This window comes from Felis catus, chromosome F1 (genome assembly GCF_018350175.1).
Source record: "Felis catus isolate Fca126 chromosome F1, F.catus_Fca126_mat1.0, whole genome shotgun sequence".
NCBI classification, from domain to species: domain Eukaryota; kingdom Metazoa; phylum Chordata; class Mammalia; order Carnivora; family Felidae; genus Felis; species Felis catus.
Window position 1 is genome coordinate 8790822 of NC_058384.1, and position 1153433 is coordinate 9944254.

At 41.0% G+C, this 1153433-nt stretch overlaps 8 protein-coding genes, 6 long non-coding RNA genes, 2 other non-coding genes and 2 pseudogenes across 48 annotated transcripts; 12 read left to right on the top strand and 6 right to left on the bottom strand.

Moving 5' to 3' along the window:
- Positions 1-10717: 10717 nt before the first annotated feature.
- Positions 10718-11721, top strand: LOC101096280 (annotated as a pseudogene).
- A 99125-nt stretch (positions 11722-110846) lies between these two features.
- On the top strand, positions 110847-128666 carry LOC123382863. The gene is made up of 2 exons (XR_006591953.1): positions 110847-110945; positions 128483-128666. It is a non-coding gene; the product is annotated as an uncharacterized LOC123382863 (long non-coding RNA).
- Positions 128667-135125: 6459 nt separating this feature from the next.
- On the top strand, positions 135126-247550 carry GREM2 (gremlin 2, DAN family BMP antagonist). Of its 3 annotated transcripts, none has more exons than XM_006942647.5 (3): positions 135126-135264; positions 139801-139880; positions 244111-247550. In XM_006942647.5, the coding sequence occupies exons 2-3, from the start codon at positions 139825-139827 to the stop codon at positions 244616-244618; spliced, it is 564 nt and encodes a 187-aa protein (XP_006942709.1). In that variant the 5' UTR covers positions 135126-135264; positions 139801-139824; the 3' UTR covers positions 244619-247550. The 3 variants fall into 3 exon arrangements, with proteins under 3 accessions (XP_006942709.1, XP_019677097.1, XP_023103882.1); XM_023248114.2 differs by lacking the exon at positions 135126-135264 and adding an exon at positions 135640-135832; XM_019821538.3 differs by lacking the exon at positions 139801-139880 and having other exon boundaries at positions 135157-135264.
- On the top strand, positions 189144-189342 carry LOC111558470. Its single transcript, XR_002739374.2, has one exon. It is a non-coding gene; the product is annotated as a U2 spliceosomal RNA (small nuclear RNA).
- A 29223-nt stretch (positions 247551-276773) lies between the features above and the next one.
- On the bottom strand, positions 276774-769386 carry FMN2 (formin 2). The gene is made up of 23 exons (XM_045048716.1): positions 767626-769386; positions 766780-766845; positions 761687-761776; positions 678896-679010; positions 676511-676555; positions 667924-670004; positions 632298-632464; positions 562586-562733; positions 553966-554021; positions 530744-532497; positions 528935-529079; positions 480794-480881; positions 450052-450113; positions 413764-413855; positions 413490-413619; positions 411620-411766; positions 408098-408157; positions 407594-407714; positions 380152-380244; positions 350482-350533; positions 308044-308193; positions 280080-280161; positions 276774-278295 (listed from the first exon to the last, which is right to left on the bottom strand). Exons 6-23 carry the CDS (start codon positions 669941-669943, stop codon positions 278269-278271), a joined length of 5394 nt encoding a protein of 1797 aa, XP_044904651.1. The 5' UTR covers positions 669944-670004; positions 676511-676555; positions 678896-679010; positions 761687-761776; positions 766780-766845; positions 767626-769386; the 3' UTR covers positions 276774-278268.
- Positions 748513-756840, top strand: LOC123382759. Of its 2 annotated transcripts, XR_006591645.1 has the most exons (4): positions 748513-749001; positions 750607-750761; positions 753459-753669; positions 756378-756840. It is a non-coding gene; the product is annotated as an uncharacterized LOC123382759 (long non-coding RNA). The 2 variants fall into 2 exon arrangements; XR_006591644.1 differs by lacking the exon at positions 756378-756840 and having other exon boundaries at positions 748519-749001; positions 753459-755891.
- Positions 766123-801232, top strand: POGK (pogo transposable element derived with KRAB domain). Of its 11 annotated transcripts, none has more exons than XM_045048718.1 (7): positions 766135-766614; positions 767065-767139; positions 787285-787418; positions 793492-793618; positions 794421-794519; positions 795790-797281; positions 799378-801232. In XM_045048718.1, the coding sequence occupies exons 2-6, from the start codon at positions 767124-767126 to the stop codon at positions 797259-797261; spliced, it is 1848 nt and encodes a 615-aa protein (XP_044904653.1). In that variant the 5' UTR covers positions 766135-766614; positions 767065-767123; the 3' UTR covers positions 797262-797281; positions 799378-801232. The 11 variants fall into 11 exon arrangements, with proteins under 11 accessions (XP_044904654.1, XP_044904653.1, XP_023103034.1 ...); XM_023247266.2 differs by lacking the exons at positions 766135-766614; positions 767065-767139 and adding exons at positions 785696-785843; positions 792607-792771 and having other exon boundaries at positions 793476-793618; XM_023247268.2 differs by lacking the exons at positions 766135-766614; positions 767065-767139 and adding exons at positions 785724-785843; positions 786910-787032.
- On the top strand, positions 788367-788497 carry LOC111558454. The gene has a single exon (XR_002739362.1). It is a non-coding gene; the product is annotated as a small nucleolar RNA SNORA52 (small nucleolar RNA).
- TADA1 (transcriptional adaptor 1) lies at positions 794372-820527 on the bottom strand. Of its 2 annotated transcripts, none has more exons than XM_045048720.1 (8): positions 820401-820527; positions 815136-815227; positions 814781-814846; positions 810811-810908; positions 809160-809369; positions 807578-807729; positions 805208-805370; positions 794372-797828 (listed from the first exon to the last, which is right to left on the bottom strand). In XM_045048720.1, exons 1-8 carry the CDS (start codon positions 820472-820474, stop codon positions 797649-797651), a joined length of 1035 nt encoding a protein of 344 aa, XP_044904655.1. In that variant the 5' UTR covers positions 820475-820527; the 3' UTR covers positions 794372-797648. The 2 variants fall into 2 exon arrangements, with proteins under 2 accessions (XP_044904655.1, XP_044904656.1); XM_045048721.1 differs by lacking the exon at positions 794372-797828 and adding an exon at positions 803337-804556.
- Positions 820528-859900: 39373 nt separating this feature from the next.
- Positions 859901-929821, bottom strand: ILDR2 (immunoglobulin like domain containing receptor 2). Of its 10 annotated transcripts, none has more exons than XM_045049430.1 (10): positions 929728-929821; positions 908483-908815; positions 907466-907585; positions 886703-886759; positions 883782-883928; positions 882498-882674; positions 873813-873926; positions 869112-869328; positions 867076-867757; positions 864470-865774 (listed from the first exon to the last, which is right to left on the bottom strand). In XM_045049430.1, the coding sequence occupies exons 1-10, from the start codon at positions 929753-929755 to the stop codon at positions 865739-865741; spliced, it is 1911 nt and encodes a 636-aa protein (XP_044905365.1). In that variant the 5' UTR covers positions 929756-929821; the 3' UTR covers positions 864470-865738. The 10 variants fall into 10 exon arrangements, with proteins under 10 accessions (XP_044905370.1, XP_044905371.1, XP_044905365.1 ...); XM_023248048.2 differs by lacking the exon at positions 929728-929821 and adding an exon at positions 924749-925312; XM_045049434.1 differs by lacking the exon at positions 929728-929821 and adding an exon at positions 924340-924454.
- Positions 894957-903132, top strand: LOC111558422. Its single transcript, XR_002739320.2, has 5 exons — positions 894957-895111; positions 895243-895553; positions 897582-897719; positions 902640-902725; positions 902864-903132. It is a non-coding gene; the product is annotated as an uncharacterized LOC111558422 (long non-coding RNA).
- Positions 925065-925644, top strand: LOC123382936. Its single transcript, XR_006592124.1, has 2 exons — positions 925065-925197; positions 925479-925644. It is a non-coding gene; the product is annotated as an uncharacterized LOC123382936 (long non-coding RNA).
- Positions 927281-933620, top strand: LOC111558392. Its single transcript, XR_002739264.2, has 3 exons — positions 927281-927717; positions 928737-928876; positions 930153-933620. It is a non-coding gene; the product is annotated as an uncharacterized LOC111558392 (long non-coding RNA).
- A 4014-nt stretch (positions 933621-937634) lies between these two features.
- On the bottom strand, positions 937635-938611 carry LOC111558371. Its single transcript, XR_002739184.2, has 2 exons — positions 938461-938611; positions 937635-937848 (listed from the first exon to the last, which is right to left on the bottom strand). It is a non-coding gene; the product is annotated as an uncharacterized LOC111558371 (long non-coding RNA).
- A 98-nt stretch (positions 938612-938709) lies between these two features.
- MAEL (maelstrom spermatogenic transposon silencer) lies at positions 938710-1004457 on the top strand. 3 transcript variants are annotated; one of them, XM_045049438.1, is made up of 12 exons: positions 938719-938958; positions 939221-939313; positions 940926-941025; positions 941973-942128; positions 943768-943809; positions 954178-954302; positions 954717-954771; positions 954895-955036; positions 971297-971359; positions 972355-972487; positions 976166-976241; positions 977006-977367. In XM_045049438.1, exons 1-12 carry the CDS (start codon positions 938827-938829, stop codon positions 977200-977202), a joined length of 1314 nt encoding a protein of 437 aa, XP_044905373.1. In that variant the 5' UTR covers positions 938719-938826; the 3' UTR covers positions 977203-977367. The 3 variants fall into 3 exon arrangements, with proteins under 3 accessions (XP_044905375.1, XP_044905374.1, XP_044905373.1); XM_045049440.1 differs by lacking the exons at positions 976166-976241; positions 977006-977367 and adding an exon at positions 1004132-1004457 and having other exon boundaries at positions 938710-938958; XM_045049439.1 differs by lacking the exon at positions 939221-939313 and having other exon boundaries at positions 938716-938958.
- On the bottom strand, positions 952965-953434 carry LOC109495542 (annotated as a pseudogene).
- Positions 1004458-1011062: 6605 nt separating the features above from the next.
- On the bottom strand, positions 1011063-1049922 carry GPA33 (glycoprotein A33). The gene is made up of 7 exons (XM_003999163.6): positions 1049589-1049922; positions 1034486-1034640; positions 1028399-1028615; positions 1019224-1019376; positions 1013887-1014006; positions 1013057-1013180; positions 1011063-1012620 (listed from the first exon to the last, which is right to left on the bottom strand). The coding sequence occupies exons 1-7, from the start codon at positions 1049629-1049631 to the stop codon at positions 1012491-1012493; spliced, it is 942 nt and encodes a 313-aa protein (XP_003999212.3). The 5' UTR covers positions 1049632-1049922; the 3' UTR covers positions 1011063-1012490.
- STYXL2 (serine/threonine/tyrosine interacting like 2) lies at positions 1043558-1084467 on the top strand. Of its 8 annotated transcripts, XM_045048707.1 has the most exons (8): positions 1049903-1050266; positions 1053113-1053237; positions 1053798-1053923; positions 1054615-1054740; positions 1068920-1069014; positions 1072262-1072493; positions 1075081-1075298; positions 1081132-1084467. In XM_045048707.1, exons 4-8 carry the CDS (start codon positions 1054631-1054633, stop codon positions 1083948-1083950), a joined length of 3474 nt encoding a protein of 1157 aa, XP_044904642.1. In that variant the 5' UTR covers positions 1049903-1050266; positions 1053113-1053237; positions 1053798-1053923; positions 1054615-1054630; the 3' UTR covers positions 1083951-1084467. The 8 variants fall into 8 exon arrangements, with proteins under 8 accessions (XP_023103199.2, XP_044904640.1, XP_044904642.1 ...); XM_045048705.1 differs by lacking the exon at positions 1049903-1050266 and adding an exon at positions 1043559-1043751 and having other exon boundaries at positions 1053113-1053923; XM_045048706.1 differs by lacking the exon at positions 1049903-1050266 and having other exon boundaries at positions 1051410-1053237.
- Positions 1084468-1153433: the final 68966 nt, after the last annotated feature.

Here is a 1153433-nt window from a genome sequence, read left to right on the forward strand (position 1 = left end):
GTCTATGAGGAAAGCAAATCTTGGCTAACTAGCATAAATTTAGTCCAAGTAAATGCACTGATTGTCTCCACACATAGGATTTGTGTGTCCTTAATTATATACTTGAAAGAGCACATTGAAATAGCCAATGGCTTTACTGTTGTCCATGACTATCCCTTTGCATATTCTAATACCCTCTAAAACATCAACCAGAGGTAATTACTTGAAAGAATACATTGAAATAGCCAATGGCTTTACTGTTGTCTATGAGTAACCCTTTGCTTATTCTAATACCCTCTAAAACATCAACCAGAGGTAATTATCTACTTGAAAGAATACATTGAAATAGCCAATGGCTTTACTGTTGTCTATGAGTAACCCTTTGCTTATTCTAATACTCTCTAAAACATCAACGGGATGTAAGCCATTTTGAGAAAATAGAGATAGAGAAGAATTTGATGAACATGAAGAATTGAGAGAGAACTAAAGTCATGTGTCACATGCAGGTATCCCACATATTTTGTTGTACAACCATGTTTTTGTATCTTTTTATTCAGAATTTTGTACACCAAATTAACCTTTAAAAAATACCAAATGATGTATAAAACATAAGACACCATTATTCAAAAGTCAGATTAAGACAGAAACTATTACATATGCCGTTGAATGCCTAGGGAAGTTTCCCTGGAGCTGAAAATCCATTTGCAACTTCATCTTTGCAAAGATCATTAGTTACTGGGTAGACATGAGTACTCCTTGATTAATAAACTGATTACTAAATCTTGATGTCTTTATTAAGTTATGACACTTTAATCATTTCAACTTGTTTGGAAATCAAATGAATTGGTGTTTGTTATCTTTTTAAAGGTTAGTAACATCTAATTCCAGTATTGATTGAAAGGATTAAGACAACATATCTAAACTATCAAGTGCAGAATTAGGCACATAAATAGAAGTCAAAAATAATATGTACTTTACTCTTTTCCCTTTCTTTTCCTCCAAAAGGTCATTTTTCTAAAAAGATAAAATACATGTTCAAACACCACTCCTAGCCCAAGTGGAATCATTTGGTTTGACGTGCAGAGGGCCAAAGCCAAGTGGTGAGTCAGAATACCAGAGACCAGAGGAAAGACATGGAGAGCAGTTAGGTGTGATGGTAGGTTGGTTACCAACCATATGGAGTCAATAAAGCATCAGGACCAAAAGAGCGACCAAAAAATGAAACTTGGCTAAGTCAAGGAGACTGCATCCTGAACAAATGAAACTGGAAACTGCATCTCTGGAAAATAGGAATAGGACTTGTTAGAAAGCAGTTGTGGTCTCACCTGTGTGTGTGACAGAAACTCTTCTAGGAACCTAGCTAGTGTGAGCTAGAACTGCAAGGGAGAGAAGATGGTAGTAATAAGATATCAGGGGTAAAATCATCCATCTTTCTCAGTGCAGGATGACTTTTGGCCCCAAAGTACAAATAGAGGAACTTCTCCTTCCCCATACACTACATTTCCAGAGGTTTCCTGGACCAGAGAAGTGGATATGAAGTATAGGCAGACTGAATTATTTGTCATGAAAGGTCTTAAACACTCTGAAACCTCTTGATTCCATGATATAGGGCTGTGGTGTTTGTCATGTGAGCTCTCAGGTCCAGGCTGGGTGATAGTCCCAGTCAAGAACGGGCCATTTGGCAGGTGAGATTGCAATGCACAGGCTACAGAAAGAGATGGAAAGTGGATCTGAAAGAGTTGCCCATAGGCCAACTCAGTGGGGTGACACAGCAATGAGGTACATAATCAATTCCACATACTAGTTCTTATCCTAGTTATTTGCCCTGGCTCTTTTGGGGCTGCAGATATATAAGGGAACCAACTTTATGATGGTACATACTGCAATTTGCAGTGTGCACTCTCCATCCCGTTTCCCTGATTTAGTCTTACCTTTGGTCTTCCTAAATTTCTTCAAGTGTTCAGGCACAAAAGCCCCTCTTTCTACTTCTTTTCCATAATAAGCCTTAATGGCCCTAGCACAAGATTGCCTGAAAAGAATTTCAGCTTCCTCTAGACTAAGATCTAACATTTATGAAGGTAGATTAAACACATTCTAAAATCTCCACTCCAAATGGAAATAATTTTTAAATTTTCAAGATTAAAAAACACATAGCTGCTTATGAAAGTGATAAAGGGAACCATTTCTAACAAGAAAATAATCAAAGTGAATATTGTCAGAAACTAAAATAACTTGGCACTGGAGAGCTAGGCATGGATCTAAGCAGAAAGTACAGGGGCAGTGGCCAGAAACTCTCATACTTCCATGACCATAGACTCAGTTAACACTACCTCCAGGGAGCTTAGACTGTGAAACACAACACTCTGCCCTGAGCAGCGACTGGGATAGCTTTGCACACTTCCCAAGGTTACTAGAGAACTGAGCCATTTCCAATGGCCATAGTGTCCAGTATCATCCTGCATACATGAAAGGTGTGTGCTGTCATGTCACCAGCATGTGCAGGGCAGGAAATAGAAGGGCATTCCCTGAGCATAAAGTGTACCCTGACCCAGAGATATGAAACAGACTGTGGCTTTCCATGGGAGAAAATACGGGAGAAATGTGTGAAATGTGAGCTTATAAACTATGTTCATAAAAATGCTTATAAGGTAAGCATTGTCAATGACAGAATATGGAAGAATTTACACCAAAGGAAAAAGACGAGGTCAATCTGAAGAGTACCTCAAAATAAGTATTTTTAAAGTTTTAAAGCAATAAAGTATTTAAATATGAGAAAAGAGGAGGCAGAGTTATATATATAGATAGATAGATGATAGATAGATAGATAGATAGATAATATGAATTCATACCAAGAGTTACATAGTGAAACTTTACAATACTAATGAAAGAGAAAAATTTTTTTTAATTTTTTTAATGTTTAATTTATCTTTGAGAGAGAGACAAAGTGTGAGTGGGGAGGGGGAGAGAGACAGAGGGAGACACAGAATCTGAAGCAGGCTCCAGGCTCCGAGCTGTCAGCACAGAGCCCGATGTGGGGCTCAAACTCACAAACTGCGAGATCATGACCTGAGCTGAAGTGGGACACCTAATCGACTGAACCACCTAGGCACCGCTAATGAAAGAGAATTTTAAAATATCCCAAAAGTTACCAGGGGGCAAAGAAACAGAAGTCTGATTTATGTTACCTTCGGCAATGTGAAATGTCAGAAGTCACCAAAGTGAAAATCTGGTTTTAAAATTCTATATTCAACTGGACTTCTGGGGAAGATGGTGGGATAGGAGGACCCTAAGCTCACCTCATCCCATGGAAACAACTAGGTAACACATCAGTGTAAATAACTCAGAAAATGACCAGAATACTGGCAGAACAGACTCTCCACAGCTAAATGTAGAGAAAAGGCCAGAGGGTAAGGAGGCTGGAGATGTGGTTGAGAAGCTAAATGAATCTGTAGAACATTCCCTGGGATGGAGATACGCCGTGGGAGCAGACAAGGTAAAGAAGACCCTCATGCCAGCCACTCCAGGCATGGAGGATCCCTATAACATTGGGCTTTGAAAATCAGAGGGGCATAATTTTACAAGTTCTTACAATCAGCAGACTTTAACACCTTGAACTTTAAAAATAGCAGACTCAGGAATGGGAGAACCAGAAGGGTGAAAGGAAATTGAGTCCTTGCCAAGAGACAGCATAACAAACACCCAAGGAGATACAGCATAAAATCAGCAGTTTGAAAAAAACCTGGGGCATATGGGGTGGGGGAGATTTCTTTACTAATCTTAGAGCCTGTGCTAAGAGGTCAGGGATCTTTGGGAGATTTTGTTCTACAGGAACAAAAGAGCTGGTTGTTCTCATTTCCCTCCCTGGCCCCCCAGCCTAAACAGATGAACACTTGTGGAACAAAGTGCCAACACTCACTACCTAACTTGCTAACAATACTGCCATCTTAGCATTCTCCTGTGGACACACCCCCTCCGGCCAGGCCTCAGCTCCAGCTCCCCTCCCACAGCAGACCTGAACAAACCTTGCTAACACAAGATTCCACACTCCTACATTCTCCTTTAGACCTACTTCCTCCAATACGCACGTGGCTGGAGCCCATTCAAAGCAGCACCACAAGGTTGGCAGTGTGCAAGCAGCCCCAACAGGGACCAACACCACTCCAAAGTGACTCCTGCCACAGGGAGAGGAGAAGATACCCACACAAACCAGTCCAACTGTGGCTGCCGCAGTGGGATGGGGAAAGACAGGTGATCTGACTGCAAGTCTCACCCAACAAAGAAAGCTTCTCAAGGGACACTGGGAAGTGCCCTGTAGTTAAGTGCTACTGCATCCCTGGCAAACAGCTAGTCTGACTCAAGCCCAAGGAAGCCCCAGACTGACCCATTACAACACAGGGACCAAACCCTGCAAAGAAAGTCACTGCCGACAATTGGACTGATGGAAAAAGCAGCTCAGTCACAAAACCAGGGTGCATGCAACGCATATAGGAGACACCCCTGAAGCACCAGGTTCCAGTGAACAGGGGACACTGCACTGCAGGACCTCTTCTGTATAAGTCCATTACTTTCAAGAGCAGGACATATAGCTGACTTTCTAATATAGGGAGACAGACACAGAGGTTAGACAAAAATGAGGAGACAAAGGAATATATCTCAAATGAAAAAAAAAAGGACAAAATCACAGCAAAACATCTAAACAAACCAAAGGTAAGTAATATGATAAAGAATTTAATGATCATAAATATACTTACTGAACTTGAGATAAGAGTGGAGAACCTCAGTAAGACAAAGAGATAGAAAACAAAAAAAAATCAGAAATGAAGAACTCAATAAAGAAAATTGAAAATATACTGGAGAGAATTAATAGTAGATTAGAGGAAGAAAACAATTACTAAAATTAAAAAATTAAAAACAAAACAAAAAAATCAAATAAAGGAAAGTAGATCCTAGGTCTGTTTTGGTTTGCTTGTTGAATGAAGCTTGATAGAATAAAGAGGGAAGGGAAAGAAAAAAAAAGTTAAGAAAAAACCACGAATATAAGAACACTAGCTAGGCTTCTGAAAAGCATAGAAGACCCCGGAGAATTCCTTTCTGCACAGATAAAAGAAGTAAAATCTAGGGGCGCCTGGGTGGCGCAGTCGGTTAAGTGTCAGACTTCAGCCAGGTCACGATCTCGCGGTCCGTGAGTTCGAGCCCCGCGTCAGGCTCTGGGCTGATGGCTCGGAGCCTGGAGCCTGTTTCCGATTCTGTGTCTCCCTCTCTCTCTGCCCCACCCCCGTTCATGCTCTGTCTCTCTTTGTCCCAAAAATAAATAAACGTTGAAAAAAAAATTTAAAAAAGAAGTAAAATCTAGTCAGACTGAAGTTAGAAACGCCATAACTGAGATGTAATCTCAAATTGACACCATGAAGAAAAAAATGGACAAAGCAAAGCAGAGGATCAGCAATATGGAAGATAAAGTTATGGAGAATAATGAAGCAGAAATAAAGACAGGAACAAAGAAAAAAGATCATGATACAAGACTTAGAGAACCCAGTGACTTATTAAAAAGGAATACTATCTGAATCATAGGAGTCACAGAAAATGAAGAGAGAAAAAGGGGTGGAAGGTTTATGTGAGAACATTGTAGCAGAAAACTTTCCTAATCTGGGGAAGGACACAGACATCGAAGTCCAAGAAGAACAGAGAATTTCCATTAGATTCAACAAAAAACAACCATCACCAAGACATATCATAGTCAAATTCACAAAATACACAAAGAAAGAATTATGAAAGAAATAAGGGAAAAAAGTCCTTAACATACAAGGTAAGATGGATCAGGTTCATAGCAGATCTGTCCACAGAAACTTGGTAGGCCAGAAAGGACCTGCAGGATATATTCAACGTGCTGAATAAAAAATACATAAATATGTAGCCAAGAATTCTTTATCCAGAAAGGCTGTCATTCAAAATAGAAGGAGATATAAAGAGTTTCCCAGACAAATTAAAACTAAAAGAGGTAGTAACCACTAAACAAGCCCTGCAAGAAATTTTGAGTGGACTCTTTGAATGGAGGAAAGACAACAAAACAGAAGAGACCAAAAGCAACAAAGACTAGAAAGGACCAGAGATGATTACCAGAAGCACCAACTTTACAGGTAATAAAATAGAATTAAATTCATGTTTCAATAATCACTCTGAAGGTAAATGAACTAAATTCTCCAATCAAAAGACATACGGTATCAGAAAGGATAAGAAAACAGAACCTATCTATATGCTGCCCATGAGAGACTCGTTTTAGACCTAAGGACATCTGCAGATTGAAAGTAAGGGGATGGAGAACCATCTATCAGGCTAATGGATGTCAAAAGAGACCCAGAGTAGCCATAAGTATATCAAAGATTTTATTTATTTATTTATTTATTTATTTATATGAAATTTATTGTCAAATTGGTTTCCATACAACACCCAGTGCTCATCCCAACAAGTGCCCTCCTCAATGCCCATCACCAACACTTCCCTCCCTCCCACCTGCCCCCCCCCCCCCATTCAACCCTCAGTTTGTTCTCAGTTTTTCAGAGTCTCTTATGGTTTGGCTCCCTCCCTCTCCAACTTTTTTTCCTTCCCCTCCCCCATGGTCTTCTGTTAAGTTTCTCAGGATCCACATAAGAGTGAAAACATATGGTATCTGTCTTTCTTTGTATGACTTACTTCACTTAGCATAACACTCTCCAGTTCCATCCACATTGCTACGAAAGGCCATATTTCATTCTTTCTCATTGCCACGTAGTATTCCATTGTGTATATAAACCACAATTTCTTTATCCATACATCAGTTGATGGACATTTAAGCTCTTTCCATAATGTGGCTGTTGTTGAAAGTGCTGCTATAAGCATTGGGATACAAGTGCCCCTATGCATCAGCACTCCTGTATCCCTTGGGTAAATTCCTAGCAGTGGTATTGCTGGGTCATAGGGTAGGTCTATTTTTAATTTTTTGAGGAACCTCCACACTGTTTTCCAGAGTGGCTGCACCAGTTTGGATTCCTACCAACAGTGCAAGAGGGTTCTCATTTCTCCACATCCTCTCCAGCATCTATAGCCTCCTGATTTGTTCATTTTAGTCACTCTGATTGGCATGAGGTGGTATCTCAGTGTGGTTTTGATTTGTATTTCCCTGATGAGGAGTGATGTTGAGCATCTTTTCATGGATGCAAAAATTCTCAATAAGATACTAACAAATCGAATTCAATAGCATATAAAAAGAATTATTCACCATGATTAAGTGGGATTCATTCCTGGGCTGCAGGGCTGGTTCAACATTCGCAAATCAATAAATGTGATACATCACATTAATAAAAGAACAGATGAGAACCATATGATCTGTCAATAGATGCAGAAAAAGCATTTGACAAAATTCAGCATTCTTTCTTAACAAAAACCCTCGAGAAAGTCGGGATAGAAGGAACACATTTAAACATCATAAAATCCATTTGTGAAAAGTCCACAGCTAATATCATCCTCAATTGGGAGAAACTGAGAGCTTTCCCCCTGAGATCAGGAACACAACAGGGTCGTCCACTCTCACCGCTGTTGTTGAACATAGTGTTGGAGTTCTAGCATCGGCAATCAGACAAAAAAGGAAATCAAAGGCATCAAAATTGGCAAAGATGAAGTCAAGTTTTCACTTTTTGCAGATGACATGATATTATACATGGAAAACCCGATAGACTCCACCAAAAGTCTGCTAGAACTGATACATTAATTCAGCAAAGTCGCAAGATACAAAATCAATGTACAGAAATCAGTTGCATTCTTATACATGAATAATGAAGCAACAGAAAGACAAATAAAGCAACTGATCCCATTCACAATGGCACCAAGAATCATAAAATACCTAGGAATAAATCTAACCAAAGAGGTAAAAGATCTATATACTGAAAACTATGAAAAGCTTATGAAAGAAATTGAAGGAGACATAAAAAAATGGAAAAACATTCCATGCACCTGGATTGGAAGAACAAATCTTGTTAAAATGTCTATACTACCCAAATCAATCTAAATATTCAATGCAATCCCTATCAAAATAATACAAGCATTCTTCACAGAGCTAGAACAATTCTGAAATTTGTATGGAACCAGAAAAGACCCGAATAGACAAAGTAATGTTGAAAACGGAAATCAAAGCTGTAGGCATCACAATTCCAGACCTCAAACTGTATTACAAAGCTGTAAGACAGTATAGTATAGGCACAAAAACAGACACATAGATCACTGGAACAGAACAGAGAACCCAGAAATGGACCCACAAACATATGGTGAACTAATCTTTGAGAAAGCAGGAAAGAACATTCAATGGAAAAGACAGTCTTTTCAGCAAATGGTGCTGGGAAAACTGGACAGCAACATTCAGAAGATGAACCTAGATCACTTTCTTATACCCTACATGAAAATAAACTCAAAATGGATGAAAGACCTAAATATAAGACAGGGAGCCATCAAAACAAGAAACAACTTCTTTGACCTTGGCTGCAAAAACTTCTTACTTGACATGTCTCCAGAGACAAGGGATATAAAAACAAAAATGAACTATTAGGACCTCATCAATATAAAAATCTACATACAAAGGAAACAATCAGCAAAACTAAAAGGCAACTGATAGAATGGGAGAAGATATTTGCAAATGGCATATCAGATAAAGGGTTGGTATCCAAAATCTATAAAGAACTTACCAAATTCAACACCCAAAAAACTAATAATCCAGTTAAGAAAAGGGGAAAAGACATGAATAGACAGTTTTCCAAAGAAGACATCCAGATGACTAACAGACACATGAAAAGTTGCTCAACATTGCTCATCATCAGGTAAATACAAATCAAAACCACAATGAAATATCACCTCACCTCTTAGAATGGCTAAAATGAACACTCAGGAAACAACAGATGTTGGCAAGGATGCAGAGGAAGGGAAACCCTTTTGCACTGCTCATGAGAATGCAAACTGGTGCAGTCACTCTGGAAAACAGTATGGAAGTTCCTCAAAAAATTAAAAATAGAACTACTGCACGACCCAGCAATTGCACTACTAGGTATTTACCCAAAGGATACAAAATGATGACTCAAAGGGGGCACATGGACCCCGATGTTTATAGCAGCATTATCTTCAATAGCCAAATTATGGAAAGAGCCTAAATGTCCACTGATTAGCAAATGGATAAAGAATATATGGTATATGTATACAATGGGATACTACTTGGCAATGAAAAAGAATGAAATCTTGCCACTTGCAACAATGTGGATGGAACTAGAGTGTATTAATGTATACACTAATTAGTGTATACTTATACACTAGAGTGTATAAGTGAAATAGTCAGAGAAAGACAATTTATGAGTTTACTCATATATGGAATTTAAGAAGCAAAAGAGATAACATAGGGAAAGGGAAACAAAAATAAGACAAAAACAGAGGGAGACAAACCATAAGAGAGTCTTAAATATAGAGAACAAACTGAAGGTTGCTGGAGGGGTGTTGGGTGGGATATGGGCTAGATGGTTAGTGGGTATTAAGGAGGGCCCTTGTTGGGATGAGCACTGGGTGTTATATGTAAGTGATGAATCACTGAATTCTGTTCCTAAAATCATTATTGCACTATATGTTAACTCACTTGGATTTAAATTAAAAAAAAAAAAAGAAGAAGAGATCCATTTTAGGCCTAAAGTCACCTGCAGATTGAAAGTGAGGGAATGGAGAGACATTTATTGTGCAAATAGATGTCAAACAAAAGCCAGAGTATCAATACTTATATTAGACAAACTAGATTTTAAAACAAACAATGTAAAAAGAGACAAAAAAGGACAGTATATTATCAAAAAGGGAAAAATCCAACGAGAAGATCTAACAATTGTAAATATTTATGCACCCAACTTGAAGCACCCCAAAAAGTAGAGTAGCTAATAACATACATAAAGGATATAATTGATAGTAATACAATAATAACTGTGACACCAACTTACATCAATGGACAGATCTTAGATAAACAGAAAATCAACAAAGTAACAGTGGCTTAGACACATTGGACCAGATGGATCTAACAGAGCAGTCCGTCCTATTCATCCTATTCAGAACAATTCCATCCTAAATGGCAGAATACACATTATTTTCAAATGCATATAGAACATTCTCCAGAATAGACAGCATATTAGGCCATGAAACAAGACTCAACAATTTCAGAAGATTGAAGTCATATCATGGATCTTTACCAATCACCACGCTAAGAAACTAGGAAACAACCATGAGAAAATATCTAGAAAGACCATAAATACATGTAGGTTAAATGACATGCTACTAAACAATGAATGGGTCAACCAAAAACTCAAAGAAAAAATTAAAAAACACTTGGAGACAAATGAAAATGAAAACACAACAGTCCAAAATCTTTGGGATGCAACAAAGGCTGGTTTAAGAGGGAAGTATATAGAAATACAGGGCTACCTCAAAGAGCAAGAAAAATCTCAAGTAAACAACCTATCATTACACCTAAAGAAGCTAAAAAAGAAGAACAAAATGCAAAGCCAGCAGAAGGGAAGAAATAATAAATATTAGAACAGAAATAAACAAAATAGAAAATAAAATTTTAAAAATAGAAGAGATGAATGAAACCAGGAGCTGGTTCTTTGAAAAGATCAACAAAATTGATAAACCTTTAACCAGAATCATAAAAATAAAAAAGGAGTCAAATAAAATTAGAAACAAAAGAGGACAGGCTCTCTGCTCTTTCCCATTTGACAGATAGGTGCATCTTTTGGTGCAGTGCCAGCCATGTCCCTGATACATGATGGTGAAGGTTCAAGTAAACAGATTTGGCCATATTGGGGGGCCTGGTTCCAAGGCTGCTTTTAATACTGAAAAAGTGTATATTGTTGCAATCAATAACCCCTTCCTTGACTTTAGCAACATGGTCTACATGTTCCACACTATGATTCCACCCACGGCAAATTCCACAGAACAAACAAGGCCAAGAACAGGAAACTTTCATCAGTGGAAAGCCCAGCTACATCTTCCAGGAGCAAGATCCCACAAATATCAAATGGTGTGATGCTGGTGCTGAGTATATTGTGGAATTCACTGGGGTCTTCACTACCATGGAGAAGCCTGGGGCTCACTTGAAGGGTGGAGCCAAGAGGGTCATTATCTCTTTTCCTTCTGCTGATGCCCCCATGTTTGTGATCGTTTTGAATCATGAGAAGTCTGATAACTCTGTCAAGATACCTCCTGCACCACCAACTGCTTGGACTCTCTGACCAAGGTCATTCATGACAACTTCAGCATCATAGAGAGACTCATGACAACAGTCCATGCTATCACTGCCACCCAGAAGACTGTGGATACCCCCTCTGGGAAACTGTGTAATGATAGATGTGCTGTCCAGAACATCATCCCTGCTTCTATTGGTACAGTCAAGACTGTAAACAAGGTCATCCCTGAGCTCAATGGGAAACTGACTGGCATGGCCTTACATGTACCCACCCGCAACATGTCAATCATGGATGTGACCCCCTGCCTGGAGAAAGCTGCCAAATACAATGACATCAAGGAAGTGGTGAAGTGGGCATCAGAGGGCCCCTTCGAGGGCATCCTGGACTACACTGAGGACCAGGTTGTCTACTGAGACTTTCACAGTAACACTCACTCTTACACGTTTGATGCTGGGACTGCATTGCTCTCAATGACCACTGTGTCAAGCTCATTTCCTTGACACATTGAATTTGGCTTCAGCAACTGGGTGATGGACCTTATGGTCCACATGGCCTCCAAGGAGTAAGACCCCCCTGGACCACTAGCCCCAGCAAGAGCAAGAGGAAGACAGAGGCCCTCAGTTGCTGGGAAGTCCTTGCCCCAACTCACCTGCCAACATACTGAGAAGCTCCCAACCTCCACAGTTTATATCGTAGACCCTCTGAGGAAGGGGAGGAGCTTGGGGATTTCTACCTTGCCATGTATGATCAATAGAGTATATGGTACTGTCTTCAAAAAAATGAAATGAAGGAGGGAAAATAACCAACATCACAGAAATACAAATAATTATAAGAAAATATTAAGAAAAATGATATGACAACAAATTAGATAGCCTGAAAGAAATGGAAAAATTCCTAGAAACATATAACCTACCAAAACTGAAGCAGGAAAAAATAGAAAACTTGAATGGATTGATTATCAACAGTGAAACTGAATCAGTAATCCAAAACTCCCAACAAAAAAAAAGTACAGGACCAGATGTCTTCACAGGTGAATTCTACCAAATGTTCAAAGAAGAGTTAATAACTATTCCCTCAAATTATTCCAAAAAATAGAAAAGGAAATAAAGCTTTCAAATACATTCTCTGAGGCCATGATTACCCTGATATGAAAACCAAATAAAGACACCACAAAAAAAGAAACACATGCTCTTGTCTCTGATGAACATAGATATAAAAATATTCAACAAAATATTAGCAAACTAAGTCTAACAATATATTAAAAAATATTCACCATGACCAAGTGGAATTTATTGCTGAGATGCAAGGATATTTCAATATTAACAAATCAATGTCATTTATCACATAAACAGGAGAACGAATAAAACCATACAATCATTTCAATAGACACTGAAAAAGTATTTGACAAAATACAACATCCATTCATGAAAAAAATCCCAGTCCTTAACAAAGCAAATTTAGAGTGGGGATATCTCAACATAATTAAGATCATATATGAAAAGCCCACAGCGAACATCATTCTCAATGAGGAAAACCTCAGAACTTTTCCCCTAAAGTCAAGAATAAGAAAAGGATGTCAACTCTCACCACTTTTATTCTACATAGCACTGGAAGTTCTAGCCACAGAAATCAGACAACAAAAAAGAAATAAAATAAATCCAAATTGGTCAGGAAGAAGTAAAACTTGCACTATCTGCACATGACATGATACTCTACAGAGAAAACCAGAAAGAAGAAAGAAAGAAAGAAAGAAAGAAAGAAAGAAAGGAAGGAAAGGAAGGAAGAAAGAAAGAAAGGAAACCTGCTAAAACTGATAAATTTAGTAAGGTCACAGGATGCAAAATCAATATACAGAAATCCATTGCATTTCTATACACTAATAATAAAAGAAATAATACACTAATAAAAATCTAATAAAAATACACTAATAATGAAAGAAATAATACACTAAAAAAAAGAAAGTAAGAGAACAGTCCATTTATAATTACACACAAAATGATAAAATATCTAGGAATAAACTTAACCAAGAATGTGAAAAATGTTAACTTTGAAAACTAGAAAACATTGATGAAAGAAATTGAAGATGATACAAACAAATGGAAGGCTATTGCATGCTCATGGATTGCAAAAACAAATATTGTTAAAATGTCAAACTACCCAAAGCAATCTACATATTTAATGCAATCACTATCAAAATAAAAACAGAATATATTTCATCGAGCTAGAAAAAATAGTCCTAATTTTTTTACGGAACCACAAACTCCAAATAGCCAAAGCAATCTTGAAAGACAACAAAATAGGAGGAATCACGATCCCAGACTTGAAGTTATATTACAACTTTGATCAATGTAGTGATCAAAACAGTATGATACTGGGGCGCCTGGGTGGCGCAGTCGGTTAAGCGTCTGACTTCAGCCAGGTCACGATCTCGCGGTCCGTGAGTTCGAGCCCCGCGTCGGGCTCTGGGCTGATGGCTCAGAGTCTGGAGCCTGTTTCCGATTCTGTGTCTCCCTCTCTCTCTGCCCCTCCCCCGTTCATGCTCTGTCTCTCTCTGTCCCAAAAATAAATAAACGTTGAAAAAAAAAACCAGTATGATACTGGCACAGAAATAGACACATAGATCAATAGAACAGAATAGAGAGCCCAGAAATAAAGCCACCATTATATGGTCAATGAATCTTCCACAAAAAAGGCAAGAATTTGCAGTGGAAAAAAGAAAGCCTCATCAACAAGTGGTGTTGGCAAAACTGGACAGCCACATGCAAAAGAACGCAACTGCACCACTTACACCATATACAAAAATAAATTAAAAATGGGTTAAAGACCTAAATTTGAGACCTGAAACCATAAAAATCCTGAAAGAGAGCTCAGGCAGTAATTTCTTTGACATCAGCCATAACATTTTTCTAAATATGTCTCCTCAAGCAAAGGAAACAAAAACAACACAAATTATTAGGACTACATCAAAATAAAAAGCTTCTGCACAAGGAGGAAGCGAAGGAAACAATCAGCAGAACTAAAAGGTAACTTACGGAATGGGAGAAAATACTTGCAAATGACATATCTGAAAAAAGGTTAGTATCCAAAATATATAAAGAACTTATACAACTCAACACCAAAAATAATCTACTTAAAAATGAGAAAAAGGTATAACACTTTTCTCCAAAGAAGACATCCAGGTGGCCAACAGACACATGAAAAGATGTTCAACATCACTCATCACCAGGGAAATGCAAATCAAAACCACAATGAGATATCACCTCACCCCTGCCAGAATGGCTAAAATAAAAAACATAAAATAAAACAAGAAACAACAGGTATTGACAAGGATGTGGAGAAAAAGGAACCTTCATGCACTGTTGGTGGGAATGCAAACTGGTATAGCCATTGTGGAAAACAGTATGGAGTTTCTTCAAAAAGTCAAAAATAGAACTACCCTATGATCCTATATTTCTACTACTGAGTATTTACTCAAAGAATACAGAAACACTAATTGGAAAAGATATATGCACCCCTATGCTTAGTGCAATGTTATTTGCTCTAGCCAAATTATGGAAGCAGCCTAAGTGCCCATCAATAGATGAGTGGATATAGAAACACAGGCAGCTACCTCTTTGACCTTGGCTGGAACAACTTTTTACTAGATATGTCTCGGGAGGCAAGGGAAACAAAAGGAAAAATGAATTTTTGGAACCTCATCAAGATAAAAAGCTTCTGCGCAGTGAAGGAAACAACAAAACTAAAAGTCAGCGTAAGGAATGGGAGAAGGTATTTGCAAATGACGTATCTGATAAGGGGTTAGTACCCAAAATCTATGAGTACATATCAAACTCAACACTCCAAAAAAACTAATAACCCAATTAAGAAATGGGCCAAAGACATAAGTAGACACTTCCAAAGAAGACATCCAGATAGCTAACAGACACATAAAAGGATGCTCAACATCAATCACCGTTAGGGAAATACAAATCAAAACCATGGTGAGATATCACCTCACACTTCTCAGAATGGCTAAAATTAACAACAAAAGAAACAACAGGTGTTGGTGAGGATGCAGAGAAAGAGGAATGCTCTTGCACTGTTGGTGGGAATACAAATTAACTATAAATAACTATAGGTATCCATTATACACACACACACACACACACACACACACACACACACACACACAATGTACTCATGTACTCAGCCATCAAAAACAATGAAATCTTGCCATTTGCAATGACTTGGATGGAGCTAGAATGTATTATGCTAGGCTAAATAAGTCAATCAGAGAAAGACATATACCATATGATTTCACTCATATGTGGAATTTAAGAAACAAATCAGATGAAGATATGGGAAGAGGAGTTGGAAAGAGAAGAAAAGGAAATGAACAAGAGACTCTTAACAATAGAGAACATACTGAGGAGTGACAGAGGGAGTTGGGTAGGAGATGGGCTGGGTAGGTGATGGGTACTGACTGAGGAGGGCACCTGTTGTGATGAGTACTGGGTGTTGTATGTAATTGATGAATCGCTGAATTCCGCTCCTAAAACCAATATTGCACAGTATGTTAACTGACTAAAATTTAAATTAAGTTTAAATTAAAAAATAAAGTAATGATAATTATGTTTCATCTTTCTGGAAGGGCAATGTTTTAATATCCAACTGTGTTAAATATTGGTGAGAGTATACAAATCCACATTCTCCAACACTTCCCTGATGGGAGTAAAAATCATTACAACCATTCTGCAAGCAATTTGGTTGTATGTATTAAATGTGAAAATGTACATACCCAATCTCTCATCAATTCTACTCTCAGGTCTCTGGATTAAAGAAATACATTTGGATAAGGAGACAGAGACAAAGGTTAACATTTCATATGCTTTATTATGGAAAAGAAAATAAAGTAACCTCACAATGCAATAGGCAAGTAATGAAATTAAATACCATGGATTATCATTCAATTGTTATAAGAGTGAATTATTCTGTCTGTATTCACCAATACAGAGAGCCCTCAAAAATAATGTTGAATGCAAAAGTAAGCTGATAAATCAAGTGTACAACTATTTTATGTTTTAAAAAACTCAGAAAAAAAAAACCACTTTGTGTGCGTGTGTGTGTGTGTGGTGTGTATAAAAGTGCATAGAAACATTCTGATAAAGCAATTGTCTGTACTTGGAGGTTGAATCAATATGGATCATGACAGAGGTGAAGGTGAAGATAAAAGTTTACTTGGAAATGGGAGTAACATTCTAATTTTTCAAGAAATTTTTGTATGTTCATTTATAACGTGCATTTTTTTTAACCTGAGGGGGGAAAAAACAGAAATAAATATGCTAAAATGTTAATATGCTTAACTCCAATTGGTGGGACTGTGGATGCATTTTCTTGTATTTCTTTCAAAATGTATTCTCTTTTCCCCATTCCAGTAAAGGTGATGTTGCTAACATTCAAAATACATAAATACTACTCTTCATTGGTTTAAAATAATTTATAAATTCTTTTATGCCCTAAGAGATTAAAATATCTCTAAGTCCTGCCCTAAATAAAAAGTCTGATTTACCAAAAAGTTCCATTTACTTTGGACTTTCTGGGATATGTTTCCGAAGAAGATTAGTTTGAGGGTGAATGTTAAAGTATTCAAATATATTGCATTTCAAATGAGTTAAGAATGAAAAGGCAGAATTCTTTATTACTAATAACTTATCAGCTGTTATAAGAAGAAAGCATGGTATTTTCAAAACGGTTGTGGAGAGAGAATAGAGGCAATTATCTATGAAATGTATTCCGTATAGAGAAACAAATTAAACTAGTAGAGATAAGGGAAGATTATGACCTGCAGTTTCTACACTCCATTTAAGACACTTGAGTACTTAATACAGTGAATCTTTGGGCAGTCTAATACCCATTTTGCTCTTGGCTTCTGGCTGTAAAAGGTGAGTGATAAACTAATTGTGAAACCAACGGAGCTTCTTACAGACTTCACTGGCTTGGTGTATCCAAACGCAGACTAGTCTCAGGGATGCCATGTCAGTTGAGAGTTATCTACAGCCCTCTCAGTCTCTGGTGGTTTTGAAGCCTAAAGCCCTGAACTCTGAACTCCCTGATTACTGAGTGAGGAAACATCCCAAAGATGTAAAGCCCCAGATCTGTGTGGGTGTGGATTTGTGTTCCAAAGACTGAAAACACTGCATGTGGCCAACTAACATCAATGACATGATGGCCGATCAGCCATGAACTGAAGATCCTGATCAGCTAGTAAAAAGGGAAAAACATCTGACACATTCATCCGCTTTCACTGTAGATATATGATATCCAGACAACCAAATAAACTAAACACAGACTAGAAGATGCGATGCTTTTTGGGAGAATATGTGCTTGTAAGTCTCAGCCTTATGGGCTTCTTAGGCAGGTCTTACTAATATAAATCCATAGTGGAGAAAAACATGTATTCTTTCTGTATTGTGTTTGAATAGGCCTCATTTTTCTCTTGTACATCATCAGCACTCATTACCTATTTGAAGAACAAGTTACTAATCTTGTCAAAATCAGAACCATTAAATATCATTATGCATGTGAACTGCTGCATGTTCTGAACATAAACAGATTGAACTTCATCAGTTTGCTGCTTACAAAATGATTTCAGTATTCAAAGCCCTGACCCATTGTGTCCTCTATCAATGATACCTTGAGGAAAGAGACAAGCTATACCATGCAAAAAGACCAGTCATGAGCCTGTGTCTTAATTTATCTTGTCTGTTCTCAGAGAGACTTATTCCCTCCTCAAGCTTGCTGGCAGTTCTCATCTCATAGGTTCTTTTGAAGTTTTGAATGGAGCAAGTACAACTGGAAAGCCTTATGATATAAAGGTGAATTGAAAGATCTATTTTTTGGGGCGCCTGGGTGGCTCAGTCGGTTAAGCGGCCGACTTCGGCTCAGGTCATGATCTCGCGGTCCGTGAGTTCGAGCCCCGTGTCAAGTTCTGTGCCGACAGCTCGGAGCCTGGAGCCTGTTTCGGATTCTGTGTCTCCCTCTCTCTCTGACCCTCCCCTGTTCATGCTCTGTCTCTCTGTCTCAAAAATAAATAAACGTTAAAAAAAATTAAAAAAAAAAGATCTGTATTTTAATTCTGTGTCTAAAGTTTTCTTCTGTCAACACACATGTGGGTATCACAAATTCAAAACTTGGCCCTGTGCCTCTCTAACCTTCAGGCCTTTGGATGACTAAAAATTAGACAATTGATTCAAATAAATATTAATAACTGATTTTTTTAGCTTAGGAAAGCTCCCCAGCAGTGTCACCACAAGACCCCCTCATCCTCCTGTCCAGAGTTCCCCCCACCAAAAAAAAAATACGTAAATAAATTCATAAATGCTTATGAATGACTATAAGCAAATTGAAAGAAAATGCCGTCTGTTAAGAATTAATGACTAATAAATTAACCGGGAAGAATCACTGTAAAGTCTTAAAAACCAGGACTTTCATACAAATGATAGAATGGAGAAAATGGATAAAGATTCAGGCTATAGTGTGGACATTCTAAGTCCAAACCCAAGTCATGGAACTTACATTCTCTGCATGTCTGTAGGAAGAGTTGTGTCTGCAAGATAGACTCTGAGATTTCTTTTCTAGCCAGAACATTAAGACCTCAGATGGCTTCCCATAGCCACTTGTACATAAAACAGAAACAATGGAATACTTATTTCCTGACAGGAAATGTCCATGTGAATTCCACATAAGTTGGATGGAAAGCAGAAGAGGAACCCTGGTACTTGCTTTTGAGCCCAGGTAATGTCTTCCACAATTTTTTGTCTCTCGGTTTACTGGAACACTTAATAAGATCTGCCAGAAGCCAAAATTCATTGGTCCACATTTTAGACCAATTAAATCTACAAAAAAGCTAGTACTAATAAGTACTAATAAGTACTAGTATTCACTAGTACTAATAAGTGAATTTAGCAAGGTTATAAGATGAAAGATCTATATATAAAAAACATTGTTTTGGAAGTACTTCCAGAATGATAAAGGCCTCCAAAAGTCTGATCCTCCATAATAATAATGAGAACACTAGCCATTATGAATAACCAAAATCCTTCCCCCCACCCCCCCACAACTCTGGCAATTAACCAATTGGCCAATTGGCCAATTGGCAATTAACCAATTATTTGGAAGAGCATTTATTCAACAAAGCCATCTGAATTGTAAAAATGGTGAGCTTTTGGTATTTTAACTTTTCCTATTTTCCTCCCCATTTCCTTTGTCCATAACCTTTAAAACCAAGAGTCTCACAACTACAGTGAAAACCAAAAGCCTCTGTCAGTGTAGGGGGAGCAATAAGTTTAAACTTCTCCAACAGACTTATCTCAAAAGGCTTGTCACTCTTGGCTGGCAGCTCCTTGAAAGGGTTTATTTTCAGGGCTTCTCTTTATTTGAGCTGACTCAGAGCTTGCTCTGTGAGGACAGCTCTATCAGTAGGGTGTTGGCCAGAAAAAATCAGTGGTAATTGCTGAACATTACAGCGGCGTGAGGTGATGATTCTGTTGGGGCTTATAAGGGGATGACCAAAAAAAACATGAAATCTGAGGAATAAGATGTCTATGGGGAGCTTTGAAAAGCTGATAGTCCTAGAAATCTAGATCATGCATAGGCTCAGGGCCAGACACATGACCAGGAAAAAGTTGAGAAGGTCTTAGTCTCTCACCTCTGGTTGACCTTCAGCTTTTGTGAAAGCAGAAAGGGGGAATTAAGGAAGAATTGTAAATCACTTGCTACAGTATTAAAAATAAACACAACACACACACAGTGCTTCTCAGCAAATGCTTGGAAATTTATTTATTCAATGTATCTTTCCAATTTTAGGTGACCACTAAGCCTACCTAACAGAGACTTAAGTGTCTATATATGACAAAGAATACAGATTTAAGAGAACTAGTCCAGGAAAGTCGCAAACAGCAAAAATAATGACAAGAACAAACAACAGTAAACTAGAGGAAGGAGTGATGAATCTGATTTCCAAAATTTCCCCTTTAAGTTATATAAAATGCCCATTTTTCACCAAAAAATTATAAGACATGCACACAGACAGAAAATGTGAACATGGGGGACAGGGGGTAGTAACCAATAAAAACTGTCCTTGAAGATGTTCAGATGTTGAACTTATTAAACTAAGATTTTAAATCAGTTATTATAAGTATGGTCAGTGACTAAAGGAAAACATATCTAAATAATTAATGAGAAATATGAGAATGATATCTCATAAATTAGAGGATGAAATAACCAAAATAAGCAAGTCAATAAGATAGAAATTAGATTACTGGTCATTAGAGTCTGATTGAAGAGGGGAACGTTGAATGATTGGTAATGAGTTTCTTTTCTGGGTGATGAAATATTTTAATATTTATGGTGATGGTTGTACAATTTATGAATATACTAAAAACCAATAAATTGTACATTTAAAAGGATAAATGTTATGATGTGTGAATTATATACCCATAGAGTTACAGTAAAGAATTATTTGTATTTCTATACAGGAGGAACAAACAATAAGAAATTGAAACTTAAAAAGAAAAATACTATTTACAGGGTGCCTGGTTGGCTCAGTTAGTTAAGCATTTGACTCTTGATTGCAGCCCAGTTTTTGATCTCAGGGTTGTGAATTCAAGCCCCACTTTGGGCTCTATGCTCTATGTGGAGCCTACTTTAAAAATACATATATATTATTTACAATGGCATCAAAAATATGAAACTCTTAGGGATAAATTAAATAAAATATGTGAAAAATCTATACATTGAAAACTTCAAACTTCACTGAGGGAAATTAAAGAAGATCTAATTTAATGGTGGGATATGCCCTGTCCATGGGTTGGGAAAAATAGACTCACCTATATTCAAAACTGATTTTTGGCAAATATGCAGAGGTAATTCAGTGAAGAGAGGATAGTCTTTTTTAACAAACAATGATGGAACAATTATATAGCCATATGCAAAAATTTTGAATTCAATCTATACACAAAAGTTAACTCGAAATGGGTCATAGACCTAAATATAAAACCAACACAATAAAACTTCTAGAAGTAAACAACAAAAAAGTTTTTGTGACCTTGGGTTAGGCAAATATTTCTTAGATATGACACCAAAAACACGATCCATATAAGGACAAGTTAATAAATTGGATTTTATCAAAACTTAAAACCTCTGCTCTTCAAGAGATTGTTAAGAGAATGAGAAAAGAAGTCACAGAGTGGAAATCTGTGCTTTATTAGTGAATTTATAAATTCACTTTATTAGTAAATTTACTAATTGCTTTATTAGAAAATTCATCCTCACAGCTAGTAATTGGTAGAAGGTGGAGTTTGAACTCAAGTGTGCCTGACTCCAAAGCCCTTATACTTCACCATATTCAGATAGGTCCCCTCATAAGTGAGTTAACACTGTATCTTGCACTTGGTGTATGCTTTAAATGATGTTGCATAAATGATATCTAACTAAGTAGGAGGGAACTCATTTGTATGCGTATGATCTAAGACATACAGATAAATAATAAATGTTGAGAGAATATAGAGATGATAAGTTTTACCTTATGGTTCAAAAGAGAACTGTATAAGATATAGTTAACTAATACATAACATCGCAGGAGTAAGATCTATAGGGGAAACAAACTTTTACCTTTGCTCTCTTATGATTCTTTCCACCTGGGTCTGAAAATTAAATTAAATTGCCATAAAACAGATCAACAAGAGAAATGTATAGAAATTTATTTAATGCAAAGTTTTACATGACATGGAGGCTTCATACAGAATGAAGACCTAAAGAAATGGCAAAACCCACTTCTTTTATTTTAAACACATTTATTATTTTATTTAAAAATAAAAAGGAATAAATCTTTACCTGGTAACATAAATAACATTTAAAGAAAAATAACTATATTTTCTAAAGCAAATATTAGAGATTTTTGCAGTCCTCTGTAATATATAGTTTGATGTGGGAAACAAAGGCAGAAGGAAATGGCAGATAAAATTAAATTTCCTTATAACCTGTAGCCCATTGGCAAATATTTGAGGCTGGCAGAGTACAGCATTTCTCCAGGAACTCCCTAATGTCTTAATGTTAATGCTTTGCTAGAGGGAAAACAATCTTAACTTGACAATAGCTAGGCCTCCAGTATCCTGTGACTCTTTAGCATATGAAAATCTCATTAGAAACTTCCCCTGGACTTTACCTCCCCCACCTCCATAGTTTACAACCAGTCTTTCCTCATGGTCCCAGGGCAGCTCTTTCTGTCCATGGGTCCTGTACCCATGCTTTAATAAAATCACCTTTTGGCACCAAAGATGTGTTCAAGAATTCTTTCTTGGTCACTGGATCCCTACTCCATGAACCCCACTATCCCCCCCAAAACTCATCATGGTGGTTTAAGAGAGGAAAACCCACTTACTTTTATATTAGATTGAACAAAGAAAGGTGATTGTAAGGAAGTGACTATGTGGAGAGGCTAAAGGAAGAAAATGATTTTGACAAAGTCTGTGTGTATAGAATTCACTCAGTCTCAAATTCTTATCTTTGAATGTTACTTTTCTCTGGTTCAGGCAGGGTATCTTTAATAGGGGAATTTCATCTATGTTTAAGAAAAAGAGGCAGAAAAAAAGCAACATGATTTTCTTGCGTTTGCTCTTTTTCCTGTGTCAATAGCCCCAGATGGTAAATATGCCAGAGTAGCAGACATTGAGGCTTGAGAATTATTATTTTTTTAAACATATTGTGTAGACAAGAGGAGGGGAACGTGACAGAAAAGTCCCATGAATACAACAAGATAACTATCAAATCATCCTAAATGTCCCAGAAAGCAACCTGAAGTCTGATAAGACAAACTCCACAACTGAAGGTAGAGTGTAATGCCCCCGATTTCGAATCCGAGAGACCACCAAGGAGCCGATACCGATGCAAACGCACGAGGGTTTATTTGCAAGCTCGAGCTTGGGCCCAAGTATACCCGACACAGCGGAGCAGGGACTTGGACCCCTAGGTTAAGAGGCGTAGCAATGAGATTGTAACACACAGAAAGCTGCATAGTCATGTCAGTCCACACGCAGGTGACCAATTGAATTACAATTTACCCTATAGTAATTGTTTGAACTAGCCTATCACTCTGGTCGGAATTGGCGCGCAAGTTTGGCGGGCAAAAGGCGGGGTTTAAGAATTGCGTGCAAGTTTGGCGGGCAAAAGGTGGGGTTTACATTCTTTGGCGGTTAGGGGTTCCGCATTCCTATGTGAGCCGGTTTCCAGTAAGGGGGTGCTCAGGGGCTTGACTAGGGTGGGGGTTATACATGAGATGGTGGGTGTAGCACAAAATGGAGTTAGTCTTGCTCTGCTTGTCCAGGGGTAGGGGATTTTTGTTAAATTCCTTGGGTCCCACAAGAGAAGAGGCCACATCAAAGAAGGTGGGAAGTGCAGAGACTTGGTTTGGAAGAGAAATGGATTGTGGTTGCTGTGGTTAGGAGAGAGCCAAGGTCATGAAGAAGAGCAAGAGACAAACACACTGAAGAGCAGATGGGGTGGACAATTCTCCACAGCAATTGTCTTGGAAAGCAAAAGGGGCCAAGTTTCGTGACTTCTGGCAATTAGCAGGGCTTAAAACCTATAGTTCTAAAGGTCAGTGGGCTTGGCACAGATAGAGCCCAGAGGGCATCGTGTTGCTCTTGGAAAGAAGTCAGGCAAACAACCAGCAGGCATACAGTGTGTGGAAACAGCAATCTAGAGATCGCCTGGGGCACACAGTGAGGAGGTTATTTGCTTACCTTGGAGCTGTCCCAGAGAGACAGTGTTCCCAGAGAGACCCCTCTAGAACAAAGGAACCGGCTGGTGCTATTTCCTTCCCTGACACCTCAGCATAAGCACAGAGCCACCTGTGGCAATCAGCAAAGCCATCTGTGGCAACAGAGCAAACACTAACTACCTGCCTTACTTATACCAAGTCCTGCCTCCCCTAGGCCCTGGTGGAACAGCCCTTCCTCAGTACCAGAGAGGTGGCCCCTCTCCCCAAGAAGATAGGCACAAACTCCTGCCAACACCACCTCTCTTGACTCAAAAGATTTGTGGAGCTTCAGTTCCAATGACAATGACAGATGTTGATTAACAAACAGACCAGAGCACACCTAGTTAAAACATGGCACATTCAGGCCAGGGATCAAACGCTGCCTATAGCAGGCAAAGAAAGCCACTGCAGGCAACTAGTCTGAAGGATAAAGCAGCCAGGACAAAAGAACAGACACATGCAGCATACATTGGAGACACTCCTAGAAACACCAGGCCCTGAGGAACAGAGGACACCACATAGCAGGGTAGCATAGGACCTCTTCTACATAAGGCCATTACCCTCACAAAGAGGAGATATAGCTGACATTCCTAACACAGAGAAACAGGCACAGAAAAAAAGAGAAGACAGAGAAGTCTATCCCAAATGAAAACCAGTATAAGGTCACAGCCAGAGATCAAGGTTAAACCGAGATGAGTAACATGCCTGAAGCAGAATTGAAAGTAGTGATCATAAGGATACTCACTGGACTTGAGAAAATAGTGGAAGACATCAGACAAAAATAAAGACATAAAGAAGACCCAATCGGAGATCAAGAATGCAATCAATGAGATTAGACAAAAGCTTGATGCAATGAACGGCAGGCTTGGAAAAGCAGAGGGACCAATCAATGACTCAAAAACAGAGCAATGGAAAGTAATCAAGTGGTATGATCTCAATTCTTGTATAGTTATGAAGGGCTGGTTTGTGACCCAGTATGTGATCTATCTTGGAGAATGCTCCATGTGCACTCGAGAAGAAAGTATATTCTGCTGCTTTGGGATGCAGAGTTCTAAATATATCTGTCAAGTCCATCTGATCCAATGTATCATTCAGGGCCCTTGTTTCTTTATTGACCATGTGTCTAGATGATCTATCCATTTCTGTAAGTGGAGTGTTAAAGTCCCCTGCAATTACCACATTCTTATCAATAAGGTTGCTTATGTTTGTGAGTAATTGTTTTATATATTTGGGGGCTCCCGTATTCGGCGCATAGACATGTATGATTGTTAGCTCTTCCTGATGGATAGACCCTGTGATTGTTATATAATTTCCTTCTTCATCTCTTGTTACAACCTTTAATTTAAAGTCTAGATTGTCTGATATAAGTATGGCTACTTCAGCTTTCTTTTGACTTCCAGTAGCATGATAAATAGTTCTCCATCCCCTCACTTTCAATCTGAAGGTGTCCTCAAGTCTAAAATGAGTCTCTTGTAGAGAGAAAATAGATGGGTCTTGTTTTTTTATCCACTCTGATACCCTATGTCTTTTGGTTGGCGCATTTAGTACATTTACGTTCAGTGTTATTATAGAAAGATATGGGTTTAGAGTCATTGTGATGTCTGTAGGTTTCATGCTTGTAGCGATGTCTCTGGTACTTTGTCTCACAGAATCCCCCTTAGGATCTCTTGTAGGGCTGGTTTAGTGGTGACAAATTCCTTCAGTTTTTGTTTGGGAACACCTTTATCTCTCCTTCTATTCTAAATGACAGACTTGCTGGATAAAGGATTCTCGGCTGCATACTTTTTCTGTTCATCACATGGAAGATCTCCTGCCATTCCTTTCTGGCCTGCCAAGTTTCAGTAGAGAGATCCGTCACTAGTCTTATATGTTATAGCGTGTTTATCCCTAGCTGCTTTCAGAATTTTCTCTTTATCCTTGTATTTTGCCAGTTTCACTATGATATGTCGTGCAGAAGATCAATTCAAGTTACGTCTGAAGGGAGTTCTCTGTGCCTCTTGGATTTCAATGCCTTTTTCCTTCCCCAGATCAGGGAAGTTCTCAGCTATGATTTCTTCAAGTACACCTTCAGCACCTTTCCCTCTCTCTTCCTCCTCTGGAATACCAATTATGCGTAGATTATTTCTCTTTAGTGCATCACTTAGTTCTCTAATTTTCCCCTCATACTCCTGGATTTTTTTATCTCTCTTTTTCTCAGCTTCCTCTTTTTCCATAATTTTATCTTCTAGTTCACCTATTCTCTCCTCTGCCTCTTCAATCCAAGCCGTCGTCGTTTCCACTTTATTTTACAGCTCGCTTATAGCACTGTTTAGCTCTTCCTGACTGTTCCTTAGTCCCTTGATCTCTGTAGCAATAAATTCTCTGCTGTCCTTTATACTGTTTTCAAGCCCAGCGATTAATTTTATGACTATTATTCTCAATTCATTTTCTGTTATATTGTTTAAATCCTTTTTTGATCAGTTCGTTAGCTGTTGTTATTTCCTGGAGATTCTTTTGAGGGGAATTCTTTCATTTCATCATTTCGGAAAGAACTGCAGGGCACTTCCCCTGTGCTGTCTTGAATAACTTGCATTGGTGGGCGGGGCCGCAGTGAGACCTGATGTCTGCCCCCAGCCCACCACTGGGGCCACAATCAGACTGGTGTGTACCTTCTCTTCCCCTCTCCTAGGGGCGGGATTCACTGTGGGTTGGCGGCCCATCTGGGCTACTTGCACACTGCCAGGCTTGTGATGCTGGGGATCTGGCGTATTAGCTGGAGTGGATAGGCAAGGTGCACAAGGGCAGGAGGGGCAGGGTCAGCTCACTTATCCTTGGTGATCCACTTTGGGAGGGGCCCTGCAACACCAGGAGGGAGTCAGACCCATCGCTGGAGGGATGGATCCACAGAAGCACAGCGTTGGGTGTTTGTGCGGTGCAAGCAAGTTCCCTGGCAGGAACTGGTTCCCTCTGGGATTTTGGCTGGGGGATGGGTGAGGGAGATGGCGCTGGAGAGCGCCTTTGTTCCTTGCCAAGCTGAGCTCTGTCATCCCGGGCCTCAACAACTCTCCCTCCCATTGTCCTCCAGGCTTCCCACGCTCTGAGCAGAGCTGTTAACTTATAACCTTCAAGATGTTAAGTCCTGCTCGCTGTCTGAACACACTCCATCCAGCCTGTCTGCTTTTGCAAGCCAGACTCGGGGTCTCTGCTTGGCCAGCGGGCTGCCCCTCTGCCCTGGCTCCCTCCCGCCAGTCCGTGTAGTATGCACCACCTCTCCACCCTTCCTACTCTCTTCCGTGGGCCTCTTGTCTGTGTTTGGCTCCAGAGAATCCATTCTGCCAGTCTTCTGGCAGTTTTCTGGGTTATTTAGGCAGGTGTAGGTGGAATCTAAGTGATCAGCAGGACGCGGTGAGCCCAGCATCCTCTTACGCCACCATCGTCCCCTCCGAAAAGTGATCAAGTGAAACTGAAGAGAATAGCTTTTAGGAAGTCAGTGACTGCATCAAATGTAATAACATTTGTATTATAGGAATCACAGAAGAAAAAGAGGAAGAAAAGGTGGCAGAAATTTTATTTGAAGAAATAATAGCTGAAAACTTCCCTAATTTGGAGAAGGAAACAGACATCCGGATCCAGGAGGCACAGAGAATCTCCATCAAAATCAACAAAAGCAGATACACATCAAGACATTTTGCAATTAAAAAAAGGATGTAAAATATGACACCATATACTTAAAACGTGGGGAGGAGAGGAGAAAAGAATGGGTTCAAACCTAAATGACTATCAACTTAATACAGACTAATGTAAGCAGAAGATGATATACACACACCTAATGGTAAACACAAATGAAAAACCACTAACAAATATGAGAAAAATAAAGATAAATAAATGCAGATATATCACTAAAGAAAACCAGTAAACCCTGAAAGAGAGAAAGACAACACAGGATTGGAGAAAATCTTTAGAAACAACCACATAACAAGTCATAAAATGGCAATAAATACATATCTATCAATAATACTTTAAATGTTAATGGAATAAATGCTCCAATCAAAAGGTATAGAGTAACACAATAGATTAAACAAACAAAACAAATCAAAACAAAAAACAAGATCCATCGATATGCTGCCTACAGTTGACTGACTCATTTCAGACCTAAGGACACCTGCAGATTGAAAGGAGGGGATGGAGAAACATTTACCATGCAAATAGATATCAAAAGAAATTCAGAGTAGCAATACTTATATCAGACAAACTAGATTTTGAAACCAAGAATGTAACAAGAGGTGAAGAAAGACACTGTATCATAATAAAGGGGACAATCCAGCAAGAATATCTAACAATTGCAAGTATTTATGCACCCAACATGGAAATACCCAAATACATAAAAAGGGTAATAGCAAACATGAAGGAACTAATTGATAATAATACCATAACAGTGTAGGATGTTAACACCCACTTACATCAATGGGCAGATCATCTAAACAGAAAATCAACAAGGAAACAATGACTGAATTGCATACTGGGCCAGATGGATTTAACATATATTCAGAACAGTCCATCCTAAAACAGCAGAATACACATTCCTTTCAAGTGCATATGCAACATTCTCCAGAGCACACATTAGGCCACAAAAGAAGCATCAACAAATTCTAGAAGATCAAAGTCCTACTCTGTACCTTTTCTGATCACAATGCTATGAAACTAGAAATCAAGAAAGAAATCTGTTAAGACTACAAATACATGGAAGCTAAATAACATGTTAGTAAACAATAAATCAATCAACCAAGAAATAAAGAAAAAATTTAAAAAATACATGGAAACAAATGAAAATAAAAGCACAGTGGTCCAAAACCTTTGGAATGCAGCAAAAGTGGTCCTAAGAGGGAAGTATATAGCAGTACAGGCCTACCTCAAGAAGCAAGAAACATCTCAAATAAACAACTGAATCTCACACCAAAAGGAGATAGAGCATGAACAACAAACAAAACCCAAAACAAGCAGAAAGAAGGAAATAATAAAGATTAGAGCAGAAACCATTGAAAAAATCAATGAAATCAGTAAACCTCTAGTCAGACTTATCAAGAAAAAAAGAGAAACAAAGCAAATGAATAAAATTGCAATGAGAGAAAAGAAATAGCAATCAAAATGACAGAAATACAAACAATTATAAGGAGTATTCTGAAAAACTAAATGCCAACAAATTTCACAAACTAGAAGAAATGATAAATTCATAGGAACATATGAACTTTCACATTTTCAGAATAGAAAATTTGAACAGACCAAAATTTAAACTGCCAAAGACACTGAAACAATAATAATAAAAAAAAATCCCAACAAACAGAAGTCCAGGACCAGATGGCTTCACAGGTGAATTCTACCAAACATTTAAAATGTCTGCACTACCCAAAGCAATCTACATATATAATGCAGTTCCTATTAATACCAGAGTATTTTTCACAGAACTAGAACAAACCATCCTGAAATTTGCATGAAACCACAAAGACCCTGAATGGCCAAAGCAATCTTCAAACAGAAAAGCAAAACTGGAGGCATCACAATTCTGAACTTCAAGTTATATTATAAAGCTGTAGTAATCAAAACAGTATGGTACTGACACAAAAACACAGATAAACTAGTGGAAGTTGGGGGCGGGGGAGCTAGAGGAGCCCCAAGCTCCCCTCAGGAAGAACTGATACCCCATACAGTCCTAATCCTTCCAATCCACTCCACCACGTGAAATGCCTCACCCACCAAGGGACCTGATTGTGCAATAAGGATTGTTCTTCGTGAAGTTCTGTTGGATGTAAATATAGTAAAAGCTCCTTCTGTCTTTTTCTTTATTGTTGTTCTTTTAATTTAAATTTTAGTTATTTAATATACAATATTGGTTTCAGGAGTAGAATTCAGTGATTCATCACTTACATACCACATCTAGTGCTCATCATAAATGTCCTCCTTAACACCGATCACCCATCTAGTGCATCCCCCACCCTCTTCCCTCCATCAATCCTTGGTATCTTCTCTATTGTTAAGAGTCTCTTGGGGCGCCTGGGTGGCACAGTCGGTTAAGCGTCCGACTTCAGCCAGGTCACGATCTCGCGGTCCGTGAGTTCGAGCCCCGCGTCGGGCTCTGGGCTGATGGCTCAGAGCCTGGAGCCTGTTTCTGATTCTGTGTCTCCCTCTCTCTGGCCCTCCCCCGTTCATGCTCTGTCTCTCTCTGTCTCAAAAATAAATAAACGTTGAAAAAAAATTAAAAAAATAAATAAATAAAAAAAAAGAGTCTCTTGTGGTTTATTTCCCTCTCTTCTCTTTCCACCCTCCCTTCCCATATGTTTATTTGTTTTGTTTCTTAAATTCCATATATGAGTGAAATCATATGGTATTTGTCTTTCTCTGATTGATTTATTTTGCTTAGCATAATACATTCTAGCTCCAGCCAAGTCATTGCAAATGGCAAGACTTCATTCCTTTTGATGGCTGAGTAATATTCTATTGTAAAGCTGAATATGGATACATATATATATATATATATATATATATGTATATGTGTGTGTGTATGTGTGTGTGTGTATATATATATATATATATGTATATATATATATATGTATATATATATATATATACCACATCTTCTTTATCCATTCATCAGTCGATGGGCATTTGGGTTCTCCCCATAGTTTGGCTATTGCTGACAATGCTGCTATAAACATTGGGATACATGTACCCCTTAGAATCCAGATTTTTGTTTTCTTTGTGTAAATACTGAATAATGCAACTGCTGGATGATAGGGTAGTTCTATTTTTAGTTTTTTGAATAATCTCCATACTGTTCTCCATAGTGACTGCACCAGTGTGCATTCCCACCAATAGTGCAAAAAAGTTCCCCTTTTTCCACATCCTTGCCAACACCTATTTTTTCTTGTGTTGTTATTTTTAGCCATTCTGAGAGGTATGAGGTGGTATCTCATGATGGTTTGATTTGTATTTCCCTGATGGTGACTGATGTTGAGCATCTTTTCATGTCATGTAGCCATCTGGATCTTCTTTGCAAAAATGTCTATTCATATCTTTTGCCCATTTCCTAACGGGTTTATTAGTTTTGAGGGTGTTGAGTTTGATAATGTCTTTATAGATTTTGGATACTAACTCTAACAGATAGGTCATTTGCAAATATCTTCTCCCATTCCTTAGGCTGCTTTTTTAGTTTTGTTTAATGTGTCCTTTGCTGTGCAGAAGCTTTTTATCTTGATGAAGTCCCAATAGTTCATAGTTGCTTTTGTTTCTCTTGCCTTTGGCAACTTTTCTAGTAAGAAGTTCTTCTGGCCGAGGTCGAAGAGGTTGGGCCTGTGTTCTCTAGGATTTTGATGGTTTCCTTTCTCACACATAGGTCTTTCATCCAGTTTGAATTTATTTTTGTGTCCGGTGTAAGAAAGTGATCCAATTTCATTTTTCTGGAAGTTGTTGTCTACTTTTCTCAACACCATTTGTTGAAGAGATTGTCTTTTTTTGATTGGATATTCTTTGTTAAAAATGAGTTGATAATTGTGGGTCCATTTCTGGGTTTTCTATTCTGTTCCACTGATCTGTGTATCTGTTTTTTTTTTTTTAATTTTTTTTTCAACGTTTATTTATTTTTGGGACAGAGAGAGACAGAGCATGAACGGGGGAGGGGCAGAGAGAGAGGGAGACACAGAATCGGAAACAGGCTCCAGACTCTGAGCCATCAGCCCAGAGCCCGACGCGGGGCTCGAACCCACGGACCGCGAGATCGTGACCTGGCTGAAGTCGGACACTTAACTGACTGCGCCACCCAGGCGCCCCTGTGTATCTGTTTTTGTGCCAGTACTATACTGTCTTAATGACTACCAGATTGTAATATAGTTTGAAAACTGGAATTGTGATGCCTCCAGCTTTGTTTTTCTTTTGCAGGATTGCTTTGAATATTTGAGGCCTTTTGTGGTTCCAAACAAATTTTAGGATTTTTGTTCTAGCTCTGTGAAAAATGCTGGTGGCCTTTTGATAGGGATTGCATTAAATGTGTAGATTGCTTTGGTTAGCAAAGTTTAACGATGTTTGTTCTTCTAATCCATGAGCATGGAATGTTTTTCCATTTCTTTGTGCCCTTTTCAATTTCTTTAATTAAGCGTTCTACAGATTTTAGAGTGAAGATCTTTTACCTCTTTAGTTAGGTGTATTCCTAGGTATCTTATGGGTTTTGGTGCAATTACAAATGGGATTGACTCTTTGATTTCTTTTTCTGCTGCTTCATTATTGGTGTAGAAATGCAACCAATTTCTGCACATCGATTTTATATCTTGCCACTTTGCTAAATTCATGTATTAGTTCTAGCAATTTTTGGGTGGAGTCTTGGGTTTTTTTTTTTTTATCATGTCATCTGCAAATTGTGAAAGCTTTACTTCTTCCTTGCTGATTTGTATGCCCTTCATTTCATTTTGTTGTCTGATTGCTGAGGCTAAGACTTGCAATACTATGTTAAATAGTAATAGGGAGAGTGGACATCCTTGTCTTGCTCCTGATGGTAGGGAAAAGGCTCTTAGCTTTTCCCCACTGAGGATGATAGTATCTGTGGGTATTTCATGTATGCCCTTTATGATGTTTAGGTATGTTCCATCTATCCCTACTTTGTTGAGGAGTTTTATCAAGAATGGATACTGCAGGGGTGCCTGGGTGGCTCAGTCGGTTAAGTGGCCAACTTCAGCTCAGGTCATGATCTCATGGTTTGTGAGTTCGAGCCCCACGTTGGACTCTATGCTGACAGCTTGGAGCCTGGAGCCTGCTTCAGATTCTGTGTCTCCCTCTCTCTCTGCCCCTCCCATGCTCATGCTCTGTCTCTCAATAATAAATAAGTGTTAAAAGATTTTTAAACAAGAATGGATACTGTATTTTGTCAAATGTCTTTTCTGCATTTATTGACAAGATCATAAGGTTCTTATCCTTTCTTTTACTAATATGGTGTATCACATTGATTTAATTACAAATATCAACCAGCCCTGCAGCCCAGGAATAAATCCAACTTGATCATGGTGAATAATCCTTTTAATGTACTGTTGAATTCGATTTGCTAGTATCTTGTTGAGAATTTTTGCATCTATGTTCATCATGGATATTGGCCTATAATTCCCCTTTTTAGTGGGTTCTTTGTCTGGTTTTGAAATAAGGTAATGCTGGTCTTACAGAATGAGTTTGAAAGTTAACCTTCATTTCTATTTTTAGGAACAGTTTGAGATGAATAGGCATTAACTCTTCTTTAAATATCTGGTAGAGTGCACCTGGAAAGCCATCTGGCCCAGGACTCTTGTTTATTGGGAGATTTTTGATTACTGATTAAGTTTCTTTGCTGTTTGTGGCTCTGTTCAAATTTTCCATTTCCATTTCCAATTTTGGTAGTGCATGAGTTTCTAGGAATTTGTCCATTTCTTCCAGATTGTCCAGTTTGTTGGCATATAATTTTTCATACTTTCCCTTATATTTTATTTTTTGTGGTGCTGGTTGTGATATTTCCACTTTCATTTGTGACTTTATCTATTTGGGTCCTTTCTCTGTTCTTTTTGATATGTCTGACTAGTGGTTTATCAATGTTGCTTATTCTTTAAAAGAACCAGACCTTAGTTCTGTTGATCTGTTCTATTGATTTTTGTTGTTGCTGTTTCTATATTATTTACTTCTGCTCTAATCTTTATTATTTCTCTTCTTCTGCTGGCTTTAGGCTTTATTTGCTATTCCTTTTCCAGCTCTTTTAGGTGTAAGGTTATATTGTGTATTTGGGACCTATCTTGCTTCTTGAGATAGGCTTGAATTGCAATATACTTCCTTCTTAGGACTAACTTTGTTACATCCCAAAGGTTTTGGACTCTTCTTTTCATTTCCATTTGCTTCCATGTATTTTTTTTTAATTTCTTCTTTTATTTACTGGTTTACCCATTCATTCTTTAGTAGAATGTTCTTTAACTTCCATTTATTTGAGGGTTTTCCAATTTTTTTTCTTGTGATTGACTTCAAGTTTCATAGCACTGTGATCTGAAAATATGCATGGTATGATCTTGATCTTTTTGTACTTGTTGAGGGTTGATTTGTGACCCAGTATGTGATTTATTCTAGTGAATGTTTGATGTACACTTGAGAAAAATGTATTCTGCTCCTTTAGGATGAAATGTTTGGAATATATCTGTGAAGTCCATCTGGTCCAGTGTTTCATTCAAAACTATTGTTTCTTTGTTGATTTTCTGCTTAGGTGATCTGTCCATTGTTGTAAGTGGGTTATTTAAAGTCCCCTACTATTATTGTGCTATTATCAATGATTTCTCTATTTTTATTATTGATTTATATATTTATGGATAACAAGTTGAGGGCATAAATATTTATAATTGCTAGATCATCTTGATGGATAAACTCCATAATTATGTTATAATGCCCTTTAATCTCTCATTAGAGTCTTTGTTTTAAAATCTAGCTTGTGTGATAAACATATGGTTTCTCTGGCTTTCTTTTGATGTCCATTAGCATGATAGATGTTTCTCCATCCCCTTACTTTCAGTGTGCAGATGTCTTTAGGTCTAAAGGCAGCATTTAGATGGATTTTTTAAAATTCCATTCTTGTACCCTATGTCTTTTAATTGAATAATTTAGTCCACTTACATTCAGAGTGATTATTGAAATGTATGAATTTAGTGCTGTTGTGTTACCTGTAGAGTTGGTGTTTCTGTTGATGTGCTCTGGTCCTTTCCAGTCTTTGTTGCTTTGGTCCTTTTTTTTTTTTCACTAAAAGTGTCCCCCTTAAAATTTCTTGTAGGGCTGGTTTAGTTTCCATGAGCTCCTTTAGTTTTTGTTTGTCTGGGAAACTCTTTATCTCTCCTTCCATTCTGAATGATAGTCTTACTGGATAAATAATTATTGGCTGAATATTTTTCCCATTCACTATGTTGAATAGTCCCTGACAATCCCTTCTGACGTTCCAAGTGTCAGTGGACAGGTCTGCTGCTAACCTTGTGTCTACCCTTGTAGGTTAAGGACCTTTTATCCTTAGCTACTTTCAGAAATCTCTCTTTATCTTTGAATTTTGCACATTCACTATGATATGTCATGATTTTGACACGTTTTTGTTGATTTTGAGGGAGTTCTCTATGTCTCTTGGACTTGAATGCTTGTTTCCTTCCCCAGATTAGGGAAGTCATCAGCTATAATTTGTTCAAATAAACCTTCTGCTCCGTTTTCCCACTGTTCTTCTGAGACTCCTATGATATGGATATTACTTTGCTTTATGGAATTCCTGAGCTCTTTAAGTTTCTCTTCATGATGTAATAGCTACTTTCTCTCTTTTTTTTCAGCTTTATTATTTTCGGTAATGTTATCTTCAATATCACCTATTCTCTCCTCTGCTTCTTCAATCCTAATTGTAACTATATCCAGTCGGTTTTGCATCTCATTTATAGCATTTTTTAAATTTCAGCCTGACTAGTTTTTAGATTTTGATCTCTGCAGCAAGGGTTTCTCTGGTGTATTCTATGCTTTTTTTCAAGCCCAGCTTGAAAAACTGTCTTACGACAGTTGTTCTAAATTCCTGTACAGATATATTGCTTACATCTGTTTTGAGCAAGTCCCTGGTTGTGATTTCTTCTTGACCTTTCTTTTGGGGATAATACCTCTGTCTTGTCATTCTGGCTATCTTTCTGTCTTTTGTGTGTTTTTAAAGCTTGTTATGCTTCCTGCACCTGAATGTAATCCTATATTAAGAAGGAGTCATACAGGGGCGCCTGGGTGGCGCAGTCGGTTAAGCGTCTGACTTCAGCCAGGTCACGATCTCGCGGTCCGTGAGTTCGAGCCCCGCGTCAGGCTCTGGGCTGATTGATGGCTCAGAGCCTGGAGCCTGTTTCCGATTCTGTGTCTCCCTCTCTCTCTGCCCCTCCCCCGTTCATGCTCTGTCTCTCTCTGTCCCCAAAATAAATAAACGTTGAAAAAAAAAATTAAAAAAAAAAAAAAGAAGGAGTCATACACTTTCCAGGGCCTGGCACTTCAGGAAGTGTTTCTAATGTATGCTGTATGCATTCTGCTGTTGCATTTGGCTGTTCTTTCCCACTGCTCAGTCCTCTGCAGCGTTCTTCATTGCTTGCAGTGGGGAGTGTTTGGACATTTAACTAGGTATGCTTTGATTTGTTTGTTAAAATAAGTCTGGGGAAAAAAGGTAAAAAAAGTGTAATAGAGAGAGAGAGAGAGAGAGAGAGAGAGAGAGAGAAGGAAATGAAATAAAAATAACCAAGCAGATAATCAAAAAACTATACGCCTGATTCCAAAGAAAAAGAAAAAAAAGAGAAAAAAAGAAGCCCGATCCCCCAAAAAAGATAAAAGGAAGAAAAACAAACAAATAAACAAATAAAATATTATAAGCATGATTCCAAAGGGGAAAAAAAAAGAAGAAAAAAAATAAACCTCATTCTCTTTCCCCCTGAACTGCTTTAGAGTGCTTTGAAGCACTCTATTTTCCATATACTTGGTGCATGTGGAGTGCTGCCTGTGCTGGTCTTCTGGAGGAGAGGCCCTCCATGATGACTCAGAGTCCGCGGTCCTGCCCCAGGAAATAAACAGTTGCACACACAGGGGAATGGGGTTTGATGCAAGTGATCCCGCCTCCACTGGAGTCTGCTGTTTTTGCTCTCTGAAGTCCCACCATGTTGGTGTTGAGGGAGGAAATGGTGCTACCCCACTCTCTTGTCCCCAGACAGGAGACCTCACAACTTCACTGTTCAGGAAACCCTCACAGAATAACAAGGGCAGTCAATGTGCCCTGTACCACAGCTCTCCTGCGTTTTTCCTTTGGCACCTGATTGGGATTCAAAACCCAAAATTTCAAAGGACTTGGAACCACACAGACCTGTCCCTCTGCTCCTGAATGGACCCTCTCCAGCGCTGTGTCTGATGTCCTTTGTCCCAGAAAAACAGTCCCATGTCTGTGCAGTGCAGTCCCATGTCTGTGCAGAATCTGTAATGTAGCACTGCTAAAAGCAGGAACCAGGTTATCTGCCCTCTGTGAGTGCCTTTGTCCCCTGCCAATGAAAGGCCCTTAGCTGGCAAATGGGTCTTTCTTCCTTGGAGAGGTATTATACCCTCTTCAAAAGTACTCCAGGAAAGGTAATGTTGTCTCCCAGTGGGACCCAGGAGATCCCTACACTACACTATGCACTCTAGGGCCATATCCTCCTTCTTCCCAGGAGCTTACACCACAGCTCTGTTTTGTAGAAAGTCTTGCACTTCTAAAACCTCAGAGTTTGAGGACCACACGTTCTTTGCAAACAAACAAACACCCACAATACTCATTATCTCTTGCTCCCCAGTCCAGGTCCCAAGAGGTTTTCCTCTTGTTTGAACCCAATGCTGCACTCTTTCAACTCCTCTTTCTTTATCTCCCTTTTGTTTCTCCAGGTAAAAGGGTTCCCTTCCTTCCACAGCACAGTTATTATACTTTCCCCTAATTTTTCTCTCTTCCACACACCTAACAATTGCCATGCTGTCTCCTTCCAACTGTGGAGACCCTTCTGCATGTCCACAAATCAATTTCCTGAGTGTTCTAAATGATCTGACCTCAACACAGGTGTGTTTGAGGGACAAGGAAATCCCAGGTTCCCCTGCCATCTTAACTCTTCCGTCTTTAAAAAAATCAATATACAGATCAATGGAATATAATAGAAAACCTAGAAATAAACCCACAGTTATAAGGTCATTTAATCTTCAACAAAGCAGAAACGAATATCCAATGGGAAAAAGACTGTGTCTTAAACAAATGGTGTTGGGAAAACTGGACAGCAACATTCAAAAGAAAGAAATGGATCACTTTCTTACACCATACACAAAAATAAATTCAAAACGAATTAAAGATCTGAATGTGAGGCCTGAAACCATAAAAATCATAGAAGAAAATACAGGCAGTAACTTCTCTGACATTAGCTCTAGCAACTTTTTCTAGAAAGGTCTCCAGAGGCAAGTGAAACAAAACAAAAATAAACTACTGGAACTACATCAAAATAAAAAGCTTTCACGCAGTGAAGGAAAAAATTAATAAAACTAAAAGGCAACTTATGGAATGGGAAAAGATATGTGCAAATGACATATCTAATAAACGGTTAGTATCCAAAATATCTAAAGAGGTGTTCAAGTCAACACCCAAACCAAATAATCCAATTTAAAAATGGGCAGAAGAGATGAATAGACATTTTTCCAAAGAAGACATACAGATGGCCAAGAGACTCATGAAAAGATTTCAATATCACTCATCATCAGAGAAATACAAATCAAAACTACAATGAGATATTACCTCACACCTATCAGAATGGCTAAAATAAAAAACACAAGAAACAACAAGTGTTGGTGAGGACGTGGAGAAAAAAGAATCCTCATGCACTTTTGATGGGAATGCAAATTGGTGCATTCTGGAAAACAGTATGGAATTTCCTCAAAAAGTTAAAAATAGAACTACCTTACAACCCAGCAATAGCACTGTTAAGTATTTACTCAAAGAACACAAAAACACTAACTCAAGGTATACATGCATCCCAATATTTACAGCAGCATTGTTTACACAAAAAAGAATGAAATCTTGCCATTCGTGATGACATGGATGTTGCTAGAGTGTGTAATATTAAGCAAAATAAATCGGTCAGAGAAAAACAAATACCCTATGATTTCACTCATATGTGGAATTTAAGAAACAAAACAAGCAAGCACGGGGGAAAGAGAGAAAAATTGAGAAACATACTCTTAATTAGTAAGTAGAAATGGATGGTTACTGGAGAGGTTGTGGGGGGGGGGGGAATGGAGGAAATAGATGATGGGGATTAAGGAGTGCATTTGTGGTGATGAGCACCAGAATGATGTACAAAATTGTTAAATCACTATATTTTACACCTGAAACTAATGTAACAGTGCATGTTAACTAACTGGAATTAAAATAAAAACTTAAAAAGAAAATTAAAAAATAAACAATATTGTGTAGACTTTGTGGAAGACCCATAATTTCAAGAACTGTTTCCAATAAAGAAGAAAACATTATTTAGGCAATCAACTTCACAGAAATCAACAGAGGTTTCACATTTACCAGATTGAAGTTTTGACTGGTGTCTGTGGAACAACTGACTTAATAAATTGACCTCAGCTTACATTAAAGGAACTAATACACTTGTGTGTTATCTAATAGATCATCAAAATTGAAGACCAATTAGTATCCAATGTTAGATGAGACAGATTTTTTTTTTTTTTGGTTCTTATATCTCACATTAGGCTATTCAGCTTCTTTAATATATAGTTCTATCATTCTTACCAAAGACTAAATCTTGACTTAGCTTAACATTCAACTTCAACAACTGAAGAATTCAGGGAAACCTAGTAAGGTGGAAATTGTTTCTCTTGGTGAGGAAGGTTTTTCTCATACATCATTATTTAACACCTACCTTTGGCCTCAGGGATCCTTCCCCATGAGGCTGTGCATTTCTTCATCTTAACCAGAGACAAGTTATATCTGTTATTTTGCATCCCTGTCTTTTATGTGGACAGCTGTTTGACCTGCCATGCTCCATCCAGGAGTAAGCACAGGGCATGGAATACAGTGAATTTTGGACAGAAGTTTTTAAACTACTGTGCCACCTGCCATGGAAGTTCTACATACCTTTACAATGAAACAGTGTTGAGAGTGTGTGTGTGTGCTCCCTGCTTCTTAGGATCTAAAGTGAACTGCAACTTCAAGTATACAAGGCTTCTTTGGGTCCTCATGTCTGCCAGACTCAGAGGCTTGCTGACACCTGGCTCTGAACAATAAGCAAAGCAAGAACGTTCTAAGTAATTTTGGCCTGCTTTCCAATGTCTAAGACTTGTTCATGGGTTCATAGTACTCACTTGGAATAGTTGTTTAACATGCTATCTCAATCTTGCATTCTGACCTCTGGCTTTCTTATAAGGCAAAGGAAGCACAAAATATAAATGTATAAAATATAAAAATAGGACCCAGCAGCTTGGTATGGTGAAGAACAGATTAACTCATTGGAATATTACCATATTTCATCACATCAAAGATGCATCAACTGTAAAGTGAACTAGTTTATTATGTACCACTCTAAAAGGGTGGGGAGAGCCCACAAACACTGCCAATCAAACCAACACCATGCTTTTATATAACAATTTCTATTTTTAATGTATTGAAACCTTCTTTAGAACTTATTCAGCTAATACTTAGTCACATTATCATTTCTACAAAGAGGAAAATGGGAAAGGAATAGGTTGTCAAAGGATCCCAAAAGTTTCTCCTCATTCAAAATCTGGCTCTTCATGGTCACTTTTGGAACCAGAATCATTGATGTCCTCATCTTTCCACATAGGATTTTCATCTATATCATCAAGGGCTGGTGGTCTAGCACTTCTTAAAAGAGGGCTGCATTACTATAACTGGGTGTTGGCACCCAGGCTGTAAGTTTTGATGTTGGCCTTTTCTTTTTTACCCCAATTTAACTGAGATAAAATTGACATAGACCACCATGTACGTTTAAGATGTACAGCATAAAGATTTGACTTTCATATATCGTAAAATGATTACCAAAATAAGTTTAAGTAACATCTATCATCTCATATAGAAAGAAAGAAAGAAAGAAAGAAAGAAAGAAAGAAAGAAAATGTTTTTTTTCCTTGTGATTGGGCTTTTAGGATATGCTCTATTAACAACTTCCAAATATGCCATATAGCAGTATTAGCTATAGTCATCATGCTGCACATTACACCCATTGGACTTGTTTATCTTATAACTGGCACTTTGTACTTTTTGACAACCTTCTTCCAATTCCCTCACCCTCGACCCTCACCTTTGGTAATTGCATATCTGATTTATTTTTCTATGTGTTTGGCTTTTGCTTTTGTTTTTTTGTTTTTAGATTCCCCATATAATTGTTATCATACAGTATTTGATCTTCTGTTTGACTTATTTCAAGTAGCACAATGCCCTAAAGCTTCATCTATGTCATTGCGAATGGTAGGATTTCCTTCTTTTTTTTATGGCTGACTATATTTCATTGTGTGTAAGTGTGTGTGTGTGTGTGTGTGTGTGTGGTGTGTAAGAAAGGGGTCCACTCTCATTCTTTTATATGTTAATACCTAATTTTCCCAGTACCATTTAGTGAAGAAACTATCTTTTTCCCAGAGTATTCTTGGCTCCTTTATCATATAGTGATTCGACTGTATATGATTTGGCTTATTTCCCGGCTCTTGATTCTGTTGCATTGGTATATTTATTAGCTTTAATGTAGGGATGCCAATCTTTTCTTGACCTTACCAGAAGGTGTCAATGGAAGGCCTTTCAGGCAACAGCCAAATCTCTTATTTCTTCCCCAAAGGGTCTGCTTACTGAAGCATTCCAATCCTGCACCAAGAATAGCAATGGAGGGTTGCAATGGAGGGTTGCAATGGCTAAGACAGGAGACGGTGATTGCATGATGCTGTTGGTTATAAGATGCATCCCAATTTCAGAGAAGTAAAATATGCAGGGAAATGTATGTCTTGGAGCCCTTGAGTCTGCTGTTTGCTATTTGTGTCATCTTAGGTGGCAGAAGAAAAATATTTAGAGCCCAGTGTTTGGAGTGAGAGGGGAGACATAACTCTAAACCTGATCCTCTTTAGCTGTGGGACTTTAGGCAAGATACTTAATTTTCTACAGATTCAATTTCCCCATCCGTTAAATAACAATAATAGAAATACTTCGTTATTGAAGTATTATGTGAGAAATTAATTCAAGATAGCTAGTGGAAACTCAACAAATATTAAGTATAATAATTATTTATATCTTTGAATCTGAGCTTTCTCATTTATATTACAGGGAAAATAATGATGGCATTTATCTTACTCTATCCACAGAGCTATTCAGTAAGTATCAAATGAGTTAACATTTTTTAAATCACTAAACAAGGCAAATATATAATACTTCAAAGAATTAGCGTGCATTTATCTGTGTCTCCATTGATTTATCCATTATTACAAAATTGTCTGTGTGACTTACAGGCGAGGGACAAAAAGAGATGATCTTCCTTCCATGAGATGAGACTTTCCATGTCACTCTTCTAACCATAAAGTGCTAAATATTCAAAAGTATCTTAGCAAAACATTATGCTAGAACAGTTCCATCATTCAAAGTACATCCTAATCTCATCCACTTGAATGTTAGAATACAGCATATTACAGAATATTGAAATTTTAGAATATAAGGATGCTTTCTGTCCCTTTTTATAATAATATTATAGTGCTGACACATATCAGGATAGCTGGATTCCAATGCTGTAGAGAACGGGCATAATCATTATTATATATTATTATTACCATTAATTGTCCATATTAATGGCATATCTCTTCATAATATTATACAGACGTTTTAGATTTTTACTTTCTAATCTGATGGAGGAAATGCAATTTAAATATGCTTTAACAGGGGCGCCTGGGTGGCGCAGTCGGTTAAGTGTCCGACTTCAGCCAGGTCACGATCTCGCGGTCCATGAGTTCGTGCCCCGCGTCAGGCTCTGGGCTGATGGCTCGGAGCCTGGAGCCTGTTTCCGATTCTGTGTCTCCCTCTCTCTCTGCCCCTCCCCCATTCAAGCTCTGTCTCTCTCTGTCTCAAAAATAAATAAACATTGAAAAAAAATTTAAAAAAATAAATAAATATGCTTTAACAATGAAATTTAATTTCTGTTCATTTCAGTACCCAGGAATTTTGGAACATTTGGGAGCATTGGGAGAGAGCATATACCCTATTATGCCAGCTGAAAGGTAGCGTTGATATTAAGAATAATTTTCTGTCTAAAGCAAAGAAAACAAAGAAGTATATATAAATAACTTAGTCACTTGTATAAAAAGAGTTAAATAACTTAGAATATCAATTTGAATTCTTCATTTACAAACAACAGAAACCCACTATAGTTCACCTGAAGGAAAGGGAAATTTGGGAAGGCTTTCAGGACTCACACAGGATGATGGGAAGCTGGAGCATCAGCCCTGGAAATGAGGATTCCTAGTGGCCTGAGTAGTAGGAACACTGGTCCCGTCACTTGGGCCCACAGGGCAGTGAGAGGACTCCAGCCATCTTCCCACACTCTGTCCCTCTATGTCACAGTGCTGGTGAAAAGTTTCCAATGTTTTGAACACACGTCAAAAGATTGCTGGGTAGCAATTTGAGGACTAGTGGATAGAGGCACTTCTTTGGAGCATGATGCTTGGATTAGCTTTTTTGGAATAAGCAGGTAAATTCCCAGAAGTGAGTGGCCTAAATGAAGCTCTGGTCACATCAGTCAAGGATCCTCCATTTCTTGCCCAGCTGGCCTACCCCTCCTACTTCTGGGTCAGCCCCTCCAATTGACATAGCCAGACGCATGTGGGTGGGAAATTTCAATGTGATTTTCCTAAGAAAAACCTCTTAATGGCTTCCAGTTGCCATCTAGGTAAAAATCCAAGCTCCTTATCTGGTCCTTCATAGTCTCTGGAGTCAGAATGTTTATGGCTGAAATTCTGGCTAAAACAGTTGTTATCTCACTTTCTCTGCCTCACTTTTATTATCTGTAAAAAGAGCATAGTAGTTGCTTGGTGATTAAAAGAGTTAAAATGCATATAATGTAGTTACAGCAGTGTCTGACACATAGTAAGACCTCTCTATGCATGATTATTGATCTTGTCAGTGCTTTTATCTTTATAAGTATCCAGTGAGAAAGGCATCCAGTTTAGTCTCAGTAACAAGATTACAGGTACCTTACGGTCCCACTGTGAAAAATGGTGTGTGTAAGATGTACACAGTGTGAGTGAAACAATTTCCAAGTGGGATGCTGTTGGAAATGAAAAGTAAATGTTGGAAGATATATAGTCAGAATTCTCCAGAGAAACAGAACCAATCGAAGACTATATGATAGAGGGTAGATACATAGATGATAGGTAGATAGATAGATAGATAGATAGATAGATAGGATATATATAGGTAAGAGAGAGAGAGAGAGAGAGAGAGATTGATTTATTATAAGGAATTGACTCATGCAGTTATGGAGGTGGTGAGTCCCAGGATCTACAGGGTAAGTCATGACCCAGAAGAGCTGATGGTTCAGTTTGAGTTCAAAAGCAGGAAAAAAAACCATGTCCTAGTTTGAAGGCATTTAGGTTGGAAAGAATTCTCTTACTCAGGGCAGGGTCAGTGTTTTTGTTCTATTTATGCCTTCACTCAATTGGATGAAGTCACATAAGGGAGTGGTGATCAGATTTACTCAATCTACTTATTTAAATGTTAAAATAGAAACATTCAGAAGAATGTTTGACCAAATATCTGGGCACTCCATAGTCCAATCAAGTTGGCACATAAAGTTAACCATCAAAGGTGGAGAAAATATAAATAAGTAGCAACAATGTTCTACATACAGTAATTTGATTATGGTTACCTTGGCAGAACATGGCAATGTGTTTAAGTACTCAAATTCATCATCAGCAACACATCAGCATTGAAATGTCATTGTTTAGGGAAAATGGTATGGGCAGGGTGGAATTAAATATACTAGCTATATCAACAAGGTCAATATTTGGATATATTATAGATAGTTTCTTTTTGAACTGCCATGTATATCAATTTAAAGTTTATTTATGATACAATTTGGAGCCAGAAATCTTGCAGATCTAAATGTGAAATATTCATAGGGTTAATAAAAAAACCCATTCCAAACTGAATTAATAATGATGGAGTTAACTAAGGTAATAATTAGGAAATTAATAAAAATTAATAGAAACTCAAACCTGGCTAGAACACTGATAAGAGCATCTTTGTCCTGAACATAGCAGAGATCATGTAGGAAATGTTGCAAAGTAAAGTAGAGGTCTGAAACACTGCCAGGTATTAAATAACGAAACTTCTCAATCCTAACAATATGATCTAAATCTGCTAGATTTTCGGTAACTAGTGCTTAGTGTAGAAAAAAAATAAAAATCAGTGTAACTTCATGCCATTTGCAACAAGAACCAAGAATGAACTTGCATTTTGGCCTTAGGTTGAAGGGAATCTGAAATGAACTTTTTACCCACCAATGGGCAAAACAGATCTCCCACATGCCAGAGAGATTTGGGAAATAGTGTATGAGTCGTTGAGCCAGACTCACTTTATATTTAAATATATCAGTAGGATAATTAGTTCAAGAAGTAATGGACAATTAGTTTGAGGACTTTTCATCCACTTAAGCCCCAATATTTGCTATTTTTATTGGCTATTAGCAAATCAAACCCAAAAGAGAGGGGGGAGAGGGAGGCGAGAGAGGAAAAAAGAAAATTTGAGAAGGAAATGAGAAGAAAGAAGGCAGAAGAATTCAGAAGGGAGAAGAGAGGAGAGGAGGAAAAGGGTCTTGTATTTATATCACTGACATCAGAAGGCATCATGTAGGAATCCTTGATATTACTGCTTTCTCTAGGAAGAATTTAAGCAGGACCAGTAAGAATTGCCATGGCATTCACAATAGGACAGCTCCCCAGACTTCTCCATCAGGAGCCATCTGGGGATTCAGAGGTGGGATTCAGGGTTCCCTGAAAGTCTCAGCCACTTATATCCTTTACTGCATACCCAGCTCAAAGGTCCTCCCTTTTTTTGAATTTTAATCCCGCTTAGTATACAGTACTATATTAGTGAGGTCCTTCTTGATTTCCCTCACCAAAGTAATCACTTCCCCCTCAGAGCTTTTGAGCACATTTTTGCTTTTCTACTATTAGACATATAATGAGGATATTTTTAGAAATAAAAAATTCCCCAAGGAGTTTTTCCAGCATTTGAATGTAAGTATTTGTATGCAAGTACATAAGGACATGCTGACTAATGCAGTTAATTTTATTTTATTTGTAGTTATGTATTTCTATAAACCTTTTTCAATCTCTTAGAAAGAAGGCTAGTATAAATAAAAAAGGTAACTAATCTAAGCATAGAAGAAGTCTTACAGAGAAAATTTTTTACATATTTTACATTTTTTAATGTTTTTTACATTTTTTATGTTTTTTACATTTTTACGTATTTACATATTTTACATATTTACACTTTTAATGCTTTACACATTTAATATATTCTGTTGCATGAAATTTGATACTGTCCTGGAAAAGCCAGATGATTTTTCAAATTATGTGACCGTGTTTTACATTGCACAAGTTATGCCCATGTCTGCTTTTTCTTCCGAATTCTCAACAAACTACCTTTAATTCTGACTGTAATAATAGGCTAACTGGGCAGTTTAACCTTAACAACTGATTTTTCTGCCACTCTGAGAATTAGCTCCAGGCTAATTAACAAGTCATGTAGGTTTTAACTCTGGCCATGCATTCAAACCCTGTGGTCACTCCACTAACCGACAAAATTTTACTTGATTCCTTTTGAAAAGGTTCTCCAACTGATAAGATCCACCCCTTTTTTCTTCCCCTATGTCACTGGTAAAGGAATAAACCTTTGAGAGAGAGCAATGTCTCAGGGGGTTGAGTCTGCCAACTGCGCTCAAATTCTGAAGATTCATAGGCACCTGGGTGGCTCAGTCGGTTAAGTGACTGCTCTTGATTTTGGCTCAGGTCATGATCTCACAGTTCATGAGTTCAAACCCTGCGTTGAGCTCTATAGTCACTGAGCAGAGCCTGCTTCAAATCCTCTGTCTCCCTCTTTCTGGCCCTCTTGTGTTCTCTCTCTCTCTTTCAAAAATAAATAAAGTATTATTATTATTTTTAATTCTAAAAGTTCATAGTAGGGTCCCCTTAGCCATCACCATTGAGATGTTGTGCTATATCCACACCAGGGAAGCCTCCCTCTCTTGTTTGTTTTGTGAAACATTGAAGAATGCTGTCTTACACGAATAATTAAAACGTTTATAAGATGTAAATGAACTCCAAGAATTATCTCAGGCTGACTGAGATCTTGAGCAGTAAATTTATCAACTCCAGGAGGTGTTTGCTTCTCTTTGAAATATAAGTAACTGGGATGGATGCTCTCAAAGTTTCCTTCACCAGAACAGCAGAAACACCAGAAAAGCATTTTTGAGAACTAGGGTGAAATATAAAGATAGGATAATTAGAGTAATATTGCCTTTTATGGGACAATGGTATAGCTACATGGGGTTCCATGTGTAATGGTTAGCTCTAGATTGTGAAATGCACTTACGGTGCAAACTTAACAAACTTACATTTTGGGTATGACTATTCACAAATGAATAAGTTGTATTTTTAATTCAGAGCTTATAAATATAGGTAGGGGAAAAAAGTGAACTCATATAATTTTCTTATCAAATTTATTTGTTTCTTGGTTTATGTACTTTAGGCCCTGGGAACCTACATAATTTGTAAAATACAATGTTCTTCCTCTTGTGTGCCTTGGCAAGCTTATTCTTCCCCCAGAGGGCTCTCTTCTGTCATTCATTCCTCTTTTGCTCTTTCCTCAGTCCTATTATGGCTCACTTCCGTCATTATATTCAGACATTTAAATGCCTCTTTAAACCAGACACTAATGTTGCTAAGCAAAGGCACTCATGCAGGCTACCCTCAGAGCTGGTTCTTTAACCAGCCCTTCAAGATTCCAAGCTCACATGTCCACCTTCCAGTTTCAGGGTCCCAGTGCAATTAAGGGAAAAGAAGACACCTTTTATCCCACACATCTAAATGTCTAAGACAGAATTTAGTTGCAGTTTAAAAAAATCATACTAGCTGTTTTCCTTCCGATGTAGCCTCTGATTGTCGCCACCCTTGGACAATCATTCTCTGAGCCTGGTGTCTCTTCACCATTTGATTTCCATAGAGCTTTGCAGTTGTGTGTCTTCTTCAACCTAACTTGGGGCCATGGATGAATGTGTGTGTCAGCTGCTTCATCGCATGAGCACAAAGACACTAGAGTCTGTCCTTAAAGTTTTATCTTTGAACAAACCAAATTATACTGGCATGAATCACAGACTCACAAACTCAGATAAAATTGAGCAGCATACTGGAACATTCTAAACCAGTGGCGACGTGACCGTCATGAGACTGTGGTCAAATGCACTGAAAATTTATTTAAAAGGAGAAGAAAGGTTTTAAAAAAAGAGAAAAAAATGTTTCTGAATTATAGGGGTGAAAAATACAGTACATTTTAACTATTTAACAAGCCTGACATCTAGTGGCCACCTAGTATTTCTCAGGAGGCTGACAGAGGCAGATGTTCAAGTTCACAGAAGTGTTGGGTATACATTTTAAGCATAGTTCTGACTGACAGATTCAGTGAAACTGCAGTATAAGGTGAAGGATGGAAATTATGAAAATCACTCTGAAGTCTATTATACCCGTTTATAAGCAGAAAACTTAATTTATGGCAACTCAAAGATGTAATTTCTAGGCAGTCACTTCACAAGGAAGAGAGGGACAGCAAAATGAGAATGCGCATGGAGTAGTACATATCAGTTACTAACAATCTTAATAATAACTATTTTACATGATACTAGGGGACAGATTTCACACTGAATGCTTCAAAGATCATCGTCTTCCTAGCAACCTCAAAAAAATAAATATTACAATATTTATAGCTGATAGAACTGATGGGCTAAGTGACTTGCTGAGTTGCCCAACTTCTTATGACAAAAATTAGTAGACCCAAATTGCTGCCCTAAATACTTTACTGGCTATTATAGTTCAAGGCAGAGGGAGTGAGTAAGAGTGCTTTTTCTTTTCTGAATGAATAAATTATTATGGGTCATCTATCTATAAAATTGAAGACAACTAAAAGGAAAAAAAAAACCTCTACCTTAGTATAGAATTCTAGAATTGCGTGTTATTCAATTAATGTATGTATATCAGTGACATTAAATTCTCTTTTTGATCCCGTTTGCTTTTTTTCCTTTAAGACATCATAATTTCCAGCTGGAGGCTATATTTGAATAGAAAGGGCAACCAAAGAAATCCTTAATCCCTTCACATCCCCGTTTTCTGACGAGAGAGAGAGCAGACTCCAACAAGACATAGACTGCTTGTCCTTTGAAGTAATGCTGACCCTTCCCTCTTGCAGAAGCCTTTGGGCAGCTCTTTGTCATGACGTATGATTGCCAAGGACACTGCTCTAGACATTCTTCTAACCTCAGCCAAGCCCTCCCGAAGCTTGGTGACTGCCTCTAAGATTTTAAATTTATAGATCATGGGCCCCGGGTGATAAGCACACTGCACCTTAAGATCATTTGCAGACTGAGGTTTGAATCACTGTGGAAGGTGGATGATATTATTCAGTTTGTGTCTCACAGTTTCTGGGAGAACTCTTCTGAATCCCTGAAATGTCTAAGAGCCTACCCAGAGGATCCTCCCAGATCCCTTATCTGAGTCAGAAATCTCTAAAAAGTTAGAAAGAGGCTTCCAGGGGCAGCATGATCCAAAAGGGCACTGAGCAAATGACTTAAGACATGTGCACAAGTGTGATAACAAGGGACGGGTGTGTGGTGACATCCAGGAGGTAACAGGTGTCCAGAAATTCACTGAGCTCTGGCACTGTCACTGTCTACAACAGTCATTGGTTGTTCAACAACAAGCTAAACAGGAGTTCTTTGTACAAAATGAAATACCAGAGCAGGAAATTGGCAGGCCTGGGATCAGGACAGACAGAAAATGTCTCTCTTGTCCCAGGCCAGGATGTTGCTTCACGTTAGAGGCTGACCGGGCACTTGTCAGCCGCCTGACAAGGCGGTGCCTTGCAGACAATGTCTGTGAAGCTGTTTGCTCGAAGAGCTGTGCGGCTGCAAGCTCACGTAGTGGCAGCCCAGCCTGGGGTCAGGGAGCAACATTCCTAATAGGGAGGGATTTCTTGACCCATACATGCTGCAAAGGTCAGACCTCTACAACCAGGGGTGGCATTGGCTAGGTCACCGGTGGGCGAACCAGGCTGCCAGAGATGTTTCCAGTAACCAGCCCTTGCAGCAGCAGCAGCCACAACCCTGAAAAACACCAACATGTCCCTGATGAAATGGAAAGTATCTAGGAATGAGCCTTTGTTCTGAGAATTATCCATGAGGCTTTGGTACTGATGATCTCGGCAAGGTGGGGCTTTCAAGAGGGAGAAAGGTATTCAAACGAGAACAGGATAACAGCTTAGGGACGTTTAAATTCAAACATATAAATAGATGTCGCTTGACTTTATGCCTAAAGTAGGTGGAGCGGGATGATACTTAGAATCCCATGATAAGCCTGTTCAAAATCATCAATACTTTGACGTGCCACCTCCAAACTTTCTGTGTTCACGCGCTCACTCAGAGGAGCTGTGACCGAGAAGGTGTTTTCAGGTGCTTTCTATTCTAATTACTGCTTGGCTTCCAGCTATGGGGGTTGGCAAGCATTAGACTCGTGGGCTAGAGGCTCTCACTCTAATAACAAGTTTTAAGGAGGGAAGGTAGAAATATAAAATTTCTTTCTCTGGATGCGTTTGTCTTCTTTGACATTTTTTAAAACGTTTTTTTCGGGGCGCCTGGGTGGCACAGTCGGTTAAGCCTCCGACTTCAGCCAGGTCACGATCTCGCGGTCCGTGAGTTCGAGCCCCGCATCAGGCTCTGGGCTGATGGCTCGGAGCCTGGAGCCTGTTTCCGATTCTGTGTCTCCCTCTCTCTCTGCCCCTCCCCCGTTCACGCTCTGTCTCTCTCTGTCCCAAAAATAAATTAAAAAAAAAAAAAAAACGTTGAAAAAAAATTAAAAAAAATGTTTTTTTCATTCATTCGAAGTACCAGGGATATATATATATACCTTTATTCTTGAAGTATGCACCTCTGACCCTGCCCTTGTCCTGACCACATGCTGAAAAAAAAGATACCCGGAAGAAAGTAAGATAAAGTGAAAAATTCCTCTGTAGTATAATTTTTTTCCTATTTACAGTGACAGTACAGGAGGGCTGAGATCATCGGATCTCGGCAGATGGTTATCACCATGCCTCCCTCTCCTACCCAGCCTTCCTTCTTTTCTGCCAAGGGCCTGAATACGTGTTTCTTTACATCATGCCTTTGTTCTTCGTGGTTCCTTTTATAATTTCTAAGTTCTTTCAATTCCTTATTTTTGCTATCTAGTATTTAAATTGTGGAGGTAGTTGAAAACTTAATTCTAAGTGTTTCATATGCTTTGGCGAGGAGAATAAATACATAATTGAGTACATGCAAATTAATGAGTAGGCTTATACTGAACTTGGACCTCATCTCATCTCTTCATTTCATTTCTAGGTGATCTCATCTTTTCCTGGCTTTAATTTAAAATGTATGTGCCAGTGACACCCGAATGTATAATCTCCTGGCCAAACTCCAGCACCTCTTCCCCCACCCCCTTTCCAAACCCCAGTCTCAAACACCCATGTGGATGTCCAACATATCCCAAACCCAAACTCTTGAATCCCATAGAGCAAGGGCTACACCATGTCACCCTGGGGGCCTTGCATGTATCCAAAGAGGCCACGTAGGCAAAGGCTTGAACCACAGCTATTCTAGCTCTTGGCGGAACGCCTCGTGATTCCCCAAAAACACAAGATAACAGGAAGCCTGGAGGTTGTGGCTACAAGGCCAGCCCTTCCTCACCTCTCCATATCCCCTGAGAGGCTGTCATGAGACAGTTGCTCATCGCCTCCCAAGCTTTCTGCCTACTCACCCTGAGAATAGAGCTGCAGACTGGAAAACCACTTTGCTTCTTTCAAGAGGTAGCTTGAGCAGAACTGCCCCACATTCACATTGCCATCAGTTAGCCCCTTCTTTTTTGGGGCATCATTTTGGTGTGTGGGAACTGGGAACTGGCACCTTGAACTTTTCTTTTCACTATGTAGGTAAGTAATGAGCTGGTGAAATATAGAAGTATACCTTTACCAGTAGGATAAGTCAGATCCGGGCCTTAGCCTTGGCTTGTCTTGTGTGACTTTCATTTTCTTCACCACCCTGGCCTGCCTCCTTCCCCGGAAGTCTCCTCCACCTCAATAGATGGACACAACAACATTCAAGTTTCTGAAGCCCAAAAGTGTGGAGTCATCTTTACTTCCTCATTTTCTTTTCTTTTTTTTTTTTTCAACGTTTATTTATTTTTTGGGACAGAGAGAGACAGAGCATGAACGGGGGAGGGTCAGAGAGAGAGGGAGACACAGAATCGGAAACAGGCTCCAGGCTCCGAGCCATCAGCCCAGAGCCTGACGCGGGGCTCGAACTCACGGACCGCGAGATCGTGACCTGGCTGAAGTCGGACGCTTAACCGACTGCGCCACCCAGGCGCCCCTGCTTCCTCAGTTTCTATTGCAATCCACATGCTACTATTCCAAATCATACTGGCTCAAACTGCAAACTGTACTTAGAATCCAGCCATTTCTCCCCAACCCGTCAGCTCTTCTTCCCAGGGTTACAGCATTAGCATCTTTCATAGTCCCCCCCAGTCTGTCCTTGTTCCTCTTCAGGCTTCTCTACACAGCATCCAGGATGTTTCTTTTAAAACACAAGTCAATGCCAGCTTTTCCCTGTTCAAACCCTCCACCTTCCCACCCCATCACCTAAAAGTCTCTCCAAGATTTGACTCTGTCTTATTTGATCTCGTCTCCTGCCACAGCCTCCTTTAACTGGCTGCTACCCACCTGCCCTCCTTCCTGCTCCTCAAAAGCCATGTACCCACCCCAGAACTGTTGCTCTGCAGGTTTCTTTGCTGGAGCATTTGCCTTCAGGTATTAGCATGGCTAGCTTCTCTACCCTCCTTGTGCCTCTGTCCAAATATCCCCTTACCCAAGAGGTCCTCCTTGCTCGCTCCAGGGCAAGCCCCTGACCTCCACCTTTGGATTTCTTTTCCTTCTTACACTGTCTTACTTCTCTCCACGGGATCTATATCATCTGCTATGGGATTCAGTTATTGTCTAATTATTTTCTATCTGATTCTTTCAAATAGAATGTAAGACCTGTGAGGTCAAGAGACCTAAAACAGTTATTAGGCACCTAGTAGGTGTCCAATTAAGTGTCACAAAATTGAGTCGCAAAAAAAATGGGAATAGATTCGTGAATGAAACAATAAGGATACACTGTTATAGAGTTTATACTCCAAATGTGTGAAGTTGAATGAATCTGCCATGTTCTTGACTGAATTTTCCCACTTTGAAAGGATAATATCACCAAGCCTCATTACCAAGACTGTTGATATTTAACTCAATTAACATTGAGTGGGTATATATAACAGCATATCAAATTCCTGACTTCAGGAAATCCCAATCTATTAAACAGACCCAAATACAAATAATCCTATTTTGAATCATGTAGCGTTTGCCCATTGAGGTGAGCCTTGACCTCATCAGCTACATAAAGTGCTAGCACAGGCTGAGCACTCAGTAAATGGTAGCTGCTGTTATACTTGTTTAGGACTAGAGAGGTGGGAAATTGTTCTGAGAGGTGGGAAAACAACACATTGTGTGGCCTTTTGAATGGATCTTCTTGGGCTAAGCAGAGACTTGCTGGTGGAAAGCAGGGAAGGCCATGTCGTTTCAGGATGCCCAGCCACATTGCCCGAAGACAGCCAGTATGCAGGAATAGGAAAAATAACTGCCCAGGTTTGGGGATGAGTGAAAGTGGGAGATCAGAAACAAAGATTAAATGTTTCAAATTTTTAGTTGTCTCTGCTTTGAAAGCAGGATTTCTGGAGTGCTACGGTTTTAAAAAAATTCACACACAAAGAAATAAGAGTGAAATTATGTCAATGGAGAATCTGTGCTGTTCACATGACACAAGTTTCTACTGAGTGAGAAAATATCATCTTTCTTTAATTTCATTTCCCTTGAAAATAGTGGTTTCAATTAAGTGAGGAAAAAAAAAACTTGAAGAACTTAAGCTCCAGGAAATAGAATTTTTTTTAGAAAATAAAAATATACAAAGTAGTTTGGTGAAATCAAGCCATTACCAGATTCTTTTTTTTTTCTTTAAACAGATTTGATAGTTAATCTAATTGGCTATTAAATGTATTCTTCTTATAAAATCCATTATGTGATACTCTGTTTCAAAACCTTGGAGGAGAAATATAAATAGTATTTAATCCTAAGCAAAATTAAACAAGTATAACTTCATTTGGAAGTAAATACTTAGGAAAACTTACAAATGTTCAAAAAAGTAAAATCTGTTAAGAGTCTGACAAAATTGTTCACAGTAAGATGACAGCTTCAGGAAGAAAGACTACCTGCTGTCAAACTAGAAAAATACAATTAAATTATAGACATTTCCCTGAGAAAAGAAAAACATGAGTTGTGAAAAAGTCAGGTGAAACAAATGATGTCATGCAAACAATAGAAAGACAGATCCCTCTTTAAAAGATGCTGTCACCAATAACAAACATATTTTTGCAAATAGCCTGTTTCCTCTAGTTTAGATTTGCAAAACATGACAATTGAGTTCACCAAATCCCTAGTGGTTGCCTTGGGGAAAGAAATGGAGGTCATTCCCCCATTAGCAAACCTACTGAACCCTCTTCTGCCTCCTTAACTACCACCCCAAATTCCCATCTGCCATATAGGAGAATGGGACTTTATTTAAAATAGGTATAAGATGAGACTTTCATAGGCATTACGATGTCCTGGAATTCATCCTACTTCTTTGAGATGTATTGTTAGATGGCTTACATGTTTCGCTACTTCTCTTAAGAATACATTCTAATAGTTTCCAACTCTTAATATCAGGAACACTTCTGAAATGTTTACCACAATCTACAGCTGCCAGTAAATCATTCCTTTATATAAGGCAGAGGGAATATAAAAATGAAACCTTAGCACAGCCTTCCCCAAACCTACACCTTCATGTACATTACTTGCCTTTCCTCAACCCCAGGCTCCATGGAGGTACTCATGTCTATCTTTCCTTAAATCTTCACCATCATCATTGATCTCCTCTAAACTGACTGTAATCCACATTTTAAAAATTAATGCATTTTTTATTATATATTGCACTAAAGTAACACGGGAAGGTCTAAGCTGCCTAACATTAGGTCCTTAAAGGAGCCACTCATTCAGAGGCAGAATACAGCCTACACCTGAAGTAGGGACTCCTGAAATGATTCATTCCAAATATACTCAGAAGAGTAGAAAATAAAACTTTTTCCAGCCTAAAACACATTAAATGGCCATCATTTACCAAGACAAAACCATTTAGATGTGGGTTCAGGGAGAGTAATGACACTTGATTCTAAGGAACCAAGGATATGTGTGAGTACCCTTGTGATCTCGTGTGTGTGTGTGTGTGTGTGTGTGTGTGTGTGTGTGTGAGAGAGAGAGAGAGAGAGAGAGAGAGAGAGTTTGTGTGCTGCTAAGAGGGCTCTTAAGTCCTTTTGAGGGCCAAATGACTCTTACAAAACAATATTTTGATGAGTTAAGTGTAAATGAATCAGAAACATACGGATTAAATTTCCCTTAATGCACATGGATTTAAAAATTAAGGGAAAAATGCTTGGCGAAGCCAACTTTGGCTTTTGCCAACCCCAAAGCTTTGGAAAATAGTTGGAGATGTTCAATGATCCAACTCAGGAAAATGTGGCCCACTTCCCTCCTCCCTTTTATAAAATCTTTATTTGTTCACACACGTGGTATCAAAAAACTCCATGGAGACATTTCTATTGGGAGTGACGCCTGGTTCTAAACAAGACTTTATGAGAAAATCCCTTGTTTATTTGTGAATTTGCCAGACATTTGCATTTATGGTGCATAATTAATTCAGGAATCTTCTGAAGAGGTAGTGCTCTTCCTTATCCGTCAGGACAGAAGAAGCAGCATCCGTTTTTGCCTGTGTGCTAGTGTCTGTCTGTCTCTACATCATAAATATATTTCCAAAGGATTCTCAATGGAAAAATATCTTCCCTTAATTTTCTCCAGATGTTGTTCTTAGTAGGGATGATTTTTCTGACTGAGTGTCTCCTAAATCCTGCTGGGTAATTCTGCACATGGTCATGGTTAACACAAGCGTGTGACGAATCCCAGATGTGGAAGTCATCAAAGTGATGTACAGATCTGAGGCGATACTCTAGGGAACAAATGAGGGCTGTTGTGAGGTCAGAGCAATTAATGAGGGTCACACTGAGAGGTTTGGGAGTTGTGGGGTGGGGAAGAGCATGAGCAAGGAGGGGGGGGTGAAGAACACAAATCCCACATATTCGAGAGTTTCCCTTCCTGTCTCGGAGAACAGGGATAGGTAAAGGAGGAGGAATTAGAAAAGCCTTTATAATTTAGTTATTATTGTGTGGATAAATATCCTTCTACATGTGTTCTGAAGGCAAGATGACTATGTCTCTCTCCCCTACCCAGAAAGCAGTGCTTGGTATGATTGTTTGAATGAAAGCCACTAGACCAGTGTAGAGATATGTAAAATAGAAGACCCAAAATAGATATGACAATTAAAAAAAAAAAAAGAAGGTCTGGATGATACATGGCAGAAGACAAACCAGCAGAAATGTCTAGGTGGTTTTGGATGGCAGAAAGTGGATGTGGAATGGGAAAATCTTGGATGGAAAAGTCAACAACAACAACACTTATTTGTGGAAAAACAGGGCAAAATTCTTTTTTTTTTCACTTGTAAAATGAAGATAATACAAAAATCTCATGCATTTAGATTAAAGGAAAAGAAATTCTATTTCAAATGTTTTCTCAGCCAGAAAGGCCAGGCTATAACTGATTTGGAGGACTTTACTGGGGAGAAATGAAGTTGTCATAAGTATTTAATATTATCCTTCTTAAAGAAATACACAAATTTTTAAAAATAAGAATAGGGCCATTAAATATATAATACATATGTGTGTAATTATAATGTACATAATTGTGTAATATGCATATTATTTATTATTATTTATATTTATAATATAGGAGGAGGAAGAGACATTTTAACTTTATTCCAATTTGCAAGAATTAAGATATTATTTATGAATAAAGATGCAAACATCTGCCTTACTTACCATAATAAAAGAATAATACCAGAGTAATTTAATTAAAAATACAATGATGGTTCAATACCAATGAATTAAAGCAGATAAACCACATAATCACTTTGAAAGATGGAAAAAATTCTTTTGACAAAATCCATCAGTTTTTAGTTTCAAAATATCTCTTCATAAACTATTAAGAGAAGGGTATTTTCTTCATATGGTAAAGCATATGAGTAGCAAATAATAGGCAATTTCATATTAGCCAAAAAAATAGAATTGATCTAAATATATGAGGAAGAATATAAAGATTTTTGCTATTAACACTTTTTTAGTGTTTTCCTGAAAGCCCTAAACAATGCAATGAGAGAAAAAAAGGAAAATGCTCATATATAAAGGAGATGAAATGTAACAGAACATCAGCTGAAACACTATTGTAACAAACAATAGAGAGTTGGGTAAGCTGACTAATTACAATTATACTAAAATTTCAATGTTTTTCTTTATATCTGCTACAATAGAAAAATGGAATATTGTAAGAGAAGGTGATACAATCCACGATAGTACTAAAACACACAAAAATTGAATGGAATAAATTTGATAAAACATACGTGCAACTTGTAGAGATAAAGTAGAAGACATTGCCAAGGCACTAAAAGGTGACTTTATTTTTTTTTTTAACGTTTTATTTATTTTTGAGACAGAGAGAGACAGAGCATGAACGGGGGAGGGGCAGAGAGAGAGGGAGACACAGAATCGGAAGCAGGCTCCAGGCTCCGAGCCATCAGCCCAGAGCCCGACGCGGGGCTCGAACTCACGGACCACGAGATCGTGACCTGAGCTGAAGTCGGCCGCTTAACCCACTGAGCCACCCAGGGGCCCCTAAAAGGTGACTTTAATAAATTAAGAGATACTTTATGGACTGGATGGGATGAATTAATACTGGAAATACGTTGATTCTTTTCTAATCAATCTAAAAAATAATATAATTGCTATAAAATTCTGATTTTCTTCATAAACTTAATTTTTCTAAAGCTCTAGAAGAATAAATGATAGCTTTAAAAAAACAAAGGTTGGGGGCGCCTGGGTGGCACAGTCGGTTAAGCGTCCGACTTCAGCCAGGTCACGATCTCGCAGTCCGTGAGTTCGAGCCCCGCGTCAGGCTCTGGGCTGATGGCTGGGAGCCTGGAGCCTGTTTCTGATTCTGTGTCTCCCTCTCTCTCTGCCCCTCCCCCGTTCATGCTCTGTCTCTCTCTGTCCCAAAAATAAATAAAAACGTTGAAAAAAAATTTTAAATAAAAAAAACAAAGGTTGGCATGTATTAAGAGACATAATAAAGTCATGATTATCAAAACAGTGTTCCATATTGCAGTGACTCAGGGACAGGCAGAAAGTAATGGGAAAGCATAGATTGATCAGAAAAAAAAACATGGATTTTTAATATAGTGTTAAATGACAAAATAACACTGCTGATACATAGAAAAACTATGGATCATAGAATAATTGGTGTGTGCTTACTGCCTAACTATTAGAAAGAAGGAAAGGGAAAGAAAGAAGGAAAGACAAAGAAGAAAGGAAGGCAAGCAGAATGCAAGAAAAAAACCAGCAGGGAGAAAGCAAAAAAAGAAATGAAAGGAAGAAAGTTTGACCTTCAACACCGACCACAAAGTCAATTGCTGATGCATTAAAGTTTTCAATAGAAAAATGAATATCAAAGAGGCATTTGGGGGAAATTTAAGAGAATATTTTTTCAATATCAAGAGCTGAAAAACTTTCTTAATTCTTTTTTTTAATGTTCTTATTTTTACTTTTGAGACAGAGAGATACAGAGCATGAGCAGGGGAGGGGCAGAGAGAGGGGGAGACACAGAATCTGAAGCAGGCTCCAGGCTCCGAGCTGTCAGCCCTGAGCCTGATGCGGGGCTTGAACTCATGGAGTGTGAGATCATGACCTGAGCTGAAGTCGGACACTTAACCGACTGAGCCACCCAGGCTCCCCAAACTTTCTTAGTTCTTAACATAAATTAACAATGAACAAGATGGGTGAATTTAGCTGAATAAAATGTTTAAGCTTCCTGTATAGAAAAAACACTACAAATCAATTTTGCAACAAAGGGGTGCTTGAGTGGCTTAGTCGGTTAAGGGTCTGACTCTTGATTTTGGCTCAGATCATGATCTCACATCGTGCGATAGACCCCTGAGTTTGCTGACAGCATGGAGCCTGCTTGGGATTCTCTCTCTCTCTCTCTCTCTCTCTCTCTCTGCCCCTCCCCCACTCATGGGCTCATGTTCTCTCTCTCTCAAAAGAAATAAACATTTTGAAAAATATATCTGCAGCAAGAATGATGGCTGATCAATTTCATTGTCATTTGCCTTGTTGAGCTCTAGCATCTAGTCATGGTAAACCTCTTTCATCTTAAAAAATGCTCCACACTCTGTCATCCCTAGCTGTCTACACAGGAATTGCCATAAACTTTCCAAAGTTTCTTTTAGTATGTATCACAAGCTCTTACACAGCTCTTCTCCTAAAATCTCTCTTTCCAAAGAAAGAATCTTATAGACACATGAGTTTGATTTACAAAAACAAAAAAACAAACAAAACAAAAGAAAGAAAGAAAGAAAGAAAGAAAGAAAGAAAAAGAAAGAAAAGAAAATACACATTACCACTATGCTGACAAGGTGTAGTGCTCAACAGCACACAATTATGACTTTTCTTTTTATTTGAGTACATCCCCAGAATAAAGTATGCTGTCATTTAAAACGCTGTTCTATTGGAGAAGTTCGAACCCAGCCTGCTACCTGTTTGTGTAAATAATGTTTTACTGGATAGCAGCCGAGCTCACTCATTTACATATTGTCTGTCTGGGGTTGTTTACTCTGAACAACTGCAGAGTTGAGTAGTTGCAACAGATACCTTGTGACTCAAAAAGTAAAACATTTATTGTGTTGCCTTTAACAGAAAAAGTTTGCTGACCACATTACAATAGAATATTTGGTGGCCATGTAAATGTTCACAACTTGCTATTAGATTTGTTAAAGCAGAATATAAAGTAGCAAAACAACCACTCATAATGTAAATTTAAATATACACATTAGATATACACATTATATTTAACTACTATTTAACTGTAATCTGAAATACATATATGTATCATGTCAGAAGCCCATCAGTGAAAAATGTTACTTGGAGATCCTGGGATTATCCAGTGTCTTTTTCTTCTCTATTTTATCCAAACTTTCAATAATGAATACATATTATTTTTAAAGCAGCCAAGTGTATTAATAATATTATTTAAAAGCAAAATGACCATGCTACATAAGAACACCAGTCTCTGATTACCAGTTCCCCTAAGGTTCATTTTTATGTGGACTTTATGAAACGCAAACCCAATTTTCAGAGTTTATGCATACCTCACCCCCCCCAATGCCACACACACATACACACACGCGCACGCACACACACACACACACACACACACACATTGGGTCCAGCAGCTCGCATTTGTAATGAGCATCACAATGGGGGGCGAGGTGTCTCATAGAGCACAAGAAGTTTCCTGTTTTCTCTCAATTTAATTTTTGCTCCAGACCTCCACCCACTTCAAGGAAAGAATTGGTTTTCTTCAGATTTGTTTACTCTGTGTTCACCTATCTTTGGGAAGACCAATTGCTACATTTCTGGGGTTTAGTTTAATAACTTACACCAAAAAGCTATTCCATAAAGTTGATGGTGAAGAAGAAGAAGAAAACAAAACTATGTGTGGTTACTATGGTAACAGGTGAACCCCTCGGTAGTAGGAGCCTCATCCTCCACACTCCACAGCTAGCTTTAACATGAGGCCATTGAATGGAAGCCCACTCCTCACAACTAGGTGGTAGAAAAAGCTAATTCTATCCTCATTCGCCCCCAAATTCGCAAGGAGACTGTTTCAGGCTTGGTACCTTAGTTTTACACAAAAAGGAAGAGGTTAAATAATTTGCCTCATATTTATTAAATACTTATTAAATAAGCACTGAATTAAGTATCTAAAAATAAATGCCTTTCTCTCCTGGAGACTAAAGTGCTCTAAATTTTAAATGTATTAATGTTTTATATTTGCATAAAAATCTTACATCCCAAAGCAGTCTGCATTTCTGAAAGCTTTTTTTTTTAATGCCAAGTTGAATTTGGCATCTATTTAATAATATGCAGAGACAGCAAAGAATAATAATAATAATATGTGCCTGGTCACACAGCAGAATGTGAGATTAAGAAAGATTCTAGCCTTTTCTTCCCCTCAGGAAAACAGAGCTAACTCTTCACTAGGGTTAGAGAATGAGTGAAAGCCTGAACATTTTGCCAATACCCCCATCTATACTTGGTTGGAGAGGAGAATTCTAGGGAAGGTGAAATCATCTCAAAGAATCCCAGAGCACTGGTGGTGAAAAGGACACTAACATGCTTCTAATTATATTTCCAGAATGGGGAAACTGACAACCAGAGAGGTGATGCCAATTGTCCAAGACTGCTGAATGAACTAGTAGCCTACTGAGCTTTTGAACACAAGGTCTCTCTATTTCTCTATCTACTGCCTCTTCAACTAGCCTTTTCTTTTCCCCTCTGGTCCAACCCTTGGGTGCGTTACTGCTAGAGTAATTGCAGCTTGGCAGGCAGAGTGCTACCCTAACAGCTTTTTTCTCATTTAGATTCTCACCACAGCACTACAAGGTACTGTTATTTCTCCTTTCACAGTTGAGGTGACTGAGCCTCAAAGAAGTGACATAACTTGGACACAATCCAGAAGCCATTTCTGTTTAATTTTCCTTTTTAAAAAACATTTTAATTGAATCTTATTTTGAGAGAGAGAGAGAGAGAGAGAGACAGAGAGAGAGAGATATTAAGCAGGCTCCATGCTCAGCACAGAACCCAATGTGGGACTTGATCCCACAACCCTGGGATCATGACCTGAGCTGAAATCAAGAGTGGGACGTTCAACCAACTGAGCCAACCAGGTGCCCCATTCTGTTTAATTTCAAATCAAGGATCACAACTATTGCAGTTGGCTGCAATCAATTCTATCATGCCTCCACCCCCACCTTGCTTGTTATCTGTCCATTGGGGTCTCTGGAAAAACTTTTTATTAAGGTACAAATGATTACACACACACACACACACACACGCTTTGGAAGGGAAACATTTCCTACCTTTTATCCCTCTCTCTACCTATACATTTTGTAAAGTGGACAGCAACATTTTCCTCCATACCTAAGAGTAAATAAGCATAATCACCATTCCAATTCCCAAAGCTCTCTTTCACTAAGTGCCTGTTACGTATCCTGCAATTTAAAGATACAATCTCCAATCTGCACAGCAACCCCGAAAGTTAGAGATGACATCATTTACTTCTTTGTGTCTTCCTTCCCCCCCAAAACCTCGCTCGCTTACAAGTGCCTAGTAGAGGTTCGATACCATGTGATGGGTTTAATTGAATTGGCACCAGTTTCCCTGGAGACCACAGAGAACTTGCATAACTTTCAAACCCCTGGAACCCACTATTAATCACTGGCTTCAGTGTCTACGGAAGAGGAGAAACGAAGTCCAGCCAAAATGTGCACAGCCATCTCCAAGCAGCAGGGTGCAGCTCCCACTGGGTTGGTGTTGTTTCACAGCCTGTGGCATCTCCCGTCACAACGGGGCCAGCACTTCCCCCTCCGGGTCTGAAATATGTGGCTTCCCCTCCTGCACTGGTCTTCGTCACAGAGGCAGCCTTGCTTCTGACAGCCTCCCCTTGGAAGTAGACAGGCTTGGAGCCTGCCTGCTGAGTTTGGAATTGATGTGACTCCAACCCTAAACCAAGATGCAAAGTCTTTTATAGCCAACTTTAGAGGAAGGAGTGAATAGGGTAGTGGGGGAGGAGGTAGAGGTGAAGGAGAAGAAAGACATGTTGAAAGGTGTAAAAGACCTAAATAATTCTGTTTGGAAAGCCTTTGGGGGAAACTGTTTCTCTGTTAACCTTGAAGCACGAAGGCAGAGGGCTCTCAGGGTACCCAGCCCCTGTGCAATTGAATCCTGTGCAAGCCCCTTTCAGTCTTTTGGTCAAGGCAGTGAGAAGTATAGAACAAAGTGAGGGCTCACAGCTTCTGTCAGCCTATCATGTCACAAGAAAATAGTATGTCCTGAGGACACTCACAGCTTAAATGACTTAAAAGGATTTTTCTTTTTCTCTCTGAAGTTGCTTTTTCCATTCTGGGAGGCATGGTATTTCCAGAGAAATGATATCATCTCTTGCTGTGTTTTGGCTGCTGTTGTTGGTAGTTTTGCTTTGATAAAGTATATCATCATCCTAACCACGTCATCTTCCTTCTACACCGCAGAATGATTGGGTACACATCTGTTTTTGGTGATTTACTACAGACTGCACAGTGTAAAGAAAATGAAATAGTCCTACTCAATGGAAACTAAGGTAATAATGCATGCAAAAGCAGCTAGCACAGTGCCTGGCCCTCCAGTAGTTTTTTAGGCTATGTTACAGCATCCCTTCTTGCTATGGAGATATGGATAACTTAAGACAGGGTACTGATATAGAAACAGATGAGATCACTATAAACTCTACCAACACATCACTAAACAAAATGAATAAATGTAATTATATCTAAGCAAAAGAATATTTAATTGAAAAAAAAAAAAAGAAAGGCTAATCCACATTGAGACAGGATGGTATTATGTCTTTGTTTGGGCTCCTATAACAGAATATTATAACCTGGGGGGCTTATAAACACAGACATATATTTCTCATTGTTCTGAAAGGTGAGAAGTCTAAGATCAAGGCTCCGGCAGATCCAATGTCTGATGAGAAGCTACTTCCTGGTTGTCTTCTCACTGTGTCTTCACATAGCCGAGGGGAAGGAAGCTATCTGGGATCTCTTTTATAAGGAAACTAATCCCACTCATGAGGGCTGCCCTCATGACTCTAATCACTTCCCAAAGTCTTCCCACAAAATACCGTCATATTGGGGACTGGGTTTCAACATATGAATTTTAGGGATCCAAACATTCGATATGCAGCAGATTGCATGAGAGTAAGTAATCACTTATCTTTTATTTAAACTAAAAATTATCTGGACAAAGTTTGGATTCAGAAGCTGTTTGGGAGATGAAAGAAAGTGATAAAGCAAGCCTGGAGTGAGAGGAGTGTGTTTAAATAGCAGCTTATACAGAGGTCCACTTAGTATGGCTTTTTGGAGGGCCAAGGAGAACATCTTTTAGTTCTCCAGAAGAATTCAGAAACTTAGTGGGAAGAATGAGAAATCATGATGACTTCAGTGATGTTGACACATGGGTGAAATAGTGTAGACTGCAAATGGATAGATGGATTGATGCGATTTGAAGGAGGGCAGTGATATTTGCTACTAGACTACAATATCTCTCTGTATACAAGTTAATGTACATCCCAACCAAATCATGTTGATGCTGACACAATTTTCTGACGTCAGCTACATTATCCACAGATGGGTTGGGAAATCTAGATCCAATAGATTCTCTTTTGTCAATATTGTCAAACTCAGCTGTGTAGAGATGCTTAGCACACTGTCGATTGGCACCATGCTTGATTCCTTTTCAATCAGACTGTGAAAACAGTCCTTCAAAAGCCCTGTACCTGCCCTTCGTGTAAGCAAGGGGACTTCTGTGATTCCTTAAAGCCCTTAGGGGTCAGAGAACGTTGGAGGTAGAGCCCCTGAACTAGCAGTAGAGTGCCCTGTAGCAGAAGGCTACAGATCAGGGCCCTGATGGAGGAGTGCAGCAAGAGAGAGGAATATGGCAGGAAGAAGGGTGAAGAGAGAGCATGTAAGATAATACAAACTGTCTCAGAGCCGTTGGAGGTGGAATCTCTACTCCAAAGCCACAACATTAAAATTTCTCTAAAGACTAAGGTCTGTTGCTGTATTTCAACAGTCATAAATTAATGTATCCTGGGACACTGAATGCAGAGAGTTCATCTCTTCCTCAGTATTCCTATTGTGCACTGCTGCTCCTCTTTTATATTAATTTATCTTATTAAAATGTGTTTTAGAGAATGATAGGGAAAGTGCGGCAAGAAAATTTGATTAGTTTGTCTTGTTATTTGCTGTCTCTCAGTGAAGTTTGAGAATAGTGGCCAATAAGGGCTTTGGAGGTCTCAGCTGAACCAGAGTCAACCAGCCAATTGTCATTTAGAATGTAGATTCTATATTTATTACTGGCTGGGGCAAGGGGACTATTTTGAAATCAACAGGGCTCTTAAAGCCCTAACTAGAATGACAAACATAGAAGCATAAAACGAGAGGATAATATATTGACACTGAGTAAAATACAAGAGAAAAGGGGTAAGTAGCAGTTGCAAGAGAAGTAAGAGAGATAAGCTGTTAAGACCAGCTGTGTTTCTTAGGAAAGACTTGAGGGCAGATGCAGAGCAGTGTTGAGCCTTACAGCATTGGTGTTTCAGGGAGAGGCCTGGGTAAGAGGGTGCAGCTTGGGTGTACCCTGGATACAAGAAAGACTATGGCATGAAGACTTTAGGGCAAGAGTGAAGGTGATCGGTAGCATGGGAGTAGAATATAGAGTCTTAACATCCATACTTGTAATTCAAAGTAATCAACCCATTGTGCACTTTATATTTACACAGTGTTATGTGTCAATTATATCTCAATAAAGCTGGGGGAAATAAAGACGTTCAATGTTGATTAGTACAGTAAAGAATGGAAGTGAAGAAAAGTTGAAGGTGAGATTCCAGAATGGAATGAAAAGGCAACGATTTAAGCATGAATAATGAGAGCCTGACCCTGTATAGATATGTAGTAATAGCTGTAGAGAAAAGCTTCAGTTGCTGAAGACAACAGCTCGTATGCTGGATTTACTTTATGAAATGGGAATCCTAATAGCATCTAAATATTATTTCTTTTAAATCTAGGATTTGGCCATGTTTGTATTTTTATCATGCAAAGCATTTGATTGGTTAGCTACCCTGTGGGACTGTTACTGTTATTTTTGCATCCAGTAATTCACTTTAAAACTGTCAGTAAAATTTCTGCATTATGTTGCTTCTGGTTTAGTGGGAAAGAATGTGCTATTTAACCTCCCTCAGTAGGAAAGAAGACTGATAGCTGTTTATTTTAAATTCTGAAGTTTAGAAAACTAAGGCTGGTGCCTTCGTGATCAATGTTTTTAGTAAAAGCCTGTCTGGAACGAAATGGAATGGATATGTTGCCTTTTAAAATTTATCTCTTTTTTTGTTGTTGTTCGTTTTATTCAAGAGACCATTAAGTGAAACTTGTTTTGTCTGTTCTAAGGATAGAAAAGTTTCCAAGAAGAAACTCTTTCAGATAACCTCTTTCTTCTGGAAATTGCTTTACTGGTTTGTTCAGGGGATTTTCTAATCCTGTGAACATAATTCATTTTAGTCGAAGAGATGAAGAACCTTCTGGTCAATATATAACAACTAGCATTCATGCCAGATGCTGACCTCTCTCATTTAGCCTTTCACCAAAGACCTTCCACCCACAGGAGTGACCTTGACTGGGACTCCCAAGTCCATGAAGAAATGAAGTAGCATTTTTGTGCATGGAGCAGGGAGAAGGGAGGAAGGTGTGTAGATATTACACGTCTGTTCTTGAAACTTCTTGCTCTGTGTTTCTAAGCAGTGATATAGCATCTTTAGATTTAAAAACAGAGATTTGTATGTGCTTGGTCATTCAGTATTATTAGTAATTATCTTCATCCTAGGAAGTTGCGAGTGACTTTCCAAGGAATAAGGGAAACATTTTCTTCACTGAAAGTCCATAAGCACCCTTAAGCTCTGGTGCTATCAGGTTCTTCAAGACTTGCTAACTAACATTGAGAGTACCAAGAGAGATTTATATTTTAGAGTATGTCATTCCCTGGTGGGTTCAGTCTCTTTCAGTTTGTCTGTTACGAAGTCTGGTGACTAATCGATATTGCTTCTTTATTTGAGCGTGCACCTCTCTGCCACAGTCTTTTCCCTTTTCTTTCATGACACTTATTGATTCTTGCCTCATTGTTTCATTGATTACCCTCCTTAAGTTCTTTTCTTCCCTCTGAACAATGTGTCGCATCCTTTAGAAATCAATTTAAAGTTTCCCCTCTCCAATAATCCTAGATTATTGTATTCCCTTAGTACCTAAGTATTCAGTGTGAATCTTAAAAGATGGGTAAGAATTTCCCTGGAGAGGTGTTCTGGACTGAATTCTGTCCCTTTTCTGCCCCCTTTCCTCCCACCAAGATTCACATGCTGAAGCCCTACTACTCAATGTAACTCTCTTTGGAAACAGGTTTTGGGGTAAGTAAATAAGCTTAAGTGGGGTAAAGGGTGAGGACCTAATCTGCTAGTACTGGCTTTCTTACAAGAAGAGGAAGGAATATCAGAGATCTCTTTCTCTTCTCATGTGCTCAGAGGAAAGACCATTTGAAGATGCACAGAGAAAGTGCCTTCTGCAAGCTGAGACGAAAGCACTCACCAGAAACCAACTCTGATGGTACCTTGATCTTGGATTTCAAACTTCCTGAACTGTGGTAAAATAAATTCCTGTTTTCAAGCCAATATTTCAAGCCAATATTACCCAACTGGTAATATTCTGTATGGGAGTCTAAGCATACCAAAAAAAAAAAGTGTCACAAAAAAGAACTTTTAGGGAGAATGAGAACATCTTGCAAAGACCCAGAATGGAGAAGCGCGTGTTGTTTTGAGGTAATGTGATCATAGTGCAGGGTGCTTGGAGGGATTATGAGAAGGGGAAGGTGGGTTCTAGGGAGCCTGGGAAAGATCTTGTATCTGGTGCAAAGAACTTGTGCTACAGGCAGTGAGGGGCCATTGGATGATTTCTACCAGATATTCAGATATTTTTTGTGACTGAAAATTCCAGCATCTGTCAAGGTTTATGGGTAATAGAATTGGCCTCCTGGTTTGTAACAATGACTGTTGTCCATCCCTTCAATTTTCTTCATCATCCATGTTCAAAGACAAAACTCTCGTTTTGTCCAAGTCTTTTCCACAGTGGCCCTTTGTATCAATGTAAAATTTTCTCAAAGTTCTTCAGCATTACTGAAAGCTTGGCCTTCTCTTCTTTAGTGTGCTCCTTGGAAGACAACATGCTTGATCTGACCTCACACTGAACTTAGAAAGTAAAACAATAATGAAGAGCTGATAAGTAATTTTCTTAGGTTGGAAATCAAATAAAATTGCCAATGTGTAGCTTTATAGTCATCATATATCCAGATGAACTAACATGAATTCCGTGAGATGAACGTTTTCCTTGTCATAAAGGTAGGAAGTCTATGATCATATGACAATGATCAAGTCTCTATGTATAAGATTGACATACTATTGCCTACCTGACCAGCTTCACGGTACTTCTGGACAGTTCCAGGGACTAAAAGAACGTGGAAAGTCTTCCTTGTGGTTCACACTGTTATCAAATTTTTCTTCAGATTCTATTCATTTTATTTACATAGTCATTTACCAGTTTGTATGCTAGGCTAGTACTCATTAAGGGCTGACTGCGTTCCAAGCTGTTGTGTTAGATACCGAGGCTTCAGCACTGAGCAAGTCATAGGATCTTATGATTGGGCTCAGAAGTACTGCACTGATAGGTCATTAGAAGAATGATGTGTGTGTTACTAAGCAATCAGGGGCTAAGGACGCAGAAAACAGGCTCTCCTAACGTAGCTGAGGGGGTTTGGAAAACCTTCATGGATAAAGTGATATTTAAACTGAGACTTGAAAGATGAGTGGGAATTAGGGAAAAAGCTACAAAGAGCCTGGAATGAATGTCCTCCTAAGCATCTATCATTTATCAGAGTGCTTTCTGACGTCATGTAAGAGACATTTTCAACGAATGGCCCTTTGGACCAGCCATCCATCACTGCATCTTACCTGAAATAAATTCATCTAGCAATTTAACTAAGACTAGTGATTAAATATGGCATGGAAAGAGCAAAGGGATATAAATATCTGACATGTTTGGCTCCATCTCAGCGTTATGTCTATGAAGAAGGATAAACCCAGGAAAAGCCTTGCCAGGGAAAATGTGAAGGCATCTCATCTTGGCAGTCAAGGACTTTTGAAATCATTGGCAACTATGTTTAATACGAACATGCAAACTTCATCTAAACTAATTCACCATACCCCAATTACATCCAAATTATCAAACTAAATTTAAAAATTGATGAAACTCTGACCTCAGGAGAGTCAAACATCCGATGATTAAAGTGTTTGCTGATGACCACTATGCCCTACTTTTCACCCTGGCGCATTCAAGTACATTGAAGCTCTATATAATTTCTTTAAGAAGAAAGAGAACATTTGACAATCTAGGTATTTTTTAAATTAATATCCAGTTTTAAGGCATTTTATTAAGCACAATATTTAAAAAATGTTTTTACTTCTAATACTTGTTCTGAACTGGCTTTCACTGGCTTTTGATTTCCTACCCAATGATTCTATTCCAGCAGTTTTCCCTTGATGATTCCCATCTTCACTGGCTTTATTCCATTTCTCTTAGACATGCTTTCTCCTTTCGTGGTGCCAGGCTGCTTTGTGGTCTTGTCTTTCTGGTGTATGCAATTCCTTCCTTCCGTTCTTTGCCATAAATATTCTATTCGTTTGGGTTTTTTCCATGAATTTTCTCAGGATTCAGAATTTTCTGTATTCACTTCATTTTTTATCTTCTGGGTTTTTAGATCTCCATTTATATCTTCTTCAAACTAACTTGTTTGTTTGCTTTTTTACTTTATTGGCACAAGTAAATATTTTCCTTTTTTTTTTTTTAACCCCCGTTCTATATGTTACTTTGTATATTCAAATAAGCTGATAGCTGTACCACTGGAAAAGAAAATACCAATAGTGACATCATTCAAGACTGCTTAGAAATCATTAAGCTTCAGTGACTGGTAATAATTAGGGTATTTTCACATTCAACAATTTATATTTCAAAATTATATGTATTAATATATCTGTATATGCATGCACAAACAATATACATTTTAAAACCCCTGTGATGTACTAGGAAATTTAAAGATTTCTTCTTATCCATTATTTATGTCGATACAGCGTAAAGCTTTGAGGAATAGGATCATGCATCTTATAGGAATCAGAGCCCAGAGGGGTTAAAGAACGTTCCCAAGCACCACAATCTCCTAAGTGGCAAAGCTATAATGCAAACCATAGAATTCTGCCTTTGTGACCAAGTATCTTTCTGCTTCTGTTACTGCCATTTATACTGTTATTGGCGTCATTCTTCAGGTAATATATGATGAAATGCTTTGTATAAGTGCAAATGCTACATAAATTTTAACAAGAATGTCAATAGCTTCCTGAGGGAAAACTATTTCATCTTTGACTTATAACTGGTGGCATGACATAAAGCATGTGGCATGTGTGGAAATGGAACAAGGATGCAAGAGGCAGAGGGTCCCCTTCGGAGTCAGCTTATGCTTGTGCCCTTTCAATGCTCGTCAAAGGGAACCCAAAAAAGAAGGAGCACAGTAACTTGGAGTGTAACGTATCTTTTCAGTGCTGCACATCTTTTAGATGCTCTTTCTTAACATCTCTGTAGATGAAGTCTTTGGGCATGATATGCCAGAAGTCATGTGCTCAAGGCACATGAACTTTTGCTATGTTTTGGATACTGCTCTTTCTGATTCTGGACTAAGCCTTTCTTAGATCTATTTGTCTGGCTCTTTACTCCTTAGAGTAGCTATCCTGTTGGAGTATAAAAGCCAGGCTGGGTATGGATGGAGGGGAAGAGCTGCATTCAATAGTTTGCATATGAAAGGCACACCCCTTGGGCAAGTTTGCTATCTGTGAGAACTGGTTAGCCACATTGGGTCTCTCCCTAGTCGGTGAGGCCCCAGCTGCCAGACCATCAAGAACACAGAAAATAAGAGAACATAGTTAACATATACATTCCCAAATACTTGAGGCTCTGGAGGTGTATCAGGTTTTCCTTGGTCCTCGCTGCTGCCTCTAAACCACCTCTTCTTCATTCTTCAAAGCCTCCATATGGCTTGCGACATAGGTGATCAGAAGTTTACACCCATTACTCCTCTTGGTGCTATCATTTGTCAACCTCTTGGTTACTTGACCTCGTACTGATGAATTTGATTCTGTGACCATCTTTCTTTCCATTGCTACTATCCCTGTCATAACTCCATCTTTGCAGTCCACACAGTGATTTGTCTTTCATCCTGGCTTTTCTGACCACGTTCTCCTTTGCTCCAATAATCTTTTCTCTACCCGGGACACCAACTCACATTGCCTCACTACTCTAAATGTGGTTATCTTTTTGTAACATGGCCCAGCCACTTTCTACTTACATGACTTGAACAAGTTGCTTACTTTTTGTTCTGCAGTTTCTTCTGTCAAATGGCTGCATCTGTGCTTCCTGACTCTGAAAACTGCTGTGTAGTTTGAGTGAACTCATGACTCTGAACCTCCTGGCATTTTGCCTGGCACATTGTAAGTAAGCAATAACAGTTACTATCATTTGAATTATTGTCACCACCTATAATATCTCCACTTTAAATATCTCACATCTCAACATCACTTTCTACTAATTTCAGCGAACTTACTCAAGTTCTCACCTATAACTCATTTAGTTCATTCCTTCTACCATTTTCCATCGTTTATCACCCTCACATGGTCTTCCTCCCTTTCTTAACAAGCTGAGCTTCCATGATCCTCCTCAATAACCACTGCCTCACCAACATCCTTTCTTCTGTTCCTCCTCTTTCCCACAGTCATACTTGTCTGGAATTTCCAAACATCTACTTAGTCCATACCACCCCCCTCCCCAGAGCAACTGAAATAGTCTGAGACAAGTCACACAACCAGGATAACCGAATACATATGAAGCTTAAGACCACAAGTATGAAGCAGGCATTTAGCAAAGCCATACACTCTTTCCATGCTGCCCTAGTCACTTCTCCTTCTCTCCCTTCTAGAATATCCAGTACCTCACCTCCTCTCACCATCAGATGTTGCCTGCACCTCATGCTTCATCCAGAATGCCTTTACTGTTATACCACCCAGAGTCAGTGCCCACACCTGCCTCCCTCCTGTTTCAGTGGAGTAAGTCACTGCCCCTGCCTAAGGCAGCCTCTCCACTCTGTGCACGAGATCGCTCCTTACCGTCCTGAGACCTAAATGCCTCTCCAGTTATCTCCTCCTCAACTGCTTGAGAAGTGGCTTTTCCTCGATGTGCCCACAACCATTTTTCTCATCATTCAGATAAAAATTCAACTGTTAGCTACTCAGAAAGGTCTTTTCTGATACCCTAAAGAGCTTCCTCCATTACCCCCTATCACATTGCTTTATGTTCTTCATTGCTCTTATCAGGACCAGAAATTATCTTAGCCATTTTGTAGACTTCTTGTTTCAATCTCACTTGAATGAAAGTATGCTCTATAAAGACAAGGGATGCATCTCACTCCACTGTAACCCTTGCACCTTGAACAGTGCCTGGTACCCTGCAGGCACTTGGTGAATATTCTTTGAATAACTGGCCCAAGGGCTTCTGTTATTTCTATAGAACACACTATCTCTCCAGGGCAGACAATCCCAAGGAGAAATGGATGAGCATTTCTGGAGAAACACAGGCTGCTCTTTATTGTGATAGAACTTGCCTAAGGGAGCAAGAAATGGTACCAGCAGTGACACAATGAGGGAGAGAAGAATGGGTCCCATGAAACTGAAACTACCTGGAGAAAGAGCTCAGAGTCGAAAAGATTACATTCGTAGATGGGCAGAGCTTGCATAGAAATAGTGTACATAAACAGTTTGCACACAGAGATGGTTTAAACTAACATATAAATGCCCTTGGATATTTCATTCCTAAAGAAATATTCACAATGCTGCAAAGCAGGTTTTTTGCTGTAACCAACTGAAATATGGAGACTTCCAGGGTCAGCTATGTGCCTTAACAAAGTGACCACTGGGATCTTCATTAACAGTGCTCATTTGACAGCATTATAGTAGACTAATTAAACAGAAATATTCCTTTGGATTTGAATTTGGCATAGAAAAGTTTGCCAGAGCCAAATATTGTTCATCTAATATTTGAGTTGCATAAGTGTCAAAATATGGCATTTTGGAGGATGCTATTTTCTCTTTTTTTAAGTTATTTATTTTGAGAGAGAGAGAACAAATGCACATCTGAGGGAGGAACAGAGAGAGATTGGGAGAGAGAGACAATAGCAAGAAGGCTCCACACTGTCAGTGCAGAGTCTGATGAGGGGCTCGAACTCACAAGCCATGAGATCATGACCTGAGCGAAAATCAAGAGCCAGAGGCTTAACTGGCTGAGCCACCCAGGTGCCTCTGTATTTTAAGTTCATATAAGAATACTTTTTGGAGTTAATTTTTATAGAATACAATAAATATAATTAATTAGCTTTATTCTCAAGTTAGAAAAATAAAGGACATATGTGTCTTCTGCTATGATGGCTGAACTGTAATTTTACAATGTATTTCAGTTCCACTATTTTAAATATTCTTGCTTTATAGTTGTCATAAATATTTTAGCTATCAAAGAGGTAAAAAATTTGTTTACTAATTTTATGGAATAGGAAACATCTCATTATTTTTAAGAGTTCTGAAACATTGGTATATGTTTTGGTTTGGTTCTAGGGGAAGCATATTTCTAGTTTTTATTTTTATTCTCAGGATTTTAATGGAGGTAACTTCTTTTAATTTTGCAATAAATACCAATCAGGTGGATGGAGGAACAATGAGTAGATAGAAATGTGATACAACAAATAAATTAACAGTTTAAGGTAGAGTATAGATGATGGCTACGTGAGAGTTTGTTGTACAATTACTTGAACACCTCTATTTAAAATTTTCATAATAAAACATCAAAAAGCAAATTCCAACCAAGCTAATCATCCACATGATATGCTGGTTATCAGCAGAGATTTTTGGTTCTCTGCTGATTATGCCTTGCTTCAGGTATCATCGAATTAGTAGTTTAACCAAAAGTTAAAGAGAGAATGTATTTTCTAGTCAATGGAAATAAAGCTTAATGATATAATTCTTGGTTGATATGGTTCTATTACTGGTTGGATTTCTAAGAGGAATGATATGTTGTGGGGTTTATGGGAAAAGAGAAATAACCATTTATTTGGAATTGATTTTATATCCGATCTTGTGTTTAATGGCTTTGGGTACATTCCCTTAATATACACAGCAAGTGAGATGGGTAAAGAGCTCACTATTTCATAGATGGGGAATGTGTGGCTCAGAAATACTAAGTATGTTACCCAAGATCCCAGTTAGGAAGTGGCAAAGTTAGCCTTCAACCCAGGTTTGTCTGACTCAAGGTCGTGCTCTTGAAAAGTACGTTAATACCTTGAGAGCCTTATTAAATTTATCCATGTTATTTGATTCAGAATCTTAAAGATAGTAGAATAAGAAACCAGTCTATTTACAACCTTCTTTGTTTACAGAAAAGGAAATAATGTAAAATCATGCTGAGTAATGTATTCAAAGTCATGCAGCCTGTTCGTGGCAAAACTAGGAAAGATTTAAATGGCCATTCCATTGTATCATAGTGCTATTTTAATATAAAATGCAAAAATAGAGGTGTAAATTAAATTCATCTGATTGTTTTCTCATGTGCCACATTGAGTCTAAAATCAGCAAGCTGTGTCTGCTTTGGGATGCCTGGACTTCTTATATCCATTTCAATTGTTGGTTTAGCTCATTAGTGCCAACCATTCCACTATTCCATTCAGGGATGGAAAGAAAGGAGCAGAAGAACAAGCAAGTAAATAATGCTTTTTGTTCCATATTACGGTTTTGCTATTTAAACACAGATGATATTATGTCCTGAAAAATAGTGTCAATAATACATTTCAAGTTTTCATGGGATTTGTAATTTTCAATGGGCAAATTTAAGTACAGGAGAAATTGACATTCTCTGGTAGGAGAATTCAGGAACACATTTCAAAGCAACCCCATGGCAAACATGTTACCAGGACCTCAACTATATTATAGATCAATTCTGATATGTGTTTGAATACTCTAGTATTGATTCCAAACTCACTAAACACTAAATCAAAATCCCAATAATATGGGTTTATTGATCTTCTGCCAAGATCTCTTAATAAACATGATATATTGGATTTTTGAAGAGGAATAAAGGAGAAAGAAACTCATAGAGACATCTAGAGAGAAACGGAGTTAGTCCAATCTCTTCTTGTTTTTAAGTGTCAGAGCTCCTAACTGGTGAATGTTATCTGTAGGACTAAGAGTTAGTAAAAGGTATACTCCACAAACATTCTCTGCAGGATCCAGCAACATGTTTATTCAACACCAAAGTTGGTGCAATGGAAGAAGTCAAGGAGGATAATGTGAGCTTATTGTAGGAGGGAGTCAAGTGATAGGTCTTAACGCCCTGCGAAGTTTATAGATGAAAACGCATACATAGCTCCCTGCTGGTTTATGGCCACTTGTAGAAGCCTAATGAATGCTATTTACTTCTTCTGGATTCTCAAATATCTAACTTTTAGGACTTGTTGCCTTGTGCTGTGTTCACACATTTATGTATCTGTTTCGATGGTGAGGACCATGTCTGATCTGAAGCAGAAAACAGCCTAGAAGTCAATTGCTTGGATTCCAGGGAAAGATAGGGTTCAAATCATCCTCTGCTACTTACTAGATTGTGATACTGGCCAATGCACATAATTGCTTTGTCACTATTGTCTTATCTTTATATACCTGTTTGTTAAGAAGATTAATGAATTAATATATGAGTAATGCTTAGAAGGGCACTTGATACATGGTAATATATAAGCTCTCAATAAAAGTACGTATTCATTATTATTAATTGTATGTCTTCATACATGACTGTGAATGACACACTAATGAATTTTATTACTTTTATTTTGATTCAATAAAAACTATAATTTTTAATGATCACGTGCATTCACACTTCTCACAAATGCATACTTAAAGGGTAAACCGAGGCAGATCTATAACAAATATCACATTGAAAACACACAACTAGCAACCTGAAAAATACATGTATTTTTCAAAGGATGAGGAGATTTTATTGCTAATTCTAAACAGATAAAGCATCTGTTTATCTTGGATAAGTCTTTTGACCTTTATAAGTCCTTCTTCCCCTCTCTGCAAAATAAACATATTAGGCCACATTATCCCTTCTTAGTTAAATGTTTCTGACTCTAAGACACAAGATAAAAATACAACAGTAATTGCTTTGTGGGTCCAATCTTCACACATAATATTCTACGTAAGGATTTGGCATATACCTTCAATTTCTCTTTCACAATTCATGTGTCCGAAATTTTTGTCCATCTGTTTGAGATCAGAAACTGTTAATTCATTTGTTCAATGACTATTTATTAAATTTCTGCTAAGTGTAAGGCAACAAAACCTACAAGTTCAGAGTAATTAAAACATAGTGTTTCTCTTCCATGAGATTACAGTCTCATATGTGAGAGAGATATATAAACAAAAAGTTCAACAAATGTTGTAAATCCACATTCTAATGTCTGTATGGAGTACAATCAAAGTATAAAAGAGTGAGACTGTACTATGAGATGGCAATGGTTAAGTAAAAGTTTCACAAAAGAGGTAAACACTGCTTCAATTTTGTCATTCTGATCCTTATTACAGTGTTTGACACTCCCCCCCCACACACAAAAGATTATTGTTGAGATACAATTGAGATACAATTGATAACATTGTGTAAATTTAAGTTGTATAATATGTTGATTTGACGCACTTATGAAATACACTTGCAGCGTTAGCTAACATCTCCATCACATCACATAGCTACTATTTCTTTTTGTAGTGGGAACATTTAGTGGAACTTTTAAAATAAGTGGAAGCTTAATACCCACTTACGAAAGATTGTCTTTACAGATATACGATAAACTTAGATATATGGTTCATGCACGTGCTCATGGTTTCTTGTCAGTAGATGCACACTTCACAGGACCCGGCCGATCACAGCATATTTCTCATTTCCAATTTATAGCACTGTCTATTAGAATTCACAAAAGGATGAATTACTCATCGAATTACTGTTACCTTATCCTCAAGGTGACTGATATTGACAAGCTACCAAATAAACTTTCAGAGGATAGATGTGTGCTCGTAACATGCAGTGAAAGAAATATTTCATATCATCCTATGCAAGACTGAGAATGAAAACAAAAAAAATCCTCCTCATTATCAGTTAAAGTGTAAAGATGACATGGCTCTTTAAAGATTGATGACACTTCAGGAAGGTTCACTACTGGATCCTGGATGTTAACTCAACCATGAAAGGAATATGAGTAATTATTTCCCCAAAGCCAAATGTGACCCATGGTTATTCACTTCAACTTAATCTGTAGCTCTGTTACAGAATTTATATAGTTTATGCTATAAACTTTGTAGGACAAAACTATTTTTCATCTCATGAGACAGTGCTAGGAAGTGAGAAACTAACACTGAAGGAAGGCAAAATAGAGATTTTCTACATAATTCACTAGCAAATTCATCATTATTGAAACTGAATAAATGGATGGGAAGAGAAAATAAGTTCAAGGTTTGGAAAGGCAACCTATTCAACACGTAAGCTCAGATTCATTCCTAATGCTTACAATTAAACAAAATTGAGTCTTTGCTTTGAATTTCTAAAATTAGTATCTGGGACAAAAAGAAGTGAAAGGTCTTCAAAAGAAGACATCAGACCAAACACTGACTATATTTAGGAAACTGCATTTGGCAGAAGTCAGGGAGGGCAATATCTATCATCAAGAACTAAATAGATAGGGGCGCCTGGGTGGCGCAGTCGGTTGAGCGTCCGACTTCAGCCAGGTCACGATCTCGCGATCCGTGAGTTCGAGCCCCGCGTCGGGCTCTGGGCTGATGGCTCGGAGCCTGGAGCCTGCTTCCGATTCTGTGTCTCCCTCTCTCTCTGCCCCTCCCCCGTTCATGCTCTGTCTCTCTCTGTCCCACAAATAATTAAACGTTGAAAAAAAAATTTTTTTAAAAAGAACTAAATAGACCAACAATGAATTCAGATAAAATTTCATTTTACTTGGTTCACTTGAGAATTGCCACTGGAAGACACATTACTGTCGGCATCTGGAAATTTAAAAATGGGATCATTTACGGAGTCTGATTTAGAAAGTAAAGTGATTCAGCTGTTGGAAGGGAGGGTGATGTGATGACTTCAGGACAAAAGATCATCTTTAGATGCATATCTTCTAAATTGACATCTAGAATCTTACTCACCAGTAATTCTTTGCTCTACATTTTAATTCAACATTTATTGAGTAGAGGTTCAAAACGTGTAATAATGACCAATGGATTCTATTGTCAATGATACAAGACACCTTGCATTCGATTGGACCTAACCTATATTTATTTGCACACACATTTTCCTTCTTACTGAATGTCAAATATGGAAAAAATAATCACATTTTAGTGAAAAGAAAAAAATGCCCTGAAAATCACTCTAGCTCATTCACTATGGGAAAGGTGGCTGCTTTTTTGGCATGAATCCATAGCTGCATGACCATGGGGATCTCCCTGGTAAAGAGGACACTCCCCATCCCTTGCTTCCTCTAATTCCCGTTCCTTCTTCACTGTGAGCTGTGGTAAGGTGCTTGATGGAAGCAGGGAACACAGTAGAGGGCAGCAGGTAGCTGCCCTGTCCAACACTGGTCAGCAGCTCACTTCCAAGCCAGCACAAACCTAGTGGAATGGAGGGGCTGACCCGTTAGAGTCCTGTGCTCATTATCTCATATTCCCCCTCCACCTTTCTGCCCTTGTTGATAATGAAGAAACACCTCATTTCATAGACACACAGCAAACTGGAAACAAGAGGAGAAGAAAGAAGCCTGGGTTTGGCTGTAGCAACTGAACTGGACCAGAGCCAGCGTGAGGTGACCTAGGAAGGCGTGCCACTGATGTGGCAGATCATACTTGGCCTCCGCAGGCTGTTGAGCAATTCCTTGGACTCACATCTGTGAGCACTCATCCCATGCCAAACAATGCTTTGCGGTGTTATTTTATCGTCGTTGCAACTACCAGCCTTGCACGGAGTCCACTGGAGATGCAGGTAGCAAAAAAGACCTGAGATCCCACCGCAGTCAATCCAGAAGCCGAGAGATAAGCCTGGATTTTACTCACTCAGCCTTGGCAGACCACATCAGAGCTGCCAAAAGGCTATGAACTGCTCTGAGTTCCTGTCTTTAAACTTGCCCTGTTTAGTTCAGCTCAGAAGCCAGGAATTTGTGAAGGTAAACATCTCTTATCCCATGGATAAACTGGATAACGCAATTTAAAATACAGATGTATGTTCTTCAGACAGACAAAAAAAACTGCCCTGACATTCACGGGGCCATTTATCTATGTGGAAGTCAGTAGGCTGTAAGCACTATTAGTGATGTTGGGATTTGGGGACTATAGGTTTGGATCCCAAGTGACCAACAAGAACACAGGATGGGAGGTAAGACAATTGCTCTTATCTTTTGGGATCATTAGATAACTTGCATCCTTTCTCCTTCGTGATAAAATCTAGAGGGTAAATTTGTTCTTATGCGCTTTTTGTACAACACAGATAGCCCAGTTTATTTTTCATAACAAACAACTATGTACTCATCCTGGTTATTCAGTATTGTGATAAGCTGGGTTAACTAAGGTTAAAATTTTCATAAGATCAGCCCTTTAAGAAATTAGGATTGTGGGTCCAACACTTTAACTCCCTGAGTTCAAGATTAATAAAAATAACTTCATTACCGAATGGCATTCATAACCTGTGCATGCTTCTTGGTGGGTCACTGACTCGTAGTTCAGACTTTTTTTATGCAATTAGCCTCAGCTATCCTTGGCTCTCCATTCTCAGAAAAAAAGCAAATGTTTTATCAAAAACCAGCCTATGGATTTCCAAATACAGGGCCCATAGAATGAGCACTGAATAAAGAAAAAGGTAGTTTTGAGGAAAACACTCAAATATATTCTCAGGTGAAGCAACGTTTCAAGTGTTGTCTCTTGAAATGTTAGCAGAAATTGGGAGAACGCTTTCGTAAGCAACTTTTGTGTTCTGAGTCTTTGGCAGTACCAGCCATTTGACTAGGTCTTTGGTTTCTCTCCAGTAAACATTAACTGATTAGGGGGTGCCTGGGTGACTCAGTGGGTTAAGCATCCGACTTGGGCTCAGGTCATGATCTCAACGGTTTGTGAGTTTGAGCCCCGCGTCAGGATCTGTGCTGACAGCTCGGAGCCTGGAGCCTGCTTCGGATTCTGTGTCTCCCTCTCTCTCTGCCCCTCCCCCACTTGTGCTCTGTGTCTCTCTGTCTATCAAAAATAAATAAACATATAAAAAATTTAAAAAATTAACTGATTAGGAAGATGAGTAGTCTTAGCTGAATGATCACTTTCCATCTACCTTAATGTGTAAATTATGAAATAATACACATTACATCAGTTTGCCAGTTCAAAAGTGTGAACCTATTAACAAATTTTTAAAATTTTCAAATCACCAAGGGATGTTCTTTAATATTCCTTGTTCTTTCAAAATGTTTTAAAAGCACTTTGAAAAATCTAACTTTCAAACTTTGACTTTCATCCCAGTCCATTGTCCTCTGACCCAGTTACTGACAAATCACCTCCCCAGAGATCTTGTAGGAAGGTAATAGGTGGCTGTAGGCTGGTATCTTTTTTTTTTTTTTTTCTAATTTTTTTTTCAACGTTTATTTATTTTTGGGACAGAGAGAAACAGAGCATGAACGGGGGAGGGGCAGAGAGAGAGAGACACAGAATCGGAAACAGGCTCCAGGCTCTGAGCCATCAGCCCAGACGCGGGGCTCGAACTCCCGGACCGCGAGATCGTGACCTGGCTGAAGTCAGACGCTTAACCGACTGCACCACCCAGGCGCCCCTGTAGGCTGGTATCTTTGAACGAAGAATGAACTGGATGAATATGGCCAGACTGTAGGCTACCCAGACAGCTTTGTGGGTCTGTGATGTAAGCAAAGCTGGGGGATAGATGAAGGTGACTGCATTTTCTTTAGTAAATAGAATACAGCAATTCCACTTACTGAAATCCCAAATACCTCTCTGGAGCTAGAGAGCTAATTCTCTATACAGTTGGCAATTTCATTGAAGTGAATTATGGAAACAAGATAGCCCTTAAGATAAGCAGGAAACTGTCATTGTGTCTAAGAATGGAAGGCAAAAAGCAGAGAAGGTCTTTCAAGAATCTACCAGCATAGGGGCGCCTGGGTGGCGCAGTCGGTTAAGCGTCCGACTTCAGCCAGGTCACGATCTCGCGGTCCGTGAGTTCGAGCCCCGCGTCAGGCTCTGGGCTGATGGCTCAGAGCCTGGAGCCTGCTTCCGATTCTGTGTCTCCCTCTCTCTCTGCCCCTCCCCCGTTCATGCTCTGTCTCTCTCTGTCCCCAAAATAAATAAACGTTGAAAAAAAAAATTATAAAAGAAAAAAGAATCTACCAGCATAAAATTTCTTAGGAACAAGTAATTTATTTGAATTCCTCTGAGCTAAGAAGGCTGAGGGTAATTGAGACAGAAATGAAAAAAAAAAAAAAGAATATTTTAAAAGCATCTCAGAAACATAATAATTAACAACAATAACAAAAATCCTGTAGCAACCAGGGTGGGCAGTCACTGCTCTGCCAGCCCTTCAAAAGTAAGATGAGAAGCCAAACACAGATTTCTGCTTTTCTGAAAGTTGCCCAGATGTAGACAAGAATAAAATTAAAAAAAAAAAAAAACACAAAAGGCAGAACAATATGATCCCTTTACTCTTAATAATTCAGAAAATAAACAGAAATGATGGTAGCTTAGGCAAGCAAGAGAGACCTAAAATTTCAGTACTTTGTATAAAACCCAGAGACTGGGTGTGTTTTAACAAAGAAGCAATTCTAATTACAGTGGCTGTTAACCTTTTGGAAGCATTGGATTGCTCTGAGAATCTGGAGAAAGCTATACAACCTCTCTCCAAAAATAAACATATGTATCTATACATGATTTTGCATTCAGTTCATGAAATCTCACTGACAGTATAATTCTTTAGCAGATACAATAGATTAATATCTCCTGCTGTGCAGGCTAGCTTTTTAAATGAGTTTTGAAAATGCTTGAGAACATACGGTCAGTCAAGGTTATTAGTGAGGGACAGTGATTAGCTGTGTCCCACAGATTTATTAGTGGCGGGTCATTCCCTCCACCCCGCCCCAAAGAAAAACCAGATAAATAAAATAAGAGAAGACAACGGCATACCAAGAGTGGTGAATTCCAAATGCTCTCCAGTGTAAATTGGCACTTAAGCATGTGGACCCTTTTCTTCTATTTCTATTTATTGGCAGTTTTTGTTCCGATCATTAAGACCTTTGCACGATTGTGTTGGTCTTATGTCTTTTACCTAAACCAGTTACCTGCCATGGCACGAAACTGTGTCTCCCAGCTCTGAAACAGTATTGCCTCAATCATAGTTTGCATTGGAAATGGTCTAGCTGTCTGGTTACATTCCGGAAGCAGGGGGAAGGGGTGGGGGAAAGAACCCTTCTGAAGCCAATGAGTTCCAGTCACTATAAGATAATAATCTGAAAGGGCAGAACACAATGACTGTCGTTCAGAGAAAAAGGAAGAGATGCACATCACAGATGGGAAATCGGTGAACAAGAGGAGAAGGTTTGAAACTTTATTTGGCAAATGTGAAACATATGTGGTGCCTAGAGCACAGATCCAGTTTCCTAGATGCAAATTTCATGGCAAAGCAGCAAAAGCCTTAAGAACCACTTAGTTTGTAACTGACTTAATACCCAGCCTCACTTTCCAGTTTTTCTGCTACGACATGCTCTTACTGAAAGCCAGAACACGCAGATCACTCAAATTCTCAGCACTAAAAGGTAGTGGGCCTGACTTGAGAGCTCCAGGGAATAATGCGTCTGGGCTGACATCAGCCTCCAAAGCCTTGAAAATATAAAATAGTTGATGGCTCATCTCTCGTATTAATAGAGTTCCTCCTGATGTAGTGGATTCTTGGTGAAAAGCAGAGAGAAATCCCCTAAAATAATCTGCTTAACCAGTTCAACACCAGTAGCTTGATTCTCCAAGTTTCTTTACCCTAAATAGCTAAATAAATAGTAATGTAAAGTAGAAACACCAGTGGCTGATCCTACCCTCTCTACTTCCCTTACTTTGGCCAAATGGGAATGTTTGACGCAAGAAAGGAAACCGGGCCTGAGCATTTACCATTTGTAGATTGGTGAATAGATTCAGAACAGCCACGTAATAGAAATTTAAGTGAGAACGGCATGTTGGGGGCACAAGTTCATGCTAAAACTAGTCCCAAAAGAGTTTTGCCTGTTTCTTTGATACTTTGTCAAATTAAAACCAAGGATTTACGGGGCGCCTGGGTGGCGCAGTCGGTTAAGTGTCCGACTTCAGCTCAGGTCACGATCTCGCGGTCTGTGAGTTCGAGCCCCGCGTCGGGCTCTGGGCTGATGGCTCGAAGCCTGGAGCCTGTTTCCGATTCTGTGTCTCCCTCTCTCTCTGCCCCTCCCCCGTTCATGCTCTGTCTCTCTCTGTCCCAAAAATAAATAAAAACGTTGAAAAAAAAAATTAAAAAAAAAAACACAAGGATTTTCATTGGTGGGTCTGGATAGCAGGTATTTGATATAACTTGGGGAAAAAAACCCACCCAAACAAACAGACAGACAAAAAACCTTGTTTGTTTGGCTGGAAATTAAAGCATGGCCTTCAGACCAAGTCAGATACCTGTTCTGCCTGACAACTGGGGTTTTTCCTACTCTTTTCTCCTCCTCCCAGCTAAAAATTATAATAGATTTGAAGCTGTAAAAATTTCAGTCTCTTGTAAGAGTACAAATGACCCAAGTGCAAGGCACTTTACCTGAATTTGAAGTGTCTATGCCGGCAGAATGGAGACTGTTTTCCACTTTGTTTCATTACAAATAATAATAATTCGTTTTAGCTCTGAATGTCCTCGTGTGTTACAGAGGAGCCTCCTTGCCCCGGCCTAATTTACAGAATACACAAGAGATTGGCATTTAAGAAACAGTGTTCTTCAGTTGTTTGTCAAAATTACAATAAAGTGACCAGGTCCTTCTTTTAAAGGTGAGTGAGCTCTTCAGGTATCAACCAATGACGCTTTCAATTTCAGAGGGAAATGATGTGTTTACTGATAAAAGAGACTCCCTATGATTATCGTTTTTGTGAACAACTTCGTATTTTGGATACAATCCCATAGTATTGCAGCAGCATGTTTATAAATTAAATGACTGCATATAAGCAGATCTGTTTCTGCAATCTTCTTCCTTTTACACTTATCTCCTTATCTGTACTTCCCCCAACACTGCATAGTTTTAATGGCTATAGCTTTAAGACAATTCTTGATATCTGTGGGTACAAGTTCTTTGTGTTTTTTTTCCTTCAACATTGACTTAACTATCTTTGCCATTTCCATTTTAGCATGAAAGTCAAAGTTAGCTTGTCATTTTCCCATACATGCAAAACTATGTGCAGGAATCTTACATAGGTTGTATTCAGTTTATAAACCAATTTGGGATCAATTTATAGTTTTGCAATATAGACATGATTTATCCCTCTATTTACCTTGGTGTTTTAAAAATTTCTTTCAGGGGCGCCTGGGTGGCTCGTCGGTTGAGCGTCCAACTTCGGCTCAGGTCATGATCTCACAGTCTGTGGGTTCCAGCCCCGCGTCGGGCTCTGTGCTGACAGCTCAGAGCCTGGAGCTTGCTTCCGATTCTGTGTCTCCCTCTCTCTCTGGCCCTCCCCTGCTCATGTTCTGTCTCTCTCTGTCGCAAAAATAAATAAAAACATTTAAAAAAAATTTCTTTCAGTAATGTTTTATAATTTTACATATAGAAGTCTCATTTATCTTCAATTTTATCCCTAGTTTGATAAGAGACATTAAATGTATCAAATACTTTATTGAATCTATTGAGGTGACGTTATTTTCTTCTCCTTTATCCTATTAATGAGGTGAGTTACATTATTTTCCAGGTATCTAACAACTTTGCATTCCTGAAATCAACCCAATGTGGTCATTATCTATTGTCCAATTGATATGTTGCTGGAATTGATATGTTACTACTACTTTGTGGAGGATATTCTTATGTATGTTCATATTCCTTTCTCCTAATATCTTTTTCAGGAGTTTTAGTAGTCAGGTTACGTTGGTCTCAAACGTGAGTTTGGAAGCATTCCCACATTTTCTATTCTCTGGAGGAGATTCTGAAGCATTGGCCTTATCTCTTCCCTAAATGTTACAAGAATTTACCAGTAAGGACAACTGAGCCTGGAGTTTTTTGGTTTGGGATTTTGTTTTGGTGTGTGTGTGTGTGGGGGGGGGTGGTGAGGAGGTGTGGGTGTGGGTGTGTTGTGCGCCCGCGCGCATGCATGTGTGTGTAAAGGTGTGTAATCACAGATTCAATTTTTTCATTATTTCATTTTTCAGAATTTCTGTGTTTTTTTCTTATTTTGGTTTTATTAAGTAGTCCTTTATATTTAAAGAATTTTGTCCATTTGACCATAACCTAATTTTGGCAAAAGTTGTTCATTCTATCCTTTTTTAAACCTCTTCAATATCTATGAGACATGATTATGCTGGCAATTTGTGTTTTCGTCTCTTTATGGTATCAGTCTTCCTAGTAGTTTACGGACCTTAGGTTTTACAAAGAACTAACTTGTAGCTTTATCGATTTTCTCTATATTATGTTTGCTGTTTCACTGATATCTGCCAGTTGCTTTGTTATTCCACTCCTTAGTCTTTCTTTGGTCTTAATTTACCATATTTTCCCCAGCTAATTTGATGAATACTTAGATCAATTCTTTTTAGCATTTTTTTTTCTGTTCTAGAATACGCACTTACATCTTCTTCCAGGCCTTGCTTTAGCAGAATCCCACAAGGTATATGTTATTATTCATTGTCATCCATTCAAAATATTTTTTATTACTAACATTCTAATTCCTATGTTGATGTCATCTTCAACCTGTGAGTCACTTAGAAATGTATTGCCTAATTTACAAATACTTATAGATTTTGTAGTTCTCTTCCAGAAGACTCTCATTGAAGAGTATTTCCTCGGTCTCCTCCTGCATGGCATACCCTAAACTACCTCTGTCTTTGCAGCACTATAAGACTGATGAAATCTCTTCCTAGCTCTCTACCCTTCCAGTAATATTTGCCTCACCTAGGCACATATATATTTTTTTAATGTTTTACTTACTTTTGACAGAGAGAGAGAAAGAGAGAGAGACAGAGCATGAGCGAGGGAGGGACAGAGAGAAAGGGAGACACAGAATCCGAAGCAGGCTCCAGGCTCCGAGCTGTCATCACAGAGCCTGATGTGGGGCTCGAACTCACAGATGGAGAGATCATGACCTGAGCTGAAGTCAGACGCTCAACCAACTGAGCCACCCAGGTGCCCCATCACATAGGTACATATTAAGCAGCAGCAGCAGCATCAACAACAACAAAACTCCAGGAAACATTTCACACAGACTTTTAGGCTCAAATCTCTAGAGTTCTATTTCCTTCTCTCTCTGATCTGATTTTCATAAGTAGTGGATGCCTTGGAAGCATTGGTCTTTGTTCGCTAGCTCTCTAGCTCAGAGAGACTGCTGCAAGCCCCACATGCTTCTCTACATGTGGCCTCTACGTCACGTGCTGCAAATGAGCACGTGCTCCAAACAGAAAAAGAAAAGGCGATGTGGTCCTCAGTTCCATGTGCTTCTCTTGTCTCTGGGTTTCAGCCTCTCAACTCCTGGCTGCCTTAGGACTTGAGGTGTCTTCAAGCGGTCGTTTTTGTAGTTTTTCCAGCTTTTATAGTAGTTCCCAATGTGAGGCTAAGTCCGGTTGAAGCTACTTCATCATGGCCAGAAGCAGGTTTTTTTCAACCAGCATTTTAACTTACCACAATGTAATACATTTGATTGCTGTTCAAAAAATTCCATTCCTTCTTCTAACCACTTTGGGAGAAGGGTACTTCCTTTCCACTTGGCCTTGGGTTTGGCCTTGTGACTTTCTTTGGCTATAGGGATATTAACATTAAGGCATGATGCAAGCAGGGGCTTTAGATGCATGTGCTTGGCTCCACAGCCCTCTCAGCCCCTGTCATGCCATCAGAAGAACTTGCCTACTTGGCTTGCTGCCCCAAGGAGGATGAGAAACATGTGGAGCTGAGCTTACTGGCCAACCCACAGACCTGAAGCAAAAAGTAGAGCTATACATCTGTGTCCCAGCTAGATCAAGAAATCCAAACCACCCTACATGAATGAGCTCAGTCACAAGCAGCAGAGTCACCCTAACCAACTAGCACATCCTTGAGAATATGTTATGATTATTAAGATACTGATTACGGGAACGTATGTTACATAGCATTAGTTTGGCAACACCAAAATACTGATACATAAGGACTTCCCTTTAAGGGGGTTATAATTTCCTTCCCTCCCACCTACAGCATAATCAGTTCCCTGTAAACATGCTATCATGTTTAAAAGTGGGACAGTGAGCCCAAAGGTATGTGCAAGTTCGAGAACTCCACACAGTTCAATATTCTCTGACATCTCAATATGGAAAGCATTAGTTATTCGTCGGCAGCATGGATGTCAAAGATACAAATACTAACACAGATCTTTTTTCATAATTTTTAAAAATTGGATATAGTTGATATATTAAGTATATAAGTTTAAGGTGTACAGTATGTTGGTTTATACTTTTATCATGTCACATATTTATCATTTCTTTTGTATTGAAAACACTTACAATTTAGTCTATTAGCAACTTTAAAGTTTATAATACAGTATTGTTGACTATAATCAGTATGTTGTGCATTAGATCTCCAGAACTTACTTATCTATTAGTTGTAAGTTTGTACCCTTAAACAAAATCTTCTCAATTCCCTTAGCCCCCAGGCCCTGCTAACCACCATTCTACTCTATGTTTTTACAAGTTCAGTTTTTCTAGATTCCACATATAAGCTAACACAGATGTTTTTATCAGCTTTTTCTCAATAACTAGAGAAATTTAGATTAATGTACAAGATTTGTTAGTTCTAAAAAACAATTTAAAGTAAAGGAGTTGGACAAATCAGCAAGACAATCTTTAGTGTTGCTAACTTCTAAATTTGATAAAAAGAGTTATTCATAAATGGTATGAAAATTGTTATTCCACATGCATGGAGATTAGTTATGTTAACATAAGTCAACCTTAGCCCACAGGTCTGGAAAAATGCAAACCAAAAACCCGAGTATATTCTCATGGCTTATATTGTGTCTGAGAATTGCCTGACTTATCTTGAAACATCCAGTTGTCTCCAATGAGTGCAAATACTGAACTGCCTACAAGCCAATGAAACCACATTGCACCATTGGCATTGATCTCTTTATGTGGGAAATAATAAGTCACATTATCACTAGTAGATTCTTTGAATTGGAAAGACTGAATGGTACCACAAATACCACAACAATCTCCATTTGAAGGCAAAGTGTGCTGATCATGGAGTCCCTGCGAAAAATTATTGCTGACAATAGCCTCAATATTTCTCAAAGGAATCTAATGATTTTGCCAATGCACAAGGTTTAGAACAAAACACAGAGGCCACAGAAATCCCAAAGCAGTCGATTTAATGAAAAAAATTCATGCAATAAAATAGATTTAGTATTGTTTATTGTTTGTTTGTTTGTTGGGAAAAACTAAACACATTTAATAAATCATCAACTGGTTTAAAATTTTGTGTTGGGATGCCTGGGTGGCTCAGTCTGTTGAACATATGACTTTGGCTTAGGTCATGATCTCACGGCTGGTGGGTTCGAGTCCTGAGTCAGGCTCTGTGCTGACAGCTCAAAGCCTGGAGCCTACTTTGGATTCTGTGTCTCCTTCTTTCTCTTCCCCTCCCCCACTCATGCTCTGTCTCTCTCTCTCTCTCTCTCTCTCTCAAAAATGAATAAACTTTAAAAAATAAAAATAAATAAAAAATTTTGTGTTATAAAATAATTAGTAACATTTTGAAATGTTTTTTTAAAAAATTTTTAAAAATGAAATATTTAAACATTTAAACCTAAGAACCCAAAAGAAATCAGCCACTAATATATTCACCCTGTGGTCCAAACACACTGTGATAATGGGTATTATTGTGAAATATAAGGTACTCTGCTTGTTCATGTCTTATACTGAAGAGCTAAAATAAGGCTGGAGATCATGTTTCTGTACCTCAGTCAATTCCTTAATATTTCTTTTTATTAATTTTCTTAAAAGCTTTTTTTCTGTTTTCCCGATACAAAAATGACAGATGTTTATGGTGGAAAATTATACATAAAACTATGATGAAACTAAAAATAAACTGTAATTTCACCATTTACCGATCTGGGTATATGAGTATATGGGTGTGTTATATAATTTTATTTATTTATTTATTTTTTTAAAATTTTTTTTTAACGTTTATTTATTTTTGAGACAGAGAGAGACAGAGCATGAATGGGGGAGGGTCAGAGAGAGGGAGACACAGAATCTGAAACAGGCTCCAGGCTCTGAGCTGTCAGCACAGAGCCCGACGCGGGGTTCGAACTCACGGACGGCGAGATCATGACCTGAGCTGAAGTCAGCCGCTTAACCGACTGAGCCACCCAGGCACCCCTGTTATATAATTTTAAAATGAAGTTGAGTTCATAGTGTATGTCTAGATTTGTGCCCTGCTTCTTACACTCACAATCATATCATGAATACATTAGTATGTGATTTAACATACTTTTATTCAAATTTTCTAAGATGCTGGTGGTTCTGTTCCCTTGTCCTGAAGTATTTTATCACATTCATTCCTTTTTTTTTTTTTTACTTCATCCTAGAATAATAGAAGACCTCAATAAAAACTTTCAAACCCAACAGCCTTCTTGGATTATTCTTGGCTCGTTCATTCTACTCACGTTGACTCTGGCTGAATCCACATTTCCTATTAATGGAGGGAAGGTGGGCTGATGTGCAGAGCCCCTCAACCAACTGCAAAAGTCTGGAGGGCTTTCTTTCATCTAGTATCACTCAGCTGTCACGAGGCTGGATCTCTTATCTCAATGCTTGGTGACTTCAGAGTAAAACTTTGTTCTTGATGACCATAATCCTCAGCAAATGTTCCTGTCAGACAGCCTTTTCCTCCTCATTTTGTGGATCACTTGTGAAGACGCTGTGCTTCTCCTGTGAGTAGTTCTCCTCCAAGGCAATATCACATCACTGCCTCCACTCCCTTCTTCCTGCCTCTTCATTTCCTGGGTTGGCCTCTGAGTGGGTGCTGGAGAGAAGTGGAAGAAAAGGTGCTGGAGAGTTCAGACCTGCCTTCAAGAGCAGCATCTTTGCAAAATACAGTTTTCTAGTTTTCCAGTTTATTTATGTTTGTTTACAGTAAACAGCTGGGGAAATAGGAAGTGTTTTCTGACCTTATTTCAGGCCAGCAGACTTGCTTTGTTTGGTAGAATAACACTGGCATCTGCATTTTTTTTAAGTTAGGCAATTTAAAAATTCCACCCAGATTCCTATCTTTTCCTATGCTTGTTTTTCTGTCTTGTTTGGTATTTTGATGGGGTATTTGTTAGGAGAGGCCGGATTAGAAGCTGCTAACATAGTATCCTTTTAACATAAGGTCTCTCTTTATGTCTTTAAGCGTGAATAAGTGTGGATGTCTTTCCTTACAGCTGCGCTGACACTGCCATGGCTGAGATCTGAAGCATGAATCTTGGAGAGATACAAACTTGTGCTAGCCTCCCACTGCATAAGAAAGCCCCTTACGATGTGGCCATTGCATATCAGATAAAACACTCTGCTATGATGTACAGGAATCCCCTCCGATTCCTGAATGTAGATCAATGGCATTTATTATTGCTATTTCTTAGATGTATGTTAGGGAATCTTGAGAACATTCATTCTGTGTTGTCTGTAAAGCATTCCATCATGTCAAACAAAACCTGTTTACTTTTTTGAGTTGAAATTGAAAGGAAATAGTCGCGTTATTTCTGACAATGTGGTCATAGAAATCAAAAATAGTATTTTTGCCCAGTGTATTATTTTTACTCTTATTAGTAATAATAGCTGTCGTTTAATAAGTAACGCTCACACAACTTCAAATGGCATTTAATATCTAAATTGACTCAAGTACAGAAATATAATTAGACCACCATGATTATGATAGATCTTTATTAATAAATCAATCAATCTGGAATTAAGGTTTCAGGAGTCTATGGATTCCATGAAATGAAATGTGAATTTCTGTCTGTGTGAGTTTTTCTATTGGGAGTATCCAGAGTTCAGCAGATTCTCAAAGGAGTTTATGATCCAAAGAAGATTAATTACCATCTTTACGGGCTTAAGAAATATTTTGATAAACCAGGTGGGTTTTTTTTTCTCTGTATTTTGGAATAGCACCATGTTCATGAAACAACAATTAAAATGTTATCAGGAAGGCTAGAAGGCTCGTCTTGGGAAAACATACCACAAAATCACTAGCAATCATCGAGTCTTGAGGCCTGTCCCTTACTAGCCTCCCAGGATGTCAATTGCCTTATTTATAAAATGAGGGGTTTGGACTAGATGAATAAATTCTAAGATCAGTCCCAGCTGAAAAATTCTAAGACTTGTCAGGAAGATTCACATACAAACTTAAAAAGACACATGGTTAAAAAAATCCTTACAACAGATATGATTTTATTAATGCAATCAATGAACATTTAAACAGGAAATTAAAGTCTTCATGAATTCTCAGAACCTCATAAAATTAATTGTCTCTCAACTGCAAGTCTCTCGAAAGTTAGATATTTGATTTTAGATGAAATTACTTAATCAGTTTATGTATTCGACTGTTTAAATACTTTTCTGTTGTGATACTTTGTGTGATGTTCAAAAGCTTAATGAGAAAAAGCAAACAGTGTGGTCACCTACTAAGACGGAATAGCAAGCTAAGGAGTAAAAAATGGGATAAACACAATGGCTCATGTAATCTAAACATGCGGTCCAAAAAAAAAAAAAAAAAGAAAGAAAGAAAGAAAGAAAACAACTCTTGTCCCCTCTAAAATACTTGTTATAACTTAGCAGCAGGACAATCAAAATGTGGTTGGAAATGAGTGGTATATAATCAAGCTGGCTGAGAAATAGTGGACAAGTTTAAATACTGTAGGGGAGTCTTGTTTATTTGCTCTAGAAGCTGTCCAGGCACTCTGTTAGCCAGCACCCTAGGATAAGCCTATAAATATTTACTCTCTTCTTGGCTCAACCACTGGACAAGTGACTGAAAATTACTCCCTTCATTGGACTGGAGTAGGGACCACACATCTGACATTTTCAGGTCATTCTGAGTAATTGATCACATCATAAAGAGCTATTTTTTTTAATGAAGTGGATTTTTCAGTTTGCAGATAAACCATTTCTCCATGTGCAATGGGTGGGCTCAGATTGGATTCCACTTGACTTAACAGAGGTGTTGACAGCTCTTTCTATATACATCTAGTACTCTATTTCCTTTAAAATGGAGCCATTACCCTAAAGAGTATTGGCAGAAACAAAGTTTGAGAAAAATTCCAAACCAGAAAATAACTATGTCTTCAGGCAAGAAATCAACATACATAAAGTGGAAAATTTTTTGAGCCACATAGATTGGCTAGTTTTTGATCACATTAGGAAAATTACTAGGAAATAAGAATTTATTTTCCTATTTCAAAATTTTCCTCCTTATTTATTATTAGGATATAATACTTAACACTTACTGTGTATAGAGCAATATACAAAATTGTCTCTCAACTGCAAATATACAAATTTCCCTTTTGCATGCAATCCTAAGCAAAAAGGAGAAAGAAACTGTGGTTGAAAAGAGACTTATTTTCTTAGGGTCAAACTTGTCTACTGTAAAGCCACAGCTTAAAGCTGCTTCATTTTTTTTAACATGAAACTTATTGTCAAATTGGTTTCCATACAACACCCACTGCTCATCCTAACAGGTGCCCTCTTCCATACCCATCACCCACCCTCCCTGCCCTCCCACCCCCCCGTCAACCCTCAGTTTGTTCTCAGTTTTGAAGAGTCTCTTGTGGTTTGGTTCCTAGCTTAAAGCTACTTCAGACTTAGGCTCAAGCTGAAGCTCTTTTCCACTACATTATTTTACCAATCCACTAATTAATGTTGATATTTACATTTGGACTTTGTGACAACCAAAATAACAAAAAAAAGGTTTTTTTTTTGTGTGTGTAAACGGTGTTTTGTGGGTGATAAAAATAGCCAGTGAAAATAACATTCATTCGATCCTGAAAAGAAGCACTAGAAATGGCAACATGCCCATTTTAGAAGAAAATGAGGATGATTGCCCTGACATTATCAACTGAAGTTATTGCCCCAAAAATGTACAGTGCTATATAAACATGCCTGCTATTTATACATGCATTATAATGTGTTTCTTTAATTACATGTGGATACTATGATAACACACTATAATGATTTTCCATAAAATTTCATAGTTTCAATGTACTGGTTTTCTGGAACAAATAAAAAGGAAGCATTTTCCATAATCCAATGTTCTATTTATTGTTTCAATACAATAAAACAACTACTGTAATGTGCACCATTTTGTGAGAAATAGTATTACATAGGAACGCCATTGTTGTCCTCAAAAGTCTTAGAAACCATGAAGGAGAAAGCCACACAATCAACTGATTTCAAGAAACATCTTTATTTATCAATCATCTTCTGTTTTCAGTACTGTACCAGGCGTAGAGAAGTTGTGATGTTTAATAAAAACAAATAATTACAATATTTTACTAAACAGCATGCATGATATATGTCACTCATTCACTGAACAAAATTTTATTATAAGCCCACTCTTTGAAGTTCACAATCTAGTGGAGGAAGATAGAAAATTAACTGGCAAACAAATGAATGCAGCTGTAAATTATGTCTTGAAAAATGTGTCATATAGGAAAAATGGAGAATAAAGAGGGACATCCACTTTATGAGCTTTATTAAGGAAGGCTTATAGCAGGGATATCTTGAGAACTGAGATAAGTGTCACCATGCAAAGAGTCAATAATTGGACACCCTGTCAGACAGGAGAGGGGTGGCAAAGGCTCCAAGGCAGAAAAGTCCATGGTGGCCCTGGAGACTGAAGGGAAGCCAGGGTGGCTGAAACACAGCGAGCTAGGAGAAGAGCACTTGAAATGAAATGAAAAGGTAAATTGGAACAAGATGAGGTCCACAAGATGTGCAAACTACATAAGAATGCAGAGGATGAAGGAGGAAGCGGGATCTAGAACATACCATGGAAGAGCTGGTATTTGAAATACGATTTGAAGAAATGATACACTTTCTGCTGGTTTGGTGGTGTATGTAAGAGGCCACAAATAAGACAGTTGCAAAAACACTGTCAACAATGGTATGATGATTCAAACATTTGTGCAGGGGGATGTGATAGGTTAGTTTACTATTACACGGTAATGGTAAGTTTAAAAGGTTTTAAATAATAAGATTTATGATTTGAAGTATTCAAACAATAAGGAAACCACTTCATCTTTATAAACAGGGAATGGTGTGATCAGAGGCAAATTTTGAAAGATTAGTCTGGGGGAATATGTAAGACAGGTTGTTGGCAGAGATACCCATGTGAGAGCCTGTGCAACCAAATAAGTGTGAGGCTGCTGGTCTAAACTGGGGTGATCTCAGGGAAACCCTCATGAAGAGACAAATATAGAAACCACTATTTTATTAGAAATCACTAGATACTGTAACAATCTCAGCTCACTGACACCCAACATTTAGGAACAACTGTGGAGAGAACTTTCAGGATAGATAGACTCAGTCATTTCTCTTGTGGCTCTAAATTTCACCCATTTATGGAGGCAGACCATCCACAAGACGTGATTTTGAACCTTAGCATCTTGACCTCCTGTCAAACCACATGAATTGGATCTCATTTTCATGTATACCTCTGAGGAGGGTAATGTGAATCAAGAAAGATGCCCCTGTGGCGTTATAATACCTTAACATTGTACTGACATTAGTAATGTTGAAGGTGTGATTCAGAATAACACACTGGACAATCTTTATGCTAATCTGGGCAGATATTCCACTCTAGTCTGTTAGGAATGCTTGCACTTCCTCAGAATCTTCGATTTCATTTATTCTGATACATAATTATGAAACTAGTGACTAATCAGACTTCCCTTTCAGGAGTCACTGCTGGACACTCTATAGGCAATTTGTGGCCCTCATATAAGTTTGTCAATCTTTATTGATTGTCTTATTGTCTGAGCTTCCACGTTATGCCCTTGCCTCTTTCCTTTTCCTATTTTTACTCTATTTATTGCAGAATTCTTCCTGAAGTTCATAAGACTTTGTAAACTACCTTAACTATTTTCTAGAACAAGTAATTAAAATAATGAGATAAAATGCTGACTAAATGCTAATTCTTTTTCTTCGAGCCTACCTTTCCTACTTTTCCCAATGGACAGGGGTTTTAAAAGGAAACAGACAGGACCAAAGTCTATCTTTTTTAAAGAAGCATAAATTGTGTTTACCTATTCAATACCTGCTATTTTGAAAACACCTTAACAAAAAGACAAAAAGTGTAAAACCAAAGATCTACAATCTCAGACATCTATAGGAGGCAGAAGATCTGGAGAAGACTGGATGACCTAAAATTAAGGAAAGTAAATTTTAAAAGAAATTAGAAGAAAAGCAAGGATAAAGTGGGAAGAAAGGGAAAGAGCCAAAGGAAATATTTCTGATTTTAACCACTAGATGGAGTAAAGCCAAAAATATCTGCTTGGTATTGAAATGTTGAGAATATCCCATTACCTACATAGTAAAGGGTTCTCGCTGACATGGACGTTGTGAAATTCATTCTGATAAGGAATTCTGAATGTGTTCCCTGTCACGTTCATAATTTCCTAGACTGACCAGACTTTCAGGTAAGAAGGATGTGATGTGCCCTATGTAGGCGATAGAAAGGACCCAACTAGGTAAAAAAAAGAAAAAAAAAAAAAAACCTCAAGATGTCACAGGGATATAGAGTTGGTGATGGAAGCCATCATCCTATGCAGTAGTTAACAGTTGGTTCAGACCTGTATTATACATTCTATTGGATTAATGAAAATATAAAATGCTACTATGATGTGAATCTCTTTAGTTACCGGTCAGCCCCTCATCTCCAATGAATGACTGTGGGAAGCAGCTACAATGCCGTCCCTCCTCACATGTGTCATTGGCCCCATTTGCTTGTGATCTGGAGTTAAAGAGCCACAGACATGAACACAATCCTATGATTGTAGAAGTGAAAGAAAACATGTGATATGTTAGAGATACAAAGTTGTAGTCAGTCTTCAAGACCATTTCGTCAACAAATATTTATGGCCTACTCTGTGCTAGGCGCTGGGGAGCAGAATGAACAAGACAAACCTGGTCCCTTCCCTACGCCCTTTAATAATACTACTAATTGTCAATTTAGTACATGCCGGGCTCTGCTGCAATTTCTACAAACCCCTTAACTCATCTAAACCTCACATCAATCCTGTAATGTAGATATGACTCTACTCATTGTATAAATGAAGAAAGTAAAGTACAAAAAATTAAGTAATTTGGAGTTCCAGTTTTTGTTCCAAAATATAAGGAAGTTGGAAGCCATCTCTCCTGTCCTCCTAACAGGAAAAAAAGGAAAGCTAAACAAACTAAACTTCAAGAACTCTTCTTAGATGCATCAGATAATTGAGGCAATGAGGTAAACTGTTGCCCTGAAAACTGGAGAAACAAACACATAGATGCAGAGAACCACAATTTGTGAGGAAAGGAAGCCCGGGAGCAAAATTCCACAGCTGGATCCAGTATGAGCTTGAACACTTAAAACTGTAATTGGTGCATTGTTGGATGCTCAGTGTAGATTAGCTTGAGGAATAAACGTACTGGGATGCAGTCTTGGGTGGCTTCCACATTTTTGTGAGTTTTACCTCGAGGATCCCTACCAAGTTCTCACAGTGAAAACCTGAGGAAAAAAAAATCCTCTCTTTCTTCCAGCAGGAGAAAGGAAAAGTAGCCATTTTATTATTTTTTTTTTAATTTTTTTTTTCAACGTTTTTTTATTTTATTTTTGGGACAGAGAGAGACAGAGCATGAACGGGGGAGGGGCAGAGAGAGAGGGAGACACAGAATCGGAAACAGGCTCCAGGCTCCGAGCCATCAGCCCAGAGCCCGACGCGGGGCTCGAACTCCCGGACCGCGAGATCGTGACCTGGCTGAAGTCGGACGCTCAACCGACTGCGCCACCCAGGCGCCCCAAAAGTAGCCATTTTAAATATGACCCAACTCCTCTGTCCTCCTTAAAAATAGGCTGCCTCAAGGAAAATGCGCTTACTGGATCCTAACTAGCAGGAGTTGTTACCAAAGCCTAAACAACCTGGAAAAATGGAAAAATCCAACTCCAGTCTCCTCTAACTTTTTAAAATCTGTTTATTAAGTTTGTTGATTTGAGAGAGACAGAGACAGTGTTAAGCAGGAGAGAGGTAGAGAGAGGGGGTGAGAGAGAATCCGAAGCAAGGTCTGCACTGTCAGCACAGAACCTGATGTGGGGCTCAAACTCATGAAATCGTGAGATCATGACCTGAGCCAAAACCGAGAGTTGGATGCTTAACCGACGGAGCCACCCAGGTGCCCCAATCTCCTCTAACTTACTGAGTTTGGAAATAGCTAACTTAGACACACTAAAAGATTGAGACCTAATTGTAGGACTATGTAATATTTTCCCTCCTCTCTACCTTACCCCCTACTTCATGAGGGTTTCAGAAGATTAGAGCTAAAATAACTGCAAGCCTCATACCCTACTTAAATAGTCTATAGAAACACCCAAAACCAACAGGGGAGACAAAAACAATAACACTAGATGAAATTTTGGCCTCTGACATCAGAGCTGCACAGATTAACTCCTAGCGAGAAACATGTATTAACTCCTAGCCACAAAGTCATAAGACCTCAGACTAAAGGCCTATGTATCTCTGTTCCTTTTACCAGATATCTTACATCCAGATTTCAATAAAAAATTACAAAGCATGCTAAAAAGCAAAAACACAGTCTGAAGAGACAGAACAAGCATCAAAAACAAACTCAGACACGGCACAGAGTTTTGAATTATGAGGCCAGGAATTTACAATAACTATGATTAATACGCTAAGTACACTAGTAGAAAAAGTGGACAATATGCAAGAACAGAGGTGTAATGTAGGCAGAGGGATGGGAAATCTAAGGAAAAATCAAAGAGACATGCTAGAAAAAAAAAAACTGTAACAGAGATGCACGATGCACTTCACAGGTTGATTGGTAGACTAGATATATAAGAATTAGTGGGCTTAAACAGACATCAATACATCAAGCTTCTAAAGCTGAGGTGCAAAAAAAACATCCCAAAGCAGCAAAAAAAAAAAAATAAGAAGAAAGAGGGGGATAGAATACCCAAGAACTATAATGACAATTACAAAATATACAATATGCAGGTGATGGGAATGCCAGAAGGACAAGAAAAAGAAACAGAGGAAATAAAAGAAAACATAGGGCTAAACTCCTTGATACCAGTCTTGACAATGATGTTTTTGGATTTGACACCAAAAACAAAGGCAACAAAACCAAAAACAAAACTCCAGTGCGACTACATAAAACTAAAAACTTCTAGATAGCAAACAGAACCATCAACAAAATCAAAAGGCAATTTATTGAATTGGAGAAAATATGAGCAAATCATAAAGGCTATACATGGGGTTAATAACCAAAATATATGGGTTTAAAAAACCCATACAACTCAATAGAAACAAACAACCTAATTAAAATTTTAAGATCTGAATAGGCATTTCTCCAAAAAGAAATGCAAATGGACCACAGGTACATGAGAAGATGCTCAACATCAGTAATCATCAGGGAAATGCACATCAAAACTACAGTGAGATATCACTACACACCTGTTAGAATGGTTTATCATAAAAAAGACAAGAGATAACAAGCGTATGTGTAGGATGTGGAAAAAAGATAACCATGCTGCACTGTTAGCGGGATTGTAAACTGGTACAGCCAGTATGGAAAACAGTTTGGAGGTCCCCCCAAAATTAAAAATACAACTACCATGAATTCATCAATTCCATTTCTGTGTATTTAAATAACCTATTGTAAATAACCAAAACGTATTAAGTGTCCATCAACAGGAATGGATGAGGAAAATGCAATATATATATATATATATATATATATATATATATATGAATATATACATAATATGAATATATATAATATGAATATAGAATATGAATATATATATAATATATGAATATTAGTAATATTCATATATAGGCCTTAAAAAGGAAGGAAATTCTGCCATTTGTGGCCTTGAGGGCATTTTGCTAAGTGAAATAAGTCAGACAAATGCTGTATGATAAGAAAGACAAACACTGTGTGACCTCACTTATATATGGATTTTAAAAAATCAAACTCAGATACGGAGGCCAGATTGGTGGCTGCCAGAGGTAGGGGGTAGAAGGGTTGGCAAAACCGATGAGGCAGTCAAAGCTACAAACTTCCAATCACAAAAAAAATAAGTCCTAGGAATGCGATATTTAAAAAATTAAATTAATAATGCAACAGAATATCCAAGAACTATGAGACAATTATAAAAGATACAGCATGCTTATAATGGGAATGTCAGAAGGAGAAGAAAAAGAGAAAGAAATGGAGGAAATGTTTGAAGTTATAATGGCTGAGAATTTTCCAAAATTAATAACAGACATCAACCCCTAGATCCAACTACTTCAGAGAACACCAAACAAGTGAAATACCTAGGAATCTACACACAGACAAATTAATTAAAACTGTAGAAAAATCAAAGGAAAATAAAAATCTTGAAAGAAAAATCTACAATTCTATATCCAGCAAAACTATCTTTCAAAAATAACACAGAAAATAAGGATCTAGACAAATATAGATTGAGGAAATGTGTTGCCTGTAGACCAGTACTGCAGTAAATGTTAAAAGAAGCTTCAGAGAGAAGGAAAGTGATATAGGTCACAAACACAGATCTACATAATGAAAGAGAAAACATTAAAGGAAGAATAAATAAAGGTAAAATCCAATATCTTATTTTTTTATTAATTGGTCTCATAGAGATTGGGGGGGCCGGAGGGATGAATGGGATGAACACAAGGATTTTTAAGACAGTGACACTATTTTGTATGATAATGTAATAATGGTGGATACACAATATCATGTACTTGACAAAAACTGGAGAACGGCACAACACAAAGAATGAGCCCTAAATTAAACTCTGGACTTTAAGTTAATAATTATGTACCAATATTGGATCATCAATTGTAAAAAAAATGTATGACATCAAAGCAAGATGTTAAGAATAGGGAAAATTGTGGTGAAGGAGAGAAGGAGTATATGGGAACTCTGTTTTTTCAGAATTCAATTTTTCTGTGAACTATTTTCTTAAGGTTAAGTAACCTGCTAAACTGCATATAAATAATAAATATTACAGCTGGAATGTAAACCCAGAAGATATGACTTCCATGTGCATACTGTAACTGCTATGGCATAACGCATGTCTGTCTGAAGAGGAAAAAATACATTGCACGTGTAAGGAGTGCCATGAAAAATTAGAGTGTAATGAGAATGTATACATGGGAAATCTAACTGAACCTGGGATTCTGTAGTGTATTGGAACCAGCTGAGGGACAGATATGGAAATCATAGAAGTTCAACGTAACAACTTTATTTAACAATAAACAGGTTCAGAGAAAGTGGCTTGGACCCAATGACAAAATGGACTGCCTGAGAATAGGTATAGTCCATATAGTCATGAGTGGCCAGAAATATGAGATACAGCCAAAACAAACAAACAAACAAACAAACAAACAAACATGGAGATCTGCACTGTTTTCCCAGTTTCCAGCCAGGTAAGTTACTCCTCCTCTGGAAGGAAGTCAGTAAGGAATATGGAAAACAACTGAATGAAAAAAATCATTCCCTCCTGGGAGGCAAGAACTCTACCCCATGTTAGAAACGTGAGGCATGGAAACTATGCATCCAGCCAGGGAGGAAGCAACCTCTGTGCAGGGCTAGCTGCCATCTCACCTCTTTAAAAAAAGGTTGTCTATGAGTGAGTATGTCTTTCTTTAGAAAAATATATTTATATGTGAATCAGTACACTCATTCTTTAAACAAGCAAACAAAAGGGCTCAAAGAGTTTGGCTAGCTGAGCTGTTGTCTACAGAGCTCAATACAAACTGCATCCATTGTATTTGTTCTTGTCCGAATGCTTTTCTGCCCTGAATTGAGTACCATTTGTTTAGGAACCCAACTGGACTATTATTTTTGTTTTTATTTCCATTGCTTTGTGAGTAATTTCTATGTCCAGAAATGACCTATAAGTAGGCAATGAGAGAATATCTACTTAGGAGGATTTTAGGAATGTGACAAATTTTGCCAGTTGTAGTCAGCCTCCAAGATGACCCAGTGATCCCTGCCTTCTGATATCCACATCACATTGTATCAGTGTTGGTTTTTGTGTCCAGTAGAATACCGTGAAGTAATGCTACAGCACTTCTGAAATTAAGTTATAAAAGCAGTGTGACTTCATCTAGATTATGGTCTCTCTTTCTCTCTCAGATCACTCACTAGGGGGGAAACCAGCTAGCATGTCATGAGTAATTCTGTGGAGATGCCCATGGAGAGGTTAAATGAAGTGTCCTTGACAACAGCCATGTGAATGAGCTTGGAAGTGGATGCTCTAGCCATATCCAAACCCTCAGGTTCCTACAACCTCAGCTGACATCTTGACTTCATGAGAGACCTGTGCTAGACCCATCCAGCTAAGCTACTCCTGGATTCTTGTCTCTCAGAAAGTATGAGACATAACAAATATCTGTTATTTAAAGCCTCTAAATGTTGAGGTAATGAAGCAACAGATAACTAATACATACCTATGGATTAATCAGTTTATTCAGTAGGTATCTGTAGACATCTACAGTCTTTCAATCTTTATGATACACTTCAGAGACACAGTAAAACAAGCTATCTGCCCTCAAAGAGCTAACAGAACCATTTGAAATATGGATACACAAATAGTTTTAGTTCAAGTTGATAAGTGCAATGAAAAAGTTACATAAAAACACACACAAAAAGGGGCGCCTGGGTGGCGCAGTTGGTTAAGCGTCCGACTTCAGCCAGGTCACGATCTCGCGGCCCGTGAGTTCGAGCCCTGCATCGGGCTCTGGGCTGATGGCTCAGAGCCTGGAGCCTGTTTCCGATTCTGTGTCTCCCTCTCTCTCTGCCCCTCCCCTGTTCATGCTCTGTCTCTCTCTGTCCCAAAAATAAATAAACGTTGAAAAAAAATTAAAAAAAAAGCACACACACACACACAAAAAGAGGGACTTAATCTATCCAGGAGAGTTTGGCAAAGCTTCATAGAATTTTTATACTTGAATTATATCTTAAAGAACATCTAGAAGTTAGCCAATAGGGAAAAAATACATTGCAAAAGGAGAAGACATGAGCCAAAAACAGAATTCATGAGATAGGATGATGTATATGGATATTTGGAATCCGTTTTATGCTGTTGGAATGAAATACTGGAAGCAGAAAATGGCAAGATATGTATCCATGTATCTAGCCAGGGATGCTGACCCAAGATTACAAAGGGTCCTGAATGCCATGTTAGAAAACATGGAGTTTTTTCTGTAGGTCTTGAGGACCAATGAGTATTTGTAAACAAAAAAGTGTTCCATCAAATTAACGTTGGTAATGACACAGATGTGGAGAATGGATTTGAGGGAAAAGGAACTGAGGGCAAATACACTAGATGGGAAGGCCATCTTGCAGTTGTCAGATAAGATGATAGGGGCCTGAATTTGGCATTGGTGGCAGAGATAGAGAGGACTAGATGGTTAAAGAAAAACAAAGGAGGAGCAAAGGAGGATACCTTCAAATTGGATGATGTGGTTAAATGTGATACTATTATGAGAGAAAGTGTGTGCAAGAGAAGGACATTGTAGAGAACATTTGTGAGTTCACCTTGGTCTATGCTGAGGCTGACGCTGTTTCTCCCTTATATGAAAAATCACATAATCGGTATTAATATCTTTGTCTACAATGAAAACCCCAACATTCCTGATAGGGAGGCATGACATGCCGGTTCATACCATGAGGTAGTGATGTGTAGAATAGTGAAAAACCAAGAAATATGCATACATTTGAATGACAGTCTTCCACTAACAGGAAGAAACTGGATGTTATGTAAATTTTGGTGGTCTTTGGGTCACAAGGAATCAGGGAAAGGGGTTGGTGATTCAGTGGTGAACTGGGGAATCTGGGGAAATGATATCACATGCAGTAAACTAAATCTCTGGTTTAAAATAAAACCTGCCTGAATCAAGATTTTTTTTTCCAAAAATGATATTATCAAGAATAATTGGATTATTTCAAATGTTGTTTCTAGACTTTCATTATGAAATGAAATTATATTGACCATTCAAAGCACAGATTGGATTGTCATCTGTTTCTCCCGCCAGTATTTTCTTGCTGTCTGGGTATTTGCCTTCTCAGAGAATGAAAGAGAAAGCAAATGGCTTGGAATTTAGAGAACATGCAATAGGACTTATTAAACATGGCGGTATAACCCATTTCTTTTTCCTTTCATTTGGAAAAGCTGTTGCTGGAGGATAAGGAAAATGTGAGAGAGAGAAAGAAGTTAGTTTTTTTTGTTTGTTTTTTTTTGTTTTTAAGTGATTATCATGGGTTAGGCTCTGCTAAGTGTTTTCTGTTTGGTCACTTAATCTTTTTTATTATTATTTTAAATGTATATATTTATATTGAGAGAGACAGAAAGCAGGGTAGGGCACACAGAGAGGGGAGAGAGAGAATCCTAAGCAGGCTCCACATTGTCACTGCAGAGCCAGATGTGGGACTCGAGCTGGTGAAGCGTGAGATCATGACCTGAGCGGAAATCAAGTCAGACGCTTCCCCAACTGAGCCACCCGGTTGCCCCATCACTTAATCTTCATATACTTGTAAGATGTGTTATTAATTCTTTTTATAGAAATAAGGAAATAGAGTTTCAGAGAAGTTAAGTAATTTGCCCAAATCTACAAAGAACACTGCATTCAAAATCTTCTTTTTTCTTGAATATGGCTCAACTGTTGACTCATAGATAATGTTAAATGCAAGGACAAAGTTATCCTTTCACTTCATAAAGCACGTTCTTGAATCATATGGGAAGTAACTTTACTCCAACAACTCATGTAGGAAGGGCCAAGAAGACCTGGCAAGGTAAATAAGAGGAAGGCTTTCTCCTCCCCAGTCTCAACATAAGAATAACCCTCCTTCTAGAATTGAAGTCATGACTGTTCAACTTTAAAAAATATTCTAAGTGAAAATATCCTCATTGCTCTTTTGAATTATAAGCCTAATATTTGCTTATGGTTAGAAAGACGAAGACAAAGAGACTGAAATAGATAAGGAGAAAGTATAGTACCTTAGTAGTACCATGCTGCCCAGAAATGACCATGTTAAAAATTTGTACATATTTGTATGAACTTTTCTAGACAAGAGTGTGTATATGTGTATGTGTGTCTATGTCTATGTGCATGCACACAAAATGTGAGATTTTCCTCTAAGGACCTCACTAAAATCTGCTCTTCTCTTTCATTTAACAATATACTGTATAAATATCTTAATATGCACATACCTTCACCATATTCTACTATTCAGAAATGGTTGCCAAATTTAAATAGCATTTCAAGAACAAAGGAAAACTAATAGAGTGCAGCATGCAAATCTACAACTACTTTCTAGCTAGTTGGTTCAAGAACAAGATGCTTTCAGGGAGGCCTGGATGGCTCATTCTGTTAAGCATTGGATCATTGATTTCAGTTCAGGTCATGATCTCACGGCTCATGAGTTTGAGCTCCACCTTGGGCTCTGTGCTAGTGGCCTGGAGCCTGCTTGGGATTCTCTCTTTTTCTGCCTCTCTCTCTATCCCTCCCCTGATTGTGCTCTCAATATTTCTGTCTCTCAAAAAAAAATATATATATATATATTTATATGTATATAAAATAAAAAAGAAAGAACAAAATACTTTCAGATGAGATTTTACTGGAGGAGAAAAAAAATTAAAAACCTTAATTGGACTATGAATTACTGGAGTCAACTAGTCCCCGAGGTGATCATGTCACCCTTCTCCCCAGCTTCCCTTGTGTGGATGTAACCTTCCTCAACATGCCCATTAGCAAGGTCTTGCTCACTCCCACTGTCTCAGCTTCTCTGTACTAGGGCTCATTCCCCTTGTATGTTATTCCCTTATACACCAGAAATATCCTAAGAGACAGAGAGAGAGGTGGCTACATATGCAGCAGCAGCCTGATTCTGGTAAAAATCTAATTGGGGCTTATACTTGAAACAGTTTACTTATCTGTTCTCATTGGGTGATACAGTTACTACCTTAGAAAATGATTTCTTATCTCTTTACCATGATTCTAGACCCAGCAAAAGAGAACTTTTCATGAAGTACAAAGCTGATTTCTTTACATCTGACCATTCTAAATGAATCTTCCAAATTGGCTGAGAATTTCATCCAGCCATTTTCAAATCAAATGGTAAGAGAAACGGGGGGATGGGGGGAGGAAGAAAAGAGAAGAAGTATAATTAAACATCGTGTTGTTTATGTAGATAAGGAGTCTACAAACTAGGGACAATGGTTCAAATCCAGCCCACTACCTGTGTTTATAAATAAAGTTTTATTGGAACACAGCCACACATATTCACTTGATGTATTACCTATGGCTGCCTTCATTCTATGACGGCACAGTTGAATAGTTGTAGCCTAAAAGCCCAAAAATATTTACTATATGGCTTCCGCTACATAAAAGCTTGCCAATTCCTGATATAGATCAATATTCAATAATAACTTCTGATTATTTCATGTACTGTCTCTTCTAGAATTCTAATGTTTGTGGTAGAGGCACAGTGCCTTATTTAATGAACTACTCCCAGTGGTCACAATTCTTTTTTTTTTTTTTTTTAATTTTTTTTTTTCAACATTTATTTATTTTTGGGACAGAGAGAGACAGAGCATGAACGGGGGAGGGGCAGAGAGAGAGGGAGACACAGAATCGGAAACAGGCTCCAGGCTCTGAGCCATCAGCCCAGAGCCCGACGCGGGGCTCGAACTCACGGACCGCGAGATCGTGACCTGGCTGAAGTCGGACGCTTAACCGACTGCGCCACCCAGGCGCCCCCAGTGGTCACAATTCTTAGAAGAATAGCTGTTTAATGAGATAGGTTTTTCTCTTTGGGGACAGTAAAATGTGTCCTTGTCCCCTGTAAAGACATCACTCTGAAGGTTTCTCAAATGCCTTCTTTTTTTTTTTTTTTAATTTTTTTTCAACGTTTATTTATTTTTGGGACAGCGAGAGACAGAGCATGAACGGGGGAGGGGCAGAGAGAGAGGGAGACACAGAATCGGAAACAGGCTCCAGGCTCTGAGCCATCAGCCCAGAGCCTGATGCGGGGCTCGAACTCGCGGACCGCAAGATCGTGACCTGGCTGAAGTCGGAGGCTTAACCGACTGCGCCACCCAGGCGCCCTCAAATGCCTTCTTATTACATTAATCCTTAGCACCACAGCTATGCTTGGAAAAAGCCATACCGTACGACAGCAAGTTTTCTCTTTGCTTACCAGAAAGGAAGAAAAAAAATTAAAGAAAATGTGGGTGGAAGGCAGATGACTTACTGGTATCTCCTCCACCCTTCCTGTCTCCTATCCCTACTCTGATCACCAGTGGGAAGCCTGAGGTGTAGGGGGGGGGGGGGGGCAAAAGCATGAGTGCCTGCAGATGTGGGTGTGTGCATATGAGAGCAAAGCTGTTGGAGAAAGGATGTGTGCTCAAAGGAGAGAGAATGTGTCTCCAGGGACAGAGAGCATCTGTAGGAAATTACAAACTTGAGATCATGTGTAGTTAAGAGTGAGAAACTCAGTGTGTAAGAGGCTTCGACAGGATGAGTGATAGGGATGTGTGTGTGCCCAGGACAGTGAGCGTGTGACAGAGTGAAGGAGGCAAAGATGAATATGTGTCACAGAAACACCATATGTGTGACTAAGTGTCTGTGTGAAAGAACAGAGAAGGAAAATAAATGAAAGAAATGAGAAGAGAGAAAAAACATGGATGAAACTAGATTCTTTCCAGCAAGAGGGAATTTGTGTAAATACAATGTCACTCTAGTATAACTGCATTGGACGTCCATTCAATGTCATTAACAAGAAATCCATTTTATTTTATTTTTTTAATTTTATTATTTTTTATATCATGAATTACCTTTAATCTCTTAAAATAACAACGGAGAAATAAATTTAAAATGGGTGCCAAAGTAAATGTCCCCCAAATAAATTATTCCTAAATGCACATTTAATAATATGAAATGTGTTTTTAATACTATTTTCAAAAAAATTAGAGATAAGCTGACAAGAAATCCATTTTAAACCAACATTAAACTCCTCTGGGCTGAACAGGGTAGTAGAATTGGATGACAAAAGGGTTAACTAAATTCCTGCATTTTCGTAAGTGGAAGTAATTTAAATAATGTAGACTGGAAAAGCATATTAAGGAGAGAAATAAGAACCACCTCACAAAGTATGTGGTTTTTTAATGTTTTGTTGAGATTTCTATTCCATCAATTTTGTAATGTAATTATCAGTTTCCCAGCCGATAAGCTGAGTCTCCTCTACAATGTTTGGTGCATAGTTATAATCATGAAGTTTTTGCTGGATGAATTGATTATTACATAAGTGAAGTAGGTTAGTTCCAAACTGAAAATCGTATCTCTAGTCTCCAATCTGCCAATGATAAAAAGATGGGCTACTCCTAGGTTCCTTTAGACTCTATTACCTCCTCCAATGTAAGAATCATGGCTATTGTCACCACAAATGAAAGACGGTAACCTATGCACAGTCTTCACTGCATTGGTTTTTAATATCACTCTCAGAACAGCAAAGTATTAGTACTGGCTCATGGTTACCCAGATCCCAGGTTGTAGGAATAAAACATTCTCTCTTGGGACCTGGATATCAACCCATGTGGGAGAAGAGTGAGTCTGGAGTTGGGTTTTGCTTAGATAAGACATAAGAGACCTGACTATTCCCCAGCAGCAACCCAAGCCCTAACATTTACCTCTGCTGTACCTAAGAGACATAAACACTTCCATTAAGTTGAACTATTCTCCAAAGCAGAATAGACACATCCTGCCCAGAGGAAAGTTGTAACATAAAGACCAGCCCAGCGATTAGATTTGGGTACAGACAGTAAACCCGAGAACCATATGGTTACAGGGCTTCAAAACTCCTGAGAGAGGAATGAGTATACATTCTAGTTTCCCCAGGATAGTTCCAGTGCATTCCTGTGGCTAGTATAAGTCACTTGAGAAAGTAAATTATAGGATCAACCTACTCAGAAATAATCTATTGTCCATTTTACAGAAGAGAAACTTGTGGCCTGGAGCAGTGAAGTGACTTGCCCTAAGTCACATAGCTAATATATTTAGTGGTACTTTAACTGAGATTTCCTATATGAGAAGAATGCTTTTCATTCCAAACAGTAGCCAAAATGTTCCTTTCAGCGGAAAACTCGGGAGAAAGTTTTCACGTCTCAATCAGGCAATTCTTAAACTACTTGTGCAAAAACTGAAGGAAAACACTTCAAAGAGAGTATTGTTTCCCAAGGCTTGAGTTCTAGAAGCGTTTCTTCATTCCTAAAGGAATTGCATGTATAGGGGAGGAAACATTCTGATTTGACCATGATATTGGCCTCATCTTAAGTAAAACTCATAATCCTGGCCACCCTGAGGATGGTGAATTTCAGCTTGGTGCACTAAGCAGGACTGAGCCTGCTCCTGGTATGGGAGCCTATTCTGGCTACCAGGAATAACATGTACTGCATTTGTATGACAACACTGGATGTTTATAGACATATTTTTTAAAGGATTTGTTATAAAACATTATCCATTTCTTGCTACATAATATGTTGGGCCCTAAAACAACTTAGTACAGAGATCGAATTTTGAAGGTCGGTGGAAGTCTCCAGTAATCTTAAGCAATCCATTGGGTCTTCACTGACAAAAAAGCTATTGGATCATTTCGTGAACACACAAAGCATAGTGAAAATATGTGTAGCCCTTTTGTCAGAGGACTAGCTTGTTATTCAGCTGCCAGATTTTCTTGGTTCAAGCTCTTCACAAGAATATGGGCTAATCTCTCCAGTGGATGGTCCAGTTGGCTACATTAATCCCCTAGTTTTAAACACAGAGAACCCATGGGCCTAAAGGGAATTTTAAAATATTAACAAAATGTAGTAAATATGTATCCCAAACACTGGGCCCTTTTTAAAAGATGTCTTCTGTCTCCTAATTTTGCCTGTGATATTATCCAGGAGTGTTCACAGCTCCGGAAATAGGAGATCAGGTGATTCTCCTTTCCTTCCATTTATAGTTTATTGCCTGGGAATACATAGCAGTCCCAAAATGTTTCCTCCCAACCTAAAACTTTCTCTTTTCCGAATTTCCCTAATGGCTCAGCTGTGGAAGAGTCTACAGCGCTGACTGTTTCTATTCAGAGTAGATGAAAACTCACTCCCAAACCTGAAGAGCTCCAAACTCTCAATAATAGGATCTGTGTGCCCTTTTTCACAACTTCCAAAATCAAGATGTCAGCTGAGTGGTACTTCCCCTGACGCCTCTCACAAAGGATCCTTCCTCATCCCTTCCAGATTCTCATGGTCCCAGGCACTCCTGGCCTTGGGGCAGCAGAAGTCTAGTCTCTGTCTCTACCTTCACATAGCTGTATTCGCCCTGTGTCTATGTCTGTCTCTAAGTCTCCCCCTTCTTGTAAGGATATCTCTCATATTGGATTAAAGGTCCATGCTAGTGACCTCATCTTAACCTGATTTTATCTACAAAGACCTCATTTCCAAATAAGGTTACATTCACAGGTACCCAGGGTTAGAACTTCAAAATATCTTTTTAGGGGGACACAATTCTGTTCATAATAAGAACCATCATTGGTTAAAGATTTCTTCCTCCTGCCCCATCATCCTATATGCTTTCTTGGTTTTTGTCTTTCTATATCCTTTCCTATGGAATTTTGGTCCCCTCCCATAACTTCAAACTGCATCTTGATTCAGATGATCCCAGTGTGAATCCTTAGCTCAACTTCCCTCTGGAGCACTTTGTAACTACCTGCAAGAAATATCACCCGGATGACTCCCTATCACTTCAAACCCATTATTTCCAGAATGTTATTATTATGGAATATTCTTTTCTTATTCAGTCTAATTTTCATTCTGACTTTCCAATTACAATTAGTATTGCCTTAATTGTCTCCCTTACTCTGGTCAGTAAATAGTCATTTTTGACTCCTATATTATTCATATTTTAAATTGCAGTCTTCTTGTCTCTTCCATAATGATCTACCTCTTAACTATCCAGTTTGTCACTTCCTTTCTCTTCATTCACATGACCCCTCCCTGGTTCCAGCTGCGTCACTTTTTGTATGATAATCAAATAGCTTTCTCTTCTTCATTCCAGTCTACCCTGGAGAACACTATAATCTCTGCTTTGATTGGTTTATTTACTAGATAAAACACCTTTAATGATTCCCCTTTGTCTATATGATGAAAATCAAAGAAATAAATGTATAAATGAGTGAATTAATTCAAAAAGAATAAAACTCTTAGCATGGTGCAATAAATTGTGGCTGTTACTGTACTTGTTTTTTCCAGAAAGCTTGCTCATTTCTCATAGGATGACAGGGTGGGCATGTGATACAGGCCTGGCAATCATAATGGCAATTCCCATTGTTACGTCATTGGACTAGGGTGGTCATGTGACTGAAGTTAAGTAAATTAGAGTCCAATCACTTTGTTTCCTGATTTAGAGCAGAAGAGGCAGCTTTGCTTCTAACAGCATGACAGTAGAGGTATGTGAAGTGGGGGTTTATAGGTGGCCATTGTTTTTAACTCTATTCTGCAAAGATTTGTATACCAGAAAAGAATACAACTAAACAAGAGGGATAAAATAAAGCAAATGGAAGGGGGATTTGGAGTCCTGGAGTCACTGATTGCTGGTTATATCCCTTCTTCTGGTTCCTATAGTCTTCTCTTGATTCTTTGAAGTGCCACAGGGTATTTCCAACACCTTATTTTCCTGAAGCCTGGAATTGTATTAATTTTGGGTTCTTTTGTTTATTTGTTTTCCTGAAGAGTTCTAAGTCATTTATTTATCTTGTATTTTGTTATTTACAAACTAATGAGTCCTGATACAGCTGCCATTCTTGACCTTTCTAGTGACTTTTGTCTACCTTGCAAATATTCCTCCTATTCCTTCTCAACATAAAAGCTCTGTTCTGGATAAACAAGCCTGTATGCATTCCTGACACATTCCTATAATCTGTTAGCTCTCTCTCTTTGTTCCTTATTCATCTACCTTTTGGGAAGTTTCTCCCACCATATTTCTTTTACTCCATTGACAAAAATCCTGCCCATACTTCAAGGTTGAGTTCAAATTTCACCTCCTCCAAAGTCTTTCTAGCTCACTAGAGCCAGAAATGATCACTCTTTGTTGAACTCCATAAGCGGTATCATTTCTGCTTTTGCTTGCATTTTGTATAATTGTATACAACCAGACTCTTATTTATCCAGAGCTTTGTTGTATCACTTTGCATTTTCCAGAATTCTTATCAGAGCCTTATGCACATAGTGCTCAAAAATGTTTGTTGAACAAACACTCTATTAGGTATAAGTGATTGGTTTTAGGAACCAAATGAATCTTTCCAACAGAAACATGTCTTATGAAAGAGGACCATATTCTAGAAATGAGGAAGGAAATCAGTGAAATCTTTTGAATAGTCAAACATAAACATTACTTTTCCATCTCACACACACATGTGTGCCTATACACACATACACAAACACACAGACAAACTTCCTGTCTGAGAATAATGATGTAGGTTACTTGACTCATAAGGAGTATGTGTGGATTTAAGAAAACTGCATTATCTCCATGGAAAAATGTGGAAAGTTTTTAGATGGAAAATTGCACTGAAATATGGAGATGTATGTGATAGTACACAAATAGTTCAGGGCATCTTACCAGACATTTAGAAACAACAAACCCATAAGTATGCAATTGAGTTAGAGAAACTTTAACTTTGAAGGTGGACATACACATTTGCAGGCTTTTCTTACTCCAGACACATCCACTTGGAATTTTTTTAAATGTGCTTCCAAAAGTAATTTCTGGAATCCTTTGGGAATCGTTTTGGCTTTCCTGTTTTTCAAGTGCATCCACATGGCTCTAACACCTCAGGCAAAATATGAACTAACACCATGCTGGTATGTCCACATGGCAGTGAGTTTGGGAGCAGTTTTCTCACTTTGATAATGGGGATAAATTTAGGGAAACAGACTATGGGCAGAGACGGCAAGCCATTGGATTGGGTAGTTGCCATGGCTGGTCAATTAAAAAAGTACATGGGGACAAGACTGAAACTTAGCTGGCCTGTCACTTAATGTGATATATCTGGAAAGCATGCCATCCAATTCTTTCTTTCCAAGTTTACAGGGATGCTGACAATGTGTTGTCCCAGACCTGGTAAGGAAAAACTTATGTCTTTACCCAAACCCACTGCATACTTTTCATTTTTTAAAAAAGCAGCCAAACACATTTTCTAGCAGGGACACTTCAAAGCAATTTCTGACTCATCAATCCATTCATTCAGCAAGCATTTATTGAGGATCTATTATGTGCCAAACATCATGGTAGACGTTCAGGGAAATTAATAGAAGTAAGATATGGCCACTACACTCCAAACTTACTCATAATCTGGTAAGAGATGAACATAAATGAACAGTTAATTATAGTACAAATAATGAATAAAATCAATGGTATTAATTATTAAAAATGTATAACATATGCCAAGCATAATGATAACTTCATTTACATATTATTTCATTCTTATCACACCCTATGAGTTGGATTATTATTATTCCAACTTTACAGATGTGGAAATTGAGGCTTGGAGAAGTTAAGTAATTTGCTGAAAATCAGAGTTTTTTCTACATCCAGTATTTGAACCCAAGTTGATTTGCCTCTAGGGCTTACGATCTTAACTATTAGGTTAAAAGGAAAGGGCTATTGACCTTACAGACAATGGAAATAAGAGAGAATTTGTGTGTATAGTCAGAGAAAGCTGGGGTGAAGAAAATGGTGTGAATCTCCTTCTGCGGAGCTGTTTGGGGTGGCCCTTACAATAAACACCTGGTATAGTTCAGGACACGCTATCTCTCAGCAGTGTGAACACTTAGGCCAGAACAGGCAAGCTTCCGTACTGTCAGTCTTCATTCTTTGTGAAAACATGGATCATGTTCTCAAAGCCCCATGGGCCAGAGTATGAGCCCCAGCTCACTGGTTTCTAATCCTATTCCTTGGCCATGCTCAGATGTGGAATGAAAAATGGAGCAGGCTGCTTTTGAACTTAATACTTGGCTAGGGGTCTGTAGAACACACACAAAGCCTTGGATTATCTCTACAACCAAAGTGACAGAATAATTTTGGAGCTACTCCCTTGGTACTTTATATGTAGGCCCTTAATCCTCTCTATCTCTTCTACTTTAGGCCCCCAAACTGACTCCTTCTTTAGTTTTCAATCCCATTAAAGCTCACTTCTTTTAAAAACTCTTCCATGGTACCAAACGTGGGAAATCCTCTCCAAAAGGATGGCTTTCATATCTGGAAAATTAGGGAGAGATTAAAAAAAAAAAAAAAAGCAAAGAACAAACAATCTAGGTTTTCACAAACATCCATGCCTTATTTCAAGTATTTTATTATAACACTTGTTTAAAACAAAAACAAAACAAAACAAAACAAAGCCTTCCTCACAATCTGATTTTTAATTATATCTGCAAAACCAGGGGACCTTACACTTTGCAGTAAAACTCATCTTGTGTCTATCTTCCATTTGAAAATCAAGTTTTAAAATATATGTGAAGTGTATTGAAAACAAATGTATATAAAGGCTATATCTATTTTCTCCTGCTGCATAAGTACTACAAACATAGACGCTAATCACAATATCCATAATATAAGTTCACTATTCTGTAGATCCAAAGTCTAGATGGGCTCATCTGGGTACGATGTGCAGTTTGCCACAAAGCCAAAATCAAGGTATTAGATGGGCTGAGTTCTTATTTGGAGCATCTAGGAAAAAAATCCATTGCCAAGCTCATTCACGTTTGGGCAGAATTCAGGTCCTTGCAATTTTCCCATCTTCTAAGCTGCCCATACTCCTTATCATGTGGTCCCCCTCCATCTTCAAAGTCAGCCATGGAGTGTAGAGTCTTCACTTTGTCCCCACTTTGAATCTCTCTGATTTCTTCTTCTGCCCTCTTTTCTGTTCCCTCTTCCTCCATCAGCCAGGGAAAGCTCTCTGCTTATAAAAGCTTATTTGCTTACATCAGGCTCACTGGAAAACCTTCCAATCTTAAGGTCAGTTGTGTTCTATAGAACTGTATATATCATCATATAATCATGGGAGTGGAAATTCCTCGTGCTCACAGGTTCCAGAGATTAGGGTGTGGAGTCCTAGAGAGCCATTTTTAGAATTCTGTCTACCACATTAAGGTATTAGACTTAGCCAAAGGAAAAACAATAAAAAATAAAGTATAGAATACCCAGTTAAACTGAATTTTAGGAAAACAACAATATATTTCTTTAGTCTATCTCATACTTGTACTAAAGTATGAGAAACATACTTATACTAAAAATTTTTGTTGTTTATCTGAAATTCAAGTTTAATTGGGCATTCTGTATCTTACCTGGAAATCTTAACAAATATAAACCACTATTATCACTCTTTCTTTGCTTTATTATGCCAAAAAAGTAGGATTCCATATGAGTAGATACATTCATTTAATATATTATAACTCCTGGTTTGATGCAAAGTGATGTTCTAATGAATCTCCTCTCATGCAGAAACTAATTTATATCTACTAACTCAAGATTATTATTATATTTAAATATATTGGGGCGCCTGGGTGGCACAGTCGGTTAAGCGTCCGACTTCAGCCAGGTCACGATCTCGCGGTCCATGAGTTCGTGCCCCGCGTCAGGCTCTGGGCTGATGGCTCGGAGCCTGGAGCCTGTTTCCGATTCTGTGTCTCCTTCTCTCTCTGCCCTTCGCCCGTTCATGCTCTGTCTCTCTCTGTCCCCCCAAAAATAAATAAACGTTGAAAAAAAAAAAGAAAAATGAATACCAAGCACCAAACTAGACGTATTAATAGGGGACAAAGAGAGAAAGAGAGAGAGAGAACAACATAAAATTATACACATATATTCTGCTGTATGCTTCACAGCACAACTATTACAAAACAACTTCATTACTCAGTCTATGTCCATTTCTCGAACTGTGTTAATCATTAATCATAGCTCTTTAATTTCTGTATTTTTGATGCTTTGATATCTTGAGGTCTTGCTGATGCTGGTTCTGACCAGCCAATTCCTAGAGATAGCAAACAGTTCACCTTTCAGTATGCCTTTCATTTGCAAACCAACAATTCTGAGCCCATATACCCAACCACTTGCTTCGTGGGCTCTCACACTCTGGGCCACTATCCACCTGCCCTAATCACCCGAGGGTCAGGTACCAGACAACTCGGGACAGCTCCTTGGCCCCAGAGGCCACTGAAATAATTCAAAATAACTGATCCAAAACTCACTTAGCTTGTTTCATCCATTCCTTCCCATAGAAATCACAGTAAAGGCCCATGTTCTTCCCTCACTTTCTCTACCTCCTGACTGACCTCGGTGTTTCCCCATGTGGCCCTGCATGACATGCTGTGGTTCTTGTTTCCAGAATCTGTGAGTGTAAAACACTTCTTTCTTCATGACAGTCTTTTCTGTGTCCACATATCTTACCATTTATAATAAATATAAATCCCAGGTCCCCATAAAAAACAAACATTTAGTGAAAAGCCTATTTCATGCATGTTACTTTGAAAGTCACTGGGTAGTGGGAGGGATGGAGAACACAAGGAAGAGTAAGACCCCACCTCGGCTCTCAGAGGTATTGGTGTTCAGGATGGAGGGTGCACTCTTGTCTATACACACTCCTAGGCAGTGAATGGTTTACATGGGAGAAGAAGGACTGAGGGTACATTTCCTGTCTCAAGTTTCTGGATGGAAGCCTTGGTCTTGAAGCACTGCCTTGATAGTGCACTATCATCTCATTGCTTCCTCTTCACTCAGATGCTGAAGACTGGACAGCAGGTCTGTTGTAGCATTTTCAAATCTTCCACCTCAGCCATTTTTAGGATTTTTTCAATAGAAATCATGGGAAGAAATCTAATTTTCTGAATTATAATACATAAACATAATTCACATAGTGACTGTGTATACGTATATAAATATGTAATCATGTACAAGTCTGAAACAAGTGAAACAAAAAGTTCACATAAGAAGATTTGTCCTTATTACGTGCACTTTGATATTTTCTCCTCATTTCTCTTTTCTATTTTGTCTTATTTTATTATTTTTTTTTAATTTTTTTTCAACGTTTATTTATTTTGGGGACAGAGAGAGACAGAGCATGAACGGGGGAGGGGCAGAGAGAGAGGGAGACACAGAATCGGAAACAGGCTCCAGGCTCCGAGCCATCAGCCCAGAGCCTGACGCGGGGCTCGAACTCAGGGACCGCGAGATCGTGACCTGGCTGAAGTCGGACGCTTAAGCGACTGCGCCACCCAGGCGCCCCCTCCGTACTTTTTAAATCACAGAATTATTTTATAATAATAAAATAAATGGCAAAAATTGGAAATGTCAATAAGAGTGAGCTGTGAAAAGGGAGATTAGATCTCTGAACAAAAATTTTATATGTGACATATAAATTTGGAAACTTAACCCCCAAATAGCAGTTGCTTAATATGAACTAGAAGCTTATTTTTCAGCTATTTTCCCCATGTGCATTTTTTCCTCCTCCAAGACTTATTATATATTATATATATTACATATTATATGTAACATAACTAGTTATATATATTAATAATAGCTAATATTTATTGAGTACATATTATATACCATAGACTATGCAACTCGTGCTACCTGCATTTTCTTAATACTCACAATAACCTTTAAGGGAAGTCACTACTATTACCTCTGTACAGGTAAGAAAAATAGGGTTAGGAAGATTAAAATCTGCACCAAGTTACAAAACCATTAACGGGCAAGACAGAGCTAGGATCAAATTCAAGTGTATTTCCTTAACCTCTAAAGCCTACGCCTCACAGAGGACGATGAAGGAAGAGTTGATATACTGTTTAATTCCTGATTAGAAAAGATCACCTGTGGGCTGCCTGGGTGGCTCAGTTGGCTGGGCGTCCGACTTCGGCTCAGGTCATGATCACGCAATCTGTGAGTTCGAGTCCCGCGTGGATTTCTGTGCTGACAGCTCAGAGCCTGGAGCCTGCTTCGGATTCTGTGTCTCTCCCTCTCTCTGCCTCTCCCATGCTCGTCCTCTGTCTCTCAATAATAAATAAACATTAAAAGAAAAAAGAATAGATCACCTGTTCAAAGTGAGTACATTATACTATTAGAATGCCCAATCATTAAATAGTAGGACAGAGATGGCTGTGCTACTTGAGACTTGATGATAGTTGTCCAGCAAACAGAGTAGTTGGGGAAATCTGGAATCTTCTAGGCAATCGGCAAGGCCAAAAGAGTTTATTAATAAGCTGGATATGACCACACTGACCACATCAGTCAGATACATATGTGGCACAGACTGCTTTAAAAGCAGCCATGGGGCCTGAGCTAGAGGATTCCAGTAACAGGTTTTACACGGAGTTGGTGGAGACTTCATGTAGCCACACAGTAGCAAGTTGCCTTCTTGGGACGGCCCTACCCAAGGGCTTTTTCGTATTTTTGTCTTTTACTCAATCTCTGTTGTAAAAGCGTCTAGTTCTCTGCCTTTTCCACCCTAATGGGATAAGAGCACTACTTAATCCAATATCTAAATAACGGAAGCTATAAGAATTGTTCTTATATATATAGAAGTATTCAGGCTTAGATGACATAAATAAGAGGCTCTGAGGTCAAGTGTATAACAACATTGTGTTAGAACTTGGCAGAATTTGTTGCCACTTATCAGCTGTGTGAATTCAAGCAAACCAATTAATGACTGAGTTTCTTAGTTCTTCCTCTGGTGAAAAATTGTATCTGACTTAGTCCTTTAACACGCTTCCAAATTTCCCTCCCCAAAGGATAAAATGTAAAGTTTTTTCAGTCAGATACACCTATTATGGGCTAAATTTTGGACTAAATTTGGTACTTGGGCTGATTTTGGTATTTGGGCTAATTTTGGTACTTGGGCTAAAATCCTAACCCCAAGTACCTCAGAATATAACTATATTTGAGATAGGATCTTTTAAGAGTTAAAGTTCAAATGAAGTCATTAGGTTGAGCCCTACTCCAGTCTTACTGGCCTCCTTATAAGAGAGAATTTAGACTCAGTCACACAGTAGAAAAACCATTTGAAGGCACAGGGAAAAGACAGCCATTTATAAGCCAAGGAGAGGGGCTTCAGGAAAGCCCAATTCTGCTGTCACTTTCATTTTGGACTTCCAATCTCCAGAACTGTGTGAAAGTTCTGTTGGTAAAGCCTCCCGTTCTGTGTACTTTGTTACAGTAGCCTTAGCAAACTAATGTAACACTTGATAAAAATTAGGAAATTCGTGTTATGGTGGCTAGGGGTCCTACTCAAAAGGGCATGGGGCCCAACTAACAAGAGTACCAGAGCCTTGTATGCTGCATTGTGCCCAGTGCTATTGTGAGCACTCGGTAAGGATTGAATAATTTCACCCTCAGAGTGAATTCTGCAAGTATTACTATTACCCTCATCCTACAAATAAGCAAGTGGATAGTTAGAGCTTATGCTACTTGCTCTGAATTTCAAAACTAGTAAGTGGAATAGCTGAGATTTAGTCCAGAGGCTATTCTCCTAACAAGCGCAAGGTGTTTTCGAACCTGCAAGAAAATAGTGAACCGTCTCAAAAGGGTGGTTATGCTTCAACTGCCGCTCTTCCATTTTACTCTGCATTTCTTACCTATTCAGATCTGCGTTCAGATCTTACCGCTTTGCAAAAACCATTCTTTCACGGGTCACATGTAACTTGTTCATCCCAAAATATTGGATAAGGTTAACTGATATTTGGTATCTATTTTTCCTCAATCCTCATCCTCCCACTCAAGGTCGAAAGGGATGAAATGATAAAAACAACAATTTTCAGACTCCATTGCAACTACAGTTCCAGGCTCGGTTAGGTTTCACCAATGAGATGCATCCCTGTGAGACTTAGAAGTCTGAAGTGAGGTGATCACCATCTTCCTCCTGAAGTGGACAAGTGTGGTCAGCTCCCTGGGTGGAGGGGTGTGGTGACACCAGCAGGAACAAAAGCAGAACCATGCTGACCACCGATTTCCACGAGGACCATGTGAGTTTGAAACCAATCATCAGCCCCTGATTTTCACTATTCCTTCCCTGTCAACAACTTCATAAACACCTAATTTCATATAATAAGTCCCTTTCTGCTTGAAGTGCCCAAACAATGTCTATTCCTTGCAAAGAAATTTTACTCACATACATAGAATCTAATAGATTCTTCTCTGTCCTCATCACCCTTGATTTCTGTGACATTTAACACTCACAACTTCCTCATCATCTTGATACTTATTTTTGCCCAAGTTTGCATACATTTTATTTTGTTCCATTCTTTTTTTTTTTTTTCCGGCATAACTTTCTCCCTCTCTTTCTCCATCTCTAATTTCTTTGTCTTTATCTCATTTGTTGGGTTCACTTCTTCTTTCCCACCCTTAAGTGTTATCACCCAGGACTCCGGCCTTGATTCTCTTCTTTCTCTTCCGCGTATTCTCCCTTGATCACATCTCCCATGGCCGTGTTTACAAATTTTAAGCAGATAATTTTCAAGTGTCACCCAAACTCTCTAGTCAAATGTTTTGTAACTGCTGGAATCTCCTCATAATATACCCTGCTGTTACCGGACACCCAGTTGAGCTCAGCACCTAGCTTTCTGTGCTCTGTCTTAACCTTTCTGTCATCTTGGCTTTTCCCAGCCTCCCACCATTTCCAGTAATGCTGTCATCATTCCATCCATCCATCATTCATTTCCATCACGTGGGCTCAAAGTGCTCTTTGGCCTCTTTTTTCTCTTATTTTCTCTATCCAAACATGGGATAGATCTCTTTGATCTCTCTTCTATTTCCACAATTCTATTCACATAGTTTGAGCCTTTATTAACATAAACAGAAATCTAATACGTGATCTTTTCTCTAAGATTTCTTTTTCGTTCATTACGAACTTTTATGGTGCACCCACAATATGCTAAGAAAGAGGTCAATTCATATGAAACTTGGGGTCAACTTTCTCTTTCACTTGGTGTTGTTCTTGTTTATTTGTGTTGTTAGGTTTTGTTACTATTAACGACTAAGGTCATTGATTAAAAGAGTTCATATTGCAGTATGGAAGACAGATACATACATCTATGTGTAATACCCTTAATTATGTGTATATATAACTGCAACATGAAGTACATTGACATAATAGTAATGTGAATACACTGCAATTGGACAGAATGATTCTATAGCAGTAACTACCTCAAACTTTGATGCCAGAAAATGATTAACAGAGAAAATGAGACTTGAATGGAAACTTGTTGAATGAGGAGTCTTTAGACAGGAAAACTAGGAAGGAGGCAATACCTAGGCTGAGGGAAGAGGCTGAGAAAAGGAAAAAAGCTATATACATATCTGTTTGGGAGAAGGTCAAATTGTTTGGAGAAACTGAAGGACAGGATGTGTGTGCTCAGGATGTGTCTGGAAAAAGGACTGGAAAAGTAAATATTATACAGAAATTCATATTACAGTAATTCATATCTCATGTTGTAGGTAATGAGAGATCCAGCCATGACATTTTTATACCTGTTATTTGAAAGCTCCGTCAGAGAGCATTCTGGAGAATGGATTAGATCTACAATTTTCTTTTTTTTTTTAATTTTTTTAATGTTTATTTTTATTTTTGACAGAGAGAGAGAGAGAGACAGAGCATGAGCGGGAGAGGGGCAAAGAGAGGGGGAGACACAGAATCCGAAGCAGGCTCCCGGCTCTGAGCTGTCAGCACAGAGCCCGATGCGGGGCTCAAACTCACACTGCATGATCATGACCTGAGCCAAAGTTGGACTCTCAACCGACTGAGCCACCCAGGCGCCCCTGGGTCTACGATTTTCTACCTGGATTCTACCAATCCTACATAGGATTATAGATGCCAGCAATTAAATATGCATTTAAATTGTTCACGTTTCTCAGGATCCACATAAGAGTTTAACTCTTATGTGGATCCTGAGAAACTTAACAGAAACCCATGGGGGAGGGGAAGGAAAAAAAAAAAGAGGTTAGAGTGGAAGAGAGCCAAAGCATAAGAGACTCTTAAAAACTGAGAACAAACTGAGGGTTGATGGGGGGTGGGAGGGAGGGGAGGGTGGGTGATGGGTATTGAGGAGGGCACCTTTTGGGATGAGCACTGGGTGTTGTATGGAAACCAATTTGACAATGAACTTCATATATTGAAAAAAAATTGTTCACATGACTGTGTATTTTTCTAAAGCAAGTATCTATACTGGGACTGCCCAGTAAAATGTAATGTGAGCCATACATGTAACTTTAATCATCTAGAATTCACATAAAAAATAAAAGGAACAGGTAAAATTATTTTTAATAGAAAGTTTAATTTATTTAACCCAATATATCCAAAATATTATCCTTTCAAAATATAATAAAAAATGAATTATGATATGTTTTACATCCTTTCAAAATATGAAATCTTTGAAATCAGGTATGAATTTTACACTGACAGCACATCTTAATTAGGACTAGCCAACACCATGCAAGTGCTCCATAGCCACGTGTTACTACTGGCTACCATATTGGACTGAGCAGGTCTATACATTTTAATAGACTCTCAGCGAGATCCATGGCTTACCTCCTAAGAGTAAGAGCTAGTGAAATGTGGAAGGAGTGGCAGAAAAAAAGTCATTTCAAAGTACATGAATTATGTAAAGAAGATCTGAGTTAGAGCAAGAAGATTCAAGATCACAATGGGACTTGGTCTTCAGCTATACAGGAAGCTTGGCTGAGGGAGAGAGGAAAGCAAAGATGACTGGATGATTTCCGGTATTGGTAGCTGGGTGTTTACAGATTCCATCTACATCTCTCCCCTTGTACATCTTCTATAACTTTGTCAGAATTATCTTCCAAATATAGAGCACGATCTTGTCACACACATCCTTGCTCCATGGTCCTTAGCGGTCATTCCCCCTCCCTTTGTCATTTCTTGAAACTAGTCTTCCGGCTCACTCCAGGTGTCTGTCGACGTCAACATCTGCTCCTTCATCCTTCTGGTCCCTATCAAGGGGCTTTGCCAGGTTCACTGGCTCCCCATGCACATGCTTCACTCCTTTGGCTGCTCCCCATGCCACCCTGTTTGGACACGGTCCTATGAGCCTGACTGAACCGCCTGTACCTAAACTTACCCTCAGCCATGTCAGCTTCACACTAGCAGGATAAGAATAACTAGGACTTCACAGGTTCCTTCTGCCTTCAGGGGATTTAGACCCAGAAGGGAATTGGAGTATCTGCTCAGAATCCCTTCTGAGGGACATTGAACAATTTCCAAATCCATTGCATTTCCTTCGACTGTCTGGTGTCTCACCAGCTCTGAGGATTTTTATTCCTCTTACATTTGCATGCATTATTCCAACTCTAGCCTTTGTGATTGGAATGACTGTGACTCTCTCAATGTAGCTGGGGACAGTCTGGGCCTACCCTGTTGTCCTAACATAATTAAACGTGCCTCTTTTCACAAACAAAAGTGTCCTGATGTGGAAGATAGAAGGTCTGTTTTGAAACTCAAAAGCTGAGCATTGAATAAATGCTTTCTCTCCTCTTTAGGGTAGGGTCCCTACCCTAAAGCACAGTTAGCTATACCCAAAATGAGCATACGGAGGAGTGCACACTAACTACATTTTCAAAATATTCTCTTACTGCAGAAGAACGTTTCCCTATCATAATTAACCAATATAAAATAACATATAACAAATATTATATTTATGACAAATATTTATACATATTAATCACCCACTTTATACCTAATGGGGAAACAGTAAAACTTTCACTTATTACCATTCAAATCAGGAGAAAAACAACCATTCTGTTGATTAGTATCTATGTTACTATGAAAATTCCCATAGCCAACAGGATCAGGACCATTATTTTGTTAGCTAAGGGCTGTTTAAGCAGAGAAATGAGTATATCATTTATACAAAATATAATCAATATATAAAACATATACAATCTAACATGCATTCAAATATCTAGTCTAATGTAAATTAGAAGTATTAGTTATTCACCAAACATGTCACCTTACACTATGTAATGAAATACATTTTACCTAACTTTAATTTACTTCATATTACTTAAAATTAACCTGTATTAATATATTATTCTTTGTCAAATTTTATAATTCAAATATAAATAAAAGCAAATATAGGCAAAAATTGACTTCATCCTTGGATGGGAAATAGATTTCAAATGTTGCAAAGTAATGAAAGACATAACAAAGAAATATATTAATATATTGACAGAATATACTTTAAAACTTTTATGCTATATTTCTAAAATAGCATGGGTAAATGTATAGGGAAACAATATACTGTGGAAATATTTACGGTAAACATGGCAGATGATTAAGACCTTTGCTATATAAAGAACTACTTCATAGATTCAGAAAAATACATACTAAGATCTTAAAAGTTAAAGGAATACAGCATATACAAAGAAACAGTTTACAGAATACCAAGGCACATGGCTGTTGTAAACACTGGCTCCTACAGTGCAGATGAAAATAACACCTAATTTGGGTTGACTTGCCCAGGGTCTTCTCCTTGGTCAGGGTCTGCCAGTTCATGTGAACCCAGACTCACACTTGGCCACCATGCTCTACTGTCTCCTGGATGCCAAGAGTGGATGGCAAGAGGCAACTGTAAGCAAATAAATTGGTTAACACACACTGATAATTTAAGACACACACACACACCTAATTGTCCTGTCATTAAAAACAGGAAACAACAAAAGACAAATCCAAGATTGGACAAATGAGAAAAAAATGATTGATACCTGTAATAAGAAACTAGCAATTTCATAGATTATGGAACAGCAGAGCATAGAAAGTTTTCAAGCAATTTTAGATATGTGTATGAGTAGCCTTTACCAGTATTATGTACTACAGCCATTCCTTGAATTTATCACATATTTCTGAAAACCCACTCAAATGCCAAACATGGAAACGCTGACCAGTGGAAAAAGAAGTTTTAAGGGCAATTGTTTTCAAAATTTAAAGTGGCGAAGATTCTCCTGAGAAATGTATTAAAATGCCATTTCTTATTCCACCTCTCACTCCTGGTGGAAGCAGAGGAATTTACATTCTTCAAAAGGACCCCAGGTTACTCTGGCACAGACCATCCCCAGGCCACAAACTAAGAAATCGTTCTAAAGAGAAGTTTCAATCACCAAATTGCTAAAGTCATTCTAATATCCCTAATTTCACCTCACTGTTTAAGCACTATCTTTTACATGCATTTTCAACATTTCACATGTTTCTTAATTGTGTTTTCATTACGGAACATACACATAGTCAAATAACTGTAGGCTGGTGAGGGTCAAATGAGGATAAAAAATTGCCGCTTTGGCTATACATGATAATTTCCATTTCCTACCTCCACGATCAATAGTCATTAGTTTTTGTAAAATAAATAGGATAAATACTATAAAATATTAAAATGATTGACAAATACCTGGTGTCATAGAAACAAATAAAAGTTCACTTAGAAATGTACTGGAACCTGGAAAATACCTGGAATTTCTCTTCTGGGAAGACAAGATGGAGACTGATGCACCAACCATAGAGGACCAAGGTACTCAGGCTTAGAATGTGATTTATATGAATTCCTTGCGGTTCACATGAAATTGGCTCTGTCTGGAATCCTCTCTGAGGGGTGTTAATCACCAATAAATAAGTGTGCAAACAAATATTAAATTAAGGAAGATATTATCAGAATTGAAGAGCTTGGGGGCGCCTGGGTGGCGCAGTCGGTTAAGCGTCCGACTTCAGCCAGGTCACGATCTCGCGGTCGGTGAGTTCGAGCCCCGCGTCGGGCTCTGGGCTGATGGCTCGGAGCCTGGAGCCTGTTTCCGATTCTGTGTCTCCCTCTCTCTCTGCCCCTCCCCCGTTCATGCTCTGTCTCTCTCTGTCCCAAAAATAAATTAAAAAAAAAAAAAAAGAATTGAAGAGCTTGAAATATTTGTTAGTTAATGCACAGAATTCCAAATTTAGCAAGAATAGGTGGCTAAGGATGTCACAATGAGAAAATTAGTGTTACTTAAAAGTTAAATGTACATAGGGCACCTGGGTGGCTTAGTCGGTTAAGCGTGCTTCTTGGTTTCAGCTCAGGTCACGATCTCACAGTTTATGGGTTTGAGCCCTGCATTGGGCTCTATGCTGAAAAGTGCGGAGCCTGCTTGGGATTCTCTCTCTCTCTCTCTCTGCTACTCCCCACTCGCATTCTCTCTCTCTCTCTCTCTCAAAATAAATAAACTTAAAAAAAAAGCTGAATATACAAAAACCCAGAACCATCTCTCAGAATGTATCTTTTACGATATCCACAATGTATAGCTATTTTTATATAATAAAATTTATTTACAAATTTATTTATAATAGCAAATCTGATAATAATTCAAACGTCTGATAAGAAAAGTTGGTTTAATGTATTCATAACCTAGAATATTATGCAACCACAACATGCTTTATAAATAATTTTGTTTCATGGGGCGCCTGAGTAGCTCAGTCAGTTAAACATCTGACTTCAGCTCAGGTCATGATCTCATGGTTCGTGGGTTCAAGCCCTACATCATGCTCTGTACTGACAGCTCAGAGCCTGGAGCCTGCTTCAGATTCTGTGTCTCCCTCTCTCTCTCTGCTGCTCCCCTGCTCACATTCTGTCTCTCTCTCTCTAAAATAAATAAACATTTAAATTTTTTTTAAATAATCTTGTTTCAGATTTCAAATGTTCAAATATAATATTAAATAGAAACGCAATATGGAAGTTTAATATAGAGTATGACCTCAACTGAGCAAAAAAATGAACAGTCAGAAAAGAGAATACTAAAATGTTAGTGATGGAATTATGGTTGATATGCTTTCTTTTAACCATGCATTTAGAGCTTTACATTAGAGCTTTACGGTAAGAATGCATTATTTTTCTTATGGGAAAATATTTACTGCAAGACAGAAAGCATGAGTTGTGGAGTACGGAGGATTCAAATTCATATTTGAGGTCTTAAATTTGCTGGCTGGGGAAGCCTCTGATTTTTTTACCTGTAAAATGAGAACAATGCTATTTAAATTAAAGTATTATAGTTAAGCTTAAATGAATTAAACCACTGAAAGTACATAAAGCTTAATACACCCATAAGAGATGTTAGTTCTTTTATCCCAATTTGAGTGAAGATGTGGTAAGGAGTTATTCAGTAGTGCAACCAACCATTCAAGAGGAGAACAGAGGGACAAGGTAATTCTGTTTGTAACGTGATTTATGTGAATGCCTTGGGGTCTCACACTGAACTCAACTCTGTCTTGCATCCTGTCTACAAGTGACTGTCAATACATACACACATACATACATGCATATATGCAGGCACACACACGCACACATACATAAATATTAAATTAAAGAATATTTTTGATAATATGGAACCAAAGAATAAACTTTAGACCTATTTGCAAAGACACAGGGTTTGTCTACTGGTTTTGAGTTCTTTACCCACCCAAGGTCTAATTCCACTGCCTGAGTTAGAGATCAATGTTACCAATCAATTTGGTTCACTTTATTAACTCCTAATATGCTGACACTTGGGTACAGAAGTTTAATCAATATTTTCTTATGGTGACCACATGCATTTCTTCAATATTCATGAATTTCTGAATTCTTAAGACTAACAGAACATAATCCTATTGTTACCAAATCCCCATAGATCTGTGACTCCTTGACCCTGGTTCTGTAACTACCCTTGATGAGAAAGTCCATACAAAGGCACCAGCTGGGGAGGAGTCTGTTACCCTTGCTTTTCTAACAGGACAGCCCTGCAGCCCTTATGGGGCCAAGCTTGTTCTGAGGCTGGCCAGCTGTCCCCCTGTCACTGATCCCACAGGGAGATATGTCACTTTCGGAAATTCGTGTAGGGCAGCCTAAGATTCACATTAATGTAAGACAGAGGTCAAATGCTGTTCCGTACTAATTTTTGTTCCCTTCCAAATATATCAGGAACATTTGCTTTGGGTCCTTTCAGACAGCAGGAATGTGTGTGTGGGAGAACAGAAGCGACAGTGATGACTGTTTTATTTTAATTCTGGCTCTGAACTGAAGAGGGGTGACCCGATCAATGTACATTTTAAATAACCCAGACTAGAGTTTAAAGAAATAATAATATTGTATATTGCCATTCTTAACAGAAATTAATTAAACATTAATACCTTCTACTATTATAAGCACAACCAAAGAAAATCACTTCAGAGTATTTAAGTTCTGGCTGTTCCTCCAGAAATTTTTCTGAGATGTAACCAATGGATGTTACACAGCAGTCATGGAACGTGTCTATTAAATAGAATAGACTAGAAGAGAGGGAAAAGTAGCGTTTCTTTCCACAATGGCACAAGCAGCGTCTTGTTCATTTAACAAAGCTTATTTGTATGTCTACTGCCAAGAAGTCTACCAGATACATACATGAAGAAGGGTTATTGATATCCCTCTTATACATGGGGAACTGAGTCAGAGAGAGATTGAAACACTGATGGAGTGAAGGCTTGAACCGGGGCTGTCTGACTCCCAAATTCTTTGTCTTAATTGTGAAGTTAATCTGTCTGGGCAGTTTGCAGTAAAATATGGGCAACATATTATATTCACTAAGAATAACAAGACAAAGGGAGACTTTCTATAATGGGAATTTTAGAAGGAAAGGAATGTCTGATCCACTACAAAAAGAGGATGCTGAAGGACAAGGTGGCATCAGGCTGAGTCTACAAGGAATGGCAGGAATTTTCAAGGTGAAAAACTATTTCAAAAAGAGGAAAGTGCACGTGAAAATCCACAGAGGTGTAAACACACATCACTGTCTGCTCAACACTTTGCTTATATTATGGATGGTTTTTACACAATGTCGGGTGATAAGTCTTAACATTCCCATCTTACAGATGTGGAAACTGACTTCTATAACAAAGTGTGATAGATCAGTAAGTCTGGTAAGAATTAGAACAAACCCCCCCTTTGCTATTGTCCTTCCTAGGAGAGTCACTGAAGAAGGGAAGGAGTGATCAAGACACATTCAGAGGTCCTGGTGGTGTGGATGTTCATTCCAGCATGGGCCCCTTCTGGAGCATCACAGTTGTCAACCCAATGTGTCCTCTGTGGCCTCATGTCAGGAAATGAGCTTCAGAAATATTCACCAAATGATTCCTGATTACACATGAGCCTTGTATTCAGAAAGTATATGGCACTGGGGTGAACAAAGCTTGAACACAGAAGGGAGAATTAGGTGCCAAATCTGATACTTCTTTATTAGCATTTCATTACATAGCATTTATATTAGTGTAATATCCAATGTAAGTAAGACAAGTGGATATTTGCCTATTAACAAGCATGCTGGATCTTATCTATGCAAAAGAGTTCTGGTATCTTAAGTGACTTAGAAGTGTGTGGTATCAGTCAGCTGAAACTATGTTCTGTTATGGTCACTAAGTGACCACAATATCACAGTGGTTTATGACAACTAAAGTTTATTTCTCATCCTCATATCTGTATCAATTTGGCTGTTCTCATGCTGTCCTGATTCAGAGACCCAAGGACCTTGCTGGTCTCCTGGAAGAAAATGAATGCCGGTGGGGAACGGGGAGCCATGCATAGCTCTAAAAGCTCTGTTGGGGAAATAAAAGGTAACCTATGACCAGAGTAAGCCAAATTGCCAAGTCTTAATCAAGGAAGAGGACTTATATAACTCTCTCTTAGGGATGGGTACAATAGAGTGGGGAAATTAGTATTTTGAACAGTAATACAATCAAGCACCATTAACCACTTACTTCAAACAGTATTTCTCTTGGACAAAACAGATTGGAACCCCTTTTTTTAAGAATTACATTCCAAGCCAATTTACAATCCATATAAAGAAGTTATCGTTCCATTAACAAACCAACTCACCAATCGGTCAATTTTCTCATAAAATTATTTATAAAATAAGTCATTCAACTAAACTTTAATGAGTGCCAGCTATGTACCAGGAACACTGGTAGGCACTGGATATAAAAAATCAAATGAGACATAGTCCCTGCCCTTAGGGAGTGGTGAGAGACGCATCATATAATTGTATTGTCTTAATTTATTCTAAAATAGAGATAGGCAGCCTAGTCTCTTCCCATATGGTACAGCTCTGAGTGATTTGGGATTATCTCTAAAAATCAAATCAGTAGACTATATTGTGGGTGTTAAAGGCAATCCCAGAGAGGACAACCTCTTCCCAATTCATTTTGAACATAGATTCTCCCATCCGCATTCAAATGCTGATCAGTGAATTTCTGCAGCTTTTGCTATCCATAGCATATGAAATGTCTGCTCTATTGAGTTTGGATTCCTTATCTTATTAAGTATTTTCTCTGGACCAAGCATTGTACAATCTCTCTGAAGCAAAATCTACTTTAATCTTCCTTGAAGTCTACCCTGTGGGTATTTTAACCTTATTTTATATATGTAAAAACCAAAACCCAAGAAGAAAAGCAGAAATCACAAACAGTAAGTGACTCAGCATTCACCCCTGTGTTGACATCAAAGTCCACATACCAAATGATAGTGCAGTAATGTCCATCCTCCAAAACTCGGCCTGCGGTTAATCTAAACTTTTCAGATTATGGGAGCTTCCCCCATATTTCACCGCATTCTTTTCCTCTTGTAGTCTCATTTCCAAGGAGGAGAAACTCACAAAACTTACCTCAAGCATTGGGAGATTTAGTATAAGGATGCATACAAACAAGAGAAATATAAATAGAGCCAGTGGAAGCTAAGAAAGATTGAACAACTGGACCTCATCTTGGCTTGCATTCTTAGTGCTGCATTCTTAGCCAAAACTCCATAAATGACCATTTTTAGCATGATCATAAGTAGGATATTCTCTTTTCTCTGATTTTCAGACTTTTTAAGTTTATGTTATTGCTATCAATTGTCAACTATAAGTGGATAGATGGAAAGATATAGATAGATGGATAAATAGGTAGACAGAGAGAGAGAGATATAAATAGCTTTAGTTCAAGATTCTCAAAAGAGGAAATCTCCTTGACAGTTTACCACCATTATCTTTGCATGGATTGGCTGCCATTAAGCCTAGTCCCGTCTGATATCTGTAGCGATAGGGACATGAGTTTGATGCATTTACATTCATCTATGAAACTATCTAGTACTTCCTTAACTGGGATGTGAGGTTGGGGAAAGAGCTGTGGGGTGGCAGGCACTATAATTGAGACTGTCCTGGCCATTATCTCAACTACATTTGTCATTACTAAATCTTATTTTAACTATCTCCTGTATTTGCCGTGTCATAAGCACATTGAAGTCAGAGGTGGTTCTATCTTCCCTTTACTCTGAATCTGCCCTCTTAGCTTCTTTCCATACATATCTCAGAACTAAGAGTACAGTGCAGAGGCCTTGCTGACATCTAATGAACAGGAACTAATGAATCAAAAACACCCACAGCCACCTGCTCCCTGGGTCTTAAGGGAAAATATAGAGCTTGAGCTGAATATGTGGTCATTCCCTTTCCTGTTAATTTCCCAAGCTCCTCTGTGGGTTGTGCTCTCTGCTCCATTGGGGTGACACAAACATGACAGATGGCACTCTCATGCTCAAGGAGTTTGTTCTGCAACCCAGTAAGGGCTATATTTTTTGCTATAAAACTCATATAAATCTTATAAATCACTTGTATGCATTTGGAGCAGGAAGATTGTGACACAAGAGAGATAAATGTTATTCCATACATGTAAACAGTAGAAATGTGTGAGTGGTAAAACTGTAGATTCATATATATCAGGGAATCATAAATATTATTTCCTTTGGAGATTTTGATGAGAGTATACAACATTAATAAACAGAGTTTCTACCTTCTATAAAATGAAGATTTTTATCTGATGTATGACTATAAATTTAAATTGAAGAATTAAAATTTTTCACATAAAAATCATTTTAATAATTTCAAATTTAAACTGTCATAATAACCTAAGGGAAATTATTATAGCAATAAAAGGACTAAACAAGCATTTATTTATACATTTATCAATAAATTGAGAGGTTAAAAGAAAGCTACTAAGATGAATATGAGATAAGCAAGAAAAGATATCAGCATTTAAAAAGGTATCTAATACACATTGGAAAGAAAATGATAAATAGGCATAGGAAACATCAAGTATGATGCTTATATTATTAGGAATGCAATCAGTCCTCAGTATGCTACTTATGTGGAAATCTCATATCTTTGAATAGTAGAGAAAAATTGCAACCTCTTTTATTTTTCCCCATATATCATTTTTTATTTTTTTCCTATTACAAACTATACATATTATAATACCTGTAAAACGTTACAAGACTGCCTGTAGTCATTTTTAGTCCAGAAATATACTTAGATCATAATCAAAGCCTTTTTAAACTTAATAATATATCATGAAGATCATGTGGTGAAACTACAAGTTCTTTTATAATATCTAAAGGCCCATAACAGAATCAAAGATGCTGTCAAACTGAAATAGACCATGGATCATCCGGTTTGACCCTTTCTGCGATGCTTTAATCATCTCTTTCAATGAATGTGAGCCCTTTCTTGACTACTTCAGTCCTTGGCAAAGCATCAATTTCCCAGGAAATCCTCACAATTAATTGCATCCCCTTATTATGAGAAATCTTACCCTATTGGGAACTTAGTTCACCTTCTTTACCTTCTCCCCAGAAGAGCACTGGGCTTGGAATGCTTTTCAAGTTTTTCCCATCCTTTACTGGCTTAACCGTAACTAAGTCATGTTAGTTTACTATCCTTTTCTATACAGACTTTATCTGTAAAATCAGGCTAATACTACTTATCCTATATTCCTCATAGGGCTCTTAAAAGATTCAAGAACATATTTGTGAAAATGACAATACATGTGAAGCATATATGGATGATAAATATATTTCCTTTTTCACGTATATTATTTGAAAATTGTTATCATGTTCACCTCAAGTCCTTTCTCCAAGACAAACTTCCCAATTCTCTCCATCATCTCTTATAAATTATAATATCCAGAATCATTTGTCTTACTGACTCCTCTGGATACATGCCAATTTGTGAACGTCTCCTGTAAAAAGTGCCACACACAGTGACCTTAACAGGATGATCCTGATGTGGCTGAATGAGTGGAAAATAAAATAGGATTGTTCTGCCATTAACCTGCTTGCCGGTCTACTGTAGCTCATTCTGAGATACAGTTTTTCTTATTACTGCCACCTACGTCATGTACAAAGAGCAAATTGGATAGCAGCATTTGAGAAAGGTATTCAAAAACTATCTTTTAAAAGTAGCAAAATGATCAAAAGAATAAAATGTAGAAAAATAAATACTCATTTATTTTCTCTTAATCACGTGACTAGTTGGTTAGAAGAGGTGTCTCTTAACCATCCAGTTTTGCTCCTCATTAATGAAAAGAAAGAAGGCTTGAATTATCACCTAAAATAAAGTTTAAGATTTCTCTGCGACTTTAAGTTATCCATGATTTTATTTACACTGTCTTTTCAGGGATACAAAGAGTGATAGTGAACCCCCAATAACAAGCAGAAAATATAATAACCTGCTTGTTTTTATCAGTCAATTCCTTCTTTCTAGAAAGACAACTCTAAGAAACTACAAATTATTGGCAATTTATCAGAACATATCACGACATGTCCTGGAATAATGTGTAAAATAACTATTTACCAAGTTGATCATATGATTTCACGAATTGTTAGCTCTTCTTTGCAAAGGCACATGGGAATCCAAAATCTGTGTATTAACACTTTACTTTCCTTTGAGTTGAATAATTTGTATAGAACAGTAATCTCAAAAGATAAGAAGGAAAGCAATCATTGAATCCCCCAGCTCTGTTTGCCGTCTACCTTCATAACCTAAGGCAAATCACTTTATCACTCTCTGACTCTGTTTCTCCACCTGGAAAATCTGGAAAGTCTTACCTATACCTCCTTTCTTTCTACACATGTTGAGACCTTTAGAGGAAATACACTTCACACATTCAAAGATTTATGACAGTGTTATTTTTTTTTTTTAACTAAGGAAAAGGAACGGACTGGAGTTGTAAAAGTAATAAGGAGATGCCATTTCAAGTTGGATTGTGGTTGACAGAAACCAATGTGGAGAAATGTGGTTTTGTTTTGTATTTCTTTTGTCAATTTCGGCTGGTTTCAGGTTGGCCTCTTCTGAAAATAAGGCTTCTTGGAACACGTCCAAGCAAGAAAAACAAGCAGGTAGTTTGTTTGGTGATAATAAATTTCAAAACTAATTTTTATTTCCTGTGACTTTGCAACAAAATGTGTTGCGAGCTGGGCTGAAACCAGCATATCAAATACTAAAATAGTATTCAAAAGTCATAACATTGGGAAAAAATCTCAAGTCGAAAATCAAAATAGAGCTCAGTATTTCAGAAGCAATGTTTCTTATCAAAAATAACTGTCATTAAAATTTTTATAGGCACAAGTAAAAATGATTTTAGGGGGGACGGAAGCTAAGGGAAGGTCTGTTTGAGAAAACACAGTGAAATTTTATTTTATTCTTAATTTTCCAAGCCAAGTTTGTCAGACTCAGAAAATTTTTCTTGGGCTCCTTCTCTGCTGAGGGGCCCATTTCCTCACTATTGGCATATACAGATTGAAATTTTTAATTCAGGAAACTTTATCAGCAGAGTCTCACCAGCTTTCTTTGGCCAGTGAATCACACTAAGAGAGTGTCTGTCTTGAGACCATCAGTGGACCGAAGACCAAAAAATAATCAGAGAAAGCATGCAGGCGTCACTGGAGCCTTCTGATACAACACACGGAGCCCACGCAGCACAAGAATTGGTCTGGCGTCATTGTTCCATGTTCACTGGATGCTGTAAGAGTCTGATTTGCATTAAAACCCTCTGCATTCAATAAACAAAAATAGGGATAATGACCAAAGCTCTATTTGGAGCAGAAAACAAACTCAAGCAATGAGTGTTTTCCACTGAATTCATTCAAGATTTTATTAGTTGAGCTCTCACTTAGGTTATTGGGCTCAGCTTGCCTTTAATTTCACTGACCTCAGTTATTCAAAACAAAAGGAGTCTGGTGTGTGTGTGTGTGTGTGAGTGTGTGCGTGTGTGTGCGTGTGTGTGCGTGTGTGTGTTCGCGCGCGCGCACACACGGACGCATCTCACACACACACACACACACACACACACACACACACTGGCTTTGTACATTCTTCACATTGCAACCCCATCAACAAAAGGAGGAAGATCTGAGGGGAATGAGTGGTTTTTGCGGGTTTGGAGGATGGAGAATTTCTCTACATAAACAAGAAGGTTTGGATTGGAAGTCTGCTAAAAAAAATGTTACAGCTGACCACAGGGTTGTAAATCCAGACTGGAAGGAGAAAAAGAGAAACACTGCAAGCGAGTGAAGTGTGTGTGGCTGCAACGTTTGTGGGTTAGATGAGAAACAAGCGCTGAGTGAAACCGAGAAGGGGGGTGGCGGGTGTGATTTGTTTGGTGCGCGGAGCCAATAGAAATCCCAGACCGCGGTAATATCCCGCTGCAGCGCCGCGCCGAGTCAGAGCTGAGTCTCGCGCCCGGGCACATCTGCGAGCCGCAGCCCAGCGCGCCCCGCGGAGCCGGCTGCCCGCGGCCCCCAGCCCCGCGCGCCTCCGCATGCGCGGCCGCGGCACTCCGGCCCCCGAAGGCGGCAGAGGGAGAGCCAGCGCGCGGCCGGCAGTGGACTATATAGCTCAGAGGAGAGGGACCCGAGGAGGAGGCTTCCATCACGTCATTGCAGGTATGCAGCTTGTCACGACTAATGTGGCACAGACAAGGTTTCTGGTTTCTACGTTCGCCAGGCACTTAAAAGTAATGGACATCGTTGGCTCCACTGCCGGTCAGAGTAGAAAGCACTGAGTGAGTGGCTCGCTTGATTCACCCTGGATAATCAAAGCTGTTAACATGGGTTTGGGGGCCACAGGGTATATTCACCTATCCAATTATCCGTGAGTGTTAAAACAAGGACCTTCAAACTTGACCGTCATCTCTTCCTTTAAAATACCATCAGTACCTGCATGTTGCCATGCTGCCCGCTTCTGTATCTCGGTGACCTCCGTTGTAACTGTGACCTACAGCAACTCAAACACTATCTGATTGTTAGAAAGCAGGCTTTGAGCGTGCCCACCTACCTATCAGGTTAATAGCCTCCCCAGAGGAACAGGAACCAGAGCGGACTTGAGCATGGTTTTTTGATCTTTAAAGCGAATGGCCAACGTGGACTAAGCTCTTGAGTGAAATATCTCTGTATCGCTTTGCTGTGGTTGAAGAAGAAGCGAGAAGGGAGAAAGGGATTTCTCAGTGTAATGGTCAGTGACTCTTCTTGTGTACCTGCTTTATTTTTACACCGTCTTAGGAGTGGAAAATGCATTTGTATTCTGCACCCTCAGGCAGGATGAGTTTCAAGACCTCATATATTACTACATGAAAGAGTCGTGAAATGGAAATGTATTATAAATGTGATACTTGTGAGGAAATGCCCATTTTTGGTTTGATTTTCTTTGATACTAAATCCGGTAGACATCTGGCCATTTCTTTTCCATTTTTTCTTCATTTCATTTTGAGACATGAGTTTTGTTTTTAAAAAAAAATCTATTCCCTGGGCTTTTACCATGTTTGATTTCAAAATTTGAAGATGGTTATATAACTTTTTTTTTTCCCTGTTGATTACTGGTGATTAAATTAACATTGCTTAATGAGTTCAGTCTTGCCCTTCGAAAAGCCAATAGAGATTGAATGAAGCCTGAGTTAAAAGATTAGTCTTGCTTCGGGCGATCCTCAAATAACTGGGGTATAACTGCCCTGAATGCCTGGAAAACCAACTTTTTCTGCAGTGAAGAACATATTCGGATTGAGGCTCTAGTTCAACAAGAGAATGTCACTGTAGCAGGTGCAGGAGCAATAGAATACCTTATCTTACTAGCACTGTTCTCTGTGGATTCTTGGTGGAACATATTCAAACCATCCGTTGGTAATTCGCAATCGATTCCCCATTCTGTCATGGCTGGTTTTCAGGGCACTCCTTATCCAAGACATGTGCCTGCCCAAGGTAGATAAGGAAGTTATAAGAAAGGTATTTGTTTTACATATCACAATGGAGAATTTACATTGACCCGTGTTTTTTTTTTTTTTATCAAATGAACATGTTCTTTTGTCATTAAGGAAAAGGCATGCATGTAGTCATGAAAAATGTCCATATTTTTGCCCATTGCCAGGTTTGAATGATTTAACAGGGTATTTTTGAAATCATGTCAAAGAATACACATGGCAAATGAATATTTTATTTAGGAGAGAGCATTTTTATTTTATAGATGAATACTTTTCTGTTTTTACATCACAAAGGAAACTGTGAAGAATTCACCTATTTAAATAAATACTAACTAATTGACCCAACTAAATTGTATTTACAGTTAAAAGTGGAGTCTTGTGTCACTATAAACATTTTCAATCTATAAATATAATATCTGAAATAAATTGAGGCCCATTTCCCTCTTGCCATTCAAACTCTAAAGCAACTTTGGTCATGTTGGTGGCGACAAAGTAAATTTGAGACTGAATGTATATACACACTTTGTCTGAACTAAGAGACCCAATGGCTTTTTGAAGATAAATGTAAACAATGCTTTGATTACTCATTGTTTTGTGCTATCATTCTTCACTGAGAGAAGTAATCAAAAGTTCATTCCCTGTGCATTTTAGTATAGCCAGCCAGAGCTTTAGATGCCCGCAAGTTACCCGTCTGGTAAAGTTTAAACAAGGTACATGCCTTTAAATCTCTTTAGAGTAAACACCTCTTCCTTAGCCCTCTTCTTCTAAAGCGAAGGAATGGAATTAGGCTTCCAGTCTGGGCGCCCGAGTTCCTATTGATATGGAGAGGCCTGGCCGGCCTAGGTCAAGGACAAACATTGAGAGGCTGCGCAGTCACAGGCACACAACAGATTAGACCAGCCATGTTTGTACCCCAGGGTCGCTACAGCAGTCATGCCAGATTGTAAGCATTTTCTCAGTATCAGGGTCCTTTAAGTATTTAGGAGAAAGTAATGAATTATTGCAACCAAACGTGCCAAGTACTGGGCTTAAAACAAGTCACACAAAGGACCAGCACAAATAAGACAAATTGTTTCGAAGGGGAAAACATGCAATTATAAATTCGGCCTCCGGTGCCATCTATTCCTGTGTTCACTTAGCTGTTTCTCTTCCTACGACACAGTACTCCTTTATATGAATTGGACGTGCTGACTAATAATGCATAGAATTAATCTCGATCACATGTCAGGCTGCAGTATGGTCCTCAAACCACTAATCTAAATACAGATATTTCCCATGGCCACCACTTTCAGTTGGGAAGATGTCTTTGGCCAGCACATCCACAGGACCCAGCTCATGTGGAACACTGATTTGCAGAGCAGAGTCCCACATGGCAGTAAGAGGACGAATAAGGAGAGGGTCAAAGCACTAGGCTATGAGAGAAGATGGCATAAAGATTGGCATCCTTAAATATGAATCCAAGAGTCAAAGCAATCATGAGTTTATTTCCTCAAATAAGCTTCAAGTATACAATTTAGTGAGATTTTCTGAGTATTCTAAACAGTCTCATGTGTACACAGGTACCTTGCACACAGGTATGGGATGAAAATCGATACACTTGATGAGCTGTTAACACTCCTGTATACACAGGCCAGGAGAGGGCAGCATACAAACTCCGAAAAGCGTTGCCTCCTCTTGACCAGCGGGAGACTCCAATCCCCAAATAGCTGAACCTGTCTGCCTAATTGTCTGCACCTTCCTTCTTTTGGAAAGCAGAGTCTAGGGCCTTACTTAACAAGGGATACCACATTCAGAAAGGTTTGTTTCCACTTTTGCCTCCAGACTTGGAGCCGCCTGGCAAAATAAGGAAAGCAACATAGTTAAGAGAGAACTCAATTTCTCTTGCTTTGAATTAACTTCACTCTTTGAAGCTATTCAGTCTTTATCTTTGCTCTGCCCGCAGGTGGGTGGGGAAAAGGGAAGTAGAATGCAGAGAATAAAAGATAAAAAAAAGAATAAGGTTTCTTGAGTTGGTTCTCCAGGGGAAAGGCTTAGGAGCTGCTTTAGCCATAAACCTAGCCTTTACATTAAGCCTGTGTCAAAGGCAGTTTCAAGGCCACAAGAATACATTTCGTGTGCTGGCAATCAACAGTGTGTCTAGAATCCTCGCGCATTTGGTTTCAAAACAGAAGGGCTGGAATAGCATCTCTTAGTGTTCCAGAGTTTAAGACCATGTGCTAAAAAATAAGAATTATGCATCCACCTCTTAGAATCTCAGAGATGCTCAAACCTCGTCCTTAGCACACCTGGTCCAGCCTTTTAAAAACTCAAGGCTCATAAGCCTCGCACTGTTGTCTCTTTCACGGATCAGCCAAATCATGGGGGCAAAGTAATAAATGTGCATAGGAGAGAGAATCACTCTTAAAGGGGGAAGCCTGTAACTGGCAGTGGTAATTTCTGCACATTTCGTCTCAATTTACCTAGGTTGGTGATTTTAGCTACAGGATACTTTTGTCTCTTGGCCCTCTTTAGTTCAAATGCCACACAACTTGCTACTAAGTATGAAGGCCCTAGGAGGCAGCTCAGGAGGGGGCTTTAAAACAAAGTCTGAGAGGCCTAGAAGAAAACATTCTCGGTGAGAAGCTGAGGTTCCTCCTGGGAGAAGAGGAGGCAGAAGGGACATTGGGCTGGGACAGGCACATGAGGGTGAGGGAAGCCATGGCCTCTGTGTCAAGAAAGGATAATTCTGAGGCTGATTCAGGAAAGTGAATCCTGGGACCTTCAGGGGCTGCCCAGCAAGGCTCAATTTGTGTGTACGAATGAGGCCTTGGAGGCTCTGATCGCTGCTTCTCTCGGGTGCCACTCTACTCTGCTAGGAGGTATGGTGTCCTTGAATCAGAGAAAAAGGTTTTTTCAAGGACAAAGTAAAGATTTCTTGGTGTCTGGGAAGAAAGGGAGGTCACTGTGTGTCCTCCGCATTTGCAGTCAGATTAGCCTCTGTAGCACTCCCATGTACCGTCTGGAACTATGCAGTGCCCCAGTGCTGAGAGAGCTTGGATGAAAGGGGAGGATTCGTCCAGGGTCACCACAGAGCCAAACACAATGCTTTAATAGTGGGGTGTTAGCAACAAGGGAGGAAGAGATAAATCCTAGAGGCTGAGAATCTCCACCGTGGCTTCTCAGTTATTGTATCGCTTCGAAGCTCCTTTCAGTCAGAGAAACTCTGGTTTCCGTCTCTTTTTCTTTTTAGATTACTTTGCAATAAAGGAATCCCATGGCTGAAGGAGAAATCTCTTTGAAGGTACTTACCTGTTTGAGAGGCAAAACAGGGTAAGTAAGATCATAGTGTTCTGGCCGATGCAGGAACCCTCAGGAAAAGACATACTTGAGGGTATGTTATGCTAAGAAAACATTTCTGAATTATGAATGCGAGGGAATTAGGAACAAAGGAAATACATGACTTAATGGAAAAATTCTCCTGAAATAGAGTTTTTGAAGGATATGATGCCAAGAGCACAAATATTCGCAAACATGACTTTCATGTTATGGATTAGTGGCAGTTCCAAGCTAAAATTCTCCTCTCCTATAATTTATTTAAACAGCAAGAGAGCGGAAAAAGAGCACACACTGAGCAGGCGAACACTTGACTAGCTCATGTGAAATGCTAAGCCAAATTGACTTTGTCTAGTACAAATACTGTCTGCATTGAAAATCATTCCACCTGGTTCTATGACCATGATTCTAAAAGCTGGAGGAAGCTAATCTTATCACCTGTGGGAAACTTGCCACCTTCGCTCTGCTTTTATGCAATTACAACACAAACCCTGAGTAATGCATTATATTTTCTAATTGCAGTAGCGGCATTTGGGGAAAGTCGATAAATGTGTGATATTGTACTTAGAGTTCGTTTAAATCCAGCAGCTCTGTGATGAGATTTCATTGCCGACTGCTTTTTCTAGGAATCTAAGTCTCATCAAATTTTCAAGCTATCTTTAATTTTTCCTTATTAATCACTTTACAAGTTAAGATTCAGCTAACGTTTCTTGAATGCTTAACACTTACCAGATTATTCTAGACACATTCCTGCATGTTATGTAATTTAATCTTTACTACAACCTCAAGGATTTATCTTCTGCAAGTTTTATTGATTAAGGCAGTTGATGATAACCACAACATTTGATAGCTAAGAACGTGGCCATGATGCAAGCATTCGTTCAACAAATAGCTTTTGAGCTTCTTGTTTGTATAGCAGTAACAACAGCAACAGTAATAAAATAGTATGGTTATTATCACCAGCATGACCCTTTATATTTCCACATACATTGTTGCATTTAATTCCTGTATAAGCCATTTACTCATACGGTTAAAAACAACATCAGCAAACTTCTTTCTATATCACCAACTCATCACTAAATGATTAAAATTACATATATGGAAATAATCTTGATTGACTGTGGCTTGATTTATATCTGTAGTCATAGGAGTGTCTCAGTTGACGGACTATAAACAAATGAATAATATTAATCCTCAAGCCCACTATCTGAGAGAAAAATAGATAGGTGTCAATTTTAACACTTTTGCTAAAGATGTGCTCGTGTCTCAGGACCACATCCTCTAGCCTGCAGAGAGCATGCCTCATTGTTCCTCATTAAATATTTGGAGCAATAGAAATACTTCAGGTATATATATCCAAGACTTCAACTTGACAAATAATATGGGAAAGGTACTTAAGGTATCTCACTTTTATGAATTCCGAGAATGTAAACTTTGGAGTAAACAGACAATAACATTACTTTGTTTTAGAGAACCAAACGGTATTAAGACTCTTTTGACCTAGAAGAGTGTTATCTGGTTATTATTAAAACTTACTAAGCTAGGAAACTCAGGAGAACTGGGATTTCACCTGTTCCTGTTTTTCACACTGGAAGTATGGCCTTAGGGACAAGCTACAATCTCTTGAGTTCACTCTTTAAAAGGAGAAAGTGGAAGTAGATCATCATATTTCATTCCAGCTCTGAGCATCAGTTCTACATGCTTCCTTCTGTGACAATAGCTGACAGTCCTTGAAGGATGATTGTTTGTTCAACAGTTTGTAGGTATCGTATAATCTATACCAAAATCCTAGTATTCTTGTTATTATCCCCGTTTTATAGGAGAGATAACTAAGGTTTAGAGAGAGATTAAGAGCTTTCAAATTTAACACAGCCAAGCAAATTCCAGAACTGGGTTTCAAACCCCTGTCCTCCACCTTTCGCATAGTATGTTACACCTTCATTCACTTATTTATATTATGTGTGGAGAGGATACCATGTGGGAGGTGCTTCAAGGTTATATGGGATAATTGTGAAGAGCTCAAACAAGTGGGAAAGACAAAGAGTATCCAAGTAATTATAATGGTGTTTGCATAGTATTATAATACAGGATGCCTTGAAAGTCTATGGTATCATTTTGCCTTGTTAACACAACCATTTGATTGACAATATTATAAGTCTACTGATTATTATCTTTTCTTTACATTATTTGGCTATTTCTTCCCCTCCAATAAACGATGGTTTTAGTCTCCCTTGTATAATTGTTTTTGTCATATGTTTACTTCTTTCAATAAATTTTAGGTTCCCTTGTGGACAGAAGCCATTTCTTATTCATCTTTTTATTTCCCAGAGCAGAATTGGTGCTTAATTAATTGTACCTCTATTGAGATCCAATTATATCTAGTTTATGGCTAGGATCAGAGACTCCTGCTTATTATCTGTTGAAAGGTGCAGCCTTCAGAAACCTGTAAATACACACATGTAGCATAGACCAAAAAAAAAAAAAATGACAAATTCAGTCATCTTGGGAAAAAACTTTCATTTTTTGCTTTGTGTTACTGATGCCTTGTGTTACACATTTGTTTAAAATGATCATTTCAGTAAGAAAATCACCTGTCATTAAAAGTCAATGACTCCTCTTTTTAAAAAAGTATTGCTTTGACTTTAAAATGCTTAATGACCATTTTGACAGATTTTTCTCCTGTGAGAGACAAGTTCATTATGAGAGGGTGCCAGTGCAAGTTTATCCTTCATCCCTTTGGGGTTTTGTGGGCTAGTTGTAACACACTGGACTACTTGCTGACTTTCTGGTCTCAGTGCTTTAATTAGGAATTAGCAAACTATCTCATACAGACAAAGTGATAAGGTTACTGAAGAATATGGAAACAATGTCAGTTTTTGAATTGGAGGGCTTAATTTAGGAGAAGCAGAGTTCAAGAGGACTTATTTGCTCTCTGTGGTTGCAAGGGAGAGTTTTTTAAAAATCTCTGTGAAAGAATTCTTTACTCTGGGGTAGTCTATGAGAACTCAGGGGAGTCTGTGAATTTGGGTGGAAAAAAACCTGCATCCTTGTTTCCACTACCCTGTGATTGTAATTTCCCATTTCTTTCAGTTATGAATGTGAGCAACAAACCACAGTAGTGTTAGCAGAACCATCACTTTGTCACCAATAGAGATCAGAGCTATTTTCTTTTTTTTTTTTAACGTTTATTTATTTTTGAGACAGAGAGAGACACAGCATGAACGGGGGAGGGGCAGAGAGAGAGAGGGAGACACAGAATCGGAAGCAGGCTCCAGGCTCTGAGCCATCAGCCCAGAGCCCGACGTGGGGCTCGAACTCGCGGACCGCGAGATCGTGACCTGAGCTGAAGTCGGACGCTTAACCGACTGAGCCACCCAGGCACCCCCAGAGCTATTTTCATATCACATTACAGTTGATACAGATGTCTCAAAATATCACACATATCACTACTTCAAAATTATGGTAATTATTATACCTATTTCTAGATCTTATTATTAATAGGTTATAAAAAAGACCACATGAATCTATATCACACTTTGTTTTTAATATATGTTGTTATACTTTATTATATTACACACACACACACACACACACACACAGTTTTCTATTAAGAGTATACATTTCTGAACTTAGAAACACTATCCTGAAAAGGAGATTCATCAGACCCAAAGGAAGTCCATGGGGGACAAAAATGTAAGACACCTCACTCTATAGGATGGTAAATTTGGCTTATTCGATGGCAGACTTTCTATCAGCTGAAGTTGCTTCAACTGGAATGAGCCACCCTGTGAGCCAAGGAAGCTTTGCTGGCAGGTGGCAGTGAGGGGGGCACTGGATTGAGTTCAGTTGAGGGGAGTCCTACATCAGATATGGAGTTGGCCCTTGATGCTTCCACATAACACTGAGGCTACATGGTCAAGACCAAAAGACAAAGACGTTGCTTTATTCAATTTGGATTTGCAAGGGTTTGAGCCAACCAGCTTCTATAAAGAGAGAAGAGTCCTGAAAGTCATGCCTCATACCACATATCTTTGCGAGTGTTTCTAGGCTAGTCTCAAACATCAGGAAGGACTTGTTGGATGAGTGAATTGGATGGCTGAAGGCCACAGTTGCTGATCGGGTCTGGCGAGTGCCCTAAAGAGTCAGAGACTCTTTGCATGCCTTTCCCAGTCAGTCATAGATAGCTCTATGCTGCATTCTGTCTTTTCATTTCTTTTCTCCCCTGCTGTCCTGTGAGATATCTAAGGGGCCATGCGTTTTCATCTTTACATCTCTAGTCCAAGATACTTAATGTTTGGCAAATGAATCGATGAATACCCCTGTAGAGGTCACTGTTGTTGCAGAACCAGTGGCCGCATTTTTAAAAAATAAATTAAGGAGGAACATATGAGAAAGGATACTTGTGATTTTACTCAATATAAGTATCATCGTGAGATTGGCTCAGGGAGAACATAGTTCTGGACCACGAAGTACTCAAATAAGACCCAAAAAAGAATCCTGTATATGGCAGGATGAGCAACTTCCATTCAACTCAATGGAAGTGTTGATAGCAAATGGCTTTCAGGACGGCTGGAGCCTTGGTGGCTTCCGGTAACTTCTAGGGAGGTAAAGCATTTTTTATTGTTACAGACTTTGTTTGGGAAGGCAGTGCCTTTGCTGAAAGGCAGATTCGGGAGGGGAACAAAGAAGGACTTATCGAGCACATACTATGCATTTCAGGTATTTCAACATACAATATCTCATTGAATTTTTATAAAAACGTATTGAGATAAGTGCTATTATCCACATTTTACTGACAAAGAACCGAAGCTTATTAAGCTTCAGTAAACTTCCTAACTTCGTGAAGCCATCAGGGGACTAAGCAAGTGTTAAATTAAGAACTCCAAATAAAATTCACTGCCTTTTCACTACAACAAAGCTCTTACATACTGCCTTTTTCTTCAATAATTTTAGCTGTATTGCCTCACATTGATGTAGGGTTCCTACTAAAGACTCACAGAGACAACAGTCTAGGTAGGTTGTGTTGGGTGGATAATCAAACACAGAGGGAGCATGCACTGGTAAGCATGAACTTTGGAATCAGATAAACCAGGCTCCATTCCTGTCTGAGTGGCACTATGACTTAGTAGCTACTTAGTGGCAGTATTCCTCATTTAAAATTCCATAGTGTTGTTTTAAGAATTATATAAGATAATATGTTCAACCCAGGCACAAAAATGTAACTCTTGTTTGTATGTATGTATGTATGTATGTATTTAGCAGGCTTTTTGGTATTAGTGCATTGGGGCAAAAAAGCAAAGGTTCTCAGAATGAGTACCTGTGAATGTTTAATCAAAGAACAACTCATTTCTGTGAGTACTTTAGAATTGAGAGTTCAAATCCAATTTTATAAAGTGAGATCAATGTTTGAGTCTTAATTTTATCTTTCAAATGTAATAACTTGTAGAAGAATTAAAGTTAATTAAAGAATTAAACATTAAATCCAAACCATTGATTCTTTGGACGATTATTTATGGGTCCAGAGCTAGAAATGGCAGAATATCAGAGATGGACTATATTTTCAAGGAACTTATAGCTAATGGGGAAGACAGAACATATATTTCAATAATAAAAACACAAGATGAAAACTGGATATAATTGGTAAGGATGTGGGCAGATAAGGTGCCAAGGGTGTTGGAGGATTGAGATGTCACTTCCATTGAAGAATTGTTGATGCTTAAGGCCTGGGCAAATCATACCGTGTGCCGTTTTTCATTATTACCTTTCTGTTTTCTCCACCCTATGACCTGTGTTATGTATTAGTCTTCTAACTTACAGTTTTAGAGATACAAAGAAACAATTCATTTAATCTTCTCATTTTACAGATAAGGAACTGATAGCCCAGAAAGTCATGTGATTTTTAAGACTGCTCATTGGGGGCCCCCCCGGGTGGCTCAATGGGTTAAGCGTCTGACTTCAGCTCAGGTCATGATCTCACAGTTTGTGGGTTCGAGCCCCACATTGGGCTCTGTGCTGACAACTCAGAGTCTGCTTTGGATTCTGTGTCTCCCTCTCTCTCTGCCCCTCTGTCTCTTGCACTCTGTCTCTCTCTTTCTCTCAAAAATAAATAAACTTTTTTCAAAAAAAATTTTTTTTAAAAGACAGTTAACTAACTAGCTTTTTGTAGAACTGGTAGTAGAATCCATATTCCCTGTCTCCCTGTCTATTCCTCTTTCTACTACACCACGTTCCCCAGTGGACCTCCACCACTACGCTAAGCCTAAATCAACAGTACATGAAGTGCTGTAGGAGATTTCACAAAGGTCCAAGGTGCAGCCTTCAGGATATGTGCCAAAGTGGGGGAGAAATCACTTTGCTTTGGGGACAGTAGAAGGATTTTGTAAAAATGCAGTGGAGTTTGTTGTTGTTTAATTTGGATGAACTTTTCTCCTGCTCTCTGTAATACTAAATAATCCCAGAGCTTGAACTCTCCAAGGCTGAGGTCCATTGAAATAGTCCCAGTCATTTTCAGAAGTCCAACAGTGTCTTCAATGCAAGTGATGAACAGATAGAAAATGGAATAAAGTAGGAGGAGGAGTAAAGTAGCCTTAAATTCTTCTTCTCAGGTCTCCAAGTGTCATAGTACATTTTGGCTTACTGAAATAATGGCAATGACTTTCCTTTCCTTCTGTTTGGATCAAGGATGCATCTTTCTTATGATATATGTAGGCAGGTTTTTCCTCATCCCCAACAACTAGTGTCTTCTCTGGTTCAAATGCCCTAGTTAGACTGGTTTACTTGGTCATACTTAGAATTACTTTAACCAACAAATGCAGCCTCTGGACAGGATTTGGGAAAAGAAAAGAGTTGGTGTCAGAGTCCATCCAGAACCTTCTCCCTCTTGTTTGTCAGAGGAAGGTCACTCTCAGGAGGAAAACATTCTGCTCTTCCTTAGCCAAGTCATGTTGGCACAGTGCTTTTTTTCCTTCCTCTTTCCTTTTATTTCTGGAACCAGACATGCACAACCAGACGTCCACCTGGGACAGATCCCCCAGTAAATAGTGGGCACCTCCCTCCTTTACTCTCTATTGAATGAATGAATGAGGCCCAGCAGTCCTTACTATGGTGCCCCCAGATTACCATGAGAGTTGGCAACAGATGGACTGTTCAGTGTGGGAGAAGCATTATCCTTTGCAAAGTCAGGAAGATGTTTTACTCCAGGAGAGGAAGCAGCAGGAAGCAGGGCATAGATGAAGCAGGGTCTGTTCAAGGCAGGAAAGCCATACTCCTTGGCTACTTCATTCATGTTTGCTTCCCTACTCCAGTTGAGTTTACATGCCATTGACCTCAAGTAATTGGGCTGTGGAAGATGAAACAGCTAACTCTTCATAAAATGTCTTTTTATCCATATTTGGAGCAAAAATTGTGAACTCTATTCTTGGGGTTGAATTAGACAGTATTGCTGATGACTGATGTCTGAATAGGCACCATATGGATTTGTACAAAGGGAAGAAAATAATCCTCAGTTGTAAAAATATCTTTGGTCTTCACAAGGGTGATACGCACCCACATGTTTCTGTCAGGTGGTTTTGCTATAAACGATTATTCTTGGACTAATAGGAAAATTTCCTTTTATAGTGATTGTACATTTTCCCAGATTATCAGTGTAGCATGCAAAATCCCACAACTTTAGAAACTCAAAAGATCAAAGGCAGAGAGGCCATTGGAGTCTTTAGACTCACCACACACCAGAACAATAGTTTGGCTACCAGAAGGCCCTTTTAATGACAACAAGAAAGTGTACTCTCATAATTGCCGCACTGCACTGTGAAAATTGATATGCATTCCTAATTCCTGCATTAGATATTCCTGTTGTTTCTCAATGGCAGTAAAATTCAGATTGTCTCCATATGATTAAAACATTGGCCAATTGAGGTTTGGAGCTGTTTAGTCAATAGTAACTGCTGTGGTGTTGAACTGATTTTCTGTTTCAAATGACAGCCAAGACTATCAAATAAACCCAAAAATATTTATTAGGGAGGCTTCTGAATATATAGACTGTGGCTCATGACACAGACTCAATAATCTCATTAAAGGAGGGGAAAAGATTTTTTCCATCTGTGTAAACCCCTTCAGTAGCTGGCCTGAAGGGTAGGTGCATTGAAGATGTTTTTAGGGTGCGTGAAAAAACGAGTAACTTGGAGCATGTGGAGTTGAAAGTAAGGATCTATAGCTGTTTAAATGTAGAAAAAGTCACCGGTAATATTAGCAAATTGGCCATCAGTTTAGAACTTCTGCCCTGTTTCGTCAGGGTTCTGATTTACACACATACGATCAACACACATTATTGAGTGTTTACAGTGTGCCAGGCACTAGGAATGTAAAAAAGGACTAAGCTGTGCTCCGGGCCTCCTACAGCACCCGGTCCAGCAGGGGAGACACACGCCAACCAGATAGCAGCAGCATTCAATAGGGAGGGCTACCTCTGAGCTAAGTGAAGTGGGAACGGGGCAAAAGGGGCAAATGTGAATCACTAGTTTTGCTTTGTAGAGACTAGGAAGCACACATTGTACTGGAGGAGAGCCTGTGCCTGGTATGCTAAGCAGTTTACAACTCCCACACATCATCTGCTTAGCAGTTTCGTTTTTGTTGTTGTTCTGTTTTTGTGAGAGTACAATAGATGTGCTGTGCAACTTTTTCCTAGTTCTTTGAACTAAGAGTAGATGCAGACAGTCCGTGGCATCTAAAATGTCCCGCTGGTCTGCCTGCCCGTGGCTCAGGAGGCTCCCTCGGCACTCTGCTCTCGGAATGCTCTGGCTTCTGGGTTTTGCTGCACACCAGAGACAGGGGTCTCATTACTGGCTTTTTCCGAAAGGATCGTAACCACGATCGTAAAAAAGGATTATTGGAATCCCAGCAAGTCACACTCAGGTGTAGCTCTTTGGAAAAACATGATCCGAGGAAGGCAATGTGCCTCAGTAGAGTAGTAATGCTACTTGTTTCTGGTTTCATATCTGGCGTTGGCTGGATTTTAGTTCATGACGAAGAATGGCACAGCAGGCTTGTAGTTTCCAGCCTTTATTTACTTGTCCACTGGCCAGAACGCAGGATGGAGAAAGTGAATATCAAAAGGTCATATCCTTTTCTTTTTTTTTTTCTTTTTTTTCCCCCTCTCCCCCAAGTACGCACAAGGAGATAACCAAATGTTTGTTTTTCTGTCAGAGCATAAGTTTGGGTACATCTACGTGACTAGAGGCAGCTGACCTGGAGTCCTGTTTCATAACAGCGGCTTACCTGGAGTGCTCTAAACCGCTCTCCGCAGCCCAAGATGGCATTAAAAATAGGTCCAGTCACCTTGTCATATCGGGTGGGTGCATGCAAGTGACTGTGGTAAGTGGTGATGGGGGACAGAAAATAACAAGTGACCTGCATGTACTTTTGCATTTCCTTAGCTTCTCCCTGGAAAAACATATGGATTTCAAACACTGACTAAGTTGCCCCTACATAAGAAATGTTATTATATAAAATGATTGATTAGATTCAGGGTTCTACCTTATGTTGAAATAAGGAAGGTATCCATCTCTCAAACGAACTCGGAAATGCCAAAGATTTGGTAATAACAATGACAAGAAAAATAATCTCTATCACTCATCGGGCCCGTCCATAGTAGAGCAATCTAATTATAACTGTTATTATAATAGCCACACCTCATTTAGGACTTACTATGTTTCAAGGAGTGGAGTCAGTCTTTTTTACATGCACTTAAGCCTTAATAACCATCCTGAGAAAAGCACCACTATCTCTGTGCTTCAGAAGCATGGGTGTCAAGTTATTTCCCCTTAAGCAAAAGCTAAGCCCTCTGTCTATCTACTTCCAAAGCTCTAACTCATAACCTTCAGCAAGATTACAACCTACACACGTATTATTAGGTGTTTTACAAAGACAATCCCATTTAATTTTCAAAGCAACCTTAGAGTCAAGTCTTATTGTTATTCCTTTCACACAAATGAAGACCCAAAGCCACACTTCCAGTAGCAAGGAGCCAGAATCCAGACCCAACTCGGCCGAACTCCAAAGCCCATGCTTTCCATCCACTCAATATGCTGCCTCCAGACGTGTTCCAGGATGCTATCCTCATCCTCACATTGCCTTTCCTCCCGGTGGGTTTTCTGGTGCCTGAAATTCCCTTAATAGGAAATAACACCTTCCATTCCATAATTTGGAAAGTGACTTGGAAAGAAAAACACTGCTGGGGTATTTGAAGATTGACCAAAGAACTCTGGATTGCCAAGGCCAGTATACAGGTGCACAGGGGGAGAGAGACACAGGAAACAGGGTACACAGGGAGGGGGTGGGGGCCTAGTGCTGAGAGAGAAAAATAAGTTAGGAAAAGGAACCAGAGGATTAATGAGGAAGCAAGTACTGCACCATTTTCCTGAGGGCTAGGCCAGTGAATCACACTGCCTAGAATCAAAAAACAAACAAGCAAACACCCAGAAAACTCTGAACTAAGTTTTTTCTTTAAATTTCATAGTAGTATTCCCTGAAAATATTGTTCATAAGTAGATCTGAGGCCAAACATATATAGAAGCATATATGCCCTTAACTTGGGTTTTTCTTTGGTCTTGCCCTTATATCTCATTATGGATTTATTATTAAATGCTCTCATGTTCTACCCATGTAGGGTGATGCCACTTCTGATTCTAAATGGCAGAAAGAGTTTCTCAGTCCAATATTCCTATCTTCCTAGACTCACATCCTGTATTTCACCCTATTTTATTTCCCCCCCAAAAAGGAAAATAATGACTCAATTTTCATCCATTTATTTTTATCAACTATTTATTGAATATTTCCTCTGTAGGAAGGACTTTAGCTCCAGAAAGCGACTGATTGACTGTTCCCCACAATGTCAAATGTAGTATGTGTTCTGTACATCAAGGAACTTAGTTTCTGGGAATAAAGCTGATGAGATGCCTCTCAGAACTAGGTGACCATAAAACTTATTGTCCAAACCAGACATTTTTCAGAGGTTAAGTGGGTGCTGTTAATAAATATTCTGGGACAGGGGCGCCTGGGTGGCGCAGTCGGTTAGGCGTCCGACTTCAGCCAGGTCACGATCTCGCGGTCCGGGAGTTCGAGCCCCGCGTCGGGCTCTGGGCTGATGGCTCGGAGCCTGGAGCCTGTTTCCGATTCTGGGTCTCCCTCTCTCTCTGCCCCTCCCCCGTTCATGCTCTGTCTCTCTCTGTCCCAAAAATAAATAAACGTTGAAAAAAAAATTTTTTTTAATAAATATTCTGGGACAACAGGCGGAAGGCAGGCCATTACAGGCAAACAAGGGCATGGAAGAAGAGTGGTCTGGCCCCTCGGGGAGTGTAAGCCCTTCAGGAAAACACAGTCCTGGAAAATCACATGTGACACTGAAGGCAATCACATATATTCATTGACAAGTACTAAGAACCTCCTGTGTGCGGGGGTGGGGCTGGGCACTATTAAGAAATCACTATTGGGGCACCTGGGTGGCTCAGTCAGTTGAGCATCCGACTTCGGCTCAGGTCATGATCTTGGGATCCGGGAGTTTGAGCCCCGCGTCGGGCTGTGTGCTGACAGCTTGGAGCCCGGAGCCTGCTTCGGATTCTGTGTTTCCCTCTCTCTCTGCCCCTCCCCACTCATGCTCTGTCTTTCTCTCTCTCTCTGTCAAAAATAAATAAACATTAAACAAAATTAAAAAAAAAAGAAATCACTGTTGACACTCACAATCTAGTGAAAAAAGTTACATGTATGACTTATGTTAGTAATAGTAACAGTCCCAGCCAGCATTCCCTGAGAACTGTCCATATGACACCCTCTCTGTTAATTGATTTTTTGTTCATTATCCCGTGTAATTCCCACTCAGTCCTATAAACTAAGTAGTATATTTATGCTGGCCTTTCAAACTGGGATACTGAGACTCAGCAAGGAGAACATGTCCAAGGTCTGTCAACATACAACTGGTGGAAACGGGTTATAAGCCTCGATGCGTGCAGGTTCCAGGCCTCGGCTCATAGCCACCATGCTTTTCTGCTTCCCAGTGGAGGACGCTAAGACAGAGGTCATGGTGGACGTAGATGCCGAGTGATGGTGGAGCACAAAGAAGCCTTCCATTTCCTGTGGTGCGTGTGGAGCATGCGGGGAGGGGAAGCATCACAAAGGAGGTAGCGTTTGCGATGAGCCTTGAAGAAATCCTGGAATTTCATCAGGGAGTAGAGGAGTGGGATGGAGACATTCCAGGCAAAGGGCCAGCCAGGGAAGCAAATTTCTCCCGTTCAGCATCATGGTGTAAGGGGCAGTGACAGGACCTGTGTCTTCAGAGTGCTTGTCTCTGAAGCACTGGTGGAGAGCAGGAGAAGGCCCAAAGTTGACAACATTTTGAAGGTGCACAAGCATATGATTTTAGGCAGTTTTCTGTAAGTTTGAGATCACTGTTAAGGCCAGAGATGGATGCAGAACCTCGGTCCCCACTGTACCTCGAGCACTTCCTTTCACATGACACACTGACTCCAAATATACTGCTGTCACTAGAAAGTAGTTTCCGTCACATCTCAGAATTGTGATAGACTCCATGTTACACAGTAAATCAAGGAATAAATCAAGAACAGAAAGACTTCGGAAAACCCTACTTGTCAGATGACATCAGGTGTTGGACTTCCATCCTATGTGAGTTTTGAAAATAATCACAACGTACCACTCTAACTGCTATTTTTTTAAGTTTAAATGTTTTGTTTTCCCTGATGGAAATATTTTCAAAATTGTTTATTTTCCTGCCCTATTAAACATAATGTACTAAAAGCGATAAAACCCTCCTTTGTAAAATCATTATCATCCTAGAGAACATCAATTGTGCCATAGGCCCTCATGTTTTATTAAGCACACATTTATTTATATTAATTTAATAAGTATCTATAGTGTGCTTGCTATGTGCCAGGTACTGTTCCAAATGCTTTATAACTAAGTCGTGTCATCTTTATGAGGCTGAGACATTTCTCATCTGTATGCTGTGTACTGAATCACATAAGAAGTCTATTCCTTTTCCTCCTTCCAATCTGTGGCTTCTTATTCCTTACTTTTAACCACGGTGAATTTGTTTTATTAGCAACAGAAAGCCAAATAACAGAGCTTAGTAAAATTAAGTATTAAATAAAGGTACACAAGCTTGTGGAAGACGGTCTTCTAAAAAAATGCAGAAGATTTTGTGCATGAATTTTGCACCACCGATTTTTGCTATTCAGAGATCATTTTAACTTGGTTTCCAGTTCTTGACTGCATTCAAAGATGTGAGGTAAATAATATTTACATATATGAGGAGCCACTTGAATCATACAGCTCCGGGAAATACAAACTTTTAACTTCTATTCAGAGCCATGGATACTTACCTACAGCATAACTTCAGGCAATTCATATACATATGTTCCTTGGGTTATTCTAACGTTGAAATGTTGAGAATGAGTTGTGTTATGTTCGTGGAGCTACAGCGAGAAATCATGTGCTTGAAGAGGAAGAAATTCCACATGATAAACAAAGGTAGGGCTTCCCTTTAAATATCAAAACTGCCACTATTGTGGTGATATCTCATTGTGTCCATTTATTGGCACAATAAAAATAATTATAGAACAAGTAATTTCTTTCCATGTGAGCTCAGTTTAGGAATAAACTGTGTCTGACAGTTCTGATCGCCTTTCACTCTAGAGATCATTGGGTGTGTTAATTAATGTTCTTTCATTCAGCCTCCAGGTGTGGCTTAATTTTAGAAGTAGCCTTAAATCAGGCCTACCAACCTTTACACATTGATTCTTTAGTTTGATGCATTTTTTTTTTTTATTCGAAAGCCAGGAAGAAGTGTCTCTCAGCTGTAGCCTCAGCTTTATGATTCTTCCAGTTGTAGCCTGGAGTAGAGGCTCCAATCACAGATTTTTATATCCTTGAAACAAGACTGTAAAATTTTATAGCCAATTGTAGAACCATGGTCTGAAAAACCTATTCAAACATTTCAAATATGAACTTCATCGTACAGTGGAATTAAGAGTCATTTATTTTCTATCAAAAGCATCATAAACAGCTCCGTACCTCATAGTAAATCAGGAAACCAGATTGCCAGGGAAGGTACTGGGTCTACTAGTTTGGATGCTGAAGCTGTTTCAAAAGCTGCTGGATGACCTCCAAAGGCCCCCTCCACTTCAAAAAACTCCCTTTCTTTTCAGCAAGTCATGACTTATGACCAGGTCTTGGGCAACTCAATCGATGGCCATCTGCGAGAGAGCAAGCCATTTCCAGATCATTAGGAAAATTACCAAGCCTAGCACTTAGTTGGAATAATGGCCAGAAAATGCTGGAGGTGGGAAATGTGGGGAAGAAGGAACAAACGTAGTGAAAGGAAATTCCACCTAGAAACGATGCATCAGCTAGCAAGGAAATCCAAAACTGTGTGATATTCTACACACTTGAGCCAGTATGTTTCAGAGACCTTGATACAAACCTCCATAATCAGATGCCGAATACCTTATTTAGAGATATCTCAAAGCAGTGTAATGTCTTTACAGTTTTCTAACAATATTAATCCTATTTCATTCAATCATTCAACAATTTTTTTTTTTAGATTCTTGTATGTGTTAGTCACCCTGCCGAGCTCTGGGGATGCCCCAAAAGACCGTGACTATAGGATCTGTGCCCTCGCGAGCCAATTACAGTGGCAGAGAGGGTACAACAAACAAATCATAAATAACTTTGTTAGTTTCTATGTAGAAAATTGCACAAATGTTACTTTAGATTCGGTGGGCAAGGAGATTTTATTTGAAAAAATGTCAGTTAAGAAGAAGCCAGCGCAGAATTGGAGGAAGGGGGTCAGAAGGTATAAACCTGTAAGCACCAGGATGTGACGTGCACCACGGTGACAACAGCTGACGCTGCTACAGGATGTATAGGAAAGTTGTGATGAAAGTACATCCTAAGAGTTCTCCTCACAGGGAAAAATGTCCCTTTCTTTTTTTTTCTTTCTCTTTTTATTGTTTCTATATAGATGACGGATGCTCACTAAAGTTACTGTGGTAACCACTTCACAATATATGTAGGTCACACCATTATACCTTAAATTTATGCAATGATCTGTGTCAGTCATACCTCAATAAAACTTGGGGGGTGGGGGAAGGAAGCTAGTGGAGGCCGGAAGGAGGAGCAGTGTGGAATCCCTGGGCCAGAGATGAGCAGAAGGAACTTCCAGGAACTTCTAGAAGCAAATGTGCTCAGAGCTAAGTGTACCAATGGCAGTGGCACGATTTGAGGTGGAAAAGCAGGCAAAGCCGGATACTATACAGTGTCAGAGTCATGGCAAAAGACTCTGATGGTATTCTGTGTGAACTTTATTCTATAGCAAAAAGATGACTGAGTACAACACAGTAGCATTTAATTTAAAAAAAAAAAAACTGTGTCTTCAGATAAATATTCTTGAAATACACACTAAGTAAGACACGTCCTTGCTCACAGATCTGCTGCTCACCAAATAAAATGATACCCCCCAGGCACTAAGAGTGGAGTCCTTCGGCGTGTAATGTTAAGCACGTCTCTCCCATCTCTGACGATGCGCTCTGTGAACCCGTTACCCCACTCCACTTGACATTCCCTGAGCACATATTTCATTTTTCTTTGCTCATGCGGCTCTTTTCTCCTTGCTCCTCCCCACCCTGACATCCGCCTGTTGAAATCCTACCCATCCTGCCAAGTCCAGCTTAAAGGCCACCTGTTCCATCAAGCCTTCCCTGCTCCCTCTGCCAGAACTTATCTTTCCTTCCTCTGTCCTCCCAAAGGACCTTCCACCTCTCTTAGAGTGCTTACCGCACACTGCCTTGAACTATAACTATGCACATCACTGTCCCCCCTGGAGTCCAACCTACTAAGGTTCAGCTAAATGGCACTTATGAGTTTATGACCCCATAGAGTGCACGGCAGAGACAGTTTACCCTTAGGTGACAAAGGAAGTGAAAGAGGTGCTGCAGACGTAACATAAAGAGGATGGGAAGCGGAGATTATGATCAGGAATAAAGCAAATAACTATGCTTTTAAAATACTCTGAATAGACTGTACATTTCAAGGTTGAGACTTCATAAAAGATATTCAGGCAACATACCCATCCCAAGCTAACCTCACTGTTGAAACACAACTGCTACTTAGTAAAGATACAATTGTCTGATAAGAAAACAGATCCTCTGGTAACTAGCTGCATGACCGTGTACAAAACATTCTTAACCTCGGAGTCTACAGTTTTTCAATATGAAAAATAAACGTGGCCTTCACTGCTTTGCTTTTCTGGGAATACATCAAACGCTATACGGATGTGCGGTGAGGAGAGTATTCCTGTCTGGTGACTGGGTGAATTCCTACATTACTTCTGCAACAACACAGAGGGGGTGCCTTCAGCACCCTCCTGGTGAAGAGACCATAACAGGTGTCTTAGTCTGGGTAATCCCAGAAGCAGACCCTGGACCAAGGATTCAAGTGCAAGCAGTATATTGGGAAGTGCACAGAAGTGACCAGGGAAAGCAAGGCAGTCAGTAAGGAGTGCATTTTAAACCAGCCACCATGGTGAGCAGTTGGCTCTAAATCCTGTGGGACAACACCAAAGTACAGTGCAAAATTCAGCCTCAGAATTATCTTTGCCCAGAAGTGAAAGAGCTGAGATATTAATACATCTACATCTGTCAATCAATTACTGGTTGAGGGTTGCCCCAGGGAGAACATGGACTCCCAGGCACTGCCAGCTGCCTGTGCATGCAGGCACAGTGAGCTCGGTGTGGCGGTGTGATGGCGGTCTTCCATCAAAGAGGAAGGCGTTAGTTCCTGAGAACCAGGTTGGAGTGCAGAAGTGGTAAGGAGACTGAGGGAACATGGTGGGGCTCTGGCAGGCTTTACTCTTGTGGCCTGCATATCAGGCCAAAGATTAGAGATTACACCACATAAGTGAGTTCCTAGTAAAGACCATATCTAACATAGGGTATTTTTTCATAATTAAAAAAAACAAAAACAAGCATTTGTGGTCTATCTGGACTAATGAGGATGCCATTCATTATAGTATCTTTCAGTCTAATCTAAATTTAGCATTCATAACTTCTATGATATCTACACAGTGGAACACAATTCAGTGGGTAAGAATAATGTATGAAAGCTTATTTATTTACATGAAAAAATGCTCATTAAAGTGACAAGTTAAAAATTTTTGAACATATGTATGAACATATGCATATGTATATAAGTATGCATAAAAGTCTGGAAGGAAATATTTATACACAGTGTACATTTTAGCAGAGATTATTTTTGGGTGGCAAGTTTCTCAGGGATTTTAGTCTCCATTTATCTCTGCCTTTTTATTTTTCTCTGACATATTGCTTAGAACAATTTAACTTTAGAATAGCAAAATTAATCATACCCAAGAGTAGGTCAAATAATCAGATTAGAGAGAGAGTAAAATCAATTTAATCCAGAAATATCTATAATATATGTCATATCTATTTCCAGAATTCTCCACTGACGGCTTTAATGACCGATATGTATTCAGCCCTTTTCTGCAGTCTCTGGTTTTGTCCAATTTAATTCACTTTCAGTAGAAGAGTGGGTTGCATGGAACCCTGGGAGGATATTTTCAAACATGTTTCTTTGCCTGAAGCATCTTTAGAGATTGAGTAAATCCCTGAAATCAGCACTTTTGAACTTCATTCTTTAAAAGCCATCTTATTTATAGTGAGGTAAATGCTTTTTCAGCTCTCTTTGAAGGAGGCAACATATGAAGGTTGAAGGCTGCCTAACTCTGTATTCTCTGGAAAATCGCCTTGAATGTGTAGGGTTTAGTTATTATTTTCCTTTGGGATTGGGGGCCTGGATTGTGGGTCTTTCCTGGGCCTTTCTCCCCAGGCCCCCCTCCTTCCTTACATGCCAGCCATTGGGCACTAGATATCTTTTATGCTAATAATCATAGCCCTGGACAATTTTCTGCACTTGGAGAACTCACTGAACATAGACAGGGTACGATAGAGAGAACTATGCTGTAAGGTTACTCGGCGAGAACTGTAAAGGTCTACTTGTTCTTTACAGAGAAGGGAGTCAGCATCCATTTCTGCTAAGCAGCAATCAGGAGAAAGTCAAATTAGATTAATTACCTAGAATAAAAATGGACTTGTACTTTTGCTAGTAATGGATTCCTAGTCCAGAGAACTTTGCAAGTATTAATAGCATGCTAGTTCTTGGCACATGATAATCATTAGTGAGCAAGGAACTCTATCCTCCTGAGATGATTTAGCTTTGTCACTATGTAGTAATCTTTGTCTTAATGTTATGTTGAGGCAGGGAGAAATTTCCCTTCAATCTGCTTGTGAAGCATAACAGTTTCTAGGATAAGTCAGAGAGAGGGCTTCCTGCTCTAATTATGTGTGGGTTTTGTTTGTTTTTAATGTGGGTTCTGAATTAAATATAGTACAATTCTTCTAAATTCTTTTCTTTGAGGACCCAAGTGGGAAAAGTGTTCTGAGAAGGCGCTCAGTCAATGCAAATTCTTTTTAAAAGTGCAAGCTTCCTCCCGGCTAGTACTCTTAAATCAGTGTTCTTGAAACCCAGGATTAGCCTTATTCCTGGGTAGAGTATGTTGCCATGTATCCATTGCGAATTTTTGAGAGGTCTTTCACCAGCTAGGAGCTTTATTTCTTTTTCTTTAATCCCCAAACTGTTGTCTCTGTTAATTACATCTCCCCTGGGAAAAAGAATAGTATTTAATCTATTTAATGCCAGTTTTTCATTCTGATTTTAACCCCTTAATCACAGCTGAGTTGCATGTGACAACAGTTAAGGGTGGAAAATTGCAGGCAGCCTTCACACTCTGCGTTGGCACAACCCTGAGAGTGAGCACCTCCCTAAATGTTGCAACCAGGCAATTCACCTGCTTTACCCTAGTCCCAGCCCTGTCATGTAGGTTATGCTTACATAGCATACAAAGAAGTTTACCTGGATTATCTAATTTGATTCTCACTACCATCTCATGAAATCAAACAAATATGATAAGGAACCTAAATTTGTAGGTGAAGGTATTGCAGTTAATGGATAGACTGGAGCCTATAGCTTCATTTTAATGCCACACTGTGTGTACTAAACCACTCTTTTTTCCAAATGGAAAGGAAACTACAAAAATGGGAGGGTGGCAGCAATGACCAACTCTGCAGTACTCCTTGCACATTCTTGTTCAGGCACCAGGAAGGGAAGGAGATAGCCGTGTGTCTAGAAGATTCAGGTTCAAAACTAGATGTGATGCAGAATCAAATGGACAAAAACAGGATGAGGGAAGAAAGCAGGAAGACGAGGATAGAAGACGGTGATTTAGAAGTCTGAATTCATGTAGAGCATATTTTGGTCACAGAGCAAAATTATAGAAGGCAATTCAAGCCCTGTTGTTTGAATGGAGCACTTGCCTCAAAAAAAGGCACCGACTTCAGGCCTATTTGGTGCAGCACCTGCAAGGAAAGTTCCTGGTATGAATGTTTGGTGAAATAGGAAAATTGGCAACTTCTTATTAGCTATTTGTCACATCTTTTTATTTTTCCTAAATGACATCTGCATTTTTTGTGGTTGGATACTTCTGATGTTTACTCAGGCTTGGACATATTCTTATCCTCTTTTGCCCCTTTATCCTCCATGAAATTAATGCACATTATGCTGAATAAGCAACATTTTCTGCAATTAAGGATTATTTCCAAAGTGTCACATTCCAGAAATGGTACTTCCAGGTGGTAATTCAACGTAACTATAGATTATAAGACAATGTACAGGTAGATACAAGGAAATATTTTTTTTAGGACTTAGGCAAAGAAAAATCCTAAAATCCCATAAAGGGAGATTGTCATTATCACTAAAATAAAGTATGGTGAGGAGGAGAAATAAAATACAAAGAGGTCTTAGTAGAGCATATCTAAAGTGGAAAAAAAAATGTCAGCAATGGAATCCAGAAATCGTTTTCCAAGAAACAGATTTTCCTAGATTCTATTTACTCTTTGAATTCAAGAACAAATATATAGAGAAGTTGAATCACTATGTTGTGCACCTGAAACTAATGTAACATTGTGTGTCAACTGTACTCAAAGAAAAAAAAATCTAAAGAGAAAAAAAAAGAAAGGCAAAAGAAAAACATACAAATAATTGGTCCTTGGTTCCAAGAAGAGAAAAATAATATAACAGATTTCTTAATAAAGTTTTGTTCATATGAGACAATAAGAATCCAACATTTTTAATTCTTGGAATGAATTATAGCAGTGGTTTTCAAAGTGTGGTTCTCTGGCCAGCATCATCAGTATCACCTGAAAACTTATTATAAAGGCAATTCTCACCTCCACCCAGACCTCCTGAATCAGAGATCTGGGGATAAAGCCCAGAAATCAGTGCTTTAATGAGCCTTCACATGATTCTGAAGTTTGAGGACCACTTTATTACAGAATCTCCTTACAGGTTCCAAATAGATATCTATTGAAGAGTTTACTTGAATTATTAATATTAATGCTTTACTTTGGTGAACCACCATAACCAATTATATATTCATATTCGTTTATTTTGTAATTAATATCTTTTTAAAATTTAAAGGCAGAAATCTTTGTATTGAAAATTTGATGTCATGGGGCGCCTGGGTGGTGCAGTCGGTTAAGCGTCCGACTTCAGCCAGGTCACGATCTCGCGGTCTGTGAGTTCGAGCCCCGCGTCAGGCTCTGGGTTGATGGCTCGGGGCCTGGAGACTGTTTCCCATTCTGTGTCTCCCTCTCTCTCTGCCCCTCCCCCGTTCATGCTCTGTCTCTCTCTGTCCCAAAAATAAATAAAAACGTTGAAAAAAAAATTTTTAAAAAAGAAAATTTGATGTCAGAACCCTTATTTAGTCAATAGCTATTTATATATGTAAATTAACAGGCATAGAAATGCTCAATTCCAAGTTTAATTCTTTATCTAGAAAATATTTCATGCCCAAAAATGCTTCCGGAAATCTAAAGCAATACAATTGAGAAAGAGAATTCATTTTTAATAAAATATCAATTAATTATTATTTTATATACATATTAGTTATTATATAATACATTAATATAATTATATAAATAATATGTAACACTTACATATATTATATTTATGTTTATGTTTATATTGTTTATTTTTATTTATGTTATATTTATTATAATATCACTGTATATATTCACATTAATGTAAAATATAATTATATAAATCACATATAATATATATGTGTTATATATTACATTATTATAAGATGCATTACTTTTGTAAATAATAAAAACGTAAATTAAGTAAAATTATTAATTTTTGTAACTTAATTTAACTAAAATGTTATTTGATTTAATATATTTTATTAACATTTTTATGAGGCTATAAAACTCTCTTTAAGCTATTTGATTTAAAATATTTGGACTTAATATTAGCTACAATCCATTCAGAATTTACTACATATAGGGTCCTCCTAGTCTTTATAGCAATTGTAAAAGATGGATACTATTAGCTGTATTTTGCATATGGTAACTGACAGCTAGAGGTTGAGTAACTGGCTTGAGATCAGAGGCCTACTGAAATCTCAGAGCTGTGTTACAAACTCAGGCTGTCTGACTCCAAGTTCATGCTCCTTTTTTTTTATGTTTATTTGTTTATTTTGAGAAAGAGGGTACTAGCAGGGAAGGGGCAGAGAGAGAAGGAGAGAGAATCCCAAGCAGGCTCCATGCTGTCAGCATGGGGCCCAACGCAGGACTCAAACTCACAAACCATGATATCATGACCTGAGTCAAAATCGAGAGTCAGATGCTTAACCAACCAAATCACTCAGTTGTCCCAGAGTTCATGCTCTTAACTAGCTGGCTACCCCCTCCATTATTTCAGGTTTTTAAATGCAAATATTTATATAATACATACAACATCTTGAATATTTTACAACTAAATTTTGCATAGAAGATGAAGCATGTAGTAGTAATTAACAAGTTAAAACAAGTGTCTCCATAAACATTTTGTCAAAGAGAGTTATCAATTTTTTAAACAAGAACTATATATTGATTAAGCATGCCAACAAATGAAAATACTTGTTGATGATTAGTATGAAGAGAAAGCTTGTGAAAATTCAATTTTTATTTTCAATAGACTAAGAAGAGAAATTTAACAAAAGCCTAATTTATCTATTCATGTTCCACCCTTGCATACATATTACTGTGAACCATTTTAGCATTGACATGAATTTTGATAATGTTTTACAGTTGCCCAAATTTCAAACATCTTGGAGAGAAATCTCCATTTTTAGAGACATACTGGCTTAGGTTTCTTTGAGTCTCACGAAGAGCAACGCATATATGGCTGACCCTAGCTACGCTCCTCTTATAGCTGCTCTGTGTACTGCCACATGGAAGAGTATGGTCCCAAGGTGGAGATGGACTTAGAGGCAAAGTGTATCTTCTCCCAAGCACATCTTCCATCCTTGAAAGCCTACATTGTTCCTCATGTCCTTCCCTTTCTGAGAAATGCCCGTCTAGTTACTCGTCATTTGAGATCCTAACCACACTTCAAAGCCCAAATAATATGCCATTATGCACTGCAACAAAACTTTCCATGTGATCCCAGACAAAATCCTCCAGAACTTTAGCATTTCATCCACTCCCATGACATTCACACTATAGCTGCTCGTGTAGATGTCAACACCTTATGACACTGCAGTTACTCTGAGGGGGGAGAAAACATGTCTTCAACATCCTTGCATTCCTGTAACCTCTCCTGCAGCATCTCGCACATGGGAAAAAGAATGCTTGCTCTGCATTAGAGTTTATTTATAAGGTGCCTTCACCCCAGATACCACTTCATCCTCACATCTACCCTGTAAAGTAGGCATAATCATGATTCTCTTACGGTACATGATGAATCTGAGAGTAATAGAAAGTATTTGGCTTAGTGTCACTCTGACTCTGTGCTCCTTCTAATGCACATCTGTCCTCAAATATTTGTTGAATGAACTGACAAATTTAAAAATAAATTAATCAATTCTGGGGTAGTTGGGATCCTCCTGTAAAGTTGATGTTACGGCCTTCCATTGCTTTCCCACAATTTATAGACTTCTCTACAAATCTCTACGCTTCTCCACAGAGAGTAGTGGCAGAGAGAATTTGGTATGGATGTAATTGCTATGTGGAATCTTGCAGCTATGGCTTAGGGAATTCATCTCTCCTCCCTGAAGGTTTTCGAGAAATGCCCTGACAAGTGTCTGAACAGAAGGGAGAAGATCTTCTAGTCTCAAAAGTGCCAAATACTAGATGAATTCCTACCTGAGTGTGAAGATTGTTCCCTTTCAATCAATTTCCTCCTTATGAGACTCAATATATACTATTTATTGTATTCTGGATAAGTATCACTCCAGTAAACAATTGCCTACCATCCCTTCCAAATCATTTCAGTTGGGTATCTCAATGAGAACTGTAAACTAGGAGTCTAACCAGGGGAAGGAGGAAGCTGAGAGTAACAGTGAATGACAGCAGCCGCCCTGATTTCAGCTGATAATCAGCTCAAGCTTGTTCTCCATGCCCCATCGTGTAAAGAAAGCCTGAGATATAAAATTCTCAAATAAGATTCACCAACTCCCTAATCTTGAGATTTTTTTAAGAATGCAGTTTTTCAATCTCTGCTCTAGGACTTCTGATTCATTAGTGTCTACCAAAGTCTTGTAATCTACGTTTTAACGTAATTCTAATAAAAGTGATTAGTAGATCACAATTTGGGAAACAAGGGAATATAATGTGCCCCTGTGAGTCCAGCATGTGGATTACTTGTGTGATCATTTTAACTTGCTGTTTCCTCCCAAGAGCCCTTCATAGATGTTAATCTTCTTAACCCTCATAAGCAGCCGTAAAGCTTGCCATGCATTTGGCTGAAACCCGTAAGAATTTATGGCGAAGCATCTGTTAAGAATTCCAATTTCATTTATTTTACCATCAGTGAATTTGAGATCTCAGAACCTGGGTGGAGGCAGGTTGGAAACAAATAAAAACAAAATAATTGGGAAATATGACATACAAACCAGAAGCATTGTTCAGAAAGCCTCTGTCAGGCTAAATAGTAGAGTAGCAAGTGCTTTTATACCCATTGTTTAGAAGAGCACACTGGAGAAAGAGAGTTGCTTTGCCAAGGGTCATGGAGTGAGAAACCAGAAAGAAAAGAATAAGCCAACACCCTACAGTCTTCAGACCACACACCTTCAGCTTCCTGCTCTTTGAATTTAATGCCACATGTATACAAAGATTCATGACTTGCTCTCAAGAAATGATGGCCTCAAATTCTTGGATATTTTATTTTTAGAAAATAAGTTGTTTAGTCAGCTCAATTATTCTAAAAAATGTAGATTTGCTTGCATGGATTTTATTTGTACTTGATTAATATTCATTGTGAATTTTCCATCAACCTATAGCTAAAATCACAAAATATTTTATATAGAACATACACATAGGTAACCATAAGCTTATGATTTAGAAATTGCTAATATCATTAATCAGGTAATTTAATAATTTGTGAATTAATCAAACTATCTAAAAACTTGGCATTCAGACTAACATCCCAAACTATAATTTCTCAAAGAAATATGTTTCATGATGCTCTGGTTTTCAAGTTAGGATTAACACCCTATTTAAAAAAACATACGTGTAAATAAATAGTAGACCCATCTCTCATTATCATCCATGTATATAAACTTTATTTTTTAATGCTGTGTCCAAATGGTGGGAACCAAACATAAAAAAAGAAATTCCTTCAATACTCAAGAGTAGCACAACATATTTGTGTGTCGTTGTCGGAGAAAGTTATGTTTATAGTAGAGAAGAGGAATCTAAATTAGGAACACACTGAGTTTTCCTTTATTTCCAATTTTTTTCTTGTATGACACATGACAGAAGAAACATGTTTTTAATTTTAGAACTGCTCTTTGTTGAAATAAGTTGCGACAACATCACTTTTATAGCCGACTCAGTTCCATGTTAGTTTTCAGGAATGGAACTTCTATTTATTTTGATACTGACACTGCCAGGAATGTTTTTAAAACTCACTTAAAGAAGAGATCCTGGCTTTGCATGACTTTGTAAAGGAAAATAAGAAAGACCCACTATAAGCCAAAGACGAATTTTGAAGCCCACTATAAATAGAGACAAAATAATTCATTTGGAAATTTTGTATAAATATTTCAAATGTAAATCTGTTGATTTGTTTATTAGATGAGTACTGAGACTGAGCAAGGAAACCATGTAGCACTTTACTAAGAAATATACATCAGAAACAGAATAAAAAATATTACCAAGTATTCTTATGTATTATTTTCTGAAATATTGATTATGTGGTTGTTTTAAAAATAAAATACTGGAAACAAACGTAAAAAGAACTAGCAGAGCTCAATGAATCTCTGTTTATTGAGTGCAATATAGTTCCCGTTGGGATACTTGAAATTTTTAGAAAAAAATGTTATAATTTCTGATATATTCTTTATCACATCCAAATGCTTAGTTGTTTTTACTCTAAAGAGTTCAGTTTAAAATTTTTGGAAGCCTTCTGAATATTTTAATTAGAGTTGTATTCTTTATGTTTCACCCCTCTCCCATTTCCACTACGGTACTAACTAAGTCAACCAGGGATGCTTGGAAGACTTTGGGGCTATGGACTCGTGTGGTTTCACGGTTTCTTAAAAAATATTTTGTAACCAAACCAAACCAAAGCTATGATTCTCCAGAATTTGTGGCTTGCCTGATATCTGAACAGAAAATATGGAAGGGTGATGCTAGTAATGTGACCAGCTGTCACAAATGCTGCATTACATTCCCTAGAAGAAAGCAGGAAGCTCAGTCAAGAAAGGGAAGGCAGATCCATTTACAAGATTGGAAAAACACTACATTTGGGAGGAGGGGGGTGGAGGAGCTAAACCAAGGTGCAGAGAGAACATAGCCAATTCTAGTGCTGGCCCCAGTAATTCAAAGTGAGTAATCTATGAATTCAGACTTCTAGTTCAGCTTTCATGCTTGCCTTTATGGATTAGCTGGTGTACATCATTGAGCTCATAGGTTTTCTTTCTTCATGGTCTGTTTTCTCCAGAGAATTCATTTCTATAAGATATGCGGTTGTTTGCCATGAGGAGTTGGAAGAAATGTTTTTAAAAGTTACTTCCGTAGGACACATAGCAATTTGGTTAATTTTGCTTCTTACTTTGGGAAAATAGCCTTTCTTTCTTGGGTTTACCATTGATAATGCTCTATGATTTTACAGAAGTGATTTTGTTCTTTCCTCTTTTTTTCCCAGTATAGCATGTATCACCCATGTTATTCATTCTCCTTCTGTATAATCTTTTTTTTTTTTTTAATGAACAATCTTGCTGTGATGGTACTTGGAATGAACAACATGTTAATAATATAAATGCAACAACACACTAAATGGAAGAGAAGAGTTACCCTTTAGGAAAATTTCCTAAATGAAAAATGAAATGTTATTGAAAACTAAGTTTCAGTTAAGTAAATCTTAGGTTCGTATTCTCTTCCACCATGTAATCTTAGATTTGTTCCCATTGGAGTATGATCTTGTGGTCTTATTTTTTGTGAAAAAATTAGAATAGCTCTCACCACACTTACCACAAAGAGTCTTCCAAAACTGTCCACCTCTTTGCCCTCTCCTTCCACATTCTCATCACCCCCATCTGCCCACCAATAGTTCCAGTGTTCTACTTCACTGACTTCTAAGCTGACTGTCTGGAGCAACTTTAACTTTACTAGTTCTACCTGCAAATATCTGATATTCCTCTTCTGGTCTGCAAGTAAGCATTTTCCCTTATTTTTAGCCATTGACATCTTCTGTCCTATCTCAGAGGAAAGCACCCCTTCCTCTTCCAAGGGCTTACTTTTGTGTACCAGAGCTCTTGCTTGCATGAAATAAATGCACAGGTGAGGTAACATCAGAAAAGCACCAGGACTATGTTAGAGAAGTTATGGTTTCATCATTAGGCTATATAAAACTAGATTCTTCTCTGAGAAATTACTCCTTAGATGTTACCATTTTGCATTACCAGTTCCTTTTTTTTTTTTTTTTGTCTTTTTAGGGTTGAATCCTGTCCAATAACAATAACAAAAAAAAAAATGTAAAGATTCCTCTGACATGAGATAATTGGCTCTTAACTCATTCCTGGATCCCTGTCAAAGTTCAATCTCATCTCTGAGATTGTTAGCTCTGGATTTACTATCCCAGTCTGGAAAGAAACAAAGCTGGTTTCTCCAGAGCCGTTAGACTGCACAGCCACTTTAAGAAGTATTAGACCACAGTCCTCAACAGAAGGCCTGATGAGGCCTAATGTTGAATCCAGACTTCACCACTTATTGACTGTGTGACCTTGGAATATCAATCCCTGACCTTGGGCATTGAGGTAGAAAGCCAGGGCTGGGACAAGGGCAAGACAAGAACACCTCTGGTACAACATTCAAGAGGGTGCCAAGAACCTAAGTAATCAAGATAAATAATATTTTAATGCAATATTTTAAATAATAAAAATTAGTGCAAAAAAATCCATGATGAACAAAATATCAAAATTTTAAATATAGATGGTGTCAGCAATGATACTGTGTGAAGTTATATAAACTAAGCTCAAACCACAAGGGATAAAAATCCAAATAATATTGATCTTACCTTTATTAAAATTTTGATATTTTTATTCATCATGGATAGTTTTGCATGGACTTGGTGTTTGGCTTGGTTTTGGGTTTTCTTTTTAGCATCTTTTAAAAATGTTGTTTATCTTAATTACTGAGTTTTTTTGCTCCTACTTAAATTTTGATTTGAGGGAAGCACCTTACTTGCTTCACCCTAGTCCCAGCTCTGCCCACATGTTAGCACTATTTTGATAGATTCACTTCCAAAGGCAGGTGACTAACTCTAATACAAGATTAAAGACTCTATGATTCAAATGAAAGATACATCATTTTATTTTGCCAGTAAAGCAAGTTGAGAATTAGTGTCAGCTGTGTTATCACAACAAAACTCCTTTTCCATATCATTTCCCTCCTTATACCTCAATGTGTGGTGCCAGTCTAGACACTTGGGTAAAACAAATGCTTAATTTAATGATTATGCAACTAGTCACCCTATTTGACTGCTTGCCTGAAATAGTTAGGGTTTTCAGTCAACATTTTTGAATTGATGATATCCCATACAACCAATCCACCAAGAAAAACAGGGCCTTATCTATACGAAACAAGACTTATGGGAGATTACTTCAAAAGTGTAAGAAAATTGATTTTTAACTCTCTATAATCATTAGTCAAAGGCAAAGTCCACCCGGGGATAAAATAAACCAGATGTTGTTAGTGTCTCTCCTTTGTTGACATAGGGATGTAACTTGTCAGCTGCTGGAGAAGACTTAACTCTTTAAGGTAATTTGAGTTAATGGTGGTGTGTCTAATTATATAGAAAAATAAGGTTTAGAAAAGTCATTCTAAAGATGTTCAGCGTCGCTCCTTATCAGGGAAATACAAATCAAAACCACACTCAGGTATCACCTCACGCCAGTCAGAATGGCCAAAATGAACAAATCAGGAGACTATAGATGCTGGAAAGGATGTGGAGAAACGGGAACCCTCTTGCACTGTTGGTGAGAATGCAAATTGGTGCAGCCGCTCTGGAAAGCAGTGTGGAGGTTCCTCAGAAAATTAAAAATAGACCTACCCTATGACCCAGCAATAGCACTGCTAGGAATTTATCCAAGGGATACAGGAGTACTGATGCATAGGGCCACTTGTACCCCAATGTTCATAGCAGCACTCTCAACAATAGCCAAATTATGGAAAGAGCCTAAATGTCCATCAACTGATGAATGGATAAAGAAATTGTGGTTTATATACACAATGGAATATTACGTGGCAATGAGAAAAAATGAAATATGGCCTTTTGTAGCAACGTGGATGGAACTGGAGAGTGTGATGCTAAGTGAAATAAGCCATACAGAGAAAGACAGATACCATATGGTTTCACTCTTATGTGGACCCTGAGAAATTAACAGGAACCCATGGGGGAGGGGAAGGAAAAAAAAAAACAGGTTAGAGTGGGAGAGAGCCAAAGCATAAGAGACTCTTAAAAACTGAGAACAAACTGAGGGTTGATGGGGGGTGGGAGGGAGGAGAGGGTGGGCGATGGGTATTGAGGAGGGCACCTTTTGGGATGAGCACTGGGTGTTATATGGAAACTAATTTGTCAATAAATTTCATATAAAAAAAAAAAGAAAAGTCATTCTATGTCTCATCTGTCAAGTACTTTAGTTATTGTTCCAGTGCTACTGATTCATTCTATTGCCTTATAGACAGTTAAAGCGATGGGAACACACCAGTGCGATAAACTCAATTTCCTCATCAGCTACTGCTTGAAATTCTTCTACAAACTATGTGCAATGTAAAAGATTTGTCTGGATGCACCAGAACCCAAATATCTTTTTAAGTTATAAAATAAAAGACTCCTAATAAATTTATTGGAATATTCCAGCTGTACTTAAAACTAGAGAAGACAAGAGAAGGGGAGGAATAAGCTTATTTATCATTACTTCGGCATCAATTACATCTTGGATCAAAAGGTGCCAAAATTCTCATGGGGCCCTGTGGGTGTAATTAGACTCCCTCTTGGAATCAGCCAATTCTCGCTGGTGATGCTGACGTAGATGCCTGATTCTGGCAGTCAGAATGTCTCAGGAACTAGAGAATTGATGATGAACCCAGCACTTGCATTTGGCTTCATTATTTCCTCAGTGCTCAGACACAGTAATTCAAATTCTTCAATTAGAAAACTGAGAAGTAATTGGTAGTGGAACTTGAGGACCCATGTAGCACCCCTAAAAAGTTCATTGCATGGCAGAGACTACCATAAGTACCAGATATGAAACTGACCTGAATCCTTCTCTAAAGATATGTCCTAATCAGGTATGTAACACTGGGAGGGGTCTTGGAAATCAGTCAATCCAAACAGTTCTCATTCTATAGGTGATAAAACTTCTTCAAGGCTACCCACCTTTTAGAATAGAATACAGATTTATGGAATTTGTTATCCAATGTTCCTTCTACTAGTCAGTTCTGCTTGCTCATAAGGATTGCCAGTTTTAAGTTGAATATAATTAGAATATCATGGAGTAGAATCAATTTTTTTTCACGAAGTAGAAAAATACATTCACGTGAAATTTCAGTTTAAAAAATCTGGATGTTTCTTTTATAGACATACCATTCTTTTTTTTTTTTTTAGATGTACTGGTTCTATATCAAAATTAATGATAACATTTTAAAGGTGTTCCAAATGTTGAAATATTATATGAATGAAATTGGTAATACGCAGATGTTTAACCTGGATAGGCCAGGTCTCTCCTATATGCACTGTTTCCTACTTAAATCATAAGATTCACTAATTGTATGCCCATAGGGTATGGGGCACTTGGCTCAGAACAGTAATGATTAATATCAAAAGAGCAAGGAATTTAACATAGAATTATATGCAGATGATTACATCTTGTACATTTTACTAATATACTCACTCAAAAACAATGTGGCACATGACCTACAAATACATGATTACTTAGGTTACCCGGCACTGTCATTTTTGGAATGACTTTATTGGTGGTAATAAATGAAGAAGTGAAACTACAAAACAGAATTATCAGTACTACATTGACTTTTCCAGGAAGACACTTTGAAAATCCCTGATATTGAATGCAATTCCATCAGTAGAGTATTGCTGTCTAGACAATAAGTGTTTCAGACATTTTATTAAAATGAGGCATATTTGTCCTTTACTAGAGCTTCCTCAACTTTCTGCAACTTATTCACAAAACCTTCATATCCTAATTAATTTAGCTTTAAAAAGGTAGTATCAGAGACCTAACACTAAGCCCAGGGAAAGTATTTCAATGCCTGTGAAAATCAAACAAGCAATTCCATCTGTATATCTGCAACTTGAAGCTTCTGAAGAAGACAAGAGATTTCCAACCAAATTGTAAGAACATAATGGATCAGAAGTCCACACGACCACCAGGAAACCAGCGGGAAGCAAACAACAGCCAAGACAGATTTAACACACATTTTCAATTTCATTTTTAGAAAGCTTTAGGAAGGTATAATTGTACAATAAACTATGCTTAGTTAAAATGTAGGATTTTGACATATATCACCACCATCAGGACAGTGAGCTATCCATCACCCTCAGAAGCTTCCTCTAGCCCTTTGGAATCCCTCTACCACCCAGTGCATTTTCTAGAGTTTTGTATAAATGGAAACATTAAGTGTGTCTGGCTTTTAACTTGGGTGATTGTTTTGATATTCATCTATGTTGTTGTATGTATCCTTTTGTTCAATGTATCCTTATGTTCAGTCTTTTTTTCCTCTGTTTGGCTCTACCACAATTTGTTTATCCATTTACTTTGTTGATGTGCATTTGAGTTGTTATAAATACAGCTACTACAAAGATTTTTGTGCAAGTCTAGATACAGAAATACTTTCTTTTCACTTGGTTAAAGCCTAGAAATGGAAAGACTGTATCAAATGGTAGGTGCAGGTTTAAGTTTTTTATTTTAACTGCCAAACTGTCTTTTAAAGTGGATGTACCATTTTACATTTGCACCAACAGTGAAATAGTTCCAGTTGCTAACACTTGATATGGTCACCCTTTTTGCATTTTCACAAGTATGCAGCAGTATTATTACGAGCTTAATTTGCATTTCCCTAATGACTAATGATGTTGAGTATCTTCTCATGTGCTTATTTGCCATCTGTATATCTTCTTTAATGAAGTGGTGACTCAGTTCTTTTGCCCATGTATTAGTTTATTTTCTTATTAATGAATTTGGAGACTTTAGGATATACTGAGTCTGGATACAAGTCCCTTATCTGATATCTGTGCTACAAATATTGTTTCCAAGTCTGTGGCTCTTGTCTTCATTTTTTAAATAACATCTTTCACAGTTTATTTTGAAGAGCAGACATTTTAAATTTTGATGATAAAATCCAATTTATCAGGCTTTTTTTTTTAATTTTTTTTCAACATTTATTTATTTTTGGGACAGAGAGAGACAGAGCATGAACGGGGGAGGAGCAGAGAGAGAGGGAGACACAGAATCGGAAACAGGCTCCAGGCTCTGAGCCATCAGCCCAGAGCCCGACGCGGGGCTCGAACTCACGGACCGCGAGATCGTGACCTGGCTGAAGTCGGACGCTTAACCGACTGCGCCACCCAGGCGCCCCTATCAGGCTTTTTAAAAAATACATTTTACCTTGGGTGCCATAGCTAAGAAATATTTGCCTGACCTACAGTCACAAAGATTTCTTCTGTTTTCTTAAAGGAATTTTTATTTTAAGTTTTACATTTATATCTATCACAAATAAATTTATCACAAATAAATTTATATCTATCACAAATTTGTGATTTTATATGTGATTTTATATCTATCACAAACTTTTTGCACACAGTGCAAAAGTATGGATCAAAGTCCACTTTTTCAAATATGGATATTCGGTTGCTTCAGCACCATTTGCTGAATAGTTTGTCCTTTCTCCACTGAATTACCCTTACATGCTTGTCAAAAATCATGTGTGGATACATGTGTGGATCTATTTCTGGACAATCTATTCTTTTTCTCTGATTAATTTGTCTATCTTGATGCTACACCACACTATCTTTTTTTTTAAGTTCATTTATTTTGACAGAGAGAGAGAGAGAAGGAGGGAAGGCAGAGCAGAGAGAGAGAGGAGAGAATCCCAAGCAAGCTACATGCTGTCAGCACAGAGCTCAATGCAGGGCTTGATCTCACAAACCGTGAGATCATGCCCCAAGTTGAAATCAAGAGTGGGATGCTTAAGCAACTGAGCCACTCAGGCACCCCTACACTATCTTGATTACAATAAATTCATAAAAGGTTTTAATGTCAGGAAGTGTTCACCTACAAATATTGTTCTTTTTCAAAATTGTTTTGGCTATTCCAGGTTCTTTTCATTTTCATTTGAACTTTAGACTCAGCTCAGTATCTACAAAAAATAGCCTGTTTGGGTTTTTATTGAAATTGAATTAAATCAGTGGATCTACTTAAGCATAGTTATCATCCTAACATTATTGAGTATTTTAATCCATAGACAAGATGTCTCTCCATTTACTTAAGTCTTCTTTAGTTTATGTCAGCAATGTTCTGTAGTGTATAGTGTACCTTTTGTTAGTTTTATTCCTAAATATTTCATATTTTTGTTATTATTGTGATATCACTTTTTAATTTCAATTTACAAATGTTTGTTCCCACTATATAAAAGTAAAATTGATTTTATATATTCACCTTGTATTCTGTAATCTTTCTAAGCTCACGTGTTAGTTCTAGTACCTTTTAATAGATTCCATCAGATTTTCTACATAGACAGTTATGTCATTTGAGAATAAAGACAATGCTACTCCTTCCTTTCCATCTGGAACCTTCTCTAGCTTTCTTTTGATTAGTGTTAGCATGGTGTACCATTTTGCACCCATTTACTTTTAATCTATTTTCTTATTTATTTTAATCTAACTTCATATTTAAAGGGTCTTTATTATAAATACAGCTGCCTTTTCATCCAATCTGGCAATATCTTCCTTTAATGGACTGTTTAAACCATTCACACTTAATGCAATTATTGATAGCGTTAGGTTTAAGTCCGTCATCTAACAATTTATTTTATATCTGTTCTCCTTTACTTCTTTTTTGCCTTCTTTTGAAATAAGAAATTTTTATGAATATATCTTACATAACTGTTTTGTTGGCTTATATCTATAATTCTTTGTTGTTATTTTAGTGTTTACTGTAACATTTTCTTTTAATAGTTTAAAGATGTTCCCCTGTCTTCTCGCTTGCATTCTTTCAGAAGTGAAATCTCTTCCTATCCTTACCTTTGTTTCTTTGTACATATGTCTCTTTTATATTGCTGCTTTCGTAATTTTTGTATTTCCTCACTGTTTTTGAGCAATTCAATTATGATGGTCCTTGACATAATTTTCTCATATTTCTTTGCTTGGTGTTCACTGAAATTCTCAGGTCCTTTGGTTTATAGTTTTCACCAAATTTGGGAAATTTAGACTATTTTTTTCAAATATTTTTTTCTATTTCAGCCCCTCCCTTGGGGATTTCAACTGTACATATATTAGACCAAATGAAGTTATGCCTCAGTTCACTGATGCTCTTTTCATTTTTTAAGTTCTTTTTTTAAGGTGACTCTTGGACAACACAAGTTTGAACGGCACAGGTCCACTTACATAGGGTTTTTTTTTTTTATAATACACACAATACACTACTGTAAATGTATTTTCTCTTCTTAATGATTTCCTTACCAGCATTTTCTTTTCTCTAGCTATGCTATAAGAATATAGTATATGATACATATAACATACACAATATGTTTTGATCAACTGCTCATGTTATTGGTAAAGCTTCTGGTCAGCAGTAGGCTATTAGTAAAGTTTTTGAGGATCCACAAGTTATGTGTGGATTTTCGACTACACAGGGGGTCAGCACCTTTAATTCCTGTGTTGTTCAAGTGTCAACTGTAGTTTCTATTGCTGTGTCTTCAAGTTCATTAATCTTTTATTCTGCAATATAGAATCTTTCATTAATCCTTACCCAGTGTATTTTTAATCTCAGATATTGTAGTTTCCATTTCTAGAAGGTGTTTGGGTCTTTTTATATTTTTTGTGTCTCAACTTTCTGAACATATAGCTATAATATAATAACCTTTTAGTATAATTCTTTGCTAATTTTATCGTTTGTGTCCATTCTTAGTTGGTTTCAATTAATTGCTTTTCCTCTTCATTGTGGTTTATAGTTTCCCTATTCTTTGCATTCCTGGTAATCTTGGATTGGATGCCAGACATTGTGAATTTTACCTTGTTGGGCACTGGATAATTCTATAATGCTTTAAAAATTCTTGGGTTTTGTTCTGGGGAGTGGTCAAGTTACATGGAAGCAGTTTGATCCTTTTGGATCTCTAATCCATTTAGATAATTCTTTTCCTGGCCCTGGGTAGTTTCTTCACATGAATTCTGTGATCAGTACTCAGCTGAATGCTATAAGAGGACCCACGAAAGACATCTGAAATTCTCCCCCTGTGCTGTTCTTTCCACTTATAGACTCTCTTTTGAGAACTCTAGCTACCTTGATCTCCCCAGACTTTCAGCTTTATCTCTTCAATTCAGGAGGTCTATAGGGCTCCAGCTGTGCTCCCTCTCCCTGCAGTATAACCTAGAAACTCTCAAAGCAGTAAGCTGGGGCCATCATAAGGTTCATCTGTCTTGTTCTCCATCTCTCAAGGATCAGGGTCTTTTGTTTCCTTGGGTTCATTGTTTTGAAAACCACAGTTTCAAATATTTTGTCTGTTTTATTTGGTTTGATTTTGGTTTTGGGGTTTGGTTGTTTGAGGCAGGAGCACAAATTCAGTCCCCTCTTTTCTAACTTGGCCAGAAACAGAAGTCCTCAATTTAATTTGTAACCTGTTATAAAACAAATCTACATTTTCTTTTGAAGGATGTTGTGTTTTTATATTTCTCAGAATCTTTAACTAATACTTTAAAGTTTGATGCTGAAATATCAAAGTAAGAAATGTCCCCCGGTTTCAAAGAAAAACACAAAAGCTCAAAGATTAAATGATTTAGTGTCCATCTGTGGCTTTGATGCAAAACACTGCAAATAAAAAATCTTACATGGGCATTCAGAGTTAAAGATGACTATTCCCTACACTGTCAAATAATTCAGTGACATTAAGTTTATGGAGGAAACAATAAATAGGAATAACTTCAGGTAACCAACAGGTAAACGTTAGGTATGTACTCCCTAAAACATTGCTTTAAAAGATGACACTCACTGCAATTAGTAAAAACATAGTCCACAAAGCCATATGTAAAATATTCATATCTCAAACCTTTCTCAAAAGTAAACACACTATGGCATTAGAACATACAGAGGCTATGCATAACCCTGAGTAGAGCACTGTCCTGAACTAAATTTTTAAAAGTGTAATAAGGATTCCACAATCATACATTTAACAACAGGAAATCTTCTATCCATAGAGAATAAAATATTAACATAAGGCAAACACCAAGAGACGTATAAAAGGAAGTCAAGGGAAGATCCAGGTTTCGTGGGGCTTAAAAATTAATTTGAGGAACCTCTTCAAGGAACAGAATCTAAAATTACAAATATATAGCTCTGACAAAAAGAAAGTCAATGCACTATTCCTAAAAGGCATCAGTTACTGGAAGTTCATTCAGCCATGTACGGGAGTGACTGTGAACCACATAAATCCATCCTACCAAACCCAGAATGAATATATTTCCAACTCTGCTTCTCCTAGAGATGAAAAGTGCAAAGTAGGCCCCTGGCCATGCCAGTATTACCTGACGAGGGAAAGTATGCAGAAGGGCAGGTTGAAATGGAAAGATTTTCAGTATTAACCAATTGCAGCTAATAGACCTTACCTTTGCAAATGTTACAAAACCATATGACCATGTGAGTATATTGCTAGCCTCTAGGGGACCCTGAGGTTACACGTCATTAGCTTTATCCTAGATTCAGCTCAGAGAAGGAAGGGCAAGAGACATGGCAGTAGTACATACTGATAATAGGGCTTAAAATTGTCACACCTTCACCTCTCTCCAAAGTAGTTTTAGAAAATTCAACTCTGGGTGCTCCTATGGATCTTCTTTTTATGTATCCCTAAACACTGAAAGTTCAAAAGCCATTGGGAACGAGTCTGTCTTATTTTTTTATTCGGCCAGGAACATAAAGTGGAAGGAAGGTTAATGGAAAAAAGTGGGTAAGCGATGGGAAGGTGGGTGAGGCAAGGCGGTCTAGATAATGTGGTCCTGCCAACACAGACTTTTGCAAAATGATGTGGGATTCCAGGTTGCCCTGATCATGCTAGCACTTGCTATGGAGACTGCCTAAGTTACACATGGGTCCCCTTGACTAACATCCTGGGAAACTCAGACAAAAGGTAGCAATCCTATCCCATACTTGGATTAATAGCTGGGCACAGAACATTTTTTCCATCCTCGGCTATTTTGTTCTTGTCTAAATCAATTTGTTATGCCATTATACGACAGAATGTATTCATACAGGGAACTTTGCTAACTTGCTTCTTACTCTTTAATGTACAGCAACAAACAGAAGTGCATCCTCCCTGAATTTAGCCCAAGGAGCATTGTGTTCTCCAGACACAGGACTTCATACTTTTTGGCCTATGCAGTGGGTGTGTAAAGAGATGTTAAATTCAAAACAAATATGTTTCTGCACACATACACTACAAACTCTGTAGTTCTACAAATGTCTATATAGGAAATTCTAAAGGGAAAGCCCTACGTCAGATATAAATAATTTCCTCTAGAGATATTGGAAATCCCGGGACATTCTCCAGGATCCTGTCTCTTGGTGTCTTTCCCACAGAGAAATATTAAACTAATGGCATGGATTACACCTACAGTGAAAGGCGAAACTGAACACCAAGGCAGCCCCTGGAGGATTAGGTTCTGCTTTCTGACACCACCTGTTAGCGTAGGAATCGTAATCCCTCAGAGCACAAAATGGCTGTGTCTCAGAGGCAGGGCTGCTTCTAAAGGTTACAGCAGCTCTGTCATTTTTCAATTTCAGTTATTTCATTAGACTGACGAGGTAAAATGATGTAGTAGAAGGGCATCCAGTGCCACAACTGGAGATCTGTTGAGCTGGCGTCACATGGTTCACAAAAGGAATGGGACCTTGGGACCATCTGTTTATGTTTACAATCGCTTTGCCCTTCTGAGTCAGCAACAAGCAGGCGATTGCATCACCTGCCTCTAAACAACTACCATCACCCCAAATGCACACCTCATCCAAAAAAGTTTATGTTTTTTTCTTTTGGTAGGGCATCTTTCAACTAGCAAGAAGAAGCATAGTATTGCATTTAGTAGTCACAGAGTAGCTTATAATACATTTAATTAGTCAATATTTCATCAGGCTATTTTACATCTTATTAAAACAAGAAATCCCTTTATGGGATAGAGAGAAAAGAACATGGGTTCAGACTATAGTGCCCAACACTGAACCCACACTTAGACATTCTGTGACTTTGGTCAAGTTTCTTACTCTTTCTAAGTGTCAGTGACTTTTTCTCTAAATGAGGATTAAAATACCTATTTTGAAGACTTGGTGGGAGGACTAAATAAGTGCTATCCACGTATCTGACAAATAATAAATATACAATGAATATTTCCATTTCACAGTTTCTATGGTGTTTTTTTTTTGTTTTAAGTGCTGCATTATTTTGTGAGATTGATGACCAAATCTCAGTTTTAAGCAAGTGTCTCAAGAAAATTTTTTTAGTAAAAACCTTGTATCAGGACACAAAAATGACTGATTCTGTGAAAATGTTATCTTACTATTATTGAAAGAGCTATTTTATGTAAAGTAATCTATTTATAGAACCATAAGGCTTTATTCTTTTTAACTGCATTCTTCTTTTCCACTCTTGCCTGGGCCTATTATGGTGGACAAATAAAATATAATGAAAATCAATTGGAAAACTGGAATCTATCAACTTTACTTGGTTTTGCTGCGTTCAAACTTACCACATACAACCCTTCAAGTCTTTTAACTCCCTTGTGGATAATCTTTCTCCCAAATAGCAACCCTTGCTTTCTGCATTCAATTAATCTACAAGTATTTATTGAAGACCTATAATAAGCCTGTATCATATTAACACTATGGAGTCTGCAAGAAAAATAAATGATGACAGATTATGTAATAATTATTGGTTCACAAGCCACTCATTGAACTTGTCTCCTTCCTTCTTGGGCTCATCTTGAAAGAGATGATTTCCACACTTCGAGAGCTTGATGTCTAGGGAGATAAGATTAATACCCATGAATCAATTAGCAAGAAATTGACTGCTTACTTATAAAATCTTAAGTCATGTGATCTAAACCTAACCTAAATCATTGGCCAGGGATGGCATATGTCACTAGGGTCAGGTGACCAGGAAATACATCATAAAAATGTTTGGATTTTAGCCAGATATGAAAGACCAGGGAAAACGTAGAGAAGTTAGGAAATAGTAGAAGGATATTGCCTGTAGGGGGACAGAACAATCAGCTCTTGGAAAGAAACCAAGTAATTTATTAGGGATCAGGGAAAAGAAGCTATAAAGGCATTGGTTTCAGCTGGATGGAGAAGTCTTGGATGCAAGGCGTGGCGTAATGCTGATTTGTTCTATAGGCCAATATAGAGCCAGTCGGGAAGCAGTAGGGGAGGTGGAGGTTGAGTGGAGGCCAAGGTTTAAGGAAAATAGTAAGCAGTAATATCATACAGAAGTTTAAATTTGTTATTTGAGGGTCTGCCTCTTGTCACATTCTCCCATTAATTTACTATTTTCCACATAAATGTTGCATTCAACTATCTTCATTCAAGTCATTATATTTTTGACCATATATTATAGAAACAAAGAAGAGTAAGTAAGGATTAATCACCACTTTCCAGGAGCATACTATTTAGCCCAGAATGAGTCCCTGAAATAGTTTCTGGCAGTCCAAAAGGTCATAATAATGCTAAGACATTATTGGTCTTTTTAACTGGGTTGACATTGGCAATTATGGTACAAAAGCAGTGGCGGCTAAAACTTAAAGTGTCTCCGCACCAGTCAGAGCAGTGTCTCCAAACTGTATCATAGTCGTATTTGACCATGCAATCACAGAAAAAAAAAAAAAAAAAAAAAAAAAAAAGGAACCCTGCCAGTTTCAGTTTCACCTAAGGACATTCTCACCAGAGTGGTAAAAATTCCTAATTTTATTAAATATCAACCCTTGAGTAGATGTCTTTTTAATACTGTATGTGGCAAATGAGAAGCACACAAAAAACATTCTTGCTGCACACTGAAACACCACGACTGTTTCAAGGCAAAGCACTTGGGTGACTGAGTTGAACACCATTGAGCACCAACAAACATCAGGAAAACTAGGGTTACTCCAACATGTATATCTGGAAGAATTTAACAAAATGGAACCAAATAAGTCTGTCACTTCAAGGAGGGCAACTGACAGTATTTATTGCCAATGGAAAACTCCGAGCTTCCCAAGAAAATATTAGAAGTTTGGAAAATTTTATCTGCCACAGTAGTTCGACAGCTTGTCAAAGACTTTCTTGATGAGACTGGCAGTGATATAATGGCTGATTTCTTTCATATTGTATAAGTGTGTCAGCATTTTCAGGATCTTTGCATTTCAGGAAGCCAGTGCATGATGTTGATGAAATCCTGTTTGAATACACGATCCATTTGAGGTGAATGGTAGACCGATGAGTTTTAATGTAACAGAGTTCAGGAAGTTAATTGATATCATTTTAAATTCCACATTTCCACTAACCCTTAGAAACAACTTTATGTCAGGTTTTGGTGCACTACCAAAGAACATTCACAATAAGTATCTAGAAAGTTACATAATTACATATCTTTGTAAGGCCAGATTTTCTTCGTGTACTTCAACACAACAGTTTGAATGCAGAAGCAGATATGAAAATCCAGCTGTTTCCTGTTAAGCCAGATATTAAAAAGATTTACCAAAGATCTAAAAGAAGGTTACTCTTCTCCCTATTGACAAATATACTTTTCATAAAACACATAGTGAATCTATTATAATTATTTGTAAGTGAATTAATAAGTTAATTTAAAAATTTCTAAGTTTTAATTGCGAATACGATTAACATGAGAGATACAACCCACGGAAACAAAAGCTCTCCATGATTCTCAATGATTTTTTTAAGAGTAAAAAAGGTTCTAAGACCAAGTTCCAGAATTGCTGGAGTAGCCAGTTGTGGAGTGTCCAAGGAAGACTTTATCCACTTTTCAGTTGTTCCCTTATCTTGCCGATTAGTAGAAATCAGTGTAGAAAAAAAGAAAAAGAAATCAAAGTACTTCACTAATTATCAGAGTTTAAATTATAATTCAGGACTTGCTGAACTTCTTCGATCTGCTTTCACTTGTTATGTATTTTCTTTCCTTAGTTACTATTTTATTTATTTATTGGAACGCTTTATAAACTTTTAGGCTTTTTTTCCTTCTTGAGTTTATTTTTTTAATTCATCAAAGTTGCGTTCTCACAGCTTGGAGGCAAATTTTTCTACAAAGCCTAATTAAGAAATCAGAAACCCCTCAGATGCTAGTCCATCACCAAATTTTCAACTTTTGAAAGGCAATTCTTTCCAATGTCAACAGCTAACCTTTTTGGTATTTACCTCTATTTCTGTATATAACTTGCTTATATTTTGAGATCTTAATTTTTCAGCCGTTAGCATCCGTGGAAGATGAGGCTTGAGATTTGTCACCTCATGGCACCAAAACCATCACTGCCATCTCCCAAATACACACACGTGTTCCCTAATACACATCCTCCTAATACTAAAGATTTGGTTAGGTAAAATACTAGCTCCATATACCGTTATAAATATGTAAACACAATTCACTGTGGAGCTATGCAGTGCACTAGTATTAATTTCCCTTTCCTGCATCTTTTATGTTCCCTGAGTTAATAATTGGTTGTTATTTTTATATTCTTTCTATTTATTGCTTCTCCAGCCACAAACTTTCCATAGTTGCATCATCTCCAGTTGATATTTTAATCACATTAGCTGTTCTCTGATTTTCATCTTACCGAGGTAGTGTTTGTGAGTGCCCTCTGACCTGGTCCAGTCCGGAAGCTGCTGTGGGGCCAGCTGCACAGCAGCCATCTTTGGGATCTCTCACACCAGCACGGCTCACCAAATACTGCATCTGTTTCTGAGCCCATGTCTTTCCCTTTATTATGTTTCTCCTTAGTTTGGTGTGGCACAGTCTGGTAACTTCATCAAAAAAGACACATGGGAGATTGAACTTCCTACAATGTGCATGTTTGAAAATACATGTATTAATTTAATTGTTAATGAATAAATAAAAATAGGCTTATTAATTTGAAAGAGAATTGCAGTTTGAAAATCATTTTGCCTCAGAATTTTGAAACCCTTGTTCCATTATGCTCTGTCTTTTAGTAGAGCTGTTGAGAAGTCCAATGCTATTTTCATCCTTGGTTATTTATGTAAAAACTATTCTTGTTTTTTGTTTGTTTTCCTTTCTGGAAGAATTTGGGATTTTCACCTTGCCTCACTTTTGAAAATTCTTAACAATGTATTTAGGTATGTGGTTTTCATTCATTATGATAGATAATGGTGGATTCTTCTATTGCTTGAACATTTTCTTCAATTATTTTCTTGATAATTTCTTCCCTTTTACTCCTTCTGAAATTCCTTTTATTCAGATAAATCTTGGACAGGTCCTTTAATTTTTTTTAATCATCTCTCTCCTGTTTTCCATTTTTTTATTGTTTTGTTTTCAGTTTGTAAAGATTCCCTCAACTTTATCTCCCCATTTTATTACATTTTTCTAATTTTTTGCGTTATTATTATTATTAATTATTTTGCTATAGAATTCCTTAGCTTCCAAGAGCTCTCTTTTATTCCCTGAAGAGTCCTTTCTTGGTGGTGTTTTCTTTTTTCCCAAAGGTTCCATTGAGGATGTCTTCCTTGAGGATGTCAAGATTTTTTCTCCCCGAATAGTTCTTTCCTCTGAATTGTTTCTGCTCATTGGTTGGCTGATTTGGGGCTTTCTTTAATACTAAAGGCTTTCCTCAGATGCCTACCACACATCCTCGCAGTTTTTGGTACAAATTTAAAATTGAACCAAAAAACTGATTGGCAGTGCAGTACTGCTGGATAGACTTGCTAATAGTAAAATGTACTATGAGTGATCTATGTTAGTTCTTTATTTGGGGAGACCCCAAAGGCAATATCACTAGGCCTTTTTCATCGCACGTTGGGTTAACAGATTGCCCTGGGAAGGCTCTTCCTATCCTGTCTAGGAGATGGCTGCCAGAGTTCTGGTTGCTGAGTTAGGAGGATGTCTGGAGACTTCCTGTTCCAACATTCCCTCAATCACCCTCTTTTTAACAAGTGTCCTCACTTTATAGCTGTCTTTTAGCCCAGAGACCTTCTGCTTTGACCATCTCCAAAGAATGAATGTACATATGTGTATTCAAAAAATAAACATATACATCACACTCTGGGACAAGATGATCTCTTTCTACATAGAGCAGTAGAGGTGCTATAGTCTGACTCTGTCCTAAACAGACCTTAAACCAACTTTCCTGTTTTTAGCCCCCAATTCACCCCTATTTGTGAGATTCCTTGTGTACTTAATTAGTTTTTGACTGCTTCCCTGCTGGCTTATGGTCTTTAGAGAATTACCAACCCCATCCTTCCAGCCTCCAACATTTTGTTGCTGTTGTCTGTTCTCCTGTTTGGATTTGTATGCATTTTGATTTATATCTCTTTTTTAACCTAATACCTTCATCCTTTTCTTTAAAATTTTTTTAATGTTTATTTATTTTTGGGAGAGAGAAACAGAATGCAAGCAGGATAGGGCAGAGAGAGAGGGAGACACAGAATCTGAAGCAGGCTCCAGACGCTGAGTTGTCAGCACAGAGCCCGACGCAGGACTCAAAACTCACAAACTGTGGGATCATGACCTGAGCCAAAATTGGGCATTTAACCGACTGAGCCACCCAGGTGCTCATCCTTCATCCTTTTCTTAATATCCTGTCATTTAAGCAGTTTTTATCCACCCTTCATCCTTTTCTTAATATCCTGTCATTTAAGCAGTTTTTTGGGGAGGCATTGGCAGTTTTTGTATGTGTTCAACTTGGTACCTTTAAATAAAAGCCTACTTTGATTTTTATTACCTATTGTTCAGCAAAATTTCCCAAACTTGTCAGAGATTTTATATTCCAGGATTTGCAAAGACTAAGAAAATTTTAAAGATTTTGTTAAATTTTGACCTAATTTATAACACTAACTGAAGATTTATTCATTTTCAAACATCAAACATAACTTAAATGAATATAGTATATAAAGCCGCATACAGATACTGGAATCTGATGACAGAGAAAGCTGTAGCTCATTAATAAATGGTGACTAAAGTCAGTCTCTCAGCATTTGCAACAAGTATTTATTAAATAAACACTTTTAGGATATGTTCTACTAGAAACTCATATAAACTGTAAAGAGATGTCACAAAGCTAATTTTTGTCCCACCTTGGAAAAATAAATTTGACAGAGAAAAGAAAACCCAAGGCCTATTAAACCAAAGGTGACTAAAATGTCCTGGCAACTAAAATCTATCTATTCTGTGGGAATTATGAATTGACTGCAGGTTTTGTATCTGTTTCAAATAACATTATTCTCCAAGGATAGCTGGGGTGAGTAGTTAATGAATAACATGCTTTGAATATCTTCCCAGTACAAATATCTTAAACTCAAATCATTGAAGATCTATTTTGTACTTATCTCTTGATCTGCCAATAAATTACTCCTAAAAAGATCATCTGCAACCAAAATAAGGGTGACATCAACATTCCCTGAGGTATATACACTCAATCCTAGTTTATGTACAGCTTTCTTTTCCATCCTCAGAGACGGTAGGAGGGCACACCAAATACTGTCACAGTGTCATTTTGCATCATTCATTTCTGCTTGATCTTGGTACTAATCCTCTTTATTTAAAATGATATTTGAGGTATACACCCCACTTTAGAAACCAACATGTACTCATTTTCACATTGGCAATAATCATAGCTATTTCTTCCTTTTTTAAAACTTTATTCATTTTGAGAGAGAGAGAGAGAGAGAGAGAGAGAATGGGAGAGAGAGAATCCCAAGCAGGCTCTGCACTGCTAGTGCCGATCGAGGAGAGGCTTGATCTCATGAATCACGAGATCATGAACTGAGCCTAAATCAAGAATAGGGCACTTAACCAAGCCAACCAGGATCCCCAATCGTAGCTATTTCTAATGCTTTTTAGGCTATGTTTTACACATAAAAACTGTATCCAGTCCTTATAACAACTCGTTATTATAAATGTAGAACCAAAGCACAGTGAGGCCTGAACTTGGATACAGATTCTGCATTATTTAACATGACAAAATATGGCCTCCTAGTTATGTGGCCATAATTCTTAAATTATGATTGATTCCTTTTTTAAAATTTTGTAATTCTATTTTAGGGGTGCCTGCGTGGCTCAGTCAGTTAGTGACTGACTCTTGATTTCAGTTCAGGTCATGATGGCATAGTTTGTGGGATTGAGCCCCACATTGGGCTCTGCACTGACAGCACGGAAGGAAGTGAGAGGGAGGGGACAAGATATGCCAACTCCAACTCTAAAAGGGGAAAATATGCTGTGGTTATGGGAATGAGATAAAACTGTGAAGAAAAAAGGAAATGCAGGGCACAAACGATGAAACTTAAATCCCGATTCTGTTTTCTGTGACAACGTGAAATTTTTATAACAATTTAGTAATCACTGCTGCTCTGCTTACGCAAATGTGTTTGTCCATGTCAACATTTACTCGTGGACATCAGTGCTTACTTGGACAGCTGTGGTTAGGAGATATCACTACTGCAACCAAATACTATCGTCTCTATGGGAAAAAAAAAATCTCATACTGTACCTGTGTTCCTGGTGGTACCATTCTGGAATAGATTTAAGCACTCTGAACTAATGCAACATTTGTGTATTTACCAGCTTTTCTGTCTAGGATTCCTGGGCTGAAGTCTGAAAATTTTAGCATTATACCAAAAGGACTATCAGAATTAAATAAGTACAACTCAGGAACTATGTAGTATCTGAAAATTATACACCATGAAATATTTCAGCTTATTCAGTTCTAACTTTTCTTTTGAAACTAATTAGGGATTTCTAAAATCTGAACTTTAAGTTTAGGTGCTGAAAGCTTCCAAATTAAAAAACACACTTTTTCTAGAAATTATACGCTAATATCCCTGATGAATATAGACGTAAAAATCATCAACAAAACATTAGCACACCAAATTTAACCATACATTAAAAGGATCATACACCACAATTAAGTGAGTTTTACTCCTGGGATGCAAAGATGTTTCACCATACACAAATTAATACATGTGATACACCACATTCACAAAATGAAGCATAAAAATCACATGATCATCTCAGCCTAAGGGTTGGTCAGCAGATGAATGAATGAAGGAAATATGGGATATATGTACACGGTGGAATATTATTCAACCCTTAAAAAGAAGGAAATGCTGCTATGTGCAACAACCTGGATGAACCTAGAGGGCATTATGCTAAGTGAAATAAGCCAGGCAAAGACAAATAATGCATAGTATTAAAAAAAAAGTCAAATCTGTAGAAAGAAGAGTAGAATGGTGGTTGCCAGGAGGTGAAGAGTGAGGGAAATGGAGAAGTTGGTAAAAGGATACAAGCTTTCTGTGATAAGGTCTGAAACTGAATGTATAGCATGGCGACTATAGTTGATAACGCTGTATTGTGTAATTGACATTTGCTGAGAGAGTAGAACTTAAGTATTCTCATTTTAAAAAAGAAAATGAAAAAAATAAAGAAGGTAAATAAAAGAAAAATTCTGCCTTCTATTTGTTCTTGATCATTCTTCTGAACCAGAAGAAAACAAATTAAATTTCTTAAAAATATTCTATGGAGCTATAGTTATTGTAAATAATGTAAAGACAAATAAGACCCTGTTTCTGTTCTCAAAAGAACCTAAAATCAAGTGAAAGAAAAATAAAGTAGAGAATGGCTAAAACATGTTTATAAATTATTATAACAAGAAGCATGAGATGATCTACTTCAAATGAGATGGACAGTGCAAGAGAATCGCTTATGTGACTGGAGAGGAGGCAATTATCTCTAATTTCCATGGGCTACTCAGGGCAGAGAAATACTTTGCTATCCTGGCATTATTGATCATCAATAGACTGTGTGTCGTGAATCTATGAGCCATATATGCTTTGTTCTTTTTAGTAGTTCCAGTGCCTGGAACATAGAAGATGTTCAAAAAATATGTTTTGAATTTGCCAATTCATTCATTTTTTTATTAATCCATTCAGTCTTTTGTATCTTCCCCACTGCTCTTCCAGAGTCATTAAATTCTCATTTTTTAACGTCAAAGAATTATTTTTTTAAATTTTTTCTAATATTTCTGAGACAGAGAGAGACAGAGCATGAGTGGGGTAAGGGCAGAGGGAGAAGGAGACACAGAATTCGAAGCAGGCTCCAGGCTCCGAACTGTCAGCACAGAGCCCGACGCAGGGCTGGAACTCACAGACAGCGAGATCATGACCTGAGCCAAAGTCGGACGCTCAACCGACTGAATCACCCAGGCATCCCAAGGAATTATTTTTAAAAATCTAAGTGTGCTACCAAAAAGGACACACTTAGCAGAAGGGAATGATCTACCCCAAAGGGACCTGGGCAGATTCATTTTTATTTGGAAAAGGGAAGGGAAGATGGCAGCAGAATCAGGCATTCATGAGTTGGTTTATTTTTTGTCTGTTTATCAAAAGTTTAAGCTCCAAGGATTACTGCAGGGTGTAACTCTAGGTGTCCAATAAATTATATTTTTTTGAAAGGATTTTAGGTAGTGACTTCAAAGAGAAAACACCTAAAAGACAGCTTCCCTAATGTATAATTTTACTTTAGATTATTTCCATATTTATGCATTTATTTCTAACTCTAACTTATATGTCAAGTGTCTTTGAAGACTCATGTTAGAGCAAAAAAAAATTTTTTTCATTTTCGACCTTCCTCATTTTCAAAGTGAAAATCAAACGAACACATTACTTTTGTTCTCAATTTAATTTGAATTGGAATAAATGAATTTTTAAACTTCCAACTCACAACTCCATTTTACTGTGTTATGTGGCTTTCCTGAATGTGTAGGCAGAGTTAAAGGCAGTGATAGTCCTCTGCTCAAGAAGTCATTTCTCACTAGTTGCAAAGAACATCTCCTTCCTTCTTGGGTTATAAGAAGCATTTGAGAAAGAGGTGCTGACTCTAGGAACTGTTCCAAAAAACCTGGAAAGTGATAGATCATAGGTCACTGCTTTCTTCCAGGATAAAGAAGAAAGAAATGATGCAAAAAGGAAGACAAGACATTAATGCATTTAGCATCCAAGTCTGGAGTTGATGATTCAAGCAACTCTAGAGGCTGGGGACTTTCTAGACTCATGGGACACTGACAAGCCCCTCAACCAGGGATGATTGTTCACTCTTGGAGAAGAGTTCATCCACCTATACCTGGAATTTGTTTTTCTTCACTTTTTTCTCTAGGTCAGTGTATTTTAAAGCAGATTCACATTGTCTGTAAATCTGTGGAGTATTTTCCATGGAATTTTAGGAGAGGAATTAAGAAAACCAAACTCTATAAGAGTTCAGATGTTATCTGTTGAGGAACTGAATTCTACTTAGATTATTTATAGACCTGTGCACAGCATTTCTTTATACTTCTCCATATACATCTCATTTCAATTGGTCTCAAAAGTATTCATTGTGTAAATAAACGGTGGCAAGCCTGAGACCTCATACTGCCTTAAACACGAAGTGTTAACTGTTTAAAGTGTGTGAGCTCCTTTATGATTGTTCAGTGGGAACGTGTGCCTAATTAAATGTGGAGTCCTGTCAGATTGTGTCAATGTCCATCTTTCGTGTTGAATTTAGGGGATTTTTACACATCTGACAGATTGGCCAGTATGTAGAGAGCCCTAGTGAAGACATCAAAAGAAAACCATGTAATTTGACTCCTAGAGAATGGGGAAATGACAATAAAAATTGCATGTGCCATTTGCCCTGTGGCCATGAAAGCTGCAACATACCAACTGCAAGAGAATTGAAACATAGTTTAGCCTTCCACCCTCTGGCTAGATTCTCCTTTTAGGCCCTATCATGGTCTAGATGGAAAGTACCTTTACTTTTACAATGTATAAGCTTAAGATGTACAACATAATGTTTTATATGCATATATTATAAACGAATTATCACAATTAGTTAACATTCATCACCTCATCTAGTTACAATTTTTTCCGTGTGATAAGAATTTTTAGTATATACTTACTTAGAAACTATCAAATATACAACATATTATTATTAATTATAATTACCATGTTGCACATTATCTCCCCATAAGTTAATTATCTAATTAGCATAAATTTGTGCCTTTTGCCCATCTTTACAAAATTCTTCCACCCCCCCACCCCTCCACCCCTTCCACCTCCACCTCTGGCAACCACAAGTCTGATCTTTGCTTCTAATGAATATGGGTTTTTTTTTTTTTATCGTTTCTCGGCCTTTTGGCTAAGATCAAGTGTAGAATATGGTCTTTTTAGATTCTACAAATAAGTGAGATCGTATAGTATTTGTCCTCTATCTGACTTATGTCACTTAACATTTGCCTTCAAGGTCCATCCACATTGTCACAAGTGACAAGATTTTGATTCAGGGGTCACTTTAGCTCAGTGGTCAGGATACAGACACTTCGAAGCCTCTGTGATTTCCCATAGACTTCTAATATTCTTTGGCATCTCAGCATGCTGAAATCAGGTTGCCATATGCTATTTCCCATACAGAGTCTCTTGCAGAAGTACCACTGAATTTTTCTTTCTTATAAGATGTTTTCCAGGTACCTAGACAAGAATGCAATTGATAGAAGAGAAATGTTTAAAATGAGATTGAGAATCTTCAAATATATAGAGAGTGGTCACCAACTACTCTTAATATCCATGGAATACTACATAAGAGAAGAGCTAAATAATTAGGAAGAGGTGTTATCAGTTTACCTAGGCATTTTTCAAGAACTTTGAAATATAACATCTTATAAGATTCATCCCTACATCAAAGTGGGCTAGAAGAACTTTATCATTCTTCATTTACAGCCAATGAACATGAGCTCAAGAAGGCTGGATCTTGCATCACACAGCTTGTAGACAGCAGATCCATGACAAGACCAAATCTACTGATGCCTGTCCTGGGACTCTTTATGCTCCACCAAAAACTGTTTTCCTATGTACAAATACATTTTTTTTTTAAATAAAGCCTACTGCCAAAGAAGACATACAAATGGCAAATAAGCATATGAAAAGATGCTCCACATGATAGATCATCAAGGAAATGCAAATTAAAACAATGATAAGATACCACACACCTGTAAGAATGGCCACAACCCAGAGCACTGATGACACCAAATGCTGGAGAGGATGTGGAGCAACAGGAATGCTCATTCACTGCTGGTGGGAGTGCAACATGGCACAGCCACCTTGGAAACAAGTTTAGCGGTTTCTTACAAAACTTAACATACTGTTACCTTATGATCCAGCAATCATACTCCTTGGCATTTACCCAAAGGAATTGAAAAGTTATACCTATACAAAAACCTGCATAAGGATGTTTATAGTAGCTTTATTCTTAATTGCCAAACTTGGGAGCAATTAAGATGTCATTTAATAGATTAATGGATAAATAAACTGTGATATATCTAAACAATAGAGTATTTTTCAGCACTGGAAAGAAATGAGCTAACGGACCATTAAAAGACATAGAGGAAACTTAATGCACATTATGAAGTGATAAAAGCCAAACTAAAAAGGCTACATACTATGCGGTTACAACTATATGACATTCTGAAAAACACAAAGCCATGAAGACAATAAAGAGATCAGTGGTTGCCAACAAGGGGTGGGGGTGGGGGGATAAACAGGCAGAACACAGAGGATTTTTAGGGCACTGAAAATACTCTGTATGATATTATAATGATAAGAGACACATCATTATACATTTCTCCAAACCCACATGATTTACATCACCAAGAGTGAACCTTATGGTAAACTATGGACTTTGGGTGATTATGATATGTTCATGTTGGTTCATCTTTAGCTAAAAAAAAAGGTACCGTTCTGGTGAGTGATGTTAATAATGGGAGAGGCTATGAGTGTGTGGGGACAGGTGGCATATGGAAAATCTTTCTACCTTCCTCTCAAAAATTTTGTCAACCTAAAACTTCTCTAAAAACATAAAAATCTCTTTTAAAACTATGAAGACTATGAAAAACTGGAATCACTTTCAAAGATAACTATTAGAAATTATTTTAGTTGAATACTTTAAATGTAGCTGATTCCTATAGAGAGAGAAATAAATTACCCTAGAATCCTAATGCTATTGCTACAAGAAAAATCTATACTCTCTATGGAAAGATATCCAATTAATAAATTATTTGGGTTAAGAGAAACTTCTAAGAGGCAGCATGATGCAATGGAAAGTTAGCTAACTAAACTGACAGTTCTGGTGGATTGTCCTGGATTATTCAGTAAATAGGTGTGTAAACCTAGACATATCATGTTATTTTTGAAGTCACAGTTTTCCTGATATACAAAATTCATAAGGAATGGTGACATAATCTGTAGGATCCTTTCTGGCTCTAAGAACCTCTGATTTTCTAAATGATTCTTCCTCCTGTCTCCATTAATTCAACAAAGATTTGTCTTCAATAGCCTCAACTAGTCTGAACTCAGCATTCAAGGAGGGAAAAAGAAAGAGAACACACATATGATTTCTATGTGTTTTTTTTCATTCTTATTTGTGCTTAAACTTTGCACCTCATTCAACTGTTCATTTAAAAAAAAAATGTTTAACGACAAGGAGGCCCCAATACTCAAAATATGTATTCGTCACTGAACTCAGATCTCAACACGAATCAACCAGGTTTTTTTTCAAATGTCAGGGACTTAAGATCCACAGTCATTTCATTTCAAAGAACCAGTGTTCCATCTAGCTTTGAATCCTTGTGGATGAGATCCAAATGCAAAGTCCCTTCCAATGTTAAAGAAGACTCTGTGCTTGGATCAGCTCCACTGAAAGCATGGGGAAGATGAGAAACCAGCCCAATTCAGAATACAACAGAATAAATCAAATGGAAGAACATTTTGCAATATTTAGCTCATTATAGAACACTTTTAGTAGGTTCTTTAGGCCATGGGAGATTATTTTTTTCAAAATCAGTATTTTAAATTCTAAGTTTCCATTCTAATTGATCTTCATGGTCTTGTCATACTATTTGCAATATGTCCAGATATATGAAAGACCTAATTTGAAGAATATTGTCTGGGAATGTTTGAAAATGCCCATTTGTTGCATACGTCAGCACAATATCTGCTTTTGATCAATCAAAACATTGCAATTTGCAATGAAAACCATTTTAATTAGCATATAACAAAAGTATCATTAAAATCTTTTCAGACTGACCAAAAAGGAAATGCCATTATAAAGCTAGAAAATTAAAGATTAGAAACTGGGTGTTGACAATGTTTAAAAGAATTCTATTTTCATCTTTCATTTTAACAGAAAGCAATCCTTTCTAGCTTTTGAGTTAATGCCATTTTTGGCCTTATTCCATTTCCTCTTACTCCCCAACCCCCCACACCAAATCTCACTGGGGCCTTTAATTATGCTGCCCCCCACATCCTGAGTCACATCCACATTCACTCAGTCTTCTGAGCATTGCTGGAGAAAGCAAAAAATTGTGCCTTGAGTTTAAAACTTACTCATTTATAAGCTCATTATAAGGTCTTCATGGTTTAAACTTGCCCCAATCCTGTTTTATCTTGCCTCCAGAGTCTTTTCTCACAGTTCTATCCTTCTCAAGGGCTAACTTCTTTCCATAAATGGAACTCTACCTTTCTTTTTATTCCTTGCCACCTCTGCACAACTCAGAGCCACATCTTTTTCACAGGCTCAAAGCACATATTCATAGCTTCCTGGACCATCTTATCTCAGAGAAAGAGCCGCATCTCCTCTTTTACAAGACTAGTCCCCCTCTAGTCATTCTGTACCATAAATTCCCATGTCTTCTTGAACTTTCTGCTGCTCTGATGCACAGTATTTCCTGTTCCATCTTTAATCTTTTACTCCTTATGGATTCTTTACCTTGTAAATCTGCTCAGATCTCCTAACACCTAGGCACACACTAACTTCTTTTTTAACCCTATGGTAACTTATCTCTTTCTAAATTTGACTCAGTAATTAACATATTACCTTCAAGCTCCTTCCATTTTCTATCTCTACTTCTTGCTTTACTTCTTAAGTCTGATCCGACTTTGGTTGCTACTTGGACTGGGTCTTCTTTTTTTTCAACAGTTAACAGTGACCTTTTAAATACCAAAACCAAAGATCTTTCTTTCAGTCATTATTCTCCCGGATTACTCTTACCTTCTTCCAAAATTCCTTTCCTCCTTTAGTTTCTGTGATTCCACATGGGCCTAGTTCTTATTTTACTTTAGAAATTTTCTTTTAAAGGAAATTCACTGGCTTCATTTTTCTTCATTCCCTCCCTGAACGTGGACATTCATTTTGTATAACCTTTTTCCTTTTCTCTCAGGAATCTCAACTGAATATTTTCATGGCTTAAGGGGACACTTTTGTCAAATCCTCAGTTTTGAACTCTTTATCTTTGCCTATCGATTAGACACCCCTTACTAAAAGTCCTACAATTACTTCAAACTCTCAATATCTTAAACTAGACTCATGTATTTTTTTTTTTTGGCAAAACTGGTTATTCTTTATAAGTTATTGGAAACACTATTTTCTTATCAACCCAAACCCAAAGCTTTTGAGTCTTGTACTAAAATAATACAATATAGACCATAGCATAAGAGCTTTAAGAGAACTGCTTACAAAGTTCTAAGGACTAGGATGGAGAAATTAAATCTGAGCAATTGGGAAAAATTCGGAAGTTTCAAAAGAAAGTCTTAGATATTTTATGAGATTAAATAACCTAAATCCTATTTCTATGTTTTTTTATATAAACATAAAAAAATCCATATAAAATCTTCCCTGTTTAAAAAAGTAAATGTTGGGGCGCCTGGGTGGCGCAGTCGGTTAAGCGTCCGACTTCAGCCAGGTCACAATCTCGCGGTCCGTGAGTTCGAGCCCCGCGTCAGGCTCTGGGCTGATGGCTCGGAGCCTGGAGCCTGTTTCCGATTCTGTGTCTCCCTCTCTCTCTGCCCCTCCCCCGTTCATGCTGTGTTTCTCTCTGTCTCAAAAATAAATAAACGTTAAAAAAAAATTTAAAAAAATCAAATGTTTATCACTAAATCTTATTGTCTTTCTTTACAGTAACTTAACAGTCCCTTCTCTTTCTCCTATCACATAACATATTTGTGATTCTCAAATCTATTTACTCATTTATTCAATAACTTGTCAGTCAGCATTTGAGGTGCCATAACCTGACTTCTTGGTTTTTTTTTAATATAATAAGTAGATGATTATAATTTTCTCCCAAAGACTTCCTGTTCCCAGAATTTTCCTTTAAGTGCCATGTTAATCCTCCAAAAACAACTCTTAATTCATTGACTACTTTGTTAAAGATCTTTTCAGTTATCAAGACCAATCTAAATTTCTTTGGTATCTGACATTCTTAGTCTAATGCACCACTCTGTCTTCTTAGAGAAGAACCTTCTTTCACATAAAAATACTCCTCTCCCATCTCTCCTTTGTAACCATGCTAAATGCATTCCAGCTTCTAAGGCATTTCTTCACATTTTTTTGCCAAGAATACCTTTCATCATTCCCTCCCCTTTATTTTTTATTTACAAAAATTTTTTAATGTTTATTTATTTTTGGCAGAGAGAGAGAGACAGAGCATGAGGGGGGAGGGGCAGAGAGAGAGGGAGACACAGAATCTGAAGCAGGCTCCAGGCTCTGAGTTGTCAGCACAGTGCCCGACACAGGGCTCGAACTCACAGACCATGAGATCATGGCCTGAGCCGAGGTAGGGTGTTCAACTCACTGAGCCACCCAGGTGCCCCAATCCCCTCCCCTTTAAATCTCTTTCTTCCTTTTAAGGTCAGGCCAATTTTCACCTCCTTCATTAGGGCATCTACAGGGACCTTACTGTTCAGTGTCTTCTCTCTTGTGAACTCTGGTGTCACGATTTCCTTCCTTCCAATGGCATTTTCTACATGATAACCTGTGTTGCTATGCATTTTTTGACATTGTGTGTATGCATTTTACTTTCCTAATTGTATTTATTATAAACCCACAAAGGGCAAGTTGCTTCTTTGTGTTGCCAGCATCTAAAATGGTACTAAAATATTAAGCAGACAAGGCAGGTGATTAATATTTGTGAGCTGACAACTACTTCTTTCAATTAAATCCAAATCTTATTTTATCTCTCATTTCCAAAAGATACCATGGACAGTGCCAACACATTGCAGTACATTTTACTAATTTCTGGGAAGCCTACCTTTGAAGCGCAGATGCAAGGAGTATTGTTTGCAAGCTTCTCTGTAGTGCATACCTCCATTGAATTTAGTGAGTTATGTGCAGAACTCTGTGATAGGTACTGTGGGAGGGCAAGATAAATGTGATGAGACACATGCACATGTCCCTACCTTTTGGCTCTGGCAGTGAGCGGTTTTGTGAGACATACATAAAGTGGACAAATTATGAAGTGACAAATTCTTCCTAGAGAAATTGGAAACAACTGTGAAGAGACGGGGATAAGTTGGGAGTAGTTAACTAGTTAGTTTTGTTTTAAACATTATTTATGGTGCACCTACCTGGCTGGCTCAGTCAGTAGGGCATGCAACTCTTAATTTTTTTTTTAATATTTATTTTATTTTTGAGACAGAGGGAGACAGAGCGCTAGTTGGGGAGGGGCAGAGAGAGAGGGAGACACAGAATCTGAAACAGACTCCAGGCGCTGAGCTGTCAGCACAGAGTCCGATGTGGGGCTCGAACCCAGGAACCGTGAGATCATGAACTGAGCAGAAGTCGGACGCTTAACTGACTGAGCCACCCAGGTGCCCCTATAGGACATGCAACTCGTGATCTCAGGGTTGTGAGTTCAAGCTCCATGTTGGGCATAGAGATTACTTAAAAATAAAATCTTAAAAATAAATAATAACATATTTTGACTTAAGTGATAACTAATTAATAAGTATTACTTGGTTAATTAAGCAACTGTCATTGTTTTTTTTTGTATAGTTTTATGCAAAACTGTCTTTTGATTGTATTATGTTTTAGTGATCTGTAATATTCAATCTAATTTTGTCTATGAAATGAATTGGTGTGGGTAATGTGAAGTCTTGAATTTTGAGAATTGTAAAACTTTTCGTGGGCCAGAGGGATGAGAAGATTTAGAGTGGTCTGATAGTTTAGTTCTTTACAACACATACACAAATCATACATAAAACAACATTAGCAATTAAGATAAGAAAAGGAAAACAGTATAGCATTCAGTACGCCAAAATCACATATTTCAAACTACAAAGATCATAAAATAAAAGAGATGTGTGAAAGGGCATAGATGAACTTGAAAATGTTTAAAAACATGGGAGTGGAATCATTTTTCTAATAATAATAGAAACCACATAGCTGTGATGGATACAAAGAGTTTTTCAAGTCACAGTTGGGGCATTTGGAATATATGAACCTTAGTTCTATTCTTGGTTCCATAGCAAAGGATATAATATGCTTTTAAAATTATAATAGTCTTATATATCGTTTTTCTCTTAAAATGTCAAATTTCAGAAATAGTGCTAAGCCTATGTATCAACCCTTTTAAAATGTAATTATTTACTTATTGCTAGGAAAGATCAATGTCAAGGTAGGTTTACTATTATAGCAAGTTACCTTTGATGACATATTTTGTGTTTATGTCAAATATTTTTTAAAGGTGTACTCTGTTCCTAAAACTAACATGAAATATTTGTGATAATTTCTAGAGTAATTGTCTGACACATTTTACTGAGCACTTTCTGTGTTTACTCTGCTGGGTTGTAGAGTCATCCTAACGTGAAGCAAGCTTGGCCCCAACCTTAGGTAATTCATAATCTGATGGGGGATAAAATTACAGACAAATAAACATGATATAGTGATCTAGAAAATTCAGCCTAGGACATTTAGGGATGCTTCACAGAGGAATTGATGTTTTAATGAGATCTTGAGAATGTGCTGGAAAGAAAGTAGGAGGCTTCAAAAAGAAGGTGATTTTTTTGTGGGATTTTATAGAATTTGTATAAATGGAAGGAACTTTTTCTTCCAGTTGGTGGTGAATAATTTTATAAGAACCTCTAATGTACTAGGAAAAAATCTAGATAAAAATCTACCAGGCATAAAAAAATATGACACCTTTATCCCAAATCAGAAGCATTAGCAAAGTTTTATAGCAGATTAGCTTGGTGTTAATTTCTTACACCAAAGCTTCTTATGATTCCAGTTCCATTAAAACTGAGTGAAAAAAATCCAAAGAGTTATCCAGCATTATAGAAAAAACGGATCAGCTCCTAAGAAAGTAAAATGCTGAATCAGTTGCCGTAGAGTGACGAGAGATAGCTCTAAATTCCATCGCATCTGGAAAGATGTGAGAGAATAGCAAATTGTCAGTTTAATTCATGACTTCTCATGAATTAAATTTCTTGATAGTATTGACATCAGGGACAAGATCATTCTTTCTTGTGGAGGATGGTCCTGAGCACCGTAGGATGTTTAGCATTATCCCTGGAGCCTATCCTTCTAGATTCCAGTAACACTCCACTCCGCAGTAGTGACAACCAAAAATGACTCCAAACATTGACAGACATCCCCTGGGGAGCAAAGTCACGTCTGGCTAAAAACCACCAATCTAATCAATATCTAATTATCACTCCTAGAAATGGGACACAGAGATTACTCTATAATAAATGTAATAAATTAGTCTGTAATAAATTACTCTGGATAAATGAGTGACAGCGCCCGCAGCAGCACCGTTCACTTCCACGTGTGTAGCTGCCCAGCCCAAATTACCTATGCCTATCCTAGAGCCAGTGACCCAAGACACATCTGGGACCTTCACAACAATGGTGCCCTCAGACTTAGAGAAACTCAAGCTATTTCCTTGTTCTGCTAGGAAAAACACGGCATCGGTTCTTCAATTTACACCTAGTTTGAGGATTTATCAGTATATTTAATCCAGAAAAATATCTTTATTATGCACAATTTATGAAGATGCAAAAACAAACCTCTGAAAACAAAAATAGAAACTGAATTTTTGGTCCACTGAGAGTTCATTTAACCTAACTCAAAAGTAGATCAATCAAGGGAAACATAATGGAGACACAAGATAGCAGTAAAATGAAACCCATCATCATATCCTAGGAAACCAATAAGTCTTTGCTTATGGCAAATGGAAATACATGTAATGTTCCCAACAGAGGAGAGGTGGGAAGTCAGTTAACCAGCAGGCCTTAAGAATTTGGCTAAAGAGAATGTCTCACAGGAAAGGAGTTTCTAGGGCTCCCAGCCAGGACTAATGTTCCCATGGCCTTGGCCTGTTGACAACCAAAGGGGCAGCTGCAGCCCAGGAAGAGCCAGCCTTGCCCTTTGGCCTTTCAGTTCACTGTGGCAATCTATGAGGACCTCTCATGCTCCTCTTCCTAGCCTTAAAGCCATACGATCTGTAAATATCAATATTTGTTTTCATCTCTAGCTTTTAAGGATGGTGAAAATGCAGCCCGAGTTACTTGAGCTGATCCAACCCCTTTATCTACGAAAAAAAGTTTTCAGAATGGCTTATAGCTGAGACATTAAATTTCTCTTAGTGTTCACCACAAGAGCGAGCCAAAGAGAAGCCAGGTTATTCCACACAAACCCATTTACTTTCATTCTGAAAAGACAAACTGGGAAAATGTCAAGAAAGCAGACCAAAACAGAATTTTCATTATTGCTGGTGATGTAGGAATTGACACTCATCAGAGTGTCATTTTCCTGCTTAGTGACTGTTTTCTCTTATGAAACACCTTTCTTCTTTGGGTTTATATATTGTTTAATGTGTTTTCTGATGTAGTGATTCCAGTCTTCCTAGATCACAGACTCCCAGATCAATTTTAAATCAGCATGTGCTCTAGGAAACAGTCCATTCAAGGGCAAATCTTCTGGTTCTGTTCTATTTGTTTTCTTGGTTCTATTCATGTCTTTCTCTCCTCTTTACTTGGCAGGAATTGAAGGACTAACGATGTCCCTTTCACTCCCACCCCCACTCCTTTAGAAAAGGAGCTTTTCAATGCAATAAGTTAGTCTAGACAAAGAAAATTAAGGTAATTAGCAGAAAGCTTGCAAATGTGCTGTGTAGGAGGCCCTGTCATTACAGACCCTCACCCAGGCTCCTGTGGTTTGGTGTGTGTACAGAATAATAGTTCTGGGTTTCCTCTCTGTAGAGAGGACTCAAATAATTTTGGCTTTCAATTAGAGACATAAGTGCAGTTTAGTCAGGGGCATGGAACAGGGTAGCTGACTACTATGCCAAGCTAATGTCATAAGACATGAAATCCCAGCACATAGCAAGAGACCCTGAGGCATCTGAGTTACCACAGCCCTCATACACAATAAGACACCAAGACTAGCAATTAGGATGCAGACAGAACAAATATTTACATTTTGAGAAAACAGAAGAGGAGGCATCAACAACAGAATGAATCGAAAGCCGCAAGATCTCAGATGTGGGTAAGCAAAGTGTCGCTGTCAGTGTGAAGCAGGAAAGCAGAACTGGTTTCCAGTATTTGCAATTCAGAAATCTAGATTACTGGAAAATTTACAATAACATTGCAGTTTAAAATCTCCACTTCATCCGTGTTACACGGAGTTTAACATGACAAGTCAATTGCCCTTTTCCTCCTTCGACCCTCCAGAGCCTACTGTTAGCTCCAAGTCATTTCTTCATCATGTGTGTATGGATTATGTGTTCCAGCGAGTCTGACTACGTTATTTCAGGAGGTCTTTCAAAGTCCTGGAAGTATTCAAGCACATTTTAAAACTATGCATCAATTCATAAATTTATTTTGTGAAAGAGCCTGATGTGAAAGAGCGACCAGAGAATGTGGTCTAATAGAAGAAAATTAGGCCCTTGGGTGGGGGTCCAGGAAAGGAGAGCGGTGTTTGACTTTTCCCTTCTCTAGAAGTGTTAGAGAGTTTTTTTTTTTTCTAAGTACTTTTAGATGGTTCACTCATGCACGCTTATCTGGAGAGGGGGAGAGATTCTGGCTTATCAGGCACATAGAGAGGAGACCTATCACCAACAGGAAGACCCTAAGTCAGCCTTTGTTGTAACTGGAGTGAGGCATTTAGTTTTGACTAATTCTGGATTCACTGGCTATTATAAGAAACCCAGAGGGGGTGGTAAATAAGGATGGAAGGAATGGGTCCTGCCTAGTGAGGAAATGCAGCTCAGTGCACATGGCTTGGCTTTCACGTGGCAAATGATGCTAACTTTTCCCTTCCAAGTGTCTCTAATTCTGAAATTCTATAAGCATGAGATGGTGTCTCAGCCCCTTTTGATCTACATCAACCCATAATGGATGTCTGCCATGTGCTTGGCATCGGTACTTGGGAAAATGACTTTGCTGCCAATTATCTGATACTGTTATTTCATTTCTAAAATGTAATATCTAAAAATTGTTCATTTGAGAGATGTTTCAAAGCATTTTTAGCCAGTGTGCCAAGTTTCAGATTCATTTTGGGAGAGACACATACACATAGTATTTCACTGAATTTAATATTTTATAAATAGGCAATATTAATTGAGTATATGCTGGCTGCCAAACTTTGTTCTAAAAAGTTCTTACATGTCCTTAATACAGACGTGGATGGAAGGATAATTTGATGATTCCATACTCCTGTAAACCTTTTCCCAGGTTATTGAAGTTAAGGAAGCTACTTTATGTTATTTCTACTTAAATGGGTTGACATTGTTAGGGGAATAATAAATCAAGAAAGAGCTAAGAAAAACCATTCTCAAGATGATTTCTCAAAAATCTCTTTTAATTAAGACAGTCAAGACATAGGCACAGACCTTGGCATTTGGGGACACACTAAAGCTTAACCCCTGGACATTTTAAGTTAGTACAGAGGTAATAGGAGTAATTAAATTTAAAGCCCCTGTGGCCAGGAAATTTTACTTTCTAGACAATCTTATTTGACTTTTTCCTCTCTCTATTGACTTTTGTTAGTTTTAAATTCTAATGTTTCAAATATATTAAATCTATTGAGGTTTAATGTTTCTTTAGTTTTAATAAGGCAGAACTCAGTCTTTTTATTGGAGGAAATGGAGTCTTTCGATCATTTCAGGGCTCAATGTCTGACACAAAGTTCCATAGGACATTATGGAAGTTATTGCGTAAATCATGTGTATTTTTCAGAATTTATATTATTGATTTTTTTTCCTTTTTATAATAAAATACTACAGGTAGAGGTTATCGAACTCCTTCTGTTGTTTCCTTGGGCATAATTATCTCCCTTCTTAATTTCCTGCAGCGCTATTTCCTTCATTTACCATGTTTTTGTTAGCTTTCATCCCATGTTCACGGTCATGTCAACACAATAGACAGCTTCACAGAATGGAGAGGCTACCAGACGTGAATCTCCTCACCTAGAGAACTTACTTCCATCCACAAGTCACCATTCTTTTCTCCCTACTTTCCATCTTAGAGAATGCAGTGTCCCATCTTGCCCAGTCTTTTCTCTATTTCCTCTATTTTCACATTCCATTTTTTGCTCTCAATTTAAAATATATTGAAATAGCTTTCACTTAAAATTGAAATTTAAAAAAGAGTAAAGAAAGAAAGGAGGAAGGAAGGAACCAGAAGAGAAGAAGGGAGGGAGGAAGGAAGGTTGTAATTTCTAAGGTCTGTTCTAGTTCTATATTTATTTTCTCTCCCACAGCATAAACAAAACTGCTTTAACTAAGGTACCTACTTTGTTAGGAATTAACTGGTTATTTCAATCCTATCTTCTCTAACATGGTGTGGCAGTATGCTTTGTTCAGCACTCAGCTCTTTGGTACTCTTGCCTTTCTTGGATTCTGCTTGATGCTCCTTCCAAACTCCTCCATCTCCTTTGAAGGAATTTTATCCTCTGCTAGTCCCAGATATCATTTTTCTCCAAGGTTCAATGTTTACCTATTTTAAACCTCACATCACTCCTGGAAGATCTTATCCTCATGCACATAACAGATGGCTTCCAGATCTACAACCCATGCTGGAACTTTGTGTTATACATGAAACCCGTATTTTCAATATTTCATACTAGGAAATAATTGCCATACCCCCTCCTGGATTGAGAAAATTAAATGACTCAGGCACAAGCATCAACTTCTCACTCCTCTTTATACAAATGTACCAATTTACTCTTCCACCATTACATATTTTCTCTGGAGTCAAAGGCAAATTACCCATTGATCATTTCAAAGTCAGCACATCTACCTGTGCATTTGGCTGAATGCCCCTTCATTCTCATTTCATTACAGATCTTGTTCCAGGATTCATTATAGTCTCTTACTATATGATTTGGCTATGACTATTATAATTTAAACCTCTTGCTTCCTTCTACTTTTTCCCTTTCAGCTTTGAAAATATATGTACTTGTAATCTAGCAAAATAAATTAATGGATAAATAATAAACTACCTCCTTTGGAGCTGCCTTTCTTTTAACCACTCTAGTTGAGTGCTGATCTTTTGCCTTCTCTCTCTCTCTTTCTCTCTCTTATGTTTTAAAGCCAATTTTTTATTTAAGGAATTTCACATGTGATTTCTTCCACTGTCAAATACCTTAGTTCCTCAAAAATCTGAGTCATGATCTTCAAAGTAGCACTTTCATTTTTTTAATGTTTATTTTGAGAGAGAGAGAGAGAGAGAGAGAGAGAGAAAGAGAGAGAGAGAGAGCATGAGCAGGGAAGGGGCAGAGAGAGAGGGAGAGAGAGAATCCCAAGCAGCTTCTGCACTCTAAGTGCAGAGCCTGATTGTGGGGCTTGAAATCATGAACTGTTAGATCATAACATGAGCCAAGAACAATAGTAGGATACTTAATTGATGAGCCACCCAGACACCTCAAGATAGCTCATTTAAAAAGAACTCTTCAGGGGCACCTGGGTGACTTGGTTAAGCGTCCAACTTCAGCTCGGGTCATGATCTCACAATTTGTGGGTTTGAGCCCCAAGTCAGGCTCTATGCTCACAACTCAGAGCCTGGAGCCTGTTTCAGATTCTATGTCTCCTTCTCTCTGCCCCTCCCCTGCTTGTGCTCTGTCTCTGTCTCTCAACAATAAATAAATGTTAAAAAGGTTTCTTTTAAGAATTTTTACTCAATCCCCAGTCATCATCGTTAGCCCAAAATTCCTTTGGTTTGTTTGGGCTTCTTTGATCTCTGCTTGAATATGGATATACTTCAAAAATTCTCTATCTGCAATCTTTAAGATCCAATTTCTTCAAGCAATTTACTTTAGGGCCCTAGAAGGCAAATTGTAGGAAATACATTGATTGCTATTTTGGCAAATCATCTAAGATACATTATTCCTTAATAGTCTCTAATATTGAAAAGTCTAGTTGTATCCACTGTTTACTCATGAACCTAGCAAAAATTGTTACAGGTCTTATTGTCACTATTGTGATGGAAACATAACCTGTGTCTCAGTGTAGCCACTTTTGCCTTCCCTTCTTAATGACTTTTCTTGAAAGACTAGTCTGTACTGGCAGCCAGGCTAGGCACCAGCCCTACCCACCCTTGCACCATGGATGTGGCCTCAAAACAACAAATGCACGTATGCATCTCACACAGGGATGATGCTTGAGCCCTAGCTCTAGTAGTCAGAGGGAATTGTGCTTTGAGCTCCACATGACATCTCTTACAAACGGCCACTCCTTCAAGACTGGGAAAGTTAGTTGACTTACCTAATACAGAGAGTCAGGCCAAGTGAGGAGACAGAGGAATACATTCCAAACAAAAGAAAAAAAGAACAGAAAAAGACATTAGTGAAATTGGAATAAGCAATCTATCTGATTGAGTTCAAAGCAAGGGCCATAAAGATGCTCACTAAACTCACAAGAAGAATGGATGAATACAGTGAAACAGAAAACATAAGGAAGATCCAAACAGAAGTTACAGAGCTGAAGAATAAAACAACTGAAATGAAAAATATAGTAGAGGGGTTCAACAACGACTGGAGAATCTGAAGGTCAGATTAGTGACCTGGAAAAACAAAGTAATAGAATTCACCCAGGTAGAGACACAAAAGGGAAAAAGAGTTTTGAAAATGAAGATAACTTAAAGGGCTCTCTCGGACGACATCAAGTGGAATGACATTGGCATTATAGGGGTCCCAGAAAGAGAAAAGAAAGAGGAAAAGCCAGAAAACTTACTTGAAGAAATAATGGCTGAAAAATTCCCTAATTCTGGAAAAGAGACAGACATACAGATCCAGGAAGCACAGAAAGTCTCATATAAAATGAACCCAAAGAGAGTCACACCAAGACACATTATAATTAAAAAGGTAAAAGTTAAAGATAAAGAGAGAATCTTAAAATCAGCAAGAGAAAAACAGCATAATACACAGAAGAAAAACCCTACAAGGCTAACAGTAGATTTCTCAGCAGAAATCTTTCTTTGCAAGACAGAGTGGCACAACATATGTAAAGTCCTGAAAGGAAAAAAAAAAAAGTGCAACGAAGACTTCTACCCAGTAGGATTATCATTCATTATTGCAGGAAAGATTGAGTTTTTTTTAGATAATCAAAAGCTAAGGTAGTTCATGAACACTACATTGTCCTTATAAGAAATATTATAGGAACCTCTCTAAACTGAAATGACACTAATTAATAACAGAAAACATACAAAAGTAAAAATCTCACTGGAAAAGGTAAATGCATAGTAACGGTATGCACTTTTAAAGCAACTAGTTTAATCTTCATAGTAAAATAGTAAGAATCGTAAAAAAAATTAAAAATGCAATAATTATTTAAAAGATGCATAAAATAAGAAAATTTGAAGTGTGACAACAAAAAGGCAAAACACGGGTTCATCTATCAATAGACAATTGGGTTGCTTCCATATCTTGGTTATTGTAAATAATACTGCAATAAACATAGAGGTGCATATATTTTTTAATTAGTGTTTTTATTTTCTTTAGTTAAATACCCAGTAGTGGAATTACTGGATCAGATGGTAATTCTATTTTTAATTTTTTGAGGAACTTCCATACTTTTTTCCACAGTGATTGTACAAATTTGCATTTCCATCAGCAGTGCAGGAGGGCTCCTGGTGGAATTTGAGAAACAAACAAACAAAAAGAGACAAACAACAACAAACAGACTGTTAAATACAGAGAACAAACATGGTTACCAGAGGAGAGGCAGGTGGAGGATGGGTAAAATAGCTAAAGGGGATTAAGAGTACACTTAATGAGCACCAAAAAGGGTACAGAATTATTGAATCATTACATGGTACCCCTGAAACTAATGTAATACCGTATGTTAATTATACTTGAATTAAAAAATATAAAAATAAACAATGCAAAATATTCAGGGAGAAAAAGAAATAAAGTGAATCAACATCAGAAAGGAAGGAGTAGGGGCGCCTGGGTGGCTCAGTCGGTTAAGCGTCCGACTTCGGCTCAGGTCACGATCTCACAGTCCGTGAGTTCGAGCCCCTCATCGGGCTCTGTGCTGACAGCTCAGAGCCTGGAGCCTGCTTCGGATTCTGTCTCCCTCTCTCTCTGCCCCTCCCCACCTTATGCTCTGTCTCTCTCTGTCTCAGAAATAAACATTAAAAAAAAATTTTTTTAAAAAGAAAGGAAGGAGTAAAACTGTCACTATTTGCAGATGACAAATATAGAGCCCAGAAGACTCCACCAAAAAACTGTTGAACTAATAAATGAATTCAACAAAGTAGCAGCATGCATAATCAACATACAGAAATCTGTGGCTTTCCATACACTAATAAATTGTCAGAAAGAGAAATTAAGGAAATAATTTCATTTAAAATTGCATCAAAAAGAATAAAATACCTAGGAATAGATTTAATCAAGGAAGAGAAAGATCTGAAAATTATGACACTGATGAAAGGAATTGAAGAAGACATAAATAAATGGAAATATATTCTATGCTCAGGGAGTGGAAGAATTAATATTATTAAAATTGTCCATACTACCCAAAGAAATCTATAGATTTAATGCAATCTCTATCAAAATTCCAATGACATTTTTCAAAGAAGTAGAGCAAACAATTCCAAAATTTTTATGGAACTACAAAAGATCTTGAAGAGTCAAAGAAATCTTCAGAAAGGATAACAGACCTGGGGGTATCATGCTTCCTGATTTCAAACTATACTACAGAGCTATGGTAGTCAAAACAGCATGATATTGGCATAAAAAAAGACACACATATCAGTGGAATAAAAGTGAAAGCCCAGAGTTAAATCCACACATATATGGACAGTTAGTTTATGACAAAGGAACCCAGAACATCTAAAGTACAGTCTCTCAATAAAAGGTGATGGTGAAAGTGTGCAACCACATGCAAAAGAATGAAACCAGACCACTATCTTACAATATACACAAAAATTAACTCAAAATGTATTAAAGACTTGAATGTAAAACCTGAAACTGTAAAATTCCTAGAAGAAAATATAGGTAGTAATCTTTATATTGGTCTCAGCAATACTTTTATGGATATGACTACAAAGGCAAGGGATCATGCTTCCTCAGGCGAAGCAAACAAGGAGGATTGCATCAAACTAAAAAGCTTCTGCACAAGTGAAAGAAACCATTGTCAAAACAAAAGGAGACCTATTAAATGGGAAAAGTGTTTTGCAAATCATATATCTGAGAAGGGATCAATTCCAAAATATATGAACAATTCATACCAGTCAACAACAATAAAACACCCAATTAAAAATGAGCAAAAGATCTGAATAGACAGTTATTTTTCCAAGGACATACAGATGGCCATCAAGCACATGAAAAGATGCTCAGCACCACTAATTATGGAAATACCAAAATCAAAACCACGATGATATATCACCCCATAGCTGTTAGAATGGCTATATCAAAAGACAAGAAATAACAAGTATTGGAGAAGATATGGAGAAAAGGGAAACCTACGCATTGTTGGTGAGAATGTAAATTGGTTAAGCCACTACGGAAAACAGTATGAAGATTCCTCAGAAAATTAAGAATAAAACTACCATATGACACAGCTATTTCACTTCTGGGTGTATTCCAAAGAATACAAAAATGCTAATTCAAAAAGATACATGCATTCCAATATTTATTGCAGCATTATTACAATGGCCAAGAAATGGAAAAATGGAAACAACCTTAAATTGCCATTGATGGATGAATGAATGATAAAGATGTCACACACACACACATACACACACACACTGCAATATTACACAGCCACTAAAAAGAATGAAATCTTGTCACTTACAATATTGATGTACCTTGAAGGTATGCTAAATTAAATATGTTGGAGAAAAACACATACTGTATAGTCTTATATGTAGAATCTAAAAACAAATAAAACCAAACTTATGGGTACAGAAAATAGATTGGTGGTTACCAGAAGGGAAGCGGTGTGGGGAATGGGTTAAACAGGTGAAGGGGTCAATTGTATGGTGATGAATGGTAGCTGGATTTTAAGACTGAACACTCAGTAGTGCATACAAATATTGGATAATAATATTTGACACCTGAAACTTCTACAATGTTATAAACCAATTTTACCTAAAACGAAGAGCAAATAGTCTGCACTGTGGTGCCAAGTTCTCTCATCCTTGTCAGTTTTCGGCCTTATGCAATTTGGTCACTGTGACACCTGCCACAGTAAAATTGCGCTGACAAATATCATTCATACCTTGCATATCTCCAAATTCAAAGGATTCACTTGAATCCTTATCTTATTCCTCCTGGCCAGAGCTAACATGGTATATTACTGCCTATTTCTTGATATTATCTTTCTGTTGGTTTATATGAAAGCCTTGGCTGAACTTTGCTTTCTATCTTTTTACCCGAAATTTGCTGTACAAATGCTTCTTTTTCACATTTGTTCTTTAGACGTTGTCATTCTTGGCTCTTTGTTCTTTTTATGATCTCTTCTTTTTATTATCATCCCTCTTTACAAACTCAAAGAAGTGTTGTGGCTAAGAAAACAAACAAAACACTGGCTTTGAAGACAGAGACAAACCTGAGTTTGTAAGTGTCAGCTCTTACACTTAATTTCACTAACAGCATAACCCTGGATAAGTTACATTATCTTATCCATATTTCTCATCTCTGTAAAAAGGATTCATATCCAGATGTTTACATCCAAACTGTTATCAGGGCATTAATGGGGTAATGTATGCATCAATATAAAGTATACAGTACTCAATTCCTGTACATAGTGATTAAAATTATAGTTTTATAGTTTTATTAATATTATTGCCATTATAATAATTTTTAACTAATACCTATGCCTAATACACATTCGACACTGTTATTTGTTTATAATCTGTCCTTTTCTCAAATATATATGACCCAAGGTAAGCACACCATGTCTTATTTGGTATGTGGTAGGAACGTTTACCTACCTGAATGAAACTTCACAGGCAACTCAAAAATATCATGTTCCAGACTCAACTGTGTGTCTCTTCAAGTCTTTCCTCCTTCTGCTGACTAGTTTCCCAAGAATAGAGCCAGCTACCATCCATTTTGTCAGCCAAACCAGAAATTTGGAGACACAGCCACTAGTATCTCCTTCTCTTCTACTTCCAATATCTGTTCCATCACCAAAATCCTTTCCATCCTGCTTCCCCGCCTCCAAACATCACTCATATTCAACTGCTTCTCTATATTCCACCAGTTGAATCCTTTGTTTGAGTTTTGGGTGGGGGGCTGCATATTCTGAAACATTTTAAAATCTTCTTCCTACCTCTAGACAGGGCCACCCACACCCTCCATCCTACTCATGCCTTATCGCTGCTTCTGAAGAGACTTCCCTATTACATAAATATATTTAAAATTCTAGAGGGACTCTCTAATGTTTTCAGGATGGAGTTCCATACAGTCATAGAGTTTTACGGAGTCATCTCCCGGTATTTATCATACACACAGTGCCTCAGTTATGGAGAGGCACTGTGTGTATGATAAATACAGTTTTCAGAAAATGTGATACCCTCACAAACCCTTGAACTCATCTGTTCTCTTTGCCTGGAATGCCTTTCCCTTTCCTAGCCTTTTCAGCTAGCACATGTCTCTTGGTTCTTAAAGTGCCAATTCAGATATCCCTTCACTTCTTGTTCTCTGAAGAACTGATTTTTATTTCCCTGATCTCTACTTTCAGGTACCATGCACACCTGTCTCATATATCTCATAGACCTACTACATTTTATTTTAAACACAACCTTTCTTGCCCAACTCCTTAACAAAACTAGAACTCTTCCTACATAGGTTTAATGCTGTAGTCACCCCTGTATTGTAATATCAATCATAATGCCTATGGTATATAAGCATTCGAATGCTGCTGGTTGAATGAATGAATGCACCAATACAAATAAAGTTCAGAAAAGTTAAAAAGCTTGAAAAGTATGAGGGAACCAGTGTACAATTCAAAGCAGAATTCTAGGGGCAGTAAACTGCATTGGTTGTGAGCATGACTTTGGAGGATAAAGAACCTGGGTTTGAATTCCACTTTGGCTAGTCACTAGCTATCTATTTTTGATAGGTACTTCAACTCTCAAAGCATTATTCCTTACCTGTAAAGTGGTAACAGTGAGGTTCTTGCACGGATCAATTCATGTAACTTCTATGATATGGTTATTACAGTACCTGACATAGATTGGCCCTTAACAAATGTCATTTACCATTTTTATTACTTGTGTCTGGCAATTTGCTTTAAATTGTACTTTTTAATTTATGAGTCCTTTAATTAAAATTTGTTGTAAGAATGAAAATAAATTGTACAACTCTGGTTTATTTTGGAAAATTTCCTTTAAGTTCAAGACTCATAGATGTTTGGGATGGAAGGGACGATAAAGACCATTTAGTTCAAAACCCTCATTTTTTATAACAGGAAATAGGGGCTAAAAAAGATGAAGAACTAATAGATCGATCACATGGCTTGTTAGAGGCTAGTTAGTGAAGATCCAGGACTAGAACCAAAGCATATATCAATGCCTATTATTCCCAGTTGTTTGGATTGATGAAATTTGTGACTGTTAGATCTGAGGAACAATGAGAGCACCTTAAGATTCTTGAGTCAATGTCAGGGAGGAGAAAGATGTCAAAAGGGTGGAAAAGTGACTGGCCTTGCTGCATAACAACACACCAACTATACCATTCTGTTTCTTTATTTCCTTTGTTTGGGAGGGTTTTTTTTTTCCAAAGAAAGGAAAAAGAGCTCTGTGGAAAATTATGAAATGCTATTACATACAAATCTGATTAAAACTCCAGTGACTGTAAACCATGAGTTGAGATGGACACATTCCCCAGGGCTGGCACGCAGATCTGATCATGTTTAATCTCACCACTTCTGTCTAGCTCTAACTATGTTGCCTTCCCCTATTAACTTATCTCCCAGAAAAATCAAAATTTTAATTATGCCATCAATTTGTTTGAGGTACTCCAGAAGGGTAGGGTAAAGAAAGAAAATCTCTATAAATGGAGATTGAGAGAACATACAAGAAAAAATATCAGTTTGTGCCAGAAAGGGAAAAAAAAATTGCTAAATCGCTGAGACTATTTCTTCCTCTTGGGGGAATCTAAACGGGAGCTTTTAAATGAGTCTTCCTTGGTTAAGCAAGTTTCTGAATCCCACAAACTTCTTGGGAATAAGTTCAGTTATCCAAATTATTTGTCAACAAATCTGATTGAGAACTCAATAGAATAAAATAAAGCCCTTAATAGCACAGGCTTCTACATGTCTGTCTGCATTTCAAAGTGTACAGGATTGTCTATTTGTCTTCTGAAATTTCTTTAAAACAGCAAAAGTTAGCTCTAGGAACAACTGTCTCTCCATCCAGCTTATTGGTTCACTTTGTACTATTGTTCACAAGCATTGGGTTGTTAGACAAAATGAATGATTCCCTCAAAGTGTGAGGCCCAATTTTTATAATTTATATGCAAGGAAAAATATGAGAGACATAACATTCAACTTGGAGTCCTTTATACATACATGTCCACTGCAGAAAGACTCTCTGGCTTTTTGGTAATAGCTGCTCTCCATAGAGCTTATCATTTCCTTGCCTGGTATACACTGATCTTTTCATTTTTTAAAAGAGTGATTTCATTTAGTATTGTTCCATGTCAGAATGGTTAGTGATGATAACATTATTTAAAACTATGTGTAAAGTTCCCCTTGAATTGTATGTTTTTTTTATGCACTACAATTTCAAAATACCTTTCTTTTCATGGAAGCCACATGTGATCCTTTTGATCCTTACACTCTAAAGGAGTCATATATTTTAGAAAGGAATGTTGAGAGCTGGGCGTATAGGAAGTATCTGGAGAATAGCTTGGTTTTTCGTGTGAACCAAAGATTATCAGAGAATTTAGAGCAGGAAAAACTTTTAGAAATCATCTTGTCTGGAAGGTCCCAAAGTATGTCCCTAGCTTGTAACACTAGTCCGGTGAGATACTTCTCCAAAGTTTCCATTGTCTGAGAAGTCAGGAAATACTTCACACTATAACTCTCTTTTAGAGACTCACATATCACATTAGTCACATTTAAGTCTTTCAGAAAAGGAGGCTGTATAGCCATGTTAACCCTAGTCTCCATAATTCATTTGGTCACAGAACTCTATTATTCCATGGAATGAACATTCTGAGATTCATGTTTTAGGAAACATTGAACTACTCCCTTTTCTTAAGAAACTTGGGGCCCAATCACGTTGTCAGTGGTCAGTTATTATCCAAAACCAGAATCTTGGAACTGAAACATTAACTAGCATTTAGAGATAACCTATGTTCGAAGATTACTTTATCAAAGTCCTTGGGTGGTAAATGTAAGGACTTGCTTTGTGTTTGCTTATTAATAAAATACATTGTTTTTATCTAAGCAACAACGGTATGGTCAGTGTCTTAGTGTCTGTGGAAATGAACCTGAGAAAGCCCAGCCAAAGGGGGATCAATAGTACACTGACATCATTTGGGAAGTACATCACCAAAGCATCTACTCTCCAGGAGCTTAGGGAAATGTATACAACTTAATATACTCACTGCACTACCATTTTTCTAAGTCATTAAATATATTCGGGACTTTTTGACAATCCTGGAATTTAGTGAATAAAACAGAGCTGTGAGCAGACTTAAGTTGTTTCTGTTTTTTTTGTGTTTGTTTTTTATTTATCTGATATTTTCATTTCTAACCATTTTGTATAATAGACATATCAGGTAGATATTTACACTAGCTTGCTTTAGGGTAGAAGCCCCATGGGTTAGGCTGCTGGGAAGTCATGTCGAGATGAGGCAATTCTTTCACCCTGGGCCATGAGATCAGCAATTTGGGAGGACATGCCATTTTGCTAAATGAGCTGTCACTTTCCTATGTTCATTCTGGTTCTGACTTTCTATGCCTTGTTGTCATTTCCTAAATTCTTTGATGCCAGCCTGCTGTCACAAGCTTAACAAACTGTAAGAAAACCAAAGTCATAGGCAATTTTTAAGGAGAAGCCTATCCAGTGGCTCAAATGAGTCAATCGAAAAGGCACAATATAAATGACCATGCCATCTCTGGGACACGACTTTGTAAGGACCCATCCATTTTGACTTCCCTCACCTCACAAGAAAGCCCTGCAGAAAAATGTCTTCCCCAACACCCTCACATACCTACTGAACTAAGGCTAAAAGTTTCTTGTCATCTTAAGTGGTCAGATAATAAAGGAAACTGAATGCAAACAGTTTTGGTCCTGTTTCACCTTAGGGCAACTCTGGCTGCTGACATAGGGATTCATCAAATGCTCCCTTTAAAAAATCCCCACGAGCCCTTTCACTGGGGTGTAAGAATCAGAGATGTAAAACAATTCAAGTTAAATGATTCTCCTTGATGTGGCTTTGGCAAAACTTGATGCTAAATCTAAAGCTCTACTTGGATATAAAGAGCTGTTCTAAGGCTAGAAAGTCATAAAACCCCAGCAGGCAGGCTGTTTATCATTTCCCTGGCAAGGCCCTGGGTAATGTTGGAACTGAGGAGCCAGAACACTTGGACATGCATGGAGGGGGCCTGTGAGATGTGTTTTCAAGTCAGACTTGTCTAAGGAACTCACTGAACACGTTGAGAATGGGTTTAGTACTAATTATTTATTTAATTAACTTGATGTAGTTGTTTTGTGGTTCTAGGTTGTTTTTTTGTTTGTTTGTTTGTTTTTTGTAAAGAAAACAATTCTTACCATTTCCAAAATATTTCTTTTTCAATCCAGATACAGCTTTCTCCTTATGGCCAATTATGTTTCTGAAATTTTAGGAATTGGAGATAGATGAATAAAGAAAGAGTAGCCAGTGAGAATCATGGTTAATTGGGACTTAGAATTTACCAATTGAACAAACACTGTTGAGCACCTACTTCCCTAAATTCACATAGTAGATCCAATATCAGAAATTTCAAAATCCCGTAGGAAATCTCATTATTTAAAAGGCAATTGTATCCTTCTGAGTGAAATTTAATATTCAAATAAATTTTTAAATAGAGTTCCAACTTCTAGGAGCCTCTGCTTCCTCAAATATAACAGAGGAGGAGTAAGGAGCCTACTATGCCCCTAAAGGTCCCTGGAGGGACTAAATAAGATGTGTGTTCATTACCTGGAACATACCATCAAGGATTCTATAGTAAGTGCATTTTTTAAATACCTATTTTTTGTGTATCTGTCTGAAAATAATTTTTGGGCATTTCCACATTAACCCACTTTCTATAATTTCATATTCCTCTGCTAAGAAAGCAGAATCAGTCATGGGTGATTTCTATAATCTTACATATTGCATGATGGGATACGCAAAGACAGAATTCAGACACTAGTGGATTTGCTTTTGTCTCCACATCTTGGTGGCTATGTGATCTCGGACAAGCAATTAAGGCCTTGCTCTGTGTATCTATGAGGTTGGGAAAACAGTATCCCATGGGGGGGCCTGCATTAAGGATGAGAGATTATAAATATTTATTCCACCTGTGCAATAAGCACTAACTAAATGACAGTTTGGTGCAGCTAGAGTCCTTCTCCTCTTCCTTTTCTGCCACACCTTACTCCTTTTTCTTTCACCTTCTAAATGGCTTTCCCAAACCCACCAACACACATATTCAAAACACTTCCTTCTGTCAACAGCAGAAATGGCATTCTAAAATATTTTTATTTTCTTTCTAGTTCTATTGGGTTGTCGTAAACAAGGTATTTTCTGTAAAATCTGAGTATACCCTAAGAAGTTGGTCCAAAACCAAAAACACTAAAATTAATTCTAATGTTCTTTAATGATTTAAAACCGCTGCAATTATCTTTATTTTAAAGACTCTTAGTGACACCTATAAATGGCTTCAAGTTACAAATAGAGAGTGATCTATGGAGATAAACAACTGTACATATTGTTAAACCTATCAACATAAAATTTCCCTTTCTTTAAGAAAAATTAATGCCATTTCGTATATGGGCTCCTGAGACAGTGGTAGAAAATGCCAACAGACTTTGAACAAGATTAATCAGCATGCCGTGGATACCAATGAATGTATTGAAGAAGTACCCTCTCCCCAGAGTTGACTTAATTCGGGCTTCCGGTTCACCAGCTCGCTTTCTGTTTCCCTTCCTTGACTCCTCAAACTGTCTTGTCACTAGTCTGGGCTTTGAGGATCGCTGTTAGTGAGTACTGCTTAGCTAGTGGAACATCAGCTAATAGGGTTAAAAGGTAACAAGATAACTGACCCCATCCTAGGGGCTCAAGTTTCTCTCCAGCCAGTGCACTTAGGCCATCTCTTCATAGGCCCAGAAAAACAGTTTAGAAATGCAATTTTTAACCTGGCAACATTAACTTTTTGTGCTGTGTGTCAATATTAAGAGACTTTCATTACAGCCCAGTTTTTTGGAAGCAATGAAAGAAGTGTGCATCTGCCCAATAGATGCTCTTAAAGACACGTTCATATAAGCATGGAAATTTGGAATTGCCAAAAAGATGGACGGGGGTCAGAGAGTGCCTGGTAGGTCAGTAATAGAATATTTAAATCAAAGTACTTCTTGGGAGGGAGCCAAGTTAGAAAAGAAGGCCAAAGTAACCCGATCCAGGCCATGGCACGGATGATAGCCTGAGCAGCTGCACCCAGGGCCTTTCGGACTGCTTGCCTGGATGGCCAAGCAAGCCAGGGAGAACACGGGTTTAAATGCTTGCTGGATTAATGCTAGAGGCAGAGAGGAGATTGAGTTGCTTTGATTTCTACAGAAACCAGCATATTAAAATCATGTGCTGGTTATACAAAGGGCCTTAATTTTGATAAAATCATCACCCCAAACGACCCAGCCAATGTATTTATCGTGATGACATAATTATAAAATATGATTCCCAACGTCTCATGGATGGTTTGCCCACCACCCAGATCGTGCACAGCATCCAGATCATGTTATAAAGGTATGGTAGACCAAATAATGTCTTCTCAAGGGTGTGTACAACCTAATTTCTGGAACCTGTGAATATGTTACCTCACGTGGCAAAGGAGCTTTGCAGTGGTAATTAAGTTAATGATCTTGAGATGGGGAGATGATCTAGGTGGGCCCAAAATAAACACAAGGGTACTTAGAGGAGAACCCTTCCAGATTGGGTCAGAAGGATATGTGAGTACAAAACAATAGTCAAAGAGATGCAACCTTGCTGGCTTTCAAGATGGAGAAAGGGAACCATGAGCCAATGAATGTGGGCAGCCTCTGGAACCTGGAAAGGGCAGGAAGTGGATTCCTTCCTAGAGCCTCCAGAAAGGAACATATCCCCGTAGACACCTTTATTTCAGTCTACTGAAGTCCATGTCTACAGAAGTGTAAGATAATAAATCTGTGTTGATTTAAGGCATCAAATGTGTGGTAATTTGCTATGACAGTAGAAAATGAATACAGGAGGATTACAGGTTCCAGGGCAGGATCCTCCCCCTGTCCTTTCAATCTCAAAAATTCCCCTGTAGCTCCAGGCTCACAGCCAGGAGAGCCTTAAGAAACATACTTGGGGGGCGCCTGGGGGGCGCAGTCGGTTAAGCGTCCGACTTCAGCCAGGTCACGATCTCGCGGTCCGTGAGTTCAAGCCCCGCGTCAGGCTCTGGGCTGATGGCTCAGAGCCTGGAGCCTGTTTCCGATTCTGTGTCTCCCTCTCTCTCTGCCCCTCCCCCGTTCATGCTCTGTCTCTCTCTGTCCCAAAAATAAATAAACGTTGAAAAAAAATTAAAAAAAAAAGAAACATACTTGGGGCTTGCTGTTCATCTCTCCAAAGGAGGTACTTTGGAGAGAAGACAAGGAGCCATAGTCCTACCTACAACACTGCCTCTAAAAGGAGACTCAGCACCAGGGGACAGCTAAGTAATCTTGAGCCAAGAAATCATGACATTTCCTACTCAGTAAGTGTGTAATTGGAGATGACATGGGGATATAGGAAGAAGCTTGTACAGAATCTGGTGTTACAGGGAGAAGGGAGAGTAGGGGAATGAGCATCAGTCATTTCGCACCTACACCCTCTAGGCGCTTCACATGCCTTATAACATTTAATTCAGCTGAGGTTATGAGAAAGTGAAGACGACTAAGACTCAGAGCAGTTGTGTGAATTGCCCAAGGTTCTATGGAGTCTCTCCACAGCAGGAATACAAGGTGAGAACTAGGTGTGCCTGGTCCAAAAGCCCATGGGCTCTCCACAGTCCTGAGCTGCTCGTGGTGTGGCTGTTAACGCCCAATGCTTCAACATCATTATCCTGAGGTCACTCGAGGCTTGTTCTAAAGGGGCTGAGGCCCTGCTGATATGTCTGTTTTGGTCTTGGAACTAGTTCAGAAAATTATGGGAGGAAAAAAAAGGGTACAAAAGAAAGGGCCTCAAAAAGGAAATGTATTTCAACCTAGTATGTTTTGTTTGTTTGTTTTGTGATACTTGGGAACATCTTCTCTATACCTAGATTATTAAAAAACACTTCTCTGGCTTCTTCTGATTCTTTACTCGTTTAGTTAAATCTTTGATCCATGGGAATTTATACTGGTACAATGTAAGCTATTGACTCAACTTTATATTTCACACATGGCTTTTCAGTGGTCCCAACACCATTTATTGTATATCCTATTAATTCCTCACTTATTCAAAATACCAACATAATCACTTTCTAAATATCCATATGTATCTGAGTCTTTTTCCAAACCCTATATTCTGTCCTATAAGCCAATCAAAAAACAAAGAACTGGATAAAAAAAAAATATTGCAATACATATCACAAAGAATGTATGTAAAGGATTTCTAAAAGTCAGTTAAAATAAGTGAAGGATATGAACAGACATTCGTAAAAGGGGATATATAAATAGATCTTCAAATAAATGAAAAGCTACTTAATCTCTCTCCTAATGTGGGAATGACAATTAGAAGCACATTGGAACACCACTTTTTAACCTATGACATTGGCAAAAATCTAAATGTTAATAACACACTATGTTCGCAAAAAAAATCTCATCACCAAGAATGTAAGTTGATTGGCCTCTAAAAGGGGCTGTTTAGAAATACCTATCAAAATTAAAAACACACATAACCTTTGACCCAGCAATTTACTTCTAGCAATTTATATTAAAGGTGAAATTACATATATTGAAATAATCCATGTGTGAAACTTTTCACTGGCATCCCAAATACATACGCACCCTGCATATAACGTTTCACTGGCACCTTTTTTTATATAAAAAAAATCTAAAGGAATATCAATAAGTTACTAGTTGAGGGGGCGCCTGGGTGGCGCAGTCGATTGAGCGTCAGACTTCAGCCAGGTCGCGATCTCGTGGTCCGTGAGTTCGAGCCCCGCGTCAGGCTCTGGGCTGATGGCTCAGAGCCTGGAGCCTGTTTCCGATTCTGTGTCTCCCTCTCTCTCTTCCCCTCCCCCGTTCATGCTCTGTCTCTCTCTGTCCCAAAAATAAATAAAAGTTGAAAAAAAAATTAAAAAAAAATAAGTTACTAGTTCAATAAATTCTCATAATGCATTTAATGAATTATGGTGTGGATCTCCCAAATAGTGAGACCTCTCTTTATGGAGAGTTACCGTTATAGAGGTTTTTTTTAGGTATATTGTTAAATGTCTCCCCAAAGAACATTTGGGACTATCTGGGGGACATTTTTTGGTGTTGTGTCTGTGAGGGAGAGAAGGGCTGCAACTCGTATCCAGTGGGTAGAAGCCAGGGATGCTACTAAACATCCTACAATATACAGGATAACTTCCCCCCGCACAGAGTTATCCAGTCTAAAATGTCAATAGCGCCAAGAAGGAGAAATCCTGCTCTAGAATAACGATCAGAAACTGATGATATTATATGCCTATTAGGCTAAGAGAGGAATGACAGAAACTCTCCACTCTGTTCCATTTTATCACATGCTTGTATACGTACTATTTATTTTAAAAGAGTCATTGTTAAAAAAAAAAAAAGTCATTGTTGGATCTCCAAAAAAAAATCTGTAGGGGGTGTGAAAAGATTTTTGATTTTACTCATTTGGTGTTTTGTTCTTGAGTCCTCTTGTCCCTTGGAAAGTTTCAAGGACATATGTATTGATTGTTTCAACATAGATGGAATGTTCACTCCTGGAAAGGTACTTCAAACAATAGAGTAAAACAGGAGAATGAAGTTACAGTGTATTGTATCTGGCCAAACAGGCTTTGGTCTTAGCAAACACCAGAGAAAATTGTAACCTAAATTACTAGAAGTTACAAATGTGTAAGTCAATGTTTTCTCAGGGGCAAGGACAAACATTCCTATACAAGGGAACTGATAGGGCAGAGGTGCCTTTTGATTAGAACTCCTGACAATGGCGCCTTTAGAGGTTAAAGGACCTATAAAATTTTCTCTGGAATCATTTCATAAATCTACTGTAAATTTTCATTAGTAGTCATTCCCACTCCATGTCACTGCTAGATACTGACAGAAAGGTGTTAAAATTGTATTTCCCATTAAAACTCTACCTTCCCATTTTAATTACTACTGTTCCAAAACTGCTTTATCAAAGTAAAGCATTCAACAGAGCCTTGAATGTGTCAGAAGCCAAATTCACTGTGATCAAGGTAAGACTCTGCCCAGAGTATTATTTATGGCTTTCCTTGACAAAGATGTTCCACAAGTCTGTGCTTTATATTTACTTTTTATTTTAGTTTCAACACTTTCTCAATCTCTCTCTCCCCACCTCAGGATTTTCTGTGACATTTCAATTATTGTTGTAGGATTAAAATTATATTTAAAAACACATATCACACACAAATATATATATATCACTTATATGAACAACCCAAGGTCTAATAAATATTACCAGTCTTATCAGTTTGTTTTCTGTATTTATGAGTCTATTTCTGGTTTTGTTGGTTTATTTGTTCAGAAGGGGTTAAGAGTTACAAACTTCCAGCTATACAATAAATAAATCACCAAGAAGAAAAGTATAGCATAGGGGATATAGTCAATAATATTGTAAATATCTTTATATGGTGAAGATATGACTACTTATTGTGGTGAGAATTTCATAATGTATAGAATTGTTGAATCAATAGTTGTACACCTGAAACTAAAATAATACTATACGCCAACTAAACTTCAATTTAAAAAATCCAGTCCTCCACTTTTATTTGTAAGAAACCTGATTGAATTGCAATGTATATACTTCCTTAAGGATATATCTTCTATCCTTGAGGATAGAAAGAGTTGGCCATTGTAAGCACAATATGAGAGATCTAAAGAAAACTCTCCATTGTGAATAGATAATGTTCTAACAGATGTCATTACTACATGATATCCTGTCATTTGTGCTTCCTTTGGGATACTTCCTGTCTTTTTCTGTTTCATATTTAAAATAAATGACATTTATAAACTGCTTCCATCACTCACAATACCAAGTCAGGAAAATATGAAGCCTTTGTAACTCAGAGCAGAGAAACCAGAAGAGACTAAGGGACTCAAAGACAGAACTTAGCGGGATCGTAAACAAAGTTTACCCAAACTACAGTTATATTAGGAGTCTATTTTGGTACTTTATTCTACTTTTCCTGCTTTCCAAAAAAAATATGAAAGACAGGATGCTGAAGCAGATTGTTGATTCTAAGCTAAATTGAAAAAAAAACACTTTTTTGTTCACTAATACAAAATATTATACAAAAAAAACTTTTAAAAGAATTATATATGTGAAAAAATAATTCCTCCTCTCAATGAATTTAAAATCTAGATGGAAAAACAAAACAAAACGCTTTCATGAAAGTGTTTTGTTTTCCATCTAAATATCCATCCATGAAATATCTGCTTCATGGCCGTACCTCGAAGCAGCTAATCTGCAAGCAGAGTGTGCATTTCACGCTGTCCCAGAGTCTCACCCGAGTGTCACTGCTTTTGAAAACAAAGTCAAAAGCAAGGTAGGTATTCTGCAGCTTGGATTCCTGTGTCTGAAGAATGAACAAGAAGACCACTAGGACCCATTCCAGTTTTAAGACATGACACCTATACTCAAAGACTTTAAGAGCAAATTAGGGGAACTGAACATAAGGAAAATGCAGAAATGGTGACGAGATGAGTTGCCCCCCCCCCCAAAAAAAAGAGACTAGGAGAACCATGATCTTGGGATATACACAAAAAATGTTTTCAGAAGTAGGTGAGTTCGAGCTGGCTTTTGCAAATTAGAAAGCAACTTCTGACAACCTGTTGATGACCTTTTCATAAAACATTTTTAAGTCTTTTTCATTTTGCTTTAAATTTATTTTATGGGAAAATGGAAATACTTCGATTACATCATCAAAAACAAGAAGTGTGCCTTTCTGTTTCCAGAACGTACTAGACAAACACTAGGATTAACTTTAGGAGACCAAGAGAAATTGAAAGGTAAAGGAAGAAAGACCAAATGTGGTTTCACTTTTTTTTAAGTGTCAAGTGAATACCATATATGCTAATAGCCAGCTTATCTTGACCTAAAGTCCAAAAATAAAGAAACTTAGTATGATTGGTTGGTTTACCAATGAGAACAAAGAAATTCTATTTTTGGAAATGGTGATCATAAAAGCTAGGTCCTATTATGAGGAAGAATAAGAAAGTGAGAAAATAAATATGGCAACTAAAATGAAAAGGAAGCAAAATAAAAAATGAAGAATCTAGAAGAGAGACATGATAGAAGAATCCATCCAGATAGTGACACAAGCAAAAAGCTATTATTTTGGTCAGGGAGAGAAAAAAAATACCAATTACAATTATAGCCCCAACCTAAGAGCACTGAGTGTATGACCAAATGTATTGAGTATTCACATCACTAACTTTTGTTTTTCACATACTCCTAATATGTGAAATGTACATTTGGAAAACTTAAGGGGTGGTCCTTCAATTTCCAAAAATTATCTGCTTTTTAAAAGAATGCATTGCAAGAGTCTTTCATGTAGTGATGAACTTTTAGCTTTAATACATTTAAAATGAATCAATTTCTAAAATGTGGTTTCGACCAAGACAATTATCTCTTGAAGCTGACAACCAGTTCTCTTCCTTCCCCAAACTCAGGAAACTTGAAAAAGCAAAACACCATCAACACCACCACTTTATTGCACTCCGAAAACCCACAACAACACTGGTCTTTAGAAGTAACTGACATTCTATCAAGAAATAAATTAATCATGGGGGCACCTGGGTGGCTCAGTCAGTTGGGTGTCTGACTTCGGCTCAGGTCATGATCTCATAGTTGGTGAGTTCAAGCCCCGCATTGGGCTCTGTGCTGACCCCTCAGAACCTGGAGCCTGCTTCGGGTCCTGTGTCTTTCCCCCCTTCTCTTTTTGTCCCTCCCCCACTTGTGCGCTCTCTCTCTCTCTCTCTCTCTCTCTCTCTCTCAAAAATAAATAAATAAATAAATGTTAAAAAAAAAGTTAAATTAATCAAGAAATAAAAACATGCTGTCCTAACATAAAGACAGTCTCTACTTTGAGAGTTTTTATTTTCCAATTACCATCCAGTAATGCTGTGCAATCCATGCATTTTTTTTTTTTAATCCAAAGCCTCTTTTGACCAAAAGCACAAATTTGGGGCAGGATCAGAGTGAAATATGTTGCTACACAGAAGGATGTTTCTCTTCGTGAAGTGGATGTTTCTGAATGTGATATACTTCTTTGGTCAAAACATAATTTTTGAACAGAGCTAGTTCTTATAAATTCATCTAGTTAGCAATCTAGAAACTCTTACACTTCAATAGTTGACTTTGACCTTCAGACATGGGAAGAATTAATAGCTACAAAGTGAAAAAAAGGAAAGGACACATCTCTCTACATAACATAGACCTTTCAGAATTGTTGCCGAACCTTTAGAGAAAAAGCAAGTACATCTAGCAAAATTATTGACATTTTTCACCATGAGTTAATTAGCCATGTCTCTCTGATGGCTGAATTTGACAGGTGATAATCCTTCAAAACTGCAGTTTTCATTTCTTCAAGAGCATCTCTCTATTCCCTTGCCTTCCAAGAATGTACAGTCCTTTGAAAAGCACAAGTAAGTCAACTACAGCCTGAATTAACTGGGAAAAACTGACATCTTTAGATACGTGAAAAACAACTCTTTGGCTTATGTGAAAGGCGTTTAACAGGCATGTTTTGCAGGAATGATGATATTTTGTTCTCAACACTGTGAAAGGGAATAGAAAAAACATTGATGACAAAACCTGCTGTTTCATAAGGTATCACCTTCACTGTCTTGGCATCTCTGAAGTATCTTTGAATGATGCTACATAGGATTTGGGGTTTTTTTTTTTTAATTTTTTTTTCAACGTTTATTTATTTTTGGGACAGAGAGAGACAGAGCATGAACGGGGGAGGGGCAGAGAGAGAGGGAGACACAGAATCGGAAACAGGCTCCAGGCTCTGAGCCATCAGCCCAGAGACTGACGCGGGGCTCGAACTCACGGACCGCGAGATCGTGACCTGGCTGAAGTCGGACGCTCAACCGACTGCGCCACCCAGGCGCCCCGGATTTGGGTTTTTTAAGGTAAGGGTTTATGTAGTGGGTCTAGGTCACAGGACTCTTACTTTCTGCTGGCACTAGGTATGTTCCTAGCTATAATGTGGTATTTCGGGATTTAAATTGCTTTCAACAAATTCATAATTAAAAATAAATCAAAGAATTTATCTTGAAGAAACAGTTGCCATCCAGTGTTAACCAAGGGCACACAAATGGGCCCCAGCAGATTATAAATGTGCTGGAATAATCCCCTTGGAAATAGAGGGCAGCCAGGAGAGGCCTGGAGCAGACAGTTCCTGAATTCTCTGCCTCTAAGTGTGAACACTCAGAGAAAATTAAAAATATGGGTCTCCTTATACAAAATTTACTAAGAATTTCAAAATAGCACAATAAGTTCCTTCCATTTTTAATATCATTTTGTGTTTTTTTTATATCTAAATGATAGAATTAGAAGGACATGTTGTTAAACTATACATAGGTAAAGGAAATTTTCATTTTTTAGTAATTGTGGTATATTTGGAAAGAGCGAGGAACATTTTGTCAGACATAAATTTGAACCCTGGCTCTTAATAATGATGGAGTTTCAGTTTCCTTAGCTGGTCATAGATGAAGAAACCGTGGTACAAGGAGAGTTCAAAACTTGCTCAAGGTTTTACCAATGGAAAGTGTTGGAAATTGCAACCAGTGTTGCATTTCCATTTTACCAATGGAAAGTGTTGGCCTTGCAACCCAGACAGCTTGGTTCCAGGGCAACCGTATCACTGCTTACCCATCATCTTCCCATATATGTTGCATAACTGGATCATATTGGACACTTGATCATCATAAGAACAAAAACAAAACCCACAATTCAGGCCCAGATTTGAGGCTCAGTCACTATACGATGACTCTTCTATACCTACAGTTTTCTAGGTCTCTGACGTTCAAACCTTGAAACTTTTGCATTTTTGGAAAATAATATAAACCAATTGTTTTTATTTTTATTGCTAAATCTAGACATATGATTCCTAGAAGCAATTAAAGCAATAAATAAAATAAATAGATCAATCAATAAGCAAATCAAACAAATTAATCAACAAATCTTTTGAGCACAGTAGATGGTACTATATCTAATTGAAATCCTTACGAAAAATATTTTCTGCCAAGATGACCCCAAATGTATTTTTTCAATTTCTTCATAGATGCTCTTCTGATGCCACCATTTTAAAAAATAAAAACAAAATTCAAGTCCAATGAAATCCCTAAGGAAGATAAGTAAACTTAGGGAACAACAGTATAAAAATAAAATCACCACTATCCACTTAATGCCTCATTTTGATAATGAGAAAACAGACTAGATTTTCGTTATCAAACATATTGATTTATTATACAATTGCTGATAATTGTGAATTTGCAGATTTGACCTGGGAATACTTTGTAGCTCCCAAAGAATTGCTATTAAGAGTCAGGGTTGGAGAGAACTCAACGACCTTGATTCTAAAGCAAACTTCTCAGAAGTCCATGGAGCACACTGGGGGCAGCAGTGGGGAGACTGCATGGGAGGTCTACCATAAAGGCTTAGATCTTTCTCATTAGAAGAAAGATCCATGATTTCAGTGACTGAGATCTAGAAACCTTTAGGAGCCAGAAGAGTCATCACCTAGTAATTTAGCATCAACTCTGTGGTTTAGTGGTGGTCTTTTTCATGTTTAAGAGGGGGAATTGTTCAAACAATATAGTTGGTTTGAAATACATCCAGGACCAATGCAAACACCAAGTGGGCTGCCCAGAAACCACACATTGTTTCCTTCAGACAAAAGATAATGATGCACTAATGAGTTTTACCCTTTATTGCCCTCTCTGGAACACAGCCTCAGGAAGAAAACCCACAAAACAAAATTGTTAGTCCCAAAATTTACAATATTATGCAATGACCCCTATCCCTTTTTCTTTAAGTGCTAGTAGTTGTGTTGTTAAGTATTTGTGTTGTTTAACTCATAAATCCCAACCTCATATAATCTCAAAAGTGCCCTCCCAGAGAGAGAAAGGAAATGAGTAAATGAGGAAAAATAATAAAAGCCTTGCTGATACAGAGTACCTCCAAGGGACTTAAAGCGCTTCTGAGATATTATCTTATACTAATGTCTTTTGACCTTATCAAAGGGGAGGTAACAAAAATTAATACTTTAAATTATTCAGGGGGAAAGTGAGGCAAAAAGACATTGGACTAATAGGTCCATTTAATAAAAAGCATTTAATAAATAATCAAAACTGTGAGTGAAGAAAAAGTTAAAATTCAGTTGGTTGGACCTGAAGATTTATAGGATAAGTTGGAGTCATTCGTTGTTGTTTCAGTGAAGAACAAGCTTAATGGCATCACTGCACACACATACACTGAAACAATCCATAACCTTTCCATAACCTCATAATCTATCCCCCCTCCCCATTCCAACTACCATCTCCTTCCTATGTGCTCATGCACAGCAAAATTCCAAAAAGTGTTGTCTATAGCCACTGTTCCTACTTCCTCATCTCTCATTGTCTCCTCATCCCTGTGTAATGTGGCCTCCTTTTAAAGCATCTCCACTGAAATAGCTCTTGTTCAGTTGACAGTGGCCTCCATGTTGTCAAATCCATGGACCATTTGTTGTTGTTGTTGTTGTTTTTCTTTTCACCTACTTGATTTCAGTAGCATTCCAAAGAGTTAACCACTCCCTCTTGAAACATCTTCTTCTCTTGGCTTATGTGACATTTACTCCTCATTTACTTTATTCACCTCTGGCTGCTCCATTTCAATCTTTTTTGCTGGTTTCTCCTTCTCTGCATACCTTTGTAAGGCAGGAAGGCCCCAGAGCCGTTCTTAGCACTCACTCTTCTCTAGTGTCTGCCTAAATATGCTTACCTGTGTGCCTGGCTTTGAACACCATCTCCCCTTCACTGTCACATCTCACCTTTAGACTCATTAACAACTTAACTGATCCTTTCCATTTGGTTGTCTACTAGACGTCTCACTTCACATGGCCAAAATCAAATCCTTGATTTCTGACCTAAAACCAGTTTTCCCTTAGTCTTTTTTATTTCAAGAAATTTGCTTCCCTCTCAAATCTAGCCAAATATATGTTGTGTTGTTCTCATTCTCAAAACATGTCTCAAAACCATTTCCTTCTCTTTTTCTCTACCACCATTATTTCTCATCTAGATTATCCCAGTAGCCCCCCAAATGGTCTCCAAATTGCTTTCTTACTAATGTACTCTCCTGTCTTCACAGAGCAGTTTTTAAGGCATGAAATTATAGCATACCACTTTGCTACTTTAAACCCCGTACTGGCTACTCACTGAACATACAATAAAGTCCAAACATTCATTGTAGTCCAAAAGATCATACATGATCTGGTCCCACTTGCCTCTTCCCCATGTCTCGATACTGTCCCTCAGCCACACTGGCATTTCTCTTGCAAGAGCATGACAAGCTGTCCTCACCCCAGGCTGTTCCCATGCTAGCTCTTCCCTCTTTCCAGAAATCAGAGTATCATTCCTTCTTGGGCTCAGGTTGTATGGCCTCCTCAGACAGGCCCTCCCTAACCACTCGATCTAAGGACACCACAGCCAAACCATTTTTCTCCCATCATTCTGGTGTTCATTCTTCATAGGACCTCCTGCTATCTGAAACTTAGTTTTGTGTCACTTACTGTGTCACTGTGCACTTACCTATGCACCTTCACTAAATGTAACTTCCAGGAAAAGTGGAACTATGAAATAACAAATGAACTATGAATTTTTAGATGAGCATTTTAGTGAGTATTTTACGAAGTATTTCGGATGAAAACTTCATATGGAATGATTAAGACACTTTATTTTTTTACATTCTTTTCACGTTTATTCATTTTTTGAAAGAGTGAATGGGGGAGGGGCAGAGAGAGAGGGAGACACAGAATCTGAAGCAGGCTCCAGGCTCTGAACTGACAGCACAGAGCCCGATGCGGGGCTCGAACTCACGGACCGTGAGATCATGACCTGAGCCGAAGTCAGACGCTTAACCAACTAAGCCTCCCAAGCACCCCAAGACACTTTATATACAGCACTTGCATTGCTTTTTAAATCAATGTGTCAGGTAAGAAATGCAGTGCCATTAGTAAGGACCAAAGTAATTGCAATTGTTCGAAATTCTTATTATTAAAGCCCTCTACCTATAAGTTTCGTAATAGAAAGCTTATGTACAAAAAAACCAGAATCATCAGTAAGGCTTGTTAAAAGGTGGATTATTAGACCCCAATACATCCCATCTCCTCCCCCCGAGTTTCTGGGTCAATAGATCTGGGGGATGGAAGTGAGGGACAAGTTCTAGAACATCCCCAGGTGATATAAATGTTGCTAATCAGGGAACCGCATTTTACGAAACTCTGATCAAAATGTATCTGTAATTAATTGTGACAAGAGGGAAAGGGCCCTAAGGAAGAAAATAGGAAATTTTATCCATAATTTCCAGAATTCTTCTACTAACCTATTATTGAGTTACCTAGAGAAACCATTTGTAAAATATTTTACATTTAATATAAAAGGACATTGTCCCATTTGATGTCAAGACTCCTCCTTTTATTTTTTATTATTTTTTAGTTTTAGTTTTGAGAGAGAAAGAGAGAGAGAACATGAGCAGAGGAGAAGAAGAGAGAGGGAGAAAGAGAGGCTCAAGCAGGCTCCATGCAGAGCCTGCCACAGGACTTGATCGCATAGCCCTGGGATCATGACCTCAGCTGAAATCTAGTCAGATGCTCAACTAAGCCACCCAGGCACCCCAAGACCCCTCCTTTTATTACTAGATATTTATTGAGCACACGTATAGACACTTCATACTGATACTCTGTTCATATGTTTCCTTTATTCTTCACCAGCAAAGTCTTCTCCTATATTTATTTAAAGAGAACCTCCCCCAAATAATGTTTTCTTCTCACTGTTCTCCTGTGTAGGATCTTCAAAAATTTCTATTATATTTAAAAATCTTTGGGGCGCCTGGGTGGCGCAGTCGGTTAAGCGTCTGACTTCAGCCAGGTCACGATCTCGCGGTCCGTGAGTTCGAGCCCCGCGTCAGGCTCTGGGCTGATGGCTCAGAGCATGGAGCCTGCTTCCGATTCTGTGTCTCCCTCTCTCTCTGCCCCTCCCCTGTTCATGCTCTGTCTCTCTCTGTCCCAAAAATAAAATAAACGTTGAAAAAAAAATAAAAAAAAATAAAAATCTTTGACATGGTAAACTGAGAAGATAGTAAGTCTATCAAAGGTCATTCCTTCTATCAAAGGTCATTCCTCTGCTTCTGCTCAGCCCCTGTCACTCCTGTGGGCTCTTTCACTGGCCAGGAGTTCTGAACTATTGGTTTCCACACTCATTCTTATCAAGGCCTGCAGCAGCTACCTCAACCATCTGTCCCTGGACCAAGACACTTGATTTCCTAAATAAATGCTCAAACCCATTAAATTTTAGAGTCCAGAGATCTCTGTGTGATACTCCAAACTTCACATACACAGGTAAATACTTACAGCAGTAATACTTACAAAGTTGAAAATTGGGACACAATCTAAACAGAAGAATAATTAAGTACACTGAACACATACATATTAGAAAATTCTATAGTCATTGAAATTTATTTGTATTTCTCTTTACTGTTTTCTGAATTATCCAAATTTTCTAGAAGTAAAAAACAGAATTTTTGCCACCATATGAAAATATTATTTTAAAGACAAAAACATTGTTTAAAAAGAAAAGCAAATTAACGTGGGTTATACATAATGCTATTTTTCACCCAAGGCAGACATCTCTTTTATAATGTCCTTGAAGGGCAATCATGGAACTTTTATTTACGTATGTTCTCAGAGATAAAGTATTTAATGTGCTATAAACCTACTCATGTACTTTTTTTTTAAATGGTTGATTTTTACTGATTTAGATTTTAACTATAAATGGAATTTGTTGAAGACATTGTTTATTTTAATTTCTCTGCTATTTTTTTTAAATTAGGACAAAATTCACGTACTATAAAATTAACCATTTTAAAATGCACAAGTCGATGACATTTTAGTACATTCACAAAGTTGTGCAACCACAAGCTCAATCTAGTTTCGAAACATTTTCACTACCCCGAAAAGAAATCTTGTTCCCATGAATTAATAGTCCCCCATTCCCCATGCCACTTCCAGCCTCTGGAAACCTCCAATCTCTGGAGTTGGTTCCTTTGCAGGCCTCTGCATGCATGTGAAAGCCAACATCCACTACATCTGAATTGCACTGGCCGGGTCCCTGGTCCAGACCCTCTCACCTGGGCCCCATGCGGGGATTTCTCCCAACATTAAGATCCATGGAGCTGCAGAGGCCACAGTACACAGGCGTGAGAGAAAGGCATCCTAAATGGAAACATACAGCACAATTACTTGCAAATCATCTCCCTCACATCTTCCTGTCACAAACCATTAAAGAAATCCTCTACTCTAAACATGGGGAAATTGCTCACAGAACGGAGAGATGTTAGATCTGAATTTCAATTAACGTTAACACTGATTGCTCCATATCACTGGATTAGTCTCTAGTCCTTATTAATGAAGATATAATTAATGAAGTTTGCCCTGGGCAATGGACCAGAACCTAGATAATTATATTGTAGACAAATAACTAGGCTGTGTTTTTCAGAATATGGAGTGCTTATTACAAATGCTATTTCTCAGATTCCAGCCCAAATCTTGAGAATCAGAACTCCTGCAGTATGAGGTCCTGGGATCTGCATTTTTAACGAGTTCCCAGGTGTGTCTCATTTATAGTGAAGTTTGAGGACCACTTATTAAAGAAAAAGAGTCCTATATTGAATCTGTATTGAATGCAGATAGTAGATATTGTCAATAGAACTTGCTCTATAGAAATATGTGCCAATACGTGTGTTTGGAAACAATACACTAGAAAATATTCGATAAGCTTGACGTAAGGTATAATTGGCTTTATTTGACGTTAACGAGAAACATTCTCTAGAATTACTTCAAAAGTTCAGTAGAAGTCTTTTTATTTACATTATTTATAATTAGGGTGATCCAAGAAAAGATCTAAACAGAGAGTTATAAAAAGCAGAATGGACACCAAACATATCATGAGCACATGTGCACTCAGTAAATATTAGCTGCCTGAGTGGTACACTTAAAGTTACTTTATTTCCTAAATAAAAGGCAAAGGACTGATTCCTAATCTCTCAGGCTTTCTTCTTTCTCAAGTATCAGTTGTATTATGGCTGTTTGAATATTGGCAATTATGACATCTGTAATTTCTCTAAAATATTACCTATTTGTTCATTTAGTCAATAAATATTTATTGGTCATTTTTCTATATGCCAGGACCCATGCTAAGTTCCAGGGATATGGTAGTGATCAAAACAGACTTGGTATGTATTCTGATGGAGTCTTCCATTGAAGAGGACTAGCAGCTTAGGTGTTTGGGGAGAAGATTATCTGAACATCAAGGAAACCTTAGGAAAAGTACCAGGAACCTCAGTCACAGGCATCAGCTTGGCACTTGCCTCATTTTGTTCAGCTTCTCAGGTGATATTGGTTGGGTTGCTGATGTGGTTCAGAAAGTAATTTCTGTATTTCCCAGTTGGTCCTTTTACTCCATTTGGAGTACACTGTTAAATATTTGGACGGTTAGATGAATTCCTGCTTACCAACAACATTTCAATGTACAGAAACCAGAATCTATTACCTATTATCCTCACTGCAATTTTGCTCCCACCCTATCAAGTCTCTAAAACTCCTCCAGCCAAGACTGATGAAACATCAATCCAGCGAACACTTCTCAATCTCCTCTCATCTGACTTCTTAAAGCCTAGCTCTACCCTTCCTCTGCCTCCTTTGTAGGTTTCCTCTCCTCAGTGTCTGGCAAAGCTTATATCCCAGAGTTCCACCTGCAGCCCATTTCACGTCTTGCTCTACCCCTGAGTGATCTTATTACCCCCACATAATGATATCACTTCAGATCGACACTGTGAGGCCCATCTACCAGAATGCTCTTTTGAGCCATGGAGATTCCTTTATCATTGCCAGCCAGCTCTTCCTCTCCTATTCTCTGTCATGGGAAAGGCAGCCTTTCATCATCTTCCTGTTGCCTGAGGCAGATACCTGGGTTTCCCAATCTTCCTCATCCACACGTCCATTCAATTACAACAACATGCTGAAGTTCAAATGTCTGAAATGTTTCCTTCTCTTCTAACTTCATTGCCCCTTCGTTCTGTCCCACTTGGTTTCTTTCATGGATTACTCCAACAGCTCACTAACTAGTCTCCTACTTCCAGAGTCAATGTGACTTTATCTTTATTTATCTCATTTCTATCATGAAATTGATATCTTATTCATCTTCATATCCCAGCCCCTAGGAAAGTGCATAGAACATGCATAATGTTCAATGAATGAACAAACCAATTAATGTTTATAGCATTAGTAAAAGTATTGCCTATTATAGGTGTATAGAGATGGGTTTGCGTATTAGTATTCATTTTAAATAAGTTTTTCAGGGGCGCCTGGGTGGCGCAGTCGGTTAAGCGTCCGACTTCAGCCAGGTCACGATCTCGCGGTCCGTGAGTTCGAGCCCCGCGTCGGGCTCTGGGCTGATGGCTCAGAACCTGGAGCCTGTTTCCGATTCTGTGTCTCCCTCTCTCTCTGCCCCTCCCCCATTCATGCTCTGTCTCTCTCTGTCCCAAAAATAAATAAACGTTGAAAAAAAAATTTTTTTAATAATTTTTTCATACTTTTTTTTTACTTTTCCCATGACTCCACATCCATTGGCATAAGTCTTTTGGTTGTCTTGGTTATGTTTGTTTTCTTTGGTCAAAAGCCTTGAATTTACCCTTTCATTGGTCCGAATTCACTATCGGTTGTCAATAGGAGCTAACATGAAAAAGGCAAGGTGCATAAGATTTAACAGCAACTGAACCAGACTTCTTGTTTCCATGAAATTACTTAATACGGGACTTTCCCGTCCTCTGTGGACCCACTAGCCAACAGAGTGTTTTGAAAAACCATCAGAAAAGAGAGGCTGCAGAATTCAAGAGACTGAGCGTGTGAATAGAAGAGAAACAAAGTCTGAGATCTTTCTTCATAACATTTACTTGGGGTCATAAAATTTTTATGTATCACAGAATTCAAGAATAACTTATTCTTCTTGCCCAGTATCATTAACACAATTCTAATGCTTAGAAGTAGTAATATAATAATATACTTAGTGTACCAGCCTATAAACATTTTTAGTTCTAAATCTATATAAGCTCTCACAGTCTTTGACATCTAAAATTTGCAGGGAATATCATTTAAAGAATATTGCAACACTGATGTTTTAAAATTAGATTGTTACAATACTTTTTAATGTCTCCAGAGGAATGTAAATACTATAATAGTTAATTACCATAGCTATAGTTTATGCCCACTATTACACATTTAAAAAAAATACATGTAGAAACACTTCCTGAAAGGAAATTTTACATCATTTTTCCTTGAATTCATATGTCTTTCTAGTTTTCCCCATAGAATTTATCCTGTTATAACACGCTTTATGTTTAAAAGTCTTTTCTTTTCCCATTGTCCCTCTTTTTCTGTGACCAAAAGGTATATATACAGATTTTAATTCTCTTGTTGTAAGCTTTAACTATTTCCATATTTCCTGCTGATTGTTTACTCATTAGAGTATAGAATAGTGTTTGATCAAAATAGCATAAGTCACAAATTAGTAAACAAATTATTAAATACAAAAAGGGAAATTTTAATTATTTACCTCTGTTAAAAAGATGCCCCATACATGGAGACTTACTATTGTTATTTATAATTTCATGAATAAATACTAGTTATTGCCAGGAAGAAACAAGATTCAGCAAATCAGCAGAAAAATTTCTACCATATAGTGTGTGTGTGTGTGTGTGTGTGTGTGTGTGTGTGTGTATGTGTATGGTTGGTTATATTATGTGTACAATTTATGCTAAAGAAATATGTTCACAAGAAAAGGTTGTAATAGACATGTGTTTTCTAATAACAATGTCTCCATTTCTTAAAACCTTTCAAACTTATTTACATGTAAAATATCACATCAACAAAAAATTATTTTTGGTGACAGATCACCCAACAATTCAGGTCTTCCTTCAGGGTTGATTTAAAGCAAATTATTGGAAACAATCTGGCATGGAAAAGGATCTATGAAAATGACTTTTACTTTTTAGTGAGAGCACCAATATTTAGAATTGCCTTTTCACTTTGTACCCTGGAATCTTTGTTACACCCCAAGCAATACAACACAGTAGAAGCAGGGTGGATGAAAGCTGTCATTTCCTTTTGTCAAGTGGGGGAAGGGACACTGATAGAGGCAGGAAGCAGCGGACTTGCCTGTCCCATTGCAGACACCTTCAGTGTAAAGACAACTTCTAGGGCAGATCTCTGAGAAGAGAAGGAACAAATGGAGGTTGAGAATTTGAAAATTGCTTCCTTCAAAGCCACCCTTGAACACATACCTCTTGGAAAGACTTTCTGTAACCCCCAGACTGTACTTCTGCCAGTTGGAAGATGAGAGATGCCAAAAACATTAGGTCAGTGGCAGAAAGTACAAAAAGAAGTGGGCAACAGCTTGAAATAAAAAGAGAATAAGGACCCCAAAAAATATAACTACTGAAATGTAAGCAACAGTTTATTAGATTGTAAAAAAAAATTATTCTACTTTAAAAAGTTATGTTGACTTCTGATTTTGATAGCCTAATATGCATTAAATCATCATGATTAGAGTCTTGCATAAAAAGGATCATTACTTTAGGGGCACCTTGGGGCACCTGGGTGGCTCAGTCGGTTAAGCATCTGACTTCGGCTCAGGTAATGATCTTGTAGCTCTTGAGTTTGAGCCCCACGTCAGGTTCCATGCTGACAGCTCAGAGCCTGGAGCCTGCTTCAGATTCTGTGTCTCCCTCTCTCTCTGCCCCTCCCCAACTTGTTCTTTGTATTTGTCTCACTCTCTCTCAAAAAAATGAATAAACATTAAACATTTTTTAAAAAATAAGGACACGTCAGCGGCTTAGTTGGTTGAACATCCAACTCTTGATTTGGGCTCAGGTCCTGATCCCATGGATGGTGAGACTGAGTACCACGTCGAGCTCTAAGCTGACAGTTTGGAACCTGCTTGGAATTCTCTCTCCCCCTCTGTTTCTCTGCACCCCCCACCCTTTCTCTCTTTTTCAAAATAAATACATCCAAAAAAAAAATCAAAATAAAAACATTCACATCTATACCAGTGTGGCTAAAACCTACAAAATCATTCAATCTTGCGTTCATTCATACGTAAATAGGCATTTAAAACTATTCTGCAGACCCGCCACAAGTCAGTATGGAAACAGAGATTAAATATCTTATCTTCCAATAACGTACACTCTAGTGAGGGAAAGTGTGCAGCCAGTAGCCATCCAGTGCCCTGTGGTTGTAATGACACAGGTATGATGGTGGCAGAAATGAAGAATACAGGAAACACAGATGGGGTCACAAAGGAAGTGGCATTTGAATGAAACTTAAATGCCCCGTGGTGGTCCGAGAAACAAAAGAAATAACTGTGCAAATGTTTGCAGGTGGAAAACAGCCTTGCATGTGGTAGGACACAAAGTTTTGTGTGTTTCAAGCATAAGGCCATATTGTGAGGGGATAATGTGATAAGACGGGAGGAGACAGAGATCACAGAAGTTGTATACACTGTGCCAAAGACTTTGAATTTGCGCGTGATGGGAAATCTGAAAAGGGTTTAACTGAAAGGGATAGACAGATCTGCATGTTAGGATGTTCATGCTGATAGGATTCTGGAAGGTGTATGTGAGGGTGAAGGCAGGAGGCCAATGAGGAGACTGGTGTAATATTCAGCACCCAGACCAAGATGAGCAGCCAGACCAAGGTAGTAACAGCAAGGTTTAGCAGTGAGGCAAGAAGGACAATAAGGTCTTATTAATGGATTTAATATGGGAGAAGATGGGATACTCTCCATACCCAAATAAAAGTGATTTAAATACTAAAGAGTTTATTAACTAACAACACTGAAGTCCAGATAAGCAGCTCTAGGGATAATTAATTCAATGGCTTTCCAACATAATCAAGAATCCAGCAGCTTTCCATTTTGTGCTTTACATGGCAAAGGTCTGACGTTCATCCCATGCCGTATCTTCATGGCGGCTGCCGAAGCACCAGTTATCAGATCCTTGTGTCACACCACAACCCAGACCAGAATAAGTTCTTCCAGCATGTCTCTTTTTATTGGGGAGTAAAACTCTTTCCCAGGGAGTTGTTTCTCACATTTTGTTACTCATTGACTTAGACCTATCAACTCTGTGCTCCATGGTATATGGAAGCATCCGTGGAGACCCTGGGCTCCGGCACCCGAACAGCATCGTGCCTCTGGCTCCCAGGCAGTAAATCAAAAGAGCCTGCCCTAACTCTCATCTCTCTGGCCTGGCTGAAAGGATAAGTGCTGTGCTCTTCACTGAGATAGTAACTTTCCGAAGAGATGAGTGAGAAAATAGGATGAGATTTGGAACACATAAAATTTGAGGTGCCTACAGAGCATCCAGGGACTATTTGGTGGAGTCTGGGAATCCTAAGCAGATAGCAGCTGGTGGCTGAAGTCGGCACAGATGAAATTCTTAGTAGGAATGTGAGGAAAGAAAAAAACAGGAAAAATCCTTGGGGAACACTAACCTCTAAGAGGAAGCCAGAGAGAGAAAAATCAGTAAAACGCATCAAAAGACTGAAGAGAAAGAATAAAAATACTCTTGTCGTGAATTCCAGAGGAAGTGAGCAGGGGGTACACAGTTTTGTGAGGCTTCGGTACATGCTATGTCCCACTGTTATGCGCTGTCACACTACAAGTGAAACAAAGTAGCTGGAATTAGAGAGTGAACAAGAAAAGTTGATGGGGTGCTTGGGCAACATGCTTTTTATTTTGCTCAAAGCATTTTGGACAGGCCACTCTGTTTTTATGTGTACGCTGATGGAAAATCTTTACCCTGCTGTCGAAGACGTGGAAGCCTGTTGTTCTAGAAGCTCATCCTGAACACACAAGGCTGTCCCACAAGGGCTTGAGGAGTGCAGAATTACTGAAGTATGACGGATTCCTTGAACCACAGCCTAAAATCTTCATCTGAAAATGATAATAATAATAATAATAACTATGATGATGATAATGATGATGACGATGAAGGTTCTGCTCAACGGCTGTAGAGAATAATGTCACTGGCTATAAAATCTTTAATAGATTGCTCATAATTTCTTCCTTCCTTTCAAATAAAACTCATGGTCCTTTTCGTTCAGAGAGTTCTTGGACTATGACTGGATCTCAGTTCCACATTCCTCATCACAGAAACATGGAACGGGGGGTGGCAAGTGCCTTTAACACCATTTTACAGGGGAGAACCCAGAGACGCTTAGGAGTGAGTCACATAAGGTCATGAGATGGGCAGCCTCAGGCCCAGAAACCATGTGCTCACTCCCATCCCCAAGTGACTCTGCTCTAGAGAAAAGCAACCGTGTGTGGATAAGCTTACAGCTTTCAAAGAGCTTTCGCATCCATCTTCTTATTTAACTTAATGCTTTGCTGCCATCTTGCCTCACTGTTACATTTCCCAGACTGAGTTCATCCCAACAATTTTTTCAAAGATTAAGAACCCTGATCACAAATTCCTAAATGATACACTTGCTACCCAGAAGTCAAAGTAAGTACTGATAGTATCATTTCTTCTGTGGTTGAAAACCTTTTTTAAAAACATAATTTAATTTTTCCAGATGAAATTAAACTTCTCCTGGAACAAAATGATAATCAGTGTTCCATTCAGGCAATTTCACTTGGAAAAGTAAATGAATCCATTTGGATTTGAAACTTCTTTTTTTTTTTTTTTAAGATTTTTTAATCTTTATTTTTGAGACAGAGAGAAAGTGACAGACAGAGTGTGAGCGGGGCAGGGGCAGAGATAGAGAGAGACACAGAATCTGAAGCAGGCTCCAGGCTCTGAGCTATCAGCACAGAACCCGATGCAGGACTCGAACTCACGGACTGTTGAGCCAAAGTCTGACGCTTAACTGACAAAGCCACCCCGGTGCCCCTGGACTTCAAACTTCTGAGTCATGTGGGTTTCCCTGATCATTCTGCTCTGAAATCATAAGCCACTTCCTATTCTTCTCATGACAGTTCAGATTTAGTTAACAATAAATTTCATATTAAAAAAATAAAAACAAATAAAAAATAAAAATTCAAAACAAGAAGATTTATAGTTACTACTCCTTATTTTTCCTTTCCTAATATTTTAATTTTCCTCCTTTACTTAGAATAAGTTGCAATCACTCCCTTTCAGTGTACAACTACAGTATTTGAGCTCGGTGATCAACTCCCTTATAATTGGAAGAATGCAACTTAAAATAATAATAAGACATCATTTCAAATTTTTCGGATAGGCAAAAGGAAATAAATCGTTAGCACCAGGTGTTAGCAAGTGTGTGTAGGAACAGGGACTCACATATTACTCAGGGGAAAGAATACTGGTGTAAGCACTTGAAAAGTAACTTAGCAAAACTTAGTCAAGCTCAAGTTGTACATATCCCATGACCCAGGATCTCCCCTTCTCGGTGTCTCCTCTAGAAAAACTGTGACAGGTGGGCACAAATAAACATACACAAAACTGTTCAGTGCAGCATTGTTGGTCATAGTGACAAAACAGGAGCAACCTCACTGTCCTTCAATAAGGTGAATTTATAAACTGTTATTTAAGATTCAGCAGTGGAGGTGAATAGATGTCTCCTAAAAACGTCTACATGTGTAAAATCTCAAACACCTATTGTTGAATTTAAAAGTTGCTCAGAAATTTTTAAAAATTAAAATAAAATAAAGTTGCTCAAGAAGAGTATAGCTATATATATGTGAAGTACATATATATATATATATATATATATATATATACTTGATATGTGAAGGTCAAACATGTGCATAAAAACATGCCCTCATACACAAAACATAACCCGTAACCATGGAAAAGCATTACTAGGAATGATATAACCAACTTTAGGATGCTGGTCCTTTTTTTTTTTTTAATTTTTTTTCAACATTTTTATTTATTTTTGGGACAGAGAGAGACAGAGCATGAACGGGGAAGGGGCAGAGAGAGATGGAGAGACAGAATCGGAAACAGGCTCCAGGCTCCGAGCCATCAGCCCAGAGCCCGACGCGGGGCTCGAACTCACCGACCGCGAGATCGTGACCTGGCTGAAGTCGGACGCTTAACCGACTGCGCCACCCAGGCGCCCCAATATTGTTTTAATCTTGGTGGTGGGTAGAGAGAGTTTATTATATGTTCTAGCTTGCCCTATGTTTGAAATATTTCATAGTTAGAAATTTTAAAATTCAGAGCTACTTTTCTTGCAGCAGAGAACAAAGATAAAAAAGGAAGCAATGGCTGAATTGGGAGAGAAAAAGTTTGGAACAGGATTTGGCAAAACTTTTCTGTGAAAGGCCAGGCAGTAAATATTTTTGACGGGTGGGCTCTACCACCTCTGTCCCCACTGCTCACTCTGTTTTTGTGACACAAAAGCAGCCAGAGAGAAAATGTAGCTAACAGGCATGGGTGTATTCAACGTGACCTGGTTTACAGAAACAGACCTCAGGTTGCGGTAGGCCCACGGGCCATAGTGAGCTGCAGATTACAGCTGCTGAAAGCAAGTGGTTTTAGCAGACAAGCGATCTAGGCTAGGAGGAGGAGGCCTGAGCCAAGGAATATCCACCACTAGTTGGAGAGCTCCAGCACAGCCTCCCAGCCCAAGAATCCATGTCGAGATGAAGTACATTTGGCTGTTGAGGTGCTAGTAGTGAAACTCACGAAAATAATCTCTAAATGCTAACCCTGTTGGGGGTTTTGTTTGGAGTTTCCTGTTTGATTTGGATTCTGTTTTCACTTGGGCCATGGGAGCAACTTTGTCTCAGATGTGTGTGCTGACATTCAGCCTCGGGTGCTTCCCTTCAACCTTCCAAGGATATCCTAGAATTCTCAGGTCACAGAAAACGTTCGGGCCTCGTCCTACCTTCCACTAATGCACAGCTCTGTACTGTCTTGACTCGACCTCTAAAACTCAATAAGGTCACTCTGGGAGTGAGTTAATCAGCTTAACTGAACCCTTGGCCTTTGGTCACTTACATACACCTTTTGGCAGGGAGGATTCAGCACTGCCACGGCCTTTCCTAGAAATTAGGAAGCATTATTGCTCAAGCTCCTATTGTAGAACCCTGGACACTTCTAGGAAAGGTTGACAGAAGGGGCCAGTTTAGCTGCCTACATACTACCCTGGTCTGTGTAGCCCCTGTTCTGATATCAACAAAGGCCAGGCCCGGGGGGTGTTACTTAAGAAGAAAGTGCTTCTGGGGCGCCTGGGTGACTCAGTCGGTTAAATGTCCAACTTCGGCTCAGGTCATGATCTTGAGGTTTGTGAGTTCGAGCCCAGCGTCGGGCTCTGTGCTGACAGCTCGGAGCCTGAAGCCTGCTTCAGATTCTGTGTGTCTCCGTCTCTCGGCCCCTCCCCTGTCTCTCTGCCTCTCAATAATAAATAAACGTTAAAAAATTTTTTAAAAAGTCAAAATAAAAAAAAAAAAGAAGAAAGTGCTTTTGCTACCTCTCTCTCCCCACAGCCTACTTTGACCAACCCCGCTGCTTAGCATATCAACATTTATGGTCCTGGCACCCCTTGCAAATTTATAACTTTGTCAGGCCACAAGGATGGTTAATAAGACCAACAAGATTTATTTACGAGTTTCTTCTGAGACAAGCCAAACACGAGATGTGAGGGTAAGATGAAAGATGTTCGATGCAAACAACGAAAGGCAAATTGTATGCATTTCTCTGAGTAGCAAAGTGCTCCAAGGCAAAGCTGGACTCTGGAGTGCTAAATTCAGGACCTGGTGGGGCCACCGACATGTGTGTGCAAGTGTGTGTGAAACAGTGAACTGAAGAAAGAGGCATGCCTGTTCTCTCCTGAGGAACCCCACACACTTAAGGGCCACTGTAGTACCGGCCATGAGCAAAACCTGGCTCAGAGCCTTTAGTGTGCCCTTGAAGTGAAGAGGATACAGCCTAACAGTGGCTGCAGCAAATACCTCTTGCCTACTTACCTGTCCTGACACTGAGATTCCAGATCCTTGACAACCTTCCTGTTGCTATGTGTGAAGGAGTATAAAGATATGAGATGGAGGAAAGGAAAGAGAGGAGCTTGGGCTGATCCCAGTCACCTAAGCTATCATCAGCCTCTTTTCTTGGTCTTAAAAATGGGAGATTTGCTTTTCTTCTTAGGTTCTTATGAGGCATAACTTCTAAGGGTGATTGCCAGATGTTTTGAAAATGTTTCCAAGTGTTCCAAGAATGCATGTTGTTAGTCATCACATCGAATACTGTGACTCTAAGGGGTTTTGCCCCAAATTGATCAGAACATGTTTTAGTTCTGTTCTCCCTGACAACAGCTAGGACCTGTTGAGTGAAAGCATGCATTTTTTAGCCTATCAGAGATGCATGTGAAGCTGTTCCTGGAACTAGGTATGGAGGACCAGGGTGACTCTGTAAATCTTTCCTGGCCGGGACTTACAAACTTTTGGTTGTGTTTACTCAGAATGTTAATAATTTTGGAAGTTATTAAAATGGAACCAACATACTTTCTTTTTAAGAGACTATTGAGATCACAAATCATTCTGCAAATATAATAAGCTGTGTAAGTTGAATGAGTCCAATACTCAATTGCTTGCCATGAGTCTGCTAGAAGCATGGCCATTTTAATATGACAATTCGTGTTGGAACTAAGGAGGCATGAGGAAAGTCCTTTAAAAATCCGGCCTCATAATTTCAGTAATTGCATTGCACAAAATGTTTTTACAAAAAAGGAAAATCTTTCCCCTTTTCCCCGTCTGCTCTAAATGTTTTTACTTCCCTTGACTCTTGTCATTACATTTATCTACCTCTGCACTCTTGTCAGTGTCACTGCCTGGAAGAATGTTATTTGGAATTTAAGCCACCCATTTACCTGTTACTTCCTGGGCATCTCCTGCTCCCTCTCCAGGAGGAACTGATGCTCTTTCCTTGTGCCCCTACCCCCTGGGGGCACTGGTGCCAATGGAAATCACCCAAAGCATTTTTTTTTTAAATACAGATCTCAAACTCCACCTCAACTCTACTGATTCAGAATGTTTTGGGGTGGAGGTGAGGAATCGACATTCTAAAGCATCCCAGTGATTCAGATGTTCTCCGTCCCAGGATCACCACCATGGAAACCTATGCCATTGTGTCTCGAAAACTATAGCACTGTCAACTGCATGCCTTTCTCTAACTTCTAAATTGCAAGCTCAGGGGCGCCTGGGTGGCTCAGACGGTTAAGCGTCCGACTTCAGCTCAGGTCACGATCTCACGGTCCGTGAGTTCGAGCCCCGCGTCGGGCTCTGGGCTGATGGCTCGGAGCCTGGAGCCTGTTTCCGATTCTGTGTCTCCCTCTCTCTCTCTGCCCCTCCCCCGTTCATGCTCTGTCTCTCTCTGTCTCAAAAATCAATAAACGTTAAAAAAATTAAAAATAAATAAATTGCAATGAAATGCATGGCATTCATGGTTCCTTCAGCACATATTTATTGAGTACCTATAATGTACTAGGCATTGTTCTGAATGCAAGACATATAATAATGGAAAACAGGCGGTCCTTCCTTCTTGGACCTTAAATCGAGTTGGAAAAGTCAGACAATGCAAAAATCGGTAAGATTATTCAATTCTATAGGACGCTAAGTTCCATGGAGAAAACCAAGGCAGGGATGAAGGAGACAATGAATGCCAGGGTTATGGTGAAGTTACCTATTAAGGCCTCACTGGGGAGGCGATAATTGAGCAAAGACTTGAAGACCGCAGGAGAAGGCCGTGCAGATATCTGGGAGAAAGGAAAACATAAGGTTTTAGAGCAGAAAAATGCCACATATGTTCTGGAAACAGAGTGAGTCTTGCTGGAGCAGAATGAGCAAGGGGGACAGTGTAGGTGACGAGGCCCGTGAGGTAACGATGGGGACAGCAGATCTTGTCAGGGCTCATCTGACACTGGAGGAATGTTAGCTTTGTCTCTGTGGGAGGTGCTGGAATTCACAAGGCTTCTTAAAGTTTATTCCAGAATAAATACTCAACAAAACTTGATGAATGAAGGAATTCTCTGCTAGACAATTTGCAAAAGCCTCTTGTGGCTTACACTTAGACTAATAATAATGACATAAAGAAATATTTTAGCACAGATATTTTAACACCACTATTTTTAACAATGAGATAGGTATACTCACCTAGAGCTAGCATGCCCGGAGCCAGGATTCAAATACTTCACATACTAGCCATGTGATCTTGGTAAGTTGTGAAGCCTCTCAAAGCCTCAGTTTCCTCATCTATAAAATGGGAGAAATAATAATAGCTATTTCGTAGAAGGTTGATGATTAAATGTGCTTATGCATGAAAGGAAAATGTAAGAGCAATGTTTTTTTTTTTAATGTTTATTTATTTTTGAGGGAGAGGCAGAGAGAGCCCACAAGAGCAGAGGAGGGGTAGAGAGCAAAGGAGACAGGAACCGAAGTGGGCTGTCCTCTGTGCTGACAGTCCAACTCACGAACCCTGAGATCATGACCTGAGCCACCTAGGCGCCCGAAGAGTGATAGGTTTTGAGCACCAAGAAATACGAACTATTATTATTAGCAGAAATATATTTAAGACGTTGATAATACTTCAGAGAGTTAATATACTTACTATAAATTTTAGCCATGATGTTTATGCCTGTTATGTAATTAGTATACACTCTACAACTATATACATATACATATAACTACATGCCATTTTATATACATATAACTACATGCCATTTTGTACATGTTAAAAGGGTGTGCGTGTTAAAGGGATGAGAGTCTCATGCAGTTCTACAAATGCTAAAATACCCAGGGAGGCAATGAACACATGTGAGTATGACAAGGGTGAAGAAGGAACTACAGGTGTCGGGATATAAGAATCATCTCTACCGAGAGGCATTGCTGTCCCTTGAGGGTATTAATGTAAATATTACAATGGAAACTGTGACTTAAACTTCAGAGACATCAGTTTGCTCTCTACAAAACATGTTTCAAAGGAAGTTTTCTTCCAGCTCCCAACCCTGCACACTTGTGTCACCAGGCCCTAATACGCAGACGGAAGATACAATCTATTGCCTTGTCTAAGGCAGTTTTAATGCAGCCTTCGTTTCTTAATTCACAACTGGGAAGGGGTTTCCACCATAAGAAACTAACTCATGACTCACTTGAATTAACTCGGATATCTTCGTGCAGATGTGAAATGTGATTTTTTATTCATAGCAATGAACAGAGGTGTAAATACTACTTTTCCTAATCTGTGGCCATTCCTAAGTTTAGTACTCATTATTTATTTATTTATTTTATTTATTTATTTACTAAATAAATATTTATTTATTTATTATATTTATTTATTATTTATTTACTTATTTATTATTTATTTATTTGGGGGAGAGCACAAGCTGGAGAGGGGCAGAAAGATGGGGACACAGGATCCCAAGCAGGCTCTAGGCTCTGAACTGTCAGCACAGAGCCCTAAGGGGGCTTGAACTCACGAACTGTGAGAGCATGACCTGAGAGGAAGACTGACGCTTAACCGACTGAGCCACCCAGGCGCCCCCCCGCCCCTCCCCCCGCCAGTACTCATTGTTAAGAAACTTGTGGAACCATACCCACCTTTCCTTTACTTCTTGTTAATTTTCTTGATCATATCCATGCCTAGGCGGTTACTTTCGGTGGCTCTGGAGGCAGATGCCTGGCTCGAAATCCTGGGACATTCTTAGCCATTGTGTGACGTTGGGCAAATTACTCAATGTCTATGGGCCTCAACTGCCTTCATTACAAAGTAGGGCTAATATATGCCACCTCCAATCTACTGCTGTTTTGAGAATCGAATGAGGTAGACGCGTGATGCGCCTAGGGTAGCACTGCGCAAGTACTAAGTGAAAATGCAGTGACATTTCTTGACTATTACCGGCGCTCCAGCAAACGGGCTTGGGCTATTTTGGACATTTGCTTTTTAATTCTTCTGTAGTTGCCCAACGTGTGTTCGTGTTCTAACTGTACTGGCACCGTCTCGCCCCCGTCTTGCCTGCGGGGCAGAATTTAGGACAGCGTCCTTGCACTCTCCCCTCCAGCGGCCCCACCTGACTGCAGCCCTTCTTCATGAAACCACGTAGGCCGGCTGCCCGCCAGCACCCGCCACAGACGGCCCCTCTAACTCTTCTCTCGTTGCAGGATGTTCTGGAAGCTCTCCCTGTCCTTGTGCCTGGTGGCCGTGCTGGTGAAGGTGGCGGAGGCCCGGAAGAACCGGCCGGCGGGCGCCATCCCCTCGCCCTACAAGGACGGCAGCAGCAACCACTCGGAGAGATGGCAGCACCAGATCAAGGAGGTGTTGGCCTCCAGCCAGGAGGCCCTGGTGGTCACCGAGCGCAAGTACCTCAAGAGTGACTGGTGCAAGACGCAGCCGCTGCGGCAGACGGTGAGCGAGGAGGGCTGCCGCAGCCGCACGATCCTCAACCGCTTCTGCTACGGCCAGTGCAACTCCTTCTACATCCCGCGCCACGTCCGCAAGGAGGAGGAGTCCTTCCAGTCGTGCGCCTTCTGCAAGCCCCAGCGCGTCACCTCGGTCCTGGTGGAGCTCGAATGTCCCGGGCTGGACCCTCCCTTCCGACTCAAAAAGATCCAGAAGGTGAAGCAGTGTCGGTGCATGTCGGTGAACCTGAGCGACTCGGACAAGCAGTGAGCACCTGCGGCGGGACGCAGCTCGCCCCGCGCGCCAGTTGGCTGGGCCGCCGCCGCCTGCGTCCCCGTCCGCTGAGCCCACGCACGCGCTGCCCGGTGGCCCCTTCCGCAGCAAGCACGTTTCCGGGGGCCCACGGCGCCCTTGTCACACGCGCGGGCCACAAGCGGAGCTTCGCTGCGATGTGTTCCTGACCGACCGCGGGCCTCTCCTATGCGTCCCAAACGGGCTGCGTTTCAGGCCCGAGGGACGTGGCTGGAAACCCACCGTCCACCAGTCGGCGGCCGGAGAGGGCCTTTCCCGGGCTGCCCTGCCAATCGGCATTGATGTTTCCACCATGTGGAAAAGCGAGTCTTTCCCTGGCCTCACCCTACACTCCAGCTCCCCCTTCCCAGGAAGAGAAGGATGCGGCCCTCACGCCTCTCCCGCTGGGCCAGGGCCCTCCAGCTGAGAGGTTCCCTTGGGAAGGGAGGGCTGCCCTCGCGCTGCTGTGATGCGGTTCTGGACAATGTCCGGACACAGGGAGGTTCTTCTAAAAACCCAATACTGAGAAGACGACTTGAGCCACTGGGATCATGAAATGGGCTTCCCTGGGGACCTTGCTCAGCAGGCCACACTCTCCCCTACCCCCGGCCCCCACCACCTCTTCCTCACTTCCCCCACCCCCCCCCATCTGTGGACTCAGATGAACCCTGATGTGCATGCTATTATTGCTGCAATTAGAATATTATTACACACAAAGGTCTCCATATTAACGCTGGTTTTGTAATTGACCTGTATTGTAAAGAGCTGTTAAAAAGCACTATAGACCTATCCTTGTATTGTTTCACGTGTTTGGACTCTGGCTTTGCAGCACTATTCTGAGTCAGGCCCACAAGGTGTTTCACTCAGAAATAATGCCTAGTCAGCAGTTCATTGTCATGCACCTATTCTTAGATTGGGCAGGGAGACGCCAGGTGATTTTACCTTGTGATTTGACAATGAATAATATTTCACTGAAGGTCCTAAAGCATTGCAGCACAATATAGGAAGTGGATCGGAATGGAAGGGTGTAGGGAGGGGACTCACTGGGAAGTCATTAAGGGGGAACTTAAAAGCCCTATGATATTTAATATGCATATGTGGTATGAGAAGTTATACTATTTTACTGCCATGACACTAAACAAAAGATATTTCCTGGTAAAAGAAATATTTAAAAGTATAAGGAGTCAATTCACTTTGTGGTGTAGGAGGAAATAAAAAATAAAATATATAGAACGGAAAGCTAGTTAAACTATCCTACAGAAGCTTCCTTTTCAAAGAATGGAATTTTTGAAAAAACAAAAAGATGACCAACTCATTTTTCATTTTTATGAATCATTGAGGTTTTCATGTTGTGAACTCTTGGCATAAGAAAGCTGACATAATTTATCATCCTGAAAACTTATACTTACATTGAGTCCCTTTGCTAGATTGCCCCGCAAAGACTTCCCTGTGAGTAACGTTTATGGAATCTGTAAATGTGAATTAGATGCCATTGGCGGGAAGCAGCACCCTTTGAAGACCTTTCGTTGGTAATTCCCCCGAGCACTCAGTCTCAAGTGCTGTTGCCAAAGGCACTCAGAAAAACCCATTTCCAGGTTTGTGAGACCCTCTACAAGCTGCTCGGAGAGCTGAGGCTTCCTGACCTTTGACCGTGATGGGGGATCTGGAGGTGTTCACCTGGAGAGCAAGGTTGTGGCCTGACGGTGAATCCATCTCCTGCCTCTACGCTGCGGGTTTCGTTTCTATCACTTCTGTAACTCCATGAGACCTGAGCAGAATGTGCTGTTGCACAAGAGGGCATTGGTTTTAGAAATGGTTATACACAGCCCTAAATCAGGAGGCAGAACTCAACAGAAATCCTTGAAGGCTGGAACCTTGGGATAGAGAGAAAGAGTGGAGAGTGTGTCCAGCTTTAGAATTTATTTTTCCATTTAATGGAAAACCTCAAGCCAGACTCCGTGCAGGACCCACAGCAGAAACACTGTGAAGGAAGGAAGTCCACATGACTGTACCTGAGGTCAATGGAGTAGAGTAGGGTAGGGGTGGGTGGGAGTCTCTGGCTGACCACAGAGCCAACCCTGTCATTTTATTAACACAGAACCCAAGTAGATAGGGGAAGGATTAAGCTATGAACTCACGGAACACAAACATGAGCGCACACTCTTTGAACCCAACTGTGGGAGTAGCAATGGAAGCAATATGATATGCTGCAGTGTGAAGCTCCTTCTGGGGGTATGTACAAAGTTTACCTTACAATGGCTCAAATTGTATTTAATTGTTTTTTTTTTTTTGTCTGTTTATAAATGAAGAAAAGCTATAAGTATAATGTAATTATTTTATAGGTGTACTATTAAATTATAGAACAAATAAAGATACTCTAGGATTATATGTGATCCTGGTGTGAAGTGCCATAAAAAATGGGATTCAGAACTTGTTTCAGGGGGCAGTGGAGGAGCACTGTGTTCAGAGTGCTTTTGTCCAGTCGTGGTGCATTCAATCCTTCGTCTACATCACGCAACCAGTCCCTTTGGGGCCTGGCACCATCAAAGAGAATCAGAATCAGGCATTCGAGGATCAGAGGTGAAGGGGATGGCTCTCAGTCCTGGTCTTGGGGAGTTTCCAAGCCTCTTACAGATTGGTCAGCAGCTGAAGACAGAATTCTTGAGCTCTTCTCATTGTGTTCTTTGAATAAGAAATACAGAAGTTCATCTTCCTTGTAGTGGCCAGGGTACCACATTTGTCTCTTCAACAAGCCAGACTTTGTCCTGAGTGTTGTCCGTTTTCACAATCACCTTTCAAACATTTCAACATTTCTTGATATCACGGTGTTTCTGTTTTTCAACTAATTGACTTATATGACATTCACGTAACTCGATTACCAATAAAAAATAAACACTATAATAAAACTGCATATGGTTGATTTACTCTATGGATTTCAAAGGAATGAAGTTTAACTTAATAAATCATTTATCTTAGTTTATTAAATGGGGCAGAATATTCCACTTAAATGAGGATAAGATATTTCAATTCACTTGTTTCTGAAGTTGGCTGATAGATTTTTAAGTTACAAAGTCAATGAAAATGAATTTTTGCTCTTGAGTGAACAACATAAGAATGTATGTATCCCTAGAAAGTTCCTTTGATGATTGATCTTCACCACTGATGATTAGCTCTACATCATCGATAACCAATAAGACAAAATCATAAATAATACAGTTAAAACTTGTTTATCATTGGATTATCATTTGAATCCTTCTCTTTTTAATTAAAAAATGTTTATTTATTTTTGAGAGAGAGAAACAGAGATATAGAGTGCAAGCAGGGAGGAGTAGAAAGGGAGACACAATCTAAAGCAGGCTCCAGGCTCTGAGCTGTCAGCACAGAGCCCAACGCAGGGCTTGAACTCATGAACTGCAAGATCATGACCTGAGCTGAAGTTGGATGCTTAACTGACTAGGCCATCCAGGCACCCCACATTTAAATCCTTCTTAACCTCTACCCACCCTTACTTCTTCCCCCAATCCCACTGCTGCTACTTCTCAGGCACAGCAGTCAGTGATGCCATTTACTATAAGGGAAAAGTGGGAAAACAAGTAGTTTCTGTTGTGGTGGTGGTGGTTGTACCTGTTGGCATTTCTGGGTTGCTGGTCTCTCTATTACTTAGTCTGGGATACATAAGGGAGGAGGGCGGAAGTTAGGGAAATCCCTGTAATGTCATTCCTTAGATCCCAAGTTTCCTCCTTGATCTGCCTTTTTTTCTCCACCTCTTAGAGCCTTATTATATTGGATATATCTATCAAACATATATATATATACATATATGTATATATATATATATGTATATGTATATATATATGTATATGTATATATATGTATGTATATGTATATATATATATATATATATATATATATATTCCAGAGTCTATAGTGGGAGAAGTAGGCAGATTGTGTCTACTCCATGTTGTCTGGAGTCAGAAATCCTATAAATCTTTGTAGATGTACTACGTATTCTCTAAGGTTTATGGTGTGTAAACCTTATAATTTGGTGTATATATTATGTATAAACAAAGGCCTCCAACATACTTGCCTTATATCTCTCATCTGTTACTATTACATGATGTCAATCATATGGTGAATAAATATGACATTTCACAGAATGTCCATAAAATCCAGGCTATTTCAGATGACATCTTGGTAAAGGATGTAAGAACTTGCATAGACTTGGGGCACCTGGACGGTTCAGTCAGTTAAGCGTCCGACTTCAATTCAGGTGATGATCTCGTGGTTCATAAATTCGAGTCCCGCATGGGGCACTGTGCTGACAGCTCAGAGCCTGGAGCCTGCTTCAGATTCTGTGTCGCCTTCTCTCTTGGCCCCTCCTCTGCTCACCCTCTGTCTCTCTGTCTCAAAAATAAATAAACATTTAAAAAAAAGAAACAAAGAACTTGCATAGACTTGGGGGCAAAACCATAAACATAAACCACTGTTCATCCCATGGGAACACCAATGAAATCCACTTCTCTTTCCTGATAGTTACAGCTAAAAATATATTTCCTATATCAAGTGATGAGTGGTGTTTTAACCTGCTCTAGCAAAACAAAAACAAGCAAACAAAAAACACATTGAGCAAAGTAACTACAACTGGGGCTACTGTCCTATCACCTGCCGTGTTCTGTTTAATTTTTGCAGGAAATGGTCTGATGAAATACATGGGGATATGATAGGAGTTACCATGATATTCAAGTCTTTGAAAGTTTCATTAATTTACTCCATTCCCTTTGGGATTCAGCATTGTTTTTCATTTACTCTTTTTGCTGAGGTAGGAAGCTTTAGAATCCCTACTTGCCCCTCCCTACTACATTCGTGCTTACTCAAGAAGTCAAGGAATTAATGTGAAGGTTCTTCAAACTACCATGGGTGTCCCTACCAATTAGGCATTTGGAGATTAGGGGAAGGACCAATAGACAAGTGGGCCCTCTGAGAACCAGACCTTGGCTAGGACTCTGATGGCCCTTATATATCCCTCACTTTAATATGGAGCCATGTTGGCTCACTGGGTCTCCAAGTATTTGTGTAAATTCAGAACCAGTGTTCAATAATCTTCAAAAGTTCTGAGTATTCCCCTTTATCACCATAGCACATTTACCTTAGTAAGTAGTTCTAAATTCCCTGGTTAAGTACTAGGGGAATAACAAATGAATATATATGCCTTGGTATTGAAGAATCCTTACTTCTAAAGAATCAGCCCCTCCTTCAGCCAATGGGTTCCGTTCTGATCTGGAAACTGAGCAAGGAATTGTGATTTTTACTGAGATACTGCCCTGTCTCTGACAATCCATCATTGATTTTTTTTTTGGCTGTATAAATTAAATAATATCCTTGTTGGTAGCCCATCTATATCATATCCAGGAACACCATGTTCTATTATCCAACTCCAAGCTGGGATTTTCTGGATATCACTCCAATCCCATCAGTCTTTGCAATAATTTTGCCCACAATACTCCTGAAAGTTAAGCACTGGCATCTGGCTTATATTATTTGGAGATCTTGCTCAAAATAATATAAGATCCATCAAGGAGCCTAGTTTTATAGCATCTCTTCCTACCACTAGCTCTGGGCTACAGACAACAGGCATGGCTGAGCTTCTCAATGCTGCTGCTCTTCCTGTCACAAACATAGGCAACATTGCTTTGGTGAATGTAGGCTCTCCTGGGACCTTCACTGGCTGTTGGTTTTTTTTAGCTTCACATAGCAGACACATAAAGAAGCATGCCCACTTCTCTAAGCCTATGAATACTTTCCTCCACCATACACCATGGAAGCTTTTGCAATTTTATTTCATTGAATATGGATCAGTTTTTGTGATACCCTGAGAATCAGGCTAGTACCTTATCATCATTCCTGGGGTATTTGCCACAACGTTAAATCCTTAATCATGGGAGAGTGTTCCCATGGTTATGTCCAGCTTAATGTTCTGCTCTCCATCCCTGATCCAGTACCCTCAGGACATGATCCCACACTTACTTTCCTGGTTCCTGCAGTGACTTCACTCTCATCCCTTACCTGACCCAGCACATCTTGAGTAGGGGTGGGTGCCTAACAGGAGGCCTATCAGGTTCAAGGGAATCGGGGAATCTGAGATTCTTGACCACATTTATCAAGGTATTCCCATCCCAATTTCAGGGGTTAGTCCTTCCTTATTAGGCCTAACCTCGGCACAGAAGACTTGCTGGAGCTAAGAATCCAAACTTTTCTAAAGCAGCACCATTTGTACAATTGAGTCTGCCTGACTGTAGGAGACTAATTAAACTCTGTCAGACCATATTGCTTTTGTATTCTGAATGAATTGGTCATAAATCACCCTGAGTCTTCAACAAATCAATGCCACTTGGAAGTTGTTCCCCAATTCCAAAGTCCTTAAAGTCACACTGTACCTTATAATTCTTTTTTTTATGTTTATCTATTTCTTTCGAAAGAGAGAGACAGAGAGAGCAGGGGAGAGACAGAGAGAGATGGAGACAGAGAATCCCAAGCAGGCTCCATGATGTCAGTGCAGAGCTCCAGATGGGGCTCAAACTCATGAACCCTGAGATCATGACTTGAGCCAAAATCAAAAGTCAGACATTTAACCGACTGAGACACCCAAGTGTCCCATGTACCTTATAATTCTTAAGCACCAAAAGTATTGCACTGTCTAGGAGTCCCCACACCAACATCCCACCTCAGTTTATGCCTGGGAAAAATATTAACACTTCATGCTACAGCATGCCAGGGCCCTGTCAACTGACTGGCAAGTGATCCATCTCCAAATCCTGTGTTAGAGTACACTTCCTGGGACCACTCCTGGAACTATCTTAGATTGGTTTCCCAGACTCTGAGACCAAGTGTTTTGTGCAGAAGATTTATTGGGGAGTGGTCTCAGAACATAGACCTGTAAGGAAGTGAGGAAATAAGGTTGTGTAGCAGGAAGATCAAACTGGTTGCAACTGAGGTCTCATCTGATCCTATGTGGAGTTCTGGTGCTGTGATAGTGATTAGAGTTGTCCCAAATGGGAGCAAGGAGGACAGGGGTTTGGATCCCACATTAGCCAGTCACTGGCTTCAGGCATCCCCTGGAGGAAGTAGGCATTCTCTTTCATTAAGGTCCCCTCTTGGTGAAGGATCCAGCTTTGAGCCATCAGCAGCTGATGTTCATTGGGGTCAGGGGGTGAGGTGAGATGGGATGGGTACCTCATACTCTCATACTCTGAAGAGAGCATCTGAGTAGATACCATAATATCCACCTTAGCATGTGTGTGTGTTAGGGGAGAGAGGACAGAGTATGGGAGGAGGGGGGAGACAGTAAAGAATGTGGGTGACCTTGAAAGAGAGGCAAAGGAGGTTCCACTTGATTGGATAGGAAATAGAAAATTGCTGGCAAATTTGATTGAGGATCATTCCAGTCACAATATGCAAGATGACTGGAGGGAACAGAATCCATATCCAGACAGGCCAACTCAGTAGCTCTTATAAGAAGTTAGACTGAAGATTAGGGCCAGACAAAGTAATAGAACTGAATCTGAAAGAGAAAAGTACATGAAATATTTGCAGAATTTGGTGACTGAGGAGGAGTCTGTTAGTGTAAAAGATGGGGAACCCCACACAAGTGAGGTGATGATGAGGGTTTTTAGAGATGTTAGGTCTGCAGTGATAGTGAAATATTCTATTTTTAATTTTTTTAACGTTTATTTATTTTTGAGACAGAGAGAGACAGAGCATGAACGGGGGAGGGGCAGAGAGAGAGGGAGACACAGAATCGGAAGCAGGCTCCAGGCTCCGGGCCATCAGCCCAGAGCCCGACGCGGGGCTCGAACTCACGGACCGCGAGATCGTGACCTGAGCCGAAGTCGGCCGCTTAACCGACTGCGCCACCCAGGCGCCCCTGATAGTGAAATATTCTAAATAAATCTGTCCCATTTGAAGAAATAGGACTGGAATAGAGCAACAAGCTACACCTGGACAAAACTAGTAAAGAAGCGAAATCATTATTAAACCCATGAACACAGGGGAGACTTCCAAAAGAGAGTGAGAGAATAAGAGAGAACAAAGTTACATTTGGAAATACAGATGACCCTTGAACACAACACAGGTTTGAACTGTGCAGGCCCACTTCTACATTTTCTTTTTTCAGTAAATACAGAACAGTGCTATCAATGTATTTTTCTTTACTCTTGATTTACTTAATAACATTTTCTTCTCTCTTGCTTACTTTATTGTAAGAAAGCCATATATAATACACATAACATAAAACATATGCGTTGAGCCCCTTGGGAAGATGGCAGAGTAGGAGAACTCGAAGCTCACTTGTTCCACATTTACAACCAGATATCACTCACATCTAAGTAAAAAAGAAAGAAGAAAGAAGAAAGAAAGAAAGAAAGAAAGAAAGAAAGAAAGAAAGAAACCAGAGAGTGATCCAAAGACTGGCAAAAAAAACCTCCACAACTAAATGTAGAGAAGCTTTGGGGCGCCTGGGTGGCTCAGTCGGTTAAGCGGCCGACTTCGGCTCAGGTCATGATCTCACGGTCCGTGAGTTCGAGCCCCGCGTCTGGCTCTGTGCTGATGGCTCAGAGCCTGGAGCCTGTTTCAGATTCTGTGTCTCCCTCTCTCTGACCCTCCCCCGTTCATGCTCTGTCTCTGTCTCAAAAATAAATAAACGTTAAAAAAAAATTTTAAATGTAGAGAAGCTGTATCTGAGAGTTTAGAAAGGACAGAAAGTGTGGTTGGGAGCTGCCCGCAGGAGGGAGGGCACTGTGGGTGCAGAGAGGGGAAAGCACCAGAGAGACCACACAGGAAAACAAATCTCTATAATGTCTGGCCTGGAAAACCAGGGGAGCTGAATTCCGTGAGTTTGTATAACCAGTAGGACTTGGAGCCTGGAGCTTTAGAAGTCAGCTGACTCAGCACTGAGCGATCCTGGAGAGCCAGTGATAGCCCAGTCCCTGCCCTTAAAAAGACAACAACCCATGGAGAGGCAACAAAGAAGTGGCAGTTTGTACAACAGGAGGGAAATGTGTTTATACTGATTTTGGAGTGTGTTTGGGGACTTTTCTGGGAAAAAAAGTAGCTGGCAGATTCCATTTTCCTCCCCTGCCCCCTAGCATAAACACAAAGCCATCTGCAGGAAGTGGTGTTGCAAAACACTTGCTACCTAACAGCTAAAAGTGCACCCTAGGTGCACGATGAGGACTTGCCCATTCCAAGCCTGTTGGCCTCAGCCCTGGACTCGGTGTAAATTTTGTTAATGTTGTGTTGCACCCTACCCAGCTACCACCTCCACATACCATGCCTTTGCAAGCACCATGCTTTGGGGTGTCTATGCTAGGACTAATGGCTCAGTGCAAATTTGCCCTGCCCAGGTACCCCACACACAGACACTGAGTGCCCCCAGCCATCACCACCACTGTCATGTGCCCACCAGGCAGTAGAGGATATGACCCAGGATTAGTAGCTCAGTGCAAATTTTCTAATACTTGATGGTTACCAGAGGGGAGGTTGGTGGGAAAGATGGATAAAATAGGTGATGGGGATTAAGGATAGCACTTGTGATGAGCACCGGGTGTGGTATGGAAGTGCTGAATCACTATATTGTGCACCTGAAACTAATCTTACACTGTATGTTAACTATATGAAATTTAAATAAAAACTTTAAGTTTTTTTTCTAATATTGCTGCCTCACACCGTCTCAGTGCTGGTTGGCCTGGGTTTCAATAACATCATAGAGAGCAAGCACAGTCCACAATAGGCAGAGAGTCAGTGCAGATATCTGGATTGAAAGGAAAAAGCAACCCAGACAAAATAGCAGGATGTAAGCAACACACATAGGAGATTCCCCTGAAGGGTCAGGTCCTGGTGAACAGGGGACACTCCACCGCAAGGCACTACAGGCCTTCTTTAAAAAGCCCCTACTTTTAAGAGCAGAAGATGTACCTGACTTTCCTAACACAGAGAAACAGACACAGAGAGGTAGACAATGTGAGGAGACAAATATGTCCCAGTTAAAAGAACAGGAAATATCACAGTAGAAGATCTAAAAAAACAGAAATAAGTAATATGTCTGATAGAGAATTTAAAGTAATTATTTTAAAGACACTTACTGGACTCAAGAAAAGGGTAGAGGACACCAGGGAGATCCTTGGCAAAGAGATTCAAAAAAACATATCAGAGATTAAAAAAAAAACTCAGTAAATGAAATTAAAAACATGATAGAATAAATAGTAGGCTACAGGAATGTATCAGTGACCTGGAGAATAGAGTAAGAGTCAAGCTGAACAGGTGAGAAACAAACACTACATCATGAGAATAGATTTAGAGAGCTCAGTGACTCCATCAAGCATGATAACGTTCCCATTACAGGGATCTAAGAAAAAAAGGAAGAGAGAAAGGAGTGCAGAAAATGTAGCTGAGCAAATAATAGCTTCCCAAAACTAAGAAGGGAAACAGAATCCAGATTCAGGAGGCACAGAGAGCCCCCAACAAATTCAACCCAAGGAGGTCCACATCAAGACATATAGTAATTAAAATTGCAAAAAAAAAAAAAAATAGTGAAGGAAAGAAGTTTAAAGTTTGCAAGAGAAAAGAAGATGCTTATATACAAAGGAAACTCTGTAAGACTCTCAGCTGTGGCAGAGTAGATTAAAAAAACAAACAAGACCTATCTCTATGCTGCCTACAAGAAGCTCTTTTTAGATCTAAAGACACCTGCAGATTGAAAGTGATGAAATGGAGAAACATTTATCATGCAAATGGATATCAAAAGAAAGCCAGAATAGCAACATTTATACTGGACAACAGCCCAATAAAAACAAAGTCTATAAAAAAGACAAAGAGGGGCACTATATAATCATAAATGGGACAATCCAACAAGAAGATGTAATAATTATAAATATATGTACCCAACATGAGAGCACCCAAATATAGAAAACAGTTAATAAAAAACATAAAGGAAATAATCAACAGTAATACAATAATCGTAGGGGACTTTAACAACCCATTTACACTGATAGATGATCTAAACAGAAAATCAACAAGGAAACAGTTGCTTTGAATGACACACTGGGCAAGTGAATTTAACAGATATATTCAGAACATTCAATCCTAAAACAGCAGAATATACATTCTTTTCAAGTGCACATGGAACATTCTCCAGAATAGATCACATATTAGGCCACAAAACAAGTCTCAACAACTCAAAAATATTGATGCACCTTTTTTTATTACAATTCTGTGAAACTAGAAATCAACCACAAGACAAAATATGGAAAGACCACAAAATACAGGGAGGTTAAATAACATGCTACTAAATAATGAATGGGTCAACCAAGAAATCAAGGAATAATCAAAAAGTACATGAAAATAAATAAAAATGAAAACACAATAATCCAAAACCTTTGGGATGCTGCCAAAGTTGTAATAGGAAGGAAGTTTATTGCAACAGAGGCCTACCTCAAATGCAAGAAAAATTTCAAATAAACAACCTAACTTTACACCTAAAGGAGCTAGAAAAATAATAACAAACAAAACCCAAAATCAGCAGAAGGAAGGAAATAATAAAGCTTAGAGCAGAAACAAATGATATAGAAATGAAAGGAAAAAAAAGGAAGAAGAGATCAATGAAACTAGGGGCTGGTTCTTTGAAAAGATCAAAAAAAAATAAGCCTCTAGCCAAAATCATCATCAAAACGAGAGAGAAAAAGAGAGAGAACTGAAACAAAATCACAAATGAAATAGGAGAAATAACATCCAACACCACAGAAATACAAACAATTGTAAGAGAATATTATGAAAAGCCACATGACAGCAAATTAGACAATCTAGAAGAAATGAATTCCTAGAAACATATAAACTACCAAAACTGAAACAGAAAGAAATAGAAAATTTGAACAGACCAATTACCAGGAAGGAGATTGAGTAATCAACCAATTTTTTGTCACCAACAAACAGAAGTCCAGGACCAGATAGCTTCATAGGAAAATTCTACCAAAAATTTAAAGAAGAGTTAATACCTTTTCTACCCAAACTATTCCAAAAAATAGGAAAAGAAAGAAAGCATACAAATTCATTCTATGAGGCCAGTATCACCCTGATATCAAAACCAGTCAAAGACACTATAAAAAAAAGATAACTACAGGTCAATATCTCTAATGAACATACATGCAAAACTCAACAAAATACAAGCAAACCAAATCCAACAAGACATTAATAAAACCATTCACCATGATCAAGTAGGATTTATTCCTGGGATGTAAAGTTAATTCAATATTTACAAGTCAATCAATGTGATACATCACACAATAAGAGAAAGGATAAAACCATATGATCATTTCAGTAAATACAGAAAAAGCATTTGACAAAGTACAACATCCTCTCATGATAAAAGCCCTCAACAAAGAAAGTTTCAAAGGAACATACCTCAAATAATAAAGGTGACATATTGAAAACCCACAGCAAACATCATACTCAACGGGGAAAACAGAGCTTTCTCCCTAAGGTTAGGAACAAGATAAAGATGTCCACTCTCACTACTTTTATTCAACATAGTATTGGAAGTCCTTGGGGTGCCTGAATGGTTCAGTCGGTTCAACATTGAACTCTTGATTTTGTCTCAGGTTATGATCTCAGTTTGTGAGATTGAGCCCTGCATCCGGCTCTGCCCTGACAGCACAGGGCCTGCTTGGGTTTAACTCTACCTCTCTCTCTGCCTCTCTCTCTCTAAAAATAAATAAATAAACTTAAAAAAAAAAGTTCTGGAATTCCTAGCCACAACAATCAAACAAGAAGAAGAAATAAAAGGCATCAAATTGGTGAGGAAGTAAAACTTACACTATTTGCAGGTGACATGATACTATATATAGAAAACTCTAAAAACTCCACCAAAAAAAATGCTAGAACTGGGACGCCTGGGTGGCTCAGTTGGTTAAGCATCCAACTCTTGGTTTTGGCTCAGGTGAGTTTGAGCCCTGCATCAGGCTCTGAGCTGACAGTGCAGAGCTTGCTTGAGATTTTTTCTCCCTCTCCCTCTCTCTCTGCTCTTCTCTCTTTCTCTCTGTCTCTCTCTCAAAATAAATAAACTTTAAAAAACCTGCTAGAACTGATAAATGAATTCAGTACAGATGCAGGTTTCAAAATCAATGTGCAGAAATCTGTTGCATTTCTATACATCAGTAATGAAGCAGTAGAAAGAGAAATTAAGAAATCAATCTCATTTACAATTGCACCCAAAATAGTAAGAAAGCTAGAAATAAACCTAACCAAAGAGGTGAAAGACCTGTACACTCAAAACTATAAAGCATTGATGAAATAAATTAAAGATGATGCAAAGAAATGGAAAGACATGCCATGCCCATGGATGGAAAGAATAATTATTCTTAAAATGTCTATACTACTCAAAGCACTCTGCACATTTAATACAATCCCTATGAAAATAACAACAGCATTTTTTTAAGAACTAGACCAAACAATCCCAAAATTTATTTTTTTATGTTTATTTATGTTTTCCCATTATCTTTCTTTCTTTATTTAATGTTTTATTTATTTATTTATTTATTTATTTATTTATTATTTTTTTCATTTTATTTTTTAAATTTATATCCAAGTTAGTTAGCATATAGTGCAACCATGATTTCAGGAGTAGATTCCTTAATGTCCCTTACCCATTTAGCCCATTCCCCCTGCCACAACCCCTCAAGTAACTCTGTTCTCCGTATTTAAGTCTCTTATGTTTTGTCCCCCTCCCTGTTTTTATATTATTTTTGCTTCCCTTCCCTAATGTTCATCTGTTTTGTATCTTAAAGTCCTCATATGAGTGAAGTCATAAAGTATTTGTCTTCCTCTGACTGACTTAATTTCACTTAGCATAATACCCTCTAGTTCCATCCACATAGTTGCAAATGGCAAGATTTCATTCTTTTTGATTGCCTATTAATACTCCATTGTGTGTGTGTGTGTGTGTATATATATATATATATATATATATATATATATACCACATCTTCTTTATCCATTCATCCATCAATGGACATTTGGGCTCTTGCATACTTTGGCTATTGTTGATAGTGCTGCTATAAACATCGGGGTGCATGTGCCCCTTCGAAACAGCACACCTGTATCCCTTGAATAAGTACCTAGTAGTGCAACTGCTGGGTCATAAGATAGTTCTATTTTTAATTTTTTGAGGAACCTCCATACTGTTTTCCAGTGTGGCTGCATCAATTTGCATTCCCACCAGCAGTGCAAAAGAGATCCTCTTTCTCTGCATCCTCACCAACATCTGTTGTTGCCTGAGTTGTTAATGTTAGCCATTCTGACAGGTGTGAGGTTGCATCTCATTGTGGTTTTGACTTGTATTTCCTTGATGATGAGGATGTTGAGCATTTTTTCATGTGTCAGTTGGCCATCTGGATGTCTTCTTTGGAGAAGTATGTATTCATGTCTTTTGTCCATTTCTTCACTGGATTATTTGTTTTTTTTGGGGGGGGGGTTAAGTTTGATAAGTTCTTTACAGATTTTGGATTCTAACCCTTTATCTGATATGTCATTTACAAATATCTTCTCGTATTCCATCAGTTACCTTTTAGTTTTGCTGATGGTTTCCTTCGCTGTGTAGAAGTTTTTTATTTTGATGAGGTCCCAGTGGTTCATTTTTGCTTTTGTTTCCTTGCCTCCAGCACGTGTTGAGTAAAAATTTGCTGTGGCCAAGGTCAAAAAGGTTTTTGCCTGCTTTCTCCTTGAGGATTTTGATGGTTTCCTGTCTTATGTTTAGGTCTTTCACCCATTTTGAGTTTATTTTTTTGTGTATGGTGTAAAAAAGTGGTCCAGGTTAATTTTTCTGCATGTCGTTGTCCAGTTTTTCCAGCACCATTTGCTGAAGAGACTGTCTTTATTCCATTCGATATTCTTTCCTGCTGTGTCAAAGATTAGTTGGCCATATGTTTGTGGGTCCATTTGGGGTTCTCTATTCTGTTCCATTGATCTGAGTGTCTGTTTTTGTTTCAGTACCATACTGTCTTGATGATTACAGCCTTGTAGTACAGCTTGAAGTCTGAGATTGTGATGCCTCCTGCTTTGATTTTCTTTTTCAAGATTGCTTTGGCCATTCAGGGTCTTTTCTTGTTCCATACAAATTTTAGAATTGTTTGTTCCAGCTCTGTGAAGAATGCTGGTGTTATTTTGATAGGTATTGCATTTAATATGTAGATTGCTTTGGGTAGTATTGGCATTTTAACAACATTTGTTCTTCCTATCCAGGATCATGGAATCTTTTTCCATTTTTTTGTGTCTTCTTCAATTTCTTTCATAAGCTTTCTACAGTTTTCAGTGTATAGATTTTTCACCTGTTTGGTTAGATTTATTCCTAAGTATTTTATGGGTTTTGGTGAAACTGTAAATGGGATCGATTCCTTGATTTCTCTTTCTGTCGCTTCATTGTTAGTGTATAGGAATGCAACCAATTTCTGTGTAATGATTTTATATCCTGCAACTGTGCTGAATTCATGGATCAGAGCTAGCAGTTTTTTGGTGGAATCTTTTGGGTTTTCCATATAGAGTATCATGTCATCTGTGAAGAGTGAAATTTTGACCTCCTCCTGGCCAATCTGGATGCCTTTTATTTCTTTGTGTTGTCTGATTGCGGAGGCTAAGACTTCCAATATTATGTTGAATAACAGGGGTGAGAGTAGACATACCTGTCTTGTTCCTGTCCTTAGGGAGAAAGCTCTCAGTTTTTCCCCATTGAGGATGATATTAGCATTGGGTCTTTCATATATGGCTTTTTTGATATCGAGGCATGATCCTTCTATCCCTACTTTCTTGAGGGTTTTTATCAAGAAAGGATGCTGTACTTTGTCAAGTGCTTTCTCTGCATCTATTGAGAGGAACGTGTGGTTCTTGTCCTTTCTTTTAGTGATGTGAATAATCACATTGATTGCTTTGCAGATATTGAACCAGCCCTGCCCCCCCAGGTATAAATCCCACTTGGTCGTGTGAATAATTCTTTTAATGTATTGTTGGATCATATTGGCTAATATCTTGTTGAGGATTTTTGCATCCATGTTCATCAGGGAAATTGGTCTATAGTTCTTCTTTTTAGTGGGGTCTTTGTCGATTTGGGGATCAAGGTAATGCTGACATCAGAGGAAGAGTTTGGAAGTTTTCCTTACATTTCTATTATTTGGAACAGCTTCAAGAGAATAGGTGTTAACTCTTCCTTAAAGGTTTGGTAGAATTCCCCTGGAAAGCCACCTGGCCCTGACTCTTGTTTTGAGGGAGATTTTTGATTACTAATTCAATTTCTTTACTGGTTATGGGCCTGTTCAAATTTTCTATTTCTTCCTGTTTCAGTTTTGGTTGTTTATATGTTTCTAAGAATTTGTCCATTTCTTCCAGATTGCCCATTTTATTGGCATATAATTGCTTAAAATATTCTCTTATTATTGTTTTTATTTCTGCTGTGTTGGTTGTGATCTCTCCTCTTTCATTCTTGATTTTATTTATTTGGGTCCTTTCCTTTTTCTTTTTGCTCAAACTGGCTAGTGGTTTATCAGTTTTGTTAATTCTTTCAAGAACCAGCTTCTAGTTTCATTGATCTGTTCTACTGTTTTCGTGGTTTTGATAGCATTGATTTCTGCTCTAATATTTATTATTTCCTGTCTTCTGCTGGTTTGGGGTTTTATTTGCTGCTCTTTTTCCAGCTCTTTAAGGCATAAGGTTAGATTGTGTATCTGAGACCTTTCTTCCTTCTTTAGGAAGGACTGTATTACTATATACTTCCCTCTTATGACCACTTTTGCTGCGTCCCAGAGGTTTTGGGCTGTGGTGTTATCATTTTCATTGACTTCCATATACTTTTTAATTTCCTCTTTAACTTCTTGGTTAGCCCATTCATTCTTTAGTAGGATGTCCTTCAGTCTCCAAGTATTTGTTACCTTTCCAAGTTTTTTCTTGTGGTTGATTTTGAGTTTTATAGCATTGTGGTCTGAAAACATGCACAGTATGATCTCAATTTTTTTGTACGTGTTGAGGGCTGATTTGTGTCCCAGTACGTGATCTATTCTGGAGAACATTCCATGTGCACTGGAGAAGAATGTATATTCCTCTGCTTCAGGATGAAATGTTCTGAATATATCTGTTAAGCCCATCTGGCCAGTGTGTCATTCAAAGCCATTATTTCCTTATTGATTTTCTGTTTAGATGATCTGCCCATTGCTGTAAGTGGGGTGTTGAAGTCCCCTACTATGATGGTATTATTATCAATAAGTTTCTTTATGTTTGTTATTAATTGATTTATATATTTGGGTGCTTCACATTTGGAGCATAAATGTTTACAATTGTTAGGTCTTCTTGATGGAAAAACCCCTTAATTATGATATAATGCCCTTCTCCATCTCTTGTCACAGTCTTTATTTTAAAGTCTAGATTGTCTGATATAAGTATGGCTATTCTGGCTTTCTTTTGTCAACCATTAGCATGATAGATGGTTCTCCATCCCCTTTCAATCTGAATGTGTGTTTAGATCTAAAGTGAGTCTCTTATAAATAGCATATAGACGGATCTTGTTTTCTTATCCGTTCTGTTACCCTATGTCTTTTGATTGGAGCATTTAGTCCATTGACATTTAGAGTACTGAAAGATATGACCTTATTACCATTATGTTTCTTGTAGAGTTGGAGTTTCTGGTAGTATTTTCTGGTCCTTTCTAGTCTTTGTTGCCTTTGATCTTTTTTTTTTTTTTTTGTCTTTTCTCCCCTCAGAGAATCCTCCTTATAATTTCTTGCACGGCTGGTTTCATGGTCATGAACTCCTTTAATTTTTGTTTGTCTGGGAAACTTTTAATCTCTCCTATTTTCAATGACAATCTTTCTGAATAAAGAATTCTTGGCTGCATATTTTTCTGATTCAGCATATTGAATATATCCTGCCACTCCTTTATGTCCTGCCAAGTTTCTGTGGATAGGTCTGCTGCAAACCTGATCTGTCTTCCCTTGTAGGTTAAGGACATTTTTCCCCCTTGCTCCTTTCATGATTCTTTCCTTGCCTGAGTATTTTGTGAATTTGACTATGATACACCTTGTTGAAGGTCAGTTTTTGTTGAACCTAGTGGGGGTCTTCTATGCTTCCTGGATTTTGATGTCAGTATCTTTCCCCACATTGGGAAAGTTTTGTGCTATGATTTGGTCACATAACCCTTCTATCCCTTTTTCTCTCTCTTCATCTTCTGGGACCCCTATGATTCTGATGTTCCTTTTTAAGGAGTCACTGATTTCTCTAATTCTTAAATCATGCTCTTTTGCCTTAGTCTCTCTTTTTTTTCTGCTTCATTATTCTCCATAAGTTTGTCCTCTATATCACTGATTCTCTTCTGCCACATCCATCCTTGCCACCATGGCATCTATTCAAGAATGCAGCTCAGTGACAACATTTTTTATTTCCTCCTGACTACCTTTTACTTCTTTTATCTCCGTGGAAAGGAATTCTAATCTATTTTCAACCCTAGCTAGTATTCTTATTAATGTGATTCTAAATTCTGGTTCAGACATCTTGCTTATATCTGAGTTGATTAAGTCCCTGACTGTCATTTATTCCTGCTCTTTCTTTTGGGGTGAATTCCTTCATTTCATCACTTTGAAGGAAGAAAAGGAATTAATTAGGTAAAAAAATAAAATTAAAAAATTAAAAACAACACACACATACACAGAAATCAAATAAATAATGCTAGATCCTAGGTCTGTTTTGGTCTGGGTGTTGAATGGAGCTTGATAGATTAGAGCAAAAAATGGGAAAAAGGAAAAAAAGAAAAGAAAAAAGAGAAAAGAAAGAAAAGCGTTTGAAAATTTGAAAAAATGAATATAATGAAATAGAATAAAATGAAATGATGGAAGTAAAATAGAATTTGAAAAAATTACAAAAAACTAAAAAATACAGTAGAAAAAAAGAAAATATTTTTAATAAAAATTGAAAATAAAAATAATTTTTTTCTTTCTGTATTCAAGAAAGAAAAGAAACGAAAAAGAACAAAAAATAAAATTGAATAGATTGACCAGTGAACAGACTGAAATATGATTGAAATTATATCATTTCCCCTAGAACTTAAACTATGAAGCACTTTATAGTCCATAAACTAATCAGGCAGAGAAACTTGTGGTGTTCCTGAAGAGCAAGGTTAGTCCAGTTGGGCGAGTCTTCGTGTAACAACTCCATTCTCCACTAGATGGTGCTGCTTAGCTTACTGGGGTGGACTGTTGTGGCACTTGTAAGTGTGTATGTGAATGCACGGGAGCGGTGAAAATGGTGTCACCCAGCTATCCAGTCTCTAGTATCGAAACTCTGTTCTCCCCCATCAGCAATCACAAGCCTGTCCTTTGTCTCTGGCTTCCATCTACTCTCCACTTTTACACCGTCTGTGACCAAGCCATCAGGATGCCAGGCGGCTCCTCCCTCCTGAGTTTTATCTCAGATGTTGCTGTGTTTCCCAACCCCTCACTTCTGAAGGACTGCGGCTTTGACCCATTCTGACCCTCTGTGGTAGGGTCTCATTGAGCAATGGCCACGTGCCAGCTGCACCCAGGAACGTTTGAGGGACCATGCTGCTGCTGATGCCCAGAGACTGTGGTTGGGTGCCAGCCCATCCCAGAAAAAGTTCACATGATTGTGTGTCAACAGCATTTCAGGGATTATGGAAAATCACAACACACATCTGGTGCCAGCCTTCACCCTTAACATCCTTGCTCCAACACCAGTGGATATGGCCATTCTCCAAGGTATGCTGGGACCGTTGCCCATGGAGAAACCTCACCACCTCTACCAAATGTCCTCCCAGCAGGGGAAGCACCTCTCCCCATGTGGCCCGAAGACCCCACGAACTTCACTCTGCTCCTGGGGAGTTTCCCTTCCCACCAGAGCACTACCAGGTATTGAGCTGCAGAGTTTTAGACTCTACACTCCCTCTGTTTATAGAGTCTTAATGGAATTTAAACCCTCTCCTCTCTCCTTTTTCTTTTAGTTCAGTCCATGCGGCTGTTTCCGCTTTTCCACTTTGTCTCCAGCTGCTTTTGGGCGAGGGGTGCTTTTACCATACTCTCCCCTCCCCATTTCCATCCTCTCTCCACCAGCAAAAACAGCTCCCTGCCCTCTGCATCTCCTCTCTCCCCCAGTTCTCCTCTCCTCACCGCATACCTGCTGAGTTCTGTGGTTCAGGTTGTGAAGATCATTGTGTTAATCCTTAAATCAGTTTTCTAGGTGTGTAGGATGGTTTAGTGTTGATCTGGCTATATTTCATGGATGCAAGATGCAAAAATCTTCCAGGATGTTCAGCCATCTTGGCTCCTCCATCACAGTCCCAAGATTTATATGGAACCACAAGTTACCCAAGATAATGAAAGAGATTTTGAAAGAGAAAAGCAAAGCTGGAGGCATCACATTTCCATGCTTCAAGTTATGTTACAAAGCTGTAGTAATCAAAACAGTACAGTACTGGCACAAAAATAGATCAAAGGAACAGAATAGAGAACCTGAAAATAAACCCACAATTATATGGTCAAGTAATCTTTCACAAAGCAGGAAAGAATATCCAATGGGAAAAAGAAAGGCTCTTCAACAAATTGTGTTGGGAAAACTGTACAGCTACATGCAAAAGAATGAAACTGGACCATTTTCTTATACCATACACAAAAATAAATTCAAAATGAATTAAGGACCTAAATGTGAGTTCTGAAACCATAAAAATCTTAGAAGAGTGCTCAGGCAGTAATGTCTCTGACATGTCCCATAGCAACATTTTTCTAATATGTCTCCTAATGCAAGGGAGGATAATAATAGTCCAATAAACTATTGGGACTACATAAAAAAAAAAGATTTGGCACAGCAAAGTAACAATAAAAAAAAAAAGCAACCTCCAGATGGCCAACAGACGCATGAAAAAAAATCATGTATTACCAGGGAAATACAAATCAAAACTACAATGAGATTATCACCTCACATCTGTCAGAATGGCTAACATGAAAAACACAAATAACAGGTGTTAGAGAGGATGTGGAGAAAAAATAACCCTCTTGCACTGTTGGTGGGAGTGCAAACTGGTACAGCCACTCTGGAAACCAATATGAAGATTCCTCAGAAAATTAAAGATAGAACTACCCTATGATCCAGTAATCACACTACTGTGTATTTATCCCCCAAATACAAAACCACTAATTCAAAGAGATACATGCACCGCTATGCTTATTATAGCATTATTTACAATAGCCAGATTATGGAAGCCCAAGTGTCCATCCAAAACTGAATGACTGAAGATGTGGTATATACATACATATGTACATACACACACACACACACACACACACACACACATACATAATTACATACATACATATATATAGATATACATAAACATAATGGGCCATGTGTATGTATGTATATGTACATATGTGTGTATGTATGTATATATGGATGCATATATAATGTACTATTATTCAACCATAAAAATAATGAAATCTTGCCATTTGCAATGACATAGATGGAGCTAGAGTATAATGCTAAGTGAAATAAGCCACTCAGAGAAGGACAAATACCATATGATTTCACTCATATGTGGAATTTAGAAACAAAACAAATGAGCAAAAGAAAAGAGAGAGAGAGAGAGAGAGAGAGAGAGAGAGAGAGAAAGGCAAACCAAGAAACAGATTCTTAACTTTATAGATTAAATTAATGATTACTGGGCGGGGGGGTGGATGGGGGAGATGGGTGAAATGGGTGATGGGGATTAAGGAATGCACTTGTTGTGACGAGCACTGGGTGATGTGAAATTGTTGAATCACAATATTGTACACCTGAAACTAATATAACACTGTATGTTACCTCTACTAAAATAAAAAATAAATTAAATTAAATCAAAATTGAAAATATGTGCTAATCAACTGTTTATGTTATCAAAAAAGCTTCCAATACAGCAGGCTACTAAAACTTAACTTTTGGGGAAGTTAAAAAGTTGTTATATGTGAATTTTTGACTGCAAGGGTTGACACCCCTAACCCCCTTGTTTGTGCTCAAGGGTCAATTGTACTCCTTCAAAAGAACAGGAATAAAGGAAATGAGTGACAGTCCCCAGGCAGTGTCTGTTCACTACCTGATATAGAAAGTGGGGCCCTACTGTCATTTCACTGAACCCCTCTTGTTCTGCACAATGCTTCTATCTGTCATTTGTCTCCTGCATCTCTCTGCTGAGCAGTGCCAAACCTTCCCGATGAAGCACTGTTGGCTTGAGCCCCAACTCCAATCCTGAAGGAAAGAAGTGTGTTTAAAAACCTGGCACGCATAAAGAGTTCCTAACCACTACTTCCATCCGTAAAATCTGTTGCCAGGACATTCTTCATCTAACAAAAGTGTAGCCATGAGAAAGATGCAATTGCTAATGTCTGGGGAGTAGGTACTGGATACAGATTATGAATTGGGTGTCTAATCAAGGCTGGAAACTTTAAATTTTATGTTTGAAAGTTCAGCAAAAAGGTTTGAGAGTTATCCAAATATTTACATCTTATAGTTTTTTGCTTTCTGTTTTTATTTTGTGGTGGTATATATTTTTTTTCTAATTTTTGTTTTATTTGAGGAGCCAAACAATATACAACTGGTGTTACCATAGGCACCACACGTCTTTTTTTCCGTGTGCTAGAAGGCACTCTAGTGCTGGGGTCTATTTCTGGATTTGTCCTGGAAGTCTGTAAACTAAATATTAAAATTCTTGATTCTCACCCTTTGCTATGCTAAGTGACAGATAGCATTTACCAAGTGAAATACATGGATAGAAAATAACATTATGGAGCTGTATATGGCTTACTATAACATGGCTTAAGCATATTGCCAGTTTCTGACTCCAAAAGCCTCAAACCAACAGAAAAATCTCACTGTTGATTACGTTGTAAGGAGAGGGTTGGTCCTGTGATCCATTGCATGGATCAGAAAGTGTTGCTAATCTCTGGAAAATTTACAGTGTATGGTAGGATTATAGCCATAAATTAGAAACATTTACATAAAGACAATGAGAACTGTATGAAGTTAACTCCAAAATTGAAGTGAATGGGGTTTTGCATAAAAATTACCAAAATGGGCCATTGTGAAATAAAAAGCCCAATGTTACTGTATCAGAACACCAGACCACCATAGGAGAAAATGTGTCCAGCCGCCTACCGACCACCCTGACTTTTTTTCCTGAGTTTTTTTTTCTTTTTTCATTCCTGCAACAGACAAGCAAAGTTGGCTTCCAACCCTTGCAAATATCCATAATGGTCTAATGTGAGAATTTTCCTGATCTTCGCTTTGGAGGATATCTGATAGAGCTGCTATAGTGATGTACAGGCATCATAAATTACCCAAAGCATATTGTCTTCTTGATTCAACAGAAGTGACCAGATAGGTGGCATTTGATAATTGAAATGGGACACATTCCAAAAATTATAAAATATTTCTATATTGACTTATTTTTCAAAATTATACAAAATGCAGAAGAACCAAAGGATGTAACAGTGAACAGATCTTTCTCTTACCTATCCCATAGGCCACCAGTTTTCTTTCTCCAGAAGCAACTCATATTAGCAATATCTTCGGAATGCCTCCAGAGATCATCTATGTATGTTAGTTTCTGAATTCAGTAATCACATTGCCCCCATTTTTACATAAAGGGGAGTGCAGTATACACAGTTCTGCTTCTTTGTTTTTTTCACACAAAAATGACAAAGACATTAGCTTTTATTCATGGGTTCTTTTAACAAAATGTTGTACATCTTTTATATCAGTACATAAAGTGTCCCACATTCTTTTTTAAAGCCTGCATATTATCTCATTTAGAAATTTCCACTATTTTGCTTTTACAAATACTTATTGTCACTTTCTAATATGTTTAATAGTTGGGCCAGCTCCTCCTTCTACTGCTCCTTCCCCCCCCCCCCAAAATTTAATGACTATTCTTGTTTGTTTTTATACATGAATTTTAAAAATTATTTTAATGTTTATTTTTGAGAGAGAGGAAAGACAGAGTGTGACCAGGGGAGAGGTGGAGAAAGAGGGAGACACAGAATCTGAAGTAGGCTCCAGGCTCCCAGCTGTCAGCACAAAGCTTGATGCAGGGTTCGAACCCACGAACCGGAAGATTATGACCTGAGTGGAAGTTGGACATTTAACCAACTGAGTCACCCAGGCGCCCCATGAATTTTAAAGTCAACTTCTTCAGTCCTTATCACCCCCCTCCAATATTCTGTTGACATGTTCATTTGGATTGCATTAAATTTAAAGATTCATTTAGGGAATACTGACATTGCTGATTATATGCCTTTCTATTTCATGTTGTCTCTCAAGTTGTTTTCATATAGATCTGATACATTATTCGTTAAATTCATTCCATGCTATTCGCCTTTTTTGTTTGCTATTTTAAATGAGAAATTTTCCCAGTTATATCTCCAATACACGTGAAAGTTCTTGATTTCTGTATATTAAATTTTACTTAGTCAATTTACCACATTCTGTTATTGTTTCTAATAAATTTTTGGCTGATTATTTTGTTTTCTGAGTAAATAAGCTAATAAACAGCAAATAAAAATTATGTTACCTCCTCTCTTTCAATTTTATCCTTTAATTAAAAAATTTTTTTTTCATCAGAAGAGTGATAAATGGTGAAAGTACACATCTGGTCTTGCTGCTGATTCTTAATGAGAACATTTCTAATGCTTAAATTATGGTCAAAGCTGACTTTGCCTTGAGGTATTTGATCTTTTAAGGACATACTTACATCATTCTGACTTTTTTCATAAAGAATTATGTTGAATTGCATAAATGATTTTTTTAGCAGTTGGAGGAACTCACATAATTTTTCATCACATAAAAATATTATTTTAAAATACACATATATACCATGTAAAGCTATAAACATGATCTTCCTGGCATCCCAACTTCTTCATGGTCCTTACGTTGGCTAATATATTCTTGGCATTTTTGAAGTACTATTCATAAATGTGTTCTATAGTATTCTCTTTTTTAAAAATAATTTTTAGGAGGGGTAGGTGAGGCTCACCAGCTATTGGTGGGAGGCGTGTTGGGGAGCAGACTGGGCTGTTTCAAGCTAGCAAATATTTCATTACAAAGTAATGTAGAGAGCATGACTTATTCTTAAACTTATTACTCCAATTCATAGTAACTTTCTCACCCTTATTGTATTGATAGACATCTTCCTGCAAATCTGACTTGTCTGTCCCATTGTTCATTTAGGCTTCCTCCCTGCTTAAAAAAATAATAATAAACCACATACAGGAAGCTTCTAATACCAATTGGTGGGCCAAAGTACATTAGAGCAAACACAGGATTCTGAGATAGCACCTAACGATGTGACCTCATCTTAGAGAAATCTTTCCTGGCTTTTTCTGTAATCTGCCTCTGTGAGCATCCTTTCTCTGCCTCTTTCCATACCCACACATTTGGAAGATCTTCCATATAATTTGTGGTTTGGGTTTGCAATACCTCTAATTTTAATCAAAGATGAAGTTTGTGCTTTTGCCCCTTATTACTTTGTGATGATTTCTGAGAAGAGAAAGGGTAAATATTCCCTTTATCACACCATTTTAAAACTTAAACCTCTTTCTATTGCTTTTGATTACATAACTGAAGATGCATTTCATGGGAAACAAAAATTTAAAAATACAGCCTCGCAAGGTCTGGGTTCATTGATTGGCTGAGAAGTGAAAATGATCATGACCGATGGGTGTAACACATGGAAGGGTGCACAGGATTCCAGAGCACCCTGGTCCTGATAATTCCTTTTCTTCCCTAGTCCTCCCACCTAGCATCCAATCAGTCTCTTACCATATTCTGTTTTGCTTTGCTTTTTCTTGCTTTGCTGACCTTTCGTTGAATAGTTGTAATTCCCTCTTTGCTTTCAGTTATTTCTATTATTTTATAGAAAATCCTAAAATTTTCACTTATAGTTAAGTTCATATTTTTGTAACAATGTCTAAACATATCCAATGGCACTGTCTTATGCTTTTCTTTTTCATCATAGCACTTAAAGCTTAGATAACACATACACACAGAATGGCCAGAGTTTGTATGGAATGGTGTTAGTTTATAGAGGTTTCCCTGGCATAAGAGTACTGCTTGCACCTTCAAAGGTATTCTGGTTCTAAGAATAAATTATTGATCACCCTACTTAAATTATCATAGCACCTGACATTATTTTTCATGATTTTTTGGTTTCCCCTACTAGAATGTAAGTTCCATGAGCATAGGACATTTTACTGTTGGTCCTTTACTCCCAAAACCAACAACAGTTTCTGGCATGTATTGTCCACTTTATAAACATTTTCTGAATGAAATGAATGAATAGACTAGGCAAGACCCTTCACATGCTTGAATTATTTCCTTAATTTCTCTTATTCATCTTATTACTCAAAATTCTTGTCCCCTTTATAAACACACTCATTATAGTTATTACTGTTTACAACCTAGAGTTTATTTATTTCACTAATTTCTGTGATTTCTTATATCCTGACTCTTCATTTCGTCTTCATCTTTTTTTCCTTGCTGAAGTATACCCTTCAGCAGAGCTTTCAGCCAGGTTTTTGAGTAGTAAAGTCTTAGTTTTCATGTGTCTGAAAATATCTATCCCCTCTTCCATGTGAATATGATACTTAAACTGGGTATAATGGTCTTGATTCATTGTTTTCATTACACAAATCAAAGGAACTATTTACCTTTGTCAATATATATTGCTGCTGAATACAAATCTGCTTTCAGTATAATTATTCCATTGTATACTTTCTCTCTGGGAGTCTTGAAATTTTGTCTTTATGTAGCTGGAGATTCACTTTGACTTTTCTAGGTGCAACTTTATCAGTATTTATCCTGCCTAGAATTTGTTATGCATTTTCAAGCAGAGAATTTGTGTCTTTCTTTAGTTCTCCATATCCTCAGCCATTCCTCTCGCCATTATCTGGTTTCTCTGCCATCTCTGTTAGTTTCTCCTTATAGGATGTCTCTCAGATTGGCATCTCAGTGTATCTTGTATCTAACTTCTCTCACATATTTAAAAATGTTTTATCTCTGTGTGATATGATTTCAGTGAATTCCTTGGCACTATCTTCCAAATCGCTAATGATCTCTTACTTTGTGTCCATCTAGAATTATGTTTATATGTGTGCTTTTATTTCGATGATTATATATTTAAAAATTTTAAGGTTATTTATTAACTCATGTCCATTTTGCTCTATTGTTTGCATTTTTTAATTCATTTTTATTGCGTTGATTTATTCTTTCTTACTGACATTTTCCTCTAGTGCTTTGGGAAGTGTGTTTTGCATACTTATCTTGAGGAAGTATTCATGCTTTTTCTCCCCTTAGCTCTCTATATCTAGTCATTTTCTGTCATTTCCATCAATCCCCAGTTAGAATTAAATTTTTATTGGGGAGCACTTGGTTCCTGGGGAGCAGTGATACTGGAGACATTGCAGGAATAGGCATGGGCCAACAAGTTCGCTGGCCCTGTTTGCTCTGCAGGACTTTCTCCCGCTATGACACATCGGCTGCTTTATTTGCCATAATGTGTAGCATCCACTGGAGTTATTTTTGATTGACTTTCACTGGTGGGTAACCTCCATTCTAGTCCCACATCTCTGGTGGTAAGCCTGATTTGGTTTCCCTCCATAAATGGGGCATGATTAGCTCCCATTACCCTGTAAAGATTCCTCTCTCACTCAACCTGCACTCCCTAACTTCCCTTTCTTCTTCCTTCCCTCTTTACAGCCCACTCTCCCCTTCCCTTACTGATTGGTTCTCTAGTTTTATCAGTAGGAAAGGAGTGTGAAAACCTCCAACCATTATTATGGAATTGTTTCTTCCTTAAGTCTGTCAATATTTACTTCGTTTATTCTAAAGCTGGTATCAATACCTACCGATATTTATATCTATTTGTATCTTTCTAATTCGTATTTTGTAGGCAGAATAATCTTGCCTCTCAACAAAAGTACAGTGTGATAATCTCTGCCTTTTACAGTGTTCAGGCCATTAACATGTAAGGTAATTGATAAGGTTGTGTTTAAGGCTGTCATCTTCCTGGTTATCCTCTATCCTTTTTAATTCTGTTGTCTCCAAACTTTCATGTCTTCAAGTATTCAAATAGATTTTGAGTTCCATTTTAATGTGTCTATTGACTCCTTAGGTATACTTGTTCCCTTTTTAGTGGCTGCACTAAAGGTTATACTATGAATTTTGAGGGTATACATCCTTAACTTTTCAGTCTATTTGGAATTAATATTGTACTACTTCATGTAAAATATAGAAATCTTGCAATTTATTCTCTCTTCCTGTGCCATCCTTTGAGATTGCCTTATGCATTACATTTACATGCATTATGAACTCTTCAAAGAAATGTTAATTTTTTTTTTTTTTTTGCTTTAAACTGTCAGTGTTGGAGCACCTGGGTGGCTCAGTCAGTTGAGCGTCTGACTCTTGATTTTGGCTCAGGTCATGATCTTGGTGTCTTTGGGATCAAGCCCTGTGTTGGGCTCAGCACTGAGTGTGTAGCCTGCTTAAGATTATTTTTCTCCCTCTCTCTGTTCCTCCTTCACTCATGTGCACATGCTCTCTATTAAAAAATAATAAAATAAACCATCAGTGCTTAAAATAAGTTAAAAGCAAAGAAACTAGTTTTTTAAATTTTTTTAATGTTTTATTTTTGAGAGAGAAACAGAATCAACCAAAGTTGGACACTCAACTGACTGGGCCACCCAGATGTCCCAAGAACTGGTCTTTTATATTTTCCTAGGTATTTACCATTTCCAGTGCTTGCTGTTACTTCTTCAAGATACACATTTTCTTTGGGTATCATTTCTCTTCAACTTGAACTTTCTTTAGTGTTCTTGTAGTATAGGTCTACTAGTAACAAATATGAATAGCTTTCTTATAAATGCAAGTATCTTTCAGTCTTGAAGTATATACACTTTCAGTCTTGAAGTATATTCTCACGGGATATAGAATTCTGGTTGACAGGGTTTCTCCTCCTCCTGGGGACTTTAAAGATGATATCATCTAGCCAAAAAGACTGCTGGTTTAGGAGTTTTTAGCTGCTGGATGCAGTACCATTCCTGCCCTCAGGCCCTGGGCCATTCTAAGTTCCACCCCCACTGTGCCCCCAGAACCTGCCTCCTTTGTTCATTATCCAGGGCCTCCAAGTGGCTGCTTTTATATTTTGTTCGGAGTTTACAGTTACCATCTGGGGAGGATTGTCTCTTAGAAGCTTACTTAGTCATACCCATAATAGAACTCCAGAGCTCATGTTTTAAATCTCTTTTCTACACTGCTTCCCTAAAATAGCTTAAACAGAATATTGAACAAGTCAATTCATTATATATATTTTATTACATTTGTTATTTACAATAGTAGCATGCTTGAAGGGCAAAAGGATGGTGTCAGTGGAGAGAGGGCTTCTTTTTGAGACGCTGTTTACTTTGACTTCTGCACAACTACTTCTTCCTGGTTCTCCATTTTTAATTCCCCGATTAATCTTCTCGAGGTTCCTTCTGTGACCTATTGCTTCTCTTTTAAACACTAGTCTCAACCCTATGTGATTTTTTTTAACCTCTGTTCCAGATTTCCCCGGGTAATGTCAACAATCCATCTGATTTCAACCATCACTTCAATGTAGATGGCTTTTACCTCAAAATCTCCAGATTTACATCTCTCGGGTTCCTCAATATCTTCCATCTACCAGAAATCCCAACTGCATGTTGAGCACATGTTGTGGATTCTCCATTCCCTTTCAGCCCTTAACTTTTTCCTTTTCTGCCTCTCATTTATTTCTTCATGAAATCAATACATCTTTATTTGAGTGTCACATATTGCTTTTAATGTTTTAGATTTAGTCCTGAGGGAAAACAGTCTCTGTCCTTCAGGACTTAAATTTCTTATTTCTTCTTAAAACTTAGTTTTTAGAATTTTTAGAGAGGGGGAGCATGTGAGTTGGGGACAGGGGAAGAGAGAGAGGGAAAGAGACAGAGAATCCCAGGCAGGCTCCATGCCGAGCACAGAGCCTGAAGTAGGGTTCAGTCTCACAACTGTGAGATCATGACTGAGCTGAAATCAAGAGTCGGACGCTTAACTGAATGAGCTACCCAGGTGTCCCTGTCCTTCTGGATTTAAACTTGAGAGAGCGACAGGCTGTGTACTAATAACTATATAGAAGTAGATTTAAGGATAAAGACTTGGAGATAAAGTTGCTTTTCTTGAAAGGCTTATCAGAGGTTTCTCTGAGGCACTGATATTTATGAAGAAATTTGACTAAAGCATTTCCCCACCACCTTTGTTGATACAGAGCCACACTTTGCCAAATAACCCACTCACGAATCAGACTGTCAGCTTAAATTCAATCTGCTTTCTTGTTTTTCACATCTAAAACTTTAAACTCTCATATGTATTTTAACTCCCTAACAAATCTTTTTTCAGCTCCAAGTTTCCATCTCTACAACTATTAAGTCCTATCTCTTCCTTTGAATTGTAATAGTTTCTTTAAAGGTGTTCTGGCCTCCAGGCTTATACTTTTCCACTCTCTCCTCCACACTGGTACCAGAGTGGGCTTTATTAAACCAAAAACAGTTAATGTTACCACTTCAAAATAACTTATTGGCTCCGCAACGTACTTCATACTGTTTCTTTGTATTAAAGACTTTCATGACCTACCCCTGATCCTATGTGTTTGTCCTTATCACTTACCCTGCCTTATACCCCATTTCTTATTCTTCTACAGGTGTGGCAGACTATTTTGCATCCATTTTCCATGCTTTTTTTTTTCTCAGCTTGCTACCTCTATTAGAAGTGCAGCATCATCCCCTCCTCACCAATCACTTGGAAAACTTTTAAAACTGCATTTCAAACAAGCTTTTAGGTGATAGTGCCACTAATCCACTGCCTTACTGTGAGTAGCAAGGGCATAGATGACTTTAAGATTGTCTTGATCCCAAACCAAAAGAAATGATGGTTTCCATATGCCTTTGAGCACTGTCTTTCCATTTGTAGAATTCTCTTCTCCCCTTTCACTTGCCTAATACCCATCCATTCCTTGAGATTTAACTTTTTGTGCTCTCTGTCCATATTTTTCTTTTTTTTTTTTTTTAATTTTTTTTAACGTTTATTTATTTTTGAGACAGAGAGAGACAGCATGAACGGGGGAGGGGCAGAGAGAGAGGGAGACACAGAATCGGAAGCAGGCGCCAGGCTCTGAGCCATCAGCCCAGAGCCCGACGCGGGGCCCGAACTCACGGATCGCGAGATCGTGACCTGAGTTGAAGTCGGACGCTTAACCGACTGAGCCACCCAGGCGCCCCCCATATTTTTCTAAAAGTAGGCCCCACTACCAATGTGGGGCTTGAGCTCACAACCCTGAGATCAAGGGTCGCATGATCTACCAACTGAGCCAGGCACCCCAGCTTTTAGTGCTCTCTAAATTGGACAGTAGTGAACTGTCATTGCTGCTTTATTTCCCCCCAACTTGATTAAGGAATGTAAACAAAGGATGTTCATAAAATTGTTCCTTGATCTTTGAGACGTTCAGTTATTGGCACCAAGCCTTGCCACAAAGTAGATAAGTCAATGTACAGGTGATAAAAGAGTTGAAATTGAAAAATTATCAATCTAAACGCAAAACTTACTCATAAAGAAAAGGAAACTCTTTTCATGCTTCTCTGTTAGCAGAGTGCTTAGTTTTTATTCCTTCCATTTCCTCATCTATATCCATCCCATCTTCACCATCATTTTCCCCTCGACCTTATCATCTTCCAATAGTCCTTCACCACTTAATCTGTACCAAGGGAATTTTTGCATCTAACTTTTGACTTTTGGAAAAAGGATTTCTCAAATATTAACACCTTTCAATTCATAAGTGGAAAATCCTTCTTCCTTAAGATTGTATAAGAAGGATTCAATTTTTTTTAACACTTACCTGCTAACAATTGTTAAACCTGAAATCAGAACTTGTAAAAAATCTTCAGAGTGTAACTTATTTTCTCCCAATGTTGAATATGATGACGGTATTTTGGAAGCATCCTTAGGCAATATACACACAATAGGCACAGAACGCTTCTATTATTCATTTTATTTTCATATAAATTAACATCCTAGAAAAATTGAAATAGAAACACTAAATACAGTATTGCACATAGCGATCTTTGTTAAATGCCCTATTATTACAGTGAAGAATGGTAATATACACATTGGAGGGACTGAAGGAGACAGGAAGACTAGAAAACAAACCAAATCCACTACTGTTTCTTTGCACTTAAACTATAAACTAAAAGGTAAAAGACCATACTTTACATAAAGGCAAACATAGTTGTGATTCAGGACATTTTCTTTTTTAAGTCTTTCCATAATTAGTTTCTGATAGCAAGAAATTCTCCCCTTTATCAACATCGATAAGCCCCAACAAATATCATTAAAAGAATTAGAAAAAAAAACCCACCTATTAATATTAGACAAAGCCATCACAATGTATCTTGAGCTGACTTTAAAATACTCTCACAAAGAGTGGGAGATTTACTCTTCTTCCCCCTTGAAATAAAATAAAATCCTTTCCTAGGCTCCTTCAGGTAACAAATCATTACATACTCATTTTATAGCTTTTAATCACCTGCTGTAACACATAGAGATGATTCTAATCGTGTAAAAACACTCAGGCAGGTTACGTGAATTAACAGATGCCAATCCACCTGAAAACTTACTTTTTTTTTTTTGCCAACAATTAGTCATGTTTGGCAATTTTATGAACATCATTTATTTAAATTCCTTCAACATATTGAGTCATATTTTCTTTGTGAAGGCCAATGGTAACATTATAGAGAGGCACAACTTTAATTTACTTTAGCTGAAGATTAGTTTTATGTACGGTCTCAAAGAACACAGGCTGATAAAAACCCTCATTAAACTTAATACTCTGATTTCTGCCTATATTAAATGACTTATAGGAAAGGGCTTTCCTTTTGCTATATTTTTTACTTGAGTAAAAAAATGATAATCTTCTTTCACAAATATATAGTTATGGAGAGCAACCCAAGAGTTGGGGAAGCCTTGATTATGATATATAAATGGTACTTAAGTTTTAAAATAGAAAATTTATATGTAGACATGAAACCGATACAAACAATTCACTAGAAATAACATTTTAGCCATAAATCTAAATGCAGTGAAATGGAGTACTGGTTGTCAGTAGAAAGGAAAGTGTTTTGCTGGGATAAGGAATATTCTCACGAAAGTAAATTGTAAGTTAACATTTAGCATGTTCAGCATTAACGCAAATACTGCCTCTTATACATGCTGTTTTGGTCTATCAATATTATACCATAAACTTTACAAAAAGAAAAGGTGTCAAGTTCTCCACTGGTCTACTGCTTTTGCATTTTTATGAATGTACAGTAAGATTCAACAATTGGTGAACTGTCTAGAAAACACAAAGATTATGCTCGAGGTCAAGAGGAAAAATGAACAAAATGGTATGGTTTCCTTCCCACCCTCAGGTCAGCTGAATGTTGTGGAAGTGGCTGCAGTGACTCGTGTTCATTTTGCTTTTTCATCGCTCAGGTTTTCATACTTATCTTTGCTTTCTGAAAATAAATGCACCAGAGAAAAGTTACAGTTAGCAGTAAGAACTTTCAAAAATGCACGAGGTATATAATAGCCCACACAAGATCTTTTCCTTTGGATCGCATTCTCTAGGAAAAGGTTGAAGATCCACCAGCCCAGAAAGGAAATATAAGCAAAGGAAATATAAGGAAATATAAGCAAAATCTGTTTTATCTGTAAGAATTTTCCCCAGCCAAATCACCAAATATTTTGGAGATCAAAAAAAAAAAAAAAAGGCGCTTTAAAAATTCAGCTTCTCACCAGTGTGAAAAAGTACCAGCTCGCCTTTCTCATTCTCCATCCTATGCACAAATACATAAAGATTGAACTGAGTGTTCATTCTCTTGTATCCCTACGATAGCATGATTAGGTTGATTAATGATTTTCCCTTCTCATTCAGTGCACCTTTAAGGTTATACTCAAATCAAAAAGGCAGAAAATAACCTAAACCATAAGGTAATACTTGTCATTAGACAATATTAATTTTGATCTGGAGAAACTAAAGGGAAAATATATTTTAAGTGGAGATGTAATTCCTAACTTTTTCTAAGTAGGGTTTAATCATATTCCAATTTGGGTTATTTTGATATCTTTTCCATTTTTTAAATGTTATTTATTTTTAAGAGAGAGAGAGAGAGTGTGTGAGTGAAGGAGGCACAGACAGAGAGGGACAGAGGATCTCAAATGGGCTCCCCACTAACAGCAGAGCCCAACATAAGGCTTGAACTCATGAACCCCGAGATCATGACTTGAACCAAAGTTGGGATGCTCAACTGACTGAGCCACCCAGGCACCCCGTTATCTTTTCCATTTACACTATGTTAGTCTAATCCAATTCAAAGTTTTCCTATTTTAAGGCCTAAAACAACTTTTCACTTAAAACAGCATCGTTTACTTACTCTTGTGGTATCAAGTGATAAAACCTCAAAGCATTTAAAAAAAACACTGACAGTGTGTCACAAAGGAAACTTGTCTTTTTTTTTTTTTTCTTTTGAGAGTGTAAGCAGAGGAGGGCAGAGAGAGGGAGACTGAGGATCTGAAGCGGGCTGTGTGCTGACAGCAGAGAGCCCAATGTGGGGCTTGAACTCACGAATTGTGAGATCATAACTTGAGCCAAAGTCAGACGCTTAACCTACTGAGCCTCCAGGGCACACCAGAAGACTCATCATTTTTACCAAGCCCTGCCTCCCAGGGTGTAAAAGTGGTGTTTTAAAGAAAGTGGGTAAGTAGGAACGCTAAATAAGCTTGTTGAGGTCAGGCTGTTAGTTTATAGCTGATACACAGCCAACTCTATAGAGCCATTTGTGAGTATAAGCCGGGTCTGAGCCCCCTGGTCTGAGCAAAGGGCAATACTACTAGTACTCAGCATTTCCCATTGTGTTTTAGATCCCAATGGTGCTAATTCCAATTATAACAGCCACTCTGGGTTCAAATATGGCCCTGTACTGGTGATACGTGTGTAATGGGAAAGTGAAAAACTGCTCCCCAAACCTCACCAACACACACACACGCAGGTAGATGCATTCCTTTAGGAGATTTGTCTTAAATCTTAAGCTCTGAATGTCGATACTGAGATTCTCTTAGCCTTTGAGCCTGATCAAAAGCATACAGAAAAGGAGATTTTTCAAGTCAGAGCATAGCATCCATTCATAGTTAAGAGGAAAATAATTAAAGTGTCATTATGTGAGTTTGAATATGTTGCGGAAATTATGTTTAAAAGCCAAAGAAAATCACAAGTTAAAAAAGGGGAGAGTTAAATACTTACAATTCCAGAGTCATGTCTTGGTTTTATTTTATAAAGTGATTTTCCCTTTTTCTGCCTACACACCTCTTCGGCTTCTTTTACTCTGGGTGGAGAGAAAACACATGTATTTAAACAGAGTCCTACATAGGTCACTGGAATTCACCTTATGGTAGGTGAGCAAGTAGCAACTCATTAAGGATTTGAATCATTGGAGAAAATATCACGTACACAAGAACATTATCTGACATTTGATTCAAAAACATTGAACTAGAGGCTAACTCATTCACGGGTTCTCACCCTGGAATCAAAGGGGGTCAAACACACGAAAATTTTTATATCTACATTTCATCCTACATTAAAGGAGTCTTTTGTAGAACAAATTAAGGAAATATCCCTCATTTTCAGCTAAGGGTACTGAGATTGGCTCTATTACATAAATCTGAAGCATTAAAATCAATCAATCAATAATATCATATAAAAATTCATATGCCTATTTAAAATTATTTTAGATTCAATTTCCACATCACACTTACCCATCTCTGAAAGCCATTTGCAGTGAATACTTCATCAAGCAACAGAACCAACCATTTATTTGAAAACAGAAAATAGAGTGCACAATAATAATATTTTGACACTTCTAGGAGTTATTTTTAAAAACACGTTCCAAGGAAAACAGCACCAAATTTACTAGAGGTATAGTTAAGAAAGGATGTTATTCAGAGGTAAGTTCTCCATTAAGTTCTGGATCTGCTATTTGATACCGGGTAATGTCCTCATACTATCAACTCTTGTATTCCCTCAAATAGTAAAAAGGCTTAATACTATTTAATAGTATTACTATTATTACTACAGAGTTGTTACAAAGATCAAAAATATTTTATTTAAAATGTTCCTTATAAACTGTAAAATGCTATAAAAAGTATATGTGATTGTTTTAATTAAACAAATAGTAAGAAATTTTTAAACTGGGATTATACTAATAAAAAGGGGTTCCATAAGTAGGAAAAGTAGCCTATCAGGTTAATTTATTTTTTATCATCATAATACCCTTGGAGATTGAGAGTGGAGCATTTCTGGAAAAACTTAAAAGGCTGTGACTTATCTTAATAAAAGATTTTTAAAATTCAGATCTTCGAGCTTAGTTCCTGAAAGAAACGAATTACAAATATATTTCTTGAGCCCTGTGGTAAAAGATCTAATGGTAGAATTCCTCTGTCACATAACTGAATGAATACCTGTTTTGAAACAGTGAAGGCAGCAAATGATCCAGCATAGTAGCTCTGAGATTGGTACTAGAGTTTACATTAAAGCGTGACGAATGAAAGTAATTCCTTTTGGACATAAAATGCCTGAGTTGATCTTATTAGTAATTCCAGAAAATGACAACAATTTAGAATATGCTCCATTGCAACTCCTTTTTATTACGTTTTGTCCGAGCCATAAATTGCCTTTAATCCTTCCTCCAAACATTTGAAGACAAAAACATTTTCTTTATAACAAAGGATTGCAGGAGTTCCCATCTTCCTCTGAAATAGCTACCAGTAAATTTAAGTGTAACTATTTGGACGGGGAATTAAAAAATCTTTTTTTGTAAGCACTTTGCCAAAATCCAGCGGATCCCCTCTTAAAGTTACTGGGAGCTCTTTAAACTATTTCGTGACATTTATTTAAAAAAAAATAAAGTACTTCACGAAAATTTAGATCACCAAAGCATTTTTATGTTCTCACTATCATATTTATTTTGCTTTAAAATTTTTCTAATGTTTCTTTATTTTTGAGAGAGATAGAGAGACAGAGCATGAACAGGGGAGGGGCAGCAAGGGAGGGAGACACAGAATCTGAAGCCCGCTCTAGGCTCTAAGCTGTCAGCACAGAGCCCGATGTGGGGCTTAAACTCAGGAACTGTGAGATCGTGACCTGAGCCGAAGTTGGACTGAACCACCCCAGTGTCCCTATTTTGCCTTTACAACACATTTTTCTAAGGATCACGGGAAGACAAATCTAATACAAACATATTTAATTTTACTCAAAAACAAATTCAGCCATTCCTTACAGCAGAGATGACGAAAATTACAATGTGCGTCAAGGAACCCTCACAAGATTTAGCTCGCTCCTTCATTTGACGACCATTTATGGAGCAGTGACTCCAGGCCACGCACTAGGCTTGGCTCAGTTTTATGAGGACAATTACATTCACTGTCTAATTGGAGAGCTACCCGCGTAAGTAAATTACGTGTGTGCATTAAGCACCACCACCTAGGATTGTAGAGGTTCAGCCATGTCCAGGAGGAGGGTAGGGATTGTGGGAATCTTTCTGGAACAGCTTGACAGCTGAGCCTTGATTCAAAGAGAAATCTTAACTGCTCGTACTTTTCCCAGAAGGGGAAATGGGACAGAAGATGAAAGAATAATATGTGTAAAGACAGAGTGAGACAAGGAATACCACAGTGAGATTAGAGAACATACACACTTCCCTCCTGGGCTGTCATGGGATCCCTACACCCTTAGAAGCCAATGATTGAACTGGCGTCTGCCTTACGTTCCCGTTTCTGACGTGCATGGCTCAGGTGAGTCAGTCACTGCATCCTAGGCACCTGTAGATAGGCACAAATAAACGATTTGGGGACCTGAGACCCTAAGCACCAGAACCTTAAGTAGTTGCTATTCAGATTTAAGGGCACAAGCGTGGAACAGATGTTAAAATGCTGCTCTCTCGGCCCTCCTCCCTCTGGTGCAAGCCCTGTAATGGGTGGGAATCTAAGCAGCACCCCAGAATGTGATGAACACGGCCAGTGGGCAACACTGAGAAACCGCACCCTGGCACCAAGGTATTCCCCTGAAACCCGGACTGGGCAGCCGCCCTGAGCCCCTAGCCACTGTGCTTCCTCACCCCTCTCTCTTCCCAGTGCACACTGGGTCCCAGCCCATACCCCGAGAACTTGCTCGCTTCAGCACTTTGTGGAGCTGCACCCCTCCTAAGCTTCCCAGCAAATGTGGCTTCTTCCAAATGCCAATTTTATTTCAACAAAACTCTGACAACAAGACATTTTTTCCACACTTTAGGCAGGAAAAAAGAATGTGTCCCTGGAGGTGAGATACAGTGCCAGAGTTGGCAGAAATGAGAAACATAACAAGGGAGAAGCCGGGAAGGAGAGAGAGGGCTGAGGCAGCTGTCCTTATGAGCGTCTCCCGTTTGGTCTCCATCTGGGCGAGTGTGGCGGGCTCGTCGGCTGGCTCATCCAAGTTAGGCCTATTGAGTAACTACTTGTACGTGTTCCACCCTCTTTCCCTCCTGCCTCACCCCTCATTCAATCATGCCGAAAATTTCTTAAATGGAGAAGGAAAAAGATGTTTATCTCACAACTAGACATCACAGGCTTTAAGTGAAAAAGCCTGGTGGTGATAACATTTCAAACAAGAAATAAAGACGACCACTATGTCCTGTTTGGAAAGGAGATGGGGAGCAAAAACAGGGACGATTCGTCATTTATAAAAAGAGAAAGGAGAGAGAGGAAACCATGGGTAGGCCAAAGAAGATAGCCCGTAGCTTTCCAGTGTTGCCTGCACTTGAGTTTAAACTCTGATTAGGGTGAGGACTGGGATGGTGTGCCGACCTTGCATGATTCATGAAGCCATGTTCTTTTGAGTCTGGTTGCAGTCACACAAAGGGGACTGCCAGGGCATTTGTTAATCAAGATTTCACCCTATTAGAGAACTAAAAAGGGAAGTCAAAAATTTCAGATGACATCTGTGATAGGCTCATTTAACACTTGCAACTTCTAATCTGCAATCTAGATTACAGAAAGAAAATATGAGCAAAAACAAATCATATGATAATGAAAACTCTTCCACTCATCACCTCTAGTGATCTGGGAAAAACAACACAGAAAGCAGAGACTAGAAAACAGGAAATGTAGCATTGCCTTTTAGACCGAAGAGAAGGATACTGAGTGGTATATAATGGCTGTAGAATTTGAAGTTTGTGCTAATATTTCGCTGTTAATAGCCTTTATTGTCTGCAGAACTTAAGAAACAAAACTAGGCTGAATAAATATTGAAAGTACATATTTATCCCTTAAATGAAAGGTCAAAAGTAATCATAACATGAGGCATTTTTTTAGAGGGAGAATTTGATTATAGGAAATAACCAAATGGCATATATGGAATCAGGTTTGGCAAATAGAGTAGGGGACCAATTTGAACAAAATAATTTTTGTTCTAAGCAAGGTTTCGTTCAGGCAACAATTAGAAAGAGTGACACAAGGGGCGCCTGGGTGGCGCAGTCGGTTAAGCGTCCGACTTCAGCCAGGTCACGATCTCGCGGTCCGTGAGTTCGAGCCCCGCGTCGGGCTCTGGGCTGATGGCTCAGAGCCTGGAGCCTGTTTCCGATTCTGTGTCTCCCTCTCTCTCTGCCCCTCCCCCGTCATGCTCTGTCTCTCTCTGTCCCAAAAATAAATAAACGTTGAAAAAAAAAATTAAAAAAAAAAATAAAAAAGAAAGTGACACGAATCAATATGCGATTCCCAAAAGATGGAGACTTGCTCCCTTCAAGGGCCAACTTTGTATAACCAATTTTGAATAAAGCCTTTCTGAAAAAAATCAAACTTTTCTCTTCGATAAACGGAGGCACAATTTAACTTTTACTCGATGGCCCGTGTTCGTCACTGCCTTCATCACTGTTGTAATGTGCTGATACAGGGCCACCCTCAAGGCCTCCTAAAATATGTACCCATGTGGCAGCTCACCCCTGCATGGACCTAACACTTGTACTTTGCTGTATTTCCTTTGGGTCCACGTTAAGCTTTCTCTTTCTAAGTTAGCAGGTTGTGAGCACTTCTCACTGGCACCAGCACGCCTGCCTCGAGTAGAGACTCTACCTTCTTCGATAATTTCTATCTTCTCCAGACGGGACAACCAGATCACCAAGCTACTTTAAATGGGCTTCAAATTAGAACACCGAGTTCAAGGCTAGCTAAACCAAGGGAGTTCCCGGACCTGGAGGCAGTAATTGTACACCACAGGCCTTCTCCCCACCTCCCACATACTTCAGGGCTCCCAGCTGTAGAGTCTGGAAGGCTGGCAAGGCCAGAAGTCGGACTTCCAGATAGGCAGGGCTTTAGGGCTCTAAGGGTCTAAGACTCTGAGATTCTAAGACGCTGCCCGCCTCTCGTCATATTGTACCACCCAGCACGCTTCCTCAGCAGGTTGTCCTCAAAGATGGAAAGCAATTTGGAATGAGTATAAAACCTGAAATTCAAGCTTATCAAGGTACAGATGGGTGACACCATTAATTGGTAAGGACAGGTTTTGTAGGCCTACCTCAGGGTAGGGAGGGAATCATTTTGTGAGGAATAGGACTGTGAGATTATCTCTCCGATGAGACTGTTTTTGCAGTCCAGGGCCAAGTGACCAGAGAAAAAGAAAACACTTTCAGGTATTAAAGCTTAAATGTAAATTTGCTTTAAAAAACTTTTATATTACATTTATTTTCTAAAAAATAAAGCTGTAAATGTAACCTAAAAAATAATAGACTTTAATACATCTATAGGTTTTTTCAATTTCTTATATGCAAATATCCTAAGTTGTAACAACTTCCTTTGGTTTGAAGCAGTTATGGATTCAGAAATTATGAAGCACAGACAATTTGAGCCCAGGAGAATGAAAATAGGAAAAATATTTTTTATCACACAGAATTTGCTGAAACTAATTTGCATTCCAATTATTTTTATTTTGGTATTTTTCAGAACAAATGGAAACTTTCTCAAATTTTTCCCTTATTATAACTGGGCACATTTAACCTAAGGGTTTTTCTAAACAGAGAGAGTGGTTTCTTATTTCTCTCCTAATAAAGACGTATTTTTATCTGCACTTCCCCCACTCCTCCCAGCCCCAGACTCATTTATTGTGAGGCAAACATATACAAAAAGTTCAGTGTGATTAAGTTTAAAGACAGTTTGCGAGATGAATAAGGGAGATACACTCGGCACAGAAACAGAGAAAAGAAACCAGACATCCCTGTAGCCTGCAGGCAGAATCATTTTATCTACCTTCTAGAGCAAAGGCCACGCTGGCCACAATCTTATCAAGAAAACAGATATGCTCTCATCATTCAGGGGAAGGAGAAAGGGAGTCACTTTTCTGCCACTAAACATTAATAATTTGGTTTAAAGAAGTATCTGTGGCAGACAGATTCACTTCCTGCTGGCTCCAATGAGGCTTGCTGTGAGCAGCCGGATTCCTTGCTGGAGTCTACAGCCTGTGAGAGATTTAAGTGTAGCCCAGCACGGGCATGTCACACGCTGGAGATCCCAATACAGAGAAGCAGCAGCTAAGAGTAGACATCATTATCGTTACTACCAGTTCACAATGTACTTCACTGAAACGCGACACCATTGTGCCTGACTACAAAATTTACAATTTTCTAAGAGAAAAAGGAAAAAAAAAGACCCACATATAAACACACAGAGAAGAGGGGCCGTGAGAGATTCTAGACAAAGGCTGGTTAGGAGTGCTGGCTTTAAAGTTATTGGTGTCTCTCTCCAGGTAAAGATGGAAGTAGGTGTTAGACGCCTTGTGGAATTAAAGGTGATCTGGGGGGGAGGTTACTCCTGGCTCTATCTTCCCTCCCTTTGACCTTAACGATTTAAAATACACACACAAAAACATCACAAAACCCCTAGGGACACAATGGGAACAATCAACCAAAAATGTCACGTATTACCCTCAAGTAAAAAGGACTTCAGTTTTCTCGAGAACATGTGAATTTCTGAATTTCATCACTGACAGTATCCAGCTTTTCAGAGAAACATTGCATTTGCACCTCAAATGGTTTCCAACTGTTTTTCTGGACATGCTTGCTCAGTCTCTTCTACTGCTTATTAAACTCCCTCCCCCCACCCCCCACCATCCAGGGTCTAATGTTGACCCTGTGGTGTCTACAGGCAATCCCTACGTGATAATTCCAACTATGCTGAAGACTTTCAGATCCACACCTCTAGTTCCAATCTTTCCCCTGAGCTCCAGATCCCAGTGGACATTCTTCTTTCCTTTCCCACCCAGGCCTTGGTTAAGGACATAACCATCCAGGGCACCTATCTGGATAGTAGATCAGTTTATCGTCCGATTCTTGATTTTAGCTCAGGTCATGATCTCACAGTTCACGAGTTTGAGCCCTGTTTAGGGCTCTGCACTGACAGTGCGGAGCCTGGTTGAGATTTTCTTTCTCTCTACCCCTCTTCCCCAACAAATAAACAAACATTAAAAAATTAATGTTTTATTAATTGGATTAAAATTAAATTAAAAAAAAGAACATAACCATCCATAACCATTCATCCACTGAATTCTTTCTTTCCCCCTTCACCAACCCTCCATGCGTATGTAAATGGTAACAAGTTCCGTTATCAATGATTCCTTAGTAATGATGTTTAAATCTGTCCCAACCTAAATTCCACTATTTCTGATTGTTTTCAAGGCTCCTCCTTAATGCCACTAGACCACTGCCACACCCTCCAGAATGGCTTTTACACTGTTCTAATCCATCTTTCACAAATTCCCCAAACATGGGAATCACATCTGAGCCACTTATTCATTTGCCAAGAAAATACTAAGTTTCCTAGTGAGGTATTCAAGGCCATTTACAAGTAACCTAATTTCTCCTTAGTTTCCACAATGTTCCCTGGGCTCCAACTATGCATAACCACTAATCATCCCTGTAGGAGATCTTTGCTAGATCAGTTTCTATGGGACTACCCATTCTCTTTCTTTTCCTTCCAAGGGTCCCTCAACTTAAGCTCAAAAATACCATCCTATAGAAAGTATATAGGACCCTCTAGGAAGGCGTATTTTAAAGACTTACAGCTACATTTATGTATCTGTCTTTTTCCTTGTTGAATACTAAGTTCCTTGAGATTGGGGATCATGCACATTCATTTTTACATTCCCAGGAATAATAATAAAGCTCACACAGGTGAGTATTCATTAGACATTTGAAAAATAACTGAATAAATGATGATGAACAGAGAAACTAAGAGTAAGCTAAAAAATGCATGGGGATAAATTTTGACCAATAACTGGGACTTTGATTTAAATATCTTTTTTTGCCTTCTTCTTCCAGTGAACTCTTAAGCAATGAGTCTGGATGTCCAATTCACATACTGAGCAAACTATGCAGGATTCTATCTGACTTGATCTTTGAGTTTACTGATTTACTACTATAATTCCATCCATAAATAACAATTTAGTTGTGAGTACACATAAAATTTATGAAAGAATTTAGTGTATCATATTCACTTTCTTCTATCTTATAGAAAAACTAAGTTTATATACACTATATGAATCATTAGAAGCCTGTAGGATTTAACATGAAATCATGTCAAACTACTCTCTTATTAGCTCCTAGGTTAGTGGAAAAGATAAATGACATAGATGTAATACATCTTCTTTTCAACAAAGCATTTGAAGAATCTCTAATGGGATGTCTGCAGACTGGAAAGTGAAATGATAGGTGAGAGGACACTTAGATGAGTTTATGATGGTCAAACATACTAAAAAAACATAACAGGGTGTCACTACATCTGGTTACGTTCTTGCTTTAAAAAGCATCCCATTGAAGAGGATCGAGCACAATTAACTGGCAAAATTTATATGAGACAGGTTAATCTGAGAATGGAGAAAACTGTCCTAACAATCACAGATGCCAAAAAATAATGGAGATGTTTTTTTTATTTGAGGAAAGTGAACAGTAAGCCAGTAATGTTTCAGACACAGTGAGTGCTCCATGTGACCACCTCATCCAACCATCTGGCAACCAAGCATGAGAAATGTAATTATGCTATTCTAGAAAGGAGGAGCATGGGATTCAGAGAGGTTCTTGAGGTCATATAACAATGGAATGAGTGACCTGGTCAACTTCAGAGTCTGTACTCTCTCCATATCATTCTCCCTAGAAAGGGTACAAAATCATGAGCTTAATGTCTACTTATTAGTACTGTAAAAATGGTATTCCTATAATGGGAAGTGAATTGGGATAGATGATCTTCATTTTATTTCCCAAGTTCAATATCTTTTTCCCTTTAGAGAGCTTCCACAGAATGAGCATCTTAAAAGACACTATGATATAAGCTCCTTGAAGGCAGAGAACAGAACGTCTTTCCACTCCCATTATCCCATGCCCAGCACAGCACCTGGCTCATCACTGTAGCATCTAACACTTACTAAGGACTTGTTAGATGCCAGGCAATGGGCTAAGGAGATATTATCTCCTCTAAATCTTGTAATATAATCCCATGGGTAGTTACTATAGTTACTCAACTTCTACAATGAGGAAACTGAAACTTAAAGTAGTCAAATTATTTGCTCGGGGTCATATACCAAGTTGTGGCAGATCTGTGGTTCAAATCTAGACAAACACAAAAATCCACCTCCAGAGTTCTAGTTGTAGCCACTGAACTACATTGTCTTTCACTACACAGACACATGGGGAAAATGAAATATACAACCATTTATACCTTCCTCTTTCTATTTATTTCCATTTATATATTTATCACATATTTATATATATTTCCATTCACTATATTAATTTGTATTATTTAATTTTTATTTATTTAGAAGTATTTGATCCTTCAGACTGAATCTTTTAAAACTCTGAACATATAAAATGTGGCAGTTTAAAGTGATTTTTGAGAAGAGAAACTATTTACAAAAATGGACACATGTGTTTTACCAGATACTGGGGAGAAGCACTACAAATGGACAAGTTTTGAACTTTATTCAAGGAAAAGCATTAATGGAAACACAATGGGCTATAAGCGTTCATCTTTGAAAAAGGAAAGCACGTAAGATTGTCTGGATAAAGCAAAACTACCACCACATTTTCTTGATCCTAATTTTTTGGAGAATTTTTTATGTGGTCCTCTGAATAAGATATGCGAATTGTAATCAGTACAAATCTAAAAATACAGAAGAAAGAGAAACTTTTCCAATGTTTTTTTAAAATACAAATCCTCAAAATAATTGGAGATTAAATGTTAAACTGTAACCCAGCGAAGGCATCTCCAAAGACAGGGAAGTCAACACACACTTCAAGAACGTCCTGGTGCTCGTTGGTGATCTCATCTGATACAGAGATACAAGTCTGTAAAATTCAGGACAGCCAGCCTATTTTCTTAATTGTAGCACATTGAAGTGGTCTGGAACTGAATACCAATAGGTGGCTAGAGTCTTGGGTAAGCATCGGAAATGCTAACGTTCTGTGCTGCTGAAGGAGACTACAGTTACCTCATGGCATCAACAGCAAGAGTCACATTCCAACTGTGTAAATGAAGTGACTCAAACGAAATTCTGTCAAACCAACAGTATCCTTTTTTCATGTTATGCCACAAGGAATTTAACATGGTATCAGAAAAAAAATGTGAGAAATGTGGAAGTCACTATTTAGAACTTTTTAAAATACAGGATTTTTAAACTCCTGATCACATATTTTTCATCACTAATTTAAAATCTCTGACCTAGAGAAAAAAAAAAGAGGTTTGTTTTTCTCATGGATCATGAAGTAGAGGCTATTTTAATTCTGTGTTAGAGGTAGACTCACATGGAATTTACAGAAGTAGTTCAGCTGATGTGCCCTTTATCTAAGTCCCATAAGAAGGACCATCTTCTTTTTGTATATATTGAAGATTTTTAATCTCCTCAATGAAATGGTCAAATGACAATCCCTTGTTCTACAAATTTATGATAGCAAATAAAACAAAATTCTGTCATACATGATGGCCAAAACTATTACAAAATCGCATGTGACAGCAAAATTAATCTTTTATTATAGGAGAAAATGTTGTTTACTACATTTGACATTTTTCACGTGAATATCATTTTACTGTTTCCACATGCTAAGATATTTTCTTAATGTCAGTGATTTTTTTTTTGCATGTGGTTCAGAAACATTTTTGATTATAGCTAGTGAGAGATAAACTTAAGCTGTTGGTACGTACACTATGGCTTTTGTTTTGACACTTCTCTAGCAAAAGATGACATGTATGAATAACTTGGATCCTATTTTTTAAAGACTTTTTTGGGGGGTTGCAGGGAGGAATTCAAGGGCTATTAGGCATGGAAATTAGTTTATAGAGAGTTTATCACATTTCCTCCCTGTAAAACTCATAAAAGAGTACAACAAAGCTATTTATATCATGATGCTTTAGGATTATGCAAGAGGAAGCTCAGCTTAATTAAAGGAAAGATGTGGGAGATACAAGGCAGGAATGGGATCAAGGAAACATACATAATAAAGGAGAATAAGGGTCATGATATTTCCTCTCCTGGATTATTCCTATCTGGCTAGAAATATGCTGTTTATCCCATCATCATAAAACAAAACAAAAAAGAAAAAACCCATAATTCACCTTCCTCTCCAGCTGGATATTCTTTCCTTTTTGATTCTTTCTATGCAAACTCCTGTGGACCCGATTTCCACTCTTTGTGCTCCCATCTCTTCAGACGTCTGTCCCCGGCTACTGGCAAGAGACAGCTCTTGTGGATGCTATCATTTCCTTTCAATTCCAATTCCAAGGTCACTTCTTTGTTCTCACCTCCCTCAAGTGAACACCAGTAGCATTTTACATGGTTCTTCTCATAAGCTCTCCTTCTTGACGCCCCTTCTGTACTCCGACTGTGAGGCACTCTCTCTCTGCACCCACCTTTCACCTATCTCTCCTTGCTGTTTCAGCAACTTCAGCCTCCTCCCTAAACGTGTTCATTCCTGAGGCTCTGTACTTACCGTTCCTCTTGTCTGGAATGTTCTGTCTCCAGATTTCCCTCACTTCCCTCTCAAGTCCCTGCTTATAGTCAGACAACCACCTCCTACAACTCGCTTTTTGCTTTGCCCTACTTTATTTTTCATCTGAGCCTGTACCAGTCCTGTTGTGTATTAATTTAGCTTCAGAAGGCCAGGATTTGGTTTTATTTACAACTCCAGTGCCTGGCATAATAGTAGTCACTTAATAAATACTTGTGGGATGACCTCAGTAAGGTATGTGGACAAGTCATAAGTTCACAGTGAAGAATGCAAAACCAGTGTTCAGAGATGGGAGAAAGTAGAAGGTGGCACCCCAGGGAACAATTATAAAGGCAAATTAAAAGTTGAGGGGTGCCTGAGTGGCTCATTTGGTTGGGTGGCCAACTCCTGATTTTGGGACAGGTCATGATCTCACAGTTTGTGAGTTCAAGCCCCGCATTGGGCTCTGCGCTGACAGCGCAGAGCCTGCTTGGGATTCTCTCTCTCCCTCTCTCCTTGCCCCTCCTTCACCTGTGCTTTCTCTCTTTCTCAAAGTAAATATTTTTTTTTAAAGTTAGATAAAAGCATTCTTGACTTCTCATCTCCTTCATGTTTCCCAGGATTTATCTCAGAATCTCCATTCCTTAGAGAGTCTACCTTAGGTTGGAGAAAACTGAGCTTTAAATAGTCCAACTAGGAAATTTATTCTAGAGCACAGAAGGTGAAGGGTATGGCCTTGCTAATACTGGAAGTATTAAGAAATTAAATCAGTTGTGTAAATCACGGTGCCAGTAAGGGCACAGCTGGAATAACAGATGATGTGGCCTAGGCTGGATGGGAAGCTATATGAATGCATGAATGGATGGATGGATGGATGGATGGATGGATGGATGAGTCAGAAAAGTCCAAAGAGATTCTAGAACAGTTAAAAGAACCAGGAATATTAATTGTGTCAGAATCTTCCTAGAAACCTTAAATATTTGAGGACAATTACATAGACAAGGGATTGGATTTATTTGTGTGGTTCTAGAAAGAGTAGAATTAGGGCCAGTGAATACAGCCAGTCAGCCAGATATCTGTTCATTTTGTAATCCTTTACCCGATCCCCCTCAGGCTAGATGGATTACAGAATTCAGAACCTTTCTAATTTCAGACAGAAATATGGTATAAAACACTATCCGGTTGGATCAGATATAGCATGGAGTAATCAAACATGTTAATATTTCTGTAGTAAACATATGAACATTCATACTAAACGGGATGAATAAAGACTATATATAAATAGTCTCATATAAGTTGAGTTTGTCACAAACTTATGAAAAAAAATGTTTGGTTTCAGAGGTGTTTTGGATCTCCAAATTGTAGAAAAGGGATTATAGCTCTGGACTATAAAATTATAAATAAAACTATATCTGTTATAATACTTGTTCTCAATGTTTATGAACTCCATTATTCCTATTAGGGAATTCTTTAAACCCTCAGGTGGAAAATAGGAAATGGCCATTAATAATTAAGAATTTGGGTGTGAACACTTAATTCTTAACTTTTATTTGATCAGCATCATTAGGAAATCTGTTTTTAATAACTACTCACAAATGGTAAAATATATACTTTATAGGAGTCAGCATATATTTTTTTCTTTTTTACATGGTCCACCAGCTTTCTGATGGTCATGTTCTCACCTTTCTTAAGCTACGAGGTTGTGCATGGTCCTTGAATCTCAGGTGAATGTTTGAGACACAATAAGAGACCATAACCAGTGGTAAAGTATTCTGTGAGTCCTTTGTCTTTTTCTTCATTAACAATAGATGAAGTAGGGAGCTTTAAAACATAGGAGCCAATTTAAGCTTTCTTCGTAATAACATCATTTTCACTTACTTGGATTTGTATTTTTTCCTGAATGGGTATGTGTGACTTCCAATAATGCCCCATCCATCCATCTGCTTGTCTGCCCATCCATCTGTTCAGCCATCCAGCCATTTATCCATGATATTAAAATAACAATTACCTTTCTGTCTTATTCTCTAATTAGTCCCTAATGTCATCATTACCTATCTTTAAGTTCTTACTTTAGTACTCTGTACAATGGTTCTTTTATTTCACCTTTGTAAAATGAAAACATTAAAAAATAATCAAAGGCTATAGGAAATAAACCCATGTACCAACTCAATATGGAATTAAAAGGGCTTCTGCCCTAAAAACAACACATGGATTTAAGAATACATTAATATCCACAACTAGAATAACTTTTTAAATGAAAGCTTTTAAGTTATCTGTGAGCATCTGAAATTCTCTTAACTGCTAAAATATGCTGTTTCCAACTATTCTTCAACTTATTTACCTCCTCAATACATTTGGAAAACTTTAATGTGGCCAAATAGAATTTTGTTAAACTTTCCTAAAAAGTTTACCCCTAGGGCCATAGGAATTCAAACCAAAGAGGTTAATTTTTAAAAATACTTTTATCTCATAAAGTTAAGATCAACTATGGATATGCTTTTATTTCTGATGTTTTATCCTTGCAAAATATGTATTGCCTAAATGTATAATAATTAGATTTTTAAAATTTTATTTATTATTTTTTTAAGTTTACTTATTTATTTTGAGAAAGAACATGTGCAAGTGGGGGAGGCGAGAGAGAGAGAGAGAGAGAGAGAGAGAGAGAGAGAAAATCCTAAGCAGGCTCCATACTGTCATCATGGAGCCTGATACAGGACTCAATCTCACGAAACATGAGATCATGACCTGAGCTGAAGTTAAGAGTCAGACACCTAGGCACCCTGATAATTAGAATATTTTAAAGATTAAAGACTTAGTACTGCTATCCCTTTCCTTTTCTGTACCCAACAAATTTTAGAGGTTGATCTCTACACACTTTTGTGACAAATTAAAGTTTAGAGGACTAGAGATTCTCACATGCAAACTTCTATTTCTGGCTATTTTAAATTCTAAATAAAGGTCTCTGATTCTGATAACAATTCTGATCTGTGGTTTTCTCCCACACCACCAAGCAATTTATTCAGTTCTGACACAGAGATAGCATCAGATCCCACAGGTTAAGGCTCAGCCCCATAAGACTGCATGCCCCCCACCCCCATCCCTGCCTCACTTCAGATGTCTATAGCAAGAGCAGGTTACCACCCGTGTTTCTGACCCATGAGCTACAGATGGAAGGTTCCAACAACCCCCTCCTTGGGTTCAATTAATTTGCTAGAACAGCTCATGTGGCTCAAAGAAAATATTTACTTACTAGATCACCAGTTTATTATAAAAGGAAATAATTCAGGAGAGCCTGATGGAAAAGATGCATAAGGCAAAGTAGGTGGGTCCTGTGGGATTTTAGGGAGGCTTTATTACATAGGCATGGTTGATTAAATAATTGGCCATTGGTGATTGATGCAGTTCCTCTTCTCTTGTCAGAGGTCAGGGGATGGGATGGAAAGTTCCAACACTCTCATCACAGGATTGGTTCCCTGGCCATCTTTAGGTGACCTAGGGGCTTTCCAAAAGTCACCCTATCACATGACAGAAGACATCTACATAGCTCTCATCACTTAGGAAATCCCAAGAGTTTTACAAACTCTGTGTCAAAAACTTGGCTGAAGACCAAATATGTATTTCTTATTACAAACCACAATATTGCAATGCCTCTAAGACATGAATATTCAACATATGCTTTTGAAAAAGAGTGAATGTCTACATGATGTAACTTAATTTTATGTTTTGTTATTTTTCAAAGTGATGGTAAATGCAGCCCAACCTTAAATGTCCACATTATAAAACAATAGAGAAATATTAATAGGGCTTAAATATATGGAATAAAGTACTAATTCATTAATAGGACTATAGAGTACTCTGTTTATTAAAAAAAAAAAACCAAAAACTAAAAATGTTGCATTTATATCATGTCTAATTACTGGGTTCTGCTACACATGATTATGACACAAGATCACCCCGATGGAATACTAAGTCAAGGATGCTACTGCCCCAGTTCTCCTAATTTGGTGGAGATGAGGGTCATCTTTGGGTTAACGGAACTCAGGAGATCAGGCCCTCTCTAATATGACAGCCACCTTTACCTCCAGGGCACTCTCCCATCATCTCATCTCCCAACAACTCTCCAGAAGCACCCCAAGGCAGAATAACATCGTGAAACCCAGGAAGAGGTGGTAGTGACCTCATGACTGTGGGTCCACTCTGCTTGCAGCAAAACAGCTATAGCCTCCACTCACACACCTAGAATTCTGTCCTCACAGAGACTACTACTTTCTGAAAATCATTACTTCATTATAAAAAGCCAGAAAGCTTGAATCTGCCTAAGTATCCAAAGGACCGGGCAGGCCTACTTCCTGACTGCACAGGATACCTCCATTCTCCTCTGAGCCTCAGTCTTTACTTTGCCAAGTATAACCATTAGTGAATTCCGTACAATGCAGTAGGGGATGCAGCTCATGGCTGGAGAGGACTGTGTGCCCTTTCTGTAAATGCAGAAGTGGCATGACCTATGTAAGGCACAGCTATTCAAACAGGACTTTATATAGCTCAGCATCAAGTTTTAAATCATTCAAGGAAGGAATCTGTAAGGACACATACCAGCCTTTCTCCAGAGAGAGATCAATGAACTGTGGAGACATGTTGGCCAGGAATACTTTCTTTCATCTAGATTTAGAGTGTGACACACGGGTACCAGTCTAAGTGTTATTCCTAAAGGAAAGAGCAGTCTTTATAATCAATTGGAGGTGGAACATGGCCAGGGCTGCATGGGAGAGGATGGAGACAAAGCCGATGGATTATTTAGAGCATCTTTAACATTATTCAACACGATAAAATGACAGATGAACTTGATTAAATAAAGTTTTCAAGCTTAGAAAGACATCCAAGGCATCAAGGATCCTAAATGTTTTATTATAGATCTTACTCAGGAGACAAAAGCAAACTAAATCCAAATGGGATGAAATAAAATAAAAATGCTCATAGGTTTCATGTAAGACAACATTCAGAAAGAGTGAGCACACAAAACTTTGTGTATCTATATACTGATAATATTATAGTTATAATTAGAAAACCTAAATTGCAAAAAAGAATACCATTTCTGGAGTTATATTTAGGTATAATGCAATTTCCTTTTTTTTTTTTTTTTTTGGTCCAGTAATATTACTAGTCTTAAAAATGGCAAAACCATAGGGGCACCTGGGTGGCTTAGTGAGTTAAGTGCTTGACTCTGGGTTTCGGTTCAGGTCATGATCTGGCAGTTTGTGGGTTCAGGCCCCGTGTCTGACTCCATGCTGCCGATGAAGAGCCTACTTAGGATTCTCTCCCTCTCTGTCTGCCCCTCTACTCACTCTTTCTCAAAAACAAATAAACTTTAAAGAATTGCAAAATCATAGCTCCTAAAACTCCAAGAGCATTAGAATTGGATATGAAATTATAATGTACATGAAATATTATGTACATACAATAATCTAAATGATGATTATGATGATTTATGATTTAAAGGTCCTTTTAAGGAGGAATAAATTGTAAACAACAGCTTTCTTTTCTTTTTTTTTTTTTAATGTTTATATATTTTTGAGAGACAGAGTGTAAACTGGGGAGGGGCAGAGAGAGAGGGAGACACAGAATCCGAAGCAGGCTCCAGGCTCTGACCATCAGCACGGAGCCCGACGTGGGGCTCGTGAGATCATGACCTGAGCTGAAGTCGGATGCTTAAGGGACTGAGCCGCCCAGCACCCCCAACAACAGCTTTCTATATAAACCAAAGAACCCAAGCTTATTATACCAACTTGCCATGATGATTATTCAATCAGTAGATACTTGAATTGACTGGAAATGCCAATATCCAAGACCACATTATAATTCTACAGCTAGTTCTTTGGCATCAACATGGTTAGTCTTCACTGAGTGCCCACCGATCAGGAAGTACCCTATTATTTCTTCATCAAAAAAGTGCCTTCTTTCCCTGGGCTCAGATTCCATTCATGAATTCCATTCATTGCTCATGGTTCAAACTGCAAAGCGCCAACTGTTTATGACAAGCAGAAACAAACACCCTGAGCAGCACCTTGGCCAGAAGGCCTGTGGAGTGGGGTCCTGAATGAGCGCCCCAAAAGGCAAGAGAAGGACTAGGGCCATTACAGTGAGAGGGTGAAGGTTTAATTAGAAATGAGGCTTTACCCCACAGTAAACACAGACAAATTTCTTTCCCTCTTATTTTCATTTATTTTAACCATTTATTATATCCCCTATTTGTTGTGAGTATTTATCACTTCTTTATCAGAAATACAGGCTGAGAAAACTTGACAATATGACTCCTATATAGATAAGATTTGAAAATGTTTATTTACAATAGATGAATAACTTCAAAATACATACACACATATACATACATAATATCTAATACATTGTGTGTATTTTTAAAATTTTTTTTATTTTAAGTATGTTCCACGCCCAAAGTGGGGCTTGAACTCATGACCCTGATATCAAGAGTTGCATGCTCTACTGACTGAGCCAGCCAGACACCCCATGTTGTGTGTATTTTTAACATGGCTTATGATTTCCTGAAATGGGTTTACACGGGAAAAGCACGGGCCCATTTCATCATTATAGAGTCAAGCTATTATAAACTAATCATCTGAATTAATGGGGATCTTTTTGATTTTGGAATGAGCTATGCAATTTCTTTTTTTTTTTCACAGTTTTTACCAGCAGATTTATCTCTCAAATTTTGATTTATGTAATATTCATGTTCGTAGTTAAAAGATTTGTTTTCCATGAATACATACTGAACTCTGAGGGCATAGGGGATAGATAGCCCAAGAGTGTACCAAGAAGGAAGACAAAGGAACTTTTTTGTTAGGACTTCAGAGCAATCAGCAACTTAAACAGATCACTGAAGGTGGTGAGCACATCCAATTGTGGTCTGTTTTTATGCTTAGAACTCTAATGTGAGAATTCTACTTATCTTAAAAAAAAAACAACAGCTTTACTGGGGTGCCTGATTGGCTCAGTTGGTTAAGCTTCTGACTTCGGCTCAGGTCACGATCTCAGAGCTTGTGAGCTCCAGCCTCCTGTAGGGCTCCGTGCTGACAACACAGAACCTGGAGCCTTCTTCAGATCCTGTTCCCATCTCTCTCTGCCCCTCTACCACTCATATGTGCTCGCATGTGTATACACACACACACACACACACACACACACACACACACACCACACACTTTCTCTTTCAAATATAAATAAACATTTTTTAAAAAGCTTTACTGAGATGTCATTAGCATACCATAAAATTTGGCCACTTAAAGTGGACAATTCAATGTTTCTTTTAGTATATTCACAGGGTTGTGCAGCCATCTAATTTTAGAAAATTCCATACTCCCAAAAGAAACTTCACTCGCCGTCCCTCCACACACCACTCTCCCCTCAACCCCCAACACAGCTAATCTACTTGCAGATCCTATATATTTGCCAATTCTGGACATTTCATATAAGTCAAATCATACAATATATAGTCTTTTGTGACTGTCTTCTTTCACTTAGCCTAATATTTTCAAGGCTCATCCACAGTACAGCACTTATCAGTGCTTCATTTCTTTTTATTGCCAAATAATATTCCATTGTAATATTCACATTTTATTTATCTACTCATCAGTTGATGGACATTTGAGTTGTTTCCATCTTTTGGATATTATGAATAATGCTGCCATGACCACATGTGCAAAAGTGTTTGTGTGGACGTATGCTTCTACTTCTCTTCGGTATAAACATGGGAGGGAGTTGCTGGGTCCCGTGGTCACTCTGCGTTTAAACTTCTGAGGGGATGCTTGACTGTTTTCCAAAGTGGCTGCAGTATTCTACATTGCTGTCAGCAACGTGAGACTCTCACAGGTACTCCTCATCTCCCCCAACACTTGTTATTGTCCACCTTTTTCTCGCCATCCTAGTGGGCATGTCTCTTTGTGGTTTTAATTTACATTTCCGTGATGGCTAATGATACAGGGCACCTTTTCATATGTTTATTGGCCATTATACTTACTTTCTGAAGATGATTCTCCATATGCTCTCTACAAAGACACTGAATAGTACCTAATTTTTTGTATGTCCTATATAAAAATACATATTCTTAAATTCCTTCAATACTGATCTCCATTCTTGGTTCCCTCCACACATACCTCTTACCCCTCCATTACACACACACACACACACACACACACACTCAGCACATGCTTTCACAACTGATTCCTTTTAAAATTGGATTTGGTGCTTTATCACGGTTGCTTCTAAATCTTAACCAGACTTCAGCAGCAAAACCAACTAAGTTAATTGCTATTTGTCAAACAAAATAACTACCAGCATGTCTTGGTCTAACCTTTGCTTCAAATCTTTTGTAGAGACCAATACCTAAAACACTGCGGAGACAATCTCTTCCATCTTTACCTCTCATGACTAGTCTCTGATTATCCATTATTTACTTTAGAATTCCAAACTTTTAAGAAGCACTTTCCATTTCTCTAAAACCTCATTTGCACTACTGGGAACAGAGGTGGTGTCAGAGTGGAATCCTGAAGCAAAGCAGGTGGAATTCTTTGTTTGAAGAGGTCACAGTCAGCATGGAGAATATCATAGCGGGAATGAACTGCGGGAGCCTCTTGCTTCTAACGTTTTTCACTATCTTAAAAATCCAGGCTCTCGTAGAAGCCCACACAAACCTAAGAATTTGTTAATTTGCTATTGTACAAATCTAACATATCTAGACCTCCTCATCCACTAGATTATAATCGTGACATTGTTTGAGAATATGCTAACGAAACTTAAAGTGACCCCTTAAAAATACCATCTTGCTTATAAAGGAACAGCTTGTGTAAGAATTTTTTCAGCCCATATAAGCTACATGATGTTATTTTTTCATGGGTAATTTAAAATATCTACTCCATGATGTAATTTTGATCCAAAATGGTTTCACTACAAACTTTGCTAGGACATCAAAAAATATTTTTAGCAAATGCTGAAGAAAAATTAATAATTGCTCAGTTAACTTCACAAGCCTTTACAAATTTACTGGAAGGTACAACAATGTTTATTTAAATCCTTTTTAAAGCAAAAATGTCTTTGGACAAGCTACTTTCTTGGCTTGGTCCTGATTCTCTGATGGGGAGCTGGAACCAGAAACTCTAAGGGTGAGTTTCTTCCGTTTTTTAACATGAGGCTTTTGAGAAAGGTTTTTCCAAGATTTAAAAAACATCTCTTGGAACATGGCAAGGACAAGAAATGTGAAGATCTTTTTCATAATGTTTACCTTATGATTTTAAATCATTCTTGGAGAACAAAGTTTTAGAAAGTATATTTCTGATATCCAGGGGGGTCACATCTTTTTCCCCAACCTTGTCTTTGGAAATCATTTTAAGATAGAAAGGGAAAGTTTGCATTCTTGATCTCTAACATCCTGGTTAACACCAACTTGTCAGTATATGAGCTTAGACTTACAATTTTCTGACCCTCTATAGCTGGTACAGGCTGCAACCTGCAAATAGCAAATTCGTATTACATGAATCACATCAGGTTATTCCTTTTTTTAAAAACCCTTTTTGATGACTTTCTATTGCGCACACAGTAAGAGTCAATCTCTTACCATGATCTCCAAGAGACTAAATGATCAGGCCCCTGCCTATCCATCAAATTCATCTAATGACCTTCATCTTTCTTGGAGTGCACCCAATCTTTTTTGCCATGTTGTCTGGAACTTCCTACATCTCTGCCTGGCAGGGTCACACACAATGTTGCCCCTTACCACCCTGCCCTTTCACATAGCTGACTACCTCAAATTCTTTAGGTATCAATATAAATGTTGCCTCTTCGAAAAGGCTTCCTCTTACCACATTTTAAGGCACATCTTCAAAAATGGTTCATTATTTTCCTCATGTTACTTATTTCAACCTGTAATTTAAAACTGTGTTTGCTTTTTTATTGTCTGCTTCTCTACTGAAGTGTAAGATCCATACAGCCAGAAAAATTGCACAGCACACAGGACATAAATAATTTTGAATAACTAATAAATAAATGAATCATCTATTATGTCTTAATGCATACCAATTTCTCCTTTGGCGAATATAGATCACCTTCCCTATACATTCTCAGGCTCCATTAGCCACAATTCTGACTCTTGTCAATTGTTGTACTAAAGCTTCTGCTATAGAAAGTCAGAAGCAGGAAGGGAATTTTCTTATGTGTTGTTTCTCTAGACATTGATGCCTGAGTTAAAGGAGAAAATGGTTGGCCAAATTTCTTTAATGCTGCACTGCAAATGCAGTAAAAGAGGCAATTTCACTTAGGTATCCAACAAATACAATACATAACAATAAACCTTCTTTCCTCAACTCTATTCTTCAGGTATATTTTTCAAATACTTTGAAAATGGTCACTTTCTTCTACCCTAATAACCTCGTACTTAAATCTGAACGTATAGCTCACTTAAATATAAATTATGGAAACAGGAATGTTAACATGGCATGAAGTCCTCTCCAATTTCATGCATCACCTTCTAAAGCCAAGCATTCAAATCCTTTTCCTCTAATTACAAATTTCAGCTGGGCAGAAACCAGACTTGATTGCCACATGCTTGTGCAATTAGAGGAGTAGTTATCCTTTCTCCTGGTTCATCAAAGACTACCTGCCTCAAAATAAAATAAACCAGTAAATTAAGTTAGACAACATTTTAAACACAACCCTTACTAATGCCACAACTGATTTATTAAATTAAAATGTCTTAAGCCAACTAAAAATAAGATTATGATAGGCCACACTGCACACTATGGTGTTGGAGGCCCAGTTGCCTAGAAGGACCTTACTTCCATGGACTGCCTGTGAAAATCCATCCCTGCCTCCAAACTCCCTGTTAAAAGTCCTCTGGACAGAATTAACCCTTCACCCCTGCCCCCAGTTTCTCTACCACATATACCACCACACCCATGCTAGGCTTTAGGTCAACGAAGACAGGACCTTCACCACATGGACATGAATGTCTCCTGTGCATAGTAAAAACTCCATATGGAAGGACAGCATAATCACAAATAGCTTCACACAGTTATACAGCTGAAGCCTGCCTAAAAACTGAATTCCGCTTACAACAGAGCAAAGTGAGAAGTGAAGTTGTTTTGGGCCCCATTGTCTTCTCCCAGGACCACAGTCCCATCAGGGTCAAAAAGCACATGTATTCCCAATCAATCTGTACTTCTTTCCTCTAATTAATATAGCATTTGTTGTCCAAGCTCCACAGGGCCTCATTGATGGCAAGGTAACAGTGATGCTACTGTCTTCCTGAAAATAAGAGATAAGGACTGTCCATTTCCTGACATATTAGCAATATGCTCTGTGAGGCCTTTAGGGAGATGCTTGGCAAAGTAAATATTGGTTTATTCCCCCATCTTCTGGAGACATCCAAGCTCAATTTTTTCAGTTATTTTTCATATATTTCGTGCTGCTCCATGATAACAAGTCTAGATTTCTTACTGACAATTGTATATGCCTACTTCCAAGTATATGTATAAAAAAACACTTTTTCTAAAGCATGACAAAACTAATAGATCAGTTGTCTAAAAGCATCAAAACAGGAATTCCTTTGTGTATCATGATGAAAATAGGAGGGATAGACTGTGTGAACATTCTCAAGCAAAAGTTCACCCTTCGACTCAGAATCAAGATGTTTTACCTAACCAAAAACTGAGTCACAAAAATGCCTTGAATTTAATGAATATGTTCTTGAGACGCTTAACATGCCTCATCAATCTGTTACAAGTACCTTATAGATAGTCATGATCAGGATATCATTTATATTAAATGATGGAGAAACATCCATTGAGCATTTGGCATATAGACACTGTGCTATATACTCTAAATATATTATCTCATTTAGTCTACACAAGAACACTGCAAAACAATAAGGTATTGTTAACTCCATTTTGCAGTTTTGGAAACTATGACTTTCTATGACTAGGCTGTTAAGTGAAAGAGCTAACTCAAAAATCCTCATGTGTTCCAAACCCCATCAATTAGAAAGAGAGCAGACCTTTTTGAGACCCTTCACAGATGTGTAGAAATTCACCATTTCTAGAAATATATTTACGTACTCATATGAGTCATCAGGACAGAGCCAGAAAATACAAAGTTACTACCAGTCTATACTCAGAACCAAATAGAAATGATGGGGTAAGAAATATTTTTACAGGCCTAACAACCTTAAAGATATTATTCAATCTATGAATTCCAAATGAGATGAAGGAAAACTGAATGAGAAAGCAAACATTCAATCACATTATGAAACCATTGTTCAGATTTTTTCTACCATGCTAAGACATTCTGCTAATTATACAGATTGTTTTTAAAGGCTTAATAAATTTGGGGTAGTATATTTAATTTTTTGGAAACTGTTCTTCTCTAACCCCAGTGACTGCGGTGAAGGAAACTGTCAATCATGGCACCCCTCCTCTCTGCCTGTACAACTGGGTCTGTGAACTATTGTACTAACTGTGGTACCCCACGCCTGATCCAGAGTTGGGCACAGCTCATCTGGAGTTCTTCCTTGGAATTATTCTAGATGCTGGAGAGTGCTCTCACCTACTGGGTTGTGAGAATGTGAGTCGTGCCTATGACCTATGGTCATGGGACCACCCTTCAATAAACAGCCTTGCTTGGAAACTAGACTAAACCACAGAGAGTGGCGGCAGGGGAATGAGAAGGGGAGAGCATGAGAGTAAGAGAGAAACAGAGAGAGGATAAGGAAGGAGGAGGAGGAAGAAGAGGAAAGAGGATATTTAAGAAGACAGATAGTGAATGACAAGCACAGACATACCTGGCTAACCCCCACAGACTGCAGTTAAAATTTCTGTATTCAGAAATCTACACACAAGTTCCATCCCTGCCCTTCTGTGGTTTGACTGTCTAAACAAAGTCTTTCCTTTTGTTTAAGGTTTTTTGAGATTTTTTTCTACTGATAGTGATAAACTTACGCTACGTAAGAAAGCATGTTCATTACTTCAGAAGCAAATTCCTATTCCTGTGTCTGTGTCAAATACAATGATGCAACAAGTCAAATCGGCAAATATTTATGGAGACCATAAGAGGGAAAAGGCATTGTGGCTTAGTGACAGTGAGAGCGACATCAAAAATGAAGACACAAAACATCTCTTTGGTAAATAAAGACTAAAATGCAAATACCACAATAGTTACGGTATAAAATAAAAACAGACACATCATTAGGCATTATCGATGCATGAAATTGACTGAATAAAATACGCAGGTAATAAATACAGGGTACCGAGGAGGGAAAAATCAGGTTAGAAAACAACACTCCATTTTAAGCCTCTGTCGTGCTATGTGAAGTTCTACTCTGAATGACACAGAATGAACCCGCAGTGTAACACCCTTAACTGACCACATCCTGTTTCCTATCAATGTCTGAGGGTATGAAGCATTCCTCAAATATCCTTCTATTTATCTACAGAAAATATGACACAAGGCTTACCCCAGGACAAGGCTGGCTTCATGGGTGTTGTTTGTGCACTTTTGGAAGTGCTCTGTGCTTGGTTCAATGCTTTGCTGTCTTGAAATTTTTAAATAATTTTTATAACAAGGGGCCCCACATTTTCATTTTGTACTGTTTCCTGGAAATTGTGCCACTGGTCCTATACTAATGAAAGAGACACATTTTCTACAAGTGAGTCAGACCAATGGTCTTCCTTATCAGAACAACAGCATTTGCTGGGTAGGATAATATATTTCGGAAGTTCAAGGGCAAAGAAGCACTCACTCACTAGCCTCATATTCCTTAACCTTCTATTAAAAGCAAATTATTTTGAAAAAATGAGAAGTCTGCAGTGAAGAAGAGTTATAATCTGCCAATTCACAACACCGTCATCAAGTGGTGAGCAAAGTCACCAAATGTTGCATCAGAAAGGAAAATCATCAAGGGTTGGGTAAAAAAGCCATGGTATAGGGGCACCTGGGTGGCTCAGTCAGTTGAGCGTCTGACTCTTGGTTTCCGCTCAGGTCAAGGATCTCACAGTTCATGAGATTGAGCCCTATGTCCAGCTCTGTGCTGATAGTATGGAGCTTGCTCTCTCTCCCTCTCTCTCTGCCCCTCCCCTACTCATTGGAGCACATTCTCTCCCTTTCTCTCTGCCTCTCTGTAAATAAATGAAGAGTTAAAAAAAAAAAAAAGGCCACAGTAGAGTCCTAGGGCATGACAAGCACAGGATGAAGGACAAAAGAAGCATCTGGTTCGTTTATGAGATACCTAGCGAAGAAAAGCTAGTTTGGGTCATGTTAAATGCACACAATATCACAGAACAGTGGATTGGTATCAACAGTGATCCCTAGAGACACAGCTCTACCTCATAGAGCACAGGCTAGATGAGACCGAGTATCACTGGGAAATTGTGCAACTGAATTAGTCAGTCTCAACAGTTTCTCGGAGACGGCATCTCACCAGCTCCTGTAGAGGCATGCAGAGTAAAGGCAAGCTACAATGAGAGTGGGTACCTACCTTCTTGTCTCAGGATCCCTAAAAGTAGCACCATAGGACCCTGCCAGCCTTCTGAGATTTACTTATTTCTTTGATATGCTATCAGAACACCTACTCCAAAACTATAGCTCCATCCATCTTGTCTCATTGACACCTACCTCTCATCATTTCCACCCTCATTAAGGAGTCCATCCCCAGCCATCAAACAAATGGCTATACACGGCGAAATACTCATCTGTTTGATTTGTACACTCATGTGACTGAGGTGTCGGCCCTTTTCCAGGGGAACAAGTTGACATCAGAGATGAAAAGAGGCCTGTGGCGAACCAGTGAGGGACCTGGAGGGGAGTTGTAGGTAATGTGCTGAGGTCAAAAGAAGATTCCTCTTTACAATTTTCCAAACTGACAGGCTTTGCTTAGTAATTTTTTTCTGAAAAGATAATACATAACTAAGTCTGAAGGGAATGAATGATGGTTTAAATGGACTTGTAGTTTAGGAATTACCTCTCCTATCTATCTCACCTGTATGGACTTTTGACTAAATTGCATCTTTTAGGTTAACCCATAATGATGGACTTTGAAGTAGAATACTCTCATTATCTTTCGAGTGGATGTTTAAAGTGTTTTACTTCTGTTCAAACCACTCTCTTTTTCCATCTACTATTCACTGAGGTATATGTTCTTCTATGATAAGGCTATGGAATCTAAGTGATGCATATGATTTGACATTCATAGCATAGTCTATGTGCTCAATAAATGCCAGCAATTAATTTCAACTGACTTAAGGATATATCAGAATCTACTTATGTATGATAACTAGGTAGATAATCATGGTTTTGTATGTAAGGAGGACAGGAAGCAGAAATTGTGGAATTTTGTGGTATGATGAACAAAGTCCCTTAGGATATAAGTTTCCTGAAGATCTAAAGCAAAGTCATTGTTAGTGCAAGGATATTGGAAAATATACTAATTGGTTCAGTATTAGGATTTGGTTTACAGGGCTGATTATGTTTCTTTTCCATTCTCCCACTAGACCCAGCTATTTAGGGCTGCTGTCCTGGGAGGGCTAGCTTTCCTCCTGAATTAATATTCAATATGCCTCTATGGAATATCATAATTAGTGACAGAGACTTTATTTTATGTACTTAAGAAATTTCCCTTCATTCCTGAAAAAATTTACTTTAGGAAATGTAGTATAATTCTACAGGAATCTTGAAAGATATTTGAAAAATATTGATCATCTGTTTCTTGGTGACATTGGGCAGAAATTTTAATACAAATGGTGAAATTTCAACAATATATCATGAATTGAGCAAAAACAAAAGAAAAATGAGTCATCTTACCGTTGTAGTCTTTGCTATTGGCCTTTTGAGGTGAGTAGGTTTATCATCTCAGCAAGGTTGTTCCACTCCACTTACATGATCTGCTTGTGTGTGGTTTCCTCATCAGAGAAGTTGTTTTACCAGACAGTGGTCCTGGCAAACCATCTCCTCAGCTATTCTCTGTAGCATCATAGCCTCTACGCCAACCCTTCTCACTCAAACTCCAAATTTTGCCAAATCTCAGCACCCTGTTAGACTTGATATTCCAGGTTGAAGGCCATCTAATTTTTCATTCAGGCTATAAAACTTGGCAACCCCAGTGGTGTCACACCTAATAAAATACCAGTTTTAAAATGCCATTGTGCAAATGAAAAAAAAAAAACCTACCTTTCTTGTAGAATGAGTTTGTTCTCTTTCTTCCAAAAGTCTTTAAAGTCAGAGCTGAATTCATGCCAGATACTGAAGAAAACATTTGGGGACACTTCCTTCTCTCCAATTTTTGGTTTCATGAAGAAATAGGCCGTAGTCTCCAAAAAGCTGTCAGAGCACACACACACAAGCATAAAAGCTATGATTACTTTCCAATATGGGATATTCTTTCTCCATCCAAATGTTGATTTCATTCATGTGCAGTTATTATTACCATGAGAACTCAAAATTTGGAAGCATCAACAGTAGTCTCCTATGGTTTCATGTTAGAGTTTTGGATACAGACGGTAGCAGCTGATAAGTATCCTCCCTATACTGATAACTATGCCTGGTCCAATTCCATTTTCAAAGTTAATCACCAAGTGCCTGACATATTTCAGAAATAAACCCTGTACTCGAGCTGGGACCTACTGAAAGTAGTGGGTCTATAATTTTGTCCAACACTCTAAAAAAAATGAAACATCAGCCATTTGTCCCCAAACTAATATGTATTCTATATGTATTTAATATCACTACATACATTTTGGCTTCCTACACTGCCAGGGAAAGAAGAAAGTGAGTTCCAGAAAATGGTGACAAGTGTCCCATCAGATCATGGCAATCTCACTGAGTGGATACCAATATGGCGGCCAGTACTGTGACAGTAGACTGACAGTGCCACTCTTCAGAAGGTGGTGCTTAAAACTACAACTACATGAAGCTCAGAAGAGTTTCAAAAGGCCTGATTGACAGAGGACATGCAACTAATAAACGGTACATTTAGAACTCCCCAAAGTCTTCTGTTCCCATAAAAAAATGCCCTGAAAAGGACCTAGGCCAATAAAACTGATAATGTCATAGAGAAGAGACGTGGACAGCTGGTCAGAGTATGGCCAGAGTTGCCGCAAAAAGAAGTGGCATTCCAATAACCTTTGCCCCTCTTCCCTTTCTTCCCCCACTTTGGTAGTGGGCAAGCATTAATGCTGATACACAAAGACCGAGTTTGATTTACTATGAAGTAAAATTTTCTAAGGCAACTTGAGTTTACCATATTGTATTGTTTAAGAATATGTGTACACACATATATACATTAACACACATCTGGGTATGTATTCAGTTTTTCATATAGCTGATTTCAAATCCCTAACCTGAAAAAAAATACGAAAAATATCTCATTGAGATGAGCATTAATAAAATCAGATGCGCAAGGTGAATCTGCTCAGAAGATAAAGGAGACTGAGCATCACACACAAAATCAAGAATTCTCAGCCACCTTAAGAGTTACCAGAGGGCTAGTCTGTACTGTTTTTAAACTCGCCTTATAGTGGTCTCTGAGCAGCAAGGTTCCCAGGGACACCAGCGTTTAGATTCTGGGATGACAGAATTTAGATACAGATTTAGATTCAGATTTACATTTACATTTACATTTAGAGATAAGAGCAATTTTTTGATCAAATGTGTAACTCCTGGGAATCATATATTTCTTCCTAGTTAGCCTAGGAGGAAAAATGACACAGGAAAGAAAGTCAATTCTGAGAAAGAGTCGGGCTGTGAAGGGGATATTGTATCTGAGAATCTGGCTGCTGTGAGCTATGGTAATGACATCAGGATACCTCCACAGGAGGTATTGATGGCATGAAGACTGCCAAGAGAGTGACATCAGAGAGCAAGAGCAGTCTAAGACATATCTGGGTCATATTTTATTAAAACTGATGACATATAGACATACTTCCCTCCCGGGAAAACTGGTAATTCTCCTTATATGCCTAAAGACTATTTACGACCTAAATGGCAGAAATCAGGTCTCAAATCCTTGACTATCCACTTATTCTTTTCCGTCATTTCTCAGTATTTATGCTTTGTAAAATTTATTGCAGACCAAGCCAGTCTACTTGGGCAGACGTATCTAAGTTTTAATAGTTGGCTCATCTGTGCAGCCACTTACAACATTTTGAAAGTGCTATCATGAGGCAGCATGGTATAAAGGAAAGAATATAGGATTAAGAGTAGGAAGACATCGGATATTGAATCTTGACTATCTATACGAGCAAACCATTTCACATCATCTGACTCGCTTTTTCACCTATAAAACAGTGAATGTCATAAGCAATTTAATTCCAAAGAACATTAATTTCCAAAGTGTTTGTTAAATGTTTTAACACAGAAAAAACTCATTTTGTATTGCATATTATTTTACATTACATATATTCTATATTAAATATTAAGAAATATAAATATATATTTACCAAATATTTTCTCTAAACTGTATTAATTGAATTCAGGTTGATTTATTAATAAAATCTTATGTGATCATGCTCCCTGCTATTTTTGAATTATTGGCATGCAGAGAGGTTTGCGATACTAGTAATAATTATTCTAATCATTGAATAATTTTCCCTTGGCTTTGTCCTAAATTGCCTACATAGCTTTAAGAAGATAACAATTTTTGAATTTCAGTTTTGAGCTTTTAGTTTCTTCATCTGTAAAGTGCAGGGTATGTCTGCTTTTCTATATATCATAAAGATTAAATGAAAAGTACTTGCAAGTTATGAACTAAAATAGAAATATATGTATTAACTTTATAAGGAGCAAGCATTTTTCACTAAAAACATTCTATACACAAAACTTAATAAATTTGTGGGACATATTAGTATCTTACTATTGCTGAACAGAATGATTCCCAATGATGACAACCTATGTACTTAGTCATTTCTTTGGAAGTGGCCACAGTGAAAGACAAGTGTCACCTAAGTATGACACAGAGAGTAAAGAATTACCTCAGGACCACAAATGCTGTCCCAACTCTATTCAACAACCCCACATCCTAGAATAAAGCATAAGCACTTTTCAAAACCAACCAAACAAATGATAGGCAAAAATTTCTACAAGTGATCAGAGTATACCAGAGGTATTTTTGGTTATATAATCCTGTCTATATTAGGTGGCATTCAGCTAATCCAAACTTAAATAACATGAAAGATACCCATTTGGTTGATGGGTGGAAGGGATAGATTGTATTCTTTCTAAATTATCCTTTTTTTCCCCTAAATCTGAATCCAGGAGGGTCCCATCCACCATACAGTAATACAGGAACACAAAAGAATGTGGGCATTTTATCTGGGACCTTCATCACTACTGGCTGCTCTGTGAGGCTCTCTCGAAATAACTGTGACACGCTAGGAGCCAGTAGTGAACAGAACTGTAGTTATCACACTAAGAGAATATAGCAATCATAGTAAAAGATGACTTCAGAGGTCACCAAAAATCAGGAGCCCTGTAATCAGGATTCTTAAATAGCCCTTTCTGGAAAAGATCAGTACTACACTTCTTTTACTACAAACATGGCACAAATATACTGCTCTGCAATACAACTGAGGTAGCCACAGAGTTCTGAAAACATAGTTCCAGCAGAATTGTTTTGAAATTTCTCTGAATCCTCACATAAAAACAGAGAAAGCAACTGAGATATTAAAAATCAAAGCTAATAGGAAAATATCTGCAAAAACACTGTGTCCAATATCACCACAAACTTCAAAATGCAAACAGGTGGGGGGCATCTGGGTGGTTCAGTTGATCACACCTCCAACTTCAGCTCAGGCCATGATCTCGTGGTTCGTGGGTTTGAGCCCAGCGTAGGGCTCTGTACTGACAGCTCAGAGTCTGGAGCCTGCTTCAGATTCTGTGTCTCTCTCTTTCTCTGCCCCTGCCCAGCTCTCTCTGTCTCTGTCTCTCTCTCAAAAATAAATAAACATTAAAAAAAATTAAATGCAAACAGGTGGGACAAACCACTGACAACACAAAACCCAATTCATAACATCATCTGTATAGGAGGAGGCAGAGGAAAATAATAGAGGGACCCCTAAAAACAGAAGAACCCCTGAATCACAAACAGGCACTCTTAAAAAGTGTTGAGGGCCAATCTGAGGATTGCAGCTGAAATTGGAAGGGGTTTTACGCATTTTAACTCATGGAAGAGGAGAAAAGATCTAGACTAAGTACTGAAAAGGATGGAAACAGTCTGCAATACATGAAGTCTTAGTACTAACGAACAGAAACTCCCTCTTATGGCAAAGCTCTGCATTGATAGAAAATGCTGGGAGTAGATGCAAATTGTGCAGGATAAACACAGGGACAAAGAAAATAGAAAATGCAGATACAGTAGAGGGGAAATTTTGCGGGCAATATTTTTGTTTTATTCTTTTTTGCCATTGTGCACAAGCAACAAAAGAGAAATCTCTAGAACAGTGAAACTACTAAAGCTATCCTCATTCATCTATTCATCCTAAAAGTTCAGTAAAAATAATTTCATATAAAAATGAGGAGAAAAATATTGGGGCAGGAAAAAGTATGCCACTCAAACACTAAGCATAGCCATGCTGATGTGGTTTTATTATCAGAGAAACAGACTTCAAGACAATATTATTACAGCATGATTTCATAATGATAAAAACATCCCATTTTCAGAAAGATGTAACAATCCAAAATATGTATGCATCTAAGAAGAGTTTCAAAATACATGAAGGAAAACCCACAAAACAAAAAGGGAAAAGAGGTAAAACCTTCATCATAATTGTTTATTTTAACATCCTTTCTCAGTAATGGACAGAACTAGAAAAAAAATCACTAAAGGATATATAAGTTGTGAATATTATCCACAAATTGACCTAATTCACTTTTACAGAACACTGTAATCAACAATTAGAATATATGAGAGCATACGAAAACCTTCACCAACACAGATCAGATACTGAATCATAAAAGAAGTCTCAATAAACTTCAAAGGACTGAAATTATCCAGAATATGTTCTCTGACCATAGTGGCTTTAAATTATGAAAAATTTAAAATGGTATATCTAGGAAATCTTCATTCTGGAAATTAACTAAACTGCTATAAATAACCCATGGGTCAAAAAAGTAATCACACATACACACACACACACACACACAATCACAAAAGAAATTAGAAAATATTTCAAACTGACTAAAATTGAAAACATAGATATCAAATATATATTTGGGAGCAGATAAAGCAGTGCTTAGAAATTTGGAAGTTTAAAATATCTATAATTAGAAAAAGTACTTATAATTAGAAAAATAAAGGTATAAAATGAATAATGTAGGCATCTACCTCAAGAAGTTAAAGAGAATCAAATTAAACTTGACTAGACAGAAGAATGGAAATAATAAGAACACAAAACAAAGAAATAGAAAAGAAACATTACAGAAAATTAACAAGACCATGAGCTGAATTACTGAAAAGTTTAACAAAATTGATAACCCCCTACCAAAGTTGATAAAGAAAAACAGAGAAAACACAAATCACCAGTCCCACAGATCTAAGTGGTGTTATCGTCATAGACCATACAGGCCCTAAAAGCATAATATGAGATATTATCAATAATTTTATGCCAAAATCTATTAAAAATTGAAATTACTTTCAATTTTTAATGAAGTTTTAATAAATAATTTTTTATAAACTCGTAATAGAAAATACCCCTTTCCAAATACTTGCAGTCCAAATTGTTTCACGGGTGCATTAACAAACCTTTAATGAAGAAATAATGCCAATTTAACACTAACTCTTTCAGAAAACAGAGAATGAGGGCACACTTGTCAACTCATTTTATGAAGCCACCATTACTCTGATGTTAATACCAAAAACCAAAAACATATTAAGCAATCACTGTAACCTGTCACATTAGCAGAGTAAGGAAGAAAAGCCAAATGATTATTTCAATAAATGAAGAAAAAGAATCTGAAAAAACTCAACTAATTCATTATTACAAAAGAGGAAAAATTCTCTGCAAGAAGTAAGGCTTACACAATTAGATAAATGACATCTGTGAAAAGCGTCTAGCTGACATCATACTCAAAATTATATATGCTATATGATTCCATTTATTTTTTTTTAATTTTTTTTTAACGTTTATTTATTTTGGGGACAGAGAGAGACAGAGCATGAACGGGGGAGGGGCCGAGAGAGAGGGAGACACAGAATCGGAAACAGCCTCCAGGCTCTGAGCCATCAGCCCAGAGCCCGACGCGGGGCTCAAACTCACAGACCGCGAGATCACGACCTGGCTGAAGTCGGACGCTTAACCGACTGCGCCACCCAGGCGCCCCTATTTAAATGAAATCTATGTATATACAAAATTAATCTATGTTGATAGAAGTAAAAATAATGATTGTCTCTTCACAGAGGTGTGAGGTAAACAGATTGAGGCAACAGAGCTGTTTTAAATCATGTTTGAATGGTAATTGCTCATTGAACTTGTTTTATTGTATAAATTATGCCTCAATTAACAAAGAAAGCAAGTTAGAAAAACAAAAAAAAGAGAGAAAGAAGGAGGGTGGGAAAGAAGGAACTGAAAGGAGACTGTGATTAAGTCTATGTTTAGTAGTTTTTTTTTTATTTTAAGTTTATTTATTTATTTTGAGAGAGAGAGAAAAAGGAAGAGAGAGAGAGAGAAAAAATGAGAACAGAGAGGGGCAGAGAGAAGGAGAGACAGAATCCCAAGCAGGCTCCACACCATTAGTGCAGAACCTGATGTAGGGCTCAATCTCACAAACCAAGCCGAGATCAAGAGTAGATGCTTAACTGACTGCACCACCCAGGTGCCCCTATTTAATAGCTATTAAAAGAAAAAAACAAACCAGGGATAAAATAATGGCTCTGCAGACCAGTGGGAACATGCCAGAGACAGGCTTATAAACAGATGAAAATTATTGGCTAATATTTCAAGATATGCTAAATGAAATTAATAAAATGATAGAAGCTATAATAAACATAATTCAAAGTAGAAAGACTCAGAAATGAGATGGTAGGAGTTAGTAAAGAACCATGAAGTTTTAAATATTTCACACATGAAGACTGGACCAGAAGTAACAAGAGTTAATAAGATCAATACATCATTTGTTAATAGAAATAAAGATAAAATGAAAGAAATATGGGGGTGCTTGGGTGGCTCAGTCAGTTTGGCATCTGACTTCAGCTCAGGTCATGATCTCACTGCTCATGAGTTCGAGTCCCACGTTGGGCTCTGTGCTAACAGCTCGGAGCCTGGAGCCTGCTTAGGATTCTCTCTCTCTCTCTCTCTCTCTCTCTCTCTCTTTGCACCTCCCCTGCTCATTCTCTGTCTCTCTCTCTCAAATATAAAATAAAACATAAAAATATGTTTTTAAAAAGAAATAAAAATTTAAGAACAAAGAGAAATGAAGAAAAAAAAGAGAAAGTTACAAATATAAAAGACAAGACAGCTCCGTAAGTGTATTATAAAAGCCTCTACAAAAGGTAACCAAAGCAATGGCATGGAATACATATTTAAAAATATGACTCAGGGCGCCTGGGTGGCGCAGTCGGTTAAGCGTCCGACTTCAGCCAGGTCACGATCTCACAGTCCGTGAGTTCGAGCCCCGCGTCAGGCTCTGGGCTGATGGCTCAGAGCCTGGAGCCTGTTTCTGATTCTGTGTCTCCCTCTCTCTCTGCCCCTCCCCCGTTCATGCTCTGTCTCTCTCTGTCCCCAAAATAAATAAACGTTGAAAAAAAAATTAAAAAAATAAATAAATAAATAAAAATATGACTCAAGAACACTTTTTAGGAATAAATAAAAGTATTTGGTGCTACATGTTAAAAGGGCATGCCAATAGTCAACTCTGAGGCATATTCTAGTAATAAAAGTATTATATTTAAAAAATAAGAAAAAATAAAAATAATCCTTTGGTCATCATGCAAAAACAAAAAAACAAAAAAAAACCAAGTCCCTAACAAAGGAAAAAAAACTTAACTATCACCATATATTTAGACAATATCCTATGTCAGAGACAGTGGAATAATATTTAAGATACTAAAGACAAAAAGGGTGAACCAAATATTTTATACCCAACCAAACTAACTTTTGTTTACAAAGGGTGCAGGAGGACTATTTTCAGTTTGAACAAATGGAAGAAAAATTGTTCTAATGACAAATTATCGAAGAATCTACTAGAAAATGAGATTCAGGAAGTCAAGATACAGAAGAGACACTGATGTAAGGATTGGCAGATCAGGTTTCTCAACATGGAAAAAGACACACGATGTTAAATCTTACAGTTAAGAACACTGCCCTGAATTTGAACTGGAAGTGTTGGTATGAACTAACAATGTACTCTAATTCCAGCTCTGCCTACTAACAGGTCTAGTCACAGTACTAATTCAATACCAACTATACTAGCACCCAGATCTGTGATCTCCAAAGACCATTCTAAATAACGGACCCAGTTCTGCTTGAAGAAATAGCTCAGTCCAGCACTGGGGAAAATGTACAAAATGAACCTGGAATGTCCTATCAAAGAAGACAGTAAGAAAGCTCATACCAAAATAACTCAGAAGTGAACTTAAAGATGGAACATTTTGTATATTAGTAAGAATAATAACTGCAAAGGACTGAAATACCAAAAATGCATTTGATTCAATGAACTCATCATAATGCTTAATACTTTCAAAATATATTTGCTTACTGTTAGAAGATGGTAGAGAACCAGTTATTATTTTGAAAACTGGAAAACTAAGGAAATATAACACATTTCCTCAATGAACCATACCACTGAATAGCTCTATGCCAAATGAGGGAAACATTTTCTTTTATAACTGAGAAAAATGACAACATGTCACAATTTTACAGTTCCTTATAAATTAATGCACCAAGACATTGATTATCAAAGGCTGGTATATCACAGGAAAAGACAATCAAGTACTTCCATTTGGTAGAACACACCACAACTTGCGAAATAATTCTGCCAAAATATTCAGACCTAAAAGTGACCAAGTGTCTAGAGCTATTTACTAATCTGCAAGAAATATGGGGCAGAGGATCTTGATTACCTGCATTAGTAGGATAAAATCAGTTAATTCGGAGAAACACTATAGAACTTCTATGGACTGAATGTGTCCAAAATTTTCATACGCTAAAGACCAAATTCTCTATGTAATGGTACTTGGAGATGAAACCTTTTGGAGATAATTAGGTTTAGATGAGGTATTGAGAGTATAGCCCCTATGATGAGATTAGTGCTCTTATAAGAAGAAGAAGCCAGAGCAGAGCTAATCCCACCCCCAGTCTCTGCCATGTGAGGACACAACAAGGTGACAGCTGTCTACAAGCCAGGAAGAGGGCCCTCACCAGACACCAAGTCTGCTGTCACCTTGATCTTGGACATTACAGCTTCCAGAACTGTGAGAAATAAATGTTTATTGTTTAGGCCATCCACTATATGGTATTTTGCTGTTATAGCTAGAACTAAGATAAGAAAAGATGATCTAGTTTCCTCAATAAATAAATTTCAAGGGGAAAAAGTGTTGGAGGGCACACTATTATACATACTTAAAAGGTATTATCTAATTATAATGGTTTAAATTTCTTTATACCCTGTTTCAAACAAACTGTAACAAATTACAAACACTTATAATACATATGAACTGACTAGACTTTTGAAAAGAGACGGAGTATTTTGTGACATTAGGAATTCTTCTTGTTATTATTTTTAGGGGTAAAAGTAATTGTGTGTTTTAAAGTGGATCTTTTAGAGATACCTACTCAAGTGTTGACAGATAACATTACATCTGTTGAGGATTTGCTTCAGAAATACTATGGGAGGGGCAAGTTGGTACAGGGGTCTAGATGAAACCAAATTGGTAATTGCTGTGGTTGGGTGATAACTACACGGTGGGTCAGTGTATATTCATTACTTTTGCACATGTTTTAACTTTTCAATAATGAGGATTTTGAAAAATTACAAATGCACACACAGGGCTAATAGAAAGAATTAATGGCTACAATCGCCTTCTAAAATGGCATTCTAGAAATATTTTTAAAAGACTAGAACACTGCTTGAAAGACCTCGAGTGGATATTGTTTTTGACTACGAGTTATGTTCCACAGATAAAACAGCTTTGATTTCCTTATTTGAAAATGGGCCACGCCACCAAATAAGAATTATATTCTTTCGGGGCGCCTGGGTGGCGCAGTCGGTTGAGCGTCCGACTTCAGCCAGGTCACGATCTCGCGGTCCGGGAGTTCGAGCCCCGCGTCAGGCTCTGGGCTGATGGCTCGGAGCCTGGAGCCTGTTTCCGATTCTGTGTCTCCCTCTCTCTCTGCCCCTCCCCCATTCATGCTCTGTCTCTCTCTGTCCCAAAAATAAAATAAAAACGTTGAAAAAAAAAAATTTTTAAAAAGAATTATATTCTTTCAAACTTCTCATCTGTTTTTAAGGCAGTTGTCCATTTGGGAACTGTGCACATAAAGAATGTCTCAAAACTTGGTTTTTACTACAACCAAAAGAGGTGCCTGTAATTATCCTAAAATAGCATTTTCTTGCCACAAGTTATGATCTATATGGAGACGCATGTTTTGTGCAAATGAAATATTTAAAGATAATATAGTCTGTTATTGCTATCAGTTATTTCCCATCTCTGAACAGAATTTACTGCAACTCAAGCACTATATAAAACCTTGAATTTAAGCCCAACAATTTTAGTGGCACCTACTCTGTTGAAGTCCTAGAAAAGGGCACTATTGCTTTCCTTTAATTCATCAGTGAACAGGTAGTAACTTAGTGCCAGATACCACAAATGGCAGAGCAAAGATATTCAAGCAAAATGCAATCTCTATTCAATTCCTTCCTTGAGGAATATTTCTGTTGGGTTAACAAATAAACAAGTCAAGGTACTGAACAAAGCAATTCGCTATGTTATGCCTCAGGTTTATAGGCTCCTGGACATTTACTGATGCTCTCAGAATTCAATCACTCTGAACAGCCGCTCTATCAAATACATGCTTCGAGAAGGATAAACTCTTCTGTGATAATGTTTAGGAAATGTTCAAATATTTATTCTTCAACAACCTGAAAGCATGTCTAAAACAAGAGAAGAGAGGACTTTTTGGTATGTGGCTGGGTGTTTCAGAAATGATCCCAGTTGCAGAAAAAAAGACGCATCCACAAGAGCAATCCAGGATGAGTAATCTAAAGATAGGTTGATTTTCAGAGTCATCAGTATTCTTACTGACTGATGTCAGAGAGACTTTCCACTCCAGTTAACATAATAATACTGCATCATTTGTGTCCACTGGCTGCTTGCTCCCATCAACCTGGCCTCATAGGCTGTGGCATTCAAATTCTGCACTTTCTCATCTGCTTGTAATGCTCTTTAATCAATATCCACATGGCTGCCTCTCATCTCTTTAAGATCTTTGCTCAAACCTTACCTCCTCAAATGAGACTGTACATTTCACCAAAGAAAAATAGGAACACTGGACTCCCCTAACATATCTACTTTATCTTTTTCTTTTTGTTTTTAATGTTTATTTATTTTTGAGACAGAGAGAGACAGAGCATGAACGGGGGAGGGTCAGAGAGAGGGGGAGACAGAGAATCCAAAGCAGGCTCCAGGCTCTGAGCTGTCAGCACAGAGCCCGATGTGGGGCTCGAACTCATGGACTGTGAGATCGTGACCTGAGCCGATGTCAGATGCTTAACCGACTGAGCCACCCAGGCGCCCCCTTTTTTTTTTTTTTGCTTTACTACTATGCCATCAGTGGTCTTCCTCCTCTAGAATTTATCCTCTATGAGGGACATTTTTATCTTTTATGTTCATTGCTTTATCCCTAGCATTTGAACAGTGTCTAGCACCCAGCAATTGTTTGGTCAATATTTGCTTAAAGAATGATTCTCTGCTAACAATGGGGCTAGACAGTTCTAGGTAAAAAAAAAAACAAAAAAAACACAAAAAAAAAACCAAAAAAAAAAACCCTCCGATTTTTAGAAACTTAGTAGTAGACAAAAATCTGTTAGGCCTTTTATAGCCTGACATTAAAAAACAAAGGCTTTGAATTGGAAGGACCAAGATTTAGTTCTGGCTCCACCCAACTTGGACCTTTGCTGACTTAATTACCTCCTCTAAGCTCTGCCACCTCGTTTGTAATATGAGAATGAATGGCAGGGCTTCTTACCTAATCAGATCCTTATGAGGATGAATGAGATCAAGTAGGCAAATGCCTATGGAGTTACCAGGTGCACAGTAAGATCTATAAGTAATGGTTCTATTATCACTGGTCAAGCTTCTTCTTTAGCCTCCCTGGTATGTTCACAAAGTATGAAAAGACCTGGCACTTGTTCCTCATACAGAAAAGTCAAGGTGAACAATTCCTTTCTTTCCTGTACTCTCACATAATTATGAGACAGCACAGGACCAATTTAGAAATTAAGACTAATGTCATTATGTCAGTCTCCCACGGGACAACAGGCCAGTGCTCAGTGGGGTGGCCACGTTACCCATTCTTCCCTACTCATCTTCGCAATTTATCTCATTTGGCTTAGGAAACGTTTGCAGTAACTCCTGCCAAGAGAATTCCTCTCACTTCATTTATGTGGAAAGAAAAACATATCCTTTCATCCTGGCACCATATAAGAGATGAACAATAAGGGATTTTGCCCTTTATTCTTGAGTCTACTTCATGTGACCGTTTCATATTTCAAGACATATATTTCATGTACATGTATACACACACACACACACACACACACACACACAGATGCACGCACACAGGGACACATCTTCCTGGCACCTAGTTCACAGACATATCACAGTCCACAGCTAAGAAGACAGGTCTGCTGAAAGCAGCAAACCCATTTAATTCAACTTCCTCTTCTTCCTACCACCAAATACAGCTGTAGTTATCAGTCAAGTTAATACCACAACTCAGGTCTGACTTGTTGTTCTTATGTTCTGTTGCATCTCTAAGCTCTGTGCAGAAAGGAACAGGTCATTTATTAATTTCCTCTCTCTCTAATGTTAATGCCAAGAAGCTTTGGGACCAAAGTCCTCCCTCCCTGGCTCAATTGCCAACGTGGCAGTTCAGGCTATTTTGAGATATCTCTATGTTTGTATTTGTGGGTAGAAGTGAAGGGTCTGATGAGGTCGTTTCTTTTGCACACTCTATGATCAGAGCAGCCTTTTCAGTGAGTCAGCAATTTAGTTCTGGCCCCATCTGAGTGCTCCTGGGGTGCCTTCGTCTCTGTTTCCTCTGTGGCCATCCCTTCTTTCTCTCAATACCATTGTCCTTTTGGAGCATAGCTAAAAGGTCACATGCTAAACGACACTTTATACACAGAATAGGAATTGCACATTTATGACTTAATTTAGTTCATATAGGCAGAATCAAGAACATAAAGCATCTCAGTATTAAATACGAGGCCAAGAGAGCATACCAGTTTAAATGAACTGCCAAGGATCATCATCATAAATCTTCTCTTGCTTTTGCCTTTTTATTGTGCAATGTTGGATTTTGTAACATTATTCTCCAGAACAAACTAAAATCTCAAGAGAAAGATCTATTTTCAGTTAAAACCTTCCACAAGTAACTGCAGTTTTTGGCATCCAAATTGTCCTCTTCACTTCCACCTCCTTCCTCCACCCCCATAGGAACTTACATGAAGTGTAACAAATTTTATTACCCCAATAAGGAAGAATAAATTCCCTTCCTTCATCATTAAAAGGCCTTTGAGGGGTCTTCCATCCCTTCTAAAAAGCACAAAGAATACTCTCAGGCCAATGATTTAGCTCCAGGCAATAGAAAGTCAGAGGAATTCGGACTGGTAAGAGGACAAACTGGTATTTCTTTTCTCTTAAAATGAACAACTGTGGTATTTCCACCTTCAGGGTAATTGTGTTCTCAAAACAGCCAACTGCTCTAGAAAAAAAGGTAATTCAACACAAGAACAAGTATAAGCTCATACAAAACATGGAAGAAAAGATTAAAAATCCAAGTGACACATTTTCAGGCACTGATTGGCACTGAGAGGACGATGTTAAGTCCCAAAGTCACTCTGATCCCAAAGATCAGGCAACCAGGGAGTCTTTAAAACTAGGAACCAGATAATAACTATGATCAACAATGTGAGGGAAATTCTTTTTCTCTTACCTCCTGTAGCTTATATACACACTGTAGATTTCTTCCTAAATTTATCCTTATTCGTACTATGTCCTGAATTCTAGCTTTCATGAAAATCTCACCTTACTAATTCACATACATTTTCACCACTCTAAATTTCTCTCTATATATATCATTGCATTTTCATTTCTAAAACTTGGAGGTGGGTAGGCTTCAACACCTCTCAATCAAGACTAAGTTCTTGGGGTGCCTGGGTGGCTCAGTTGGTGAAGCTCCAGACTTTGGCCCAGGTCCTGATCTTACGGTGTGTGGGTTAGAGCCCCGCATCAGGATCTGTGTTGACACCTCAGAGCCTGGAGCCTGCTTCAGACTCTGTGTGTGTCTCTCTCTCTACCCCTTCCCCACTTGTACTCTATCTCTTTCTCTGTCTCTCTGTCTCTCCCTCTCTCTCTTAGAAATGAATAAACATTTTTAAAAGAGACAAAGTTCTTTACCTGCATGGTTTTTATCCTACCTACAACTATTACCTCTAGGAAGGTATCCACTCCATTGTTTCCTATTTCCAGCATTTAATATCTCTCTTATTATGATCAGCTTTTTCTCCTGATTCTGAAAGTACATACAGATTTTTCCATTCAAAAATATTCCTCTTAGCCACGCAGACTCCTTGAGAGACACCATTACTTATGCATAGTTGCTTTATAATTTAATTCTGTGTCCTCACTCATTTTGAAATCAGGTTTCAGAGACTACCCTTCCATCTTTCTTCTCTGAGTGGTCCCCAATAAAAACCTATGGCTTTTAGCCATTTTTATCATCATGTCCTTAAATATCCATCACTATCTTGCTTACTTTAATTTGAAACTAAGAAGTTGTTAACAGAGCTTTTCATTTACTCCTTACAGTGACCTATGCAAAAGGCATAAAATAGAATATTTCCATTTTCCCTTCATGAAACTCAATTATGGGAGCTTTGGATCACCTATTTCATTCGTCACCTTACTTTAGATTAACTTTAGATTTATAGAAAGTTGAAAAGATAATATACAGACTCCCCATATAGCCTTTCCCCAGCCTCTTCTAATATTAACTTCTTATACAATCACAATACATTTGTCAAAGCTAAGAAGTTAACATTAGTACCATAAAAGTGAGAGGAATTCTCTCGGCAGGAGCTACTGCAAAGTTTCTTTTGAATGAAGGAAGATAAACTGCATAGATGAGTAAAGAGGGACAGGCAAAGGTGGTTACCCCACTCTGGCATTAGCCTCCTGTCATCAGGATATGGATATACTGACATCAGTTTTAATTTATATAAAACTCCTATGTTGTCTCATAATTATTGACGGTTAAAAAAAGGAGAAACAGAAATTGAAATCATACCAAGTATGTGCTCTGACCACAGGGAAATTAAATTAGAAGGCAGTAACTGAATGATAACGGGGAAATCTTCAGATTACTTCTAAATAATTCATAGATTAAAGAGAATGTTTCAAGGGAAATTGGAAAATGTTGCATATATATCTACTAAAGAAATTAAATCAATATTTAATAACCTTTTAAAAAAGGAACCACCAGGTCCAGGTGGCTTCCCTGGTAAATTCTATCAAACATTTAAAGAAAAAAAATGATAGCAATTTTCTGCAGTATCTTCCAGAAAGCAGAAGCAGAAGAACCAATTGCTAACTCATTCTATGAAGCCAGCATTAATCTAATACCAAAAACAAGAAGCAGCCATCACAAGAAACAAAAATATAGGCCAATATCTCTTGAACAGATGCAAAACTCCTCAATACAGTATTATCAAATAGAGTTCAACATGAATAAGAAGTATACACCATGACCAAGTAAAATTTATTCCAATTATGCAAAGTGTGTTCAAGATTCAAATCAAATCATGTAATCTATCACATCAACAAGTTTAAAAAAATCATATGATATAAAATGATGTAGAGAAAGCATTTGAAAAATATCTAACATCATTTGTAATAAAATTCTCAGAAAACTAGGAATAAAGAACTTCCTCAAATTGATACGGAACATCTACAAACACACTCTACAGCTAACATCATACTTAATGTGAAAAGACTAATGCCTTTTTTTTTCTGAGAGAGAGGGGGCACAAGTGAGCGAGGGGCAGAAAGAGAGAGAGAGAGAGAGAGAGAGAGAGAGAGAGAGAGAGAGAAGTGGGACTCACCTGAAGTGGGGCTCATGTTCACCCAAAATGGGGCTCAAACTCACCTGATGTAGTAATAATAATACCATGAGATCATGACATGAGCCAAAGTCAGATGCTTAATGACTGAGCCACCCAGATGCCAAAGAATAATCCCTTCTTAAGTTTGGGAATAGAGCAAGGATGTCCTATCACTCCTATTTAACATTGTACTGGAAGTCCTAGCTAATGCAATAAGACAAGAAAAGGAAATAAAAGGTATACAGATAGTGGAGGAAGATATAAAGCTCTCTTTATTTCCAGATGAATATATCTATGTAGAAAATGCCAAAGAATCTACAAAATAACTTCATGAAATAAACAAGTATAGCACAGTTGAAGGATATAGGTCAATATATGCAAAACTCAATTGCTTTCCTATTATTTCCAATGCCAACAGCACTAAACAATTAAACTTTAAATTAAATATATATATATTATGTATGTATAATATATATATTATATTTTGAAGGAAAAAAAGCTGAAGACCCCCATACTCTCCAATTTCAGGAACTTACTATAAAGCTACTGTAACCAAGACAGCCTGGTATCAGTCAAAGAGTGGGCACATGTATCAATGAAATAGAACAAAGCACCCAGAAGTAGACTCACATAAATATAGTCGACAGATTTTTTACAAAGAAACAAAGTCAACTCAGTGGAGAAAATCTAGTCTTTTTAACAAATGGTGCAGGAACAATTGAACACATATATGACCAAAAAATCCAAAAAACAAAGACCCTTAGCACAGATGTCACATCGTATACACACACACACGCACACACACACACAAGACCTAAAATAATTGACCAACAACTTGTGAAATGGTGGTAAGAAAAGACATAATTTGAAGGTTGTTATGCTATTTTGGAAAGAAGTAACAATATTAAACAAATTAATATTTTTTAATTTAAAGGAAAGCATTAAAAATAAGAGAAATAAAATGTATTGTTTCTATGGCTGCCATAAGTATACATTTTTCAAATCTCCCTGATATCCAACTACAGAGAATGAAAATGACCAAGGGCCCTCAGATGCATGCTCTCAAGGCAATCACTTTACTTATAGAGAGGTCCAACAGTTGCCCCCAGCTAGTGAGTAGGCAGGACAGAGATATTGATGCAGGTGCAATCCTAGGATACAAGACTCCTCTAAAGGGCAACTGGCTGAAGAACTCTATTGGCTTTGCCAAAACTTTCTTGTAACTGCACTGCAGCCTCGGACTTTTCTGATCCATGTTTTCTTCCTTCCCTCTCCTCCATGAGGGTTGGACCTACCTCCGTGTCTAACAGCTGTCCCAGCTTCTTCTGGCTCCCTTCCTAGTTTTCCCAATAAATCGAGTCTTAGTACCTGATTCAGGTTATCAGAGAACCTGAAATAACATAAGTAGGGCTACAAATTGCCTGAGAAAACAAGCAGTGAGATGAGGTTCTGGGATAGGTTCACTCACCATGCCACTGTCCTGAGTGGTATGTGGGGCACAGACAGATCCTGATGCAGTGAAGGCCATGAGTTGCAAAGATTATCGCCACAGTTAGTCTAAGAAAATGCCCTGGTGTGGGAGTGTCTTCACAGGTGTGATGATTCAAGCTATTGATTATATGATGATTATATGGTGAGAACAATAGCACACAGAAGGTGGCTGACTACTGTTAAGTTAGATAAAAACAGAGAGGGAGGCAAATGATAAGAGACTCAAATACAGAGAACAAACACAGGGTTGCTGTAGGGGAGGTGGGTGGAAGGATGGGTTAAATAGGTGATGGGCAGTAAGGAGGGCACTTTTTGGGATGAGTACTAGGTGTCATATGTAAGAGATGAATCACTGGGTGCTACTCCTGAGGCCATGACTACACTGTATGTCAACTAACTTGAATTAAAAAAAAAAAGTTGGATGGACACCCTACAGAGGGATAAGGAAAGAAAGAGGGCATTAATAAGCAGTTAAAGACTGCTAGACAGCCTCCTGGGTGGCTTAGAAAGAGGCCGTTTTCTCCTGCAATGAAATGATAGACACAGCCAAGCAACAGAAAGAAGACCTAAGAATTAGAGTGGCAGAGCTCCAGAGACATTTCAGTACTCAGAGAAACCAGGTCTGCTAAGCTAAAGTCAGAGCCCTGGCTGGGAAAACCTGCATCCTAAAACAAGGGATGGAGACATCGGATGGTTACCTCTACAGATCCTTAAAACTCTTCCAAGTCTGAAGAAGTATCCCACTCTTCCCTAGCACTTCCCTATGCTAGAAGACACTGCAAAAGCAAAAAATAAATAAAATAAAATAAAATAAAATGGTGCCTCAGAAGCTGCCTTAGCTCCTCCCTTGGCTGCTAGTATAATAATTAAGGTGACATCCCAGCACAACCCAGCTAGAGAAGTGCTAGACCTGAGAAGAGAAAAACGAGATTATACAATCAAGAAGCTGTAAGAAAGCTTTCATGTAGTGGCAGGAATCAGGCAGTGGTTCTTCTAGGCTTAGGGTAAGTGATGGCCAATGCAGAGAAAAGCAGACATGGTGAGCTGCCCTGGCAAAAGGCAGAGAAAAGAATAAAGAGGCTGAGAGCAGTGGGCATGTCCATATATACTGCATGAGTCAAAAAAAAAGTGAGCAAAGGATTTTTCCATGGGAGGACAAGGCACTAGTAACAGGAGCACTGGCATCACTGAACAGTTCAGATGGGGCTCTTCTCTTGTAGGTTGGGAAAGACAGGAGAATGGGGTCACACCTTGAGCCCATTAAAATTCATGGAGATAATAGACCCCTGAAGGAACAGAGGCCAAATGGTCAGGCTCAATCTCCAGAAGCCTGGGGACCATAATTACCATGGTAACAGGCAAGGCAAGATGCAGATAAGGAATCTTGACCTGCATGGGGGGTGGAGATAGTTAATAGATCATGGAATCCTCAGGGGGAAAACAAGGGCACTGCTTGACATTTACAACAAAGAAAAGGACAGGAAAAGAGGCCTGGGAGGATAGGGGTGGTGGTTGCAATAAAAAGTCAAGATCCCTTGCTCGGTTGCTAGAAGTGACCCAATTTTGGATCCAGAGCCCAAAGGGATGAATGAACCCTGTGAGGAAGAACCCTGAAACACTGTGACAAGTATGTAATGATTCCCTTAGTCCTTCCCCAAAGGAACCTGCAGCCATCACTCACCTGGCTGTACATTGGATAAAGGGAAATACGAAAACATTTTGAAGATTATGAGACACAGGATCTGAGCAGACACCCACAGCTTCATCATGGCCACCTCCACCGGTGCAGGAGCTCACAGGGCCAGGTAATAATAGAATCCTGGCTAAAGTATAAAGTTCAATCACCCACTCTTCCTGAGCACACAAATGGGATGACTACACTAGGGCAGTAGAAATAATACGTAAATTGGATTCTTTGTCCATAAGGATATAGAAAGGTTGAAAGTAAACTGTAGAAGTATCATCACAAATAAATGCTAACCAACAGAGCTGATGTATACTTATATTAAGGTCAGACAAAATAGAAATTTAGGCAAAAAACATTACCAGAAAAAAAAACATAGCATTGAAAACAAGATTTAATTTATCAGAATAATAAAAAGCAACTTCAAATTTGTATGTAGAAAACAAAAACACATGCAAAATAATACACCCAGCAAGCATATCAGAACTATAAGAAGAAATGGATATATCTACCATGAAAGTCTTTACTATCCATTGTCAGTAACTAAAACAGAAACAAAATCTAGTAAAATAATTGAATGTTTAAACAATTTTTGACTCAGTTTAAAATGATAAGCGAATATGGAGTACTGTGTTTAATCCTAAAATACCATGTTCAAATTCAGCTGGTATTTTTGTACATATTGATCTTCTGGGCCATAAAGCTAGTCTCAAAAAATTCAAAGATTTACTCTCATGGAGGCAGTCTTCTTTTATGTAATCTTCATGTAATTATGGTAGGAAAAAAAAAAAAGACAACTTCAAAAATCCCTTACATTTGGAAATTTAAAAACATACTTCTCTGCACCTCCTGGGACAAAGAAGTCCTCATGATACCTTCACTGAAAGAACTACATTCTTCAGGAAGAAGAAAAGTTAACCCGGAAGAGGGGAAACAGTTGTAAGAAGAAAGATTCAGTAGACATAATTATTTGTTTAATAAAATAGTAATTCTTAAATGATCACTGATTTTTGTGCTTAAAAATTGGTCACGAAAATTTATGACAACAAGAAAATAAGAGCAAACTATTCCTTGAATTGTTGGGCACAGAAATAAAAGACTTCAGTCCCTGTAGAAAACATATTTTATTTTATTTATTTATTTTTTTTTAATTTTTTTTCAACGTTTTTTATTTATTTTTGGGACAGAGAGAGACAGAGCATGAACGGGGGAGGGGCAGAGAGAGAGGGAGACACAGAATCGGAAACAGGCTCCAGGCTCCGAGCCATCAGCCCAGAGCCTGACGCGGGGCTCGAACTCACGGACCGCGAGATCGTGACCTGGCTGAAGTCGGACGCTTAACCGACTGCGCCACCCAGGCGCCCCTAGAAAACATATTTTAAAGGTAACCACCAAAATACTAGAAATAAAATCTATAAATTCTAATCTAGCAAAGGATCAAAAGGTAGAATAAAGAAAATTTTCCCATCTAGTGGGAGATAGGAGAAAAGAAAAAAAGGCAAAAAGCCCGAAAACTACTAAATTGGTAGTAAGAAATCAAAATATATCAATAATCGTAACATATAAAAGAATTTAAATTACCCATTGAAGAAAGTCTTTCAGAATGGCTATTAAAATAAAATTTTAGATAAATGTTTACAAAAGACATGTCTAAACCAAACTATCTCAGAAAAATTTTTTTAAAAAGGAGAGAGAGAGAGAGAAAGGGGGCACCTGGGTGGCTTAGTCTGTTAAGCATATGTCTCTAGATTTTGGCTCAAGTCACGGTCTCGCGGTTTGTGGCTTTGAGCCCTGTGTTGGGCTCTGCACTGATAATGGGGAACTTGCCTGGGGTTCTCTCTCTCCCTCTCCCTTTCTCTCTGCCCTCCTCTGCCCATATGAGCACACACATACACGCTCAAGTGCTCTCTCTCTATCTCTCAGAATAAATAAACTTAAAAAAAAAATCCAAACATTCCACCAAGAGGATAAAAATCACATAGTTTCAAAATATATAGTTTAAAAACATTATAGAATTAAAAGATAAAACTGGAAAATCCACAATTATAATGGGAGATTATAGAGCAGCCTTCTAAAAGTTAGTAATGATGTAGATTTAATAAATATAATCAATTTTTATTTAAAAAATATGCTATATTTCACTAGTTTAACATACCACAAATTTGAAAAAAAGTAACATTATTTTATGTAGCACTAATAAAGAAAAATAGACCAATTTGAGGAGTCTTAAAAGAAGAGTCCCTCTCCACTGTCCCTACGCATCATAAATCAAGATACCAAATTGCTCATGGAGAAGAGAATGAGAAAGAACCCCCAATGCAGAAAGAGACAGTAAGGAAACTTACTGTCTCAACTCAAGCACTAGGTAAACAGATGAAATAAAACAAAACAAAACAAAACAAAAAACAAAACTCCTTTGAAAATTGGAATTATAAGCCAGACAGAAATTATGCAAGGTTTCTATGTGAATTCACACTACCACGTCTCATAAAACAAATAAACAACCTCAAACAAAAGCGGAGAATTTAATTTAAAGTGGTTTGGGGTTGACAGTGCCCTCAGTTGACTGGTGAAAACAAATTCAAATGCCCTCTGGAAGAAGCTGACAGGCCCATACCAATCATAAAACGCAGCCAACTGTGAGATGTATTCCTGGTTTCAGGATATAAAATGTGAAACAATGTGAATTTGAGAAGTGGCAAATTATAGATTCACACACACAACATGTTTGATTCTGTATAAGAATATATGAGTATTTACTAAAAACAGATATACACTACATAAAAAAAAGGAAGTCTTTGGACTTCTTTGGAGTTTTAAAGACCTTTATACAGACTAGATTCTGACTGCATTGCAATTAACTGGAAATCAATAGAAAATTACTGCAAGCAAAACAAATGAAACCCATATATTTGAGACAAATATAATGAGTACACACATAAAAACTCATTGCTTGAAGAGGAAATAGTAAACATCTTATAACTTAACCAGCAATAAAAACTATTTTATTTGAAAACTAATGGGATGTAGTTAAAGTAGAACTTAAACACAAAGCTGTAGCTGTAAATATATGGTTTAAAAACAAGGAAAATTTAAAATAAATGAATTATTCATTCAATGATGAATCCAGAAAAACACATAGATTGTAGGAAGAAGGGATAATTAAGGCGTAGAAATGGGTGAAGTAGAAAATAAACCAACCAACACCACCACCCCCACTAAAAGGGCAGGAAAAGAGATACTCAATACACCAAAATACCTAGTTCTTTTGAAAGAATGATAAAATAGACAACCTCCCTAAGGGACTGGCCATGAAATTGTAAAAGACGGCACAACCCAAATAACATTTGTTATAAAAGGAACACAAATATGGAGACAGATGGTGATAGAGGGATGTAGAGGCAAGAGACCACTTTTCGTTCCTTTGTTTTTAAGCAGGTATTTTATGATAATAACGAAGTGGGAGCATGAATGGCTGTAAGGGAGCAGGTGAAATCAGGCAGGAAAAGGATCCAGAGGAGCTGTCTGATGGGAAAAGACATTTCCTCTAAGTAGAAGAAAAGGGGAAGACAGGCATACAAGAAGCAGCTCCCTGTAACAGAAAGAAGAAAGGGTTCCGGCCTAGGGAATATACTCTATGAAACTGAGAGCGGGCAGAAAAACTGGGGCAGAGCAGCAAAGAGGGAGAACAGAAATTTAAGGAGGCTGGAGAAGCCACGGACCAAGGGTGTTGGGGGGAAGCATTTCTTGCGTCTGACAATCTCATGCTGGTGTTGAGGGCAGGCACGTACCTTAATGAACTTCACAGTTCTTATAGTTCTCCCAGAACTCACTTGCATTACCCACTCCATGAGTACGGACTGCACCACACTGCAGACTTCAAGTCTACTTCTCATGAAATGCTCATCACCCCGTCTGCTAGGTATATTACACATACCTGTCCATTGGGAAGCTAAGGTATCTAAAACACTGACACTTTCAATTTCATGCAGATAGCGGAGATACGGTGTGGAATCAATATGATAGGAATCATTAACACACATCAGATAGATTTTTCCCAGGTCAGGTGAAGACTTCGGCATTAAACTTTTCTTTTTCCAGCTGTTTCTCAGAACAGAGTGCTTTGTGGTCAACAGGACAAAAATCTTACTATGCTGTATCAACGCTGATGCTATTTCTCAGAACAAGGGTGACATTTCTAATTCCAGATATTTGTTCTTAGACGTAATTTTCAGTAGGCATATAGAATACATATAGACAAGCAAGTTCTTCTGAAATGTAACAGATTTCCCATCAGTCTTCAACATCTGCACTACATTAGGTGGGCTCCACTTTTATTTTATTTTTTTTTTTTTTTAATTTTTTTTTCCAACGTTTATTTATTTTTGGGACAGAGAGAGACAGAGCATGAACGGGGGAGGGGCAGAGAGAGAGGGAGACACAGAATTGGAAACAGGCTCCAGGCTCTGAGCCATCAGCCCAGAGCCTGACGCGGGGCTCGAACTCACGGACCGCCAGATCGTGACCTGGCTGAAGTCGGACGCTCAACCGACTGCGCCACCCAGGCGCCCCTAGGTGGTCTCCACTTTTAGAAGCAAGGTCCTCTTGACACAGTCAAAATAATCGATTTACATGAGCATTTCAAGTGCTGTTTAGTTATTTTGTCTGTTTGAATTCTCACTGACATAATTAAAGGTAACAACAGCACATACGCTTGCAAATAATATCAGCATAAATATCTCAGATTTATATTTCACCATACAATTCACAAAGCATTTTAATATATATTGCTATCAACCGGCAAGTCAGGAACATAACAAGAAACATAGGCTATTATTTGGCAAAATTAAGCAGCAGCAAAAATGCCCACAAACACCAGTTCATTCTGGCTTTAAACTGTCATAACTTAATGCTGCAATTGCATAACAGATTACTTTTTTTAAATGTTTATTTATTTTTGAGAGAGAGGGAGACAGAGTATGAGTGGGGGAGGAGCAGAAAGAGGGAGACACAGAATCCAAAACAGGTTCCACGCTCCAAGCTGTCAGCACAGAGCCTGACGCAGGGCCAGAACTCAAGACCAGAGAGATCATGACCTAGGCCGAAGTTGGATGCCCAACCAAATGAGCCACCAGGTGCCCCAAACGTAACAGATTACTTTCAACACTTAATGTTTAACCTTTAAAGTGGCTTCAATTCCATTCTTGGCTTTGTGTTAGTTCTCTCCTTGATACAGGGGAAGTAATTTAACAGAAATAAAATTCTCTCCATTTCCTCATCTGCAAAATGGGCACTAGTAACCCCCCTACCCTTGTCTCCCCAGAATAGTGTGAGAAGCGGTGGCTAAAGTCCCCAAGCCCTCCCATCCCTGGTCTTAGTAGAGAAGCTATAAGCTTCATTTCTGTGACAACAGTACTTAGACATGTTACAAAGTTCCTTTCACAAGCAGGTCCTTGGAAACCTAAATTTCACTGAGTTAAATTGAGAAATCTGAGGCTGGAGAAAGAAAATAATAATAAACACTATGTGGCATTTGAAAAATGTGCTTTCGGTGCTGAGATAAATCTCTGCACTAGCCCAATAATGTTGCACAGCATTGTCATACTGAGTGGAATGCCTTTTTTTCTTTTTAACTTTATTTGTTTATTTATTTATTTATTGAGAGAGAAAGTAGACAGAGTACGAGTGGAGGAGGAACAGAGAGAGAGGGAGACACAGAATCCAAAGCAGGCTTCAGGTTCTGAGCTGTCAGCACAGAGCCCGATGCAGGGCTCGAACGCATGAACTGCGAGATCATGACCTGAGCTGAAGTCGGACGTTTCACCAACTGAGCCACCCAGGCACCCCTGGAATGCCTTTTTTATAAGAGTGAGAAAGAAGCCTCATGGCAGTTGCTGAGGTGGAAAATAAGCACTATCATAGAAATATTTGTGAGCTGAATAGATTCTTTGGCCTCCTGACATTTCTGAAGACACTAATGCAGTTTTAACATAAAGAAATATTCTATCATTTTTAGCCCATTTTTATGTGGCCTATCTCCTATGATTTCTGAACATTCAGAAAAAAAATGCCTTCATTGTAAGGTTAACAGAAGCACTGGGTAACTCTGACAGCCTTCCTCTGTTGTGTTGTCCAGCCCGAAGATAACTTCTTCACCTATTTGTTCTCCCGTTCTTTCTCATCCAGAGGAAACCTGCCCTTTTTCTTCCAATAATACCAGTCAGGACCCACTTCTCTTGGCCATTTCTAGGCCCATCTTTAGCCCAACAAATTGAAGAGGTCAAGTTGCAGAGGATGAGGTACCATATTCCATGATGAACCATGGTCATCCTATTAGCATTCACCATTAAAACAATTTGGCCAAGGAAGCTCTCAGTTCTTGTGCTGCTATTATGAACCTCCGGTTCACTCTTCATCACTGACAGACAAGACTGTCTTCCTCAGTATAAGCCCCTCCAACCTCAACTCCCTTTCTTCTTCTTGTACCTATGTCCCCATGGATTAGAGTTCCACAACACTCACCACTGACTGGCTCTACCCGCTCTATTCTCAAGCCCTCTGGATTCCTGCTTATTTGGGGGTGGGGAGTCATATTTATAGTCCCACACTTTCTTTCTCCAATATGTTTAGTTGCTGTCTTTTTCTTAATGAAAGTACAGCTTTCACTAGATGATACTATGTCACCCATAATGTTCTTTGGTGGAATCCTCACATTTCCCTGTCTCCAAACCCTTCCAAATTCAGGAATTCGAGAGGGGGAGTCTCCTTATTTCTTGTCCTGTAGTGCCCTTTCCAACCACTGGTTCCCATCCTGAGCCACACCTGTTTTGAAGTTCATGACATCACTCATAGTTACTCAACTCCTTCCATGATTCCAACTCCCTCACACCTGCCAGCAATTAGATCATAGCTTTCTTCTGTTTTGTTGCTATTGTAATAATTGTCTACCCTAAAATGTAGACTCTCTCTCCAGTTATGGAGATATATCTACATCTTCCGGCACAGCAATTAAAAGTTACTTGAAAAATTGGCCACATACTCCCATCTATATTCCAGATAGTCTCTCTCTTTCTGTCCTTTTGCAAACTTCTGATAAAAGCACCCTAGCCTCAGTTTCAACTTTCTTATTCTCGTTAGCCCCCTGCAATACAGCTTCTGACCCAATTACTAAATTGGGTCAAAACTCAAATAAAACTATTTTTGATAAGAGTACAAATTGTTTTCCCATCACTAAAATGAACAGATATTTTGTCTTTAGCCATACCTCATAATTTTTGCTGGGCTTTCTTGCCACCTTTGTCTTACCAAGACCTCTGTAACATAACGCTCTCCTATCTTTTTCTTACTGCTCTGAGTTGACCTCTCTCCATTATGTGCTCCCTTTCCTCTAGTAGCACCTCAGATGTAGTATTTTTCTGTGGCTTTGGTCTCAGGCCACTGATCTTTGGGGGCACCATCTCTGGGTGATCTTACATACACTCATGGTTTCCACTTCTAGTGTATGCCACACTGATGACATATAAAGTACACCCTCCAGCCGTGCTGAGCTTCAGACCCAAACACTGAACCACATGCTTGTCATTTCCACTGGTTGACTTATACACACCTCAAGTTTTTCATTCTATCCCCATCTCAGTTTAGAAACACCATCTTAGTCCCCCCCATCAGAAATGTGAGGATCCTTCTAGACCAACCCCAGAACAGCAGATGACACAACAAATAGAAAAAAACTCACCAACTTTCCAGCAGAGTAAAAAAGGCACATGCAAGGGCCCAAGATGTGTACTTTCACACCACAACAGAGAGAACCCTAAGTGTTCCTGTGAGAAAAACAACAGATCAAACACAAAAGGATTGCCTGCAGATAAGAATATATATAAGACTTCTGAAATGTAGAAGAGAAAGAAATTATGACTTTGAGTTTCTAAGAGAAAATGATTTTCAAGTTAGGATTCTACGTCTAGATAAGGTATCAGTTAAGAGGGAGGAAAGAATACATTTTTGAGAAATTGCATGTCTGAAAACATCATCCTGTAGACAACTGTTCTAAAAGTATGTACTATAGGATGTACTCCCTCTTCCAAAAAGGGAGGTGGGTACCCAAAAGAAAGAAAAACACAAAGTCTAAGAGAGAGCTATCCCACAAAGGAGAGTAGCTGACGGCCAACTCAGGATGATATCTGAGCAACAGCCTCAAAGAAACCCACACAGAGTGCATCAAGAGGATGAAGAGCTCAAGGAGGAAAATAAAAATAAATGACATGGATTGTTAGACATGTTTGACCATGTGGAAAATAGTGTTGGGTGGGGCTTTGGACATATGGTTGAGTATTTGAGAATAATTAAAAATAAGCTCAGAGAAAACTAAGCAAATGAAAAAAAATTCTAAGCTTCAAGAAAAAAAATTAAAACCATTTAAGAAACAACCATACCACACAATCTGATGGTGCAGTAAATAATACTGAAATAGTGATATTAAGCAAACACTAAAATTCAACTAAAATTTGCAATATGCAGGTTAGATGAATAAAAAAATGGGATGGGGATAAGAGTGAACTAAAAGCTCATCTACCATTATTGTAAGTTAGTAGATAATGGCTAACTTAATGAAAAATGACATAGCAATACAGGATATGATTGAGAAATATGGCAGAAAATATCAGAGGAAACAGCTAAGAGAAATGTAAGAGGGAATAGGGGAGGGCAGGGTAGAGGCTGCTGTTTTTTGTTATAAGCCTTGTGGTACTAATTGACTTCTTCAACTATGTCTACACTTATAACTAAAAGAAATAAAAGTTAACAAAAAAGTGAAATGAACTAGAGAGGAAGTATATTCTTGGAAAAATAGGAGGACAACAATAAGCTGGAAACACTTTCCTAAACTAACTTGACTACTATGTATCCTCTGCAATTTGTTACTTAGTAGAACACCAACAAACAATGATTCACTTAGAAATAAGTAACAAAAATAAACATTGATATTCTGAGGGTATGATGCTTACAAACTTTTCCCCATTCTAAACCTTATAAATATTTCCAAATATTTTCTTCTCATTAAAGTTTCAATTTTAGTGTTTATTTACTTAATCCTTTTGCAGTTTATTTGGTGGATGACCTGAGGCAGAATTTTAGAAATCTGTATCTACTTCCAGCAAAACCTCATTATCCTAAGGTTAATTTCCCATCTGAATTCTAAGACCTTGTTTCATTATTTCATAATGTCTTCATTTTGCTGCTCTGTCATTGACTGTCAATTTTTCAGGTTGTTAAATTTACCCAGTAAAAAATTGCAAACAAAAAAACGTTGACGGTAGTATTTTGCTTCTAAGCTGGGACCTAAGAATATCTTTTTAAGAATGGAATTGAGAAATAATTATTTTTTAAATGTCAGTATCTTATATATTGCATATCAGCTAGCTGCAGACTTTCTCTTTTTTCCCTAAATTATATACCATTACTGGGGAGGCAGGATATCTCATCCTTCACTCACTGTCTTTTAAATATTATAATTAATATCACTAAATTTATTCTGCATCAAATGCTAAACATTATACTTAAAATAAACTATAAAGTTCTGAGTTCTGACCTTTAGCTTTCTTAAAAATTAGTTTTTTTAAATTTGTGGTCAAAATAGTAATAGAGTAGGTAATTACTCCTTTAAAAATTAGCATAAAAATTACTTAGGTATGCACTTCTGCATACTGCTAGTACATTCTGACCTTGAACTGCATACCAGATTATGGGGGGGGGGGGGATGCAAGTGTCTTAAATCAATATAATATTTAACAACTGCAGGTTTAGCAAACTAATAAAGACATTTATCACTATTTAGCCTCTTGCTACTTGTCTTCCTTATTGTCTGGGCACTTTTTTTTTTTTTTAATTTTTTTTTCAACGTTTATTTATTTTTGGGACAGAGAGAGACAGAGCATGAACGGGGGAGGGGCAGAGAGAGAGGGAGACACAGAATCGGAAACAGGCTCCAGGCTCCGAGCCATCAGCCCAGAGCCCGACGCGGGGCTCGAACTCCCAGACCGCGAGATCGTGACCTGGCTGAAGTCGGACGCTTAACCGACTGCGCCACCCAGGCGCCCCTGTCTGGGCACTTTTTATTAAATCCTATAATGCAAGATAATTTATGGGGTTTACACAACTATTACAATGCTGAATAACTGTGTTTGTACAAGTTACTGGGAAGGACAGGGAAGGGATGCTCCCCTGCCCCAAATTATTTATATTAGGAACTTAAGTCTCATAACCCATTAAAACAGAACCTCATATTTCCTATAGTCCCTGTGTATGAAGAGCCTTTCATCAGTATGGAAATGTAAAATGTCCCATGCAAATATATATCCAAACTATAGAGGTTGCTTTTAAAATGAGGTTGAGGGGCGCCTGGGTGGCGCAGTCGGTTAAGCGTCCGACTTCAGCCAGGTCACGATCTCGCGGTCCGTGAGTTCGAGCCCCGCATCGGGCTCTGGGCTGATGGCTCGGAGCCTGGAGCCTGTTTCCGATTCTGTGTCTCCCTCTCTCTCTGCCCCTCCCCCGTTCATGCTCTGTCTCTCTCTCTCCCCAAAATAAATAAACGTTGAAAAAAAAATAAAATAAAATGAGGTTGAAATGTTGTAAGCCCATGTCTGAGAACATGATTTAGCCACTTAAAATAGCAGAGGTGACAACACACATATTTCACATACAGTTGAGAAGTGTGGAATATTATCTTAATTTATTCCTATCTAATCAGGAACATATGGGATATAACTAAAGGGAAAAAGAAAGATAAGCTGCATGAGTTTTGAAAAAAAATGAAATCTACATTATATGTTTGTAAGAATAGAAAATTAAAAGGTTCCTAACACAGATTTTGAAAATATGTCAACCTACAAGGTTCTGTTTCCCCAGAGACATGACTGGAGGATCTGAGAGATTTCAGAAGCAAAAGCAGCCCAGTTTTAGAGTGTGGACTTGAAGGTACAAAGGGGTTTTGATCTTTTTTTCTTTTGTTTAAACCAGAAATGTGATTCACAGTTGAAATGTTAGAAACAATGATTTTCTGGTTCTTATTTTTAATGGGCCAATATTTTACGTTCTCTAAATAACCGACTACAAAGTATCTCTATTACCAATATGGAGCCATGCTTTCAACTGTCATTGAGTGCTTGAAATTAAAATCAACTTTAAAAGAGTGATGTCGGGGCGCCTGGGTGGCGCAGTCGGTTAAGCGTCCAACTTCAGCCAGGTCACGATCTTGCGGTCCGTGAGTTCGAGCCCCGCGTCGGGCTCTGGGCTGATGGCTTGGAGCCTGGAGCCTGTTTCCGATTCTGTGTCTCCCTCTCTCTCTGCCCCTCCCCCGTTCATGCTCTGTCTCTCTCTCTCCCAAAAATAAATAAACGTTGAAAAAAAAATAAAAAAAAAATAAAAGAGTGATGTCTATATTTCAGGTCATAAAAAAAAGTAATATGGCTATGATACTCTATTAGATACTCACAACACCCTAGAATAAAATTTAAAAATGCAATAATAGTGTTTGCAATGTCTTTACCATCTCCAGCTTCTGGTTTTCTCCTTTTTTCTGTTTATTAAAATTATTTTCTGATCATTTATCACCTTTTTCATCCTACATGCTCTTCCTGGTGGATTCTTTACTGTGACTAACTCAAAGTCAAGAATCTTCTGGTCTAGTTTCTCACGCATGTTTAAAATTAATCTTGAAAACCATGTCACTTATTCTCATTTTAACTTGATTTCAATATCCTCAAATCAAAGAATTTTGATCAATTCATGAATTTCTTCCCAGAAAGACTCATGATGTTATTGCTAAACAATGTGAAAACTACAAACAAAAACAAATAAAAAAGACTTTATGAATTATTTTGTAAGGATATATTTTCATAACATTTAAAAATAATCCCCAGTTACTTTGGGAACTGTTTTAGTGGGCTAAATAATATACAGTCAGGGTTGGCAACTTTCCAGAAGTAGAATGCAAAACCTACATCTGTTCATGCTAATCTAGGGTTTTATGTGCCAATAATAATCTTACTCTTTCAGAAATGGGTATAGATGCTAATTTCCATACCACAGTATTACCAGAGGGATTAAAATATATTTTCATTGCAAATATGCTAATGTTTCTGTTTAGGAGACTGTGTGACCAGGAGTAGGAGTGTGACCTTGTGGTCTCACCCAGATGAGTTGATATTATTTGGGGAAGGAAGGAACTGTGGAAAACTGTGAAGCATTAAAAGAAACTGCTGTTTGAAAAGCAGAAAAATGCATATACTCTTTGGGAAAAAGCTGTGTTTATTGTACACATACTGCATGTTTAGCTACTGTGTTAAATACAATATTTATAGGATCACAATTACTTATCATAATAAATGAAGAAAACCAAGATCAGAAAGACTAATGAGCTTGCCATGGGCCTAGAGGTAGTTGCTTCTTCCTCCTTGACACTCTCTGCAAACATATATGTTCAGTGGGGCCAGAACATATACACTTATGTCCCTCCTCTACCTCAGATTAAAAATCCCCAAGGTAAACGCTGCTGTGATTTCTACTGGCCTCAGTCTGCAACTGTTGCATTTCAGAACAAACGGGGAGCGCACTAGTCAAAGAAATCTTAATTCTCTTTTTCACGTAAGTTTATCCATATCTGATACAAGCAACAGTAGGCAATAAAAAATAAGATGATATGTTTTATAATGTAGAAGTTCTCACACACATAAAAAAATCAATTTATAAAAGCTCATTCACTATTCACCAAATTATCTCTTTTCAACCTTCATTTTCATATATTGCTGGTTATTTTTTAATTTTAATATTTATTTATTCTTGAGAGAGAGAGAGAGAGAGAGACAGAGTGTGAGTGGGGGAGGGGCAAGAGGGAGACACAAAATCTGAAGCAGGTTCCACGTTCTGAGCAGTCAGCACAGACCCCGACACGGGGCTTGAACCCATGAACTGCGAAATCATGACCTGAGCCTAAGTCAGATGCTTAACCGACTGAGCCACCCAGGTACCCCCATATATTGCTGGTTATTAACTTTAGAAAACTTGCTTCATCCATAGCCCATGCTGGGGCCCCCCATGCCAACCTGTCTAGGAGTCAATCAGGTTCACCCTTTTGAGAATTCGCAATAATCACTGTAGAGAAAATTCAGACTTGAGCCACTATTAGCAGGTCACTAAGATAAACGTCGTGAAGTAACAATAATATCAAGTAATTATCTCATGCTTATTGCGTGCTAGGCACTGTTCTATTATTCTCATTTTAGAAATGAGGAAACAGAGCTACAGAAAGTTTTAATAAGTTTGCCTAAATTAGACAACTTTAAAAAGGGGGGGAGGTGGGAGTAAACCTGGATTTATTAACTTCTCTACTACACACATGGCCAGGGATGGGAACCTGCACATATACCTGTCTCATTCCCACCCTTTCTGAGGTTGCTTACCTTGGACTCCAGGCCTCTTAGGGATATATCCCTTTGGCGGTGTTAACAATTTAAGGTAGTTCTCTAACAGGTAATGAAGTGAGCCCTCTAATGACTATCTTTTAAAGCAGATTTAAGTTGCCTTATGAAATGCGCATATATATGAAGTCGCCTAGAATGCTTCCATTTTTTCTTAGTTCGTTCTACTCAGAAAATCGGTTCCTCCCCCTGAAAGTGATTTTAGATTCATTTTTGTCGACGGTTTTTTCTAGAAGCTGCTGTCGTAGAAACATAGTTTCTCAACCCCAGTGGATTTTCGTCATGATACTACTGTTAAATACACCTGCTAACTTAAATTAACTACTACCATCTCTAATTTTAATTTTCTAAAATATAAATATAAAACAGTTGTCAAAATAGCATATCCCGTCTTTCTTGAATTGTCTTCGCCCTTCCCACCTCCTGTAAGAACACAGCCATCCCAATCCCCAATGATACTGTGGTGATTTCATTAGTCTTCTTCTTGGTGAGAGAGGATAAAACTTTAGGAGGTTTAACTTCTATCAAGTTAGAGAATGTAGCTCCTGGAAAAACTTTAGTCTATACAAGGCCCAAATATATTTTTGAACATTGGAATAGAGAAGATCTTTTCAACTCTACACAACACGGAAGAGTTTCTATTTTGAAAACAAAACTCTACAAAAGGGCAGTAATTCTGTGACGTATTTTTTTCCCTTCACAATTAGCAACCAAAGTTGAGGAGAAACATAACAAACTCTGAGGGAGAAGTTCCCCAAATCCTTCTATTCAGAACACACAAGAGCTCACAAAAACCTTCAGGAGAGACCAATACCTCAGAATATTTTTTACAAGTGACAAAGGTCAGCAAATCTGTACCAGGTGTCACAGGCTCCCGCATTATTGAAAATCAGTGGATCTTATAAACATTTAAATAATGTTGATAAACAGAAGAAAATCCCTTTGTACAAAGAAAAGTGCCACACCTAAACTTTGCCGCGTGGCCTGAGAGTGAAAGCTAGGGAACACAGCTTCTTACCACTGATCCTAGGAATCTTCCTCCTAGGGGCCTCCTAACGGTAAACTTTCTGGCAGGATTTGAAGCAGTTAACTGAGAAATTCAAATCGGAAAATAACAAGCTCCAACTTTGTCTTACTTTATCGATATTGTCAAGAGAATGATGTAATTGTTTGGGGGTTTTTGCAAAGACATTCCGTGTCACTTCAGTTTTAACACCAGGCTGGAGCCTGCCTGGTCTGCCAGCATAAGCCAGATAAACACAGACCTGTAGTCTTTCTATTCATGTCCGGATAGTTACTCAGAAAGATTCTGGAAAATATGCCTATTGTGAACTAAACATTTCACTTTTCATTTTATCCATGTGCCAGAAGTCCATTCCTTGGATAAACACTTTACAAACTGACACTCTAAAAGTCACTAAACATGATAAAGTGTGTGTGCATCATTTCAGGACTGATTAAATATTTTCTCTCCCATGACAAATGAACAGTTACATACTATATGAAGCAATTGGAACCAACATTCCTTTTCTTTCTTTCCTTCATTTTGCCTTTATTTTGCACGAAAGATTAATTTTCCATTTCAACTCGTTTGTTATGCAATCTTGGCTTTGGTAAAATACCACTCAAGCAATATTACATGCAGAAATAGTATTTATTTTTTTAAACATGTGATTTTAAATTCTTTCACAAATGTGCTTTCTTCCCCTACTGTTTCTCACCTTTTATCACTGGTTGTTTGCGAGTTCCTTTGTTTTTGTTTATATATAATGGGGGATGGAGGAGAACTAGGGTATTCTGTTTAAAAGTTAAAAAAAAAAAAAAGATTGGTAGTATGAGGTACATTAAGTGTGTGTTAAAACTATACAATCATTCTTCGTCACATCATAGTACCAAATAAAGCAGATTAATTTACTAATTCTGTAAGTATGGTTGTATCACTGCTTCTCTACTTCACAAATTTACCGTTGTCTCACTTATGATAAGATTAGCTACATTCTACTCTTTCTCTTGTCTTTAGCTCGTGGGGGTAGGAAGGGAGACTTTCATTCTGAAACAATTTTTAAAACAGAGCTTTACAAAAAATTTCAGTGGGATATATGTCCTGTTGGAAAAGACAAACATCTTGAAATGAATGTAAGAAAAATCACAAACTTCCTGGAATAATGAAACAGTTCTTTTAAAATGAAGAAATGGTGCAAACAAATTACTTAGTTTTCCATTATTCATAAAAGGTGCCACAAGTTAATTATGCCTTTCTCAGCTTGATTTCCTTTATCTAGAACATCATGTGAATTAACTGACAAAGATTAATTATCTAATGTAATAGTTATAATTCAAATTTTACTTTTAGCCATTTCCATCTGCTTATTTATGATGATGGAATAATAAATTTAGTGAAACTAAAGGAACTGATAGCTGAAACAAACTGCTTCAAAAATCTGTTCTTTTTCTCTTTCAAAAGCCACTTTCACCACAAAATACGTCTTTTACCAGTGGAATTAATAGAAGAAATCTAAGAAAAATTTGAAGTTAGCCACAATTTAAAAATAAGTATCTCTGAGTATCAGAAGCCAATTTTATAATTCCAACTCTCCTTATTCTTTAAATAGAAATATGAAGGAATGGCCACTTATTAGACAAATTCAGCATCTCTACATTCCCTGCTAATGAGCTGAGACAGACACTGAGTAATTCTGTGGGCAAATAAAAACAACATATTTGGTCTGGTGATATTTTTTCCACAATTAAAGAAAGCCACTTATGTTAATTAAAAATAAAATAAAAGCAGAAGCTGAAATAAACACATACTGTGTGTACGCAAGCAACCTTAACAAGAGTCTGCTGAAATCCATCTTGTAATGCAATATGATAGCTTGGCTTGCCCAGGGAAGTCATCTGAAGATGAGAATATGTTCATCCGATTTGTGTTTGGGTTTTGGGTAAGGTTCAAGATCATCTGCTCAGCTGTCTCACTTTCTGGGAGAACTGAAGAGTTCAGTTAAACTATTCACTATCCAAAAACTATACATTTGTGTTCATGTGAAATTGGAACATAAAGTCCCACTTCTCAGATTAATAGTAAAAATGTGTGGCAAACAGACAAAATTAGCATGTAAAACTATCACGCTAGCAAATGGAACATGAAAAAAAAAATCTGATTTTCTTCAAAAATATATAACCATTGTTTCTTTTGAATATTTTTATTTAGTTAGGAAATCATAAAATGACCTAAAAAATCCATAAGATTCCACTATAGAAAAAAGTTCTAATTAGTATCTTGATAAAAGTTCACTTATCCATTTTAAACTAAAAGCCAAGACTTTTTTTTCTTTGTAAGCACTCAAATATAGAGATGAATTCGTATATAATTCCTTTCAAAGCATGCTGATAACTTGAGTTTGTGTAATTTACAAAACATTTTCATGAATATACTTTTCTAGTAAAGGCCTCTTACTCGCCTCATTTGAGGAAATTTTTTAGACTGCAAAACACAAGCAAGGTATTCTGTTCCTACAGCCTTGGAAGATAGGAGAAAGGATGAGGTTATATGCCTTTTACAAACAAGGAAGCTAAGCCCCAACCACTCTGTGGTTTTTCCAATTGCAATTCTAAGGTAGAGCTGTCCGGGCCCTGTCCACCGAACTGGCTTGCCTTCTTTCATAGCAACTGTGGGGAGAGCATGGAATGCTAAATTACCTCAAAAACTTTGCGAAACAGAAGGGTTCCATCACGCTATGTTCTGTGAGACATTTATAGTGTGACCCAGCTGTCACAATTACCTGTAAATGACTCTCAACTAGTGCTAAAAAGGAAAGCACATAGATTTGTCACTGGGCCGCTTATGATAGGGTACAAAGGAAAACTCAAACGTCTTGAGTTGTTACAGCAACACTGAGATAAAACCATGACCTCACAAGAAAATTCCTTTGATTAAGATGCGTTCAACATATTCGTACAACCTGTGTCTTTGCTGCCTCGAGTTCAGGAAAATGAAGAAGTTCAGCTTTGCTGGGATTTAAATAGGTAGGCCAAGTAGGATCAGTGTGTTTATATATCATCTTACCTCCAAAATGGATTACATCCGGCTTAATAATATGACACATAGAACATAATAATAACCTATAATAAACAGAAAATAAAGGGGTGATGGGAGAAATGGGAGACTGAGAAGCTATCTGTCCAAATACACATTTGTGGCTCTCCTCTAGGGGCCTTGCTGAGGCAACTCGCAGAGAGCAGAGAGTGAGAAGAGTTGGCATTTCACCTTAAAGTGTGTGTGTGTGTGTGTGTGTGTGTGTGTGTGTGTGTGTGTGTGAAGTGGGGGTGGGTTAGATGGAGGGGTTTCTGGCCAACTCAAGCACAAAGAGAAACTGTAAACACCTGAGGCCTTGGGTTCCCAAGAAGTTTACACTGGTAGAAAGAGCATTTGGTGATTACTGCCAGAGGTGGGAATGGGGTGGTTTACAAAATGGTCAAGGCCTCATAGCTGGGAAGGAGACCCAGGACTCCAGAATCTGGGTCAAATCCACCATTCCCTCAGCTGTGGGAGAGGAGCCAGCCGGCTTGGCTTAATTGAAACCCCTTCATCACATCGGGAAGAAATGCTTCTGCCTACTCACATACACAGTTCTAAGAAAAGCAGTGAACTGAGCTGAGGCTGGTGTTCTTCCAGATTGCCAGGCATATGTGAGATTTTATTTTAAACATAGCATCCTCAAAGCTGCCCCTGGGTTAGAATAGCTATTGTTCAGCAAATGACTGGTCAGAGATGGTGCTGAAGCTCTTAGTGCCAGGCAGGCTTATATCATTTGCTGGTGGATCTGTATGCATCCTGGGGAATGTTTCCAAGTCTGCTCCACATCCTGGTCTGATGGCTCATGAGTAAGTGCAGCCTAGTAAACTTATGCACAGCCTTTCCAAACCCTAGGGTAGACTGTGATCCCGGAAGAATACTTCTTCTCTGGTTCTTTCTGTGAAACTTCTGATTGCTTGACCATTTTGTTCCTTGAATCCCGGAGCTGTGACTGCCCTCTTAACTGCTTTACACGAAGACCTCCATTGTTTTCAACAAACATTTAGGCATGGAATTCTCCTCTGTTCCGAAAAAAGTAAGTCCTCTCAGGCAGACCTGCAGACCTCTGGGTAGGATGTCCGTGTCTCTGCACAAGAGCTAAAACTAGAGGTGGGGCAGTGGCCCACTTGTCCCAAAGTGAGACTTTTGCTCTACAAGCAGGAACTGGATAGCCCCTAGTCTCCTTGGCTTGCACTTCTTGGTGTATGTAGAACCCTTACCCTAATAATAAGCTGGGACAAAAAATTGGGGGCCAAATATTCTTAATCTGCCACTTCTGGGGGAGAGCTTATACCCTGCAAAAGGGGCCTGGGTTGAGAAAGGGAGCCCCCTTGTCTCGACACCATAGTCTAGGATAGAACTTCTGTAGGAAGCTGCAGCTGGTGGGATGAGTAGCGCTGGCAGTCTGCTGATAAAGGGTGAAATAACAGAGTGGGAGCGAGAGAGAGGGCACCTGCCTGGGTTAGAGCTTCGAGAGTAGTTTCCATAAGATATAATTGATGTGTGGCTCAAATGTCACAGATCTAGTAGACTGCTTCGAATGAATGATTCTCCATTTGCTGGGTGCCCTTAGAACATTTCCTAATAACGCCAAATGATTGTTTTACATAATTTTCTCCAGCTAAATGTTTGTTTGTTGGGAAGAGAGTTCATTCTAGAAGTCAGTCTCCTAAGCTCAAGAATTTTGTTAAATACAAGAGGATTTAAAAAATCTATATCAGGGGCACCTGCGTGGCTCAGTCGGTTAAGCGTCCGACTTTGGCTCAGTTCATGATCTCATGGCTTGTGAGTTCAAGCCCCATGTCGGGCTCTGTGCTGAGAGCTCGAAACCTGGGGCCTGCTTCTGATTCGGTCTCCCTATCTCTCTACTCCTCTCCTGTTCACGCTCTGTCTCTCCCTCTCTCAAAAATAAATAAACATTAAAAAAATTTAAAAAAAATCTATATGAGGCAGGGGCTCTATACATAACTCATTTAATTATTTTGAAATATCTCCACCCACTTACCCACTTATCTACATATTATTTCTCTTCTTTCAGGTAAGGACAAAGATGTAAAATTATGGTAAATCCTTGAAGTCACAGTGGCAGAAGGATGGAGCAAGTGCAGATACACGTGATACCAAAATCTTGTTCCATGACCATGCGAAGCTGCCCAGTGTCTGATCCAATGGAGACAGTGAATCAAACAAATAAATATCTGGCCTAAGTCTGAAATCTGTCTGTTTCTATTACTACCACCAAACTTTTTCTAATCTCTAATTAAGATAATAATGTGAATACAATATAGCAATTAACATCTGATCATTTGCTAAAATCTTGGCATCTGGCAAATATTAACTAAATTCTCACCTACAGAGTGGGTACTGTTATCCTGGGGTTATAGTACTGGCCTGAAATCACAGAGCTAACACATGAAAGGCAGGATTTGGTCTCCAAGGTCATCAGGCCCGGGTTACACTGCCTTCCTGAATAGAATTACTATTAATTGCTGACCTGGTCACGTAAGACTGCTACAAAAATCTTTATTTATTTCTTTGAGAAATGTTTCATATGATTATTTTTATTTTCGAGTTTCAGAATTGTTTAATTATAAAAGATGGCTCTTTGACTAACAATTTGGTCATTGGGCAGTTTTTCTTCCATGCATCTGACTGAAATTTCTGTTTGTCATAATTTAAGGACTTGACTTTTTTTTTTAATTCCAGTATAGTTGGTATACAATGTTATGTTAGTTTCTCCGTACACTATGGTGAGTCAACAATCCTTTTATTTTTGTTAAAATTTTATTGAGGATTTTTGCATCTAGGTTCATCAGACATATGGGTCTCTAATTCTCTTTTCTTGTGTCTTTATCTAGTTTTGGCATAAGGGTAATGCTGGCCTCATAGAATGAACTTGGATGCTTTCCTTCCTCTTCAATTTTTGAAACGGTTTGAGAAGAATAGGTATTAACTCTCCTTTAAATGTTTGGTTGATGTTTGGTAGAATTCACCTGTGAAGCCATCCGGTCCTGAACTTTTGTTCATTGAAAGTTTTTTGATTACTGATTCAATTTTGTTGCTGGTAATTAGTCTGTTCAAATTTTCTACTTCTTCCTGCTTCAGTTTTGGTAGTTTATGTGGTTCTGGAATTTATCCATTTCTTCTAGTTTGTCCAATTTGTTGGCATATAATTTTCAGTAATACTCTCTTACAATTCTTTGTATTTCTATGGTATCAGTTATTATTTCTCCTTTAATTTCTGATTTCGTTGTTTCAAATCCCCCCCTTTCTGTTTCTGTTGATGAATCTGCTAAAGGTTTATAAATTTTATCTTTTCAAAGAACAAGCTCCTGCTTTCATTGAGCTGTTCTATTGTTGTTGTTTCACTTTCTATTTAATTTATTTCTACTCTAATCACCACTATTTCCTTCTTTCTACTGGTTTGGGTTTTGTTTGCTCTTTTTTTAGCTCCTTTAGATGTAAGATTAGGTTGGTTGATATTTTTCTTGCTTCTTGAAGTGGGCATGTATTGCTCTAAACTTACCTCTTAGACCAGCTTTTGCCCCATTGTGTATTCATTTTCATTTGTTTTCATGTACTTTTTAATTTTTTTCTTTTATTTCCTGGATGACCCATTCATTGTTATTTAACCTCCATGTATTTGTGGTTTTTCCAGATTTTTTCTTGTGGTTCATTTCTACTTTCATATTGTTACGGTCAGAAAATATGCAATTTATGACTTCAATGTTTTTGAATTTGTGGAGACTTGTTCTGTGGCCTAATATGTGATCTATTCTGGAGAATGTTCCATGTGCACTTGAAAAGAATGTATATTCTGCAGTTTTAGGATGGAATATTCTGAATATATCTGTTAGATCCAATTGGTCCAAGATGTCTTTCAAAGCCACTGTTTCCTTATAGATTTTGTTTGTGTGATCTGTCCATTGTCATAACTGGGGTGTTAATGTCCTCTACTATTATTGAACTACTATCAATTACTTCCTTTATGTTTGCCATTGGTTGCTTTATGTTATTTGGGTGCTATCATGTTGGGTGCATACATATTTACAATTATTATTTTCTTGTTGTATTTCCCCCTTTATTATTACATATTGTCCTTCCTTTCTCTCCTGTTACAGTCTTTGTTTTAAAGTCTATTTTGTCCAGTAGAAGTATTGCTACCCTGGCTTTCTTTTCACTTCTATTGCATGATAAGTACTTTTTTACCCCTTCATTTTCAATCTGTCTTTAGGTCTGAAATGGGTCTTGCTTTTTTAACCATTCTGTCACCCTATGTCTTTTGACTAGAGTGTTTAGTCCTTTTATATTCAAAGTAATTATTGACAGATAATTTCAAAGTAGTCATTGGTAGATTTATTAATTTTTATATGAATATTTTTGGGTTGTAGAATGAATCATCTGAGTTTCCATTATTTCTTATGGGGAAATTTGTTTTGATATACAAGTGCTTTGGATTACAAGCATGTTTCTGGAATGAATTATGTTCACAAACAAAGGTTTTACTGTACTTTTAAGATGTGAATAACATTTAGCGGCACCTGGGTGGCTCAGTTGGTTAAGCATCTGATTTTGTCTCAGGTCATGATCTCGTGGTTTGTGAGTTCGAGGCCCACATTGGGCTCTGTGCTGACAGCTCAGAGTCTGCTCCAGATTCTGTCTCCCTCTCTCTCTCTGCCCCTCTCCTGCGCTCGCTCTCTATCGCCCTCAAAAATAAACAAACACTAAAAAATTTAAAAAAAGGATGTGATTAACATTTAAATCAGTAGACTTGGAGAAAGCAGGTTATCCTCCATAATGTGGATGGGCCTAATTCAATCAGTCGAAGGTCTTAAGAAAAGTGGCTACCCTAGTACGAAGACATTCTGGAATTCTGCCTCCAAAATGCTCTCAGACTCAAGGTTATAACATTAACTACTACCAGTAATTACCACTCTGTTATGGGCCAATTCCTTAATCTCTCTCTCTCTCTCTCCCTGCACACACATTTGCGCACACATGCACACACACACACACACACACACACACACACACCCCTGTCTGTTTTCTGGAAAACACTGACTAATACAGAGAGAAAAGAGAAAAGGGGAAAATTGAGGCAGAGAAGCCAAGATATTTGTGAGCTACTTTTCTATGCTTACTCACTCATGATTCTGAAATCTCCATTCTGAAAGTAAAAGTTTATGCACAGGAAGTTCCCAACTTCCTACTTAGGCTCTACTTTTTAACGTGGAAACTCAATAGTTTCCTATAATCAACTCTTACCTTCTTTCTTGAAACAGGTTCCTGCTATCTTCCTTTCTCTTGTACTTCCACAGTCCTAAATCTCATTCAAAGAAAGTGCTAAGCTATTCACAATAATTTGATACTTAACAGATTCATACAGAAACTAGAGTCCAAAAAATAAAATTCTGAAATTCAATCATATTTAGGTAAACTATTACTTTCTTTTTCTCTTATGCTTGAAAATAAAAACTGAGCTAATAATTGGTTCCTTGAGATAAAAACATACTAAGTATTTAATAAACTTATTCTGAAAAGAAATTTGTATATCAAAGGAAGTAATTTCTCACCATTTATGAGTCTCTGTCAGTGAATTCTCCTCTGCCTCTTGGTCAATTTTAGCTGCAAATGCAAAAATAGAAAAAGAAATGAGATAAATGATAGTTACACTATCTTAAGCAAAATACGATCCAAGTAATATGAAATATATTTTAATCCATTACTAATTGTTAATTCTAATATATTCCTGAAAGTTTATTTTAAATCGATTAATATGATTAAGTAGATTACATTTAATTTTCTTTACCTATGTATCAACACATAAATATATGTAAATTAAAATTTTTAAATTCTAAGTAATTCCCTTTTTTCTAAGTTAATTTCTTTAAGTCAGTCACATTCACCTGAGAAAACAAAACAGTGGCTAATTTCATAATCACATTAAATGTGTTTGTCACATTAATTTGTTTAAATTAGGATTTTAATGCCAATAATTACTTGGAAATAATTCTCTCAAGCAAAGGTAGAAAAACCAAGTCAAGAAACTAAATAGAAATGGTTGTGACCTTCTTGACTAGTGCTCTCCGTACCAGACCACAAATGAACAGATACACAGATTATTTCTACAGAAGTACAGGATGAGATACTAATATTTTCTACGAATGAAAGTAGGGAGGCAATGGTGTACTCATTTATTTGCTAGCATTTTTGTCTAAACACAAATGGTAGACTGACAAACCCAAAGATCAAATTTGAGAAGGTGATTATATCATTATTTGAAATTATTTGAAAAAACATAGGAACTTCATTACATAAAACATGTGTGGCAGTGACTTTTACATTTTTCGACCAGCAAGCATGATGTATTACTCTACATACACGCACGTGCACACACACTGAACCTAAAGTTTAAAAAATACTCTTCATGTGATGCTAATATTTTTAGACTATTCTACTAGAATAGTGCAGTTTAGTGTAGTGTAGTGTAGTTTCAAAGTGTAGTTGTCACCCACTAAGTTGATTTCATGCATCACTAATGGTTGTCACACACACTTTGAAAATCACTAAGCAACAGGACAAAAAGTTAAAAAAATCAGTTAATAAAAAAACCCCTAGAACTAGTGAAAGAAGTTGTCTTTTGGGTCACACTTGTGACCATCTGGAGAAATGAGGAGAAAAGTGGAGGAGGGCAAGTTGATTATAAAAAATTGGAACTGTGCATGAAATCAAACCCATGGTCACTTGAGAATTGTCAAAGCGTCTCTATCACTACTTAAAACACAATAATCCAGCTTGGGCTGGTTAATGTTTTACAACCTCAAGATAGTGTTTGTTCAAAGGTCTGTACAGTATCTTTAAAGCCATAATTCAGGGGCATGCTGCCACTCGTGGCCAAGATTGTCGAATTTAGCAGGGATCATTTGACCTGGCAGCAGAGAGCATTGTTTTCTCCTTTACATTTTTGTACTTTAGATTGTTTACATGAACTTACAGGTCAATTGTTAGCCATATTAAAAAATAGAATAAATGCTCCATGATTTTACTTTGAAAAGGTTCCAACGTGAATACATTGTCTTATAAGATCTTCTCTGGGCTGCCTAGCTTAAAGACGGTGTGCTTCAAGAAGCAATTCTAGAACAATATAGAGTATAAGGGAAAACAAAAAAGTAGCACAATGTGTGCCATTTTCAGAAAGGACATTCTTCCAATTGCCCTCATATGTATATATATTTTTTTCCTTTTTTAAAAAATACAGAGATTAAGAGTGAGGTTGGAAGAAAATTTCTGGATTATGTTAGAAGAATCAAGTAAACTTCTTATGAAATTTAAAACATGCTGGAATGAGTGCGAGAGATCTGTGTTCTATTCCTGATTCTACCATTAAAATTAGCTACGTAATCTTAGGCAAATAGATTAATCTGTTGACATATATAAAATATTTAACATAGTGCCTCCAATAATTAGCAGGGACTAAATAAATGTTCTTTGAAAATGTTGGATTTTAAGCTCTTGAAATTTGTAAGGTGATATATAATTATCTTTAATTGAATACATCAAAAGCTATTTTATTAGGTTTCAACTTATATGAAGATAAAGAAAGCACATAGTTACAGCTTTTCAAAAAGTGTAAGCCCCTAAATTGTGGTGAGTAGAGTGAAGTGAGTTTCATATGTTCATAATGATTCCTTTTGATGTGTACTAAAACAGTTCTTGCTTCACTGCATGAGCAAGTTTGGCTTAAAAAAAAAAAACACTCTAATTCAATGTGGCAAAAGATTGGATCTTACCAAGGGAACTAAACATAAAAACAGACCCTCCTCCCAAACCTAATAGCTGTATTACAATCATAAAACCAAATTGGAAGAGCGGAGAATACTTAAAAATGCTCTATTATCCATTATCTTTACATGATTTTGAAGCTAAGAGGATTTGTGTATTCAGAGTGTAATCAGCTTTGATAAACAGTCAAATGAGAGATCAAAGCAAGTGCATTAGAGTACACATTTCAACTCTTGATGTAGAGTCAACAATTCAGTGAACTAGACAGATTTTCCTTTGTATGGCAATCTTAGAAACAAAAACTTTCTGAAAAGTTGGGGTGTAATTCAGTTTTCTGGGAACAGTGAAACACCATTTTCCAACAAGCTGCTTGTATAAACACTCCATCAACATTTTGCTGTTGTGATTCTTTGAAACACACTTACGATGTTAACTTAGTGACACACGCAGGATTCTGTTTCTTTAGTTAATGAGTATGAAATCTACCAAAGTAAAATAAAATGTAATTAAGTTAGAGAAAATTAGGATATCTTTTAGCAACAAAATAACACTGCCATTCATGTAGGAGGTATTCAAGCTAGTCCCATCCAGGGACCGAAATCTTAAAGACTGTGTTTTTCCATCTGAGTAGAAGCTTCTGACAGGCAGTGGCCATCTGTGTTATATAAATAACTTTTCTAGTAAAAGCTGAAGGTGACATAGAAATAAGATTATTTTCTATAAACCATTTCAACATCTTATTGCTAATTATTTCATTCCCTGAGCTATATTTTCAAAAATACAAATACTGTTTTTAGTTCACTTCTAATGGCACAGATGGCTTTGTGACTAGTTTTGAATGCCACTGTTACTTTTAGCACGTTTCCTATATATTTACAAGATAGTGTCAATAAACCTTTATCAATTAAGTATGCAAATTTTTCTTGATAAGAGTTATAAAAGGTTCCAATTTTCTATTTAAAGGATGACTGAGTTTCCAATTCTTTGTTTTTTAACTTTAAAAAACAATTGGTTTTGAGAGTGAAAGAGAGCCTGCATGATCTGGGAGGGGCAGACAGAAAGGGAGACACAGAATTCGAAGCAGGCTCCAGGTTCTGAGCTGTCAGCACAGAGCCCGACCCGGGGCTCAAATTCATGAACTGTGAGATCATGACCTGAGCCGAAGTCAGATGCTCAACTGACTGAGCCACTCAGGGACCCCAAATTTTCCCATTCTTTATAGCACATAGCTTATTTCTTTTTTTCATATGTCAAATGAGAATGGTGGCCTTCTAGTCATTCATGATAATGGTAACTACAGAAAAGTTTAAAAAAGCATTAAAATAGGCAAACAGGTCCATGGCTTGGTTTAGAGTGACCTTCGTATTGTCATCCAATCACCTGAGGCTCCCTGTACCTCTATTGCCAGGAAGCCTTGACCACCTTTGATGGAGGAATTGGCGTGACTCCTAATGGACACCACCAACCCAGGGCACTCTTGGCCTCAGATCCCTAGGACCTGCCTCTCCCACATGGTGCATGAAAGAGTTACAGTTCCTTGGCAAGGTTCTTACCACTCAAACTCATTTTCATATCTCATCAGGGTCAGTGTTTCGGTTTAGGACATGACATTCAGAATCAGGCAGACCTATGCATGAATTCTATACCAGCCACTAAGTTGTGTTAGATTTTAATAACCTTACTAATCACATGGGTTTAGTAACTTTTCTTTATCATTATAACAGGGTAATAATTTCCTTATTATGCATAAAATAATGCGTAAACCACCTGCTGCATAGGTAATAATTTTTCTGTCTTTCTTTTCCTCTCCACATTACCGTGACTATAAAAAAAAAAAAAAAAAAGGACTGGGATATGTTACTTTCAAATTGTAAAAACTTCTCCATTGGAGGAGCACCAAATATCTTCTTAATCCTTCTACATAGAACCCAGATTCAGAATGAGGCTTATTTATTGCTAAAATGAGAGTGCCCCCTTATAACAATATAAAGAAGTTATGGGCCAAGACATATCACAGGAGGCTCAAACCCCTTTACAAAAAAACAAAAAACAACTCTATATTTAATATCTTTTCTTGTTTTTTATTTCTACTTAATTTGTATGTGTTGTTGTTTTCACAGGCTCCTAATACTTAGAGTATAAGCAGAGGCTAACAGTTTCTCAGTCCTTTTTGTGGAGGTACAGTAGTAAATAAAATTGCCGTATGGGGGGAAAACAGTACCTTTTGTGAATTTAGGGAAAAACTACAGAAATTCAAAAGATAAGATATTTTCAAAGTTTGCAGTATTCCTCTAAAGCATACATGTTTTACTCTAATATACTACGGGTAACCATTCCTATCTTGATGTCTGGGTTCCACAGCCAAGAAAATGTTCTGAGACTGGAGGTACTGGGAACAGAGTTTAAAGTGGGGAGAAGAAAATCAGAATGGTGAAATAAAACAATCAATCCTGTACTGATACTAGAAGGAAGAAAAAGTACAATGTAGTTTAAGAAGGAAGGCAAAATAAAAAGTGGTTTGTACTGACACAATCTTCAGAGAATATTAGTAACTCACAGACCTAAAATCGAAACATGTAGAAACGAATGGACCTTATATGAGCTGATCAATCAACTGTGCACTTCAGGGGCAAACTGGGTATTAGATATTCATAAAACTATTGCAACTCTTGTAGGGATGGTTTCCCCTTGTCCCCCAAATCTCAAAAGCTAGAAATTTGTAATTTGAGGCAGACAAAGCTTGTGGTTAAAACCATGTAATAAAAGAAACACTGAACTTTTTAGGAGGCAGTCTTTATTTATTTAGTTGGTTAGTTTCACCTGCCCCCTACTTATTTATTTTAAGGCTAGGGCATAAGATTACCTTTCAGGTCCAATTCTGCCAGAGACCATTGGCATGGACATTCCTATGTCCCTAAACATGAAACTACTTAAAAAAAATGTTTCAGTGATTCTGTTTGAGCACTTTGGCATTCAGTGATCTCTTCTCCAACAGCATTGATACTTCCTCCCCCAAATCTCTGCTTCCACAAATATTTTCTGGTGTTTGTTGTCCTACTAAGTTACTATTTTGACCCAGTGATTAGTGTCTGTAGTCACTTGTCTGGCTCCAGACTCTTTTGCAATGTTAAATATTTCTGCTGAACTTGTTCCAAATGACTCTGAGTAAGCAGAGGCACGGAACGGACGCCCTTTCTGATCTGGAGCTTTCATGAGGGAATACCACATATTCCCAGGTAATTGGAGACAGAGTTGCATTTGAGTAATATCAGATGGAAGGCAACTTAGAACCCTTTCATCTGCTTGTCTAGGCTCTAAATCTTTTTGCTATTTTTCCTTTTATTTAAAGTGTTAACTAGTTTTTGTTTATAATTAGCTATGAATGTGCATTTCAGTTGCTTTTAAGTGCAGCCAGTATGGGTTATTTTTTAGACAGATGCGGTGCCTTTCTTTTGAGTCATTTAAAGTTGTCATTTAATTGTAGATATATTACTTTGGTTTTGAGATTTTTGAGACACCGATCCTTTTGACAATGAGCTGAAAGTCAAGTAAATTTAGGCAGCTTATATAGGTCAGACAGCGAATGAATATCAGAACTTCTTTCCTCAGATAGCAAAGGAAATAACGAACTCTCAATGCCTTCCTTCCTTGATGTTGCAAATTGTTCTCAGGATAATAAAACAAATGCTGTGGAATACTCCTGAGAGGAAGAAAGCAAATATCTACAGAGTATAAAGTTACAACTTGGCCTTTGCAATAATTCACAGCCAACTTTGAGTTAATACTGAGGGTTATTCCTACTTTGTGCATAAAAATACATACCATTTGTGTCCCTAGAAATATGAGTGTATAAACATAATGAATAGGTGATTGCTGTAAAAATTCAAGAAACAAACACACTATAGTAAATGATGTATAGTTCAAAAATTTGATATATGTGGCTTCTGGCCAAACCTAAAATATAAGAAAGCCGTGTGCTATTATCACCCAGTCTCATGTAGTTATTGAAGTGGTCCTTAGTGAAATTCCTTTCTAAATCTTCTTTTTAAACCCAAAGTGAAAACGACATGGGAAAGCATAATGTTCATGTATGAGTTTCGCATTCTGTGAACAATACAGTATAAAAAGAGTTATTGACTTCCAACGGAAACATTGCTTATAGCACCTAATTTTAAAAATAAAATTATAGACAAAGCCAACATAGCATTCTACCTATATTCTAAGTAAATCTCTCATAAGCTTTCAGTAATCAGCATTAAAAAAAGACACATCTGGGGCAAATTCTCTTTTTTTTCTTTTTCAAGTAGCAAATACCTTGAAGAGGATGAATCAGGCATACCTTTTTACTAATTACAAGCTGAACTTAAATTAGGATCCTTCAGATAACACAAAAATTTCTATGAGCCTTTAACTAAAAATATGCAAATGCATGTCTCAAGACTGAGCTTTCCATATTAACTGCAATACCAATTAATTCTAATTTGTACATTCAAAATACAAGACACAAAACCACTTAAACTAAAAAGGTGAAAAACAGAAAATCTTTCTTTATGTATTTTCTCTTCCTCCGAACTTTACTTGCCAACACAATGCACAAATTATGAATTACCATAGGAAGGCTAGGGCATTCCAATCTTAGAAACAAAAGTCACATGATTTAATGTTACAATATTTCAACCAAACTTTGAGCAACAGATAACATTTTGGGTACTTTGTTAGGGGCTCATAGGTGGACAACTATTAAGAAAATGTTAGACGAGCAGAGAGATCCATTAATAATCATGCATATAAATATTACAGAGATAGTTCAATGGGAATGTTAATACAGATAATGGCATTACTATTCTAAGTATTTTTTTAAAGTTTATTTATTTGAGAGAGAGTGCACGTGAGTGGGGGAGACAGAGGTAGAGACAGAGGGGTAGAGAGAGGAAGAGACAGAATCTCAAGCAGGCTCCACACTGACAGGGGGCTTGAATCCATGAAGTGAGATCATGACCTAAGTCAAAATCAAGAGTCGGATGCTTAATCGATGGAGCACCTCTAATTCTTTGCATATAATAACCTACAATAATAAAGCCCTATAAGAAAAGCCCTACAATTATTCCCATTTTACAAGAAGGAAATTAGTGGTTAAATAACTTGTACAACATATAAGAAATACTAAGAGAAAGAGACAGGATTCAAATGCACACAGTCTGATCCCAGAGCCACACTGCCAATTCAGTCATGAGCAAAATTAAGTGAAACATTTACCTATTGAGAGAGATGTTAATAAGGAAAACGGAGAGGCAAAATGCTGAGCTATGACAAATGACTGATGAACACACATCAGTCAAATGAAAAAGCAGAGAACTAAAGAGGACACTTAAGGGGCGCCTGGGTGGCGCAGTCGGTTAGGCGTCCGACTTCAGCCAGGTCACGATCTCGCGGTCCGTGAGTTCAAGCCCCGCGTCGGGCTCTGGGCTGATGGCTCAGAGCCTGGAGCCTGTTTCCAATTCTGTGTCTCCCTCTCTCTCTGCCCCTCCCCCATTCATGCTCTGTCTCTCTCTGTCCCAAAAATAAATAAATGTTGAAAAAAAAAATTAAAAAAAAAAAAAAAAGAGGACACTTAAACAACAAACATCAAGAAAAAAGGTGCAAAGACATAAATGCCTCATAGTCCAGGATGTCAAGGAAGGAAGGTTATAATGTAGAAAAGATGGGAAATATAATGAAAAATAATTGTCCAAAAAGCTGTAGATAGAAGCAAGTTCAGCCTCTTATGCTGTGATATCATAACAAATGAGGCAAAAGAGACTTTAACCTTATTCACTTTAAATCAATGGAAAGAGATGTCTACCTCTGGACTTAACAAGAACCAAACTTACGTCCTGCTGTAATCAACCAGAAAACTGGATGAAATATATGAAACAATAGTCTTCATATATTTGACAACTGGCAGCATGAAGCTCTCATCTATGAAAGAAGGTAGACAAACTAGCTGAACCCTAAAATCTTCCTGGATTTCTGTCTAAAGGCAATTTCCAGACTGTGGGCCCTGAAAGGAGAACCCAAATAAGCCAGCCAGTCTCCCTAAGTTGAGGAAGTACAGTTAGGAGTTTAGGGAGTCTGAAGTAGGTAAAAGCTAAGGGGCTGAGAGTCAGAGAGGAAACAGCCTTACAGAAAAGAAGGCCACAAAACTGTATTGAATCTCTTTGGGGTTTTGCTGAGTATTAGGTGGCACATGTATAGAGTGAAGCTCTATATGTCAAAGAAAGAATTCAGGAGCTATAAACTGAATAATTCCCAGAGCTCATACAGGACCTAGAGGTGTTCAAAATCTGGAGTTACAGTGGAGAACTGTTGTTGACCACCTGGGTCAGGACAGCTATTGCTGGGTCAGCAAAGCATTAAAACATGCCTTAAAGGGCCAAACTGAGACACAAGTAATTTAAATTGTCCACACAAACAAAGCCAGATATTCCTTAAAATAATACACAAAATCCAGACAGTCAATGACCATAACAATGCCTAGGATATAATAAAAAATTACTAGAACCAAGTATCAGAAAATGTGATCAATTACCAGAAGATAAATCAGTCAATAGAAACAGAACCAGGAATGTCAAGAGAGGAACTAGCAAATAAAACTAAAGCATTAAAATTAAAGTAGCTCTTATAACTATGCTCAAATATTAAAAGAAAAATATCAACATAGGAGAAAAATGGATGTATCAGTCTGTTCAGACTGCTGTAACAGACTGGAAGCTTAAACAACATTCATTTGTCACAGTTCTGGAGGCTGGAAGTCTGAGACCAGAGTGCCAACACAATAGGTTTCCAGTGAGAGCCTTCTTACTGGTTTACAGACAAACAACTTCTTGGTGCAGTTTCACATGGTGCAGAACAGAGAAAGAAGCCAACTCCTTCATGTCTTTTCCTATAAGGGCATTAGTCCTATTTATGAGGACTCTACCTTCATGAACATAATCACCTCTTAAAACCCCACCTCTTAACACCAACACATTGAGTTCCAATATATGAATTTTGGAGGACACAAATATCTAGTATGTAATAATTAAAGATACAAAAGAAAGAACCAAGTGGAACTTGTAGAGAGAAAAATAACAGTATCTGAAATGAAAAATTCAATTGAATTAAAAATGAAAATTCACTTAAAATGAAAATGACATGAGATCAGATATTTCAGAAGTAAAGAACAATGAACTTGAAATCATAACAACAGGATCTATTCCAACTGAAGCATATAGAAGAAAAGATTGAAAAAACTAACCAAGACTTAAGAATCTTGGGACAACAGTAGATAGTATAGCATATGTGAAATGGGGATAGTGGAAGAAAAGGAGAGAGCCAGGGCAGAAAAGTAACTAAATGTGTAATGGCCAAATGTTTTACAAATCTGATAAAAACTATAAATTTCCAGATGTAAGAGGTCAGTTGACTACAAGCAATAAAAATATACGTATACAAAAATGCACATTAATTCCTAAATCCTAAAAATCAACAATAAACACAGAAGGTGAAAACAGCCACAAGTGGGAGAAAATACATTTTATATCAAGGAACAAAAATTAAAATTATTAAAGACTTTATGCGAGGCAGAATAATGGCTTTCCAAAGATGTTTACATTTTAATCTTCACAGTCTATGAATATGTTATGTTACATGTCAAGGGGGAATTGCAGTTGCAGATGGAATTAATGTCAATACTGAGAAAAGTCATCCTGTATTATCTAGATTGGCCCAAAGTAACCACAAAGCACTTAGAAATGAAAGAGAGAGGGAAGAAAGTCGGTGTCAAAGCGATACAGCATGAAAAAATTTTACCAGACATTCCTGACTTTACAGATGCAAGGAAAGCCAGAGTCAAGGAATAGGGGAAACCACCAGAATTTTAAAAACACAAGGAAGGGGCGCCCGGGTGGCTCAGTCGGTTAAGTGGCCAAATTCAGCTCAGGTCATGATCTCACGGTTTATGAGTTCGAGCCCCACGTCAGGCTCTGTGCTGACAGCTTGGAGCCTGGAGCCTGCTTCGGATTCTGTGTCCCCTTCTCTCTCTGTTCTTCCCCTGCTTTCACTCTGTCTTTCTCTCAAAAATAAATAAAAATTAAAAAATTAAAAAAATATATTTTGAAAAAGACAAGGAACTAGATTCTACCTTAGAGTCTCCAGAAGGAACAAAGTTCTGCTGACACCATAATTTTAACCCAAAAGATCTGTTTGGATTTATGATCTCTAGAAACATAAATTTGTGTTGTTTTAAGTCAACAAAGTTGTGGTAATTTTTTATAGCAACTATAGGAAACTAATACAAATTTCTCATCAGAAATTATGCAAGCAAAAAACAAGAGAAAAATATCCTGATGTGTGGCAAGAAACAAACAAAAACAAAAACAAAAAATCCTATTAATTTACAATTCTATATCCACTGAAAATATTTATCAAATATGGGGAAAAGTAAACAAATAAATAAATAAAATAAACAAACAAAAAAATTGTCAAGCAATCAAATACTAAAAGGTTTGGCACTGGCAGACCTACAGAATAAGAAATGTTAAAGGAAGTTATTCAGTTAGAAGGAAAATGACACCAGATGGAAATTTTGATGTATACAAATGACTGAAAAGAACTAGAAATGCTAAATATGGGGAAGAATATGAGATATTTTTTCATTTATACATTTCTTTGAAAGACAATTGACTGTTAAAAGTACAAACAATATATTGTTTCAGTTATGATTGATATGAAAGTAAAAATATGGCAACAACAACACAAAGAATAGGAGGGACAATGGAAATATACTGCTTAAAGGTCTCAGATTACATTTCAAATTGAATAAAATTATATGAAGGTACACTGATAAATTAAAGAGATATAATGTAAACCCTAGAAAAAACAGTAAAAAGAGAAAACAAAAAGATAAAGCTAATAAGCCAATGATAGAAATAAAATGAAATATCCAACTAATCCTTAAGAAGGCAGGGAAAGAGATAAAAAGGAAAACAGCATGACAGACAAAAGACAAATATAAAGACAGTGAATGAAATGCAACCATATAGATTGTTATATTAAATGTAAGTGGCCTAAATACTTGATTAAAATGTGAGGGACTTCAAATTGACTAGAAAACTTTTAGCTACATGCACTCTCAAAAAATCTCACCTAAAATATTAATATACACTTAAGTTAAAAGTAAAAAGAAGAAATATAAAAAGGTGCATCACATAAGCACTAATCACAATAAAGCTAATTAATCAAGCTACTCTTTAAAATTAAAGAATCCAGGGGTGCCTGGGTGGCTCAGCCAGGTAAATGTCTGACTTCGGCTCAGGTCATGATCTCGCAGTCTGTGAGTCTGAGCCCCATGTCAGGCTCTGTGCTGACAGCTCGGAGCCTGGAGCCTGCTTCAGATTCTGCGTCTCCCTCTCTCTTTGCCCCTCCCCCACTCACACTCTGTCTCTGTCTCTCTCTCAAAAATAAATAAATATTTTTGAAAAAATTAAAATTAAAGAGTTCAGTTAAAGACCCAAGAATCATGCCTCAGGCAAGACTCCAAGAAGTCATTACCACCCTACTAGATTTGGCACATGAGGTGAAACCATTTGCCATCTGGGTTAGATGATTTCTCTCTCCTATGTATCATGGATCTATGCCTCACAAGTGTTACTCATCTTCAGAGTAGATGCAGATGATCAGAGACATCCCTTAATTCTAATGCCCCTAACAGTCCTAATGCCCAAATAATATAAAAAAGATCTGTCAAGCAGAAAATTAACAGACTGACAGATTTTAAACATTAACCAGAAAGCTCTGCAATTCTTAATGGTTAAATTTATTAAGTTAGGGGTATTTCCCTTTGAATCAACATGTTGTTATTTCCTAAGTAATTACAGAAAAAGATCCTTTGGTTTTATTATACCAGAATTGCTCTAACAAAAAAAGTTTACAATTTTAAAAGTTGTAGTCATAAATTCAAAATCTAGTTGACTTTTCTTCAAGAAAACCCCCAAAAAACTAGAAAGTGTTGTATCATCCACTAAGGAATGCATTTGGGGTTCTGCTATAAGAACATAACAATTGTTTAGGATTCTCACAGTGGATCCTATCCAAGTACCCAGGACCTAAGGAAGGAAAGCTGAGGTTTAATCATGAAAAATATGCAGTTAATAGTTTATGACATAATATTGAGGGCAAACAGGGAATATTTTAACAAAATAGTTCAGATATTTGACATATTTTAAAATATATTAGATATAATTTAAATATATTTAAATTGTAATGAGCATTCATATACCTTTTAATCATGATACTAAGCATAATTCAATCTTTTCCAGAAGACTCTAGGTTATTATGAGTTTCCCTGGTGATTATACCACAATAGAATGAAAGTAACAGGGAAAAATGGACCTCTTAGGAAGGGCATAGCAAAACAGAAGCAAGAAATTATTTTGAGCTAGGATAGGGTTAAAGCAAGGAAGCTGACATGTTGAGAAAATCCACAGGACTTAGTCATGCTTAGAAAAGAGAAGCAAGGTTGAGAGGAACAATGGGAAAAGGAGGCATCTAGGAAAAGACCAGGGGCACCTGGGTGGCTCAGTTGGTAAAGCATCCAACTCTTGGTTTTGGCTCAGGTCATGATCTCATGGTTCATGCTGATAGCATGTGCCAGCACTGTGCTGCTGGCATGGTGCCTGCTTGGAATTCTCTCTCTCCCCCTCTCTCTGCCCCTCCTGCATGCATGTGTCCACAAGCATGTTCTCTCTCTCTGTGTGTGTCTCTCCCTCCCTCTCTCAAAATAAATAAACATGAAAAAACTTTTTTTTAAGTAGTCTATTAAAAACAATAGAATAAGGCTAATATTGCTTTGTCCCAGAAGTTCAACATTTAGGAATATACTGTACACATAAGCAGTATGAGAAATGTACACATTAATTCTCTATAATTTTTCTCCTTTAAAAGAAATGTTATCGGAAAGAAGGTTTGTGAATAAAGAAATGAGAAAGTCAGCGGTGTGTTTTTCCAATGGAATACTATAAACTCATTAAGAATGTACTGATACGAAATTATCTCAAAGATATTTTAATTGAAAAAATTCAAGATAACATCGAGGGGGAAGATGGCGGTGTAGGAGGACACTGGGCTCACCGCCTCCTGCTGATCACTTACTCCACCCACATCTGCCTAAATAACCCAGAAAACCACCAGAAGACTAGCAAAATGGACTCTCTGGAGCCAAGCATAGGCAAGAGGCCCACGGAAGAGGACCCCAGCTATACGCCAGATCCCATCGAAGCAGCACCACAAGCCTGGCAGTGTGCAAGTAGCCCAGACAGGGACCACACCACTCCACAGTGAGTCCTGCCCCTGGGAGAGGGAAGATAAGGTACACACCAGTCTCACTGTGGCCCCAGCGGTGGGCTGGGGGCAGACATCAGGTCTGACTGCAGCCCCGCCCACCAACACAAGTTATTCCAGACAGCACAGAGGAAGAGCCCTGCAGCTCTGCACCACTCCAGGGGCTATCCAAAATTACAAAACGGAAGAATTCTCCTCAAAAGAAACTCCATGAAGTAGAGAAAGCTAACAAACTGATCAAAAACGATTTAAGCAATATAACAGAAAATGAATTTAAAATAATAGTCATAAAATTAAATGCTGGGCTTGAAAAAAGGATAGAGGAGAGCAGAGAATCTATTGCTACAGAGATCAAGAGACTAAGAAACAGGAGGAGCTAAAAAAATGCTATAAATGAGCTGCAAAATAAAATGGAGGTAACCACAGCTCAGATTGAAGAGGCAGAGGAGAGAATAGGTGAATTAAAAGATAAAATTATGGAAAAAGAGGAAGCTGAGAAAAAGAGAGATAAAAAAATCCAGGAGTATGCGGGGAGAATTAGAGAACTAAGTGACACAATTAAACACAATAATATATGCATAATTGGGATTCCAGAGGAGGAAGAGAGAGAGAAAAGTGTTGAAGGTGTACTTGAAGAAATCATAGCTGAGAACTTCCCTGATCTGGGGAAGGAAAAAGGCATTGAAATCCAAGAGGCACAGAGAACTCCCTTCAGACGTAACTTGAATCGATCTTCTGCACAACGTATCATAGTGAAACTGGCAAAATACAAGGATAAAGAAAAAATTCTGAAAGAAGCTAGGGATAAACACACTCTAACGTATAAAGGGAGACCGATAAGACTAGTGACAGATCTATCTACTGAAACTTGACAGGCCAGAAAGGAATGGCAGGAAATCTTAAATGTGATGAACAGAAAAAATATGCAGCCAAGAATCCTTTATCCAGGAAGTCTGTCATTCAGAATAGAAGGAGAGATAAAGGTCTTCCCAAACAAACAGAAACTGAAGGAATTCATCACCACTAAACCAGCCCTACAAGAGATCCTAAGGGGGATTCTGTGAGACAAAGTACCAGAGACATCACTATAACCATGAAACCTAGAGACATCACAATAACTCTAAACCCATATTTTTCTATAACACTGAATGTAAATGGACTAAATGCTCCAACCAAAAGACATAGGGTATCAGAATGGATAAAAAAACAAGACCCATCCATTTGCTGTCTACAACAGACTCATTTTAGACCTGAGGACACTTTCAGATTGAAAGTAAGGGGATGGAGAACTATCTATCATGCTACTGGAAGTCAAAAGAGAGCTGGAGTAGCCATACTTATATCAGACAAACTAGACTTTAAATTAAAGGCTGTAACAAGAGATAAAGAATGGCATTATATAATAATTACAGGCTCTATCTATCAAGAAGAACTAACAATTATAAATGTCTATGCACCGAATATGGGAACCCCAAATATATAAAACAATTACTCACAAACATAAGCAACCTTATCGACAAGAATGTGGTAATTGCAGGGGACTTTAATACCCCACTTACAACAATGGATAGATCATCTAGACACACAGTCAATAAAGAAACAAGGGCCCTGAATGATACATTGGATCAGATGGACTTGACAGATATATTTAGAACTCTGCATCCCAAAGCAACAGAATATACTTTCTTCTCGAGTGCACAAGGAACATCCTCCAAGATAGATCGCGTACTGGGTCACAAAACAGCCCTTTGTAAGTATACAAGAATTGAGATCATACCATGCATACTTTCAGACCACAATGCTATGAAGCTTCAAGTCAACCACAGGAAAAAGTCTGGAAAACCTCCAAAAGCATGGAAGTTAAAGAACACCCTACTAAATAATGAATGGGTCAACCAGGCAATTAGAGAAGAAATTAAGAAAGATATGGAAACAAATGAAAATGAAAATACAACTATCCAAATGCTTTGGGATGCAGTGAAGGCAGTCCTGAGAGGAAAATACATTGCAATCCAGGCCTATCTCAAGAAACAAGAAAAATCCCAAATACAAAATCTAACAGCACACCTAAAGGAAATAGAAGCAGAACAGCAAAGACACCCCAAACCAAGCAGAAGAAGAGAAATAATGAAGATCAGAGCAGAAATAAACAATATAGAATCTAAAAAAACTGTAGAGCAGATCAATGAAACCAAGAGTTGGTTTTTTGAAAAAATAAACAAAACTGATAAACCTCTAGCTAGGCTTCTCAAGAAGAAAAGGGAGATGACCCAAATAGATAACATCATGAATGAAAATGGAATTATTACAACCAATCCATCAGAAATACAAGTAATTATCAGGGAATACTATAAAAAATTATATGCCAACAAACTGGACAACCAGGAAGAAATGGACAAGTTCCTAAGCACCCACACACTTCTAAAACTCAAACAGGAAGAAATAGAAAATTTGAACAGACCCATAACTAGTCATGAAATTGAATCAGCTATCAAAAATCTCCCAACAAATAAGAGTCCAGGACCAGATGGCTTCCCTGGGGAATTCTACCAGACATATAAAGCAAAGATAATACCTTTCATTCTCAAGCTGTTCCAAAAAATAGAAAGGGAAGAAAAACTTCCAGACTCATTCTATGAAGCTAGCATTACTTTGATTCCTAAACCAGACAGAGACCCAGCAAAAAAAGAGAACTACAGGCCAATATCCCTGATGAATATGGATGCGAAAATTCTCAATAAGATACTAGCAAATCGAATTCAACAGCATATAAAAATAATTATTCACCATGATCAAGTAGGATTCATTCCTGGGATGCAGGGCTGGTTCAACATTCACAAATCAATCAATGTGATACATCACATTAATAAAAGAAAAGATAAGAACCATATGATCCTGTCAATCGATGCAGAAAAGGCATTTGACAAAATTCAGCATCCTTTCTTAATAAAAACCCTCGAGAAAGTCGGGAGAGAAGGAACATAACTTAACATCATAAAAGCCATTTATGAAAAACCCACAGCTAATATCATCCTCAATGGGGAAAAACTGAAAGCTTTCTCCCTGAGATCAGGAACACGACAGGGATGTCCACTCTCACCGCTGTTGTTTAACATAGTGTTGGAAGTGCTAGCCATCAGCAATCAGACAACAAAAGGAAATCAAAGGCATCAAAATTGGCAAAGATGAAGTCAAGCTTTCACTTTTTGCAGATGACATGATATTATACATGGGAAATCTGGTAGACTCCACCAAAAGTCTGCTAGAACTGATACATGAATTCAGCAAAGTCGCAGGATACAAAATCAATGTACAGAAATCAGTTGCATTCTTATACACTAATAATGAAGCAACAGAAAGACAAATAAAGAAACTGATCCCATTCACAATTGCACCAAGAAGTATAAAATACCTAGGAATAAACCTAACCAAAAATGTAAAAGATCTGTATGCTGAGAACTATAGAAAGCTTATGAAGGAAACTGAAGAAGACATAAAGAAATGGAAAAACATTCCATGCTTATGGATTGGAAGAATAAATATTGTTAAAATGTCTATACTACCCAAAGCTATCTACACATTCAATGCAATCCCAATCAACATTGCACTAGCATTCTTCTCGAAGCTAGAACAAGCAATCCTAAAATTTGTATGGAACCACAAAAAACACTGAATAGCCCAAGTAATTTTGAAGAAGACCAAAGCAGGAGGCATCACAATCCCAGACTTTAGCCTCTACTACAAAGCTGTAATCAAGACAACATGGTATTGGCACAAAAACAGACACATAGACCAATGTAATAGAATAGAAATCCCAGAACTAGACCCACAAAAGTATGGCCAACTAATCTTTGACAAAGCAGGAAAGTATATCCATTGGAAAAAAAGACAGTCTCTTTAACAAATGGTGCTGGGAGAACTGGACAGCAACAGGCAGGATGAAACTAGACCACTTTCTTACACCATTCACAAAAACAAACTCAAAATGGATAAAGGACCTGAATGTGAGACAGGAAACCATCAAAACCCTAGAGGAGAAAGCAGGAAAAGACCTCTCTGACTTCAGCTGCAACAATTTCTTACTTGACACATCCCCAAAGGCAAGGAAATTAAAAGCAAAAATGAACTATTGGGACCTCATGAAGGTAAAAAGCTTCTGCACAGCAAAGGAAACAATCAACAAAACTAAAAGGCAACCAACGGAATGGGAAAAGATATTTGCAAATGACATATCAGATAAAGGGCTAGTATCCAAAATCTATAAAGGGCTCACCAAACTCCACATCTGAAAAACAAATAATCCAGTGAAGAAATGGGCAGAAGACATGAATAGTTCTCTAAAGAAGACATCCAGATGGCCAACAGGCACATGAAAAGATACTCAACGTCACTCCTCATCAGGGAAATGCAAATCAAAACCACACTCAGATATCACCTCACGCCAGTCAGAGTGACCAAAATGAACAAATCAGGAGACTACAGATGCTGGAGAGGATGTGGAGAAATGGGAACCCTCTTGCACTGTTGGTGGGAATGCAAACTGGTGCAGCCACTCTGGAAAACAGTGTGGAGGTTCCTCAAAAAATTAAAAATAGACTTACCCTATGACCCAGCACTAGCACTGCTAGGAATTTACCCAAGGGATACAGGAGTGCTGATGCATAGGGGCACTTGTATCCCCATGTTTATAGCAGCACTTTCAACAACAGCCAAACTATGGAAAGAGCCTAAATGTCCATCAACTGATGAATGGATAAAGAAATTGTGGTTTATATACACAATGGAGTACTACGTGGCAATGAGAAAGAATGAAATATGGTCTTTTGTAGCAATGTGGATGGAACTGGAGAGTGTTATGCTAAGTGAAATAAGTCATAGAGTGAAAGATAGATGCCATATGGTTTCACTCTTATGTGGATCCTGAGAAACTTACCAGAAGTCCGTGGGGGAGGGGAAGGAAAAAAAAAGAGGTAGAGTGGGAGAGAGCCAAAGCATAAGAGACTCTTAAAAACTGAGAACAAACGGGGTTGATGGGGGGGGTGGGAGGGAGGGGAGGGTGGGTGATGGGTATTGAGGAGGGCAGCTTTTGGGATGAGCACTGGGTGTTGTATGGAAACCAATTTGAGAATAAATTTCATTAAAAAAAAGAAAAAGAAAAAATTCAAGATAGACCTCTATTTTCAACCATACTAAGGACCAGATACCACAAAGTTTCACAACAAAGCACAAAGATACCCAATGAAAGTAAACTTGAATGCATGGCTGAATTGGCTAGAAAATAAGGAAAATTCTCTGAGGCCATAAAAGCAAACAGGAGCAAGGTTCCAAAGGGGTATAAACAGCCCCTGCATTAGGAACATCAACTTTTGCTAAACCCAGCAACTTAGAGCTGTAGTTTGAAAGGCCATACAGGGAAATATTGAACAGGACTAGAATTCTTCAAGGAGTCTAAAGAGACACTCCCTCAGTGAGGAGGAAACTGAAAAGCATTACACATCACTAAAGTAGACATTGAAGTAAAGATGCCCATCTCTCTTTGGCTCCGGATGGGAGGGAAAGCCCTCTCACATAAGAATCCATAATCCCAAATGGGCAATCACTCTGCATTGGTCTCAATCCACAATATGTGATTCTAAAATGCACGGCAAAAATTTATTTTAAAATAGTTCTTGGTTGGTAGTGTCCCCTGATGATTAGCCAAAACAAACATAAAGAGAAATGGGAAACATATAAGAGCCTGAGAGAAAAGTTAGATTAGAAACAAAGACACAAAAATTGGACCAAAGCAGAGTTGCCAACCCATTTAGGGAAGAGTCTAAGGCACCCAGACTTCTGAGAGGAATTTATTTTCAGCCCAGATTTTTTATGATTAGCAGACATGTCTCTCCAAAGTAAGTGTGATGTACACTTCTACACAGACCAGAAAAGAGTCTACAACCCAGTCTCATACCAAAGTAACTTAAAAAAATTTTTTTAAGTTTATTTATTTTTAGAGAGAGTGAGCAAGCAAGCAGGAGAGAGCCAGAGAGAGAGGGAGAGGGAGCATCCCAAGCAGGCTCTACACTGTCAGCACAGAGCCTGACATGGGTTCTGAACCCACAAACCATGAGATCATGATCTGAGGTGAATCCAAGAGTTGGACACCCTACCAACTGAGTCACTCAGGTGCTCTTCCCCCACAAAGGAACTTTCAAAGAGTGTACTTCAAAGAGAAGAAAAATCATCTTAGAAGGAAGGTTTAGAAGGAAGCATGAGGGTATGGCGAGCAAAGAAAATGGTATTGGTTATAAAAAAACATAAGATGATACAAAAACATTGGAAAAGAATGGCGTGTAATTATAAATGGGTGAGCTTAGAGTTTAACTCTAGGGACTGTATTATCTTAAATCTTAGATTTTGTTAAAGAACCCTGTTGAGATATCCAAGGTATATATTAAAAGAATGAAGGCACAAAATACAATTTGCAAGGTAGTAGAGAGGAAATGTTGAATGAAAAGAAAACCATCAATCAGTTGGTGGTAATGTATTTACAAAGTCAGTCTCTCCATTCCTCTAACCACATGTCTTTGTAATAGGACATTTCCATGGTTTCTGTCCATATAACACTGAAGGGACAAGCCAGTGAACACAGTCAGAAAAAAGAAACTAAGAAATAAAATGGTGATTATTTGCAGTGATCTCTATGAGAAAATTGTAAAATTCACAAATTACTAATTATTGAGTTTAGCAAGTTTCTAGGATGTGACAGCTTTATACAGTAGTTATTTGAATTTTATTTATCCTCAGATAACAAAAATGTGATTCACAAAATGTATTATAGTAAAAAAATAAGGTCTTTAGGAATATACTATTAAAAAAAACCTATGTAAAGACCTTAAGGAAAATTATAGAAATTTTTATACCAACTTTAAAGGAGGCATAAATAGACGTCAGTCTTTATCGTGTTCATAGATTCAATATAGTAAGATGTCAGTTCTCCCGAAACTGATGTATAGCCTATGTAATCGTGTCAAAATCCTAATAGATTTTTTTGGTGGAACTTGACAACTTGATTCCAAAATTATATTGAATAAATTAACAAGAAGAGGCATAAGTCTCCTAAAGAAAATGGGAATTTAATGTGACCACATTTTAAGTACTATTAGAAAGCTACAGTAAATAACATAGTAACAGGTTTTGTTATGAAGAATAGTATTGGAAATAGGTTAATGCAATCATATAGAGAAAACCCAGGAAAACAACACACACACACACACACACACACACACACACACACACACACACATATATATATGGGAAAAACATATATGGAATATATATATATGTATGTGTGTGTATATATGTATATATGTGGAATATATATATATATGAAAAATTTGTACATGATACAATGGTACTGTATTTTAGAAAAGAGGGGATGGTATATTCATTACATGGTATTAAATGACAAAAACAACATAATATTATCTATGTAAAAAATTAAATTTGACTTTTAAAGGCCATACATAAAAATCAATTCTATACATACATAAAAATCAGATATATTAAGGGTGAAATTTCAAAGTAAAACTGTAACATTTTTATAGGACAATCTAAAACAGTCTTTCTATAAACTTGTAACATGGAAAGATTTCTTAAGGCAAAAATCATATTTCATCAAGGAACAGGTTGAGAAATATCATGACATAGAAATAAAGACCTTCTGTTTATCAAGTCAGTAAAGAAAAGTGAAAAGAGAAGCTCCAAAGTTTGCAACACTTTAATACCCTAAAAATATAAAGAATCACTAATTCAATAAGTAAGAGACAGAGAAATAATTTACAGAAAAACAGCCAAAAGACTCAAAATGCATTTCATAGAAGAAGCAACATGAAAATATACTAACTCCTCATAAAAAATAAAATACAAATTAAAACCACAATGCGGTATCACTTTAAATAATAGACTTGTCCAATGTAAGGACCACGTGCTCACAGGATTTGATACCAGAACTCTGCCAATAGGAGTGTAGATTGGAACTAATCACATTTTTTTTTTAATTTTTTTTTCAACGTTTATTTATTTTTGGGACAGAGAGAGACAGAGCGTGAACGGGGGAGGGGCAGAGAGAGAGGGAGACACAGAATCGGAAACAGGCTCCAGGCTCTGAGCCATCAGCCCAGAGCCCGACGCGGGGCTCGAACTCACGGACCGCGAGATCGTGACCCGGCTGAAGTCGGACGCTTAACCGACTGCGCCACCCAGGCGCCCCGGAACTAATCACATTTTAAAACAATTTAGCCTTATCTAGACTGAAGATTCATTTCCCAATGACCAAGTGAATCTTTGTTCCCTTGGGTCTGTACCATAAAAAAAGGGTATTTACATACACCATGAGTCTGGAAAATAGATATTCGTATAAGCATTTTTTGTACTGGCTAAAAAAGGGAAAGAATAGGAGAAATATAGTAGTCCTACAATGGAGTCAATGTTAATGAAATATAGCCGTATGCATAAGCATGGAAGATCTCAAGAACAGTGTTCAGTGGAGAATAAAATAAGTTATAGAAGAAAATGCTTACAATTCCACTTATACAGTTCATAAGTTTGCACAACTAAATAATAAATTAGTTACAATTTGTATTCTTCGCAAAAGTATAAATAGAAAGTGTGCAAATGATAATGGAAAATTCAACATGGTGGTCATGGCTGAAGAGAGCACAGGCATATAAGATTGAGGGAGGACAAACAGAAAAGCTGAACGTATTCATCATGTTACATTCCTTGAGGGGGTATACCTGGCCAATCATTCCATTATAATTCTTTAGACTCATTTAGGTTATAATGTATACATACATATTCATAAAATCATATTCTTATTTGTGTCATATGTATATAACACATAAATGCCTTCCACACACACAGTTGATCCTCATTATTCATGAATTCTGTATTTGTGAATTTGCCTACTCACTAAAATTGATTTTAATGTCTAAATCAACATTTGTAGTACTTCGATAGTTATCTAAGGACATATGCATAACAGTGAACAGTTTGAGTCACCTGACACATACATTCCCAGCAAAGGTGGAACAAGGCCAGGCTCTGGCTTACATCAGCTCTCATATTACAAATATGTGTCCTTTTCTTAGTCTATCATGACACATTTTTTTGCATTTTTGTGGGGGTTTTTTGGAGGCAATTTATCTTTTTTAAATGGCCATCAAATATAGTGCTGCGGTGCTGTCTACTGCTCGCTCCTAAGCACAAAGAGGCTGTGATATCCCTTAGAGAAAGTACTTGTGTTAGATACGCTTGGTTCAGGCACAATTCATGGTGCTGCTGGCTGTTGGTTCAGTATTAATGACTCAACAATGTATATTAAATAAGGTGTCTTCAAACATGAAAACACATAAACTTATTAAAAATAAAGCCCATTAAAAAAAAAAACATGAACACACACAAACAAGGTTGTATATTGACTGATTGATGAAAACGAGACCAATGTAACCAGAGCCTTGATGCAACTGAACCTTGCATTTGCTTTTAGGAGCAATGGTTCAGTGTTAATTAATTCAGTGTTGATGGCAACTTTATAGAACATACTTAATAGAAAATAATAATAAAATTTATTTTTGTGTTATATAAAAATGAATATAAAACACATACAAAGTTATAATTTATATGTATGCATGTATATATGTTTATTACATATAAAATAAGTATAAAATATACATAAGTATAAAATATTTTATAATAAAAATGAACAAGCAAGGGACAAAAGCAACCTGTAGAGGTTGTAACCACTAATTTTATATAATATACAAGTTTATATGCCCATTTATGTACATACATACACATATGTATGTACAAATTACCTCTGAAAGGACAGAAATGAAACACAACATTGGTTAAAATAGAGGAAAGTAATAGTAAGAAGACTGACATTTCATTATATACCTACATTTTATAATACATGCATGCAATATTACAAATTGCTTCTTCTACTTATTCACTAAAAAATGAACAATGAAGCCAAAGTCCCATGACAATGACAGGGGATACGGGAGGGGCAGAGGACCTGAGGAACTTGACTGAATTGATAAAGTCATCCCTTTATTCATTCATGTATGAAATAAACATTTATTTGAAGTCTGCTATGTACTGAGTGCAGAGGATACAACATGGAACACAATATGGAGATGTTTAGATGAGGCATCAGTGGGAGCATCCAACTAGAAATACGCAGGAGGCAGTTGTTAGCAAATCTCATATGGAATCAATTCCCACCACTCCTCAGCGGCTCTTTGATCATTTCTCCTCCACAGCAACAGAATGGATGACTGCGGCTGGTGGAAATCTAACCCTCAGAAAGAAGAGGTGATATAGACTATTCTCCTTTACAGAGAATCATTTCAAATTCATGCTTCTTCCATGTCAAGAGTGACAGGAGGGGTACAAGGAATAATCATTGATCAACAGGGGAAGGAGCTTTGTCTATCTGGTACAAAGCACTGCATGCATATTGCATGAATGCAGAAGTATTCTCACTTTCCAGTTCTGATACTGTGACTTTTGAGTTTAACTGCATATCCTACGTATGATTTCTTCTGCATATGGTTTCCACCACCTGACATTACACAACTCACTTATCCACTACCTCTTGGAACCCCTAATGATATTTTTAATAATTTTTAAATTAAAATAAAATATAGCTAAAGCTTCTTATGGAAGGTATTGGTTCTAGCATGACTTTGCCATCTGTTGTGTGACTTTAGTCAAGTACTGAGTCCTCTGAGCCTTTGTTTTCTGATCAGAAAATGGGAATAATAGTGGCTTCTTAGACTGTCCTAAAGAATCATGAAACTAAATCACATACAGAATAAAAGGGCTTCAGTTAATTCTTTAGCACAACAAAATTGGTATTAATGCTTAATATTACTATTATTATATGAATAATAAGTAAAGCATTGTGTGCTTAAAAGACAATAGTTTGTTTTTCAATTGTAAATGGTCAATGAAAGACTTCGGGCATTAGATATATTTTACACTTTTATCATCACTAAAAAAAATTCTCAGTATATTTTCGGAAAAAGAAATAAAAACACCACCAAACATACTCGCCCTGAATATGGAATGCTGCTTATAGGGCACCATGGGTACCATTTCCAGTAGAAGATACTTCTGACAGACTTTGCAGTCTTTGGGACAGTTAATGCAACTGCTTTCACCATTTCTTCATTCTCAATCATAGAATTACCAAAACTAAAGATTGTATATTGAGAGTAGAAGCTTCAACACCCTTGTAATTATAAGTATGTCATTACAAATTTATGCACCTTCACCTTCGTTCTATTCCTTCATTTCAGCCTCAACTTACTATGCTTCATTTAAGGAAGAAATGTTTGGGAAGAGAGGGGGTGGAGGTATGGAGAGTTAGGCTAATAAAAATCTCATCAGCCATTTCTGATTTATAAAATCAAAATAAGGACTTCATATAATAGCATGGAGAGAAATGACCTTTAATTTGCCCTTCACCCCCCATAAAAACAGTTGAGCTTGGGATTGAAAATTAACATTTATCAAAATGTGCCAAATGAGTAAAAAGGCTGTGAAGGCCAACAACATAGAACTAGGCTCCTATTTCTTTCCCAGAAACCTCCCCATGTACAGATACCTATAAAAGCAATCCTCTATATCTATGCATATGGTTTTCATATGCACACTTAGTCCATAATGCAACTTGGATTCAAACAGAAGGAAGAAAAATAAAAAGGAAGAAGCGTACTGAGTGCTGAGAGAAATATTAGCTTAGCATGAGCTTCCCTAGTGATCTCATTTATCTCCTCTTTCTTTCCTCTTGCTTTCTGCTACTTAAAAAAGAAGAGGCACAAAAGAAAATTAAACAAAAACGACGGATAAATGCTAGATAAGTGTCTGGTGATTACTGATCAGTTTTCTTCATAATACATCCAGAAAATAAAATCATCACGTATGTTGACATAAATTAAAGATAAGCTCAATTTCAGTAACTTTGATTAAACAGTTGTCTAACACTTATGCCAGTTACAGTATCCAACATAACTTTAAAAATTGTTGCAGAGTTGTGTCCTTCTACTTCCTCACTTCTCTTAAATGTTAAAAGCGCAGAAAACTGGTTTCATCTACGCCGATCCAAGAAAAATGTTCCATCACTCCCTCCTTTCTGAAACTCTTCCTAACTCTGGCTTCCATCACAACAGCCTCTCTTCATTTTCTTTCTACCTAACTCACCACTAACTGTTGGGGCTTCCTCTGTCCATCCTATAAATGCACCCTCCTAAAGAATTCTATCCCTGAGTCTATTTTTTTTATCTTTCTAGGTGATCACATCCACCAAATAATCACCCTGTTATGATGTCCAATCCTCCATCTGTGCTCTCTGCCATGTCCAAGGTAGATATCCACCAGCCTGATGGGAACATTCACCTGTGTGCCCACTTAGGTCATGCCATCCATCCAAAGCTTTCCCTATATTTCTATTCTCTATCCTGATTAACACCACCACTCCCCACCACACAAACCTGAAATCTGGACCCTATGCATCACCTCCATATTTATTTGGTCACCAAGTAATTTCTCATCTATGCTATTGTTATCCCTTAAATATGTCCTCTCTTCAGGACCATTATTATGTCCCTAGAACAGGGCCTCCTCATTTCTCTAACAATTTGCCATAACAATTTTACAAGCAATTTCCTTCTTAAAGTCTGGTCGGTCTGCCTTGAGTCCTTCCCAGATTCTGCCAGTATAAACTGTTTTAAGTCTTTAAACCTCTGCCCCCCAAGGATTCAGGATGAAGCCCAAGTTCCTCAGCCAGGTTTGTAGATGTGGTGGTGGGAAGGTGTGGGAGCTTCTGTATAAAAGCATCTGTTTTCTCACCACAGGATAAGATGAGGTTATCATCAGAGTCATGAGGAAGCAAAACAGAAAGACTGTGGAGGCTTGAGAGAACAGAGGAGCAAAACTCAGAAACTGAGAAAACGAAGTTTGCAAGGAAAATCTTCTAGAAGTGCTCAACAGAAATGAGTTCCAACAGCAGGTCTGCAGTCATGGTTTTAGATGATACCAGTTGGTGCTGTTGTAAGTACCCTCCCACCCTCAAAAAAAAAAAAGTTGAGCTACTCTAGTGCAAATATGGAGACTGAAAAGAGATGGGCTTGATGAGGGTTGTTGGGTTTTGTCAGGTGAGCAAGACAGTGGGTACAACAGGTAGGGACTGTTCTAGATATAGGAATAGCAAGAAGCCAAACAAGACTGCTCTCTTAATGGAGCTTACTTTGTTGAGGGACAAATGCATAATACAACTGCAGAAAGCAGTAAGTATTACAAACAATATAATGTTGGGTGGAGTTCAGAACATTATTTGAGAACATTATTTAATTAGTGTTAACATTATTAATTGAGAGCGTCAACTCTCCAAAATATGGTACTTGGCTGGCACCATTACAAACAATGAATGCCTTGCAGAGGCAGGACTCAATTCTTTAAATCTGCCCCTTTTAAAGCAGGGGTGAGGACATTCCCAAAGAAGAGGTGTTTAAGCAGAGTCCATAAAATATTGGCTTGAGAAAAATTAGGAAGATAGGGAGTAACAAAGCGGGTGAATCAGTGGAACATAGGGCTAGTTAAAATCCAAAGACTGTTAGTGTGTGTTCAATAGACCACACAATAGCTGAATTATGAGGATAAGAGATGTTTCTATTACGTTGTGGGAGCTAATGCAATAAAAATGTTTGACCAGTATTGGGCATGGTCTCTTGAACTGTTCAGAGAGAGATTTTAGGCTTTGAAATGTGGCACATTTAAAAAGACCTTGACAGGGGCGCCTGGGTGGCTCAGTCGGTTGGGTGTCCGACTTCGGCTCAGGTCATGATCTCATGGTCTGTGAGTTCGAGCCCCGTGTCGGGCTCTGTGCTGACAGCTCAGAGCCTGGAGCCTGCTTCAGGTTCCGTGTCTCCCTCTCTCTCTGACCCTCCCCCGTTCATGCTCTGTCTCTCTCTGTCTCAAAAATAAATAAACATTAAAAAAAAATTTTTTTTAATAAAAAGACCTTGACAGGATTAAAAAAAAAAGACTTTGATAGGATATATAAAAAGATTAAAAAACCTATGTAAGTTAATATGAGCACAGAGGTAAATGTAAGAAAACTATTTTATTATTGAGGACAGCCTAATTATAAGCAAATGTTTGGCATATATTTTTATACCAAGGTGCAATGCATTTTTCAGTGTATAAGCTTAATTACAGAATTTTGTCATGATAACAAGAGGGAATATGGGACAAAAAAATAGCTACATTCTAAAAAAATTATCTTAAGGGAAACATTTTGAATCCATTGTTTTCATTATATGTCATTGAATATAGGCTAACAGGCACTCATGTTTACTCTTTTTATTTTTATTTTTTATTATGAAATTTATTGTCAAATTGGTTTCCATACAACATCCAGTGGTCATCCCATCCCTCACTCCCACCCCCCATAAACCCTCAGTTTGTTCTCAGTTTTTCAGAGTCTCTTAGGCACTCATGTTTAAAGCTGAACTTTTTTCTCCCACGTTTTGACATATTTGATCTACATAAGATGTTCCAAAGAATTTGCTATTGTCATTAACTGCCTTCTGGATAATGTATAATATAAGATCTACTAAGACATATACATTTTCTTATTCACTGCTATTAAATGTCTAGGTGGATGGAGGTACTCAAAAGTTTTTTTCAATGACATGTAATCATACAGCATTTGAACAGGACCAGAGATGAAATTAAAAGGTAACTGAAAGTAGATGGAAGAAGAGCCATGAAGAAAGACTCATTCTTTCCTTACTGAGTTAATGAATTCAGGACTCATTTCTTCATATAAGCAAAAAGAATACCTCATCCTTTACCCTTATATTTCTCCCAAATGACATGTTCTTGATCTAAATACCCCCACCTAATGAAGAAAAGAAGACTCATTTTTATTCATCATTAACAAAGTACTGAGCTTACAGCGTCCTCTAATATGTAACTACAGGACTCTGATTTTGTCCCAAGGACTATTTAGGAATTGAGTAGATTTTCCACCCTAAGACATGAGGACCTGAGAATTTAGAAATGACAATCACTTTGATTTATGAATCTGACCAAAGTTCTGTTTCAATCTTCATGATGATCTTGAGTGATTAAATAGTACTTTCCCATCTAAAAAATAAAAGCTGTGTTTAACATGTAATCAAATTCCAGTGTGACTCATTCATTGCAAATCATCTTTAATGACACTTGAACAACCTATAAAAACTGTAGCCTAATAAACAGAGGATGGAGCCAGTCTTCAGAGTGGTACTTAGCCTCAGTCTCAAGCCATGTCAGCCTCTAGGAGAATTCCTGACAGTAAGAACTTTCCCAGAGCATGGCATGACACAAATCTGATCTTCACATTCCAAAGCAGAAACGTTTTGAGTAGCAAATGCTTTGCTATAATTGTAGATTCCAATAATTTAAAATGGTAAGACTTTTTAAATAGTTTTTTCTTCTTTAATTTTTTTTTTGTTTCTTTAATATCTTCTGAAATTTTCTGTCCTTGTTTAGGTCACAGGAAGAGTCAAAAGATAATATTTATTATATTTTAAGCTTTCTGGGAAAAAGGTGTTAAGTATCTAGAGGTATTTATATATCCTATAAAAGTAGAATATAATGTTTTGAAGATCTGGAAAACATCAATATACTTTGGGTTTTTTTCAGTATTTTCAAAAACTAAATAAATACAAAGTTGAGCTGAAGTCACAAGCATAGTTAAAACTTAGAAGAATATCTCATTTTCTATCACAAAGGGCATAAAATTTTAATATCTTGATAAATAGTTACTATTTTAACATTGGATATTTACTGTCATTAAAAAACAAAAATAAAAAGCATTATCCATAATAGTATGTTTACCAAATTGCTCATCTGTCAGAGCTGTGTGACTCATGATTAAACATAATTTGTTTTTCTGTGATGTCAAAATAATCCCCTTTAAACCAATGCATATTTTTTTTAAATGCCATTTACCTACCTTTCTGCTGGAAAAGGAGGGAAATGCAACATGTGTCTTTAGAATTTACCTTGAATAATAAATTGTTCCATGTTTTCTTTGAAAGGCTGGATGTGCTCTTTTGAGGATACCTGGTATACTTTCCCCGCCTCAACTTCACAGGCTGAAATTAGAGACAGACATTGTTTAGAATGTCAGTGTTAATGGAACAGTAATATATATATATTTTTTAGAGAGAGATGGAGAGAGAGCACAAGTAGTAAAGGGAGAGAATCTTAAGCAGGTCCCATGCCCAGGACAGAGTCTGACACGGGGCTCGATCTCACGAACAAGAAACCATGACCTGAGCTGAAATCGAGAGTCAGACTCTTAACCAAGCGATCCACCCAGGTGCTCCATCAACTTTTAAAACATATTAGCTGATGTTAAAAACCTCTGATAACCCCACTCATTGATATATGTTCTACACATATTTTGGAAACATCCAAATAGTGACATAAGAAGCCTATGATCTCAGCTTCACTTTGGGTTGTTGTACAAAGAGGTTCTTAAGAATCCAAGTTTGGTCACTGCCAAACGGTGCAAACGTAGGAAGCTCCTTTAAGCTCCAAGCCTCAATCTCGTTTGTAGAATGGTGATAGCACTGGCCTCTCTCTCTCAGGGCTGTCATGGGGACCAAATCAGTTAACAGATATAAAGTGTTCAAATAGTGTCTGGCAGACCATAAAGCAGTATGTCAGTATTTGCCACCATGCTCAATATTAGCAACTGACTTCTAATACAGGTTTCTCCCAAACTGAAATCCATATTTCTGAAAAATGACAGATGGCAATTTTGGTGCTCATGTTAGCATGGAAATCAATAATTAAAGAGCATCTATTACGTGGCAGATACTTATTACCTACCATTTAATTTAATCTCTAGAATAAGTTAATAAAAGTGGGGGCGCCTGGGTGGCGCAGTCGGTTAAGCGTCCGACTTCAGCCAGGTCACGACCTCGCGGTCCGGGAGTTCGAGCCCCGCGTCAGGCTCTGGGCTGATGGCTCGGAGCCTGGAGCCTGTTTCCGATTCTGTGTCTCCCTCTCTCCCTGCCCCTCCCCCGTTCATGCTCTGTCTCTCTCTGTCCCAAAAAATAAATGAACGTTGAAAAAAAATTAAAAAAAAAATAAGTTAATGAAAGTGGAATTTACCCCATTTTGTAGCTGAGGAAAGTTAGGCTCAAAGATGGCACTTATTTGTTGAAAGGCCCACAGGTAATAAGTAGCAGGTCCATAAATGAAATCCTGATCTGACTCAAGAGTTTCTTTTCTTTGTATGCCCATGCCATCATAAATGCCTTAGTAGGCTATAGATCCCACAAGGGTTAATTAAGAATTACTTCTAAGACATTTTCTGAAGAAATTCCTGCCATTTTTGTGATAGAATAAATTCAAAATTAAAAAGCACATATTTGAAAGACAAAACTTAGGACATACAAATATCTGAATCAGGAAAACATACTTCTCACTACAATTCTTAAGGTAAGATGGCCAATAAATTTCTCAAGGAGACTTTGAAATTTCACTCTTTAAAATATTTTTCTGTTATTAAAACATTGTTTCCTTTCCCCTCCAGGTTATTAGTTTATCTAAGCAGAATACAGGGGGGCTATATTGTTAGCCCCATTTCTCCCCCTCAAGCGTAAAAGACAATTACATCTAGTAGAATTTAAGACCAGTTAGACATATGCTGGGTTCTCTCTGCCTACCTTCCCCAGGACTCCTCACTCTGTGGGAGCAGTCTCTTGGAAGCTCATGCCTGTCCAATCTACATCTCTAGCCCAGTATCTTGTACCTTCAGATTTGTACATTAAGCTTCCACACATATCAGTATTTTCAAATAGAACTCATCACAGCCCTTCTCTAGACTTGCTACCTCCCTTATTTTATTGTCCTGTTGGTGGTACCACCATCTGACCTAAATAACTCATACCAAAGCAGGAGAGTTATCCTTGACTCACTCTCCTTGTCTCCACATTCTATTTGTTTACCTCCTAGATACTTCTTATGTCTGCCTATCCTCTCCATTCCTGCTTTATGCTGGTACAAAAGCCTTCATCATTCTTCACTGAGCTACTAGAAAGCCTCTTAACTGGGCTTCCCACCACCAGTCTTTTACAGATCCATGCTCCTTCTCATAGCTTAAGAAGAATGGATAAAGAAGAGGCAGTGGAATATGACTCAGCCATCAAAAGAATGAAATCTTGCCATTTGTGAAAACATGGGTTGGCCTGGATGGTATTATGCTAAGTGAAAGAATACGAAGACAAATACCATATGATTTTACTTACACATGGAATTAAAAAAAAAATGAACAACAAAAAGACTCTTAAATACAGAGAACAAACAGATGGTTACCAGAGGAAAGGTGGGTGGGGCGATAGGTGAAGGGGATTAAGAGGTACAATCTTCCAGTCATAAAATAAGTAAGGCAAAGGGATATAGTGAATAGCATTGGAAATATAGTCACTAATATTGTCATAACATTGTGTGGTGACAGATGGTATTTCTGTGGTGATAACACAGATAACATTTCTGTGGTGAGCACTGAGTAATGTATACAATTGTTAAATCACTATGCTGTTCACTTGAAACTAATACAACATTGCATATCAACTATACTTCAGCAATAGACAAAAAAATAAAATAAAATAAATCATCCAGAAGAAACCTGACCAATTACTTGAAACTGTTCAATGACCTCTAACTTCATAATTACATCTTGAGTAAAGGAATGATTTAACATCCTACAATATGAAGTAGAGCAACTTGCCCAGCTTTCTCCTAATCCACCTCTACTCCTGGTATCTTTTGCAGACTCAGTGCAAATTCTCATCTCCATACCCTTGCTCAAGTTGGTTACTCTAGTTAGAATGCTTTTCTCCTTTACCCCCTTTATCCTCTTATCTCATTCATCTCACCTATTCCCAATATTACTTCATGACTTAACCTTGATGTAGCTGCCCTGAAAAGTATTTCGTCTTTCCACTTTCCTCAGTTCACTACATCCCCTGCTCTCCTCCACTCACTGTCCCACCTCCAGGAAGAACTGGGTGTCTATCCTCTGTGACCCCACAGCACCTCGTGCAGACAAAATTGAAGCTATTACTTACTGAATACTTTTTGTGTGCCACACTTTACATGTGTTCTTCCATTCAATCCTCAAGAAGCCCTTTCAAACAGAAGAGTAATACGCTTGCTTTATGTCAGAGAAATGAAATACAAAGAGACTGTCCAAATTTTCACAGTTCATATGTTGAGAAGGTAGGGCTCAATATCAGCTACCATTCCATATTCATGTTATTTGTAATCACATCTCCTGTGCTCCACTAGACCAAGCTAAGTGGTCTCAAGATAGGAAATCTTAAAGCTGGGAATCTTAAAGATAGGAAATCTTAAAGATAGGAATCTTAAAGATTGGAAATCTTAAAGATAGGAAATCTAATTCTCATTTGTATTCCTAGTGCCTGATACAAGCAACAAATCATAGTTGGATGGGTTAATGGCTGGATAAATAGCTCCTGTTGCAGAAATGTTATTCCAGATGTTGGAATCTAGCAGATGGGAGACAGGGTTTAAATTCTAGTTCACTCATTCACTGAGTGAGCCTTAGCTTGGAGAAACCTAAGAAAATTATCATAGCTGCTTTTAAAGTATGGTCTCAGGAACAAAAGGGTATAAACTTCTATGTTGATTCTAAGGAAGAAGGAAGCTAAACACAGCAGAAGTTGAGGTGGGGCGGGGGGGGGGGTAGAGAGAGAGATTCTGGTTCTAAGTAAAAGGGTGGCTAATGTTTAGGGAAATCTCAGTGAAGTAACCAGCTGTCTGAGGTGATGAGCACTTCATCACTGGCACTCTTTACTCTTCAGAAAAGAGTGGGCTACCTGTCAGAAATGTAGTAAAGGGGATGAGTCTAAGGAGAAGACATATGCAGTCAGCTTCCTTTGGAATGTATCACTCATGACAGCCCCATGAAGCCAGAAATTTTGTGTGTCTCTACATGCATAATAAAGGCATAATGTCATAATTTCAAGTATTCTCTAAAAGTAACAAGTTGCATTATTTCAAAGGTATGAAGTAGAAATTTATCAGCCTTTCCTATCAGGCAGTGAATTATTTCTGGCAAAATGACACGAAGAGAGGTTCTGAATGGTCTTCATCAATTTGTAATTGCTAATCAACCTACTCACACATGACACAGACATTGACTGACAGGACAATGCCAGGACAAACACCCCTGTCCTCAGATGGCTTGACTTCCACTATACTATATAGTCTTTAACTAATTGTTTTTCAATTCCAACAATAAAAGTATAATACTAATAGCCTAGGGTCTAATAGATTAAGGCCAAAATGAAAAAAGGATCCAGTCTTACACTTGGTCTGATTTTCAAAAGTTCAAAGTCTGAGGCAAGAAAGATTAATATTTTTACTATTAATGTCACAATTGTTTCATTTGCCATTTTTTACTAGAAGAGGAAAGCAATAACTGTCTTTTTCTTCATGATACTATACTATGTCTAGAGGTCCAGGGAATTATACAAATACCCCAACACTAGGAACTCGCAGAAGTTAATCTAATGGATCGGGTGACAATGTCCCTAGTTAGGCAAGCAGAGTTAGATCAAAGACTGAGCATAGCAAAGTCTTCGAAAATATGCCAAAATTTCTCTAGGTCTTCATTTTTACTTAGTAACTTTAAAACAACAGAATATACAACAGATAAGAAATACATAAAGTACTTAAAATATATTTAAAAAAGAAGGTTAAAGTTATATTTTAATTTCCACTGAATTTTATAAGTGCCCTTGGCACATTCATATGAACTTAGTATTATGAATATAAATGTAAGCAAAACCTATTTTTCTATTTCTTCTCTTTTCCCCTTCACCTATAGATTTTCTTGTACACAGTAAGAACTAAGTAGAATTTTAGATCTAGAAGCTCCATAGGGTCGTTTACAGGCAACCCCATCTCATTTCCAGTCCTCCTTCCAGGCAGCCATGATAAATGCTTGTCAAGTATCTCAGTGTTTCCAGTGATATCCATTCATTTCCCTACCAGGCAGCTTTTTCCCTGCAGATTTATTCTAATTATTAGAATTTTCAGCCAGATATTGCACAGAAATCTCTCTGTACAGTATACTCCCTGTGGAATGATATATCTGGAGCTTGATTTAAAATACTCCAGATATATTCACATAATTACTTATATAGTTAAAAAATCAGTTAAAAGAAGTCCATCATAGATAGTTTGTCTTTAGTGAGTAACAGAAAATCTCCACTGTCTTTGAGGACAGAGGAGGACCCTCATCTTCTACCATCCTGCATTTACTCATTAACATTCCCTAGAAGGCAATACACATCAACAATTTTCTGGGGAATGAATGGATAAGTGAATCAGACCCTCCTGGAACAATGAACTTTTTTGTAATTTTTAAAGCGTCATATCTCTTCAAATTTCTCCACATATACTCTTAACTCTCAGAACCAATTGTTGAACCTCTACTCATCCATCCCAAATTTCAACTATCACCCCAAGAGAAGAGGATCATCTCCCCTGAACTTTGTATCTCCTTTCTCTATATATGTGTGAATGATAGAAGATAAAAGCAAAACTTTGGATAAGAGATCTGGATTCAAGTGTAGTTCTCCTAGTAGCTATTTGATCTTCAACTGGCTCCTTAAATTATCTGAGCCTCAACTGCCTCAACTAGAAATCGGGATGATGAAGATATTGAACTTGAGTGCTAAGCACTGAGCTGTTGAGACGCTTTCAAAAACCATAGCTATTAATGATATTATTTCATTGCATTTATTTGGTTATACATCTTTGTCTCTGATTTACTTTTATTTTAAATTCACTGAAGTCAAGGACCATCTTATTCAACTCTGTGTGCCTAGTGTCTGAAATACTGAGGAAGCACTAAAAACTTGGTGAAAAAAGCACTTTTAACTATGTTGATAATCATGACTTTCCTTAATCTGGATATTAAGCCTCCACCGGTGGCTCATTTGTAACACCACAAATCTTATGCAAAGTGTACAAAAACCCAAATCCAAAGTTCCAAAGTTCTTTTTGTGATACACAACCTATACAATTATTTGTGGATGGTTGGTACTTTACTTATTCATATTAAGAAGGAAGAGACTTTTGGATAACTATAAAAATAAAATGTCAAGTTCTAGAGTTTATAGATATCTTATATACATCTAATACATTCAATAACATATATGAATATATTCATTGTGACAAAGAATAAGGAAATATCTTTTTTTTAATTTTTTTTTCCAACGTTTATTTATTTTTGGGACAGAGAGAGACAGAGCATGAACGGGGGAGGGGCAGAGAGAGAGGGAGGCACAGAATCGGAAACAGGCTCCAGGCTCTGAGCCATCAGCCCAGAGCCTGACGCGGGGCTCGAACTCCCGGATCGCGAGATCGTGACCTGAGCCGAAGTCGGACGCTTAACCGACTGCGCCACCCAGGCGCCCCTGGATCTCATTCTTTTAACTGTAGGGCATCACGGTATAACATATGGTATAATATATCCTGGCTTATCATCTTCAAAATTGGTATGTGACTATGTAAACTTAAAAAAAAAAAAGTGCTATAATCTTACAGACTTGAAGAGTCCTTTAAAAAACATTATTAAAAACACAATAGAGTTCCTGGAAAATCTGCATTACAGTTAAATCCAAATAGTAAAAAACATTTGTTAAAGGATGTTGAAATTGAGGAGGGCACCTGTTGGGATGAGCACTGGGTGTTGTATGGAAACCAATTTGACAGTAAATTTCATGTTTAAAAAAGCACAATAAATATTAAACGTGTCAAAATAAATAAAGTAATAAAATTTAAAATAATAAAATAAAGTAAAGTGGCTTCCCTTGTAAAAAAAATAAGTAAAATAAAATAAAAATACATTTTCAGAGTTTTTCCTTTAATGATTAAATACACAAGACCTTCACACACTTCTTCCATTAAAACAGATCATGCGTTACTTATAGCATGAGAAAAAAAGTGAAAAGGTATCTGTGTAGTGAAGAATGATCTGTTTATTACCAGATCACTGTGCCTCTTCTGAATTCCTGAACCACCAGCAAACTCACCAAAGGAAATGTCTTATAGAATTTTTTTTTAAATTTTTTTTTTCAACGTTTATTTATTTTTGGGACAGAGAGAGACAGAGCATGAACGGGGGAGGAGCAGAGAGAGAGGGAGACACAGAATCGGAAACAGGCTCCAGGCTCTGAGCTATCAGCCCAGAGCCCGACGTGGGGCTCGAACTCCCGGACCGCGAGATCGTGACCTGGCTGAAGTCGGACGCTTAACCGACTGCGCCACCCAGGCGCCCCTAGAATTTTAATATTCAACAATAAAGCTCCATAAATAAATCCAATCATAAATCAAGCATAACCTTTTAAAATCAAACTTCTTATGGAATATATTAATGATAAATGATGACATAATGTCATAGTGACATTACTGAAGACTACTTTCTCCTAAAGAAAAATACACTTGACTATTTCTAGCTATTCTCTTTTCCAAACCATATCATATTTCATAGGGACAATTTTTGATTTCTGAGAATGAACATTACTACTTGCTCAGAACTTGTCACAGAAAAATGAAGCAAATTATAGAAATTTGCAGGAATTCTGAAGATAACACTGAGTCTCTACAGGAACAAGCATACCAAGTTCTCCTATAACCTCTCCTCAGTTCATACTGATAAATCTCTCATAAAATGTTAAAGAGCAAGTTTACTTAAAATGGAATTAAAGATATACCAAAATTTGGCTGAAAGATATGTATACACAAGAATGGCAAGCTTTAACTCATAAATAGTGAAATAATGAGGCCAGAAACCCTAACAGACACTAGCATTCATGGATGAAAGTCTGCTGAGAAGATATTTACATACTCTCCAAGAGTCACCTCACGGATAATTTACTAATTATTAAAAAACAAACACCGTGAAAACCAAAAACGAAGAACAAAACTCAAATGACTTCATAGTGGAGGAACCGGTAGGTGCCACCTAAACACAATGACAGGAATGGCCAAAGTGACACATCATCATTAGCAGTAATGAGATAAGCTGACATCATGGGCCTGCAGAAATGGCACATATCACTTCTGCAGACAAAGCCAATGGAGGAGACATCTACAAAATAAGCAATCTTTAAATATGGTAAGGTCAAGAAAGACAAAGGAACTGCACTAAATTAAAGAAGTCTAAGTAGGGGCACCTGAGTGGCTCAGTGTGTTAGGCATGTGACTTTGGCTCAGGTCATGGTCTCACAGTTGGTGAGTTCGAGCCCCACATCAGGCTCTGTGCTGTAGCTCAGAGCCTGGAGCCTGCTTCGGATTCTGTGTCTCCCTCTCTCTATGCCCCTCTCCCACTCATGCTCTGTCTCTCAAAAATAAATAAAAATGTTTAATTTTTTTAATTAAAAAAAAAGAAGCCTAAGAAGACATTAAAATTAAATGAAGTTTGTGAAGTAGGGATTGGGCAAAATAGCTATAAAAAATACTTCTGAATATGGTCTGTAGATTATTATCATAACAGTATTTATCAATGTTGAATTTCCTGAATTTGACAATTATACTGTGTATACATAAAAGGACGCTCAGGTTCTTAGGTTATATACCCTAAAATATTGACCGGTAGAGGAGCATTACTTGCTGGTGTATGGTCCAGAAAAATAAAACCATGCACACCCACATATGTATATACAAGCATGCATATATACATGTCTATATGTGGGGGACAGGAGGGAGGGAATGATAAAGCAAATGGGACAAGAAATAAACAACTGACAGTCTAAGGAAAGAATATACAGGAATTCCACATACTAGCGTGTGACTTGTCTGCAAGTTTGATTGATATCAAATAAAACTTATAAACAAACAACAAAAAAGAATAACACGTCCCAGTTTACCTAACGTGGACTTTTAAGACTTCTAACCAAAGGACCTGGGGCTAGGGGGCTGCAATACAATTTCTTGTTTAGAATGTTAAGAACAGTCAAGTATGCTTCACAGATAGTGTAAAACTTGGTTTTCTTATACATCTGGCTTTAGTTTAAGAGTCTGAAGGCTCTACAGCTGCAGACACAAGTGTCTCTTTAGCTGATGGTTTGACTGGCACTTCAGGGTGACAGCAACACGCTGGTAATGGTTACCAGGCAGATTTTTAAAGATGACTTACAAGCTCTACTCTTCCAAATAAGTAAAAGTATGCAACTTTCCTAGGATGGTTGTAAAAGGTTATTAATTCATAGTTTTAAACCATATTTAAGATGACAGATGCAGCAACTTACAATCAAATAATAAAAGCACCCTTACCACAAACTAACCTGCTTATAATATTTGACACATGGTTCCAGAAATCTTCAAACGTGTACATCTTTAACCGTAATGTTGTCAAGAATTAGCAAGTTGCTCAAATATTTTGGAATTTTTCAAATGAATTCTTTAACATTGAATACTACAAATAAAATGTTATGTCTTGAGTATAAAAGTGATTTACATAAAACTGAATGTATTAGACAATGTATTCTAATATACTGCATGTATGAACTTATTCTAAGCGAAGCCTCTGACATTTTCTAAGGATGCAGTAAAACCATAGGACTAGGTGACAATGTTTATTGAGGGCGTAAGTGACTGTCATAGAAGCTTATACATGATCTTGACATTACTGGCCAGGTGCCCAGCTTCATACTGGCTGCCTCCCCCACCCCCCATTATTAGATGACTTGAGGTATAATTTCAGGCATCTATGACTGGCCTAGAAATCTCAGTCTCCTTGAGAGGCTCAGGAGTAGTTCTGTCACTATGGTTGCCAAAATTTTCCAATTGTGATGTGCACTGATTCTGGAACTGGAGTGGGTAACTGATATGGCAGATGTTCACTGACATAAAGGAGTTTAGTAAATGTCCCCTGCAGCCAAGCTACAGTGAGGAACATCCATCAACTGAAACAGATGCCATTACGGTAGTTTTTTGCCACAGGAATGGTGTCTTCCTAGTGGGCTCCATTGTAGTACAGAAGAAGTGTATAATTTTAAAAATAAAGATAAAGCATACTGTCTCCAAGGAGTAAAACTCTTAACAGGTGTGTCCGTTTTCAAGATACAAGCAATTTTTTCTAGTGCTTAAGAAGCCAAAATTCAAGACAGACCATCTCCAAGCAGAAATATTTTCTAGCTTAGGCCTATGAACATAGAATTAGCACAAGATATTTAAAGCAAAGTAAAGTGTTGGGGCTCCAGTGTTTTGTCAGTTTGAGTTTCCTAAATTCACAGAATGAAAGGAAGAAGAGGTATGTAAATAACCATAAAAAAAAGAAGAGAAATATATAAGCAGTGGGAGAGGAGAACAGTCAGAAGACACCCTGAGAAAATTATGAAGTATTCGAAATGTAGAGTGAGTTATTAAAATACTTAAGGATGCAGAAGCTAGTCTCTCATTCAAAGAACAGTAAGTGTTAGAAAGAAATGGAATGAAATCAATGACTTATTAGGGAATTTATAGGTTTTAAGTTTGGGGAAATGTTAAAGTCTACTAACCATATCTAAAAACAGAGAGAGAGAGAGAGAGAGAGAGAGAGAGAGATGGAGAGAGAGCACTAATTCCATCTTAAGTGTTTTAAACTATTTTAGGAACTCAAAACAATTTATCAATACAGTTTTGGTCATCTCTAACATTTCCCGGTGATTAAGAGAGAAATTTTCTGGAAAATTACACTTAGGACTCTTACCAAACTTATGGATTGAAAGCCAGTGTCTCCAGATATCCTTTAATGTTCTAGTAATGTAAATGGAGAAATTGAAAGTATTTTTATAAAACAGAGAAGCAACACACAAGAACATGAACTCAGGCTTCAGAAGTAGGAGTAGATTCTGACTGTTCTTTTACTACCCATTACCTGAGAGACGTCAGACAAGTTCCTGAATCTTGCTAACCTTAGTTTTCTCATCTGCAACATGGAAATGGAAGCCATCACATGAGGCAGTTTAGTGCAAGGGTTAACGTATGTGAGGTGCACAGCACCTACAGTAGTGTTGCAATTTATATTAACTTATTATTCTGTTTTTACTTTTATTAATTAGAAAATTAATTAGAAACTTCTGTGAAGTTCCAAGTCAGAACACCGTACCAGAATTTCGGATGTTCTTAATAAATTATAGGGCTTATCAGGGGCCATGAGTTTCAAAAGACGCATGTACAAAGTCACACTTTGTGACACAGAATCAAAGAGCATACATATGTAGCGCAAACAGGTGGCAGAGGTGTGTGGAGAATGACCCACAAATCGTAGGGATAGCTGAGTTGACAAGCCAACTATTATCATAACCAAACAAGACGTGGGGTATTATTAACTGAAGTGTGCTACTCAAACAGGCACCGATGGCACAAGCTATCAGTCAGAATCGCCCATCCATCCTCTGTTCTAACTTTTTCTTCTCTCAGTTTTTGAAAGGAATATAATCACCTGTGAGAGTGTCTACAAAGCAGCCAATGCTTTGCAAAGTGGGAAGATAGCATAAAGAATTGTTAGCTGGAGAAGAGAAGGGAACAGTATGGCTTAAGGTTCTCCAAAAGCTGTAAATCTCTTCTAGTTATTTTTAGCTTTGAGAGCCATAAGAGAAACATGTAGGACCCCCCTTAGAATAATGTAAATAAATAAAGTTGAATAATAAAATCAGTCAACAGGATGTCTGTTACTAAGTTATTGCCTCTTAGCCCCCAAACTGCACGTGTATACTGAGGTCTGGAACGGTGGGACTCAGCAAACTACCTTTTTCCTTTGCCAGCGGGCTTCCTGATTGGTTTCCTCAAGAAGGAAGAGAGGGGCTGGACGAGGGGAGGAGAGCAGCTGATGGAAGTGTGCTGCTTCCTTGAGCCCCATCCGCAGACCCTTCTCCCCCCACATCAGTAGGTGGTTCCAGCTCCTGACTTATTTCACAGGCCCCAATCCAGCACCTTTGTATCCTATAGAAGTGCCAGTGAAGCCAGGCAGGACTCCCTCCTCTAAGCTCCCCAGTCTTAGCTGTGTGGACCCTCCCGTCTCATCTCCCCAATCCCAACTGTGCGAATCCCCTTCTCTCCAAACTCCTCAGCTCCGGCTCTGCAGGAACCACGAGCTCCCTAATTTCAGCTCCGAGGGGTCTTTCTCCCTGCCTTCTTCAATCCAGCTCTGCGGGATTCCTCCTCTGCGTCCTCAATCCCACTTCTACAGGGCCTCCATTCAAGTTGCTCAGGTACTCTTTTCTTAGGCCATACTCTCCACAGAGGACTCTACAGCCCTGCAGAAAGCTCTCCTGGCATTTCTAGGTTCTTTGATAACCCCCAAACTCTTCACTTGGCTCCCCTAGCCCTAGGGATGATAGCTGCTTCCAATATTTACCTGAGCATTCCCTTTTTGGTTTTTCTGTCCTCCAAAATATGTTAACCTAACCCTCTATGTTAATTCTATTAAAATAATAAGTGTGATTTCTGCTTTTCTGACTTCACTAGAAGCAGTAAATCAAAATGAATGGATTATCTTTTCCTAAGTACTCAGCAGCTTTTTGGCACTAGTACGTAATTTAATTTCTATTAATTGGGGCGCCTGGGTGGCGCAGTCGGTTAAGCGTCCGACTTCAGCCAGGTCACGATCTCGCGGTCTAGGAGTTCGAGCCCCGCGTCGGGCTCTGGGCTGATGGCTCAGAGCCTGGAGCCTGTTTCCGATTCTGTGTCTCCCTCTCTCTCTGCCCCTCCCCCGTTCATGCTCTGTCTCTCTCTGTCCCCAAAATAAATAAACGTTGAAAAAAAAAATTAAAAAAAAATTAAAAAAAAAATTTCTATTAATTGCTTGTATAGACAGTCTGGTTGAATAGTTCACCAGAAGATATGCCAGTTTTCCAGATTAATATTTCCCCAAAAAAGGTTGTATATTAGTACAATGTATATAAAGGATTTTATATTAGTACAATTCATAAACAAACATATGTTTAAAGTCATTTAAAACATAGCTTGTTCTTTTAATTAAATTTCACCTGTTCTTTAATTGCTTTTACTCTTGAATTTGCTAAGCTATATAATTTCTTCCGAAAGAATAAAAAAGTCTGAGTAATCACACATTTTAAATTCATGTGGCCCAGATGATTAAATTTCATCTCTCATTTGAACAGATTCCTGGGTGGTTCCCTATTTTTATTTCCTCTTAAATAAAATTATTAAAGACGTCATACTACAGAGAAGCATATAAAGCATGTACATAACATATACCCAGTTTCCAACTTAAGAAACAGAACTTGACGAATACTTTGGAAAAGTCCTATGTGCTCCCTACATCAGGTCCTTGGGCCGAGAGACAACACTACCTTCAAGGTTTCAAAATAAAGCACAGCAACTTATATTGCTATCATCAGTGTAAAGGAGTCCTCACTAATCCACATCTTTGCCAGTATTTCACGTTCTCTACCTAAAATTTTTAAAGATTTTTTTAAATGTTTATATATTTTGAGAGAGAAAGTGAGCATGAGCAGGGGAGGGGCAGAGAGAGGAGGAGACACAGAATTCAAAGCAGGCTCCAGGCTCTGAGCTGTCAGCACAGAGCCTGATGCGGGGCTCAAACTCATGAGCCAGGAGATCATGACCTGAGATGAAGTCGGACATTAAACCGACTGAACCACACAGGCACCCCACTGTATTTTTGAAAAGTATACTACTGGGGCACCTGGGTGGCTCAATCGGTTGAGCATCCGACTTCAGCTCAGGTCACGATCTCACGGTCTGGTCCGTGAGTTCGAGCCCCCCGTCGGGCTCTGGGCTGATGGCTCAGAGCCTGGAGCCTGCTTCCGATTCTGTGTCTCCCTCTCTCTCTTCCCCTCCCCCGTTCATGCTCTGTCTTTGTCTCAAAAATAAATAAATAAACGTTAAAAAAATTAAAAAAAAAAAAAGAAAAGTATACTACTAATCTGTATCCTGAGATGGTTTTTGACTCTCACCATGTTCACATTTAACTTGCTGTGATGCATCTCTGCAAATCTCCATTTAGATAGCTACCAAGGTAGCTTTACCAATGTTCTCTTACTGGGCAAGTCATTCAGACAGCTTCCTGAAGAGAAATCAACTTTAGCTGAGTACAGAAGAAGGAATAGGAGTTTGCCAATTTTAAATGAAGAAAGAAATAACTGCCGAACCTCAGTCGCAGAGAATGAAACATTTGCATCGAGATTGTTGTAAATGACTTTAAGCCCATAGTGACCACATACTACATATGGGAAGACTATGGTTTCCTGTGATAATTTGCTTATACTGTGTCCCTGTGCAAAAGGGCATCTTACTTTTTTGAATTAATCTTTTCTAGATTAACCTAGAAAAGATTAATTCAAAAAAAGAAAAAGAAAAGACAAACATTTTTGTAAAGTATACTTTGTAACACAATCATGAATAATTTATGAAATTAAATCTATCTTAACTCAAAATGTCACAGAACTAATCACCTTTAATTAGCCGTGGTCTTCTCAAGGCAGTCTTGTCAGAAAAATAAGTGATTAGTTTAAGTGAGAAAGTACAACTTTATTAGTTTTTTCTAACATGAATAAATGGCATCAAATCTTAGAATTGAATGACTGACAACTTGATTTTCTTCTCATTAACTCTCCCTTCCACTAGCAAAATTACCACTGAAAGTAATGGAGATCGATTCAAGAGATTTCCAGCAGGAAAAGTCTAAGAATCTTGAACAATGTTTACTTGAATTAAGTGCATGTGCATATTAGTATGGAGGAAGAAAGGGGGTATGAGAAGAGAGAAAACGATATTTGCACCTTACTAGCTTTGGAAAAAATATCAGAAATTAAAACATTTCTTTCAAGTCTTTTGTGAATAAATGCAAACATGTCAAACAGCAAAACATCATGACAATCTGCATAGCGTTGACAGGAAGGAGATTATAAAGTGGTACAATTGCTTTACATCACTCTTACTGCCCCTAAAAATTAGAAAGATTTGTTAGTTTCTTTTGATCGTCTCGGTATCATCCTTGGTCAAAACCACTACCATCTTTTATTTGAGTTCCTTCATAGCTGGTCTCCCCAGTTCTATGCCCGCTAGAGCAATATTTCCGCAACGTAAGTCATGTCACTCCACTTCCGTAAGCAGAATCTTCAAGGGGCCGGATACTATGTTTAGGATAAAATGTAAAGCTAGAAAGCATATCAACTTGTACACTCTACATGATAAGAAAAGTTTCTCTCTTATGTCATACTCACTGTGTTCCAAGAATACAGGGGATTTTGGACCTTTCCTCTGCCTGAAATCCTCCTCTGCCCCTCTTCATTCTCCTTCTCACCTATTCTAGGTCCACACACACTCCTTATCCATTTCCAGTCTTCCCGTCCAGCATGCATATGCTGGCTTTTGTGATCCAGTTGCTACATATCTCTATGGTTTTATCACTTTCTACTTCCCTGCACTCAGCCTCTAATTGAGTCATGTCGGATTATTCACAATTCCAAGAACATACTCCTCTCATGCCATGGAACTTGGTGATCTGCCTGTCCAAATTTCCCTCCATAAGTTTTTCACCTATAAAGTATTCATAAGTCATGACTCCATTCTAACAGCAATTCCTAACTCAAGTCTTCCTTAGCCAATTAGTCAGCTTCAGGCTCACCTTCCACTCTGTTTTCTGTTAACATCATTACTATACTATGGTGTAATTACCTGTCTGTAATTACCTACATGACACATTTTTTTTTAATTTTTTTTTTCAACATTTATTTATTTTGGGGACAGAGAGAGACAGAGCATGAACGGGGGAGGGGCAGAGAGAGAGGGAGACACAGAATCGGAAACAGGCTCCAGGCTCTGAGCCATCAGCCCAGAGCCTGATGCGGGGCTCGAACTCACGGACCGCGAGATCGTGACCTGGCTAAAGTCGGACGCCTAACTGACTGCGCCACCCAGGCGCCCCTACATGACACATTCTTGAAGTGTAATGATCAATTTATTTTTCATCTTTTCCTTCTAGGAATTGAGCAAAGTATCTTCAATAAAAGGTGCTCAATAAATGCCAATTCTGAGTTCAGCTGCCTCTGAGGCGAACACATATTTGAATAAACTATGTTGACTTAAACAGACCAGGCTTAGTACTTTATAGACATGTCTGATACATACTGAATTCCAACAAGGAAAATTACATGCAGTAAAAATACAGCTCCACAATTTCAGAGAAGAATAAGGAAAATGAAAATTTGATAGATCGCTTGTAAAAAAATTGTATTACATGAGACAGGTACACATGATGCAACAGAAAAACAAGGACATACAGAAATGCCTTATAAAAAGAAAATAGAGCTCAACAACTAATGTGTGATTCTATTAGTATCCCTCCCACTCTTCAATATGCCATGCTAAAGCACACTATAATCTGAAAGATTCAGGTTCTCACCTATTTCTAACTAAATTATACCTTAGTATAGGTATTTTTTAATTGTATCATTCTAATACTAAGTGCTCTTGATTTTTAGTACGGATAACAATTCTAGATGTAATAAGAAATGGGTTATAGAACTCACTGTATGTGGGGAGGTACACTGGACCAAAATCTAGGTGGGCAGTGGAAAGCATGCGGAAAGGAATGTGTGAAATTGGGTGTCTGATGCTGACTCAGCTTGGAACTCTGATCTTAGCCAAATCACCACAGACTGTGGGCTTCTCATGCTCTTGCATATTTTCTTTTACTTCATTCTTGACAGAACTTCTTCAAGTTCTGAAGGACCTTAATATGTATAAAATAAGTCATAGACTACTTTCCATCCCTACGGAACACTGCTCCTGTGTTCCCTTCTGTAATAGGTTTGCATCCATCCAGGCGTACAAGCTAGAAATTTAAAGCCCTCTTGTACCTCTTTCTTCTTTGTCTTGTATATGTCAGTGCAATTCCAGATTCCTGTTCCAAAACCTTGTAAAACTCCTATAACCTATCCTACTCTTCATTGCAGCCATAAGGAACTTAGCTTATGCACTCAACATCTATAACTAGCTAGTCTCCTGCTTCTAGTCTCCCCTCTAAACCATCATTCACAAAATCCTCAAAACTGGCTTTCAGAAATGCATGTCAGAGTGTGTTGCTTTCTTGCCTAAAAGCATTCCCATGTCTAAGCAATGATTGCACAATCAAATCCAAACTTCTCAGTCAATCCTTAAAACCCTTCCCAAGTATGCCTAGACATCCTCCAATTACACACCCCCGAGCACCTTATGCTCTAGTTTTAGCAGATTTCACCATCCATTTCTTTACTTTATTGGTTCACTCACTCACTAAGTCCAGATCATGTCAGGTATGTTGTAAGAACTAAAGACGGTCAATGTCAAATCTTCCCGGAAAGGTTCCATTCCGTAAACCTAAACAAGGGGCAATATTAGTGTTGATGTTAAGAGGATGAGCTCTGGATTGGGTTCCTCAGGTTGAAATCCAGCCCTCATTTGCAGGGTATTTAATATCTATAACTTGTAGTTACCTCATCACTAAAGAGAGGATTAATGATAATATCAATATCACATAGATTACATTGAGTTAATGCATATAAAACACTGGCATGGAGTAGGCACAGCAAACTACCTTGAAAGGCATATCAAAATTACTGGCTTTGGGCTTTTTCAAACCATATATATGCACAATATTGACCCTACTTATGAATTCTGTAATGAGCCAACTCAGGCGTGAATGTTTTTTACCCTCAGATATAAACTTGGTATAAATTAAAAAATTCCTGGCCTCACAGATCAATAGACAATCAAAACTGAAATAGTCACAAGACTGGTGACTTTGTTCATGCTCTTTCCAATGCTTGAAATTTTATTTTCCTTTCTCCTGGAGGGAATTTTACTGATCTTTCAAAGTCCAATTTAAATATAATTTTTCAAATATATTTAATCATGACCTTTTCTGTGTTTCTGTAGTATTTTATTTATATCACCAAAATACATTTATTATACCTCATAGTGGTTATTCATATAATCACTGGCCCTCTTATTAGGCTATGAACTATGAGGGAAGGGTCTATTTTTTATTTGTACTTTCTATTAATTTAATGAAAATTTGTTGAATGAAAATTAAAGTATTAGACTATAATTTCTGTAAGATTCCTTACACTCTAAATCTAATAAGTCATCAAGAATCTAAAAAAGTAAGTTCAGTGCTTTTGATCTAGTAATTATGAATCTAAGAATCTATATTAAGGAAATAATCAGAGACATAGTAAAAGCACTATGAATAAAGATGTTCAACATATTTCTTAAGAGTAGGGAAAACTGGGAAAAGTCTAATTTCTTACAAGAATCAAATTACTCACTAAATTATGGCACACTCATAAGAAGGATTATTGTGAAATCATCTGAAATGGTTTTTGAATTGTATTAAATGGCATGGGAAAATGCTCATGTTATAATTTGCAGTGGGAAAAAACATGTAAGTTATAAAAGTGAATACAGATGTCTAGTCAAAATAATGAGGAATTCATAGGCTGAGGCTTCCTTCTGCTGAAGACACATAGCAATAAATAAAAACATAAAAAGAGAACACCAAACAACACATTATGATGTAAAAAAATGTTAATATCTCCTTGGGCCAGAAATATTAAAGTCTCCCAAGTTAATAAGCAGTGCTGAAGTGAGAGGTCACTGGAATGTGCCTGCAGAGAAGAAGGTAGAGATCTTGGTTTATGGAGAGACTGGTGAAGGGAGAATTCACCCAGCCAGAAACGGAACCAGTCTCACAACTGAAAGCCCGGAGCTGTGACTGAGTTCCCCAAATCATGAAAGGGGGATGAAAACAGCTACTGTCCACATGCAGCTGTGTGCCTGGGGGAGCAAGCATAGGCAGGCATAGCTTTCCAGGCAAGACCTCGGCTAAGTCATTAACTAGCTTGATATCGAACCTGCAATAAGCCTACTATGCATGTAAGCCTTATATGCATGTACATGTGGGCAAAGGGCAGGGGCCCCAGGCTGCTAACACAAGCTTTGGTTCTGGCCAGGGAGCCAAAAACAGGTCAGGACAAAGCAATTGAAAAAACTGAGAGGATGCAGGATCCGGGGGGTCAGGAGAAGGGAGAGAGCAAGAGACAGGTTGACTGATAGATGGTTACAGTCAAATCCTCAACTTGTAACACAAAAGCAATCATAAACAATACGTACATAATTGGGTGTGTATGGCTATGTCCCAACTGAACTCTATTTACAAAAAGAGGGCTCAATTAGCCCACAGGCTGCAATTTTCTGACATTTGTTCTAAGTCAACATTCCAATACCAAAATGAAACTAATGTGTAGAAAAATAGCTTAAAACTATTGACAAATGAGGATGAAACAAAAACTATAGAAATTCCAAAAAGGTCTTCAATATATTTTTAAGCATCAAAGAGATAAAGGAATGATAATATCCAAAATAAGAACATGGAATTACTTTAAAGGTAAAAATAGATGTAATAAAAAATCATATTAGAAATCTTGGAAACAAATATATCATTATTAGTTGCACTGATATTACGAACATCACACTGGACAGAGTTGAAGAGAGACTTCATGAACTAGAAGACAATGTTGAGGAATGCATGAAGACTATAGCAAAAAACATGGGGTAGATTTTTTAAATATAAAAGAGAAATTGGGAGATATAGAAAGTTAGACTAAGTGGCTCTAATATACATCTAAAAAGAGATTCAGGGAAAGGGAAGAAAAGTAATGAACACTGAACAGATAATTGCTGAGAATTCTGTAGACATTAAAGAAAACAATAGCTTTCAAGCTGAAAGTTCTCACTAAGCACAGAGCAAGATAATGAATGAATGAATGAATTCTAAGCCACCCCAAAAGCAGAAGAAAAAGTATCTTCAAAATACTGATGAAAAACAAGTCAATCTAGGATTCGATATTCAAAAAAATAAGAATTCAAAAATGAGGAGGATTTTTTTCAGTCATTTTTTGGACTAAGAATTTCAGACCCACCAACCCTCAGTAAGAGAAGACCCAAATGAGATGGAGGAAAATGGAACTAAAAGTGGTAGCATAGTGATTGATTTATATTGATAAGTATTATTATTAAGGATTATAAGACATTAGTAATTTTTAGAGGAAAAATATTGGGACTAGAAGTCCAAAAAATAACACTAGAAGAAAGATGGGAGTTTAATTATTAGATAGAATGTTCCAAAACTCTCATCTTATTTGGAAAGATAAATACAATTTACAGTATGCTAAAAAGATATATAAATTTAAAAAATATATTAAACATTTAAGTTCAATAATTAATTTACAGAAATTAATAGAAATATTATCTACGGTTTCCAAAATGTATTAGAAGATTCAGGGAGGGAACACTGAAAAATTAATTAGTCAAAACAACAGAAAACCAGAAGAAGAAAATGTAAATGTGAATTAATTAAATGACCCAAATATAAAGCAGGGTAAATAACAGTGGCCAAAAATTATATATGTCATGGCTCCACGGGTATAATTCGTGCATATGCATGCAATAACACCAGATAAAAATATGCCTAATATTGGGGCGCCTGGGTGGCGCAGTCGGTTAAGCGTCCGACTTCAGCCAGGTCACGATCTCGCGGTCCGGGAGTTCGAGCCCCGCGTCAGGCTCTGGGCTGACGGCTCGGAGCCTGGAGCCTGTTTCCGATTCTGTGTCTCCCTCTCTCTCTGCCCCTCCCCCGCTCATGCTCTGTCTCTCTCTGTCCCAAAAAATAAATAAACGTTGAAAAAAAATTAAAAAAAATATGCCTAATATTAACATTATTTACCATTAGACTGTAGAACCACAGATAAACTTACTTTCTCTTCTGCATTTTTCAGTATTGTCTGTTGTTCCTATGCTGCACTGATACTCATTTTAAAATCATAATAAAACGTTATTTTTTAAAAAGCTATTGGTTGCATTTGAGTTGAGTTTATAACATCATTCTTTCCTTCAACAAAAAAATCAGAAATTTACAATTGTAAATAAAATAGTTACAAACAAATGTAAATCAATACAAACAATTTTAAAGACTGGGTTTTCCTGTATATGTCTGAACACAGATATGACTTCAATTTGAAGATATAGTTCATGAATTTTAAACATTTTCAAGTCTGGCATTGAAGTGGGGGGAGAATACCGAAATAATTTGCCTGAGAACATTCTTGCCCAGTTCCGGTAACTTAATTACTCAATGACTTGTCCATGTTGAGTTGATTTAAGTCATGTGGCAAGTGCTACAACTTCTAACTAAGAAAGGCACTGGAACAGAAGTCATCATTTGGCATGGCTCCATCACGAAACGCTGCTGACAGCCAAAAGAGATCAAAAGCAGATCAGGTTGCTCAACAAACTACGTGTCACTGAGCTCAGAAATCCAGAGGAGTACCCTGAGGAGCTGTGGAAATCTTGGGAACAGGTAGAGACACCAAACTTGGTGGATGCTCTTACAAAACGTTAAAATGAGACTCAGTTGTTTTATTAAAATGCCTGAGCCATAGCATATTATTTCCCAGTCTTCCTTAGACGTAGAAAGCGTCTGTAAGCAGAAATAAAACAAGTGGCAGAGGCAGAAGATGAGTAACTTAATGGTTATAGTTTCTTTTTTGTCAAATTAACCACATAATTTATTCTATTTTTCCTCGTGAATAGCCAATATTTATTGGATATTTATTATATGGAAAGTATTTGGATAAGTTCTGTATACACATCAGCTCAGTTTCTAAACCTTCTAAAAACAACTTTCTTCTTGAAAAAAAAAAAAAGAAAAAAGTGAACAGGCTATTTGAATTTTTGAATTTTCCTAAATGAATTACCTAATTTGATCACTTAGAAGGAATCATTTTTAATAGGCTATTTGTCAAAGTAGACATTATTTTAAATAATATTAAAAATAACATAATCCAATAATCTCCCATTTGACACCCATTTAGTCAAATCAATGTACATATCTATTTATACCCATTTCATTCCAGAAAGGAACACAAGGCAATTTTATTTTATGACTTGTTTAAAACTTTCTCAGAAAATGAATTTAAATTTCAGCTCTTAAGATTTCCTTCCTTGTGTCACAAAATATCTTTTTTCCCCAGTGGGAAAACTCAAATTTTGGAAAAGCAAAACATTAAAGAAATGATTAAATTATGATTTTTGTCAGTATTCAAAGGACACCTCACAGTTTGACAGCGTGTTAAATAGCTCTTCAACTAGGGGCTCCTGGGTTGCTCAGTCGGTTGGGCGTCCGACTTAGGCTCAGGTCACGATCTCGCGGTCCGTGAGTTCGAGCCCCGTGTTGGGCTCTGTGCTGACCGCTCAGAGGCTGGATCCTGTTTCAGATTCTATGTCTCCCTCTTCCTATGACCCTCCCCTGTTCATGCTCTCTCTCTCTGTCTGTCTCAAAAATAAATAAATGTTAAAAAAAAATTTAAAAGAAATAGCTCTTCAACTAATCTCATTTTACTAGAACACAAATGAACATTAGTTCATAAACTATAGTTTCTTTCTCCACTTTCACTGTAAGCTCCTCATTGGAAAATGCCATGCGTCTGTTACTAACTTGGTACCAGGTTTGTATTTCTTAAAATGTGTTCCACTGACTAGAGAAACTACCAGATACTCTGAAAAAAAAGGACTTTGTGGTCAAATAAATTAGGAAACTGCTGCCAACCCTTCTTTCAGAGAACTCCTTAAATTCTCTTCATCTTACCCAGCACTTCTTATATTCATTCATTTGGTCATGAAACTTCCCATTGCTAGAGCAGCAAATTGCAACAATTCATAGACAAATGAGAAAATACTGTTCTAACAAATGCTATCGGTGATAGTTGATCGCTTTTTAGAGAACTTTGTCTTCACCCAATAGAAAGTATAAACTGTGGGGCTTAAAATCGCCACCTTCTCAACCCTCTAAAGTACTAAAAATTGCTAAAACGCTCCTGCAGTGCCCAATCCGTGTAGTGAACCACATTACTTAAGAAGACAGATGAGCAAGAAGAAACAGTACTCAGTGGCGATGGTCACATTTCCTTTCAACACCACTATCTGGTGGGTGCTAGTTCCTTTGTTTTAGCTCTAAGACTTGTGAGAACTTGCACTTTCATGGCTACATGTACATTTAATAATTGTAGTAAGAAACTATGTAGATAGGAAAAATAAATGAGGTAACATTCCAAAGTGATAAGCCAACCGAACCAAACAGAAAATTCCCTGGTAATAAGATTACCATTCCACTCATTTATGAAGTCACTGGTAAAGTACAAAATCCTACTTTGCAAGACTGAATTGTTGATCAAAGTGTGAAATATTTTCCAGATATTCCAGAAATGCCCCTAGCACCAAATCAAAGAGACAGAAAGAGAGAGAAAAGAGAGAGAGAAACAGGAAACAGAATTTTATAAGCAAACCAAGATACCTGGCAAAATTTTAAGTATAATACATACTACACATGAATGGTTTGGGTTTCTTATTGTTTTAAGAAATCATTCTTTAATTTTTTTTTAACGTTTATTTATTTTTGAGACAGAGAGAGACAGAGCGTGAACGGGGGAGAGTCAGAGAGAGAGAGGGAGACACAGAATCTGAAGCAGACTCCAGGCTCTGAGCTGTCAGCACAGAGCCCGACGTGGGGCTCGAACTCACGGACCGCGAGATCATGACCTGAGCCGAAGTCGGACGCTTAACCGACTGAGCCACCCAGGCGCCCCAAGAAATCATTCTTAAATACATAATAATATAGTATCCTACAAATGTAACATAGTTTTATGTATCTTTTTTAAATGAGGCAGTCATTCTTGGGCTCAATCAGTGAGCACCCATATTTGAGGCTCCAAGGGAGAACATCTAAGTGACAGAATTTCACCCCTCCTTGGCAGTGATACTTATATCTTTTGGTATCCGTGGCAAACTAGCAAATGCCTAACATGCACCAGGACTATAAACGAATGCTGTTGAGTGTTTAGAAAATGTAAGTATATGATGTTGCTCTGTGGATTTAAATCCATATAAAAGCATCTGTGATGAAAATATCAACTTCATAAATTTGATTCTAGACCAAAATCTTTGGATAAATATTTCAAAATTGGGATACAATCTCTTAAAAAGTGATATCACATTTGATTTATGGACAGAGGTAATCAAGTCTCTTCTTTTTATCTAGTAATGCAACATCAAATGAAAATCTCACATAAACTTATTTATTCCCTGTCGGTGCTTAACAGATTTAGCAGGAGGCTTACACACACAACTGAGGTGTTCTCAACTCTGCAACAACCCTCATGATCACAAAGACATTTTACAAAATATATATATATATATATATATATATATATATATATATGTATACATATATAAACTATCTGTATAAACATTACTTTTTCTCACATAAAATCTCTTTATCTTAAAAATTATCATTGAAGTATAAATGACATATAAGATGATACTAGTTTTAGGTAAATGATGTACTGATTCAACATGTGTATACATTATGAAATGGCTACCCCAATAGTTAACATCTATCAACAATCATTTTTTTCCCTTGTGATGGGAACTCTTAAGATTTCCTTTAATAGCACCTTTCAAATTTTTAATACAATATTACTGACTAAAGTCATCCTGCTGTATATTACATTTCCATGACCTATTTATTTCATAATTGGAAGTTTGTACATCTTGATCCCCTTCACCCATTTTTTTCTACCACCCAAACCCCTCCCCTATAACAACTACCCATCCATTCTCCGTATCTATGAAATTTGTTTTGTTTTATTTTGTTCTTTTTAGATTCTACATACAAGTGAAATCATACAGTATTTGTCTTTTTCTGTCAGAATTATTTCATTCAACAAAAGGCACTCAAGATCTATCCATGTTATTTCAAATGATACGATTTCCTTCTTTTTTATGGTTCAGTAATATTCCTCTGTGTGGTTGTATATACATATATATACATACCACATCTTTATCCATTCATCTATTGATGGACACTTAGGTTACCTCCATATCTTGGCTATTGTCAATAATGCCGCAATGAACACAGGGGCACACAGAGCTTTCCAAATTAGTATTTTCATTTTCCTTAGATAAATACCCAGAAGTAGAATTGCTATATTCCATGACAGTTGTATTTTAAATTTTTTTAGGAAACTCCATACTGTTTTCCACAGGAGCTACACCAATTTACACTACAACAGTGCAGGCAGAGTCCTTGTTTTTCACATCCTCACCAACACTTGTTTCTTGTCCTTTTGATCCTAGCCATTCTGACAGGCATGAAGTAAGATCTCACTGTGGCTTTAATTCGGATTTCCCTTATGATTAGTGATGTTGAGCATCTTTCATGTGCCTCTTGGCCATCTGCATGTCTTCTTTGGAAAAATGTCTATTCAAATCTTCTGCCCATTTGTAATTGGATTGTTTATGTATTTGTTGTTGTTTGAGTTCTTTATATAGGTTCGATATTAACCCCTTATGGGATTTATCATTTGCAAATATCTTCTCCCACTTAGGAAGTTGCTTTGTCCTTTCATTGATTGTTTCCTTCTCTGTGTAGAAGCTTTTTAGTATGATGCCATCCCATTTGTTTATTTTGCCTTTGTTGCCACTGCCTTTGGAGTCAGATCCAAAAAAATATCACCCACACTGATATCAAGCAGCTTACTGCCTATGTTTTCTTCTATGAGTTTTATGGTTTCTGGTCTTACATTCAGGTCCTTATTTTGAGTTAATTTTGGGGTATGGTGTAAGATACTATACAGTTTCTTTTTCTTTTTCTTTTTTCTTTTTTTTTTTTTTGCATTTGCATGTCCAGTTTTCCCAGCCTCAACTTATTGAAGAGACCATCCTTTCCCCATTGTATATTCTTGCCTCCTTTGTCATAAATTAATTGACCATATATATATGGGCTTATTTCTGGGCTTCCTATTCTGTTCAGTTGATCTATGCAAATACTATACTGTTCTGATTACTCTAGCTTTGTAATATACCTTGAAATCAGGAGGTATGTATTAAGTTTCCAGCTTTATTCTTTCTCAAAATTGCTTTGGCTATTGTGGATCTTTTGTGGTTCTATACAAATTTAAGGATCATTTGTTCTAATTCTATGAAAAAGGCCATTGGAATTTTGATAGGGATTGCATTGAATCTGTAGATTGCTTTGGGTAATGTGGACATTTCTAACAATATTAAGTCTTCCAAACAATGAATACAGAATACCTTTCTATTTGTATATTCTTTAATTTCTTTCATCAATGTCTTATAGGTGTTAGTGTACAGATCTTGCACATTCTGGGTCGAATTTATCCCTGGGTATTTTATTCTTTTTGATGCAGTTGTAATGAGATTGTTTCTTTTATTTCTCTTTTGGATAGTCCTTTGTTGCTATATAAAAATGTAATATATTTTTGTATATTTATTATGTACCCTGCAACTTAGTTTATTAGTCTCCTAGTTTTTGGTGGAGTCTTTAGGACATTTTGTATATAAAATGTCCTCAGCAAATAATGACAGTTTTACTTCTTCTTTTCCAATTTGACATTTTTTATTTTAAAATGTTACTTTCTCCTCAAAGATTTTGATGGCTTCGTGTCTTACATTTAGGTCTTTCATCCATTTTGAGTTTATTTTCGTGTATCGTATAAGAAAGGTCCAGGTTCATTCTTCTGCATGTCTCTGTTCAGTTTTCCCAGCACCACTTGCTGAAGAGACTGTCTTTATTCCATTGAATGTTCTTTCCTGATTTGTCAAAGATTAGTTGGCCATACGTTTGTGGATCCATTTCTGGGTTCTCTATTCTGTTCCACTGATCTGAGTGTCTGTTCTTGTGCCAGTACCATACTGTCTTGATGATGACAGCTTTGTAGTATAGCTTGAAGTCCGGGATTGTGATGCCTCCTTCTTTGGTTTTCTTTTTCAAGATTGCTTTGGCTCTCCAGGGTCTTTTCTAGAAATCTGAAGAATTTTAGACTCTCTTCAAAATGATTTGATACAAGGCTTTGTGACTGTTAATAAAGATGTTATACATACATGTGTTTTTTGACCAAACAAGTGAGAGAAGATTTTTGTTCCCAGGAAAGTTCACGAACCACAACATCTTGTGCAAGTATACCCGATAGGGAGGGAGTATTTATCTTTTAACAATATCATGATAAATGGACAAATGTTCTTGGCTATAAAGTGTAAACAAGATGATCAAATTTGTTTCTGATCAAGGGGATTGCTATTCAAATAACCAATATGCTATTCAATATCTAAATGTCTAATACACGTAACTTTTTGAACAACAAAAAAACTAGTCTATTGGCAAAGTTTTTCTTTTGCCACACTAAAAAAATCTAGTTTTACAAAGCTGTTAAAGATTTGCTGTCTTCAAAAACATTGAAAAGTCAGGTTTTTCTCATTAACCAAGCATAAATAATACAAACACGACTCTTTAAGATTGTAAGTTACCTTTCAAGTCTTTCTTTAGTTTTCTGAGATCTTTTTGAAAATCTTCAAACTTCATCTGTGAAGCCTGAAAAAGGTCCTGAGGTTCTGGCAGTGGAAAAACACACTGTTCTTTTCCAGCGTCCTAATTAGCAAAAACACATAATTTTTTTTTTAATTTTTTTTTCAACGTTTATTTATTTTTGGGACAGAGAGAGACAGAGCATGAACGGGGGAGGGGCAGAGAGAGAGGGAGACACAGAATCGGAAACAGGCTCCAGGCTCTGAGCCATCAGCCCAGAGCCCGACGTGGGGCTCAAACTCCCGGACCGCGAGATTGTGACCTGAGCTGAAGTCGGACGCTTAACCGACTGCGCCACCCAGGAGCCCCAGAAACACATAATTTTAAAACAAATCAGCATCAATATAAATAAAAATAATACAACAATGACAATGGCAAAATAGCAAATACTGCCAAATCCCTCAACAATAAAGAATAACAAAATATCACTGTAAAAATTGCCTTACCTCATCAAAATTTCGAAGATAGTAGGAGACAATGTATGACAAAAGGCTTCTGCTATTGTCCTAGGCAGAAAGACCAAAGTAAGTAAAAATATATTTTTTAAATATTACAGCGTCAAATAAAATAGATTCCAGTAAATCAACACACAGATGAGAACATTTAGAATAAAATGTGAAATTCTATATTTCAAAGTACTACAGCCACTACATCTAAGGATTTCAATGGCACAGAAGATCCTGGTTTTCCCCAGTGTTTTAATCTAAGCCCCAAATGGAAGCCCAGCTGTTCAAGGGTGGAGTCTCAACTGTGAATACTTTCCTGTTTTACCCTCTTTGATCAGAAAATTAGTTCACTAATTATCATGCTTTATGTTTAAAAGTATAACTACTATCTTAACTGAAATGATTAAACATTGCCAGCATTTCTATACCACTTCTGGACCAGCAGGTATCAATCTGCAACAGTAAGTTTGACTGAGGCTTGTTAGTAGATAAAGAAAATAAAGTTAAGTACAATTTCAAGTCAGCAGGAGCGTTAAAAATGTGAGTCTATATTATAAATTGCTATGTCAGCATCTGAGATTGTGGAATTAATATCCAGGCAGCTATAAACAATGCAGTGTGTATTTCTATGGAAAAAAATGTAGAATTGTTTCTATTCTAATAGGCTTCAAAGAATAGGTTTTTACCTCCTTTCTGGCACATTTAAAAGGTATTAAGTTTTCATCATTCAAAATTAGAACTAGATACTCTGAATGTGGGAGGACAAATACACACACACACACACACACACACATATATTTAAAAACCATATGACACAAACTACATTCCCTGAAATGTTCAATCTAACGATTATTTTCCCTCTATTTATAAAAAGCAATATCCTTTCATAATTTAGTTTGACATATGATAATACAGCTTTTAGAGACTTTCTTCATGGTAATGTATAGTAATAATATAATAAGATATTATGCAGTAATATCTTATAATAGTAAAAGTAATATATTTTTCAGGAACATCATTTGCTTGCATATAATTTAACCAACTTTCCGTTCTCTTTCCTAATATAATTCAAAGAAATATGCAGTACAGTTAGCAGTACTTGAATGAATTAACAAAACATTTATTAACTGCCTGCTGATAGGCATGCTGAGTGAAAATTCTGAGTGATCTGAGTAACAGCTCTGTCCACGCAGGTCCACAAACAGTACTAAGAAGTAGACACAGTTATATTCATTTTATAGAGTAAGAATCAAATCAGGAAGACTAGTATAACTCTTATGCGAATGCAAATGAAATTATTAAAAACAAAAAATCTTGCTTCTTGATTTTATTATGTAATTTTTATCTAGGATACTCCTTAATTATTTAAATTAGTAAAATTTAACTTACTTGGAGATTGAATAAGATATACTAACCAATAAAAAACCCAAATAATCCTTTATTCATATGTAATTATGATTATCAGCATCTATCTCAGATCCATTTTTATGTTAAAAATTATGTCAATGATATTTACGTTCCAGTATTATTTGAAAAAGTTACCTGTTTCAATTCAACAATCAGTTGTTAAGAACTATTCAATGCTTCCAAGAGAGCTTTTGCTTTTGAACAAATGTGATTTATCAGGTTGACATATTGGAGGTTCCTATGAAAATTTGTGTCATACAAATATACTAGCATCTGAACAAATATACCCATAAAAAATCACAAAAATTACATGCTGCTGGTATTCCAAGAAAGGATTATGCTTTATTCAATTCTGGAAAAGTAGTAACTGGTATTTCACTGAACTCAATGAAAGAATGTTAAATGAATATATGAGTGTATGCATGAATGAATGAACAAATGAGTTGTTGACCACCAGAAACAACAACAAAAAAAGTGTCTGCTTCTTATGAGGGAGACATAAAGCAAGCCTTGAACAACATGGGTTTGAACTGCGTGGGTCCACTTACACATAGATTTTTGTCAACAAATACAGTATAATACTGGAAATGTAATTTCTCTTCCTTATGATTTTCTTAATAATATTTTCTCTAGCTTACTTTATTGTAAGAATACAGTATATATGTTACATATAACATATGAAATAGGTGTCAATAGATTAACGTTATTGGTTAGACTTCTTGTCAACAGTGGGCTGTTAGTACTTAAGTCTTGGGAGTCAAACGTTATGCATGGCTTTTTGACGGAGCGGGAGGTCAGTGCCCTAAGCCCCACATCATTCAAGGTTCAACTATATTCTTTATCTAGGAAGAACAATTCTACTATTTCCATTTCTATGAGCCAACTACTTATTTAAACTTAATATTTTAAAATATTTTTAAATGTTTATTTATTTTTGAGAGAGAAAGAGACAGAGTGTGAGTAGGGGAGGGGCACACACACACACACACACACACACACACACACACACAGAATCTGAAGCAGGCTCCAGGCTCTGAGCTGTCAGCACAGAGCCCAATGTGGGACTCGAACTCACAAACTTCGAAACATGATTTGAGCTGAAGTCGGATGCTCAACTGATTAAGCCACCTAGGCACCCCTTAAATGTAATGTTTTAAAAACATGTCCATAATTTCCTCTATCATACAGTTCTGTGTAGAGATTCCATCAGAGAAATAGAATTCTATTATCTTCTAAGTTTATATTCTCAGACATTAATTCTAACCATCATGGTTGTTCCCTAATCTTATATTTTTACTGGCACTCTCGTAATCTCTTAGATGTTAACTTTAAACAAATACCAGTATAGAAGTAGGATCAAAAATTAATTAGTCCTGCAAAAGGGCTTGGGCATTCCCACATATACCAGTGTCAAGGGGAATATCATATGTAGAAAAACAAGATAACTTTTTACATTTTATTTATAATCTACTTTCACCCATCTTCGTTTTGTTTTTAAAACACAAGCCTAGGGGCGCCTGGGTGGCGCAGTCGGTTAAGCGTCCGACTTCAGCCAGGTCACGATCTCGCGGTCTGTGAGTTCGAGCCCCGCGTCAGGCTCTGGGCTGATGGCTCAGAGCCTGGAGCCTGTTTCCGATTCTGTGTCTCCCTCTCTCTCTGCCCCTCGCCCGTTCATGCTCTGTCTCTCTCTGTCCCCAAAATAAATAAAAAACGTTGAAAAAAAATTATAAAAAAAAAAAAACCACAAGCCTATTGGCCTCCATTACTTAACACAGAAGAGAAGAATAATACTGTCTAATTTATGAAAATTAATTAGTCCTCAGACTCCAAAAGGATAAATTTTAGCAGACATGGTAATGATAGACTGAAAAAATAATTATTTTTATTCTCTATTCAATTATTCATTAAACATAGTATTAATAATTACTCACTTTGGGAAACATTCACAAAATCATAAACATATGAAGGCCACATACTTTTACCTAGCTCAGAACAGAAAGACATTTTTGACCTTGGAACATAAACATTTATTACAACATGTTTACAGTCAAACTCATTACTAAACAAACCTTCTAATTCTCAATTTGCCTACATTCATTCACACAAAATACTTACACTGCTTTTAACATCTTTCAGCTTCGGAAGAATGTCTAACCCAAAGCCATCTGCCTGTCCTCGAGTCTTATTTCCACCATTCATGTAGTTGCCAAAAGCAAGAACCAAACCCAGAATTTGCATAACCCCTGGGCCATTTTTTAATGTCTGTAAGATAGAGTAAAGAACATTTTATCTCTTAGACAAAGTTTTCTTTGAATTATCTTAAGTCAGTGGCAGATATTCATATCATACTAATAATTTTGGGTCACATCCAAACTGTATCATTGTATATTATTAGGATATTTTAAGAGTAGTGTCTCCAAAGTTAACTTTATGTTTTTATTAAATTTTAGTTAACATACAGTGCAATATTAATTTCAGGAGTAGAATTCAGTGATTCATCACTTACATACAATACCCACTGCTTATCACAGTGTCCTCCTCAGTACCCATCACCTATCTAGCCCATCCCCCACCCACCTCCCTCTGTCAACATTGAGAGTCTCTTGTGGTTTGTTTCTCTCTCTTCTCTTTCCCACACTCCTTCCCATAGGTTCACATCCATTTTGTTTCTTAAATTCCACATATGAGTGAAATCATATGGTATCTGTCTTTCTCTGATTGACTTATCTCACTTAGCATAATACATTCTAGCTCCATCCACTTCATTACAAATGGTAAGATTTCATTCTTTTTGATGGCTGAATAACATTCCGTCATATATATACATATATATGTACACATAGATATGTACATTATACATATATACGTGCATACATATGTATATACATATGTATATGTGTATATAAGTTATCTTCTTTATCCATTCATCAGTCCATCAGTCCACAGACATTTGTGCTCTCTCCATAGTCTGGCTATTATTGATAATGCTGCTATAAATATTGGGGTACATGTACCCCTTCAAATCTGTATTTTTGGGTAAATACCTAACGGTGAAAATGCTGGATTATAGGATAGTTTTATTTTTAGTTTACCCAAAGGTAGCTTTAGGAAGTTGTACCACCTACAAGAATTCAGGTACACATTTGTAAAGTGACAGACACCATTCTAAGCCATTTCTGATGCAACTGCATGGAAAACAAATAAGGTTGTAATATGAGAACGACTAGAAAAGAATGTCGCTGCCGTCACCCTAATTGTACCTACGATACAAATTTTTGGCATAAATTGTAGGAAACCAAAACACAGTTTTAAAGATTAATTCCAAATTTAGATTTATCCCTGAAAAGTTCACACTCACTTCTTCCAAAACATGAAGCTTAGCTGGAATTTGCAAGTATTCTTTCCTCTGAAAATGTGTCTTTAATAACATCTTACTACTTTTCAAAATGATTTACCACAACCAGAACGAATGGCACTATTGATTTTTGACAAATTGTTTTAAATGGTAATATTGGTAATTCATGCCAAGCATTTCTTCTTTGTTTTCTGGAGAATATTCATCTTCTGTTGAGTCATACAGCTGTTCCTAAATCATTTGGATGGAATCATTAACAATTTGTTGAAGGCCCCTTCCAAAACTGAAGGCAAATAAATAAAATGCCTTCAAATCACATTTAATCTGAAGTCTGATGTAAGAAAGGACCAGGGAAAGTGAAAATTTTGTTTTGGCAGAAGCAGAAGGGGCAGAAATCCCCGGACGTGGGAGCATAATGAGCACACTGCAGCAACTGGCCCCGTGGCGCGCAACTCTCCAAGTTTTTCTTTGATCTTGAAACTAGTCATCGTATGTTCTCTTTTGTGGAACTGCTATTCTCCAAATTTATTTGTAGAGTAAATAAAAGAAAACGATTTTGAAATGTGGACATGGCTGAACACAATTAAATATCAGAACTCAGTCGTCAGCTGTCTATGGACTGGAACTCACCTCACACAATTTCTGTAGCAATTCCAGTTTGCGACGAATTGAGCAAATGCTTTCTGAAAATGTGGACTGGAAGAGGATACAAAAGACTCGTTCTGAAAAGTTGGGGATTAGTGACAGTTCATAAAGGAACCTAAGGAAATAAAGCCAAGTTAAGAAGAATATAATTCATATAAACAGATGTTTATCCTCATATTCATAACAATCATGCACGGAAGATGCTACATTTTCCAAATGGAAAGAGGCTGCCCTCAACAAGGTCCTGAGGTGTTCTTACTGTTCAGGTTTGTCCAGAGACTTGGCATTTTCTTTGTCTTTGGAGGACCGGCCATGCTTTTCAATTTTTTCCAGTTCATCTGACTGTGCTCTCTGGAAAATATAATGCCAAACGGTTATTGCAAATCTTATGAAATGAGTCCCTTAGATTATGATAATCTTAATACAGCAAACTCTATATATTTTCATATTTCTTAGCATCTGTTTGCAGTAAAGCTTGACTTAATTCATGAAGGCATTTTAAAGTGTAAATATGTTTAATGCAAACCAGATCACCTCCAAACCTTCCAAATAATGTTATTGGCTATTAGTGATCTGCAAAACATTTATTTATTTAAGCATGCTTTAAAATAATACAGTGTTCCTCTCTTGTTTTTTGGCTGTTTGTAATACTCTCTAGAATACAAGAATTTCATTTTAAAGTGGTATGTCTTATTTAGAAATCAATCAAGATAAATTTGGAAGTAATTTGGTCATAATGTTATAAGACTTTTAAAGGAAAAAAAAGTACTTATTTAACCATTGCAATCATTGTTTATGGCTTTTTTTAGGGGAAAAATACAATTGAATTATTAAGTCCTGGAACAAAAATAAAAGGTTGATTTTTCTGCTGAATTTTCTTTTTGACACAAAGATGGTTTTAGGCTTCTTTTCTTCCAAAATATCTTCTTTTACCATTTATAATTACAAGCTAAAAGTCTGTCATCCTAAATTTGTTTCTTTGTAGGAAAGTTTCTTCTGCATTTTTAATATATGGTGGAAGATTTTACAGACACGGAGAAACACGCATCTATTCTTCTTTATGAAAAATTTGGATGCTTTATATTTGCAGTCTTTATTTTATAACTCATAAAGATGTTTCAAAACAGCCAAATACAGTACTTCAATGCATTGAGAAGTGTGAGTAGGCAACCATATTTTGAATTTGAGTCTAATTCTCAGAATTTAAAATTATTATTTTAATTATTATTTTTTTGTTTAAACATTAAAGCAGTTTAGCCAAGAACTACTGTATGAGATACACTCTAATAGGTTTATAGAAACTAAAGATTTCATCGGAAAAACAGCTATGTTCTGTTTTGCATTCCCTGATTCTCTTGAAATGCAGGTTTCAGGTGATGGTATTAACTAGCAAAGACTAGTTCTTCAAATGAAGTTTCATTTTTTTTTTATTTTTTAAAACTGCTCACTTTTTATTTTATTCATTTATTTTTAAGTAAGCTCTATGCCCATTGTGGGGCGTGAACTCACAATCCCGAGATCAAGAGTCGCATGCTCTGCTGACTGAGCCAGCCATGCACCCTCAAATGAAGCTTCTTTTAACAGCGGAAGAGGGTTTGAAGACAGATCAGTAGATCTTCTGAGGGTTTGTATTGAAAATAAAATTTGCTTTTGAAATACAATGCAACAAAAGATCCAAAGAATTAAAAAGCATGAATTTAATGGAAATATCCCGAGCTACTCCAAAGTTTTAGAACCTGCTTCTAGAATTTCAACTGTATAGTAATCTTGCTTTTCCCCACCACTTTATTGTGACCTGGCCCAAGAATTTTAGGGAAGTAGACACCACTTATCATAGTTACTGTCCATAAGAGTCAGGCCCACAGATCCCATCATTATACCACTTAAAACCAAGTAACGAGATGGCTTTTAATAAAGACAATGCTCATCTTTCTGGCAAATGAGTGCCCAGGGCAATATTGTAAAAGAATATTAAAATTAAGAATATTGATAAGACAAGGGTTATTTTAAGACATGGAGGTCTGCACCAAAATACAGCATATAAAGGGTTCCAGTCCATATAAACTCTCTATTCTTTTTTTAGTTTAACTTTTAGTTAGTTAACACCCATTGCAATATTGGTTTCAGGAGTAGAATTCAGTGATTCATATCTTACATACAACACGCAGTGTTCATCACAAGTCCCCTTCTTAATGCCCATCACCCATCTAGCCCATCGCCCACCCACCTCCCTCTGTCAACCCTCAGTTTGTTCTCTATCATTAGGAATCTCTTGTGGTTTGTTCCTCTCTCTTCTTTTTCCCCCCCGCCCATATGTTCATCTGTTTTGTTTCTTTAATTCCACATATGAATGAAATCATATGATATTTGTCTCTTTCTGATTGACTTATTTCGCTTAGCAGAGCAGAAAATTAGTCTGCTCTCTTCAAACTCAATCACATTCAATACCCAAACGTCGACAGGGAGAAAAAAAATCCACCTTGCTACAATCCGATGAAGTAATTAAGTTTGTTGGTTTAATTTTTGTTTTTAGAACCTTAGATAACCTGACATAGACTCAACCTAGTTGAGTGCTGGTATGAGCAGGTGAATGATCAGAAGCTGACTCCATGCACTCAGTAAATTTCTCTGGCTCTTAAATAAAAACACATAAAATCTGAACAAACAACTAAGAGAGAAAAAGATGGTTAAGGTAAATCATCATAATAATCAAATATAGGAGAGAAAGATAAAATGCTCCAATGTCTTGAGAATAAAGTGACTTTCTGGCAAAACTGTAGAGTTATTCTCCAAATTATTCAGTACACATGAATTACAAATTGCATAGTCCTTGACACTTATGCTCTATCAGACCATTTCTGCTGACTTCAGAAAGAAAAGTTGCCCAGGGTTGACAGTGCTGCTTTATGGATGATAAGGAAGTAAATGCCACTCCATTCCATACCATACCTGGCCCCTGGGCTCTCTAAACAATAGAAATTAATCAGAGGCCAAACAGGAGTTTCAGGCAAGGCTTTATTGGGGCTTATGGCAGAGAACAAAGAAGACAGCACAAAAGAAAAGTGTCCTCAGGCTGACTCCTAGAGGAGAGGTCAGGGAGAATGTTTTAAATAAACTTAGGCAGGACTAAGTGTCTGTTTTTGTGTCAAAACCATGCTGTCTTGGTGATTACAGCTTTGTAGTAGAGGCTGAAGTCCAGGATTGTGATGCCTCCCGCTTTGGTCTTCTTCTTCAATATTACTTTGGCTATTCGGGGTCTTTTGTGGTTCCATACAAATTTTAGGATTGCTTGTTCTAGCTTCAAGAAGAATGCTTGTGCAATTTTGATTGGGATTGCATTGAATGTGTAGATTGCTTTGGGTAGCATTGACATTTTAACAGTATTTATTCTTCCAATCCATAAGCATGGAATGTTTTTCCATTTCTTTGTATCTTCTTCAATTTCCTTCATAAGTTTTCTATAGTTTTCAGCACAGATCTTTTACATCTTTGGTTAGGTTTATTCCTAGGTATTTTATGCTTCTTGGTGCAATTGTGAATGGGATCAGTTTCTTTATTTGTCTTTCTGTTGCTTCATTAGTAGTGTATAAGAATGCAATTTATTTCTGTACATTAATTTTGTATGCTGCGACTTTGCTGAAGTTATGTATAAGTTCTAGCAAAATTTTGGTGGAGTCTATTAGGTTTTCCATGTGTAGTATGTCATCTGCAAAAAGTGAAAGCTTGACTTCACCTTTGCCAATTTTGATGCCTTTGATTTCCTTTTGTTGTCTGATTGCTGATGCTAGCACTTTCAACACTATGTTAAACAATAGACCAATGGAATAGAATAGACACTCCAGAATTGGACCCACAAAAATATGGCCAATAATCTTTAACAAAACAGGAAAGAATATCCAATGGAAAAAAGACAGCCTCTTTAACAAATGGTGCTGGGAGAACTGGACAGCAACATGCAGAAGAATGAAACTAGACCACTTTCTTACACCATTCACAAAAACAAACTCAAAATGGATAAAGGACCTGAATGTGAGACAGGAAACTATCAAAACCCTAGAGGAGAAAGCATGAAAAACCTCTCTGACCTCAACTGCAGCAATTTCTTACTCGACACCCAAAGGCAAGGGAATTAAAAGCAAAAATGAACTATTGGGACCTCATGAAGGCAAAAAACTTCTGCACTGCAAAGGAAACTATCAACAAAACTAAAAGGCAACCGATGGAATGGGAAAAGATATTTGCAAATGACATATCAGACAAAGGGCTAGTGTCCAAAATCTATAAACAACTCACCAAACTCCACACCCGAAAAACAAATAATCCGGTGAAGAAATGGGCAGAAGACATGAATAGACACTTCTCTAAAGAAGACATCCAGGGCGCCTAGGTGGCTCAGTCGGTTAAGCGGCCGACTTTGGCTCAGGTCATGATCTCGCGGTCCGTGAGTTCGAGCCCCGCATCGGGCTCTGTGCTGACAGCTCAGAGCCTGGAGCCTGTTTCAGATTCTGTGTCTCCCTCTCTCTGACCCTCCCCGTTCATGCTCTGTCTCTTTCTGTCTCAAAAATAAATAAACGTTAAAAAAAAATAAAAAAAAATAAAAAAATAAAGAAGACATTCAGATGGCCAACAGGCACATGAAAAGATGCTCAATGTCACTCCTCATCAGGGAAATACAAGTCAAAACCACACTCAGATACCAGTCTCATGCCAGTCAGAGTGGCTAAAATGAACAAATCAGGAGACTATGGATGCTGGAGAAGATGTGGAGAAACGGGAACCCTCTTGCACTGTTGGTGGGAATGCAAACTGGTGCAGCCACTCTGGAAAACAGTGTGGAGGTTCCTCAAAAGATTAAAAATAGATCTACCCTATGACCCAGCAGTAGCACTGCTAGGAATTTACCCAAGGGATACAGGAGTGCTGATGCATAGGGGCACTTGTACCCAATGTTTATGGCAGCACTTTCAACAATAGCCAAATTATGGAAAGAGCGTAAATGTCCATCAACTGATGAATGGATAAAGAAGTTGTGGTTTATATATACAATGGAATACTACTTGTCAATGAGAAAGAATGAAATATGGTCTTTTGTAGCAATGTGGATGGAACTGGAGAGTGTGATGCTAAGTGAAATAAGTCATACAGAGAAAGACAGATACCATATGTTTCACTCTTATGTGGATCCTGAGAAATTTGACAGAAGACCATGGGGGAGGGAAAAAAAAAAGAGGTTAGAGTGCGAGAGAGCCAAAGGATAAGAGACTCTTAAAAACTGAGAACAAACTGAGGGTTGATGGGGGGTGGGAGGGTGGGGAGGGTAGGTGATGGGTATTGAAGAGGGCATCTTTTGGGATGAGCACTGGGTTTGTATGGAAACCAATTTGACAATAAATTTCATACATTAAAAAAAACTGAGAATAAAGTGAGGGTTGATGTGGGTGGGAGGGAGGGGAAAGTGGGTGATGGGGATTGAGGAAGGCACCTGTTGAGATGAGCACTGGGTGTTGTATGGAAACCAATTTGACAATAAATTTCATATTAAAAAAAAAAGAAACTTAAGCAGGAAAAGGGTGACATCTAAGCATGTAGAAGTGGGAATTTATCAGCACCTGTGCATTTAAAGGTCATGCTTCTTCATGCATTGTATATCTAATTACCATGTTAAATCTCCACCCCTGGACATGATTTTTCAGTATTATAATGAGGGGAAAAGTTGGTGAGAAGTCAAGGCCGGGGTCTATCCTGGAATATACTGCTTTGGTCTGGTGGTAAGTATCCTTCCTCCACATTCCTGCAAGATGTGCTGCTACACAGGAGACATAAAGTCTCAGCATTTTTTTTTCTTATGGAGACAGCCAAGGAACACTGGATTTCACAGTCAGGGTTGAGGGGACCTGAGTACAGTCTCTGTTTTGTCTCATATCCATGACCCAAAAACTCCCTTCTTCTTCCCATGCTAAGTATCACAGAACTTCCAAACACGGGCACATGTTACTTTATGGCATTAAAAATAAAATCAATTTTTTAAAAAATCACTGCCCACCTTATCACAAAAGTCTTAACTATAGCAAAGCTATCAAACTTATGGAGGCAGACATAAAATTTCCAAAATTCCAATGTTACTTCAGAGCTTGAATTTTGTCGTTGGCCACAAACACCAGCTGGTATCCTTAAAGTAATCACTTAATTTGTTCATTTTCAAGAAAATGTCTACCAAATGTCAATGTATTAAGAATCACAGTTTGCCGGTTGGGTTTTCAAACAGAGATGGTGTCCCATGAAAAAGGACTACCTTAATTTACAATAAATACTTTTATCACAGGAACTGTTGTACTTTGCTGCCCAGGAGAAACACTCTGTGTGTGCTTTCCACTCTGTCACACAGAGTATTAAAAACACAGATACTCAAGAGTTGAGTTTTCATAAATTTTCACTGTTCATTAAGGACATTGGCTTTTTTCCCCCATGCAAGTGCATGGCAGTGAAGAATTACAATGACGTCTAAGTGTAGTGCCACTGCCTTGATTCAGGTGGAGATGTCAGAATGTTTACCTTTCACTGCTTTTGAACCATCAGTACCAACATTTACACTGCCAGAAAAACAAATAACATCTTAGTGTTATTATGCAAGTCATTTTTATCTTGTAGACCCCCTTTGAAAAAATGCAGAAACCCTGGGCACCCATGGAGCAGACCTTGGGAACTGACATTTGGTAAAACTTTCCTATCAAGCTGATGACTAAATTATCTTTGGCATTCACAAGACTCATACACCTCCAGGAACAAAAAGTTCATTGTCACTCTAAATTGACCATTACATCTTTAAAAAACACTGTCCAAAAACAAGACACAACGAAAACACAGCTCCTTTATATTAAACAAAAATATTTCCTCCGCTTTCAGACATTGGTTCTTGCTCTACTCTCTGGGGTCAAGCGCAAATTTCTTTCAAATTTTGGGAAAGCTAAATTTTTCCTCCTTTGCCGTCTGTGCTAAGTACTTTGGTTCTTCACAATTTGTCTGATATAAATGTGAGGCCTATCATGATCGTAGTTGCTGTTTGAGTATGTTTCTGATGACTTACAAATGAGGCACACACAATGGAGCATCATGTCACTCTCCCACTGTACAGTCTGATTCTCAAGTCCATCATTCCAGAAAGCCTGCTGCTGTTAGTGCAGCTTGAGATTAAGAACAATATTTGGAAGAGCCCTATATCCTTTAAGTTACCAGTAGTCTAATATTTTTTCATGTTTATAGGCCCTCTGTTTCTCTTATTCTGTATTTATGAAATTCATTATTTTGGACTCAAGCATAACAACACATTTGTATTTTTTTCTGTATACAATAAACTATCCTAAGATTTTGTAGCTTGAAATCACAATTTTGTCATCCTATGGGGCAAAATATACTTTGGGCTAGGGTGGCATGAACTTCAGAAAAAAGAGGAGGTAAGACCTATGTTTTGAAGAATATGTGGGCTCTAGATAGATGGAGAGTTAATGTCATTGATTTGCCTCTAAATTTGCTCTGCTTCTTATACTCCCAGTCACTGTTGAAGGCACAGGCGTTTAGCCAATAACTTATACCGTCACACCAGATCTTCTACCTGGAATACGCATCATTCGCTTTGGCTTGCTGCTCTCAGCTTGGTTAGAAATGACCTCCTCTGGAAAGCCTGCCTCAATCACCTTGATCTCCATTACAATTATTCTCTTTCCCAAATGATAACACAGAACCTTCTATTTGCTTTCTGTTACGCTATGCTTATCACACGATCCTATTGGTGATATAAACATATGCCTACACCTTCTATTGACTGGAGCTTTTTGATGAGAAGGGCCATGTCTTAGGTATCTCTATGGTCCTAGTAACTAGTATGGTTTATGGTATATAGTTAACAGTCAATAATACTTTTCTAAACACTGAAAAATTGTGTCAGTAATTAAACATAACCAAAGAAGGCCTCTGAGTCATGGAGAAGAGACAGGAAAAAGAGAGGGGATAATGAAAGAACAATGTAAGAAGTATTGAGGACATAATGATATGCAGATAATGCCAGCTGTTTATCATCATCCTAAGAGTATAATGAGGGTTCCTATGAGGTCATTTGAACTCCAAAATAGATACTGTGCATGCATGAAACAGAATTAGTCATTTCAAATGCTAGTGCACAAATAGGTAAGTAAAAATAATGCAAGGCTTGGCAAAAGTACATATGAATTCACTCATTTATACATTCACTCAACACGATTCTCTTGTGTACCTATAAGCAGAAATACTAAAGTGTGTAAAGGTACAAGAAGCAGAACTAACACACAATAGGTTTTTAAGCAACGTTAATCAACTCAGCAAGATTCTGCTATTCATTAATATATCATAACCAACTGTTTCCTGCCTATCATCTTGGCTTGTTCTTGCGAAACATGAGAGATCGAGCAAAAGTCTATTCTTTTCTCTCGGCTAAAGCCCCAAATTATTGTTCTTAACAGCAACCACACAACTTATGTCAAACTAGTGGTTATAAATTTGTACCAGATTAATCCACAGGTCATCTGGACACTTTTGGCTTTGGCCTTCAAATTAAATTTAGTGTCAAGTGTTCTTCTCTGGTCCACGAGTATGAGCTAATAATCAAGGTCAAACTTTTAAAAAAATGAATTTTAGGGATTCATTCACCCATTCATTTAAAGGCCTAGTTTTTACCAGCATTATTCCAGGCACAGTGAATGAAAAGGTATCCATGTTAGGCTTCAGATTCAAGCAAAATCATATAACATAATGTACCAAGTTGCTCATAACACCACTTTTATTTGCTTAACACTTCTATAGTGACCTCCTTCCACTGCTTTGTAAAACTATATATGACTCACCATATATGAAAAGAATGCTGATGATCCCACTACCATACCAATGGTGATTTGTTGAAATATGTTCATTCTTCGTTATGGCCAAAGACATGGGCGACACAGCCAAACACTTACACATCAATTAATAACATGAAGGAATTTCCAAGCTCCTAACATTCAAATCACAAACCTTCCCTCTTCCAGTCCCACTCGCTTCCAGAATTAAATTGTTTCGGTCTCCTTCTTTGCACACCACTTCCCACACCCACCCAATTATCTGCAGATTTGTACCAGAATATCCTTTTCTCAATATTTACTGTGTTTGCCAATATTGAAGTGGACCTCAGTTGCTGCCAAGCTGGATGTTTTACCAGTTACCAAAGATCCGTGACACTTAAAACCCAGGAACACTCTTCACCCAACCACTGGCCAAAACGAACCCAGATTACAGGCTGTCATCACTGATTTCACCATAGATATTTACCTCCACTACCCCTGACCCAGACACCCCCTTAAACTGAACCTTGCTATTCCAGCTTCTACAGAGAGGAAGAGATTGAGGAGCAAGTGGTGGAGTGGGAGGGAAGAACAATGAGATCAACTGGTATGCATCTCCACTGTATGCATTTCCACTGTCCGAGTCTATTAATGGTATTAAGCAGATGTTTCTCAAACAGTGGTCCAGAGGACACAAACTGAGATTCCTGAGATTCATTAGGGATTGTTGTACACTGTGTCCATTTTTAAGACTCACATACTAAAAACTATTTCAACAGTGATCCTCACACTTAATTGATCACAAAACTCGTGCACATGTGCATGTGTGAGAGAGAGACAGACAGAGGAAATGACAGTAACACTCCCAAAGAGCCAGTGTTCTAAAGGATAGAAAGTAGAAACACTGTTCCTGGCCAAACTAGTAGTTCCTTTATTCGGTTTCTTCCAATATTCATAATAAAACTACAGCTGATCTTTAAATCTTTACTTTTTTTTTTCCTCAAACATCATCACCCCTGTCACTTTTATGTTTACTAGGTGACTTTGCCTCCTAATATTATTCCCTTTAATTATATCACATCGTCTTTTCCTAGACATCTTCCTATCCCTCTGCTTAACCTTCTCAGTCTCCACTTTCAGGCCTGCATCCACTATCCCACCACTGTATGGCAACTATCTTTAGCTCATGTTTTCCCTTATATCCAGACAGGCAATTACTTTCCCAACATTTTAACCTGGATATCTCAGAAGCATCTCAGACAACAAACAAACAAACAAACAAACAAACAAACACAGTCTAAAAATGAACTCATGTATCCTTCCCCCAGACATTCAGTAATCCTGATTCCAGTAAACTTGGAAAACTAGTGACCGGTCAGAAAGTTGGCTGTCATGCTGGATGTCTGTCTGTAATTCACGTCTACATCCTGTGAATCACCAAGTCTTGTCTCCATTTCCAATGCTCTCATCCTTTTCCAGACTACCACCACCTCTCCACTCAGCTACCTTGATACTCTGCCTGGTCTCTCCATAATCATCTCTCCCTCTAACATACGTTCTACACAGCAATCCAGTTTTTTAGATATGCTACTTAAAACTCTTTAAAGGTTAACTGTTATTCTTAGAATAATCCCACAGACCTTCAAGTACCTACAAAGCCTCGTGGTTCACCTCCACACACACGTCACCTCCCTCTGCATCCCATCATGCTGCATACATGCTGTTCTCCATGGCTGTCCTTCAGTCCCTCAAACAGACCACCATTCCTCTTTCATATATGCTGTGGATGTGAACACATAGGGACTGTCCCAAGCAAGGATGGAGCAAAATCGGATCTTTCATATATTGCTGTTGACAATAGAAAATGGAGCAGCCGTTCCGGAAAATAGTTCAGCAGTTTCATAAAAACGAAACAGGGGTGACCGGGTGGCTCAGTCAGTTAAGCGTCCAACTTCGATTCATGTCATGATGTCACAGGTTGTGGATTCAACCTTGCGTTGGGCTCTGTGCTGACAGCTCGGGGCCTGGAGCCTGCTTCAGATTCTGTCTCTCTCTCTCTCTCTGTCTCTCTCTCTCTCTCTCCAAAATAAATAAAACATTTAAAAACATTTAAAAAAAACACTAAACTTACACTTAACCTACAAAACAGTAATCACGTTTCTGGGCATTAATTGCAAAGAAAAGAAACTTAAATCTACACACAAAAGAAGTTAATGTACATGAATATTCATAACAGTTTTATCTGTAATAGCGAAAAACTCAAAACAACCTAAATGTCCTTCAATGTATGAAACACATATTGGTACATTCATACAATGGAATACTACTCAGCAATGAAAAGAAATGAGCTTTTAATATACTCAACACTTGGATGGATCTGAAGGGAATTATGAGTAAAAAAAGCTGATTTTTTGCATATCATATGATTCCATTTATATAGTGCTCTCAAAATGATGAAACTACAGAGATGGAAAACAGATTAATGACTGCCAAGGTTAGGAAAGGGAAAGGGAAGTTGGTTGGTATAATTATAAAAGGATAGCTTCAGGGATCTTTGTAGAGGTTGAATAATGCTACGTCTTGATTATAGTGATGTTTACGTGGATCAATGTGTGATAAGACTGCATAGGGCTATGTCTAGCTACATTCACGTGCACACACACACACACGCACACACACACACACACACACACAGTCACACACAGAAGTGCTAAGACTGCAGTTTTTTCATTTTACTTCAATTTTTAAAGTCTATATGTTATGGACATTGTGGAAGAAATAATCTTTCTGCACAGGACTGAGGACTTCTCAACAATTATGAGGGGAAATGCTTCTACATTATTAAAGGACCACTTAAAATACACTTTTGCACATTACACATTCAAGAGTTTATGGGTGGTCTATATAACATTTATTGACTCATATTTTCTCTAATCTTGAACACTAGCTTCTTAAGAGATATCCTTTCTAGAGTCAAGAGACAAAACTTCAGGCCCACAGGTCTTTCTTCCTCAGGTACAATAAACAACTGGGATATCTTTAAATACCACAGGCTGAGGGCAATTTGCAAAAACGGTTGCCATATACACACAGCAATCTAAAGTTGTATGTCTAAAGGCTGAATGGCTCCTCAGAGACATGAAAACCTTAAACACTTAACCATATATTGGCATATATGTGAGTAAACAAGAAATTCAGAGCCAAATACACATGAAATGCCATCTGGAATCATTCAACTTCCTAAATAAGTTGATGAAGAAAAACATGATAGGAGTTTTATTATGAGAGTTGCCTATTTATTCCCTTACTAAATTTATTGCCCAGTTAAGTTTTAGTTGTTGTACTCATGTACAGTAAGGAGGGAAGGCTGATGACCCTCTCAGGCTAATATGTCAAAACCATCAAATGTTATTCCTGTCATGCATAATTTCAAGTCACAGCCCAGCTTTAGCTAACCAAGGCTCTTAGCAGATACTTAAAACATTCAACGTTTGCTACCACTGAAAGTTTTCTACCTTATATGACCATACACAGGCCAAACCTGAAAGTCTTCTACATAAACTATCATATTCCCACTCATAAGTACATTCCTTTAACATCAGCAGAGTAAAGGGATTCAAAGAAGGAATATGAACACTTAGGGCATTAGTCTGGAAAAATGTGGCTAGCCAACTGCACTATTTTTCTCATGCCCGCCTGCCACCATGGAAAATATTTAGTATATGCGTGTCAGAAGAGACTGTCCCCTCAGGAAAGCGGAGTAGTCATTAGAAAGTGAAAGTGCAAAACTACTTTCTGTACCCTACTAAGCTAAAAGGTTTGTTCATACCTCAAAGAGAGAAAGGAGAGGCAGATCACAAAAGAATAGAATTTATACAAAAAGCAATGGCTGATGGATAGACAAGGCGCTTATAAACAATTTGACACCACACACAAGGAGAGACAATCCATGTTCCGAGGGAAAACTTCCTAAGGGACCAAAAGAAGTTGCACTAAAGGGGCAGCAAAGCAAACAAGTGTTTCCATTATCAAAAAAGGTTTACATTTAGGATAAAACATAAGAAATAAAAGCAACATGGATCAAAGCTAGCGTGAAGCCAACATACAAGTGATTGCAAAAATTTTTACTTATTTACTAAGGATTTATTCCCCGTCTACTTTTCTTTAAGATTTTTTAAATGTTTATTTATTTTTGGGAAAGACAGACAGACAGACAGACAGATGGACAGATAGAGTCCCAGCAGGGGAGGGGCAGAGAGAGAGATGGAGACACAGAATCTAAAGCAGGCTCCAGGCTCTGAACTGTCAGCACAGAGCCTGATGCAGGGCTCAAACTCATGAGCCATGAGTTCATGACCGGAGCCAAAATCAGATGCCTAACAAACTGAGCCACCCACGCACCCCTCTCTGTCTACTTTTATAAAGAAGTTGAGGACAGCAGATCTTTTCTATCTCCCCTCTTCTCTTTGCAGGTAGTAGAAAACTTGGACATCTTGTAGTTTCAGGTCAGTACCTATTGAAGACAAGCTTATGATTTATAACAGGTCAGTAGCTGAAGCAGAATTTCTCAGGGAACTGTGAAATCTGGCATATAGAATACAACAATCCTTCCTCTATTTTTTCCACTTAAGGTTTGTTTGTGCTCCTAACTACACACGGACGCTACATCTCCCCTCCCCAAAATACCACAGCCTTTATGACCTACCTCCCTTTTTAGGAGGAGGGACTTAAAGTGCACTATATTTTGTGTTGAGCTATTATTTCATTGAATGTTAGCACTAGAATTCGTATGTGATAAATTGTTATGCATATTTATCTGCCCCACAAAAGAATACTCTACTGGCAGAAGGGGTAATAGGTACCCAGTGTATTTTCTAGAAGCATACCATATATAAAAACAGAGGTTACGAAACAAAGTATGTAAGCATAAAGTGTTTTTCAAAGTATTAAACATTATTACTTTTATATAAATTATTTTAAATATTTAAATATTCAAGACTATACCTTCATACACATAATTATATAAGGAATTTTCCAGAAATGGAGCCACCAGACATACCTAAGAAAAAACATACTTCGGGGCACCTGGGTGGCGCAGTCGGTTAAGCATCCGACTTCAGCCAGGTCAGGATCTCGCGGTCCGTGAGTTCGAGCCCCGCGTCGGGCTCTGGGCTGATGGCTCAGAGCCTGGAGCCTGTTTCCGATTCTGTGTCTCCCTCTCTCTCTGCCCCTCCCCCGTTCATGCTCTGTCTCTCTCTGTCCCAAAAATAAATCAACGTTGAAAAAAAAAAATTAAAAAAAAAAAAAGAAAAAACATACTTCAACTTTACCAAGTGTTTGCCGTTTTATCAAATTCTATAAGGAGTGATAAAGCCATTTTTAGCTGCTCCGTCTGAGGTAATTATAAATAAAAGGACAAATATCTGTCTATGTCATAATATCTTCTGGTTCAATAATTTTCAAGCATTTATCTAATTAAATGGATCGTATAATATTGTGGGTTACTTTGTTACTTCTATTTTATATTATAGTACAGACATTACATGATTTAAGTTATACATGTAAATAGGTTGTATTATCCATCAATTTCTTTTCAGGTTGGTAAAAGAAACTTATAAATATTTGTTAGAATAAGGAAGCATTGGATGGGACCACCTGGGAACCACCTGGGTGGCCCAGTTGGTTAAATATCTGACTTCGGCTCAGGTCATGATCTCACGGTTTGTGAGTTCGAGCCCCGCATCGAGCTCTGTGCTGACAGCTCAGAGCCTGGAGCATGCTTTGGATTCTGTGTCTCCGTCTTTCTCTGCACCCTACCCCAGTCATGCATGCGTGCTCGCTCTCTCTCTTTCTCTCTCTCTCTCTCAAAGTCAAATAAATATTTTTTAAAAAGAAGCATTGGATGGATAGGATGGAGAATTAGTAGCCTAGTCTAACAGGTGCCCATTCAGGCTGACTCATCCTTCTGTAGGCAGCTCAGTTAGGGAGGAGACTCAAAAAGGAAAGGGTAACCTAGAGACCACATACTGAATTGTGAAGTGGTATAGTAAATTTCAAGGGACTAACTTCTGCACTGAGTCTAGTAACTTAAAACAAGTTGAATGGGAAGATGGGGGAAGGGGAAGAAGGTCAGGAGCAGAAAGTAGTGCCATAGAGTTCTGATTATAATATCTCTTTCATCCTTTATTGGCATGTAAGGAAAACAATAATCTTGATGTGAAAATAGGTTAGCACTGGGGAAACATCAATCCAAGCAGTCAACAACTACATTTTACTTGGGGTAACAGATTCTGTAACACACTGTTCGAGATTTGGCTTTCTGTCACAGTGACAAGAAAGCAAGAGTATTTCCTCTGTAAAGGTAAACACTGTTCCTCAAATTAACTTTGTAGAATATCAGATCACAGTTACTCTTTCCTCCTTAATATATAGGCCATCATTAAAATAATGATTAAAACCTCAACATTTTTAAAGATACAGTTGACCCCCAAACAACAGGGGACTTGGGGGGCTAATTTCCCACACAGTCAAAAACTCACCTTTAACTCATCAAAACCCAACTACGAATAGCCTACAGTTGACTGGAAGCCTTAACCCCGACAAAAAGTCAATTAACACATATTTTGTATGTTATATGTATTATACATACATTATTTTAATAATATCTCACTTTTTCTTATTTTTTTTTCAATATTTCAAGGCTACACAGTTCATCTGTAGGTTTTTTCAAATTGTTGCAAGTCTCCAAAACACTTTTCCAATGTATTTATTGAAAAAAATTCTACATACAATTGGACCCATACAGTTCAAACACATGTTGTTTTAGTCAACTTTACTTATTTATAAAGAAAACTTGTCAGGGCACCTGGGTGGCCCAGTCAGTTAAGTGTCCGACTTTGGCTGAGGTCATGATCTCATAGTTTGTGAGTTCAAGTCCCGTGTCGGGCTCTGTGCCGACAGCTCAGAGCCTACAGCCTGCTGCAGACTCTGTGTCTCCCTCTATCTCTCTGCCCCTTCCCTGCTTGTGCTCTGTCTCTCTCTCAAAAATAAACAAATATTCAAAAAAAAAAATCTTAAGAAAACTTGTCAAGGTTAGTGTTATAATTTTCATTTGGATTTATTTACAAAAAATAGTTTCTTTGTAGTACTAACTGTGTGTCAAGGAAATATAATATTAAGGGGGAAAAACAGACCAAGAACTTTCAGGATGAGAGTAAAGATAATCAACGTATAGTTGTAGAATATCTAAACCAAGTGCTCCACAGAGGAGGAATGTGTTGTAGGAGGAATGTGTAATAGGATTTGTGACAGGGACGAATGCTTAAGGAAGGAAGGAGTACGAACTGGAGATTCAAAAACATTCACTAGGAGGAGATGGTAGTAGGAATTTTCTGTCTGAAAGATCAGTTTTGTTCATGCTGTTCTAGTGGAGGGACCAGGAGTTTCTGAGAAATAGAGAGGCCAGGTGGCTGAAGGGCAAATAGCTGGGCACATGCTGCAAAGAAGGTGAGAGAGAAGAGAAGTGCTCAGAGAACTTACCTGCAATAGTGAGTAGTCATAAGCTCTACAGGCCAATAGTGAATATGAAAACATTAAGTGTTCTCCAATACGTCAACATTTTAGATATCACCACATTAAAATCTCACATTAAAATAAGGTGAAAATGTACAGGAACAATCCTATGCCATTTCTTTCCAATGTGGCAGTGTTAATCATTTTGACCCTCCTTTTCCAAGGAATTCACTGAGATAGTTACTTCATCTAAAAGAAACATATGGGGCGCCTGGGTGGCTCAGTCGGTTAAGCGTCCGACTTCGGCCAGGTCACGATCTCGCGGTCCATGAGTTCGAGCCCCGCGTCGGGCTCTGGGCTGATGGCTCGGAGCCTGGAGCCTGCTTCCGATTCTGTGTCTCCCTCTCTCTCTGCCCCTCCCCCGTTCATGCTCTGTCTCTCTATGTCCCAAAAATAAATAAACGTTGAAAAAAAAAATTTAAAAAAAAAATAAAAGAAACATAGCTATCAAAAATTCAGTCAATAATATGATTTGGCAGGCATTATCACATCTTAGATGAACAAAAAAGAAATGCGATTTCTGGTTTTTATTAAGTCTACAGAGTCAATCTGTAAGTGATTCAAGATCTAAAGATTTTCTTTTTTAATTCCGAAATTCACCTTAAGCACATTTTTAGTTGAAAATGAGCATACTTGCAGGGATTCCATGAACCAACTCAATAAAACAATGAAATATGAGAGTATGGTTTTAAAACAGCTACATGGAAAAAGCAAATACTCCTGTCACATTTGTTTGAAGAAACTAATGATTAAATGTTGCTTAAAACATGAATCAATTAAATACCTCTAGGAAGTTATGGGAACACAGATGGTTAATCCAATTCATTTTCATTAATGTAAGACGGTATATACTTTGGAGGATGCTATATCATGTGACATGTGCTACATCCTTCTTCCAGATTAAAGTTTATGGCATGTCAACTACCACCCTAAGTAAAGATTACTAAAACTATAAAGCGTGCCTGTGAAATCCAATCCTGAGAAGTGTAAAGTTAAACGTCTAATTCTTTCTACCCTACTTTTTTTTTTCCTCCTTCCAATTGGATTAGAACTGTTTAATTACAAAGGGGTGTGGGGTTGTTTTTTCTTCCTATATTTTATATATTTTTTCTTCACCTGAACTTCTAATAGGATTCACTTCAGGGTTTGGTTTAGTTTGAATAGTTAGCAGTATTATCTCTTGAATATAAAATAAAGGAAAAATTGAACCATTATCTGGGAAAACAAACAATGCAACTGAGAGTTACACGTGGACATTTTTACAGACACCTTTTTCACTTGATGTTAATCACTCAAAACACTAAAGAAAAAAATAAGGACCCCACATCAATTATTCCTCCATCACCTCTCCACAGTCCATCACTCCCTACCTACTTGCAAACTCACCTGGCTACACAGGGAAGATGCATTAAGAATCGGGAGCAATAGGTATTTTTAACCAATTGTAAATATCATATACTGCTTAGGAAGAGACTTTACTCCCTGAACTCTATGGTACTCACTAACCCTAAATAAACTATAAAGAATTTTGTTTTAAAAAAACTCAGTAGGATGCACTGTATTTAGTAACTATGTGGTTTCACTAGGTTTTAATTCCTCAGTAAACAGGAATTGGGCCCTCAGGATTGTGGTTTTTGAAATTAGGGTGTGTTTAGATTTGGAGACTGCCCAAAATTCATTCAAATCTAGAAGAGAAAGCTGACTGCCAAACATATGCAATGAGGGGAGAAAAAAAAGATTACATTCTAAATAAGGTTTGTATAACAAATACTTCCATCTGTTTCACAGAGATCAAATAGAACTACTTTAAGACAGTCCAATGACATTTAAGCATCTGGTAAAAAGAAAGCATGTATTTATGGGAAAGGATTCAGGTTAGTTATGTTTTTTTTTTCCTCAAGGATAAGTAGTGGAATGGTAAATAACATTACTTTTCATATTTAATAACAAAAATGAGTTTAAACATTACTCTATTTCTTATAGATAAAATTTAAATGTCCCTTCAAGTATTATAAAGCTATTAAAGCAAAATTAAAACTCTATCCGGTAACTTTCAAACACTGCTTCGGATCTAAAATTAATAATTATAGTTATTTATGCAATAGAGTCTGAAAGATTTCCAGGGAGAACTCAAGCCAAGTATAAGTTCAACCATACTACATTTTCCTTCAGGAGACACCTTGATAGGAGCAAGACTCATGTCATAATAAGATAGCAAACTTCCCCAAGCCTCAACCCTCCCTATCATCCATTCCAATTATTACTTCTCAGCCTTCAATTTGCCCCCACTGAACCCACCCTCAGATAAGACAGAGCTTTTAAAATTTCCTTCTTTACAGTGAACACAATGTTAACCTTTACCAGTAGGAAGCACTGGAGAGACTCTGCAGGAAGAAGGGGCTCATCTTCCTGATTCTGGCATGCAGGCCTTTGCCTTTCCTTCCTCCTGTTGTGCAGATAATCAGCACTATGGGTGTGTGAGGACATCTGGCTGTCCTCTGCCCAAGTAGCAGCAGCACATCGAGAGTGCGAACCTCTTGGCAATCTGGTGTCTTTTTCACATCTGATGTGGATACTATGCACTATTGCATATGCACCAGCCATGGCTTATCTGTGACCTGAGGTTCTTTCCTGGACTCTAAACACGGACACTGTATACTCCGGGCTTCATTCTCTGTGCAGCATCCTGGCTCCCTGCACGTCTGCTCACCAGGGGTGGCTCACACACCACCCAGAAGTGTGTTTCCTGCTAGCTCAGAGACTGAGACCAACAATGACCCAGGCAAACCAGCGGGTTGCAGCCACACCTTCTCCAGGGAGAGCTGTACCCCAGCTTTAGTGAGAGAGCTCCCCTCTCAAGTTTATCCTTCCTTGGGTACTCTCTCCCAGCCCTGGGGTACCACTTAGAGTTATCTTTACATCCTTGTGCTCTCCTATCACAGGTGGATCATTCATTATAATAAACTTCAATATTCATTACTCCATGGTTCCTATTCCTTGATTGGACCCAGACCCATCCCACACCTACTTTCTGGCTTGAGACTACTAGACAGGACATCCACATGTTCACTTGTATAAATGAATAGACAACTCAAACCTAACAGGGCCAAAACAGCATTCTCATTTCCCTATCCTTTACCAAAGAATTTCCACATATCAATTAATGGCAACCCTATTGTGTTTATTGCTTGGGCCAAATTTCTTGAGTACACCGTTGATTCCTCTTTCTCCTAGTTTGTATCCAATAATCCATCAGCAAGTTCTATTGACTTATTCTTCAAAATATTTCCAGAATCTGACCACTCTTCGCCAGCTCCACTGCTTCTACTACGGTCCAAGTCATTATCTTCTCTTACCTCCCTCCTAACAGTCTCTGGTACTTCATCTTGGCTCCCCATATCTATTCTTCAGTAGTCAAAGGTTTCCTTCTAAAATGTGACTCTTCTAAATAAAACTCTATGTGTATTAAATTCCCATTTTACTAAGAGTTAAGTCAAAATCTTACAAAGGCCTACAGGGCCCTAGAGAAGCTCAATACATCTTTGATTATCTCTAATTATACTCCCATCACTGGCACCATTTCATGTGGGCCTTCCCACTGTTACTTGAATACATCAGACTTGCTCATATGTTAGGCAGATACCACCCCCAGGACATCCCCATGCAATTCCTACTTAAAATTTTATCTTTAAATAACAACAATATTTTAATTTTTTTTCAACGTTTATTTATTTTTGGGACAGAGAGAGACAGAGCATGAACGGGGGAGGGGCAGAGAGAGAGGGAGACACAGAATCGGAAACAGGCTCCAGGCTCTGAGCCATCAGCCCAGAGCCTGACGCGGGGCTCGAACTCACGGACTGCGAGATCGTGACCTGGCTGAAGTCGGACGCTCAACCGACTGCGCCACCCAGGTGCCCCAACAATATTTTAAATTGTACCCAGCATTCTGAGCAATCTCCACTCTCCTCAAATTGATTTTTTTCCTCCATAGCACAAAATAGATCAAACGCTGTACATGTATCTATTCTAGAAAACTCCACATTTGAGATCTTAAAATAATCACACTGACTTCTTATAATGACTATTTATATCCATTATTATTATAAGTATCCTAAAATACTAAATTGATATTCTCATGCAATAATCCTTACAGTGAGAACTGTAAGTAGAAAAAACACATAAAAGGGCTAGATATTCAATTATTTGAATAAATGTAAGAAGGTAAGTAAGATAGTAACAATATTAAGTTACAATGATATAATAGATACTTCCTTGGCATTATATAATAGGCATATTTCTGAAGGTCTGGGTTTGTTTCAACTGCTTTGTTAATATTTCCTAAACTATAAAATATGAAATTGTTCTCTCTACATTAATAATTTGATTGAAGGAAGGATTCAATTAAAAATACCCACCCAAGCACTGGGTGTTGTATGGAAACCAATTTGACAATAAATTTCATATATTGAAAAAAAAAATACCCACCCATCCGAAGATTACCATTTAATTAGGCATATGTTATGACTATGCCTAATTAAATATATTAATATTACATAATATAATTAATTGTAAAATAATAAAATTAATTATATAAAATAATATTATTTACATAATACAGGTATATTAAAGTTTTATTTTTAACATGAAGTTAATGATCCCCTCAACTTATTTTATTATGCAACACATTTCCCATTACAACCTAGAAGAACAATAGTGTTTCAGTGAATCTAGTTTAGAAACTGCAATACTGGGGAACACATGCTTCCAAAAATGAATAAATTTCTTCTTCAACTAAAACCAAATTGTATGCCTCTTAGTACAGCAGAGAGAGTACTAAAATTCATTTAAATGTTAAATTTTGTTCAGAAAACAGTTTAATACACAAATAAATAGTACACTGTGTTGTACAAGATACAATACAAAATTATCCTCTACACAAAAAATCAGGAAAAGGTGACCACCTCAAAAAGAGGAAAATCTGCAGATGCCAACAGAAATGACTCATGTGTTCAAATTATCAGACAAGGATTTTAAAACAACTGCCATAAGTATGCTCCATGATATTAAAAAATATATTAAAAATGAGTAAAAAGATAAGGAATCTCAAACATAATCACAAAAATAGAACGTTATTAAAGGAATAAGAAAATGAAAATTCTAAAATAGAAAATTTCAATATTGAAAATAAAACGTTTTTACTAAATGGGTTGAAGTAAAGATGACAGAGGAAAGTCAGTGAAAGTATTCGATATAATGAACAGAGAGAAGAAAATATTGAAAAACAGATGAACAGAGTTGCAGGGATGACTGTGAAAATATCAAAAGGTCTAACATATGTATAATGGAAACTCAAAAAGAGAGGATTGAGAGAATAGGATGGAAAGAATATTTGAAAATTGAATGATGGGAGGTTGAAAAATTTCCAAATGTGATGAAAAATAAATATACAGAATCAAGATGTGCATCAAAATCAATCAGAGTAAATACAAAGAAAACAACACCTAAACCTGTTTTAATGTTACCATAAGAAACAGTGGAGGCCAGGGTCAAATGGAATGTCTCATATGCACCAAGTAATTGTCAACTCAGATTTGTATATCCAAAGAAAAGCTCATTCAGGAATGAAAGTAAAAGAAAAACATTCTAAGATAAAAGAAAATAAGAATAATTCACTATGGAAAGATCTGCATCCAAAGAATACTTACTCATACTGAAAAGAAATTATACTAGAGGGAAACCTGATCTTCAAGAAAAAAGGAAAAAGTAATGTTAGCAAGATGCTAAGAGGCTGTGGACTCTTCTTCCCCATATGGACACACAGAGTCAACAACAACAACAACAACAACAAAAACAACACATTTATCAGTTCACTTTGTGAGAAATCCAGGAACTAGATGAGAAGCTCCTTTACCATGGGCATGTGTGAAGCAAGTCATATTGAAACTGATAGGAAAAGTTGAGACACACTCGCATGATAATCTCCACCACTGGCATAGTACCATACAATTGGGAGACAACTCCCAGTATCTATCTTCTCCCTAAGGAGTAAAGATTTGGGACTGCACAGATAGTACTCCAATTTTTGTCGCTACTATCAAAGGGTCTGGCTTCTAACTCACTTGTCTCTGAGAACTGAGAGAGCCCAGCATTCACTGGTCCCACAGGGTCTACAAAGAACAGAGTTGCAGTTTGAATGAGAGTATAGGCACTTGCCACATGTCCTCCTTCTGCCACCTGTCCTCCAGTGCACAGTGAGGAGCAAATTCCAGCTCCCAGCTTCTCCCTAAGAAGTAAGGGAGTTGGACTAGACACCTAGCATTACAACTTCTCTGGCTATTGCCAAAGAGATTGACTTCTAACTCACCTGTCTCTGACAGTCCTGTGGGGGGTCCAGGGAACATGTAACAGTTTGAAAAGCATGCGTACACTTGCCACACAGCTACTTCCTGTAGTTCAGAACAGAACAAGCAGGCAATAAACTCTACCTCCCAGCATGTCTTTGAGGGGTGAAGGAGTTGGAATATACATACAGCATCCCAACTTTTGGAGCGGCTTCTCAATACATTGGTTTCCATCTTGCCTGTCTCAGAGGACTAACGGGTCCTGGCATATTCTAGATACCTAGAGGCCTCTACAAAAATAGCAGTTTGGACTACCATGAATATTTAAGAGGCACTCATAATCCTTGGACAGGTGATTGGTAAGGGTCTTCTGTACAAGGCCAGGCTGTTTTGTCTAATGCAAAAACCCTAACTCACAGAGTCAAGGAAAAGGAAGACATAGGGAAATAAGTTCCAAATAAAAGAATAAATGTCCAGAAAATAACTCTAATGAGATGGACATATATGATTTACCTGATAGAGAATTCAAAATGACTGCCTTAAAGATGCTCACCGAGGTCAGGATAGCAATACATGAACAAAGTGAGAATTCCAACAAAGAGACAGCAACTATTAAAAAGGACCAAACACAAATCATAGAGCTAAATAATACAATAACTGAACTGAAAAATTCAGAAAAGGGATTAATATCACACTAGATTAAGCAGAAGAAAGTATCAGTATATTCAAAAACAGGTCATTGGAATTAATCCAGTAGGAGAAAGAAGCAAAAAGAAAAAAATAAAATAAAAAAGAATGAGGATAATTTAAGGGACTTATGAGACAATGTAAGCAGACTGGTATACACATTATGGGAATGCCAATAGTTAGACAAGAAAGAAAAGGGGGCAGAAAGCTTATTTAAAGAAATAATGACTGAAAACTTCCAAAATCCTAGAAAAGATATAGATATCCAGTTTCATGAGGCGCAAAGAATCCCCCACAAGATCAATACAAAGAAGTTTACCCCAAGACACATTATAATCAAAGTGTCAAAAGTCATATACAAAAAGAGAATTCTGAAGCAGTGAGAAAAAAGTGAATTGTCACAAATAAGAAAAATTCCCTTAAGGGAATCAGCAAATTTCTGAGCAGACATAGTGTAAACCAAGAGAGTGAGATGATATATTCAAAGTGCTGAAAGAAAAAAAATTGTCAGTCAAGCATACGGTACTCAACAAAACTGTCCTTCAAACGTAAAGGAAAGATAAAAACTTTCCCAGACAAACAAAAGCTGAGGGAGTTTAGTGCCAGTAACAGGTCTTACAAGAAATGCTAAAAGGAGTTCTTCAACTTCAAATGAAAAGGCACTAAACAACATATTGTATATGGAAGTATAAAACTCATTAGTAAAGGTAAACATAGATCATCTATATTACTCAAATGGTGGTGAAAAATCACTTTTATTTCTAGTATAAAAGTTGAAAGACAAATGTATTAAAAGTAACTATAAATAAAAATATAGTAAATAGACAATAGAAATTTATGTAAATTGAGAAATCAATACCATACAACGTGGGAGGCAGGGATGTAAAGTGTAGGGTTTTTATACACAAGTAAAGTTAAATTGCTATCAGCATAAAATCAACTGTAAGAACTATAGGATATTTTATGTAACCTCATGTAACCACAAAGAAGGTACTTAGAGAAGTTGCACAAAAGAAGCAGAGAAAACAATTATAGCATATGAATAAGAAACAAACAAAAAACAACAATGAAACACTAAGGAAGAGAGAAAGAGAAAAGACTGACAAAAGAACTACAAAGCAAACAGAAAACAATTGACCAAATGGGTAACAAATACTTCCTTACCTATAATTACTTCAAACGTAAATGGTTTAAACTTACCAATGAAAAACATAGAGTGGCTGAATGGCTTACAAAACAAGATGTAAATATGTGGCATCTATAACAGACTCACCTTTAGATTTAGGGAAACACACAGGCTGAAAGTTAAGTGGATGGAAACAGATATTCCATGCATTTGCAAACCAGCGAAGGAGGGTATAGTTACATCAGACAAAATAGTCTTTAAGTCAAAAACTATTATAAGAGACAAAGAAGGTCATTATATAATGATAAAAGGGTCAATTAGGAAGATATAACATTATAAATATATATGCCCCCAATATCAGAGCACCTAAATATACAAAGCAGACATTGACAGATCTGAAGAGAGAAATAAATAGCATTACAATTAAGGGAAGGAAACTTCAATATCCCACTATCAATGATGGATAGATAGATAGACAGAAAATCAATAAACAAACACTGGACATGATTAACACCCCTGACCAAATAGACCAAACAAACACGTATAAAATTTTTAACCCAACAAAAATGGACTATACATCGAGATGTCAAGCACACACAGAACATTCTCCAGGACAGATCACATGTCAGAGTTCACAAAACAAATGCTTAGAGATATAAGAAGACTGAATTCATACCAAGTATCTTTTCTGATCACAATGGAATGAAACTAGAAATCAGTAGCCGAAGGAAAACTAGGACATTCATGAAAGGTGTAGATTAAACCGGACACTTTTGACCAACAAATGGTTCAAATAAGAAATCAAAGGGGAAATTAGAAAATGTCTTGAGACAAATGAAAATGAAAATACAACATATCAAAAGTTATGGAATGCAGCAAAGGCAGTAGTGAAATGGAAGTTTATAGCAATAAACACCTATATTAAAAAAGAAGAAACAAACAACCTAACTTCACACATCAAAGAATAAGCTACAAAAGAACAAACTACATCCAAACTTAGTAGAAAAAGAGAAATAATAAAAATTACAGCAGAAATAAAATAAAGAATAGAAAATCAATAGAAAAAATCAATGAAACTAAGAGATTTTTTAAAAGATAACCAAATTAACAAAGCTTTAGATAGAATAACTAAGAAAAAAAGAGAAGACTCAAATAAATACAATCAGAAGTGAAAAAGAAGATATCACAACTGATGCCACAAAAAGGATCATGAGACAACTAGGAAAAATTGTAAGCCAACAAAATGGATAACCTAGAAAAAAAAATAGTAACTTCCTAGGAACATACATACTAACACTGCATCAAAAAGATAAAGTCTAGGGGCACCTGGGTGGCTCAGTCGGTTGAGCGTCGACTTTGGCTCAGGTCATTATCTCATGGCTCGTGAGTTGAGGCCCCACATTGGGCTCTGTGCTAACAGCTCAGAGCCGGGAGCCTGCTTCAGACTCTATGTCCCCCTCCCCCCTGCTCCTCCCCTTGTCATGCTCTGTCTGTCTGTCTCTCTCTCTTTCTCGCACGCACGCTCTCAAAAACAATAAATGTTAAAATAATTTAAAAAATTGGAGCACCTGGGTGGCTCAGTTGGTTAGGTGTCCAACTTCAACTCAGGTCATGATCTCACAGTTCATGGGTTCGAGCCCCACATTGGGCTCTGTGCTGACAGCTCGGAGCCTGAGGCCTGCTTTGGATTCTGTGTGAGTGGGAAGGAAGGAGAGAGGAAAGGAAGGAGGAAGGAAGGAAGGAAAGAAGGAAGGAAGGAAAGAAGGAAGGAAGGAAGGAAAGAGGGAGGAAGGGAAGGAAGGAAAAGAGAGAAAAGGAAGGAAGGAAGGAAGGAAAAGAGAGAAAAGGAAGGAAGGAAGGAAGAAAGGGCATCCAAATTGGGAAGGAAGAAGTAAAATTGTTTTTTTTTTTAAGATGATATGACCTTATATAGAGAAAACCCTAAAGATTCCACAAAACACCTGCTAGAACTAATAAATGAAATCCATGATGTTTCACAACACAAAATCAACAAAAACGTCAGTTGTGCTTCTATACACTAATGATGAACTATTTGAAGAGGAAATTAAGAAAAAAATCCTATCTATAATAATACCAAAAAGAATAAAATATTTAGGCATAAACTTAAGGAAGTAAAAGACTTGTACATCATAAACTATAAAATATTGATGAAAGAGATTAAAATGACACAAATAGAAAGACATTCTATGTTCACGAATTAGAAGACTAAATATTGTTGAGATGTTGATACTGCCCAAAACCATCTACAGATTCCATGCAAAATCCCAACTGACTTTTTAAAAATTTTATTTTAATGTTTATTTTTGAAAGAGAGACAGAATCCAAGTGGGGGAGGGCCAGAGAAAGAGGAAGACAGAACTTGAAGCAGGCTGGAGGCTCTGAGCTGTCACCGCAAAGCCCGATGCATGGCTTGAACTCACGAATGGCAAGATCATGACCTGAGCCAAAGTCAGACACTTAACTGACTGAGCCGCCCAGGCACCCCTGCAACTGGCTTATTTTTAAAATGGGAAAAACAAATTTAAAATTCAACTGGAACTCTAAAAGACCCCAGAGATAAAACAACCTTGACAATGAAGAACCAATCTGGAGGCAAAACACTTCCTTATTTCAAATTATATTACAAGGCTACAGTAATGAAAACAGTATAGGATTGGCATAGAGACAGATATATAGAGCAATGGAACAGAATAGAGAGCACAGAAATAAATCCAAACATATATAATCAATTGATCTTCAACCATGGTACCAACAATACATAATAGAGAAAGCCTCTTCAACAAATGGCATTGGAAAATGGGATATCCACATGCAAAACTATGAAATTGGACTCATATCTTACACCATACACAAAAATTAACTCAAAATGAACCAGAGACATAAGTGTAAGACCAGAAACTATAAAACTCCTAGAACACAGGAACACATAGGGAAACGATTCATGACATTGATCATGGCAAGGATATTGAGGATATGGCAACAAGAGCAAAAACAGACAAGTGGGACTACAATATTTGCAAACCATGTAACTGTTACAGGATTAATCTTCAAAATGCATAAGGAACTCTCATAACTCAAGAACAAAGAGAGAGAGAGAAACCTAATAAAATGGTTACAAAATATACTAAAGACTTGAATGGACATTTCCCCCTAATTAGACATATAATCAAGCACGGTATATGAACAGATGCACAATAACACCAGTCATCAGGAAAATGCAAATCAAAACCACAATGAGATATTATCTCACACCTGTTAGGATGGTTATTATCAAACTAAAAAGAAAACAAACAAAAAACAAAACACAAGGGCAGTTAAGTGTTGATGAGGATATGGAGAAACTGGAACCTTTGTATACTATTGGTTGGAATGCAAAATGGTGCTAGGGAAAACAGTTTGGTGAGCCCTCAAAAAAATAAAAATAGAACTACCATACAACCCAGGAATTTAAAGGAATTGAAATTCAGTTCTCAAAAGAGACGGTGTATTCCTGTATTCACTGCAGCACTATTCACAACAGCCAAGATAGGAAAACAACTTGAATGTCCATCGATGGAAGAATAGATGGAAGAATTAAAAGTATGGTATATTCATACAGTGGAAAATATTCAGTCTTTAAGAAAGAAGGAAATCCTACAATAAGTAACAACATGGATGGACCCTGAGGATATTATGCTTAGTTAAATAAGGCTGTCATAGAAGAATAAATACTGTAGGACAGCAATTATAGGAGATATCGAAGAAGAAATGATGGAATGGTTGTTGCCAGGGGCTGAGGGCAGTGGAAAATGGGGAGTTGCTAAGCAACATATGTAAAATTTCATGTACGCAAGATGAAAAAAAATTCTAGAAAACTTTTTTCTACAAATAATGATATTATATTGTACACCTAAAAACCTGGTTAGGACTCATGTTAAATGTTCTTATCACAATTGGAAAAAAAAAGAGGAACAAAGGGAAAGTTTCAGAAATGCAAAAAATGTTAGTAAGTATAAAAGACTATATTGAAGTTCCTTAAATATATATAACTATTTGAAACAAAAATTACACCAATGTTTCATGGAGTTGCATAGTATCTCATAAATTTTACTCATATTACAACTAAAACATTAAATATGCAGGAGGGACAGTAAAAAGCCCTATATAGTGTCATCAAGGCTTCTACATTTCATAATAGTAACTCCAGGTAATTAGAGTGTCAAAGTTTAGAATTCCTAGAGCAACAAGTAAAAAATACGTAACACAACAAAGTATAGCTAAAAAACCGACAGAAATAAAATGAGAAACAAAGGAAAAAACCATGTATTTAATCTTAAATAAGGTAGAAAGGGGAAACCAGAGTGACAAGTGAAGAGACAAACAAAAAATTATGGAACTAAATCCAACCGTAACAATAATTATACTAAATGTTAGCAGTTCAAATGTTCCAAGAAGGAAAAGAGTATCAGAGCGGATAAAAAAACAGGATCAAAATCTTACTACCTATAAGACATTCTAACATAAGCAACTGTAATATAAAGACACAGGTAAGTTGGAAGTACATGGATAGATTAAGAAAAAACGTGTAAACAGTAAGTATCAGAATAGTAGAATGGCTATTGAAGTATCCATTAAAAAACAAAACCAAAAAAACCCTTCAAGACAAAGAGTATTACCAGAGTGAAGAAGAATTTCATAATGATAAATGCGACAGAAAGATACAATTCTCAATGTGTTTGGGTCTGATGAGAAAGCCTCCAAATACAGGATACAAAAATTGACAGAATTAAAAGGAAAAGTTAAAAATTCCACAATTCTCTTAAAATGTCCTCAAGTCCCTGGCTAACCTTAGCCGCTGCCTGCTCCCACAGTTCTCCTCCTCCCCATTCCTTCCAAAATTCTTTACTCACAGGTACTTTCTTCTCCCGTTGGCTGACTCCTCTTTCGTGCTTCCCGACCTTGGCACACACTGTTGTCTCTACCTAGAACACTTTCAGGGCACTTGTTGGGATGAGCACTGGGTGTCATGTGCAAGAGGTGAGTCACTGGGCTCTATTCCTGAAGCCAAGACTACACTGTATGATAACTAACTTGAATTAAATAAACAAACAAATACAATTTTTTTTAAAAAAAAGAGAGAACACTTTCATATCCTTTTTGGATGACTCCTACTTGCATTCCAAATGTCCCTTCCTCAGAGATGATTTCCCTGGTGCCAATATGCTTTCAGAGACCATGTGTAGTTGCACTTCTCTGGCTTTCCTTCTCCCTTTCTGGTTATGTGTTGTGTGTGTACATGAACAAGAGGGAGACATCATTCATTAAAACTGGAGTAGTCAGAGCACAGAAGCCACTCCTACTGAGCACTGATTATAGTACAGTGCCTGACATTTAGTTAGCATTCTGTAAATATTTTTTTACCAAATAAATAATGAAGGAAAGGGAATATGTTATTTATTTCTCTTTCATTTATTTATTTTACTTTTTTTATTTTTTATTTATTTATTTCTTAAATATGAAATTTATAGGGGCACCTGGGTGGCGCAGTCGGTTAAGCGTCCGACTTCAGCTCAGGTCGCGATCTCGCGGTCCGTGAGTTCGAGCCCCGCGTCAGGCTCTGGGCTGATGGCTCGGAGCCTGGAGCCTGTTTCCGATTCTGTGTCTCCCTCTCTCTCTGCCCCTCCCCCGTTCATGCTCTGTCTCTCTCTGTCCCAAAAATAAATAAACGTTGAAAAAAAAAATATGAAATGTATTGTCAACTTGGTTTCCATACAACACTCAGTGCTCATCCCAAAAGGTTCTCTATCTTTCTTTTAAATGTGAGGGACAAACTGAGCATGCTGTGACAAAGGAGAGCTGGGGAAAGAAGCAAGCACAGAATGCGAACAGCTCACTGACTGGAACATAGGATGATACAAAGACAGTCACAGAATTTTTTGGATAAAGTGATAGTGACAAATAAAGAAAGATTGCTGCATATGAATCAGATGGCTTAATCTCCATATATATGTGTGAGTTAGGAAGATGGGAGTGTGCAGGGGAAAGGAGGTGGAGTCACAAACAGCCTGAATAATTTACTGTACTCTTTCAAAGAACTCACTCACTCATCATTCATTCCACACCATTAAAGAACATAGAGAAGATATACAATTTCTACTCTAGTTACATGGGGTTACTGGGCTGTCCCCATCTGATATAGCATAGACAAAAATAGGTAGAATTCTAGGCCCCCTGGGAATAGTAACTTCATTGGTTTCATGTAGTTGGAACTACAACTTCTGGGGATGCCCTTGTGTGATTTAGGATAGGAGAGGAGGGACAGAATATTAACGCACGTTCATATCATGTCATGCTTAATAAAACTGTAGTATATTTTAATCTAGCTATGACACCGTTGAAAACTTTGAGGAGAGTCTGTAGGAAGTAGGAAGGACTCCCAACAAGGTACACTAGAGATGTTCATTATGCTGTCTTATTTTTATCGGTCACCTGTAAACGTATTGGCTACTTGCAATTGAAAAAATTGTTCTGCACTGTGCACTAAAAAGTAAACTATAGGGGCTCCTGGGTGGCTCCGTCAGTTGAGCATCCGACTTTTGGTTTTGGCTCCGGTCATGATCTTGTGGTATTGTGAGTTCGAGCTCCATGTCAGGTTCTGTGCTGGCAGCATGGAGCTTACTTGGGAATCTCTCTCACCCTCTCTCTCTGCCTTCCCCCCACTCGTGCTGTCTCTGTATTTCTCAAACAAATAAATAAACTTTAAAAAGATTATTAAAAAACACACTGTAGCTGGTTCTATGGTCCTGGGTTCATCTTGGCTTCACTGAAGTACGTATTATTTAGTATCAACTGGCAAGACAAAGCCCAAGCTTCTTGTTAGTCTACTGGACACTCAAAAGTCTCAAGGTAAATTGCGAAAAGGGAAGAGTTTCTCTAGCAATTCCAAGGGAATTCAAGGGATTCTTGAGGCCATAATCTCTAAAATTATGCCAAGAAACAAACACGCTCCGTTTTCCCCACAACAGAATGTCACTATTTTAATTCAGTTATTGAAAAATTACACACAACCTAATGAAATATTTCTGGTATAGTAATGGTTAACCTTATCCATGCAGTAATTCTGAATCTCTGAAGAAATATTTCTGAAATCATACTTTTAAGAAAGCTACCTAAAAAGCACAGCATTTGAAATACAATGACATAAACCATTTTCACCTCCTTCAATTATAAGACCATACTAAGAACAAAAAGAGGCCATTCTTTAATTAATTAGTAGTTATTATGAATATTATATATAAACCATTAAGCTAAAGATGGAGTATAAAAATCCTACTAAATAATTTATAGGTCAGTTGAAAAGTCACATGCACATATAATGGTAATATAAAGCAAAAAAAAAAAAAAAAAAAAAAAGCAAGGAAGACAAAAAGCACTACAAGATTTCAAAGAAAGATGTCCCAAATATAAAGGAAATTATTGGAATAACTGACAAAATTTTACTGGGATCTGAGGATTAGATGATAGTAATATTCCAGCATTAATTTCCTACTGTTGATGGTTGCCTAATGTTTCAAGGTATGTTTATTTGTAGGTAATATGCACCAAAGTTCAGGCATAATAGGGCCTAATATTGGCAATTTATTTGCAAACAATGCAAAAAAAAAAAGAAGTTTGCTGCACCACATTGGCAACTTTATTGTATCTTTGAGATTGTTTTAAAAGCTAAAACAAATTTTAAAATGATTGAGAGTAAAGTGGTATAATTCTGAAAATTATAACTTTTAATTCAAACAGTATTCTCTATTAATTCATGTTGCCTGTACACATACAGGTATTTATTCTTCTTCACTTGGCAAAATCTTGAGACCCTTGATTAAAAAGGTCCAGTTTCACTCTAATTTACCAGGCACACAACTTTGTTACCCTCAATCTTACCAGCCTCAGAGGCAATCTTCTGCAATTTGACATTCATAGTTCTATGCCTACACTTACTTTTATTTCTAAGAAAAATTAAGCATAATAATATTGAGGGGTCTAGAAAACTCTTCTACATTCATTTGATGGTGTCAAAAGTTGATATTGTTATTACGAGTTGTTAGGAACCCCATTTAGAAATAAGAGTATGGAAACTGAAGAACAAAGGCATATATCTATGTAATTGTGGTGCTGGAACCTGAACAGAATTCCTCTGAGTTTTTTTTATCCCATCTTTTCCACCACCCAGTGCTGTCTCTGGTCTTCCTGAAGGCTCTGTTCAGTGATCACCATGAGTCAGGAAATTCTGTGCTTAGAGCACATTCCTTAGGAGAGGTGAGCAAAGTGTCAACTGAGCTCTGAGTTGTGAGAACCTTGCTGTGTTTCAATTTCCTAGAAAGGGTTAGATAACAAGAGTATTTCTTCCTCATAAGTCACAGGTAAGACATTTAGAGGATTTAATGAAGTAATATATGTAAGGGACTTGAAACAATGGTTGGTGCATAATAGACATTAAACTATTACTATTTCTAAAAATTCAGGGAATTTTAGGAGCCTAAACAACTGAACAGAAGGGATTTGAACAAATACATTTTGCATGAATGGGGAATATGTATTATATCTTAAATTAGGGGCAGTTCCTTGCTTTGTTATAGGCATATTCATTCACTAAATGTGGAGAACTTTAATACTGCTATGTATTACTCAAAAGAGCACAGATTTTGGGGGCACCTGGGTGGCTCAGTTGGTTAAGTGTCCGACTTTGGCTCAGGTCATGATCTCACGGTTCGTGGGTTCGAGCCCCATGTCGGGCTCTGTGCTGACAGCTCAGAGCCTGGAGCCTGCTTTGGATTACAGAATCTCCCTCTCTCTCCGCTCCTCCCCCACTCATGCCCTGTCTCTCTCTCTCTCTCAAAAATAAATAAACATTAAAAAATTTTAGAAAAGAGCACATATTTTTGCCTCAGCATTTATCCCTAGAAAACTGAAAACACTTATATATAAATAGGTCTCTAGTAGTCTTTCTTTAATGACCCAGAATTCTTAAACTAGAAACATTTTAAATCTTCATTTACCCTTTTCAAATTGTCAACCATACTTTTTATATCTAGCAGGTTACAGTAAATTATGACTGGGCTACTGGACCCCACTGGAAAGAACAAGTAATTATTTTGCACATGATCCTCTTAGGTTACTAAAGAAATGAATATAACACAAATGGATGTTCAATACAGATCATTATTTCCAGTGGGTATCAATCAGTTCGAACACGAAAACTGGATTGGAAAACCATATGATAGCCCAAAAGAGGTTTTTCCACTCATTAATTCATATAAACTTTATGTAACATTTACTAAATAATTTCTATGTGCCCAGTATTCCTTAACTCTAGATGCTGGGGATATTGCCATAGATAAAACAAATATTTCTCCCTCTTTGTACTTTAGTGGAAGTTAACCAGGAATTAGTATGAGTTCTATTATTAGCATGAATATCTATTATTTATAATGGATTCTTTAAGCTCCTTACCATAGATGGCTAACAAAGAAATCTAGCCTTTTACTACTTGAACTGGTATTACTGTGAACCATCCCCACCACTGTGTTTTCCTGACATACTGGAAGCCTAAACCATTGTTTGACAACAACAAAGAGAAAACCACAAATTTAACCAGTTCTAGCTAGTATTCCTTCAACTTTCAGGAAGTATGATAATGAGAAATTAGACACAAATTCTGGATGGCTATCTAGTTTGTTCAGAGTCAGAAATTTCTATTTCATGAAATTAATTTGCTCTGAAAGGCTAAAAACTCAAATAAAATACTCCAAATCACTGCAAATTAAACTTCCCTCATAAATATAGTTGTTCCCAATTTCTGTATATATTTCTGCATTATGGATACACCAGGTTAAGACATTCGTGTGTCTTAATATAATATACACAACACATACATATACATACATATATATTATGTATATATGTAAGCACTTATATATACACATATGCAATGTATGTATAAGAAAAACAGTTAAATATATATGAACATCATGCACCATTAGGATCTGCTGAAGAAATTACTTTCTCTGGTATTCCCACATTTCTTCCTTATGGCTCTCCTGGTTGGGAAAGAGTTGATATCAAAGATTCAAGAGAAATGAAAACTCTGTACCTCTAAATGGATATGTTTTGGGGCGCCTGGGTGGCTCAGTCGGTTAAGCATCCGACTTCGGCTCAGGTCATGATCTCACGGTCTGTGAGTTCGAGCCCTGCGTTGGGCTCTGTGCTGACAGCTCAGAGCCTGGAGCCTGCTTCAGATTCTGTGTCTCCCTCTCTCTCTGACCCTCCCCCGTTCATGTTCTGTCTCTCTCTGTCTCAAAAATAAATAAACATTAAAAAAATTTTAAATGGATATGTTTTACATACCCATTTCACTGGGACACTAATATACTAAATACGTGATTAATTTTTTTCCATTTTTCCATCACATAGAGACAACTACATAATCAACCAATTTTTTAAAATATTTTTTAAAAAAATTTAGAGAGAGAGCATGTGCACAAATGGAGGAGAAGGGCGGAAAGAGAGAGAGAGAGAGAGAGAGAGAGAGAGAGAGAGAGAGAGAGAGAGAGAGAGAATCCCAAGCAGGCTCCACACTCAGCTCAGCACCGAGCTCAATATGGTGCTTGATCCCACAACCACAAAATCATGACCTGAGCTGAAGTCAAGAGTTGGATGCTTAACCAAATAAGTCACCCAGGCACCCCATATAATCAACTATTCCAACTTCCCCTCTCAGTCTTCATTAATGACTCATTCTAACTGAGCACCTATGATCATTGTGCTGACCAGGTACCAACTCTACACTTGATCAATAGATTCTATGCAATGGACCATAAGAAATATTTTCTCTTACAAAGGTCTAAATTTTATAGGGGAAACCACTTATAAATATGTTTAAAACACAGATCAAAAACACTGTTCCCAAGGGGGGTGGTCAGGGAAGAAGTCTGCATCCTGTTCACTATGTATATCTTTCAGAGCCAGGAATTCTTTGACTTGGGGCTGAGAAGTCAAGGACCAACTAAGGTCATGCCCTTAAAGAGAACAGAGGCTTAAATACCAGGCACATCATAGGCAAGAGAAGGAACAAAATGAATAAAAAGAGCCCAAAGATACCAGGTATAAAATAGGGCCACACTGAGACTTTCTCCTAAATATATATAGTTCTAGAACTATATATTTCTATAGTAGTATATTTATAATACATACATATAGCTCCTCAGAAGCACTGTAAAGGCCCTGATAAGAAAAGCACTTTCTTACTATGTGAATCAGTGTTATTTAATGTCATGCCCCAGCTAAAGCCATTTCATGTTTCACCACCTAGACTGCACTTCCCAAAGGCACAGACTGTATCACGCTATAGTCCTACTTCTCTGATTCCTTACTGTTTTTTCCTGCCAACATAAGAAAAAGTGCTCCTGGAAGAAAGCTTGAATGTTCCGCCACTTGGTGAATCAAACCACGCAGTTAGGAGAAACAGACTCAAATGAATTATACCCCAGCTATACCACATTAGCTATGGGATTTTGAACAAGTCATTTGACCAGCTATACCTAAATTTCCTTATATGTAAAGTGGGGATAATAATAATACCTACCCAGAGTTTTCATGTGAAGATTAACTAAATTAGTGCGGAGCAATGCTCAGCTCAAATTAACCTCTATGTAAGTACTGACTATTATATTTCAAAAGAGGGAATGTGAATGGCCTCACACACAACATGCTTTGAACCACAATCCATGAAATTATGAGGCCATACATTTGTCCAGTAAGTTTCCTAGAAAGTATTTTAGCAAACTGATACTTTGGTAAATTCAGTGCACCCAGATAAAATTTTCTTAAAGGACATTAAAGCAATGAGTCTAGATGTGCATATTGGCAAGTATTGTGTATGTATTATATACTCACACATAAAATTCCTTCTATTTACTCACATTCTCATAGAGAGCTTGAAGGGTCTCCAGATCAACCACAGAATTGTCCAAGTTCACAACAGCTGTGGGGGGGGGGAAAAAGACAAAAGAACATAAATTGCCATAAGCCAGCTGTGAAAAGATATCTGATCATCTTGGACAACACTGACCACCTCCAGAACAGTGGTCTAACTTCAATGCACCCACTTACCCACTACTAAGACTGTGCCCAAGGAATTTCAATGGGTGCAGGGGTAAAGTGTTAAGGCTTTCATTTGTCTTTCAAATACAAAATCCCATGAATATGACACGCAGTCTGTCTCTCAAGGCCCAACTGCATGAATTTGAAAACTTTGCTTAATACTAGAAAAACAGGCAAATCACACCTGTTACTGCCACATCCTATTTTGTGAGATAAATGCTCGTATCTGCCAATTTACCTAGACTTATGACAAAAGTTAAATCGAATCACTGAACTGAAGGACTTAATATAAAAATGATGGAAGCATTTCTCATTATAATTCTTTAAATTGTTATAATAAAAGGATAGTTCTTTGATTATGGTATTGATGTTAGCACAAATGCACCCTTAAAAATCAATTCTTAATGTGCAAACTACCCATGTTTATACAAGGAAGAAGGGGAATTGATAACAGGAAACTGGGAATATGTTCCTAAATGCATTTCTTTTGGTCTGAGAAGCATGCTGGATTATGGAGTCGGTATGTTTTATAATTCAGTTTGGGCAAATTCAGATCAAAAGCATTCTGTATTACCTACATATATATATATATATATATATATATATATATATATATATATATATATATGTATATATATTAGCTAGAAATGATGTGAATTTCCCCTGATCAGATCTATGCCAAGTAGCCAATGAAGCTCCTCTAGGGTTAAAGGTTTCTGGGAGAAAAATCACAAAGTGGATAATCACAAATTGGTTAGATTTATTTTGATAATTGAGGCATTTTACAGTGTCTTTTCTCTCAAAGCCTAAAGTATATGGGACATTTTCTAGTGGATTCTGGCAAAATCCCAAGAAAGAATTTAAAAAGACAAGTGGGAAATTGAAGCATATGATGGATGAGAAATCTAACCAAGACAATTTAGCATTTCTATTTGGAGCTGGGAACAGAGCCCAGATTTGCCAACAGAGATCATAGTAAGTAGAATATGATACTTCCATCCTAATAATATTCCACTATCTCCATTTCCAAAAAATTATGTCTCAAATATCTATCGAAGAATTTGATTAAAATTCTCAGACAAATCTTTTCACTCCTTAGACCACATAAGACAAACATATCACAGTCTGTTTAATGACTCAAAGTAGTAAAAACATAGCCAGCTAACTTTGACTCTATTTCAGAAATTAATTAAAAGGGATTAACAAATGATTTTTACTGGAGGTAATATGGCTATAATGTAACAAAATACATAAAATCCAAATAAAGATAGCAAATTCACGTATGGAATTACCCCCCTTTGGATTTGTGCAGTCTAGCCCTTAAAGAAAGTCTTACAGTGAACCCAAAGGTCTCTGACTTTGGAATTCATTAGATAATAATCCAGTATTTCAACATTCCTCTGGTGATACAGCAAAAGATAGGAAAACAATGAAAGACATGCTGTTGGTCAACTTAGTATAAGATTTCATTCTCAGAATAATGTAAAGACACAATAAAATCATTGATACTCAAGTCAAAATTCATAAAAGATACAATTGTCCTCTGAGTTTACCCTGGTTTTAAAACATGTTATTCCTATACGTGTTCCCCACATGAAATTTTGCTTAGATATATACACTGAAGTTTCTCATCTGTTTACCTCACGCAATGTCAGGTACTGAAGAATATCTTAATAAATACCATGTGGACCTGACCATAAGTATATGGTCCAAAGCAAGTCCTCAAAAGTTCCTAACCCATGAAACTTCACTTTTTAGTCATCCTCAAGGAAATTTCCATGGAAGAAAACACTGTTACTATTTTTCCACACAATTTTCACTTAGTTGGCTTTACACTTGAGAGACGCTAACACAATCTGATGGGAATTGCAGTTTTGAGGGAACAATATAGTCATGCTTGTGTGGTTGGATATTAGAGATTAGATACAGGCAGATGAATGGATTCTGACTGGCGTTCTAGAAGGGAAATAAAGGCAAACGATGTAATTTGGGAAAGGTTAAGGTTACTTGAGGTGCTATATTTACTCAATCTAAAAAGCAAATTTTAACATTTCAGAAATCAAGAATCGGACTAAAATCATATCTTTCCAAGTATTTAGTGCTGTCATCTAGTGCTAGAGCGAAATCTTAAAATCTGTGATTAGGTACGTTGTGTATTTTCCACTGATAAAATTCTAAAAACAAGGAAATGAAACAAAGCATTTACTCATGTAGCCCATAAATGTAGTGTCCTTATCATTCAGGGACCATAATACCTTATTACACTGGTTAACAGTTACTTCGGTAACAATGATTTGAAATTGGAGCTATTTGGACGTGCTTGATTACTCGGCCTCGAAAGGCTGCAGAAAACTGGTTTTGTGCAGAGAACACTGCAATCAGATTTCTAGGTATGGACATGCTAAGGAATTTTGCAATAGAAATAGGAAAGATAGAAATAGAAATGGAAATGGAAATAAATAGAAATGGAATTAGAAAGACAGGTTTTAAGGTGGCAAAACATTCAAGAAAAAGCGCCTCGCAAATCCCCTGACTCCATGTGCAAAATTTCAGCCCTCTTTGAGAGGAAAACACCTTTTTTGAGATTATGTCTAGGTGATAGTTCCTCTATTCCCCCAAAAGGGAGAGCTATTTTTATGGGATGGTTTATGGATGTGGAAGGAACATGGAACATAGAACTGGGTTGAAATTTACATTTTTCTTCACTGCTACATTATTTCAAGTAAGTTACTTGACAAGTTTTAGTTTCTTTATGGAGGACAGGGATAAGGGTAAAAGAAAATAATAGAAAATATTAGCAAGATTTGGGGTCTCATGGGGACCAAAGGCAGGAACAAGTAAAAGAATCTGGCATGTTGTTGGTTAACGTTATTTCCCTCTTCAAGTTCTCACCAAAGTTCCACTCTCTGGCTTTAATAAGCTTTATTATCTAACCCAAAGGTAAACAGCTTTCTTTTTCTCCTACTTGTGTTTTGTGCCCTCATGTGCCAAAAATAAAAATTCCACCTGCATCTATTAAGGGTTCCACTCTCATATGGATGATGAATTATTACAACTACATGACAGCCTGGCTTACAGCTATTGGGTGTCGTTCATCATGCTCTGTCTTTGTTACTTGACATTTAAATTATTAGGCATGAGACTAAGATTTCACAACACAAATAAACCCCAAATTTGGAAGGATATTCAGTGATAAATCTTTAATTCAGATTACTTTATTCTCTAATATTCCATTAGGTGCTAATGTGATTACACTTAAGATTAGAAGCCAAATATTTCACACTCATTCCCTACTCTTTGCTCTAAGACTTCCAGGAGCAGCCATCACTGTCTGGGACTCATCACCTTTCCCACCCAGCCATTCCCCTGTAGGTCTACCAAGCAGTTTTAATTGCTTTCCCACACAATATATATAGATAAATGTTACTTTGAATTTGGCCAAGAAGCATCTGTTTTGTTTCTATGTAGAAAGATACAAGGGCTAAGATGGTGTTGAGAGGACATTCTGGCCTTTTTTGCATATTAAAAGATTATCAACTTATTTGTAAAACACGCTGACTTTCCAGGATTAGAACATATGGAGGTTTTTAACACTCTCTTTAAAAAACCTATAAATGACCATGTGTTAATAATCACTCCAGACCAAAATGGATAGCATTTTCATTTTTAAGCCTAAACTTTTATAAAATGTCCAAGATATGATAATGAAGTGGAAGAACCTGGTACTCTTTCTGGCTTTTCTATCAACGGGCTGTGTAACATTGATCAAGACACTAAGAATCTCTGAGATTTTATCAAGTGGGATAATAACTTGTGTCTGTAGAATATATTTATTATGTGGAGAATATAAGCAATTTTATAGTAAGAAGGCTAATCCAAGAAGCCATGGAATAATTTATGTAATTAATTTTAAAATGTATTATCTGTCAACACATTGGTTAGAAACTGGCGATTGAGCTGGGAATGTGTTAGATTAAAATTAGGTTCAGGATTAAACTTTTGCTTTCAATAATCAGAAGCGGAGACCATAGCTCTTTCCTTAATGAACTCCACTGGTATACACTCACTGAGTGAGTATACACTGAGATCCAATGCACTTCGCATTAAAACATGCTGTTACAAAACAAAGAGTGAAATAGCCTATTTTAGATCTCAGTCAATTTAACATAAGGTATTAAAAATGTATCAAAAGGGGCACCTGGGTGGCTCAGTTGGTTAAGCACCTGACTCTTGATTTTGGCGCAGGTTTTGATCTCACAGTTCATGAGTTCAAGCCCTACATCGGGCTCTAAGCTGACATTGTGGAGACTGCTTTATATTTTATCTCTCCCCCTCATTCTTTGTCCCTCCTCCTCTCCCTCTCTCTCAAAATAAATACATAAACATTAAAAATGTATCAAAATAAACTATGCTAACAAAAAATCTATTTCCTTTTGTTTCTAAGATACTGCATTACATAAAAAGAATTCTAGACCTATCATGGGAAATGGCTGTATGCTGGGCACATGACATTGAACACACATACACACAAACAGGTGACAGTCATAGGCCCATATCACATTCCCTAGACACTGCTATTAACACATATTTGCCTTCTTCAACACCAGAAATGTGGTACATGTTGCTTATTCTAACTTACTATGATGTTAAATCACTCGGACTACAGTGAAATAAAACACGTATGTCTGAATTTCTGCATAATAACAAGAACCCAGTCTCTGTGCTTCTAACCAAAAAAAAAAAAAAAGTACACAAAAGGGAAAGGACTATATTTTAAGACTTTCTGTTAAAAGAAACTCATGTAAAACAAAAGCTCACAAAACATTAATTATTAGCCAAATGTGTAAATGTGTCATATATTTTGAGCAGCCAGATAAAGTAGTTCGCTTCTTGGTGAAATTCTATATGATGCAATTACTCCTACTGAATGCAATATTTTAAGTCATGGAACACTGTTAGTACCTGCTTTACTCCAATCTGTATTTTAAGCTGGGATCTCCCCAGTGGGATAGGACTAGAGCAGCCTCAGGACTGCTTTTGGTGGCCCCTTCCCTCCACCAGCCCTGAACTCCAGTGACTGTGGTTTCCTGCCTTAATCCCTCCCTCTCACCTGACCTGCTAAACTGGGGGTGGAAGCCCCCAAAAGTAGAAAACCTCATGGTGTTTATTATCAAGAGGTTTTATTAGTCATCCATTTCTGCGTAGCAAATTACACTAAAGCTTAGTCGGGGCTTAAAACATATTATCATATTATCAACAAACATATTATCTGTGCCTCAGAAATTCAGGCACAGTTTTAGCTGGGTACCTTTGTCTCAAGATTTCTCCTAAGACTTCAGTCATGGTGTTGGCTGGGGCTGAGATCTTCTATGAAGACTCTGTAGGGGGATCCATTCCCAAGATCATGTGGTCCTTTGCAGGATTCAGTTCCTCAGACTGAGGGCTTCAGCTCCTCACTGGTTATAGGCTGAAACTGTGGCTGTGGGCCTCAGTTTCTTGCCAGATGTCTCTCTCTATAGGTAAGCTCGCAATAAGACAACAGGGTGAAGGAAGTTCACTTCCTTCAGAGTGATCTAGAGGGGGCGTCAAGATAAGGCCACCTTCTCTTTGCAACCCAATCTTAGAAGTAACATCCCACCATCCCCATTCCATTCCATTCATTATGAGTCTCTAGGTCCAGCCCCCACACAAGGGATGGAGATTATACACGTGCATGAATACCAGGAGATGGAGATCTTTGGAGGCCATCTGATAGGCTGCCCACCATACCAGGTTGCTAACTCTAGTTCTTTTTTCCTTGGATTTCAGATGTCAGCTTGCGGTTCCCTATTATTCTCTACCATGTATTAATTATATCAGTGTTTTTGTTTTTCTATTAGGCTTTCTAAGAACACACAGGAAATGCGGAGCCATCATGATTCACCAGAAAAAAGAAATGCACTAGAAGAAAGCTGACTTCTCATACAGGCATAATCTATCAAATCAGCTAAGCCTCCTAGTCTCATTGATAATAAGTTTATATGAGGCATGATATACAGACATACAGAAACATGAGATAATGTTGACAGGCATTTCCCTGTACCATAGATGATCACGCCTAATTTATTGTGAACTTCACAAAATATAGAAGAACCTAGTACATACGAGGCTTGGGACAAAATCTTCTTTGAATGTCAAAAGGTTGAAATAGGTTGAGGTTAGTAATTCCTGAAACTTAACTGTACCTTTAACTTGACCGGACAAACTGAATATTCCTTGAGCTCACCCTGATTGCCCTTTTGTAAACAAATAACTTCACTCTAGATGACTTCATACTGCAAAAAGATAAAATAATAATATGGGATGTCATATCATTATTTGACAAATGTCAGTGGAAGGCAGTGGAATACACCACTTATTACTGTCTGTGTAACATAGGGTATCTCAATTGGCTTCGAATCTGCAAAATAGACCTAATGAAAGCACCCACCCTATAGGATTCTTGCAGGAGATTATTCAAATAAATCACTCAGAGGCAGTGCCATGCCTGTAGCAAACACTCAGAAAATGTTGGTTATGTTTATTGTTATTATGGACCCTCTAACATTCCTACAAGAAAACGATTTTACCAACATCTCTCCACGTCAGTATTTTGATTGAGAGATTTTAGAGAAAGTAGGTTGAAAACATTCTCAGCAAAAGGAAAAAATTCACAGTTCCACTTGTACAGATAGTAATACGGGAGACTAAACACGTCTCACCCACAGGGAAACCATCAACACTGATTTTGGTTAAGGTATATGGGAAGGGAGCAGAGTCAGCAGAAAGCTTAAACACACAATAAGTGCAAATCAGCCTGTATTTACAGTTCATGCCCTCTTCTCACTGACATAGTAAGAAAGAGTATAAGGGCTTAGAGAAACCATCTTTTTACCCCATTTGGAATTGCGAAGCCACAGGAAAAGCTAAGATGAAGTTAGCCTTGCAAATTGCTGAGAAGCAAAGCAAAGACCTCTGTTCAAGTAGAAACTCATCTTAAATAAGAGATCAGAAGCATCTCTCATTTAAAATGGTTCCAAGCTGTCATCATGTCCTAGCCCCTGGGGAGCAAAATTTTCTGAGATCTCTTTAAGGAATTGCAAGTAACTAGTCATTACACTTTAATATCAGGAAAAAGGACACATGTGAAGATAATTTCTACCTCTCTGTACATTTCAGTGAAATAAAAAATTTCACCTTTGGGGGGAAGTAGAGACCAAACAGGGGAGGGAAACACACACACACACACACACACACACACACACACACACACACACACACAAGACTCCTCCATATCTTCCTAAGGTATTCCAATACCCACTGTCCTCACATTCTTCTCTACCCTAGCTTCTTAATCCCACCCCCTCAAGCTATTGCTCTGATTATTGAGTCGTCAGTAATTTCAATCCTGTGAAATCCAAATGCACATTCCTCAATCTCAGCAGCATTTGACACAGCGAATAATTCCTTTCTCCAGATACACATGCTTAATCTGGCTTCCAGAATGCCACTCTCTTCTTCCTCCTGCTCATCATGCTCCCCACTCTTCATTCTCCTTAGCTGGCTCCTTCTCTCTCCAACCTTTTATTATTGAAGGATCCTAGGGCTTGACCCTTTTACCTCTTCCTAACCATCTACATTCCTATTCTTGGTGATCTCTTATAGTCTCATGGTGGATTTGAAACATTTTCCTCTCTAGCCTCCAACCTCCTTCTTGAACCTTCCCCATGTAGAAACAACAGTCTACTCAGCATGCTCACCTGGAACTCTAAAGGTAGACCTACTGTGCCCACACTCTCCCCTCTCTCACATGGTGGAGACCCATCTGCTGGTCGGACTATCCTTAACTCCTTTTGCTCACATTCCACAGCCAGTACATCATAAATCCTCATGGTTCTACATTCCAAATACATGCAGATATGACTTCATTTCATCATTGTCATTGCTACCACCCTGTTCCCAGACACTCCCAACTACTGCCTGGATTACTGCCACACCCTCCAAACTGGAAACATGAAGTGGTTCTCCAAACATAAAAACATGGTAACATCATAGAAACATTCAATAGAAGGTATGGGAAATAAATGAGAGAGTATTTCCCAAAAGTATATCAAAAAGAGGAGAAAACATTAAGAACATTCAGGATGGCCAACATCCCAATAATAGGAGTTTTAGAGAAAATAATCAGTTTTGACCAGTTCCCAAGACTAGATCCCACATACTCCCTTCTGACCATATTCTGCCAAATATACAGCACCTGGCTCATATGCTAACACAGCCAGAAGTCCTGCCCTGGGTGATCCCTGTGTTCACAAAATTCATTCATGAGATCGCCTGCTCCACCAAAAGCATTTTTAACTTCAGGGACTCTGAAACTAGAAGACAGACCATAACTTGGACACTTTTTCAGCTTATTTTCTCTTTTAAGTCTTTACCTAATAATAGAAACATTTCCCTTTTCTTGCCCAACTAAACTTAAGGTTTTTAGGTAACTATTTTGAGGAATACTTCTATAGGTGGGTGAAGAAGTACAAGAGTGATTAACACAAACTGAGTACAGTTGGTAAAGGGAAAGATATTTTTAAAAAGAGTATCTGAATCCTGGTAGAATTAAAGAGGAATAATAGCTGAATTCCAAACCCTTTGCTGTCTTAGGAATGAAAATGAAAGGGGCGCCTGGGTGGCGCAGTCGGTTAAGCATCCGACTTCAGCTCAGGTCATGATCTCACAGTCCGTGAGTTCGAGCCCCGCGTCGGGCTCTGTGCTGACAGCTCAGAGCCTGGAGCCTGTTTCAGATTCTGTGTCTCCCTCTCTCTCTCTGACCCTCCCCCATTCATGCTCTGTCTCTCTCAGTCTCAAAAATAAATAAACGTTAAAAAAAATTAAAAAAAAAAAGGAATGAAAATGAAAGACACGGGGCCTAAATGAGAGGAAAAGACATCATTCATCGTGTTGGTTTATAACTTAGTCCTCCTCGCCCCCTGCTTCAAAGTTTGGCTCATTTTATACTATTCTAGGCAGTAATGTCAGCCATTTAGTTAGAGTATAACAAAGACGTCTGAAATATGAATATATTCTTGACAATCCGCCATTTGATAATATGGCAAAAGTGCTAAATACATTTGCACTCATTAAAAACTTTTCAACCGTAAAAAGAATATCTGAGTAAATAATGACTTAAACAAAGTTGAGATAGGTTGGCATTGACTCAGAAAGTTTTTAAAAAGCTTACAGACAATAAAAAGTTTTTTATGGTCTTTAAATACCTATTCCTTATGTGGAAAAACAGCTGCCATAACTCCATCTATCACTTTCACATTCCAGGCAAAATGGAGGAAAAAGGTAAGCAGCAAGAAAGTATGTGCAACGCCTATTAAGTGTGAATCCTTAGCAAATTTCTACTTCTGTCTCACTGGCCAGAATTGTTTCCAATGGTTACCTAGAACAGAGGGGAAGTTGAAAAGTGTGGACAATGTGGGTAAACCACTATCTCTAACAAAATAGCAATTTCAAGCTGCAGCCTAAGTAATCTCTGAAACACTCCCTAAGTACCATGGCTCATAACGACATCTCTGACCTCTTGATTGAGCCCTTTAACATAAATACAAATCACCTGATATATTTCAGATACTCCTTTTGTACAGAATTATGTGCTCTGTCCCTCCAAGGAGATTTTAAATAGCCTGATAGGATCTTGCCTTAAATACATCATACACTCATGCCAGGGTGTTCCACAAACAGTAGAAAACTAAAAAAGCGTATAATGTGAAATACAAAATCATTACTGAACCTTCAGAAAGAAGCCATACTAGCTGACCTTAAGAAAGAGACACTATCAACCACATATCTGTGTTATTGGTCCCATCAATCCATGAAGGCAGCAACACCTGAGAAAGCAAAAGCCAAATACTGGCAGAGGCAGTGGGATCTGTTGCAAACAATCTCAGCAAAGCCATCTGCATGACAATGAAGGAAGAAACTGAGACATAAAAAGGAAAAGAAAGATATTTGAAGAGGAAGCAGCTTCCTCTCCCTCCTTCATATCTACAGTCTGTGGTGGATGCAAATGGTCAGTTTTTACTCATTCAGTAATTTCTAACACTGCTCTATTTGTCCTGCCAGGAAGATATAAAAAGGAAAACAAAAGGGGAAAAAAAAAAACAGTTTGGCAGCAATGCCTAGAATTATTAACCTCACATTTTTATTTGAAATTCAGTAAAGCATAGAAACCTTCGGTAAGTTATCGCTGTGCAATCTGACGACAATGGAGCAAGAATCCTTTATAAGGAAATACTGATGCGGTAACTCCCAACTAAAAATCCTCACATCTGGGGAGTAAGGTATTTGGCACCATATTCACCTAAACTTCACACTTGATAAGAATATGAAATGATAATGTAACATTTCCATTGTTCACACATCCAACCATCATACATGTTTGAGCACGTGGGCTTGTCCCACACGGACATTCCCACACTGTGGGGAACTTTGCCAGAAGACATGTTGCCACAAATTTTTAACATACACATGAAACACACAAATTCTTTTTTTTTTAATTTAAAAAAAAAAATTTTTAACGTTTATTTATTTTTGGGACAGAGAGAGACAGAGCATGAACAGGGGAGGGTCAGAGAGAGGGAGACACAGAATCTGAAACAGGCTCCAGGCTCCGAGCCATCAGCCCAGAGCCCAACGCGGGGCTCGAACTCACGGACCGCGAGATCGTGACCTGAGCCGAAGTCGGACGCTTGACGACTGAGCCACCCAGGCTCCCCGAAACACACAAATTCTTGAATAATATTTCAAGGAATTCTGGATTATCTAAGGACCATAATAAATTTAACAACAAATACATCAATAGCATTCTTTTAAAGATTCCAAATTAAAACAGTGACGCTCCATTCCTTTTCCATTTATAAGACTTCTAAAGTTTGCTATGGCCCCTTCCATTCAAATCCCTGGTTAATATATTAACATATTTATTGAGAAGTTCTAATTTACCCAAATAATTACTCTTGATTTTTTTCTAAAATTTCTTGAAACCTTAAACCTCAGTGCTTTGGATTCACACAAACCTGGATTAAAAACATGGATATGTGGGGGCGCCTGGGTGGCTCAGTTGGTTAAGTGTCTGACTCTCACAGTTCATGAGTTCGAGCCCCGTGTCAGCCTCTGTGCTGACCGCTCAAAGCCTGGAGCCTGCTTCGGATTTTGTGTCTCCCTGTCTCTCTGCCCCTCTCCCGCGTGCACCTTGTCGCTCTCTCTCTCTCTCTCTCTCAAAAATAAACATAAAGAAAAATTAAAAAACAAAAAAAAAACATGGATCTGTGACTAGGTAGTGTGTGTCCCTTGGGAGATCCTTGATAAGTTGAGTCTCAGTTTATTCACATGTGAAATGGGTATATAATGATGTTAGCACCTCCCTCAAATGGTTATTGTCAAGATAAGAGGTAGAACACAGTCCTTGCCATAGTGGGCACCCAAAAATGGAAGACTCTTAGCTCTCTCTAAATGTCTGAATATCATATATACCTTTATACATACAATTGCTCTTATACAACAATATAAATTAGAAAATGAAGATATGTATTTTATATTATTGTTTGGACCTTAAAAATAAAAGAAAGGCATCACATCAGAACCCCAACTGTACATCCAGTTGGGCTAACTCTCAGATGTGCGAGAGGCTGAGTGCGAGTATGTGAAGATGTACTTAAAGACCAGTGGGGACACGGGTTATTTCCAAACCAGCAGGCAATGTATAAAATACTCTATGGTCAAGAAATGCACAGAAGTTAATACTCTCTGTGAGGTAGTTTTAAAAATGACATTGAGTGACATCATGACATGTTTACTGCTTGTCACTTATAAACAAATTGCCAATTAAACAGTGTGACATTGAAAGGGAACCATTTAACTATAAATAAAAATATATTCACTTCACAAACATACTTTCAGATATCAGCAACTGATTAAATAATTATAAAATATTTGTATTTATCTGCAAAGTAAATAGCATCTTCTTGAAAACATCATTTATTCATTTATGGAATAAATATCCATAGTGTTCTAACTCCAGGACAGGTAGCCTTCTCAGCCCTGGGGACCTGGTGGTGGCAAACCTCAGACACACTTCCTGACCTTGTAGGGTGTGCATTAGCAATTAAACTGATATGTGCCTTAGAAGGGAAGAAAATTGCATTTTTATAATATCCTATTAATTTAGAATACATAGCCATTTATACTACCTTCTCTTTTCAGGCAGTTTAACCTGGTAGGGATTTGTTGTAAGGTACAGACAATAAAATGCCAGAATTCTACAGATTTTTGTACTTAGGCTACATAGAGAAAGGCTTTCCTGCTGGAAAAAAAAAAAAAACAAATCTGATACCCAATCCACCACTGGTACCTCTCAAGCATACTTGCTTATACAAAGTTAATGACATGAGTTACTGATTAAGTCAGTAGGCTTCATACACCTATGGGCCTTGTTTATAAGAGCCACACAAGTTAAATTGTTAGAGAGCAAATGCATTTTGTTTGACTCAGTATGTCGCCTTCTTGTCTAGGCAGGGGAAAAACGGATACCAACACTGTAATCCTTTTGGAATAAAATCTTTAAATGCAAACATGATTGCCATTGTAGACTGTTTAATCTAGTGATATTGTATTTCATTTCTGTTTTTGAAGAGGTTTGTTGATTTGACCATACTGGGTACAACTCAAGGCTTATCTCAACTGTTTAGATAAGATTTATTTGACTTTGGCAGGTGACAAAATCTAGGGTGTGGAATAAAAAAGAAAGAAAGAAAGAAAGACTAGCATATTCCCAGATAGTGTTTATTTTAAGCACAGTGTATAGATGAGCATACATAGTTTCAAACAACGCACTGTACTTTGTGTAAAAGATCCACTGTCTGTTGAATGTTTTCCGTAAACCAGCACTGCAAAATGTCCTTTATTGGGCATAACGGACTTCACCTTCTTGCTTAGGTAAACATTTATGCTCTTGTAAAATAGAGCTTAGTGAGTCTCCCTGGAAATAGGACCCTAACTCTGTCCACATTTTGCCACTGTTTCCTAACACATACTGTAAAGGGGGAGCACTGTTAAGTTCTATTTTGAATGCATGCATATACATTGCTCCAAAAGTACACAATCTATCAGAAATTTAAAATGCCTTGAGCCAAAATAACTTTCACACAGATAACAGTCATACTTTTTTCGGGGTAATTCTTCACAAACATGTCTGATTTCAAAAGGAACCCCGAAGAGAAAGCCTGAACTTACAAACATAAAGATTATAATTGTGGTTTAAAAATCATTTTTAAAGAAATTTACTTAACCATGCACTTACATAGCTTCCTCAGTAAATATTAACATTTATATATTGGCAGGCATGTTGAGGAAGGAAAAGAAACCAAGAAGTTTAGCCACTGAAAATTAAAGATCTATCAAAAAATAAAGAAAACTTAGTTGTGAACATACACGACTGAGAATATGAGAGCTTGCATACCAAGACATGACATGTTATGGTAATTCCTTTCATTGTATCACAGAGATGACTTTGACTAACAACTTGCCTCATGACTATTTTGCCAAAAAACTTGAGAAAAAAACATCTAAAGAATACACATGATACTTAAGTTCCCTTAAGAATCATTTTGTGGGTTACTTAGTTCAACATGCAGTTAATACGTGCAAAAATGTAATGCACTAGTTTATGTGTGTGTTCAGTCATTTCTGCCATTTGTTCAGTTAATGAAAGTTTTTCTTTCTTCTCTCTTGATGTGTGTGTGTGTGTGTGTGTGTGTGTGTGTGTGTGTGTGTGTTAGTGTAATCTTTCATTGCTGGGAATGAGAGATCAGTTAAATATGGGGAGGAGTTCCAAATATTCTGACTACTCTGATGTGCTTTTAATGAATAAAAGTCGCTTCTAAGTAAAACAGAAACTTTTCAAATGGAACTACCTCCGTTCTAATTCATCCCCTTAGACTTTTGAGCCTTAATTAAACTTTAGTAGTTGTCTGGTGAATGGAAAGGCCACTGTTGGAGGAATTTTCCTCCTTCTATCTGCTATTCTGTCATCATACTGCCCACTCCCTAGGGTTCAGAAATGACCACCAGATGCTCAGCATCCTGCCTTGACAAAGGGGACTATTTGTCCCCCCTTCTTCTTCATTATTTTATTTTTTCAGTTTTCATGTTTTCTTTTTTTTAATATAATTTCCTGTCAAATTGGCTTACATACAACACCCAGTGCTCATCCCAACAAGTGCCCTCCTCAATGCCCATCACCCATTTTTCCCCTCTCCCCCACCTCCCATTCCCCATCAACCGCCTTCATTATTTTTTTAATTTGTTTTTAATGTTTATTCACCTTTGAGACAGAGAGACACAGAGGGTGAGCAGGGGAGGGGCAGAGAGAGAGGGAGACAGAATCCAAAGCAGGCTCCAGGCTCTGAGCTGTCAGCGCAGAGCCCAATGCAGGGCTCGAACTCACGAACCGCGAGATCATGACCTGAACCGAAGTTGGAGCCACCCAGACGCCCCTCCTTCATTATTTTATTTATTTTTTAATATAATTTATGCTTCATTATTTTAAATATCCAGTGACTTCTAGCACTTCTGCAACTACGATGCCTCCCAAATGTGGATTTGAGTAAGATGCATGTATCCTTTTCTTCTCATGGTTTATTAAGAAATTATTTAATTAAAGAAGGCTATTTTTATGACCAGAGCTTCCTGACATCCCTTGATGACTGGCAGTATGCACAAATAGTAAAACAGAGGGTGAGCGTTACTATTTAGAAAAGCTTTCAATGGAGTCCACTGGCCTTGACTGACCAAGAGAACATTTTTCCACCATCACAAAAATTTGCTAATATATTTTCCTTAAGTATTCCTATACATAAATAATCCCATAAAACCTTCAACCATTAAAACAATGCAGACTTCAAATTTCACAATTCCCACACACGAAGCTTCTTTTGTATTTTTGTCTGTTCCTTGCGTTCAAGGTGTATAGAGCCCATCTGAACGTATGTGCGTAGGGGAAATGGTTGCTGGTGGCTAAAACACTTTGCCAAAATACTTGAAAATACTCTCAGCTGAAATCATGAACCTTCTTGTTCAAGGAAAACAATTTCCTATTCCTCGAATTCCCGGAGAATAGCACACCTCCTCCTCTCTTCTAAGTGAGGAAATTGGAGAGTAGGTGTATTCATCCTCACTAGCCAGGCTGCCACAAAGGAAAACTCATCCTGTCTTGCAGGATTCCTTTCTGGCACAGAATAAAAGAGTTAGAGATTGAGACTGAAAGTTAACTCCCCAGACTACATCATATTTCAACAATTTAAGCCTCTTACTAAGTATTCTGAAATTACTACTCGAGGGCATATCACAGATGCTAGAAAACTGATGTCATTTCCTTGTGACACCCAGACCTTTTGCTACGTGCAGCTGATGACGGGGAAGATTTCATTCCAGAGATGATGGCTGAGATAAGGTCGGCTGACCCTCTGATGCTAGTTTCCACTCTTCCGCTGCAGTGACTCTAGGACCCCCAGATGTCTCTCTGCATAGTTGCAAGTTACGCTTAAAACAGGGCACTGAACAACCAACATGAGCACACACATACTGTCACTGGAATTCACTTCAAAACACAGCAGAGCCTGTTAGAATTTAAATGAATATTTGGGTTTCATTTAAGTGAACCCATACTCCTAAATTTGTGTTTTCTGCCAAACATCTAAGTCATCCAAATGCCTCAACTCAGTTAAATAAGGTAATGTTAGCAGATCCATGTATTTAATGTTGAGTGAAATGTAATCTTTTTTTTTTAATGTGTGAAAAGTTTATTGATACGGCTTTGAAATTCCAAACTGCAAATAACTATAAGGAAACTACTATTTGTTGAATATTTTTTATTATTTAAAATTTACATCCAAATTAGCATATAGTGAAGCAATGATTTCAGTAGATTCCTTAATGCCCCTGACCCATTTAGCCCATCCCCCCTCCCACAACCCCTCCAGCAACCCTCAGTTTGTTCTCCATATTTATAAGTCTCTTTTGTTTTGTCCGCCTCCCTGTTTTTATATTATTTTTGTTTCCCTTCCCTTATGTTCATCTGTTTTGTCTCTTAAAGTCCTCATATGAGTGAAGTCATATTTTTTTAATGTTTATTTATGTTTGAGAGACAGAGAGACAGAGTGTGATCAGGGGAGGGGCAGAGAGAGAGGGAGACACAGGATCTGAAGCAGGCTCCAGGCTCTGAGCTGTCAGCACAGAGCCCAATGCGGGGCTCGAACCCACGAACTGTGAGATCATGGCCTGAGCCGAAGTTGGACGCTTAATCGACTGAGCCACCCAGGTGCCCCTAGTTTTGGTGTAGTATTAAGAATAATGTCCACCAGGGGCACCTGGGTGGCTCAGCCCATTAAGCATTGGACTCTTGATTTTGGCTCAGGTCATAATCTCACAGTTCCTGAGTTTGAGCCTTGCATTGGGCTCTGTGCAGTTAGCATAAAGGCTGCTTGGGATTCTCTCTCTCTTCCTCAAGCTCTCTGACCCTCCCCCACTCACATGCATTCATTCTCTCTCTCTCTCTCTCTCTCTCTCTCTCTCTCTCTCTCAATAATAAGTAAACTTTAAAACAAAAGAATAATAGCCACCATAATCTGAAAGACTAATACCTCTTTCCAGCTGCATTATCTGTGTGAAGACAGATTTTCTTCATACATTTCAACCCAAACAACATATAGCAACTGAATAAATGCAAAAGCAGATAGGAGAATCTGGCTGTCTATCAAACTGGACCATGAAGCCATTTTCAAAAGTGTAAAACAATTTTTATTGAGGCATAATATTTATGAAACACATTTCCATTCTCCATTAATTAAAACTTTTTAAAGGAAGAAATACATGACATAAATGCATCAAAATATAGCAGTCTAAAAGCATGGAAGCTAACAGGTCTAAAACAGATTGATTGTAAAATTTTGAATTTTCAAATGAAAAATGCTAAGAATGAAATTTCTTTCCAAAGGAAATAATTAATATCAACATGGAGATCATAAATTACTCAATTTGTATTCCCTTAAATGGCTGTTATCACAAATTTTCAACGTTATCCAATAGTCCACTAAAGAGTAATCAAATTTGTTTGTATTTAATGACTAATATTTTGTCTAGGGACAAATATTTCAAATGTATCTTCACAGGGGTGTTAACAAATCAAGAAAGCTGTTCCTGTTTATGTTCCTCTTTATGGAAGAATAATTACTAGAGCCAACTGCTCAGTGGAAATAGTGTAAAAACACAATCTGATTGTAAAACAACTTCCAATTATCTACTGCGTAAGTCCATTTCCTTGGTGAACAAAATTTGATGCACAAATGAGGGAAAACAAAGAGAGCTTGGGCATTCTGGCCCATTTCCAGACAGAACCAATAAAAATATATAATATGCTCAACATAAATATATTTCTCTTTGCTCTTCATTTTCCACTTGATCTAATTCCTAGCCCATCTAGAATACTCTAAGCAATGTCACATCAGATTCAAGTAGGATATAATCCTGAAGGTTTGTGAAAACTCACTTATTTTCAGTAAACTGAGTAGCTCAGTATAGCCTGTGCCTTGAGGACCGTGATGGCAAATGATGTCTAGTTTGGAGAAGCAACATAAACACTGATGCCTGCCTCAGAAAATTCTTGCATCTTCCATCAACAATGCTAATTGCTCATTTTCCTTTTGCTGAGGTGAAACTAGGTGTTAATGATTTCAGTTAAGTCACCTGAAGTACAAGTTTATCTAACCCCCAAGGTGAGTTCAAAGTTTTCTCTTGTCAGTCTCACCAGGACCCATGATCCATTGAGTCCCCTCCCATTATTTTGTCCCTTACATGCCTCCTCTATGTCCTAACACACACTTTAAACCATAGACCATTATTTATACCCACCCTACATGCATATGCCCTTTAACTCCTGCCTCCCCCGAGGTGTCTCAGTAAAATGGCAAAACCTCAACATTTGTTAAAACCACTCTTAACACACTGTACATGAGCATGCCTCACAGATGAATATGACTGCCAGAAACATGAACCACCCTTAAATTTAGGGCCACTAACCTCAAATGGGTCCTTTACTCTTATCTTGTGGTCATACTGTAATTTCCTACTCCGCCACTCTGGTAAAGAACACTCTCCATTCTCCTCAAACCTCCAACACCACCTTCAACCTTCTGGTTCCCAGTTGATGACCTTGCTCTTACTTCTCTGAGCAAATAAAAACAGTTAAGCCCCCAAAACTATGAGCCTCAATGAATCTGTGCTGGTACTCCTCCCCTTCTAGTCTTCCTATGGATGATCTGTCAGTGTCCAACTAAAGCCAACCCTTGTACTTGGCACTGGTTGCCTTCCTCCCCCTCCTCAGGGGCATCAGTGTAGCAGTGACCACTGTCTCCTATACATTCATTTCTTCCATTCCTAAGGGACCATTCACATGACTAACAAACATGTTATACTTTCTCTCAAGTCATCAAAGACTCTAATACAAGCCTTCTCCAAATCGTTCTCTTTCCATCCTCTCATAAAAGGAAGGCTCTAGCCTCCACCACTTGGCCCACCTGTTGTCAAGATCCCCAACAACCACTACTTAATTTGGTCTATCAGCAACATCTGACAGAGTTCTCTTTTCCTTTGCTTGGTTTCAAGACAAAACACTCTCTTGATCTTCCGTCTACCTTAACTGGCAATTTCTTCTCGGTATTTGTTGGTTCCTCCTCCTCTCTCTGCATCCTCTTACTGCTGAACTCCAAGGGTCATACTTGGATTTCCATTCTACTCCACCTACACTTACATCCATCATTAGGATCCTAATGAATCGTATGCCGTGTCGCCAGTCCAAAATTCTCTAAACCTGAACTTATGATGCCAAATGTACAACACCTCTACTCACATGTCTAACAGGAATCTTAAACATGGCATGTCTCAAGTGGAACTCCTGATCTTCCCTTCTCAAACTACCCTTTCTGCAATTTTCCTCATCTCATAAAATAGCAAATAAATCCTTGTATTAACTAAGGCCAAAAATCCTAGAGTCCTCACTCTTTCTCAGAGTCTACATCTAATCCATAAGCAAATCCTGTTACCTCTACCTTCAAAAAATATTCTGAATCTGACTACATCTCACACCTCTACTGTCATTCCTTGGGAACGAGTCACCATTGTCTTGCATCTGAATTACTATTATAGCTTTCTTCTGGTCCTCCTGCCAAACCCCCTTGACTTCTCCTTGCCTTGTGCCCCCCATTATTTACCAAGGACATCTCAAACTTCTCTCCCCCTTGATCACTCTCTCTAGGATCACCCAGCAACTTGCTGATCCTTTAGTGTTCCAGGTTATTAGCACCACGAGATTGTCACGCTTGACTGCTTCTTCTTGCAACATGCTCTTCCCTATGATTTGTATGGGGTTCTTTTTCTTGCACCCTTCAGATTTCAAGTCCTCACTGAGGCTCTCCCTGACTTCTCCCTTGCTTTCCACTCTGTGCTCTTTCCATTCCCTGCTTTTGTTTATTTCCTTTGACATACCATACATTTTGCTTTATATATTTATAAATTGTTTTCTTCCCTAATGGAATTCAAGTTCCACACAGCCATTTGTTGTTTTGGCTTTTCTGGTCTCATTTTTGTATCCCAGTGCCAGGAATGGAGCTTGGCACAAACTAAATACTCAGTAAATATCTGAGTAAGTGAATGATTAAATATGGGAAGAAATAAGGAAAGGAAGGCAAACAGAAATAGAAGGAATGAATGAATCAAGATCCCCCTGATATAACTGTCAATGCTGAGATCTTTATGGTAAGAACCAATGGTTATAACAGCATAATTGGCCACTCTAATACACTTAGCACTTATATGAAAATATGTTGCTAAGGTGATTATAGTCTCCGAATGCATTCTTCTCTTTATCCCTTTAATTGGTACAGAAGTTGGGCATATAGACACACGCTCCACTCTGCAGCTTTCTCTAGCAAAGCACATCTGAGTATCACCTAAAGCACAGAACAGAAGACCGGACAGGAAGTGATAACAGAAGGAATTTTAAAGCAAATCCTACAGGATCCATTAAGTAACTTCTTTGCATCCTTCATGACAGTCTTTTTCTGCGTTCCCTGATTCTACCTTCCCTCCCTCCACTCTCCCTACAAACACACGCAATAAGAATGTGTGCTCTAGCTGTATGACACTACATTAGGGTGTTGTAAATAGCAATGATAGTTGCTAGCCAGTAGACTGGTTTTGTAGTTATGAACCATGGAGGGAAAAAAAAATCATGTGCCATTTTCTCCAGCTTAAGTCACCAATACAATTACTAACACTTGAGACTTCTTAGGAAGTACGGCACAGGGCTTCAGAGCACAGACTTTGCAACCAGACCACCTATGATTAAACCACAGCCCGCCCGCCCCCCCCCCCCCCACACACACACCTGCTGCTTAACTTTCTTTTGCCTCTCTGCCTCAGTTTTTTGGCCCTGAGCTGGGGATAATAACACCACCTACCTCATAGAGTCATTGCAAACCCTACAGCAGTGACTTTGCATGCTGGCTATTATTATTATTATCAGCAATTGTACATCCCAAAACTAAGAATCATAAATTTTAGAATTAAAAGAAAATTGGCAGATAATCTATTTAAACATCATGTTCAATTTAGAATTCTCTTCACAACAATTTAATTCATAAGGACTTCATACCGTTCAGTAACAACAACAGACAAGCATCCTCCTAAATTCCACCATTTACTTGAAGGAGGCTGGGATTATTCCACAGTGGCTCAAGCAAGGAGAAATCATGGCTTTACAATCTATCATGGAAGTGACAAAGTCCATATGGGGAATTCCGAGTTGTTTTCCATTGCAAGCCCTCCTGTACTATTTGATTTCTTAATCACATGTAAATAATAATTGTTTGAAACTGTTTAATAAATTTTATAGCATATTCAGAAGTATTTGGATGAAAACTGCTTCTAGGGAAGTAGTATTCTTGTATTCATGTTTGATTGTGAGGAGGGAGGTAAGATAGTCATCAGCATGAAATATCATTACTGTAGTCACGCTCAAAGACAACAGCACATTACATAACTTTTTAAACCATTTTACCTAATGTCTCAGCACACAGCGCTTATGGGGAATAACCATGAGTTTATTGCTAGAATGTACCCAGTAGGAATAGGACACAGGTAGCTCCTAAGGGAAATATGGAAAGTGCCAATCACTCTTTACTTTCCTCATCTCTAGTACTCTCAGATGCTCAGTTCATCTGAGAGGATAAAGACCAGAAAGCATCTTAAGGATGGCCGCTTTGGGATGCTGAAAAAGCACGTGTCAAAACACATAATAAGTCAATTTTAAAGTACACACGGGATTCCAGTTATCAAAAGGGGGTTTCCCTTTCCCCAAATAATAGTCCAAATCCCCACCCCTCTCAAGGACGGTGCAAACGGAATATTTTTGCAAAAACTGCACCTTTAACACACAGTGGGTCAAGGGTCAAAGTTGGTGTGATTAATTATGCACTCAGTGTCTGTGCTCAAATCTGGGCTCCACCTCCACACACCCCCCATTTGGTCCTGGGCAATTCCTTTAACAATCACCCGATGATTGTGAAGAGCAGATGGAGCATTATATGGGCAAACATCCTGAGCTGAGCTGCAGTGGGCTATATCTGCAGGCTTCATGGAGCTTATGTGGGAGGGAGGGTTGGGAGGTGGTGGAGGGGGGCAGAAAAAACAAACACACAAACACCAATACATAATCAAATACTAAGTGCAATGAAGGAAAAGAATACCCACATCAAAGCTCACAGTTTCAGAACAGCCTCAAGTATTGTGTTTCTCCTTCCCATAAAAGCATAATCAAAAAGCCCAATTGTGGAACAATGTCATAAAAAATATAAGCTAAGTACAACCCAGGTTTTTTCTGAGGCTGTAATAAAAACTTATAATTCATTTTCCCTTGATTTAATAATCTATGTGTGACTTAAAATGATTTAGGAGGTCTTTCTTTTTATAACAAACTCTAGGTAATGAATTTTTAAAACATATTCTTATATTAAATTTCTAAAAGTAGGTTTTAATGAAAGTGGACCTATCTCGCATGTATTTTTCTCTGCGACAAGGCTACAATTGATGAAAAGGTTACACAGCTCACTGGATGGAGCCCACTTTCTTCTCAAATTTCTAATTCTAATTGACTTTACATTTCAATGAAAACCATTCACTAAACTTCCCAGTAGCATTTACTAGATTTTTAATGTCCCAATAAATATAATAAACAGGACTTAAAACTCTATATCCTATGTGAGGAAAACACTTAAAATAAAGGTAAAAAAGGGGGCATGAAGCAATTTCTAAGTGAGCCTTGTAAACTTGAGTTTCACAAAGAAGCCAGACACTGGAAAACCTGCCAGAAAAAAAAAAAAACAACATTGCCCATACTGAACCCAGGTTTTGAGAATATTACAAAAATAAATAAATGATTATGGATGAACTTTCTTCTGGTAATTAACAGACAAGTGAAAAAGCTTGTGTCTCAAAGAATGAAATCAGAAACTCTACTAAAGAGACCAGGAGTTTGTAATCTACAACTCATTTGGTAGAAAATTTCATAAAAAAAAAACGGTATTCAGTGGCAGCCCGAAAGGGTGAAAAAGCTGCTATGTGTGTAGGCTATCAAAATACACGGGAAGAGTTACCATAAGTTCTCATAGTTAAGAAAGGGTATCTCTAGGTTTTAAAGAAGTGTTTTTATACTTTACATTCATTGCTAGAAACCAGTGTAACCGTCAGTTAAATAATATGTCAAAGCAAGAAACAGAAGCATGTGTCTGGGTCTCCCCTTAAGATTCTACTCCTGCTTCTTACCAAAACTCACTGTAGCAACCAAGTCAAACTGCCTTCCCCTGCTACCCTCACAAGCCACCCACAGCCAACAGTGGTCCACGAGGAATATGGTTGACACGCTGCACAGAGACAATGATTTAGAAATCACACAGCTAGGGGAGACCCCAGCCTTTTAAATTTCCAAAACAAATTGCTCCTTGCAGACAAAGTACAGTCCAAGGATGTGTCCATGCTCACCTTCTAGGAGCTGCTCATATAAATAATTCTCACATTTCTCTCCATCCAGAAAACAGAAATGGACACAGCTCAGTACTAACATTCAATATTTTAGTAATACTGATGGAAAACCCAAGCTCCAGTAGAATCAAGTCTGCGTTAGTTATGCACCCCTTGAACTTAGACTCCCACTCCTCCTCTCTCATCTTGCTCTCAAAGGTCATCAGGTGCAGCTTCTGTATTCCACTACCTCTGTTGTCTCATGGTAAAGCCTTGTAGCAGAACATGTTCTCAATAACAGGAGAAGGAATAAAATCTCTAAGTTCTCCCTCCTCACTGGTTGGCCAGATTCTGAGTTCAAACATCTCCAAAGCCTATAAACGAACTCCTTTTCTAAGAAATGCAGAAAGGTGAGGACAGAATATTGACCATTTAATGTGTGTGTGTTTACAGGAAATAATTCATTTAGTCGCCCTTTCTAAAATGAGGAGACTGAGGTATAGAGATATGAGGAAAATCACCCTGGTTTACTCAGCTAACCAGTGGCAGCACTGGGATTCAAATCTGTCTTACCCAGAATCTTTACCAAATCTGTCAGGTGGTGCCGCTAACAAATATCACAGATTGAGTGGCTTAAAAAGGAATTAAGTTCTCCCAGTTCTGGAGGCTTGAACTGGTAAGGACCCTCTTCCTAGTTTGCAGAGACTGTGGCCTCGGTTCTTCTTCTTCAAGGATGTTCATCCCATCATGGGAGCCACCCTCATGAGCTCACCTAACCTGATTATCTCCCAAAGGCCCCACTGTCAGTATAATCACACTGGGGATTAGGGCTTTGAACATATGAATTGGGGGCTGGGGGCAGAAATACATTCTGTCCCAAATAAAATCCAAGCAGCTCGGCCCTGGACTCGTGCTCTTAATCAATGCTAGTCTACACGTGAAAGTAAAGGGAAAAACGCAGGGAAATACAGACACAAGGAATAAAGAAATAAGCTTAGAGTGTGAGTACAAAATGAAAGCAAGGACTGAACTAGGGAGATAGAGCGTATTTCCCTATATACTCTCTGAGCATCAGTAAACTGGAAAGTTCCATGCTCTATGTGTCACAAGCTTTTTACAAGTAATCACAACCTGCTTTCATTCATCAATAAGTTCAGCCCAGGTTGTTTTTCTAGAGCAAATTTGTTTATCTTTGCTTGGTTCAATCATGAACAAGCAACTCCATTAATAATTCCCTCTAAAGTATTTTTCCTCCATTAATTCATAGCTGTGGAAAAAAAAAAAATCTGCTTCATTCTCTAAGGAAGAGACCCAATAAACAAACTGAGGAATATGTATGAAATGACACTTAAAGGAATAAACAAAATTTGCTAAATACATTTTCTAGAACTTTAGTAACTCAAAAACAACTGAGGGCCCAAAGTGCTTTGGCCAGTTCCCTTTTTGCATATGGTGCATATTCTCATTTTATTAGGTAACACAGGTCCTCGTTCTGAAACAAGCTAATACACTGCAGAGGGCAGTGAAGTAGAAGCCGAAGGAACTGGACACCCATTCTGATCCTATTAAGGTGAAGCCCCAGGCAAGCTTAATCTAGAAGTCTCTATTCCCTCCATTGTATAATGAACAGTTATAACTCCCTTTTCTGGACCACTTTACACAGCTACAGGCTTACCTCATTTTATTGTACTTAGCTTTATTGACTTGGCAGATACTGCGTTTTTTTTTAAAAGTTGAAGGTTTGTGGAAATGCTGCTAGGAGCAAGTACATTGGTGCCATTTTTCCAACAGCATTTGCTCGCTTTGTGTCACTGTGTCACATTTTGATAATTCTCACAATATTTCAAATTTTGCATTATTATTATATTTATTATGGTGATCTGTGCTCAGTGATTATAACCCACTGAAAACTCAGATGATGGGTTAGTATTTTTCAGCCATAAAGTATTTTTTAATTAAGATGTATACATGATTTTTAAAAATAAAATACTACTGTGTACTTACTAGACTACACAATATAGTATAAACATAAATTTTATTTGCACTGGAAACCAAAACATTGATTTGATATAGCTTATTTCGATATTTGCCTTACAACAGTTATCAGGATAAGGCTTCTAACAACTCTGATCTCCTTTGAAGGAGGACAATACAGAAGATCAAAAGAACAGCAACATGAAGCAGGTTCCAATAAGAAATCAGAAATTAACAGATAGACTTCACTGGAATTTAAAGCTAAAAGCATGTTATCGTCCTTGTAAGGTATCCTTAACTGCATTTTTAAAAGTGTTTGAAAAAGCAATCTTTAGGCTTAGAGACCAAAGAATAAAAATAAACATGATTTTATTTGCCAGGTGGTTTGCATAGTTATCTTATTTAATATCAAGACACATGATTTTGATAAACCAGATTTAAAGAGGATAGACATTTCAACAAGGACATAATTTAGTATTTGTTGCCCATGGGCTCATAATACTAGCTGGCTTTAGATAGCACAGACGTTAAAAGGAAGAAAGGAACGAGGGCTATTAATTAATACTTTGGGCTGCCCAATCCTGAAAGATTAGCAAAACTTATTTTCTAGGGGTGGGATGATTAAATACATCTTAGGTATCCCTTGCTACAGTATCTTTAATCTATTTTTTAAATAGGCAGGGTTTTTTTAGGTTTATTTTTGACAAAGAGAGAGGAAGACACAGAATCTGAAGCAGGCTCCAGGTTCCAAGCTGTCAGAACAGAGTCTGAACTGGGGCTCAAACTCACAAACTGCAAGATCATGACCCAAGCTGAAGTCAGAAGCTTAACTGAGTGAGCCACCCAGATGCCCCATCTTTAATCTATTTTAAAACATATATACTAAGGTGATGTAATGGTATATATGAGCCAGTTAAAGCTTCAACTTAAGGAGCAGTCACTTGTCTTAACACCCATACCTCAGGGATGGTAGGCCAGCACTACGTAAGAAAGGCCATACTTCAGAGTCAGTTATTATAAGCTCCTCATCTATCCCTATGTAGATCAGTAACTGAGGCTTTGCTAGTTAACATTCTAATATCTGAAATGGGCCTTCACTGGTGAAACTAAAAGAATATAAGACATGCAGGTTAGCTAAAATCTCTTAGACATGCTCTACTCCACCCTGCCCACAGACAGAGCATGAAAACTTAGTGGAGTGAGTCTATAGCCCAGATCTTTAAGGACGCTGCCTGAAGCTTAGTCTCTAAGTGGTCTTGGGTCCAGACATTGGCTGAGTTAGATTTCTAGTTGCCAGGTACAGAATATAAGGCTAACAGATTCCTGCCTCTGGGAGGTGTTTGCATCAATCTGGAGCAAACCTTTCAGACAAGGTATTGATGAGAGTACCAAAAGGACAGACAGCTGGACAATCTCAGGTTTACAAAGCAGGCTTTCCACACTGTGAACTGAAGTTCCCTAGCCAATAAATAGTTGTTTTACAAATACATGTATATGAAGGAGAATTAGATCAGAAATTCATTTCCATTTTATCTGATAGTAGAGTTGCGCTACTCCTGATGTTTCTGAAAAATTTCCCATTTGTACCTGCTGCACAGGCAGTATTAGTCATAGCAACCCCCTTGCACTCTCAAAGGTATCCAGGTTTGCATGATAAATTATGTGGATATTCTACCTCATAGTGAGACGGGGTGGGGTAAAACTGAGCCTTATGAAATTTGAAATTGCCCTGCAGCTACTGTTTCCCACTAAAATGGACCCGGAGCTACGAATACCACACTGACTCCCAAAATATGGATGGAATGCTGTATAGAAACTTCAGTCTCTTTTAACAAAACTCAACTACAGAGCTGGAGGATACTCTCATAATACCAACTTCTGAAAATAATAGGCTAGATGATTTGAATCAATCCTCCCATGAGAACAATTTAAAATGCTGGATAGGGGCACCTGGGTGGCTCAGTCGGTTAAGCGTCCGACTTCAGCTCAGGTCATGATCTCACAGTTCGTGAGTTCAAGCCCCACGTCGGGCTCTGTGCTGACAGCTCAGAGCCTGGAGCCTGTTTCTGATTCTGTGTCTCCCTCTCTCTCTGACCCTCCGCTGCTCATGCTCTGTCTCTCTCTGTCTCAAAAATAAATAAAACATTAAAAAAAAATTGTTAAAATGCTGGATAAAATATATTTATAAAATTGTTTAAAAGCATCAAAAATCAGTCAAGATAGGAATTATCGTGCTAAACAAGAGTATATAAGAAAATGAGCCGGTTCATAAAGTGCTTTAGCCCTATCCCAACAAATCTGCACTTTCTGTTGACAGCCTAATGGAGCCAAAAGCCAAATATCAAAGCTCAGGGTCCACCCAAAGCACAGATTCTAGACCCATCTGACAATAAACTGGGACTCCAAAGGAAACCAACTATGCAGTGGATAAGCAGTTAGCATTGCCTCAGGGGATCCCTTGAGCTCGATTTAAGGAAATCCTAAACCCATAGTGACCCTAAGGCCCTAGAAAAGAAAGGAAAATCCGTTCTAAAAAGTACATTCATCCTAGACTTTAAATTATTCTAAACCATTGGAGTGTTTGTTTGTTTGTTTGTTTGTTTCAGAGGTGGCACACCACAGTTTCACCCTTTCCACTGTAAAACTGTTGTAATTTACAGGATAGCTTAGAAGTTACCAGACACATTTACAACTGCATTAGAACAACTCAGGTCTTCACTGCAACATTTGTGTGCACATGTGCATGCACACACACACACACACACACACACACACAGTTAATCATCTGGGACTGTCTCACTTGTACTGCCATATTAGTAAACTTAGTCAAGAAACAGATCCCTTCTCTTCTCTCTGCCCTTTGACTCTATTTAACACTGAGGACTCTATATGTGCCATTGTAGAAAAAAACCTACCTTTACCTCCCTTTGAGTCTGAGCAGGATGTGGTGCTTAGTGGATGTAGAGGCAAGACCACGATTAGATTTTTGGCACCCCTAATCTAAACCTTCCACATTAATTACTCTTACACAGCACTTTAAAAATAGAAGCATTACAAAGTAAGCTCAACTCTAACCTTTCCTAGAGTTTCGGTGAGGGAGAAGGAAAAGAGAGAAAGTAACTCCTGCTGCTTTTTACAATATTACATATACTTTGTTTTCAAGATACCGATGCTGTTTGTAGAAAAAGGACAATCTTGAAGGAGCAGCTCATCTGAATGAAAAGAACAGGACCAGCGAGTGAAGAAGGCTGGGTACAAGTTCAGCCTGTTCCATTAACATGCTTTGTGACATCGAAAAAGAAACCTGACCCCCAAACGATCTTAGTTTGCTCTTCTATAAGATGACACTGGAGGTCTGGATAAATTCTGTGGCTGCTTCTACAACCGAAATCAATGATGTTTACGCTTCTGTGGATTTCTCAGTGGAGGCATATCCTGATAGAAGTCAAGTTTATTCTAGAGGCCACAAGTGATTCACACATGTAAATCATGGTCCCAGACACCATACTGAGACAGAACAGGACTTTATTCACTGAACGGCACACCACTTGCTTCTTCAGACTTAAATTCTAAGGCGGCTGTTTTTTTTTTAGAAAACCATGTGCAGGGTTTCAAAGTGATTCAAGCAATCACTTCACATCCTAATAGGATAAAGTTTATGCATAATTCTGTGTGACCCTTCAACTACTGACGTTCATGCCATGTTATTGTTAGCGTTGCATGTTAAGCTAGCAAATTTTCAATGAACTCTCACTGGCGTTACCACAGACGCAGATGTTAGGCGGACTCCTTTGTTCATAAGGTTCTCATTATTAACTCAGCCCGGATTGAATATTTGACTGAAGGAAAGGACCATATCATTATTTTCAGATTTCATTCTATGACTTAACTGGGCTACATCTGCCAGCTTGAGAAACGCCAAGTACTTCTTGGCGCCAGCCTTGGTGTCCTGTTCTATGACTACTACCCCCAATGCTTCAGTTTGAGGAAGCCTCCTCACCATCAAAACAGTTTAATAAAAACTTAAATTATGATTAAGAGTTACTCATCAGTTGACAGAGCATACCAGGCTTGTGCTATTTATGAATGATTCCACAAAATGTTTTAAAGCTAACAAATAGAATCTGCATTCATAAAGGGGTAAGCTGGAAAGCCAGTTGAATGTTTCCATGATTTATAGAGTCTGTGTTCTACTTGAAGCCATATTTCTTTACTAGGTAAACTGGCATGCCATTGGATGAGTCAATCTGCTTTAAATCTATTCTAAGGCTCTGGACAGCTTATGGATCGTTCTGAATATAAATTTAATTCCTTTATTCACCTTGGGCAACATCTCTTAGCATAAATGTGATAGGAAGATATGGAATAGGAATGGCTGTTAATTATAGGGTAGGATTCAAATATTTAAAATATTGGCACTAAAGCCACTTAGAAAATGTTAAAATCACCCTGACTCCAAACACAGAAAATATTTTATAAGCCTGGGTAAAGATATAAATTAAAACAACATAAAAAACATAACAAAAGGTCATGATATTACTGCTTCCATGTATATGGATCACTAACAATAATATAAGTGGGCAAGAATCATTTGAAACCATCTTTGATGGTTATTAGAAAAAATAACTATGCATAGAAAAGCCCAGGGGTTTACATACAGTCATCCCAAATAATTGAAAGAAGAGGGGCAGCTTTCCACCCTAAAAAGTTATAAATAATAAATTTGCTTTAGCAATTCTTTCACCAACTCATCATATCTCAGAGGAAGACTAAGAGAACATGCCCCCTTGTCCATCCAATGATTTATAGACATCTGTGACAAATGGTCATTCAACCTCTTGAACACTTTTCAGTTTTAATTACTATACATGGCAATCCAGTCTACTGTTTGACATCTCTAATCATAAAAACATTCTTAAAACAACAACAATCAAAACAAGCATCCATGTAACTCCTACACTGGTTGAAGCCAACCTTTTAGAAAATTTATGTTAGCTCATCAAACACTTCAGATTCAAGTCCCGATATATTTCTCTCTCCAATACACTATCTCTAGCTATTTTCAATGGCTGAGACCTACCTCATTATTATCCTGTTTATCAGTCACTCTTTGAGAATGGCATCCAGAAGTAAATACTTCAGATAAAGTCTAATTAGTTACAGGGCACAGTGAGACCAGTATTTATGATGAATCAAAAATCAAATTTTATTAATGCATAATAAATATGTCACATGAGAATTAGGCTTTTAGCAAGATACAGAAACAACACCAAAGCCAAGGTACGAGTAGCCCTTCCAGAAACGATCATGGAAGAAAGATCGGTAGCATTCATACTAATCTCAATATAACTCTAAATACTCTAAATAACTTTACCACCAAATATCACATCCTTCTGCCCAAAACTGGGTATTCAAAAGCTGCATCTTTATTTGTATACTTACCATGTTGTATATCTTTCATATCTAAGTGAAGGCTAGACATTAATATTCCAACTGCTTGTGACCTTTTGTTGCTTAATAACTTGACCACCTGCTCAAAGAAAGGAAAAGAGGGAAATGTTAATTTGAACTCCAATGATATGCTTTACTACATGTTATTTTTAATCCTAAGTGAAAAACGCGTAAAGTCATTACTTTACTACATTACTAAAGTATTCAAAACTGATTTGAACTTTTGTGTTTTATGACTTATACCTTCAAATCCACCATATTCACCCATAAGCCTCAATAGCATGCTGTTTACTAGTCTTTTAAGAATGTGATCTGTCAACAAGTAAAATTTCCAATAGTTTAGAAGATTAGTTTCATCTCTGTGAAAAAACAATTACACATTTGATAATTTGCAGCCTGAGATTTGAAGTGTTCCTTTTGTACTGCCGGGCCTTGAAACACTGGTCAACAAGTGAAAGATAAAATCTATACACAGAAAATCCATTTGATCAGACCCATTTGAGGCCAAAATAGAAACTGTGCTTTGATTCTCGTCTTTTAGAAAGCTCACTGCTTTACTGGCAGTCCCTCATGTTCTGCATTTGGCCCACATTTTGTGGAGAACTTTCCAACTAATTAATAGAGGAATACAAGAAGCAAATCCAAAGGGCTATGTCTGCTCAGTCTCTAATCTGGCTTTCTAGGGAGTCCTAAAGAGTCAGTCAATCTGCACACCTCACAAGAAGTTTTCCCAAAATAAAGGTGGGCACATTGTTATTGGACATACACATTTAAAATATGTTTTCCAGACACCACTGATAAATCCTGATTATGAAACCATTATCCCAGGTCCTGATCTTGTGGAGGGCAACCATTTCTATTTACTCTCTTGGTTTTGTTATAAATCTGCTTAGAAAAACACTGGAGGAAAAGGGAAAAAAAGGTTATGGTCAGATTACCAGAAGTGACAGCTGCCCTAACAGCTATCACATTTGCTGACCTTGTCTTTCTTTTTGGTTTAAGTTGGGCCAATCAGTAAACTAATAAAATAATCATGACCAGCTGTCACACAGAGTCACAAAGTAAAACAATATTCTTAATAGCAATAATAGCATTCTTGGTTCCCCAGCAGGGGTGGGGGTGAGGAATAAAACAAAACACTTTCAGAAGGACCAACCACAAAACCCTCACTTCTGAAAGCTTTCTGTAGAAAGGAATAATACCCCACAAGAGACAGTGCTTCCTCAAAAGAATATATATGTATGTCTATGTACATATGTACACACACATATATTATTCTCTTTTTAATATTTATTTATTTTTGAGAGGTGGAGACAGAGTGAGAGTGGGAGAAGATCAGAGAGAGAAGGAGACACAGAATCTGAAGCAGGCACCAGGCTCCGAGCTGTCAGCCCAGAGCCTGATGCAGGGCTCGAAGTCACGAACCGTAAGATCATGACCTGATTTTGATTCTCAATTTCTTCTCTAAACATTTTATTAATTTTCAGCTAAAATATTAGCTTAGAACTTGAGTGTGAATCCACTCACACCCCCAAGTATTTCCATCAATAGTGTAATCTTCAGAAGTGAACAGAAACATAATATCAGAAAAACAAAAGGCATGTATTCTGTCCTCAAAAACACTTTCTAACTTCAGATAAATGCAATCTGGGTCCCATCCATGATACTCTGACGAAATTAAGTGCATTTGAATCCATATGTCAGTTGACCTCACTGCAGTGCTGACAGCCTGATCACAACCTCATAGGAAATACTCCATGGCTCCTGCCAGCCCTTCTCAGACCTTTTCAAGGTGAATTATTCTGATTTCACCTTAAATACTGGCATACTTCACAGTTCTGTTCTTAGCACTTTATTCTGTTCACTTTATACCTATGATTTCTCTTCTAGAGATGTACCTGCCCGCACTTATAACTTCATTCTTGTAACTGTATCCCCAATTTTCCTAACAGATATCTGCACATAAATTTCCATTGGATGTGTTTAAAACCAAACTCATCATCAGTTCCACCCCCAAACCATTCTATCTTCTCTTTTATTCCATATGTTGCGATAAAGGTACCACCATTTTCCATCTACCTACTAAAGTTAGAAATCTAGAAATCAATCTAGACACTTAACTCTACTTCATCTGTATACTCTGGTCTCTTAACAAGTCCTGTCAATCATAACTCCTTTCATATCTTTGGAACCAACCCTTCCTCGTCAACTCTATTGTCAGCATTTATATCTATGTTATATCTCACATAGATCAGTGCAAAAATTTTTGAAGTATTTCTCCCAAATCTAGTACGATAGTTCTCAAAGTGTGTTCCTTGGACCAGCAGGCATGCTCATCACAACAATCACTACGTTGCACACCTGAAAATCTGGGCATCATATTTTCATAAACATGTACTTCAAAAAACCTTTTAAGTGATTCTAGAATCACTGATGACTCTCACTACTTCCTGTCCATTCTTCAAACTGATTTCCAAGTACCATCTCTAAGAATGCTGATATTTGCATGTCATTCCCTTGCTTTTTAAACCTGAGTGGCTCATGTTTACAGGTTAGTCTTTTTTTTTTTTTTTTTTAATGTTTATTTATTCTTGAGATAGAGAAAGAGAGAGAGAGAGAGAGAGAGAGAGAGAGAGAGACAGAGAGAGTGTGTGTGAGTGGGGGAGTTGCAGAGAGAGAGAGAGAGAGAATCTGAAAGAGGCTCCAGGCTCTGAGCTGTCAGCACAGAGCCCGACACAGGGCTGGAAGTCATGGACTGTAAGATCATGACCTGAGCCGAAGTCAGAGGCTTAACTGACTGAGCCACCCAGGTGTCCCTACAGGTTAGTCTTTTGAAAGGTCATATAGACTTTCAGTCCATGAGCAAAGAATATCCTCTATTTGTTTGTGTCATCTTCAATTTCTTTCACTAATTTTTTTGTCGTTTTCAGAATATAGACTGGAAGAATTAATATTGTTAAAATGCCCATAACCTAAAGCAATCTACAGATTCAATGCAATCCCTATCAAAATACCAATAGAATTTCTCACAGAACCAGAACAAGTAATCCTAAAATTAGCATGGAACCACAAAAGACCCTGAGTAGCCAAACCAATCTTGAAAAAGAAAAACAAAACTGGAGATATCACAATCTCCAGGTTTCAAGACATACTACAAAGCTATAATAACCAAAACAGTATGGTACTGACACTAAAACAGACACAAAGATCAGTGGAACAAAATAGAAAACCTAGAAATAAACCCAAAATTGTATGGTCAATTAATCTATAATAAAGGAGGCAAGCATAGACAATGGGGAAAGATAGTCTCTTCAATAAATAATGCCAGGAAAACTGGACAGCTACATGCAAAAGAATGAAGCTGGACAACTTTCTTACACCATAGACAAAAATAAACTCAAAGTGTATTAAACACCTACATGTGAAACCTGAAACTATAAAGCTCCTAGAAAAACAACATAGGCAGTAATCTCTTTCACACAGGCCCTAGCAACATTTTTCTAGAAATGTCTTCTCTGGCAAGGGAAACAAAAGCAAAAATAAACTATTGGAACTGCACCAAAATAAAACACTTTTGCATATAAAGGAAATCATCAATAAAATGAAAAGACAATGTACTGAATTGTAGAAGATATGGGCAAATGGCATATCCAATAAGGGGCTAATATCCAAAATATATAAAGAACTTATATGACTCAACACCCATCATCATCATCATCATCATCTGATTAAGAAATGTTGGGGAAGTGTGCAGGGGGGAACCTGGGTGGCTCAGTCTGTTAAGCGTCCAACTTCGGCTCAGTTCATGATCTCATGGTTCGTGAGTTTGAGCCCTGCATTTGTCTCTGTGCTGACAGCTCAGAGCCTGGAGCCTGCTTCGGATTCTCTTTTTCCCTCTCTCCATCCCTTCCCCACTCATGCTCTGTCTCTGTCTTAATAAACGTTAGAAAAAAAATAAAAAAAGAAATGGGCAGGAAACCTAAATAGATATTTTTTCCAGAGAGGACATCCAGATGGTCAAAAGATACATGAAAAGATGTTCAACATCACTAATAATCAAAAAATTGCAAATCAAAACCACAATGAGATATCACCTCACACCTGTCAGAATGGCTAGTATACAAAAGACAAGAAATAACAAGTGCTGGTGAGGATATGAAGAAAACAGAACTCATATGCACTGTTGGTGAGAATGTAAATTGGTGCAGCCACTGTGGAAAACAGTATTGAGCTTACTTAAAAAATTAAAAATAGGAATACCACATGATCTAGTAATTCAACTACTAGGTATTTACCCAAAGGAGATGAAAACACCAATTTGAAGAGACATATGCACCCCAATGTTTATTGCAGCATTGCTTACAATAGCCAAGATAAGGAAGCAATCCAAGTGTCTACCGATAGATGAATGGATAAAGAAGATGTTGTGTATACATTTAATGGAATATTACTCAGCCATTAAAAAGAATGAGATCTTGCCATTTTTGACAACATGGATGGACCTATAGGGGATTATTCTAGGTGAACTAAGAGAAAGAAAAATACCATATAATCTCACTTATATATGGAATCGAAAAAAGAAAACAAGTGAACAAACAAATATAGGAATAGACTCATAAACACAGAGAACAAACTATTGATTCTCAGAGAGAAAGAAGGTGGAAGATTGGGATACAGAAGAGAAGTGGGAGATACAGGCTTCTTGTTACGGAATGAATAAATCATGAGAATAAAAGGTATAGAATAAAGAATATAGTCAATGATACTGTAACAGTGATGTATAGAGACAGACGGTAGCTATGCTTGTGGTGAGCATAGTATAACATATAAAGATGTTGAGTCACTATGTTGTACACCTGAAATTAATGTAACACTATGTGTCAACTATACTTCAATTAAAAAGCAAAATAAAATATCACATAGACTGTGTACTTGCTTTTTGTTATAATTCAAACAAACTTACTACAAGCTGTATTTTACATTTAAATGCCTAAGATTACAGGTAGGAATAATCATTATCCATCATATTCTAGAAGGCATACACACAGGAGAGAACAGATGTCCAAAAGGATCGGTTCTACAGTTCCCTAGGGTGACTCAACCTTTTTATTACAAACCATAGTCTTATGTATCTTTTTTTTTTTTTAGGCCACCTGGATAACAAGAACCTGAAACTATCAAACTAGAATGTTCTTAGAATCCAGTGACCACAGGTGCAATGGAGAAGATAGTGAACTCTTAGAAGATGGTCTCAGAAAACTTAGCTGAAAAATGGAAGATGCAGAATTAATAGATTTAGACCTACAAAGTTAGAACATATAGCCAGAGAAGGATTATTTTGAATCTATCTAAATTCACATCAGAATCATTTAATATTTTTTTTGAGAGAGAGAGAGTGCACATGAGCAGGGGAGAGGAGTGGGGGGGAGAGAGAAAGAAACTTAAGCAGACTCTATGCTTGGCATGGAGCCCGAAACAGGTTCAATCCCACAACCCTGGGATCATGACCTGAGCCAAAACCAAGAGATGGACACTCAACTGACTGAACCACCCAGGCAACCCACAGCTAATACTCTTAAAAAAAGTTTTTATCTTAGATTAGCCTGGGAGGCAGGACTGTGTAGAGGCTATGAACATGGGACTCTGGAAAATAATGTGGCATTTCTCAAACTTTAATATGCACATTAATTACCTAAAATATTTTTTAAAATGCCTATTCTGATTCTCATGCAGATTAGTTCTAGGAAGGGCTTTCTGAAAAAGCTACTCCAACATTGTAACATTTCAGTTGCCTCATCTAAAAAAATAACAGCACCATCAACTTCAAAAAGCTGCAGTGAGTATTCAGCATAATGCACTTGACACTCTTAGGAATAAACCTAGCAAATAGTGTAGTCACTACAATAGTAATAGCTATAAGAAGTTTAAATACTTAGGAAAGCATTTTATTTTATTCTTTTTTTAAGTTTATTTATTTATTTTGAGAGAGAGAGACAGGGTGAGTGGGGGAGGAGCAGAGAGAGAGGGAGACAGAATCCCAAGCAGGCTTTGCACTGCCTGCCCAGAGCCTGACACGGGACTTGAACACATGGAACTGTGAGATCATGACATGAGCTGAAACCAAGAATCAGACTTCAACTGACTGAGCCACCCAGGAGCCTACTCAGGAAAGCATTTTAAATGGTTTCTCAGGCCACCTGGGTGACTCAGTCAGTTAAGTGTCCGACTCTTGGTTTCAGCTCAGGTCATGATCTCTTGGTTTGTGAGTCCGAGCCCCGCATTGGGCTCTGTGCTGACAGTGCAGAGCCTGCTTGGATTCTCTCTCTCCCTCTCTCTGCCCTTCCACTGTTCTCTCTCTCTCTCTCTCTCTCTCTCTCTCTCTCTCTCTCAAAATAAATTTAATAAATAAATAGTTTCTCAAAAATAAAATATCTGTCAACTTTTCATTGCTCAGTTTAAGTCTATAGGAGAATTAAACATCTCTTCCTTTCATGTAATTTCCTAGGAAATCCAGACCTTTATTAGTTCAGAGTAGTTTTCCAGTGGCATCAAAAGACCTCTCCATTAATCCTCTTCCTTAGCATTCTTTTTTAAATGTTTATTTATTTTTGAGACAGAGAGACACAGAGCATGAACGAGGGAGGGTCAGAGAGAGAGGGGACACAGAATCGGAAGCAGGCTCCAGGCTCTGAGCTGTCAGCACAGAGCCCGACGCGGGGCTCGAACCCACAGACCGTGAGATCATGACCTGAGCCGAAGTCGGAAGCTCAACCGACTGGGCCACCCAGGCGCCCCTTCCTTAGCATTCTAAATGACCAATGGCACGTCTGCTCTGACCAGGTGCAATATTACATCATGGGAAGAGAACAAAGCCCCAGTCAAACTTTCAGAATCCTAGTATAGTTAATATAACTAGGCTGCAAAACTAGAAATGTGTTTTAAATTATTAATTAAGTTTTGGCCTGAATGATTATTGTATCAGCAGATATCATTGGTCCATTTCCGCTGTCCACATTTTTTTTTTTTTTTTTTTTTTTTTAGTTTCTTCATGAAGTTATAAAGTAAGCCAGTACTGGAAACTTGTAGTATGATGATAGAAGCAGCAAAGATAACAAGGATGTGTTCACAAACATTTTTGTAGATTGCTAAACATTAATGTTTCTGTGTTATCTTGAACCCCCATTACCTGGCTGACTGTATGGAAATTTCTAAAAATGGCAGTGTCCCAGGATCCAGTAATCAAATTAATAAGTACACTAAAAGCCTAAGGTTGAGCATGACTTGCCGTGAGAAATTCTGAAAACTACCCATTTTCACTAACTTGAGCTTTGTTTTCTTTCTCAACTTGAACCACCGTTCTGTGAAAATGTGTGATAAAGTGACAGAGAGAAGTCTTAGTCTCCCCTTTATCTCTTCTTCCCACTGCCCACTCGCCTGCCCTTCTCTCCTGGCAAAGGGAGGCAGGGAGAGCACAGGTGAGTCTGATAGGACCATACTGTACATTGTTCAGGCTGTGCTCCACAAAGCTTACAGGGTGAGGGAAGGGAGCCAGCCAGCCCAAGGGAAGGGATAGCTTTCCCTAATTCTAACAAAGAACATTGTGGGTAAGCTGCAACTCTGGGTCAGGATTCCAGCTCCATCACTGGCACATCCTTGGGCATCTTACTACATCACTTTGAGCCTCATGTCCTGATCTGAAAAATAGAGGGCACACTTGATAAACAGGTTGATAGGAGGATTATGGCAGATATAAAGCAGTGCTACTCAAATCGAGATCCCAGGCTACCGCCAAGTCCTGTGTGTTACCTGCCCAGTAAGAAAGAAATACGTATAGAAATACGTATACGAATAGAAATACGTACAGCCATATTATGGAGTGATGTTCTATCAATTGAATCTAGATTTTTTTTATGTCTTTCTTTGGGCTTTTCTTTTTTTTTTAATATGAAATTTATTGTCAAGTTGGTTTCCATACAACACCCAGTGCTCATCACAACAGGTGCCCTCCTCAATACCCATCACCTACCCCCCTCTCTCGCACCACCTCCCCCCCCATCAACCCTCAGATTGTTCTCAGCTTTTAGGAGTCTCTTATGGTTTGGCTCCCTCCCTCTCTAACTTTTTTTTTCCTTCCCATCCCCCATGGTCTTATGTTAAGTTTCTCAGGATCCACATAAGAGTGAAAACATGGTATCCGTCTTTCTCTGTATGACTTATTTCACTTAGCATAACACTCTCCAGTTCCATCCATGTTGCTACAAAAGGCCATATTTCATTCTTTCTCACTGCCACGTAGTATTCCATTGTGTACATAAACCACAATTTCTTTACCCATTCATCAGTTGATGGACATTTAGGCTCTTTCCATAATATGGCTATTGTTGAAAATGCTGCTATAAACATTGGGATACAAGTGCCCCTATGCATCAGCACTCCTGTATCCCTTGGGTAAATTCTTAGCAGTGCCATTGCTGGGTCATAGGGTAGATCTATTTTTAATTTTTTGAGGAACCTCCACACTGTTTTCCAGAGTGGCTGCACCAGTTTGCATTCCCACCAGTGCAAAAGGGTTCCCGTTTCTCCACATCCTCTCCAGCATCCATAGTCTCCTGATTTGTTCATTTTAGCCACTCTGACTGGCGTGAGGTGATATCTGAGTGTGGTTTTGACTTGTATTTCCCTGATGAGGAGTGACATTGAGCATCTTTTCATGTGCCTGTTGGCCATCTTAGTGTCTTCTTTAGAATCCCAATCAAAATTGCACCAGCATTCTTCTCAAAGCTAGAACAAGCAATCCTAAAAATTGTATGGAACCACAAAGACCCCGAGTAGCCAAAGTAATATTGAAGAAGAAAACCAAAGCAGGAGGCATCACAATCCCAGACTTTAGCCTCTACTACAAAGCTGTAATCATCAAGACAGCATGGTATTGGCACAAAAACAGACACATACCAATGGAATAGAATAGAAACCCCAGAACTAGACCCACAAAAGTCTGGCCAACTAATCTTTGACAAAGCAGGAAAGAATATCCAATGAAAAAAGACAGTCTTGTTAACAAATGGTGCTGGGAAAATTGGACAGCAACATGCAGAAGATTGAAACTAGACCACTTTCTTACACCATTCACAAAAATAAACTCAAAATGTGTAAAGGACCTGAATGTGAGACAGGAAACCATCAAAACCCTAAAGGAGAAAGCAGGAAAAAACCTCTCCAACCTCAGTCGCAGCAATTTCTTACTCGACACATCTCCAAAGGCAAGGGAATTAAAAGCAAAAATGAACTATTGGGACCTCATAAGATAAAAAGCTTCTGCACTGCAAAGGAAACATCAACAAAACTAAAAGGCAACCAACGGAATGGGAAAAGATATTTGTAAATGACATATTGGACAAAGGGCTAGCTAGTATCCAAAATCTATAAAGAACTCACCAAACTCTTTGGGCTTTTCTAATTTCATTTCTGTAGTAATTCATATATAATGTATTTTACAAAAGTATCAAAACATAATGGTTTGGGGATTTAAAAACTGGTCCTTCACTAGGACAGCTTGAAGTAAGTATGCTTGGGCAAAGCCCTGCCCCAGGACAAAGGACAGTACTTAGGTGCTACAGACTGTGTACCCCAAAACATATGTGGAAGCCTAATGATCAATGTGATAGTATTTGGATGTGGAGCCTGAGGGTGGTGATTAGGTCATAAGAGTAGAACTCTCATAAATGGGATTCATGCCCTTACAAAAGAGGACTCAAAGAGACCCTTCATCCCTTCTGCCTAGTGGAGTCGCAGCAGAAAGATGGCTGTCAGGAAGAGGGCTCCACCCCAAATAATGAATCTGCCAGTGCCTTGATCTTGGACTTCCCAGACTGCAGAACTGTGAGAAATAAATCTCTGTTGCTCATTAGCCACAAGTCTATGATATTCTGTTACAGCAGCCTGACTGGACTAAAGCACTGGGAAAGTAAGGCCAGAATGATAAGAAGACTTTGACCCAAAATCTACTCATAATTCCCCATATTTTCCCCCTGAAACTTCAGGGTAAAGACAGAAGCCGTAACTATCCGTGAGAATGTAGGATCTCAGTGGTCCCCAGATGAAGATCATTTTATTTTTCTGCCTCTGCCCACATCATCCTGGGCACAGTTGAAAAACCCATGTTGCTGGTAAAGGAAGCGCTGTCTTACTTTTAAGACATCCAAGGTGAGGGGCACCTTGGTGGCTCAGTTGGTTAAGCATCTGACTCTTGATTTTGGCTAAGGTCATGACCTCATGGTTCATGGGATGGAGCCCCACGTGCTGATAGCACAGAGCCTGCTTGGGATTCTCTCTCTCTCTCCCTTTCTTTCTCCACCCCTCCCCTGCTCACTCTTTCACTCCCAAAATAAATAAATAAACTTAAAAAAAGACATCCAAGTCAAAAAGTAAAGCAATGGAATATTAATTCACTAAACATTATTATTAGCATTAGTGCCCAGTATAACTCCCACACTTAAAATTAAGGACAAATCCTTAATGAACTCCTTAATGATAGACTTGCGATCAACACATTCATGTCAACATTAGAATAAGCAGAGAACAAAAATGATTGATGAATTCTCCAGAACCATGCTATCCAATACTGAATTGTTGAACTAGCTCTTATAGCTAGTTGGGTACTTGAAAGTTTGTTTGTTTGTTTTAATTTTCATTTTGCCTATCTCTCTACACTTTTTTTTTTAAGGAGGCCCAGTGTGGAGCCCAACACAGGACTTAAACTCATGACCCTGAGATCAAGAACTGAGCCCTGACCAAGAGTCTGATGCTTAATGACTGAGCCACCTAGGCACCCCTCTCTCTATGTTTTTTTTTTAATATGGCTACTAGAAAATTGAAAATTGTATACGTGCCTTGCATTATATTTCTATTGGGCAGCACTGATCAATAAGATCTAACAAATTCAGACAAATTACTAAACCCATTTAGCTTGGACCTAGATTTCTTTTTTTATCAAGTTCAAAAATAAAGGGAGCTAAAGATAACATCTGTGTCAAAGGTTCCTTGGCTATTGAATAAGCCTCACATCCAGGTCAGTTAAAACAAAAACAGAAACAAAAACAAAACACCACACGCCAGATTTGTTCCCTATTAGACAGTGTAAGCAAAACAGGTCAAAAGTATACTTTGAGGGAATGACATGACCCAGATGCCAGAATATGAGGCCCCTGAATGAGTTTAGGAAGATTCTTCTTTCCACCACACAATACTCCAGAAAACTGAAACACCGCATATTCAAAATCCTTTCCTTTTAGAATGGATATGAACCTTCCAATTGTAGTGTATACTACTGGTTGATTATTAAAAAATCTAACCTAGGGGTGCCTGGGTGGCGCAGTCGGTTGAGCGTCCGACTTCAGCCAGGTCACGATCTCGCGGTCCGTGGGTTCGAGCCCCGCGTCGGGCTCTGGGCTGATGGCTCAGAGCCTGGAGCCTGTTTCCGATTCTGTGTCTCCCTCTCTCTCTCTGCCCCTCCCCTGTTCATGCTCTGTCTCTCTCTGTCCCAAAAATAAATAAATGTTGAAAAAAAAATTTCTTTTTAAAAAATAAGAAAAAAAATCTAACCTAAATGAAGCTACTTATAGAAATTAAAGTTTTGGTGTTTTGGGGTTTTTTGGTTGTTTTGTGTGTGTGTGTGTGTGTGTGTGTTTAGTGCTTACAGAACTTGTCTGATCTGTTTTCAAGTGTCAATTTCCCCATTGAAATAGTAGTTAGTAAATAGGCCAGCATAATATCTTCCCTCACACACAACCAGGCAGTTTCTTGAACATATTTCCATACTTTCAACAGAACCTTTCCTTTACTAAATGTGTTCTAAACAATGTCCTTCTGCAACAGACCAGATTCCTTTTGTAGACTAGCCCATCTTATCTGAGGCTCTAAATGGAGCCTAGTGTTGGCAAGCTACACATCTTAGCTGAAATTTTTGTTCTGTTCAATAGTCAGCTCTCTCCCCTCATGCTCTTGGCTTGGTGCCAACATCTTTTATTTTTGTCTTCCTTAATTTTTTATCATTTCCGGAATATGTCATGTTTCTCTTCCTGCCTCAGGAAACAATATTTTGCGGTGTATTTGGATGGTTATTTCTCCAATTATTTCCCTGGATTCTTTGTCCACTTCCTACCACCGAACCTGCCCGCACTGCAAATCCTCCCTATTGTCTTCTTTTTACTGGTTAATTTGTTTGTTTGTTTTGCTTTGTTTTGTTTTGTTTTTATTGCTTTCCTCTCTTGTCTAACAAGTACAACCATGGTCCTTGGAAGGGCCTCACATATTTATATTGCATGGATTGCTCACAGTTCTGACTACTAGTCTGTGTCTTCAATTACCTCCTGTTCACTTCCACTTGGAGGCCTGCCCTCCTTCTACAAGTCAGCACGACCAAATTCTAAGCACATTGATTCAACAAAACTAAGGACCTCTGCAGCAGGTCCCATGTTTAAGAACTTATGCCACAAAATCCTCTTGGTTATTTAGCAATAGAACTTCTGAGTTTTAGTGATTACATGGCTGGCCAGCTAACACAGCATTTTTCACAGCCTACTTTATACCTAGGTATAGCCATGTGACCAAGGCAATGCAGAGAACAATAGGGCACTGCCTTAAAAAGGAATTTCGTGGGGCTCTTGGGTGGCTCAGTCAGTAAAGCATCTGACTTCTGCTCAGGGCATGATATCCTGGCTTGTGAGTTCACGCCCTGTGTTGGGCTCTGTGCTGACAGCTCAGAGCTGGAGACTGCTTCAGATTCTGTGTCTCCTTCTTTCTCTGCCCCTCCCCCACTCATGCTCTATCTCTTTCTCTCTCTCTCAAAAATAAATATTCTTTAAAAAGGAATCTCTTTGCTCTCTACTTCCTATTTTCTTCTTGAATTCTGTTTTAAGGCAGAATTAAGGAAATAAGCCATCTTCAACCATAATATACCCTAGGGGAAGTGAAGCAACAAAGGAGCTTGGAAATCAATCTCTGGACAACCTAGTGGAATCAAGTGACTCTACCTGCCCAGACATTTCTGTATAGAGGGAAATGAACTTTCCATCTTTTATAGGTCACAGTAGATGCAGCCAAACCAATATATATTTTTTTATTCTTAATTTTAGTTTTTTGCCAAACCAATATTTTAACTAAGGCATCCACTGAGTATAGGCATTCTACTAAACATCAGGGCAAATGCGCAGACCAAGGAGATGAAGGAATTAATCATCCTCTGTTCAACTAGCTCTATTCTACAACCCTTGTATTCAGTCAGGGGTACCACCAGCCTGACATCAGTACGGAGACCTTTGACCCATTTCTCCTCTGCATTTCCATATCCGGTCATACATCAAAGTCCACTGATGTTTCCTTATCTTACCTTCCTCTCTTCAACTACCATCACCCTGGTGCAAGTTCTTTTTACCTCCTCACACAGTATGGGAGCTTCCTGCTTCCAAGTCCTTTGTCCTGCTTTTAGACCACCACCCCATAAAGGCTGCTTTCACCACACCATCCTCTTACCCTTATTTCTCTGCTCTATTTTTCATCGTCAAAATGACAGACTCAGATTACTCCCTGGGCAGAATGTTCAAGTATCATTCCCCAAGGCCACCTTTCTAAACCTCCTCCCGTCTCTCATACAAGTCTTACCAGCGCTGAATTAGGACCCTCTTCTTTAGTATCATAAGACTGTATGTTTCCCTACTGTAATTTACACACCATAAAGTAGTTGTTGAGGTAATTCTCACTACAATGCAAGCATCTCCAGACAGAAGCTGTCCAATTGTATGCTTCAGTCCCAACGATGATGGATACACTGAGGGCATTCATGCAGGGCAGGGCATGTCTGTTGAATAAGTGAGCCTTGTCTAAAACACTTTGCTTACTTCTGAAGCACTCCCACTCCCTAATCTTGAAAAACAGTTTCCAGTGGCACCTGGGTGGCTCAGTTAAGCATCTGACTATGGATTTTGGCTCAGGTCATGATCTCATGGCTCATGAGTTCAAGCCTCACATTGGGCTCTGTGCTGACAGCATGGAGATTGTTTGGGATTCTCTCTCTCCCTCTTTCTGTCTGCCTCCTACGCTCATACACATGCATGTGCTCTCTCTCAAAATAAACGAATAAACTTAAAAAAATAGTTTCTACCCTTACTAGACATCAGAATGACCTAGGAAGTTTCTTAAATAAAGGTTCCCACTTCCCATTTTGAAAAGTCATTTTTCTCTAGAATAAAGCCCTGGAATATACATTCTCTTAAAAACTCCACAGCTAATTGTGATGCAACTCTAGAGAAGTATTCAAATACTTGCTGATTTAGTTGTGATTCTGCAATGAAACTCAAGTCCAGGACTGAAAGATTAGAATTCATATAATTTGATTCAGAGTCATGTTAAGACACAGTAGAAAGCCAATGTGAAGTATATATATTATGTAACACAAACCATATTTAAACGATTATTTAATCAGTCCACAATGATGTTTGTTGTGAATTCAGAACTTTTAAAAAAGTATTTTAGCTAGTATTCCATGTGGCATAAATAATGAAGCTGATGTATCAAAGGTCTAAACATTAAATATCCAACAAATAGACAACCTGAAGTTGCAGTTTCTAATAATCTATTGAAATCACACACGAAAAGAAAGAAACTAAATAACTTGCTCACAGTCTAAATGCAGAGTCACAGCAAGGGTTTTGTTTCCTAATTCCTAGTCAGGGAGAGTGCATTACTTTCCTCTGAAATGGTTTCTCAGGATCTTGCTGGAAACTGATATTAGATTAGAGGGATAAGTGGCCAGATCCAATAAGGCAAATCCTTCTCTGAGTAGGGTAAGATAAGAAGAGTCAACTGCAGAGATTAGGTAGAGGTAAATTCCAAAGCCGAATTATAGAATGTAAAAATCGCTGTTTCTCACACAGATATTAGAGCACAAGTCAGTATATCAAGTGGTAGGCAACCCACTCAAGAACAGATACAAAAAATATCCAAGAATGCTATGATGAGAAAGTCACAAGAGAATAGAAGAAAACAGTAAAACAGTAAAAACTGCACAAAAAGCCTAAGAATAGAAGGAGATTCTGAGAGAGTATAATTCCCAGGCTCAGAATTTCTAACAATTTGAAATGTGTGGAGGTAAGAAATCTGTAGTTCAGTCCATGCCTTTGCTTAAATTAGCAGCTATATAACTTTGAACAAGTTCTTTATCCAAAGGATCTCAATTTCCCTATCTGTAGAATATAGTTAATAATCCATACGCAATATTCCAATAATTTATGGCAATCAAGTACACAACATGAAATATTTTAAAGTATAAAACATGTAGCAAATACAAAGTATTGGTGTTAATTAAATAATTCAATAAGTAGCAATTATATTTTATAATGCTATAAAAAGCACTTGAGCTTATTCCAAGAGAAAAAAACAAGCAATAATAGAAAGTCATAAGGAATAAACCAAATAAAGTTTGGTAAACTCTAGAATTAAAAGAGAACAATCCACGCATTGGCTAATCCCCACCCCCTAGCAAATTTACAAAGTGTTGTTTCACTAACAATTCTTTAGGTATACTGTTGGTCATCTCATAACTTTGATATGAATTCAGTTTTCTTACTTTGGAAAGATATGGTCATCTCTAGATTTTGGATGCAATGAGAATCAGGAACCAAGAGACTTCTCTGTACTGTCTGATACTATTTGATGAAAACAGCAAACATCTTAAATCTTAACTAGTCTGCACTCAAAAGTAAAGAATGCTCATGTGGGATTTTGCAGAGCAAGAGGTTATCAGGGATGTTTTAGCCCACGTACACAAGCAAGGGGGACTGCAGTCGTATTTACACTACCACCTTCTCCTATTCTGATTACTGTTAAGCCTCAGGGCAGGGTGGCCAGCCTCACAGACATCCAACAGCATTCCAAGGCACTGCAGACCAGAGGGAGGTATTGACACTGACCATGCCCAGGAGTGATATCTCCAGACTATCTGGTTGGCACCAGACAATCCTGTCTACTTGGGCAGCTTCAGCACAGTCTGGGAAAGAAAGCAGGTACAGTTTGCTAATTGGGGAGATATCTGAATCCCTCACTGATCAAGAATCTAGAAGTCAACCTTGAAAATAAAGCATAGTCTACTCTGACAGTGTTTACCTGCTTCTTAACTTAGTCCTGAATGAGTCTCTTGGCCTAGGTGCCACACTACAGTTTAGGTGAGAGCTACCTGCTTTGCCAGACCTGCTTGTGGGTCTGAGTCAACCTCAGAAGGAGACTGATAGCTGTACAATTTGGTAAGGTTACCAGCAGGAACCTACGTGTGCTATCCCAGTCTGTCAACATCTCTCACTTGATTGTCTTCCTACACATTTTAGACTTGAGTTTAAAAAGCTGTGTTTCCTGGTTCTAATATAACCTGAATGCTGTTCCTCAACTAAATGGGTCTGTTTCAACCTCTCCTGGCACCAGCTTCCTGGTTTCTGCTTTTATTCTCATTTAGTCCAAGATCCTAACACCAGTCTCCGGGTTCCATATCCTAGGCTGTCCCAACTATGAGTATGTGGGACATCTCACCAAATGAAAACTACCCTCTACCTGGATCTCCATGGTTTCTCAATAATGATATCTCTCACTCTGCTATCTTTTGCCATTTGTACACCAGAATAAGGCATAATATCAGAAACCAAGTCAAACACAAAATATATCACTAAAAACGGCAAATGTGTGTTACATAAAAGTAATTTGATAAACTCTAAGAAATATGTGTCATTCCTTGTTTTGACAAAGGTGTTCTCAAACAGTGGCATCTACCTAACCTACAAGATCAGTCACATTTACCCACTCAGGTTGACCCTTCTCTCCTGCACCTTAGAATGCAGGCAGGTAAAGAAGAGGAACAGAGCCACAGACCTGTGCTAAATAAATTCAAGTTGAATGAAGTAATTAAACGTTCCAAAAGCTTGGTGTATTCAAATCACATCTGCCAAAATAATGAGTATCATGTATTGACCCACAGAAGAAGAAAGCAATGTTCGTATATTGCCGAAAGATCCACAACAACATGGGACAGGCTGGAATTTCCATTCACCTCTGCCTGACTCCAAAGCACACTCATTGCCCCTGCTCTCAGCCCCTTCAGACACACACACACATACACACACACACACACACACACACACACACACACACACACACACACACACTTTACAGCACCCCTGATAGCAGAGCATCACAGTACAAGAATCCACTAACAATAAAACAAAGGAAAATTTGGGGCTTTTTAGTTTTTGTTAAAGGGATAAATTTAAAAGAATTAGAGATGCCTGGGTAGCTCAGTCAGTTAAGCGTCTGACTCTTGATTTCGGTTCAGGTCATAATCTCATGGTTCGTGAGAGCAAGCTCTGTGCGGGGCTTTGCACTGACAGCTCAGAGACTGCTTGGGATTTTCTCTCTGCCTGCCGCCCCACGCCTCACCCCCCACCCCCGTACATATGTGCTCTCTCTCTCTCTTGCTCTCTTGCTCTCAAAATAAATAAACTTAAAAACAATAAAAATAAATAGGGGCAACTGGGTGGCTCAGTCCATTAAGTGGGTGACTTCAACTCAGGGCATGATCTCATGGTTTGTGAGTTTAAGCCCCACATCAGGGTCTGTGCTGACAGTTCAGAGCCTGGAGCCTGCTTTGGGTTCTGTGTCTCCCTCTCTCTCTGTACCTCCCCCACTCATTCTCTCTCTCTCTCTCTCTCTCTCTCTCTCTCTCTCTCTCTCTCTCTGTGTCACTCTCTCTCTCTCTCTCTCTCTCTCTCTCTCTCTCTGAAAAATAAACACTAAAAAATGTTTTTAATAAAAAAATAAAAATAAATAAATAAGGGCGCCTAGGTGGCTCAGTCGGTTAAGCCTCCAACTTCAGCTCAGGTCATGATCTCGCAGTTTGTGAGTTCGAGCCCCGCGTCGGGCTCTGTTCTGAAAACTCAGAGCCTGAAGCTTGCTTTGGATTCTATGTCTCCCTCTCTCCGTTCCTCCCCTGCTCATGTTCTGTCTGGCTCTGTTGCTCAAAAATAAATGTTAAAATTTTTTGAAAAATAAATAAATACATAAATGAATTAGAAATTCAATTCCTTACTTATTATCTCAATAAGTAATCTTAGATTACACTAAAGCATTTACGATCATGTTGACTAGCAAAACAATAAAACAGACAAACAACAACAACAAAAACAGTCTAAAGTGATCCTAAACAAATTAATGGGAAAAATGGCATAAGGTTAAATTTTAATAAAATGTTTATTCTAAAAGGGTTATATTTCCAAATTTCACATTTCATTTAAAAAATACTATAGTAACATGGAATAAAATGTTGAAATAAATAACATTATGCTCTTCAAATAAAGTACTTTTCTAATTAAAACCAACTACTGTAAATCCCCATCTCTCTCCTCTTTCTTAAACACAGAGAAGACACACAGAGATGTTTAAAGTCCTTCGATTAAAACACACACGCGCACACACACACACAATCTTCTCTTGGATATTCTTTGGACACAGCCTTTTGCCATTGTAGCTTGTTTTGTCATGTAGACTATATGAAAGATATAATTTATCCCTTCACCATTTCAAATATCTTGGTGACCAAAAACACAATGTTTCATCTCTCTGATAGGATGCAAGTCCTGTGGAATTGTATTTTTCTCTCCAAAATTCCTTCTAAATATCTGGTTTTAGATCTTTAAATGTTAATGACTTTAATACTATGTTTTTAGCATTTAAAATTTACTGGGAACCCTTACAGGCTAGGCTTAGAATTAAAATATCAAAAATGAATAAATAAATTGTGAGTACCTCTAAATGTTTCCTAGTATTACTAAAAATATTTGGATATTGAATGGGTCTGCAGAATATGGACATCAACATCTCATTTCAGATTTTAGTATTATCAACGGGTGATGTTAGTTATCACAAATAAAAAATACAGCACAAGTAAAATCATGCTAATAATAAACCTAAATGAATAAAAGACTTATTGAAACCATTTTCACATTTATTATTATATTATAGCAACGATATTCAGAGAACACTACTTGGCATATAATAATAAAGGGCTTTATGCTGTTGACTCTTATAATCACTGCAAAAACCCAGTGAGGCAGTCACTACTAATGTCCACATTTCACAACTGGTAACACACGCATGTAGCAGCATGTGCACTCAGGTGGTCAGGCTCAAGTCTGCCCTCTGAGTCATTCTCCCACCTGGAACCTTCCATATGGAGAGCACACTTTCTGCCAAGGAATTTCACACACTGTGCCTCATCTTCCCACGACTTTGTCAATATCCTGTGTTAGCATATACCATTAAGGACAGATAAAACATAATGGGGATAAATTTATTTCTCTAATTATTAGCTAAAATTCAAAGCTTAGACCAAAACCCTGTCTGAATATTCTATGTATTACTCAATTTCAGGCAAAACATGAAAAAAAAAAACAAAAGCCAAAATAGCTCACTTCCTTAGTACTATAACAACAATATGCCAGAGATAAAGTTAGATTAAAAGTGTTCGAAGGAAGAAGTTAAATATTCAGGAGATTAATGACCACCGAGCATAAGCTTATTGAGTACCATCACATAATAAACTTTTAATTTTTCAATGAATGTTATTCAGTTTCTGACCTATTTAGGCATCCTGTTTTTCTTCCTATCTTTTAGCCATTGGCAATGACATTACTTTCTGGCCCTGACAGAAAGACAAAACTTGATTTCTGGCTCTATCCACTGAGTATCATGGTGCTTTTAGCAGTGTGAGAACGTGTAAGAGTGAAAACTGCACTTGAGCCCTACCCCATGGAGGAACACATTTCCAGCTTTCTTACAAGTGTACAATCTTTATTTTTGGAAATGACATATTGAGTAAGCAACTGGCTAATTTTCCAAAGACCTCCCAGAGTTTGGAAGTAAAAGAGCGATAAACATTGACTTGTCACTGAGCTAATTTATGATGTTCATTTTTAGAGAATAAAAGTTTCAATATGTGATTTTAAGCCTTTACAGACCAATGGTCTTCTTTTTGATGGCACCATTTTGAGGGACTGTATGTTACCATTTTCCCTTTCTTCAACAATTCCATTTAAAGAAACCTATACTGTACTAAATAATTGTCACATTCTCACAGAACAATAGTCAAATTTATTATTCATTTCCCTGGAGACATCTTCCAACTCTCTTGTCCCCTAAGTCTCAAGTTAGTGCTTTGTTGTTCAAGAAAGAGTCTTCTAAGGTGGCTACCATTTAAACAAAATTTAATATTGCTATTAAGTTATAACAATAGTAAAGTGAACAATAATAAATGTGATACTTTAATCAATTTTTGCACATGAATATACTCTTGTAATCATCCTTCAGATCACTATCTAGAACAGTATCAGTATTCCTGAAGAATCCATTCATACCTCTTTCCTATCAATCCTTCTTCCAAAATCCCATTCTGACTTCTATAGCCATAGAGTATTGTTATCTGTTCTTGAACATCATATAAATGGAAACATACTGCTTATATTGGCTTTGTCTATGAAATCCATCAATGTTGCTAAGCATAATGAAAGACTGTTATTTTTCATTGTTTAATACTATTCGTGTGTGTAGTTAAACCAGAATTTATTCTTCCATTCTAATATTGATACATATATAAAAAGTTTTCAGTTTAGAGCTATTACAAACTACACGCATTTTCATGGACATATGAACTGATTTCTCTTGGATATATACCCACAGAAGCAAGACTACTGGGTCACAGTGTATATAGATTGAGTTTTAGTGTTTACTACAATTAGTTTTCCAGAGCGGTTGTACTTTCTTCAAAGTTCAGTCGACTAATAAAATGAAAAACCAAAACTTCATTCTTTTCAGTAATTTTCTTTACACAGTTGTGATAAAATCATTAAATATCTCAGAATGAGGGGCACCTGGGTGGCTCAGTCGGTTGAGCGTCCGGACATAATCTCCCTGTCCATGGGTTCAAGCTCTGCATCGGGCTCTGTGATTATACCTCAGAGCCTGGAGACTCTTTCAGATTCTGTCTCCCTCTCTCTGCCCCTCCCCCACTCATGCTCACTCTCTCTCTCTCTCGCTCTTTCTCTCCCTCTGTCAAAAACAAATAAACATTAAAAAAATTTTTTTTTAAATATCTCAGAATGAAATTTATTTAATCACAAGATTAAATAAGCCACTCAGGAGCCTATCAATCAGTTAAGTGTTTTGGAAAGCTGTCACACATGTCAATGAGTCCAACACCACATCTACAGAAATGCATACATTAAGAACAGATACACTAAGGGGCGCCTGGGTGGCTCAGTCGGTTGAGCGGCCGACTTCGGCTCAGGTCATGATCTCACGGTCCGTGAGTTCAGGCCCCGCGTCGGGCTCTGTGCTGACAGCTCGGAGCCTGGAGACTGTTTCAGGTTCTGTGTCTCCCTCTCTCTGACCCTTCCCCGTTCATGCTCTGTCTCTCTCTGTCTCAAAAATAAATAAATGTTAAAAAAAATTAAAAAAAAAAGAACAGATACACTAATTTATATATACACCAAATAAGTTTTAATTCCTTTACCCATGACTATTGCTGAACATTTAGAAGCAGTAGATATAAAAATACAGTGTTAGATGTATTTCAAATGTCCATAAATACAACCATAAAATAAATTCAACACTATAATCAGCTACATAAAGATGTTTGTATGGAAACCAATTTGACAATAAATTATATTTTAAAAAAGTAATTTTGAATGATCAGTAAGTATGCAAGCATTCTTGGAAAGTATGACTGGCAAATGTTTATTTCTGGATTGGATTTTTCCAGCCAGCTCATAGTGCTTCCATCCTAGAATCTGTGGGTAACATTTTCACAGAAGACAAGAAGTCAAATCAAATTAATCACAACTAAGAAACTAAGTCAAATCAAAAGAAAAAGGAAGCAAATCATCTTTTTTAAAAAAGATTCTTTCAAAAGTCAAATAAAAGCAATATCAGAATCAGAGGTTATTTGGGTTATGAGTTTGTTTCTCTCAGCTCAGCTTTATTCTCTTGAGTTTTGGGCAGCAAACAGACTCGAGTATGTACATAGAGATTTCCACACATATAACTGAACTCTGTCCCTCTCTCAAAACTCAGTCTTATTCTGGACTCCTTGTTCTACCTTGCAAAGCTGAAGTGCTAAGCTCAGTGCTTAGAGCATTGTCTAAATTAAGCATGGAGCGACTTATTGTCACATGGAATCTCTGGATACCTAACTGCTCCTATGAGATTCCCTTTTATCACTACACAATGACTCAGTCTCTGTCCTAGTCTGGAAGTGACTCCATCCCCTGGCCTCTATTCTACTTCTAAAAATCCAAGGAAGGGAAAGATACTGAAAATGCACAGCAATAAACATACGATTCCCCAGGGCAGGAAACTGATAATGGGGAAAAGATCCACATGCATCAAAACACATGGTCTCTACGAAAGAGTAAAGTGAGACACCAGCAGGTAATATCCATAGCTAAGCCAAGACTGACCTAAACAACAGGGAGTAGGGCTCTTATAAAAATCTCTGAACATTTTCTAAGTTGGTGGCAACTCAGCTGACTATACCTGTTAATTATCTGTTCAAGAATCTCAATAGAGACCATCAGAAGTCAACTAAATGAATTAACTCTTATAACAACAAAATTGTTACTACAGCCTTCAAACAATTTTGTTTTGTTTTGTTTTAGGAGGCAAGAGGTAGAAATATAACTGGAGAACCCAAGATCCAAATCCTAGCCTCTTCCATGATTGGTCCAATTTGTCTGAAAGAGTATACTAGCTACTTACAGTGAAGGCAATACTGAATTTGCTGAAGACATGGTAAGGACTTTCATGTCTTTGAACTTTCTTAAGGCACTTCCATGAAAACCTAAGCCCAAGATGGCAAACAAGAGGAAAATGAAGCCCCTGAAAGAAACCCCAAACGCAATTTAATTTATATGTGATCTTTGGTCAAAAAGTCTAGGATTAGGAAACATATCATGGGTAAGACTGGTAATGGGACCCATACCATGGAGAATCTTATTGTATGCAGTTAAAGGCATTCTCTAAAGAGAATGGATGTTGCTAGTGAGGGGATAGAAAAATCCATTTGTAGGTAGTCACCTGAAAGGAAACTGTTCATCTACCAATGGAACTAAGTGAATCAAAGAACAGAAGCCATGCAAAACAAAACAAAACAAAACAAAACCGGTAACACTCAACATAATCTTGTGTCGAACTTTCACAGGAGATCACTCATGGACCAAATTTTCTGGAGCATGAATCATAAACCCACATCCTTTATGTCTAGCCCATTAAGGGAAACAGACGGATCTCTCACATAACATAGTAGATATGAATAGCCTACAGTATTAAAAATTATAAACCTTTTAAAAAAAAACAGATATATGAATAATCAGGAGTGACCAATGAGTAAGTTGCCAAACTTCCTGAGTGGTATACTTTCTGACATCCCACATTGGACATTGGGGTAGGGGGATGAGAATAGAAAGGGGCTCTTATTCTCAGAGGTATCAGGTAACTTCTACCACCTGAACACAGGAAAATCTTGAGGTTCACTGATGCAAGACTAGGTAATTAACAAATGAATAACTGATCTAAATAAAAAGATACTTTTAAAAGAAAAGCAGGGATGCCTGGGTGGCTCAGCTAGTTAAGCATCCAACTCTTGATTTCAGCTCAGGCCATTATCTCACAGTTCATGAGATCAAGCTCCTCATCAGGCTCCGTGTTGACAGCACGGAGCTTGCTTGGCATTCTGTCTCTCTGCCCCTATCCTGCTTATGCACACATACATGTGCACTCTCGAGAGAAAGAAAGAAAGAAAGAAAGAAAGAAAGAAAGAAAGAAAGAAAGAAAGAAAGAAAGAAAGAAAGAAAGAAAGAAAGGGAAAGGAAAGGAAAGGAAAGGAAAGGAAAGGAAAGGAAAGGAAAGGAAAGGAAAGGAAAGGAAAGGAAAGGAAAAAAATTAATAAAACATGCCTGATGTTGATAAACAGAAAGTCAGGAAGCTGCCCAGTAAAGAGCAGAATAACATCTTACTTCCTCAGAAATATAAAAGGAAATACAAGAATTATTCTCATCTGATTCAACATGATTTTCTAATTATACCTAATCTGTGGAGAGATCAATACACACATATCTTTTTGGTAACGGCAGAAAGTTCTTACACATCTCGTGAAGCAGAAGTCATGTGATTATTCTCCAACATACAATTTTGAAAAGTGTGATATAGGTCTCTGTGGTAGAAAAGAAACAGACATGCAAACCCAGACTGGATTTGGGCTTAAAGAGACACAAATTGGCATCTTCACATATAATGCTCATGTGCACTCACCCTTCCAAGGCCTCTTTCCCTTTCTTCTACAATGGGTTTTCCCTTTTCTGGAAGTTCTCTATACCCTTGATATCTTCTCCGACAGAAGTTCTGCCCAGTGTGTAAAATTTCTTTGGCCCTCCTCACCTTTTTCTCCTCTTTTCAGGGTAAGAATCATGGCGAGGGTAGGGGGGATGAGTGTCACCTGAGGAGGTTGTTAATGCAAAAAAAATTCAATAGTTTGTTCGAATTTTTTCTGCCTTTTTTTTTTTGCTTTGTCCCCACGGAAAACCAGCTGACACTGTGGGCTAAAGGACAGGCTAACTGGAATGGGTGAAAAGGAATGAACTTATTATCACAGCTATCAAGCAGTTAAAAATATGTTTCCAATTAAAAGGATCTGGGAAAAAAAATGAATTCATGCACTGTAGCCATTCTACTCCTACCCACATATCCTCCATCCTTCTGAAAGGTAGACTTACATACAACCCACAGTTTAAAGAAACTATGAAATATACATATTGTCACCAGTAGGCACTGCAATAGTCCTCAGGAACCTGTTTCAAAAGTTCCCAAATCATTAGAATGGCCCACTTCGCTTGTTAAGGTAGGTTGAAGTTCAATATGCAATGTTTGAGATCTTTCCTTTGCTTCTGATTCTTTGTTTGAACATACAGAAAGAGGAGGAATTTAATAGTTTCATTTTACCCCCCAATTAGTAAGGGAATCTGGGTCCAATGTCCTCCAACATAACTTTATTGAGTTTTTCAGAATAAGTAACATCTTTTCAAATGTCAACTTCTCTGTGAACCTTAGTATGAGTCTTCATAAAGAATTATGCTAATTCCTACAAATGACCTCTGTGTAGTTAAAAAAAATCAATAAAATAATCTTAGCAAGAGATGGTTCCACATGCTTTGAGAATAAAACTTAAAAAGAATATAGACCCACTTTTGCCATTTTTCAGCATACTATTTGAAGTCCAAGCCACTGCAAGTTGAGAAAAAAAGAGAGATAAAAAGTATCCAAATTGAAAAAGAAGTAAAACTCTCCCTATTTGCTGATGACATGATACTACATATAGAAAACCCTAAAGACTCCACCAAAAAGCTGTTAGACCTAACAAATGAATCCGTAAAGTTTCAAACTTAATATACACACATCTGTTGCACTTTTATATACTAACAATGAACTATCATAAAGAGAAATTAACAATCCCAATTATAATTGCATCAAAAAGAATAAAATACCTAGAAATAAATGTAACCAATGAAAAGAAAGTTATGTACTATGTAAGACACTGATGAAAGAAATTAAAGACAACACAAATAAATGGAAAGATATACTGCACTCATGGGAAGGAAAAAATGATATTGTTAAAATGTCCATATTATCCAAAGCAATCTACAGATTCACTGCAATCCCTATCAAAATATCAATAGCATTTTTCACAGAACTAGAACAAAGAAACCTAAAACTGGTATAGAACCACAAAAGACCCCAAATGGCCAAGGCAATCTTGAGAAAGAAGAAAATTGGAGGTATAACAGTCTGATTTTAAACTATAAAACAAATCTATAAGTAGTCAAAAATAGTATGGTACTGACACAAAAACAGACACATGGATCAATGGAATAGAATGAATGATCTAGAAATAAACCCACATTTATATGATCAATTAATGTGTGACACAGGAGACAAGAATATACAATGGGGAAAAACAGTCTTTTCAATAAATGGTGCTGGGCAAACCAGACTGGACAACGGCGCACAAAATAATGAAACTGAACCACTTTCTCACACTATACACAAAACTGAACCACTTTCAAACTACACACAAAAATAAACTCAAAATGGATTAAAGATATAAACGTGAGACCTGAAACCATAAAACTCCTAGAAGAAAACACAGGCAGTAAACTCTTGTTGGTCATTGGTCTGAAAAATATTCTCTTGTGTTTGTATCGTCAGGAAAAAGCAAAAACAAGCATATAGGACTACGTCAAACTAAAAAGCTTTTGCACAGCAAAGGAAACCAAACCAAACCAAACCAAACCAAACCAAAACAAAACAAAACAAAATGCCAACCCACTGAATGGGAGAAGATATTTACAAATGATACTGAGAACAGGTTAATATCCAAAATATATAAAGAATCCACACAATTCAATAACAACAAACAAACAAATGAACAGTGCAATTAGAAAATGGGCAAGGGCTTGGGGTGCCTGGGTGGCTCAGTTGGTTAAGCATCCGACTTCGGCTCAGGTCATGGTCTCGCTGTCCGTGAATTCAAGCCCCGCGTTGGGCTCTGTGCTGATCGCTCAGAGCCTGGAGCTTGTTTCAGTTACTGTGTCTCCCTCTCTCTCTGACCCTCCCCCGTTCATGCTCTGTCTCTCTCTGTCTCAAAAATAAATAAACGTTAAAAAAAATTAAAAAAAAAAGAAAATGGGCAAGGGCTTGAATAGACATTCCTTTGAAGAAGACATACAGATGGTCAAAAGACACATGAAAAGGTACTCAACATCACTAGTCGTCAGGAAAATGCAAATCAAAACCACAAGGAGATATCACTTACACCTGTCAGAAGAGCTATTATCAAAAAAACAGGAGAAAGAAGACATGGGGTGCATGTGTGCATATGCGTGTGTGTATATAACGGAATACTACTCAGCCATAAAAAATGAAATCTTCAGAGAAGGACAAATGCCATATAATTTCACTTACATGTGGAATCTAAAAAACAAAGCAAACAAAAGAAAACAGAAACATACTAAAATAATCTAGTACTTGCCAGAAGGGAAGGAGGTAGGGGATGAGCAAAATGGGGGAAGAGGATTAAAAGTCACAAACTTTCAGTTATGATAAATAAAACACATTTCCTATGCAATGTGTAACATAGGGAATGGAGTTAATAATATTGTAATAATTTGTATGGTAACAGATGGCAGCTGTCTTTTATCGTGATGACCATTTATTAACTTACATAAATGTTGAATCACATGTTGTATACCTGAAATTAATGTAATAATGCATGTCAAATACACTTCAGCTGAAAAGGAGAAAATAGACCCACACTCAGTAGTTTTCTAATAGCTTGATTTTATTAAATGCTTGTGAAAGTTGAATCAATTGAAAAAATGGAGGCAATACATAAACTACTGAAAATCTACACCATATTATATTTTTAAAATACAATATTGGTGTTGGTGAACACATAGAAAAGATAACATAAGTATATGAGCAAACAGCGAGACTACATTAAGATGAGTAAGAAAGAGAGTGATGACAGTGACAGATTCATTGTAGTTCTGGGTGGCCCAGTGGGGAAAAAAATTTGGTAGACTATTATGAAGGAAGAATGGTATGGTTATTAACAGAGAACAATGAAATCTGTGAAACCATATTAGTAACCTCAAGAATGGCAAACATAACTTATTAAGTGAGATTAAGAAAAAGAGGGCAAACTAAAAACAAACAACAAATTACTGTTCAGTGTCAGTCATGTGTTAAATATCCTTTCTACACTTTTGCATGCAATACTGATTGCAACACATGAAATAGTAATGGTATCTCAACAAGAAATATACAAGAGGACAGACTCTTGAACCACACGAAATTTTAAGTGTAGTTAACACAGCCATACTCATTCTTCTTGGAAACATTAGAAGCTGATGTGGCCTGGCTAAAAATAAGTTTATAAGTATATGAAAAAGATTTTTTTAAGTAGGTCTTTAATTCCATAATGTCGCATGAATTCAAATTGGGTAAAAGAATGAGCAAATGGAAGAGTCAGTAACATAAATATTGGGATACTCATGGTAAATACAGAATACAGCTAATAATACTTGGAAAAATGGAGAAAACATATGGAACATGTTACCCAGAAGAAAACCAAGCCATGAAGATAAATGAGTTCAAGAAATACCTAGAAATGCTTTAGAAAACAGGGGACATTGTAAAAAAGAGAAACTAAGAAGCATAATAAAGATCTGATAAATTTGGCAAGACTTATTCCTAACCACTGAAAAACATGGCACCAAAGAGAATTATCTCATATAGAACTTTATATTGTTTAGATAGAAAATCTCTCAATGAACTATTACTTAAGATTGAAAATGCAAGCCATCAACTCCATTCAAAACCTACTTATTATTTCAAGCCCTACCTGTAACCACTCCAAGCCCTTCAGAGACCACTCTAGATTCTACAGTTCAGGGTGTCAAGCTTTGATGCCTTCACATCTCTATTAAGAAGTTCTGTGTTTCCTCCTAGTTATATATACTATTCTAATTTAGCCAATTGCATAATTTGCATTTTTAATTGGAGTAGAGTTGACAATGTTCCATTAGTCTCAGGTGTACAACATAGTGATTTGATACCTTTATGGTATGTTATACCTTGGTGTAGCTACCATCTGTATATTTTACACTAAATTAGTTCCCTTCCTGTTTAATTTTTTATCAGCAAAGCATACAGAAAAAACTGAATCCATTTTGCCATTTGATTATTTTCTTCATGTGCATTGTGATTAGATTTTGTAATAACACCAAGCTTTATCCATGCTCTGTATAAAGAGGAGGAAATACTTCTGATCTTTTTATTTTTCTCAATTAAAAAAATTTTTAATGTTTGTTTATTTTTCAGAGAGACAGAGTGTGAGCAGGGAGGGGCAGAGAGAGAGGGAGACACAGAATCTGAAGCAGGCTTCAGGCTCTGGACTGTCAGCACTGAGCCTGACACGGGGCTTAAACCGTGAGATCATGACCTGAGCCGAAGTTGGTCGCTTAACCGACTGAGCCACCCAGGTGTCCCTTTAATCTTTTTAAAAGAGGAAATTTATTTTGGTTTGGTTACGGGGAGACTTAATATAAAATGCAAAAAGTCTAATGAGAGTTTTTATTTCATTATTCGAATATGAGTTCCTCTCTATCTGCTTTCTATGGGGCAATATTCAAAAGGAAGCTGCCATTACTCTAATATGGAAGTCTTTGCTTACAAAAAAGCAGCAAGTCTGTCTGATATTGCTAGGGCAACACCGCAACCTAACTTTCAAAACAAAGAAATGTTACTTTGTTGCTGAAAGGGAAAAATCTACAGATAAGAATATTCTACCCAGCAAGGCTATCATATAGAATAGAAGAAGAGATAAAGAGTTTCCCAAACAAAAATGAAAGGAGTTCATGACACTAAACAAGACCAACACAAAATATTAGGTATGCCTAATAAGAGTCAAAGGGACTCTTTGAGTGGAAAGGAAAGACCATGAGAGTATAAAAAGTAGGAAACACAAAAGCAGTAAAAATAACTATTTCCATAAAAAATCAGTCAAAGGATTCACATCACAGAGGATACTAAGTATGACACTATATACCTAAAATCTGATGGGGAGAGGAATAAAGAATGGGTTCAACCTTAAGCAACCATCACCTTCTTATAAATTGCTATATACAGAAGAGGTTATATATGAAATAAATGGTAACCAAAAATCAAAACCACTAACAGATATGGAAAGAATAAAAAGAATGAATAAAAGTATATCACAAAAGAAAACCAGCAAACCATGAAAGACAGCAAGAGAAGAAAATATCAGAGAAAAACTATATAAACAACAAGAAACAAAATGGCCAAAAATACATATCTATCAATAATTACTTTGAATGTAAGTGGACTAAATGCACCAATCAAAAGACATGGGGTGGCAGCATGGATAAAAAAACAAGACCCATCTATATGCTGCCTGCAAGAGACTCGTTTCAGACCTAAAGATACCTGCATATTAAAAGTAAAGGGGTGGAGAAACATTTATCATGTAAATGGTTGTCAAAGAAAGCTCGTGTAGCAATACTTGTATCAGAAAATATAGACATTGTTTATAGCAGCACTATCAACAATAGCCAAAGTATGGAAAGAGCCCAAATGTCCATTGGTGGATGAATGGATAAATAAGATGTGGTGTGTATGTATATATGTATGCATACACACACACACACACACACACACACACACACACACACACACAATGCAGTATTACTCGGCAATCAAAAAGAATGAAATCTTGCCATTTGCAACTACATGGATGGAACTAGAGGGTATTATGCTAAGCGAAATTAGTCAGAGAAAGACAAATATCATATGAATTCACTCATATGAGGACTTTATGATACAAAACAGATGAACATAAGGGAAGGGAAACAAAAGTAATATAAAAACAGGGAGGGGGACAAAACAGAAGAGACTCTTAAATATGGAGAACAAACAGAGAGTTACTGGAGGGGTTGTGGATGGAGGCTGGGCTAAATGGGTAAGGGGCATTAAGGAATCTACTCCTGAAATCATTGTTGTACTATATGCTAACTAATTTGGATGTAAATTAAAAAAATAAGTTAAGAAAAAGAAAGAAAGAAAGAAAGAAAGAAAGAAAGAAAGAAAGAAAGAAAGAAAGAAAGAAAAGATAGACATTAAAACAAAGACGGTAAAAAGAGACAAATAGGACACTATGAAATAATAAAGGGGATAATCCAACAAGAAGATATAACAATTGTAAATATTGATGCACCCATCATGGAAGCTCCCAAACACATAAAACAGTTAATAACAAATATAAAGGAACTGACAGTAATACAATTACAGTAGATGACTTTAACATCACACATACATCAACAGACACATCATCAAACAGAAAACCAACAAGAAAACAGTGGCTCTGAATGACACACTGAGCAGAATTTAACAGATATATTCAGAACATTTCATCCTAAAACAGCAGAAGACACATTCTTTTCAAGTGCCCATGAAACATGCTCCAAAATAGATCACATAATAGGTCAGAAAACAAGTCTCTACAAATTTAAAAACATCAAAGTCATACTATGCATCTTTTCTGACCATAACACTATGAAATTAAAATCAAACACAAGACAAAATCTTAAAAACACCACAAACACACAGGGTTAGATAACAGGCAACTCAACAATGAGTGGGTCAACCAAGAAATCAAAGAATAAATTAAAAATACATGGAAACAAATGAAAATGAAAATGAAAACACACAGTCCAAAACTTTTGGTTTTGGTTCTAATAGGAAAGTTTATAGCAATATAGGCATACCTCAAGAAACAAGAAATATCTCAAATAAACAACGTAACCTTATACCTAAAGGAGCTAGAAAAAGAACAAATAAAACCCAAAACCAGAAGAAGGAAGGAAATAATAAAGATTAGAGCAGAAATAAATGATATACAAACTAAAAAAACCAATAGAACAGATAATGAAACTAGGAGCTTGTTCCTTGAAAAAAATAAACAAAATTGATAAACCTCTAGCCAAAACCATCAAAAGAGAGAGTGGGGGAGAGCTGAAATAAATAAAATCACAAAAGAAAGAGGAGAAATAACAGCCAACACCTCAAAAATACAATAGTAAGAGAATATTATGAAAAACTATATGAAAACAAATGCAAAGAAACGGAAAGACATTCCATGCTCATGGATTGGAAGAAAAAAATACTGCTAAAATATCCACACTGCACAAAGCAATTTACAGATTTATTGCAATTCCCATCAAAATACCAACAGCATTTTTCACAGAACTAGATCAATCCTGAAATTTGTATGAAACTACAAAAGACCTCAAATAGCCAAAGTAATTTTTTAAAAAGAAAAACAAAACTGGAGGTATCACCATTCTAGACTTTAAGTTATATTACAAAGCTGCAGAAATCAATCCAGTAATGCTGCAAAAACAGACATACATACAGTTCAATGTAACAGAACAGAAAACCCAGAAATAAACCTGGAGTTTTATGGTTATTAATTTTCGATAGAGTAGGAATGAATATACAAAGAGTAAAGGACAGTCTCTTTAACTAACGGTGTTCGGAAAACTGGACAGCTACATGCAAAAGAATGAAACTTGACCACTTACTTTCACCATACACACAAATAAAATCAAAATGAATTAAAGACCTAAATGTGAGACCTGAAACTATACAAATCCTGGAAGAGAGCACAAGCAGGAATTTTTCTGATATTGCCTATAGCAACATTTTTCTATATAGGTGCCCTGAGGCAAAGGACACAAAACCAAAAATAAACTCTCGGGACTACATCAAAATATGTCTTTGCATAGCAAAGAAAACCATCAACAAAACTAGAAGGCAACCTACTGAATGGGAGAAGATATTTGCAATGACACCTTTGATAAAGGGTTAGTATCATAATTATATAAAGAACTTCTACAATTTGACACCCAAAAAACAAATAACCCAATTCTAAAATGGGCAGAAGACACGATCAGACATTTCTCCAGAGAGGACATCCAGATGGCCAACAGACACATGAAAAGGTGTTCAATATTACTTATCATCAGGGAAATGTGAATCAAAATTATAATAGACATCACCTCACACCTGTCAGAGTGGTTAAAATAAAAAACACAAGAAACAACAATTGTTGCTGAGAATATGGAGGAAAAGAACTATCTTGCACTGTTGATGGGAATGCAAACTGGTGCAGCCACTGTGGAAAAGAGTGTGGAATTTCCTTAAAAAGTTAAAAATAGAACTATCCTATGATCCAGAAATTGCACTACTGAGTATTTACCAAAAAATACAAGGACACTAATTCAACGGGATGCATGCATCTCTGTGTTTATGGTAGCTTTATTTACAATGGCCAAACTATGGAAGCAGCTGAAGTGTCCATCAATAGATGAATGGATAAGGAAGATGTGTGTGTGTGTGTGTGTGTGTGTGTGTGTGTGTGTGTGTGTGTGGTGTATAATATATAGTATATAATATATTACATCATGGAATATTAGCCATGAAAAAGAATGAAATTCTTGCCATTTGCAACAACATGGATAGTAGAGCCAGACAGTGTAACACTAAGCGAAATAAGTCAGAGAAAGACAAATACCATGATTTCACTCATATGTGGAATTTAGAAACAAACCAAACAAACGAAGGAAAAAAAGAGAGGGGGAGACAAACCATGAAACAGATTCTTAACTGTAGAGAACAAGCGATGGTTACCAGAGGGGAGCAGGGGCTAGAGGATGGGTAAAACAAATGAGGTTTTACCCATTTGCCCTTCTCCAATGAGGAGGGCACTTGTCGTGAAGCATGGAATTGTCAAGTTGCTATGGTGTCCACCTGAAACTAATATAACACTGTATGTGAACTACTCTGGAATTAAAATAAAAATATTAAAAAATATATTATTTTGACTTATCTTGCCAGTTCAAAGGATGAGGAAAATCTGAAAGTCAATTTTTGTGGGGCCCTGTGCCTATGGAGGCCATAAAAGAAAGGCTGATAACTTGAAAGGCATGCAGTTTCCAATGGATCTCAACTCAATTTCTAGCTTCTAGTGCTGCTTGAAGGACACATTGGTTTTATTTCTTGGCACTAGAGAAAAGTGGGAGAAATTCCATCCTAATTATGAAAAGTTTTACTTGTAACAGTAATTGATTGAAGTGCACAAAACCTTGGTAAAAGTGGCCACAAAAAAAAATATCGACATTACATAGAAAAGTATGAAATTTTAAAAAGTTATTTTGTGGGGCGCCTGGGTGGCGCAGTCAGTTAAGCGTCCGACTTCAGCCAGGTCACGATCTCGCAGTCTGTGAGTTCGAGCCCCGCGTCAGGCTCTGGGCTGATGGCTCAGAGCCTGGAGCCTGTTTCCGATTCTGTGTCTCCCTCTCTCTCTGCCCCTCCCCCGTTCATGCTCTCTCTCTGTCTCAAAAATAAATAAACGTTAAAAAATAAATAAATAAATAAATAAATAAATAAATAAATAAATAAATAAATAAGTTATTTTGTAGTATATTAGAGCTAAGAACTATAAAGAATGACCTGTTTATGGTTTGTGAAAAGGCTTAATGACATTAGAATCCATGTGGAGAAATACACGAAACCATACGTAAAGATTGCCATATGGATCAATTAAAGAAAAACCTTGCCGACATTCCCGATTAACATTCATCTCAAAATAATGATTTTTATGACTATGAAGAAAAAATGAGGGAAGAAACTACTTACATGCTCTGCTAAGCCTTAGCTGACTTCAGGTATTTCTCCTTTTTCTTTCTTGTTCTCATTTCTTCTTCTACTCTCATTTTATCTTCCAGTTAGTTTTAGGTAGCAAGGTTTATAATAGAGTAGTTTCATGTTTTCTAAAACTTGATATTTTTAAGTCACTTTCCCTACACTAGTTAAAATTTGTCAATTATGAAAGGATAGGCATTTCATTCACTTTTAATCCTGGCACAACTCCATGTAAAACAATTCAATAAAAACACCAAACGTCATTTTTTGCTTTATGGCTAAACATAAATAAACATTACAATGGCACCATAATTAGCAGCAAATTAAGTCCTTCATGTTCTGTGGGGGCATCATCAACTATGTCACCAAGAAATCAATAGTTTTTGGGTTTTACTCTCTACCTGTGTGTAAAGGGTAAGTAAGAGATGCCGAATCCCAAGTTGGCCTCAAATATCACGTCACTGCATATGAGAGAGAGGACGAGAGAGCAAGAAAGAAAGAGAGAGAGAGAGAGAGAGAGAGAGAGAGAGCAAGCTGAAGAGTGCCAGCATGGGCCAATTTTAATTTACCCACATAAATTTAGCTTCAGGGGCGCCTGGGTGGCTGCCTTCAGCTCCGGTCATGATCTCGCGGTTCATGAGTTTGAACCCGGTGACAGGCTCTGTGCAGTTTGGAGTCGCAGCCTGCTTTGGATTTTGTGTCCTCCTCTCTCTCTGCCCCTTCCCTGCTCGCTCTCTCTCTCTCTCTCTCTCTCAAAAAAAAAAAATTAATTTAAAAAATTATTGAAAAAATTTAGCTTCAATAATGCAAATCTGCTGCAGCATATGTCTGTTGAACACGTAAGTTAAAAACACAGAGGTTCTTAAATTTTGCATTTAATCTTCTTTCATACACGAGGACTTGAGGGAAGAAAAATTATTCAAAGTTTTCATGAAACAAGCAATAAACCAGTCTATAGTCAAAGTTAAACTAACAGCAGACATCACCATCAGAAACACTAAAATCTATCCCCTGGGGGAGTCTGGTGATTCTGTCCAAGAGCATTCACTGAAGCACAGTAGGTTTCAAAACTGGTTTAATTATATTCCCAGGGCCTATACTCCTGAAGAGAAAATCACAGTCCATATATCTCTAGCCTCTTCATCAAAAGCAAAGAGAAAATCTATACATTTCTCTTCAGATGTTAATCGATTTTTGCCTAGTAAAACTATATTTTCTTAAAGTTAAAAATAGCTTACACTTTTGACAATATATTTTAGGGGGAAAAAGTTTTGCCTTAGAAGTTTTCTGACCTTGATAAAATATTATGTAGCCACAAAATTATAATCTGATTATTATTATTATTTAATGGGTAACTAGAGGTACCAGAAAAAATATGTACTCTCTTACGAAAAATAGAATTTTGCTGGTGAATATATGAATTAGTGGATTAAGACTTGAATTGTTATTGAAATCCAAAGGGCTACACCACTTTTATATTCCTGCCAGTAGTGTGTAAGAGCTCCAATTTCTCCACCTCCTCATCACACATTTTATGGTCTTTCTTAGCCGTCCTACGACACGTAAAGTGGTGTTACACGATGCTTTTCCATTTCCCTATTGCCAATGACATTGAGCAGCCTTTCACACACATATTGGCCAGTGGTATATCTTTGCAGAAAGATCTATTCACATCCTTTGACAATTTTTTTAATCAGGCTGTCTTGTTGTTGAGTTGGAAGAGTTCGTTATGCATACAGATATATGATTTGCTTATCAGATATATGATTTGCAAATATTTTCTAATTTGTCTTTTTTATTTTCTTGATAGTATTGTTTGCAGCACAAATATTGTTCATCTTCACGTTGTATAATTTATCTATTTTTTTCTTTTGTCACATGTACTTTAGAAGTCATACTGACTCCTATGTTTTCTTCTGAATTTTATAGTTTAGGTCTTACATTCAAGCCTATGATACATTTTGAGTTCATTTTTGCTCATGGTATGAGGTGAAGGTTCAACTTTTTTTTTTTCATGTGAATATCTGGTTCTCTGAGCACCATTTGTTGAAAATACTTCCTTTACCCTTGAAATGTTTTGGCACCACACTGTCAAAAATCAAACCCTAAATGCTAGGATTTATTTTTGGACTCTTACTTCTATTCCACTGACCAACATGTCTATCCATCTGAGAGTACCACACCACCTTAATTAATATCTTTGTAATAACTTTGAAATCAGGAAGTGTGAGCCCTCCAACTTTATTTTTTTAGATTATTTTGATTATCTTGGGCCCCTGGTGTTTCCAAATGAATTTTCAAGATCAGCCTGCCAATTTCCGAAAAACAAAAAACAAAAACAAAAAATTGTTAGACATGGTGTTGAATCTACAGGTGACTACTGAGTCCTCCGATCTATGAACATGGCATGCTGTTACATTTATTAAGATCTTCTTTACTTCCCTTCCACAATGTTTTCTAGTTTTCAGTGTAGAAGTCTTGCACTCCTTTTGTTAAATTTATACGAAGTATTTTACTTTTTTGATGCTATTGTAAAGGGAATGGTTTTCCTAATTACATTTTCACAATGTAAATTGCTAGTGCCTAGAAATAGAATTGGTTTTTCTCTAATGATTTTGTATCTTGTGCAGTCTCACTGAATTCCTGTTAGTTCTAATCATTTTTTAGTGGTTTCCTTTTGGATATTTTATATTAGAGATGTTACCTGTAAAGAGAATTTTACTTCTTTCATTCCAATCTGAACGCCATTTGTTTCTTTTTCTTACCTAATTACCTAAACTAGAACCTTCAGGATATTGTGAAGCAGAAGTGGGGAGAAGGGACATCCTGGTCTTTCTTCTTGGTCAATCTAGTAAAGGCGTTTCAGTTCTCTTAACCTCACAGAACCACCTTCTGCTTTGTTGATTTTCTCTATTGTTTTCGTATTCTTTTAATCATTATTTCCACTCTAGTGTTTATTACTCCCTTCTTTCTCAGTTTCTTAAGGTGAAAGTTGAGATGATTGGTTTTAGGTTTTTTTCAAGATAGGTATTTACAGCCATAAATTTCTCTGAGCACTGCTCTAGTTGCAAACAATAAGTTTTAGTATGTTATGATTTCATTAACAGTCATTTCAAAGTATTTTCTAATTTTTCTTGTGTTTCCTTATTTGAAACACTTATTATTTGGGAACATGTTGTTTAACCTAGACATACATGCAAATTTCCTGAAATTTCTTTGTTACTTATTGCTAATTTAATTCCACTGCGGCCAGAAAAATACTTTTTCAATAGTTTAAAATTTGTTAAGGCTTCAATCTCAAATTTATGAAGGCTTGTTTTGCAGACTTTGCGTATGGTCCATCCCAGAGAATGTTCTATACATACCTGAGAAATATGTGTTTTCTGCTGCTATTGAGTTTATGTTCCACAGATGTCAAGTCTAGTTTGTTTATGTGGTTGTTGAAGTCTTTTCCATCCTTGCTGATCTTCTGCTTACCTTCTATCCATCATTAAAAGCGGGCTATTAAAATCTCCAAATGATATTTATTTCTTCCTTTAATTGTCAGTTTGTTCTTCATGTATTTTGGGATATTACTATTATGTGCATGTATGTTTATAATTATTGTACCTTCCTGATAGATTAAGCTTTTATTAGAAGGAATGTCTTTATCTCAAATAATTTTTTAAGTCTATTTTATCTGATATCGGTATGGCTACTCCAGCTTTTTTATGGTGGTTTAAGGTTGTTCTATCTTTTTTGCTTTCGACTTATTTATATCTTTGAATCTAAAGTGTTCCTCTAGTAACAATACCTACTTGGATTATTTTTAGGCAATCTGACATCTGCCTTTTTAATGGATTGTTTAATTCATTCACATTTAATGTTATTATCAATATGATTGAATTTACATCTGCCATTTTTCATTTTTTAAATATATATCTGTCTTTTTATTCCTCTATTCTTTATTACCTACTTTTGTATTACATGGAGTAATTGGATAGATATCTAACTTCTTTTGTGAATTTATTTGATAGTTCCGTTTTCTTAGTGGTTGCTCTAGGGCTTACAATATATCCTTAATTTATCAGAATCTACTTTAGATTTATACTGACCTAATTCCAAAACATAGAAACTTTACTCCTCTTATAGCTCCATTCACTTCTCACCCTTTTGCACTATCACTGTTACATATACTGTGTGCACATGTGTTTTATATATGATACAAATTGTTATAAATTACTAGCATATATAATCTTATACCTTTAAAGAAGTTGACAGGAGAGAAGTATATATTCATACTCGTTATGAATTAACCTTCCTATTTAGCCTTCATCCTTCATTTCTTTCTGTAACTTTGACTTCACCTAGTGTCATTTCCTTACTCCGATACAACCTTGTTTCTATTCATCTGCTGTTATTACTGAAATTTCCTTGTGTGTGAGGAGTTGTTTTTCTCTTACTGCTTTCAAGATTTTTCTCTTTATCTTTGGCCCTCAGTGTTTTGAATTAAGATGTGACAGGGTGTAGATCACCTGGTGTTTACTACTTGACATTCACTGAACTTGGATGTGTTTATTAACGCTTTTCATCAAGTTTCTGGACACATCTTCAAATATTTTTCTATACCTTTCTCTTTCTCCTCTCCTTTTGGTATATTTCATTGATGTTGGTCACTTAAAGGTGTTCCACATTATTCTGAGGTTCTGTCTTTTTTTTCCCCACTTGTTTTTTTCTCTGTTCTTCAGACTACATAGTCTCTATTGATTTACCTTAAAGGTTGCTGGTTGTTTTGTTTTGTTTTTCTGCTACCACAAATCACTTGTTAAACTACACAGTGGTTTTTTTTTCCATTTTGATTATTATACTTTTCAACTTCAATTTTTTTTAATAATGTCTCTCTATTGTCATTCTCAAATTGATGAAACATTGTCATCATACCTTCCTTTACTTCTTAGAAACAGTTTCCCTTAGTTCTTTGAAGATATTTAGCATGAATGATCTGGAGTTTATGTATGTTTAAAAAAATTTTTTTAAATAAAAGGGGCACCTGGGTGGTTGTCAGTTGGGTGTCTGACTTCAGCTCAGGTCATGGTCTCACAGTTCATGAGTTCAAGCCCCACGTAAGGCTCTGTGCTGACACCTCAGAGCCTTCAGCCTGCTTCAGATTCTGTGTCTCCCTCTCTCTGCCTCTCCCCTGCTCGTGCTCTGTCTCTCTCAAAAATAACATAAACATTAAAAAAACTGAAGTCTATGAATGTTAAATGTGCTATCTGGGTCTCTGAATAATGTTTCTACTGCCTGTTTGTTTTCCTGCATATAGGTGATACTTTGTGACATCTTTGTGGTTCTCATACAGTTGTTGAAAACTGGACATTTCAGATAATATACTGTAGCAACTCTGGATATTGACTTCCCAATCCCTGCCCCAGGATTCGTTTTTATTGTTGGCTTGTTTATTTTTTGCTTATTTGTTTATTTTGGCCTGACTAGTTCCATGAATTACATCTGTAACAGTGTGCAATCTGATATTCTTGCACACATTCTTCCCCCATTATTTTATCTTTTGCCCTGATTTACCTAGGAGTCATCCCTGGGTGGGTTGAGCCATTGCCGAAGATTACGCTGAAGTCCCCTAACCACTTAGAGTTTTACCTTTAACCATTGTGTGGGGGAGTGGGGTGCATGCCCTGGAGGCTACTATACAGTTCAGAGTTTATGCAACTTTTCTGACATTCAGCCACGAAGGAGGTAGTAACTTGGATTTTCTCTAACTGCTTCTGAGAGGGTGTGGCCTTGGGCATGCACACACCTCCCAGACTTTCAGGAATGACTGATTTTGTTGACACTGTATGAGGTTTAGAGAATGCTTCCATGTATCCCATATCTTGCTTGACTCCTCCTGAGTAGATACAGCCTGGCACAGGTACACAGCCTTCCTGACTCAGAGTTAACTTTGATTCCTAGAGGGCCCTTCTCGGCTTCTTCTTTCCTTTGCTCTCCATAGTTGCCTGGACTAGAGCTTCTGCAACAGGGGACTGGGGAAATCAGGAATGCCAGAATCCTGGCTCTCCTAAAGTAAAACCATAACCTAAGGGAGAGAGACCTTGGTCTTCTCAGCTTTATAGGCCTTGGGTAAGATTCCATAACATAGAGTTAGGGTGGCTGGTGATGGAGTGGGTCATGGCTCAAAAGCCACAGACTCTCACTATTCTTATTGAGTCTTGGTACATTTTCTTGAATGATTGTTTCTCTATTTCCTTTGTACCCTTAGACCAACTGCCAGAGACTTTAAATGAATATTTTTGTTGTAGTTTTCACAGTTAATTGCTGTTTTGCTGGAAAGAGAACTCCCCAAACTCCCTGTTCTGTTGATCTAGGAGGCCCACCTCCAATAAAATTTGCAAAGTAATACTTCAGATAATTTCTAGTTATAATTCAGTACTTCTAAAATTTCATATATTAACATGCAACAAAATAAAAGCAGAAGTGTTAGAAATCTTCCTTATAAACATGATTTTGAAAAAGAAACAAATTTATATTCCAGTTGAAACAACAACAAAAAAGTTTTGAATACAAAATAGAGATATGAATAAGAACTTTATTTTTTCCTTTAAGTCTGATACTTGTGTCCTCAAATAATCGTAAACATTTTTCAGCTCAGATCACACTAAAAGTATAGTGTGAACAGACTTGTGTCACCTGCAACACTTCCCACAGACAAAAGGTAGGAGCTATTGTAATTGTAACTGTGTAAGTCAAATCAGGTGCACGGACAGTTGCTGTCCATGGTAAAGAGACATACAGTTCACGATGTAGCACCAAAACATCAAAAATCAACGTCAGGTCTAATTTGTGAAATTCCATTGTCACTCTTATGTCTAAGACAAGCCTAAAGACTTTTGCCAGGAGGATGGGAAGGAAACATACTGAGCTAAGGGAAACAAGTATCAATAACCTGCATCCACATTCCTGAAACTGTCAGACAGGAGTTCCCACACACAGAAGAGGGCCAAAACACCTGACTGATTTACGATGGTTTTAAATAAGGTTCAAGGAAATCTTTGTTTGCGGTGTTATTTTCAAAAATCATCCCTTAATTCTCTCTACATATCTAAACAAAATAAATTCAAGGGCCACTTCAAGTCTCATCTCTTCCACACAGCCTCATACTACATCCAGCCAGCATGCTCTGTTCAGCCCTCCTGATCACCTACAGTACTTACTATTTTAGAGTATACGGTATGAAACTTGAAGAGTGATTCGAATTTAGTCACGTGAATTACTTAATACTGTCCCTCAGGGAGACAGTAATAAATTAGCCCACCAGAGAAACTCCCTGGCCTGAGAGCCTCTCTTCTTTACTGCATTCCCTGCTGAAACGGATAAACCCTGCTCGCCTCAGGCCAAGAAAGTGGTGCAGCACTGAAAGTAACTGGTGTTTCCTCTCTAAATTTTCCCTGGCTGTCTGCAATGTTGTTCCACTCTATATTAGCAGTACTGAGAAATGCTCCCCCATCACCTGCTCCAAATTATAGAATTTAGACTCTGTAAATGACCAAAAAGCTTTCCTTACTTTTGCAAGGATGACTTTTCAGTTTTCATAGATAATCATAATAAGGTAATGAATTGCAAATGAATTTTCCAAACAACTGTTTCTTCAATGCCTATGGATTTTGATAAACAGGACATCTCAGCCATTAAATATCAATACCCCTTTCTTCTACATCTAGTGCAAAGAAACTTATTATCATCATAGTATATCAAAATAAAGTCCAAAAGAATTGACTTACAGTATGATGATTAGATTTTGTACAAGTTCAATTTGTTATTAATCAAACATAATTTTCCTAATACATAATCTAGCAAGGTTGGGACCATTAGCCTAATTATATTTCCTTTTTAGTATGCCACTGGTTGTTTTGTGTTTTGTTTTGTGTGTGTGTGTGTGTGTGTGTGTGTGTGTGTGCGTGTGTGTCTGCCATTTACTTAGAACTATAAAAACAATTTTTTGGCTGAAAGAAAATTTAAAAATAGAGGTTATTATTTTTGCATTCTTTGAATTGATTGGGTATGCTCTACAAATAGTTATGGGAATAACATCTTCAAAAAATAATAAATCTTTCAACATCTAAAACAAATCCAGATTCCACAAAACCTATGTTTGTCTAATTATAGCTCTGTATTTTGATGTGGTTTTCTATGTAAATACATTTTAAGGCTTGCAATAGGAATGTATTCTATTAAAAACAGATGTTATGTTAAAAGTAACAAAGTACCAAATGTTTACTATGTATCCCCAAAACAAATCTAAATTGTTTTATTGTAAGATATTTTGTGTTTCAGACATTATTTTAGGTCTTCAGTCTAGATGACCAATATAACTGTCCAAATCAACCAAAACACACCCTTTGCCAGCTATAATAGGAAAAATTCACACCAATACAAAAAACTAAATTTCTACTACTCAGATTATCACTGAGCCTACACTGAAATATCCAATAATAACGATAAAACATTTGCAATAAACAGAGATTATTTATATTACTTGAAATTATTATATTCAGGAGTAAAATACATACCCCCTTTTCCCTTTTCATGTGGATCACTATTACTACAGCAGACAATATCTGAAGCATAGCATACACTTTTCCCCAATGCCTCAACATGGTAGAAAGAAGCCTTATAACAGCCATTACTGTTTCATGTAAGAATGCTTAGCAGCATTACATCATACACTCCCATATAAGAACATCTGAATAATGAATGCTTCTTTTCCCATTGTTATTATGGGTTTTTATAACACACGTACATAAAGCCTTAAAAGAGGTTAGGTCAGCAAACACAATGGAAAGATTGAACAGAATACCAAATGTCTAACTCTTTACCATTTATATCTGTAATTAAATGGGAATTCTAACAAATCCTGTTACTACCTCCCCTTATAATAAGTAGCAGATTTAACTATTTTTCTAATCGTACTTCCAGAGGCTAAAGCCCAACAAATATTTAACTATCATGACTTGTTTTTCTCTCCCATTCTCTGAGCAGAGCATTTTAATCTGATAAATAGAAGAAATCCAGAAAGACATTTGTTTGTGTTGCATTAAATGATTAAACAAATGTCAGCTATGTATTTAAAAAATAACACAGATCCTTCTTATTCACTCTTGTTAACTTCTGTGTTTAAATTTCCATTATGGATAGCATGTTCCTTTACGGACTTTTTAAGTATGATTAGACTTCATTGACTTAAGGCATATTTTACAGAGATGGTTCCTTTTTGTGTCATGGAGTGAATCAGAAGTATCATCATTTGACATTTGGTGACATTTAACCACTGTGGCTATAGACTTCCAACCAGTACTTAAATGCTGCACAAGCAAATGCCCTCATTTTTACTGTTTACAGAAGCTTATACGTCTAAAGTTTTCGTCTCTCAGATAAACTTTTATTTAATTGGGCAAATGTCATGTTCAGTGGCATTGTAGTTTATGTACTTGTCAAAATCTGTTAGCATATGTAAAAGGCTTTAAAAGTATCTTCACATACAATTTCATAAATGCAACTAGTCATTTGATAGTGAGCATACAGAAAAATCAATACACATTCAAATTACTATTTTCTAAAATATCTATTCTGGTTTCCATATAAAAGTATACTGAAACTTACAAAAAATACTTCACCCCCATACTTATTACCAAGTGACTAAGCTCTCAGGCTCTGGAGTCAGATTAATGGAGCTTGAACCTGAGCTCTGCCCCTTACTAGCCTGGAAACATTATTTAGGCCCTCTATACCTCAGTTTTCTGTACCATATACTGGTGATAATGAGGTCTACCTCATAGAACGAGGAGGATTAAATGAATTAATATAAGGAGAATGCTAAAAACAATGACTGGCACGTGATAAATAAAGCACAGTGTGCCTTGTGGCTTCCAGAATTCTTGTTGTTGTCCTAACTACCACTATGATTATTACTATTGTTGCTGCTCCAATTGTTACCATGTTTACCAAGTGTATTTGTTTATGACCTTGTTTGACACAGGATTAACCAGAAACCTCTTTTTTGAAGCAGCTCTTACTATCAATTCTCACTTTTCTGCTCCTAAACTCAGGATAAACTTAATCTTCAGTGGAACATAGAAGATCCTGAGGTGTCTTAAGATCATTATCAACATTAAAATTCCTTGGATTACCCCAGCAATACACAGGAGATTGGGCTAAATGTTTGCTAGTTCTAGAGCATTCCTTAATATATATATATATATATATATATATATATATATATATATATATATATTCCACGAAAAAACAAGAAATGTTTTGTCTTAGGTTCCTGGGAGGAAAAAGGTTTTAGAAATGCAAGCTATTCATCATTACTACTAGACTAGGTGTCCAGAAAGTAGCCCTCTTTCTCCTCATGCCAAACAGCAACGAGCCCAGCTAAGGGATCTTCTACTCTCACGCTGAAAATGTCTCTCTGAAAGAGTAAAAACAGCACAGGCACTTCATTAAATACCAGTGCATTTGACCACAGTCTTGCTTTCAAGAAGAAGACAGATCACAGAAAAATTATTTGGCTATTTTTAAATATTTAAAGAAAAACAGAACTTCTAGCTTCCATTGTATATAAGAAGAATTGCTTGAAATACCTCCATAAACATATGCCAGAGCATTAAAGGCTATTCATTACACTGCACATGAATCATGAGGTACCAAAATGTCTGCACATACAATCAGTATACATTTCCCATAAAAAGGGCAACTATTTGCATACAGCCTGAAAATATATTTCCTTAAACAAAATTTTAATTGTCTCAAGGAGATGAAATGAATCTATTTTTCTTCCAAATACAACAAAGTAAAATAAAACTAGGTTTCTTCAGAAATATATCACATTGAGGATTTTTCTCTCTCCAACATACATAGGGAAGGGAAGGGAAGGGAAGGGAAGGGAAGGGAAGGGAAGGGAAGGGAAGGGAAGGGAAGGGAAGGGAAGGGAAGGGAGGGGAGGGGAGGGGAAGGGAGGGGAAGGGAAGGGAAGGGAAGGGAAGGGAAGGGAAGGGAAGGGAAGGGAAGGGAAGGGAGGGGAAGGGAAGGGAAGGGAAGGGAAGGGAAGGGAAGGGAAGGGAAGGGAAGGAAGGGAAGGGAAGGGAAGGGAAAGGAGGGAGGGGAAGGGAAGGAAGGGAAGGGAAGGGAAGGGAAGGGAAGGGAAGGGAAGGGGAGGGGAGGGGAGGGGAGGGGAGGGGAGGGGAGGGGAGGGGAGGGGAGGGGAGGGGAGGGGAGGGGAGGGGAGGGGAGGGGAGGGGAGGGGAGGGGAGGGAAGGGAAGGGAAGGGAAGGGAAGGGAAGGGAAGGGAAGGGAAGGGAAGGGAAGGGAGAGGGAGAGGGAGAGGGAGAGGGAGAGGGAGAGGGAGAGGGAGAGGGAAAAAACAAAAGCCTTATCCCTTCAAAAACAGACCTGAAGTGCAGAGCTCAATACCAAGACCTAGACCAAGGAGATGCTGAACAAGGTTATCAGGAGTCATAATGGAGACTTTTCCATTAACCCTGTTTGGAGTTAAAGTCAACAGTAGCATCACAGTCAATAAGTGCAAATTATGACATTGGCAAAGTCTCTTACCCATAGTTTATGAAATGTCTTAATGACAGAGTAAGGTGATCATGCTGAGATGATGTTCAATGCAGATGAACTGGTGTCGTGCACAGTCCATCTCAGGCAAACTAGCTGAATTTGTGAATTTTTGATGATTTACACATAAATCTTATTTCAGTAAGCCAAAAACTGAAGATTATGTCAAATAAGTATGAAATCCTAAAGTCTCTGGTAATATATGAAGTATCTTCCTTATCTATGTTCATTCAGTGGAAAAAAAGTGGTGATGAAAGATAGAGAAGACATTGTTTGCCTTTCTGAGTATACCTTCCCTAGACAAGAAACATCCCATGTCACATCTGCCCACCATCAAATGACAATCCTGGCTGCCTCATTGTCCTTGATACATATGTGTACGTGTGTGTGTGTGTGTGTGTGTGTGTGTGTGTGTGTGTATACATGTGTGTATATACATATGTGTGTGTATATATATATATATGTATACCAGTTACATGTGTATACACACACACACACACACACACACACACACACACACATATACAGACACTCTCTACCCATATTCCTTGCCCAGTTTTCCCATCTCTGACACAGTCCATAAGAATCCACAGAAGAGGTATGATTCAGCCTAAGTGTGCCATATGCAAATGTACTGTGAAAAGAGTTTTTCTTAACATTTACCTCTGTCAGAGAAAATGTGGTTTTCCATTTGTTTTTATTCCCCTTAGTACTGTCACCTTGGCCATACTGATTACTATGAGATAAATGATTTTCTGTTTTTTTAATCATTATTAGGCATAGTCTCTGATTATGAAGTCCTCCTCCCATGGTCAGCTGGTTTACTTTTAAACAAATATTTATTCAGTGCCTACAATATGCCAGCTATTGTCCAATTTATCATAGTCCTTGACCTAAGGTCACCAGAGGCCATTTGTACTGCAATAAATGATTCTGAAAACCTCAGCTGCGTAATGTTTAGGTATGCATCATTTTCAGAATAATAGAAAAGCCTGCAGTGAGCCTGCTTATCACTCAGCTAGAGGTCCCAGGGGTCAAGCTGTGCCATTCAAATCTATCCTCCCCTGGCTGGATTTGGCAGTCTCCATACGGTGGGAGTTATTTGATCTGAAATAAATATCAATGGATCATACTTTTAGCTACAACTCTGGGTCATACTTTTAGCTACGACTTCCAGGTCAGGGGCAAAAATTCAAGGAATCACCCCATTGGTTGCCACTTATCTGGGGAGAACGGTCCAGGAGAACACTGGGGGCTTGGGGTCTCACCTCTCTCTCACTGCCTCCCAGGACTGAGCTGCTCACCATTCTCTTGCATCCATGCACTCAACACCCCCCACCAGAAAAATTAAGAAATGTAGCCATTTCCCCATTTTAGGGTGAAAGATGGACAGCTAGCAATACCTTCTATATGGGGCTTATTACTGTGGAATTTTAGTATAATTTCCTGAATGACAAGAAATTTCATGATCAAGTCCATTGGGTGGACCAGTTGGGAAATATTTCTTTGAAATGTTTTTCTCCAAATGTACTAGTCTTTCTTTGTCTAATCCAGGTATCACAGTATAGATCAAAGGCTCTAACAAAGAATGGAGATGCTGGTACTATATGTAAGGCATCCTTCCATATGTCAAGTACGGTGTGATTGTTTAACTCGATTCTAAAGAGTGTCAATTCCACAAAATACCAAATGCATTATATAGATTACTAAGGACTAGACTTCTTGCTTCCTTGTTTTTCTTTGCCCACTTTTACTTTTGTTTCCAGCCATACTAGTGCTCAGATGAATTGCAATCAATTAACAACTTATTTCTAGACAACTAATTCTGGAAATAATCAATAGCTGAAATTTCGGAAGTATGTATCACAAGGCTAAAATTAAAATAGTCAGGACATTGTCACTTGGTGGAAACTATTATTTGCTGTTCTGTTTGGCATAATTTTACTTAATTACATGTTCTAAAATTCTAACTTCTATCTGGTTAAGGACTATGGAGGTTATACAGCCCAGAAAACAGTTTCATTTTTTTTTTTCTAATGAAAGTTCATACTTATGCCCAAAATACTGCCCAATCTCAGAAAACACACAAATACTCACTTGTTTAGCCTTGGTCTTTGTGATAGTGTCAGAAATAGGTTTCTTCCTCTCCTTCATGGCAGTTTTAGAAAACAATTCCTCAAATTCATGACAATCTATGGATGGCTCTTCAATTTTTTCCCAAATAAGTGAAGCACTGGAGTCTCTAAAGTTAAGCAAAAGACCAATGAAACAGTCATCAAACCAAACTACAAGATATTGTCGTGAGCATAAACAAAAATGAAGAGAAGGAAAGAAGGGCAGAAGAGAAAAAAACATGAGAGGAAGTCAGGAAGGAAGGAAGGAAGGAAGGAGGGAAGGAAGGAGGGAAGGAGGGAAGGAAGTCTGGAAGGAAGGGAAGACGAGGTGGAAACAAGGGCAAGAGGAAGGTGATAAGAAAGAATACTTTTTCTTTAAGACTAACATTTGTTTTATCAACTTGATAAGAAAGTTAAAATGCCATCAATACAGAATGAAACCTTTGCCTAGAAAAAAATACTTTCCAGGAATTCTTAGTTATCAAATCACTGTATAAAAACATAGAAGCAAAACTCCTCTCAGTATAAGCTATGAAGGCAAGAAATATTTGCTATCTCACAATTCAAACCTGACTCATCAGCTTTGTGAACTATGCACGGGTTAAAAAGGAAATTATTTTATGATCCAAGGCGGTGCCCTCCATCTCCCGCCCACTTCCATCACCCACTGTTATCTGACTTTACTGACTGTAGATTCATGTCGTACCACCTAAAAAGGGTAGATCTATTTTTTGAAACAAAGGAACAACACAACAAAATAACTCCTTATAATGTATCTGGATAAAACGAGTTTGGGTCACAGTTTGACATGATGCCTCAGCATATATAAGTAACATGGAAATTACAGAAAGAATGAGCTGCAAATTTAGAAGTAGTCAAACTACGTAGATTCTTCTCCCCTAATGTGATTCAGTGATGAGAAAATTGTATAACAAATGAGAACAAGGCCTGGAAAGATCCTACTCTAAATGCATGCCACATCATACAAAAATTAAAAAAAAAATTCAAGGGATCATGGGAAGTTAGAAAACAAGGAAGGCCAGTAAGGTTTAAAGAGTATGGTTTGTCCCCCGCCAGCACATTCCTCACCCATGTGTCATAGCACTGTCCCAGGGATCAAGGGACGTCAACTATAGACTATGCATGGATAAGTAATATGCCAACAGCATACATGGTGGGAAGTATTCTTTTATAAATATCATTCCCAAGTATGACTTTATGACCACATTGTGTCACAAACTCTCTATATAAATGCCAGGAAATTCTCAAAACTAAATTATTTCACACATGGGTGTGGATATGTGTATTTTTGCATAGCACATCTTTGAACAGAAAGACTACTGCAAACAAAAGGGAACAGTAACACAAGACTGTGCCTTCAAAAGAATGCAAAAAATATCCTCAAGAGTCAGTATGTCTTTTAAGGGTTTGATTTATATTTATAAGCTATTTGCTAGAGTGAGGTTCTGGAACGAGGCAATAGAGCATGTATGCTAAGAAAAATATATCCTTCCATCTTTATAAGATTGATCAATGACTATACAGATAGATTATCTGTACATCTTATACATTGATACACATATATCATTTGTTTTATACCTTTGATACTTTTGAGAAAAGTCTAAAATTTGAAATAACAGATTGCTTCAGTAAATATTAACATAAAAACCTACAGATAAGTTTCAGAGCAGTACTTAAAAATACACTAAATTGTAATTTCCCCAAGAGTTTTAAAGGTAAATGCTCCCTCCTGTTGACAAACTGTGCAAAGATGAGCTCCAATTCATGTTACCTTTTACTATGCAGTTGAATTCTCGTCCAATACAGAGGCTTCATGGGCCGACAAGGCTCTACTGGCTGCTTCCTACTCCCTCTGTCTTGGTTCAGCCCTAATCCAAACAAGCCAGCTGGCAATGGAGGAGGAAGAAAACCACACACTTGTGGTGCTGATAAAGTGCTACTTCCAACTTGAGGGGGGAGTGGAGGGCCTGATCCAGGAAGCAGAGGGGGTGGGGGAATGCCTGTTCCAGAAGTTGGCAGGGTAGCTGGAACAGGTGGAATCCCCATACCTGGCAAAGGAGGAGGTGGAGGAACCCCAACTCCAGGCAGAGGAGGGGGAGGAGGTATTCCTTCACCTGGCAGGAGAGGGGGAGGAGGTATTCCCACTCCAGGAAGAGGCGGGGGAGGAGGTATTCCCACTCCAGGAAGAGGGGGAGGAGGAGGTATTCCCACTCCAGGAAGAGGCGGGGGAGGAGGTATTCCCACTCCAGGAAGAGGCGGGGGAGGAGGTATTCCCACTCCAGGAAGAGGGGGAGGAGGAGGTATTCCCACTCCGGGAAGAGGAGGGGGAGGGGGTATTCCCACACCGGGAAGAGGAGGGGGAGGTGGTATTCCCACACCGGGAAGAGGGGGGGGAGGTGGTATTCCCACTCCGGGAAGAGGAGGGGGAGGTGGTATTCCCACACCGGTAAGAGGGGGGGGAGGAGGTATTCCCACACCTGGCAGAGGAGGGGGAGGAGGTATTCCCACACCTGGCAGAGGAGGGGGAGGAGGTATTCCCTCACCTGGCAGAGGAGGGGGAGGAGGTATTCCCTCACCTGGCAGAGGAGGGGGAGGAGGTATTCCCTCACCTGGCAGAGGAGGGGGAGGAGGTATTCCCTCACCTGGCAGCGGAGGGGGAGGAGGTATTCCCTCACCTGGCAGAGGAGGGGGAGGAGGTATCTCCACTACAGGAAGAGAAGGGGGAAGAGGTATTCCCTCATCAGGCAAAGGTGGAGGAGGGGGCGGTAACATTTCTGTACCAGGCAGAGGAGGAGGTGGGGGGATGGCTATACTGGGAAGAACAGGTCTCGTTGTGCCAGGGAGAAGGGGAGGTGGGGGAGCTGCCATGCCTACACCAGGCATGGAACTGGAAGACTCTGTGCAAGGCAGAGGTGGTGAGGGTTGGACGTTATGGCTGTTTTCAAAGGAAGAGAAAACAGAGTGTTCATGGCTGGTTTCAAACTCAGTATGAAGAGAAGGATGGGAAGGCTGTGACCCGGACTGTCTTTGACTGTCAGACTTCAGGAGGGATGGAGATGGTGGAGGCAACGTGGGCTGATGTGTGTCGAGCTGTACTGATATTCGCCTTGGAGACACAATCAAAGAAATCTCCGAACAGAATTTTGTCTGAGGTCCAGAAGGTGAGGACGGCACAGGTGAGTCTCCACTTTCAGCCCCAGGTGGGTGGTGAGGACACTCTGGCAGTGTATTCACAGAAGGCAGTATTGGTATCCCACCCTCTTCTGTCGGGGATGTCTGGATTGACTTTGCCTGTAAAATCCTTTGATGACGTACATCCTTTTCTCCTAACCTGAGAGCTTCAAGACAGACATCTTCTAAGGGTGCACCTCCATTCTGAGCCCCATGACGGCCTCTGGCCATCTCCACGTCCAGGGCAGGATACCCCTTCTCCAGTTCAGCTATTTTGGTCCTCAGATCCTCAATGGTCTGTTCCAGCTGCTGAATTACAGTTGCCTGTCCTTCAGACTTCATGTCAAAAGCTTCCTGAGGGACAACAAAGACAGACATAGTTAAATATAAAATAACGACTTGGGGCACCTGGGTGGCTTAGTCAGTTAAACGCCCAACTTCAGCTCAGGTCATGATGTCACAGTTCATGAGTTCAAGCCCCATGTCGAGCTCGCTGCTGTCAGTGCAGAGCCTGCTTCAGTTCTTCCGTCCCCCTCTCTCTGCCCCTCCCCCACTTGTACTCTCTTAAAAATAAACATATATATGTATGTATATATATGCATACATATACATACATATACAAAAATAAATATATATATATACATACATATAATAAGGACCAAAAACTATTTAAATAATAAAATAATTTTTAAAAGTTGTAAAATATATTTGTTTGTTGTAATAATTCCAGAAGGATCCCTTCACAGAGAGATACCATTAGTATTTCTATGTATCTTGTCCTTTCCACACTTGGACTTCAAAGTGGTTTACACATATCACCATAAAGTCCAAAGGCCATTGTTTGTCTAATCTTTAAATGGTCATTGAAGACAAGTAGACCAGTGAAAATAGGGAAGAAAATTCTGAGTGAAAAGCCAGTTTATTTCCTAGACAGGCTCCTCTCATACCTTCCCAAATAATATTTGCTATTAAGATGTTCCCTAAAGACATTTTAAATCCTCAGTTTTAAAAGTCATCGCTACCTTTTTAAAGGTAACCCACTGAAAGAATCTCCAATAAAATTATGTGAAATAGCTTTCACATCCATATGCATATGTGTCATTTCACTTATAGCATGTTTACTTTAATTTTAATATTTTACCAAAGGCATTTCAGAAAGTGTTACCTGGGTTAGTAAAATGTATAGATTATTTTCATTTCTCTAGTGTAACCTTAAAAGTGACCTTAAAGCATCAGTAAATATTTTTTTAAGTTATCCTGATAACTTAGTAGTGTTCTCACTTTCCCATTTTTTTATAATGACCATATAAAAAGGTTAGGTGATAAAAGGCACACAAGAAGTAAATTCTGGAAAAGGCTTCTAAACTCAGTTCTTAAATGTTATTACCAAGGCCAGCTTTTTTTTCATTGTAGATTTGATTATAATGAAAGCACGATATGACCTCTTCTTCATAAAGCCATTATTCTCAGGAGCCAGAAACATAACAGGGTTTTTTTAACACACAGAAGACAGAGTTAGACAAAATGCCAAAATGGAGGTCACAGTCAGAAATCTAATTGAAACAGATATAAGTAATAAGCCTGATGGAGAATTTAAAAAGGAACAATCATACAGATACTCAGTGGGCTTGAGAAAAGAATGGGAGACTTCAAAGAGCCCCTTACCACAGAGATAAAAGAGTTAAAAAAAAGTCAGTAATGAAAAATGCAATAACCAAGATTTGAAACAGACCGGATGTAAAAACACAAGGATGGAAGCAGCGCAGGAATGAATAAGTGATATAGAAGGTAAAATAAATGGAAAATAAAGAGGTTGAACAAAAGAAAGATAGATTTATGGAATACAAGAATAGACTTAGGGAACTCAGGGATTCCATCAAATGTAATAATATTTGTATTATAAGAGTCCCAAAAGAAGAGAGAAAAGGGAGGGGGGAAGAAAATTAATTTGAAGAAATCATACCTGAAAACTTCCCTAACCTGGGGAAGGAACATAATGAAAGTGATATAAAAGTAAAGGATGTGAAGGAGAAGGAAGAGAAATACGAGGAAGAAAAGGAAGAGAAACTGATCCTAAATCATAACAGCCTAGCACAATAGCAAGTATTACACTTCTTTCTACATAGATTTATGCTCTCACATTTACAAGCCAACTAGTCCAACACAACACTCAAAGACAATGATCATAGAAGATCATAGTACCCGTGGCTATAAGGATTCCTGAGATTTTTATCCTTTCTAATTATTTATACGGGCAGCAGAAAAAGACTTCTTAAATGGAATCAAGACAATTTGGCAGTTACTTGGATTGACTCTCCCAAGCTCCAGCACCTTCTCCTTCTACGTGCAGAAGTGGGAAGAAAAACTACATTTACAGATTCCTTTGCAGTTAGGTTCATCCAATTAGATGCAGATACACAGAGATTTAGAAAGCGGAATGATAGGAGCCATACTCCAAGTGTCCTTAACTGTTCTGTTAGTGATCAAGATCTGCTACCTGGAAGCTGCTCTGAAAGAATGTTGCACTGTCTACTTTCCAGTTTCCAATGGTGGCTTCAAAGGTTTTAGCTTCCCTGGTATACCAGTTATATATGACTCCTTTGAAAAATTTCAGCCTAGAAGCAGATCTTTCAAACTTTCTAATCGTTCCATGAAAAACTTAACTGTGTATAGGAAGCCCTTCTGTTTAATATATCTCGTATGGTTTCTGGTTCCTCAGTAAAGCCCGACTGATATAACCATGTACCAATACTTCAGGATAAAATACAGAGGGGAAAAAAAGGTTCTTCCAGTAAGCAGCCTGAGGTGATCTCCAAATATGGTTCACTATTCACTTGTCCCAGAATGCCCAACAACATCATGCAAATCAAAAGGTTCAAATCTTCATGTTCACTTTAAGAACACCAGTGAAACCATACAGACCATCAAGGGTATGCATATGGAAAAATCCAATAAATATGTGAAAGACATCACTTTACAAAACCAGTGGCTGCTATTCCATAGTTACAATGGTGTAGTTGGTAGGTATGCCCAGGCCAAATAGTAGGTCTGGACACAGGGTCAGTGGCCCAAAAAGAGTGCTGAATTTTTGCTGCACATGATTAAAAATGCAGACAGTGATGCTGAACTTAAGGGTTTAGATGTAGATTATTGGGTCATTGAGCAATCCATATAATCAAAAGCCCCCAAACACAGACTACCAGATTTACATAACTCACAGTCAGATTAACCAATACATGAGCTCCTAATGCCACATTAAAATGATCCTTACTGGAAAAGAACAAATGGTTCTAAACCAGAAGAGGAGATTGCACAGGAAAGAAAGAAAGAAATCCCAGAAGAAAATGACGAAATAAAAATTTATAGACTAGGAATAAATTCAGCATAAAATAAATGCAAATAAAAAGGTTTTTTTAATTGTGGAAAAAAGATTCTCTTCCTAAAAAAATGAAGTAAAAAATAAAGCAACAATATTCTTATTTCTAAATGATTTTTTAAATGTTTATTTATTTACTTTGAGAGAGAGAGAGAGAGGGTGTGAGTGAGCAGGGGAGGGGCAGAGAGAGAAGGAGAAAGAATCCCAAATAGGCACCATGCTGTTGATGCAGAGCCTGACGTGGGGCTTGAAGTCATGAACCATGAGATCATGACTTAAGCCAAAATCAAGGGTCCAACACTTAACCTACTGAGCCACCCAGGCACTCCTCTAAAACTATTTTTTAGCCTAACTGTAAGCATGAACAAATTATTAGAATTAAAATTACTCAACTGTTAATTTTCTACTATACAAACTTTCTGACTAAAGTATATGATGCCATGATATATGACATCTTTTATGAAAAGATTTTCATTTTTTACAGTGTGTGAGAAATTCATCATTTTCCCCAATGGCCTCTGACAATACTCTATAATGCAAAATAATCTTTTTAAACATGTATGTCAGTTATCGTCCTTACCAAATTAACTAACGCTGTCAGGTGCTCATTAATCAATCACTTTTCATATGAATCAGGTTCTCTATCTCCTTCCCTGAAGTCAGGGAGCACAGGATTCTATAAGAGCAACAATTTCACCTTATACTGTATTTGCATCATGTGGCTTAAAATATCTACAAATCATTGGTAAAATGACATTGCCCAAACTAAAGCATGGTAGATAATAATAGATAGTCTCTGTTAAATGGGGATAGATTTGGGGTTGGGCTTAATTCTACAAGTGGTCAATTTATTAGAGTACATTGTTCTGTTGTGTAATCTACTTATTCTTTAAACAAAATGGTAGTTGAGGGCATCTGGATAATAAAAAGATGAGAAAATGAGGAACTGACACACTCCATAAGCTTCACAGGTTTTCAAATGTGAGACACGGTATGAATTAGAATGGGGAAACAGCAGAGGAAATAGACAAGAAAATAAAACTCCCAACTGACTTTACAGTAAATATGGCAATGCTAGGCTTATGGTACCAAGAAGGTGGTGAAGTCAAAGAAGTCACGAAGATGAGAGCAAACAGACTGCAAAAACAAAAGGCTGACGTTTGTGTAGAGAACTATTCTGTAAAGATAATTATTACAGATGGAGAACAGGAAAAAAAAAAAAGCTGTAGGGAGAGACTGTCTGCTTCTTACATTATTCCCAACGTAGAGAGAACAAAAAACCAAGTTGCTAAAATCCTGATTCCCCTCTATGACCCTATTTTAACCTGCAAAATCCCAGCCCAAATCAATGTTACAATCCTCGTATTCCATTCCAGGAAACAGCAATTAAGCTCATCTCAAACCTTAACTGATTAACCTGTAAAATCAGGCCAGCCATCTATACTTACAGAGTAGCCAAATGTATGTAAGGTTTTTGGTTCTCAATTCAGCTAAGATTCTTCAAAGAATCTTATCTGCCCTTCCTTATCCAGGACGATCAGTCAAGGGCTGGTGGGCTCTCAGAGAGTACCAATTCCCTATAGAGCTATTTAGAGAAGGCTGTGTTGTTGCCTGTCAGCAGTAAGAGTTAGTTTCTATTTGGGTCATATTTTGTATTTTTTAAAAAGATTTATAAAGAAATTTACATGGTAAGTAATAGTTATCATCAAGAAAAAAAATGCTGTGTATTCTCTGGCTATTTAAGCAAAAGTCCTTTCAGAGCCCACCCACAAAGCTCAGATTTACTCTCTAAGAGCCTTCCAGGCACTCTGTGGTCCATGGAACGTCCTCAAGTTGAAAGCTTGTTCCCTCGTGTCTTGTGCCTGGTACTTAATCTTCCGTCTCTTCAGGGTACAGCTAGATAGAGGCCTATCAGATCCTCAAAGGATTTGACGATGGTAAAACGTACTTTCTATTATCTTTAGACTTCTACACTTTTCAAAAAAAAAACAGCATTCCCAGTAATTGTGTGACCCTTTACCCAATGTTAACTGTTCTCACTATTAAAAATTAAAATAAACAATTTTTTAAAGGAGAATAGAAAAAAGTGATCTTTATAATTTTTCAAAGAATCCAAACAATGGGTACATCCTTATAAATGGAAGAAAGATAACAAATCTATTTTAGTTATCCAACACAGTATGTAATATACCTTAAATATTACCAATGTTGAGATAGTTTGTATTTTAAAATATTACTTCAAAAAAAAATATTACTTCAATCCCTTAAATCATTATAAGTGGTAAAGTCTGCCATCCACTTTGGCTGAACAATTTTATACAATACATTAGCCAAAATTCTTCCATTCCTGTACAATCTTATACGTGGGTGGTGATGGTTAGTTCTTATAAATTGTTTGAACACTTGCATATCACAAAATACAAGCTTCCATTAAAAAATAAAATGTTCACCAAATTTTTTTTCTGATTACAAGATTATGATTCCCAGAAAAAGAAACATTAATGTAACATTAAGGCTAAAACTGTCAAAAAGGAAGCCAAGATACACTCAAGTAAAGCTTTTGCTGAAAAGTTAATTCACTTCGTCTTTGAAACTTTATGATGCTTATAATGTAAGCAAGATACTTTGAGAGCCTAGAATATAAAAATAGATATCGGAAAGTTAACACTGTGATAATTTATTTTGTAAATGTTGATACGAGATATGTAATTTATTTTCTATCATTCAGATTTTCAAGTTCTGCTAAATTCTAAGGCTATGTTACTGGCAAGTTACGATACCTGTAGACATCTATAAAATATAAATCCTACTCTTCACAAAAGCATATAAATTCTCTTTCATGATCTAAATTCTAAACAACATTCTAAGGTTTTTGAACAATGGCATTCCAGTTTTACAATAAGCCAATACATGCTATACACGATTCTATAGAAAAAGAAATCCAGATTTTAAAGAGATAAGATAATGCACAAAAAGAAATTACCATCAATTTCAAGTTTGAAAAGGAATTTAAAGAAAGGAGGGAATATCAGAACATATGATAAGTAGAAAATAACTTACCTAGGTCTTCTTAAAGCAGAACATATCATGGAAAAGAAGAGCTTCACACACAGAAAGCTAAAATGGCACCTCTGGAATCCTTACAATGAAACAGATGAACTATTGAAATTATAATATTGTTGAACTGGAATGGATATGACAAATCTCTTCCAATCCCTTTATTGCTTAGATGAGAAATGTGAGTTAGAGGGGAGAGGGATTTGTTAAAACTCATAATTGGCTGTATTCCTTTTAACATCTCTTCACTGCAGTAGTTAACAATTTGATCGATGCGAAGGTTAAAGTCAACATCATTAGTGATAACCAAAGTAGAAGTAATAAATGTGTTGAGAAAGGGGGTCAGGAAAAATGAGGAAAAAAAATAGCAAAGAGAACCTGCTTTTTTTGGGGTTCCCCCACAACTTCTGAATTTTCTCTCCAGTTATTTGAGCTGCAGTTGTGGCAACATTCTGGACCATAATCTAATATAGTTCCAAATAGTGCAAGGAAGAAAAACACTCTTGTTATAGTTTCATTTTCATTAATGGTCTGTGGATATAAAGCGCAACTCAGTTTTCCACCTCCTCACCACCTTCTTCTTTAACCCAACTAATCTCTAACATTAAAGACTTCCTAAAAAAAAACAAAGCTTGGAGGAAATTGAATGGGATGGATTAAGAAGATTAGCCAGAGTGGTAGAACTGCGTTTCAACCCTGTTGCTCTCCTAAAACTGCTCTCCCAGTAACCCCTACTGTTCTTATTGCCTGCAATTTTATACTTTCTCCCTTCCATTTTGTTTTCTCTGTTCCCTCCTTTGGATTTTTTTTGGGGGGGAGTAGGGTACCAAACCCACAGTAACTCCCAAGACTTTGTTCTTAACCCACTATCCTCTCTGTATATGTGAGGAGAGCACATAGAGTTTTATATCTTTAGTCTTCATCTCTATACTGATTATTGCAAAGTTTTTCTCTCCCAACAATACTTCACTTCCGTATCGTCATTGGTTAGCTATCATTGCTTTTTGATCACCTGACATTTTCCTTAAATTTAAGGAATTTATTTTCCAAAGAAACATCTAGGCACAGTAGTATCTCTCAATCATTTTTCTAAGTCATTGGCTCATAATGTGTACCAGAATCACATGGAAGACCTATTAAAACACAAATTGCTAGTACCCACCCCCAGGGTCTCCAATTCAGTAGGTCTGGAGCAGGGCCTGGGAATTTGCATTTCTAATCAGTTCCCCGGTAATGCTGATGCTGCTGGTCCAGGGACCACACTTTGAGAACGACAGTCAATTTTTACCCTAGCTATGGTTACCAAATCCATTATTTCAACTTTTCCTTTTATCAGATAAGTACCTTAGTTCAGATTCTCCTGACCTGAATGCGGATACATTGAGAGGTTAATAACTGGTCCTCCTTCTTGGCTCCGAGAGGCATGTCACAGCCTTCTTGTGCTTGGGAACACTAGACAGAGGTGCAGCACTATGCCCAGGGAGGGGGGTGCTTTTTAAACAGTGATATCAACAAAAAGCATAATGAGGCCAAAAAAAAAAATATGGCACTAAATAGATTGCAAAAAGGATACTTGTTTGCAGCACAAGCTGAAACAAGAAGGCAGAGTGTCTGTCACCTTATTCCACCCGAGCGGGGCAAGTGCATGTAGGGTAACTCAAATTGTTCACCACTTTATGCATGTCTACAAATGAACGTGAAAGCCCTGTGAGTATTGATTTTAGGGCCACAGATATTGCAGATACGTATTCCGCAAATATAGAAGCCATGAATAATGAGAGTCAACTCAATTATGAGAGCAACTTTCCAAACCAGATATAACAACAATAATGACAAAAAAATAACAGCTAATATTTTGAGTGCCAGGAGCACATAAACTAATGCATTGAAGTTAATGCACTTAAATTAATGCATCTAAATGTCACAAAACCCCTATGAGATAGAAGTTTAAAGATGAGGGGACTAAGGCACAGAGACTAAGGCACAGCAAAATACTTTGCTTAGGTTTGCAAGTTAAAAGAATAACTGGTATTTGTGCCCAGGGAAACGGATCCAAAGCCCACGTCTTCAACCACTATGTACGAACAGAGGCAAATTTTCTACCATTTGCCAATAAGCACCCTCCGCTCTAGTCAGTGTGGTCTCCTACTATTTAGCTATTCATCAAATATTTTCTGAGCTCTTAAAAAATGTCGGGTGCTATGTTTGATAGAGGAAAGACAAAGAATAAGGACAGTCTTAGCTTTAGGGAGCCCAACTGTCTATGAGACACGCATAAGTCAACCATTATGGAAAAAGAAGACAGGTATGTGGGTCCCAGAGTAGGGATGCCAAAATGACTCTCTAGATTGAAGTCTCGGAAAGTGTCTAAGTGGAAATAAAGTTTAACATGAGTTTAGATGAACAAATAAACAGAAATTAAGTAGACTTTAAAGGCGGGGGAGGTTAGGAGTATAAAAGAAACATAAAAAGACAGATATGAAGGATCCTAAACTAGACTATTTTTCAGAAAACGAGGGTATTTTTTAAGGCTGGAACAAACAAAATGTAGGAAATAGTGGGTGGTAAATCCAAAGACGGAGAATGGTAAGGAAAAGCCTGTCATGCAGTCTCGAGGGTCTGAGTTTTTTTCTCAAATGTTAGGAGCAGTCACTGAATGAGTGTCAGCAGATATCAGATATAAGTAAATGTGGATTTGAGAAAGATAACTCAAGGCCTCGTGGAGGAAAGATTGGAAAGGATTAAGAGTGGAAGCACATGGGGCGCCTGGGTGGCGCAGTCGGTTAAGCGTCCGACTTCAGCCAGGTCACGATCTCGCGGTCCGTGAGTTCGAGCCCCGCGTCGGGCTCTGGGCTGATGGCTCGGAGCCTGGAGCCTGTTTCCGATTCTGTGTCTCCCTCTCTCTCTGCCCCTCCCCCGTTCATGCTCTGTCTCTCTCTGTCCCAAAGATAAATAAACGTTGAAAAAAAAAATTAAAAAAAAAAAAAAAAAAAGAGTGGAAGCACAGAACCCTGTTGGGGACTATCACAACAATCCAGATAAGACTAGACCCCTGGCCAAAGAGGCCCAGGAGGTGGAAAAGCAAAGCCGGTTGCTTGAGGAATACACTGAGTCACCTCTTACATCACCTGGTCACCTGGTGCCTGTCATATCCTGCCCCACAAACCCCATCCCCTGACAAAATGCCACATTCAGTTTCACTTTTGCGCCTTTATTCTCTTTTCTCATCTGAAATTCTCACTCTCCTTCCCTCCATCTGTTCAAAAACTATCACTTTCAGGACTTGATCTAAGTTTCACCCTTCCTAAGAAGCTGTCCTTAATTATAATTCCTCAAAAATATTCCTTTTTATTGTTTTAGTTCTGTAATACAATATATACCAAACACCTTGGCAGAATCATATTACATCTTGCAAATCATTTCATGTATATGGAAGAGCCTGGGACCTTGTAACTGTTTACATTTCCTTCAATATCTACCACAAATACCTTGCACACAGTACTTCAACAGATGTCCAATAAAGGATAAGCAACCTTTATAAGCTAAGAACTTTATGGGCTCAGCTACTCTTTCAGATGAGCTGCTTGACCTATTTGCCATTCTCCATAGGATATCAACCATGTTGTCCAACAAACGAGCTTTATACCATCTAACACTCAACAAAGCAAAGATACAACCTCATTTCACCTCTGACTGAGCCCTACTGCCCTAGAGAAAAGTGAAAACAAAGTGTGATATCTAATTCATTCCTCACATTCTCATCTTAAATTTTAACCATTTTCCAGATGCTAACTGCTTTTCATTCTTAAAATTAATAGAACAGTTTCTGTTTTTATTTCTAAAGTCAAAATGTCTAAATTTTTCTCTGAGCTAGTTGGGAGTTTCCACAAAATGAAAATATATTTTCCAGAAAAATCCTTTCTTCCCCTTAACATCTTGCCCAAATGTTACCCATTTTCAATGTCAGTGCCTCCACCCCCAGGCTGTCCTGCATCTCTTCCAGTCAGTCCCAACCACCTTCCACCTTGCCCCTCCCCTGGACCACTGGGTCAAAGTGTCAAGCACCCAAGAATTATCATCACAGATGACTAGATGACCCATGTTTTCTTCCCTCAACCATCTCTCTCTCTCTCAACCATCTCCCTCTACCTCTTTCTCTCTCTCTTTTAACCCCTATTTTTCTTACTCTGCTTTATATGTTAGTTATTTGCTTGTCTTTTAAATCATGATTTTGTGGGTTGATAATAACCATAGAAATTCATATTACTTTTTGCCTTGGAGTTTAGAAGGAACTTACATTAAACAATTTTTCCAGCCCTTTGATATGTGTAATACATTCCAACAAAATTCAAGTGGCTTCTTGTTTTTATGTCTCCAACATTATCCTTTTAGAATCACATTCACCCACACCTTTCTTTTGATCTGACCAATGCTTCTTTTACTCTCTAAATGTTTCTAGCCAAGACACATGTGAGTAATCCCTCAAGAACCATCAACTAGGCTACCTCACATTACTCACATCTTTTTCCTTGATTGGTTCCCAAATAAAGATGTTTCTGAAATAATAAATTGTACTGAGTCGTTATTGTGGAAGAGCACTATAACAGATACTTTAAGGAGAACCAATGGAAAACAATATTTAATCCCTCAAATAAGTTTGCAATCAAATTAGGCATTGAGGGGACCAAGGAACACTGATCAGAGCAGGAACCTAAGAAAAGAGTTTTAAGCCAATTTCAAAGGAATTGAAAATGGACTGAAATAGGATTTTGCTGGTTTTCTCAAGCCAGAGCATTTTTCTGACTTTTGACAATTTGTTTGCATATAAACCATACAACATAAAGGGTAAGAGAGTGCTGATACTATTTAATTTCTTTTTATTTTCCAGGACTTTGTAAGAGACATGGCTATTCACTATTAATAAAAATTTTAATGAGTAGAGAGACTTAACTTTGAGTTGCCTGATATTATCAATTATTACCCAAAGCTAGAATTTTTAAAGATCAAATTGTATTCTATTTACCTTTAAACTAGACCATTTGCATTAGAAAGATGTGATGAGTTTCAGGAAGATGTTTCAAAACACAATTTTATATGTTCAGTTGACCCTTTAACAGCACCAGAGTTAGAGGCACCAAACCCCCACACAGTAAAAATCCATGTATTACTTTGACTCCCCCAAAACCTGTTGACTGGAAGCCTTAGTGATAACATAAACAGTCAATTAACACATATTTTGTATGTTATATGCTTTGCATACTACATTATTACAATAAAGTAAGCTAGAAAAAATATTACTAGGAAAATCATAAAGAAAAGATAATACATTTACGTACTATATTTATGGGAACAAAATCCACATATAAATGAGCCTGCACAATTCAAACCCATGTAGTTCAAGGGTTGACTGTAACTTCAGAGGAAAAAATAAGTCAAAAATTGGGTGGTAACCAGTTTTGTTATCATAAATTAATCTTTCATATAGGAACATTTTTTAGAGATTATAATTATCTATTTTAGAATATAAAAGAGTTTATAGTTTAAATAGTATTTCAAATACTAAAGAATATAAAACAGAATTGAAAGACAGTCTTATTTCAGTTTTATGAAATAATTCTTTTTTTTTAATTTTTTTCAACGTTTTTTATTTATTTTTGGGACAGAGAGAGACAGAGCATGAACGGGGGAGGGGCAGAGAGAGGGGGAGACACAGAATCGGAAACAGGCTCCAGGCTCCGAGCCATCAGCCCAGAGCCTGATGCGGGGCTCGAACTCACACACCGCGAGATCGTGACCCGGGCTGAAGTCGGACACTCAACCGACTGCGCCACCCAGGCGCCCCTGAAATAATTCTTTAGACAGATTTTCAGAGCATATCACTTAAAAATAAATATCAATAAATGAGGTCCTAAAGAATGTAGTTTTATTTGAAAACTTTCTCTAATTCCATAGGGCCATCAATAAAAGCACTCAGAGAGAAAGCTATAGTTTTTTGTTTTTTTTTTTTACATGAGTACCAGCTGTATTTGCTTTAAGCATCAAACTCTTGGGCAACACCACAGCCTTCACCTCCTTTTAGCTGAGAAAAGGCTTTATGAGTTATGTGGGGGGGGGGGGGGGTTTCCCAGGGACATGGAGCTCTCAGAATTATTAACTATAGGAAGAGAGTAAAAGTCAAAATTCATTCAATAAATTCCAGAGTGCTCAGACTGAGAGAACAGGTGCCTGAACTCACATCTGAAGAAAAATTTACAGGGTGCTTTCCAAACCTGCTCCACACCTCTGACTAAGCAGTCCTAATGATCTCGCGTTACAACCACAGAATATTGCAGGCAGCCTGGGATGGACCAGAAAGCCTATTCAGATCATCATTCATACAGAGCAAATGGACTTAAAACCTCTCATTTCCTTCAGCAGTGGGTAACATACAGAGATACAGAACTGCCATCTAGTGACTAAGTAGGAAAAAGCAAAGTGCTTTACATGAAAATAAAATTGTAAGGTTTTTTTTGTTGTTGTTGCTCTTTTGTGTTTTTTGTTTGTTTTTTGTTTTGTTGTTGTTGTTGTTGTTGTTTTAAGAGTTGTGAAACGCTGGGGCGCCTGGGTGGCTCAGTCAGTTGAGCATCTGACTCTGGATATATAGACTCAGGTCATGATGCCATGGTTTGTGAGATTGAGGCCAGCATCATGTTCTGTGATGACAGTGCAGGGCCTGCTTGGGATTCACTCTCTCCCTCTCTCTGCCTCTCCTCTGCTCACGCTCTTTCTCTCAAAATAAATAAACATTCTAAAAAAATTAAAAAATAAGAGTAGTGAAATACTAAAGTTAGCAAAAAAAAAAAAAAAGTGGCACAATTTAACACACCAAAGTTATACCAAAACTTAAAAATGTATGGGGAAACTAAGGAGCCTCTATATGTGCCTTTGAAACATATCTTGATATTTGACTCTTATAAATGATATATTGTAAATATAATAGAATAACTTAAAATAAACTAACAATGTCATGATTTTGGCACAAATGGTATTAAATAGCCAGAGGGCAATTGCTCATGTAAAAGTATAATTTTTATCATAGTGTAGCAAATATGAGGTATAAAATCAAACAGACCTATATATTCAAATCCTGGCTCTTAAACCTTTATCAATTTGTGACTCTAAGTAAGTTAACTCCTATAAACATCTTTTTTCCCTATCAGTTAAATGAATTAAAATAGTTACTTTAAAGGACTATTTTAAGAATTGCATAAGATCATGCAGTAAAAGTGTATATGCATAGTAGATTGGTAATTAATTCTAGTTTTTTTTTTATCATTTTGATGACCATTTACTTTAAGCACTTATGAAATACACACATATTATCTAAGAAGAGAACTAGTCCATAAGTAAACTTATGGCAAAGAAAGTAAACAACCATTTTTGAGGAATTAACCTCAGTTTCTCCCAAATACTGCTTCCTCTCAATTAATTTATTGTATTTTCTGGCTTATAGAGAGTTCACTGGAAATAAGGAAAGCAGATATGAAATTTAAGTTAATCTATTTCACCCCTGAATTTCCAAAGCTGTAACATCGGGCATTTGTAAAACACCCAGTGCACTGGGTTTCCTGCTTCTTACAATATATTTTACCATGGTTCACAGCTCAAGAAAAATAGAAAAATCACTATAATTTTACATACATGAATTGATACTTGAATCTTAATACACACAGCAATGTCGCATGTTTATCATTTTTATAGTATAAATTATGTTTTGTTGAGGCTTTCTTTGGCATTATCATATGTAATAAAAATTCAATAGTATATGCCCTGGAAATAATAATTTAGAAAAATCTAACATATTATCAGATTACAACTTAGTCATGCCTCAAAAAAATAAAAAATAAAAAATAAAAGAAGCTGTAGAAAATGAGAGGATATTTTCAGGGCACTATTTTTCTTAATTATTTTTTAATTTATTTCTCTGCCTCTTTTTATCTTTCTTCATCTCAATCACTGTTGGCTAATCATTACACAATTTATTAAATAACCATCAGTTCAGAACACCATCCCTCTCCAAAAGCCCTGGCCTTGTGTAGGTCTCTGCTCTGACAAAAAGCTGAAAAAACATGTTTTGTGACACTATCCTGAAGGGTATCATTAGTCTTGGAGCACCTGGGTGGCTCAGTCAGTTAAGCATCTGACTTCAGCTCAGGTCTTGATCTCATGGTCTGTGAGTTTGAGCCCCGTGTCAGGCTCTGGGCTGACTGCTCAGAGCCTGGAGCCTGCTTCAGATTCTGTGTCTCCCTCTCTCTCTGCCCCTCCCCAGCTCATACTCTGTCTCTCTCTTTCAAACATAAATAACATTACAAACTTAAAAAGAAAAAAAGAGTATCTTTAGTCTTACAACAATGGCCAATGTAGCTACATTTTTTAATTATTACTATTTGTTTAGTTGAAGTATAGTTGACATATTAGTTTCAGATAGGTAAGATAGGTGAAGGGGATTAAGAGGTAAAAAATAAAATAAATAATAATAAGTAAGTCACAGGAATGAAAAGTACACTGTAGGTCTCAATAATATTGTAGTAACTTCATAGCTGTATTTTTTAAAGCATGAGTAAATTGTAGTTCTTGAAGATTGTTATATTCTCATTGCTCCTCCAGAGGGAGCACAACCTTCATGTATGATTCAGGACGCTGCTTTTCAAAAGGGATGTCAATTTTAACTTGGAAAAGCTCTCAAAAATCATCAAATTCTTTAATTTGACAGAGAAAAACACCATGTCCCAGAAATCCTAGTATGCTGTTACACACTAACCAGAAACAGAACTGGGCCTTGAACCTGGATGAGAATCTTCTCATCTTCCACTAGGCTGTGCTGGAGGATAGAGTCTTCTTACTGATAATATCTAGTACTCAGTTATTTTCAAAAGACTAGTTGGAAGAAATTATAAATACATTTTTAAAAACTGGTTTTGTATCCAAAAGAGCAATTGCTATCTCCAATTACTATTCTATATGTTTCCTTTCTTGCAGTCTTTTTTTCTTTAATAGTGTTTTGATTTCAAAAAACAAAAAACAAAAACAAAATTTGGCTTCTTTAGTAAAAGAAAAACGGTTTCTGTGGGAATTAAACGGGCACTAACTAATGTTTCATCCACCAAAGTAACTTAAAAATATGATTTGACTTTAGAAAACCTCTGGCGAGTTCTTCAAACTCGCATCCATGTAACTATTAGTTCAGCCAGGCACATCTCCATGTGACATCTGGAATGGAAACTGTCCTGCTGGACCCAGCTTCTGTCAGGCCCAACTCTTTGGCTAGATACAGAATGATGCAGCTTCTAAAAAGCTTGTACTCCATTCCGCTTCAAGGTTGATTTTTTTTTTTTCAAAGCCTAAATGGAAGACAACGTCCCCTTCCACATGATTATATTTCCCTGAAGACAGAGAAATAAGGATGGCCTCAGCTAGCTGGCACATGAAAAAGAAAATCAGAACCTGTCACAATTTTAAGACAAGTAAGAGAGATGGGGCGCCTGGGTGGCGCAGTCGGTTAAGCGTCCGACTTCAGCCAGGTCACGATCTCGCGGTCCGTGAGTTCGAGCCCCGCGTCGGGCTCTGGGCTGATGGCTCAGAGCCTGGAGCCTGTTTCCGATTCTGTGTCTCCCTCTCTCTCTGCCCCTCCCCCGTTCATGCTCTGTCTCTCTCTGTCCCAAAAATAAATAAACGTTGAAAGACAAGTAAGAGAGAAAGTAAGAAAGAAAGGGAGTAGGATTCAACATCCTAATAAGATCTTCTTACTCCATATAAATAAATGGAACAAAATAGAGAAGCCAGAAATGGACCCACAAATGTATGGCCGACTAATCTTTGACAAAGCAGGAAAGAGTATCCAATGGGAAAAAAAAAACAGTCTCTTCAATAAATGGTGCTGGAATAACTGGACAGCAACATGCAGAAGAATGAAACTGGACAGTTTCTTATACCATACACAAATATAAACTCAAAATGGATGAAAGACTTAAATGTGAGACAGGAAACCATCAAAATCCTACAGGAGAAAACACGCAAAACCTCTTTGACCTTGCTGCAGTAACTTCTTACTAGACGTGACTCTGGAGGCATGGGAAACAAAAGCAAATATGAACTACTGGGACCTCATCAAGATAAAAAGCTTCTTCTGCACAGCGAAGGAAACAATCAACAAAACGAAAAGGCAACCAACAGAATGGGAGAAGATATTTGCAAATAACATATTGAATAAAGGGTTAGTATCAAATATGTATAAAAAATTTATCAAATTCAACACCCCAAAAAACAAATATTCCAGTGAAGAAATGGGAAAAAGACATGAATAGACACTTTTCCAAAGAAGACATCCAGTGGCTAACAGACACATGAAAAGATACTCAACAATAAAGGTCTTCCCAAACAAAAACTGAAGGAATTCAGCACCACTAAACCAGCCCTACAAGAGATCCAAAGGGGGACCCTGTGAGACAAAGTACCAGAGACATCGTTACAAGCATGAAACCTACAGACATCACAATGACTCTAAACCCATATCTTTCTATAATAACACTGAATGTAAATGGACTAAATGCGTCAACCAAAAGACATAGGGTATCAGAATGCATAAAAAAACAAGGCCCATCTATTTGCTGTCTACAAGAGACTCATTTTAGACCTGAGGACACTTTCAGATTGAAAGTGAGGGGATGGAGAACTATCTATCATGCTACTGGAAGTCAAAAGAGAGCTGGAGTAGCCATACTTATATCAGACAAACTAGACTTTAAGTTAAAGGCTGTAACAAAAGATAAAGAATGGCATTATATAATAATTACAGGCTCTATCCATCAAGAAGAACTAACAATTATAAATGTCTATGCACCGAATACGGGAACCCCAAATATATAAAACAATTGCTCACAAACATAAGCAACCTTATCGACAAGAATGTGGTAATTGCAGGGGACTTTAATACCCCACTTACAACAATGGATAGATCATCGAGACACATGGTCAATAAAGAAACAAGGGTCCTGAATGATACATTGGATCAGATGGACTTGACAGATATATTTAGAAATCTGCATCCCAAAGCAACAGAATATACTTTCTTCTCAAGTGCACACAGAACATCCTCCAAGATAGATCACATACTGGGTCACAAAACAGCCCTTCATAACTATACAAGAATTGAGATTCTGTGTCTTCCTCTCTCTCTGACCTTCCCCATTCATGCTCTGTCTCTCTCTGTCTCTAAAATGAATAAATGTTAAAAAATATTTAAAGAAAATATATGGAAACAAATGAAAATGAAAATAAAACAATCCAAATGTTTTGGGATGCAGCAAAGGCAGTCCTGAGAGGAAAATACATTGCAATCCAGGCCTATCTCAAGAAACAAGAAAAATCCCAAATACAAAATCTAACAGCACACCTAAAGGAAATAGAAGCAGAACAGCAAACACAGCCTAAACCCAGCAGAGGAAGAGAAATAATAAGATCAGAGCAGAAATAAACAATATAGAATCTAAAAAACTGTAGAGCAGATCAACAAAATCAAGAGTTGGTTTTTTGAAAAAATAAACAAAATTGATAAGCCTCTAGCCAGGCTTCTCAAAAAGAAAAGGGAGATGACCCAAATAGATAAAATCATGAATGAAAATGGAATTATTACAACCAATCCCTCAGAGATACAAGCAATTATCAGGGAATACTATGAAAAATTATATGCCAACAAACTGGACAACCTGGAAGAAATGGACAAATTCCTAAACACCCACACACTTCTGAAACTCAAACAGGAAGAAATAGAAAATTTGAACAGACCCATAACTAGTGATGAAATTGAATCACTTATCAAAAATCTCCCAACAAATAAGAGTCCAGGACCATATGGCTTCCCTGGGGAATTCTACCAAACATATAAAGCAAAGGTAATACTTTTCCTTCTCAAGCTGTTCCAAAAAATAGAACGGGAAGGAAAACTTCCAGACTCATTCTATGAAGCCAGTATTGCTTTGATTCCTAAACCAGACAGAGACCCAGTAAAAAAGAGAACTAGAGGCCAATATCCCTGATGAATATGGATGCAAAAATTCTCAATAAGATACTAGCAAATCGAATTCAACAGCATATAAAAAGAATTATTCACCATGATCAAGTGGGATTCATTCCTGGGATGCAGGGCTGGTTCAACATTCGCAAATCAATCAACGTGATACATCACATTAATAAAAGAAAAGATAAGAACCATATGATCCTGTCAATTGATGCAGAAAAAGCATTTGACAAAATTCAGCATCCTTTCTTAATAAAAAACCTCGAGAAAGTCGGGATAGAAGGAACATACTTAAACATCATAAAAGCCATTTATGAAAAGCCCCCAGCTAATATCATCCTCAATGGGGAAAAACTGAGAGCTTTCCCCCTGAGATCAGGAACACGACAGGGACGTCCACTCTCACCGCTGTTGTTTAACATAGTGTTGGAAGTGCTAGCCATCAGCAATCAGACAACAAAAGGAAATCAAAGGCATCAAAATTGGCAAAGAGGAAGTCAAGCTTTCACTTTTTGCAGATGACATGATATTATACATGGAAAATCCGGTAGACTCCACCAAAAGTCTGCTAGAACTGATACATGAAGTCAGCAAAGTTGCAGGATACAAAATCAATGTACAGAAATCAGTTGCATTCTTATACACTAACAATGAAGCAACAGAAAGACAAATAAAGAAACTGATCCCATTCACAATTGCACCAAGAAGCGTAAAATACCTAGGAATAAATCTAACCAAAGATGTAAAACATCTGTATGCTGAAAACTATAGAAAGCTTATGAAGGAAATTGAAGAAGATACAAAGAAATGGAAAAACATTCCATGCTCCTGGATTGGAAGAATAAATATTGTTAAAATGTCAATACTACCCAAAGCTATTTACACATTCAATGCAATCCCAATCAAAATTGCACCAGCATTCTACTCGAAGCTAGAACAAACAATCCTAAAATTCATATGGAACCACAAAAGGCCCTGAATAGCCAAAGTAATTTTGAAGAAGAAGACCAAAGCAAGAGGCATCACAATCCCAGAATTTAGCCTCTACTACAAAGCTATAATCATCAAGACAGCATGGTACTGGCACAAAAACAGACACATAGACCAATGGAATAGAATAGAAACCTCAGAAATAGACCCACAAACGTATGGCCAACTCATCTTTGACAAAGCAGGAAAGAATATCCAATGGAAAAAAGACAGTCTCTTTAACAAATGGTGCTGGGAGTACTGGACAGCAACATGCAGAAGATTGAAACTAGACCACTTTCTTACACCATTCACAAAAATAAACTCAAAATGTGTAAAGGACCTGAATGTGAGACAGGAAACCATCAAAACCCTAAAGGAGAAAGCAGGAAAAGACCTCTCTGACCTCAGCCGCAGCAATTTCTTACTCAACACACCCCCAAAGGCGAGGGAATTAAAAGCAAAAAATGAACTATTGGGACCTCATGAAGATAAAAAGCTTCTGCACAGCAAAGGAAACAATCAACAAAACTAAAAGGCAACCAACGGAATGGGAAAAGATCTTTGCAAATGACATATCAGACAAAGGACTAGTATCCAAAATCTATAAAGAGCTCACCAAACTCCACACCTGAAAAACAAATAATCCAGTGAAGAAATGGGCAGAAAACATGAATAGACACTTCTCTAAAAAGACATCCAGATGGCCAACAGGCACATGAAAAGATGCTCAACATCACTCCTCATCAGGGAAATACAAATCAAAACCACACTCAGATATCACCTCACGCCAGTCAGAGTGGCCAAAATGAACAAATCAGGAGACTATAGATGCTGGAGAGGATGTGGAGAAATGGGAACCCTCTTGCACTGTTGGTGGGAATGCAAACTGGTGCAGCCACTCTGGAAAACAGTGTGGAGGTTCCTCAAAAATTAAAAACAGATCTACCCTATGACCCAGCAGTAGCACTGCTAGGAATTTACCCAAGGGATACAGGAGTACTGATGCATAGGGGCACTTGTACCCCAATGTTTATAGCAGCACTCTCAACAACAGCCAAATTGTGGAAAAAGCCTAGATGTCCATCAACTGATGAATGGATAAAGAAATTGTGGTTTATATACACAATGGAGCACTACATGGCAATGAGAAAGAATGAAATATGGCCCTTTGTAGCAACGTGGATGGAACTGGAGAGTGTGATGCTAAGTGAAATAAGCCATACAGAAAAAGACAGATACCATATGTTTTCACTCTTATGTGGATCCTGAGAAACTTAACAGAAACCCATGGGGGAGGGGAAGGGGAAAAAAATGAGGTTAGAGTGGGAGAGAGCGAAAGCATAAGAGACTCTTAAAAACTGAGAACAAACTGAGGGTTGATGGGGGGGTAGGAGGGAGGGAAGTGTAGGTGATGGGCATTGAAGACGGCATCTTTTGGGATGAGCACTGGGTGTTGTATGGAAACCAATTTGACAATAAATTTCATATATTAAAAACAAAAAGAAAAGAAAAGATACTCAACATCACTCATCATCAGGGAAATACAAATCAAAACCACAGTGAGATACCACCTGTCAGAATGGCTAACATTAACAACTCAGGTAACAACAGATGTCAGAGAGGATGTGATGTAAGGAGAATCCTTTTGCAATGTTGATTGGAATGCAAACTGGTGCAGCCACTCTGGAAAACATGAAGTTTCCTCAAATAATTAAAAATAAACTACCCTATGACCCAGCAATTGCACTATTAGGTATTTATCCAAAGGACACAAAAATGTTGATTCAAAGGGACACACGCATGCCAATGTTTATGGCAGCTCTTTCAGCAATAGCCAAATTATGGAGAAAGCCCAAATGTCCATTGACTGATGAATGGATAAAGAATATGTGGCACACACACACACACACACACACACACACACACACAATGGACTATTACCCAGTGATCCAAAAAGAATGAAATCTTGCATTTGCAACAGCGTGGATGGAAATAGAGGGTATTATGCTAAGTGAAGTAAGTCAGAGAAAGACAAATACCATATCATTCCACTCATGTGTAATTTAAGAAACAAAACAGACAAATAGGGGAAGGGAAAGAAAAATAAGATAAAACAGAGAGTGAGACAAGCCATAAGAGACTCTTAAATATAGATAACAAACTGAGGGTAGTTGGAGAGGAGGTGGGGAGGGGAATAGGCTAAAGGGGTGATGGGTAGTAAGGAGGGCACTTGTTGGGTATGAGCAGTGGGTGTTTTATGTAAGTGATGAAGCACTGGCTTCTACTTCTGAAACCAATACTACATTATATGTTAACTAACTTAAATTTAAATGAATAAATTAAAAAAAAAAGATCTTCTTACCTGCTGAACAGCATCTGAACATGTTTTTGGAGTTTCCAAAACAGCAGACTGAGATTCTGGTTTGAAAAAGAAAAAGAGTCAGTATCTTAAAGAAGAAATTTCCCAATTCCTCAATCAGAAAACAAAACTAACTAAAGCATATCTTTAACCAGAAGTACCAAAACATCCAGTTTATCTTCCAATTATACTTCTGTATTATAAAGACATGACTACTTTTCAGCATATATAACACAGATAATGACTAATGCTCACATCATTATTTTTTAAATTAGAATAGCCTCATGCCCTTCTTCAACACACCAATCATAATTATTTTTCTCAACTGCTAGCGTCTATTTTGTGCTAGGAAATACCTGTTGAAACATTCACTTATATTATTTACTTAGCTCAAGTCTGTACAATGATAGAACTCATCAATCTTGAAGGATGGGATTCAGTTGTCTTATCTATTGACAACTTTCCTTCTAATTTCTTTTTTTTTTTCTTATTTTAGAGAGAGAGAGAGCAGACGAGAGAGGGATGGGGGGTGGGGGAGGGGCAGGGAGAATCCTAAGCAGGCTCCACATTCAGCACGAAGCCCAACATGGAGTTCAATCCCACAACCCTGGGATCATTACCTGACCTGAGCTGAAATTAAGAGTTGGACGCTCAAGCCCACTGGGCCACAAAGGTGCCCCCTACCTTCTAATTTCAATAAGAGATAATGAGTACTACCATCGAGTAATAAAGGATTCTGAAAGGATTTTGTTCCTTTATTTGTCATTTAAGAGTCTATGAGACTGTAAATTCATGCTGGAAAACCTAAGGGAAAACAAATTCCAGGATTACTTTTCAAGCTAAGGGACAATTTCTTCTAAGTGAACCTTGCATGAACATTGTAAAACAAAAAATAAAAACAAAAGGACCTTCAGAAGTCCCCAGTGCTCCATGGAGTAGAGTCTGAAAACAACTCATTGTGTCCATCATCGACAATTTACAGTTGAAAAATCAGAGACACAGAATATAAGCAATTGGTGGGAAGCTGGAAGACTAGAGTTTCTCTCCTGTCATATGTCTCCCCAACCACAGCTAGCAAGCAGATCAGACTCCTGACAAGAAATAGCAGTCACTCTTGAGGATAATTTAGACATTCCTAATTTAGCAGCACTCTAGTTGATACATGTGACAATGCTCTAGAAAAATAAAAAAGGGCTTATTATTAAATTTTATAACATATTGTTAAACTACATTGAAAGTTTCCATTTCACTGAAATTAAAGCACAGCATCTGTACAGGCTCTTGGCCTTCTTTCACTTGTCCACAGTCCCTGACCTCTCTGACCACCTCTGCCTTTCCCTACCTGCTCCTGTGGCCACAACAGTCTTCTTGCTGCTCTTTAACATGCTGCCATACTCCCTCCACAGGGTCTCTGCTATAGTGGGATATCTGTATGTCTCCCTTGCCTTGCTCTTTCCCTAGGGCTTCCTAGCCTTCCTAGCAATCTAGTGATGATCAACCTAGTGGTGATCCGACCCACTGTAGCACTTTTCATTGTCTCTTACTTTCTTTAACATGGAACATCACATAATATACTACATAATTCACTTGTTTGCCTCTCCTACTCCACTAGAATATAAGCTCTGTGAAGGCAGGGATTTTTGTCTTTTTTCCCCTCTATTGTCCCTGGCATCTAGAATACTGCCTGGCACACGGTAGGGGCTGAAAGTATTTGCCCAGTAATTATAGGAGTGAATGGAAGAAGTGATCAAAAGAATGATCAAACCATGAAAGGAGGTATCCTGGGAAAGGAAAAAGGGGAGTAAGAATCTTAAAAGGGGCAACATAGATATCACTTTGCCTTTAGCTACTTCCTGCACCTCAGCTAGGGGTGTATCTTTCAAAACAAAAATCATTGAGAAGAGCATGAAGTAGTCACCGACAGATGTCACTGCGGCAATAGAACATTAACAAGTGGCCTTAAAATGCAAGCATTTTCCCAGACAAGTATTGTATTTTTTTCAAGTAATAAAAAATGGATTCTTCTTTCTTATCCTGACAAATCTCTACTCTGAACTTAACACCAGAGTTAGCCAATTTTGAATAAGGGTCCTAAAAACAAAGCCAATCAGCAGTTAATATAAAGCAAATACAAATGCTGGAACACTTTCGTTTTTAGTTACCTGCAAATCCCCAAACTCAACAAACTCTAGATAAAATCCTGGGGCTTTGTTTTGATGGAAAATGCTTTTCTTTCTCTTCTTCCTATTTTGATAGTGCAGGGAGAACTCAATGGAACACCAACAGTTCATTGCATTAGAAATACATACGGTGTTTCCTGCCTTTTTCCCTATAGCTCTAGACCTGGTGACCTGCCCAAAAAAAGCAAATTTCTGGGTTCTGGTGGTAAAGAATGCAGACATTTTATCGGAACAATGAACTAGAAAGACAGCTCAGTCATTTTCCTGAATTCTCCTCCTCCCAAACTTTCAGTTTCCTTCTGTCGAGATGTGTGTTGTAAGTAAGCAATGAACCATGGGAATCCTGCCCCAAGTCAAGAGCACACTGCACACACTGTATGTTAGGCAATTTGACAATAAATTATATATTTTTTAAAAGTAAAGCTATGCTTGTCAGTCAATAAATAAATAAATAACACCTGAACTGAATTCATTCTCCCACCCCCTCCCTTCCACTATATTTCTTATTTCTTTGAATCAGTGTGTTACAACATCTAAGGGAAAGTTACGGCAAAAAAACACTCTCCTCAGAATCATAAAATGAGGCATAGGAATTCTAGAATGTCAAGATTTTAAGATGAAAAAGATGTGTACAGAATAACTGCATTGCAAAACAAAGGTAAAATCAAAGAGAACCAAGAGAAAAGAAAAATAAGAGTTAAGGAGAAGACAAATAAGAAAGAGAAAAAACAAAAGCAGGCATAGTTAGGAGAGAATAAAGAGAAGCATGAGAGACGACACTAAGCGTCGAGTAAAACAAAATGGCATGTTTGCTGCAAATGATAAGTAAGCTGGTTTCTGAGGCGCTACTCAAGGCTAAAGTCATTGGGCAGGTAGATTTAAGAAATCCACTTAGTTCTAACATTCTTAGATTGATCACCTCTGTTACAAAAGCCCATGACACTTGTTACCAATATTCCCCTCCTCCGGCATCCGGGGCTTTCGGGAATTGCCTCCACTTAGCTCTGGAGCTGACAGTCCCCATTACGTATTCATCAACCAAGACGGTTCTTTTTAAAGAGTAACCCAGTAACAAGCTCTCTCAAAGGTACATTTAAAACTGCCAGCTCTTTCACTCACCCTTCTTAAGAATTCAGTAACTAGACTGTTTAAAAACTATTACTGTGAAGCAAAGTAGGAGAAAGAACATTCCTGACAAAACTTTAAGTGTTCTAAATAATCAACAATCTAAAATTCTGGGCTCCCCATAATTCCTCATATGTTTCAGAAACAATCTCTTTATCATCACAAAATAAGCATAAGACCTGTATAACAAAACATACTTGGATGAGTTTGACATTTGTAGAGAGAAAGAAAATGAGTAGGATATGCCTTTCTGCCATGAATGGAAAATAAATTAAATCACCTCTTTAAAACATAAAGTATGACTCCTAAAAAGGAATTAAACAGTCTGTAAAGAGTTTTATAGCATAAGTTTAATGCATAAAATGCATTAAATAAAATACATAAAATGCACTTATGTAAAATTATTAAAATATTGTTTCTTTAATACATCAATTTGATTCAAGTCTAGTCAATTTAATTGAGAAAGAACTTATTAAACTTAAATAATATAATTTATGATTAGCTGCCTAATATATGGCAGATGCTTTTAATTCTGGTATACTATGTCCTTCCACAAATGGTGATGGAGTTAAACATGTAATTTTCTGAAAAGAAACAACCTTATGTCCAGCTTATTTGAGTATCTCATGGTATGGATATGTCCCCTCAATGCCCACAAAGAACATTGACACACAACATTTAGCTTGCATATATAAGAGAGAAATCCAGGCCAAAATCACAAAAAATAAATTTGAAAATGAAGAATTATCTATAGGAGACATGGTCAATCTTTCCTGGTACATTTTATCCCTTGATCAAGTGGGAAGCTGAGGAAATAGAACACTATCAAATCTTCCTGGGTCATTTATAGAATTTCTGCATTACTCCCAACTGAATGTGTATTAAAGCATTCAGACTACTCCTGGAAATGAGTTGATGATACTGTTTGCATTATAGCACACAGAATCTCTCTTATTAGGAACCATCAGAAATACTGCTTCTTTATATAAAAGTCCAGAAAAGACACTGTCGCTTTTAACCTCATGCACACAGAGGATCATTAGGGAATTGTCCCCATTTCCCTTTCTACTTTAAACCTAAAGAAAAATTTCCAACTATCTTTGAAAACTACAAGTCCTTCTGAAGTATATTTGTATACTAGCTGACTTCAGCTTCATCTTATTGTTCCATCCTAAATTTCTTTCAGTTTGATTTCTTTTCTTTTGTCTTCCTTTTGTACGCCTTCAAATCTATTCTGGAGCAAAGGTGGGTTACAGTCCTTTCAGCTAACATGTAAACATGATTTTTAGGATTTCTATATAAAAAGTCCCTACCATGTTTCTACCAGATTTTCTTCTACATATTTTCCTCCAGGATTTCTGTCCCCCAAACCGCCTTCCTAAATACTACTCTACTTGGCCTTTCACATATTCGAAGAAAGATAAGGGGCTTGGTGTTTCAAAGACGTAATAAGTCCCCACACACATCTAGACATCGTGCCTCTATTATGCATAAATTTGAAAATTAAAGTTAATAATCTCTTTGATTTCTGTGAATCCAGTGAATAGCTTTTGAAACTTGGTATTGAGCCCAGAAAACGGTCCATGGGCTGTTTCAGCACACACACAAAACTCTCTCAAATGCTTGCATTTATGTGCTAAGTAGATAGTTATTTAGATCTTTTTCAACAAAAGATCTTAATTTACTGACTTAAACATTTAAACATATACTATGTGCCCAAAGGTCTTGAAATGTTGGGAGTCTTCAACAAAGACAAATATACATAAACAGATAAGTTAAAATACGTAAGTAATTTGAATGATAGAGATATGAATAAAATGTCATGGGACTCCAGAAGAACAACAACCATGGAGGGTGGGGAGGGTGTTATATATATAAGTAAAGGAAAATGAAGAGAGATAAAAGAAAGAGAAAACAAGATAAATGGAAAGGTTTTCTTCTTATCAATGTTTCTGCCACCAAATTTTGCAGAACAATGCTCCCCAATTTCCTTTCCAGCTAGGCTTATCTTTCCAGGAGGCATTCTATAGACTCCAAAAGGTCAATTTTCACACCTTATGCTGATCTGTGAAAACAATGCCAACTGCAAAAGATTCCCAAGAATCTGCAGCCCTTCTCCATATCGCTGGTGGGGAGAGAAATCAAGGCCTTACCTTGACCTCTGCAACTCAAATCCATGTATAGGAGAGTTGGTTCTTTCACCAATATATGAAAGGTGGATAAAAACCTCCCTCACAGAAGGGATTACAAAAAATTAAGTCAGAAGCATGAGAAAAGCAGAAGAGGCAGCAACAGAAAGCTGAATTCGCTGGAGATGTGAATTAGTAATAAATATTAAAAAAGAGCCCAAGACCAAAAAAAAAAAAAAAAGGCAAGAAACAAGTGTTCAAAAAATTTTAAGTGTATTTATTTATTTATTTTGAGAGAGAGAGAAACAAGTGAGGGAGGAACACAAAGAGAAGGAGAGAGAGAGAAAATCCCAAGCAGGCTCCACACTGTCAGCACAGAGCCCAATAGGGGCTCATTCTCATGAACCATCAGATCATGACCTGAGCCAAGTCAAGGGTAGGCTGCTCAACTAATTGAGCTGCCCCGTTATCCCACAAGTTTTCGATTTTCTAAAATCGTAACTGAAAGTCTTTCTTCTTCAGAAAGAAAATAAAGTCACTGAACTCTTTTAAACTAAAATTGAAAGGGGCCACACGTTGCAAATACTGACTTTCACCATGATGTCACTACAAAACAATGTAGAGCAATTGTCATTAAGTGTACTGCAAATAGTTAATAAATGGCCCCAGAATCAGAATACCCCATGGAGTCACAGCAGGAAAAGTTTAGAAAAGTACCATTATATCATTTGAACAAGAGAAAGCTATATAGCTATTGAGGTTTATAACAGATCAACTGGAGAAAAACAAATCACTACATGAAATTATTTTCTACTTACCCCCATCATCCTCTTCAAGAATGCATATTTTAAAAGGATACAAGTTATTATATTAAAAATTACTTTCTCTGTCATTTTATAAGCTACACCAAACAACAAAGAAAAAACTAAGTGACAAATTTCCTAGTATCAATTCCAACTATTATCTTTTACCAAACTAAAATGTATATTATCACTACCTTTCAGTCTAGTCCTCCTCCAGTATACAAAATCAATAATATAAAATATTTCATAACATTTTTAAAGTACCTTAAAATTTTAGAAGAGAATATAAATGTTTCAGAAAAGTGGAGAAAGACATACTAGAGAAGAATAAAATGAAAATACCACACTAATCATGATGTAAAACACAGGACATGGACAACTGTTAAGAGAACTCTCAATGAAACTGTAATTTAGTTCTTCTGTATCTATACCTGGCTATTTCCTGCCAAGTAATCAATGTAACTTTTAACATGAATAATACAGTGTACTTAACAGGATCAATACTTTTAGTTGTGTGGTTTTTTTTTTTATTTGTAATGTTTATTTTTGAGAGAGAGAGCAAGCGGGGGAGGGGCAGAGAGCGAGGGAGACACAAAATTTGAAGCAGGCTCCAGGTTCTGAGCTGTCAGCATAGAGCCTGATGCGGGGCTCAAACTCATGAACCATGAGATCATGACCTGAGCCGAAGTCGCCCAACCAACTGAGCCACCCCAGGCGCCCCTGTGTTTTTCTTTTTAAAACGAAATACACTTTTATGTAATTGCTTTATTCTCAGGTGCCATCATGTTAGAACCCTTCATCTCTGAAGATATTTGCATTAAGGAATCTACCTTGGCCCTTGATCGACTGTACTGTGTTATAAGAAATTCAGAGCCCTACATGGAACAACATTTCCTACCTCCTATCTTTCATTTGTTGCTCATCTTAGGGAGTACAGTCCATCGAGTGAACACTAAGCAGTGTTTCAAAAGCATCTGACATTAAAAAGGGGTCATTCTGGGTTGGGTGTGGGCCCCCCATTCTGGGCTTCAGTAGAAAGAAGAAAGACATAAGTGCATCCCTCCAGAGACTAGGGTAAATACAGGATTATAAACACTGAGTTTGCTTTGCAGACCTTTGGAAAAGAGCCTAGAATAAAATCCTTAACACTGTGGGTTATTGTTGGTTTTAAAGGGAACTCATGAGGAAGTAATAAATAATGATGTGAAATAATGAAAATAATTATAATAACCATAGCAAACACTTATACCAAGCCCAATGCAACATTCTGGATGCTAATTCTATGCTTTAACATGCATTAAGTCATATAATTCTCAAAACAGCCCTATGTAGTAGATGCTATTCTTACTGACATTTGACAGATGAGGAAACTGAGTACAGGGATTAAGAAATTTGCCCAAGGTTACAAAGCTGGTAAATGATATTTCATGCTATACTCTGTTATTACAAGTCCAAATTGAGTTTCTAATGACTTTTTCTCTATAAGTCAATGTGGGGGGAAATCAAAATTCTTAACTCTAACACTCATGCTACTATTTTAGGAAAATTTGGTGATAGATAGATATCTGAATAGTAATGATGCCCTTCAATTTACTCTCCACTTATGGATCAGTCTACTGAGAAGTCAGAAATTTATTATACCAAACTGAAAACTTTTTAGAAAGGAATTAAACAACCAAATTTCATAAAACATTGCTGCACAAATGTGATTCTTAATTCTTAAGACAAATACAAAGTGCTTTCCCACTTTCAGGCTCCATATAAAGCTGACAGTAATCTTTCTATCTTCCCAGCCAATAATACAAAATGCTTTAAAAGACAACAAAAGATGCAAAGAGAAAAACAACCAAAAAGAAAAATCTTGAGATACATTGGAACACAGTACAGTTTTTAAAAGATTACTCAAAATTTAGATTTAGTGAAACTTGTATCTCTATGTCCTCATTATCTCTGAAGTTAAGAAAGGATCAAGAAAAGCACAAGAAAGGCAATACAGGAAGAGAGTCAGAGTGGAGAGGTAAGGTGGCCACCATCTTCGAAGGCAATAGACAGAAATTTCCTTTTGGCATTCTCGGCCCAACTCAGGATGTGGAGCCTCAACCTCAGGTGGTGGCTACCCCTGGCCACCTGAAGCAGTAATTCACAAACTTTTATATACACGATAATAACTGGACAATTCCAGTGCCCTATCCCCTAGAATTCTAACTCAGCAGCCTTGAAAGTGGAGCATAAGAATTTCCAATTTAACAAGACTCCTACTGATTTTGTTGGAGTTAGCTGCAGATCATAATCTCAGAAATACAGAAGAGAAATTTAAGACTTAGTACCCAGTAAGCACTGCACAGTACTTTACATCACACACTTTTAGAACATTCTGGGCTCCTACCTGTTTCAACATCCTTAGACCTGTGTTCTTCATCAGGAGGTGTAGACGGTGGCCAAACAGGTGGGACTCGTCGGGGAAACTGCCCTTCTGTGTAATCCAGTGAGTGAGTGGGTTGGCTGACTGCAGCCCAGGTGTAAAGTTGATCTTGCTATATTTAAAATTTTTTAAATAAAAATAAAAAAAATAAAATGTAAAGCTATTTTAATTCAATCATGAAAAAATGAAGTTTTTTTAATTGTTACATTACAACATCATTTTTATCTTATACATACATATGCAGGGTGTGTGTGTGTGTGTGTGTGTGTGTGTATCAAACATTAAAACAGCATTGCCTACTATCCAATGTAGATTCATGGTGGCCACATTCATTCACACAATTATTTCAATTTCATAACCATACTTGTCTCAAATTTTTCTTTCTTTTTCAATTTATTTATTTATTTATTTTTTCAACGTTTATTTATTTTTGGGACAGAGAGAGACAGAGCATGAACGGGGGAGGGGCAGAGAGAGAGGGAGACACAGAATCGGAAACAGGCTCCAGGCTCCGAGCCATCAGCCCAGAGCCTGACTCGGGGCTCGAACTCCCGGACCGCGAGATCGTGACCTGGCTGAAGTCGGACGCCCAACCGACTGCGCCACCCAGGCGCCCCCAATTTATTTTTTTTTTAAATATTTTGAGACAAAGAGAGAGAGAGTGCATGGGGGAGGGGCTAGCACAGAGAATCCCAAGCAGACTCCACGCTGTCAGGACAGAGCCTGAATCAGAACTCAATCTCATGAACCATGAGATCATGACCTGAACTGAAACTAAGAGTTGTAATCTTAACTGACTGAGCCACCCAGGCACATCTCAATTTATTTTCTATAGAAAAATATAATTTTTTTTGTGGTGGAGATTCCGTGTGCATCTGCAAGGAAATATAAGACCAGAAAATCCAGACATTCAGAGAACTCCCTGAACTAGAATCTTTAAGACATTTGAATATGATGTCCCTTTAAAATCTGTTTAAACACTTGTGGCAAAGTCAAAGGACAGGCTGTACTTGGGCACCACAGAACAATAATAGCTTCCTTGCCTTCAACAACAAAAAGCCTAGGAAACCAACTTATCATGGGTCCAGGCTTCAAAATGTTTGGGACAAAAACCACGAAAAAGTAAATGAACTTGCCAAGAGTAAAAAAATTGGACAGGGATCTTCTGGCAAAGAAAGTGCTTCCCAGCTGAAGACTAACAGAATCTGGACAGAATGAGAAGGCTCATAACTACACCTAATGCCAGGAAGCAAAGTGGAAATCTCACAAAGGAGGCCACTTTGAGGCCTATAAACACCTTGGAAAACTTCTCATTAGGATTTCGGAATAACATGTTTAACCATTTTAGGATGCATGCACTCAAAATATACATGCCCTAGGTTCTCTCCATGATATTTTCCTTACTTGTAGGTATATTTGTCTATAGCTTATGGTCAACCTAAAGTAAAACAAAGAGAATAACAGTATTGTAGAGGTGAAGAGCAAATGAAAAACAAAACAAAACAAACAACAACAACAAAAAACCGTACCGTAACCACTGTGTTGAGACTATAAAGCAAATGGGGTTAACCCAGGACAGGCATTGCCATTTCTAAAATGCATTTAACAAATTAATCTAATAAATTCACAAATTATTGATCAGCATAGACAGTAAGACACAGTGTATATATCTGTAGTTTAAGCTTTAACTTTACAGACACTGGCCCTATTTGAGAATTCAGATTCTTGGATTTGGCTAGTATTACATAAGGGTCACATTGCAGACCTGGCTAAGCATTTCAGCTTTCCATATTGTTTGAACTGTTCATACACATTTTTTGAATGTTTATTTATTTTTGAGAGAGAGACAGAGTGCAAGTGGGGGAGGGGCAGAGAGAGAGGGAGACACAGAATCCAAAGCAGGCTCCAGGCTCCAAGCTGTCAGCACAGACGTGGGGCTCAAACACATGAACCGTGAGATCGTGACCTGAGTCCAAGTTAGACGCTTAACCGACTGAGCCACCCAGGCGCCCCATTCAACTATTCCTCTCTTGATCGACAGCAAACGCTTTGCTTTTCAGCCTACTGCGTGTCAGAAATAGCTTTTCGCCGGTGAAATTAGTAGTTTGTTTAATTAACATGATGTTGGAAATGAGATCTCAGTAGTGAAACTGAAGTAATTCCGTCTACGAGGATTGACAAAAATATCAGAGAATATCCTCATTCTTACAAGAACAGAGTAAGACTTGGGTGAGGGATGATGTCAAGGCTTGATGCTCTGACAGCGGTGCGTCCAGCCACTGCTTTAGGAAAATGTCTCCTTGCCTGCTGCCAAACGTTAGGCACAGAATCCTGCCTCTTTCGTTTCTGCAACACCTAAACCTTTCATGGAAAGTGTAGTCAAGCACCTACCCAGGCAGCAAGCTATACGTTCCCTGACAAAGCAACTCTTGCCTAGAGAGCTTTATCATCCTAATAACAGACCCACTCAGCCTCTGACTTTGTGCCACACGAAAGAGGCAGCAACACCTAAGGGGATAAACGGTTTCACTTTAGGATTGCACAGTTCACCAAAACACAAAGTATATTGAAAGCACTTTATAAAACTTCATATAAACAAACAGCAACAACAACAAATTCAGTTCAGTCTGGTTTTTTAGCTACGCTCCAGTATTGTAACATATCACCATGCTATGATGGTAATCTCAAAACCCTTCCTTCATAGCAGAGCTCTACTAGCAGAAAATAAGCAAAACACAAATTTCTTTTGTGGCTTTTTAACACCTACAAATGCCACCTCTTCAACCTAGCATTTAATTTTTTCTATATGACTCTCATCCACCCACCCAAATCCATCCCTCCATGTTCCCTAAGTCAAACCTCACTCCATTACCATAACTCCCCAGTTCTCCCCATTATGGAATGTAATCTCTCAGTAAAAGTCTAGCTGAAGCTCCGCCTCACATGGGCCACTCATGCATCAGAACGCTGATACAGCACCCTGCCACCATTCATTTTCAGAAGTAACGGTATGCCTTCCAGGATGGTGGCATAACACCTTACGGAGTGCATCTAATCTTTCCTCAAATTGACTGAAAACTCCTTCAGCCTATGAAGTATGCACACAGGTCCTACAAATCTCCCCTAGCAATTGACAACGCTAGGATGACTACATAAAAGCCACTTAACTGAACTAACAGAATTGGCAGATAAAAAAGAAGTAAAAAGATGGCTTGTCCGTATGAGCAACGGCAGTAGCTCATTTTCTTCCTATACATAACAAGATACCAAAAAGGTACTTTCTGGATGCCACATGGAAAACAAATCTATTATATTATCTGTTTTATCTAAACCTATCAGCAATTATGCAATATAAAGAAAAATAGGAACAGGGTCAACCTGGAAGCAAAGTAGGGGGACCCGAAGTTCCCCCATCCCTCAAACACAGCAGTGTTGAGGTCAGAGAACTTGGAATTCCAAGAGTATGAGCTGCAGAGTGACAGAGACATCTCCAGGGGCCCATGGGGACAACTTGGTGGGCCACAGGTGCACGATTGAAAACTTGGAGAGATAAAATGGGAGGCATAGGAAGACAGGGCAGGGATCCCTTTCTTTGAAGAGACAAAAGGAAGAGAAAGAGAGGCTGTAGGACTGTATTTGGACCAGAGAAAACCCATGGACCGGGGAACAGAAAAAAAAGAGACAGATCTAATTTCTAAGTGCCTGGCTTTCTCTGGACTGGGGCCAGCTGCCCTGTTGATGTGCCTGGGGAGAAGGGGAGCCAGTCCCACTCTTGGTAACTAGCACAGAGGTGCAGTCCTCAGTGAGAGGAAGCAATCCCCTCCCTTGAGTGCTCTCTGAAGAAGGCATATAGCCATTCCAAGGACAAAAGACCCACCAGTCAGAGGCCCTTTGTCAGCTGGTTGGGCTGAGGGGCTCTACCCTAGAACCAGGGTGTACAGGTGGGATCCTTTAAGACTGATGGTTTGAATCCCAACCAAGCACCAGGGAAGCACAGGAGACTGTGGAGTGAGACAGACGGCCTCGTTTGCACCAGCTCAGCACTGTGGGGGGAGCCAGAGGCCCTCTATCACTGGGGTGGAGTGGCATTTTTCTGGAACTGGGGTGAGCAGAGCGAGATCCTCTAAGACAATGGGGTTTGAATCCCAGCCATGTGCCGGGGAGGTGCAGGAGATGGTGGAGTGGGACAAATCACCCTGTTCCCGCCCATGCAGCACTGTGAGGAGCCAGAGGCCCTTTGTAATCTGGCTGGGCAGAGTGACACTTCCCTGAAACCGTGGGCATGTAGTGGGACCCTTTAAGACATGGGGGTTTGTGGGGTGCCTGGGTGGCGCAGTCGGTTAAGCGTCCGACTTCAGCCAGGTCACGATCTCGCGGCCCGTGAGTTCGAGCCCCGTGTCAGGCTCTGGGCTGATGGCTCGGAGCCTGGAGCCTGTTTCCGATTCTGTGTCTCCCTCTCTCTCTGCCCCTCCCCCGTTCATGCTCTGTCTCTCTCTGTCCCAAAAATAAATAAAAATAATAATAAAAAAAAAAACGTTGAAAAAAAAGACATGGGGGTTTGAATCCCGCTGAGCACCTGGGAGGTGCAAGAGACTGTGGAGCAGAACATACCCAGGCTGCTCCCACATGCACAGCACCGTGCAGATGGCTTAAACAGAGTGTTTGGGACACCCGGTCTGGGGAGGAGAGACTGGGGTGTCACCATTTTTATCCCCATCACCAACAAGATGAGGCTCTAGGGAACAAAGGGCCCACAGTGGAGGCAGGACCTGCCTGCTACCAAGCCACACCCCTCCAAGTCTGGTCACTGTGAATTTACCAGTGTTTGACTGGCACTGGCCAACCAGACAACCCCTTCCTCCAGACCAGCACAGCCACTGGCTCCAAGGCACCCAGCGGTTTTGCATTTTCTGATTTGCTTCTTGGTCAATTCTTATTTTATATATATATATTCCTTTTTATTTCCTTCCTTTCCTTCCTCTAGTTTCTTTGTTCTCTAGTCTGGTTATTCTGGTTGTTGGTTTCTTTAAGCAGACATATTGAATCTATTATTTTTACACCTCTTCTGTATCTCCTTCTTATTTATCTTCCTCTCTCTCTCTCAGGATTAAGTCATATGGTTACTCTGTCTGGTCAATTTTCTTTTTTTTTTTTTCTTTATGCCCACCCCTGTCATTTCTCTCTTTGTATGGGATAAGGCTTCTTCCACCACCACCCTCTTTTTAAAATTGTTTTTCCAGGGTTACTTCATGGTGGAAGGTCTAAACCACTATTAAAAGTAGGGAGACAAAGCAACCAGAGTCACAACAACAGAGAGCATGTAACATATTACGAAAACACCTCCTGAAAGGCCAGGCCCTGGACAGTGTATAACCCCTTTTTAATATAGTAGTGCTCGCAGGTACAGGACACATTAACAAACTATTACAACAAGTAAGGGACGGAATACTAGCCAAAATGATGAAAAGGAAGAATTCACCTCAAAAGAAACTCCAGGAAGAATGGCGGCCAGAGAATTGCTCAAAACAGATATAAACAAGATATTTGCTAAGAATTTAGAATAATAGGCATAAGATTAATCACTGGACTTGAAAAAAAAAAACAGAGGACAGCAGAGAATCTATTGCTGCAGAGATCAAGGAACTAAGAAATAGTCGTGACGAATTAAAAATGCTATAAAGCAGGTGCAAAATAAACTAATTGCAGTAAGAACAAGATGAAAGAAGCAGAGTGGAGAATAAATGAAATAGAAGATAAAATTATGGAAAATGATAAAGCCGAGAAAAAGAGAGACAAGAAAATATTAGACCATGAGGGGAGAATAAGAGAACGAAGTGATTCAATGAAACTTAATAATATCCATATCATAGGAGTTCCAGAAAAAGAGAGAGAGAAAGGGGCAGAAAGATTACTTGAATAAATTATAAATGAGAACGTTCCTATTCTGTGGAAGGAAGCAGATATCCAACTCAAGGAGGCACAGAAAACTCCCTTCAGATTTAACAGGAATAGGTCTTCTCCATGGCATCTCATAGTGAAACTGGCAAAATACAAAGATAAAGAGGGAATTCTGAAAGCAGCTAGGGACAAATGGACCTTAAACTACAAGGGTAGGCACATAAAGGTAGTAGCAGACCTGTCCGCCAAAACTCAGCAGGCCAGAAGGGAGTGGCAGGAAACATTCAATGTGCTGAATAGGAAAAATAGGCAGCCAAGAATTCTCTATCCAGCAAGGCTGCATCCAGAATAGAAGGAAGGATAAAGGCTTTCCCAGACAGACAAAAACTGAGGGAGTTCATGACCACTAAACCAGCCGTGCAAGAGATCGTAAGGGGTACTCTGTGAGTGGAATGCTGCAAAGACTACAAAAGACCAGACACATCACCACAACCATGAAACCTACAAATAACACAAGGACACTAAATCCATATCTTTCAATAATAATGCTGAATGTAAAAGGACTAAATGCTCCAATTAAAAGACAGAGGGTATCAGAATGGATTAAAAAACAAGATCCAGGAGCGCCTGGGTGGCTCAGTCAGTTAGGTGTCTGACTCAGCTCAGGTCATGACCTCAGGGTTTGTGAGTTCAAGCCCTGTGTCGGGCTCTATGCTGACAGGCTCAGAACCTGGATCCTGCTTCAGATTCTGTGTCTCCCTCTCTCTCTGCCCCTCCCCCACTCACGCTCTGTCTCTGTCTCTCTCAAAAATAAATAAACATTAAAAAAATTTTTAAAAAAACAAGATCCATCTATATGCTGTCTACAAGAGAACCATTTTTAGACCTAAGGACAACTTCAGATTGAAAGTGAGGGGATGGAGAACCATCTATCATGTTATGGAAGTCAAAAGAAAGCTGGAGTAGCTATACTTACATCACACAAACTAGATTTAAACTAAAGTCTGTAAGAAGAGATGAAGAGGGGTATTTTATCATATTTATGTGGTCTATCCATCAAGAAGAGCTAACAATTATAAATGTTTATGCCCCCAATTGAATTCACCCAAATATATAAAATAATTAATCACAAACATAAGCAATCTTATTAATAAGAATATGGTAATTTCAGGGGACTTAGTGAATGGACAGATCTTCTAGGCAAAATAAAAAAAAAAAAAAAAACAATGGCCTTGAAGGATCCATTGGACCAGATGGACTTGACAGATACATTCAGAACTTTTCATCCAAAAGAAGCAGTATACACATTCTTCTCAAGTGCACATGCAAAATTCTCCCAGATAGATCACATACTGGATCATGAGAGAGGCCTCCATAAAAATAAAAGAATTGAGATCACACCATGCATATTTGCAAATAACAATGCTATGACACTTGAAATCAAGTTTGAAATCGTTTCAATCACAAGAAAAAAATTGGAAAACACCAAAGGAATGGAGGTTAAAGAGCAACCTACTAAACAATGAATGGGTCAGCCAGGCAATTAAAAAAGAAATTTAAAAAAACATATGGAAGCAAATGAAAATGAAAACACAGCAGTCCAAACTCTTTGGGATGCAGCAAAGGCAGTCCTAACAGGAAAATACACTGCAATCCAGGCCTATCTCAAGAAACAAGAAAAATCCCAAATACAAAACCTAATGACTCATCTAAAGGAATTAGAAGCAGAACAGCAAAGAAACAAAGAAACCCCATGGCCAGCAGAGAAGAGAAATAAAGATTAGAGCAGAAATATAGACTTTTTTTAAAAAGGTAGAATACATCAATGAATGAAAGAACTGGGTTTTTGAAAAAATAAACAAAATTGATAAACCCCTAGCCAAACTTCTCAAAAAAGAAAAGAGAGGACCCAAATAGATTAAATCACAAAGGAAAAAGGACAGATCACATCAACACCACAGAAATACAAACAATTATCAGAGAACACTATGACAAATTGCATGCCAACAAACTGGACAACCTGGAAAAAATGGACAAATTCCTAGACACCCTCACAGTAACAAAACTCAAATGGGAAGAAATAGAAAATTTGAACAGACCCATAACCAACAAATTGAATCAGTTGTCAAAAATCTCCCAACAAATAAGAGTCCTGGACCAGATGGCTTCCCAGGGGAATTCTATCAGACATTTAAGACAGAGTTAATACCTATACTTCTCAAGCTATTCCAAAAAATATAAATGAAATGAAAGCTTCCAGACTCATTCTATGAGGCCAGCATTATGCTGATTCCCAAACTAGAGAGAGAGCCCAATAAAAAGGAGAATCACATGTGGATGCAAAAATTCTCAAGAAGATACTAGCAAATCAAATTCAACAGCATATAAAAAGAATTATTCACCATGATCAAGTGGGATTCATTCCTTGCCTGCAGGGCTGGTAATTCTATACATCACATTAGTAGAAGAAAGGATAAGAACCACATGATCCTGTCAATAGATGCAGAAAAAAGCATTTGAGAAAATACAGTATCCTTTCTTAATTAAAACCCTCAAGTTGGGATAGAAGGAACATACATAGCTTAACATCATAAAAGCCATATATGAAAAGCCCACAATTAATATAATCCTCAGTGGGGAAAAACTTTCCCCCTGAGATCAGGAACATGACGGGGATGTGCACTCTCACCATTGTTTAACATAGTGTTGGAAGTACTTGCCTCAGCAATCCAACAACATGAAATAAAAGGCATCCAAATTGGGCAAAGAATAAGTCAAGCTTTCACTTTTTGCAGATGAAATGATATTCTACATGGAAAACCCAATAGACTCCACCAAAAAGATGCTAGAACTGATACATGAATTCAGCAAAGTCGCAGGGTACAAAAGCAATGCACAGAAATGGGTTGCATTTCTATACACCAATAATGAAGCAGCAGAAAGGGGAATAAAGAAATCAGTCTCATTTACAATTGGACCAAGAACCATAAAATACCTAGGAATAAACTTAACCAAAAATGTAAAATATCTGTATGCTGAAAACTATAGTAAGCTTATGAAGGAAATTGAAGAAGACACAAAGAGATGGAAAAACATTCCATGCTCATGGATTGGAAGAATATATATTGTTAAAATGTCAATACTATCCAAAGCGATCTACACAATCAGTGCAACACCAATCAAAATTGCACCAGCATTCTAGTCAACGATAGGACAAACAATCCTAAAATTTGTATGGAACCACAAAAGACCCTGAATAGCCAAAGCAATCCTGAATAAGAAAACCAAAGCTTGAGGGGCGCCTGGGTGGCGCAGTCGGTTAAGCGTCCGACTTCAGCCAGGTCACGATCTCGCAGTCCGTGAGTTTGAGCCCCGCGTCGGGCTCTGGGCTGATGGCTCAGAGCCTGGAGCCTGTTTCCGATTCTGTGTCTCCCTCTCTCTCTGCCCCTCCCCTGTTCATGCTCTGTCTCTCTCTGTCCCAAAAATAAATAAACGTTGAAAAAAAAAAAAAAAAGAAAAAAAAAAAAGAAAGCCAAAGCTTGAGGCATCACAATCCCAGACTTTAGCCTCTACCATAAAGCTTAAATCATCAAGACAATATGGTATTGGCACAAAAACAGACACATGGACCAACGGAATAGAATAGAGAATCCAGTATTGGACACACAAATGTATGGCTGACTAACCTTTGACAAAGCAGGAAAGAGTATCCAATGGAAAAAAAGACAGTCTCTTTAGCAAATGGTGCTGGGACAACTGGACAGCAACATGCAGAAGAATGAAACTAGGCCACTTTCTTACACCATTCACAAAAATAAACTCAAAATGGATAAAAGACCTAAATGTGAGACAGAAAACCATCAAAACCCTAGAGGAGAAAGCAGGCAACAACCTCTTTGACCTCAGCCACAGTAATTTCTTGCTCAACACATCTCCAAAGGCAAGGGAATTAAAAGCCAAATGAACTATTGGGACCTCATCACGATAAAGCTTCTGTACCACAAAAGAAAAAATCAACAAAACTAAAAGGCAACTGGCAGAATGGGAGAGAAGACACTTGCAAATAACATATCGGATAAAGAGTTTGTATTCAAAATTTATAAATAACTTACCAAACTCACACCCAAAAAACAAATAATCCAGTGAAGAAATGGGCAGAAGACATGAATAGACACTTTTCCAAAGAAGACATCCAGATGGCCAACAGACACATGAAAAGATGTTCAGTATCAGTCACCATCAGGGAAATACAAATCAAAACCATGATGAGATACCACCTCACACCAGTCAGTGGCTAAAATGAACAACTGAGGAAACAATAGATGTTGGTGAGGATGTGGAGAAATGGGAACCCTCTTGCACTGTTGGTGGGAATGCAAACTGGTGCAACAGCTCTGGAAAACAGAGTGGAGGTTCTTAAAAAATTAAAAATAGAACTACCCTACAACCCAGCAATAGAGCACTACTAGGAATTTATCCAAAGGATATAGGAATGCTGATTCATAGGGGCACTTGTACCCCAATGTTTATAGCAGCACTTTCAACAATAGTCAAGTTATGGAAAATGCCCAAGTGTCCATCAACTAATGAATAGACACAGAAGATGTGGTTTACACATACAATGGAATACCACTTGGCAATGAGAAAGAATGAAATCCTGCCATTTGCAGCAATGTGGATGGAACTGGAGGGTATTATGCTAAGTGAAATAAGTCAGTCAGAGAAAGACAGATATCATATGGTTTCACTCATATGTAGAACTTGGGAAACTTAACAGAAGACCATGGGGGAAGGGAAGGTAAAAAATTAGTTTCAAACAGAGGGGGAGGCAAATCATAATAGACTCTTAAATACAGAGGGCTGATAGAGGGGACATGGGGGAGAGCAGGAAATGGGTGATGGGCATTGAGAAGGGCACTTGCTGGGATGAGCACTGGGTGTTGTATGTAAGTGACGAATCACAGGAATCTACCCCCAAAACCAAGAGCACACGGTATACACTATATGTTAGCTAACTTGACAATAAGTTATATATAAAAAATAAAAATGTGGAAACCATTCTAAATTTAAAAAGAAAGAAAAGAAAAAGAAAAATATGTGTAGCCAATGCTCCTGGGATATAATCAGTGCCACCATAGACAAATCTTTTAACCTTCTGAAGTCTTGATATTCTTATCGGTAAATCAGGAAAAACACCCGCCTGGTCTTTTTTTTTTTTTTTTTTTTTTTTGGGACAGAGAGAGACAGAACATGAACGGGGGAGGGGCAGAGAGAGAGGGAGACACAGAATCGGAAACAGGCTCCAGGCTCCGAGCCATCGGCCCAGAGCCCGACGCGGGCTCGAACTCACGGACCGCGAGATCGTGACCTGGCTGAAGTCGGACGCTTAACCAACTGCGCCACCCAGGCGCCCCCCGCCTGGTCTTTTTTATGGGGCTGGCATGAAGCAGGAGCAGAAAGAACTATGAAAGCCTATGTGGAAAGAACTATGAAAATGACATGATGTTATTCAAATATAACACACCATGAATACCACTTGTTTTGATTGTTTTAAATCTATGTTTGATTAGAACAATCATACATCATTTCTTATATTGAAAAAAAGTCCTTTTCAGAGGAATTCAAAGTCATCATCATATCTACACATCAAGATACAGAACCAACACTAAATCTTTGCTTTAGGATGAGAAACTAGTTTCAGCAAACCTTGGTCTACAGAGTTTTCTTGGCATTTGTGCTGAATGTCACTAAATTTTGAATTCAATTATAATTAATGTGGTCTCTCCTCCATCCATGAATGTCTTTTACTTTCTTCTATTTCCATTTAACATGTCAGGAATGTATTTGTTACTTTCCCAAGTAGGGTTATAAGCCCCTTACTCCAGCTACCATATCCTACCTATATCCACCTTTTCCCCAGGACATTATTCTGTACATATAGCTGACATACAATGAGTATTTAGGAACCAGAAAGGTTAGGAGCAATAAAAATGGGCTTTTTTTTGACGAATCAAATCATAATTTTATATCTGGGTTAAAACTGAAATATGTTTTCCATAGCACTACTATATTCTTTTAAATTCTTGAACTCTGTTTTGATTTTAGTTGAACTGGATCATGTCTTTCTGCTTAAGAGAAATAAATTTGCTACCATAGGCAGATTAGAAGATTTAAAATCATATACTAAAAGTGACATAAATAGACCATAGGCCCACTATCTCTAAAAAGAAAAAAACGTTACTGGTAGCAGATATTTACCCATCCTTTAACTGAGTTGTAAATAATAATCCCCAAAATAACTCAGAACTATAATCCATAGTTTATTTTAGAGAAACCACTAGAAAATATCAAGCTCAAAATTAGGCATTCTAAAAGTGCTTCACTGAGATTTTTCAAGCCAAGGTAAGGGTTTGGTTATGACCTTAAAATATCTCCGATTCACATTTTTCTGACAGTACTTTATACAAGAAAATTTCATTGTCCATTAATCTGTATGTTAAAGCAGAAACTAAACTACTCTTTGAGAGGAAATATTGCCCTTTTGGCAATTCTGATGACTCATCCTTGAATGCAGATGGGATATCCATACATATGGGAATAAATCTTATTTTGGGTTCCTCACTCCCTCAGAAGCTCTCAGCACTGCCCAAGCTCAAGTGCCTATCAAGGCTAATAGATCTATATTTGACTGCTAAAATATAGAACTGCAACTCAGATATTCCAAGTACAATCTCCCATCAAATATCAGAAGTTTGACTGAGGGTGAATATATCTTTTCAAATCAGTGTTGGAGTTTTCTTTGAGTAAATACCCAGTGGTGGAATTCCTGGATCATATGGTAATTCTATTTTTATTATTTGGAGGAAACTCAATACTGTTTTCAACAGTTGCTGCACCAATTTATATTCCCACCACAGTGTACAGGGTAACCTTTTCTCCACATCCTCATCAACACTTGTTATTTCTTGTCTTTTTTATCCTAGCCATTCTGACTGATATGGTGTTCTCATTGAGGTTTTTATGTGCATTTCCCTGATGATAAGTGATATTAAGAATCTTTTCTTGTATCTGTTGGCCATCTGTTGTCTTCTTTGAAAATGTCTATTCAGGTCTTTTGTCCCTATGTTCATTGCAGCATTATTTACCATAGCCAAAATATGGTAGCAGCTTAAGTGTCCATTGATAGATGAATGGATAAAGAAGATGTGGCACACGCACACACGCGTGTGTGCATGCGCACACACACACACACACACACACACACACACACACACACAGGGCCATAAAAAAGAACGATTATTACTGGGCCATAAAAAAGAATGAGATCGGGGCACCTGGGTGGCTCAGTTGGTTGAGCATCCGACTTCGGCTCAGGTCATGATCTCACGGTCTGTTGGTTCAAGCCCCGAGTCAGGCTCTGTGCTGACAGCTCAGAGCCTGGAGCCTGCTTCAGATCCTGTGTCTCCCTCCCTCTCTGCCCCTCCCCCACTCTCACTTTTTCTCACTCTGTCTCTCAAAAATAAATAAATGTAAAAAAAAATTTTTAAAAAAGAATGAGATCTTGTCACTTGTGACAGAGATGATGTAGAGGATGTATTATACTAAATGAAATTAATCAGAGAAAGATAAATACTATATGATTTCACTAATATATGGAATTGAAAAAAAAATGAATAAACAAAGAAAGAAACAGACTCATAAATACAGGAAATGGTAGTTGCCAGAAACAATGGGAGAAATAGGCAAAAGGGATTCGAGAGGTACCAATTTCTAGTTATAAAACAGAAAAGTCAGGAAAAGTACAGCAAAGGGAATTATAGTCAATAACATTGTAATAATGGTATAGTGACAGATGGTGAATATGCTTATTGTGAACAATGTATAGAATTATTGAATCACTATGTAGTGCATCTGAAACTAATATAACGTTTGTCAACTATCCATAAGTAATATTTTTAAGTTTGAGAAAGAAAACTGTAAACACAATGCCAAAAACCATGTAGCTCATCCATTTCTTTACATATATTCTATTTATCCATAGAATGCATAGATAAAATCTGTATCGGTCCACCCAAGGGCTCCTTTACCAACACCTGGTCATATTGGCCTCAAGAATTACTTCAACTGAACTGTGCTTGGGTGTGATCTCTAAGAAAAAGAGACTGCCAGGTCCATTAGAAAAAGAAAGCTTCATGCCATCACACAATATCTTCTATGGGAGAGTTCTGAAGGTAACTTTATTTCTGATCTTAGAACTTCATAGCTTAAGCTAAAAAAGTAAATAGTTGAATGGTATCTTGAGTTTAATTGTACTTTTTTCCATCTCATGGGCTACTGTGCCAACTAAATTTGTTTTTATGTTTTTTTGTTTTTTGTTTTTTGGCTATTAGAAAACTTAAAATAAGTATATGGCCCACCTGCCACATGTTTTGGGGTTCCAGAATGTGTTTTTTAGAAGCCTCATTCCTAGCTCCATTCTATGTTCCTCTCAGCTTTGCTTTGTCTTTTCTTTCCACTGATAGCTAATTTTTATTATTTTATGATATCTTACTTCTCTTAGTAATCACTGTAAGTATTTTTTGTAGTAAGGAGAAAATAAACACATAATTAGTAATAGAAGAATGATGAAAGACCCATTTATTTACCTGTTTTAGCACATTTGAACTTTTTATAAGATGACTGGCTGAATAAAAGATAGATCCATGATAGTAGGCTGAATTGTACTGGCAATATTTCGGTTTGCATTGACAATTTAATTGTAAAACCCCAACAGCACAACTCTGTAGAATTGCTTTGGGGTAAGGAGATAAGAAAAACAGTAATCAGTACCACATACGACATCATGCACTGGGTGTATTACTGTCTAATCTTTTCATGTTGTATGTAGCTGTAATCACAGTGCACATGCTTTTATAAATATGTTATTATAGATTTTTAAATGATTGCATCATCATCATACTTATAACATATTTCTGCCACAATCTTAACACAATTACAATTATACTACAGCCACTTAACCAACTCTAAACAGAACATGTGAATGTGAGAACTCAAAGCATTCTTGGCTGGCATTTAAATAAGAAGTTATAAACCTGGAAGAGTATATTAAAATGAGAAATAGAAAAGAATAATAAGAATAATATCAGGGCACCTGGGTGGCTCAGTCAGTTAAGCACCGACTTCAGCTAAAGTCATGATCTCATGGTTTGTGAGTTCAAGCCCCAAGTCAGGCTCTGTGCTGACAGCTCAGAGCCTGGAGTCAGCTTCAGATCCTGTGTCTTCCTCTTTCTCTGCCCCTCCCCTGCCTGTGCTCTGTCTCTCTCTCAAAAATAAAATAAACATTTAAAAAAGTTTTAAAAAAAGAGTAACATCAAAAAGACTAAATCTAAAGAAGAGCTGAGGTAACTGAAAATGTTTTGGGATAATATAAGGGGGGATTTTCTTAGCTATGTTCAATAGAAGCACTGACATTGCTACCAATGAGATTACAAATTGGTGCAAATTTTCTGGAGGGAAACTGAGTATCAAAAAAATTTTTTAAAAATGCATTTGGCACCAGCAATCTACTTATAAAAGTTAGAAAACTTCTAAGGGGAAAATAAATCAATAATATGCAAAAACATTCATACACTAGAATATATTTATTCCAGTGTTGTGTATGTTTTAAAAATGAATGGGGGGGAGGCATAATTTCTTTTAAAAAAGCAGCTGACACGTTATTGTTTGGTGGTTGTCGTCTTGTAAAAAAGCAAAATGAATGAAAAATTATAGTATGTACAAGTAACCAAGAACCATTAAATTCCTATAATGTCAAATGCCCTGTAAAATTTTGTTCATAGCATCATGACAGGTGAAAGTGACTAAAAATTGTGCACCGTGGAATGAACATTTATATTCACACACACACACACACACACACACACACACACACACACACACACACGATCTGCCTAAAGACAAAGGTGAGTGGAGTATAAAATTAAAAACGAATTGGCAAGCCAGGATTCAAAGGACACACATCTACAGAGGCTAGGTAAATGTGTTACTTTTTTTTACCCCTCTGAGGGATTCTGTAAGAATTTGGGTGAACTTTATCAGGAGAAAAGGCTAGAGGATGGTACTCCCAAAAGGATGTTGGCCCTAGTAGCACCCCTCACTTTGGGCTATGATCCAAAAGACACGAGGAATAAAGGTAAACTACAAGGAGATAGGTCTTCTTGGGCTGAAATTCAGCTTCAAACACGTGAATCCCTGAATGTACTTCAAGGTGATCTTGGAATTTTATTGCCCCAGGTCCCTGGCAAAAACAAGCATAAATTCTACCTGGAATAGAATTCTGTCAATCTAGGCAGCTACATAACATAATAATGAAAATGAAAAAACAATGGTGCACAACCTTTGGGATGAAGCAAAAGTGGTCCAAATAGGGGAGGAAGCAATATAGGCCTACCTCAAGAAGCAAGAAAAATCACAAAAAAACAACCTAACCTTACATCTAAAAGATTAAAAACAAAAAACAAAACAAACAAACAAACAAACAAAAAACAAATGAAGCCTACAGGCCTACAGTCAGTGGAAGAAAGAAAATATTAAACATTAGAGCAAAAATAAATGATACAGAAGCTAAAAAATTAAAAAATAAAAACAATAGAATAAATAAATGAAATCAGGAACTGGGCCTTTGGAAAAATTAATAAAATTGGTAAACCTCTAGCCAGACTTACCAAAAAGAGAAAGAACCTAAATAAATAAAATCACAAAGGAAAGAGGAGAAATAATAACCAAAACTACAGAAATACAACTATAAGAGAATGTTAAAAAAGTTTATATGACAACAAATTGGCAAAACTAGAGGAAAAAAACCTAGAAAAATGGATAAATTCTTAGAAACATATAAACTCCCAAAACTGAAACAGGAAGAAATCAAAAACTGTTGCTGTAACCAGCAACAAAATTGAATTAGTAATCAAAAAACTCTCAACAAACAAAAGTCCAGAGCCAGAAGGCTTCATGGGAGAAATCCACCAAATATTTAAGGAGTTAATACCTATTGTCAAACTACTGCAAAAAATAGAAAAGGAAGGAAATCTTCCAAATTCATTCTATGAAGCCAGCATTACCCTGATATCAAAACCAGATAAAGATGCCATAAAAAAAGAGAACTCTGGGTCAACAACTCTGTTGAACACAGATGCAAAAATTCACAATAAAATACTAGCTAACCAAATCCAACAATACATTACAGAAATCACTCACCAACATCAAGTGGAATTTATTCCTGTGTTGGAAAGGTGGTTCAATATTCACAACTCAATCATGTGACACACCACATTAATGAAAGACAGAAGAACTGTATCATTTCAATAGATGCATTTGACAAATTACAACATCTATTCATGATAAAAAAAAAACCTGAAAAAGTAGGTTTAAAGGGAACATACCCCAAAATAATAAGGGATATCTATGAAGAACCCACAGCTAATATACTGCCCAGTGGAGAAAAACCAAGACATTTTCCTCTGTGGTCAGGAACAAGATAGGATGTCCAAAACAAAATGTCAAAATTACATCAGCATTTTTCACAGAACTAGGAAAAAATTCTAAAATTTGTATGGAACCAAAAAAGACCCTGAAATACCAAAGCAATCTGTCTTTTAAATGTTTATTTTTTTTTTCTTTTGAGAGAGAGAAAGTGAGAGATAAAGAGCATGCATGCAGGGGAGGGGCAGAGAGAGAGAGGGAAATGAGAATTCCAAGCAGGCTCTGCACTGTCAGTGCCCTCTCAGTGCAGAGCCTGACCCAGGACTCAAACCCGTGAACTGTGAGATCATGACTTGAGCTGAAATCAAGAGTCAGAAGCTTGACTGACTGAGCCACCCAGGTGCCCCCAAAGCAATCTTGAAAAAGAAAAGCAAACCTAGAGGCATTACAAGTCCAGACATCAGGTTATATTACAAAGCAGTAGTGCTCTAAACAGTATGGAACTGGCACAAAAACAGACAAAAATAGATAAATGGAACAGAATAGAAAACCAGAAAAGAACCCACAATTATATGTTCAATTAATCTTTGACAAAGCAGGAAAGAATGTCCTGTGTAAAAAGATGGTCCAACTGGACAACAACACGCAAAAGAATGAAAGTGAACCACTTTCTTACACCAAGCAAAAAAATAAATTCAAAATAGATTTAGGTCTTTAATCCAAGTCCTGAAAATACAAAAATCGTAGAGAACACAGGCCTTTTTAACATCAGCCTTAACAATTTCCTTCTAGATATGTGTCCTGAGGCAAGGAAAACAAAACCAAAAATAAACTATTGGGACTTCATCAAAAAAGAAAACTTCTGCACAGCAAAGGAAACAATCAACAAAACCTACAGAATCAGAGAAGCTATTTGCAAGTGGCATACGCAATATAGGGTTAGGATCCAAAATCTATAAAGAATTATAAAACTCAACACCCAAATCATAAATATCCAATTAAAAAATAGACAGAAGACATGAATATTTTTCCAAAGATGACATGCAGATAGATGGCCAACAGGCACATGAAAAGATGTTCAAAAATCACTGATCATCAGGGAAATACAAACGAAAACTACAATGAGATTTCACCTCACACTTGTCAGAATGGCTAAAATCAATAATGCAGAAAACAACAGATGTTGGCAAGGATACAGAGAAAGGAAACACCCTTCCAATGTTGGCGGGAATGCAAACCAGTGCAGCCACCCTGGAAAACAATATGGACATTCCTCAAAAGTTAAAAATAGAACTGCCCTACATCCCAGCAATTGAACTACTAGGTATTTACCCAAATGATGCAAAAATATCGATTCAAAGGAGTGCATTCACCCCAATGTTTACAGCAGCATTATCAACAATAGCCAAGCTATGGAGAGGGCCCAAGTGTCTACCAACTGATGAATGGATAGAGAAATGTATATATATAATGGAATAGTACTCAGCCATCAAAAGAATGAAATTTTGTCATTTGCAACGTGGATGGAACCAGAATGTATTATGCTATGTGAAAAACTCAGGCAGAGAAAGACAAATACCATATGATTTGACTCATGTGTGGAATTTAAGAAACAAAACAAATGAGAGAGGGAAATAAACCATAAGAAACTGTTAGAGAACAAACTGAGGGTTGATGGAGGGAGGGAGGTGGGGGATGGGCTAAATGGGTGATGGGCATTAAGAAGGGGACTTGTTATGATGCCCACCTGTTACATGTAAGTGATGAGTCACTAAATTCTACTCCTGAAACCAACATTACACTATACGTTAACTCACTATAATTTAAATAAACATTTGAAAAAGGAATGGAATTGTAAATGCAGAGCATAAAATGGTGGTTACCAGGGGCTGAGGTGGAGGAATGACAGAGATGTTGTTTAAGGGAACGTACTTGCAACCAACCAGAAGATAAGTAAGCTCTGGAGACCTAATACAGTACAGTGATTACAGACACAAAACTATATTGCAAACATTGCTAAGAGACTAGATTTTAATTGTTCGCAACAATAGAAGAAATTATTAACTGTGTGACTAGATAGAAGTCTTAACTAATGCTACCATGGCAACTTTATTCCAATATAAATATCAAACCAACATGTTGTACACAAAAACTTAAACAATGTTGTATGTCAAATAAAGCTGAACTAAAATACAATACAACTTTACTTTTAATATAGCATTTAAAATATCAAATACCTAAGAAGCCATTGAATAAAAACGTGCTTGGCCTTTAAGCAGAAACATATCAAGTTGCAATGAGAGAAAATAAAAATGACTTCAATATATATGAATGGATTTATCACATTTGTGGATTTAAGTCTCTCAGTTATTTCACTCTTCTCCAAAATGATACTTAAACTAAATGCAATTCTAATCAACATCCTAAGTAGGCATGTGTATTTTAATGCATACGACTATTTCTAAAATTTATATTGAAAGGGCCTAAAACAATTTTTAAATGACTCAAAGAGAAAAGACCTATTATTCTAGACATCAAGACTTATTACCATGCAGCAGTTGAGAAGACCTATAATATTTGGACAAGAATGGGCAAACACATAATGGAATAGAATAGAGATCCAAAAACCAGTGTTTCAGCCATATACACAGATAATAAAATAGGACATCTAACTTACACACCTAAAAGATTTTCCTAAGGTGATTATAGAATAAAATGGAAAAGACAAAACAACAAAGCTTTTGGAAGATAATATAGGAGGATATATTGTTGCTTGCACAGTAGGCAAAGACTTTTAAACAGGGCCCAATATGCATGACATATCATAGTGAAACTGGCAAAATACAAGGATAAAGAGAAAATTCTGAAAGCAGCTAGGTATAAACATGCTCTAACATATAAAGGAAGACTGACAAGACTAGTGGCAGATCTACCTACTGAAATTTGGCAGGCCAGAAAGAAATGGCAGGAAATCTTCAATACGATGAACACGAAAAATATGCAGCCAAGAATCCTTTATCCAGCAAGTCTGTCATTCAGAATAGAAGGAGAGATAAAGGTCTTCCCAAAAACAAAAACTGAAGGAATTCATCACCACTAAACCAGCCCTAGAAGAGATCCTAAGGGGGATTCTGTGAGTGAAATGTTGCATGGACCACAAAGTACCAGAGACATCACAACAAGCATGAAACCTACAGACATCACAATGACTCTAAACCCATATCTTTCTATTATAACACTGAATGTAAATGAACTAAATGCTCCAACCAAAAAACATAGGGTATCAGAATGGATAAAAAAACAAGACCCATCTATTTGCTGTCTACAACAGACCCATTTTAGACCTGAGGACACCTTCAGATTGAAAGTGAGGGGATGGAGAACTATCTATCATGCCAGTGGAAGTCAAAAGAAAGCTGGAGTAACCATACGTATATCAGACAAACTAGACTTTAAAGGCTGTAACAAGAGATGATGAAGGGCATTATATAATAATTACAGGGTCTACCCACCAGGAAGAGCTAACAATTATAAACGTCTATGTGCCGAAAACAGGAGCCCCCAAATATATAAAACAATTACTCACAAACATAAGCAACCTTATTGATAACAATGTGGTAATTGCAGGGGACTTTAACACTCCACTTACAGAAATGGATAGAGCATCTAGACACACGGTCAATAAAGAAACAAGGGCCCTGAATGATACATTGGATCAGATGGACTTGACAGATATATTTAGAACTCTGTATCCCAAAGCAACAGAATATACTTCTCGAGTGCACACAGAACATTCTCCAAGATAGATCACATACTGGGTCACAAAACAGCCCTTCATAAGTATACAAGAATTGAAATCATACCATGCACACTTTCAGATCACAATGCTATGCAGCTTGTAATCAACCACAGAAAAAAGTCTGGAAAACCTCCAAAAGCATGGAGGTTAAAGAACACCCTACTAAAGAATGAGTGGGTCAACCAGGCAATTAGAGAAGAAATTAAGAAAGATATGGAAACAAATGAAAATGAAAATACAACTATCCAAATGCTTTGGGATGCAGCAAAGGCAGTCCTGAGAGGAAAATACATTGCAATCCAGGCCTATCTCAAGAAATAAGAAAAATCCCAAATACAAAATCTAACAGCACACCTAAAGGAAATAGAAGCAGAACAGCAAAGACACCCCAGCATAAGAAGAGAAATAATAAAGATCAGAGCAGCAAAGACACCCCAGCAGAAGAAGAGAAATAATAAATATCAGAGCAGAAATAAACAATATAGAATCTAAAAAAACTGTAGAGCAGATCAATGAAACCAAGAGTTGGTTTTTTGAAAAAATAAACAAAATTGATAAACCTCTACCAGGCTTCTCAAAAAGAAAAGGGAGATGACCCAAATAGATAAAATCATGAATGAAAATGGAATTATTACAACCAATCCCTCAGAGATACAAGCAATTATCAGGGAATACTATGAAAAATTATATGCCAACAAACTGGACAACCTGGAAGAAATGGACAAATTCCTAAACACCCACACGCTTCCAAAACTCAATCAGGAGGAAATAGAAAGCTTGAACAGACCCATAACCAGCGAAGAAATTAAATCAGTTACCGAAAATCTCCCAACAAATAAGAGTCAAGGACCAGATGGCTTCCCAGGGGAATTATACCAGACATTTAAAGCAGAGATAATACCTATCCTTCTCAAGCTATTCAAAAAATAAAAAAGGAAGGAAAACTTCCAGACTCATTCTACGAAGCCAACATTACTTTGATTCCTAAACCAGACAGACACCCAGTAAAAAAAGACAACTACAGGCCAATATCCCTGATGAATATGGATGCAAACATTCTCAATAAGATACTAACAAATCGAATTCAACAGCATATAAAAAGAATTATTCACCATGATCATGTGGGATTCATTTCTGTGATGCAGGGCGGGTTCAACATTCACAAATCAATCAATGTGATACATCACATTAATAAAAGAAAAGAACCATATGATCCTGTCAATCGATACAGAAAAAGCATTTGACAAAATTCAGCATCCTTTCTTAATAAAAACCCTCGAGAAAGTCGGGATAGAAGGATCATAACTTAACATCATAAAAGCCACTTATGAAAAGCCCACAGCTAACATCATCCTCAATGGGGAAAAACTGAGAGCTTTCCCCCTGAGATCAGGAACACGACAGGGATGTCCACTCTCACTGCTGTTGTTTAACATAGTGTTGGAAGTGCTAGCATCAGCAATCAGACAACAAAAGGAAATCAAAGGCATCAAAATTGGCAATGATGAAATCAACCTTTCACTTTTTGCAGATGACATGATATTATACATGGAAAACCCGATAGACTCCACCAAAAGTCTGCTAAAACTGATACATGAATTCAGCAAAGTCACAGGATACAAAGTCAATGTACACAAATCAGTTGCATTCTTATACACTAATAATGAAGCAACAGAAAGACAAATAAAGAAACTGATCCCATTCACAATTACACCAAGAAGCATAAAATACCTAGGAATAAATCTAACCAAAGATGTGCAAGATCTTTATGCTGAAAACTATAGAAAGCTTATGAAGGAAATTGAAGAAGATATAAAGAAATGGAAAAACATTCCATGCTCCTGGATTGGAAGAATAAATATTGTTAAAATGTCAATACTACCCAAACCAATCTACACATTCAATGCAATTCCAATCAAAATTGCACCAGCATTCTTCTCGAAGCTAGCATAAGCAATCCTAAAATTTGCATGGAACCACAAAAGGCCCTGAATAGCCAAAGTAATTTTGAAGAAGACCAAATTAGGAGGCATCACAATCCCAGACCTCAGCCTCTACTACAAACCTGTAATCATCAAGACAGTATGGCATTGGCACAAAAACAGACACATAGACCAAAGAAATAGAATAGAGAACCCAGTATTGGACACACAAATGTATGGCCAACTAATCTTTGACAAAGCAGGAAAGAGTGTCCAATGGAAAAAAGACAGTCTCTTTAGCAAATGGTGCTGGGACAACTGGACACCAACATGCAGAAGAATGAAACTAGACCACCTTTTTAAACCATACACAAAAATAAACTCAAAATGGATGAAAGACCTAGATGTGAGACAGAAAACCATCAAAACCCAGAGGAGAAAGCAGGCAACAACCTCTTTGACCTCAGCTGCAGCAATTTCTTGCTCGATATATCTCCAAAGGCAAGGGAATTAAAAACATAAATAAACTATTAGGACCTCATCAAGATAAAAAGCTTCTGCACTGCAAAGGAAACAATCAACAAAACTAAAAGACAACCGACAGAATGGGAAAAGATATTTACAAATGACATATTGGATAAAGGGCTAGTATCCAAAATCTATAAAGAATTCACCAAACTCAACACCCAAAAAATAAATAATCCATTAAAGAAATGGGCAAAGACAAGAATAGACACTTTTCTAAAGAAGACATCCAGATGGCCAACAGACACATGAAAAGATACTCAACGTCACTCTTCATCAGAAATACGCATCAAATCCACACTGAGATATCACCTCACACCCTTCAGAGTGGCTAAAATCAGGAGACTAGAGATGCTGGCGAGGATGTGGCAAAATGGGAACCCTCTGGCACTGTTGGTGAGAATGCAAACTGGTGCAGCCGCTCTGGAGAACTGTGGAGGTTCCTCAAAAAATTAAAATAGAACTACACTGTGACCCAGCAATGGCAGTGCTAGGAATTTACCCAAAGAATACAGGAGTGCTGATGCATAGGGGCACATGTACCCCATGTTTCCAGCAGAACTTTCAACAATAGCCATTTTGGAAAGAGCCCAAATGTCCATCAACTGATGAATGGATAAAGAAGATGTGGTTTATATACACAATGGAATACTACTTGTCAATGAGAAAGAATGAAACCTGGCCATCTGCAGCAATGTGGATGGAATTATGCTAAGTGAAATAAGTCAGTCAGAGAAAGATAACATATGCTTCCACTGATATGAGGATCTTGAGAAACTTAACAGAAGACCATGAGGGAGGGGAAGGGGGAAAAAAGTTACAAATAGAGAGAGAGGGAGGCAAACCATAAGAGACTCTTAAATACAGAGAACAAACTGAGGATTGATGGGGTGTGGGGGAGAGGGGAAAGTGGGTGATGGGCAGGGAGGAGGGCACTTGTTGGGATGAGCACTGGGTGTGCATGGAAACCAATTTGATAATAAATTATATTTAACAAAAACAAAACAGAAAACAGCTATGGTCATAAACGGCAGAACAGCTAGATACAATATGAAATCCTCATACAACGGAGAAACTACAAAAATGAAAATAAATTACAACTCCGTACAAATTACAAACTTAATATGGGCAAAGAAAGTATACACAGAAAAATGCACACTGTAGAATATTTATTCAAAGTTCCTGAAGAAGGTAAAATTAAACTACAGTGTGTTAGGACTGATACTAGGGTTAGGGTAGTAAAATCATAAGTAAAAGTAGGTTGTGATTACCATACAAGTCAGGACATCAATTATCTTTGGTAGCAAGGAATGGGAATGAGAGGAATTTTCTGAGACCCTGTCAATGTTTTATTTGTTGACCAGGGCAGCAGTTACACAGCTGATGCTATCTGTGATAAATCACTGAGCTATACTTCTGTTTTTTTATGCAAGCTGTATTTCCCAGTATAAAAGCTTTGTAAAATATTTGAATTGCCTTGATGTATATGTTGAAAAATAAAATGACTACATATATGTGCGTCTAATTTCTAGGTACTCTATTCTGTTCTCTTGATATCTATGTTTACAAGCCTATTCGCATGCCCATACCACACTGTCCTAATACATGGAGCTTTATTATCAGTCTTGAAACCAGGTAGTATTTGTTAGTCTGCCAACTTCATCTTTTCTGAAACTATCTTTTAAGTTCCTTAGTACCTCAATATATATTTTAGAATAAACTGTCAATATCTACATAATGCCTGCTGGGATGTCTATTGGGATTTTGTTGAATCTCTGGATCAATGTGGAAGTAAAGTGACATCTTAATATTTAATTTTCTAATTCATGGTGGGAGATTTGCCATTTACTTAGTTCTTTAAGTAACTTTGGCAATGTTAGGTAGTTTTCAGCATATAGATCTTGCCTATATTTTGTTAAATTTATCCCTATATATTTCATGTTCTTCATGCGATTTGTTTCTTTCTCCAAATTTTTATTTCAATTCCAGTTATGAGAGTTTAAGTGGTACTGTTTCTTTAACTTCATATTCCAATAGTTCATCACTAGGACATGAAAATACAATCGATTTTCATATGTTCACCTTTGCTTCATAAACTTCTTAAATTCATATATTAGTTCTAATGGTTGTTTAGTATTGCCATCACAGTTGATGAATAAAGAAGTTGTAGTACAAATATATACAATGGAGTATTATTCAGCCAAAAAAAGGAATGAAATCTTGCCATTTGCAACGACATGGATAGAGCTAAAGTGTATTATGCGAAGTGAAATAAGTCAGGAGAGAAAGACAAATATCATACGATTTCACTCATATTGGAATTTAAGAAATGAAACAGATGAATATATGTGGGGGAAAAGAGACAAACCATAACAGACTCTTAACTATAGAGAAACTGAGGGTTTCTGGAGGGGAGGTGGGCAGGGGGATGGGTTAAATGGGTAATGGGTATTAAAGAAGGCACCTGTTATGATGAGTACTGGGTGTTATATGTAATTGATGAATCACTAAATCCTACTACTGAAACTGATAGGAACTGGGAATAGTATAACTCCTATTTCTGATTATCTTTATACAGGATGTGATTGGTCATGTTATGACTACTGTTAATCCAAATATTTAAGATATCATTGAAAAGGAAATATCACATGTTTTCTTTGCCATGCACCACTAACATAAGGGGGAACATAGGGGGGTACACAAAAGGACAAGAGTAAGAATTAAGATTCCAAACAATGAATAATATTAAACTTATAAACTTATGGTATTAATTAGCTCAATTCTTTTTTTTTTTTCAACGTTTATTTATTTTTGGGACAGAGAGCGACAGAGCATGAATGGGGGAGGGGCAGAGAGAGAGGGAAACACAGAATCGGAAGCAGGCTCCAGGCTCTGAGCCATCAGCCCAGAGCCTGACGCGGGGCTCGAACTCAGGGACCGCGAGATCGTGACCTGGCTGAAGTCGGACGCTTAGCCGACTGCGCCACCCAGGCGCCCCTAATTAGCTCAATTCTTAAGAGATATTACATCTGAATTTAAATATTTAAATTAGCAATATTCGGCTTATCATTTTCTCCTCTACAGACTTTAAAAGAATGTGGACAAAACAACGGACGCATTAAGGGCTCAGAAGAAAGTTCATTAATAATTAATCAGGCACAGATACCAAACAGGTGCTCCGGTCAGTAATGCACTGACAAGAAGGGCTGGTCAGGACCTGCAGAGATTCTCTTAGTAAGTGGATCAAATTTAGACATGAGGAAGGAGACACAGTTATGTGATTTTTAAAAAGCATTTAAATAAATAAATAAATAAATAAATAAATAAATAAATAAATAAATAAATAAATAAATAAATAAATAAATAAAATAGCATTTGACCTATATGTAGAGCTTAATTTCTCTTCAACTTGACATCTGAATTGTTGGTTGACCATGAAGAAAAAAAAATAATAATTCAAGTCTAAATGTGTCTTTCTTTATCAAACATTAGGAAGGAAACATGTCTAACCAACTTTGCTTGCAGCATTGATAAGAATGCATTATATAACATCAGTGATGCTGTGAATATCACCCAAGAAGGTCAGTCAAGTTATCCAAGGTCATACCAAATTCAGAAAAAGAAAGTAAGATTTCCAACGTTTATTTATTTTTGGGACAGAGAGAGACAGAGCATGAACGGGGGAAGGGCAGAGAGAGGGAGACACAGGATCGGAAACAGGCTCCAGGCTCTGAGCCATCAGCCCAGAGCCCGACGCCGGGCTCGAACTCACGGACCGCGAGATCGTGACCTGGCTGAAGTCGGACGCTTAACCGACTGCGCCACCCAGGCGCCCCAAGATTTCCTACATCCAACTAAGCATATAAACTTTCCTGTAATACACAGATATTATTCTGATTCCTTGCAAAATAATGTTTTTTTTTTAATCTAAGCTGAATATAACTTGGCATCTGGCTGAATTAAGTATTTAACACCACTTCTAGCATTATCCAGCTGCTAGAAATAAAAAAACAAGAGGAAGAGGTAGGATATTGTGGCAATTAGGATACTTTTAGAGTTAAAAAAATTAATTTAAACCTTGGTTCCTACTCTTAATTTTGAACAAGTTACTTAATCTCCCTGAGCCTCAATATTCCCTCTGTAAAATGAAGAAATCATGATATAATTTTTGCAAATCACAGTCCTTCAAGCTCTAATACGTATTCAATAAATAGTTCCAACTACAATATTCATAATACCTTTTTTAATATTTTATTTTAATATCAATTTTTATTTAAATTCTAATTAACATATGGTAAATTCTAATTAACATATATGGTAAAATTGGTGTAGAATTTATCTGTGATTCATCACTCACATATAACACCCAGTGCTCATTACAAGTGCCCTCCTTAATGCCCATCACCAATTTAGTCCATCCCCCACCATCTCCCTCCATCAACCCTCAGTTTGTTCTCTGTATTTAAGAGTCTTTTGGGGCACCTGGCTCAGTCAGTTAAGCAGCCGACTTCAGTTCAAATCATGATCTTGTGGTTTGTGAGTTTGAGCCCCACGTTGGGCTCTGTGCTGATAGCTCAGAGCCTGGAGCCTGCTTCAGATTCTGTGTCTCCCTCTCTCTCTGCCCCTCCCCTGCTCATGTTCTGTCTCTGTCTCAAAAAAAAAAAAAAAAAAAAAAAACCATTAAAAATTTTTTGAAAGAGTCTCTTATGATTTCTTCCCTCTCTCTTTTTTCCTCCCTTCCCCTATATTCATGTTTTATTTCTTAAATTCCACATATGAGTGAAATCAAATGGTATTTGTCTTTCTCTGACTGACGCATTTCTCTTAGCATAATACACTCTAGTTCCATGAACGTTATTGCAAATGGAGTAACAGTTAATATTATAATCTTTTACTACTTTTCTTTCAGATAATGCAGTCATGAAGACTTTTATTGTAATACTTCTGGAAAAAGTAGAAATACACCATACAACACACAGCAATGCATAGCCTTAACAAAAGCTATCATTTCTTTTGGTAACTGACATTTAATACAACAATGACTAAGAAAGACCCATTTTAATGAAGCCACACACTCCCACACATTTCTCACTACCACACAATTACTTCAGTTCTCAGGAGTAATTAATTGTGAGCAACTACTTTATACCAGATACACTGGGAAATGTTATAAAGTTATCTACACTTCTATAGCTTCAGAAGATGGTCATCCTATAAAATATTAGCTAATAGTACAGCATTGTAAGGGGAAATTAATTTGCCATAGTAAACAATGCAAGGTGTTAGGTAAATATATAGTTTATAAAATTGATAGTTACATGTCTGCTATCACAAAAGAAAAAGTTTTAACTTCCATTTTTTTAGATTTCAGCAAATATGATTAAGAGTAAATGAACTTAGGAGCAGAAGCATTTGACTAGCTCAGTCGGGAGATTATGCAACTCTTGATCTCAGGGTGGTGAGTTTGAGCCCAACTTCAATAAATAAAACTTAAAAAAAAAAAAGAGTAAATGAACTTAAAATTGCATAAATCTATTGTTGCACCACTCTTTCTAAAACTTTTAAAAGCCTTCTCAAGCAGCAAAATATATCATTTTTTGTATGTTTCTAGACATTATTTTTCTTCTTGCCTCCTGTCTTTCCTGTGTATTATTACTCAGATGATTAACAATTGTTTCTAGTAATCTAACACATATATGACTCCCTCAGTGATTCCTACTAACCTGCAGATGTTCAAATTCCATCTTTTTGGTCAAAACACTTGCTTTACCTTTTCTGGACACAGCTATGGACACACCTTTTTTATTTTGCATGAAGCCTTTCCACAACAAAAGTGGATTTTTTGTCTTACCATCCTGGGGCCAACCAGGATCTCCAGACCACCAGCTCTAGCCTGCTCTACTTTAGCTGTTGGAAGTATTTTAAAAAGAAAAAAAAAATATCCCTCCATCGAAGCAAGTTTCAGGGTCTTTGTCTCAGACTCACACCTGCCATACAGTAATCAATTTCCTGACTCAGCATTCTCTCCCTCCCTTCCTCTGAAAATGAGCATGGGCAACATAGATGCATTAAAAAGAAAGTCCTCTGCAGAGACTTACAGGTTTTGAGCAGGTAAGTAATATAATTTAAGTATACAAAAATAAAATTTCATAAGCAGTCACTGGTTTGGAATTTAAACAAATGGTTTGATCTGCCTCAAACCCAGCTGATTGTTGCCCTCTGCTTAGGACTCTCTTCAATGACAAACATTTATACAAATCCCAAGTTTTAGCCACTCTAAGAAAAAAGGCATCTAATTAGGTTTACTGTGCCACTATCCAGATGGTCAGCTTGTTTTTTAATGACATAGCTAAGGAGTCCTTCTATGGAATAACAAATTGCAAGTTGTTGATCAAAAAATTAAAGCGTATGCATTCTTAAAAATCACTACACAATAAAGCATCTCCAATCCAGTCTCCCAAATTAGAAACCTCCATCTTTGACAACGCTGCACCTCCTAAATCCAATAATCAGCAAAACCAATGATCTCCATCTTAGATATGTCTCTAGAATTAGCCTTTCCTCATTCCAACCACTCAGACCCAGTTTAAAAGATTTCAACAATCTCATATGCAGCCACCATACCCTTTTAGCTCACCTCTCACCATGCAGTAAGTTTTCATCAAAAGCAAAAATGAACATGTTCATTTCTTGCTGCTAAAAAGCTTGCCTAGGGAGACCTGGGGAAGATGGCGGCATAGGAGGACGCTGGGCTCACCCGTCCTGCTGATCACTTAGATTCCACCTACACCTTCCTAAATAACCCAAAAAACCGCCAGAACACTAGCAGAACAGAGTCTCTGGAGCCAAGCACAGATGAGAGGCCCATGGAAGAGGGTAGGAAGGGCAGCGAGAGGGAGCGCGCTACACAGACTGGCGGGAAGAGGGCGGCGGGGGGCGCCGGCAAAGCAGAGCCCCCGAGTCTGGCTGGCAAAGGCGGAGGAGCCAGACGGAGTGTGTTCTGACAGCCAGTGGGACTTAACATCTGGAAGGTTATAAGCTAACAGCTCTGCTCAGAGAACGGGAAGGCTGGAAGACAACGGGAGGCAGAGTTGCTGAGCCCTGGATGACAGAGCGCAGCTTGGCGGGGAACAAAGGCGCTGGCCAGCGCCATCTCCATCGCCCATCCCCCAGCCAAAATCCCAAAGGGAACCGGTTCCTGCCAGGGAACTTGCTTGCACCGCGCAAACACCCAACGCTGTGCTTCTGCGGATCCATCCCTTGCGGGTCTGACTCCCTTCCGGTGCCGCAGGATCCCTCCTGAAGCGGATCTCCCAGGGAAAAGTGAGCTGAGCCTGCCCCTCCCGCCCCTGTGCACCTTGCCTACCCACCCCAGCTAATATGCCAGATCCCCAGCACCAAAAGCCTGGCAGTGTGCAAGTAGCCCAGGCAGGCCATGCCACCCCACAGTGAATCCCGCCCCTAGGAGAGGGAAAGAGAAGGCACACACCAGTCTGACAGTGGCCCCAGTAGTGGGCTGGGGGCAGACATCAGGTCTGACTGCAGCCCCGCCCACCAACGCAAGTTATTCAAGACAGCACAGGGGAAGTGCCCGCAGTCCTGCACCACTCCAGGGACTATCCAAAATGATGAAACGGAAGAATTCCCCTCAGAAAAACGTCCAGGAAATAACAACAGCTAACGAACTGATCAAAAATGATTTGAACAATATAACAGAAAGTGAATTTAGAATAATAGTCATAAAATTAATCGCTGGGCTTGAAAACAGTATAAAGGACAGCAGAGAATCTCTTGCTACAGAGATCAAGGGACTAAGGAATAGTCGGGAGGACTAAAAAATGCTATCAACGAGCTGCAAAATAAAATGAAGACAACCACGGCTCGGATTGAAGAGGCAGAGGAGAGATTAGGTGAACTAGAAGATAAAATTATGGAAAAAGAAGAAGCTGAGAAAAAGAGAGATAAGAAAATCCAGGAGTATGAGGGGAAAATTAGAGAACTAAGTGATGCACTAAAGAGAAATAATCTACACATAATTGGTATTCCAGAGGAGGAAGAGAGAGGTGCTGAAGGTGTACTTGAAGAAATAATAGCTGAGAACTTCCCTGATCTGGGGAAGGAAAAAGGCATTGAAATCCAAGAGGCACAGAGAACTCCCTTCAGACGTAACTTGAATTGATCTTCTGCACGACATATCATAGTGAAACTGGCAAAATACAAGGATAAAGAGAAAATTCTGAAAGCAGCTAGGGATAAACACGCTATAACATATAAGATTCGTGCCGGATCTCTCTACTGAAACTTGGCAGGCCAGAAAGGAATGGCAGGAAATCTTAAATGTGATGAACAGAAAAAATATGCAGCCGAGAATCCTTTATCCAGCAAGTCTGTCATTTAGAATAGAAGGAGAGATAAAGGTCTTCCCAAACAAACAAAAACTAAATGAATTCGTCACCACTAAACCAGCCCTACAAGACATCCTAAGGGGGATCCTGTGAGGCAAAGTACCAGAGACATCACTACAAGCATGAAACCTACGGATATCACAATGACTCTAAACCCATATCTTTCTATAATAACACTGAATGTAAATGGACTAAATGTGCCAACCAAAAGACATAGGGTATCAGAATGCATAAAAAAACAAGAACCATCCATTTGCTGTCTATAACCGACCCATTTTAGACGTGAGGACACCTTCATATTGAAAGTGAGGGGATGGAGAACTATTTATCATGCCACTGGAAGTCAAAAGAAAGCTGGAGAAGCCATACTTATATCAGACAAACTAGACTTTAAATTTAAGGCTGTAACAAGAGATGATGAAGGGCATTATATAATAATTACAGGGTCTATCCATCAGGAAGAGCTAACAATTATAAATGTCTATGCGCCAAATACAGGAGCCCCCAAATATATAAACCAATTACTCACAAACATAAGCAACCTTATTGATCACAATGTGGTAACTGCAGGGGACTTTAACACTCCACTTACAGAAATGATAGATCATCTAGACACACGGTCAATAAAGAAACAAGGGCCCTGAATGATACATTGGATCAGATGGACTTGACAGATATATTTAGAACTCTGCATCCCAAAGCAACAGAATATACTTTCTTCTCCAGTGCACATGTAACATTCTCCAAGACAGATCACATACTGGGTCACAAAAGAGCCCTGAATAAGTATACAAGAATTGAAATCATACCATGCATACTTTCAGACCACAATACGATGAAGCTTGAAATCAACCACAGGAAAAAGCCTGGAAAACCACCAAAAGCATGGAGGTTAAAGAACACCCTACTAAAGAATGAGTGGGTCAACCAGGCAATTAGAGAAGAAATTAAAAAATTTATGGAAACAAACAAAAATGAAAATACAACAATCCAAATGATTTGGGATACAGCAAGGGCAGTCCTGAGAGGAAAATACATTGCAATCCAGGCCTATCTCAAGAAACAAGAAAAATCCCAAATATAAAATCTAACAGCACACCTAAAGGAAATAGAAGCAAACAGCAAAGACAGCCTAAACCCAGCAGAAGAAGAGAAATAATAAAAACCAGAGCAGAAATAAACAATATAGAATCTAAAAAAAACTGTAGAGCAGATCAACAAAACCAAGAGTTGGTTTTTTGAAAAAATAAACAAAATTGACAAACCTCTAGCCAGGCTTCTCAAAAAGAAAAGGGAGATGACCCAAATAGATAAAATCATGGATGAAAATGGAATTATTACAACCAATCCCTCAGAGATACAAGCAATTATCAGGGAATACTATGAAAAATTATATGCCAACAAACTGGACAACCTGGAAGAAATGGACAAATTCCTAAACACCCATACGCTTCCAAAACTCAATCAGGAGGAAATAGAAAGCTTGAACAGACCCATAACCAGCGAAGAAATTGAATTGGTTATCAAAAATCTCCCAACAAATAAGAGTCCAGGACCAGATGGCTTCCCAGGGGAGTTCTATCAGACGTTTAAAGCAGAGATAGTACCTATCCTTCTCAAGCTATTCCAAAAAATAGAAAGGGAAGGAAAACTTCCAGACTCATTCTATGAAGCCAGTATTACTTTGATTCCTAAACCAGACAGAGACCCACTAAAAAAAGAGAACTACAAGCCAATATCCCTGATGAATATGGATGCAAAAATTCTCAATAAGATACTAGCAAATCGAATTCAACAGCATATAAAAAGAATTATTCACCATGATCAAGTGGGATTCATTCCTGGGATGCAGGGCAGGGTCAACATTCACAAATCAATCAACGTGATACATCACATTAATAAAAGAAAAGATAAGAACCATATGATCCTGTCAATCGATGCAGAAAAGGCATTTGACAAAATTCAGCAACCTTTCTTAATAAAAAACCTCGAGAAAGTCGGGATAGAAGGAACATACTTAAACATCATAAAAGCCATTTATGAAAAGCCCACAGCTAACATCATCCTCAATGGGGAAAAACTGAGAGCTTTTTCCCTGAGATCAGGAACATGACAGGGATGTCCACTCTCACCGCTGTTGTTTAACATAGTGCTGGAAGTGCTAGCATCAACAATCAGACAACAAAAGGAAATCAAAGGCATCAACATTGGCAAAGATGAAGTTAAGCTTTCACTTTTTGCAGATGACATGATATTATACATGGAAAACCCGATAGACTCCACCAGAGGTCTGCTAGAACTGATACATGAATTTAGCAAGGTTGCAGGATACAAAATCAATGTACAGAAATCAGTTGCATTCTTATACACTAATAATGAAGCAACAGAAAGACAAATAAAGAAACTGATCCCATTCACAATTGCACCAAGAAGCATAAAATACCTAGGAATAAATCTAACCAAAGATGTAAAAGATCTGTATGCTGAAATCTATAGAAAGCTTATGAAGGAAATTAAAGAAGATACAAAGAAATGGAAAAACATTCCGTGCTCATGGATTGGAAGAATAAATATTGTCAAAATGTCATTACTACCCAAAGCTATCTACACATTCAATGAAATCTCAATCAAAATTGCACCAGCATTCTTCTCGAAACTAGAACAAGCAATCCTAAAATTCATATGGAACCACAAAAGACCCTGAATAGCCAAAGTTATTTTGAAGAAGAAGACCAAATTAGGAGGCATCACAATCCCAGACGTTAGCCTCTACTACAAAGCTGTAATCATCAAGACAGCATGGTATTGACACAAAAACAGACACGTACCAATGGAATAGAATAGAAACCCCAGAACTAGACCCACAAAAGTATGGCCAACTCATCTTTGACAAAGCAGGAAAGAACATCCAATGGAAAAAAGACAGTCTCTTTAACAAATGGTGCTGGGAGAACTGGACAGCAACATGCAGAAGGTGGAAACTAGACCCCTTTCTCACACCATTCACAAAAATAAACTCAAAATGGATAAAGGACCTAAATGTGAGACAGGAAACCATCAAAACCTTAGAGGAGAAAGCAGGAAAAGACCTCTCTGACCTCAGCCATAGCAATCTCTTACTCGACACATCCCCAAAGGCAAGGGAATTAAAAGCAAAAGTGAATTACTGGGACCTTATGAAGATAAAAAGCTTCTGCACAGCAAAGGAAACAACCAACAAAACTAAAAGGCAACCAACGGAATGGGAAAAGATATTTGCAAATGACATATCAGACAAAGAGCTAGTATCCAAAATCTATAAAAAGCTCACCAAACTCCACACCCAAAAAACAAATAACCCAGTGAAGAAATGAGCAGAAAACATGAATAGACACTTCTCTAAAGAAGACATCCAGGGGGCGCCTGGGTGGCACAGTCGGTTAAGCGTCCGACTTCAGCCAGGTCACGATCTCGCGGTCCGGGAGTTCGAGCCCCGCGTCGGGCTCTGGGCTGATGGCTCAGAGCCTGGAGACTGTTTCCGATTCTGTGTCTCCCTCTCTCTCTGCCCCTCCCCCGTTCATGCTCTGTCTCTCTCTGTCCCAAAAATAAATAAATGTTGAAAAAAAAATTTAGAAAAAAAAAAAAAGAAGACATCCAGATGGCCAACAGGCACGTGAAAAGATGCTCAACATCACTCCTCATCAGGGAAATACCAATCAAAACCACACTCAGATATCACCTCACGCCAGTCAGAGTGGCCAAAATGAACAAATCAGGAGACTAGAGATGCTGGAGAGGATGTGGAGAAATGGGAATCCTCTTGCACTGTTGGTGGGAATGCAAATTGGTGCAGCCACTCTGGAAAACAGTGTGGAGGTTCCTCAAAAAATTAAAAATAGACCTACCCTATGACCCAGCAGTAGCACTGCTAGGAATTTACCCAAGGGATACAGGAGTACTGATGCATAGGGGCACTTGTACCCCAATGTTTATAGCAGCACTCTCAACAATAGCCAAATTATGGAAAGAGCCTAAATGTCCATCAACTGATGAATGGATAAAGAAGATGTGGTTTGTATATACAGTGGAATACTATTTAGCGATGAGAAAGAATGAAATCTGGCAATTTGCAGCAACGTGGATGGAACTGGAGGGTATTATGCTAAGTGAAATAAGCCATACAGAAAAAGACAGATACCACATGGTTTCACTCTTATGTGGATCCTGAGAAACTTAACAAAAACCCATGGGGGAGGGGAAGGAAAAAAAAACAGTGGTTAGAGTGGGAGACAGCCAAAAGATAAGAGACTCTTAAAAACTGAGAACAAACTGAGGGTTGATGGGGGGTGGGAGGGAGAGGAGGTTGGGTGTTGGGTATTGAGGAGGGCACCTTTTGGGATGAGCACTGGGTGTTGTATGGAAACCAATTTGACAATTAATTTCATATATTGGAAAAAAAAACCCTGGAAAAAAAAATAAAAATAAATAAATAAACAAAAAGCTTGCCTATCTCCAATTCAGATTGCTGTCAATTCAGATTAAGACAAAATTCAGATTGCTACTTTGGCATGTGAAGCCAACCTTATAAATGGCCAATGGCCCATTCCTGTCTGCTGCCATCCTTCTCCATTACCCTTTGTTTCTGCCACCTTGGACTGCTCACTATTTCCTGAATGTACCAGGATCTTTCAGAGTCCCATGCCTCTGGGATAGAATTTAGTTCTTTTCCCAAGGACAACTTGGCTTTTCCATCTGGCAATCTTCTACTTAACTTTCAGGTGACATTCAAATGTCATCTCTCTCAAGTGGGGACATTCTTCCTCTGTCCTTTCCCAGGTAGTGTTAACAGAATCATCTTCTATATTCCCACAACACTTTATAGATTCTGCAGTAGGATTTTCTCTGTTTAAATTGATTTCTCCATCTGTTCCTCAACCCCAATTAGACAATAAGCTTTTCTTTTTTTTTTTATTTTTTTTTAAATTTTTTTTCAACTTTTTTAAATTTATTTTTGGGACAGAGAGAGACAGAGCATGAATGGGGGAGGGGCAGAGAGAGAGGGAGACACAGAATCGGAAACAGGCTCCAGGCTCCGAGCCATCAGCCCAGAGCCCCACGCGGGGCTCGAACTCCCGGACCGCGAGATCATGACCTGGCTGAAGTCGGACGCTTAACCGACTGCGCCACCCAGGCGCCCCAGACAATAAGCTTTTCTAAGACAGGGACTATGTATTCTTCTTACGTGGATATGAATAGTAACATTTACTGAATCCTCCACTACATATTATCTTATCATGATCTAACAAAAGTACATGAAATTTCAACCAGGCAACTTCTGGGTTTAAATTATAGATCATAGTTCCACCTTTTTCTAAAACAGCCATGGAACCTTGGGCTTCCTTGCCTATAAATTAGTAGGACAACCAGCTCGTGGGGAGAGAGGGATCTTTTTGAAAACCAAGATAAAATATAATGATTTATTAAGATTGCCTGGAAAATCCTGGCATGAATATAACAATATGTAAAATGGCTCTGGCACCTACTGAGCACCCATTCTCTGCTGGGCATTGCATTATCCCCATTACAACCAATGTGGCCATTACCCTCCCCATCTACCATCTAGGAACAGAGGCCCACAGAGGACAAGTGAGCTGACCAATGCCACATGGTAAGTATGAGGCAAAGCCAAGACTCAAACACAGCTGGGAATTCATTCAACCATAGGCTCAATAAAGCTATTTCACTTTCCCTAAGTGTCCAATATTTTATTTGATACTCACCAAAATTCCTTCTACTTCCCTTATTTTATAGATGAAGAAACTGAGTCTCAAGTAAATAACTTGTCCCCAAATCATACAGCTGCAGGGTAAACTAGCTAGGATTCAAACCCAAGTGCCTCTAAACTCAAAGCACTTCAGTCAAAATCCCACAGACTATTATAAAAGTTACAAATATACTATAAAACACAGAAGAAGAATATGTACCATAGGAAAGGTACCTGTGTTAAGGTAATCAAAATATGGTAAGATTCCTTCTGGGTAAGGTTACCAGGAAAATCTTTCCAAAAGGTTATTAAAAAGTATTTAAAAAATAAAAGAATTGAAAATTAGTACTGAAAATCAAAAATGATGACTGGAGAGCATTCGGGAAAGGGGCTATCAACAAATCAGGGACACAGAATCATGGTGTGTGCCAGGGACAGTGAGTCCAACTCACATGGAAAGCTTGAATGTAGTTGGGACATGTCTACATCAGGTAGGACTGACGAGCCCAAGGTGATATTTGAGAATTAAAGTGAAATAAATCAGATGTGGTTATCTAAAAAATCAGTCAGAATGAGTAGCGGAACTGGAAGTAGGGGAACTGATCTAGGGAAGAGTCCTGGAGCAGAGGGGTGATGGTGCCCTGAGACTGAAGAGGTAGACCCTCCTAGCAGTTTGACTGGACACAGGCAAGAGGCCACGGTGCCATCAGTGCAGACTGGCAGTCAAGGATTTGCATCTGGGAGAAAAGGTGAGCTAATAAAGTAGGACGACCTGATGACACTTTGCAAGGGAGTCTGATTTCAGATATGTTGACCCTAAGATACCAGTGGAACACCAACATGGAGGTTTCCAGCAGACAAGCAGATGCACACAATTACAGCTTGCAAATGTGACTGGAGTTGGGATTTGCATGGAAGTTAGTATGCATGCACATATGTATGTGTGAAGACAAAGAAGGGGGGTAGGAAGAGAAATTTGAGGGCTGTCCTTTGCGAAACGTCCACATGTTAGCAACAGGAAGTAGGAAAAAAATAGCATTTTGCAGACAGCTGAGCGAAGAGGAGTTTTCAAGAAGTACTCGTAAATTGCCTGAAATCCTATTATAAACAAGTAAAGGCAACTAAGGGAACAGACATCTTTTCAGAAATATCTTACATATATTGATGGAACTGGAGATTGGATAATAAAGGACAAAATAGTGGCATAAACACAGAAGTAACTGATGTGGTAAACTAAGGCAGAAAGAAATACAGACAAAATTAAATTTCCTTATAACCTGAAGCCCATTGACAAATGCTTGAGACAGGCAGATTATGACATTTCACCAGAAGCTCCCAACTGTCTCAATATTAATGCTTTGCTGGAGGGAAAAACCACCCTAGCTTGACAATAGGTAGGCCTTCAGGATCCTGTGAGTCATCTTAAGCATATGAAAGTCCTTTTGGAAATTTCCCCTTGTCTTTACCTTCAATTCCCAAGTATATAATCAATTACCCCTCATAAAGAACAACTCTTTCTGCCCATGGGTCCTATTCCCGTGCTTTAATAAAACCAGCTCACTGCACTGAAGACATCTCAAGAATTCTTTCTTGGCCATCTGCTCAGAACATCACCACTTCAAACCACACGAGTAACTTTTCCATAAATGTTGCAAGAAAAATTACTTCATATAAGAAAAAGAGAAAGATCACATAAAAATGCAAACTTCCCGGTAAAATTAGAGAGGCCCAGCCCAGAGTCAGTGGACTACATGGTTATTGAGAAGAAGGTAAAGCATGTTTCAAATGGAAATGAAATGTCTACTCAGCAGTGAAAAGTAAACAAGGCAGCTCAGGCTGGGCCTCTGGAAGGCATAGTGGACTTTATGGCCAGTTTTGTGACTTTCTCCAGTAATTGCTGACAGCTCTGAGCAAGAAAGCAGGTGGTGGATAGGCAGGTAGAAACTCCAGAAGGTCAAAGGCTGTGAAATGCTCAGCAGCAAGCTTATCTCTGCATGAATCCGCTTACTAGAGCAGCAAGGGTTTCAGAAGGAGCATTTCCTAAATCGGTATTCCACCATGATTTCAGTTTCTAGGGATGCGACATACGCCTCACCCTCCAGCTCATGTGGGAAGTAGGCACAAACAACAGGGCCATTGTGCCGAAGTTCCCAGTGACACAGGGACAGGCCCAGGAAAAGAAGAGTGTGGTAGGAAGAACAAACACAGCCCCACATCTTACCTCCTGGCACTATGAGACAAGAAGATCCAAAGGGAAAGCCAACAAAGATGTGGGTTCCAAAAAATTATGGTCTGATAAAAAGAAACCAATGTTGACTCAAAGGAAGGAGTAAAAGGAATTTTTTTTGAGGGGGGGAGGGGCAAAAATACTTTCTTTTTTAAAATGAGCTCAGAGTATCAAAAGGGCCCAAAGAAGGGCATTTAGGTTCAAATTGGGCCTAGAGAGGAGAGAGTATTAGAACTGAATAAGATGATGTATAAATTGTAAACATCAGAGTCCATGGTAGTAACCACCTATGACAGGGAATAAGAAGACTGCTGAGGCCCAGGGCTAGTCACTTATTCACAAGTCCATCAGTCGCTCTAATGGTACTACACAGTTCGGTTAAGTGACAGGTATATTCATGCTCATTAGCAATCCAGTCTTTTTTTTTTTTTTAATTTTTTTTTTTAACGTTTATTTATTTTTGAGACAGAGAGAGACAGAGCATGAACGGGGGAGGGTCAGAGAGAGGGAGACACAGAATCTGAAACAGGCTCCAGGATCTGAGCCGTCAGCACAGAGCCCGATGCGGGGCTCGAACTCACGGACCGCGAGATCATGACCTGAGCCGAAGTCGGCCGCCCAACTGACTGAGCCACCCAGGCGCCCCAGCAATCCAGTCTTATAATTAAATACAGACAAATCTCAAACTAAGGCCTATCTGAATGCCTATGCTGGAACTTTCTTAACCTCAAGCAAGTATTACAAGAAACTAAATTTCTGATTTTGTAAGACTTCTTTCCCTCAGAATCCAGGCTTCACACGGCATTGCTAACATTTTCTCAAAGGTGCTAGCTGAAGGTGAAGTTTAACAATTTGCTTCAGGAAAACACATACTGAGCAGAAGTAGCACATATAAAGCTGCCTGTTGAGCTTCTATTCACAGAAAGAGAAGCTAAAATAAAAGGCTCGGCCTGAAAATTTGCCATCAACCATATGTAGCAGAGGAAGAAGCCTGGAAGTGAGATAAAGATCTGTAATAAGCTCTGCTATTTACAGACAAGTGTGCCTACAGGGTGCTTAGAAGGGAAAATGATTCAAAAAGTAGTAGAATGCATTGCCATTATGGCTAGAGTTATTATCATCACCATTTAAAAACAAGGCATACCTTCACAAGTAGTGCTTTGATCTCCAGAGCTCAAATATAACTAAACAAACTAGAGACTTGGAGCAAGCTATTTCTAAAAAAAACAAGTACTTAAACTGATGTAACAACTGGGACGTAAAAACTAACAAATTTATCAATACATCCATGTATATCCCATTGGGAAGATGGTTTATTAACTTAATCTTATTAATAACCAAAGTTACTAATGAAGAAGAGGTTCCAGTGAGAAGCTGCACCTTTGCTTCGAACATACTTGTGAGATGTTAACACATTTGTATTTGCAGCCTGGAATGATTATTCTAAAATAGATTCAAAGACCCTGCATAATAGGCACAGGGTTTAGAGCAAGCATTTAATGCTCAACAAACTTAGATGGGAACCATTTCTCTGCTAATTATGTCCAGTCTCCCTCTGACTAAAACGGACATAATATAACTCTCAGGGGTGTTCTGAGGATCAAATGACATATGTAAATTCCATAGCAAAGTAAGGTCACAAAAAAATGATAACTATGGTCATTGAAAAGACCACTAGAGGTCACTGAGTTGTGCTTCATTTTACCGGCAAGGTCGCACAATTACTAACAGCTCAAAAACAAAGCGATTCTCATCACCCAGCTCAGTATTCTTTAGCCAGATTTTAGTCTCAAATTACTAAATGTCAGTGTGACCTTAATTAAAGCCATGATCTGATAAGGTTCTGAGCCGGATGTGCCTTAATTGTGTAGTACTCAATCTTACCCTGTGGAAACTTTCTTCATGCTCATAGACACTGCTTCTCATCCATAGCTAACGGGAACATGGGATCGAATGATGTCTTGTTTAATTAGTAGTCACTTTACTGCTCAGTACAGAAGAGACTAACTTGTTTTCATCATTCTAGGTGTTGACTATATCTCATGGATGGCTGACGTCAAGTTTGCCTTTGCAGCCCATCCTATCGGTAAACTTCCATCATCTGTAATAAACTCCTTTACAAAGTTTTGTGCAAATCCTGAAAAATGACAAAATATTTCAATAAGAGGAGTTAGTCCTTTAGCTAAAGGAAAAAAATCGCTAAGCAAATTCAACTTAAAGAAAAATCTGTTCTATCTAAAAAAGAAGGTATGTTCTTTTAACCTGAAGCTCAACTTAAGGTAGTTAGCAAGAGCTTTGGTGACTGCTGTGTCAGTAAAGTACAAAAAAATCCTTCAACGTTATCAACATCAGCATTTAAAACACTGAACTTTTTCTTCCTCTAATGTTTTTGTAACCTTAACTACATGCATATTTGTTTTCATCTGTACTTGAAGAAAACCACAAATACTATTTTCTTGAGCAACAGAAAGAAGTAGAAACTTCTATTTCTCTCCAATACTACATGAACAAAATTCTTAAATTTTAAAAATAAAAAAATTACAATTAATTTTCTAGTGAATATATTTTGCAGTGCTGAAATTTTAAAAATATATAATGTTTTTATTTATTTTTGAGAGACACAGCGAGACAGAGCACGAGCAGGGGAGGGGCAGAGGAGAGGGAGACACAGAGTCCGAGGCAGGCTCCAGGCTCAGAGCTGTCAGCACAGAGCCTGATGCAGGGCTTAAATTCATGATCTATGAGCTCATGACCTAAGCTGAAGTCAGACACTTAACTGACTGAGCCACCCAGGTGTCATGCAGTGCTGAAATTTTAAAATGTCTTCCAGACACTCTGTAAACTTGGAAGGAAATTAACACTATTCTGAGAATTCCAATTCCCTCTCTATAATTTGAAATGACCAGCAGATGGCAGAACTAAACATTTAAAACTTGGATCCCTGTGCATGACTGAGAAAAAAAAAATTCCAAAAAGAGGCTGAAGAGTTCTATTTTTTACTGAAATTTAACACCTTCATTGCTATATTTGCTGAACTTACAGACATACGAAGAAGAAATGTCAACTTAATAATATTCTCTTTGGTACAAATGGGGGAAATAAAATCAACACTGCAATAAAATAAATAACTGTGTAGAAAAGCTTGGAATTAACCAAAACAACAAAATGGAATAATGCAAATTAATAGTGCCTTTGTTCATTTTATGCATATACATGTGGTACAATTAAATCGCTTAGAAATCAAATCAGAAATACTTGGTATATGTGATAAAGGTAGAGATAAAAATATCTATAAAGATTAATCTATAAAAATAATTTTATATGTACATGTATTACATAATAGTTCCTTCTAGAATCCCCACACACAAGATTACTGAAGAAGTTTTAAAATTTTTCTCTAGGATATGAAACTTTATTTGAAACTTTGATAAAGTCATAAGCATTTATTTTATTCTTAATGTTAGTGTTCTTTAACTTCAGTGTTCCATAACTTCTAATACTTCAAAAGTAAAAATCAAAAGAACATACTTATAAATCTATAAAGGAAGAAGTAAAAGGAAGAAAAATCTGGGGTTAGGTCTGGGGCCAAAGTAAATACTGAATAACAATAAATTTAATATACTTTTTGTTAAAGATAGGAATTTATTCAGTTACATTTCCAGGTCTGAACGTCTGCATTTTACATCTCAAATTGGTTTTGTTTTTGTTTTTAATAAGAACAATGAGAGGGGGTCAAATTGGCAGAACAAGATGGAAGTTTGTTTGCATCTCTTATCCCTGAAATGCAGCCAGATCAACACCAAACTATCTTGTACACCAAGAAAACTGATTTGAGGATTAACACAACAATCTGCACAACTTGAACCACAGAACTTGGCAGGTACATGGCATGGAACTGGGAGAGAGAAGCTGCAGAGGACAGGGAGCTGTTTTTGCTTGCAGAGAGAGGACACAGACAGGGAGACAGTACGGGGGGAAACACCCCCAACCCTGAAATCAGCTGGAGACAAAGGGAAAGAGTAGAAACAGCTGCAAGGGACTGAACTAAAAAGGGAGAAAGGAGAAATGAGATGGTTTAAATTCCATTAAGACTCTATAAACAGGGGGCATGGAGAGTCTGAAACTCCACAGCTTGATACTTGGTGGTGCTCTGATAGGAAGTGTGAATCCCCAGGAGCAGAGTGCAAGGTCCAAGGGGTCCTCTGGCCACATGGGGAGAGGTGGTTCCCCTGTTGGAAGGACATTTGGTAGAGGCTGTGCAACCTCCCCACAGGCAAGGATCCAAGCAGACCCCAGAGATCAGCCACATTTTCTGGTGTTAGAACAAGGATATTGGGAGAGGAAGCCTGGTGACAGATGTGTGTTGTGATTTTCCCTAGATCCTGAAACACTACTGCTACATGATTGTGTGAACTTTCTGGGGCGGGTTGGCACCCAGCCACAGTCTCTGGACATTGGCAGCAGCAGAGTAGCATGAATGTTCCTGGGGGTGGGCTGGCACCTGAGCATTGCTCAGCAAGAACCTCCCCCAGAGGGTCTGAGTGGGCCAAGGTCGCAATCCCACAGAAGTGAGGGGTTGGGAAACACAGCCCCACCTAAGATAAAACTCAGGAAGGAGGTGTCGGCTGGCAGGCTGATGGCTTGGTCGTGGACAGTGTAGAAGCAGGGAGTAGACAGAAGCTGGAGACCGAGGAGGGGTGCTTCATTGTCGGTTGGAGAGAGCACAGAGTTCTGACACCAGAGACTGGGTAGCTGGGTGGTACCACTTTCACCCCTCCCATGCATGTACATACATGCTTACACACACCACAACAAACTAGCCCAGCAAGCTAATCAGCGCTATCTAGAGAAGAATGGAACCATTACACTAAGCCCTGCCCAACTGGGCCAAACACACTCTTGAGGAACACCACAAGTCTCTCCGCCTGCTTAGTTTGCAGACTATAAAGTTCTTCATAGTTTAACTATATTCAACTATGTTAACATAGTTTAACTAGGGGAAACTGGGTGTAATTTCAATCGTATTTCATTCTGTTCGCTGGCCCATCTTTTCAATGTTTTCCTTTTTCTTTTCTATTCTTATTCTTTAACACAGAAAGAGAAAAAAATTATTTTTACTTTCTGTTTTTATATAAAAGATTTTTGTTTATTTTTTCTACTATATTTTTCAGTTTTTTCTAAGTTTTTTAAATTCTATTTTACTTTCATCATTTCATTTTATTCTATATTATTGTATTCACTTCTTCAAATTTACAAATGTTTTCTTTTTTCTTTTTTTCTTTTCTTTTTTTTCCTCCTTTATTCTCTATCAAGCTTCTTTCAACAACCAGACCAAAACATATGTAGGAGCTAGCATCCTTTATTTGATCCTTTTTTTGTTGTTTTTAACTTTTTAATTGTTTTTTACTTTATTAATTCCTTTTCTTCCTTCAAATTGATGAAACGAAGGGTAAACCCCAAAAGAAAGAACAAGAAGAAATGACACCCAGGGACTTAACACAGATACAAGCAATATATCTGAACCAGAATTTAGAATCACGATAATAAGAATACTAGCTGGGTTTGAAAATAGATTATAATCACTTTCTGCAGAGATAAAAGAAGTAAAAGCTAGTCTGGATGAAATTAAAAATGCCAAAACAGAGCTGCAATCTCGAACGGTTGCCACAGTAGCAAGGATGGATGAAGCACAACAGTGAATCAGCGACAGAGAATGAACTTATGGAGAATAATGAAGCAGAAGAGGGAGACTAAGGCAAAAGAGCACACAATATAAGAATTAGAGAATGAATATTCTTGAACAATATTGAGGAATATTGTTATTCCTCAATAAAAAGGAATAACATCTGAATCATAGGGGTCCCAGAAGAAGAAGAGAGAGAAAAGGGGGTAGAAGGTTTATGTGAACAAATAACAGCAGTAAACGTTCCTAACCTGGGGAAAGACACAGTTATCAAAACTCAGGAAGCACAGAGAACTCCCATTAGATTCAACAAAAACTGACCATCGACAAGGTATATTATAGTCAAATTCACAAAATACTCAGGCAAGGAAAGAATCATGAAAGCAGCAAGGGAAAAAAAGTTCTTAACCTACAAGGGAAGATAGATCAGGTTCACAGCAGACCTATCCACAGAACCTTGGCAGGACAGAAAGGAGTGGCAGGATATATTCAATGTGCAGAATCAGAAAACTATGCAGCCAAGAATTCATTATCCAGCAAGACCGTCATTTGAAATAGAAGGAGAGATTAAAAGATTTCCAGACAAACAAAAACTAAAGGAGTTTGTGACCACTAAACCAGCCCTGCAAGAAATTTTAAAAGGGACTCTCTGAGAGGAGAAAAGATAAAAAAGACCAAAAGAAACAAAGACTAGAAAGGACCAGAGAACACCACCAAAAGCTCTAACTCTACAGTAAATACAATGGCAATTAATTCATATCTTCCAGTACTCACTCTAAACATCAGTGGACTAAATGCTCCAATCAAAAGACAAAGGATAATAGAATGGGTAAGAAAACAAGATCCATTTACATGCTGTTTAAAAGAGACCCATTTTAGATCTAAAGACATCTTCAGATTGAAAGTAAAGGGATGGAGAACCATCTATCATGTTAACAGTCTCCAAAAGAAAGTCAGAGTAGCCATACTTATATCAGACCATCTAGATTTTAAAATAAAGATGGTAACAAGAGATGAGGAAGGGCATTATATCATAATTAAAGGGTCTATCCACCAAGATCTAACAATTGTAAACATTTATGCTCCAAATGTGAGAGCACCCAAATATATAAATCAATTAATCACACATAAAGAAGCTCATTGATAATAATAATGATAGAAGGAAATTTCAACACCCCACTTACAGCAATGGAAAGATCATCTAAACAGAAAATCAACAAGGAAACAATGGCTTTGAATGACACACTGGACCAGATGGACTTAACAGATATATACAGAACATTACATCCTAAAGCAGTGGGATACACATTCTTCTCAAGTGCACATGGAACATTCTCCAGAATAGATCACATACTGAGAAATAAATCAGCCCTCAACAAGTACAAAAAGATCGAGATCATACTGTGCATACTTTCAGACCACAAAACTATATAATTTGGAATCAAACACAAGAAAAAATTTGGAAGAAAACAAATACTTGGAGACTAAAGACCATCCTACTAAAGAATGAATGGGCTAACCAAGAAGTTAAAGAGGAAATTAAAAAGTACATGAAAGCCATGAAAATGATAACACCACAGCCCTAACCTATGGGACCCAGCAAAGGCAGTCATAAGAGGGAAGTATATAGCAATCCAGGCCTTCATTAAAAAAGGAAGAAAGGTCTCAGATATACAACCTAACCTTACACCTTAACGAGTTGGAAAAAGAACAGCAAGTAAAACCCAAAAACAGCAGAAGACAAGAAATCATAAAGATTAGAGCAAAAATCAATGCTATCGAAACCTAAAAACAAAACAAAACAAAAAACAAAACAGATCATTGAAAACAGGAGCTAGTTCTTTGAAAGAAATAACAAAATTGATAAACCCCTAGCCAATTTGATTAAAAAGAAAAAGGAAAGCACCCAAATAAATAAAATCAAGAATGAAAGAGGAGAGATCACAACCAACACAACAGAAATGCAAACAATAAGAGAATATTATGAGCAATTATACTCATAAGAGAATTATTATGAGCCAATAAAATGGGCAATCTGGAAGAAATGGACACATTCTTAGAAACATATAAACTACCAAAATTGAAACAAGAAATTCCCAGAAACATATAAACTACCAAAACTGAAACAAGAAGATGTAGAAAAGTTGAACAGACCCATAACCAGTAAAGAAATCAAATTAGTAATAAAAAAATCTCCCCAAAAACAAGAGTCCAGGGCCAGATGGCTTTCCAAGGGAATTCTTCCAAACATTTAAAGAAGAGTTAACACCTAATCTTTTGAAGCCATTCCAAAAAATAGAAATGGAAGGAAAACTTCCAAACTCACTCTATGAAGCCATCATTACCTTGATTCCAAAACCAGACAAAGACTCCACTAAAAAGGAGAACTACAGACAATTTCCCTAATGAACATGGATGCAAAAATCCTCAACAAGACACTAGCCAACCAGATCCAACAATACATTAAAAGAATTATTCACGCGACCAAGTGGGATTTATACCTGGGGGGCAGGGCTGGTACAATATCCACAAAACAATGTGATACATCATATCAATAAAAGAAAGGACAAAAACCACATAACCTTCTCAATAGATGGAGAGAAAACATTTGACAAAATACAGCAACCTTTCTTGATAAAATCCTTCAAGAAAGTAGGGTTAGAAGGATAGTACCTTAAGAGCATAAAGGCCATATATGAAAGGCCCATCGCTACTATTATCCGCAATGGGGAAAAACTGAGAGCTTTTGCCCTAAGGTCAGGAACATGACAGGGATGTCCACTCTCACCACTGTTATTCAACACAGTATTGGACGTCTTAGCCTCAGCAGTCAGACAACACAAAGGAATAAAAGGCATCCAAATCGGCAAGGAGAAGGTCAAACTAACCCTTTATCTGATATGTCATTTGCAAATATCTTCTCCCATTCTGCCAGTTACCTCTTAGTTTTTCTGATTGTTTCCTTTACTGTGCAGAAGCTTTTTATTTTGATGAGGTCCCAATAGTTCATTTTTGCTTTTGTTTCCCTTACCTCCAGAGATGTGTTGAGTAAGAAGTTGCTGCAGAAGGGAGGGGGCAAAACAGAAGAGAGTCATAAATACGGAGAAAAAACTGAGGGTTACTGGAGGGGTTGTGGGAGGGGGGATAGGCTAAATGGGTAAGGGGAACTAAGGAATCTACTTCTGAAATCATTGTTGCACTATATGCTAACTAATTTGGATGGAAATTTTAAAAAATAAAAAATTAAATTAAAAAAATGGTACTGGGAAAACTGGACAGTGATATGCAGAAAAATGAACCTGCACCACTTTCTTACAGCATACACAAGAATAAACTCAAAATGGATGAAAGACCTAAATGTAAGACAGAAAGCCATCAAAATCCTCAAGGAGAAAGCAGGCAAAAACCTCTCTGACCTCAGCTGCAGCAGTTTCTTACTCAACACGTCTCTGGAGGCAAGGGAAACAAAAGCAAAAATGAACTACTGGGACCTCATCAAAATAAAAAGCTTCTGCTCAGTGAAGGAAACAATCAGCAAAACTAAAAGGCAACCGGTGGAATGGGAGAAGATATTTGCAAATGACATATCAGATAAAGGGTTAGTATCCAAAATCTGTAAAGAACTTATCCAACTCAACACCCCAAAAACAAATAATCCATTGAAGAAATGGGCAAAAGACACGAATAGACACTTCTCCAAAGAAGATATCCAGATGGCTAACAGACACATGAAAAAATGCTCAACATCACTCATCGATAGGGAAATACAAATTAAAACTACAATGAGATAGCACCTCGCACCAGTCAAAATGGCTAAAATTAGCAACTCAGGCAAGAACAGATGTGGGTGAGGATGCAGAGAAAGAGGATCTCTTTTGAACTGCTGGTGGGAGTGTGAACTGGTGTAGCCACTCTGGAAAACAGTACGGAGGTTCCTCAAGAAATTAAAAATAGAACTACCCTACAACCCAGCAATTGTACCACTAGGTATTTATCCAAGGGATACAGGTATGCTGTTTCAAAGGGGCACGTGCACCCCAATGCTTATAGCAGCACTATCAACAATGGCCAATGTATGGAAAGAGCCCAAAAGTCCATCAACAGATGAATGGATAAAGAATTGTGGTATATATATATAAATATACAATGGAGTATTACTTGGGAATCCAAAAGAATGAAATCTTGCCATTTGTAAATACCTGGATGGAACCAGAGGATATTCTGCTAAGCAAAATTAGTCAGAGAAAGACAAATATCATATGATTTCACTCATATACGGAATTAAAGATAAAAAACAGATAAACATAAGGGAAGGGAAGCAAAAATATAAAAACAGGGAAGGGGACAAAACATAAGAGGCTCTTAAATATAGAGAACAAACAGAGGGTTGATGAAGGGGTTGTGGGAGGGGGGATGGGCTAAATGGGTAAGGGGCATTAAGGAAGACACTTGTTGGAATGAGCACTGGGTGTTATACATAGAGTATGAATCACTGGAATCTACTCCTGAAATCATTGTTGCACTATATGCTAACTGAATTGGGTGTAAATTTAAAAATAAATAAATGAAATATTTAAAAAAATAAGAAGAACAATGAAAGTCTAACCAAGGAAGTTCATAAGAAATTAAAGGTGCTTTAGTTCTAGTGAAGAGTCTGCAAACCACCTAGAAACCAACTTGCTCTTGGTCTCTTTCACCTGAGCAGCTTCTCAATTACAGACAGGGAAGCAAAGCCTTAATGAGCAGCCAGGGAAAATGTTCCTTATTAAGCTTAGTTCTAGTATAGCAGCTTTCATCAGCTGAGCTAAAACACTGGAGAATTCAAGGTAGGCCCTCCTTGGAGTTTACAAAAGACCGAGAGCAGCTTCCACATCTAAGCTATAACGAATACTGAAAGAACACATTTTCTAGAGGAAAGCTCTCCCAAACCTGGCTGGTCAAAAAACACTTATATACAGAGTCTATCCTTATACCTAGTCCATTGGACTTTCCTGCAGTAGAACTCCCAAGTTAGCATTTTTGGAAGCTTCCCGGGGAGCACAGTAATGTGGGAGAGAGGAGAAGTAGATGAAGCCTCAGACCTAGCCAGGAGGTAGCTAGGTCTGCAGCTTCATCTACTTCTAGACATACCTTTGTATCATCAGGATTTAGGAACAGATTGGCTGTGGAAGGTGAAGAAAAGGCACAGATGTAGAGCCAGCTTTCTTGGGTTTGAATTCCATCTCCCCACTTACAAACCTATGTGACTGGGCAAGTTACCCTAAGTCTCAGTATCCGCATCAGAGAAAGTGGAAATAGGATTAAATAAATAAATGATTTATTTAAAATTAATCAATTGAAGTAACCCGTGTTAAACACTTAGCGCAGTGGTTGGTCCTTAGTAAGCACTGGTCACTTTTCATCATTTTTGTGTTAAAAAAAGGTAATTCAGGAGGCCTACTCTGAGCAAGGCAATGTTTTTAATGGAGAAAAAAAGAAAAACTTCCTGACAATGCGTATGGGGACCCAAGATCACTTTCATTTTTCCATAACTACTGTTGACGATTTTTTCCCAAAAAAACATAAAGAGAAACACTTATGTATGGAAAAAAAGATTAGTTTTGTTGTGATGATCCTCAAAACCACAGCCCATCTAGAGTACTGAACACCATGGCATAAAGAAGAAATAAGTTCCAACTTTCTGACTCTCTTCACCATTCCCACCATCTGGACTGGGGAAACCAAATAGACACATGTGGATTCACTAATCTGCATTCATCTTGGGATGTAATCACTTCCTCTCCCATTTTCCTGCTTACATGGAGGAAAACATCACTCACCATTAGGCAATTTCATTGCCTATCTCCAAAATGAGTATGGAATTCCCAGCTCTATCAAGATACCATTTTAAAGGATGCACCCTATAGGAGTTTTCAACTGAAATGGCACAACACTGATATAAAGATTGTGTATGCTAATTCAGGGGCAAGGTCTTAAATAGCTAATCAATACAACCTATGTTAAGAGTACATTTTTTTCTTATTAGATAGCAAACCAGACATTATATTCCTCAGTATATACTTTTTTCAAGTTACTTTGAAAAATAGCATACTTAGACCATTGTCTTTCAATATCATAATTCACACCTAGGAAGGAGAAGGATTATAAGCACCAAGAGATGCCACCTCAAAGACCTCTGATACTTCTTGCATGATCTCAGAACCCGTCTCCTGATCACCCCCTTGTTGCAGGGTGTTGGGCAGAGAGCTATAGCATTCTAAGGTAAATAACATAAGATTTGTCTCAGACCTTGCCTTGGGTTTTGCTGCCATCTATTTTGAATCCGAAAATCACCTCTCATTATAGTAAATAATGGTTGCATTTTTAATATAATACTAAAAATAAATATTTTTCTCCAAAGTGTCCTGTGACCCTAGGGTTGTTGTTCTCTGCTTGCTCAAAAATCCTCTTCCCCATCCACTATAGTAAGTAGAAATACAATATACAATCAATATTTACTACAATATGAGGCCAATTATCAGATTCAAAATAGTTCTATTAATGCTGGTCTCTAATTTCAACTTATATTTTGGCTTTGCATCAGATGCTTTTTTTCAAGGATACCCTATTTGCATGCTTCTAATAGGAAGCATGATAGGATCTTCGATACAGTCTAACTGGTACCTTGAGAATCTTAGCCTTGGAAAACAATGAGGATGACTCAGCAGCCTCCTCCTATCTACAGGTTTCAAGGATAGCTATCTCCCAACTTCAAAGACGTCAGGAAACTCACACATTTCTGATCTGCACACAAGATCTACCTCTTCTGTCTGTGATCAAAACCATCCTCCTCCCAGGCAACTGCTCCCAAATGAACCAGTGACATGAGGATTTTCACACAGAGTATCATGGGACAATTCTATTTTTTAAGTTCTCATTGCAATGCATTTAAAGTACATTCTCTCTTCCTCATTTTTCAGGTGATGAAGTGGTTGAGGGTGTGGCCAGGTGAGTGAACTGCTGCGTGAGGTAGGGTGAAAGTGAAATCAAGATTTAGGGTGGGTCATTCACAAGGCAAATGGTGTCACCCAACACTGTGATGAAGGATAGACTTTATTTTGGAAGCAATTCTAGAAGGGATCCATTAATTGATAACAAATGGATTAGTTTAGAATGATAATTCATATATATCATGAACTATATGCATTTAGTTTTTCTTTAACGTTTATTCATTTTTGAGAGACAGAGCGAGAGAGAGGGAGAGACAGTGGGGGAGGGGCAGAAAGAGGGGGAGATACAGAATTCAAAGCAGGCTCCAGGCTCTGAGCTGTCAGCACAGAGCCTGACATGGGGCTCAAACTTACAACACGAGATGATGACCTGAGCCGGAGTCAGACACCCAACTGACTGAGCCACCCAGGCACCCCAGAACTATATGCATTTGGAAAGAAAAAAGAAAAAGTGAACTACATATACAATAATGACAACATAAAATGTAGGTGATCTTATTTTAATCTTAGTCCTTCCTTAGTGGGAAACGGGTAAAAGGCATGGCCAGATGTGGCTGGGAGGCAGAAGTATTCTTGCCCTTGTTGTGCTTGCATTTACTTCTTTCTTTCTTTTCTCTTTAAAAACTATTTTCCTGTCAAATAATACATGTAGACATCCTATCTGAACCTCTTCATCCTCCAGACCTTGAGAATCTTGGCTCCCCGGCTTCTACCATCGATCCCCCTGGTTTGGTCTTCTAATGTTGTAGACCACTATTTCCACCACTTCCATGCCCAAATCCTCAACTCCCATCCTTACTAATCTGTGGATCTATCCAAAGGCAAAGTGTCAACCTAAGATCAGTCCAATGTTTTGACTTTGTCACACCCATTACCTTCCACCTTGGGTGGACCTTCACAGGTACCCCTCTGTTCAGCTATCAGTCCCGTTTTTGTGGTTTCCAAATGAATTGTTTTCCATTATTTTTTTTAAACATCTGGCTTCACACATCCCTCTTCACCCAATGTCAAGGGCAATGCCTCCCAATTAACAGAAAACACCAAAGCCAGTGAGACTCTCTCAAATTCCCATCATCAACCTACAGCAGCAGCTCACCTGCTTCCGCACCCTTCTTTCTTCATCTGCTTTCACACACAGACATTCCTATTCCTGTCCCAGGCCAATCCCCCAACTTATGCTATGCATCCCATCCCTTGTGGCTTTCTCATGACCACAGGCTATCAATTTTTTATCCCCCTATAAGCTTCAATGGGCCCTTCTCTACTGGGCCCTCCCATCAGCGTGTACACATGCTCTAAACCCTTCCATGTCTTTTAAAAAGAAAAGAAAAAGAAAAGAAAAAGAAAAAGAAAAGAAAAGAAAAGAAAAGAAAAGGAAAGGAAAGGAAAGGAAAGGAAAGGAAAGGAAAGGAAAGGAAAGGAAAGGAAAGGAAAGGAAAGGAAAGAAAAAGGGCAGTGACAACCAACTGATAACCCATTCTATTTTTCTTTTCCCTGACACAAAACCTCTGGAGCTAACCACACACCTCCATCAATCTCACCTCCCACCTTCTCACCTACTCTCACCCTTCCATTCAAATCTAAATCTAAACAGCACCCACAGCACTCAACTCAAATTCCTCTCTACAAGGTTATTAACAATAACTTCTGGTAAATTCAATAACTACTTTTCAGTCTTAATCTTACTTGACTTCTTGGCAACATTTTATATCACTTAATACTCCAAAATCTTTTTTCTATCCTACCTCTCTGTTCCTTATCTGTCTCTCTGCAGCATCTTTTTTTGCTCTTCTCATTGAATAAATGTTCATCTATATATCAGGCCCCTCTCACTTCTCACTCTACAGGCACTTTTTAATGCATAATGTCTTTGAATATCATTCACACTAAAGATTCCTCAATCTCTCTCCCACCTAAGCTCTTTCACCTGACCACTAGATACAAATGACAATTATTTTTGCATGTGTTTTGGTAGATATCCTCAAGTTCTGCAAGACCTAAATTGTTCTCCCAACCTGCTCATCCTGTGTTTTTACTCAGTAAATATCATCACCCTCTACCCTATTGCTCAAGCCAGAAATCTGGGTACATCCTCCTTGTTTCTGCCTGTCCCTCACCTTTATACAATCAACCAAATTCTCAAGGCTTGTCATCTTGACTTTCTAAAGCATTTCAACCTTGGCTTCTCTAAGTATGCTCTCCAAACCAGCAGTATCAGCATCATCTGAGAATTTGTTAGAAATGAAAATTCTCCAACCCCATTCTCAGACTCATGCGATCATACGCTTTAGAGGTGGAGCCCAGCAATTTATGACTTAAATCCTCCAGGTAATTCCAAAGCTTGCTAGAGTTTAAGAACTAAGAACCATTAGAATTGTCCTTTTTTTCATCCCCACTACTACTTACACGGTTGAGGGCAATTATATTGCAACATCTCTTCAGAATCTTCCAACCTCTAAACCATACCCGTCCAACACGTCTCAGTCCATACTCCACAAACACCCAGAATGCTCCTTCTGAAACATGGATCTGATCACATCACATTCCTCCAACTAAAACACTCCAGTGGCTCCCTACTGCTCTCGGGATTGACTTCCAATTCCTAAGCATCCTTCCAGAAGCTTTCATAAATGACTCAGATACTACCCAGCATCTTAAGTTGCCTCATCTGCCCCTGTCTCCTCACTCTGTGACTCTGTGCTCCAGTCATACTGACCACTTAAATCTCAAAACTCTTTGACGACCACCTCTCCTTTTAAACAGCTGTGTCACTATGTCTTTTCATCCTTTTGACAGTAAGAAAACAAGTACAAGAGAGTATCTGCGTTTTTTTGTGGAAAAATTCAATAAATATTGTGTAACTGGCCAGTAACCTTACATGGTTAGAGACAGAAAAATCAAAGTCACACAACAGATTCACTTTTTATATCTTACCTGAGTATAGACCAGGGGTCAGCAAACCACAGCCTATACAGGCCAAATTTGGCCAAATGCCCATTTTTGCAAATAGTTTTCTTAGGAAACACAGCCAAACGTATTCATTATTTATTGTCTATGGCTGCTTTCACGTGACAACAGCAGACCTGAGTACTTGTGACAAAGGCTGTAAGTATTTACTAAAGCCTAAAATATCTTCTATCTGGCCAACTTTGAAAAACTTGGCCAACCCCTGATCTAAACAATAAAGGTAATAAAAGTGGAAAAAAATCTTCTTTCAGGTATCCAAAGCCCTGTGAAAATCAAGAGAAAAAATAACTCTCTAAATTCCTCGTTGGGTGAGGTTTTCTCAGTACAGGTTACCTTTAGTTTACCATAGATTCATAATTCCATACTTCTCCTGCCTCTTGAGATAAGAAAGGCCTCGAGAAATGTGAGTCACATCAATAGAACTTATTAATATTCAATGCATATCCAGGAGAAGGATTAGAAAAGAAAATCATGACAGAAAAGTTGGCCTAAGTCACTCATTTTAATAAAACTCCATCGTATGTATTCCAAATGAATTCTGAGTCACTCAACACTTTTTGCCAAATATGTGATAAAAAGTACCAGTTGTGAAAGCCAAAACAGATATCCCTAATAGCATAAAACTCTTAAATGAGGGAAAAACAAATCATGAAGAAGAAAGTAGGTCGCTGACTTAAAAAGTGTGACTGCCAATAATGTATTTTTAGAAATTGACTTTTCTAAACTCCAATTAACTTTATGATTGGGGATTGATCTAAAATCCACAAAAGTACTGGTAACATTTCTAAGTTCAGAAAACTTTGTGGCAAGGAAGTAACAATTAGTACCCTTACTACTTTTGTAACAATACTCTTGAATTCCCCCTAATTGGGGGGGGGGGGCATTGGGGGGGGGGAGAAGAAATCACTTGCATAACCTTCCTTTTTTTTAAGTAATCTCTACACCCAATGTGGGGCTCGAACTCACAACATCAAGAGTAAGAATCCCATGCTCTATTGCCTGAGCCAGCCAGGTATCCCAATTTCTGTTGTTTAAGCCACAAAATCTGTGGCATTTATTTTTTTATTTTTATGTATTTATTTTTTTAAGTAACCTCTATGCCCAATGTGAGGCTCAAACTCATGACTCCTTTTTATTTTTTTAAGCAACTTGTTTTACCTTCTTAAAATACACAAAAGAAACATGTGTTAGAAATTTGCTAAATCACATATCAGATAAAAAATATTAAAATAATCTCAAAATATACATACTTAAATTCAAATGTATAAAACTTGGATACCGATTATTACAGGATCCAGTAATACAACCATTCACTGAGCAGCAACCAGGGACAAATCACTATAAATTGTAGGGAAAAAAAGAATGTGACAGAATATTTTTTTAATGATGGGAGTCCAGAGAAATAACATTTTTTAAATATATTTTTTAAAGTTTATTTATTTATTTGAGAGAGACAGAGACAGCACGAGTGGGAAAGGGGTAGAGAGAAAGGGGTAACTCTTGATCATGGGAGAGAGAGAGAGAGAGAGAGAGAGAGAGAGAGAATATCCCAAGCAGGCTCCATGCTGCCAGCACAGAACCCAATGTGGGGTTTGAACTCATGAAACCATGAGATCATGACCTGAGCTGCAACCAAGAGTCAGACGCTTAACCAACTGAGCCACCCAAGTGCCCCAAGAGAAATAAAAATTTTTAAAGTATATATTAAAAGCCTCTTAGTTCACACTAAACTGTAGGGCTACAAGCATGGCAGATGTAATTTGACCCAACGCACAATCAATCCTATGGTAAAGAAAGACTAGTAACGCAAAGAAAAATTTTTTAAGCCATACAAATGTACGGACTGCAAAGAAAGAAATCAAGTAGGAACTTCTTGATACATATCTGCTTATTATATTCTTTATGAAATAAATCTATTTTTTAATTTTTTTTGTTGTTGTTCTTGAGAGAGAAAGAGAGAGAGAAACAGAGTGCAAGTGAGGCGGGGGGACAGAGAGAGAGGGAGACACAGAATCTTAAGCAGGCTCCAGGCTCCGAGCTGTCAGCCCAGAGCCTGCACAGAGCCTGGGGCAGGGCTCAAACTCACCAACCATGAGATCATAACCTGAGCCCAAGTCAAGCGCTTAACTGACTGAGCCACGCAGGTGACCCGAAATAAATCTATTTTATAACCTTAAATTAAATTAAATGAAAAAATGCCGTTTGGAGAAAACTAACAATAGCAAGCAAATTTTTTCCTGTTTAATATTTATTGATTATTCCCTTCAAATATTTCAATAAATTATCCAACCCAAAAAATCAAACTTATTCCATGTGGTAGAGTTCTTTGAAAGAGAGGAGCAATGTAACTGTGTAGCAAACCAATCTCTGGCCCTTTTTGGCTCCTCTATCCTAGGAATGCTGAGTGAAACAGAGGTCCTTATTCTTTGGGGAGGTGTTACAGAAAGCCATTCATTCATGCCACATTATCTGTAAAGCATGCCAGACATTCACACACATAAACACTGAGGGCTAATGCAGCAAATATGTAAGTTATCTGCCAAGATTTGAGTGTAATGTTTCTCAGAACCAGGGACATCATGCAGTCAATATGAAGTGGTCACAGCACCAAGTGCACATGATGGTTCCTCTTCACAGTTTGCAGACACACACACACACACACACACACACACACACACACACACAGCTTCTCCTACCCTCTCCATCTCCATTCCACTCCATCCAGAAAGGTGTGGGCAGGGAGGATTGGGCGGGAAATATGGTAATTGCAGCAGTAAAATCATAAGTAGCAAATGTATTAAGAAAGAAGAATGGCAATAAACCCAGAAGGAGAGATCCAACAGAGTCAATTCTCAAGCCAATTAATTTCTAAGCAAACCCATATTCCATCCCATCCTCCATCTGCTCTCCCTTCAAGTGTTTACAAGATTATTAAATAATTGTCTTGATCATTCAAGACAATTCACTTACTGGATTATCTGGTTCCTACCTTACACATAATTGTCTTGATCATTCAAGACAATTCACTTACTGGATTATCTGGTTCCTACCTTACACAGCCTTCTTCATGAAATCAAGGCATATTTATTAAAGGGTACAACAGGTTCTACGATAGGAACTTGAAATATAATAATTAAAAATAGTAATTGCTAATATTTACTGGGTACTTATGTGCCAGGAATTGTGCAATGCTTTATTGATCTCATTTAAGATTCAAAATAACTCCAGAGGTAGGCACTAGCACTACACATGAAAAATTTTAATCTGTGACCTTGGTTAAATGTCCTAACATCTTAAATGGAGTAGATGAGATTGTAATCCAGTTTAGGACTAGAGTCTGCTCTTAACCACTCTGGGGAGACCTGATGCCCATATTTACCAGAGTTCTGTGTCTCTATGGTAAACACAGAGACAAAGCATTGCATGAATCACAGAGACACCTCCACATAAAATGTAATTTGCACTGGAGCCTTATAGGGTAAATAGACAATTATAATACATGTGTCAGGTCTACTAAGAGAGAAAATTCAGACTTAGATGGTTGAAGAAGATAACTCATAGGGAACTCTGAACCCCATTCTATTTAAAAAAAAGTAGAATTTCATTGGGAAATAGTAATTTATGAACAGAAGCAGTAGGACTCACAGAGCCCCAGAGGTGAGAAAAAGTATAGATCGTTGTCAAACTGATAGCACTTCAACATAGTGAAGGACAGAGTTTGGAGGAACAGAAAGGAAGTGGGTCACGAGCTAGAGATGTATGAAAGGGTTGCAAGCAGGAGACAGATCATGGAGGTCAAAAGAACTGGTACTTCATTGACAGAGAAACCACTAAAAGCTTTATGCAGGATGTACAGCAAAGGGTTTCTCAACTATTGGCATTTGGTACTGGAAAGTCCTTTGTTAGGGAGGGAAGATGCCAGCTGCAGCCCTCCCCAGTTGTAGCAACCAAAAATGTCCGGATACATCATCACATATATCTGGAAGAGAACTTGGCCCCACACCAAGAAGCCCTAGGAAAGCACAAGGAGATTGGACTGGTGACTAGTAACAGGCATACCCAAGAAGGTAATTAAAAAGGCTGATGTGATAAATCAAGCAAGTAAGGACTGAACTAAAAGGGGATTTTCCTGATTCCTCTTGTATAACATGGCCTCATAATCTAGCCTTCCATAATCATCTAAAGAATATTCCATGCCCACCCTGTGCAGAATCCTCTGCACCTTTGAAGCCCATATCAAGCAGTAATGTCATTATCTAATTTCCTTATTGCAGAAACTAACTGACCTCCACACAGCCTTACACTCCTCCAGGACTGTTGGCATGGTCTCATGTCCGCATCTCAACACCTACTCCTCCACAATCCTGTGGGACACTAAATCTCAGCCAACAACCTCAGTGCCTCAATTCCAAAGACAATGGGCATTCCACTCCACAGACTGGACTTTGGAATCAGTAGAACAGCTTCATCTCTGAAATCTTGAATACCAGTATCTTCTGGCCAAAGCCTCCCATTAATCCATTTTCACTACACTTATTTCTCACCGTCCTTAAGAATTTTAATCTTATGATATTTGTCTTTCTCTGACTAATTTCGCTTAGCATAAGCGGTATCTCATTCACTCATATGAGGACTTTAAGATAAAAAAACAGATGAACATAAGGGAAGGGAAGCAAAAATAATATAAAAACAGGGAGGGGAACAAAATATAAGAGACTCTTAAATGTGGAGAACAAACTGAAGGTTGCTGGAGGGGTTGTGGGAGGGGGGATGGGCTAAATGTGTAAGGGGCATTAAGGAACCTACTCCTGAAATCATTGTTGCACTGTATGCTAACTAACTTAGATGTAAATTTTAAAAATAAATTAAATAAAATTATTTAAAAGAGAACTTTAATCTTGATTTATTACTCTCTATCATAATTTATTAGATCTGTTTATTTTTAATGCAACCATGGTAATGCTAGTAACAGCAGCTCCTTCTCCCTCTAGAAATTGCCACCATTATGTCCCAAACAATCATACATTCTATTCTAGATGTCCATGAGAGTTTTATCATCTTCCATGAAACGTGTTCCTTCCTTAGTATTCTGTCTCTTTGTAGATAGAGTATCACCATCCACCTAGAGTTGCAAATCTGAAACCAAAGAAGCCATCTACTCCTTTACTTCCCCATATCTAATTAAAATGACAAGTCCTGTCAATTCTAAATCCTAAACACTCCCCATAGCTGTCTCTTTCCTTCCACACTGCCTGTTTCAGTGTAGACATTTTTACTGATCATCCCAGCACCAATTTTGAACTTCTTCATTCTCTACTCTGCCACCAGAATGATTTCTTATAAATGGCAATCTGTTATAGCTTAACTACTCAAAAATTATTTACAAACATCCCCAAGGAGTGCTCACTTCAGCAGCACATATACTAAAAACGTCTCTAAGGTGACATAAATATTTCCATGTCTGGTCTCCTTTTACCTATCATTCTCTCAATTTACACTCAAAATCATCTGCATGCCTCATACATAGACTTATCCTGATCTGGCTGGTCCCTACAGCAAACTCCAAGTCAGCCTCAAGTCTCACCCTAAGGATTATCTCCTGAGCTACCAAGGAGACTCAGTTAATCCTCTCCTTTGCTCCCTCCACTGTACGTATCTCCACTGGAACTCTAAATGCAACTATGATCTGTGGCGACAATTAACATACATTGAACACTTACTGTATGCCCTATACTCTACAAAATGCTTTATTTGTATTCATGCTTTCCTCTTACCCAGAAACCAGTACATCACTGCTCATTTGACAAGAAACAAACTGAGAAACTAAGCCATTCACCTATGTTTATAGAGTAAGCGGGAAATCCAGGATTCAAATCCAGGACAGTCAGACTACAGAGCCCACCGCAACCACTAAAGTCCAATAATTTCTTTATGTATCTTTTCTCTTTAAAGTGGCTGTAAATCAGTTGAGAATAGAGTCTTTAATTTCTGTGCGCCTAATAACCAGGGGCAGGGCAAGAGAAAAGGAGCAAAAAAAAAAAAATAAAGTCAATATTATATATCAGGAACCTGATCTAAATTAAAAAAGGAAGCTATTAGATGTCCTAATCCATTCAAGCTGCTATAACAAATATCATAGTTTGGATGGCTTATAAACAACAGAATTTATTTCTCACAATGGAGGTTGGAAGTCCAAGATCAAGGAAACAACAGCGTTCCTTATCTAGTAAGATCCCTCTTTCTGGTTCATAGTTGGTGCCTTCTCACTGCATCCTGACATGGTGGAAGGAGAGATCTCTGGGCAGGATCTCTTTTATAAGAGCACTGGGCAGGAACTCTTTTATAAGAGCACTAACCCCATTCATGAGGGCTCCATCCTCCCGATTTGGTCACCTCCCAAAGGCTCCACCTTCAAACACCATCACACCAGGCATAAGGATTCCAAAGTATGAATTTTGTATACAAATATTCAGACCACAGCAGTAGTCTTCAAGAAAAATTGAAAGAACTCCATTAAATGGTAAGAATAGGGTACAAACTCAAAGATATTGAGAATATAGATAGAAAAAGAAAGAGAAAGAAAAAGAAAGATGATAGATAAATAGATAGATAGATAGATAGACAGACAGATAGATAGATACAGGTTTCTTCTCCCAAAAGAAAACAAAATAAAAGGCGATCAAAAACTTTGTTGTGCTAGATGAGGGCTCCCTATATCAGAAAGGGATAAATCAAATGTAACTGAACTAAATACGGGATACTTTTGAGCAAGTGACTGTTTATTAAAATAACAGAATCCATTGGAACTTAACCCCAGAAACATCCTCATCTGAGTGGCCTGGGGGCTGTGATATTGGGATATTAAAAAGGAAATGAAATCAGAGCACACTATCGCCTCTGCAAGGCAACAGTTACAGGGTGTCCAAACATTTTCTCAACTTTTAAAATGAAATTAAAAATTAACCTTAGGGGAGCTTAGGTGGCTCAGTCTGTTAAGCATCGGACTCTTGACTTAGCTCAGGTCATGATCTCATGTCAAGCCCCACATCCAGCTCTGCACTCACAGCGTGGAGACTGCTTGAGATTCTCTCTCTCTCTCTCTCTCTCTCTCTCTCTCTCTCTCTCTCTCTCCATTTCAAAATAAATGAATAAACATTTTTTAAAACAATTAACCTTAAAAATATACCTGAAGGATAAAAGTGTTCTTGGTAGAAGCTAGAAAGCTCAGGTTGGGACCAGGTGGAGGAGAAAGTAGGGACACTAGATAGCCTAATTATGTGAGGTGGGTGGGGCAGCAGGAGACATCATCCGAAGTCAATGAAATGACAAAATAATCTGAACCATATTATTTAAGGTTCAAGGCAGAATTATCAAAGGGAAACTAGAAGACCAGTATTAACTATACTGGAAGGAATGGGGAGGGGAAAGGTTGGGAAATACCTAAATCCTAATCTGTGACAGCCCAAAGGCAAATCAGCAAACTTAAAATATCAAAGTTAAAACCATCAAAACAAGACCAAGGAGAGCCAGGCAAGGGTAGAACTAGAGTGGGAGAGGCCAGGGCCAGGAGCAGAGCTCTTCTTTAACCACGTGAACATAGTACCTTAGACCTCTTTTAAGTCCTTAAAATTAAACAAAGACTAAAATAAGTAAAACTGAGGGAAAGGATTATATTTTCAATCTACTCTTGTCCCCCTGCTTCTCATGAGTTTAGGCAATGATTACCTGAGTAATGGAACAGATGTAAAACTATGGCTACAAAATGAATTTTGTTAAATGAAATCTTCTGTTTTACTACTGACTCCTATGTTGATATTAGAGGGAAGTCTGCAAGGAAAAGAAATGTTCAGCTAAAATAATTTAAAAAGATGGTCTGAAAATTAAATATAATTTTAATATCACACTTAAAAGCTTCCTGAGACCTAATCCTATACACAGTGTTTCAAAAACAAACGTACAGTAATGTATGTGTGTGTGTGTGTGTGTGTGTGTGTGTGTGTGTGTGCATTTTCTTAGAACTGAAAGATGTGTCATGGCTTTTATTTCTTCTCAGAAAAAGATTTGTGTGGCTTTGACTAAAAAGAATCCAAGTATTCTTCCTACTCTGAAAAAAACTGGATTCAAATAGAAATGATCATTTCTATTTATTCACTTAAGTCTTCATTCCAGCTACTGGTGACGGTGAGCAGAGTGTATTTCATTAGTTTTTCAGCAGAGACCATTATTGGTTTTGATTGATGAATTAGTTTTCTGACACGTTCAGGATCATGTTTTCTTTATGCCTTTTTAGCCTGAATTTTCATGTCTTCCTTCTCTTTAATTCTAGCCTCACTAATAACTCATTCAAACTTATATCCATTTACACACATAGCAAGGAGCTCTTGCCCATCTGGTAAGCATGGGATTACTACATAGTTAGCAAAATTAGCAAAACCTGCCAAACCCAAAAAAGCCAGGGATCCAAAAATATTCTACTAGGAAGACATTTAAAATCAGTTCTAAAGGAGTAAGTATAATCATTTACTCCTGCCAAAATCTTTGGGCCAAGTAAACTTGCTTTATTTTTTGTGATGCAGAGGCAACATGATATCTGACACAGTGATGATTAAAGAAATCCTAGGGGCGCCTGGGTGGCGCAGTCGGTTAGGTGTCCGACCTCAGCCAGGTCACGATCTCGCGGTCCGTGAGTTCGAGCCCCGCATCAGGCTCTGGGCTGATGGCTCGGAGCCTGGAGCCTGTTTCCGATTCTGTGTCTCCCTCTCTCTCTGCCCCTCCCCCGTTCATGCTCTGTCTTTCTCTGTCCCAAAAATAAATAAACGTTGAAAAAAAAAACTTTTTAAAGAAATCCTAGAAGACCTATGTGAGATAACTGTGGTTTGCTGGAAAACAGTCGCTAATGAATATGACTCAGAAAAATCTAATATAAATAAAAGCATTCAAAGGAAAAGGGATCTTCAGGGACCACATACTGAACCTATTCTTGCAAAATGACCTCCATCTACAACTAACAGGCAATGAGCCAGAGCCCGTGGTCAGCCATAGGCTGAGGACTAGCATTCTTTGTCCACAGGGAGCAGGGCCGTGGCCCAAAACTGCCAAGTTACAGCTGATTCTTGAACAACTCGGGTTTGAACTATGTGGGTTCACTTATATACTTTTTTATAGTACAGTAAATGTATTTTCCTTCCTTATGATTTTCTTAATAACATTTTCTTCTCCCTAGCTTACTTTATTGTAAGAATACAGTATGTAATACATATAACATACAAAGCATGTGTCAATCAACTAGGTTTTGTTATCAGTAAGGCTTCCAATCAACAGTAGGCCCTGAGTAGTTAAATTGGGGGGAAGTCAAAAGTTGTATGTGAAGTTTTGACTGTGTGTGGGGGGTGTGCCCCTAACCCCCACATTGTTCAAGGGTCAACTATATATGATGTGACATAATGAAGTTTTTGCTATTTCTTTTTTTTTTAATTTTTTTTTTTAACATTTATTTATTTTTGAGACAGACAGAGCATGAATGGGGGAGGGTCAGAGAGAGGGAGACACAGAATCTGAAACAGACTCCAGGCTCTGAGCTGTCAGCACAGAGCCTGACGCGGGGCTCGAACTCACAGACCGTGAGATCATGACCTGAGCTGAAGTCGGCCACTTAACCGACTGAGCCACCCAGGCGCCCCTTTTTCTTTTCTTTTTTTTTTTTTTTTAAATTTTTTTTAAGTTTTTGCTATTTCTAAGGATTTATGGCAAACATTTCAGGAGAGAGATTTTTTTTCTAACCCTTGAGAAATGACTAGAACAGGCTCCAGAAGGAAAAAAGTCTTTCCTCACCACAAAAAAAATACCATGATCTACAATTAAACAATACAATCTACCAAGCGGTAGTAATGTGCATGTGTTTTCTCTCGTTAGCTTCAGAAATGATCTAGCTTAGAATTCTATCGGATATACAAAACCAACAGTAACAACAACAAAAAAAAAAAAGCAAAAGGCAAATGTGAGGATATGTCAGAGAATAAGAAGTAAGTTGATAGTTTCTGGGTCCCCAGGTTAGTAATGAAAATGGAAAAAGATAATGGACAATGCTATCAGGCCTAAAAAGGATCTCCATCTTTCTTTCTGTTTTGTGAATACATGGCTATGCAAAGGGCTAGAAACCTGATGGTTGAAATATCTTTATATCATGGCCCTAATTTTGATTAGCTAATAAAGTCAACATCATTCCACCAGTGAAAAGCAAAAGCTAATGTTTGTCAGCTTATATGCTAAGTATTAGTTTTCTAAATAAACAGAATTTTATTCAAGAAAAGTATATAACGAGCACTAGTTCTGTCCTTACAACATTTTCCTCCTAAAACAGACCTGGCTTCTACATCTTAATAAATGGCACAAGCATCCACCCAGCTGCTTAAAATAAAAAACTAAGAAGTTATAGTTGACTTTCTTTTTCCATTGCCCCCAAGTCTAACTTACCAGAAGTCCCATCAGCTCCACCTACAGAATCCATCTCACACCCAAGGACTCTTCTCTAACTCCCTCACCACCACCCTACCCCAGGTTACCACCACCATCCCTCACTCAACTATTCCAGTAAGCCCACCTGGATTTCCTACTTCTGCTTCTGCCTCCAATACTCCATTATCCAAAGACTAGGATAAATGATTCATGTAAAATATGTTCTTGCCCTGCATAAAACCTTCCCGAAGCTCCTACTTAAATAAAAATCTATTTTCCTTCCATGGCTTTCAGGACCCTGCACATTCTGACCCTGAGTCTTTTCTGTCCTCAACTCATTAAACTTCACCTATGCAGGTGCTCAGGCTGTGTGCTTAGGTCATGCTTATACTCTCCCTAGACCCTCTGTACTTATCAGGTGAGCTTCCTGGAATGATCTTCCCTCAGACCTCCCATCAGGAATCCTTAGCGAGGCTTCCCCTACACTCACCCTACCCCACCCTCATTCACCCTATCGTGTTACTAGGGTTTATTTCCTTTATAGCATTTACTAGAATCTGATGTAAATTCATGACCTATGCTTTTACTTGTTGTTTTGTTTTGTCTTTTATGTGTCTCTCCCCACCATGAAGAGGATATAAATTTCAGGAGAACAGAAATCCTATTTCTCTTCCTCAGTGACGTATCTATGGAGACTAAAGCACTCCCTGGCATATAGAATGTATTTGGTAAGCATCTGTGAATGAATTAACATTATCACTCAAAGCTCTTTACCTTTTAGTGTTCTTGAAACTTATGTGAAGTCTTTTCGTATTATTTATAGCATTTCTAAAGCAAAATGTTAGGCCCTAAAAAATGTATAATATAACATGGGGCTAAAATCAAAAAGGTTGAATGAAGAAAGCTAATCCACAAACCATATCAGTGAGATCCCTAAGTCAAAACTCTTTACTGCTCTAATTATGTGTATAAATGGCAAGAGGAGGAAAAGGAGGGAATCAGATGTTCTTAGGGAAGGGATCAAAGTTGGGTTAGGAATAGTGCCAGTTATGAATTTATTCCCACATGGTGATCAGTCTCGAAGGGCTACTTTCCCCAAGAGAATTGTTGGTTAGAAATCCTCCCAACAGCAATTTTCTGGAAATCAGCAAAGAAACTAATTATCAGAAATGTCTCCGCACACAGATAAGTGCCTTCCTCTCCATTTCCCCACTAATACCTCAGTCTACATAACTCCCTATATTGTTACCTCTGTTGAGTTTTGAAGAAAATCCTTGACTGTGCATACAGGAAATGCACAGTTGTGTGACTGAACTTCTGTTTAAGTATATGGAATAACATTTCTCACTAAAGTGACTTTAAATTCTTATTTGTTTTGTGTTTAGTTTGGCAGGGGGAGTAGAGATGTTCCACAGAGCCAACAAATAAAGGAGAAAATGCAATCACAGAAAGGTGAGGGAAAGAAATTCTTATTCTGAGGAAATTACTTTCTACCATATTAAGGGATTTTATTTGTTTGCTTTTCCCTCTCTTTGCCATACCCAGCTGCCCTCCAAACAGACAATCATGAGAGGGGTTACTCCTCTAACACAGGAATGGAGGGAGGTGGAAGATGAGAAGCAGCCAGTTCAGGGGCACCTGGGTGGTTCAGTCAGTTAAGGGACCGACTCTTGATTTCAGCTCAAGTTATTATCTCACAGTCTGTGCAATCAAGCCCTGAGGCAAGCCCCACATGGGGCTCCACAGAGCTTGCACACTCCCTCTGTCTCAAAATAAATAAACATTACAAAAAAGCAGCAGCCAGTTCAGTCATTAAGAAAGAAAAAAAGGAGGTATAGAATACTCCTATTCTTTTCAGTTTATTCCAATTCCACATTTATTGAATGAGAAGACTGTTTACCTCTAAACTTTAAGAGGATAATGCAGTCATTTGGGGGGTAGTTCCAATCAAAAGGCAAGCTTTAGACATGGCCAGGGTTTGCCTTTGTGCCACATTTATTTTAATCCCAACGTGCAAATTTATGTATTTTCTAGAACACAGCTCTCTGCACACTTTTAGCTACACAGTCCCCAGGTGTTCAGTTTCTATCATAACACAATTCTCTCATCAAAAAAGAAAAAAGGAAGGAAAATTTTAAATTATCCAATTCTTCCCATAGAATAAAAAGATCTACCTAGAAATAATTAGCTAGTGCCATTTTTAAAAATAATTAAATAGGGGCGCCTGGGTGGCACAGTCGGTTAAGCGTCCGACTTCAGCCAGGTCACGATCTCGCGGTCCGTGAGTTCGAGCCCCACGTCAGGCTCTGGGCTGATGGCTCAGAGCCTGGAGCCTGTTTCCGATTCTGTGTCTCCCTCTCTCTCTGCCCCTCCCCCGTTCATGCTGTCTCTCTCTGTCCCAAAAATAAATAAACGTTGAAAAAAAAATTTTTAAATAAATAAATAAATAAATAAATAAATAAAATTAAAAAAATAATTAAACAAAAAGATCTTAAGAAGCAAGATTCACAAGTCACAGCACATCCTGGGAAGCCTTCTTTCACATGGAAAGTGTCAAGAAGATCTCACGATACTTTACGTGATTTATTTCCCTAATACTGAAGGGAGATCAAGGAAGAACATAGTTTATAATGTATGAAGAAGAGAAAGAAGAAATGCAAGACATATAGACATTTTATTATTTACTGTCACATCTTGATCAGGGCTCATTTTCATTGCCTTTCAAAAGTCACCATTATTTCATTCACTGGTCAATAGCATGTATACTAAAGGCACAGAAGAAGGGTGTAGTTGGAAGCAAGGAAACAACTGTAACGAACCCATATGGACGAGAACCCATTACTCTGCCTCACAAATACTGGGCTCTGCACAAGTGAGCCAACCAGACCTTCAATTTTCTTATGAGAAAATCATACAGGAGCATTCTCATATATCTGGGTTTTAGACGCAACTCAATACAACTACCAATGTCACACATGTACCACATACCTGAGAAACATTAGCAATACCTGGCTTGAAAATGATAATCCAGCTGTGCTGATTGATATTCATTAGGAATTATGAATATGCCTTTTCAATTACTGTTTCACAGTATGAATGCTCTTGGTGGATGGGAGCTGGGGAGAAAGCAGACAATGCTGCTTCATATCAACGGTTAGTAAATAGGTGAGCTGTGAACACACTGAAATAGCGTTCTAGGCACCCCATGGAAACCTGCAGCCCCCTGGGAACAAAGCTCTGGCCCTTTGGTACTGCTTGTGAAGTAATGTCCGTGACCAGCCAAGTAGGCAGTCCTGACCCAGAGCCACTTGAAAATCATTACCGATTAAAGCAGGTTAGAAAACTGTCAAGAGTGACCATCTGTTAAGAAAAGGAGGTTTGACAAATATACTTAGGATTACTTAAGTGAGGAAGGAAAGTGTAGAAATTAAATAGACATGCTGAGCTGCTGAGTGGCTGAGGGAAGGATGACTTGCATCACATGTTGGTATTTGAAGTGTGGGGTGACTGGGCAGACACACATCACAGCTGCTATTTTAACTCCAATCTGCCTCGCAGACAGAAGTAAATGTTCCTACTTACATCAAATGGAGCTGAACTTGATTGGGCGTTCTGATCACATGGTTCCCTGAAGCAGTCACTGAAAGGAAGTAGAAGACCCATGGCAATGATCCGGGAGCAAAACTTCTCTGCTTCTTCTGGAGGCCCGTTCTCTTGTTGGCTGAACAGCTTCTCCAACAGAGTTCGCCCTGCAGATGAAATACAGTCAGGAGCACTGGCATGTCACCTGGCTCGGAACCCTCCCAGAGGAGTGAAGCCTGGAAAAACACAACCAGTGAGCATCACTGTTGCCAAGGCCACTGAAGTGCACACACAGCAGCTTCTCAAACACAGAGAAAACTCCATAGTCTGAGGACTGGGATACCACATGGGAGAAGGTGGCTCTGGTTTGCTCTCCCACCTCCCAAAACATCTCCTGCCCCAAAAGAGGATACGCCACATGATGGCCCACCTGAAGAGGTATATTTCCACCTAAAGAAGTGCCCAGCCTTTGGGATTTCATTGGGAACCCTCCTTCCTCTCTTCATTTACCCTGCTAATGGCTCCCTGAGGGAGCAGTTAGCAACCACCAAGTGGACTAAGAAATGTCAGTGACTGACATCCATGGTCTCTGGCATGGCAATAGAGAAGGGCAGAGAATGAGGACACAGGAGGCAGGGAAAGGCCCCAACCCCCAAGAAAAGGGCCAGCAAATATGTCAGACAAATTTTTTTCATATGATCCTCAGAACCATAGCTCTATGGTAGGTGCAAACTTCAGCTTTTATTTCCCTAGAAGAGACCAGAGAAGACAGACACGAGAACGGGACACTGGCCGAGGACCAAGAGGGCTGGGTTCCTCCTAGTGCCGTGGTTCTCAATCCCAGCTATACCTCAGACTCATCTGGGAGAACACAATGGCTGGAGGTCCCTAATCCTTTCTAATTACCACTCACTCTCTACTTTATTACCCTTTAGAAATTCATTCAGCTGATTCCTGCATTAGCCAACTATGATAGACACAGAAGATTTCCAGCATCCCTCCCAGGGCTACAACTGCTCCCTCAGTTCTTGCCCGGCTCCTGCCCCTCCCTGTAATTAGCGGATTCATTCTTCAAATTTAGATGAAAATTGCTTATTCAAAAAAGCCTTCAGTGACCCCCTTCCATACTCTTTTGGCGCCTTAGTTCTTTGTGTAATTAATTATTTTAATCATGTGTGTACTTATTTAACATCTACACCTCTCACTAAAATAAACTCCCTGACAGCCAGCATATATCCTGCAAATATGGCCTCTCACACATAAGAAGCATTAATAAATATTTCTAGGGTTTCCGAATAAATGCAATGCTATGGTTCTGTGACAAAGACTTGTTCCTATCATAGTCAGAACTGGGAAGGAAATACCTCTATACCAGAGATCAGCAAACTCTTTCTATAAAGGATCAAACAATAAATATTTTAGGCTTTGAGGGCCACATAAGGTCTCTGCTGCATATTCTTCTTCATTTTCATTTTGAACAGCTTTAAAATGTAAAAAAGCATTCTTAGCTTAGGGCTATGCAAAACCAGGCACAGGTCTGTACTTGTTAGAACAACTAAATTTCAAATGTATAAATGTCTGTCAGGAGACTGATCATACAATTTTGATGTCTCTTCCTATTTTTGTTAGTACAACAAAACTCATTTCAAAATCCACCTCTGATAAGTGGAATAACAAAGAAGGGCAAAAGAGGCCTTTTTATTTTCTTCACTCCTTTAGATCACTTAGAGAACATCCTTTGGTCTCCCACGATATTTTCTGAGAAGAAATAAAGGATTTTTTTTTCTACAGAACATAAGTTTCCCTGCATCTAGCTGGAACCAAACATGGAGGAAACCATATTCCTCAATTCTGAAGTGATTAATTGTTATGGTATACCCATTTTACATATCTTATGACTGAAAACAGCCAGAAAATGAAGTAGTTCTTTCCTGTAACTCAGAAACTTTGTATGACAGAAAGTAAGGGAGATAGGACCTTCCATATATGAGAGTATTTAAGTGGGAGTGAGTAAATGTGTATGTGTATCAAGCCAAAAATGATCAAAAAGGGAATGGAATAATGTGGAAGTTCCTCCCTGGAACTTCAGCTCCATGATGAACAAACACAACCCTCAAGCCTTCATCCAGGGCTTCTCAACCACAACTCCACGGACACCTTGGGATGGATAATTCTCTGTCCTGTGCTGTCCTGTGCATTGTGGGATGTAGGCAGCATCACTCACTATTACTCAATAGATGTCAGCAGCATAACCACTGCACCTCCCATTGTAAGACGCCAAGTGTCTTCAGACATTGCCACATGTCCCCCAGCTAGCAAAATCACCCCAGCTTGAGAATCCCTGCCTCAACCTCTCTGAAGGGAACCTCACCTGATTGCATCGAAAGTAACCGGACACATTTTGTATCAAATCGCACATACATTAGGGGTAGGAAGTCAGTGAGTGACTTCCTTGATCCCCATTAGTAATTTCAAGTGATTTATTCTCCAAAACCATCAGCATGGTTAGACCTGTCACTGGCCTGACCAGCTGTCATCCTTCTCCTTTCTTCCATCCACTGGCTTTTTGTCATTCCTGATCCCCTCCCTGCCATTCACTGAATACTTTACCTCCTGACTCAACTGCTCTGTTTTCCACCTCTACTCTTATCAGTGATTCTGACATCCACATGGAGATCAAACCAACACCCAGGGAGAAAACTCATCTGAGATCTTGAATCCTTGCCTCCAGTCAGTGCTTTCTCTTCCCCCACACAGGCAACCCATTCAGAAGACCAATTTCAAACTTTACTCCAGACCTCCATGGCTTCCTATCAACCTCAGACAAAAACCCAACTGTCACCATGACTCAAGAGGCCCTTCCCCTCCTGTCACCTTTTCCTGCTCTCCCTGAGGGCACTCTGACCTACAGGCCTCCTCCTCTTTAGCACACAGAGCTCATGCTTACCTCAGAGACTTTTGTACTAGAACACTCTTTCCAACATACTTGAATGACTCACTGTTTCATCTTATTCAGGCCTCTGCTCAGTTGTCTTTTCCACTGAGATAACTTCCTGACCCTCCATTTCTCAAATAGCATTGTCAGTCACTCTTTTTCACATTATCCCTCTTTATTCTTCAGAGATCTCAGCTCTTGAATTTCTGTGAGTCTGTCTCTTCCTCCTGGAAAGTAAACTCCATTTTAGCAGACTCCATTGTTTGGTTACCACCTTTTACCCAGTATCTCAAGAAAGACCTGACATGTAGTTGCTCAATTAATGTTTTGATCATAAATTAATCAATATATGTACAAATGTCTGGAAGGAACATCTAATCCTTGGCCACTGCCTTCTATCCTTTCAACTCATATTCTAGAACCCCTTCTGAGGGCCCATCCTCCACAGGGATCTTGAGTCTATCATCCCTGCCACTGTCACACAATCCATCACTCCCTTCCTCACCTGCTTAAATTCCATGTCCCACCACTGTAATCGTATCATTCAAACACTGCAGCTCCCCTACCCCTCTCCCCCATGGTAGCCAGTAAAATTCCCAAACCCCAATTTGTTCCATTCTAGACATCCACCTTTTCTTTGCCTGAACCAGAGCAACTGGTCACTGTGAAGGAAAGACATGCACCCGTTGTCTGCTTTCACTTTATTATCATGCCGATAAACCTCAATTAGGCCCAACACTGCTCTGCATTCACATCTAAGCATATAGTCTCCAATACAATCATATACATTTTCTCCCCCCTTAACCCAGTCTTTTCTTTTTTGAATTTTCTTAAAGTTTACTTATTTTTGAGTGACAGAGAGACAGAGCATGATTGGGGAAGGGCAGAGAGAGAGGGAGACACGGAATCTGAGCAGGCTCCAGGCTCTGAGCTGTCAGCACAGAGCCTGATGTGGGGACTGAACCCACAAACTGCGAGATCATGACCTGAGCTGAAGTTGGACGTTCAACCAAGCGACCAACTAAGTCACCCAAGTGCCCCAACCCAGCCCTTTCAATGATGAGATAATGATCTTCTCAAATAATTCACTGAGAAAATGGAAGAAACCAAGAGAAGCTGTGAATATGCAAAAACACCTACACTGATACCCTTCTCTGCCTTCCTCGTGGAGGAAGAAGGCCCTGCTCCAAACAAAAGCAAGTTCTTCCCCTCAGTGTTCTAGATCGAATTCCTTATGGCATGGTCTGGAATTCACTTCTTTCACTATTCCTTCTCTCTCCTGAATAAGGAACATTTCCATCTTTACTGGACATTTCTAGATCACACAAACATAATTAATTTAAAACGAAAGTCTCCCTTAGCCCACATCACTCCTTACCCCCCACTACTGTCCCATTTCTTGATTTCCCTTCACATCAAAACTACTGACCAAAATTACCTATATTTACTACCTCTAGCTCCTCACTCCTGGCTCAGCCCGCCCTAATTTGAGACATCAGTTTGACTTCTATCCCCACCACACAATAGAAACTGGTAGCCAACACTGTATCAATAATATTTATCTTCATCTTACTCAGTTTCTTAATCTCTCAGAAAATTTTCATCGTTGACTCACTCTTACTTCTTAGAATTCTTTGCTATCATCTCTGTGATACCATACTTTCTTTTCTGGATCTCACCGGCCACTGTCTCTCAAGTCCCCTTTACTGCTTTCTCTACTCAACATGTTCTGGCTCATTCCATGCTTATTCTTATTGCTCTGTGTAATCTCACCCAGCCAATACACGCTCCTCTCCTTGAAACCAGGGCAGATTTTTTGTCACTGCATCAACTGAGTATGGCAGAGTGACATCATACTTGGAAAAAGTTCATGAGGCAGGTATGCATGGGCATGGGCAAGGAGTTTGTCAATTTTTTTGTTCCTCAACCTGGACTCAAGGTAAGCTGAAACCCGGAAGGCAGCAACATCATTAACGGGAGAAGTCTTGCAGAGCAATTTTGCAATGTGTGTCCATGACCTTAAAATAAGTTCACTCCTTGACCCAAAAATTCAACTGCGGAGAATCAATCCTAGGTAAATATTCAGATATAACCAAAGAGTGTTACATCACAGGATTACTGTGAAGATTACATGACAAAATACATGTAAAGTGCTTAGCACAGCTCCTGCTACAATAATAAATGGATTATTAATAGTAAAAAGTAATGAAAGAAATTAAAATGTGCGACAAAAAAAACCACAGCATTAAAACAAAGATGGCTTTATATACATGGCTAAATACGTAGCCATTAAAATCATGCTATTATAGAAAAAATAATAACTCAATGAATTTAAACATATTGAGTATATGAAAAGGAATAAGAAAATAAAAATGGGTATCTCTGGAGAATTCTAGGGCACCAATCATCACTGATAACAGAGAACTAATGGGAAATAAAAGAAACATTTCCAGTATGAACTGTATTTCAAGGTAATATGACATCTAGTGAACAAAGAAAAGTTTTCAATATAGAAAAGTTCTAGCCAAAAGGGACAAAAAAAAAGACAAAATTAAAAAATCACCATGATGCGATCTCTAATTAAGTCCTTTTGCATTCCCCAATGGTCACTTAATGAATAGCAAATGGATGGGAAACCCGTTAGAGAAAAAGTCAAAGTGAAAAATTTGCAAAGAAGGAGTCAAGCTGCCACCCCCAAACCCATGAATCATTCACAGCCTCAATAAAATTAAAGCAGGCAGACACAGTGAACCTCCTGACATGGGTTTAGAAAGTATACAGTATTGCCCATCTAGCACACATGCTATTCCCAACCCCTGGGACAAAAAGAGAAGAGGACTGAATCATGTGTCATATTAGACATAACTTTTAATCTAAGGTATCAGAGAGTTCTGAAAATGGACTGGCTACCAGAAAAATTAGGCAATAAATTCTATTTGCATTCAGTATAATAATGGCATTATAGCATATTAAAAAGTCCCTTTTTGAGACACATCCTGAAGTATTTGAAATTAAACTAACATGATGCCTGGTATTGGTTTCAAATTTTCCCATGAGAAAGTGAGTCTGAGGGAGGCAGATAAAACCATCATGGCATTGCTAACTATTGAAGTTGGGTGACGGGTACGTGGGCTCATCATACCTCTGCCAGTATATATGATTAAATCTTCACAACAAATATCTTAAATTACGCCATTACAAAGATTAATGACATGGAAATATGTGTCACAAATATGTGAAACAGTCAAGATTACAAAGCAAAATAAACAAATAAACAAATGGCACCTGGCTGGCTCAGTCAGTATAACATGCGACTCTAAGATTGCAAAGCTAAACAAGGTGTCTTCGTCATTCTACAAAAACAGGAGATGTGAGTTCAGTTTATTAAAGAGTCCAATGATTGTTGTAGGAACATGAAAAGTTTTTACTTTTTCTAGAACCTGCACTCTAGCCGCACTGTCCTGAACCCTCTTCCTAACCAGGGAATGTGATTTGACCGCGGCACAGGCAGCAGACAGAGACATGGACTTCTGTTTATCTTCTCACAGTTGATGACTAGGGATTTAATTGGGACACACTAGCCTACTACATGAGATGCCCTGAATCTAAATTGGGGAGACTGAACTGACATAAAGCCTTCTGAACTTAAGCTTACTTCTTACCTGTGCAAACTGGCTGGCTAGGATGTGGACACAGAGTCCCAGGATCCCTCCGGCACTCCCTTCCTCACCCACTACCGCACACAATTCAGGGTGCCCTGTGACTCCGGATCTCCTCACATTCCTCCTTGGTCAATACCTCTATACTAGACCAAGACATGTTGGTCACACCAAAAAATGAAAGTAATTGGTCCTGGAATATGAATAAGTATAACTTTCTCAAGTGTTCAGCTATTCAAAGCTTCATTTTACTTCATAGTTTCATTCATTATCTAATCAACAATATTTACTGAGCTCTTACTAGGTGCAAAGCATCTCTAAGTCAGTTTGCCAAAAAGCTATTTGCTTAATGAACAAGTTATGAAAAACTGCAGGTGAGCATGACAGGGGCTGGTGGGGGTGCCACCTCCTAGCAGGCGGTACCCTCCAGGGCCAAGGCCACATAGTCAGCCATGGATGACCCTTCAGGAGTGCATGCAGCCCAGGACTACTTATCAAGGAAATGCAAATGGGAAGCACAGGTAAATGAAGACCCAGGTTCCCCCACTGCCTAAGCAACACTCTCCTTGTAGCTGCAGCAACATTAAAATTTGAGAAAGGCCAATAAAATCATTCTCTCTAGCACAGATACATTAGAAGGTACAAAAGAAGTAGTCTCCGGTGGATTTATGACTCTAGGTGCATGGGCAGGAGAAGGGTCAATTTTCTCAGGCTCTCCCTTTTACCTCCCTCCTGCCCTGGACCCAAAGGAAAGACCCAGTGAGAGGAACAGTCTTTCTACCTTTCAAACCCAGTCTCTAACTGTCATTTCATCAATTAGGAAAGGTAGGACCAGGGACGTTAGGAGTTTTACCCAAGTGCACACTATCTTCATCTAAGGTAGACTCATCTCACAGATCATATAAATTACATATCTAACATACAGCCTGAAGAAATCTAGAAGAGTACACCCATAAGCAATTCTTCCATTTTCTGCCCATTCTTTTCCACTGAAAATACATGCAATATACCTCTAGAGTTCACAAAATACACCCGGGGACAAAGCACGGTACAGCAACATAACTTTAAGCTATGGAAGCCAAATGTCTTGGTGCCCTCCTTGATGCTACCATTGTTCAAACTATAGCTTCAAGGAAGCTACTCAATTTCTCTTAAGCCTCAGTTTCATCATCTATAACTAGAAATATTCATCTTCATTACCTCATATGATTGGTGTAAGAATTAAGTTGAAATAATTTTTTAACAGACTTAACATAGTGCCCAGTAAATATGACCTATTATTATTTTTTTTAATCAAGATTCATTTCAAAGGTTCTGTACTCTTAACTAGGATAAGTAAAAATTTGGCTCAAGCTACAGGAAGGAAATGATAAGTAATCAATGGAATCCTAAGAATGTACCTCTAATCTAAAAGCATTAGAAAAATTATGATATATGGTGATCATAGATTAAAATATCTTTGTCCATCAAGTTTTCATTTTTGTTTTTATTTTTTGTTTTACATTCAGTGGATTTTAATGACATCAACTAGGTAATATTTAAGACTCTACTTTCTAGAATTCCTAACTTTTGTTTTCTTCTAACTTGCATTATTTGTTTTACTGTATTTGTTATATTCATGTCAAAAATAACATTCATCCGGGGCGCCTGGGTGGCTCAGTCAGTTAAGCCGCTGACTTTGGCTCAGGTCGTGATCTCGCGGTCCATGAGTTCGAGTCCCGCGTCAGGCTCTGTGCTGACAGCTCAGAGCCTGGAGCCTGTTTCAGATTCTGTGTCTCCCTCTCTCTGACCCTCCCCCATTCATGCTCTGGCTCTCTCTCTGTCTCAAAAATAAAAATAAACGTTAAAAAAAATTGTTTTAAATAATATTCAGCCAATGACAGGAAACTTATTAATCACTAATGTTTTCCAGTTATTTTTTAACTGATCCCCTCTCCCTCCTCTAAAATACACTTAAACACCATAATTAGTAAAGAGTATTCACTTTAGCATGTGGTATCAGCTTTATAGTCCCAGACCACCCTCAAATACTCCTCTTGCTTTGCTAAGCAAAACTCACGGGGCTGGACAAACATGGAAACAAGGCCAAATGCAGTGATCCTCACACATGAGGAAGAAGTGAAATCATGAGTCCCTTCCCTAGAGTTCTGTTGGGCAGCATGCAGTGACACTATAAAAAGGAGAAAACCTGTTTTGGGGACAGAATGATACAATATAAAGAGCACTTCCACATCGAGTCAGCATGTGAAGCAAATCAAGGGTTTACCATCATGATTTCAAAGCGATTGAGGAATGAAAAGGTTCTAGAATCGGCCTACAGAATGGAGGGTGGCACTCATACTCTGCTCTCCTAATTTGTATTCTAGGGAGCCCCCATTTCTGAGTGAGCCAGCAATTCTGGGCAAAGCTTCTAACCAACATTCTCTATGAACATATAAAAGAAATAGACCACATGGTCTGCATCCTGCTGGGGCTAAGGATGTACTTACAATGACTAAAGCTCATGAAGCAGTAGTTTAAATTTAGTCTATTCAGAACATACTATCTTAATTAAACATCCTTAGTGGAAATGTGTGTGTTTTTGTTTAGAAAGAGAGCTGCAAAGACAAGATACAACCAAACGCTTACAATCTATCATCTGCCAAACAGATCCAGCAGAAGAAATAATCATGATGAAAACATGCTCCCTGTCCCTTACTAATAATAATACGCTATGACAATGTACTCAAATATTTGAGTGATAAAGCCGAGGTCACACATGGGTAAGGGCTAAGTTTGAATTTGGTGTTTTATGTCCAATAACATCCTTCATTTAGAATTATCTGCTTTAGGAAAAAACCTCTTTGACCTCAGCTGCAGCAATTTCTTACCCGACACATCTCCAAAGGCAAGGGAATTAAAAGCAAAAAAATGAACTATTGGGACCTCATCCAGATAAAAAGCTTCTGCACTGCAAAGGAAACAATCAACAAAACTAAAAGGCAACCATCAGAATGGAATAAGACATTTCCAAATGACGTATCAGATAAAGGGCTAGTATCCAACATCTATAAAGAACTCACCAAACTCCACACCCAAAAAACAAATAGTCCAGTGAAGAAATGGGCAGAAGACATGAATAGACACTTTTCCAAAGAAGACATCCAGATGGCCAACAGACACATGAAAAGATGCTCAACATCACTCATCATCAGAGAAATACAAATCAAAACCACACTGAGATACCACCTCACACTCGTCAGAGTGGCTAAAATGAACAAATCAGGAGACTGTAGGTACTGGTGAGGATGTGGCAAAATGGGAACCCTCTTGCACTGCTGGTGAGAATGCAAACTGGTGCCGCCAAATCTGGAAAACAGTGTGGAGTTTCCTCAAAAAATTAAAAATAGAACTACACTATGACCCAGCAATAGCAATGCTAGGAATTTACCTAAGGGGTACAGGAGTGCTGATGCATAGGGGCACTTGTACCCCAATGTTTATTGCAGCACTTTCAACAAGAGCCAAATTATGGAAAGAACCTAAATGTCCATCAACTGATGAATGGATAAAGAAGATGTGGTTTATGTATACAGTGGAATACTATTTGGCAATGAGAAAGAATGAAATCTGGCAATTTGCAGCAACGTGGATGGAACTGGAGGGTATTATGCTAAGTGAAATAAGCCAGGCAGAGAAAGACAGATACCATATGTTTTCACTATATGTGTATCTTGAGAAACTTAACAGAAGGCCATGGGGGGGGAGGGGGAGTGGGGGGAAAACGTTACAGAGAGGGAGGGATGCAAACCCTAAGAGACTCTTAAGGACTGAGAACAAACTAAGCGTTGACGGGGGTTGGGGGAGAGGGGAAAGTGGGTGATGGGCATTGAGGAGGGCACTTGGGATGAGCACTGGGTGTTGTATGGAAACAAATTTGACAATAAATTATATTGAAAAATAATTAAAAATTAAATTAAAGCATAAAAGAAAATAATTACCTGCTTTAAATTTATACTCTAAGAGCCTACAAACACATCATTGGTATTTTTTTTCCTTTTGTTTATTTTTAATGGTTGAAAGAAGAACAGAATATGACTGCTATATTTTGAAAGGGGTCAACATAAGTTCCATATCTTACACAAAAAGAAAATTATGCAGAAGTCTTACTATGTTAGGTTTTTTTCCTGATCTTCTAGCTCAGCTGTATCTACCTAATAAACTTCTGATAGCCCATATTATCTATCAACTGAAATAATAAGAGGAAATGAGTTGTTGGCAAGCAAATTTAGCGTTAGACATTAAAGATAATTGCTTAACTTTAGTATCCTGGTGAATACAGAGATATTACATATTGTGTATCATCATGTGCTGATGGTCTGTGCTGGAGAAATAAGAAAAAGCATGTATGACAGTCCAATTACGATCAAATAGAAACTAACAGGTCTAGTTTCAGATACCAATGCTGCAAGCTTTACAATAAGAGGAAGACCTCCTTAGCATAAATACCTAGGGTTGTTTTGAGGCAAGACAAATCTATAGTCAAATCACTGAACACATCATAGGAAAAACAAGTCATAGGACACATGAGGATAACTAACGCTCAGTCCCTACCTGCAGAGAAGATAACCTCAGCTCATGAAGGGATATGAACAGAACGAGAATGAAGCTCTCTGTTCTCCCTGGACAGAACCCCCTCCACCTGTAGACAGCATGGACTAGACACTTTTCAAGGAAGCTCCCTCCTCTGAGCACATCATCAGCTCAAAATTCCAGGCGAGAGAGAAACACGTCAATATTTAAACTTTATAAAACACTTGCAGATTGGCCTGCAGACGTGCTGGTTTTCTGAGACCTCAATGATATGTACCTTTATAATTGTTTTGAAGAAGTTGACTGCTCTGTGTGGTGAACTTAGACTCATTTTTTGATGCAATTTGTTACCTGACACTGACAATATGGCAAAGAGTAGTAATAAATGTATTTGACATCAATTATAATAAAACGTCACACTGAGACAGAGCATTAAAAAAGTGACTTTGGAATCAATTGATGTCATATGCCACATCAACAAAATGAAAAACAAAAATCATATGATCAATTGATGTAGAAAAAGCATTTAACAAAGTACAACATCCATTTGTGATAAAAAAAATCTCAGCAAACTGGGGTTAGAGGGAACATACCTCAACATAATAAAGGCCATTTATGAAAAACACGCAACTAACATAATATTCAATGGTGAAAATCTAAGGTCAGGAAGGAACAAGACAAGGATGTCCCTTCTCACCACTTTTATTCAACATAGTAGTAGAAGTCCTAGCCACAGCAATCAGACAGAGAGAGAGAGAGAGAGAGAGAGAGAGAGAGAGAGAGAAGAAGAAGAAGGAGGAGGAGGAGGAGGAGGAGGAGGAGAAGAAGGAGAAAAGAAGAGGCAGCAGCAGCGGCATCCATATTGGTAAAGAAATTAAACTGTCACTACTTGCAGAAGACATGATACTATACACAGAAATTTCTAAAGCCTCCATCAAAAAGTTACTAGAAGTAATAAACGAATTCACTAAACTGACAGGATACAAAATCAATACCCAAAAATCAGTACTATTTCTATACACTAATAACGAAGTAGCAGAGAGAGAAATTAAGGAAACTATCTCATTTACAATTACACCAGAAAGAATAAAATAACTAAGAATAACTTAACTAAAGAAGTGAACAGCTGGTACTCTGAAAAAATATAATACACTGATGAAAGAAATTGAAGATGACAAACAAATGGAAAGATACTCCATACAAATGGATTGGAAAAATTAATATTGTTAAAATTTCCATACTACTTACCCAAATCAATCTACAGATTTACTGCAAGACTTATCAAAATACTAGCAGCACTTTTCACAACACTAGAACAAATAATCCTAAAATTTATATGGAACCACAAATAAACCCCAAATAGCCAAAGAAATCCTGAAAAAGAAAAACAAAGCTGGAGGTATCACAACCCCAGATTTCAAGATATATTCCAAAGCTGTAGGTCAAAACAGAATGGTATTGGCACAAAAACAGATACATAAATCAATGGAACTGAATAGAGATCCCAGAAATAAACCCATGATTATATAGTCTATTAATCTATGATAAAAGAGGCAAGAATATACAACAGAGAAGAGAAAGTCGTTTCAATAAATGCTGCAAGAAAAACTGGACAGCTACACTTAAAAAAAATGAAACCATGGCCATCATGGTGGAGAAGTAGGGGGATCCCTATGTAAGTCGTCTCTCAAACAAAGAAGTGCTGACGCCAAAGGGCTTTGAACCCCAAGAATCTGGGAGGAAAGGAAACTGAATCTACCAGGAAGAAAACTGGAAAACATGAGAAATGATAGTTCAAGGCTACTTCAAGGAACAAATCAAAGCACAACTTGTGGAGGGTCCAAAACATCACTGTGAGTAGAGAAATAAAATAATCAAAGTCACAACAACAGAGAGCAAGTAACACTCTCCAAAAAAGACCTCCTGAAGGGCCAGGCCCCAGACAGTGTATGACCCCCCCTTAAATAGAGCAGTGCTTGCAGGTGCAGAGCACATAACAAGATTTTAAAATTCACAAGGGTCAGAAAACTAGCCAAAATGATGAAACGGAAGAATTCCCCTCAAAAGAAATTCTAGGAAGAGGTGACAGCTAAAGAATTACTCAAAACATATATAAGCAATATAACTGAACAAGACTTTAGAATAATAATCATAAAATTAATGCTGGACTTGAAAAAGGCATAGAAGACAGCAGAGAATCTATCACTGCAGAGATCAAGAAATTTAAAAATAGTCATGATGAATTAAAAGATGCTATAAGTGAGGTGCAAAATAAAATGCAGGCAGTCACAATGTGGATTGAAGAGGCAGAGGGGAGAAGAGGTGAATTAGAAGATAAAAATATGGAAAAAGAAAAGGTGAGAAAAAGAGAGATTAAAAAATCCAGGATCAAGAAGAGGGATTAGAGAACTAAGTGACTCAATCAAACAGAACAATATCAGTATCATGGGAGTTCCAGAAGAAGAGACAGAGAAAGGGGCTGAAGGTGCACTCGAACAAATCATAGCCGAGAACTTCCCCAATCTGGGGAAGAAAACAGACATTGAAATCCAAGAGGCACAAAGAACTCCCTTCAGATGTAACTTGAATTGATCTTCTGCATGACATATCATAGTGAAACTGGCAAAATACAAGGATAAAGAGACAATTCTGAAAGCATCTGGGAAAAAACAGGCTTTAACATAGAAAGGTAGACACACATAAGGGTAGTAACAGATCTATCTACTGATTCCTTAGGGGGATCCTAAGGGGGATTCTGTGAGTGAAATGTTGCAAGGACCACAAAGTACCAGAGACATCACTACAAGCATGAAACCTACAGAAAACATAATGACTCTATACCCATATCTTTCAATAATAACACTGAATGTAAATGGACTAAATGCTCCAATCAAATACATGGGGTATCAGAATGTATTTAAAAAAAAAAACAGACCCATCCATTTGCTGTCTACAAGAGGCCCATTTTAAACCTTAGGACACCTTCAGATTGAAATTGAGGGGATGGGGGTGCCTGGATGGCTCAGTCGGTTAAGCATCTGGCTTCAGCTCAGGTCATGATCTCACAGTTCGTGAGTTTGAGCCCCACAGCGGGCTCTGTGCTGACAGCTTAGAGCCTGGAGCCTGCTTTGAATTCTGTGTCTCCCTCTCTCTCTCTGTTCCTCCCCCACTCATGCTCTGTCCCTCTCTCTCTCTCTTTCAAAAATAAATAAAAACATTTTTAAAAAAATTTTAAGAAATTGAGGGGATGGAGAACTATCTATCACGACACTGGAAGTCAAAAGAAAGCTGGAGTAGCCATACTTACATCAGACAAACTAGACTTTAAAGACTGTAACAAGAGATGAAGAAGGGCATTATATAATAATTACAAGGTCTATCCATCAGGAAGAGCTAACAATTATAAATGTCTATGAGCAGAATACATGAGCCCCCAAATATGTAAAACAATTAGTCACAAACATAGCAATCTTGTTGATAAAAATGTGGTGATTGCAGGGGACTTTAATACTCCACTTACAACACTGGACAGATCATCAAGACACAGAATGAGTAAAGAAACAATGGTCCTGAATGATACATTGGACCAGATGGACTTGACAGATATATTTAGAACTCTACATCCCAAAGAAGCAGAATATACTTTCTTCTCAGTGCACACAGAACACTCTCCAAAATAGATCACATACTGGGTCACAAATCAGCCCTCATTAAATACAAAAGAATTGAGATCATACCATGCACACTTTCAGATCATAATGCTATGAACCTTGAAATCAACCACAGGAAAAAGTCTGGAAAACCTCCAAAAGCATGGAGGTTAAAGTACATCCTACTGAAGAATGAATGGGTCAACCAGACAATTAGAAAAGAAATTAAAAAATACATGGAAACAAATGAAAAATGAAAATACAACAATCCAAACCCTCTGGGATGCAGCAAAGGCAGTCTTAAGAGGAAAATACATTGCAATTCAGGCCTATTTCAAGAAACGAGAAAAATCCCAAATACAAAATCTAACAGCCAGCACACCTAAAGGAACTAGAAGCAGAACAGCAAAGACACCCCAAGCCCAGCAGAAGAAGAGAAATAATAAAGATCAGAGCATAAATAAACATACAGAATCAAAAAAAAAAAAAAAACCCAGAAAAACTGATCAATGAAACCAAGAGTTGGTTTCTTGAAAAAATTAAACAACATTGATAAACCTCTAGCCAGGCTTCTCAAAAAGGAAAGAAAGAAGACCCAAATAGATAAAATCATAAATGAAAATGGATTTATTACAACCAATGCCTCAGAAATACAAGCAATTATCAGAAAATACTATGAAAAACTATATGGCAACAAACAGGACAATCTGGAAGAAATGGACAAATTCCTAAACACACTCACACTCACACTACCAAAATTCTACATGTAAGAAATAGAAATTTTGAACAGACCCATAACTACTGAAGAAACTGAATCAGTTATCAAAAATCTCCCAACAAATAAGAGTCGTGGACCAAATGGCTTTTCTGGGGAATTCTACGAGACATTTAAAGCAGAGTTAATACCTATCCTTCTCAAGCTGTTCCAAAAAATAGAAATGGAAGGAAACATGTGGAATCATTCTATAAAACCAGCATTACTTTGATTTCCAAACCAGACAGAGATCCAGCAAAAAAAGAGAACTACAGGCCAATATCCCTGATGAATATGGATGCAAACATTCTCAACAAGATACTAGCAAATCGAATTCAACAACATATCAAAAGTATTATTCACCATGATCAAGTGGGATTCATTCCTGGGCTGCAGAGCTAGTTCAATATTTGCAAATCAATCAATGTAATACATCACATTAATAAAATAAAAGATAAAAACCTATGGTCCTGTCAATAGATGCAGAAAAACATTTGCAAAATACAGCATCATTTCTTGATGAAATCCTCAAGAAAGTCAGGATAGAAGGAACATTCTTAATCACAGAAGCCATTTATGAAAAGTCCACAGCTAATATAATCTTCTATGGGGAAAAACTGAGAGGTTTCCCCCTGAGATCAAGAACACGACAGGGATGTCCACTCTCACTGCTGTTGTTTAACACAGTGTTGGAAGTCCTAACATCAGCAATCAGACAACAAAATGAAATAAAAGGCATCAAAATTGGCAAAGATACTTTCACTTTTCACAGACTACATGATACTCTACATGGAAAACCCGACAGACTCTACCAAAAGTCTACTAGAACTGATACATGAAATCAGCAAAGTCGCAGGGTACAAAATCAATGTACAGAAATCAGTTGCATTTTTATACACCAATAATGAAGCAACAGAAACAGAAATAAAGAAACTGATCCCATTCACAAATGCACCAAGAACCCTAAAATAAATACCTAGGAATAAACCTAACCAAAGATGTAAAAGATCGGTATGCTGAAAACTATAGAAAGCTCATGAAAGAAATTGAAGATACAAAGAAATGGAAAAACATCCCATGCTCATGGATTGGAAGAATAAATATTTTTAAAATGTCAATATTGCTCAAAGCAATCTATACATTCAATGCAATCTAAATAAAAATTGCACCAGCATTCTTCTCAAAGCTAGAACAATCCTAAAATTTGTATGGAACCATAAAATACTCCGAACAGCCTAAGTAATATTGAAGAAACTAAACCAAAATGGGAGGCATCACAATCTCAGACGTTAGCCTCTACTACAAAGCTGTAATCATCAAGACAGTATGGTATCGGCACAAAAACAGACACATAGACCAATGGCATAGAATAGAGACTCCAGAACTGGACCCACAAATGTATGGCTGACTAATCTTTGACAAAGCAGGAAAGAGTATCCAATGGAAAGAAGACAGTCTCTTTAACAAATGGTGCTGGGAGAACTGGACAGCAACATGCAGAAGAATGAAACCAGACCACCTTCTTACACCATACACAAAAATAAACTCAAAATGGATGAAAGACCTGAATGTGAGACAGGAAACCATCTAAACCCTAAAGGAGAAGGCAGGAAAAAAGCCTCTCCGACCTGAGTCACAGCAATTTCTTACTCAACACATCTCCAAAGGCAAGGGAATTAAAAGCAAAAATGAACTCTTGGGACCTCCTCAAGATAAAATGCTTCTGCACTGCAAAGGAAACAATCAACAAAACTAAAAGGCAACTGACAGAATGGGATAAGACATTTCCAAATGACATATCAGATAAAGGGCTAGTATCCAACATCTATAAAGAACTCACCAAACTCCACACCCAAAAAAACAAATAATCCAGTGAAGAAATGGGCAGAAGACATGAATAGACACTTTTCCAAAGAAGACATCCAGATCGCAAACAGACACATGAAAAGATGCTCAATGTCACTCATTATCAGGGAAATACAAATCAAAACTACAATGACATATCACCTCACAGTGGTCAGAGTCACTAAAATGAACAAGGCTATAGATGCTGGCGAGGATGTGGCGAAATGGGAACCCTCTTGCACTGCTGGTGAGAATGCAAACTGGTGCCGCCACTCTGGAAAACAGTGTGGAGGTTTCTCAAAAAAATTAAAAATAGAATTACACTATGACCCCGCAATAGCAGTACTAGGAATTAACCCAAGGGATACAGTACTAGGAATTAACCCATAGGGGCACATGTACCCCAATGTTTACAGCAGCACTCTCAACAATAGCCAAATTATGGAAAGAGCCTAAATGTCCATCACCTGATGAGTGGATAAAGAAGATGTGGTTTATATATACAATGGAATACTACTTGGCAATGAGAAAGAATGAAATCTGGCCTTTTGCAGCAATGTGGATGGAACTGGAGGGAATTATCCTAAGTGAAATAAGCCAGGCAGAGAAAGACAGATACCATATGTTTGCACTATATGTGGATCTTAAGGAACTTAAAAGAAGACCATGGGGGAGGGGAAGGGTAAAAACTAAATTTACAGAGAGGGAGGGAGGCAAAGCATAACAGACTGAGAACAAACTAAGGGTAGATGGGGGGTAGGGGGAGGGGAAAGTGGGTGATGGGCAAGGGAGGAGGGCACTTGGGATGAGCACTGGGTGTTGTATGGAAACCAATTTGACAATAAATTATACTTAAAAAAATAAAAATAATAAAAATGAAAATTAAAAGAATGAATCCAGGCTACTTTCTAACATCATACACAAAAATAAACTTGAAATGGATTAAAGACCTAAATGTGAGATCTGAAATCATAAAAATCCTCTGACATCTGCCATAGCAACATTTTTCTAGGTATGTCTCCTAGGGTAAGGAAAACAAAAGCATAAATTATTGGGACTACAGAAAAAACAAAAAAACAAAAAAACAAAAAACAAAACAAAACAAAAAAAACTTTTGTACAGCAAAGGAAACCATCAACAAACTAAAAAGACAACTACGGAATGGGAGAAGATATTTGCAAACGCTCTATCCAATAATGGGTTAATATTCAAAATATATAAGGAACTTATACAAATTAACACATACACACACACACTCACACAAATCTGATTAAAAAATGAGAAGAGAGGGCATCTGGATGACTCAGTCAGTTAAGCGTCCAACCTTGATTTCTGCTCAGGTCATGATCTCATGGTTGTAAGATCAAGTCCCAACTCAGGCTCTGCACTGGGCATGGATCCTACTTAAGATTCTCTCTCTTGGTTGCTCTTCCTCTCCCTCCCCACCCCCACTCATGTTCTTTCTCTTCCTCAAGAAAAAAAAGAGAAGAGGACCCAAATAGACATTTTTCCAAAGAAGTCATACAGATGGCCAACAGACACATGAAACATGCTCAACATCACTCATAATCAAGGAAATGCAAATCAAAACCACAATGGGATATCACCTCACACCTGTTAGAATGGTTAAAATCAAAGTGACAAGAAATAACAAGTGTTGTCAAGGATGTAGAGAGAAAGGAATCCTCTTGCACTGTTAGTGGGAATCTAAATTGGTACAGACACTATAGAAAATAGTATGGAGGTTCCTCAAAAAATTAAAAATAGTAATACGATATGATCCAGTAATTCCACTATTGGGTATTTACTCAAGGAAAATGAAAACACTAATATGAAAAGATATATGCACATGTATATTTATTGCAGCATTATTTACAATAGCCAAGATATGGAAGCAACCTAAGTGCTCATTAATAAATGAGTTGATAGGAAAATGTGGTATTTCATAGAATGAAATATTACACAGCGAAAAAAATAAGTGAAGTAAGTCAGACTGAGAAAGACAAATACCTTAAAATTCTACTCATAAGTAGAATCCAAAAAGAAAAAAATGAATAAACAAACAAAAAGCAGAATCAAACCTATAAATACAGAGAACTGATGGTTACCAGAAGAGGGGGAAGAGGTGGAATTGGGAAACATGGATGAAGGGAAAGAGAGATACAGCCTTCTAGTTTTGAGAGAGAGAGAGAGAGAGGGAGAGAGAGAGAGAGAGAGAGAGAGAATCCTAAGCAGGCTCCACACTCAGTACAGAGCCCAACACAGGTCTCAATCCCACAACACCGGGATCATGACCTAAGTTGAAATCAAGATTGGGACACTCAACTGATTGAGCCACCCAGGAGCCTCTAAAAGAAAAAAAACTTCATCTATTATGTTAAATCCATAAAAGTGAACCTAATAAATGGCAGCTTCTAAAATACCTCTAGCTGAAGTTTTTTCCATATTTAAAGCAGTCCCAAATCAAAGGAATGAGACATACAGACCAGAGCTGCTGCTCTGACTTTATTTAGAAATCAACATCGTTGTCTTTTCTTATTGGAAGGACTGTTAGTGGCTATCAGTTCAGCCTCTCCAGAGTTAGGAGCTCCCCAATAAATCTTCATCCAGTTTCTGAACAGTGGAATCACTCCTTTCAAGATCACCCATTCCAAGGCTGGACATTCCCTAAGGGACAACCTCCTTCATGTTAAATCATACAACTGCTAGCAAATGTGGCTCCTCCATTCTGAACACATTCAATTTTCTTCTTGGATATATACCTGAAGTTTAAAATTTGTCCCTGAAGTCACTAGAGAGCCATTAAATAATTGTGAGAAGAGCATTAAACACTCCTCTGGAAAGAACAGGATGAGTATCTTTAAAACTATGTTCTGAGATAGGGGTAACTGCGCGGCTCAGTCGGTTAAGCGTCTGACTCTTGATTTCAGTTCAGGTCATCATCTCACGATTCCTGGAATCGAACTCCTCATCAGGCTCTGTGCTGGCAGAACGGAGCCTTGTTGGGATTCTCTCTCCCCACCCCACCCCCATAATAAACAAATAAAATTTTTTTTAAATGTTCCTAGATGTATTTTAACAAGATTTAGTTACTGATTGGATTTAATAAAGAGGAAGTGTTAGAAACTTGGCTACGTTGCACATCTCCCAGATTTGGCTTAAGAAACTTGGCTGTGCCAGATGCTATTACCATCCACCAGGGCAGGCAATAAATAAGGGAGCAGGTTTGGTTTAGAAGAAAGAGAAGTTCAGTTTGGGTCTACTCCCATACCCCTATGAAGATATTTTTAAGGCAATAGGAAATTTGCACCAGAATTCATTAGAGAACTGAACCAGAAATTTGAGTTTGGAGTCCTTGACATGCATTGAAAGGGTTCCTGAGGGTGGATGTTAAGGTGGAAGAAGAAGACCAGATGAAGTTGAGGCAAGTTAGTCCAAAATGTAGTGGGCAAACCAAGAAGTATGTAATGGAAGCCATCGGATGGGTATTTTTCTGATTGGATAAAAAAATTTTTTTTAATTTTTTTTTCAACGTTTTTTATTTATTTTGGGGACAGAGAGAGACAGAGCATGAACGGGGGAGGGGCAGAGAGAGAGGGAGACACAGAATCGGAAACAGGCTCCAGGCTCCGAGCCATCAGCCCAGAGCCTGACGCGGGGCTCGAACTCACGGACCGCGAGATCGTGACCTGGCTGAAGTCGGACGCTTAACCGACTGCGCCACCCAGGCGCCCCAAAGGATAAAATATTATATAGTTGTTACAATGATGTCTTTGAAGCACTTTAAATATTAGAGATTTTTACTAATGGCGAATGTAAGACACAACCTACTAAATTAAAATGTTAGTAATGTTTCTGGACTTTAGGATTATGACTCTGCAAAGAGAGCCATAGATTCACAAAAACTAATCACAATGACAAAAAGAAAGCCACAATAACCACAATAATTTCAAAAGAATCTACATAATGCATGTCATATTCTAGGATTATATTTCAATTATTTTGCTGTAAAAAAAATAAAGCACTTTTTTTTAAATTTTTTTTCAACGTTTATTTATTTTTGGGACAGAGAGAGACAGAGCATGAACGGGGGAGGGGCAGAGAGAGAGGGAGACACAGAATCGGAAACAGGCTCCAGGCTCTGAGCCATCAGCCCAGAGCGCGACGCGGGGCTCGAACTCACGGACCCTGAGATCGTGACCTGGCTGAAGTCGGACGCTTAACCGACTGCGCCACCCAGGCGCCCCTAATGCACTTCTTTTAAATCCCCATCCGACTACTGTGATATTATGATTTATAAGGAGAAATACATTAATCGGTTTTCACTCAGTTTCTATCACGGCGCTAAAACCCTCAGAATTTCCTAAGTGATAACAACAATCAAGCTATCTTGACATTCCTAACAAACCCCTTTCAACCACAGCTGAATTTATGTTAACGAGGTGACTTTTGGAAAGTACCTAACGATGGTGGCAGGTTGCCAGGGAAAACAACCTGTAATTAGAGGGCTGGAACTTTTAGTCCCACTCTTAACCTCCAGAAGGGGAGAAGGGCTGAAGCTGAAGATTTAAGCAATTGACCCTATGTAATGAAGCTTCCTTAAAAACCAAAAGGACAGGGTTGGAAGCACTTCTAGGATGATAAACGCATGGAGATTTGGGGAAAGTGGCATGCTAAGGGAGCTTGAGAGTTCCGCGCTCTTCCCCATTCCTTGCCCTATATATCTCTTTCATCTGACTATTCCTGAGTTATAGCCTCTCATAATAAACTTTTGTAATAAAACTTATATCCTTTTGTGGTAATCTAGTAAGTAAAATGTATCTCTGTGCTTGGTGAGCTGCTCTAGCAAATTAATTGAACCCAAGGAGAGAGCTATTGGAACTTATGGCTGGTCAGTCAGAAGCCCAGGTGGCAACCCGGACTTCTGACTGGCATCTGAAAGAGGGGGCAGTCTGGTAGGACTGAACCCTTAACCTATGGTTACCTAACTCCAGGTAAATAATGTCAAAATTAAGTTGAATTATAAAACACCTAGCTGGTGTCATAAAGAATTGCTTAGTGCTGTAGGGAAAAAAAAAAACACACATCAGAGTTGGTATCAGAATCTTAACTGTAACTTAACTATAAACTTGGGTATACTAACTAATCTTTAGGTTTAAAAAATATTCATTTATAACATAAGGACACTGAGAACATTTCTTTATTCCAACAATAACTAGAAATAATACAAAAGGAAGATACCATCTCCATTAGCAATAAAACATATGAAGCATCCAGAAACTAGATCAACAAAGAAAACACAAACCTTCTGTGGAGAAAAATCTAAAACTCTACTAAAATGACATAAATGATCTAAATAAACGAAGAGGTCTTTCATAGTCATGGATGACATTACAGAAGTGACAATAATCCTAAATTTAATCTGTAAATTTAATAAAATGTCAATCAAACTCCATCAGGACTTTTTAAGAAACTTCCTACTTATATGGAAGATAACATGTCCACCAACAGCTAGGTCAACTTTGAAAAAGGGGACACTTCCAGGTAATTATACATATTGCAAAGCCACACGTTAAGAAGGGTATAGCACTGACTGAAGACAGAAAATCAAATATAAATGGAATAGATTGTCATAAACAAACTTACCTATATCTGGGAATCACATAAAGGTAGTGTAACAAAAAAAATCAACGAGTAAAAACTATTTAGGAGGTGATGCTGAAAAACTAGCTTGCCACATGGAGAAGAATAAAACTGAATCCGTACATTACATCATGCACTCAAGAGGATGTGGACAGATCAAAGGCTTAAGTGTAAAAGGTGAAATGATAAAGCTAATAGAAGACTATGGAGAAGAGAATGTAACCTAGGAGGAAGACAGAATTTCTTAAATGAGAAGAAAATAGCGCAAAACATGGGTGAAAAGTAGAATTGATCATACCAAAATTTAAGTATTTCTGTTCCAGCATGGCTGTAACAAATGTAAAGGAGGTAAGACACATTAAAAGAAGATACATATAATATCTAAAACTGATTCTATATGTTAAGATTCCAATGATTACATACAACTGAATCCACTCCAAAGAGTTTAAGTAGTAAGAGACTTACTAGAGAAAATTTTTATTGTACAGAATTTTGGAAGGGCTGCAGAAAAAGATTCTAGAATCCTTTTAGAAGTGCTAAGACACAACTTAGAACCAGGCCACCAAGAAGCGGCAGCCTCTTCTCTGATCTAAAGTCCTGGGCTCCAAGAGCACACTCCCACTGCCAGAATCTGGAAAGCTCACGGATGGATGTTACCTTTGCTGCCAGCCCCTGAACTGTGTTATACCGGCTACACCAGGAGTAGGGATACACCGTGCACCACCCTAGACCTCAGGAAACCAGCACCTGGACGCTACCCTTCTGCCAACACTGCCCCAGAAGAATCTAATAGTTCCCTCAGCTGTGCTCGTAAAGTACAAACAACAAAAGTTCCTACTAGGCCTCATTTAGGTCTTCCAAATCTAGTGGAAATTCGCCAAACCTAAGCCACATCTGAAATGAAACCCACAAGGGACTCTGAGAAACATCGCGTTTACATTAGCCTCTAATAGAAGGAAAGAAAATCAGGAGGCTCAGTGACAATCCTTCACATCCTTCACTTTTTCAATAAAATAGTATCGAGCATATACAAAGATACGAAGAACCCTTGTGAATAAATAAGGAAAATCGGGAAATCTATACAAAAGGATAAAAGGATATGAACAGGCAATTCATAGAAGGGCTTACCCAAATGGCTAAAAATTAATAAAAGTATTCTCAAAGGCATTAGCCACCAGATAAATATAAAATAAAAGTTAAAGCAAGACACTGTTTGGTCTTATAAACAAGACCAAGATTGGATCGGTAAAATTCAAAAATTAGATAAATGCTAATTTACTGCATTAATAAAGTAAAAACTGGGGAAAGCATTCTGGAAAATAATCTGGTAGTACCCAGACAAATTAAGTAAATATTTTATAAACCAACAACTTCACTCTTGAATAAATACCCCAGAGAAATTCTCACACCAGGCCCCATACTGGAAGAGTCAGCAGTGCTGTCTGTGGTGGCAAAGAACAGGAGTCCAGATGTTCATCGCTGTGCAAATGCTTAAACAAAATATGAAAAATGTCCAGAGCAACCGCACTGCACAACCCTAGGGAACATGAGTGACGTACAATAAAAAGTGAACAGTGCCACCTGGTGCGTGCAGCCTGGCAGAACCCTCACTTTTTGGAATATGCAGTAAGAAGCAATGAACCTGATAGACGTTCACCCAGAAAAAAATTGTAATTTTTTTTTCCAAAGGACTGCTGGGTTCTTTTTAAAGCAACAGAAAGAAGTCCAACTCAGAGTGTTTGTATAAACTAAAATTAAACATATAAATATTACATACTTGACAAAAACAGGTATAATTTCAAGACTGTATCAATCAAACATGTAAAAGCAGTTCCCTATGACTATTGGGAGGGCAGACTAGGAAATGAACCTACAGTTATTCCCTGCTTTTTAAAAAGTCCCATAATGCCAATTTGCTTATGCAAAAGATCTATGTTATCCCTCGTTTTCACGAATCAAAAGAAACCTAAAGAGGACTTTTTCATTTTTTTAAAAAAAGGCAAAAAGCGAAAATAGCGTTCAGTACTTTTTTCTACCCTGACTTGACTGAAGCAGCGCCCACCCCAAGCAGCGAGTGGTGCCACCCAGCGCTTTCCCCGGGAACTACACTCCGCAAGTCAGCATCATGCCACCAGAGCTTTGAACAGTGTCTGTGACCATCTATACTTTGTCTTGATTTATTTTGTGCATCTGTTCGTAAGATGTGTCCTAAGGTATCAGAAAAAGCCTAAGAGAGGTTATGTTGTTTAAGTCTCAGAACCCTCAACATTTTTCCCACATAAACTAATGGTCATTGTTTCTTTGCTTTATACCATTTCGGCTTACAAAAGTTTTCATAGGAATGCCATACTTTTGGATAATGAAGGAAACCTATACAGGGAATAACTACAAGGAAAAAATGAAGAGTCTTGCATGGACTAATGATGGGGGTGTCATGCACTGAGGGATATGAGTAAATGAACTTTCTTTCCTGAAGATCAGGAATAGAGTGTCAATAATACTTAAAACTACTAGAGAGAACAGGAGATATCTGAAGAACTACAGAGACCGAGCAACAAGGATGGGATAAAACTGCAGAGCATTAAATATTATTATGTATTTATTAATATATAAATACAGTAAAGATTTTAAACTTTGGCCTCAGGGCAATAGAGAATCACTGAAATGTTTTTAAACTGCACTGGCCACCTGATCTTCATACTGTTAATAGTTTACTCTCTAATCCCTGATATCTAAATGGGATGTGTCTGATGCTCAGGAGAGAGATAGGAGCTAAAGTTACCAATCTTTAGTTGGTAATAAAACCAAGTAACTTTAGTTGGTAATAAAACCAAGAGGGTACATACAGAAGGAAATTGATGGTTCAACCTTAGGGGTTAGTCTAAAGCTACCTAAATCTGCATGCTCGAATTTTATTATCCCAAGACAGATGGTAACGAAAATAATCTTTGAATTTAGAGTCAAATGAGGCTCCTTATAGAAAAAATCCAAATCAAAGATAAAAGACTTCTAGATGACTTTTTCACTTATATCACATGTCATCCCAGACAAATGTCTCTCCACAGAAATCACTGAAGTTCTTATTCAACCTTTTATGCCCACCCACAATATGCTAGATCTAACAGAGTCAATACACGTTTGGATTTTTCTAAGATCGGAAGTGACAGATCAAACTCTATATCCTGAAATAAACTGCCAGGATACTCTCCAAACATTTTACACCCTCAGAACCATTTAACCAAAATAGCACTGCAGAGACATAAGATGTAATCATCCTGAAGAACATCTTGGATAGCTGCAAAATGTAACACCTCCCATAAAGAATCTGCGTACCTTATGTCTCCAAAGGGGAAGTATTAGTCTATAGATTTAAAAGGGGGTGGGTTGAGGAAGAGAGGCCAATGATCTAAAAGTATCTAGGTTAAAAAATGAGTTGCAAAAGATTATCTCTATTGTTATCCCATTGTTTTCATTACTCTTTTAAAAGATAAGGCTTGGGGGCACCTGGGTGGCTTAGTCAGTTAAGCGTCTGACTCTTGATTTCAGCTCAGGTCATGAGCTCATGGTTTGTGAGATCAAGCCCCACTTTGGGTTCTGCTCTGACAGCCCAGATCCTGCTTGGAATTCCCTCTCCTTTTGTGCCCCTCCCCCGCTTGAGTGCACAAGTTCTCTCTCAAAATAAAGAAGTTAACATTTAAAAAAAAATAAAATATAAGACTTGTATGTTAACAATGAGGAGATTCATTGTTTACGTTAACTTTCTCCAGAGTGTTCAAATGGATTCATTTGTGACCCTGAAACGGTTCTATTGTAGTCCATTTGCTTCTTAATGGGCTTAAACAAGCTGCACTTCTTTAAGGACAATAAAACAAAACAAAAGTAAAAATCCTAGGAGTTCTCAAAAGCTTTTGGCCTCTTTGTCTCTAAGAAAGTTTTATGTCAATGACAACTTCTAAATGGAATACCATAGATTCATAACAATTTTGAGTAAGCATATAGCACAGAAAAAATTGAAAACATACACAAACCAATATAGTTGAACCTTGAGCAACATGGGTTTGAACTGCCTGGGTCCACTTACACAAGGATTTTTTTTCCAATAAATACAATACACTACTGTAAATTTATTTTATCTTCCTTATTGTCTTAATAACATTTTCTTTTTCCTAGGTTACCATATTGGAAGAATACAGTAAATAATACATATATAAAATATGTTTTAATAGACTTTTTATTATTGTTAAGTCTTATGGCAAACAGTAAGCTATTAATATTTAGGTTTTTGGGGGTGTCAAAAGTTTTACGTGGATTTTCGACCATATGGACGGTGTTGGTGCCCCTAATCCCTGTGGTTTAAGGGTCAACTGTATGTTAAAGTACAATGAAGTAAGAAAATAATACGACTTTTATTGAGCAATTTAAACTAAAAAAAAAAAAAAGTGCAAAGCCAACAATCCACCCAAGAATAGGAGATGACTTATATTGGAGCTAATAAATCTAAAAAGAACTTGCTCAATACATTTGGTGTTAATATTAGAAAGACTCCAGATACTCTAAATCCTTGTGTCATACATTGTGTCATACACAGCTATTTCATAAAACAGGTCAACCACACACTACACACAGTCACTACCTTAGTGTTCTAAAACACAAGGTCCTAAATTCAAGGTAGTGACAGCCCAACCAATCTGAATCTCCTCTAGTATCAACCAAAATTGGCCCAAACTAGCAAAATCAAAACATCACTGCTCTCACCACCACTTATTACCGATACCCAAAGTATCTTTATCCCACTGTATAAATGGATCCTCCAGTACAAGGAGTTTCTTCAGCTCTAACAGTAAAGAAAAATTAAACATGCAGGGATTCGTTGTTAGGAGAAAAGGTAACTGCCAGAACCATCCCTTCTATAGAATATAAGGTTGGATGAGACCTGAACAAAGCAGCTTCCCAGCAAGACCGCATTCATTTTTATACCTAGGAAACCAGGGTACCAAGTGATAAGAAATTATTGCCTCGGGTCTCCCACGAATTCAGTGGGATACTTTAAAAGGGAGACAGACTGAAAGATTCTCAGCCATAGATGTGCCATAGCAGTGCTACAAACTTACTGATAAACATCATTCTTTCCCCTCCTGCGTATGCAAAGCCAACAATTTAAATGACACAATTAATTTCCATAGATGTCCACTATATTCCTGAGTACAACAAAGAACCCTTCTGCTAGAAATACGAAAACAACCCCCCTCCCCCCGGGTAGTGTTTAAGCATCACTTTAAAACACCATACAGGCATAATTTTTTTAAAGAAATAATTCCATTCCCCATGAAAATAAAAAGGCTATCTTCAGCCCATCGTGGTTTTGATATAACAGATAAGACAGCTTCAAGTGGGTCCAGGATATGTGGAAACTGACTAGATCACAGAAGAGTGGATGCTATTTTCCTATCCAATCAATGCCTCCCAGGACATCCTTGGAAAGGAGGAAGACATACATGTTTCCCTTTCTCTCATCTATAGAGGAGCAGATGTCAAAGAGTAATAATTCTTCAGCATGGTTAGAGTCCTCTTATAGCATCCAATTACTATCATTATTTGTTCATATAATGTTAATGTGTGATAATTCACTAAATAGCATTTCAAATTGATTACAAGTCATATTTGTCCTGTATTTATATTTTTAATATAAAAAGAGCCTTGGAAAGTTTTCAGCCACTAAAATTATAGCCAATAACTATAAAGTCATAGACAGTACTTACTTGTTTCTCTCTAATGGGCCCCTTCATGCTAAATTTCATTAACATCAGGTTATTACTTATAATGAAAACAGGAATAAACAGAGTAATAAAATTTTCTCTATTTCCTTTACCTCTTCTTTCATTACCAATAAAATTCATAATTAGAAGCTCTGAGTTGCTATACAATCTTTGCTATTTTATTTTTTTTAATTTTTTTTTAATGTTTATTTATTTTTGAGACAGAGAGAGACAGAGCATGAACAGGGGAGGGGCAGAGAGAGGGAGACACAGAATCTGAAGCAGGCTCCAGGCTCTGAGCTGTCAGCACAGAGCCCGACGCGGGGCTCGAACTCACGGACCGTGAGATCATGACCTGAGCCAAAGTCGGACGCTTAACCGACTGAGCCACCCAGGCGCCCCAATCTTTGCTATTTTAAAATCAACCAACAAATATAGGAAGAGATGTTCTCTCAACACAAGTTCTATCAAAGTATCATCCTACTTTCATTAGATTCAATCACATCTCAGTGAAAATAACTAATTTTGACTAATCAAAAATTTTAGTAATTTTCCAGCTTGAATTCAATGGGAAGTTACCAATAGGAAGCCTAGATACCCAACCTGCCTGTTTAAAAAAAAAAAATGGCAAACAATTATTCCTAAAGGGGTCAGTATGCTCATTGTCCATCATATTCACTGGCACACAGCAGGCACAGAATAGATATTGGTGGATGTGTTGATAGAAGATTAGATAACGGACAGAATCAGGTGAGTAGGGAAGGAGGAAAGAAAAGAAGAAACAGGTGAGAAAAAAGACCAGATGAATCCCTAAATCCAAGAAGTGGACATAATAAAACGCAGACAATAATACGTGCAATGACATTGGAATAAATGGCTGCCCGTTAGGTGAAACTAGTAAACATACAAAAAACGGAAATGGGAATTTAATCAGCCCTTTCAGATGCTAAATCAAGAGTGACAAATAGTATGTTCCAAGAGGGTAAAACTTCAAGACAAAGGCACAAAGTCAGGAAAATAAAATGCATGTTCATAGAACAGTAACCAGACTAACTTGTCTAAAGTTGAGAGCTTATGAAGGAAGTTGTGGGAGGTTAGGCTGCAAAGGCAGGTGCCGCACCCAGAGGCTGTGCACAACATAAATACTGAGGGTGTCTGCCTGCTGCCTCCTCTTCCCCACTCCTCCTTTAAAAATTAGCACCTGCAAGGGCGCCTGGGTGGCTCAGGCAGTTGAGCGGCGGACTTCGGCTCGGGTCATGATCTCACGGTCCTTGAGTTCGAGCCCCGCGTCGGGCTCTGGGCTGACAGCTCAGAGCCTGGAGCCTGTTTCGGATTCTGTGTCTCCCTCTCTCTCTGACCCTCCCCTGTTCATGCTCTGTCTCTCCCTGTCTCAAAAATAAATAAAAAACGTTAAAAAAAATTAAAAAAAAAATTAGCACCTGCACCCAATCACACAGCCACAACCCCCATCATATACTTTCCTTATCCAAACCCTGAAGGAAACCAAAATTTATGATAAAGTGACAAAAAAGCTTACAATCATAGAAAATGCTAAAAGAAAAAAAAAACATGATGAATAAACAATTAAGAAAAAACTAGCGACTAGGTATATTAATTATCAACTAGCACCTGATTATATCCTACCAAGCTTCTGTATACAATCTCAGAGTTGTTTTATTTTGCTTTAACCAACTTGGTTTTGGATCACTTTGAGCAATGAAGTTTTTTAAGGCGATGAACCAGGATAGGAACTCAAACAGCACCAATTGTATGCCTCCTACATGCTAGGCAGATTTGTAGTGGCTTTATACATACTATTTCACTTAATCTTAACATTATTAATTTGAAATCACTCCTCCAGCTTCATATATGTGAGGAAAAATTACTTGAGAGTCACTTTTAAAAGCTAGGATACAAATTTATCTGCTTAACTATCACATGACTGGGTATGTTCAGCACATTTTAATAGAATCAGAAGGAAATACGGCTCTAAAAGCACTTGTTCAATTTCAAATACACATGGTTTATATCTAAATACCTAAATGCACTTAAAACTAGGCCAGTCCTCCACACATAAAGTCATCATTAAAGCCCATCACTGGGGTACTTGACTTCAACCCAAACCACAGTCTTAAAGAAATCATAAGAAATGATTTTTCCAACCAAACTAATCTAGTCTCAGCTTTTGTTACCATGATCTATTCTGATATATGGAACCCAGTAAGTCAAGAAATAGGGGAAAGGACAGCATTCATATAACCCCCTTTCCTGTTAGAGTAAGAAAGATGCATTTTCTATATACATCTGGGATGATTTCTGACTTTCCTTCACATATTGGGACATGAAGGATATATTTACTCTGTCAGATGCTAATACGAGAAATAAGACTGCAACTGGCCTTCACAAATCAAAGTTTAATCATTTTAACCAGCTACATAAGAAAACCTTGTACTCCTAGAGTGGGTCCTTCTCTACAGATATAAAAATCAAGATAACCTTTAGAAAAGCCAAAATGAGAGTCACACAATCCAAATGCTAATGCCCAAGCCAATTATCAATTAGTTAGCAACTCAAAAGCTCACTGATACACCTGATTTTACACCTAGGCATGTTAACAAAAGATTTGCTTACTTAAGTACAAATCTTAGAGGAGGGATTTACTAGCTTAATGCCCTTAGGCAAGTTACTTCACGGGTCTGAACCTTGCTTAGCTCATTGGGAAAATGGGGGTAAACAGCTCTACTTTATAAAACTGTTGTAAGGATTACAGACACTCATGTAATGCACCACACAGTATCTGGCATTCAGTAGAAGTGCAATAAATATAACTTTACATGATAATTACAGGCTTTGCCAGCCAATAACAAATTGATCAGAAAGACCAAATTAGAAGTATGAGGGGTGGGTGGAGAGAAGACAAAGACAGCTCTATGAATAAATAGCTGAGAGGAAGGAAAGAGTCAAGAAACAAAGATGCAAAAACTCAGGACTAGAGCCAGCCTGCACACTGCAATAGCTGTGGAGGGCATCCCCAGTGTTTTCACAGCACGTAACAATGGCCTGCCTTCACTAAGCCATTTAAAACAGATTAAACTTTGATTCCGTGTGTTTAAAAAAAAAGACAGATAAGCACATAATTGACTTTGGAAAGCTTCCTATCAAAAGTGATTTAGCATCACAAATTTAACATTTTACATGTCTAAACTTTTAATTAACTGCAAAAATCTATGAACAAGCTTCTGCTAGACTTCATGTACCAAAGAACCTCTCAAATTTCAGAAGCCATTTTTTTTCTCCGCAGCACTGAAAACAACTGTATTTCAAACAAATTAACTGGAAATATTTCAGTGCAATGGCCTAAAACATCATCAGTTTTTAACAGCTAACACAAGATAAAGTTTTTGTCTCCATCATCACTAAAAATGTTTTTATATCTACCAAACAAACACAAACATGTGCCATGAACATCTCTTTCCACTTGAATTTTCTCCCTACATTTGGAAGGCAGTAAAAAGCAAAAACATCTGTTCCTTTCTGCAGAGCTGACAACCCTCATTCTATGGTTTAAAAATAAATGATGTTTATGGAAGTTTATAGATAAATGATCACCTGCTTCAAAGGCAGCTGGCAATTAATGGATCCAAAGACATGCATGCAAAATTAAGGCCAAAAAAAGAAAACAAAACAGATTCCCTAAGGAGAATACTACTGTTCCCTAGGCCTCTGATAATATCCAAGACACCCATAAAATTGTAGACGGTAAAGAACCAAATGTGATGCCAGATGACAAGAAAACAGACAGCAACGGAGAAACAGGGGCCTGTGTCAATCTGGATTCACTCCACCACAAGAACAGTTTCCCTGAGAGCTGCCTAGAGAAAATCTGGATCAGCCTAACCAAGAATCACTCTTCTTCCAGCCCAAGGAAGGCCAGATGTTCAACAATTAAAGGGATGGACCTTATTAGAAACAGCAACTGAAAAATCTTATAAAGTCTGTATTTTTTATAAACAGCTTTTACTCCATGTTGCCTTGCAGTGTCAAATATCCAAAAATAAGTAATAAGCAAGGACATTCAGACTTAAATCAGTAGACTCAGCTTCTATTTCTGGCTCTGCCTCTGAATGAATCACAGTGTGACCTTGAGAAAATTATTTCATCTCTTTACCTACCTGCATTTCCCCACCAGCGACAAGATTAGGTTCAACCCACAAATTTTTCTTTTTTTGAAAAGAAAGTGAGTGGGTGAGATAAATATATGGAAACTGCTACACAAATATCTACTGATCACAGACCAGCTATATACCCAACCATCAAAGACAAAATCAGTAATGTCCATATTAAAACAACTCACTGTGCAATTTCACCCTTGTACAGTAAAAAATTCTCCCTGGAGAGGGAAATAGAACACAGGTACTCACTGAACAGGACTCCTTGAATTGTCCAAAATTTCAAATTTGGAAATACTTAGCAAAATAAAGTGCAATGCAAGGAACAAGGATGAACCATGTTTTTCTCTTAAGGGCCTATGATCTTCAGGACTCTGATCAGTCCTCCTAGGAATGAATTCCTCTTCCCTGACCCCTGCCAAGGAGATCAGTCCCTGTACCCCTGATGCTCCCAGAACACTATACTGCATGTTTCCATGTGCTCCTGCGTACTCAGGGAGCCCTGGAGAAACAAAACCCTGATTTAATGACCTTTGTATGTCCTGCCACTAGCATATTGCCTGATACAACGTGGCTGCCCAGAATATACATATATATACGTATATATGTATATATGTGTGTGTATATATATATATATATATGTGTGTGTGTTAAATTAAAGTGAATATATATATATATAAAAAGTCTAATGCTATTAGAATGAGCAACCATTAATATTAATAGATGATAATCTGAATCATGGTGACATTTTCATTTAAAAATATATATTTATAAATGAATGATAACCTAGATAAAGATGAAACACATGATTTCTCACCAAAATTAAATTTAAAAAATTAACTCAAGAATTTTCCTATCTTCTTCCCTCAAAAATGATCTTTCAAGGCTTTTGTTTGTTTGTTTTTTATTCATATTTTTTACAACTTATCTAAAGGGTATTAGACTATAAGCATCCCTTTTCATTTAACCTACACAATAAAGGGAAGGGAGAAGTTAAAAAAAATAAAAAGAAAGAGAGCAAGCAATAAATAAATGAATAAAGTGAATAAAGACTACTCTTAAGTAGTATAAGAATCTATAAATGTAAAACAAAAGGTGAAACATGTAAAATACAGGTGAAAATAAAAATGTGGTAAATACAAGTTGGCATTTAGCCAACTAAGTAGCTATGCCCATTGAGAAATGTCACTTAAGAAATGTGTTTTTTGATGTTTATTTATTTATTCTGAGAGACAGAGAGAGCAGGGAAGGGACAGAGAGAGAGGAAGAGAGAGAATTCCAAGCAGACTCCATGCTGCCAGAGCAGAGTCCTACGTGGGGCTCAAACCCACCAAACGTGAGATCATGAGCTGAGCTGAAACCAAGAGCTAGATGCTTAACTGACTGACCCACCCAGGAGCCCCAAGAAACGTTTTATAGATAACCTATTTATTACAGTAACAGAATTGAAGACTTAAGCTTTTCAAATTACATTTGAAATTTTTACCATGCAAATATTTATCATAAACCTACCAGTAATTGCATAAATTGTCATTCTTTCCTATTCCATAAATTCTTGCACTTATTATTTCCTTTAATAATTAAGAGTAGAAGGAAGAGGGCACCTGGGTGGCTCAGTCCGTTAAGCGTTGGACTTTTGATTTTGGCTCAGGTCATGATCTCATGGTTCGTGAGTTTGAGCCCTGCATCGGGCTCTGTGCTGACAGTGCAGAGCCTGCTTGGGATTCTCTCTCTCTCTCTCTCTCTCTCTTCCTCCCCCACTTGTTCTCTCTCTCAAAATAAACTTTAAACATTAAAAAAAAAAAAGAGTAGAAGGAAGAGAACATGAAACAATGAGTAGTTAAGGTAAGGCCTTGGGACCTACACACGTCTAAGAAAGGATAAACTATTTACCACAGTAAATGGACCCTTTAGCTGGGCTTTTATGGTGCCCACCAGTTGGATTACACGTCCTTGTGGTCTTCTCACCTTCAGCGACTCCAAGCTATACCTGTTTTGATTGGACATAAAGCCAAATGAAAATTATCCCTAATATTCTACTTCATTACTTATTAACTTTCTAAGAGTGGTTGCATCAGCAAACTGGAGTACATCCCCTTAACTTCACTGAGTAGTCAACCCAGATTGCTGACAGAAACTACATATTACATATGTAAGCATACACATATATATCAGAGCAGTCAGAGATCACCTCTGCATAGTACTGGAATAAATGATTTGTTTCTCCCACGCTGACCCTTGTCAAAAAATCATTCACAATTTTCTTATTTTTAATGATGTGAGGATGAGGAAGGAAAGACAATGATGGCTCAGTTAGCTGTGGAAAAAAAAAAAAAAAGAGTTGATCTGCCTGGCGGGACCCTGGACACAGAGAATAGCACGTTTTGGACAAATGGTTGGAGCAGCCCTTCCTTGCGATGACTTAGGAGACATAACAAAGTTGTTCCCTTTAAGACCTTGTTAAAAAAAAAAAAAAAAAGAACAATAAAAACCCAGAAATTTTACTAATCTTGAAAGCAGGACGTGAAAGGATTCCCTGAGTCAGGACTTGCCAGAAACAAGTCTCGGCTTCGCGAAGTGAGGAGAGCAAGTGACCGGGGAAGGCCCTGATTGGCAGGTGACCCAGCAGCAGGGCGCGCTCACCTGTGAACACGTTCTGGAAGCCATCTGCAGCCGCCTGCGCCCCAGGCACCTTGGCTGCCAGTCCGGGGGGCACCCCACCGCCCCCCTCTGAGGCAGCCTCGCGTGCCGGTAGGTGCGCCGAGCCCCCGGCCGGGGGCGCGCGGCTGCCTAGCTCCTCCGTCCAGTCCGCTGAGCGGCTGAGGCCGCAGGTGAGGCCGCCGTCGGCCCGGTGCTTCTTGGGCGGAGCGGCGGCGGAGACGAGGGCAGCCCTGGGCCCCCGGCTCAGGGAAGACTCCAGCCGCCTCTTAATCCTGGGGCTCTGGCTGGGAGACTGAGACGGAGAGTGATTGGGCGAGCTGAGTTGCCGGGTGGTGGTCTTGATGTAGCAGGGAGTGATGAGCGGGTAGGGCTTGAAGCAGCGTGGACTGGGCGCAGGACTGCCGGGCAGGGAGGCGGCTGCCAGGGCGCCGGGCCTGCCGGGCTCCCCCTCGGGCTCTGCCCCCGGCCTCGGGGGGTCCTCTCCCGCCTCCAGGCCCCACGCCTCCCCTGGAGAGTCTCGGGGGGCATCCTCAAAAGTGTCTTCCTCGCCTTCCTCATCAGTGTCCCCAACCCCTGGGCCGGGGCTTCTGGCCGAGCCCTCCTCCGCTGGTGAGGACTCGGGGAACCGGAAGGCCGGGGAGGAGGGCGAGTCTGCAGCGGCAGGCTGGCCCACCGGCAGGCCAGGCACAGCTAAGGCTCCGGGGGGTGGAGGCTGCTCGGGCACCCGGGGCTCGGTGACCAGGCTCCGAGGCAGGTCAGACAGCGTAGACAGAGCCTGCTCCGTGTCGGGACTGCAAGGGGCCTCCCCGGCTGCGCTGCTCGTGCCCAGCAGGTACTGGTCCAGGCCCAAGAAGGCCCCGGGCTGGGGGGAGGCGGCTGTGGGGGCTGCTGCAGGCTTCTCAGGGCCCTGGAGGAGCAGCTGCTGCTGCTGCTGCTGCTGCTGCTGCTGCTGCTGCTGCTGCTGTTGGCGGATCGCCTGCTGGATGTCTGAGAGCAAATCCTCTTGCTCCGTGGCCGAGTGAAAGCTATAGATGTCCGTGTCCGAGCCGGAACTGGTTCTTTGTCCATCCTGCACCCCTGCAGCAGCTTCCAAATCCCCCAAGACCACCCTGCCCCCAACCCCAACATCGGTGGGTCCAGAGCCACTTGGACGGGTTACCTCGAAAGGGTCAGCGCACTCGGTATCCGACAGGCCCGTCTCGTCTGCAGAGAGGCTGAGATCTGGGGTCTTGGTGACCAGGGAGTGCGCGCTGTCCAGCTCCCCGATCTGCAAGGCCTGGGAGTCCAGCACATCCTCGCGGGAGCCGCTGGTGCCTTTCCCCTTGGACAGGTTCTTCCTGATCCGCAGGTTGGAAAACACTGAGGCTCTGGATTCCGACTTGCTCTTCTTCTTGCCTGGCTCCCCCCCGCCGCCACCTCCTCCCCCCTTGCCGTGCTTGCCCAGCGCCTTCTTGCCCCCGCTCCCCTTCTTTGTGGCTTCCACATCTCTGGGCCCGACAGCATCCTCGGCGCTGCTTCCGCCTTCGTGCAAGGCATCACCTGCGCTCCTCTTCAGCTTCCCATCCTGGTTCCCCATGTTGCAATCCCGCTGCTGAGCCGAGGCGCCTCCAGCATTCAGGCCATGCCGGCCCTCCTTGGCCCCCAGCCCGCACAGGGGGAGGCTCCCGGGACAGTCAGGCGGCCAGGCGAGCCGCTGGGAGAGGAGGCCAAATCGCGCGGGGCTGGCCCTGCTAGCATCTGCCTCCTCTTCGCACAATGCGCGCTTGCTCCCGCGGCGGCCGTGGCTGCGGCTGCAGCCGAGAGCGAGCGGGCGGCAGCCCAGAACATGCTCAGTGCTGCGCTCTGAGTCCGCCAATGGCTGCGCAGAACGCGGCCGGGGCCTGGCCCCCCAATGGCCGCCGCCCCCCCCTCCGCCCTCGCCCGGCTTCTCCCCGAAGCCGGGCGCGAAAACTGTTTGCTCAATCTCGGAGACTTTCATCTCCGCTGTGCGAATCGAATGCATTGTCCCCGTGGAAGGAGCTCGTCAGCTGGAAGATGCACATGGAACTTCAAAGCTCCGGGACCTGCCATGAAAAAAAAAAAAAAAAAAAAAAGTTAAAAAGAATTTTAAACGGTGAAAAAACCGAAGCCAAATTCCAATTGAGAGGTTCTATAATATCGAGGCCACATATGCTACCCACTCCCCCCTTCAAGTGCCTGAAGAAACATGGCTCTTCAATAAATATTTGTGGAGCGAATGGATTGCTCCTTAATAACTGATAGTCTTGAACACTGCTAATGTGCTTGAGCATATGGTTTAGGAATGGTTGCTACATATAGTGCTGCTTTTATGTTTGATGCAGACCTTGCATCTGTTTACTTGAGAGATTAGCTGCCGTTTCAAAAGTTCATTTTTTCGAATTTTTTATGGCAAAATAGCAAAGTGAAGTTAAAAAAATCCTAAGAGATTAGAGTTGATTAAAATGCTAATCTCCAAAATTCTATGTATTTACCATATAAATCAAATAGCATTTGTATTCCAAAAGGGTACATATACTATAACTCCCAGGAGGTCAGACTCATCAATATTAAACATGCTCCTATTGTTGTTGCATATAAAAAGGAAAAAGACAAAAAAGGAAACACCCTTGGCACAGACACATGAATTCAGATGTTATGCTATAAACCACCGCTTCCCAAGCAAACCCTTTAAGGCAAACTTTGTCCTTGCCTTTACTATAAAAGTTTGTAACAGTTTAACAGAATTTCTTAACATTCTGACTCCTGTATTAATAGAAAAATTTCCTCCGTTGTAAACGTTGTCACTGTTACTTAGGAAATTTAGTTACCCGTATTAAAGCATTTTTCAACATCCTGGGTATCTAACGAACCTTTAAGATTAAAGCAGCGTTAATCAATAATGTTACAATAATGTTATGATAATTTGAGTTACAAATTCATCCTCAAGCACTTTGAAAATATGTAGTAGCTATCCAACATGTTAGGATTCCAAGTAAGCCCAAAGGAGGAAAAAGTACTACGTGTTATAATGACGCAATTTAAATTCGGCAAGCAAATGCTCCTTTGTATATTGTGAACTACATTTTAAACCTCTCTCTTTAACCATTTTTATGTTTAAAAAAATGGTCGTATGAGTTTTCGATATAAAAGTACTCCATTGCAATAAGTAGGAGCCTTTTTCAAATTATATTCTTAAAAACAGATGATTTAAAGCCAGGCAGCCAGTCATTTTAGGTGGCCTTTTAGAGTAAATGTTTTGGAGAAATCACCTTTAAGAATAACTCTGCCAGGGTAACAGCCCTGTCTTGGAGAGGTTCTGGAGTACTTGAAAACCCTTTGTTTCCCCTTTCACAAAACTGCTCTTTTCTAGAATGCAGACTCCTCAGAGGGCACAGTTTGCCTAAGGCTAATAGAATTTGCTGCCTCTTTGAACACTGAGGTACTATGGGTTTTGATTTTTGCTCTTTCTTTAACAAGACATCTTTGACTCCAAACTATTTTGAGTTTTTTATTTGTTGGTTTTCGTTTCTTTTTACTTTCTTTGTTTACTTTTACTTTCTTTACTATTTACTTCTGAGATATATTTAAGTTCCAGAAATAAAAAAAAAAAAAAAAAAAGGAGAGAAGAAGGCAAGGAGGGAGGACAGAAGAGAGAAGAGACAAGACTGCTGATGTTTTCACATCCTTTGAATGTGAAACAATATATGACAGCTGTGTGCAGGTCACAGGTGACAAAGCTCTACTACATGCAAAGGCTTGTTGGAAAATCACAATTGTGGGCACCAAATGTAGGTAGGTACTCTCAATCCAATTTAAACTTAATGAATAAGTTCAGGCTGAGATTTGTCTAAGGTCCCATAGCAGCAAAGGCATTACTTGAACCTACAAATTTAGGTTCCTAATTCTTTATAACAAACAACACTACACAGTTTCTTATTTCATGGGCTGGTAAGAGCATCATGAAGGCGAACAGTATTTAGTGGTCCCAAAGATGCCTGGGGCATGGCCTAAGCTTAACTCCATTTGATGAAGGAATGATATCATATCTCTAGTTGCAAAAAACACATTTAACAAATAGAGATCCTACCTTGTGCCTGGCCAGACACTAGGTACCAGGACACAGGAAAAAAAAAAACAAAAAAAAAAACAAAACAAAAACCAGGTGTGGCTAGCCTGTATATTCAAGAATCTAATCTAGAATAATTGTTGGTAAAAAAAAATCTTTAGTATTAGCATCCCAAACAGGTCACCAAAAATGTATATGAAATTAGTTGCTACCCATTTTCCAACATTTCCAAAATGTTGCTATAACATTTTCCAACTGTTGAACTCCAGTTCATAATATGCATATGTGAATGTGGGATAAATGTACTAAACTCTGCAACTTACTCAAAAATGCATCAAAAAATTAAGATGCTTTAATGGATGGAGATATGGACAGATAACGTAATAAAGCAGGTATATTTAAATTTTAATTGTATAATTTAAGTGAGGGATATATGCTGTTGCTGTAAAATTACTTCCACTCTTCTGTATGTTTGAAATTTTGAAGTGTGGTGTAAGAGAGTGAGTTACAAGAATGTTGTACTTCCCAGCTTCCTTGAAATTAAAATCAGATAAAGGTTTATGGCACTCAATTAACAGTAAGTGAATAATCAGCCCTCCTCTCTTCACTTTTACCTGTTTGTCTGAATTATATGTCATTTCTTCTCTTTTCTTTTAGCTCTCCTCCTGTTTCATTGCTCTCTCAATTCAGTATCTCTCCATAATGAAATGTTTGATATGTGTCTTTAGTTTTCACTATGCTTCACCTTGATGAATGTTTGAGACTCTCTAGCAAAACAATCAGATTGGATGTTAATTATCCAACTCACTCTTTTCTCCAGCAGGTGAATGGCCTTTTCTTGAAAGACAACTCTGTCCTGATATCAACTACTAAGACTTGGCCTCTTCCATCCACCTCTCAGTCCTGACTTTACTCCTATACTACAGACTACTGGACCCACTTTCTAGAGAACAGTTGCACTGCCATGCCCCCAGTCCAACCCACCATATCTGAAATGGGACTCATGTGCTCTTGCATATTCATTCTCTTTGGGGGGTTTTTTGTTTTTTAATTTTTTTTAACATTTATTTATTTTTTGAGAGACAGAGCATGAGCAGGGGAGGGGGAGAGAGAGAGAGAGGGAGACACAGAATCTGAAGCAGGCTCCAGGCTCTGAGCTGTTTGCTAGCACAGAGCCCGATGCTGGGCTCGAACTCACGAACTGCGAGATCATGACCTGAGCCGAAGTTGGACGTTCAACCTACTGAGCCACCCAGGCACCCCTGTTTGTTTGTTTTTTGTTTTGGTTTTTTGTTGTTGTTGTTGTTGTTCAGTAAAAGCACCACAATCTCTCCAGTTGCCCAAACCCAGCTTGTTGCTAATTCCTGTCTCTCCCTTAGTCCACACAATTTAGCAATCCCAGAGATTTCTCTATTCTTCCTCCTTATGTCTCTTACATCCACTCATCTGTTTGATCCCAACTGCCACTTCCCTTGTCTTTCTCCTACCCCCACCTCCAACTCCCATCTGTTCTTTCTTGCTATTATCAATGCTTCTCAAATGGGGAGACAATTTTGCTCCCCAGGGAACATTTGGCCCTGTCTGGAGACATTTTGGGTTTTCATAGTGGTCGGGATGCTGCTAGCACCAATGATGCTGCTAAACAAAATGCAGAGGACAGCATCCTCCCTTCAACCCAAGATGCCAATTATGCTGTCGTTGAGCACCTGCTTTATCATGAAGCCTCTCGCCGGTGCTGGAGTCAATACATGTGAATGAATGAGTAAAAGAATGGAAATTATTATTATTTTGAAAAGTATTTCTCAGTTAAGGCAAATCAAAAACTTGAAAAGAGAACCTAACAGGACAAATAAGACTTTAACTACTGTTAACTATAGTACCAGTATCTTAAATGGAGAATTAACTCTTCCCTGAGACATTCATATTCTACGAAATAATGTGTCTACATAAATATTCCTATTGTTCACATACTTGCTGACATTATAAAAAGCCCTTATTCCTACCAGAAAATTTCAAGATGGAATCCCCAGAGCTCTTCTACAGAAATCATTATATGGGTCAGACCTCTTTTACAGAAATCATTATATGGATCACAAACAAGAATTATGTAGCTTTCAATTTTTACCATCCTCTTTCATGTTATCACCAATGCAGTACTTGGAAATTAAGTGCTTACAAAACTGAGAACAAGTCAAACATTACTTTGCCCAAGCAATACAGAATGCACTACGACTATTCGGAATTTGCCTATAGAAAGCCCACTTTAAGTCCATAATTTACCTTGTTCGGTGACAAGAAGTCGCAAAAAGCATTCTAAAGACAGAGCCAATAAGGAATTAAGATTGAGACAGCGGATCCTTGGCCTGGAGAGAAATGCTGTCCAACAGAAATGTAATGCAAGCCTCAATGGTAACATAAATACTCTAGTATCCACATTAAAAGGGCTAAAAGAAACAGATGAAAATAATTTGAAAAATAATTATGTAACCAAAAATATCCAAAATATTTCAACAAGAAGCCAATAAAAAATTATTAGGGGGATAGATTACATTCTTTTTTCCATACTAAGTCTTTGAAACCCAGTATGAATTTTACTAACGGCAACATCTCATTCAGACTAGTCACATGTCAATTGCTTCATAGCCATCTATGGCAAATAGTCACTCTTTTCTGAGCACAGCTTTAACCTTAGATTTTTCAGAGCTTTTTGAGCAACTCTTAGAATCTGCCAACATTAATCCAAACTGTGTTATTGAGCTTTAAAATAGTATTATAGGGGCGCCTGGGTGGCGCAGTCGGTTGAGCATCCAACTTCAGCCAGGTCACGATCTCGCGGTCCGGGAGTTCAAGCCCCGCGTTGGGCTCTGGGCTGATGGCTCAGAGCCTGGAGCCTGTTTCCGATTCTGTGTCTCCCTCTCTCTCTGCCCCTCCCCTGTTCATGCTCTGTCTCTCTCTGTCCCAAAAATAAATAAACGTTGAAAAAAAAAATTTTAAATAGTATTATATATTTTTATGTCATTTTAATGACATGTAGGTATATAATAAAAAAAAATCCATGGAACAAGCATGGGAAGAGATTCTAAGTGGGGCATCTGGCTGGCTCACTTGGTAAAGTATGCAGCTCTTGATCTTGGGGTTGTAAGTTTGAGCCTCATATTGGGCCTAGAGATTACTTAAAAAAAAATAAAAGAGAGATTTTAGTATAAATATGGACACGAGAGAGAAAACTATATTCCACAGAGCACTCTGGTTTTGGTAATAAATAATTTGATAATAAATAAAACGAGACCTGTCCACAAAAACTAGGCCAAATATATGGGTTTTCATTAAACAAAGACACCCCAAGAAGCATGCATACCTATGTTTGTCCTAATAGACATTAGTTTGTCCATGCATATTTCAGAAGATGATCTTAATATTGGTTTTAATCACACTGCTCCTTAATATATATTAAAGATGCTTTTACATTGAATTCTAAGTGCCAGCATTTTCTCTTCGAATTTAAGAGCCAGTCTAATTATTACAATATGGTATTAAAGAAAATTCATTGAATTAAATTTAAAGATTAAATTGACTTTATTCAATGACTCATGAATTAGACAGGATCTCATCTAGCAAATAGAAAGGAGCTCCATCAAACTGCAGAAAAGGAAACGTTTTTAAAGGAAGAGAGGGAACAGAAGCAAAAAAGAAATTATTAGCAAAGAATGTGTTGTTTTAGTCAAGGTCACCTAAAGCAAAAAAGCAGAGATCTCTCAGTGAATTACCTCCAAGTGCTGACCAGGAAATTTCAGGTTATCTGTTTAAAGGTTACATTGTGGAAGAAGCTAAAGCCTCAATTTATTTTTTTTTTTTTTTAAGTTTATCTATTTGGAGAGAGAGTGAGCAGGGGAGAAGCAGAGAGAGAGGGAGAGAGAATCCCAAGGAGGTTCCACACTGACAATGTGGAGCCCCACACAGGGGTGGATCCCACAAACTGTGAAATCATGACCTGAGCTGAAACCAAGGGTCAACGCTCAACCAACTAAGCCACCCAGGCACCCAAGCCTCAATTAAGTTTAGTATTAAGTTTTGTTTGGCTGACATGGAACCTTAATATAAATGACTCCATTCTGACCCTGTGGTCTTCCTTTTAACAATGGAAAAAGAGCAAAAAAGACCCAAAGAGGAGAAAAAATAAATATTTCGGTGTAGGGGCAATGCTTGCTTGCTCTTTATGAAACAAACGCCTTAGACCTTTGCACTTTCACCCAGAAATTAAGAGGAACTTGTTCTGATCACAAGGAATCCAAAAGAAGTTTACAACTCACATCTCTTACTGAAGATCTTTTCAGAGAATTGCCCTCAAGTACTTTAACTTCACTAGAAAATGGCTGGTTGCTGGGTTTTCCTTTTCCTTTCTTTTCACAGCACAAAGCAGTGGTTTCAGTGTAGAACTTTGCATCAGCTTCATTTTCCTCGGAAGAGCAGGAAAAGGCTTGTGGGAGATTTTATTTCACTCACCTGTGTGGGAGCTTCAGCTGTACAAACGTGACTTCAGGGTGCTGGCTGAAGAAAAATGGGAAAATTTTACTCTCAACCATGTAACTAGGTTTTCTGGTAACAGTATAGACACAGCTGTCATCAGAACGTCTAGGCAAGATGATTATAATGTTTACTGGAAATTAGTTTATCAGTATTACTACTACACTTTAAATACTTCCTCAGAGATTAGGGAGGCAGGAAAAGAAAACTGATTTGAAGTCTGTCTTTCCTTGCCTATGATACTCTATGAAAGACTGCCAGAGCTATTTGGCTCTTTAGGGCTCATTGAGTCAACATTTTCTAGGCATTTCTTCCTGTCCTCCTAAAACTCCCGGGACTTCATTTAAGGCAGATGCAGGGGGCGCCTGGGTGGCGCGGTCGGTTAAGCGTCCGACTTCAGCCAGGTCACGATCTCGCGGTCCGTGAGTTCGAGCCCCGCGTCGGGCTCTGGGCTGATGGCTCAGAGCCTGGAGCCTGTTTCCGATTCTCTGTCTCCCTCTCTCTCGGCCCCTCCCCCGTTCATGCTCTGTCTCTCTCTGTCCCAAAAATAAATAAATGTTCTGTCTCTCTCTGTCCCAAAAATAAATAAATGTTCTGTCTCTCTCTGTCCCAAAAATAAATAAATGTTGAAAAAAAAAAATTTTTTTTAAAAGGCAGATGCAAAATCAAAAAAAAAAAAAAAGGCAAAAACAATTAAAATAGCTGTTAAGCAGTTGAATAATTTCTACAATTTGCAAGGTCCCTTCTGTGGATTTTCCTGAGTTGTTGGATCTGAGGTGCCTGGAGAGAAAAGTGCAGGGTGTGCTAACTTGTCTTCATCAAGACAACGGCTTTATGGGTCTCAGTAATGATGACAACTTAGAAAGGTTCCAACTGGATCAATTTCGGCTGCCAGACTGAAGTGGCTGAGTGCAGTTGGAAGTTCTACTGGCCTACAAGATGTGTTAACTCCAACAACGTGGAAACTCCTTTCAATATTTAAGGAGCTTGAAAGTAGGCTTTAATTTTTTTTTTTTCAACGTTTTTTATTTATTTTTGGGACAGAGAGAGACAGAGCATGAACGGGGGAGGGGCAGAGAGAGAGGGAGACACAGAATCGGAAACAGGCTCCAGGCTCTGAGCCATCAGCCCAGAGCCTGACGCGGGGCTCGAACTCACGGACCGCGAGATCGTGACCTGAGCTGAAGTCGGACGCTCAACCGACTGAGCCACCCAGGTGCCCTGAGAGTAGGCTTTAAAGGCATAGTTTGAAGCCTGACCTGTTTGTTTTACTACTGATAGCACTTTTTACTTTTAATATAAATGAATTTTATATTATTAATTTATATTATTTTCTATTATGATTAATTACATTATATAAAAATTATATATATATAAATTATGTTATATATGTAACATATATTTAATTATATTATTAATTTATAATAAATTCATCTCAGTTTTATTGAGATATAATTGACACACAATGCTATATAAATGTGTATACAGCATATATTGCAAAATGATTACCACAATACGTTTAGTTACCATCCATCACCTCATCTAGTTACAATTTTTTTTCATTGAAATTCTTTAAATGCCCAGCACTACACTAGCAGGTGGTTCTATAGTGGTGATTAAAATAGGCCTGTTCCCTGCCCTCAGGGAATTTACAGCCTAATGGAATGAGGTAGGACACACTGTGAGGAAGTCAATAAATAAACCATATAATTGCAAACTGTGATCGTGATGCGGAGATTAAAAACAGCTGCTTTAAAAATGGGACTAACCTGTTTTAAAGTGGGTGATCAGGGAAGTTTTCTGCAAAGGCCTAACATCCATGATGAGAAATAGAGGTTGAGAAGGTTTCAAACAAGCAAAATGTGTGAGAAAAGTATTTGGGCAGAGGAAAAAGTGTGAATCAACGTTAAAAAGCCAAGTAGTTTATTGGTAAAAGCAACTGGTAAGGTAATTCTATGCCTCAGAATCTATGACCCTACTTTCACAATATCTAAGTTCCTGGGAAAATGCTTAATATTTTATATTTCCACTTATCACCTATTTTCATCATAACAGAATGAAGTATTACTATCTTTTAAGAACTAGCTGATCCTTACAATTATTTATGTAGCTAAGCTATGAACAAAGTAATGGTATGGGTTGGGGGACCCGAGATTAATAGAATCACTTTGGGAGTACCCTCAAACTCAACAAATGGGCACCTCTTCCCCTGATTCCACCCTGCCCCCATGAGTCTGATAGTTATCAAGCTGCTGTTTTCTATCCCTAAAACAACGGGGAAAGACATGTTTTAATAATCTTCTACTTCCTCTGTCACCATTTTACCATAATAAATTAAATTCCACCTCCATTTTTAAAAGTTACCTGTAGTAGCTTGTGTATAGGAAGAATGGGTCTTAGATCAAGTGGGTTCAAATCTTGACTTGGCTTCGGTGATTTGGGCAAATAAATCAATCTCTCTTAGCTTCAATTTCCCCATCTGTAAAATAAATATAATAGTAGCTCCTTTATAAGAGTATTGCAAGGATTCGGGGTGCCTGAGTGGCTCCGTCGGTTAAGCGTCTAACTCTTGATTCGGCTCACATCATGATCTCATCATTTCTGGGTTCAAGCCCTGTGTCAGGGCTATCATCATGAAGCCTGCTTGGGGTTTTCTGTCCCTTTCTCTCTCTCTCTCTCTCTCTCTCTCTCTCTCTCAAGATAAATAAATAAATAAATAAATAAATAAATAAATAAATAAATAAATAAATGATAAAAATAATTTTTAAAAAAAGAAAATAGAACTTAAAAAAAGGTTACTGCAAGGATTTAATCGACCATTTATACAAATGGCCTAGCACATAATAGTTGCTCAATAATTGTTGAACAAAGGCTATAAGAGCCAATTATGTAATCCAAATAATTCCAGACCTCTTACAGGAGAAATCCTAGAAACACGAAAAGGAAGAATTATTAATTCACCAAGACTGAGGAAGCCTGCCATTCATGAAAAGCTAGATATTTTCAAGTTCTGTTGCTAGGTGTTCTGAACTGTTGTTTTTCCTACCAACAAAGATGCTACACTTATGCCCCCCTTAGATGAGTGCCAAGGGGTGACTTGTTTTCTATTGGCCTAGAATTTTCCTACCCCTACATGCTAGATTCTACCTACCATAGCCGTGGAGATGCGAGTTCGGAGAAACTGAGCCCTGAGTCAGTGTCCCCAGGCCTCCCAACAAGAAGATTTAGACTGAGCTGAACTTGGAGCCCACTTCAAGGGAAAGAATGTTAATCCAAGAATCCCTAACTGTAATGAAAGACAGACATGAACCCATCCTGGTACCCTAGATCTGAATACATCTGGCAGGTTCCTCACAATACATTTTCTGAGCTAGAATACATTTTCATGATCTAATAGTAAAAATTAATATTTTTGAATATAGATAAACACAATGTGATATATCCACGCAGTGGAATACTACCCAGCAATAAAAAGATAGGAAGTGCTCAGACACGTTAGCATATGGATGAACCTCAAAAACATTACAGTAAGTGAAAGAGCCAGATTTAAAAAATGACCACATCTTTTGTGATTTTACTTAGAAGAAATGTACAGAAAAGGACATTTTATAGAGACAGATAGTAGACAAGTAGTTGCCTGTGGCTGAGGCAGGAATGGGAACTGACTACAAATTGACATGGGTTCCATTTGGAGGTATGGGTGGAATGTTCCAAAATGTAATCATGGTGACAGTTATATAATTCTGTAAATATACTAAAATATCATGGAATTAAAACAGGTGGATTTATCATATGTAAATTATACCTTCACAAAAATATTAATTAAAACATTAATTTAGGGGCACCTGGGTGGCTAAGTCAGTTAAGTGTTTAACTTCAGCTCAGGTCATGATCTCAGTTTGTGAGTTCAAGCCCATGTTGGGCTCTGTGCTGACAGCTCGGAGTCTGAAGCCTGCTTTGAATTCTGTGTCTCCTCTCTCTGCCTCTCCTGCTCATGCTCTCTGCGCGTGTGTCTCTCTCTCAAAAATAAACATTAAAGGGGCCCCTGCGTGACTCAGTCAGTTAAGTGCCCGACTTTGGCCCAGGTCATGATCTCGCGGTTTGTGGGTTCAAGCCCTGTGTCAGGCTCTGTGCTAATAGCTTGGAGCCTGGAACCCGCTTTGTATTCTGTGTCTCCCTCTCTCTCTGCCCTTGCCCTGCTTGCGCTCTCTCTCTCTCTCTCTCTCAAAAATAAATAAACATTAAAAAATAAAATAAATAAAATAAACATAAAAAATAAAATGAATTAATTTAAAAAGTGAATGTTTTTCACTTTGGGCCTCAGCTTCAAGGCAGTGATTTCCTTATAAGAAATGGCCTAAGTTCCATTGCTCTGCAGTTGTTGGCCTGGATGCCCAAATTTGACTCACTTCTCAGGACCAAAAGGAACTCAAGGTAACTTCCAGAGATGAATATTCCAGTCATGAGGGGCAGGGCAGCTGAAGAGTGGCTCTCACTAGATAAACTAAGTAAAGAAGGAAACTCTAGCTGGGATTGTCATATATTATTGACCATAACAGGTCAGCTGGGATACACAGTATGAATTTGATATTCCTAGTCCCCAAATACAGTAATGTTTCTTTTTAGCAATAAGTGAGCAAATTTTTAAAAATATTTTCTTATTTTTTAGAAGGAAGGAAAGAAAGAAAGAAAGAAAGAAAGAAAGAAAGAAAGAAAGAAAGAAAGAAAGCAAGCAAGCACAGGCAGGGGAAAGGGGGCAGAGAGAATCTTAAGCAGGCTTCACAGTCAGTACAGAGCCTAACATGGGGCTTGATCCCATGACCCTGGGATCATGACCTGAGTTGAAATCAAGAGTCAGACAGTCAACCGACTGAGCCTCCCAGGCGCTCTGAATAAAATGTATTTTAAAGTCCTAAGCTACAAGATGATCTGAAAATGCATTAATCAGCAGCAGAAGTGACAGAGACCATCGAACATCTCAGTCCCCAGCAAGGAAACTCTTTTAAATCAATTTAACGCCCTTTGTCATTGATTTGAGATGTTGATCCTAAGAAGGAGAAGAATAGGCAGCATGGAAAACTAAACTCAAGCCCAAGTTTCATTTTCCAATCCTCAAATCAGTACTCAATAATGATTAATTATTGTTGCTTCATTTGTGTATAAACAATTTCAGTTAGGGAACATGCAGATGCAAGGAAACAACATCTACCCACAGTCCAAGTAAAAGGATTTTCTTTGAAGGACAGGATAAGGCATGGACTTCAAAGGACTGGAGACAAAGAACACTGAGCCATATACAGAGATTTAACAGTCATCACACAGCTACTTTGTCTGTCTTCCTGGAATGTTTCTTGCTTTTATCTCTCTCCATATATCTATAATTTCCTTTAGTTTCTGCTTACTAAACAGCATGCACGTGGCCTAAAATGGTTGAGCAAGGCCATGTTCCATATAACCTTACAGTTCAAGTACCAAGCGATGTTTGACTCATCACAACTAGAGACTGTTCCACCAATGTCAAGTATCTAGCCTGATCCAACCAGCTGAGGCCAGAAGGGATGAGTCACAAGGTCTGCCATGGTTACATAGGCCCACTATAGTAGGCAGCGTGACGGCCTCCAATGGTGCCCATGTTTTAACTCCCAGAACCCTTAAATATGTTACACGGAGAAGGGGAATTATGGCTGTAGATGGAATTAAGCTTATAGAATCAGCTGTCCTTGAGATAAGCAGATTATCCTGGATTGTCTAGGAGGGCCCAATGCAATCACAAGGGTCATTATAAGTGAAAGAGGGGGGCAGGAGAGTCAATGTTAAAGGAAGAGATGTGAAGACAGAAGCATCATCCAAGGTAACATGAAGAAGGAGTCTGGGTCAAGAAATGCAGGAAGATTCTAGAAGGTGGCAAGGGCAAGGACACTAAGTCTTTCCTAGAGCCTCCAGGAGGAACATTCCTGCTAACACATTGGTTTTAGGACTTCTGAACTCCAGAACTGTAAGTGAATATATTGCTGTTATTTTAAGACACTAAATTTGTGGTAATCTGTTATAGCAACATTAGAAAACTAATGAGGTGTTTAAAAAGTGAATCTCCGGGGCACCTGGGTGACTCAGTCAGTTAAGCATCCAACTCCAGCTCAAGTCATGATCTCACGATTTGTGAGTTCAAGCCCCGGCATTGGGCTCTGTGCTGACAGCTTGGAGTCTGGATCCCAGTTCAGATTCTGTGTCTCCCTCTCTCTCTTCTTCTCCCCCACTTGCATGCTATCTCTCCCTCTCTCAAAAATAAACATAATAAATAAATATATATATATATATTTTTTAAAAAAGCGTATCTCCATGTTTCATGGATTATCCTCTGGAGAATTTAAAATCAAGCCTTCAAGTCTTACTCATTAGCAAATTTTACTTCTATAAATACAGGAAAAAGTCTTCTAAAGAAACTACTAGAAAAGGTGCTACTAATCTTCCCTTCCTGTGCTGGGCAGAAGAATCTTGACTGCAACTGTTAATTTGGAGCACAGCTGCTTCAAACATCTATATAAAATCATACTTAAAATGGCTCTTCAATTTAGAACATTAAAATTATAACAAGGGTTGATTGACACTAAGTTAGCAACACTAAAGAGTAAGAGCCATAACCAATTTACTGAACAATTAAGTTAGGGAATAAATAATACACAGGCTTTAAATTTCTCTTCCAGTTCTTTTTTTTTTCTTTTTTTAATGTTTATTTATATTTGACAGAGACAGAGCATGAGTGGGGGAGGGGCAGAGAGAGAAGGAGACACAGAATCTGAAGCAGGCTCCAGGCTCTGAGCTGTCAGCACAGAGTCTAACATGGGGCTCGAACTCAGGAGCTGGGAGATCATGACCTAAGCAGAAGTCGGCCGCTTACAACTGAGCGACCCAGGTGCCCCTCCAATTCTGTATTAAAAATTTAGCGTACCGGAATACTGCTGTCTTTGGTTTTAAACCCTCTATATATGGTGAGAGCTTCTTGCACAAAGGGTCTGGGCAGGGTAGCAGATGGATGGAGGGCTGGAATGCTAGAGGTCAATTTAGCACATAAGGAGAAACCCAGTAACGGCGAATCTAGCCTCTTCCGGGCAGAGGGCTATCCATTTGTCCAAGGATAATATCATGAACATCTACATGAAATTATGCAGGAAGGCTATGTCATCTTAGCAATTTTCAATTATGAATAAATAAACTCCTTTCATTATTTAGTGCATTTAAATTGAGATTTATGTAAATAGATACTCTGTCCATGGATTGAAAGACTCAATATTATTAAGATATCAATTCTTCCCAACTAGGTCTATAAATTCAACCAATTCTAATCAAAATCCCAGCAAGCTATTTTGTGGATATTGATAATCTAACTCTAAAGTTTGTATGAAAGGCAAAAAACTTACTATAAATTAGAGAATTAAGACAGTGTGGTATTGCTAAAAGAAATTATCCATCATCAGTGAATGGACATTTGGGCTCTTTCCATAATTTGGCTATTGTTGATAGTGCTGCTATAAACATTGGGGCGCATGTACCCTTTGAATCAGCATTTTTTTATCCTTTAGGTAAATATTTAGTAGTGCAATTGCTGGGTCATAGGGTAGCTCTATTTTTAATTTTTTGAGGAAACTTCATACTGTTTTCTGAAGTGGCTGCAACAGTTTGCATTCTCACCAGCAGTGCAAAAGGGTTCCCTTTTCTCCACATCCTTGCCAACATCTGTTGTTTCTTGAGTTGTTAATTTTAGCCATTCTGACAGGTGTGAGGTGGTATCTCATTGTGGTTTTGATTTGTATTTCCCTGATGATGAGTGTTTTCCTGTGTCTGTTAGCCATCTGGATGTCTTCTTTAGAAAATTCTCTATTCATGTCTTCTGCCCATGTAGTCACTGGATTATTTGCTTCTTGGGTGTTGAGTTTGATAAGTTCTTTATAGATTTCGGGTACTAACCCTTTATTAAATATGTCATTTGCAAATATCTTCTCCCATTCCCTCAGTTGCCTTTTAGTTTTGTTGATTGTTTCCTTCCCTTTGCAGAAGCTTTTTATCTTGACGAGGTCCCAATAGTGCATGTTTGCTTTTGTTTCCCTTGCCTCTGGAGACAATCACACCTAGCCAAGCTCAAAGAGGTTGCTGCCTGGTTTCTCCTGTAGGATTTTGATGGTTTCCTGCCTCACATTTAGGTCTTTCATCCATTTTGAATTTATTTTTGGGTGTGGTGTCCGAAAGTGGTCCATGTTCATTCTTCTGCATGTTGCTGTCCAGTTTTCCCAACAGCATTTGCTGAAAAGACTGTCTTTTTTCTATTGGATATTCTTTCATGCTTTGCAAAGAATATTGGCTATATATTTGTGGGTCCATTTCTGGGTTCTCTATTCTGTTCCATTGATCTATGTGTCTGTTTTTGTGCCAGTACCATACTGTCTTGATGACTATAGCTTTGTTATACAGCTTAAAGTCCAGAATTATGATGCCTCGTTTTGGTTTTCTTTTTCAACATTACTTTGGCTGTTCGAGGTCTTTTCTGGTTCCACACAAATTTTAGAATTGTTTGCTCTAGCTCTGTGAAGAATGCTGGTGCAATTTTGATGGGGATTGCATTGAAAGTGTCATTTGCTTTGGGTAGTATTAACATTTTAATGATATTTGTTCTTCTAATCCATAAGCATGGAATGTTTTTCCATTTCTTTGTGTCTTCTTCACTTCTTTCATGAGATTTCTATAGCTTTCAGCATACAGATCTTTTACCTCTTTGGTTAGGTCTATTCCTAAGTATCTTATGGTTTTTGGTCAATTGTAAATGGGATCCATTTCTTGATTTCTCTTCCTTTTGCTTTATTATTGGTGTATAGAAACGCAACCAATGTCTCTATGCTAATTTTATATCCTATGACTTTGCTGAATTCATGTGTGAGTTCTAATGGTATTTTTTAAATGGGGTCTTTTGGGTTTTCCACATATAATATCATGCCATGTGAAGAGTGAAAGTTTGATTTCTTCCTTGCCAATTTGTATGCCTTTTATTATTTCCGTTTGTTGCCTGATTGCTAAGGCTAGGATTTCCAATACTATGTTGAACAACAGTGATGAGAGTGTACATCCCTGTCGTGTTCCTGACCTTAGGGGGAAAGCTCTCAGTTTTTCCCCATTGAGGAGGATATTAGCTATGGGTCTTTCACATAGGCCTTTATGATCTTGAGATGTGTCCCTTCTATCCCTACTTTCTTGAGGTTTGTTTGTTTGTTTTTTTTTATCAAGAAAGAATGCTGTATTTTGTTAAATGCTTTTTCTACATCTATTGAGAATATTATGTGGTTCTTATCCTTTATTTTATTAATATGTTGTATCATGTTGATTGAGTTGCAAATATGAAATCAGCCCTGAATCCCAGGAATAAATCACAGTTGATCGTGGTGATGTACTGTTGAATTTGATTTGCCAGTCTGGTTGAGAATTTTTGCATCCAGGTTCATTAGGGATATGGGCCTATAATTCTCCTTTTATGTGGGATCTTGGTCTGATTTTGGAATCAAGGTAATGGTGTCTTCATAGAATGAGTTTGGAAGCTTTCCTTCAATTTCTATTTTGGAACAGTGTGAGAAGAGTAGGTATTAACTCTTCTTTAAATGTCTAGTAGAATTCCCCTGAGAAGTCATCTGTCCCAGAATTCTGATCTGTTGGGTGATTTTTGATAACTTATTCAATTTCTTTAACGGTTATAGTTCTGTTCCAATTTTCTCTTTCTTCCTGTTTCAGTTTTTATTGTGTGTGAGTTTCTAGGAATTTCCCCATTTCTTCCAAATTGCCCAATTTGTTGACATATAATTTTTCATAGTATTCTCTTATAATTCTTTGTATTTTTGTGGTGTTGGTTGTGATCTCTCCTCTTTCATTCATTATTTTATGTATTTTCGTCTTTTCTCTGTTCTTTTTGACAACTCTGACTCGGGGGTTATCAATTTTGTTTATTCTCTCAAATAACCATCTCTTAGTTGCATTGACCTGTTTACTTTTTTTGTTTGTTTGTTTCTATAGTGTTCATTTGTACTTAATCTTTATTATTTCCCTTCTCCTGGCTAAAGGCTTTTGGCTGTTCCTTTTCTAACTCCTTTGGGTGTAAGGTTATATTGTATGTTTGGGACCTCTCTTGCTTCTTGAGACAGGCCTGAATTGCAAGGTACTTTCTGCTTAGGACTGCGTGTTCTGCATCCAAAGGGTTTGGACTGTAGTGCTTTCATTTTCATTTGTTTCCATATACTTTAAATTTCTTCTTTAATTTACTGGTTAACCGTTTCATTCTTCAGTAGAATGTTCTTTAGCCTCCGTGTATTTGAGGGCTTTCCAAATTTTTTCTTATGGTTTATTTCAACTTTCATAGTGTAGTGATCTGAAAATATGCATGGTATGATCTTGACCTTTTTATGCCTGTTTGGCTAATTTGTGACCCAGGATGCAATCTATTCTGAAAAATGTTCCATGTGCACTTGAAGAGAATGTGTATTCTGCTGCTTTATGATGAAATGTTCTGAATATATCTGTTAAATCCATCTAGTTCATTGTCATTCAAAGCCATTTTTCCTTGTTGATTTTCTGCTTAATCTGTCCATTGCTGTGCATGCGGTGTTAAAGTCCCCTACTACTATGGTATTATTATCCATGAGTTTCTTTTTGTTTGTGATTAATTGATTTATTTATTTGGGTGCTCCAACTTGGGTTGGAGGCATAAATGTTCACAATTGTTAGATATTCTTGATGGATAGGCCCCTTAATTATGAAATAATGCCCTTTTTCATCTCTTGTTAGTCTTTGGATTAAAATCTACTTAATGTGAGGTGGCTGGGTGGCTCAGTCAGTTAAGTGTCCGATTTCGGCTCAGGTCATGATCTCGCGGTTTGTGAGTTCGAGCCCTGCATCAGGCTCTGTGCTGACAGCCTGGAGCCTGGAGCCTGCTTTGGATTCTGTGTCTCCCTCTCTCTCTCTGCCCCTTCCCCTTCACGTTCTGTCTCTCTCTCTTTCTTTCTCTCAAAAATAAACATTTAAAAAAAATTTTAATAAATAAAAATAAAAATAAAATACAGTTAATGTGATATAGGTATGGCTACTCTGGCTTTCTTTTGATATCCTTTAGCATTATAGATGGTTCTTTATCCCTTCACTTTCAATCTGCAGGTGTCTTTAGGTCTAAAATGAGTCTCTTGTAAGCAGCATGTATATGGATCTTGTTTATTAATCCATCCAGATACCCTATGTCTTTTGATTGGAGCATCTGGTCCATTTACATTGAGAATAATTAGTGAAAGATATGAATTTAGTACATTGTGTTACCTGTAGAGTTGGTGTTTCTGTTGATGTTCTCTATTTCTTTGTAGTCTTTGTTGCTTTGGTCTTTTTTTTTTTCTCCTTCAGTCAGAGAGTCCCCATTATTATTTCTTGCAGGACTGTTTAGTGGTCACAAACTCCTATAGTTTTTGTTTGTCTGGGGAAATCTTTATCTCTCCTTCTATTCTGAATGACAGCCTTGCTGGATAAAGAATTCTTGGCTGCATATTTTTCAGCACATTGATTATTTCTTGCCACTCCCTTCTGGCCTGCCAAGGTTCTATGGACAGGTTTGTTGCTACCCTTGTAGGTTAATTACCTTTTTGTCCCTAGCTGCTTCAGAATTCTTTCTTTATCCTTGTATTCTGCAAGTTTCATTATGTTATGGTGTCAACCTGTTTTTGCTTATTTTGAAGGGAGATTTCTGTGCATCTGGGACTTGAATTTCTGTTATTTTGCATGTTTTAAAAGCTTGTTATGTTTCCTGCACCTGAGAGTACTGCTATATTAAAAAGAGGTCATACATTGTCCAGGGCCTGGCACTTCAAGAACTGTTTCTGGTGTATGTTGTGTGCACTTTTCTTTTCCTTTTGGCTACTCTTTCCCACCACAGAGCTCCTCCTTGTTTGCAGTGAATAGTGTTTGGGCCTTTAACTAGGTGTGCTTTGATTTGTTTGTTGAAGTAAGTCTCATACCTGCCACATTCTCCCTCCAACTCTGGGGATCCTTCTGCAACTCTGAAGATTGATTTCCCGGATGTTCCTAGTGATCTTACCTCAATACAGCTGTGTTTGAGAGACAAGGAAAGACCAAGGTCCCCCTACTTCTCTGCCCTCTTAATTTCTCTCCAGGAAAATGGGGATTTAGCATCAGTCCCCCTAGAAGTGACAATTATTGCTGAAAATAGAAAAAGAATATTGTTATATGGACTTAAAAACTTTGGGAAGAACTAGGGTTCTGAATCTGTGATTTTAACTGTGTGTGTGTGTGTGTGTGTATATATATATATATATATATATATATATATATATATATATATATATTTAAAAATCTTAGTAGACTTTTTTGAATGTATACGGTTGCTTCTGAAGCAACATGAAACCCATTGTATTTTATATCCACTTTTCTAGAGTTAATCAATTTTCCTTTACTCTTTCAAACTTCTTCTAGAATTGTATAAATCAAAATATAGGCTTTTTTTATTTATCTTTTTGTGTCATATAGTAAAATTCCAGAGCCCAAGGACAATGTTCTTAGTTATATTTGATTCCCTAGTGTCTAGCATGGGATTTTGGCACATAGCAGGTGCTCAATAAGTGCTGAATCTATGCAGATTTCAGAGAGAGATGGCGGAATGTGACAAAATGCCTCAAATTGACATTTTTTTTCTTTGTGGGGATTGTGCTATCAAAACCATTTCCCTCATAGTACAGTTGTAACCAAGATCATCTGCCGCATGATTAGTATTTTGGTTGTCTCAAAGTGGAAAAATCAGGTAAGAGCTCCAGCTCATTTTGTCGCTATATCAGTTAAATTCCATAGAATTGCTGTTGGTACTTTTTTTTTTTAAATTACATCCACGTTAGTTAGCATAGAGTGCAACAATGAATCCAGGAGTAGATTCTTTAATGCCCTTTACCCATTTAGCCCATCCCCCCTCCCACCACCCCTCCAGTAACCCTGTGTTTGTTCTCCATATTTAAGAGTCTTTTATGTTTTGTCCCTCTCCCTATTTTTATGTTATTTTTCCTTCCCTTCCCTTGTATTTATCTTTCCTGTGGTTTAGAGTCCTCGTATGAGGGAAGTCATATGATATTTGTCTTTTTCTGACTGATTTCCTTTAGGATAATGCCCTCTAGTTCCATCATGTAGTTGCAAATGACAAGATTTCATTCTTTTTGATTGCTGAGTAATACTCCATTGTGTATGTATATACATACCACATCTTCTTTATCCATTCATCCATCGATGGACATTTGGGCTCTTTCCGTATGCTGTTTTGAAGGGGCACATGCACCCCAATGTTTATAGCAGTTGTTGGTACTTTTAATAACACTTTGTGCATTTCATCCTTGAGTAACACTAGACCAGCTATGTAGCCTGGGCTAGTTGCTTACCCTTTTCAAATATTATTTTCCTTGTCGATAAAATGAAATGGTATCAGCATCTGCCTCATAGCATTTTGTATTTATAACATGCTGTCATATTATATAAATTTGGGAAAACTATACAAATAAAAAAGAAACATGCGATACGCCTATAATAACTCTTTCTCTCTTTTGTCTTGACATTGACTTCTAGATCTTTCCTACGCAGAGGGTGGCCTGTGGCCCAGTAGCACCAGCCTCACCTGGGAACTTTTTTGATATGCAGAATCTCACATCTCACCAACCCAGACCTTCTGAATCAGAGACTGAACTTTAACGAGATCCCAGATGGCTGTACATTACAGTTTGAGAACCACTGTCTACACAGAACTGAAGGAGTATTAATTTCTTATTGCTGCTCTAATAAATTACCACAAACTTAGTGCCTAAAACAACAAAAATGTCTTATCTTGCAGTTCTGGAGGTCAGAAGTCCCAAATCAAGGTGTGCACAGGGCTGTGTTTTTCTTCAGGCTCTAGGGAAGAATTCATTTCTTTGACTTTTCCAGGTTCTAGAGGCCAGCATCACTTCTTGGCCTGTGGCCCCTTCCTCCATCACTCTGACCACCACTGTCTTCATATCTCCTTCTCTGACTCTGATTCCCCTGCCTCCCCTTTTCACTAATAAGAACTTTTGTAATTATATTGGGCACAACTACATAATCCTGGATAATCAATTTCCTTAAACTTTAATCACTTCTCCAAAAGTCCCTTTTGTCATATAAAGGAACATATTCACAGGTTCTAGGGATTAGGATAAGGGTATCATTGAGGGGCCATTATTCTGTCTACCATAAATATTATGTGACTAAACTTACCTCAATTTATTAAAAATCTATTTCAAAACAGCAGCAAACAAATGCTCTTATTTGTCACTGATTCAATAATTTGTGTCTTTAGTGACCCAGGGCCTAAATGCTGCTCAACAATTCATTTTCTTCTTTGTCCTCACTCACTTCCATTCTCACCCTTTTCAAGTTCACTCTATGCAACTTGCCCACCCCACCATTTCTACCTTTATTTTCAATAAATAACCTCTTACTTCAAAAAGAAACTGCAAGCTACCAGACAGGAATATCCTCAACTTCTTGACATTCTTTTTTTTTTTTTTAAAGCTAATTCATGGGGCGCCTGGGTGGCACAGTCGGTTAAGCGTCCGACTTCAGCCAGGTCACGATCTCGTGGTCCGTGAGTTCGAGCCCCGCGTCGGGCTCTGGGCTGATGGCTCAGAGCCTGGAGCCTGTTTCCGATTCTGTGTCTCCCTCTCTCTCTGCCCCTCGCCCGTTCATGCTCTGTCTCTCTCTGTCCCAAAAATAAATAAACGTTGAAAAAAAAATTAAAAAAAAAAATAAATAAAGCTAATTCAGCAAATACGTATTGAGTATCAAACTATGGGCTAAGCACTGTCCTAGGTTTGCAGGTAAAATGGTTTTCTGCAAGAAACAGACGTTCTACTCGTGAATAATAAAATGAGAGAAAAAGAAAGATGGAGATGGAGGGGAAAGAAGAAATATCAGAGAAAAACTCACTGCTGAGAATATAGGATATTGGACTAGGTAGCTACTTAAGAGGGGGTGGTCAGGGAAGCTTCTTTGAAGAGGTGACTTTTAAGCTGAGATGTGAATGTAAGAAGCCTGCTACGAGAAAGGTACTAGTACAAATAGTGGGAAAATACATCAAGCAGAAAAGACCATGATTGCTGTGAAGCCAACACGTTTACTTGCAGGGATACCCATTCTTTTCTATTCTTCTCTCCTCTGATTTAAGGAAAGCCATCCACCTTTATTCCAGGTCTTCAAACATAGAAGCATATCCCTGGGAATACTTAAAGGCTTTCCAGTTTTCCTGGGAAAGCTCATTTTTAGGAATATTTTTCCTGATCTTAAACTTCCATGTGTATTCTTTTCTAAAATTGTCTAAGAATATACTTCAAAGTCAAGATATTGTCCTTCTTCCCCACCTTTCTTTCACAATTGCCACTTTTGCCGTTTACAAAAGAAAGCGTAGCTCTTCCTCCACCTAAGTCTTAATGTGTTGCTTTGCCCCCAGGGCATAAAATCCTCTGGCGTGTCAAATAAAGGACAATTCTAAAAATGGGTGGTGGTGTTGAGAAAATGAATGTGGAAATAAACAAAGAATATCTGTGATGGTTAATATGTCAACTTGACTGGGCTCTGGTGTCCCCAGATAGCTGGTAAACATTATTTCTGGTGTCTGTAAGGGTTTTCCAGGAAGAGATTACCATTTAAATTAGTAGACTGAGTAAAGAAGATCACCCTCAACAATTTAGGTGTACAGCATGCAAACCTTTTAATAGGACAAAAAAAAAAAAAAAGCAGAGGAAGGGCAATTTCATTGACTGTCTTTTGAGCTGGAACATTTATGGTCTGAGCTTGGATCTCTTTGCTCCTCGTTTTCAGCCTTCGAATGTGGACTCGGACTCATGCCTTGTCTCCCTTGGTTCTCCAGCTTTGGGGCTTAAACTAGTACTACACCATCAGCTTTCCTGGGCCTCCAGCTTGCTGGTGGCAGATGGTGGGCCTTAGTTTCCATCACTGCATGAGCCAAGCTCTCATAATAAATCTCTTTCTATATATCTCTATCTAGCCTATCGGTTCTGTTTCTCTGGAGAACTCTGACAACATCCAGATGAGAACAAATGGCTATGTATTCACTTTTGTGTGCAATTTATTTTTTTTTTTCTTTCAACAGAATGGTAAAAAGGATCTAGATACGTTTTTCAATGATAGGTGATTCTATATATGTTAGCATATATCCTAGAGGGAGTAACAATGTTAACAAAGAGGATTAACAATTAATAAACTCCTTTCATTCCCTCTACTTACTATATGAACAGGGTGTTTAGTTTTTTAAAAATATTTATATTAATGAAATATATGACTAGAATGGATTCTGAAATTTGCCTTATTTAATTAACATGGTGTAATGTTCATCCTCAGATACACAAACTAAAATTAAAATGTCCTTTTTATCTCATTAGGAGATATATATCAAAAATATTTACTTTCTGGGATGCCTGACTGGCTCACTTGGTTAAGCCTCTGACTCTTGATCTCAGCTCAGGTCTTGATCTCAGGGTTGGAAGTTCAAGCCCTGCATTAAGCTTGACAGTAGGTGGGAAGCCTACTTAAAAAAAAAATGACTTTTTACATTTTGTACTTGTCAAAATTACAAAAACTGTTATGTTGTTTTTATCAATTATTTTCTAAAATAATTATAGCTAAATCTAGGGAAGTATTTTATTACATTCATATATTTGTTGCAGATAAGTTTGGTAGGTTGACTAATATAATGTAGTCTAAAATTCAGTTAGGGAAATTAAAAAGACATAAATGTTCAAGGAATAAAAATACAGTATAAAATTTCTACCTGTTAAACAAAGAACTTGCTCATTTTTTCAAAGTGTGATGGCGGGTACCAAATTACTATTTTGATTCCATTGAATGTATTTAAAATATATAATATTTTTTTATTATGTTACAAATTATATTCTTTGCACCTGCTTATACTTGTAAAGAAAACTTTTAGATGTCAAATTTAAAATGTGTGAATGGTATATTTTTTAAAATATTTTTTAGGGTACTGAACAAAATAGTTTGAAGACCCACAAGCTAGAACATTGGTTTTCCAACTTAAGCAGGCACCAAAAGAACCTAGAAGTCTTCTTAAAACACGGGTCACTAGTCTCCATCCCCAAAGTTTTTCATTCACTTTGTGTAGGGTGGGGCTGAAGAATTTCTAGTTTTTGTAGGTCCTCAGGTGATGTGAATTTGCTGGTACACACCTTGAGAACTGCTGCTTTAGAATTATTAGCCTACTTTCAGCTGACTAAACTGGGAACATGGGTGTCATATTAATTCTCCTCCTCCTCGCACATCCTTCACAATAATCATCCACCACGTCTTGTCAATTTACTCTTTGTGTCAAGCAAGAAATGAGTGCAAACCCTTCTCTCCATTCTTCACCATTCCTAGGGCAGGCTCTCCTTCTCTCACCTGGATCACTGCCACAGACACTAAGCCTTCCACTGACCACCTCCACAGTGCAGTCAGAAAGACCTTTCCAAAGCCCAGTCAGGATTATGTCACACACCTGCTCAGAAGCTTCAACTACCCTTCATTATCCTCAAGATGCAAGACCAAAGTTCTTGTGTCTCTTTGGCTCTGCTCATCTTCGAACCTTCTTTCCCATTTTATCCTACCTCCAATATCCCTCCTCAACTATAAAATTTAAGTATACTGAAGTATTTATTGTTCCTTTAATGTGTTGTCTCTTTCTCACCTCTGGGGATAGAGTTTAAACAGTCTGGAGAGAGTAGGGACCAACATGACGGAGAAGTAGTGGGATCCAAAGTTTCCTTATCTCTCAAACAAAAAAATGTTGAAGCCAAAGGACTTTGAACCCCAAAAGTCTGGGAGGGAAAGAGGCAGAGTTACTTCCAGCTACCCACCAGGACAATCTGACGGGCCATAGGTGCATGATTGCAAACTGGGAGAAATAAAACGAATGGATGGAGGGATCTCTGCAGAGGAGAGGGATCCCCTTCTATGGAGAGACAAAGGGAAGAGAAAGAGAGGCTGGGGAAGCATAGGACTGTATACAGACAACAGAAAAACCTTGGACCAGGATGGAGAAAGATCCAATCTCTAACTGAGGGGCTTTCTTTGCACTGGGGCCGGCTGCCCTGATCACACACCTGTGGAAGAGGGGAACCAGCCCCGGGCTCAGTGGCTAGGTCAGAGGCACAGTCTGAGTAGGAGAAAGTGATCCCCTCCCTGGAGTGCTGTGGGACAAGACAAATCCTGCCTGCATCCACCAGTCAGAGACCACATACAGGGTGGCGCATGAGGCAGCACTTTTCTAGTACCTGGGCACATGGAGCCAGTTTGAATCCCAGCCAAGTGCCAGCACAAGGAGTTGGTGGAGTGGAACAAACCACCTCATTTGTGCCCATGACACAGTGAGGATGGCTTGAACCAAAGGATTGGGACACCGGGTCCATGGAGGAGAGACTGGGGTGTCGCCACTTTTCTCCCCACCACCACCAAGGTGGGGCCTCAGGGATCAGACAGCAGGGCCTACATGGAGGTGGGACCTGCCTGCATGCAAACACACCCCTCCATGCCTGGTAACTGTGTATCTACTGGAGCAGGATTGACATTGAAGAATCATATGGTCTCTCCTCCAGACCAGCGCTGTTGCATTGTCTGGTTTAATTCTTGGACAATTATTATTATACAGATATATTCTTCCTTCCTTTCCTCCTTATCTCTTCCCTTCTCTAGTCTGGTTACTCTAGTTGCTGGTTTGTTTAACCAGACATTTAATCCATTCTCTTGATTCTACACCCCCTTCTTTATTTTCCTTTCTCCCTCTCTGGACTAAGCAGTATAGTTTCTCTGGTCAATTTCTATTCTTTCGTTTCACCGCCCCTGTCATTTCTCTCTTCGTGTGGGATAAGGCCTCTTCCATCAGCAATGCCTCCACCCTGTTGTTTACTTGTAACTGGTGTTTCTGGGGTTTTTTGTTTGTGTGTTTGAGTGTTTTTGTTTTCTGTTTGTTTTTTGTCTGTTTGTTTTCCCTCCCAGAGATACTTCAATAAACAAATCAAAGCACACATAGTGGAGGGATCAAAACATACTAAACTAGGGAGAAAAAGTAATCAAAATCACAACAGAGAGCGAGTAACACTCTCCAAAAAACACCTCCTGAAGGGCCAGGCCCTGGACAGTGTATGACCCCTCTTTAACATAGTAGTGCTTGCAGGTGCAGGGCACATAACAAGCTTTTAAAACATGTAAGGGAAGAAAATTAACCAAAATGATGAAACAGAAGAATTCTCCTCAAAAGAAAATCCAGGAAGAAATGACAGCTAAAGAATTGCTCAAAACAGATAAAAACAATAAAACTGAACAAGAATTTAGAATAATAGTCATAATATTACTTGCTGGTTTTGAAAAAAAAAGCATAGTGACAGCAGAGAATCTATTGCTACAGAGATCAAGGAACTTAAAAAATAGTCATGATGAATTTAAAAATGCTGTAAATGAGGTGCAAAATAAAATAAAGGTGGTCACAGCATGAGTTGAAGAGGCAGAGGGAAGGATAGGTGAAATAGAAGATAAAATTATGGAAGAAGAGGAAGCTGAGAAAAAGATTTAAAAATTCTGGATCATGAGGGGAGAATTAGAGAACTAAGTGATTCAATAAAATGGAACAATATCCATATTATAGTAGTTCCAGAAGAAGAAGACAGAGAAAACAGGGCTGAAGGTGTCCTTGAACAAATCATAACTGAGAACTTCTCCAATCTAGGGAAGGAAACAGACATTTAAATCCAGGAGGCACAGAGAATTCCCTTCAGACATAACTTGAGTCAATCTTCTGCACAACATATCATAGTGAAACTGGCAAAATACAAGGATAAAGACAGAATTGTGAAAGTGACATAAGGATAGTAGCAGACCTATGTACTGAAAGTTGGCAGACCAGAAAGGAGTGGCAGGAAATCTTCAATGTGATGAACAGAAAAAATATGCAGCCAAGAATCCTTTATCCAGCAAGCCTGTCATTCAGAATAGAAGGAGAGATAAAGGTTTTCCTGAACAAACAAAAACTGAAGGAATTAATCACCACTAAACCAGTCCTACAAGAGATCCTAAAGGGGACTCTGTGAGTGAAATGTTGCAAGGACCACAAAGAACCAGAGACATCACTACAAGCATGAAACCTACAGATAACACAATGACTCTAAAGCCATATTTTTCGATAATAACACTAAATGTAAATGGATTAAATGCCCCAATCAAAATACATAGGGTATCAGAATGGATTAAAAAAAATACCCATCTATTTCTTGTGTACAGGAGACCCATTTGAGACCTAAGGATACCTTCAGATTGAAAGTGAGGGGATGGAGAACCATCTATCATGCTACTGGAAGTCAAAGGAAAGTTGGGGTAGCCATATTTATATCAGACAAACTAGATTTTAAAGGCTGTAACAAGAGAAGAAGATGGTCATTATATAATAATTATGGGGTCTATCCATCAAGGAGAACTAACAATTATAAATGTCTATGCACTGAATTCGGGAGCATCCAAATATGTAAAACAACTTATCACAAGCCTCAGCATTCTTTTTTTTTAATGTTTACTTATTTTGAGAGAGACAGAGACAGACTGTGAGTGGGTAAGGGGCAGAGAGAAAGGGAGAATCCGGAACAGGCTCCAGGCTCTGAGCTGTCAGCACAGAGTGTGATGCAGGGCTGGAAGTCACAAACCATGAAATCTTGACCTGAGCCAAAGTCAGACCCTTAACCAACTGAGCCACCCAGGTGCCCCACCTCAGCATACTTATTGGTAAGAATGTAGTAATTGCAGGGGACTTTAATACTCCATTTACAACAATGGACAGATCATGTAGACAGAAAATCAATAAAGAAACAATGGCCCTGGATGATACACTGGACCAGATGGACTTGACAGATATAACTTAAAACTTTTCATTGTAAAGCAGCAGAATATACATTCTTCTCGAGTGCACATGGAACGTTCTCCAAGATAGATCACATACTGGGTCACAAAAAAAAAAAAGCCCTCAATAAATACAAAAGAATTCAGATCATATAAGGCAAATTTTCAGGTCGCAATTTTATGAAACTTGAAATCAACCACAGGAAAAGGTTGGAAAAACCTCCAAATGCATGGAGGTTAAAGAACATCCTACTAAAGAACGAATGGGTCAACCAGGCAATTAAAGAAGAAATTAAAAAGTATATGGAAACAAATGAAAATGAAAATACAACAATCCAAACCCTGTGGTGTGCAGCAAAGGCAGTCCTAAGAGGAAAATACATTGCAATCCAGGCCTATCTCAAGAAACAAGAAAAATACCAAAAACCCAATCTAAAGGAAGTAGAAGCAGAACACAAAGAAACCCCAAACCAAGCAGAAGACAAATAATAAATATCAGAGCAAATTAAACAATATAGAATCCAAAAAAAAAAAAAACCAGTAGACAGATCAATGAAACTAAGAGTTGTTTTTTTGAAAAAATAAACAAAATTGATAAACCTCTAGCCAGGCTTCTCAAAAAGAAAAGAGAGAGGACCCAAATAGATAAAACCACGAATGAAAATGAATTTATCACAACCAATCTGTCAGAAATACAAGCAATTATCAGAGTATAGTATGAAAAATTATATGCCAACAAACCGTACAACCAGGAAGAAATGGACAAATTCCTAAACACCCACACATTACCAAAACTCAAACATGAAGAAGTAGAAAATTTGAACAGACCCTTAACTAGTGAACACATTGAATCATTATCAAAAATATCCCAAGAAATAAGAGTCCTGGACCAGATGGCTTCCTTGGGGAATTTTACCAGACATTTAAAGCAGAGTTAATACCTATACTTCTCAAGCTGTTCCAAAAAAAAAAAGAAATGGAGGAAACTTTTGGAATCATTCTATGAAACCAGCATTACCTTGATTCCTAAACCAGACAGAGACTCCACAAAAAAGGGAGAATTATAGGCCAATATATGAACATGGATGCAAACATTCTCAACAAGATACTAGCAAATCGAATTTTACAGCATATAAAGGAATTATTCACCATGATCAAGTGGTTTTCTGTCCTGGTCTTCAGGATGTGTTCAATATTTACAAACCAATCAACGTGATACATCACATTAATAAAAGACATAATAAGAACCACATGATCCTGTCAATAGATGCAGAAAAAGCATTTTACAAAGTACAGCATCCTTTCTTAATAAAAACTCTCAAGAAATTTGGGATAGAAGGAAAGTACTTAAACATCATAAAAGCTCTATATGAAAAGTCCAGAGTTAATATCATCCTCAATGGGGAAAAACTGACAGCTTTCCCTGTGAGATCAAGAACATGAATAGGGATGTCCACTCTCACCACTGTTGTTTAACATAGTGTTGGAAGTCCTAGCATCAGCAATCAGACAACAAAATGAAATAAAAGGTATCAAAATTGGCAAAGAAGAAGTCAAATTTTCACTTTTCACAGACGACATGATACACTACATGGAAAACCTGAAAGACTGTACCAAAAGACTGCTAGAACCAATACATGAAAGCGGCAAAGTCGCAAGATACAAAATCAATGTACAGAAATCGGTTTCATTTTTATACACCAATAATGATGCAACAGAAAGAGAAATAAAAAAAAAAGGATCTCATTTACAGTTGCACCAAGAACCATAAAGTAACTAGGAATAAACCTAACCAAAGATGTAAAACATCTGTATGCTTAAAATTACAGAAAACTTATGAAAGAAATTGAAAAAGACACAGAAATGGAAAAACATTCCATACTCATAGATTGGAAGAATACATATTGTTAAACTGTCAACACTACTCTAAGCAATCTACATATTCAATGCAATCCCGATCAAAATTGTGCCAGCATTCTTCTCAAAGCTAGAACAAACAATCCTAAAATTTGTATGGAACCACAAAAGACCCTGAATAGCCAAAGTAATATTGAAGAAGAAAACCAAAGTGGGAGGCATCACAATCCCAGACTTTAGCCTCTACTGCAAAGCTGTAATCATCAAGACAGTGTGGTATTGGCACAAATACCGACACATAGACCAATGGAATAGAATAGAGAACCCAGCATTGGACACATAAATGTATGGCCGACTAATCTTTGACAAAGCAGGAAAGAGTATCCAATGGAAAAAAGACAGTCTCTTTAGCAAATGATGCTGGGAGAACTGGACAGCAACGTGCAGAAGAATGAAACTAGACCACCTTCTTATACCATACACAAAAATAAACTCAAAATGGATGAAAGACCTAAATGTGAGACAGGAAACCATCAAAACCCTAGAGGATGTTTATAGCAGCACTCTCAACAATAGCCAAATTATGGTAAGAGCCTAAATGTCCATCAACTGATGAATGGATAAAGAAATTGTGGTTTATATACACAATGGAGTACTACGTGGCAATGAGAAAGAATGAAATATGGCCCTTTGTAGCAACATGGATGGAACTGGAGAGTGTGATGCTAAGTGAAATAAGCCATACAGAGAAAGACAGATACCATATAGTTTCACTCTTATGTGGATCCTGAGAAACTAACAGAAACTCATGGGGGAGGGGAAGGAAAAAAAAAAGAGGTTAGAGTGGAAGAGAGCCAAAGCATAAGAGACTCTTAAAAACTGAGAACAAACTGAGGGTTGATTGGGGGTGGGGGGGGGTGGGAGGGAGGGGAGGCTGGGTGATGGGTATTGAGGAGGGCACGTTTTGGGATGAGCACTGGGTGTTGTATGGAAACCAATTTGAAAATAAACTTCATATATTGAAGAAAAAAAAAAACCCTAGAGGAGAAAGCAGGCAACAACCTCTTTGACCTCAGCCACAGCAATTTCTTGCTCAACACATCTCCAAAGGCAAGGGAATTAAAAGCAGAAATGAACTATTGGGAGTTCATGAAGATAAAAAGCTTCTGCACTGCAAAGGAAACAATCAACAAAACTAAAAGGCAACCGACAGAATGGGATAAGATATTTCCAAATGACATATCAGCTAAGGGCTAGTATCCAAAATCTATACAGAATTCACCAAACTCCACACGCGAAAAACAAATAATCCAGTGACGAAACGGGCAGAAGACATGGATAGATGCTTTCCCAAAGAAGACATCCAGATGGCCAACAGACACATGAAAAGATGCTCAATGTCACTCATCATCAAGGAAATACAAATCAAAGCCACACTGAGATACCACCTCACCTCAGTCATAGTGGCTAAAATGAACAAATCAAGAAACGATAGATGCTGGAGAGAATGTGGGGAAACGGGAACCCTCTTGCACCATTGGTGGGAATGCAAACTGGTGCAGCCACCCTGGAAAGCAGTGTGGAGGTTCCTCAAAAAATTACAAATAGAACTACCCTGTGACCCAGCAATAGCACTACTAGGAATTTACCCAAGGGGTACAGGAATGCTGATGCATAGGGACACATTTACCCCAATGTTTATAGCAGCGCTTTATTTAACAATAGCCAAATTATGTAAAGATCCCAAATGTCCACCAAGCGATGAATGGATCATGAAGATGTGGTTTATATATACAATGGAATACTACTTGGCAATGAGAAAGAATGAAACCATGCCATTTGCAGCAACATGGATGGAACTGGAGGGTTTTATGCTAAGTGAAATAAGTCAGTCAGAGAAACAGATATCATACGTTTTCACTCATATGTGGATCTCAAGAAACTTAACAGAAGACCATGGGGGGGGGGAGGGGAAAAATAGTTACAAACAGAGAGGGAGGGAGGGAAACCACAAGAGATTCTTAAATACAGAGAACAAACTGAGGGTTGATCGGGGGGAGGGAGAGGGTAAAATGGGTGATGAGCTTTGAGGAGGGCACTTATTTGGATGAGTACTGGGTGTTGTATGTAAGCCAATGTGACAATAGAGTATTATTAGAAATAACTGGAAAACTCTGCTTCCCCCAACTCTTCTTTACTGTGCTAAATCCTAGTAATCTCCAGGTTGCAAGATAGAAATCACTTCATCTGAGAGCTTGTCTTGAACGCTTTACAAGCAGATAAAATCCCTGGTCTCATATATGGTCTCATAACCTCTAATCCTGGCTTTAGTCACCACACTTAGCACCTTTTATGGTACTTCCCTATTTTGCTCCCACTAGATTTCAGTTCTTTGGGGGCAGGACTTTGTCTTGTATATCATGGTATCTCTAGGACCCCTCACTGGCCTGGTACCTACTATATAAACAGAGATATATGCTAAATGAACTCATGTACGTCCAACTGGCATTGATTGCATCAATGCTGACGTGACAAGCAAAGTCAATATACTCTATGGTCCCTGCCTGTAGCAATCCCGCATGCAGCAGGAAGACAAACACATGGGAAAGAAAAGACTACATGTGTTAACTGTCAGAATACATAGTATGGCATGAACTCAATAGAAGTTTAGAGAGAAGGCTGATCGTGCTTGATGGAGTGTTTGGAGGAGACCAAATGGAGACTTTGAACCTCCACTTTTTTTTCACTACTTTTACAATTCAGGACAAAGGGCACTTTTTGAGCCTTTGGGCAAAGCAGTGAACTATTTACTTAGTGTCAATCTTTTCCTAGACTGGGAGTTATTATTCTGAAGGGTGGTTTGGCAGCCTGACCTATGACCTTAGTTTGCAATGAGTCCAAAGCTTGTAATTATTATTATTACTATTATTATTATTATTTTGTATTAGTTTATAACTGATCACAGGTTATTTACACATACAGAATTCCAATTTTTCGGAACTGCCTAAAGTTCTATTGCAGCAAATAGATGACAAGTATTTCTTCCAAAAACTTGTTTGGTAATTGCTCTAGTTGAAAAGATATAACAGCATTTGCTTTCAAAAATATTTGGGGCGCCTGGGTGGCGCAGTCGGTTAAGCGTCCGACTTCAGCCAGGTCACGATCTCGCGGTCCGTGAGTTCGAGCCCCGCGTCAGGCTCTGGGCTGATGGCTCAGAGCCTGGAGCCTGTTTCTGATTCTGTCTCCCTCTCTCTCTGCCCCTCCCCCGTTCATGCTCTGTCTCTCTCTGTCCCAAAAATAAATAAACGTTGGGGAAAAAAAATATTTAAATGCATACAAATTCATTCAAAACTTGTATGCTATATAGAACTACTCAGGGATTCTAATCAGGTGTTCTTATGTCTATAATAAAGTCAGGTTGTTTTTTTTTAGAGACAGAGAGTGAAGGAGGGGCAGAAAGAGGGAGACAGAATTCCAAGCAGGCTCTGTGATGCCAGCACAGAGCCCTAGGCAGGGCTTGATCTCAAGAACTGTGCGATCATGAACTGAGCCAAGATCAAGGGTCAGACGCTTAACTGACTGAGCCACCCAGGTGCCTCTATAATAAAGTCAGTTTTAAAAAGACTTTTAGAAGGTCAACCTAGCACTTTTATTAAAAAGTTCAAAATTCCTAATAGTAGTGGTTATTAAAATGCTACAGCAAAGACATAAGTTTCCCAGGCATGTGAGAAACTATTTTGCTCCGCTATCATTGTTCCAGTATTACTGCTGCCCTATGTTTACATAATTCACTTAAAAATAAATATTATGCATTTTTATTTAACATACACTGTTGCAGTTTCTCTTATTATTTCTGTGAAGAAAGTGTCAAGAATAAACTAAGGCTCCATATAAAATATTTCAGGGGAGAAAAGCAAATTGCTATAAGTGGGCCGGGAACAGCTCGGAGTGAGACATCGCATAAAAGCAGGGAAGCTTGCAGACTACACAGCCCTTCTGGGGAAATGGTCTGAGGGAGCATAGGAAGGAGGTTTATGAATGTTCGTGGGAGGCAGTTCTGAGCATAAATTTCAGGAAAAAACAAGGGACGGAGTTTGGGAGTGGGTGATGGAAACAAAGTGTACAGTCAGAAGATGGGCTTGGGCAGAGTAGCAAGCAAGCTTCATGTAGGAGGATGGAGGGTCAGAAATGCACACAGATGCCAAGTGAATTAGGTCTGTGTGAAGCCGCAGGATGCTGGGAAAAAAAAGCTCAGATAAGAATGTATCAAAGAAAGGTGGAATTATTGGAGCAGGTGATCTGTGGCTGAAGAGGTAGGCAAGAGGTGAACAATGCAGATGAGGTAGGGAAAATGTCAGGATACTAAGGATGCCCAAAAAACGTAGTGTGCACATTGATTTTGTAAGATCAGTGTGGTATGTTCTTTAGAAAAGGGAGTTATAGGAGTTTGAGAAGAGCAATCAACTAATTTATAATGCTGAAGAAAAATTATAAAAGTTTGCAAATGAGAAACATAAGGATTCATTTTTTTTAATTTTTTTAACGTTTATTTATTTTTGAGAGAGAGACAGAGCATGAACGGGGGAGGGTCAGAGAGAGGGAGACACAGAATCTGAAACAGGCTCCAGGCTCTGAGCTGTCAGCACAGAGCCCGATGCGGGGCTCGAACTCGCGGACCGCGAGATCATGACCTGAGCCGAAGTCGGACGCTCAACCGACTGAGCCACCCAGGCGCCCCAAGGATTCATTTTTAATACCATTGATAGGTTGGAGGAGATTGAGGGAGTTATTAATGATCAGTTACTAAAATTCCCATATCCAAAAGGAAAAACTTTTCTATACTGATAAATAGGGGAAAATATGGTATTACATAGCATGTAATAATTTTGAAATGTATATAATTTATTATCGGAGTTGGAACTTTTAAAATTATAATTATTTTGCATACCAGTACAGTACACATTCAGATTTATAAAATACAGTACGGGGATATATTAGCAACAAAATAAAAAAAAGAGACCATTATGGTTAATGAAATATATCCTCCTAATAAGGAATAGTGTAAATGTGCATTTTTCATAGCCTCAACTCAAGGCTCATATACAGATATGAGTGTATAAGCAAAGTACATATTATCTTCCACCAATTTATTTGCTTATAAGGCTTAAAATATTCAATACATTTTCATTTTCATTTTTCTACTGTGCTTTATAAGGTAGTTTCAGATCCTAAGGAATTGAAAAGAAAATATTGACTGAAATGGAAGTGTTCTTTCCTGGAAAATATATGTTATAAATTTTAAAAGGACTGTCTGGGTTTTTGTTTTTTGTTTTTTGTTTTTTTTACAATGCTGCAAAAGCTTGTATCCAGCCAATAGTGTTTAGTTGTCATTTTTAGGCTCCACAGTATGCTTATAATTTTGGCAACATTCATAGGATCTGTCCAAATGAGGCAAACTCTAAAATTACAGAGCATTGTGAATTCTTGAAGCACTTTTTGGAGGGAGCTACATGTTTTAAACCCCTTTGGTTAGATGTTTTCACAGTAGCTTAGCAGTTGCTACCTTTGTGTTATAAACCCAGATGCTAAGGCTAACTCCTGGGTAATGACCTTATTCAAGGTCACTGAACAAATCAGTTTCAATCATAATGCCAGACTTTGAACCTCAGGTCTTTATGTGCAGCCTGTCTCTTGAGCGGCATTGGCATTAACTGACCCTTTAAATACTTTGGGTTTTTTAATCTGGTTTAAAAATTCAATGTGATAAGGGCTCTTGGTGGCTCAGATAGTAAAGTTTCCAACTCTTGATTTTGGCTCAGGTCATGATCTTATGGTTCATGAGATCAAGCCCTGCCTCAGGCTCTGCACTGACAGTCCACAGAGCCTCCTTGGAATTCTCTCTCTCCCTTTCTCTGACCCTCTGCCACTTGTTCTCTCTCTCTCTCTATCAATCTCTCTCTCTCTCTCCCTCCCTCCCTCTTTCTCTATCAAAATAAATAAACTTTAAAAAGTCTCTTCCCTTAAAAAAATTCAATGTGATAAAACCATGAAAATGGATACATACATGCAATTTATGTACTTTGCAGCATTGTATGCTGTTGAGTAAACTTCTACACACCCTCATATCCAGACACATCAGGCTTGTAAAAGTGCCAACAAATTTTTGGCCAACAAACTGTTGAAAATTTTGGCTTTAAATTAGTTGTCAATGTTTCAAAATTAGGAGTTTTATGTAGTTGGTTTTCTGACTTCTTTTTAAATTTTTAAAGATCTGTTGTTTGTTTCCTTTGCAGTGCAGACGCTTTTTATCTTGACGAGGTCCCAATAGTTCATTTTTGCTTTTAATTCCTTTGCCTTTGGAGATGTGTTGAGCAAGAAATTGTTGCAGCTGGGGTCAAAGAGGTTGTTGCCTGCTTTCTCCTCTAGGGTTTTGATGGTTTCCTGTCTCACATTTAGGTCTTTCATCCATTTTGAGTTTATTTTTGTGTATGGTATAAGAAGGTGGTCTCGTTTCATTCTTCTGCACGTTGCTGTCCAGTTCTCCCAGCACCATTTGCTAAAGAGACTGTCTTTTTTCCATTGGATACTCTTTCCTGCTTTGTCAAAGATTAGTCGGCCATACATTTGTGGGTCCAATACTGGGTTCTCTATTTTATTCCATTGGTCTATGTGTCGGTATTTGTGCCAATACCATACTGTCTTGATGATTACAGCTTTGCAGTAGAGGCTAAATTCTGGGATTGTGATGCCTCCCACTTTGGTTTTCTTCTCCAATATTACTTTGGCTATTCAGGGTCTTTTGTGGTTCCATACAAATTTTAGATTGTTTGTTCTAGCTTTGAGAAGAATGCTGGTACAATTTTGATCGGGATTGCATTGAATGTGTAGATTGCTTAGAGTAGTATTGACATTTTGACAATATGTATTCTTCCAATCTATGAGTCTGGAATGTTTTTCCATTTCTTTGGGTCTTCTTCAATTTCTTTCATATATTTCTATAGTTTTCAGCATACAAATATTTTACATCTTTGGTTAGGATTATTCCTGGGTATTTTATGGCTCTTGGTGCAATTGTAAATGGGAGGAGAAAGAATTAAATCATGCCATTTGCAGCAACGTGGATGGAACTGGAAAGTATTATGCTAAGTGAAATAAGTCAGTCAGAGAAAGAGAAATATCATATGTTTTCACTCATATGTGGAATTTGAGTAACTTAACAGAATACCATGGGGGAAAGGGAAGGGAATAGTTACAGAGAGGGAGGTAGGCAAACCATAATTGACTCTTAAATACAAACTGAGGGTTGATGGTAGGGTAGGGGATAGGGGAAAATGGGTGATAGGCATTGAGGAGGGCACTTGTTGGGATGAGCACTGGATGTTGTATGTAAGTGATGAACCATGGGAATCTACCCCCAAAACCAAGAACACCCTGTACACACTGTATGTTAGCCAGTTTGACAATAAATAATATTTAAAAAAATAAAATTTTAAAGATCTGATCTAATATATAGTGAATATGGACAATAATATTCAATTGTATTCATTAAACTTGCTAAGAGCCTAGAACTTAATTATTCCAACCACTAAAAACAAATAATAATTATGTAACACGATTCAGTACTAATTATTGCTATAGTGGCAATCATAATATATAAATGTATCAAAGTAATACATTGTTACCTTGAATTTATACAATGTTATGTGCCAAATACATTTTAACAAAAAATTTAAAGATCTGAGGATATTGGCCTATATCCTAAATGATAAAAATCTCCATGGAGCATAGTTCCTTTTACATGGGCATAGTTTATCACCATCACCATCATCACCATCACCATCACCATCAAACGGCTTCTTCATCCACATTTGGCGTCTGGCCTGTAGGCATGTGAGTTGGAGAAACTTGCTGTGGAAGTATTAATCATGTCCTCAGATTAGAAACTTTCAATACTTTCCAGGCCATTTTCCTGAGCATGTCATTCAAAGCTTTTACAAGAGATTATATTTCCACTTTTTAAAGTTTATTTGTTTTGAGAGAGAGAGAGAGAGAGAGAGAGAGCACCTGAGCAGGAGAGGGGCAGAGAGAGAGAGAGAGGAAAAGAGAATCCTAAAAAGGCTCCACAGTGTCAGTGAGGAGCTCAACGTGGCATTCAACCCATGAACAGTGAGATCATGACCTGAGCCAAAATCAAGAGTTAGATGCCCAACCGACTGAGCCCCTATTTTTCCATCTTACCTTTCTTATCATCTTATCTTCCTCCACTTATCTTTTTCTACTCCCTACCACTAACCTCCTGTTTCCATTCCAAAATATGAGCATTTCCTTGAATATAAAGTACACTATTCTCTATCTATAATATGCATTGTGCTCTCAATATAATGTGTACATGTTGATATTAATGATTTCATATGTACTACTGATTTACCTTGCCTAAAGGATCTTCTCTATCTCTACACTCCAGGGCCACTTCCTACATTATTTCCTATCAGTTCTAATAATACTTTCTATCTGAAGACTTCCCAAATCATCCCCACCTCCATCTTATCCAGTTTTGTCACTTCTTCATCTTGGATCTTTTATTATGGCACCAAGAAACTTGCTTTGTGATACTTTGGCTGCTTATCTACCCAACCCACCCCTACCCCCAGCCCCCACTATGTTATGTTCATCTTTGACATCAGGATCTGGCTTTCTTCTCTTATCACTCCTGCTCCAGGTTACCTCTGATAGAGAATTCCATACCCTGTATGATCAGGGCAAGTACCACTTCTAGCCTAGCACCTTGGTCCCTCCATCTTGGCCTTATAAGAAAGGAGACTGGGATATTTCCCTCTAAATTCCTGGTTTATAAGCCCTACTACATATCCTTGGCAACATGGATAAGTTTGTTTTGATGCACCAATCCCTAACCTTGGGAAATATGGCCCAGAGAGAAAAAATAATGATTTCTAAATCTGGTGTCCAACTTATTCTATAACTGAGTGAAGCCACTTGGCAATTGTTCATAATTTCCAAGTTCCATTTCTACTCCCCACAACCAAAAGCTCACATGAAATCCAAAAAACACCATGCTTAAGTTTTTTGTTTTGTTTTGTGTTTGTGTTCTTTATTTTTTTAATTTTTTTTAACGTTTATTTATTTTTGAGACAGAGAGAGACAGAGCATGGACGGGGGAGGGTCAGAGAGAGGGAGACACAGAATCTGAAACAGGCTCCAGGCTCTGAGCTGTCAGCACAGAGCCCGACATGGGGCTCGAACTCACGGACTGTGAGATCATGACCTGAGCCGAAGTCAGACGCTTAACCGCCCGAGCCACCCAGGCGCCCCGTGTTTGTTTTTTAAATAAGTACACAGAACCTATGATTTGTGTGGAAGCCTGAAAGTGTGGTGTTTCCATTGTCTCACTGGTTTGCAAAGGCAGAGTTATGATGAAGACTATTGATAGCACAGTTCATTCTTGGTATCGGTAGGGGAACTCTACATTTAGCTGGGGGTCCAAAGAGCCTTCGTAGAATAGGTTCTTGCTTGAAGATGGAGGTGCTTTCTTGAAGGGAGTGTCCATACCTTTGCTGGTTCTTGACTTTCCCTAATGTAGGGATAGGGGATTAAGACAGGGGTATAGCACATTTGTTTGGCATAAGACCCTATCACTTTCTAGAAGGGGTAACACTGCCAGGCGGCATGATTGTAACATCTTAACTTAAAAAATGGAAATACATTTCTGGTTCGAGAGCTATCAAAACTGCTCCTGAGTAATGTCACAATGTGTTGACCACGGTGAGTTTGGCCCCTGCTTTTGGCTTTTGCCAAACCTTAAAACCCTAATCAAAATGATGTATTCTAGCTTCCAGCCAAGGCTAGCCTTAAAATCTTTGTTGAAGTAAGGCGTCTGGGTGGCTCAGTCAATTAGGAGTCTGACTTTTGACCATGAGCTCAAGTCATGGTCTCATGGTTCATGAGATGGAACCCCACTTTGGCCTGTGTGCTTCAAGCCTGCTTGAAATTCTCTCTCTCCTCTCTCTCTCTGAGAGACAGAGAGAAACACAGAAAGAGCACCCCAAGCAGGCTCAGCACTATCAGCACAGAGCCTGATGCAGGGCTTGAACATCACAAACTGTGAGATCATGACCCGAGCCAAAACCAAGAGTCAGATGTTTAACCAACTGAGCCACCCAGATGCCCCCAATTCTATCTTAAATAAAGTGATGAGAATGAACACCCTCATCTTTCTCCTGGCCATAGAAAAAAGACTCATTTTTCCCCCACTGACGATGATATTAGCTGTGGATTTTTCATAGATGGCCTTTATTATGTTGAGGTGTGTTCCCTCTAAATCTACTTTGTTGAAGATTTTGATCATGAACAGATGTTGTACTTTATCAAATACTTTTTCTGCATCTATTGAAATGATAATATAGTTCTTATCCTTTCTTACATTAATGTTATGTATCAAGTTGGTTGATCTGTGAATACTGAATCAGACTTATAACCCAGGAATAAATCCCACTGGATCATGGTGCATGACTTTTTAAAATATATTGTTGGTTTCGGTTTGCTAGTATTGTATTCCTGATGTTCATCAGGAATATTGGCCTATAGTTCTCTTTTTTGTGTGTGGTGCCTTCATCTCATTTTGGTATCAGGTAATGTTGGCCTCATAGAATGAGTTTGGAAGTTTCTTTCCTTTTTAATATTTTGGAACAGTTTGAGAAAAACAGGTATTGACTCTTTTTTAACTGTTTGGTAGAATTCAACTGTGAAGCCATATGGGTCCTAGACTTTGGTTTTAGGGAGCTTTTTGATTAGTGAGTCCATTTCTTTGCTTATTATCAGTCTGTTCAAATTTTCTATTTCTTCTTATTTCAGTTTTGGTAGTTTATATGACTCTAGAAGTTTATGCATTTCTTTCAGGTTGTCTAATTTATTGGTATATAGTTTTTCATAATATTCTCTTATGATTGTATTTATGTGGTATTGTTTGTTATTTCCCCTCTCTTATAGGTGATTTTATTTATCTGAGTCATTTCTCTCTCTTTTTCTCTCTCTCTCTCTTTGATAAGCCCAGTTACAGGTTTATCAATTTTATTAATTGATAAGTTAATCAACCAGCTGTTGATTTCATTTATTTGCTTAATTGGTTTTTTAGTTTGTATATCATTTATTTCTTCTCTAATCTTTATTATTTACCTTCTTCCACTGGTTTTTGGACTCAATTGATGTTCTTCTTCCAGATCCTTTAGGCATAAGGTTAGGTTGTTTATTTGAGATACTTTTTTTGCTTTCTGAGGTAGGCCTGTATTACTATATGCTCTCTCTTAGGACTTCTTTTGCTGAATCCCAAATAATTTGTATTGTTTCATTTTCATTTAAAAAATTTTCCATATTTTTTTTTAATTTATTCTTTGCTTTCCTGGTTGATCCATCCATTGTTTAGTAGCATGCTGTTTAACCTCCCTGTTTTTGTGGTCCTTCCAGATTTTTATCTTATGATTGACCTCTAGTTTCATGCAGTTGTGGTCAGAAAAGATGCAGGGTATGTCTTCAGCCTTTTTTTATTTGTTAAAGCCTATTTAACATGTGACCATTTAGCATTTGAACATTCTCTATTCTAGAGAATGACCATGGGCACTTAAAAAGAATGTGTATTTTGCTGTTTAAGAATAGAGCATACTGAACATATCTGTTAAGTCCATCCGATCCAGTTTGTCATTCAAAGCCATTGTTTCCTTGTTATTTTCTGTGTAGATGATCTGTCCATTGATGTGAGTGGATTTTTAAAGTCCCTTACTATTATTGTGTTATTATCAATGAGTTCCTTTATGTTTGTTAGTAACCGTTTTATGTATTTGGATGTTTCAATGTTAGGTGCACAAATATTTACAACTCTTATATCTTCTTGAATTGTTCCCCTATATATGATTATATAGTGCCCTCTTCTGTCTCTTGTTACAATCTTTGTTTTAAAGTCTAGTTCGTCTGATGGAAGTATTGCTACTTTGGTTTTCTTTTGACATCCATTTGCATGATAAATGTTTCTTCATCCCCTTACGTTCAATATGCAGGTGACTTTGGTCTAAAAGGAGACTCTTGTAGATGGCATATAGATGGTCTTGTTATTTTGTTTTGGGGTTTTTTTTTTGGTTGCTTTTAAATATTTTATTTTTAAGTAATCGCTACAGCCAATGAAGGGCTCAAACTTACAACCCCAAGACTGCATGTTCTAATAACTGAGCCAGCCAAGCACCATGGTCTTGTTGTTGTTTTTTTTTTTTAATGCATTATGATATCATATGTGTTTCTATTGGAGGATTTAGTCCATTTATATTCAAAATAATTATTAATATTTATGTGTTAATTGCCGTTTTATTACTTTTGTTGTTTCTAGAGATTTTCTCTGATCTTTTCTTGTCTTTGTCCCTTTGGATGTCTCCTTAATATTTCTTGCAGGCTGGCTTAGTGGTCACAACCTCTTTTAGTTTTCATTTGACTGGGAAAATCTTTATTTCTCCTTGTATTCTGAATGACAGCCTTGCTGCATAAGTTATTCTTGAGTGCAGATTTTTACCATTCAGCACTTTGAGAATATCATGCCACTCTTTTCTGGATTGCCAAGTTTCTGCTGAGAAATCTCTAGCTAGCTTTATGGGTTTTCCTTTGTAAGTTAATGACTTCATTTGCCTTGGCGCTTTTAAGGTTTTGTTCTTTATCACTATAGTTTGATAATTTAATTACAATATGTCTTGGTGTTGGCCTATTTTTATTGACTTTGTTGGGAGTTCTCTGTGCCTCCTGAACATGGATATCTCATTCCTTCCTCAGATTAGGGAAGTTTTCAGCTACTATTTTTTTAAATAAAATTTCTGTCCCCATTTCTCTCTTCTTCTGGGACTTTTATAATATGAATATTACATTTGATAGCTTCACTGAGTTCCCTAACTCGTCTCATTTGCATAATTCTTTTTTGTCTCTTTCCATTAGATTCTCTTCTAGGTCACTAATTGATTCTTTAGCTTCCTCCAACCTGCTGTTCATTGCATCAAGCCTGCTTCCAATCTAGTTTATTGCACTCTTCACTTCTGATTGTTTTTAACTCTTTTATCTCTGTGGTAACGATCTTACTGATGTCTTCTCTTCTTTTTTTCAAGTCCGGTGAGTATCCTTATAATTATTGCTTTAAATTATTCATCAGGAATATTTTTTATGACTGTTTCACTTAGATCTCTGACCATAGCCTTATCCTATTCTTTCATTCCTCCATCTTACATTTTGTCTCTGCTCACCTTTTGTGTTAGAAAAGCCAGTTATGTCTCCTGCTCCTAAAATAATGGCTTAATGAGGAAGATTTCGTGTGGTCCCCAAGGCCTGGTGCTTCAGACAGTGTCTCTGGTATGTGCTTCATGAGCTCTGCTGTGTTTTTGCTGCTTTATCCTTCAGGCCAGTCATCTGCAGAGGTTCCCCTTGCCCGCTGTGGGCAGTGTTTGGTCCCTGGCATGAATGTGGTGCATTTTAACTATGTCTGTCCTGGTCTTTTTGTGAAATGAGACCTGTGACTACTTTCACTGAAGCCATGCAGAACTCTCTGCTTGGGCGACATGATGTGGGCAAGGTTTTGTGCTGTTCTCCTGGGGAAAGGCCCACTGCATTGGGACTGAGGTAAGCTTGATTGAAAAGTGCAGTCCCACCAAAGTTCAGGGGGGTGGGGCTTGGTGTATGCAAGTTAGGCAACAAGTGTCAGCACTGTGCTGCTTCCTACAGGTGTCTCTGTATTTATGCTGAGGTGCTAGGGAGGAAAACATTGCCAGCCAGCCCTTTGTTCCCAGAAAATTGTCTCTGTGAAGGCTGACACTCAGAGACATGCTCTGATAACAGCAAATCATCTCCTAAGTGTGTGTCCTAGGTGCTTTTCAGATTGCTATTACCATGCTGCCTTTCCCCCAGGTTGTTGACTTGCCTTAACTACAGGACCAGGGCAATGTTCTCCTGGCTCTATCCCAGCCAATCCCATTGACCTCTAAACTCCTGGCTTTAAGGCCCAGTTGTCACAAGAACTCATGATATTCAGCCCCTCTCAGTTTCTAAGCCAATGCCTGGGGAAACATTCTCCTTGTATATTACCCTGTGTGCTCTTCTCTCTCTTGCCTTTCTCCACAACCATAGCTCCTTCACTTCTGCAACACCTGCAATCGGTTTCTCCCCTCAATCCTGAGTCTTCACGTCCTACCTTCTTCTATGTGGCCTTTTAGTTTTGGAATTTCTTCTGTCAGTCCTCAGGTCTATTTCTGGGGGTATTTAGGAATACGTAATAGTTATCCAGTTGTGTTTGTGGGACAAGGTGAGCCTAGGGTTCTACTCAACCACCATCTTCCTATCCCTGCACACCACATTTTCTTTGTACATTCTTCTAATTATGGACACCTAGGTTGCTTTTATATCCTGGCTACAGTAAATAATGATACAATAAACATAGGTCTGCCTATAACTTTTTGAATTAGTGTTTTCATCTTATTTGGGTAATTACCCAGTAGTAAAATTATTGGGTCATAGGATACTTCTTTTTTTTTAAGTTTGTTTGTTTTTGAGAGAGAGAATATGAGTCTGGGAAGGGCAGAGAGAGAGAATCTCAACCAGGCTCAAACCCACAAGAGCCAAAATCAAGAATTGGATGCATAACCTACTGAGCCACCCAGGCTCCCCCCACATGTTACTTCTTTTTTAATTTTTAGGAACCTCCATATTGTTTTCCACAATGGCTGTACCAATTTACATTCCAACCAATAGTGCACAAGGATTCCTTCTTCTCCCTATCCTCACCCAACACTTGCCACTTCTTATCTTTTAATTTTAGCCATTTTGACAGGTTTAAGGGGATATCTCATTGTGGTTTTCATTTGCAATTCTCTGGTAAAACTCAAAATGGATCAAAGATACAAATGTAAGATCTGAAACACCAAAAAATCTTAGACGAGAACATGGTAATTTCTCTGACATTGGCTGTAGCAAAATTTTTCCACATATGTCTCCTAAGACAAAGGACATAAAAAACAAAAAATAAACTACTGGGACTACATCAAAATGGAAACTTTTGTACAGTGAAGATAGCCACCAACAAAATTAAAAAACAACCTGTTGAGTGGGAAAAGCCATTTGTGAATGATATATCTGGTGATGGCTTAATATCTAAAGTATAAAAAGAGCTTATATAACTCAGCACCAAAAATTCATGGTTCATGGGTTCAAGTCCCACATCAGGCTCTGTGCTGACAACTCAGAGCCTGCAGTCTGCTTCAGATTCTGTGTCCCCCTCTCTCTCTCTGCCCCTCCCCTACTCACACTCTATCTCTCTGTCTCTCTCCCTCTCTCAAAAATAAATAAAAACATTTTAAAAAAAGAAGAGAAATCACAAGTAAAGTCATCAGGTCCAGGGCTTTCATTTTTGAGATATTTTAAATTACTGATTAATCTCCCTACTCAGTATAGTTCTGTTCATATTTCTATTCCTCATAAGTTAGTCTTTTTTTTTTTCATTTTATCTGCTTTTATCTTATTTATTTTTTAAGATAATTTATTGTCAAATTGGTTTCCATACAACACCCAGTGCTTATCCCAACAAGTGCCCTCCTCCCTGCCCATCACCCACTCTCCTCTCTCCCTGACCCCTCATCAATCCTCAGTCTGTTCTCAGTATCCAAGAGTCTCTTATGGTTTGCCTCGCTCCCTCTCTGTAAGGTTTTCCCCCCTTCCCCTCCCCATGGTATTCTGTTAAGTTTCTCAAGATCTACCTATGAATGAAAACATATGATATCTGTCTTTCTCTGACTTATTTCACTTAGCATAATACCCTCCAGCTCCATCCACGTTGCTGCAAACAGCCAGATTTCATTCTTTCTCATTGCCAAGTAGTATTCCATTGTATATATAAAACCACATCTTCCTTATCCATTCATCCATTGATGGACATTTAGGCTCTTTCCATCATTTGGCTATTGATGAAAGTGCTGCTATAAACATTGGGGTACATGTTCCCCTATGCATCAGCACTCCTGAATCCCTTGTGTAAATTCCTAGCAGTGCTATTGCTGGGTAATAGGGTAGTTCTATTTTTGATTTTTTGAGGAACCTCCACACTGTTTTCCAGAGCAGCTGCACCAGTTTGCATTCCCACCAACAGTGCAAGAGGGTTCCCGTTTCTCCACGTCTTCGCCAGCATCTCTAGTCTCCTGATTTGTTCATTTTAGCCACTCTGACCAGCGTGATATGGTATCTCATTGTGGCTTGATTTGTATTTCCCTGATGAAGAGTGACGTTGAGCATCTTTTCATGTGCCTGTTGGCCATCTGGATGTCTTCTTTGGAAAAATGTCTATCCATGTCTTCTGCACATTTCTTTACTGGATTATTTGTTTTTCAGGTGTGGAGTTTGGTGAGTTCTTTATAGGTTTTGGATATTGGTCCTATATCTGATATGTCATTTGCAAATATTTGCGTCGGTTGCCTTTTATTTGTTGATTGTTTCCTTTGCAGGGCAGAAGCTTTTTACCTTGATGAGGTCCCAATAGTTTGTTTTTGCTTTTAATTCCCTTGCCTTTGGAGATGTGTCGAGTAAGAAATTCATGCAGCTGAAGTCGAAGGAGTTTTTATCTGCTTTCTCCTCTAGGCTTTTGATGGTTTCCTGCCTCACATTCAGATCCTGCATCCATTTTGAGTTTACTTTTGTGTATGGCATAAGTGGTCTAGTTCCATTCTTATGCGTGTTGCTAACCAGTTTTCACAACACCATTTGTTAAAGAGACTGTCTTTTTTTCCATTGGACACTCTTTCCTGCTTTGTCAAAGATTAGTTAGCCATACATTTGTGGATCCAATTCTGGGTTCTGTATTCTATTCCATTGGTCTATGTGTCTGTTTTTGTGCCAATACCATACTGTCTTGATGATTACAGCTTTGCAGTAGAGGCTGAAGTCTGGGATTGTGATGCCTCCCGCTTTGGTTTTCTTCTTCAGTATTACTTTGGCTATTCAGAGTCTTTAGTGGTTCCATACAAATTTTAGAATGTTTGTTATAGCTTTGAGAAGACTGCTGGTGCAATTTTGATTGGGATTGCATTGAATGTGTATATTGCTTTGGGTAGTATTGACTTTTTAAACAATATTTATTCTTCTAATCCATGAGTATGGAATGTTTTTCCATTTCTTTGTGCCTTCAATTTCCTTCAGAAGCTTTCTATAGTTTTCAGCATACGGATCTTTTACATCTTTGGTTAGGTTTATTCCTACGTATTTTATGGTTCGTGGTACAATTGTGAATGGGATCAGTTTCTTTATTTCTCCTTCTGTTGCTTCACTATTGGTGGGTAAAAATGCAACTGATTTCTGTACATTGATTTTGTACCCTGCGACTTGGCTGAATTCATGCATCAGTTCTAGCAGAGTTTTGGTGAAGTCTGTCCGGTTTTCCACGTAGAGTATCATGTCATCTGTGAAAAGTGAAAGTTTGACTTCTTCTTTGCCAATTTTGATGCCTTGTATTTCATTTTGTTGTCTGATTGCTGATGTTAGGACTTCCAACACTATGTTAAACAACAGTGGTGAGAGTGGACATCCCTTTCGTGTTCCTGATCTCAGGGGGAAAGCTTTCAGTTTTTCCCCATTGAGGATGACATTAGCTGTGGGCTTTTCATAAACGGCTTCTATGATATTTAAGTATGTTTCTTCCATCCCGACTTTCTTGAGGGTTTTCATCAAGAAATGATGTTGTATTTTGTTTTTGGTTTTGTTTTTTTCATATATTTACATTTATTTTTTTTCAATATATGAAATTTATTGTCAAATTGGTTTCCATACAACACCCAGTGCTCATCCCAAAAGGTGCCCTCCTCAATACCCATCACCCACCCCCCCCCCTCCCTCCCACCCCCCATCAACTCTCAGTTTGTTCTCAGTTTTTAAGAGTCTCTTATGCTTTGGCTCTCTTCCACTCTAACCTCTTTTTTTTTTTTCCTTCCCCTCCTCCATGGGTTTATGTTAAGTTTCTCAGGATCCACATAAGAGTGAAAACATATAGTATCTGTCTTTCTCTGTATGGCTTATTTCACTTAGCATCACACTCTCCAGTTCCATCCACGTTGCTACAAAGGGCCATATTTCGTTCTTTCTCATTGATCTGTAGTACTCCAATGTGTATATAAACCACAATTTCTTTATCCATTCGTCAGTTGATGGACATTTAGGCTCTTACCATAATTTGGCTATTGTTGAGAGTGCTGCTATAAACATTGGGGTACAAGTGTCCCTATGCATCAGTACTCCTCTATCCCTTGGGTAAATTCCTAGCAGTGCTACTGCTGGGTCATAGGGTAGGTCTATTTTTAATTTTCTGAGGAACCTCCACACTGTTTTCCAGAGTGGCTGCACCAGTTTGCATTCCCACCAACAGTCCAAGAGGGTTCCCGTTTCTCCACATCTTCTCCAGCATCTATAGTCTCCTGATTTGTTCATTTTGGCCACTCTGACTGGCGTGAGGTGATATCTGAGTGTGGTTTTGATTGGTATTTCCCTAATGAGGTGCGACGTTGAGCATCTTTTCATGTGCCTGTTGGCCATCTGGATGTCTTCTTTAGAGAAGTGTCTATTCATGTTTTCTGCCCATTTCTTCACTGGGTTATTTGTTTTTTGGGTGTGGAGTTTGGTGAGCTCTTTATAGATTTTGGATACTAGCCCTTTGTCCGAAATGATGTTGTATTTTGTCAAACACTTTTTCTGCATCTATTGACAGGAACATACGGTTTTTATCATTTCTTTTCTTAATGTGATGTATCATATTGATTGATTTGCAAATATTGAACCAGCCCTGCAGCCCAGGAATGAATCCCACTTGATCATGGCGAATAATTCTTTTTATATGCTGTTGAATTCAATTTGCTAGTATCTTGTTGAGAGTTTTTGCAACCATATTCATTAGGGATATTGGCCTGTAGTTCTCTCTCTCTCTCTCTCCCTCCCTCCCTCCCTCTCTTGTTGCTGGGTTTCCATCTGGTTTGGGATTCAAAGTAATGGTGGCTTCATATAATGAGTCCAGAAGTTTTCCTTCCACTTCTATTTTTTGGAACAGCTTGAGAAAGATAGGTATTAACTCTGCTTTAAATGTCTGGTAGAAATCCCCAGGGAAACCATCTGGTTCAGGACTGTTATTTGTTGGGAGATTTTTGATAACTGATTCAATTTCTTCACTAGTTGTGGGTCTGTTCAAAATTTCTATTTCTTCCCATTTGAGTTTTTGGTAGTGTGTGGGTGTTTAGGAATTTGTTCATTTCTTCCAGGTTGTCCAGTTTGTTGGCATATAGTTTTTCATAGTACTCTCTGATAATTGCTTGTATTTCTGAGGGATTGGTTGTAATAAGTCCATTTTAATTCCTGATTTTATCTAATTGGGTCCTCTCTCTTTTCTTTTTGTTTTTTTAAATTTTTTTTAACGTTTATTTATTTTTGAGACAGAGAGAGACAGAGTATGAACAGGGGAGGGGCAGAGAGAGAGGGAGACACAGAATCTGAAACAGGCTCCAGGCTCTGAGCTGTCAGCACAGAGCCCAACGCAGGGCTCGAACTCATGGACCGTGAGATCATGAACTGAGCCGAAGTCGGACGCTTAACCAACCAAGCCACCCAGACGCCCCTCCTCTCTCTTTTTTTTTTTTTGAGAAGACTGGCTAGACGTTTATCAATTTTTTTTTTTTTCAGAAAACCAACTCTTGGTTTCCTTGATCTGTGCTTCTGGGGTTTTTTTTTAGATTCCATATTCTTTCTTTCTTCTCTAATCTTTATTATTTCTCTTCTGCTGCTGGCCTTGGGGCATCTTTGCTGTTCTGCTTCTAGTTCCTTTAGGTGTGCCGTTAGATTTTGTATTTGGGATTTTTCTTATGTCTTGAGATAGGCCTGGATTGAAATGTATTTCCCTCTCAGGACTGCCTTCCCTGCATCCCAACATGTTTGGATTGTTGTATTTTCATTTTCATTTGTTTCCATATATTTTTTAAATTTCTTCTCTAATTGCCTGGTTGACTCATTCATTCTCTGGTAGGATATTCTTTACCCTCCCTACTTTTGGAGGTTTTCCAGACTCTTTCCTGTGGTTGATTTCAAGTTTCATAACATTGTGATCTGAAAGTGTGCATGGTATGACTTCAATTCTTTTATATTTATTGAGGACTGTTTTGTGACCCAGAATGTGATTGGTCTTGGAAAATCCTCCATGTGCACTCAAGAAGAAAGTATACTCTGCTGCTTTGGGATGTAAAGTTCTAAATATATCTGTCAAATCCATGTGATCCAATGTATCTTTCTGGGCCACTTTGTTTTTATTGATTCTCTGCCTAGATGATCTGTCCATTGTTGTAAATACAGTATTAAAGTCCCCTGCAGTTACCACATTCTTATCAATGAGATTGCTTATGTTTGTGACTGTTTTCTATATTTGGGTGCTCCGAATTCGGTGTGTAGACATTTATAATTGTTAACTCTTCCTGATGGATAGACCCTGTAATTATTATGTAATGTCCTTCTTCATCTCTTGTTACAGCCTTTAATTTAAAGTCTAGTTTGTCTGATGTAGGTATGGCTACTCCACCTTTCTTTTGGCTTCCAGTAGCATGATAGATAGTTCTCCATCCCCTCACTTTCAGTCTGAAGGTGTCCTCAGGTCTAAAATGGGTCTCTTGTAGACAGCAAATATGTTTTGTTTTTTTATCCATTCTGATACCGTATGTATTTTGACTGGAGCATTTAGTCCATTTACATTCAGTGTTATTATTGAAAGATATGGGTTTAGAGTCTTTGTGTTATCTGTAGGTTTCATGCTTGTAGTGATGTCTCTGGTACTTTGTGGTCCTTGCAACATTTGACTCACAGAGTCCCCCTTAGGATCTATTGTAGTGCTGGTTTAGTGGTGATGAATTCCTTCAGTTTTTGTTTGTTTGGGAAAACCTTTATCTCCCCTTCTATTCTGAATGACAGGCTTGCTGGATAAAGGATTCTTGGCTGCATATTTTTCCTGTTCATCACATTGAAGATTTCCTGCCACTCCTTTCTGGCCTGCCAAATTTCAGTGGATAGGTATGTTACTACCTTTATGATTCTTCCTTTGTATGTTAAGGCCCATTTATCCCTGGCTGCCTTCAGAATTCTCTTTTTATCCTTGTATTTTGCCAGTTTCACTATGATATGTCATGCAGAAGATCAAGTCAAGTTACATCTGAAGGGAGTTCTCTGTGCCTCTTGGATTTCAATGTCTGTTTCCTTCCCCAGATTTGGGAAGTTGTCAGCTATGATTTGTTCAAGTGCACCCTCAGCCCCTTTCTCTTTCTTCTTCTTCTTTTGGAATTCCTATGATATGGATATTATTCCGTTTGATTGCGTCACTTAGTTCTCTAATTCTCCCCTCTTGATCCTGGATTTTTTTAATCTCTTTTTTTCTCAGCTTCCTCTTTTTCCACAATTTTATCTTCCAATTCAACTATTCTCCCCTCTGCCTCTTCAATCCGCGCTGTGACTGCCTCCATTTTATTTTGCACCTCATTTATAGCATTTTTAAATTCATCATGACTATTTTTAAGTCCTTTGATCTCTGTAGCAATAGATTCTCTGTTGTCTTCTATGCTTTTTTGAAGCTCAGCGATTAATTTTATGACTATTACTCTAAATTCTTGTTCAGTTATGTTGCTTAAATCTGTTTTGATCAATTCTTTATCTGTCACTTCTTCCTGGAATTTCTTTTGAAGAGAATTCTTCCGTTTTGTCATTTTGGCTAGTTTTCTGTCCCTTATGAGCTTTAAAAGCTTGTAACGTGCTCTCTACCAGTGAGCACTGCTCTATTAAAGGGGAGTCATACAATCTCCAGGGCCTGGCCCTTCAGGAGGTGTTTTTTGGAAAGTGTTACTTGCTCTCTGTTGTTATGACTTTGGTTATTCTATTTCTCTACTCGTAGTGATGTTTTGGACCCTCCACAAGGTGTGCTTTGATTTGTTCTTTGAAGTAGTCCTATCTGTTCTCAAGCCTCATTTTCTTCCTGGTAGATTCAGTCTCTTCCTCCAAGACTCTTGGGGTTCAAAGTCCTTTAGCTTCAGCACTTCTTTGTTTGAGAGACGTGGGAAGTACAGATCTGCCTACTTCTCCTCGGGAAACCGTCTTTAAACTACTATCTGGTTTCACAAAATTAGAAGTGTTTGAAAACCTATGCAAGGCTTACACGGAAAGTATCATATAGTGAATTCTGAAACAACACTGTAGGGAACACATCTTTCAACTAAAATCTGGTTTCACTCATTTAAAAGTGTTTGAAACTTTTTGGGGGCCCATGTGGAAAGTGCCACACACTCAACTCTGTGATACAGCACTGTGGGGAAACCATCTTTCAACTAACATCTTGTTTCACTAAGTTAGAAGTGTTTCAAAACCCATTCGGGGCCTACAAGGAAAGTGCCATATACTCCACTCTGCGAAACAACACTGTATGGAAACCATCTTTAAACTAATACCTGGTTTCACTAAGTTAGAAGTGTCTGAATACTATGCAGGGGTTATACGGAAACTTCCGTATACCTACCTCTGTGATACGACACTATAGGGAATCCGTATTTTAAAAAACAAACAAACAACCTGTTTCACTGTTAGAAGTGTTTGAAAATCCATGCAGGGCCTTTGGGGAAAGTGCCATATACTCAACTCTGTCAAACAGCACATTATGGAAACCGTCTTTCAACTAACATCTGCTTTCACTAAGTTAGAAGTGTTTGAAAACCTATGTGGGGAACTATGAGAGAAGGGCCATATACTCAACTCTGTGAAACAACAGTGTGCTGAAACCATCTCTCAAAGCATATCTGGTTTCACTAAGTTAGAAGTGTGTGATAACCCACACCGGGCCCACATGGAAAGTGCTATATACTCAACTCTGTGAAACAACCCTTTGGGGAAACCATCTTTCAACTAACATCTTGTTTCACTAAGTTAGAATTGTTTCAAAACCACGCAGGGCCTACACGGAAGGTGCCATACACTCAACTCTGTGAAACGATAGTGTGTTGAAACCAGACATCCCACAAACACCATTCACATACTACACAAATATCACACATACATCACATATAGAACGACCACCAACCACACTTATTCCAAACACACACATAGCACGCACACACCACATTTCTACATCACTCTCACCATACCTATACCACCACACCACACATTGACCTCACACATGCTATACAAAGAACACATAGAAATCAAGCTGTCTTACACCACCATACGGCATAGATACACCCCACACGCCCCACATATATACCGTCCATTTACATGCCAAATAAGTGCCACAGACAACATATACATGACATTTTCAGTGCGCCTGTCACATTCACACGTACCGCACACAGAATTCACAAATACACACTGCACACGCCGCAGACGCAAAACCTAGACGTTGCGCACAGCCTCACTTACAGTACACAAATACCATTACCATACACACATATACCGCACTCACACACATACACCAGACATTCACAGCACACACACTATGCACACCACAGAAATACAACACATATACCTTATGCACACACCACCCCCACAACACCCATGCTACACATACACAGTGCACACACCATGCATATGACACACAAACAATCCAGGTATACACAGAAATGCTACACCTACAGCACACACATAGCGCACGTACACTGCACAGATACCACACGCAAAACTCCACGTGTACAACACATGCTCCCCACACATATACCAACACACGCAGCCTGCCATACCCCTCACACAGGACACATATGCCCCCACGCCCCACAGATATATGACACACACACTACACCTATGCCACAATTACACCACAGAGACACCTCACAAACAAAACATATATTAAACAATTATACATGACATACAAAGCACAGACTCACAACACATACACCACAGACACCATGCACACTGCCAATACCACACACAAAGACACATACACCGATCATTTTCATGCATATACTACACACACATATGCAGAAGCTGCCTGCGTACAACATATATACTTCACATGGGACACACACACCATACATATGGTAAACACATACCGCACACGTGACACATATACCACAACATAACCACACAAGTCCCCCCCACACACAAAGACCACACGTACAACCTCCACAGCAAAAGCACACCACATCGCACAACATACGTTCCCATAGGCAAATAACCGCAGAAACACCACTCACATAACACGGATCCGACACACATGGAAACAAAGCACCCAAGCCAACATCAAATGTGCAACACGCATGCCAAACATTCATCATGCACACACCATACACATTACACACACAGAATACATATGACACCGATGAATACATAGGACACAGAATACATATGACACACACACTAAACAACACACACACAACACAGACACATGCCACATGTACACCATAGCTATACCTCCCAAACACTCCATATATACCACACCCATGCTAAATAGGCATGACACACAACACATCCATCCCAATTTTACTCCACACACACACACACCACGCACTCATATGTACCACATGCAGAAGACATACATTTCACTAACATACCTTGCACACACAATTCCACATCATATACATCACAAAGACACTATAGTATCACCACACCTTAAACATGTGTGTTTAAACGCACATACCATACATATGTCAATCACAGCCACATAAATAACACACACCTACACTCACTGCACAGACCACCCTTACTCTGCGTGTACTGTACATATAAGCCACGTTTACGACTCACATATACCACACATACAGACAGTTCACATACACCACACCATAACCAATACTCACTAAGGTCTACGCACATAGTGCACTCACACCACAGATATTTTACACACACATACACACACACACACACAGATACACACAAAGCACAAACCCTACACCTGCACTCCAGACACACTGCACATTTTAACACATACACACAAATACCCCACACATTCCTCTCAAAGGAACACATATTTCACACCCACCCACCCACCATGCCATGCCTTATTCAACACACACACACACACACACACACACACACACACACTCAAATATCACTCACGGGAACACATACTTCAGACACACACACACACACACACACACACACACACACCACACCACACCTTCACCACTGATACACCTCACGTATATCTCACACGTGCTCAGCACACACACACCACACACAACACATATTCCATACACGTATACCAGACTCCACTGATTTCTCATACATATAACACACACAGAAAACACCTGCACCATACACCCCACTCTCACCCCACAGGTACACTATGCTTTCATGGTAATACACACCACATATACTCCACAGCACCACCACATCAACACCACACACACAACAGGCACATCACAATTTCACCACACACACTACACATGCCTCCCACGCACTACACCTGCCACACTCATATTTCACAGACACCACACACGAGACACTCAACTTATACACCACAACACCTATTCACAGTGTCACAGCACACACATTCCACATACACCACAAACACACACACACACCACACATACACCAAACATTATGACACACGGAACAATGTACACACACAGTAGGCATATACCGCGCACATTACACATACAGCAGCACCGTACCCATAACATTCATGTACAACCACGTGACACACAGAATACATATGCCACACACACAAACAGTATACACATCATACGATCACCACCAGGATGGCCCACGCTCACACACTATACAGACACCACGTTCACACCACGGATACATTACACACACACAAATATCACACGTATGACAAACACACACCAAAAAATCCTTATGGATGCAAATAGACATGGTCTACATCTGTGCCACACACATACCACTCACACACATCGCAAAGAAAAATCTTTACACCCAGGCCAAACACACACCACACACACACAACACATACATTACACATATGCCACAAAGAATACCACACACACGGCCTACACCCACCAACACGCACCACATCCATAATCTCTACCACAGACACACCACACAGGCAAACATGCACACATACATCACAGAGAACAACCACGCACGCGCCACACATGTGGCACACAAACCAAATATATCACAAACGGTTCACGTACATTGCACCCCGTACACACCACAACGCACAAGAACACACAAAATAAACGAAGGTCACACAAACGCCACACACACTGCACATACATCACACATACACCACACCTAAGATGTGTGTATATTACGCACATGCAGCACTCCCTCAACACACAAAAACACCTAACTACACACTCACCACACACATACCACACACAACACACAGACTGCCACGCACACATCACTCAGTCCCTTCAAACAAGGATTGCATATACCACACATGATACACGTATCACACCACCGAGCACACACATACCAAACACTCATACGCCCCACGCACCACACACACACACCACATATAAACCAGATCACCCAACATAAGACACACCACAGAAATACACCACACGCACTAAACAGGCACCACAAACACACCACACCATACCAAACACATACCACACAAACAAGACAGGTGTAACAGAAACAGATTTACACTGCATATGCGCAATGGATAAACCACACACGGCACACAGATACACCATGCACGTGACAAAGATACACCACACACACTTAACCCACTCATGCAATGTCACCACACTCACCAGTGCACACCACAACACACTGCACAAAAGTCACACCTAATCCACACATACAAAGGACATATATCTCACACGTAAACTCCAGACACACACCACACAACTATCATATGTAGGCCACACACACCAAGGCCCACACATCAAAAAAATCGGTGGATACAGTAAAAGCCCACAGGTACATCAAAAACACACCACCCATAGAAACTCAGCACACACATCACAAACACACTAAATACACACCACGCGTACCACAAGGCACTTCACAGCCCACACCTACACTACTTCCACACCATCCCACCATGCAGATACTGCATTCCACCACAAGTGTATATTACACCCATCACAAAACACACAAACACCACACAAAGATTGCACATATACCACACACTGCACATAAACTATACATACACCACAGACACACCACACCTGCACCACTCATATCTCACATAAAAGACACATACGCAGCATGTCATATCACTCATACTAGACACACAAAGTATATGCACAAGAAGCACAATACACGTAAATTCTGTGCACACGATATATACACCACACCACAGTACACATGCACCACAAATATACCATATGCACAACACACACGCCACAGATGCTCCATATGTGCCACATGTGCGTGCACACACACACACGCACACACTACGTGCACTGCCCAAACCATACATGCCACAGAGAAACACCCAAACACCATATCCACGCCATACATATACCTCAGATACATCACATATATACCACACACAGGCACATGCATGCACACACACCCACACACACCACATACATGCCACACACCCCTCCTCACATATCAAACTTCCATCACATATACACCATACATATAGTACACACTCTCACCGATAGACACCACACATACTGAACACACAGGAACACCATGCATATACCAGAAGCACACCAATATAGACCACACACGTACTCCACGAAAGACCACAAACTCGCCAGTCACGACACGTATACCTGACAACTATAGTACGTATAGCACATATACAGTACACGTACCACATGGATGCCAAACATTCGCAAGTCGTATAACTCACAAACGACAAATACACACACCAAATGCACACCAGCAAATCTGCAAAACAAACATCAACATCACACATATCCGCACACAATACATAAGACACACACACACGCACACCACACGTGCACCACACACACACCACACACAGCATGTGTGCCACACAAATACCACATAAGCACACACTACACATGGAGCACAAACACACCAGAGATACACCATCATCACAACTCATATGCCATACATACGGCACACACGAACACACATCAGCCTCCTCTATAGCACTGCCACACCACACTCACTCCACACACACCACTCAAATACCATAACCACCCACACACACGCTGTACATCTGCCAGGAATATCATACGTACAAAACATACAAAACACTTAAATCACAACCATTTTAAACAGATCCCACACACACCACACCCATAACAATACACCGACACACCACACGTATACCAAACAAGAGAGGACACGCACACATACAACACGTAAGTCACACAATAACCACACATAGAGAACACTCATTCCACAAATAAAACACATACAATAATTCTACCAAATCCATACCACGTGCCACACATATACCTCCACACACCGCACACATCACACATATACCACACCTGTATTTCACATACACGTTCCGCATACACACAACACAAAAAGCACTCTTACACCATGCACATACCACACACACCCCACACGGTCTGCTTTCACATAACACATACCACAAATAGACCAAATACACATATTGCGTCCGTACTACAACACACCACACATACACCACACACATAGCACACATCAGACCTTCACCACATGTACAGCACATATGCCACACGCAAACACACACACAAACACAGCTCAAGCGCAATGCACTTACACCATATGGAGATACCACAAATACACCACACGTTTACCACGCGATAACCAGGTAGTTACAACATTCGCACACACACACACACACACACACACACACACACACACACCACAATAACCACATATTTATATAGATCCACAGACATACGCTACACTTGCCACACGTACACAATGGACACAGACACTCCACACATACACCACAAGCACACCAACACTATTACACACACACACACACACACACACACACACACACACCGTATACATACCACAGACACCCCATACATCCCACATATGCAAGTATGCACATCTACATCCCATGTATACCACACATAAGCCCTCATTCCAGTCAAAGACACACACACCACATTCTCATCAGACACACACCACAAATACACACCCACCAAACGCACAGCACACTCCCCAAACATATCCTGCAAATGCACTCCCACACCATACAGAAAGCACACACACGATACATGCACCGCATGCAACTACACGTACCACGCTTCCATGAGAAAAATGTACCACACACATCTGCCACATGCAAATCAACACGCAATGCATAGAGCACTGCCACGCCCCCCATATGCCCCACACGCCCCCCGTATACCCCACACGCCACCTATATACCCTTCACAGACCACACTTAGCATACACACACACACCAAGCACATACATGACAATGCACTACACAACCCTCACACATAAAATAGCAATACACGCAACACAACCCACACTCGCCAAACACACCGCACACACACCACTTACACACACATCACAAACACAACATGTACCACACACAAACCACAGACCGTATGTACTCACCATACACACACCCGACACAAACCAGAAAGACCAGAAAGAACCCCACAAAACACAAATCAAATACAAACCATGGAGACAACCACGATGATCATGCACACGCCGTGCTCAGTGTGCACACACGCACTACATGGAACACATATAGGCCAGATGTACTCCACATAGATAACACACACACAAGAGGTATACACTACCGTCACACACAGGCCACAGGTTTACCACACACAACACTACACATACACCACACGCAGACAACATATATACTATACAAACACAAAGACGGTCACAAAACACAGTCCCCACACACACACCAAAGACACACGACACATATTCCACACACGTACATACGCCACGCAAATACCACTCACACACCACACATATGCAAAACACACAGATGATACATGCCTCAAACCCAACACAACTACACTATTCATAGACAACACATGTATCGCACATACGAACTACACACAACACCTAGAACTATTAAGGAGCACACACCACGTGTGTCGGTCACATAACCTGAAGCAGATAGCACTGCCCATACAACACACACATACTCCACGCACACTGCACCCACACCACACATCAATAACATGCCCACCTGCACCACATTCAACATTCACACTGCACATAGGACACACACAACACAAATATACCATGCACACACAAGCCAAATATACCATGCACACACACACACACACACACACACACACACACACACCCCTTTCACCACACACACCACACATACATTACACACACGACACATATTTCGGAGACACACACCACACACCCAAAAGACATGCAACCCTTACACCACGCATGCCATGTGCACCACAATTTCAACACACACGTATGTCACATGCACCAATCCTCACCATACAGGTGCCACACACACCACATATACTGCATACGCTCACCACACATAAACCACACACATGACATACAAACCACTCACCACACACAGCACACATATCCCACCAGCCCCCTCCCCACATATTTGCAGCTACAAACCACCCATAACCACACAAACGCCACACAGACACCACACACACACCAGGCATATGTTATCCACATGCACCTCACACGACACACAAAATGTACGTCCACCACAACCACACACCCCACACTGATAACACACACAACACAGAGAAGACACACGAGGAACATACACTGTACCCATGTGTATACCACGCATGAATTATGGAAGAGTTGTTCACCGAACACATACTGCACACACACAGATAATATGCACACACCTCGTGTGCACCACAAAGACCACACACGTCACACACACACCATACACACAAGCGTGCGTATGCCACACACACAACACACATATACATAGTACATGACGCACATTTGCCACTCAGACACTCCACATACGTGACAGGGAAACCACACATATATCTCACAAATACCACACATACCGCACTCAATCCACGCTCACATCACACACACAACACATGCACCATGACTATATTACATACACGCACACACACACACACATCACAAGCCATACAGCACATGGAAATAATGCACTCAGCACACACGCCACCCCCACACAAACACAAGTGCCAACGACACACAAAATACACATACGTCACACACACCCCCCACCCACACACCACAGAAACACACACCCATCGCAAAAATACCAAGCAAACACACATACCAAATATACACCACACACACATAACACACACCCACGCACAGCAGACACATTCGTCTCTCACACTCACAGCACCCATGCAGCACACACACCAAAGACACAAACTACGCATACAATGTTCACACACACGCACACACAAACACGCTTAGAACTATTTTGACACATGTGTCACATGTGTGGACTACACACACTTTGAACTATTAAGACACACACACCACATGTGTCACTCACACAACCTGAACCCACACACCAGGTAACACTACCCATATAGCACACATGTGCACACACAGTGTGCCCCAAATATGCCACCCACGCACACAAAACAGATACTCAACAGACTCCTAGCATACAACACGTCCACAAACACCACAACTAAAACCAAAGGAATACATCGCACGCACACACACCCCACGTATATGCCCAAATACACACCACCCATGCCACACACACTTACACACCGAACAGTAAACCCACCCACTGCACACATCCACCGTGCTCACAGTACACTTTCACAACCCCACACACTCACTATACACGTACATAGGCAAAAGCACACCACACGCTCACTCACCGCAGTTACACCAACACACAGCAAACATACACCACCACACTCAGACATCAAACACCACATATACACCACATACACAACACGGACATAACACATGCACGCAATACATGCAACACACGCAACGCACAAGTTACACACAAGCACCACACATGCATCACATGCACCACAATACACAAACACACGGCACGCAAACACCAAACATTTATGAAAGATACACCACACACAGCCACACGTACATTGCCCCGAAGGCACAGAACACACACGTACGTACGCCCTGCACGTACCGCGCACCTCGCACACCACGTGAGCTACGTTGATGCTACGTGTGCGCTTGCGTTACACACACACGATACACACCATACATACATTACACATACCACGTATGCACCACACACCCGCCACGCCTATGCCACAAGACATGCAACAGCTATACCCCCTCCAGCAGTGTCACCAAACTCCGCACATGTACAGGACACAATTACCAAACAAACCACCACTCGCATACCACACAAACGCACTCCACGCACACACCACACACGCCAAACATACCCAAGACAGATGCCACCTCCTCTGCACATAAACGACACATATACCACACGTGCGACACATATAGACACAAACGCGACACATACACCACACAGCTGCACCCCACCTACACCGAACTCACAGCGACAGATTGTACAAACACATACCGCACCTGACACACAAATACCACACAAACACATCGGCCATTCACCACGTACGCACCGCATACACATCACACAGATGTCTTCCACAAACCGTGCACACCACACAAACGCCACACACAGACACAAACCACGTTACAACCTGCACATTACACACACAGAACGGGAACATGCGCTCGGCCACAAGCACTCCAAACGTAGACCATACACACCGCACGTGTACTCCCCAAACGCCCACCAGATGCCAGTCACACCTTGTGGTTCACTATGTGAAATGACACTGTTCGAGTGTCTTTTCACGTAGCCTTTCGCACGCATCTCATAGGTACTTTGTTGAAATATTCTCGACTAGTGTGTGGTGGGAGAACTAGTACGGGAGCAAGGTAGTCTCGTCCCTTGACCGTGGATAGACAACTAGCAAATCATTCGACATGCCCCCTAAAGCAACCTGACAACTGACAGAACCAAGTCTGCAACTACAGGGAGAGAAGCCACCACAAAGAAGGTAGGAAGTGCAGAGAGTGGGTTTGGGGGAGAGCAGGTTTGGGGGGAGCCTTCATTGAAGAAAAGGAAATGTTCTCAAACTGCATTAGATCAGCCGTAGGGAAGGGCCTTCTGTTCAAGGCTACACTGTACCTCAAACATTCTTGACTAGCTTTCACATTTGTCTCAGAGGAACTTTGTTGAAACACTATATATTAGCAGTCGACAATGGCCATGGGCTGAAGTGCCTAAAACAATACCGTTTTTCATGTCGCTTGCATGAGCTTCTTAAGCATGAAGTAAAAAGTGCTCCTGGGTGCCTGGGTGGCTCAGTCAGTTGGGCATCCGACTGTTGATATGAAATCAAGTCTGATCAGTTGGTGGGATTGAGTCCCGCGTCAGACCCTGCACTGACAATGGGGAGCCTGCTTGGGATTCTCTCTCCCCCTGTCTTTACCCTTTCACAACTCCCCCAACTTGCAGGCACCTTCTCTCTCTCTCCCGCTCTCTCTCTTTCAAAAATAATCACAAAAATATAAGATATATATCCCACCATCACAAGGACTGGACTAGACTCTGCAAGAAGCCTTTTGAATAAACAGTGCACCTGGACCTCGTTCTCGCCTCTTGATCATACGATGAAAGCATATTCTTCATATCTCAGAACCACTGCTGCCCCCTGTCTACTGATACTATGGGCAGAATCACACCAGAAGACAAAGTTCCACTCTATTTCTTAAGGGACAATGTGGGTCGTTTGCTCAACAGGGCCTCAAAGGGCATCCTTTGGAGCACTCCTATAGCCAAAGCCCACAAAAGGTTCTTGTGATTCGTGAGCAAGCCAGCCTGTGAATACCTTGTGTTAGTCAGGTTCTTCTAAACATGATCCAGTCTCATCCTTCATGTTGGACTTTGGCCCTCAGTGAATCAAGATACATGACATTGCTTTATTATCCATCACGGTTGGTCATGTGGCCCATAGAAAGTCAGTCCTCCAGGATACTACATCTGGATTGAAAATGCCCCATGTGGACCGGCCCTTGTGACTGTGGGACAGGTGAAGCCAAAAGGGTCCTGGCATTTTGGTTTCAGGACCACAGGGACATTGGAAGGGTTCTGGAAGGGCACGAGGGCACTGGAAGTGTTCCAGCCAAGAGCTGTTCGTGTGGAGGCTGGGCCAGGCATATAAGAAGGGATTTGGCCTCTTTGCTGGGCCTAGAAGAAATGAAGTTAAACATCTCTTTCCGCATCGGTCACATTCCCATTAGATGGAAGTGCTGAATGCACTTTAATCCTGGCTGCAGCTTTTCCTTCTCCGTTTCTGTGTTTCTGACTGTCTCCTCATTCACCCTTAGGAAACATGGAGCCATCACTCACTCAGCTGGCACCCCTGGGGAGGACACAAACTCCCACTCTGCTCCTGTGCTCACTGAGAGCTATCAGTCTCTGCTCTACAAAAGGGAAGGGTGCTTGATTCTTGGCCTGCTGTATTATGGAGGGTGAAGGGGAGCCATCTTGCCTCTCTGACCTGGATGATTGAGGTGCCTTCATTCTGAGAAGCAGTTTGCACATGGGCAGTATGAGCCAGGAGGGGGCCAGAATTGGAAGAGCCCTTGGCAGGAATTAGGAAACCAAGTCCTTGTTGCAGATTCCTGAACAAGACCCATCAGAACCCAATAGGTCCAGCTCAAGCACTGCTGCCTCCCTCAACTTATGGGAAAAGTGGCAAGGATAGACCAAGCCAGAAATCACTGGCTCCTCAAGATAGAATGCAGACTTCTTCCTGACAGGGCTCCCAGGGGTAGTCAGTCCTTCAGAGGGCTCTCTTGGCCTAAGCCCACAGGCCTTTCTTATTCTGGATACAACCTGGTTGATAAGAAACTGCCCTAGGTACTTCATTCTTAGGTTTCTCCAAATCTCATGTGTGATGAAGAATTCTGCAGTGTGTGTCTCCATTGTCACCCTTTGGTCCTTTTGATGAAAGAGGGTTTGCATGGAAACTATGTCAAGACTGTGTCTCAGAGTGATATCCTCTTGTTTCAGCTTGGGGTTTGGGTGGTGTCCTTGTGATGGTGATCGAGGTGTTGCATAGGACCCTTCTGAATTTGGTTTCAGAATGATGTGGTCCTCCCTAAACCCAGAGTGTGTGCAGGTGCTTAGGGAGAATGCTTGTGGGTAGGCTAAACCAGAAGTTGGAGGTGTATCCCACCTCCTGTGTGGGACAAGGGAAGGGAAGGTCATGGTCTCCTTCCTCAGTTTCCCCCATGTCCATTTGAATGCACAGCTTTGACTTACCTTGTTGTCATTCCTCTCCCATTTCTTCCTCTTAACTTGGTCTCAGTTCACAGAAGTAGAACCTGTGTCTGTCCCCTACATCACACAAGATCCCCGTGTGGAGGTGAGTTTCAAAGACTTCCTGAGAAAACAAAGGGCTCTCAGATTCTGATATCCCAGAGGACAGCTATGCTCCCTCTTCCTGAGCCCTTTGTGCTGGGTAGGCTACCATACCATGGGAATGGATAGCCACATGGACCCTCACCCCTCATGGATGGAGCTACCCCCAGTCAAAAGAATAGTCTGTGCATGTGTTGCACACTCTAAGACCTGACTGGCACACCAAATGCTTTTTGAATACATAGTGCACCAAGGCCCCGTTCCCATCTCTTGATGGTCACATGGAAGCACACTCTTCGTATCTCAGAGATTCGGCTTCCCCCCTCAACAGATATGATAGGCAGAAGCACACCAGAAACCAACAAGCCCCACTATTTCTTGAGGAGAATGTGGGCCTCTTGTTCACTGGGCTCCAACAGGCATCCTATTGAGTACTCCTGTAGCCAAAGGCACCAAAAGGATCTTGTGATTCCTCACCAAGCCAGCTTGTGAACACATTGAGCTAGTCAGGTTCTTCTAAACATGATCCAATTCCCATCCTTTATGAAGAACTGTGGTGCTCGATGTATCCAGTGTCATGACATTGCTTTATCATCTGTCAAGGTTCATCTTGGGGTCCAATGAAATTAGTCTTTCAGAGTACTATCTGCCACTTGCAGATAGTCAAAGAGGACAGCCATTGTGACTGTGGGACAGGGGAACCAAAGTGGCTTTGGCCTTTTCTTTTTAGGAATACGCGGACATCCAGAACCCTAGGGCATCAGAATCGGTCCAGACGAGAGCTCTTTGTGGCGAGGTTGGCGAGACCTATTAGGGGGAGCTGGCTTCCTTGCTTGGCTCAGGGAAATGAAGATAAACCTCTCCATTCCACATTGATCACATTCCTATTAGAGGAAAATATTGAACGCCCTTTGGTCCTGGTTCTAGCCATTTCCTCTCCCTTTCTTTGTTTCTCACTGGATCTGCATGGAATTAGCACTCACTCAGCAGGCATCCAGGGATGGGCCTCGGGTTCCCATTTGGTCCTGTGCTCAGTAACAGCCATCCCATCAGGTATCCCTCCTATCTCTGAACTTGGCGTTTGGCTGTTTGTAGAAAGGGGTGGGGAGGGGAGCCAGCTCACCTCCTTACTCTGCCTGATTGAGGTTCCTTGCAGTAGGCTCCAGAAGCTAGTCAGCAGAAAAGAGCCATTTACAGGAAGAGAGAACCAATGCCCCTCTCCACACCTTGGAGCCACAGCTGGGGACACCTCCCAGCTACAGCACTGTCACTGCTCACTCCCTTCAATGGTAGAAAAATCAAGAAAAACAGACCAAGTCCCAGGGCCCTCTAGGTCCTTCTGAAGGAAGAAGGCAGGCCTGGTGCTGACAGGACTCCCAGGTGGAGACTCTAGAGGGCGCTTTTGCTTAAGTCATCTGTTGTTTCTTATTCTTCCCATACCAGCCCAGTTGCCAAAACCTGGTGCTGGGTACTCCCTACTCCATAGAAATCATCTTCCAAGATCTGCAGGGCTCTAGCCTTCCTTATCCACCTTCACATATCTCTGCTCTCTTGTAGAAACAAGGTTCTGCCCGCGATCCGTTCAGAGTCAGTGTCTCAAGAGTCCTGTCCTGAGCCTTCCATCTGGGACTCTGTTCCAGTCCTTGTGACTGGGGGAAAATTTTTGCCACAGGGCTGTTTCTTCATTAATTTGCTGGCTTTCAGAAGTATGAGACCATTCAGAGGCCCAGGGCATTTGAAGATGCTCAACAGAGGATGCTTGGTGTGTAGTCTGGGCCAGAGATTTGGGCAGTGGACTGGCCTCCTTCTGGGTCAAGGGCAAATGGAGACATCTTCTTTCCAAGTGGATCCCTGTTCCCACTGGAAATGTCGAGTTTGGCCATCCTGGCGCCCATATCCTTTCCCTTTCTGTGTTCTGACAATTACTTGTTTTATCCCTCAGGAGTCCTAGAACCATCAATCACTCAATTGGCACCCCTGGGTAAGCCGCAAACTCACCCTTGTTCCTGTGCTCAGTCAGAGCTATCAGGCTCTGCTCTGTCAAAGGAAAGAAGAGCTTTAGTACCTGTGGGCTTGGTGCTTGGCCTGCTATGGGGGGGTGAAGGGAAGCCAGCTTTCTTCACTGACCTGGATGATTGAGTTGCCTTCATTCTGAGAAGCAGACCATTTGCACACGGGCACTATGAACAAGGAGGGGGTCAGCATTTGAAGAGCCCTTGTTATTCCCTCTTCCTTCCTGTGTTTCTGAATGCCTATTCATTCACCCTTAGGAGCCATATAGTTGGCCTCAGTCGTCAGGCACCCAGGGATGGGCATCAGGTTCCCACTCTGTTCCGTGCTGTTATAGGCATAAGCGTCGGATAGCCATCCCAAAGGAGAATGGGTCTCCATACCCTGAGCTTCACGTTTGACTGTTTGTAGCACAGGTGGAAAGAGTGGAGTCAGTTCGCCTTTCTGCTCTGCCCGATTGATATGCCTTCCTTCTGAAAAGCGGAGAGTTCACATAGGAACAGTAGGCTCCAGAAACTGGGCAGCATAGTAAGAGCCGATTTCAGGAAGAGGGCACCGATGCCCCTCTCCACACTCTGGAGCCACAGCGGGGGCATCTCCCACGTGCCGCATTATCACTGCTCATTTCATTCAATGGTGTAACAAGCAACAAAAGCCCACCAAGTCCCAGAGCTCTCTAGGTCCTTCTGAACAAAGAAAGCAGGCACGGTGCCGACAGAGATCCCAGATGGAGACACTAGATGGTGCTTTTGCATAATAAGCCGTCTGGTGTCTCTTGTAGCCAGGTTGCCAGGAGCTGATGCTGGGCGCTGCTTTCTCCATAGAATTCGCCTTCCAAGAAGTGAAGAGCTGTGGCCCTCCTCATCCATCTTGATGCAACATTGCTCTCTTGTAAAAAAACAATTTCTTCCCACAATGTGTTCAGAATCAGTGTCTCCAAAGTCCTATCTTCTACCCTCCCTCTACCTGAGAGTCTAGTCCAGCCCTTGTGATGGTGGGAGATTTTTTGCCACAGGGCCCCTTCTTCATTAAATCACTGGGTTTTAAAAGTATGTGTCTTTTAAAGGGGTCTTTGAAGGGACACCGCAGAGGAAGTTTGGTTTGTAGGCTTGGCCAGAGATATGGGCAGGGAGCTGGCCCCCTTCTGGGCAGGGGGCAAATGAAGCAAAACATCTTTCCAAGTGGATGCCCATTCCCACTTGAAATTTTGGGCTTTGGCCCACCTGTCATCCATTTCCTTCTGCTTACTGTGTTTTTGACACTGTATTTTTTCTCCTTTAGGTGCCATGGAGCTATCACTCAGTCACCTGGTAACCCTCCCCCCCTCCCCCCCCCCCCCGCCCCGCCACTGGGTAGGCCGCAATCTCTCACTCTGTTCCTGTTCTCAGTGAGAGCTATCAGACTTTACCAAAGGAAAGAAGGCCTTGAGAGCATGGGTGTTTGGTGCTTGGCCTGCTGTGCTATGGAGGGTGAAGGGGAGCCAGCTTGCCTCACTGCCCTGGATGACTGAGTTGCCTTCATTCTGAGAAGCAGACAGTTTGCATATGGGCGGTATGAATGAGGAAGGGGTCAGCATTGGACGAGCCCTTGCCAGGAATTAGGGAACTAAGTCCTCGTTGCATATTTCTGAGCAAAAGCCCTCAGAACCCAATAGCTACAGCTCCAATACTTTTGCCTCCCTCAACTGATTAGAAAATTGGCAGGGATAGACCAAGCCAGAAATCACTGGTTCCTAAAGAAGTAAGTCAGGCTTCTTGCTGACCGGGCTCCCAGTTGTAGTCCTGCAGAGGGAGCTCTTGCCTAAGACTGCAGGCCTTTTATTTCTGTGGCTACAACCTGTTTGATAGGATACTGCGCTGAGTACTTCATTCTTAACTTTCTCCAAATCTCATGTGTGGTGAAGAACTCTGGAAGTATGTGTCTCCATTGTCACTCCTGAGCTCTTTGATGAAAGAGGGTTTGCATGGACATAATTCTGGGACAGTGTCTCAGAGTAAATTTCTTCTTTCAGCATGGGGGCTTGGGGGTTAGCTTCTGAGGGTAATACAGGTATTGCATTGGGCCCTTCTCAACTTGGTTTCATAATGATGTGGTACTCCCCTACCCCAGGGTGTGTGAAGGTGCCCAGGGAGAATGCTCATGGGTAGGCTGAGCCTGAAGTTGGGGGTGGATCCCACCTCCTATGTGGGTGAAGGGGAAGGGAAAATCGGGATCTCTTTCCTCGATTTCCTCCATGCCCATTTGAATGTACAGCTTTGACCCACCCTGGAGTCATTCCTCTCTAACTGCTGCTTTCCTAACTTGGGGTCCGTTCACAAACAGAGACCCTGTGTATCTCCTACAGCAATTGAGATCCCTGGTTAGTGGTGAGTTTCCAAGCTATTCCTGACTGAATGCAAGGCTCTCAGAGTGTGATGTGCTGGAGGGCAGCTATTCCCCCTGTCCCTAAGCCCTTAGTTTGGGGTAAGTTATAGTATAGTGGGAATGGGCAGTCACCTGGATACTTATCCCTAATGGATGGGGCTACCTCCATTAAAAGGACAAACAGTCTGTGCAAATGCAGCATGCTCCATGACCTGATCAGCATACAAAAGGCCCTTTGAAAAAAAATAGCGCACCAAGGCTTCATTCCCACCTTTTGGTAATCACATGGAAGCACATTCTTCATATCTCAGAGCCACTGCTGACCCTCTCAATGGATATGCCGGGTAGAAACGCACTAGAAGCCAAATTTTCCCTATTTCTCCCTATTTCTTAAGGCAGAATGTGGGCCTCTTGCTCAGAGAGCTCCAATGGGCATCCTTTGCAGCTCTCCTGGAGCCAAACCCCACAAAAGGAGCTTGTAAAGTTTCCTGAGCAAGTCAGCTTGCGAACACATTGTGCGAGTCAGGTTCTTCTAAACATGAAGAACTCTGGCCCTCGTTGTTTCCACTTTCGTGACATTGCTTTATCATCCCTCAAGGTTTGTCTTGGGGTCCATACAAATAAAGTCTTTCAGAGTACTATCTCTGACTTGCAGATGTTCAATGGGGACCAGCCCTTGTGACTGTGGGACAGGTGGACCTAAAGTGGCCTTGGCCTTTTGGTTTCAGGTCTGCATGGACATACAGAGACCTAGGGTATCAGAAGGGGTCCAGCTGAGAGCTGGGCGTGAGAAGTGGGGGGGCAGACATATTAGTGGGGAGCTGTCCCCCTTGCTGGCCCTAGGGGAATGAAGATAAACACTTCCATTCCACACTGATCGCATTCCCACTGGATGGAAATATTGAATGCACTTTGGTCCTGGCTGCAGCCATCCCCTCTCACTTCTTGTGTTCCTGAATGCCTCTTCATTCTCCCTTAGGAGCCATGGATCTGGCACTCCCTCAGCAGGCACCTAGGGATGGGAGTCAGGTTCTCACTGTGTCCATAGCTCATTATAGCCATGAGCATCAGATACCCCAAGAATAGTCCTCCTATCTCTGAGCTTGGTGTTTGGCTGTTTGTAGGAGGCGGTGGGGGAAGTGTAGCCAGCTCACTTCTTTGCTCGGCCTGAATGAGGTGACTGCCTTTTGAGCAGTAGACTACCCACGAGCAGTAGTCTCCAAAAGTCGATCAGCATGTAAAAAGCCCTTTACAAAAAGAGGGCACCAATGCCCCTCTCCATACTTTGGATCCACAGCTGGCAGCACCTCCCAGCTACAGCACTCTCACTGCTCATTCCATTCAATGATGCATAAGCAGCAAAAGCCAACCAAGTCCCGGGCCCTCTAGGTCCTTCTGAAGGAAGAAGGTAGGCCTGGTGCTGACAGGGCTCCCAGATGGAGACACTAGATGGCACATTTGCCTAAGCCCTCTGGTGTTTCTTCATCCTCATATAGTCAGGTTTCCAGGAGCTGTGTTGGGCCCTGCCTTCTCCACTGATGTCCCCTTCCAAGTTCTGCAGGGTTGAGGCCCTCCTCATCCACCTTGACACATCCTTGCTCTCTTATAGAAACAAAGTTTTCCCCACAATTCGTTCAGAATCAGTGTCTCAAGAGTCCTATCCTCTGCTGTCCACCTGTGAGTCTGATCCAGCCCTTGTGACTGGGGAAGAGATTTTGCCACAGGACTCCTTCTTTATTAATTCATGGGTGTCAGAACTATGTGACCATTCCATGTCCAGGATATTTGAAGGGGCCCAGCAGAGGATGTTTGGTGTGTATGCTAGGCCAGAGAGTTGGGCAGGGAACTGGCCTCCTTCTGAGCTGAGGGCAAATGAAGCAAGACATCTTCTGTCAAGTGGATATCCATTCCACTGGAAATGTCGAGCTTTGGCCCACCTGATGCCCATTTCCTTCCCCTTGCTGTATTTCTGACAATTTATTCTTTTCTCCCTCAGGAGCCATGGAGCCATCACTCACTCAGCTGGCATCCCTGGCTAGGCCACAATCTCCCACTCTGCTCCTGTGCTCAGTGAGAGCTATCAGGCTCTGCTACCAACAGAAAGAAGACCTTCAGTCCCTGGGTGCTTGGTGCTTGGCCTGCTGTGCTATGGAAGGTGAAGGAGAGCCAGATTGCCTCACTGACCTGGATGATGGAGTTATCCTCATTCTGAGAAGAAGTCTGTACATGGGCACTGTGAACCAGGAGGTGGTGAGCATTGAAATAGCCCTTTCCTGGAATTAGACAACCTAGTATTTGTTGCAGATTCCTGAAAAAGAGCCCTCAGAACCTAATGGCTACAACTCAAACACATGCTGCCTCACTCAACTGATGGGAAACGTAGCAGGGATAGACCAAGCCAGAAATCACTGGCTCTGAAAGAATGAAGGCAGCCTTCTTGCTGACAGTGATCCCAGTTGTAGCCCTTCCGAGGGCCCCCTTGGCCTAAGCCCACAGGCCATTCTTATTCCAGACACAACTCGGTTGGTAGGAGACTGTGCCGGGTACTTCATTCTCAACTTTCTCCAAGTCTCCTGTGTGTTGAAGATCTCTGGCAGTGCGTGCCTCTCTTGCCACCCCTGAGCCCTATTGTTGAAGAACAGTCTGCATGGACACGATTACTGGACTGTGTCTCAGAGTAATATCTTCTTGTTTTACTTTAGGGTTTGGTGGTGTGCTTGTGATGGTGATAGAAGTATTATATCGGGCCCTTCTCAATTTGGTTTCAGAATGATGTGGTTCTCCCAAAATTCAGGATGTGTGAAGTACCCAGGGAGAATGCTTGTAGGTTGGATAAGCCTGAGTTTGGGAGTGGATACCACCTCCTGTGTGGGACATGGGGAAGGGAATGTGGGGTCATCTTCCCTCGCTTTCCCCCATGCCCATTTGAAGGCACAACTTTGACTCCTCTTGTAGTCCTTCCCCCTCCATTTTTGATTTTCTAACATGGTCACAATTTACACGCTGAGTCTATGTGACTGTCCCATACCCAAAGATGTTACAAGGATGGGAAGTGAGTTTCCAGACAGTTCCTGAGCCAAGGCATGGTTCCAAGTGTCTGACGTTCCAGACGGCAATTGATGCTCATGTCACTGAGCACTTGTTTTTTAGTAGTCTATTATAGCAAGAGTAAATAACTTCTCTTCTTTGGAAACAAGGTTCTCCCTGGAATTGTTTTAGAGCCCTTGTCTCAAAGTCATATTCTTTCCTATTATGCTGGAGTCAGGTACAATCCTGGTGAGTGTGCGATAGGTTTGGCCAAAGGGGCCCTGAAGTTTGGGTTTCAGAATTTGTGGACATCACCAGGCCTAGATCATCTGCAGGTGCCCAGTGGAGAACGCTTGTGTGTAGGCTGAGCCAGAAGTTTTAGGAATGGAGCTGGCTTCCTTTCTGGATTGAGAGTTGGTTAAGAAAGATATCTTTTTTGCTTATGGATGCCATTCCCTTTGGAGTTGCAACACTTTAATACTGCTTGTACTCATGCACATCACATTGCTGCTTTTCTAGCTAGCTCTCCGTTCATGTCCAGGAGCCATGGCTGTATGAATGGTGCCAGTTTCCCAGTCAGTTCCTGAGGAAATTGAAGGTATATGGGTTTAATATCCTAGAGGAAACCTGGCTGTTCTTTCCCGGAGCACATGGTGTTGCTTAGCTGGCTAGGGTATGCACGTGCATGGGTATCCAGTTGGACTCTCACCTCTCACTAATGGAGATCCTTCATGTTGACTAAAGGAAGGTTTTCATGTAGGGAGGTTGTTCCAGGATCCGATCAGCACATAAAGTACATTTGGCTGGAATCCTGCACCAAGACCTACTTCCAAACACTTGCCCAACAGCCAGGAGCACATCCCTGCTGCAGCTGTATCATTGCTGCCCCTATAGACTGATGGCAAGGGCAGGACACACACCCAGACACAAGTCTTTCCCTATGTTTCTGAAAGAAGAATCTGGGCAGGCTTCTTGCTGACAGGGCTTTCAGGTGGAACTTATGGACAGCACTGTTTACCAAAGCCCACAGGTATTTGTCCTTCTTGAGTCAATCAACGAGCTGGCGAAGACTGTGCTAGTCATGTCACATCTTTATCCCTGATGCTGAACTCTGACCCTCCCTCCAGCCATTTTTACCCCTTTCCTCCATTTTAACTCTGAGTCCTTCCTGGGATCCACTCCATGTGATTGTCTTACAGTCATATCCTGGGTCTTCACCTGAGGGTTCTGGTCTAGTCATTGTGACCAGAAGTTGCATAGTGTGATGGTGTGGGTTAGTGTAAGGTGTTGGCCCACAATCCTACATTCAAGCTCCATCCCAGTCATTGCAAACAGCAGAACCTCCTTTTCCATTCCTCTCTGAGTTATCTTGAGTTAGTCACGTTTCCCAAATTCCTTGTTTGGTCAGACCTGGGATCCGGGCCTTGGCAGGAACAGAGTCATATTTAGGGCTAGGCGTACCGCCTGGAAGATGGTAATGGTCCATCTGCCTACAGTGTAGAACCCCTCACAGAGTGCTGAGTTGAGGGCAAAAGTCGGGATTTGTGACAGGCTTTGGTTCCAGGTGCAAGGGCTAGGTTGATTGTGTGGTCCAGGCTTAGGATTTTACCCAGAATCCCACTCTGTGGCTGCATCTCAGTCACTGCATATGGCACCAGTAGCTTTTTTGTCCCTGGCCGCGTCATCTTGCATCAGTCATGTGCCCCAAATTGTTTCCTTAGGACTACCATTCAAGCCCTATTAGGGTCAGAGCCATGGTTTGGCTTAGGGTTAGTGCATGGAAAATGGTAAAGGCCTATTTGGAAGGCTCAGTTGAGAGAGCTCAAATGTAGGATTGTGTACTAACATCTAACAATAATCCATACCATCACCCTAGCACTGAACATTACCCATAAACCTGAACCTCACCCTAACACTTGCCCTCCTCTCAGACCATTGGGGAGTGCCACACACCATTGCTGTACAGGCCAATACCATCTCCTGGTGCTAAAGCTAACTTTAGCCATGGCTCTGGCTCTTTCCAAACCTGAATGTTAGTGCATCAGCATTAGGGTCAGGTTCTGTAGTCAAGAATACTCTATCTAGCATGGGTATCATTTCAGAATATGAAGAGAGTTTCTCAGACTACCAAAAACTAAATAGTTCATGATGACAAAACCAGATCTTCAAGAAATATTAAAGGGAACTCTTTCGGTGGAATGGACAGATGAAAAGTGTCAGTATAGAGATAGAAAACACAATGCAGTTAAATGAATTTTTCTGTACATAAACCAGTCAAAGAACTCATAGAAAAGGATATAAAATGTAATACCGCACACCTCAAACGTGTGGAGGAAAGGAGAAAACAAGGGGTTCAGTCAAATTATGATCCACTTAATGTAGACAGCTATATACAGTAGAGGTCATATACAAACCTAAAGGTTACCAAATATCGAAAACCACTAATAAATACACAAGGAATGAAGATAAAGGAATCCAAACATTTCACTAAAGAAAATCAGCAAAACATGAAAGAGAGAATGTCAAGAAAAGGATCAGAGAAAATATTCCAAAAAAATCACAAAGTAATAAAATGGTATCCACCAATAATTACTTTGAATGTAAGTGGGATAAATGATCCCATTAAAACCATAGGGAGGCAGAATGGATTACAAGACAAGACCCACCCACATGCTGCCTACAAGAGACCCATTTTAGACCTAAAGACACCTGAAGATTGAAAGTGAGAGGATAGAATAGCATTTGTCATGAAAATGGTTGTCCAAAGAAGGCTGGAGTCGTTATCTTATATCAGTCAAAATGGATTTTAAAACCAAGTCTGGAACAACAGACAAAAAGGACACTATATCATAATAAAGGGGACTATGCAACAAGATGATACAACACTTGTAAATATATATTGACCCAACTTGGGACCACCCAAATACATTAACCACTTAATAACGAATGAAGGAACTAATTGATAATGATACAATACTAGCAGGGGAGTTTAACACCCCACTTACAGCAATGGACAGACCATCTAAACAGAAAATAAACAAGGAAACATGGCTTTTGGACGACCTACTGGCCCAGATGGACTTAACAGATATATTGAAATCATTCCAACCTAAAACAGCAAAAAACACATTCTGTACAAGTGCCCATGAGACATTCTCAGAACACATACCATGTTAGGTCACAAAATGGATCTCCACAAATAACAAAAACACTAAAGCCATTCCATGCAACTTTTCTGACAACAGCACCATGAAACTGAAAGTCAACCACAAGAAAACATCTGCAGAGACCATAGATACATGGAGGTTAAATACCATGCTACTATGTAATGAATGTGTCAGCCAGGAGAAGAAGGAGGAGGAGGAGGAGGAGGAGGAGGGGAAAGAGGAGGAGGAGGAGGGGGGATGAGGAGGGGAGGAGGAAGGAGAGAAAGGAGAAGGAGGAGAAGGAGGAGGAGGAGAAGGAGGAGGAGGAGGAGGAGGAGGAGGAGAAAGTTTAAAACTGCATGGAAAGATCTAAAACTATAAAGAACTTGTCAAACTCAACACCCCAAAGCAAACAATCCAGTGAAGAAATGGGCAAAAGACACACATACCCAGTTTTCCAAAGACATTCACATGGTAACAGACACAGGAAAAGATGCTTTACGTCACTCATCATCAGGGAAATACAAACCAAAACCTCAGTGGCATACCACCGTGTCAGAATGGCTAAAATTAACAACTTGGGCAACCACAGATGTTGGTGAGCATGCAGAGAAAGAGGAACCCTTTGGCACTGCTGGTAGGAGTGCATACTGGTGCAGCCACTCTGGAAAACGGTATGGAGGTTCCGCAAAAAATTATAAATGAAACTACCTTATGACTCAGCAGTTGCACTACAAGTAATTAATCCAAATGATATAGGAGTGGTGATTTGAAGGGGCACATGCACCCCAACGTTTATGGCAACATCATCGACAATAGCTAACGTCTGGAAAGACCTCAATGTCCATCGACTGATGAATGGATAGAGAAGATGTGGTATATATGTAACATGGAATGTTACTCGGCGATGAAAAAGAATGAAATCTTGCCATTTGCAACAACATGGATGGAACTAGACTGTATTATGCTAAGTGAAATAAATCATTCATAGAAAGACAAATATCGCATCGTTTCACTCATGGCAATTAAGAAACATAACAGATGAAATTAGGGGAAGGGAAGCAAAAATAAGATAAAAACAGAGAGGGAGACACACCATAAGAGACTCTTAAATACTGAAAACAAACTGAGGGTTGTTAGTGGGGTTTGGGTGTGGGATGTGCTAAATGGGTGATGGGCATTAAGGAGGGACACTAGTTGAGATAAGCCCTGAGAGTTATATGTAAGTGATGAATCACTAAATTCTATTCCTGAAATCATTATTTTACTATATGTTAACTAGCTTGAATTTAAATTTTTAAAAAGTGCATGGACAAAAATTAGAATAAAGCATAATTGTCCAAAACTGCTGGATGGAGCAAAACCAATTCTAAGATAGAAGTCATAGCAATATAGGTCTACTTCAAGGTGCAAGTGAAATATCATGTAAGCAACCTACTCTTGCATCCAAAGAAGCCAGGTTTCTTACAAAAACCTAAGAAAGAAAGAAAGAAAGAAAGAAAGAAAGAAAGAAAGAAAGAAAGAAAGAAAGAAAGAAAGAAAGAAAGAGAAAGAAAGAAAACAATAGAAGGGATCAATTAAAGGAAAAGCTGGCTCTTTGAAAATAATCAATAAAGTTGATAAACCTCTTGCCAGACTTACCACAGGAAAAAAGAAAACACTAAAATACATAAAATCACAAATGAGAAAGGAGAAATAACAACCAACACTACAGAAATACAATCTCATAAGGGAATATTATGAAAAAATACATGCCAGCAAATTACCAACCTAGAAGAAATGATTAAATTCCTAGAAACATACAAAAGACCAAAATTGAAACAGGAGGAAATAGAAATTTTGAGCAGACTGATACCCAGTAAGGAAATAAAGTCAGTAATGATAAAGTTCCAATAAGCAATATCCAGGCAGGACCAGATGGCTTCACAGGCAGATTCTGCCAAACCCTTAAAGAAGATTTAATACCTATTCTTAAACTATTCCCAAAAATAGAAAAGGAAGGAAAAGTCTGAATTCATTCTATGGGGCCAGCATCACCCTGATGCCAAAACCAGGTAAAGACACCACTAAAAAGAGAAGTGCAGGCCAATATCCCTAATGAACATACATGCAAAAACTCTCAATACAAGAATAGCAAACATCATTCACAATGCATTGAAAATATCATTCATCAGGATCAACTGGGATTCATTCCTGGGTCACAAATGTGGTTCAATATGGGCAAGCCAATCATTGTGATACATGGCATCAATAAGAGAAAGTTTAAGAACCATAAGATCATTTCAATAGATGCAGAAAAAGCATTTGGCAATATACAGCATCAATTCATGTAAATAAAAAAAATTCAGCAAAGTAGGTTTAGAGGGAGCATAACTCAACATAATAAAGGCCATCTATGAAAAACATAGCTAGCATCATCCTCAATAAGAAAATACTATGGGCTTTTCCCATAAGTCAGGAACAAAACAAGGAGGTCCACTCTCACCACATTCACTGAACATACTAATGAAAGACATAGCCAAGGCAATCAGACAACAAAAAGAAATAAAAGAAATACAAATCAGTGCGGAAGAAGTAAATCTCTATTGACAGGATAATATATATACTAAGCCCTAAAGACTCCACAATAAAAATGGCTAGGACTGATAAGTGAATTCAGTGAAGTCTCAGGATCCAATATCAAAGTACAGAAATCTGTTGCATTTTCATAGACTAGTAATGAAGCCAAAGAAAGAGAAATTAAGAAAACAATCCCATTTACAGTTGTGCTCAAAATAATAACATACCAAGAATAAATAACCAAACGGAAGAAAGATCGTACCCTAAAAACTATAAAACACTGATGAAAGAAATTCAAGATGGCACAAAGAGATATTTTCTTAATGTTTTATTTATTTTTGAGACAGAGAAAGATAGAGCATGACCGGAGGAGGGGCAGAGAGAGAGGGAGACACAGAATCCCCAGCAAGTTCCTGGCTCTGAGCTATCAGCCCGGAGCCCAAAGCGGGGCTCGAACCCAGGAACTGTGACATCATGACCTGAGCCAAATTTGGACGTTTAACCAACTGAGCCACCCAGGTGCTCCAAGATGGCACAAAGAGATACAAAGACATTTGAGCTCATGGATCAGAAGAACAAATATGTTTGAAATGTCTACAGTACCCAGGGCAATATACTTATTTAATGCAATCCCTATCGTTTTTCACAGAACTAGAACAGACAGTCACAAAATTTCTCTGGAACCATAAGAGACCACAAAGAGCCAAAGCACTCTTAAAAGAGAAAATCAAAGTGGGATGCATGCAATTCCAGAATTCAAATTGTATTTGTTACGATGTCCCTGGAAGGGGACAGCCCTCTCGCCTGCGCGCCGGAAGAAACTGAAGGGCAACCAATCACCGAGCGCCAGCACAACCCAACGGAGAGCCCCGAGCGGCTCTCCAGAACGAACTGAAGGTCGACCAATTACCGAGCAACAGCACGACATGGCACGAGAGAAAGACCCACCCGAGCCTAAACCCGGAACTGCTACAGCTGAAAAACCCTACCCCACCATACCCGGGCGCGACTTCCCTGACTCCCTCCTTGAGTCACGGAACCTCGCCCGGAACCTTAGTTCCCAATAAAGCCTTAAACTGCAAAAATTCTTTTTGACTCTAACTCCTATCTTTACCCCGCACAACGCCTGACACTGACATTTGGTGCCGAAACCCGGGAGGGAGGGGGTAGCTCGCCTCTCTCGGCTGAACTCCCCCCTGCTCACCAAGCCAGATGCCAACCACCCTACTCTCAAGAGCCTACAGGAGCCGGTAAGTAGGACAGACCCCTCCTTCCCCCCTTCCAACTACGGCTGACACCCACGAGAGACTAGAGACGTCTCGCAAGTCAGTCTCCTCTCCTCCGCACGCTGTAAGGCCCGCACGCCGAAAGGCCCCTTATCGCAATGCGAGGGACTCCTCGCCTTGCCACGCCAATGGGGAGTAAGGAGTCTAAACCGCCTCGATCTCTTACCCCCCTCCAATGTCTGTTAAAAAGCTTCCGGCTCCTAGGCCTACAAGGCGAACTTCGTCGTAACCGACTCGTCCGCCTTTGCACTGTAGTCTGGCCTCAGTACAAATTAGATAATGATTCTCAATGGCCACCTCAGGGGTCTTTACAATACCAAATCTTAACCGATCTGGACAATTTCTGCCATCGGCTGGGAAAATGGGGAGAAATACCCTATGTTACGGCCTTTTGGGACCTCAGGTCTCGCCCCCACCTATGTTCCTCCTGCCCCTCTGCATGTGTGCTCCTTGCCCACCCACAACCCCCCCGACGACCCCACCTCACCAACTTCCCCCATCTCCCACCCGTTAGAGGATCTGGCCATGCCACCCACGAGCCGTCGCCCCCCTCCATACCCCAAACTTCCAGCCGTCCCACCCTCACCTCCCATATCATCCCGAACTCACGCTCAGGCCCCTCCCAGCGAACAGACCCCAGAGGCCATCTTACCTCTCCGTGAGGTGGCAGGGCCTGAAGGCCTGGTTCGTCTTCTCGTCCCCTTCTCCCTCCAAGACTTGTCCACCATCGAAAAGCGACTAGGGTCATTCTCAGCAGACCCCACCCAATACATTAAGGAATTCCAATACCTCGCCCAAGCCTACAGTCTCACATGGCATGACATTCATGTGATCCTCACCTCTACCCTCACCCCTGAGGAGAGGGAGCGCATCCAGGCCGCAGCCAGAGAGCACGCAGAGCAAACCCACATGACCGACCCCACTATGCCCGTAGGAGCCGATGCTGTCCCGGCGGCCGATCCCGATTGGAACTACCAACATGCAGACAATGGTCACCGGCGCCGGGACCAGATGATCCAATGCCTACTAGCAGGCATGAGGGCAAACCTCAAACAAATCAGTCAGTTTTAACAAACTTTAAGAAATAATACAAGACCCCCATGAAAACCCAGCAGCCTTCCTTAGCCGGCTCACAGAGGCGCTTACCCAATATACCAGACTAGACCCTACCACCCCCGCCAGGGCCACGGTATTGGCCACCTATTTTATTTCCCAATCAGCCCCCGATATGCGAAAAAAACTAAAAAGGGCCGAAGACGGCCCTCAAACCCCTATGGCCGACCTGGTAAAGATGGCTTTTAAAGTTTTTAATGGCCGAGAGGAAGCTCAAGAACAACGGCGACAGGCCCGTCTCCAACAAAAGGTACAATTACAGACCCAAGCCTTGGTAGCTGCCCTGAGGCCAGCCGCAGTAAGGCCCTCTGGACCACGGCCCCCTCCGGGGCCTTGTTTTAAATGTGGCCAAGAAGGCCATTGGTTTCATCAGCGTCCCCATCCCAAAAAGTCTACCAGCCCATGCCCACTGTGCCAGCAAATGGGCCACTGGAAATCCGATTGTCCTAACCCAAGGGACGAGAGACTCGCAACGCCTCCATGTGGCGAGGCTTCACCCGGATTGGACTCTGCCTTCCAACTGCTGGAGATGGAGGATGACGACTGACGAGCCCCAGACTCAGTAACTCCGGTGACCCACGCTGAGCCCAGGGTAAAACTCCAGGGAGCGGGTAAGTCCATCTCCTTTCTGTTGGACACGGGGCTACCTATTCCGTCCTGCCGAGCTATTCCGGCCCCACCACTCCATCCTCCGTTTCGGTCATGGGCATAAATGGCACCCCCTCCATTCCCCCATGCACACCGGTACTCACCTGCTGCCTGGATGGCCTCCACTTCTCCCACTCCTTCCTAGTCATCCCCTCCTGCCCCGTCCCCCTGTTGGGTCGAGACATCCTCAGTAAATTAGGAGCCTCTATACATTTACCAGCTATTTGCTCCTCTCCCTCCCCCACTCATCTCTCACTGGCTGTTATCACGGACGACACAGACCACAGCCTCAACCCACACCCAGACCTCCCAATAGACCCAATCGTATGGGATACATCCACCCCAACAATCGCCACCCATCACCAACCTGTCCTCATTAGACTCAAAAATCCATCACAATTCCCATCTAGACCCCAATACTCACTCTCCCACACCCACCGACTAGGCCTGAAGCCCATCATCGATCACCTGCTCAAGGAGGGCCTCCTAATCCCATGTCATTCCCCCTGCAACACCCCAATCTTGCCTGTAAAAAAGCCAAATGGCTCATATAGACTAGTTCAAGACCTCCAAATAATCAATGAAGCTGTAATTGCCATCCATCCAGTAGTGCCCAACCCATATACCCTCCTCTCCCAAATCCCCCCATCCACGACCCATTACAGTGCTTGATCTCAAAGATGCCTTTTTCACCATTCCCTTACATCCTGAGTCCCAATTCCTCTTCGCCTTCACATGGCAAGATCCAGTCACTTCTCTGGCCTGCCAACTCACATGGACGGTACTTCCTCAAGGATTTCATGATAGTCCCCATCTCTTTGGGCAGGTCTTGGCCAGAGATTTCCTCAAAGCCCCACTGTCCAGTCACTGTACTCTACTACAGTACATAGATGACCTTCTATTATGTGGAACCTCTTTCGACCACACCAACAAGATAGAGTCCAAATCCTAAATTTCCTGGCTAACCTGGGGTATCAAGTCTCCCCACACAAAGCCCAAATCTATACTAATACAGTCACATTCCTGGGAGTCTCACTCACACCTCCTACCAAGGCCCTAACCCAAGATGGCCTCCAAGCCCTCCAGACCCTGTCCCCACCTACCAATGCAGACGAAATCCTCTTCTTCCTGGGTCTAGTAGGCTTCTTCCGACACTGGATCCCTAACTTTGCTATACACACAGCTCCCCTATACAAAGCAGCCAAAGAAACCCCCCAAGGCCCACTCTCCAGCCCGGGATCGGTCACAAGGGCCTTCCAACGGCTGGTCACATCTCTAGTCACTCAACCGGTCCTTTCCCTCCCTAATGTTTCAAAGCCTTTCCTCTTATACACAGATGAGAGGGCTGAAATTGCAACAGGGCTCCTAACCCAACTGTGCGGCCCTAAGTTACAAGCTGTCGCCTACCTTTCTAAACAACTGGACCCTACGATCAACCCTTCCTTAGAGCACTTGCAGCAGCAGCCACTCTAACCCAAGACACACTCAAACTCACCCTACACTGCCCCCTAACGGTACTTTCATCGCACCGTCTATCTTATCTCCTTACACTTAAGGCCTGGCACACCTCTCCCCATCACGCATACAATTGTTCCATCTGCTCTTTATTGAAAATCCTGAAATATCTCTCCAACTCTCCCCCAGACTCAATCCTGCCATGCTACTTCCGCAAATCAACCCCAAAGACACTTCACAGCCACCCTTCCACTCCTGCACTGAACTTAATAGATATTCTCTCCAAACCTCCATCTAACTTAAAGGACCTTCCCCTCACTTCCCCTGATCTCACTCTATTTGTAGACGGCAGCTCACTAGTTGACTGCAGGGCCACCGACGAGCAGCGTACGCTGTAGTTACATTAAACCAAACTCTAGAGACCCAGACACTACCCACAGGAACCACATCCCAGAAGGCTGAACTCACAGCCCTCATGAGGGCTCTCCAGTTGTCCCGAAACAAAAGGGTCACAATTTACACAGACTCAAAATACGCTTTCCTTATTGTACATACATACTCCCACTTAGGGGAAGAAAGAGGATTCCTCACAACTAAGGGTACCCCCATCATCAACGGGCCACTCATGGCGAAACTCCTTGAGGCCCTCAAGCTCCCACAGGAAGTGGCCATTGTCCACTGCAAGGGCCATCAACCCCTAACCACAGAGACAGCTATAGGAAATCACAAGGCTGACAACACTGCCAGACAAACAGCTCTCTCTCTCGACCCAGTTCCTATGGGCATCCTCACTGAAGATACAACTCCTGATTGTACCCCAGATGAACAAAAACAATACATGGCCCATCCCGATGCCCACACCAACGCAGGCTGGATCACGCTGGGTCCCCGACTGGCCCTCCCAAATAGCCTAGTCCCTTCCCTACTAACAAAAATCCACAAAACCCTACACACTGGGCCGGAGGCCACCTTCCGCTTCCTTGAGCCCATTATGTACCACCCCCACCTATGACAACTGATCACCAAAACATACCAACAATGCACCACATGCACCGCAGTCAGTTCCCAAGGGAGGATGAGGCACCCAGGCCCCACTCATCAGATGCGGGGCCATCTCCCAGGCGAAGACTGGCAAATAGATTTCACTCACATGCCAAAACACAAAAAATTACAGTATCTCCTTACTATAATTGACACATTTATAGGGTGGAAAGACAGAAGTCTTCCCTACCTCATCTGAAGGGGCCTCCACAGTGGCTGAGATCCTACTCAAGGACATCATTCCCCGCTTTGGTCTACCAAGAAGGATACAGTCTGACAACGGGCCTGCTTTCATCTCAGCAGTCACCCAACAGGTCTCCAAAGCTTTGGGCATTACTTGGAAACTCCATATACCATACCACCCCCAGTCCTCGGGTAAGGTTGAAAGGGCCAATGGCCTCATGAAAGACCATCTCACTAAACTCTCCATAGAGACTCGGCTTTCTTGGCCTCAACTCCTACCTATAGCACTCACCCAACTCCGAGCCGCTCCCCGAGGACCCACAGGCCTCAGCCCATTTGAACTCCTATACGGGCGACCCTTCCTGTTACCCCAACCCTACCAAAAGATCCTTCTCATTTGGCTGCCTATCTCCCTTACCTCAGCCTGCTCTGACACCTGATTCGACAGTACGCTGACCTCACTCTACCAGCTCCCATCGATCTCTCCTCTCCCTCACTATCTGTAAACCCAGGAGACTCAATGCTCCTTCGAGTAAGACAAAAACCAACCCTTGCCCCCCAGTGGGAGGGTCTCTACACGGTCATACTCACAACCCCCACGGCTGCTAAATTATTGGGCCACACCCCGTGGGTTCACACCTCTGACCTCAAACGGGCCCCCCCTTTACCCCCTATACCAGAAGAGTCGTGAACCTCCCAACCAACCGGCCCCCTCACCCTCAAACTAACCCGACAGGCCCCTTCATGACGGACCCTTCCCCTCGGTTTTCCACCTTCACACTCACGATATTACACAAGCTACAACTCTCCCACTCATCCGACCCCATCACCCTCCCCTTATTTCTCTCCTGGGTCTCTGACTGTTGGCTTCAGGGAACTCTCTCCGATTTCTCCCCCGTCGAAATCTCCTTCTTTACCTTTTTACTAACCATACTTATATATCATGATGATACTTCCCCGTTACTCCTTGTTAACATCATCCCCCTTATGCGCTCACAACCCTCCTATAGGTGGGTTTTTACCTATCTGAAACGTTTAATGGACACACCTCTATCATATCCTCTACCCCTTGCCCCATTGTTGGGTGCCAAAATCAAGTCACCTTTAAATTTCCCTCCTTCAACACACTCCAAGCCTCTACGTGGATTACTCCCGCCATTTGCTTTTTGTATGACCAGACCGACAAAATATGCTCCCAGACCCCCCCCCCCCCCGCAACCAATATGGAGGATGCCCCTATCACTATTGTAACATACACTGGCTCAACCTATACTGCTTCACAGGACCAAGGACGGGCCGCTTCTGCTTAAAAAATGGCAACTTTACCCTTACTGTCCCTGATCCATGGGATCCCCACTGGCAAACCAGAATAAAGGGCAAACTGTATCAGAACGGCCACTTCTCTAACCCCATCTCCTCTTTAACCATCTATGGAACTTATGAGCCCTCTATGTCTCCTTCCCTCTCCAACCTTAAAGATCTTACCCAAGTAATCATGGACCAAGAAGACCAGCTCAACACACAACTACAGACACCCCCTGCACAACATCCCTTCTCATGGCTTACATGGATCAGACAAGGAGCGATCCTGCTTAACCACTCAACCTGTCACACTGCTTTCTTTGTGCATCCCTTCAGCAGGATCCAGTAATAGCCGTCCCATTACCCACCCCCTTTCCCAACACCACTAACTCCATCAACCACCCCAGAAGTCAAATCTCCCTACAGATTCCCATCCTCACTGAGACCCCTCAAAGCAACGTCTCACCCAATATGCTACTCCTCTCATGCCTCCCCACCTTGCCCCTCCCCCCTGCCTATGCCTAGCCACAACCCTCCCCCAGGGGAATTCTATTGGTGTAATGACACAGCTTATAAACAAATGCCCAAAAATGCTTTTATCTGTCTCCCAGTCACCATTATCCCCCAATTCACCCTACACGGACAGGAAGAACTCCATCAACTCCTCGAATTCCATCTCCAAAAATGAGCCGTTTTCCTCCCACTAATGGTCAGACTATCCCTAGCCATGTCCCTATTGGCCGCCGGGGTGGGGACAGGCTCCCTCGCACACTCCATTACCTCCTCCAGGGACCTGTCAAACAGGCTCCAAATCACAATAGAAGCCTCAGCAACCTCCCTATCCACCTTACAAAGGCAGATCAACTCCATAGCACAGGTCACTCTATAAAACCAACAAGCCCTAGATCTTCTAATAGCAGAAAAAGGGGGAACATGACTGTTCCTGAGGGAAGAATGTTGCTACTGAAAGGGCGGACCTACGCCGACTGACTCCATCTTGTTCTGTGTCCTCCACCTTGAGTGACTATGTCCCCGACATGCCCCCTTTCCGGGAAAATCGCAGAAACCTCAGACCACGCCTCCTCCCCTTGAGTAACTTCCCCATCAAAACACGCCCAGCGACCTGCATAACAGGACTCCGACCCTTCCCCAGCCAATCGGCTGAGGCCACAGCCATTACCTCACCAACTGCCCCTAGACCCCTATAAAACCTTTGTGCTTCTGAAACTCGCTCTCTCTCTCTCCGGTATCTCACCGCTGTGTCGGTGCAGGTAGGGGATTGAGCTCGAGCTAGCTCGAATAAAGGCTCTTTGCTTTTGCATCGGACTCGGCTCCCCGGTGGTCTTTGGGGATCACGAATTCTGGGCATAACTACTACCTCAGTGAATCAGGCTTAGTTGAAACCAATATAAAACACCTAAAGGAAATCCAAAAAACTCTATCCGCCCGCCCAGGATCCTCAGACCCCCTAACCTCCTGGTGGCAGTCACCCCTCTTAACTTGGCTCCTCCCCATAGTCACCCCACTAGTTGCTATCTGTATAATACTTATGCTCTTACCTTGTTTTCTCCATTTCGTACAAAAACGAATGCATGAAGCTTCCCAGGTCGCATTTCATCAGATGGTGGTCCGGCCCTATTCCCGCATTCCACCTCAGACCCCACATACTATGGCGTCACCCTTACACCCACGGGAAGCAGCCAGATCAGATCCGTCGCCCATTATCACCAATAAGAGGTTGGAATGTTAGGATGTCCCTGGAAGGGGACAGCCCTCTGGCCAGCGCGCCGGAAGAAACTGAAGGGCAACCAATCACCGAGCGCCAGCACAACCCAACGGAGAGCCCCGAGCGGCTCTCCAGAACGAACTGAAGGTCGACCAATTACCGAGCAACAGCACGACATGGCACGAGAAAGGCCCACCCGAGCCTAAACCCGGAACTGCTACAGCTGAAAACCCCTACCCCACCATACCCGGGCGCGACTTCCCTGACTCCCTCCTTGAGTCACGGAACCTCGCCCGGAACCTTAGTTCCCAATAAAGCCTTAAACTGCAAAAATTCTTTTTGACTCTTAACTCCTATCTTTACGCCGCACCACGCCTGACACTAACAATGGCAACAGTCACCCTCCAGTGAAAGAGTTGAGGCCCCTCTCACTACTGAAAAAGGCGTGCCCTTATCTCTAATGCTCAGCAAGGGCTCTAGTTTCATGAACTTGGTGAAATATATTTTGCTGGTTTGGTGGATGAGAAATTACACCAAATCCATTGTCCTATTTTCATTTTTCTAATGATGAGTGAGGCTAGATGTTCATCACTTACAGCCATTTCCTGAATGTAGTCACTGTTCTCAGTTTTGGGGTGAACCTGCTGAACACACTCTCCTGACATCCCCAGAGGACACAGACTGTGACCCACGTCCAGCCAGGAAACTTCCCTCCTTGTGAAACCACTAAGCTGTTAGTGACTGCCTTCTAACCAACGGAACACAGAGTGATAGGAGGTCAGTTTCAAGATTTCATGACACAAATTCTGTCGTTCCTTCTTACTTGCTTTGTCTTGTGTTCCATCTCTTTCTATGTCTCTCTACCTCTCTCTCCCTCCACTCTCCATCCTCATTTCTTCCCTCTGTCTTTCCTCTACCCCTGGAAATGGGGAAACAAGCACTTAAGTTAAGTACTACCTATATAGGAGAGAAACAAGTTCCCAGGTCAAAAGATTGAAATAGGCTCTCAGTTCAAACTGAATTCTGACATTGCCTGTGTGGGTGACCTTGGAGTAAAGTATCACCCTGTTGAGTCTCAGATGAGACCACAGCCCTGGCTTCATAGAGACTTTGAGGCAGTGTCATGCAGCTAGGCTGTGCCTGGATTCCTCTCCCACAAAAATTGCAAGTTAGTAAATATTTGTAGTTTTAATATTTAAGGTATTGGGATAATGCTATTAGATAGGAATGAATAACTCATGGTCTACCAGGTCCCAGCATCTGGCCTATCCTCTGCTTCCCCCCTGCTTCTCCCCTCCCACAATCCCACAGCCACACTTTCCACCTTTCTTATGTTTTCTGGACAAACTCAATTCTGTCTCCTATTATCGGCACCAGCCACATCTTCTCCCTGAAACACTGAAGACATGTGCAGGATGGTTCCTTCTTGCCATTCTAGCCCCAGCAAATGTCACCTCAGTGAGGCCTCTCACACCCTCCAGTGACTCCCCAGTCTCATACCCTCCAGTGACTCATTTTATTTTCACTATTACAGTTCTTGCCCTTTTTTTCACATGTCTTGTCTTTCATACCTTTGTTCATCTCCCCTCCAGACTGTGAAGACCTGGCAGGCAGGGCCCCTTTGTCATTGTAAGCCTTGCACTTAGGCCCACCAGATCCCCCAGCACAAGGTGAGTGCTTGGAGCAGTTACTGAATGAATAAACAGAAGGATCATGGAGCACTCCATCTAGATTTTGAACTGCTTATTCTATGGAGATAATTGTTGGTAATAGGAGATCCAAATTACGTCTGAGGCAGGAGGAATCCAGAATTATCTCTGCATGAACTTTCCCTGGTTCACTTCCTCCAGCAAAACTCAGTGGGAACCACGGACACAGGAGGCTGCCTGTTTCCTGGCGTCCAGCAATAGCACTGGAGCCACAGGCATGAAGATTTTCAAACAAAATCATCACCTTTATGTGGCCGCCATGAAGGCAGTGGTCCTATAAGGTCCCAGGGTAAATCTCAGGACCTACAGCCTCCAGAGCTGTGCAAGGGATCCCAGGATTCTGCCATTACCTTTCTCGTCCTAGTCCCAGTGTATACTTTTTACTCGTGAGGCATCCTCATGTCAGCCAGGACAATGACCGCCCCCCCCCCATTTCCAAATGAAGACCCTGGGGGTCTAGCAAGAACTGTTATTTTACGTGGACTCTATAGTCAGTGTATAGTGTCCTGACGTGTCTTTCCCTATCCCAAGTCTTCACCAACCTAAATCCCCAAGCCTCTCTAGGCTCTAAAAGGCTTCCAGAAAAGTATAAACGCAGTGAGTCACTGATGGAGAGCCAAGGCCAATTGACACTTTATGATTATATGGAACTCTGAAGAAAACCACAGGTAACACAACACTATACAGGAGAACACGGAAGCCTTTTCTTCTGTAGCTATTATCTAAACTAAGGGGAGTTAGTCATAATTCCAGGTGCCCACAGAGTTTGAATGCAGTACTCTAGTCCTTTCCTCTGGAGGCTGGGCCAAGGATAGTCCTGCATCCAGCAGAAACCTATGAACTTCAAGCATTCCTTGCCTATCTTTGGACATTTGAGCATGCAGCTATGAAAATGGATGCTGCTGCCCCATGACAGAGCCCACGCTAACCTCTTTACTATTTCTCTCTTGTCATTTCCCCGGTGTCCACTCTTTCTTGAACACACTTTCAGTATGTGTGTGCCAGTGCACATGTAGGGATTTGGACAGTAAAATGACCCCAAATGGAGAGCAAGTAGGCATGATTCCTCCCAGAATATTAGAGTCTCTCATTTCTAAAGCAAACATGATGGGAGGCGGTTGAGCCGTGGCCTAAAATGGCAGAGCCCAGCCTTACCCTCTGGACTCCTCCCACCTCCTGTGATCTGATCCAGTCCTATTCTCTTGGTAAGATCTGTCACCCCATTGTACAATGAGAGATTGGATACATAACTACAAAAGCCAGTTCTCAAGAGGGTGTGACGTCAGACTCCATTATCACTGGAAGAGGCGGGAAGTGCTCAACCACACCTGTATATAGGTATAAAGTGTACTGGTTTACTTTATACAGGCATCAAAACCTGCATAAAACAGGCAAATGTTTGAAGCCAATGAAGAAAGATCAGGTCTGTCTCCACCACCAGGTAGGCAGGACATCACTAACTCCAGTGCACCAATGTGCTCCCTGCCTTATGAGGCATAGCAATGCAGCAAAGACTCTTTACTTGTTGAAAGTAGGTTTTAAGCAACCACCCCACCACAGTACCACCCACTGTTCCCTGTAGAGAGAGGGCATGGATATCAACCAGGAAGAAACCCTATGTCTCAGAATCATACAATACGCTTTTATACCTGCCTCTGCTGCTAGGCATCCAGAGATCTGTCCTTCAGAAGGACATATATCCTTTCTAAAGTCACACAGTGTTCTAATGGTAAAGTTCTTGCTTTGGTTAGGGTTATATTTGGGCACCTGTAGTAGATGTCAAAATACTAGTGCACAAACAGATACATATGTGTTTCTTTTTCATATAAACGAAACCAGGACATGGCTAGCATATTATTGATCTCCTGGCTCTAACATCTTAGTATAGGATTTCCTTTTTTAAAACTTAAAATAACAGAATCTACACTTAGTGCATTACAGTGTGGATAAAACATCCAGGCATTTACATCAAAATGAATTTGTCCTGAAAAAATAATTATAAAATAAATGCAGATAAACTAGAACTGGTATGTTGAGCTATATATTTTTTTATTGATCAAGTAATTAAAATGTTTTACTGTTTTTCCCTGGAAAACACTTTATCCACAAAAATTGTATGTTAATATATTTCTGATTTCAATGTTTCTTAGGCACAGAACCAATGTTTCTTAAGCATAAATGTGTCCCTATGTGTTTTTTGTGTGTGTGATCAAAGTTCTCCAAGATAAAATGTCTGAGTCAGGATAGCAGAGTCAAAATGGAGGTGTAAAAATAGCAAAAATTAATAATAATAATAATAATAATAATAATCCGCTCACTTTTTTCTATTTTTTCCCCAAATGTTTGTTTAAATTCTTGTTAGCTAACATACAGTGCAATATTGGTTTCAGGGTTAGAATTCAGTGATTCATCACTTACATACAACACCCAGTTCTCATCATAACAAGTTCCCTCCTCAACACCCATCACCTATCTAGGCCATCCCCACCCCCCCAGAAAAAGAAATCAATACACTGATGCCATTACAATTGCACCCAAACTCATAAGATACCTGGAAATCAACCTAACCAAAGAGGTATAAGATCTGTACTCTGAAAACTTATGAAGGAAATGGAAGAGGACACAAAGAAATGGGAAAACATTCCCAGCTCATGGATTGGAAGTACCAACATTGTTAAAATGTCTTAACTACCCAAAGCAATCTACATATTTAAGCAATCCATATCAAAATACCACCAGCATCTTTCATAGAGGTAGAACAAACAATCCTAAAATTTGTATGGAATCACAAAAGACCCGGAATAGCCAAAGTAATCCTGAAAAAGCAAAGTGGAGGCATCACTGTTGAACATATTCCAAAGAGCACTTAAACAAAAAAAAAAAAAAAAAAAAAGGAAAAAAATGCCTAATGAATTATTGTGATGGACTCTCTTATTCCAAGAATGCTTGTTTTTATTTTGTTTTTATGCTTATATTTCATTTTTTTTATTTTAATTTTTTTTCAATGTTTTTTATTTATTTTTGGGACAGAGAGAGACAGAGCATGAACGGGGGAGGGGCAGAGAGAGAGGGAAACACAGAATCGGAAACAGGCTCCAGGCTCCGAGCCATCAGCCTGGGGCCTGATGCGAGGCTCAAACTCAGGGACCGCGAGATCGTGACCTGGCTGAAGTCGGACGCTTAACCGACTGCGCCACCCAGGCGCCCCTATGCTTATATTTCAGCAGTAACAGAATGAAATCAAATGTCTGTCTCTCAAATATTTAGAATAAAAGGGGGGGAATGAGAGCAGATGTGTTATCGTGAAGTTTCCATGTTTCTTTACGGCATTTTCTAATCAGACATGTTTCAAAATATTCAAGTCATCGTTTCTAGGTGATAGTAGGATTTGAAAAAATCCAGGAACTACAAATGACAGACTGTCTTTCACGTGAATTTAGATATTTCTATCTTTCTGTCAGATATCAGTTACCTGTTTGGAGATCACACAGAATTACTCAAAGCTCAACCTCTGGAGGGCTTCCCACTTTAGTCAAATATGTTACTATAATGTCCACAGCAGCTGAAGACATAAAACAAAGAGTAATTTGTCCCTATGTGTTTAAATTTGTATGGAATCATGCTGCAAAACAATCAGATTTTAAATCAGATTGTAAATAGAGAATATAAAAACCAAATGCACATCTTTTTTTTAATCGTCTTTTAATATAATTTATTGTCAAATTGGCTTACATACAACATCCAGTGCTCATCCCAACAAGTGCCCTCCTCCATGCCCATCACCCGTTTGCCCCCTCCCCCACCCCTCCCCCATCCACCCTCAGTTTGTTCTCTGTATTTAAGAATTTCTTATGGTTTGCCTCCCTCCCTCTCTGCAACTATTTTTCCCCCTTCCCTTCCCCCATGGTCTTCTGTTAAGTTTCTCAAGATCCACATATGAGTGAAAGCATATGATATCTGTCTTTCTGTGACTGACTTATTTCACTTAGCATAATACCCTCCAGTTCCATCCATGTTGCTGCAAATGGCATGATTTTGTTATTTCTCATTGCCAAGTAGTATTCCATTGTCTATATAAGCCACATCGTCTTTATCCATTCATTGATTGAGGGGCATTTAGGCTTTTTCCATAATTTAGCTATTATTGCATTTTTATACACATAGGGGTACATGTGCCCCTATGAATCAGCACTCCTCTATGCCTTGGGTAAATTCTTAGCAGTGCTATTGCTGGGTCATAGGGTAGATCTATTTTTAATTTTTTAAGGACCCCCACACTGTTTTCCAGAGTGGCTGCACCAGTTTGCATTCCCACCAACAGTGCAAGAGGGTTCACATTTCTCCACATCCTCACCAGCATCTGTAGTTTCCTGATTTGTTCATTTTAGTGACTCTAACTGGTGTGAGGTGGTATCTCAATGTGGCTTTGATTTGTATTTCCCTGATGAGGAGTGACATTGAGCATCGTTTTATGTGTCTGTTGATCATCTGGATGTCTTCTTTGGAAAAGTGTCTATTCATGTCTTCTGCCCATTTCTTCACTGGATTATTTATTTTTGGGGTGTGGAGTTTGGTGTGTTCTTTTTAGGTTTCGGGTACTAACCCTTTATCTGATATGTCATTTGCAAATACCTTTTCCCATTCTGTCAGTTGCCTTTTAGTTTTGTTGATTGTTTCCTTTGCAGTGCAGAAGCTTTTTATCTTGATGAGGTCCCAAGAGTTCATTTTTGCTTTTAATTCCCTTGCCTTTGGAGATATGTCAAGTAAGAAATTGCTGCAGCTGAGGTCAAAGAGGTTTTTTCTGTTTTCTCCTCTAGAGTTTTTTTTTTTTTAATTTTTTTTCAACGTTTTTATTTTTGGGACAGAGAGAGACAGAGCATGAACGGGGGAGGGGCAGAGAGAGAGGGAGACACAGAATCGGAAACAGGCTCCAGGCTCTGAGCCATCAGCCCAGAGCCTGACGCGGGGCTCGAACTCACGGACCGCGAGATGGTGACCTGGCTGAAGTCGGCGCTTAACCGACTGCGCCACCCAGGCGCCCCTCTCCTCTAGAGTTTTGATGGTTTCTTGTCTCACATTCAGGTCCTTCATCCATTTTGAGTTTATTTTTGTGTATGGTGTAAGAAAGCGGTCCAGTTTCCTTCTCCTGCATGTTGCTGTCCAGTTCTCCCAGCACCATTTGCTAAAGAGACTGTCTTTTTTCCACTGGATACTCTTTCCTGCTTTGTCAAAGATTAGTTGGCCATATATTTCTGGGTCCAATGCTGGGGTCTGTATTCTATCCCACTGGTCTATGTGTCTGTTTTTGTGCCAATACTGTGTTGATGATTACAGCTTTGTAGTAGAGGCTAAAATCTGGGATTGTGATGCCTCCTGCTTTGGTTTTCTTCTTCAACATTATTTTGGCTATTCGGGGTCTTTTGTGGTTCCATACAAATTTTAGGATTGTTTGTTCTAAAAGGAAGTGGTCCTTTAATTAATTAATTAATTAATTAATTAATTTAAAAAACAGCTCTTAGCTTTGTTGATTTTTTTCTATTATTTTTCTGGTCTCTATTTTATTATTTTCCACTTTGATCTTTGTTATTTCCTTCCTTCCTTCTCCCAACTTTGTGCTTAATTTGTTCTTTTTTTTTCTAGTTCCTCGAGGTGTAAAATTAGGTTGCTTATTTGAGATCTTATCATTTTCTTAATAAACACATTTATTGCTATAAACTTCCCTCTCAAACCTGCTTTGGTAGCATCCCATAAATTTTTGTTATGTTGTGTTTCCATTTTCATTTTTTTCAAGATATTTTTTATTTCATTTTTTATTTCTTCTTTGACTCCTTCTTTATTTAGGCATGTGTTATTTTCCACATATTTGTAGATTTTCCAGTTTTCCTTTGTGGTTGATTTCTAGTTTCATATCTTTGTAGTTGGAAAATTTACTTGATATGATTCCAGTCATCTTAAATTTGGGAAGGTTTGTTGTGTGTCATATCATATGGTCTATCCTGAAGGATGTTTCATGTACACTTGAGAAGAAGAGGTATTCTGCTCTTCTGAATGGAATGTTCTATATGCTCTTCTGAATGGAATGTTCTTCTGAATACCTGAGAGCAGGTATTCTGCTCTTCTGAATGGAATGTTCTATAAATGTTTAAGTCCGTTTGGTCTAAGGTAAGGTTCAAGTCCACCATTACCTTGTTGATTTTATGTCTGGATAATCTATCCATTGCTGAAAGAGGGCTATTGAAGTCGCCTACTATTATCGTATTGTCCATTTCTCCCTTTAGATCTGTTAGTATTTGTTTAATATATTTAGGTTCTCCAATGTTGGGTACATATATATGTACAATTGTTATATCTTCTTGATACATTGATCTGTTTATCACTATATAATGGCCTTCTTTGTCTCTAGTTATGATTTTTGCCTTAAAGCCTATCTTGTCTCATATGAGTATAACTATCCGCACTTTCTTTTGGTTTCCACTAGCCTGAAATACCTTTTTCCATTTTTTCACTTTGAGCCTACGTGTGTCTTTAAAACTGAATTGAGCTTCTTGTAGGCAGCATACATCTGAGTCTTATTTTTTTAAATCCATATAGCCACTTTATGCCTTTTGATTGATGAATTCATGCCATTTATATTTAGTTATTATTGACCTGTGAGGGATTATTAATGCCAGTTTGCTGTTTTGTAGTTGTTTTGTATTTCCATTGCTTCTTTTTCCCTTTATTCCTGCCTACCTTTGCAAATTGGTGATTTTCCATGGTGGTATGCTCTATTTCCCTTTTCTTTATCTTTCGTGCATCTGCTCTTAGTTTTGTTTTGTGGTTACCATGGAGCTTACATAAGATATCTCATAGATAAAACAGTCCATTTAAAGCTGATAGCAACTTAACTTTGATCATCATTTTACTCCCACCTGTTCATATTACTAATGTCTTTATTATCTTCTATTAATATTGTATATTCTTTAACACATTATAGTAGCTACAATTATTTTTAATACTCTTATCCTTTGGCCTTTGTACTAGAGTTAAGTGGCTAACACATTATCCTATTGTATATGTAAAGTTTCCTAGGTCTGACTATATATTTACCTTTACCAGTGTGTCATATACTTTTTTATGTTTTTGTGTTGCTGATTAGCTTCTTTTGATTTTAGCTTGAAGAACTCCTTTTGGCATTTCTTGCAAGGCAAGTCTAGTGTGGTGAACTCACTCAGCTTTTGTTTGTCTAAGAGATTCTTTATTTCTCCTTATATCTCCTGAAGGATAACTGCCAGATAGCGAATTCTTGGCTAGCAACGTTTTTCTTTCAACATTTTGATTATGCCATTCTACTCTCTCCTGGCCTGTAGGATTTCTGCTGAGAATCTGTTGATAGCCTAATGAGAGTTCCTTTGTAGGTTACAATCTTTTTTCTCTAGCTGCCTTTAGAATTCTTTCTTTACCCTTGATTTTTGACAGTTTTATTGTAATATGTCTTGGAGAAGGGTGTTTTGCACTAAGATAATAAAGTGATCTATTAGCTTCACATATTTAGATGTTCAATTCTCTCCAGGTTTGAGAAGTTCTCAGTTATTATTTCTTTAAATCATTTTCTGATTTCTTCTTCTCCTGAAATCCCAATTTTCCTTTTTTTTTTTTTTTTTATGGATCTCGTAGATCACACTAGGCTTTTCTCACTCTTTCTCATTCTTTTTTTGTTGTAGTTCACTTCTAACTGGGTTATTTCAAAATTCCTACCTTCTAACTCATTTATGCTGCCTTCCACTTGTTCTACTCACTGCAGATGATCTCTATTGCAGTTTTCATCTCATTCATTGAGTTCTTCAGCTCCAGAATCTCTGTTTGGCTCTTTATTATTATTATTTTTTCTCTTTGGAATAAATTTAATTTTGATCACTTTTTTGAGAATGTGTTAAATTGTCTGCATTTTCTGATGGCCTGTTGAGTTTGTTCAAAAAAGCTGTTTTGAATTTTTTATCAGCTAGGTCACAAAATTCTGTGCCTTTGAGCTCAGTTATTAGAGAATTATTATTTTCTTTTTGTGGTTATATGTTTCTCTGATTTTTCATGTTTCTTGTAGTTCTGCATTACTCTTTTTGCATTAAAGTAGCAAATGCGTCCTTAAATCTCTGCCAGTTGCTTTCAGATGGAGTATGCTGTTGTTATTATTTGGGGTTTAATCTCTTTGTATTGGTACATCTGCTCAACTTTTCTTGCTCCCTCTTGTGGCAGGATTCTTAACATTTTATGTCTTCTCTGGTTCTTACTACTAGAAACCTCTTCATTTTCCAGAAGATGGCACTACAGCTCAAGCTTGAGGTTCCTTTGCTCACAGACAGTGGCTGGTTTTCTGATTGCTCACTGCCTACAGGGAGCTCTCCCTTGATGCCACATGTGGAAGTGAGTACAAGGAGCTGGCCACACAATGGGAAGAGGTGTGGGTTAGCACTTGGGGCATTGTGGGTGCCTGTGCATCTGATAGAGAGATTCCTGGATATGGTATTCCCAGAGGTTTGTGAATGGATTTCCTGAAGACAGCAGTCAAGCAGGAATGCAGTCTCTTACCTGCCTCTTGCCCCAATCTTCTCTCTTCCCCCAATCATGGATGTCTCACATCAGATACACTGGGTGCTGTGGGGAAAAACAACAGGTTTCTGCAGTCACTTCTTGTGCAGCTAGGGTAGTGGGCCCTCACTCAGTGTTATCTTTTTCCCCTAAGAGAGATTTAGCAGCTGCTGGATACATCAGCCTGGGTGCAGCGTTCTCTGGGGAAGTGGGGCAAGGGGACACACTGGGAAAGTTTTTCTTACTACCACCTCCACTGTGACCAAACTCTTATTTTTTCTCTAGAATGGTGTGTTGGAATCTTCCCTTGGGAGGGCTGGACTTCTGCAAATTCTTTCCCATGCATGGGTATCTACTCAGGTCAGTACTCTCCAAGTTTCTTTTTTTAAATTTTTTTTTCAACATTTATTTATTTTTGGGACAGAGAGAGACAGAGCATGAATGGGGGAGGGGCAGAGAGAGAGGGAGACACAGAATTGGAAACAGGCTCCAGGCTCTGAGCCATCAGCCCAGAGTCCGACGCGGGGCTCGAACTCACAGACCGTGAGATCGTGACCTGGCTGAAGTCGGACGCTTAACCGACTGTGCCACCCAGGCGCCCCTCTCCAAGTTTCTTCCCAACCACGCTTTGAGGGGTCTGAGCAGGCTGGCTGGCTTCCCTGATTTTATGGCCCATACCAAGGTCTATTCAACTATTACTGGCTACACAGGTGTACATAATTCTTCCCAGATCCCTTGGCATAAGGTGCTAAATCCCACAACACCTACACAAGTACTTTTGTTCATGGATAGTTGTATGTTTCAGAGTTTAAAAGGGAGAGTAAAAAGAAGAAATGTCTACACTACCATGATGCTGACACCACTCCTAGGCAGCACATCTGATGGCCTTGCTTGGGGTCACGTGAGCAGTTAGACAACAGTTTGGCTGGGAGCTGGCACTTAGTTTCTAAGGGCCTCATCCACAGATCTGGTGGTCAGTTTAGGTTGTGCACTTTGATCCTCCTTCACATCATCCCACTAGCAGGATAGCACATAATTGTTTCCTTGGCAACAGGACTCAAGAGAGCAAGTACCAATGTACAAGTGCTTATCAAGCCTCTGCTTGCTTCAGATTTACTGACGTTCCATTGGTCAAAATAAACCCCATGTCCAAATCCAGAGTTGATATGGAAAGGACCACATGGGTGAATCCTGAGAGCCATGATTTGTTGGGAGGTGGGGGTGGGGAGTGGTGGCAGTAATGTAACATGCTACCATAGTCATATAAGATTCAGTTTGAGAATTGGTCATTTAATTTAGCGACATAGACATTATTGATGTCCTTGACAAGTTCTGTTGTGGGGAGAAAACATGATTGGAAAGTGCTCAAGAGGACGATGGAAAGAGACATAGGAGATAATGGGAATCAACAACTCAAAGAGTTTTGTGGGAAGAGAGCAAAGAAAAGGTACATGGAGGGAGACATGACATAGAGTTTTTTTTTTTTTTTAAGAGAAATCTTGAAACATGCTTTTATTCTGATAAAAATGACTCAATAGATGATTCATGGGACCATTATTTTCCTATAATCTTTGTAAGGCAACTGTTAACATCTGCTTTAAAGTTTTTCATGGCCAAAATTATTCCACCATGCTTGAGGTTTAGAACTTTAAGGGTTCCACCAAGCATGTGCTGAAACTGATCTAAAACTGATCCAGAAAAGTCTGCCTTTGTGTACAGGTGTTCTTCTATTCAGGGTGGGCTTTTTTTGTTTTGTTTTGTTTTGGGGTTTTTTTGGTAATTTTATAATTGGATATCAACCCTCCTCCTGCTGATGTGAATTCCAAAGCATATGGAATCTTCCAGTCATCAATATAAGACACTAGCATTTCCATCTCTCATTAGAAAATTGTGTCTTTTCTAGTTCCTAGCAAAAGCTAGGCTGGGGAAAATGATATTCAGAGAAAAGACCAACAAATAAGCTTCCATATACTCCTCCAAAATCTCTAAATTCACTCCTTAGAACAAGATTTGGACACCTAGGGGTGCCTGGCTGGCTCAGATAGTGGACCTTGCGACTGTTGATCTCACGGTTGTAAGTTCAAGCCCCGTGTTGGGTGTACAGATTGCTTAAAAATAAAATCTTAAAAAAAGGATTCGGACACTTAATGGATAAATGGTACACATGATTCCTTTATCACCTTACTGAATCATCTTCACACTGAGTTACATTTTGATGTGATTCCCACAACCTTCCGTAAGAAACAACCACATCCAATAGTTACATGTGTGTGAGGAGGATTTCAAGTGATTTTTATTCTTTTCCATGAGCAAAGTGGGGTTTTTTTTTTCCCAAATAAAAAAAGTAGTTTCTGTCCTGACAGGTAAAGAGCTTAGAAAGGGTCATTCCCATTTTCCCAAGAAAAAAACTGGATAAACTGACAATAGCAACTCTTAGATCCATCAGAAAATTTAGGTCACAAGGCAAGCAACCTTGTGACCTTGTCTTACCAAAAAGACTAGCAAACATGGCTTTCTGGAAACATGATATGAATTGTAATCAAATGCTTGTAAAACTCACAATGTTATTAAGAGAGCTGTATTGACAAAAAGTGTCCCGCACATATCAAACCTGGACGATTAAAAAAAACAAAACAAGGGGCGCCTGGGTGGCGCAGTCGGTTAAGCGTCCGACTTCAGCCAGGTCACGATCTCGCGGTCCGTGAGTTCGAGCCCCGCGTCGGGCTCCGGGCTGATGGCTCAGAGCCTGGAGCCTGTTTCCGATTCTGTGTCTCCCTCTCTCTCTGCCCCTCCCCCGTTCATGCTCTGTCTCTCTCTGTCCCCAAAAAATAAATAAATAAACGTTGGAAAAAAAAAGTTTTTTTAAAAAACAAAACAAAACAAACAATCTGACTCTTCAAGATAAAAAAGGATCTTCTGGGCTTCTGTCTTTTAAAGGCAAGGAGCTGATTGAGAAAGCTACTCTGCCCCCCAAGAAAGGCACATTATTCCCGTATGGCCTCTTCAGAAGAAGCTAAGGAAAATACTGGAAAATGAAAAGACTTCCTAGAGTGTAGAGCCACAGTGGTGAAGAACAATGAACTTTGGAGCCACTCCTAGGAAGAGGCTCAGGGCCCCCTAGGGCAGAAGAACCTGACACTTGCCCGGTTGTCTTTCAGAATGGCTATGCATATGGCTGCTCAGTCTCCCATTCTTCTCCCTTTTCAAATCTAAATGTTGATTTTGGTCATCCCATCCCTGTGCCATAACTCTATTTAAAGGATGCTGGGGTGGAGAGGAGATAACTTGCCTTCTTAGTTCATAGGCCTCCTGACCAAGCAGACATGATGTTGTAATCACATAAAACTTCAGCGGGGGTGGGGGTGGGGCATTTGGAATGGGTGTGAGTGTATTCTGCAGGAAGGAGGGTTGTGAATAATTTTGTAGGCTGAATTATTGGTTCTAATTATTTGCTCCCTTGTCATAGCAGTATATGTTGACATTTACTATGGACTGAATTGTGGCCCTTCAAAATTCATATGTTGAAGTGCTAACCAGCAATATGACTGTATTTGGAACAGGTTCTTTGGGAGGTAAAGTTAAACGAAGTCATAAAGGTGGGTCCCTAATCCAATAGGATTAGTGGCCTTATAATAAGAGGATGAGAGAGAGCTCTCTCTTTCCACGTGCAGCACTAACGAAAGTCCACGTGAGCACGTGGCGAGATGCAGTCACCTACAAGCCACGAGAAAAGGCCTCTAAATGAAATTTCTTTTTCCAGCACCTTTATCTTGGATTTCCCAGCTCCCAGAAAAGTGAGATGTGAGAAACAAATGTCTGCTGTTTAAGCCACCCAAACTATGGTATTTTGTTAAGGCAGCCTGAGCAGACTGAGACAACACTTTTACCATGATGCCATGGTGCACAGAGTGTATTTCTCCAGCTGTAGATGTTGGGCATGGCCATTGGACTTATCTTGACTAACAGGATGTTAATGAACATAGTATGAGCAGAGGACTGACATGTGCTTGCAGGGTGGGGCTTACCACTTATGCTCCAGGGATCTGTCATGAAGCGCTTCCTCTGGGTAACTGATTCTTCAGGTTCATCCCAGCCCTAAAAATCCGGTGGCTTATAATACAAGTATTTGTTTTTGTGTTCATCTGTCTTTAGGTTAACTATGGATCAGATGATGTAGCCTAGGCTACAGTGGCAACTCTGCTTCAGGCAGCGGGTATGTTGGGCTTAGTTCAAGCTACAGGTTGGGCTAAGGTCTGCTGCACATGCTGTTGTCTGGAGATCCGGCCCAAGAAGCAGCTCCCCAGGGGAAACCCTGCATGTCCATCCACCAGAGCATCCGAGGCAAGTCCCACAGTGCAAGCACAGGTCAATTCTCTGCTCACATCTTGTCGTTGTGCAGCAAAAGCTGACTACGACAGCATTTGAATTTTGAGACTACATTTTCTCAAACAATGATGTTCTCTATCTATTATTCAGCGTTCCTTGTAAGACACATGAGAAATTTGATGTACTCTTCTCTGCTAAGAGAAAACTTTTTTCTGTTGAAGAACTAGTTTGTTTCTTCCTTTCCAATAAAGAGGTTTCTCTGTAAAAAAAAGAAGACAGGAAAAATACATCCAAAAATAGATGTGGGAAAATTACTTTAAGAACTATGGTATTATTGGGGTGCCTGGGTGGCTTAGTCTGTTGAGCATCTGACTTCAGTTCAGGTCACGATCTCACCATCCGTGGGTTCAAGCCCTGCATTGGGCTCTGTGCCGACAGCTCAGAGTCTGGAGCCTGCTTCAGATTCTGTGTCTCCCTCTTTCTGCCCCTCCCCTGCTTGCATTCTCTCTCTCTCCCTCTCTCTCTCTCTCAAAAATAAAAACATTACAAATTTTTTTTAAAAAATTAAAAAAAAGAATTATGATGTTATTGATCCAATAGTTTGTGGGTTCGAGCCCTGCATTGGGGCCTGTGCTGACCATGTGGTGAGCCTCCTTCAGATTCTCTCTCTCTCTCTCTCTACCCCTCGCCCACTCTCTCTCTCTCTTTCAAAATAAATAAATAAACTTAAAGGGGGGTGCTCCTGGGTGGCTCATTTGGTAAAGAGTCTGACTCTTGACTTCAGCTCAGGTCATGATCCCCTGGTTTGTGGGTTTGAGCCCCACATTGGGCTCTGTGTTGACAGTGGAGAACCTGCTTGAGATTCTCTCTCTCTGTCTCTCTCTGCCCCTCCCCCCCCCACTATTTCTCTCAATAAATAAATAAACATTTAAAAAAAGAAATATGGTATTACAAAGATCTGAGAAAAACTCTGAACTGAAATATATCATAAGTAACCTCAATGGACAAGAAACCTGAAACCATGCCCTATAAGGAAGTCTTGAAGAAAACAGGAATATTTAGCGAAGACTTAAAGAGACAGAACAGGGGCACCCAGATGGCTGAGTCAGTTAAGTTTCCCACTTCGGCTCAGGGCATGATCTTGTGGTCTGTGATTTCAAGCCCTGAGTCGAGCTCTGTGCCGACAGCTCAGAGCCTGGAGCCTGCTTGGGATTCTGTGTCTCCCTCCATCTCTGCCCCTCCGCTGCTCACACTCTGTCAATCTCTCTCAAAAAATAAATAAACACTGGGGTGCCTGGGTGGCTCAGTCGGTTAAGCGTCCGACTTCAGCCAGGTCACGATCTCGCGGTCCGTGAGTTCGAGCCCCGCGTCGGGCTCTGGGCTGATGGCTCGGAGCCTGGAGCCTGTTTCCGATTCTGTGTCTCCCTCTCTCTCTGCCCCTCCCCCGTTCATGCTCTGTCTCTCTCTGTCCCAAAAATAAATAAAAAACGTTGAAAAAAAAATTAAAAATAAATAAATAAATAAACACTGAAATGTTTTGAAAAGAAATGAGACAGAAGCTTTTAAATATTGACAAGATTGTTATGTTAGATTTGGTTTTGAGTCATCTCAGGCTGAGACTAGGAGCAATCAATGAATATTATAGAAGAGAGTGGGTTGTAGGCGTGACAATAAGCTGAGAGATTAGGAAGAACCACTATGAATGGGCTCTATTGAGCTGTCCTCTCAACTCCCACCCAGTGTAAATGAAAATGAGCTCTTGACCTGGGCCAGCCCCGAGGAGGAAGGTAAAGTAAGAGAGGTGCTGGACCCTTATCCCCAACTCTGTTTAAAGTCTCTCTGGTCTGACATGTAAAGAGTTTGGAAGTAACCACTCCTATCCTCACAAAAAGAAAATAAAAAGCCAAACAAACTGAAAAATCAACCAGTCCCTCAATCAAGGAATTGAGGTTACAAGAAAAATTGTCACCTCCCCCCCCAAAAAAAACTAGAGAGCCAGGCAAATACAAAGAATCATAGTTTACCAGGAGCAAAAGCCACAGTTGGTGCCTGGTAGGAACACATAAAGGACAATTGACTACTGGAGACTGTGCCTCGTCTGGCTTGAGATCTAAACATTCCCCCCACCCAACTTTCCTGAGTTTTATGTCCAGAAACTCCACCAGGTTCTCAGGGTGAATATGGAAGAAAAATCCCCTTGTATTTCATACAGGGGAAGGGGGAAAGTCGCCATTTACAAATAAGCCCAGGGGCACCTGAGCAGCTCAGTCGGTTGAAGAACTGACTCTTGATTTCGGCTCAGGTCACGATCCCAGGGTTGTGGGTTCCAGCCCCGTCTCAGGCTCCACTCTGAGCACGAAGCCTGCTTAAGATTCTCTCTTTCACTCTGCCCCTCTCCCTGACTCATGCACTCTCTCTCTCTCTTAAAACAACAAAAAATTAAAAATAAGCCCAGAGTGCTCTGTTCTCCTTGACAAAGGCTTGCCTTCAAGGGAAACTGTTTTACCAGATTTTAAGCAAATTGAGCTTCTCGGAGCAAATTGGGGGAGGGGAAATACCCAATTTCAGCCCCCTGTTCCAGTCTCATTTAAAGGGGAAGAGGGAGGAACCTGAGAATCAGAGACACAGGTTTGCTAAAACACTAAGACCTAATCATAGATTATAGTATGTTGCTCCTCCCCCAATAGTTTACCAACATATAAATGGGGCTCCAGTATAATAACAGGGGCTTGGAGCTAAAAAGAACTATAAGCTAAAAGAACTATAAGAGTCTCTAAGAATATCCAAAGACAACAAGGGACACAAAAACAAAGACACTGGAAGAAATTTTAGCCTCACCTATAGCAAAGAGTAAACACAGCCTAACTCCTAGCCCCCCAAACAATCCTTTTACCCAAGAGCTTATGTATGGCTTCTAACAAAAATTATAAGGTATGCTAAAAGGCCAAAAAAAAAAAAAAAAAATCACCGTTTGAAGAGACAAAATAAACATTAGAGCCAGACTCAGATATGGCAGAGATTTTGGAATTACCAAACTGGGAAGTTAAAATAACTACAATTATTATGTTGAGGGCCTTAGTGTAAAAGGTGTATAATATGCAAGAACAGATGGGTAATGTCAGTAGAGAGATGGAGATGCTAAGAAAGAATCAAAAAGAAATTCTAGAAATCAAAAGCACTGCCACAGAAATGAAGAATGTTTTGCTGGGCTCATCAGTAGACTAGACACAGCCAAGGAAAGAATCAATGAGCTTGAAGATATGTCAATAGAAACTTCCCAAACTAAAACACAAATACCAACAAAAAACAGGAAAACAAACACAGAACTATGAGAAAATTACAAATGGTGTAACATACCCATAATGGAAATACCAGAAGAGACAAAGAAAAGAAAAGAAGAAATATTGAAGTAATTATAGCTGAGAATTTCCCAAAGTTAATGACTGATACCAATCACAGATCTAGGAAGCTAAGAAAATACCACACAGGCAAATACCCAAAAATATACACCAAGGAATATAATATTCAAACAACATAAGATCAAAAACAAACAGAAAATCTTGAAAGAAGCCAGGGTAATAAAAATACCTTTCCTATATGGAAACAAGGCTAAGAATTACGTTGGACTTCTTTTCAGAAACCTTGCCAACAGGAAGTGAGTGGAGTGAAAGAAAAAGCATCCCTGTGGTAGAGACAAAACTCCAGGCTCTCCTTTTCAGTGTGTGGAGATGTTATTGGAAAGTGACTGCTCAGACATGCTCTTCATCTCCCTGCCCCTTTTCATATAAATGTCATCATGGAAGATGGACCCAGTCTGCCCCTGGACCCAGTCTGGTTTTGAAGGTGTGCCCAGCCTGATTTTTGATTCAGTACTGTTTTCTAAGTCAGATCCTTTCCAACCCCAGACCCAGTCCCACTCCGGTTCGTTTCTGGAACCAGTCAGGGGAGGAGGCCGGAGGTGGGAGCGGGTAGGGAGAAGCTCATATAAAGTCTGAAAATGCATAATGCCAAAGATTTGGAGCTAGGATCCAAAATCCAGGAATGGCTTATCCACCACCTCCAGAGGCAGCAAGAAGGCAGCAGAATTTAAGCTCAACCCGCCAGATCATGCCCACCAGGCTCAGTGTAGTCTGAGTGAAGGAAGATGGCGGTGTAGGAGGACGCTGGGCTCACTTCATCCTGCTGATCGCTTAGATTTCACCCACATCTGCCTAAATAACCCAGAAAACCATCAGAAGACTAGCAGTATGGACTCTCCAGAGCCAAGCATAGACAAGAGGCCCATGGAAGAGGGTAGGAAGGGTGGAGAGGCGGGGCATGCTACACGCACTGGCAAGAGGGAGCCAGGGCAGTGGAGGGGCAGCCCGCCTGGCAAGGCAGAGCCCCCAAAGTCTGGCTTGCAAAAGCAGAGGGGTCGGACTGCATGAGTTCTGGCAGCCAGTGGGACTTGACATCTGGAATGTTAAAAGTCAACAGCTCTGCTCTCAGAGAGCTGGGAGGGTGAGAGGACGCAGGGAGGGAGAATTGTTGAGCCCCGGAAGACAGAGCTCAGCTCAGTGGGGGAACAAAGGAGATGGCTAGCGCCATTTCTCTCTCCCATCCCCCGGCAGAAATTCAAAAGGGAACCAGTTCCCATCACCGAACTTGCTTGCACTGCGCAAACGCCCAACGCTGTGCTTCTGTGGATCCATCCCTCCAACGGGCCTGCCTTCCTCCAGGTGCTGTAGGGCCCCTCCCAAAGGGGACCACCAATGGCAAAGTGAGCTAAGCCTGCCCCCTCTCGCCCCTGTGCACCTTGTGGATCCACCCCATCTAATACGCCCTTGGCCAGATCCCATCGAAGCAGCACCACAAGCCTGGCAGTGTGCAAGTAGCCCAGACAGGGGCCACACCATTCCACAGTGAGTCCTGCCCCTGGGAGAGGGGAAGACAAGGTACACACCAGTTTGACTGTGGCCCCAGCGGTGGGCTGGGGCCAGACATCAGATCTGACTGTGACCTCACCCACCAACACAAGTCTCTCCAGACAGCACAGGGGATGTGCCCTGCAGTTTGGAGCTACCACAGGGACTACCCAAAATGATGAAATGGAAGAATTCTCCTCAAAAGAAACTCCAGGAAGTAGTGACAGCTAATGAATTGCTCAAAACTGATTTAAACAATATAATGGAACAAGAATTTAGAATAATAGTCATAAAATTAATCACTGGGCTTGCAAAAGGCATAGAGCACAGCAGAGAATCTATTGCTACAGAGATCAAGGGACTAAAAAATAGTCATTAGCAATTAAAAAATGCTATAAATGAGGTACAAAATAAGATGGAGGTGGCCATAGCACCAATTGAAGAGGCAGAGGAGAGAATAAGTGAATTTGATGATAAAATTATGGAAAAAAGGAAGCTGAGAAAAAGATTTAAAAAATTCAGGAGTATGAGGGGAGAATTAGAGAACTAGGTGATGCAACCAAATGGAACAATATCTGTGAAGAGAGAGAGAAAGGGGCTGGAGGTGTACTTGAACAAATCATAGCTGAGAACTTCCCTGATCTAGGGAAGGAAACAGACATTGAAATCCAAGAGGCACAGAGAACTCCCTTCAGACATAACTTGAATCGATCTTCTGCATGACATATCATAGTGAAACTGGCAAAATATGAGGATAAAGAGAGAATTCTGAAAGCAGATAGAGATAAACAGGCCCTAACTTACAAAGGTAGACACATAAGGATAGTAGCAGACCTATCTACTGACGTTTGGCAGGTCAGAAAGGAGTGGCAGGAAATCTTCAATGTGATGAACAGAAAAAAATATGCAGTCAAGAATCCTTTACCCAGCAAGCCTGTCATTCAGAATAGAAGGAGAGATAAAGGTGTTCCCAAACAAACAAAAACTGAAGGAATTCATCACCACTAAATCAGCCCTACAAGAGATCCTAAGGGGGACCCTGTGAGTGAAATGTTGCAAGGACCACAAAGTACCAGAGACATCACTACAAGCATGAAACCTACAGACATCACAATGACTCTAAACCCATATCTTTCGATAATAACACTGAATGTAAGTGGATTAAATGCTCCAACCAAAAGACATAGGGTACCAGAATGGAAAAAAAAAAACCCAAGACCCATCTATTTGCTGTCCACAAGAGACTCATTTTAGACGTGAGGACACCTTCAAATTGAAGGTGAGGGGATGGAGAACCATCTACCATGCTACTAGAAATCAAAAGAAAGCTGAAGTAGCCATACTTATATCAGACAAAATAGACTTTAAATTAAAGGCTATAACAAGAGATGAAGAAGGGCATTATAAAATAATTATAGAGTCTATCCATCAGGAAGAGCTACCAAGTATAAATGTGCACCAAATACAGGAGCCCCCAAATATATATAAAACAATCACAAACATAAGCAACCTTATTGATAAGAATGTGGTAATTGCAGGGGAGTTTAATACCCCACTTATAACAATGGATAGATCATCTAGACACAGAATCAATAAAGAAACAAGGGCCCTGAATGATACATTGGATCAGATGGACTTGACAGATATATTTAGAACTCTGCATCCCAAAGCAACAGAATATAGTTTCTTCTCAAGTGCACATGGAACATTCTCCAAGATAGATCACATACTGAGTCACAAAACAGCCCTTCATAAGTATAAAAGAATTGAGATCAGCCATGCACACTTACAGACCACAATGCTATGAAACTTGAAATCAACCACAGGAAAAAGTCTGGAAAACCTCCAAAAGCACAGAGGTTAAAGAACACCCTACTAAAGAATGAATGGGTCAACCAGGCAATTAGAGAAGAAATTTAAAAATATATGGAAACAAATGAAAATGAAAATACAACAATCCAAGTGCTTTGGGATGCAGTGAAGGCAGTCCTGAAAGGAAAATACATTGCAATCCAGGCCTATCTGAAGAAACAAGAAAAATTCCAAATACAAAAATCTAACAGCACACCTAAAGGAAATAGAAGCAGAACAGCAAAGACACCCCAAACCCAGCAGAAGAAGAGAAATAATAAAGATCAGAGCAGAAATAAACAATATAGAATCTAAAAAAAAATTGTAGAGTAGATCAATGAAACCAAGAGTTGGTTTTTTGAAAAAACAAAATTGATAAGCCTTTAGCCAGGCTTCTCAAAAAGAAAAGGGAGATGACACAAATAGATAAAATCATGGATGAAAATGGAATTATTACAACCAATCCCTCAGAAATACAAGCAATTATCAGGGAATACTATGAAAAATTATATGCCAACAAAATGGACAACCTGGAAGAAATGGACAAATTCCTAACCACCCACACACTTCCAAAACTCAAACAGGAAGAAATAGAAAACTTGAACAGACCCATAACCAGCAAAGAAATTGAATCAGTTATCAAAAATCTCCCAACAAATAAGAGTCCAGGACCAGATGGCTTCCCTGGGGAATTCTACCAGACATTTAAAGCAGAGAAAATACCTATCCTTCTCAAGCTGTTCCAAGAAATAGAAAAGGGAGGAAAACTTCCAGACTCATTCTATGAAGCCAGCTTTACTTTGATTCCCAAACCAGACAGAGACCCAGCAAAAAAAGAGAACTACAGGCCAATATCCCTGATAAATATGGATGCAAAAATTCTCAACAAGACGCTAGCAAATCGAATTCAACAGCATATAAAAAGAATCATTCACTATGATCAAGTGGGATTCATTCCTGGGCTGCAGGGCTGGTTCAACATTTGCAAATCAATGTGTGTGATACAACACATTAATAAAAGAAAAGATAAGAACCATACGATCCTGTCAATCGATGCAGAAAAAGCATTTGACAAAATTCAGCATTCTTCCTTCCTTCCTTCCTTTCTTTCTTTCTCTTTCTTTTTTATTTTTAATTTTTTAAAATTTACATCCAAATTAGCATATAGTGCAACAATGATTTCAGGAGTAGGTTCCTTAGTGGCCCTTACCCATTTAGCCCACCCCCCCAAAGCCCCTCCAGAAACCCTCAGTTTGTTCTCCATATTTATGAGTCTCTTCTGTTTTGTCCCCCTCCCTGTTTTTATATTATTTTTGTTTCCCTTACCTTATGTCCATCTGTTTTGTCTCTTCAAGTCCTCATATGAGTGAAGTCATATGATTTTTGTGATTTCACTTAACATAATACCCTCCAGTTCCATCCACGTAGTTGCAAATGGCAAGATTTCATTCTTTTTGATTGCCAAGTAATACTCCATTGTGTATATATATATATATATATATATATATATATATATATATATACAACATCTTCTTTATCCATTCATCCACTGATGGACATTTGGGCTCTTTCCATACTTTGGCTATTGTTGATAGTGCTGCTATAAACATGAGGGTGCATGTGTCCCTTTGAAACAGCACACCTGTATCCCTTGGATAAATACCTAGTAGTGTGATTGCTGGGTCATAGGGTAGTTCTATTTCTAGTTTTAGTTTTTTGAGGAACCTCCATACAGTTTTCCAGAGTGGCTGCACCAGCTTGCATTGCCACAGTATCCTTTCCTAATAAAAACCCTTGAGAAAGTCGGGATAGAATGAACATACTTAAACATCATAAAAGCCATTTATGAAAAGCCCACAGCTAATATCATCCTCAATGGGGAAAAACTGAGAGCTTTCCCCCTGAGATCAGGAACATGACAGGGATGTCCACTCTCACCGCTGTTGTTTAACATAATATTGGAAGTTCTAGCATCAGCAATCAGACAACAAAAGGAAATCAAAGGCATCAAAATTGGCAAAGATGAAGTCAAGCTTTCACTTTTTGCAGATGACATGATATTATAGATAAAAAACCCAATAGACTCCACCAAAAGTCTGCTAAAACTGATACATGAATTCAGCAAAGTCTCAGGATACAAAATTAATGTACAGAAATCAGTTGCATTCTTATACACTAATAATGAAGCAACAGAAAGACAAAGAAACTGATCCCATTCACAATTGTACCAAGAAGCATAAAATACCTAGGAATAAACCTAACCAAAGATGTAAAAGATCTGTATGCTGAAAACTATAGAAAGCTTATGAAGGAAATTGAAGAAGATACAAAGAAATGGAAAAACATTCCATGCTCATGGATTGGAAGAATACTGTTAAAATGTCAATACTACCCAAACCAATCTACACATTCAATGCAATCCCAATCAAAATTGCACGAGCATTCTTCTCGAAGCTAGAACAAGCAATCCTAAAATTTGTGTGGAACCACAAAAGACCCCGAATAGCCAAAGTAATGTTGAAGAAGAAGACCAAAGCAGGAGGCATCACAATCCCAGACTTTAGCCTCTACTACAAAGCTGTAATCATCAAGACAGCATGGTATTGGCACAAAAGCAGACACATAGACCAATGGAATAGAACAGAGACTCCAGAATTGGACCCACAAAAGTATGGCCAACTAATCTCTGACAAAGCAGGAAAGAATATCCAATGGAAAAAAGACAGTCTCTTTAACAAATGGTGCTGGGAGAACTGGACAGTAACATGTAGAAGAATGAAACTAGACCACTTTCTTACACCATTCACAAAAATAAACTCAAAATGGATGAAGGACCTGAATATGAGACAGGAAACCATCAAAACCCTAGAGGAGAAAGCAGGAAAAAAACTCTCTGACCTCAGCCCCAGCAATTTCTTACTTGACACATCCCCAAAGGCAAGGGAATTAAAAGCAAAGATGAACTATTGGAACCTCATGAAGATAAAAAGCTTCTGCACTGCAAAGGAAACAATCAACAAAACTAAAAGGGAACCAATGGAATGGGAAAAGATCTTTGCAAATGACATATCAGGCAAAGGGCTAGTGTCCAAAATCTATAAAGAACTCACCAAACTCCACACCCGAAAAACAAATAATCCAGTGAAGAAATGGGCAGAAGACATGAATAGACACTTCTCTAAAGAAGACATCCAGATGGCCAACAGGCACGTGAAAAGAGGCTCAACGTCACTCCTCATCAGGGAAATACAAATCCAAACCGCACTGAGATATCACCTCATTCCAGTCAGAGTGGCTACAATGAACAAATCAGGAGACTGTAGATGCTGGAGAGGATGTGGAGAAACGGGAACCCTCTTGCACTGTTGGTGGGAATGCAAACTGGTGCAGCCACTCTGGAAAACAGTGTGGGGATCCTCAAAAAAATTAAAAATAGATCTACCCTATGACCCAACAATAGCACTGCTAGGAATTTACCCAAGGGAAACAGGAGTGCTGATGCATAGGGGCACTGGTACCCCAATGTTTAAAGCAGCACTTTCAACAATAACAAATTATGGAAAGAGCCTAAATGTCCATCAACTGATGAATGGATAAAGAAATTGTGGTTTATATGTACAATGGTATACTCCTTGGCAATGAGAAAGAATGAAATATGGTCTTTTGTAGCAACGTGGATGGAACTGGAAAGTGTGATGCTAAGTGAAATAAGTCATACAGAGAAAGACAGATATCATATGTTTTCATTCTTATGTGGATCCTGAGAAACTTAACAGAAGACCATGGGGGAGGGGAAGGTGAGGAAAAAAAAACTTAGGGAGGGAGGCAAACCATAAGAGACTCTTAAAAACTGAGAATATACTGAGGGTTGATAGGGGGTGGGAGGGAGGGGAAAGTGGGTAATGGACATTGAGGAAGGCACCTGTTGGGATGAGCACCGGGCGTTGTAGGAAACCAATTTGACAATAAATTTCATATTAAAAAAATAAAAAAAATAACTGTCACCATGATCCTAACCAATGGAATATAAGCAAAAGACATATGTATTACTTTAAGGCCAAGAAAACGATGTGCCTTCTCCATTTTCTACTTTCCCTTCACTCTGGTGAATGAAGAAAACCACAAGGTCCCAAGGGTGTGGCTGAGCCACAAGATGAGAGGAGCCTGGGTCCCTAAATCACAGCATAGAAGAAAGTCACCTGTAAACTGGGAATACCCACAGAGAACTATTACATCAGTGAAAAATAAATTTCTATTGTTGAGACTCCTTTGGGAGTCTGTTATAGCAGCTCGTACTACAGTAGATATTACACTTCTCTTCTTCTTCTAGAGAAATCTTTAAGTGTTCCTTAACCCTCTGAGGTACTTAAACCACATTCTTCTTCTCCAGGAACCTTCTTTTTAAAAAAAAAAATTAATATTTCTTTATTTTTGAGAGAGATAGAGACAGAGCTTGAGCAGGAGAGGGCCAGAGAGAGAAGGAGACACAGAATCAGAAGCAGGATCCAGGCTCTGAGCTGTCAGCACAAAGCCCGACACAGGGCTCGAACCCACGGACCGTGAGATCATGACCTGAGCCGAAGCCGGACGTCCAACCGACTGACCCTCCCAGGCGCCCCTCTCCAGGAGCCTTCTAAGCCCTTCCAGAAACTGCCCAAATCAAGATTTCCCTTACCATTTTATCAAGATCTCTCAGGAATATTTTAAGGCTTTACCGGGAAATAGCCAATGTTGATATCATATCTTGATCTTCTGAGGTTCCAGAATCCTAGAAAAGAGATACAGTCAGCAGCGACACACCCTTTCCCCTCTGACCAATTTGTTTCTCTCCTCCCCATCTAGCATATCTAGATGTTTCCACCATGAGATGGCAATTCTCCTTTCCCCTGCCTCAGAGCATACCTGTGAAGGCCAATATTGGGAGCCCTAAGTCCAAGGTTGCCCACTGATACTGTGTCTATTAGCCACAAAAGGCTAACTAATAAGCCACCCCAGGACTCAATAGCTTAAAACAAAACAATGATCCCTTCGCATTTTCACAGGATGGCTGTGTAGAACAGGTCTCATTCTGGAGCCCAGGCTGGAGGGGTGTTGACTGCCTAGGCATGGTTTTCTCACGGCAAAGGACAAAAGCTCCCAGAGGTGCAAGTGGAAACATGTGAGACCTTTTTAGGATCTCTGCTCAGGACTACACATAGTCATATTCTACTGGCCAAAGCACGTCATATGGCCAGGCCAAGTGATGGGGCATTGAAGTCCATTCTGCACACATGAGGTCTCAGCAGGTATGCTATTTACCAGCAGGGTGAACTACCACAAGGATGCATTAATTCAATTTACCACAGTCCCTGAGAAATGGAGGAAGGAGGGGCTGGTAGCTAGGCTTACCTGTAGTCTAGGGGTAACGGGTATTTTCTGGGACTTGGGTTCTTTAGAATCCCTCTGGCTTGTGGACTGCAGGAATTCAATAGGAAGAAGCATGAGGCCAGACCAATAGCCTCATTAAAGAACCATTATGTTAATTTCATAGGTGTTCCGCTCATATTTATTAAGTACCTACTGACAGAAACCCATCCTTCCAATTATCAAAGCCATGCACTGTCTTAAAAATGAGCTTCAGTCACTCCCCATGCAGACTCAAATGAAGTCTGTTTGGGAAATGGAATTGCTGAATTAGAGCTGAGGGGAAGCTCTGACAACATCTGGCTGGCACAATTCCCTCTTCCTTTCTTTTTTTTGTTTTTAAGTTTATTTATTTATTTTGAGAGAAAGAGAGAGGGCCTGCCACTGAAGGAGGGGCAGAGAGAGGGAGAGAGAGAGAGAGAGAGAGAGAGAGAGAGAATCCCAGGCAGGCTCTGCACTGTCAGTACGGAGCCCGATGCAGGGCTCAAAATCACAAATCATGAGATCATGACTCGAGCCAAAGTCTGTCACTTAATGGACTGAGCCACCCAGGTGCCCGCAATTCCCTCTTTCTGAAGCTGAGGAAACCCGGGCAGAGACAAGCAGCATGACTTATAAGCCATTTCAACATGAATGTCTGGCAGAGCATTGTGCCTACCCCAGCACTTTGTTCCTGCGAGGAAGTCCTGTTAGCAATTACGGACTTGTACCAAGGTGGGCCCCATGGCAATAATTGAGATCTTAGGGCTGTGGGTCCAAAGTCAAGAATTCAGGTGATTGTCCTCTTCCCAGAAAAAAAAAAAAAAAAAAAACAAAAAACTAATCACAGCCGCAGGAGAACATTAGGACTCTCGGAGTCTAAAACCCTTTGGTTTCTTCTAGACACTCTCACTTTTCCATTTGCAGTCGCCATTCCTCAGAAAAGCTAAGATGGGAATGTCAATCAACTTGAGCTAAGAAGTCACGCCTGTTCTAACAATGCTAATTTCACACACAAAAAGAACGGTTCGTGAACACAAACAAGAAACGCTAACATCTTCCTCGCTCCCCGTATTTGAATAACGTTCTCTTCCAGTTAAACTTGCTCTGGTCTGGGGTCGTCCACCACAATTGCACTTCAAAGATGTGCTTGTCATAGTACATTTTACCAACTGGGAGCTCCACAGCTCCCCATCAGCCTCTCCATGACAGAGAGAAGTAACATTCACAAATGTTTACTTATTCATAAGCAACCAGGAATGGCCACAAACACTTGGAGAGAGACGCCTTTCGCAGGAGCTACTCAGATCTCAGGGACAGTCAGAGAAGTTTGACAAAAACTCTTGACTTGATCAAATGTTAGTCGGTCTCCTCTGAGCCCTCTTCTCCGGGAGGCCTCGGTCTTCGGATCCTCCTCCACTCCTCGGCCTGCGCAGCCCAGCTTCCTCAAGAATCCTGCAGACTCGGTTTAGAGAGAACCTGCCCCCATCGTGGAAATCTGACCGGGCTGGCCGGCCGGCAGCAAGATTCCTCTCTCCCTACTGTCTCCTCTGAACGAATTTCTGCCCACTGACTCCCTCCCTTTGCCTGTGGGCTATCCTTCGCCAGCTTTTAGAGTTGAGCGGGTATCTCTCCCTTCGTGTGAGATAGTATGGACACCTACTTCCATATTTCTAAATAAAGTCCTCCTTCCTGTTTTAACAAGTGTCAGAATGATTTTGTTTTTTCCTTAACGACTTCCCAACAAAAACCCAAACCCAGAATCTTTTTTTTCCTGGAATCAGACGGGCTTCAGGGCTTGTCTGCTCTTTTTTGTGGAGCCTTTTGACGATCCTGCTACAGAGAGAGAGTTATGTCCTCCACGAGATTACAAGCTTGGGCTTTAGCAGGTAACAAGTACTCCTATCGGGAAGTTCCTTCTTCGTATATACTACGAACGAAGTTCTGGACCTATGCTTGCCAGAATCCGAGCACGGTTCGGCAAAGATCCAGGACCCCTCTTCAGCCCCCTTGGTCTACTCTTCCTAACGCGTCCCTTGAAGCGTGGCGAGCCTGCCTTGAGTGCTCACCCCAGCAAATGCAAACCACCGGTGAATGCAAATCAGCACAGGGATAAATGCTCCCAGGTCACACACTCTGCTAAAGCAGAAAGAAATCCTTCATGCCCTTCCTGCCTCCGGCCCGCCGAGGGCGCCCACAGCGCACGGGAAGCCGACGACCGCGGGGGAAACGGGGAGGGCGGAGGGCCCGGCGCCCTTGGCCGGCCAGAGGGAGCCGCGAGGAGGGTCGAGAACTCCGCCGGGAGGAGAGTGCCGCGCGGACCTGCCGGAAACCGCGCCGGGAGGAGGGTCCGGAGCTGGCGCGGGCGCCGTCTCCCGGCGCCGCCGAGGCCCGCTGACATCAGCCGCGCTCCTCCCCTCTCCTCCCAACACCCTCAGCTCGCGGCCGGACCCTCCTCCTCCCACCACGTGTCCTCCCCGCTCCCTCCCGAGGGGCCGCGCGCACGGGAAGCCGGAGAGGCGGCAGGGATGGCGCTGTGACAGCGGGGCCGGAGCCCTCGGCGTCTCCTCCCGCGGCCCCGGCCCGCGTCCCGGCCGCTCGGTGAGTGCGCGCGGGCGGCGGGCCGGAGGCCCGGGGCGGCGCGGCCCTTCCCGCGGCTCCGGGGCTGCGCGGCGGCGGCAGGGGCGGGGGCGCGAGGCTGCAGCTGCGGCGGCCGCCGTCGCCTTTGTTGCGGGCCCGCCTGGTGGCAGGCGGCGCCGGCTCCGGCCGCCCGGCAGGTGCGCCGGGGACGGGGAGGGGGCCCGGCGGGGAGGCGGGCCGGGGGCGGCGGGAGCCGGGGGCGGCGGGAGCGCTCCCGGCGCGGGGCCGCGGAGAAAGGGAAATGGGACAAGATGGCTGGAGATATCCGAGCGCGCCCGGGGGCGCGGCGGCTGCGGGCGGGGCGCGGGGCCGTGGGCGGGTGGGCGGTGGCGGCGGCGGCGGCCGCGGCCCTGGCCGCGGGCACCTCGTCGCGGGCACCTTTGCTGCGGGGCGGTGCCACCTCCGCCCCCACCTCCTGCGCGGGAGAGGGCGGGGGAGGCGGCGGCAAGTTTGGGCCCCTGCTCCGGGGATCTGAAGCCTTTTCCGCCCGCCCCTGACCTAGCCTTGCCGTGTTCGCCTGTCCCTTTTGGCAATACCGAAGAAGCACACTGAACTCCGGAAGGATCGTTTCTTCCGAAGCCCGGGAGGATGCGGCCCACAAGATGCACACTCACTCCACACCTAGGAGTTGCCCGCGCCCCTAGAGGGCAGGAGCGCGGCCCTTTGTATTGGCCTACAGCTGGACCCGAGAGAATATTCTTTTCGCCACGGAGGCATTTCCCGGTGGGGGTGGGCCCTGACAGATTTCTGCACCTTCTCGGGTATCCAGGCATACACCTCGCTGTGTGTCACTGAATCTCGGGTTTGGAAAATCTCCTAAGGCAGAATGACTATTTTCTGAACCGGCTCATGGACAAAATCTTTAGCTTTGGAGAATCCAGGTGATGGGTGTTCTGGGCCAGCCAACTTCCAGGTGCTTAACTGGCCTGTAGGGAGAACCCCGTTGAGCAAGTGTCCGGGCTGTGTTCGGACATCTTCATTGGTAAAGAAGCTAACACCCCTCTCCTGTTGCTTATTTCATGTTCAGGTGGCACTGGCTGTGAGAAAGTTCTGCCTTTCAAAGCACTCTTAAAACCTCTCCCAGGAATGTTTACCCACGAGCCCGTTCTGCCCCTGGGTCTCTACAGAACCAGTCTGGTCTCTTCCACAGGTAGCCTCTTTAATATATGAAGGCAGTCAGGTATACTATCTGCCTGCAGCCCCTCTTAACATAATTAATATGCCACCTTCCAGCTTCCTGGTGCTTTTCCTAAAGCCCTTCCTCCCCAGGCCTGACTCTTCCTTCCCTTATTCCAGCCTGAACAGTGCTTGGGGATAAGAGGTTTGCACAGGCACCCCCCATCCCAGGCTTCGGAGAGTTCACACTAGTGCCTGATTTTTCTCAACCGAATCTTGCTTGCAGAGATGGATTCCACAGCCTACACTCTCAACTTGACCCTGAAAGAAGAAGAAGAGGAAGAAGAGATTCAGAGTCGGGAACTGGAGGATGGCCCCACCGATATGCAGAAAGTCCGGATCTGCTCAGAAGGTGGTTGGGTAAGTAGGAAGATGGGTCCACACAGCTGTGAGGAGAGGTCTGGGAGCCAGGCTTGTTTTAAGTCTCCTCCTCAGTCAAGCATAGGAAGTAAAAATAGCCCAGCCCAGCCCGGTATGTTTGCATTCCTGAGAAAACAGTCCTGTGGCTTTAAAAGGCACTGAAGAATGGAGCTGGTTATGGGAACAGTCTCTTCAGCCATGTGGCTTATCGTCGTTCGGACTGGAAATCTGAGAGGCTTGCCTCTCTCCTGTGCCCCTGAATCCCCTGCATTTTACTTAGTGCCGGGCACGTTGCAGACACCAGCTAAATGTTTGCTGACCTCTGTTAAAGAAAAAATTACTCTGACGCTTGTGACGACGGTAAGGAAGATTGGTCGGGACTGTTGAGATGGGTGTCAGGACTCCTGCAGTGGGAGAGAGCTGGGGCTCAACACTGAATACAGTGAGACAAGCAGGGATTTCCAGCCAGGGATCCAGAGTGGGTGACAAGTTACTGAGACGGGACACCAAGAATAGGGGGATTCTTGCTAAAGGCAGACTAGGGTGATCAGCTGTCAAAGGTGGGGGAATCTTTCTAAGGTAAAGTAAAAGGTTTCTTGCTAAAACTGGGCCAGGCAGGCTGAGGACAGGAGGGGAGCCCCCATGGAGGCCTGGTAGGGAAGAGGGCCCAGAGGAACGTCACTGAAGTTTGGGAAGGAGAGAGTCTTTTACACCCACTGCTGGCTGAAGGGAACCTTTTTAAATAAGACTTGGGGCGTTGAGCTGACAGGAGGAGAGCTTCAGTCGGTTCTGTGTGAGGACGTCTTGTGATAGCACACCCAGGAGAGCGGCATTATCAGCTTGCCCGAATCGAGGGATTGGGGTGGTAGGCAGCAGAGAATATGGAACATATCCAAACAGAAGCGTGTGATAGAATTAGAGTCAATTCATAAAAATATAAATGCAGCGTGGCCCATCCTAATCCCCGCCAGTCTGCCTGGGGCCTGCCAGGTTTTGCTCGTGCACCAGAGAGCTGTAGAAGCCTCCCCCAGAAAAGTGAACAGACAGCGTGCCTGTGCCCGGGGCACTTCTGGATACCCCGGGGGGGGGGGGGGGGAGTGATGTAAGTGCAAGAGATATTTATCCTTATAATCGTGTATAATTATTCACAGTACATCCCGGACATCATGACATTTAGGCATGAATGGTAAAAACTTTAAATATGCAACAAGTTGCATTCCTTTTCTCCGGTGAGTCCTGTGTATGAACATTATCAGTATCCATTCTATTCCTTTGTTTCCAGTAGGAGATTGGTATTCATAGAAACATGGCTCTCCCAAATGTCTGGTCCAGCTCCCCTCCCGCACAAGAGAACTGGGGAGCAGAGAGGTTATCTACTTTGCCCCAAAGTTACACATGTACGCTGACATGTGTTCTTAAAAAAATAAATGTCTCTCAAGCTGGACCCTTAAAAGCAGTGCATTTTATTGTATGTGTGTCATACCTCGATGAAACACAGTGCACCACCAGGCTCTGGGTTTTCAGTCGGGCTCTGTAGGCTGCACTGCCATTTTCTGTTTGTGTTCTCTGCTCACCCCCACCCCTCTCTAGTTCCGATCCCCGCAGCTGGGGAGACCTTCGAGGACAGGAGTCAGTCCCATTTAGCCTGCAGCAAGACCTCAAGGCAGTAGAAACCCTGGGCTTTAAGGCTAAATTGGCCAACCCAGAACCTCTAGATAGCATGGAGAACCTTGGAAAGTGGGTGCAGTAAAGGTGGACGTTTAAGTGTTGTCGGAACAGTGAGAAGGGAGCAAGGCGAAGGCCATTCTTAGCTGGGAAGGAAGGAGGTCACTGGAAGAGAGGGACTGGTTTTTGTGGCCTCCAGGCAGTCTGCCCCCTGTCCGCGGTTATTGAGCACAGTGGTGGTGTTAAGACAAGATCCCTGGTCTCCTGGAGTTGCCAGTCTCGCAAGGAAGGTGGGGAAGAGAACATAATTCATAGTACAGTATTCAGAGTGCAGTGGGTGAAGTCAGCTCAAGAGCAGGGTCTCATTCAGCTGGAGAACTCAAGAGGCTTTGTTCAGGGGGCAAGCATGGACCTGGTCTTAAGCAGTGGGCAGGTTGGCTCCCAGGCCCATTTCCCTCCTGGGGACATTTGGCAATATCTGGAGACGTTTTTGGCTCTTGCGATTTGGGTGGGGGTTGGGGAATGGGAGATCCTACTAGGCATCTCGTGGGGAGAGGCCACGGACACTGCTAAGCATCTCCAATGCACAGGACAGCCCTCATGACAAAGAATTATCTGGCCCAAAATGTCCGTAGTGCTGATGTTGAAAAACCCTGTTCTAGGGCATTGAACTAGGGAAAGAAAAGAGATGAATCTGTTCCTTAAATATGTATTTTGGTTGTAGAGAATTGTGTTAGGGTGATCAATAAAAGCCTTTCCAACATAAGAACTCTGCTATGTATCAGGATAATATTCCACAGGAGAATTGGAATAGAAATAGAGTTTCAAGTAGAGAAAAAGAGGAATGTACCCTGAACTGAGTCTCGTTCATAAGTGGCACTGGCCAAGGGAGGAGAGAGGGCTTGCACTCCAGACACGGGGAGAGCGGGAACAGAAGCACCCGAGAGGAACGCTCCTGTGCAGAGTTGGAACAGCTCCCGGAGCTGGAAGCAGAGAAGGTGAGAGAAGTAGGGCAGGCCCCGGGGCCGGCCAGCCAGAGGGCGTGGTGAGCAGTGCTGAGGGGTGTAGTTCCCTCCCCAGGAGCTCTGCGGGACAGGTCCCTTGCCCGTCTCTCTTGCGAGGGCCAAGGCTCGCTACAGTCTGCGTGCTGAGTGGCCTGCTGAAAAAGTCTGGGCTTTGGAGTCAGACTATTTATTTATTTATTATTTATTTCACGTTTATTCATTTTCGGGAGACAGAGTACGAGTGGGGGAGGGACAGAGACAGAGGGAGATACAGGATCCGAAGCAGGCTCCAGGCTCTGAGCTGTCAGCGCAGAGCCTGATGCGGGGGCTTGAACGCACGAACCGCGAGATCACGACCTGAGCCCAAGTTGGACGCTTAGCCAACTGAGCCACCCAGGCGCCCCTGGAGTCAGACTTTCTGACTCTGTGACTGTGGGCAAGTCATTTAGCAGCTGTTTCCTCACCCATAGAAGTGGGGTAGTGATTCCCATTTCTTTACTATTACTTCAAGGATTCGGTAAGATAATTATTTCAACACGCAAGAGGGAGTGCCCCACGCAGACGCTCTCTCGTGCGCTGGTAACGGCCGTCTGCTCTGAGACCTTCGTTACACAGCTTCGCCAGCGTGCGGCCGTGCGGGGTGTAGGTACTTCCTGACAGTTCCCCTTGGAGATGGGCTCCGGAATGCCCACTTGCCGGCAGAGCAGGGCAGTACCTGCAAGCCGAAGGAAGAACACCTATCTGATGCATCCTGGGTCTTCTGAGGGGAGGGAGGAGGACAGGGATGGAGGGTCCCTACCCGTGAGGCCAAGAAAGGGCCTCCCGACTTCTGAGTTTTGCCCGGGGCAGGCCCTGTTTACCTTCTGCTGTGCTCAGCCGGATAAAAAGCCTCTGTGGAGAGAGAGGAGGCCTGCGCCACGGGGCCTGGCTGAAGGCTTGCTCACTTCTCACAGAGGGTTGCTGTGAGGAGAATTTCGAAGCCACTGGACTGTGCGTCTTGGAGGATAATGTGGGCTTGTTTGAAGATCCTCTGTGGCTCAGCCGGAACTATGAGGACGTGAATCTGGCACCAGTCACCCTCCAGCCACCTTACAGCTTTGGGGCTCCTGAGATTTTTACCAGGCCTAGGACGTTTTACTTCCGTGAGTGTCGGTAGCCCCTCTGAAATGACAGGCGCAGCCAGTCCCGTGTCCCGTTTTATCAGCAAAGGGAAAGGGACTATAAATAGGTATGGCCTGGATCTGGAATTTCCTAGGGAGAGAAAAGGCCAAAAGGAGAGTTGTTCAAAAGGCTGGGAAGTGCGAAGGGGTGGGGTGGAAAATTCCTGGCTGACAGGCTTATCCAGATTGATGAAGGTCTGAGGAAAGCCTGGAGATTCGTCCCTTTTTACCTCCTAGTATTTCACACTTACTCCAGAGAGGAAGCTGGGTTTCGTAAGAGACTAAATTTAATGAGTATTTGAAACTATTCTAAGTGGAACAAGAGAAAGGAAATTTGGATATCGTTTGCTTAAATCTTTTATTCAAATATACGTTTGGGGGGCACCTGGGTGGCTCACTCAGTCGGTTAAACTCTTGGTTTCAGCTCAGGTCGTGGTCTTGTGGTTTGTGAGTTCGAGCCCTGCGTCGGACTCTGTGCTGATGGCGAGGAGCCTGCTTGGGATTCTCTCTCCCTCTCTCCCTGCCCCTCCCCTGCTCACACTGCTTCTGGCTCTCTCTAAATAAATAAATAAACTTAAAAAATACTTTGTTAAGTGATTACTATCTACAAGAAGTGTCCTAAGTTTAGGGAGATGGAATAAACATAGGTTTTGCCCTCAATGAGCTTGAATTCTACTGTAAGAAGCAGACAAGTAAACCAAGAGAATACTGCGTTGTGATAAGTGCCACCGTAGCGTGGAGCCCAGGGTGCCGCAGGGATGTGTAGTGGGCGCACAACCCACGTCAGGGTGAGCTTCCCAGGGAACGGCACATCTGGGCCAAGTCTTGGAAGGTGGGTGGGTGGGTGTCAGCCAAGCCAAGAACGGGGAGGACCTCTGAGGCAGTGGGAGAGCCACGTGGGGGGGACACGAAAGGAAAAAGAATGGTTTGCTCAGGAAACAGCGAGCGCTGAGAACCACTGAGCGCGGAGGTAGGGGAGAGTGAAGGGCTGGTCGCCAGGGAGGCCACTTTGCTCTTGGTAGGAGCTAGAGCCTTGAACTCAGACGGTGCTAGGTCCACATCTCAACCCTGCCATTTGTTGGCTGTGTGACTTACAGTAGCAACAAGGCCTCTCCGAGCCCGTTTCCTCCTTGGTGAAATGAGGTTGTTGGGGAAAACAGAGGAAGCAGACACAGCCTTTCCTGGGAAGGACTCCCTACTCGTAGAGTGCTGTGAGTGGGAAGGGAGGACATGGACTTGGGGAATAAGGAGAAAGTCCAGTGTGTCCAAGTGACCGATGGCTGGACACCTGAAGAAGCTACACACTGGGCAGATGCTAATTTCCTAAGCTGGTGAAAACACAGTCTCATGATCACCCAGGCTCTGGATTCGGCCTTGGGGAATAGCTTGGAAAGCAGTAATCCTGAAACCCCGGCCCAGTGATTTCTTACCACCGAATATGATGAGCTTTGGAGTGGGATTTGTCATGACTGAAAGAAACGACATGGCAAAAAGAAGAGCAGAGTCTCGAGTAAACAAGACGAGGTTGGTTTGGGCGGCCCGGCCCCTCCCACAGGGGTGGGGGAGCGGGGTCAGTGGGGAGAGGGAAGGAGAGCCGCCTTTGTCCTTGGCCGAAGGTCTAGGCATCAGAGCAAACTAGTTTGCTCTGCTGTTTCATTACATAAATTTAAGCTCTAATTAGCTCTTCTCTCCTCCTACTCTTGCTCTTGCAGATTGGAAAAGGCAGGATGAGGCCCCCTCTCTCACTGGCTCCTCCCTGGGCTTTGGGTTCTGAGTCAAATGCTAGAGCTGGAACCCCAGGAAATGGAGACCGGTGCCCAGGAGCTGCCCCCCCCACCCCCACCCCCATGCAGGGCCAGGGATCTGTGACTTGGGGGAGGGCAGGGGGTGGCTGGGTGTGTGTATTTTGGTGGGGGAACTGCCTCAGGGTGTTTACTTGGGGGCAGTTGCTCCTGAATCTGGAGCCGGGGCTGAGCCCAGATCGGCTGGCCCTGCAGCGTGTGTCCCGATCTGGTGATCACTGCTGGGGAGCTTTCTTCTCAGGGTGCTGCTCTCCTCCTCTGTGAACCGAGGCGGTAAGCGACCCTAAGCAGGGCGTGCGGGACCTGTGCTGTGTCCTTGTTGTGCCTCCACTCGCCTAGTGAGTGTGGATGGACCGTGTCCCCCGGTCAGAGCCCCTCCCCTGTGAGATGAAGGTGTGTGAGTCTGTGTCTGCTTATGCCTATTAGTTGTTCCCTGTTCCAGGTGCCGGCCCTATTCGATGAGGTGGCCATATATTTTTCCGATGAGGAGTGGGAAGTTTTGACGGAGCAACAAAAGGCCCTCTACCGGGAAGTCATGAGGATGAATTATGAAACTGTCCTGTCCCTGGGTAAAGCTTTGTTTTTTTCTTTGTCTCCTGGAAGCTCTGAGCCCAGAGAATTGTTTCCATGTCTCTTCTCTGGTGTATCCAACATCCCTTTCTCCTGAACTTGGACTCTGTCCCCCTCAATGCCTGTGCCCATTTGATTTCCTGTTTTTGACTTCGGCAGGATATAAATATTGTGTCCTTCTACTCAGCAACTTGCGCCAGCTCTCAGAACCATCCTCACTCGACCTAGGCATTCGCGTAAAAAAAAAAAAAAAAAAAAAAAAAAGACCTAACCTAAGAAATGTCACCACAGATCTGGGCCTGTGTTTCATATGTTCCTCAGGAGGGAAGGCAGACTTCATTGTTACCCCGTCAGCCTCAGACGCTTGGGAACTCAGAATCCCCAAAGAATCCTCTTTCCCCCCCCGGCATTGATGACCCGTACCATTAGAATGTAACCAGCTGGAGGGATTTCCTAGTTTCTCATCTAGGTACCAGAAGGTTCAATAGGTCAGGGACTGCATCCTGCCAAATGAAGTTGTTTTTGTTGTTGCTAGCACCAGCCCTCATTAGCAGAGATCCCTAAATTCCCTTGGACCGACTTCTTTCCTATCATGTTTTTTCTTTCGTTACCCCCTCAGCCCTTTCCCCCTGGCTTTTGTAAACCTCCACATGGAGAGAGTGTGTGTGTGTGTGTGTGTGTGTGTGTGTGTGTGTGTGTCGGGGTCGGGGAGGGATTCCTTAAGTAGCATAAAGTACTGATTTTGGCAGGGCTCCAAGGCAGGAACACACAGCTATTACCTGTTTTATTTCCTATAAACAGAATTCCCATTCCCTAAGCCAGACATGATCACTCGGTTGGAAGGTGACGAGGAGTCTCAGAATTCTGATGAATGGCAGCTCCAAGGAGGAACCTTGGCAGGTACTACAATGAAATCACCACAGCATCCACCCAGTGGGAGCATTGTGAACCTGGACTTTAAGTTTCCATGTACCTCGTGTGGGGTGTTTAAGAGTTGAGGCAAGGTTATGAGGCAGAAAGATGATGGGCTTTGGATGTTCAAAATCTTTCTAGTGCTGTGTGACTTTAGGCCACTTCATTCACCTCTCTGAGCCTCCATTTCTTCCTCCGTCAGCAGTGGGTAATAAGTCTCAATGTGCAACCTTGTACGCGCATGAAGTAGATTGAAGTTTGTATGGCGTTTGGTCCTGTGCACATGCTGGGTGAAGGAGGCCACCTCAGTAGCGCACCATATACGTTTGAAGACTAAGGAAAGTAACGCGACAGAGCACATGGCTGGGGCGATTTACCCTGGTTTCTTGTCCATCTCTTCTTGGATAGAAAAAGCAAGAGCAGCTGTAGTACATGTGTGAGTAGGTACGTCTGAGAGGCACATGGCCCTTTATCAACGACATAGTTAGGATAACGGTTGGCCAAATACAGCTTCTAAGCAGCCAGTGATTTTATTCACCTTCTCTCTATAGGGAAGAGTTTGAAATGCCATATTTCATTGATTCTAAGACATGTTTCCCCCCGCCCACCACATTAACATCTCTGAAATTGAGAACTCCTCTTAAAATTGATGGCATTTTTTTTTTTCTTTTCCCATGGTGTATCTTGCAACTGATGGCATCTTAGTTTGGGTGAGACACGCTATCTTCCCAAGTCCTGTTCAGTTTCTGCGACCACTTTGTAAATATAGAAGTTCGGACATTGGTGTGAGGGGACGAAGTATGCTTTTGCTATAGATTTTCTTGGCGTAAGGGACATGAGTCAGGCCATCCCTTTAGCAGTGCATCTAAATTCTGTACCTACTGTATGGGTTACATTTGGCTTCTCGTGCCCACAAAAACCGTTTTGACCAAAGCGTGGCCCACAAAATGATCGTGTGATCCAAGTTTGGTACCCGTGTTCAAGTCCCAGCTCTGGCACTTTGTAGCTCAGCTCCCTTGATGTATTACTTGACTTCTGTAGCTCCACCTGCAAAGAAGGAGTAGCGATACACAGGTATTGTGGGAAGTAGGTGTGGCGATCCATAGGACTTAGGGGAACGTCATCTGTTACTAAAGGGCCTCCTTTGGGTGAACCTCGGATTAAGGTATTCTTAGCGTTTTGACCCAGGAAATCGGAATAGGCCCGAAGGCATTTTTCTTACTGTCGTTGTGTCCGCCCCTCCCTGTTTGTCTCCTAGAAAATGAAGAGACTGACGTCAAGCCCCCGGACTGGGCGGGTCCGATGAACGCCACCCCCCACTTTCCTCAGCCACAGCACCTGGACGGCTTTGGCCTCCGCCTGCCTCGGGACCTCACGGAGCTGCCCGAGTGGAGCGAGGGGTACCCCTTCTACATGGCCATGGGCTTCCCGGGGTACGACCTCTCGGCGGACGATATTGCCGGGAAGTTTCAGTTCAGCAGGGGCATGCGGCGCAGTTACGACGCGGGGTTCAAGCTCATGGTGGTGGAATATGCTGAGAGCACCAACAACTGCCAGGCTGCCAAGCAGTTTGGAGTGCTGGAAAAGAACGTTCGGGACTGGCGCAAAGTGAAGCCGCAGCTGCAGAATGCCCACGCCATGCGGCGGGCGTTCCGCGGCCCCAAGAACGGGCGCTTTGCCCTGGTGGACCAGCGCGTGGCCGAGTACGTCAGGTACATGCAGGCCAAAGGGGACCCTATCACCAGGGAGGCCATGCAGCTGAAAGCCCTCGAGATCGCCCAGGAAATGAACATTCCGGAGAAGGGGTTCAAAGCCAGCTTGGGTTGGTGTCGAAGAATGATGCGGAGGTATGACTTGTCCCTGCGGCATAAGGTGCCGGTGCCCCAGCAGCTGCCCGAAGACCTGACGGAGAAGCTCGTCACCTACCAGCGGAGCGTGCTGGCCCTGCGCAGGGCGCACGACTACCAGGTGGCGCAGATGGGGAACGCCGACGAGACGCCCATCTGTCTAGAGGTGCCCTCGCGGGTGACCGTGGACAACCAGGGCGAGAAGCCCGTCTTGGTCAAGACGCCGGGCAGGGAGAAGCTGAAAATCACGGCGATGCTGGGTGTCTTGGCAGACGGGAGGAAGCTGCCCCCGTACATCATCTTGAGGGGCACGTACATCCCCCCCGGGAAGTTCCCCAGCGGGATGGAGATCCGCTGCCACCGGTACGGGTGGATGACGGAGGACTTGATGCAGGACTGGTTGGAAGTGGTGTGGCGTCGGAGGACCGGCGCGGCGCCCAAGCAGCGAGGGATGCTGATCCTGAACGGCTTCCGCGGCCACGCCACGGATTCCGTGAAGAGCTCCATGGAGAGCATGAACACCGACATGGTCATCATCCCCGGAGGCCTGACCTCGCAGCTGCAGGTGCTGGACGTGGTGGTCTACAAGCCGCTCAATGACAGCGTCCGGGCCCAGTACTCTAACTGGCTCCTGGCCGGGAACCTGGCGCTGAGCCCCACCGGGAACGCCAAGAAGCCGCCCCTGGGCCTCTTCCTGGAGTGGGTCATGGTCGCGTGGAACAGCATCTCCAGCGAATCCATCGTCCAGGGCTTCAAGAAGTGCCACATCTCCAGCAATCTGGAAGACGAAGACGACGTCCTGTGGGAGATCGAGAGCGAGCTGCCGGGAGGAGGGGAGGGACCCAGAGAATGCGATACCGAGAGCGCGCCAGAGGGCAACTGACCGCTGAGGGGAGAGCCCAGGTAACCCGCAGGCACACGCACACGCCCCGCACCTTCACGGACAGGCCTGTTCGTGTTCCGCGGACACCTTCCCCCTTGCCGTGATTTTCTGTGCCTCCGAGAACTCTCAAGCCTGGGCTGCCGTACCACGGATCAGAGGCCGTCAGCTCTCCTTTAGGTCCAAGTGCCGTTGCCTGGCTTACTTTGTGGGTGTTCTGCTCTGAGGCCTGGCCCTCCCCACAAGGAGTGAGCTGCCAGAACACTGAGGGCTGTCATGTTCAAATTATTTGGGCCTGAAGGAGCGTGGTCTGTCTGACGTTGCTCAGTCCGCAAAGAATTTGGTCTGAAGAGCCAGCTTTTTCCTTCCCCTTATAAATCCCGGGGAACGTCAGGGCCGGGGTGTGTATCTGACACGCTTGGAGCGGCTGTGCTCCCTTCCGCTGGCCTCCGGGGCCGGCCGGCGGTACGGGGAGAGCACCGGGCACTGGGGCCTCCGCGCCCAGACTTCGCGTGGTCTGCTCGGGAGCCCACTTGGCACAGAAAAACGATAGCGTAGGTCTGCTTCTCCCTAGGAATTCAAAAGAGTTTTAAAACATTATCTTATTCTCATAATGACCTTCACATGGGTGGTGGGAGCAATTGCAGTAATTGCTTGTCCACTGATGTCCGGAAGGATATATTTCTAAATTGAATCTCGGCACCAAAGAAAGAAAGAAAGAAAGAGAGAGAGGGAGGGAGGGAGGGAGGGAGGGAGGAAGGAAGGAAGGAAGGAAGGAAGGAAGGAAGGAAAGAAAAAAGAAAAAAAGAAAGGAAAGAAAGAAAGGAAAGAAAGAAAGAAAAGAAAGAAAGAAAAGAAAGAAAGAAAGAAAGAAAGAAAGAAAAGAAAGAAAGAAAGAGAAAGAAAGAAAGAAAGAAAGAGAAAGAAAGAAAGAAAGAAAGAAAGAAAGAAAGAAAGAAAGAAAGAAAGAAAGAAAGAAAGAAAGAAAGAAAGAAAAAGAAAGAAAGAAAACAGGGCACATAGCTAAGACTACCATGAATAAGGTCTGAGGACTGAGAGCAAAAGGTCTGGAATTTTCAGTTGACTATAGAAGGGCAGCTTCAAGAGGAAGTGGGGGACGGGGACTAACAGCTCTAGTGGATGTGAACTTACACGTACCACCCCCCGCCCCCCGCACCCACACCTTGGGAGAGAACAGCCAGCCAGGCACAGCGGGAAACCTACAGAAGGAGCAAGCGATTCGTTTTACCCTCTTGCTCTCATTCCCCTAATTGTCAATTAATTTTTTTCCCTAGACACGTTTAGTATGAAGAAGGTCATTCCTTCCTTTACAGAGGCCCCCAAACCGTCTTGACGTGTCTTCTTCCTTTTATAGCGTAACTAAGGGGTCCCATCCTAGTTGCTTTTTCCTCCAAAGGAAATGCTAACCGAAATCTTTCACCTCACTCCTCGCCGTACAAGTGCAAGAGGGACGTAGGTCTCCTTCCCTGCCCTCAAACCAAGTTGTTCTCATACTGCCGAACCCCGCTGTGATTCTGGGACCCCTCGTATAACGGTGGAGCCAAGGAGGAGTTCTCAGTGTTAAATTCAAATCACCAAAATTGCTTTTTCTGTCCCTCTCATGTCCCCTACCCTTCCCCTCCCTGAATTCAGCCTTTTTCTGCTAACCATGGTCAAACTTTGAATTCTAGTGAGTTGTGAATCCTTGTCTTATTTCACTTTTTGTTTTTTTCCCTCTCCTTGTTAAACAACGTTTCTGTGCTTTTTTTTTTTTTTTTTTTTAATTTTCTAAGCTCTTTGCTACCAGAAGAGGAAAGGGAAAAGACAGGGCGAGGCTGCAGCCGTGAAGATAGGCATTTACGTCCGATAACAGCCATGACCTTCTGACCATCATGACCACCGGTTCTGTGTTCAGCTGCCCTTTTGTGAACTGAGGAAGTGATAGAAGCAGTTAGGGATTCTCAACAAACAGGAGATTTAATAGTGGACAGACGGGCATAAAACTGGTTCTCCTCATCTATTTGGAAATCTGACTAATGGAATAATCATGTTTGTTAAAATGTATACGATTTCTAAAATCCAAGGGTTAATTCACACTTAGGTTCTCTCTGTTTTCCAGCAATTGGAACTGTTTGAAACAGGTGAGAGGAAAATCCTCAAGAAGATTCCTCAAAGTGTGGACGCACAGGGAGCAGCAGAAGGCCGGGGGGGCTGGAACAACCCCATGTCTGGACTGTGCACCCTGTCCTGTGACATAGCCCACCCCCGCCCCACATTCACGTGTCAGAAAAGTCTAGGACCCTTGATTTCAGCAGAGACATGATTAGGGAAGAAACTGCTTCTGCCCCATTTTTTGTTTTAGAGATTAATCCATGTGTCCATCAAAAGAAACCTGTAAATATGAATGAACAAAGGTATTCGTTCCTGGAGAAGAGACCGTTCGTTCAACACCAACAGGAGACTCCTATGGGCCCAATTCCACTGATGTCCTCTCTTGTGGAGAAAACCTCAAGTAAATGTTTTCTTTTGCCTTTAAAAATGCTTCCAAGAGTAGAACCTGTCCCCACACAGGTCAAGACTGCAAAGAAGGCTTTGTAGAAACGAGTCCCATACGTACACCTGCTACTTACACATTTCCTCTTTTGGAAAAATGAGATACTAATGGTAAAATTCAGGCATACTGGCCTGGTGCCAGCAGATGGCTTTTCCACAGACGAACTAGGTTAGAGTGGAAGATGCAGGTTAGGAAACTATGCTGTTTTATTTCTCTTCCCAATCTCGTTGGCAGCTAGAATTTTTTAGGGTCTTTGGTGGCCCTCTGTGTCATTATATTTAATGATGGGGCAGCAGTTAGTATACAAGCTCTTCTGTTTCTCAGGCTGCCTGCAGAAGAAGTCACTATAAATTATCTGCTATCTACATGGTACAAGGCTCATTGACTCATCGGCTACTTGTTGGTTTCTTTAATATTTTGATCACAAGGGTATGAGAGGACGTGGGCCTTTAGCCACAGTTGTTTCAAGACTTCTAATCTCCTTCTGCCCTGCAGGAATAGATGGGAGGTCTTTGAATTTTTACATTCTAGTAATTTGCATTCCCACCTAAGTTGAGTGTCACGAAAACATTCCGAGCTGTCTATGCTACAAAAAAATATGCCAGGACCTTCTGGACAAAGCCATTGCCAGAAATGTCATTCCAATGTCTGATCTGAATAACAGGCTACCATAACCACTTTTCCTTCTGGTAGACTCTGCTCATTTATATACTATACTGTTCTTGGCATCCTGAAACACCTATTTCTACTCAGGTACTCATTTTCCTATTAGTGACTCACCTTTGTCATTTGTTTAAAACCAGTTTTCCTCCAAGGTAGGAAACTTCACTTAGTTTCTGGTATATCTGAATAACTTTGAATCTTGGAATTGTTCCCCGTTTGCTTTCACCTGTACTGTATTATTTGTTGTCTCAAATGGCATCTAAATACAGCTGTTTTCCATTCCAGAAGTTTCCATTCCCTCCACTTCCACTTAATTTATCCTCCACTACCCTGGTCCCTGGCCCTTTCCTCTTTATGTCCTGTTTTACTTGCTTTGGGAGCCTAAATGATTTTATAAGATCTAATTTTGGGTTCTTGCATTGGAGCCATAGTTTTCTTGCAGAGAAGAGTAGAAAATGGGTTCAACTCCTATTTCATTCCACCAACATCTTCTTGAGTCTCATCATCAGCTGATAGATGATGCCTTACAGGTTGCATAGCACTGGAACTTTCCTAGAGTAATGGCTCTACTGTCAGGGTTTTTCTGGGCTCATTCTTCCACTGACTTAATTATGATCTATGCTTAACAGAGTCCCAGTACAACTATTTTGCAGAAAGGCTATTACCCTAGAATTACTATAGCACATATTGAGACATAGTTGTACTCCCCGGTAGATAGAAAATTGACCCCAACAATAAACTTTGATAATAAAGACAATAGGCTATGGTGCTTTTATTTATTATTTACCTCTAGCATTGTGAAAGGTCACATTTCAAACTATCTTTTATGCTATATTCTCCGGTCTGGGGTGTATGTATGGAATATCCTTGAATCAAAAAAGTGTCTGTTCATGGGATGGCAATATAAATGTTGGTGTCTGAAGACAGGGAAGAAAAATGATAAATGTGGTTTTAAACTCAAAAGTCCAGGGGTGGGGAGTTGGGGGGAGGCCTGGCATAAATAGCTTTTTTCCTCATTCAGTCATGTTTCAGATGTTCTCGGGGATGGTACACTACCAAATCCCGTGAAGGAAATCCATAAAGGGATATTAATCTTAAATGGGTGAAGACATGCTAGCAAGTTGAGGAGCAGATCAGAAAACGTAGTTTTCACAAATTTCTTTAAAAATGAAAGCATGAAGAACCTACCTGCCCTTTCCTGGTGTGCTTTAAGTTAAATTACTCCTGGCAATCTACCATGCCCATAGATTCAAATAAGTAGTGGTCTACTCTCTAAGAAGTCTCCAGACTTTTTTCCTTTTTTAAGCCATCAGAATCAAGTGCTGACCCAATCTGTTGGCCACAGCATTTAAGTCTGACCCCTAAAACCAAGCTTCCTTACCCTTACTCTACATCCTGGAGGCATTTCGGCAGGAGCCAAAAAACGTGAGGGAACACAGGCATTTATCTAATGGTCAAAGAGTAATCCTTTAGAAGTTTGTGAGGTCCAATTGGGAACCTCAGGCAATGGTGGGGTGTTGGGGGTGCGTGCCGAGGAACGTGTGCTTGGTTGATCACAGCAGAGGATGTTCAAGGTTGTAAGAATGTGTGCTAAGCCAGCACTCTGGGTAGAAAGCAAGGTGGGCATTATCAAACCTGGTTTTGCAGTGATAACACCTATATATGAAAGATAATTACTGAAACTCCTGCAGGAAAAATAAGTTTATTCTAAGTCTGAAATTATGTGGTTTCTTTTGTAAAAAATTTTTTTCAACATTTATTTATTATTGAGAGACAGACACAGAGCGTGAGCTGGAGAGGGGCAGAGAGAGAGGGAGACACAGAATCCGAAGCAGGCTCCAGGCTCCACGCTGTCAGCCCAGAGCCCGACGCGGGGCTCAAACTCACATACTGCAAGATCATGACCCGAGCTGAAGTCGGTCGCTTAACCAACTGAGCCACCCAGGTGCCCCTGAAATTATCTGGTTTCTAACAGCGTTTTCCTCATTGACAGTTATTTTTCTAAATGCTTGGGAATAAGCAGTCACAATTTCACTCGGGATCCCACAGTTGGCAACACTGCTGGAGTGGAAGCTAGCCTTTGGCGGGACAGAGGTGTTCAAATCTTTCAAATCCTAACTATCCCTCTACCTTCAACCCCATCTTTCCACTTCACAAAGTGACTCTTAAGGAAAACTGGCACAGAAAGCAGATTTTCACGTAGGCCGGAAACACGAGGCAAAGGGAGTCCTCTGGCGTCCTGTGGTCCCACCAGAGGAGGTGACCGTAGAGGTGAGAGCCAGGGCCGCCCATGGACGCTGCCATTGCGATGGGCGGCAGGACGTGGCTGCGGCTCCCAGCTGCCTCTCCACGTAAGGACTCCGTGAAATTTAACACATACTTCGCATCAAGTTCCCGGCATATCGATGGCTCAAAACAAAACCACTACATTCAGCTAGGTATCAGTCCAAATTCTTCTAAACCTGAAAATTATCTAAAAAAGGACTTTTCAGACTTGTGCCGAGAACTGAAACTAAGCTGTTTATTTTTTTCTTTTTGTCTACACATTCCAAAAGGAAAGAAATGACATGATCTCAAGGTTTGTGGGTTCAAGCCCCGTGTCGGGCTCTGTGCTGCCAGTACAGAGCCTGCTTAGGATTCTCTCTCTGCCCCTCCCCTGCTCCTGCTCTCTCTCAAACCTTAAAAAAAAAAGAAAGAAAAGCAAGCAATGACATACCTAAGTTGGAACCTGTTTTTTAATCTTTCTCATCTAGTTCATCCCTCTAAAAGTCTGCTAAGATCTCCTAAAGCAGGGCTTTTCATACTTCAATGGAAGGCAGTATTCCTTATACGTTTACTTTAGTAAACACAGGAAAGGGAAGTTTTCTCCCAAAAGGTTTATTTGTCACATTTAAAGTACAAAACCAAATAGATCCAAATATTGAACCATGTATACATATCTATACATATATTACTTAGGCCTACACAACCCATCTGTACATTCTAACATAGTCACCAACACCTTCTCTTTAGTAAAAAGCATCACCTCTAAAAAAACAAACTTTATTATTAGTAACACTGCCAGATGTAAATTATGTTCACTTTATCATCTGAAAGGAGAGGAACAGATACTTCATAGGAATTAGGGAGTTTCTAAGTATAAATCCAGTATGTTTACGTGGGCTTCTTAAAATATATTCTATCGGAATAATCAGCAGGTGAAACTACCAATAAAAGTCTTGGGCGTATTAACTGTAAAAGAAACTTAAGTTCTGAGAAGAAACTTTATAAGGTCAATTACATTCCAGAGTTTTTATTTTGGCTTTTAATGCAAAGAAAGGACTTTATCTTGTCTAACAGCACAGCATTTCTAAGTCCTATTTTCTACGGAGTTGTAATGAATTTTTAGGGAGCTACCCAAATCTGTTAAAAAAAAAAACGGTCACTAAAGGAGGTATATGATTTTTAACACTGTGTAGGTTGTTTCAACCAAAACGCGAGAGCACAGTTCTTCAGGAGAAAGGCAGAAATTTTAGGCTTGCCAGATACAGAGTATATGCTGTCACTGAACACACAGATGTCCTGCTGATCACGGGGACTAAATTATAACGGCTTCTTTGTTCTAGGATGTCATCTACCTCACACGCAGACCCAAGGATACTAAGCCTCAGATGCCTAAAAACATCATTCCTGGCACAGACTTTTTCTCAGTGCTCACTCCCATAACTGGGAACACATACAGACATACAGACATATGGGTCATTATCAAAGTCAGATTTGTATGAACGGCTTCACAGTAGCAACGCAAAAGGTACTCAGTGCCACATTTCCACAGGAAAGGCTATATTTACACCACACACTTCAGTCTTGAAATGTGGACCCCCAAAACATTCAATTCTCCATAACCAATGAATTTGCTGAGGCCCCCCTACCCTCAAGTCACCCTAGTTCAGCAGAGCGAAAGCCCCTCCTTGGCTGCGAGGCGCTGGCGGTGGACTTTGTCTTGCTGCAGCTCTTCGTGATTTGGATGCCAGAGTTTCGTGATGATCCTTTCAATGTTGAGAGCGTATACGGTGTGTGTGGGAATGACTTCCCTGTGTACCTGCGATTAAAACAGTAGCGTGCCTCCCGTTATATCCCTCTTCCCGACACACACAATTAAAAAGTAAGGTTTATGTCAACGAAACACTCACACCAACCTCTAAGCTACAAGCCAGAGCCTAATGAAGCTCCAACTAGGAACAAGGAAACAAGGAAACGACAAGCTTCTGAAATAGGAGCGGGAACAAGACGATTTCTTTTTTCCCCTTTTCTTTTTCACTGGGCGAGTGGGGGCTGGGAGAGGTAAGTTAGGAGGGAGGTGTGGGCCCCGGATTTGAAAAATGACGGTAGTACTAATGGCTTGAATAACAAACAACAGGGGCACATGGGCGGCTCAGTGGGTTAAGCGTCCGGCTCTCGATTTCGGCTCGGGTCACGATCTCACAGTTCTGCGGGTCTGAGCCCCACGTTGGGGCTAGGGCATCTCTCTCTCCCCCAACTCCCACACTTGCTCTCATGTACTCTCTCTCTCTCTCTCTCTCTCAAAATAAGTAAAGTGACTTAAAAAAGATAAATAACAAACAATAAAAACTGAAAACCAAAAAGCCAAGAAGAGGAAAAGCTACTGAATATCTTTGTATCTTTTCAAACTTAAAGAAACTCTGAACCTATCCAGAAATCTAGGTAAACCTTAAAGAGCCAAGAGTTTTACCTGCAAAGCTTCAAAAAGGTCATACATGTTGACTGGAGGCAAAGCGGCAGGCAGAGTGTCCCCAGAGCATGCCAGCAGGAGGGCGGCCTGCTGCTCGGCGTCATCAGGGGGCGGGTGAGAGGCCGGGTTATGACCCGCACAAGGAGCAGAAAAGGCTGGAGGACTGAAAACAAAGTATTTTCATAACATTCCCAATAACTATGAACGAGACAAGCGGATAACGAAAATAGGAACGGGCTTTTAATACATCTCGCAAAAATATCTTAAAAATAATTAAAAACCCAATTAGAAATTACTTTTTAGCTAGTATATTACGTGAGTGGCCTGTAATTTTAATTTTTAAAGGCGGCCCATCTGGCAGGCTGGAAACAAAATGTAGAGCAACTAAATTTACACTCCTCTCCCCACAATGTTGCAATATTTATTAAGCTCAGGATGCTGGGCCAAAATTGTTTCCTGCCCTTCAAATGCTTCTAGTCGGGAGCGGGGGAGAAAAAAGACCTTAACTAAAGGAGAATGAAATTGAAAAACTGACTTGGGAGAGGAAGATACATGTAACTGGAGACAACAGGATTGAAAAATTACACGCAAGAAGACACAGCGCAGAATAAGCAACAGGCAAAAACGGAGGATGAAGAAAATCCAAATCTTGCCAGTTTCCCAAAACAGGACCCAGATACAGTATCAGCGGGGAAGTCGGGCATAACTGGTGTGTCCCGATACAGCAGGAGATGACCTATACAGTTTCGAAGAACACCCAGAAGGTAAAACAACAGTGAGGAGGCAGCTCAGACGAACGCACAGGCGGGTAGAAGCGTGGGGGTGAGCACCGGACAAAGGCGGCCCTGTTGGGCAAACAAGCAGTGACAGGGAGCCAGTCGCCCTCCAGGGGCAGGCCAGCGGCGAGGGGGCAAGCTCGGGAGGCCTGGCAGGGTCACAGACGCTGCTCTCAGCATTCACCCACTTTGTCGGTTGGGTTTTTCTTCTAGAAAAGGAGGACTTACAAATGAGAACAAATACTCCCACACAGACATGCCTGAATGAGACTGAGAATAGAAATCTTCACATTTGACGATCTAAATATAAATAGTGAACCTAATTTAAGATGGCGCTCTTCGGGATGCCTGGGTGGCTCAGTCGGTTAAGCATCCGACTCTTGGTTTCGGCGCAGGTCACGATCTCATGGCTTGGGAGTTCGAGCCCCCGTGCCAAGGCTCTGCGCTGTCAGTGTGGAGCCTGCTTGGGATTCTGTCTCTCTCCCTCTTGCTCCCTCTCTCTGCCCGCTTCCCTGCTCACGCTCTCCCTCACCCTCTCTCAAAATAAATAAATAAACTTAAAAAAAAAAAAAGAGGATGCTCTTCAAAATGGGCCTTGTGAGCCACCTCAAGGTTTTCAGCCATGAAGTAGGCACTGGTACAACCCCTTTCCATGTGGTGTCAACACTCTTGGCCGTGTCCAACTCTCTTCTTGGTTTTCCCACCCTACACTCTTCCCTACCACACCTCCTCCCTTCCTTTCTTGTTAGTTCTTCACTATCATCACTCCCACCACGTTCCGGGTCACACTTTTCTCTCTGAACTTGCACCTCCCAGTCATCTCCCTCACCAACCAGCCAACGAGCGCTCAAAGAAACCCAGTCACTTCAGTTACCACAAAGAACATTACATCACTGCTTTTTCTTTCCCAAAGGGCTTAAAATTTGGACTACTTTATTTGCAGGGAAGGCAGGAAGGAATTAGAGGGCTGAAGACAGACAACACACGGATGAAAAGAAAGGTAATCCAGGTCATCTCGTAAAGCGAAGACTGAGGACATTAGAAGTCCTGGGAGACCCTCCGTGGAACGTGGACGGAGGAACCCCAGAGACAGGGGCAGGGACGAGGCTGCACACCAGCATGCCAAGAACAACCTGATGACACCCAACACAGGCCACTCTCTCAAGGTAGAGCTACAGAACCTGGAGGAACACCTCCCACCCCTCCTCCCGCCATCAAGATACCTAACCCTGACCCAACAATCACAGGCCGTGCTTCTGACTGAAAGCCCGCCTCCACGACCAAGCAGGTGCTGCCCCTTACGAGCCCTCAGAACTCCTCACCTCGGGGAACCGCTCCAATCCACCTGAGAAAGTGGGCCCGGGGCGCTTGCATAACCACATGCGGCAGCCAAACTCTGCGCCCTCACTTGTGACAAGCGATACCAAACTAATTCACTAGTTATCGTGCAAGGATGCAACTTAAAATAAAACTGCACTGCTCTCAAAGGTACCTTAGGCTGACAGAAACACAATTATTTAACAGTGGTCTAACACATAATAGTAGTGTACCAGCTAGAAAGGATGGATGCAAAACCACAAGAAACTTCACATACCTTTCTATTAAGCTGTTGTAAGCTACCACGCTATTCTTCAGGTATGGCTGTGGCGTTACGTTACTACCAAAGGCATATTTAAAATGACCATCACGTAACCGATAAGCTTTCCTTCTCGACACAACTGATGTCAATATATCTTTAAGGTGATTCTGTAAAAACAAAGAAAAGAAAAAGAACATGAACGCCTGTTTAAGAGCAAATCATAAAACTTCCATTGACCAAAAAATGTTTCCTAGCATTTAGCGGATGGAGATATGAGACAGGCTAGCCTGTGGTGGAACCAAAGTTCACCAAAAGGCCACAGAACCACATCAGAGCAGGAAGGTACGGGAAAGAGAGAGATGCGTTGTTTTTATTTGGTTCTATTTAATAGGTGCTTGCTCTACATGAAATTTATTAAAGTTATTTATGGTTTCTAAATTGACTCCTCTCTCAAAAGAGATTTTCAGACGGTTTTAAATAAAAGTACAAAAATAAATACATAAAATTTCTAAAAGGAGGCAAACTACCCTGAAACCTGGTTTAAAATAGGACAAAAAGTTCCAAGATGTCAGATTTATTGGCTACAATGCCCAATCTACTAGAATCCTGCCATAAAAGAACCATGGCTCTCTCAGAAGTCACATACACAACAGATATATAGGAAATAAACCAAAAATTAGGTATTTGATACTTCTTTATGAGAGCCAAGTACATAAGGGATAGAAAGTGTCTGTGAAAATAAAAAGAGCTGATCCCAGCCTGCCATTAATAACAGGTGAGGCAGGATCACCTGTTTCAACTATACCAGTAAGATAATCTCATATCCAGGCCTTCATGATAACAATTTGTAATTTCCACACACTGAATTTATTAAATGTGTGTAACTTCATGAGCTAGCGATTATAATCTTTGAGGTACATGTGAGGAAACGGGAGGCCCCAAGTACTGGAAGAATTACCCAGTATTACCTGACATGTCCGCGCACTATAGAACCCAATGCGTATTTTGGCAAATAACTAAATGAATAAAGTGAATGCATAAATGAGGGGGCTGAGAGAAGGATCCTACTGTTTAGACACCAAGTCTAATGCTCCTTAAATGCTGGGACACAACAAAAAACAGTGATTTTCATCGTTAGGATTCTCAATCTCAATTTTTTTCCTTAAAAACTGTGCCCGTGTTAACAAATTAAAAGCCAAAACATGCCAAAGTGTTATGCCATAAGTAGCCTCTCTGAAAAGCTAACTGAAGGCAACTGCATGGACTATGAGGTGTTTCTCCCCTCAAAAGAAAACAATTCCGGGGTGCCTGGGTGATTCAGTCGGTTAAGGGTCCGACTCTTGATCTCAGCTCAGGTCTTGATCTCAGGATCATGAGTTCAAGCCCCGCAATGGGCTCCACATGGGCATGAAGACTACTTGGAAAAAAAAAACAGAGAGCGAGAAAAAGAAAAAGAGGGAAAAAAAACCAATTTCAATGACGACAATTCTGACATCGGTAATATTTTGATTCTTTTCTTGCAGTACCAACTTTCAACGACACACACAAGCTCGTTACATTCAACCTGTAAAACTGTTTCTGCCACCAGCAAACCAACCTCCACCGCGTAGACAACAGCTGAGACGGCCTCCTCCGTGACGTTGTCCAACCCGTGCTCGTAAGCTGTCACTATCATTCTCCCTTCAAGCTGACCCCGGGTGGGAAGCATCATTGTGTGGGAACAAAGTTTCAACTCATCATCATCTTGGGGATCCTTTGCCACAAACTGCTGGGCTCCCGAGAGGGGATTTTGAGGCTGGAATCTATGCTATGGGCAAGAAAACTTTTCAAAATGATTCATCACAGTGGCAAGTAAGAAGACACGATATATTGGACTTGGGCTCCCACAAATTAATGCCACCAAAACAATACCACAGGATTTAAAAAAAAAGAAGTCACTCATGCACAAATAATCACAGATTCACACCCATTACATAGCAATAATGAAGACATGAATTAAGGGGAATAATGGTAGTATGCCCAGCAGTTTATTCTATTCAACTGATACCTTGGTGATCACAGAATATACAGCTCTGTGCTAAAAATAACAATTAGGGGAAAGGAGAAGATATAAAACTATTTTCAAACAACTCAGAGCATTCTCAGTATACTTGTAAGTAAGCAGGTTCTGAAAGTAGAAATATATAGTAATACTTCGTTTAAGCTCTAAAAATAAGCGTAGCTAACCAACATAACAGACCTAATAACAGATATTCCAAGAGAATGCCAGATAGTATAAACTATCTTGCTATCATCTTCTACTTACAATTCTCAACACAGAATCTTGCTAAGACACAGTCATTCTAATTATTTAAAATAGTTTTTCTCAAACTGTTTCCACTCCTAAAACCTCTGCCTCCTCTGGTAGACTCTGATAGCCCATCTGTATTCTCCATCATCAGTGGTAGCTCCTGCTTAAGCTCAACATATAAGATTTAATAGCGAAAATGGCTTGTCCCTGTTTGAAGTTTGTATTATAAAAGAAACATTGGTTGTTTTCTCCATTGTCCAAGTATAAAACTGTATTTTTTATCAAATATCCCTTTCTAAACTAAGGTATGCCTCTCTAGAGGTACCGATGCCCTCCATATTGAATAGTATCGATAGAAAACACAGAGCAAAGGTACAAATGAATGTCTGTTGACGTTAATCAATAAAGCTATCAACACCCAGTCAAACCTATAAAAGGAAGACTTTTGGGAAATTGTTCCCCAAATACAAAAGGAAAAAACAATTTATCCTAAAATGTTTGCAAATTTTATAGCCAAATGCCTTCATGACTTCTCTGCTGATTCCGAAAGGCTCAGGGCCTAGCTGGGCATCGCCAGGATCCTGCCAAAGACCTACAGGCCTCCTGGAGCCGTGGAACAGAAGTCTTCAATGTAAGAAACATTCCCGAAAAAGATTTAAGAGGAGAAATAATACAGGCATACTTTTTGAGTCATTAAAAAATCGTTAGGTACTAATGAAAACATATTAATATTTATGCAGTAACAAACTAGAATTATAAAAATTCAGACACCTGGGACTCACACTCTTTGAAACTCTTGTCAACCTCAAATATAATAACACCTTTCTTCCCCAAATCATGCTCTCCTTTTTTTCAACTCTACTACCAGTATTTTAAGATTTATTCAAAAACTAAAGCCCGTTCCATCACACCAGCACTTAAATCAGTTGTTACCAAGATCTACTGGAGAACAACCTACGTCAAATTTCTGACGAACAGAAGAAAGCTTTTTCTTTCCCTTTGGTTTTCCAGGTTTAGCTGCAGAACCCCCCGTCCAGGGTAAAGATCCAGCACCCTCTGTAAGACAGAAAAATAACCATAAGAGAAAACAGAGACAGTTGTCAACTGTTGTGTTTGGTTTCATTATAGGCTAAAAAAAGTATGGAATGCTCAAGTAATGAAAATAATCAATGCTTAAATTCAGATCTTCTCTATTTCTCCAAGCAAAATTATGAATTCTCTCAAATCACATTTTTTTCTAGCTGTAACCAAAATTATTCCTTTAGGAAGGCAAATTTGTTTTTCATATTTTAAATTAATGTTTATTGGGTGTTTTGTTTGCTTTATTAGTAGCATTATAAGTAGTATTACCAAAGTAGGACAAAATTTTCTAGTTCAAGATGGTGAACTGAGCACATGAATGTATCTCACCTCTCTTTCTAGACCCTACTAAAAAAAGGTAATAGCAGAAAGTAAACAGCACACATCCGCAACTGAGATAGAAAGGAAATTGAAACAAGACGAGATGTCAACAAATTTCAACAATGGGCTAAAAAGGTGTTCACTCACATGGAGACACACAGAAGCCAAAACCTAGGCTAGGCAAGGTTTGGAAATGAGGTGGAAACAAGTTAACCTGCAGAGCAGAAATCCACAAAGAATCTGGATTTGGAGAAGGTGAGTACAGTGGAAACCAGGGAGGGGTCAGTGAAGCCAAAAACAAGATCAAGGGGAGGTCTACCTTCAAAAGTCGTCTACACAACCCCCTTCCCCCTCACCACTAGCAGTGGGCTCAGTACAAAACAAAAATGCAGGGTCTCTTATTCAAACATTTAGAATTTCAAGGCAACCACAGTTGAGCACTAAGCCAAGCGTGGGGCCCTTCTGAGTTCACAGGCAGTTCACAGGCCCCGGAGCCAGCCCTGCTCTCTCCCATACATAGCACAGTATTTACAATGGCAGGGGGATGCTGTTGGGGGGTATGGAGGACAAGAGAGTGGAGAACTCTCCTCTAGTTAAACTGGACCAAATTTCTGGGATTTACTAAGGTGGTTGATATGGATGTTGACACCCTAGAGCACAGCTCTCTGCATGCTGGCATGAGGACCCCCAGTTTAGCTGGCCTCCTGTCAGCTCACTCTACAGCAAAACCCCCACACAACTGTATGCTTCATTCTTAAATGTGAATCACCCGACATTTGATGACAATCTAGAACAGAATAAGAAAGACCCAGATAAACAAACAGAAAACAGAAGTCCTAGATTAAATAATTCAGGGGCGCCTAGGTGGCTCAGTCGGTTGAGCGCCCGACTTCGGCTCAGGTCATGATCTCACAGCTTGTGAGTTCGAGCCCTGCATCGCACTCTGTGCTGACAGCTCGGAGCCTGGAGCCTGCTTCGGATTCTGTGTCTCCCCTCTCTCTGCCCCTCACCTACTCGCGTTCTGTCTCTGTCTCTCTCAAAAATAAATAAACATTAAAAAAAATTTTTTTTTAAATAATTCAAGCAACACGGACTTCAAAAATACTTTCTAACTGGTATATTCAGAGAAGTCTGAAAAGACGTGTGTCCATAAAACAAAAAGAAGGTATTATAAAAATTGCTGAATTAAAGAATGCATTGGGCAGAAAGGCTGAAAGAACTGAGGAAATCTCATAAAGCATAAGCCAGATGTCTAAAATCAGTAAACCCAGAAAGAGATTTAAGCTCCAATGAGGAGCTATCAAAGTCCTACCAGAAGAACAAAAAACAAAGTAGTTGTCTTTGAGAAAAGTCTAGAAGTGGGAAGAAGCTTTTCATTATAAGACCTTCTGTATTATTTCTAACCATGAGCACATTTATATATAGTATTAAAGAAAAACAATCAAAGCAATTCAAGCTCATTACAGTACACTTGAAAAAACTACACCCCAAAATTTTTATATGAAAAAAAAAAAACATCATCTTAGCAAAAACATTATTTCCGTTTTGATGTTTTTTTGAAGAATGAGTTTTTAAAGCTTTGAAAAAAAAAAAAAAACTCCAAGTTCATCAGTTAAAAAAGGGCTGTTTGGACACTTACCATGATGAGCACTGAGTCATGTACAGAATTGCTGAATCGCTATATTGTACCCCTGAAACTAAACTCTGTATGTTAACTACACTGGAATTACAAAAAAACAAAAAAACAAACAAAAAAAAAAAACAACCTGTTAGGGAAGTCAAGCTCTTCTCTCCACCGCTTTAAATGTCTCTGGTACATCCAGGTCTCACTGATGAGGTCAGCCAATCTTAGAAGATTCCCAAAGAAACCCACCGCTGCTGGATGGCCCGGATGCTAGGTGATGCCACCGATGTGTGGCCAACACACTCCAGGCAAGGAAGCAAAGCTTGGTGAGTCAGGCCTGACTGACAACCAGGACAGCTTTCCAGCGGCGGGCAGATTTAGGGGTGGATCCAACACTTCCATCCACTGGCTGCGTTATTTCTCTATCAAACCCCCAAAATGTATTTCCTCAAAATGAAATTAACAGTTGCTGGCAACAAAGAGATGATTTGTATTAAAAGTAAAATATAGAAATGTAGCTCTTCGTACTTGCGGGTGGGTTTTCTGTCTTCCTAAGCTAGGTGGGAAAGATGATTTTTAATAATATTATTGATCGAGTGACCGCTGTGTAACAGACACTTTGCATTCTTTTTAATCCTCACAGCAACTCTTCAGGGTAGGTATTAGCCTCTTTATAGATTAGCAAACCAACTTCAGAGAAAACAAAATGAAAGAAAAAGCAAAACAGAGAGGGAGGCAAACCATAAATACAGAGAAAATATATTTTAAATACAGAGAACAAACTGAGGTTTGCTGGAGGGGAGGTGGGTGGGGGGATGGGTTAGGTGCGGGGATGTGTTAGGTGGGGCATGGGCATTAAGGAGGGCACTTTTTGGGATGAGCACTGGGTGTCATATGTTAAGAGATTAATCACTGGGTTCTACTCCTGAAGCCAAGACTACACTGTATGCTAACTAACTTGAATTTAAAAGAAAGAAGAAAGAAAGAAAGAAAGAAAGAAAGAAGGAAGGAAGGAAGGAAGGAAAGAAAGAAAGAAAGAAAGAAAGAAAGAAAGAAAGAAAGAAAGAAAGAAAGAAAGAAAGAAAGAAAGAAAGAAGGAAAGAAAGAAAGAAAGAAAAGGAAAGAAAGAAAACAAAGAAAGGTTTTTAATCAATGGTCAACACAATCACCACGGGCCCTTTAAAAACAACAACAACAAAAAATTCAACTTAATCTACAGTAGGCGGTACCTACAAATCTAAGTTTTTAACAACAGTTCAGGATAAGTTTTATTGTGAGGCAAATTGTTTAATGTATTTAATCATTTGTTTTTGACTACTTGATTAAAATAAGATGGGTGAAAGAAGTACCTTGTACCACTTAAACTCCAAACAATTTAGGATAAAGGGGGTCATTGTTTCTACCTATACCTAATTAGGTTGAAGTGACAGATTTAGCTTCTACCTACCTCCCCAACATGCTGAAGCTCTAACCTTCCAGGTGCTGGTATCTTACTCGAGAATACAACTGAAAGTCCAGGGTCTCACCACATGTTGTGGTTTCCCCTCCACCTAACCCTAACTCACCTTCCCTGCATCTATGGAAACCCTCGTCTAATACCAGCTGCCCTCAAGTTTCTTCACCCTGACTGCCCACCCACTTCCTCACTTGTCTGTCATTTAAGTAATCTAAAATCCAGCTGAGTGGACGGTAAAGACCAAAAGTCAACGTAAGCACAGGGAAATCACCTGCTTTACCCAGGTTCTACAAAACAATCTGCACCTACATAATAAATCTTTTCTTGTGAGCACTTCAAAGAACATGTCGTTTGCACACGACAGACGTGTCTGTTAACGGAAGCTAAAGCCCAGGGCTCTGATGGCTCTGTTGACTGACATCCCTGGAAGTACTTCCGCTCCCTTACCTGGGGTAGACACCAAAATCTGACAACGCGTAAGAATGGCCAGGAGGAAATCGTTGTGAGAATGGACTGAAAAAGGGAAGATTGTCACAAGTCAAATACAAAATATTTACAACATAAGGAAACCATTATTTGACTCTGGATATCCCCTACCCTGCCATTCTTTACACTTTATTTGAAATATCCATATTATTAAAATAATCTTACACACCATTAAAAACCCCATTTTATTTTTTTAAGTGAAAAGACTTACTGCAAAATTTACTGCAATTTGTTATTGCAGTTATTTATTTGCAATTTATTGCAAATCTGGGAAAACCTCAAAATAGTAAAATACCTCCCCAGATAATTATTTTACCATTATCCTGCGTGAGAAGTCTATGAGCTTCAAGGTCAAACTCTTCTTTGCTGATCTTCTGCTTGAACCACAACTTTAAGTTAGCCCAGTATCTGCAGAGACAGAAGCAGTATTAAGAACCAAGGATTTTGCTTCTTTCCCAAGTTTACCTTACCTGCTCCAAAACCCAGGGAAGGAAATTTTGCATTCCCCACCATATGGGCAGAGTTGTGCATCTCCCCCCAAATTTATACGCTGTAGCCCTTGACTCCCAGCACCCAGGACGTTAAAGAGGTGATTAAATTAAAATGACCTCTTTAGGGTGGGCCCTAAACCAATGTGATGGGTGTCCTTAGTAAGAAGACATTAGGACTGTGACACACACACAGACCAGACAGTAGCTATCTATAAGCCAAAGGCAGAGGCCTCAGAAAAAAACAACCCTGCTGAAGGGTGTTGTCAGACTTCCTTGATGTCAGACTTCCAGCGTCCAGAACTATGAGAAAACAAATTTCTATTGTTTAATCCACCCCATCTGTCGTATTTTGTCACCCCGGCCCTTGAAAACTAATACATCTAGGAATCAGAATACTGACAGAAGGGGGCGCCCGCCTGGCTCAGTTCGTAGAGCCTGTGACTCTTGATCTCACAGGGCCACGAGTTCAAGGCCCATGTTGGGTGTGGAGCCTACTTAAGAAAAAAAAAAAAAAAAAAGAATATCAACAGAAGAAAAAGGAAGAAAAGTTTTTCCCCAAAAGGGACTGACAGGTTGTCACATAATTGGACTCACAAGTCCTTTAGCCAAAACCACAGCTGTACCCTTCCTTCCTCACTGCTGCCTTTCTAAAAGACCTATCCTCCAGAATCTGACATTTAATATTTATTTATATTTTAAAAGTATTATTATTAAAAGTATTAACTTTTAAATATTAATTTCAAATGCACTAATTTTCCAATTATTAACTACAGTTAATAATACTGTATTGTATATTTGAAAGTTGCTAAGAGTAGATCTTAAAAGTTCTCATAAGGGGCGCCTGGGTGGCGTAGTCGGTTAAGCGTCCGACTTCAGCCAGGTCACGATCTCGCGGTCTGGGAGTTCGAGCCCCGCATCGGGCTCTGGGCTGATGGCTCAGAGCCTGGAGCCTGTTTCCGATTCTGTGTCTCCCTCTCTCTCTGACCCTCCCCCGTTCATGCTCTGTCTCTCTCTGTCCCAAAAATAAATAAACGTTGAAAAAAAAAATTAAAAAAAAAAAAAGTTCTCATAAATAAAAAAGTTCTCACAAGAACTTTTATATACCGTGACAGATGTTAACTAGACTTACTGTGGTGATCATTTTGCAATATATACATGTATTGAATAACTGTTGTATACCTGAAACCAATATAATGTTATATGTCAATCATACCCCAATAAAAAAAAAAGATTTATATTTTAAAAAGTATATGTGTTTTATGGGTTGGGAAGTGGTCATTAATACTGATCCTGGTAACCTCTTTCCTTTCAGATGATCTCAAGTTTTAATCTAACTGGCTGGCGTAACGAGTTTCTAAAACACCTCACCACAATGAAAATACCGTGGATATGAGAAACTTAGTGGTTTGTAAAGTGAAAACCAACCACTAATCATAAAAATCACTAGTTACCTAGCAGGAAAAACACAATGATTTGATCCCTTTATACCTTAACAACAGTATTAGAGACAGGAGTAAAATATGACTTTTCACATCCACAGCCCTTGATTCAGTGCTGAAAGAAGCTGCTCTTTGTTCACGAAACAATTAAAAATTACTCAGGACACGTCTTACAATCACTTTCAATTCACACTTAGCTACTTTCTAATGCTACTTTGAGTTCCTAACAGAGGAAAAAAAAGGAAAAAGATTTCTAAAGAAGACGGTCTGATGCTCGCACTGCCTTATACCCTCGCAGGTCCTCTCCTGTACACAGATTAGCTTCAATTCACCTTAGTATGTAACTCTGTATGTAACTGGCTATGTGTGCACATCACTGCAAGCCAAGCTTTGGGTTCACACGCATTTTTTTTTCCCCAGGAGAAAACCTATAGCTTTAACGGGGTCAACGTTGCCCAAGACCCATTTCACTCAATAGCAAAATATGTTGTTTTAGAGATTGGCATGACTTTTCACCTGATATTCACACACTCGTTAGTCAATAATAACTTCCCAACAATGGACACTTAAATGTTTTGTTTTGTTTTTTTTTAAGGACGCAGGAACTATTATGAAATGAAATAAAGCTCCACAGGAAAAAAAAAAAGTATTTTCCCGTCCCATTCTATCCAACAAAAGAGGGCGGTGACATGAGACAGCTTCATTATTTAAAAGCCCTGGGCCACTATTTTATAAGAAAGGTGCAAATATATCCATATTTTGAGGGTGAACTTATTCCAGAAGTAAAACAAGACTCTACCAGGAAGTTCTACCAACACGATGCTACCTATCTCCTCTAATGGCAAACTTTCCAGCCGTACCCCTTCCAAGATTCAGAAGACCTGCTCCCCAATCCTGCTGCCTATGTTAACTTGCCATATAACCATGGACAAATGACTGCTTCCCTCAACAGAACTGAAAACAAAGTTAGTTAACCTCTATGAAGGTGAGGATGATGGGTGACAAGTTTAAGTGGGTCAGACTAGGAAGCACTGGGGACACCTGCAGTAAACTAAAGAACATACGATCGAGTCACCAAAAAATTCAACACCTATTTAAACCGGACACTCTCTTGGGTACTATACAAAGGAAATTAGCTAGCAAAGGCCATGTCTTTTCTAGAAGCTGGTGTGGGCATGCAACCTAACATAAGAGACATTTGGTCCCTAGATAAATTGAACACAACTCTTATCTGGGGTCCTTATACACTTTCTCTGTTTTACCTACCACCAAGGACCATGTTTAAATGGTCAGGTGATATATAAACCAAAGCATACTACTCATGAAGAAATATGAGAAATTACTGGATGGCAACATTACAGAGTATTAAACCAAGAGGCACTTTTTAAGGAGCAGGAGAAAAAGACAATGAAAGAATGGAAAAACAAATGCAAAACAACACTGTACCACTAACTACTCATGGCACAAAAGCATATTTTGATTACATTGTTAGTGGAGATTTACACTACAGATACGTCAAATTTAGCTTTACCATCTGTATTTGACCAACATCTGAGAGCCAGCATTGGCCTTTATAGGACAAATAGGGAATACTAACTTCAAATTTCTGGCAAACCTGTGTGGTAAGTGTGGGATCATAGAAGTCACCATCACATCTAATCAGTAAATATACACACAAGCCAGGTCCTTCAGATTTATTATAGTACGGAAACACTCACTTTCAGATATTGGTGAGCATCCTAGACGTAACAGAGTAAAAGTCAACTGTGCTTAAAAATGTAAATTTTAGCCATCAGTATTACAAAAGTAACAAACTGTGGTAATTAATGAAACTGTTAATTTTGCCTATTAAAGTAACTAATAATTTCCAATTAATTAAATAAGCAAAGAAATAGACTGACAGCAAACATGACTATTAAAACATAATTTTAGGTAGGGGCGCCTGGGTGGCTCAGTCAGTCAAGCGTCCGACTTCAGCTCAGGTCATGATCTCATGGTTCGAGAGTTTGAGCCCCGCATTGGGCTCTGTGCTGACAGCTCAGAGCCTGGAGCCTGCCTGCTTCAGATTCTGTGTCTACCTCTCTCTCTCTCTGCCCCTCTCCTGTTCGCTCGCTCTCTCTCTCTCTCTCTCTCTCACACAAAAATAAATTAAAATTTTAAAAAAATGTTTTTAAACATAGTTTTAGGTAGAACATTTTATCTTTGGGAGTCAATAAATGTTCACAAAAAATTAAATAATTATGCCAAAACAATAATTTTAATTCTAGCATTTGTAGAAATTTGATTTATTGACGTTCATAAAATAAACTTTAAGAATTATATTTTGGTTTTAGTTATTCTGTTTAGGCCATGAGTGTTTCAAGAAGTCTTACATGGGAATTCTGCGTATCTTGCTAGGATAAAAAGCAGAATGTCAACTCCACTACCCCAAAATTTCACAAGAAGGAAAAACTCCACAAAAATCACGTATGACATCCAAGTAACTTCAATCTAGTCATACTAAAGAATATAAATGAAAAATGAGAAGAAAGGGTCCCCCAAATACCTTGCCCCGCCAGCAACATGATATTTAAGTGAGCATCTACCGAGTAAGCAAATGTGTGGAATATCACAGAGGTCATCTAGCAGCAACCACATAGGCATTAGAATTTTAAACATTTAAAATTTGCTACTTATATCTTTGCAAAATAAAATTATAATAATGATTAATGTTCTGAAATTTTCCAACTCGTTCTTGTGTGTCAGAAATATATTATCTGGCTTCAGCCTTGGCTGAATTATTGATTTTACATCCCGCCATTCAGCATCTGACCTCTGATTGTATACTCGGTCCTCTGATTGTATACTCGGTCCCCTGCTATAACCTAGGTCTGGCTGGGTGCTTGTTCCTTTGGAACCCCTTGTAGGGTATCAGAGCCAGGAATCAGACACTAGGGGTCTGGTGACTTTTGAAGAGTTAGGTAACCTCTCTAGATCTCAGTCGTCTCATCTATCAAATGGGAATAATAACTGTATCCACCTCACATCTCTGTTGTGAGGCTTAGATGAAATGGTACATTGAGAGTGCTTAAAAGGTGTTCAATTAATGTCCACTACCGCGATCATCACTATAACTGCAGCGATGTTCGGTGACTTATCTTAAACGTAGGGTCTTTCCACCTTCCGAAACTACTCTCAATGCTCTTTCTTAAACGCAGGGTCTACGCATCACCCGACCTCAATAAACTTCCGCCTCCAGGAAGCCCTCCAGGGTCTGGCCGCCGCGCGCGGTGCCCACTCCAGCCGGGGCGCGTCGGGCTCCGGGGCACTCGGCCCGGGGCAGGCCTCACGCGAACCGAACTGAGAGGGGCCTGCAACCGTTCGGTAGGCCCTTGGGCGTGGAACGCGCCTCTCCCACCCCACCCAGAGCAGAGAGCCCCGGGCGAATGCGCCCGCCCGAGTCCCGAGGGAGCCAGGGAGGCCGGCCCGTCCAGCCGAGCGAGTCCGGGTTCCGCACCCGGAGCCGGCCGAGAAACCCAGAGGCCCCGCCACCCGCGACGCGAGGCAACACAGGCCTCGGAGCGGCGGGAGGCGTCTCCAGGGTGGGTGGCAGCCCGAAGCCTGAGGAGGAGCGGCGCGGAGACCCGGAGGCTGCGCCAGGACAGCTCTTACTGTTTCACGTTGTCCCCTAGGGCCTCGCTCAAGTTCTTCTTGGCCGCCTCCAGCTCGCTCACAAAGGTCGCCATTGCTCCCCACGTCTCAGCCCGACCGCAGACCGCTCTGCCACAGTGACCAACAACCGAAAAACCAATTCGGTGAGAGCCTCGGCGCAGGAAGCTCAGTCCGCCCCCGTCTGTCCCGCCCCTCCTCGCACAGCAGACGTTTGTTTGGTTTTCGGCTCCGCCCGCCTTTCTGAAGAGAAAGTGAGGAGGCAAATTCGCTGTTTTCTCAGTCCTCCTCCTCCCGCCCCCTCGAGTCACGTGATCCATTTGGTCCGGCCTTTCCGCACCCGACTTCAACCCTTGGCCACAGGAGCCAGCTGCGGCACCTGCCGGGGTGTTGTATCACAGTGCCTTCAGTTTGTTACCGGCTGGGCAATATTTTCAATTCTTTTTAAACGTTGATTCATTTCTGAGAGAGAGAAAGAGAGCAAGCAGGGGTGGGGCAGAGAGAGAGGGAGACACAGAACCTGAAACAGGCTCTAGGCTCCGGAGCTGTCAGCACAGAGATGATGACCTGAGCCTAAGTCGGATGCTTAACCCACTGAGCCACCCGGGCACCGGTGGGCAATTTCTGAATTCCGCTTTGTCCTTCCACCTGGATGAGTTTCTTCCTCCGCAGGTCAAAAAGTAAATGCAGTATCAGTTTGGTTCTCTTTCTTCGCCTTATTTTTCGCCAAGCACTCATCATTTAATATGCCACTTAATAGATTGTTCTTGTTAATTCTCTGCCTCGTCCAGCTAAAATGTAAATTCCATGTGGAAAGGATTTGTGTTTTATTCGGTGCTGTTCTCCCCAGTTCCTAGAGCAGTGCCTGGCTCTCAATAAATATTTGCTGAATAAATGAAGTAATTGTGAGAAATAAGGAAAGTTAACCCAGAAGGATAGAGAAAAAAGAAAGAAAAAGTGTTTACCACCTCCAGACAAACTTAACCGATAGACATTTCTCCCCCACCTGCCACACTTCCCATAATTTATAATCTTGGTCTATCTTCAACTGTGCATCTTGGTGGGGGGGGGGGGGTTTTAAACTTAACATAATTATATAAATATTATCCTCTGGCATTATAGTGTCTTTATAATCATAATTTTAATGGCAGCTTGTTAAACACCCCCACAAAAAGAATGTACACAATAACTTGTTTCCTAACTGTTAGCCTAATTGTTTCCATTTTTTTCTCTATTAAAAGCCTTACTGTAATACACAATGCATAAAGCTTGTCTTCATTTAGGATTATTACTTTAGCATAGAGCCCCACGAATAGACTTATTGGTTTAAACGGTAGGGATATTTATAAGAGTCTTGGTGTATATCGTCAAATTGCCTCACAAAGATTGAAAATAATCCTAATTGCTTTTAAATCTTGTGTGATTACCCGACAGAGGCCCCTTCAAGCTTATTCGTTTGTTCAGCAAATACTATTATGTATCTGGAACTCTATTGTGGGCTGGATTTACGAAGATGAACGTGGCAGGTAAAGTCTTACTATCTGTGTTAGAAAACTCCAGAGAAATTTTGACTTTTAAAAAGTAGCCGTCCACTTCCACTTTTTCTTGGCTACCCCCTGTAGACTGAGTAGAACCTCAAATTAGGTTAGCAAATGCTTTATTCATGGTGTTACTGAGGACTGGAGCCCAGGAAACATTCTTCCCAATTGCTCTGAAGACCTGCTTGGAAGCTTGTTATATATTATGTATGCAAATTATATACAGAAAATTATTATATATTCAAAAGGGGCAACAGGTATATGTGCTTGCAAGCAGTTCCAATACTTATGTGTCACAAGGTATAATTTGTTCTAATTATAAAAAGGAAAGTTTACTGATTTCCACACAGATGTGAGGAAGACCCTTAAGTCACCTTAATGTATGTTTCTATCGTATCTGATTGTTTAAAAATATTGCTTGCATGCCTCTGCTCACCTTAATATATGTTTCTATCGTATCTGATTGTTTAAAAATATTGCTTGCATGCCTCTGCTTAGCCTGATTTTCGGCTCTTCCTATTCTTGATTTTTCCCTGAGAAGGTCACAGAGGCTGACCTCAGTCACCTATTGCAGTTTGAGTGCATACCACTGAGTATTGAACAAATTTCAGGCTCTCTAAACTGGCATTCGCATTTTCTTACGAGCTGGACTCTGCCTATCTGTCCAACCCGCGTACATCCGGGCCTGTCCCCACTACCCCTTAGAACGCACTTGCATTCCAGTTACTTGACTTTCTATAGCAAACCATATCACTCAGTCCCTTTACACATATCTCTCCCTCTGCTGGGTTTGACACCCGTGGGTGGCTATCTACATTTCTTGCAAACAGGTCCAAACATAGGTAAGCACCTGTCAAAGGGCCAATTCAGCAGCACTAGACATGGGCACAAGGAAATGTTTAGGTATATCTTTCAGGAACAGTCCCTGTTTCTCATCTCTATTGCTACTTATCCCCGAAGAAAAATACGACATTCATCTCTTTACATCTATCCTTGTTAACACCCTAAGTGGATGCATCTAGTTCAATGAAATACTCCTTTCTCTCTCATCACTTTATACACCTATTAGCACCAATTTCAGTATAATTATTCTGTTAAATGTCCATTGAAACTGTAGTGTTAGACTATATAACATACACAGAAATCTGACCAGTGTGCTTAATAGAAATAAATATGCAAACCACTTGTAATTTGGTGATTTAAAGAACCTAATTCTAAATCTTTTAGTGATAGCAATAGTTACACAATGCTTACTACATGCAGACAACTATTAAATAGCTTCAGAGAGGGGCGCCTGGGTGGCTTGGTCAGTTAAGCGTCCAACTTCGGCTCAAGTCATGATCTCATGGTCTGTGAGTTCGAGACCCGCGTCGGGCTCTGTGCTGACAGCTCAGCGCCTGGAGCCTGCTTTAGATTCTGATTCTCCCTCTCTCTCTCTGCCCCTCCTCTGCTCACGCTCTGTCTGTCTGTCCCTCTCTCTCTCTCAACAATAAATTTAAAAATAAATAAATAAATAAATAAATAAATAAATAAATAAATGGCTTCAGAGAATGTAAGTGAAAGTAGTGCATAAAGTGTAAAGAATTCTGCAAATGTTAGTTTCATCTGTTTTTTAAAAATCTATTTTTTGGACTATCCCATAGCAATTTTCTCTTCCCCAACAGCAGGCTAGTTTTAGAGTAACTAGTAAAGCCAACTCAATAGGATGTCGGGAACAGACAATACAAAATAAGAATTTCCATTATTTACATTATCTATATCTTCTTTCCACTTCATTCAGATGAACAGTTAAAGGTTGATAGTATTATTTACAGGTCGCCTCTTTTTATGCGGCTTCTTTCAACATGTAATTATATAAATCATAAATATATGAGTATATAAATATAACTGTGTACAAATAAAATACAAAGGAAAGCCCTGAAAAAAATTTATTTTCATACCAGTTTTTTTTAGGTATCTATGAAAGTCTGGCCCCTGCTTGCTGAATTCTTCCAAAAGCACTGGATTTTTGTCAACAGGATTGGATGTTGCTGGAGTTGTGAGATGTCTCAGCTCTGGAGATTATGTTATTACTGTCATTCTTCTCCCAGGTACCATATTTAGGATTTTTAGGCCTATTTATAAACCACTGACTCCTTGTTTACACTGGCTGGTGCCTACCGCAGAAGAAATACTTGTTGACTGACTTTCTTAGTCCATTCATTAAAACTGGCTTATTAACCTTCTTCCCAGAGCACTGCCAGCAAATGTGTGAGCTCTTCCATTTCAGGCATCAGCAACTCTGCTTTACTGGAAGGACTCTTACAGTTCAGCTTTAAAATAGTATTGATAATATTTTAGTTGCCCTGTTGAGTTTACCATTATAACATTCACTGTAATTTGTCATACTTACTATGTGGGCTATGCATTTATATACAGTTACACACAATGGTACATAGGGGCTCACACTCAATATATGTGTCTGTCAGAACAAAATACTTTAGAAAATTCTATATAGTATTCTTCCTAATCCATATCTATATTGCTGTACAGAGTTTAATATAGTTAAAGGTTATAGACTAGTGGGGCACCTGGGTGGCTCAGTCGGTTAAGTGTCCAGCTCTCGATTTCAGTTCAGGTCTTGATCTCAGGGTTGTAAGTTCAAGCCCTGCATTGGGCTCCATACTGGGCATGAAGCCTACTTAAGTAAAAAAAAAAAAAAAAAAAGGTTATAGACGAGATTATATTAGGCCCGAGTTAAATTTATGGCTGAAAACAATTAAAGAAGCAGGTCACCCTGACACCACATGTATTTATTTTATGTCTGCCAGAGGAGGTGAAGAGGTTCTTAATCTTTTTTTATGCCATGGACTTCATTAGCAGTCTGGTGAAGGTTTTGCAGCCCTTCTCAGAGTAATCTTTCTGAATGCATGAACTACATAGAGGGTTACATTTTAAACAGTTTCATTGGAACACAATTCTATCCTGGGGTCCCAGCTTCAAACCCTCTGAAGCTCTATGGGTACTTAGTTTCCTCAGGCTGCCACAACAAAATATCATAGACTAGGTGGTTTAAACAATAGAAATTTATTTTCTCACAGTTCTGGAAGCCAGCAAATTTGGTTTCTTGTGAGGGTTCTGTTCCTGGCTTGTAGATGACCATCATCTTTCTGTATCTTCACGTGGCCTTTCGTGTGTGTGTGTGTGTGTGTGTGTGTGTGTGTGTGTGCATGCACGCGCGCGCGCACACACACACACACACACACTCGTGCATGGGTAGGGAGGGAGAGAGCACATCTCTGGTGTCTCTGTCTCTGCTTGTAAGGACATTAATCCTATTGGATTAGGGTCCTACCCTTATATCCTCACTTCCTTAGAGGCCCCATCCCCAAACACAACCACACTGGGAGTTAGGGCTTCAATATATGAATCTGGGGGCGGGGGCGGGGTAACAAACGTTCAGTTCAAAATAGTACTACAGGAAGTTAACAATAGTCCCCACGTCCATTCTCAGAAGCTCTCAGAGATTAAAGTTTGAGGACTCTGAGAAATGGAAGAATTTAGAATCTAGGGATTCTAGTAGATGAAAGCTACCTAAGCAACCCCAAGAATACTGAAAATTAAATGCTGTTTTTACATGTGTTTTGATACTATCATGGTTGTAACTTAACTTGATCAAAGCATTTTTGCTGGAGTTAGTCTCAGAATAGTCTCAGAATTTAGAGGACAGAATAAAGAAGTATGATCTATAATATAGATGGACAATGATTAAGAACCAGTCTGAGGCACCTGGGTGGCTCAGTCGGTTAAGCGTCTGACTTCGGCTCAGGTCATGATCTCACGGTTCGTGGGTTCAAGCCCCGCTTTGGGCTCTGCGCTGACAGCTTGGAGCCTGGAGCTGGCTTCAGATTCTATGTCCCCCCCTTTCTCTGCCCCACCCCTGCTTGTGCTCTGTCTCTGTCTTTCAAAAATGAATAAGCATTAAAAAAATTTTTAATAGATAGAAATTAAGAACCAGTCAACTGTACAATACTTATACATCATAAAAGTCACCTGGGTGACTCAGTTGGTTAAGCATGCGACTCTTGATTTTGTGGCTCAGGTCATGATCTCAAGGTTCGTGAGATCAAGTCCCACCTCTGCACTGATGATACAGAGCCTGCTTGGGATTCTCTCTCTCCCTCTCTCTCTCTCTGCCCCTCCCACTCATTCTCTCTCTCTCTCTCTCAAAATAAATAAATAAACTTTAGAAACCCTTTGAAATGTAAATAATTCTTCAAACATTACCTAGTCTAGTTTTGAAAATCTATTTTTAAAAGTACCCTATAACAATTTCTCCAGTTAGGGAAGTATGAGTAAAAATACAAGTATTGTAAAACACTAAAAGAAGATTTAGAATTAGGACAATGAGAGAGCCCTTCTGTGGCTCAGTAGGTAGAGCAGAGGACTGTAGGTGTGATGGCTAGAGGTTGGACAATCAGAAGAGAATAGAGACCCAGTAGAGCTTACTATTCAGCTAAAAGGGCAGAACAGGGGCCAGAGCTGGACCATAGACTAGCTTCTGAGGACACAGAGGGGCGGTCAACCTTGGGCATAGCCCCTAAGATCTCCCTGGGATATTTCTATGCCCTGAAGGGAATCTCACAAGCAGCTCTTCATTCTTTGGCTGTTTCTCACTCTGAGAGCCTGACAGTAAGACCCCTTTGGTTCTGTGATGATAGTAAAAACACTACAGACTGTAATGAGACAGCAGATAGCTCTGAGAGCTCCCATTAGGGATGAAGGATATCAGAGGTATTTGTGGGGCCATCCTGTAAACTGTCTCAAGCACAAATTCTTAACCTGCATATGTTGGAAAACAACCCCTTCAAACCTCTGTAAGCAGCTAGCCAAACTGAAATTTGGAAAACTTGGCCAAAACCTCTGGCCACTACTCAGAATGTGAGTAAGACCTTCTCCAGGGTGCTAAAAAATATTCTTGTGTAGTGATGGAGGTCGAGCATTGGAGGGATCTTTGGCACTTGGGGCAGGTGGAGATTCCAAACGGACATGCTGGCTGGCCCTGGAGTTGCACATGACATCCAGGCTGTGCTGCGTGAAGACTAGACTCCACACCTCACCGTCTGGAAAGAGGAAAAGCCCCAAGGGCTGATCCAGAAAAACACACCGCTGTCTGCAGTTGTCCCGAAAAGCCTGGCCTCAGGAAAGAACTTGATGAGAAAATTTTTAGATCTGGCCAGTGCTTATTGTTTGAAATCCAGGAGGTGCTTTGCTGCTACAGCTGCAGTCCGATCCACCTGCTGAAGTCCCAAGTTCACTATCCTCGTCAGAAGCATTAAGCCTGCTGGGAGGAAACCAGCATGTCCTCCAAAGTAAGGAGCTCGGTCTTGTGTACCTTTTGTTAGCTTTATGCCTAATGTCTTGACAATTTTTTGTTGCTTTTGTAAAGACATCTTTTTCATCTGTTCCCCTATTATGTTACCTAATTTGTTTTGTTCATGTAATGGAACGCAAGGAAGGCAACATTGCATAGGGTTCAAAGTGCAAGCTTTAGAGCCAGGCCGCCTGAGGTTTGAATCCTGGCTGTTCCCATTCTAGCTCTAGGAGCCTAGGAATTACCTAATCACTCTGCCTCAGTTTCCACACCTAAAGGTGGGCACAGTATTCGTACTTACCTCAGGGTTGTTGTAAGAATTAAACTGTACTATGTAAAAGTACATGAAAGCCCTTGACACAGTAGCAGACACGTAATAAAAGCATGTGATAGCTGTTATTATGCTGATCTTGTATAGAGCAACGGTGCTAAACTTAGTAATTCTAATAGTGTATGTAAGTTTATCCAATAGTTTATGTCAGATGCTCGATGTAGGCAACCATATTGTCTTAAGGTAGGGGAACGTTGTTTTCCTTCTTTTTTTTTTTTTTTTAATTTTTTTAATGTTTATTTGTTGTTGAAGGACAGAGAGACAGAGCATGAGCAGGGGACGGGAGAGAGAGAGGGAGACACAGAATCCGAAGCAGGCCAGGCTCTGAGCTGTCAGCACACAGCCGGATATGGGGCTCGAACCCACAAGCTATGAGATCATGACCTGAGCTGAAGTCCGACGCTCAGCAGACTGAGCCATCCAGGCACCCCTAGATTTCTTTTTTTAATTTCCAATTCCATTCCCTGATTATTTGGGTTTCCTATGTTTTCTTATATTATTTTTTGTGAAGTGATGTGTTTTTCTGTATACTTGTCCATTTCCTCTAAGTTTTCAAAGGAGCTCTGTGTTGATAGGTACTTATTTGTGGGGCCAGGGTGGGCTGCTGAAGGTAGATGGCTGCTTGCATATGGGTGGACGGAAGATAACACTGTTACAATTTTTCTGACACCTCAAAGAACGACCCCCACCTCTTGCCTAATTCACGGAAGCTTTATTCCAAAGAAAACTCAGGAGGGTCACGTGATAAAGGAAAGCCCGAGTTGTAGATTCTTTAATATTGGGTCCCAGCTTTTCCACCACTTCTTTCTAAAGAGGCAGTTTGGGTTCTTGGATTTGCAAACCCAATTTGGGTTGCCCGGTCTCCCTTCGGGCAATTGGAGCTATCGCCGACCTGGGATGTCTACGTTCAGCCCCACCCAAGGGTACCCCGCCAAGGCTGCTCTAGGGCAGCCCCCAATAATTTCTGCGTGGAGAAAAAGGAGCTCCCCTCCCGGCCCGGGCGGGTCCTGCCCCTCCCCGAGGAGGTGGTGGTCCAGTGGTGACCAGCCGGCTGTTGGACTGGAAGTGACATTGCGCAGGTTTCGGTAGCCTCGAGCGCAGAACGGCCTTTCGGCCCGGGGCCAGCCCACACGCTGGCCTCGGTCCCGTCCCCTTGGCCCAGGTTGAGTGTCGCGAGCAGCGACGCACGTGCGTGCTGGGCTCTAACAAGTCCCAAGAACCCACCTGCTCTGGCGGCGAGGTCGGTGGGCCTGGTCCCGCGGGAAGGACATTCTGTGCGGTCGCCCAAGTCCTGGGGGCGACTCAGCGAACTCCGGGTCCTAGCGCCGCGCACACGCCCCTCGGATTTCAAGTCCCGCCTCCCGCAGGCGTGGATGGAACCGGTAGGTGGCTTTGGGCAGAGGAATCTTTCTGCGGAGCCGGGCAGTGCTGGGTACGGCACCAGAGCACCTGTCTCCGAGAAGCAAGGCAAAGATTCAGAGCTGGTCCCCGCCGCGGCCGAGGTGTCCCGCAGCAGCTCCGCCCGTCTTTCCTACCTGCGGGAGGGACCGCGCGGGCGCGCACCGACTGGCCGGTGGCTGCTGGCCGGCCACAAGGGGGTGATGTGCGCTAATCCCTCCTCCGGGACGCCGGGGCTGCCGGCGAGGATTTCGGGTCTTAGGCATCCGAGTCCGGAGCACCGCACCCCTCTCCCCGCCCCTCTGGAAGCTACGATTGGCCACTGGCGGGGCTCGGGTGGCCCCTTGGTAGGTGGCCGCTTTCCTCCAACGGATTTGAAGCCTTCCGACCCCCACACCTTGGACGTCCAAAGGTGGGTGTTCTCAGACCCTCCAAGAATTTTGAAGGACGCTGCCCACTGGACTGTTCAGGTTTAACTGGTCGACGGTGACCGCACATTAGGCCACCATCAAGCTTCTGCCAGCGATGGACTCAAAAGCATTGCCAAACTCCCGACAAGGTTGTTACCTACAGGAAGAAATTGAATTGCCATATTTGGGAGCAGTCTGGGAGCTGAGGACCAAAGGGGCCTTAGAGCGGTGGGGATGGTGAAGGCCTGCAAAGCTCACCCAACCCTGAGAGCTTGGGCTTGGAAGGAGAAAGAGAGCAGGAAGTCCCCTGTGAGCTGCCTTTCTCATCAGACCCTAATCAGTAAAGATAGCTGGCTCCTGCTAGGAGCCAGGCAAAGCTACTGACGTTCCCTCCTTTAGTCCAGACCATAACCCACTGGAGGTACCAACGGCTGCTATCTGCATGCCTCAGGGGAGGAAACTGAGGCCCAGGAAAAGTAAGTTGTCCTAGGTTACAAAATGAGTGGTAGAGGTAAGACTGGAACCCAGGTCTGACTGATCCCAGCCCACGGGCTTATCTCCTTTGCCGTGATAACCATAATAATAAACGTTAACTCCCCTGAGCGCTTAGTGTCTGCCAAAGCCTCGAGCGGAATGTTTTCGTAATGCTTTGTTTAATCTCCACGACAACCCTATGAGGAAGGTACCGTTATTATCACACTACCTTACATTTACATCACGTAGGGGCCACTTTTAGGCAACAGACTTGAGCAATGGAAACTTGAACAAGGCAGGGCCCACAGCCACCACCTGAGCTGAATTAAGCCACCCACCTGCAGACCTCCGTAGGCCCTAACTGACCAATAGGCCACTTACAACCAGGCACAGTTACCAAAAAAGGGACACTTGCGAACTTTCCCATAACTCCTCACTCTGCCCTTTAACTACAGCCCCCACCCACCGCTGCTTCCCGGCAGACAGTCTCTCCTTTGCTATCCTGCCCGCTGCTCCCTCGCGGTGTATTCGATAAACTTCTATCTCCTTTCCTCTTCCTTGGGTGAATTCTTTCACCACGCGTGCCCCAGGCCTCCACCCAATCAGGTCGCCCCAGGTACAGTACCTCGTTAATACCATAGTACTCTGTTTCATCCTCTCCACAACTCTCTGAGGTGGGTACCATTCTTACCACTCTTATTTGACGGGGAGATAAATGGTCTTAGAGGGGTGAGAAACTTGCCTACAGTTAGTTACACAGTTAATCCCTGGCATAGTTGGAGTTGAGCCCAGCCAGTCCCACTCCCGAGCAGATACGCTAGCTACCGTGTTCTAGTGCTCACTCTATTATGGGTTGTGCGAAGTAAGGGAGATGATTCATTTTCAGAAATAGCAAATAAAAGCTGTGCTGTCTAATTAACAATAGGTCTACAACCTATTGGAAGTATGTACGAACCCACGCCCCCACCCCACCCCCGCCTTACAATGGAGTCCCAAACCTTAGACATTTCACTTCCTGGTTCTTCTTCCCGCCCCCCCCCCACCCCAACCTCTTTGTTTCAGAGGCTTATTTTCACAGGCTTCCTGGTTCTTCTTCCTCCCCCCCCCCCTTTGTTTCACAGGCTTTGCAACAAGCAGAGGGAGGAGGAACTGAAAGTCCCTGCATCACCTCAGGGAATGTACATTTGTTCCAAACAGACTACTTTTTGCCTTACATGGGCATAGGCAACACCCAGGTAAGGCTGTAACCTCTGTAGTGCTCGGCCAATGAGGAACCAGGGGAGGGACCTGCGTGCTGGGAGATAAATTGTCTGCTGTGACTGCCCCAGTGTGCCTGTCCATCAGACACCCGCTCTTGCAAGAACATTGATTAAAGCCTTGCTTTGCTGTGCTCCGAGTCTCCGCATCCCTCCTTTGGGTCGGCAGGGTGATTTCTCACAGGTGTTTGAGACCACCTCTTCCCAAGGATTTCATCTGAGACAAGCCGAAGAACAGTGAAAATTCCTGATGCCCTCCAACCACTACAGCCGACGTCATCCTTTCAACCATCTGCCTTATACATTATACTACAGCTCCCTGCAATCCCATGATTCCTGCACACTGTGGGGACAGAGCTCACGCACGTCCTGTATCTGTGTTACAAGAGACTCCTCTACGTGCTGCCCTGGCCTCAGCCTGTGCACATCAGCCAGGTTAGGAGATTTAGGCAGAATATTCTTTTCTTTCTATTTTTATTTTTATTTTTAGCAAAAAAAATGTCTGGTGCCTGGGTTTATTGCCTCCCCCAGTTACCATGTGTCCTGAAGAATCCAAACCTAGAAAATAATGTCTGAACGGTTGACTCCAGTCCAGGAACACGAGGCAAGTTCCATCCAGGTTTCTCCCACATGGAAGTAGGGCTATTGCCTGTTCTATGTGTTATTTGAAACAAACTCTGTGACATTGTATCTGTTGGCTTTACTCTTAGGTTCCCCGGTAGGGTTCTTGAGGCTTGGGACTTCAAAACAAAATGAAAACAAGCAGATAAAACATGCTACTCCTCCATCATTATGATCTGTTGGGACCCTCTGTTTAAATTTGTGTGTGGAGAAGGTTACGGCCGGTGTAAACCAGATTCATGAAATTTGGCTGCTTCTAGGACAAGTGACTTTGAGGGACGTCTGTCTAATACCAAATGGACAGTAATGGGAGGTCACTTCATTACTAGCTATGAGGCACTGCTAAACAGCCTCATACCCCACAGTACCTACAGAATTGCTGGGAGACTGGGATGACGGGGTTTTGTAGGATGCCAGTAACAGGGGCCTCGGCCTTTTCTTTATGTGCCAGTTGGAAGGAGGGCACCGTCTACCTAAGGCCCATCACAGCCAGCTTCTGATCAGATGATAATAACCAGTTACCAAGCACTTAATATATCCACACAAATTATTCTCATATCCAATCCAGTCGGGTGGTTTCCATGCCATGAGGGGACCCCTAGGAACCAAACAGCCCAGGGCAATAGAATTGATTCTAGTTGCTTACTCTGGGGAGCTCCAAGGGACCTACGGGAGACATGAAAGGTATCCACCCTCCATTTCTGAAATCTGGTAAGGCCCAAGATGACTGGAGTTTGCTTTCTCTAACAGAATTATTTGTGTTTGATTTGCCCCAGTAGAACTTTGATGAAAGTAGTTTCTCAGCTTTGGTGTTAGAATCACCTGAGGAAATTTCCAGTAACTCCATGCCCAAGCCACACTCCAGACTGATTAAATTAGAACGTCTGCAAAATGAAACCGAGGTATCGGTATGTTTCGAAGCGCCCCTCCCCCAACCAGGTGATTTCAGTGTGCAACGGTTCCTCACAGTTTTCCTCCTAAACCCCCCCCCCCCGAGTGGTTTACGGTGCAGAGCACCCATGGCACCTGTTAGAGCAGAGGCCTGTGGGCCGGGAACCTCAAACATTCCTGGAGGGAGTGAATGCTGATGTGACCGAATTAAAAGAGGCAAGTTCCAAGGTGTTTGCTACGGCTCAAATCAGAGACCAGTTTTACAGGATCACTTTATGCAAAGGAATATAGATGTGTTGAGGGCATTGGAGGTTGGAGGTAAATTGGCCTCGGTCACGCGGTGGAGACTGAGCCTGGGCCTGGCTCCTCTGATAACCAGCTATATACGCTGCCCTTTGGTTGTCCTTGAACTTTAAGAAAATACCCACCCCAAAGGGAAAACCTGGTTGGGGCTAAGCTATGGGGATCAGGGAAGAGTGTAGGGTGAACTGGCAAAGCGAGAGCAGTGACCTACCTTGTCTAGGCTGACAGGGTGGCTGGGCATCGCGGGACACAGTCAGCGGTGACATGAGCAGGGGTCACAGGCGGGGCAAGGAGCAGTGTCCAGAGCCAGTGTGGCAGAAATACAGTGGCGTCAGAGGCTGACTGGCACTTGTATGAATCCCCCCGCCCTGGGGACTGCCCAAGTCCCTCTCATCCCTGAACGTGGGGCTGGAGGTTCTGTGTGAATGGATGGGAGAGAGGGGCTAGGAGGCGTTATTACCTGGACGTTGATAACAACCTGTACTGATGAGCCGGTGAAGCCTACCGCATATTGGTCTAATCAAATGGCACAGGACTATACCTCAAGCCCAACTCAGATCTCCCATTAAAACAAAGCCCCACTCCCAACCATGCGTAAGTTTCTCTTGGGGCCGTAAGTGTCGGATAGGCATCTTTATGATTGCTGCAGGGAAGAAAGTGTGTGAGTAGCACTCTCTCCACACACAAAAAAAAAAAAAAAAAAAAAAAAAAGGTATCCTGGCAAGCAGATCTCCAAACCATCAGGACACTTTATATGTAATACATGTTATATTAGAGAGTAAGTTCTTTGACTAAAAGGCTGTTCCCTGGCTGGTGCATTCATGACTAGCAATGACTGAGTCAAGCTCATGCTTGTCTGAATCCATATTGTCTTTGAACTATTTTGTCTCTGGCTTCCCTGAAATGAAAACACCGGGGGAAAAATGAGCCAATAACCTCCACCGAGAGAAATAGTGTCATTTTGAAACATCTGTAACAACCTGTTTACCTTTTTCAAAATCCTACCAACAGAGTCACGCTATCCCTCTAGTCATAATTTCAAGCACTTTGTCTCCATAGTGATGATTCAGGCTCCCGTTGCCATGGTGATCATTCTATGAGCTAAACACTTCCATCAATTCTTCCCTTCCTTCCCATTACCATCGTCAATGCCGCAGTCCAGGTGCTTATTATGTCTTCAGTACCTAGCACCGAACCTGACAAATAATAGGTGGTCACTGTATTAAAATAGCTCTTACCTGATGTTTCCACCTCCAGGCTTTGTCCTGTGGGTTTTTACCCTTTATCTTCTTCTTCTTCCTTTTTTTTTTTCCTTTGCTGGAATTTTCAAATTGCCAAAGCAAACGTATGCTCATTTTAGACAACTCAAACAATACAGATGTCTACAAAGTTAAAGTAAACATTCCTCTCCTCTCCAAAATTAATTCTGGCTGGATCAATGATGTAAACATAAAAAAACGAAAGAAGTTAGAAGGATTTATGATCTGTGATAAGCAAGATCATTTTCAGTAAGAATGAACTCCAGAAGCCATCAAGAAACAAAATATATTTGACCATACAAACATTGCTGAAGCTGCACGGGAAAGGGGCAATACTCCAGAAAGCAAACGACAAGATGCACAACCTCACTCGTAATTAAATAAATGCAAAAAAACTACAGTGAATAAAGATATGAGATTGTTGTTTCACTGATCTGATTGGCAAACATCAATTTTTAGTGGTGCCTGTTTCTGCAAGACTGAGGAGAAAGGGAGCCTTTTCATAAACTGTTGGTGAAAATGTACATTGGTGCATTCTTTCTGGAGGATACTTTGACAATATTTATCAGAACTAAAAATGCCCATCTCCTTTTACCATTAATCCCTCTGCCTTAAATTTACCCCATATATAGTTGCAAATGTTGAGCAAGATGTACTTACCTGTTTACCTACTTAATGCTACATTGTTTGGAAGCAGCAAAAGATTGGAAACATTCAGTGTTCAAAAGTAGGGGTCAAACTAACTGAATTATAGTAAACCTATAGAATGGACTAAGGATGACCCTGGTAGTTCTCTATCCTCAAGAGTCAAAAGAACAAGTAGCAGGACAGAGAGTAACATTTTTACAAGAATAAATGTATATATGATGTGAATATAGGCATTAAAATATTTTTTGGCAATAGGGGTGCTTGGGTAGCTCAGTCAGTTAAGTATTTGAATTCACTCAGGTCATGATCTCACCGTTCATGAGTTCAAGCCCCACGTCGGGCTCTGTGCTGACGGCTCAGAGCCTGGAGCCTGCTTCAGATTCCGTGTCCTCTCTCTCCCTCTCTCTCTCTCTCTCTCTCTCTCTCTCTCTCTGCCCCTCCCCCACTCATGCTCTGTCTTGCTCTGTCTCTCGAAAAATAAATGTTAAACAAATTTTAAATACTTTTTGGCAATAAATTACAGGAAACAGTTATCAGTGAGATGTGAGCTGGTGTGAAGAAAGGAAAAAAATGTTCACTTTTATTTATGTGTTCACTTGGTAAATTTTCCATCTTATACATGTTTCATGTACGACCTTTCAAAAACTGACCACAGGAGTTTCCCTTTCTCTACTTCTCCAACAGCAATGCCCAGAGATACTTTTTACATTTAGTTTTTTTTTTCTATATGTAGATAAGAAAGATACAAATATGCATTTTTGCACATGCACAATTACAGTGTTTTGTTGTTATAAAAATGGGATTTATATAGTTCTGCAATTTGCTTTTCCTAATTTATATATCATTCACATCTTTCCATGTAAAGACATACTGCATAAAATTTCGTAGCTAATTAGCTGCCTACACTCTCTGATTCACTGATTGAGCACATGTGCATTAAGCACCAAACAGATGCTAGGCCTTGTGCCAGGCAAATGGGGACGAAACGTTGAATCAAACAGTCCCTGTCCTCAGGAGGCTCACGCCCTAGCAGAGGAGAGGAACGAGTAAATGTATGTGGTCGGGGTGGTCCTTGCAGTGAGTACCTACCTCACCCAACTTGGGATTCAGGGGACTTCTGAACCTGCCTTTTCCTCAAGCACCCACAGCAGTGCATGGACAGAATTTTCCTCATTCTAGGGTGTTTTCTAATAGGCTTTATTTTTTATAGCAGTTTGAGGTTCACAGCAAAACTGAGAAGAATACGCCGAGTTTCCAAATACCCCTTGCCCGTACGTACATAATGTCCCCCCACTATCAACATCCCGCATTAGAGTGGTACATTTGTTACCATCGTTGTAATTGTCCTTATCAGCCAAAGTCCATAGTTTATATCAGGTTTCACTCTTGGTGTTGTACGTTCTATGGTTTTTGACAAATGCATCATGACATTATGGCATCATTGTAGAACCATACAGAATAATTTCATTGCCTTAAAAGCCCTCTGTGGCCTGCCTATTCATCCCCTCCCTACTTCCTAATCCCTGGCAACACTGATCTTTTCACTGTCTCCAAAGTTTTGCCTTTTCCAGAATGTTATATAATCGGCATATACAACATGCAGCCTTTTTAGATTGGCTTCTTTCACTTAGTAAGATGCATTTAAGTTCCCTCAATGTCTTGTCAAGGCTTGATAGCTCCTTTCTTTTTAGCACTGAATAATATTCCATTGTATGGATATGCCACGGCTGATTTACCCATTCCCCTGATGAAGTACATCTTGGTTGCTTCCAAGTTTTGGCAAGTATGAATAAAGCTGCTACAAACAGGCACGTGCAGATTTTTGTGTGAACATCACTTTTCAGCTCCCGTGGGTAAATACCAAGGAGTGCAGTTGCTGGATTGTATGGTGAGATTTATATTTAGTTTTGTAAGAAACCACCAAACTTCAAAAGTGGTATAGCACAGTGTATTTTTGAAATGACTTAGTCTTGTCCCCACAGTACCTATAAGAGGTTATGCTTTCAGAGACTCCAGAAACTTCCCTGCTCAATGTTTTCCCTCTCACTGAAGATGGCTCTCCCTCTGCCCTTATGTTCCATATTCTTAGTTTGAGTCTTTGAACTCTGTCAAAATGCAAACCCCTATAACAATCGGTAACAATTTTCATTGTTATCAGTTAGGCATATTGTGAACAGGAATAAACACACTGAGAGTGTTTTGATAAAGCATGAAATGAAGGTTAAGGGGAAGAAGTACAGTATGTACAACTGGTCTATCTTCTTCTCCCAGGAGAGTTTGCTGTATCCAGAGAGACAGATTGGTCCCGTTTAATCTAATAAACGGAGAAGGAGCTAACAGTCACCAGGCTCTGGACTGGAACGGGGGATACGGAGGTGAAGAGCTCAGTTTGTGTCCTTGTGGAACTCACCACCCAGGTATGTACAAACACACTTTTGATATAACATAAGTACTATAATTGCAAAAACCATTTATTGTTGATGTTTAAATAGTCTGCCTGGTTGTCAGTTGATGTGTCAAATCATGTATTGCAATGTTTGATGCAGAAAATATGGTTGGCACTAACCGAGGAATTAACCACAGAAGTTTAGCAATGAGCATGACTGACTCAGCCTGGAGGGTCTGAGATGTCTTCACAGAGCAGGCAAAATACTCAACCGTATATTGACCATTCCTAGCACGGGGAGAGACAGGTTTTAAGGCAGACAGGTCAGTATAGGCAAAGATGTGGAAGTGAGAAAGAGCATGGTCTGTTGGGAGAAAGAACAGGGTCGGGAGTGGCCACAAGAAAAGGTGTCTGTGTTGGGAGGGGCCGGAGGGATGGGTTGGTACAAGAAAGGTTTAAAGGACTTTTACGTCATGGGCAAGAAGTTGACCTTGTACAGTAGACCTGTGCTGTCCAGCAGGATAGCCACTAACCATACATGTCTCTTGAGTGTAGGAAATGTGGCAAGTGCAGCTGAGGGGCAGAATCTTTTTAATTTAAAAATGGAAGTATTCTAGGGCACCTGGGTGGCTCAGTGGGGTAAGCATCTGACTCTTGATTCGGCTGGGGTCATGATATCGTGGTTCCTGAGATGGAGCTTCACAGCCAGCTCTGTGCTGACAGCTCAGAGCCTGGAACCTGCTTTGGATTCTGTGTCTTCCTGTATCTCTGCCCCTCCCCTGCTCGTGCTTTGTCTCTGTCTCTGTCTCTGAGAAATAAATAAACATTAAAAAATTTTTAAATTATGTGTTTAGCTCATGTATATTTCTTTTGGACAGTGCTGCCATAGGCAGTTGGGAATCATTGAGAGTTTTTGTGCAGAGAAAAGAATGTGATCAAGTTGGGATTTTATAATTGCAAATCTGAGAGTGGAGTGAAGGACGGCTTGGTGGGAGAGTGCACCTAGGAGTAAGGTGACCAACCAGTTAGAAGGCTATCGCTATGGTTCACTTGAGAGTCAGTAAGGACATACATGAGGCAGCAGGAATAGAATGGAGGAGTTATATTGAAAATATATTTAGGAAGGGAAGTTGAGAGGGCTTACTAATGGATTGGCTCTGGGGATGTGTTGTACAATAAAAGAATTTAGCTTTTGTTCCTGCTTCCTGGGAGATAATCTCAAAACCCTTGGAATCTCCCAAGTGATAGGAGTGTCTTTGTTATTCATGGTGGACCCCTTGGACCACACTTGAGTTATGCTAATGAAGTTACTCATGGTGGGCTTCTAGATAGTTTCAGGATGGGGGCTAACCATGCCAGAAAGACCCACCATATGATTGGGGGTTGGGGCTTTGAGCTAAGTGATATCAGCTGGACCTCCCAACCTTGGGGAAGGAAGGAGGGTTTCACATTGGGGACCTTCCCAGACCTTTTACTACGGTTTCTTTTGGGGGCTAGTCTTGATGTGAATCCTTTATAATAAACTATAATCAGAAGTATAACACTTTCCTGGGTTCTGTGAGTCATTCTAGTGAATTATCAAACCTGAAGGGGTTATGGAAAACCCTTCCATTTTTAGCCTATCGTGGTTGGCATCTGAAGTGAGAGCAGTCTAATGGGGGGATGTGCCCTTAACCTATGAAATCTAATCTAATTCTGTCGAGCTAGTGTCGGAGTTGCTCTGCAGGGTAAGAGAGAACAGGTTGAGGATGATTCCACAGATTCTAAATTAAAAATGTAGGGAATTCAATAGGAGATGCAGATCTGAGTCAGAGCAAGGGAGGACGGATTGAGTGCTATTCCTGTCAACTTGGAGGAGGCTATTGTCTTCAGGAGACTTGTTGAGATGTCTAGGAAGCTACCCAGTTGGAGCTCAGGAGAGAATCTGGGCTGCAGAAGAAGATTTTGGAGTGCCCCACGTACAGGATGTGGAAATAGGGGTTTTTCTGCCTTTGTGTCCTCTAAAGCCCCCTTGCTCCTCCCATCCACAGTCCTCCTGCCAGACAGATCTTCCTGCGCCTTTGCCTCTTCCACCAAAACTGCATCGAAGTTATTCCTTCCTCTTCGTGCTCTTCCCACGCTGGCCTAAAGTGATCCCTAGAACTGCCTTCCTGCCCAAGTGTTGAGCCAATGATCTGGATAGGGTAGATAGCCAGGTGGCTGGAAGCACACCCTCCCCACCCTGTGTGCAGTCCATCTGCTCATACCAATTTTCATCTGATAATCTGCCTACGCGACTCTTTCCCTTTTCACCTCTTCTTCTGGATGGTGAGGACACATCTTTGAACCTTTGCAAGGTCAAGCTTGTCTTATCACTCGTACATTACATAACATGATGAGATAGTTCATTGTTTTGAGTGCCAAAGGCATTCATATTTCTTTTTCCAAACAGATATTTGAGCACCTAGTGTGTGCTTACTGTTAAAGACATAAAGATGAAAAGACACGGTTGCTACCTCCAAGGAGTTCACAGTCTGAGGGAATTCAAACACTTATATGCTCACCAAATTCTTTTGATCTTTTGATTATGTATAAATTTTATTTGAGGAGGTTATCTAATATAAATCCATTTTATAAGCTGACAAGGGTTAGTATGTTCAAGACGAAACCGTTTTTGCTGACTTCTCAAGAATTGCCCATGGAAGAAACTGGATTTCAGAAAATTAAGTGTTTCTTAATTTTTGGTTTTTTAATTGACACCAAATGTTTATTTCTTTTGTTTGTTTGTTTAGCATTTTTTCATATCCTATCTATCTATCTATCTATCTATCTATCTATCTATCTATCTAATCTATCATCTATCTATACAAGCTTCTCCCTACCCAACCCCCTTTCCACTGCTCTAGCACTACTGTGAATATGGACAAGTGGTCTAGGGGAAAAGAAAGTTATTTTGGGACAAGCTCTATGAAAACATAATGCAAATAGATCTATAGGAGTTCCAAAGATCGCCATCGAGGTCAAAGGATGATGCGAGAACCGGCTCTATTCTCTTGCTGCTTTGGACTGTTCAAAACCTGGCAGCATCCACATCGCCTGGGAGCTTTGTTAGAAATTCAGGATCTCAGGGGTGCCTGGGTGGCTCAGTCAGTTAAACATCAAACTCTTGAGTTTGGCTCAGGTCATGATCTCATGGTTCATGGGCTCGAGGCCCACATCCCTCTCTGCACTGACAGTGAGGAGCCTGCTTGGGATTCTCTCTTTCTCTCCCTCTCTCTGTCCCTCCTCCACTCATTCTCTCTCTGTGTGTGTCTCTCTCTCTCTCAAAATAAAGTAAACTTTTAAAAAATGCAGAATCTCAGGCCCTACCAAGACCTACTAAATCGGAATATGGATTTTTTTTAAGATTTTATTTAAAAAATTTTTTTTAACATTTATTTATTTTTGAGACAGAGAGAGAGAGAGCATGAACAGGGGAGGGTCAGAGGAAGAGAGAGACATAGAATCTGAAACAGGCTCCAGGCTCTGAGCTGTCAGCACAGAGCCCGACGCGGGGCTTGAACCCACAGACCGCGAGATCATGACCTGAGCCGAAGTCGGATGCTTACCAACTGAGCCACCCAGGCGCCCCTTAAGATTTTATTTTTAAATAATCTCCATACCCCAAATGGAGCTCAAACTCATAACCCTAAGATCAAGAATCACAGGCTCCACTGACTGAGCTAGCCAGGCACCCCCAGAATCTGAATTTTTAACAAGATCACCAGCGATTTAGAATTTGAGAAGCACATAAAATTTGCACATAAAATTTGAGAAGCACTGCTCAGAGCATTTCACGTGGAGTTTTGTGAAATGCTATTACTATGCAAGGGAAATTAAATTTCAGTCCCACTGTAAACACTGACTGCTTGGTAAAGACTCTTGATGTGGTGGTGATCATTTTTAATGAGCTGGTGGAGAAAAGAGCTACCTCTTGCTTAAACGCATTCTCCCACCTTAAATGTGGAGAAGAATCTTGAAAGAAGGAACTTTCTTTGCTCAGCACAATTGTACAGATGGGCTGTGTATTCAAGGTGGCCCTGAGCAAAATGAACTCAGTTTCTCCATTTCTTGGGATGGAGTTGGGGGAAGAAGTTGGTCTCATGAGCGACAAGACTCACTTATCACTACCTGAATGTCAGGACTGTTTTAGAGCACAATGTATCCTCTCTTTTGGTGACTTAAGAATTCAGATTTCAGAATTCAGAATTCAAATTTTCTTTCCTTGGGTTTCAGCTCTTAAAGGTTTTGCTTGGGATTCAGATGTGTACCTTCTTTTGAGTTAGATGCCTTCAGACTCGAGGGCTAATGGTTTGGTTTGTCTCTTGGAACTTGATTATATTATAATTATTCAGTCACTCTGGGAACCAGGAGCTCATGGAAACTCCACTGATTAAGATATAGGGGTTGTAGTTCCTTGCTGTGCCCCTGTATTAATTTCCTGTGGCTGCATTAATACATCACGACAAATTTGAGGGTTTTAAACAACAGAAGTGTGTTTTCTCACAGTTCTGGAGGACAGAAGTTAGAAACCAATCTGTCTGCAAGGCATGCTCATTCTGAAGTTTCTAGAAAAGAACGTTTTCTTGACTCTTCCATTTCTGGTGGCTCTTGGTGTTCCTTGGCTTTAGGCTACGTAACTCCAATCTCTGTCTCTGTCTTCAGGTGGCTTTCTCTATCTCTGTCTTTTCTCTTCTGTCTCTTATAAGGACATTTGTCATTGAATTCAGGGCCTACCCAGATAGTCCTGGATGATCTCATCTTGAGATCCTTAACTCCATTACACCTTCAAAGATTTTTTTTCCCCCAAATCAGGTTACATTCACAGATTCTTATGGTTAGAACATAGACATATTTTGGGGGGAGCTACCATTCAATACACTACAGACCCCAGCAAGCTGTGTGGCTCCGGACAGGACCCCTAAGCCTCAGGGTTCTCATCTATGAGATCTCTTGAACTATAGCACCAACATTTTGTGACTCTAAGAGAGTCTTTTACTTGAGAGTTCTATCCCTAGGCAAAATAGGACAAATAAAGAAAACACCGTCAAGTATTTACTTTTGTAAAGTAATCTTTTAAAATCTTTTAATGGCTTGCTGTTTTTACATGAATTAATTAATTAAGCAAGTATTGGACCAGGACACAATTCTCAGCAAGGTGTTGGAATACAGTGACAAAGAAAATAAGATTCCTGCTGCCCTCTTGGAATTTACATTCCATGTAAGCTCACATTTTATGCCACTGGAAAAGAGAGGCAATAAAGAAGTAACAAGCAAATACTCGAGCTAGCATTACACACCATGTAAGAAAATAGAGCGATGGAGAGAGGCACCGGAGAGGTTGACCAGGAAGGCTTCTCCAAGGAAGGGACCTTTAAGCTAAGGTATTAAAATTGAGGAGGAGCGAAGAATAGGGTAGTTCAAGAAACTGACAGGAGGCCACCGAGACTGGAGTAGATTTCTTGAAGCTTCCACGTGATCAATGAATTACGGAGAACGACAAGTAGCAGCATATGTGAAAAAGCTTGCAGGATTTTAGTTGACAGTATGTCAGTACTGTGATGTGACTGTCACAGACGTCTGTGTGGTCTTACACTGTGCCGGCAGAAATCTGGTCTCTGGCTCAGGAAAGACGATGGTCCTCCACTGTCCTGTCACTATGGAGAACACCCCCATAGTGCTGTGTTCCATTCTGGGCACTGCAGGTGCCCCAAGTAAAAGTAGATCAATTAAAGACCATCTTGGACGGTGCCATGTTTAAAAGAAATCCCAATATCACTCCAAATGACTTTAAAAATAATGTAGATCTTCACTCTGGGTTTTCTTGAAGTCGCAATACAGATGTTTATGTGAGCGTCACAAAGAAAAAATCTTAAACATTTTTTTAGGCATCTCTTGCAACAAATTCCACACACCTGCCAGTCTCAGCTCCTCTTCTCTCTGTTGCCGTCCATTCTTTAAATTCTTTTAATGTTTATTTATTTCTGAGAGAGAGAGAGAGACAGAGTGTGCGCAGGAGAGGGGGCAGAGAGAGGAGGGAGACACAGAATCCGAAGCAGGCTCCAGGCTGAGCTGTACGCACAGAGCCCAAGGTGGGGCTTGAACTCACAAGCTGTGAGATCGTGACCCGAGCTGAAGTCAGACGCTCAACCGACTGAGCCACTCAGGCACTCCTATTGCTGTCCTCTCATACCTTCCACCCCACTGCTGCCTCACAAGGACCCCCTTCAAAAAGTCTGAGCTGTCCATGTCTGCCCCTTGCCCGCTGATGAGTACAGTTCCCTCTGATTTCTCCTCTCACAACAAGCAGCGTGCCTGACACAAATAGAGCCTTTCATCTCCATGCACCTACTTGAAGATGTCCATGGAGGCCAAATGCAGGAGATGTTTCAAAGGCAAAATCAACAGGACTCAGTAATTGGTTGGTCAATCGTAACATTCTCTGACATTTATTTTATTCTTACAACCTGTCGCGGCCGGTGCTACTCTGTGAAGTAATGTTCTTACTCTCGTTTCAAAAATGGGGGAACCAAGCTTCAGAAAGGCCCTCCATGGTGTCTAAATCGACAGAGCTATAAAATGGCAGCGCTGGGATTTGAACCAAAGAAGTCTGAATGTGGGCGCAGGGTAACTAACTGGGACTGGTGAGGTCATCAACACAGCCAGGAAGAATAAGGGAAAGACAGGCCTTTGGTTTCAGGAGGGTCATGGGCCATGCTAAGTTACTGTTACGCCATGTTGAAACTCCCACTTAATTTCTAAGGTTAAATCTAAAGACGGCTTGTTTTCTATTTTCCTACCTTCTTTGTTCAATCTTCGTAGTAACGGTTAACTCTGATTTTTAAAATTCAACACCCCCAGATCTTCCTGAAGAAATATAAAATGATAGACAGGGCACTCCAAAGAAGAGTCAAAATCAGAAATGAAGCGCTGATAGCTTCATAGATTTGCCTGGTTTCTTTGGCTACCCTTCCATCCTTAGCATTGAAGCTGATGTCTTGGGGTGCAGTCTGGGACTAAAGTGGGTTCAGACTCTGTGTGTCTGATGCCAGCTAATTGTGTATTGCCCAAACGCTTCATGCCCCCTGGGTTTGTTAGGTTCTTGGTAGCAGCACCTACGGTAGGGAATAAACCCTGTTCTCTTCTTGGGGGAAAAGAGATGACCCCAACGCACATCAATATTACAATCATCGGTGCTTCAGAGTTATCACAAAGGTTGACTAAGACCTTCTCCTAACAGCACCTTTCCATGGTAAACTCTGAACAGCTTTCAGACAAATTTTTTTTAATATGAAATTTATTGTCAAATTGGTTTCCATACAACACCCAGTGCTCATCCCAACAGGTGACCTCCTTGATGCCCATCGCCCCCTCTTCCCTTCCTCCCAGCCCCCATCAACCCTTAGTTTATTCTCAGGTTTTAAGAGTCTCTTATGGTTTGCCTCCCTCCCTCTCTAACATTTTTTTCCCCTTCCCCTCCCCCATGGTCTTCTGTTAAGCTTCTCAGGATCTGAATGCAAACTGGTGCAGCCACCCTGGAAAACAGTGTGGAGGTTCCTCAAAAAATTAAAAATAGATCTACCCTATGACCCAGCAATAGCACTGCTAGGAATTTACCCAAAGGATACGGGAGTGCTGATGCCTAGGGGCACTTGTGCCCCAATGTTTATAGCAGCACTCTCAACAATAGCCAAATTATGGAAAGAGCCTAAATGTCCATCAACTGAGGAATGGATAAAGCAATTGTGGTTTATATACACAATGGAGTACTACGTGGCAATGAGAAAGAATGAAATATGGCCTTTTGTAGCAACGTGGATGGAACTGGAGAGTGTGATGCTAAGTGAAATAAGTCGTACAGAAAAAGACAGATGCCATATGTTTTCACTCTTATGTGGATCCTGAGAAACAAATTTCCTATTCATAGAATGGTAACCAAGAAAGCAACTCACCCAGGTTGGGCCTCCCTGGAGATCAAGTATGGCTTATAATACTGTATTATTCTTATCAGTCCTCTCTTCACACTCCCCTCATTCTGGACGGAGGCTCCTTTTGACCTCTATGGCACAATCCCACTTTATTTTTTGTATTCAAGACCTGGTTTCCAAAAATGTCACAGGCCTGACTTAAAAAAAGAGAGACAGTTTTAGAATCCTTTGTGATCATCCTCCAAACCAAAAGACTGGGTTTCTAAGACCCGGAAACCAGGACGAGAAAGGGTTTTATTTTGCTGCCTCCTGCCCAGATCCCCTACAGGGCTACACGGACCCATCAGTCTCAGACAGCGCATTTGTGTCACCAAAACAAAGTCACTGGTATTCACATGCCATCATTCGTGCCGCGGTTTTGCCCTGTGGGTCCCTTTGATATTAGAAAGAACCTTTCCTGTTGGTGCCAGACAGACTTCAGCTCTAGTTTTCTTTCTTCTGATGGAGGCAAAAATCTCTCCCCCTCTGTCTGCTAAGGCTTGCACAAATCTTTCCCCCACTTCTCTAATTGGAAGAAAGGAACAAAGAACTGAAATGCAAGAACGTACACCCTTAATCAATCCTTCCTCTTGTCATTCCCAAGAGAACTCGATCCCCCAGTCTGCCACTCCTCCCCACCTATGTCATCTACTACCCTCCATGAAACATTCCAGACTCAGAAGACAGTGACTCCAATTCTAGCACTTACTCATCTCAGCTAATCAGAACACGGCGAACCTGAGACAACAAACTCAGGCTAGCAGAAAGGACTTGCATTACATGCTGAAAGGAATGACTTCTCTTTCTGTCCTGCTGGGTGTGAGCATAACAAAACAACAAAAAACGAAAACCGTTGCCCTAGTTGCTGACCGTGAAGGGAATCACCTTGAGGATGAAGCTTCAACTTGGATGGCAAAGATCAGAGTTGGAAAGAGACCACTAATAACACACATTTAAGCCATTGAAGCAACCAACCACTGTGGCCCGTTCTACCTTTTTTGGCTAATCACCTTGCTTGTTGTTTTTTTTTTTTTCAACGTTTTGTTTTTTTGTTTGTTTGTTTGTTTGGGACAGAGAGAGAGGGAGACACAGAATCGGAAACAGGCTCCAGGCTCCCAGCCATCAGCCCAGAGCCTGACGCGGGGCTCGAACTCACGGACCGCGAGATCGTGACCTGGCTGAAGTCGGACGCTTAACCGACTGCGCCACCCAGGCGCCCCTTGCTTGTTGTTTTTAACAAGTGTGTGTCAAGATTTCTGCTTTTGTTGTTGCTGTTGTTTTGTCATTTTGGTTTTTGAGGGTTTTTTTTTTTTTCCTCGTCGAAAGATCTGACCCTGCCTTGACCTTCAGTCTCCTCCTCTTCAGGACATCCTATCACTGTCTCATCAGTTACTCAAGTCAGAGACACAGGAATCAGATTGGTTTTTACTCTTCCTGCATCATCTCCAGAACTTAATCAATCAGAAAGCCTACTTGCTCTAACCTCCAAAATATCTTCGTAGTCCGTCCTGTACCTCCAGCTAATTCCATTGTATCTCACATAAAATCTGCAATAGTCTTCTAACTGTTTTCCCTTCTCACTAGCCGGTCTTCCTATAATCTGTTATCCATGCAGATCTCAGAATGATCTTTTTAAAAAAAATTTTTTTAATGTTTCTTTATTTTTGAGAGCAAGAGGGAGAGAGAGAGAGAGAGAGAGAGAGAGAGAGACAGAGTGTGAGCAGGGGAGGGGCAGAGAGAGAGGGAGACACAGAATCAGAAGCAGGCTCCAAGCTCCGAGCTGTCAGCACAGAGCCCGACGCAGGGCTTGAACCCACGACCGTGAGCCATGACCTGAGCCGAAGTCGGACGCTTGACTGACTGAACCAGCCCGGTGCCCTATTAGAATGACCTTTTTTAAACACAAGTCATGCTATTCATGTGTTTAAAAACTTTCTAATGATTTCTCACTTAGAAAAAATCCAACTATCTCATAATTATAGTAAAGACTATATCACTATAATTAAAGATCTCAAATAGAAGTTTATTTCTCTTTCATATAACAGTCCAGGCTGGCAGGACAATTCTGCTCCATGAGGCTATTCAGAGACCCAGGTTCCTTCCGTCTTCTCACTCTGCCCTCCCGTAGGCTGGCATATTGTCCTTATTTGCAAGGCTGGTCACTCAAGGGAAAGGAAAAGAGAGGAAGTTAAAGACGAGCATTTTCCCTTCAACCAAGTGAAGGACACACCTCCTTTGTCCATCTTCCATTGGCAATAACTTTGGTGGTACGGCATACCTCACAACAAAGAAGACCAGGAAGCTTAGTGTCTGGCTAACAAAGAAGAAAACGAAAATAGATTTTGGAAGGTTGGCTACCCATGTGTGCTTATTGTGGCCTTCAAGGCTTGTATGACTGGTCCCTGCAGCTCCTCCAATATCATCTTCTATGTCACCCCTAGCGTACTAATTCTGAGCCATGGTGGCTTCCTTTTTACTCCTTCAACATTCTAAAATCATTCCTACCTTAAACCCTTTGCACTCGCTCTCCCTTTGCGTGGAGCACTGCCCAATGAGCCTCACATCTGGGTGCCTTCTTAATCTCCAGGTAGCAGCTCGAACGTTCTCTTCCTTCGAGAGGACTTCTCTGACCACCCTTCCCAAACTTGCCTACCTCTTAGCTGTCAGTGGCTATAACTCTGCTTCATTTTCTTCATAATGCTGATAGTTTCATGAAATCATCTATTTGTTTGTCTATTGGCCGCCTACCTCACTGGAATTTGAACCTTCCCACAAAGGGAGAGGCTTTATTTGCCTTGTTCTTGTTTAACGAGGTTACAAGCTCAGTGCCAAGAACATTGTATAGTCATGGTAGACGCCTAAACAATCCTTTTAAAAATCAACTAGAATAAAAAGATCCTAAGCAATATATCCCTACATCATCCCTTTGCAATTGCCTTCCAGATCAACATTTGAGACTTTGTATTTATCCCTTCTAATTTTATTTTCTTAGATTTGGCCCATTGCCCTGGTCTACAGATCTCTCTTGGGATTCGATCCTGGACCCGTCCACCACCTGGCCCAGGATCAGCACCCGCGGATCCTCCCAGCGTCCCAGGCAAGTTGGCAGTCAGTGTCTCGCACTGTGTCAGTGGGCACTCACCATTCCCAGGGTCTCTAATTTATGTTTCCTTTTCATTTCATCTCCCTTTTGAATATGAGCTCCTACAATCTCTACACTGCTTCCAAGCAGGAATTATGTGTCTTGAGGAACAATGAACCAAGATTCGGGAGATGTGGGTGCTAGCTTCAGCGCCGCCGCACTGTTGTCCTTTTTTTTTCCCCCCAAAAAATCACTTCATGACCGTCATTCCCCCTCTTTGCGGTCTTGATTTTCCCATATGTAAAAGAGAGGGGGAAAAATGCCTGCTCTGCTTTCCTCACAGAGCTGTTACAAGAATCAGATAATGATGTATCTAAACATGCCATGGAACAATCTAACAACGCTTTTGAAATGGAAGGTAGTACTCCAGAACAGCCAGAGCCAGATGACAGGAGTCAGGGAGAGTCTGTGCCGTGTGGGAGACTGCTAGGGAGTCTCCAAAACCATCATTCCCCACCCCCACCCCATTCACTGTACCCAGTAAGGCATCTTGGCCTCCACCCCCCCCCCCCCCCGCCCCGCACCAACCCCCGCAAGTTTTCATGTCAAGCGTGGAGACCCCTCCTCAGAGAAGACATCCCAAAAAATCCCTCTGTGCTCTGGGCAGTCTTCATAAGAAGGGAGACTTTTAAAGTGCTGTCACAGCCAGTTTAACCTGTGGCCTTATCATGGCACATGTTGAAGTTTCTCAAAAATTGTCAAAGAAGATTGCATTCGTCACAGCAACGAACCCTTAGAATCTTCTTTTCATATGTTCCTCAAGAGCTCAAATAAATGATGGTGATACCCTAAATCTGCGTCTTTTTAAAAATGTTTGTTTATTTTTGAGAGGGAGAGAGACAGAGAGAGAGAGCACAAGCAGGGGAGGGGCAGAGAGAGAGAGGGAGGGAAACACCGAATCCAAAGCGGGCTCCAAGCTCTGAGCTGTCAGCACAGAGCCTGACCCGGGGCTCGAACTCCTGAACTGTGAGATCATGACCTGAGCCAAAGCCGGATGCTTAATCAACTGAGCCCCCCAGGCTAAAACTCTGTGTGTCTGTAACCCACTAAATGCTCTACTCTTTTTGACCTCGTCCTTTACTCCCCTCTCCCATAGCCCAAGCCTTCCAGGTGAGTCAGTCAGGCCACGCTTGGATCCTCCGCATCTTCTCTCACTCATTACCTTGTTTGGTGTTCGAAAAGTGCAAACACTGAGCTGGCCGTTCAGAAATGGGTGTACATGGAAAGAGAAAGAGGTGGACGAGTGCTCATAACGGTGGTATTTTCTACCTGTTTTGCCGATTTGTTGCCTTTCAGACTAAAAGAATTTGCGGCTCAGATTGGGTGGGGAGGAAGGGCGCAGACACAGGGACCATGGCAGACACAGAGACCGAGCAGATCGCTGAGTAGCTCCTGAGTCATCCTCCCCATGACCCGAATAGAACGTCTTCCAAGCCCCTCAAGTTGTCCGATCCTAATGTCTTTACCTCGTATACATAGCTTATATTCTCGTTGGTTCTCTTGAGCATGGGGATGGGCATTGGTGAAAACGCATGCAAACAGCTGTTGGCCTGTGGACTGGTTGCCTCCTTCAATAACCTCTTCAGTAGCCTCTGTGGATATGATATGGATATGAATCCTCAGATGGAGTGAGCAGCTGAGGTTAGCAGCCAGTGCAGTGCACCTCGGGTATTTCCACCTCCAAAACCTTTGGCCTCTTACCCATGGCTTGGAAGTGAAAACAAGCCCCATCCCCTGCCCTCCAAACCCCACTAGGCTTGTATGTCATCGGGAAAGGGAGCAGTTTCTTGACAAGTCCCTTTTAAAGGTTTTCAAAGCTCTGCTCTAGCATACAGCCAAGGGGAGAGCCCTCAAGTGACGGAGATCGTTTGTATTGGCTGAGATGTGACCTGGATGGAAAAGTGTTTGGGCACGTTCAACCACATGGCCAGCCCTCCCGAGGTCAGAGCTTTCGGCCTGTCGTACATGATCCTGCTTTGGGTTAGCGAAGCTAACTAACACTGAAGAACCAGTGCTGTGCCATGCACCATAGTGATTTAAAGGAAAGAAAGAAAGGATGAAAGAAAGAAAGAAGAAAGAGGAGGGAGGAAGGGAAGGGAAGGGAACGGAAGGGAAGGAAGGAAGGAAGAAGAAAGAGGAGGGAGGAAGGGAAGGGAAGGGAACGGAAGGGAAGGAAGGAAGGAAGAAGAAAGAGGAGGGAGGAAGGGAAGGGAAGGAAGAAAGAAAAGAAAAGAAAAGAAAAGAAAAGAAAAGAAAAGAGAAAAGAAAAGAAATACTTTCAAAGAACTTGCACTGCCGTGGGCGGACAGACACAAAAAGAGACCAGTCTGAAATAACGGGTTGAATGCGGCAACAGGACGAACAGTGCTGGGGAGCACGAACCTGGGGCTCTTAGCTCAGCCTGATGAGGCCAGGGCTTCCTGGAGGATGTGACACCCGACATGAATCCTAAAGCGTGCCTAAGAAAAGGCACAAAGACAGAAGAGGGCATCCTGCCATAAGGGCAGAGGTGCAAAACAGTACGCCCATCCGGTTGCCACAAATGGGTCTACACCTGAGAGCATAGCAAAGACACAGAAAAGAAGCAGAGGGAAGAAACTGGCAACGAAGCTGCGATGGCGGGAAGGGTCAGAGCACAGAGAACCTCTCGTGTGTCCTCGGGGACCTGATTTTGTGTCCCAAAGACTGTGGAGAGCCAGAGAAGTTTTAAGAAGGGAGCGACGAAGTCATTACTTTGGTCTTCAGCTGTTTGTCGTTTGAGTTTTCTGCTCAGGACATATTTGCACACGTGGAGTTTCCTAACTGGGGGTGATTATCAAGGTGTTATGTGGCTTGGGTGTGAATGTTCAGGCTTTGCCCTGGGTGAACTGTGCGCTGCTACTTTTGTTTGTTTGGGGGAGACGGGCTGGATCCGGGGGCCCAGGAGCCCATCGGTTCGTGGCACACGGCCCAGGGCCCCCCTTTGTGTGGGCCAACCCTGCCTCATGGCAGGCACCTTCAACGGCAAGGCAGAATCAGAGAGCTCCCTTTTATGCCTCAATTCTTACAGTGAGAGTCTTGAGGTAATTTTTTTCTTCTTTCTCAAACTGTGAGGAGCATTTGGCAGCTTTATAAAAAAAAAAAAAAGCTGGTTTCCTAAAGTCAAGAATTTAAAATATTTTATTTAGTTTTGAATTTCCTTGAGAGATAAAAATGTGTCGATAAATTTCTTGGAATGAGAGATATGTTTGCTGTGAGGCAGAGCTGTTTGCCAAATCTTGAAGATGTTTCCCTCTGAAGCATTGAAAGTGGATGCGACAGCCCTCAAGTGCCTGGAGAACTTCATTTATTTATTCATTCTGAGAGAGCCAGCACTAGCAGGGGGAGGGGCAGAGAGAGAGGGAGAGAGAGAATCCCAAGCGGGCTCCACGCCGTCAGCGCAGAGCCCTGTGTGGGCCTCGATCCCCCAAACGATGAAATCATGATGCGAGCCAAAATCAAAAGCCAGACACTTAATCGACTGAGCCGCCCCGAAGAGTCTCCATGGGAAAGTGAGCACTCCCCAAGGTCTTATCATGAGGAGCACCTTGGACATGGTGCTCGCTTCTCTTGAGAGAAGAACTCTTAATAAACAGATCTTCCCCCCTCAAGAATCGGCTGCTCTAGACACATGAAGAGACGCCCCACGTCACTAATGATCAGGTAAATTCAAATTAAAACCAAAATGAGATATCGCCTCACACCCGTCAGAATGGCTGGTATCGAAAACACAAGAAATAACAACAGAGTGCGGAGAAAAAAGAACGCTTTCACGCTGCTGGGGGGAATGCAAACTGGTGCAGCCACTGTGGAAACAGTGTAGAGGTTCCTCAAAAAATGAAAAATGGAATTACCAGATGATCCCATAATTCTACTCCTGGGTATTTAAGAAAACAAAAGAAAACAAAAAAAAAACCCCACTAATTCAAAAAGGACATATACATGCCTGTGTTTATTGAAACATTATTTACAATAGCCAAGATACGGGAGGAACTCAAGTGTCCATTGATTGATGAATGGATAAAGACGATGTGGTTATATATGTACTATGGAATATTACTCAGCCATAAAAAAGAACAAATCTCGCCATTTGCCACAACATGGGTGGACCTAGAGGGTATCATGCTAAGTGAAATAAGTCAGTCAGAGAAAGACAGATACCATATTTCACTCATACGTGAAATTCAAGGAACAAAACCAACAAGGAAAAGAAGGGACAAAAGACACACTCTTAAATACAGACAACAAATTGGTGGCTGCCAGGGTGGAGGTCGTTGGCGGGGGGTGGGTGAAACAGGTGAAGGAGGTTAAGAGTATACTTATCATGATGAGCACTGAGAGATGTATAAAATTGTTAAAGCATTATATTGTACACCTGAAACCAATATAACACCGTATGCTGATTATACTCGAATAAAAATAATATTCTAACATCAGAAAAATCTGCTGTTCTAAATTTGTGAAAATGTGTTCAATACTTTGAATTCCTGAGCCAAATGCTGGACTAGAAAGGAAGTGTAATGTCATGTGTGATTTATAGTCCGATGAGTGTGAGATATCGCTTGCTTGGAAATAATTAATGAATTTTTTGAAAATACATATTTTAAAGGTGACATAATTTAATGTAAAAATTACATATAAATACCCATCAAGAAACTTTCCGTACCAAGTGCCAAAATTTTCTGGTCACAAAATGTCCCGTCAAGGCTTAGGGGTTTGAGGTGGCACAGTTCTATTGTTTCATGACCAATGCCACGTACACATACATATATATAAAGATTACAAGTCAAATGAGGGTTCCAAGGGACAGATAAGTCCCCAAATGCAGGGGACCCGTATTAGAGAATGCCGCCTTGGTCTGAAACCAAGGTGCCTAGAGATGACTCTACCCAAGTGTGCCCTCCGGTGAGAGAAGGAAACACAGAGATGCCAGCCATCCCTGAGAACAAGAAATGAAGGGGGACGTGGGACCAGGAAGGAGATGGGGCTTTACGCTGTGAAATATGGCATGGTGAAACTTCAGACTCTCGGGAATCTAGTTAGTCTCCCTTTCCTGCTTGTACAGAAAAGAATGAAAATGGGGACAGGGAAGCAAAAAAGTCTCCAGTTCTACGGAACTATGAGAGGAAAAGGGAAGCCCGTGCCCAACATCAAGTGTTTGTCTTGAAATGGTCTAGAACCTCTGGCAACAAGTAAGGGTGAATTATCAGGGGACAGCGCTGGAGGTAGGCTAGAAGAAAGGCGAATAACCCTAGAAAGAGAGGAAAAGTCTTAACACGGTGACACAGAGTTGGATTTCTGAATTCGGAACGAGCTGAGTGTAACCAAGGAGACGTGCTGGTATGTGGAAGGGGCCGGTGGGATCTTTTAATGAATTGCAGTGAAAACAGCCTCCCCAATGCCCTGGGTAGGCATGTTATGTCTGAGGGCCCTTCGGGCCTCTACGACTCTAGGTGAAGAATCTTTTTGGATGTAGTAGTGCATACCTGTTGTTGCTATTGTCTTTGGTCTGCCCGGCATCCCATTTCCCATTCCCACTCATACCTTCCTCTCTCCTGTGGAGAAATGGTCTCATCCCAGCCTCCAGCACTTGACAGAATCTCATCTTCCTGGTCGTAAGTAGACTTGCCATCTTCCTGGCCACAACGATTGGGTCAAAGATGGGCACATGACTCACTAGGGGCCAATCACAGCCTTTCTTCATCGTCCTCGTGAGCAAGGCCCTTCACCTGCCTGGTCACGTAAGCTGGAACGCTGTGACTCTTGGACTGCTAGTGGCTTGATTCCTGCCTTGTAGAGAATGCCTGTCCTCACTGGGGAAAAATATAGGTGTAAAAAGACCAGTAGAGGGGCGCCCGGGTGGCTCAGTCAGTTAAGCATCTGACTCTTGATATCAGCTCAGGTTATGATCTCTCGATCGTGAGATCGAGCCCCACATCGGGCTCCATGCTGACTGGGCGTGGAGTCTGCTTGGGATTCTTTCTCTCTCTGCCTCTTCCTCTCTCTCTTTCTCTTTCTCGCTCTCAAAATAAATAAATAAACATAAAAAAAAAGACCAGTAGATGTGAGTGATGGATACAGGAGAATCTGACTACATTAAGACCCAGATTTTCCCTCAGTTCCTCTAAGCTACCCCCGGGATCTTTCTAATAAACTCCCTCCCCGCCCTCCTTTTTTTTTTTTTTATATATAGTTAGTGAGTTGGCTTTTTGTCATTTGCGACCGAAAGATTTTTGACTAATATCTCTGCCAAAGGAAAAACTTCAGCTGGAACTTCACGTCTCCCTGTCATGAAGGAATGAGAAAAGCCAATTTCCAAGACCACAGCAGCAACACCAAGAGGCTATGGGGGAGGAGGGATGCTAGCATGTCTATTACAAATGAATTCCATTCAGTTGAACAAGGATCTTTTACAAGAACAGGGCTAAACAGCGGTTGGCATTTATATCTTTTTGGCTTTGCTCTGCTGGACCCTGAACGTATCAGGAAAAAACAAAATAAGCCGGGAAGAATACATTGGTGCCAGGCTGTTGCACAAGATATGTAAACAAAATATAGGAAAACATCTTCTGAGAGCAAGGATTGTAATTAAAAAGTGTTTTGATATAAAAGGCCATAGCATCTTCTCTGCTTGTTTTTTTGGAGAAAGAGAGAGACTGATTCATCATTTTAGAGCCAAAGGCCAGGGAATGGAGTATTTAGATCCTTTGGTTGCACATTTAAATGACATAATTTTTGCTTGTTAATGAAAAACTGGCTTCACCATAATTCTGCAGCATCAGAGTCTGACCTGACTTCAGAAAAGACTTCTAACTCAACGGTTTTAAAAAGCACACTTTAACATAGCCTTAAATCAAGGGAGGCACGTGCTTCATTCCCACTTGTCCCAAGGAAGTGACATGAGATTTTCCCCACATGGTATCCACAAAAGTCTGCCCTGAAAATACAACGTGGCAAGGTCTACACTTGAAAAACATACAGAAAAACTCATCGCTTCTAAAACAAACAAACAAACAAACTCCTAATTAACTTTAATTTTATTTGCCAAAAGTGAATTCATACATGGCTTTTTAAGAATACACCTCGTAGGGGCGCCTGGGTGGCTCGGTGGGTTGAGCACCCCACTTCAGCTCAGGTCATGATCTCACGGTTCGGGAGTTCGAGCCCTGTGTCGGGCTCTGTGCTGACAGCTTAGAGCCTGGACCCCGCTTCGGATTCTGTCTCCCCCTCTCTCTCTGCACCTAACCCACTCGCATTCTGTCTTTGTCTCTGTCAAAAATAAACATTAAAAAAAAAAAAAAATACCAATACCTGGAATCCTGGGAGGTTGGACCAGAGGTATTCCCATGGATGTGAGCCGCTAGGTGGCGTGTCAGGCTAACTCACTGCCCTTCTCTTGAGCAGGCTCGCAAGCGACGTCTGCACCTCCTGCCATACTTGGTGAGTCACCTCAGACCACCTGATAAGCATTCAGGAACCGCTTAAAACCAAATTCAGCAGAAAATCTTTCACCTTAATGGTGCGATGAGTATTATTAGGGTGTATCTGTCAAGATTTTTCAGAACCTAGTTCTGAAAACTAGCTCAGCCTAGTTCTTGATTTCTTAAATGTCTATAAAAATATGACTTTTCCATTAAACAAATGGGAATCGATAGGGTGCAAACAAAAGATAACGTATTTTTCCCCACAACTGCTTAATTATAATCCATCATATGGATCTAATCCTTCCTTGCTTCTTGAATGAAATCTAGATCCAAACTTTCTTTGGTCGCTCTTGACTAATAAACGGCCTTTTGTTCACTTTTAACCCCCAAATAGACTTATTTCTATAACTGAAATAGAAATTCTCTTAGAGTGATCGAACTACTAACAATATGTAAAGTTAAAGCTTCTTGCTCTCTTTTATCTTAGGCTCACTTTAGTCTAGAAGCTTGCATTAAAGAGAAATGCATGTACCTTCTAGATTTATCCCACTTAGCACTCCATTCCCTCTTCACTCAATTACCCATTTCTCTTGGACCCTTCACAGTTACTGTGTGTATGTAGAGTCATTATGGAGAGAGGGAGGGCAGGCAAGGAGCAAGAAAGGTCTTTCTCGACTGCCACCGATGCACTATGGCATTCTACCAAACATGATGACACTCATAAGTGAGCGTTAGCAGAAGTAACAAACTTCAAAATGAGACCTATAAAGACTGAAGATAGAATTACTGGGTATAAGGTATAAAATTAGATCTAAGAATTGTCTACAAGAATAAGGAGCAAGACAGTGCCAACGATGGCTATGCAAATTTGAAAAAGAACTAAGCTTTTAGAAATGCAAAATTTAGGGGCACCTGGGTGGCTCAGTTGGTTAAGCATCTGACTCTTGATTTCAGCTCAGGTGATGATCTTACAGTTTGTGGGATCAAGCCCCGTGTCAGGCTCCATGTTGATCACGACCTATGGGATCATGACCTGAACTGAAATCAAGAGTCTGACGCTTAACTGACTGAGCCAGCCAGGCACCCCAACACCATGTTAATTAAACCAAAGAATGTTAGAGACAAAAAGATAATCTTAAAAACAGCCAGGGAGACAAGACAGATTACTTACAAAGGAAGGATAATTAGATTGGTAACTGACTTACAAGCAGCAATAAAAGCCAGAAGGGAATAGAATAATATCTTCAGCGTGCTGAGGGAAAATAACTATTAATCTAAAATTGTATCCATTCATCAGTTGATGGACATTTAGGCTCTTTCCATAATTTGGCTATTGTTGAAAGTGCTGCTATAAACATTGGGGTACAAGTGCCCCTATGCATCAGCACTCCTGTATCCCTTGGGTAAATTCTTAGCAGTGCTATTGCTGGGTCATAGGGTAGATCTATTTTTAATTTTTGAGGAACCTCCACACTGTTTTCCAGAGCGGCTGCACCAATTTGCATTCCCACCAACCGTGCAAGAGGGTTCCCGTTTCTCCACATCCTCTTCAGCATCTATCGTCTCCTGATTTGTTCATTTTAGCCACTCTGACTGGCGTGAGGTGATATCTGAGTGTGGTTTTGATTTGTATTTCCCTGATGAGGAGTGACATTGAGCATCTTTTCATGTGCCTGTTGGCCATCTGGATGTCTTCTTTAGAGAAGTGTCTAGTCATGTTTTCTTCCCATTTCTTCACTGGATTGTTTTTCGGGGGTGGAGTTTGGTGAGTTCTTTATAGATTTTGGATACTAGCCCTTTGTCTGATACGTCATTTGCAAAGATCTTTTCCCATTCCGTTGGTTGCCTTTTAGTTTTGTTGATCGTTTCCTTTGCAGTGCAGAAGCTTTTTATTCATGAGGTCCAATAGTTCATTTTTGCTTTTAATTCCCTTGCCTTTGGAGATGTGTCAAGTAAGAAATTGCTGCAGCTGAGGTCAGAGAGCCTAAATGTCCATCAACTGATGAATGAATAAAGAAATTGTGGTTTATATACACAATGGAATACTACTTGGCAATGAGAAAGAATGAAATATGGCCTTTTGTAGCAACGTGGATGGAACTGGAGAGTGTTATGCTAAGTGAAATAAGCCAGGCAGAGAAAGACAGATACCATATGTTTTCACTCTTAGGTGGATCCTGAGAAACTTAACAGAAGACCATGGGGGAAGGGAAGAGGAAGGGGGAAAAGAAAGTTACAGAGAGGGAAGGAGGCAAACCATAAGAGACTCTTAAAAACTGAGAACAAACTGAGGGTTGATGGGGGGTGGGAGGGAGGGGAGGATGGGTGATGGGTATTGAGGAGGTCACCTGTTGGGATGAGCACTGGGTGTTGTATGGAAACCAATTTGACAATAAATTTCATATTAAAAAATATAACTAAAATTGTATACTCAGTGAAATTATCTCCTAAGAACGTGAAGTAAAGACTTAAAAACTGATAGAGTATCCTACCAATAGACCATCACTAGAGAAAACTTCTTTCAGAAAGAAGGGAGGGGCGCCTGAGTGGCTCAGCTCAGTCTGTTAAGTAACTGATTCAGCTCAGGTCATGATCTCCAGGTTCCTGAGATAGAGCCCCGCATCATGGGCCCCACACTGACAGCACGGAGCCTGTCTGGGATATTCTCTCTCTCTCTCTCTCTCTCTCTCTCTCTCTCTCTCTCTCAAAATAAATTAATTTTAAAAAAGAAAGAAGGGAAAAGATTTCTAAAGAAGGTCTGAAATGCAGAAAGAAAAGGCGTAGAAAAAAATGTGGATGATTCTAAACAAACGTTTTATAAACCAATATTTTATTTTTCTAAACACAATATTTTATAAAGCTGGCCAATCAAGATAAATAAAACAATGCACAAAACAGCAGTAAGTCCAGAGGGGATAATCAGAGTTAAATTGTTTTGGGGTCTATCTTTAAGTTAAATCTACCTGGGAACTTTTTCTTTTTTTTAATCTGTATTCACTTTTGAGAGACAGAGAGAGACAGAACATGAGTGGGGGAGGGGCAGAGGGAGAGGGGGACACAGAATCCAAAGCAGGCTCCAGGCTCTGACATGTCAGCACAGAGCCCAATGTGGGGTTTGAACCCACGAACCGTGAGATCATGACCTGAGCCGAAGTTGGATGCTCAATGGACTGAGCCACCCAGGCGCCCCAACATGGGAACATTTTTAAGTTGACTACTGAGAGGATTGAGTCCAGATACTTCAAGAAATGACAGGTTTTCCATTCAACCAGGACCCTAGAATCTGAGACTCCCTTGAGAAGGCCTAGCCAAGAAGAGGATTACTACACCCCTGAGGTACTGATCCCTTCTTCCGCCAACAAAGGTTTTCAGTGGCCTTCTCTTAATTATTTTTCAGATCTAGGGGCACCTGGGTGGCTCAGTTGGTTGAGCATCTGACTTCGGCTCGGCTCATGGTCTCGCGGTTCGTGAGTTCGAGCCCCGCATCAGGCTCTGTGCTGACGGCTTGGAGCCTGGAGCCTGCTTCGGAGTCTGTGTCTCCCTCTCTCTGCAACCTCCCACTCTTGTGCTCTGTCCCTCTCAAAAATAAACAAACATTAAAAAAAAATTTTGTTTTTTAGTAAAAAAAATATGTTTCAGATCTCTGGAATTTTTCAGATCTCTTTAGAACTTAAAACATTCTCCCACAAATAGCTTTTTTTTCCCCTCCCTTCCCCAAGTGCCATTTCGTGCCCTCTTTGAAAAGGAGCCAGTTACCATCACATTGTCCTGCCGTCTTTCCTACCCCTTATCTCCTCCCGAATGTAGGCCTGCGGAGAGCAGGGAGAGTGACAACAGAAGCTATGGAGCCCATAGCTTGTGACAGTCTGTGACAACATCCTTCTGCTGCTAACACTTGACTCCCCTGCGGTCCCGCGGCCTTCTGTTAACAGTCCTTAACCCCTCTGTTACGGTCCTTACAACAACCCGAGGCAGTCCTATGTGATCTTTTCTTTCCTGCTGAGGTCTTTTAACGTCAGATCACGATCAGACATAGGTATTAATTACGAGTTCTTGATAACAAACGTAGGCGAAACACTTTATTTAGATTAAAACATTACAACCAAATTCACTTTGTATGTTTGACACCGAGAAAAAAATCACGGGCAACAGCGATACAACAACAGTTTAGTTTTGATGCCACAGACAAGGCACAAGATAGCCAGGCACGTGACTCCCATGAAACAGATTTCGGACCCCTCGGCCCTGTCGTTCCTTCGATTCCTCTTGCGCGGTCCCACAAGGAAAACTCTCGCGGGGTAGTGTCTAATGCCTTTGTTAATAAAGTGGCTTTGCCTTTACAGCCAAGGTAAGAGCGAAGTTATTGGTGCCTCTTTTCGCTTTCCCAGAAGAGAGGGGCCGGACCACACGGGCGCGTGTCCAGCCCCAGCGAGAAACCCTGACGAAACTTCTAACTAAACAGCTGCATCGTCTCCTACCTCGAGTCCCTCTTAGTGTCACCTAAAATCCCCGAGATAGAGTGACAGTGCCAGATACTTCACGCCTAAGCAGGTTGCCCCCAAGCCCCAGAATTCCGAGTCGAGATGAATTTCTAGTTTGGCTCAGAAATTCCTTTTCAGGAAGGGTTCTGAAATCTCAACTGCCTTTTTTGTCACGTCCTTTCCCCCCCCCATCCCCCACCCCCAACAGCACGGCTGATGAAAAAGAAACCATCGTGGAGGGAGGCTGGCTCCACGCAGAGCCACATTTGAGGGGCGACGCGGGGCAGCCCCAGTGGCCGGCTTCGCAGCCTTGCCCCACCGGCGGCGTGTGGGTGGGCACGGGGTCCAGGACTCTGCACCGGGTGCAAACCAGCCGGATCCCCGTCCTGCAGGTGTTGTAGGAATTGCCCAGGAAGAATCCAAGACAGAGGGCCTGGCTCGATGACTTTAAAAGCCTTTGGACTATAGGCAAATCACTTAGTTTTTCTCAACCTCGGCTTTACATTCTGTTTGATGAGGTCACGACATCCACCCTCCCTCCCTGCAAGGCAGGAGGGTGTCCTAAGGATCAAAGGATAGAATGCATGTGAAAGTGCTCTGCAAACAGTAATACGCCACAAAAATAACACAAATACCATTACTATTAACCTTCTTATCTCCCTCAGGCAATGCCAAAACTCAGGCTGCCGCTTAAAGCAGCTCAGCATTATCTCTGTTCCACTCTGGTGGCAAAAGCCCCTCACTTCAAGCTCTGTGGATCAGCTTCCCAGGTGACTAGGAGGTAGGATCCTGGCAGGAAAAAAAAAAAAAAAAAAAAACCCACAAAAAACTAGGCACTTTTTTTCTCTAGGACTTTAAGTCCCTGAGGCCCTATTTTGGTGAATTTGGATCTCTACATCCTATAAATCAGTTTCAACTCTTGCAAGATTCTAGCATCATCTAAATCTGACCTTGGAAGGGTAATGTAGATTTTGTTATTCCTGCCCATCCATCCCACTTTGGGCCTTAAGGTGGCAGTGGGTGTTGACCACAGCCAGGCTGGCAATTTGCATGCTTCAAAAAATGATTTGCCGTTTCCCAATGGTCTTTTTCCTTTCTATTCACGATCTAAGTTTTGCTCGGAGTGACATCAAGGGAATGAGAAAATTACCTGTAATTCTTGTTGTCAGATCTGGGATTGTCACAACAGATCACTTTTCCAGGATTAGAAACATCTAGAACAGGTTCTTGGGAGTGCGCCTAGCTTTCCTTTCTCTCTGCCTCAGACAGTTCTCCTACCCCTGGACCCTGGCGAGTCAGTTACCACCGTGGCAGCCAGATTGCTGGGTGCTTCACCACTGCCAGCCCCGAGGGAGTAAAAGGGACCTCCCCAAGATGTTTAAGCAAAAATTTCAAAGCCCAAGGAGGCCTCGAGACTGGGGTGCACCTTAGTTACGATCTAGTGCAGCATTTTCCAAACGCGTCTGATCACAGGACTCTTCTGAAACGTACGTTAAAAGAACAAGTCCTCGCTGCAGACCCACCCAATAAATCTCCAAGACAGGGCCCAACACTACATGTTTAACAGCAATCAAGTAATTTGTATGGTTAGGCCATTTGGGGAAACACTGACCCAGCAGCAACGGCTTGGAGTCTAAAGGCTGAATCAGATTTGTGATTTCACTAATGGCAGCGACAGTTCGTTTCTCCAGCCACAAAGGATTACAGCAGTGTCTGTGACTTCGGCCTCCCGAAAAGGCTGCCTGACGTCTAATCAGATTGCCTACGTGAAGTCTTTCAGACTATTTAGAACTATTTACCGACGTGGCTGTTTTCAGCACGGAGCGCCTCGGGCTCCAGTGGCAGCCTCTTCCCACCCCCACTCTGCACAGTCCTGTGCCAGGTGCAGAGGGACGGTCTCGGGAAGGGAGAGGAGAGGCCCGTTATCTCCGCCAGACTTGCTCCGGGCGGGTGATGGTGGCCAGCAACACGGCTGCGGAATGGAGCCCCTGGATAAGGAGACGCAGAGCTCCCCCGGGAGCACGCCCGGGCGGGACAGCTGACATGTACCACCGGGGCCACCGCAAGCATCCCGGGCTTCCTGGTGAGTCTACGCAGGACCTAAAGAAGCAGTCCTGGGGGATACCTCCTGCCACCTGCATCCACGCCCCCTTATCCAACACATCCCTGACTCAGCTGTGACTCACAGGCAAACACAGCAGCTCCTCCATCAACCCACTGGGCCCTCGGCCTTGTACTCCCCCCTCCCCCATCCGAATTCACCTCTTGCGGTCAGACTTTTTTAACACTGGCTTTTCAGGACACTGAGCATATCTTTAAATACAATGGATGGACACACACACACACACACACAACATTTAAATATCAAAATATACCCATTTAAATTTAAAAACTTTAATTCTCTGGGTTTGTTATAATTTATCCATAGCAATATTTCACATTATATGCATAAAATCTCCTAATTCTTTCTTGGGCATGTCTTATTTCGCCTGTTCAATTGCAGCGTCCCAGTGGACAGAGACCATGTCTTCCACAAGACTTATTTTGTACCCAATGGAACCTAGGAAGGAAGCTAATGTGTGTTAAGTCCATCCTATGTGGGAAACACTACTCAGGGAAGAAACAAAAGGACCCACTGAGAAAAGCCGGGGTGCCGAGGATGGCCAGCTTTACCTTCACTTGTGCAGTCAACCCTGTCTGCGTCCCCATACCCAGAAGCAGGTGTTCTCTCCTGGCCGAAGGCCTGGAAATTTCAGTGATTTATGCAGCCCTACAGGGGACAACCTGGTCCTATCTCCCCAGGTTATTTCGGTAGCCTGTCATCTTTGTGTTTTTTATTGTGTTGTCTGTCTGTAGTTTTGTCGTCTTTGGAACTGCAGGTTTCCAATTTTAATAATTCTTTTCCACGACTCCCCTAACCTTCACCAAAATCATACATGCCCTCGGCTAACAAAAGCAATATGTTTGGTCTCTGCAGCTGGTGCTATGGGGCTCTTTGGTGGAGAGAAGCCTGACACAGTGCTCAGTATAAAGAGATAATAGCTACTACAGCTACCCAATATTCTCTAGAATTGCCTGAGCAAGTTGAAATCCAAAGCTGGTGACTAAGAAATGATGATGTTTAATCATCTTCTCCGTCTGAACTGGGGCCAAAACAAACAGACTAGACCTAGGCTCTTAGAGGCCAGGGACACACCAGCAAGTCTAAAACTCAGCACCAGGGTTATGGCTTGTGTCCCCCACCCTTGGAAGTGCCAGCGCTGGGCTGAACCGTCCCTGGTTCCTCTCAGACAGGCCGAAGCCACTGCAAAGTCGCTTGGTGGGCCAGTTCTCCTCCAAGCAGTGATATCAACTCATCCTCTGACCCTCACCACCAGCCACTTCTTTATTTCACTGCACACGCAGGACTGTTTTGGACACGTCACGAAGTAAATGGATACCAGTGGAATGGTACTCTGAGAATAGGGCCCAGCTCCAATCAGGTGGCTCTGGAGAAGACCAAGGAGTTGCTGAAGAAGAAATCTTCGTAGGTTGCCCGGGGATTCAAAGATAAAAAAAATTTACCACTGCTGGGAGGCCAGGTATCATTGTCCTCCGGGGATCTGACCCAACCCTGTGTCCCACCACAATGGTGTGGGGTGAAAAGCTTTGACAAACGTTTGCCAAAGAAAGTGGAGACTGTGAGACGCCTAGGTTAGATGGAGTCAGGGATGAAGAACACCCAGACAAGAAGAAATAGCTTTTCCTCGAAGAGAAAGGAACATGTAACAGGTGCACCAACTTCTCAGCCTTGAGCAGGAATCAGCAACTTGGGCTGGGCTCAGCGAGGCAGTTCTTCTGTTGGTCGCGGCTGGCTCACGCCGGTGTCTGCGATCAGCTGAGACTTGATGGGCTGTCAGGGTGGCAGGGGGACCAGGCCTTTTTTTCTCATCATGCAGCAGGACAGCCCAGGCTTGTGCACCTAGTGGCAACTGCAGGGTTTCCAAGAGCAGCAGGAGAAAACAGGCCCCATGCACAAAAATTTTTCCAAGTCTCTGCTTGTGTTACATTTGTTTTGGGCCACCGGCCAAATCAAATCACGTGGCCAATCCCAGATGTAAGGGGTAGAGAAACAGGCCGCACCTCTTGATGAGAAGGGAAGAATTTATGGCCGTTTTTGTTTTGTTTTGTTGCAATCTACACAAATTACAACATCCAGAGATATCTAGCTTTGGGATTTAGGCAAAATCTGTCATTTAGGCAAGGGTGGGAATAGGAAGTGTTGCTTCCTGAGAGAGCCGGATCACTCGTTTCCCAAAGCATCTAGAGTAGCAATCTGACGAGGCGAAGAGTTGCACACTCCACCATCTCCGGTGTCCTGGAAGGGCAGGGCTGGGATGGCAGAAACAACTCACGGTAAATGAAGTACAAAACCAGAGAAGATCACGTGGAATCTGTAGGGGACATGGCCCACATCCAAAACATGATGAGATCGTATATTCTTTTTCATTCCTCTCTACTTACTGCTTTGTCCTTTTTCTTCCCCTTCCCCTTCTCTTTCATGTGTGTATTTTAAGCGTTTATCAAAAGGCACCTGATGACAAGTGAATCAGGATGCAGAGGGAGGTGGGGCTCTGTGGGTGGCACCGCCATGTGAAAAGTCCCGGAGAAGGAGGGTGAGGAGAGCCCTTAATGTCCGAGACTCAGATGTCACTGTGCACAGCAGAAGGAGAAAAAGCAGTTTATGTTCTCAGAGTGGAAAAAGAAATACCCCTTGTACAGCTCTTCAAAAACGTATACTCTTTTGTTTTGTCGCAGCCACTCAAGGCATGTCATTCGGAACGGCAAGTTGAAGTCATTTCTGTGATCGTCCAGCAGGTCACTGTCACTGAGCTCACCAAAGGCCCTCTGATTTTAGCGTAACAATAGTCACTGACTAGTGACTGGGAGACGGGGGTAAAAGGTATACTTTGCCTAAAGCTATCTTCTGTTGTCAGTATCAGGCCTTCTTCTAATGGTAGTAATAAGTTCTTCTGTCTCTAAGCACAGCACAGGAAGTATAGAAGAGCATACCGTAGGCGGAGGCGTTTTCCAGGGATCGGCGGTCCAGAGCTAACTCCCTTTAAGAACTGGAAAAGGAATCCCGGTTTGGCTAAGGAAAGACATCAGGCAGGATGAACTCAGTGGATGAGACACTCCGTGCGTGGAATGTTCTCACAACGTAGTCATCTTGTTTCTCACACCAGTTAGATGTACGCTGAAGTTTGGAATCAGCCCCCCCCTTAAAGGACGCTCCCCCCCAATCCCTTGCCAAAGCAAAGGTCAAATCTTCCAAGGTGGTGTCCAGAGAAGGTCCCGGGCCTGCTGGCTCTTGGATTTGTGTCTTGTCTCCATAGTCCGCTTCTGATTTCTAGTCACCCAGAGAGACGGCTTGAAAACAAACATCAGACCACAAGGGACATCCTGGTTGGAAAGTCACTCTGGAAAAGAGCAGAAAGAGCCCAATGTTAAGCCACACGATGGTTAAAGAACCCCAACCCAACACAGCGGATGGTCCCCTGGGCAGAGGCTACAACCTAACTGTTCAGAGCCCGGCGCACCCTGACTCTTAGGGCATTTCATCGGGCTTATGGCTGTAGTTCCTAAGCCTCAGTTGGTGCTGAAGCCAACACGCATCTGACGGAACTTAGTTCCGTGGCCACACAATGACTTCCCAGCCCTTTAGGGCTAACTACGTTTACAGGCCCATAACCGCTAGTGCGGACGGCGCACCGTAAACCTGACATAACCTTAAAGTTCATTCCCTGCTCACGGTACCTCACAGGTCATCTCATTTTACTCTTTAAAGAACAACGAAAGATACTTAATTGTTCTGGAGGGGCTACGAGTCATGCCAGAACGTTTTCCCATTCGTATTCTCTCCCCATACTGCACACTAAAGGAAAGGTCCACCTTGAGTTATGAAAAACAAAATGGTGGAAGAAGCAGGGTCACTGAGGAGGGAGGGTAAGCCCTTGGGCTGGCAGGGTGGTCTTCAGAGCACAGGGGGCAGAGGCATTCTGACAACCAAGAGTGGGCATTTGGGACTGTCCCCTGGCGATTCTCTGACCTCCAGAGCTCACATCTGGGGGCTGAGGGGCGGACCGGGCTGCCCTTGGCATTTAGAGAGAAAACAATACAATCTATGTAAGGCCAATTACAAAAGAGACAATTAACCGGGCAGGGACCGAAAGGTTTCCTTCACATACACAGAGCACAATTTATAGTTTACATTCAACAAAATGTCAAGGAGGAAAGTGAGCTGTCCTTCAAACACGGCAGCAGCTACTAACCTGCTCTGGGCTGTGAACGCATCCGGAAGTTTATGCAACCCTCCCCGCAAGGGGTGGGAGATGGGAGGGGGGGGAACGCATCTACACGCGTGCATCGCACATTCTGCACACAGATCTCAGAAGCCCTCCCCCCCCAAACGTCTGCGGTGGTAACGATTCTCGAATCCCTGACGCCACACGCTTCTGAAAGCTGCTCTTAAGGATCTGAGCCGCTACATCTGCACCCCCGCAATTTCTGCTTTTGGCAACTCTCCAGGGCCCCCTGCTTACTGCCTTCACCTGGTCCGGGGCAGAGCGAGGTGGGCAAAACCCGGCCTGGCATCCGCGTGCCCAAAGCCGGCGGCCCGGCTCCCGGCCCTCCTCCCCGAGCCGCCCCCCTGCCCTGCCCTCCCCCGCCCCCCCCCCCCCCCGACGGCTCCCCGCACGAGGAGCGCCAGGCTCGGCCTCACAGTTTTCTTGGTGGGCTCCTTCTTCCGCTTCTTCTCCGAGTTGCCGTGGTAGGGCAGGTCGCGGCCGCGGTAGGACGGGCCTCGGCTCAGCTCGCGCTCGCTGTAGGGCGGCAGCGCGTCGTCGTCGTCGTCGTCGGCCGAGTCGTCGTCGTCGCCCTGCGGCGAGGCCGCCTTGTAGGTGCCGGGCGGCGACCAGGCGTAGTAGGAGGCGCTGCGACGGCCGAGCTGCGCGCTCAGCCGGGACGGGGTCTCGAGGCTGCCGCCGCGGCTGGCGCCCTCGGGCCGCGCCTGGCGCTCCAGGCCGCCGGCGCGGGGCGCGTGCTCGTACTTGGGCGCGGTGCCCGGCGTCCGGCTCACCAGGCGCGGCAGGGGCGCGTCGTCGGGCCGCCGGCGCGGGGTGCCGGGGGCCCAGGCGCGGCCCGCGTCGCCCAGGGGCTCCCGGCTGCGGCTGCGCGGCCCGTAGTACTCCTCGGGCGAGTCGTCCTGGTAGAAGCCCCCGAGGGCGTGCGTCTCCGAGCGCTCGAAGCGGCCGCCGCCCCGCGCCTCGTGGCTGTCGCCGTCGGCCCGGCGGGAGCGCGCGCCGTACGAGTCGGCGAAGGCGGCCAGCTCGTCCATGGAGACGGCCGGCACCCCGGCGGCGAAGTTCTTCCGGGACAGCATCTCGGACTTGGAGCGCTGCTGGCTGAGGGCAGAGGGCAGAGGAGACGACGGTCAGCCGGCCCTGGCGCCCTAAGCCCGGGGTCTGCGCGTCCTCCGGGGGCCCGGCGGGGGGGGGGGGGGGTCTGAGTGGGACGCGAGAGCGCCATGCGCTCTGGCTGGCCGAGCGGCCTTGGACACCTCGGACACCCCGGACTCTCAAAGTAGAGCGAGGGCGGCCGTGGCTAGCTCCTGAATTCGTGCCAAGGATCAAGACGGAGTTGTAGGTAAAAATGGTGATATATATGGTGTTGAAACACACAGTGGGGACTTGTGATCATTATGTGACTTCTGGTTGACAGCCACATGTCTCCTCACACCCTCAAAGCCAGCGTGGGTTGGGGTGGCTTGGGATGCACGCAGCTGTAGCCCAAGAATACCCTGTAATATTTGGTGATATACAAAGAGCCCATTTCCTCCCTCAGAGCCCAGGGTCAATTTATCTCTGCAAGTTACCTGCAGTTGGTCAGTCTGAGAGAAAGACCATGTCTAGTGTCCTTCAAGATAAAGGACAGGGGAATGGTGTTGGTCCTATTCAGTGGGAAGCGGCCCAACAAAACAGGGTGCACGTCTTGGCCTCCCATATTCATTGGCCAGGTGACTCTACCATGCTCCTCAACATCTGCAAATCTCAGCACCCCCCCCCGCCCCAACTTAAAATGGGGACATTAATAGTATCTGCCTTTTAGAGTTATGAGAATCAAACACAACAGCATATATAACGTGTTTGGCATCTTACTTTTCACGTAACAATGATCAAATGATGGGGGTGATGGGTGAGAATTTTTAGAGGTTATAGGATAAAATATTATGAGAAAGGCAGGGAAATGTCAATAAGGTTAATAAGGAAACGTAGTTCATAAGGTGCATTAAGGTTCAGTACGGTGCCCATTTCAAAGGGCCTTGAATGATTACTGCTACACATGGTGTCTTAAGTGTTCCCCTGCTTAATAAATGTGAGGGGGTGGGGCGCGCCTGAGTGGTTCCGTCACTTAAGCCGCCGACTTCACCTTCAGCCTCATGATCTCGCGGTTTGTGAGTTCCAGACCCGCGTCCGGCTTGGCTCCAGCTCAGAGCCTAGAGCCCGTTTCGGATTCTGTGTCTCCCTCTCTCTCTGCCCCACCCCTGCTCACGCTCTGTCTCTCTTTCTTTCAAAAATGAATAAAGACTTTTTAAAAAGTTAATAAAAAAATTAATGTGAGAAGGGGATGTTCAATAGCCCAAAGAGAGGTGGCAGGACAACCTAGAAGGGGAGACAGAGATGCTGTCAGAAAGTAACAGCCTCCGAGCTCCGGCCACCAGCACCCGGCACCAAAGCTGCCTGCTGCAGCCACCTTCACCTGTGCCTGAAGCTCTCCCGATCCTCTTTGTTATACTCCATGGCTGAGGGTCCCCGGCTTGCCCCACTGCTGCCTCCCATGACACCTGACCAGTAGTCAGGATTGCTCTCCAAATCCCCCGACACAGGGAACTGCTTGCTTCTCATCTGGTGGTACGCCTGGCGGAAATTACTGTCCTCCTCGTGCAGGGAGCTGAGTTCCGAGATGGTGTTGTTATCTGCAGGGACAAAACCAGACATGACAGAGCTTTCTACGTATTAGGGTGGGAACTCTGTGAAGGGCTGAGACCGAGGCTCTGGGGAGACCCCCTCCCGAAGGCCTCAATCCTGTCCAGGGTTGGTTATAGACCTGAACTCATGGGATTTGTGTTCCGAGCTCAGCGGGAACTGGCTCCACCCAAAAGCCCACTTGCTTATCAGGAGGAAGGCTTCCCGCGTTCTCTGTTGGTGGAATGGGAAAACAGTTGTTACTGCCCCACCTAAGGCAGGCTTCCCAGAACTTGGGCTCTTTTGCAGCTGGTTTCCTCCTAGAGCATCACCATCCTTGTTCCAGTGTTTTTCTCCATGTATAATTGGGTGAAAGCCATGACGATCCCAGGCATGTGGAGCCAAAAGGGGCAAAAAGAGAAGTCACAGTTCACAGGATCTTCCCTACTGTTGCCTGAGTCCCAAGACGGGCCTTCAGAGCCGGGACAGCCCCATGCTTTAGAGGAACCCCATTCCAGCCTCCTGCAGCCGTGCGCCTCACCACAGAGCACAGTCCACAGGGTCAGGGGGACTGCATACCTCGGATCCATTCTTTCCCTTTCTGGATACTCATCCAGGAACCTGGAATATCCTTCCCAGTTGGCACCACGTCCATTTCCAGGGCCTACAAAGACTTCTCTGCCTCCCTAAAGAGGATTCCAGGAGTGTGCAGCCACGGGTGGCTAGGACAGTTGTGTAGAGGTGTGGGAAGGAAAGGGGGATTGGGCTGCACTATGGTCTATGGGCTTCCACTTGTACCCTTCCTACAAAATTCTAAGGAGGGGATGGCCACAGTTTGCTCATTCCCTAAAGGGCCCTAAGTAGCATTTTGCATAAGCACTTGTGAATAAGACCAGAATCGCAGTCTGGAAAGAAAAAAAAAAAAAAAAAAAAAAAAACCAACTATTTATTTATAGAACTTCGAAACGGATTGAATATCATTTTACTTAAAAAAACACATCTAGCGAATCTATTTCTAATGTAACTGGATCCATTTGTTTTCTACAATCCTTTGGTTAGAACTTCAAAATATTATCAAAATCAACATTTACAAGGTGTAAGGCCTGGCTGTTGAGCAAAAGGTAAGCCAAGATAGGATGTGGGCAGCACAAATATGTGTCTCAGGTTCCCCTCTACTTCTCCTCCCTACCCCCAACAGTCCTTGGAGGAGCAGAGAATTTTGCTGAGTCCCACCCATAGAGGAAAGGAAGGGCCTCCCCACCACTGCATAAACAGTGTCCTTGTCCTGTTCTACCAGATCTGGGCTTACTGGAAATGTCATTCATTTTGGTCATGCAATCAGTTGGTTTTGGATTATAATCTAATTGTTAAACCTTTTCCTCTTTCTGAGGAGAATGGACTAGTTAGTGCCCATTTTAAAGAAAAATAACTCAGATACTACTGATTAAACAATCTAGAACCTTCCTTTTCTCATGATCTCAGTGAATTCGAATCTCCTGGGAACAGCACAGAAGAGAACTATCAGGGGAGCCTGGGTGGCTCAGTCGGTAAATCGTCCGACTTCGGCTCAGGTCATGATCTTGCAGTTTGGCAGTTTGTGAGTTCGAGCCCCGCGTTGGGCTTTGTGCTAACAGCTCAAAGCCTGGAGCCTGCTTCGGATTCTGTGTCTCCCCCTCTCTCTGCCCCTCCCATGCCCATGCTTGGTCTCTGTCTCTCGATAATAAATAAACATTAAAAAAAGAAGAGAACTATAGAATGCATCAAGTGAAACTGCTGAACGATCACATTGTTGGCTCAGAACTTTCCTTAAACTTCAGGGAATAATGGACTTTTCCCACTTCTCCACACAGCGAGGGCTAGCTCTGTTTCACCATTCATACTGGTGGACCATCTAGGATGTCTGCGGCTCTAACATTTCTGCCGCATCGAGCATGCACATCAACGTCCCTGCTTCACGAACACCTAACAACGTAACTCTAGGACAGGAAAGACAGACTTTGTCTCTAAAGGGCCAGATAGCAAATATTTTAGGTTTTGCAAGCCGTGTTGTCACAACTCTTCACCCTGCCATTGTCGCACAAAAGTGGCCACCGTCAATACACAAGTGAGCCGGCATGGCTCTGTTCCAATACAACCTTTTTACAAAAACAGGAGGTGGAACATATTTGCCCTGGTAGCTGTTGTCTACAGATCACTGCACTAGGATCCTGGACTAAAAACATCCCAAGAGCAACCCCCTACTTACAAGGGGCAAGAAGAAGAAGGATCTTCCTGGCTAGCATATTCATGAACTTGAAATCCCCAGTTCTTACAGAATCTTGCCCCAGCCTGAAACCAGGAGATCCGTTTTATAAGGAGATCTTCAAGACCGTCCCATGTCCCAGATCCACCCCAGGGTTTACTCTGCTCTTCAGGAACAGAACCTCTCAAAGTCAAGTGAACTATATTCCTACTTCATCTCTGTGCAATTATTGTAATGTCAACCCGCAGGTTCCAGGAAATCCCGGTTCCAGTTCTAGCACTTTTCCTCTCTGCCTCCCTTTTCTTCTCTGTAAAAGGAAGGAGATGGGAGCACCTGGGTGGTTCAGTCAGTTAAGCGTCCGACTTCGGCTCAAGTCATGATCTCGCGGTTCGTGAGTTCGAGCCCCACATCGGGCTCTGTGCTCTGACAGCTTCGAGCCTGAACCTGCTTCATATGCTGTGTCTCCCTCTCTCTCTCTGCCCTCCCCCACTCATGCTCTGTCTCTCTCTCTCTGTCTCTCAAAAATGAATAAATGTTTAAAAAAATTTTTTATTTTTTTTTATTTGAAAAAAATTATTTTAAACGTTTATTTATTTTTGAGACAGAGAGAGACAGAGCATGAACGGGGGAGGGTCAGAGAGAGGGAGACACAGAATCTGAAACAGGCTCCAGGCTCTGAGCGGTCAGCACAGAGCCTGACGCGGGGCTCGAACTCACAGACCGCAAGATCATGACCTGAGCCGAAGTCGGCCGCTTAACCGACTGAGCCACCCAGGCGCCCCCCAAATTTTTTTTTTTTAAATGAGGGAGGTGGATTCAACAACCGCAGTCTCTTCAGCTCTAACATACTAAAGTCCTAGGAGGTAAAAGGCTGTGATCTCTAAACAGATACAGCCGCGGCAGCCACGGAGCCATCCAGTTTGCTCAGAAATTTCTTGGGTAAAGGGCACAGGACTGGGAATCAGAAGAGCTGGGTTCTCATCCTGGTCCGGTCACTTCAACCCTCTGGGCTTCTGTTTCCTCATCTGTACACTGCAAAGATTGACCTCAGCCATCTTTAAGATGCTAAGATTCCATGACATTAATGATCTGTCAGTCCCCGAAGACCATCCAGGTAGGCAGGAGACATCACCTAAACCGGCACCCATCCTTTTAGCTTAACCTCAGGTTTTAACTTTTTCTCTGAGCTGTGAGATCCACATTTCCTCCCAGGCTCCTTCTCCTTGATCCCTATCTGTGTCCCCTCACAGGGCTCCATGACAACACGTTACAACTAACTTGTCAAGTGCAGTGACATCTGCATTCCTGACATTCCAATCTGGAGATTGTCTTTTTATAGTCCCTGCGGTGGGAGGATGCAGCCCAGACAGGATGAATTTAGCATTGCAAACTGGGAGGAATATGTTGTCCTTAATCTGAATAAAGTGCCTCTAGTCTGGGACTGTTTCCCCAACAATTCTATCGAGTCTCTCCTTGCTTCCAAGGCAAGGAGGGTTCAAAGAGAGAGAGAGAGACGTTGTGACCTTACCACCAGGCCCGCCAGCACCCTTTTGATAATTAGCGAATCTACGTCAGACCTGCCCTGTGCCGCCCCTCATCACGGAAGGTAATTTGGAATCCACGCCAAATAATCAGCCGTGTCGGCTGCCAAGCGTCCAACGGGCTGCGAGTGAGTTAAGGTTGGGGCCCTGCAACTCGGTGATTTAAAGGTTCTCTTGACGAGAGGGACACCCTTTCTGCTAGCCCCTCGGTCTCTGCTGCTGGGGATCTCAGAGGACCGTCAGGCCTCCTTTTTGTAGATTCATTTGGCAGACTTGCTCGTTCACTTTCCTCGAGGCCCCCCTCTAGCAAGTCAGCAGCTGGACCGTTGTTCAATGATGGGGGCTTTCGTGCTGGGAAAAAAACGCACATCTTTTGTCATTATTCTGAATCTGTTTTAAAGAGAGTAGCAGGGAGAGACTCTTGGAATAGAGTATTTCCAACCCCAGGACTGCACAGGCCCAACAGCGCTGGCTACTCCATGGAGAGATACAACGTAAGCCAAGGGACACACGTCTGCTCTACTCCTCGCACCAGAAGCCCTTTCTCTCCCTTGTGTGTACTTGAGGCTACTGTCCTCAGGATGTCACCGGCACCCTTGCCAGTTCTAACCCTGAGAGCTCAGGGCTGCCCAGGTTTGGTAACCCCCGAATCCCCTTCAAGCGTTGAACTCCCGCATGACGCGCAGATCACACAGAACTAACAGATGCTCACATCTGCCTCTCATCCGTCTGGCCGGATCAAACTGAGCCAGCTCCTTCTCGACGTAGTACAGGACCTTCATGGAGTCTCTCTCTTTGTCCGCTTGGATCCGGTAGCCTTTGCGAACTGTTAAGGAAAGGACAGGAAGGTGAGCTGGAAAAAGCAGGAGGGGGCCTCCATTTTACCAAGCGAAAAACATGGTCCCCGCTTATAACAACTCTTTTTGAAGTCACCCAGAAATAGTCATCTATATTTATACTCATGGAACCATACCTGAGATCCCTTTTATCAGATGGTGCCCCTGGAACGGAGGAACAGCAGGTAAATAACAAAGTTCTATGACAGTGTATTTTGGGTCACTTGTTAAATTCTGTTTCCTGCTTTCTGACCTTCTAGAGCTCCACTTAAAGATCATCTTCTCAAAGCTCAGGGAAGTATACTCACACTAAAAAAAAAAGACCACTTTCTAGACAGATCATCCTATACCATCTGGGGATCACATCTTCACTTGGTAGGAGCACATGTAAATCAAACAGACACCCCAACATCAGGGACCTTGACAAAGGTGGCCTGAACGCCTCTAGTGTCCTGGGAGATGATGCAAAAACTCCATAACTGGGATTAGAGACTATGATATACGTTTGGGCCAAGGAAGGTGCAAACCACACGGATTGCTAAGTATGGTTCCATTTATTTCTTTAACATTTTCCTTTTAGGAAAGGGAATACCATATTCTAGACATGATAAATTCAACCTGCCGCTATGTGGTTACAAGCAGGTGTTATTTTCAGGGCTTAATAAGAAACAAAACTAAAGCCTGAGAGATAATACCATCTCCTACATTCCCATCACTCATGTTGTCAGATACAGAGGCTGTTGAAGCCCCATATCACTTAAGTATCAGCCAAGTCCAATACCAGCCTCAAGGGTGACCAGACACAGGCACGTCTAATCGTCACAGATAAGGGAAACAAGAGAAGGGAAGGAATGGGATGGGGATGTAACAATAATGGCAAGAGACAACACTCATTGGGCACTATAAATGTGCTTAGGTACGGTGCTAAATGCTTTAATGGACGTTCATTCCTCCCAACCCCTAATGAAGTTCCGGTAGCCTCATTTTATGGTTGAGAAAACTCTGATTCAGAGGGATTTCATAACTTGCTCAAGCATTACTGGCAGCACCAGGGCTGGAACCATGTTATCTGATTGAAGCCTCTCTGGAGCCTAGGAGTCAGGGGTAGTAGGAAAGACAAGAGGAGAAAGCCCAGAGTAGGAAATGCTCGTAGGTGTGCCCTGGGTGGGAGGATCTGAGCCGTCGTCCTATCTTCTAGCCAGTCAGGACTCTACAACGGGATGGAAGAAAGTGACCCACCCCCCAACGTCCTCTGTTCCCAAAGCAGGGCGAATGCCATAAAGAAACCACATGACCGCATGTGCCTCCAGAGGGGACTCCGCTTTCTGCTTTCTGGTCACCTTACCCTGGCTGTGGACAAAGCCCCACACACAAACTATGTCCATGCAAGATTAAAATATAGCATTCCGCAGCACTCTGATCACAGCCCTGGCACCAAAAACTGAAAGGACGCCCCCACACCCATTTGCAGGTGCACCAATTTTCTATATGAGAACATTCTGGGCAGTTCAGATTCATCTCCAATTGTGGAATCACTTTAAAAAAAAAACAAAACTAATGACTCTCAGCACACGCTTTTAAGTGGCACCTTCTCCTGGAGGTTAGATCCGTAATCCTTATGCAGAAGCAATTATTAGCAGGAATGATTTTATTTATCAAGCTACACACTCTTCCTTCCATCTCTGCAGAGGCGTTTACAGAGTAGTACAGACAGTTCAATTAAAATGCAATTAGCCCACGGAACTGCTATGTCTGTTCTGAGGCAGTCATGTCTGATGGATGAAACACAGGGCTAGGAAATAGGGAACTGGGCACTGGTAGGCATGTGGCTGGTTTATTGAGGGGCCTCAAATAAATGATGACCTACCAAGTACCTGGTTTTAATGTGTATAAAATGCAACTAATACTTCCCCAACTTTAAATCTTCCCAACCTTCCTCTTCACAAGGAAGACAGATATAGAAAAAATTTAAAAAGGTAAAAAAGAGGACAACAAAGACCTAATCGGTAGAGTTCTTTGAGTTCCTTGTAATTATCAGGGGCCGCTCAAATGGCACCACATCCCAAAAGCTTTCTCTGATTCTCATAGCTATAAAGTTCTATTTCTTCTCTCTCTCCATCTCATTTCTCTCTTATAAACCATTTACTTGGAAGTTTCACTAGGACCCTCAATACGCTCTAGTTTGTTCCAAATTATTTGTATAAATGTCTCATCTTCCCAAAGATTTTCGAAGGAAAAGAAGTCTTATTCTAGATCAGCGTAAAGCCCAGAACAGTGCTTGGTAGGCACTTAATAAACGTTTGAGGGGCGCCTGGGTGGCGCAGTCGGTTAAGTGTCCGACTTCAGCCAGGTCACGATCTCGCGGTCCGTGAGTTTGAGCCCCGCGTCAGGCTCTGGGCTGATGGCTCGGAGCCTGGAGCCTGTTTCCGATTCTGTGTCTCCCTCTCTCTCTGCCCCTCCCCCATTCATGCTCTGTCTCTCTCTGTCCCAAAAATAAAAATAAAAACGTTGAAAAAAAAATTAAAAAAAAAAAATAAACGTTTGAGCTGAATTGGTGGTAGTCTGAGGGTGGTGCGGGGGGTAATGATTTCCTTGGAAAGAGTATTTCCTGTAGAGTTTCCCTCTCTAGATTCTAAACTTCCTGAGGACAAGGACCGGTTCTATCTCTGCATCTCCAGCACAAGCACAGAGCCTAGCACACTGTAGACCCTAGAAACATGTGTTTGTATGAATGAATGAGTGAATGAACGAACGAACAAACGAACGAACAGAAATCAGGAATAGAAACTATATGACAAGGGACTGCAGAGTAAGGCAGAAGCAGCCATGTGGTTGGTTGGTCAGAGGGTTTTGGCCAGGAAGGGGAGGACTTGAACGATGGCTTGAGGGAGCAGCAAGGTTTAGGTCAGTTTTGCTGCCATTATTGATGGTTATTTTTTAAAGGAGAACACTAGCAGGTGCTATAGGCATTAGGGAAGGGGCCTACCCTACCCGAGCTATGGCTTCAGCCAGGTGTTTTAAATATGTGAAGCACTGTTACGGTAAACATTCAGTCATACTGAGATCAAGTGGAGGTGGGGAGGTGTTGCTTTATGGAACAATGTCCCAGCTGTCCCCCGGTGGTGAGAGATGGCCGCCTCTCTGAGCAACAGTTGGAAACCTCTCCGTTAATTGCAACTTGGAGTAGAGCATAGATGGTTTTCTGTGTCATTATAACAAATCACACTCCTCCTTGTGAGACAGGTTTGATGATGTATGCACAGGTTATCATGTCCCTGAAAAGTTACAGTAACTATTTACAGCCTCAAATGAAGACAGTTGTCTCACCTTCCAATCCTGGCATTATAAAGAGACTCCGCTAGAATAGATACTTTCTGCCTTGACTTCAGCTAATGTCTTCAGAAATCTAAATCCCTCCGATTTGCCGAGAAGGACGAGGACGAATTATTGACATTTAGACTTTAGACGTATCATCTATTTGGTTTCAGTAGCTAAAAAGCTAGGCCATTCTCCCTGCAAAAAGGTGTTTCTTTTTTTCAACTGAAAACTGTAAGTTTGATTGTGTAGCACACTAAAACTAGAACGAAAACAAGTTCTCTCATCCTGGCAGAATCTGGCTCTGTGTCACATATATGCTCAGGAGCATTTAGAACACCAGAAAACCTCTCTTCATCCCTCCAAGCAGATGAGACTTTTCCTTCTCTGAGCTTGCATCAGAGAGCAGTCTTATCATACACTGCTTTGTATTTCTTTACTCGTTTCATTTCCATTCACAAACCCCCCAATGCCCATTTTGCTAGACAGCAAATTCTGTGAGGGAAAATTCGTAAGCATTCATCAAATTTTTCTTATATGAAAACAAGTAAAATGGTGTCAGGTTGATCTTTATCTGTAATTTGCCTGAAGATCCGAGAACTCTCTGATGTGTGGTGATAGTTTAAAAAGACAGGTCCTGGACCATTGGCCAAAGTCCAGCCCTTTTTGGAAAATGACTTTTCCCCCCAGTGATGTTTCAGTTTAGCATGGATGGGGGATCTATTTATCTTTTCAAGCTCTGTCTGGCCCAAGTCCTTTCCTTGCTGTGGCTCTTCATACTTCAACTCCTCGACTGGATTAGCCTCGGCAACTTTGGTTCCGGCGGGGAGGGAATATTGGGATGTTCATTTTGATGCCAACCTACAAAAATTCTTATTGTTAAAGTAGTTGAGCTGATATGTTTGACCCAGTTGACTGGAAATCAGCTACTTTTCAGTTCATTTCTCCTTTACCCCCAAGCCTAACTTATAAAACTTGCAGAAGAAGTCTCCGAGGCAGATACCCATGGATATAGCCTTGTTTTTCCTACCCTATCTTAATGAGCTAAGTAAGGCTGTTTATGGATGATGGAACAGCTGCCACATTCCACCCCCAGGGTGATAGCAGCTCAGTTGTGGGAGAAGTGATGTTTAAAATTTGCATATCCTCTGTATACATACAGTAGGCATATATATAGACGCATATCCTTATTAGTTTTGAAAATGACATTTCAAAACCCTACTTGCCTACTCAATTCTTTTGTAAGAAGAATGAGGGGAGGCCAGGTGGATGTGAAAATAAATTAGAACAAGCCAAGAGTGGCGGTGGAAAGCCAGTGTCGGAGATAGTTGCATTAACCAAGGTGAGAGACAAGGGTAGCAGGGACTAGGATAGCACAATACAGGCGGAGGAAAGTAAACCGATTCAAGGTTATTTTGAGGTGTAACCCGAGGGACCTGGTGACCAACCGGATGAGGGAAGTGAGGCAGAGATGAGGACGAGGTCCCTGCTTCTGGTGGGGGCTGCCGGGTGGACAACGGGGCCACCTGTTGTGATAAGAAATGCAGGAGTTGGTTTGCAGTCAAAACACAGCAGACTAATTCGATTTCCTAGAGTCCGAGTTTGAAATGCCTGTGAGATGTCCAGGCAGTTGGGTACATGGGACTGAGGAGCAGGAGAGGGGCTGGAGACAGTGACTGGGAGCCATAAGCATAGAAAACATGATTGAAGCCCTGGGAGTAGATAACATTTCCCAGGGAGAGGACCTTGGACAAAACAGGAGGAAGGCCAGCCAGCGTAGAGAGAAATAAGTAGGAAAAATTACTAACCAACGTGTTGGGGAAGGCAAAGAGAGAGGGGTGGGGCAGGGGTGGCAAACGCTTTGAGAAGTCAAGGGAGGTTAAGAACTGGGAAGCATTGATGAGATTTGCCACAAGGCCATCTTCACAAGCACTGTTTCTGGAGTAGTGAAAGCGACAGCAAGATGGAAGTTAGTCGAGGAGTTGGCGAAAAGCGGAGGAAATGGAGACGTGAAACATCCGAAACGTTGAAGGAGTTCAGCTGTGAAGAGGAGAAAAGGGGTAGGGACGCAACATCCAAGGACTACGAGGTGTTTGCAAATTGTTGTTTTATTTTCATGGAGAGATTGAGGCACGCTTTGAATGCTGCTAGGAAGGAGTCTCTAGACAAAGTCCGGCAAGGAGAGGGGAGACTGGGATGGAATGTGGGGTACTCAATCAAGAGAGAACCTTGACAAAGCTGAAGAGGCTGAGTCCAGGGCAGGACAGGAGGAGAGAGTTCTTCTATCGTAACAGAGGTCTCAAGTAGCTGCCAAGAAGAACGGGGGAGGGAACCAAGGCGCCTCTTCTCTCTCCCAGTTGGCAACTGACTGGCTGTACTACACACAGCTCATCAAAGATGCCTTTCCAACTACCCAGAGGGTTCAAAAGGGCACTGTATACAAATGTAACCTGAAAAATCACTATTGCTAGATGATTACCCAAAAATTGAGCTAGCATATACATATAAAATAGGCTAAACTTACATCTTTATAAATCAGCACTTCTTAACATCTCTAACCTTCTTTAACAAATAATGTACATAGAACATTGGCTTAAGCCACCTTTTTCTTAACAGACAAATAACCAGATGCCACCAATAATTCTGTCCATGGGGCCATGAGTACGGAAATGTGCCCACTAGGGGTCATGAGGAATGCTATCCTGACTCCGTGAACCAGACAATGACAACCTGGGCCAGACTAGCTGTGGCTCACATTGGTTGTGCATCTTCCCCTTTTTGCTGGCTAACAGAACCCTGATTTTGTTCATTTCCAAGGTGATCAGGTGTTTTTGGCCTAAGAGATGCGTCTCGATTAGTTCAAGCCAATCTAGTATAGAAACAGGCACAGGACACAATTCTTGCCAATAAAACCACCAAGAAGTCTGTTAGAAGGGGGAGGGGCTTCTGGAAAAGGTTTCCTCACTCTTGAGGAAAACAGCACAAGGGAGAAGCATATCTTTTTCTATCTCTGAATGCATTTAGTACCTGAACTATGGCAGTCACCACAGGATCCTAAGGGGAGCCAGCTTGGAAGGACAGAACAAAAGCTATAAAGAACTCAGTCCTTCAGTGGTGCTACCTGAACCGATCGATTAAGCAACCCCGGAGCCACTTTTCCTTGGGATTTCTTGCTCTGTGAAATAATAAGTGTTCCTATGTTTCAAGCCATTTCTTTTTTTCTTAAACGTTTTTTTTTAAACATCTATTCATTTTTTTGGGAGATAGAGACAGTGCAAAGCGGGGGAGGGACGAGAGAGGGAGACACAGAATCCGAAGCAGGCTCCAGGCTCTGAGCTGTCAGCACAGAGCCCTACGTGGGGCTCGAACTCACGAACTGTGAGACCGTGACCTGAGCTGAAGTCGGACGCTCAACCGACTGAGCCACCCAGGCGCCCCCTCCAGCCACTTCTAACTGCATTTGGTTAGTATGGCAGGAACCAGAAAAAGGTTGAAATCAGGAGAGAGGAAGTATCTGTCACCCGATGAGTAAGAATCATTTCATTACGAGAATCCATTTCCAAGAAGTAAGAGGGAATGGGTTCTGGTGGGAAGGAAGGATAAAAAGACTGGAGAAAGGGGAAGCCACAAACCGATGATGAGACAAGTTCCATTAACGTCTCTTTTCCCATTCCATCCTTGGGAGAAACGAACTATATTGTCTTTATCTCTCCAATTCTCTGTGTGTCCTTGATCCCTAACTTTTACTTCTCAGTCTGTGACTCATTCCCAGGCTCAGACGTCAGAATTCTACTAATAGTTCCAGGGAGAGGGTAAAAAAAAAAAAAACAAAAAAACAAACCCACAAATACCAATTACTCACTGAGGATATCCACTCCTTCCAGGGTCCAGCACAGACAGGTCATTCAGTGGGCCGGATACTCTTCCCGCACCCACTGAAGGAAGTCCGGATACCTCCAGGGGAGAAGTGTCTGTGTTACCAACCCTGCTGGCTCATCCACACCTAGGGATTTAAGTTACCTTCCAAATATACTTCACACACGTCTAATCGCTACTACTCTGTAATCCTGTTCAGACACCTCCCAGAAAGCTACATTTTAACGTCTCTCCACCCCTGCTACCCCTGTGCCCTCGCCAGTAACCACGAATGCCTCGTGCCCTAAATACCAGGGCTCATCTCCATCCAAATAAGCTCTCCCTACCACGTACTTCATTCTGTCTATGGCGCGCATCACTGGACAGCTTGCACTCATCCCGAAGCCTCCCCTTTCCTGCACTCCCTAAAGTCATACCTGCTTCCTCTTTCGAAGTATCTCTCAGATTTACCTGCTTGTTTCAACTCCCATGGCCTCCATCACGACCCAGATGCTCTCATACCCCCTGAACGGCTTCAGTCACCCCTCAGCCCGGGATCGCTGACCCCGCTCTCTTCCGTTCCCACTTGCCTTGTTAGCACGGCACCTCTCCAAGAACTCAGGAACCTGCCTGCAGTGGCTCCGACTCCCTTATGGCACCAAGTCCCGGCTCTCCTGAAGGGCTTTCAAGGCCCTCCCTCACCTGGGTGAGGCTCCATTAAAGCCTCCCGCTGTCTTCCAGTCAGCCAAGTTGGAGACTGTCAAACACACACCCTGTGCCTCCAGCCCCAGGCTTCCACCATGTGTCCTTCCTGGGGGTGCCCAGCAACCCGCTGTCCGCTCTCCTTTTCCTTTGTGTTCTTCTAGGCCCAGCTCAAATCCACCTCTTCCCTGAACACTCTGTAACTGCTCCAGCTCTTTATCCTTTGAATTCCCAGCACCATACTCTTTACAGCATCTAATTGTCCTAATAAAAGTCTATTGTCTCTCCCTGGCCGGGCCGTACCGCTTCCTGAGCAAACCGTGTCCTAAACTTCTTAGTGTTCCTCACAGCACCTAACTGTAGTGCACCAGTCCTGAACCCTAGGTAGGGCTGAAAGAACTATTTATTCACCGGGTGACCCACATTCAACGGGTACCTTGCCTCTTTTCCTCATCATCTTAGTTACTGAGGAGTCTGGGAAGAAAGCAGGGGCAGCTACATCCTGCAGCCCTTGGAGAGCCTGACACGCGTTCCAGATGACATCTGATAGAGATAGAGAGATCCCACTTCTGGAATGGAGACCGTCACCTTCCAAAGAAGAGGCACCGAGCTGATGGTTCTTATCAGGAAGGAACCAGAGCGGAAGCCAGAGAGGAGCATGGGGCAGGGCGGTCTGGAACTACATTTACCACTGTGGCTTCCTCCAGTGGAGTCACTTGGTGCCAGGGGAGGTGGATGCGGCTTGTCCATCAGCATGCCAGATGAGGGGGCTCCTCCCAAGGGGACAGAGGGGATGGAGTAAGGGCCGGGGACACCGGAGACAGAGGGAGGGTACCCGGCCTTTGCTGCTTTCCCTGCTTCATACACTGTGGAGGGAGATGAAGAGCAAAAGAGATTATATTATTGTCCCACCCTCCACAACCCTCACACCAAAACTCCCTGAGGATGCGCTTACGGGAGCTCTTGGATGCGTGCCTCTCTGTGTGTGTGTGTGTGTGTGTGTGTGTTCTCCTAGGCCTGAACTGATTCATCAGAACCACTCTCCCCCACCCCCTTGGACTCCTCCAGCTCCACCAAAAGCAATGACATAAGGAATTACAGTGTTCAGTAGCTGGCAACTGAGTAATTAAGCAGTACTAGGAGCTGTCATGGCAGTCCGCGGTGACGGCACGGCCCATTGCTAACCACACTGCCTGTAGGCTGCCTCTGTCCCTCCGGAGGAGGCCTAGCACCGTGCCACCCTCCTGGGTTCCAGGAGGACCCCAAACCTCTTCTAGAGAGGCAGAGCAGGTAATGAGCTCGCACCTGGCCCTGCTCTGTGCTTTCAAAGGCAGAGCAAATCACCTGGGTCCTCCTGGAAACTGCTTTAATCCTAAGAATATTAAAGATGCACGTATGTCTTTCTCCTTCAAGATGTATTCGGCTTATGGCCGGGGTGCCCAACTTAGCGGCTACACGGGCTCGGCCATTCAGGTAAAATTGTGAATCCCCAAGTAAGGACTGGTCCCTTCGTGGACCATTTTGTCACGGAAATAAATAAAACTCATCCGTGGCCGGATGGTACTCAAAGGCTGCAGTCTGCATACTCTGCTTGTTAAAAGAGGGGTTCTCTGCATCCGAGAGGCATGGCCTTTCCTCTGGCTTGAGGGCCTGAAGAGAGGACAAAAGCCTTCCCCACAACCTGACATCTGGAAGCTGCCCTTCCTTTCACCAATAGTGCCAATGAGAGTCGCAAACGCAGGGGTGACTGGTGTGGATGAGAAGTATGGAGGGGTGCAGGCAGGTGAGAAGGCAAACAGCAATGGGCATCTCAGGATGCCGGGGGCTCCCAGCAGAGGTGTGAGCCTGGAACGACCAACTTTTAAGGTGGAAGGGAAGGAGGCGGAGAAGGAACTCAGGGTACACAGCTGTCTGATGGTGAGGTGACATTTCTCGCGATCGTTCTACATCTCCCCACTAGTCACTTTACTCACAGGCCTGCGGGCAGCAGCAGGAATCTGGACAACATGGGCAGCGGATGTAGCAACAGCAGCTGTGAGGGCAGCACTGGCACCAGCAGATCCCCACCAGGACGAAGAAGAGGAAGATTCCCAGGATCACCAGGCCAACAAACACCCACTCTGGAAGGACGCACAGAGAAACCCACGGTTGAGGTGGCCCGCTGTCGGGACAGGCACACTCTCATGGCTGTCTACTGTGGGAGGAGTGGGCGGGAGGGATCTGGGGAAGTATCCGGTAACAGGGCACGGAGCCCCCAAACTCAGGGGGAACTCTGAGAGGGAGACGTGCAGACGTCACAGGGTTGGGGGGGTCACGGGGAAGAGGGGAGAAGGTTGCCTAGGTCGTACCGGGCACACGTAACGACCAGCACAAAGTGATGGGGGAGCTTCGGGGCCCCCGCCTGGGCAAAAGGTTCACAGTATCAACTGTAGCGTCAGAACAAGTATGGGACGAGAACAAAAAGACCCCCCGGCTGGAGAGAGGAGGAACCTTGCTTGCTGAGCTACGAAGAGGTGGGTTCTGTGAATATGTTCCTTTTGCGGCCAAGTTACTCTTTCCTATAAAAATATAAGTCCTGAGAGAAAGTTCTCTATGTCTCCACGGTCTAAACCGGCACATATTTAAGTGGTCCAGGTTCCTTATGTGTTCATCTACTTTCCCTGCTGACCACCCCGTAACACCCTTCCCGGACTCAGCATCAAGGCTGAGATCAAAACCTTCTGGAACAAAACCTGTGGAACAAACCACGGCTGGAGAAATCTAGAGACAAAGACTCAGGTGGAGAATATGATGTCGCCACGCCCCCAAGAATGGCTCGGTTGGATCGCGCTCAGGTTGACCATGCTGAATAGCCAGCGTAGCTGTGGGGGAAAATGGCTCAGGGCTTTGAGGACTATACTGGCTATGTTTGTTAACTCCTGTTATCTTCCCACCTCTACCAGAGGATGACCACAGCTTCCAGTGCATTTGCTCATCCAAAAGATTAAGAGAAGGGAAACAAATGCCATTTGGCTTAGATAAAAATGACTGTGACCTTCGAGTGACTTTGTGTCACGCTTTTGGGATTTGGCTATAGGACCCAACTTCCTATAGACTGGACAGACTAGAGTGAGCCATGAGTTCCTTTAAAAGTCAAAAAAATCAAAGTAATTCATTTTGATCGAAAGCCACCTACCAAAAAGTCCCTTTACAATGAACTTTAAGTATATGTTGTTTTTCTTGAATTTTGGTTATTAAATGTTCTTTCAGTTAAATGGACATTCAGTTGGAGCTTGAGAATATGACATTTTTGTTATATAAAGGGTTTTGTGATAATGATAAAATTCTTTGACCTTTGTCTAGAACACAGTTTCCTCAGAGAAAAAACCCAACAACTTATATTTCCTGAAACGTCCCTCATCACCCCATCCACTCATCCCCATTCAAATGAACCAGGTCACCATCTCTTCAGTGAGGAAATGAGAAGGCCCTGCGCCTGCTGAGAACGGTCTGGAAAACATTCCTGCTGAGGACCATAGATAGCTCAGGGCTTTGTCCTGGACCTTAGCAATAACCCAGTAACATTCTGTCTCTGGAGACAGATATGAGCTCTGAGGATTAGATGAGTGTTGTGGCATGGAGGCTACAACGGTCTTGGGTCAAGCAGTCAAAGATAAAGGCCTGGCAGGTTACCCTGGAGAAACAAAAAAATGTTATCCACGCAAGGATTCTTGGAGGCAAAAGGGAGGGATATTCAAGGGACCAGGACCAGATATGAAAAATACAGTAACTCTTTCCTGGGACTGGGGGAACATAACATCTAGTTTGAAGCGATGCTTCGTAACATTGTATGTGTATGTTTGCGGGTGATGAACAAACGAGTACAAGCTGACAGCACTCTGGATAAGGGGGATCACAAAGAGATATCTATTTGTGTCCCTGGGGTCAACATCAACAGGAAGCATGTTTATATTTGGGTTGGCCAGCTAACGGCAAAACAGGAGAATTCGTGGAAGAATAATTAGTGAAATTCACCTGTGAAGACTTTGGATGTTTTAAAAGCTGAATAAAGTCAAAACCTATGGCCGGGAATAGTCTGTATCTCTCTGTTGCTCCCAACTATTATGCAGCTCTCAACCCTTTGGCAGTAGCCCTCCAAAGCAAGAATGAAGCATAGTCTTTAGTATTCTCTGAGTTTGGATATGTCCTTTCCCGTAGTTCATTCCCGTTTCTCATGGAACCTCCTTCCATTACGGACTATAGTGTTGCACTGAACGGATCCTGGCTGTCTAGGCTGGTGCATTCAACTTAAGCTATATAAAATGACAGAGCTGTGCATCTGGGGTTTCCCTGACATATGGTCCATGGATCCCAGGGACTTACGGGGCCCAAGGAGCCCCTGAAATTGTATACAAAGCAATGTAGGTCTGTAAGTATGTGCTTTTCAAGGAAGGAGGGGTGTACTGACTTCATAAGGTTTGAAAAACTGTTTTGGTAAAGTTACAAAACGCAATTCAGAGTAACATGGTCATACACTAATGAATGGGTAAACATATAACTTAGGGAATAAGGAAATGCAGATAAATAATTACTTTGTTAGGGATACTTCTAGCTGCCTGGGGACAGCTGAGATGCTGAATGGTTATGGAGTTTGCCAAAGAGCCTGCACACCTGACACTGAAGGACTGGGTCCCCCTTGCAGCTTATTTTTAATCATTATCCTTTTAGGACCTACTAATGGAAGAAATACAATCTAAAGGCTCTTCCATTGGGCTCAGTTCATCCTGGAAAAGGACACAGAAATAACACAGACAAATGCGCAAACAAATTAAAGGAACAATTAGCGACTAATGCAGAAGCAAGACAGACGGAGTGACAGCAAATTAAGCAAATAAAGAGTTAAATGAGTGAATACCTGGCATAATCTCCACAGCAAAACTGGGCAAGAGATCAGCAAGCAGCCCTGTCCTGCCTGGAAGAGGTGGAAGGAAAAGAAGAAGGAAAGAGGTTACTCCAAAGGAAAATACGGCTTGAAGGCTGGCTCCACGTGGCGCCGTCCCTACACCAGGGCCACGGACCCACGCTCCTTGGGGTAGGAGAGGCAAGTCGCCGAGGCGGGGCTTAGTCAAGAGAATAACTTTCTCCATCACTCTTTGGCAGCCATCTAAGTGAACTCTGCACCTAAACCAGATGGAAGCAGAAACAGAACTTTCTCTCCAACTATTTATAGAAGGAGGAAATTCTCTGCTTCAAATATGAAAAACCCTGCTTGAGCAGACTGACACATACCATCTCCATTCATTTATACATTCTTCTCCACACATTTTATTGGAAAGTCAAACCCATCTGTATCCAAACGTTCAACCTACATTTTCATACATCCATACACAGTCCTATGTCCATATAAAAACAAAAGTACATATTTGGTTTTAACTCAGAATTGTCTCACTACATGTTCTATTTATAGCCTAAAGATGTTTCAATGATTAAAATGTTCAAAGGCGAGGAAAAGATAAAGCTAGATGAGTTACACGCTCTTCTACACTCCTTCTGGTTTCAGAAATACTCTATACATATGTATATGGTATGGATTTTCCATATGGGACCCACAGCTGGCGTTGTATGAACCCAAGTGCCTTCTGCATGGTTCGGCATACGAGCTTAAGAGCCGGCTGGTGTCAGAACAGGCGCCCCCTCGGGGTTCTGGGAGGCAAAGAGCTACGCAGGAACCAAGACTGTAGAGGATGTGGGGGAGGGGGTTAGTCCTTTTAAATACTAGCCTGATTTAGGGGCGCCTGGGTGGCTCAGTAAGTTAAGCATCTGACTCTTGGTTTCAGCGCAGGTCACGATCTCACGGGTCGTGAGTCCGAGCCCCACATCGGGCTCTGCGCTGACAGTGTTGAGGTTGCTTGGGATTCTCTGCCCCTCCCTCTCTCTGCCCTTCCCTCTCTGCCCCTCCCCCGCTCATGCTGTCTCATGAACCTTACCATGTTCTCATATCAACGTAAATATAAAGGCCCTTCTGCACCTGTACCAGATGTTTCTACCCCACGGAAGCCTTGCTAATAAACAAGTCTTGCATTATGAAACGACTGGCAAACTGCCCTCCTTTCCGACTTCTAATGGCAAAAAGTCGCCGTGGTACCACTTAAGCACGCAACTGAATCTTACTTCGCTTACGCGCAGAACACATGCCTCTAGAACGGCTCTATCCACTAGGAATATAATGTGAGCGACAGGTAATTTTTAGCTTTTCTAGTCATCACATCACAGAGTAAAAAAAGAAATTAATTGAATACTATATTTTACTCATACCAGCACTTCAAAGGCTCAGCAGCCACACGTCACTGCTGAACACACAGGTTTAGGGGTCTGTTTCGTGCATGTGGAGTGGGCCCATTTAGAAAACGAGTTTATTGAGGTGCATCAGAGAAAAAATTACCCACGTGCAGTTTATATTTTCAATCGAAAGGTTTATCATGATCGGTCACTGGTCCCCGCCTCCGTCAAACTACTCTATGGAAAAGAAGGTCTGACAAAAGTCAAAGAAAAAGGAGTCCCTCCAGGACGCTGACTTTTTCTTGGCGCTCCCTAACTATACAAGGCCAACGGGGTAAAAGGTGCCCTGGCCATGTCTCCTGCTTGGGTAATGGTTCCTCATCTGAGAAATTCATTGGGACCACAATACATTCCAAGGGGAAGGAAGTCTAGAATGAAGTGACTTAGGCTAGCTCTGTTTTAGGTCTTGGCAAGAAAGGCTTCTTTCTATCTGTCTTTCCAGCTTGTGCAGCTGACCTGGTAAGGATGGTCTGCTGCTTGCGAGGTCTCTTGGAAGAACACACGAGAGCCAAGTGGGGCACTGGAGAAAGGTGTACCCTGAAGGAGACTTCTCAGGCTAGCCTTTGACCTAAGCCTTCCTGATAGGCTAAGAGGTGCCTCTAAGACTCACGTGTGGTCTAGGATGGGATACCAGACAGGAATTTGGGGCCAAATTCTGAGCAAGTGATTCATAGCATGCACTGGTCTCATCTGGAGTGTTCTGTGTACAAATATCCCTTGGAATCCCTTGTTGGAAACTCAACAAAGAAACAGCTGGTCAAGGACTGGGGAATTTGGGATGTTGGCCATCTCTTGAAGACATAATTAATATTAATTACCAGCCAATAATTGATCAAAAAGTCAATATACAATGTTTTTCACAAGCTAGTTATGGGATGCTTACTTAATGGTGGCTTAAAAAAAAATCCAGAGGTGCCTGGGTGGCTCAGCCGGTTAAGCACCTGACTTCGACTCAGGTCAAGATCTCCCTGTTCCTGAGTTCGCGCCCTGCATCGAGCTCTGTGCTGACAGCTCAGAGCCTGGAGCCTGTTTCAGATTCTCTGTCTCCCTCTTGCTCTCTGCCCCTCCCCCGCTCACACTCTGTCTCTGTCCCTCAAAAATAAACATTAAAAGATGGTTTTAAAATCCAGACAATTAGCACTTCTGAATGTATCTCTTATTGTACCTAATAAAATGAGAAGCTTTTCTTGGGTCTACTCTTAAGCTCTCAAGCTTACCAATGTTTTAAACATCTCTAGATACGCTGTAGCCCATAATTAACTACATTTATAAAAGAAATGTTCTTGATGATATAAACTACCAACTTGTACACTCACAGGAAATTAGCCGTGTGATAATTATTAACTATAAAAAATCTATGTATTCAAGGAAAATATGGTGCTTATACTTATTATATAGAAGACATTATATTGGAGAAAGCAGTGAACTGGGAATCAGGGTACTTAGGGCACCTTTGCCATTAGTTTACTTGGTGTCTATAGGCAAATTACTTCCTCTTTCTAGGTCTCAGTTTTCTCATTAATCAAATGAGGTGACTGAATAAAGTGATCTATAAATAGGGAGACTATATATCCTCGTTTGTGCCTGTTGCACCTGTGTAAATACTAATAGCACTACTTTTTATTCTCTAAGTGTCTTATCTTGGACGATTAATTCTATGATCACCCAGCCTACAATATTCTTGGTTCTCAAATCTGATACTTAGAGATTAGAGTTGCAAACTCGGCTCTGTATGTTTACAGGGACAGCAGGTAACACAAGTAAATGCAGCCAGCCGAATGTAATACGAGGTGTAGCAAATAGCAGATTATATGTCTCTAGAGGCTGCTCCTACTCAAGTCTGGCCAATCGCTGCCCCACAGGAATGTGTCTTCACGGTTGCGGGTCTTCCTATTTTTCAAGATTAGCCAGACCCCAGGTTTTTGTGTGAAATACCTGCATTTTCAGTGTTGGCGATTGATCCATAGGTATTTTTTTTTTCAACGTTTATTTATTTTTTTTGGGACAGAGAGAGACAGAGCATGAACGGGGGAGGGGCAGAGAGAGAGGGAGACACAGAATCGGAAACAGGCTCCAGGCTCTGACCCATCAGCCCAGAGCCTGACGCGGGGCTCAAACTCACGGACCGCGAGATCGTGACCTGGCTGAAGTCGGACGCTTAACCGACTGAGCCACCCAGGCGCCCCGATCCATAGGTATTTTTTTAAACACTGGACAAGCCATACAAAGCATGTTTGGGGGCTGTATGGAGCCCAGAGATCACACACTTGCAACCACTGATGGGCCTATATAAACCAAAATATTTATGAGCAGGTAAAATACAAAAGCTGGATTTCCCCATAGGCTGGTGTTCTGACATTGTCTCTACACCGAGAATGTCAGCGAATATAATCTCCAGGAACCTATGTTCAAGCTAAAATCTGTAAGCAACAGGACTACACACAAAATTGTGTGCCTTTCTTATTTCTGGGGACCCGGAATGGGCATCGTGGAGAAATAATGGAGAGATTTTCATTTCTAGATTTTTTTTTTTTACATTTGTAACAAAAAAAATTAAGGATACGGTGGTCACAGAAATATGGACAGGAGAGTCAGAAAACTTGTCACTCCAACCGAAAGACACACATCGAGCTTCTCATTCTCCCTAAGGCAACAACCAATAGCTGATGCTTCAGAAGAAGATGAAGCTTTCCCATAATGCACCTGTGTAGCGCTTAGCCCCAGGATGGCGTGGGTGACAGAGTCTTGCCATAGTTGGTGGAATTAAATGTCCTCAGAATTCGGGACCCAGTAGGAGCTTTGGGGGTAGCAGACACTATGACTGTATCATGTCGACAGCAGACAGAGTGCAAAGCTCTCCGGCTTTTATACCACACTTACATTTTATTGGGACTAAAGGCATTTTTAAAAGTAGATTTATGCTAGGATAATCTATTTCTGAAAACCATTTGCTTCCAGCTTCTTGCCTAACAATTTCTAAGAAATGCTGTTGCCAGTTAGAAACGTTCTATCTTTTCTTCCTATTCTACCACATCCACTGAAGGTCTGATCTTAGAAAGTCCAAACAATTGCAGTAAATACTTTCCAGATTTCAGTAGCTCTTTACCAACACTTGTGAATCATTGCTATTCTTCCAGGATTCAGTTGAAGAGGGGCAATTAGAAGTCACTTTAATGTCTGAGGAGAGGACAGAAAGCAGACCCTGCAAACGGAAGGCCACAGTTATGCTTTTCAAACCACAGCTCAAACTATCAGGAGAAAATACAGTTTTGATGTAAGCACTCAAACAGTTTTCCCCAAACCTTGCAGCATCCATTACTTTTAAGAAATTTCCACATGAATAGACCAAACAAATTAGGCATGCTAACAGTTGGTACATGCACACACACACATACACACACACACACACACACACACACACACACACACACACACACACACACAAGCGTCGGCTTCGTACAAAACCATCAATAAGTTTCTAGCCAAAAACATTCACATGCTTTCGGTTGACTGATCAGGGCAGGAACATGCATTGTGAATCAAACGGCCTCTGTACCTGACCCGTACAATTCCCATCTCGGCTGTGTTCTGCCATTGACACAGTGAAGTCATCCCCAACTCTCTTTGTACGTATTCCTGAGAACCTGCTCACCTCTGGAATGTCTCCAGGTCATTCATTCACCATTCAGTCAACCCAAAAATGTGTCCTGTGCCAGGTGGGGACACAGAGGAATAGACATGAACCCTGTGCTGGGGAGGCTCGCCGACTGCATGCAGCTTGTCTAACAGCGTCAGCTTAAGAACTCCATTTTAGTCACCTGCTTCTGTTTCACAAAGCGTCCTAAGGTCAAAGCGCCTTCCTCCTGCCAAATCCAATTCTCATCAGGTTTTTTTTTTCTTTTTTTACATTTTTGACATCAAGTTCCACCTAGTACGAGGCCGTTCCCCAGAGACACAGCCTTTGCCTGGTTTCCCACTTCTCGTCTACTCGTGGCGTTATCTTTGCACATTTCACAACACGGTCCCAGTGACATTTCCCCAAGGTTCAAATGCTTCGTTTCTCGGTAAACCAGTCTCCTCAAGGCGGGATTTACTTACCTTCTTTACTCACATAACCAGCTAATACACTTCTCAATCTCCTGCTTTGTTCAAACCCTTGCCACGCACAGTCTACAAGACTCTGAAATCTGTTGCGACAGAGCCCTGGAAGAATGCTGCACTGGGAGGAACCTCCATGCTCCTAAGGACCACTGTGCACACCTACAAGAGAGCCCTCGTGGCTCTGGACTGCAGCGACACCTTTACGTGCGCCTCCGCTAACAGGACGGGTACCCCTCGGGGGCAGAGACTGTGTTCTGTGTTTGACACCCTGAGCAGCCCTCCTCACCCATCAGGACCTTGCAACGTTTCCAGCAGCAAATCCCCATTGTCTGGTACGCTGAGTTTCTGGCTGGACTTCTGGTTCACTGCTCATGAGAGTGCTTTTTGTCCCAGATGGAAACAGGCTTTTAATAAGAACACGAAGGAAACATTCATTCATTCATTAAGCGCTATTCTATGCACTGGAGAATGTTTAGCGCCTCTGGACTCAGGGCTCAATGCCACTAGTGTCCTCTAGTCCTTGAACGTCCCCAAAGGCCATCTTGCTATCTGGGAGGACTGAAGCACAACCCCACCGGACAAGTTGACAACTATCAGGCTATGTTGTTTGAAAGGCAGTCGTTACAGAGAGATCCAACATGCATACAAAGTTTAGCCAAAAAAGCCGTCTTTGTCTCTACCTTTAAAACTTAAATCTAAGCTCTGATTAGTCCAAACCTTCAAAATGCAATGGAAGGTACCGAAATTCTGGATTTAGGACAAATTTGTTTTCAGATCCCATATCTGCCATTCAATTACTTGCTGACAACGGAAGGTTGTCATGCGCTGGAACCTACCAAAAGGAGGAAAAACAACACTTCCTTCCTACTTACGATGTCACCAAGACTGACAGCACGGTTATCTTCGTTCATTCCTTTGAACTTACTACCTCGGAGTCCTCCTCCGGTTTGCCAATATTCCATACTAATGAACTTTCTGCTCGGGACAATCTAGAACACTTTCCTTCCCCAGTGCCTGTGACTGCCTTCTTCTCCCTTCTGTTTAATGCACCTCTGGGCTTCATCCCATTTCTGAGCTTCCCGAACATGCCCCAGATCCATTTTCAGAGACCAGGGTGACCCACCCCCCTGGTCTCTCAGCTCCTGACCATCCAAAATGTTTCTCTCCTAAGGCTTTTAGGAGAGCAGATGGCTTTCTCTGGCCCTCTCAAGTGTAAAGTTGTTTCTATGGCTATTTGGAATCCCAAATAGACTGGAAATTTCCCAAGTGCACACACATCCCTGCTTTTATTCTATATTCCCATAGCAACCATGCATCCGATAAATATAATTTATGATTATCCATCAGAAATGTGGGTATAGTTTTCCTTCTTTTACATATATTTATAAACTGTATTTAAGCATTTCGTGCGTGTACTTTTTTCTTTTTATATCTTTTACATTTCAGGTCACTTTAAACCACAGTGAATAATTCTGACAGCGAATTCTCTCCACAAAATGACTAGTATTGGACCGTCTGCAATTAACTGCCAATAAATGCTTCCGGGTTTTTGGCAGTGATTAGAAGCTTGGCCTAAGGCACTGACTTCTTCTATTCACACAGATTCTAGAATTAGGTTTTACAGCTAGAAAGAATCTCAGAGGTCATCGAATCCATCACCCTCTCCGTGTTTTCAGGAAACTGAGGCTCAGAGAGGTTAAGAACCGTACTCAAAGTCGCGCGGCTAATAATCGAACCAGAAGAAACTGGACCTACTCATCCCCATTCCAGTATTTTTTCCCCAATATCTCATTCCCCCTCAAGCTTTGCTTAGCCTTACTTTAGAAATGTACAGCAACAGCTTTCTAGTCTCCTAGTATTTGCAGGCAGCAACCCTGAAACTTCTGTTTGTGGCATTATTGCTCCACTTACATAATTAAAGTATAATTTTTGGATGTAGGAAATGCTAGAGATGGCTAAAATGTTCAGCATCTTTTCAAGTCGTGACCAGAGAGTGATTACTGAATACATCGTAATGCAGTATGAGCTAATTAAAAGGCATTCACCATTCCGCCACAAACTAATAAACAATAATAAAAACGACTGCAAAGCACTCTGCCTTTGCCAAGTGCTACAGTGAACCAGTTCCCTGCCCCCAGAGAGGGAAGAGATGCCAAGTATTATTAGTAATCTAGCGTGCACAACTTGGCCTGAGATGAAGTGCAGAAGGCGGCTGGATTTGACTCCGAAACGACCCGGGGCAGGGTGGGATTTAATGGAAGAAGGGAACGGGCTTCCTCGGTACCCAGTGTGATTTTCTGAGCTCACCGGGCTCCATCCAACAGGCTGGCAGAGGGAACTTAAATACAAAGGTGCTCAAAATGGCCACTTTCCTCAACCCCCAAAGCCCTGATGGTCTGAAGCAGACACGGAGGGCCCCACTCCTTGTGGGTCTTGGGCGGTGGGGGTCTCTGCCCTTTCCTCTCAGCGTTGAGGGGCTTCCACCTGGGGGCAGTTCCCAGACCAAAGTCCAGACACCGCCGGCGTGTGAACGCGAACCTGCACCCTTGAATGGCAGCAGCTGGCTCTGGAGAAAAATGCAACGACTGTTTTCTTGCCCGGCTTTCAGGGGCCGCAGTTCTTTCTTGGCCGGGCTGAGCCGATTTCTCGGTGACGCCCACTCCCCCGCGGCCCCCGGGGCCTCCCCTCTGCGGGCCCGTCCCCGCCCTCCCGCCCGCGCCCGCGCCCGCGCCCGGGGCCCAGAGACGACAATGAAGCTGGCGGGCTGACCCAGCTGCTTCAGCTCGCGCCCGGGTAACCACGGCAACCGCAGGCTTCAGGAATGCGCGCTAATTGAAGGCCGAGTTTCCTCCCACAGTGATGAGCAACAAGTGAAGCAAAAATAGTGAGGCGGGATGAAGGCTGCGAGGGAGCAGGGGGTGGAGGGGAGAGCAGGCGCGGCGCGGGACTGGGTGGCTGGGGACGGGGGAAGGCAAAGGGCGCCCTGAGACCTCGTCTGTTCTCTTCGCCACCCAGGGTCGTGAAGAGCTAAGTGGACGCCCTTTACCCTTCAGACATCTTGGCGCAAAATTGTCAGTGAACAGTCCTTAACCATCTCTGTGCTGGGCCCCTTTGATCGGTCCTGGTAAATGAATGGCGATGCGTACATCCCTGGGACCCCACAAATGAGACGCCAACTAGCAGCGAGGGTCCGGCAGGTGAAGGAAGGAGCCGACCCTCATTTGTCCCCAGTTTCCCTGGATCTTCTGTTCTGTTCTCTTCAACCGAAAGGAGAACCTTCAAGGCGGTCACATTTATGGGGCGACCATGATACCAGTTTGGGCAGTGTAAGTTTATGCCTGTTGTCTTGAGATAAATTATTAAAAGTTTCCCCTTTTCCCTCTCAAGGATCCTGATTTGGACAGTAAATTATGAAGTCACCCTGTCTAAAGCCTTTCTAGAGCCATCCAGAGCCTAATCCAAGTCAGGCGTTTCCCCAGACCCCTCCAGACTTCAGCGAGTGGCCTGTGTGCTGTACTCCTTGCGTTCAGGCACTAAACGCCGTGTAATTAACTCGGGGCCATCCACTGAGAAATAGGGGCTTCCAAAACAACCAAAATAGAGCAACCAAAACATAGCATGCTGGGACAGAATGTCCTGAAATCCACTAGCGCCAAGATTCCCACGGGGCTGATTGGGGTCACCACTGGCAAGGCATTGCCCAAATGTCATTGAGGAACCGTGAATCTATTAGTAATAGGATTGCCAATGCACAGATGGCTCATTAAAGCCTCTGCCTATGGAATGGGCTAAAGGGAAATCAGCTCTTCTAGCAGGAGCCCCGGATCGCACAACTCCCTGCAGAGCGTTCCCTCAGATCAAGCATTGCACCAGCAATGAAATGTGAGGGGTGGGAACAGGTGGGAGTTCTTATTTATCATGTGCCATTTAATCCTCACGATAGACCTTCCACGTAGCTTTTATTACCCCTTCCCCATTTTTACAGATGAGGAAACCGAGGCTCAAAACCGAGGCTCATTAACATGGACTTACCCAAGGTTATATGGCTGCACTGCATCCAGGGGTATCTGACCCCGAAGCTCTTCACAACAGACCTTGCCAAGTATCCACATGGACCTTGGGTCAAGATCAGGGTTTTGCCACATTGGCACTATGGCCATTTGGGGCCACGTAATTGTGTGTAGGAGGGCTGTCCTGTGCACTTAGCAGCCTCCTTGGCTCCTACCCACTAGATGCCATAGCACCCCGTACGTTGTGACAACCAAAATGTTTCTAGACACTGCCAAATGTCTCCTGGGGGGCAAAATAGCACCCTGTTGCGAACCAATAGCCTAGATACTTAATATCAAATACAGTCTTAACCTTTTCTCATATTCTCTAATTGCTTCAGAAATACAATATTCATCTTTATCAAAAGACTGTAATTTTTATAGGGACAAGATGGTGTCATTTATTTACTCTGTATCCTTACTGTGCTAGGGACATAGTATGCAGAAAAGACTAGTTAAATGTAAATCATAATTTCAATGTAAACCATACTTGAAGCAAAACTAACTCTACTGCATGGTGCCTATCATACAGCAAGGGTGCGATTTTGCACCAGAGAGGTCTAAAGGCCATAGGAGGCTTTCGGCAAAGAGTAAAAGGCGTGATCCCAATTCTTTGGAGCAACCACCACCCCCATTCCACTGCTCCTACAGTAGAATGGTTGTTACTCATGGTCGTTAACCAGAATCATATTCTAGTTGATGCCTGGCTAACTTTCTAGTTCATCCCCCAGAGGCATCTAGGTATGCTCAGGGCAGAGCAGGCTAGGGCTAGGACAGAGACCTGGGAAAAGAGGCAATGGGGATGAAGCCTAAAGAGCTCACTTCTCATTAGTTCTCTGGCTCTCCTTCCACGGGACCTGGCACGGTTATCTTGGCTCTTCTGGATATCTGAAGGCACAGGTGTCCACTGAAGATAGAAAAGATGGCTCCGCCCCCCTGGTAGAATCAAGTTCACTTGAGGTCTTTCATGCGCGGCCAAGATAAGTGAGGTATAACTGAGTCTACAAATGAAAATGTGGGCACGGCCCGAACCCAGAGATGTTCCAGAGGAGTCACCCCCAGATTTATGGCTAGAGTGTGGTTCTGTAATTAATTCCTTCTCTCCTTTCTGCCAGGAGTAAACTTTTTCTTTCTTCTCCCCCAATTCTTTTTCCCTCTTCTTCTGTTTGTAAATCTTGGAGAGAAACAGCAGCAGCCACTCGGAGGGATCAAAGTTTTAGCAAGCAACAAAGACCTCCAAGGAGGCTGTTGCCATGGGAACCCTGGGAGCTGAAGCCCTTTTAATCGGCAAATCTCCTTGGTTAGCAGCACCAGGCTGGGGCTGGCAAAGAGGAAGAGAAGGAGGAGGAGGAACCTTGGCAACAAGTAGCCTTTCTTAACAGCCAGAACGTCACAGCGGTGGCAACACAATAGGATTCAGATTGAGGCGGCATTGACACCGGGGTGAGTGCTAGAGCATTTCTGCTCAGGCTTAGAAACACCTGTCCAAATCCCTAAGGTCAATGGCAAGTTCTGAGATGTCCCCTCCCAAGAATTCCCTGATTTCTGATTATGTTTTTTTTTTTTTTTAAGTTTATTTATTTATTTTTGAGAGAGACAGAGAGAGTGAGCTGAGCAGGAGAGGGGCAGAGAGAGAGGGGGAGAGAGAGAATGTCAAGCATGTTCCTCACTGTCGGTGCAGAGCCAGATGTGGGGCCCGAACTCACAAATCATGAGATCGTGACCTGAGCTGAAACCAAGAGTCAGACGCATAACTGACTGAGCCACCCAGGTGCCCCTCTGATTGTGTTCTTAATGGTTTCTTTCTTTAAATGTTTATTTATTTATTTTGAGGGGGGGCAGTGAGAGGGAGAGAGAGAGAGAGAGAGAGAGAGAGAGAGAGAGAGAGGAGTGTGAGTGGGGGAGAGGAAGAGAGAGAGGGAGACAGAGAATCCCAAGCTGGCTCTGTCAGCACAGAGCCCAGCACAGGACTCAAGGGGCTTGAACTCATGAACCATGAGATCATGACCTGAGCCAAAACCAAGAGTGGGACACTTAACTGACTGAGCCAGCCAGGCACCCCTTAATGGCCTCTTAATACGAACAGGCTGGGGGCACCTGGATGGCTCAGTTAAGCATTCAACTTCGGCTCAGGTCGTGATTTCACGGTTCATGGGTTCAAGCCCCACACCGGGCTCTGTGCTGACAGTTCAGAGCCTGATGCCTGCTTCAGATTCTGTGTCTCCCTCTCTCTCTCTGCCCCTCCCCTGCTCATGCTCTCTCTCTCTCTCTCTCTCTCTCTCTCTCTCAAAAATAAATAAACATTTAAAAAGAATTTTTTTAAATACTAACAGCCTACAAGGTTTATTTTAGACCACAGTAACAATTTCAGGCACGGTGTTGTGAATAAGTTGATTTTATAAAAATTCATGTATGTCTGTTCCTTCACCCCTTGCCTAGGTAATATATGCTTGCACTTCTGAGTAAGTCACAGAAGGAGATGGAAGGAAAAATAGAAGCATGACAGAAAAACAAAGGTGACTCTGTGGCATTACCGTCACAGGGAAGAATCAATCCCAACTTAGCACCTCCTCACAAGGACCTGCTGGGAGCAAACCTATTTCTGGCTTCCTGGAATAGCAATGCATTTGGCCTGTGAAGAAGCCGAAATGGATGAATTCCACAAAATATTAACAGTGTTTGTTTTTGCCTGCCTTCTTCATTTGGAAACAACTGCCCAATTTCCCTTTAGGAAGCTACTCCTTTTCCCTTTTCCCTTCAACGCATACAGTTCAATGGGGACTGGTGGCCCGTTTGTATGCTCCTCTGCCAGAGCACAGCCACCCCCAGCAACAGGACTTCTGCCCGCCACTGCGAAGAATGGCACTTTGTCCTCCTGAGATGGAAGGCATTAAAGACCATTTAACTCTGGACCTGCTTGGGGCCACCTTTGCCCCAAACGGAGAGCCTGCCTGAGAATTAAGCTAACCCAGAGGAGACAGAGATTCTTTAAAATATAATCTGGGGGCAGTTGGGGGGCCCAGTCAGTTGAGTGACCAACTCTTGACTTCAGCCCAGGCTGACACCAGGGTCGTGGGGTCAAGCCCCACATTGGGCTCCGTGCTGAATGTGGAGCTTGCCTAAGATTCTCTCTCTCCTTCTCTCTCTGCCCCTCTCCCCTCTCCCCGGTCCAGAAGCAGGCGCTCTCTCTCAAATAAAATTTAAAAATTAAAAAGTAAATAAATAAGGGGAGTCTGAGTGATGCAGTCAGTTAAGTGTCCGACTCCTGATCTTGGCTCAGGTCACGATCTCAGAGTTTGTGGGTTCAAGCCCCTCATCAGGCCCTGCTCTGACGGTGCTTGGGATGGGGCCTACTTGGGATTCTCTCCTTCTCTCTGCCCCTCCCCTGCTTGTGCGCGCTCTTTCATTCTCTCTCAAAATAAATAAACTTAAAAAAAGTTTTTAAATAAATAAATGAAATACAATGTAATCCGAACATAGACATACTTGGACTTGGACTTACCAATTACCTAAGCCAAAAAAGTCCCCTAAGCCAGGTTAAGTGTCTATCCCTTGCAATCAAAAGAGTTCTGAAGAATACATTCATTAGCTGTGGATAGTGAGATTTTAGGAGACATTTTTTTCTTTTCTACATTTCTCTTCTGATTGAAATGCTTACAATACACACATATCATTTTTTCTAAAACGGAAACAATATTACAGCAAAACAAGACTGCGGTATTTTAGGCATCACCCTATATAGAGAATTAATTTTGCGATCTGTGGATCTTCTATTTTTTTAAAATTTTTTTTTAACGTTTTTATTTGTTTTTGAGAAGAGAGAGACAGAGCCTGAGTGGGGAGGGGTAGAGGGAGAGGGAGACCCAGAATCTGAAGCAGACTCCAGGCTCTGAGCCGTCAACACAAGAGTCTGATGCGGGGCTCGCACTCACAAGCCATGAGATCATCACCTGAGCTGAAGTCGGACACTCAACCGACTGAGCCACCCAGGCACCCCAGCAATCTGTGGATCCTTTAAATAAATCAAAATCCTAGAAAGGACTCTGAACGCGATCTCATTTACCCTAATATTCTAGACAAGAGAACCTGCTCAATGTTGAAAGCTCATCAGAGAGGGAGTTTCTGTCATTTCCTCCGCCAGCCATAATTTCCACAAGTTACCATTAGGAAAGTCTTCCTTAGCTTTAATCTGAACACCCCTTAGGTAATGTTCTCTTACTCTCTTCTCGGTCCAGAAGCAGGAGTGTTCATCCACCCATGTTTCCACAGGGGCCCTTTCCCTCACTTTTCTATTTGAAGGCACTTCAAAAACGAGCTACCACATGGGACGTCAGAAAGAAGGGGTCAGGCCCTCATGTTGTGCGTAGAGAGAAGGAAGAGCAAAGCAAGCTGCTTTTAGATTTTAAAATAATAACTTCTCTGCTTGAGCCTTCCTGAATGGTGAAGTCCTTTCCTGCCAGCTGGAGCTGCCCGAGGGAGCTTTACTTCTATCCAAATAGTGGCATGGTTCCAGGTTATAAACATCCTGTCCTTGCCACAGATCTTAGACCAATGTCTAATCTCAGGGTGGCAGGTTCCTGGACATTCCCTTCTTCTGTCTGCTGGTATGGCCCTATGATCCCAAACATCTAAATGTTTCTAAGGTACCTGGCACAGTCATCTCAAAGCACCCAAAACGCCAAGTGCGTTTCCAACTTCAGTATGACTTTACTTTCTGAGTCATCAAAAAGAGATTAAAGAACGTTCAGTATAGTTTTTGTGTTTAATGTTGAATCAGCGGTTGTCCTCCCATTTCTCTGAATCACTTGTCTTCAGATATTTCTGAAACCTCTGAAAGAAGCATCCAGAGCGATGGGTAGAGGGTTCAGATGTATGGGGAAAGGAGGGTGGGGTCACACTCAGGGAGAGGTATGCAATCCAGGCAATGGCAACTATGCCTTTGAAGTGAGTGCCTAGGTCAACGGTTATAGGCAGTTGCCCTTAGAAATAAAGTGAAATACGAAAGCTAATCTGGGACAAGTAAAAATGATTGCCCATGACCTCAAAGCAGCAATCACAATTTTTAAAACATGGTTTACGCAGGGGAGCATTCCATAGCTTCTTAATATACACAGGTCATGTGGTACTGTGGAAAGAGATGAGGCTAGGAATCAAAACATTTAGGTTTGAACATTAAAAAAACATTTTTTTAAAAGGGGGGGGCAGTGCCTGAGTGGCTCAGTCAGTTAAGTGGCCAACTCTTGATTTCTGCTCAGGTCGTGTTCATGAATTCAAGCCCTGCATCAGGCTCTGTGCTGACAGCACAGAGCCTGCTTGGTATTCTCTCTCTCTGCCCCTACCCTTCTTGTATGTTCTCTCTCTCTCTCTCTCTCTCTCTCTCTCTCTCTCTCTCTCTCTCAAAAATAAATAAGCATTTAAAAAATTTTTTTAAACATTTAGGTTTGATCATCAACACTGTTTGGTTTTTTTTTAACTGGGATGATTGTTATAAAACCTGAACATTAGGGGCGCCTGGGTGGCTCAGTCGGTTGAGCGCCGACTTCGGCTCAGGTCACGATCTCGCGGTCCATGAGTTCGAGCCCCGCATCGGGCCCCTGTGCTGACAGCTCAGAGCCCGGAGCCTGTTTCAGATTCTGTGTCTCCCTCTCTCTGACCCTCCCCCGTTCATGCTCCGTCTCTCTCTGTCTCAAAAATAAATGTTAAAAAAATTAAAAAAAAAAACCTGAACATTAATTTCTTCATTTGGAAAATGAGGAAAATAATACCTGCTATCCTACCTTATTACATGGTCATTATAGAAAAAATCTGTGAACTACAAATTATTATCAGTGTATGTTAATATTAGTATCATTAGGAAATGTATGTTAATATTAGTATCAGACAGAGTAATGGTATTACTTTGGTGGACATTTTTTTTTTTTTTTGGCATCTCACATCCATTCTTCTTTTGTAACAGTGCCTCAGTTTACTTTGGGGAATTAATTCTTCTCCATATCTGGATGGACGAGCTGCCAAGAGCCCCTGGTCTCCCAAAGCTAAGCACTGGACACCTGTCCAAACTGGGCCGACTAGACTCTCTCCTGAAACTGATTCTTGAGCTGGAAAATGCAAAACCAGAAAAAAACAATTGAATTGATTTTTTTTTTCTGGCTATGGAGCCCTAAAGACATTTTCTATTAATTCTTGCTACGTAGACCGTAGAGCATCTCTGGCACCACAAGGACTGTGCTGTGTTCACTAAAAAAGACTTTTACTTTTTTTCCTGGGGAAATACAAAGTAACAGCATAAGTGACCCATGTCACCGCCAGACCTGGCAGCTGAAAAGTCTCACATGACCTTTCTCACTCTCTCTTCCTAAGCAGCTGAGAGTCAATGTTTCCGGTACAGCTGAGCCAAACAAGGGAGAAGCTTAGAGTCCCATTCCACCACCTGGAAGGGAGCTACCCAGGTGAGTCTCCTAACCCACATTTGACTAGGACAAGAGGAAGTAACAGACTTCTGTAGTAAGAAGGGAGGTGTGACCGGGGGGGGGGGGGTGTTTTTACAGAAACTAACAAGTGTCACCCTCACATACTATCCTTTTCAGAGACGTTCCAGGCTTCCTTTCAGTTATGATACCCTTCCAACAAATTCTCTTCCCGCGGAAGTTGCTCACCTCCGTCGCTTTCAACCACATCCCTGATGGATCTATCACCAGTAACGATTTCAACAGCCAGATGAAGAATGATGACCAGTGAGATTAAACCATGTTATCTCACTTGGGACTGTATGCATTGATTGCACTGACCCTTTATAAAGCAACAAATATATACTCAGCACTGACTAACGTTTAAGAAGCATAAAGTATTAGGTACAGATTCTGCCCGTTTGTCACTAAATACAAAAAAACATTCACACCAGCCTCTTTATACCTGACACTCTGCGGGGCATTACAGATATGAAGACAAATGAGAGTTGGTCCTGTATCTGAAGACCACATGGTCCAGTGCTACTGAGAAGCTTCCAGTGTTGTGGGAGAAATCAAGACGAGTACGCATGCAGTACCAGGGTTACTACTCACACGAGGTAAAACTAGAAATATAAGACTGACAGCCTCTGTCCTTGGCCCTTTCCACTTTATAAAATCTTCCCGGGTGACTCATCTACTCTTTCATGGTTCTGATTATCACTCAGGATTCTCAAATCTGTCTTCTCGGATCCTGGCTTCTCCACTGAGTTCCAGACCTACGTTTCTAGTCAGCAAGACATCCGTACCTTGGTTCCCATAGGCCTCTTGTTCAACTTGTCGAGAACCAAAGTCATTCTCCCGCCTCCCCAACCTGGTTTCCAACCTGTGTCCTCTCTTAGTTGATGGAACACCTGCCTACCCAGCTAGCTAGAAATCATGGTATCCTTTTGACTCCTCCCTCTCTCCTCTCTCCTCTCTCCTTTTATACATTAGTCACCAAGATCCGTCACCTTCCACCTCAGAAATGCTTCTGTGTTGTTCTCAATTCACTGCTCTGGTTCAGAATCTCCTATGCTTTCATCCCCACTGCCGCAGCACTCCCAGGGCCCATCCTTCTGTTCTAGCATTCCTTTTGCGTTGTCTACACTGCTGCTAATTATAGTTTTGACCCTAAAATCTCACTTCATTCTTCTTAGTATTTCTTTACCGGATCCCCAAAGTCTTCAGGATGAAGTCCAAACTTCTTAGTCTGACATAGAAGACGCTTCACAACTGTGCTCGGTCAACTTTCCCACTTTGTGAGTATGGTGAGAAAAATAAACTCAACTTTGCCTCTAATTGACCCCTTTAACTCATCTCTCCTTACTGATGGGTCATCTGAAATTCCAACCAGCTTTCTGCTCCCCACTTTGTGACCATCTCCAAGGAAAGCTACTTTCAACTCTTTCCAGGCACCATCAATGGTCTCTCCTCATTGTCATGGGATTGGTCCTTTTGACCCTGACCTGCTGCAAAAGACCACAGTCTATTCTCTGTGGCTTCCTTGTGAATGAGCATCACCCTGTACAGTCTTGTAACCAACCTGTACCCCTTCTATCTCTGTCACGAGGACTGAAGTCCTGGGAGGCCATCTGCTCATTTGTCAAGGTAGTCATGTCTATCTACTTTTCAGTCCAAAATTTTAAAATTGAAATGAAGCTCAAAAGTTACCTACACACCATTTCCTATACATAAATGTCTCATTTATAACAACTCGTAAGAAATTTTTCGCCCTCTTGGGACAAAATCACTGTTCCTCAGAATACTTATTCCATCTGTAATGTCTCCAATGGCTACGAGTTATTTCTTCATACTGAGACGGATTCCCGCCGCTGGTAACCTCTATTCCTGGTTCCAGTTCTACCCAGCCACGCAAAGCTTCCAGTCCCTCTTCTGTGCAATTTCACTTCTGATATGTGGACATGCTTCCCATAATCCCTTTCCCAAGTCTGCCTTTATTAGATCGAACCCTCTCAGCTCCTCCCAACCAACCATTCCTCATTAAAATTCAATGACTGAACCAGTAGCTCATGGAGGTTGTAATTAGCAATCTGTGGACCCAGTTATATTATCCCTGAGGATTTCATGACTCCTTGAGATTGACCTCAGACATCAGGTTGCTCTCCTGGGCTCACATAAAAGGAATACCTAACAATCAGGCCCGCAGGATGTAACAACCAAATAATTAGAATTTTAGAAACCGCGACAATATTTTGACTCATTCTCTATAGGGTGTCAAAATAAAGACGACTCCGAATTTTGCATCTGGAAAGTAAATACAGTAGTTTCTGTGGCCAGAAAGTTCTCACAGATTTCCAAATAACTTCTTTCAATAAACATCACAACTAGTATTGCCCTAAAAAGTTTATACACGGCAAATTAGGGGCGCCTGGGTGGCTCAGTCGGTTAAGCGTCCAACTTCGGCTCAGGTCATGATCTCACGGTCCGTGAGTTCGAGCCCCACGTCGGGCTCTGTGCTGACAGCTCAGAGCCCGGAGCCTGCTTCCGATTCTGTGTCTCCCTCTCTCTCTGACCCTCCCCCACACATGCTCTGTCTCTCTCTGTCTCAAAAATAAATAAACATTTAAAAAAAAAGTTTACATGGCAAATATATCACACTCTGAGCATTTCTAATTAATGTGGAGCACAGCAGAAGGGTATGTTTCTCCCCTGCGAGAACCCCAGCATGTATCTGCTCATCTCACAGACAAGCTCCTTCTACTCTGATGAGTTCATCTGCAGGCTCCCCAGTTTTCTTTTACTGTTCTTTTTGGAGGGACACGGATTTCTGTTCTTCATCTTTTCTCTCATCATTGGTGACCATTTTCAGCTGAGCCTCTCTCTCACCCGCCTCTTTCTGTCCTCCGGACAGACCGCATCGTCCCCCTAGCGACCGTGTGTTTCGATCCAGGGAAATGCCCTTCCTATACTTGCCGCACATCCTCAGATGACAAGGCTTTCTCACTCTATTTGTTTCCCCACGTTTGCAGAACTGGGAACAAATTATTTAAAGTGGTTTTTACCTGGCCTCATTTTCCTGCACAGGCAATTACTTCTCTGCAAATGGCTGCACTAGCCAAATAACTGTGTCCACAATTAGCTAATTGCAGGTTCAATGAGCCACTTGTTCCTTCAAACTTGGCCATTAGAGTTGTGTGATTGGGCAGAAATTTATCTTTCTATTCCCCTCGGATTTACAGAGTCACAGCAGATCCCCAATCTGATTTCCCCGCATTCTTTTACAGTGTGAATCTAAGCCTTTTTACTTTACTTCCTTTTGTGTATCTGGATTCCATTCTTTTACAAACCGCAGCAGCTACGCTTTATATATTAGACCCAAGGAATATGTATTTGAATTAAGTCAACCCTTTAATAGGGGTTATCATTAATTAGAGGGTGAATTATTAATAAATTATCCATTTGATAAACCGTAAAAGTAAGGCCGCAAAACAGTTGATTTGCCAAAGGCAAGCAGTCATAATAGAGTAAAACTAAAAACCCTAAATAGCAAACTCGACTTTCTCCCTAGGCACTGAGCTTCCCACACAGGGTAAAAATTAACCTTCAACCTCACTTGTCTTTAAAAGAAAGCACCCTTGGGGCGCCTGGGTGGCGCAGTCGGTTAAGCGTCCGACTTCAGCCAGGTCACGATCTCGCGGTCCGTGAGTTCGAGCCCCCCATCAGGCTCTGGGCTGATGGCTCTGAGCCTGGAGCCTGTTTCCGATTCTGTGTCTCCCTCTCTCTCTGCCCCTCCCCCGTTCATGCTCTGTCTCTCTCTGTCCCAAAAATAAATTAAAAAAAAAAAAAAAAAAAAGAAAGCACCCTTAAACATTCCTAAAAATCATTATCACTTGGGTTCTCTGAAACTACAAAAAATGTCATTTCTTTTAAAAACTGCTTGAATTTTTCTCCTACAATTAATGCATTTTCTTTTCTCAATTTCTGTATATTTGACTCTAATTTTCTTGTTCAACCAACGCTTATAGAACATTGAGATATGTGCTCAATTTTCAGTTTCATCACAAGGAGGTCATCTCCCACTAACACTCCTCCAATCCACTAGAAAAGTCGCCAAGAAGAGTGAGTTTTCATTTATGAACAAATTAATATTAATGAGGATTAGATATATTTGCTTTGAGAATGACTCAGACACTTTTAGGTTTAAAGACATTTGCCTTCCGACAAACACTAGCAGACTCTCCGATGGTTCTTTTCACCTGGAACATTTTATTGTTAAACCCTCTAGTTTACAGCCACCCCTCCTCAGGATTGTCCTAAGTGTCTGTAACTGAACGGGAAACGATTCCCCATGTCTCAGGAGATCCTGACCCACCAACAAATTCTTCTCTCTCAATTGTCTCTATTCTGCCTCAAAAGCCTCTGGCATTTTCTTCAACACTTAGCGTATAAAAAGGTAAGTGAAGCTTAAGAGCAAAGAGAAATCAGGGTTAAAGGTACAGAAGTGGAAAGGAGGGAAAAACAACTCTAAGAAAGCAGAAGACACACTCAGGACGATGCTAAAAAAAGGGAGGGGGGCACAGCCTCCAAGAAACAAGATACAATAACGCCTACTGCTCACAGAGAACACGTACTGAAACCAGTTTGCGCACAAACGATAAAGCCTGCGTGTGCACCTGCTGGGATATGGAGGGAGAAGTGAGGCGGTCGAAGACACAGGTGCTGCTGATGCTTTTCACTTACCCAACACCAGCAATTCTGCCGAGTCCTCGTTTTTGCCCTCCAGGTCATCAGGGGTAGTGATAATACAGTAATAGAGTCCGCTGTCTCCCCACATGAGTTTTCCAATTTGAAGATCGGCATCTGTGATCACAAAAAGAAGTGCCCAGTCCTAAAACTGCCCCCTGAAAGGAAAACACTGGACACTAGAGGGTGAGAGAAGGGCCCTTCTGGATTGTTTACAGCTCTACTTCTCCACTTAGATGGCAGCTGACGAGATGTTCGCTTTATTTCAAACAAACAAACAAAAACCCAATAGCAAACAATAGCATCCCTAAGGTGAGACACTTAGTGTGTCCCCAGAAACTGGTCTAGGGCCAGTTCAGTTTTGGGAATAGATGACTGCTCGCAACCAACCAGATCTGCAGAGGCCCCTGAAAGCCAGATACATTCCAGAATTACCCTGGACTCCCAGAAATGGGCTGGCTTCACAGGAGTTCTTCAAAATTCACGGGTCACGTCAGACTCTTAGGCCCTTTTCTTGTCCAAAGCTTTAGGGAGCAGAAGGAAGGGTAGAATTGATGCAGAACCACCTGGGGCTTGGGCCATGGCATCTACCCGGCTCTGTAACTTGATGCATTCATCCCTTCTCCCAGCAGAGCAACTTCCTAGGGAAGTGGGTTTTCTGAGTTTGGGAATGGGCCGTAAACGCTAATGTCAAGGTGTAAGGTTTTGAGAATGTTCTTTCACTAGAATCTGTTTCAATTCAGTTCTGATAACAAGCTCCTCAGACTAGAGGTCGGGACCGGGAAAGACTATTTCCAAAGCTCATCTCTGTGTCTGTCCTAGATATTACACCCTTTACACTTTCTACACTCACTGTCCCATTAAGTAATTCGCTAAGCTTCTTGATTGCTCCCATCTCCCATAAAATCAAAATCTTGAGGGGTTGCAAGGCTGAGACGCTGGCATCCCCTTGTGTGGGGGAGGGTGGAACTAATCTCCCCTCCATTCCTGGATTCCAAGCGGAGGCATCATTACCATGCACAATCGTGATCTCTCTGCCCCTGTAGAAGTCTCCCAGGGTGACGGTCGAGCCCTGTTTGGAAGCTACCACTCGAACAGTCCTCCTGCTGTCTAAACAATCCAAGTAGGGGTCCCACTCCAGGTTTCTTTTGCTGAGAGACTGGGCCCGGGGAGAGGACATGCCCAGGGATTCCCCCATGCGATCCTGGCAGTAGGACTTGAACTTCCACTGCACGACGGCAGGCTGATGGGAAGACGTGGAGAAGTGGCAGCGAAGCACGGTGGGCTGGAAGAGCATGGCCACCTTCTTCTTGTCAGGCACTGTGACTTGAAGGCCGTCAGCCATGGCTGCAAAACACAATGAATATGTCCAAGTGGTATCCACACCCTGGACCTTACCTCCCATCACACAGTCGCGCCTTTCCACCTCACCTCCCTGATCTGTCCCTCCTCGCTTTCCCCACCACAGTTAACGGCATCATCCCATCTGGCTGCATTGTCCAGAAACCTGCCCTCACTCCCAATATCCAGTCGGTCACTAAGCCGTGTCCATTTGATCTCTTAACATCTTTAATATTTCTTCCCTCCTCTTTGACCTCACTACCATTGCTTTTGATTTCTTGCTTATAATATTACAATGATCTCGTCTCCTCTCCCCGCCGGCCACTGCCCATAGTCATCCATTCTCCTTGTTATATAATTCAAGCAGTCTTGCTAAATCTGGCTGCTGTGGCTCTCCTTCTTAGAACCCTTCACTCAACCTCCCTGGCCTTCAGGATAGAACCCAAAGCACCTGGAAAAGATGTAAGGTCCTTCATCATCTAGTTCGTCTTACCTCCGCAGCCTCACTTGTAGTGGCACCTTTATTTGAGTGCCGGCTTCCAAGAATAACCAAACAAGTTAACAGTTTCCCCAGGTGGGACATGCTATCTCACACCTCTGGGTCTTTGCGCATGGAGCTCCTAGTTTCTGGAATGCTTTCTCCTCACTTCTTTCTTTGGGAAGCTGTTTTCCACCCTTCAAAGCCCAGGTCAAAGGCTTTCTGTAAGTCTTCTCTGACCCTCAGTCCATTCATGACTTCCTCCTTTGTGCCATCAGAATCCCAGCATCCTTTTCTAGACACTTCTTATAATTACTCTGCAAGAATTTCTTTTCACGCCTGTCACCCCCATCAGATTTGTCAGGTAAGGAATGTGTCTTATCTTACTGTCCTGGCTTGTGAAGCCCACAGGTGCTCAACTAATATTTGATAAATAAAAACAATGAAGCTGGGAAGTATAACTTCGGGAGGAAGTGACTTCCCTTCCAGATGATAAGCTAGCAAAGGGGACAGAGATGAAGGGAAATGAAAGCTTTAAGAGAAATGAAGATTTTCAGATCAAAAGCAGTAGACTAAGTTCACAAGCTTTGAAGGTTCATCAAAAAAAAAAGGGGGGCGGGGGGGAGAGAAGGGTACCTGGGTGGCTCAGTCGACTGAGCGTGCAACTCTTGATTTCAGCTCAGGTCAGGATCTCACAGTTTGTGGGTTTGAGCCCCACGTCAGGCTCCATGCTGACAGCACAGAGCCTACTTGGGATTCCCTCTCTCCCCCTCTATCTGCCCTGCTGTGCATGCTGTCTCCCTCTCTTTCTCTGTCGCTCAAAAATTTTTTAGAAAAGGGAGAAAGAACGCTAGAAAGCAGACGAGAAGTTTAAGTGGCGAAAAGATACAGCCTGAGGCTTTGTCCAAGAAAGAGAGGGAGATTTCAGTGAATGGAAGACCAGGGGAGTATTTGAGAGGCAAAAGGTCTCTATTAACTTAATGGTGAGATCTAGAAATTCCAAGCAAAGAGAACTTAACTTTCTCAGTTCAATGAGAGAGTCAGGAGTTTCTACCTTGATCTAACGTAGAAGCAGAAACAGAATGATGATGAGAGGCAGAGAAAGGAATATGAACAGAAAGACATGATAAAGACGCTCTGAATTAAATCCAGGAAGGAGTCTGCCAAGTCAGCTGCCGGGAGCTCGAGACCCTAGAATTACAGTGGACTTGAGGCACGCGAGGAAGGAATAGTTTCCGCGGGGCGCCTTCTGTCCTTTATTCCTGCCAGTGTTCAAAATGACATCTGGAAAGCACACTCACTCTCACGGTTCCAACATACACTTATTTACCTATGAGGGTCTCCTATGGAAGCACCCTCAACAAAGGCAAAATACCACACTTGTTCTCCTGTCTTCGGAGTTCCAGACCAGCACCTCTCGCTATGAAAAACCAGGTTCAGGGGCGCCTGGGTGGCGCAGTCGGTTAAGCGTCCGACTTCAGCCAGGTCACGATCTCGCGGTCCGGGAGTTCGAGCCCCGCGTCAGGCTCTGGGCTGATGGCTCAGAGCCTGGAGCCTGTTTCCGATTCTGTGTCTCCCTCTCTCTCTGCCCCTCCCCCGTTCATGCTCTGTCTCTCTCTGTCCCAAAAATAAATAAACGTTGAAAAAAAAATTAAAAAAAAAAAAAGAAAAACCACGTTCTAAGTTCTTCTGAGGAGAAAACATTTTCCGCATTCTGTGAACATGAGGAAGTGAGTACAACAGAGTGTTTGAGATTCACCAGATCGTAGTGTTTTGAACCTACCAAGTGCTATAGAATAAATGAAGGAAAGCGCGCACACATGAATGACTATCACTACAGGAATTTCTAAGACTTTGCAGAGAAAACGGTTACATGTGTCATAGATAGCACGGTATAGAATAGCAGTGGAATCAAACAGATAGTACTTCGAATCCCACCTGGCCATCCACTAGCAATGAGGCCTCGACGAAGCCTCTTAAGCAGCCCTCACTTACAAAATGAGCCTCCTAATGCTTACTCACAGGGTTGTTAACAAGCATTACGTCATGGGGCACCTGTCCGGAGGAGACCCTACCGCAGAGGACTGTGACCATGTCCTGCAGTGGTAGATCTCAAACACTAATCCTCCCTCACCTTTCCTGCTTTTTCTCTCACCTCCCACACTGAGGCTCCTGAATCTCCATGAACGTCCACCACCAACAGGCTTGATGATAACCAGACTATGTACATCAGCCCCATCCAGGGGCAAATAATTCCAATCTGGAAGCTCACCGAAGAATCTCAGTTTCTAGGCTCCATGGCTTCCTTCCACCATGCCAAATGTTGATATGGCTAATTCCACTGCTCTCTAACTCACAGAGCTGGAGTGGGAAAAGAAATTTCTTTACAGTTTCTCCTGAAATTCCATTGCGTTAATTTTTAACCTTGTAATTCTTCTCCAAATCCCTATTCACACTCCAATTTTCCAGTTCTCCAAAAATGGGACAGAGAGGTGAAGGGACTTCCGTTAGCAGTGGTTGAGGCTGAATAACCAATCACAGGCATTGTTCCCAGTACAACACTTTGTACTTGACCACACCGCCTTTCTTCTCTGCTATCACTTCAGGCTATACCTGGGAAATCACATTTCCTAGCCTTTCTAGGATAAATACAACCAGCAAAGAAGGCAGACAAAGCGTTGTATAAAAGCGTTGCTAAATAAAAGTATTGTACATTTTTTTGTTTGTTTGGTCAGGGTTTTGTGTTTTTGTTTGTTTGTTTGTGAGAGAGTTAGGTGATTACTAAGAATAACCTCCTTTACAGCTCTGTTCTCTGTTAACGAGATTAGCCATTTGACCAAGCTATTGGACTCCCTTAATTATTAATGTAGTCTAGTTGGTTCTCCGTTCATTCCAGGACATACAATATAAATCCATGCTCCAAAGAATCAGGAATACATTCTGAGAAACATCTACCATTTTACCGCACGAGAGCGAGAGTCATGGATTTTGGAATCCAGTCCTAAATTAGAGTCCAAGCTCTACCCCTTCCTGGCTGCATGACCTACAGCAAATTTCTCAACTCACCAATTTTAGTTTCCTCACTGGTAAAACCAGGATAATTATAACTACCTTACAGAATTGACTGAAGGCTAAATGAAATTTGAACCCGAGTACTTAGGACAGCACGGTATATGGCAAACACTCAATAAATGTAGCTGGTGCTCCTGTCAAGCACAGTCTATTGACTTCTGGGAAGCTATGAACCTAGAGCTGGGTGAGCACAGATACCAAGACGGGAGATGCTAAGTGCGTAGAGGGCAGAGCGCAGAAACTGCACAGGAACACTAGAATAGGTAATTAGGAGTTGAACAGTGACAGTGCCTGGGTTTACTCATCACTGCACAGTCGCACAGGCACCTCCTGGAAATCAGAAATGGAGGGTAACCCTGTGTGTTCCTGTGCAAGTATAATAGGAACCCTGGAACTCTCAGCTGAGGATCCATCTGGACAACTGGAGAAGACAGGATGAAAAATCTCAAGTAAATCCCAGTTTATCGGATCTTTAAGGACCTTAAGAGTGAAGAAAGATGGAAATGCCAATCCCTGCTTTAGCTCTATGAACTTCAAACTGTAGGATGAATGCCACCCGGGTCTTGAGCCTGCCCTTGGGAACCCCAACCCACTCTAGTGGGGTCTGGAATTGCTCTTCTGGCCCTAGCCCTGAATTCTGGGTGAGGGCTTGGATTCCTTACACCCACTATGTACCATCTCCTTCTCAACCTGTGTTCATCTTAGACGGTCTCCTCCTGATTTGCAATCCATTTGCCCAACTGGGACTGAGACCTTACTCTAGGCTCCAGTCTGTTTACCTGGGCCACGATACTAGCCCCTTCTCCAGAGGGTTGAGTACTGTTTCCTCTCCCCCCGACACATGACGGAACCAAATCTGAAACCATGTGGCTGACCACCCAACTTGGAAAAATACCTCTCATATGGGATCTCCATTCCTACCACCAGATCAGGCCCCTCAGAGAGAGTATGTAACTGGGGCGAAAACTAAGATTGATAGTTCCCCATGGGCACTGAGATTCGGCCTGGCAATACCCTCCCTCTGGTTCTCATTTCCAAGAGATCTGCCCTGGGGTAAGGTTAGCGTCCTGAGCTTTGGTCCTACCTCCCACAGAGTTTTTTCTATTTCACTACTTGCCAGATGCCAAAAACCTAGTACTTCTTACGCTGGAGTCTATACAGGCTAATAAGAATATCTTTGCATGCCAGGTAAATAAATTAAAAATGGTCAGCCTCTTCGTGGTGTTCATCCGTGCATTTGATCTGAGAAATCGTATTCCCTCCCACGGTTCCAACTATCATTTAAGTCTCAGACCCTCAGCTCTCTGAAGCCTCATCTGCATGTTTTAACAGATACTTCAAATTCAACATGCCTAACCCCATTCATCATCTCTTTTCCCACTCCTTGCTTCTAGAGCAGTCCTTCCTCTCTCTCTAGCTCCTCTGCCAGTATACCCTCATCCTATCACCTCGGATAGAAATCATAGCTTTGATGACTTCCTCTCCGTCCCCGAATACATTTGGTTGGTCACTAAATCTAAACATCTCTCAAATTTGACCCTTCTCTATTGCGGCCATCACCCCCTTAAATTAGGTTTCTATTCCTCCTACTAAATAATAATTATGAAACGCTTACTGTGTGTCAGAAATTGTGTTATGCATTATTCATGTAGTATCTTAAATGAATTCTCTCAAAAAATTCTACAGTTGTTATTATGTTCATTTTATACACGATGAACCTGTTTCTCAGAGAATGTATGTATCTTCCCTAACATCTCAGAGTTAGCAAGTAACAGATATGAACCCAGGCTGACGGGCTCCAAAGCTCTTAAGCATCACTTCACATAGGTCTCATTACCTCCTCGGTTTTATAATTGCCTCCTACGTGGTCTCCCTACTTCTGGCCAAATACACTCTCCACATTTTTTTTTTTAAATCTAGGGTTGTTTTTTGTTTTTTTTTTTTAATTTTTTTTTCAACGTTTTTTATTTATTTTTGGGACAGAGAGAGACAGAGCACGAACGGGGGAGGGGCAGAGAGAGAGGGAGACACAGAATCGGAAACAGGCTTCAGGCTCCGAGCCATCAGCCCAGAGCCTGACGCGGGGCTCGAACCCGCGGACCGCGAGATCGTGACCTGGCTGAAGTCGGACGCTTAACCGACTGCGCCACCCAGGCGCCCCTAGGGTTGTTTTTTTTAAAGACATATCCAATCATATCTGCTCCCTGCTTCAAGATTTCCATTGATTCCCCTTTCCTTCCGGGATAAGACCCGAATGCCTAGACACGGCATATGAGGTCTTCAATGTGATTTGGCCCCAAGTGCACTCCAGACATAGTAAAACATTTTCCATTCTCTAGCTATAAATATGTTATTTCTTTTGCTGGGGAAACACCAGAGCATGTAACTGAAGGAGTCCCCGCGAGCCAGAGAGAGGGAAGCATTGGGTCATGCATACGTTGGCACAATGGGAAAGATGGGCCTCCGAGTCCAGGCCCTGGCGACACCATAAGGGACTGCTGTTTCAGTGTCTGATAAAGAGATTTATAGAGGCAAGGAAAGAATCTGTGTTTCAGCCTACAAACGAAAGCAAGTATTTCAGAACACTGGAGAGAAAAGGTTAGGGAAGATAGCAAAAGATAGCAAAAGAAGTGAAGTAAGGTAAGGAATCATCCTTTATAGAAGGCATCAGTTGGGGCGCCTGGGTGGCGCAGTCGGTTAAGCGTCCGACTTCAGCTCAGGTCACGATCTCGCGGTCCATGAGTTCGAGCCCCACGTCAAGCTCTGGGCTGACGGCTCGGAGCCTGGAGCCTGTTTCCGATTCTGTGTCTCCCTCTCTCTCTGCCCCTCCCCCGTTCATGCTCTGTCTCTCTCTGTCCCAAAAATAAATAAACGTTGGAAAAAAAAAAATTAAAGAAGGCATCAGTAAAATTTAGGATTCCTGACTGAGAGCAGCAAATAGACAGCACACCGAGGATCAAAGGTGGGGATTGGAGATTATGTGTTTTTCTACATTTGCAGAGGAGGGAATCTTCATTCTTAGACCACCAGACCGTGCTGGCAGTTGTCACTGCGCCCCTGATCAACAGAGAAACTCCTCTTGCCTATCAAACTCAAATTCAATCAAAAGTCTGTTTTCAAACACTCTGTTAAGTTCTGGGAAAATTGATTTGAAAGACCAGTCCCTGATCTTGAGAAATTCAATACAAACTTCATTTCTAACTCTAGGGTCCCTGGGGGCAGGAACCAGGATTTGGTTGACCCTGTATCCCCAGTATGTAGCAAAGCCATAGAATGTGGCTAAAGCTCACACAACGCGGAATGAATCAATGGATGACAGAATAAATGAAGGAGTGACTTACCCCCAGCACAGAGAATGGATTCTGGCCAATAACTAGAAAAGCTGCCTAAAAGTAGAGTGATGCGCGACAGCTCGGAGAGCAGCCCCCACCTCAGCTAGTCACTAGGCCAGGGAAGATCAGCTCCAAGTAAAGACAATGCCTCCCTTCATGCGGCCAAACAAGGTCCTGCCCCAATTCTCATGGAAAGGGAAGGATTCCATACATGACAAACTGTGTTCTTGCGAGAATAACAAAAGCAGTATCTAAAGCAAAGCTGTTCTTATTTTAGCCATTTCATTTTTTTCCAAAGCAAGTTCCTTTTCCCCACTAGTTAGTTGGTAAGCTATTCCTGCCAGCATCTTTGGGAGGCAGCTCAAGAAGCACAGTCCCCTTTTGGAGAAACAAAGATTGCTGCTGAAGGTCACGGACAATCATCATTGTAGGGATTTTCATCTTTAGAAATTTCGTATAAAGCTCATCCGTCCTTGAAGTTCCAGAAGTGGGATTCTGACCTCAGAATCACCCGTTCCCCAGCATACCTTGGCCGTCAGACTCCTAAGGTTTTGCTGCATTCCGTATGACAGTACAAATCTTCCTTCTCCTGCCTTCACGTTAGATCTTATTTAAGAAATTTATCTTTTGCCTGCACACTTTCAACATATCGTCCCAATTTCTTAAGATACTGCCTGCCACGGGCGGGTTTCCTAAGTGTAGGAGATGAGTACGAAGTATCCACGCATCTCCTCTAGGTTTGGTCCATAGTCCAGAAGAGGAAATAAAGCTTGTCCATCCCTCGGTGGCATTGTCAGGATGGGAGCAAAGTATTTGGAGAAATGCTGCCCTGCAGGCTCAAGGTTTAAAGGAAAAGACAAGTCAGCTTGGGTCTTTTTTTTTCCCCTAAAAAAATAGGAACAATCCATCATCTTCCTGATGTACTTGGGTTAAAAAACAAAATAAAAAGGCTTTACAAAGAATAGCAGACATTCCCTTGGTATTTGCCTAATATCTAAGCCCAATTATGCAGCTTTCCCACGGGTTCTGCAAGTTAATCAGCTTCCTTCTAACTCCTTTCCTGCCTCAATTGGCCAGGACCAGTTTCTCTTGTTTGCTCTCACGACACCTGATTGCTTGATCCACTTCAGTGTTAGGGTGACCAGATGTGCCATTTGGATACTTTAAAAATGTGACAGCATTCTTGTCTATTTTCTCCCTGGTAGTCCTCAAAGGCAGCAATAGCTCCCCGTCTTCCACGGGGTTATGGTGAATGCCAGTGCTGCCCTGGCTCAGGTAGGCTTTGCTCACGGCCTGCTTATTATCTGCTGCCAATAACGCTGTACTTGTGCACACAGAACTTGCCATTCATTAAGCGTACGTTCTCTGTGTCCAACTGAGCCATGCTTTCCCATTCTCGGCCGCCACTGTGCAGATGAGAGCCAGAAGCATATCTCTTTTCTGTCCGATTTGCCTTGTCTTCCAGAGATCTGAAATGAGCTCCTGGGTAATGTCTAGCTGGCCTACCTGCTGTTCCAGCAGGACCAAAGCTGCACTAAAAGAGGTCAGTCCCTAGCCTGCAAGGCACAGGTACTTTGGAAAGTGTCCTGGTTCATTTGGGTGGGTCAGATTTCTGAGATGGGCCGGCCATTTGGACAGAGAAAACTCCTATAAGAAAGTTCTGAACAACCTATGCCACCTCGTTGTCTGTATTTCGGTGTCTAGACTCTCACCTGAGCTCCAGACCCAAAGACACAACCTCATTCTCCATGTGGATGTTACACAAGCACCTCCGACTTGTCACTCCATAGAGGGAGACACTCAGGGTCCCCCTCCGTCAGTCATGGGATTTCTCAGGGCTTAATCTAGCCAGCCAAGCCAGCCAAATACTATGTTTCCTGGCTTCTCTGTGGCTAATGTGGCCGTATGTTCGGGATGAAGGTAGATGAGGAGAAGTGACATGTGCAAGTTCTGGGTTACCTTTCTAAAGACGAGCTGCCTGCCTGGCCCTCTGCTTTCCTTGCTCCAACTGGCTGAGAATGCCGGTCACCGGAGCGGTCTTGGCAGCTACATGTGGGGAATGGCAAATTCACCCCCACTGGGCCTGGATTATTACAGGGGAGAGAAAGGAATTATTCTGTGTGAGTTATTATATTTTAGAGGCTCTTTGTTAGGGCAGCTTAGGCTCTACTCTAATGAAATGCAAAATAGTGAAACTTTATCTCCCTCCCTGACATGTTTCTCCTCCTGTGTTAGTTCAGGCCCACAAATGGCATCCCCAGCGATGCCAAGCCACACACCTGAAGGCCATCTTTGACACTCCTGCCCCTTCACCCTGCACATCCAACCACGCCACCGCCACTCCTCCGTGCCTAGTCACTCTGTGACTAACCCCCTCTGCGACTAACCCATTCTCCGCACTGAGGTCCAAATGGTATTTCTAAAATGTACGTCCCGTTTGGGGCACTCCCTTGCTCTGACCCTTTTAACGACTCCTTCCGGCCACTTCAGGAGTAGAAGGGACAACTGGCCCCGTTTCAGAGGGGGCCGTTCTCCTTCATCCCTCCTGCGGCACCAAATTCCCCGACCACACTGGAATGTTTGTAATTTTCAGCATCAGGTCCTCCCTGCTTCTTGTCTTTTTTGCACATGGCTGTTCCCTCTGCAAGTTCCCCTTCTCCCATCCCACTTTTCCCCTAGTACTTCTTCCTTATCCCTCCAAACTTGCTCGGCTATCACTTCTTCTAGGAGTCTCCTCTTGCTCTCACTGTAGTCACAGTACCCGAGAGGATGACATCGCATTGCCTAAGAATTTCCTATTCAGTGGTCCCTGCCATGAAATGACAAACTCTCTCCTGCAGCCTTTTAAAGACTCTGCTACATTGTAGGTGCTCGACACATTTGCTGAATGATTTACCCCAGTTAATAGATCGTCTTATTTATTATTCCCAATTCGTTTTCCCTCTGGACTCTTGCATTGTTCCCTGTAGGCAGGGTACCACTTCAAAAACCATGGGCTTTTCCAAGGACTTGCGTTGGCCAACGGAATGTAAGTACGTAAGACACGTAAGGCCATGAGACACGTCCAAGCAGAAACTTAAAGGGCAGATGCATGCTTTGGCTCTGGTCACTCTAGGCCCTCCCCCTACCCTCTTGAGCCCTCCACCATGACAACGGCAGGCCCAGCTAGTGGCTGCTTCTTCATCCCGGGTCTTGGAACAAGAAGACATTTGGAACTGAGCCAAGTCCACCAATTCTAGCCAATGCGTAGCTGACTTCAGCTCCCGTGTAATATGAGCAGGGGCAAATGTCTGCTCGTACGAGCTACTGAGATTTGGAGGTTGCTCCCTGCTGTATCAAAATGCTGGCTGATAGGCCTATTTGGGGTTCATAATTAGTAATTGAGGACCTACTGTGTACCACGCATTGTGCTGGGAGTTTTACATAACTCCATTTTAATCATCACAACAGCCCTATAACGGAAGTTAATTTCCCACTTTCAAGCCAAAGAAAATAAGGTAAAATCTTAAGCTGGTATTCAAATCCAGGTCAGTTTGAATCTAATCCCTCTCCCTGCACTGCCTCTGGGTCTGCCTCCTGATGAGCCGAGGGCATGGAGGAGTGACGATGCAGGATCCCAGCTGAATGCGGGTTCTACCTACTCCTGATGCGGGGCACCACTTTCCGCAGGACTGCAGACACTGCAGGAGAACAGGAAGCAGCATGTTCTTCTGACTTCTTCTTTGTTTCTTGGCCCATAAAGAACACTAGTCACCCAAAATGCCTTCTTTCACTTTCAGAGAGCCAAAAACTATCTTGAAGACCAAAATTTCAACTGTACACACGCCCCAGCTACATCCTGTGCGGCTCCCGGGTGCAGAGCCCCAGCCCCTAGTCCCGGATGGGCTCTGATATACCAGCAGTTATCTGCTGTCCCTGGGTCACATCCTCTACTCTCTGGGCCTCACTGGAGCACTTCTCACTTACTTTAGATCTTAGAATTGAAGTGGAAAAGCTAAATGCTTTCTTTATCACTAGTCCCTGCCATATTTCCTTGAGTTCCATGATCTCTGAGCCTCACTACCCAGTGCCCCATAACAGACCCCACGTATGTTCACTTAAATCAAGAGTTCTACTCCGACCCACTGTAAGCAGAAAAGAATGTTTCACTTGGATTCAGGCACTTGAAACAACCAAGTCGTATCAAGTCAGTGTCACTGTTTCTTATTTTTTGGATCAATAAGATACCACGGACTTGGACAAGTCACTTATTCTCTCTGAGTCTTTGTCTTCTTAAGTAGAGGCAGGTAATATCAGCCATTCTTACTTAGAATGATCGAAAGGCATAATGTATATGAAAGCCATTTAACATACCGAAAAGCAAGATGGCGTGTAAATAAACAAGAACAACCATCACATTATACCTCTCTTTATATTCCTGATTGGAGAAAAGGAGGCATAAAAGCTAAAATGTCGAAAGAAGTGAGGAGGTGAGTGGGTCCTGGAACAGAAAGTTGAGACTAGAGGGGACATTCTAGGGCCATATTGGCTCTAGCAGGATTCATCCCACCTGGTCCACAGTGCTTGGCTTGCTTTGCCAGTTCCCAATCTGACCACATTTAAGAGTTCAGAGTGGACCCTCTCCTATCCACCAAGCACTGGGTGCTACCCCATCCGTTTCTCTGAAAATCCTAGCAAGAGCTCTCCCTCCCCGGGCTGGTGTCTTTCATTCCAATCATTCGTGATCAGGGAAAGGCTGAAGAAACTGGAGCTCGCTGGTGGCTCTTCCCTGGGTGAATTACAAAAGGAAGGCTGGACCTGTCACTCTTCAGTTGTGACTTCCGACTCATCAAAGTTACATGGAGAAAAGATTCTACATCATAGGATCTTAGAGCTGAAAGTGACCTCAGAAGTCATCTCATTCACCAGGTTATGAGACCCAGATCCCACGGTTTACATAGTCAATCTGTGGAGCAGGCAGGACTGGAACCCAATCCTTAACTTCCAGGTCAAGGTTCCATCCGCCAACCAAGTCCTGGTACCAAAACTATGAACAATGTACTGAGCACCAAGTACTTGCACCAAGACTACGAGTACTAACAATTCCAAGTCTGCAAAAACCCGCCAACCCACAGAGTCACGTGAGTGTAAAATCTAAAGAGCGTGATACCCAAACAAGCCGCCCTGTTCTGGTCCAGAGGGCAGCATCTGGCGGGGGGGGATGGAGGGGAGTGGGGAGAGCTGTGATAAGGAGTTTGAAAGAAGATGCTCTGGTAAGAGCAAGGTCTCTTCCCCAGGAGAAAGGAGAACAGAGGAGGGAGAGAAACCGAAAGGAGTGCAGGACAGGAAAGGAGATCATGGAAGCGGAGGGGTCAGCAGTCTCCGGAAGCCACTCTTCCTTCTCCAGGGCTAATCCCCGCCTTAACTCTCCGTATCCAAGCCTCTCCTAAAAAAGGCACCAGGTATCTGCCTGAACGCCAACCACACCAGGTAACAACCGCTCCTGGATGTCTCCGGCCCCCGCCAGGCTGGGCTAGGAGCCGCCTGGAAGCACCCCCACAGCACTGGGTGCAGAGCTCCATTACTGCTTTGGCACAGGCTACTCCATAACCGTGTCCGGCCACCCGCCGGCGGGTGCTGGAAGGCAGGGCTGTGTCTCATTCATTTTCGTAACCCCGGCGCGGCGCCCGCACGTGGCCGGAGCTCCGCAGCTGACTGACATGCGGGAACACGTGTCTCCCCGCGGCCACCACCTCTTCTGGGAGTTCATTCCAGGCCTCCGCCGTCGGATCCACTTCAGGTGCGGCTTGGGTGTGCCTCTGCCACGCTCCCCTCGCGCCCGCGTGGCCACGGTTCTCACCAGGGGACCTTCTGCTTCGACATCAACATCACCGGAGAGCTCGCTTGAGTCACCGACCAGACTGACTACTCTTTGAGGACAAGGACTGTGTCTTTTCTCTCTTCATCCTCAGCACCTATTGGAACCCTTACAAAGCACAGGAAACCGTGCCTGGAGGATGGCTGAAGGAATGAAGGAATGAAGGAATGAATGAATGAATGAATGAATGAATGAACGAGTAAAGCCAGAAGGCAACCAAAAGAAATGCTAATAGAGCGAGCAACCTTCATCACAGGGAGGCGCAGAAGCCTCCAGGAAAACCCGTCGCCCGCTCCCCGCATGGGAGTGTGTTCGCGGAGTGGACACGGCGCCAGCGTTTCTCACAGCTTCTGCTGCCAGGAAAGGAGGAAAACGCCACCATCCACATTCAGGAACAAAGACCGAGTGAACCCTCCTTCAGGTCCTACTGCTAGATGGCACCTGTTGCTAGAATAACAGCTGATAAGCATTGCGTTTGGTTCAAAACAACAACAACAATCTATTACAGGAAGCGGCATCGCAATGACAATAAGAAATCATGAGGCTAAATATACAGCAGAATTTCAGCAATGAAAGACAAGGAAGGAGCTGCTAGAGACTGAGGGGAAAAAAAACTAAAGTGTTGATTAGAAATTGCTCAGCCTGCATTAAAAGAAACAGGGGAGGAGGGAGGGAGGGAGGGAAGAGAAAGTGGGGGAGGAGAAAGGGAGGGAGAGGAGAATGAATGTGTTTTTCCCTATGCTCTCTGACTCATTTTTAATCTGTCCTTTCCTTTCTCCCTCCCTTTGTACCACCCCCTTAAGAGAAAATTCATTGATTGGGCTGGACCGAGATTTCTCACCTTTCCTCTCCTGGCTTCTCTGTGAACGATGAGTCTGAATCCCCGTCTCATCCTTGGCTTCCCCCCTCCCCAGCCTGCATCCTTAGCTCCTCTGCTTTGCTGAGGCTGAGAGGCAGCCGGTCCAGAGGCACAACTGACAGCCTGAGGGGATGACGGGGAAGCAGAAGCTGGGATCCGGGGACGCCTGCGGGGTCCACGGGATCTCCAGAGCCAGCCTCCCGTGCAGAGCACAGCCGCCCAGCCATCTGACAGCTGAGATGGCCCTAACAACTAACCTGTTGCCTGCCTCCTGGCGGGTGGCGGCCTCCCCAGGTACAGAGCAAAGAAGGCATGGACAAAGCAGCAACTCCCCTCAAAATAAACACAAAACAAAACATCCTACAGCAACCACCACCACCAACCGAACAAACAGAAACACCAGAGAGGCAGCAGCTTAGGAGAGTGCAAATAGGACTGGCCCGAGGCTTGGAGAACTGGGTTCTAGTCCCTGCTGCATCACAAATTTGCTGTGTGCCTGTCACCTCTCTGGACCTCCATTCCTGTAAACTGAGAGGGCTGAACTAGACGGCCTGTGACCCCTTCCGGTGATATGACTCCATCTCATAAAAAGCTGTCGGCCATCTAGCAAGGCCTGGATATATGTTCGCCTTCTGCTCCCACTCCCTGCCAATCCCTAGAGTGCTTTTCTCGGGCACATCCCTGGGTATCTGCAAGAGCATCTCTGACTCAGAGCACCCCCACCCCCACCCCAGGATACCTAGCTGACCTTGGGGAGGTGGTGATACAGGCTCCAGGCCCAAGTTCCTTCCAGTATGATAACGTAGAAGTAGAGGCAAATTAAGGACATTCAGAATCAGTGAGGGTGGAGGTGGAAGGCACTGGAGGCCAGGGGAGTGGGGAGACATGGCTCAGCCAAACCCTGAAATCAGAGATGATTCATATTTGAATAATGTGGGAGGGATGAACTCAGAACAGCCAAGAGAAGAGGCTAACTCTGCTGGCGTGCCCTGCTCCCCCAAACGTAAAGCCAGCAGGGGGCAGAGCCAGTGTTAGGGGCCCTTCGTTTGGAACAGGGAAAAAAAATTGAGGCAATCAGTAATCTTAGTCTACAGCGAAGGGAAAAGGAGTTCTCGATTTTCTTCTTAAATACATTTAATCCTCTTCCAATGATTTGCCTTGGATATTTTAAACTTGTTCCCCTTACCCTATTGACTTGATTTTTCCAAATCTTCTGAGTGGTGCCCCCAGAGGGAACAGAACTTCTTCTTTTTTGGGGAGGGGGGTGCTATTTTCTGTTTTCTCCCCTGCCCTTCACTGCCCGCATCCAGTCCTCACAACCTTTCTGATCTCTTATTCCTTTCCTCCATCAGTCCATCTCCACCTTGCTTGGAATCTTGGTCTCAACCGCTTCCAAACTACCTGAACCTTCCTACCCATCCCCACCCCCCACCCAAGCAAGGCTACTTTGTGAATCTCTCAGGGCTAGCCACCGGCCCCTTAACCTTGCAGGATCTTCGTGGGAGACAACGTGCTAGGAACCTGAGCCTCTCCAGACCCCAGGGGGGTGGGGAGAAAGTTCCCTGAAAGGCAGGGGGAAACACAGAGGACCCAGCTAGAGGAAGTGACTTTAATGCTGAGGAGAAGCTCTACCCTCTGAATATCTCTGCAATTCATCTTTATTGGGGCCTGTTTATTGGGGGGAAGAAGGCTCTTTCTTCTCCACTGTGAGACCACTCCCCAAATTGTACCAAGCGAGAGAGAGAGAGAGAGAGAGAGAGAGAGAGAGAGAGAGAGAGAGAGAAGGGCCCTAAACTCCACAACCAATCAAGCCTCCGTCCCCATCTCCTTCCTCATGCGCCCCACTGCACCCCCAGAGCCACAGAGAGAACGCTGCTGACTCTCCCGGCTTCTCTAGGGAAGGAATTCAAGAGACACTCCTCTACCCCTCACCTCCAGAAGACCAGTTCTGTTAATTAATCGGTCTCCCCCGAGCTTGCTTTCTTCCTAGCCAGGCTCTTCCCAGGACCCACAGCATTACAAACTCGGGATAAGACCAAGAGAGAACCGTTGTGTGGAAAAGGAAATGCACAAGAAAAAAAAAAATCCTAATGAGTCAAACACCTGCATCTCGATCCGTCTCACTTGTAATCGGGATTCTCCCCGCCTCCTCCATCATTCTAACACACACACACACACACACACACACACACACACACACAGCCCCCTCCCCCACTTACCGCCGGCCTGCTAAGCAGCTTTAAGCCCAGCCAGGGGGGGAATGGGGGTGGGGTGGGGTGGGAACCGAAGCACCGAGGGAATATACATAAAGTTATTCGCCTGGGGAGAAAACGACTCCTACCTGTTAGCCAGAAGACAGCGATCCACGCCAGCACGACCCCGTCCATGTTCCCCAACTTCCCATTCAGATGAAGGAGCGGGCAAAGTGGGGAAGGGCAGCAGCGCAAGGCTCGGGGTGACCAGGCGGCAGCGGCAGCGGCGGGGCTGCGGCCGCGCGCGTGAGCGGGCCCCCGGCGTCCCTGGGCGCCGCCGCCCGCCCGCCCGGCCCGCCGCGCCGCCTGCCGAACGCGCGCTGCCGCGGGCTCCCCGGCTCGGCTCGGCGCGGCTCCCGGCGGCGCTCCCGCACGCCCAGGCAGCGAGCGCGGCGCGGGGCGAGCGCCTCCCCGCCGCAGAGCCGGCCGCGCGGGGGAGCTCGGCCGCCGCCGCCGCCTCCGCCCCGCCGCCCGCCGCCCCGGGGCTTCCGAAGTTTCTGGGTCACGTGCCGGCCCCGAGGTCGCGCCGAGTAACAAAGTACGCTGGGGGAGAGGGTGCTGGGAAGAGCCGGGGGCCGCGGGCGCTGCTCCTCCCAGGGAGGCCCACGTCCGGGAACCCGAGCCCCGACGGAGTGGGGGTTCTGGGAGGGGGAGTCAGGAGACGCAGGTGTCTGTGGCCAGCCTGCACCGGGGGAGGGACAGACGCGGGAGGGGGGACCTGCGGGGACTTGGCATAACTTGTCGCGGGACTCCTCCTAGCAAGTTCTCTGGGCAAGGGTGTCTGCTTCTGCTGCATCCCGTCCCTCCGTCTGCTTCCAGGAGGCCGTTCAAGGAAACCAGAGACTCTCCAGCATCGGGAAAGGTAGCAGGGAGACCTACGCTGCAACTTTCTCCTGTGAAAACGTTGTGAGGCATACCGACGGCATAGAGCTCTTTAACAGAAAATAGGGAAAACTGGAGAGAAATAAACCATTGTAACCGCTTACATGTGTCCAACGCTTAATCGCTTCCCGGCCTTTTGGCTAAGATCAAATGCATTTGTCCAAACGGTACAGTTTGCTGAATGCATTCACATGGATTATTTCTTAAAAAAAAAAAAAATGTGAGAGAGAGAGGGAGAGAGAGAGAGAGAAACAGCACTAGTGGGGGAGGGGGAGAGAAAGACACACAGAATCGGAAGCCGGCTCCAGGCTCTCAGCTGTCAGCTCAGAGCCGGATGTGGATCTCCAACTCGTGAGCTCTAAGAGCCTGACCTGAGCCAAAGTCAGAGGCTTCACCCAGTGTGCCACCCAGGCGCCTTGATTTCCACTTTTTATTTTTATTTTTTTTTCAACGTTTATTTATTTTTGGGACAGAGAGAGACAGAGCATGAACGGGGGAGGGGCAGAGAGAGAGGGAGACACAGAATGGGAAACAGGCTCCAGGCTCTGAGCCATCAGCCCGGAGCCTGACAAGGGGCTCGAACTCACGGACCGCGAGATCGTGACCTGGCTGAAGTCGGACGCTTAACCGACTGCGCCACCCAGGAGCCCCGATTTCCACTTTTTAAGTGGGTCTGTCGCATGTGCATAGGAAAAGTGTCTGAACGTACGTGTTGAGAGACAAGTGAGAAGAAACTTCTGCTTTGCTTAACAAAAATGTATTAAGCCTCTACTGTGTACTAAGAACCGAGGCTACAAGATAAATAAGACCGACTTCCTGCAGTTAAAGAGCTTCCGGTTGGGTCCAGGAGAGGGAAGGTCAGGCCATTAAACGCCTAAGACATAGTGGTAGTAAAACAAAGCAAAGGTGATAATGGAGACCTAGGCAAAGTGCCCTAGGAACATAATGGAAGGAGCAATTTAGGGGGTTGGAGGGGCACCGCAAGAAAGAAGGGGTCACATCTCCACTGGCATTTGCAGAATGGGCAAGATTTGAACTGTTCCGGGATTGGTAGTGGAAAGGGGGCAGGGTAGGGAATTCTGGGCAGAGGAAAGGAGACAAGGCAGGTATAAAATTGCCTCTGAAACAGAGTGGTTCTGAGCTTGAGGGGAGTTCCTGGAGAGAAAGATTACACACTTAAGAATGAATGTATATGTGAAACAGGGGTGAGATGTGAACATTAGAAATGGGGAGAAAGGTCTCTGGACACTGATCTTTCCTGACTGCCTGAGATCTGAGTTCCCTTCTTATTGAGATGGGGAAACTGAAGGGACCCAGGAAGGACCGGTTCTGCTCCTTTTCCTATTTTTATTCCTACTACCGCCTGCATCACCCCCACCACACACGTGCTTTATAGTTCAGCTCATGTATATGCTCCTTGTAAAGGTCAAGGAGTTAATGATTTCTTTGGAGTCTTCCAGAACAATAGATAACATCTAAGGAGTGACTGGGGGAGGTTGTCATGTAGACCAGTCACTGCAGGCACCTGGATGCCAAGACCCCTGTCTCCAGGGCTATAGTGACTTAGGGAGGACACCTGAGCTGATATGACCATGCGTTTGTAGTACGCTCTGCCATTTACTGTATGCGTGACTGTGTGTGTGCACGGGCAGGTGCACACAGTGCACAGAAGAGTTTGCACAGTGTTTAGTGTCTAAGCGTACAGAACAACAGAAGTTTATGCACAACTTGGACAACTTTTAAGAGTCTGACTAAGCAAAGAGAACCTGCATGTGCACAGGAAGTGGAAAGTGAATGCCCAATGAAGAAGTGAGCTTCGAGTGTGTGCTCAAATCAACAAGATTTCAGGGGACTTGGGGGAGAGCTTGCGCCAGAGCAAGTCATAGAACACAGGGGCCTCGTCCACCATCCTGGGAATTTGTTCTGTGTGTAGCAGTCTACACTTCTACCTTCCAGCTAGAGTAACAGTTGGTGGAGCCCTCATCAGCCTGAATGGGTGGGGCTCCGAGCCATCTCTAAGGAGGGGTTAAACTGGATTAAGTCACAATGTGCATCCCTCCCAAACGTGCAAGTTATTAGCAACCTGATGGAGGGTTAAGAGAAACGTTGAGGGAACACCCAATGTTTCAAAACAGGGAGCCTAAGGGATGGCCAGCGGAAAGAAGGCAGAAGGACGGTATGATTTTACCGTATTGTTGGTGGTAGAGGGGCATAACCTCAGAATCCTGGTGCTCTGCCAAGTGTGGTTTTTGAATTTTCAGCATCAGAATCACATTGAAGTGTTTGCTTAAGGGGTACCTGGGTGGCTTAGTCGGTTGAGCGTCCCACTTCGGCTCTGGTCATGATCTCGCAGCTCGTGAGTTCGAGCCCCACGAAGGGCTCTGTGCTGACAACTCAGAGCCTGGAGCTTGCTTTGGATTCTGTGTCTCCCTCTCTCTGTCCCTTCCCAGCTCGCTCGCTCTCTCTCAAATAAATAAATATTAAATTTTTTTAAAAAAATTTTAAAGCGTTTGCTTAAAATGCAGATCCTCTGGCTCTGGCTCTGATAAAAAACTAAGATCAGAAACTCTGGGTGGAGTCTGAAAATCTGCATCTTAAACTGCCTTCTTCAAGTGCTTCTGACGAACTCTTAAGGTTTAAGAAGTACTACCTAATTACTTTTTTCGCTTCCCTGAGTAGCTGTTGAGTTGATGTTTGCAAATGAACCCCAGATTCCGATCTGGTTAAGCTCCAGCTGTCCATTTCTCTGGCCAGATAAGACAGGATAGGACAGATAGGACAGTGCAGATTAATTTTTCACCGTCATGGCAGGGTCTGAATCCCCTATACTTCAAACTTTCTGCTGCAACCAGAAACAAACACGTCAGAATATAAACCTGTGTGGGACCAGAGCCGGACTTGAAGGAAGCCACAGCCAGCATTAAGTGGACTAGCACACCGCCAGTCCGCTAAAGCTGCACACTTTAGAACCGAATTAGGACACGAAGAGAAGTGAACCACCACAAGGAGACATGCTGGTAGCTGGTAGCAACCCCGTGGTTATAAATATAATGCAGCCGAATCCACTTTAAAACATGATTTCATTGCAGGCACATGGGGAAGCATGCATGCACACGAATCCTGCTTAACATAGGTCTTTTTAAAGCACACAGATAACATCACATTTCACTTCTCCTCTCTGATCTTGACTTCCAGGAAGAATCTATGAGGTGTGACTTCAAAATAGATACCATGTTTCTTATCTGAGTTGTGTTAGGCTCTCCTGCCCTGGTGCTACCTTTTAGGTTTGTTTTCTTCCCCATCTCCCGTGTCTTCAAACCAACGTTCAATGAATTGTAAGTTTTAAAAAATATAAATTGAAGCAAGGAACCGAAAAAAAAGGGGGGGGGGAGATTCTAGGCACCCTATACTGGAAACTAGAAACGTTTTCAATCTGGAAGCACTTTCATATTGAGGAATAAATTGTTTCATTAAGAAAATGCTATAAAGAAAGGAAATGCAAATGTAGGGTGCATGATGCCAAAAAATGTAAAAAGCTGTACTGCCAAGAACAGTGGTAAGTATATAATAAGTAAAAGATTGGGAAAATGTGCTGAAAATTCTATGTACTTGAGGCAGATTTAACCCAAGAGCCTGCTGTCTCCGGCTTCAAGGCAAACTTCAGGGGTGTAGGGTGCCGAATTAGATGGTGTCTGCCCGGGGTGCCTGGTTGGCTCAGTCGGTTAAGCCTCCCACTTCGGCTCAGGTCATGATCTCACTGTTCATGGGTGTGAGCCCCATTTTGGGCTCCGTGCTGAAAGCCCAGAGCCGGGAGCCTGCTTCAGATTCTGTGTCTCCCTCTCTCTCTGCTCCCCACCCCCACCCCCCCACCCCCGCTCGCACTCTGTCTCTCTGTCTCTCAAAAATCAATACTAAAAAAAAAAAAATATATATATATATATATATATATATATATATATATATATATATATATTTAGATGGTGTCTGCCTGCCTCATCCTGAGGCCAAACCTCACCAACAGTGGGCGGCCTCCACCTGAGTTAGCTTTCCAATAACGATTTCCCACAGAGGTCCATCCAAGGACAATGTACAGAAAAAAAGAGCAGAACATGAAATTGTATTACAGCAGGGTCTCAAATATAGGAAATGCATTTAGAAGAGCCAATGGAAACAACAAAATACTAACCATGGTTATCTCTGGGTAGGATTGTCATTCATTTGTATCTTCTGCATAACTTTCTATATCCTCTAATATTTCTGCAGCGTAGAAAAAGTTGCTGGACGAAAGATACAACTGTGCCACAATGCACTCCGTTTCTGGGACATCCCTGGAGGAAGGATAGAGGCACAAAGAAGGAGTGACAGGTGTTTTGTCAGGCCTGCATCTTTAGCCGGCTACAAAGCCCCCAAATGCACACCTGCTCTCATTCTGTCTCAATCCTGAGCAGTTAATCAAGTTAATTATGAGCAATTGAAGCCCTGGGAGCCTTTACTGACTGATAGTTCGACTATAATTTCTTTGCGAGTTACAGAGCCAAAGATGAAGTAAGCTTGCTTCTCTTTCATGCGCCCTTTCTCTGGGTTTTGCTTTTGTTTCTCTTTTTGTTTCAGTGTCAGCACACTGTGGAGGCCAGAACAACAGTCACAGCCCCCAAAATGATCAACAGAGCAGATTCCAGTGATCGATCGATCAGCATTCTGTAGCCCAAAGTGGGGAGAATGATAGAAGGCATGTCTTTCTGTATTCTATCAGGGCCTTGGGCACTACGTCTTGATGATTAAGCCAGAGGATTGCTTCTCAGCTCTAAGCATTCTCCTAGAGGCCTTCTCCCCTGGCACACGTCAAAGGTGGGACCTGAGAGAGGGAAGTGAGCCAGAACAAGTATCTCATCCAATGACCTTACCCCCAGAAGACAGACAGGGAAGGGAGCTAGAATAAGAGAACCTGAACACTGAGCATGAAAGGAAACAACTCAAACAAAAGAGGGGTCATTTGTGGACTCTCAAAAGCTAGTGTTAAAAAAACAGACTTGACCTATGTGTCGGAGTTCTGGGTTGAGGCTCTCTCCTAGAACTGTTAATCCCATGCTCCTACCCCAATTCTGAGTGAGTGCCTTATACGCAGATAATCAAAGTGGATTTTTGTCTAATTAATCACAAACCGTTTTAGGTCTTCTTAGGGTCTTCTTCCCTTTTCTTCATCTTTTCTTCTCTCTCCCCTGATTCCTTCCTTTAGCCCCTACACATTTATTGAGCAGTTACTATATGCTAGACACTATGCTGTCTAGAGATTTAGGATGAAAGGAATTTAAAGATGAATGAATCACAGCTCCTTATGTCAAAGAGTTTACAGTTGAGATGCAGCCATGTGTGTGCGTTGGGGTGAGGAAGAGACAGACACATGGTCTTTATCTGCGATGGTGTGACAGGACCTGTATTAGGACAATGCCAGGTATGGTGGTGGAACAAAAGAGAGCTGTCAATTACTCATTGGGAGTGCTGGTCAGAGATCTCTTCCAGGAAAGGTAACCCCTGAGCTAAGTCTTAAAACGTGACCTGGGCAGACTTTCTAAAAGCAGAAATGGAGCAGGAGGTAGTGCAGATACACAAGCAACAGGCAGAGAGGAGAGTGGGATCTGCCGTCCAGAACATAGCTTCACGAAGGGCAGAGTCAGCAACAGAGCTAGAAAGGTAGGTGGAGGTCAGACCAAGGGGAGCCAGGGTCCCAGGTCTGAGCTTAATTCCACAGGCTGTGGACCACACAAGGATTTCTAGGCAGAAGAACAAGATTAGACCCGTGTTTCAGCCAAGTTATTCTGGCCACAGGGTGTAGGATGGGTTGATGGGAAGAGAGACAACCTCTTCCATGTGAGAGCTCATTGCAAGAGCCCAAAAAGGAACAAGCATCAAAACTAGGCTACAGGGTAGCAGAAATGGGAAGCAAACAGCAAGTGGGAGGGACGCTGCAGGGAAACACAAGGTAGAATTTGCATGACCTGACTGAGCAAGCAGAGGAATCAACTAGAATTCAGACTGAGCTATTCCAGAGTATGGTTATGCATTCAGGCAAAATCTAGAGATGATGGGGAACTTGGAAATCCCTCTTTTTGCTTTGGCAAACCATTATGTAATAAAAGAGACAGTCTGACACAGTAGCCTTCAGTGAACGTCAGCTACTATTACTATTATTATCAGCATCAGTTGGAAGATGCACACTGAACAATGTCAGGACCTTAACCTCAACTGGCATCTGGGAAGAAGTAGCATTAGGAAAGGCCTTTTCTCAAAATGCTGTGTGTTCTTGGTGCATTCATCACACTCGCTTGGCTTACAATCGCTTCATATTTCATATTTTCAAAAAATAGTAGAAGTCATTCAACTCCCCAGTGGCTTCTCACCGATATAGGTGAAATCTGTTTTTACGGTGGCCTCGTAAGCCCTGTAAGGTTCTGTCCCAACTCCCTGTCTAATACCCTCTCGATTTTCCCATGGCTTCCTTCACTGCAGCCACAGACTGCTTTGCTGTTCTTTACACACAGCCGACACGTGCCCACCTTAGGGTCTATGCACTTGGTATTCCCTCTGCCTGGAATCCTCTTTGCTTCCTCACTTCCTTCCATTGTTTGCTTCAATTCCATTTCCTCAAATAGGGCCTTTGTCGACCTTCAATCAGTCCCTATTCCCTTATCCTGCATTATTTTCCTTCATTGGACTCGTTGTCTAGTAATATGTCCAGACCTCTTATTATATACAAGATTGTTTATTTCTTCATGGTCTGCATTCCTTGCTTTGTTATACGCTTTGTTCTGTTTAAGGTGTTACTGGGCCTAAAACTGAGCTTGGTACTCCACAAGAGTACAGACTTTTCATAGATATTCATTGAATAAATGAAGCAATTCCTCTTGTAAATACTCTTTTGTCTTGGTTTCCCTGGTTTTCTCCTTACTTCTTCAGACATTCCTTTTTAGTACACCTTTGCTAGGTTTTTCTTTTCTAACTGATTTCTGAATGCTGGTGTTATTCAGGACTCCATCCTGGAATCGTTTTTTCCTCTCTTCCAGCCTAGGTGATCTAATCCATTTCTGTGAATATAAATACCATCTTTAAATCTAAATTGCTTCCAAATTTTGTCTCTGTCCCAGAACCCCAGATGCAGACAGCCAAATGCCTACTTGACTTCTCCACTTGAATGGATAAGAGGCATTTCAAAATTAACATCTCCATAACTGAAATCTTGATCCCCCTGCCGTGCAATACCCCAACCCAAACCTAACACCCTCTAGAATTTCTGGAAGGGAAGGTCAATCTGGTTGGAAAGAGGGGAAACCTGTCCCATTTACAAAGGACTTTATTTAAGTAAGGTTTTTAAAAAATCAGTTGTATCAAAGAAGGAGAGGACAAGTAATAGAAATTATGAGGAGCATCAAACCCTCTTTGGCACTAGCACTGTCCTCCCTCCCCCAATTCTTGCTGTCTTAGAAAAAGACACCACCTGCCACGGGGTTACTCAAGCCAAAACCCTAGGGTTCCTCCCTTTCTCTCGCGTTGTCGACATCCGATCCGTCAGTTAGCTCTTTTTTCCCCAAAGTGCAATTTGAAGCCATCCTCCTCCCCCTTCACTTCTCCTGTCTCTTTTCTGTTCTAGATCACCATCATCTCTCACATGGACTTCTTAAGGGACCTCTTAACTAGTATCCCCATGCCCATTCTTGCTGCTTTGAACCTATTCGCCAAATGGCAACAAGACTGATCTTTTTTAGCTGTCAACCATATCATGACACTTTTCAAAAAGATCTTTCAACGATCACCCACACACTTAGTAGTGCTTAGACCCTTGACCCTGCCATGCCCAAATCCCTGCTGATCCACTTCATCCTCGGCATGCACCTCACCTTCTCCACCTGAGTGGACATACTGCTGCAACATCAGCCAGTCTTCTGTCTATTCTGATGACCCACCAAACTATTTATTGTCTGAGACCATTACATATGCTGTTCCCTCTGTCTAGAATGCCCTCCTTTTGATTCTTCACATGACTAGCTCTATTCCTTAGCATCCTTCTTCATTTTAAATGGCATCTCCCCAGAGACATTTGTCCTGATCACAAATCTAAAAATTTAGCAGTTAAATCTAAATACTGTTTTAAAATTTTTAAATAAGACAGGGGCGCCTGGGTGGCTCAGTCGGTTGAGTGTCCAACTTCGGCTCAGGTCATGATCTCGCGGTTCGTGAGTTTGAGCCACTCATTGGGCTCTGTGCTGACAACTCAGAGCCCAGAGCCTGCTTCGGATTCTGTGTCTCCCTCTCTCTCTGCCCCTCCCCCACTCGCGCTCTGTCTCTCTCTGCCTCTCAAAAATAAAGGAACGTAACAAAAAATAAATAAATAAATAAATAAATAAATAAATAAATAAAACTTTTAAATAAGAGAAAGCGATCTTGGCCAAGATGGAGTAACAGGGAATGGATTTATCCAGCAGTCTTAACTAAAAATCTGATCAAATATATAAAGCAACGTTTTCAGACGCTGGACATCAAGGAGCAGAGGTGAGTAATCCCTGAAAGAACAGGAACAAACAAGGTGAACCCTCTGATTGCCCCCCGGTTGCTGCCTGGAGAGAGTACCCACAAGACAGCAAGGAGGGTCACCTAGGCAGAGCCCTGTGGTCTCTCTGGGTTGAGGAGATGGAGTCGGTACCTAGGTAGGCCACAGCGACTAGAGTCTGCAGGGCAGAGTACCAGAAAATAGAGACCAGCACAAAGAAAGAGCTCTGGAAATCTGTTAAGGATCTCCCTTGAAGCTCCAGCTGAATACTGATCAGTGCATGTGTGGGAGGAAACTACACAGTGCCAGGGAAAGAACAACCTGAAAGGATTAGAAGGAACAATCCTTGAAATTCACACAGGGCTAGAAATAGTTTGTGTTTCCATCAGCCAAAGTGGAAAAACTTCCAAATTCACGGGTTGTCAGGCAGAGAACTAAGAAGGGTATTGTATCAGCAGAGGAGAAAATTAGCCCTAAAGGTTGCTCTGATTCCAAGTAACAAAGCATAAAAGTAAGCCTCAAAAGGAGGAAAAACTATACTTGAACTGTTTCCAAATAACATAACTCTATCCCAGAAAAAGCGCAAGAACATTTATAAGAATATAAAAATATGCAGCATTCAAAAGGATAAAATTTACAACTGTCGTGCAATCAAATATGATTGGGCTTGCAAAGATGCAAGACAATACAACCCATAATACGGAGAAAAACCAACCAGTAGAAACAGACCCAGAAATGACACAGATGATGGAATGAGTAGACAGCATTTAAGAGTTGTTATAACTATAGTCCACATTATAACTACATTCCACATTAAAGATAGAGGAAAGATAGACCATGATAAGAAGAAATGTAGACGATATAAAAAAGATTCAAATCAAATTCTAGAGATGAAAACTAAATGATCCGATACCAAAAACAAAACCAAAAAAAAATAAATAAATAAACACAAAAAAAACCACCAAAAAACCAAAACAAACAAACAAACAAACAAACAAAACCTGGATGGGATTAACAGCAGATGAGACATTACAGAAGAAAAGATTAGTAAACATGAAGAAATAGCAACAGAAACTGCAAAAATGAAAATCAGAGAAAAAAGACTGAAGACAAAAACAAACAGTACATCAGTGAACTGTGGGCAACTTCAAGCCTAAGGGGGAGGGGTGGGAACTAGGGGTGGATATGTTCATTATCTTGATGGGGATGATGGTTTCACAGGTGTTTACATGTCAAAGCTCATCAAATCGTATGCTTTAGATATACTACTCTAGATCTATGAGACTGGGACTTCAGCCATGTCTCAACATTAGTGTAACAAAGCAACCAGGAACTAAAATCCCAGATGATGCCACCATGGGAGACAGAAGTGGGGTGAGCAAGGAATGAGTTGGGGAACTAAGTGGAGGAAAGCAATAATTTTCTAAGCTTCTTGTCTATTTGGGAAGAGTGTATATAGATACTTATTAACTGTATATGTTGTTATAAAAATACATTTTAATGCAAGTATCTTAAACATCTGTGGGTAGCCACTGAATGAAGCAAACTAGAATGTATAACTTGAAGCCAACAGAAGAAAAAGTATAGCGAAACATACTGATCCATCCTACTAAGGAAGAAAAAGGAAAAATAAGAAACCTAAAGATAGTAAATATAAATTGAAAATAACTGAATGAAGCTTTTAGTCAAGAAACTAGAAAAAAACCCCACAAAATAGCCTCTGATAAGCAGAAAGATGGAAGTCATAAACTTAAAGCTGAAATTAAAATGAAAAGGAAAACTATACATTTCATCAGTGAAACCCAAACCTGGTGTTTGGAAAGATCAATAAAATAAACTTTGGCAAGTATTAAGGGGAAAAAAGACAAAAGGTATAAATAACATTAAGAATGAAAAGGGGAGGCAATATTAGAATACATATATTTTTAAATATAGGCAAATATTATTTTTATGCCAATAAAGGTTTTGGTTTTTAAATCAACTTTTTGAAGTATAACTTAGACACAATAAAATGCATACGTTTCAGGTGTATAATTTGAGGAGTTTTGACAGCTACATAACACTTGTAACCACTGACGCCACAGTCAAGATACAGAATATTTCTGCCAACCAGAAGTTTCCCTGTGTCAGTTCTCAGGCAACCCCTCACCCTACCTCTTGGCCCCAGGTAACCACCGGCCTGACTTCTATGACTACAGGCTTACCTTTTCTCAAGTTGTGTACAAACTTATACATTTTTGTATAAAGTACGTAGTCTTTTACGTATGCCTTTTTTACTCAACAAAATATCTTGGTATTTATTCACGTTGAATAGTTCATTCCATTTAATTTAATTCCTGAGTAGCAGTCTACTACAGATGTTCTACAATTTGCTTATCAGTTAATCTATTAATGAATATAAATAGAGCTGCTATGAAAATTCGTGTTTAAGTCTTTGTGTGGATATGCATTTTCACTTCTCGTAAAGAGTGGAACTTCTGGGTCCTATGGTAAATAAGAAACTGTCATGCAATTGTCCCACCAATAATATATGGAAATTCTAGTTGCTTCACATCCTTGCCAACATTTTAAACCAATATGTTGGAAAACCTAAATGAATTAGACAATTTTCTAAAAAATGTAAATTACCAAATTTGACAGAAGGAAAATTAGAAAACTTGAAAAAAAATAATAACCATACAAACTATTGAAATGGTAAACAAGGGCAACCCTATCCGCCAAAGCTATCCTAGGGTCAAAGACTTTTACCAGTAAGTTCTACCAAACTGTGAAGGAATAAATAATTCCCATATACTGTTTAATGTGAACAAAGAAAAAGATGGCAGTTCATTCTATCACAATGCTGATACCAACATTTTCTAAGGCTAGCACAAAAATATAATTCAGTATCACTTCAAACAAGGAAGCAAAAAATCTTATATTAAGTTAAAAAAAAAGCACTGTTTCATGATCAAGAAGAGGTTATACTCAGAAAAGTAGGCTGCTTCAAAATTAGAGAAATCCAGCAGGATCATTTATTTAAAAAAAATTTTTTTTTAATTTTTTTTTAACGTTTATTTATTTTTGAGAGAGAGAGAGAGAGAGAGAGAGAGAGAGAGAGAGACAGAGCATGAGCAGGGGAGGGTCAGAGAGAGAGAGGGAGACACAGAACCTGAAACGGGCTCCAGGCTCTGAGCCATCAGCATAGAGCCCGACGCGGGGCTCGAACTCACCGACCGTGAGATCATGACCTGAGCCGAAGTCGGACGCTTAACCGACCCAGACGCTTAACCGCCCCTATTTAAACAAATTTTAATATTTATGTATTTTTGAGAGAGAGACAGAGACAGCACGAACAGGGGAACGACAGAGAGAGAAGGAGACACAGAATCTGAAGCAGGCTCCAGGCTCCGAGTCATCAGCACAGAGCCCGACGAAGGGCTAGAATCCACAAACCTAGATCATGACCGGAGTTGAAGTTGGGGGTTTAATCCACTGAACTACCCAGGCGCCCCCCCCCTCCAAGCAGTATCATGTATTATATTAACAAATTAAAGAATAAAACCATATGATCATCTGAAATGATCCACAAAAAGCATTTAATAAGTTTTCAACTCCTATTCTTGACTTAAAAACACATACGACGGGTCGCCTGGGTGGCTCAGTCGGTTGAACTACCGGACTTCCGCTCAGGTTGTGATCTTGGCGGCTTCGTGAGTTCCAGCCCCGAATCTCGCTCTCTACTGTCGGTGCCGAGCCCGCTTCGGATGCTTTGTCACTCTCTCTCTTTCAAAAATAAAATAAAAAACATTTAAAATATATAGACATCAACATGTCTACACATGCTTAATAAACTGACCTCATAAGGGGATTTCTTTGTGAAGCATATATAACACTGAAACCAAAGCCTTCTGTATACACCAGCAGTAACCAATTAAAAGATGCAAGTTTCCATAGCAGCTACAAATATATTCCTGACCTTTCTGAGGAAACCTATAAAATTTTATTCAAGGATGTTATTTATGTTTTTTTTTTTTTTTCAGGGACACTATTTTAAATCTCAGCTTTTTATTGTCGGTTTTCTTCCTCACATATTGCAAACTGCTTTATAAAACCCCATGTTCTTTGCAACCATAACAAGTGTAATTTAAGAACGGGGGGGGGGGCGCGAAACGAAAAGGCAACAACACCCCCCGCCCCGCGTGCCCCATATTGGTTGATGCACTTGTTCCATCACCTTCCTTCTCAAACTCCCCCCATTAGATTGTAAACTTCTTGGGGGAAAAGATCTTGTTTGTAGCGCTCCTGTCTCTTTCCCCCACCCAACACCTTTCACAGGGCTTGACACAGAGCCGGCCTTTTACAGTAGTAAAACATGAAAGAACCTAAATAACTCACCAGGCCTCTTTTTCTCTACCTACTTTAACACATACTACGCAACAGTGTACAGGAATTGCGCCGAGCCTTCCACGTGACAGCACACGCACCAACGCCTCATCCCAGCCAATCAGAATGCTTTGCACCTGTGACCGAGCTCCGCCCCCCCCCCTTCTCCACCCCACCCTCACGGCTCCACGAGTCAGCCTCGGACTGCTTTTCTCCCGGCAGGGCCAATGCGGCTGCGCACCGCGCCCTGATTGGTTGAGCGCCGCAGGCCTTCGCGCGCAGGCGCCTGCCTCGGTTACTAAGGGCGGGAGCCCGGCGAGGGCGCCGGCGGCTTGTGCTGTCTCAGGCGGGGGTCGTCGAATCTTGGCCTCGCTCGCCATGCCAAACCGCAGGACCAGCCGTAATGCCTACTATTTCTTTGTGCAGGAGAAGATCCCCGAACTACGGCGGCGAGGCCTGCCCGTGGCTCGCGTAGCTGATGCCATCCCCTACTGCTCTGCTGACTGGGCGGTAAGTAAGGCGGGGGGGGGGGGCAATGGGGAGCAGGGGGGGTAGAGCAGGCAGTTGGGCAGGTGAGAGGGCGAGGCGGGAAGGATAGAGGCCTCGAAGAGACCAGTGACCCCTTGGCCCCTGCTGGAGGGAAAGGAAGTCCGGCCCTAAGGCAAACCGACGCGGAAACCTCCTGGAAAGTCTAGGCTTCCGCGTCTGGGGCCTAGGGCACTCGGTCCTCATTGCCGCTTCTCTCCTTTCTGTCCCCTTAAATGTCCCCAAGCTCCTGAGGGAGGAAGAAAAGGAGAAGTATGCAGAAATGGCTCGGGAGTGGAGAGCAGCCCAGGGAAAGGACTCTGGGCCTACGGAGAAGCAGGTAAAGTTAGAGAAGAGCGGTTACCTGCTTGGCACATAGGCGTGTTCAGTAAATGCTGGAGGAGTGAATGGGTGAAGGGTAGACTCAAAGGGTAGGCTGGTGGGTGAGCTGGGTTAATGCAAAGAAGGATTATTATTATTATTTTTTTCTTTTTCCTGGTGTCAGAATGCCTGTTAAAAAGCCAACGGGCTCCCTGGGCACCTGGCTGGCTTGGTTGGTGGAACATGCGACTCTTGATCTCAGGGTTGTGAGTTCAGCCCCACATTGGGCCCGGAGCCTACTGGAAAAAATTTAAAGAGCCAACAGGTTCCCTAGCTAGGGCAAACCACACATTGTTGTTATTTGGTGGTGTGAAATCACCAAACAGGGAAATCCCTATTCGGAAACCTGCAACCAATAAACCGTGATCAGCAATGGGGGAGTTGGGTTTTAGGATTTGTACTAGATGATCTTTAAGGGTTCCTTTCAACCCCTTTATGATTAAAGACTCCCTTTTTGAATGTTTAAAAGTAGCTTGGACCATTCTGTCTTTTTAAATGACACTTGGAACCAGACCAGTTGTTGTGTTTGAAATTTGGAAATAACAAAACTTGCACATGCTGATGAAGGTTAATGTGCCTTATAGTAAGAATTGAATAAAGTTTATTTGGGTAAAGTTATGACTAGTAAAATGATAAAGTACTAAAAAATTTTCTTGTTGATTTGTATCAAGAAAATGCAGGGTTGGGGTGCCTGGGTAGCTCAGTTGGTTAAGTGGCTGACTTTGGCTCAGGTCATGATCTCAGGGTTTGTGAGTTCAAGCTCCTCATTAGCTCTCTGCTGTCAGCCAGGATCCTCTGTCCCTCCACCGTGTGCATGCTCTCTCAAAAATAAACAAACATGAAAAAAAAAATTCAGGGTAGTTGTGGACTTTTCCCCTCCCTCCGTGTTCTTTCCATTCTTACATAGTAAAATTCCATTCTTTTTTTAAACTGTCAACATCGGATCGAAGTTCAAGAGAGCTTTGCTTGCTTTAGGTTTGAGAGATTGTTTTATTTTGTAGATGTATATTTGAGTAGAAGCTCTAATCAGTTGCATTGGTACTTAGTTATACTTGTGGGCTTTGATTTTTTTTTTACTATAATTTCTCATAAGAAATTTCCTCTCATAATGTAAGCCATGTTGTGTACATACCTCATTGAGACTTGGAGTCAGCATGATCAGGTTTTTATTTTTAGCAAAAATCATGTTAAAGTACTTTGTCGAACAATGTTCTTTTGGTCACTGGGCTGGCATATATTATGTGATTCAGTGGGATTGATTTAGGTTATCAGTAGTGGGCATTAAAAAATTTTTTTTGGATTATCAGTAGTGGGCACATGGTTTTCAGGAATAGTTGAATTGGTTGTTTACTCATCTTTTGATTCAGAATATTTACAGATTTTGCCCTTGTCTCCCTTTGGGTTGTTGGTGTCACTGACAGATATGTGTTTATTTACTCATTGGGGTTCATTGGCCTAGAGAGGTTACTGAAGTAATCTATGAGCTGTTTTTGTTATTTTGCTAACTTTAAGTATATGTATAAAGTGACCAGTAAGAGTTTAAGAATGTGATGAATTATCTTCCTCTTTAGAAACCTTTTTCCACCCCACTGAGGAGGCCAGGCATGCTTGTACCAAAGCAGAATGTTTCACCCCCGGATATGTCAAGTTTGTCTCTAAAAAGTGATCAAGGTATAATAATCCTAAAATGTTTTGCTTAGATAAATGTGGGTGCTCAAATTGATCAAATGATCAGGAAATATATGTTCTGTTCATTTTGATCCTGCATTTCAAAATAACTGACTACAAGTGTTCAAATTATAGTGGTGCTAAAGTTGTAAAAGATGAGCTAATTTGCGTTTGTTGAAATAACACTGGAGAGGTTTTGTTTTATACAAAAATCTGGTCTCTTGGTTAATAACCACTTCATGTGTTACTAAATATACTTCTTAGATTTAAGTGTTTATAACTAGACCCTTAAAATACATTTAAATTACAAAGAGAAGGTTGAATTATTGAGTTGGCCTGGAAAAGAATGTAGCTAATAAGAGCCCTTGTTATTCCTTCTGGCTGTTTTTATTGTGTTATGAATTTGTTGAAGATTAATAAACTTTTAACAGTCTTAAATTGTGGCCAATCCTGGTGTATAAAACCCTTCGCGCAATCTCATATTTCTTTCTTCCTTTAGAGAATTTATTGGTGTTCTTATGTAAATTGGTAAAAAGTAAAGAGCGAACTAAATTGTCCATAGTTTATATCACGCAGTTTTTCTACACTGATTCTACTTGGCTTTATTTCCCAAACCTCTTGAATTTGTTGAATATGGGTCACAGCTTTTCTTAAGTCATTCCTGAAATTCAAGGCATATGTCTAACTAAATTATGTAGAGCTGGCTGCAAATTTGAATAATTTTGTTGCTTCATGCAGAGTGGTTACCACTGTAATCCTTGATAAGTATAATTATAAAAATTTTGATTCGTTTATCTGGTACAGATAATTAGTTTTCTCATTTCCAGCTCATTTAGGATTATAGGAACACAAGGAAAACGGTTCTAAAACTTTCTTTTGTAGAGGGGTAAACTCTCATCTATTTGTGCTGTCTTACTGCTTTTTTTTTTTCTTTTTATTTATTTTTTTAGCTCTCCTTGGAGGCATTTTTTATTTTTTGAACATTTTTAGCCATGGTGAACTACCTCCTCATTGTGAACAGCGCTTCCTCCCTTGTGAAATAGGCTGTGTTAAATATTCTCTCCAAGAAGGTATTATGGCAGATTTCCACAGTTTTATAAATCCTGGTAAGTAGAGTGGGTAGATGCTAGATCTTAAAAACTATGCATTTTATCTTGAGTTTATTTAACAATATTTGTTTTCTTAAAGGCTGATGCATAGTTGAGTTCCTAAAATGTAACAAGACTTCATCATAATTGGTTGAAAAATCATTAAGAATTAGGTGTTTACATGGGGTTTTTTTAGTTGAAGCTTTTAACCTCAAGAAAGCATTAGAGTTGGGTGGATGGTATACCTGAAAATGTGTATGTAGCCTGGCGTTTGCTTGCCTGTGGCCTTACGTCTTGGAATTTTCTAAAAGCTTTTTATGCCTTTGCTCTTTTATTTTTTTAGCCCATCCTTTATCTTGGTGATCACTAGTTTTTAACTTGATGTTGCTTTGTAACCTTCAGCAAAGTTATTAACCTTTCTGAACTTATTAGCTTATCAGTAAAGTAGGAATAATTCCTATTGTTGGCTGCTCTAAGGAATACAAGAGAAGGTATGGAAATAGCCTAGTACTTAATGGCTTCTCAGATGTTCTCAATACTTTTTTTTCTGGATATTCCACTCAAGCAAAAGAGGTAGTAATGAAGACAGGATTCAATTCAGTTACCAAGAGGATAAAGGACCAGTAATACTTTTTAAGGCAAGGAGGGGAACTATATAGGGAGAAGAGTAAAGGGAAAGAGGTTGAGGAGAGAACTTCATCTTTAGTTTTGTCAGTTGCTTTAAAATTCATTCGTACAGGGGCGCCTCGGTGGCTCGGTCGGTTAAGCGTCCGACTTGGGCTCAGGTCATGATCTCACGGTCTGTGGGTTCGAGCCCCGTGTCGGGCTCTGTACTGACAGCTCAGAGCCTGGAGCCTGTTTCAGATTCTGTGTCTCCCTCTCTCTGTGACCCTCCCCTGTTCATGCTCTGTCTCTCTCTGTCTCAAAAATAAATAAACGTTAAAAAAAAAATTAAAAAAATAAAAATAAAAAAAATAAAAAATAAAATTCATTAGTACAGGCCAGCACTTTTCCTTGTGTTTAGATGACAGAAAAACTAAAAACTAATTATCCTACTCACACCTGTGAGAGTTGTTGCTTAGAATAAGTTAAATAACTATTTTTCTTCCTATGGTTACAAAAAATTAAAAAGATAGAATTTGGAGACTTTTTTTTTTTTTTTTTTAATACATACATGAATACCTATATCAAGGGCCTTCTGGACCCCTCGTTAAGACTTCTTTAGCCCAAGTTTTCTTTACCTAGTATTTTTTTCTGTAACTTTCTTTTTATGTACATATAAAGTTTATTTTGAGAGACAGCCTGTGGGGGGTTGAGGAGAGAGGGAGAGAGAGCATCCCAAGCAGGGCTCCATCCCATGACATTGTGACCCAAGCTGAAACCAAGGGCCAGACACTTAACTGACTGAGCAGCCCAAGTGCCCCCTACGAGTAACTTCCTTTTTAAAACAGCTTAGACAATATACCAAAATTCTTTAATACTCCTCATTCCTCTGGGTAAAACAAAACAAAACAAATCTCTATGAAAATTTAATCGTTTGTGTTTTCACATAGCAGTAACAGTTACCTACCTATGTTATTTATGACTTGATCATCCTATGAAACATTGCTGTAGCAAAACCAGAGAACTTCTCTCAACAAAATATTTTGTATTATAGGTGAAATTCCACGAGGATTTCGGTTTCATTGTCAGGCTGCAAGTAAGTATAAATGAATGGGGTAGAATATAGGCATTGAATGTGTATGTACCTGATTAAGACTTACTGCTTTAAATGAACACGTAAAACATAATTTGGAGGAAGAATAATCTTACTGTTGGAGACTCTTCATAGAAATGATAGATGGCGCATGTGATCCTTAAAAACCTGAAGATTAAATAGATTTGTGGGACACCAAAGGATATGACTGTATACCTAGGCTCTGAACTAAACTCTTTTAGAAACTAGGTTTTAGCAAGTTTCCTCTGTGATTAGAATGAAAATCATGATAATTTTATTTTTTATTTATATTCAAAATTATCATTGTTTTAAGTTTTTTTTTTTTACTTAAAAATGCTAAGTTTTTCAAATATGCATGATAAGCAGCTATTATGTAACATTTATAATGCTGTTCTTCATAAATGAAGAGAACATTTTAGAGTCACTTTTAATTACGTCCTTTGAGTTTTTTCCAGTCTTCGTGAAAAATATGTACGAGTCCTTTTTTTTGTTTTGCCTGGGATCAGGGCCATAGACTGTGGAACAAGGTAAGGGCAAATTTTTTTAGTTGATTCCTTTATGTAGCTTTGAATGAAAAAAAAATGTATAAAGCAGAAGAATTCTGTTGCAGTTTTTGAAGTGTGAACCTAGCTAATCTCCCCACGTATTACGTCATCTGAGGTTATTCAACTAAATAGGTGGTAGTAAAACAAAAATAGAAACTTAGCTGGTGAATTAACTTCACTTTTTTACTTAAGCTGTTTCTGGTTTGTTCATCTGTTGAGTGCATTGGCATCCCTGCAATTTGCCAGACACTCATTTATGAGAGTGCCACTGGCTTACTGTTTATTATTCTGGTTCTGATAAGTACTTGATTTAAAAAAAAAAAAGTTTTGGGGCGCCTGGGTGGCGCAGTTGGTTAAGCGTCCGACTTCAGCCAGGTCACGATCTCGCGGTCCGTGAGTTCGAGCCCCGCGTCAGGCTCTGGGCTGATGGCTCAGAGCCTGGAGCCTGTTTCCCATTCTGTGTCTCCCTCTCTCTCTGCCCCTCCCCTGTTCATGCTCTGTCTCTCTCTGTCCTAAAAATAAATAAACGTTGAAAAAAAAATTAAAAAAAAAAGTTTTTAAGGCTTATTTTTACAACAGTTTCAAGTCAACCAGATTAACAGAAAGTGTGGTTCTTAAAAACCTATTAAAGACTCTAGAAGGGTTTTCTTAATATGTTATTTTAAACTAATTAAAATTGAACACAGTTCATTCAGGAAACTTAGATCTTTTGGAGCTCATCAATTTAGACATGTCTTAAATTGCCAATTTGATAATGCTGGGAAATGTGCCAGTTAAATAAAATAAATGATTCTATTAGAGTGATGGCTGTGTCGACATAATAACTAAAAATGCTTATGCTAGTGTAATCAACCTGATGCTTAGGAAAAGATCATGTTTCAAAGGGGAACATGCTGAAGCAAATTTACAGGTGGATGCAGTGTAAGTAGTAGCTAAGGAATGTACATGTAGATCTTTCAAATGCTCCTGTGCTATCTGGCCTTTTATGAAATATGTGTAAGTGAATCGCGGGAATACTTCATGGATGGGTGTTATGGTTTAGCACATTAGAATCAAAGAATTTCAAGAGATTTTGGTATGGAATCCATTAATTTCCCCACCCCCACTGCCTTGCTTTTCTCTGAAAAGGTACTTCAGATTCTGCATGAGAGTGTGGGAGTAGGAGGTCTTGGACCTTCTCTCTCTCCCCCACTTTAACCAGAGGAGCTCTGCCTCTGTCCATTTTACTGGTTAATTTTCTTGAGAGAAGTTCTGCTTTAAAAAAAGCAAAGCTTTGAAAACTGTTTTTGGCTTCCCGTACAAAAGGTCTATCAGCTTTTAAAATTAGTCTTCATACACAAAGAGTATAACATTGACTTAAGGTATAAAGAACGTTAATGAACAGCTGTGCATTCACCAGTCAGCTGAAGAAATAATAGCGGTGCCCTATCACTGAAGGTCCCTGTAGCTCTCCTTGATTTAATGCCCCTCCCTTTTTATGAGAGAGACACTATTTGGAATTTTGTGCTAATCATTTTTTCTGAATAGTTTTATTGTGAATACATATGTATTTAAATGGTGTATTTAGGGGCACCTAGGTGGCTCATTTGGTTAAGCGTCCAACTTCAGCTCAGGTCATGATCTCACAGTTCGTGAGTTCAAGCCCTGCATCAGGTTCTCTGCTGTCAGCATGGAGCCCACTTTGGATCCTCTGTTCCTCGCTCTCTGTCCCTCCCCTGCTTGCTTTCTCTCTCTCTCTCTCTCAAAAATAAACAAACATTAAAAAAAAATTAAAGGGTATATTTAATTTTGTTTTTTTTTTGAACTTTTATGTAATTAACATTGTGTGCTTGTTTCCATACCTGTATTTGTTTTTTTTAACTCAACATTACCTTTCCCCAATTTTTGTATTGGAATGTCTTTTATATTGGTTTGGGGAATTTTATTATGTATCTGCTTACTGACTTAATTACAGGTACCTATTTTCAGTGTATGCATTGTATTTTTTTTTTTTTCTGTCATTGTGGCGTCTTTCAATGAACAGAAGTTATTTTTAATTTAGTAAATGTATCCTCCTTTCCCTTAGGGTTTTGAGGGTTCTTAATGTCTTATTTAAGAATCTTCTTCTACCTGCAGGCGATAAAGATAGCTTTTATTAAGTTTTGTTTTTCATATCCCAAGTTCTTATTCCACCTGGCACTGACTTGTGTAATGGTGTGAAATAGAGGTTCTATTTCTTTTTTTTTCCTGTGTAGATAATTAGTTGTCTCAGCATCATTTATTATTACTGTTTTTTTTTTTTTTAATGTTTGTTTATTTTGAGAGAGTGCATTCAGGCGAGCGGGAGAAAGAGAATCCCAAGCAGCCTCCATGCTCAGTGAAGAGCAGGACTCAGGGCTTGAACTCCAGATCCATGAGATCATGACCTGAGCTGAAATCAAGAGTCAGACGCTCAACCGACTGAGCCACTGAGCCATGGTGCCCCTCAGCGTCATTTATTAAATAATCAGCTTGTTCGTCAGTATGTAGTGCCACATTTCTGCAGATGCATGGGTCTTTGTGATATATTTATTTTGTTCTGTTGGTCTACTTGTGTTTTTTTTGGTGTTCATACCATTGAATACAGTATTTTGATAATATTTACTTAGACAAGTTCCTTGACTTTGTTTTGGAACATCACAGCTATTCTTGACCCTTTGCTCTTCCATACAATTCAGAGTATCATGCTTCACAAAAAGCTTTGTTGAAATTTAGATTGGAATCACCTTTAAATCTTTAGATCATTTTGGACAAAACTGGCAACTTCATGATACTCTGTGAACATGGGGCTACATTTAAATTTTGGATCTGTGGTGCCTTATAATACTCATAATTTTCTTCACAGTGATCTTACTATCTCATTAAATTTGTAGCTTATAAATTTTATTATTTATAATGTCTCTTGAAATTTTTATTTACTCTTACGTTTTAGTTTTATCCAACCATTGCTGAACTATAATTCTTGAGTTTGGTCAATTCCTTAGATCTGTGAAATGATGTTTTTCCTAATCTATATATATTTTTTAAAAAAATTAAAAATGTTTAAATGTTTATTTTTTGAGAGAAACAGATAGAATGTGAGTGGGTTAGGGGCAGAGAGAGAGGGAGACACTGAATCCGAAGCAGGCTCCAGGCTCTGAGCTGTCAGCACAGACCCTGACGCGGGGCTCAAACCCACGAGCCATGAGATCATGACCTAAGCCGAAGTCGGTCACTCAACTGACAGAGCCACCCAGGCGCCCCTATTTTTTTATTTAAAATTTTAAAAATGTGTGTAACTGTGCTGGTTAGGAACTCTAGTTTTTAATGTTTCATCGGTGAGTATGTTGTTGGCTGTAGTTTTTTCTTATTTTTCGTATGCACTTTTTTTTTTAATGCAAGTGAACATAGTGTAGTATTGGTTTCAGAAGTAGAATTTAGTGATTTATCACTTACATATAACACCCAGTGCTCATCCCATCAAATGCCCTCCTCCTTAATGCCCATCACCCATCTAACCCATCCCCTACCCACCTCCCTTCCAGCAACCCTCCGTTTGTTCTCTGTATTTAAGAGTCTCTTACGGTTTGCTTCCCTCTCTGTTTTCATCTTATTTTTCCTTCCCTTCCCCTATGGTCATCTGTCGTATTTCTTAAATTCCACATATGAGTGAAATCCTACAAGATCTGTCTTTTCTCTGACTTACTTCGCTTAGTGTAATACACTTGTAGTTCTGTCTATGCTCTTGTAAATTACAAGATTTCATTCTTTTTGATTGCTGAATAATATTCCCTTGTGTACCACATTTTCTTTATCCATTCATCAGTCGATGGACATTTTCGCTTTCTCCATAATTTGGCTGTTGTTGGTAGTGCTGCTATAAACATTGGGGTGCATGTGCCCCTTTAATCAATACTTTTATATCCTTTGGATAAATACCTATTAGTGCAATTGTTGGGTTGTAGGGTAGTTCTATTTTTAATTTTTTGAGGAACCTCCGTACTGTTTTCCAAAGTGGCTGCACCAGTTTGCATTCCCACCAGCAGTGCAAGAGGATTCCCCTTTCTCTGCACCCTCGCCAACATCTGTTGTTTGCTGAGTTGTTAATTTTAACCATTCTAACAGGTGTGAGGTGGTATCTCGTAGTTTTGATTTGTATTTCCTTGATGATGAGTGATGTTGAGCATCTTTTCATGTGTCAGCCTTCTGGATGTCTTCTTTAGAAAAGTGTATTCATGTCTTCTACCCATTGCTTCAATGGATTACTTGTTTTTTGGGTGTTGAGTTTGTTGTTTCTTATAGATTTTGTATACTGACCCTTTATCTGATACATCGTTTGCAAATATCTGTTCCCATTCTGTCAGTTGCCTTTTAGTTTTGTTGATTTTATTTCCTTCACTTGCAGAAGCACAGAGGTCCCAATAGTTCATTTTTACTTTTGTTTCCCTTGCCACTGGAGACCGTGTAAAGAAGTTGCTGCAGTCAAGGTCAAATAGGTTCCTGCCTGTGTTCTCCTGTAGGATTTTGATTATTTCCTGTCTCACATTTTGGTCTTTTGGCCATTTTGAATTTATTTTCATGTGTGGTTTAAGAAAATGGTCCAGTTTCATTCTTCTGCATGCCTCTGTCCAGTTTTTCCAACACCATTTGCTTGAAGAGACTGTCTTTCTTCATTGGATATTTTTTCCTGCTTTGTCGAAGATTAGTTGGCCATACATTTGTGGGTCCATTTCTGAGTTCTCTGTTCTGTTCCATTGATGATCTATGTGTCTGTTTTTGTGTCAGTACTATACTATCTTGTTGATTACAGCTTTGTAATATAGCTTGAAGTCCAGAATTGTGATGCCTCCAGCTTTGGTTTTCTATTTTAACATTACTCTGGCTGACATTATTTTGGGGTCTTTTCTGATTCCATATATTAGTGCATTAGTATATACTCCTGATCAGGGTAAAGATGTTCCGTTCTACTCCCAGTTTGGTTAGAGATATCAGTTGCACATTTTAATGAATAGTTTTTCTGTATCTCAGGTGATTTGTGTCTTTTTATTCATCTGGTAATTTGCTAATGCTAAACCAACCTTACATTCCAGCAATAAACCCATTATAGTGACTGTATAGCTCTTAAATTGCTGAATTTGGTTTGCTAATATTTTGTTTTAGGATTTGTACGTTCATGTTAAAGACTTTGATTAATCTTACCTAATTTTGTTCTCAAGGTTATTTTGCCATCCTAAAATGGGTTAGAGAATGTGTCTTCAGTTTAATTTACCTTTGGTTCTCTTTTATGGTTCTGCTAAAATAATCTATTTTTTACTTCTCTGAACAGTTAAAGCCTTATGTCTGAAAAACATAGGGATCTTTTTGTGGGGGGCGGGGGTCTGTTGGTTATCTTGATGTCAAGATACCTGATCTCTTCATATGTCTTATTTTTTTCTCCCCCACCCCCATCTGATTATTTTTGAGGGCTGAACAGTACATAGAAAAACTTGTTATTCTTCCCTGAAGAAAATTTGTGACTGCTTCTGGCAGAAAGATGCTGTCACTAGCCATCTCAGAGTACCTTAATCCAATTTCAGGGATTGAGATAATGTAAAATTGGGTTCATATCTTTTAAGAGTCTATTTCTGATTGATCTCTAAAAAGGGGGGGAAGGTAGACAGATTACCACCAAAGGATCATCTGTAAAATTTGCAATTGACTTGAGTATAAACAGTGGAAGCAAGAAGGCAATTGAATATTCTTTTAATTATAATTTTTAATATACACAAGTAATACTAGAGTAATACTTTTTAATGTCTTATTTACCTATTTGAGAGAAAGGGAGAGAGCATGAGAGGGGAAGGGGGAGAGAGAGAGGGAGAGAGAATACCAAGCAGGCTCCGTGTTGTCAGTACAAAGCCCAACGCGGGGCTCAAACCCACAAACCGTGAGATCATGACCTGAGCTGAATACAAGAGATGGATGATTAACTGACTGAGCCACCCAGGTGGTCCTACAGTAATATATTTTTTAAAGGTTTTATTTTTAAGTAATCTCCACACCCAGCATGAGGCTCTAATCCACAACTCAAAGACCAAGAGTCACATGCTCCACCAACTGAGCCAGCCAGGCACCCCCAGAATAATAGTTTTAATTCTTAGATATCTAAGTCTTTTGAAAACTGCTCAGTTTATCAGACTCTAAATCTCCTCTTCCAGAATTCATAAATGCCCCAAATTACCAATGAACCCAAATGCCAGAATCCACTTTCTAGGATTCCTTCTTCTCCAAGATTTTGGACCCCCGGTTCCTTACTGTAGTTTTTCTCTCTGCAGTGCTCTCAAGTGCTATCAGAAATTGAACTCTTCCTGTGTGTCCTTTTTTATAACTTTATGATAAAATTCATAATTTGATCATAAGCGTGAATATTTATCATCTGTACTGAATAATTTCAGTAGCTGGAATACTTTGGATCTCATTCTATCAAATTTGGTTTGGCTCTCATTCTTCTTTCATCCTGAACCTGGTTATTCATATATAATGTTTGAAAAAATGATTTTTTTTTTAGTTTGACAAATTTAGTGGTATTTTAGTAAAGACATTCATCTCAGTCGTTTCTCTCCCCTCTTGACCTTAGGTTAATAATTCATTTGAGTCCAGACAATATATATGTAGGAAAAGATGTTATTTTAACATAAACAACAAAATGGACAAAAGTGGAAAGTTTGCTTACATTAAAGCAAGTTAAATTCATGTATTATGATATAATTAAATCATGTAAGAACTGATAGTTCTATATATATTTCCATTGTTTTACTTGGGGTTTACTTTCAACTTAAAAGCAAAATGCAAATGAACAAAGCCTTAGGAATACAGGCTGCTTCTCTGGAGTTAATCCCTGTTTAAAAGAGCTCAGCGAGTGGTTGCTACCAATAAAGTAGACTGAAGCTGCTTCCAAATTAAACATTGCAGGAGTTTTCAAGGAAATCATTTTACTGTATGTTTCTTTTATCTGTGATTATGCTTTTAAAGATGTGCTTAACTGTCACATTAAAAAAATTAAAGTTTTTAGAAAGCCTATAGTACATAGATCTAACAATGTGGTTGGAGATTCCATAGAATATGTTTAAAGATGTATTTTCTTTATTTTTATCTTCAGTATCTGAAATGTACATGATTAATGTGTATAATACTTTAAAAAATATATGTATAATTCAAATAGCCATATTATTTTACTAACATAAGATTTCTTGTATTAAGTTCAAATCAAATTCCATTTTCATAAATTAGTAAATTAAGCTTTAACAAAGGTATGGAAAGTGCATTTTTCTCGTTTTCATCTTCATACAGTGTGGGTTTTTTGGTGTTACTACCTTTTAAAAAACAAAAACACCCACATATCTAAGTATTATACCTACATTTAAGTTTTTGGTGGTAGTTTGTATTTTAAAAGAAACTGCTTCTTCATGAGTTGCCTCAAGATCTGGTGGAAATGCTTACAGGAACTAGCTAAGAACAAAAACTAAGAAGCACATTCACAATACTGATTTTACTTTGGTAGCAGATGGTCTTTGAAGACTAACGAAGGTAGACCGGACCCATTAAGGTGAAATGTACTATTTCAAATACTTAACCATTTACATAAAATGAAAACAAAGTTTTTTTAAAGAGGTAGGCATCTGTACCAGCTGATAGCAATGCAATACCTAGTTTATGAGGATCAAAAACAAATGCCCATTAGGGGGGAAAAAAACAAACCATGTTTTATCTAATGTACTTCCAGTCAATAGTCCAGTAACATTTTCTTCCCAATACAGGCTGTTCCTGGGAGACAGTTTACATTAATAAGGGAGTCAAGAGTAATTGTTTGCAGTTTAAATAGATAATAACTTTTTGCATCCCTCTTGATAGTGTCTTAAAAAATATGCAATTCTAGGGGCACCTGGGTGGCTCAGTCGGTTGGGTGTCTGACTTTGGTTCAGATCGTGATTTCATGGCTCGTGGGTTCAAGCCCCGCATCACGCTCTGTGCTGACAGCTTGGAGCCTGGAGCCAGCTTCGGATTCTGTGTCTCCCTCTCTCTCTGCCCCTCTCCCATTCATGCTCTGTCTCTCAAAAATAAATAGACGTTAAAAAAAAAATGCAGTTCTTAGATACCATTTCTGATTTTTCTATTATCTGTAAGCTAATCACATGAAACTATAAAATTAGTAAATGTCTTGAAATCTGTATATAAAACCTAAATTGCCTCTAATTTCAAATTCATTTATATATCACTCAATCTTAAAAAAAAAAAAAAGTCTCCAAAGATAATCTTATACCGTTCTTTAAAAAAGGAAACTGTTGCGGGGTGCCTGGGTGACTCAGTCGGTTGAACGTCCGACTTGGGCTCAGGTCATGATCCCGCAGTTCGTGAGTTTGAGCCCCGCATTGGGCTCTGTGCTGACAGCTCGGAGCCTGGAGCCTGCTTCCAATTCTGTGTCTCTCTCTCTTTGCCCCTTCCCCGCTCATGCTCTGTCTCTCAAAGATGAATAAACGTTTAAAAAAATTAAAGAAAAAGGAAACTGTTCCTTTTAACTTTACACCCACCCAACACCCCAGTTTCAAAACACATCATTTAATTATCTTGGTCATGGACATTTCCAAGATGAGATTTTCTATTTCATTCCCATAGGTTCTGGTCATCAGAAAAATCATGCTTTCCTTTATTGAATGAGTTTGGTCCTAACGATGTTGGTGTATCCCTTCCAGTATTCTTCATCCTCATCTTTGTTTCTGGAGTCATTTCCTCTGTTCACTATCTTCATCTTCATTAAAGCCTACTGCTACTGAAAGGGTTTTTGGAGCAAGAGTTCCTCTAGGCTTACTTGATCCAAGTTTGATGGATATGGCTGAGCCTTTCTTTGTCACTGCCTATGGTGCTTCCAAATTTGTGGATCTTTACAAGCTTTGTTGAGAGGTTTGCAGCTTCTTGTTCAGCTGATTACTTCTTGGTGTTGCAACTGGAACTTTCCCTTTCATTACTCTGACAGCTCCAGCTGGCTGTGGCTTCTTGGGCTTCTCCTTTCCTGCCTTCCTGGCCACCATTTTCCCCACTATACTGAAAAAATGATTTTAAAGTAATTTGAAGTTTATAATGATGTTCCCTTCCTCCAGAAAAGATTTATGTTTGCTCTTACTAGACACCTGGAGGCCTAGCAAACCAGGCCTCCAAAGCTGTCACAAGCACATTTCTCAGCCATTCAACTTCCTCCTCTTCTGGAATTGGTAAATAACTGCAGGGGGGAAAAACTGCCCCAAAAGCTAGGCTCTCTGGAGGGCCTTTTTGAATTTCTATATTCTCTTGCATCTGGGTTTATTAATTCCTCGCTACTGTGTGCTTTTGATATTTTCAAGTATTTTAAATTTTTGTGGAAGTTTGGTCTGAATTGGTCCACCTTTTATTGCAAGTGGAAATCTTGATTGTACAACCTTTAAAAAAGCAATCATTGCTATTAAGTTCTCCAGCCTTACATGAAAAGCAGAGGGGAGTAGTGAAAACATACAGGCTTAGTCACTTAAACCTGGTTTTGAGTCCTTACTCCATTGATCACCAACTCTTAACTTACTATACTAACTTCTGTGATTCTCGGTTGTCTCTTCTCTAATAGGTGTATATCCCCTTTCTCATAAGAATATCGGATAAAGTACCTAATCATAACTAGGCTTGGTACAAGTGCTTAAACATGAGTTACTCACTATCCTCTTCCTATACCCTCCTTCCTTACCCACTTTGTCATATTTGTCTTGGTCAAATTTTGAACTCCCTACTTCCTTTTTGTTTCCTTCAGGTGATTCTAGTCACAAGATTCCTATTTCAAACTTTGAATCTGGGCATGACCAAGCAACTGTGTTACAAAACCTTTATAGTTTTATTCACCCAAACCCAGGAAGCTGGCCACCTATCTACTGCAAGGTAATTTCAGTGTAAGAATTTTTTTTTTAAGGTTATCCACTTAAGATACCAAAAGATCCACAAAAGGTACCCAAAGAAATTCTTTTAGATTAGGAGTTGAAGAACTGGGTTTTAATCTTACTAGTTTAGTGTAATCATGAACAGATGACCTTTTTCTGCATGTTGGTTTCTTCATGCGCCTACCCTAGGTCTCCCTTGCTTTTCACAAAGTCTGTTAACATTGCTTTATAAATGTAACTTTATTAATAGCAGTAGTCTTTTAAAATACATGTTGCTCTTTTTTATGGTTCTCATTTAGTTGTCACAAACTCTTTAGTCTTTCCCTTCCTGCCACCCCTATCTCCCCGGTTTGAAAGAACAACAATTGAACAACAATGTAGGAGAAAATACAAGTAAATCTTTTTCCTTCTCCAGTCTGATGACCGAGCCAGAGTCAACTGGTGTTTGAAGCATATGGCAAAGGCATCAAGTAAGTAAAACTAGGTTACTGTTCAAGTGCTTTATAATGTCTGTGTTTGTTTCCATTTTGATGTACATCTTCTGTGTATCTAAATTCACTAATTGTATGTCTTTTTCTATTCACCAATGGAAGAAATCAGGCAAGATCTAGAACTTCTCACTGTAGAAGATCTTGTAGTGGGAATCTACCAGCAAAAATTTCTTAAGGAGCCCTCTAAAACCTGGGTTCGGAGCCTCCTAGATGTGGCCATGTGGGATTATTCTAGCAACACAAGGTATTTATAATGATTTTGTGTTAGTGATTTTGACTTTTCTGAACTGAGAAAATATGACAAGATTGGTTTTTCCATCAATGGGCAGTGTTTTCCTATGAAACTTTGGAATCATTATTTCCTTGAATATAGGATTCCATTGATTGTCAGATACATTGTTACTTTGTCTGCAACTAAAAACAGACACACTACCAAATAACTGACAGGGTGCTTTATCACTTAGAATTTTTATACTGATGGAAGAATATATTTATTTAAACAGATGTCATATTACGTAGAATTCTTGCATATATATATGTGTATATATATATGAAATATGTAAGTAAAATAAATTGAAAATATTTTCTATTTTGAATTAATTTCAGGTTTACAGAAAAGTTGCAAGAATAGTACAGAAAAGTCCTATATGTCATTCTCTCAGATTTCCTAATTGTTAACATTTATTTATTTATTTTTCAATGCTTATTTTTGGGAGAGAAAGTGCATATGTGCACGTGAGAAGGGGAGGGGCAGAGAGAGAGAGAGGGAGACAGGGTCCAAAGCAGGCTCTGCGCTGACAGCAGAAAGCCCAATGGAGGTCTCTAACCCACGAACCGTGAGATCATGACCTGAACCAAAGTCTGATGTTTAACGGACTGAGCCACGCAGGCTCCCCTCTAATTGTTAACATTCTAATACATTTTCTTTATAACTTGCTCTCTAGACACAGTTTCTTTTTCTGAACCACTTGAGAGTAAGTTGCTGCCATGATGCCTTTTCACTTCTAAATATCAATGTATTGTTCCTAAGAACATGTATAGTAACATGATAAAATTATCAAAACAGGATATTGCCCTTGATATAATAGTGTTGTTTAATTGGAAGACCATATTCATATTTTGCTAGTGTTCCAGTAATATATTTTATAGCAAAAGAAAATCTAGTCTAGGGTCCAACTCAGGAGCATACGTTGCATTTAGTTAGGTTGTTTTAGGCTCCTTTAATCTGAAATAGTTTCTCAGTCTTTGACTTTCTTTTTGTTTAGTTTTTTTTCAAGTTTTTATTTAAATTTCAGCTAACATATTGTGTAATATTAGTTTCAGGTGTAGAATGTAGTGATTCATTATTTGCATACCACACCCAGTGCTCATCACAACTGCCCTTCTTAATACCCATCACCTATTTAACCCTTCCCCCTTGCCCGAGTCCCCTTCAGTAACTCTCAGTTTGTTTTCTGTAGTTAAGAGTCTATTTCTTGGTTTGCCTCTCTTTTTTTTCCCCCCGTGTTCATCTGTTTTGTTTCTTAAATTCCACAAATGAGTGAAATCATATGGTATTTGTCTGTCTCTGACTGACTTAGTATAATACTCTCTAGCTCCATCCACAGCATTGCAAGTGGCAACATTTCATTTTTTTTTTCATGGCTGAGTTATATTCCTTTGTATGTATCTTCTTTATCCATTCATCAATTGATGGACATTTGGGTTCTTTTGATAATTTGGCTATTGTTGATAATGCTGCTAAAACATGGAGGTGCTTGTACCCCTTTGAATTCATATTTTTGTATCCTCTGGGTAAATACCTACTAGTGCAATTGCCAGATGGCAGAGTAGTTCTATTTTTAACTTTTTGAGGAACTTTTTAACTTTTCCATATACTGTTTTCCAGAGTGGCTCATGCATGAAGTTTGCCTTCCCACCAGCAGTGAGGGTTCCCCTTTTTCTACATCCTCACCAACACCTGTTGTTTCCTGTGTTAATTTTAGCCATTTTGACTGGTGTGAGGTGATAATCTTGTTGTAGTTTTGATTTGTATTTCCTTGATGATGAATGATGTTGAGCATCTTTTCATGTGTCTGTTAGCCATCTGTATGTCTTTAGAAAAATGTCTGTTCGTGTCTTATGCCCATTTTTTAACTGGATTATTTGTTTTTTGGATGTTCAGTTTTGTAAGTTCTTTATATATTAACAAATGATGTTGGGAAAACTGGACAGCAACCATGCAAAAGAATGAAACTGGACCACTTTCTTACCATACACAAAAATAAATTCAAAATGGATGAAAGTCTTAAATGGAGACAGGAAACCATCAAAGTCCTAGAGGACAACATAGGCAGTAACTGCTTTGACATTGGCCATAGCAACTTCTTACAAGATATCTTACTAAATACGTCTCCAGAGGCAAAGGAAACAAAGCAAAAATAAACTACTGGGACTGCATCAAAATAAAAAGCTTCTGCACAGTGAAGGAGACCATCAACAAAACTAAAAGGCAACCTACAGAATGGGAGAAGATATTTGCAAATGACTTACTGTGACTTTTTTGATCTTGACATTTTTGAAGAGAATAGGCCAATTACTTTATAGACTGTTTCTTAGTTTTAGTTTGCCTGTTATTTCCTCATGAGTAGATTGAGGTTCTGTATTTTTGGCAGGAGTGCCACAAAAGTTAGGTGTCTTCTCAGTACGTGGTGTCTGGATGCATCTGATGTCCATTTGTTCCATTACTGATGGTAACTTTGATCATGTCTGCCAGATACCGTCTGCCAGATTTCTGCCATTGAAAAGTTACTGTTTTTCACCTTAAAATTAATATTTTGTAGGGAGATATTTTGAGATTTGGTAGATCTTCTCAAATTTCAGCCTGCCTGTTAGTTTTCACATCCATTGATGATTTTTGCCTGAATCAGTAATTATTACATTTGTGAAGTGGTGATTTTTTATTTTATTTTTTTTATTTTTATTTTTTTACTGTTTATTTGAGAGAGAGAGAGAGAGAGCTCAAGCAATTGGGGGAAGGGCAGAGAGAGAGGGAGGCTCTATGCTGTCAGCACAGAGCATGATGAGGGGCTCAAACTCAGGAACAAACCGTGAGATCATGACCTGAGCCGAAATCAAGAGTTGGACACTTAACCGACTGAGCCACCCAGGTGCCCCTGTGAAATGGTGATTTTCTGATCCAGTTGTTCCTACTACATTTATTAGTTGACATCCTACTGTAAGGAAGAGCTTTTATTTTTAAAAATAATGAGTATGGACTCATGGATTCCTGTTTTATTCAACGGGCTATAATCTTTTACTGCCAACTTATTTTTATACTTACATTGTTCCTTCACGGCCGTTGGGAGTCCCTTCAGAGCAGTGGTTTCTGTCCTTTTAGCGTTTCTTCATTATTCTTTCAGTGCTTCATTGCTTTCTGGCTTAATACGTTCAGGCTCATCCTTGTACTTTCCTGCTTCAGCTTTGGGTTAGCCATTTCTCCAAGAAACCCTGGTTCCTTTAAATGGAGGAGAGTATTTAGGAGATAGGATGTGGGTGCTAGGTATGTTCGTTCCTACTAGAGCATCATTGATTCTAGTTCCCCTTAGTGGATAGAGCTAGGAAATACATGTATATACACCCCCTCCACACACATTTTTATCTGTCTCACCATGAGTTCATACTAAACCTACACATATTGTTTTCTACTTTTCCACTTTTCTGCTTTTGTATTTCTCTTCTCTGAGTGAAAAACCTGGCACTCAATATTCTTGTTTGTTCAGTCCTAGAATACAGTAAGTAAAAGTCAATTGTTAGAGAACTGTTAAGTGATACCACTGTAAAATGACATACTAATAGTTCAGAATTTGCTTTCAGTTATTTAGTCTGAAGATACATAGTCAAAATACTTTGTTCAAAAGTTATTTGGGTTGGTTCTTTCCCCTTCTTCAGTCTGGTGAAATTATTCATTTGAAATCTAGTTCAACCCATTTGCTTGTTTTATTGCATTTTTCCCCGTCCTTGTTGATTTTATTCTTTTTAATGTGGTTTAAACAAAATGTATATGCAGAAGAATCCCTTCACTTCAGTCTGGCTCCATAAAACTCCTTGGATTGCATTGAATGTATAAATTGGGGAGAACCGAAATGTTTATAATGTTGAAGTCTATCCAAGGTGAGATGTGTTTCCATTTCTCTAATCTACTTTTGGGTCTTTGAATACTTTTAAAATTTTCTTATACAAATTGTGCATATCTGGGACTGGATAATTTTTGTGGGGCAGTTCCTTAATAACTTTCTCTGTTTCTTCTATGAAAATCAATTTGATTAGGCTTTCTAACTTTAATGGAATCAATTTTGGTAATCTGTACTTCTCTAGGAGATTGTACGTTTTATATAAGTTTCCAAATTTATTTAAAAGTCTGCAAAGTTAGTCTCATAATTTTTAAAATTACCTCTGTTTCGGTGGTTATCTTGTGTATTTGTGTGTTTTTTCCTTAAATGAAGATAGTATATTGTCTATTCTGTTGTTTTTTTTTTTCTTCAAAACAACTTTTTTTTTAATTCTCTTCCTCATTAATTTCTGTTTTTTTCTTAATTTCTTGGTACTCTGGTTCTTTTTCTATTTTGGGGGATCAGAATTCATTAATTTTTATATTTTATTGGTAGGTGTTTAGTAGAGTGAATTTTCTTCTTAACATTGCTTTCAATGCATCTCATAGATTCACATACAGTATTTTGTAATTTAAAAAATATTCTGTAGTTTTAACCTATGAGTTAATAATCTCCAGGTGGAAAGGCCTTTCTGGTTTTTGTTAGTAAGTTCTGGTGTCTTTGCATTGTGATTTTAAAAAATATATTTATTTTAAAAATATTTCTTTTAAAATTTCTTTTAAAAAAATTTCTTTTAAAAAAAAGAATTTCTTTTAAAAAATATTTCTTTAAAAAAAATTTTTTTTTTTAATATTCATTTTTGAGAGACAGAGACAGAGTGCAAGTGGGAGAGGGGCAGAGAGAGAGGGAGACACAGAATCTGAAGCAGACTCCAGGCTCGGAGCTGTCAGCACAGAGCCCGATGCGGGGTTTGAACCCACAGACCACGAGATCGTGACTTGAGCTGAATTCGCCACTTAACTGACTAAGCCACCCAGGCGCCCCCATAATATTTCTACTTTATGGAAGTTTTGCAGTTTTTTGCTAACTTAATATATAATCAATTTTGTGAATGTTCTGTGGGCATGTGAGAAGAATATTTATTGTCAGGGTGTAGCATTTGACATTTATCCATGAGGACTACTTTGATTATGTTTAAGTTGTTTTATCTCTTAAGAAAGACAAGGGTTGGTGAGGATGTGGTGAAAAGGGAACTCTCGGGCACTACTGGTGGGAATGTAAATTGGTACAACCGCTGTGGAAAATAAGCATGGAAAAAAAAAATAAAAATAGACCATGAGATCTGGTAATTCCATTACCCAAAGAAAACAAGAACACTAACTTGAAAAGATAACATACCTACCACCCCATGTATATTTAGAATAGCCAAGAAATGGAAGCAACCCGGGTGCCCAGTGACAAACGAATGGATGAAGGAGATTGGTGCACACAACACACACGTACACGCTGGAATATTACAGAGCCACAGAGAGAATGTATCTTGCCATTCGTGGCAACGTGGATAGACCTAGACGGTATGCAGAGTGAAATAAGTCGGATAAAGACAAATACCATGATTTCACATGTACGTGGACTCTAAAAACCGAGACAGACAAACTAAAAACCAAACTGACTTAAATACAAACTGGTAGTTGTCAGAGGGCGAGGTTGGTGAGGGGATGGGCTAGTTAGGTGAGGATTAGGAGGTACAAACTTCCAGTTATTAAAAAAAAAAAAAAAAGAAAGAAAGAAACTACCTTTAGCTATGTCTGCTTCATCTGTCACGTGTTGAGAATGGTGTATTAAAGTTTTCTGTTATACTGTGTTTCTATGTTTCATTGCATATCCTGTAGTTTTAAGCTGGTTACTGTGTTATTTTGGTGCCTTTACAGAAACAAATTGTGGAATTGATCTGGTATATTGATTAAGGGCTCTTGGGGACACTTGTCCCTGTGTTCTTGCCTGTTGAAATCTTGTTATTTATCTTTTATTTCCTTGAGTTTCTACAAATACAGCTTTATTGTTGTATTTCATTGTGTGTTGCTTTGGAGAAGTTTGGTCATTTAATTCTCTTGGCCTTTTAATTTATTTGATCTTTTTGCCTGGAGACTTTAAGGGTGTTTTTTTCATCTTTAAAAAGTCTAATAGTTTTATTATGATATTTCTCTGAGTATATTATCACAGGTCAGTTTTCTCAATTGTTTGGTGAACACTTTCAGTATGCAGAATGAGGTCTTATTCCTGGAGATTTCTCTTGGTTATTTAATATTCTGTTCTTTTTTTTCTTCTTAAGGGAGTCCAGCATATGTATGGTCCAGTTTGGTCTTCTTGGCCTACCTTTCATTTTGATCATGGTCTCTGGCCCTTTTTCTTTTTCTTTCTTTTCTTTCTTTTTTTCTTTTCTTTCTTTCTTTCTTTTTTTTTTTACTTCTTTAATCTTTTATTCTTCCTTAGGCAGTTTGTAATTTAGTTCTTTTCTGATAGAATTTTTATTTCCAGAGTTTTGTCAACTCTTATTTTTTTTATTTCTGTTCTTAGTTTTGAAATTTCTCACTCAGGACATGTTTTCATATCTTAAAATCCTTCTTTGAGGATATTTAATTCAACATAGAGTGTTAGGTTTTAGTTTTACCTTTGTGGTGTTTTGGGGATCAGGGGACTTTGGGGAGAAGTTATCAGCTGAAGTGTTTTAAGTCCCTTTTTCAGTTTTCTTCTTGTAGCTTTCTGTAGATCAGGGTATGTTGTTCCTTTGCATTTCGTGGACAGGGCTGCTGATTTGGGACGTTTGACATTCTTCATTCCAGTGCTCCCTCTTCTGTCTGTGTAGCAAATGGCGGTTCCTTTGAATGCTTTCAGGGTGGTGGGTCTTCCCATTTTTCTCGTTCTTTTGTCCTGAAAAGTCCTGTTTTTCCCCCTCTCCCGTTTGCTTTTTTTACCCCTCTCTGTACAATTTCTAAACAACTTCTCCCTTCCTCTTACCCCCTGCTGCCCAGAAGCCTCCCCTTCCAGACTGCCTCCTAGAGTCCCACAGGTGCTTTTTAGTCAGTGCTCTGATCTATCAGGATGCTGAATATTTACAGATCTCGTTGTGGAATTATTGTAATTTAATCTTAGGCTCTTTATTTCCCTTCTGTCTCTCCTCCAGCGTTTCTGGGGCTCCAGTCTCCCTCTAAAGCCATATAAAATAGCTTGGTATAAACTTGAGAAATTACTCCATTGAAAATTAAGAGTTATTTTCCCCCATTTATAGGTAGTTTTGTAATACTCTCTTGGTTATGCATCATCTATAGATTTTCTGTTTTGTTTATTCTTGTTAATCTGTAAAATTTATGGATGATATGTTAGCATATTTTGATTCATATACCATTACCTCAGCTATTTGTTAATGTCTTTCTAAAACTTTACCTTCAGAGTCATTCAGTGTCTGTGTTATATACATTATTGACTTCTCTGTCATCCAGAGTTTTTGTGATACAATGTTTCTTAAAAGAGAACTGCACCATACACCATAAACAAAAATAAACTCAAAATGTATTAAAGACTTGAAACTATAAAACTCCTAGGGGCGCCTGGGTGGCTCAGTGGGTTAAGGGTCCAGCTTCAGATCAGGTCATGATCTTGTGGTTCAATAGGGCTCTGTGCTGGCAGCTCAGAGCCTGGAGCCTGCTTCAGATTCTGTGTCTCCCTTTCAGCCCCTCCCTTGCTCTCTCTTTCTCTCTCAAAAATAAACATTAAAAAAAGAATTTAAGAAACTGTAAAACTCCTAGAAGAAGACACAAGCAGTAATCTCTTTGACATCTGCTGTAGCAACATTTTTCTAGATGTGTCTTCTCAGGCAAGGGAAACAAAAGCAAAAATAAACTATTGGGATCACACCAAAGTGAAAAGCTTTTGCACCGTGAAGGAAACCATCAACAAAATCAAAAGGCAACTTAATGGGAGAAGATATTTGCAAATGGTATATCTGATAATAGGTTAGTATCCAAAATATATGAAGAATTTCTACAACTCAGCACACACACAAAAATCTGATTTAAAAAATGAGCATAGCGGGGCGCCTGGGTGGCGCAGTCGGTTAAGCGTCCGACTTCAGCCAGGTCACGATCTCGCGGTCTGTGAGCTCGAGCCCCGCGTCAGGCTCTGGTCTGATGGCTCGGAGCCTGGAGCCTGTTTCCGATTCTGTGTCTCCCTCTCTCTCTGCCCCTCCCCCGTTCATGCTCGGTCTCTCTCTGTCCCAAAAATAAATAAAAAAATGTTGAAAAAAAAATTAAAAAAAAAAATGAGCATAGGACCTGAGTAGTCCTTTTTCCAAAGAAGCCATACAGATGACAGACATGTAAGAAGATGCTCAGCATCACTCATCATGAGAGAAGGCAAATCAAAATCACAATGAGCTATTACCTGACACCTGTCAGAATAGCTAGAATCAAAAACACAACAACTAACAAGTGTTGGTGAGGATGTGGAGAAAAAAGGATCCTTGTGCATTTTTGGTGGAATGTAAATTGGTGCAGCCACTATGAAAACAGTATTGAAGTTCCTCAAAAAATTAGAAATATCCTGTGATCCAGTAATTCCTTTACTGTGTATATTATCCAGAGAAAAAGCACTACTTGGAAAAAATCTATGCATCCCAGTGTTTACTGCAGCATTATCTACAATAGCCAAGATATGGAAGCAAACCAAACGCCCATCCATAGATGAATGGGTAAAGATGTGAATATTACTCAGCCATAAAAAGGAATGAGATCTTGCCATTTGCAAAGTATGGATGGACCTAGAGGGTGTTTTGCCAAGTGAAATGGGTCAAAGACAAATATCATAGGATTTCGCTTATATGTGAAATCTGAAAAACAAAAGCAGAAACAGACTCATAAATATAGAGAACAAACGGGGAGGGGAGGGGAATGGGGAAAAATAGGTGAATAGGGGTAAGAGGTACAGACTTCCATTTAAGGAATGATTAAGTTACAGGGATGAAAAGTGCAGCACGGGGAATATAGTCAATGGTGTCTTAGTAGCGTTGTGTGGTGACGGATGGTCGGTACACTTGTGAGTATAATGTAGTGTTTATTAAACATGTGGAATCACTGTTGTACAGCTGAAAGTCTCTACTTCAGTTAAAAAAAATGAAAAATAATTTTAGGGGAAGGATAAATTTATGGTTACTAGGAGAAAAAAAAGGAAACCAAACAGACTGAGCAAGTATTGTGCAAAGAAAGTGAACAACGTGAATTAATGTGAAACACATAACAGACATATATATTTATATGCTGGTGTATTAAAATACTTGTTGGGGCGCCTGGGTGGCGCAGTCGGTTAAGCGTCCGACTTCAGCCAGGTCATGATCTCGCGGTCTGTGAGCTCGAGCCCCGCGTCAGGCTCTGGGCTGATGGCTCGGAGCCTGGAGCCTGTTTCCGATTCTGTGTCTCCCTCTCTCTCTGCCCCTACCCTGTTCATGCTCTGTCTCTCTCTGTCCCAAAAATAAATAAAAAAAAAAAAAACGTTAAAAAAAAAAAATACTTGTTTGCCACTAACACCCTTTATGCAAGTTTTTATGCTGGTTCTTGATGTCAGCAGAAAGTGTTCAGAGACAAACCAATACTTTTCTCAAATAATCTTCAATTGGTTCATTGAATAAAATGGGTTGCAATTGTTTGTCATCAAAAACAACCAAACTTGTATATGTTTAGGCAATGCAACTATTTCTTAGACCAATAGCGATTGTAAAACACCTTCATTTGGAAGGTGCATTTCCACTTAAATTAAAACGTGAAAAATGCATGTTTTAAAATAGAAGAAACACAGTGGTGAGCTCAGTTGTGTAAGTGTAGGCTACAACAAGAGTAACTTTGGTGTATGACATTGGGGCCGGTGCCATGGGATTTTGTTAATGATGAAACTATTACATAATACTTTAAGCACTTTTGTAATAAACTGCTTCGGATGGGAAGGATTCTAATATACAGTATTTTTTAGACAGGCGATTGTGTTGTAGTAGTCAACAGAAACTACTGTTGGAATTTGTTAGTTAATATAAGCAGATAGGACTCCTTTCAAATGCTTCTTTGGAACTTCTTTTACATTAAAGTTTATAATAAATTTTTGATAAATGCCTCTAGCTTCAGGTAGATGAAATGGATAGGTATTGGTGAAACTGAGTACAGTTAGACAAAGTGAGTGTCCGAATCTTAAGAGGCTGTTGATGGCTATCCTGGAATTTTGAAGACTAGAATATTCATAACTTTTATAGATCTTCCATTCTCTTTGTTGCTTTTTGTCATAATTGTCCCTGAATTAATTCACTGTGTAATGACATCTGTTTGAAACAAGGTAGTTTTTAATCAGCCAGTATTTATTGAGCATCTCCTCTGTCCCAGGCACTGTGCTGGAGGTTCAGTGGTGAATAAGATTTATGTGGTCTCTGCCTTCATGAGGCTAACGTTTTAATGGGAAAGAGAAACATACAGTAAATAATAAAATGGTAATTTTATCTTGTGATCAGTGCAGAGAAGGAAATCAGTAGGATACTGTTCCTCTTCTTGCAGAGAAGACTAGGTAGAAAGACTGCTTTCTAGAATAGTCAAGAATACTTTTTTTTTTGAAGATGTAATATTAAAACAGATCTGAAGCAAGAGAGAGATGCAGCCATGCAAAACTAGAAGGAAGAGCATCCTGGGCAGAGAGAGGCAAAGGCTTTGAGGTGAAAGCTTGGTGTTTACTGGAAATTGTTAGTGTGACAGAAAGTAGTAAGCACAGGAGAGAATGTACAAGGTGAGGTTGAAGAAATAAGCAAGGACCATACACACTATAAGCCTTCTTAGCTACAGGAAGGAATTTTTTCCCTGGCCCTCCCCCCTTCCCTTCTGGCAACCATCCGATCTCTGTATGTAAGGGGTACAGGAAGGAATTTTACCAAACAGGGAATTAACGGAATTTGGTTAGGTTTCTAAAAGATCCTCTTGAGTTTTTAGTGGATATATTGAAAGGAGGCGAGAAGGGAAGGAAATAGTCCGTAACTGTTAAACCATTTCTCTAGTCAAGGCAAGAAATGGCTTGGACCAGAGTAGTGACAGTAGAGATGGAGAGGAATAAGTAGATTTCATCTTGGTAAAAATCAGCAGACCTTCCCGATGGACTGGATACAGGAAGAGCGTGAAAAATAAAGACAATACTCCGGTTTGTAGTATATATTTCAGAGTAGACAGGGAAGAGAGAGGAGCAAGTTTAGAATGGTTTGAGGCCCTGGTGAGGTAAGATCTAGAAATAACAAGCAAGCAGCTGGTCTTCCCAGCCTAGAACTTCGTGAAGAGATTTGGGTGATGCCAGCATTCATCATTTCACTATGTGCCAGGCACTGTTCTGGGCACTGAAAATGCAATGAAGAGAGACCAGTTCTCTGCTTTAACGGATCTACTGCATATTGACGAGGTTACTTAGGCAGAGGGCAAAAAGAGAAGAAGACCAAACACAGAACCCTAACAAGCTGTGGCATTTTAATACTGAGCAGAGGCTGACTTGTTGAGGTCTCTCTGCCTGCAGGTACTATCCTGTTACACATACTGTCACATTCATCATCAGTGCTGATTCAGGTTGAAGATATGAGGAAGATAAGTAGGATCCTAGATGCAGTAATTTCATAGATCTCATTGGGGTACTTGGTGGGGGAGGGATGTTTGTGTGCTTTTGTCCTCTGTGTTTTCATTCTTCGGGGTTGTGACTTGTGGTGTTCCTGTCTTGATCTTTCCGTGTTGCAGGGTTTCTTTGAATGTCTGATTGTCTTTGGTTATGTTCATATTTAGAAATGAGGCTGCAAAGCTGAGTGTTTAGTATTGTTCATTGGGGATTAACAACTAATTGGGCTTTACTCTAGGGGAAGCAGATAAGAGCTGGATGCTAAGTTGAGACAAAATCCTAAATGCCAGAATATTGAGGGCTTTGTCTTAAGATACTAGCATCCGTTCTTGCTGCCTAGTTCTCTAAGAAGAGTTTACTTCTTTGCACAGTCAGGGAACTTGACCATGCTTTGCACAGAAGAAGTTCAGCCTCCTGGTCTTAACCTCTGCTGTCTGGCCAGGGATATGTCCATGGGTTCAGAGCCTCTCTAGAGTTCTGGTAGGCAGATTTGTGTCGCTGGTTCTGTGGGGGCTGAAGGCTAGGACTTCCTTTGTCAGGCTTCGTCAGTTACCACTCCTTCGTTTACTTTCCATATCCCACAGGTGTGTTACACTGTCTTCCATGGAAACCTCTTTCTGTTTTCTCCTTTCCTGTGGACCTCTACTATTTTTATTCTTTTGACTGTCATTTTGATAGGATTTTGGGAGCAAGAGGAGATAAATTTATGCATTTTTAACCAGAAGCCCAGCAGATAGTAGTTTTAAGGGGTGTAGTTTTTTTTCTTTCAAGTAATAAATTTTTTTATTTTTTAATTTAAATCCAAGTTAGTTAACATACAGTATAATCATGATTTCAGGAATAGAATTTAGTGATTAATCACATACAATACCCAGTGCCAACAAGTGTCCTCCTCAATGCCCATTGCCCTGTTAGCCCATCCCCCTACCCAATACCCCTCCAGCAACCCTCAGTTTATTCTCTGTATCTAAGAGTCTCTTATGGTTTGTCTCCCTCTCTGTTTTTATGTTATTTTTGCTTCCCTTAGGTTTATCTGTTTTGTATCTTAAATTCCACATATGAGTGAAGTCATTTGATATTTGTCTTTCTCTGACTTTTATTTCGCTTAGCATAATACCCTCTAGTTCAAGGGCACCTGTGTGGCTCAGCCGGTTGAGCGTCCAACTTCGGCTCAGGCCATGATCTCATTGTTCGTGGGTTCAAGCCCCGCATCTGGCTCTGTGCCAACAACTCGGAGCCTGGAGTCTGCTTTGGATTCTGTGTCTCCCTCTCTCTCTTCCAACCCTGCCCGTACTCTGTCTCTCTCAAAAATAAATAAACATTATAAAAATTTTAAAGAATACCCTCTAGTTTCATCCATGTTGTCCCAAATGGCTATCAAAAGGAATGAAATCTTGCCAAGTAATATTCCATTGTATATATGCCACATCTTCTTTATCCATTCATCCATCGATGGACATTTGGGCTCTTTCCATACTTTGGCTATTGTTGATAGTGCTGCTATAAACATTGGGGTGCATGTGCCCTTAACAGGTGAGCTTTTTATTTTGACATCATTTTAGAGTCATTTTTTCTTAGCCCAATTTTTTCAATTTTATTTTTTATTTTTTAAAACTTCCATCCAAATTAGCATATAGTGCAACAATGATTTCATGATTAGATTCTTTAGTGCCCCTTACCCATTTAGCCCATCCGCCCACCCACAACCCCTCCGGTAACCCTCAGTTTGTTCTCCATATTTATGAGTCTTTTCTGTTTTGTCCCCTTCCCTGTTTTTGTTTCCCTTCCCTTATGTTCATCTTTTTTGTCTCTTCAAGTCCTCATATGAGTGAAGTCATATGATTTTTGTCTTTCTCTGACTAATTTCACTTCGCATAATACCCTCCAGTTCCATCCACGTAGTTGCAAATGGCAAGATTTCATTCTTTTTGATTGCCGAGTAATACTCCATTGTATATATATATACCACATCTTCTTTATCCATTCACCCATCGATGGACATTTGGGTTCTTTCCATACTTTGGCTATTGTTGATAGTGCTGCTATAAACATGGGGGTGCATGTGTCCCTTCGAAACATCACACCTGTATCCCATGGATAAATGCCCAGTAGTGCAATTGGTGGGTCGTAGTGTAGATCTATTTTTAGCTTTTTGAGGAACCTTCATACTGTCTTCCAGAGTGGCTGCACCAGCTAGCATTCCCAAATTTTATTATTTTTTAATGGTTATTTTTGAGAGAGTGTGTGAGTGGAGAAGGGGCAGAGAGAGGGGGAGACAGAGGATCCCAAGCGGGCTCCCCACTGCCAGCAGCTAGCCCGAGAACTCACAGACTGAACTGTGAGATCATGACCTGAGCTGAAGTTGGAAGCTTAACCAACTGAGCCACCCAGGCGCCCTGAGTTTTTTATTTTTAACAAACATTTAGGTGGCTCTCATATATAAGGCCGAAGACTAGGGAAACACAGGAAAGAGTAACATGATTGTCCTTGCCCACAATGTCTCCTGTCTGACGAGCAATAAAGCGAAGTAAAGACAATGGAGTTGTATATGGTAATTTCTTATCACTTTTAAAAGTGTTTCCAAAGATAATGATACATCAGGGAGAAATCACTTCAGTGTGAGGGTTAAAAATAATGTGAAATACTTGATGGGGTAAATGTTTTATTTGGTTCTCCTGGAAAGATGAATAGAATTTCTATGAGCAGAGATTTGGGTTGAAGGGAGGACCTTCCAAGAGAAGAAAATGACCTGAACAGTGACTCAAAGGAATGAAGCAGAGACTGTTTAAGAGAAACTAGTGAGTCAGTTTGACTAGCATATAGAGCCTCTATAGCAGCCTAGTTCTGAGCAGGGTGTAAAGACTGAGTTATCCTTGGAAAAGAGGAGGAAAGGACATCATTGAGACCTTTTGAGACAGGAAGAGAGGATTGTCAAGGCCTTCATGCTACACGTCATTGGGGTGAATGAGATTGTGTTGGAACTCAGGAGTAAGGTTGCAGATTTACTCAAAAGACTGACTCCCTTGTGACCTTATGACTTTGGAGTGGAATTTCATAAATAAAATAAACCCATCTAAGAGGTGTTCAAACTGGGGCTAGATTTGAGGCTGCAAAGTGAATATTAATAGCTTAACAAAGTGGACAAAGCAGTTCTGATATTTGACAGAGTGAATCCTCCTTTACTAGAAAATACAGTCATTCTTGGGGGGGGGGGTTGGTGGGATGATTTTGAGGAAGAGAATCCAGAAGAAAAAAATGAAAGAAAGAAAAATACCGTATGATTTCACTCATATGTGGAATTTAAGAAACAAAACAAATGATCATGGGGGAGAAAAGACAAACCAAGAAAGAGACTCTTAACTATAGAGAACACCAGAAGAGAATGGGGTGGAGAATGGCTTAAATAGGTGATGGGGATTAAGGAGTGCATTATGATGAGCGGTGATACATGGACGTGTTTAATCACTAAATTGTACACCTGAAACTAATATTATACTGTGTGTTAACTGGAATTCAAATTTTAAAAAGTATAAGTAAAAACATCAAAACAGTATCATTCTTAACAGTGTAACTATTAGATTTGGAGGCATTTTCCCCTGGGATCAGATTCCTATAGGTTTGTTCTTGGGTTCTTTGTTTTTAATCTTGGAATACATTGCTGGTTTTTCAATTGCTTTTATTTCAGATACAATCTACATGGAAATGTGTATATGAGGTACTAAATTTGGGAGTTTAAGTTCCAGAAAAGGAGCAAAACTAACTGGAAATTTAAACATTACTTGATTCTGTGTGTCTGTGTAAGAACTTAGGCTGTTTCAACCTAAGCCTTCATTTTAGACCTAAGAGTTTTATGAATCCTATTTATTGAATCACTTTAGAATAGCAGTGGGAAATTCTTAATTTTATATTTAGTCTTCCATTCAGTTAAGTAACTCCAATTAAGTGCAGATAACTGACTTTTTACACTTAGTGTTTAGCACGTTTTTAGTAATTTTTAAGTGATTCTTGGTAGGTTCAGGCAAGCTTTTAATTACTCAAGTAGTAAGTACTCTTCTGAGTCTCAGTTAAACTGTGCCTAGTGGAAAGATACGGGTTTATAGTGGCTGTCGTTGTAAAAATACGCTGTTCATCATTTTCTCTCCAGTATCATCTCCTGAGGTCCCCGCTCAAACATCACCTTCTCAGTGGTACCTCTCCCGGCTGCCTTACCTAAAATGTCCCCTGTCTGCAACATTTCATATCATCTTTTTCATCTTTATTTTTTTCCTCCTTAGAACTTGTCTTGATCTGATTTATTGTGTATTCTGCCTCCATCTTTTTTGATCTGTCTTTCCTACTGGAAAGTAAGTTTTGTGTGATTAAGAGTTTCTGTGTTTCATTCAGTACTATATCCCTAGTGCCAAGAACAATATCTGGTAAATAGTATGCACTTAGTAAATGGTTGTCAAATATGGTAACCATGGTCACTAATGTGTCTCTGTAACACTCATTTTATTCCAAGGTAGAGTTTACCGGTTATGTGCAGTTTATGAATTTGCATCAGAGGAGATACATTAAAAAAAAAAAGGCATTTTCTAAAAAAATCTATTTTTTGTTTGTTAAATGTTAAATCTTTGAGTAAGGATGTTAGTTATTCTTAAATGATTTTAACTAAGTAAGTTAGAAATCTGGCACATAAAAACCCTTAAACAGTGCTACTGCTGTTAAGGATATGAAAGTCCTTTTTCTTTTTTGTACAGGTGCAAGTGGCATGAAGAAAACGATATTCTCTCCTGTGCTTTAGCTGTTTGCAAGAAAATCGCGTAAGTTGGAGAAAGGAATTTCTTCATAATGCTATATTCTGCATTGAATTCTTAGCCATTTTGCTCGCTGTTGCTTTCACCAATGGGGTTAAACACTGTTCCTTTCTATTTCCATAATTCTCTTCTTAAAAAAATGGTTGGGTTTCGTGTGTGTGTGTATGTGTGTGTGTGTGTGTGTGTTTTCATGTTAACTGTTACTATTCTGCACGTGTGACATTTGTTTGGGAGAGTTACCCACCTGAGTGATTTGGGTGAACCTTCAGAAGCATTTATTGAAAATTTTCATTATAGGAGAGTGAAGTTCCCTACCATCATTAACAAAGCACCTCCTTGTTAAGGTGCTCAAAAAAGACCCTTTTCTTCTCATTTTTAAAAATGTCTCAAAGGAGAGTGAGAGTGAGCAGGGGTGGGGCAGAGAGAGAAAGAGAGAATCTCAAGCAGGCTCCAGGTGGTCAGCACAGAGCCCAGTGTGGGGGCTTGAACTCATGAACTGTGAGATCAGGACCTGAGCCAAAATCAAGAGTCGGATGCTTAGCCAGCTGAGCCACCCAGACGGCCTACTTCTCATTCTGTAGTGAAAACACCTGGAGCCTCAGCTCTCTGGGTGCTCTGGTGGTCCCTTTACATGGCTGGTGGCATTGGTTTTGAGGATAGATAAGTGTTTTTAAAGTTGTAGCCTAATTTCTGTTGCTGCCCTCTCCTTGCCTTAAACATTTGAGAATTCTAGTAATCTTTACTCCCATCCATGTTTCCTTATAATGAACCTGAAATTTTATCTGGTAATCAGTGGAGTATTGCTTACTAGTAATGACCAGTTTATTGTATGTATTGCTACCCATTCCCATTTCTTCTCTGAATCTCTAAATTCCTGCCCCCCCCATTTAGAATGGTATATCTTACATGCTTTTTCTTTATATTAGAAATTTTAAAAATCTGAATGCTTTTAGAATGAATTAGATGAGATTCTGATAACGAGATTTTATTTCCTTTTAAAGGTACTGCATCAGTAATTCTCTGGCCACTCTCTTTGGAATCCAGCTTACAGAAACTCATGTACCACTTCAAGATTATGAGGCCAGCAACAGTGTGACACCCAAAATGGTTGTATTGGATGCAGGGCGTTACCAGGTAAGGAGCTGACTTTTAGGAGCTCCTGGTCTCTTTGTGCTGCTCCATGTGGTCCTGGCCAACAACAGCTAAAGATCGGGACTTTGGTTCTCTTTTTCGTAAAACATTTTTTAAAAATCCTTTGTGGAATGTCAAACGCTTCTTAATCCAATTGGACCCAGTTGCATAAATCTTTTTTCTTCTATATTTTCCTACTATGTTTAACAGAGTTTTAGGAAAATCAAAATTAGCAGTGGACTAGTCTATACAAATCATATCCAAAGTTCATTCCAAAAATTAAGTGTCTAAATGTAGACAATATAAATATTTAAAATATTTACTTCAAAAATATATAAGACCTGATTTAGGATTTGATTAAAAGCTGTCTAATTTCCCTACCACCTTTCTTCCCTCCTTGCAATTTATTTACTAGTAGTCCTCTATATACTCCTAATAACATAGCAGTTAAGAGTATAGACTGTGGAGTTAGAATTCCTGAATTGCATCTCAGGCCTGCTACATACAGTCTGTGTGTCTTTAGGCAAGTTATTTGAATTTTCTGTGCTGATTCCTTATCTGTAAAACAAGAATAATAATAAGGGCTAGTAGTTGCAGGATTAGATGCAACTGTATATGAAAGTGCCAAGAACTCTGCCTAGTAACATAGTACATAATAAATGTTGTCACTTGAAAATAGTTCGTAAAACAGTGAAAAGGGAACCTCCAAAATAGAATGAACTATTGTTACAGTCAAGGATTAGGATCTCACAAGTATTATGCTTAGCAAAAGAAGCAGTCTCAAAATATTATATGACATTCTTTAAAAGACAAAACAATAATGATAAAGAACATATCCAGAGTTCCCAGGGGCTTGGGCTGCCTGTAAGGGGACAGCATGAGGGAAGTTTTTGAGGTGATAGAATGGCTCTGTACCCTGATTGCGGTAGTGGTTTCACAGATCTCTTCGTGTGGCAAAACTTGTAGAGGTGTACCCCCCAAAACAAGTCCATCTTAGTGTATGATAATTTAAAAAAGAGAGGGTGCCTAAATGGCTCATTGGGTTAAGCGTCTGACTCTCGATTTCGGCTCAGCTCATGATCTCACAGGTTCGTGAGATAAAGCCCCGCTTCAGGCTCTGCACTGACAGTGCGGAGCCTGCTTGGGACTCTCTGTTTCTCTCTGCCCCTCCATCACTCGTGCATGTGTGCACACTTCCTTGCTCTCTCTCAAAATAAGTGCACATTTTAAGAAATAAAACCGAGGATATCCCAGAGGTCTCTGTATATTCTTCAAGCAAGACTTTTCTTTCTCCTGTTAACTCTCAACCCAGTGATTTATCATCCAGTACCTATTTTGTGTCCTTGCGGGGGCATTAGGCAATGTTTGCAGACGTTCTCGGTTGTCCCAGCGGGGGAAGGGGTGCTACTGGCATCAAGTGGGTAGAGGCCAGACGTCCTACGATGCACAGGACAGCCTCCCACAGCAAATGTCAGTAGCGCCCAGGTTGAGAAACCTTGCCTTCTTACCCCGTCATCACTGTGTTGAGACCGCCAGAATTAATCTCTGTATGTTCCCCTTCATTTTTTGCATCACTCGCTACAGAAACTCAGGATACCTAAATTCTCCCTCATCTCCCAGACTCTTCTTGTTTGGCTGACTGTGTTTCCCGGCCCCACCCAACTCCTGGAAAACTTTTCCGTGGGTCTCTCAACCTTAGTTATCAGCAAAATCTCAAATATCTTCAATCTTTTCTTGGGAAGATGTGTTTATCTTCCGTCTTCTAACTAAAATTTGGCTATCCTCTAAAGATACTGCTTCTCTATTAATCCTATCAAATCGTACCCTCGTGAGGCACCTGGGTGGCTCAGTCAGTTAAGCGTCTGACTTTGGTTCAGGTCGTGGTCTCACAGTTCGTGAGTTCGAGCCCTGTGTCAGGCTCTGTGCTGACAGCTCAGAGCCTGGAGCCTTCTTCGGATTCTGTGTCTCCCTCTCTTTCTGCCTCTCCCCAGCTTGTGCTTGCTTGCTCGCTCCCTCTCTCTCTCTCAAAAATAAACACTAAAAAAAATTTGTTTTAAATGGTGTCATCTTTTTTTCCCCTCATTTATCACGGGCTTAGATTTGAGATAGTTTTCCTTGTTTACCATTGCCTCTTATAGGCTTGTTCCTATCTTCTCCCTAAAATCCTTAGACTTTGGATCTCCTGCCATAAAGGCTCTAGTGCCTGATAACCACATCGTGGAGTCAGTAGGCCCCTGAGTGGCATGTCCTCATTCCTAGAGCAACACTGAGCCATGTTATCAGACAGGATTCCTGCCAGAATTCTTGAGGTCAGCTTCCACATAGATAATCCAAGTGCCTGACCTCTCAGTTCTTTGACTTCCCTTTCTCGGGCGGTCCTGTTTCCCACTATCCTGTCCTAGACCTTGGCGGTACCACTGGCACATATGCAGTGCTACAGCCTCGTGTCTCCTGAACCTCCCTCACCCCTGCCCTTGACCTCCTTCCTTCCCAGCTTAGATCTCTGGATCTGTTGTTTCCACTCACTTGCAACATCAACTTCATTGACCCTCCCTTTTTTTTTTTTATCCTACTTGATTAACACTACCCTGACTGAATCTAACTCTTCCCTATTCTATTCCTATACTCCTGAAGCTAAATGAGACTGAAAAGAAACTGCCATACTGACTGATCTAATCACTGCCAACTTCAGGTGAGCCCTTAGTGTTCCCTGTCGGTTGTCCATTTCTCCCACTCTCCTAGAGCTTTTTCTCACCCCCTTTCTTTTTTTTGTTTTTTATTTTTTTTTTAATGTTTATTTTTGAGAGAGGATGAGCAGGGGAGGAGCAGAGAGAGAGGAAGACACACAATTCAAAGCAGGCTCCAGGCTCCGAGCTGTCCGCACAGAGCCCGATGCAGGGCTCGAACCCACGAGCTGTGAGACCATGACCTGAGCCGAATCGGACGTTTAACTGACTGAGCCCCCCAGGCGCACCTTTCTCACCTTCTTTCACTTCAGACTTCAACCACCTCATCCCTCATTCATCCTCGTTTGAGCTGATGCCCTTGCCTCCTCCTTCTCTGAGAAAACAGAAGCAATCAGAAGAGGTTTTTACGTAGTCCTCCCACTGCATCTAGCACGTACTCTTTGACTCCTGTTTTAATGCATGAATTGTCTGTGTTCCTGCTTGAGACCAATCCTTCCATTTACGTTTTAGATCTTATTCTCTTACCTGCTCAAAGATGTGGCTCCAGTAACTTACCTCTCTTTCCCGCATCATCAGGGTCTCTCTCTGTTCTGAATCACCAGGAAACATGCTATGGTCTGTTTTTAAAATTAATGTTTATTTATTTTGAGAGCAAGCGAGCATGAGCAGGGGAGGGGCAGAGAGAGAAGGAAGGAGAGAATCCCGGGCAGAGCCCCACATGGGAGCTGAAATCAAGAGCCAGACACTTAACTGGACTGAGCCACCCAGGTGCCCTGTCATCGCATCTTTAAAAATAAAAACCCTCTCTTGACCCTGTAATTCCCCTCCAGACACTACCCTCTGTTCCTTTTACAGCAGTCTCTTCAAAAGTTGATCAGACATTGTAAAAGTGGGTGTTTGTATTTTATAAACAGTAATTTGAAATTGAAGTAGGTGATCCAATAATTGATAAGAAAACAATTTTTTCCCTTGTATTTTTCTTTGTTACTTATAGAAGCTAAGAGTTGAGAGTCCAGGATTTTCTCATTTCAACTCTTCTAATCAGGAACAAAGGTCAAACACACACACTGGTAAGCATCTTCTAAGAATGTACCTCAAGAAGTATTGGGCCTAAAGCTTATTCAGATTCTAGGGTATGGTACTTAGTAAGCAGATGCTGTAAATTAGTTTTAGGTTGGGGCGCCTGGGTGGCTCAGTCAGTTGAGCATCCGACTTCAGCTCAGGTCATGATCTCACAGTCTGTGAGTTCGAGCCCCGCATCGGGCTCTGTGCTGCTGGCTCAGAGCCTGGAGCCTGTTTCCGATTCTGTGTCTCCCTCTCTCTCTGCCCCTTCCCTGCTCATGTTCTGTCTCTCTCTGTCTCAAAAATAAATAAAAACATTAAGAAAAAAAAATTAGTTTTAGGTTATGAGGATCTTATTGAATTGGGAATTTTATTTGATATTACCACCTTAAACAATTTCAATATGTATATTTTTGTATCACTTTAATTTAGTCTTCTGATTTTTGTTCAAGGCATTTAAAATAAAGCCTTTTATTCCTGTAGCGGCTGTAGTTTTGTAGTTCTGTGATGTCTTTGGGCAGATAGGAAAATTTTAAAGCTAGTGACATGAAATTTCAAGTGGTGCCTGAAGAACTTCAATTAAGGTTTCTGGGGCTAAAAGCAGAAAGAAATATTCTTGTTCAGGCTTCTGCCTTTATTCTGAGAATCTGTTTTCCTTTACTAAGAATCTCTGTCCTATTCATGAAAGGCCTATAATAGGATAAGAGTTAATCGAGGCATCTCTAATTAATAAAACTATAAAATTGCTACATTTCTTTTCTTGTATTTCCAGTATCCTTAGGTGACTGTCCATCTGGGGTGAAAATTTCTGGCCAAAACAGCAGTGTCCGGGGAAGAGGGATTACGCGCTTACTAGAGAGCATCTCCAATTCCTCCAGCAATATCCACAAATTCTCCAACTGTGAGACATCGCTCTCACCTTACATGTCCCAGAAAGATGGATACAAATCTTTCTCTTCCTTATCTTAATGATGGTACTTTTTTCAATTTCTGGAAAAATTACAGGCCCAACTTCCCTTCTGACTAGTCATATTAAACAGATCACATCAATGATAAATGTCACTACTGTAAAAACTACTTAATTTGTAAGGAAGTTCTGTTTCATAGATTAAAAATAATTGTGGTTGGAGAAGATCTTGGCATTTTTGCTTTTATTTTTTCTTAGGGCTTGTTCTACTTCCTGACTGTATGGTGTGAGCGCCATTAAAGTTTGAGTCCTTTACAAACAAAACTGGCATTTCAGAGTGGTGCTTTTTGGGAATGTTTTGATAATCTTTTCCTCTACAATAAAGGTACTGAATATCTGTTATAAAAGTTTTTCAAATAGTGTTAATCTGTTTCTTCCCATTATGAGATGTGGAACCTTACTTAAGTACCTACTTTATAGACATACCTGTTATCTATCATCTTGGGAAATCCTTATAACCATTTTGAGAAAGGAGATTACCTCCATTTTACACACACACACACACACACACACACACACACACACACACACACACACGACTCAGAGATCCAGGTCACATTCAGGAGTAACTGTAACTGACTCCAAGGACTGTTTCTCATATACGGCATTGTCTTCTTCCTTTTCATCTATTTTTGATATCAGATCTTTTAACAAGAAAAAACTCCTACAGTGTAAGTTTATATTGCATTTTCTACTAGAAGATTTTTTTAAAAATCTTACATCCAAGCTTTGAAAACCTATCTTTCTTCAAAATCAACATGACAGTAATTGGGTTGGCTGGGGAGATGAAGGGAAGGCCTAAAATTATAATTCAGGTGCATGGCTTTAGGTGCCCAAGTCCTGTTCTATGCCATCTGAATGTAATCTTGTATTAATTATTCAACTTCTATTTTAAAAATTTTATAACTTGTGCTGCACTTTTGTAGTGTACATGTCAGATAAACCAAAACAAGAAGTTCCAGAAATTTAGGTTAGAAGAATGGCTGATCTTTCTCTTCAGAAACCCCCCAAATCTCATTAGTAAAATTCAAACTCCTGTCTCCCACTTTTTTTCAAAATTCTCTTGAAAGCAAATTTGAGGTATTAACTACCCTTTGGGAAGACTTGATGAGTGATTGGGATAATCAAAGTTATCCTGGTTGAAAGTGATTTCTGCTCCATTTTCAGTAACATTTTCTTTGTGTTATCTGACAATATTTAGAGCTTTTAACTGTTGCTGTTTGAGTTCATCACTGAGTTTTTCCTCAGTTGCTCATTTTGAGGTGCCCGTATTTCTGTACGAGATGTTCAGTGAACGTTAGAATGAATAATTTCCAGTAACATCTCCCATTCCATAGGTTGCCTTTCAGTTTTGCTGTGCAGACAGAAGCTTCTTATTTGGATGAAATCCCGATTTTTGCTTTTGTTTCCCTGCCTCAAAAAGTTGCCATGGCTGGTGTTAGAGAAAGTACTGCCTGTGCTCTCTTCTGGGATTTTAATGGTTTCCTATCTTACATTTAGGTCTTTAATCCATTTTGAATTTCTTTTTGTGTATGGTGTAAGAAAGTGGACCAGCTTGTTTCTTTTGCATGATTGCTGTCCAGTTTTCCCAACACCATTTTTTGAAGAGACCATCTTTCCTTTGGATATTCTTTCCTGCTTTGTCAAAGATGAATTGACCATATACTTGTGGGTTCGTTTCTGGGTTTTCTGTTCCACCGATTTCTGTGTCTACTTTTGTGCCAGTTCCATACTGTCTTGATCACTACAGCTTTGTGTTATAACTTGAAATCGGGAATTGTAATACACCTCCAGCTTAGCTGCACTTTTATTTTTCAAGGTTACTTTGGCTATTTGGGTCTTGTGGTTCCAACATGTACAAATAACTTAAAACTCAACACCCAAAAAGGCAATCCAGTTAAAAAATGGGCCGAAGACATGAACAGATATTTTCCAAAGACCAACAGATGGCCAACAGGCACATGAAAAGATGCTCAGCATCACTCATCATCAGGAAAATACAAATCAAAACCACAATGAGATATCACCTCATACCTGTCAGAAATGGCTAAAATTGACACAAGAAACCACAGGTGTTTGTGACCATGTGAAGAAAGAGGAACCCTCTTACACAGTTGGTGGGAATGCAAACTGATGCAGCCACTCTGGAAAACAATATGGAAGTTCCTCAAAAAAGCTAAAAATAGAACTACCCTACAATCCAGCAATTGCACTGCTAGGTATTTACCCAAAGGATACAAAACGATAGATTGAAAGGGATACATGCATCCCGATGTTTATAGATAGCATTGTCAACAATAGCCAAATTATCAAAAGAGCCCAAATGTCCATCAACTGATGATTGGATAAAGATGTGTGTGTGTGTGTGTACATACATACAATGGAATATTAGCCATAAAAAGAATGAAATCTTGCCATTTGCAATGACGTGGATGGAGCTAGAGAGTATTATGCTAAGTGAAATAAGAGAACGACAGGTACCATATGATTTTACTCGCGTGGAATTTAAGAAACAAGCGATCATGGGAAAAAGACAGATGGAGAAACAACCATATAAAGAACAAAGTAATGGTGACCAGAGGGGCAGGGCAGGGGGAGATGGATTAAATAGACGATGGGGATTAAGGAGCTCACCTGTTGTGATGAGCACCAGGTGTTGTATGTAAATGTTGTGTCAGTAAATTGTATACCTGAAGCTTAAAAAAAAAAAATTACCATTGCAGATAGTGGAGAAGGAATGCCAGAACTCCAAATCCACATCAAACAGTAAAGTACTCCATGAAGAAAGGAGCCCATCTTTCTTGTGGACTCCATTCCCATTCCTTTCCTCAAAAGCAAATGATTAATTTCATTTATTCAGGTGAACATGTTCTGAGGGTCTGCTAAATGCTGGGTAGAAAATACCAAGGTGAATAAGTTGTTTCCCCTGTCTTCAAGGAATGTCATTTCATGGGTGTAATGAAGGATTACTGTATTACTAAAAGTGCTTAGCGTCACCTGGGTGACTCAGTCGTTTAAGCGTCCAACTTTGGGTCAGGTCATGATCTCACAATTCGTGGGTTTGAGCCCCGAGTCGGGCTCTGTGCTGACAGCTCAGGGCGTGGAGCCTGCTTCAGATTCTGTGTCTCCCTCTCTCTCTCTGCCCTTCACCCGCTCACACTCTGTCTCTCTCTCCTTCAAAAATAAATAAACATTTAAAAAAAGTGCTTACGTACATAGATCAACTAATAGAATTGAGAATCCAGAAATAAACTATGGTCATTTGGTTTGACATTTGTGCCAAGACCATTCAATGAGGGAAATAATAATAGTCTTTCTACAAACGGTGCTGGGACAATTGGATACCCACATTCAAAAGAATGAATTTGGGCTCTACCATTTACAAAAATTAGCTCAAAATGGGTGAAAAACTTAAATATAAGAGCTAAAATTGTACAACTCTTGGAAGAAAATATAAGGGTAAATCCTGACCTTAGATGAGGCATTAGTTTCTTAATAGGACAGCAAATGTAAAAGCAACAAAAGAAAAAATAAATTGGACTTCATCAGCATTAAGTCCAGTAAAAGTGTTCTTGTGCATCAAAAGACACTGTCAATAAAAACAGCCGCAGAATGAATGAAAATATTTGGAGATCGTTTTATCTGATAAAGGTCTAGTATCCAGAATATATAAATAACTCTTAAAACAGCAATACAAGACAACCTAATTAAAAACCGGGTGTGTTTGGGCAGCTGGGTGGCTCAGTTGGTTGAGCGTCTGACTTCGGCTCAGGTCATGATCCCACAGCTCTGTGAGTTCGAGCCCCGCATTGGGCTCTGTGCTGACGGCTCGGAGCCTGGAGCCTGCTTTGGATTCTGTGTCTCCCTCTTTCTGCCCCTAACCTACTGGCATTCTGTCTCTGTCTCTCTCAAAAATAAATAAACATTAAAAAAAAAAAAAACCCGGGTGTGGTATCCTTTAAGTTCTTTTGCCCATTGAAAAAAAAATTTTTTAACATTTATTTTTGAGAGAGCGTGAGCAGCGGCGGGTCAGAGAGAGAGGGAGACATAGAATCTGAAGTGGGTTCCAGGCTCCGAGCTGTCAGCACTGAGCCTGAAACGGGGCTCAAACTCGCTAACCGTGAGATCATGACCTGAGCTGAAGTTGGACTCTCAACCGACTGAGCCACCCTGGTGCCCCTCTTTTGCCCATTTTTTAATTGGGTGGTTCATTTTCTTATTAAGTTTTAAGAGTTCTTTATACAACTTGGATAACTGTATTACATGTATCTTTTGCAAATAGTTTTTCCTCTGTGGTTTTTCATTTTCTTTGTATTGTTTTTTGCAGAACAGAATTTTTCATTTGAATGAAGCCCAGTTTATCATTGATTTCTTTCATGGATTGTGCCTATAATGTTATATCTGAAAAGTCATTTCCATATTCAAGGTCATCTTAGATATTCTTTGTTATCTTCTAGGAGTTTTATATTTTTGTGTTTTCTTTTTTTTTTTTTTTTAACGTTTACTTATATTTGAGACAGAGAGAGACAGCATGAACGGGGGAGGGTCAGAGAGGGAGACACAGAATCCGAAACAGGCTCCAGGCCCTGAGCTGTCAGCACAGAGCCTGACGTGGGGCTCGAACTCACAGACCGTGAGATCATGACGTGAGCCGAAGTCGGACGCTAAGCCGACTGAGACACCCAGGCACCCCAGTTCTAAAAATATAATTTTAAAAACTCCATACATTTGGAAGTCGTAGTGGAATCCAAAAACTTCTTTGTAGCTAAATGATAGTAATAATAGTAAAATAAATGATAGTAACTAATGTTATGATTCTGGATAGAATTAAACAATAATATAAATTCTACATATTACATTAGGATACTGAGTGAGGGAAAATATGGCTTCAAATACACTAAGAAAAGAAGGGCTTAAAATTAAGCAACTAAATACCCAACTTAAGAAATTAGAAAATGAACAATAAACCCATGAAAAGCAGGAGAAAATGACTCATCCTCAATGAAATAGAAAGCAGAGATACAGTAGTAAGGTTCAACATAGTCCTACATGGCTCTTTGAAAAGACTATTGAAATAGACAAAAAACTGATGAGATGAACCATTCCAAAAAGAAAGAAGGCACAAACAATGTTAGGAATGTAAAAAAGGACATAAATCCAGGCCAGCAGAGGCCAAAGAGATGGACTAGTACTATGAACATTTCGAACCAATAAATTTGAAAACTCAGGTGAACTGGAAACAAACTCCTAGAAAAATATAATTCACTAGAAGTGCCTTAAGACAGAGAAAGCCTACACCATATACATATGTCTGTGTCCAAGCTGGGTTTATTCAGGAGAACAAAAGTGATTTAGCATTAGAAAATCCATAAATGTCATTTATTACATTAATAGATTCAAGGGAGAAAAGCGTGTTATTATTAGAATAGATGGAGAAAGAAGCATTTGACAAAATTCAACACCTATTCATGATAAAAATTCCAAACTAGAAATAGGATTGGAGCTTCCTTAGCCTGATGAAAAGCAACTACAAAAATTCTACAGCAAATATTCTTAATGGGGAAGCTTTAAAGGCATCTCCTTTCAAACCAGAATTAAGACAAAATGCCCTTTGTTACTGCCTGTGTTCAACATTGTACTGGAGTTTCTAGCAAGTACGGTATAAAAAGGAAAATAAAATTTGGAAAGGAATAAATTGTCATGCACAGATATGGTTGTCTACATAAAAGCTCAAAAGATCTATAGATAATGGGCAGAAATAGTACTGCCCATTGTCTGGCTAATGATCAGTATAAAAAGTCAAATACATTTCTATACATCAGCAACCGATAGTTTGGAAAAAAGTTTTAAAAAGAAAAGACAGCACTTATAATAGCAAATACACACACACACACACACACGACTACACATTAGTGAAAAACATTAATAAAGACCCACACAGAAATTTATTTAATATTGAGTCTTTCTATAGATAGGTTTTCTCTTTACAGATGGTTTTCTAACTATAGAAAGAATATCATAAAGATTTCGATTCTCCGTGGACTCATCTGTAGATTGAACGCAATTTTAGTTAAAATCCTTACCTTGTTTTTATGGGATTTAGTAAGTGAATTCGGGAAAGAATAGAGGCAAAGAAAAGCCAGGACACCCCTGTAGAGGAATAACGTGAATCTTCAGATCCACGATTTCTTCAGTTTATTTCAAAGATTATTGTAATTATAATTAAGGTTGTGAATACTGCAGTATGAGATATTGCAGTAAGGATAGATAAATTAACAAATGCAACAGAGTCAAAGACCGTGCCTTCATGGAACTGATATATGACAGAAGTGACATTTCAGACCAATGGGACTATTTAGAAAATTGTCCACTTAGAAACTGTCTATTTAGGGGCGCCTGGGTGGCGCAGTCGGTTAAGCGTCCGACTTCAGCCAGGTCACGATCTCGCGGTCCGTGGGTTCGAGCCCCGCGTCGGGCTCTGGGCTGATGGCTCGGAGCCTGGAGCCTGTTTCTGATTCTGTGTCTCCCTCTCTCTCTCTGCCCCTCCCCCGTTCATGCTCTGTCTCTCTCTGTCCCAAAAATAAATAAAAACGTTGAAAAAAAAATTAAAAAAAAAAAAACTGTCTATTTAGAGAAATTGATAAATGCAAAAATAAAAAACAAAAACAAAAAAACCCCTGAAATTAGACCCCTTCCCTACCTTATTCAAAAGAGTCCTTTTACTTGGCCTAAGGATTTAAATATGAAAAGAAATTTAAAATTTTAGAAGATGTATAAGGTCCTAAGGATTGAGGTCATAAGGATTTTTGGAACACAGAATACAGAAAGAGTTCACTATAAAAAGCTATTGATACGTGTGGCTACTTTAAAGAGCTTGCGCTCGTTAAAACAAAAACAAAACTACAGAGATTACGCAAAGACAAGCCACAGGCGGGAAATTAGAAACACAGAGTCAGGATAGTGGCTGCCTCTGGGGAATGAAAGTGAAAAAGGCAGAGGAATATATGTGTCAAATATTACACTGAAAGGGATAATACAGAGCAAATTTTAATAGAAGTTTTTGGTGACTGGGGCAATAAACAGTGAAATAAACAGCTTCCTTCTCTCGAGTAACAATATCTTAATCTTTAAGACGGATTCTGCTAGTTGATATGGAAAGGGCTAGAGTTAATGAGTCACCTGAAACTTTACTTTAGAAAATAAAGGCAGGGGCGCCTGGGTGGCTCAGTCAGTTAGCGCCCGACTTCGGCTCAGGTCATGATCTCACGGTTGGTGAGTTCGAGCCCCGCGTCGGGCTCTGTGCTGACAGCTCAGAACCTGGAGCCTGCTTCGGAGTCTGTGTCTCGCTCTCTCTCTGCCCCTCCCCAACTTGTGTTCTGTCTCTCTATGTCTCTCAAAAAATAAATATATGTAAAAAAGAAAACAAAACTTTTTTTTTTTTTAAAGAAAATACAGGCAGAGGTGCTCTGAGTGGTACATCTGTAAATTAGGTGTCTGCATCAGCTGCTGAGCTGAGACTTTGTGTCTTTCCTTGGCTTTAAGAAGAAAAACTGCAACTTTTTGCCAGCCCCAGTTGGATGCCACCTTGGGAATGGATTCACCCACCACATCACAGTTGGAGGAATCTAAAAAGTCCATTTCTCCATTTGAGATGACAGGCAAGGATGGCAATTTAAATAAATTTGGCTTCCCAGGAGCTGAGAGGCAAATCTGCCAGCAGAGTCCAAAGAGCATTTACCATTTTTACTAGAATTTGCTAAAAATAACGTACATTTTCTGTCTCCCACTGGCACACAATGGTGTTAAGTACAATTACTTTACCACCAGGACAGGTGAGAAAGGAGGTTGGTGAGTGTTTAAAAAGCCTTTAACTAGTAACATCAGACCCTTCGCTTAAAAAAAAAATTTTTTTTTAAATGTTTATTTTTGAGAGAGAGGGAGAGACAGAGTACGAGCAAGGGAGGGGCAGGGAGAGAGGGAGACACAGAATCCAAAGCAGGCTCCAGGCTCTGAGCTGTCAGGATAGAGCCCGATGCGGGGCTCGAACCCACGAGCTGTGAGATCATGACCTAAGCTGAAGGGGCAGCTCAACCGACTGAGCCACCCCAGGCGCCCCTCTCAGACCCTTGGCTTTTACCACATGCTATCCGTGCCCTTGTGGAATTCTTCAACTTTTCAGGCACCTGCTTTTAGCTGGAAAAAAAAAAAAAATTGTTGGGGGCTAAAGTGCTGCTGAACAGGACCTGAACTTAGACATCAAGTATACTCATTCCAGTGCGTTTGGGTATATTTAAATAAAATATAAGCACACTCCCGCTAAATTTCCACCAGCCCCGTCTTTCTAGCCAGGCTAGAACATGATTTCATCTCTGCCTCTCTCAGGACACCTAACATTTTTCATCTTGTAGTAAAGCAGGGTCTCCCCAACTTGAGGACAAAAAGACATTCTTTTTATATTACTGCAATTATTCGGAATAGGTACCTTACGCACAAATTCAAAAGACACGAAGGGTATGCATGAGTCTTTATGTGTGACATGTATAAGACCACTCACTGTGTTCCCCATATTGCCGGTTTCTTGGCTATCCTTCAACATCCTTCAACATGTGCTATTCTATCGAACCACACCAAACACGTATACATTCATAGGTTCTTTTTCCTCTCTCTCGGGGGGAAAAAAAATAGAAATGGTAGCATCCTGTTCTGCCCCCTGTTTTTTTTTTTTTTTTTTCTACTCGATGAATCTTGGAGCCCATTCCACATCCTTCTATAGAATTTCCTTCTGCTTTTTAGCAGGTGCTTGTATTTACCTGTATGTGTAGCAACACACCCCTGCATGGGTATCGTATGTGCCTCATATCCTTAACGGATTCTTTCTTATCTTTTGCTGTTACAACAGCTGCCGCGAATATCCTTGTTCGTGTGTAATTTTGCACGTGCGTGAGTCCACAAGGGTGCCTGTTTCCCCACACTCTCACCACAGAGTATGTTATCAAAACTTGGATTTTTGCCAGCGTGATAGCAACGTGGTAATGCCATATCATTTGAATCCCATTCCTCTTCTTATGAGTGAGGCTGAGGATATTTACGTGCTTGATAGCAATTTATATCTCCGTTCTTATTAACTACGCATTCCTGTTCTTTGTCCACTATGGTATTGAATTGTTTTGAACCTGGATTTTTAGAAGCCCTTTATGACAGGAGTTGCAAATATTTTAGCCCATCTTGTTGCGTATCTATTATCTTGATTAATTGTGGCTTTTGCCAGGCTGACATTTTTATTTTTATGTTGATCAGATTTATCAACCTTTTACCTTTTGGGGCTTTTTATTACATTTATCAATGCCTTCCACACATTGAGATAAAAATGCATGTAGTGTGTACATCCTTGTCCCTCAGACTTCTAGAATGTCATTGTTTTATATTTTAATTTTTGATTCATCTATATTGTATCCTGGATCCAGATTGCATTTTTTTCTAGATGCAATCTAGACGTACATTTTTCTCTAGATGCAATCTGGATATACATTTTCCCCGGGATAAACCGTTTCCCTGGATCCCTTCTTAAATCCATGTTTCCACAATGATTTCAAAATGCCGCTTTTTCATTTAATAAATTCCTTTGCATATTTAGGTCTAATGCCTGACTTCTGTTCTATTCATGTGTTCATGCCCTGTTTTCCTTACCGCTTTACCACGAGTACCTGGTTGTTTGTCTGTAATATCTGGTATGGCAAAGGGACAATTTCATTCATTTAAAACCCAACCGCCAGCCTTCTGCAAGGTCAAATTTGTTTATTTCGTTCATCTAGTTACTCATTCAATTCCTACACCCATTTATTTACTATTCAAACGTTTATTAAGCACCTTCTAACTACCTGACATTATGCCAGGGCAGGGGAGAAAAAGATGGGCAGTCTGTACTCTTAGAAAGCTCACAGAGATGTGGGCACGTAGATATTACCCCGCCGACGTTCAACGAATGTCAAATATTGGTAGAGTTAGTGATCAAGAACATGGCCCCTGAGGCAGACAGTGTCCATTTAAATCTGGGCTTCACCACTCACTGGCTGTATGGCCTTGGGCAAATTATTTAACCTCTCTGTGCTTCTCATCTAACAGTGGGGATAATAACGCCTGCTCCGTAGGGTGGTTACGAGGATTAAGAGATTTAATGCACTCAGAATATTCGTGGCGCCAAGCAAATTCTAGGTAAGACAACCTTGCCCTGACCCCTACCTCCACAAGCCTCCAGGGATCTCTCAATGTCCTCTCCCCTGCCTCCTCATCTCTGGTTGACAGGAACGTTACCATAGCCCAAGACCCTACCGCTCCCTCACACCCAACATGCAGTGGCTTCACCACCTTCTGTCTTGAGACTACTGAGACCAATCTCTTTGGGCCATTTTTTTCTGTTTTTATCATCCATCCCGCCCCCTGCTCCCACACACCAGACTCAGGTCATCCTCTTTCCCCGCACGGGAAACCCTCTGCAGCTCTGTACATTTCTTTTCTGGCCCAATCTCCCAGCCCTCCCCATTCATAACACTCTTCTGCTGGGCCCTCCGGAGCTCAAGAGAGTTGTGGGCACATCTTCCAGCACACGCCACCTCTTGTCAGAACATTCCCCTCCCCTTCTTGCGCCTCCGTCCTCTCCACTTCTGGCTGGTTCTCTCCCACCTTCCTCATACCCTTGGGCCTAGAGGTGAGACGGATGCCCCACCCCCAGCCCCTCATTTTCCATCACCTCTCCCTAAGAACTTCCAGGTTGGAGTGTCCTTTGGATAGATTGTCACCTACGGCTCCTTGCCGTTGTCCTCTACTCTGCCAGCACGCTTGCACTCATTCTTCGACAACTTGACCTCTGGGCTCACTGTCACACTCGCCAGTGCTACTTCTGCCATGGTTCTTGGGGATTCCGGTCTCCGTGGAGATGATCTTTTCAATCCTCATGCCTCAGTTCTTCGACATCCTCTCGGTGCACTTGTCCTGCATCCCACCTCGATTACCCACTCCCTCCTCGTATCCTGGCCCTGCTAATTACCAGTAACACAACCCCAGAATCCATTCCACTTCAAATTCTCTGCTCGACTCGCCACCTCAGTTTTTTGGCTCCTATCTTCTGATACCCAAGTTCAATAGTTCTTGTGTTGCACACGGGACCTGCGACCTGTTGATTCAATCACCATTTCCCCCTTGTACCACACCGTCTTCACTTTGCTTTTTCCCATGTTACAAGTCCACGTCAAGTATTACCATCCCTCCCTTGCATACATTCTCACCGCCTTTGCTTATCTTCTTTCTTCGCTTGGCATAACGCAGCTCCCTGCTAAACCCAGCTCTCTGCCTACTCTGTGTCAACACCTGCACATCTGACAAGAGCTGACGAGAGGCACGCTGCCAGGCTGCCCCGTCTCACTGTCTGACCACCACCTCAAGGACACCCTTAATGCTGCTATGTTGCCCTAGTCCCTCACTCTCCCACTCTTCTGGATAGCTCTCTCGTACCTACCCTTCTTGCCTCAAAACTCCAACACCTCCTACCCCATCCTCACTCCTAGCTTCACACTTTACTGAGAAAGCAGCAGTATTCAGAAGAGAACTTGTACGAGCTCCCACCATGACATATACCCAGCTGCTGGCGTCTGTCCTATGTCTGTGTCCTCTCCACCCCAGCCTGTAGAAGGGATGATCTGGTCACACTCAGGACAACACCACTCCTTCAATCTAAATCCCATCCGTCTCATCCAGCGCATTTCACGGGCAATTCTTTTTCCTCTGGAACCCTTCATGTTTCCTTCCCTATTTGATCATTCCCATTACTCTATGAACTCAATATTGTGTCTCCCACTAAAAATAAAAACAAGCTTGGGGCGCCTGGGTGGTTCAGTCGGTTGAGTGTCTGCCTTCAGCTCAGGTCATGATTTCGTGGTTCGTGAGTTCGAGCCCCGCATCGGGCTCCGTGCTGACAGCTCCGAGCCTGGATCCTGTTCAGATTTTGTGTCTCTTCTCTCTCTGCCCCTCCCCGCTTGCTGGTGTGCTCTCTCTCTGTAAAAGATAAAAAATAAATTAAAAAATTAAAAAAAAACCAAGCTATCCTTGTACTTCTCTATATTGCTCCATTATTGGCTCTCTCTTAAAGCAAAACTTCTCAAAAAGAATGGTCTTTTCTTCTTTTTCTCTGCTCCCATCGTCTCCCGAGCCCGATAAGGTATCTGTCCCTGTCATTTAGCTGTAATTGTTCCTGCCAAGGTCACCAGTGCCTTTCGTATTGCTCAGTTGAATGGTCAGTCTCAGTCCTCCTCTTAATGAACCTATCAGCAACATTTCTTAGACACAGCTGAAACAGGTTCTTCTCTTGGTTTCCAGGACACCACATTCTCTTGGTTCCCTCCTGTCTGATTGTTCATCCGTCTTAGCTATGCTTTCTCCCTTCATCTAAATTTTACAGTTCCTCAGGGCTCAGCCTCCAGAAAGAATAAACCCCACTGACACTCTGCTTTTGGACTTGTAGACTCCAGAATGTTGAGAGAATAAATTTCTGCTGGTTTAAGCTCTCCAATTTGTAGTAATTTGTATGGCGGTCCTAAGAAATTAATACATACTTCAAGAAACTAAAAAAAAAAGCCACACCAATCGGGGACACCTGGCTGACTCAGTCAGTAGAGCATGCAGCTCTTAATCTCAGGGTAGTGAGTTCAAGCCCCACATTGGGCGTGCATGGAGCCTACTTTTATTTATTTATTTATTTATTTTAATCTTTATTTATTTTTGAGAGAGTGAGAGAGAGACAGAGTGAGAGCAGGGGAGGAACAGAGAGACAGGGAGACACAGAATCCGAAGCAGGTTCCAGGCTCTGAGCTGTCAACACAGAGCCCAATGCAGGGCTCGAACCCACAAACTGTGAGATCATGACCTGGGCAGAAGTCGGACGCTTAACCGACTGAGCCACCCAGGCACCCCGGAGCCTACTTTTAAATCAATCAATCAATCAATCAATCAATAAATCAATACAGACCAATCAACCTCTAATGGCTTTCCATTTCAATTCATGTCACAGAGTCCTGTCTGTAGCTACCAAGACCCTGCACTACATCTTCAACTTGGCTTCCTACCCTCGCCTTTGCTCACTCTCCTGCAGCCACACTAGTCTCCTTGCTGTTCTATTAGCACTCTCAGTGCCCTCTTGCCTCAGTGCCTGTGTGCTAGGTCCATCTGCCTGGAATGCTCTTCCCATAGATACCTATGCACCTCTCCCCTTACCTTCTTTACATGTTTTCTCAAATGGATAAATTCCTAGATAAGCCACCAAAGCCTGAAACAGGAGGAAATAGAAAATTTGAAGAGACCAATAACCAGGAAAGAAATTATATCAGTAAACAAACAAGCAAAACCTCCCAACAGACAAAAGTCCAGGACCAGATGGCTCCACAGGCTAATCCTTCCAAACATTTAAAGACGAGGTAACACCTATTCTTCCCAAATCATTCCAAAAAATAGAAAAGCAAGGAAAACTTCCAAATTCATCCTATGAGGCCAGAATTATCCTGATACCAAAACCAGATGGAGACACCACCAAATAAGAAAACTACAGGCCAATATCCCTGATGAATATAGATCTTCATAGATTGAGGGAAAATCCCCAATAAAATACTAGCAAACCAAATCCAACGATACATTTAAAAAATCATTTACCACAATCAAGCGAGATTTATTCCCACGTTGCTAGAGTGGCTCAATATTCACAAATCAATCAATGTGATACATCACCTCAATAAGAAAGGTTAAGAACTATATGATCATTTCGACTGACACAGAAAAAGCACTTGACAAAGTACAACATCCATTTACAATAAAACCCCTCAACAAAGTAGGTTTAGAGGGAGCATATAAACGTAATAGAGGCCGTGTATGAAAAACCCACAGCTAACATCATCTTTAATGGGAAAAACAGAGAGCTTTTACCCCCAAGGTCAGGAACAAGACAAGGATGTCCACTCTCACCACTTTTATTCAACATAGTATTGGAAGTCCTAGCCATAGCAATCAGACAACAAAAATAAATAAAAGGCATCATATCAGTAAGGAAAAAGTAAAACTTTCACTATTTGCAGATGACATGATACTATTAAAAGATTCCACCAAAAAAAAAAACCCTGCTAGAACTGATAAATGAATTAAGTAAAGTCACAGGATACAGAATTAAGGTACAGAAATCTGTTGCATTTCTATACACCAATAATGAAGCAGCAGAAAGATAAATTATTACAATAATCCCATTTACAATTGCACCAAAAATAACTTAATAAAATAATCCCATTTACAATTGCACCAGGAAAAAATCTGACCAAAGAGGTGAAAGACCTGCAGCCTGAAAACTATAAAACACTGAAGATGACACAAAGAAATAGAAAGACATTCCATATTCATGGATTGGGAGAACAAATATTTTAAAATTTCTATACTACCCAAAGCCATCTACACATTTAATGCATCCCTATCAAAATACCAACAGCATTTTTCACAGAACTAGAATTAACAATCTTAAAATTTGTGTGGAACCAGAAAACATCCCAAATAGTCAAAGCAACCTTGAAAAAGGAAGGCAAAGCTGGACACATCACAATTCCAAACTTAAAGCTATATTACAAAGCTATAGTGACCAATACAGTATGGTACTGGCACAAAAATAGACACCTAGATCAATGGAACAGAATAGGAAACCCAGAAATGAATCCACAACTGTATGATCAATTAACTTTCAACAAAGCAGGAAAGAATATCCAATGGGAAAAGGACAGTCTCTTCAACAGATGGTGTAGGGAAAATAGACAGCAACATGCAAAAGAAAGAAATTGGACCACTTTCTTACACCATACACAAAAATACACTCAAAATGGATTAAAGACATAAATGTAAGACCTGAAATCATGAAAATCCTAGAAGAGAACACAGGCAGTAACCCCTTTGTCATCAGCCTTAGCAACTTTTTTCTAGATATGTCTCCTGAAGCAAGGGAAACAAAGGAAAAATAAACTATTGGGACTACATCAAAATGAAAGCAAAAACAGGGGCGCCTGGGTGGTGCAGTCGGTAAGCGCCCGACTTCAGCCAGGTCACGATCTCGTGGTCCGTGAGTTTGAGCCCCGCGTCGGGCTCTGGGCTGATGGCTCGGAGCCTGGAGCCTGTTTCCGATTCTGTGTCTCCCTCTCTCTCTGCCCCTCCCCCGTTCATGCTCTGTCTCTCTCTGTCCCAAAAATAAATAAACATTGAAAAAAATTTAAAAAAAAATGAAAGCAAAAACAAACTATTGGGATTACATCAAAATAAAGAGCTTCTACATTAAAATAAATAGCAAAAGAAACATTCAACAAAACTCAAAGGCAACCTACTGAATAGGAGAAGACATTTGCAAATGACATTTCTGTTAAAGGGTTAGTATCCAAAATATATAAAGAATTGACTCAACATCCAAAATCCAAATAATCCAACTAAAAATGGACAGAAGACATGAACAGACATTTCTCCAGAAAAGACATCCAGATAGCCAACAGACACACGAAAAGACGTTCAACATCACTCATCATCAGGGAAATGCGTGTCAAAACCACAATGAGATATCACCTCATACCTGTCAGAATGGCTAAAATCAACAAACAAGAAACGACAGGTGTTGGCAAGGATGTGGGGGAAAAGGAACATTCATGCACTGTTGGTGGGAATACAAGCAGGTACAGCCACTATGGCAGACAGTATGGAGGTTCCTTAAGAAGTTAAAAATAGAACTACCTATGATCCAGGAATCGCACTACTTATACTGGGTATTCACCCAAACAATACAAAAGCACTCATTCAAAGAGATACATGCACCTTAATGTTTATAATAGCATTACTTATAACAGCCAAGATACGGAAGCAGCCCAAGTGCCCATCGATTGATGAATGGATTGATGAATGGATGTATATATGGAATGTTATTAATCCATAAAGAAGAATGAAATTTTGCCATTTGCAATGACATGGATGGATCTAGGGGGTATAATGCTAAGTGAAATAAGTCAGACAGAGGAAGGCAACTACCATATGATTTCACTCACGTGAAACTTAAGAAACAAAATAAATGAGCAAAAGGAAAAAAGAGAGAGAGAGACAAATCAAGAAACAGACTCTTTTTAAAAAATTTTTTTAAACGTTTTATTTATTTTTGAGACAGGGAGAGACAGAGCATGAACAGGGGAGGGTCAGAGAGAGGGAGACACAGAATCTGAAACAGGCTCCAGGCTCTGAGCTGTCAGCACAGAGCCCGACGCAGGGCTCGAACTCACGGACCATGAGATCATGACCTGAGCCAAAGTCGGCCACTTAACCGACTGAGTCGCCCAGGCGCCCCAACAGACTCTTAATTATAGAGAACAGACGGTTACCAGAGGGGAGGTGGGTGGGGGGGGATGGGTTCAATAGGTGATGGGGATTAAGGAGTGTGGCTGTCACGATGAGCACTGGGTGATGCATAAAATTGTTGAATCACTGTATTTTACACCTGAAACTCTATAACACTGTAGTTAACTGGAATTAAAATAAAAACTTAAAAGAAAGAAATAAATGTCATCGTCTTGCGGACAGCTTCTTCAACATAACCGTTCCCCCAAATTCTCTAGCCCCTTAGGCTAATTGACAATCCACCATGACAGAATCATCTGGCATACTTTGTTTCACTCACTCATTTTATTTACAGTGGCCTTTTCCCATCACTAGAATGTAAGCTCCATGGAGACAAGGAATTTTTCTTTCTCTTCCCTTCACTGTTGTCTGGCACAGAATGGATGCTCAATAATTTGTTGAATGAATGAATGAATGAATGAATGAATGAGATTGCCTATTCCTTTTTTCAGTGAAAATAATGGGATCGCCTTACTATTTGCTACAGGACTTTGGTTTTTGTTGTCTTTTGTTATTTTTATTTTTTATCACAGAAATTTTCAAACATGTAGAAGGTAGAATATATGCTGGAGCTCTCCCCCCAGTTGAACAATTATCAATACAAGTATGACCAATTTCGTTTCATCTATATTCCCATCCATTCCCCCGTACCTCCCAAATGATTACTTTGAAGCAAATCCCAAACATCGTATTTTTTTCATTCGTAAGGATTCTATGGTGTATCTTTGAAAGGTAAGGAGTCCTTTAGAAAGACACAATTTCATCACACCTAAAATCAATTCATTTCTTAATATCATCACATAATGCGTGTTCACCTTTTCCCAGCTGTGTTTTTATTTTTGCTTTGTTCTTCGCTTTGATAGTTTGAATTAGGATACAAATAAGTATTACATATTCCAATTTGATGTTGTGCCTCTTTTATTCGATGGATTCTTCCTTTATTTTCTGCAAATTTTTGGTAGAAAAAACCAGCTCCATAGCACTAATTCCCCATAAATGTGCTGTATTCCCCATAGTCTGGACTCTGCTGACTTCATGGCTGCCTTCCCAAGGGACCTTTTACGTGTCCCCTTGTCTCCTGTTGCCTATAAACTGATCAGTAGATTTAGGTGCTTGGTCACATTTTGGTTCCTCTGTTTTTCTCAAACCTCTTTACTCGTGGTATTTGTACTTCTAATAGGAGGAACAGTCTCTTTTTCCTCTCTTTTTTAAGGGGTGATGATCATTGCCCAAATCCAATAGTTCAGTAGTGTTTGAAAAAGAGTGGTATTCTATCAGTCCTTCCGCCTCTTTTTAGTTGAAATACTTCCACAAAGAGAAGCCTTTGCACATCCACCCCACGTCAATGATCTGGTTCCTCTGATCATTTAGGAAAGAAAGGGCAAATGCTTCATTTACGTCTTTTCAAACTAATGATGTGTGTTGCTCCTAGCATCTTCCAAAGGTGACTAATGTAGTGGTTATTTTAATACCATTATGAATAACAGATATAAGTATTTTTTTAAACTTTTTTAAATGTTTATTTTTGAGAGAGAGAGAGAGACAGTGTGAGCGGGGGACAGGCAGAGAGAGAGAGAGGGAGACACGGAATCTGAAGCAGGCTCCAGGTTCTGAGCTGTCAGTACAGAGCCCAATGCGGGGCTCGAATCCATGAACCGTGAGATCATGACCTGAGCTAAAGTCGGAGGCTTAACCGACTGAGCCACCCAGGCGCCCCTAGATATAAATATTTTTTATGTGTTTTAATCTACTGTAGTAATTATCTCTGTCGATGCTCGAATTGTTCCTTTTGGCCAGTGAAAGATTGATTCCTGACTCCTACTGACACAATCCCAATGGTCTTTGATATCTTACTCCGGTATGACAATATGTTCTAGGCTCGCCTTGTACATTATTTCCTGCCCTAGGCCCGAATTCAGCCATTTATCCAAAGAGCCCTATTATCTTTTGTGAGCAGTAGTATTTAAAAACCACGATCGGAGTACTAGGGGGGGCCTCACTGGTACCAGGTCAGTATCCTGACGTCAAGACTAGAGTAAGATTCTGTGGTTACCACACATCACTGCTGGGAAAATTAAGTACTGTCTGCATGACTCCACTGAGAAGAGACCCACTGGAAGCTTATTCCTGGCCTCTCCTGGTCTCTGCCCTATGTGCCTTTTTCCATCGCTGATTTCAACCTGTACCCTTTCACTGAATAAACTGTAACCGTGAGTATAACAGCTTTGCTGAGTTCTATAAATATTTGTAGAGAGTCGGTGAGCCTGAGGTTGGTCTCGGGGACCCCTGAATATAGTCAGGAACTGTGTCTGCGTCTCCTCAGTAGATACAAGTAGAGAATATGCATTTTTAAGATTGAACACATCCTGACTTCCTACTACGTTACAAAGTACAGGTCCTCAGGCTTTTACTTAACTCACTAATCCTGTGTCTGTATCTCCTTCCAACTGGGCCAGAAATATCTGGTTCTTAACGATAACAAGTAATCACTTTTCTTCACTCTTCCAGTAAAACGATCTCAGAATAGCAGCCCCCATCTACCAGCAACGCTATGATTACGGAGAACAGTTTAAGGCTTTGTTCTGGTGTTTGCTGTTATTTTGTGCTTACGGTTGATCTCGGTGGGAACATACGGTCAAATTACTATCGTAAAGTCACCTGAAAAAGCTCACCTCTGTGTCATTGCGCTATTAACTGGATATGCAGATATAATCACATGTATTTTATTTTTGTTTTTGGGGGGGGTTATTTAATTTTGTTTTCTAATTTTGTGAAATATTTATGCCTCTAAAGACAAATCTTTATACTATTTGAAGAAGTTCCTCCATCTTGCCCTCTATATAACCATTTTTAATTTTGCGCTATTCCTTTAGTTTGGTTTTTTATTGGTTTTTATTACAGGTGAAGACGCATAAATGTATATCCACGTGTCTATCTAATATCTATATCAACGTACAGATAAATGCAAATCATCCCTTTCTAATATAAATGGTAGCATACTCTACACGTTCTTCTCTGCTATGCCTTTTCTCCTTAACGATACTCCCTGGAGATCCCTGCATTGTCGGGTGTAGACATTAACTCCTCATTCCTTTTTACATCGTGCAGCTCAAGCACTTTTCATTTAACTGTTTTCCTCGTGACTCAGGCTATTGCCAGTCTTATTATTACAGATGGTGCACATCATCTGGGCATACATCATCTCATATTTTTGTTAGTGGGTTTTCAGGAGAGTGAAATCTGGACTCCTACGATATCAATTTCTAGTGGGATTACTGGACCACACGATACACGTACGTATGACGTGGCCAAATATTGCCAATTTCCCCTCCCTCGGGACTGTGGGGCCATTGGATGCCTCCCAGCAATGCATACAGATCCTGTTTTACCGCAGCCTCACCAACAGAGTGTATGGGCCAAATTTTGGATTCTTACAGGTCTTACAGGTGGGAAGTAGAGCTCAGTGTAGTTTTAATTTACATTTATCTTTCTTTTTTTTTCAAAAAACATTTAAAAAAACTTTAAAAAAATATTTATGTTTGAGAGAGAGCGCACACGCTCATGAGCAGGGGGAGGGTCAGAGAAAGAGGGGGACACAGAATCCGAAGCAGGCTCCAGGCTCTGAGCTGTCAGCACAGAGTCCGACGCGGGGTTCGAACCCATGAGCTATGAGATCATGACCTGAGCCGAAGTCAGTCGCTTAGCTGACTGAGCCACCCAGGCACCCCTAATTTACATTTATCTTACTGTGAGTGATGTTGAACATCTTTTCACACGGTAAGGGTAATTTTCACTCTTCTTTTGTGCATTGTCTATTCATATCTCTGATAATGGATTCTTCAGGCTTTTCCTTATGTTTCAAGTTATTATCTTTTTGCTAACGCAGTCTCAAATTTTAGCAAGAATAGGACACATCAAAGAAACCTTTCAGTTTGAAGTCGAAGGGTGATATGTACAAATATTTTCAAATATTGATCAGGGTTTTGAGTTACGAGCTTGCAAACCTTAGATTTCTTGGGTGTTTAAGTTAATTTCATTTACTCATTAATGTAACTGATATCTACTGAGCACATGCTATATCCAAACACTGTTTTAGGTACTGGACATCCAGCAACAAGCTCGTTCTCCGACCTCAGGAAGCTGATGGAGAAGGAAATGACATTATTCTTCTGATTCAGGCTGAAAGATTTTCCCTAAAAGAATATACTCTTAGTTCATACGACTTTCCCCATGGTTCCACCTGTGAAACCCAGAAATTTGGGGTCAATCCTACTCGTGGGTCAAAACAGCGGTAAACTGTCGCCATAGAAATGGCTATTGGTGCCGGAAGAGGACCTTTGGACCTCATTTTGTCTCACTGCCTTCTTTTATCAATGAAGGAAAAAAAATCAGAGATCTTATTACTAAGTCACACAGCCAAGCCCCTGGTTTTCAGGTCTTCCTGAGTTATTTCCACAGCATCACCATTGTAGTTAAGGGAGCAAAATGAACACAAATGGGACCCCGTCTGTTGGTCCCTGTCTGGTCTAGAGAATAACTCCAATTAATGGGGCCTTGGGCAATTTTTGGTGGTGGCATTGTTTCTGCCTGACCGTTTCCTGGCTCTACCCTACATGCCAAGCCACAGAGCTCCCCGGAGTCATGGGATGGATTCGAAGGGACTGCAAGGTGTTTTTAATTTCATGAGGGAGATAATAAAAGCCAGTTCGAGAAAAGTGGGTGCAAGAAAAGGAAGAAGGCTGCTCTGAGCTGATAAACCACATAGATTATTCCTGAAGGAAAGGAAGAAGGCTCATGGCATGTAGAGTCATACATAAGCAACTAACCTATTTGAGGGTTCTGGCTCTCTCTCTCTCTGAGTAAAAGTTCTATAACAAAGCCCAGGACTTACGTAGTGAGACCTGAGTTTGGTGTCCTGCTCTATCACTAACCACCTGCCTGAATCCTTGACAGGTCACTGCAATTCTTCTGAGCCTCGGTTTCTTCTGAGATAGTGTGGCTATCTGGCTGATAGTGTGACTGGGAAGATCAAAATAGGTCATGTCTTTGAATACGCTTTACAAAGTTCAATACTTCTCCCAATCTTGAACTAGCCATTCCTGAACTTCTGATACACGGTTCCCACCCCAACAACCTCAAGCATCGCGTATACATACCCCACAATACTTAGATAGAGAGACTAGTTGCCATCGGCTGAGGCTGATTTTTCCAGAAAGTTGCTCAGTTAATGTTTCAGCAGGTTCTTTGATGCCGGGTGAGAGGAGGCTCTTTAAATCCACCTCTCAAAGCCCCTGCTCCACGGCAGCTGCAGTCTGTACTCTTTCTGGAGCGACATGAAATAATTACCCATTGGCACAGTGAGCCCATCTTCTCTCCTGGCAGCACAAAAGAAAGCTCAAAAGCATCTCCGGTGTTGATTGCCAAGTGGGGGAGGAAGCGACAGTTGCCTAAATTATGAGTCCAGGTGTCTCTGCAGAAATCCACTTCCGCCCCTCTGCGATGCTGACGTCACTTTTCCACCACCGGTGCTTCCCGAGCCCCGCACTTCTGCCCCCGGGGAGGTCCGCCTGGAGTCTGGGCAGGCTCTCAGCCTCAAAGTACTGGAAGGCTTCTTAACCTGGCGGGAGATCAGGCTGACAGGTGTCCGTCAAGGCCTCCGGGAATGTTGGGGTGGAAACAGAAAGGCTTGTCTCTCCGCGGGTAAAATAAAAAATAAAAAAAATAAAAAATCATAGAAGGTTGCTGTGCTGAACAAGCTAGGCTCAATCAACACTTTAAACAGTGAAATACTTCGTGTTGATTTTACGAGGCAAAGGTGAAATAGACACGATGGGTTTAAGATTTCTTTCTTTCGTCTTTGCTTTAGAGAGAGAGGGCGCGCGCGCACACACGCAGAGGGGAGAAGGGCAGAGAAAGAGAGAGAATCTCAAGCGGGGTCCACGCTGAGCAAGGCTCCAGGCCACGCCCCCTGGGATCACGACCTGAGCTGAAATCAAGAGTGGGTTGCCCAACCGACCGGGCCACCCAGGCGCCTCAGTTTAAGATATTTTAAAAGAGAAGAATCTCCATTCTCCTGCTGTTCTCTTGGGCTTTCCTCCAACCTTGCTGCAGGCTTCACTTTCTTCTCCTTTGCTGAGTTCTCTTCCTCCATGCGTCATTAGAGATGTCCCCGGGACTTCTTCTTGGCTTCTCTCTCACCACCCCCTCACCCAGGGCATCTCCTCCGTTTCCATGACTTCACCACCTCCTGGATGCTGGTGACCCTTGAAGTGCTGAACCAGCTAAAACTCTCTCGGGAGCTCCAGGCACTCAGACCTCACACCCCATAGCTGTTTCTATTATCCTTATTGCCCATCAAGCCCAACTTATTTTCAAAAGAGTTTTAAAGTGGAGTCCAAAGATACATAAAAGATGAAAACTCAAGACGATGAATAAAGTCAAAATCAATGTGAAGATAAAAATGAGGGCAAAGAAAAAAAAAAGTCAGGTAATGGAAAACGTTAGTTCACAAATCTGTTTAGAAAAGTTCTATACGGTTGTTTGACCCGCATCATAGGTCCGACTTTGAGCTTGCTAGTAACCTTCGCAAAGAGGGAAACACACGTTCACAATTCATACGTTAAATTAAAACAGTATGGCTGTCGCAAATTCATTGTTCACAAGTAGCAAAAACCTTCTTGGAAGCAGAAATGAACGAAAATTCTTTGGTGGCTTCTCATCAACAAGAAATTTGCAGTGTAATGACCAGTGTCCTCGACAGCGTCCTAAATACAAAAATGAGAGACCCAACACTGTCTCTAAAAGCCTTCTACAATAGTGTCCAATGGAATAACATAGCTGTGTAAAAGAACACGCATAACACAGCTAATGTGAAAGAAATCCAGAAGAAATTAAAATGGTGCAAACCAAGTACGCAAAACGGATGGTGTGGTTTCAGTCAAGGGTAAAGAATATTCTATACTCCGTGGAATTTTCTGTGAGTTTCATTTTTTTTTTCAACAGACATTTTGAAATTTCTTGACTGACAGTGAGTCTTAAGTTACAGTTGCTTGATGTTTCTGGTGTGCAAATAGTCTTTCTTGGCAGTTAAGTGAGGACACACTTGCTTTAAAAGCCAGCCATCGGGGGGTCGGGGTAAAAGTGACATCCTTCTATGAATATTGCAATGCATAATCTAGACGCTTACCTAGCAGAAGCCATTCCACCTGTCTCTTCAAGGAGATGGACTGAGGGGCTACCAAGGGACAGAAAACAATTCCAGGTTTGGTCCACACCAGGGATGTGTCCACGAATGAGGCCCAGATCTCTATGCCATGGAAGAATACCAAAATAGCAAGGAGAATGGAGAGGAGGATGATGACACAAGGGAGAAAAGCTAAAGAAAAGGGGGAACCTTCAGAACTGACCACAGGTTGATTTGAAGAGAAAGAGTGGTCTAGCAGGACCCTCATGTGGGAGAAAGACTTTCACTTGCGCTCTTTTCTCTTCACCATGTTGCCCTGGGCAAATCACTGCTGATACACAGAAGAGAGGTGGTTACAATGCAACACTACAGGAATCGGTTGCAAACATCAAGGCACATGCCAGAGCGAATAACAAGAGAAGGACCCTCCTTCCCTCCACATTTTTGAGGCTGAAGAGGGGCAATGCCTGAGGCTGAAGTATGGGAACAAATAACGTTGGGAAAACTGGCTAGCAACATGCAAAAGAATGAAACTGGACCATTTTCTTACACCGCCCACAACAATACACTCGAAATCGATTAAGGATCTAAATGTGAGACCGGAAACCATAAAAATCTTAGACGAGAACACAGGCAGTAACCTCTTTGACATCAGCCTTAGCAACTTTTTTCAGATACATCTCTAGATGTATTCTAGGGAAACAAAAGCAAAAATAAACTACTGGGACTACATCAAAACAAAGAGCTTCTGCACAGCAAAGGAAACAACCAACAAAACTAAAAACAGCCTACTGAATGGGAGAAGGTATTGGCAAATGACATATCTGATAAAGTGTTAGTATCCAAAATATATAAAGAACTCATACAATTCAACATCCAAAAAACAAACAATCCAATTAAAATAGGGGCAGGAGAGGGGCGTCTGGGTGGCCCAGTCGGTTAAGCGTCTGACTCTTGGTTCCAGCTTAGGTCACGATCTCACAGTTCATGAGTTTGAGCCCTACATCGGGCTCCGCACTGATGGCACAGAGCCTGCTTGGGATTCTCTCTCTCCCTCGCTCTCTCTCTCAAAATAAATAAATAAATAAATAAAAACTTAAAACATATATATAGGCAGAAGACATGAACAGACGTTTCTCCAAATAAGACATGCAGAAGGCCAATAGACACATGAAAAGATGCTCAACATCACTCATCATCAGGGAAATGTAAATCAAAACCACAGTGAGACATCACCTCATCCCTGTCAGAATGACCGAAATAAAAAACTCAAGAGACAACAAGTGTTGGCGAGGATATGGAGAAAAGGAACCCTCGTGCACTGTTGGTGGAAATGCAAACTGATACAGCCACTCTGGAAAACAGCATGGAGGTTCCTCCAAATACTAAGAGTAGAACTACCCTATGATTCAGGATTCGCACTACTGAGTGTTTACCCAAAACATACAAAAACACTAATTCAAAGGGATATTTGCACCCCTGTGTTTATTGCCACGTTGTTTACAACAGCCAAACTATGGAAGCGGCCCAAGTGTCCACGGACTGATGAATGGATGAAGAGTAACGGAATATTATTCGACCGTGAAAAAGAATGAAATCTTGCCGTTTACAACGACATGGATGGACCTAGAGGGTATTATGCTAAGTGAAATAAGCCGGCCAGAGAAAGACAAATACCATATGATTTCACTTGTATGTAATTTAAGAAACAAAATAACCAAACCAAAGGGGGAAAAAAAGAGACAAACCCAAACAACAACAACAAAACCTGGACACTCAACTGTAGAGAAGAAACTATATGGTTACCGGAGGGGAGATGGGTGGGGGCAACCTTGTAGACTCTCCACCCTGGCAACTAGGGTTGGGCAGACACTTGTGGTCCCTCACCTCATTCTCTTCGTCACCAGAGTTCAGTGGAGCTACGAGACGGACAGGTCCGTGCATGGTGCTTCTGCACCCACTTGGATGCATGCTACAATCTCTTTCCCTTTTTTTTTTTTTGCCTCAGGAGGACATTACATGACCTATGCAGGGGCAGCTAGGAAGGGTGAGAAAGTCAACACCCACAGAAACAACTCTTGACTAGCAGAATCTATAGGGGATGGGAGTTAGTAGATAAATGCCCCTGTAGGTCATCCCTTCAGTGGGAAAATTACGAGGCATGTTGCACAGTTTCTCGGAAGGTGCACAGTGTGTTTGAGCCCTAGTTGCCCACAGCAGGAACCAGCTCAATCACACAGATTTTACTAACTTTTTCCCTATGTCACTCTCCTTACTGTCTCACGGCTGCTTCCTGATATCACCTTGTAAGACAAGCACCTTGTTCCCAGGCTCTGCTTTCAGGGGAAGCTGTAGGAAGCCAGCCCCAATCCCAGAATTAGAGCTAGAAGACTGGATGAAGGAACGCTCCCAGAAGGTATCAGGAAGAAATGAATGATGGAAAATCTAAAAAGTGTTAGATCTGGACGCTAGAAGTGGACGTGTTGTTACTCAAATAATAGGAGTTCCAGGGAGAGACAAGCAGGTTATTGCAATAGGTGAAGTTAGATGGTCTCAGTGTAACTTTATTGGGTGTATCTATCACCTTCCACAAACCCTTATCTTCAATTTCTCTGCCTTCCAACAAAGGAAATGGAGAGGAAACAAGCTTACCAGGTCATACATCTCGCTCTTGGCCCATTTCCCTTAGCATCTGGTGATCAAAGCCACTCAGACCTCAATGCCAGTTGGTCATGTCTCCGTTCTACAGCTAAGACACCATTGCTTCTGGCTTTCAGTTACCTCAGCCCATCAGCCTCTTCGCCAAGACATTTGTGTAAGACCTGTGCTTGTACCTTACTCTACACCAGCTTCTGGTTGGAGTGGGGAAGGCCTTTCAGAGAGAATAAGGGTAACCATCTGGATGGGTACTCCCTTCATGAGGGCAAGAGGAACAGATACGGAGCTGCTCCCCCTGCCGTGTGGCCCCTGGCAAGCTCAGAAGACAGTCTTTCGGTCTAGGATTAGAAGGAGCTTCAGGCCATGCATACTGCTGAGAGTCGGAACCACCAAAATACGTCTAGAAATTATGCATTCACTTTCATGGCTCCTTAGTCCACCCCTCACTCCTCCCCTTCTCTTTTTCTTCTTCTCACTGACCTTATTGTTCCTCCGAAGTTCTGGGTGAATCCCCCACACCATAAAAATGACAAGTGGCGTTGGGACCACTACTGAAAACCAAGTGGAGTGTTTTCTCACAATTTTTCTTTTCATTCCTTTTTAAAATTTAACTTAACTGTTATTTTTTTTTTTTTTTTTTTGGCTAATAGAGGTTTGCTGGTAAGAAGAGATCAGGGACACGCTACTTCCCTTGAGTTGGTTGTAGGAAATTGTCTCCAAACTTCTCTCACGTCTGGAAGGAGAAAGATCGCTGATGGTTCCCACTGCTGGAGGAGGAGGAAGCTACAAATATAGAAGAGGAGGAAACTCAAGCCCCCTGGCGTGTTGGCCCGGAACTGGAGGCACTGGTGTGGCCTAATGGTCTTCGATATAGAGAGATTAGTAATAGAGAAACAACTATAGAGGTAAAGTAAAGGATAGTGTGTATATAGAAAAATTATCTAATAATTATATTAAAATTATATATTATATGTAACTTTTTATGTCTGATAGATATATAATTCAGTCACTAGATCTTTACGCTGCTGAGAGGGCCTTGAAAACAATAACAATGAGCTCACCTAATTCTCAAATCTTCATTTCCGCACACCATTTTTCACTGAAATGGACAAGTGCTCTCTGGGGAAACAACCGATTTCAGCGCTGAGGAAGAGAAAGTACAAAAGGAACCTGAGATACCTTATGTCAGAAAATGGTGAAGCGTACAAAGAAGGATTGCCAAAGGTCACAGAAGCCAAACCTGGGACTATTTGAGCATCAAAGTAAATAATGATAGGGGCGCCTGGGTGGCTCAGTCGGTTAAGCGTCTGACTTCAGCCTAGGTCATGATCTCACAGTTCGTGGGTCCGAGCCCTGTGTTGGGCTCTGTGCCGACAGCTCAGAGCCTGGAGCCTGCTTCGGATTCTGTGTCTCCCTCTCTCTCTGCCCCTCCCCTGCTCACGCTCTGTCTCTCTCTCTTTCAAAAATAAACGTTAAAAAAAATTTTTTTTTTAATTTATTTTTGGGACAGAGAGAGACAGAGCGTGAACGGGGGAGGGGCAGAGAGAGAGGGAGACACAGAATCCGAAGCAGGCTCCAGGCTCTGAGCTGTCGGCACAGAGCCCAATGCGGGGCTCGAACTCACGGACCACGAGATCGTGACCTGGCTGAAGTCAGATGCTTAACTGACTGCGCCACCCAGGCGCCCCCAAAAAAATTTTTTTAAATAATGATAGCAATGGATTACAACCCAGAAGATAAAATAGAGACACAAGAGCCCGTAGAGATTTAATAAATTGATGGGTAAGTTAAAATTTTGATGAGAAATGGGATGTTTGCATAGTGTCTAAGAAGTTCTCAAAAAAAAAGTTGTCGCAGTGGGAAAACAAGTAACTTTAGGGTGGAAACAACTTGTAGACACCGCTTTAATTTAGTGATCAAAGTTAACATTATCAGCAATAGGAATACTAAACTCTTGTGCCACCAGAGAGGATACAATGAGGACACAGTTTCGTTTCTGTAATACTCTTCTTAAAAACATACGAGTTTTGGGGCGCCTGGGTGGCGCAGTCGGTTAAGCGTCCGACTTCAGCCAGGTCACGATCTCGCGGTCCGGGAGTTCGAGCCCCGCGTCAGGCTCTGGGCTGATGGCTCAGAGCCTGGAGCCTGTTTCTGACTCTGTGTCTCCCTCTCTCTCTGCCCCTCCCCCATTCATGCTCTGTCTCTCTCTGTCCCAAAAAATAAATAAACGTTGAAAAAAAAATTAAAAAAAAAAAACAAAACATACGAGTTTAATCATGAAGAAACACCAGACAAACCCAAATGGAGAGACTTCCTCAAAATACCTAGCTTACCGTCGTCAGAAGTGTCCGAGTCATGAAAATCAAGGGAAGACTGAGGAATTGTTTCAGTCTCAACAAATATGAGATGATAGATAGATGATAGATAGATAGATAGATAGATAGATAGATAGATACAACAGATAGGTAGAGATATATACATATAAATAGGTGCAATGAGTAATTCTGAGCTAGACTCTTTTACTCTAATGGATATTACTGGGAAGATTGGGAAAACAGGGGGGTCTGAGGATATTGATGCTGATTTCCTGATATTGATGGCTGTATTGTGGTTACACAAGAGAATATCCTTATAGGGAGGAAATGCACATTAAATGTTATACATATATAATACACATGTAGGGGGAGGGAGCATTGTGTTGGCATCCTCAGATGGTTCGGGGAAGAGGTCTTTCATGTTGTACGTTTTTTGTAAGTTTGCGGTTGTTTCAAGAAAAATAGTGTAAGAAGAAAATAATCCAGTGGAGAGATAGTATAGCACCTTCCTGTATATGTTTGGCATCCCTTCTGCACCTCTTCTACAGCCTCTCCCAGTCACCTGTGATGCTGTTGCAGGACCAGCCATCTGAAGAATCAATCCCCCATTTTCTGGTACTAGGAAGACACTGGAAGACATTTGTTCTTTGGGCCCCCAAAATAGGATATAAGTGTTTCTAAATTCCTTTTTTTGGAGCTTAGACTGAGTCATCTCTGAATGAGCTTTTACTCTTTTAGAAGGTAGAACGGGGGCGCCTGGGTGGCTCACTCGATGAAGCGTCTGACTCTTGGTTTCAGCTCAGGTCATGATCTCATGGTTTGTGAGTTTAAGTTCATGTGGGGCTCTGTGCTGACTGCAGAGACTGCTTGGAATTCTCTCTCTCCCTCTCTTTCTCTGCCCCTCCCCTGCTCGTGCTCTCTCTCTCTTTCTCTCCCTCTCTCTCAAAATAAATTAAAAAAAAGAAAAAACAATGGAAGGTAGAACGAAACCCTCTTCATCCCTTAAGAAGGTGCAGGAGGTGCCGAAGAGTGGGAATGAAGAGATTTAGTGCCCGCCCGCTCAAAATAGAATATGCACCATTGGTTGTAGGGGAAGGCAGGTGTGTTGGTTAGTCTTCATTTGCACCTCCCCCGCACCTTCATTCTCTTGCCCTTTCTTCCTCCATTTTTACTCCAAGAGGTTGATCCCCACAGTATGAGTGACCTAATGTCTTGTCATCTGGCCTCTGCTTGGGTTCTGCCAGGGGAGGCGGGCAGGGCAGGAGAGTGGTGGTTCCTCCCCTGCCCACTCCCTGCGTTGGTGCTGCCATTTTGGCTTTGGAGTCTCTCCACGACTCCACTTCCTGTTAGAAACCCCTTCTCCTGTGTCTCTAGCTCCCACTGGGTTCTGGAAGGGTTCACCCCCTTCTCTCCCCTTGTCTTTTGGGCCTTGGCGAGGTGATGGCTTTCCCAGACATGACAAAGCCTACGCAATACATGGTGGCCTTAATAAAAAAAAAAAAAGCTCAATGTAACTGCGCCAAGTGCCTTCCTTTCATTCCGGAAGTGCCTTCAGGGTAAGTGATTTCAAGAATCGATTCACTTTGCTTTGAGTTAAACCATACGGGGAAGTCGTGAGCGCCCAGGAGGAGACAGTGAAGGTGGAGTAGATGGTGTGATCGTTCAGTTCACCGCTGAACGATATTCACCACTTCTCCCTGAGAAGAGTGGCGGCCCCTGCCGAGCAGAAGCCGTATGAGTCTTCTCAGTGTCGGTCATTTTCTTCTCCCTCTGCCTTTGAGACCAGCAAGGTCCCGAGAGCTGGGTTGATCTTCAGCCTGCATCCCACGATCAGGAAGTGCGGCATCCCTGAGCTAACCTGGGATCCCACACAATGTGAGCAAGAAATAACCCTTTGTAGTTGTGAGCCGCTGAGATCGTAGGTGGTTACCATCCCATAACTTGCCTCAAGCTGATTAATACAAAAGACACTTACCTTGTGCTATTAAAAAAAAAAAAAAAAAAAAAGGAAGGATTGGTTTTATACAAGATGATCTAATGGTAAGCCACCTTGCAATATATCCTGGCCCCTTCCCACAACTGGCAAAGGCAGGATATACCCATATGCCAACAGGAGAACTCGAGTACAAAGATAGGCACGTAGCCAGAAATCAACACGCAGGATAAGAGCCAAAAATTTTTAAAGGGAGACCCCCCTTCCCCAATTCTACAGCCAGATGAATTGCCTGGGTCATTTAAAAAAAATTTTTTTGTAATGTTTATTTTATTTTTGAGAGAGAGAGACAGAGCCTGAGTAGGGAAGGGACAGAGAGAGAGACAGAGACACAGAATCCGAAGCAGGCTCCAGGCTCTGCGCTGTCAGCACAGAGCCTGACGCGAGGCTCGAACCCATGAACTGTAAGATCATGACCTGAGCTGAAGTCTGACGCTTAACTGACAGAGCCACCCAGACGCCCCGCCTGGGTCATTTTTAAAATTTTGAGAAGTTGGTTGCTATAGAAATGAACATCAAAAGGGTTTGAGGGTGGAAGTTTGATGAGCTACTTGCTGTTAACAGCATAGATTTAGCCCCACTGTATTTTTTTCTGGGACTGTTGTCTTAAAAGTGATTCCGTTATGAAATTCCACTGGTTTTCTGTGGTCTGCCTCTTACCCTAATTTTCTTATAAGCCCTATTATTTTTAGTGTGCGATTTTGCCGAATGCAAAGGTCTTCAGAAATGCACATATAGTGTTATATCTGAAATGTCTGTATTATAGCAGATAACAATTCCCATATACAAATTTAAAACAAGCAAAAAGCCCATAACTCTTTCTTCATCCCTGCTTTTTTCCCCATTCAGTCATCCTGTACACATGCACGGGGTCAGGAGGAAATGTGGTCAAGGAGAAAGGACATGGTCTTCAGAATCAGACAGAACTGAGTCTAATCCTACTACCTATGTTAACTCAGATGAGCTTATCTCCCTGAGCCTCGGTTTCCTCATCTGTAACAGAAAGGGTAGAAAGACCTTTCCGGAAATTGGCCAGAAGAGAGCCAGTCTCCACGAACAAACTCGAGAGCCAATAGCTGAGTGTCCCCGAGGAGGTCCTTCCCACAGGACAGCACTTTCCAGTAGGGACTAGGCACCACCCCTGCCTAGGCTCAGGGTCCTGAGCCAGAACCCCAGGGACGGGGAAAGGCCGGCGAATCTTTCACCATCCCCCCCAGATAACACGATGCCTGGTGACGCACATGGCTCTTTGAACGTAACTTGCTTCCCTTGTTCTGATTCCATGTTCAATAAGCAACCGAGAGCATGGGACTCATGGGGTGAGAATGCCTGGGGTAGGTAGACAGAAAGTCTGGTGTGCTTAACACTGCAAATAGCACAGTGACATTCTGTGTTTATTCAAATCGCTAAAACTCACTGTGCTTCAGCTTCCTCGACTGTAACATGGGGATAATAATAGCACCTAGCTCTCCAAGTTGCCGTGAGGATTATGAGACCTATATAGAAAGTGTTTGCACCAGTGGCTGGCCCAGGGCAAGTCCTACCTGAGTGTTTGCTATTGGTATTGTCCATCAAGCTCTGTGAGGTTGGTTAATGTCACTCTGCCTTTGCAAGCCAGTGCTACGTGGGTGTGCACAAAAGCAACTTAAGAACAAGACCCCGAAGAGTGGCCGATTTACCGAGGTTCATGCTACTTTGAAGGGACGTCTCTGGGCAGCCAGAGTCCTTCCTTAGGTGATAACACGCGTGCCTCAGCTTGCCACGTGCCTTCGTGTTTGAAGCCGTAAATAAGGATTGTATGAAAAACTGTCTCACGTGTGTTGTTGAGACACCAGGTCACTGGTGGCCTTTGTCTCTCTTCTCAAGCACCACAAGTCTTTGAACTGTCGGCCAGAAACCACAAATTGGGAAGGGAGTGCCTGACAGCCTGAGGAGACTGTATCAGCTGGTTCTGACCGTGAGAGAACCTGCAACGATCTAATTGCCGTTGAGTTTCTGGATTGAGATAAATTCAGCGGGAGGCGGTGGCCTTGCCATCTGGTAATGTGATTTGAGACTCAAGTAATAGAGCCCCACACTGGAGTATGGACGTGTCAGCACCACCCCTCTCCCCCTTACGAAACCACTCATCTTCCTTCAAGATGCAACCCAAACGTCACCTCCTCTTTGGAGCTTTCTTGAACTCCCTGAGGGTCCCCACTGTGTTCCTACGGCATCTTCCCCGTCTCATGTACATGTGTTCCTGTCTGTCACTCCTCCTAAGAGTGTCTTAGTGACCTTAATATACCCTGCATCCAGCAGAGTGCCTGGTCCATAGTACGTGCTCACAAAAGGCTTGTTATTGAATTAATGCATTAGGTCCTGATTTAAGGCCATTGAATTAATGCAGTGGGCCCTGATTTCCCCTATTTTCTTACTCAAGCCTGGGGCTAAGGCACATGAACCTTCAGAGCCTTTCCAGAGGCAGAGAGACAAGCCAGCCCAAATCAGAGGAGGTGGACACCTGCCCTTCCACAGCTGCCTCAAGAACATGCTGGTACAGCCTTGCACCATGAGGACTGGAAGACGCCTCCAAGTATCTAGAAGACCAGGAGATGACCTTGGGCAAGACGCATTGATACCAAACATCATTTATTCTGCAAACACTGACCAAGTGTCAACACGTGCCAGGCCATGAATGAGATTCGGTTCCTGTCCTCATAAATCGTAAGGCCTAGGTAGAAACAGACCATATGGTAACAGATGCTGGGACAGGAGGGAGCACAGGTCGCCATGGGAAGGGACACGGAAGAGAGAACTTTGAACATGTAGCAGAAGAGACGATGTCAGAGGCGAGAAGCAACTGTGGATCATGCTGCTTTGAGGAGGGAGAGCCACCTGTTCTCTCTGACGGCTAGAACAGGAGAACTGTTTTCTCCTCTTTCCCGGGAGGGGCGCCATTTTGGGTATAACCATCTCCACCATCTTTCCTGAAGCCCGGAAACTGACTGCCGAGGCCCGCCACGGTCTGTCCAACGCTTTACCTGGAATGTCTCTCGGCTGCCAGGTATGATTCTGTCCTGTCCCTAGCAACCACTAGAGACAGCCTGACCCTCCTATGGTCATGGGCAATGGGACCCACAGGATCTGACCCTCTAGTCTCAGTCATCACGTTGCCTTCCTCTCCTCGGAAGCAGATGACATATACAGTAGGTAGACACAAACCCATGAGACACAAGATTTACCTTGGTGGGAACAAGCCCCACGTTAAAAAAGAAATAAGAATTTCCACTAACAAGTTTATTATCACTGATAGCACTTTGAATGAAGCAACGAATTTAACAACTATATATATATATATATATATTTATATATATATTTATATATATATATATAAATTTTTTTAATCACAAATAGATGACAGATTTACAGAATTGGTTTTCTGATCACCCAGAAAAGACAGGGATGTTTACTTAGTAGGAAACTGCATTTGGGTGAGACTAGCCAGGGGGCCTCGAGCTTTAAGCCGGGACACGTCTCGTGAGCTCCCAGCCAGCAGAGGAGTTGTGGCACGATGACCACCCACCAGCAGAGCGGAGCCAGGGCCAGGCAGGGCCAGGGTTAGGTGTCAGGAAGCAGGGGTGGCCATGCCTGTTATTCCGGCCTTGAGAGGAGGGATCGTGATGTGAGAATGTGGGACCTACTGCGAACAAGCTGCCCCGTGTGCACACATATGCGTTCACTTAAAGCAGTGCGTACTTCCTTCCCTAAACCAGCAAGGGGGTTTGGGTGGGAGTTGTGAATCTACAAACATATCGCAGAGACCACGGAGGGGGAGACTCAACCTATCAAAGCAGGGGCCCGACTTCAGCTGGGGTGAGCACCTGCCAGGAGGGTCATGCGGCTGGGGTAGCTCAGACGTCAGCATAGGGAGAGACTAATGCCCAGGTAACGGCCGTGTGGCCCATGATGAGTGTGGGACAAGGTGACAAGATTGTTCCCATGTGTGGGACGATCTGGAGTTCCTGGGATTTGAGATGGGCCTGCTGGGACGGGCGGAGAGGGAGAGGAACTGCATGGGCATCCCAGGCAGAGAGAGAAAGCCAGAAATCCCTGAGGAAGCATGCAGTGGGTTGGAGGTTGCAGTTTCTGGAGTGCATGGGAAATCTGGGGCGGAGGGCGGGGGAGCGGGGAGGAGGAACTGGAAAGGGAGCCGGAGGCCAAAGTGGGTCCCGAAGCAGGAGTTTTCACTTAGGGTGGATAAATCACAGGGAGTCCTTCCTGGACTCATCCTCTCTTTTATTCAACAAATATGCACACAGGGCATGCACAGGGCTCTCCAAGGGCGCCCCCCTGTGTGCACCTGTTGGCAGCCACTGCCCTCCTGAGGCCAATCGAGGGAGCGCCCTGCTCCATGCTGTGCCTTGGGAGCACCCCCTCCCCGCTCCAGAGGAAGGTGGGGCTGTGGCCTGGTCCAGGGTGAGGTCCAGGGCCCTGAGCTAGGCGGGCGGCAGGGAGAGGTCACTTCCTGGGTGAGGGCACTTGGCAGGGTCAGTCACGAGCGAGATCCCCTTAGCCAGGTCCTCCAGCAGATGATAGGGGGAAGAGGCATCCCGTCCATGACGGGGACGGAGGGCCAGAAAAATGGGTGAGGAGACGGGAGGCAGGAGCAGAGGCATGAACCGCCATCTTCCCCCGACCCCAGCCTGCAGTGTGCTCCAGTCACCGGTCAGCGTGGCCCGGGGACTCCCGCCCGGTGCTCCTCTCATCTTGCCTGTAGTCGTCCTCCTCTTCCCTCCCCGTCTGAAGCTCTCTCAGCTGCTCTGGAGGCTTCTGGTAGGCCACCCGATTCCTGCGGGCATGAGGACAGAGGGGAAGGGTTTGCCCTCGTTCTAGCGTTGGGGAGGTGGGCCTAGTGCCCTGCGTGGGAAGAGAGCCACGGGACCTGCCGTCCCTACTCCTCCAGATGCAAAGGGACACTGGGCTGCAGGACGGGCAGGGGGCACAGATTTGCTCTGGTCATGAGCTCAGGGTGTCACGGGAACAGGCCGGCTCCACTAGACAAGGAGGGGCCAGACGGTGGCAGGGGCTCAACCCCAAGCTTGTCCCTGCACAGGCCACAGGAAGCCTGGGAACCAGGGGGGCCTTGGAGTCAGGTACCAGGCCTGCAACGCCACCTGGGGACAGCTGTGCCCAGTGCTGGCATGACTAGAAGAGGCCACAAGGAGCTGTGACGCTTCCTCCCACACTGCTCAGACCCTCGCCAACGGGAGTCCCCAGACACTCACTGCCTTGTGTCCTTGGCCTCGTCCTTCCCCCGGCAACAGCAGCAGTAGACGACAATGCCGGTGACAATGATGGCTGCAGCCAGGCCCCCCGCAATGCCCGCATACAAGGCCACGTTCATGGAGGCTGCAAGACACAGAGCAGGGCAGGTGCACCTCCCAGGCCAGAAGCCCAGGCTCTGGGGGCGTGAGCAGAGCTGACGATGACGAACCGTGCTGAGGGATTCTTCTGGAAAGGCCCAGTCCCCCTCCCAGCCGAGGGGCCAGTGCAGCCAGCTTCTAGTAACACTCCATGAGGCATGGCCTTGTAGGAAGGTGACCGGGTGGGGCTGGGGAACACTCTTCAGGATGGAGGTGTATACAAAGATACACAGGCCAATCGACTTGGGTCCCAACACTCCCTGGGCTACCCAGGCTCCTGAAACGTCCTCAGTTGTCAGCCATGCCAGGTCCTCTCTAGCTTGTCCTTGAGCTGGTCAGGGTGACCGGGTAAGGTCCAGACTCTGTGGCAGCTGACTCTGGGCACCTCCCCATAGCCACCGAGCAGCCCTAAGGGTGGGCGGGACTGACCAGGTCTCCAGAAGTCAGTCTGAGGCTCTTCTTCCAAAGAACCAAGGGAACAGGACTGGCCTCTAGACAAGGGAGCCTGGGACAGGAGCGTCTGGCCGAGGTCACCCCAGCTACCCTGCCAGCCGGTGACCCTAAAGAGGCTGCCCCGACTCACCTCCACAGGGTCTCTCTCAGCTGCCTCTTCGCACCCCAAGCCAGTGATCTCCTGGCCTTCGTCCACCCCCCTTACCCTTCTCCCTCCCCCCACGCCCAACTGCTCTTACGAGGTCTGACAGCCACAGTGATGTTACAGGACTTCTCCCCCACCTCATTTCTGGAGGTGCAGATGTAATAACCCGACATTTCTGTGGTGATGTTCTTCAGAGACAAAGTCTGGCCTGTGACTGGGAAGGAAGGACAGTCAGGGTGAGGAGACCGGTCACCGCAGTTTAGTGGAAACAGCTGGGATTTCGGAAGCCTGAATTCCTAGGTGGATACAAGCACTGCCACTGAACTTGTCTGAGCCTCGTCCGTAAGGTGGACCAAATGTCCACCTCCGGGCCTTCTAGAACAACTGCAGGCCAGAAGCGCAATTCTGAAATGCTTAGAATTCAAACCCCCTGGGTTCGCAGCCTGGTTCCACCACTGATTAATTTTGCGGCTTTGGCCCAGGAATTTAGGTGCACTGAACCTTAGCTTCTTTATTTACAAATGGAAATAGTCATAATCCGCGGCACACACGGTTAATTGTGAGCATAAAATGAGGTACTAATCGATACAAGCCCACAGCAGAATGCCTGGTGTATTGCAAGTGCTCAGGAAACATAAAATACGTTAGGCATGACATGAAAATGCTTTGTAAGTAGAAAATGCAGCTGTAACCACTTTTATGATCTTCCGAAACCGAATCCCTTAGCTTGGACTCATGGGAGAAGTCTCTAAGAAATCAAGAACGGTCCAGTTGTCCTCATGAGACACCGTCCTGCTGAATCTGTGATCCTGTGGGTTCCTTCACCTGGAAAGGGAGAGCTTTATGCTTACACGTACTTCCTGTCCTCAAAGACGCTTCGTCATAACTGCTGTTTGGAGTGGAGAGTGAGAGACCTTTCCGTCTAATTTGCTGCAGAGTCAACCTCATAAGATTCTGCTGCCACCAGGTGGTTCCGTCTCATCCAGAGGAGACATCTGACACGGCAAGCAGGATCTAGTCACGGCACTGCTCAGAGGTGGCCTACCAGCTCCAGTAACAGGTCCTGGCTTTCTCTGACTTATTTCACTTAGCGTTACACTCTGTAGGTCCATCCATTGCAAATGGCAAGATGTCATTCATTTTATGGCCGAATTATATATATATATAATCCAATATATACAATCCATTATATATATATATGTATATATATATTTATTTATTTATGTATCACTTCTTCTTATCCATTCAACAATCAATGGGCACTTGGGCTGCTTCAATATCTTGGCTATTGTCAACAAAGCTGCTATAAACGTAGGGGTGCGCGTATCCCTTTGAATTCGTGTTTTTGTATTCTTTGGGTAAATACTTTAACTTTCTGAGGAAACGCCATCCTGTTTTCCACATACTTGAAATTTAAGAAACAAAACGAATGAGGGGCGCCTGGGTGGCTCAGTCAGTTAAGCGCCCGACTTCAGCTCAGGTCACGATCTCACGGTCTGTGAGTTCGAGCCCCATGTCGGGCTCTGGGCTGACAGCTCAGAGCCTGGAGCCTGCTTCGGATTCTGTGTCTTCCTCTCTGTCTCTGCCCTCTCCTCACTCACACTCTGTATGTCTCTCTCTCTCTCTCCATCAAAAATAAAGAAACATTAACAAAAAGAAACAAAACAAATGAGCGAAGAGAAAAGAGAGAGCGAGAAATCAAGAAACAGGCTATTATTAATAGAGAACAAATTGATGGGCAACAGAAGGGAAGAGGGTGTGGGGTGGGTTAAAGAGGTGATGGGGATTAAGAAGTGTACTTGTGGCGATGCGCATTGGATGGTGTACGGAATTGTTGAATCACTATAGGTTATACTTGAAACTCATATAACATTGTATGTTAACTAACTGGAATTGAAATTAAAACTTAAAAGAAAAATAGCAAAGGCCAGGCTTCCTAATATGATCACGGGGTTACAGATCTGGTCCTGCATTCACACCAGCTTTATCTGTTGCCAATTCTCCTGGTGTCCAGACCAGCCCCTGCCCCACCTCCACGCTCTGGCAAGATAGTCGCTTGGTGTGGATTTTCCTGGTCTGGGTGTGCTACCCGCTAGACTTCCTCAAGGACGACTTCCTACGATTTTTTTTAACAATCGTGTCTGGACGGTGGACCAAATATTTCCATCTCCAATGTCACAGAGGTAACTGGAGCCTCAGAGAAGCCAAGGTACTTGCCCAAGGTAGCAAAATTAAGAAATGACCAAGCGTCACAGAAGTCCTGTTATAGGTCTAGAACTCCCTGGAGCAACTGACAGTTGTCTTCAAAAATACATATACATTCTAAAAACAACGTATGTTCATTATAAGACTTTGTACATGACATTAAGCTATTATTTCAATTCAGTCCAGTCCAGAAAATCTCCAGAGGCTGCTCGCATCAGCTCGAAACAAGATGAGGAGGGTCTGTGTCCTCCTGGTAGGAAATTGCTAGATATGAAACCAGGGTGACCACAGGGTGATTAGAGTTCAAAGCAGAAATGCTATTTGGGTTTACAGTAAGGGAGTTTTTTTTTTTTAATTTTTTTTCAACGTTTATTTATTTTTGGGACAGAGAGAGACAGAGCATGAACAGGGGAGGGGCAGAGAGAGAGGGAGACACGGAATCGGAAACAGGCTCCAGGCTCTGAGCCATCAGCCCAGAGCCCGACGCGGGGCTCGAACTCACGGACCGCGAGATCGTGACCTGGCTGAAGTCGGACGCCTAACCGACTGCGCCACCCAGGCACCCCTACAGTAAGGGAGTTTAAACTCATCTGAAGGGGCAGGGAAAGCTGGTATAAAGAGCAGAGAATAAAATAAAATCATCTATAATCTCACCAGCTAGAAATAACAGCTGGTGATTTGGGTGATTTTCTTCCAATCTTTCCCCATGCACTTTCTTTAGATTCTTCCCTTGAAACCCACAGCAGTATTTCTGGATGCTCACTCTCTGTAAAATGCTACCTCTTCTCTCCTATAGTCTCACATACCTCTGAGTGTTTTCTGGAATATTGCTTCCATGTGACATTAACATACGGTGCTAAGAAAGGGGTCCACGACCTAACAATTTTAGACATCATCAAGAGAGGGTTAAATCCGTTTTTGAAGAACACAACTCTTAGAGCTTCTAATATGCTAATGAGCACCGCGTAGCCATAAAATGGGCGTTATAGAAGGGATACGGGAGTGCTGATGCGTAGGGGCACTTGGACCCCAATGTTTATAGCAGCACTTTCAACAATAGCCAATTTATAGAAAGAGCCTAAATGTCCATCAACTGACAAATGGATAAAGAAGTTATGGCTTCTATATACAATGGAATGCTCTTTGGCAATGGGAAAGAATGAAATCCTGCCATTTGCAGCAACGTGGATGGAACTGGAGGGTATTATGCTGAGTGAAATAAGTCAGTCAGAGAAGGACAGATATCATATGTTTTCACTCATATGTGGATCTTGAGAAACTTAAAAGAAGACCATGGGGGAAAGGAAGGGGAAAAAATAGTCACAGAGAGGGTGGGAGGCAAACCATAAGAGACTCTTAAATACAGAGAACAAACTGAGGGTGGATGGGGGTGTGGGGGAGAGGGGAAAGTGGGTGATGGGCATGGAGGAGGGCACCTGTTGGGATGAGTACTGGGTATTGTATGGAAGCCAATTTGACAATAAATTACATTTAGAAAATAAAAAAAAATGGGGGTTATAGTATTAACGGTCTTATTTTGTAAACTAACCCGATTTTTTTTTTTTTAAGAGGCATGTAGAAGGAACACACTTTGGGAAATGCTCTATGACCCTGGGAATACTTGGGGGGTCTATAGCCCCTATCAGAATCCCACTCCTCAGAGCGAGAGATGCGGTCTACGTGTAAGGTATACACAGCACACTGCAGACAGATCAGGACAGAAGACTTCAGAGTGTCTCCTAGGGCCTTCCGGTTATCAGAGGCCAGCTTTGGGCTCCGGGCCTTGTTCCTCAAAGGGAACGGTGGACATTAGAAACTGCTCTGGGATTAACCAGTGCAGATCCAGTGCCACAAGACCTGTTCTCATCCTGACTTGGGGCTCCCGACCCCTTTTCCTCTTGGAAAGGACCTAGCACAGTTTTCCGAAAGTCCGCTAAAGCTAACGTTTCCGCTGCAGTGGCGGCACCTTGTGGTCAACAAGGGGGACGCAACGGGAAGTCAGCCTCCCGCTTCCCAGGGCTCCTGCTGGAGAGAGATTTCCCCACCGAGGAACCCTGGTCTCCCAGGGGCCCTGATGTCGAATTGGCAAGATTTAGCTTTCCCGTTCCCAGCCGCTCTCCACTCGTCCCCCCCCCCCCGACCCCGATCCTATGGCTTCTCCGCAAACTCGGGCTGCCACCTCTCATCCAGGACCCTCAAGATCCTCCCTGGCTGCGGGGCCTGTGCCTGCCCCTCAACCTTTCAAGAACCTCCTCCCCTAAAGTGCTCTAGCCCCCAGAATTACCCTTCCCTCCTTCACTGATACCCCAATCCCTACTCCATCAGTTCATGACGCTCAGCTGACTGGGGTGGGGTTTACCAAGGATGTTCAGAACTATCACACATGGGATCTCCGCTTACCCTCCTTACAGCCCTCAGGGAAGGTGGTATAACGATCATCCTGGTTTTCCAGATGAGGATAAGTGTCAGAGGGGCTGTAAGTGACTTACAGCTACAAAGTGTCCAGGTCAGGACTGAAATTCCTGTTTGGAACTGGGCTGCATGTTGAGCCCAGGGACGGGGGACTTTTTTTTTTTTTTTTCAGTTTGTTTCCTGACCAAAGGTCAAATACCAAGCTTCCCAGTACAAAGCTGGTCTCCAGGCAACCACAGCTGAACCTACCGTCTCCTTTTCTGAGAATGTGGGACCCTTACAGCGGACCTGGTCATGTGGGTGGGCACGCCCATAAACAGGGGCCAGGTTTGGGAAGCTGAGGTTCAGCGGAATCTAAGATGAACCAGCCTGGATCTGGAATGGGTATGAGAAATTCCCACCCTTGAGTGGAGCCATAGAGTTAGACTGGGGGCCTCAAATGTATCCTTCAGGACATGACCGTAGTCAAAATTAAAATCCTCCTCTCCTCAGTGCTTTTGCACAGAGTGGTTATCCAGACACGCTCATTCAAGAGAATTGAGTTGCGGGGAATGAAGATAACAAATGAACATTTACTATTTACTGAGTGCTTTACATGAGTCACTTTTATTTCCCACAACAACCTATAAGATGGGTATTGTCATGAGTTAACTTAGAGATGCTGCAAGATATCAAAGGCTGACTGCAGGGCGGGGGGGGGGGGGGGGGGGGGAAGGGACGGCCTTCAGGGGGGCCTGATTGGTCAGCCTCAGCCAATCACCTGCATTTTGGGGTGGGCAGGGGCACCTGTCTTCCCCGCTGTCTTCCCTGTTACCTGGTGGGGCTGGCCGCTCCTGGTTCAGGATGTCGTAGGTCCTCCAGCTGTACTGAGGGGCAGGAGAGCCCTCCTTTGATTGGCAGGTCAGCTGGATGTTGTTCCCAATGATGGTCTCTCCCTCGATGCCGCACTCTGGTTTGGAGGGTAGGACTGTGTAGGCGAAGGACCAAAGAGAAGGCATGAATCAGGCGGGACTTGGGGACAGCCACCTCCTGCCCCAGAAATACACACATACTGCTTTGTTTGTTCTCAGGTGGAGAAGTTCATAGCCTGGTGGTGAGAAATACTGCTGGAAGGTCGGTGCAGCCCGAAATGTCTCCTCTGTGGCCTAGTCACCATCACAGAGAGGCAGTGCCACAGGAAGCATCCTGAGTGCACGATTAGAGTCACCACTGTTATAAAGGTGGGTGACACTGAGGCCCAGAGAGAAGACTAGGCAAGAGCCTGGTGGGACTAGAACCCAGGTCATCTGACTTCCACTTCCAGGGCTCTCTCCACCAGCCCATTCAAGTTCCCCCTAATGTTGGCTCATCTGTGCCATTTTAGGGAAATCTTGCAATCCCTCAGTGTTCCCATCTGTAAGACAAGGGGACAATAGACTTTTTCTGTAAAGGGTCAAAGGTAATATTTTGGACTTTGTGAGCCACATTGCGCTCTGTCACTGCTTCGACTTTTTAAATAAAGCTTTATACACACAAAAACCATTCTTAGCTTGCAGGCCATGTATGAACCGGCCCAGGCTGGATTTGGCCACGTCTGCCCACCCCTGGATTAGGGGAAAACCCCTCTCTCTGGAGCCCTTCAACTCAAACTTCTTAGGAATATTCCCTTTGTGTTAAGCATGACCCTTGTCCCGTGTTTTGCTGATAAAACGCAACTGCTCGGAGTAACTGGGTGATTGGAAAAACCCCAGGGGGCAGCAGAGTTGCATTCTGGGTGGAAAATGAGGACAGAAGGGGGGGGGGGCTGGACAGAGAGGCAGAGACAGGGAAAGGGAAGCCTACAGAAAGGAGGCTCCAAAAACCAACAGCCCCCCTGAACTCAGTCCTAACCTGATCTCCCATAATTCCTGAAGACCTTAAGCCGGTATTTTTCACTCTGCACTAACTACCACTGTGTAGGGGGGTTCATTCTACAAACCATATTGGGCACCTATTATGTCTGATACCGCTGGGCACTGGGATGACATAGTGAGCGACTTCCTATGTTCAAGGAATCCGGTGGGGACGAGAGACAAGTAATTGGACAATGACCAGGCAGGAGGCAAGGCTGCTAGGGTAGGGAAGGGACTCTGACCCCATCGCACCCTGGGCTGGGACCTGAAGGAAGAATGAGACTAAACAAGGCCAATAATGGAGGTGGTGGTGGTCAGAGAGGAGAGGGCACTCCACACAGAGGGAAGAGCATGTGCAAAGGCTCTGAGGCAGGAAGAAGCATCAAGTATGCGTGAGGTTTCAGGTAGTGTCCTTGGGGCAGGGAAGGGGAGGACACGCAGTGCAGAGGGCTATTACTGAACTGCTGTGTGGCAGGCCTGTCCCCTCCACCTCTTTCTTTAGACCCTTGCCCAGGAAATAGTGCTGCACTGAGTGGTCACGGAGCGTGGAGAATGCCTTCCGGTCTTGCGTAGCCCCACCAGGAGTTGCTGGGGGAAGCTACCCAGGATGCAACTCTCCCTGCCAACCAGAACCAGGTTTTCTCTGAAACAGGCAGGGGGTTTGTAGGTGTGACCCACATCTCCTGCTGCTTTAGGGAGGGCCAGCCAGGTGTGGGACAGGCATGGAACACATTACAGGTGCTCCCCTATGCCAGCCCGGTTGGACAGCCCCTAAACCTAAGAGGCCCGAAGTTCAAGAACAGGCTTCTTACATCTCGGTCCAGGCGCCAGGAATGAAGCAGCCCGGGAAGGAAGAGGCTGCTGCCTTCACCGCCCTGACAAGGAGCCCTCCTCTCTGCTGGCCCAGCAAGCAGGTACCCCCGGGGGGGGGGGGGGGGGGACAGGCTTCCCAAGAGACTGGCTCTAGGTCAGGGCTGCGGAGCCAAGCTTTGCCTCTGCACTCTCCAGGGGTACAGGAACATCCCTCTCCACTCATCAAAAGCATCACCCTGTTGCCCAGTATGCCTTTACCAAGGGACTAAAACTTTATTTCACAATCAGAGAGCTGGCCGAAAATACAGTATCCCCTGAGAAGTGTCACAACAACCAGCGTCATACGAAGTGCGCATAAATGTAGCCAGGCCCCTCTGTGTCCAAGACAAAAAGGGGAGACAAGGGTCCGAGGCAAAGGAGCATAGAAAAGCAATCTGAACAAACCGGAGGCTAGCTTTGCTAGGGGAAATGATCAAGGCAAATCCTTAACTCACTCCGGAGGCAGAAGAGATAACAAGAGACCAACCAGCGCCTAGGAGGCCAGCCTTCCGGAGGAATGTGTCAGTATTTGTCACCCCGGGGCCACTAACCTCAGCCCCCAAGCTGCCCTCCCGCCTCAACCCAGCCTAGGCACACCCGCCCTCACTCTGTCCAGACCCTTCTCTAAGGGTTCCCTCCCCAGCCCCCACCCCATCCGAACTAGCTAGGGTCTCGAGTCAGCTCTAGTTCAAATAGTCCCTCCGCCCGCTGCGCGGCTGTGAGGCCTGCGGGGCTCCCGGAGATCTCGGGTTCTGGGTGGGCTCGTCCTTCCCCCCAGTTTGTAGCTGGAAGGATTTCAGGAGCCGGAGCGCTGGGGGGGGGAGGGCAGCCCGGGGCGCTAGGGCACCGCGTCGCTCCACAGCCTGCACCTCCCGCTGAGGACGCCAGGGGGCGCCAGAGGCCGGGGAGACGGGCTGTCCCGCCTCCGGGCCAGGTGGCTTCCCCCGCTCGGTGACCAGCTCCGTGGGCTCCGCCTCCGTCCGGAAGCTCTCGGCTCGGTGTTTACGGTGAGGTCACCCGGCCCGAGGGGGCGGCCCCGTATAATTAAAGCCCTTCTGCCTAAAAATAACCCAGTGGCAAAGGCATTTGGAAACTTTTTTTTTTTTTTTTTTTAAGATTTTTATGGGATTCCTTAACCTTTGGTACAAAATGATTTCTCACTTTCTTTCGCGCTCCCTTCCTCTGTTTGAAAGCAAAACGTTGGTTTCTCCGAGTTCCACCTTCCCAGATTAAACTGTATCTTTTGCCCTTCCAGCTAGCCAGTCCCCGTCTTACAATGAAGCTGGCCCTGAGAGGGGAGGGAGGCGGCGGACGTTCACACTAAGGTGACGTCTGGGTGCCCAGCCCCGAACCAGCGCGCGTTGGCCGCTGAACGCGGGAGCTGCTTAAGGGAAGCCGGAAGGAGACAGAATCAGCCAGAAAAGGACCAGGGGAAGCGAGGGATTCAGCCGGGGGCTACCAGGCAATAAGCAGTGAATAGAAACCAGCGGGAAATGCGCGTTTTCTTGGCTTGGTGCTCTCTCTCTCTCCCGGGAGCTGATGCAGATAAAAAACGAAGAGCTATGCGCACAGAACGGTTTGTTGCAACATTGTTTACAAAGCCTTAATTGGAACGGGCTGCATGTTCCGTCCAGGGACGGGGGACGCTGCACCCACTTGCTGGAACTGCGGGGGCGCTTCGAGGGCGCTCAGGGCTAGGGCAGCAGGAAGTGCTATGTGTTAGGCTACAAATTCGGTCAGTCGCGGACCGAGCTGGAAGTAAACGCGCAGAAGCATAAAATCTAGGGACACCACTGAATTTCTTTTTTAGTTTCTCTCCCTCTCTCTTTTTTTTTTTTCTTATTAGTATTTTTAAGAGGGGAGGGATCACCAGACGCCCTTATATGTGTTTGGATCAAGGTCGCTACACTGGGAGACAGCGGGCGAGCAGAGCTCCTTGAGCTCTGTGTACTTGAGTCTCTTACGCGAGGAGCCCTCCAGACAGCAGGCCCCCTTGCTCGAACGAACGGCGCTAGCTAGCCCAACACATCGGGGCATCCCACCTAGATTGGGAGCAACTAAAACACAGCGGTAAAAGTGCTATAGAGGATAGAGTGTGATGATGACAGCCTGGTCCCTGAGATGAGAGGGGGTGGGGATGTTTCCAAGGGTCTAAGACCCTCTAGAGCTCCCAGTGAAGACGCAGAAACCATGGCTCGTGCACTCACGGGGCCGTCTCCCAGACCCTAAGCAAAGACCTTCCCGGAGAAGAGCAGTTACAGGCTCTCGCTTATCAATGAGCGTCGTGTCCCAGATGTGGGTGTTCTATGGGCAAACGAGGGGCACGTCCAGGGCTGACACGGCTTTGCCCCCTCCAACCTTCTTTTGTTGGCCCCGGGCAAAGCACAAGTTACTGCCTGGGGCGAGATGAAACATCATCCTCAAGCTTACGTCTGCTATCCGCTCAGGTACTTTGAAAAGGAAAATAAATCTAGAAGGATTCGGGAATCATCCTGAACTGTAGCCATTGCTGGCTGGGAGTGGCAGGCTTATGAGGTGGAGCAGTGAAGGGCTTTGCGTTTGGGCTGTCCTGTTTCCATGGAAGCTTGGAGAATTTTCTACAGGTCATTCAACCTCTCGAGCCTCAGCATTCTCTTCATCAAGCATGAGTGTTAATGTCCGCTTCCACCGATAGTTTGCAAAGATCAGAAGCCCTAATATCTGTAAAGCTCTCAGATGCCTGGTGCATACCTGGTCCTCAGTAAATGGGAGCCATTGGCACCATGAATTTCTGGCAACTTTCACACAGAGGTCATTGCAAGTTGATGGTAGTTTTCTATTTAAGATAAATCCCCTCTGTTTGCAGAGCAGGAGGACACAAAGAATTTGGCTTTGGGGATGGGTGCAGGGTTGTGAAAGGGTTCCTTGCCTGCCTCCTGCACACAAAGAAAGGCTCCGCATTTGTCCACAGGAGGCCTGGAATATTCTACAGAGATGCCTTGTTATTGAAGGTCATTGAATCTGATATACATCTTCCTAGATGAGAGGACTTAATATTTTTAACATGTCATTCCTTTGCAAATTAGGGTGTAAATTGACCATACTTCCAGTAAACTTTTATTTTTTTGATTTATTTTTTAATGTTTATTTATTTGAGAGAGAGAGAGAATAAGCAGGGGGTGGGCAGAGAGAGAGGGAGGCACAGAATCCAAAGCAGGCTCCAGCCTCTGAGCTGTCAGCACAGAGCCTGACACAGGACTGAAACTCACAAACTGTGAGATCATGACCCGAGCTGAAGTCAGCCGCTTAACCGACTGAGCCACCCAGGCGCCCCCCAATCAACTTTTATTTTAAACTAAGCAACGTGTTAAAAATTAACATGGAAGAGTAAATGTGTAAAAACTGACAAAATTGTTTGGGAAAAGTTTAGCAAGAAAAGATATTACACGGTGCCAGATATTAAAAGCCTGATAGCTCCAACTAAAATATACATATCAATCCTGATCATAAACATGCTGTAATCAAAACCATGTCATATCAGCAGAGGAATAATCAAAAGGAAAATGAACAAAATGAAGAGTAAAAAAACAGCCATGTCTGTGTAAGAACTTAATATGTGACAAAGCTGGAAGTCCGGTGAAATAATAACTGTTTCTTTGTCGCAGCAGATGATGCCCGATGTCATTGACTGTCCATTTGGAAGAAAACAAAGTTAAACTCCCAGCATCCTATTTACACAAGTAAATTCCAGATATAATAAAGGTCTGAGTGTAAAAAATAAGACTTAAAGACATGAGGAAAGAACATTAAGTTCATTTTTATAGTCCCAAAGGCAGTGGAGAGAGACGTTCATGACAAGGGGCCCCAAATGCATGACAGAAATCGTCAACAAGACAAAGATCGGGACTTCTGTGTCTCAGAATTTCTACCACAACTTCCAGGACGACAAGTGTCCTCAGAATTAAGGAGAAGCATGAGAAAGGTCCCAGCAGCCTCTCCAGGAGCAAACCCTTGGGTGATCTGTCACCCTCCTCCCACCCATGGAAGAGAAGCCTGGAGGTTCATTAGGGAGGAGATAGATTCCTTTGAGGGGGTGCTCAGGAATAGAGATCCAGAAGCATTTCCCCTCCTTTTTTTTTTTTGTTTTAAGTTTTTATTTTGTTTCTTTTGAGAGAGAGACACAGAGAGAGAGTGGGGGGGAAGGGCAGAGAGAGAGAGAGAGAGAGAGAGAGAGAGAGAAAATCCCAAGCAGGCTCCGCACTGTCAGTACAGAGCCCGGGAGGGGGCTCGAACTCACGAGATCATGACCTGAGCGGAAATCAAGAGTCAGACGCTTAACTGACTGAGTGACCCAGGCGCCCCTCCCCCCCTCCTTCTTTTAGAAGTGAAGGAGGCATGTCCCCCATCTCAAGTCAGGGAGGCACCCAGAGAATCCCACGTGGAGACTGGGGTGCTCTGCCATAGAGCGGGCATCTCTCATTCCCTGGCTGAAGCTCCCTGAGTGACAGAAACCTGTAAGCTCCTGGGTGCTGATCCTGCAACCCGATGATGGAAGGACTTTATAGTCGCTCCTGCGTTTCTGGGGACCCATCTGAAGACTGTGGGGCCTGCCTGTTGCCGAGAGAAGCTGGCTGGAGCAGGCTGCGAAGGCAGGGTAAGGGCGGGGGCCGACTCGTGTCCTACGGAAGGACTCTCTCTGCTTGCTGGGCTGCAGGGAGCCCAGAGTGGGTGCGCGGAGAGCAGGAGTGAGTGCCACAAGCAGGGGCAGGGTAGAGAAAAGGAGGGGGGCACACACACACCCTGTGGCAGGTGGAGGAACCCACCATGGCACCCCTAAAAAGGCTGTGGTGGGGAGGTCCGCTATGACTGGAATTGTATCAGCGCCGGGACGGAGATACACCTGGTCCAGCCAGGTGAGCAGGCCTTTGCCTTTTCCCCTTTATCCCTGCCTCCCTTGGCCATGGCCTCAGAGGAGCCACATGGCCTCGCGGGGTGGAAGGAGTTGGACTAAGGAGGGGAAGGAGACAGACCCAAGCCCTCACTCCCCGCCGCTGGTCCCTAAGCTTTAGGGGGTTGGGCCCCATTGGGGGATAGTGAGGCCTATTAGTGCTTGGATTAAGATTTTGATTTAGGCTCAACTGATTTTTTTTCACCTAACGAATGAACAATATTTACGAAAATTTAAAAGATAGGTAACATTCGGTGCTGGTGAGGATATGGGGACACAATTACGCTCAGATAATGCTCCCAGCAATGTAAGTTGCTCTGGGGAAAACACTTTGCTGGGACGGATTGCCATTTAATGAAAGCATAGTCTTTGAGCCAGAAATCCTACTTTTTTTTTTTTAATTTTTTTTCCACGTTTTTATTTATTTTTGGGACAGAGAGAGACAGAGCATGAACGGGGGAGGGGCGGAGAGAGAGGGAGACACAGAATCGGAAACAGGCTCCAGGCTCCGAGCCATCAGCCCAGAGCCTGACGCGGGGCTCGAACTCATGGACCGCGAGATCGTGACCTGGCTGAAGTCGACTGCGCCACCCAGGCGCCCCTGGAAATCCTACTTTTAAGAATCTATCCAATAGGGGCGCCTGGGTGGCGCAGTCGGTTAAGCGTCTGACTTCAGCCAGGTCACGATCTCGCGGTCCGTGGGTTCGAGCCCCGCGTCAGGCTCTGGGCTGATGGCTCGGAGCCTGGAGCCTGTTTCCGATTCTGTGTCTCCCTCTCTCTCCGCCCCTCCCCCGTTCATGCTCTGTCTCAAAAATAAATAAACATTAAAAAAAAAATTTTTTTTTTAAAACGTGGAAAAAAATTAAAAAAAAAAAGAATCTATCCAATAAAAATAAAAACAACGGAGTGGAAGAATACCTATGTATCTATTGATATCAGTATTGTGCGTACAAAAAACAATGGGAACAGCCTGAGAATATCCACCAGTGTGGAACACTGGAACAAATCGTAGTACATCCATGTGACCGAACGTGTGCTAATAGGTAGCTCTATCAATATTGACCTGGAGAAATATGCACGTAACATTACCCAAGATAAGTTGCAGGGTGATCTTTATAATATGATCTCTTTTTTTTTCCCAAAGGAAAGGAAAGAAAGAAAAAGTGTGTGTGTGTGTGTGTGTGTGTGTGTGTGTGTACATGCACACACATGTGCGCATGTGCGTGTTTTGAAAGCACATGGAGAAAAGTATAGAAGAATACACATCAGTACCACCACTAGCTACTGTGCTGGTGGTAGACCGGGAGGAAGAGACAGTTAATGATTCTTTATTCAGGGCTATACTGTTTGGCATTATATCAACAAATGCTTCCAGGCAGCCACTTTATTCAATTAAAAAGAAAATCCCACCAAGTAGCGTAAAGGGAGACTACAAAGGAAAATGATCCATCGTTTGGGTTTAAAGTGTTAGCGCAGAGCCCGGAGGCTGCTTCAGATTCTGTGCCTCCTTCTCTCTCTCTGCCCCTTCCCCACTCATGCTCTGTCTCTCTCTGTCTCTCAAAAATGAATCAATGTTAGGGGCGTCTGGGTGGCTCAGTCGGTTGAGCGTCCGACTTCGGCTCAGGTCATGATCTTGCGGTTCATGAGTTCAAGCCCCGCGTCGGGCTCTGTGCTGACAGCTCGGAGCCTGGAGCCCGCTTTGGATTCTGTGTCTCCTCCTCTCTCTGCCCCTCCCCTGCACATGCTCTGTCTCTCTCTGTCTCTCAATAATAAATAAGCATTAAAAAGATTTTTTTTTAAATGAATAAATGTTAAAAAAATAATAAAAAATAAAGTGCCGCTCACCTCCCAGGGTAGAGGCCATTCCTCCTATTGGACATAGAATAGGCATTGACTAAAATGTTCCCAGTAACAGTTGGACTCTGAGTCAGGTGCCTACTTTCTCTGGACCTCATCTACAAAATGCAGATACTAAAGTAGATGTCTGGCCCTCAGCACCACAGAAAGGCACAGTGAGAGCCCTTATCTAGGATCTGCGATTTCTCTTTCCTTCTCCCTAATAAGTTCTCCTTGAAAAGGAAGAGAGCTTGGGGCATGGGGAAGAGCACCGGACAGAGCAGGGACAGAATTTCCCAGGCAGACTCCGGGGCCACTCCAAACAGGCCTTCTCCTCTGCCCGGGGAACTGTCCTTGGTGGACACAGCTCAGAATAAAAAGGGAGGAGCAGCCCCCTGCCCTGGGGGAATCTGGCTTTACCTGACCACCAGGGAGCTCCTCCTCCCTGCACCCCTCCCTGCACCACAGCCCTGCTGGCCCAGGAAAGAGATGGAGACACTCACCGAGGACTAAGAGCTGGACACGTGACTTTGGGGTGCCTCCCAGGTCCTCCATCAGTGACACTGAGCACTCGTAGGTGCCATTGTCTTCCATAGTCAGCTGATCGATAGTGATGGAGGCATCTGAGATCCCAGCGTTGCCAGATACATTGACTCGGTCCTTGTAAAGTTCACCACTGATGAGGGTTTTGGTCAAAAATTTCCAGATGAGCACCATTTCCTGGGAGGAAGAAGAAACGGCACTCGGTCTTACCCCAAGTCTCAGCACAGAGCTTGCAGCCCATGCTGACCACCCTCACCCATCGTTCCCAAGCCCGAAGTGCTGACACACCAACCCATCGGAACAAACAGCTCTAATACGTGGTGCCCGTTTGCGGATCCTTTTATTGTGCATGTATAGTTTTAACGAAAATTTTGGAAGACCTGGGCAGGTAGGCCGTTCATACCGCAGGAGCACATGTGGATAAATGGGGCCTTCTCAGACCCCCACACTTTTGCCTTTCGTACAAGTGGCAGTTCTGGCCTCTCTCTTACCCATTCAATTTCAGTCCATTGTCTGTTCTCATTTATTCAGCCGACCCATATTTATTGAGCACCTATTATGTGCCATACGTGGTGTTAGGCAGCCCCCCTCGGCTTCCAAGCCCACTTTGTTTACTTGACTCGTGCCTTTGGAATATGTTCATTCGTTGATATACTCGTTGTTTACCAAAACGAACATGACACTGGCTCGGATCACTACTTTCTAGCCAGACTGCCTCTGTTCAAATTCCAGTTCCTCCACTTACCAGTTGTATGACCTTGAGCAAAATGCTGGCCTCCCTGTTTCCTCCTCTACGAAATGGAGATCAAAATAATAATGCCTATTTTATATGATTTTTGTGAGGAGGACAGTAGACAATATATGCAAAGCAGGTAGGGCTTTGCCCGACATGCTAGGTTTGCTGTGAGCGCTAGACATAATTGTTCCTGAGGAGCAATTGTTCCTAGGTGTGCCTGACATTCAAAAACGGGTCACTCATGATTTCTGCCCTTAAAGAATAACAAGAGCGATAGGCGGTTAACCCAATGTTAACAACGCCCGATAATTAGCTATGGGATCTCAGAAGAGAGGTATTGCTTCTAAACTGGGAAATCAGGGAAGCCTTCCTGGAAGAGTTCCCGGAAGACAGTGCCTTGGACCCCGAAGGACAAAGGAGAACCGGCCAGGCAAAGGGCTGGGGAGTTGGGGCAGTGCCTGTTGGAGGAAGACAGACGTATCTGGCATTTTAGGCAAACGGAGAACAACGGGGAAGGTCCTCGGAGTGGGAAGCTCCGGGTCAACCCCAAGTGGTTCATAGGAAAGGAGGTGAGTGTGTAGTGAAGGGTGGGTGGGAGGTGAGCCACGGGCAGGTAGCAATGAAGATCAGACTGCTGTCTACTGAGCACGTGTTGCATGCTGGGTACTCTTCTAAGCACTTTGTATGTATTATCTCACTTAATCCTCACAATACCCCCATGATGGAGGTATTATGATTACACCCATTTCACACATGCGGAAACCAAGGCGCCGAGAGGTTAAGGACTTCTCCCAAGTTTGCATGGTTAACTGAATGGCAGGGCAGGGATTTGAACCAGACGTTCTGGCTTCAGAGCCTGAACTCTGGTGATTCTATGTTACCAGATTGCAGGCCCTGGGTATATGGGCCTGAAGAGTTTGCATTTTACCCCCAAAGCATGGAGAGCCTGCGTATTTCAACCCAGGGTGGGAAATGAATTAGAAGGAGAAGGAAAGGCGGTCAGGAAATCTGCAGTTAGCAATTCAGATGACAAGTGATGGGTCTTGAGGTAAGGCTGTGCCCATGCAGATGGGAAGAATGAGTGAATTTGAGGAGCGTGAAGGGGACAGACAATGGGACTTGGGGCGTATTAAATGTATAGGGTTGGGGAGTGGCAGACGTCAAGGGTGAGAGTCTTTGGCCCGGATATTTGGGTGTGTGGTGATGTCACTTCCAAGAGAGGAAACACCTAGAGAGAGAATGGGTTTTTTAGCGTTTATTTATTTTGAGGGGAGGGGCAGAGAGAGAGAGAGGGAGAGAATCTCGAGCAAGCTCCGTGCTCAGTGCAGAGTCTGATGTGGGGCCCCATCCCACCAACCGAGAACACGGAGATCATGACCTGAGCCCAAATTAAGAGTCAGATGCTTAACCGACTGAGCCACCCAGGTGCCCCGAGAGAGAGAATGTTCTAAGACAAACTTCATTCTGTGCTAAACGTGATGTGCCTGAGTGTTGATGGGACACGGGGGGCTGGGGAGCAGGGGGGCGGGGGGAGTTCGGTAGGAGCTGGGCTCCAAGGGATGGGGGCTTGGGAGTCAGTGACCTAGATGTTGACTGAGCCGTGGACCACATGGAGCCGCCCCAGGTAAATGAAGAAGCGCCAAGTGCCGGGTTACTTCGTTCTGAAAGGTCAAGGGGAGGTCAGAGAGGTAGGAAGAAAACCCAGGATGAGACTGCCGAAAGGCCAAGGGAGGAAGATTCCAGACGGAGGTTGAAAGAGGTTGATAGTGGGAGCTGCTAGCGAGAGATGAAACCGGAGGCCGGAGGAGCACATTGAAGTCAGCGGAAGAGAAGTTGCTGGTGATGCCAGGGGCTTGGCGGAGGCAGCGGGTAGAGCACGCTGGGGAGAGACGGGAGCGTGGCCACAGTGTCAGGGGTGCCGCCGCCCGTGTCCTTTGGGGAAATTAGAAAAAGGAGGCCTAGTGTTCGGGTCGCCGCAGCCTGTGCCAGGGTACTCGAGCTGGCTAATGGAGTGCCCCCTGCCGGGCAGGGCGTCACTGTGACCGCCCCCGAGGGGACAGATAGAAAGAAGGGGCGGAGCATCAGGGCGGCAGACGAGGGACGGTCTCGGCTGTGGACCGGTCCGTGGACGCAGATCCTTCCCAGCTCGGCTCTTTTCGGCCCTGCTGGCTCTGCCCCGGACTCTTCATGCCCCAGCCGCCCTTCCAATCACAGCTGTCCTGTGGCTTCTCCCTGATCACCCATCCCCTCGCCCGTGTCACAAGAATCTCCCCGAGAACACAGAGCGAATCCCTTCCTCTGCACCCCTGCTTACTCTCAAGGGGATTGCCTCAGATCCTTTCGGAGGTGAGGGATCCATCCGGAAGAGCTTTAGTGTTTAAGCACTCAGGGAGGTGCCTGGCCGACTTTGCATCTGCTTGGCTGAACCCACGTGGTGGTGAAAGAGACATCCTTCAGTTTCTCAGGCTGAAGGCAGCAGCTTCCCTCTCTAGGTTCCCCTCCCCCCCCCCCCCCCCCAGGATTCCGGAAATGGATAGGACGTGTGCCCGTGGCCCATCAGCGTCCCTGGAGCCACAGACAGCAGGTGCAGCAGGCCACGATTTCCTCTCCTTTACCATCCGTCCTTCTGCTGTAGGCCCTGGGTGTCCTGGGTCACCCCTTCTCTCCTGTCAGGGAGAAAGCTAAATGCCTTCACTCTGGGTATTCCAGGGCCCTAATGCTCACCTCTGGCAGGCACGTTTGGGGAGCGGGGGACATTCAAGATACTTTTGTGATTTTTTAACCTCTCCCCCCTTTTTGTATATGTAATGCTAAGCATGAGAAAATGAGGAAATAAGGCTCTAATGTTTAACAAAGGAAGGAGAAAGAAAGACCCTAATTTCTGGGAGGGGGTCTCCGTCTATGTGGAAAAGGAGATCAGGACTGTTATCAAAAGTTTGTCTGGGGGCGCCTGGGTGGCTCAGTCGGTCAGGCATCGGACTTTGGCTCGGGTCATGATCGTGCAGTTCATGAGTTCAAGCCCCTCATCGGGCTCTGTGCTGACAGCTCAGAGCCTGGAGCCCGCTTCAGATTCTGTGTCTCCCTCTCTCTCTGCTCCTCACCTGCTTGCACAGTCTGTGTGCGTGATTGCCCCTGACTATAGGATCCAAAAAAAAATTTTTTTTTTTTTTTTTGTGCCACGTTGTGCTTTCCTCCTGGATTGTAAGTGGAACACAATCCTGGTGCCCATTTATACCGTGAAGTGGATATTGTTGCAAAGAACACACCAGAGGCTTTCTCACTGGTAAGCAAATAATGCCTTATGAAGGCAGGAGAGAAACCCGTGTAGTTTTAGCAGCTGATGCTGTCTGTCCGCTGGAGAATAAATTTTGGATGTTCTTTTATCTCCCCCCCCAAAAAAATAAAATTAAAAAAATCAAATAGGTGCTCCACCTCTTCAAATTAGAGAAATGTGAATTTGATCAATAACGCGACACCTTTTTCACTTATCAACATGGCAAATATCAAACAGTCTGGAGAATGCTCTGTGTTGGAGAAGGAGGTGCCCTCGTGTTGGTGAGAGTGGACATTGCCATGACATCTAATGAGAGCCATTCGATTTTATTTATAAAAGTTTTAAATTCACATATCCTGTGACTCAAAAGTTCCATTAAAAAAATTGTTTTTATTGAGTTATTTTTGGGAGAGAAGGAGGGGCAGAGAGAGACAGGGAGAGAGAGAATCCCAAGCAGGCTCCGGGCTATCAGTGCAGAGCCCAATGAGGGGCTCGAACTCACGAACTGTGAGCAGAAACCAAGCGTCGGACACTCAACCGACTGAGCCACCTAGGAGCCAGAAGTTCCATTTTAAATAATTGATCCTATATGTATATAATTTAAATATACCTTCATGCTATTATATATGTGTATATATATATATATCCATAGACACTCATATAGAGAGATTTATTGCAGCGTTACTCGTAACAGCAAAATATAGGAAACAAATCAAATGTGTATCGTTGGTACAAATAGCACATTCCTAAAACGAAATACAATGCAGATGGTTAGAAAATGAGATAGATATAAATGTACTGACATATGAAAAGATCTTCATGGTACGTATTAACAGAAAAAAGCCAAGTGCAGAACGTGGGTAGTCTGTGGGTAGTCTGTGGGTAGTCTGTGTAAACATACATATTCATATATGTATATGTGCACATACATAAGTCTACACGTACGTTTGTATTTGTGTATGGCCTGTATTGAAGGCCCCCCCAAACGGTTAAGGGTGGTTCCCTCTGGTGAGGGGAACAGGAGACTGGGGGTTTAGGGTATGAGGTAGACAGACTTTCACTCTGGGTACCTTTTTACTGCTTCAACTTCGGTCCTATGCATGTGTTATTTATTTATATATTTACTTTTTTAATGTCACTTATTGACAAATCAGGTTCCCTACCACACCCGGTGCTCATCCCGACAAGCGCCCTCCTCCATGCCCATCACCCACTTTCCCCTCTCCCCCACGCCCCCTTAACCCTCAGTTTGTTCTCCGGATCCAAGCGTCTCTTAGGGTTTGCCTCCCTCCCTCTCTGTGACTTTTTTTCCCCCCCCTTCCCCTCCCCCGAGGCCTTCTGTCAAGCATGTGTTATTTAGACACACACATTCACCCAGTTGAGACTGTGGGGAAACAGGCACTCGGGCCCTGCTGGTGGAACACAAAATGCTGCCCCGTGGGGGGCAGCTTGGTAGCCTCCGTGAAATCATAAAAGCATTTACCCTCTCTGGGAGCGCATTCTACCTGTGCACGAACACAATGACATATGGAAATGGCTATTACTGGTTATTGGAGGATTGGGAAGAAACAAGGGCCTATCACTGCGGGGCTGGTTACATATTAACAGTGTCTCCACACAATGGACTCCTATGAGCTCTTAAGGAATGCGGGCGCTCTCTATTAACTGATACAGGAAGCTCTCCGGGAACGATATTAAGTGAAAAATGCAAGGGGCAGAACAGCCTGGAATATGCTGCCTATAAAATCTGGTCTCAGGGAGAGCTCTGTGCTCGTGAAAAGGAATGACGGTCTCGAATGACACAATTTAGGTCATGTGAGACTGCCCAGCAGAAGGATATTTTAGAGAAGGTCACTTTTTCATGATAAAGGACCCCTCCCCCGGGGCCAACATTCACTGCTTCCTCCCGTGGGCCCAGCCTGGGTGTTAACGTTTATTCTAACATTTATTGAAAGCCTCTTTAGTGCTTGTCCCCTAAGAGGTCGTGGTCAGGTAATACGCATTCCCACGACAGGAGTATTTTTTAAGGATCCTTACCGAGTGACTCCTTAGAAGCTTGTCCCATTGCACAAATCCATCTCGGTTGGAGGCAGAAGTGTGGTAGGTGCACGGAAGGGTAACGCTGTTTCCCCGGGCAGCCCGGAGAACATTCCGGGGGGTTTCCACAATGACAGCATGGGCAGTCACCCAGACTGGAAAGAAAGTGGGAAGCGGGAAGAAGTAAATGATACGGCATAGCCCCTCGTTGCCCACAGGGCTTCTGAGGGAATACCCAGGGACATCCTCCCCCTGCACTCGCAGCCGGATAAGGTCACACTGTGCTCTCGGCCGTGGCGCACCAGCTGTTCTCCTCCAAGACTAAGGCGAAGACAAACGTGTGCCTTGGTCCACCCTACACCCATCACGCAGCGCCACAAAGTTAAATGTATTGTGCGGTAGTGTGGTAGCTAAAAGCCCGGCTTTGAGCCTCAGCCCCACCTCTTACTAGCTGCTTGAACTTTTCTCATCCATCAAGTAGGAACACGGATACTTCCTAGAGCTTCTGGGAGAACTTGATGGGATAAGATGCGTAAATAGATATATTCTTTTAGTCCCCGTCACATAGACGGCTCTTGATAAATAGTCCTCACCATCTGTTTCGTTGTGATGATGATGATGTATGTAGTCATTCATTGAGCACATTTTTACGCAGCGCTTCAAGGTGGTAAGGAGTTTTATAAATAAGATTAGATCAAGGTAAAGAGATAGAAGGTATTCCCCGGGGTTTGTCGGGAAAAGGTGAGTTTATTCTACGTAAGTTTATCAGGACAAGGTGAGGAAACCAGTGCGGCCACGCGAGTATGTCCCATCATGTGTGCTCATCTTACCACATGATGGTGACTCTCCTCCGTGTCCCCTCCTCTTGGATCTGGGTGAGGCTGTGACTACAGTGGGAGTGAGTTTCACCATATGGCTCCTCAAGCTAACCTGTAAGAGGCCATAAGCTTTGCCTGGCCCTCTTGAGATGCTCACTCTGAGGACCTAAATCCACATGGAAAGAGCACGTGCGGGTATTTGGGACACGCCCCCAGCGGAAGTCCCCGGGCAGCCACCCTCACTTCCCAGCATGTAACTGAGCAAGCCCAGCCATGGAGGGAAGCAGAACCGAACGGACCCTGCAGAACCCGCCCATAGTGAGGATTCCTGAGCAAAATACATGTTGGCACTGTTTTAAGACACTAAGTCTTGGGTGGTTTGGTTTGTAGCCATGGGTGGTTGGAGCGGAAAGCCACGTGGTTACGTGTCATGAGAATTTTCTAGGCAGGAGTAAGTGTGGTCCACGCGAGGAACAGCAAGGAAGACACAAGGGTGGGAGAGGAGTGAGGAGGAGAGACGAGACAGAGAAGGGTCTTGTAGCACATATTTGGGGCTTTAGATTTTACTCTGGAGGCGTGGGAAGCCCTTGGGAGGGATTTAACCAGAGGTAATCTATATGACATACGGTTTTTAAATTTAATTTTAAGTTGACATCCAAATTAGTTAGCATCTAGTGCAACAGTGATTTCAGGAGTAGATTCCCGAGGGCCCCTGACCCATTTAGCCCATCCCCCCTCCCACAACCCCTCCAGCAACCCTCAGTTTGTTCTCCATATTTTTGAGTCTCTTCTGTTTTGTCCCCCTCCCTGTGTTTATATGATTTTTGTTTCCCTTCCCTTATGTTCATCTGTTTTGTCTCTTCAAGTCCTCATGTGAGTGAAGTCAGAGGATTTTTGTCTTTCTCTGACTAATTTCACTTAGCATAATCCCCTCCAGTTCCATCCATATAGGTGCAAGTGGCAAGATTTCATTCTTTTTTATTGCTGAGTAATACTCCATTTTATATATATATATATATATATATATATATATCACATTATATATATATCACATTATATATCTATCACATTATATATATATCACATTATATATCTATCACATTATATATATATCACATTATATATATATATATATATATATATACACACAGACACCACATCTTCTTTATCCATTCATCCATTGATGGACATTTGGGCTCTTTCCATACTTTGGCTATTGTTGATAGAGCTGCTATAAACATGGGGGTGCCTGTGTCCCTTCGAAACAGCACACCTGTATCCCTTGGCTAAATACCTAGTAGTGCCATTGCTGGGTCGGAGGGTGGTTCTATTTTTAGTTTTTTGAGGCACCTCCATATTGTTTTCCAGAGTGGCTGCACCAGCTTGCCTTCCCATATTTGACATACATTTAAAAAAAAAAAATTTTTTTTCAACGTTTTTTATCTATTTTTGGGACAGAGAGAGACAGAGCATGAACGGGGGAGGGGCAGAGAGAGAGGGAGACACAGAATCGGAAACAGGCTCCAGGCTCTGAGCCGTCAGCCCAGAGCCCGACGCGGGGCTCGAACTCACGGACCACGAGATCGTGACCTGGCTGAAGTCGGACGCTTAACCGACTGCGCCACCCAGGCGCCCCATGACATACATTTTTAAAGCATCATCCTGGCTGAAGTGAGGTGAAAGGAAGGCGCATACTGGGGGCAGAACGGAAGCAGGGCAAACATTCAAGGGGCTATTTCAACAGTCCAGATGAGTGCAAATGGTGGCTTGGGCGCAGGAGGTCGTGGTGGTGGCGGTGGAGAGAAGTGATCCACATTCGAATGGATGTAGAAAATAGAGCCAGTGGGATTTGGCTGCACATTAGATTTGACACGTTAGAGGAAAAGAGGAGGCAAGGATCTGTACAGGATTTGGCCTGAACAACTGGGAGGGTGGGATCGTCATTTACGGAGAAGACGAAGGCTGAGGGAGGGGCAGGTTTCAGGGGGAAGATCTGGAGTTTGTTTGTGGACATGTGAAGTTTGAGATGCTTATTAGACACCTAGGTGTTGAGGAGACGGTTGTGCGAGTCTGAAGTTCCCCGGAGAAGTCTTTGAAGGCCAGAGGATGGGGAGGAAAACAGAGAAGTGCGCAAAGACAGGGAAGATATCCGGGACGGGGCCCTGGGCCACTCCAGTGCTTAGTGGTGGCGAAAATGAGGGGAAACCGGCAAGGGAGAAAGAGAACTGGCCAGGGGGCTAGGAAGAGAGCCAAGAGAAAACATTTCCCAGGGGCCACGCAGGAAGCGTTTCATGAACGCAGAGGGGGGCCAACCACTCCGATGCTGCCCATCTGTTGGGCCAGGGAACTGGGAACCGAGAGATGACCACTGGCTGTGGTCACATGGAGGTGACCTTGGTATGAGCAGATTCCACGGAGTGGAGAGGGATGGAGCCTGGGAAATGGGTTCAAGAGCAAACGGGAGGAGAGGAAGAGGACGGCTTTTGCCAAAAGGGAGAGAGAGGGGGGCGCTTGCATGGCTCAGTAGGTTAAGCGGCTGACTTTGGCTCAGGTCATGATCTCACAGTCTGTGAGTTCGAGCCCTGCCTTGGGCTCTGTGCTGACAGCTCAGAGCCTGGAGACAGCTCGGAGCCTGGGGCCCGCTTCGGATTCTGTGTCTCCCCCTCTCTCTGCCCCTCCCCTGCTCCCGCCTCTGTCTCTCTCTCTTTCTCTCAAAAGTAAATAAACATTAAAAAAAAAAAAAAAGGGAGAGAGAGAAAAGGGGCCGTGGGGGCTAAAGGAGTCTGAAGGGCTGAGAGAGGTTTGTGCCTTTTTAAAAATATATGTTTCACGATTTAAACAATGTTTTTTTTAACACTGCAGCCTTTGTTTTCCTCTTCTATGGGATCTTTGCATCCCTACTCAGCGAGTGAGACAAAAGTGTCGGACGGGACATCTAATCTGTGATGGGAAAAGGAAGAAGTACAGAAGTTCATCTCTAGAGCCTTCCGGTTATCCAGTATCTCCTTTCTATCTGCCCAGAACCCACCCTGCCCCGAGCAGCTGCCGCCCCCCTTCCTGCTGCTGCCTGAGAGCGGCCTGCCTCATGCTCAAAGCGTTCTCTCTCACCCTCACCCCCCTCAAGGTTCTCCTCAAGGCCGAGCCCTTCTATTCCAGAAGCGTATCCAACTGACTCAGCTAATTCCCCACAAGGGGTTAAAAATGGTCAGTGTTGTGTTAACCTCTCCAAGGACAGACAAAGTGGGAGAGCGAGTGCTTTCACCTCTTGGAAGGAATCCTGGTGCCATAGTTTGCTCAGGAAGAAGTTTAGAGTGGGTCCACTGTCCTAGAGGAAAGTTCCAGGCTCTCCCAAGCAGAGTGGATGCCTCTCTCCTTTGTGCCACCTGCTACCCAGGAGTACCTGCCTCTTAGCACTTCTGTCTCATGAAAGTTTATAACACAAGTGGCAGAGTGGCCAAGGGCCCCAATGCGGGAGCCAAACTGCCCAGGCTGGCATCCTCTTTCTTTAAAAAAGTTTATTTATTTTTGAAAGAGAGAGAGACAGAGCGGGAGCGGGGAGGGGCAGAGAGAGAGAGAGAGAGGGAGACAGACTCTGAAGCAGGCTCCAGGCTCCGAGCTGTCAGCACAGAGCCCGACGCGGGGCTCGAACCCACGAACCGAAAGATCATGACCTGAGCCAAAGGTGGACACCTAACCGACAGAGCCGCCTCGGCACCCCTCTTTTTCTGTGTGACCTTAACCAACTTAATTAACTTTTCTGTGCCTCCGTTTTCCCAGCTATGAAACGAGGATAACAGTATTACCTAACTCAAGGTTGTTGGGGGGGGGGGGATTGCATGGCTTACCACAGTCAGCATGCATGTCCTCTACCCTGGCACAGGGGCAAGAACTATACCAGCATTCTAGATCGGCACGTCTTCCCCCTCTGCTACTCTGTTCTCCTCATCTTTGTGTCCCCAGGGCTCAACAAAGGGCCCCACCGAGGAGGGGCTCAAGCAAGCACTCTTCCACAGCAAATAAAACGAGTTGTAGAGAATCTGAGCTTGAAAGATGGGTGGGATTCACACCCAGAGAAACTTGCTGGAGACCTGTCTTACCGATTGCTAGAAACATGCCAAAAAATCAAATAAAGGACCAAAAGAGCCCCCCCCCCCAGAGGGGAAGACGCCCCAGTTGGAAAGGGGAAAGGTCCATTGAACCTCCCTAAAAGGGTGGGGTCAGAGACCCAGCCTGAAGCCCTGATGACTGCTTGTAAATAATTAAGGTTTGTTAAGAAGATAATAAACTGTCTCCTGAGAGCTCACCGGAAAGTAATACATCCAAGGAGGATAATGAAATGTTTGATGGAACTGGCCGCTGGAGGCCAACGCAGCGCATTATTGGAACCCCTGGGGAACTGGCAGTGAGGTTTTCACTTAGGAAAATCCATCTGCTCTGAGAAACCACACGGTTAAGGAGGAGGTGCCCCGAGGCCAGAGGTGACCCCACCCGCCCCAGGGCAAGGCGCTGGCTCTGGCCTCGAGGAAGTGTTAGTCCCCTGGAGGGGGAGGGGCAGCTCACAGGGCCTGGGGGGGGGGGGGTGCTCTGTGCTGCCTCCACTGGTGGCCGCGGTGGTTAGAACTTAGCATTTGTCAGCCTGGACGCGTAGGGATCCGTAACTTCTAATCGAGTCAATGAGTTTCGCCAGGGTCCTACTTCAGGGCCAGGCGCTGGGGATGTGAGCAGAAACCACTGGGCCCTCCTCCAGAAACCACCGGGACCGTCCCAGCCCCCGCCTGCTCGCAGGCTTGTCCAGACCTGCTTCAGGCAGCACGCTTCTCTCGTGCACACACAATCTTCACGTTCTGACGGCTGGTGCGCGCAGTCAGATGGCACGCTCCTGCTGGCAGGGTGTCTCCCGTTTCTCTTGTCGCCACTGCCTGCCAGCTCCCCCCCCCCCCAAGGTTTCTACAGAGCTGGGTGCTCATGAGACCTTGTGGACTGGGGCGCCCGGGCGACTCGGTCGGTTAAGCGTCCTACTTGGGCTTGGGGTCACGGGCCCCTGCGTTAGGCTCGGTGCTGACGGCTCAGAGCCTACTTGGGATTCTCTCCCTCCCTCCCTCTCGCTGCCCTTCCCCACTGACTCTCTCTCTCTCTCTCTCTCTCTCTCTCTCTCTCTCGTGCAAAATAAACTTAAAAACAAGTGGCCTGGGGCACAGTCCCCGCACAGGAAGGAGTCAAAGGTCCCTGCCAGCCGGCAGCCTAATGGAGCCTAATTAAGTGCAAGTGTCAAGGGAGTCAAGTGTAGGGGAGGGACGGGAGGGGCAGTGTTACCACCCCAAGAAGGATTGTAACAGAAAGGCTCGTTGAGGAGGCGGGACTTGGAATTGCCCCGCCCCGAAGGAGTCAATTCACTATGCTGAACTTGTATGAACTTGTATGGCAGCAACCAGAAAAAGCAAGACTCCTGCGGGGGGGGGGGAAGGGTGGGACCAGGTCCTACGGGACTAGCCGTGCTCACGGCGAGTGTCAGCTGCTTCCATGTGTGCGGAGAGACAAGTCCCTACGTGGGAGCCCCTGTCTGTGACTGTGTCCTGCCCGTGCCAGGTGTTTAGGGCATCCCTGACTCACCAGGGCAGAAAATGAGGAAGCAGCCCAAAGGCCACCGGGTGGCACAGGGGAGGGAGGCACCTCGGGAAGGAGGCGGGCTCCAAGTGTGACAGCTGGTGCTGGGGCAGAGAGGGCTGCTCCAGGGACAGGGCTAGCTGGGAACAGAGACAAGCCCAGCAGGCGGGGCGGGGCGGGGGGGGGGGGGGGGTAAGACCTGGGCTCTGCCAACACGGAGGAGTTTGAGGGGCAACACCCTCTATAAGAGCCTCCGGGTGGAATGTGTCTGCCACCAGCTTTCTCAACACTGAAATCCCTACCACTGAGGGGCGACACTGAAGCGCTGTCTTGGGGAGGAGGGGGGACACACCGGGCGACTCTCTTCCTCTCACCCGCAGGACCGACCCATCTCCTTAATTAGTCCCTCTTATCCATCAGACCCTGGAAAGGCACTCGGGATGGGTAACTTTTTTTTTTTTTAAGTGCTTTTATTATTTTTAAGTTTATTTTGTTGCCGGGGGAGGGGGAGGGGAGAAAAAAAAATGCTAGCGGGGGAGGGGCAGAGAGAGAAGAGAGAGAATCCCAAGCAGGCTCTGGGTTGTTAGCACAAAGCCCGATGTGGGGCTCAGACTCACGAACCATGAGATCATGACCCGACCCCAAATCAAGAGTCGGACGCTTAACCCACTGAGCCACCCAGGCGTCCCTAGAGTGGGTGACTTTTGATGGAAGCAGATGAGATTAGAAAGTGGAGACTTGGAGAGACGCTGGGAGTGCCTAGAGAAAGAGGGAAGGAAAGAAAGGCAGGACAGGGGGCGCCTGGGTGGCGCAGTCGGTTGGGCGTCCGACTTTGGCCAGGTCACGGTCTCGCGGTCCGTGGGTTCGAGCCCCGCGTCGGGCTCTGGGCTGATGGCTCGGAGCCTGGAGCCTGTTTCCGAGTCTGTGTCTCCCTCTCTCTCTGCCCCTCGCCCGTTCATGCTCTGTCTCTCTCTGTCCCAAAAATAAATAAACATTGAAAAAAAATTAAAAAAAAAATAAAAAAAAAAAAGGCAGGACAGGAGATAACTATACGCAAACCAGCTTGCTGCCTAGTGAGGCTCCAAAGGGTGGGTTCTCATTCATTAACAGCCTGTTCAGCAAATGGCTGCGGGGCACGCATGTTGCAGGCACTGTGCTAGACTTTGGGGAGAATATGACAAGCAGGGGCAGACAGGGTCACTGCTCTCACGGCCCTCAATCTTCTGGGTGAGTCGAACTGGAATGAAGAATCCCAGAGACAAATGTAAAACCGCCATGGAAAACAAGTATTACACATTCAGCAGCGACAGGCTATAACAAAATTTGGGGATGAGAAGAGGTGATCCTAAGGGAGAGCCTCTTGAGCTGACATTAGAGGATGAGCAGGAGGGAACCACAAGAAAATTGGAGAAGAGATGGGGGTGGGGAAAGAGCACTGTACAGAGGTCAGGGCATGGAGAAGGTGGGGCACATTCCAGAAAGTAAAAGAAGCCGTTTAGGACAAATTCCACTATCTGTCCTCTTTCAGCCAGGTTGCCTCCCCTTGTCCCCTCAAGACTGTCCTACAATGCAATTCTGGGCGGTCCTATAACGCCTTGTGGCCAGAAATGTGGAACGGGGCCCAAGTCTAAAAGGCCGTGACGACAATTTGAGGGGCTTTATTGTGTGTGGGTTTTCTTGCTATCTGCCTTGATGGCTAAATTGATACAGTTCTTTTTTGCATCAAAGAAGTGAAGACTCAAACGGGGGAGGGGAAAAAAGAGCACTGATTAGTTTGAAAACCAGTTTATCTTTCTACAATTAGATAAGGAGAAAAATGAAGAACCCCCTGCTAGTGGGGAAAGGCGAGCATTATCTAGAGTCTAGCACGTGAATAATATACTCGGTTATCGCGCATTGCCATTGGTTTTCCATGGCAGAGCATACAGCAGACTTGGAAAGGTGCATGCTTAAAGCCAGGTTAGTCTTACATTCCATAACTAAGCTGTTTGTGGGGCTGTTGTGGCTAAAGTAGTTGGCTATGCCCAAATGGGCGTTGACCTGTTCCCACAAATCTTTATCCCAGTCTTCATTGGCAAGGAAGGCACTGCCATGTGCTCTCAGCCAATCTCTTGTCCTAGGTTCCTGGTTTGGTCGACAGCAACCCCCTCAACACAACTTTTGTCATCACGGCTTGCGCTATAACGACTGGTTTCAGTCCAAGGAACCTGGTGGTGAGCATCAAAGGGCCAAGCGGCCTACTTATTTTCAACAGTAGTACGGTTCGTAAGCTCTGCCACGTTGGAAAAAGAGCCCATCTAAGCGCTCGGTGGAGACAGAGATGCCCTCACCCCACATCTGGGCACCAGCCACAATCACTTCCGGCCCCTGATGCTGGGGGATGAGGCCCCCAATCCCTGTGCCAGGCAGGTGGGTTCTGGCTAGAGCCAGAGGCTGGGAGCTCAGTGGTGAGCCTCGTGGGCCCGCCATATCCAGGGGTCCCCCTCTCTGGCCCTTCCTCCTCCTCAAGGGCCCCCTTCCTCGGGCCCAACCTATTCTGACCCCCCCCACCCCCCCACCCCAGCACGATGGTGGCCCCGCATGGCCGGGACGCCAGCCGCCTTCCTTGTGCTCCGTGGCGGCCATCTTAGGGAAGAGAACGAGTGCCCGGAAATGGGCGCAAGGAGACTCGGGAGGGGTGAGAGGTCAGCTGCTGGTTGGGAAGAAGCTTTAGTTTTGTGGAAGTTGTCGGCCTAGAAGGGTACTTTTGATTTTGAGGGTAGAGGAGGGGAGTCCTGACAAGGAGAGGAGCAGGCAGAAGAGCCTTTATCACCGAGGACAGGACCGCAGTGTGGAATCTCCCAGGTCAGTAACAGTAGCTAAGAATGCTTGGTAGGATCGAAGCCCAAGTCAGGCCAAAGGGAGTCTCAGAGGTGAGGAGAGGGCTCAGTGAAAAGAGTTGGAGAGGAAAAGCGGACCAGAAAGTTAGAGTGGATTGTGGAAAACCAGGCATACTTTGTGATGGTCAGACAATAAATTCCTATTAGGAAGACATCAGTGGGGCCCAAAGTGACCTGAGAAGGCTTTAATGGAGGAAAGGGACTTGTGGCCTTTGAAGATTAGACAGGAAAAAAAAAAAAAAAAAAAAAAAAAGGAAGGTGTGGATACTACAGGTGAAGCCAGTGATGAATACGTTTCCAAACCGAGGAGTAAACACGGGATATGACAGAAATTTTTGGACTGTCCAAGGTATAGGAGGCAGTCTCGGGGATCAGTCGGAGTGCTGACATGCTGGGGTTCGGTGAACATTCCAGGGGTCTATAGAACTTAAATCTAACCTAATTAGGAGAACCTACCCTCACGATTTGAGTCTGGCAGCAGGTGGGAAACCACTGCAGAGCTTTAAGTAGGGGTAGTTGACATGGTCATCATTTTACTTTAAAAGATTGTTCTGGCTCCAGTGTAGAGGACAGATAGAAGGGGCAAAACAGGCACACCGGGCCAGTTAGAGGCTGTGCCTCCCTGTAGAGGGGCCCAGAGAGAGAGGAGCCAGAGTCAGCATCAGCTTGCCAGCCAGTGGACCATCCTGGAAGTGGGTCTTCCAACCCCGGGAAGTCATCCCGGGTGAGGCCACCTAGAGCAAGGACAAGCGTCCCTGCCCAGCCCCATCCAAACGGCAGAGTCGTGAGCAAAACAAATGCCTCCTTTATCATTTTCAGTCCGGGGCTGGTTTCTCCCACAGCAATAGGAAGCTGTTAACAGATGACTGCTAGGTTTCTGGCTTTCATTCCTGGACGGATGAGCGTCATTTACGAGGCAGAGTCCGCTGAGAAAGGCCAGGTTAGGGGAAAAGATTACGAGCTTGCTTTTCAGCTGGTGAGTCTGCAAATGCTTCTGAGACGTCTAAGTTGAGAGGTCATGCGGGCTGTTGGATCTGCGGGTGTAGGTAGCTCAGGAGAGAGGTCGGGTTTGAAGGCACAGATCGTGAGCCCCTTGGAAACGGTGACGCCCGAAGATGTGGATGCGACTATAGAGTGAAAATAGAAGTGGGTCTAGGCGTGAGGAGCTCTGACGTTTCCTGGTGGGCAGAGGAGAATGAAGCCCCAAAACACACCTGAGAGGAGGAGGCCAGCACGGAGGAGGAGAACCGGGAGAGGGGGTATCATGGGAGCAGACAGAATAGTTTCCAGAAGGAGGGATGAGCAGGGTCAAGGGCTGCCAGGAATACAAGCACATCCTGAGCCAGACGCGTTCTCCCCAGGCCTCCCAGGGACCAACCTCACAGTCAGCAGTGTGGCTGCGTTACCCAGAAGCCCGGGGATGGGACTGGGGGACAAGGGCAAGAGGAGGGTCACACCTGTGCCCACCAACCCGTTCCGCCCTGGAGTCTTGTTTCTTAAACCGTTTCTCAGCGTCACCATCCCTTGGGAGCTTGTTAGGAATGCGAAATCTCAGGCCCTGCCCTGCCGAATCAGTCTGCATTTGAACAAGATCCCCAGGGGACGTTTATGCACGCGAAAGTGCGAGAGTGCACGCACTTGGGCCCCTGAGTCGAGACACCAAATCAGAGGCCGGACGGTAACTCAGGACAGTCTCCAGATGGCGCACAACTGAGCCGAGTCACTTGCAGAGTATCCGTGGCAACAGAGGTGACCGTTGATTACACCTACTTTCTTTCAAGTTTCAGTATGTGACATAAACATAGATGGCACGTGAGAATCACCTGGGTAACTGTCAACCTCAGGGAGACACACAGATTCTGCCTCCCCATGATTCTGATTCAGAAGGTCTGGGGGGCCGGGGCATCTCTGTTTTTTACTCCCGGGGTGATTGTGATGGGCAGCTCGGGTTGATAGCCACTGCCCTAAACCATCACTCCTCCCCCTTTGCACGCGTACTCCCCTTGGGCTAACCATTCATGACATCCTTCCCCTTTGAGGCTGCGGCCGGGACTGGGGCATTTTAATCCTGATCGAATCTCTGGCAGGTAGACTGTGTAATTCCCCGGGCACATGAGCCCTCCCTGGGAAGTGCTGGCTTCTGACCTGTGCTCGGATACCAGGAGCAGGTGGTACCCAGGCCCCTGGTGGGAGCCGGGCCCGGGGGATGGGCGTGACAACAGGGCTCATACCCACGGAGCAGATGAAAGGCTGGGCTGCCCATCTCACAGCACGTCGCGCTGACACCATGCTGGCCCTGGCCTGGGTACCGTCCTCTCAGAGTCAAGCTACGCTGGGCGCAAGGCCACCCTCTCATCTGATTCTACTCAGGTGTGCACGTCTAAGGCCGAAATCCACAAACCTCACAGCCCGGGCCGGGTCCCTGCTTAGGAGCTTGGACATACAGCTTGACACTGAGCTCAGATCTGCTGCACTGTGACAGGGCAGAGCACAGGGACCTCCCCGAGCCTGTGTGACCTTCAGAGCGGACAAGTGTAAGTCTTTTAGGGAAAATTATCCTGCTGGGAATTGTGGCTTCCCCAGGGAAGGGATCTAAAATGGCGTGTCAGCCTCAGTTCAGTAACCTGGACGCCTAGATCCCAGGAAAGACCCCCCCCCCCCCCCCCATGCATCAAACATCCATGGATTTGTTGAAATATTTTCGGATGGGGGAGAAAAAAATATATTTCCTCCTCTACTGTATTTTGGGATGATAGATTCCTTTGTTTCTCTGTGTAATGCAGGACTTTCCAAAGTTCTTCTAATATAAGCTTCAAAGGGGTTTCCTCTAGTTCTGGGAAGGTGGGGCTTTTTTTGTGTCTTTTATCAAGTCTTCAAAGATTTTAGTGACTCCAGGCGGAGCTGCTTAGAGACTTTATTTTCCCTCGGGCGGCTTCCTCTTTCCACATCTCTTTTCTTGCAACTGTACCTCTGTCACCTCAAGTCTCACGGAGTCTGGTCGCTGGAAAAACTTCCCCGGAGGGGAAGAGCCTTAGTCCTGTGTACGAGTTGGGCCGTTTTCTCCAGAAGCCTTTGGGAGGGGCGATAACTCAGGACTCGTCCATGGTGACCCTGACTCTTTCTTTGGCACACGTCTAACCAGACCCCAGCGCTCAGGCCACTGATTCCCAAAGTCTACTAATTCTCTGTAACTTACACTTGCCCGCACTAATAATATCCGTAATAATCATAACTGGCATTTATTGAATGCTTATTGTGCGCCAGGCACTGCTCCAAGACCTTTACGTTTACAAACTCATTTACTACCCATAATAGCCCATAATATCCATTTACTATCCATAATAATAATATAATGTGCACACTGCATTTGTACACGTTATAGATTACCCTCCCCCATTGCACAGAGCGGGGAAACGGAGGTTGATGGAGGTTGACTAATTTGCCCTCCCCACCGCCGCCGTGTAAAGTCAGCACAGGAAGGGAGAGGCCCCTCCCAGTGCCTGTGACGGGGTAGAGCTCCATGATAGGAGGAGGTGGGAACATTTGCTCTGGAAGGGCGAACTAGTTTTGTCAGGCTGATTTCCCGTGGGCTTTCATATTGTTTTTAAATTTTCTAATATACCACCTTCCATTTGGGTCCCTACCGTATGTCATAATTTCTGTCTCCCCAACGTCTGATGCGTCCTGGGGCCTCCTGGCTCATTCAGAGGGGGTGTTGCTCTGCCCAGGACATCAGCAAAATCTAGGTCATTCCTGTGCAGGTTCAGGTGGAGAAAGGAAGCGGGAGGGAAGGCTAATAGGTCTTCTGGAACCCAGCTCAAGCTCCGCTTCCTCCAGGAGCCCCTCCCTGACTTCCCTGCTCCTTCCTCGGGGGTCCTCTCCTGACACGCGGTGGGAAGGGCCACCCAGATGCCCTTTGAACACCTTCATTGCTCACTTGTGCATGGCAGTGGGCGTTTTGTCCCCAGATGTTTCCACTTGGCGAAGCGTCCCTATGCCCCGAGCTGGCCACCGACCGGGGCTTGCCCTGCCCACTGCTCCAGCTCCTCCCGCTTCGTGTAAGGTATGGAGGCAAAGGTCGTGGGCGAGTGGAGCTGGACCGGGCAGGCCGGGCGGGTAGAGGGAAGGGGATGACGGCAGAAGGCACGCTTCATCATCCGGTCTGAACACAGGCCCAAGAGCTGGTTCCACTGGGGGAGTTTCCCCAGGGGTCACACGCCTCCTCAAAGGAAGGGGCAAAATGGACCCCTCCGGGCAATTCAGAGTTAAGGCCACTTTTCATTCTAAGCCGGGTGAGCATTTTGTTTTAGAGTGGTTTGCTAGGCCAAAAATGCACTGGTTGTAGCCAGACTGCAAATGCAAGGATGTGTACAGGGGGGGTGGCGGAGGGGGAAACGTCCCTGACAAGACCTCGGGTTCAGAGCGTCCCTGGCCTAGTCCGGGGAGGATGGTCATTTCTTTTCAGCCTCCCTCCCTCAGGGCTTGAAGCATCCTTACTGTCTGCAACTGATGGCTGAGACAGGTTCCCTCATGGCTGCGATCATTCCAGACCCCTCACTCCTGAGACCCCTGCAGAAACCATGCATGCAGTAAAGAGGTTTCCATGAAGGAATGAACCACCGAGGCCCTCTAACCTGCTCATGAGGGCCTCTCTACCCCCAGTCATCTGGGCCTCTTGTGGGGCTTGAGCCAGCCTGAGCTGATGGATCTTTCCCGGGTCCACATCCAGGCCTTGACCTCCACCTAAGGGCTTGAAGGCCAGGTTTTGAGCGATGGGAAGCGTGGGGCCCGCTGGGCCGACAGGCCAGCTCGTCCTGGGGCTTGCTCTAACAGCTGAATACCTTGGCCCCACTTCCCAGGCCTAGGGGTTTCCTAAGTTTCCTGGTATAACTCTTCACCTCCTCCCCATTTTTACCAGATCCCTGAAGCCTGGAACGCTTTCTAGATGGCAGGCTGACGGGATTTCTCAGCATAGCCAAATACACTAAATTAGAGATACTCCTCCAATTCCCTCAGCCCCAGTCTCTCAATTTCCGTTCTCCATTCTACTTCCTCCCTGTGCCCAGTACCCCAACACCAAGGCCTCCGCCCTAACCCTTAAACACTCCATGGGTCCCACGCAATGACTTTGCTGTTTGACAGCAGTGGATTTGGATTTGACCATTATATCGACAAATGTCTGATTTCTATTTTGCAGGGTGTTCCCATCTGCCAAGTTTTCAGCGACCAGAGTATCAGAAGGGCTGAAGGGCTTCGACCTTTGGAGAGGGCCTTTGTAGTTTGGTTTTTGAAGGGTTTGAGTCTTCTCTTGCTCAGGGGATGATATTGAGCAAGTTGTAGTGTCTCTCTGCCTCGGTTTCCCTACGTGGGATGGAGATATTATCACTTTTACCATTGCCTTTTCCTCTAGTTTTAAGGCGACGGGTAAAACCCCAGGTAGTGAACATGTCGATATCCACACATTCTGGATACTCTGGGACTTGATTTCAGATACTTAGTCCCTATTGTCAGATCATGTGTCTGATCTCGTGATCTGATTCGGGATCAGAATTTACAGTCTTGAGAATTTATGAATTATTCATTCCAGAAATGGACCGGAATTTTATTTACTGATACGCATATACAGACCATTCCGATACTGGTTGTGGCCTGGAACCTGCCGCCTGCACAGCAGAACCTGTAATTCTGCCCAGCAGGAACTCAACTATGTCACTGGAGGGCCTCCCTGAGGAGGCACTGTCAGCACTCAGGCCCCTTGTCTCACCCGCCCCTGGGCCCTGGACAGGGGAAGAGCCTACTCACCTGCACAGAGCATCCCCAGCACAGGCCTCATCTTCCTCGCCATGGTCTTGCTTCCTCTGTGCCCCAAGCCCAGCCTGGCTTGAGCCCCAGACAGGTCTGGGCTGACTAGTTGAATTTATAGCAGCCTCTGGCCTGGCCCAGCCCTCTGTCGCTGTGGTTTCCCTTTTCCTGCGCACCTCTGCCCAGCCTGGCCCCCCAATTGTGTTCGTCAGCTGGTCTGGCAGAGGAGCTAACCTCTCCTCTGGTTAGGACTGGACTTGAACCAGTCACCGCCCCCTCACCCCCCGCCTTTTCTCCATTTGGCAGGTGTACAAAGTCCTGGACTTCTCACCAAGGCGTGGGCTGCTATAACAGATAGGAAGTTAACATCTTGTAATAAAAAGGAGAATGATCTCAGAGGCAGGTTCTCTAAGCCAAGAAAAGAAGGGCGTCGCCCACCATTGCTGACACACCCCAGACCACAATAGGATCCCCTTCTTCCTTCCCTTCTCCTCAACCCCCACCTGACCCGCACTACAGCCACAGTCATGAAGAAGACAGGAAGGCTCTATGCTCAGAGAATTGACCATTTGGTTGGGAAGATGAGAGTCACACGAGTAAAGAAAGAAGACCGTCTTAGAACCACTATGGCCAACTTGTCTCGGTTTGCTTGGAACTGTCCTTAAAAAAAGAATCGAGGTAGAGTTGAACCAGACACAATGTGACATTCGTTTCCGGCGTACAACATAGCGATTCAACAAGTTTACACCTTATGCTGTGCTCGTCACGAGTTAGCTACCACCCGCCATGCTGCAATGCTATTGTGATACCTTTCACTGTAATTCTCTTGGCTGTGCCTTATTCATTCCTGAACTGGAGCCTGGATCTCCTACTCCCCTCACCGATTTTTCCGCCTGCCTTCTGTTCTCTGTATCTGTGGGCCTGTTTCTGCTTTTCGTTTGTCTGTTTTGTTTTCTAGATTCCACACGTAAGTGGAATGATAACGGCATTTGCCTTTCTCTGTCGGACTTACTGCACTTAGCGTAATGCCCCCTGGGTCCAACCACGTTGTTGCAAATGGCAGGATCTCGGGCTTTTTTGTGGCCGAGTAATGTTCTTCATCTGTTTACCCATCAGAGGGCACATGGGCTGCTTCTTGGCGACTGTAAATAACGCTGCAGTCAACAGGGGTGCATATGTCTTTTCCAGGTAGTGTTTTCATCTTCTTTTGAGTTTGTATCCGTAGAATTACCGGATCATATGGTATTTCTAGTTTTAATTTTTCGAGGAACCTCCATACTATTCCCCACAGTGGCTGTACCACCAGTTCCTGAGAGTTCCTTTTTCTCCACATCCTTGTGAACACCTGATATTTGTTGTCTCTTTTATGTTAGCTATTCTAACATGTGTGAGGTGATGTCTTCATTGTGTTTCCGATTTGCATTTCCGTGATGATTAGTGATGTTGAGCGTCTTTTCACATGTCTGTTGGCCATCCATCTGTCTGTCTTCTTTGGGAAAATGTCTATTCAGGGTCTCTGTGCATTCTTTAATCAGATAGTTGTTTTGGTGTTGAGTAATACTTTCTATATTTTGGATAATAACCCCTAATAGGGCATATCTTTTGCAAACACCTTCTCCCAATCAGTAGGTTGCCCTTTTCATTTTGTTGATGTTCTTTTTTTTTTTTCTTTTCATGGTGCAGAAGCTCTTTATTTTGGTGTAGTCCCGATAGTTTATTTTTGCTTTTGTTTCCCCTGCCCGAGGAGATCTATCTAGAAAAATGTTGCTGCGGCTGATGTCAAAGAAATTACTGCCTGTGTTTTCTTCTAGGAGTTTTATGGTTTCATGTCTCACATTTAGGTCCTTAATCCATTCTGAGTTTATTTTTGTGTATGATGTAAGAAGCGGTCCAGTTTCATTTTTTTGCATGTAGCCGTCCAGTTGTCCCAGCACCATTTATTAAAGGGATTGTCTTCACCCCTGCCACCCCCGCCCATGGAACTACCCTGGTTTCAGAGAAACCAGGGAGACAAGAGAAAATCCCTTGTCCCTGGAATCTCTTAGTCCAGGCGAAGTGGAAATGACTGGTCACCCTACTTCAAGGGTGATGGTGCTATGGGGAACATAACCCAGAAAATGTTACAGGAAATGAAATTGAGCGAAGGAAAGGGGCCCCGCTTTAGGCTGAGCGGTCAGAACAAAGTGGGGAGATGAGTATGATGGTTCTCTATTTTACAAACAGGGATCTGATTCTCAGAGAAGTGAAATGAGCTCTCAAAGGTCATACAGCTAGTGAGTGGTTTTCTGATTTCACTCCAGTGGCCTGATGTCACCCTCTGCAGGTGACTGAGGGTATACAGAAGACAGAGGCCATGCCTCCTCCTGAGCGGTCCCCTCCTTATCTGTTGCCTCTCTTAGGTGTGTTGTTGGTTCTCCATCTTTCCCTCCCTCCCTTACTTCCCTGCCACCCTTTCATTCTCTGTGCTGTGGTCCTATCACCTGGAGCCTTACCGTGACTGAGGCAGCCCTTCTGTCCTTCCCTGCCCCTTCCCTCCCTTATCTCACCTCTCTCCCAAACCACATTTCATCTTTATGGAACCTTGGGTGGGCATGAAATGAATCCCCAGCGTTTCTCAGTTATGGCCATTCCTTGGCAGTCAATTCTTGAGTCCCTATTTTGACCCTCAGGGTGGTTTGGTGACTGGCCAGGGGTGGTGCCATGTTCCTCCTCAGAGATGTGTTCCTTGACCACTCTTTCCAAAGGAGCCCCTAACTCCAGCCCTGCCCAGTCTCTGCCACACAACCTGTTTGCTTTCTCCCAGCTCTAACCACTGACATCCCCCAGTTTCGTTCATGCTCTCCCCTCTGGCATTTCTTCCCCCATCATATCTGCTCTTATGATCCAACTTGTTTTTTAAAAGACCAATGTGTGTATCATTACCTCTTCTATGGAGCCTTTCCTGACTTCTTCAGCCAGAAGGGCTCTTCCCTCCTGTGAACTCACACAGCACTCTGGATCTCTCTTAGGATACTAACTACATTCTGCCTTATGCTGGAGTTATTTTTGATCTGTGTCTCATTCCTCCTAATAAAGCGTGAGCTCATTCATTTATTTAGCCAATTTTTGATGGTACTATGTGCAAGACACTGTTCCATTTGGCCAAGGAGAAGGACCATTTTGAGCATATAATTATGTGACGCATAGTAGATAACCATTTGTGAATGGGTAGACCAATGGGATGGGATGGATGGATGGATGGATGGATGGAGGTGTAATTATAGAATGTGTGAGATGAGGGGCTGAACTATTGGGTTTTTGGGCTTTGCTTTGGTCATGGTGATGGTGGGAGTTTACAAAGGGGAGTAAGGTGGGCTATGAGCTCATTTGAAGTTTATGAAGCTTGTGGAATTTTTTTAATGTTTATTTATTTTTGAGAGACAGAGTGGGAGTGGGGGAGGAGCATTGAGGGAGGGGGGACAGAGGATTGGAAGCAGGCTCTGTGCTGACAGCAGCGAGCCCTGATGTAGGATTCGAACTCACAGAACTGTACCGTGAGATCATGACCTGAGCCGAAGTCGAACGCTCAATCGATTGAGCCAGCCAGGAGCCCCGAAGCTCGTGGGATTTTTACACCACCCAGGCTTGCCACTTGACCATCCCCACGAATGTGAGTGTCGTCGGGGAGGGACTGTAGAGGGTGAACACAACTACTCGTTTACTATTCAGAGTCATCGCTGTTCAAAGAAACGTAACCCTGGCCACAAGCCGTTGACTATACCCTTTCGTTGCACCATGGTCCTCTCCCGACATCCATCAGAGCCCCTGCCCCAATCTATATATTGGGTATTTTTTTCCCAGCACCCTCTAGACTGACATGGGGCTGGGATACAATTTGTTCCGTTCTTCTAGATTGGTGGCACTAGACCGCCTTCTGGAAAGACTTTGAATAGGTAGCGGCAGGCAAGAGAGAGAGACCAAAGGAAACCTTTTCTTCAGGCCTCTCCATCTATGAAGCCTGACTGTCTTCTACCTTTGCTGCTCAATGTCAGTGTCCGGTGTCCAGAGAATCAGCCAGGAACAGGAGGGAAAGAGTTAAATGGGGCCAGCTTTCAGGTCTGGGTCCTGAGACTGCATTCCGTCCTCCCAGAGATCTGCCAGGCTGTGGGGCCAGAGGCTAAATTTAGAAGGTGGCTAAGATTTCCCGTTAACAGCTGTCCTGTCCCTCAGAGCAGAAGCACCGAAGAGAGGAGAGAGGTTGGTCCCTCTCGCTGATCGGAACTTTTGGCCCTTTTATCCGGGTCCCTCAGCCCTTGGGTGACTGCCCTTTGGTGTGGAGATCTAGGCAAAGCCGCGGTGAGTGCGCCTCTCCCTTCATTGTGTCCTGTGAGCGAGACTTACAAGCAGAGGGGCAGCAACTCTGCCTGGAGTGAGTGGCAAGGCCCAGTCGTGAGTGGGACCAGCTCCGGAGGGATTTCATGTTCCTTAATCAGGGTGGTGCCTGAGCCAAAGGCAATGACCCCTGCGGCCTTGGTGAGAGGCACTGAAGAGGGCCAGCCGCCCCTCCCCCGGGAGAGGCCAAGGCGTGCGTCTGTGCACGCCTGGGGCGTGTGCCTACATATATGTACGCCCGCGTGCGTGTGTGTGCTCACGTGCCTGTGTGTATGTGAGGGCACACCCAGGAGTTGCAACAGAAAGATCCTTCTGGCCTGAGGAATCATTCCCTTGCTTTCCAACGGCTTTAGCTTCGTCCACGCAGAGCCCTGGGTCGCCTCGCTGCCTCCTTGCCGGGATCTGAGGAAGGGGCCAGGGTGTCGCTTCTTAAATATTGTGACTCCAAGGTGGACAGCTGACACAGCTGGGGCGTGCATCTCGGTGTCCTGCCGAACCCAAGTCAGACCGGGCTCTCCCCGTGGGTCGTCTCCCTCCCGGGGGTGGGTCGTACGCGCTGACCTTCCCCCCGCTAACGCCGCCGATATACCCCTTCCCCCCCACAAAACCTCCAGAAGCGGATTCCCTAACCACCTTTCTCCTGCCAAACCCACAGGGACTGGCGGGCTGTCATGGCGACCAGCGGGGACCCAGAGGAGGAGCAGGTCGTCCCAAGTGAGGAGGATGAAACCAGCGTGAGGGCCGTGCAGGCCCACTACCTCCGGAGCCCCTCCCCCAGCCAGTAAGTGTGCACTCGCCGAGCTCCCTACCCGGGCGGCCCCAGCAGGCGTGGGCCGGGGAGCGCGAGACGTGGGCCCCAGGGAGACCCAGGCACCGCCTTCAGGTCACTCGTTTCTATGACTGAGTACTTTTTATGTGTCATACTTTCTGGAAGAGGCAAACATACCGACAGACGGCACTGGAACGTGGCGTGGGAAGTGCGGGAATTAGGATGCCTCGGGCCCAGTGCGTGGGGGGTGGGGCAGGGAAACTTGGCTGGGTCACAGGAGGCTTCCTAGAGGAGATGATGTTGGACCTGAACCTCGAAGGACAAGTGGGAGTCCGACCGGCCCACCTGGAGGGTGATGCTTGACTCTCTAGGACTGAGGCTGAATCTGGGCGCTAGACCATAGGGGGAAGGAATCAGGACAAGAAGAGTTCAGGCCCAGGCCCTTGAGCTAAGATCATTTTGCGTCTGCGATCCAGCCACGTGTTTCAGCCTGGGGTATGTGCATGCCTGGAGGTAAGTGGTAGTGTATCCAGGGGTAGAGAAATATAGTGCGTCTTCCGGGAGAGTCCTCTCTAGTTGACGAGTAATTTAAAACTTTCTTTTACATAAAATTATTGGGCGTATGTTATGGTATCGATTGGGGAAGTGGCATGAAATCTTCAGGAAAACCACGAGACAGCAAAGAAATGTTTAACCCCCGGCTGCAGCAATGGTGTGTGCCTATCTATTTTCTTCTGCCAGAGATAATAGTAGGAGACCCGGCTTCTAATCTTAGCCCTGTCACCAAATTTATGCGACGACTCCCTTTAATTCTTGAGCCTGTGTCTCCTTATCTGTAAAAAAGGGAGGAAGGACCCAATGAGGATACCTCAAGGTAACTTCGCCTCAACTTATCTGTGATTCTGCCTGACTCCACTTTTCTTCCGTTCTCCTGGGGTCTTGCTGGCTCCTGCTTCCCAGGGTTCAAAAGCCTTCCCCCCCGGAGTGAGATGGGAACAGGGCAGGGGTTACCGCTCGTGGGCCAGGACACTTTGTCCAAATGGAGTTGGGGACTTTTCCTTTAAAATTCGGCGTTCTGTTCCCACTTAGAAACACTATCAGGACGGAGTGTTTAAAGTATATCCCTCCCTTCTCTAAACTACCAGACAAAGCAGAGAGAGTTTTGTGTGTGATTGAGGTGGGTGAAGAAAGGCTTGGTGTGGTAGTTAGGGTAAGGCTAGCTTGCTTTAGCAAATGGGTATTTCTCTCCCACTCACATAAATTCCAAGACAGGTGCCGGAGCCGTGATTCCGGAACGGAGGCTCCTTCTCACCTGTAGCTCGTCCCTCTTAAGGGAGGCTGCTAAAGTCACCGTGCCCCTTAGCATCGAGACAAAATGGGACGGAATCTCTCAGGAGGTTTTTATGGGCCAGGCCTCAAAATGGCCCTTTCTCTTCCATTCATTTTCCATTGGCTAGAACTCCGCAAAGCCGTGCTTTCTTACAAGGGAGGATGGGGAATGAGGTCCGTGAGCCCCGAGAAAAGAGGAAATGGGTTTGGTAATACAGACCAGTCTCAGCTGCAGTATGCCCCTGTAGGCGGTTAATATTCATGGTATTTTTCTCTCCACTCGTGAAACCCCAGGGGAGACAACCCCCAAAGCAGTTTACCAAACGCTGCATACCGTTCAAAGGCTAGGTTCTCTGACTGTATGTTAACAACTAGAATTTAAATAAAACCTTGAAAAAAAAAAAAAAAGAGGGCGAGGTTCTCCAGAAGGTCTGCATCCGCTGCCCAGGTCTGAGTGCAGCATGTCACAGGCTGGCCAGGGTGAAGGAAGACAAGCTCCCATTTGCTAAAAGGAGGGACAGGAGGTACAGTCATCAGTCCATATAAGTAATGAGCATGTCCGCCCGAGAAGCAGGAAGATCTCCCAGATTTGACCTTGATTGGGCTCTCAGGGTAGCCTTCCCTTGTCTGTTGTTCTGCGTGGCCTCTAGCTTCCCCATTTGGGCCTTTTTCCTTGTCTGTTATCAAACCACATCTGAACTGCCCTTGGAGAGAGTGTGTTTTCCTTGAAGGCTGTTGCTTTGGAAGACTGTGTCCTACTTCTGGAAATTTGGGGGCCCAAATTTGGCTGAAAACAGCCAAAGGCTTTTTAGGGCTCATGGTTCCTTTGCAAACATGATCCCTTCAGAAACTAAATATGTTTCCGATGGACGTAGACCAGACAGCCTCCTGGGTCAGAAACCACGCACCAAGCTCTTTCCTAGATATAATTTTCGCTCTTGATTTCTTTCTTGGCCTCCTTGTCTGCATACTTCACTCTACGCTTAAGACTGTTATCTTGAGAGGGTGTCTGGGACTTTAAATGTGAGTGGGAAGTCCAGGATGCAGGTTGCCACGTGCAGTGGAAGTGTTAAAAGTTTGACAACAGAGTGTGTCACTGACAAGCTAATGAGGGGACGGTGCAAAACTAAACTAGAGTCAATCCAAAAGAAGGCAAGAGAGAAGAGAAAAGGAATATAGCGAGAGTATAGTGAATAGTAAGAACATAGTCCGATTGTAGATTCAAAGCCGTGGAGAAATAATTATGTTAAACAGAATAGAAACTGAACACTCCAATTAAAAGCCGGTATTGGGGCGCCTGGGTGGCTCAGTCGGTTAAGCGGCCGACTTCAGCTCAGGTCACGATCTCGCGGTCCGTGAGTTCGAGCCCCGCGTTGGGCTCTGGGCTGATGGCTCAGAGCCTGGAGCCTGCTTCCGATTCTGTGTCTCCCTCTCTCTCTGCCCCTCCCCCGTTCATGCTCTGTCTCTCTCTGTCTCAAAAAAAAAAAAAAAAAAAAAAAAAGCCAGTATTATCAGACTCAGTTTTTTTTTAAAGCCTACCTACTGTTTACTAGAGACCCACCTTAAAAACTTAGAGATATGCAACGATTAACAAAGGATAGAAAACTTACACTACCCCGTTCAGTTACAATTGCTCACCCCTTCAAAACCTAGTGGTGTCAGAACCGTTTTTAATGTTCACAATCAGGAACCTGGACAAGACACAGTGGTGTGGCTTCTCTTCACTCCAAGATGTCTAGGGCCTCGACTGGAAAGACTTGAAGGTCCAAGAGGACTTGAGGCTGAGGGAGACTCGGCCGCTCAGGGCTGGTATCATTGTGGCATCTTCGCACGTCTGACACATCATCCGGGGCCTTAGGGGGGGCTGTAGGCTAGAGCGCCTGACGTGGTCTTGTCACATGTCTCTCCATGCGAGCCAGTTTGGGCTTCTCATAGCCTGGTGACCGAATTCCAAGGGTTGGCGTTCAAGAAAGCAAGACAGAAGTGCACTGATGCTCATGAGCTAGGCTCAGAAATCATACAAAGGACTACAGGGGCTCAAAAGGAGGCAACGTGAATTCTGCTACCACTGTAGGAGTAAAGAGAACGAGCCAGATGGGAAACGCTGGGGCCACCTTTGGAAAATACAAATGGCCACAGTCACCGACACTAACTAAAGCCAGTTACTGATATCAGACAGGGAAGACTAAGGTGGACGTAACCAGAGACAAAGAAGGATGTTTCACAATGACCAAAGGTGTGGTTCAGCAGGAAGATATCATCATTTAAGATTTCGATGATCAAATAATGTAGCCTTAAAATATATCTCAGCCCAAAATTGACGGAACTAAAGACAAAAATAAAACCCACAATCTTAGTCAAATGGAAAAATTGTTTAAAAACAACCTCAGCTACTGTCATAGTATGAGCCCCCCCGTGCCAAATCATTAAGAATATAGGAAGTTTCGGGGCGCCTGGGTGCCTTAGTCGGTTAAACGTCTGACTCTTGATTTTGGCTCAGGTCGTGATCTCATGGTTCATGGGATCAAGCCCCACGTGGGGCTCTGTGCTGACAGCGAGGAGACTGCTTGGGATTCTCTCCCTCCCCCTCTCTCTGCTCCTCCCCTGCTCATGTGCTCTCTTTCTCTCTCTCTCAAAAATAAATATTGAAAAAAAAAAGAATATAGGAAGTTTAAACAAAATGATAAACAACGTTTGGCATTAACAGAACATGTACCCAAGAAGTGGAGGATATATGTTCTTATCACACGCACATGAAACATTTACCAAAATAGATCATATGCTGGGCCATACATGTATCAACAAATTTTTAACGCTCGAAATCGTACAAAATATGTTATTTGACCTTGGGAGAATTCAGCTAGAAATCGATAAACACAGAAATATATCATAGAAATTCTAAGTTAAACCACAACTCAATACTGCTACATATGCACCAGACTATCTACAATCAAAACCTGATGATAGCAAATATTAATGAGGATGGGAGGCAAGCAGAGGAACTAGGAAGAGAGGAAACTAGCACAACCACTTGGAAAACTCTTTCATAGTATCTACTAAAGCTACGCATATGTTTAGTCCTGTAACCCAGCAGGCTCACTGCTGATACATACCTGACAGAAATAAGTACATTTGTGCACCGGGAGAGAAGTCCTGGAATGTTTTAGCAGCTAACAGTCATTAAGGGTATAGAATGTGTAAATAACAGGATGAACCGTGCAATTAACCGTAGGCTGGATATATAAAGTCTGGTGTATATATATATTTTGAGATACTGCCCTAGGGAATAAATATTTTTACTACGTGCTTATCACGTTAGTCATTGAGCTTCTCGGATTATTGGTTGGGGCGCGCAAACGGTGAGCACTGGCTGTGAAGGTGAAAAGTGGGTCACCGTCAGGGGAGGTGGGAGACAGGCAAGGCCAATCGTGTTGCTTGCACAGTTTCACATGAAGTTAGCCTGCTACGCACAGGACAAAAGCATCTGTTTATAAGAGAAGAAGTTCCAGTGGTATTCAATCCTTAGTCCTTCCAGCTGCCAGTCCCCGTCCTGGGCAAAAACAGGCTCAGCCTGCAAGTCCCCCTTACGCAGAACCGGCTGAGCTTCCTACAAGCATGGTCGCACATACAGACCTCATCTTCCCCAGGTTCTCGGTGACTCCTGCCGAATCCTGTCGGTTTTGATGCTTTTCTTGGTTTGTATAGATTCCTTAGCAATTGGTTTTTGAAGCGGACCCCAAATTGGCTATAGCCCTTTACAGAGATTTTCAAGGGAGGCAAACACAGTGACACTTCGTGGGCCATCTCTTCCTACAATAATCATCATAAAACCTGAGATATAAACTATTACAGCTCCACTGGCTTTTGAGTTATCATTCAGTCAATCCCACTGCATTACAGAACCAGGCCTAAACCAGCCCAGATGAATGAGTCTAAGTACCTTTAAAAAAGAAAGACAATCCACAGACTAGAAGAAAAATGTGCAAATCACGTATCTGATAAAGAACCTGTATCCAGAACATATGTTTAAAAACCTCCCCAAACCCAATAAAAAAGAAACAAACACCCCAATCAAAAAAAGGACAAAAGATGGGAATGCAAGCTGGTGCAGCCACTCTGGAAAACAGTATGGAGGTTCCTCAAAAAGCTAAAAATAGAACTACCCTACAACCCAGGAATTGCATTTATCCACGGGATGCAGGTGTGCTGTTTCGAAGGGGCACATGCACCCCCATGTTTATAGCAGCACTATTGACAATAACCAAAGTATGGAAAGAGCCTGAATGCCCATCGACGGATGAATGATAAAGAAAATGTGGTAGATAGATAGATAGATAGATAGATATACACACTATGGACTATTACTCGGCAATCAAAAAGAATGAAACCTTGCCATTTGCAACTACGTGGATGGAACTGGAGGGTATGATGCTAAGTGAAATTAGTCAGTCAGAGAAAGACAAAAATCATATGACTTCATTCATATGAGGACTTGAAGAGACAAAACAGATGAACATAAAGGAAGGGAAACAAAAAGAATATAAACACAGGGAGGGGGACAAAACAGAAGAGACTCATAAATATGGAGAACAAACTGAGGGTTACTGGAGGGGTTGTGGGAGAGGAGATGGGCTAAATGGGTCAGGGGCACTAAGGAATCTACTCCTGAAATCACTGTTGCACTAGATGCTAACTAATTTGGATGTAAATTTTAAAAAATGAAAAATAAAATTTTTAAAAATGGACAAAAGATTTGAACAGATACTTCACCAAAGAAGATACATGAAATGCAAATGAGCACATGAAAAGATCCTCAAAATCCTTAGTCATTAGGGAAATGCAAATTAAAACCACAAGGAGATACCATTCCATACCTATTAGAATATGTAAAATTAAAAAGATCGACCATACTAAATATTGGTGAGAATGTGGAAGGCCTAGTCCCACTGCTGGTGGGAACGTAAAATGGTACAACCGTTTTATAAACGTTTTAAAAAAGTTAAACATACACCTGCTTAAACATATACCTACACCTGTATGATCTAGTCATTCTACTCCTGGGTATTTACTCACAAGAAATAAAAGCCTGTGTCCCTGCAAAGACTTGTACATGAATGTCCAGAGCAACTTTAGGCATAAGAGCCTGGAAACAACCCAAATATCCATCAACCAGTGAATGGGTAAATACACAGTGGTGGATGTACACACTGGAATACTATTCAGCAGTGAACAGGAATGAATTATTGATTCATACAACCACATGGATGAATCTCAACATAATTATGCTAAATGAGAGCAGTCAGACAAGAAAGGGTATCTACCACGTGATTCAATTTATAGAAAATTCCATAAAATGCAAATGACTCTCTATAGTGACAGAAAGCAGATCAGCGGTGGCCTGGGGAGTCGGGCAGGGGGAGGGTGGAGGGAGGGCGGAGGGAGGGCTTCAAAGGGGCCTAAGGAAACTTGGGGGATGATAGATACGTTCACAGTCCTGATTGTGGTGATGGTTCCACGTATGTCAAATGCTAACCAATCACACATTTTAAGTATGTGCCATTTGTATAACAATTATATACCTCAAAAAGCTGTGCTGTGAAAGGGGAAATAAAACTCTCTTCCGGGAGGCAGCGTAGTGCTGTGGAAAGAACTTAAATGGTATAACCGAGGCCAACGTTGAAGTCAGGTCTGCTCTCCCACTCAGTAGCCATGAGAGCGTCCATAAATTACTTAATCATAAAGTTGGAATAGCTGGTTTGCCCAGTGGTGGAAATTAAATGATATAACGTATGTTGTTTGTAATATACGACATGTAATATATGACACACATTGTTGTAACATAGAAAGGCATATTAGGTATTGATAAATGGTGGTTCTTTCCTTTTCCTTCCAGAGAAAGATATCTGACAGTAACTAATGATGTCAAGGAACTTGTATCTAACCAGAGACCCACCCACCTTCGTTAAAATGGCACATGTCTCTCGTGCTGTCAGCAAATACTGTGTTCTAAGCAGCTGATCGTCACCGTTGCTTTTGGTCTCCATCCTGAATAGTCCTCCCTGTACTTAATTAGTGACTGAAATTCCATCCTTCTTGCTTTATCTTTTTTTTTAACATTTATTGATTTTTTATTTAAATGTTTAATGTGTATTTATTTTCGAGAGAGAGAGCGAGCGAGCACGAGTGGGGGAGGGGCAGAGAGCGAGGGAGACCCAGAATGTGAAGCAGGCTCCAGGCTCCGAGCTGTCAGCACAGAGCCTGACACGGGGCTCGAACCCACGAACCGTAAGATCATGACCTGAGCTGAAGTCGGACGCTTAACCCACTGAGTCACCCAGGCGCCCTGGGGCTTTATCTCTTCAGTGAAAGGCTTGAGTCTTTTTAAGATTAACTATGTACGGAGTCAGCAAATACCCCACCAGCCACTCTTGGTCCTGGTTTCCCACGGCTACCGTAACCAATGACCACAAACTGAGTTGCCTAAACACAACACGGATACGTTCTCCTGTAGTTTCAGAGGCCGGAAGTGTGAAATCAAGGTGTTGGCAGGGCCACTGTCCCTCCGAGGGCTTTAGGGAGGACCCCTTCCTTGCCTCTCCCACCTCCTGGAGGCTCCAGGAATTTCTTGGCTGTGGCCATGTCCTCGCAACCTCAGCCTCCACCTTCGCAGGCTTCCTCTTCTCTCTCTTCTCTGTGTGTCCTCTTTAAGGACATTTGCCATTGGACTTTGGGCTCGCCCTAATCCAGGATGATCTCACCTCAAGATCCCTAACTGAATGACATCTGCGGAGATCATTTTTCCAAATAAAACCGTATTCACAGGCTCTGGGGGGCATGTCTTTCTGGGATACCGCCATTCAACTCATCGCTGCCCTAGCTCCAGCCCCCCGGGAGACGAAACCGTACTGTCCCCTGTGCAACCCGGACAGGAACTTGCGAAGTCTACCCAGTGCTGCAGGCAGCCACTGCCTGTCAACCAGAGCGCGTTCAGGGGTGACGGTCTGCTTGCTGTCCCGGCAGGGAGTCTTGACATTTCCAGCCTCGTCAGTAAATTTCATCCCGGGGTGAACCAAGAACCTGAGAAAGATGTGTAGACAGTGGATGGAGCTCGTCAGATCTTCGTTTTTGCCTGACTGAGGCACTGACCTCAAACGCCTTAAATTCAAACCCGCCCCTGTGGGTCATTCTCTCTGGAAGAAAGCCTTCAGCTAGAGATTCAACCATCTCCCAGTGAGACAAATTTCCCTAGGTAATTTATGAGTTAACGCTACAAGTTAAAACCTCCTGCCCAGTGGGGCGACTTGGTGGGGCCTCGCCCGTTTCCATAAACTCCATCAGACCTCCCCACTTCCCCAAATGAGCACAGTCTAAGAAGTCAGCGTGCTTCTGCCGCAAACCAAGCTGAGACCGGCCCTCCCCTCCCTAGTAAGGAGACTGCCGCCCCCAACTCTCTAGGTGGTCTGGAGCCCACGTCTGCCTCTCCTCTTCCTCCTTGGCTATGACCCATTTTCTCTTCCTTTCCAAATGAAGGATCAGACTTCTTTAGCCTTCTCCTGTTCTGATTTGGAGAGCGTTTTTCTGTTTTCCTTCATTTCTTTCCAAGTCAAAATTCATTTCTTGCTTCGGCGTTTTGGACCTGAACTTTTCAAGCCTTTGCACTTTCTAGAACTCCTTGATGATCTCCTCAGACCGTCCCTCGTGACAGCATTTTCCTGTCCACCTTCAGCTAAGTCCCTTAACGATGCTGTGCCAACCTTCCCTACAGCGAGGTCTCTGTGCCTGGTAGCGACCGGTGGGACAGGAGCTGGGGACATGGAGTGTCAGGTCTGTGTGTCCTTGGGAAATGGCTACTCCTAATTACCCTTTCTCTTTTATATTTCTTTTTCCGTGAAGATTTTTCCAGCTTTCACAAACCTTGCTGGAAGCAGCTGGCCATAAATCCATTTGCTTAAGATTACTGACTTCTCTCCTTCTCTGGAGCCTGAACTTTGCCTGTGTGGTCACTTTCTCTGAAGTGAATGAACACTTGGAAGAAACTCACAAATCTGTTCCTTCTTTGCAAAAGCCACATCAAGATAGACACCCCCTCCTGGGCCTCTGCCTCCATTTCATTCCTTGACGGGGGGACTTCCTTCCCCCTCTCTTCCTCCCTCCTCCCTTCCTCCCTCCCTTCCTTCCTTCCTCCCTTCCTCCCTCCTCCCTTCCTTCCTCCTTCTCTTCCTTCCTTCCTCCCTCTCTTCCTTCCGCCCTCCCTCCCTTTCCCTCTCTTCCTTCGTCCCTACCTCCCTCTCTTCCTCCCTTCCTTCCTCCCTCCCCCTTCCTTCCTCCCTCTCTTCCCTCCTCCCTCCTCCCTTCCTCCCTCTCTTCCTCCCTACTTCCTCCCTTTCTCCCTCCCCCCTTCTTTCCTCCCCCCTCCCTTCATCTTTTCCTTCCTTCCTCCCTTCCTTCCTTCCTTCCTTCCTTCCTTCCTTCCTCCCTCTCTTCCCTCCTCCCTCCTCCCTTCCTTCCTCCCTCTCTTCCTCCCTTCCTTCCTCCCTTCCTCCCTCTCCCCTTCCTTTCTCCCTCTCTTCCTTCCTTCCTTCCTCCCTCCCTCTCTCCCTTCCTTTCTTCCTTCCTCCTTTCCTACCTCCTTCTCTTCCTTCCTCCTTTTGTCCCTCCCCCTTCCTTTCTTCCTTCCTTCCTTCCTCCCTCTCTTCCTCCCTCCCTCCCCCTTTCTTCCTCCCTGTCTTCCTTCCTTCCTCCCTTCCTTCCTTCCTTCCTCCCTCCCTCCCTCCCTCCCTCTCTTCCCTCCTCCCTCCCCCCTTCCTCCCTATCTTCCTTCCTCCCTACTTCCTCCCTTTCTCCCTCCCCCCTTCTTCCTTCCTTCCTTCCTTCCTTCCTTCCTTCCTTCCTTCCTTTTTCAGTTGCTGGGCAGGACCCATTGAATTGATTTTATGAAACACTAATGGGCACAGTCTGTAATTTTGAAAAACACAGGTCTAAAGAAAACTGCACCAGTCTCCTGCTCTTGGTTAGGAAGTCCATCAAATTCTGCTTTATTGTTTCTCTTCCAAATCACCCTCAAGGCTTTTTAGCTGCTGCTCTGTGATCCTGTGATGAGGTGTGTATCGATCCTAGATTCTCTCCTTCCCTGCCTGTCTTTTCGAGCAGCCAGCCCTTGCTGCTTTCCAATCAGGGTGTAAGTGTCATTTCACTCTGTCTCAGATCTGCGGGCGGAGGCACAGACGTGGTCATAAATCACAGCCTCCCCGGCCACCATCTCACTGACCTTGCAAATATGAGCGGGGCCCGCTGTTCAGGTCTCGCTTCTCTTTCTCCTTCTTCCTCCCCGCGGTCCTGCTTCTCCACGGAAAATGAGGGAACTGCTTCTCAGTGCCTAAACTTTGTTCTCCACTTAGGTCCTTTGGGGTCCCACTCCTCACTTGACTTAGTAAACCGCGTCTGTGGCACAACAGTTTAGGACCGTTCGGTTTACGCGTCCTTTTCTCTTAGCAGATGACTCATAATTTACATCCTATCCTCAACACTAGATAATGCTGAGCTCAGTTGACTGTGGTTCACCTGCTTGCCTCAGCAGCCAAGAACAGACACATCACGGGGCTGGGGGAAGAATCTGTTCTTTACCCCCCTCCTTTCTCAACCATAAAGCCGCCAACTCCTGAAAAGTGTACTGGGTAGAGTCTTCCAGAGTCTCAGACTCACGGACCCGTTAGCTGCCTCTCAATCTTGACCACCCGCCAGAGGGGAGGCTGCCTCTCACCCATTTCCATTTTCAGATTTGAATTTCAAATTCTCCCCTATCAAAGCCACAGCCTCAGAGCTCAGGTCCATTTAGGACAGATGCTCAGTTCCCTGTATTTGTCGGGGAAACCAAATCCACACGACGACCTGGCGTCTGTGTTGTTTAGGGAAAACGGCGTGATCATGGGCTTTGCAGAGAGTTCCAGGCGGGGATCCTGGGGACACTGCCGGGTGAGTCCCTGGCCAGCCTTTCTACACAGCTGCCAGGTGAGGGCTCCTCCTGTGTCCCTTTTCAGTTTGTGCCCATTGTTTAGAAAACCGATTACAGGAGTGAGAAAACCTCTTCAGAGCGCAGAGCACAGGGAAAACCACCCTGAGGGAGAAAAGAGCTGCGGGGCCAGGAGATAGCCCCTCTCATCCCGCAAGAACACAAGGGTTCTCTGCCATTACCTGGTCAGCGTTTTGCTGTGATCCCCCCCCCCAAACCTCGTTTGACGTAATACTGACCCTTAATAAACAAAATGGTTATTTTACTAATACTAGTATGACGAATACTGCTTACAAACGAAAGAATAAAACTCCCTTAGTAAATATTGTTTGTTTATTTATGGGGATGTGACTCACATTTCTATACAAGTTGAGGCTCTGACCCTAGTTTTATGAAGCGTTGCTACTTGAAAACTGAGACTGCCCTGAAACCTGGGCCCACGATGTCCACAGGGAGATGGGCTTCTGCAAAGTTCCATCGCAGGAGGAAACTGGGTGAGGAAGGGAGGCCAAAAGATTAGCCTCCCAAAAGGATGTCAGCCCAAGGGAAACCAGTGCAAGCTGAGGCTGGAGAGGAGAAAGAGGCCAGAGATGGAAGGGCCCGGAGACCCCTGGGTTTGCTCCCCAAGCTGGTATGCGGGCACCTTGCCCAGTACCTGGCAAATTCCGTCCATTCATCCATCCGTCCGTCTGTTCATCCATCTGTCCACCCACCCTTCACTCAGTGTGATCTGTCTGTCTGATCACCTTCACTGGTCTGGAGCTACAGGGGCCAAAGAAAGGACCCAATGTGTGCCTTTACCGACCTCACACCTGCCCCCACCAGGTGTTCTCCTCTTTTCTACCTTCACCAAACAACGGGACGTCTCCAGTTCATCCAAGGATCGTATCCCACACACCTCACCTTCAATCCACCCCCACTCTCCAGTCACGCTTACCCATCCTGGGTAGAGTCGTAGGCTACTCCTTTCTTTCGGCAAAGCGATTTCCTCCTCCGTAGGCTTTCTAGCCCTGAGCACACCATTCTCCAAGGCGGTGACTCTCTAATGTGGATTTCTATGAGAAAATTGTCCTGCTAATCGATGCAGCTACACTTACCTTCACTCGAGTTAGCTCCGGTCAGTTCAACTGGACTCATTGCAACTCAGAACAAGATGGCCCTATGTTTGCATCATAGCCCCGCCTCTTATTGGCTGCCGTGGGGGAATGTCATTAGCCTATCTGGGCCCCAGTTTCCTTATTTAAAATAAACAGAAATGATAATACCTGCTGCGTGGGAGTTTCGCCAGGATGAAACTCATAAAGGGAGCCCCAAAATGGTATCCATTCACAACACAACGCATGAAAATAGACCAAGGAACATCCCTAGGAAGTTTCTAAATACTGAAAACCAAAAAAAAAAAAAAAAAGATCCTATCAGTTTCCATAAAGATAAAATAAGTCAATTTACAAGGATCAGGAAACACACTGACTTCAGACTTTTTAAAAGCAAAAAGACAGTAGAACAGAGGTCCCAATTCTGGGCAAGTCGGCAAACACACCCGCCACGGTCCCATGGATTGCCTTTATAAAACCTGAACAGAAGGATCCAGCAACGGTTCAAGGACTCTGGAAAGTAAATAGCAGCAGGCAGATTGAGGAAGATAGAATTCAAAGTACAACCAAACCAGCAATATGAGTATCATTTTTTCCCTCTGGAATACCCAGTTGTGACTGGAGGCAATGGAAACAGTAGCCTGGGGTGCCTGAAAATGGAACATTACCCGGCAGTAAGGAGGAACAAATTATTGATTACTGCAATAGAATAGATTACTCATAGATGCCTTGTACGAAGTGCAATAAGCCAGATACAAAAGACGATGATATGATTCAACTTACATAACATTCTGGGGAAAAGCCACACCGTAGGGACAGAAAACAGATCATCGATTTTACAGGGGATGAGGTTCAGGGAGGGGCTGAAAATAAAGGGGCAGCACAAGGGAATTTGGGGGATGGGGAAAAAACATGGTATAAATTAAATACTCCCACTTGCTCTTTAACCTCTCTGGACCTAAAAGAAAGACTAAGAAAAAAAAAAAAAGACCCAAAGCTCACCCAACACCTGGGAAAGAGGAGAACCCCCCCCCACTAAGGGGGAGGGCACCCACCCCCATACTGCGTCCTACCCTTGTTTCTGCCCGTAATTCGCCGCATTCCTCAGATCCTTTTTGACATCTCTGCTGAATTATTTCTGGAAAAATTGCCTTGACATTTACCTAAGTTACTTTATTGCATCCCTGGTCTCAGGCTGAACCTTGACTGCTTATATTGAGAATCAGGACTGTGCATTTGAGCACACCTTCGGATTTCCCCATGCCAGCCCTTTATTGTGAGCCCGTTCTCTTTCAAACAGGGGAAAGATGTGGGGCATGGAGGGAACGGTGGCCGTCTACCCAGCCCGCCGATCCAGCAGCACCTTGGTTAGGGACATGCTATGGTATTGACAACAGAGGAAGGGGGGCGAGAGGGAAAAAATGAACAGCACTACAGCCAGGGATGGGAACCCAGTAGAGAAGGTGAGGCCACATCGGGGTAAATTCTCCCCAACCACAGACACTATTCCGTCCACAGCCTGGACTACCTCGTCGTTAAACACCAGCTCACGCAGGTGCCAGCTCCGGTCTGAACACAGGTGGCGACAGCGTCACGGTGTCCTGCATTCTCGGGCTCCCTACACTGAGGACGGCATTCCCTTCATCTCTCGTTGCTTTGCACTGTGCCTGAAGTCAGATCCAGGGGTCTGGTCTAGTCAGAGCGGCTCCCGCTCAGATGCCGCCCAGAACCTTCTCACACAGATGTCCTCTCCTCTCAGGTACTCCATGGTCTCAGATGCAGAAACAGAAAGCATTTTCATGGAACCCATTCACCTGTCTTCGGCTGTTGCAGCCAAACAGATCATCAATGAAGGTAATGCCATCAGAAGGCGGTTGGGAGCAGGGAGAGTCCGCGACTCCTCTGGGGACCCTCGGAAGGGGCCCCGTGGAAGATGTCCGTGTGCTTCTCAGGTGCTGCCCGTCGCATTAAGAGGAACAGATCCGAGGAGGCATTTCTGCCGACACAAGTCACTATCTACCTTCGTGAGACGGAGGTGGAAATTCTTATGTATCAGGGTGAATGGATAGCTCTCTGGTGGCTTATGCTAGAGGCACAGACCCGAAAGCCCAAGAAATGACCAGAAGCACCCAGAAAGTTCTGTTCAAAGGGATATCCAGATTTAGATCTGCATTTCCACTAGTGCCTGGAAATGGTTTTCAATCTGAAATATAAATAAGGAGGAGGTAGGGAAAGGTGGGGAGGGGAGAAATGTTAATATGCACACAGCAGAAAACATACTCATCCTGATTGGATGGATTTTTTTTTCCTAATCAATTTTAAAAAAATGTTTTTAACGTTTATTTATTTTTGAGAGACAGCATGAGCAGGGGAGGTCAGAGAGAGAGGAAGACACGGAATCTGAAACAGGCTCCGGGCTCCGAGCCGTCAACACAGAGCCTGACGCAGGGCTCAATCCCACAAACCTCGAGATCACGACCCGAGCTGAAGTCGGACGCTCAACCGACTGAGCCACCCAGGCGCCTCTCTAATCAATTTTGAGCAAATTTCTTTTCTTCTTCCTTTGTCCTGGGTGTCTCTGTCACTGCTGGGGGGATGTCGCTAATGACACAGGGCCCTGCTGGGCTTTGGGCTTAATCCAACATCCACTTGATGGTGGCCACAATCCGGTCCCCGGCCATTGGTCGTGAGAACCATGCATGCTGCTTGTATATATAATCCCGGGTCTTTGTCAGTTCTGGGCTCTTTGGGTCCCCACAGGGTCCCTGAGGACGCCTAGATCTCCTGTTCACCTCGCGAGGAGCCAGAAATTCCATTTGCCTCTGCTTGCGATCTGGGCACCGTGGGAGGCCCCATCTTTTTAAGGAACTCTCAAGTTTTTTTCTATTTCACCACCCTATCTGGGGTCTCTGTTCCCTTGCTCCAGGCAGACCAAAGTGGCTTCACCCGGTGTCCAGATCTCTCTAAATTGCCACAGGGACCACCCTCAGTCCGGAAGTTTTGTTTTTTGTTTCCTCCTGTGTGTTTGGGAACTTCCCTCACCTTCCAGCCTGCATCATCCCTGCTCTGTGTTTCACTCTCTGGACCCGCCCCCCTCCATGCCTGAGTTCTTGCTAAGGGAAAATCCAGCTTTAGGAGTTGTGAGAAAACCATTTCCCCTCTTGAAAACTTCACTGTCAAGCCTATAGAATGCTATAGACACGTCTACAGGACATTGAACACGTAGGTTGAAATCGAAAGCCTTTCTTCGATTCTAGGGTTTAGCTACTCTCCTCTTGTCTGGGGCATTAAGCTTACGTTCCCTCGGTCTTAGTGGCGGAAGGGTAGTAGGGGAAGAAACAGTATATGACAGAGAAAGGAAAAACGTATCAAGTCATATTCCAAGCCATCGCCCTGCTCACCAGTGATCAGAGGGATAAAAATGATTGTTGAAGAATCCTTCATTCTCATGAAAGTCTGCATGTGCGTTCTTCTGAAGAAACCTTAGATTGCAGAAATAAATGGGGGAAATGAATGCAGGGCGAGGGGGTGGAGTTGAAACAGGCTGAGGGGTGGACCAGAGACCTACTGTAAGCAGGGGCCACCAGCAGGAATGAGGGACTGGGACATTTGTTCCGCTGGAAAGGCAAATATCAAGACAGCGGCCTGCTATATAAATAGCTGAGGAAGACAATGCTGTATGTATATTTTCATGAAGCATCAGGGAGTTTTATTTTTTACACGTAGTAAAGGAGAGCCATCTCAGTTAGGGGAGGAGAGGGAAGGGGCTTTTACATTTGCTAAGTAAGATCCCAGGAGAGCCAGGGGAGACTGAGCGGTAGAGAAAATAGGAATGATTCATCTATTTTTAAACAAAATAAAGCTCTGGGATTGCAGGGGTTTTCTTCTTTCTGCTTTTGAAACGGAGATCAGAGAGCATTTAGAGCTGAGATCTGACACAGGGATATGGGGGCCCATCGGGTGGTGTGGGAAAGGGAAGAGAGAGAGAGAGAGAGAGAGAGAGAGAGAGAGAGAGAGAAGGGCTTTAGGGAAAGGGAGTGCTAGAACCCAGAACTCCCAGGACCCGCAGACCCTGAGCAGCAAGCCCGTTGTACTGTTTTTCCCGTGAGGGGCTGGGCCTCGTCTATGTGCCACACGTGGCTGTGCTCTCACGTGAAAGCCACACGTGGCTTTCACCCATCAGGGAAAGCGATGGCCAACACAGGCGACACGCCTTCCTTACTTTTCTTCCATCTCTAGTCAGGATTTTTGGCTCCTAAGTGGCAGGAAAGGATTCGTCCCCCCCCCCACCCCCCACTATTCTTGTAGACTTTCTCAGAGAAAGAAATGTCTGACTCTCCCCCCAGATTTGATCAATTGAGAACAGAAATATTAGGAGCAGGAGAGAGAGGCTCGCTCGAGAGGTGGGTGAATGGATTTTGAACGCATCTAGAATCTGAGTTTTTCTGAGCTGTTGGCAGAAAGGCCCTGAGCGCTGTTTTGGGACTGGCATTGGAGTTCCTGGCAAAACCTTTGCCACCTGTTGGAAAGCTGGGAGGCTGAGACTCACGGGCGCTCGGACGCCAGTGGGAAGAAGCAGACAAAGCGTGAAATAAATTAATTAAATGTGTATGGGAAAGTGATCGCACGTGAAGGCTAAAGTTTTACTTTTCCCAAGATTATTTGCCTTACGTATGTAAAGGAGTCAAACTAATAAAGTGACTTACGTTATGAAAGAGTGTCATTTATTCATGTGGTAAATGATTCCACCCTGTATGGAGCACCGTGGGAACTGTAAGTGTGAATCAGACATATACCAGGTACTTAAGGACCTTGGTCTAAGAAGTTGTCAGCCAGCTTGAGAAAAATACAGGAAGGAGTAAAGAAAACCAGTGTCCCTTCACCTATACCAATCTACCTCTGCTGCCGCTGGCCCTGACCACAAGTGTCCAGGCCAGTGCAGGTCCCCTCCCCACCCCGGGCCTTCATTAAGTCCTTCCTGGCATTTGAGCTCATGTCCAGAGTCCTGGCAGCAGACTGGCCAAGAGTGGATTCTCCTGAGGAACAGGGAGCGTCATGGTGCTCTTGACTCTTTGACGAGAATGCTGCCTGTCCCTTCTAGAATTCAAGCCGCGGGGGATCAGAGCCGAGGCAGAGTGTCCAGGCATGCTGGAGTCGGCCGAGCACCTGCTGGTGGAGGACCTGTACAACCGTGTTAGGGAGAAGATGGACGACAGCAGCCTATACAACACCCCCTGCATCCTGGATTTACAGCGGGCCTTGGTCCAAGACCGCCAGGAGACCCCCTGGAATGAGGTGGATGAGGTCTGGCCCAATATCTTCATAGCAGAGAAGTGAGTCTGACTGCGGGGGGTCACGACCCTTTGTCCTACCCTTCTGGACAGTGCCCGAGAGCGATGAAACTCCCCCACGTTTGGCAAAGGCCCCAGTAACTCCATCAGCAAGTTGATGTTGCCTGATGGGACATTTGGAGCCAGTGATGATACTGATTTTTGTATGTATTGCCAACCACCAAAACATTTCACAAGAGGACAAAGAGGTTACAAATTACATATATGTATGATATATATATATATATATATCATATATATATATCATAGTATGATATATATATATAGTATAATATATATAGTATGATATATATATAGTATGATACATGTATAGTATGATACGTATATAGTATGATACATATATAGTATGATACATATATAGTATGATAGATATAGTATGATAGATATAGTATATATATAGTATGATATATATATAATATGATATATATAATATGATATATATAGTATGATATATATAGTATGATACATATATAGTATGATATATATAGTATATATATAGTATGATATATATAATATGATATATATATAGTATGATACGTATATAGTATGATACATATATAGTATGATAGATATAATATGATACATATATAGTATGATATATATAGTACGATATATATAGTACGATATATATAGTATGATATATATAGTATGATACATGTATAGTATGATACATGTATAGTATGATACATATATAGTATGATACATATATAGTATGATATATATAGTATGATATGTATGTAGTATGATATGTATGTAGTATGATATATATAGTATGATATATATATAGTATGTGTATAGTATGATATATATAGTATGATACATATATAGTATGATATATATATAGTATGATATATATAATATACATATATAGTATGATACATATATAGTAAGATACATATATAGTATGATACATATATAGTAAGATACATATATAGTATGATATATATAGTATGATATGTATGTAGTATGATGTGTATGTAGTATGATATATATAGTATGACATATATATATAGTATGTGTATAGTATGATATATATAGTATGATACATATATAGTATGATATATATACAGTATGCTATATATATTATATATATAGTATGATATATATAATATGATATATATATAGTATGATACATATAGAGTATGATATATAGTATGATATATATAGTATGATATGTATGTAGTATGATATATATGTAGTATGATATGTATATAGTATGATATATGTATAGTATGATATATATGTATATATATAGTATGATGCTAAATTACAAATTATATATACAGTGTGATGCTACCTGAGCAATACATAGGTGTGTATGTGTATGCACTTTTGCATAAGTAACAAATTCAAAACAAACGAGATAAAAGCGTAACCATCTAGGCGATGGTTCTACCACTGATGTTTATCTTCTTTAGGTTTCTTTTGAACCGGACGGATTTCCTAAGGAAACACCACTTGTTTTTATAATCAGAAAAAAATGTTATTTTTTTAAGTTTATGAGTGGTTTCCCAAACAAAACCCAAAGCAGTTCCTTCAGGATCTTCTTGCCAGTGCGTAATTGGCACCAACAGGCTAGTTTGTGAAACTAATTCTCCCAGTGTTAATACTCAGATACGCAGAAGCAAAGGAGGGAATTTGGGGCCCCCGTGGCAGGCAGTAGGGAAGTTTGGACTGTGGGTCTTGAGTACTGCCCCGGAAGTAGTCTGTCGCCTAGAACCTGATTCTCAGAGCTGGACACCAAGTCCTGAGCGATCTCCAGCTAGCTCTGCAGACCCAGAAACTTTCACATCATGCTCACCAGGGACCCAGACACCTCCAGATAGCCCCAGGCTTCTCCTCCTTCTCTGGCAACCCTGTCTTCACTGATCCATTGCAGCAAAAAGAGCTCTGAACTAGAAGCCAGAAACACCTGCCCTTGTTTGGTCCTTTTTCCTTTCAGTCTTGGGAAGTCAAAAAAGCTGTCAGATTCACTTTCCGAACCTTCGAATGGGCATAAAAATAGTTGCCCTGTCTACCTCTTAAGTTTAGTACTAGGGATACAATGAGATGATGCAGGTGAAAGGACTTTGAAAAAGTGAAGCACACCGGGTTTGATTACTACTTTTGTCTGCCACTTTTGTGTCTTTTTTTTTTTAAGTTTTATTTATTTAAGTCATCTCTACACCCCACATGGGGCTCGAACCCACGACCCGGAGATCAAGAGTTGCCCACCCCTCCGACTGAGCCAGCCAGGCTCCCCTGCCACTTTTGTGTCTTGATGAATGTCCATTCCCAAGGCAGAGGGTTTTTAAACCAGAGATCTGTGGACCAAAGATTTCCTTACACATCAGTCTTGTTCCCTTCATCCTGCCCTCCCCTGCCCGGCTCCCTGTGCCTTCTCTCTCTCTGGCCCCCGCTTATGACTGTACTTGCAGTGAGCCCGGGACACATCTGGCAGCACAGAAGGCACTCACCGAGCCGTGGCCTTCCCGAGCCAGCCGAAGCAGGCTGCGGGTCTCAGTGGCGGTGCACCTTTCCTTTCTAGCTCTGACTCTGGCAAACATCGTCTCTGCCTCTTTCCCCCCAGGAGTGTAGCTGTGAACAAGGCGAGGCTGAAGAGGCTGGGAATTACTCACATCCTCAATGCCGCTCATGGCACCGGCGTCTACACTGGGCCCGAATTCTACACGGGCCTGGAGATTCAGTACCTGGGTGTGGAGGTGGACGACTTTCCCGAGGTGGACATCTCCCAGCATTTCCGGAAGGCTGCCGAGTTCATCGATGAAGCCCTGCTGACCTACAGAGGTGAGGGGGGAGGGGGGAGTCTGCCTGCCTGCTCCAGGCTGCTCGAATTAATTCCGCAGGGGGAGAAGCAACCAGGAGAGCTCATGGAAACCTCTGGGTTATCTGTCGTGTCTGGAGGCGATCCGTCTTAAGATTTTTGTCTCATTCTAAGAAGAGGGGGAAGGAAAGGATGATCATGCACCTTATCGGTAATGACTGAGGGCCTAACAGGTGCCGGGCGCTGTCGTAGGTGCGGTGGGTGGAAGATGCAGACAAGGGTCCCGGCCTTTGAATCTCACACAGTGGTGATGGCAGAGAAGATTACAAAGAAAAATATCCGTGACAAGCGTGAGGCAGAGAGACTAAGTAGGGCCATGTGTTGGAGTGACCGGCCGGCTCCTTGGGGAGGCTGGTTGAGAGGTCCTCTCTGAGAAGGGGCCACTTTACAACGAGTGACAAGAAGGAGCTGGCCACGGAGAAGTCGGAAGAAGAGCATTCCTGGCCAGGGGAAAGTGCCAGCACAAAGCTCCAAACGTGGGGTAAGCGTGGCGCGTTCAGGATCACAGGCTAGAGCGGATCGGCGTGGCGGGGAAGGGTCAGAGTGGCAGAGTGGCAGGGGCCCCGACACGCAGGCAGCTGACCGCCAAGGAGAGGGAGTGGAAAAGCGCCTTGATCTGATCTGCGTTTTAGAAACCTCGCTCTCTGGGCTTGGGAGACCACAGCGGTGGGAGCCGGCAGAGTGGATAGGACCCTTCAGTGCGGACGGGCCACAGCCCATGCCGCGGGGGCGGCTGGGAGTGTCACAAACCTGGGCTCGAGGCCAGGCTTTGCTACGCTCTCTATTCCGTGGGACCTCGGGCGGTTCCGTTCTCCAGCAGAGCCTCAGTGTCCCTTGTGTTTAGCACAGAGACAAAGAGACCTAATCGTCCTAAAATTGCTGTGAGGAGTAAAATTTTAAAACGCACATAAGAGCTGCAACTATGTGTATGCATATCTGTATATTTATAAATACATATCTATACATAGAATGTTTTTATATATGTATAGATTTTTATTAAAGTGAAATTTATGAGGGCACCTGGCCGGCCCAGTCGGTTAAGCTCTGACTTCTGCTCAGGTCACGAGCTCCCGGTTCATGAGTTCAAGCCCCACCATCGGCTCTGGGCTGACGGCTCAGAGCCCGGAGCCTGCTTCGGATTCTGTGTCTCCTTCTCTCTCTGCTCCTCCCCGGCTCACGCTCTGTCTCTCAAAAGTAAATAAACGTTAAAAAAGTGAAATTTATAAATTTTACGTATATATATTACATACGTATGTATATATATGAAACGGTTTTCTCCTTTTTTTTTCAATGCTTTAAAAACAACAACTTCTTTTTAAAAATGTATTCCTTCTGACCAGTGTGATCTGAGCGTGTCTCCAAATGCCAGCAGGGAGAGGATTTCTTGGGCTGCTTGACACGCGCAGCGCCCTGGCGACTCCAGCGGGCGGCGCAGTGGAGATCGCGTAGACGCGGCCTCGGGCGGGCGGGCCTGGAGCAGCCCCTAGGGCCGGTGACTATCAACGGAGCAGACGCGCAGCCCCAGAAGTGGGGCGACAGCGAGAGCCAGACGGCGGGAGAAGCTGCCGGGCGCGTAGAGGGGGGGCCTGGGCGGACCGGAGCTGCGCCACCCGGGTGTCATCGGGGCTTCGAGGAGGGCGGCAGCGCTGTGGGCCGCCCTGTGGCCCGAGCGGTGCGCAGGGTGCCTGGCCCAGGAGCTGGGGACACCGGGGGGAGCCCCGTCACCAGCAGGGGCCCCCGCCGGCACACCTGCCCCCCTGCTCTCCATGCATTCAGCCCACCGCGTCCCTTCCCCCTCCCCACCCGCACCCCTGCGGGACAGGGAAAAGACTTATCCTTACTGGGGTTGCCTCTGGGGTGGTTCCGCCTCCCGTCAGTGCCCTGACGGTTGTCACCATCCCTAGAAGTCGCCCCTGAGCCTTAGTTTCTGTGATTGCCTCCAAGGTGCTTGGGAGACAGCTCTTAAGGAAGAAAGCTAACACTGGGCTGGGTGCTCCATGTAATAATCACAGTGCCCGCAGCCAGAGGATGTTACTTACATTTTACAAATGGGAAATTGAGACCCACGGAAGGTTTAGCGACTTTGCCGCTGTGTAATAATCAAGATTAGTATCTTGGTTGCTGGTAAGTAGGACCCGTCTCAAACTACTTAACCATCGCCAAAGGCATTAATTACAACACAAGCACAAATCCAAAGAGGAGAATGTGGCCCCAGGATCATCTGGAACAAGGACTGGACAATCTCAGGACTCTCGGTTTCCATCTTCTCTTTTTCTCCCTACCTCAGACAGCAAGGCCGCCCGCAGGCCTGGGCACAGACTGGCTAACTTCCGGCCTCAGCCCCATTTCCAAAGTTCCCTGAGAGAGAAAATTTGCCTTGCAGACTCCGGTCCTTTGTCTACCCTGAATTCTATCCATGGTGGCAAAGGTGGGGAGGGTGGTTTCTGGGCAAGTCCTTCTTGGTTTTCTCAGGTATGGAGAGACGGAAAGTTCTGAGGCGAACGAGAATTATGAATCGGAAGAATACAGCACGTCAGCCTGACATGTAAAGGCATACTGAGAATGGAGAGAGAATCACTCAAGCCCAGTGCTCTCTCCACCCTTCAAACTTTTGCAACAGAGAGAGCACGTCGTGATGCAACCTCCCTCCCGCAGCGGCCCTGCTGCTAATCAAAATGGAGGCTGCAAATTAGAAAAAGACCACCTTCCTCCAGCTGTCTTACAGCTGGAAAGTTTTCATCATAACCAAACAAATCTACTTTGACCTCAACGCGAAAGGCGCCCCCTGGAGTTGTGTAGGGCATAGTCTATACAGTGCTAGTGTGACCTTGAACCTAACAGAAAATGGACAATCCTGTCACCCAGGATCTGACCCACTTAGGCTCTCCCTTCTTCCACAGGCTGCCGCTGAGGCTCCACGGAGGCATCCCAGGGTGCCAGGCACACATTCCACAGCATGGAAAAGCATGGCCCACCCAACTTTGTCTCTGCCAGACTGAGTCTAAGAGGCATTTGATGTCCCCATGAGGAAGCCTGGCTGGTCGTGCCTGAAGCGTCCTGATGTCAGCTGGCCTGGTAACTCCTTCAAAGGAAGGAAGGAGGACTTTGGTGCCAGCAGTAGCAAATGGTGGCCTGGGCAGCCAGTTAAAGGGAGGTCGTTGGTGGGGCACCTGGGTGGCTCAGTGGGTTAAGCGTCCGGCTTCGGCTCAGGTCATGATCTCACGGTTCACGGGTTCGAGCCCCGCGTCAGACTCTGTGCTGACAGCTCGGAGCCTGGAGCCTGCTTGGGATTCTGTGTCGCCCTCTCTCTCTACCACAACCCCACTCACTCTCTTTCTCTCTCTCTCTCTCTCAAGAACAAGCAAAACGTTAAAAAATTTTTAAAAAATTCTTGAGAGAAAGAGAGACAGAGCGTGAGTGGAGGAGGAACAGAGCAGGAGAGGGACACAGAATCCAAAGCAGGCTCCGGGCTCCGAGCTGTCAGCACAGAGCCCGACGTGGGGCTCGAACTCACAAGCCGTGAGACCATGACCTGAGCCGAAGTCGGATGCTCAACCGACTGCGCCACCCAGGAGCCCCTTAAAAGTTTTTCTTAAATAAAATAAAAAAAATAAAGGGAGGTCCTTGGCGAGAGACAGCTGAGCCTGGAGCTGGGGTGGAGGAGATGAGAGAGTGAATCTGTAGATGCACCTTTAGCAGCTCTGATTCTGCCCACTTGCTTCCCTCTAGTGACTGCTGGCCTTTGGCAATAATGCCTTTTAGCACCACTGGGCCTCAGGTCCCTTTTCGTCTTGCCTTGGTCTCCCACCTCCTGTGTGACAGATATGGTCTTAACTAATGCAAAGACGTACTAATAAAAGTCATCCCCCCGCCCATCCTATATCGTTAGCTAGTACTCTTCACCGACTGGACAAACATCCCCAAAGGCTGTTGGCAAATAGATTGATGACAGCCTGGAAGGAAGTCTCCAGTGGCTCCAGGCTGCACTTTAAACAGCCATTAGAATAAAGGCACAGAAGGCGTGTTTGTCACGTTTATGAAGGATACAAAGCAGAAAGCGAGGCTAGGGGATAATTGATCTATTGAATGCTAGGGTCAAGACTTGGTAAAAGTTTTGGTTAGCTTATAAGAACCGGTTATATCTACCAAATACACGAATAGGAATTTGTAAAGTTAGCCTTATGCTTTAAGAATGCTACAAAAAAAGTTTTTTTAAAAAAAGCTTTACAGGTTTCAGTTGATATAAAAGATAATCTGAGTTCATTTGGGGACATAGCCATGCACACTGCAAGCTTAAATGGCATCCGTGAAGGCTTGATGCCCAGAATGAGAATGGAGAGAGGCCCACTCTGCTCTGTGTGGGCCAGTCCCAACCTGAAATACATCTGCTACATCCTTTTTTCTTTTTTTAATGTTTATTTTTGAGAGAGAGAGAGAGAGAGAGAGAGAGAGAGAGAGAGAGAGAGAAACAGAGCATGAGTAGAAGAGGGGCAGAGAAAGGGAGACACAGAATCCGAAGCAGGCTCCAGGCTCGGAGCTGTCAACACAGAGCCCGACGCGGGGCTCGAACCCACGAACTGGGAGATCATGACCTGAGCCGAAGTCGGACTCTTAACCGACTGAGCCACCCAGGCGCCCCTATCTGCTCCATCCTGACACAGACTCTTAAGAAAAAAACTGATACAGTTTGGTTTGCAAGGTTGATTAGTATAGTAATGGGACATGAAAAGGTGTCTGAATAATGACTGAAAAACCTAGAATCGCCAGGAAAAGAAACAAATTAATGAAGAATATGATACTGATCTTCTTAAGTAGTTTTTGTATAAAAGCCCCTGTTCATATAGATGTGTTCATTATTGACTTGGATGCCCGGATGCCCATTACAGAAAGGTATACTTTGCCCTAACATGTGAAAGAAGTTTCAAAAGAGTAGATTGATCTACATATGGAATGAAGGGTGTGTGTGTGTGTGTGTGTGTGTGTGTGTGTGTATGTGTGTGTGTATGCAGGATACTGAGCTCCCTGTCACAGAAGGATCCAGTCTCCACTGGATGATGAATGACCCAGCTTCAGGGATTCTGTAAAGGGAATTCTCAAGTGTCTGTTATGTCTGTGGTGCTTTCCCACGCTGAGACTCCGTGTGTCTGTGAGTCTTCACCTTAGCTGCACTTCTTTTCTACTTTCTCCCCACTTCCCCTACCCTTTTTTTAATGTTATTTATTTATTTTGAGAGATAGAGAGCGCATGCGAGAGCATGCACAGGGGGAGGGGCACAGAGAGAGGGAGAGAGAGAATCCCAAGCTGCTTCCTCGCCATCCGCACAGAGCCCAGCACGGGGGCCGATCCCATAAACCGTGAGATCATGACCTGAGCCGAAATCAAGAGTCAGGCGCTTAACTGACGGAGCCACCCAGGCGCCCCCCCCCACCCCAACTCTTTTATTTCTCCTCCCTCCGATGCTCAGCTTGACAAGAAGAAAGTAGTCGTGCACTCTAGTGTTTCAAAAGCGGGGATGCTGGTTAGTTCCCTTTCCCTCCTTCTCTCTGCCCGGGTTCAGACAGTGCAGAAAACGCTTACACGAGTGCAGGCGGCCTCCCTGCCCTCTCAGACGTCTGTGATCTGGGGCAGCGATGCTCGTCCCTCACGGGACTTGAGCGCAGATGAATGCCGGGGGCAAGCAAATATATTAAATCCAGCACATCTAAACAGTTCTTTTTAACAGTGCTTTAAAAAAAAAAAAAAACCCTATAAGGAAGCCACTGTGGTGACATCAGTATCTCTTGTGGTGTCTTTCAGGGAAAGTCCTGGTCAGTAGCGAGATGGGCATCAGCCGGTCAGCAGTGCTGGTGGTGGCCTACCTGATGATCTTCCACAACATGGCCGTCCTGGAGGCCCTGATGACTGTGCGGCAGAAGCGGGCCATCTACCCCAACGACGGCTTCCTGAAGCAGCTCCGGGAGCTCAATGAGAAGCTGATGGAGGAGAGAGAAGAAGACTCCGGCCAGGAAGGGGGGACGGATGAGGCTGAGGAGGGCGAGGACGCGGGGAGCGGCAGCAGGGCCAGGGTGGGCGCCCTCACGGTGGAGGAGGAGGACGACACCTCCAGCCACCTGAGCGGCTCCTCCCTGGGGAAGGCCAGCCAGGCCTCCAAGCCCCTCACCCTCATTGACGACGACGAGGAGGAGAAGCTGTACGAGGAGTGGAGGAAGGCGCGGGGCCTCCCCGCAGCCAAGGCCCCCCCGGGGGGACACGGCAGGCGCTCAGCCTCCGGCCAGGATGGCGGGGAGCCTGAAGACGAGGACGTGGACAGGATGATCCGGGAGTGGCAGAGCCGAAACGAGAGGTACCAGGCGGAGGGGCGTCAGAGGTGGGGTAGAGAGGAGGCAGAGGCGGAGGCGGGCGACGCCGAGGGCTTCGTGACGAGGCGACGCAGGCACACCCTGAGCGAGAGCAGCACTTCGGCGAGTGTCCGCGCTCGCGACGTCCGGGTCCTGGAGCAGCAGCCGGAGACGGGCGGCCAGAAGCGAGGGGGCAGGCGCCGCTCGGACTCCGTGTCCACCGAGAGCACCTGGGACGTGTGGAACCGGAGGCTGCTGGAGATCGAGAGGGAAGCCTCCCGGGAGTATCACTCCAGGAGCCAGCGGGAGGCGGCGGACGCGGGCTCCGAGGCGGGGGGCAGGGTGCGAGAGGACGACGAGGAGAGCGTGTCCTCCGAGGCCAGCTCGTTCTCCGACTTCTGCAGCCGGAACAAGGACAAGCTCACCGCCCTGGAAAGGTGGAAGATCAAGAGAATCCAGTTCGGCTTCCACAAGAAAGAGCTGGGGGCCGGGGCCGGCAGCACCGAGCCAGGGGCGGAGGAGGCAGGGGCCGAGAGGCGTCTCTCCGACGTCAACCTGACGGCCTACCAGGCCTGGAAACTGAAGCACCAGAAGAAGGTGGGCGGCGAGAACAGGGAGGAGGTGGTGGATCTCAGCAAGGGCGAGGACGCTGCCTCGGCCAAGAAGAGGCAGCGGAGGCTGGAGCTGCTGGAGAGGAGCAGGCAGACGCTGGAGGAGAGCCAGTCCCTGGGAAGCTGGGAGGCAGACAGCTCGGCGGCGGGCAGGAGCATCCCCCTGTCCGCCTTCTGGTCTGCGGCCCCTTCGGTCAGGGCCGGGGAGGACGCGGCATCGGTGTTCAGCACCCGGAGCCACGGCTCCCGCCCCTCTCAGGCTGGAAGCAACAGAGGCGGATGCCCGGCCTCTGCCCCCGGCCCCGCACCGCCTGACCTGCCCGTGGGGCCGGGAGACACCATTTCCATCGCCAGCATCCAGAACTGGATTGCCAGCGTGGTCAGCGAAACTCTCGCCCAGAAGCAAAACGAGGTGCTGCTGCTGTCCCGCCCGCCGTCCGTGGCGAGCGCGAAGGCGGCGCCGGAGGCCAGCTGCCTGGGGGACGACCAGGTGTCCCTGCTCAGCGGACACAGCAGCTCCTCCCTGGGCGCCTGCCTCCTGCCCCGGGGCCAGCCGGGACCCGGCCCCGACTCGCAGTCCCTGCTGTCCTCCCGCACGGCGCCGGGCTCGAGGGCCGAAGGTCTTGGGAGCAAAGTCAGGGGGACCGGCAAGCCGGTCTACAGCCTCTTTGCTGACGACGTCGACCTGAAGGAGCTTGGCCGGAAGGAGAGGGAGATACAAATGGGGCTGAGGGAGAAGATGTCCGAGTACAAACTAGAGAAGCTGGCCTCCGACAACAAACGGAGCTCCCTCTTCAAGAAGAAGAAGGTCAAGGAAGATGAGGAGGAGGATGGGGGCGACAGGGACGAGGACACTGACAGTGCCATAGGGAGCTTCCGGTACTCCTCCCGCAGCAATTCCCAAAAACCCGAGACAGACACGTGCTCCTCCCTGGCTGGCCCTGATCGCCGTGGAAGCGCTGGCAGCGTCGGCAAAGACACGGACGGCAGTATCGCTAAGTGGCTCAGTGGCCTCAGGACGGAGGAAAAGTCTCCTCCCCAGAGCGACTGGTCTGGAAGCTCCAGGGGGAAGTACACCAGATCTTCCCTGCTCCGGGAGACGGCGTCCAAGTCCTCCAGCTACAAGTTCTCCAAATCGCAGTCGGAGGAGCAGGACACGTCCTCCTACCATGAGGCCAGCGGCAACTCCGTAAGGAGCACCTCACGGATCTCTTCCTCCTCTACCCGGGAGGGCAGAGAGATGCACAGATTCTCCCGGTCGATGTTCAGCGAGACCTCGAGCTCCCGGGAGGAGAGCCCGGAGCCCTACTTCTTCCGCCGGACCCCTGAGCCCTCGGAAGGGGAAGAGTCCCCGGAACCACGGCGTCGGAACTGGGCCAGGCCCAGGGACTGGGAAGACGTGGAAGAGTCGTCCAACTCAGACTTTTCTGAATTCGGAGCCAAGAGGAAATTCACGCAGAGCTTCATGAGGTCTGAGGAGGAGGGAGAGAAAGAGAGGATGGAAAGCAGAGAAGAAGGGAGGTTTGCTTCGGGGCGGCGGTCCCAGTATCGGAGAAGCACGGACGGAGAGGAAGAGAAAGAAATGGACGACGAAGCCATCATCGCTGCCTGGAGACGTCGGCAGGAAGAAACCAGGACTAAGCTGCAGAGAAGGAGGGAGGATTAAGCGGGGCCAGGCGGACCTGGGAGACTGAGAACGTGGCAAGAAGCCGCGCGGCTCAGCACAGGGATCAGGACACACATTGCCACCACCCGCCAAGGGACAGGGATGCGGAAAGGATCGTCCTGAGGGGCAGAGCCTAAAAGAGAGGTACCAGGCAGCGGGGCCCCAGAGGTGCGGTAGAGGGGAGGAGGAGAGCCGTCGGCGTGCGGTCTGCATGCTAGGCCACCTGACACCGTTTTCTGTTGCCCGGCGTCCTCTTGGCCTTTGACGCTTCCCTCGGGTATTTGACAGTGTCCCTCACCTACTGGCGAGGTGAGCTCGTGATGGAACCAGAGCTTGCCAGAGACTTCGGCTTACGTCCGCGGGAGGACTGAATGCAGGACGTGGTTCTGTGTGTGGTTCTGTAACGAGACCCAGGAAGTGTCTCCTGTGGCAAGTCTCCCCTCTGCTGACAAAGCTGGGTTCTCGTTGTTCCTTTCCGGTGCTTTGGATCTCCATTAAAGTGGTATGTTGTCAAACACTTCCCCTTCCCTCTGGTCACTTTCAGCTCATTTGAACCCACCTTAAAAGACAGAGGCGGGTTATCACGAGCCAGCCTCACCTCCTTCCATAACGCTGGGACTCCAGACATCACATTAAAACAGTAATCAAGTATTTCACCTATGATACAACGTAGTGGGAAGACATGAGGAGGACCCTTGAGAGTAACCGTGAATTAGACCGAGACTGGGTTTTATTGCGGCCAGAGATACAGGTGGAGAGGGGGTCCTTCTGGAACGGCAGGGAAACAAAAGCAAACCACGGGGCGGGGGGGGGGTGGGAAGAAAAGAAGCCCAAGGCAAGGAGATGGAGACAGGGTTTTATGAAATCTCGTTGTCACCCTTGCTTTTCATTCCTTGGAGGATGGTTGGACAATCCAGTGGACAGCCCACTGGATCGTTCCCGCACTCTGGATGAACTAGGTCGGTGAGAATTCTCTACCCTTTATTCCCGGAGGCACGTCTGCCTTCCCGGACACAGGTTGGGTTCCTGAATCCAGCAGACATGTTTTGAGCCTCTTATGACAAGCATTGGTGGGTTGGTTTCTACAGTTCCTTTCAACTTGCCGTACCTTGCAAGATTTGAAGATAGGCACGTGCCATGCAGGGCTCCAGGATGTCTGGACCAACGCAAAAATCCACTTCAGGAGATGCAGTTGGCAATAGGATGATTAATGAGAAGGAAGAGGGGTGGCAAGGAACCCACCAGCGGGATGAATAGTAGGTGATCGCTAATCATGTGACCAGTTTTGTTTTTAACTGAGATTCACGGGATGCGGAGATTATGTAACCTTACTGTGTGGATTATTACTCAAGCATCAAACATCTCAACGGGCACAAAGATAAAAACACTAAGGCAGAAGGGAGCAGACGTGAGCTCAAACTCAGAACTGCACGTAGTTGCCGTCGAAGCAATTGACTTAATTCGCTTGCCTTCCCTCTAATCCTTCAGGCTACAGTTCAGCGGCATCTGATGATGGGCCTTTTCTCTCTGACTGAGAGGAAGAAAGAGGCCTTGGGAAAAAACACTGCTCAGTTTTTGTCCCATTTGGCCCTTTCCTTCTCCCTTTGCTCACTGAATTTCTGTGAGCCTGGGTCCCTGGTTTCCAGAGCCTGATAGAACATTCTCATCATATGAAACGACATCATCTCCATATGCCCCCAGCAAGGCACCCCTGGAAGGCTCAGTTGGCTGGGCAGCCAACTCTTGGTTTTGGCTCAGGTCGTGATCTTATGGTTCGTAGGTTCAAGCCCCGACTCACGCTCTCTCCCTTTCTCTCTCCTTATTCCCCACTCTCTCTGTCTCTCTCTCAAAATAAGTAAACTTATTTTGGCCCATTTTAGGGTATGCACATTTCACTCCTATGGGGAAGTTTCTGGCACAAGCACAATAAATTGGGAGGTCAGTCTTCTGGAGGGAACAATGAGAATGTGCCTGAGACAACAGCTGTGTTTTCCTTTTCTGATCCTCTCACCTTGAATAATCTTGGTTGTTTGTTTGTGGTTTTTTACTTTTTTAAAAAAAGTTTATTTATTTTTGAGAGAGAGAAAGACAGAGTGTGAGCAGGAGAGGGCAGAGAGAGAGAGGGAGACACAGAATCCGAAGCAGGCTCCAGGCTCTGAGCCATCAGCCCAGAGCCCGACGCGGGGCCCGAACCCACGAACCGTGAGATCATGACCTGAGCTGGAGTCGGACGCTTAACCGACTGAGCCACCCAGGCGCCCCTTACCTTGAATAATCTTGTGATTTGACGATAAACACTTAGAAAGCCAAGGTCAAGGATGAAGAGACCAAATGAACTGACAGGCTAGCTGAGCAGCTGCCCCCGGCACCCACCCATCCATAGGAGCGAATTAACTCAGGCCTTCACACACGTCTCTCTCTTTTTTAACATAAATGAAAAATATAAATAAGGTGATCTCAATCACCTCAAGATAGACAAATGTTTTAAAAACATACCTAGTCACTCCCAACTCATACGCCCCTGAATGGATGTTGAACAAACATGGAAAACTCTTGGTTTCGAGAGTCACCCCCAGTCTTTCCCCAGCCTTGAGTGTGAGCCTCGGGGGACACAGACCACCTGGCCTGCTTTTAGCTGCACTCATAGGCTAGAGGGCAACACTGGCCCCTCTGTGGAGGCGCTCAGCTCACTAGAGGATGAAACCAGAGAGGGGTGAGGTCAAGACCTGGAGAAAAGCCTTTGCTCGCTGTGTCTCCAAGGAGAGCTCCTTTAGAATCCTGTAGTAAGAGAGGTGTCTGTCTGAGAATTTAGGATTCTGAATTTAGCTGAGTCCTGGAGTCCAGACTTTATTTGGGGAAATGACACCAATAGAAACTTTATGTGATTGTTGATGAGCTTGAAGGAATAGCTGGGATTTAGAGGGTTAGGATTACAACGGTGACGTCTGCTTTAGACCAAACCCAGAATGATAGGTGGCACTCCAGCCGTCCAGTCTCTGAACGACATTAAAAGGTACGTGTTGCCCGTCAAGGTCCCAGTAGATGGCACGCCCCCATTGGAAACTGATGAGAGTTTAATGCAGGAACTATGCACAGAGGCGTGGGCAGGGGTGAGGGGACAGGAAGGAATAGCAAAGCATCCAGGTACTAGCACTACCTGAGAAATGGATACCACCCTAGGGCTGAAGGGACCATGTGTAGGGGCTGTTTGCAGAGCCCGAAGACCCACAACCACGGGAGAAGTGCCACCCGACATCCTGGCAGAGGCGGAGAGGGAACGAATACCCTGACTTCTCTCTCTTCCTAGCATGTGGTGTCATGCTCGTAACTTTCACTGGCCAAACCTGCCTGGAATCCAGCCAGAAGGGGAGCCCAGTGTTGGAGAAGAGCAAAAAAATGAATCTGAAGGGACAAACAGAGGATAACAAGCACAGAGATGCATAGATTTCAGTGGAAAGGCCGTGTCTTTGGAGCCTCCCCAATGGTGTTGTTTTAAAGGACTGAGAACACTATGCCCTGATCACAGGATCGATCTACTCTTAAGAATTAATTAACGATTGGGACAGCGTTTTCGCCGCACAAACCCAGCCAAAAGCCAGTGATTTTGTCTTACGGGAAAGAAAAGAGAAGACAAATCTGAGCCGACGTCCTTTGTCGAGTCCTGAGTTGGGTAGACTTCACTAGGAGAAAACTCCCACAATAACGGGACAATAGTACGCAGAAGGGGACCCCGCAAGAGTGGACATACTGCGCAGAATCCTGGGGTGGGGGGGTGAGAAAGAGAGAACAGATTTTTTTTTTTTTTTTGCCTCAAAGGCGAGGCCTTAGAGGGGAAATGAACACACGGAGCCTGTAAAGAAACAACGTGTATCAGAAGCCTGCCGGAAGGACACAGAAAGCCCAGATGAGGGTAATTCAAAAAGGGAGGTCCATTTACAAAGCGGTGAGCAGAGCGTAGAGGGGTAGCGGGCACCCCAGGCGTCACATCTCTAGGCTGAAGAGGCAAGAGGCTGAGCCTGAGCTGTCACGGGAGGGCCGGCTGTGCGGAGGGGGCTGTCTTACAAGAGCTGATACCTTTGGTCTTGGGACCCAGCCTGGCAGGGCCCCACAGGGAAGGAGCCAGAGGTGTTCAGCCTCCAGTCTCCCGCCGGTCCCCCCACAAACCAAAAGCCAGAGGCAAGAGAGTCGGTGCGTATAGGGCATCCGATCAGCCTCGTGGGCACAGAGGAGGGTGAGGGGGGGGGTGGGGAAGATTCCAACAGCAGTGCTGCTGGGCCAGTGCACCAGCCGCCCTGTGACACAGTGGTGACGCTGGATTGTGAAGGCTCTGCTGTGGGTGTTAGGAATGTTACAGAAGAGGGATGTGAATTTCTCTGGCCTCTCTGAAACGTTCACCCCCGGGGTGGCGTGGGAGAATTGGTCGCCAATGACAAACGAGTCCAGGCTCAGCAGTGTGCCGGGTCTATCAGGAGAGCATCCCCTAAAGCTTGACCCCTCACAGGTTTGACACCTGTGACACCTGGTCTGACACCTGCCTGTCTGCCTCTCCCCGGGCCCAGTAACCCCACCCACCACGTTTGCCCTCTTCCTTCTTCTCCACTCCCCAAACCAGGCCTCCTTTATCCACCACCTGGCTTTGGCAACTGCCAAAGGTCCTAACCAGGTCCAGACTTCCTCTCTTTTCTGCCTAGCCTAGAACCAAACTAATCTTCCCAGGGTTCCTAATTCCGGTTCTTTGTATCCCTCTGCTTAAAAACGACAGTGCTCCCTACGGCCTGTGTGACGAAACTTAAATTTCTGCCCTTGGCCATCACGGGCCACCTCACCCTCCATTTCCAGGCCTATTAGGATTACTGTGAGGTTATAATTAAATCAGATACTATTTGAACATACCTAGACAGGCGGTGGCATGCTGTAGAATTTAGCAAGTTGTACGCTGTTGTGTGTAATTCTGTAACGATAATGTGACCGCTGTTAGAATTATTATAGACACGACGTGGTAAAGTGGGTTAAGAACACAGCTTTGGAATCTAATGGGAAAACAGCTGATACGTTACTAAGTGTTTACGGTGCTCCGGGCATGCTAAAAGCTTTAGCATGGATTATCTACTCCTTCTCTTCAAAATCGCACCCTTTACTTTTTTACTTCGCTTTGTTGAAGTACACGATGGACTAAACACAACGAGAGGCACTGGCGATTCAGGAGCTATGAAGACACGGGTGAACTTGCCCTCAAGGGGCTAATCATCTTCTTAAGGGAGCCAGGCAGTGAACAAGGAATTTTGAAGAGTTAGATTATTACTTGTTTATTTATTATCTGCCCGCCTATTTATCTGTCTCCCTGCTAAAATGCACGCCCCGGGGCACCTGGCTGGCTCAGCTGGAGGAGGACGGGACTCTTGCTCTCAGGGTCATGAGTTCAAGCCCCACATTGGGCGTAGAGCTCACAAAAAAATGAAACAAAACCAAATAAAGTCAAATGGGATAATGCAAGCCCCGTGGGGGAACCTGTAGTTCGCCATTGTGTCCCCAGCACCCAGAAGTCAAGCCTAGGCTGAAAGGTGCTCTTAACAAACACGTGTTTTGGCTAAAGACAATAGTGCTCTGAGAGAAGTAAGCCGGGTAACAGGGGAAACAACGGTGGGTGGGGAGTGGGGTGGCCATAGAGTGATCAGGGGGACAGTTTTTCTAGTGATGAGAAGGAGCCAGTCAGGTAAGGACCCCAAGGAAAGACAGCCTCCACAGAGAACCTGATGGGGACACTGGGGTCCAGAGGGGTGAAACCATAAGTGACCCGAGGTCATATGGCAACTCCATGTCAAAGTCAAAATGCCAATGGAGACCATCTGATTTCAGAGCCTACACACTTTACAGAGCAGGGGGCTTCCGTCAAGTGCTTAGGACAATGCCTGGTGCATCATAAATGCTCAATGAGCATCTTTTACACCCACTACTGGATCGCCAGTTTTTAAATCAGTCTTTTTTTTTTTTCAACATTTATTTATTTTGGGGACAGAGACACGGCATGAACGGGGGAGGGGCAGAGAGAGAGGGAGACACAGATACGGAAACAGGCTCCAGGCTCTGAGCCGTCAGCCCAGAGCCCGACGCGGGGCTCGAACTCCCGGACCACAAGATCGTGACCTGGCTGAAGTCGGACGCTTAACCGACTGCGCCACCCAGGCGCCCCTAAATCAGTCTTATTTTAAAAGCATGGCATTATTGATCGGCCTAGTTAATTAATGATTCAGCGTGGGTCATTTTTAGTACCCAAAGAAGTCAGGTTGTTTCTGTCGAGTTTCAGAGCGATCTTTTTCCTTTTTCCTCCCTGTGACGAGTGAGCAAGACCGTGAGGGTGTGATGGGACAGTGATGGGGTATGTGCCGGGACACTCAAGATCCGAGGGAGTTCTGGACGTCTACGGGAGGCACAGCAGTTCAGGCACCCGCTTGGGAGAGCAGCCCCCATTTCGCTGACACTGACGGCTGGACCAGAGCTGCTGAAAGCATTTCTCTCCGAGTCATGGTGACACCGCAGGTGCTTCAGGAGAGGCCAGTCTTGACTAAAGTCCACGCTCTCCAAGGGGGAGCTGAGGCTGACGCGGAGGGAAGGGACGGGAAAGGAAAGCCACTCCAAAAGCTGGCACAGTTATGACTGGTCCCGGCCCTGCTCTGCGCCAGCGATAGCCGGCCTGCTCTGACCTCGTTCACGTGAAGCCGCTCAGAGCGGTTTGGGGAGAAGCACGTATCCCTCAAAGGAACAGAGAGCAAGAAAGGCCCCCGCAGCCGGCAAAAGGACAGACAGCAGGCAAGAGCCCCTGCCCTTTGCAGGACCCTGAGAAGACGTGGCTGAAATGGATTGTCACCTTATTAAAGTCGCTGGAACGAGACGACAGGGCAAACGCACCCTCAGACAGGAAGACGATTCAGTAGCTTCCCGCTCCTGGCCCTGCTGGCCCCAAAGAGCGGCCTAGCAAGAGAGGCAGGCAGCTGACCACCTCTCGGCCAAGTCCCACTTAGCCCCACTGACCAATCCAGCTCTGTAAAACCACTGGGTGGTTTTCGTTAAAAAAAAAATTTTTTTTAACCTTTATTTCTTTTTGAAAGAGAGACAGAGACAGCGCATGAGTGGGGGGGGGGGGCGGGCAGAGAGCGAGGGAGACGCAGAATCGGAAGCAGGATCCAGGCTGGGAGCTGTCAGCACAGAGCTCGACGCGGGGTTCGAACTCATGAGCCACGAGATCGTGGCCGGAGCCGAAGTCGGACGTTCAACCGACTGAGCCACCCAGGGGCCCCTGTAAAACCACTGTTTCCATCCCCATCTCACAGGTGAGAAAAGTCAGACTCAAAGGGCTTAAGCGATGTGCCCAGGATCGCAATGTAAGCAGGGGAACGAACATTTGAACCTCGGTACGTCTAATTTTAAAGCCACTATTTCTAGCATGCCATTTTGCCTTTAAGAAAGATCTATGCCCAGGGAGGATTGAAACCAGAATTGCCGAGAAGTCTGAAATCCCACTGCAGGGCAGCATCCAGAAGACGCAGTCCCTGAACAAAGCCGGTGCTCTAGTTGGCCTCCCTCCGTCGTCTGTGTTAGCCGTCTCACTAATAAACAGCCCAGCGCAAAAGAGTGTCGGGAAGATGACAAGCCCAGAGCCCCCAGGGACTGCTCTTAAATAGGAGCTTTACCTACAGGACGGCTGTTCAAAGAGGTTCAGTGTTCAGCACGCTCTCTCCTCCCTCCTCCTGGGAGAGAAGCTTTCATTCCAGGGAGTCACAATATTTGTGCGTATTTCAGACAGTTTTCTCTTTTTAAAGCTGTTCGGCACAGGTAGTTATGTAGCTCTTGATTTATTACAAAGGCTGCTGGGGGAGATGGCAGAGAGCTGGAGGGTGTGTGTGTGTGTGTGTGTGTGTGCGTGCGTGCGCGTGTGCGTGTGTGTGTGAGAGAGGCAGAGACAGAGATGGAAACAGAGACAGAGAAAGAGCAAATCACTCATCTTCACAGTCCTTCAAACAGAAGGAAAATGCGCCCTGCCCGATAGTAGTGGGGTCAGGGGGCATGAGGACTTCACATACAGCCAACATTGAGACAAATGGGTCTAATCCTAGACCCGTTCCGTTGACCTGGTTTATAATATATTAATCAACAACAGTTGGGACCCGCCAGAAAAGCTCTCCTTCGCTGGTTTCATCCCTTCTTTCCTTCTTTCATTCAGGCAGCATTTAGGGAGTACTTTCTAGGGAACAAGAATTGTTCTGGGCGCTGCAAATGCAAAGAAGAATGAAACACAGCGTCTTCCTCTGAAGAGTGCGGATGCTCTGGTGGGTTCTCTGACAAAGAATGGCACTTGGGAGCCCAGAGGCAATTTCGGCTTGAAATCCCAGCATTAGACTCGTCCCTTTGAATTAAGGCCCAGCTGTACTTACGGTGTCTGTGAATTAGGGGTGACTCAGCGGCATGGATAAGCTGGGGTCCCTGTGACAGGAGACAGACCCTGAGAAAGTACGGTTTGATGAGGAATATCGAAAGCTCTGGGAGCCTGTAAGTTGTGACAGAGGAATAACAAGGGGAACATGGGGCCATTTGCAAATCAAGAAAGATCCCTTCTCTCCTTTCTCCTCTATCATTTTAAGTCTCTTAAGATGTACATCTCAGTGCATGCAGTGGGTCGCAAGACCGCACGGCTTGCTTCCAACATCCTGGCCCTCCACTCCAAATTTTCTTTTCTTCTTAATTTTTTAAACATTTATTTATTTTTATGTATTTACTTTTATTTTTAAATACAATTTATCGTCAAATTGGCTTACATACAACACCCAGCGCTCATCCCAACAAGTGCCCTCCTCAATGCCCATCACCCATTTTTCCCCACACCCCCCCTCACATCCACCCTCAGTTTGTTCTCTGTATTTTATTTTATTTTATTTTTTAAATTTTTTTTCAACGTTTATCCATTTTTGGGACAGAGAGAGACAGAGCATGAACAGGGGAGGGGCAGAGAGAGGGAGACACAGAATCAGGAACAGGCTCCAGGCTCGGCAGAGCCATCAGCCCAGAGCCCGACGCGGGGCTCGAACTCACGGACCGCGAGATCGTGACCTGGCTGAAGTCGGACGCTCAACCGACTGCGCCACCCAGGCGCCCCTGTTCTCTATATTTTAGAGTCTCTTGTGGTTTGCCTTCCTCCCTCTTTGTTTGTAACTATTTTTTTCCCCTTCCCTTCCCCTGTGGACTTCTGTTAAGTTTCTCAAGATCCACATATGAGTGAAAACATATGATATCTGTCCTTCTCTGACTGGCTTATTTCACTTAGGATAATACCTTCCAGTTCCGTCCACGTTGCTGCAAATGGCAGGATTTCATTCTTTCTCATTGCCAAGTAGTATTCCATTGTATATATAAACCACATCTTCTTTATCCATTTGTCAGTTGATGGACGTTTAGGGTCTTTCTATAATTTGGCTATTGCTGAAAGCGCTGCTATAAACATTGGGGTACTTGAGGCAGAGAGAGACAGAGCACGAGCTGGGAAGGGGCAGAGGGAGAGAGGGAGACACAGGATCTGAAACAGGCTCCAGGCTCCGAGCTGTCAGCACAGAGCCCGACGCGGGGCTCAAACTCACAGACCACGAGATCATGACCTGAGCCGAAGTTGGAAGCTCAACGACTGAGCCACCCAGATGCCCCTAAATTTTCTTTTCTTTTTAAAGTCTGTGTGTCAGCATTTCAGCCAAGCCAATCAAAGCTTTTTATTTCATTATGACAGGTGTGGAGTTTTAGGCGATAATGTTTACTTGATACAAAAATATCATGTCTGCTATGATTGTATACCGGATGGTTTTTAAAAATTGCATTTACGATCATAAAATATTTTCACCACCACCACACTAGTGAACGAGATGAACTAGGCCCTCTAAACTCTGGCCTTGCAAGCCTGACCCTCAATGAAGTCTCAGTGGTAGGACTGAGTTCTGTCCAGATGAGTGCTACATGCCTGTGCATGGACAGCCACCAGCCCTCCATGGCACCTTCAATGTCTCCACTGGCCTGGCCAAGCCGAGAGTACTTACTACAGAAGGCAAGTGAGCAGAACAATTTAATTGCATGGACAACCTTCAAAATTTCCTTCCTTCCCTTTAGCCGATAAAATGTCATTTCATTAACTTGTGCATCTCTCTATGTAAGATGCCTATCATGCTGTGTTTATTTCATTATGATAAAGCTAAGAAATGATCAAGAAAATTATAGAATACAATGGCGTCAGACATTATTCTTCCATCTTTTTTGTTGTTAAATCAAATTATGTTTCTTCAAGTCTGAAGCTTTAAGTCAACTTTCAGCTGCACGGTTGTAGCCCCCGCTACCCCCCCGCCTCTGATTTCTCCACAAAATCTCTCAACTTGGCTTTCAGAGCCTGTATTCCACCCAAGTTTCCAGGACTCACCAAGACCTTACGGTAAGCCACGGTTGGCGCATCCCAGCTTTTGTGACTCTACGTCATCTAGGTGACCTAACGACAACCAAAAGAAGGCATTTAATCACCATTTTGCGCTGGAAAAATAGGTTCAGGAGTTAAAGAAATTACGCAAGGGCAATCGACTGGGAAAGACCTTGTAACTTTGAGCCTGGATCCCACGATTTCTTCACGGGGCCACTTTAATTGATTTTCGTTCTAGATCCAAAGCAATATGTGATGGCATTGTGATTATTTTACTTAAAAATAATTAGTTAATAATTCAAATGTGACTACTACATAGTAGATTTTTTTTTTTTAGTGTTGTGGATCAGCAAGATGATTTTTCACATTTTTTTTTTACTTCCATGCCCATCCTCTAGCCATTAGGAACTTCTTAGAAATTTATCAATTTCCTTAAGGTGATTTTTAAAACTTTCTCTTTAAATGAAATCTTGGGGGGCGCCTGGGTGGCGCAGTCGGTTAAGCGTCCGACTTCAGCCAGGTCACGATCTCGCAGTCGGTGAGTTCGAGCCCCGCGTCGGGCTCTGGGCTGACGGCTCGGAGCCTGGAGCCTGTTTCCGATTCTGTGTCTCCCTCTCTCTCTGCCCCTCCCCCGTTCATGCTCTGTCTCTCTCTGTCCCAAAAATAAATAAACGTTGAAAAAAAATAAAAAAAAATAAAAAAAGAAAACAGATTCAGAGAAGTTTGATTACTTGCACAAGGTCACACACCTAGACTGGCAGGACTGACCTTAAAACACATTTCTGCTTGACTCTGGAGCCGACACCCTCTCTCACACCCTACTTGGCCTCCCAACTGCAAAATGCTCTTACAGGTATGGCTTGGGATTTTGAAAGTCTTGGGAGTTTGAATCTTCTCATGCTCCTAATTCATTTTACCATTCCCCGACCCCTCAATCAAGGACGAATATCACAAATCAACCCTGAGCACATAGTTGTTAATTGGTCTCTAATACTGATATTTCCCCAACTGGACGTCCTGATCATGTCTGGGATCATCTCCGATGTTTGTTTCTTTTTCCTTTGGGAAGAGATATGTGATCTGAGAGCATCTGCTATTTTCTGGAACAACTTTCTCATTTGGCTTTCAGCTTTGCTGTAGGTATCAGACGTGCTTTGTCAGATTTGTTGGTGCACGCCACAAACATCATTAATACCTGTTGCTTGAGAATGTTTGTGTAAAGTGAGACCGACCTCTGTTGCTAATGCCACTATCAGCTTACTTAATTACATTGCTACTGCTCGATGTTCTAGGTATTTCGAAGGAGAGAAGGCAAATTCGCCCCAGAGCCAGTAAAAGAGATCTGTGCCTGTTGCGGACAGTGATTCCATCACGGAATTACAGAAGCTTCAGCCAAAGGCTTGGTGAGATTAGTAACTTCTGCAGACTTCTGCTGTCATTGGGAGTACAGCTGCTGTTTAAAGGCGGGGGTTGGGGCACCTGGGTGGCGCAGTCGGTTAAGCGTGGGACTTCAGCCAGGTCACGATCTCGCGGTCCGTGAGTTTGAGCCCCGCGTCAGGCTCTGGGCTGATGGCTCAGAGCCCGGAGCCTGTTTCCAATTCTGTGTCTCCCTCTCTCTCTGCCCCTCCCCCGTTCATGCTCTGTCTCTCTCTGTCCCCAAAAAAATAAATAAACGTTGAAAAAAAAAATTTAAAGGCGGGGGTTGTGGCTCTGGTCTGACAGAAACATTGAGGATAAGAAACGCGTCCATGCCAAAGCAGTTTCCCATCAGAATACAGTTTCCAGACAAGACAAACCCAATGCCCATTGACGAATTAGAGAATCAATTTGAGAATATTTAAAAAGTGGATAACGAAATGTGAGCTTGGATGGTGTGAATCATTACACTTTTCCCAATAACATTCTGGAGGGTTTTTTTCCTCCATTACCAAAAATAATAATCATAATAAAATAAAAAGGAAAATTTCACTGAAGCAAATTTGGAACACACATGCACACAAACACAAAAAGGAAAGAAAAGCTACCTGTAATCATAGTTCACTATTGATATTTTTTATGTGTACATATAAATACATTTTATATATTTGAGGTCATATTATATACATTTTTAAACTTAATCTCCACTTGATATTTTCCCACTGAAGATATTTCCCTACCACGCAATTTTTTTTTAACGTTTATTTATTTTTGAGACAGAGAGAGACAGAGCATGAACGGGGGAGGGGCAGGGAGAGAGGGAGACACAGAATCCGAAGCAGGCTCCAGGCTCTGAGCTGTCAGCCCAGAGCCCAACGCGGGGCTCGAACTCACGGACTGTGAGATCGTGACCTGAGCTGAAGTCGACGCTTAACCGACTGAGCCACCCAGGCGGCCCCCCACCACGCAATTTTTAACAACTTCATAGTATTCTATCTTGGGGCTGCCTTATTCATTTTACAATTATGTTTTCTAGTTTTCCCTATTGCAATCAACGAGATGAATCACCTTATACACACATGGCTGGGTGTCTGTCCAGCTATTTCTTCAAAATAAACTCCTGTAAGTTCTTACCTCAGTGCCTACATACTTAGAATCCGAAAACAAACCCTCTTTGTAACATACGGTCAACTCCCTTCTATGAAGTTTGTATAAATTCAGTATCAGCAGAAGTACGAGTTCTCCACACTGCCACCTGGGCTGGATATTAGCAAACACACTTACCTTTGCGAAAATAGTGTGATGCTCACGATGGCTGAGGTTATCGAATGCTTGCTATGTGCTAAGCACCGTGCCAGTGTTTTCCCAGAGCTGGTGGGAGTCTGTCATTTTTTAGGTCCTCCATCAGGCCACGTGAAACTAACCTTCTAGTCCCAGCCCACTGTTTAGCTCTCAAAGAGACTGGGAACCAAAACCGCACTATCCCCAGTCCCCTCTTTCATCTGATGATGCTCAAGTGTCAGCCACCCTGGCCCCACCTTCTCTACACCATCATTCCCAGGATGCCCTGTACCTCCTGGCCCATGCCCGCGCACCCACTACTCCCCACCTCCAAGCCCTCCTGCAAAGGCTGCCTTACACCTGGTACTCCCTGAGGACCCGCGTCCTTCTCCGATTGCCCTCATCCTCTCCTAGCCTTAAAAGAAATCTGGCGTTTCATTCAGGACCCAGCTTCAGCTGCAGCCTTCCCAGGCAATGACTATTTACACCTTTACTCATCACACGCCTCAGGGCCGCCTGTCCTATTTGCTAGAAGAAACAGGTGAAGGTGGTTGCCCACAGAAGGCAGAAATCAGCAGGGAAGAGAGCTGACGCGGGTGTCTCCTGTTTTTTGTTATTAACTTTGTAGTTGTATTTAACTTTAGAAACGATGTACATGTAAAGCAACACATATGTATTACTTTGATAAAAATTACAAATAAATTTTAAAGAAGAAAAGTATAGAAAGTATCAGCAGCTTGCCCCAAATCACATAATAAAATGCCATCTCATTGTTTCATACTTTTAAAAATATTACTGCTGAATCTGGCTTTTTCCCATATGTTTACTGACTGTTGGTATTTCATAATTTATAAGTTGCACCCTTTGCAGTTGCTATGCCCTTTTCACTTTGGGGTATTTATCTTTTGACTAATTTACATAGAGTCTGTAGCTATAATGCACTTGGACTTTGTCACATATCTTGCAAATAAATTATTTCCTCAGTTTATTTTCTTGTAGTTTTCTTAATGCTAATTTTTCAGATATACAGAAATTTTGTTTTGAGATAAGTCAAAAAAATTTCGTCTTTTTCCTTATGGTTTTTCCTATTCAGTAATTCACACAAATAGAAGGCTTATGTATATAATTAGTTATTTATATATACAGTTGTTCAAATTCTTCCCTTGCAATCCTTTATATATATTTTTTAAATGTTTTATTTATTTTTGAGACAGAGAGAGACAGAGCACAAGCAGGGAAGGGGCAGAGAGAGAGAGGGAGACACAGAATCCGAAGCAGGCTCCAGGCTCCGAGCCATCAGCACAGAGCCCGACGTGGGGCTTGAACCCACAAACTGTGAGATCATGACCTGAGCCGAAGTTGGACGCTTAACCAACTGAGCCACCCAGGCGCCCCAATCCTTTATATTTTTGTAAGGTTAGAAATGCTATCTCCTTCTTCATTCTTGCTTATAGTGAGTTCTGTCTTCTCTTTCTTTCTTCTTGCTTAGTCCAGCTTAAGATTTGTTACTCCAGTCAACCTTTTCAAATAACCAAACTTTTATTGATTCTTTATTATTTTTCTATTCTATTTCAATTATTTCTGCTCTAATAATACTTTTTCTACTCGCTCTGGGTTTACTTTGCTCTTCTTTTTTTCTAGTTTCTTATGGTGGAAGATACGATTATTGCCTTGAAGTCATTCTTTTAAAAATATAGGTGTTAACAGTTATAAGTTTTCCTCTAAGCACTGCTTTAGCTGCATCCCATACATTTTGGTATGTTCCGCTTTCATTTTCATTCATCTCAAAGAATTTTCTAATTTCCCTTGTGATTTCGTCTTTGACCCATGGATTATTTACTTAGGAGTATGTTGTTTAATTTCTTCCTATGTTCATCTGTTACTGATGTCTAATTTTTTTTGAATGTTTATTTATGTATTTTGAGAGAGAGAGAGAGCCAGCACATGAGTGCATGAGCGAGGAGGGGGCAGATGGAGAGGGAGAGGGAGAATCTTAAGCAGGCTCCACACCCAGGGTGGAGACTGACTCCAGGCTCAGTCTCATGATCCTGAGGTCATGACCTGAGCTGAAATCAAGAGTTGAACGGTCAACTGACTGAGCCACCCAGGCACCCCATTGATGTCTAATTTAATTCCATTTAGTCAGAGAGCATACCTTATGTGATTTCGACCTTTTTAAATTTACTGACTCTTGTTTTATGATGTACCATATGATCTAACTAGGTGAAGTGCTGAGAAGAATGTGTATCCTGCTTTTGTTGGATATAGCGTTGTGTAGGTGGCTGTTAGTTCTGTGGGCTTATAGTGTTGTTCAAGTTTTCTAGTTCTTTGCTGATCTTCCGTCTAGTTATTCTACACAGCATTTAAAGTGGTTCTTCCATGGCCTGTGGTTTATTATTTTTTACATCTTTTTGAGGAAATTGTAACTGCTTCTACTTTTCTAGAAATTGTTAATGCAAATTGTCAAATGTACTATATGAAGCATGCTTATAAATCTTAAACATTCCTGCTGTATTTATGACTATAGTCTCCTCATTCCTAATGTTTTATATTTATTTACTCATTGTTTTAGATTAGATAGTAGATCATCTACTTTGTTATGTTTTGTCAAAAGGAACTCTATTTTACTATTTGTTTCCTAATTATTAAATGTCTGCTTTTATCTTTGTTAATTCCTTATTACCACTTTCCTTGGGTTTGTTCTACTATTCTTCTGCTAACATCTTGAATAGAACACAGTGCATTCATTTTTTATTTACATGTATTTTTAAATAAATAAATGGTGTATTTAATATAAATATATATTTAATATAAATATATAAATATAAATATATATTTGTTATTATATATTAAATATATGAGTATATTTACTACATAAATCAATATATAATATATATTTAATATAAATAAATATTTATAAGTTCTGTCTTATAAATATTTAATTTATATTTAATTTAAATATTAATATTTGCTATTTAATTAATAATTACTTAATTAACAATTAATTAATATTTAATATTAATATTAAATCTTATAAATATTTAATTTATATTTAATTTAAATATTTAAATTATATTAAATTTAAATAAATATTTGTTTATATTAAATTTCTTAAAGACCACAAAGTTGACTCTGAGCATAGCTTTGGCTAGTCTTCAAAAGTTTTGCTATTTGCTCTTCTTATTACCATGATTTTCTAAATATTTTGTGATTACAATTTTGATTGTTTTCTTTGATGCAGGAATTACTTAAGAGAGTATTTAAGAATTTCCAGTTGTAAAAAAATAAAAATAAAATATAAAGATGTCCAGTTGTTTGGTGTTTGTATTTGTTAGGTTCTTGTGGCTGAAATATGTGAGCCAATTTTTGTCAGTATTCAATTTATATAGGGTATAGAGTAGGAATTAATAAATTGGTCCAAATCTCACCTACTGCCAGTTTTTGCAAATAAAATATTATTGAAACATATCCGTACCCAGCCCATTTATTCATTGTCTATGGCTGCTTTCACACTAGAACTGCAGAGCTGAGTAGTTTTGGTATAGACCGTAAGGCCCACAAAGCCAAAAGGTTTGCTATTTGGCCCTTCACAGAAAAAATTTGCCAGTCATTCCCCAGGAATAAAGTCCATAGGGTATAAAAATGGACAAGACAGTCTTTAAATAGAGCATCGGTTTTTGTAAATAAATATAAATCACCACTGTACAATACCATTTAATTAGTTGACTACCTAACCTAATAAATTAATAAATAGATATGATAAATAATAAACAAACAGTGAAAGCATTTGCCATCACCAGAAGTGACCACGTTTCTGCAAAAAATATTGGCAAGTGTCCCAAGACCAGTCAAGGTGATCCTAACTCAATACCAAAAGGTAGCCAAAGAAAGCTCAAAATGGATCATGCATACCCTGGAGGTACACAAATAATATGAAAAGTCATTCTTTCCAACTTCCTGGAATAGAGGTATTACAAGATGGTTATTGAGTTAGAAATATTAATGTAAACATAGCAACGTCAAGTAGTAAAATGCAGAATTTGTAACCATTTTTAGGATAAAACAAATTACTGAAGGACATTATCCTTGATTGCAGTAGGTTAATTAAATTGCACTCTAGTCCCCAGAAGGATGCCTTTATTCACTCTGCCGTAGCAAGTTGCTGTGGAATTGCTGTAGAAGAATAAGATGTTCTTTGTAATAATTATCAGTGTGTGTTTATGTGGGTGTGCCAAGTTTCCAATTCACCTCGTTCAATACCTAAGGGGCTGGCCCAGAAAGCATTAAGCTTAAAGCATTCTGAAGTTGAAGCAGAAATTGGCAATGTGGACCGCAGCCAAAGAAAATTTGATGTAATTCTAAGTAACAACTGTTTGTCAAGGCAAAGCTCAGAGTACTGAAAAGGCAGGTAGAGCGCCCCCACAGGACAACCAGGAATGACAGGATCCCCATCCTGGGTGCAAACTTCTGGGACCAATAGCCTGGGCTTCTAGCTACCTCAACAGAATGAACAAAAGCTTTGAGCAGCTTCCCAATTTCCCTCTAAAGGACCTTAAGGAGGGTTCCTCCTGTCAGCATATCTCAGGAAGCCAGAATTCTCTAGCACCTTCTCCTCCCAGGACCCCCGCTATGTCCTCTTGGTCTCCCTTCCTTCCCTACTTTCTGGCCTCTGAGTTAATAAAAGGGCATAGGGGAAGAGTCCCTCTCTCTGAGGAAGAGTCCTAAGCCACTGGTTATTTTCTCCCCTTTCCTAGAGTGAAACTATCGGTCAGAGAGGAAACTTCAGGCGCTTGATCGGTAATCAACATTCCATTCATAACCGATACGGGTGTCTCAGCGGATACACAAGCAGCACCAGCGTAAGCCGACCAGTCCCGCTGCTGTGTGGTCTGCATCGTCTGCATGGGGGAAGAATGTTATGAACACTTAATCCGTGTTTATTCCATCCCGCCAAGAGGATATGGACACTGCAGTCCAGGAGCGAATACCCCTGAATACCGCTGGGTGTGGCTGGGATGCTCATCCCTCTTTTCCATATCCCAAATGAGATCTCACTCAAGAAAGAGTACCTAACTGGCTGATCTCTGATTCTACAGCTGCTTTGAAATAGTCTGATCCTGGGTGCCTGGGTGGCTCAGTCAGCTGAGCATCTGACTCTTGAGTTCGGCTCAGGTCATGATCCCAGGGTCTTGGGATCAAGCCCTGCATCAGGTTCCATGCTGAGTGTGGAGCCTGTTTGGGATGTTCTCTCTTTCCCTCTTCTCTCTCCCCTGCTTGTGCTCTCTCTCTCTCTAAAATAATAATAATAATAATAATAAAATAGTCTGATCCTATTTCCCCAATAATGGCAGAGCTTGCTAGTTGTCTACCCAATATTCATTCTGTCCCTTTCTTCTTTTATAACATAATTAAGATGTTGGGAAGAGGGTGAGTGATGAAATTCCCAGATGAAAACTGAATTTCCAGCTCCTCTTAAAGAGAGTAGGTAATTCTGTGACTAAGTTCTGGCTTCTGATATGTTGGACCTTTGGGGAAAGCCCCTAAGAAAGGATTGTTTAATCTGTTGGGAGTCCCCATTGGCCGTCCCCTTCCTTCTCTTCCTGCCAGAACGGTGGATTCAGTGATTGGAGAAGGAGGCAGGAACATTGGGGACGCCACAGAGTCAGCACATCAGCCCTTAACTGCCAACACCTAACCTTCATTTGCATGACAGAAAAATAATAAACTTCTGTCTTTTTAAAACCACCGTTATCCCAGAGCTCTGTTGCTAACAGCGAAACACAATTCCGAACACTCTGTATGCCAAGCAGAATGCCTAGGGCTTGCTGGTTGGATGCATCTCCCTTTGCAAAGGAAGAATGGGTAGTACAGATTTATCCACCAGGATCCTGTAAATCGGTTAATAAGAAACAAGTTCCCGAAGACTCCTATACTCCCAGTGAACTACACATTTGAATTTCTGGGTCCTGCAATGTCAAGACTATGAGATAAGAAGAAGATTCTACTTAGGAAAACAGTAAAGGAAACAACGTCCTTTAACTGGGATGAGCTTTGAGTTAAGCAAAAGGGGTAGAGAGAAGGTTCTGTGGGAAGTTTGAAGATAAAACAGAATTAACTCAGAAAGGTAGGAGGGGTCTCGAGGACTACGGCAGGAGGCACACCAGCATCCGTGATGCAAATCCGAACTGCCACCCACCCATGGCACCACTTCCATATTCACAGAGCCCTGGGAGCCCACATCTCACTCAGGGCCCTAAACATCGGGAGTCAGTAGTACAGACATGCTGACCTTCCCAATGGGAAGCAAGTTTCCCTTCATGCCGCCCCATATTGGCATTTGGTGGGCTTGCAGTAACTCTACGAGCCCATACTGGCTAGTCATAGGGCTTGACTGCCGTCCGGTATGTAACCCACGCTCAGCAAATACTGGTTGATTAACGGAAAACAAAACAACTACCAAAGTTAAAGGGGCCGGAATTTCCAAAGATGGGTGAGAAAGTTGAGGCGAATGGTAAATTAAAAGTAATGCGGGCAGGGCACCTGGGTGGCTCAGTCGGTCGAACATCCGACTTCGACCCGGGTCATGATCTCACAGTTTGCGGGTTCGAGCCCCGTGTCGGGCTCTGTGCTGGCAGCTGGGAGCCTGGAACCTGCCACAGATTCTGTGTCTCCCTCACTCTCTGCCCCTCCCCTGCTCGCACCCTCTCTCTCTCTTTCTCTCTCTCAGAAATAGATAAACATTAAAAAACTTTTTTAAAAATAAAAAGATTTGTGTTGGCAGCTAATGAAAGGTAAGGGGAAAGTCCCATGTAAGAATACTCTGGCTCTAGCCCACAATATCATTACTTTCAAAGAACCACGGTTGGTGATGGTGGGGGGTCGTGAAGGGGAAGAGAGAGGGCACTGATGACCCACTTCCGTGGGCAAGGCCTGCCCTGGTCACCATGATGATCGTTTCTCTCCTAGATGACCCCTCTCTGGGCCAGCTGCCCACTTATTCCTCTGTCCTTCTGCCACCACCTCCTGGGCTCTCTGGGCTGGGCTGGTCCATTTATTTGTCCATTCAGAGCAGGGGAGGACCTGACCAGGATGCCTGTGTGTCCCTAACGTGGGAGAGTCAGGCCCCCGGGCGACACAGGCAGTGACTACCTCTGAAGGCTCCACTCGAGGCGTGGCTAGTCCAGATCGACCCCAGAGGAACCCACTCTTCCAAAGTGACGGTCGCTGGAGTGACCCTAGGTACTGAGCGCCACAGCACTCTGTGTACCAGCTCGCTGAGTACTGGGACCTGCTCTGGGAAGTCTGTTCTGGCACCTGCCCGTTTTGCATTTGAGGCAACAAACCGAGGCAGGGTGGGTCATCTGTCTCACATCACGGTTCCTAAGTGGCAGCCTGGGGATTCACACCCCAGCGGTGTGACCGCAGAGCCAGACTCCGGCCAGGACGCTATGTATTCGCCCACCGTTTTCTATGAAATACAGAAAAGGGAAGGGGAGAAAGTGAAAGTCACCTCTGATTCCACCAACAGAGATAACTATTTGTTTTACTTCCCACCTGCTATCCTTACTGCAAAACCCACCTTTATGTGGCAATAATGTCAGCTTTTTAGGCCCTTTCCTGTGGGAAATTGTCTCTCCTCTTCCCCGTCAGTGGCATTGAGACGACGAGCCTTTGACAAACCCCTGGTAAAGTCCGTGCCCCCCCCCACCCGTCCAGGTGACCCCTGCGGGACCCATAGCAGCTGGGTTTCTTGACCAGACCCAAGGCCTGACCACACCAGGGCCCTGTCTCCTCAGAGGCCAGCCCTCTCGGACACAGCACTCCCCTTTTATAAGAGATCTTTCCTAATATCCCTTTTACTCTCTGCAGATGAAATTCTGAGACACTTTAACCTACCTACACATATGGTTTTTAAAAAATCAATACAACGTCCTGCCTATAACATAAAGAAAAAAATAAAGGGAAAGTAGTCGGTAATAAAATAAAGCACACTTAAATATGTGACGTGGGCACACAACTACACCAGAAGACAGCAAAGAGCCAGATGCTGGCAGCTTGCGGCTTTGCATAAATTCCTTGTGAGCGCAACAGCTACAAAGACAAACTAGTATAGCTGCGGTTAAATTGGTGATTCAGTATCGCGAGAGGTATTACCGTCAGAAACACGCATTTCGTACATCGTGGACAATTCTCGGTGAAGTTCTAAACAAAACGCCAACATCATCTTCCCTCGATTCACAGTTCTATTCTAGGTTCAGATAATCATCTGCAGGGATTTTCAACGACACAAATGTGTAGCGTGACCCAGAACAGCTGCTGTTATGGAGGATTTACCTGGTGCGCCTTCCGAAGTGCAGCGTCTTTGGTCCCCTCCCTGAAACGTCAGTGGTGCCTCCAGTCATTGTGCCAAACAAAAATGCCCGCATAAATTTCCCAGGTACTCCCAGGGGCATGACCTTCCTTGAGAACCAATGTCTGGGGAGACCCCAGGAAACCATTTACAAGAAAATCGCATGCCCTAACTGCGTATGACGTGAATAATTCGGCAGCATAATGAAAGCTGAGACCAAAATACTGACGAACAGTATAGGCAAGTGTTAGTGACATGTTTCCCGAGAAATTAAAAATATGCTTGCCCTCAGACTAAACTATACACTCAACATAGGAGGATTCAGTCGGGGATTTGTTAAATCATCTTAAAGAGCTAGAGATGCCTAACACTAGAGATTTAACACTAATCTAATGATGGTGGGAATGAATCCCAAGAACTGTAGGTAAATTTGGGGAAGATCAATGGATCAAACGTCAATTCACCGAAAGGTAAGTCACTCAATGACCAATTCATCGAAATCCAATGCGTTGAAAATTAATTTGCTGAACGATTAACTTACCCCAAACTGCCAAATCTGGGACCTTAAAACTTAGACCTCTGCGATAGATCACTGTTTGCTAGAGTTGTGTCACTGAGGCTGGCCAGTTGGTAGTGTAGTTGGCACTCTGGGTCTACGTCCTTAAGCAATGAGACGATCTGGTATACTTCAAATTTCATGCAGTGCGCACATCTCCAATGTCAAGGATTTGATCAATAGTAAGGTAGGTTTCTCTCTGCAACTACATGTAGCCCATTGCTTTTCCTATTATTGTTAATCACGGCCTTGTGAATAAGCTCAAATATTTTGTGCATGTTTCAAATTTCAGACTCCCTTCACTTTTTTTTTTTTAATTTTTTTTAACGTTTATTTATTTTTGAGACAGAGAGAGACAGAGCATGAACGGGGGAGGGGCAGAGAGAGAAGGAGACACAGAATCCGAAGCAGGCTCCAGGCTCTGAGCAGGCTCCAGGCTCCAGACACAGAGCCCGACGCGGGGCTCGAACTCACGGACCGCGAGATCGTGACCTGAGCCGAAGTCGGGTGCTCAACCGACTGAGCCACCCAGGCGCCCCCAGACTCCCTTCACTTTTGATACCGTATACGCGAGAGAATATGGTTAAAGGTTTGCCCTTTGAGCCCGGTTTTATAACAATGTGTCCTTCCCTATTTTTGCCGACTTTATCAGTCTTTGGAAAAAGATTTTTGTCTCCTCGTTAATTTTGCTTATCCGCAACCGATGCCGAAACGAGCAAAGTTCTTTTCAGAAAATGAGTCGTCTGTATAAATGTAGGCACGTGGCCTATAAAATCTAAGTTACCTAGTTGAGGCATAAGGGCCTCAAAACTAGAGAAAGGCAATAGACTGTGCTGAAGAGTGGGCTCACCCGTTAACATATAAAATGCTGTGCACTAAAGATCTGAAAAGTAAAAAAACATAAAACCAAACTGAACCGGGCCGGCCTGACAAATTGCTAGAAGAGTTGGACGAATGTCTGTCCACACAGACACCGCAAATGATGCCTCAAATCCAAACAACGTCATACAATCTGTGGCGAGCTCCGTAAGCAGTTAACAGAATCAAGGTTTTGGCGAATCAATAATGTGGTAAGTTGGTCACTCGGCAAATTGCAGTGATTGGTCATCCAGCACATGGCTTTTAGCAAACTGGTCTAGTGGCTTTTGGAAAGTTGCTTTGCTTCCCTTAAGAAGTGATGCGATAGGGGCACCTGGGTGGTTCAGTCTGTTAAGCGTCCGACTCTTAATTTAGGCTCAGGTCATGATCTCACGGTTGGTGGGTTCATGGGTTCGAGCCCCATGTAGGCCTCGCTGGTGACTGTGGAGCCTGCTTGGGATTTTCTCCCTCTCTCTGCCCCTACCCCTGCTCCCTCTCTCTCTCTCTCTCTCTCTCTCTCTCTCAAAAATAAACTTAAGGGGCACCTGGGTGGCTCAGTTGGTTGAGCGTCCAACTTTGACTCAGGTCATGATCTCGCGGTCCATGAGTTCGAGCCCCACGTCGGGCTCTGTGCTGACAGCTCCGAGCCTGGAGCCTGCTTCGGATTCTGGGTCTCCCTCTCTCTCTGCCCCTGCCCCACTCGTGCTCTCTCTCTCTCTCTCTCTCAAAAATAAATAAATATTAAAAAATAAATACATAAATAAACTTAAAGAAAAAAGAAGTGATGTGACAAGCAGAAGGGGGTTGGAAATAAGAGTGACCAAAGGGAGCATGGGGAGAACCCCTCTCAGCACCGCTCAGTCATGCTGACGTCTCATTCTCAGCCTGGCCTGCACATCATCCCCACTGTGGAGACGGCCACCGCCTCAGGCAGGACGGGTGAGTCTCGGCCAATCCTTCTCCGACTCTGCGCTCACCTGGAATGCTTCTGGTTATAAACGAGCTTCTCCGGTCGTTTTCCCTCAGGGAGAGAATTTGTAGGTCAAGGGTCAGGAGCACCTTACTCACCTTGGTGGACATAAATCGAAACGTGCATTAATAACAGGGCATCTTTGTTCCGCCATCTGTATTTTATGAGCTTTGTAAAGTGTGGGTCAAAGCCACTGCGTCTGATCACCCCTGGGACCTTGGTGAGATTAATTTTTCAGTGTCTGTGAGTAATGGCTGGACCCAGGTCTGCTCTGGATTCATCCGGTTGGCTCCGAAGCGTTATTTTACATGTCTATATTCTATACAAACAGTTGAGGAAGGCTCTACACTTACAAAGGGGAACCAAAATAGCTACAGGCAGAGGGAATAAAATGCTTTTCTTATATATTTTGTCCTACCAATCTGGAGAGAGGTGGAAGCGAGGACTACCCCCAAAACCACACGGAAGAACATAGGCCACTTATATAATCATGAAAAAGAGAGAGAGAGAGCATTTCAAACTGTAACAAAAGGATACGTTCATTTGTGTAGCTTGATGCTCACGGTCAAGTATGACCACTGCCACCAGCAGTCCCACAGCAGGGTGGGCGCAGTCATCGTCAATGAGTCCTTCTGCTGTCTCCATAAAGTCACAAACCCTTTAGGTGGCGTCGGGAGACACCAGATGTGACTGGACCCAACTAACAGTTGCATCCAAGATTCCACGACCCCGAGGGGTCAGGCCAGGGAAAGATCTCCGTGTTTGCACCTTCAGAATGGGACCTCGGTAGGGTTTGATCCTGCCCTTTTTATTAACGCACATTTAGATTTATGTCCACCAGGGTGGGTAGGGTTCCATTTCTGGGATCAAGGACTTTTCAACCCCTCTCTCCCTCGTCACGTATCTATGCATGGTCCTGTGCGCGCCCCCACATGCTCCCCCACGAACACACGTTTTGCTCTTGACCCCGGTGATTTCCAAGGCTGCTGGTCAACCCCGCTACTGGCTTCCTGATTGATAGTTGCTCGCCGCAGGCTCCACCTTGCAAACGGAAACATTTTCCCTGGTTCTGCTCTGTTGCTCTGAGAAGCAGAGAGCCTCTGATCAGCCCGGAATCCCACCTTCCCAACATCATTTCCAGACAGGATTCATGGAGGACATCTGTGTCCTCGGGGAGGTCTAAATTCTCATTCTGTGCAGGTACCTCTAATTAATTTCAGCGTTCGCTTTCTTGTGGAATCTTTTAGTCTCGGCCTCACTCTTCTTTCAAACCAAGTTAGGAGAGGGACTCTGCTATTTGTGATTGACCTTATCCTGCGTTTTGTAAGGTATGCTAAAGGATTTTCTCCCCACCCCTGCCACGGGGTTTTAAAATTAATTTTGAAAGAGAATGCAATTTCTGAGGCTGTCCTTCCTTGAAGGACATTTTGTATTCCCTCTGCAGAATGTGTACTGGGGATTGGTCTATAGAAAAAAAAAAATTCTTTCTAGACCTGTCTTTTGTTTTATTCTTGGGGTGGTTGGGGGGAATGCTGTAACCTGGTGACACTACTAAGGGAAGGGAGTGCCCTCACGCTGGTCGAGCTTAGTTTACAACACAATCGGGGTTAGCAGGGGGTATCCTTAAATGCTAGCAAGGCTCTCTACAAAGAACGTCATTCCAGGGGCGCCTGGGTGGCGCAGTCGGTTAAGCGTCGGACTTCAGCCAGGTCATGATCTTGCGGTCCGTGAGTTCGAGCCCCGCGTCAGGCTCTGAATCAGCCCAGAGCCTGGAGCCTGTTTCCGATTCTGTGTCTCCCTCTCTCTCTGCCCCTCCCCCGTTCATGCTCTGTCTCTCTCTGTCCCAAAAATAAATAAACGTTGAAAGAAAAAATTTTTTTTAAATTAAAAAAAAAGAATGTCATTCCATCATTCCACCTCAGGCCAAACCCATTCACCTGTAAGGTTACTCTCAGTCAGTGTCTAACATGTCACTCTCAGCTACCATACTTGGTCCCCCAGTGATTAAAGAGATCACACAGGGGCTTGTTCTACACACACACACACACACACACACACACACAGACTCTGGGAGAAACGTGCCTTCCAGAAGTGTTCCTATTCCTTGAGAAGGATTAAAGGAGGGAGGGGGTACAGGGAGGTGTGAGTTTGGGCCTGTGTGTCCCCCAGCCCCGTGGTGGTCTGCAGGCAGAGTGAGAGAGGGAATGGTCAGGAAAGAGGAGACAACTAAGTTGGAACGTGGCTGCCTCAAGAGAGGCATTTTCCTTCTTCTCTGTTCCACGACCCAGGCTAAACCCCCCAGTGCACATAGCGGGGATTGGAAACAGTGCTGCTGTTTCCACATTTCTGCTGGGGACCTTTTCATACCCCAGACTATAGCAGGTGGCCTCTCTGGGTTCATTCTAAATAATTTTCTTTTATTTTTTTAAGTTTATTTATTTTTATTTTGAGAGAGAGCGAGTGGGGGTGGGGCAGAGAGAGAGGGAGAGAGAGAATCCCAAGCAGGCTCCACACTTTCAGTAGAGACCCTGACTCGAGGCTCGAACGCGCAAACCATGAGATCACAACCTGAGCTGAAATCAAGAGCCCGACGCTTAACCGACTGAGGCCCCCAGGTGCCCCTGGCTTCATTCTAAAGAAGCGACAGGACCCCCCTGTTCATGGAAATTCTCTCAGGGTTAACTGCGAATCACGTCAATACTGGTTTAAGGTGAACACAGTGGAGACGAGGGTGTGCCCCCCACATTGTTTGTCTTCTACTTAATGTCACATCTGTCAGGCCGGGTGGGGGTGGGCCATTATTCCCAATTACTGCCAACCATAAAGCACATAGGGCAGACCACTCCTTAGTCACTGACCACTGGTGCCACCCAACAGCATACAGCCATTCCAGGATGGGGGGGGGGGGGTCAAGATATTTATCATGCAGAGTGACCCCAAAGGCTAGCACTGTAAATACATGGGAGAGTCTGACGGTATTTTTAGAAGAAAACAAACCTAAAAAGACCACTTCAATTGGCTGGAATCCAACTAACTAGAGTTCTTACTTAATTAGGATTGTGAACTACGAAGGCAAGAAAGAAGCAAAATGTGAACAAAACAGACGAAAGTAACAGCCATTTCTTGAGTCGCTTCTCTGTTCCAGAAAGTTGCTTTAAGTAACATTTGCACCGACCTGAGGGAAACCCTAAGGTCAAAGAGGTTAAGAAACCTAGACACGATCCTATCACTATGTGCAAGTGGGAGACTCAGAAGTCAACCCTAGGTTCCATGCTCTAAACAGCTATGCTATGTTTATCTTGTTTTGGGTTTTTTTTTAATGTTATGTTATGTTATTTTAGTTTAGTTTTTGTATTTATGCCCTAAACCAAATAGTGGGTGAGAATTTTACACCCACAGGAGTAGTTATTAGTGGTGCTCACCAAATATTTCAGATCTCCACGTTTTGGGCGCAGACTTCTTGACCCCCCCTGCCCCCCCCCCCCCCCCCCCCCCCCCCGCCCCGCACTCCCCCGCTCCCCGCCCCAGGGTTGAGTGAGGCCCTGTGACCCATTCAGGCCCAGGAGTTGAGAGTGGAAACAATGCCCTGGGGCCTCCCAGAGCCTTCTCCCCTTCTGTGAACGGCCCCCCCCCCCCCCGACCAGCTCTGTCGGCTTCTGAAGTGAGAACAGCATGAACCAAATACCCATCTACCAGCGGACCCACGGTAGATGTGTTGTGGACATTTAGGGGTCGATATTGCAGCACAGTCTAGCCTACCCTGGCCGAAACGACCTGGAGAGTACGAGCACGGACCTTTATTTCCTCTTGACTGAGCTTCACGGTCAAGGCCTCACTTCTACCAATGTAGAGATCTGGTCTTTCCCCACTCTGCTGACTTTCGACGGGATGGTCAGCCATTTTTTGAGGGAGGAATACTGGGTAAGCTCAAGGTTCTGCTCCCCTCCTTGTCCAGTGGGGAAGGGGGACAGTATATCTAAGTCTGTGGTCGGTTTGCTTTCGGTTTACATCTCAGTTGGCGGGGGGTGGAGGGAGTAGGAAGAGTAGGTAAGTGCCCCCGTGGAAGAGGGGCCCAGGGGGATACCTTTGCCTTCTCATCTGCGGGCCCACAGGGCCATGCGACTGTCCTCCCACCCTTCGTAGCGGATGTCCAGCACCAGCCAAGACCTCCCAACACCAGATGCCCCGCTCCGGCCCCACCTCCCTGAACCTTATCAGAGGGGCCCGTCCATCTTGTTCCACGGTCAGTCGCCGGGATTAAGCCTAAGGAGAGGGGAGCAGGGGTGGTGATCGGGCCTCCGAACGTTCTCACGGGGAAGCGGCACCATCGCCTCTTCTCCGATTCCGATTCTCCTTGCCCAGGTCTCTCTCTTCCCTCCCCGCTGTGGGATCGCAAGCTCCCTCTTCGCACTCAAGCTGCTCAAAGCGCTGGTTAACAAGAGAAGGATGCTATGCTAGCACATGAATCACCGCACTGTTTCCCGCATCAAAGAAGTCTGGCTACCAAAAGGAAAAAAAAAAAAAAAAGAGCGCCCACTGAACCCAACCGTGTTCACGGCGATAAAGGTGATTTACGTTCTCTTCTGAGCTCTTTCTCTCAGTCATAAACAGTTCTCAGGAGGCAGCCTATGGGGTCCCGCATCCCTACCTATGCTGTGGCTTGTGGATGCACGTTCTGCCCAGCCTCCTTCCGGTTTGGCTTTTGATGTTCAAAGCCAGCTCTTGGAATTTAAAAACCCTTTCCCCTCTCTGGTACCTTGCCTTTCCAGACTATTGTTTCAGCTGCGACTTTAAAACAACCTCATTCGACCATCCAATTGACTCCTTTGTCCCATTCCGTATCTGCCGGCGATCCTAAGAATAGTTTTTAAAAAAATCATTGCCCGAGAGGCCGGTGAAGCAAAGCTAATATTGATACCTTTGTGCTGTTGTGCTTCTTGATTGTATTCGCCGTTTCCCTGGTTAGAACACTGCATGATTTTGAAGGCAGAGCCTTATTTTATAAATGAGAATTCATTCTGTAAGTGGTCAGACTAATCAAAGTTCGTCTAGCTCTTCGTGTAGACGATTTTTTTTTTATTACCGGTCATTTTGAATCTGTTCCCTTCTCACAATACGCATAATCAGAAAGTTGCCCGATTAATGGGATATTTAGTAAGAATTTGCAATAACGTGGATAAATCCTTCTTATAACCTGAACCGAAAAGTGTGTGTTATAATATGGGTTGCACCGTGAGAATAACTTTAAAAATAACCCAGGGGTGCCTGGGTGGCTTAGTTAAGCTTTCGACTTCGGCTCAGGCCATGATCTCACGGTTCATGAGTTCGAGCCCTGCATTTGAGGTCTGTGCTGACACCACAGAGCCTGGAACCTGCTTCGGATTCTGTGTCTCCCTGTCTCCCCACCCCTCCCTCCCTCGTGGTCTGTCTCTTTCTCTCCCAAACATAAATAAACATTAAAAAATTAAAAAACAAACAAATAAAAATAAAAACAACCCAAAAACGGCTTGGAAAAAACAACGGAAATATTCGTTTGTTCATACTTTTAATTCATATAATACTCTTTAATAGAGAAAATAATTTCAATTTTTGTAAAAAGTGACTGGATTTCCCTGTTGACTTATAACCTGAGAAACCCACGATTCTTGGTTACATTTTGCTTTATTTTGTTCTTTTTTTAAATTTTTTAATATTTATTTAATTATGAGAAAGAGAGAGAGACACAGTGCGAGCAGAGGAGGGGCCGAGAGAGAGGGAGACACAGAATCCGAAGCAGGCTCCGGGCTCTGAGCTGTCGGCACAGAGCCCGACGTGGGGCTCAAACTCACAAACGGTGAGATCATGACCTGAGCTGAAGTCTGACGCTTAACCGACTGAGCCACCCAGGCGTCCCGTTATTTTGTTCTCTACATGGTTTGTCACCCCAGTTTCTTTCCTAAGAATCTTTTTGGCAATATTTTAATAACCTTCGAAGGTAATCAAACCCCAAAGTTCTGATATATTATCATCTTTAATGCATTTAAGACCCCTCCCCTCATCCCTGACCATCATTCCAACCCAGACCCAAGATGTGTACCCTCACAGCATGCATATGCGTTCTATGACCTTGCTCATCCAACTCAGTGTTTGGAAGAATTGATCCCATCGTTAAATTAAACCCTTCTTGGGGCGCCTGGGTGGCGCAGTCGGTTAAGCGTCCGACTTCAGCCAGGTCACGATCTCGCGGTCCGGGAGTTCGAGCCCCGTGTCAGGCTCTGGGCTGATGGCTCAGAGCCTGGAGCCTGTTTCCAATTCTGTGTCTCCCTCTCTCTCTGCCCCTCCCCCGTTCATGCTCTGTCTCTCTCTGTCCCAAAAATAAATAAATGTTGAAAAAAAAATTAAAAAAAAAAATTAAACCCTTCTTGTTTCCTAACTTGGACAGTCAACGTGATGTCATTTGTGACTGGCATCTTTCAATGAGCATAGTGTTTTCAAGTGGCATCCACGAGAAAGCATGTATGTTACTCCTTTTCCCGGCCAAACAGTACTTCTCTGCAGGGATATCCAGTATTTCGTGGACCCCATGTGACCTCTGAAGCAAAAGCACATCACTTCCAGTGCCTAAACTACAGTCAGCTTGGAAATTGCTGTCCTATATAGTTTCTGTCGAGTAGTTAGAATAAATGATGTCTGTTTTTTAAACAACTCGGGCACTTCCGCAATTTATAGGGGAGGAAAGCGAGAAAAGGCTTGGGGGCCAATAGGAAATTTCTGTATGTTTCTATTGTTTCCGAAAGGTGGAATTCTCTGCCAACCAGAAACGCGTTCCCACTCGTCCCCTGCGACCACACATCGCCACGTACCTTGCGAAGCCCTGAGAAGGGCATCTCCTCTACAAACACGGGATCGGCTTTTATTGTTGCCGCTGTTACTAAGACAGATGTTCTCAAAGCATTCCTCCAACCGCTGACAGGACTTGGAAAATTGCTGTCCCTTTACTGGTTGCTGAAGCCAAATAAAAATCAAATTAAAGTTTAATTCACCTCATAATTTTCTTCATGGCAGTTCTGCCCGGCCAGCCGCGAGGCACAGCCCGCTCCCTCCTCCTCTGTGGCCGAGGGTCACCTGCAGCCCGAAGCCCCCAGAGGTCAAGAGCTCCTCTTTCCTCCGCCAGGGGCCCAGGGTGGGTGGCATTGGCAGCTGGGCGAAGGGCCACAGCTTAGACCAAGAGGAAAGAACATTAGAAGCTGCTGGATGATACCAGAGAGGACCTCCCTCCTCTCCTCCCTGGGGTCTCCATGGTAACCGGGGAAAGCTGCTAGGGATGCCAGCCATGGGACCTGGGCCAGGCATAGTCCCCAGCCTCCTGAGGGGCGCTAGCGCCCACAAACACTGAGGCCTACAGCCACCTAAGCCACGTCCACGCCTACGTGCCTTATATCCAGGACAACGGGGGCTCAGCGAATACGTTTTCTCTTCAACTAGTACACGAACGAGCGAATGAAGAAATGGGACTCATCTTCCAGCTGTTTCCTTTGTAAAGAGTCCCCATTCTTCCTTCCTTTTTTCCCTCTGGGACCTCGAGGGCACCGTTCCAACTCCGGCAGAGGGTTCCACACCTACTGGGGGGTTAAGCCCTTGCCACTGACCGTGGAAACTCAGACTTGGGCCCTGCCATTTGACACGCAAGGCAGAACGCGGACTCCTTCGCGTAAATCCGACAAAACACAAAGATGAGGGGAGGATCGTGAGGGAGGCAGGGGTGGTGGACACTGGTAAGTTCAAGGGCAAGAAGTGCCTCAGGAAAAGCTATTGCAGTGACACGAGAACTTCAGAGGTAAGACCCAACAGGGCTACAAATTCCCCCTCAGAAGTGAGGCCCACTCAACCCCTAAGCCGTTCACGAACCATCTCTGGGCCCGCACAGTGGACGGGGCCCCCCAGAAATGACAGACACCCGAAGGCTGACGGACAGGGGCCTGCAGGCAGGTAGGGGAGGCCACGTGGAAAGGGGCTGTCGTGCCACAGTGTGAGGAGGGCGTCAGCAGAGACACAAAGTGCGGCCAGTACAGACGGGGGTGCGTGTGGGATGCTCAGCGGGAGTGACACGAGACTGGGTGGGTTTGGTGGCTTGAATATGAGATCAGGAGGGGCCAGGAACAGGAGAATGGAGAAGAGGAAATAAACGACAGAGGGCGGTCGTCCGTTCGTCTTCTGTCCCCATCTGAGGCAGGAACCACCTCCACCAGGGGTTCCCCCCGCCAAAGTCTTCAAAGACGCTCCGAACGTATTCGTGGCTGCGTTGATCTTTGCACATACGAATGGGACTTTTTCTTTTTTTTCTTATTTTTTTTACATTTACTATTATTATTATTATTATTATTGTTATTTTGAGAGACAGAGCACTAGTCAGGGAGGGATAGAGAGAGAGGGAGACGCAGAATCCGAAGCAGGCTCCAGGCTCCCAGCTGTTAGCCCAGAGCCCGACTCGGGGCTCGAACTCACAAACCGTGGGATCGCGACCTGAGCCGAAGCCAGACGCTTAACTGGCTGAGCCACCCAGGCACCCCTGAATGGGGCTTGCTCTTAGAGAGACTCTGATCATGGCGTATCTTTCAGCATAAGTTTAAGGAGAACGGGATGGGGAAATTACGCCATTGTTAAAAGCTGTTTTTCTCTGTTTTATAACATGTAATGCATTTTCTCAAACTGTATACAAACTAAACAACTTAGGTTTTCCTCTCTCATGGAAGTGGCTGAGCAGTTAAGCATTCTGACTTTAATTCACGAACCAGGAAGTCTGTCACGGCAGATCGTCGTGAGTTTTCAGTTTGGCTGCTGACAGAGAAAGGTATTTTCTGCGGTCTCTTCCTCTCCATACCCTGTCCTGCTTCCCGTATACTTCAGAGCTGGCAGTAGACATTGACCGTTGGCAGAATGTAGCCCCACGTTTAAAGAGCTGAAGTTTGCTCTGCGGGTGGTCCTGAGCCAGGGAAGGGCCTTCTCAGCGAGTTATGGTCACGTGGCGGCTATGTGCGGACTGAGTGTCACTCACCGAGACAGGTTTTTCTCCTTCTGTTCTTTTCCCCTACTTTGTAAAAAGTTTAGCTTTTCTGGACGAGACTGGGCTTACTCCAAGGTAAGTGAAGAAGGAGAAAATCAGGGAAGGAAAGGAAGGAGGAAAAGTTGTGGGAGAGGTGGGAGAAAAAAGATGGGCGGGGGGCGGGTGGGAAGATAACAATAGTACTATCACCAGCATTCTTCGCGGAGCTAGAACAAACCATCCTAAATTTTGCATGGAACCACAAAAGACCCTGAACAGCCAAAGCAACCCTGAGAAAGGAAGACAAAACTGGAGGCATCTCGATTCTAGACTTCAAGCTGCACTACAAAGCTGTAGTCATCAAGACAGTACGGTCATGGCACAAACACAGACACGTATACATCAATAGAACAGAACAGAGAACCCAGAAATGGAACCACAAATGTATGGCCAACTAATATTCCACAAAGCAGGAAAGAGTAACCAATGGAAAAAAGACAGTCTCTTCAGCAAATGGTGCTGGGAAAATTGGACAGCGACATGCGAGAGAATGAACTTGGACCGCTTACACCATACACAAAAATAAATTCAAAATGGGTGAAAGACCTTTATGTGAGACAGGAAACCATCAAAATCCTACAGGAGAACATGGGCAGAAACCTCTTTGACTTTAGCCAGAGCAAGTTCATACTAGACACGTGGCTAAAAGCAAGGGAAACAAAAGCAAAAATGAACTACCGGGACCTCATCAAGATAAAAAGCTTCTACACAGCAAAGTAAACAATCAGCAAAACGAAAAGGCAACCGGTGGAATGGGAGAAGATATTTGCAAATGACATATCAGATAAAGGGTCAGTGTCCAAAATCTATAAAGAACTTATCAAACTCAACACCCAAAAAACAAATAGCCCAGTGAAGAAATGGGCAAAAGACATGAACAGACACTTCTCCCAAGAAGACATCCAGGTGGCTAACAGACACATGAAAAAACGCTCAACATCACTCATCATCAGGGAAGTCAAAATCAAAACCACGATGAAATATGACTTGACACCCATCAGAATGGCTATAATTAACAACACAAGAAACAACAGGTGTTGGTGAGGATTCAGAGAAAAGGGAACACTTTTGCACTGTTGGTGGGAATACAAACTGGTGCAGCCACTCTGGAGAACAGGCTGGAGATTTTTCAAGAAACTAAAAATAGAACGACCCTGTGATCCAGCAATTAATTGCACTAATTTACCCAAAGGATACAAAAACACAGATTTGAAAGGGCACCTGCACCCCGATGTTTATAGCAGCATTATCAACAATAGCCAAACTATGGAGAGAGCCCAAATGTCCATCGACTGATGAATGGATAAAGAAGACGTGGTGTATACACACACACACACACACACACACACACACACACACTGGAATATTACTCGAGCATCACCAAGAATGAAATCTTGCCATTTGCAATGATGTGGATGGAGCTAGAATGTATTATGCTAAGTGAAATAAGTCAATTAGGGAAAGACAAATACCATATGATTTCACTCATATGTGGAATTTAAGAAACAAATAGATTAACATATGGGAAGGCGGGAAAGAGAAGAGAGGGAGACAAACCACAACAGACTCTTAACAATAGAGAACAAACTGAGGGTTGATAAAGGGAGGTGGGTGGGAGATGGGCTAGACGGGTGATGGGCACTAAGGAGGGCACTTCTTGTGATGAGCACTGGGTGTCATATGTAAGTGATGAATCACTAAATTCTATTCCTGAAACCAGTATTGCACTGTATGTACCTAAAAAAAACTTAAAGAAAAAAAGATAGTACTGACTTTCTAGGATTGTGTTAGGTCCTACCTCAGGGCCTTTGCATTGGTCACCTCCACTAAGAACTCGCTCTCCTCAATGTTGTTACTGTCTCAACTCACTTCAAATGTCACCTCACAGTGTGGCTGTTTTGATCTCCCTATATAAAATTCACACCTTTTCATCATTCTCTAATCCCTTAACCGGTCTATTTTTCCCCATAGCCATTATCACCACCTGCCATATCACGGTTTTTAGTTTGTTTTTCTTCCCTCCAAGGCATGTAAGCTTCGCCAGCACAGGAGTTTTCCTTTTTATTTTTTATTACTATAAATTTTTATTTCAACTTTAAAAATACATGGAGCCTAAGCATTTGCAAAACTAACTACTACAGAAATAAAAGCAATATCCTAGGAGATAGGATATATAGGATTATTTCACTTTACTAATATAAACATCTGAAACTCTTTGTGTTTTCTTTTTAATGTGTCAGTGATTAACTCAGCTCTGCCTAAGGAATCTGTGTAACATCTTGGAAATTGTTAAATTTTTGACATTTTCTTTCTTTTTTCTCTTTTAAAACTTTTTTGTAATGTTATATTCCATTTTTGAGAGAGACAGAGACAGAGTGCAAGCAGAGAAGGGGCAGAGAGAGAGAGAGGGAGACACAGAATCCAAAGCAGGCTCCAGGCTCTGAGCTGTCAGCACAGAGCCCGATGCGGAGGGGCTCGAACCCATGAACTGTGAGATCTTGACCTGAGCTGAAGTCGGACACTCAACCAACTGAGCCACCCAGGCGCCCCTCTTTATTCTCTTCTTTTCTTAAATTGAGGTATAATTGGCAGCTAACGTTATATTAATTTCAGGTGTACAACATAATGATTATTTGTGAACATCACGGAATGATCCCCACAATAGGTCTAGTTAATGTCCATCACCATACACAGTTACAGAAAAATTTTTTTATGGTGATGAAAACTTTTAAGATCTATCGGGCTGACAACTTTCAAATATGCAAGATAGCATTAACACCGTGCTGTACCTTAGACTATTGCCTACTTATTTTATAACTGGAAATTTGTACCTTCTGACCCCTTCCCCCAATTCACCCTACCCCCCCCCCCCAACCTCTGGCAACCACCAATCTATCTGTGAGTTCAGGTTTTTAATTTGGTTTTAGATTCCGCATACAAGTATATACATATATAGAGATACCTATATGTATGTATGTTTACATACTTCTTTATCTATTTATCTTTATCCTCTTTATCCCAACTTCTTCATCGATTCACGCATCATTTGGTTTGTTTCTTTGGTTGTTTCTGTCATCTGGCTGTTGTAAATAACGTCGCCATAAACATGGGGGTGCATAGATCTTCTCAAGTTAGCGTTCTTGTTTTCTTCAGAGGAATACCCGGAAGGGGAAAATGCTAGATCATACGGTAGGTCTATTTTTAACTTTTTGAGGAACCTCTGCGCGGTCTTCCAGGCGGCTGCACCAGTTTGCAGCCCCAGCGACGCCGCACAACGGTTCCCTTTTCTGCACACCCTCGCCACCACTTGCTGTTTCTTGTCTCTTTGACGTTTGCCATTTCCTCGCGGACGTGAGGTGATCTCTCACTGTGGTTTTGACTTGCATTTCTCCGCGAATCAGTGATGCTGCGCACCTTTTCACGTACCTGTGGGCTGTATGTATGTCTTCTTTGGAAAGACGTCCGTTCAGACCCTCTGCCCATCTTTTTAATCAGATTGTTTGCTTTTTTGCTGTTGAATCGTATGGGTTCTCTACGTTTTGGGGGTAGTAAGCCCTGAATGGATATTTGATTTGTAAATACCTTCTCAGGAGCGTGCCTTGTCATCTTGTTGATGGTTTCCTTCTCTGTGCAGAAGCTTTGAAGTCTGACGTAGTCCCACTTGTTTAGCTTTGCTGTTGTTGCCTTTTTTTGGGGCGTCGGATTCAAAAAATGAAAATTGGCTGATGTTAAGGAGCTCACTGCCTGTTTTCCTCTAGGAGTTTTATGGCTTTGAGTCTTGCATTCAGGTCTTTAATCCATTTTGAGTTCATTTGGTGTATGGTGTAAGAAGTGGTCCTGTGTCTTTCTTTTGCATGTGGCTGTCCAGTTTTCCCAGCATCGTTTATTGAAGAGACTGTCCCCAGAGGGACTTTTTCGATTATATTTCTTGCTGCATTTCAAGCATCTAGAATACTGTGTTGCACGTAGTTGGTGCTCAATAAGTATTTGTCGAATGGATGGGTGAGAGGTCTAGGACTCCTTAAGAAAATAAAAGAGGGGCGCCTGGGTGGCTCAGTTGGTTAGGCGACCGACTTCAGCTCAGGTCTTGATCTCACGGTGGGTGACTTCGAGCCCCGCGTCGGGCTCTGTGCTGACAGCTCAGAGCCTGGAGCCTGCTTCGGATTCTGTGTCTCCCTCCCTCTCTCTGCCCCTCCCCTGCTCACGCTCTGTGTCTCTTTGTCTCTCAATAATAAATAAACATAAAAAAAAAAAAGAAAACAGAACAAAACCTTCCTCCTCCCCTACCCAATCTCACAATGCCTCTGGGAAGAATGAGAATTTTGATGTAAAATCTTTATCTCCTGGAGAGAAATTATTCTATTTGCTTATAGTTCGAACCTTACCCCCCTTTTCATAATTTTTCCGTAACAGCACCGCAACCCCCCAGAGAGAGAGAGAATTCACGGATGCGTGTGCGCTATCACAGGAATCCTTCTTTCTGTCAGAGCCATCCTTTGGGACAAATCTTATATCTGCAAGGCAAGGGCAGTGATGATTCCTTACCACCTCCCAGAAGAGGACAGGGAGAATCCAGTGACAGAGGAAAGAGTGCGAGGAGAGACAGAGCTCACATCACAGAGAGCCTGGGGGGGATGTCATTTTCTACCTTCTTTCTAAGGTTTCTGTAAAAAGTTCCAGATTTTTCTTCCTGAGCTGTGGCCATTTTCAAGAGTGTAAAATCCGAGCCACGGTGACCGCCACACGATTTCACCTCCGGCTGCTGGTGTGAGATGCAGCGATGGGGCTCCGGGGGTTGACATCTAAGTCGCAGCCCTGGGGAAGAGTGCAGTTAGAAATGAGGGCTCTCTGATGTAATGCTGCTGCCAGTGGAGTTTGGGGCTTTGTGCCATGACTTCAAGCAATTCAGGCAGGGAAGGTTGAGGGAGCTGATGGAAAGGAACAGCAGCAGAAGGAGGGGGAGATCAAGACTGAAGAAGAGGGAGAGAACAAACAGAGGCGACTCGTGCTATCTTTAATCCACGTTAAGTTCACCTGCTACTTGGTACAGGGACCAAGGGAAATCTTCAACTTAGTTTTTGGTCAGTGTAGGCCGGTGACCCTCAAATCTACACTTGGAGCAACTCTCCATCACTCGGTAACAATTTCTGCCCAGCCTACCTTAGTTGGTATAAAGAATTTGTGGGGCGGCCGGGGGGCTCAATCGGTTAAGCGTCCGACTTCGGCTCAGGTCACGATCTCACGGTTTGTGGGTTCGAGCCCTGCATGGGGCTCTGTGCTGACAGCTCAGAGCCTGGAGCCTGCTTCGGATTCTGTGTCTCCCTCTCTCTCTGCCCCTTCCCCAGCTCACATTCTGTCTCTGTCTCAGAAAGAAATAAACGTTAAAAAAAATTTTTTAATAAAAAAATAAAAATAAATAAATAAATAAATAAACATTAAAAAAAAAAAAAGAATTTGTAGGGGTGGCTCAGTCGGTTAAGCATCTGACTTCGGCTCAGGTCATGATCTCATGGTTCATGGGTTCAAGCCCCACATCAGCTGTGCAGACAGCTCAGAGCTTGGAGCCTGTTTTAGATTCTGTGTTTCCCTCTCTCTGCCCCTCCCCTGCTCGTGCTATGTCTCTCTGTCTCTCTCTCTCTTTCAAAAATAAACAAATGTGAAAGAAAGAAAAAGAAAGAAAGAGAGAAAGAAAGAGAGAGAGAAAGAAAGAAAGAAAGAAAGAAAGAAAGAAAGAAAGAAAGAAAAAGATAGATAGAAAGATAGATAGATGGGGCGTCTGGGTGGCTCAGTTGGTTAAGCGTCTGATGTCGGCTCAGGTCATGATCTCACTGTTCATGAGTTCGAGCCCCACGTCAGGCTCTGTGCTGACAGCTCAGAGCCTGGAGCCTGCTTCGGATTCTGTGTCTCCCTCTCTGTCCTTTCCCCACTCATGATCTGTCTCTCTCTGCCTCTCAAAAACTGAATAAATGCTACAAAAAAAAAAAAAAGAATTTGTTATGTCATGAACAATTTGTGTGATTTTTGCCCCCAGGTTCCTGGCATGGAGCTTCTAACATCCTTGGGATTTCCCCAGTGATACAAGTGCCTTTGTTACTCATGAGCCCTGTGGGTCACTACACTATCATTAAGTTAAAGAGATGACTCACCAGATAGCTTCAGAATGGGAGCTGGTCACCAGGAAGACCGAAACCTATGATTAGAGGGTCTTTAGTTGGGTCTTTGAGCTGGCCGAGGCTCCAGGAAGGGAAGGAAGGCTGGCGATTGAGTTTAGTCACGGGGCCAGTGATATACTCAATTATGCCTATGTAATAATACTCTGGACAACAAAGCTCAGTTGTTGATGAACAAAGCTCCTGGTTGATGAACACTTTGATGTGCTGGGAGCATAATGCACCCTCACTCCACGAGAAGAGGGCACAGGATCTTCCCAGACCTCTCCCTGTGTGTCTCTTCATTTGGCTGTTCCTGATCTGTAGGTATTTTTCCGCAATAAAGCCGTACTTGTAATATAGCTCTTTCCCGAGTTCCGTCTGTTCTAGCAAATTATCAAACCTAATGTGGTCAAGAGGGCCCCTAAATTAACAGCCAATCAGCCAGAAGGGCAGGTGGCCTGGGGACCCCCTGAATTTGTGGCTGGGGTATGAAGTGGGGCCAGTCTTGTGGGGTTGTGCTGACTCCGAGAAGTGACCGCCAGAACTGCACTGCGACAGGCCAGCGGGTGTCAAAATACCCTACTTACTCAGCATAAATGTCAACTCCCTGGTGAAACCTTCCTTCCTTGACTACCCCAACTTGGGTGCTCCCTCTCTGTCCTTTCATAGCAATCTGGTGCTTCCTCTGTTACAGCACACATCCTGTTTGCACACACACAGAATTTTTCTGGTAAGGAGTCTGTTTCTCCACCCATCTAGGCTCCTCCAGGGCAGGGCTGTGTCCCGCTCCCTGTACTCCCTCCCTCCCCGCCCCCCCCCCCCCCCCCCCCCCCGCACCTAGAATCATGCCTGGCGCACAAGAAGTTCTCAGCAAATGTTGGAAGAGCAACTGGGTCGTGAAAATAATTTTTTTTATGAAAATACATTTTTGAGAGCCATCAGCCCAGAATGGATGCCAAATGACAGAGAGTACATTTCTTGGAACTTCATTAAAAAAAAAAAAAAATGTATCTATCTGTATTTAAAAAACAGAGTTACAGGCGTGCCTGGATGGCTCAGTCGGTTAAGCGGCTGACTTCAGCTCAGGTCATGATCTCACCGTTCGTGAGTTCAAGCCCCACGTCGGGCTCTGTGCTGACAGCTCAGAGCCTGGAGCCTGTTTCAGATTCTGTGTCTCCCTCTCTTTCTGCTCATGCTCTGTCTCTCTCTGTCTCAAAAATAAAAACATTAAAACTTTTTTAAAACAAAGTTACACACCAAGTAAATTTCTCACTTCTGACCCCAAGCCCCACAGCAGAAACATACCCCTCCTTGAACAGGGTTGTGAACTTTGGGGTCCACTGGTGGGCGAATGAGTGAAGGTTCCAATGTGTTTATTTAATGAGCTAGACATCCCCCCACACACACCCCCCCGGGGGCAGTGATGTCTATTTCAAACACCTCCCTGTGTATTTAGGCCTGGAGGCAGGTGAGGAGATACAGTGAGCAGTCCTAAGCAAGTTACTGGTGCCCCGTCCACCGAACAGAGAATCACAGCTACTCTGGAGAAAATGCCAAGGTTGTCGGGAAAACCGACGAACCTTCTTGTTAGCGTTTCCTCTGCAGGGCTGCAATTCAGCGCCGTTGTGCACAATTTCACACCCAACCCCAGCTTCCAAGAATCCCTTCGCACATTCCAACCCATCTTAGCCCAGGGCCTGGCCCGGTTCCCAGCAGGGGCCTCCCACCCGCCTCTTCTTAAAGCCTCCTCTTCGTCCTCCCCCTCCTCCCTCCCTCCCTCCACGGAGCTGCAGTGGCAGCAGCTAGCTTTCCGTGCCTGTAACTGGCGACAAGGCGGAGGGAGCGACAAGAAGGGTTATATTCTGGACACTTCTGGGCTTCAGCTCGCACGAGGATGGCTAGTGTCTAGAAAGAACGAGGTTCCACAGAGGGTACAGGTTGGAAATTCGGGGGCAGAGGCTTGTGCAACGGGGCTCCAGCTCCATGAAAGAGGGAGGGGAAGGGAACGGGACAGGTGGGAGGCGGGGCTTTCCCCACGGGAAGGCTGGGTTTGGGGATAACTAATGCAATTACCCTTTTGGAATTTAGCTTAGAAGATGGAAGAAAGAGACCCGAGGTCACGAGCTTAAACGTGTTGTGATCTCCCCAGATGTAGGACCGCAGTGACAATGCAGAGCTGTGAGGCAAGGGCTGGGTGGCAGGGACAGCAGGAAGCCAGCCTGCTTCTCTCCCCTGACAGATCACATCCCTGGATCGGGAAGACCTAGGAACTGGGAGAAGAAACCACCAGAAACTGGATTCATTTTATCAGTGTGTGAATGGCTTCCCGCTCTATCTCTGGCCCTCAGAGCAATATTGTCTGGCGTTTTCTCAAGGTTTCAGAAGACTGGGAGCCTCGATCTGGCAATGCCTCGCAAATTAGCTTGAGACAGACACTGCAGTAATACTCCCGTATTAAAGGCTTTGCCCCCGTTTGGTATCTCAAGCAGGAAACCCACACGCATAGGGATGCTCTAGGCTGCTCTCTCAGGAGATGATGTAAACAATGAATTCTAAGCTGGGAAAACTCGCCAACTTTGTAAATGACTTTGAACTCTTCTCCCTGCTTTCTCCTGCCGGTTTCTTTCCTATACAGTTAGAAGTAAAGTCAATAATAAAGTCTGGATTTTTGCAAACTCACCCATAGACAGTTACCAGCAGTGCTGAGTGGCTATTAGCACTCATTGAGAAATGTCCGCTGGGGGGGTCGGAAAGTACCTTCATTTTCTTACCTCCTTGGCCCAGGAAGGATGACTTCTGGCAGCCAGCTAGGTCTCCGGTTTAAAGGCAGAACCACTGGGCACGAAGCACCTGTTCTCGGATCCCGTGGGCAGCCAGGCGCAGAGACGCGGGCTGGCTGAAGAGGAGGCTCCTTGGTGCTTCTCAATCAGCGTGTTTACACGGCCCGTTTCTACGGGATGTGGAGAGGAGGGCAGGACTCTAACACTAGAAATGCTAGAAGTGATGTTTACGGTAAACAGGCGGGGTTGGTGTTTGCCGAGTTCCTTTTACTTCTTTTCATCTTGATTACATGCCGGTGGTGGGTCGGCCAGTGGTTTGCTATATAGTTTATACTTAGGTTATTTTTATCTGGTTGGTAACTATCAGTGGTTACTCGCCCTGACATACGCTTACGCAAGGAGAACTATTTCTTATTACTCACATTAGCATTACTGCTTCTGTTGTTACACAGATTAACCCAGTATTAAGTTAGGAGTTGGTTGCATGCTTTTGGCATCAAGACGTTTTCGCTGTTGAACTTGAACGCTTTCTTAACTGATGGCTGCTTTTCTGTCCACGGCAATCCTCCATTACTTTATAGCAGTGGAACACGGTTTGGATTTAAGTTGCGATATGGACAATCTGTAGCTGTATCAGCCCGGACAGGCTGGATTATGCCGTGATAATTAACAGCTCCAAAATCTCAAGGCTGACAACCACAGACTTATTTCTCGCGCAAGCATCACATCCATCTCGGATCAGCTGTGTTGAGCTCTATGTTGCTTTTACTCTAGGACCCGAACTGATGAAGCGAACTTTCTGCGGAACGTAGCTGGTGTCATGACAGAGAAGAGAGCTTGGCAAACACAAGGTGGCTGCGAATGTTTCCATACTTTGAGAAACAACCCGCTTTACTCATACTTGTATTAACTCCTTTCCTGCATAACAAATCACTCCAAAAAAAAAAAATAATAGCTTAAAACAATAGCCATATATTGGGTTGGCTCAGTCAGTTAAGCGTCTGACTCTTGGTTTTAGCTCAGGTCATGATCTCGTGGTTCATGAGTTCGAGCCCTGCGTTGGGCTCCGTGCTGACAACAGTGCCTGCTTGGGATTCTCCCTCTCTGACTCTTGGATCCCACAGAAAAGCCCAACTGCTACCTGAATCCTACCAAGTGACCTTCTTCAACCACATGGTCCACAAACACATGGTCCTCTGCCTTGACTGAGCCCACAGACTCCAGGTGAACACAGGAGAAAACACATTCACATCACAAGCCTTTCCCTTTTTTTCTTCTTTCCGAAATGTTATCCAAACTCTAGTTAGTTAACACACAGTGCGATATTGGTTTCAGGAGTAGAATTCAGTGATTCATCACTTACAACACCCCGTGCTCGTGCCAGCAAGTGCCCTCCTCAATGCCCATCACCCATCTAGCCGCCCCCCCCACTCAAGTTCCCATCTCTTATGAAGCTGCTACTCGGACTGCTTTAAATAAGAGGTCCACAATTGCCAAGGGTCTATGCTATTATCAACCCCAAGATTCACCCACAAATCCCATTACAGAGAAGCTGCACGGAGGGCTGTTTGAGTTCACCTGCTTACCACTGGGCAATCAAAGGGAATCAGAGGAGCCAGTGCAGGCCCACGGAGTGTGATTCCCACACGGATTTAACCACGAGGCTCCCGGATCTCCTGCTCTCAACATACTCTCCAGTTCAAGAGAGGATGAAAGGGCAAGATGCAGGACTTTTCAGTTACGGCATAATATAACTTAAAGCTCGCACCTCCCTGGGATCCTTTTTATTTTTTTATTTTTATTTTTAAAAAAATTTTTTTTTCAACGTTTATTTATTTTTGGGACAGAGAGAGAGACAGAGCATGAACGGGGGAGGGGCAGAGAGAGAGGGAGACACAGAATCAGAAACAGGCTCCAGGCTCTGAGCCATCAGCCCAGAGCCTGACGTGGGGCTCGAACTCCCGGACCACGAGATCGTGACCTGGCTGAAGTCGGACGCTTAACCGACTGCGCCACCCAGGCGCCCCCCTGGGATCCTTTTTAAATAGCTAAGCAACTGCGGCCCACCCTGGCTCAGGCGTGGCCCATTTCTGATGGAGGTCCCCCAAAACGCTCGTCCTCAGACCAGTGTGGGGCTGGCGGCCTCAGACTCCCCCAAGGAGCTCACAATACGGCCTCCAGGCTCTACCTCTGGTGACTGATTCTGTAGGTGGGATCCGAGGGAAACCAGTAGCCAGAGGGTTAAGAGGACTAAATGCAGGTTAACAAACTCAATGGCAACTTTCTACGCAGACTTCTTTCATTTGCCTTTAAATTTCCCCGCGACTCCTTCTCCCGAGAGGCGGCCGTGAAGCTTGCCCTCCCATCTCTCTAGCTGCCTCTCAAATAAACTCTCTCCCTGCTGCAGACTCTCTGTCCCAGGGATTGTCCCAGCTGTGCATTAGGCACACAAACTTGGGTGTGGTTACGAGAGGATCTGTATTTTTCCAAAAGCTCCCAGGTGACACTGATGCACAGCCGGGCTTGGCAACCACTAGACGAACATCGCTTTAATTCAATACGTCGGGACGTGCCTGACATGTACGAAACCAGCTCACACACAGCAGAGTCGATATTCGTTACCCTAACGCTTAGTAATAACACCGCCCTCTGGGAAGAAGGTAACAGACACCTCCAACTTGATCTGTATGGTGTGTATTTAACAGAAGCTTCAGCGAAAGGTGGTCGATTTGAAGGAAACGGGTATCTTCTAGAACCACAGGTTGAAAAGAAAAAAAAAAAAAACCCAGGTTGAGACGCAGTGGACTAGAATAAAAAACTAGACGGCTGTCAGCAACCAGTGCGTCTTTCTACCATATTAAACAACAACAACCGAATCTCTGCTTTTGTCAGTATCACCCTTCTTTCTCTGTGTTTGGCTCTCTGCTTCTCTGGATGCTTAGAGCACATTGCAGCAGCCTGAGACCCTGCATCGCCACACTTCTCCGTCCCGTCTCTCACGCACTGGCCAGAGTGCAAAGAGTGCAAAGTGTGCAAAGAGTGCAAAGAGTGCCAGAGTGCAAAGCCGGTGCCTCTTGGCAGATACGGCAGATACGGCCACACTGGGTTTGTCTGGGACGACACAATATTTTTGTACGTAAAATAAGTTCAACACTGTTCACTTGTGAGAGTTCCTATCAAAACCTGAATTGCAGACTTCTGGAAACATCAGAAAAACCTGGCAAACCGGGCTCTCGTGTGGCAGCCACTGGCGGGAGCTGAGTAACAGTCCGCCCTCTGCACGGATCAGGAGCCCTGCAACCTCGACTCTGGTTACTTCCTCCGTCCTCATCGGTCCCTGCCGCTGTCAACACCACACACTTACCGCTCACCATTTGCAGAAGTTCTGGCAAGCCTGACGTCAGGGTGCCAGCCTGCTTGGGTCCCAGCGAGAGGCTTCTTCCTGGTTTCCTCACATGGTGAAGAGAGAAAGAGAAAGTTCTCCCACGTTCCTTCTTACAAGGGCGCGAATCCCATGCATGACGACCCCACTCTCGTGCTGCAATTACTTCCCAAAGGTCTCATCTCCAAATACTATCACACTGGAGATTGGACTTAAAACGTAAGAATTTGAGATGACACAAGCATTCAGTTCATAGCAGGATCCCTAACCCCAAGATCATAGGTCAGGTGAAATTGTGCTTAGAAGTTGTGCCTTTGGGGGGCACCTGAGTGGCTCTGTTGGTTGGGCGTCCCACTTCAGCTCAGGTCATGATCTGGTGGTTTGTGAGTTTGTGAGTTTCAGCCCCTCCCCCGTTCATGCTCCCGTGCACGCGCATGCTCTCTCTCTCTCTCTCTCTCTCTCTCAAAAATGAACAAAAGCATTTTTACAAATTTCAAAAAAAGAAGTTGTGTTATTGGTTTCCTTACACCCGGCCAGCCAGCGTCATTCATTGTATTACATGTTTGACCCTTGTAGGCATTTGAATTTGCAACCCTCCTCGACTTTTCTAAGTGCATGTCCTGAACTCCCAGAAGAAGAAATAGACTGACCCAGCCGTGCCCAAGTATCTGCCCCTGGTCCAAGCAGCTTGGCCACAGGAGGAGTCGCGTGGCTCAGGCCCCTCTTGAGAGGCAGGGCCTGCAGGAGCAGCAGTTCTGAGAAAAAGTTGAGGGCAAGTTCTGCAAGGAGACAGTACGAGGTGGGAAAAAATAATCGATGGTTCTTGTACACAGCTTTTGGGCTCTTATCCTTCCGTATATTATCTCACTTCCCGTAGGACCAGGGCGCAGGCCTTTGCAAGAGGGTCAACAGAGTTTATGGGTACAGCTGCGTTGGTAGACAGGGTAGAGCTCTGGATGAAGTTTTCTTGTTTTTTTTTTTTTTTTAATTTTTTTTTCAATGTTTATTTATTTATTTTTGGGACAGAGAGAGACAGAGCATGAACGAGGGAGGGGCAGAGAGAGAGGGAGACACAGAATCGGAAACAGGCTCCAGGCTCCGAGCCATCAGCCCAGAGCCTGACGCGGGGCTCGAACTCACGGACCGCGAGATCGTGACCTGGCTGAAGTCGGACGCTTAACCGACTGCGCCACCCAGGCGCCCCAGTTTTCTTGTTTTAATAAATTCTATAGTAGGGTCGCCCGGGTGGCTCAGACGCTTGAGCGTCCGACTTTGGCTCAGGTCATGATCTCTCGGTTCTTGGGTTCGAGCCCCGCTGACCGCACAGAGCCTGCTTCGGATTCTCTGTCCCCCGCTTTGTCTGCCCCTCCCCTGCTGGTGCTTGCTCTCTCTCTCTCTCTCAAAAATAATCAAATAAATAAATAAATAAATAAATAAATAAATAAATTCTCTAATATAAGCTGCTTACCGGGCAGGATTTCTTTCCACTTGGTTTTCTGGTGAATTTCACAGACCCAGGATAGTGCCTGGGCCATACACATGCCCTGTACACAACGTGAATGAGGAAATCAATGCGCTGAGCCCCCTGTCATCCACTGAAGAGCTGTGTTTCTCAGCTGGGAGTGCCCTTGGAATTAGTCGCAAAGCTTTTAAAAGTACAGACTCCCTGGCCACATCTTACACCTATTGAAATAAACTTGCCAGCGATAGGGCTAAAGAGTGCGTTTTTTTAAAAAAGCATCCCAGGGGATACTGATGAGCAGAGGTTATTTTTAAAAACAAAACAAAACAGAAAAACTCTAAGGTCTTTTCCAAGGTCTCCGATTCTTTTCTAAAATTCTGTGAAATAACTAAAGACGCAGAGGAAGGGAGACGGGCAGCAGACACAGGGATAAACGGAAAGATTTAAAACAAATGATCCAGAGAAGACAAATTTTGAAGTTTTTCAAGCAAGCATTTGTATCTAATAGTGTTTACTTAGCATGAGCGAAATTAGCACAAACTGGATTTTCAACCTCTCCGAAAAACACACTGTATGTTAACTGTTATTAAAATTAAAACTCTAAAAATAAATAAATTCATCCATCCATCCATCCATCCATCTCTCTGAAAATGATTCCTACTATTTTCATTGTGAAAAATCAACCAGCTGCTTTATAATTTGTAAACTCTCAGGGGAACGTTTTCTTCCATTAACTGCCTAAGAAGGTCTGACCGGCCCACAAGTTTATGTATTGAGTTTCCTCTTGGACAAATAAATTTTGTTCCCTGTAAATTATAGAGGATACAAAACTTTATTTTTTTTTTAAATTTTTTTTTCAATGTTTTTATTTATTTTTGGGACAGAGAGAGACAGAGCATGAACGGGGGAGGGGCAGAGAGAGAGGGAGACACAGAATCGGAGAAACAGGCTCCAGGCTCCGAGCCATCAGCCCAGAGCCTGACGCGGGGCTCGAACTCACGGACCGCGAGATCGTGACCTGGCTGAAGTCGGACGCTTAACCGACTGCGCCACCCAGGCGCCCCCAGGATACAAAACTTTAAATGCGTGTGAAGGGGCATTAAGCCCATGAAAATTTAAAATTAATCTGCCCCAGGTCGGCCCGCCGCGGCTTGTGCGGAGGCACAGAAAAGGCCCGCGCTGGCGTCAGCACGGCTCTCCCCGTGGCGGAGCGTGTTTGCAAACGATGCTGCTCGATCCACGACGAAGCACATGCCGATCACACGCACCCTGGCGCGTGGCCGCGGAAAGGTCAGTGGCATTTTCAGGCGGCCCCGGGAGACGGTCGGGTTTCACTTTCATGACAACAAATACGTAAGGGCAGTCAGCCCCGGGCACGGCGAGGGCTTTGCTTCAATTGCGGCGAACTTTCCCCCACATCCCAGAAGGCCGGTGATCCCAGGCTCAGGCAGGAAGCTCATGGGACACTGAGAACCGGGAGTCTGGGTCTCAGGGTTCCAGGGTCAAACCCCAAGGCTTTGAGCAGGAACCTGGTAGCAGAAAGGAGCTGGAGGTGGGGGCGGGGGGGGGGGGGCAGTGGACATAAGACTCTCTCAAGGATCAAATCCGGTGACCCAAGACCTCAGGAACGGAACTTACCATCTTCTTCTTTCTCATATTGTATGTAAGTGTGAACTGGCTGGAACTTTACACCCAGCATTTGCGTTAAAAAAAAAAAAAGCATCTGCATTTATATATGTACGTGTTTGCTTCCTTATGCACAGAGAATCTCTGGAAAGACACACAAGAAACAGGTAAGAATAGTTGCTTCTGGGGAAGGAAACTGGGTAACTGGGAGGTGTACTTTCTTCTGTATCCTAATGTGACTCTTGTATGTTCCGTCGAATGATTATTTTATCTATTCAACAGATTTTCTGCCAGTTAAACACTGTACCCACGGGGAGAATGCACGTGATGTTACTGGAACTCAACAGTTCAGGGCCAAGTGCTGAGAACCCTACGTTCTAAAGGAGTGCCCTGACCCCGGGGAACAGACCACTTCCTCAGGCTCAGCAGACTGGCCCTGTCATCCCCAAAGCAAACACCCGGCATCCCTGTCCCCCAGGTTTGACGGGAGAGAGAGTCACTGGGAGCACAAGCCAGTGGTCATCCTTCCCTTTGGTGGGTACGAGCCGGCCGGCTGGCTAGCCAGCCTCCTGGAGCCCCCTCTCTAGCCGAGGGAGTCTCCATCCCCACTGACTCTGCTCCTCTCCTCTGGCTGCCAGCCCACAGGTGCTACAGCACCCAGTCTGCGACACCCTCTCCCCCAGAAGGCAGAGGCTATCATCATTTGACCCCCCCGGCCCCAGCACACGGCCTGGCCCACAGTAGTGCCGGGGACAAGTGAATACACGAATGAATCCAAGACGTCATGCTCATTACTGTCCAAGAGAAGAGAGATTTTACTTGAAGCTTCCAGGTCTGACGCTATCCAGGGTTTGTAAACAGGACTTCACAGTCTACACCGCATCTTTGTGCAAATTAGGAAAACGCACTCCCTCTGGGCGGATGCAGCCCCCTAGGTCACAGCCTGGTGCAGAAGGAGCCCCTGTGAGAAGGTAAGGCATCTTCCTCTGGGAAGACAGCCTAGATTGCCGAGTTCAGGTTAGATTTTAAGCCCTAGTCACCCCTGCGCTGGGCACCTCTACGCTGGGCCCAGACCACAGGAACTCGTGTGGCTGCGGAATCCCTTCTCTTTCCCCCGCCGTGTCTCTGTTATGCCAACTCGTTCCCCATTCTCCTTGTCTTCCCCGTGTCCTGTACCCATCCATGCTCCTGCCCCCGGCTCCTCTACCCACCTCTCTTACTCGATTCGTTCCTCTGCCTCTTCTTGTTCTTCCAGATTTCCCAGCTGTGCGCCTTCTGTTTTTTCAACACATACTACGGGCTGTGCTCGTGGCATTGAATTGAGGAAGCGTATTTACCCACGACACAGAAAACAAGCAGAGGCTCGGGCAGTTCGTATAGCTGGACCGCGGTCACACGTCTGAAGGAACAAAGTCCGCTGTTTAACCCAAGTTTAGGCGACTTCAGACGTGATGTTCTGCCTTCTTCTCTGGCTAAGATAAAGGAACAGAGCCTGGGTTTCATCCCCCTGCCTGAATTAACAACAGAAAGACACAAAAGATACGAAACACTGGTTTCAAGACCCTGAGTACCAGGTGGCGACGGGCAGTGAGCCCGGAGAAATGGGAAATAGACTTAAAGAGCCCGACAGTTACCATCGCCTCCTGATACCACATAGGAGGGGAAACTGAGGCTGCGGCCAGTGATATCTGAGTTGAGGAGACAGAGCTGAGCGTCTGGGGACACCAAAGCAGCCAGAGTGGAGGACAGGGTATGAGAGAGGGCAGAGAACCTTGGAGTTCTGCAAAAGGAGGACCCTGGTCAGAACACTGGATGTGGGGAGGGAACCATCCAAAAGGCTTAGAGGAAACAGCGCCTTGTGCGAACACAGGGCCAGGAACCGCGTCTGAACTGTGTTCTCCTTACTGGCAACCACTTACATTTCACGGGGCATTGGGTTGTGTACTCAGGACGGTCGTATCTCACTGTCTAGAGCCTTGCTCGGGACCCCCCTAACAAATCATCAAAGCAAGACTCAAAAGGATCAAACTATTTCCAAGTAACTGCATCCCAGAGCAATGCTCAAGAAGATTGATAGTAATACACAAAGACCGAGGACACAACAATGTATCATTCACGATGCCTGGCATCCAATCAAAGACTCTTAGGCTGGCCAAGAGGCAGGAAAACACGATCCAGATTGAGGGGAATAATTAGTCAATTGCAGAGTTGACTGGTCCAACCCAGGACTGGCATAGATGTTAGAATCAGCAGAGGATGTGAAACACATGCGGTGGTGCTCAACAGATCAGATGTTAGTTCTCATTATTATTTAATGTCATCCTCAACAAAGCTGATCTGGAGGAGGCCATTATCGTTCTCCCTGACAAAGTAAAACTGAGGCCCAGGGTGGTGGAGTGGCACAACCCAGGTCCCAGAGGGAGCGACATGCTGAGCAGGGGCGAGAAGGCGCTCCTTCATGTACCTATTCCCGGGACCGGACCCACACGGAGGCAGCCCGGCAGGTACCCCGCCCCGTCTGGTAACCAGTCTCTCCTCTTGGCTTGAACCGAACAGGGCAGGGCGAGTGGTACATCAGCTGCTTCCATCCCTGCAAAGTCATCGGACCTACCGGGGCATCTCCCCGGCCACTGCAGATCAGGTTTGGTGGTGCTGAGTTGGCTTCTGGGATCCAGCCAGAAGGGGTCGGCATCCAGCCAGCCCCCAGGGAGGGCTAGACGTTGACCTTCCCCAGGATGGCAAGAATTTGAAATTTGACTGAAGCTCTCATCCCTAAATGAGGCAGGCTGGTAGAGGCCCGCTAGATTGGGCACCTGTTGGTTTAACGTTAAGTCGGCAGTAAAATCCACAGGCTGGGGCAATTTGGCAATTGCTTTTGCATCAGTGAAGTCGGAGCTTTGGTTAAAGGATCTGCACAAACATTGGCAATGCCAGCATCCAGGGAGTTGGGGAGAAGCAGCCATCCAGAGCGAGCTGCTATCATCAGTCTGGATGGGGAAAAAAATCAACCAACCAACCAATCAGAGAGAGAGAGAGAGAGAGAGAGAGTATTTCAAAGAATGGTTTGCACAATCCGTAGGGTGGTGTGAGAATCAATTAGGAACATACTGCATTGTAGTCAGACCCATCACTGAAGGAACTGTGTGTGAAAATATCTAAGATGATTAGTTTTCATTTATGTTGACTATGCCTTTGCGTCAGAGAGTCAGGTATACTGAGAAAAATTCATGCCACTAGCACCTGTTAGGGCACTGGAAATATACTGGGTGGATTACACCTTGGCCTTGACTGTATTTCTCCTGTTACTAGATCCTGTTGCCATGATTATCTCAAAAAGAACACCCCTCTTCCAGCTTGGGACCCACTAAAAACCATTTAGCCTTTCTCTTACTCATGTCTTCTTTTTATAAGGGGGAGGATGCTCTTTGTTCAATTGACATTTTTCTCCCCATTTTTATTTATTATTTTTATTATTTTTTAATATTTATTTTGAGAGAGAGAGAGAGCAGGGGAAGGGCAGAGAGAGGAGAAAAGAGAGAATCGCAAGCTCTCTGCTAATAGCATAGAGCCTGATGCGGGGCTCGAACTTAAACCGTGAGACCATGACCTGAGCCGAAATCAAGAGTCAAACACTTAATTAACTGAGCCACCCAGGCACCCCTACTCTCCATTTTTAGAAGATAATATTGCTTTCGAGTCAAGTTTCACAAACAACCCTATTCAGCTTGTCCTCTGAGAAAGTAATGAGCCACTGGAAGTCCATCATCTAAATTGTTGATGAAAATATTAGATGACTAGAATTAGGTTCTGCGGGACAGTCCTTAACACTATATGTTTTTGCTGATGACTTCAAACCAACTGGGTACCATCTAATACACTCAACCCAATAATTCCAAACCAGTGGGTCATGAATTTTGGGGGAGGGGGGAAGAAGGGTACACGGGTAAGAAGACATTATTTGTTGTCTGTGTATCATTGTTTGTAGATTTTGTAAATAATGTTTCATGCATATGTGTATTGTTGTTTTTAAAATGTACCTTAAGGCTGTTATGAGTACTAAATCACAAATTCATCTAAAATTGTTACTAAATTCATATGAGATTTTGGTCATTATGCATTTCCTCAATCAATTGATATCCCACAGTGTATTTGGTCTTTTGTAGAAATCCCGAGTGTATATGCCCCAAATTATCTGTTACAATTCTGTTTATAATATCCTCAAACTTGGAGATAACCTGGCTATGGGTTGGTTAAGAAAATTGTAGTGTAAAATAGCATAGCCCATTCAACTATTAAAAATGATTTCATTTAGGGGCTTCTGGGTGGCTCAGTTGGTTGAGCGTCCAACTCTTGATTTCGGCTTAGGTCATGATCCCAGGGTTGTGGGGTCGAGCTCTGTGTCAGGCTCCGCACTTGTGTAGAGCCTGCTTGGGATTCTCTCTCTCCCTATGCCCCTCTCCCTGTTTGCTCTGTCTCTCTCTCCAGTTAAACAAAATCGTATTTATCTTTATTTATATAAAAAGTGTCTGGAACTTTCCTGGACAGTGAAATATTGTTTATGTTTCACTTTTTTAGTGTTTGTAGATTTTTTGAAGTATGAGAATGTAATTTTTCGAAAGTAAGAAAACTATTGTTAAGGGTTCCTACATATAAAAATGGTAGGTATAACGGCCACGTCTTCTTGGTTTGCCCAGAAGAAAAACTCAGTAAAATTTCCACTCTTGACTGTATATCTATCTGCTTCTTGTCCTTTATCTATACAACGCATCACTCACTCATGGAAATAAACTATTTTGGCATAATGTGTTCGCTGTGATCCTACGTTGTGGTAACTTTCATGCAGCTAACATACTCAGACATGGAGCCTTTCATATGTGGAATTCAAACTTTTGCACTCTGCTAACAGGAGGACACTGAACTCTCACACGTTCAGCTTCAACAGCAGCATTTTTTGGCTCTGGAGTTGTTTTGGTTGTTTATTTACATTTTTCTTGTTGCTACTTAAATCTTTTGTTATCTTATTTAAAAATAGAATCCTAGAGAGTTCTACTTTAACGTGAGTGTTTGTGGGGTAGGGCGCCTGGGGGGCTCAGTTGGTTAAGTGTCTGACTCTTTTTTTTTTTTTTTAATTTTTTTTTTCAACGTTTTTTATTTATTTTTGGGACAGAGCGAGACAGAGCATGAATGGGGGAGGGGCAGAGAGAGAAGGAGACACAGAATCGGAAACAGGCTCCAGGCTCCGAGCCATCAGCCCAGAGCCTGACGCGGGGCTCGAACTCACGGACCGCGAGATCGTGACCTGGCTGAAGTCGGACGCTTAACCGACTGCGCCACCCAGGCGCCCTTAAGTGTCTGACTCTTGATCTCAGCTCAGGTCTTTATTTCAGGGACTTGAGTTCAAGTCCTGCATTGGGCTCCATGCTGGGCATGAAGCCTACTTAAAAAGAGAGAGAGAGAGAGAAATAAAGAAAAACTAAAAAAAAAAAAGAAAAAGGAAAAGAAAAAAAATAATCAAGTATTGGGGTGCCTGGGTGGCTCAGTTGGTTAAGCTGCTGATTCTTGATTTCGGCTCAGGTCATGATCTTACAGTCATGAGATCGAGCCCCACGTCGGGCTCCGTGCTGAGTGTGGAGCCTGCTTAAGATTCTCTTTCTCCCTCTTCCCCTTGCTTCTGCTTGTGTTCTCTCTCTCTCTCTCTCTCTCAAATTAAAAAAAAAATAATAATAATAATAAAATAAACATGTGCTTGAACACACTTTTTCGTCTGTTTCTTCCTAAAACCCAACTAAAATAACAGTAAAGAAAGAAAAAGGCATAAACAAATGAAGAGAAAGAAAGTGGAAGAGAAGATGAGCACAGCTTAGTAATGTCAACAAACCTGGAAGAGGGACAATGAATGAATGAGTGAATGAGTAGTTTCTGACTCAGCAGAAGAGAGAATCTATTAAAAGAGCGTACTCATTTTAGTGACAGAATTAGGGGAATCAAAATGACAAATAGTGCTAAAAGCTTAAATGTGGGAGGCACCTGGCTGGCTCAGTCGGTAGAGCAGGTGACTCTTGATCTCCAGGCTGTGAGTTCTAGCCCCGACGCTGGGTTGTAGAGATAGCTTAAGAAATAAAATCTTACCAAAAAAACAAAAAACAAAGGCTTAAATGTGGGATAGAACTCTCAACTAGAGTATTGGCCGAAAGTCTACATACCCCAGGTCTCCTCCCTCAGCCTAAGTAGCTGTGAGTTATCCCTTCCTCACCCCAACAACAGAGACGTGGTGACTGCCTAGAGGTTGAAGCAGAGTATCTCTGAGCTTAGAGACACTTAGCACCCCTAGAGGTGGGAAGGAGACACCATATAGAAAGATAGCCTATGGAATGGTTAAGAACTCTTGGATTCTATGCTTGGATTCCAGATTGCTCTCAGCCAAACACGTCTCTTGGACCTACCCACCACTCCCAGAAAAAGTCGAGAAGATTCCCCTCTGGAGAAATTTACCATCCCAAGCAAAAGACCTATAGCTACTGACGTTTGGGGTCTCCTAATGAAGAGCAATTCCCTGTGGTTAACTCATTAGTTAATAATTTCTGCCCACGCACATAGAACTTTCAGTCAGATTTGTAATGCCTCATTCTTAAATATGAATTGACTATCAGACATTTGAGGAAATCCTATAACTTTGCAGATGAAAAAAATAAATACGCAGAGAAAGGATCTTAGAAGAAAGACTATGTAGGGAACAGAGGCAAAGTCACAAAAGGTATAAGTAATATGTGCGGACAGATAAAAAAATATTTCATCTATTAAGTAAGAATATGCTACAAAAAAAGAACAGTTAGAAAATAAGAAAGCTCTATTCATAGTAAAACAACTAATATATAATATCAAAAGTTAAAAGTCCAACAGAAGGGTTGGAATATCAGGTTGAGAAACTATTCCAGAGAATGGAGGAAAAACGACAAACAAATAGAAGGAAGAAAAAAAAAAAGACAAGAATTTAGATTAATCTTCAAGCGACAAAAAATCCAGAAAAGGAAAGAAGAAGGAACAAAGGAGAGGAAATTATCAATAAAATACTAAGAGCAAACTTCCCACACTGTAGGAAGAAAGAGAAGATTTAAAAAGTTTCTGGGAGGAGAAGAAGAAGGAGAAGGAGAAGGAGAAAGATTGAAAGGACCAGGAATGGACTTCTCAAAAGCAACGTGGGAAGCTAGAAGGCTTTGGAGCAATGCCTTTATTACATATATATTACATATATTACATATATTATATATATTACATATATTATATATTACGTATATTATATATATTACATATATTACATATATTATATATATTACATATATATTACATGTACATACATATATATATATATTTTTTAAGTTTATTTACTTTGAGAGGGACAGATATGGTGCAAGTGGGGGAGGAGCAGAGAGAGAGGGAGAGAGAGAATCCCAAGCAGGTTCCGAGCTGTCAGCAAGTGCCTGACGTGGGCCTTGAACCCACGAAACTGCAAGATCATGACCTGTGCCGAAACCGAGAGTTGGACACTTAACCGACTGAGCCACCCGGGTGCCCCTGAAGCAATGTCTTTAAAATTCTGACAGAACATCATTTTTAACTTGGATTTCTATTCCCAGCTAAATATCTAACGAAGTAAAAAGTAGGATTAAGATTGGTTAAGATCTTGGGGCACCTGGGTGGCTCTGTCAGTTAAGCATCCAGCTTCGGCTCAGGTCTGATCTCACCGTTTGTGAGTTCGAACCCCGCATCAGACTTTGTGCTGACAGCCTGGAGTCTGGAACCTGCTCCAGTTTTTTGTCTCCCTCTCTCTCTGTCCCTTGCCACCACGTGCTCTCTCTCCCTCTTTCTCTCTTTCTCTCAACAATAAACGTTAAAAAAAAATTTTTTTTTAAATTTTTTATAATGTTTATTTTTGAGACAGAGAGAGAGAGAGAGAGCATGAACGGGGGAGGGGCCGAGAGAGAGGGAGACACAGAATCCGAAGCAGGCTCCAGGCTCTGAGCTGTCAGCACAGAGCCCGACGCGGGGCTCGAACTCGCAGACCGCGAGATCGTGACCTGAGCTGAAGTCGGATGCTCAACCGACTGAGCCACACAGGCGCCCCCATTAAAAACTTTTTTAAAAAAAGATTGGTTAAGATCTCAGAAGAATAGAATAAAATAAAGTATTTCTTGTGCACTCTTTCTCCAGAAGCTACTGCTGGATTTGTTTCAAAAGACTGAGGGGTAAGTCAAGAAAAAGGAAAATGTGGGCTCGAGGAAGGAAGGGATACCACACAGGAGCATAGCGAAGGGGATTCTCAGGCTGCTGGCAAAGAGAAGATCCAGGGTAAACTTGAAGTTCAAGGGTAGGCTTCAGGGGCACCAAGTGCAGGTCAGGCAGCCTGGGGAAGGCCCTGGAGAGACAGCTTCAAGAAAAACATAAAATTATGTTGACCATATTGAGAAGAGTATCATACTTCTAGAAGGTTTAGATATGAATTCATAATTTTAACATGGAAACAAAAAATAAGACAATCATTTATTTAGGGGGGAAAAATGTAGTATCTGATAGTGAATATAATCATAGTAGATTCAGTGGTTCAACTGGGATCTACGTTTGCCTAGCAATAAAAATGTCACTTCTGATTTTTATATTGTTGAGTGTAATTTTAAATGTTGATTTAATAAAAATAATAGTAACATAATTCTTTCGGTAGACAGAAAGTGAGGAAGTATGCGTATGGAGGTGGAAAGTAAATTCTTGTCTTCTATAATTGGAAGTAAATAAAACAATGTCTAAAACAGAAAATGTTGATAAAAGTAGCAATATAAGCATATTTAGAAATATGAGAGTGAAAAACAGAAGAAATAGCTAAAAGATTTTTATACGGTCACCTCTAGGAGCAGGCGGTAGAATGGGGAACAAGTTGGGGCACATGGCGGGGCGCCTGGGTGGCTCAGCCGGTTAAGTGTCTGACTTCAGCTCAGGTCATGAGGTTCATGAGTTCGAGCCCCACATCAGGCTTTGTGCTGACAGCTCAGAGCCTGGAGCCTGCTTCAGATTCTGTGTCTCCCTCTTGCTCTGCCCCTCCTCTGCTCATGCTCTGTCTCTCTCTCTTTCAAAAATAAATAAACATTAAAGATAAAAAAAGGGGGCACCTGGGTGGCTCAGTCGGTTGAGTGTCCAACTTCGGCCCAGGTCACGATCTCGTGGTTCGTGAGTTTGGGCCCTGGGTTGGGCTCTGTGCTGACGGCTCGGAGCCTGGAGTCTCCTTCAGATTCTGTGTTTCCCTCTCTCTCTGCCCCTCCCCAGCTCATGCTTGCTCTCTCTGTCTGTCAAAAATAAATAAAAACTTTTAAAAAAATTAAAAAAAGAAAAAAAAAGATGGGGCACACGGGTACATTTGTAAATTCTAGAATACTGTTGAGTATATATGTATACATGTTTTACTTTGATATACTTACAAAGTATTTAATGACTGGAGAACAGGAAATATAAGTGCTTTTATTAGTGATAGGAGGCAAAGTTCTCATTAATTTAATGGACTTAAGGCAAAGATGAAAATCATTGTGCTCCAGTGGTCAGTCTTTTTTTTTTTTTAATTTTTTTTTTCAACATTTATTTATTTTGGGGACAGAGAGAGACAGAGCATGAACGGGCGAGGGGCAGAGAGAGAGGGAGACACAGAATCGGAAGCAGGCTCCAGGCTCTGAGCCATCAGCCCAGAGCCCGATGCGGGGCTCGAACTCACGGACCGCGAGATCATGACCTGGCTGAAGTCGGACGCTTAACCGACTGCGCCACCCAGGCGCCCCTCCAGTGGTCAGTCTTTAGCCTAAAACAAATGTTCATTGGAGTTACTGTTGTCAATGTAAAAAACAGACAAACAAACAAAAAAATCCCACACCTCAATTCAATGTGTTGAATTATAAAGGCAAAGAAAAAAAACAACAAAACAAAATGCTTGAAATAGATGATAGATTCGGTCTTAAAGGCAGGGTGAAATTATGGCCGTTAGGATGTTTTTAATATTTCAAAAATGAAACTGTAATTATACATATAAGTCCATTTATTCTTTTTTTTTCTTTTAATGAGAGAGAGAGAGAGAGAGCGCATGGGGGAGGGGGCAGAGGGAGAGAGAGAGACTCTTAAGCAGGCTCCACGCTATCAGCACAGAGCCGGACCTAGGGCTCAGTCCCACGACCCTGGGATCATGACTCGAGCTAAAATCAAGCTTCGGACACTCAACAAACTGAGCCACCCAGGTGCTGCGATTGTCTGTTTTATGTCCACTTTCCAGGCAAATTCTTAGAAATACTTTGTGTGCGGGTGGGGGGAAAGCGTATCTGAACATCTAGGAAGCCTGTCTAAAATAAGCAGATCATCTTAATTTTCCTCTTTAGTGAAAGACGCTTCATTTTTCTCTTTCCCAGTCCTCAAAGACTCATTCCACTGGTGCAAGTTTACTGCATAGAGGCCCTTGTAATTAGCAGTCACTTTGGGTTCGTAGAAGACTCTCTTTCAGTCAGCGGGGCTTGCTGTGTGCTTCTACCTGGGAAGAAACTGTCTCCCTCAAAGTTTCAGATTCTCCCTTACGTCTGAGACCATGGCCAGCTAGTGGCTTGCTATTGCAAACTCCAGATTATGTTCCAATGATTCCCTCTCCCGCCCTGACCCCCAAAACCGTCACCGTTAAGAGTGTGGCCGGGGGCTGTCCTTCCCTTTTTAACAAAGCATGAGAGCGAATGTCAGCTGTGTCAGACGGGAGAGAGACCGTGTCATGGGATTTCACAAACTAGCGAATTCCAACAAATCAAGTTCTCTCTTCCGGTTTATCTTGGTGCCACCAGCAGGTAGGTTTGGGCTCAGTTCAGAGGCCACTCGTGGCATTCACTGTGTGGCACGGAAGTGGACTGGGCTTGCCTCGTGTTCAGACTTTCAAACTATCCCCGCTAAGAGATGTTAGAGAGAGGAGCAGCAGGCAGTGTAACGTGTTGAGGGATGGTTTGGGCTGGAAGGAGATGGAAGGGGGAGGAGGAGGAAATATGGCGAATAATCGGGCCATTCTTTCTGAGTTCCTTTGGAGCCAGACTTGCATTAGGGCAGCTTTTTAGGAGGCTTTCACAGTGAGGCAGGGAAAGATTCATGGTCCCTCCCACAGTGTGAATTAGCACCCGCCAGGGGCTGGGTCTGCCTTTCCCTCTCAATCATGTCACGGAGAATAGCGCTGAGAGGTTTTTCATGATATTCCAAAAGCTCCAAAAAGCTGCCTAGAAGCGTTTCTCTATTCATCCTGTGAACTTTGAAAAGTCTTCACCTCCCAGTGCAGAGATCACCTCCCCAAGGGGATCCACCCTGTCTCCTGGATGAGAAATTCCTCAAGGACAGAAAAGGTTCGCATACAACTTGGCCTTTGTCACCGCGCCCAACAAGGGTCTTGTCTGTTGGGATGCCTGTAAATGAGTAACTGAAGATGCCTGGAGAGATATCTTCTCCTTTGGGTTATTTAAAAGGGATTATTTAATTCAAAGGGATACACGCACCCCTATGTTTATAGCAGCATTATTTATGATCGCCAAATTATGGAAGGAGCCCAAGTGTCCATCAGTAGAAGAATGGATAAAGAAGTGATATATATAGTGGAATATTGCTCAGCCACAAAAAAGAATGAAATCTTGCCATTTGCAACAACAAGGGATAGAGTCACAGAGTATAATGCCAAGCAAATAAGCCAGTCAGAGAAAGACCAAATAATACGTGATTTCCCTCACATATGGAATTTAAGAAACAAAACAAACGAGCAAACCGGGGTGGGGGGGGGGCGGAGAAAAAGATAGACAAACTTGAAACAGACTCTTAACCATAGAGAACAAACCGATGGTTACCAGGGGGAAGGGGGTGGGGGGATGGGTGAAACATGGGATGGGGATTAAGGAGTGCACTTGCTGTGATGAGCGCTGGGTGACGTATGGAATTGTTGAATCACTATATTGCACACCTGAAACTAATCTAACACCGTAGGCGAACCATATTGAAATTTTGGCAAAGTGATTATTGCCACTTTTTAAGATAAGAAAATAGCGATCCTTCTTGTTTGTAGCTGATGAACAAAACTCCGGGAAGTGATTTTTACATAGGTTTTTAACAAACACAACTACACCCAACAAACTTTCTTCCCAACTGAGGCAGCCAAGAGAATATTTTAAGCAAAAATCAAAATTCCAGAGACATTTCTGAGGGTGCAATAAATATCATTAAGCCAACCGTTCTATTCTATTCTATGGAATGATCCAAATTTTCTAAAATAAATAAATAAATAAATAAATAAATAAATAAGTACACATACAGGCTATTCCTCTGTTTTGATTACCAGGGCCTATCCCCTGACACACCTGTTCATCCTTCAAAACCCAGCCAAGAAGTCACCTTTTCTGGAAAGCCTCCCCTACCGTTGTCCCTCCTCCAAACTCAAGGAAGTTATATACTCCTCCTCCTCCGTGGTTGGAACATCTGATTGTTATATGGATCACCAAATTACAATTTATTGTTTCCTTTGTAAGATCCTTGAGGGCAGGGAGAACGTCATATTTACATCTAGATTCCCTGAACTTAGCAACTGGCATATCATAGAGTAGTCAGTAAATGTTGGTTGAGTTGAAAACTGAATGGCCGCAGAGAATGTTTTCTTGTGAATCTAATCATATGAAGTCTCACAATGATATAAGATGGCTTCATCTTTGGTTATATATTTAACAAATTGCATTTATTAAAAAGATTAAAATTACATGAAATCAGAGTGTCCTGGAACATCCTAGACATATGGCCATATGGCTTTAAAGTTGTATAATACCAGCAGCTTGGACCTATTTAATTTGACAAAGTGAGGTGCTCATTGGCATTTGAAAGAAATGTCAGACAACATCATAGGGATAGGGGTGGGGGGGGAGTTGTTTCAATTAATTTCAGTTGCCAAAGGGAAGTGATTCATTTCCAAGTGATTTGTTTTGACTCTGATATTATTTTCCTAGCACAGATATGGTCTTACATCTTCTGGTAATTGGTTTAATACCATGGGGTGTTATTTAGCCCTTTTTCACATATGCACGGAAGAACTCATTTCTAAAATATAAGAAAAGACTTGTTTTAAGTATTTGCTAATTAAAGAGCTAGATTCTCCTAGTGTCAAATTAGGTTCTCGGGGAAACTAGGGGGACTATTAGTACAGAATTACTTCGAAAGCAGTGAAAATTGTAGGGGTTCAACCAGTCTGGAGTATGAAAGAATAGGGACAATGGTGGGAATTTAATCTTCCTATGCTGGAGAGATAACACCTGAAGTATTTTTTTTTTTAATGTTTATTTACTATTGACAGAGAGAGAGAGAGAGAAACAGAGCGTGAGTGGGGGAAGGGCAGAGAGAGAGGGAGACACAGAATCTGAAGCCAGATGCAGACTCCGGGCTCCGAGCTGTCAGCACAGAGCCCGACACAGGTCTCAAACTCACAAACGGCGAGCTCATGACTTGAGCTGAAGTGGGACGCTTAACCGACTGAGCCATCCAGGCTCCCCTTATATAACACCCGCAGTATTACAGCATTTCATTAATTCACTTATTCATCCCACGAGCTTATATTGAGGCTCACCGCAAACATCGCAGTGGCTATGGCACATAATAGTATCTTCCAAAAGGTGCTGGAAGGCATGTCCCCGAAGCTTGACAAATGAAATGCCCTTCTGTAAGAATTCGACTGAATGTCTAACTTATTTTGGTTGTTGAGGGATCAAATGAGTTATAATTGGGGTCTTAGAAGCATGGTCAACCTAAAGCGAAACTCAATCCCATCTGAACTGGATTAACCCTGATATTATATCCTTAATTGTATATTTCGCCGCAGACTGGACTTCATGTACAAAGATTTGCGTGCTAACAGGATTTGCGTGTGCAGAATTCAAACCCGACGGATTGGTTTTTGTTTGTTAACGAGCGGTACCCTCAGCGGTACCCAGTATGAGAAAAATAGGCAATTAAGTGTCTAGAATCTGGCTCCTTTGGGCTTCACCCTTTGTTTTCAAGAACCTCAGAATCAGATCATCAAATGCGGGTATTCATCTGAACCAACAAGCTACCATATAAAAACGCTAATTTTGTATCCGTTATATCTGCGAGGCACCAAGGATGCCAAGAAGCGTAAGCTACGATCTCTGTCTTCACTGGGCTTATAGATTCTCAAAAGGCAGAATATGTGTATAAGAAGATAAAGAAGCACATTGGAGACACATGCATGCAACATGCTGACTCTAACAGAATATTTAGTCCACATAGTCTATGTAGACTATAAGTTCAGGACTGGAGAGTCTGGTTGGGGAGAACGGAGGAAGGAGAACTTGACAAAGGCCTTGAAAAGGGGAATTTAGGAATTTAGGGGTGAGAGCAGGGGAGGGCCTGGCAGGGTACTGGAGAGCGACGAACAGGCTGCTTTTGCTCCTTTCCGAGGGTGTTATGGAACAGAGTTTATTAACTGGAACCTGATGTCTGATTTGAGCTGTGGTATGTGTACTGTTTGGCCTGAATTTAGTTTGGATATTGAAAAACAGGTAGACGTCACATCGAAATCTGGATTTGGGGGCTGGGTGGCTCAGTCGGTTAAGCGTCCGACTTCGGCTCGGGTCATGACCCCACAGTTCGTGGGCTCGAGGCCCGCGTCGGGCTCTGTGCTGACAGCTCGGAGCCTGGAGCCGGCTTCAGACTCTCTCCCCGAGTCATCACAGAGCCCGACGCGGGGCTCGAATCCACGAACTGCGGGGTCATGACCCGAGCCGAAGTCGGACGCTTAACCGACTGAGCCACCCAGGCGCCCCCCCCCCCAATTTTTTTTTAATCTGGATTCTTCATATGCCTGTAAAAACTGGCAAGTCTGGTAGCAATAGGTCTGTGGTCCTGGAAGGCAACATCAGTCTGGAGCTGAATCACAGTTACCAGCCCCACCCCCACCCCCCCAGAGCAGAGTGGGAGTTTTTTCCTGGATGCAGTCCCAACCTGGCCCATTTGCTTACCAGTATCTCATCTGTCCACTTTTGCTGGGTTACGCTGTGGTAACAAACACTCCCGCCCGCCCCCGCCCCAAATCTCAGTGGCTCACCACTACCAAGCCTTACGTCTCACCCTTAACACATCAGCGGTGGTTGGTTGTGGCCGCGTTCTGTGTGTCTCCTTCCTTCTGGGATCCAGGCCGAGGAAACGGCACCTTCCTGGGAGGTACTATTCTCAAGGCAGAGGAGGAAAAGAGCAGAAAAAGGGCAGAACCGCGAAATGGCTCTTAAAACCTTTGCTCAGGGGCGCCTGGGTGGCGCAGTCGGTTAAGCGTCCGACTTCAGCCAGGTCACGATCTCGCGGTCAGTGAGTTCGAGCCCCGCGTCGGGCTCTGGGCTGATGGCTCAGAGCCTGGAGCCTGTTTCCGATTCTGTGTCTCCCTCTCTCTCTGCCCCTCCCCCGTTCATGCTCTGTCTCTCTCTGTCCCAAAAATAAATAAACGTTGAAAACAAAAAAATTAAAAAACAAAAACAAAAACCTTTGCTCAGACGTAGCCTGCGTCACTCCCTCTGAGTGCATTTGGTCAAAGCCTGTCACGTGCTAAGCCTGTGTCAGTGGTTTGGAAAAATAAAACCCTTTCACAAGGAGGTTCCGTGACTCCTTGGGAACGTCTAACACAATCTTGAACAGCATTTGGATTAACTTCTCCGCTGACGAGAAGACATTTTGGACTGAGGGGTAGGAGTGAGAAGAGCCAGGGGCTGAGAAGGCCAGCTCCAAGGCTCCTCACCGCCAGCAGGGTTCCCCAGGCACATCAAACAAGCAAACAAGCAAACATCCCCGAGGAAGGCCTGACTCTGGGATGCAGAGCTTACACACGCACCCGCACGAGAAACATGCGTGAGAGAAGCTAATAGGGGAGGAGGGAGGGGTTGGATCCCTTTGCTCTTGTCTTTATTTACAGCAAAGGACAGAACACTTTGTCACCTTGGAAACAGCCGACAAAGGCAGTGTGTAAAGCTCTGAGAAATCCCTGTCCGCTCTCTCCGAGGTGACCGGGGCTAAGCACCGGGGTGGGGCACTCGCCCCTGGACTGCCCTGGGTCTTGGGTATTGTGTAGTCAGACAGGTTGCTCTAACTGGGAGAAAAAGCTGTTTGGCCTTTGACGGCCACGGCTGACTGCATAATATGTACCTCCTTGTCTTTTGTACTCAAAAGACAACCCTGCTGACAGAGGAGAGGGTGGCCACAGTGTTCGAACCTATGACCCACGCCGGGGCCGGGCCGGTCTCTCTGCGGTACGGCTATGCTTTGCAAGTCTTGTGCTGCAGTCAGTGGTTTCACAGCCTGTACTGCTCTTCCGCCGAATAAACCATAACAACAAAGTCGGGGAGACTTCGCCATCATTCCCAAAGGTCACCTGTGCGTCCCTGCTCGCATATGTATAGTTACTAACCTCCGCTTACCTTCGCGGGCTAAGTTGCATAAACACTGCAGGAGTGAAATTCTTCACCAAGCCGCCTGTGCTTCTGTCATGGACCCGGAGGAGAGTCTAAATGAACCAGGAGAGGGGCGCCTGGGTGGCGCAGTCGGTTAAGCGTCCGACTTCAGCCAGGTCACGATCTCGCGGTCCGGGAGTTCGAGCCCCGCGTCGGGCTCTGGGCTGATGGCTCGGAGCCTGGAGCCTGTTTCCGATTCTGTGTCTCCCTCTCTCTCTGCCCCTCCCCCGTTCATGCTCTGTCTCTCTCTGTCCCAAAAATAAATAAAAAACGTTGAAAAAAAAAATTTTAAATGAACCAGAAGATTGATCACACTCGGTGCCGTGTCAGCGTCGAGACTTGTGATGCCTCATGCCAGGGTGATGCTACTCTAGCACCGTCAGAATACTCTCGGCCTTTGAAATTGGGTGTTAAACTTCTCGGGCTTTCCGGCTGTGATCACGTGCGGCAGCAGCACGCAGGGAGGCTAGCCCAGCACATCGTCAGCGCCAGCACGTAGTACCTGTGTGCCTGAGGCTGTTCCCATGTGACGTCATAAGTTATGACACTTTTTTTTTTTTTGCATTTTGCTGGAGAAAACATTTCATTTTGTTCAAGATTAACCACCATTGAGCTCCAAACTCTATGATACATTCCAGTCCATTTGAATACCAAACGTCAGAGTATTTACATGTCTCCACGTATAATGTTGTCTAACAGCAACGACGACAGATCAAAGGAACCTGAACTTTGATTTCGGCTCAGCCACTCATGGGATCATAGGCATGTCATTTATTCCTTTATAAAAAGAGTGAACTAGAATAAAGAAGAGGCAGCAAACATACGGCTAATGTGCCATTCCTCCCAACAACTTTGCCGCGGCAGACATGACTGATCAATCATGGCCCTGATGATTACCAACCCTGGAATGATCTGCAGGATCCTCTTGAGTACGGAGTTCCAGGCAGCTGCTCCCAGCCCTGGGAACTGACACTCAAATTGGAATCTACACACAGGTCTTAGTCCCAACAATCTACAAGGCAGGGAGATAGCTTGTAAAAGTGCTCATCCGTGTTGTACAAATTTTTTTTTTAATTTTTTTTTCAACGTTTATTTATTTTGGGGACAGAGAGAGACAGAGCACGAACGGGGGAGGGGCAGAGAGAGAGGGAGACCCAGAATCGGAAACAGGCTCCAGGCTCCGAGCCATCAGCCCAGAGCCCGATGCGGAGCTCGAACTCCGGGACCGCGAGATCGTGACCTGGCTTAAGTCAGACGCTTAACCAACTGCGCCACCCAGGCGCCCCCCATGTTGTACAAATTTAAGGTGTTATACAAATTTAAGATTATCACAGAGAATTTGTGCAGACTGTGTTCAGAATATATGGGGTGCTGATGACGGTGTGTGACTTGCCAATGCCATCCATAGTTATGTTCTAATAGCACATACTAAGCGCTCCTGGTGTCTTTAAGTGAGCACATACTATGAAAGTGGTTTCCCAATACAAAGCAAAGACCACCTTGGACTGCCTGGGAAACCATCAGGAAGACCTGCTGACTTGGGTTTAAAAAAAATTTTTTTTTTTAGTGTTTGTATTTATTTTTGAGACAGAGCATGAGCAGGGGAGGGGCAGAGAGAGAAGGAGACACAGAATCCGAAGCAGGCTCCAGGATCCGGGCTGTCAGCACAGAGCCCGACGCGGGGCTCGAACTCACAGACGGTGAGATCATGACCTGAGCTGATGATGGTGGACGCCCAACCGACTGAGCCACCCAGGCGCCCCCATGCCGGCTTGGGTTTGAAGCCTGGCTTCACTTTTTACTGTGTGAGCACTGGGCTGTCGCTCAGCCTCTCTGAGCCTCAGTTTCCTCATCTGTGAAGCGGGCTTCCTAAATTTTTCCTAGGGTTGCGGCAAAGTTTAAGTGAGTTAACATGTACAAATTTTAAAAAGCAACAACCATGATTCATAAGCCGTGCTCTATAAATGTTAGTTCCTGCGGCTGAAAAACGGGCTTAGGACGAGCACTCCAGGAATCTTTCCTCACTGTCTATTTTAGCAAAAGATTGATAAGCGGAAGAGTCAGAAAGCACTTTCGGTCAGAAATAACATTTTTTTAGCGCCAGCGATAAGGACCGGCGCTGAGATCACCATCTTCCTTTAAAACAAAAGCGCGCAGGCCCTCCCTCTGTGAGATTTGTCTCTTTTACCCAAGGAGAGGCTGCAACTTCTTTTATGTAAAAGAAATTTCAAGGGAGTGATAACTCAAAAGCTGCTGTTATTCAATAAGGGGAAAATGCTGACCCCGGTGACTTCCAACTCTGCAAAGGTTTGAAACCGTCATATGATGCATGCACAGTGCTTGATCCCATAGATGAGAGCGGTGCAAATCCCCCGGGGAATGTCTGTGCCACGTCTCAGACCGATCTGCGTCGGAGTCCCAAGCACCTCGACCGGAAGGTTTCTAGTGCTCAAAACCTGGATGTTTCTGCTGTTTCCACCCCAAAGATTAGAATTCCTTTTGAAGCTGTAAACGTTGCAGTTTTCTTCTGCCTCCACTACCCCTCATCTTTCTGCCTCCCCTTTGCCAAGTTTATTATCAGTCCGCACTTTTCTTTGTATTTGGAGAGCAGAGCCATTTAATGAGGGCGGGAGGAAATTTTGATGGTGCAAACTGTATAAAGCGGGTTAAAATGACTACTATGTAATTTAGTTAAAAAATCTATTTGTTTTTTTTTTTTTTTCCAACGTTTATTTATTTTTGGGACAGAGAGAGACAGAGCATGAACGGGGGAGGGGCAGAGAGAGAGGGAGACACAGAATCGGAAACAGGCTCCAGGCTCTGAGCCATCAGCCCAGAGCCCGACGCCGGGCTCGAACTCACGGACGGCGAGATCGTGACCTGGCTGAAGTCGGACGCTTAACCGACTGCGCCACCCAGGCGCCCCTAAAAAAATCTATTTGGAGTAGCTTGAATAAAGCTTGCTTTTGTGGGCGCCCATTTTGGAAGCCAGACTTTTCAACTTCCCCAAAAGCAACGGTCTGCTGTGGGTCAACCGCTGATGAAGAATCCTAAGGTCCAGAAGTATCTGTTCAGTAGGTGGGCTTTCCTGAAGATTAAGGGAAGTCATTCTTGAGCCTTTTCTTGGACAAATGTGTTTTTTTTTAATGCAAATGAATATAATTAATCTCCAGATTCAAAATCAGTGGTAAGCAATCTTTTCATGTAAGAGCCAATGTAAAAACGTAACATAAAAAGTTTATGGTGCCCACTCTCTTATTTTTTTCTAAATAGAAATGTCTTAATTTTTCTATCCTCATAAAAGTAGCGTAAACTCGGAAAAAATGGAAGCTGCTTTGTTGTCGATAAATATGAATATATCTAGACCTATCAAGGAAGCAGCAAAGTGAGGCTTTTTTTCGACCTTTTTATGAAATTAGAACAAAATGCAAGGCCAGTAGCATGCAAGCCTCAAGCCACAAAGTGTTCATTACTTTCTTAAAAGCATATAGTTTTTCTTTTCATTGTGGTCTCTTCTAAATTACTGTTATGGCAAATGATATAATTGTATACCTAAAAATCATAGCAGAATCACTTTTTTTTAAAGTTTATTTTTGAGAGAGAGAGCGCGCATGTGCAAGCAGGGGACAGGCAGAGAGAGAGACAGAGGATCTGCTCTCTGCTCTGATCGCCGAGAGCCGGATGTGAGGCTTGAACTCAAACTGGGAGATCATGACCTGAGCCAAAGCTGGACACCCATCCGACTGAGCCACCCAGGCGCTCCATAGCAGAATCCCTTATTAGTTATTATTATTTTAATGGGTGACTTTTATATATGTTTTTGAAGTTTTATTTATTTATTTAAGAGAGGCAGAGACAGTGTGAGCAGGGCAGGGGCTGACAGAGAGGGAGAGAGAATCCCAAGCAGGCTCTGTGCTGCCAGTGCAGAGCCCTGGTCAAACCTACAAAACCATGAGATCATGACCTGAGCCGAAACCGAGAGTCAGACGCTTAACTGACTGAGCCACCCAGGCGCCCCACAGCAGAATCACTTTTAAAACAACCATTACTGAATTCAATATGGAGGCTAATTTAAAAATAAACTTAAAGATGTGTGGGTACACATACATACATACATATGCGTATACACACGTGTATATATGCATATGTTCATATTTCATAACATATATGCATATGCATACAATGCATATGCATATGCATACAATGAACATATATGTTCATATTTCATAACATATATGCATATGTTCATATTTCATATATTTCATATATGTGCATATTTCATATGTATGCATATGAAAAACCTCATACCTCTGCAAGTTGGAATAATGCTAAAATACTGTTTATGCATGGGGAAATAGCTATCTCCGATTAGTCCCTTCTGCTTATAGAGACTCGCGGAAGTAGGAGTTGTGAGAAAGAAGAAAAGAAACACAGATATTTTAAATCCTCATTATTGTTTGTTGCTAAAATGTGAGGCTTATAATGATGGCCTTTGTTTTTTTTTTTTTCTCCAGAGCACCTCAATATGTCTGGATGAGCAAAGGCAGGCCAGAATGGAGTCCAGAGGGTGTCGGAGTGAAGTTATGCTGAATTCGTGA

Coding starts and splice junctions, on each gene's coding strand:
- GREM2 (XM_006942647.5), top strand. CDS start 139,825: ATGGCTGAAGGAGAAATCTCTTTGAAGGTACTTACCTGTTTGAGAGGC. Junction 139,881..244,110: donor TGTTTGAGAGGCAAAACAGG/GTAAGTAAGATC, acceptor CTCTCGTTGCAG/GATGTTCTGGAAGCTCTCCC.
- FMN2 (XM_045048716.1), bottom strand. CDS start 669,943: ATGCATTCGATTCGCACAGCGGAGATGAAAGTCTCCGAGATTGAGCAA. Junction 632,465..667,923: donor CTTCCAGAACGTGTTCACAG/GTGAGCGCGCCC, acceptor TTTCATCTGCAG/GGCGAACTCTGTTGGAGAAG. Junction 413,620..413,763: donor TCTCTGGACAAACCTGAACA/GTAAGAACACCT, acceptor TTATTTCCTTAG/GTTCCTTTATGAACTGTCAC.
- POGK (XM_023247266.2), top strand. CDS start 787,369: ATGGCCCCACCGATATGCAGAAAGTCCGGATCTGCTCAGAAGGTGGTT. Junction 787,419..792,606: donor TCTGCTCAGAAGGTGGTTGG/GTAAGTAGGAAG, acceptor ATGATCACCCAG/GCTCTGGATTCGGCCTTGGG. Junction 793,619..794,420: donor TGAAACTGTCCTGTCCCTGG/GTAAAGCTTTGT, acceptor TCCTATAAACAG/AATTCCCATTCCCTAAGCCA.
- TADA1 (XM_045048720.1), bottom strand. CDS start 820,474: ATGGCGACCTTTGTGAGCGAGCTGGAGGCGGCCAAGAAGAACTTGAGC. Junction 815,228..820,400: donor CTAGGGGACAACGTGAAACA/GTAAGAGCTGTC, acceptor CTGTCTCTGCAG/ATACTGGGCTAACTTAAAGT. Junction 797,829..805,207: donor ACCTTTTTGAAGCTTTGCAG/GTAAAACTCTTG, acceptor TTGAATTCCTAG/GGAGAAGCAGACCTACGCTA.
- ILDR2 (XM_045049428.1), bottom strand. CDS start 923,294: ATGTCTCCCCACTCCCCTGGCCTCCAGTGCCTTCCACCTCCACCCTCA. Junction 886,760..907,465: donor GGCAGAATTGCTGGTGTTGG/GTAAGTGAAAAG, acceptor CACCTCTTCCAG/GCAGGACAGGGCTGCTTGCT. Junction 873,927..882,497: donor CACTGGAGGAAGCCACAGTG/GTAAATGTAGTT, acceptor TTTCCTTAACAG/TTCGCAAAGGCTACCGGATC.
- MAEL (XM_045049438.1), top strand. CDS start 938,827: ATGCCAAACCGCAGGACCAGCCGTAATGCCTACTATTTCTTTGTGCAG. Junction 941,026..941,972: donor GTCTCTAAAAAGTGATCAAG/GTATAATAATCC, acceptor TTATTTTTTTAG/CTCTCCTTGGAGGCATTTTT. Junction 955,037..971,296: donor GATTATTCTAGCAACACAAG/GTATTTATAATG, acceptor TTTTTTGTACAG/GTGCAAGTGGCATGAAGAAA.
- GPA33 (XM_003999163.6), bottom strand. CDS start 1,049,631: ATGGCGAGGAAGATGAGGCCTGTGCTGGGGATGCTCTGTGCAG. Junction 1,019,377..1,028,398: donor TGTCCAGCTCTTAGTCCTCG/GTGAGTGTCTCC, acceptor TCGCCTACACAG/TCCTACCCTCCAAACCAGAG. Junction 1,012,621..1,013,056: donor GAGGCCAAGGACACAAGGCA/GTGAGTGTCTGG, acceptor TCATGCCCGCAG/GAATCGGGTGGCCTACCAGA.
- STYXL2 (XM_023247431.2), top strand. CDS start 1,054,631: ATGGCGACCAGCGGGGACCCAGAGGAGGAGCAGGTCGTCCCAAGTGAG. Junction 1,054,741..1,068,919: donor CGGAGCCCCTCCCCCAGCCA/GTAAGTGTGCAC, acceptor CTCTCCTCTCAG/GTACTCCATGGTCTCAGATG. Junction 1,069,015..1,072,261: donor CAAACAGATCATCAATGAAG/GTAATGCCATCA, acceptor TGTCCCTTCTAG/AATTCAAGCCGCGGGGGATC.